Here is a 1,045,019-nt window from a genome sequence, read left to right as displayed (position 1 = left end):
ACGTTATCGAGCCTTCCTTTTGGAGTTGGCTCACGAGATACCATTGGCAGGACACCTGGGGCAAGACAAGACCTTCGCCCGTCTTGTCCCACACTTTTATTGGCCTCAGATGAAAGTGTCGTCCGATACCTACTGCCGGACATGTGTGTCTTGCCAAGCCAGTGGGAAAACAGGGGTGAAGCTGAAAGCTCCCCTGGAACCACTTCCTGTCGTTAGCACCCCCTTTGAAAGGGTGGGCATCGACATTGTGGGTCCATTAGATCCACCAACTACAGCTGGTCACAGGTTTATCCTGGTTCTGGTGGATCATGCCACACGGTACCCAGAGGCAATACCTCTGAGGACCATAACAGCACCTGTTGTGGCTAGGGCCCTGATGGGAATCTTTACCCGAGTGGGTTTTCCCAAGGAGGTTGTGTCCGACAGGGGGACCAACTTCATGTCAGCGTATATGCGGGCAATGTGGAAGGAGTGTGGAGTGACCTACCGGTTCACCACTCCTTACCACCCCCAGACCAATGGTCTGGTGGAGAGGTTTAACAAAACCTTGAAGGGCATGATCAGAAGTCTGCCTGAAAGCCTGCGGAGGAAATGGGACGTCCTCCTACCCTGTTTACTTTTTTCTTACAGGGAAGTGCCACAGAAGGGAGTGGGCTTCAGCCCCTTCGAGCTTCTGTATGGGCACCCTGTACGTGGACCTCTCAACCTGGTGAGAGACGGATGGGAAAGAACTCCCAGAAAGCTCCCCCAGGATGTGGTGAGCTACATGCTGGCCTTCCGGAGCCAAATGGCTAAGTTGTGGAAGCAAGCTTCTGACAACTTGGAAGCCAGCCAAGCAGTGATGAAGGCGTGGTATGACCACAACGCTCACCCGGTGGAGTTGGAGCCTGGCCAGAAGGTGTGGGTGATCGAACCAGGAGAGCTTAGTGCCCTCCAGGATCGCTGGTCAGGACCCTTTGAGGTGTTGGAGAAGAAGGGTAAGGCTACCTACTTGGTGGACCTGAAGACCCCTCGTCAGCCCCTGCGGGTGCTGCATGCCAACCGCCTCAAACCCCACCACGAGAGGCCCGAAGTCATCTTGATGATGGTGACTGACGGAGGAGAGGACGTGGAAAGCGAGCCTCTCCCTGATCTGTTTGCGTCTCAAGAGAAGGATGGGTCGGTGGAGGGAGTGATTCTCTCCCCATCTCTAACTCCTGAACAGCAGGAGGACTGTCGCCAGGTCCTGGGGCAGTACTCTGCGTTGTTCTCCCTTGTCCCGGGTAGGACTCACCTGTGCGTCCATGACGTGGACACAGGAGACAGCCCACCTGTGAAGTCCAAGATCTACCGGATGTCAGACAAGGTGAAGGCCAGCATTCATAGTGAAGTCACTAAGATGCTGGAGCTAGGAGTGATTGAACCTTCCAGCAGCCCCTGGTCCAGTCCGGTGGTGTTAGTACCGAAAGCTGCACCACCGGGTGCCCAACCAGAACTGAGGTTCTGTGTGGACTACCGGGGACTGAATTCAGTGACAAAGACTGATGCACATCCGATCCCTAGGGCGGATGAATTAATTGACCGGCTGGGAGCTGCCCAATATCTAAGTACCTTTGACCTTACTTCGGGGTACTGGCAGATCTCTTTGACTGATGGAGCAAGGGAAAGGTCAGCCTTCTCCACGCCCAATGGCCACTACCAGTTCTGTGTGATGCCCTTTGGGCTCAAGAACGCACCTGCCACGTTTCAGCGCCTGGTAAACCAGATCCTCACCGGAATGGAGAGTTTCTCTGCTGCTTATCTGGATGACATAGCCGTCTTCAGTAACAGCTGGGAGGATCACTTGCGTCACCTGCAAGCTGTTCTCCAGGCCCTGAGACAAGCTGGATTGACGATCAAGGCCAGCAAGTGCCAGATCGGGCAGGGGTCGGTAGTGTACCTTGGACACTTGGTGGGTAGGGGAACGGTGCAACCCCTCCAGGCGAAGATCGAGGCCATCATGGCCTGGGAACCCCCCAAGACACAGACTGAGGTCCGAGCATTTTTGGGCCTCACGGGATACTATCGCCGCTTCGTGAAGGGGTACGGCACCATCGTAGCCCCTCTCACGGAGCTCACGTCCAAGAAACAACCTCGACGGGTAGTCTGGACGGAGGCTTGTCAGCAAGCCTTTGAGAAATTGAAGAAAGCCATGTGCGAGGCCCCGGTCTTAAGGGCCCCAGACTTTTCCAAGAAGTTCATTGTCCAGACAGATGCATCAGAACATGGCATTGGGGCAGTGTTATCGCAACTCAACGAAGAGGGTCTGGATCAACCCGTGGTCTTCCTATCCCGGAGACTACTTCCCAGGGAACAGAAGTGGAGTGCAATAGAGCGTGAAGCCTTTGCAGTGGTATGGTAGCTCTCCCCACTTTCAGCTGGGGGGACGCGTGTTAGACCTGTCAGCCCTTTGGGTGGTCCCTCCTCATCATTATTTATTTTGTCCCACTTTTGCCTCAACCCCTGTTTGAATTTTTCCTTTTTGGGAACCACCAGACTTTTTAGTGTTGCTGCAGATTCAGGGAGCCATTTTAGCTACCCCTGAAACTTCTGTCTGAGGGCCTGGAGCACAAGATGGTGGCCACCTGTGACATCACCAGCATCCACTGGAACCTACCAGCACCTTCCAGAACATTCCAGGAGATTCCAGAACTCTGTGACAGTTGGAGGCGGTTTAGAATGTTGGGAGGTTAAGACAGAGTGTTGGCAGTTGGAGCTGGCAGTTGGCACCTGACTGGTGAAGAGAGAGGAGCACAACAGTGAAGGAGGAAGGAGTGAAGCAGCAGGGGTGGAAACTTGTGCCTGGAGTGGGGTCCATAAACCCACCCTTGATACTTGTCCCTACTGATGGATCCCAGCCTATAGCCCTGTGTGGGAAGAAGACAGAAGAAACTTATCCTAAGGACCTGGACAGCAGGAACAGGCCTTAGAACCAAGAAAACAGCAAGATTCTGACCTGAGAACTGGTTTCCCTGGAGTCCGGCGTCGAGTAGCCTGAAGACCTGGAGCCCGAGGTGGAGAAGCGGCGCTGACTGAAGTAGCAGACGTCGTACCCGGAGCCGCCTGAGGTCGTGAGAGGGCGCCGACGGAGGTCGTGAGGAATACCAGAGGTCGAGGAGGGAGTGAACCGAGGTCGAGCGAGCGGCGTCATCGGAGGAGTGAAGTCCGCCCTCCGGAGTCGTCGGAGACCGAGGTAGAGGTGAACCGGAGGTCGGGAGTGAGGATCGCACTCCGGAGTCGCCCGGAACCTGTGTGGAGGAGCACCGGAGGTCGGGGGTGAGGATCGCACCCCGGAGTCGCCGGAAGTCGACATCGAGGCCAGGCCGGCCGACGTCATCGGAGCCGAGAGCGCCATCGGACCGGAGCCGCCCGAAGTCGACATCGTGAAGAGACTGCCCGACGCCGTCGAATCGGAGGTCGAGATCGAACCGAGGCCACCGACATCGGACCGGAACCGCCTACCGGCGTCGTCAAAGAACTGACATTGTGCCGAGGCCGCCGAGACCGAACCGGAGCCGCCTCACGGCGTCGACACGACTCCAGCGGCGTCGGAACATCAGAAAAAGGGCAGTAAGTGGAGTAGAGGGCGCCTAAGGCCCTGTGGAGACCTGAGAGACTACTCTAAGGGGCTAGGGAGGTGCTGAAACCAACCTGACTGTGCCTGGGGTGAACTGGGACTAACCTAGAGAGGTTGTGTGGAGAGAGAAAGCCAGGGCACTGGTATTCCCCCCTTTGATCTACCTCAGCTTAGGCCTCAGCCTTGTCCCAGCCAGGGAGTAGCCCCCCCCTCAAGCCTTCCACAACCCTACAAGCTGTGCCTGGGCCAAATCAGCCCTTAAGAATTGAAGTGTCATCTGATTACATGAGTGTTGCTGTATACTTTTAATTATTTATTGGGGGTACTGTATTTATTGAATTTTTACCTATTTATTGCTGCACTATATTTATAGGTCCACAGGACTTGTTGGTGTACAATATTTATTGGTACAGTATTTATTGCCTCAAAGTATTTAATTGTCTGTATATATTGCACTTGTATTTATGCCCTGTTATTTATGATCACCCCTATTTATTTCATCAAACAGCCAATATTTATTTGACCTGCACTAATTGAAACTTGTATATTGTGATTGACCTATTTATTTTTCCAATCAGCAACTAAGAGAAAAAGATAAAGAAAGAATATTTTCATAATTTTTACGGTGTAGAGTCGTTTTTGGAACGGATGCACGCATGGTTCTTGTATGGGTATATTGTATGCTTAGCACTGCGCCTGTTTCCTGACCACTCGAGCCAAGCTACCACAGTGTGTTCGGGGAGTCCACCACCACCCTGCGGAGTGGGAGTGGGCTGTTTCCAACACAACCCCCTTTTATACCAATGAAAGGACACCACACAGATATATATTCAAAATATATATGTATTTATTTCTCAAAGTAACCCCTAGTCTCTTTATGAGCACAGGAGCACAAATCGTCAAACAAGATTACAGTAGAATACACAGAAGTTGCACTTTATATGGATAGGCCCTGGTGGCCGCTCGAACCATATACTAAAATAGTGGTATAAGTACCACGAACAGAAAAGGGAAAAGGCCTAGGGCCTCTAGAATCGCTGGGCCTACAAGGAGCTAACTTCAGTTAGTGACCAGGAGGTCCACGGGTGGCGTGTGCAGAGCAAATAGTCACACGCGTGCTCCCATAGGTTTCAATGGGTGCGTAAAAAGTACAAAGTTACTGCAAAGAGGATCTTCCGGATGGACTAGGAACTCAAGATTTGGAACACAGGCACTAGAGATGTAATTCTACACTTGGGCACAGGTGTGCCAGCTTTACCTCACCCACAGGAAGCGGGTGCATAGGCCTCGAAGTGCGTCGGGTTTCTTCTATCTGTTCCGTGGAGCTTGAAGACAAAGATGCTGCAGGCGGTCGGTCCGGGAGAGATGCAGTGGATCCAAGAGCGGATCGGAGATGTTGAAGACCTGTAAGCAGAGGGGACAGTGTTCACAGTCACTAGCCAGTGACCAGCGTGGCACCAGGTGGGTACCAGGCAATGTCGGGTGCAAACAGGAAGAAAGGTGTAGCTTGTCTCTGCAGCCACGTGGTCCCTGGAGGTCAACGACGTCCAGGAGTCGGTTCACGAGCTGTCCCACGCAGGCTCTCGCTGTCGGCGGTGTCGGCGACTTGATCGAAGCAAACAAGCCTTGGCAAAAGCAATTGTTGTAGGAGATGAAATAAGCTGATGGTTCTGACCAGCAAGGTCAGAGGGACTGCTCCTTTGGAGGGAAGCAAGGGCCAGTCTGGAGCAACCAGACCAGCGGTGTATTTCGTAAAGTTCGTCGCCAAGATGGCTACTAGCCAGCGGGCCAGCAACCGGTTAGGCGCGTCGAGTGGCAAAATGCAGAAGGGCCCCACGCAGATCGTGGAGATGCTGGAGGGCTCACCTTTGGTGCAGATGCTGCTCGGGTGTTGGGCTTCTCAGATCCCAAAGCACAACTTGGAGGGAGCCTCGGTTGTTGCACTTGTCAGCTTGTCGTGGTCGTTTCAAGATGGCTGGCTCCACGTGTCTCGGTGCCTCCACGGGTCTCCTCTTTTCAGGGACTGTGGATCGGGCGGTGAGAGGTCTGGAGGTCCAGGTCTTGTCAGTCTCTGGGCTCGGGCTCCGGCGGGAGGCGGCGGCAAAGCAGACGTTGATTCGCTGGATGGTGCTTGCGTTAGCAAGGTGGTCACTCCCTGACCACAGGGGAGATTTCCTTCAGTCTTCTGTGCAGCAGAATGTCGAAGTTCCCGTCTTCTTCTTAGTTTCAAGTTGATTCCAGGATGTCTGAAGTCTTAGGACACAGCTCCTACCTTTAAGCGGATTCTAGGGGCCGGACTACCTGCTAGGTCCCTCCCTATGGGTGGGACCAGGAAGGGGGGTGGTTACACCCCCAATCCTTTGTCCAGCTCGCCCCAGGCCCGGGACTGGTGTGCCCCAGGACCGGTTTGAACTGGCATATGCACCGAGGCTCCTTGTGAGCCACAGGCATGTCTGGTTTCTTTCAAGCCCTACCTGACCAATACACAAAATCCTGTCTGGGGTGGTGCATGCACCTCCCCTGGCAGGAAACCCTTTGTCCACACCTCCCAAGCTGGAAGGACTCCCAGCAGCAGGAGGGCAGACTTGTGTCTGTGGTGGCAGCATCCATTTTGTGGAGCTGAGGCTATGTCTGATTTTACCCGGGTTTCAGGTACTGTACATGTCGTGTCCCTCTAGAAGGGTGGAATGCTAACCCCGTCGCCAGAATTGGCGAGGGGTTAGTATTCTAATTCGTATGACACCTTACTCGACATGTTTTGATAAAGCCAAACCAAAGATAGCATTTAACCGCGAGGTTCATAATGCACTTAAGAGTATATGGTATGACGATATCTGGAAACAGTAGAAGGAAGTTGTTCCGACCACTGCAGACAGGCTCAGCTCATGCCAGAGCACCATCTCACATGGAACCAAGCACTCTGCCTTCAGGATTGTTAAGGCCTGCCATAGGAGTGACTTATAGGTTACCAGGTGTCCCATTTAAGGTTAGGTATAGGTATACTACACCTTAGTAAGAGGTGATTACACCAACTTACCCCAGCTGAGTGATCAGCCAGTTGTGTCAAATTGTTAGGCCAAGCCTGGGGTGGCATAATACATGCTTCAGCCCCTGGCAGGCCTTGGGTACACCAATGCCCTGGGTACCTAGTGTACACTGGTACAGGGGCTGACAGGGTGATCCAACCAATTGGGTATGTACCTAGGGTACATGGAGTCCATTTTAAAGAGAGAACAGCCAGGCTGAGATCCTGAATAGCAGGATCTCAGGCCAACTAAGTCGAAAAACCAGCTAGACACTAGGCAAAAATTTGGGGGTAACCATAGTCAGATATCCACCTTCCTACATGTGTAAACTCTGTTTCCTCATCACCTCTCACTAACCTGCCAGTGCCAGACTCAGGTCAAGGATTAGGTCCATCACTGAACCAAGAAGAGGCAGCAAGTTTACTTCCAAATGTCAAAAAAACAAATTCGGTTGAAGAGATGCTGGTAATAATACTTCGTGAGTTAAGGGATTTTAAAATCTCCCAAGCTGATGAGATATCACAACTTCATGAAAGGCTTACAAAAATAGAGGAGCATTTTGGAAACCTTCCTTTAAGGGTCTTGGAAGCTGAAGCTCGTATCTCGACTTTAGAGGATTCTTTAACTATATTCCAGAAAGACTTATGTGTGGCAAATAAGGAGAAATCCCAACTAGCGGAAAATCTGCAAGAACTAGAAAACTATAATAGACATTCTAATCTACTCCTAGTGGGTATTCCAGAAGGCATGGAAGATACGGACGTGGTGAAATGGTCAGAATCCCTTTTAAATAAAGCTATCCCCGAGTTACAAGGAGACTTAACAATTACCAGAGCACACAGAGTCCCTGCATACAAACCTAATAACCTAAAATACTCTCGTACAATATTACTTAATTTCTCAGATTATAGGGTGAAAGAGAGAATCAAAATCAATATCAAAAGGGGGAATAGAGAGGTAACTGGATAGAACCTACCTCCTGTATGATTATTAATAAACAAAGTGATTCTACCCTATCTAGATGTAAGAATATAATTTTTATTTATTTTTCAAGTGATGATAAGTAAGGTGCATTTGGTGATCCATGAAGTGTCACGGAAGTCACTATGTGTTTTTAAAATACCCCTCACACACTATGAGTCCCATAGTGTCATGCTTCATCATGGGGGTCTTCCCGTCCCTCTACGGGGCAGGGCGTGCTACTACCTGCGAATACGTGGGAGCACTGTTGTTATGAATGAATAGGCTATGTGTAGTGAAAGGGTGTGAGTGATAGGGTTAAGTGCAAAATTCAAAAATTACTTGAAAATTCCCTGGCTAGTAGAAAAAACAATTTTATTCAGTTCTCTAGCTGGGAGCATTAAAAATGGGGAAATGTATAGGAGGTATGTCACAAATTTGTGACTGCCTACTGGGTCAACATGTTTCGTAAGCAGTCCCCACTGCTTTACTCATCAGAACCAAAAAAATAATAATCCATAATACACTCAATAAAGAATTATTGGTTTGTTTGTATGCCTATTATTCTAAATTTTCAGACCCTTCAAAATATGTAGATCTGGAAACAAATAATATACGAGGGTACATTGACCCCTGAGGTTCAAAACCAAATTGGTATCTGTAAGGATAAAGAGAAAAGAAAAAAGAAAAAAACAATGCAAACAAGTTTTTAACTGTTACATTGACACATCACCATACTCTGGAACATCCAAATTAAATTCATTGTAGTAATAATTCAGATTTTTCGTGATATATTTTACTCGATATATTCTTCTTCTATGGCAGCGAAGGTTTAATTTCTGTAACTCACTGCCTACTTGTGATAGCAAAAATAGAAAGAATACTATAGTTAGACCAGAGACAAACTATACACACACTTACAACAAAATTAGATATCAAAAACAACACAAAACACTGATTTTGTTAATATAATGAATCAATCATCCATCCATCACCTTTAACTCAGTTGTGAAGATTTGTAAGTTTAGCCCGTTATTTTTGGTGCCCAACATCGTTATAGCGTAAATTCACTGTGTACATACACTAATTAGGCGTAATGTTCAGGCTTCATTAGCGCGCACTGGAGGGGAGGGTGCCTGGATTAAGCACTGTGGGGAAATAAATATCACATTAGCTTTAAGACGATTGCGCCGTAATCTGGCGATATAGCAGTCGCGCTTGCCTGGTTTAGAGACTTGGCATAGTCTATCTTACAATTTGCAGGATCTTCCCTCACTTCTATGTACCTCCGTGTTGCTCCATAGATGGCAACACGGAAGTGTGTGTGGAGGCTTTTAACAGGTTCAATAGAACAGAATACGGCGGGAAAACGCTTTCGTTTGAAGAACTAGAGCATGAAATCCTTACAAAATGGCTTCCCGGAATGGGCCTGTGAAGTACTGAATGATTTACTTCCTGGTTTCTTGATATTCATGGAAATGAAAAGTTAGAACAGTTTGTTTCAAAAAGAAAAATGGTTATCTCAAAATTAAGTTATAATACTATTGTAGTATCATGATGATTTGTATGTCCCTTTACTTAACAAAAATTATAATAATTAAAAAATGAAAAAATGGGCTTAGCAACATCCGTGTTATTGGATTGAGAACCAGATCGGTAAAACGGAATACAGCGGGAGGCTTTTAACAGGTTCAATAGAACAGAATGCGGCGGGAAAACGCTTTCGTTACAAGAACTGGAGCGTGAAAACCTTTCAAAATGGCTGCCTGGGATGGGCCTGTGAGGTACTGAATGATTCACTTCCTGGTTTCTCAATATTCATGGAAATGAAAGGTTTGAACTGTTCGTTTCAAAAAGAAAAATGGTTATCCCAAAAATAAGTTATAATACTATTGTAGTATCATGCTGATTTGTGTGTCCCTTTACTTAACAAAAAGTTATAATAATTAAAAAATGAAAAAATGGGCTTAGCAACATCCATGTTATTTGGATTGAGAACCAGATCGGTAAAATGGAATGCAGCGGGAAACGCTTTCGTTAGGAGAACTAGAGCGTAAAACCTTTCAGAATGGCTGCCCGGAATGGGCCCATGAGGTACTGAATGATTTACTTCCTGATTTTTCGAAATCCATGAGAAGTTGGAACAGTTCGCTAGAAAAAAAGGTTGTCTCAAAGTGATTTTGCAGTATCATACTGATTTGTATTTCTATCGATCTTCCAATATTTATTCAAAAAATTGAATAGGAAAGAAAAACAGGACGTAGCAATGACCATAATATTTAGATTAAGAAGGCCATGTGAGAGCGGTATCATCTTCAAAAATGAAGGAAAAAAAAAAAAAACATGGTAAAAGGGAAACCATGAGAAGAACTGTAGTTGTTTCGATTGGGTGTCATTATTAAATGAAAAAGTGGATACCCAGGTATATTTTTGTGTCTCCAAAAGTGCTTGTTCATACTCTGTAGGTATATCTGAATATCTTGACACTTAGTATGTGGTTATTTTAATTATATGATGAAAAAAGGGGGAAAAATGCCACAAGGTAGACAAATTGATGTCTCATATCTTAAAAAACATATGGTTCTCAGTATGATCATAACTGGCCCCATGGGATATCATCGTTCAGGCCTGTGATATTGGTCTTCAGGCGAAACACCCATCTTTGTTCTTTTTCAAAAAGATGCCTTTCATTTGAAACTTGTTCAATTACTGTCCATGATATATCTTCCGGTGTATGGGCAGAGTCAATAAAATGTGCTGCCATTTTTGTTGTGCCTCTTTTACACCTGATGTTACTTTTGTGTTCACCAATTCTTGTCTTTACGGGTCGTGTTGTCATCCCTATGTATTCTAATTGGCAAGGACATGTGATCAGATATACCACATTATTACTGTTGCAGGTGGTTAATTTTCTCTGTTCCCATTTAGTACCGTCAAGAAAGGTGATGCTTTTACTCTTTCTGGTAAGTGGACAGACCTTGCACTTACCACACGGATGGTGTCCATGAATTTTGGCCATAGCTATTGATTGGCCTGTGGATTCATTCTTGCTTGGTCTGGTGTGGACAAGCATATCGCGAATACTTTTCCCTCTTCTATGTGAGAAGATTGGTTTGGGGAGGTTCAATCCTCCACTATTCAGGATACGCCAATGTTTGTTCACAATTTTTGTAACTTGGTTGGAATTGGTGTTATATGTGGTGATACAGAATGGTCGTTTTTCATTAAGTTTAGGGGTAGCAGGTTCAAGAAGACTCTCTCTGCAGTTGTTACGCACCCTTTTGTACGCTTTATCTATGATCCGTTTTGGATATTGTCTTTTCACAAGTTTGGCTTTGAGATCTTCCGATTGGATTTTAAAATCGTTGACTTCTGTGCAGTTTCGTCTCAAGCGCAAAAATTGTCCATAGGGGAGATTGTCTCGCAGGTGTTTAGGGTGAAAACTTTGGTATAGTAAAAGGCAATTTTTTGCTGTGGTTTTGAAGTGTGTCGTGGTCATCAGTCTCCCATCTTTAGGTGATATATTCAAGTCGAGAAAGATCAACTCCTTGTTGGAAATAGTGCTGGTGAAATTCAGAAATTTATCTTGGTAGTTGAGCCAAGTAATGAACCGATTAGCAGTATCTTCATCGCCGTCCCAGATGATAAGTATATCGTCTATGTATCTTTTCCAGATGTTAATGTGATTATGGAAAGGATTATTGGGATGTAGAATCTTCATTGTCTCCAAATGATGTACATAGAGACCAGCTATGCTGGGAGCAAAGGCGCTCCCCATGCTGGTCCCGTGCTTCTGGAGATAGATGGTTTCATTGTATTTGAAGAAATTCTCTCTCAGTGCTAAATTGCAACATTCCATGATGATATTTCTAGGTGTTTGATACTCCCATTCGGTGTCAAAGAGGGCCTCCTCAATGATGTTTAAAGTCTCTGTATGCGGTAGACTAGTATACAGACTTTCAACATCACAACTTATTAATAGTTGGTGTTCAGGGTCAAACGGGAGATTTTCTAGTAATACAAGACCGTCTTTGGTGTCCTTCAGATAGGTAGATGTTTTTTGGACCGTGGGTCTCAAATATGCGTCTGCAAATTTTGAAACCGGTTCTAGGATGGATCCTCTTCCGGATACGATGGGGCGACCTGGAGGTTCTTTTAATTTTTTGTGTATTTTAGGAATGGTATATAGATAAGGTATTTTGGGCGAATCTTGAATCAGAAAGTCTCCTTCTTTTTTTGTTATCCATCCATGAGCAAGTGCTTCTTCTACCATGCTCATTATTTTTACTTTTATCCTTTCTGTTGGGTCTTGATCTAGAATCTCATAATTTCTTGGATCTTGAAGGAGACGTTTACATTCATTGTCATACTGATCTTAAGATTGTATGACTATAGCCCCTCCTTTATCAGCAGGTTTTATCATTAGATTGGGATTCTCATTAAGTTCTCGTATTGCTTGTCTTTCGTTGTTAGTTATATTCTGGAAAACTTGATTGGTAGTTGGGTGCAGGTTCTCTAAATCTTTCATTACTGCTTTCTCGAAGGTGAGCAGTTCTATGGGAAGAGTTGAATCCAGTGGTGTGAAGTTGGATTTAGGTATTAAACCAGTGTCACCCTCTTGTGTTTCCGTTGGTTCTTTATCTTTGAAGAAGACTTGTAATTTCAGTCTCCTCATGAATTCTTGTATTTCCTTGCATAGTAGAAATCTGTCCATATTCACTGTTGGCACAACACCTAGTCCTTTTTCTAGGACTGAGATCTGTGCTGCTGTTAGTGGATCATTGGTTAAATTTACTACCAAGTTCATTTCTTGCTCGTTGACGCTTTTGTCATGCTCCTGGTTGATACTTTCACTTGTTCTTCTTCTCTGGGTGTCCAATGGACGCTGTTGCCTCTCCGGTTCCTTCCTCTGTTTCTTCCTTGGCTTGTTCCTAAAAAAGGAGCTTGATCAAAGTAGGAGTACTCTTGGGACGGATAGTGCCATGGTGGATATGTCCCTTGGGGATGTGGGAAAGGGGGTAGAGAACTGAATAAAATTGTTTTTTCTACTAGCCAGGGAATTTTTAAGTAATTTTTGAATTTTGCACTTAACCCTATCACTCACACCCTTTCACTACACATAGCCTATTCATTCATAACAACAGTGCTCCCACGTATTCGCAGGTAGTAGCACGCCCCGCCCCGTAGAGGGACGGGAAGACCCCCATGATGAAGCATGACACTATGGGACTCATAGTGTGTGAGGGGTATTTTAAAAAAAAAAAGTGACTTCCGTAACACTTCATGGATCACCAAATGCACCTTACTTATCATCACTTGAAAGAGAGAATCCTCAATACAGCCTTCTCAAGAAGAACATTTAATGCTGATGACGTAAAAAAATTCCGGATTTTCTCTGATATATCAGCAGCATCTGCCCATAGACGCAGAGACTTTGTTAAGATGATTGACTCCATTAAGGCTAAGGGTACCCAAGCTATGATTATCCAGCAGTCTAAATTGAAGGTGTTAGCAAAAGGGAGATTTTTTATCTTTACAGATTTACAAGAAGCTCAGGCATTTTTGGATGATCTGTGATTTAATTCGGGTGATGGATAATTAATTGTTTTTTTTTTTTTGAGTAAGCAAGGGGCGGCTGGATGACGGTACAGGAAGCGCATAAGGATGCAAAAAAATGGCATCCACACAGAAGAGAAGTGAACAGAGAGGGACGTAAATGGGTCACGGGGGGTTACCGTCCACTCTAGGGGGGGTGGGGGGGATGGGTTGGTGAAGGGGGTGTTGTAGAGAAAAAAAAAGAGAGTCCATATGACAAGAAGTTATTTGATCAGTTAGGAGTACAACTACAACAAGAATTATAAGAATTATAAGAACTATACGATTTGAGTTTAATGCTATTTGCACTTTTATTGCTGATTTTGCACGAGTTTGCACGATTTTGCACAGCTGCTTGAAAAGGAGGTTTTAGACATATGTTGCACATTACTTGCATTTTTAATCCAGTTTTCTATAACTAGTGGCTGTTTTTGGAATGACGGTCTGTGTATTTTCCACAAAGATTGTTTATTTGTATGCATTTGCACTTTCGCACTAGAGATTGGTTATTTTCTAAAGTACCTGAATCTATTTTCTTTTTTTTTTAGTATTAATGAGAAATAGGATGAAGTTTGTGTCCTTTAACACAAATGGTCTGAATAACGTTCGTAAGAAAAATGCTATCGAATGTTGGTTAAGAACTCTCAGCCCCTATATTATTTTCCTCCAAGAGACCCACCACAGAACTTCTATACAATCTGATAATATCTTAAAGGGTTGGGCGGATCACAGGATTTCATAAGTAGCTGGATTAGCACAGAGGGGGGTGTGCATCTTAATAGGAAAACACATAGGCTTTCTTTTGGAAGGGTCACTCATTAACCCGGGCGGAAGATGGGCATTTGCCTATGGTAAATTAAATCATGTAAATATAATATTAGCTACAATATATGCCCCAGTGATAGATGACCCACTTCCAATTTTGCAGTTGAAACAAGCTTTGACGGGCATTCCCGGGCAAATAATATGGGGGGGGATTTTAACTTTTTACAGAATCCTTTAATTGATTCATCTAAAAAAGATTGGCGCCAGAATAAACCCCAAGTCACCATCACCCTACAGAGTTGTAAATCGGATCAGGATGTTATCGATCACTGGCGTTCTTCTAATACCCTCAAGCGTCAATATTCCTGTTATTCTGCAAAATATGATTCTGCATCTAGGATAGATTTTTTTCTTTCTTCATATGGGTTAGAAGTTTACAAATGCGATCATCTACCGAATGCTTTTTCTGATCACGCTGCACTTTATATGGAATTAATAATAGGAAAGCAAGAATTGGCGTCAGCTAGAAGATGGTATTTTAATAAATTAAATCTTTCAGATTTACAATGGTGTTCAGATATTCAGGTAGAGATCGATGAGTTTTTTATGCGGAATAGAGGGTCTGCTTCAATTAACATGATTTGGGATACATTTAAGGCTACTTTAAGGGGAATAATCACTTCCAAAGAAATACCGAAGCAGAGGGCAAAAAGAGAGGAGAAAATTATGAAACAAACAAATCTGGTACATGCGAATCAGGAGCATTACAGGGCAAGATCTTCAGCCTCGGCACAAAAAGTAGCATAAGCAAAGAAAATGAGGAAGGAATTTTATTATGATCTGGCTGACACAAATAGCAACCTCTATGCACAGAAACTCTACGAAGAAAGCGAATACACTGGAAAACTGTTGGCATGGCAAGCCAAAGAAAATCAAACCCGCAATAGGATAGATCAACTTTTTGATCCAGTTACCAAAGTCAAAGTGAAAAACTCAGTATCCATAGGGGAGTTGTTTTTAAAACACTATGAGGGCCTCTTTCAAACAAATATAAGTATAGGTACTGCAACAGAAACTATTGGTGAATTTTTAGAGGCGCTTCAAATACCGAAATTACATCATGATGAGAAAAAGTTGCTGGTCGAGGAGTTTACAAAGGCTGAATTAGATGAGGTTATTCATTCTCTCCCCTGTGGTAAGGCTACTGGGGATGATGGGCTCCCTGCAGAATTTTAAAAAAAATTTGAGGGTACCCTTCGCAATGAGTTTTTAATTTTAGCAAATTATATATTGCAAGGAGGGCAACCTCCGGACTCTTTTCACACTGCGGTAGTGGTTAGCATCTAAAAAAAAAGAAAGGACAAGGAGAATACGAATTCTTACAGGCCTATTAGTCTGTTAAATACAGATTATAAAATGTTCACGAAACTTCTAGCGAACCGATTGAATAAAATAGTAGGGTCTCTTATAGACCCTGACCAATACGGGTTTATAGCAGGAAGGCACCTTTACACGAATACAACATTTTTATTGGAGGCATTGGATTATTTTAAGATCAATAGGTGAAAGCACAAATCTGGTTTTTAGATGCCGAAAAGGCATTTGACCTGGTGTCATGGGACTGTCTTTTTGCGATTTTGCACAGTTTCGATTTCCCGATTAATTTTATTTCCCTCCTGAAACAACTTTACGAGAACTCTAGGGCACAGATTATTATTAATAGCACAAATGTTGGAACTTGTCTAGTTAATAGGGGTACACGGCAAGGTTGCCCTCTATCGCCAATTTTATTTGCTTTATTTATTGAGCCTTTGGCGATTGCTATTGGGGAGATATCGATCGATACAGTACCTATAGTTGGAATGACAAATATAAAATTATATGCGGATGATATCGCTCTTTTTTTAAATCCAAAGTTTACAACTCAAGTAGCAATTTTTAAAATAAATTCCGACTTTCAATTATTAGGAGGGTATAGGATAAATGTTAAAAAAACGGAAATCATTCTAGTCAATTGCACTGTAGACACTTTATTGCCAGAATTTAGGCAGATCCATAATACTGATCCAAAGAGATACTTTGGAATTTTTATCTCAGAAAATTTGGAAGATTTATATTCGTTAAATTATATACCTCTGTTAAAAAGGGTTGGTCTACAATTAGAGCGCTGGAATCAACTGCCACTATCAATAATGGGGCGCGTCGCTTTAATTCGGATGTCTATTATACCTCTGTTTAATTTTCTTTTTAGTGCAGCCCCTTGTGCAATTCAGATTCTATTCTTTGAAAAAATCGATGCTATGTTCTCTTCTTTTCTCTGGGCAAAAAAAACTCAGAGATTAGCACTTAGCACTTTACACCTTCCGTTCACACAAGGAGGGTTGTCCCTCCAAAATATTAAAGAATATTATTACGCTACTTTCGCACACCACAGATTTAGTTTTTTTTTACAGAAGATCACGAGGCAGACAATTTCTTCATGAGGAAAATGCTGTTGGAATCTAAAATTATTGATCCCGTAAGAAGTACGAAAGATCCAAAGAAGGTCCGTTATAAGTCTCTCCTTAAGCTACTTAAGCAGAAAACCCAATTTATGAAATACCATAATATCTCTAGTATAAGTAAGTCAACGAGTTTAGATAATTTCAATATAGGGGTTGTGGGTTCTCTGGATAAAAATATTCTGAGTCTCTGGAAAGAGAATGGTTTTGAGAAAATTGAGGACTTTCTACTAGGTAATAGAAGTATAATGGGTTCAGATGATCCAGGTTTTAATATACACCTAGTTTTGCTAAAATGTTAAACAATGTTGCGACCTTTTTTTGCAACATATATTTTAGTGTTAATCACCCTACCTTTAAAATTCACATTGTCTTAAAAAAAAACTACCATATCTATTTCGAAATCTCCAAACGCTTAGGATTAACATCAGTATCTTTTAACTGAACATCATTCCAATTTTATCAAAAACTCAAAAACAATATCAGATATGATAGTAATGGGTGAACCAGAATCAGCTAATGCTTATAGCTCAACATTTCCAATATGCAAGCTACCTAATGGTGCTACAATTTTGCTATCAGGTACTTCAACAGTTAAAACAATATTTGAGCAAATCTCTTAATCAAATTCTTCAATACTGTTAATTTTTACTTTATTGTTTACATTTCCTTTGCTATTTATGCATGATGTTGCAAAATGCCCCATTTTTCTACATTTTATGCATCGTTTACCAATTGCTGGACAGCCTTGATAATCAGCTAAATGATTCTTAGATCCACACCTGTAGCACGCACATGTTTTACCTTTATAAACTCTTGTTTTATTTTTCTCACATCCCTTATGCTAGACTTTCTTCTTTTCCTTCAAAGCATAAACATTAGTGCTATTTACTGCTTCATTAGATAAAACTTTTGATGATAACATAGATCACTCAATTCCTTTTGCTATGTCAATAACCTCCTGTAAACATGGATTTCTGCATCCCAAAAGTCTTTCTTGAATTTTCATGGAATAACAATGGAAGACGAAGTGATCTCTGATGTACTTATCTACCATTTCATTGTGCTCGCAATGTTTAGGATAATACGCCAGCTGACGTATTATCGGATGCTGCTCCCCGCATTGACGGACTCTCGCGATTACTCCTAAACATTGCGTACCATTGCTTACTACTAATCAGCCCCCATGACGATCCTGTCACGCGATTGAAATTAGGCATTTCCCGCCTTCCATATCCGTTACCGAATATCCTCCACTCCGTGTAACGAGTACACCCCGGATCCACCGCCTTGCGGCTATTCAGGTTATATTGTACAGGCATAATTATTGTTGTCCTGATGATGATCCTAATATTCCTTTTATAGGATCGAAACGCCGTCGACACCTGTAAACACCCTATATGTTCTTAGTAATACTAAGTGTGATACATAAGGGTGCTCTATGAATTGTTTGTTGGTCCATTTTCCATTCTTGTCATTTGCAACAAACAGCTTTCTTGCCTGAACCTTGTTTCTTTGTTCCATGTCTTGCTACATGTAAGGGACACAGGCTTGTGTCCCACTTTGTGAATACCTTTGATATTTTTGCTCCATTATCATATCAGTAAAATCCATGACCACTGTCCGGCTGGACAAGTCTTTAAAAATAAGTACCGATTGGGTCCTTATTCATTGCTGTTTCCATTTATTCCTTCCAAGGGACTATTGTTGTTTATAATTACGTAATTCCCAGGGTCCCTGGCCGACTTTTTTTGGGTGCTTTTGTTGTTATTTACAATATGCTCATAGGTGAGTAACATGTTTTGGTAACCCAGTCTCCGGGGATTAAGGTAAGCACATGAGGGGGGCACAAGGCAGCACCAAACTTACACCCTAAGCCATAAGGGCCGGCAGGCTGCAGGACGCCAACAAAGCGTCTGGCGCCCAATGCAAATCGATGGGGGAGATCGGTTTTGAGGAAAGGCTGCAGGTTCAGGCCAGGAAGACGGACGAAGGAAACCCACAGCTGCCCAGGTTAGATAGAAATGTTAGGTGACATAGGGATGCCATTGGTCGTGCTCCCCAAGTCCCAGGGGCTTCGGGTGCAGGGTTGTCCTTAGGCGTTGGGAAAGTCTTACACGGCAGGTCGCAGTCAGGTGGAGCCTCTGAGTTGAGGCAACAGTCAGCCTGTGGTGGACTCTTGCTCAGAAGTACTGGGGAACCTTCATAGGACCGGTGGGCCACTTGGACTTGGGCATCGGGTGCAGCGGTGGATTTACGGTTCCTCAGGGCAGAATTCTTTGTTCTTTAAAGTTGGTTTCTTCTGGATAGGCCCGCTGTCTAAGGGAGATTTTGATCTTTGTCGAAGGCAGGTAGTCCTCTCAAGGCTTTGGAGGTTTCTGGGCTGCAGGTTGGGTAATCTTCTGGAGCATGATCGCCGAGTGCTGAAGACAGGCCGGTAGGGCTGGGGCCAAGTCAGTTGGTGTCTGTAGTCTTCACTGCTGGTGGGACGCTGTAGTGTTCGGCTCTTGGTAGGTCTTCAGGAATCTGATTTCAGGGTCTGGGGTGCCACCTAAATAATAGATTTAGGGGTGTAACAGGAGAGTGACAGGTAGGGATCAATGGGTCTCTCACCTGGGGTGTCTACACCCACTATTATGCCTCCCTCCTGTTGGAGGTGGGCATTGCCCTAGCCCTGATTGGATAATTCCCGCCATCTTCAAGATGGGGGGGGGGGCACTGAAAAAAGTTCTTCACTTTGTCTCAGGCACCTCAGGAGTGGAGTTGGCTAAGGGGGGCACACCTCCTCTTCTCACTTAGGTTTTCCCGCCAAAAGTGGAGGTTTTAACCGGGAGCTGCCATCTGCTGTTAGCAGCAGAGGCTGGGGTTGCAGTTTCCCTTTTGAGCACTGTCCTCATCCTGGAGGATGTTTCTGGCCTCAGAGAGCAGGGGCTCTTGACCCAGGGATCCAGAAACATGTCTGGTGGTGGCAGGCTGCTTAAAGCCAGTCAGAGACCACACCAGGGTTGGTAGGTTTTCAGGGGGCACCTCTGAGGTTCCCTCTGGATACGTTTCAATAAATCCCACACTGGCATCAGTGTGGATTTATTAATAGGAGTTGTTTGGTACCATATGTAGGAAGGTGGAATCTGACTGCATGGTTGCCCCCACTTTTTTCCTGGTGTTTTGCTGGTTTTTGACTTAGTTTGGCTGGGAACCTGCTTTTCACGACCCCAGCCTATCTGCTTTACCCTTTAAATGGATTACCAGTACTTTAGGTACACTCCAGATTGGATTCTGGGTACACTTATAAGTCCCTAGTATATGGTATACTATGTACCCTGGGCATAGGTGCCCCAGAGGCCTACCAGGTGCTGCAGCATGTATTATGCCACCCCTGGGAAGCCTTACAAAATGACACCACAGGTCTGCTACTGCGGCCAGGGGCGTAACACAGGCCCCCGCATTGCGGGGGGGGGGGGAGTGGCCGTGCTCCAGGGGCCCCCTCCGCAGCCAGAAAGCACAACACATGAGTCTTGCTTGGATGTGATAGGTTACGTAACTTACGTCATTATGCTCGCCGTCGTTGCACCTCACCGCGGTCTCTTTTTACATTAAATGGTGCGCGGCGCGCAGTTGTCTCCACGTCTGTGCCAGCTCTTCATCCTTAAGGTTGGGCTGGTGTCATGCTCATCGTGCAGTGGTACTGGGGGTCTGGCCAATGCTAATTAATAAAACCAGGGAGAGCTGCAGGGTAAGTGGGGCAGTCTATCGGATTGAATTTCATAACTTAATTGAGGTCATAGTCCCAGGCGGGGAGAAAAAAAGTCCTGCGCGGGGACGAAGGCGGATCAATTGCAATATCTGGCAGGGATACAAGTGTTTTTATTGTGACAGATTGTCTTACGGCTGTGGCATAGGGCTCAGGACAGGGTGCGCCAGCATTCGGGGCTTGTTAGGGGCTTCTAGGAGAGCTCCACTTTTTTTTGGCAGTCTGTCTGGGCGACTGTCTTGACAGAGAGCGTCGGTGGATAGGCGGGGTCACAGGCTGGCATTGTGCGGCATGCCCCTGGCTGCTCTTTAGAATGGGGAGAATAGGGTGGTTGGGGGTTACTTCAACAGGGGGAAGTAGGCCTCGGCATTGTGTGCTGGATGTCAGGGCACCGGAGAAAGGTGCTGCAAGTGGTCGGTGGGAGGGCATGATTGTTTTACTGGAGTAAATCTCAGAGCCGTCCACCCATTGACCTTTTCTGTCAGGAAGTTAAGAAGTTCTCCGATTTATTTGCAGATGCTGTGTTTAGTGTGGGCGGTGTCCGACGTGTTGATTGCCACACATGAGGAAAATCTGTGCCCTCCCCAGACCTGGGTTTAGGATTCTGTGGCTCTCTCTTTGTGCACTCCTTTCTCCACCAGCATTACCGCTACGTGTCTGGTTTAGCCTCACCTTCTGTATTCCGGATGTACCCCTGTGCAATTTTAATTCTTCATGGGCATGAAGAAAAATAAAGTAACAAAAAAGCCTCATGTTTTAAACATTCCTTTGCCAGGGACTCGCCCCCCATGAAGTTAAAGGCAAGACTCCTTAATGAAAATTAAAAGTTACATTTATGTAAAGACAATTCAAAGGCAACATATTTATTTTGTAGAATATTGTTTAATCAAACAGACGGTTCAGGTATATTCCGTACATCACTAGTACAGTCCACATTCTATACGACTACTGTTCCTAAAACGCCCATGCTTGGGAATGGAATCCAGGCCTCTGCGTGTTTGTGGAGGAGTCTGCCCAAGCAGGCGGGTTATTATGTAGTGGTGTTCAGCGCCAGTTATGTGTCGCCAAAATGTAATTCCAGTTATGATGATAGGAAAAAAGTCTACTCTTTGGTAATTTCAATAGAAACGTTCACTTTATGTCAATAACCATGGCCAGGCCTCCCTCTCCAGATTGTATTACTACCTCGGATGTAAATGCAGCGTTGTGTGCTTTTCAGATGCCTGCGTTTCATACATTGTAACTTTGATGGTGCAGGGATTTTAATGTAATGTTGTTTTTTTGTGTGTGGTAGAATCACGAAAAGATGGAATCTTTACAACGACCCTGACAAACGTGTATGTTGGGGAGACAGAGCTTTCTAAGTGAAAGCAGAGCTGAGGCGATCTTGATTGATATGGAATGTATTTCTATATCCGAGGTGCATGGATCGATCAACACGGGCTGTTTTTTCCCATCCACTTCTTTACCTTCAGTATGATGGTGCCCTAGCTGCGGATGTGCCGAGAGTTACCAGAGACGGAGCGCTTGTTATCGAGATATGCATGGGTGCTGGTTATGATGCAGCTGGTTTTGAAGATAGTGCTGACCTAAAAGTGGAGCCAGGGGGTTTCCATCAGAATGTAGGTCACGCTTTGTTACCCATTGGCCAGTGTCATCCAGGATCTTAAATGTGACCACAAGTATAAAGGAATGCCCAACAGTAATCCAAGAGAGCCAAATGTTCATTATAAAATCACCCCTGACTGATCCAGCCAGGTGTTGTTGATGGTCAAACCACACAAGATGATGGACGGAATGTTGCACATTGGCAAAACATTCACCCCCAGTCACAGATCTGGGTTTAATCCATCGTTATTTTACTCACCACGCCACCCTAGTTCAGACATGGCCATATGCAGACCCTGTGCCTCATGGGAACAGTCCAGCCCGAACTGCCAAGCCATGTCTTCCCTGGACCGGAATGAAGCATCCTAGGACCGGTTGTTGATGGTCCACAGCATTCGTGCCCACTATAAAGGTAATATACATGGGAGAAAGTTGGCTAGCCCGCAGTCCAAAACTGGTTATTGCCCCACATTTGCGCATTACTACAGCTGTCAGAGAAAAATTGCATAATACTCTCTACCATCTATCCACTGACCACCCAACCCACCAGTCATCACCCAGCAGTGTCAGAGTTCAAGGAAGAGCACACTTTCAAAATACTAGCACAGACACAAAATTACAAGGCCCCTGTAGACGGACAATTGTCAAGGAATTCAATAACTATGATAAAGCATGTAGAAACTCACATAACTGTGTAGCGTAATCTTGCCGAATTATCTAAAAATTCAGCGAGATTACGCAGAATCATGTGAGTGTAATTTAGCATTTAGCACCATTTTCTTTGGGCACAAATACCCACTCGCCTTCAAAATGCACGCGAGGATGCATGTTTCTCTAAGAAATAGCACTAACTGCAACAGAACATGAATAACAATGCGAGCTACCATTTGGTAAATGTGAAAGTGGAGAAAGATTTTCCCCCCAACGGACTCAAGGTATTTAGCGCTAGTTTCTTAGCACAAAATGCACCATCACTTTCAAAATGGATGCAAGAGGGTATTTTGCGCAAAGAAAATAGCAATAAATGCAACAAAACATAAACTGCAGTGCAAGCAACTGCTCTCATTCTCTAAATGTGCTGTCGCCATAGGATCCCCCCCCCTAAATTATTTTTAATTACGTAAGCGGCATAATATAGTTATTATTGGTAATTTCTCCTTAAAAAGTGCTGCGGAATTAAACAAAATGAGTCTGATTACTCCAGCATGGTAGATATTATTCCCAGGCATAGTAGAAATAGCCATTGTAAGTAATTCCCTATTTGATGCTATTGAACTGTGTTTGGGTTGAGCTCCTTAGTGCCAAGAACTAATTTCCACAGTAAGAACTCCACAATATGTGGCATTCACTTAAACACCATAGAAGCACTTAAAACATTGTCTTAACAAAGTACACCACTTTGAAATGTGCTTGCATTGTGCTGATAGGTGGGCAGCTACACAGCAGGTGGACAAAATCTCAGGGTGAACATGCAGCAGATCTTTGGCCATTAGTAGCCATTGCAGTTGTCAATGGAAATAATTGTATGTGTAGAAAAGAAAGAATTGAGAAATGACAAACCACCATCTTTCAACCCTGATGCCCCTCTTTCTTGATGCCCTTGGAGAAAAAAGGGACCTACCACCATAAGACCTGGGTGGATAGTTGGGACCTACTGTACGGGTAGTAATGTGACACCATATGGAGAGGTTAAAGAAGAAAAATGAGACCCTGGGCCAGGCTTTTTCAGATTGCATCGAAGTTGAAGTCTCTAAAATGTTGAACTTGGGAGTCATTGACCTCTCTTCAAACTAGTTGATAAACTCTGTTGTACTAGTGCTGAGTAGGGCTCAACACACCTCCACTTTTGAATGAACTAGAGAGCGCTAAATGATGCCATATAACCTTCTACCTTTGATTGATAAGCTCATCAGTAAATTGGGGGCTGCTCATTTTTTGACTGCCTTTGTATTGATTAGTTGCTTTTGACAGATGGCCTGGAACTCTGGTTCCAAGGAGAAGACTTTAACCTCCACCTCAGAGAACCTGGGCTATGTAAGGACGTTGCCTTGTGGATTAAAAATTATATTTTTTTCCAGTGGTTGGCAAATCATGTCTTGAATGACCCGGATAAAATTTGTGTTGCCTATCTAGAACATATTTGCTGAATGACCACTGGGCCAATTATCAGATTCACTTCAAGCTGATGTTGTCGGTGCTGGAGTGAGCTAACCTCACAATGAAAACAACCAAGTGCCTGACGTAAGCTTTGCCCATATTGTGCAACCTTGGTCACCATGTGGGTGGTGGAAGGATGGAGACTTAATTCCAAGATTCGGACCAATTTAAATTGGGAGAGCCCAACCATCCAGACATGTTTCCTCATTCTTGGAATCAGTAGGTATTGCCAGTACTTCATGGAGAACTATGGTTCTATTGTTTCTCTGTTAGTAGCTCTGACATCCTGGGAGGAGCTTTTGGTCACCTGAGAAGCTTTGTGTGAGGCACCGGACTTCTGGCAACCTTTGATTGCCCAAGCTGACTCCTTTGATCTTCGTTTTTATTGGGTTTCCTCCCAACTCCATGGAAGGAGTCAAAAACACATAGTGGTGTTCGCTACCCGGAGTTTGTCATCTAGGAAGCAATTGAGGTGGCATGCTGAACATCCCGTGGGAATGTGGATGGACTCAGGGAAGTTCAGCTGATTAGATAAACAAGCCTCTCCTGGTGGCAAGTAGTTTCCCGGTGCATTCTAACCCGAGAAGGGAAGTATGTAAGGACAAAAGTGCCCGACCACTGATGCAGCTTTATTATTTCTGCATGTCATCATTTGCCCCTGCAGTACCCATCTTTTGGCTGTTGACAAGAGTGTGTGGGGCTCTGATCCAAGGGGACCTTTAAAGCTCCAACTATGATGCTCTTTCGTTATATTCTTTAGTGTGGTTTAAGATAAACAGACCGTTCATGTACCTCCCCATCCTATAGTTGTGGAAGCCCAGTCTGTCTCCTCTGTACAAGGCCTGTTGCTGGCAGTGATTTGTATTAGTTTTGGAAAGTAGTAGCTTTTCCTTGGGGTGTAACCTGCTAGTTTTCCTTTGTAAATTAAGTCCAGTAACTTGAAGCAAATGAAGGTCCCTTCATGTTTACTTTTGTTTGAATGTTTGTGTATAATTGCTGCCGTAATGATCACTAATATCAGAACACGAGTCCAGAGTTAATTTAATTGATAATGGTCTGATTGTACATAATAAATATATTAATATATTTATGGAAGTGTACATCTCGAGTAGGCATGGGGTTCAATTTGTAAAGAGCAATACAACAGCAGTGCAACATTAATACAGTGATAAACCAGGGCATCTGCCATTACAAACTACACACTCTTTCTCATGTTCAGAAGTGCTTCAGTTTTACAGCTATTATATGATCACAAACGGCATACAGTGCCCATTTGCAGGAGTGTGGTTTTAGCACAGTGTAGCCCTGAAACACAGTTACATTGTGTATTATGTTTTGGGTAGTCAGTTACATGCTTGACTGCAACACAAAGGGCAGGGTAGATGAAGAACAAAACAATAAAATTAATTGCAGATAGGGAGTGTGCTCGGCTAGTAAAATGACAGCTCCGCTTACTTGCTCTTTTAAGAACCACTTTCTTCAATCAGCCACCTTCCATTCTGGTGAGAGTGGAAGGGGGCTGAACAGTATTGTAACTATAACTGTGTTACATAGTGCCCTGGCTCAAGCATACACCATATCCTTTGAGCTAGGATGCTACCAATCAGGGGTGTAACACAGGCCCCCGCAGAGCGGGGGCGCCCTCAGCACCGCACTTTGTCTGGGGAGCTCCAGATTGAGTCCGGAGGGGGCCCCTCCACGTTCCCTGCAGGGGGGCCCCCTCAAGTTTCGTTACACCACTGACTGCGGCCTGGGTAAGGTGGTGCATGCACCCCTTACTGAGAAATAGGTTCACTATATCTCTCCATATCACTGCACATGTAAACCTATCAGTCACCCCTATGGCAGGCCTTAACAATCCTGAAGGCAGGGTGCTGGGTTTTATGTGAGAGGGTGCCCATGCATGAGCAAAGCCCCTCTGCAACTTTCGGAACCTTTATTCCGGGGTTGTTTGTGATGCAGCCAAACCATATACTCTTAAGTGCATTATAACCCCGCGGTAAATGCTAACTTTGAGATGGCTGCATGGAAATATGTCGTGGTTGGTGTCAAAAACCTTGGAATCATACCCCCACACCAGTAACTGGTGTGGGAGTATGATCCCACCCTTCTAGAGGGAGAGACATGACATCACCGGTATACCCGGTACCAGCTTAACAGACCCTAGCATCACAAAATGGATGCTGCCAGCCACAGATACGAGTCTGTCCTCCTGCTGCTGGACGAAATTCCGGCAGGGGAGGCCTGACCAATAGGTTTCCTGTCCCAGACAGGCTTTAGTGTATTGGGGCTAGGTGGGTGCACTCCAAGAGTGCTTTGAAGTCAGCACTGGGAGCACATTTGGTGTCCCTGTGCAAAGTCCAGCTCAAACCGGTTGCAGGGGCTACCAGCCCCTGCTCTGGCGTTAAACTGGACAAAGGAAATGAGTGTAGCCACCCCTCTTTCCTGACCCTCCCATAGGTGGGTCCCTAGAGTTTGTTCCACCCCTTCCTTGGGTATAAGATAGGAACCCCTGGCTACAGGACTTTAGATTACACCTGGACAAAACTCTGATACATAATCCTGGAACTTCGATGATCTACAAGGCGCTAGATGACTGGAGAATCTCCCTTGGAGTAAAGGAGTTACTCCCCTGCAAGGCAGGCACCTAAGATGCATCTGACCGGTTTGCATCTCCTCAGCTCCCGCCGGACTCCGAAGAATTTGCAACACAGGAGGTGGATTCCCAGACTTCCCAGAGGCCGACCGAGCTCCTAGCAAAGTTGAGACCCGTAGCCCTCGTGGGGACCGTGGAACCGGAACCTCTAGACACCGTGCACATTTGCAAGTACATATGCTTCTCATCGATCCTTGAGGCTGTGCTTTGGGCTACTTGTAGCCCACACCCCGAGCAGTGTCTCCACCGAAGATTACTGGCCTACACTCACCAAGTGTCCCGTGGGCTGGTATTGTGTGATTCCTCTCGAGGTACCTTCGCGCTCCCTGGTCCGTCGACTGGTGGGTCCCTGTGAAGGCAACTCTAACTTTGATTGGGCTTACCTGGTTGCTCCAGACGTGCCCTGACTCTCCATCGCTTGGGGAGTCCCCAGGACCTTGCTGGTCCGCACCGAAGCATCTTTTCTCTTCCTGCGTGGGTTGCTGTTGCCAAGGCTTGTTGGGTTCAATCCGAGCACCAACACCGCAGCACTCGACATCCTTCGTGGAGCAGCTCGAATCCAGCTCCTGGTTGTTGTCGACGACTCCTGGTCCTCATGGCTGCAGAGCCAAGCTTCACCTCTTCGCACCTGAAACACCCGACATCGGTGGGCATTCGTCTATCGTGCCCTCTGCTTTCAGGTTCTGCTGATCTTCGATCCAGGCTTGGATCACACAGACACTTTTCTTCTTCCCGGCAGCAGCACTTTGCAGCAGATCGCCATTGAAATCAACGACGATTCCCGACACCATTTGACACCTATGCACCCGGCTTCCCTGGGTGAGGTAACTCGAGTACTCCGGTGCTCCCGTGGGTGCTGGCCCTAGAACCCCCTAAGTCTAAAGGGGTTTGTTCAAAGTCCTCTCCTAAGTGTCCTTAACTTCTAAAATTCCAACCGCGACTTTCCCATAGAATAGTACGGGGCTCGCGCCTGTGTTCTCACACTGCACGCGTCCCCAGTGGGTCTCCTGTGTCACTACCTTGGGTGGTTCCTTGGGGTCCCAGCGATTCTACATGCTCTAGGCACGGTGTCTAGTCAAGTTGTGGATCTTATACCACTTTCATAATATATGGTTTGGTACCCCCCTGGGGCCCATTGTATATTGTGCTATTCACTGTCGTTTTAGAACTGTATTATTGTGTACCTTGGACTCTAATCTCATAAAGAGATTAGTAGTGAGTGTTTAGAAATAAATACATATATTTTATATATACCTTGTGTGGTTCTCCTTTCATTTAGTGATTCAGGAGGTTATAATCTGGTAAACCAAGCTGCTTTACACTCCTTTACACTCCTTCAAGACTTAGCCTAAAGGCTGCTCTCCATAGCTACCACTAGGATAGCTTTCAATAAAGGTTGTCTTTAAACCTATCATCAATAAAGGTTGTTTGGACTTCCCACTATAACTAGTGGACAGCATATACCAGGCCAACTTCTCACACCAAACACACCTTGGTTCAGAAAAGCCATTTTGGGATTAATACCTAGATCAAGACAAGGATGTAGAATCAGGAACAGATTTGCTCACTTGGGGTTATTGTTAGATAGAGAATGGATAGACATACACTGGCTCTCGCCAATCCCACACAAATTTGACTCTTGGATTATGGATATGTATGTTCTTATAGCTACCCCGTCATAGGAAATGCAATAATGTTTTTTCTATGCTGATTTAATCATGTGTACCCACTGGTGCAGCGCAAAATCTTTCTACTCTTACACATCACAGAAACACGACCTGAATGATTTTGACACATGAGATTGGACAGTCACTTGCACATGATTCTTATATGACTACGCTTTATACACACGTTGCATTTGACAACTTGATTGCAGAGTCTTAACTGTAGAATTTACAGTTTCTCACATAGAAGGTTTACTATTGTTAAAAAGAGAAATTCCTTTGAACGTTTGACCCAGGAACTGTTTACACTAAACCAAAATATATTGAATAACAAATGATTTAGAAATACTAAATTGTTGTTGATTAATCTAGTGATCAATATAGTAATAATAAAAATGTATATGCCTCCTTGTAACTGAAAGGTTGAATTATAGTGTGCACTACATACAAATGTGAAACTTAATAATGTGAAGCCAAGTCATTTCATACCCATCCTCTTCACTTTATTTGCTGAACCGGTATTCATGATCCTAAATGTGTGCTGCCCTGTCTATGTAATTCGTAGGCCTCCTCCCGCCCTATATTAGAGGCTTTCAGTCTTCAAATGATGGTACTAGAACCTCCATGCTTGATCTATCCCGGCCCTGTAGAACTATGAAGACTGGCTGGTTCGATAAAAGATGAAGGGAGGCCAGCAAGCGCCTCAGGGAAGCTCTCATTGCCAGGCCAAGAATTCAGCAGACCATCATGATTGCAAGAGCGGCTGACAAGAGAGCTATTAGGAAGAGAAAACTGACCCTTAAAGAGGAAATGTGGGAGCAGTTAGTTACTACTTGTAACTCTGGGGATGCCAGGGGCGTCTGGCAGTTAGTCAATGGGAAACAGACTTACTCTGCCAGGCCCAATGACACGAACATCACTCCTTCGCACTGGATGGCACACTTTAAAAAGATTTATGCTTGAGGTGTTGATGGGCCACCGTTGCCACTGAAGGGTCTCCACATTTTCCATTGGGTATTTATTACCTTTGTGCTTGAGGAAGTACATTCTGCCATTCTAGCTAGTCCATTGAAAAAGGCACCTGGCCCAGATGGGGTCCCCATGGACCATTACAAGGCAAACATCAGTTTCTGGGCTCCCTTATTGACCAATTCTTCAATTGCTGCTACTTCAATCGAAAGTCCCAAATTTTGGAAATCTGCAGTTGTTGTCACTGTTTTCAAGAAGGGCAGTTGGCAGGACCGGGGTCACTAAAGACCGATCTCTTTATTAGATTCTGCAATCAAAACAGTGGTTCGCATTATTTAACAACACATTGAGGGCTGGGTCCAATCAAACAATATAATCTGTTCATCCCAATATGGTTTTAGAGAAGGCAAGGTAACCATGGAGCAGAGTTTGAATCTAAATCTTTTAATGAGGAAATATCTGGTTGCTAAGAAGGGTGCTATCTATCTAGCATTCATGAATCTGACTTGTGCCTTTGACCGGGTCAATTGATCGAAGCTATGGAAAATGCTAGTCTGCCCTTAAAAAATGAAACTGAAAAGTTTCATTTCTCTTTTTTAACTGAATCCCGTTTTCCTTTACGAAATCGTGCTGCATTTAATTGACAAAGCAGTTCCAGACAGGGTGGTCTGCTGACCCCAGCAGGCCACCATCCCTGTGAGTGCTAGCCATTCCCAATGGGGTCGCAAATGGTGACAGCCTCATTAATATTCATGAGGCATGCAATTTGCGACCCCATTGGGAATCGCAAACAGTGTCTGAGACACTGCTGTACATTGAATTTTGCATCACGTCTTCATCCCCTGACCACCTTTCCCAATATATTCCTTTGCTCCCTAACCAGAGCTGCGACCTCACCGAGCTGTTCTTGTCCAACTTGTAAGAACCTCTAAAACATCTACTGTAATGCTGACTGCCACCACAGACACATAACCCAGATCTAAATGTAAACAGCAAACAAGAAAACAGCATAAGCAAACCTACAGACCTAAAGAGATACCAATAAAATCATTAAAAAACTATCAAGACCATTACAAAAATATGTAGGTAAAACTACCACAACAATCTTCAGAAAGCAGCAACAAACAGAGGGAGGGTGGGAGCACTGCCAAATATTCTTTAGAACACCCACTGGGTGTGATGATGGTCAAAGAGGCCATTCCACTCTGAACCTACTCTAATATTTACCTTTCGCCTCCCCCACCAAGGACCCTCGGAGTACAGTCGGGAATCACCATTGCCCGAAATGCCTGAGGGGAGATCAGCTTTATCCAACTTCCCTGGGGCCGGCATTGAAAGCCCTCACCAACATAGAAAACACACAACAAGGCAATAAAGGGAAATCATACTTGCCAGTTCTGCTGATTTATAAAGTAGGCTACCACTTTTCTGGGAGCCCGACTGCCTAATGATTTATCAGGGACATCCCACGATTTTTTTAAAGTTGGATAGACAAGCACAAACTGTAAGTTAGTGTTCAAACATATACAGATCTATGGTTTCACAATCAAAAAGAGGCCATCTGATGATGACTGGCTGCTAAGTAGCCTATTAGATGGGTGCTACAGGGTATTTCTCTGCCAAAAGGAAGGAACATGAATGAAGAACGTGCCCCCCACGTCCCCATTAGGGCAGAGGAGCATTGCCCCCTGGTTCCAGTGCAGCAAAAGTGAAAAATAAAATGGTAATAAAATGAATTACCATTTTATTTTTCACTGCTCCCTGCCAGAACAGCGTTTGGGGGTAGAGTTGCTGCTGACTGCAGCAGGGGAGTGATGATCCCGCCACCAGTTTACACTGCACATGTCTCTTAGGCCGTAAGATCAGCCTGACATGCGCATTGTAAACCTCGCCACCTAGCTGTCTTGGAAAGCTGGGTGGGGAGCAAGTACAGGATAAAAGATTCACTAGCTAGCGTGTCAAGAATTTTCAATTTTATTAAGGACACAGAATTATGCTTCTCTTTATAGACATTACAGCAGACAATGAAACTTTAAACTACATAACCCAACAGCCTTTATGACACCTTCTCTCCACCAATCACATGTCATCTGCCTGAGTATAAATAACCACAGAACCAAAGTCCTTCCTCTTTCTTTGCAAACAAACAATGGAAGTCCATGAAACTTCAAACCAACAGTAACAGAACTCCACCGGTTACTGGATCCCGTCCACTGATCAGCTCTAACGTACGAAGAGGAACTCCTTCATCACCAACAGGGTCAGTATCAGCTGCACATTAAGATCCTTCAGGTCGCTCTGGCATCAGATACTGCAAAGAGAACAAGAGACATATTATCCCACTTCCTGGAAGTGCAGCACAAACACTGGGGGGTGGGGAATTTCATCAAATCAGAATACTCAAACAGTTATTATATCGTAACATGTATCAAAATACAATAATAAGCAGTAGTCAATGGTCTGACCAAAATCATATCTTAGGGTGGGATAATCCTCGCCTTCCTTGTCCTTAATAGAATTGAAAATTCTTGACGCGCTAGCTAGAATTAATTTTATTCTATGTCAGAAACATAGGCTTCGGATTATGCTAGTTTAAAGTTGAGCCTCCACATTAGATGCAACATCCACAATGGGCTTGTGATAAAATACCTTAAACGTCAAATCAGAAGACCAATCCACCGTAGCCCTAATGTCCAAGAACCAGTGACAAAGGCTTTTGAGGCCTTAGCACCCCTCACTGGATGAGCTCCAAAGATGGAGACATCAATAACAGCTTCAGACAATAATCATTTAACCCAGTGGGCCAAGGTAGCTGGAGAGACCGGATGGAAAGGTTTCTGCAATTAAATCAACAACTGACCTGCCACATAATTGCGCAATTTTTTAGTACAATCCTCGTAACATTTCAGGCATTTAACTACACACAGTTTCTAATGATGTGGAAAAGCATGATAACTCACACATCTGGAATTTGTCTTGGTACATTTAGAAATTGTAAAAGAGACCCCCGAACGAGTAAATACTCGACCTGCCAAATCCAAAACGCTTACATTGGGGACTTGTCTGCAGGAAATAAGGCACAACAATAACGTGAGGTTTGCTGACAATTGCTGGTGCGAAAGGCCTTCGTTCGCGGGCCAATCACTGAGAAAACGGTGCACTAAATCCACATCCCATACTATGGAATATCTAGGTTGTGATGGACATACCAACCGAATGCACCTCAGACGTTTACAAACAAGACGATGCTCTCCCACAGGTTTACCATGCAGATGGGGTGGCCAGCTGATATAGCTGAACAGAAATTATTCACTGTTCTATAAGCCAGACCCTGACTTGCAATATCAGACAGGAAATTAACAATAATATGGATACCTGATCCCAAGGGATCCACACCTTGTTCACCACACCAACAAACCCATGTACGCTAAGCTGATTCTTAACGTTTGTGTGTAGAGAGAGCCCAAGACTGGGCCAGGAAAAACAATGCGTCATGTGAAACTCCCAGCACCTGCCAATGTCCCCGGATATTCTCCAGGCCATGAGGAACAACAGCCCCTGCATCACCATTGGATGTAGTAGTCCCATCGGATCTGCAAGAAGATCCAGGAATGAGAGAAGACGCACCGTAGGTGCACAAGACAGGATTAACATCACTGGAAACCCGGACTGTGTTCGGGAGTTATAAAAAAAATCTCCGCTCGTTGTCGATGCACCTGCGCCAGCACTCGCTGAATCATGGCAAAATGGGGGAAAAGCATAAAGCAGAACCATTAACCAAGACTGAAGAAATGCATCCGAGCTGATCTCCCGAGGAGCCGGCCTCCAGCTGTAAAAGCAGGGTAAATGTTCATTCAGATGGGACGCAAATAGGTTGATCATGCAAGGGCCCCATTTCAAATTCAGTTGTTGAAAGACCATGGGGTGAAGCCTTCAGTCGCTGGAATCTCGAAGGAAATGAGAATTCCAGTCCGCCCCCACATTAAAACTGCCCTGAATGTATTCCGCCGTTACCAAAACGTGAAGTTGAAGACAATAATGCCAAAAGTCCTTGGCTATCTGCACCAGGAAGTGAGATCTCATCGTCCCAATTGATTGATGTATTGAACTGCTAATAAATTGTCCATCCTCAACAGACGGCAACAACTTGTTTTGCGCGGAGACAGAGTCCGAATAGCCAAAGAACCTGCCAGGAGTTCCATGTTATTGAGGTTATTGACATGGAGGTGAAGTCCATCTGCGGACCACCTGCCCCCATCTGCAAAGAGCCACAACGGGCTCCCCTGCTCCAGTGACTGGCGTCGGACTCTATTATCACCGACAGGACTTAAGCAAAAATGGCCTTGCCGTTTCAGGCATATATGTGGTCTAACCACCAGGACATTTCTGTCCTGGCTTCCATTGACAACACAATCTGCTCCGAATACGCTATGCTCTGCGAAGATGCATTATCTTCAACCAATGCAGGGCTTGATAATGAAGTGGACCCGGAAATATGACCTGGATAGAGGAAGCCCAGAGACCCTCCAGGCGAGCCAAAATCCTTAAGGATATAGTCGGAGAGTTAAGGGCTCTCCTCAACTCCTTCTTAATAGAGATCCATTTTTTCAACGGTAGCAACAGTTGAGTCAAGATCAAATCCACTTGACACCCCAAAGACTCCATCATCCGAGAGGGAATCATGATAGGCTTGTCCGAGTTGATGATGAACCCCCAGATCCTAAAGGAACTGAGCCGTCCAAGACAGGTGGAGCAGGACCAAATCTTTGCACTGCGCCATGACCAGAATATCGTCTAAATATATAATCAGATGAACTCCCTGTTCCTAGAGATAATGTACCACTGGTTGGAGCAACTTTGAAAAGCACCAAGGAGCAGATGAAACGCCGAACGGCATGGCAGTAAACTCGAACCACCAATGGCGCCACTGAATTTACAGAAGCCTCCGATGGGGAGGAACGATAGGGACTGCCAAATAAGCATCTTTGAGGTTGAGCCGAACCATCCAGTCTCCCTCTTGTAAAAGGTCTCTCAACAAATGTATGACTTCCATCTTGAAGTGGTGATACACAATCCATGAACTGAAGTCTTTTAGATTGAGAACCAAACAGAACCCTTGATCCTTTTTTGGAATGAAAAATATTGTAGTGACAAACGTGTGAGAGTGCAAACTCGATTCCGTTATTGCCCCTTTCTGCAACAGAGACAAAGTCTCATTGTCTATGAAATTGCTCTCTGTTTGGGAACAATTGAGACGTCCTGGTCTGTGCCGTTGGGACGGGGAGGAGTAGAACTCCAGGTGTAAACCCTGAACAGTCTGAAGCACCCATGGACCCTGAGTAAGAATTACCCAATTGTGCAGAAACAACCTTGCCCAGGGATGAACAAGTACCTTAACTATCGTAGGATGTAAGCCTCAAGTCAGCAAAGACTGTATTAATCGCAAATGTTTTTAAATATATAGACTTTGTAAATAATTTTTTTTTTTTTTTTTTTTTTGAAAACCTTTATTTCGAAATTCAGGACACAGCTATTCAGCCGACAGCCCAAAGGTTCGGCAGCATTGCAAGTTAGATACAGTAATGCGTCCCGGATACAGTACGAAGAGTAATGCAAAGGTCCAATTTTAAATAAACACAGAAAAAACACACAACAAACCCCAGCAAGGCAGAACATTGAAATCCCATGGAAAAAGCCCCCAGGGGAGGCAGGACCCCACTCATCTACTAAGTATAAGACTGTGTGCGGAGGAAGAAGGGGAACAGCAGAGGCCCAGAACGAGTACCTAAACCAAACTGTGCTGGAAGATAGGTCAGGGGGAAAGCTGTTCCTCGGGAGGTTCCAGATCCGGGGCAAGACATATTCCCCCCCTATATTGGTTCCACCGCCCCCAGATGGCATGCCACTTCCGGGGGCGACCTCTAGAGCAGTAGACCGTCTTCTCCCTAAACATGCTCCAATCCATGTTCTCCTTCCACGCGGTCAGTGTAGGGGGACCCGAGGAGCCCCATAATCGCGCGATATCCCTCTTAGCCACCATGTTACCCAGAGTCACCCATTGGGTCTGTGCCTCATCGAGATCAGTGGGCCCCCAAACGTTCAGGAGGCAACACCGCGCCTCCGGCTGTACCACAATGCCCGTCACCTCCCCCATAACTGCATGGACTCTCCTCCAGAACTCCACAATGACCCCACATTCCCAAATGATGTGCAGGAAAGTACCCACCATACCACATCCCCTTCTGCACAGGCCATCCTCCGAGAATCCCATGTGGACCAGTCTTGGCCCCGTAACATACACCCGGTGCAGTATTTTGAGCTGCACCAGCCTCAGACGCGACGGGATCGCAACCTCCTTAGGCGAAGAAACCGCTGACTGCCAGTCCTCATTATCCAACTCGAGGCCATCCCTGGTCCACTGTTCTCTCAGCCCCAATAGCAAGTCTGCCCGGACGTTTATCAACTTCTTATATATGAGCGAAATCGTGCTCTCGGGCATATGACCATCAAGGACTCGGTCCTCAAGGGGAGAGGACTCCGGCACCTTCTCACCCTCCACTAGGACTGATCGGAGGGCGTGACGCAGCTGGATATACCTAAAATACTCTGAAGGCCCTAGCTCAAACTCAGTCTGCAACTCCTCGAAAGACTTCACCCTCCCCTTATGCAGCACCTCCCCCACCTTGGATATCCCTATCAGATCCCACTTATCAAAGCCCTTCGTATGCCAGAGTCTTCCCAACCTTTCCGATTCAAACAATGGGGTAGCGAGGGTTAGCCTGTCCTTCCAGCCCAGCGAGTCGGTCGCCATCTTCCATACGCGCACCGCCACACCTGTGGGCCCCGTGAGGGACGAGTCTAGGGACCGCGAATACAACGCCCTGTAGTAGTTGCCGCCGCGCAGCAGCCACCGATCCATGGCATACCCAGGGCTGAGGGCAGGGCCGTAAAACCCATGGTTGATCGCGCTCAACTGCGTGGCCCAGTAGTACCGTCGGATGTCTGGGAGCGCAATGCCCCCATCGTACCATGGAAGCGTCAACTTTGAAATAGCTATTCGCGGCCGCCCATCCCACAGCAACGTCCTTTGGAGGCCTTCGACCTCCCGAAAGTATTTAGCCGGTACCCAGTCCAAGGTGTTCTGGAGGGCGTAGAGGAAGCGGGGAAGAGACATCATTTTGAACAGGGCCGCACGCCCAACAAGGGAGAGCGGCAGCCTCCGCCAACCTTCAACATCTCGCCTCAAGCGTGCCAAGGGGGGGAGCAGGTTCCTCTCATAACGCACAGCAGGATCCATGGATATAAAAATCCCCAAATACACAAAACCTTGCTGGGCAACCTGTATCGAACATGTTCTAGGGATCGGTGGGACCTCGCCACTAAGAACGTACAAGTACGATTTGCCCCAATTAATCACAAGCCCCGAGTTCCTACAGAACGATGCGAGTACGTCACAGACCACTATAAGTGACTTCTTAGGTGAGGCAAGATACAGCAGGATATCATCGGCATAAAGTGAAATACGGTCCTCGTGATCAGGCGACCACCGAAGGCCCCGTATATCCGGGTGCCAACGTATCCACGCAGCCAGCGGTTCAAGGGCGAGGGCGAACAACAGAGGCGACAGGGGGCAGCCCTGCCGAGTACCCCTTCCAAGCTGAAACGGAGCAGATGCCCGACCATTCACCACAACATTCGCTAGTGGCCCCTCGTACAGCAACCGGACCCAACTCACAAACCCGCGACCGAAACCAAACTTGGCCAGCACGGCCCATAAATATGCCCACTCCACCGTGTCAAAGGCCATCGTGGCACCGAGAGATGCCACAACAGCCGGTTCACGCAGCGTGCCCGCCCTGGCGATGACGCCATGAAGACGCCTAAGGTTCAATGCTGTGTTTCGGTGCGGGATAAAGCCAGATTGATCCGGGTGGACCAGATCGCCAAGTACTCTAATCAGACGGGTTGCCAGGAGTTTGGCCAGAATTTTCGGCTCAGCGTTGAGGAGTGAAATGGGCCGATAGGAGGCGCATCTATCTCGGGGTTTACCCTCTTTGTGTATGACCACGATCGACGCCAGCCGCTGATCCAACGGAAGGATCCCATCTCCCCGCGCCTCCAAAAACATGGCGCGCAGGTGAGGGGCGACCCTATCCGGGAACAGTTTGTACAGATCGATCGGCAGTCCGTTCGGTCCAGAGGCCTTACCCGAATTCAACGCGCGAATCGCCCCCGCCACCTCGTCAACCGTGATGTCGCCATCCAAATCGTCCCTATCTATGTCAGAGAGGCAGGGCAACTCGATATCACGAAGGAGATCAGACGAGTCCTCGGGCGGCCTGTCCGACACAGAGGAATAAACCCTATGAAAATACTCCGCGAAACACTCCACAATCCCTTCAGGTTCCACAATCACCTCTCCCCCCTCTCCAATCAACTCTGGCACCACTCTATTGACCCGTTCCTTCCTGTCCAGCCACGCCAGGAGTTTCCCTGCCTTATCTCCAACATCATACAGACGGCCCTGTTGTTCCCTGCTGAGGGTCTTGGCGGCGTCCGTCACCAGGTCCCTATACTCCGCCTGCTTCAAGCAAAGCTCATGCAATGAGGACTCTGTGACCTCCTCCTCCATATCCCCTTCAAGGGCCGCAATCTCCTCCTCTACTTGCCGCACTTCGCAATCCCTCCGATTCTTGGCAGTCACCACCAGGGAGAGGGCCTCCCCCCGAAGCACGGTCTTAAAAGCTTCCCACAGCGAGATCGCCGAGTCCACGGATCCCAGATTGTCCTTAAAGTAATTATCTACCTTCTTTACCAGGGCGCTGCGCATCTTGGGGTCTCGGAAATACCAAGGGTTAATGGGGGCCACCCTCCCTCCTCCCTCCCGACCGAGATCCAGCCGGATCCACACTGGCGAGTGATCAGAGATACCACGTGCCATGTGCCTCGCCTCGGATATCAACGAGGCATGTGCGGCCAGAGTGAGCAGGTAGTCAATCCTGGAGAGGCTACCATGCGCCCCGGAGTGAAACGTGTATTGACTCTGTGTGGGGTGCCGGAGCCTCCAGCAGTCTATCAGGCCAAACGTGTCTAGGAGGTCTGGAAGCCATTTCTGAGCCCCCCCTGTGTCCCTGGGCGGGTATCTATCCAGCAGTCCGGAACCCACAGCGTTGAAATCCCCTCCCACTACCAGCATGCCCCCCGGGAGAGTCAGCAAAGCCCTGCCCAATTCAGAAAATGTGGCGGCCTGCAGGGCCGGCGGGACATAAACCGAAACCAAAACCAAAGTCCTTCCTTCCCACCGCCCCGCCACCGCCACAAACCTCCCCCTATCGTCAACAATGGTGGAGTCCACCTCAAAAGGCAGCGATGCTCTAACGAGGATGCCCACCCCCCTGGACCCAGAAGAGAATCCCGAGTGTGCAATGAATTTATACCCCTTCCTATTCAGGGCATAGCACGTATTGCCTATGAGGTGCGTCTCCTGCAGCAGTACAACGTCTGGCATTGAGCGTTTCAGAAATTGCAAAACAATCCCCCTCTTAATGCGATCCCCCAAACCATTAACATTCCAGCTTATAACACTTAGGCCTCTACCCCCCATCCTCAAACGGAAAGAGGCCCACCCCACACCCGAGGCGCCACCATGGAACAGCCCTGAGGATAATCATCATGCCTTGCAGAAATAAACCCCCCAACAACAAACTCAAACTCCCCATAACTCCCCCCACCCTGCACCCCTGCTGCAGCTTAAAAAGCCCCCCCAACTTGCAGTGTGCCTGTCGCCCTACAAAAACAAAAATCTACAAAAAGTACCCCAAGGGAGGAAAAGAGCACCCCTCGTCCTCCCGCAACCCTCCACAGTTACTGCACTCTACTCAAATCTCCAAATATGGTCAAATCAAGTCAGGCCGGCTTTGAGTTATCAGCCCTGTCCATCCCGGCCACTGTCTCCATGCTCAGCTGTGTCGTCCCCGGTCCGTCGCCGGGGCAAAGCGTCCAGCCATTCATCGGCCATAACAGGAGAGTCAAAAAAGAATGTCCGATCTTCATGCACCACCCGTAGTCTGGCGGGGAAAAGCATGGCATACTTTAGGTCCCGCTCCCGAAGCCTTCGCTTCACCCCCAGGAAGCTCTGTCGCTGTCTCTGCACCTGCTGGGTAAAGTCCGGGTAAAAATTCACCGACGCATTCTGGAAGGGGACTGGGCCCGTCACCCTCGAAGCTTGCAGGATAGCGTCCCGATCTCGGAAATGAAAGAGCCGGGCGACAATCGGCCGCGGCGGGGCACCCGCCTTGGGCCGTCCGCCCGGCACCCTATGGGCCCTTTCCACCGCAAAAAACTTCCCAAGGCCCTTAGGCTTCAGATGATTGAGGACCAAATCTTCCACAAGCAGGTCCGCCGAAGTCTCATCCGAGGACTCCGGGACCCCGATTACGCGCACGTTGTTGCGCCTGGACCGGCTCTCGAAGTCCTCCAGCCGGCGGGCGGCGAGGTCACTCTCGGCCCTCAGCTTCCGGTCCTCGTTCTGCAGGTCCGCGACCTCATCAGTGAGGCCCGTGGTCTTGTGGTCCAGGTCCTTAACGCGTTCGTTTGTCTTGCCCAGGTCCGAGCGGATCAAGTTGACATCCACCAGGATGGCGTCCACCTTATGCGCCAGGGCCTCGAATTGCCTCCCCATCGAGGTCTGCATCCCATCAAGCGCGCCCATGACATCCTGCAGGGAGAGCTCCGGGGTCCCAGGCGAGTCCTCCTTCTGGGCATCCGGCGCCTGGCTCGATCCACTCGGCGATGTCTTCAGGAGGGCGTAGCGGTCCATACTATTGACTTGGGAGTACGTTCCCCGCCTGGTGGACTTAGTCTTCAGCCTATCTCCTTCTGCCTTGACCGACATAATGGACTCCAGGCAGTCCAATGCAGTGAGGACCGTCCCCTCTCAGAGTGAGGTATAAAGAGTGAGCAGGTCCGCCTTGTTCTGCCAAAATAGCCTACCGAGCGTCCCTGGGGTTATAGAACCACCCAGAGCACTACAGTGTCCGGGCAGACAAAGGGAACGAAACCGAAAGTGAAAGAGCGAGGGCCTCCGTCCGGTAGTTCACACCTCACCAGGCCGTTGTTGATCAACTAGGAGTCGGGCATCCTGCCAACTCTAGCCCCTGGCATCTCCGGGAGTTAGGCCGCAATCTTTCGCCAGTCATAAGTCCGGTTCCCGGTGGGCGATCCGATCGCGGGTAGCATCAATCGCCTCCCTGACAACTCAGCAACACGGTGCCATGCATACCATCAGGATTAGAGTCAGGATAGTCGACGGAGGGCGCGAGGGTCTCGGGAGCTCTAAGCTCACGCGGCCATCTTGGTCAAGCGCTAGGCTCCTCCCCGACTTTGTAAATTATTGAATGTAGAGGGAGCCACCCCAAACTCTCCTAGGGCAAAGCCCTTAACCGATTAAGCACCCCATCGGGCGCTCCAGGGACAGGGAAGAGCTGGATCATATAACCACAATGCAAGGAGCTGATTGAACTGAAATTATCTCCGATTGGCTGCTCGTGCATGCACAAGTCTGATAGAAAAGGGAATTCCCTTTTCCACGGGCAATGCTCGTCAGTCCCGCTCCCACTTCACTCATTAATCGCAGGCACAATAAAAACTTTTATTACATGCATACGCCCGTTGCCCACACTGAAATTTAACAAATAAACACACAGCAAGTTATAACCAATGCGCATATACAATTAAACAGCACTACATATAGCACATGAAGAATAAGAGCATTACACTTTTTAAAAAAAACTTATTGTGGTTTCGATGATAAAATATCGTTACATATTTTGCTACATAAAATTGCGTGTGATAAATAGGAGATACAATAGTGAATCTTAAGCATATCATTACAGACAATAGTTACACAGCAAGCATCAGGAAGCAATCGATGGAGCCCATAGGAACTGGGAGCCACCCCTGAGGGAGGTGTTGCCTCCTGGCATGGTACACAAGAGAGGAACTTAAACCGTTAACTTGAGGAGTAAATACAGGTCCTTGCTCATTTCCCCCCACATCTGGAAGAAGTAGGTGTGAGTCAAGGCTGTAGTGTGTGAGGAAGAATGCTTAGGAAACTAAATGTTAAATAAATGTATACAAGAGAAGCATTGGTGAATGTTTTCTCTTTGTGGGTGCGGTCATACTGGTGGGGGTGCAGGATATGAACTGCGCATTTGCAGAAATGTTCACTTTGTCGGGCACTTGTTAATATGAAAGTGTGTAACGTATACAACACTGTAACCAGAGGTGTTTTCCGATGGCATGTTGTTCGTATGTGAAATTCATTGGCTTTGGTTAGTGTTTTAGAAGGTCACAATAAGAAGATATGTCTCTTGTCACAGTTGTCAAAAAAGCAAATGCCCAAAGCATGCTGAACATCTGATGTGTTAACAATTTCCAGTGCCTTAGCACACATTTCCAAAAACTGAAAGACTAGAAGTATCACTTTTGTAAAGGCTGAATATACATGTGTGACACCACCCTTCAATCAATGTGACCTTGGTAAAGTAGCTGGCAGCTCACTCATCAACTCCTATCTAACAAGCCTAAATTCAGTGCTACATATCCTTGTATCCCTGATCACAGCTAGGGCCATGACTTTTTCTAGTAATAAAACCTTTTTGTTTCCTGTCTTTTGGACTCATTTGATACTAATATCTTGTGAATTAGTTATTTTATTGTTGTTTATTTGTTTATTGGTATTCTGGAATGGAGTACTTCCACTGTGCAAAGGTCCTCACAAGGTATTAAGGCAGAATTGCCTAATGTTTGGAGGAAAATGCTAAATCTGAAGGCGAATCCACAGATGGGTTTTTCTCCACCATAGGCATAATGCCAATGATATATCCCCTCAGTGTCAAGCTGGAAATCTATTCACTGACTATCCTTGGTACAAGAAACCAAGCTGTCAAGCCTAGCTGCTCTTAGCTGGCTCTGTGTTGTTTGTCTTTGTCTGATTTATAACAGAGTATGATGCAGCAAGAAAGGTTGCCGGTTTCAGCTTACGCATACTTTATGGCTCACAGAATCGGCCAATGTATTCATAGACTGTGTCTAACTGTTTTGGGCTATAGTCTCTCTTCAAAGGCCCATTTTAGACTATCACATTTTATAAAGGTTTACAGTATCTGAATAGAATATCTTTACATGAACACAATAGCCTTATTTCGCTCACAAACAAATTGTCACTCCAAGTGTCACACATATTGAAATGTCACATATTCAGCTTCCAGTAGCATGTGACCATAAATGGGTCTTTCAGGAAGGCCAAGAGGCAGAGAGGCAGGAAGTATGTATCTTCAGCTACGAAATCTTGGAAGGTAAAGAGGGAGGACGATTTTATGTATAGTTGACCCACATACAAATGGTAGTTGATTACACTGAACCTGTAAATATGCAAGTTTTCTTTTTAATTTTTGAGTTTTGTATTTTCTTCTTTTTTTTTCTTGCTAAAAGGAAGACTTTAAAATGAAATTGTAAAGGTTTTAATTAACTATATACAATAAACACTTACTTACTTACTGGGTCTTTCAGTTGTTCATGTAGTAAATCTGAAACTTTATATATGCAGTCTATTTTTTTATGGGCTTCCTTGTTACTTTTAGTAATATTGTGCTGCAAGTTATCACTAAGTTAAAAAACTTTATAACTTAAAAAATACTTATTCTACTACCCCACAGAATCATCTGTGCCCTCTAATATTTAATACTGCAAACTTTCATAAAAATCAAGCTGACAGTTTTTGTGCTACGCGAAATACAAAGGTCTATGGAAAATGCATTGGATTTCAACCCTGTTTTTTACTACTCTTTGCACCTCCTTGACCAAACAGCTCAAAACTTTCAGCCCTCCCTATATGAAACAGGGACAGCAGGTCTGCAAAGTTTCATGCACAGTCATCAAACGGGTGCAAAGTTATCAACGGACATATAACTGAAAAATCCCTGTCTCTGGTCACCCTAGTTATGACTACCGTATATATATTTTTGCAGTTTTAAATAGCGCAAACTCGCCCAAAGGTATTGGAATGATTTACATGAGCACCAGTTACATTACACAAAGACACATTCATTTTTTGTAGGCATGTGGAGATTAAGTGATTTGCTCAGAATCACAGGGTTGAGCTAAGACTCCAACCTGGTTTCTCATCTCCAAAGTAGGCAGCAATGTTGGCGGGTTATGTCTTAATTAGAGATATTGCTGTGTATAGTGAGGCAATATAGACCACAAAGTTCACATAGCCCCCAGGCCTCTTAAAGTGGCGACTTGTGGTGAAATCTTTCAACAAAGACGTCCTTCTGCTGGGTCAGAAAGTAAAAACATGAGCACTATAAGGTGAAGGGCGGTGTTTATTGGCGGCAGCAAAGTACCTGACATGTTTCGGAGAGCAATCCCTTTGATCATGGGACCCCTATGCTGTATTTGTTGTACCCAATCTCTGATAGTTAGGGGATCTTGCATTGCTTATATCCATCCATACTGCACCTTAGTTCCTAAATGGTCACATGTTATATCTGACACTTTCGGCTTTTTAATCAACAGCTCTTTGCTTGCTATGATTGTTGAGCCCATAGTTCTAATGAAACTGCTTGTAATGCAGCTTACTGCAGGCAAAAGGAAGAACTGACAGAATGTGGAGCACATTATATACATCTACTTGGAGGTAAAAATACCTAATATATGTATTTAAGGAAAGCACTTCTGCTGCTGCCCTGCTGTACCTATACAGTATCTGTTGATGAAGAGCTGTAAATGTAATTACAGGACAGTCAAGATATTTTCTTTCTCTGGTTCCCTCTATTTCAATCTCTCATTACCCCTACGTCACTTCTCCTTGCCCAACCATTACTTGTGAGATGAATCCCGCTTCCATAGACAAGAAACACCAAGAATGCTGAAAATGTCAGCCTAGGTCACTCTCCACTGGACGCCACAATAAGCCTGGCTTCCTAAAAACCTCCTATTTTGTTTCCTGTCTCGACTGAGACAAGGACAATGGGTAGTAACGTCCCTAAGGGTCTTCTGCCACATCATTATTGCTGGACGCTCCTTGCCTGGTGTGCTTGGGAGGAGACAGCCATCCAACGGGGAAGCAGCACCATTGGGAGCAGCCAGGATGGATATCTGGCATAGTGAACACAGTCATTAAGGTAAAAAGGTCTATCTGGCATAGTGAATTCTGTTAAGGTAAAAAAGGTCTTACGGCATAGCCCTACAGCAGGGCTCCTTCCTCTGATTATGGAAGGATTATGGAAGAAGCCTAGAAGTCTGTAGTGAGGCTCCAGGTCTCCGAGAAGTTTATTTAAAAAAAGGTAATCTGGATCTAACAGAAGCAATGCTTATAATGAACATGTCCCACTACCCACTGCGGATGTATGATGTTACGACGCGAGTGAGTACAACGCGTACCGTTACATCGCGGTCGTTACAACGACTGCGATGTTACCACGCCATGCCTTTACAACGCAAGTCTTTACATCGACTTGCACTAGATGGCGTGCTAACATTAGTAAAGTGTAATTTACTATTCCAACTCCAGTCCACTTAACAGTAGGGAAGGTGTTGGGATAGTAAAATACACTATTTGTAATGTTAGCACGCCATCTAGCGCAAGTCGATGTAAAGACTTGCGTTGTAATGGCATGGCGTGGTAACATGCAGTCGTTGTAACGATTGCGATGTAACTGCATCGCGGTGTACTAACTGCGATGTTAAGGATGTTCCCCCCCACTGCACCCATGCAAAGAATAGTTCAGCTGGTTAGCAGTAGACCTGAGGATAAGGCAATGGGATAAGAGAGAAACTGAGACACTGGATATTTTCAGTCTTCCTGTTCTTGCTGCTGGCTCAACCAGCACTACAGAGGTACTGATTTCTAGAACACAAAATAACTATTTTGCTATTTCACCATGTGCAGTCCAGTTCACTATTCCTAATATGTCGTATAATATTCCCTGTGACAATCTCTTTATTACTGACTCTCTTCGGTTGGTTGAAAAGTAGTGGCATCCTACAACTGAAATATAAATAAAGATTTTATGACCGATTTAATAAATAACCTGAACTGTAATACGCATTTCTATGGAAATAACTACTTGCAGTGTTTTATAAATCAAGTCAGTCTTGAGAATAATTCTCAATGCTACAAGGTCATCAGCTGTAACATAATGGAAACACATGAGTGTATACATTCACTTCCCTGTCACTGGCAATACTTTTCTTTTGATGAGACCGAACAACCTTTATCTTCGCCCTCAGGAAAACAAATTGAGCTTTATATCAGGAAGGCGAGAACATCAGCGGCCATGGGTCCAGATATGATACCAATAACAGTACCACAAAGCAACCCGGCGAAGTGGAGCACGTTCCTGGCGCCCCTTTTTCTATATTGCGACTCTACTGCCCAAATTCCTTACCCATGGACTTGGAGTATCATCATTCCAATACTAAAAAAGGGCACTTGATTTAACCATGGGAATTATAGGCAAATTGCACTCCTGGCGCCTCAGGTAAAATATTCACAGCAAGCATTCTTGAGCATCTAAGGGACTGGGCTTTCTCCAAGGGTATAATCCCAAAGTTTCAAGTGGGCTTTCGGCCCAATCACTCTGTGATCAATAATATAGGTATACTAAACTCTACTATCGATAAGTATGCACTATCTAAATCAGAAACAATATATAGTCTTTTTGTCGATTTTCGACAGCCTTTGATAGGTCGAAAGACCATCTCTCTGGAGGAAACTAAAGAAAATAGGGATACCGGATTCAATTTTCAGACTGATAGTAGACCTTCACACCTCAACATGGTATAAAGTCCAGATGGAAGATGACAAAGGCCTGACTCACAAGATACCCACTCATAACAGCCTAAAGCAGAGCTGCCTCTTAGCTCCCCTCCTGTTTTCACTTTACATAAGCGATCTTCCTGAGATTTATCTAAATGTAAATACTTTCCCTCCGAAAGTAGCTTTTGAAAATGTACACGTGTTAATGTACACGGATGACATGGTAATTCTCGACCTTACCCCGTTGAGCTTACAGAGAAATATAGATGCACTCACAAAATATACAGAAGCGAATTACCTAAAGGTGAATATCTCTAAAGGTAGTTCCATTTATGTTATGTTATATAGGGAATTTATCAAGTGCACGTACACCAAAGGTCTCATGGCGCTAAGTTAAGCTCCACCACAGAAGTTATATCTAACAATAGGCCTGAGTGAAAAGCCAGGTTTTCAATTTTTTCCTAAAACACATTTAATCAGTTGTCTGTCTGATCTCGATCGGCAAGGAGTTCCAGAGTTGGGAGCCCAGCTTTGAAAATCGTGAGCTGCCGATTCTTTTGCGCTTAAATCTTGGGACCGTCAACAGGTTCATACGTGCCAATCTGAGAATCCGTTTAGGGAGGTAAGGATGAATGTTTGTAGATATAAATTTGGGGCCCCGATCAATGATTGCTTTGAAGATAATACAGCCTGTCTTAACCCCTTCAGCGCGTCGCGGATTACCGCGCTGTGCTGAAGGGTTTGTGCGCGGGCAGGGCCTTGACGGAGCGGTTCCGTCATCAGCACAGCGCAACCGATGCGCATGACGGAACCGCTCCGTCATGCGCATCGAAGGGGTTAAACATGGACTGTTGTGCTACGGGCAGCCAGTGGAGCTCCTTCATCAGTGGCTTCGTATGGCAGTGGCTAGGTTGTTGGTAGATGATTCTGACAGCTTGATTTTGCATCAGCTGTAGCTTGTAGATTTGGTTGATAGTGAGATCTAGGTAAATGGCATTGGCATAGTCAATACTAGACAGAATCATGGCCATTATGATTACCATGCTTGCATCCCTAGTGAAAAATCTCCTGATCTTTTTGAAGTTCCTCATTTGATAAAAGCAGGATGACATATCCATGTTTATCTGGGTTTGCATAGAAAGGTTATCATCAGTTTGGATGCTGAGACTCTTTACTGCTTTTTTAGGGATTGGTGGGGCTCCTAATGTGTCCGGCCAGTGAGTTGGAGTACAATGGTTTAGTCTATTGTTGGAAATGACAATCTCTGTTTTGTCAGAGTTCAATTTAAATTGGTTGTGATTCATCCAGTCTTTGATGAATAACATAGTGTTTTGGAAGAATGCCTTGGAATCCTCAGTCACGTCAATTGAAAAAATCAATTGCATGTTATCAGCATAATTGTAGATCTTAACCTTCCTTTGTTGGAGAGAATAGATCAAGGGGCGAATTTAGAGGTTAAACAGGTGGGGGGACAAGGAGGAGCCCTGTGGCACCACGCAGGTAGGGTTACAATGGTAGAGCTGTAAGGTGCAAGCCTAACTGACTGTGTGCAATCCTTCAGAAAGGATTTCATCCATTCTAAGGCAGTACCTCTGAGACCTGCTGCCGCCATACTATCCGTTAATATCGTATGATCCACGGTATCGAATGCCGCCAAGTCGAGTAGGACCAATGCTTGCGTGCACCCCCTGTCTGCCTCTTCCTTCAGGTCTGTGTATACAGTAAGCCTCTGATAATTCCAGATCAAAATGCAATGAGTTCCAATCACCTAGTAAAAAGGGTCTGTTTGCAGAAACTAAGGATTTCAATTGCGGAGCAAGGAAAGCTCTGAAGCACAAAGAAATTATATGCTATGAATCCAAGATTACCACCACCATTGCAGGTCCCATGAGTGCCCCTAGGTACTGTGGGACATGTAGTCTATTTTGACTCTTATTCTACGTAGTGCAAACGTTGAAGACGCGAAGTTGCACACACTGTGCGTACCACTGACCCCTTCTGCAATGCAAGCATCTAAGTTCAGAGGAAATATCTCCATGCCTGCCTGGTATATATGGGTGAATACGGGACACAGATCAGAGGCTGACGTCTTTGTAGAATTCTCATAGGCAGCCAGAAGCATGCACATTAGAAGTCATCTTCCATGATCACTCATCAGGGCTGTACCCCTTCCAAGCCACTACATATTCAATTTGTCTTGTAACAATTTATGCATCTAAGATCTTAAGCATTTCTTATTAATTTTCAGCATTGACCTGAATGGAATAAGAACTTGGAACAAGATGTGTCTTTGCAGAGCAGGGGTTTACTTGGGACACATTAAATACAGGATACATTTCCATAGACTGTGGAAACTTTAATTACACCATTACAGGATTCACAATTTGGTCAGTGGTAAATGGATCTAAAAACTTGCATAACTCTAAAATAAAGTCCAGGGATAGTGTGTGCCACAATCTAGGAGGAACCGGTACTGATCTTAGAAGACCCATGTTTTTATGTGTGAACCCTTTATTTGAACATATACAGCACATCTGCCCATATTTCTTAATATCTGTCAATAATGTTGGCCCCCATAATATTCTTTACCTGCTGCTATTGTTTTAGTTATTCCAGTATGCCCTGCAGTCACAGTCATGAAGCCAACTCATGCTTGTTATCTTAGCTGCACTTACTGTAATACATAACTTTTCATATTTATAACAACCAATATTTCTCACTTCTGCCTTATTCTTCCCTGGTCATAATTTCTTTATCAATAGACTGCAATTCTGAACATACTTTGAATAGAAAGGTTTCAAGAGTTATTAAAGTCATACAATGGTTGTTCTGGATTTCAGGTGTCAAAATAAATAGAGGTTCACTAACAATGTTATTCTCGTTTTCAGGTTGATTTTGTCTGGATAAAGCATCCTCCTTACCATTGTGGGGACCCACTTTATCAATAATACATATTTTTAACCCCATTCTCTGGGAAAAAAGAGCTTGGGGACTCTGATGGTCTGATTAACTTGTCAACTAAATTCTCATCTAGATACTATCTAAAAAAATCTGTTTCTGGTTCTATAAATGCATATACATGACTACATGGTAAACTTATCCCAGGTTCCAGTTCAATCTTGTGATCATAGCTTCATTGTGGTGGTAATACACTTTCTTTTCTCGTGTGAAACACATCATGAAATTTTCCATAAAATGAAGGCAAGGAGACAGAGCAATAAAACGAAAAGTCTTTATTACAGCTAATGCCTCTGAAGGACGGCTGTGGGCTTGATCTTCAGGTAACAAACAATAATGCACAAACTAATCAGAAGTCATTTGTATTTTTCTTGCTGCCCAAGCAATAGTGGGATTATATAGGGTTAACCATGGCATACCTAAAACCACTTTAACAGGGAAGCATCACTGATGATGCTGATAGATGTTTGTTAAACACGTATAGTTAAGAAAAAAGGGGTGTCCCAGGACCTACGGACCTACAGGCTATTTCTGAACTCAGGTGGGTAGGCTAAGAATTCCAAACCTTTGGGGCAAGGTGAGGAATAATTCTCCCTGCTCATCCAGCTTGATGTCTACAGGGGACTGTTGACAGAGAAGCTTTGGTGGAAAGTAGCTTCCGCTTAGAGATGCAGTTATGGATTCTAGATTGAATAAATACAGAGCACTGTTTGTGGAATCATCTATGGCAAATATATAAAGCCTTGAAGAACAATTGCTGCTGGACTGGCAATCAGTGTAGGTCAATGAGATGAGATGAGATCAGATGGAGCTGTGTGGAGGCAGGCTTAGCAACAACCTCAACACAAGTTTTTGGATTAGTTGTATGTGTTGCATTTATGTTTTAGGCAGCCTGAATATAAAGAATTACAATAGCCTACAGGGAGAAGATGATAGCTCAAACTACTGTACAGTGAGACTCTAGAGGAAGCAGACATAACATACACAGGAGGTAGAAACAGTGATGCAACGATAATTGAGGCCCCCCTTGCAAAGTCCATTGAGGACGCCCCCCCCCACAGTAGCTCTTAGGCCAGGGTACTGGGCTGAGGGGGCCCACTGAAGCTCGGCTCTCCCCCTACCCACACTGTGGTGGTCTTTGTTAAGCCACTAGGTATAAACAGGAAGAAGTGAGAGCATTGATTTGTTTTGTAAAAAAAAGTATAGTAACATGCATGATTGCTCCAGGATTTTTTGCTCACGCCGTAGGTGGTGAGGCATTGCCCAATTCTAAAAACCATCTAAAGGGGGAACGAATTATAGAAGCCTCTCTGAAAAGTAGCAGCTCAGTCTTATCTACGTTAAAATGTAGATTGCAGATTCTTTAGACCTATTGTTAATTGTTCAGTAGGCAAACCAATGTCCATTCTAGATGGGCAGGCTTTCAAGGGGAAGCATCCAACTCCAAACTCAGAAGCTTTCAGCACTCTGTCACCGAAGAAATCCAGACATGGTAGAGGGAATGTGAATGATTACAAGATTAAGAGGTTAAACATATAAACACTTGCATCCTTAGAAGAGAAAAAGGAACTTTCTCCAGTGATAAGTGTTCCAAATGATGATTTAGCATACTCTATGTCTGGATCCAAAGATAGTTATGATGTTCCCCACCAGGAAAGCAAAACTTGAGTTATTTCTGTAAAGATATGTTACTAGACATCTAATTCTATGTTAAGCAAAATATGGGATTTTGAGGAACTGAGGCTTTAGGTCGGACATCGTCAAAAGACTATGCTGTGTCAATGCCTAAGGACTCCTATGCTGGGAGTTCCTATTCATGCTCATGTGTTGGATGTTGTAAGAAAATGGCAGGATGCAAACAGAACACTTATGACGAGAATCATGTCAATAATATGGGCCTGATTTAGATCTTGGTGGGTGGGTTACTCTGTCACAACGGTGACGGATATCTGTCTGCCGAAATATAAATCCCATTATATCCTATGGGATTTATATTTCGGCGGATGAGATATCTGCCACAATTGTGACAGAGTAACCCATCTGCCAAGATCTAAATCAGGCGCTATTGTCATGTAGTTCCTACAAATCAATATAGGATATGCACGTTTAGACAACATAAACTAAGGGAATGGTGCCCAGAATGATTCCAGACACCCCAAAGGATATGTTAGCCTTTAGACCAGCTAGCTCACAGTGCCACTATAAGCCCCCTAACCTTACCAAGGAGCGGATCGTTTCTGGCAACTATCGAAAATGACAACCCTTGATCCGATAGGGATCGTGGAAACAGAACAGCACTTTTCGCTCAGTCAAACGTGCTCACTTAGTCTCAGAGAGATACACAGAATAAACGATGGGGACATTTTCAATAAGCATTTATTGAACCAGCGTCATTGTAGTATAAAACATGTTTGCTGTGACAATAATTAGACAGAAACAGATGTATAAGATTACAAGCACCAACAGAGTAAATAAAAGGTAGAATTCTACCATAGTGCTAAAACAGTGCATACATGGCAGTTATCATGCGTAGTCCTACTATGCGACCCCTATCTAAGTGTACCTAGCATGTATGTGGGTGTAAAGCCAAGAATCCCCTAGGAAAGACCCAACCCGATTACCTGATGGGAGAGAACAAAGGAGCCTGTCTTGGTCTCGAGTGGAACACCCTGCAAGGGATGTCAGACTACTGCGTGCTATACGTTCTGCGTGCAGGAATCTCAGAGGCGTCTTGTGTCAGCATGAAAGCTTCTCCTCTTGTTGCCCAGTGAAGATGTGGTTCTTTTATACCCGAAAGGTACCCTCAGGGGTTCTACCTAGATGTGTAATGATACTGTGGGCCAGTCGTCCAACGATGACGATAGCGGTGACTTGTGTACAGAGTTAATATACAGAATATGGTAATCCTGCAGGGAGGGGATTAAGATTGATACTAAGAATCCTCATGCATAATAAATTAGGCTAGTTTTCGAAGAAAACCACACAGCATTTATTCTGCATATAACTGTTGGAAAGTGTATTATTAGTAATGGCACATATGCATTTCCCACTGGCAATAATGGCACTAACACGCTATAAGGCTCAGAACAGGTGTCAGAAAATTATTCCCATGCTCAACCCTTGGTAACTTGACTGCGAGCAGGCAGGCTTAACTTCAAAAACATGTATGTAAAGCAGTTAAAAACATAAATTCAGTAAATAATTAAGACACAACACAAAATAAAAATCCAACACCAATTTATAGAAATAGGATATATTTTTATCTTTAAAATGACACCAAAACGAAAAAAATCCACTAGCGGGAACCTGAGATATGAATTTGTAAAGATTAGTCGCTTTCTAGTACTTAGAAACCAACAGTGCCACTTTGGGACATCATTTGGTTGCCTCTGACAGGGGCAAATTCACACTTAGCAATTTTTCTGGAGGATTTCTCACCAGACTTGTGCAGCCTCCTCAGTAGGCTTAATTTCGTTAGAACTTCTTCCTGAAGTTCTTCTTGCGGGCCCAAAGTGTCCAACACACAATCCAAGGGTCTGGAATCTCCAAGAGGGTCCTTGAAAGTTTGGGACTTCAGTTCCCACAATCCACTTGGACAAAATCCTTACACATCCACTGATAGTACTCCTGGCTGAGGATTCTTTGTGGTGATGGTCCAGGTGAGCTCTGTTAACCGGTAACAGGGCTGTAGTTTCAGATGGTGCAAAAGGCTCAATCTTCAGAGTGCAGGGCTTGGTGAATGCACAGCAAACTCTTCAGTGTGGGCCCTTCTGATTCTCTTAAGTTTCAAAAACCAGACTTGAGAGGCACTGCCCCTCTCAGATACTTATTCAGTATTCTATGGGGTCAAGAAGGAGGGCACTCCTGTCAAATGGACTGCAGGGCAACACCCCAGAGCATGACCACTTCCTCCAAAGTGTGGCTCAATGCTAACCCAGAAAGCACTATTATTCCAAAATTCAACATGTCAGAACTTTCAACGGGGGGGAAAAGAGCTGACTAAACACACCCCTAGGATGGCTAATCTCTATAGTCTCTCCCACTTGCATATGCTCATTGCTTTCTTTTTAAAAAAAATATTGTTATTGTTCTTTTCTAGTAACTGAAAGTGAGTCAAATAATTAACACAATATAAATACACACAGAAGGTACACCTGTGCCAATACATCAATAATATTTCCATCAGTACATTTTGCCTGTAAGTCCTCATTTTCTTATACACTTGGAATACACCGTTCTCGTGGGGTTTGCCAAAGGTGAGAATATCCACAATGCACTTAGGTCTGAGTCCGTTTCCTCGATGGGAGGAGTGCAAATATTCCCCCTGTATGTATTCTACTTGCCCCATATCCGAGTCGATTTTTTTGGGCATTTTCTGTGGACAAAAACAGCTTTCTCTGCCACCATTGCTCTATCCATGTCCCCGCACCATTGTCTAAGCGTTGGGATTGCTTGCGAGCCCGATTTCTGCGCTATGTTACGTTTAGCCAACATCATACCCAAGGTTGCCCAGTCCTGTGCTGCATGGTTAAGGTCTGTTGGTTCCCAAATATTGAGGAGGCAACGCCTCGGGTCCGGATGGACAGTGGGGCCACAAACCGGCGTGATGGTGTTCATAACCGCCTCCCAGTATTGCGTGATTTTGGGGCACTCCCACAAGGTGTGATAGAAGGTGCCCTGCGACCCGCAATCCCTCAAGCACATTGGGTCGTTGGCCCTGCCCATTGTGTGTAGTGACACTCGTGTGTAGTAAGTCCTGTGGAGTATTTTGAGTTTTACTCGTTGCAATTTGGCGGGTATGGCTACTTCTCGTGGGGACGCAAGGGCTCCCGGCCAGTCTGTTTCGTCAAGTTCCGCTAGTTCAGCCTGCCACTTCTCGCGGAGGGCCACCGTAGGGTCTCCCCAGTTATTGATTATTTTGCGATAGGGCAGGGAAATGGCCTTTTTTGTCCAGTGGTCGGTCAGCAGTCTGTCCTCGAGCAGTGAGGACTCGGGGAGGTCGGTGCCTGGCGGAATGGGTTTTGTGAGCACGTGTTTGATCTGTAGGTAGAGGTAATGTTCCGTGGAAGCCATCGCATAGGTCTTTTGCAATTGTGAGAATGGAATGACCCTTGATATGCCTATAAGGTCCCACTTGGCGAAGCCTTTACTGTTACAGAGGCATCCCAGGCGCCAGGTGCCCCAGAGTGGCGTGTGTTGCATTAATACCCCTCCCAACCGAGTGCCCGGAGTGCTGTGAACCAAACTTGAATGGTATGTTCAGTGGGTTCAAGTAGTGAGTGTCGGCGAGGTTTGTTGTAGAGTGCACCGTGAACCCCCCCGGTCCCGAGCGTGTGTCCATACGGAACGCTGGTTCGTCCTGGGGAATGTGTATCCATTGGTTTATCACAGTGAGCTGTGAGGCCCAATAATATGTTTTAATGTTGGGTAGAGCTATGCCTCCATCGTACTAGCCCCGCACTAGTTTGAGTTGGGCTCTGCGAGTGGGTTTCCCCTCCCGGAGGAGATGGCTAACTTCAGCGTCGATCGCCATGAAGTATGAGGGAGGGACAGGGAATGGAGTATTTTGCAGCGCATACAGAAATCTGGGAAGTGCCATCATTTTAAACAGGGCGGCGCGGCCCAGGAGAGTCAATGGCAGGGAGTGCCAATATTGAAACCTCGCGTCGGAGTCTCTTCAGGGGTGCCATGAGGTTCTGATTGATAAAATGTGCAGGTGTAGGAGTAATGTATATTCCTAGATATTTTAACCCTCCGGTCGCGACTAGCAGCGGGCAGTTGGGCGGCAGCCGTGGAGGCTGGCCATCAAGGACCAAAAATAACAGACTTGGCCCAATTTATAGTATAGCCAGATACTCTGCCGTAGGAGGCACAGATGTCTAACAATCCAATAATCGATCGACTGGGGAATGCCATGTATAGGAGGATGTCATCCGCATAGAGGGAAATGCGGTCTTCCCATTCCTCTGTCCACGCTAGTCCGCGTATATGACAGGATCCCTCCTGACCCAGGCCGCCAAAGGCTCCAGCACCAGAGCAAACAGGAGGGGAGACAGCGGACAGCCCTACCTAGTTCCGCGACCCAGGTGAAACTCAGCTGAGACTCGCCCATTCACCACCACATGTGCCATCGGTTGCGTGTAGAGAAGGTGAACCCAGGCACAAACTTTGTGCCCGAAGCCCATATGCCGTAGGAGCGCGAAAAGAAAGGGCCACTCTACTAGGTCGAAGGCCATACGTGCATTCAGAGAGAGTATTATGGCCTCCTCCTGGATAGTGGGAATGTGGGCCATCACGTCATGGAGCCGTCTCAAGTTGAGAGCCGTATTGCGGCCTGGCATAAAACCGGACTGATCGGAGTGCACTAGGGTTGTAAGGTATGGTTGGAGTCTGGTGGCCAGTGCTTTTGCCAATATTTTGGCTTCTGCGTTAAGCAGTGAAATTGGTCGATAGGATGAGCACTCCTGGGGGTATTTGCCAGGTTTCGGAATTGTTACGATCGTCGCTATGCGTTGATCTCGAGGCAGAACGCCCTCCTCCAGGCTAGCTTAATACATTCTAAGTAGGTGGGGTGTGAGTATATTTGCTGCTTTTTTGTATACTTCCACGGGAATGCCGTTCGGTCCCAGAGCCTTTCCCGATTGGAGCCCATTAATGACCAGTGTTAACTCGTCTGGTGTCAGATCTGACTCCAGGGCCTGTGCCTCGTGCGGTCCAAGTTTGGGCATCTGGATATCGTGGGGGAATGCCAAATTCTCCTCCAGGGTGGATGTGGCCTCCGGGGTGTATATTCGTTTATAGTGAGTGGCGAATGATTGTACTATTTCTTGTGGATCCGTGATTGTCCCCCCTGTGTCAGTTTGTAATTGTGGCACCCAGCGACTTGCGTACTCCCTCCTGTCTAGCCGCGCTAAGAGCTTGCCGGCTTTGTCGCCCACTTCGTATATAACTCAAGAAATGCTGCAGGTACTTATCACATTTGGAAAATGACACAAGCTAATATCATGACTCTACAAGACGCTCTTTTCAATGCTGCAGGATAAACTGCCCTCACTATGATCCAGATAGCAGGAGGTATCAGACAGGCAACTTAGGGGCAATGAATGGGAAACAATACTGGAACACCCATATAGGGTATCAAGAAATACCAGAATCAAAAAAACCCAGTTCAATTATATACACAATAAATATCCATAACTACTCAAGTTATGTGGCAGGGGAGCACAAAATTATGTGGCATGGTTGACTATTTATTTTATGCAGCATGAAAATCCCAATTATGTGGCATAATGCAGCACATTTCCTGATAGTATTACTTTTTTATTTTGTAATTTTTATACATGGTAATACTGTCTGGCCAAAGATTTCATGTCATTAGTACCAGTTTAACAATCAACTACAGAATTAAGCAACTGAAAGATTACCAGTTAACCTTAGCAAAGGGCCTTCCACTGAACGCAAAAACATGTGACCCCTTTTTAGTAAATTTTGATCTGATTTAGAAACAAATTTGTTTTTGCTAAAATCTTTAGATTATGCAGCAGATTTAAATTATGTTATAATTGTGGCAAATCCCTTTTCATGCTAAAAAAGTCGCAGAATCAATTAATTCCAGTGGCCCTGCTTACAGCCCATATAATCAATAGAATAGCTAGAACTGCAGATAAGAAATGCCCTATGTACTTGCTAACTGATGCAGACTTTATGCATATGATGTGGTCTTGCCAGATAGTTGCTAACTTTTGGGAACAAGTTGCAACAGATCTGGAAGATGTGATTGATAGAAATAAACTTTGTAACATAAAAACATGTTTGTGGGCCTGTATGGACACCAAACGTCCAAGAGGGTGGACAATACATTTCTTGATCTTACACTGGTTTGGCGGTTCCCAAAAGGTCCCCATCATAACCAGTGGAAAAGAGAAGTGGGACAGTGGTAAAATGCTGACAGCATTACCTTACTCACAGAAGAGCATCAATATATACTTAAGATCCACATAGATGGCCCATGGATTGAATTATTGACTACTTTTCCAACAAGTGAAGTGCAATTACATGATGCATAAATGACAGGAGGGTGGGGGTGCACTCGACACAATATTACTCTATGAAGAGGAGTTTTAACTGCTATGCTCTCAACCATTATACTGACACAATTGAATCAATGTAATTACTTATCAGGGCATTTTCTCAAGGTTTTAAAAATGTTGTTGACCGTTGGCCTCGCATCCGGACATTTCTGCGGCAATGGAGAAGCCTGCACTGCCGGAGTTAGCGGCTATTGGTATCTCCCGGATAGGAGACCTGTATAAGCAGGGTCGGTTCAGGTCATTGCAAGATGTACAGGGGGTAAAAATCGTGGATTCATGTTGAGTGTTACTTATGTCAGAGTCCGGCAAGCTGTTAGAACCATTAACCCGAATTATCGAGATGAACCTACGACTCTGCTGGCACTGCAGGTGATGCTGGCAGGGGAGAGGCGAAAGGGCCTAATTACCAAACTATATAACGCCTCCCTGCGAGAGCAGGAATTGGGGGAACACCCCTTGTATCTTAGATGGCAAGCTGCGCTGGGGTCCGTCCTCACGCCGGATCTTTGGCATGCGTGCTGCGAGCTAACAGGTCGCCTCATGGCGAATTGCAATCTTCGCATTATCCACTTTAAATACCTACACCAGCTAGATAATACCCCTGTACAACTCTGTAGGTATGGTTTGTGCGAGTCTGCTAGCTGTGTGAGGTGTGGGCAGGCTGACGCTGACTTCCTGCATGTGGCATGGATGTGTGCAGGTATATTTGCATTCTGGTCCATGGTGGTGAGCGTGCTCATTGATATTGTGCTGGAACCGGTGCATTGTACTCCGGAAATTTGCCTCCTTGGATATGTGAAAAGCCTTAAGCCAAGTAATGGAAGCATTGTTGCAGTTTCCACTCTGTTTGCCAAAAGGGCTGTCGCACAGTGTTGGGGAGCGAAAACCAGTCCAACTGTGGAAAAATTGATCCGTGATTTACTTTACTGTAGGGATCAGCTAGGGGTCTATGTGGAAGAATTACCCGAAGCTTCACGCCCCAAGGATTTCTGGGCCCCTCTTACTGTATACTTGCTGACCCACCCAGATTCGATATAACTTGTATTATATATGCCTCTTAATGTCTGTGTGATAGTTGCTTTACTACGAGAGTCCTACCATTGACTATGTTTATACTACTCCACTCATGTTTGTTCGTGATGTACAAGATTTCTCAAAATGCACAATGTATTGTTGTCTGCTCTGCCGAGGGGTGGGGGTGGGGGGTTCATTACTGGATATTGCTATTTGACTCACATTTATCTGTTTGGCACCATGCTTGTTGAAACCGACAAACATATTAAAATAACAAAATGTTGCTGGCAAAAACTGTTTTCCCAACCAATGCTAACAGAAACTAAAATGATGAGTACACTGTTCTAGTGAACCTGGTGAAAAGTATAATAAAATGTGTAAACTTGTCTGCTGATTTGGATAGATGTTTGAATATACTATAGAAAATCAATAAAAACAGCGTGAAGAAAGGAAGTCCATCAGGGCTCTCTCCTGGCGTTGAGAGCAGGCAACCACAGAGTCTATATATTCCAATCATTGATATCAGATTTCAAGACTTTATTTAAAGCAATTCAAGATTGTTCCAAATGTTCTGAGTTACTGGAGGGAATGGACTGCCTGTTAGAACCACTCTCTGATATTTCATTTGATGTAGTGAGAACATCACCCTTGGCTTTTGGAGCTAAGTTGTCACACCTTGGAAGCAAGCAAATGAGTTCCGAACTCACCTCCATCCATTCTCAATGCATCCATCACTACGGCCACCTTCCCTGATCAGTGGAAACACACAGAGGTCAGACCCCTCCTCAAGAAAACCTCCACCGACCTCAGAGGTCTCAAGAATTACCGCCCAATCTCGCTGCTCCTCTTCCATCCCAAAGTCCTAGAGAAGGCCATCAACTGACAACTCACTGAACACCTGGAGAACAACAATCTGCTGGACTTCTCCCAGACTGGCTTTCACACCAACCACAGTACTGAGACTGCCCTGATCACTTCCACTGATGACATCAGAACCCTCCCTGACTGGGGAGACACTGCGGCCCTGATCCTCCTCTTTCTCTCAGCAGCGTTCAACACCGTCTTCCACCACACTCTCATCAAGACACTCCGCCACATTGGGATCCAGGGAGAAGCCCTCAAATGGATCGCATCCTTCCTCGCAGGACAAACCCAGAGAGGCTGCCTACCACCCTCACGTCGGAGCCCAGGAGCATAAATCTGCGGCATTCCGTAAGGTTGATCCCTCAGCCCCACCCTGTTCAACACCTACCCCTGGCCAACATCATCAGAACCCATGGCTTCAACATTGTTTCCTACCCAGACGACACCCAGCTCATTCTCTGGCTCTCAGAAGACCCCTACACCGCCAGGTCCAACTTCCTCAACTACATGACAAGCATCGCTGAATGGATGAAGGCCAATTGCCTGAACCTCAACATGGACAAGACGAAAGTGCTGATGTTTGAAAACAACCGACAGACCATACCCGCAACTTTGGCAGCACGCTGGACAGCAAAATCACGATGAAACGCAAGATCAATACAGTCGCCTCTGCGTGCTTTCACACCCTTCGCATGCTCCAAAAGATCTTCAGATGACTTACCATCAATACCAGGAAAACCATTACCCAAGCCTGACTACAGTAACAAATGCAGGAATCACCACCCAACTCCTAAAGAGACTCCAGACGATACAGAACTCAGCTGCCAGACTCATCATCAACCTCCCCAAACTGACCCGCATCATCCCCCAACTCAGGTACCTCCACTGGCTCCCCATCCAGAAAAGATGGCAATTCAATATACTGATACATGCCTATAATGCCCTCCATAATCAAGGGCCAGCATTCATCAACCAATACCTGAAATACCACAAACCCTCCAGACACCTGCGCTACACCTCCCTCCCCCTCGCTCACATTCCTCCTTATCCATCGAAGCCACAGCGGAGGACACTCCTTCTCCTACCTCGTTGCCAAATCCTGGAAGGCCTTCCCCTCCACCTCTGTACAGCATCCTCTCTCATGGAATTCAAGAAAGGATTTCAAGACTTGACTGTTAGACTGATCGTAGCAGGATCCTAGCACCTGGATACCCTCACGGGTGATTAGCTGCGCTCTACAAATCCTAATTGATTGATTGAGCTAAGCATAACTTTGCACTGAAGGGCCTGAATCCAGATGCAGCTCAATGATTATGAGTGAAGTTTGATAGCAATTGCTTTTTTGGTTCTGAGCTGGAATACAAATGGCATCAGCTCTTCATAAAGAGGAAACGTTCCTACTCATTTGGCAGTCGAGATCCGGCTCTTATAAACAAACATCTTCATTCAGACAACTTTGCAGGAGACATTAGTCACTGGACAAGGCAATAAATCTCATAGGAATGTTAATCCAACTAGCAGAAAAATTATGTCACCAAGAAGAATCCATGTTTCTAACTATGCCAAGTCCCATATAGACGATTGCTTAGGATTGCCTGAAGGAGGTCTTATTCTTCACTTCTGGATGAATTAAGATCAATGTCAGGTGCCTGGGTGTTGGGGGTGGTTCAGGAAGACTATAGGATACATTGTTGTACACTTCCATCAGAATTTGAAACCATACCTAAGCCTTGGTTGGGGTGTCCAAACAAGAGGAAAGCGATGAAGAAAGGGATTGCTTTTCTGAGAGAGAAACAAGCATTAATTCCTGCTCCCAGTCAACAGAAAGAGAGGGAGTCTATTCAATAATCTTCTTGGTTCCCAAAGAGACAGACCAATCAATCAATCAATCAGTGACACTTATAGAGCGCGCTACATACCCGTAGGGTCTCAAGGCGCTGGGGGGGGGGGTGCCGCTACTGCTCGAACAGCCAGGTCTTCAGCTTCTTCCTGAAGGAGAGGTGGTCTTGGGTCAGGCGCAGGTCGGTCGGGAGGGAGTTCCAGGTCTTGGCGGCCAGGTAGGAGAAGGACCTTCCTCCTGTAGTCGCTCTTCGGATGCGGGGGACGGCGGCGAGGGCGTGGTTGGCTGATCGGAGGTGGCGTTTGGGAGCGTAGAAGTTGATCCGGCTGTTGAGGTAGCTCGGGCCTTGGTCGTGTAGGGCTTTGTGTGCGTGGGTGAGGAGGCGGAAGGTGATTCTTTTGTTGACGGGGAGCCAGTGAAGGTCTCTCAGGTGTCCGGTGATGTGGCTGGTTCGTGGGATGTCGAGGATGAGTCTGGCCGAGGCGTTCTGGATCCGCTGGAGTCTCTTCTGGAGCTTGGCGGTGGTACCGGCGTAGAGGGCGTTGCCGTAGTCCAGTCGGCTGGTGACGAGGGCCTGGGTGACGGTCTTCCTGGTCTCGGTGGGGATCCACCGGAAGATCTTCCGTAGCATGCGTAGGATGTTGAAGCACGCCGAGGAGACGTTGTTGACTTGCCTGGTCATGGAGAGGGAGGAGTCCAGGATGAAGCCCAGGTTGCGTGCATGGTCTGTTGGTTTGGGTGCGGTGCCCAGGGCTGGAGGCCACCAGGAGTCGTCCCAGGCGGAGGGGGAAGAGCCCAGGATGAGGACCTCCGTCTTGTCAGAGTTCAGTTTCAGGCGGCTGGTCGTCATCCACTCGGCTACCTCTTTCATCCCTTCGTGCAGGTTGGCTCTGGCGGAGGCGGGGTCGTTGGTCAGGGAGAGGATCAGCTGGGTGTCGTCGGCGTAGGAGATAATGCTGAGGTTGTGTTTGCGTACGATGGCCGCGAGGGGGCTCATGTAGACGTTGAAGAGGGTGGGGCTCAGAGATGATCCTTGAGGGACGCCGCAGATGACTTCGGAGGCTTCTGATTTGTATGGTGGTAGGCGGACTCTCTGTGTCCTTCCGTCGAGGAAGGAGATGATCCATTCCAGCGCCTTGTCCTGGATTCCGATGTTACTGAGGCGCTGTACTAGGGTGCGGTGGCAGACCGTGTCGAATGCCGCGGAGAGGTCTAGGAGGATGAGGGCCGCTGTTTCTCCATTGTCCATCAGGGCTCGGATGTCATCGGTGGCGGCGATGAGGGCGGTCTCGGTGCTGTGATTGGCTCGGAAGCCGGACTGTGAGGGGTCGAGGGATCCGTTCGTCTCGAGGAAGGCGGCCATCTGCTTGTTGACGGTCTTCTCGATGACTTTGGCTGGAAACGGGAGGAGCGAGATGGGGCGGTAGTTCTTGAGTTCGGTGGGGTCCGCTGTTGGTTTCTTGAGTAAGGCGCTGAGTTCGGCGTGTTTCCAGCTCTCAGGGAAGGTGGCGGTGTTGAATGATGTGTTGATGATGTCTCGCAGGTGGGGTGCGATGACAGCGTCGGCCTTGTTGAAAACGTGGTGAGGGCAGGGGTCGGTCGGTGATCCGGAGTGGATGGAGTTCATCGTGCGGATGGTGTCTTCGGTGCTGATCGGGGTCCAGGCGTGGAGGGTGGTGGTGGGGGGTGATTGTTCGGTCATGGTGTGCGTTGGTTGGTTGTTGAAGCTGTTGTGTATGTCCGTGATCTTGTTGTGGAAGTATGAAGCGAGGGAGTTGCAGAGGTCTTGTGATGGGGTGATGTTTTGGATGGTGATAGACCTGAAAAGAGTCATCAAATGGGTGAATTAAGGAACATCACATTCAAGATGAAAAACTACAGAGAATCATTCTTCTAAACCACAAGACAATTTCCTAGCATTGCCTGATTGGATGGATGCATACTTTCTCATTTCAATTGCAGCTTGCCCATAGAGATTGCTGAGGTTCTGCATCTGAGAACAACACTGGCAGTTCAGGGTTCTTCCATTAGGGTTCAGACCAGCGCTGAGAGTCTTCACAAAAGTATTGTCTCCATTATTGGCGCTTGTTCATCTCCAAGGAGTGCTGATCTTTCCATACCTTAACAACTGATTGAGCCAAACCGTGTCAGCACTCTTCAATTCCTAGAAATGACAAAGGGATGCCTGCTCCATCATGGATTTACAATCTAGTTTAATGCCAAAATTATTCATCTAAAGATTTGAAGTTCTTATGGACCAGGTTCAGAATGGATATGAACAGGGTTTTTCTTCCAGAGCACAGAGTAATTCAACTTTGTGTCAAGTTATCTTCCCTGTTGGATCTTCGTGGGGACCCTGCAAGAAGGTGGGTGGAAGTCCAAAACCACATAGTGGCATGCATGTTAATGATTTCGTGGGCCACACTAGATGCTTGGACTCTGCTCTGGCATCTGCAGAAGCATTGGCACTTGGCTTATCAATGGAGGCATTAGCACCAGTTACACTAGAGATAACAAGAGTACTGTAGAGGTGGTTGGATCCGGGAAATCTGTCCAAAGGTCTAATGACAAACCCAGAAATTCTATAGGTGCTTTTAGTGCCTGCCAGCTCCCTGACACTGGAAGCAATGTTAGATTGACAGTTCAAGCTAGGTGGTTCCAAATAGAGAGTCTTTAATCCTCATATTGGAAAGAATTAACATTCTGTATGTGCTGCATCATTTCCAGCCTCAAGTGCATGTGGCTGCTGTGTAGATAAATCACCAAGGACTGACTCATTCAAAATCATTGAATGCAGTTGTAATTTAACTGGAGGACTTGGCAGGAGGACATCTATCATCCCTTTCAGCAGTACATATATGGTGCCGGGATAACATTCAAATAGATCAATTAAGCAGACTGTTTCATTCATCCCATGACTTCTCTGTCTCCAGGGATATTCCTCTGTTGCTGTTAATTCCCAAGCTCCTGCGCAGAGTTCAGGAAGAGGGAATGTAAATTATTGTGGTAGTTCGCTGCAGGCCTGGGAGCTTATTGTTTTCTCTGCTTTAGTGTCTGACTATCCTTCCTCCTTGGATTCTTCCATTGACGCCATCTCCTTATTGGTCTTCGATTCTGGATCTTCTGATCAGGCTTTCTCTATTGGTCTGGAAGTTGAAAGGTGGAGTTTGGAAAACAAAGGTATTCTTCTCCATATATCACAAACTATTTAAAATTATCTTAGACCTGCTAAACCAGGCATTGGAATTCATTTCAGAAATTGTGCATTAATCACTCTTTGTCTCCTACCACTAGTGCTAGTTCTTCTGTTTTGCAGTTTTGGTGGGATGGTTTTCAGTTGATCTATCCTTATTCACTTTAAAATCTCAATGGGCAGACATTAAAGCTTTACATACATTTGTGGGAAGTCTGAAAGGTGATGATCTGGTTACAAGACTGCTAAAAAAACGTTGCTTTATACAGGCCTTCTGATTGTTCTATGTTCCCACATTTGGGCCTTCCTTCAGCACTCAAGTTCTTCAAGGTAAACTCTTGGAACCTCTGATTTCTGTGGGTTTGAACTTTCCAATCTACAAAGAAGCCATTTGGTGCACATTACATTAGCTGAGAGAATTGGGAATTGTCAGCTCTTTTTTGTCATGACTCATCTCCCTTTTGTGAGATTTTTCTAGGATGCCGTTGTGCTTAAACCTCATCCTTCTTTTGTTCCTAATATACATTCTTCTTTCCATATCTCTCACGGGGTAGTACTAGCCTTCTATTCTTCGCCTTTCCTCAGAGGAAGAAGCCTTGTATTTACGTGATATAACTAGAGCATTATTTATTCATATTGACCTAGTTCTTTCACAAAGTCAGATCACTTGTTTGTTAGATTTTCTAGTAAGGCGAGAAGGCTGAAGAGTGCCTTCATGCTCTAGAGAGCAACGGGGCCAGCGCCCGACGTTGGCGAACTGAAGCGGCTGAGGAATCCCTTCCACACCCGGTTTGACCCTGAGACAGAGGTGGGTTGGCTGAACGCACTGTTGTCTGCGGGTGTGGCCACCATCGAGCCAAGCACTGAACACTGGCTGCGATCTGTGGGCGTGGACGATTGCAGGCCGGTGTGGCACCACCACAAGGAGGTGACCTGGTGAGAGAGCAGCTGGAACCGGCGAGGTGCAAAGGCCATAGAGGGCCTATTGAAGTGAGTGTGGCTGTGCTGCCCGCTATAGGCCAGTTGTGGCAAGGCCAGTTGAAGCATCTGTCCACAGTGGGAAAAAAAAAATCCAAAGACAGGGACAAAAAGACTCAGGAAGCCCAGTACCACAAGTAAGAAAAGGACACACAAATAAAAAGACACACAGGGGATACCAACACTGCTACGTTATTACCAACTGATCTGTGACCATAATAGAGGTGCGGTGAAGAGTGGGTCTACAGGACACGAGCAGGTGAACGCGTGAGGGTCATACTGTCAAAAGCTGAAGGAGTGTGGGAGTCTGTGGTGTGGCTGCCTGTCAGGCGGTGAAAGTAGCAGTGCGCAGCTATTTCCACAGCAGAGTAAGTCACGATGTCAGTGCAAGGGCAGGATGAGGCGGAGGGAGCACCAGAACACTGTTCTCAGGGCTACCCCGAATTCAGTTAATTAGCCATGGTGGCGCCAAGCTAGCGGAAATGGATTGGGCGGCTGGAAAACGACTTTCTCGCCGCATGAGAGACTGACAGCACTGTCAAACGGTCCACAATGTTACACATGGGGAGATGATTTGTATGAACCATTCCAGGATTTGCATAACACAGGAGATGTGCATGACTACGATGTGGCAGTAAGAGCCCTCAACAGGCATTTCAACCCCCAAGAAAATCCTGCTAACGAACATTTAAAGTTAAGACAAGAATGTCAGCAAGAAGGGGAGACTGTTGACCTGTTCTTTGCGAGATTAAGCAAGCTGGCAAGTTTCTGTACGGAGATTGACAAACAATTTGAAATCAGGGCAAGTTGATTCAGGGTTGTAGTTCTTCTGAACTGCTGAAGCTTATTTTTCAGACAGCCTAGCATATCTCTTAATGACATATTGATACCAGGCAGGTCCCACAAACTAGCGGACACACAAGCCGGAGAAATGGAATCCGCATTAGCTCGTCAGGCCTCTTCGTTGCCCCTGGGATGTGAGGTCAAAATCAAGGAGGAAAGGGTGGGAGGTATCCTGGAGATAAAGCGTGTGGTAACTGCAGAATGGACAGGTACCCACCAAAGGGCTTCCCGGCCTTTGGAAAACCCTGCCTGAGGTGTGGAAAACTAGGACATTTCGCAAAAGCATGTCTGGGTGCCGTTCGTTCAGTCAACATAGGAGGTAAAGCCAAGAAGTTTGGTCGTACCAAGCAAGTATCGGTGGAAGAAGAGACACCAGATCAACGACAAGTAGTGTGCCAACAAATGCACATATTGGGAGAGGGCGAAGAGGAAGAAGAAGAAGTATTCAGCATATCTCTAACAGGACAAACAAATAAGAGGAAAAGACCTCCACCCATTAAACATCGGTAGGAATCATGTAAATGCTCTCATAGTCGCGGGAGCCTCTTTAAACATCCTTGATGCAGAACACTATCGCCTATTAGAGCCCTATCCGAAACTGATGGAACTAAAGCAAAAATATTCACATACAGGGGCAACACACCAATTCCCTTGCAAGGGGTCATAGAAGTGAAGGGCACACATGGCAAATTGACCTCCCAGACCAGATTTCATGTCACCCAGGACAGTTCAGGCACGCTGTTGGGCTGTCACATGGCTAAGGACCTGGGGTTGGTGCCATTCGCATGACAAGTGCACCAATCACATGCTGAAGAAACCATGCTGAAGAAACCATGTTGGAATTCCCTGAGCTGTTCAAGGGGCTTGGATGTTTGAAAGATATTCAGGTGAAACTGCACATTGACTGGTCGGTCAAACCTATGGCGCTATGACATAGACGGGTACCTTTTCATCTGCGGGCCCTTGTAGAAGCTGAGTTGGAGAAGCTGGAAAAGGTGTTGGTAATTGAAAAAGTATCGGGGACCACTCTGTGGGTGTCACTGTTGGTGACTGCTCCCAAACCAAAGCAGCCTGGAGCAATCAGGCTGTGCGTGGACATGTGGGTACCGAGTAAAGCAATACGCCGGGAAAGGCACATTACTCCCACGATTGATAACATTGTCACTGACATTAATAGGGTGAAATGTTTTTCAAAAGTAGACCTCAACTCCGGCTACCACCAGCTCATGTTGGGCGAGTCAAGTCATTATATAACAACCTTTTCGACACGTGGGGTTGTGACGGTTCAAGCGGCTTAGCTTTGGAGTGTCATCGGCAGTAGAGGTATTCCAAGATGCCATAAGAGAAACTCTGTCAGGACTGGTAGGAGTCTTAAATGTCAGTGATGACATCTTGATATTCTCACAGACTCTGGAGGATCACCATGTGCGATTAAGAGTGACCATGCAGAGACTTGCCGAGCAAGGTTTGACCCTACATAAAGACAAGTGCTCTTTCTACACCAATGAGGTGGAATTTTTCGGCTTCAAATTCTCCCAGGAAGGACTGCAGGTAGATCCGGCGAAAGATGAGGCCATCCGGGCAGCTGCTATTCCCCAAAACTCCACGGAGATGCACATTTTTTTGGGGGATGGGGAACAATTGTGGGAGGTTCATTTAACATCTGGCAACTATATCCGAACTTCTGAGGGCTCTCACGAAAAAGAACACACCATGGATATGGTCAAGTGCAGCTTCCCACGCATTTCAGGAAGTGAAAAGTGCGCAGTTGAAAGGAGCCACAGTGGGTTATTTCAGTCCCTGGAGTCCCACAGAACTTATAGTAGATGTCAGCCCAGTGGGGCTAGGGGCTGTGCTACTGCAGCAAGACCCTCAAAGAGAATGGGTACTGATAGCCTAAGCAGTGGAGACTAGATGTGCGCAAATCGAACAAGCGGTGCTGGGAATCAGGCCTGCCAACACTTCAACATATACTTGTGTGGGTACCAGTTCAGAGTGATTACGGATCATAAGCCGTTGGTGCCACTGTTCGGCTGGACAGCAAGAAATGGACTGCCACGAATTGAAAGCAGCAGTATGACTTCGAGGTGATGTACCACCCAAGAGTCAATAACCAAGCGGATTATCTGTCACGTCACTCATTGGCGGCAGACCCATGGACACAGCAAGAGATTGACAGAGGAGTTGAGGGTTTCGTACAGCTGATCACTGAACTGTCATGTCCACATGCACTGTCGCTTGAGGCGCTAGTCGAAGCCTCCAAGGAGGATGAGTGTTTATGTAAAGTGAAAGAATCTCTCCGGGAACGTTGCTGGAAAGAATTTCTGGAAGGAGTAGGTCGCATGACGGATGAAGAAAGAGAGGGCAGGACAAGCATATGGAGGTATAGGAATGAGCTCAACAAAAGCATTGAAGGGTTGGTACTACGAGGTCAACAAATTGTGAAACCACAGAGTCCGTGGAGGAGGACTGTTGAGCTTGCCCATCAGGGCTGGCCAAAACGAAAGCAAGGCTTAGAGCCAAGGTGTGGTTCCCAGGCATGGATTGGATAATTGAAGAGTTGGTGCATGGGTGCCACTCCTGTCTAATTACCAGGGGAGAGCCCCCATCCATGCCGGTAATCACAGAAAGTCCCAGCATCGAACCATGGTCGTCCATCAGTATGGATTTCGGGAGCTTCCCAGATGGTCGCCTTACATTAGTCACAATTGACAGCCACTCCAAGTTCCCGGCTGTGGAACTAGTCCGCTCCACCGCTTTGAATATATCAAGCCAGCACTGGACAAGATTTTAGCCAAGTAGGGTTGCTGGATGAGATCAAGATGGACAATGGTCCGCCCTTTCATGACCAGGAATTTAGACACTACCTTCATCACCTAAACATCAAACATCCGGAGAGTGACCCTCCTAGTGGCCTCAAGCCAACGGGGAGGTCGAAAGATCGAAAGATTCATGAGAACCCTTAACAAAGCACTCTGATTGGAGTTAATCAAGGTGTGGAGATGGACGCGTGCCTTCATCAATTTTTGAGGACATACAGACAAACGCGGCTTTGTACCACTGGGTGCTCGCCGTGTGAGTTGATTATGAGGAGGCCAGTACGGGATCTAGTACCGGTGAGTGCCAAGTGGGTACCAGGAGATTTGGATATTGCGGCTGCACAAACCAAGAGGATAAGGAAAAGATGATGTGGTTAGCAGGAAAAGGAATGCTCGTGATTCAGGAATCCACCCAGGAGACCAGGTGGTAATCAAGGACAAGCATCCGGGGAAGTTAAGGACACTGTTTGAGAGCGCTAACCATGGGAAGTAAAAGGAACTATGATTACTGTCAAAAGAGGAGAACGTATGCTATTGAGGAATCCTTCCTGGTTCAAAATGGTTACATAAACTCAGGATCCTGGGAATGGCACGGGTGAGCTGACACTACCGATGGAGCCATGTCTTGAGGAGGAAGAGCTGGCGATGCCCCGCCAAGGAGGAGACGGCGTGAATGAAAATTTTCCAGAGGAAGCTAAAGCAAGTCCTCCTAGTCCCTCAGTCAACGTGCCCAGGACTGAGGGAGCATCTGCCACCCAGGAAGGATATCCTTATCGGTTAAGAGAGAATCCCAGGCCTATAGCCAAAGGCTGAAAGACTGTGTGGGCTGAGAACCATGGTCGTCACTGGAACTGTGTTTGGTACACCTCATATTCTGCATTGGGTGTGGATATTATACTATTTTTGTTATCAGCGTTATTAAAGGTTACGAGGGACTTCTATAAGATGTTACACATTGCACTCTCGGGGCCGGACTCGGCCCCAGAGTATAAATAAATATGTCGTGACCGCTCTGTCATCGCAAGTAAAAACCAGCAGTGTGTCGAGTACATTATTACACACCTTCGTAATATTAGGTCCTACGTCTATAATCTTACCTGAGGGGTCCTTGCCTTTAATCCCTTGAGACCTTTTTTGCTACATCTCATTCTCTTCAACAGGTGTTTATTTCTCTCCATTTGCTCTGGTGGCATTTATTTACTTCCTTTCTCACGCTTTGCCTCAAGGTCACTATTGCGTTTTCTCTTTCTTGTTACATTCCATTATTTAAATCACTCCAAGACTGTTTCTTGTTGTGCAACAATGAGACGCGGCAGAAGCAGCAAGTCTCAGTTGACTACTTCCCTGCCAACAAAAGATGTGGTTGGAGCAGAGAAACACCAAAAACATAAGTTCAACGCATCACAATTATTAAAGAGCTTTTTTTAAATTAAACAATTCGGGGAAAAACATAAAGGGAAATACGTATGTGCGATCCTGCTCCGTCAGCTGTAGCCAATGGATGCAAGCGTACCCTGAGCCAATCATATCCCCCGCTGTAGACACAACTAAGGGCAATAAAAGTATCACGCAGCGCGTGGGCACCGCCTCCGCGGTGACGTGTTACGTGACGCCTGAAGAAGGCCTCGTCGTATGTTTGGCGATTGCAGCGCTGTATTATAACGTGCTTAATTAGAAAGAAGAAATAGTTGTATATAACCGAAGCGGATATCCGTTAATGCAGGTCTGTATGCGGAACCTTTCTTGACGTTTTAAGGGTTTTGGGGCGTTTTTGCAACTTTTTATCATAATCTTTGTGGTAATGTGGAGATTTCCATATTGCTCAGCAGGATATCTTTCGCTCTCATCTGTATTTGTTTTAAATTGAATTAAAGTAATATAGTTAAAAATAAGCTTGGTTGCAATGTTTCCAGGGCCAAGTGCGTTCAGAAGGGAGACGTTGAAAGTAATATGTTACGTAATTGTCACTTCGAAGAACCTGTCAGCTTTTAAATGAGAACCCCCAAGTACTTCTTCCTGTGGGAATGCTGGCCGCCAGGAGATAAAGGAAGTTGAGGTAAATGAGAACCTACATTTCCTTTGTTGTACAACTTTCTTAGGGTCGTGGACTTTTCGACGTTTTAACTTTTTAGAATGCCGTATGCCTGCGTGACAAATAAAAATGTGCTAATGTCGTGTGCAGCACCAGACAAATACGTACACCTTGTAATCAACTACCAAACGCAGAACTCTCATAATGCCCAATACTTCTTGAGATCTGCCTCATCACTCTGTAAAACGCAGTGCCTGTCCTGATAATATGGTAATTACGGGTAGCAAGATGCGAGTGGCGACGTAAAAATGGTAATTCCAGTGCCACGTTCGTGTAACACCCGTTCCAAATTTGGCACTTCATTAAAATGCCAATCTGCTTGTTTAAGCTTAGATGTTCATACATACATTTCAAACAAGTAATGTAAGCATTTGGTATAACCACGATTTTCTATAATTTGTGGATGGAGGAAAGAAAAGCGAAGTTAAATTCCTGGTTTAAAACGGTCATCCTAGTCATCCTTTAACAAATGTAAGTATTGCAAAGGCCATACAACTGTAAAAAGGAACACCACTTTAAATTAAGGATAATAATTTCCTGAAAATGCAGGGAAAAACGTAATTTGAAAATTGTTCGTCCCGAATTCTAAGCTTGGTGTGCTTTATCAAAGCTATACCCTTATTGGATGCAAGTACTTGCTCCGCGTCAGTTGTCCTGTGTTTCCATTACAAGATCAGCTGTAGAGAGCTAAGCTGTCCTCGACTCGTTACGTAAGCGGTTTAAATCTCACTCACTCTGGTGATTCTAGGCAGAGACAGGAAAAGCCATGTGTGATGTTTCATTGCCTCTTGATACTTTTAATTCAGTTCTTTTGCATTACAATTGATTTTTTCTGCAGGGCCACCCCCAAACTCTTGTTCTTCACCCCTCCTATTTTATGAATTCGTTTTTTTGGCTTTAGGACTCTGGCATTTTACCATTGGCAACCAATGCTAAAGAGCTTGTGCCCACACCTTAAAACCTGGGAGGATTAGCTTACACCCCAGTGGCATATTTAATTTACTTATAAGTCCCTAGGTAAGTGGTACACCATGTACTTGGGCCCGTAAATTAAATGCTGCTTGTGGACCTGCACCACTTATTGAGTCACCCACCTAAATAGCCCTTTAAAACATGTCTCAATCCTGCCTTAGTACCCTGTGTACAGTTTTTTAAACTGCCAATTCGAATTGGCAAAATACAACTTTTGCCAAGCCCAAAACTCCCTTTGTAATGCATGGAAGCCACTCCTAGAGTAGGCCCTCAACAGCCCATTGTGCAGGGTGCATTGTATTAAAAAAGTTAGTCATGTACTTTTAAGTTTTTTATGTCCTGGTAGTGAAACCCCCAAATTCATTTTTCACTACTGAGACCTACCTCTCCCCTAGGAAAACATTGGGATTACCTTATTATAACAAGTGATAACTTTTGTTTGGTAAGCGGTAGAAATATATCATGCTTGGTACCAATAAAATGTAATTCAGAATCCTCTTTAGTGAAAAAGTTGAAATTTAAATGACAGTTCTGAAAATGGCACTCTGAGAAATCTGGCATTTTCTTGACCTAACCATTTGGTGCCTGTATCCTGGGTCACATGACGTTGTGTAGGTGGCAGCTGGCCTTTATGTATTTCCTCTAGACAGTGAGACAAAGAAGGACTAGGTGTTGGTAGGAATCCTGACAGGATGGGAGTGATGGAGCTGTGCACAGCCCACTAACATTTTAACAGAGCTGCCTCAGCACACACATCAAGGACTTTACACTAGCTATTTATGACATTAGCCCCTGTGGTCCCAGGCAAGGAGGCCGGAAATTCCAGACCCATCTGTTGGGGGGGTGGGGGGGAACTCTAAGAAGTTTTTCCACTTCAAAGCTGGAACCAGGTATAAAAATAGGACCTTCAGACACACTCTTCAGTTCACTTCTGGACCTGCGAAGAACTGCTCTACTGCCTCTCACCTGCTGTGAACTTCAAAGACCTGCCCTGCTGCACAAAGCCTGTCTTGTGCACTCAGAGGACTGTCCTGCTGCTTGAGACTTTTTGTTGTTGTTGCTTGAATCCACGACTAACAGAGTTACTCCAAGGGCTAGTTTGTTGGTCTCTTTTTCAGAGCAACTGGTACACAAAAAGCTCCAACAATGTGCAAATGGCATCTGGTGCTAAAGGTGTCCAACCATCCAAAATCCAAATTTTTATGCCTAAAAGTGCTCCGAGAACCAAGAGATAACTGGAACCTAATCCAGTTCGTCTCTCTTCGTCAGAGGGGCATCTGGCCTCTTGGAGCCATCATTGGCTACAGCCTGCATCTTCTTCCGCTGGAGACTTTCAACTTCCAATCTTCACAGCAACTTTACCAGCGGCTCTCTGATGACGAAGCCTCCTCCTGGGACACCTCCGGCTGCCTTGCCCCGTTCAACATTACTTCCTCAGAGATTTTTCTTAGAAATATTTTCTAAATCCGAAGGTAAGTCGAGACCGGGCCCAATCTACTTCATGTATCCAAACTGCGCTCCATCGATGTCAGCCATCACTTTTAACTTTGTCCCACGGACCACTGCCTACTCTTAAAAAATTAAACAAACGCTTCATTTTTATTTTTAAATGCAGCCCGTTTTCCTCAATGGAAAACGGGCTGCATTTAAAACGAGCATTTGCAATGCAATAGGTCTCGCATTTGTGAAAGTTTAACCTATTGGCATTGTAAATGACAATGCCTTTTATTTACATTTTAAAAACCAACACATAAATAAAAGGCATTGCCATTTACAATGCCAATGACTCTAACAACTGTGAGACCTATTGCATTGCAAATGCTTGTTGTTTTTGCAGTACATCCGGTTGTTGTGCAGTGCACCATGAGTTAGGCTTTGGTTTAATAGCCAGTACTCACAAACTATCACCATCGCTAGAGGCATCCGTCAGGGCTGTCCCCTATCCCCACTTATTTAGTATCACAGATAAACCGAAGACAGAAAACGAGCCCCTTATAACGCTCGTTGTGTCAAATATTGGAACTGTGTTGAGCTACTGCAGTGCACCTTGCTAGAATTGTATGTTTTGTGGCCTGTATATTCCTAGTTATCTGAGCAATATTTTTAAATGTTCTGTGTCTAAAGAAACAAGCAAATAAATGTGACAGTTTGGAGGTTATGGCTACAAATAGAATGTAGTACATATCAGACTGAACCTCCAACCCCCCTTTTATGTGTGAATTTCTGGAAAGGGAACATCTGGCCTTTACCTATATCGATTCCAAGAAAAGGATCATACAGTGCATAGCACAATGGTCACAGCAGCCAGAAAGACCCATCTCTCAAATATGCTGTTCAGTTAATCATGTACTGTGTATCACAAAACTGTTGCACCTTGAGTACACTTCTGGGTGCTATGAAACACAAATGTGGTGGTTTATGCATCATAGTACGTGATTTGTGGAGGAGAAGGTATCTGGCTGTCTCCAGCAGTCTGCCATGGCTCAGTTGGACATTAGAAAACTGAACCCTTAAGAGGAATTCCTCCTTGATAGAAAGGATGAGGGTGAAATGTGCAACGAGGTCACACAGAAACGGTGCACAGCTGGGCGCCGACCATTAGTGAGGTGATAAACCAATATAGCGTTCAGGTTTAGGGTGGTGAACGGTTCCTCGCCAATAAATGTCATTTGAGTTATTAACTCAACGGTGCTCTCGCCTGGGAGAGAGACTTCCAGGGCCCAGCACCCTGGAACCGAAGGCCCTAAAGTAACTTTCATTGGCAGGCAGTCGCTGCCCCCCCCCCCCCCCCTTTGTCGGAATGTAGTCTGTGGCCAGATTCTACAGGCACCACATGCGCGCGCACTGTGCTCATCAGTCGCAGCCCCCTGTGCTCTGGAAGTACAACGCTTGACAAAATGAAACGCACACTTATCTTTGACTGTTCAATCATTCTTACAGTAAAAAACAGAGCTTTCTCAGATTTCATTTTGTTCCTCATGGTTTTTCTTTTTTGCATTAAAAGCCGTATTCTTTGGGCTTCCTCGAAACGTCACTGTTTTAAACAAATATGCATTGTGCTAATTACAGATTCTGGCTAATCATTCAGCGCGTTTAATTTATAGCGCCCGTAATGAGAAAAACAGGTGCTATTTTCACTCTTTTTCAGCAAAGCGGTGAAGAGGTAAGGAAAAAAGTCAGGTAACCAGAAGTGAAGCCGTGCACTGCACGCATACAGTGATCGTGTAATACCGTAACTTTGAACCATCCTTTTAAGTTGCGACTGAGCTCATGGACTGTAGGAGAGTAGGGTCTGCTATCCTATGGTCACCCCAAATTTTTGCTTTTTGCTTCACTGGTTTTTGACATATTGAGGCTGTGGGCCTGCCAATCAGACCCCCAGCCTGCTGTTCTCTCTACTAAAGTTACACTATGCACCCTAGGTGCATAACCAATTGGAAGTGGATCACCCTGTGAGCCCCTGTACCAGTGTACACTAGGTACCCAGGGCATTGGTGTATCTAAGGCCTGCCAGGGGCTGAAGCAGGTATTGTGCCACCCCTGGCCTGGCCTAACAAATTTGACACAACTGGCTGATCCCTCAGCTGGGGTAAGTTGGTGTAACCACCTCTTACTTAGGTGTAGTATACTTATACCTAACCTTAAATGGGACACATGTTAACCTATAAGTCACTCCTATGGCAGGCCTTAACAATCCTGAAGGCAGAGTGCTTGGTTCCATGTGAGATGGTGCTCTGGCATGAGCTGAGCCTGTCTGCAGTGGTCGGAACAACTTCCTTCTACTGTTTCCAGATATCGTCATACCATATACTCTTAAGTGCATTATGAACCTCGCGGTTAAATGCTATCTTTGGTTTGGCTTTATCAAAACATGTCGAGTAAGGTGTCATACGAATTGGAATACTAACCCCTCGCCAAATCTGGCGACGGGGTTAGCATTCCACCCTTCTAGAGGGACACGACATGTACAGTACCTGAAACCCGGGTAAAATCAGACATAGCCTCAGCTCCACAAAATGGATGCTGCCACCACAGACACAAGTCTGCCCTCCTGCTGCTGGGAGTCCTTCCAGCTTGGGAGGTGTGGACAAAGGGTTTCCTGCCAGGGGAGGTGCGTGCACCACCCCAGACAGGATTTTGTGTATTGGTCAGGTAGGGCTTGAAAGAAACCAGACATGCCTGAGGCTCACAAGGAGCCTCGGTGCATATGCCAGTTCAATCCGGTCCTGGGGCACACCAGTCCCGGGCCTGGGGCGAGCTGGACAAAGGATTGGGGGTGTAACCACCCCCCTTCCTGGTCCCACCCTTAGGGAGGGACCTAGCAGGTAGTCCGGCCCCTAGAATCCGAATAAAGGTAGGAGCTGTGTCCTAAGACTTTAGACATCCTGGAATCAACTTAACTACAAGAAGAAGACGGGAACTTCGACGCTCTGCTGCACAGAAGACTGAAGGAAATCTCCCCTGTGGTCAGGGAGTGATCACCTTGCTAATGCAAGCACCATCCAGCGAATCAACGTCTGCTTTGCCGCCGCCTCCCGCCGGAGCCCGAGCCCAGAGACTGACAAGACCTGGACCTCCAGACCTCTCACCGCCCGATCCACAGTCCCTGAAAAAGAGAGACCCGTGGAGGCACCGAGACACGTGGAGCCAGCCATCTTGAAAAGACCACGACAAGCTGCAAGCGCAACAACCGAGGCTCCCTCCAAGTTGTGCTTTGGGATCTGAGAAGCCCAACACCCGAGCAGCGTCTGCACCAAAGGTGAGCCCTCCAGCATCTCCACGATCTGCGTGGGGCCCTACACCCGAGCAGCATCTGCACCAAAGGTGAGCCCTCCAGCATCTCCACGATCTGCGTGGGGCCCTTCTGCATTTTGCCACTCGACGCGCCTAACCGGTTGCTGGCCCGCTGGCTAGTGGCCATCTTGGCGACGAACTTCAAGAACTACACCGCTGGTCTGGTTGCTCCAGACTGGCCCTTACTCCCCTCCAAAGGAGCAATCCCTCTGACCTTGCTGGTCAGAACCATCAGCTTATTTCGTTTTCCACAACAATTGCTTTTGCCAAGGCTTGTTTGCTTCGATCAAGTCGCCGACACCGCCGACAGCGAGAGCCTGCATGGGACAGCTCGTGAACCGACTCCTGGACGTCGTCGACCTTCAGGGACCACGTGGCTGCAGAGACAAGCTACACCTTTCTTCCTGTTTGCACCCGACATCGCCTGGTACCCACCTGGTGCCACGCTGGTCACTGGCTAGTGACTGTGAACACTGTCCCCTCTGCTTACAGGTCTTCTACAACTCCGATCCACTCTTGGATCCACCGCATCTCTTCTGGATCGACCGCCTGCAGCATCTTTGTCTTCAGGCTCCACTGAACAGTTAGAAGAAACCCGACGCACTTCGAGACCTATGCACCCGCTTCCTGTGGGTGAGGTAAAGCTGGCACTCCGGTGCCCAAGTGTAGAGTAACATCTCTAGTGTCTGTGTTTCCAATCTTGAGTTCATAGTCCATCCGGAAGATCCTCTTTGTAGTAACTTTGTAACTTTTACGCACCCATTGAAAACCTATGGGAACTCGCGTGTGACTATTTGCTCTGCACACGCAACCCGTGGACCTCCTGGTCACTAACTAAAGTTAGCTCCTTGTAGGCCCAGCGATTCTAGAGGCCCTAGGCCTTTTTCCTTTTCTGTTCGTGGTACTTATACCACTATTTTAGTATATGGTTTGAGCGGCCACCAGGGCCTATCCATATAAAGTGCAACTTCTGTGTATTCTAACGTATTCTTGTTTAACGATTTGTGCTCCTGTGCTCATAAAGAGTCTAGGGGATACTTTGAGAAATAAATACATATATATTTTCAATATATATCTGTGTGGTGTCCTTTCATTGGTATAAAAGGGGGTTACATTTGGTAAAACAGCCTGCTTAACACGCTTCACGAGTTTAGCCTCAAAGACTGCTTAGCCTACGCTACCACTAGGGCAGCTAGTCCGAAAAGGTTGACTTACAACCACACCATAAGGGTTGCTTGGTATGGTACAAGGTGGTCACTTTAACTAGTGAACATCATATACCAGGCCAACTTCTCACATGGACCCATCGTCCAGTAGAACCTATCTTTCTGGAACTATAATGTACACAGACGCCACTAACATTTCGGATTCTGCATTTTCAAACCAGTAAACACCAATAGTTGCTATCCCGAAAAACGACAAATGATGGGTGTGTTCAAGACCCCAGGTTCCTTTAAGCACATAGGATTATGCTGTTTTAAAAGGGTAAATATCCGAATATTCACATTAACAGGGGACACGCTTGTTACCTACTTCTTCAAATTAACAGCTTGCGTGATACTTAACCCTCAAACATCCACTGGCAGTTGGTAACTTGAAACGAAGCCCGCAAGTGGTGCGCGCGCGCCACCCACAGCAAGACGTGGTTTCAATTATCGCGCCCGTGTCTGGGCACGATAATTGAAACCACATGGCGGTGGTGCGGGTAACCGAAACCAATAGGCCATGGGCTGAGCAATGTGCCGGCCTTTGGCCAATTGCGTGTTGTCTTTGTTAAAAAGATGCATGCAAAGGCCATGTTAAAAAGATGCATGCAAAGGCCAATAGCGTGGGGCAAAATGAAAAGCACAAGCGTGTGCGATTCCTAAGTTAGTTTAGAAGCCCCCTACAAGAAGTCTCTCGCTGCGCGAGCAGGGCTACGCACTGCAACGCTAGGCGCGAGACCTAAAAAAATCCCTTGCAACTGCAGGTTAAATTAAGCCCACCAGCTGAGTTAGCATTTTTTTTGTTTCATAACCTGTGTTTGTGTGACCAAAGTTGCAATACAATGTTACCCTAACTATATGGTATTGATGAAGGTGATAGACCTACTTCTTGCAGTTGAAACCAGTGAAATATAAGATACATACATGGAAAAAGCCAGTGGAGGCAGCCAGTATAAGTTACATACACAGAGAAAGTGAGTGGAATATATGTCACACATATGAAGAAAGTCTGTGAAATAAGTCACATACATGGATAAAGCCAGCAGAATCCAAATAACATATGAAGCCATTGGAGGAAGCCAGTGGAATACAAGCCAAATGCATGGAGAAACCAATGGAAAACAAGTCGCGTACTTTGAGGAAGCTAATGGAATACAAATCGCACATAAAGCCAGTGGGATACAAGTCACATGCATAGCATAAGCCAACGGAATTTAAGTCACATACATGGAGGAAGCTAGGGGAAGACAAGTCACATACATCAAAAACCAGTAGAGGCAGCCAGTGGGTTAAAAGTTACATACATGGAGGAAGACAACTGAATGTAAGTCACATACCTGATGTCACTCTAACTGAAGACACATACATGGACGAGACCAATGGATTATAAGTCACACACATGGCGGAAGCCAATGGAGTACAAATCACATACATGAAGCCAGTAGAGGCAGCTAGTGCAGCCAGTAGAGGCAGCTAGTGCAATGTAGGTCACATACATCACAAAAGATGGTGAAATACAAGTCACAAAGAAAAAGTACAACAGAGGAATGCAGGAAACACATTGGCAAGGCAATGGAATCCAAGGTGCATACATGGGGAAAGCAGGGGAATAAGGAATCCTACATGGGAGCCAGTATGTAAATCACATCCAAGGGTAAGGCAGTGGAACATACATGCATGAGAACAAAGCCACATTTTATGTGGTCTGTCATACCCAATGAAAGGAAGGACACTCCTAAGACAACTATGACAGCGTCACTCCGAAGGGGCTCTGGTCATTTTACTGCTAAAAGTAATAAACATAGAAAAAATGCTCAGCAGTGTCGTTCTCCCCATAAGACAAAATATGTAGGAATCACAGAACTGGGCCATCAAGCCTAAACGTTGATGCAATTACTTTCTACCGCCCGTGAGAGTATGTCCTACTTGGACAACAGTACAGTACCTAAGAAGTGACAAACATAATCCATTTTGTTTAACGGAAAACTGAAAGAAAGAACAACCAGGAGATTTCATTCTACTGCTGAATGTGCTACAAAAAGGCCAAAAAGTTACATTAGGCATGACATATATTAGTATATATTACAGATTTGGTGATATCGAGTTTAGTTATGACCCTCTTGCACTCTATATAAGACATGCACTTTTTGTTTTCACTAATAACCGTTTTAGGTCATTTGATGAATCTGCAGGAAAATTAGCAAATTCTAGGTTTTGTCCTCTTTGCTAAAAAGTTAAGGCCATGGTAGAGGGGCAGTTATTGGGTTTTAACCAAACATAGCAGGGTGATGGGATTTTTTTTCTCTTCGCTAAAGCAAAAAAAAAAAAAGAGCTCAATGAAGTTGCACAAAACAGGCCAGGAAGATGAACTTTGCTCAGTTTAGATGTTTTTTGGGGGGGTTTGGTGTAGATCCTTTTGTAGTTTGAGCCAGCAGTGTTACGAAGAGGTACTCGGTGGGCCTTATAGTGTTATAGCCCCTATACACTGGTGTAATAGGGGTGCCATAACCTCTATTCCAAGCTAGGCAAATGCCCCTCGTCTGGCAGTGCGATCAATGACAGCCATTACTGGGGTGAAGTAGACCCTCATCATCTGGGTCTCACAGCCAGTGCACATGTTGTTTCTACGTATACGTGGAATACAAAACGCAGCAAGAAACAGGTTTTAAATGTAAAAATTTGTATTGGCCGAGACAAGATTTTCACAGTTCAAGAGTCCTTTGAGAACCCCTGCAATCTTATCTGCAGCAACTTGAACGTTTTGGGCCAACAGCCATTGTAAATGCAGGATCGTCTGCCAACCATCTTTCAAAAACACACATTAGGAGGAGAATGTGGGGGCATGATCAGCAAATCAATGCATCAAGGGAAGAAGGTCCTTTCAAGTAAACACATAACATAACGTATGTATTTGTAAAGCGCACATTCACCCAGAAGGGTCTCTTGCCGCTGAATAATAGATGTTTATTGTTACCCAACTCAATGGTACTCATTTTATCGACCTCAGATGGATGAAAGGCAGAGTGAACCCTCAAAACTCAATAGGACGTGGAGAATAGGGGATAAAAGCTGTATATAGCTGGCTCTAGGGACAAGGGACAGAAGACTGGGCACAGTGCCCACTGCATAACACCAACATGTTGACCCATTTGCGACTCTTAAGGACGATTAGATCTAGTGAGTCTATTATTATTTTTTATCCTTACCATGGAACTTTCTTGCTGAATAAGAGTGTACCTTGGGTTTCCATAGGCAAGTTTAATTCCAAATTGGCCCAATCCACATTCGTAAGGTCCTCCACTGAAGAGGTCATCTCGCAGAGGGGGTTCTCTAGAACCCTCTAGGTGGTGAACCAAGGATAAAAAGATATCCCCAAATAACTAGGTTAAGGATGCCTGTCGGTATTGCACCCGCACTCCCCACCCAACAAGGAGCAGGACCCAATGATGAAGCATGGCATTTAAGTAGACGAGGGTCTCTGTATCCTGAAAAGGGATAATCCTTAGTTGGAGACTAACCCAGCGTACTATCACTGTGCAGACCTACAGAAGCAGTCAAACAAGCACAACCTGTTCTGGAACATCACACTTTTGATTTGGTGTTTCATGTGTGGAGAGGGCATGTGATGGACTGACCAACCTTTCTTTCACCTTCTTTGCATTATTATTGGTGCTGACAAATCTGTTTTTTCAGCTTTTTTAGAAAGCCCATTAAGAAGTGCCTTACTTAATGTTCGATCGGACAGGATTCCACACCTTGAATGCAGATTCAGAGAAGGACCGATATAGAGTTCTCGTCTTTCTAAAGCCTGGTATTTCGAGTAGAAGCTGGCCCTGCTCCAAAGGAGGTAATGTCTACTCAAGACGGTCAGTGTCTGGGAAAGGTCACTTGAGTTTGCACATAAATCGCTAGATGTGCAATGCAGCCCATTTTAAGGATGCTCTTCATCTCTTTGGGGAGCCCCTCTGGGGAATACAGAATGTATAAGTGGCAAAACGTTTTTCGCCTGTGGCCAACTTGACAGCTGCATAAGGGGCTACTCTACAGAACGCTAGATGTGACTTGGAAATTACTGTGAGTAGGGCATTTTTGTACTTCAATCTCAACAGGATGAAAGTCTTATACCATGATAAAAGGTTTGACTCCACTGAGAGTCTCCCTTGGAGTCGAGACCACATTTGCTGCTACCTAGGTGTCTGCCTGTAGGGCAAGGTTTTTGTCCAAGAAAAATGCAAGAGGCGTGGCACACTCCACGATTAAGGGGGTACAGTTCAACACTGTTAGGGAATTTAGCCGTGCTTGGGGTGAGGCTGCTGGGTGGTAGAAGGGTAACAAAAACCTCTGTTTGAATAGAGTAAATTTATGGTTGTTGAGTGACTTCCAAACTTAGATGTCCTCAAGCACTTGGGCCATCTTTACATTTCAAAGTAGAGCATAATAGTCATTTGTCCAAAATCACCCCATTTTATTAGAGTCGAAACTAGGATTGGAAGACATGTTGCAAGATGAGTAGGGTTCCCCGTCCAGGCCTAGTTTGTAGGAGATGTAAAACATACCTCGGTATGTTCAGTAAACAGCTGGAGCCAACCACGAAGGAAAGGAAAATCAAAGGCCTGCCTTACATCAATTGTCTATATAAAAAAATGTGACCAACTTTTGTGAAACAATAATTCAATCCCCTAAAAAGACGTTATTGGCCTTTGTGCCCGACAGGAGGATACAAACGGAAAAGAAAAAAATTACGCCGAGAAAGGTCAAGTTTAAAGGTTAGAGTTCAAAGGGGAAATGCTATGAGGTCAGTAGGCAGCAATTGAGGGTTGTGATTAAAATTAGTCAGGCTGTCCATGATCACATCTAGGAAAAGAAGGGCCAGTCCTTAGATTTGGAGGCATAGCAGCTGCAGAAGAACGAAAATGTTTTTAGCAAAAGAGAAGTCGAGCTTCGAGGCACTGATAAACACATTTTCTGAACGTGTAAATATCATTCTTGCAGCACTTCCTGCGAATCATCCTTCCATGTAAACCTTTACGTTATAGTTGTGAAACTGAGGAATGTGAAAATATAATAATTCAGTCTAATCACTGCAAAAGTCAGTGGGCAAGTGGTGACTGCAAGTGATGACTCCCTCCGCCCTGATCGTAGAATTAACCTGGAGGCAAACATTACTTAAGAGGGGTTGGAGTAAAAGCAGTATTCAACTTAAACTAGGTCTGAAAATTCAACTAGGCCTTCGGGTGGTATATTCTGAAGAACCACAAGAGAAAGATAGCTTAGAGAATTAAAAGGCTTGCAGCTGACTTCTACAGTTCATGGGTTCGAACCCAGTAAGGCCAACGGTAATTTTTCAGGGGTCGATAAACTGAGAGGCAATCAATATGGTGGCGAGACAGACCAATAGAAGGCCCCCAGAACGTGCAGGGGTACGACCTTTTGTAAGAGGGCGCCTAATTAATGAGACAATGTCCTAGTATTAAGCAGTGGCTTCAAAAACTAACCGCCTTAAACTCAGACACTGTCGCAGGAGAAATCTGGCCAGAAATCTGAATCTATGTTGGAAGGGGGCGGGGGAGGCTGGGATGGGCGGTAAATCGAGACAACTGGAGACTGGTTATTTTTATTTATTATTAAAGTACAAAATGCATTAAAATATCACATGCAAGTTTACTAAAGCGATTTACAATTCAAACATCAAAACCTTGCAGATTAGTTGCCTCAAAAATAAAACACATTAATATGGACGATGTTTCTCGTTTTCAATTTTAAGTTTTAAACCTACTTTTAGCATGTCCCACGATAACAAATACCGACAGCAAACAATGCAGCGGTTATAGACCATCTTCTATGAAAAAACTTAAATGACAAACAGGATGCATCCAAAATTTAAATTCACTAGAATCGAATTTTGTAAACAATTGGGGTCTGTTCTAAATGACACAAGATAACGCAATCGCTCCGTATCTGGAAAACAATAAAAGAAAGCCCTGTGGCAAATGAAACAAGCTGCCGCGATCAAACATCAAAGCGGCCGCAAAAGTGAAAGTAATCATGGTCAAGTGCGGCGCGCGCGCCCGCGCACATGCACTGTAGCTCTAGGCTGGCCTGGTAGCACTTTTTGGAGCCCTCTCAATAAGTCTCGCCAGACCAGCGCATAAAATAAACTGCTTTATTTAAAATGCAGTCTCAGACTTTGTGGTCTGCTGACCCCAGCAGGCCACCATCCCTGGCAGTGCGAGCCATTTCTAATGGGGTTGCAAATTGCACCTGCCTCATGAATATTAATGAGGCAGGCCATTTGTGACTCCATTAGCAATCGCAAACAGTGTCTGAGACACTGTTGTAAATTACAAGTTGCGAGTCGCAAAGTGACGCAGTTTGCGACTTGCAAATTATAAGGGTCATACATCTGTTCCCAAAATCTTGTTATAGTGTCTATTTATTAATGTCTGAATGCTTCATAAGTACTTTACACATTGCCCCTAAGTTAAGCCTGACTGATGTTGTGCCAAGCTACCAGAGGGTTAAGCATAAGTTAATTTAGTAACTTTTTATGGTTCACCCTGAGGAGGATTGTGGCTGTTGCTTGAGAAGGGCTCACACTCCCCTTGACCAACAACCCAATTGCTCACACTTTGTAATGACCTAATCCAGAAATATTTGCAGATTTGGTACAAATATTAACCTGGACTGAACTGAAAGTTCAAATCATGGGAGAATTCCCCTTGCACATGGCCCTCTATATAGCTCTTGTTTTTGGGATAATTTGAAAACTGCCTTAAACGAGAACCAGAAGATGACAAAAAAAAAGCAGAATTGGCAGAGTGGAAAGGTTAGGGCATTGAAAGAGTGAGAAGTAGAAAGGGTCATTGACAACACAGATAGAGGAGTCGAGAGGGAGAGCGGAATTATGAATGAAAATGGAAAGAGAGCAAAAGCATCGGAGTTAGACCATACCAAGAGGAGAGCAGTGTAATGCCCAATATAAAGATTTGACTTTATCTGTTTGAGACAACACAAGTTTAAGGGAGTTTGTATGGTACGAGTGCTTGGGGAGGGGAGACAACATAAACAAGGCCCTTAAACAACATGGCCGAAGAGTACAATGCAATGGGAGGCTTTTCAGTAGCCTACTTTTAAGCCACTTATGTCTGTGGGGTAACGACTTTTGACCTTGAAAATTATTTTTTCTGGTGGCGGTAACCTCTGTTCGCTGGTTGGGTGAGCTAAGCTCGTTTTCTCATCTTTCTCATTTCCTTTGTGTGTTTGATGACAGGATTGTTCTTTGGTGGTTCCTGGCTTTGTGCCCATAGTGAATTCTCTGTTTTATCCTTAGTAGGAGCTGATTCTTTGGGTATTTTTCCCTGATCCTCCATCTCCTGAGGAAGTGTAGCACTTTACTTGCTGGATGTATGTACGGCAGTTCTGATTTACCTGAAACGTGTAAAGGAGTTTCCTCCTCTTTATTTGTTATTTTTGCTCCTGCCTGGAAGGGAGATAAACCTTCCACTCCTAGCAGGTGGATTCGTTCAGAGATTTTGCTTGCTTATAAGCAGTTTGGCGTGTCCTCTGGGGATCCAGGGGACGTCTACTAGGGGCATGTCAGCTTCTGTTGCGGAACTCCAGGGTGCTTCTTTACAAGAGATCTATCTGGCGGCCACTTAAGCAGTGCTTCTACCTTTGTGTCCCATTATCATATGCTTCAGGGTCCGGAGGTGCTGGACTTGTTGGGTTCCAAAGTGCTTGCTTCTGAATTGTAAGCTGTTTTCTTTTTCTGTGGATTAAACTTATGTTTGCATTTTCTGTGCAGTTGTCCTGGTCCTTTTTGTGGCTTTGGTGCATCTCAACATGCGATTCATCAGAGTGAAAGGGATGAGGAGGTAATACTGTGATTACTTACCGGTAATAGCATTACTCAGTCCTTCTCACGCTGTAATGAATCAGTCCCTCCCTCCTTCCCGCCCTATCTTCCAGTCCAACTGTGTGTTGTTTGGGCTTGGTACGTAACAGATAGTGAGGAGGTGGGAAAGGTGTTTTATATACGTTGGGAAGGGTTGTGAATGGAGGCACATGGGCCTCAATGTGTGATTCATCACAGCGAGAGAAGGACTCAAGTGATGCTATTACCAGTAAGTAATCGCAGCATTACATTTTATCAATCGACAGATAAATGTCTAATTTCAACTGCCTCTGATAAAGGACTGCAAACAGAAAAGCATATAAAATCATCTTCAAAACAATAGTTTTTCAATCAAGTGACCAGAAAGTGTTTGTCTTTGTATGCTAAGATAATAGAAAGGGTGTGAAACTCTCTAAGCCTTCTGTCTGTGCCTATGCACCATTTAAAAACTGTTTTCTGTAAGGAACCATACCTTATTAGGGTCCCCCTCCCCTAACCATTTTAAAAATCTTTTTTACGAGGTTTAGCTTGAACCATCTTTACTGGTTTTAAGCTTTTCTGAAGGGTCTGAATGTGGTAATTAATTCTAGACCTTGTGGCTACGACCTAGTGTCTCCACAAAACACACTCTATTTTGCTATGTTTTGTGGATTTTATGTCAGTCCCCGAAGCAGCGGTGGCTGCTCCATTTGGACAGAAGAGCGCCCCTGCCCCGCTGTTGGCACGGCAAAAGTAAAAACTTAAAACTAAAATGGTAATAAAGTCACTTTATTACCATTTAAATTTTTGCTTTGCCAGCTGCCGGAGCAGAGTGTCAGGGCATACGGGGCAAGGCCATTGCTGTAGTGCAGACTGGGAGCAGGGAGGATTGCTGCTTGGCTACACCAGTTTAAACTGTGCATGTCACTTTGGCCGACAGTCTTGCGACTACCAACCTAACATGCACAGTTTAAACTTCTTTAGCCTGGCCTGTTATACAGCCGGATGGATAGACAACTTAGGCCCCCAGTTGCCAGTATGAGAGGTGAGCCAGCCCGCTCCATCCATCCATCCAATCCTGGCACAGCTTTTATGCTCGGTAACCGCATGAGAGCAGTGTTGGGATTAGTGAGGGGAGTTGACTCTGGTGACTTCACCAGGCCATGCTTGGAGCTGGAGGACAACCCTGGTGAATTAATGAGTGAGCACTCCCGCCACGGGCAGCTTGGCACATGTTCACATGTGAAGGTTCAGTATCTGCCTTCTTCCTTGTGTCTGAGCCACGCAGGGCCCATGACCAACAGGGATCCAGTTTACCTCCCGGTGTAAATCCTGCAGTGTGCTGCTTGTCCCTGTAGCACATCCCTGTCGCAGCCATGTGTGTCCATTCATCAGTGAGGGCCTTTACCTCCTCGTACAAGCCATCCACTACTCTACACCCTTTTCTCTTGGGCCCACTGTCATCAGCGGGCCCAGTGCAGCTTCTCAACCGCAGCCAGCTTCTTAACCGCAGCCAGATCAGTGGTGCACTCCGTGTTGAGGTGCCAATGGCAGCAGGACCTCTGTGGCTGAAGTAACTGCGCTCTCAGGTGAGGAATTTCATATTTTATTTCAAAATCTCTGTAGAGCCTGCTTGCTTACCACTTTGAAATGTCGTCAGCCGCCACTTTCCCGAAGAGCCTTTATTTGACCACTTTTTAAAACCGTTGTTTCAGTCAAGTGCATCTGGCTTTAATGTTTTTACAATTATTGGAAGATGATCATGTATTCTAATCTGTTGCCAGTTTTTTAGCAGCAGAGTTAAAATTACGTGGTCACTTGTTGATTGAAACATTGTTTTGTTGGAAGATATTATGTGCTGTTCTGTTTCCAGTCTCTTTCCAGCAGAGACAGTTAAAATTGGGCGGTTATATGCCGATTGATAAACTGTACTGTGGGGGGAGAGGGTGTTGGGCTGGGAGACAAGAATCATAGTGAAAACAGGAGCAAAACACAAGCGCTAAGAAGAAAGGGAAGGAGGAACAATAAGAGGCAACCAGGAGAAGAAACAAGAAATTAAAAAGGAGAAATTTGAAATGGAAGGGAAAGAAAGGGAGACCAGGTAACAAAAAAGAGGGAAGAGGCAAGCTAGCTGGGAGCAGGGACAACAGACCGAAATAACGAACAAGAGATAACAAGAATAATAAAAAGAGGAAGCGGTCAGAATAAGAGCTCAAACAGGAGGAAGAGAAACAGAGTGCACCAAGCAAGGCAGTTAAAGTTCCATAATTTACCTTTTTATTGTAGAGTGGTTAAATCAGTGGTTTAGGGTTATAGGACCATTGTATCCTCTATACCCGACACATTTATTTTAACTTTTAACATCCCCAACAACTCCATCGATAAAGGGATACCTTGGAGTAGGTTGGAGGATGTTTAATCTTCATGCCCCCTGGTTGTCTTCTTTTAAGTGCTCCCTGAAATACGGTTGAGCCCACCCTAACCTTTAGGAGTCAGGGTGAACCTGATGATGAAGGATGACAATATTAGAGTGTGAGGGTTTTATATAGAAAAGGAATCCTTTCCTTCCCCGTCTTTAGTAAGGCAGAGCAACATCTGAAAAGACTAGGGCAGCGCGTGTTAGACATATACAAGGTGGGATACTCTGTTTATATGAAAGAGTTGTTAAAATAGACAGGTGACATAACAGTTGAGGTAGTATGCAAACTGTAAAGATCCGCTTCTAGCATGCAGGCTACAGGTTGGAAGCCTTGCTTCTTGATTGAATTCCTCCACCACCTGAACTCAAAAATGTAAATTATTTTGGATCATATAATAAGCAGCATTTAAGAACTTTTGACTATTTGTACCACTTATCACCACATAGTTTCAATCTAATTACAATTCAGTTGCAGGATACTATACATTTTCTGATCAACGCTAATGTGAAAGATGCCACAAAATAACTAAAAATACAACCCCAGTTCAGTCAAAAGTCCTCCTGAATAATTACCAACTGGTTCTCTGGCCCTCACTCAGTGCCAGTTGATGCCCCTGTGTGCACCCTCTTGTCAAAGAAGCAGACACATAGGATGCTCATTTTCTAGTTTCTATGATCTGATTGCCAGTCAGTTTTTAACCACCCGATGTGTGAGCGGTAAAGCTGCATAGATTGCATATAAGGAAGCATACCTGAAGGTCAGAGAGGCAAGATATTGCCAGAATCGAGATAATTTATGATTTTATCAAATAAAGAATTTCTTAAGAACACCTGACCTTGTATTCTGGTGGCATAGTAACCATCCAGAGACTAGTGGGACATCTCCTTCTTTTCCAGTGATCTAAGGTACAGGCACTTCTAAAAACAAACAGTGGCAATGCCAGTCGGGCTTGGCTTCAACATGCCAAGCTATTGCGTTTGCCAGTGTGTTTTTTTCCAACTGTGTGTGTCGATTCACTTGCACACAACTTCCATTCTTGGAATAGGTTTTCTATAAAAGAAGTACACCTACGTGTGTAGTGATGTGCACACGTGAATTATGATGCGCTTAATCACACTTCCCATTAGCACTGTCTGGAAGGTGTAGTAAGCTTTAACAAATGGAAATAAAATTAATGGATGAAAAGGAGACAAGGAAAACTAAAGTACTGGCCCACCAGCCTTGATACTGAAGCGCACTCATTTCTAGAATGAGGTGCCATCACTCACAGGGCAAGAGTGCTAAAGGCTCAAGAGGGTTGTATCCTTGCCTTGAGGTGTCCTGGAAGGAAGAAGAATGTAAATGAAATTAATGGGAGAATGGGACTGATCCAAGATGTATATAATCTCTGTCCTTCTCAAGCACTATCCACAATCTCTGTCTGGGTGAACCTCAAAAAGTCACTAAATTAAGCTATGCTTAAACTTCTGGTAGCTTGGCACAAATCAGTCATGCTTAACTTGGAGGCAATGTGTAAATCACTTACGCACCACAAAAACAGTAATAAAGTAAAGTTGGTACACAGGAAAAATCCTACAACAATATAGAAAAGGGTACATTTTAATAAATGTATACCAGAATGACACAATACCAGTCGGTGTAACTGGAGATATGCAATTTGAATTGTTTTGGTAAGTATAGTGCCTAAAGCGCAAAGCCCCCCTCATGGTCATCTGATTGGGCTTTTTGATTTTTCCCCGCTTAACACAAGGTGACCTCGATGGAACATGGGACGGATACAGGGACCAGGTCAGTCCTTCTAAAAAAGTTACCTTCGCAAAGTCTGAAGCAAAGAGTCTGGTTCGTGGTATAGGAGGCCATGAGGAGCAGCGTGAGCATTGTGAATGGTTGTCGCTGGAGCCTGAAGAGCAGGCTAGGTGTAATGGACAGTCGTTGCTGGAGCTTTGCGTTGGCAGTAACTGCGGGCTGTCGTTGCTGGAGCTCAAAGTGCAGATCTCTAGTTGCTGGTGACAAGGATTGCCACTTTGCCTAACTGCTGCTCTGAAGGGACTGCTTTCTGCTTTGCTTAGTTGCCCTGCTGAAATTTGCCCTGGTGATAACCAGGCCTGAACCCATCTCACTTTTACCCAGTGTGACTCCAAGGGCTTGCTGGTTTGCCCCTTGTTCCGAAGTCTCGGGTCCATCAAAGACTTCCTTCAACTCTGCAACAGCAACTGGACTCCGCCATCTGTGAGCCCTGCTCAGTGGTGCCAGTCCAGTCCTGCGCCCTTGAAAGGTGATTTCTGTTGTTCAGAAGCATCAAAATCGACATAGTGACAACTATGCACTGATTGTAACTGACTCATTACTCTTCACAGAAGCAGGAGCCAATTGACATCGCCTCAACGGGCTGCATGGCTCGCCAATGACTCCGTGCCTGCATTGTAAATGGGTTCTTCAACACCTGCGTGGATCGGCACGACACATTTTTGACTTTGCCACTTTGTTCTATCCCTGATACTTTCTCAGCGGGACCTGCGTGAGTCCTAGAGTCGGGTTCACTAGAGCCTCATGTTTGCTCAGTCATTGCGGGCAACAGAGTCTCCTCATGAATAGGCCCATTCGTAAAAAAACCAAAATGCCAATATGATACTTTTCTTGGCACAGGAGTGCACTCTGATGCCAGTCAAGGGTCCACGACCTCGGGGACAACTCTTGGGGATCAGAGTCTCACTGTAGCAGAGGCCAGCAGGGTTCAGACAGGTCCATTTGCAGCTGGGCAGTTGCAGAGAGGCCTCTGGAGCTTGTTGTGTCCCTGTAGCTTAGAACAGAAGACCAGTTAGCTAGCCCTTGGAGTTGCTTTGTGGGCCCTGGGTTCAAGGACAAGGCCAGCCTTCTTTCCTCTGGGTCCAGGGCAGTGCTTCTTCTGAGTCTTCCACAGGTCCAGAAGAGATCTGATGAGTTGTTCAAGAGGTACAATATTTGTACCTTGTGCCAGCCTTTGAAGTGGGGATAACTCCTAGACCACTCCTACTTCTGGATCTGGAAAGTTACTTCCTGCCCAGGCTCCAAGTGGTCTTGGGTGACAATAGGCTCTTCCTTTTGTGTTGACATGGAAGTGGCCCCCATGAAATATAAATTGGGCAGGGAACAGCTTCACCCCAACCATCATGGCAGTATATGCTATCCTGCCAACACCCAGTCCCTCTTTGTGTCACTATCTGGGAGGAATATACTAAGGCCAACTATTTCTAATCATGTGAATCTGCAAGAGCCAAATGGTTAGGAGAAGAAATCTGGCAAATTTCTAAAAGTGGCATTTTCAGAATTGTGACTTAAAATCCAACTTTACAAAAGACGGTTTTAAATTGCAATTAATTTTGAGTGTAAACCTGACATTCCACCCAGCTGTAAATCAAAAGTTATCACTTATAAAAATGTAATTAGGTAACCCAATGGGGGAGACGGGCCTTACAGTAGTGAAAAACAAATTCAGGAAGTGTTCACTATCCGGATATGTAAACACGTTCTGCTTTTTAAATACAATATACCCGACCCTATGAGCTGTTTAGGGCCTCCCTTAGAGGTGACATTTGCGTATTGAAAAGAAAGGTTTAGGCCTGGCAAAAGGCTTATTTTGCCAACTCTATACAGACTGCAATGGCAGGCCTGAGATGCGTTCTAAAATGCTACCATAGTGGGTAGCACAATGTGTGCTTCAGACCCACTAGTAGCATTTCATTTCAGGCCTGGGTACATGTGGTAACACTTTACTAGGGACTTACAAGTACATTAATTGTGCAAATCGGGTATAAGCCAATTTTACCATGTTTAAGGGACACCGCAGAACCACTGTAGCAGGCAAAGTGCACAGTCCTAAAGCCAACAAAAACTAACCAGTAAAACAGGAGGAGTGGAGGCAAAATGCTTGGGAGACTACCACCCAAGGGCATCAGGTCTAATGTGTGTGTGTGTGTGTGTGTGTGTGTGTGTGTGTGTGTGTGTGTGTATGTGTATAATATATATATATATATATATATATATTCATTCACAAGAAAAAAACTGGACAAGGTTGCATTATATTCGAGAGTGATTAAAAAAATATCTGTTTTTGTTTAAAAATAATTTAAAAAAACTTTATTTGCTGAAAAAGTCAAAGGTTAAAGTGAGGTTATAGTTGGGTCAATATGTCGGTGACAACAATTATCGTTTTGAACAAAAAAAAAGCATCGAAATTCACCAGTTCTAGATAGTAGAGCTAACTATATAACTCATGCCCCGTCATTTACTGCTTATGACCAACATGACATGTTTAATTACATCACTGATGACCTCTCTAATTACATAATTGATTACATCACCCAAGCTTCCTTTGTATATGTTACTCCATGAACTAGTATGACATTAGAGGGCTGAAATTGGGAGAGGAGTTGGCCTAACGGCTAGGGCGCTCGACCTTGGACCTGGGGAATGTAAATGTAAATGTGTATGTACTTGTATAGCGCACTGCCACCCCCAACGGGGGTATCCTGGCGCTTTTACTCATACCGCTGTGGAACCCTTCCTGGTCTTTCCCTGTGAAATGTCCACTCCTGGGCACCCCCCCAGGGGAAGCCAGGCATCCCAGCGCTGCTGGGGCCGTTGTGGAGATTAAGCAAGCTATTGCCCAGAGTTGCAGCGTGGGACCCATGATTAGAATAGGCACCGAGGCGAGAATTATCAGGTCCGAGGAAATTGAATCCAAGACCCGCCGAGGCGGGGAATTGAACTCTGGTCCCGGGCCAGAACTCTGCATCAGGGTCTGCCGCTCTAACCATTGAGCCACACTTCTCCACTGTGTTCGAGTCTCGGTAATGACGCTAAACATCCTGTGATTCTGGGCAAATCACTTAATCTCCCTGTGCCTAACAAAAAATGAATGTTTGTCCTCATGTAACGTAACTGCTGCTATGTAAAGCGCTCCGATACCTGATTGGATTCGGGTCAAGTTCGCACTATATAAAACTCTGCAAAATATGTAGCATCATACACTTCACGGATAGCCTAGGTCACGTTAACATTCAACCATAGATATATGGGAAACCCTAATTACACATGGTGTTCAAGAAGTATACAATTCTTCAAAGAAAGCCAAGACATTCAACATCTGTTCTAAAATGAATGCCCTACTATGGACAGCTTTTATTTGGATCAAACCTCTCAGTCACCAAACCTACATTTAAAAATTGAAGTTGATAGTAAAAAAGTGGGTACTGTAAACAGTGTTTACTCTATCGAGAGAGTTACTCTGAACCATATTGTTTGCAGACAGTGAAACTCTCATGAGAAATGCACACAGGGTAATAGAAAGAATCTGTAAAAACAGTGTACACTGTGTGTAGCACCTGTAAAACAAAACACTATTGGCTTACAATATTCAAGTTCAGGAGGTGCTGAAGATCAGACTACCTGTAGCCTTCCTACTTTGGTGAAAACTTTACAGATGGCCAGTCTAATGAAGCAAAAGTAGCACATGTTGTACACAAGTTAGTCGATTATGTAGAAATTGTCATGCCTAGACGATTCTGTCTAGTAACTCAAGGCTGCTTACAATACTTTGCATCTACTATATAGAATCTTTGCCCTGTTGGAAACTTTTTCTGCAGACCCAAAAACGTGTGTGAAACATGCTCAACACAAGTCAACTGTCACCAGCACACAGAATTATTCTTCAATACAAAGATTTATAACATTTTCTATACCTCTACACACCTATGATGCATTAGGAGCACATTTGTTTTGCAAGCACACCCGTTAGCTGGACACAGGCTGTGCAAAATTAGGGAGAGAAGTAATATGGTAGTTACCCACTACTAATTAAACTAAACTTTAAAATAAACTAGCTCACTCGGATGATGACATCAGTGATGTCATAAATGATATCAGAACATGTCATGAGTGATGTAATATGTGAGGTTTAAGCAGTGCGTGACTGGGACACAGATTATAGTTACCTCTGCTAACTAACTGGTGAATATCTGTGGGGTTTTTTTCCCTTTCAAAACGCAGTGCTTAATTTGAGCCAGGGGTTTCTGGTGCTCAGCACCTGCACTTAATTGTCCGCCCTGGTGCTTATGACAGTCTGCCGCAAGGTGGCGCTGTCTAGCTAATTTACAGATTAACACGACAGTCAATTATTTATTTAATATACATTAAAAATTACCTTTTACCTGCTGTTCAAGGCATTTCTATAGCTTTGGGGGCCTAGAATAGCCTGAATTGTCACACTGATAGGAGTGTGATGGGTATTCGTTGTGTTGTTGCCATCACTAGCTGCATGGCAGGGGCTGTGTGTGATGTAAGCTGCAGTGGCCTCCTGACGAGAGCCCTAGAACTTACTTGTTTACAAATTAAGTGCTGTCAAAACGTTAATGTTGTCACTGACATATTCACCTAACTATGATTTCATTATAACCTTTGTTTTTTTCAGTGCATTTCTGAGGCTTTTTTTTTTTTAGACAAAAAAACAATGTTTTTATCACACCGAAGTATACTGTTACTTAACATTTTGTTGTCTTACACTGAATTTCTATTTTGTTGTTGTTTACCTAAAGTAATATTTTACTATCATACGTAAAGCCAACCCCCTTCTGCAGTGCACAGCCGAAGGCCAGGCTCTGCGGCAACCCTCGACAGGCACCCAACCACAGACTTTGCACGGCCAAGGGCCATGCACAGCAGAGGGTTAAGCATGTGTGTAACTTTGGTGTGGTTTCCCTTGATTTTTTTTGCCTCTACCTCCTGTATTTTTGATGCTGTGCTGGGTTTCGTTTTTGCTGGCTTGGATGCTTTGGGCAAGTAGCCACTGCAGATCAGTGTCCAAGTGCAAGGGCTCCTTGTGTAAACTGTTGTTATTATTGGATCTCCCTGATTGGCATATTTGATTTACTGGTAAGTCCATAGTAAAGTGCACTGAGTGTGCTAGGCTCTGTAAATCAAATGCTACTAGTGGGCCTGCAACACTGATTGTGCCACCCACATGAGTAGTCCTGAAAAGGTATCTCAGACCTGCCACTGCAGTGTCTGTGCGCAGTTTTAAACTGCAATGTCAACCTGGCAAGTGCTCCTACTTGCCAGGCCCTAACTTTCCCTTTTCGTACATGTAAGGCATCCCCATAGTTGGCACAAGGTACTCCCATGTGCAGGGTGCGGTTTATATAAAAGGCAAGACATGTACTGGTATGTGTGACATGTTCTGTATGGGAAATATTTTGTAACATCTTACAAGTATAACTTCCCATTTGGACAAGATGGAGGAATACATTTTTGGCTCTCTGAACTCAGAATTTAATAAACCATTTTTTTTTTTGTAAAGGTTGTTTTTAAATTGTGTTTGAAAATGCCACTAGACATTTTCTTGTTTAATCGTTCTGTGTGCCTCTGCCTGTTTGTGGATTGACGGTCTGTTTTTGGAGTGACAGGGTCTGGGGCATGTGCATTCACTGTAGACAGCCACTGGGGGGGAGGGGGATTTGAGGTGTGCTTGGCCCTTCGTGGATGACTCTGAGCTGAATAGACCATGGCCACATTTAAAGTTGTGGGAGGAGTTTTCCTTGCACCCGAATAGGGCCTGTCTCCCTTGCACGATGCGGTCTCCACCCCCTGTGGTCATACTGCACCAGTGAGGACAGAACTGGTTTGGCCTGGGCTCAGAGACCTTTGCACAAAGAGAACAAAATTAAAATTGGGTATAAGCAGTAGACCTTAAACCCCAGAACTTAAGATCACTTCTGAACTTGAGAGGAACCTTTGCCAAGGAGAAGAGCTGAAGAGCTGTGAGGAGTACTGTGTGAGGTTTGCCTGCAGTTGCTGTTCTGCCAAAAACAAAAGGACAAAGACTGGAGCTATGCTGTGTACCTGCTTAAATATGGATCTCCAAAGGCCTGTGTGTGCTGGCCTCCTGTTCTGAAGTCTCTGGGACACAAAGACTTCACCCCCAGCTCCTCTGAGCTCTGCTGCTGAGAGGCCTCACCTGCCAGGAGGTGCCTATTCCAGTTTGGGTCCTCTGGAGGTTGTTCCTACTATTGGGAGCTGGAAGAAACCGGAAGAGCTGAGTAATTTGATGCATCGCCATTCTTGCGGCTGTTTTTCCCGATGCAGCACCGCTGTGCAAGAAGAATCTCCACCCACCGCTGTGTTGATACAGCATCTGTTGCTGCTGCAAGAACTGATGCATCGTAGGATCGCGGCTGAAGAAACCGATGCAGCGCCGCTTGGCGCTGCCGCATTGATTGTCAGCGCATCCCAGATTTCCACGCATCGCACCTGTGTGGCAAGTTTTCCCGGTGCATCACCCGCGGGTCAGAACCGTCTTGGAGTCGATGCATCACTTGTCCTGCATGCAGCAGAACGATTGCATCACCTCCTCAAGGACTCAGGAACTGATGCCTCTCTTTGTTTTCAAGGCTTCCCTTCTCCACAGCTGTTTGGCAATTTTGTGAATTTTTACGCATCTACAGGTACTTTGTGTAGAATCATGCATCCATAGTTTTCTATGGACCAAGATGCTTGAAACCTTTGAAAAGTCAAATCCTTATTACATGTATATTGGATTTTTGTCTTGTTGAGTTTAGATAAAAATACTTTATTTTACTTAAACTAATGTGGTGTTCATTTGTGGTTTTGCCACTGAATTACTGTGTGTTTGGAGTACAAATTCTTTACACATTGGCTTTGGAATAAGCCTGCCTTGGAATCCCCCTTACCCTGCCTAGAAGCGAGGGTCCCTACTTGGACAAAGGATCTACCTCTGCCAACTAGAGACCCCCATTTCTAACAGCAGGGCTTGGCCTGCCGCCAGCCCCTGAGGCAAATCCACACCGTGCACGGCCATTGCTGTACACAGCATAGGGTTGGCCTTTGGGCCCAGGGGACCCCATCCCATGGGGCCAAAACTTCTATTAAGGGGAGGAGGGCATACAGCCCCAGCATCCACCTGAGCCTTTATGGGCCCTGGGTACCAGATCCCCCAGTGCCCAATACAATACAAAATTTGAGGGGTGGGTGTGTGATTTTTCCTGTGAAACCGCTGATCTAACTAGAACTACCAAGTGGCGACCACCTGGGTTATGTATATGAGTTTTATTTATTATTTTTTTTTTACTACAATATTATTATTGGCAGCCAACATCTGTCTGGCCTTAAAGTATTTTTAGCAAGAATTATTACACTACAGATGATCTACCTCTGTGCTTTGTCAAAGTGGATAATTGACACCAAAATCTTTGTCTTTAATGGTAATTTGGATCTTTCATGTGACAAAGTGCTTTTTTTCTGAAAGCAGTGCAATAACAATTCACTCTTAAAGGCCTCCTGTCTTGTACATATCAATTTCCTAATAAATAATTAAATCCTACTGCCTTTGTCAGAACCTTTTGTAATAAACAGATTGGCCCTATGGCATCTGAATCACCTTTTACCAAAGACCCAGTTAGGCCTGTGGCATTTATCACTTAACTTGTAACCATTGCCAACTCAGGCCTACTGCATTCAGCATAAGTGTTCCCATGATTCAACCATCGGGTATACTGTAATAAAATTACAGTTGCCAAAACAATATAAAATATTTTCTAAAATCAATTATTAATGGTTATGTTAGTGGTAATCTCCTATACCCATGGTTTGAGCGAGTCACCCCCATCAAAACCCTTGCTTTCTATGGTAATCTGTGAGATTCCATGTATCGCAAATACCTGCTTCGAGGCTATAACAAAGTGTAATAACAAACAACATATAAGAGTCCTGCACCCTTAACACATTTTTCACGATACATAAATCTGGTATACTGACTTTTTTGTATTTTGTGATAATAAACAGAAGTCTGTCAAATCTGCTGTAATCTTTTCCAATTAACAAATAAGTTCCATAGCCTTTACCATTCACTTAATACCATAACCAGCAATGCCCTTTCGAAGTGCGCATAAACTGGCAACCATCATGCATACAGTTTTAATTTAGAAATGTTTACAAAATTACTTTTGCAAAACAGTATACCACTCCTCTCAAAAGGACCTAGTAAGCATTCTCACAGTCAAACTTTTCTGCCCCAGGGATTGTCGGAGGGCAGTGACCTGCACAAGCCCTTTCCTGAAATAGTAATCTGTGATATTTCAAGTAACAAAATATAAATCTGCATCCTTTAACAGTGTGATAATCCACTGTTTAAGGCTTTTCGGTTTTGAGATCTATTTCACAATAAATAAATTGGGCTTACTACCGTTGTTGTACCTTTTCATAGCAAACTGTTCAGACCCATGGCTTAGAACATCACTTTTCCCATTGAACCAATGACGCCTATAGTCTTTGTCATTAGCTTGTCATCATAACCAATTCAGGCAACCATAATGCATACAGTCATAAATTCACCATTGTATAAAAAAATTAGAGTTGGTAAAGAAAACCCCTCTCCTGGAAAGGCCTAGCAAGGATTTTCTTAGTACAAATGCCGTATTCCCATGGTTGTACCTTACACCAAAACTCTTGCTGAAAATGGTAATCTGTGAGATCCCTTGTACTATAATGCCTCTCTGCAGGCTTTATTACAGAGTAATATCAATCCCCAAAACCCCAAATGCATATTGACTTATTCATATGGTTTTCACAGTAAATATGGGTAAGTGTTGTGAAACAAACATGGAACTCTATCCAGAATATGCTGTCATCCCGTATGAAATTGGAAGTATTTCCAAGGTAGTGTAGCTGAGTTTGAGGACAGATTAACACAGATATATTCACTTGGTTTATGGACACAGCAATTGAATTATTATCATAAGGCATTGTCTCTTCAGAACTGAGGTTGATCCTAAGGCTGATTCCCTACTTGATTATTAATTGTATCTCAGTTTACAGCAATGGGCCAAACATGAAAATGGAACACCCATAACTGGATGTGCTTTCGTATAATCTACCGATAGTTGAGTTTACTCAGAGAACTCTAGACTGGATGATAACGTTTTTTTTACATGGCTTTTTGGGCCACATTTACAGTTGAAGAGACCCTCCATTTTAATTGGAGTCTTCAGAATCTAATCCTGTAGACTCTTGGGTCAATGTTTGGGTACTTCTTTTTCCCTTGCCAGGGTTTTCAGTCAGCCATTTAGTTTCCCGTTATAATCTCTCTTTAGCAAGGATTTTCTTGATCTGACTTTCAAATACTCACAGTTTAGGCCCACCACTCCAGAACTTCAACTTGGGAGTTTATCAGCAACATTAACAACCGCTAAAGCCACATTTTGTTTAGCCCATCTGTTAGTGACAGAAATAATATTCTGTGCTAGGGAATTAGCTATGAAGTTTTTTATAAGTAGGAAAATGCATTGCCTGAAAAAAGACTGCTCTCCAAGTCACTTAATCGACCAGAAATCAATCCAATGATGATGTTGACATTTTTATTAAGGTAGATAGCCTTAAAGTAGCAGAAATGGCTAATAGTCCTTCACCTTCCAACCAACAAGATTTGTTTGAGAAAGTTGGGACCATTTGAAGTTTCATTCAATTCCAGTAGGGAAGGGAGAGATCCACCCAAGTACTGATAATGAACATAAATGATTCTGATAAAAGACATTGTAGATTGTTTCCTGATTAGCGAAAGTTTACCCTTTTGCCTACTTTTGTACTGATTGATTACCACAGATGATGTATACCTGTGTAGGACATTAACACACTAACTTCCCGGTAGACCTCATTCCAATCTTCCTTTAAGTAGAATGCAGCTCGGATAGCAGCATCTACTGCTGTAATTATCAAGTGCTCTTTCTTTTAGAATATATCAACGAGTTACTAAAGGAATCTTTGGTTTTATCTCTGTTTCACGACCCATCTAGACATTGGCAGATTGCGGGCCTCCTTTTTTAGGTCTCGCCTTGCGACGAGGCGCTTGCGCCGCTCGCTATGCGAGATCTATTGTTGTCGACTTGGGTGTGGAAGGGGGACAGGAGATGTGCACTTGCCCAGATACAGGCGATGTGCACGCTCACGGCGTCTGTTTAAGCTTCAGCCCAGACAGCCGATGTGCACGTGTATGGCTCGCGGCGTTATTACAATTCCTGCTCGCACCATACGCGTGCACATCTCTTGTCCAGGCGCGGCGCTTATGTCAGCACGCGTATGGCTCGTCTCCCTCAACGCGCGCATGGTGTGCTTTCGCTTTACCTCCCTCCGGGGTTTCAGCACACCACCCGTGATCAGACACACAGCGCCTCTGTGAGACCGCAAAACACTATGTAAGAGCACACGCAGTGACCGTCACCGGACACACTGGTAGTGTAACAGTAAGTGTCTGCGTGTGAGAGGAGACACTGGCTGCGTGTGAGGAACTTGTTGTAGCAGGGATGTCTCAGATGTATGGTGTGACTTCTGTACGGGGATATTATTGAGTGTCGGTTCCGGTTAAGAAGAGATGGGTGGACAGAGAATGTGATGAGGAAGCCAGTGGTACCATTTGTTCGGTTCAGCACCCTTGGTACTCTTTGCATATTTACCACGCACGTGTTTACACCGCATCGTTCATATTAGCACATTACGTAGATAGTCCGCTGCCAGGGAAATGTTGCTCCAAATTAATTTGAGATAGAAAATTGTGCGCATCATAAATGTTTCTAATTGCTAAACTGTATTATTGATCAGTTGTCTATAAAATATGACAAACAGGGTCACAATCTCCACTTTAATCGCCTGAGCGATGCATTTGTCATCTGACAAGTTGTGTGCGAGGAAAAACATCCAGCGCGCATGACCCAGGCTCGACACGAGTAAGTTTCACAAGTCAGTGCAAAAGTGAGACAATTGTATACATCGCCCTTAAAACTCGGAAGGCGTTAAAACAATGTAACATGTGGGCTTCCAAATCGGAAAGATTTCTACTGTTGTGGCTGAGGGCGCATCGCCGGAACTCTCCGCCTTTCAAAGTTTCACGCCGGTTTTCCGACATTAAAATTCCGTTGCACCGTAAAATTTAAATTGAAATGCACCCCAGTCGCTAATAATTTGGAGGGCCGTGGGATGAGTATAACTAGCAGGAGCAACATGCTTAGTGACTCCTGAACAGTGACCGGAGAGCTGCAGTTACTTTCCAAAAGAGGAGCACGCATACAGTTGCAAATAGCGAGTTTCTTTTTTTATTATCGCGGCTCAGATCTCTGTGGGGCAGTTTTCCAGTTTAGTAGTTGATTCCGAGTTCTACCGGTTGTTGATCATGAATCACATATGTAATATTTGTCGGTGCAAATTTATGATTTAACATCTGCTCGCAAACTATGTTGTAAACTAAATAATTGTATGCGTTATTCAAACAAGCATTAAAAATGCAATAGGTCTCGCCTTTTATTAAGTTAAAGCTATTTGCTTTGCTATACAATACCATTAGTAAAGCAAATGGCTTTAACTTAATCAAAGGCGAGACCTAATGCATTTTCAATGCTTGTCCTTTATAGAGAAGTTGAAATTCCTCCGTTGTATACTTGCCCTGAAACACTTGCATTGTTCACAGCTAGATACAAAGATTTAGACCTTATCATTTGCCTGAGCTCTCCCTACAAAATCAACTGTTGTAAACAGTTGGTAATGTATCTATGACCTCTTTGTTGTTGCTTGACCTGTTGGCTGCCTCGAACCGAATCAAACATGGAATACTGTTACACCTTTTGTCCATTGCGGCAAGACTCAAAGCCCTCCATCGGATTGTTTGAGGAGTTTCTAATGGGTCCACACTGGTCAAACACATGGACAACTAGGCTCAACCATGTTTGTGACATATGCCACAGGTCTCTCTGTACTCTCCTACTTTCACAAGTTATATTCAACCTCAGCACTGCTCCTTGGAATTTTGATCTACAAATATTCTTTCTTTTGACTATTAATTATGGTAAAGATCCAGAAGAACTTGGTATTCGATTTGACATTATTCAGCATTGGAAGTGTCAGGTTTGCATTCAATGCAGCTTTTGATTGTGGACTGCAGCCATCTGTTAAAGAAAATGGGACCATAGACTATTGCGTATTTTGTGTGAAGGGTGTTGGGTTCCCACTGTTTAAAAGAGTGAAAGCCCTGTTTTCCGTTTTTAAGCACACCTAACATTAGAAGAGAAGATAAATGTGGTTACCAAAACCTACGCTTATTTCATCATCCTGAGTGGCAAGATGAGCCATTGTTTGACACTGAGGTAAGTCAACTCAACAATTGCTAAAACAATTATTGGCTCACAAATTAATTACGGTGATCCATACTTTTTGGGTGATCTAACAAAAATCCTGAACTGATTGCAAAAACTACAGAACCGTGCTACTGCCATTGTCTCAGGTATTTCTAAATTTGACTGTCGCCCCAATTCTACACTGGATCCAATAAAGGCCACAGTTTAGTTTCCATGCCCTGTATATATGCATCATTTTATTTCATGAAAATGACCTGATAAAAGAACAGATTTTATCTTCTAGCATGCCTCAACTAGAGATCTAAGATCTGGAGTAGCAAATCTAGCTGTTAGTATGCATTTTTATGGACTAGGTGATAGTTGCTAGGCTATCCCAAGATTTAGGAACACACTGTTTTTGGAATTACATTTAATTACTAGCCGGACCCAGTTTAAAAACTCATGAACACTTGCTTGTTCCCAGAAGTTAAATTATACTGCTGAAGTGGTCGTGCACTTTGATGCTCCAGGGTTGATTAGTGATTGATAAATCTTTTATGATTTCGCAAAATGTACCTATGGACTGCTCACTATTGAAGTTGAGCAGTGTCGTAGCATTCCAAATATTGCACTATGCTGTTACCCAACTCAGTGGTACGTTATTGCTGAGTTAGTAAGTGTTTATGTGAACAAAAGTGATGCTCCATTCGTTTCTATGTAGAACTTAAGTAAATTAATTGGTATACCCATGCAACATATGCATGTACCTGTGTTCCACTGGAGAAACAACTTTTAGAATCCTGTTCAACGGTTTCCGAGCCCCAAGTGGAGCAGGAACATTTGACTGTCTCTGTTGGGAAAGTGCCTGCTTTGTTCTCTAGCTGGATGTGGTTGGGGACTGGTTTGACCTTGCTTCCTTTCTGGCTCCCTCCCACTTACTTTTTGTGCGTGCTTATTTTGCAGTTTTAGATAGCAGATGTTGTCATTTACACTGTCCCTTTTGCCCTGTAAAAAACTGTAGTTCAGTTGACCTGGGACTTCTGAGGAGAGTAGAGACTGGCTAGGACAGAAAAGAAAAGAATTAAACAAAAGTTTCAACCCTTTTTATTTATTTATTTATTTACATTTTTTTTAAAGCTCAGAAGGAATTATGCAGATGAAGGGGAAATGGAGTTCTAAACTTTAGGTGCACAACCAGAGAATAATTGCATTTTGGATAAATGTTGTTCTCTCTCTGCACTCCAATTTCCTTACCTGCCATATGTAGGAGCACTAAAACTGCCAAATGCTGGCCCACTGGTACAATAAATTAATGACTGGATAAGGCAGTAAAATACCGCCTTGTTAGAAATTTACTTCTATATACAATATTGAATATTACAATTTGATTGACTATTGCTCATGTTATTGTGTAGTGCTGCATGGTGATACTGTTACAGAGTGCAGGGGAGAATTCTTACATTCTTTGAAGACTGTTGTAGTTGGAAATATACTCCAATTGAAGGATTAAGCCTATTAGAGTACAGTTTTCACTCTGTTTTTTGGTTCATGTCCTAAAGTCCTTACTTGAATATCAATGTGTCATACATGCATTCTAGGAAAGCTACTGGTTACCTGTGTTATATTCTTCAGTGTGTTATGTACACTCAAGTGTTTACATACCACACTTCATTTATGGTTGTGGAATATAAGCACATTTAAGGTGGCTGCTCGTGACCTCTCTTTGCCAGTATGCATGCCTTTGGAGCACTCTATTTGGTTTATTTGCTTGCAATATATCTGCTGTGTAAATTTAGTCTTACTCTTGGGAAAAGCTTTTGGTTTGCAAATATCCCGGCACAGTTGCCACTGTTTAGAGCAGTCAGCAGCTTGATTCTTATCTTCAGTTATGTCCGAGCTGTGCCTACTTGGAAACTGAGAGAATAGACTGTAAGCCGAGGCAGTTGTTTAGATGATTGGTAGAGGGTATAGTTGCAACCAGAGCCATATTGCATTAGGAATCGCTCTGTAACTCCCTCTCCCTTCTATAAGTCCGTTTCAGGTTGTGTGTCCCAAAGACCAACTGGATTGAGACCCAATGAATGTCCAGATACCAGGAATCGCACCCCAACAGTCAAGCTGTAGCTTTTTATCTTGAGGAAAAATTGTAAGAATACTTAGCGCTAATTTAGTAGTTAAAGCTCTTCTGAAATTCATAGAATCTTTGCTTAGGGTTGACCTTTATATGACACTGGCCTTTATTGTTCTAGTGTTTAATGCAGTAAAGTTTTCATCATGGATCCAACCTTCTTGAGTCGGGTCCTCGGACAATGCATTAAAATCACCCTAAAGTGTGGCTCGTTCCAAGGGGTTTTACAACATGTGGACCCAAGCAGAGCTATACTCTTAAGTAAAGGTAAGCTATTTTTATGATCTAAGTTTTTTACTTCTAACGTCTGATGGATATATATATATATTTTTAACCAGCTCATCTTTTCCTACGTGTAAAACTGCTATGTTCATAAATGTCACAGTCAATTAATTCCTCCTAATACTATCATTGTGAAATATTGCTGTCCGGTATTCTTCACTAGATCAGAAAGTGCAGAAGTTAGCCATGGTGTTTGGTGTATAAGGTCCATTGATAACAGGAGGCCTAACAACAAATTATCATAGAACTACTTTAACTGAGCCTTCCACTGATCAAAAGAAACGAGTATCAATCTTTTGGTCATCTGTAGTCTGTTGGGGATTTATACTCCATATTACACAAATGGCCAATTGAGTTTGTTCCAGTTACTGTTTAAAGGCTAGAAATATTGATCTATGAGTTAATTAACTAGTTTCCTTGGCCACACAAGCGGGTATTTTTCTTTACAGTAGCACCACATAATTTACAATAGCAGCTAATGTTCCTAAACCCCACACTTAATGTCCATACCTTCAGTCCAGTGCTGATACAATCACTAGAGTCCAATACTGGTGCAATTATTAGGATATCACCTACTATAGATCTCCACTCTATCTGCCAGATATTCAAAATAATTCAACAATAATGTGTGCTGAGTAACTCAAGTAAATCACAATTTGGGTTAATTTTTCCGTAATGATTTTATGGTTTAAATCTTTTATTGATTTTCAAACGGGAAACAAAAAGACCCTCAGCTCCCTGAGGACAGTGCATTGATGACAACGAAGATCGCCATAGATAACATTACCAAAGTAAGATGAGCGAAGTGGGTCTATGGGAAGAAATAATAAGTGGGCGTGGGAAAAAAACAAAGCAAACATTTTAGAACCCAACTCTACCTCCCTCTACCCCCCCCCCCCCCTCGTCCACTGAAAAGGGGGGAACAAATGGGGGGGAGGGGAAAAAAAGGAGGGGGGAATGAGTGCTCAGGAAATCAGTGTGGCTGCTTGGGATTGTGCGAGGAGCTAGTTTGCGGGATTTGTGTATCAGCGAGGCGAAGAAGTCTGAGATATCGGGGGCATGTCAATTCTCGGAATTCAGCTGTGAGTAAGGTCAAAAAGGGTTGCCGTAGCTCTGGGAATTCAGACCCCTTGCCCGCTAGAGTGAGAGAGCTTTTCCATCCCCAGCACCTGCCAAAGCCTCTGTAGCCATCCGGAGTGTGTTGGTGACAGGGTGGAGCGCCAGTGCGCAAGGATATTCTGAGTGGCTGCGCCCAGTGCGAAAGAAATCAACCGGCCCCTCCTAGATTTTAGAGTATATGTTCTAGGATTGGGTAAGCCCAAGAGGATGTATGCGGGGAATCGCGGGAGTTGTGTGTCGAAGTGGCTGTCGACCTCATCTATTATGTGAGACGAATGTATGTCATTACATCGAGTAGTAAAACCACGCATGCCATTACAACGCGGGTATTACTATGCGATGTCAATGACATCGCATGCCATTACATCGCAAACTATTACCACGAATATGCCTTTACCACCCATGCCATTACAACGCAAAGGCATGCATGGTAAAGCTATATTCGTGGTTAGTTTGCAAGGTAAGTGACTACCCTACCCCTACACAACCCTTCCCGGCCCCAGTCCTCTCCCTACAATTACATTACACGACCCCCCAACACTACACAAACACTACCCTAAACCGTAAAATACTACACAAACACTACTACTCTACCCTAAACCCTAAAAAACTACACTATCCTTTACCCTTAAAATACTACACAAACACTACTACACTACCCTAAACCACTACACTACCCTAAACCTTACAACACCACACTACACAAACACTACACTACCCTAAACCCTAAAACACTACACTACGCAAACACTACTACACTACCCTAAAACACTAAATCACTACACAAGCTCTACAACACTACCCTAAATCACTACAACACTACCCTAAACCCTATTCTCCAGTATTGGGGTGTCTTTCATAGATTCACATGCTTGAATATTCCCCGTCGTCGGAGTGGGAGTCCCACGGTAAATAATATAGCAATATATACAGCCATAATATATATATATATACATAAGTAATCATATAAAACAGAGATATAAGTAAGTAATAACATCAAGAATGTCCCTATAAGAAATTTCCATAGAGATACATGGAAAGAGAAAAAAAGACATTCGTAGTCTATCTCTGTCATTATGTTAGTCCGAACTCCGGCCAATCAGGCGCCAGCTTCTCTCTAGAACCTTCTCCTCAGAGCTCCTCACCTCAGATTTTCTACCGCACGTCGTGTGAAAGGGAGTCTCCCTGAGCTCTGCTCAGTTTTTTCTCTTCAGGATGACTTCAAGTAAGAAGTCTTTGTTTAGACTTTGTTCTTTTGTGGAAAGCTACGTTATTCTCAGAAGATCCACACAGTAAGTGTATTTACTGTCTTTACCCTACCATGAAGTGGGTGAATATAAATTCTGTAGAATTTTTTCTACAAAAACTCTGAAAGACAGGGAAGGCCGTCTCTTGTTGTGGCTCCAGAGACTTAAGGATAAATATGAAGTAATTTTCTGAGGTAGAAAACTTTACTTCTGGCCGTTCCCACACAGCCTCAAAACGCAGTAGTGTACAGGAGTTACCTACTCCTTCCTTAAAAGAAGAAAATGTCTCTGACTATGACATCTGCCACTTCTTCTTCTTTGAATACTGCTGTGTCGCCCACGAGACATAGTTCTCAGGCTAGTGAGGTTTTCAACTTTCCAGTTTTTTCAAAGATGGCTTCATCGTCTACGATGGCTCCGTCTACGATGGCTCCGTCTACGAGGGCTCCGTCTACGAGGGCTCCGTCTACGAGGGCTCCGTCTACGAGGGCTCCGTCTACGAGGGCTCCGTCGACGGGGGCTCCGTCGACGATGGCTCCGTCTACGAGGGCTCCGTCGACGGGGGCTCCGTCGACGATGGCTCCGTCGACGGGGGCTCCGTCGACGATGGCTCCGTCGACGATGGCTCCGTCGACGGTGGTTCCGTCGACGGTGGTTCCGTCTACGGTGATTCCGTCGACGATGGCTCCGTCGACGATGGCTCCGTCGACGATGGCTCCGTCGACGATGATTCCGTCGACGGTGGCTCCGTCTACGATGATTCCGTCTACGGTGATTCCGTCTACGGTGATTCCGTCTACGGTGATTCCGTCTACGGTGATTCCGTCTACGGTGATTCCGTCTACGGTGGTTCCGTCTACGGTGATTCCGTCTACGGTGATTCCGTCTACGGTGGTTCCGTCTACGGTGGTTCCGTCTACGGTGGTTTCGTCTACGGTGATTCCGTCGACGATGGTTCCGTCGACTATGGTTCCATCGGCAATGAATCTTTCGATGGTGGTTTCCGTCGACGATGGTTCCGTAGACGATTCCGTCTACAAAGATCTCTTCAATAGCCTTCTATGCCTCAGAGCCCGTTGACTGCAGTCTCATCGGTAAAAATAAGGGTTTAAAAAAGACGACTTCTGCACAGAGGTCATTAAAAATCCAAATCTCTTCGACATATACAGCGACTACTTCGTCCTTTGCTGCTGTTCCTTTATTACCATTACCACCGAGTACTTGACAAGAAAGGTCGGGTGAAGTTATATCGGTGGAGGATTCCCGCCTTCCTTAACCATTGTTTTACCACTGACTCAGATCAAGATTCAGAAGAAGGTTTAGCTGAATCGGTTGTGACATCTATAATCGGCGGTTTTTCCTTTATCACCACAAGTGTCTGTGGTTCCGCTTACTCCAGTGGTGCCAACAACTATATCGGAACCGGTACCGGCTCCAATACTTTCTGTGGTAATACCTACAGTACCGCTGAGACATTCTTCAACTCGGACAGTACCTCCTCATGATACTGAAGAAGAAGAAGAAATTCCTCAGGACAGGGAGGATGGTGAGATTCTCGATGATGGTGGCGATGCTGATGATGATGATGATGGTATGGCGGAGTGGGATAACTATCATGCCCAAACACCATCTCCCTCTCCGGTGCTACCTGGTGACTCACCACCTGTTGATATGCAAGTTCCACCAGTTAAGGGATAGGACAGCACTAACGTTCAAATTAACGAAGGATTATTTCCTGTACGATTTCAAAGATCAGCCTGTTAAACAAACACATACAATCCCTATAATCGAATTTATTGGGGAGGAAGGCAAAAAGATTATGGAGGCCTCATAGTCTTCCAGCACGGGTGCCTTGATTGGAGAAAAAGGTACAAATCACCATTAGGAGCACCAGCGTGCCTCACTGGTCAAGCGAAGCCAGATTCTGTAGTCACACAGGCAGAGCAACGCCGGGCTAGAAACCCTGCATCTACGATCACTGCACCACCTGATCGTGGTCGACGTCGTTTGGATGCCATAGGGTGAAAATTCTCTTCGATGGCTTCCACCATGGTGAGAGCGGCTAATGCTTTGGCCATCCTGGGTCGTTAGGACCGTCAAGTATGGGCGGATATGTCAACACTAGTTGAGCAACTGCCGGAACCGTCAAAGACCATGGCATATGACGAAGAAGAGGTTTTATTCGGAGATCAGGTGGATGAAGCTCTCCAATCGATAAAGAAAGATACAGATACTGCTCGCTCTCTGGGCACATTGCAATTTTGATAACAACCCTTTCGGGGTGCACGCGGACGCGGCACCTCTATTTTCGAAGAGGAATCAATCAATATCGACCTTATAACCAGGGTTCAAACCGATATTCCTCTAACCAACAGCAAACTTCTCGACAGCAGTCTTCCAAGACTTACAGAGGAAAATCCTCTTACAAGGGTTACACTCCTAAGAGACATGACTTCCATCAGTCCCAGAAAATTGGAGATCGAATCTATCGGTACTATTTTCAATGGTCCTCCATACAAGGAACCGTTGGGTTTTGGAAATTATAGCAAGAGGTCACACTTTGGAGTTCATCGAATTCCCTCCACCCACACCACCTACCGGACTGCCACCGGCTCATATCAAAGAACTGTTACAAGTTCAATTTCTATAACACAAGGGAGCCATAGGAGTAGTACCAAGATTTCAAAAGAGGGAAAGGATTTATTCCCGATTCTTCCTTATCACCAAAAGGAAGGGGGAATGGAAGCCCATTCTAGATCTGAGGGCTCTCAGCAGGTATCTAAAGAAACATTCTTTTCGTAGGCGAACGCATGTAGAGATCTTGCGATTATTTTCACAAGGAGATTTCATGGAAACAATCAACCTCCAAGATGCATATTTACATATCTCCATACTACGACAACATCGGAAATTTCTTCGTTTTCGAGTGGGTCGAGGGGATTTTCCAGTTCAAAGTTTACCATTCGGACTGCGCTCGGCCCCTCGAGGGTTTACAAGGGTGCTAGCCCCTGTGGTAGCGTCCTACGTTCCAGGGTGTTCAGATCTTTCCATTTCTGGACGACTATCTCCTAAAATCACAATCGAAAGTTCAACTTCTACAACACACACATCTTTGACAGGAGGTGGTTTCGCGCCTTAGGGCTCTCCATAAATACCACAAAGTCCCATCTACTGCCTTCTCATCGCACAGATTTTCTGGGAGCAACTTTAGACACAGTGTCAGCAAGGGCACTTCTCTCCCAAGACCGTCTTCAAAAAATTCTCCGACTGGTAACCCTTGTCAGATCAAAAAGACCCGTTTCTGTAAGAATATTGAAGTCCTTTCTGAAAATGGCGTCATCATGCATTGCATTGATCCCTCATTGCAGATTACAGACACGCCCCATCCAAGGAGTACTGGATGTCCAAGAACGCCAGGTTACAGGTTCTTTGAACGATGTTGTAAACGTCACAGATCGGATGAAGTTGGCGCAAAGGTGGTGGACGCAACTGTTAAATCTAACGGAAGGCATTTCTCTTCTGACAATGGTACCAGACATGACAATAACAGACGCCTCTCTGGAAGGATGGGGTGCTCATTTGGAGGTTTTTATCAATAAAAGGAAAATGGTCAATATGTCAAAAAAAAAAAAAAACAAAAAAAAAAACCTGGCACTTCTACAGGTTGGATCTCATGGCTATATATTGCTGGCTCTCAAAGCTTTTCATCCTTTAATCCAAGGAGAATCAGTCCTGATACAGACAGACTATACAACCTGCATGCACTATATAAACAAGCAGGGCAGGATAAAATCTCCGAAACTGTCTCGACTAGCTCAGTCGATTTGGGATTGGTCTATCAACCATCGCATCACGATATGCAGCAGTTAATCGACCGGGGGTATCCAATATCCTGGCGGATTCCCTGAGCGGGTCCTCCTCATCGACCCATGAATGGGAGTTGCATCAACCAACTCTAGAGAGGATATTTCAACGATGGGGTCGCCCACAGCTGGATCTCTTTGCCACACTAGAGAACCGGAAATGCCGTGATTACGCAAGCTGGCTTCCCCACAAAAGATCTCTGGGCAATGCCTTTTGATGGACTGGTACGATCTGTTTGACTACGTTTTTTCTTTCCCCAATCCCACTCGTACCTCGAGTTTCTGTGGTAGATGCGGAGGCAACCTTGCCATCTACTTCTATAGCCCCCCGTTGGCCTCGGCAGGCATGGTTCTCAGAACTACTCCTATTGTCTCAATCCGAACCAATCATTCTACAGCCTCGTGCAGATCTACTCACGATGGACAAGGGGAAAATTGGTCATCCGAATCCCTCCTCACTGAGCTTATCAGCTTGGAACCTGAGCACTGTGAATTTGCCCATTTGGATACTCCACAGGACTGTAGAGACATTTTAGCTCAGGCGAGGGCTCCTTCTACGGTGAAAACGTACAAATTAAAGTGGAAAAGTGTTCCCCACTGGTGTGCATCTAATGGGGTGCACCCGTTTTCACTCCACACCAGAACAATTTTTACCGTTCTTCTTGCATTTAGCTAACTCCGGGTTTCTCTCATGCAACCTTTAGGGGTTTTTTCTGGCGGCAATTTTCCGTTTCCGTCAGGATGGTTCAACTTCCCTTTTGTTTCTTCAAGGATTATCCATCAATTCGTCTAGGGGTTATTTTGTAAATCTCCTCCATTGTGGCATCTGAACATCGTATTGGCTCAACTAATGAGACCACCGTACGAACCGATTCACAAGGTCGAGTTGTAGTATCTAACATGGAAGGTGGCTTTTCTTCAGGCGCTAACGTCTTCACGTCGCGTCCGTGACATTCATGCATTTACAATAAATCCACCTTTTTCCTACAGTTCAAACCAGATTCTGTAGTAGTGCGTACAGATCCAAATTTCTTGCTGAAGGTGCCTTCAGACGTTCATATTAACGAACCAGTGATTTTAAGAACTTTCTTTGCTATCCGCAAACTCCTACGGAGCAGAGATTACATTCCCTGGATGTGAAACTAGGTTTAACATTCTACATCAGCAGAACGGCTGCTTTACGAAGGATTGATCAACTATTCATAGTTTATGGACGCTTTCACAAAGGTCGTCCAGTGACGAAACCAACTATTGCACGTTAAGTTTCAGCTGCCATCGTCTTCTGCCATCAAAAGGCAAACAAGCCATTGCAGTCACCAGTGAGGGCTCACTCCACCAGAGCAATGTCTTCCTCAACTGCTTTATTTGCTGGAGTGCCTTTGCATCAGAGCTGCAGAGCAGCTACGTGGTCGAGCAGACACACGTTTACAAGACACTATTGCTTGACAACTTTAAACGAGGAGGATGCTGCAGTTGGGCAGGCAGTGCTTCGCAATCTTTTTTAAATAAGATGAGCCTCTTCCTTCCCTCCTCCATATTGTTTCCATTTATAATTGACATAATGATGCATTTATACTGTTACAGTTATTCAGTACTGTCATATGCATAAGAAGATTGATTGTCATTACAATTTCGAAGCTGTGTGATCATGGAAACAATGATATTGTTACTGCTAGCTATTCTATATTCAAGCATGTGAATCTATGAAAGACACCCCAATACTGGAGAAGAACAATTGTTACTTACCTGTAAACAGGTGGTTCTCCAGTATTGGTGTCTTTCATAGATTCACATGCGACCCTCCCTCCTCCCTTCAGAGGCTCTCTTCTCCTCATACACTCTGAGTCACTATGGTGCTACGAAAATCTGAGGTGAGGAGCTCTGAGGAGAAGGTTCTAGAGAGAAGCTGGCGCCTGATTGGCCGGAGTTCGGACTAACATAATGACAGAGATAGACTACGAATGTCTTTTTTTCTCTTTCCATGTATCTCTATGGAAATTTCTTATAGGGACATTCTTGATGTTATTACTTACTTATATCTCTGTTTTATATGATTACTTATGTATATATATATATATTATGGCTGTATATATTGCTATATTATTTACCGTGGGACTCCCACTCCGACGACGGGGAATATTCAAGCATGTGAATCTATGAAAGACACCAATACTGGAGAACCACCTGTTTACAGGTAAGTAACAATTGTTCATACACTACATTACACTACAAAAACACACTAAAACTTTAAAAAATCCCACACAGAACACTACTTTTACACTACCCTAAACCCAAACAATTAACTCCCACCCCAAGCGCAAACCCCCTTACCTCTCTCCTCTCCAGCATCGCCGTGGGATCCTGCTTCCTCCTTCCTGCTTGCTGCACGTCGTTGTGAGGAAACCTCCTGAGTTTCCCAACAACGACTTGGATAGCCGCCACATTACATCGCATGCATTGTAAAAGCGCATGCGATGTAATGGTATGCGTGGTTTTACCACACGTTGTAACATCGCATGCGTTGTAACGCATGCGATGTAATAGCACCGCGTGGTAAAACCCGCGTTGTAATGGCTGTTCCCCATGTGAGAGCAATAAGGTTGAATGCGAGCGCAGTCCCAAAGAAGATGTGTAAGGGTGTCCACTTCTCCACAGCCTCTCCAGCATAAGGCATTTTGTCGAGCGTCAAAGCGGTGGAGATGTTTCCGTGTGTAATACCAGTAGGTGGCTACCTTAGTCAGTGTCTCTGTGAGTCCTGTGTGGTATGCTGAGTGCCTCGCCCTATGGTAGATGCCATCCCACTCCTTATGGCTAAGTGTTCTTCCCAGTTCCCGCTCACATCGCGCTCGGCCAGCATTGTAGGTGTGTGTGGAAGTCAGTAGCAGCTGTTTATATAGGTCGGAGATTATCTTTTTATCGGAGGTGCGGGTGATGAGCCATTTTTCATAGGGGGTTAAGAGGCGCTGGGCGCCTGGTTTGGTGTGCGGTTGAAGCGCCCAGTACCTGAGTTGAAGGTAGGATAGGCGTTCCGATTATGGGATGCCATAGTGTGTCTTGAGTTGCGGGAATGGAATAATCCCTTCCAGGTCGAAGAGATGGCCAAGAGATCGACACTCTGTAGGACGCCATGCTGCGAAGGCCTTGGGGTCTGTGCCAGGATGAAATTCTGGATTGTTAAATAGGGGCATCAGAGGAGAGGGAAAGGAAGTCAAATCGTGGGTGGTGTTAGTGCGTTCCCAAACCTCCATGATCGTGCCCGTGATATGTGACGCGTAGAGATTGGTTGGCCTGTATTTCTTCTGAAGGAAGGGAATGCCCTGAAGGGGCATAGCAGCCACCGCCAGGTCTTGAACCAACCAGTGTTTCTCCGACTCGAGGCAATGCCATTCTACCAGATACCGAAGCTGTGAGGCATTAAAGTAGAGACCGCATGCTTACGGCCTTGCCAAATGAAGTTCGCTAAATCAGCTTGTGTCTGCTGAATCCAGCCTGGGGGAGGGCGAAGGGGTAGGGTCTGAAAGAGATACAGGATCTGGGGGAGTATGGTCATCTTAGTGGCTGCTATTCTGCCTAACAAGGATAGAGTGTGGTGCTTCCATTGCTCCAGTTCCTTGCAGATGTGTGCACGGAGTTTGGAGTAGTTAATGTCAATAGTGGCTGGTATGGTGGGCCCTAGTTGAATTCCCAGGTAGGGGATAGAGGAAGTTGACCACTGAAGAGTATGTTCCTCCTGCAGGTGAGCCAATGTGGTAGTGGAGAGAGAGAGAGGTCTAGAGCAATGGACTTGTCGATGTTAACCTTAAAGCCGGAGGCTCGTGCGAAACCGTGCAGTTCTATAAAGAGAGCGCGCATCGCGGAGATCGGGCTAGAGAGGGAGAGCAGTATATCATCAGTGTAAAGGCTGATGGTGTGTATGTCTCCACCAAATTTAATTCCTGTGATGAGGGAGTGGCGTCTGACCCGTAGAGCGAGCGGTTTCATATAGAAGGCGAATAGGAGGGGGGAGAGAGAGGACACCCCTGCCTAGTGCCTCTACCTATAGAGAAGCGTGAGGACGTCTGGCCGTTCACCCGCGCAGTCGCTTTGGGTGAGCGGTAATAGTTGAGGATCCGAGTGCGTAATTTTTCACCGAAACCGAACTGTAGCAGAACTTGCTCCAGATAGGGCTAGTGTACCCTATCGAAGGCTTTTTCGGCATCGATGGCCAGCAACATGTACTCTCCTATCGTGTGGGACGCCTTCTCTATCAGATGGAGAATTCTCTTAGTGTTATTGCTCGTTTGCCATTGTAGGATAAAGCCGGCCTGGTCAGGCTCTACCAATTGGGTCATGTATGGTGCGAGACGAGTAGCGAGGATACTGGTTTGATGTCTATATTCAAGAGGGAGATCGGCCTATATGTGCTACAGTGCGTTCTATCCTTCCCGGGTTTCGGGATGACCACGAGTGAAGCTTCTAGCATCTCCTCTGGGATGGCCCCAGCCTGTGCGAAGGAGTTAAATAAATCGCGCAATATGGGAGCTACTTGGGTGCAAAAGGTTTTTTAAAAGATTGCTGTATAGCCATCTGGCCCAGGTGATTTGCCAAGCTTAAGGCGAGAAATCGCTGTTATCACCTCTTCCGTGCCGATATCCCTGTCTAGGTTGTCGGCTTGTGCTTTTTTAAGGGCGGGTATTTGTGCTGCAGCTAAGTAGTCATTGCTGTATTGTGTGTCTAAAGTGTCACTGGAGTAAAGTGTCGCATAGAAGTCTCAGAAGGCTTCCGCAATTGTCGCGTCCTCCGTAGTGCGCTCACCCCCAGGAGTACGAATAGTCTGCACGCCCTGTCGATGCCTGGTTACTCGCAATTTGTGGGCTACAAGGCGACCACATTTATCGCCCCCGGTATAATAGGAGTGGTGGAGGCGAAGAGCCACGTACTCGGCCCGGTCCTTGTCGAGTGCCGCGAGCTGTTTCCGCTCCACGCATAGTTGACGCCAGGCCCTGGCAGCTCCAGTGCGCTGATGCATCTGTTCTAGCTCGGCGACCCGTTGAGTTAGCTCAGTTCGTTTGTGACTACGCTTTAAGTTCTCGGCTGTGGATAAGGCTATACATTTCCCCCGTAACACCGCCTTGAGGGCAGTCCATTGTGTCGCCAAAGAGGTGGCTGGAGTTGCGTTGAGGGCGAGGTCATTCGTGATGGCGGCCTTAATTTGGTCTACTGTTGAGGCCCGGTGCAGCAGTGCGTCTCGCAGACGCCAGTGTCTCAATGGGTGTTGTGTGGGAGGGAACTGAAAAGAGGCAATAACTGGGGAGTGATCTGAAAGGGATGCCGTCAGGATCTCAGTCAGTCGCAAGCGCTTGTAGTGGTGCAGAGCTAAGGAGATAGTCTAGCATATGTTTTATGAGCTCCCGAGTAGAAGGTGTAGGCACGGCTGTGAGGGTGGAAGTGACGCCATAGATCGGCAATGCTTAGTTCCTGGAGACGAGCCAGCCCTGTTGGGGAGAGAGCACCAGCCTGGCTCGTTCATTGACATGAGCGGTCGTGGATGTTCTCAAATACTAAATTTATGTCCCTACCCAGCAATAGGCGCCGCTCCGAGTTGGCCGTCGCCTCAGTCGTTAAAAAAACTTTTCTTGTCATTCATTGGGGGCATATATGGATCCCGCTATGAAGGAAACTCCAGCTGCGAGAAACTGATACGTGAGCAGGCGGCCCCTCATTTCTGCTTCTTTCTGGAGCACCTTACCTTGGAAGGATCGGGGAAACAAGAATGGTGATGGTCTTTGGAGATGAGATGTGTCTCCAGCAGAAGGCATATGTCAGCTTTGGATTGTTCCAAGAAGTGGAGAACTGCCCTGTGTTTAATTGGGTTGTTTACGCCGTGCACGTTAAGTGTTAGGATTCTAATAGGTTTGTGTGGCATGAAGGTCAACAAGGAGTGCAAGCTGTGTCACGTCATAAGTGATGGTAGGGACTAAGGGATGGATGGCTACAAGAAGGCAACCCATAACCACTAGTGGCTGGTCCACATAGCGCAAAGGGGATAGGTGGATGAGGGGACCCAACCCATAAAAACAAAACCCCAGTATAACATCCAACTGGGAACAGTTCGAACAGTCAAATTCGTGAAACATTGTCCATCATCTCGGGATGACCGGTCAGAAAATAGAGGGGGGTTCGTTTTGTAACCAAGAGGAGGAGTGCCACTCCACCCGCTGCCCGCCTAGGCCCAGTAAGGGAGCATACAAAAGGTCCATAGACTGCAGTCTTTATTTGGTGCTGGGACCCTCTCCTGTGAGAGCCACCGACACAGCAGTTAGGGCTGCTTGCTGGCTTCTAGCAATTTCAGACTCATGTTGTTTTCGGGAACGTCTCCTCCTGCCCTGCCGCTGCCATCCCGATGGGGATATCTCGGGTTCCGACTCGGTGCTGCGTTCCTCGTCATCTTCGCTTGGTAGGGCAAGGCCCAACAGCCGGCAACAGTCTATAAGTGAACGAAGTTGATGGAGTTCACCATTGTGACGGAAGATTAATCGGAAGGGGTGCCCCCATGAGTATGGAATCCCCTGCTGTCGAAGGTGTTTGCTCACTGGGCGGAACTGTTGACGACGCTGAAGTGTGATTAAAGCTAAGTCCTGATACAATACCGGAGAGTGGCCCTGGAAAGAGATGGGGTGCAGAGATCTCGCCCTAGTGAGAATTGCCTCCTTGACCTTGAAGTCCTGCACGCACACCAGGGTATCCGCAGGAGGGGCATTGGGTGCTCGGGGTGGCCCAACTCTATGCGCTCTGTCTAGGTTGATGTCGGAATCATGGGAGTCACCAAGTATATGATGGAAGAGGGCTTTGGTAAATGTGAACAGGTCTTTGGTGTCGTCTGCAGCTTTCACCCCACGGATCCTAATATTGTGCCTGCGAGACCTGTTTTCCAAGTCCTCTAGGTGTGATTGGATGTCCACATGTTGACAATGCTCCAACAGGAAGTCATCAGGTTACAAGATCATCTCGGTTGCAGCAGTGTCGCTCTTCTCCTCCAACGTGGCCACCCGTTCCCCCCCCAACATCCTCCACGTCCGACGTATCTCCTTGATCTCCGCTACGAATTCTGTTTTGACCAACTGTATATCCTCCCAGAGGGTGAGGAACAGTGACTCCAGGAAGGCTTTTGTTATCGGTTCGTCGCCAGAGGACGCGGAGGATTTAGAGGCCTCGGGGCCATGGCCGCCATGTTGGGGTTGGACTGCGAACGACCAATAATGTCTTTCAGAGGCTTCACCTTTTTTGCCGTGGACGTGGACATGCTCTTTCTTCGCCCCAAGACCATCCACAGGGAGGAGTGGGCGCTGGGAGAACCGCTGCGTGTCCATCAAGGCGTCTGGCGAGCGGTATGATAGGAGCACTGTGCAGTCCACCTCTGTCCCGCGTGATCACACCTGGACCGTCTGCGTCCGTTGAGGAGTATATGTCGTCAAGTGGAGCAAAAGGGGGCACCACCCCCTATGCCGTGTCCTCAGAGCCCCAGGGTCCTGTGGGGTTGTCGCTTGGAGGAGCAGTCAAGCAATGGCGGAAGAAGGAGAGAACCAAGGCCTCGGACAGCGGGCCCACCCCAGAAGGAGAGTCAGAGGTCAGAGTGATAGAGATCAGGGTGTGTACAATATTCCCACTACCACGGATAGAGTAATCTCACAGTTACACGCACATGCATACATCATACGCTAGGGCCCATTTCACTAACATACGCTCAAATACTCTACCAGCAATAAACCTGTGGAAGGAAACACTCCTAAACACCCTGCATCTATATCGAGCTCGATAAGACCTGGTTTTTGTGACTGTCCCTAAGCATAATCTATACAATATATACAACAATAATCAATAATGCAAACCCAATAATTGACAAGAAAGAATATCCAACACCATGTTTAAAATTATATTGCTTTATCTATAATTAGTCAAAGGAAATCAATCAGAGTAAATCATTTCTCATAGTTACCTATTCTAGCTAAATGTCAGAACGGGTCAGGACAAGTCTCTCGGTAAATGTCTCTCAAGACGAAGTCCCGTCAGCATCAATCCTCAGCAACGCAGATTCGGTACACGGCAAAGGCAAAATGGCAAGTGGCAAAAAACCCCTCTCTAGGCTAACATCTTATAGTTTCTAAAACAATAGAAAGATACATTTGGAACATAGAAAAAGCTGTAATGTCCGCCGGACTTGCTGAGCAGAGCGAGAAGGAAAGGATGTAACATTGCTACATTTGTGAATCTCCGCTCAGGAAAAATACACATAACGAAAACTACGGAACAGGAACCAAGAAAATAAAACATGTAACACAATTATCCTGCTTCTCCTCGGCCATCGAGCCACAGTTCAGAGCTTCTCTCTAAGGCTCCTTTGTTTCCCAAGGCTGCCAAGGACACTTTCACTTCTCTTGGAGACTTCCCAAAACTGCTGCTGTCCTCATGGAAAGTTTTTCAACAAGGACCATGGTCAGTTAGCTTCAGAACCATTTCCAGCAGGGGTCTCCCTCGTCACAGTTTTCATATTACAATCACAGCCAGGCCCATAATTCAGCCATCTTTTCTTAGGCCAACATAGGCCTTAATAGACCATCTTAATTAAAAGAGACAAAAACAACGTTACTACAGCATAGTGATTAAACAGTGTTAACCCCACTAATACCCTTATGTGTATGCATTTATCTAGCACTTGCAACATGGAAAAGCATTAAATTCAGAAAGCGTTTTGTGCTCAAAAATAAACAGCACATAGCAACGTTTAAACATAAAAACACATTTAACACGCGCGTTATTATCAGTCAGCACATTTAAGCACACTCGCGTGTAACCCTCTCTTGTTAGGACAAACGGATTGATTAATATAAACGCATTTGCACAAGACAAATAATTAATTATTAATTATTAATAAATTAATACAACGAATAGACATGCCAGAGCTTCAAAAGCCCCAGAATTTTCAAACTGAAAACTCTGCTCCAGCAATCCCCCCTTTGGTGATTTTATCACCAAATAAACCCAAAAAAAAATTAGTGGAATTTTAGTCCCATTTTAGGAGAAATTGGAAATGTCTTTTCCCCTTTACACAACATTAAACACCAGTCACTCTTTCATCATCCCTTTTTGTCTCTAAATAAACACTCTCCCTCAATTCTTCTAGTTCAATTTCTTGAGGTTCTCTCTTCAACCTCTTGTTTTTCTTTTCTTTATTCAATTTCTTCCTCCCTCCCCTGTTTTTACAACACACACACACCAATCTTATTATTAATAAAGCCACAATTATACAAGACAAGGGAAACAATATTCTACCTATAATAGTACTACCTATTTTTGCAATAAAATCCTTAACAGCTATCATTTTATTAGCTATTTTAGTCCATAAACTCTCAGCTTCAAGTGGTACTAATTCTTCATGCAAATCAGTAATATTTTTGATATAGACCTTTAGGTCTCTGCTTTCGTCTGGAATGTAAGTGCAACAATGTTGAACTTTCAGCATTCCACAGACTCCACCCTCCTTGGCCAATAGAATATCAAGTCGATTTTGCATAGACATGGCACGTACGGCACTTAATTCCGTATTCACCAAAAGAAACCCTCCAGCGGTATTTGTCGATAAGCGATCAACCACTGTGGACAGTTTCCGAATTCCATAAGCATTCAAAGAAATTCCCACTGCTGGAATCAAAACCCCAAAAATATCACCCACTATTTCAGACCAAGTTTCTCTCTTAAAACGCATTAGTAAATTAATATCTCCCACATCTGTTATTTTATCTATATGAAAAATCTTTGGAAAAACTAGGCCTACATAACATGTGCCATACCAATGGTCAGGCAACTTGTAATAAGCCTTATTCCCACAAACATAATATACTCCTGGAAAAATTGTATCTTCTCCACCTCTGAAACCCCAACCTGTTGCAATGAAGTATGTATCATGGCACACACTAGTCCCGACAAAATATGTATCATATTGGGATTTCCTTCTTGTAATACAAAGTTTACCCTTCTGTGGTGCATCTAGAGCTAAAGTTGGACTAGCCCCATTCTTCAACTCTTTTCCCATCTCAATGTCCCAAATTGTCTCACTCACTTTATATTTTCCTGCTTTCTCATGCATGTTCAATCTCCTTTCTTCTACCATATTCAGGAAAGCTTTCTCCTTTCCTTTCAAACTGCAATTTAAATTATTCTTAAAAATGTAATCTAATGTTAATCCTTTTTCTTCAATAAAAATCTCACCAAAAGTGTTAGCTTCTTTAGCTGGATTCAGCTCTTGTTCATTGGCAAGTGCCCAAAAATACTATCTCTGTTAGACATCTTATAATCTACTTTCCCTATTAAATAAAAAACACTACTTAAAATACTACAGGAAATACCATATGTAGCTGGTAAATGATGATAAGTAACACCCTCTGAAACGGATGCAGGTAATTGCATACAGACGTAGCAATCCCTTACTTCCATTGTCTTCACATATTCATATAACAGCTTCGAAAAAACATTACTAGAAAAGTTATTAATTGACCTATCTTTGTGTATGTAAGTATTACTAACTCTATTTGGAAGTACTTTTTGTGAATTCTTCTCTACATTTGTCACATTCTCTGTATTCATTTCAAACTCTACTTTAAAAGTAACTAATAAAACTAAAACACCCCATAGAAGCATTAATAATCCAGTACAGCAGCAGCACATCCTACACCACCTTTTAAAGAAGGCACATCTATTTCTATTATCCTCTATGTTAGCCATTTTAGTTTAGCCTCTACTACTCCACTACTGTTTGAACTTTTCAATTTCAATTCTTCAGCAATTCTTCAGCTTTCAGTTTATCCAAATGATGTCTTTGTTCACTCAATCCAAGTGAATCTTTTTTTTACTCAGTTTGGATACTTGTCATTCTTCACTTCAATTTCTTCAACATCAAATTGTATTAGATCTCCAACATCAAAATCTTCAGTACTCGACTCTTCTCCAATGTCAGTCAAGAGTACTTTCAGAATTTCACCAGTATCTTCCTCAACCACTTCTCTCAAGATCTCTTCCGGATTATCTCGAGTCACTGCTTCTTCTTTTCCTCCTTCAGACAGTGCCACATAAGACCATTCCGGTGATCTGTACTTTTGGTTGGGTCTTCTTACTCTTTTTATTTCTACTGGTTCATTTGACTCTTTTGATTCTTCTCCTTCAGCTTTTGAACTTTGACTCGAAACTTCATTCACTTGTTCAGCTTTCGGTGTATTTGCTCTTATTATTTTGTATCTCAGCCTCTTAACTCTGTTGTTAGGCCAACGGTCTCCTCTTATCACCCTTTTCGGTTTTATTTCTTTATTACTTCTTTCTCCAATCCAAGTTCTCTTTCTCAGAACTCGACCCTCTGTTTGTTCATCTTCATCATCTGTTTCAAGTGCCTCTTGTTTCCGTTTTCCAGCAGCTTTCTTCTTTTCCACAGATTTTTTCACCACTGTTTGAGACTTCCCTACTCCTGTCCCTCCTCGGATCTCCGACACGCAATCTTCTTGCTGTCTACTTGTCCCTTCACCTGGCTCATCAAGAATGTTCCCTACACCTCCTCGGGGGTCTTCCGCAATCTGTCCCTCTCTACCTTCTTCTGACCCTACTTCTTCAAGTATAATCTCAAGTGGTTCTTCAATCTCCTCCTCTTCTGATTCAGGAGTAGTCTCTGTGTGATTTCTTTTTTCTTTTCTTTTCCCTTCACTGCTGTTTGAAACTTCAGGCTCTTTTACAGAATTTGATCTCTTCTCTGATACTCGCAGTGGTTCATTCGAAGCTCTTCCTACTTCTTTCCCCACTGATTCTGTATCTTCATCATCGCTGGAATCTGACTCTTCAAAATACTCTTTATCAGTCCCTTCTTTCGGGTTTGGAACTCTCAGAGTATGACTTGCATGTACCCAGTGCTTCACTCCAGCACATTTTACTGCAGTCGTCGTAGTCCGAATAACTTGTCTCGGTCTTCCCCACCTTGGAATCAAGCAATTTCTTCTTCTGTGAACTTTTATCCTCACCCAGTCTCCTGGACTCAGATCATGGGCTTGCTTCTTCTCAAGTGTGGTAGCTTCTTCTCCAACCTGGTGAAACACAGAATGAACTGCGTCAGCCAGGCCTTTACAGTAATCCAAAATCATGTCATCAGTTATTGTCACCAATTTATTGACAGGCACGAATGCATGGCGCATAGCACGTCCCATGATTATCTCGTGCGGACTCAAACCAGTAGTTCTATCTGGAGTAGATCTCATAGTCATCAGAACTAGAGGCAAAACATCTGGCCATTTCATGCCAGTGGCTAAGCACATTTTTCCAATTCTATTCTTGATTGTGCCATTAATCTGCTCAACCACACCAGAAGCCTCTGGTCTGTATGCACAATGTAGCTTCTGCTGTATTTTCAATGCTTCACAAATCAAACCCATGAGCTCATTTTGAAAATGTCCACCTCTATCAGACTCAACTGTTACTGGAAACCCGTACCTAGGAATCAACTCCCTTAACAGTAACTTTGCCACTGTTAATCCATCATTTCTTCTAGTCGGGTAAGCTTCCACCCACCTTGAAAACAAACAGACTACCACTAGAACATACCTCAGTCTGTTTACTTGGGGCATTTCAATGAAATCAATCTGCATTCTTGTAAAAGGACCTCCTCTGCCTATTGTTCCTAGACTCACCACTGTTTTTTTTCCAGTGTTAAATTGCTGACAAACCAAACACCTCTGACAGATGCTTTCTGCAATTGTCCTGAACTTTGCATTGTACCAGGTCTGCTTGAATGACCTAACCATCGCGTCCCTCCCCAAATGTCCCTGGCCATAATACATCCTTGCCATTGACGACAAGATGGAGTTGGGCATCACTGGTCTGCCATCTCTGTAGACCCAAACATGGTCTGTTTCTCTTGGAGCACATCCTGCCTTAATCCAATCTTTTTTCTCTTCCTCTCCTGCCTCATCTTGCAACTGTTTCACTTCATCCCAGGTCTCTAGGACATTAGTAAACATCACAGAGAGTAAAGACATTTCCCCTTCTCTGTCCCTGTTGATGGACTGATTTGTTTTTGCACAATACTGTGCAACATCGTTAGCATATCTGTTTCCAACCGTTATAAAATCCTCCCCTAGTCCATGGACAGCACATTTTACAACTGCTAACTCCTTAGGCAGCTGTATCGCCTCAAGCAATTTACCAATCATTTCAGCATTCTTTATTGGAGTTCCACTCGATGTCAAGAAACCTCTTTGTAGCCAAAGTTGGCCAAAATCATGCACCACTCCAAATCCATACTGACTATCAGTCAACACAGTCGTCCTCAAATCTTTCCCAATTTCGCAAGCTTTTGTCAATGCTATCAATTCAGCAACTTGCGCAGATTTCACTCCTTTCAATGGTGATGCTTCCATGACTTCTGAAACTTTGCATACCGCATATGCTGCACATAGCACACCATCATCATTTCTCAGGCATGATCCATCCACAAACAACACATGATCACTCTCATTCAAGGGTAGATCCCTTATGTCTGGTCTTGGTTTTGTACAGTACTCAAGCACATCCAAACAATCATGATCATCTTCCATCTTCACACCCACATTTTCAATGTCTGGCAAAAGCGTCGCTGGATTCACATTCACACATCTCTCAAGAGTCACATTTGATGCTCCCAGTATCACTTTTTCATATTTGGTCAATCGACTATGTGACATGTACTGAGTTCTGCTTCTTGTCAAAAGAATTGCCACATTGTGAGGTACGAATACCCTTACAGGATATCCCATTATGATCCCCTCACTTTGTTCCAGACTCCTGCATGTTGCAGCCACAGATTTCAGACAACCTGGTAAACCCACAGCTACAGGGTCAAGTGTCGATGAGAAGTACGCAATAGGCCTTCTCAGTAATCCATGTTTCTGAATTAACACTGAAAGTGCACATCCATTTCTTTCACTGCAGTACAACTCAAATTCTTTCTCATAGTCAGGCATACCCAAAGCTGGAGCCTCACACATCTTACTTTTGAGCTCTTCAAATGCTGCCATTTGTTCTGCATCTAGATCCAATGGATCCGTCATTTCACTTTTTGTCAGTTTAATCAGTGGCTTTGCTATCAAGGAAAAATTAATTATCCACTGACGACAATAACCCACCATACCCAGGAACATTCTCACTTCTCTCTGGGTTTTTGGAGCTTTCATTTCTCTGATTATTCTGATCCTGTCAACAGTCACTTTTCTCAGACCCTTTTCAATATTGTGTCCAAGATAATGCACCTCTTTCTTGCAAAACTGTAATTTGGCTGGAGATACCTTTAACCCTCCATCTGCCAGATGATTCAGTAAAGCTATAGTATCTACTTCACAAGCTTCACGTGTCTTTGATGCCACCAGTAGGTCATCAATGTACTGCACTAACACTGAACTCTCGGGCATGATCAAACTCTCCAACGATCTTTTCAATAACTGATTGAATATCGAAGGACTCTCCGTATACCCCTGTGGGATTCGACACCATGCTAAGATACGCTGGCCAAACCTAAATGCAAAAATCGGCTGGCTATCATGATGCAATGGAATTGAAAAGAACGCATGACACAAATCAATCACTGTATACCACTCAGCATCATGTGGAATTTGATACAGGATCACTGATGGATTTGGCACAATGGGACAACATGCCACCACAATTTGATTAACTTTTCTCAAATCCTGTACGATCCTAAATTTCCCATTGGGCTTTTTTAGTCCCATTATCGGTGAATTACACGGACTACTCAGTAGTTCTCTCAGGACTCCTTGCTGAATCATTTTCTCAATTATAGGAGTTATCCCTTCAATTATTTCTGGTGTCATTTTGTATTGAGGAATGTTAGGATATGTGATTCCCTCTTTTACTGCAATTTTCACTGGATCTACATTATTCATCAATCCCACATCCTCTCCAGTAAAATCCCAAACTGTCCTTTTCACTGTGTCTCTCAGCTCTTGAGGCAAATCCTCCCGATTAAACACAGCAAATGCACCAATTAACTCACTTTCTCTATTTTCTAGAGTCACTCGGTACAAAGCATCTTCATCTGGTGTCTCAAAGGCTATTCCATCCGGTGTACAAAAAATTGTACAATTCATCTTGCACAACAAGTCCCTACCCAATAGGTTCACTGGACTCGTGTCACAGACAATGAATCTATGCATGTCTGAAAATTTCCCTATCTGTACTCTTACAGGTTCAGTAAGACGTGTTTTGATTTGTGTATTGGCTACACCAACTACTTGGATTGCTTCATCCGAGAGAGGAAGATTTCTAACATCTGTTGACCTGACAGTTGATCTTGTCGCACCTGTGTCTACCAAAAAAGTAACACTCTCCTCATTTATTTTCCCATCCACAAATGGTCCTGCCTGGTCTATTTCTAGAGTTGCACCAAGTATGCACTCTTCTTCCTCTCCTCGGCACCGTCAATAATCACCCTCAGATTCACTCCCTTCACTCTTTAACAAGTACTGCTGTACTTTGTTAGAACGTCTTGGTTTGTTTACCTGCTCATCATTGTAGAATCCTGAATCCTGATTATACTTTTGTAACCCTCTATTCTGCGGCAAGGGCGGTTTTGGCTCTTGACTCTGCTGTCTCACAACTTTCTGTTGTTGCTGCTGTTGATTATTTCCTTCGTTCTGGTTCTGCACCTGTTGATTTAAAGGTTTACTCTCATTACTCACTAATGGTGGATTAGGACACTCCGATCTCCAATGCCCCAATTGGCCACAGTTGTGACAAGGGAACTTTTTCTTCGCTTCCTCAAGACTTCCTTTTCCTTTCCCTGCATATCTAGGTCTATTCCCTGCATTATTTCCTGGATTATTCGCCTGTTCCACTAACTGTGCTTCTTGTCTCTCCGCAACTTTCACTTGTGCCCACATTGCTTTCTCTTTCAGCTTTCTTTGTTTTGCTTCAATTTCATCACTGAAGTATTTTGCATGTCTCAGGATCTCATCTACTTTCTTACTCTGCCAATCCACTGTGTGCTCACGAATTCTTTCACCAATTTCAGGTCTAAGGCCATATACAAATCTGTATACAAAGTGACTCAAATCTTTGTCACCCAGGTGTTCATCTCCACTGAATTGTTTAAATGCCAGTATCAGCCTCTCGTAAAAAGCATGAACTGATTCTTTCGCTTCCTGTTGTGTTCGATCTATCTTTACCCAGTCTGTCTCTTTTGCAGGTACTTTACTCTTCAGGTATACCATCACCTGATCATACTTTCTCATTACCTCTGGATCTGGTGCACCTGTTCTTGGGTCTCTTGGATATTCCTCAGTAGGCCAACTCACAACTATTTTACACTCAGTCCACAAGTCTGCTGGAACAATTATATCAAACAGACTATTCAGGTCTACCCACAGCACTTTTGACAATTTCACAAACCTATCTACCTGCCTATACCACTCGACGGGCTTTTCTCTCAATCGAGGGAAATCATTCGTGAATGATAAAATATCCTGTCTAGTCCATGGAACATGTACATATCCTCCTCCAGGTATTTCTCTCATGGGATAATTATCCACTGGTTTCTCCTTTTCTCTCACTGGAAATGCTGAATAAGTTGTTCTATCTTCAGTCTCATCTCTTTTCTTGTACCACCTATCCTTCCACTTTTCTACATCACCCCATCTTCGCAATAATGCTACCATTTCCTTAATCTGTCCTGTTCTACCAGTAGCATTCAAATTTTCAATATCCTTCTCTGTAAAATCCATCCTGTAAGTTCTTTGTAAAGCTTTCACTTTATCAATGTCAACTCCCTGTTCATGTGCTATTGCTCTTAGCCTGTCATGTGTATTCCTTGCTCTCCAGGTAACACTCTTACACATAAACATTAGTTCACCATCATGATGACTCTTCAGAATCTCTGTTGGAACTGTTCCTGTGACAAGCTCTTCTAGTTCTACACGTAACTTAGCTACATCAATTACTTGTGAATCTTTATCCTTTTTCTGTAGAACCTTCATCCAATCATTCAAATCATCAACTGTTATTTCAGCAGTTTTTCTCACTGGAACCACTCTCTTTTGCGGTTCTAGAATTGGCATCCCTGAACAACTAGCTTCACTAGCATCCAATATTTCACTACATGTGTCATGTCTTGATTGTCTCAGGTCATTTCTTTCTGCTCTTTTGCCTGAATCTCCTGAAGGACCAACTGAATTTATCAGATTATTCCCAACATATGGAATCACCAGTCCATTCTCACCTGTCCTCTGTTTGTCAAACACAGGCATAACTGGACCTATTGTTACAGGCAGCGTAACAGCTTCTAGATTCTTCGTTAACTCCCTAATCTTCTCAGTCAACTCTGTTGTAGTTCTGGCTAATTGTCTGGCATTCTTATCAAGGTAATGATCACTTCTCACCTCAGGTGTCTCATTTTCTGTCTCACTAACACAAACTGTATCTCTTATCGGAGAAACAACTGGTGTACTTTTGTCCGGTTCTGGTCTATATGGAGGTGGTCTTTTGTAAATCATGTCATTTAAGACCTCATCCTCATATTCATTAACTCCATATTTTCTTATTTCTGACTCAGGAACCCTTTCTGCTCCTCCTTCAACTGTTCTCATCGGATATAATCCCTCTGACATACTAACATCTCGCCACCTTTTCATTCGATCATGATGAGTCTCACGATCATGTCTCCTCCCAAACATATACCTATAGTACCCTCCTGATCTTTGTTTGTCTCTCTCATGTACTTCCTCTTCCCATTCCACTAAAGCCTCGAACTGTGTAGGTCTCGGTTTCGGGTCAAGACATAGCATCTTTTCCCGTAAATTTCTCAACACGGCCAGATTAAATGAACCATGTTCTGGAAAAGCTAGAACACCATCTTCTTTAGTATACCTAACCCAATTCTCCAACCATATACAGGTATGAAACCCATGTCTTGCAGCCATGAAGGATGCAGGTGTTTTCGGTGGAGGTAACAATTCGCCCTCTCTTGTTTTAACATCTTTATCCTTGCTAAACCACTTTTTAACTTTACCAAAAAATGTTTTCTTCTTTTTCTCTTCTTGGTAATACATTTTAGCGTTTACAAAGAACTCTCTACTCTTTCCGTATTATAAATATACAATACGAATTTTCAACCAATTGCAGCGCGACTCACACTAACGCACCAATCCTGGAACGTTTACGTCACTAATTAGCTCTTCCAATCCTTGCGCGGCTCACACTAACGCACCAATCCTAGCGCGAGCACTATTCTGATCTACCATCCAATCAGAGCGCAGTCTTTCTGACGTCAACAGTCGCTGCAGTTTGTCTCTTGTCTTCTGTCACTCGTCTACCCCTCCTTTACAAAATCTTTTCAGTAGACTTCGTGTCAAAATTTCTACAAAATCTATTAGTTACAACATAAAAACATCTCCATTGTCTGCTTCGCTAACCACAGAATAGTAAAAGAGAGTCTATTTCATAAGAAACCTTTCATTGACACAGTAGCACTTCTTCTACTCTGCCCTACTAACATACATTCATTAACTGTTTCCTCTAGGACTTGTCCAAAGAGTCTTACAATCAACTAAATGTACAAACATTCACGCACATTCATACAAAGGAAATATAGTACATACACACAGAATCCTGCTTCCCGAGAACAGAAAATCTGCTCCACTACAGAATTATAACACACATTAACTAAGCAAGCTTTCTTTGCCCAGTTCTTCAAATAAGCTCAGAGAATACCTATTACTCCTCCCGCGATAAGCTTTAACGGAAATCCTTACGGATCCCTGGGACTTAAGACCCGAGTTTCACAGATAACCTTCACTATCATACACACTCCTTATATACCAGAAATATCTAATAGTAACATACGACGATGTCACTAATTCCGAACCCAGACAATGTGACGCGCAACTTCAATTGTCACACGTTATTCCTTACAATTCCGTCTTTCCCGAGAGCAGCATTTACTTCCCTCTGCCCTACTACGGAACTGCTACCAGCTTCCAAGTTCCAGAAGCACTACATATAACTCAACATTACGACTCCAACGTATAGTATTAGTACATATACCAACATTAACCAATAATCAATAATCAATAAAAACAATCTTATCTAATCAAGACAATCCTCAAAAACCATCAATCTCTGCTACCAGGAAATTGATAGAGATCAGGGTGTGTACAATATTCCCACTACCACGGATAGAGTAATCTCACAGTTACACGCACATGCATACATCATACGCTAGGGCCCATTTCACTAACATACGCTCAAATACTCTACCAGCAATAAACCTGTGGAAGGAAACACTCCTAAACACCCTGCATCTATATCTAGGTCGATAAGACCTGGTTTTTGTGACTGTCCCTAAGCATAATCTATACAATATATACAACAATAATCAATAATGCAAACCCAATAATTGACAAGAAAGAATATCCAACACCATGTTTAAAATTATATTGCTTTATCTATAATTAGTCAAAGGAAATCAATCAGAGTAAATCATTTCTCATAGTTACCTATTCTAGCTAAATGTCAGAACGGGTCAGGACAAGTCTCTCGGTAAATGTCTCTCAAGACGAAGTCCCGTCAGCATCAATCCTCAGCAACGCAGATTCGGTACGCGGCAAAGGCAAAATGGCAAGTGGCAAAAACCCCTCTCTAGGCTAACATCTTATAGTTTCTAAAACAATAGAAAGATACATTTGGAACATAGAAAAAGCTGTAATGTCCGCCGGACTTGCTGAGCAGAGCGAGAAGGAAAGGATGTAACATTGCTACATTTGTGAATCTCCGCTCAGGAAAAATACACATAACGAAAACTACGGAACAGGAACCAAGAAAATAAAACATGTAACACAATTATCCTGCTTCTCCTCGGCCATCGAGCCACAGTTCAGAGCTTCTCTCTAAGGCCCCTTTGTTTCCCAAGGCTGCCAAGGACACTTTCACTTCTCTTGGAGACTTCCCAAAACTACTGCTGTCCTCATGGAAAGTTTTTCAACAAGGACCATGGTCAGTTAGCTTCAGAACCATTTCCAGCAGGGGTCTCCCTCGTCACAGTTTTCATATTACAATCACAGCCAGGCCCATAATTCAGCCATCTTTTCTTAGGCCAACATAGGCCTTAATAGACCATCTTAATTAAAAGAGACAAAAACAACGTTACTACAGCATAGTGATTAAACAGTGTTAACCCCACTAATACCCTTATGTGTATGCATTTATCTAGCACTTGCAACATGGAAAAGCATTAAATTCAGAAAGCGTTTTGTGCTCAAAAATAAACAGCACATAGCAACGTTTAAACATAAAAACACATTTAACACGCGCGTTATTATCAGTCAGCACATTTAAGCACACTCACGTGTAACCCTCTTTTGTTAGGACAAACGGATTGATTAATATAAACGCATTTGCACAAGACAAATAATTAATTATTAATTATTAATAAATTAATACAACGAATAGACATGCCAGAGCTTCAAAAGCCCCAGAATTTTCAAACTGAAAACTCTGCTCCAGCAAGAGCAAGCTGGTCGGGCAGGGCCCCCCCCCTCCCGGGTCCTGCAGAGACCGCGAAGTCTTCGTACTGTGTGTTCAAGAGGCTGCGTCATGCAAGGGCCACCTCCGCTCAGTATTGAGGGCAGTCATCCACTGGACAGTCTTGTCATGGGACCACCTGGAGGAGCGCTCCCGTAGGCCACAGCAGTAGGCTATTTTAAGAGTTGCAAGGAGAGATCCACTAAGTAGGCACAAAGTTCAACTCTGCGCCGCCAGGGGAAGGCCTGCCAGGGAGACCGCCAAGTGCCCAGGTGTCCCACTCCTCCCCGCGGGCGCCTCCGAAATCGAGGCCGTGGATTATCCGGGCCTAGTGCGGTGATGAAACCAGGTTATGTGCAGGCAGCACACGAGACCAGTCCCGATGGCCGCCAGGGGCCGAACTTAGGGAGCCGCGTGCGGCATCCAATGACGACCAGAGCGTCCCAGGAGGGCCAGGCCCCCCCGCCGGCGGTCCAGGAAGCAAAGCGGGGTCCTAGGTCCACTCGTGGGTTCCGCAGCACAGGGACTTCCCCCTGGGCCGATGTTGGGATCACCCCCCTCACAGCGGGGCAGTGCAGTGCTGCCAGCTCCCTCCTCGCCTGAGCCCCACCGCAGCCTCCTCACTCACCAGGTGTGCGGGGGTGTGGGTCACCGCCGATGGAAGAGCCGTCCCTCTAGCACTTCTGTAGGCCTCTGTGCTGGCGATGTCTTCAGCTGCCGGGAGAGCTCCGTAGGTCACCGCTGCTCCTCCGGAGGCTCAGGCAGGGGCGCCCGCAGTCCCCCAGTCCGCTTGAGGCCCCAGTGCTCTCTCCGCGGGCGGCCCCGAAATGGAGGCCGGGGATCTCGTGGCCTGGTACGCCGCTCGCTGCTGTCCGCCCGAGCCCTCAGGCCAGGCGAGGTCTTCTCCGCCGAACACCGGCGGCGCTCTCCACTGCTCTGAAGCGCTCCAAGAGAGCCAAGCACAGCCCTGCACCTCACGGCCAACTCCGCAGTCCCAACAGCAGTCGGGACGGGACTCCTGGAATGGATCAAGGCCTCAGGGTCCGTAATGATTTTATGCATGCAAAAGTATCCAGTCAAGATGTCACTCGCATTTTAAAGTATTTTGTTCTCCCTGATTAAAATTAAAATTCTCAGTATTCCAAGGTATCACAGACCATTTGTTAATTTCATTGACAGCCGTCATGCTTCGTCCTTATTGGGACATCCTCAAGGTTTAATTTAATAATAGTGAATACGGTCCTTTTTTCACATTTTCAGTGTCATTAATATCAGCTAATTATTTCCTAAGTTGTAGAAGGTTTTTGAACAGGGCTATATTGAACATAATATTTTAGGTAACTTACACTTCTGAGTAATTTACAATTTTGAGAAACTTTACTCCTGTTTTGGCTATTCACAAAATCCGAGTGTAAATTTACTTCAAAAGTGTAACTTACACTGGAGTAAATGTACACTCTGATTTTGTGAATATCCAAAAAGTAGTAAATGTACTCCAAAGTGTAAATTATCAAAACTTTGTGAATCAAGCCCATAGTCTCTGGTCAAATACCAAGAAGGAAGTCTGGTTTTCCGAATTTCCAAGAGCAAAGTAGGGGGAACCATCAAGCTCTCGGCAAATAAAATGGCACCCAGAGGCAAAAGGGTTAGTCGCATCCTGATGACATCATTGCTGTGTGCCTAAGCCATTAAACAAACACAAAAACAAGAACACTGACAGTGGCACAAGGAAAGACGGAGACAAGATGGAAAGTTTTATAGTACACAGATGAATTTAGTGTGTGAGGCGATAGAGTAGGATGTTAGCAGAGATGTGGTCTCTTGTGAATCATCACCATTTGTGATAAATTATCTGTGAGTCGTTCTCCATTATGGTAACATGAAATGCATAAGCACTGATTAATTCTGAACTTATCGGAATGCACAATTCTTCACCTACATTACCTCCTGATAATAAAAGTAAACATCTGGACTCTATGGCTAGAAAGATGCGTGGAACATCTTCTGAGGGAGCGAAAGCTTCCACCAAATAGCCGTACAAAGCAGATATGACTGGTCTCTGTGTGAAGTTTTCCAAATCTTTGCAGAAAACCTCAGTAAATAATAGAGGCCTTTTAAGCACTTGTAAGGGATGAGATGTTGGATTTCAACCAAAATATTGTGGATGTTGAAACATCGACCTCGCTCCTTGCTGCTCTACCCATGTTTTGCAGTGCAACATCCATGTTTGCTCTAAGGCTGTACACCTGAAGTTCACTTGATCCTAATTCCCTGGCATCATTATGTCTGTGTTTGGGTCACAAGCTGATTAGGAGACGCAGGGCATGAGATTAGAAATGGCTATTTGAAGTGTAGGTTTGGAAAAGAAGAAAGGGTGTAAAAAGCCTTTCATGTCTTAAAACTAGGAGTGAAAAGGGGTCACAGGCCAGCTGGGTGATGAATACTGTGCGAAATGGCTATTTTCTAAGGTTCAACTCCTATCCAGAGACCATGCCTTTGACGAAGTATTGCAAATACCATGTTTCAGCATACTCTTCTACAAAAACAGGCAGTGGAACAGGTTCCTGCATCCCAAAAACGGAGAGTAAAATTCTGAAAGAATTCATTAAATCAACTCCCTGCTCTAGCCAGATGATGGAATCTTTTTGTTTGTAAAATCTTTATTTCAGCTCCTAGCAATAAAAGAATAAATATAAACCTAATATATTACAATAAATAAAAACAAGACAATTTGCACAACGTGCCAGTTCATGAATTCAACCATCCAATATTAACCAAAGCGCTGTACGTTCACTATCTAAAATGCATAAAGTATAAAATACATGTTAAAAGCAGTAGAATCTAAAAATCCATAAAAACATCGGGCTCATAGAATCTAAGAAAACAACAAAAAAAGGATACCCAATAGCTGGGCAGATTTTTATGCTTGTACTTCCACTTATGCATCAAAAATTGGGAGACAGGAAACATAATGCATTGACTGATGTTACTACTTAGCATCCTATCATTTCATGTCCCCAGGTTGTGACAAACCAGTAAAATCCTCTTGTTCCTGATTACTTTGTAAAATGGGCAAATAAATATGACCTGCTCAGTCAACTCCTCAACCTGTGATCAAAATGGACAAATACTGTCGCCCCTCGCTAAAGTGCTTCCATTCAGCTGTGAAGGCATGTAATAGAAACATCCCTAGGCAAAATTTAAGATATAAGGTTTTTGCCAGAGGTTCGATCTCATCCAAATAAAAATCCATACAGTAATCGATTTGTGAAGCCTAAAAAAGAATCGGTGAGCGATCATACCCTTACAGAACATAGCGCTTGATTGTCAGTATATTACCAATAAGCACTTTTTAACTCTGATTTGGAGACTAGTCCAGCATCACCTGGTGATGATCACAATTTGGAATACCTAACCCATACTAAACATGCCTTCATAGACTGGAACCAGGGAATTTTACGAACCCCAGGTTGCCTCATAACCTTCAACAGCCATGCAAAAAGAGGAGAGTTCAGTGGTGATCCACAACATGTGCCAATATAACGGTGGCCTCACTACATCGTTAATCCGTTTGAGACCATAGTCGAGACTTGGAGGAACAAGCTGGGTGCTCACTGGCAGGCCACAGATTTCTCACAAATCTATTTTCAATTTTTTCTAGCGATCGAGAGTCCTGAAAACCCCGAAATTCTTCTCCACACAGTGTAGCCCCCAAAGCCTGACTTTTATCAATCTCAGAAGTGGGAGTCACTGGACGCAAGGAGGAAGCTCGATGCATCCTCAGAATACCCCGCAGATCTGCTCTAGCTTGAGGCCACGCATCTGCATATGGGAGATCCGATCAAATCTCCCTTTGAGCATAACCCCTGGTGTTCACACACCTAGGCTCTTTCCCAGATCGCTCCATTAAGGGTTGGGTTAGGGCGAATGGTTGCACAGGGGCTAAAAACCATAAACTTGGTCTTGCTGAGGTTGATCTCGAGCAGTTGCTGCCTGCAGAAAGACCCAAAGCAATCCAAAAGGTTCTGCATCCCCATGGGGGATTTTGATAGCAAAAGGGTATCGTCTGCAAACAGGAGGGCCGGGATCTTAACCCCCGCAAACTGTGGAGCATCTCCCTCACATTGCTCCAATTGCAATACCAAATCATTGATAGATAAAAGAAAAAGGGTTGGGGCTAACGGACATCCCTGCCTAACTCCATGGCAAACCGGGATGGGGTCTGTCAGATTACCTTGCGGTCCACATCTAACCTGAGCACAGATATTATCTAGTCTGCTTCCATCAGGAGCACATATTTCAAATATAAAAGTTGCAGACGAATCACTTGATCCATGGTTCCTACACTATCCCTAAAACCAGCCTGCAAGGGGGCTAAGATGTTGCAGTCTTGTATCCACCCACTCAGCTGATTCAGAATGACCCAGCTGAACAGCTTCTGGGTCCTGTCAATGAGGCTGTTCGCCCTATAATTTGAAGGCAGGGACCTAGTACCCTTTTTTAAAACTGGGATAATCTCAGCCTCTGCCCAAGTGGGGGGCATGGGTGCACCATTCATAATGGCACTAAAATACACTGAGAAATAAGGACGTCAAACATCCCTGTAAGACTTCAAAAGGTCACCAGGGACCTTGTCTATCCCAGGGGCCTTATTGAGTATGATCCGAATCATAGCTCTTGAGATTTCAGTGTCCGAAACACCGAGAACTACTTACAGAGTGGAGTCAATGCTAGGCTCTGTAACACCACTGAGAGTTGGAATGAGTCAGTTCCCCAGGTGCCAGGGCACGGGGACTGCCTGGTTCAATCCTTGTACTCTGCTCCTGAGTATAACTGGGAAAAGTGAGCTACCCACTTAGATGCAGAGATATTTCTATCCAAAGGAGCAAGGGTACTGGAGTCCCTGTTGGCAGCAATGCCCCAAAATGTCCATCAGTCTTTGCTATTGATGGCAGTCAACGTGGACTCCTAGATGGACCTCTCCCACGTTCATTGTGTATTGGAGATCAAGCCCTTATACAAAATCCTAGCCATCCTGATGTGGGCTCTAGACTCAGACTTAATTGCATGAGATAGGGCACTCCTAGCTAGCCGACGAGATTTGGAATACTATTGGGCTTCTTTCTTCCACTTAGGGGCAGATTTGGACTCCACCAAGAACATATCCCTAAGTGATACAAACATACGATTGTGAATTTCACCAAGGCTAAAAAACTGATCTAATTCAGCTGGACTCTCCATTACGGAGACTACAGCATCCAATTCTGCAGTCATAATCTTAAACACCTTGCCCAAGGCCACCTCCGAACCTGCCAATGCCTGTTGTCAGCAGGGGCAAGCCGTCTATCAAGCGGCCCATACAGCGAGCATGAAAGAGTTGCCTATGGCACCCAGCGTTGATCCCAAAGAATTATGATCACTGTCCTGCCTGGGAACAACCGCCATATCTATCGGAGATTGCCATAGCCTTACATCTAGTAGGATATAATCGATAAGACTAGTACACTGGGGGTGGTGGTACGTATGGTTACCTGTTGGATCCGAAGCAGATTTCCCATTGCACGCCCTGAGGCTATTACCATATGTGAAGGCATTCATCTGGAGAACGGCAGCATTCCACCTCTTCACCGGGGCAAGGGAAAGTTGCGGGATTCCCCAAATTTGATCCTCGTCAACCAGAGGGTCCTCTTGGGAAACAGACAATGGCTCAAACTTGCGTTTAAATTCTCCTGGCAAAATCTCTTTAACTCTAATCCATTTCCCTTCTGCCTACAGTATTACATTATACAAAAAATACACTCTGCCTGTCGGGAAAGATAGGGAAACGCAGTGAGCATCAGCACTGCCCAAATCAATCATTTTGGATATACAACAGAGTGAGGTTTTAATCAAACGGCAATCGCATCCGAAGATCTGCCCTCCCTGAGGAAGACGCAGCTATAGGAAAATTAACAAACCCAGCTCGATACTGCGGAACAACTAACCAGCTTTCCTTGAATGTACATATATCGAACGAGTTAATAAAAGAACCCCAATTGGGATACTCCCAGTTTGTACACCAAGCCAGCGACGTTCCAAGAAATAATCTTAGTATTGGGGGTCAAACATGGAACTGGGTCGTCCTGGACGGTATACACCATCATCGCTTCTTGAGACCCTACAAAACACCTTAATGGAGAACAGATTTCTGTGGGATTAAATGCAGAGCAAGATGGAGCAGGGTATGGAATTGTAGGTTGCTCAGCTTGGGAGGAAGAGGGGATAGGAGCCACAAGCCCAGCTACAAATGAATTATCATGGCTGACAGACATAACCAGACATCAGTCTAGGCCATCCAAGTCAGATGGTGGGGAGAATCTATTTAAAGCGAGGATAAGAAACTTTCGCCATCCCCTGGCCGTTGGCACCAGATGCTTATTAAAAAATAAAAAAAGCCCAAAGGAACAAGGCTTATGTCCTCTCGCTAAAGGCGGGCTCTAGCATCGCACCTAGCCAACCTCTCAGCCAGTTCAGAGCTCCTATTTATCACTCAATCCCCTTCAGTATTTTTGTGGACTGGCCCACCCAACCTACCCTCCATACCAACAGGATGCCATCATATTCTTTTTTTTTATTGAATGTTTTTTATCAACACGAATAACGCAAATACCTTGGATACACGAGTTGTGCGAGAAGATGCATGACATTACAAAATTACATAGACAACAGAATGGGAAGGCAAAGTTACTAACAGAGGTCACAGTTGTGTTGATCGTTGAGCTACAATCAGTGAGGGTTACATTTATACAGTGTGGGCCCATCTGGAAGAACGAGGGGAAAGGATAGCTTCTCTCTTTCCCTGGACCAGGATTTATTGCTTCTTCCTCATCTACCATTTCTAACCTGTAGTAATTTAACCAAGAGGTCCAGAGCTTCTTACATTTTCGGGGGCACCCTCTAGCCTTAAAAGTCACTCTTAATGCTACCATGTATTGATCATGCAGGCCTTCCATTCGGTCAGTGTAGGGGAGTTTGGAGCTCCACAATATCAAGCAATGTCTCTTTTGGCCACCACCAACCCTAAGTTGCATAGTAAATGTTTGCTATGTGGCAGGTCTATTTCAGTGGGGATACCCAACAAGACCTATTTAGCCCCTAGTTTGAGCTGCGCTCCAAGTATTTTGTTCACTTCCCCCAATATCTGGGCCCAGTATGATTTTATACGGCTACACTCCCAAAGCGTGTGAATATATCTTACAGCATAGGCAGTCTGGTGTGTCTGCTCTTCCCATGGTATGTAGACGTGCTCTGTCAAAATAGACTCTGTGAAGGATCTTACATTTTATGAGACGCAGCCTCTGTTTTATGGCTACCTCTCTTGGGTGCATCAGGGCTGCCTCCCAGTTGACATCTTCTAGTAGTCCTGTGGTGTTCTCCCACTTGGCCCTGAGTAGTCCTAACTTGTCGGGATGTTATTAGGTAATATTTTGTATGTCCATGAGATGTCTTTTAGGGATTTCCTCCTGCAAGAGCCTACCTTTGAGGGGGCAAATTCAGGAATATCAGTTGAGTCCAACCCCTCAGCCCTCCATGCATGCTTCAGCCTGATATAAGCATAGCTTTGAGTGTCCTTTAGTTGATATGCAGTCTGAAGTGTGGCAAAGGAGGCAAAGGTGTCTCCCTCTAGGATATCTCCCAGCTAGGAGATTCCGCTCATGTCCCACTGTCTAAAGCCCTGGAGTTTACCAATCTCTGGCATTCATGCTTCCGCCTACAGGGGAGTTTCTCTCGAGAGTTTTGTGTCCCACTTCATTTGTCTCTCTGCTCCCTTCTAGGCTTCTATCACTCGCTGGGTAGCTGGCAATAGTTGGCTAGCACCTGTAGGTGAGTACGATGCCTAAATTGAAGCCGCTCCAGTGCGTATGTAGGGTGGTCTCCTGTGGTGTGTCCCCATTCATTAATGACCACTACGTGGACTTGTAATAAGCTTTTATGTCGTGTAGCGCAAGGCCCCCATTATACTGGTTACGTTGAAGTGTTTGTAGCACCACTCTTGGGTGCGCCCCGTCCCACAGAAGTGTATGTAATTTTTTGTTTATTGTTGTAGAAATGGCCTCAGGTATCTTACAGTATGTGTTTTGTAATATGTACAACAGCTTGGGGAGCGTAATCATCTTATACATGGCGGCCTGACCCATTCTTGTCAGTGGCAGTCGCCTCCATCTTTCTACATATTCCTGAAATTCTGTTAGGACCCGTTTAATATTCTGTGTCACGTTTGCAACCTCAGTGGTGGTAATATAAAGGCCTAGGTAGCGGAACCCTTCTTGAACGACCTGTAGGCACCCCGGGATCTCTCGACTAACAATGGGTCTCCCTACTGAGTATAAACTAGATTTGTCCCAGTTAATATTATACCCTGCATGACTACCATATTCCTTGAAAATTTGTAGGACCGTTGGAAGCGTCCTGGTTGGGTCAGTGACATACAAGAGGATGTCATCAGCGTAGAGCGAAATTCGCTCCTCGTCCAATAGCCCCCACCCCCCTCGTCCTTAACACCACTCATTTCTGGGTGGGATCTAATTACGCAGGCCAGCAGCTCCAACACCAAAGCAAACAGCAGTGGGGATAGGGGACACCCCTGCCTAGTACCTCTTCTCACAGGCAAGCTCATTGAGGTCGCCCCATTAACTCGGGCCCTGGCCTCGGGTTTACTGTAGAGTAGCGCTACCCAGGCTATAAAAACCGGCCCAAATACCAACCTTGACAGTGTTAACTTCATAAATGTCCAGTAAACTGTGTCAAATGACTTCTCGGCGTCAAGGGAGAGGAACACATGTAGACTGGCCCTGTGTTTTAGCATATCCCTCCAGTTGGCAAGCCGGCTAAGGTTGAGGCGTGTGGCTGGTTTTGGCATTAAGTCGGATTGATCCCAGCGTATGAGGGATGTGGTAACCATCAGAATGCGCGTAGCCAGGCTAATCGCCAGAGTGTTCGTCTTTACATTAAGTAGTGATATAGGCTGGTAAGACCCGCAGTCAGCTGGGGGCTTTCCTGGTTTATAGATCACCACCACCGTGGCGGTACGCAGATAGGGTGGGAGTGTCCCCTCTTCTTTTGCCGCTAAGAAATATTTTAAAAGGTGGGGGCTCTACACGTTGGCAATTTGTTTAAAGAATTCTGTGGGCAATCCGTTCGGGCCCCGATTTCTGTCTACCAATGGCATCCATCACTTCCTCAAGGGTCACGTCTTTCTCTAGCATGTCTCGGGCCTCCAGTGAGAATGTGGGAACATCTATTCCCTCCAACTAACCACTAATTTGTGTGTTGCCCGCTACTGGCCTGTCTCTGTATAATTTTGTATAGTAGCTGGCAAAAGCACCCGCTATGTCTTGGGGTGTAGTGTGGGTCTCGCTCTGGTCCTGTATGACTGCCACCCATCTCGCCTCTCTCGATCTACTCAGCCAAGCCAGGCGCTTCCCTGCTCTATTGCACGTCTCTTACACCCGATGCTGAGTGGCCTGAATTTGGGCTTTCACTTCTTGGTTCACCATTGTCCTATATTCACCCTGTGTTATCTCCGTCTGGCGACGTGTGTGTTGATCTGCCGTGGGACCCATATTCCTTTCTAATTCCAACAGCCTACGCTCCAGAGTCTCAATCTCTCGGGTTTCCTTTATCTTGTTGTGAGCTATAATGTTTTGCGCCCTATCCCGCACCAACGTCTTGAACGCCTCCCATAGAGTGACCGCTGATGACGCTGAGCCTTCGTTCTCGTTAAAGTACTTTTCTGAGTCAATTTGGGTGTCACTGGCAATCTCTCTATCCTGTAAGGCCCAGGCATTTAGTCTCCACTCCTTTCAGCATCCACTTGTTATCCCTCTCACTGTCAACCAGAGAGTTGAGTGGTTGGATATACCCCTCGCCAGATACTCCACTCTTTCCACTATCTCCACCTCTCCTGCAGGGGCAAAGAGGTAGTCCAGTCTGGAGACTACCCTAAGGACGCCTGAGAAGTAGGAGTAATAGTGCTCAGCTGGATGATGTCGACACCAGAGGTCAGTCAGACCTGGAATTGGGCCAAATGAGTGGGGCCATGCGTCCCGGGATTTATATGCGTACGATCCATATGTGCATTTGTGACATTATTCAAATCACCACCTATAATGTGTGTAGAGGTTCTTGACTCAAAGTATTCCGGCTACTTTGTTTGCTGTTGTAGTTGGTGAGGTGCATAAACACTCGCCAACATCCGCTCTCTTTGGCCGCATGTCCCCTGTACCGCCACAAATGTACCATTTGGATTTGTCCGTGTATTGGTAGCATGAAGGGGGGAGGGGTGATTTAAAAAAAAATTAATATTGCCACCTCTCTCGATCCCGTTGAGAATCCCGCATGCACAAGTGTAGTGTATTGTCCCCTACCCAGAAAATAACAATGTGGGCCCTTCAAGTGCATCTCTTGTATGAGGACAATATCCGGTTTAAGTCTTTTGAGGTATCTAGTTACCAGCCCTCCTTTTAATTCTATTTCCTAACCCATTGACGTTCTTCTTCAGTATTGTGTAGTTTCCCTCACCCAGTATTGATTTGTATGTTTCTGATGTGTTCTTTCACAGCTACAGCCACTCCCTTTCCTGCTCCTGCCCTCTGTGTCCATTTGACTATTTTCCCAGTATAACCTCTCCTTTCCCCAACTCGTATCTTGACATCTCTCAGCATAAAACCCTACACTCTTCCACTAGCCACGCCGCCCCCCAACTCATCAACATGACAACTGCAGCACAGGTATAGCTTTAAGAGGTCTGTCTCCCTCCCCCAAAATAATCAACTGTAGATCACGTACTATGTAACTATGCCGCTACTCAATCCAGGCCCATCCCTCCTCTGGGGTCTGGAAAAATTGCGAGGTGCCCTGAAAGATTACTTTGAGTTCTGCCAGGAATGAGCAGCATATATTGGATCTCAAGAGTTCTCAATGTTGCCTTGACTGCATCAAAGCTTTGCCGTTGCTTTTGCGCTTCACTGGAATAATCAGGAACACCATTATTCGTGTATTGGCGTGTTTGATTTCCGCCCTTTTCCTCAGGTCCCGGGGTATCAAATCGTGGTCTTGAAAGTTCAGAAAGCAGGCAATTAAAGGCGGCGGCCGGAAACCTGGCATTCTGTGGGCTTGCTCCATTATAAGACAGGGTGAGAAGTGCACCTTTGGGAGGGAATCCTTAAGCCACGTCGTTAAAAAATTTCCCGGATCTGCCCCCTCCGTTCCCCCTGGAAATCCAATGAAACGGAGGTTGTTATTACGGGCCCTTTTTTCTGCGTCATCCACTCTCCAGGCCACCTCTTTTCAGTGCGTCCACCAGCCCCAAAATGACTTTATACATAGTCTGGGACACATCCTCCACCTCGGAAATACGATTTTCGGCTTCAGTCACCCTCTCATAAACTTTGCACAAATCCTGGCGCCGCAGCATCACCTCCAAGTGCACCATGGCCATCTTCCCCTCCAGGGCTTATCTGGAAGTGTATAGCCTGTATTATGGCAGTGTTGTCTGGCAGGAGTGTGTCCTCCCTGTTGGTTTGGGGTCTTTATCTTTCTCCATCTCGTTTGTCGTGGTTCGAGTCCCCAGTTATTTGTTCTACGTCATTCTACCGGGTCTGCTTGTGTCACCCGTGCTTGAGGCAGTTAATGCCCTTGTTCTCCACACATTTGTCTTCCCCTCTGTTCGCTGTCCAGGGGAGCCCCACTCTGGAGGAGTAACTCAGACTCGTCCTGCACTGTGTTAGCACCTCAGCCCTCTTCATTCAATATGCTATTGCTTCTTTAGCAATACAGCCCATGGGTTGTTGGTTTCCGTGTCTCTGTGGTCGCCTCTCAGTTTACCGAGGGTGCATGCTACCCTCTTAGTCCTGGGCAGAACTGCCAAGGAGATGAGAAGTGGGGAGAGGGTGTGCTGGGGGGCTCCCAGCCTCTCCCCGGTCACGGTGCATTCCATTGCCAACTCCCACTATGGCTCGCTCCCAGCAGGGGGATTTAGTGCACACTTCCTTTTGTGCACTTAATCTTGCCTGGCGGCTCCGCAGCCATCTAATCTCCCTCACATTCTCATCTCCTTGGGGACGGCGTTGCTCTTCTCTGTGCATCGGTGTTCCACGGCCCGCCTGCGTGATCTCACCGGATACGTGTCTTGCGGCAGCCAGAGGCCCTACACTGCTACGCCGTCCCTCTCCAGTGTCGACTATGTTTCTCCCTCTCAGGTACTCGCTCAGTCTGTTTCTATATGGGCCCCACGTCCTCCGTCCCACCAAGGTCCCGGGGATGGCCGCGGTCGGGCTTGCCTCTACCTCACAGTTTCCAGTGGCTGATTCGGCAGTCCGGTTCGCCGTGTCTCAGTTAGTGTCTGACTGCGGGGGAGCTTAGGGCTCACACGCCTTTGATTAATTTTTCCCTGTCGGGTCGGGCGCCTCTGCACTCGGCGGTACTCCGTTCTCGTAGGCTGCTGCCATTTTGAGCGACCGCGCTCTGTTTTTGCCCGACATCTTTGGGAGGTTCTCCTCTGCCCGGGATCTCCTCTCAGTCCCTCTTGCGGTCGCTTGATGGCTTGAGAAGGACAGGATAACAGTCCAGATTAGATTGGGGCTGACGGAGCTGTTGCCACGCCTCTTCCCCCAACCCCCTGTTCCCAAGTCGCCATCCTATTATTCTTGCAACACATGTGCTTAGACAGCCAATGACCAACCTTGTTAAGTTGCACCTGAGATTCTGTGCCAGGACCCTGAAAGTGGTGAACTCCTGTTTAAAATAGCCGCATATGGACAGCAGAGTTGCCCACATATTCTTTGGGATCAGCCTTATGTTCACTATTGGATTGTGATTTGGTACTACACCCATGCTTGACGCTTCCTTTTAGCACTTGGTTCATTATCATTGTCATGAGGTAGCGTGGTGTCTACGTTTTCATTGCTCACTAAAACAAGTGCACTGGGCGACTGTGTGGCCAAATCTGCTGACAGCCCCTGTAGCCCAATTGTAGCAATTGGCACCGGACTAGCAAGTTGGCCCGCTGGGGAAATCAAAGAGCAGCCAGAGGCAATACCAAAGTCCCTGGACAAATGCCTCGCAGCCAGTACAATTTCCTTGGAAACACCGCTCTGATGGCACTGGTAAAAAAGGAATACAAAGTACTCCACTCCCACCCCCCAAAGTACTGCCTTGGTTAACTGGTTTTCCTCCTTGGATTTTCTGCTTGCCCATCGTTCTTCCCTTAAGGACTGCAGGAAAAGGAATAGTATGAAGGAGAATGGCCACAAGTAAAAAGGTTGAGACCAACACTTAACACTTTAGGAGTCAGCAGCAGCAACATGCAGGCAATCATTGCCACTTACCTCCTCCCCATATCTTCTGCCGCGGCCTCCACCCACACGAGAACTATGGAAGCTAGAAATAGGTAGAGGGGGTGACTAATAACCTCCCGCTGGCACTACTCAAGCCGGCACACTCGCTGTGGATGGGGGGTGTAAGAAAATAGGATCTGTTTTCATGGTTTCCCCCACTATTTGCCTGGTGTCAGTGTGTTTTGACTGTAGATTGCTGCGATCCTGCTAATCAGGACGCCAGCATGCGTGTTCTCTCTCCCAAAATGGCTTTGGTAAGTACTTTTGTACCTCCACAGCTGGCTACTGGTGTACCTTTGTAAGTGCCTAGTATATAGTACTGAGGTACCCTGGGCATGGGTACACCAGGGGCCTCCCATGGGCTGCAGCATGTATTGTGCCACCCATGGGAGTCCACTACAACTCTGACTACAGGCCTGCCATTGCAGCATGTGTGAGTTGGTGATTGCATCTCTGACGACAGATGAGTTTCCTTATATCTGAGGTCACTACACTTAAAACCTATGTCACCCCTATGGAAGGCCCTTTAATCCAGAGGGCAGGGCGCTTCGTTATAAGTGTGAGGGTGTTCCTGCATCAGCAGGACAACCCTACAAGCCACGGAGTCGATTCTCACAGCTTTGTAAGTGCAGTCAGTCATTTTAAGATATATAGTGGACATCAGTCATTACGAGATGTCTAACTGTATAATGGCTGCTTCGAACCTGGTCATGTTTGATACCAAACATGTTGGAATCCTACTGATTCAGGTGTTGGAGGTTTGATCCCATGTACTGGGAGCGGGCCTTAGAGGAGCCCCCTGTACTCCCAGTGACAAGGTCCTCATTAACTCCTGAGCTCCCTTACCAGGGTGGGCATTGTGCTTCCATGCCTCCAGGTACCCTCCAAGTGGCATAGACTCTGTCCCCTCTGCTTGCAGGTTCTCCTCTTCAAAAATCCACCCTTGGATTCCACCGGGGGGGGGGGGGGGGGGGGTGTGCGTGTGTGTACAGCATCAGTGTAGGAGTGCAAACCCCACAAGATAGAATTGGATGTGGGCAAAAGGTCTTCAGAATGTGTATTTACATTGTTTTGCTGCAGAGAAACCTCAGAGGTTCCTGAGGATTTTCATGGGCAAAGGTCATTACAAGTGCAGTCTCTCCCATTTCTTCTTCACGTTTGGTCCAGGGACTTTTTTTTGTAAGGGATTGGTAATCATTACTGCACATCTAAGAAGGAAAAGCATATTAATGAGCCCAGGAATTCAGTAGTAAACTGAGGCGAATTGTTGCATCACAAAGCCACATTAAAATGAGGGTAACTGGACTGGTCACTAAAAAACCAACATGCCCCTGAAGCAGTTATTCTGCCAGTCAGCAATGCTAGACACTGCATCAGACATTACCATAGTCTGCTAGAGTCTAGCGGAATGCCTGGACAGGAGTCGGATCCCTGAAAATATTTAGGTCGAGACTCCAGATGGTCACGTAAATGCACCTTCTAAGATTGTTTTTTTTTTTTTCTGATTCAAATGTAGACATCAAGAAACAAACTAAAGACCCCATAATATTTTCATCTTTGTTATACTCTTTTGATCTAATATTGGCTGAAGAGCTCACACAGCCACAATTCATTGTAAATACACTTCGAGGAATGGACGTCATGAGTAGTGTGATCTTCCCTCTAGAGCCCATGGTATTCAACAATGCATGCTGAAAGGATTGGTCACCAAATCAAGCGCCCACTCATAAGAACGAGAAACTGTCCTGCCTAATCATTCGTAAGAAACTGCAGGTTTAGTCACAGTATTCACTGAAGCCAGGTGCTAAGAAGCACATAAAAAAAATCGCACCGACCGCTTCAGTAACAAATCATGATGGAACTTTCATTCTCTAGTGGCTAGTGAAGTGTAGAATCAGGTAATAAAACTTGATAATACACACAGATTATTACTGAATTGCAGAAACCCCAACAACCATACTAGACCTCATACCTTGCACGATACTGGACTTGTGACAGATATTGTGCTAGAATGTTTGTTTTTTTAAACCCTCGACATACGTATTTTTCTTTTTTTTTTTTTTTTAGCCAAAGTATATATAGCACCAGCCACAATATTTGACCACATTCTCAATTTGAGATTTAGAATTTGTATTTCATCATCTCCCACAGGGTTATAACGACAGTACTTGCTTCAAGTAATCTGCAACTCATACTAAAGGATACAGAATTAGTCTTGTATGTTGATGCTCTATACTTCTCCAAGGTGATCGACAAGAGCCCCTTTGTTAGGTAGAGAATGCGGTTACTATTCTTGACCTAGGAGGTTACAAAATAAATGTTTTTGGTACCCTAAACCCAGCTGCCTCGTCAAACATTTGTTGACAATCTTTCCCTTTGTCCCTGTACAGCGCTCTTGTGCCTTTTGTCTAGGTTCGCACTTTACAGATGCCACATTCATACATACCAAACAGCCATTAGCATGAGGTGAGTGGAACAATAGCCCTCTGGCCTGAGCCAAACCCCACTTTAAGCGTACTTTAAAGAATCAGTATCATATCTAATATGGTTGTTACCAAGTCCTAAAATGGCTCAATATAGTACCCCAAGTACCTGCATTAGAAGCTGCCACATAAAGCTTTCCAAATTCTAATGCATTATGCTCTTTTGGAGTACAAAGGAGTACATCTGATATATAATTTCAGTATGATCCAACATGTAGGAATCGGGAGTTTTTGCATTGCCAATAGGTAGTGCAAAAATATTCTCACCTTTTTAGAAGCTTATTGTACTCTCTTGACAGGTCAGCTCAACTTAATACATTCACAAATATTCTTTCTTCTACAGTAGTTAAATGATCGTCTCAAGGGTCTCATTTCAAACCATTCTAAACATATGCAAAGGTTTGTGGGGAAACACTCTTCAGAGAGGGCAAACACAGGCATTATGTGCCTTACTGAAAACAACCTACTGTACTGTATCCACTGAGAATGCCTAGGGCATTGCACACCTGTATAACAAACCATCAGAGCTAGCCAAATGGAACCAATCAACCGGAGGAAACTAGCAAGGAAAACTAATTTATTCTGTGTATTTTTGGGAAGCCAGTGTTAAGTGCAAAGAAAATACACCCAGCCCACCACAAGGCCCTAAGTGCTGTGTGCCCCACCCTTTCCCAGCTTACTAGCATGCTGGTGGTCAAGGTGGAACAATTATAGAAAAGCACTGTGTCAAGGAAAATGAAGTGGATCTGAGGTATTTTGTGTAGTTGGTACTACTAGCAGTTGGTGTTCCTGCGATGCATTAGAGGTGAAAATAAAGTTCTGGCCCAGAAAAGATGAGAAGGAGCGAGAGAGACGTCCCCTTCACCATACTGCAGTGCTACTGACTGTGTTAGAGTTCAGAGGGCTTCATTCACATAGTTAACTTAAACTTCGGAGTACGTTTCTTGCTTTTTGGGATTCACAAACTGCACTTTTGTATTAAGTCCAGAATTACACATGACCATCCACTGGTACTGCAACACCCTTCTATAGGAAATAATGGAGATTCTAGTAACATGCAATAGCAATAGTTGGCCATTCTAGTACTGGACTTACCTCAAGTGTAAGTCTAAGTTACTACAAAAGTCCAGGTTGTGAACACTGAAAAGTAGACAACTTGGTCAAAAGCGTAAATTTACTGTAAAGTGCAGTTTGTGAAGTAGGCCCATAATGTCATCATGCTTGATAACTAGTATTGCCCGAAAAGAGGGGTTATGATGCGAAAATTATTTGCCCCCTATAAATGACAATATCTTTACAGTCGTTGGTTAAAGGTTTAGCAAGGGAAAACAACAAAACAATATTCATGGAGAATATGGTCATGTGGACGAGAACCATAAATTACCATTTTAGAATTTAATGCAGTTTTAAGTTGCCTAAAATTTAATCCCGAATTCAATTACAAGGCAAGTTAGATTCAACCTTCCTTCATAGATTTGTACAAAGAAATGGGCTGAATTATTTAGACACCATACAACACTGAAATGGAGCATTGCCTGTTAAAAAAAAAAAAGTAAAGGCCAGGAGAAACTGAAGAACGAAGAAAAGTTATTGAGGGAGTGGTTTGAGACAAATGCCTTTCCAATTAAAATGAATCGCGAATCATAGAGCTCCGAACAGTCAGAGCCTCAAATGATATGAACAAATTGAAAAAGCATTAGGGGAGATGGTGAGGTCTGCCATGTGCAGACATGGCCGCATTGTATGGAGATCTGGTGCAATCCTGGCCTTAAGTTGGCTGTGGTACACTGTAGCTGAATGAATGGACCTCTTGCTGACAGCTTGACGTCCTTGTATGTTGTGGCATCCTGGTTTGGAGTATGAAGGAGCTACTGAAGCTGCTGGCTGCCTCTGGTGCTTGGAGTTTGTGTGACCTAAAGGCACAAAATATGGTTGCACCTGCTCTGTTCAGGTAGAAAATGGCATGTGTGCACTTCAAATCAGAGAAAAGATCTGAATGATCACAGGGTGAGGGTGAGACCCCCCTCCTCTCAATCTAGAGTTAGGGAGACAAATGTGAGTGGTGCCACGGAGTTGAGGGGAGAAATACTGCTCTAGAGAGGGCAGTGGGCAGCGGGCAGCCACAGAGGGAGTCGGGTGTTTGACCTTCACCCTTATGAGGCACATATTTTATGGTCCTTTTACACAGTTCAGAACATGGGTTGCATTACAAACTCGCAATATCTTGGAAGCATACCAGGCAATTACTGAATATAAACTACGTACCTTGTTAAACAGGGATCCAAAACGAGGAGAGCCCTCTTATGAAGCCATAAAAAGATACAAGGCATTGTTGGATATCTATATTCCTCATTTGAAGTCTGATTCTTATAAGCCAAAGTATTGCTTTAAACATGGATATAGTATGACTACAGACTGCCTGGTAGCCATGCTTGATTGTTTTTATTGTTCCACTATATTTGAGTTGGCTCCTGAAGTTTCAGGGAGCTATCAGAATTTATGTAGATTTCCCCTTTGGCTTAGAACCATGCCGCTCTAGCACTTTGTGAACCATGTTACCTACCCGCTTGTCAGCCAACAGTGTAAGCTTCTCTGGATCCCTCTCTGTCAAACCAGAGAGGTGTTGCCTAAGTGGGGTTAAGCACTCCTTGAATCTGTCACCATCAAATGGTTAAGAGACAGAAAATTCTGGGCCTCCATCCCTCTGAGCCATTCATACCAACTTCGCAATACACCATAAATTCAAGTTTCAAACAGAAAACCATCCGCTCTCTTGAAGTCCTAGAATCTCTGAAGGTACCGAGCTGACTTCTGCCCAAATCGCGTAATCATAGCTTCTTTCATCCGCTCATAGACTATCTGGTCTGCCACAGGCATTCTCCCATTGACTGCTATCTCTTGCAGAGGCATGCACTCCATTAAAGTAGCTGCCTTAGACACCTCATTTAAGGCCTGTGCCTTATAAGCAACTACAAAGCTCACAAACCATTTCAAAATACATTTCACATACAGGTGCTCAAGATAATTTGGAAGCTTGGTCACAACCTGGCATGAACTGGGTTTAGAGTCACTTATCCTATATGGAGCGGTCATTGCTGTCATACTAAGTTTCTCTCTCACAAGAGATATTTTCCCTTACCAACTCATTCCTTTTCCTTCTGTTTCTCCTCCCACTCTCTCCGTTTCTTCTCCCGCTGTCGAAATTTCTCTTCCCAGGCCCAGTCCTCTGGTCTGTTCCGCCCCCTCTCCTCTTGGTCCCGGTGAGCTAGTCTTCTCTTCTTCCTCTCAAACTCTCTGGCTTTATCTTACTCGGCCTTGGATTTCCCAATTGCCAACTGCAAGCTTAGGGTTTCTACTAGAATCAACCAGGAACTGGTGACCGAGGTACCATAGAAATTTGAGATGGTGACACACCTGAGATATTCTAGAAACTAAAGTTGGTTAGTGTCTTGATGCAACTAGGGGGTAGGGGAGAAATGCATTGGGGGACACACTTGGTGTGTCTAGGATAGATCTGTGCTAAGGGGATCCTAAAGCCTGAATCCACAGAGCTCTCTTCCAGGGTTTTTACCGTGGTTCCCTCTCCAGACTCCAAAGTCAACCACAGCCTCAACAATTTCACCCAGTATCTCAAACAGATCCCAAATTAAATTAGCAAGGACCCCTCTGTCCCTACTCCTAGGAATCCTCCATCCCCACATAAATCCTTTATCTGATCTATGGACATGGTGCTAAGGTCAATTCTCAACCTTCTGTTTTCCATTGTCCATGTGTGTCACCTTTGTGCATAGAACAAAGTGTGCTTATTGTAGTATTGCCACAAATTAGAAATGCCCAATGCCACACCTGCATCCAGGCTCCTAAATGTTAGGCACCCGCTGCTAGCCACCATTTGTCAGAATCCCTTTGAGATGGCCATGTGGCACGCAAGGACTACTGGTCCAACCATTTTATTCCTAATGTCCCTGACCCTGACCTACTATGGATTCCATGCAACTGAGCCAAATCTTTCTTCTGCACTTGAATTTTAGGATACCGTGGTCCGAGCGGTCCATGGCTCCCTCGCAGATGGGAGGAAGTGGATACAGTATATTGTACACAGGCTCACAATTCAACATGCATCCAGCAACAGCTGCTGCAAAAACTAACATTATCCAGCCTAATGGTCACCTTTATGAAAAAAATAGTAGTATTTTATTTTCAACCACTATCAAAAAATATAATATATACAAACAATTACACAATCCTCCCCTGAGGCCGGTGCTCTATGGTTTCTTTGGCGGTTCCCTGTCCTGCTCACTCAGTTGGCGTTCGTGGTTCATCCCCATTCAGTATTGGTAACATCCATTGTATGCCCCACTAGTAGTCAGTCTCTGACAAGTCCACTATAGCTTTGATTTTAAATCCATCGTGTTGCAGCACTACCGTTCTAATTTTACATCAAGTTCCCCCCGGGGGGCTGACAGTCCCTCATCCCAACAGTAAGTGTGAAGCGGTATGAGTTCCTGAGTGTGCCCCATGCTTGGTGCTCGCAGCGGCAGCAGCTGAGTTCAGGTGAGTTGTTCATATGTGGCCCCCATGGCGACACTCAGCGGGTGAAGGGTCCCTCACTCGCGGTTGCGCTCCGAAGTGACCAACGGCTCTCTCTGGTTCCTCCAGTGGCGCAGTCCTTTGTGCTCTTGCTGACCCTCTCTGACATACAGTGTCACCGCGACTCTCAGTCCACGGGCCCCTGCTCAAACAACACAGTGATATTCTCCACGGCAATCCCTCCTGTCCTTGCTACAGCATATGGCTACAGCCCTTACCACAAGGCAGTCTTTCCCACAGTTGCCCCTCCTGGCTTACAGAATCGCTGCCATGCCACAAGGCTATGGCCCCTACCGATCGGCAGTCTCTTCCTAGGCGGCCCCTCCTGGCATATTGGGTTGCTGCCTAACTACAGCCTGTCCCAACAGTTAAATAAGCCACCCCTCGGTAGGTCTTGTAGCCCTTAAGGTAGGGTGCCTAGTATTTAAAATTGGTGCATGCAATAGTATAATGTTGCCGTGTACCAAAAGTTTAGGTATTTAGGAAAAGTAACTTTAAAAAAACATAAACTTTTATCTGCCTTAACCTCTTCTAGGCTAATTAGCATTCACAATCAGTTGGACCCCGTCAGTGCCTCCCCTTAATGAGGTTTGAAAACTGCTCCCAGAGCAGGATCAAAGGCAAAAGCCTTTTGGCCGGGAGACCCACGGTTGAGGGTTGTGATTCATCTCTGCCTAGGAGGGACAGCTGGGAAGGGTCCAGGAATTTCATTAATTTGAAAGGGACCAGGATAAGGCCTGCCCCTTCATGCATGTGTGTAAAGGGAAGCCTTTTGTTTCTTAGGTCATCTGTCACCAGGCTAGTGGTAGGAGGAGCCAGTCCCAAAATCAGTTTGGTGTAGAAGAGGATTCTGCTCATTTTCCTAGTTATATCGTTGGCTGGCACAAGCTCCATTCAGGGGCAGAAAGATTCTGCCATGTTGGATTTGCTTCAAAATAGTGCAATGTGAGATAGTTTGCAGTAAGACAAGCAGGATGTGCTGCACAAGCGTGAAGGGTTACCCTTGGGAACTTATTTTTCATTGGTTAGGGGGTGCTCAGGAGTCACCGTACCCACTTGGTAATTAAACCTACAAAGCTGCACTTCACTTACAGCTCATCACGACACTTGACACCTGTAGAAGAGCTGAAGAGGAGCGACCTGCTGTGTGATACTTGTGTGAAGTCCTGATGGACTGGACCTGCTCCCACTACCCAGGACCAAGAAGTTGACTCCAAGAGTCAGATGGCTGACCTCCTGTGTGGTTACACACCGGACACGACTCTCTAGTTGTAGTAAATGCTGGAAAAAGAACAAAGTCCCAAACCACTGAGGATACACCTCCACCAGACAAGGAGTCCAAATTCATTGAATCCTCTGGCAAAAGGGTTTCAGCACAATCAGCAAACCAGTGGAGGATAGCTAATAGCCAGGCTCTTTTAGCTCACTACGATAGGGCACACTGGGATAAAATGGAGGGGCTCCTCTAACATCTTCGACAACAGTTCAGAAAAAGGGTACAGGAATTAGTTACAGCTGACGAGTAGCAAGTGCACCTGAACTGGATCCTGCTGGTAGTCTCTGCTAGAGTGAGTCCTGGCTCCTAAGTGCTGCCTCTGTTGTCCTGGGAGATTCAGAAGTAACCAAGAGGAGCTGCTCTTTGTGGCTTTGAAAATTTGTAGACTTCCAATACCTTGGGAGTTTCAGTGGAACCTCGGAGCGACAGTGGCCGATTTTGAGACGACTTCATCAGATATAGCACCACACCTGCCACGCTGGAGGATTTTGAGCTCCATAAAAAAGACAAAGTTCGAAGGTAAACATTTTTTTCCTGCCATAACCAATGGCTTCAGCTTGACCTCCTCCAGTGTCTGACTGGCTTCGAGAAGACTTTGGCAGATAAAAACCTTGCCCCACTGGAGGATTTTGACTTCTGTTTCAGAGACAAAGTCAGAAGATAAAATTGTTGACCAGGACAAACCCTCTTAATGAATCTGTCATGTTCCATTTGCTGGAAACCGCGCCTAAGTTCCACTCCACTGTGAACAGTGACTACTAATTGGTGCTTTACGTTTTCTTGGTGAATTTTGCCATAAGTCTTTAAAAAAATCCTCTCTGTTGTACCCTTTATTGGATTTTTTTATGGTGTCACTTTACTCATTAAAGCTTTCTTTATGTTTCTAAATTGTTTGAGGGATTTTTTATTGTGTTTCCATGTTTCATTTTAACTGTTTTGTTACTGTTTAATGCTCTATACGATTTCACATTTAAGCCTGTCTGCACTGTGCGATAGTTGCCCAGGAGTTCAACTTCAGTTTAAATTATTGAAACTGTGTTTTTACCCTGCAAGCTTCTGGTCCTAATCCTTGTGGTAGACTTCACCACAATGAATACACTTTCTTACCATGAGTACTGTTGCTTTTACCCGATTTGCAGAGATGCCTGGCTCATTAGGCACCCATTTTGCAGTCATTCTAGTCTTGACTGATATCAAACTACCTACTTTGAAAATTGCCGCAATGAGTATGTGTTGGACTTGGCCCTTTTTGGCTAAAGTTCTCTAAACTTTTTGCTTTCCCCTTAGACCTTTTTTCTGATATGGTGTTGCCAACTTAATGCTTTGGGTACTTTCCCATTGCTGATCCGTGTCAAAGTGCAAGTGCTCCCTGTATAAAGTGTAATGGTAATTGGTTGTCCATGATTGGTATGTTTGCCTTACTAGTAAAGTCCCTAGTAAAGTGCACTATGTGTGCCAGGGTTGGTAATGCAAATTCTACTAGTGGGCCTGCAGCACTGATTGTGCGACCCACACAAGTAGCCTTAAAGAGGGAACTCAGACCTGTCATTGCATGTTGTTCTGACAAGTGCACCCACTTGCCAGACCTTACTCTTCCCTCTCTATGCACACCAGACAGCCCTATGGTAGGTCCAAGGTACCCCCTGTGCAGGGTGCAGTGCATGTGAACGGTAGGACATGTACTAAGGTGTGTACCATGTCCTGACTGTGAAATAATCTCCATTTTGTTTTTCACTGTGGAAAGGCCATCTTGCCCATAGGATAGAATTGGTAGGCTGTGTAATATGTTTTCTAGCCTATCTTCCCAAAATCCTAAAATGGAGAGGTGAAGTTTAGTGTGCCTGTACTCTCAATGTAATAACACATCTTTTTATGAAGGTGGTTTTTCCATTGTGTGTTTAGAAGCCACTCTTTTAGAAGTGGCTTGGTTTTTGTGCTCTTAACATTTCTGTGTGTGTCTGCCTGGTTGTGGATTGACTGTCTGGATTTGAAAGTGATAGGATCTGGGGAATGTCTTGACCCAGGGGAGGAGGTGAGACAGCAACAGACTGACCTGCATCTGGAGTGTAGGGGGAGGAGTAGCCCCTAGAGGTGAAGAGGCCTGGGTTGCTGCCATAAAACAATGGCCCCATCTCCTGCTGAGTGATTGAGAATCCAGACCCCCACTAATCAAGGAAGTAGGTGTCACTGGCAGTAAGGCATTTAGAACTGGTTTGAACAGGGGTCAGTGCCCTCCTGAACACAAAGACGTCAAATACATTTAGGGGTACAACTATGAGAGCTGAAGCCCCTGAACTTTGAGGAGATGGATTGATCAAGACTGAAGCTATATTGTGGTCAAGAGGAACCTTTGCCAAGGAAGAAACAGCTGAATAGACTGAAGGAAAGGACTGACCCTTGCTGTGTGTTCTGGGGCTGGCCTGTAGTTTGCTGCGTGTTCTGGGGCTGGCCTGTAGTTTGCTGCTTTAACCAAGTAGAGGCTAAAGGGACTTTGTGTGCTGTGTCCCCATGCTTGAAAGGACTTTGCTGTGTCCGGAAGTAACTTATCCCCAAGGGCCTGAGGTGAGCTGGCTCCCTGTTGCGGAAACTCGGGAACACAAAAGTTTCCAGGAGAGTCTCAGCGACACTGTGTGTGTGTGTGTGTGTGTGTGTTTTACAGCCTGAGACCCTCGTAAGAATTGCCCTGTGATCGTGGGCACCTGGAGTCCAAGCGAGTCTCAGCGACGCTGTCTGCGTGTGCTTTGTGCAGCCTGAAACCTTCGTGAGTATTGCCTTGTTATCGTGTACCTGAAGCTCAAGTGAGTCTCCGCGATGCTGTGTGCGTGTGCCCTGTTGCAACCTGAGATCTTCGTAGCATCAGCGGCCCGGACCGGCAGCCCCGGAGGAGCTGAGCATCCGGCTCGAGCCCGCTGTTGCCAGAGCGGGACCTCAAGCCAACCACGTCGAGGGAGGGCCCGGGTCCCACTGCCCGGAATTCACAAAGATTGTCTCGGAGGCCCAAGTCGCTGAAGAGGAGAGGAGAGCGAGGTCGCACCCCCCAGGTAGTGTGTGTCGACGCCTGGGGCGGGGTGCAGGCTCGGCGGTAGATGCTCTCGGCCTCTCATCCCTGCAGCGCGAGCCTCTGCTTCGGCTCGTGTAGCGGCCCGTACATGCCAAAGGAGTGGCAGTACCGGGGCCGGAGTGCAGAGCTGTACTTTTTGATTACACCATATTCGTGTGGGGGCAACTGTTGACAGAGGCCGACTGCGAGTCGGCACAAGTGGAGGAGAGACCGCCTAAGGCACCGTGATTGGTGCTGGAGTGTATTACACATTGCATTTCTGCATAACTAACTACCTGATTAGTGTATTACGCATGGCATCGTTTCTGCATAACGAACTACCTGATTGTTGTACTATGCATTGCATTATTTCTGCGTAACGAAGTACCTGGTTGTTGTGTTACGCATTGCATTATTTTTACATTGCAAAGTGCCTTATTCTAGCGTTTCGCATTGCATTATTTTTACATTGCAAAGTGCCTGATTCTAGCATTACGAACTGCCTAGCATTGCATTAGGACTGCAGTGGAACGTTTAGAAGTGCACATTAATATCACCAGAACTTACAAGGGCTGGCTTGCCTAACAACCGGCCTGAAGGAATATTACAAATACGCATATGTTGGATCTATATTGTGTGGTCTTATTGTATATCTTTTTATATAAATGTATACTCGTTTTTATGAAACTCGTGTGGAGTCCATTTGTGGTGTCCTCATTGGGTTGCTGTGAGCGTGGTTGCAAATACTTTACACATTTGCCTTGAAGATAAGCCTGGCTGCTCATGCCAAGCTACCAAGGGGGTGCGCTGGGGCTATGTGAGAAGGTGTCCTTCCTTTCCTTGATGTGGAAATAATGGTGCCTATTTTGCCTAAGGGACCTACCTCAGCAACTAGGGATCCCGGGTCTAACATTTGGTGGTCAGCGGTTGGAATTTGAACGTGTATTTGCAAATTCACTCGCAGTGATTGGTGTACATCACAAGTTTTGCGCAGACCACGACGCAACCACATATTGTGTTCTTGATTTGGTGGTTCTATTTTTGAGCGACCTTTAAGCCACACATCATGTCTCAGAGGAGTCCAGTAGCCAGTGAGGCTGCAGAGAGTTCGACATAGAGGCATTGCTTACCTACAAAGTTTATCATTTGAGGCAATTCTGCAGAGCTTTGGGATGTCCCATGAAAAGTAGCGCCAAGAAGGAGCTGCAAATGGCCTTGAGGGCCTGGTGGAAAGCCAAAGGGGCTCAGGAGACTAGTGATGTTGATGAGGATGACCCAGGGAAAGGATTTGGTTCACAGGATTTGCCAGTGGATGGACCAGCCTCAGGGGCTGGTAGTAGCCATTCAGGGAGGTGTTTTTCACCAGAGGAGCTGGAGGAAAACCAAAGGGTCAGAGAGCATGAGTTGGATGTTTTAAAACTTAAAACTCAAGCAGAAGAGAAGAAGCTGCTCATTGAAAGTGAAAAGCGAGCAGAGAAGAGCTGGAACGCTCTTGCCTTGGAAGAGAAAAAGATTCTCTTAGCTCATGAGTTAAGCATGAGGGAGCTTGAAATGAAGTTTAAACAGGCAGAGTCCAGTTCAAATGGTGGCAGAGTACAGCCAGTGCCCAGTGTGGATGAGTACAAGCGTGCACTAGATGATTGGGTGTTGGTGAGCATGGCAAATGATTTGAAGGGGTTGCTCAACTTTGCCCCTAGGGAGCCTAGGCTCAGTAATTGTTTTCCAGGATTGCGCCAATCTGTGTTAGGGTGCGAGCTCTTTGATTCCCTGGAGCTGGCACAAGAGCCGGACCCCCGGTCATGGGTCCAAGGGTCTGAACATCTGAACAGGCCTTAGAGAGGGAAGAGAGGCAAAGTAGAACCGTTAGGTCCCAGAGTAGGGGGGGGGGGACGCATGCGGGCCAGCACCCGGTCTCAAGGGAGAGGGAGGGAGTGTGAGCAGCGTCCCCAGGGGTTCACCACCCCACCCTAGAGACTGGAGGGTTCCTTAGCGTCCTTAGAGGAGCACCAGGTTGGAGGCCTAGCACCAACTTGTCAGCTGTGTGAGGAAGAACACCTAGCGTCAGGAGGGCATGGGGACTCTGTCACTAGAGCTCCAGCGGTCCGGTCCTTAAGTTTGTGGGTGCCATTCCTAAATGGCAGGCACAGAAATCTAAATGGAAGGTTAAGGGAGAAAGGACCCCCACCCCCCTGTGGGAAAACCCGTGGGACCGTGTCCAGCCAGTAGGGCTAGGTCCCCTAGGAATGACCAGGGTAAACCCACTTCTAACCTAGAGGACAGGATAACTGGGAACAGTATCCTGACTGTTGGGTCTTCCAGGGATACCGCTCTAGGTGGGGGTTGGCAAGGGACCAGCACCCCTAGAGAGGCCCCAACTGCCTGGAAGTACCCATGGAGCAGCATAGTTGGCCCAGGGACCAAGAGAATCCCCTGGGGTCAGGAAGGCATAGAACAGGAGGGTGTCCCTGCGGTAGCGGGCCTGCGTCTGTGTTCTATCGCCCCAAGCAGGGAAGTCCATCAAGGTAGTTGATTGGTCTATCCTGGCCTTTGGCTGGGAGGGGGTTGTGTTGGACTTGGCCTTTTTGGCTAAAGTTCCCTAAACTTATTGCTTTCCCCCCAGACCTTTTTTCTGACATGGTGTTGCCAACTTGGATGGTTTGGGCAATTTGCCCCTGCTGATCAGTGTCCAAGTGCAAGTGCTTCCTGTATAAAGTGTAATGGTAATTGGTTGTCCATGATTGATATGTTTGCCTTACTAGTAAAGTCCCTAGTAAAGTGCACTATGTGTGCCAGGGCTGGTAATGCAAATACTACTAGTGGGCCTGCAGCACTAATTGTGCCACCCACACAAGTAGCCTTAAAGAGGGAACTCAGGCCAGCCATTGCAGTGCCTGCGCTCAGTTTGTTAAACTGCCATGTTGTTCTGACAAGTGCACCCACTTGCCGGACCTTACCCTCCCCTCTCTATGCACATCAGACACCCCTATGGTAAGTCCAAGGTACCCCCTGGGCCGGGTGCAGTGCATGTGAAAGGTAGGACATGTATTAAGGTGTGTACCATGTCCTGACAGTGAAATAATCTCCATTTCCTTTTTCACTGTGGAAAGGCCATCTTGCCCATAGGATAAAATGGGGAGGCTTGTAATATCTTTTCCAGCCTATCTTGCCAAAGGCTTAAGATTGAGAGGTGAAGTTTAGTGTGCCTGAACTCACAATGTAATAACACATCTTTTTATGAAGATGGTTTCTGCATTGTGTGTTTATAAGCCACTCTTTTAGAAGTGGCTGGGTTTTTGTGCTCTAACATTTCTGTGGGTCTCTGCCTGGTTGTGGATTGATTGTCCGGATTTGCAAGTGATAGGATCTGGGGAATGTCTTGACCCAGGGGAGGAGGTGAGACAGCAACAGGCTGACCTGCTTCTGGAGTATAGGGGGAGGAGTAGCCCCTAGAGGTGAAATGGCCTGAGTTGCTGCCATAAAACAATGGTTTCATCTCCTGCTGAGTGACTGAGAATCCAGACCCCCACTAATCAAAGGAAGAAGGTGTCACTGGCAGGGAGGCACCCGGAACTTGTTTGATCAGGGGTCTGTGGCACCCTGAACACAAAGACTTCAAAGACATTTAGGGGTATAACTATGAGAGCTGAAGCCCCTGAACTTTGGAGAGATAGATTGATCAAGATTGAACAAGACTGAAGCTAGTTCTTGGTCAAGAGGAACCTTTGCCAAGGAAGAAACGGCTAAATAGACTGAAGGAAAGGACTGACACTTACGCTGTGTTCTGGAGCTGGCCTGCAGTTTGCTGCTTTAACCAAGGAGAGGTTAAAGGGACTTTTCTGTGTGCTGTGTCCCCATGCTTGAAAGGACTTTGCTGTGTGCTGTGTCTGGAAGTAACTTATCCCCAAGGGCCTGAGGTGAGCTGGCTCCCTGTTGCGGAAACTCAGGTACACTAAAGTTTTCAGGAGAGTCACAGCGACGCTGTGTGCGTCTGCTTTTTGCAGCATGAGACCCTCGTAAGAATTGCCCTGTGATCGTGGGCACCTGGAGTCCAAGCGAGTCTCCACGACGCTGTGTGCGTGTGCTTTTTTGCAGCCTGAACCCTTCGTGAGGATTGCCTTGTTGTAGTGCACACCCAAAATCCAAGTGAGTCTCCGCGACGCTGCGTGTGTGTGCTTTGTGCAGCCTGAGACCTTCGGGAGGATTACCTTGTTATCGTGCACCCGAAGATTAATTGAGTCTCAGCGACGCTGTGCGCGTTTGCTCTGTTGCAGCCTGAGCTCTTTGTAGCATTAGCGGCCTGGACCGGCAGCCCCAGAGGAGCTGAGCTGCCGGCCCGAGCCCGCCGTTGCCAGAGCGGGACCTCGATCCAACCTAGTCGAGGGAGGGCTCAAGTCCCACTGCCCGGAATTCGCAAAGATTGCATCGGAGGCCCAAGTCGCTAGGAGAGGAGAGCGAGGTCGCACCCCCCAGGACTCTCTCGGCCTCTCTTATTCCTGCAGCGCGAGCCTCTGCTTCGGCTCGTATCGCGGCCCGTACTTGCCAAAGGAGTGGCAGTACCGGGGTTGGAGTGTGGAGCTGCACTTTTTGTTTACACCATACCTGTGTGGGGGCAACTGTTGACAGAGGCTGACTGCAAGTAAGCACGAGTGGCGGAGAGACTGCCTAAGGCACCGTGATTGGTGCTGGAGTGTATTACGCATTGCATTATTTCTGCATATCGAACTACCTGATTGTCGTAATACACATTGCATTATTTCTGCACAATGAACTACCTGATTAGTGTATTCGCATAGCATTGTTTCTGCATAACAAACTACCTGATTGTCATACTACGCATTACATTGTTTCTGCATAACGAACTACCTGATTAGTGTATTACGCATTGCATTATTTCTGCATAACTAAGTACCTGGTTGTTGCGTTACGCATTGCATTATTTTTGCAAAGTGCCTGATTATAGCATTACGAACTGCCTAGGGCTGGCTGGCCTAACAACCGGCCAGGAGGAATATTACAAATACGCATATGTTGGATTTATATCGTGTGGTTTTATCATATCTTTTTATATAAATCTACACTCGTTCTTATGAATCTTGTGTGAAGTTCATTTGTGGTGTCATCATTGGGTTGCTGTGAGCGTGGTTGCAAATACTTTACACATTTGCCTTGAAGATAAGCCTGGCTGCTCGTACCAAGCTACCGAGGGGGTGAGCGGGGGCTATCTGAGAAGGTGTCCTTCCTTTCCCTGACGTGGAAACGAGGGTCCCTATTTGGCCTATGGTACCTACCTCAGCCAACCAGGGATCCCGGGTCTAACAGTATGTACCTAAGTAAGGCTGCAAGAGCTGCCTTCCCTTTAGTAGAATGAGCTTTAGATTTTCCATCCCGGGGTTTGCTAGGTGTTTGGTAGTAATGCATTATACACTACATCATGTGTCATGGTGCAGGTGGTTTAGAGACAGTCTGTCTAGTACTGATCATGCCATAGTTAATTTAAAGTTAACTAGGTTATCAAATCGCTTTAGTTTTGCCTCGTCACATTTACAAAGAGCATACTTGTAGTAAAATGGTTTGATTTCATTCAGAAGACTGAGACAAACTCTTGGAAGAAAAAACTATTTCCTTAAGGCCATCTTACTCCTATGCAACAGTGTATGTTTTGAGGGTGCACTGTTTGACACGTTGTACTGTCTGACATAGAAAGTAGCTCTTTTTGAAGATTTGATTAAGGGAAAGAACGTACTCTGGATCTCTTAAAGGTACTTATGCTCAAGGTGTCCGCCTGCTGATTTTTATTTTTTTTATTTTTTTTCTTTTCTTCCTCCTAGCAATTGTTAACATCAAATTTCTTTCTATGAACCAGGGCCATATAACGGACCCACTTTTGGTGTGTCTGAATTAGCATACCTTTGCTTGGCAAGGCTGTTAGTAGAGGCTATAAACATTTTACTGTTTTACCCTTAGAATTCTGTAGTAGAGACAATGTCACCTGGAATGTTTAATAAATAGTTCAGTCAGCAACACAGTTTTATACCCAGCATTACGTAAGTGTGAGCTACTTCATTTTCATTATGATGGTCTGGTCCTTTTTTCTAATTTTGTGGCTGAATTAATTTGTCATCCCATATTGCCAAGATGGGCTAATTCTTCCCACATTGCTTTGCTATCATGTATGTTGCTAACATTGTCGTATAGATGTAAACGTTATCTGTGTTAATAATATTCTCAAATCAGCACATCTGCAAATACACCACTGGCATGTATTTTTTTTTTTTTTTAATAAAAAAAATCAATGCATCAAATAGCAGTAAAAAAAATATTTGCAAATTAAAAACAGTGGTGTAATAACATTTGTGTTTATTCTTCTTTAAATTCTTCATTAATGAGCAAGCGCTGAACAATTCTCTTATAATCTTTTTCCAGATAGGCTTCCAAATGTAATTTGATATATTTTTTTTTTTTAACTTACGTTTCCAAATTAACTTTAAAATGCCAGTAGTAAAACAATGGTTGGCAGTGGTTAGAAAATGAGAAAGACTGAGTCAGATAAGCAGTGTTTGTGAAACTCCAAATGAAACTGTGTCCCTCTATTGGGATTCTGAACCACTTGTGTCCCACAATTCCCTCCCTTGATAGTTAAACTTTTTTCTGTTTTTTATGAGGCATGATTCCAGACCACGCCCTTCCCTCAAAATTGTTTCTTATGAGAAAAACTTCCTTTTAATGCTCTGTCATATACCCTTCCTGCAGTTGGTAAGTATCAGTTGCGTTTTCTCATGGCTTGTCTGTGGTATTTGGGCTGACGTCCACTTGACACCGTGCCCATTTTGCAAACTGGTTTGATGTGCATTCTCCGAGGGAAAGAAAAAGGCAGCTATTAAAGTAACTCTGTGAGCATTGTTCATCATGCTATTCACCGTCCATATTAAAGTGCTTGACATAATAGCATGCTTCTTCCACTACTGTGTAGTCCTCGAACCGGATTGAGGAAAAGGATATTCAAAGCATGTGTGGCTGTATTTACACATGCTTTGCATAAGTCCGCCATCTGGTGTTGGGCTCGGATGATTACAGGAGGTTTTTCTGTGAAGAATTATTTTTGAGTCACAAGGCTATGTGACTCCTCCTTTCGGTAGCAGTGTGCATGGGCATCGACTCAGTTCCATTATATAGTCCTCTACATCGGACGGTATTGTTTCCATCGAGTAGTTTATACTCTATATCGAGAAATTTAAACAGGTCAGAGTCATCTGTTCGCCTCCTCGGCTTACGGCTTTCCAAGAAAATGAGCTGCTAATGGACCGCACTCTGTTACATTTTTGTCAGAGGCAGTGCCACTCCAAATATTTTTATACAGATCTTCACTCGGTCTATAATTTATGCCACTCGCCCGATCATCAAGAAAGTACGTGTGAGGCTTGCAAACTCTTCAGGTCAAAGAAAACTCTTTGTGACCGACATGCTCGTTGTCTCAAGATGCAGCACAAACACAGTTGACACTCAAGACCTCTTTAGTCTGCGAGATGAACAAGATGAAGTAGCATCCGCAGCCCAAGAAAAAAATCTGTCTCCATACACAATTCCGGTTCCGACCAAGAAAAAGATTCGGAGATGGTGGAATCCTTCCAAGATAATCGGATCGTGAGTACTTCGGCCCCTGATCCGAAACCTAAAAAATTCACTTCCCACTGATAAGCCTACTCTAGGGCCACCACTGCACAAAAGCCATGGTGTATACCAAAAAATACCTTCGGAACCTCCGTCCTCTGGCTCGGCACCGAGAGATCAGCTTTCAGTAGGAGCCTCTACCTCCAGCAAAATAGGAGTCTTGAGACCGAAACACAACGCACTTGTTGATTGGGAACAGAGCGGCCAGGCACCGAAATCAAATAACATTCCCTGACCGGAATGTTTTACTTTCAGGCCCAAAACGATTGCTGTCGGATCGAATTCACCTCCTCAAACTTGATCCAAAACAGAAAACTTTGCAAATACAGCATGGAACAAAGAAGATTATTGTTCAGCCAGCAAAGCTTCAAGAGGGTCTGGACACTTCACCACACCCCTCTTAAAAAACAAAAGGAGAAAGACACTAGCCATACACAACCACACTTGCATATGTCTCCATCACAGCCTACCACTCCACCTCCTAATTTTTCACCGCAGTCACATGAGGAAGGCATTTCACATCATCAATCCCCTTTTCATATAGAGGATACTGATGACAACCTATTGGAGCATACACAACCTCAAGTTTCTTGGGATAAATGATATAGAGTCACAGGATAATATTGATCCTGACCTCTGTCCTTCACGGCCTTCACCACCAAATGATGCCTCAGCTTTTCAAGATTTAATTGCCGTGGCAGCAGCCTTCCATCAGGTCCCTTTACATAAAGATCCCATCGATGATGACTTCTCTTTGAGACTCTCACTAATGTTCAAAGAAGAACGCAATATTTACCAATGTTAAAAGGAGTTCTTTGTCATGCTGATAACTTTTTTAAAGACCCAGTTAGAGCTTGCATTATCACACTGAGAATAGGCAAGACTCTTTAGTTGTAGCAAATTCTAGAAACAGGGCAAATTCCCAAACCACTAGAAATTCCACTCCACCAGACCAGGAGTCACAATTAATTGAATCCCCTGGCAAAAGGGTTGCAACCCAATCAGCAAACCAGTGGAGGATAGCTAATAGCCAGGTCCTATTAGCTCACAACGATGGGGCACACTGGGATGAGCCCTCTTTCCACAAGAGTTCAGAAATTGTTGTGCTAAAGACAGAATGTTTTGAATCCTGACTGAATTTGGAAGTGCGAACGCTAGGCGAGTATTGAGAGTGGCTCCCCTGAGTATGGCTGTATTTGTGCTGGTTGCAAACAAGATTTTTGCAGGTGGACTGTGAACCCTAACTTGTGTAACAGAGTTAGAGTTCTGAGAATATTGACTGCAAAGGCTTGAGCTGTTTGTTAGACAGTAAGGGAAGAAATGAATGTTTTACTTTCGTAGATGGGCTGCTACTACAGATATACATATTGTGAAGACCCTTGAAGCTGTGGTGACTATGAAGGGAAGCACCATGAACTGTTGAGGTTTTCCTTGGAGTAGAAAGTGTAGGTACTTTCGCTGAGTGAGTGGGTATATGAAGGTAGGCGTACTTGAGGTCCAGTGTGTCATGAAATCCCCCTGCTAAAGTAATGATATGACTTCCTGAAGGACCATGTGGAAGTTTTCTGATAAAATGTATTGATTTAATGCGCTGAGATCCAGAATGGGTCTGAGTGGCTGTCCATTTTGGGGATAAGAAAGTATAGGTAATATTCCCCTGTTCCCTGTTGTTGAATTGACTCTATTGCTCCTTTTAATAAAGGAGCTGCTATCTCTTGCTTGAGTAGTGCCTGGTGCTGAACAAAGAGGTTGTGTTTGTGTGGTTGGATGTTTGGAAGGGTGGCAATGAGTTCAAGACAGTAACCATGTTGGATAATATCAAATACCCATTGATTGGTAGTAATGTTTTTCCATTGTGGTAGAAAAATTTAAGACGTCCCCCCTACAGGTGTTAAATGTTTGAGGAGAACGCGAATGAAGTCATTGTTTTTGGTTATTTGGAGTGCGGGTGGAGTTTCCACGCCCCTCAAAATTGTTCCCTGTATATGATACTCTGTAGAAACCTCTCGAAGGTGAGGATGGTGACGATTTTTATATAAGGTTGCTGATGTGTCAGTAATGGAAGACCTTGCACCTTGTCAAAATGATGTGCGGCGAAAGGAACTACAAAATGTGCTGGTTTTAAGCGGCCCCATAGATTTTGGCTCATCTGAGTCCTTTTTTTATTTTTTCCACGGCTATGTCAATTTGAGGCCCGAAGAGGTGTTGCTTATCAAAAGGTAAACTAAGGACAGCTTGTTGTACTTCTGGTTTAAAACCAGATACCCTGAGCCAAGCATGTCTACGAAGTAAAATGCTGGTATTTATATTTCTAGCCGCAGTTTCAGTTGCATCAAGCGCACATTTGATGGAAGTTTCTGAAATCAGTTTCTTTTGTAACTAATTGCTGTCCCCTCTTTCAGACTGGAGTACAAATCCCAGCAAATTGGTACTAAGACTACTAAGCATGATGACCTCCTGCATAGTCATAGTTCCACACGCCCGACTACCTATGAGGTCACTGCAGGAATGCCTCCCACTTCAATGGACTCAGTCACAGGGTCAGCTACAATATCGAGTGTTGATAGACAACTGCACTCATCACTCTCTGCTTTGGTGAAACCTACAAAGGGTGGCAGTTTCTGGACCCAGTTCCCTAAGTCATTCTCTCAGTAGATGCCTATCTTACAGGTTGGGGAGCCCACCTTTTCCATCTAACCATCCAAGGGCTATGGGATGTGCAGTACAACACCTCAGTCTCCATACCAACTACCTAGAGCTTCAAGCTGTTCACCTAGCATTAAATGCATTCCTAACTCACCTACAGAACAAAATTGTCTAAATCTGGACGGGCAACACATCATCAATGCATTATTTATAAAAACAGAGGGGGACACACACTTCAGGCAATATGGCATTTAGCTTTAGATCACAGCATTCATCTCCTAGCAGAATATGTCCCAGAAATGAGCAGTCAAGTTAAAAAAGAAAAAAAAAACATTTTTATTGTGTTTTCCATAAACAGCTTACATTGACATTGTATTGTCCATTTAGCATGATTGTTGTAAATGTACATTGTAATTTAACCAGTCTATCAGGGGTTGGAGAGGGTACATTCATAGTGAGGTTGGCTATTGGGTTCCTTGTCATGGTCGTGCCTTGCCTTTTGTGTCTCGTTATAGCTATAATAAAAGTTGTGCGTCTTGTTCGGTGCCCGGTTCCCGGAACTACCGGCTTAGTTAATAAACTGGGGTGGAAAACTGGGGTAGTTGGGGCAAGGTGAATGGGGCATCTTCCTCCGTGGGCGTCCGGAGTTATGAGAATTGTGTGGCTGTGTGCGCTCTTATGTGGGGGGGGGGGGGTAGGGGGATGAACAGTCCAGTTGAAGACTTCCTCATCAGGACACCGCACCAAGTCCACAAATGGGAACTTCATTCCCAAGTTCTATTCACATACTTTCAGAAATGGACGTTTCCAGAAAACGCGAAATGCCAAAACGTCGCAGCCAGATTCCCACACCCATTAACCAAGGGCAATGCTGTATGAAGAACTGGCCAGGGATGTTTGCATACGCTTTCCCCCGCCCCCACTATTTTTGTTTGTGGTCAGGAAACTTCAACAAAACCTCACTTACACTAATACTAGTGGCACCCACATGGGCTCATCAACCATGGTTCACCACTCTACTGGAACTTTCTCAGGTGAGTCACAAGACACTTCCTCTCCACCTGTACCTTCTCACACAGAACCATGGAGAAATTAGACCTTCCAATCCCAAGGACATTAACCTTGCAATATGGCTCCTGAAATCGTACAATTTGGGTACCTAAACCTTCCACAATCCTAAATAGATATTCTTAAAGAGGCACGTAATCCTACAACAAGAAAATGTTACGCAACCAAATGGGAAAGGTTTGTTATTTATTATCAAAGCCAAAAATGTAATCCTTTGATGTACAAGTACAAACAATAGTTTATCTTTTGTGTCTGCAAATTTCAGGTCTTGTGTACACTTCTATAATACTATGTTTAGCTGCAATAGCAGCCTATCTACAAAATAAACAACCAACATCTTTATTTTAGATACCGGTCATTAACGTGTTCATGGAGGGATTTAAAAGAATCATTCCCCCTAAGATGCCACCAGCACCAGCTTGAAATCTAAATGTTATATCAACACAGCTCATGGAACCACCATTCATATCAGGTCCAGTATTTATCTTGGAACGTGGCTTTCTTAATTGCAAATACTTCACTTTGTGTTGGTGAGCTCCAAGCATTAACCTTAGAAGAACCATTCTTCCGACTGAATAAAAACACGGTGGTCTTAAGAACAAATCCAAAGTTACTTCCTAAAGTTGTCTCCAATCCATTGGACTACCAGTGTTCTTTCCAAATCCAGATTCTGTAGCAGAAAGATCACTTTACACTTTAGATTTCAAAAGCACTTTCATGTATTATATCAACAGAACTAAAACATTCAGAAAGACAAAGCAACTATTTATTGCATTGTCGCCTCCACACACTTGGAGACCGATTTCCCCAAAATGGTATTGCCAGGTGGATAGTTAAATGTATCACAACATGTTATGCAAAAGCACTAAAGGAAACTAAAAGTTAATCCTAAAGCCCAGTACACTAGAAAGATTGTGGCTTCTATGGCACTTCCAGGGAACATGGTCCACACCACACACTTTCACAAAACCATTGTTTGGATGTGACAACACGCCAACAATCTAATGTTGGACAGTTAGTACTACGTACTCTATTTCAAACCACTCTAGCCCCCACAGGATAGCCACCGCTTTGGGAGAGGGACTGCTCTACAGTCTATGCAAAGCATGTGTATCTGCAACCACACATGCCTTGAACGGATCATGTTACTTACCCAGTAAGCATCTGTTCTTGACCTGTAGTGTTGTAGATCCCCAGATACCTGTGTGATTGGTAGTTTCCATTTTTCTGCATTACTTGCATGGAGATCACATAACTTACACTGATTAGAACTCCATTCTCACCCTCCTGCGAGAAAACAATCTTAAGATTGAGTTGATGCCCATGCGCACTGTTACCGAAAGGAGTCACATAGCCTCATGATTCGAAAAGAATTCTTTGAAGAAAAACAACTTGTAATCATTCTAGCCCAACAATAGATGGCGGACATATACAACGCATACAAATTTACAGCACTACATGCTAAGAACAGATGCTTACTGGGTAAGTGTGAGAAGTTGGCCTGGTATATGCTGTCCACTAGTTATAGTGGACACCTCGCACCAGTCCAAACGACCCTTATTGATGATTAGGTTAAAGACAACCTTTATTGAAAGCTATCCTAGTGGTAGCTATAGAAAGCAGCCTTCTGGCCAAGTCTTGAAGGAATGTAAAGCAGCTTGGTTTACCAGATTATAACCTCCTGAATGATCAAATGAAAGGAGAACCACACAGGATATATGTAAAATATATGTATTCATTACTAAACACTCTCTACTAACCGCTTTATGAGATTAGAGCACAAGATGCACAATATTAAAGAACTAGAACGACAATAAATAGCACAATACACAGTGGGCCCCAGGGGGAGACCAAACCATATATTACGAAAGTGGTATAACAACCACAAATTGACTAGACACAGTGCCTAGGGCACGTAGAATCGCTAGGACCCCAAGGAACCACCCAAGTTAGTGACGCAGGGGACCCACGGGGGACGCGTGCTGTGTGAGAACACAGCTGCGAGCTCCGTACAATCCTATGGGAAAGTCGCAGTTGGAATTTTAAAGATTAAGGACACTTAGGAGAGGACTTGGAGCAAACTCTTTCAAACTTAGAAGGTTCTAAGGCCAGCACCCATGTGAGCACCGGAGTACTCGTGTTAACCAACCCAGGGAAGCCGGGTGCATAGGTGTCAAATGGTGCCGGAAATCTTCGTAGTTTTCAATGGCGTGATGCTGCAAAGTGCTGCTGCTGGGAAGAGAAGTGTCCGGTGTGATCCAAGCCTGGATCGGAGCTGGGAAGAACCTGCAAGCAGAGGGGACAAGAGTCTGGGTCACTTCAGGGTGACCAGGGGCTTAGTAGACGGATGCCTACCGATGTCGGGTGTTTCAGGTGCGAAGAGGTGAAGCTTGACTCTGCAGCCACGGGGACCTTGAGACGCCGACTACCAAAGTCCGCAGGCGAGCTGTCCCACGAAGGATGCCGAGTGCTGGGGGGGGTCAGTGTCCGGATTGGAGACCAACAAGCCTTGGCAACTGCAACTGAAACCCACGCCGTTACAGAAAAGATGCTTCGGTGTGGGCCAGCAAGGTCCTGGGGACTCCCCAAGCGGTGAAGAGTCAGGGCACGTCTGGAGCAACCAGAAAAGCCCACTTAAAGTTACAGTTCCCTTCTCAGGGACCCACAAGTCGACGGACCAGGGCTCGCGAAGGGACCTCGAGAGGAATCACAAAATACCAGCCCACGGAACACTTGTGGAGTGTAGGCCGGTAATCTTCAATGGAATCACTGCTCAGGATCTGGACTACAAGTAGCCCAAAGCTCAGCCTCAGGGATCGCCAAAAAGCATATGCTGCTGCAAATGTGCACGGTGTCCAGGGGTTCGGGTTGCATGGTCCCCAAGAGGGCTGCGGGTCTCAGGTTTGCTGGGAGCACTAGTCGACCTCTGGGAAGCTTGGGAACCCACCTCCTGTGTTGCAAGATCTTCGGAGTCCTTCAGGAGCTGCGGAGATGCAAACCAGTCAGATGCGTTTCATGTGCCTGCCTTGCATGGGAGTAACTCCTTTACTCCAAGGGAGATTCTTCGGTCATCCAACGTATTGTAGATAGTACTTGGTTTCTGTAGCAGAGTTTCGTCCAGGTAAATCTAAAGTCCTGTAGCCAGGGGTACCTACTTTATACCCAAGGAAGGGGTGGGACAAACTCTGGAGGACCCACCTATGGGAGGATCAGGACAGAGGGGTGGCTACAACCATGTCCTTTGTCCAGTTTCACGCCAGAGCAGGGGCTGATAGCCCCTGCAACCGGTTTGAGCTGGACTATGCACAGGGACACCAAATGTGCCCCCAGTGCAGACATCAAAGCACGAGTGCACCCACCCAGGCCCAATACACTAAAGCCTGTCTGAGAGGTGGTCATACCTCCCTGTGACAGGAAACCTATTGTCCAGCCGTCCCCTGCCGAAGTTTCATCCAGCAGCAGGAGGGCGGACTTGTGTCTGTGGCTGGCAGCATCCATTTTGTGATGCCAGGGTTTATTGAGCTGGTATGGGTGTACCTGTGTTGTAATATTTCTCCCTCTAGTAGGGTGGAATCATACCTCCACACCAGTTACTGGTGTGGAGGTATGATTCTAAGGTGTTTGACACCAAACACAACATGTTTCCATGCAGCCGTTTTAAAGTTGGCATTTACCCCGAGGTTATAATGCTCTTACGAGTATATGGTTGGCTGCATCACAAACCACCCCGGAATAAAGGTTCCGAAAGCTGCAGAGGGGCTCTGCTCATGCATGGGTACCCTCTCACATAAAACCCAGCACCATGCCTTCAGGATTGATAAAGCCTGCCATAGGGGTGACTGATAGGTTTATATGTGCAGTGATATGGATAGATATAGTGAACCTATATCTAAGTAAGGGGTGCATGCACCACCTTACACAGGCTGCTGTAGCAGACCTGTTGTATCATTTTGATTGGTCTCCCAGGGGTGGCATAATACATGCTGCAGCCCCTGAGAGGCCTCTGGGGTACCTATGCCCTAGGTACATAGTATACCATATACTAGAGACTTATAAGGGTACCCCAGAATCCAATCTGTGGTGTACCTAAAGTACATACAATCAATTTAGAGAGAAGGCAGCTAGGCTGGGGTCCTGGATAGCAGGATCCCAGCCAGACTAAGTCGAAAACAGTGAAACCTCAGCAAGAAGTGGGGGTAACTATAAGAAGCAGATCCTGCTCTCCTACAGTAAGTAACATAATCCTTTTTTTCCCCAGTGGAACTCAATGATGTCTGCTACACCTTTTAAAGTTGAAGCCTATTTTAATGTTAACATTCCCATGAAAACTAACAAATTATGATAGGCAGGTTGAAAATTCAGCTTCCTTTGGAATGCTCTTAGATGCCCTGCATTACACCATAACTTCAATTCAAAAGAAGCATAAATTGCACTACTCCACACGAGGAATACAGCTTCCCACTTCCAATTTGCAGGTCATTCAGTGAATACAAGCACATGAACGGAGGCAAGTTAATATAATTATTCAAAGACTAAAAAAGATAACTTTGTGCTAGCTTGCAATGTCGTAGTTTGTCTTTCAAGTCACCTAGAAAATCTTTACTGCCTGTAGAGAGCGACCTTGTTTTCAGATAAGGAATCAATATCTGATGTTTATCTGTGAAATCTTTCCAACTTCTTTGACACCATCTCAATCAAGTCACCTATTGACAGTGCCAGTACTTTCCAAGTTATGGTGTTGGGAGGAGCCGTATTGAACATTTCCCTTTAGAGACCACAGACCAAATCTTTGAACGTTTTTGAGACCGCAAAGCATCTTCTGCTTACTCTAGTTCCAGGGCTTCTAGACTAACCCCTGTGTGCCATTTATATTGCCCATTACCTTCCTAACTGCTGTACATATTTTTCAGTTTTTACAGTTTGGTTCTACTCCGATGACACTCCGATCATGGTGAACCTGGTGACAAGTTTCCCAATGCCCTAGATGTTGCTGCTTCTGATATCTCATCAGTAAATAAGGCACTGGCTGTCATTTGTCTTAACACAAGCAAAGCTGATGTTACTCTCCGGTACCAGTCAGACTTCTTAAGGCTTTGTGCGGCTGACTAAGCTTGGTCGTCTCCCTTCGCAATTGGAGTCAGTAAGGAATCCCATAGTTATACTCTATTCGTATTTCTCTGTTGGTTCTCAAGTAGAAGCTGTCATTTAAAGCCTCTTATTATTATTTAACATCCTAGGGTCTGTAACTTTGGTTATACCCAACCTTATTTTGTTAACTCAAACTGTACTTTTTTCCAGACTACTCTTCTGTTCAGCTGTATATTTAAATGTATCTCAATTCAATTTAGATAAACTGTAAGCAGTTCCCAATTGAGTGATCCATATTGTATTCAGACTAAAGATATCGCACAAGGCCCTAGATTGCCCCCCAAACCCCCAAACTGTACAAATGTGTAGACTAGATTACTTCAAAATCTGTTTAGAATTTCAGAATCATTCTGGCTCTCTAGGGTCCTCTAAGGATGCTAAGTTGCTTAGCTCCTAGTGGGCATGACACTACATTTCACGGAATGGTGCTCAGTATAGCTGTAGTTTAGGTCTGGAGTGTTTTTCCATTTTGCTGACTTTTGTTGCTTTAAGCAGAAGGTAAAAGGATACCTACTAAACCCAACTATTGTAGATATTTAGTTGCACTGAATGTAGTTTTATAATGTTCAAAGCCTGTTTTTTCTTTTGTATGTTTTGATCTGAGATGTACTGTTTTTGTTGTATTTACGTCTTGAAGCTGGATATGTATTTGGAATTGGTGCATCAAGATGCATTCCTATTAAAGTGATTCTAAATATGGGTTTAAAATAGGAATCGATTGCTATGTTTGGAATCGTACAAATGTATCACAAAACAGAAATTCAGCATGTTGACCCTTCGTCAAACCTTCCTCCAGCTCTGAGGGATTGAATTTACGCTTTACAGTGCATACTTCCACATCTAAATTGTAAGGAAACTGTTGGTATGTATGTGGTTTTCATTTTCATTCACATTACTTGTTGCAGCCATTTTCTGCTATTTTTGGGTAGCTGTCCCCTAGTGTACAGAACAGTTTTCATCACTACTTTAAGTCCCTGATAATTTACACTTTTTCTGAAACCTTGCCTGTTCAGACATTTCATGGTGAGTAGGGTTAGCTACCATTGCAATGCCCTGCCTCAAAAGGACCCTGTAAATATTTTTTGAAGTCCTTAGCAGTGGTGACGGCAAATCTCCAGAATCTGCAGATTTACATCATTCTCTCTTTGTCGTGAAAGATGCCCGCATAATGTTTAAAAAGCGGTGTGGGATAGATTTTTACACGTCTGCATCTTTCCCGGTGTATTTCATTCATTACCTGGTGTCTACTCTGAAAATGATAGAAGCTACTGTGTATATTGTGACACATAACCTATTATTTGTAAAAGAGAAGTGTGAGGTTGTTAAATTCTCTGACTTCCTGTGGGATTTTGCGAGCTCTTACCAGCTCACTCAGTGGTATTGTGCATCTTGATTGTTCATAATGCAAGACCACACATTAATTCTTTGATGAGGCTTGGAACATCAGTTGTCTCTGAGGTTTCATTAAACCCTACCATTGAATGCGCAAACCGCTGATGGCGCTGCGCATCAAGTGGGAGGCAGATCTGGTGGAACCCATTGCAGAGAATGCTTGGGAGGCGATTGTGGAGCGGCCGTGGAAATGTTCCCGAAATGCAAGTTTTCAACTCATTCAATTTTATATCTTCCATAGTGCCTACCTCACCCCCAATAACATTGCTGGGTACTTTGGGGGGTCGGGCACTTGCCCCCGCTGTGACCAGGGTGGGGCAAATTTCCTTCACATGCTCTGGGACTGTCCACGGGTGGGAGACTTTTGGTGGGAGGTGATGACTGCCCTGCTGACTGTGACAGAGAGGGAGCTAGTGATGTCGCCCGGACTCTGCTTGTTGCAGTGGTTCCCGCACACTACCAAGACTTAAGGTTACCAGCCGGTTTATAGACCTGGGGTTGATCTTGGCTAAACGAGAGCTTACTTCCCACTGGAAGGCGAGGCATTGCCCTAGTTTAGTGCACTGGAATAGGGAGATGGTGAAGTGGGCAGAGAGCGAAGGGAACTATAGGTTGCAGTTGGCCCGGCGTAGTGGCAGCGAGAAATCTCAGGAAATGGCAGGAGCATGGGTGGAACTCCTGGAGCTGTTCAAGCATCCTCCAGTAGACGATGAGGAGGTCCTTGAGGAGGGGGACGTGGCAGGGATTCCTTGAGCGACCCTTCACCGCAGGTAGGAGTATGGGACCGGGGGAGGCCCATGGGAACATGTTAGGCGATTTCCCCCTGATGTTCTTGACCAACTCACTGCTGTACCCCGTGTGCTGGGGAGCGTGGTAGGTGGTATGAGAGGCATATCTGCACTATTGTACAGCTTAGTGGCTGGCGACATGCTTGGGAGGGTGGCTGGGGAGGGGCTTTGTTGTGGAAGTTTTTGAGCGGGAGGAGGGGGAGGGTGGGGGTCATTTGCTCCTCGTTGTTGCACTGGATAGTTCATGCAAGACGGGCTGAAGGGTATTGTGGACACTTTATGGGACATTGGATTTGGGTCTAGACTGAGATTGGGGGGCTGTTGGTGGTAATTCCTTCTGGTTTTCGCTGTCACCCAGTCAATGGGCAGAGGGCTTGCGTGTGTATTTACATGAAACTTAATAAAAGTCTGTTAAAAAAACAAATAATAATTAAACCCTACCATTGCAGTCATTGGTGATAGATGTGTTTCTGGGAAGCATGTATGAGTCACAACCAAATACACAGAACATGGTCTTTAAAGGAATGAATATACCACATCATTTTTCTGCTCTTCGGAAATCTTGTTTGCTGGTTTCAGTGGACAGCACAGCAATGTATTATGCTTTAAGTCCAAATGATTCGGTACTGGTTATTATCCAGAAACCTGACTAATTCAGCAACAGATTTTCCTGGCGTAGGGACCGTCAATGCAATTATTATGGGCAGAATGTTTCAGGAAAAGGAACAACTTTGTGCACAGCATTTTTTTAAAGATTGATGTTTTCCACAAGTAGACTTGGCTTCCAATGCAGGCCGCAAAACAACCCTCATTTTTCATCCAAGTATGATTAACAGTGATTTTTTTTCTTAATGTACCAACCATGATCCAGTTCATAAGGAAAACATAATGGATTGAAAATGGGTGTATAGTATAGCTATGCATTTTTTAAATGTACCCACGAGTCTGAGGTTAGGGATATTGGTTCGTTGGATCACAATAAATTCTAAAAATACCCATAATGGCAGCTTATTCTGAATCCATGTTCTCAGTGTATTTTTGTGCACGCTTCTTTGCATTTGGACATCAAAAATGCAGAGAAAATCAATACACATACCTTTCTGCGTTCTCACACTTCTTCCGGCAAAAATGGGACCCCCAAATAAGTGAATGGGACAATTGCACCACAGAAAAGGCCAAAACCTAACCATGAAAGGAGAGGAAATTAGCTACGCGCAAATGGGCGGCGGCGGAGGAGGAGACACTACGGGAGGAGGAGGTGAAAGGGACCCGCAAGCATCCTATCTCAATGGAATGGGCCATGTTATTGTACCAGTTTGGGCAACTCTCCCCAGGGGCGAACCCACGAGACGACGCATCTACACAACTAATCCAGGGCACACAGTTACAGGCCCTACCCCCCTGATTCCGTAGCCACCCAACCACGCGAGCTCCTGACAAGCCTTAGCTTCAGGCACACTATTGCACTTCTCGGTCGCACCGACTAGGATAGGCAAACATAAGTATCAGCGATGCCTCACCATCACGACGCTACATTCCCTCGCCAGTGTAATTGGACATATTCCTCCATATCCATTCCCTAGTTTATGCCTATGTTAAACCCCAGTTCCTTTGCCATATATGGAACCCGAGATCGCAGGATCTAAACGTCAGGATAACTGTATGCATTATTTATGCTTCCTGGTGACGAATCATCAATCAGTACAGTTGTTAAACACCATTACAGGATGTATGATCGGATACGCTCACCTGAAGAATATGAATGATGTACAATGTATGAAATATGAAAATGGCAATAAAAATAAGTTTAAAAAAAAAAAAATGAAAAGAGAGGAAATTAATGTGTGAGAAACATAGAGGTTCATGTCTGTACTTGCCTGCCCTGTTTGAGTTTGTCAGGCTGCATCCACCTAAACCTACCAATCCCAGGCCCCTCTCAGAACTACATACCCAGGGAGCACAGGGTGGTGCGGCTTGCATGGCGCTCACTACATTTTCTTGCCTAGAATACCCTGCAAACTTTGGTTTGCATATTTCACTGATGGAAAGGTCCGGACTCTGCAGCTGATGGTAAATGGCGTGCTATCCAGCATTGAAATACTGTCCTTATGAAAATGCTACCTCAGTTGTGTGAGTGAGTCTGTCAGCTGGGACTTGGAACGGTCAAAAACATGATTAGGAAAAGGCCGTGAAACGACATTTGCAAATGCCATATATTAGGATCTGAGCTGATGCAGTATTTGGGTTTGGAGTTCTGAAGGCATCCAAGGAAACCCACCAACTGGCACATGCATCAAGCAAAAATCCAGTCGCTAAAATATCGAATCGGTAAAATCAGCCGTTAGCGAGTGTCAAAAACCGAATCCCAATGCATCAACACTAATCCGGAAAAAATAAAGAATCGCTAAATAAATTAGCGGAAAAATAACTAATCGCAAATAACCAACCCGCTAAAATAAATAATCGCAAAATACCGAACTCGCAAACACCGAAATCACTATTAGCTCCCGGCAAGTGCCAATGGCTAATAACGAATCGCTACTCAATGCAACAAAAATCGCAAATACCGAAAATCCCAAAAATCGCTATTTAGCATGAGCAGATTAAGGGGAATCAGAACCTGCAGGTAAAGTTACCAAAAAATTAAAAAAAACATGAAAAAAATATACATGTGCCACAGATGGTACCAATCAGTAAACCCTTAAATTTGGCCCAGGAGACCCTGTTGGCTTGCACAAAATGGCAGCCCTCTACGTGCTTGCAAGGAGGATGCGAATCAATGCAGCAGGACAGCGCAGGAGAAGGGTCCAGGAGAGAGTATTCAGAGTGCGCATCACCTTGCTAGGACAGAATGAGGATGAGGTGTACGACAAGTATCGACTGAATCGTGCCATGATCATGCGCCTAATTGCAGACCTGGAACCACTACTGCAGCACCAGACACATCGGACCAATGCAATTCCTGCGCACGTCCAGGTCCTATGCAGCCTGCACCTACTGGCCTCTGGAAGTGTTCAGGTGGTCATGGCCGTAGCCGGAGGCGTGTCGCAAAGCGCACTCTCACGCCTCCTCCACAAATTCATTGATGCCATGCTGACAATGATACACACCCACATCAGCTTCCCCACAATCCCACAGCAGTTGGACCGCAACAAACAGGCATTCTACCAGGTGGCCCATTTCCCCCATGTCATTGGATGCATCGACTGTACGCATGTCCCCATCTGTCCACCCTCTGCCAAAGAGTACATATTTCGTAACTGCAAGTCCTACCACTCAATCAACGTGCAGGTTATGTGCGATGCCAAGCACATCATCACGGACCTAGTGGCACAATTTCCGGGGAGCACACACGACTCCTACATATTCAGACACAGTGGCATCCACAGGCGCCTACTCAACGGAGAATTCGGAGAGGGACTCCTGCTTGGTACGTACACATATCTCTTCCACACATGAGCACCACACATGTATATACATCACCCTTGCTAAGCTTTTGCTTCTATCTTGTAGATGACAGTGCATACGCCCTGCGTGAATATATACTCACCCCCTACATCAATCCAGCAACACCACAGGAGCAACGATACAACGCGGCCCACATAAGCACAAGGAATGTCATAGAGAGGACCTTTGGGATTCTGAAGAGTCGCTTTAGAATCCTACATAAGACTGGCGGTGCCTTGCAATACAAACCTGATACTTGCTGCAGGATTGTAGCTTTATGTGCCATGCTGCACAACATTGCAACCAGAAGGGGGATACCCATAGAGGTTGACAGGAATGACGACTACCGGGATGACCAACCACCCGCGCAACACCGACAGGCACACGTCCCTAACACAGCTGAGGGCCATAGGAGGCGGACATACATCACGCAACATCATTTCTGATCCAGGTAAGAATGAAACATGACTATTTCATTAGTGGTGCTACTGTTTAATGCACAGGAGCACTGAGGTATGTGCGGCCAAACATGAAATAAAATAATATCTCCCCAATACAAGTGTAACAACAAATGGCCGCTGTAGTCACGGCTGTGCAGCGTCAAATAGGGGAGGACCCTGGTTGCCCCACCGTGGTCATGTATGGCTGTCAGTTTGTCTTGTGGTGCTTGCCACGAACGCCCAGCCTCCTTTCAGGTGTATCCTCAACCTCACCACGGCCTATCCCTGTGGCCTGTGGCTGTGGAGCACCGTGAACTGCGCCTCCTGGTGCTGGCCTCCGCCACCGAAACACTGCTCACACTTGAGGCAGCATGACTGCCGTCCTCCCCTCCCAATGCGCTAGCACTGAAAGTACCGCTCTGCAGGTGTTCAACTGCAGCGGTCACCTGGCCTAGGGCCTTGGCAACATCACCGCAATAATGACCCAGGTCCACCTGCAGTGACACCGTGCGGCGTGACAAAACAGCGGTGCTGTTGCTCAGCCTAGTGATGGCCTTCGTAGAGGCTGCGGACCGGAGCAGGTTCTGCCGGTGCCTCCTTCTCTCGCTGTCATGCCCTGCTCTCATGGCACGGGTGAGTTCCTGTATGTCCTCCCTCAGGTACCCATTACCCTCTGCCACCACAGTCATGTCCCTCACTGCGGCAGTCAGGGAACGCATTGTTTTTGCAAGGCGCGCTATGTTACTGCTGATTGTAGCCATGTGTCTCCCCTGCAGGCGCTGGACACGCAGCATCCGTTCATCAATGCCACCATTTGGGGCGCTTGCATCGTCGCCTACAGTTGGTGTACTGCGCAGAGACCTGCGGCGCAGTGGGAGTTGGACACGTGCTGGTGGTGCTGCAGGCGGTTGGACGATTCTTTGACTTTGGCCCGATGGTGTTGCAGGTGTCTGACATGCATCCATCACCTGCATGGGTGGTACTTGTGACCTGCGTCTCCGCTCTTTTGTAGCAGTTGGTGCGCCAGCAGGTGGTGGTGGTGGTGGTGGTGGTGGTGTGGTTGCTGGTGGAGGTGGTGATGGCGGCTCTTGCGGAGTATCGACGTCCGAATCGGCTGGTGTCTCCGATATGATTAGCCGGCCGCTGTCGTCGGAATCGCCAGGAGATGCATCTGTGTGTGAAACAGTGCATGGTTAGTGGGATAGTTACAACTAAGTAGTACTTTAAAACATACATGTCCCCTATGATTCACTAAATGAACTGTCTATTTCTAGCTTCTACTGATGTAGTGAAATGTAATGTTCTTTCTTCCTGTGCATGCACACCGGGCTGACCTGACTACAACTCCCATGATGCACTACTGTTAGGAGTGAAGTTGTGTGGGGCAAATCTGCATGCACACTGTGATCGTGCTGGGGGGTTGGGAATGGTTTTACGCAATGCTGGGTGTGGGCACAGGCATGCATCTTACCTTGGGCACTTGTGGCTGCGCCGGAGGTGTCCATCTGTGTGACTCCCACGACGGCCTCAGGCTCGATGGTCCCTTCCACCAGCTCCTCCAGGGCAGTGTTTGCTTGCACTGTTGATGGTCCGCCTCCTGTTCTGGATGCCTCCCGGAGCCTCTCAGCGATCCTCTCCTTGGCCCGCTTCCTGAGGTCGTACCACCTCTTTTTTTTTTTTTAAATCGTCAATGCTGCGGGGCGTCACTCCCACCGCATTGACCCTCTCTCGGATGCGCAGCCATATGCTTCATTTGTTTCCAAGAAATTCAATTTATGAGCCCTGAAGAAGTCTAATGTAGAGATGAAACGCGTTGGTGAATTTTTGTGGCTATTATTGGAGCACTGGTTTTACTAAAAGAAGAGAAAGAAGATATGAATAAAAAAGAATATTTTAAGAAAATTGAAATGGAGTCTGTGCATTAAATTTCAAATTGGAGCTTAATGCGAAATCTGGCTACATAGCCGAAGATAACTGGTGAAATACACTACTCGGGGCGTGATGATAATTTTTTTTTAGGTCATTCTGTTATTGGAGGTTACGGGTTTGAGCATCCAAATTGTTGCACTGCCCTTATTTTGGACTATTGTGAAATCACTAGGAGTGATAGGTGCGGTTCTTATATCTCAGCCCCGTTTTTTTTGAAAATCATTAGCTCTGTTAGAAAACCTTCGAAACCTTGATCTCACCCAATGGGTAATAGATTCCACACACACTGTCGGTCACCTGCTGTACCAGATCTTCACCTCAGTTGACAACATCTCAGTGGACAAGCTAACTTCGATCACCTGGACAGACCACGCCCTCATCAGATTCAGTATCTCTGTCTAGGACCGCCTCAGACCATCCACTGCCAGTCCTTCCCGCTGGAACTGGAACAACATCTCAGAGGAGGGCTGGGCCACTGCTGTCTCTGCAGACAGCCCTGAAAACACCAGCAGCCTACTGGTAGCCATCAACAACTTCAACTGCAAGATTGCTGCCTGCACCAACACAAAAGCCAGCCCGCAAGCCAGATGTACATGAAGGATCTCAGGATGATGAAACGCCTCTGCAAACATCTGGAGCGGAGAGGAGAATGAGCCAAGAAACAGCGGACATAAACACCTTCAAATCCTTCCTGAGGTGCTCCCACCAACCGATCCAGAACACCAAGTGCACTGCACTTGCAGAATGTATAGGCACCATCACCAGAAAATGCAAAGAGATCTTTGCCAATGTAAAAAATGTGTCACCTCACCAGAGGCTCCCTTGACCAACATTACCTCCTTTGCATCAAACTCTGAGATAACCTCCATATACAGCAACTTTGACCCTCAACCATGCCCTACAGACCTCTAAGCTAGTCCCTCAACCAGGCCCCACAGACCTCTGTACTAGTCTTCCTGTCTCGCCCAAATAAGCTACCTTGACCTCCTGACTCACCATCGATGAGCCCGCCACTATAAAGTCTATTAATTCTGGAGCACCTTTGGATCCTTGCTCCCCTGACAACTTCATAAAAGGACTTCAACCCTTTCACAAAGGATTCACACCAATCTTTAATGCCTCCATACCTTCAGCTACCTCCAAGCACTTTGAAACACGTCGCAGTTCTGCCTCCACCGCACTTTGGGGACCCATTTACATTTGCTGGCTACAGACTGATCTCCCTCCTACTGAACTCAGTCAAAATCCTCAAAAGACTCATCTACAGACAAGTCACTGACCATCTGAGCAACCACCAGCCCCTCAACATCAAACAATCTGGCTTCAGACCCAACCACCGCACAGAGACTGCCCTGATAGCAGCCACAAATGACGCCTGTATGATCCTGGGCAAAAGAGACCAGGTAGCCCTCTTCTTTCTAGACTTCTCTGCAGGTTTTGACACAGTCTCCTATCCTACCCTCATCTGGCACTTTCACAAGATTGGAATCTAAGGACCCACTCTCCTCTGGATCTGCTCCTTCCTTAAGAACAAGGCTCAAGGAGTCCGCTGTCAGCCTTTCCCCTTACTTTTCGGATGCCCGCTTCCCCTCATCTGTGCAGTACTGTAAGGCTCATCTTAGTTTGATCCTCTTCAACGCTTATATGATGCCTCTGGCCAGCATCCTCGGCACTCATGTCATCATCGTCGTGTCTTAGGCTGATGAGACTCAACTCATACATTCCTTTTAGAACAAGATTCCCAACACCTGGATCAAGTTCACTGCCTGCATTACTAAAGTCATGGACTGGATGAAGACCAAATTTATCAAAATCAACACCATCCAGACCGAAATCGTGAACTTTCGTAAGATCACTTCACTATGGAACTCCACCTGGAGGCTGGCTGAACTAGGACCCAAACCCACCCTTAGAACCTACGTCAAGAACCTCCGGATCATCATCAAAAGCAAACTGGACATTGCCTTGAAGGCGGCGATGTCACAGCTTCCTGCTGCTTTGAAGATGCTGCAAAAATCTTTAAATTGCTCCTGAGTAGCACCCGCAAAACTGTTTCACACGTCCTCGTCACTATCAAATTGGATTGCAGGAATAACATCGATACCTGAAACAGCAAGCAACTCACCAGAAGACTACAGACCATGCAGAAAGTGGCAGTCTGAAAGATCCTCAACCTCCCACACAGCACTCTCATCACGCCACAACTCAAGGAACTCCACTGTCTCCCTATATACAAGCGTGGACAGTTAAAACTCCTCACTCGTGCAATATTAGCTCCACCTGCCTTAACAGTTGCATCTCCATTCACAAACCTTCCAGACACCTCTGCTTGGCCTGACTCCTACTTGCACACACACCACATATATGGAGAACCAGACTTTGAGGTCGGCCTGCTCCCACCTTGCTCCCGGAACAACCTTCCACTACACATCAGTGCCTCCACCTCCATTCTTGAGTTCCACAAGAAGTTGAAGATCATAGCTCTTCAAATTGCACCAGGATTCCCCTCCTGGGTGTTAGTGCGCTCTACAAATCAATATAGCCTAACAAAACATTCTAATAATAAACCCATATGCACGCACACAAGCAAGCTACAGACATAAACAGCATTTAACAAAAAGGCACATTCAAATATTTTTTTTAATTTTTTTTCCAACCTAAAAAAAAATGTCAACAGAAAAGTATCAGATATGTTTACATGCATAACTGGTGTAACTAAATTATGTTAAACAATTGGCAAGTGAATGTCAAAAATACTATTGTATATCTGACAATGCAGAAACCAATCTCCACTTGCCTGCTCTGGGTAAGGGTGCTCCCAGGATTTTAGATGTGTACAGTAGCGTTTGAAACTTTGGAACACATAGTGCAGGATTAGATGGGCACTCTTGCAGTAAAGACTACTCTTCATTTATATTCCTGTTCATAGATATATGAAGGTCATCTTGTTTCGTGGAACTCATTCTTTGAAAACACAATAAGGATTAAATGACACCAAAGATCGCTCACACCCTCCACTCCCACACTCTCCCACCTACAGACAAATAGACCGCTTTAAAGTATGGGCCGCACACTGGTCCCTCGTGGACGCATGGAGGCTGCACCATCCCCAGACCCGCATTTACTCTTTCCACTCCATTCCTCATAATTTACGAGTCCGGCTTGACCGATTCTTATGCACTGCAGCGCTTCTCCCGCAAATCTGTCACTCGGACTACTTGGGTAGAGTCGTGTCTGACCATGATGCGCACCTCCTTGGCCTCCAATGGCGACCCCCGCATCCCCCGGTCCCCACGTGGCGACTGCCGCGGGACTGTCTCGCAGACCAGGCCTTTACACATGACCACCAACGTAGCATCCAAGACTACTTTACGCATAACGCAGGGACCGCGTCGTCAACCCTGGTCGAGTGGGATGGCTTCAAGGTAGTGGCCAGGGGAGAATGCATTCGGTACAGAACCGGGGTGCGACACACCCTGGAGCAAGCCCTAGAGAAGGCGGAGCAGCAACTAGCGGCAGCTACTAAGGCCGCAGATCAATCAGTGGCGAGGGTGGCTCAGGTCGCCCACGCCAAATCAGAGTACCAGGTGGCGTGTGTGGACCTCCGTCATCACCATTTTTGGGCCTACGCAAACAGAATGCATCGGGACCGTGACAAGTTGGGCACAATCCTGGCATGGCTTGCTAAGCAAGATACCGAAGTCCGGCCTATTACCGCAATCATAAATCCCCAGGGCACTCTGGTGCAATCTCAGGATGAGATCCTCCAGGCGTTCTATCACCATTACTCTGCAATATACACTGCTCCCTCGTCTCTCGATCCCGGAGACATCGACCACTTCCTCGTCCCTCTTCCCCTTCCCCGAGTCTCCGCTGCGGATCGGAAAGGGTTGGAGGCAAAGATAAAAACAACTGAGATTACAGGCGCGGTGCGAGCACTGTCCCGCGGCAAGGCCCCTGGCCTGGACGGGCTCCCACTTGAATACTACGCCACTTTTGCCCCGCTGCTGACCCCTCGTCTGTCCGCAGTATTGGATTTGGCGCTCAGACTCGGCGAGCTGCCCGGCTCTGAGAGTGTCGGTGCTTGTGACGTTTCCGAAACCCGACCGGGACCCTCAACTCCTCGCCTCCTACCGTCCCATCACACTGCTCACAGCCGACTGTAAAATCCTAGGAAAAATTTTGGTGGATAGATACTCTCAAATCATATGCCCGTTAGTGCACCCGGACCAATGCGGTTTCGTTCCAGGAAGGAATACCTCTCATAATATCCGCCGCCTTTTTCACGTTCAGGATCAGATCGGTGATCGATTTCCTCACGCGGCGTGTCTGATCTTGGACATTGAAAAGGCGTTCGACACTCTAACATGGCAATTCCTCTTTGCAGTACTGGGGTGGGCGGGCCTCGGCCCCACGCTTATAGCTTATACTCGCCTACTCTACACCAATCTTACGTCCCGGGTCCGACTAGGTCGCTATATCTCCCCGGAATTCGCGATACACAGGGGCACGCGACAGGGGTGCCCCCTCTCGCCCCTATTGTTCGCACTCGCGGTAGAACCCTTGGCCATCCGGCTCCGTAGGGACGGGCAGGCCTGGGGTATCCCACTAGCGGACGGCACGCACTGTGTATCCATGTATGCGGACGATCTTCTCATATATATACGGGATGTGACGACGGATCTCACCCTACTTGAGACCGCCCTGGCGGAGTTCGCGGAGGCCTCTGGGCTGAGGGTGAACTGGGACAAGTCGATGATCTATCCCCTCCACCCGGACGCCCCCCCTCGGGAGGTCTGGATTGGTGACCGGAAACTGCATTGGGCGACGGAGGGTCCCCGATACCTCGGGATCCGATTATATCATTCCCCAATAGACATTTTTGAGGGGAACCATCGGAGAGCACTAGCAGGGATACGATCCTCCATTGGGTTCTGGCGGAGTTTACCGTTGGCCCCGATTGGCCGGGTAGGCCTGGCAAAAATAATACTGGTCCCGCGGCTCTTGTACTACCTTACCAATCTCCCAGTGATTCCCCCCCCGCTCCTTCTTCAAAGATTTAGATACACTCCTCAGCTCTCTAATATGGGGGAAGGGACGGCACAGAATTGCGCTGGCCAAGCTACGACTGCCCACGACGCAGGGGGGGCTCGGGCGCCCAATTTTGAAGCCTACTTCCTGGCGTCGCAGATCCAATGGCTCTCATATTGGACGGCAGAGCGATACCTACTTGAGACGTGCACGGACACGGGATATGTGCCCGTTCCCGAGTTACGTCGCCTGCTTATACCGGGTTCCCGTCCCATGCGAACCTACCCCCTGCAGGTGGACATCGCCCGGAAATGTGTTCAACATATCCACCGCATGGCGCCGCGCTGCCCTCCATACACTCCATCACTGTCGCTAGTCGGCTGGCCCAGAAATGACGGATTTTTCACACCCGCCATGTTTCGGGAATAAACGGCGAGGGATATTGTCGAAGCAGAAATGCTATTTGACGAGGGACAGCTCCGGCCATACCGACAGCTCATGAAGGATTACGATTTGCCCCCAGGCCAGTTCCTGCTCCACCATCAACTGCTCAGCCACTTTCGACCATATTCTGATCTCATGCAGGGGGAGCCTCCCACACACCCAGTCCTCCACACAATCTTGCGAATGGGACGGGGTCGACACCTTATTACATGGTTGTATAAATCAATCGGGGACCTGACACCCCCACTGCTGATGCCTCTCCGGGCTTTATGGGAGGAGGAGGCAGGACGACCATTTCACGACAGCGAATGGGACAGGGCGATAGAATTCCCTAAAAAAGTATCCAGGAATGCCCGCTTTAAGAATATACAGTTTCACATTCTCCATAGGGCCTACTTGACGCCAGCGCGCCTTCAACGCTTTTATCCCGACACTACATTCCTATGCCCTCGCTGTCAAGCGCGAGATGCTGCCTTCTTTCACATGTTCTGGACCTGTCCGGGCATTCAGAACTATTGGACATCTGTCCACTCGACACTCCGAGATCTCACTGGGCTGACCCACTTGACTACCTGGGAGGGATGCGCGCTGGGTATCCTGGGGCGGAGAAAGCGACACAAGGTGCAGATGCGCTTCGTCTTCCTGGCCCACTTACTGGCCAAGCGCTGTATAGCCATGCACTGGCGGTCCCCTACTGGTCCCCCACAGGCAGCTTGGGTAGGGGCGGTTCTAAAATGGGCTGCAGCTGAGGAGGACGCAATACGAGAGGAGGAGGCCAAAGGTACCCGTAAAACCCCAATCTCTCTAGAATGGGCGCTCCTACTACACCAATTCCGACAATCTCAGACCCCAGTTGCCCCGGTAGCCGACATGCATACCCCTGACTCCGCACCGCCTCACGCGTTCTTGGTCCCCACGGCGGGGGATCCCCCCAGCGTTCCCCCGCACCACCTTCGGGCCAGATGGGTTCCCCCTCCTGCTCACCTGCTGCACCCCACGGTTCCTCATCCCGGATTGCGCACACACTCGTCCCCCCCTAGATGGGAGGCAACTACACGGCCGAATGGGCAATGGCAGACTCAGGACATAGCCAAGGCCTCGTCGCCTAGAACTTCATGGCACTCCCCAGTTCGGTTCTCCTCCCCAGTTTTTTCTTTTTATACAGGCAATGATCTGCTACACTACAGACCAATATAGAAAGCACGTATATGTCTTGTTCCGTGTAGAATTGATGTTGGTCTATTTTTCTACTCATGTAACATACTCCTTTCCACGGAACGTGATGTATGTATGCTTATATTTTTAAATGCCAATAAAAAGGATTAAATGACACCAACTGAAACAGCCAACTTCCTTTCTAGATGTATGCCTTTCTAGGAGCATTAGAAGGATCCAGTTCTTGATCAGAAGTATCTACATCTTCCATGTGTGATGTATTTCGCAATGCATGCTGGGGTAGGCACCTCTGCTACCTGACCTCAAACGGTCCTGGGTAAAGTAGTTTCATAGTGAATGGTTATGTTCACATATCTTCTGACTGAAATTTTCAAATCAAGCAGTTCATTGCTACATAAGTCAATGCTGTGTATCTTTTGAAGCTTCTTATGCACTAGCAGTTTTGGGTAATTTCTATGGTTAAAGCAGTGTGTCTCGCATCCTACCTTTTGAACACTTCCTTGAACAGTTTCACTCCTCTGTAGAAATGATCACAATACAAGTGGTGACCTATGTGAAAAGTGTTCTGGGAAGTTCGTACACAATTCTTTTACCAACTGGTTTCCCAAAGTGGCAGGGCAATGAGTGGTCAGTTGAAGAATCCTTGCCAGTGTAGGCTTAAACTGTATGCATATTCAGAGGCACTTTAACTATAGCATATATAAATGAAGGATGTAACTTGCTGTTTTGCTGGGTGTGTACTGTTTGAAAACTAGACAGTCCTTGAACATGATCAGAGTTCCGGCGAAAGCTACACTTTAGACCTGGAATATAGATGTCTTTGAAACCTTCTACTAAATGATCACGGACAGGCGGAATCTTGAAGAGACTTTCACATTTAGGATGACCATGTGGCAAAGCTGCACCATTTTCCATGAAATGCAGCATCTATAGCGGCAACCAAGAATTCTCTGCTCATTTCTGCTGGAAAAATAGCAGTTACCTTCAAGGGAATAGTATACCAATAAAAAACATTTGTTGGCTTCTTTGTTAATCCCACCAAACATGTTAGACACAACATGTTAGACCCCAAAACTGTTTAATCTATTGATGAATTGTGGGACCCCATTGGGTAGCTCTAGCAGGGTGATTGAGTGTGGCACTATGGTTCCTGTAAAACTATTCACCATACAAGTCAAAAATATCTTCCAAAAATACATCCTCACTAAAGAGTTGGAAGAAAAGGATTGGCAAAAAGTTCTCAGTTTCTAGTGTGCATCTGGCAACTCAACTGAAAGGAGCCAAAAAAGGTTGCATCCTGTTATGGGCAACGCAGGCTTCTGCACTTATAATGGCAAGCATGGGGTCAAGCTCATGCCCTTTGACCGTTGCTTGCACTCCAGGCTGTTGGTATACCATCCTTGCACTTACCTTCCCAGTTCACTCATGTTGCACAGCAGACCTTCGTACCGGCTTCTGTAAATGATCCACAAGGTTCACAATGGTAGTGACTTCATGTGAAAATTCCTCTCGTACTAAACAAAATGCTGCCAGAATCTTCTTCTTGGTCCTCTGCTTCAGATTCAAAGTCCGTTTCAGAGGCCGATTAGAAAGCCTTCCAGCAGTATGCTGACCCTCCACTCAGCAGGAAACCATACCAATGACAAACAAGCATTTACAATTTAATAGGTCTTGCATTTTCGAAACTTTTACCTATTGGTATTGTAAATGGCAATGCCTTTTATTATCGCAGGTTTTTTTAAACACATTTACAATGCCAATAGCTCAAAATCTCATAATTACGATACCGATTTCATTTTTTTTGATTGAGGAGGGCCCTGCAGCTTCCCCATGAACACAAAATCAAAAGGCTGTTGGCCAACGTCAGTCCTATTAGCTTTTCCAGTGCTTGTTTCAAAACATTCTATGTCCTTACTCTCTTTTGTAAAACATAACCAATTTTAAAGCTTTTAAAAAGCATGTCAGACCATACCCATTTTCTCAAACATCGCTTTACAAGTCCCACTATTTAAATCTGTGAACATCTCACGTTGAGACCATGACTTTGAAAGGGTGGGCGGAAGTATGCATCCATGTGGACTGAACTGATTTACTCAGTGTATTGTACTGTTTTTGTCCACTGCACCGCGGGCTGTTTGTACTCTCGGCTCAAAGTACATACTGGCAAATGTTCATGCATATGGGGGTTCTCTAGGAACTATGGTATCCATGAAGCTTTCCTGTATGGGTAGAGGTAGGGTGGTGGAAAAGGGAATATAGGCACCTGTTCTCCCCTCACGTAGGAGAAGGTGTGGCAGCCCCATCCAATAGTGAAGTCAAGGTACGGCTGCCCTCCTCGACCACCTGTGATAGCCGGTGTGATCCTGGACAAGTATCTCTGTCCCTGCGCTTCAGTTTACTGAGATGTGATGGGTAACAATAAGGCAGATTAGGATGAGCCGCACCTGTACAGTAAGCCAGAGTGCGGTGTCCCTGAAGCGGGCGCCGCACTTGATATTATAGTTTAAAAAAAAAAGAAAAAAATGAAACTGAGCGTGGTGTCCCTAAAGTGGGCCCTGCGCTCAGCATGCAAATTGTTTTAAAAAAATAAATAAAAGGCGAAAGACTGCGCGGTGTCCCTGAAGCGGGTGCCGCAGTCTTCTTAAAAGTAATAATACATTTTTAAAAAAAAGCTCTGCCATAGTGCTGTGTGGGTGGCTGTGTTAAAGTTAGAGCGGCATAGCCCTCTATACGAAAAGCAGTAGACGCGCTGTATTCACAAAAAAGCAGCCGCCATTGTTTGTCCCTATAGTCAATAAACAAAATCGTGCTCACCCACATATAACCATGGAAGTAAAAGGTCCAGTCCTTATGGAGGGTAACAAATTGAGACAAGGCGGTACCAAGGGGGGACTTAGAAATCAGAAGCCAGCATTTAACAAGCATTGGCATAGCCAATAGGTCTCGCTTTTGGGATCTCAGAAGTATTTAGTTATGCAGCACAATATCCTTGGTGCAACAACCAACTGTTACATGGCTAAACACTTATAAGGTCCCAAAGGCGAGACCTATTGGCTATGCCAATGCTTGTTTTATTTGTGCATTTGAGAATTAAATAGAATGTGTCATCATTTGTGTAATTTGTGTGAATGTTTTTTTCTGTACTGTTTGTGTATTGTCTTGCGTTCAAAGCATCGTTTATACTTAGGCTGTGGCCATCGACTAGCAGCAATTTCTCGGGGCGGGCGAGGGTCCTCGGATTCCAATAATGATTGGGAGGGTGGGAGTCTCCGGGTTCCAGTAATGATTAATTGGGGTCCCCGGAAGTCTAAAGGTTGAGAACCACTGCAGTAGACAAACTGCTGTAGTGAGTGATAGATGCCTCTGTGCCTCACCTGGAGTTAATCTCCGACGAGGAGTCAGGCTCCATGTTTGGGCTCTTCAACAGTGCTTCAGAAAAGCAGTTTCCCAATCTGCTTTCACGGTAATCTGCAAATGGGTCTGCGCGTCTCCGAGAATCTGTTTTATGGCCAAATTTCAAGGAAGTGATGAATATGCGTTTCTGCTGCAGGTTGCGGAGCTGAAACTTGTCATTAACTAGATCAGGACGCCGAAGGATTGTTGGTAAAAGCAGATTTAATTTCAAATGTCTTGTCTTTTGTTGATTTGATCTCCATTATTTCTGGCCATCAAAGCTTCTGTGCACACTGTGCGTACCTGGGATGAGCCAGGAACTTTGAATGCAAGAAGCCTCGAGGTGAAATCTTGGCTCAATCGTTTGACGCGCTGTGTGACCTTTGGCAGCTATATCTCTTCCTCTCCTTTGGGGATTTGCTAATAGTCTCTAGATTGCAACTGGCATGCAGCGGGTTGCCACAGGGAAAATGTTTTAATTTGACGATCCAGCACTGGTGTAGGTATTGGGGGTGGAGGAGGTCTGGCTCGGAGCTGCTTTTGGTAGATTTTGTTCTCCTGCAGAATGCCAAAACACAGCATCGTATCTCTCCAGGAGTTAAGTCAATGGCGAGAGGATAATGCTGTGTAAATATGTATTTTATATATGTCCAACCCTAACCTTCTTTAACTTTCATTAAAATGTAACCTTGAGTGAATTTTAAATTTGTATATATGTAACTCTAACCACTAGTATCTGTAGTAGACTTTTGTACTTACTACCATTCTTATGTGAATTTTGAGTTTTTCTGTTTGTATCTTTTATGTAATTTATGGACTCTGAAGTCCTTATGTAATGTAACTAGTCCTTTTGTTAAGCGCTCTGACACCTTTGGGTAGAGTTTGCGTTATATAAAATCACATTAAATAAATAAGGGCATCTAATATTTAAAAGCTCTCAAGTTTCTCAGGTCCATGGGAGTCGCTAATCGAGTTAAACTTTTCCAAAGTGACTTCCACCACGCACAGACTTTGACGCCCATCTTGGAATGGTCTAAGAAACATTTCAAGATGGCCAAGATGACCACTTTTGGAACAGGTGGTGCTTGAAGTGTGAGGGGTCTGTGAAGACAAGAGGGCACTGGGTGGCCTCATATTTTAAAAAAAGATTGTGGATGAAAAGGACGCGGGGGTACAGGAACATACATAGGGATTCGGCCACGTACCGGGATACGGGGTCTGACGCAAGCAGTGGTATGATTCAACTCATCCAATCAAAACATGCCGAGACTGTAATGCTGTCCTGGACCAGGCCCTCCAGGCTTTCACGATTTAGCGATATGTAAAAACAAAACATTTAAAAGCTAAAATTGCAGTTTCGCAAAACGCATGCGGTGTTTACATAAAATGTCCTCAAATCATAGATGGCGACGCCCTCCTTTTATTTGCCCAGCACTGACTGCATGGCTGAATAAAATTAGGAACAGCAGACAGGAGCGGCATTTATTTACTTCCCGTCTTCCTGCCTGGACCAGTCGCGGATGCTGAGGTACATTGTAGAGAGGAGGCTGCCCCTAGGAAGCAGGGGAATTACCCCGGCTCCGCCTCCCGTGCCTAAAGCACCAGCCTATGCCCACTGGCCCAGCTTACCACCATGCCTGGGCATTTGCAAAATATGCAATTTGGGTGGGCGAAGGGAAAAGTAGTAATCGGGGTCCCCACGCAGTGTCCGGCTCGGCTGCTGTAATGAGTGATGGATCTGGCTGCCTCTGTGCCTCACCTGTAGTTAATCTCCTCTGAGGCGTCAGGCTCCCGGTTTGGGTTCTGAAATAGTGCTTCGGGAAAGCATTACCAATCTGCTTTCACGGTAAGCAGCAAATGGGTCTGCGCGCCTCTGAGAGCCCATTTTATGGCCACAGTACAAGGAGTGTTGTGGGCATGCAGCAGGCTGGGGGACAAAAATAATAATCATCATTAAAAAAAGAAATGTGCAGAGGAGCGTGTGGGCGGCCTTGGGAACCATGTCTTCTGAAAAGTAAATTGAGCCCGCGGAGGCATTTACAAAGTTACCACAGTAACAGAATTCAAATGCTTTGTAACATAAACATTGATTGTTCAGGAGTCGATGCCAAACTGTATGAACCAATCTGTTGGAACACGGAAAAGCCTCTTTTTGCCATGAAAGGAACCCGGCATTTTCTGAAGGTTATTTAAGTACCTTTTTCAAACACGAAACATGAAATAAGGCCATGGCATTATGCAGATGCTCAAAATGCGATGTGTTACTTTATTTAACTTTGTCGCGGCAAGGGCATCATGACGTACTCTAAGAATCACCTCTAAAGCATGACTTATTCCCACGCTCAACAAGCATTGGCCTGTCGCGCGAGAGCAAGCATCGCGGCACCGGCGCTTTACTTTGAACATTAAAAGTAAAGCGCAGGTGCCGCGATTATAGCAAAAGTAAAGAAATAGTTTTTTTCTATTTCTTTACTTTTGCGAATGTGAAAGTCATCACGGTTCTAATGACCCGTGAAAGACTGTTGGCGGCCGGCCACGCGTGAACGTAAGCGCTAGGACAGTCAGCAGCACTTTGAAAACTCATCTACAAAATGTCTCTCCGAGCAGCGCATGCGCTCTAACTCAGCGAGACCTAAAAAGGACAATGACACAAGCCCATTACCAACATAGGCGGAGAGTGGGCGGGGCTTCTAGTGCATACCCTAATACAGCATGTCTCGCAGAGCGAGCTGCGCATGCGTGCTGCAGGTAAGCTCGACCGCAAAATGTAGACAGTAAAGTGTATGCAACAGAATCCACTGCTTCAAATTGCAACTCTTGTAACTGCATGTACCCAAATATGAATGTGACTTGAAATATGAAGATCAGAAAATAAACCTATTTAAGAAAATATAATGGGAAAACATGCACCAAGAAAAGAGCAACAAAAAAGAAATTGAAAAAATCCAAAAACTGAAATAGAATTGTAAAAGTGGGAAAAAAAGCACAATGTTCATGTAAAACACCCAAAAAACAACCTGCAAAATAAACTTTCTACTACAGAAAAGTTACCTCTTGGCAGGGACCGATACACTTGGGGACAATATCACACACTTGGGGACAATATCACTAATGCTACACGCACATAGCTAACACCAAAGTAGGCTCACTAGAAATTTCATTAAAAAAGATTATCAACAAAGAAGTATATTACAGTTCCTTCAATGAGGCGCCCCTGAATTGTGAAACACAATAATATATATGATATACTGAACGTATTAGAATATTTAAAAACAATTTTTAGAAGTACAGTCAAACAGATGTGAAACAAACTGCACCTAAAAAAATTATTCATTACCAAAAGCAAGCAACTACACGCATTATGACTACTGTTGCCGAATCCACAAGAAAAATTCATCAATGGTGAAATCAAAGCGCTGTGCATACGGAACCTTATCACAAGGACTGGTGTAGGCTGGAAATATAAATAAAAAGAAACTGGCACGAAATGAGCTTTAATGGTGGCGGACTGCCATCATGTGGTGAAGTAGCTGCAGGCCACTGAAATCAATTAAACTTAGAGTGCTGGAAATGCGTCTCATAAACAAGGCTGGGAGTGCTGCTCGTGGTGCAGCTCATTAAAAAAGCTCCCGGGGGCATATAATTGTTGTGAGCCAGCGAGCAATAGTGTGGGACCGCTACAGTAGTGTTTTGGACATTGAGTCAATCGTAGTTCTAGTATTTGTAGGAACTACAATGGAACTAGAAGATACACTACCCTGCCCAGGACGGAGGATCCAAACATGAATCCTAATTATGTGTATAATGACAGTAATGATTATAAAAATATGGGCAAAGCTGGCAAGTCTGCTGCCCTTTAGGTTGGTGAAAAACTAGATCGCACACCATTTGCCCCAAACATTTTGCAAGTGAAGCTCCCATGAGGCAGTGGCCCTCACACATTGTACATCACAATCCCCAGTGGCCTACTGGCATTATCCCCACCCCCACACCTACAGGTAGTTGGACCACAAAAATGGCCGAACTGCTACCCGAGGGAGCAGAAACCGCAAACATACACAATTTGGCCAAAATGTACAGAGGAAGTGACAATTTGCCAGGTGCCCGCTTTCCAAGCAGTACTACTCATTCCAAGGTGATTGCCACCATCCCATCGCTTTCTGGGCAGATAGGCGACAAAAGCAGGCATTCTGCTCCAAGTGCAGAAACTGTCATGGCATAATACTGTGAAAATAAAATATAGGTGTAGGAAAGTGCCCTTTTTGACATGGACTGAAAGTGCACTGGGTTCCTGCTAATCGTGTCTCCAGTGCCAGAGCTCTTTCCCTAAAATTGTACATTTTTTCCACAATTGGCACAACTTCAGCACCTCTGTAAGTCCTTAGTAAATGGTACCCCTAGACTCTAAGGCATTGGGAATGGAAAGGATCCACTAGAGCTGCAGCACAAATTGTGCCACCCTAGCGACCCCTCAGCAAGATCATGCACACTGCCATTGCAGGCTGTGTGTCTTAGTGCAGACTAAAATGACATGTCACACATCCCTGTGTGTAATGCCTTTAGAAACTGCATGAGGTATAGTTAAAACACACCTTACAGGAGGCCTTAAAGCCCTAAGGCAGGGTGCAGTATATCCCATGTGTGGCCACATCTGTCCGAGTAGATATACCCCTGCAATAACCATGTATATTCATAGGAATTGTAAGTGCACAGGGAAGCCATATTGAGGACATGGGTTGGATACTCATTGTTGCGTATTCTTCAGCTCCATGATGGCTTCACTGTTCCCCCTGATGTTTAGTACCATAGATCTCATCTTAATAAACCCGCACTGGTGCCAGTGTAAGATTTCTTAATAAAAGCACCTAGAGGCCACCTTATAGGTGGCCCCTAAAAACCTATTAACTACTAGTGTGGTTACTGACTGGTGTCAGCCAGCCTACCACTCTAGACATGTTTCTGACCTCGGGGGGAGAGCCCTTGCTCGCGGACACCGAGTACAAAGCTTGCTCTGGGCGGAGGTGTTCACTCCTCCTCCAAGCAGAAATTGCCGTCCAGGACGAGAAGCTTCAAATGCATTGTGCCTTTGAAATGCAACCCATGCCTCTCCTGTTAGAGGGAGATGGCAACCCCCCTGTTCTGACCCCACTTTTGGCAGGAGGACAGGTGGAAAAACTAGTACATTTAGGAGGTATGCCCAGATCCAGCCAGCACCATCCCTAAGGTGGAGCGGCTGATGTGGATCCCACTTTTCATATTCCTCCATCTTTTGTTTGAAGGAATTAGCCTATTAGAGTCCGGGTTATACCCACGTCCTACAGGAAGTGGTCATATAGAGGGTGTAGACACCCTAAAGGTAGGTAGCCCGTTGGCTACTACCTGTCAGTTTCCTTAATGCCTTTAAGTTGCGTATTTAGGTGCCACCTCCCAACCCAAGACTTCAGATTTGACAGACCTAAAGCCGAAGAGAACAAAGAAGAACTACTGAATCAGAGAACTGAAGGCCTGTCGCAAAGTTTCGGCGCAAAACCCTGCCTGCACCAATTCTCGATAATCGTGGTAAACTGTCTTGTCCTGCTGCTGTGTGGCCTATAGAACCCCCAGCGAATTGCCAGCCCTCCGCAAATCACCTAGAAACTCCCGTGGAGTAGAGGAGCTACTCCCCTGCAGTCCAGAGGCACCATCCCGCAGAGTCCCGTCCACCAACTTGCAGCTCCACAGCCCAACCGATGCTGCAGCTAACCAAGTGCAGGTACCCGTGCTCTGGGAGGTCAGATCTATCTCTCCACTGAGTGTGAAGACACCAGAGTCTACCGGAGGCATGTAACACCAATACCTGGGGTACTGGAAGGCCTACAACAAATCGCAACGGTGAAGATTCCAGTCTGGACACCAACTACATAGGAAGCAAGCAGCCTTCTAGGAGCATCAGCACCTCTGAGACCCCCACTTCAAGAGTGACCCAACAGTCCTGATTTAACCCCTGCCAGCTGTTTGCCCCTGACCGCAAGGAGCACCTCAACTCACAGAGCCCAGCTGACCTACCTGCTCTCCACCTAACCCGCCTGACCTGGGTACCAATGAACCGACTGTGCTCTTGCATCTGGGAGGCCCTTGTGACCCCAGGTCTCATTTGAGAGCCCTAGACTTGTTTCCAAATCCCCCTGGGTAGCCTGTTTCCAGGTACCCCTCCTCCTTCTTTGTAGTGCCTCAGTTACCAACTCCACCCTCTACACCGTGAACTTTATTTTTGTGCACTATATAGAGAGCCAGTCTCCTACAACTGGGTAAACAAATCTCTACTAAGGGACTGAACGCTCATTGCACGCAACAATCTTTGCTGATCTAGTGGTGGTTTCCATCCTCACTGTGGGCAGATACGCTTCAAAAATTGCCTCTGTGCCCTAAGGTTGGGATTTCACTATGGCCAAATACAACCAAATGTAAATGAACTACAAGCAGAGAGACCGTCCAAAGTACCACTCCCATGCTGCACACAAACTACACTGATGGTCTGGTGGCTGAACCCCCAGACTTTCCTGCAGAAGGAGGATCAGCCCAAAAACATTTTATATAACCCCCTACTCCGTAAACAGGGAAGCAGAATCCATGGCGCAGTCACAAACAGTTAAGTATAGTGGCAGTTACCATTTTCCAAATTACAACTCCCATGCTGCCCACAAACTAACTTGGTGGGCTGGTGATTGTTTCAATTGACCCCCCACGCCCGAGGTAGATCAGGCATACAAACCTAATTTTCATTTTTGCTGCCACTTAATCCTCTTGTTTTCTTATTCTTTTACTCTGCTCCTTTTCTTACCCCAGTCTCTTATTCCTACTTATCCTACTTGACTACTTATGCAGACTCGTACACTAATTTACCCTTCCCTACGTTTTATTCTATTTACTTCTCATTGTTTTCTCCTTTTACTCCTGCACTTTTACCCATTCTTTTAGATCTTTCCTCTGCATTTGACAAGGTTTTGCATTCCTTTCTTATCACATACTGCACTTGAAATTGTAGTCAGCAAGCAAGCCTTAAAATGGTTTTATTTTAAAAACCATCTACTTGGGCCCAATTTCACTTCCATTAGGTATGGTGTTTACCAAAGCCTCTTGTTGAGCCTCACCCATTTTAACATTTATGTTTCTCCCCTTACATCTTTGGTCCATGCTTATGGTTACCGTATCCTCTTTTATGCCTAGGATGCACAAGTTCTCTTCTCTGTATCTTCAAGTGTTTCCCTCACTAAATTTAATTGTACCAGTTGCATGGACGAGTTTGCCAAGTGTATGAGCTCTACTTGTCTCAAGTTGAATGGGGGCAAGACTGAGGTTCTTATGTTTGGTAGACATAATTCGGTATGTCTTTGGCTTGGTGGGCTTCTGCGCTTGGAGACTGTCCCATACATTTTACATTGGCATAAAACCTGAGAGACAAAATCATCTTGCAAAACTGTATTACAAGGCTTGATTACTGGAATGCCCTGTATCGCAGAGCTCTTTATTATTTACTTCAGTGCATTCAAAGTGTCATAAATTCATCTGCATGGCTCCTTAGGAGACTTCCTTCCCATGCATCCATAACCTTTCATCTGACAAACCTACATTGGCTGCCTATTTACAAGCACATCATTTTCAAAGCTGTGTTCTTTACATATTGCACAGTCAGTAACTTAGGATCCATACATCAGGAAAAACCGAACTCTTTACAGTCCCACTTGTGTTCTATGCTTGGCTTCAAGCAATGAACAACTTGTCCTACAGATCCAGCGCCTCAGGCAAGTTGTTGGTTCTTTCGCCTACTTGGCGGTCAGATACTGAAGCTACCTTCTATTTGATTACAGTAGCTCTCCTCCCAGCCTCTTTCAACAAGTTACAATTGTTATTTGAGCAACCTCAATTCCTTTATTCCATCTAGCTGTGTCTACTAGTAATAGGAAGACTTCCAGGTATTTGTTGCGCTCTACAAGGCATTGTATAATCCTCATCAAATCTGTTCCTACCTACCCCTACTCGTGTTGACTCTTGCTCCTGCTATTATACTTGCACGTTCTCCTACTCTTACTTGTTCACATTCCTACTTTTATTGGTATGTCTGTTTACTCCCACACCGCTTGCTTCTGCTTACTATGCTCTTATTGCTGGATGCCCTACTCTTCTAGTTAGTCATGCCTTCTCCTTTTCTTCTTGCTATCTCTTCCTCTTACTTAAACCTATTGACTCACACTTACCTCTTTTTCCTACTTGTACTTTCTTCTATTTACTCCTATTTGTACTCCTGTGCTTGCTTACTCCTTTGTAGAACTGTTCTCTTACTGTCACTTACTCGTACTTCTGCATACATTTACCTCCTTACTCCTATTGGTTCTTCTACCTGCTCTTACTCTTCTACTTACTCCTCACTCGTATTCTTTTTACTACTTACTCCTGCCAACTCTACACTACTAATACACACTACACATTCTCTTACTTATCCCTGTTCTTAGTTCTTTTTATTCCTATTTATTGCTACTGTTACATTCAGTACTTTTACTCCCTGTATATACTTTTAATGATTTGTACTTATAAGTAACACTTTGCTTGCTCCAGCTTAGTCCTACTCTTCTGCCTGCTCCTTCTCGTGGTTACTTTTACTCTTACTTACATTTTGTCATACTCCTACTTAAATCTTGCCACCCATCTCCATTACCCACTCTGGACAAGCACATATTGATGCTCCCACACCCAAGCATTCATCCATAAAACCTCTATCATCCACACACTCACATTTGAATGTATCTAGAAATGCAACCACACCCATCCACATACCCACCTGCCAATTATATGCATCCACAGTGCTTATTTTATAATAGAATGAGTGCCGGAGCCCAAATCTCTGCTCAGAAATAAGCTGTTTGTGCTGTTAAATGTCCGTGCACCTAGTTTGTGTAGTCTTGATATCCACTGTCGGACACTATGTGCTCCTTTATCTCACTCATGCAGGTTCATGCTTTCTGCCTTTACAACTTTTTCTTTCTGTCTTTTTCTTCCTACGTCTCAGAAGCCCTTTCAGAGGGCTTCAGGGCAGGCAGGAGCTACTTGGCCCAACCGTGGGGGTGGAGGCCTTTTACTCCTGTGTCCTAGGGCATGACGTTTTTATATAGGTCCTGAGTAACTAGGCCAAGTACCCCTTCAGCACTTGACTCTTCGTAGGAGTGTGGATAGAGTCGTTCAAGGCTTCGGTGGGGGTGGGGGGGGGTTAGATACATGGGTGTGAACACAGGCTCACAACTCAAAATACATTCTATGGCAACAATAAATAATTGTTCAGTCATATACCTGCTTTTATGAAAAAGGACTATTTATGTACGTACACAAAGTAAAATACGGATACACCAGCAATACACACAGTTGTCCCCTGAGGTTGAGGCTGTAGTGTTCAATAGGCAGGTCCCTGAGGTCCCACTTCTTTCTCACTAATGGTAGCAGTAGGCTTTCATTGTAGGTGACGTTCGGGTTAACCCCCTCTTGTAGTCTGTGTCTCAGGATTCCCATTCTGACTTTTTCAAAAGTGTCCCCCCCCCCAAGTCACGGGCAGAAGTCTTGGTGAACGTCTCCTCCTCACACAGCCGGTCTGGCTGCTTGACAGTTGACAATATGGGGTGTCCTGAACTCCCCTTCCTACAGTCCATTTCTAGACCGCCAAATTCTATTTAGGGTCTGAGTTTTTTAAATACCCACTTCTCTGTCTTGCCCTTCCCCCAGAAAATAATCTGATAGCTTCACAACACAGACCTTGGAGGTGATTAGAGGTTTGAACCTGGACGTCAGCCATAGTAAAAGGTGCATAAAAAGGCTACCCCAGTTCCCAGCCCTACTCTTTCTGATTCTCTTATCAGCCCTGTCTCCTTAATGAGATGTGTCCAGGCCACTTTCCAGTGAGATCACCCTGCTTCAAAGAGCACCCTTTGAAGTGTACTGAAAATCCTTTCTCTCTTTCCTCTAGTGTGTGTCCCACTCGGCTCACAAGAATGAAGTTCATGTGCAAATCTGGCTGGGGGTATTTCTCTACCTCCTCATGCTCCTCCAGTCAGCCCTAGGCCATGTTTTGTACCATACACTTGCACCCAACAATTGCATACGTACAACATGTGCTGTGCAGTGCTACATACTAACTTTATGTATACTAAGGGTGAGGTAATCGCAAAGCAGAAGAACTTTACAGAGTGACTCTGTGAACACATATAAAAAAGCCTGTTCACTTCTACGGGCACTTCATGGTATGCTGCCACTACCACGCTCGTGCTACTTGAGTCCTGGCAAAGGCAGTTGCTTTTCACTACAATTATGGTAGCGATTTGGGTGCACTGCCTGGTCCAACAAGACCGCAGTCCATGAGACAGGCCTACTTCATGGCACACATGCATGATCTGTTTGCGCCCATGACAACAAAAATCATCACCAGGGATCCAGACTTCGTCGCAGCTCGGGCACTGAGTGCAGGGGTGCACATCAGTCACCATATGAGGGACTTCTCCATCCCAGCCCTACCTCTTTCCTGTTTGTGTTTTTTTTTCTCTCATTTGCTCGCTGTCAATGTCTGATGAGGAAAAGTAAGTGCTGGTCCCCAGAAATGAGTGCTGGTGGGCCCTACCAGCTCAAATTAAGCATTGTGCACCCATAGCCATTCCACAAAACATTAATTGTTGTAAGCAACACACTACCATGAATATGTACATGGTCAGACCAACATCTCTCATTTTCTGTATTTGCATGTTGTGCAGCTGAATATGTGTGTGGTTGTTTTCTCCTCTGTGTATTGTCTGATGCATATAGGTGCCACCATTGTGTGATTTCAGTTAATGCGTGCGAACATACCACACGTTACATGGCTAGTAGAACAAAAAATCAAATGCGGTTAAAGCAAATCATACCTGTTGTGTTTTGCCAATGTTAGTTGTGACATACTGCATAAGTCAAAGCTATGTTGCATCATGAAGTACCTTCTTAAACGTGCCTTAATTTTACATTTTTCAGTTAAAGATTTGGACTGTGGCTTAAATCTTCCAGGTGTGAAGCTATTTTTTGGGTCTGAAATTGAGAATGGTAAGTAATGTTACACTTTGATGTTAAAAAAAAAAACCCTTTCAGGCCATCAGTAGGTGATAGTGATTGGCTAAGTGACATGAGACTGCCTGAAAGTGTGAATGCTAAGTAATGTTAAGCTTTGGTGTTGAAATAAAACCCTTTCAAACCATTGGTAGTGATTGGCGTAGTGACATGAAATTGTCCTCTTTTGCTAGTCTGCATTGCGACTGCAGTTTAGAAAGCTGTTTGTATAATTTGTGGTAGACTTCTCCAGCATGGACAATATTTGTGCATGTGGTGTAGTTTTCACTGTGCCTGTCAGGATTTTGTAGCATCTGTAAAGTAATATTTAATGCCATGTCACCAGGGCTAGAACAGTAAAAATGAGTAAAATGTCTGAGATAAAACAGCAGGCCCCGTTCTCCAAACAGACCTCTTTCATTATTCCAAAGAAGTAGGAAAGTCATGGCAGGTTTGAAAGGTGGTCACTTTCCTACTGACTGATGTGCCACCCCATCTGTCTGAACTCATCCCATCCAAACTTCAGCTACTGAGATGGCAGTTCTCTGAACTCTATTCCCCCTAGAATCTACCATAGCTCAGATTTTCTACCTCATGTTGTGTGCGCAGGCAGTATGTTCAGAGCTTTGCTCTTCTGTTCTCTGGTATTATTTGGCTCCCTGGTCTAAGTCATCTCTTTTGACTGCTTAATCTGTTTCTGGTTAGTGGACCTGGCGCTAATTTCAGCGAAGACCGGCATGCCTGAAAGTCCTAAGAAGGCTCTCTGAAGGACTTGTGGTGCAAATCTCCTTCAATGCGGGTGATCCATGTGACACGTGTATCTATATCCTCAGCACAAGCCTTAAAAAGGCCGGCAATGTAATCAATTTTCCACCAACATCCTCCTGCATAGAGAAAGCAGGGTGCTTTATAGTCTGTAGACCTGTTCTCGTCTGAAGATCTTGTCACAGAAACCTTCCATCATCTTTCAAAAGATGCAAAATTGATAGGCTCTGACAAATGTGAAAAGTGTTTAAGACTTCATAACACCTTGATGGTAAGAGCTCTCTCACATGCTTTCCCTTCTAAAATTCCATCAATGAAATGATCATCGTTGAAGCCCTCACTGGGGTTAATACCGTCTCAGAATTCATTTTCCAAGGAAAAAGTCTAGACATCATCCATTGTCTTGGAACTTCCATCTACTTTTTCGTTGGAGCCTCTGTTGATGGGAGACATGACAACTCTGTGTAAGAAAACCTCATCAATGACTGTTCTGTCTGTAGATCCTCATGGTCAAGTCCTCTATCTAAATCATCCTTATCAGTGACTGTTCCGTTTAGTACCACTTTATTCATGACGTCACTGTCTGTGACCGTTGCATGGACATAGCCTTCATCGTTGACCTTGAGGAAATCTTAAATATCTTCATTGACACCCCCACTCATACAAGCTTTGCCTGCTCCTTAGGCTATTGCAGAGACATTGCTACCTAGCTTTTGCCAGCTCATATGTCTAGCAAAATGTCTCCTGTCATTCCAGTATATATCGTCAAGACTGATTCTGAAGGTGGTGATGAGGACTCTGAAAGCGATTGCCCTTTTGGACCAGCCTATAGCCTGTCCTGTAGGAAACTGGATTTTTGATGCAGAACCCCTCCCCCACTTTTTGCCTGGTATTTGACGCAACTTTGACTGAAAGTGATCAGGGCCCCTGCTAACCAGGCCCCCAGCACCAGTGTTCTTTCCCTAAACTGTACCATTGTTCCACATTTGGCACAACTTCAGCCCCCCTATAAGTCCCTAACCAATGGTACTCCTGGTACCTAGGGCCTTGGGACTGAAGAGGGTCCACTAGGGCTGCAGCACGAATTGTGCCACCCTAGAGACCACTCACTAAGATCATGTAAACTGCTATTGCAGGCTGTGGGTCTTGGTGCAGACTAAATCGAAGAGTCGACATGGCACACATCCCAGTGTGCCATTCCTATAAACACTGCAGGAGTTATAGGTAAGACACCCTTACAGCAGGCCCTACAGCCATAAGGCAGAGTGCACTATAACCCATGTGTGGAAATGTCTGCCTGAGTAGATGTGACCCTACAATATCTAAGTTCATTCAAGACATTTTAAGTGAACGGGGAAGCCATAAAAAGTACATGGCTGGACACTCGTCATTACGAGTTCCCTATCTACAAGATTGCTTTACTGTACTCCAAGATGTTTGGTACCAAAGATCTCATCTTCATAAACCCGCATTGATGCCAGTGTCCAATTTAATAATACATGCACCAAGAGTACACGTTAGAGGTACCACCTGAAAACCTACCGAATACTTGCTTGCTTATCGACTGGTCTCAACCAGCCCCCCTAGCATCCTGAGGTGAGAGCCTCACTCCTTGAGGCCCAGAACAAAGCCTGCTCTGGGCAGAGGTGTTTTGCATCTCTTACAAGCAGGAATTGCCTTCCAGGGGAGGAAGCCTCTAAGGCCATGCTGCCTTTGAAATGTGACCATGGCCTCTCCAGTTACTGGGAGATGCCAAACCCCCTGCTCTAACCCCAGTTTTGTCGGGAGGACAGGCAGGAAAATTAGTAAGATTAGGAGATGTGCCCACATCCAGCCAGCACCACCCCTAAGGTGGAGCAGCTGATGTGCACCGCACTTCTCAGATTCCTCCATCTTGATTTGAACGGAATTAGCCTTCTAGTGTCAGGGTTATGCCCACTTCTCACAGTAAGTAGTCATGTACAGGGTGTAGACACCCTAAAGATAGGCAGCCAATTGGCTACTACCTAATCACTCCCCTTAACACCCTTAAATTGAGTATTTAGGTGGCACCCTTGAACCCAAGAACTCAGATTCGACTGACCTAAAGCTGAAGAGGACAATGAAGAGCTGCTGACCCAAGAACTGACAACCTGCTGTGGAGTTTTGGCGCGAAACCCTACCTGCCTGCAACATGTCTTGACAGTCGTGGTGAACTGTCTAGTCCTGTTGCTGCGTGGCCTCTAAAACCCCCAGAGAGCTACCAGTCCTTTGCAAATCGCCTAAGAACTCTCTTGGAGTACTACTCCCCTGCAGGCACAAACGCAGAGTTCGGCCCACTGTCTTGCAGCTGCCCGGCCGGCTGACTGCGGGAGTCTCCCAGGAAGAGGTACCCATGCTCAAGGAGGCCAGGTGTATCTCCCCACTAAGTGTGGAGGCACCAGGACCCACTGGAGCTGAGCAATGTCAATAGCCAGGATATCTGATGCCCTGCAGCAAACCCCAACAATGAAAGAGTCAGTCGGGACTCTAACTGCCCAGGAAGCGAGCAGCCGTCAAGGGACGTCGACACCCCTGAGACCCACTTCAAGAGTGGCCCCGCAGTTCTGATTTTTCCCCTGCCAGCTGTTTGTTCCTGACCGCGAGGAGCATCTTTGCGCACAGAGCCCAGCCTACCTACCTGCTCTGCACCCAGTCTGCATGGCCTGGGTACCAACAAACTGACTGCTTCCGCATCATAAAGGCCCTGTGACCCCCAGCTCTCGTTTGGGAGCCCCTGGACTTGTCCACAAGTCCCCCTGTGCAGCTTCTTTCTAGGTGTTGCCCCTTTTTCATAGTGCACCAGCTATCAACTCCACCAGCACCCTGCTCCTGGCCGAATTCAGGACTCACCGGACAAACTACTGGTAGAACTTTGGACCTTGGCTTACTACAACTCCAAATCCACAAGGTGAACCCCTGAAACAGTCTGTACTGTTAGTTTTCATACATGCTTTTTCCTCTCATAGGGTTGCATTGTGCGTAAAAGCGTAAGAATTTGAACATGTTACTTACCTCTGAGAATTAACAGGAAAAACAGTACCTACCTTTGAGCGAAGTTCTCAGTTTTACAAAATAGAAATAGAAAGAGCGTTATTTTTCTAAAGTGGTCTCTGATTTATTCTTTGAGTCTGTGTCTCATTTATTGCCTCTATGAGTAGAACACATGCTTAGCATTACCCTCTGATAAGCCTAACTGCTCGCCCACACTACCCCAAAATAGAGCATTAGTGTTATCTATTTTGCCTCTGTCGGCAAATAAGGATATCACTGGACTCTTTACACAGTGTACTTAATTTTAGTATGTAGAGAGCCAGCCTTCTACACGTCCGACCTGAATCTAAAGTGCTACAAGATGGCGATGAGGAGGAAGATGGCCAGAAGCAGAAACTACCTTATTAACCAGAAGGGCAAGTTCTGTCATATAGAGAAGTGGAGGACCGAGACATGCAACATTGTCACTCTGAGAAGTTCTATGAAGGTGATAAATATGATATGAGTTGTCATGATCTACCTATGATGCAAGTTCTTCTGTATCTCTTTTGTGCTTAAGGTTTACAATAATGGATTGTTGTGCAAAGTTTCATTCTGTTCTGCAAACCCAGGCTCCATGACCGCTGAGGCTTGTTCCGTAGTTACTGATTGTATCATTGTCCCCTCCACTGTCTCCACACTGCCATTCAAACCACCCTTCCATCTACGTTTGGAAATCAATGCTACCTTGTCCCATTCTGGTCTAGACTGGGACGGCTACTTAACAGATCCAGCAGAGCAATTGGAACCCCACAAGACTGTCAGCTGGATGATGTATAATCTTGTTCTCATCAAAATAGCCTTTAAGTTTTATTTGTTCTTTTTTTGGTGGTTCAAGAAGATTGCTTTCTCTACAACTTCAAAGATCAGCCTAGAGCAGTATGTAAGGCCATACCCATAGCTGATGACATTTGTCAGAAGGAATGAAATTGAAGAAAATACCAGCATCTGTCCTTAATATAGTACCTCACCTGGTGGGAAATTTAAGGAGATCAGGTAGTACACTGCCTACTAAACTGGACATCGCCAGACAGATTCTGTGATACTTAAGTGTCTTGTGGTGACTAGACTACACTGTGCATATCATCAAATGGAGAAAGTAGACGCATGGATGCGTTCAGCAAGCATGTGCCTTCTTTAGCAGCCACCTCTCACTGTACAGTAAGTTCATGTGGGGGACTTGAGACTGACTGATAGGCAGTAATGTAGCTCTTTACATAGAGATTTTTCTTGAAGGATAAAAGAAGCTCGAGCGATTCTGTTTGAGGCTGAGCATGCATTGTTGCTATCATTGAAGCTTCAATTGATTTGTCTAATGTTACCTTTCTCCTACTTATTCATGCAGCAGTCCTTCGGTGTATTTATTTCCAACCGGAGGATCAGGGCCATAGTCACAATGTGCAAGTCAAGGGGACGTCTCTTTGGCCACTGCATTGATGAAGCCCGCCAGCACATGTAAACCAGTCACCCAAACTGCAAGTTCATTAATTATCCTCCAAGCCCTGTGCCAGCACCCTTTTGAAGGACTCTTGGATGTACTCCACAGCTATTTTGTCAAACGCACTAACCGTATTACCAGCTGCAAGTTCAGCAGACCCACTGCAGGAGACCATGTTCTTCAGTGTTGGATCTTTCATAGATTCGCATGCTTTAATCATCCCCGTCGTCGTACTGGGTGTCCCACGGTATTAGTATAAAAGCAGCAGATGATACTATCGTAGGCTAAAATGCAATGATCATTCACTGCGATAGCTCATATACTTTCTTTTGTAAAAAAAAGAAACAAACTTGAACAACCAATAAGACGACAGCACCCTGTAGAACACTCCCAAGAGAGGCGGAGTTCCTCAGATTTTCAAGCACAAGTGTGAAACTATATACTTGAGGAAATAAGGGAAGCCTCTCAGGGGAGGAGGGTGTGTCGCATGTGAATCTATGAAGGCTACCAGTTTTGGAGAACCCTAGTTACAGGTAAGTAACTCCTTTTCTTCTCCAGTATTGGATCTTTCATAGATTCACATGCTGGAATCGGAGTAGATAGCAGTTGTATAGGCACACAAACATAGCAGATGGTGGGTAATAATATATATGCATATACCTTAACATATTGCGAAAGCAAAACAGTATCTTATAACTTTATAATGGTAAAAACACATAAATGAAGAAGGAAAAATACCTCTAAGAATATAGGCTTACCTTATTGAAACAGATGTCATAAGACCGTCTGCCCTAGAGCTACGTCACTGTAAGAAGCCAGATCCAGACAATAAGGCTGCGTGAAAGTATGTTTATGTGTACTCTTCCATGTTGCAGCAAGGCAAATCTTGTCCAACGGGATGCCAGCAAACAGCAGCAGAAGAGGATATTGCCTTTGTGGAATGTGCTTTGGCCTTGACTGTGAGCAGTTTACCCGCTGCAGTATGGCAGAGCTGAATAGTCACAGCAATCCATTTTGCAATACTTTTCTTTGTGACTGAAACACCCAGTCTTTGAGGTCCATATGAGACCAGCAATTTATCATTTTCACCTAGTTGTTTACTTCTTTGCAAATAAAACTAGTTCCACTTTTGTGACTTTCTTTAATAATTGGGCCCCTAATTTGGTCTGGTGTGGACTGTGACATTTTGCATTTATTAAAATTCTGTGTCTCTCTGTATCGGCCGGCTTCACTGTTAGTGACAGCATTTTGCTCTTTCACAAGAAGCATATCGGCACACACAGTGGTTTTGTTCAGTGCCAGGAACTACCGTGGCAGTGTGTGCTTTTTAGACCAAAAACTATTTTTGCTATTGATTGTTATAAGGGTGAGGGCCCGGCAGCTCCCACACCAGTAAGGCTTTACAAGTCACACATTGACAAAACTAAAAAGCTGACCACCAATTCTAGACCTACTGCTTGTTTTTTTTGTTTCCCATAATCTTATTGAAACTGGTTACATTGATTTTCCATTATGAATATTTTTGGGAAATATTAGCATGCATAGTTACTAAAGGAAGCTACTAAAGGAAGCTGCAAAGAAATTGTTTCCTGAAATTTTACAGTAGTTTAGCTAAATGTTTTTTTTTTTCCTGCATTCATGTTTTTTAGGCAATGAATCATCAATTTTGCTTTCAAGCTTTTGCAAATATTTGCATTCAATCAGAGATCATTCTGGGAGCATTATACATAGCCTCATATAGCTAAATTTTGAAACGTGTGTACACATTTTTATACTGGAACCACTGTCAATAGTGCAATCAGAGCTTACAACATTTACTTAGAGCACTCCTCCTCATAGTAAAGGCTTTCAATTAATGAACCAGAAATACAAGTTTAAACAGCATTAACAAATGGACAAAAATATTACTTTAACTGCAGACAGTGCCCTTCCCTGATCCATAATGTGGTGCTGCAAACTTGCAGCCAAAGGGTTTGTGCTGCAGGGGGTTGGGCCTATTTGTCCCAAGGACAAAATACATATGAAAACGTGTTGCCCTTGACCCCAAACAATATGTCCTGGGCGTCGGGCTATAGGAATTCCACATCCCTGCAGCCTGATACAACTACAATTATCGGCTATTGTTCTGTGGCCACAAGTTTTCCTCATATGTCATCAAGAAATGTATGACTCAGGTGGTGGCCTAATTCCAATGTAATGCATTTCATATTTTCCCTTATCTAGATGACTGGCTCATAAAAGGAACAAGACCGTCTGAGGTAGCAACTTCTGCCCAAGCTTGCTTACAACTTGTTCCACAATCTTCGATTTATTTTGAATGCAGTATAGTCTTCTCTGGTTCCATCCACCAGAATTCTGTTTTTTGGGGCTATGATAGATATGGGCTTTCCCTCAGAAGTTCCTGTTCGATGCTTTCTCGATACCAAATTCAGAGCATTAAAATAATGACAGTCCATATCCACAATGTCTTTTGGGGATGATGTCCACCTGCTCCCCATTGAATCCCAACTGCCTGTTAAGCATTAGACTTTTGCAAGAATATGTAGATGTACAATGGGTAGAATCTCAAACAGGATACATGTTTCAAAAAGTGTGATATCATCTCTTCAGTTGTGCACCGGCAAGAACAATATTGCAGGTGGTCTCAGTTCACCTTAGCCATGCCATTTCGTAATGACCACAGACTCCCCCCTAGAAGGCCGAGGAGTGCATGCCTAGGAGTTATTGACAAAATTACTATGGACATTAGCAGACACTCCGACTCCCAAAACTGTGTTAGAGCTTCCAAAATTCAGATGTCATGAATCTTACTTCTCATAGGCAATACTTGACCTATTTTATTTTTTAAATATGTACACAAGCAGTGAGGAACACCCTTCCAAACACTGTCAACCGAAGTACAAATGGACATGGTAGAAGAAAGGTAGAAGAATGCCATGAGTGGGAACCGAGCCAGCTAGTCCTAAGCAGAGCAATCCGAATATGAAAGAAACACCAATTCGATCTATGAGCACCAACAAGAAATTCTGCCACATTGCCAGTAGGGACTGGAAATTAGGACCTAGAATAGATACATTTATAATAAGCTGGAGAGGCATGTTCGACTACACCTTTTCACGGCTTCTGCTTATTTCGCGGACAGTTGGAAAGATCAACAAGTAAAGTTGCCACATCATACTGGTGTCTCCGTCATGGCTTAGTCAATTCTGATACACACAGATCTTTTACCATTGATCCCATCCCTGGAGCTAGCCAACCACTAATACTGTTTCACTGTGCAGTTCAGATTCTACTCCTGGATCGACCTTTGCTAAACTTGGCAGCCTGGCTCCTGAGTGCAGTGAATATCTCAGTTTAGACATTCAGAAGACTGTAGAACATTTCATCTGAGGCTGGAGCTCAATCAACCAACAAAATTTATAAAGCTAAGTGGAACTGTTTCGGTGCTTGGTGTGCATTTAAGAGGTTAGATCAGTTCCCACTTCATGTGCAGGCAAATCAATTACTTCCCTAACTACTACAACTGGCATTACCAGATCCATACCAGCCTCTCAATTTAAACTGCTACCTCTAGATTTTAGATCGCCCCTTAAAGTACAGCATAATACACACAACACATCAAACATGCAATTTCTCCATGATCTTTATGTACCACACAACACCTTTTTAGGAAACGAATATTAAAGGAGGATGCGTGTGTTTTGCATTTGAAAAATGTAACCATTGCTACATATATTGGTGATTGTGTACGGTTCAGCTTATATGACGTGGACAGTGCATTTATATGCGGGGATGGGAGTTTAAAAGCTGAAATTCTGACTAAGTAATTCTGACTGTGTAATAATAATCCACCACTGGGGTAGGTGGTGGGAGAACAAAAGTTAGACGTGTTAAATGAAAGTTTGCATATTTCATTCAGAGTTTCATTTTGGAAATGCATGAAGAAGTGAAAACCTACACAGTACCTGATCTCTCTGATACATATATATGTGTGTTAAAGTGTACAATTTACAACCGAAAAAATACTGAAATTCACAAATTGGAATAAAAACTGCAATCTATTATTAGCACACCAGCAATGCAAACCATGAGTCACCGCCCCCCCCCCCCAATGTAATCTGCTTATCATCTCACTCTTGATGTGACCGATGCAATTAGAATTGTCGTAAATAATCGTACTGCTGAGGTTACATATCTTATTGTCCTTACCACAACGAAAGAGAGGACTATGACTGTAGTATATTTTGGTTTGAGTAAGTCTTAAAATTTAAGTACCTTGAACTTTTAGGTGTTGGTACTTATTGGATGTTGGTCTAACCATACACAACTTGCCAATTTCTATGTTTTTAGGGTTGCATTTTTTAATCCTAACTGCACTCTGACAGTGGTTTCATAGGTTTCCTAAAAAAAAAATACATTAAGGTATTACAAACCGAGTTAACCATAACGTCACTTTAACCTATGTTTTTTCACTGATTTTTATTTTCTCATATACCACATGGAACCATCTGCTGCACTCCACATGCCTTGGATGGTCCGCCTCACCCTCCTGCGCCCAGCCTTTTGCCATGCTCAGCAGGGATTTGCGACATAACTTAGCTTATTGCTCAGCACGGTGTGCCTTTACAGCTATGGGCAGCCAGGCAATGCCTTGGAGTTAATGGATACCAGCTCTTGGATTGATTTATTTATATTTTTCTCAAAAGAACCATTTTGTGAAATGGGTTCTTTTGTAGATTGTTTTTTTTCCGACTAATGTGGCAAAAGGCACTATTAACCTTCTTTTTTTTATTTTAAATTGATGAACCTTCCAGAAATGTTGTTTCATCTTCTCTTCCCCAATCCGTTTTGTTCTGTTTGTGTAAATGTAAATTGATACTTGTATAGCGCACTACTCACCCGCAAGGGTCTCAAGGCGCTTGTACGAATACCGCTGTGGAACCCATCCTGGCTTTCCCTGTGAGGCGTCCACTCCTGGGCACCACCAAAGGGGAGGCCAGGCATCCTTAGCGTTGTGAGGGCCGTTGTGGAGATTAAGCAAGCTATTGCCCAGAGTTGCAGAGTGGGACTCCATGATTGGAATGGCACCGAGGCGAGAATTATCAGGTCCGTGGAATTTTTGAGCCCAAGACCTGCCGAGGCGGGGAATTGAACCCTGGTCCCGGGCTAGACCTCTGCATCAGGGTCTGCCGCTCTAATCATTGAGCCACACTTCTCCACAAACATATGTGCACATTGAACTCCATACAGAAGAGAGAGAACACTTTGAGGTGTGAATTTCTTTCCTCAGTTTCAGCAGACTTTACCCTTCCTGTATTTTTGCATGTGATCTCTCTTCGCAACCTTGGGTACTCCTTCATGTTTGTATTTGAGGTGTTTTATTGTCAATGCGCCTTAAGACTCATGCCCTGCTGTCCCGCTCCTTAGTGTTTGGTAACATAGTTTGTATGTGACTCAGTGCACATTGTTTGATTTCAGATGTCCTAATCTTCGGTTGCTTACTTTACCTCGATTTTCCTATTGTGGAGCTGCGCAGGATGGTCCAGGAATTGCTCCTTGGTCTGTCTTGGCCATGGCTTTCTAAAAGGGAGCAATGACAAATAGCAGCTCCTGTTTAACCCCTTCAGTGCCCATGACGAGCTGGACTCGTCATGGGCCGCGGTGGCGCTGTGCCCATGACGAGTCCAGCTCGTCATAGACCCCGCCCGCTAATGCAACGGCCGGCACTGGGCGGGGAAAGGGGCGGGCACTGAAGGGGTTAAGCCTCTCTCAAAGTGGCGGGAGTGGCCCTTGTTGCAATGGATAAGACATTTTTTGATTTGGTGGAAGATTACCTTGGGTATTATCCAATCAAATTCTCAGAATGGCCTTCAAAATGTAAAATAGCCTGCGGACAATGTCCTTCCCTTATTTCTAGGTGTAGTGTGTCATGGTCTCACAAGAGAACCATAGACTCAGCACACAATTTTTTTATTTTTTTTGCTAAAGCCAAGCCGTCGGCGTCAACCTCTTTGGACCGACAACATGCTTCGGTACTGGGCCAATCTTCGATACCGAATCGGCAGCTGACCTCTTCCTTTGCGCCAACCAAGCATCCCACTACGAAACCAAAACCTTCAAGGTCGAAAGACTCAAAAGCATCATCGGATTCCATATCTCCCGTCAAACCCATTCAGTAAAAAATTGACATTCGTCAGAGGAAGATTCAAATGCAAGAGGGAACTGGTTGATTCCTTGCTTCTCAGACTCCCAAATGGAGATTAACATTTGAGGAGACACTTAATATTCCTCCCAGGAAGGAAACCAAGGACAAGGCCACCAGCCCTGCCTACCGTCCTCCTCCTGCACTGTGTCCTCCTCCATCACCACCCCCTCCACCACCACTGTCTCCATCACATGATCCACTTGATGTTTCACCTCAGGGGTCACCACGTGTCTTGCTTCGCCTTTCAGATAATACAGAAGCTCCCAGACGGTGGTTCAAACCCACATGGCGAAGCAGGAGACCTAACACAAAACAAACACCTTTAGAAAATGGTTTTATTTTACAAAATGCAAAGACTCTCTTTTTAGAATAAGGCTTGGGGTTTTATTTTACACAATGCTCGCTAACAGGCTTTCCCAGATACCAAATGCACAAAATTCAAATACACAGGGATGTATATGTTTATATGCAAGCAATAATAATACACTTGGTAAATGCAACAGTTAAATGCATGAATTATACCATGAATAAACAATCAGCAAATAATATAAGATAACACTCAAGCAAATATAATATGCTGGACGTCCTGCAAGAGATCAGAAAGATGTATACTCTAAATACATCAAATCATTACTTTGGATGTGCACCTCACTCAGTCACACATCACAAAGAAAACACCTCAAATTATCAAAGCCACTGGCCACACATCACCATGGCAATAATCAAAACTCAACACTTCACCTGGTGCAAACACTGCATCTTGGCCCTCTCTTGACCGGGGGGGTTAGAACAGCTGAGGATAAGAGCCTCAGCAACCAGGGTTCCGCTGTACCGAAGTAGACGCGTCCGTCCCCATTCGGATTCCAAAATCCCGGTTTCTAAGTCAACAACCCTCCGCTTTATCATCTCAAAACTTGCACTAGAAGGTTCGAGAAACCTTCCCCCTGCGCCAAAGGAATCTTAGAAGGACTGGCCAGCTTCCAAGCAAGCATTCCATGGCAGGGAGGCGTTCACACGTTCCCGCTACAGTCTTGCATGTTCTAGCCTTTATCTTAATGAAGCTCACGAAAGCCTTCCAGGGTACATTAAACAATCTCTCACAAAAACAATCCTTTAATGTGATTAACCCAAACAACTTGCAAGCGTGGCTGTGCACGCAGATAAAGTTCAAGCCAGGCAGAGTCAGAATTCCGGATGCCATGAGGCCCTGTCAAAGCCAATAGTAAGAACTTCATAATACTTATCAATGTACAACACAATGCACATTTGTGCACCACTGCTTATAGCATCACATGCTTCATCTCTCGTTTCATTTCGATTAACTTTATTTCGGCTTTATAGCCTTAAAAGCAGAATACAGGAAATAAATAACAATCACATTTTTATATACATAGCCATAATCCAGCAGTTAGATATGTTCCGTATTGCGGGGCGAATAAATCATTAAAATATAGTCATATACAGAGTTTTATCGCATTTAAGATCATAAATACAATTATTAAATTAACTAAAATCCAGACACTAAAAATATTTTTAAAATTATGAGGATCAATGGCACTAACATTCTATACAGGATAAGACTGGGCAGCAGTATGCGATATAACATTCACAATTTATAACCAGCCCGTTTTCTAATAAGGTACACATTAAAAAGAAATCTACTTGTACCAAATACCACAGGTTGCGAGGTATTAGACTTGATTATGCGCTCTGCCTCTTTATAGGATCTAACCCCCATATTTTTACATAGAGGTTTGATCCAACAGTCTCTCGGTTTTTTATATGCCGGGCAAAAGAAGAGTAGATGGGCTTCATCTTCTTTAGCCCCCAGAGCGCAGAGAGTGCATAAGTCAGTACCATTTTTCTCCCCCCACCTACATGTGGTTGCAGAAATCTGTAAGGTCCCGTATCTAAATTGCAAGTACAGTGTTTTTGCCAAAGGTGGACCTATCTCATCCATAAATTGCTCAAAGGAAGGGGTATCTTTTATGTTCAGAAATTTCTGGGTCATTGGGCCAATCGAAGAACTACTTAATACATCAAGATTGACATAAGACCAAAATAAGTCCTTTACAAGTTTTTTAGAGGAACAAGTCATGTTATGAGGGGCATCCCATAAATGTGAGAGCCCTAACCTCTCATACCACTTAAAGATATGTTTTAACCACGGTATTTTTATATGTCCATCAAGCTGGAGTATTTCAATCAAACCACTCTTATAGTCACCCAACTCCGAGGTTGTCCATATCCTGACCCAATACAACAAGGGTCTTAGTGTGGCATGATAATCTGTCCTCTTTAAGTTAATATCAATAAACACAGGCACTAATGGGGTTCTGTTCGGAATTTTAAGCAGCCTACGTATAAAATGGTTTTCAACCTTATCAAAGTTGTTTTTACAGCTGCATCCCCAGAGCTCGGCTCCATAGAGGGCCGCCGATTGGGCCTTGGCTTTAAACACCTCAATTGCCGGCGTAATTGCTTTAGAGTGGCTTGCACCGTGCACTTTTAATATGGGCAGCGAGTTCTGCTTAAAGGTCAGATTACTCTTTTCTAACTCGCCTTTCCATGTAAGATTATTATCCAACATAAGTCCCAAATAGTTAAAACCATCCACATGCTCCAATTTTTGCTTTTCTAAGGACAGATTTTTCCTAAAAGACTTATGGGGTTTGATGGACATATATTTAGTTTTAGTTGGATTTATTTCAAGGCCCTTCTCCACACAATAGCTTTGGAAAGAATCCACCAGTTTTTGTAACCCCCTCGGAGTCTGTGAAATAAGAATGGTGTCATCCGCGAACAATAAAGAAGTAATCGCCTCACCACCTAGCTTTGGGGAGTCATGGTCACAGTTACTTAAATAGCTGGGAATATCATTTACATACAGCGAAAATAATGTGGGTGCTAGCACACACCCTTGCCGCACACCACGTTCCACAGATATGGGCCTTGAGATTTCTCCACCCTTTCCCCATCTAATTTTTGCAAAGTTCCCTGTGTGAAGTTTAATAAGTTCCTTGAGAAGCTCGCCAGGAACCGCCATATTCTTAAGTGTGTTCCACAGCAAATTGCGGGGAACAAGGTCGAAGGCGGCTCTCAAGTCAACAAATGCTACATACAGGCTACCCCTCCTTATGTTTATGCATTTCCAACAGATACACATAAACCTAAACACCTGATCAACCGTACTCATTTTAGGTCTAAATTCTGCTTGGAATTTAGTTAAGACCTTCGTGTCCTCAATCCAATCTAAAAGTCTGTTTAAAATATGTCTGGAAATTTTTTTTTGTAAAATATCAATTAAACTTATTGGGCGATAGTTACTCGGATCGTAACGATCACCTTTTTTAAAAATTGTTATAATTTCCGCCCCTTTCCAAGATTCGGGGATTGGAGTTCCTACCACTATTGAATGGCATAAAAAATTAATGTACGGCCCCCACACTTCTTCATCGTGCTTTAGAAGATCACCAGGAATTTTATCAAGGCCGGTAGCCTTACCCATTTTAACGGCCTGTAGTGCCTAAATAGTTTCATTTAGACTGAATCGCAAGGGAACAATACTCAGTTCTGGGGTAATCTCAGGATACCCTGGGATTGATCCCTTATCATTAGAATAGAGCTTAGAAAAGTGATCACACCAAGTTTTCTCGTCTAAGTAAATATCCTTTTGTGATCTGCCTTTTTTATTTCCCTTTGCAATTAGATTCCAGAATGTACTCTGGTCTCTTGACTTGGCCGCACTTAGGAGATCATCCCAGAGTCTACCATCCCAATCTTTTTTTGCTTTAGTCATGGTTTTATTATATACCTGTCTACCATTTTTTATGTCCTGTTGATTTTCAGATTTTACTGCCTGTATCAACCTGGACTTTGCTAACCGACACTCTTTATTGTACCATGGGTTTGTTTGTTCATAATGGTTCCCTTTTGAGTTTACATCCTTATTGTACAATTTACTTAAAAAGGGAGATAGTGCATCTACCAAATTGGTGTGGAGATCTAGGACTTCCTTAGAGCCCATTATGGGCTTCTGCGAAGCTTCAACAATGTCAGAGAATGTGGTATAAATATCTTGTAATGATTTTTCTTTCCCCAGAATAGATGGCCATTTTAGAGCACGCCTATTGTTCGCTATCTGCGGCTCCTCCTCAATAGTGCTTAATAGTACTTCTCCAGTTAGTCTAGATGAGAAGGGGTGGGGATGTAGCCATAATTGAAGTGGGAGATGATCACTCTCTGGCCTAAGATCTATCTTAAAATCATTGATTAAATACCATAAGCTCATTGAGACCAAAACAAAATCTATGTGTGATCTACAATTGCCTTTCGAAAAGGTTGGGGCCGGAGGTCTTTCAGATCTAAAACGGCCATTACATGCCCTCAGATCATGGGCCACAGTCAACTGAAGAATCTGGATGGCAGCTACAGTATTTTTGACTGACCCCAAAGAGTCTAAAGGCATAAGTCCATTGGCAACATCTTGTTCGTCAAATATAGTTTCCAGTCCCAAAACAGGTTCGAACTTACAATTAAAATCCCCGCCAATTACTACATGGGCAGACGTGCCCAGTGAATCTAAAAAGGAATCCAGGAGTTCTACCACCTTGGATTCCTTATTTGCTGGGTACGGTCTATTATATATATTTATTAAGTACATAATTACATTCCCCCCTCGTAACAATTTTTAAACCTAATATATCTGGAGAGGGAATAAGCAATCGGGTAACTATATCCAAATTTATTTTCACCCATGTAACCAGTCCCCCTGATGCTCTACCTCTTACTGATGGAGTTGCATTCAGGCTAAATGATTTATACCCTAACAAATGGGGAGTTTCTATAGCCCAAGTTTCCTGTAGAAGAATAAAATCATAATCTTCTATATAGGAGCACCATACCACGTCTTTTAAATTCCTAGCTAACCCTGCAATGTTCCAGGATATTAATCAATCTTGTGCTTAGGTTATTTTCTACATTAGGTAGGGGTATAACAGGTAATGTGTCACTCATGGATGTAGATGTAGATGGAGAATTTAATACTTCAATTTGAATATTGTTTACACTAGTTCTCTCATCCCTTTCCTCTGTATGCGTAATAAGACCTTGGTTAATTATAATTTCCCTATATACTTCCCCCTCCCTGTCACCCTCTCCCAAGTTGATCTTGTATGATCCACCATTAAATGGCAAGTCGCCTGGAACCATAACTTTAGAGGTTGAATTCATTAGAATGTTAAGAATAGCTTCTTCATTATTCATTGATTGTCCTTGTACCTGGGTATCAAAAGATATTTCTGCAATTAAACCCCCATCCTGTACAAGTCAATCATTTTGGTCCAGAGTACTCAGTGCCTGATAACGATTTTTAGTGGAGATTTGGAAAACTGGGTGTCTAATGGTATTTTGGTTCCCTTTAGTAATAGTCCTAAGTTGGCATGTTTTATCTAAATGGCTATAGAAATAACCCAGCGGGTGTACAGTCACATCATTTACCCCTGGATCAAGGGAGGCTGCTCTAAGTAGAACAGTCATAACATACTGAGGGTGTCTGAAATTTATAATCACACAGTCTCCCTTACATTTTTTCCTAGAATTACCAATCCAGGGGACCCGTCTGGTAGATAATATTTGATCAGAAAAATTAGAAGGGAAACCACAATTTTTATTCAACCACGCTATTGTTTTCCTTTTTAGCGAGTCGTGTGATTCCTCCTGGAATTTACATACCATATGGTCTACTGGAGGCACGTTTGAAAGGACAATAACATAAGGTTCGCAATCAGGGGGAAGGTCAGTGTATCGTATACTTCCCTCCTCAATACTATGCCTCCCATCTCTAGGTGTATTTTCTTTTGTCTGGGTAGTACCATTAACCATACAAGGTAACACCTTTAGCTCAGGGTTATGATTAGGGAATTTCTCTCCCCCTGTCGCATTAGCCGTTACAGTAGGACCCGAATGGACCAATAGCTCTGGTAGTTTATTGCTCTGTTCCTTATCCTTTTTAGTTAAGAGGTCACTTAACCTTAATACTTCAGTTGTAAGAAAATCAATTTTTTCCACTAAAGGTTTTACAGTAATGTTTAATTTTTCTTCAAACATCTTAGCTATATGGCTCAGTGAAACTAAGTCCATGTCATCACTCTTCGACTGAATCTCCTTAGTTTTTTTTGTTCTTTTCTGTACTGCTTCCAGCGTTGACTTAAGATGTACATTCCCATCCTTAATCTGAGTTTTCCTGCATTTCCTTACTACTCTCTTTGCAGGAGAGTGTGGTATTGTTATTCCTCCAGGGGCAGTTAGTGGGTCCTGGTCAGAATTGTCTTGTCACATCTACAATTACTACATTCCCCTCCATTGAGGGATCAATACTAAAGGGTTCGGCCATAGAAACATTACTACTATCATCTGGAAATGGGGGCATGGATTCTGAGGGGGTTTCTCTACCCAGCGATTTCCTTCTGTCGTTATTAATCTTGCTTACCATTTTGACCAAATAGTTATCCATGGTCGACTTGGTTTTGGCCATATAAACTAGGAAAAATATGCTGAGAGTAGCATACAAATATAAGCAGAAATGCCTATATATTTAGGTGACAATAATAACGAAATCTCACTTGGTGACAGTATGAAATATGACTTATACTATGACGACCTTATGACAAATTACAACAAAGAGCTTTTGCAAGAAAATTAACAAATACGAACATGCAGACAATGAATTACGACAGCAATATGATAGCCTTACGAATGTGCTTAATGGGGTGGCCCGACCCGACCTCTTCCGGCCCCCTAACGGCCACACAACGGCCCGCCCTTTGCCCGGGCTTAGCCCGGCGCCACCCGCGCACGTCCCGCGATGCGGAGGAAGCCGTTTGATTTTAGCGCCTCCGGGCGCGGAAGTGCTGCCGGGTGGGGGCGGAGTCACTGAGATTCCTGGGAGCAATAGTCCTATGCTCCCAACGTATGGCGGCAAATCTGCAGCAGCGGCGAGGTAAGTTGACAGCATCCGCTCAAGCACACAAAAGAGAGCGTCTGCCCCCTCACGCTCCCCAGCGGTATCCAGATACAAAGCCTGCCACTCGTCTAATGTTCGCCAAGGTCTCCCGCTCCACCGAGGGAGCCGTTTGATTTTAGCGCCTCCGGGCGCGGAAGTGCTGCCGGGTGGGGGCGGAGTCACTGAGATTCCTGGGAGCCGTAGTCCTATGCTCCCAACGTATGGCGGCAAATCTGCAGCAGCAGCAGCGGCGAGGTAAGTTGACAGCACCCGCCCAAGCACACAAAAGAGAGCGTCTGCCCCCTCACGCTCCCCAGCGGTATCCAGATACAAAGCCTGCCACTCGTTTAATGTTCGCCAAGGTCTCCCGCTCCACCGAGGGAGCCGTTTGATTTTAGCGCCTCCGGGCGCGGAAGTGCTGCCGGGTGGGGGCGGAGTCACTGAGATTCCTGGGAGCCGTAGTCCTATGCTCCCAACGTATGGCGGCAAATCTGCAGCAGCAGCGGCGAGGTAAGTTGACAGCACCCGCCCAAGCACACAAAAGAGAGCGTCTGCCCCCTCACGCTCCCCAGCGGTATCCAGATACAAAGCCTGCCACTCGTCTAATGTTCGCCAAGGTCTCCCCCTTCATCTCTCAATGTACAGCACAGAGCACATGTGTGCACTACTGCTCATAACACTGCACTTCGAGACCACAAAGTACATTCCACACCTCACTCTCTCATGCTTTGAAATGCAGATCCCACATGTTCTGTTCATGGCAAGGCTGTCCTACTCCATGACCGCTCCCACTGAAAGATAGCAAGATTAAAAGAAATAAACCTTTTTAGGAGAAGCAAGGCATATACAGGACGCCGTACATTCAGGCTAGGGTAAAATAACACACCAAAGTCAATTAAAATAATGGTAGTCAAAGGTCATTACAGGGTGTCAGACCACAAGAGTGCCTCTAGCACTACATTCCACCCCATGACCTTTGAGTGTCATAACATACATATATCACAAAATTGAACTTTGAAAGCACAAATATGATTGAAACACACTTTAAAACAGTGAAATCATAAAAGCATATAATAATCATTTAAAAGCATGTAAAATAGCTCATGCATGTCTGAATATTCAGCAAGAATAAATGTTTTATGGATACACAAAATGAATGCACCAATAGAATCAAGCATATGAACTCAGTAATGCTCCTAATGTCACAAATGGCTAATCGTGGAACTTCTACAAGTGAAGCAGCCAAACTTATAAATTTTGTGCTTGAAAAATAAAGGCAACATCATCATCTTTAAACTGAAAAACATCTTCTTCAATTTCAATTGCACAATATAATTTTTGTTCTTTTTTCTTCCAATTGACCAGCATTTGCAGAACAAATAATGTCCTTCTGTTTGAAAGACACGCAGCCTTCTTGCATTTAAAATTATAACTGTGTACATTTTACTTCAGGTGTACAATATCAGTTCATGATCGGGTACTTGGTTAGTTCGTCTAGTTTGTTCAGCCAAAGGATGTCAGCTTTCACCGTCTGGTGATCACTCCAGGGAATGGGAGGGGGGAGGCGAGGCACACTCAGACACGGGCACCCACTCGCAGGACAGGGACATCCAGTACACCAACACGTCGCAGTATGATCTGAAAAAGAAACCAGCATCAATCGTCTTGCAAAAAATATTTTTCAAAAAGTGCACGTTTTCCTTTCTCGGTTTTGAGTCTGAAGGCACAATATTATCATTCTTGTCTGCACGGTACTCTGCTGGCTCTGGGAAATTATCTGAGAACTCTACCCACACTATGGCCTCTGAATTCTTGGTATTGGAGTAAACTTCTCCTTTTCCCTGCACAGTTTGAAGGGCAGGGGCAGTCTCCTTCCTCACTATTTTTCCACTCACTGCTGAATAGGTGCTCCCTTTATCATTTCTTGACATGAGCCCAAGGCAGTCCATCTGCTCTGATAATTTTCCTTTCTTCAACTCGCCCCTCATCTTCTGTGGGACTGGTCTGTGCTGTGCATACTGACACATAGGAATCACAGTTCTAGGTAAATCTAGGGGGATATGCGTCCCTTCATTCTCTGCCCACCTGTTGTATGGCCTTTCTCTCCTAGGTGCTCGCATTTAGTCAATTCACACCAAATCAGAATCGTGTGTCACCACCTCTTTCTCCAAGATTTTAGCCTTTTCATCTGTAAGGGAATTAAAGGTTCTGTCTAGTGAATGTATAGGACCATAAGCATACACAATAGCTGGGCTTTGCAGTACAATTTGCCACTTCACTGGGGAATCCTGTGTCTCAGGCACCTCCAACACCACCCCTGGACTTTCTATTGGGACCTGCACCAACTGTTGATGCAAAACTGCAGTTTCTGTCTGTATGTGCCACTTAATCACATTTGCTTCTTACCATTGCATTTGAGAAAACTCAAAAGTCAAAATCACATTGTCTCATTGTCATCTGCACAGTGTCAGTCACAGTGCAAGCAAAATATTCTCCATAAAATGTTTGTCCACAAGTCTAAAGGCATACTCTTCTTTACTTGTTTTTCACAATTACTAAAAGTAGCACACTGCTCCTGAACTGGCACACATAACTCACTGTCACCTTTCTGTATTGGCCACACTTTTAAAACACACTGCACAGTCTGTTGTGCAGATTCAAAAGCACATTGCTGCATTTCTTTTTTCCAAATAGCGTCTTTCTGTGTAGAGCAAGATTTATCATTCGCTGACCTTTCTGATTTATAACTGCAACCAACGATCACTAATTGTAACAGGCTGGTTTGTTTATCTTCCTGCAGGTTTGCATTTTCTCTGTTCAAATTCATTTCTGAGTGAGGAACGTCCTCAAAAGAATTAATTAAAACCTCCTGTGAAACCTGCAGATTAACTGGCACATTTTTCACGAATGAATCACCCTGGCTATCTGAACAGCCTGGCAATACAAACTTCTTTGGAGCATGGTATATGTTTAACTCTTTTTTTCAAAGAGTTGTTTTCAAACTGAACGTCGGCTAACACTCTCTTCAGTTCACTACATTCTTTTTCCAATTGTTCATATTTTTGATACATGCTAAGCAATGCATTCAAAATTACACCACTATTTTATGTCTGAAATACCAAGTTGTTTTCCCTCTTTCAAAGAGGCAATCTCCCTCTAAAATAACTCAGTTGGCATCTGGGGCTCTGCAGCTGAAAACATAGGCATTTTAGAGAGCATTTTCCCCTTTTAAAATTGCACTTTTTCAAATCCTGCCACGTGATGCCAAGTGTCTTGCTTCGCCTTTCAGATAATACAGAATCTCCCACATGGTGCTCAAACCCACATGGCAAAGCAGGAGACATAACTCACAACAAACTCCTTTAGAAAAGGGTTTTATTTCACAAAATGCAAAGACTGTCTTTTTAGAATACGGCTTGGGGTTTTATTTTACACAAAGCTCTTTAACAGAAAGGCTTTTCCAGATGCCAAATGCACAAAATTAAAATACACATAGAGATATATATGTTTATATGCAAGCAATAATAATACACTTGGTAAATGCAACAGTTAAATGCCACGAATAAACAAGCAGCAAATAATATAAGATAACACTCAAGCAAATATAATATTCTGGACATCCTGCAAGAGATCACAAAAATATATACACTGAATACATCAAATGATTACTTTGGATGTGCACCTGACTCAGTCACACATCACAAAGACAACACGTCAAATGATCAAAGCCACTGGCCACACATCACAATGGCAATAATCAAAACTCAACACTTCACCTGGTGCAAACACTGCATCTTAGCCCACTCCTGACCGGGGGATTAAAATAGTTGGGGATATGAACCTCCGCAACCAGGGTTCCGCTGTACCGAAGTAGACTTGTCCGTCCCCATTCGGATTCCAAAATCCCGGTTTCTAAGTCAACAACCCTAGGCTTTATAATCTCAAAACTCGCTCTAGAAGGTTTGAGAAACCTTCTCCCTGCGCCAAAGAATCTTACTAGGACTGGCCAGCTTCCAAGCAAGCATAACATGGCGGGAAGGAGTTCCAACGTTCCCTCTACAGTCTCGCATGTTCCAACCTTTATCTTCAGGAAGCTCACGAAAGCCTTCCAGGTTACATTAAACAAGCTCTCACAAAACCAATCCTTGAACGTGATTAACCCAAACAACTTGCAAGCGTGGCTGTGCATGCAGATAAAGTTCAAGCCAGGCAGAGTCAGAATTCAGGATGACATGAGGCCATGTCAAAGCCAATAGTAAGAACTTCATAATACTTATCAATGTACAACACAATGCACATTTTTGCACCACTGCTTATAGCATCACATGCTTCATCTCTCAATGTACAACACAGAGCACATTTGTGCACCACTGCTCATAACCCTGCACTTCGAGACCAGAAAATACATTCCACACTTCACTCTCTCTCTCTCTCTCTCTCTCTCTCTCTCTCTCTCTCTCTCTCTCTCTCTCTCTCTCATGCTTTCAAATGCACATCCCACATGTTCTGTTCTTGGCAAGGCTGTCCTACTCCGTGACAGCTCCTACTGAAAGACTGCAAGATTAAACTAAATAAACCTTTAAGAGAAGCAAAGCATATACAGGACGTCATACATTCAGGCTAGGGTAAAATAACACACCAAAGTCAGTTAAAATAATGGTGGTCAAAGGTCATCACTGGGTGTCAGACCACAAGAGTGCCTCTAGCACTACACCACGTTCGGACACTAGGTGTGCCTGGCCCTTGGGAAATATACGACACGGAACCCACTACCCCACATGATGCAGACATATATTCAGATCATCTCTCCCCTCCTGAGGATACCACTTCCTTCCAACAGGTTATCTCTATAGCAGCAGCTTTTCATAACTTTGAGCTGCACGAGGAATCCCTAGACTAGGACTTTCTATTTCACACCCTCTCTTCCACACAAAAGGACACCCAATTTTTGCCCATGCTTCCTGGCATGTTGAGACATCCCAAGAACATTTTTAAGAGGGCCAGTCCGTGCCTGGGTCACCACTCCTAGAGTATACAAAAAATAGTGCCGCCTTCCGACCCCTTGTTTATCCAGAGTCATGTACCACCTGACTCTGTTGTTGCAACCACTAAACTCAAAAGGGCAAATAGTCGGGCCACTGGGGATACCCCCACCTGAAAAGAAAGCAGAGGCATAGATGTGGCTGGGAAGATGGTGGCTGCACAAGCAGCCAACCATTGGAGTATCGCTAATTCACAGGCCCTACTAGCCTGCTACGGTAAGAGCCCATTGGGACAAGATAGAGGAACTCTTACAGTACCTCACTGAAGGGGTCAGCAAATTGTCACTGAAGGGCAGCCCATTACAAACAACTTAATCTGCTGTGCCCTCGATGCAGCAGATACAGCAAATTTTATTCGGGGTGACTACTGCAGCTTGAGTTTTCACAAAAGGCCTGGCAGTAGTTGCAGCACAAACCAAAGGAAATGATGGACGGAGTGTTGAACATTGCAAGCACTCACCCCCAGTCAACTGATCTGGGTTTAATCCATCACCGTTCTTTAGCCCACTCTGCCACCCCAGTTCAGACATGGCCATATGCAAATCAGTCTGACCCTGTGCCTCATGGGAACAGTCCAGCCCGACCTGCCAAGCCATGTCTTCCCTGGACCGGAAACAAGCTTCCTACGACCGGTTTCTGGCATTTCAGCCGTCTTCAGCCAGGCTTGCTTGAATCCAGTGGCAAAGTGAGCAAGGGACTCACGTCTGAGCATACCCTGCCAACTTATGGCGAAATAGTAGTTGCAGCACATCTGTAAAGACAAAATGTTCAGGTATTTCCCTATCTGGACGATTGGCTCATCAAAGCCAGCACTTCCGGCAGTGCCACCAACACACTCAGTTGACAGTGGATCTACTTCACAGACTAGGATTTACTATCAATATCCCAAAATCTCGCCTTCAACCTCTACAAGTTCAACCTTACTTGGGAGCAGTTTGGAACACACAGTTAGGATTAGCACAACCCAATCCTGCTCGAATTTATAACTTACAGGCAACTCTTCCCCATTTTCAGCCAAACCACGGACTATGATGCATCTGCTAGGGATGATGGCTCCTTGCATTGACACTCAAAAAAGGATCCCATCTTGGTATTTAATATTTTGGGCACTGTTCTCTTTTGGTGATATACCATCCGCTCATAGGTGGGGAAGGAAGCAATTGCTTTTTGTTAAATAATCCTCAGACACTAGTAGTGTCATGCTTCATCGTCGGGTTCACCCTGACTCCTAAAGGTCAGGGTGGGCCTGACCGTATTTCAGGGAGCACTTAGGAGAATAGGCCAGGTATCCCTTTATTCGCTGAGTTTCAGGGTATATTAAAAGAAAGAAAGATAACATGGCCGTGAGGATTTAATGGTCCTAGGACCCTAATGTAGCTGCCAACATGTTTCAGCATATTGAGATTGGCCCTTCTGGGTCCAAGGCTTTCTCATGGCAAAAATAGAGATTCCCTCCCTGGCTTGCAATAATGTGATGTAAAGTGCAGATAGCTGCACCTAAAAACCGGTCTGAAATATACTTATCCTGGATCCGGTGTATCAGCTTTGTGTCCAACCTGAAAAGAGAATAGTAACTCACTGTTAGTTCAAAACATCCAACTCACGCTGCACCATATTATCAATATAACCTGTCTTATATGAAAGACTCTGCGCTCTTTTATGCAAAGTGCTACATGCACCCTCAAGCTAATTCTGGTGCTCCCAGTGGAAAAACCGGATCTCCCATGGACCACCGTGTGAGCAGTACTGCAAATTTCACAATTACCACCCAAAACGTGAAGCTTATGTTATTCAAATTATTTCTACCTCATTGCCGCGCTACCATGCACCGTTAAAAGAAAGCACTATAAAACTAAGTAAAAACACCCCAAGTGTAGGAACCTGTTTTGGCTAACACTGGTAGTTGATCTGTATCATGCGTTCTGACCCCGCTGTGGTTGATTAGTCGTATCTCATAGGAACACGGAGTAGGGGTACTCCTGTAGTCAAACACTATCGCGTGTGACCAGGTGAAAATAGTGAGAGTAAAAAACATGTTTTTATCTTTCCTAGTCGAGAGACCGTCCGAGAACCACTCGACCCTGTCGGGCGGACTCTCACAATCTTCCGTGTATCCCGGCTCTCGGAGACCTCTTAGTGAGAGCGACGTGTTTATATGAGCAAGAGAATCGGAGCGTTTCACGCTCGGCCATTGGTGAGGCCATGCCCCGGCGCTGCGTGTGATGTCACTGCGAAGTATGGAGCACCGAACTACAGAACTCCCAAGAATCATGGGAATTGTAGTTCAGGAGCTTTTTTTGTCATTCGTGTGTGAACATGAACAGTTATATGAGGCAGTTAGTACATGTAAGCTCCATGTGAGACAACAAAACCTTTACTGGATTATATACCATCTAAGGGAACCCTGACCGTACAATACTTAGTATGCAGAGATTTAAATATCGTGCAAATCGTTACAACCTGTGTATCTCAGAGAGAACTCTAGAGATACTACTGAATTTGACGTGACACATGGGCTAGCATACATGTTTAGAAGTGGAAAAAGTCTTTAAATAATGCCTAGATAGAGTCTAGTGTTGCCGTGTGTGACTCATTTATATGTTTGTTGGCCCCATGGGATGGAGTCATTAAGTACTTGTTCATGAGTCCTAAGGCGGTACACCCATCTTTGTTCTTTCTCCAATAGCCGTTTGGACATCTCCTGATATTTTTCAGTTACCGTCCATTGGAGGTCATTGTCTGAATGTTGCATTTCCAGGTAATGAGATATAGGTCTGGTAGCTATTACACCCCCCTACCTATAGTGCTGCTATGCTCACTGGTACATATTTTAACTATACTGGTAGTCATTCCGATATACCAGCTTTTGCTATACGTGGTGTTGCAATAGTTACCCCCGCAAGATTAAACAAACGTCCTCTGCAGCAATGTCTATGTCGCCAGTGGTCTCAGTCACAGGGTTATCTGGATGATCTAGTGTTGATTGACCACCTCAATCACCATTCTCTGTAATGGTGGAACACCAACAACCTCTTAGAGGGGCGGCCTTTTCTGGACCCTGTTCCTCACATCACTCTCACCACGGATGTATCACAGACTGGTTGGGGTGCTCACCTACAAGACTTGACAGTACAAGGCCTTTGGTATGCCAAACATCAATCTCTACACATCAACTACTTGAAGCTTCAGGTGGTTTACTTGGCACTAAAAGCTTTCCTTCACACTTGTCTCACAAAGTTGTCCTAGTCCAGACAGACAATATCAAAGCAATTTATTATCTACAAAAATTGGGGAGGGGGGGGATACAGTCTTCACCCCTGTCTGACTATATGGAAGGGGGCTCTTCACCACAACATTCACCTGTTAGCAGAATATCTTCTGGGAACAGACCTGCACACCTGCGCAGCAGGATGCAGCAACAAGTCCATGAATGGGAACTCCACCCACAAATCCTTCTTCCCATCTTTCAAAAGTGGGGGATACCTCAGATTGACCTTTGCGCCACACCAGAAAATGCAAAATGTCCAAACTTCGCCTCCAGGTAGCCACACCCACTATCAAGGGTAAAGCACTATAGATGAGTTGGTCAGGTATATTGGCTTTCCCTTTTCCACTTCTCCCTCTCATTACATTTCTGATTTGGAGGCTCAGCCAAACATCTCTCACCATGATCCTTGTAGCTTCCTGCTTCACAACACTACTAGATCTCTCAGTAACACATGAAAAGCTCCCCAACAGGCCGAACCTTCTTACTCCGAATCAAGGACAAATCCTACACCATTAACCTAGCAGTTTGGCTCCTGTAGTCATAGAGTTTGGCTGCCTTGACTTACCACCAGAATGTATGACCATTCTCAAGGAAGCATGCAAACGCACAATTAGAGCATGTTATTCAGCAAAATTGAATTTTTTTGTTTGCTACTGCCAATCCAGACAATTCGAACCTATGAAAGCCACGGTACGAGACATTGTATGCTACTTGAGTCATTTGCAGAAAGCAAATTTAGCTTTCATTTACATATGCTTAAACATTGCTGCGATGGCTGGCTATCTCCAAAATGGAGCGCATCTCTTACTATTCAAAATTCCAGTTATTAAAGCGTTCATGGAAGGACTCAAACAATTTATTCCACCTCTGTTTCTCCAGCACTCTCCTGAAACCTTCAAATTGTTCTCACTAGACTTTTGGGTCCCCCTTTTGAGCCTCTGCACTCCTGACCTCTTTAATTTTTATCAAGGAAAGTGGCATCCTTAGTTGCCATTACCTCACACAGGCATGTTAGTGAGCTCCAGACTTTAACCTTAGAAGAACTTTTCTTCCAAATTCATAGAGACAAACTAGTTCTTCGTACCAATCCTAAATTCCTACCTATGGTAGTCTCACAATTTCACCTCAATCAGTCCATTGAGCTCCCAGTCTCCCCCCCCCCCCCTCACCCCCCCCAAACAGATTTAGTTGCGGAAAGAGCTCTTCATACCTTAGATGTCAAAAGTGCAATCATGTTCTACAGAGATAGAACTAAAACTTTCAGGAAAACTAAACCACGTTTTGCTGCCTTTTCTCCACTTCATAATGGCAACCCAATATCCAAATCCGGCATAGCCAGATGGATAGTCAAATGTATTCATACGTGCTACATTAAGGCCAAAGGACCTTTACCTATTTCTCCCAGAGATCACTCCACTATTAAAAAGAGAGGCACTATGGCCTTTCTCTGAAACATTCCCAAAGCTGACATTTGTAAGGCAGCTACATGGTGTACATTACACACCTACACTAAACACTAATGCGTGGATGTTTTAGCACGCCAAGAAGCCAGTGTAAGTCAGGCAGTGTTACGTACCCTTTTTCAAAGTACTGAAACTCCCACAGGCAAGCCACCGCTTCTGAGGAGGGACTGCTTTACAGTCTATGTAGAGCATGTGAATCTACAGCCATGCATCCTATCCAACGGATTATGTTGCTTAACCTGTAAGCGTCTGTTTGTGGCATGTAGTGCTGTAGATTGCCATACTCCCTCTCCCTCCCTGGACACCTGTGGCCATTGTAGTTAGATTATATATTTACATATAGCCTGGACATCACTTTCTTACGCATATCTTGCACTCCTTTCTCAACCGCCTGTGGGAAAACAATCTAATAATGGATTGATGCCCATGCGCGATATCACAGAGAGGAGGAGCCACTTCACCTCGTGACTCGAAAGACTTCTTTGAAGAAACACAACTTGCAGAACTCCGAACCCAAAATTAGATGCCAGGAGTATGGAGAGCATGTGAATCTACTGCCCTACATTCCAGGAACAGATGCTTACAGGGTAAGTGACGTAACCCTTCTAATGCTAATGTTGAACGGATTTGCTCTAAACTAAGCACAGGCACTTCCTTGAGTAACTTTCTTCTTTTATCCCGAGTGTGGTATAATTCTGCTCAGCATTTTTTTCCCTTTAAAGACCACCTGGCACCTTTTTTAATTTTATTATCACACACACTGAGTGATTTACACAGGCATGCGTTCAGAGTATAAAGTTATACATTCGTGCTAAGTTTGGTGTTTTTCGTTGTAGCTGTGTGTGGTTTCCTATTGAAGCTAAAATGAGAAAACATAAGCATTTTTTGACCCAACTTTTAAGTTTTCGTTCCTGCACAGAATTGCATAAAACTCTGCATACAAGACCATAGCTGCATACTGGCAGAAACTGCCAGATTTGGTGCAGATGTGGCAGTGGAGACCGGAGGTTATACTTATATAAAAAATCCTTTTTCTGTGGAAAGTATAACTTAACCATAACTACACATCCATCTATCAATCAGTAAATAGATCTAGGAACTTCAGGCAAGGTTTTTGTCGCTGGTTGTTTCTGGGAGAAGAGAACCTTCCACATGTTTTTTCTGTACAAACTTTGGAGGAAAGAGTAGATGTTTATTTGCTGCTCACAGGGCGCTTGTGATACAAAGTATAGTAAAATTATGTGTTATTACTAAGTGTACCACCAAATAAAGCTTATTCAGTGAGGGTCCCGATAGGTAAAAAGGCAAATATGGCATCTTACAGGGATCCAATGTAGTCTCCTTAATAATGTGTGCAAAGACTGCATGTGCTGCCAGGGTTTGTAATACCTGCAACTTACCGATTATTATTATATCCCCCCCCCCTTCCCCCGAGGTCCCAGCTAAGAGTGATTGTTTTTCATAGTCTAATTTAGCCCCTGTATTTGTCCTCTCAGTAGTGGCATGATCTTGTCATTCTGATAAGTGTCATATTTCAGTAAAAATATCCGGTGATAGTTTGAATGCTTCATAATGGAATTCACCTGCCAGTTTATATATTTGGTCTTATCAGTCAACACTCCCTGCACCATGACCCTATCTTTAACTTCAATGATGATTTTTCCTACACGAAAAATGTGATAATATGCACTTTGTTTTGTCTGGCATAATTGTTAGTCGCAATGAGAAATTCTGTGTTGAAAGTATTTAAGCTCAAGTGGTTTGTGCTCTCTGATGCCCTCCAAATGCACTTTCTAAACGATGATGGCGCCCCAGCCTTTCCTGGGGCACCATAGAACAAACTGGCAGTTTTAAGCCTACAAGAGAGCTTATGGGGCTATTTCAGCACCAGGCTTGAATAACTGATGAGTGGTTTACCACTGTTCAAAGGTGGTAACCTGCAACACATTTTTTTTTTTTTAACAGTGCAGCATCGCACCACTCTTTACTTCTCTCACAAATACCCCAGTCCCACCCGTGCACCCAGATACCTTTTTTTGTTGGAGGCCATGGGGTAGCTGCCAGCTCTTTGTGTTAGTACACAGCTTCTAGGAAGCGGTCATGGGAGCTGGCTTCGTTCTTACTCACCCTCCCGTGTGGAGCACACACAGGGAACAGCAGACAGCTACCCCTGCACCTTCCAAAGACACAGGCATGGGGGGCAGGGGAAACACTTGTGCTCACCTCTGAGCCTCCTTGTTCTGGTATTCAGTCACAGGGAGCTGGAGTCCCCTTGGATCAGTCTAATTGCATTGAGCCTTAGGAGATGGGATTCTCCAGAGCCATTGATTTTTCTCGAGGATCTTCATGCTTCCCCATTAAATTTAGATAGAAATGAAGATGCACTAACCACCAGGCCCTTGCCCATCCCGGCTTACTTTTAGAATCCGCAGTGGAGTTCTATGTGCTCCTTTTCCTGCTCCTGTCCCACCAGGAGACCAAGCTTTGGAGGCCATTTTTTCTGGTCCCATAGAGCTTATTTTCTTACAAAAAGTGTTTGGTTTGTGTTGTAAGTTTGTCCTGGGGACCGGCTCTAGGCACCAGGAGCATTTGCGTTGGGCCTCTTGGCCCCTGAAAGGTACTTTCTGTTGGAGAGCTTGATTTTACTGCTCTCTAGCCATACCTGTCCTCTGCCAGGTCTCCTGATGCTCTCTTCTGCTGGGAGAAGGAGCATCTTCCACAGCCAATAAGCAGAACACCCTGCCACTCCTCTCAGGTCCCACAGCCTCCTGGCTACTTGTAGAGTACCTGTGTGCAAGGGCCAGTCCACAGAAGTCCCAGGGTAGCCCTCCAGGTTCCTTCAGTGGACCCATTTCCCCAGCTGTTTCTCAGGGGGCATAAGGAAGCCACTGGCACTGCCCATGGAGACAACCATCCTAATCCTGGGTGCATGCTGAGGTTAGAGCCCTTCAGTTTGTCTTCTCAGTGGGGTCTAGTGCCTCTATTTCCTTCCGGATATTATTCCAGCGTCCCAGGCCCAGTGTTCTCACATTAGACTCTCCCTTGTTCAGAGTATTTACGTGGGGTTGACGAGTTCTGGAAAGTAGGCGCCACTGCCCAATCATAGGGTGCCAAATCACTCCACCCATTCTCCAACCTTCTTTCACAGCATTCTGGGACATTATATATGGAAACATCAAGAGGGTCTTTGAATAGAAATTCCCTGTGAGCCTCAGCTCTGCTCCCAACTGAAACAGCTACCTGATCCTACCCCCACCATAACGCCAAAGGGGAGCCCATCCTGTGGTTGGCTCCAGAGGTCTGGCATTCCTCTTGTGTTCTGTGGTTTTGCCCAGGCCAGGTGCAGTGTGAGGGGTCAATTAACGCATACAGATGTCCTTCTCATCCCTACCTTTCCCAGGAACTGCCTCAAGCACTTTTAATGGCTCTAATGTGTGAGGAGGCCTATAATCCTCCAGCTGGCCAGCAGAGTAACTTGACCCAATAGGATGGGCAAGGCTTGGACAAAGGCCTGGAATCTAATTATGGCTAATCCAAGGAAATATGACAACTCTTAAAGTTTTGTAAGGTATGCAGTTATCACAAAAGTGACTGTGGATTTGCACTCAATGAACATATTTAGTTAAAATTGATACCTGACCAGTATCTCTAGGTCTAAGTGTTGTGAAACTGCAGTGGCACATATTTCGTCCATAAGGTGTAATGCAGAGAGCACACAACCTTTAAGTCAACTCTGCAGAGCTATAGTATGAAAACCCCATACCTTAATGGCATACACCAGGTCAGCACCAATCCCGGAAGTACCCCTTACAAGCTACCTTTGCAGATACCAGGCTGAAAAACAGCAGTAGTCTCATTACGTCAACAGCACAGTTGCGCACACATGTTGGTGTGTAACCAGCCCAGAGTCTCCTATGCTAACTGTGCAGCAGCTACCTTTTCTTAGAATGGCGGACACTGGCGTTTTTATTTTTTTAATAAAATCTTTTTATTCAAAGATAAAATATAAAACAAACAACAAAACCAGAAAACAATACTTTACATTAATCGAGACTTCGAAAAAGCACATTACACAATACAATTACATATCTAGGCGTTAGGCAGTGTTACAAAAGAGATTCCTCATCGATCCATATTTAAAGCAGTTAAATATCTTTGTCGTCCACCACTAGATAGGGAGGGAAGAGAGCAGGAGTACACAACAGACCTCTACTTTTGTTCCAAGGGCCCCATATTTTGGTCCATTTTTGTGGGCAACCTTTACTTTCATAAACCACCCTCTCAGCTTGCATGCACCAGTCCATGTCTGACTCCCAATCCTTATAGCTCCACTGTATGTCACCCCGCCATGTTCTAGCTATATTGCGTTTCGCCACCATACAGCCCAGGGTAACCCAGATCTTCTCGGTCCGTGACAAGTCAGTGGCATCCCAGATATTAAGGAGACCCAGCCGGGGGGAGTCGGCTACAGCTGAAGTACAGACACGAGACATACCAACGACAACTTTTTCCCAATACCTCCGAAGGACAGGCCAGTGCCACCATTGATGTATATAGGTACCATCCTGGTCACATCCACGGGGGCAGGCAGGAGAACCCTTCACAACCATCTTGACCAGTACAGAGCTGGTATAATACGTCCTGTGCAGCAATTTGAGCTGTATGAGTCTGAATCGTGATCGAATCACTACTTCAAGTGGGGATGCTAATGCTTCTCTCCAATCCTCATCGTCCAGATCTCTCACATCGTCAGCCCACTTAATACGCAATTTCTCCTGGGCGTCTGGAGTAGGATGGAGGATTTTCCGGTAAGTCAACGAGATGGCTTTCTCCGGGAGATAATCATCCAACAATCTATTCTCCAGAGGAGAGGAGACAGGCACCTCCGAGTCCTTGGGGATGACTGTATACAAAGCGTTTGCGGCCTGGAGGTAGCGGAAGGTTTCTCTTTCATGCAAATAGCAGTCCCTTTGTAGATCAGAAAAAGAATTCGCCCATCCCCTCGCCCACATGTCCCCGACTGTCGAGAGAACGATCAAGTCCCATTTATCAAATCCTGGCTGCGTGGAAAGCAGAGCCAGGCGGCCTGTCTCCAGTAGAGGAGTGACTTGTGTTATTTTATCTTTCCACCCCAGAGCCCACGTTGCTTTATGCCATAAATATACTGTGGATGACGTAGGAGTGATCTTAGGTGCGTATTTTGAACCTCCGTAGAGTGCCCTGAGATGAGTGCCTGGGAGCATATTGCGCCGGTCCATTCTGTAAGCAGGGTCCAAAATGGGTTGATGGACCCATCGGTTTAAAACAACTAGCTGCGAGGTCCAATAGTAAGACCTGATGTCAGGTAAAGCAATATCACCATCGTACCATCTTTGTCAAATTTGGGCGGGCAATATGGGGGGTACCCTGGTCCCAGAGCAGAGCCCTGACTTCCAGGTCAATTAATTGGAAATATCGCGGCGGAACTGGATATGGCGCATTCTGTAGGGCATACAAAAAACGCGGGAGGACCATCATTTTGTAGAGGGCCGCTCTACCTAGCAATGTAAGGGGTAGTGTTTTCCAATGATGTATGTCTGCCCTGAGGCGAAGCAGGGGGGGCAGTAAGTTACGCTCATAAAAGACAGAGGAATCCAGTGTAATATACATTCCTAAACATTGAAAGCCGCCTGTCACTATGCGTACCTAACTATCCGCCGGTAGAGCCGCAAGTACACCACTCAACACATATATCAAGGATTTGTCCCAGTTAATGGTGTATCAGGAATATTTTTAGAATAACGCAAAGATATGAAGGATATGACGAAGTGAAAAAGGGGGCCTGGCCAGGTACAGCAGAATATCGTCGGCGTAAAGAGATCTTGTCAGACCACTTAGGTGACTAATTAAGGCCCCTTATAAGCGTGTATCCCTTTTTCCAAATCGCCAGAGGTTCCAGGACTAGGGCAAAAAGCAGAGGCGAGAGCAGGCAGCCCTGTCTCGTACCCCTCCCCAAAGCAAAGGACGCAAAGTGGGCTCCATTTACCGAAATCCTAGCCAGGGGGTCATAGTAAAGCAGACGCACCCAAGACCAGAATCGTCTTCCAAATCCATATCGCTCAAGTGCCGCGAAAAGAAAGGACCACTCAATCATGTCGAAGGCCATTTTAGCATCTAGGGACATTATGATGGCATCTTCTTGGATAGTGGTGGCTCTACCCAATACCCCATATAACCTTTGGAGATGTAATGTTGTATTCCTAGTGGGCATAAAGCCAGATTGGTCCGGATGGATTAATTTGAGGAGGCATGGGGAGAGACGTTGTGCAAGCAGTTTGGCCAGGATTTTCACTTCCGAGTCCAATAAATAAATATGATGATGGGAACCACATTCCTCGGTGGGGGTTTCCCCTTTTTGTGGATCGCTACAATATTGGCCAGCCTTTGCGTTTCAGGCAAGGTACCTTGAATCGGACTCTCCTCATACACTCTTATTAAGTATGGGGCTATAGTTTTGGCATTAGATTTATACAATTCAATTGGAAGACCACTCTGGCCCATAGCCTTACCAGATTGCAGAGAACCAATAGCCTTTGTGACCTCTTCAGCTGTGAACTCTGCATCAAGGCTTTCAAATGCTGGGCATTCTAAAACCAGTAGCGACAAGGTAGCCAACAGCTCGGCCGATTCGGTCTGAGTAGTCGTTTGGCTGGATGTGTATACTTGTTTAAAATATCTGGCGAGGGAATCTGCAATCTCAACTTTGTCCCGTTTCACTTCTCCCCCCTGCCCCACGATCTGGGCCACCTACCTATTAGCCAACTCTCTTTTATCCAACCACGCCAGCAACTTACTGGCCTTATCCCCTATGTCGTAAATAAGGTGCTGGGTTGCGCGATACTGAGCCCTAACGGCCTCCGTGGCAACGTCCCTATATTCTTTTTGCTTTATGGATAATTTATGTGCAGTAGCAGAAGTATGGGAGGTTACCAATTCAGCCTCTAATGCGGTTACCTCTGTTTCTAAATCCTCCAGTTGGTTAAGCTTCTCTTTCTTATGACCTGCGAAGGCTGCCACCCCACTACCCCTTATCACCACTTTATATGCCTCCTAGAGCGTGACATCCGATGTCACCGACCCATCATTTTCTGCAAAATAATTTTATGTGGCTTTCACCAGTTGCTCTCTGATCGTCTGCACCTTGAGATACCAAGGATTAAGCACCATTTCATGCCTGGTAGGGGTGTAAACACCGCCATAGTACGTCCCAATCGAGGAGTGGTCAGAAATTCCTCTGGGAAGGAAGGATATCTCCTCAAACATGGGATGCTGGGGGGCTTTACAGAAAATATAATCTATACGGGACAGACTGCCATGTGCCCCTGAATGAAAGGTGTATTGTATAGAGGAGGGATTACAGGACCTCCATACATCGATGAGGCCGAACGCCTCTAAAAATTCCCCAAATAATGTCCCGGCAGGCTCCCTACCTCTGGATGGCAGTCGGTCTAGTTTACCACAAAGTGGGGTCCCAAGTCAGCGAGTGTGGTGGAATGCAGCCTGGGCGGCACATAGGGAGAAGTTACAATAAGGGGCCTCCCCTCCCATTGCCCCGAAACCATGACGAACCTGCCCAATGGGTCACTGGTAACTGATTGTATTTGAAACGGGAGGGACTTTTGTACCAGAATACCCACTCCTCTGGACCCATAGCAAAACCCGCATGCGCCACCAATTTATATCCCCATTTGTTAAGGGCACAGTAGGAGGTACCTTTGATATGGGTTTCCTGTAGCAAAACCAGATCTGGACCTGTCGTTTCAGATATTGCAACACAATTCCCCTCTTGATTCGGTCCCCCAGCCCATTTACGTTCGAGGAGAGCAGTTTAAGGTGCCCCAATTGCGGGTTTGTGCTTTGAGGCAATACTGACAAATCTCCCCACCCAACCCCAATGAACTATTCTACGGAGGGAAGGTCACACAACCAAACAACCCAAAAAGGTACTCCGCTTATTTCCCCCCCCCCCCCCCCCCCCCCCCCCCCCAAACAAATGGAAAAGCCCTTGAATAATGTGGTCCGGGCCTGGGGCCCAATCAAACAGGACAGATCTATAGCTTCCAACCCACGCCCCATCAATCAATCAATCAAAGCATTTGCAAGCGCACCACTTACCCGTTAGGGTCTCAAGGCGCTAAGGGGTGGGGGAATGCTGCTACTGTTCGAATAGCCAGGTCTTGAGGAGTCTTCTGAAGGTCAGAAGGTCTTGGGTCTGCCATAGGCGGGTGGGGAGGGTGTTCCATGTCTTTGCGGCGAGGTGGGAAAATAATCTGCCACCAGCGGTTACTCTTCGGATACGGGGGACAGTGGCGAGGGCGTGGTTGCCGGAGCGGAGCTGGCGGGAGGGGGTGTAGAAGCGGAGTCGGCTGTTGAGGTACGCTGGTCCGGTGTTGTGGAGTGCTTTGTGTGCGTGGGTGAGGAGCTTGAAGTTTATCCTCTTGTTGATTGGGTAGTCAGTGCAGGTCTCTCAGGTGGGGTCTGATGTGGCTGCGCCGAGGGATGTCGAGGATCAGGCGTGCGGAGGCGTTCTGGATGCGTTGGAGCAGTTTCAAGAGTTTGGCCGAGGCTCCTGCGTAGAGGGCGTTTCCGTAGTCCAGTCTGCGGCTGACGAGGGCCTGGGTGACCGTCCTTCTCGTCTCGGTGGGTATCCACTTTTAGATCCTGCGGAGCATGCGGAGGGTGTTTAAGCAGGAGGAAGAGACGGCGTTGACCTTCTTCGTCATGGAGAGGGTTGAGTCGAGGATGACCCCTAGGTTGCGTGCATGGTCGGCCGCCAGGAGTCATCCCAGGCCAAGGGTGTGGTTCTGAGGATGAGGACTTCCATCTTGTCAGAGTTCAGCTTCAGTCGGCTGTTTCTCATCCAGTCGGCGACGGCCTCCATTCCTTCGCGGAGGTTGGTTTTGGAGGTGAGGGGGTCTTTGGTGAGGGAGAGGATCAGCTGGGTGTCATCAGCGTAAGAGATGATGTTGAGGTCGTGCAGTCGGGCGACGTGGGCGAACGGTGCCATGTAGATGTTGAACAACATTGGGCTGAGGGATGAGCCGTGGGGTACGCCGCAGATGATCTTGGTGGCTTTGGAGCAGAAGGAGGGGGAGGCGGACGCTCTGTGTTCTGCCGGAGAGAAAGGAGGTGGTCCAGTCCAAGGCCTTCTCTTGGATCCTGGCGTCGTGGAGGCGTGTTCGTAGTGTGCGGTGGCAGACCGTGTCGAAGGCGGCTGACCGGTCCAGGAGGTTGAGAGCTGCGGTTTCTCCGTTGTCTAGCAGGGTCCTGATGTCGGTGGCGGCGATGAGGGCAGATCTACAGGTCTATATAGTGTGCTTGAGATGAGCATCAACTGGTTTCAAGTCCGTTAAACATTCAAATCAGAGGGAAATGGCCAGTAGCATTCCCCTCCACCAACCCACTTTCCTGAATGCACCCCCTCATCCGGAGTGACGAGCAATACTCATCGTAACTGGAATAAGGCATGGGTCCTACACCGGTTCGTCGGGCAAACCAGGTCTCCACTGCAGGAGAGAAGTCTAGTGTCACTCACTCCCATTACGGCCAGGTCGCTCTTGCTGCCAGTCTAGTCTCTGGCCGTGAATCGGAGAATATCGCAGACTGGCAGTGGAACAGCACCATCTCTCAAGCCAGTCCCAGGTCTCGTCAGGGGTCTGTAAAAACAACTATTTACCATCTGCAAGGACCCTCAACTTTGCCGGAAAAAGCATAGCACACTTGAGGTAGTGATCACGGAGAGCACGTTTGACCTCCTGGAAGGATCTCCGTCTCTGGTGCACCTTGTAGGTAAAATCCGGAAAAAATGTGATAGTTTTATTCTCCAATTTAAGTTGCGGAGCTGTTCTAACAATTTGTAGGATTAAATCCCTATCTTGATAATTAAATTTCCTCGCCAACAAAGGTTGTGGAGGTTCACGAGGCTTTGGGGGGCCCCCAGGTAGGGGTGCCCCCAGGTTCTCGGTGCGCTCGTTCCACCGAAAAATACTTTGAGAGGGACCGGGATTGTAAGTGTTTCAAACAAATCCATGGCCTGCCCCTCTGATTTTTCTGGGACCCCCAAAATACGTACGTTGTTTCTCCGTGCGCGCACCTCATAGTCCTCCAACTTCGCCTCAAAGTCCGATGCTTGGGCCTGCAGACGCTTGACTGTTACCTCAAGAGATTTTGAGGAAGTCTGGAGAGCTTTCACGGACTCTTCGGTTTCTTTGACCTTGTCCCCCATTTTTTGAAGGTCTGCGCGGATGAGGGTAATCTCCATTGTTACGGTGTTTATCTTTTGCTTCAACGCAGTTCGAACTCCTTGCATGACCTCCATTGCGTCAACAAGGGAAGGGCCCTCGGTGGCTGCCGGTTGTGTCACTTCGTTCTCGGCTTGTTTATCCTCCGCTGCGTCAACTTTGGTGTGGACAAACTTAGACAGCTTCATCCCACTAGATTGTCTGGGACCCTTTTTGGCGGCCATGATGCCCAAGTCATAGTTGATTATGATTGCCAGGAGCAGGGGTTAATGTCCATAGAGACTGGGGGTGTGGACACCGACCCCAAACCCAGTTCCAAAATTCACCCCCACTACGTCGAGCCTCACGAGGCCAGCTGTACAATATGCAGTGGAGAGTCTGAATCTACTCCTCCAACATCTCTGCACAATGTATTGGCGCTGTGGGCACCACAGAGAACCAACAGAAAGGGATCAGGCCGATCTCACCCTCCAGAAGCCAGGCTGTGCAGCAGGTTAATGAATCTATAAAACACAGTGCTCTCCAGCTCCTAAAATCCCTCTTAGTCTGCTCCAACAAGGAATGTCAATGAGCTGAGTAATGCCAGTGGGGGAGGGGCACCTCACCGCACCTCAATGACAGCTCCAGGCGATTAGAACCGCTCCCAATTATAAGGGCTGGCCCGCGGTGTTGATGTTCACGTCGGGGGGGGGGCGCTGTGGGGGAATTGCCTACCACGTCGATGCGGCACTCGATGCTGTAAACCGGACCGTGCAGTGGCGTCTCAAACAGGCCGGTCTTCTTGTGCGTACCAGAGCCCACCCGGTACAGCGCCATGCCCCACAACCAGCGCCGCCAAGCAGCACCAGCTGCGCGAAGGCCAAGCGCCGGCCTGCACCGGCAGCAGTCCTTGCTTAAATCAGCGCCAAGCTCTTTTCCAGCCAGCGCGTCCTTGCGACCTCGATGCGGAGCCACAGCATGAGGACTCTGGGCAGGAAGGTCGGATCTTCGGAGGCGGCAGACCGGATAATTCCGTGAGTCAGTGGCCACCCAGGCCGAGCATTTGGGCAGGCTAATCGGATCGTTTAACAGAGTTTTGGTTGTAATTAGGTGTTAGGGGATTGGAGTGATGGCAGGATGTAGCGGTCTAGTTTATTTCCAATGCACCCCTTTCCCCGGAAGCACCACCAGACTTTGTATCACTCTCTGGCCAGGCGTGGCCAGAGAGCATAAATAAAGGGGCCGAGTTCGCTCGTGACCTTCCGGCTGATGCCCTGAGCTATGTGTGTGTCTCCCTCCTTTAGCGGCGCTTCAGCGTCATCATTCTCACTGTAATGTCAGCTGGTGCCTACCTGCGCCTCGTGACAGCAGACCACGCCCCCGGCGGTTAGTACTCTTAGTCCATTTTCCGTAGAATTTACTGTGAGTGATATTCAAAAATGGGTGGAACCCATTTCGTACAGTAACACAGATCAGATACATAAGAGCAGTGGGGATAAGCAGGGCCCTTGCAATGCCCCAAAGTTAACTACCATAGCTTCTGCTTGATCCTGGCCAATAGGTAACTGGAAGTTTTAATTTTGTAAAGGACTGAAACCACCTAAGCGACTGCTCTGAGATGCCTGCCGCTTCTTCAGCCTTTCTGACTGAATGTGCTTGTATATTGTATTGAATGCTGATGATAAATCTAACAGCGTCAGAAAGTACGTTGATCAGAACAGTCTCTCTGCCACTATTGGGGTAAAACCATGATTGAAATTCACCAAGGAGGACATTTGCTTCAACATGCTCTTGAAGTTGTGAAATGGCAGTCTTTTCTACCAGTTGAGAAGCTAAAGGATGTTGTAGATGAGTCATTAGTTTTTAAGATGAATCTATTCCACGCTATGTTTTTTAAAGCGTGGTGTCATCCAAGTTAGCTCTAGTGTGTGGGGAATAACCCCTTCTGTGAGAGACTTGGTAATTACTCTAATATACATAGCCAGCCTTTGATACTGATCCTGGATGATTTTTAATTTTTAATTTATTTTATTTTTTGCAGAGTTTTATATAGTGCGAACTTGACCCGAATCCAATCAGGTATCAGAGCGCTTTACATAGCACCAGTTACATTACATGGGGACACACACACATTCATTTTTTTGTTAGGCACAGGGAGATTGTGATTTGTCCAGAATCACAGGATGTTCAGCGTCATTAACGAGACTCGAACCCAGTTCCCCAGGTCCGAGGTCGAGCGCCCTAGCCGTTTGGCCAACTCCTCTCTTTTTAGTGGACATTTGTCTCTCTGACAGAAAGTAGGTTTAACTGTTTCATTATAAACATTGTCTCCTCAAGCGAGATCACGTGGAAGTTAAATGGGGGAAGGCCAAAGTTTACCCTTGTGCGCCTGAATATCGACAGACCCTTTTTAACCACAGTTTCCAGAAGGAGTCAGTTGTCTTTACAGAGGCCCTGACATTTAGCATTGGGCTCAGAACATTACAAGTTATTTTTGTTAAAAAAATAAAACCAAAATATAATGCACCAGGACACAGACTCTAACAGATTGTAATTATTCTCTACAGCTCAGAGTAAGAGTGGAAATCCGGAGCATTATAATATTGGTGAAATGGAGTAATGAAAAATAAGAAACAGTATGGCAAGTGTCACATGTGTGATATACGCTAACATCCAGCTCATTTAAACTTGAGAGCCCGGTGTAACCGTTACCTGCCTCCTAGCTCAACCATAGACTCCCGACTTAAGATGCTAGAACACTCTCAAAGTTGAGAGCTGAGTCTCAAGTAAGAGTCTAACTACCTTCAGTGCCAAAACAGGCTTGTAAGTCAAGCACACCCTCTTCTTCGAAACACCACCTCCTCTCCTGGAATTGAGTGAACAACCTGACAGTTGACAGGGCATTTTTTATCGGCACCAAGGTTACATTCTTGTGAGGCCTCCTCCCTCCCTTTGTGCTTAACATAAAAAAAGGAAGCTGACATTTTAGGACGCTATTCCTGAGGCACTAAGGACTTACCAAATCTCTAAAAAGAATGCAACCAACATAGTTTTTCCTCCACCCCAAGCTTGTGTCCCCAGAGAATTCACATTCAGTTTCCAACCAGAAACCTTTATCCAGTGTATGGCTACTGATTAACCGTAGTATACTTGGCATGCTTGTAGGACGAATTCTCAGAACAACACATCCTGTGAGTCATACATATTGAGCTGTGTCACCAGATGACACCTTTACATATCACTCTGTTATAGCTAGAGCAGTGGGCATCATAAGGTACCTTTGCATGTGGAAGTGGATGAGGATGGTTTCTTACTTACAACTCCAACTGAACATTCAGTTTTCTCCTATGCTTAAAACAATGCTAAATTGTTGTGAAAGCAATTTGAGGGACTGTATTGAGGTCAAGGTGGCAGCACTTTTAAGCTGTCCTATGGAATCAATTATTTCAATACTGTATTTGTATGGACATATAGACTTTGAAATTCACAAGTTGTTTCTTGTTACATCTGCAAAGGTCAGTGCTGGCTAACTCTTCTCTCAGTGTATATCTGAAAAATAGAGCATTCCAGTCAATTTTAGCATGTATGTCATTAAATCACCCATTGAAGAACTTATAAGTGTCCTTCCCCTTTATATTACCACTTAGTCCTTCATAACATTTTACCATTGTCCCTACCAGAGTTATGGGCCCTTCCTTTGCACCACTCACTCCATTCATGTCCACACCAGGTTTTTTCCTGGAAAGGGGTTTTCCTTATTGACACCACTTCCCTTCTCAGGGTAAGTGAACTACCAGCTTTGTCCATGGAAGTTATGTTTATTAATAAGGACAAGGATGCCCTTTCTTGCTAAACATTTTCTCTCCAGTTCATGTGAAGCAGTATATGGATTTGCCTTCTTTTTCCACTCACCCTGAAGGTGCATTATACCCACTGGGTATTTGCGTTCTTATGCACTTTGATGATTGTACCAAGTCCATTAGAAAGACCAAACAACTGATTGTGGTTTTTGCCCAGCCACACCTGTGCAACCCTACCTTAAAGTCTGGCATAGTCAAGTCCACTGTAACATGCATTCCAATTTGTTGTGTTAAATCTAGGTATATAGTACTTGCGGTGCCTTGTGCACTTTCTACTCCTAAACCAGTGTACACCGTGGACTTTCTAGGCAATATCCCTCTAGCAGACATTTGCAAATCTTCAAACCCATAAATTCATTAGGCATTATTGTACGGACATTCATACATGTCAAGAAGCAAAGCACTGGTATTCCAGTGGTGAGTTCCAATGTGTTTTGAGTATTGGAACTCTGTGAAACCAAGCCAACATGTTATCCAGTATTGGGGTATCTTTCATAGATTCACATGCCTGAATCATTCCCCGTCGCCGAGGCGGGAGTCTCGGTAGATAAAAAAGTAGTGCCAAAAAATAATTATTAGTAGTAGTAGTAGGCCCAAAGAAAAAAGGCCCTAAGGCCTATATCTTAGAAGCCTATCTACTTCGTTATGTAAAATAACCCAAGAATTGGTAGCAACCAATCAGACATCAGCACCCTTCTAGAACCCTCTCAGCAGAGCCAGCTCTCCTCAGATTTTCACCGCACGTCGTGTGGAAGGGAGTCTCCCTGAGTGCCTACTCAGTTTCTTCTTTTCTTCAGTCATGTCTGACAAAAAAGCTTTGTTTAGACCCTGCAGGACCTGTGATACAAAGAGGGTCCATGTAGACGACCAGCATGAGGAGTGTATTTATTGTCTACATCCTAAGCATGTTGCTAAGGATTGTAGAATTTGCCGGACTTTCCCTCCTAAGACCTTAAGGGACAGAGAGGCAAGAGTATTGTTATGGTTGAAATCTTCCTCGGCTGAGGAGGATGACAGGGCCTCGACATCTAGCAAGAGAGCTAGATCAATTGATAGTTCTTCCAGTGAAGGGAGAAAACATCATAAGGCCTCTCATGTAACTTCTGACCATTCACAGAAGTCACAAGACTCTGACAGATCCAAGAAGTCTTCAACTACAAAGACCGTGAGTAAATCTCAGGTTAAGACTTTGTCAGTGGGATCATCTTATACTATCTCTGTGACTTCTGCTGCTCCTCTGTCGACGGCTACAGTCTCCACTACTTCGATATCGTCACCTATCATGTCTCCTAGGACGTCTAAGACTCCGTCGACAGTTGCGTCGACGTCGAGCTTGAAGGAAGTTCTGTCAACATCGTCGATGACAACATCGACGACGAAAACCCCGCCGACGACGAAGACCACGTCGACGACGACGAAAACCCCGTCGACGACGAAGACCGCGTCGACGACGAAGACCCCGTCGACAACGAAGACCCCGTCGACGTCGAAGACCCCGTCGACGTCGAAGACCCCGTCGACGTCGAAGACCCCGTCGACGACGAGGGCCCCGTCGACGACGAAGACCCCGTCGACGACGACTATTCCGTCGACGGCGAAGACCTCGTCGATGATGACGATCCCGTCGACGGAGAAGACCCCGTCGACGACGACTATTCCGTCGACGGTGAAGACCTCGTCGACGATGACGATCCCGTCGACGGCGAAGACCTCGTCGACGATGCTCTCGTCGAAGACTATGACAATCCCGTCGACGCCTCAAAAGACAGCAAGTCCGTCGATGAGGGGAAGCCCGTCGACGAGAGGTTTCCTTAAAGCGATTCCACCAACTACCCATGTTACGCCTATTGCGTACACGCATATTCAGCTAAAAACTTTTCATAAACAGGATTACAGCAATATTTCTCCTTTGCTGCCTTCGCATATCCTGGACTCATATACGGAAGGTGATGATTTTGAAGAGGAGGATGATGAGGGTCCTTTCGGGATAGCTAGGCACCCTTCGGAGTTGCATATTAAGTGTCAAGAGGTGGATGAGGAGGATGACTATCATGAGCATGCGTACCAGGAAGGCCTTGCTGCACCAGTTTACAGGCATCCCTCAAGGGATTGGGATCGTAGAGAATCGAGTCACCTCCCACCTATACTGATTCAGGACCTTCAGGCCATGCTGGCGGATTACCGCCAACGCTTTCCTCCACAACAACCTCTTCCTAATTTACAACCGACGGAAGAGTCACACACGGACATTCCAAATTCGCCGCTTCACCCTGCTGGTTCGGGGACACAATCGCACCATGATACCATTTCCTCTGATGAGGAAGATATCGAAGAAGGTGAAGTACCGGATAAAGACACCACTCTGGATCCTTGGGATGATTACATTATTCCCATGCCTTCTCCACCTATTCCGCAGCCATCGGATTCTCCTCCAGAGGATATAGGTGGTTTTCACAATTTAATGCAACGTGCAGCAGTCAGGTTTCAACTACTAGTCACTGTGGAGCATACGGATTGTTTCCTCCATGACTTTAAAGAGGAGCAAAGGAAAATTACCAGAGCAATTCCCATCATCGATTTTATTTGGAATGAGGGGTTAAAAATTATGAAGACACCTGCTTCTGTACCTGTGGTCCTCCCTCGTATTGATAAGAAATATCGTGCTCCTCCAGAGACGCCCTCCTGTCTAATCGGTCATCCCCGACCAGATTCCGTTATATCACAAGCTGCTCAACAAAAGTCCAAAAATCCGGCTATGCCGATATCAACGCCGCCGGATAGGGAAGGGCGAAGATTGGATCTGATCAGCAAGAAGTTCTCTACGATGGCGGCAACTTCTATCAAAGCTGCAAACTCCTTGGCCATTCTTGGTCGCTATGACCGCCAGATGTGGTCAGAATTCTCTGAATTTATAGACCTCATTCCTGAAGATCGTCAACAAGAGGCAAGGAAGATACTTCAAGAGGGAGAACGAGCCGCATCAGAGATCATAGACTGTGCTCTGGATATTGCAAATACCAACTTTAGGCAACTTGCAGGGGCTGCAGTTCTTAGGCGTCAAGGATGGCTTAAAGCAACATCTTTTAGGCCAGAGGTTCAAGCCAAAATCATTGATATGGCCTATGATGGAGAATCCTTGTTTGAGAAACATATAGACGAGGCCCTCCTAGCGATCAAGACCGATACGGATACAGCTAAGTCACTAGCTGCTCTCCAATACAAACGGGGATCTTTCCGTGGTGCAAGAGGTCGAGGCTTTGTATCAAGAGGAAATTATCAAAATCAGCAAAACAGACAATATCAGTCTCAATATAGACAGCCTTATGGACGATCATCATACAGGCAATCTTCCTCGAATAGTTTCTCTCGTCAGGGAGGTAGAAGGCGATCGAACAATCAGGGTCGCGACGCCAACAAGAAACAATGATTTACGCTGGACGCCAGTCATCCCTCCTTCCCTCCCAGTGGGAGCAAAGATAACAACTTTTGCACACAATTGGGAGATCACCTCGGATCGTTGGGTCATCGACCTAGTCAGAAACGGTCACACCCTGGAGTTCTCAAAACAACCTCCTACTGCCCCGCCCAGGGGTCCCCCTCCCCCTCGTCTTCACTTATTGTTCAAAGATGCTTTAATAATGCTCCGCAAGAACGCAATAGAGAAAGTTCCTTCGCCCCAGAAAGGAACCGGGTTCTATTCTCGATTTTTCCTCATAAAGAAAAAGTCAGGGGAGTGGCGCCCGATTCTGGATCTCCGCAAGCTCAACAAATTTCTAAAGAAGCAGAGTTTTCGGATGGTTACACTGGCCGAAGTTTTGAGCTGCCTAAACAAAGGGGATTTTATGGCTTCTCTGGACATGGAGGACGCGTACTTCCACATTCCTATCCTTCCCAAGCATCGCAAGTACCTGCGATTTGTAGTGGCTGGCGTCCACTATCAGTTCAAAGTCCTTCCGTTTGGGCTGAAATCTGCTCCAAGAATTTTTACAAAGTGTCTTGCACCAGTAGCAGCGACTCTAAGATCACAGGGAATACAGGTATTTCCGTACCTGGACGACTGGCTGCTCAAAGGCCCTTCGAAGCAGACTACCGTAGAGGCAGTTTCAGCATGCCTAAGTCTATTCTCAAACTTAGGCCTCACTCTCAACAAAAGCAAATCTCAACTGCTCCTTCTTCAAAGGATTCAGTTTCTGGGAGCAATGCTGGACACCAAACAATGCAAGGCATTCTTGTCAGAGGAACGTCAGCTTCGTTTACAAAAGCTAGCACTTTCAATCGCAAGAAGAAAGTCAGTTTCTGTCCGGAGGTTTGCGTCTCTTCTGGGGATGTGTTCATCAACTATAAATCTTGTACCTTTAGCACGGCTCCGAATGAGACCTCTGCAGGAACAGTTACATCTACAATGGAAACAGGCCGTGGGGTCGTTCAACGACTCCATCAGGATAACACCTCACATGATGGTCTCTCTGCATTGGTGGTCACAGATGGAAAACCTGGCTCTGGGCCTTTCTTTTCTAACATCTCGTGGTAACAACAGACGCCTCCATGGAGGGGTGGGGAGGACATCTCCAAGATCTACAGATTCAGGGACGATGGTCCCAGGAATACCGCCAACAGCATATCAACAGACTGGAGCTTCGTGCCATTTTTCTCACTCTGCAGGCGTTCCTCCCAAGGATTGCAGGGGCCTCAGTGCTGGTCCGGACGGACAACACGACCAGCATGTATTATGTCAACAAACAGGGAGGAACGAGGTCACTGTCCCTTTCGCAGGAAGCTCAGGAACTATGGGAATGGCTTACAACACACAAGATAACCTTACGAGCGGAGCACGTCAGGGGCCTTCACAACACGTTGGCCGACAACCTAAGCAGATCTCTGGCAGGCTGTCACGAATGGGAGATAGAGCAGAAGCAACTAGACGACATTTTTCAATCATGGGGCAAACCGGCACTGGATTTGTTTGCTACAAAGGAAAACAAGAAATGCCGCTATTACGCAAGCAGATTCCCTCAACAGGGATCAAGAGGAAATGCCCTGTCCATGAGATGGTCAGGGCTTTGTGCGTACGCTTTTCCCCCGATACCACTAATTGCGAAAGTGATCAGCAAAGTGAAGATGGAACATTGCCGCCTCATCCTGATAGCACCCCGTTGGCCAAGGCAATATTGGTTCTAGGAGCTGCTTCTTCTAGCTCTCAGCTCCATTCGTCTAATACCAACGATGACGATGTTGACAAGGGAAAGGGGTCAAATACTCCATCCAGATCCACAGTCGCTGCACTTGCACGCTTGGCTCCTGATTTCCTAGAATACAAAGATCTAACCATTTCACAGGAATGCCGTGAGATTCTATCTAAGTCACGCGCACAAAGTACTTTAAAGACTTATCGTTTGAAGTGGAAACGATTTTGTCATTGGTGCGAGGGGAAGGATGTCCATCCTTTACAAGCTCCAGTAGAGCAAATCCTTCCTTATTTGTTATCCCTAGCCAAATCTGGGCTTGCATTCACATCAATTAAAGTTCATCTTGCGGCTCTATCAAGATTCAGGAAGAGTACTTCTAAGCCTTCGCTCTGTTCCTCTTCATTAGTAAAACAATTTATGAAGGGGCTATTCCGTGTTTTTCCACCAATCCGTGCACCTCCTCCAGAGTGGGATTTGAACACAGTTCTAGCTCAATTGATGAAAAGGCCTTTTGAACCTATCCACAAGGCTGAGCTAAAATTATTAACATGGAAGGTGGCTATTCTTTTGGCTCTTACATCGGCTCGAAGAGTCAGTGAGATTCAAGCGTTCACCATCTCAGAACCCTTTTTGCAGTTCTCTAAAGACTTTGTTACTCTCAGGAAAAATCCACGATTCATCCCTAAAGTTCCGACTCAGTTCCACTTAAAGGAGCCAGTGAATGTGAGAAGTTGGCCTGATGTATGATGTCACTAGTTCTAGTGTACACCTTGTATCAGTCCAAATACCCTTATGGTGATTGGTTGTAAAGTCAACCTTATAGACCAGCTATCCTAGTGGTAGCATGGACAAGAGCAGTCTTAGGCTAAACTCTGAATGGCATGTGAAGCCAGCTGTGATACCATATATAATCCCTTGAATACCAAATGAAAGGACACCACAACAGATATATATATAAAATAAAGTGTATTTATTCTAGTCAAACCCTCAGCACTCTTTATGAGATTAGAGGTAAGTACAACACAGTCTTATTTAAGCATACATTAAGTCACACAGGTAAGTAATACAGTTAGGCCCTAGGGGCCACGCAAACCATATACTAAGTAAGTGGTATAAGGACCACTGTCACGGAAATAGAATAGGCCTAGGCCTAGGGAATCGCTGGGGCTACACTACACTAGCGTTAGTTAGGAAGTGGGAGGCCCACGGGATTCGTGTGCAGAGTGGAAACACTCACGCGTAATGCGTAAAAGTCACTAGCAATAGTACAGTTTAGAAAACGATAGATTTAGGACACTTCCGGAGTAGCTAGGAAGTCGAGACTGGAAAACTAGACACTAGGATAGTCACTATCCTGATGAGCACCGGAGTACCCAAGTTACCTAGCCCACAGGCTGCGGGTGCATAGGGGTGAAGTTGCGTCGGTTTTCGTCGTCGACTCCTATGGATGCCTGAAGAAAGATGCTGACAGGCAGTCAGTGAAGAGTGTCCGGTGGATCCCAAGGCTGGGATCAAGAAGAGAGGAGACCTGCAAGCAGAAGGGACAGAGTCAAGGTCACTAGCCAGTGACCACGTGGAACCAGGAAGGAACCAGGCGATGTCGTGAAGATTGCAGGTGAAGGTGAAGCTTGTCGCTGCAGCCAGGAGGACCAGGAAGCGTCGAGGACGACCAGGACCAGGAGGCGAGCTGTCCCACGAAGGCTCTTGCTGTCGGCGGCGTCGAAGTTGGACTAGGACTCACCAAGCCTTGGCAAGCGGAACCCACGAAGAACGGAGGACTTGCTTCTGGTGCAGACCAGGAAGGTCTGGGGTGCTTCTTTGCAGAGAAGCGGGAGCCAGTCTGGAGGAGCCAAACCAGCGCAGAAGATTTCAGGGTGCGTCGTCACAAAGGCCACTAGCCAGCGGGCAAGCAACCGGAAAGACGCGGCGAGCAGGAAAATGCAGAAGGGCCCCACGCAGGACTCGTGGAGTGTGGGGGGCTGATCTTCGGTGCAGATGATGCTTGGGGTTGGGGCTTCTCAATCCCCGGTGCACAACTTCGAGGGTGCCTCAGAAGCTGCGCTTGAAGTTACTAGCCACTTTTCCCAGGTAGCCGGTCCCACGTCGCTCGTCGCCTCCACGGATCTCAGCTCTGCTGTGGATGTGGATCAGGGTCGGAGAAGTCTGGTAGTCAAGGCTCTGGTCGGGCTCTGCAGTCGGTTCCTCGTAGAACGTGGGCAAAGCAAAGGGTAGTCTCTTGATGGTGCCTGTTTGCACAGGGTAGCCACTCCTTGGCCACAAGGGAGATTCTTCAGTCTTCTTCTTTCGTCGAATGTCGAAGGTCCAGAGTTTCTGTTCAAGTTTGCAGGTTCAGGATAATCTAAAGTCTTGAGGCCCAACTCCCACTCTTATACTAATCTGGGGGGCTGGGATACCTGCTAGGTCACGCCTTATGGGTGGGACCTGGGAGGGGGGTGGTTACACCCCCTTCCCTTTGTCCAGTTTCGCGCCAGGACTGGGGCTGGAGTGCCCCAGCACCGGTTTGAACTGGACTATGCATGGGACACCTTGTGTGCCCCAGGCATGTCTCATTCCTTTCAGCCCTCCCTGCCCCAATACACTAAAGTCTGTCTGGGGGGGTGCTAGCACCTCCCCAAGCAGGAAACCTATTGTCCAAGCCTCCCTTGCCAGGATCACTCCCAGCAGCAGGGGGTCAGACTCGTGTCTGTGGCAGCAGCATCCATTTTGTGATGCTGAGGCTTTGGTTAGAGTTACACAGCAAAGTAGGATTTTAACATGTCTATCCCTCTAGAAGGGAGGAATAATATCCTCATCACCAGAAATGGTATGGGGGTATTATTCCAAAGTGTTAGACACCTTACACGACATGTTTTGATAAAGCCAAACCAGAGTTACCATAACCGTTTAAGATTATAAGGCACTTTAAGAGTATATGGTAGGCTATATCATAGAACAGCTATAAGGACATGGTTCCGAAAGCTGCAGACAGGCTCAGCTCATGCTAGAGCACCATCTCACATGTTACCAAGCACTCTGCCTCCAGGATTGTTAAGGCCTGCCATAGGAGTGACTGATAGGTACCCATGTGTCTATATATAAGGGTAGATATAGGCATACTATATCTAAGCAAGGGGTGATTACACAACCTTGCCCCAGCTGAGTGATCAGCCGGTTGTGTCTGATTGGAAGGCCAGACCAGGGGTGGCATAATACATGCTGCAGCCCCTGGGAGGCCTAGGGTACACCTATGCCCTGGGTACCTAGGGTACACTGTACAGGGTCCAATAAGGTGATCCTTACCAATTGGTTATGTACCTAGGGTACATGGAGTCCATTTTAAAGAGAGAGCAGACAGCCTGAGACCCTGAATGGCAGGATCTCAGGCCAACTAAGTCGAAAAACCAGCTAGACACTAGGCAAAAAGTTGGGGATAACCATAGTCAGATATCCACCTTCCTACAGTGAAACTTAAAGTTTTCTTCCCAGATCCAGCCACTCCATCTGAGAGAGCGTTGCATTCACTGGATATAAAACGCTGTCTGAAATTTTACTTGCAAAGGACTAAGGACATCAGGCGGTCCAATCAATTGCTTGTAGCTTATGGTCAAGCTACACTTGGGTCTGCTGTGACTAAAGCGACTATAGCCAGATGGTTGGCTTCTACAATTCATTTTTGTCATGATAAAGCCAATAAACCATTACAAAGAAAGGTCAAGGCGCATTCTACTAGAACCATGGCAGCATCTACTGCATTGTTCGCAGGAGTATCCTTGGAAAATATTTGTCGTGCTGCAACGTGGAGGAATGTGCACACATTCACAAAGCACTACTGTCTGCAATCTACTCTGCAGGAAGATACAGCGGTAGGACAAGCCGTCCTTCAGCATCTTTTAAACTAAGGTCAGATATATATGTTTCTTCAATTTACTGTTTATAATTGCTATATTTTAAGCTTCATTGTCTTTTCTTTATGTAAGATACATGCTTGGATTTTAACAGAAAACATCTTATGCCTTCTACTTATCAAATTGCGGGCGTAATTGGGAGTGTATCAGCAATAGTCTCCCACCATCCGCAGACGACTGTATGCTTGGCATACTGCTTGCTACTCTGATTCAGGCATGTGAATCTATGAAAGATACCCCAATACTGGATAAGAAAACAAGTTACTTACCTGTAACTACAGTTATCCAGTATTGGTATCTTTCATAGATTCACATGCACCCACCCTCCTCCCCGCAGAGTCAGTTCTCTATGTTTGGGATATAAGCTTCCCACTCGTGCTAGGAAAATCTGAGGAGAGCTGGCTCTGCTGAGAGGGTTCTAGAAGGGTGCTGATGTCTGATTGGTTGCTACCAATTCTTGGGTTATTTTACATAACGAAGTAGATAGGCTTCTAAGATATAGGCCTTAGGGCCTTTTTTCTTTGGGCCTACTACTACTACTACTACTAATTATTTTTTGGCACTACTTTTTTATCTACCGAGACTCCCGCCTCGGCGACGGGGAATGATTCAGGCATGTGAATCTATGAAAGATACCAATACTGGATAACTGTAGTTACAGGTAAGTAACTTGTTTTCTTTCTCCTCATGTTAAACCTTGATCGTCACAAAATCTCCATCTTGTTTTCACTTATTATATAAGCCTTACAATTTACATGCACAACAAATCTTACTCCTTGCGCTTCAGTATGCACCCCAAAGCCACAAAGTAGTGGAAGGCCAAACTCTTCATAGCCAGGGTAAAGGCAGCTGAAGCGCTCCATAGACTGTTTCCACTCTCCATTTTCCTCTTCGGCCAAGAAAAGAAAACAAAAGAAGCGTTCCCGAGGTAAGTCTCTTCGTAGCTCTACGTCTCCCACTGACACCAGTGGATCCTCCGCACAGCTGGACAGACCAACACCATTCCTTTAGCATTCGGTGCCAGCACAGCTGCCACTCGGGATTACGGCTCTGGCTTTCCCTGAGCTCCTGACTCTTCGGTTGGATCAGACGACTTTCTTGAACGAGATGTATTCCATTTTCTCAAAAGCCATGACTCCGTCTGGCATACCTTTGGGCCCAGTTGCCCTGCCACTCCTGCCAATGCTCAGCCTTTTCAACCAACAACCTTCTGCTCCACACTATTGGAACTGGTGCCTTTGCCACATTGCTTCGATCCAGCGCTTCACTTCTCGATGCATCAGCTATGGAAAACACCACCCGGCCTCCACCTCTACTACCTCCACCACCACCGCTACCTCCACCACCACCGCTTCCACAGCCACCGCCTCCGACTCTGGATATGATGCTGCCGTAGCCCGACATTGAGCCTCAGGTACATTTCCACACAAGGGCCCAGAGGCTGTTGTAAGAGGCGGCGCATAGAGCACGGCTCCACAAGAGTTTTGGGGCCAATTCTGATCCTATGGAGTACAATCCTGGTAGTGACTCAGACCAGGACCCTCTAGAATTTCAGGGCCTGTCTTCAACCAGTGGTTTGGATACCTCGCCTGTGCTGGCTATGGCTTATTGGCCCCCATTATTGCTCTTCTGTTGGTGAGCCATCCTTCCCATCCATGAACCTTTCACTGGAGAGCTTAGTCATTCAAGTTTCCTGTTCAGGGACTTAATCTGAACAGTGAGTCCAAACACCAAGAAGCCTGGGTCAAGAAGTCCTTTTCAGGGCGGAGTATGGCCTTAAAATCTCTGAATGCCAACGAACAGCGCTTAACTGATGCCGCAATTAGAGACACACGCAACACAGACACACTCCCTGCAAGATGGATTGGCTGGGATGTCATACAATCAGATCATAGTACCGAGGGACTGAACAACCCTGTCTAGTCACATGCCATATGCACCCATACTGAACGTCGCACTTACTCAGTCGTTGCCATAGTTGGGCACCCCGGTTTGGACGAGCATCCAATTGGAACTCGCCCTTGATAGTTATGCACGGTTTTGTTCACACTCGTGCCTTGTTCTTAACGTTGCTTGGAGCACACCCATGAACACCATGAGCAACCATGCCTTGCCCTTCCTGAACCGCTCTGGCCAATGCAACGACTGGACATGGCACAAGTCAATGTAGTTACATGGAATGTGCGCAGTATGCACACACCGTCACGCTGATACTCCATATACGCCTACTTACAGCGCAGGTCTACCGGTATCGCGCTACTCCAAGAGACACAAATGTCCCAAACGGAGCTAGAACGCCTGCGTAGAAGATGAAGAGGCCAAGTGTACAGCATGACCTACGCGGCCCATGCACGAGGTGTCCTCATCTGGGTGAGAGCTGGTATCCTATGAGGTATTGATTGATCCCGAAGGCAGATACTCCTTAGTTAGTGGATGACTCAATGGCCAACTGATACTGACCGGCTCCATCTATGCCCGAACGTAAATCGGCCTCCTTTTTAGATAGCCTAACTGGGGTATTAGCTGAATGGAACAGAACTCCATGGTTTCTTGGAGGGGACTTCAATGCTGTGCTTAGCATGGACTTAGACAGGTTGTTCCCACCCCTGACCAAAACCACAGTAGCATCCAGTGCACAGTCCCTCGCAGACTGGCCCTCAACCCTGACACCCGTGTCTACTCCTATTACTTCACGGTGCATGGGCTATACGTGTGCCTGTACTGAATAGTGGGATCCCCGCTCTACTTCCTCTAGTTCGACAGATAGAATATCTAGGCCGGACACACTCTGACCATAACCCCCAAGCACTGCAACTCACTTGGGAGTCTGAGCGCACCCCAGCCCCCTCGTGGAGACTCCAAACTGCAGTGCTAGAACACCCAGCGTTCAGCTCATCTCTAGGAATGGCACTCCTCGAATATTTTGAGATTAACGAAGGCACAGTAGGAGACACACTAGTGGAATGGGAAGCATTCAAGGTAGCAATGAGGGGATACTGCTTGGGATCCACCTGGAACATACGTAGACAGCTATCTGCTGCTTTTAGTAAAATAGAAGTACAGCTCCTGCTGTACGAAACAGACTGGGAGGGCTGTCACAACTACACAGCACATACGGCCCGTACTCATGCCACCACCGATCGTGCAGGCCGACTCCTGGCCTGGCTAATTCGTCAGGAACACGCCCGCCAATCAATAGGCACACTGAGCACCCGGCGGAGTACTATAAGGTATACCAGGTATCGCTAACACAGCGGTTACACACCCTCTATGAAGCCGCGGTAGAAGTGGGACAGCACCCTCCTTCCCTGCGTGAAGCACACTTGATATCCTTACTCAAGCCTGACAGGGACCCTGCGGACATTAGCATCTGTAGGCTCCTCGCCCTACTCAACACAGTCTATAAATTAGTAGCAAACGTCCTGGCGGACAGGCTGCACAAGTGGTCCCCACCCTGGTCCACACAGACCAAAATGGCTTTGTTCCATTCCCTAACACCTCACTCAACCTACGCCGCTTCTTTTGGGTTGCAGCCTATTCCATATGCACATAGGCAAGGGCGGGCTGCCTCACACTCGATCTTGAGAATGCATTTGACTCCCTAGAGTGGGAGTACATGTTCGCAACCCTCAGAAAATACAAACTAGGCCCACTTTCCTAAAGCTGACCCACCTGCTCTAAACGGTTGTAAGAGTAAAGCTGGGTTCGTACGTATCGGATATATTCCCAGTGCGACGAGGGACGCGGCAGGGCTCCCCAATATCCACCCTCCTCTTCGTGCTGGTGATAGAGCCACTTGCGGAGTCGATAAGAATGCAGTTAAATGATGGCATCCCATTATGCGACGGCACACACAGTGTCATTGTACGCTGATGACCTTCTTGTCTATCTAAGGGACATAAATGACGTGGCGGGACAACTGGCCCAGATCCTACGGGACTTTTTGTTCATATCTGGGCTGAAGCTGAACGTAGGCAAATCTAAACTATACGGCTTCGGCAAATTAAACTGCGACCCGGACCTTGTACTTAACAGGGAAAGGGTGCAGTAGAGTGCAGACACATTCCGATACCTAGGCATCCGAATATATTGCCAAAGCCGGACCTATTCGATGGCAACCTAGGCAGGGCGCTCCCACTTGCCGTAACAGGCAGAGTAGCACTCATAAAAATGGTGCCCCAGCCGAGATTTCTCTACTACTTTGCTAACTTGCAGCTATATGTGCCCCACCCCCCCTTCTTTGCCACTCTAGAGTGGATAGCCAGAGACTTCATATGGGGTGGGTTCCAGTTGACATAGTGGCGGTGAAGAAGTTATACTTACCTATGGACCAGGGAGGCCTAGCATTCCCATGCTTCAAACACTACTACCTGGCAGCCCAACGTTAGTGGATAGCCAGATGGATGGCAGACCACCAACATGACGACACGGCGACCACCTGCCAACCATACACACTACCCCAGCTCCTCTGTCTTTTCCATCCCGGCGCAAAGACACGACCCCCAGAATCCCTGATGCTAAATGTGACATACAGATGCTACAGCAGGAGCCTCTACATAACCTGACGCATAACACCCTATGCCCCCGCGCTCCCTATAGAAGGCACCCTTAGAGGTCAGTCTACACTTACCGCCACCGAGTTACAACACTGGCACAAAGCAGGCATACAGTCCCTTGGAGACCTAGATCGCGACGGCTCACTTGTCCCCTACATGACTCTGAGAGAAGATGAGGGGCTCCCCCAAGTCAATTCCTACTGCATCGTTCACTAGTGGCTACACTCATGGTGAAATGGGGCGATCTTACTACCAAACCACAAACACATCTCATTATACAATACCTACATGTCATGGGACAGGGTAGACACCTCATGCGGTGGTACGCAGTCTCACTGAGACAACTTGCGGCAATCAGCCTAGACCCCCCTCCGACACAAGTGGAAACACGATCTGGGCCGTCAACTCTCAGACAAGAAATGGGCGCACATGCTGGCCAGTCCAATGAACATTCCCAGAAATATAAGATGCATGCAAATACAGTACTACATCACTCAAAGGGCGTTTTTCCCGTCTGGCAAAATCAACAGATATTTTAACCGCGCCGACTATGCCTGTCCCTGATGCCCCACAGTTGATGCCGATCTAATACATATGCTCTGGAGCTGCACCAACCTCAGCACATATTGGAGGGAAGTAGCGGATATACTCCATACCTGACCAAGCATGATATGCCCTTTGACTGACCGACATATCAGTTACACAAATTCCGTAGAATACGTAACACTAAGGTAACCTCCAGATTCCTAGGCAGAGTGGCAGCCAAGAAATTAATCACCAGAAAATAGAAAACGCATGACCCCCCGCACATACAAGCATGGAGGCACTCCACACTTGCATGGGCAAAGAGCAAAAAGCATAGCGATCCGGCGCGAAGAAACTATGGGCCTAAGAAAAGTCTGGATATCCTCAAATTGAGATGCAATTCTGACAGCGCTGCAACAGGGCGCAAATGCACCGGATCCAACCCCACAAGCGACCAACCCGGCTGAGTGAAGCCACGCGCGAGCGCAACCCGTACTGCCATACTAACCTAAGGCACTCAGCCTTTGACCAAATAATACACAGCCACGTTCCAACATGCGATCTCATCAAAGGCCACATGGCAGGGCAACAGGCGTGGGTAGAACAGGCGAGACACACACAGAAAGGAGGATGGGATTCTCCAACTCCGCTCCTAGTTTTATGTTCTCCTCCCCAGTTATCAGCTGCACTACTCATCGTTGTCACCTGAACAGTACCAGCTGCTACATGTTACTCATCACACAATAACAAATCCGGGTAGTCCAGTGGTTTCTGATGTATGATATATGCTCAACACCTGGGCGCCACTGCTCAGTAACACCCACTTTATAAGTAACTGTGACACTGTAATAACTAAAATGTGCATATGATGTAACATGGTTGATGCTACTGAACCACTAATGTACAATGTGGCAATTGCTGTTGTTAAAAATGGAAAAACAATAAAAAAAATAAAAAAAAATATATATATATATATATATATATATATATATATATAAATATTTAAATCAAATGGAGACTCTCATTTACAAACCCCATTTGCACAATACGACTGCCTTGGATACCTAATCACATAGGCATAGAAACACGCTTAAAACTAGACATAGGATAGGTTTAAGAACACCACAATGCACTCAAACTTAATGGCATAGTGGTAAAGTTAGAGGCACACTCTGTTTGGCATAATGTTTGAGACTCAGTCAGAGGGTAACATTGGTTTGGAGACAAGTTGTGAAGAATACACGGACACTCACATTTGTAGACCACTATTCACTCAGATGCAAACAAAAGAAAAACCAGCATCCACACAAACAGACGCTCTAAAAATCATATTTAAATACAGACCGTCATGTAATTTAGACTGATAGCCACACAGGGACACACCCACTCAACAAATAACTAACATAGATACCCTCATATTTCCAAACCCACACACACACAAATTTCCAAGCACACCATTACACACAGTTAAATAGTAATTAAATATCAAAGGCATTCAGTCAAATAACCTGCATAGGGTTACTAGCTAAGATGTACAGAGAACATGAGTGCTAAAAAATGAGACAATAGGTATGCCTCTTCTCAAATCTAAGCACCTGAATTAGTTTGCTGCCTTATTTCAGGTGCATTATATCCTATGGCCCTTGTAATTAGGCTGTGATGAAATTTAAATTACTTTGGCATAATTTGCATAAGTGTCGGAATTGCCTCTCCCGCTTCTTGTTAGAAATTCCTAAAACACCACCATTACGGCACTTTGAGATATTTTACCACAAGTGGTGCAATTCGCTTCAAAATTGACCAAGACAGCATAGGAAAAACAAAATGTGAGTGGCTGTTGTTCGCAATACTTTTATTTAATGCATCCTTGCGCACAAAGAAAAATTAATGCAAAGACGCATTTTGTGTTAAAATATAGCACAAAATGACGGATTTACATTTAGCGTAATTACCCATAATTGGGACATAATTTCACATGACAATTTAAAAGTAGATTACACACACCCTTACTCGTAATATGCTGGACTAGATAACGGTCACATTTAGGACTGTTCTACAAAACTCCTAACCAGGCCCATAGTCCAGAAAAGGTAAGAATCTGAGGCACTATTAGAGTGGCATCATACAAATATTTGTCTTTTTATTCCTGACTATATCTCTACACCTAATAGTGTCTTGTTGTGTCACTAGACTAATATTAGAATCCACACGTCTATGCATCCCTTTAACAGTGAGAAGATACCTATAAGTTTTAGATTCCTATGTGTTTGTGCCGCAATAAAGAATGAACCAGAAATAAAGATGAAAAAGCAAGGGTGAATCACACCCCATATCGCAGTAGTATAGCCCTAAAAGCTAATACCATATATTCTTCAAAACATCCCTCCTACTATAAACAAAATCCTTATTCTATCTATTGAAAAAAAGAATGGTCACCTTCATTAGCAATCGGGAAAAAACAGTTGGCACAGTTATATAAATGTTATTGCCTCACCCTTAAAAGCTGAACAGACCATGCGTCTAATGTAAAACTTAAAGAATTATAGCAAAACCCAATTTAGGAAGCAGTGATATCACTAGTTAAGTCATGAGTAATGTCATCAGTGATGTCAGATACATCATCAATGATGTCATGTGTGACGTCATAGGCACTATGAGTGTTAAATCATAGAACAAAGTCTAACCAACATAAGTCAGCAATCTTTATTCCAGTGTATGCACCTCTATCAAGTCCATTTGGGCACAAGAATGAATATTATACATATTTTATTAGGCACCCAGTATAGCCCAGGTGGGTAAAATTTGCTGGGGAAAAAAACCTTCCCGACTCTGAATGTGTGTTCTTGTTACCCTCTAGAATAATTTTTCTCACTGGAAAGATAGTACAAGCATACTATTTCTTACATGGGCATATCAACATATACATAGTTAAACAGGTATTGCAGTTAAGGTTTCATGATTCAAAATGAAACATCTGAAGTAACCATTCTTTTTCTCTACCCATGTTCCAGAGTTCTCTTTATGCAAATCTACTACTAATAAAATGATTTCTATCTCCCCTAAATTATGGAAGCGCTAGGCCCTATCTTATCTTTCAGGTATTGTTCTGTTTGTAAGAGCTGCAATTTTCTAAAAAATGTATCTAAGCATCTTGAATTCCAATCTATACGTACTAATACACCTTTCACACATTGCAACTGTGTTCTTACTTTGGGTGTTAACAAATCCTCTTTCTCCATCAAGTTAACTTTCCCTGGAGCTTTGCTCAAATCATTATTTCCTATATCCTCTGTCCTGGGACCTTTTTATCATACCTGTTTTTTCTTTCTCATGTGCTTAATAACTATTGCAGTTCCTGTGGGGTGGGATGACATGAGGCCTCAACTTCAGGTACGCTGAATGACAACTACTCGTGTTAAACAGATATTTTCCTGCAGTTTCTTTCCTATCCAACTGAGTATACCTGCTTCCATTTGAACAGCTAAGAAGTTAACTAACTTATTGTTCATCTTGTGTGTGAAACTCAAATGTAAACAATTGTCTCCCATCTTGTTAACAAATTATTTTCCCCTCCTCTCAACTACCTTTTCTAGTACCTTTCTGAATGATAAACACCTTGTTAGTGTAGCTCAGCCACAGCAGGTATGGTCAGTGTATCTATTTCTTGTGTCCAGATAACTTGGTCCTCCCTTCAGCCTATTAGCTAATTAGCATAGCAGTGGGTGAGTCAGGGACCGCTAGCTGTATTCTCAGCAGTTGGAAAATCCTGCCTCAAATAGGAAAATATTACGTTCTTCACAGAACTGGCTCCATGCATTTTCTGTGCACCTAAGTAGACTCATACTCTTGCCCTCTTTACATACACACTTTTGTCCAATGACTTGATTACTGTTTGCTTGCCATCTCATATGGAATTAATGTGTCTGTTGTGTTATTGGTCCTTTGGTATAGAAATGTTTTCTTCTCCATTTCCTTAACTCCTATGTTACTGCTTGCAAAAAGCTTCAAAGGTTTCTATAGCACATGAGGCAAATTAGGCATGAATGTTGATTTTCTATGAATGTTTATCTATGAAAACCGCCCTCCCTGCTTAAATCATTATTGATGTTCGAATCTTTTAGAACATTATTCTCAGCAAATTCTCTAATTGATCCTTCTTGTTCTAGTTCATACTGTTTGTATAGCAATCCTTTATCAATAATTTGCAAAGATGTCTCCAGTGGTCTACTTTTTCTGGCCGAGCTACATTTTACTAGCCTAGTATTCCGCTACTTTCAATTTTCTACATAATTTATGTCTGTGATTTGGTATAATTGTTTTGATTCTTGTGACAGTGGGACAAGGCAATCATTATTGATGACCTTCCTGAGGAGTGGCATAAAGATTGCCAAGACTTACTGCATGAGGGGCTTCTAGTGTCTAACCAGTCCTCATCCAGGGGATACTCATCAATAGTCATAATCTATGAATAATCCCCGCCCACGTGCGGGATCCCGGAGCATATAGAAAATACATATATATGCATATGTGAAAACATATACATGCAGCCTAAAAATGTTTCAAACATGGCAATGCTGTAAATTACATAGGTTTGCATTGTAGTGCCCCCTAACCCATAAGGAAAAAAGGAAGCACCAAGCCAATTGTCACACAACAATGCTTTATTGCCATAAAGCAAACCTGTAATTGCAGGCACTTGCCTGTAGGCTGCAGTAGAGTATCAAGAAACCAAGAAAACTGACACCTTGCCTTTAAGGCATTAGAGTAAGGGGGACCGTGCCTTTAAGACCTGCAGGAGACCCCTTGCTCCCATGATGCACCACAGGTGACAGTTAGGTCAGTTCTTTTTTCCGGCTCCTTTTATGAGGATCCTGGAGCTTGAGCTCTTCAGTTTTTTGACTGAAATTTTGATAATACAGAATTTTTCTGAAAATTCGACATTTTTTGGCTCCTGAAAGCGGGTTCTGCTGGTTTCCTGAAGAATTTAAAACATTTTCCAGTCAGAATGCCTGCTTTATTTAGGAAATGCCCTTCCTGTGGCAATAAGATGGCACTGGCGGATCCACACTCTGTGTGTATTGTGTGTTTACCAACTTCACACAATCCTGATCGGTGCCCCCACTGCCAGAAGTTTTCTAGGCGCACTCTGCGTGATAGAGAGCGCATTAAGCTGCATGCCCAGCTGGAGAAGGAAAGAAGCCGTCGTGAAGGTGACCATTCATCTTTAAAACCACCTTCTTCAGCTAGACAACCGAGGAACGGCGACATACCACCTCTCCTGACCCCAGGAAGACGTCGAAGGTACTGTCGAAAAAACAGAAGACGACTTCTGCTTCAAGAGATTCATCTCGATGTCGAGATTCTCCGCCGCAGAAAAGTAAGTCGGCGTCGAGGCGCAGTCCTTCGGGCTCGAAGGCTGTTAGTCCGGTGAGATCTGGACTGTCTCCGTCGAGGCTTCCGTCGACGTCGAGACACTCTCCGCCACCCTCGAGGGGATCGGCGTCGAGAGAGGCGACGACTTATGTCTCGCCGCGAGTGGGCCGTTCGACGTCAAGGCATTCGACGTCGATGAGGTCAACCCCCATTCGACGTCATGGAAGGTCGACGTCTAAGTCACCAAGCCGACGTAATGGAAGGTCGACGTCGAAGTCATGCGGACGTCGAAGTCGCCAGTTCGACGACAAACACCTGTTCGGCGACGAAGATCAACGTCGAGGTCTCCGCAGCGACGTAGGCGGTCGGCGTCGAGACCACCGTCGAGGGCGGAGCGCCTTTCACAACAATCGGCGCCGATGGTGACACAAACATCATCGACGTCGAGGCGTTCGACGTCTAAGAAAAGAGCAGCAGTGACCGCGGAGAGAAGAGCCAGATCTAGATCTTCAGGAGATCGATCATCATCTCCAGGCCTGCATATCGTGCAGATCTCTCCGGAAAAATCACCTAAGGCACCGGAGAAGTTTGGACTTTCACCTCGCTGGTTCGAGAATGTGGGTACAGGTGACTGCAGAAGTCCGGGCTCTGACTTTTCCCGCACGTACTCTCCCTCCAGGTTTTCTCCGCGTAGGAGCAGGTCCCCTCCTGGTAGTCCAAAGCCACCTTCTCCACGCAGGTCATGATCCAGGGATCGTCCCTCTTCTCACAGAAGGCCAAGATCTCCTTCCAAACACGGATCACGGTCCAGGGGTCATCACAGCGACCGTCCCCATAAGAGGCGACGCACTAGATCACCCACCTGGTCTTCCTCCACAAGGTCCTCGGTCCGGGACTATTCTCCGACCTTGTCTTCTACACCCCCGTCGCGAGTGTCCCCTGTGGATGACATCGCTACTTTCTCTGACGTCCTGGGTAGAGGTGCGCAGAAATTGAATATCACGCTACATACCCCTCTGGTCTCCACGTCAATTATATTTGATACGTTGCATCATCGGTCAGCACCAAGACCTTTGCTACCACTGGTGCCAGGATTGTTGGAGCCAGCGATGGCCACATTTCTCACTCCTGCTACGGTGGGCTCTGTGCCTTCAAGAATAGCGAAAAAATATAAGGCTCCTGCTGAGGATCCCTTGTTTCTAAGGGCGGACCCACCAGCGGACTCTGTTACCGTGGCGGCTGCCATGAAGTCCCATTCTGCATCTGTGTCGTCTTCTGTCCCCCCGGAGAAAGACAGCAAGCAAATGGATTCGTATGGCAGAAAGATGTGCAACACTTCTGCCTCACACATGAAAGTGGCTAGTGCTTCAGCCCTGCTAGGACGGTATGATTGCTCTCTGTGGGATTCCCTCTCCAGATTTGCTGAGAAACTGCCAAGGGAAGACAGGCAGGATTTTAATGAAATTCTCCTGGAAGGTGGGCTCGTAGCCAATCAAATTATCAGTGCGGCTGCGGATACTTCGGACCTCACCGCACATGGCTACTCTCATGGCGTATGCTCTCGGCGCTCAGCCTGGCTGCGGCTGACGGGCCTCAAGCCTGATGCGGAGAAAAAAATTCTTAATCTGCCTTTTAACGGGTCATCTTTGTTTGGGGCTCACGCTGACGACCAAATGAACAAAATGAAGGCCGAGTTGGACACTGTAAAAGCTGTTGGGCTGGAGAAGCGCACGGAATATCGGAAGCGCTTTCGCCAGGGCGACAAGCGTGCCTTTCATCAGCGCGTTCAAACACCCCAATGGTCCTCCCAAAATCAGCAGAGGTCACAGTTTCAACAAAGGGGTCGTGGCAGAGGGAGAGGAAATGCAAAGCAGCAACAGTCCTCCACCAAACAGCCCTCAAAACAGTGAGATCTTACTTCCTCCGCGCTCGTTCGCCACTCCGGTAGGAGGCAGCATCAGTGTTCACCTGGCAGAGTGGGAAGCAATTACAAAAGACAGATGGGTGCTGAATATTGTACAGCATGGCTACTTGCTGAGGTTCAAGTCTCCCCCTCCGCATGTACCCCCACGGAGGCAACACCTCCCTCAAATCCAAAATCGGCTTTTACTGGGCAAAGTAGCTACTCTCCCTTCCAAGAATGCCATAGAGGAAGTTCCGCCCCTGCAAAGAAACCAAGGAGTATACTCCCGGTACTTTCTTGTTCAAAAACGAGGAGTACTCAAAGAGTACAGACCCATTCTCGACCTCCGTCTGCTCAACGGATTTGTCAGGAAGGAAAAGTTCAGAATGCTGGCTCTGCATCAGATCTTCCCGCATCTTCACCAGGGAGACTGGATGTGTGCCATCGACCTACAGGATGCCTACTTCCATGTTCCTATCTCAGTGAAACACCGGAAATTTCTCAGGTTTCAGATCTCTCGTCAGCACTATCAGTACAGAGTTCTGCCGTTTGGCCTCAAATGCGCCCCACGGACATTCTCAAAGTGCATGGCGGTGGTAGCTGCCTTCCTCCGCAAACGGAAGATATTCGTCTATCCCTATCTAGACGACTGGCTCCTGAAGAGTTCCACTCCTGTTCGACTCCAGAGCCATCTCTCGTTCTGCCTCAACCTCCTACAGTCGCTGGGATTATAGGTCGATTACAAAAAGTCGGTCCTCAATCCCACTCAGCGGATTCACTACCTGGGCGCCTCTCTGGACTCCGCAAAGGCAAGCGTGTGTACTTCGGAGGAGAGGTTATCATCCATGCTTCAGAAATGCCACACACTTCTCAATGCGGCATTTCCCACAGCCAGGCAAGTGTCGTCACTTCTGGGGTCGATGGCTTCGTGCATTTACATTGTGCCAAATGCACGTCTTCACATGCGCCCTCTGCAACAAGAGCTAGAGGATCAGTGGTCGCAGAGGTCGGGCCGCTGGGAAGATCTCATCTCTCTTCACCAAGCTGCCAAAGACTCCATCAGATGGTGGATGAAATGCTCCCATCTACTTCACGGCGTCCCCTTCCATCAGGCGCCTCAGACACAGACAGTGGTCACAGATGCCTCCATGCAGGGCTGGGGTGCTCATATGGACCAGCTTCAAGTACAAGGTCTCTGGTCCAATACCGAACAGAGTTATCACATAAACTTCTTGGAGCTTCGAGCAGTCCATCTAGCTCTCAAATCCCTGTATCCGTCCCTCCAAACCAACTACGTGCAGGTTCAGACAGACAACACAACAACTATGTTCTATCTGAACAAGCAAGGAGGCACCAGATCACGAGTCCTATCTCTGGAAGTTCAGTCCATTTGGCGATGGCTACTAGCGAGAGGCCTTTCGATCATCGTTGTTCACCTGCCAGGGACCCTGAACGTCCAGGCAGACGGCCTCAGCAGAGACTTCATCGAGCGCACGACTGGGTGCTCAACGAAGACGTCGCTCAAGAGATCTTCCGGCAGTGGGGAGTACCAGAAATAGGTCTTTTTGCAGACGAGGCAAACAAAAAATGCCCCGTCTTCGCCTCCAGGTTCCCCCAACAGGGATCTCAGAGGAACGCACTTTTGATCAGCTGGTCACGGACATTGCTATACGCTTTTCCTCCTCTCCCTCTCATCCCAGCTGTGATACAGAAATTCTACAGGACCAGAACGCGGATGATCCTGATAGCTCCGGAGTGGCCCCGTCAGTGGTGGTACCCGGATCTACTACAGCTGTCAGAGGTGCCACACCGGAGATTGCCTTGCCTGCCGAACTTACTGACCAAGGACCAGGGGAGAGTGTTCCATCCCAACCTCCCCTCTCTTCGCTTGACGGCATAGCTCCTGAACTCGTCCAGAACGGACATTTAGATCTTCCTGTGGACTGCATGAACATTCTGCGGGAAGCAAAGAGGCCCTCCACTAGGAAGTCTTATGCCTTCAAGTGGAAGAGGTTCTACATTTGGTGTAGAGAGAACGCCCTTGATCCGATCCGGGGTCAAGAACAGGTTATTCTCCCCTATTTATTACACTTGGCAAAGTCTGGTTTAAAGTATACTTCCATCAGAGTCCACTTAGCTGCTATCACAGATTAAATAAAATCTCCTACCCAGGCCTCATTCTTCCAGATGCCTGTAGTCAAAGATTTCCTAGAAGGGCTTAAGAAAGTATTTCCACCAGTGAGGTCTCCTTCTCCCCCCTGGGAACTCAACATTGTTCTCTCTAAGTTGATGGGCGCTCCTTTCGAGCCTATTCATAAGGCATCCTTACAGCATCTGACTTGGAAGGCTGTTTTCTTAGTAGCCATCACTTCTGACCGCAGGGTGAGTGAAATTCAGGCCCTCTGCTGCAAGGAACCTTACACTGTTTTCCATGCTAATAGAGTGGTACTACGTACTCATCCGAGCTTCTTGCCCAAGGTGGTCTCGGACTTCCACATTAATCAGGTTATTACGTTACCCACTTTTTTTCCTCAGCCAACCACTCCCCCGGAGAGAGCTTTACATTCTCTTGACCTCCGGAGGGTATTGAAATTTTATCTTGTTAAGACCCTTTCACTTAGAAAGTCTGACAGGCTCTTTGTTAATTACGGTCCAACGAATACCGGGCTGGCTGCCTCCAAGAGGTCCATTTCTAGATGGATTGTCTCATGTATAGCCTTGTCCTATCGGCTGTCTCACAAGGTGCTACAGGGTAGACCAAGAGCACACTCTACTAGAGGGAAAGCTTCTACTGTAGCTCTCCTTCGCAACGTTCCCATGTCTGAAATTTGCAAAGCGGCTACATGGCGCTCCATACATACTTTTACACGCCATTATTGCCTAGATTCAGACGCACAGGCCGACGCCCAGGTGGGGCAGGCCTCTTTGAGGAATTTGTTTGCATGATTGCTATGCTTATGTGATGTTAATGCATGTTCTAAATGCTATAATGCTCGTCCGCGAGACTTTGGGTATGGGCTTGCTACTCTATTCATAGATTATGACTATTGATGAGTATCCCCTGGATGAGAAGGATTAGTTACTTACCTGTAATCCTAGTTCTCATCCAGGGGTATACTCATCAAAGTCATAAGCGACCCTCCCACCTCCCCGGACGAGCTTTTTCTCCTCAAGGCATTGTTTATTAATTGCAGATCTACTCAGGTGCGAGTGCACCGTCAAAAAGAACTGACCTAACTGTCACCTGTGGTGCATCATGGGAGCAAGGGGTCTCCTGCAGGTCTTAAAGGCACGGTCCCCTTACTCTAATGCCTTAAAGGCAAGGTGTCAGTTTTCTTTGTTTCTTGATACTCTACTGCAGTCTACAGGCAAGTGCCTTCAATTACAGGTTTGCTTTATGGCAATAAAGCATTGTTGTGTGACTATTGGCTTGGTGCTTCCTTTTTTCCTTATGGGTTAGGGGGCACTACAATGCAAACCTATGTAATTTACAGCATTGCCATGTTTGAAACATTTTTAGGCTGCATGTATATGTTTTCACATATGCATATATATGTATTTTCTATATGCTCCGGTATCCCGCACGTGGGCGAGGATTATTCATAGATTATGACTTTGATGAGTATACCCCTGGATGAGAACTCGGATTACAGGTAAGTAACTAATCCTTATCAGAACTTCTGATTCCTCTCACTTGGAAGTACATCAAATTGTTACGTTTTGGCATTCGCAAATATAATAGCTTCACCTTACTGGACATAAACTCGATACGCCAAAAAAGATGGTGCATCTGTTGATTGAACAGGAAATACCTTGAAAAAAACAAGAGACAACAGGCGTTTGATAAAACAGGAACAGTTTGTTCAATCAAACAGTGTGGCCAGCAGAACAGATACAGGCATAGGGTCTGAGGACTGTCTCAACTTACAATCAATCTGAAATGGGTTTATAACAATTATTTGAATGCCATAAACTGCTCTGGCGATCCTTTTTTGGTCAGGAGTCATAAATTAATGCATTTGATGGGGAATCCAGATGGGCCTAGAACTTGCATGGACAAAATGCGGCCAGTGGTTAATGTGTCCAAATGTCTTTCATGGAGAGCGCGTGCTCTGTGTACTGTGTCCTGATTGGCTATATGTTCCTTTACTTGATCTGGCATCTGACTTTATGGTGTCTTATGAGCGCGCATACATCTATCGGCCTTTTGTGCTTTATTCGGACCAATCTCCCTGAACCATTGTGATGTAGCTGCATCTGCCTGTGGGATTGATATGGGATTTCCTGTTCGTTCATTTGTCTGCCGGGTATGTGCCACCTAACCTGTAACCTGTGAATCAGTTACCTCAGGCCGGGGTCGCAGAGCCTGCCTAACTACGTATTTCTGAGTCTGGTTGATGTGGAGTTCATGACTGGTGAATTTGTTAATAAAGATATTCTTTTGTTTTTATACATGAATGTAGTGTTATTCATATTTACTTTAACTTCCTCAATATTAACATTCTCCCCACTGGTTGAACCTTCAACTACACTGTCCTATCCATACTTCATGACAGTTACATTATTGGGGGCCTGTTCTTTAGGCTCTCGTTTGACAATTACTACTTTCCTAGTAACTTGTATTCTACCCAGTTTGAGGACTGTGTTTTTACAGCTGCACGGAACCACACAATGAAAACTGGCAATGATAATGCGCACACACCGACTATACCAGAGGGAGCCAAGAGAACCAGTTTGAGAACCACTCATGCTCAGAGGCACCTCCCTCCTGATGCATGTCGTTTTGTAAATGGTGCAGTGCTTGAATGGGAAGAGTCAACATTTCATTTTCCCAGTCATTCCCCGGAATTAATGTGCAGCAGGACGCGCCAATCTTGGCCCACACCCCTCCCTCCATTGTGGTCATCAAGTCTAACATACTTAAGCTGCATTACCACGAGGCGGATTGCTCAGTTTTTCCTTAATTGAATTAAGGCAGAGGTCAGTGCTGTTCATCATTTCAAGCATTTCCCACCTGGATATTTGGTATCAACGGGAATTAGCTTTTGTCTGCAAGCTTAAGAAGGGTATGGACCCTCCTGCTGATACTTGTGTGTCCATGAACAGTCTGAACTCTTCTGGAATGTCCTTGTACTGAACCCAGCCAAAATAATCTGCAATTCTTTTTTCACAAGCCTGAAACAAGGTAGTCTTCTTCCTTGGGTGCTGTTAGAAATCCGACAGTTCTCCGGGAATGACCAAGGAGGGGTGTATATGGTGACCAGGGAACAAAGTCTACACCATCCGGGGCAAGCTCAGTGTAGACAAACTCTCAGTAGATCTCCCTCAGTGTGGAGGTGCCCCATTGCATACCCGGGATGTGCACGATTGTGCCACAGTTCTCATTCGTGCCCAGTGGAAGAGTTACTTTACCTCTGAAACACAAGGAATACAATGTAAGTTTCTATACAATTGGGGGTTGTCCCTTCCCTTCTTGCCAGGTGTATCCACCCAGCATGGTATCCAAGATTTGCTGACATGGGGGGGGTCATATTGTTGTTCAGCCCTCCCGTGTGTGACTCAATGACTAAATTCCCTTTGTAACATCGAGCTGGATGGCCCTACACAAACTCCATGTCGGGGGTCCACTTATTGTTAAAGAAGACTGCCCCAGATACGCTAAGGGCGTCCCTTGGACCACAAATAGATCCAGGAGCAGATGTGTTTGTCCATTCAGTTGGGGGGTTTCACTACCTCCAAGAATCTCTTCTTTGGAAAGTCTCAGTGCCAAAGAGTATCTTCCCCTTTTGTGCACTTTCTGGGCATCCTGTCCAGCTCAGTCTAGATATCGCTAGGCTTGGTAAAAAGATCAAGAGCTGTTGAGTTGGTCTCGTATCGAGCCAGATTCACTACTACTTTGTGGGGTTCTACCTTGTTTGGTTAGATTTTATCCCTAATTCTGCATAGATATAAGCAGGGAAGTAATTTTGCTTTTTTAGGGGCTATCCCTGGGGACAAGTAAAGTTTGTCTGCGCCTACAGCATGCGGTACCAGTGAACAGACCTAATATGCCCTGGCTGATGTCTGAGAGCCCACAGCAGTCATGTGCTGATACAATGGGTTGTGCAAGAGGGTGCTGTGTAGTGCATGTGGGATGCTACTGTTTGGGTTGGTGTAATTGTAAGTGACATGGAGTGATCCCTGCACAAGCTCTGTTGTAGTTCTTGAATAGACTCTATTTGGCCAGTGAATAGGTGAGGCAGCACCAAAATAGACAGAGGGTACATTGAAGTGCAATAATACATAACTTGTGATTGAACATTACAGGTCTTGGTATAGATCCTGGGGAGGTGTCTCAGGTCCTGTTGATTGGGGTTGCTCGTTTAATAGTTCAAGCAAAAGTTCACAGTGCAGTTTGTTATCTTGATTCACATGTTTCGAGATTCGTGTTGGGTTGTTGATGTGGCAGCTGAAAGGTGGTGCACTTGGAGGTTCAATTTTAGACCTATTGGATGAGAATTTGGTTCATTTTGTTAATTCAGAAAACATTGCATATGCGCTGTCAGTAATGATTTTCCTTCGAGGTTCCTGAATTTTCTGCAATTTTAGTGAGGCACCAGAATGTGGCCCGGTGTGGTATCTTTTTGGTAATTAAAACTTAAAGCTGACTTATTGTGAATTAGACAAATTATTCTTTATTTGAGCCGTTTAGCTACCCTCTCTTACTCTTCCCCCCCCCCCCCCCCCTGCCAACGCAAATTTTCTTTGTACCCAACTGGGTGCTTGAAGAGTGTTTTCCACTCAGTTCCCGGCATATGGTGTGCGATGTGACTCTCCCTTGTGGCGCCCGAATATTGATTCTACCCTTTCTCCACCGACTTCTTTTGGGCTAACTTTGGGCTTCTTTTGTTGGTTTTTGGGTTGTTTCCCCTAAGTTTCATGCAATCTGCTACCTTATTTATCCAGAGGCGAAGGGAGTTGGATAAGTGTTCCGTGGCCTGAATGTACCCCTGATTCGGTAGTCTTGTGGTGTCCGTGGTTGGGCCTGCTGCTTGTTCTTGAATGGTGGCTTGGTGTGTTGGTTGGTTGCTAGGTCTGAAACTGGGATGAACAAATTCAGCGTTCTCTCGTTTGGAGCTGTGGTGGATACTGGGGATTCCACTCTCCCAGGCACCCCCTCTCCTTCGTATATCCTCCTGCTTCTTTTCAGTACATTTGGACCTGCTGTTCCTGGCTTTTGGATAGGTACATCCAGGGGGTGGAATTGTTATAAAATATCTACTAGTCCATGGGGCAGGTTGCTTCATAAATCTACTTGTCCTGTAACAAAATCCACGTATCCCTTTTGTGCCATGTAATGCGGCCACAAATAACGGCAGCAATCTCATTATATAAGAGTTCTGATATAACCTCTCGGATTATCCCTGGGCTCGTAGTAGGGTTTGAATACTAGCAATTCCCTTATGTTGCTACGTTTCTGCAGGTGTACATACTGGAGCTGAAGGTAGTGGGAAGTAATAATTCCAGGGTTTTGATATGCCCTATTGAATCTGTGTAAACCTACTAACTTGCATGTTTTAAAGAGTTTTCACCAACTGTTCTCTTTTTTTAAGTTTGAGTTTATTGAAACCAGAAAAAATGGAACAATGGTACAATCAAAAAACAGTTGAAGCATAATTAAAATTCAAGTTCATATTAAAGGATAAGAAATATAAAGGTTAGAATAAACATTGTGTCCTAGAATAAAGAAAAAAGGAAAAAGAAAAGGGGGAGAGAAGGGGTGGGAAACAATACATCTATCATCAAAAGAGATACGAAGAAGGATGAAAACTATGAGGTTAAACATTGTATGTAATGCAGAAAATCTAAGAAGAAGATATAATTATATATTCATGTAAATGTGAAATATGGTAACCGTACTAGTTTGATAGACAAAAAAGACAACAAAACCACATCAAGGCGGTTTACGGACATTGTCCGACGTATCCACAATAGCAGTAGTGTAAGTGTTTGAAAAGGCAGAATCAGATCAATATGTAGTGAGAGGAAGCCATAATAAATCTCTTAACTGCTAGAGAAATAGGAGTGACCTAGTTAGTATCGAGTCTATGATGAAAACACAGGGCGTTCCACCAGGCTTTGTAAGTGACTTTATCTGAATGCTTCCAATTGGAGTTGATTAAATGTAGGGCTATAGCTATTAACAAATCTATCAGCTGAAAATTTGATGGGCATTGAGGCCAAGAAGGGGACAGGGAACCTAGAAAATTATTTGGTAAGGAAAAGGGGACCTTAGTTTTAAAAAATTTATTAATTTGAGACCAAACTAAATGCCAAAATTTGTCAATGCTGGGACAGTCGAATAGCATGTGTTTTAGGTCAGCATTTGAGAAGGGACAAGACCAGCATGTTGACGGAGTAGTAGAGGAGAAGCAAGCTGAAGTCGCAGGGGAGTATAATAAACGTTGGTACGCAAAATAAAGAGTTTGGGTAGTATTGGCGGCTCGTGAGGTCTTATGGAGCTTTAACCACAATTTATCCCAAACGGCGACAGTCCAACATTGCGATAGATCTCTTTCCCATGCCAATTCAGTCTTTGATTTAAGCCTTCCCGAAGGTGATAAGACATTTGTAAAGAGAAGACGCAGAAGGGGAAGTGGACAATAAAGGGAATAACGTAGAGCATGTTATAGGGAGCGATGGAAGAGATGGAAGTAATGAAAGATATTGATGGAGAGAAGGGAGTAAAAGGTCATATTGCTTCTTAAAAGAATTAGGAAGGGCAAATTTATATTGAAGATCCGAAAAAGATAGAGTTATTATCAGACAAAAGTTGAGAAATCCATATCAGGCCTTTAGATTTCCATGATTTCCAATAAAAGGAACGATTTTTAATGCGTAACAGTTTATTGTGCCAAATACGTTGTTGAGATAGTGAATTAATGGAAGGAAAGAAGGAGGGAAGGAGGGAAGGAGAGGAGCCAAAAGTTTGTGTGTATGAGAAATAACAGAGGAACGCAAAGAGGAGGTGTTAGCGAAGAAAGCAAGGGATTCCAAAAAATCGAAGGGGGAAGTGAAGAATTTTTCTATGGACAACCATACCGGAGGATATGTAGAGGAATCAGAAGAAAGCCAGCGACAGGCTTGTTTTAATGAAAACGCATAGTGATAGGACTTGAAGTCAGGAAACTTAAGTCCTCCATTTGGTTTATCCTTCTTAAGAATGGATAGAGCTATGCGAGAGGGTTTGTTTTTCCAAAGAAATCTTAATAAAATGCGATCTATTCTTTTGAAATAGTATCCCGGTATATGTACTGGAATCATTGAAAGAGAATATAAAATAAGGGGAGAAAGCATCATCTTAATAGAGTCTATCCTACCCCACCAAGAAAGAAAAAGGGGATGCCATTTAGTAATTGAGTCATTGAGTTTCTTAGTTATATGGTCAAAATTCAATTTTAAAGTTTCTGAGATGGTTGGGGAAAACCACAATCCTAAGAATTTCAATTTAGAGGACTGCCAGAAAATCCTGTTTGACTGAAATAGTGTTTAAGATACAAGACATTAAGGGGTAAAACTTCACATTTATCTCGATTGAGGCGATAACCCGAAAGTTTTGAGAAAGCATCGACCTGAGAAAGGAAGGAAGGTATAGAAGTGGGTTGGAACAATATTAAAGAATATCATCTGCATAAACAGACATTTTAACTTGAGGGGAACCTAGTTGAAAGCCTGTGATTTGAGTATCTTGTCTAATTTTGGTTAAAAAAGGTTCTAATGCAACTACAAACAATAAAGGAGATAGGGGGCAACCCTGACGAACTCCTCTAAAAGAGAAAAGGAATCTGGGACTTTACCGTTAGCAAAAATAGACGCTTTGGGACCAGAGTACAATAAAGTAATCAAAGAGATTAGTTTAGGAGGGAACCCTATCCATTTTAGAGAATGGAACATAAAGTCCCAACTGATCCTATCGAAGGCTTTTTCAGCGTCTAACGCAATGGCAGCAAGTGGGTAGTCGATTGAAGGAGCCTTGCTAAGTATATTAAAGACTCTAGAATTATCAGAGGATAGTCGACCTTTTACAAAGCCCGACTGTTCAGGCCCAATAAGTTCAGGCAAAACAGGATCAATACGTAAGGCAAGGATTTTTGCTAAGATTTTGTAGTCCGTATTAACTAAAGATATGGGGCGATAATTTTTGCAAAAGGAAGGGTCTTTATTCTTCTTTGGAATTAAACGGATCATAGCATCTTGAAAAGTACCTTGAGAGGATCCGCTTGCAATAAAGGAGTTGAATAAAAGGAAAAGTTTTGGGAGAAGAGGCTTAGAAAAATGTTCATAAAATTCAATGGTAAATCTGTCAGGGCCAGGGGTTTTACCTCGTTTCAGTACTGAAACAGCATGGGAAATTTCTGCCAATGTATTACTTGCTTGTAACGAATCAAAGTCAATATGTTGCGAAGGGGGGGAGCTAATTGATTGAAAATATGAAGACCGATCAGACTGAAGTGGTTGGGATTCTGGAGTGTAAAGATTCTTATAGAAGGAGACAAATTCATTTAAAATATCTTCGTCTTTAAGAAGAATATCGCCATTGGAACGAGTAAGGGAATCTATTCTAGTTCTGTCTCGACGCCCTTTTAGATAATTAGCTAATAATTTCCCCATTTTATTCTGGCCTCCGTAATAACGGGCACTGCTTTTTAGAAGCTAGGAAGAGGCCGCCTCTGTAGATAATTTATTGAAAGTAATCTTGGCGGTAATAAGTTCTTTTAAAGAAGTTTCAGTAGAGGAATGATAGTAAGCATACTCTAGTTTTTTGATTTTGGCAAGTAATTGAGTTGAGTGCCTTTCAAAACTCTTTTTCTTCTGAGAGACAAAATTAATGATGAAGCCTCTTGCAGCTGCCTTGAAAGAATCCCAAATTATAGTAGGAGAGGAATCAGGAGTTGTATCTATATTGAAAAACTCTACGGCAAAAGATCTGAATTGGCTAGAGAAATTAGGATCCACAAGCAAAGATTTATTAAATCGCCATCGTCCAGCGGACGGGTTATGGGGAATCAAGTCAAATTCAACAAAAACCAGGGCATGATCTGAGACTAAAATGGACCCTATTTCAGAATGGAGTACATGTTGAGTTAATGACTTGCTTAGAAAAAGATGGTCAATACGAGATTGTGATTTATGTGGAGGGGAAAAATAACTATACTCTCGGAGATCTGGATGGCAGAGTCTCCAGATGTCAACTAAAGATTTTCTAAGTATGGTAGAAGTAAATTGTGAGTGCATTTTATTAGGTATGAATTTGACTGAGGAATTCCTATCCAAAAAGGGATCAAAAATGTTATTACAGTCTCCGCCAAAAATAATATAGTCATCATCAATTGAAAGTAACTTGTCAGAAATATGCAACCAAAAGGTATTGTCAACAGAAACTGGAGCATAAACATTAAAGAAAACCAACGGTATATTATCTATAAGTAACTTAACAATAACCCAGCGTCCATCAGAGTCAATTTCTTGGAAAGTAACAAACATTGAACTTTTTATGAGATAGAATAAGAACACCATTTTTCTTACCCAAGGATGTGGAAGAAAACACATTGCCTACCCAATATTTCTTCAATTTAGATGCTTCAGTGTCAAAAAGATGGGTTTCTTGAAGTAAAGCAATGTCCGTTTTTAATCTAGCCAAGTGGGATAATACTCGTTGTCTTTTAATAGGATTATTCAACCCTTTAATATTCCATGTGGTAACCCTGAATTTAACTGGAAATAGCTGACATCGTTAAACCATGAACATACAATGCAAAAATCAGTTGTAAGGTAAAATTTAGTAAATGAGCGAAAGCCCACAAAAGTACCAACGAGAAGGTAAAAAAGAATGAAACTAAAAACATTACCACTGATAAACATAAAAGAAGAGGAGAATGGTAAGTGAAAGGAATATAATTGCGGGTCGACAAAAATAGAGGAGAAAGAAAAAAGAGAAGGGGATAAGGAAAGAGTGAGTAAGAAGAAAAGAAGGAGAAAAGGGGAAAAGAAAAGAGGGGGAAGAAGGGACAAGAAAAAAGAGGAAGGAAAGAACAATACAGAAAGACAACAAAAAAGGAACAAAAAGAACATATGAATATGAAACGTACTCAAGGAAACAAGAGGGGAGGGGTGAGGCCACATGACACAGACGGCACGTCCAGGATGGACCAGACGGAGGACGAGGGGCAACACGCCATAAGGGTAAGATACATGTGGGAGTGAAAGATAATGAAAACAGTGAAACATTTAGCGTAACAAATAAATACTAAAGCAGACAATAAAATGAAACAAAGCGACTTAATACATTGAAGAAGTGGGTCAAAATTGCAAGCATATCAAAAATCTAGGGAAAAAGCATATATAAGATAATGCTAGATATAGGAAGTTGGAAGTGAAAAATCTGAAAGAAGAAAAAACAAAGTCAGGTTATGTTGGAAGATGAAGATCCTGAAGAATCCATAACCTCTGTTTTGCTGAAGTTTATGAAACTCTGTAGTTGTAACGGATCTTCATATGTTGTGGTATTATTATTGTACGTGACCTTAAAAAGGCAAGGATGAAAGAGTCCATAGCGTGCACCCATGGAGCGAAGATCAGATCTCATATTAAGAAAGGCCTTACGCCTGTTGGCAGTAGACTTGACGTAATCTTGTGCAAAAAACAAGGTTGAACCGGACCAGGTGATGCGCTGAGAAGATTTGACCGCTGATAGAACCTTTAACAAATCTGTATATTCCAAGAAGTATAAAATAACACCTCTTGGCCTCTGCGAAGATGAAGCAGTCGAGGAAAGGCGGCCTAATCTATGGGCTCGTTGGATGTTGAGTGTAGTGCCTTCTGGCATGCGAAGGAGCTTAGGAAGAAAAGATTTAAAGAAGGCAGGAGGGTCTGATCCTTCCGTTCCTTCCCCCAATCCATAAATACGCAGGTTATTCCGCCTATTGCGATTTTCAAGGTCCTCGACTTGTCGCTGGAGTACAGATACATGAGATTGAAGCTGAGAGATGTTAGAGGCGGTATCTTTAAAAGAGGACATGGTAGATTCAAATGCGGTAATTCTTGTGTCAAGTTGAGCCCAAGTGTTGGTGAGAGTTTGTAATTTGTTATTCGTTTCCTCCATAAAGGGTTGAAGGGCCCTTATTTCCTCCAATAGCGTCTCCATGGAAACAGGTGAAGTTGTTTTAGGTGAAGAAGGAGGGTTTTGTTTTAAACGCTTGGTAATGGATTTTCCAGAGGGTGCAGGTGAGGGAGAGGGTTCCATGTTTGTCGCAAAGACTTGAGGCGGAGATAACGAAGAATCCTCTAGTTTGGAAAAAGCAGTGAATTTTTGAGTTCTTGACGAAGATATGTTTAGGTGTGGGGTGTTTGGAGAGAGTTCCTTTTGTTCTACCCATAAAATTCAAACCAAGCGCAAGGTCTAGAGCAAACGGGCACAAGCGCAATCAGAGACAAAATACAGGTCCCTGACAGATAAAGGAGATCGCAGAAAAAATTCAAAAATATAACAGTCCTGACAAAACGTCCAGCAACAACTTGTATATCATGCGGAATGGCCACTTACATAAAAAATAACTGATGAGGTAACTCACTGTGAGTGGTAGTCCTTTTGCAAAGGAGAAGAAACAAACATTGCATCTCAATGAGTGCCTGTGTAGGTCGTAGAGATGAGGGGTAGACTGCCATAGTTGCTTTCCTCAGGAGATTTGAATAAGGCTTGATATGAAGGCAGCAGCATCTGGTAAGATAGTCTGAAGTAAAATGTTGTAAAGAACTTTGGGCAAGAAGCTTTAAAGCGGCTCCATATGATCAGGAGGAGCCTCCACAGATGAGAAAGCTCCGTAATACGAGCACACAGGAGAAACAAAATGGCGGCCGCGATATCACGGGCCGCCAAACATAAACTCACGGCAACAAAAACATCATTTCCCGCTATGAAACGGGGACAGCAGAGGTCGCGCACTGATCAGCAGGTGTTCCGACGTCCTGTAGAGCTGTTCACTCCGCGGGAGGAATGTAGGAAGCGCGTTGCCGCCAGGTAGCACCGGAGAGCTTCACCCGGGCGCCGCCATGCGTCTCGGGCGTCAAGCCACGCCCCACCAACTGTTTTCTAATATTTTCCCATACTGAGAAAGGTTGGAAATTTACTCCTGACTGTGGCAGACGTAAAACTTCTTCCAGGGTTGGGGAAAAAAGTGGTTGGAGGAAAAGTGAACTTGGAAACAGTCGGATTTTTACATAAACAAATCTACACATGCATAATTGCTCATGCTAAAATGCTGTTCACAAATATTTTACGGAACCTGTATATATGCACTTAATGCAAGGATATATACCATGGATGCACTTTTGAGACATACTTTAATGATTGGGCCTCCAATTAGGCCTGACGTTAAACATGACCTTTTGTGTTTATTGAAATGTTGTCCCTCTCTCTGTCTATCGGCTGGCTTCACTGTGAGTGACCGTATTCTGCTCTTTTACAAGAAGCATTTTGGAACACACAGCAGTTTTGTTCAGTGCCCAAAACTGCTGTGGCAATGTGTGCTTTTTGAGACCCAAACTTTTTTTTGGCGTTTGCCAATGCTTGTTAGGATGGTGAGGGTCCAGCAGTACCTCACACCGATAAGGTTTTACAAAAATCATGCCTAAACAAGTCATGCATTGACCAAACCAAAAGGTTGAGCACCAATTTCAGACCTATTGACTTTGTCAATGCTTGAATATTTTTGTTTCCCATAATCCTATTTACACTGATTTTCCATTGGGAATATTTTTGGGAAATACTAGCATACATCAACATGTTACTAAATTATGCTGCAAAGATATGGTACCTAAAATCTTACAGTAGTTTAGCAAAATGGTTTTTTTCCTATTTGCATTTTTTGTGAACATTTTATTTTGAAAGCAAAGAATCCTCACTCTTGCTTTCAAGCTTCTGCAAATATTTGCATATAATCAGAGAGCATTCTGGGAGCATTATACATATCCTCATATTACTAAACTTTTAAAACTTATTTACACCACCGGCAGCAGTGCAGGCTGAGCTTACAACATTTACTTTTAGTGCTCACCTTAATAATAAAGGTTTTGCATTAATGAACCATTAATACAAATTTGAACAGCATTAACACATAGACACACATATTACCTTAATTGTGTACAATGCCCTTCCCTGATCCATAATGTGGTACTGTAAACTGGCAGCCAAAGGGTTTGTGCTGCAGTGGGGTTGGGCCTACTTGTCCCAAGAACAAAATACACATGAAAACATGTTGCCCTTAACCCCAAACAATGTGTCCTTTTGTCGGGCTATAGGAATTCCACATCCCTGTACATCGAACGAGCGGGCATGCTTCTGTCGCTATTTTGGAGGGGTATGGTATGGTGGACAGACTTTGGACATTTGGAAGACTTGAGAGGAAAAAGAAAGCTGGGATCATAAGAACATGTTCAGTACTGTCTAAGGCCAAGAACATTTGCCGAAATCTGCCTAGCAATGCTGATGATGAACCTGGACTGCACTGGTAGCTCTGGGACGCCTGGTTACTCTGGGGAACCTCCAAACTGACAACGCCATAACTTATTGGTTCTTGTGCGTGTGCTGTGTATGTTGTGGTGTCTTCACTATCCCAGGCCTATGGAATCCTGGCTCCTGCCACTGGAGGGCAGCTTCTTTTTAGAATTGAAGGGGGGGCGGGGGGGCTCCATTAAGCGGAGACCTTCTGATTTTGGAGGCGCTGTTGGGGATACATGCCGTGATGGAAACATTGGTCCCGGGCTGGATGCCTGAGAATTTCCATTTGGTAATTGGAACCCGCCCCCATTGACTTTGAACACAGAGACCTGGGTGCCTGATTTTTAAGTACTTTGTCTGAGAGCAGCCGCACCCGCTCATCAGACTGTCCTGCCCCTGGGGTGTGGCCAGCCAAACCCTCCCTGGGGAATCAGCAGCAGAGTGGGGCCTTTGTTTCAGCGGGCACCCTTGATGGTGAACTTTAGTGAGGATACCCGGTCGACAGTACACACACAGCCGCCCTAAATCCCTTGAGGCAAGTAAAAGTTTGTATTCCCAATGTTGTCTCATTGGTCCTTCTTTTGGTTTGGTACAATTTGTTTGGGTATGTGAGTGAATGGGTGGTATTATCTTGCTGCATATTTGGACTCTGTGTTTGTGTTAAGGCAATACCTCTCCACATAGTTAGCCATGCCTGCCGAGGTTGTAGCTCCAGTCCCTGCTGGTTTGAGTTCCCCGTTTGTGGTTGCTTTTGCCACTTGTTTGTCCAACTACATGACCCCTGTTGCGGGGGCGCAGCAGCTGACTGACCTCCCTGTGGCTGAATGTAAGGTGTAAGGGTTTCCCTGTGCTTGGCTTTGTGGGTGAAAGTTCGTGGAGTTTTGTAGTAGGTGGCCAAAGCCCATTTATCTCTGTTCGTGGTATGCTTTTAACCTGCCCAACCTGTGGCAATGGTAACATTCCCTTTGGTATGGTGACTACAGGAGTTTGCACTAATGAGTGTGACCGGGTGACTAGAACCACACTCTCCTCATGTCAGGAAAAGGCGGCGGCCATCTTCGGTTTCTCGGCATGGTGCTTGGCGCCCCTTCCACAGCATCCCCCAGCCAACGATGGCCAATCGGTCCATGCGAAGCATACGGAATGTAAAGGGTAATCCACATTGGTCTGAAGGTAGCCAGCTCGGTGACCAGACTGGAAATAAAACAGTTGTAATGCCAAAAATCATCTAAGGATCCGAGATTAGTGTACGAGTCAGCCAGACCAAAGGAGCATGATCAGTGTGAAGGAAAAAGGAACAACCCTACAAATAGTATTGCAGGGATTCAATTGCACATTTAAATGCCAAGCATACCTTCTCAATAGTGGTGTAGTTAAGTTCCCTGGGCAACAGTTTCCAGTTTATATAAATAATAGGGCGGAGGTGGCTCTCCCGGTTAGTATGGAAGAGAACAGCCCCAATGCCAACACCTGAAGCATACGTCTAATCCACAAATGTTTTCCTAAAGTTTGTGCACAATAACACCGGATCACGACAGTCTCCTACAGGTTATCAAAGATTTAGAGGGTGCGCTGTTTCTGAAAACTGTGGTATAAATCTCTTGTAAAAGCCTACTAGGCCCACAAACGACCTAACCTCTCACTTTGTGATGGTTCTAGGCAAGTCTTTTTGATAGCCCTCTCTTTGTCCACCTGAGGCCTAATCATGCCGGCCTGGATCTAGTATCCCAAATAACAGTCAGTGGCCAACGTAGACTGCTCTGCATTGACTACCAAACCTGCCTCTTTCAGGGCCAAGAATACGGCTTCCAGGTGTGGACTTTCCCAGTCTGGACTAAAGATTACAGTGTCATCCAGGTAGGCAGCTGCGTAACTTCGATGTGCCCGGAGGATATTATTCTTCAGTCTCTGGAAGGTTGCGTGTACTCCATGGAGACCGAAAGGTAGAACTTTGAACTGATGTATGATGGATAGATCTGCTAGTACCCCTTAGTGAGGTCTTGGGTGGAGAGGTATTTAGCCTCACCCAGTTGTTATACAGGTTCATCTACTCTTAGCATGGGACAGGTGTCAAATTTGGGGATATTCATCAACCCATGAAAGTCAATACAGAAACTAATGGACCCATTAGGTTTGTGTACTTACACTATCGCACTATCAGGTTTCCCGAGGCTGTTTGTCAATCAGTGAGGCTGCACTGTGTACCATCACAGGGTGGGGTGGGAGCAAACCTCTGTGGCCCTCACCTCATACTGGGAGGAGTTAATAAATGGGTGAGTTGCACATAAAGCTGTGGATAAAGGAGATGGAACCTGCAGCTGCTGTAAATTGGTGATTAAGGCAAGTGTGAGAAAACAATACAAAAGAAAAAACAGGCCCTGAAATGGGTCCTTAACAGGTCTTGATTTATTTACCTTCATCTCACTCGCCATCAAAAAACAAAATGCAAAAAGACTCCAGTGGAAGACTTGCGAAGTTGGGAGCGTTGTCGTGTTGCGTGATTTCTGCTCCTCTTTGATGAATTATTGCCTCAAATTTACTCACCCCAAAGCTAAACAACTTAAAAAATGTTACATAGAAATTAACACACGGGATAAATGTACTGCTGCTTCAACACACCTTTGTACAGTCTGATAAGTGCTCATGTCTGTATACTATTTTTTATACTATTTAACTTTATGGTGAGTCAACATTAGGGCTGACTTTACCCCCACCTGGTGTTGAGCTCTAGTGCTGTCCTTGGCAATAACTGGTTTAAACGCACCCACTGCAGAGTTGATGGTATGTCCAGCCATTGTCGGGCAACAACACAAAATGTCATGATAGCGCTGGTAATTAATTTTCCTGCTGGAAGGAGATGGAGTTTCTTTTAGCTGCAGTTTTTACTCATCAGTGGAGGGTGAGTGTGCCTGCTGCAAAGAACCTGTATCACGATGAGAGAACGTTAATGTATGTGGATAACGCAGTAGGTTACTACTTTGGTCACAGTGATCCTTTTATCACTTGCATTTCATAGGTAACTTACAGTCCTAATATAGGACAGTGACCTGTAAACTGTCATCAAAGAACTGCATACAAACTACAAGTTAGAGGTTAGAACATAATGCTTTCCCCCAGTCTTTCATTAGGCCAATATTGCAAAAAACAGAGGGTTAGTTTGGGTAGAAATAAATTAACAAAGCAAAACACTGTTACATTTCTAAAACTGAATTTGTGCTTCTCTATACCTAACACTCTTAAAATATACTGCCTACTTCTCGATGTCTAATGTAGCTTTTCCTATAGACTGATTTACAGCTGTATGGTTCATTGTCTCTATACAAAATATGTAATGTAAAGTGATCTGAGACCTTAAACTGGTATGAGTAGCACTATAACACAAATTATTGCATGTGAGAGAGGGCCTATGATGAGAGGAGGGGCACTGTTGGAGGGTGGTAGTGAGGGGAACCCATGTAGCAGGAGGTCGCAGGAGAGAGCCACCACAAAAGTGTCACATCGGGCACCACCAGTGCTAAAGCAGACACTGGATGAGCACGGCCTGAGCAGATGTTCCTTTCCGCAAATGCCCTCGTAGTCTGCAGTTTGTTGCAGCTGGAATAGGTAATAGAGGTTGATGTTCCCTTCCACCTTTTCATTCCTGATGCAGTTTGGGGTATGTGCTGGGACTCCCCGTTGCTGGTGCAGCCATGCCCATGCCCTATACTATAATGCAACATTGTATTGTATTGTATAAGCTCTTCTATAGCGCTGTCTGCCACCCTGCGGGTATCCTGGCGCTGAGAGACTGTGCTAACCTGGGACAGTAAGAACGAAAGCCGATGGGACTAAATTATTGCGCTCTATTCTCTGCCAAAGAGCCACGTTTTAAGATCTTTCCTAAAACTCAGCAAAGTTTTGGCTTGACGTACTTCTTGGGGGATCTGATTCCAGAGGCCCTACCTCCCATCTTGGTGCGTTTTACTCTGGCGACAACTGCCAAACTTTGGCTGGTGGATCGAAGGAGTCTCTTTGGTTCGTATCACGAGAATCTGTCACACAGAGGTAGCCGACCAATATTATGAAGGGCTTTATAAACCATAACCAAAGATTTAAACTCGATCCTTTTATTGACCGGGAGCAAGTGAAGGTCCCTCAGTGCCTGTGTTACTGAGGAATCACGTTGTCTCCCCAGGGCCAGTTTGGCTGCAGCAGACTGTATTCTTTGCAATCCCTGTATGATATACAGGGGGGCCCCCAGGTACAGTGAATTACAATAATCCAGCCTACTCAGGATCACGTTCTGGACCACCAGAGATCTGGCCTCATTGGGGAGAAAGGAAGGATTTGACGCAGAGCTCTTAGTAAGGCAATACAGGTTCTAATGGTCTTATTCACCTGGGATTGCAACTGGAGGTCTTCATCCATCATGACCCCCAGGTTACGGACTGTTTTTACTGCCGCTATCGGGGCGTCTTCCGGTAGAAGCCGGAACTCACCCAAGAGATATTTAGGCAGTCTAGCTGCACAGCAATGCAGTAACTCCGTTTTCCCGGCATTCAACTGCAGTGAATTGGCTCTCAGCCAGTCTGAGACTTTCCTCATACATGCCTGGAAAGAGTTCAGGGGAACTGCATGCTCTCCTTCCAAGGAGAACATTAGCTGAATGTCATCCGCATAATTAACCACCTCGATCCCATAAGATTTTATTAAAGGGATCAGGGGCCCCAGATAGGCATTAAAGAGTATAGGGCTGATAGCTGAGCCCTGAGGTACTCCATGGCGGACCGGGGCCCAGGGGGACACAAATGGCGTCAGGGTCACTGCCTGTTGACGATCCGTCAAATATGACCGTAGCCATTCCAAGGCACGACCTGTCACCCCCAGATCCTCTAGCCTTGCCAGCAGCACTGAATGATTGACCGTGTCGAAGGCTGCCGACATATCCAGCAGCACCAACATAGAGGAGCAGCCACTGTCGGCACGCATTCGAAGTTTGTCCAAAACGGTTATCAGTGCTGTCTCCGTCCCGTGCCCAGGCCGAAAGCCAAACTGCTCCCTGTCTAAAATCAAATGTTCTTCCAAAAAGTTAGACAGGGATTTGCTGACCAATTTTTCCAAGATTTTAATTGGAAATGGTAAAAGGGAGATTGGGCGGAAATTAGCTGGCAGTGATGGGTCAAGGGAAGGTTTTTTCAATAGTGGAGTGACTATCGCTTGCTTCCACCTACTTGGTACAATACCTTCACTCAGGGATTGACAGCAGATCTGCCTCAGGTCCGAAAATAGGTCGGGTCCAAGCTCCTTCCAGATCTTATGAGGAAGGGGGTCAAGAGGTGACCCTGATGATATCTCCCGCGCTATCTCGTTAAAGGAATCCTCCGTGGGAGGATTAAAGTGGCTCAGAGCAAAATCTCTCCTGATATCTACACTGATCGAGGAGGACTCTGTAGCATTCTGATCAAACCCACCCACGATATTGTTGACCTTATCAACAAAAAATTTAGCAATTTCATTGCACAAATTTTGAGATGGCTGGACGGTGCTGGCCAGGCAACCCGGATTACTAAGGTCTCTGACGATGTTAAAGAGCGCCCTGGTTCCGTTGGATGCCTGCAGAATGGAGTTAGCATAGAATTTCGCCTTGGCCTCCCTAATAGCTGCCTTATATTGAAGTTGTATAATTTTCAATGCTTTCCTATCTGCTTCCAAGTACTGTCTGCGCCAGCTTCTTTCGGTCTGTCTGCGTGCTAGGCGTAGCGCTTTTAGCTCCTCACTGAACCAGGGGGCTGATGGAGTACTACGCACTCTCAGTTTTTTTTTTAGGTATGTATCCTTCCAATACTAGATTGATGGAGTTGCTATATCTGGTATAGTTTTCTTTCGGCGCAACTTTTGGATCAAACAGATTAGGAAAGAGGGAGGTTGCTCCTCTTTTGGAAAGTTTAGCCCAATCTCTTCCCCACCTAAAGTTGGCTTGTTTGTTCCCAACCAATTTATCCTCTTGTATGCTTATCCTGAACTGTATTAGATAGTGATCAGTCCAATTTAGTGGGGCGATACTGAATAATTCAGTTTCAGAGGGGTTGGCGAATACTAAATAGTGTGTGGCCTCCTACATGTGTAGGTTGTTGGATAAGCTGGTGGAGGCCACAGTTCTCACAGGTGTAGTTCAGGGCTTGTAAATGATTTCCAAAACTCCCTGTTTCCCAGAGATTAAAATCTCCTAGAAGTAGCATTCTGGAGTGTGTGGAAGCCAAAGCAACAATAGTGTCCAATAGCGCCTGATGGTTAGCGTCCATACCCGGGGGCCTATAGCAAACCATACCTGACAACACTCTCCCCTTAGCCTCCTGTAGGGAGAAGCCCATAATCTCATATCCTGCTATGACTTCAACCGGCAGCATGGCACAATCCCACTGTTTCTTAAAGATTAGCCCTACTCCTCCTCCTCTCCCCGTCAAGCGAGGTTTCTGGAGGATCTTATATCCAGCGGGGCATGCTAGTCCGAGTTCTACTGAGGAGTTCACATGTGTTCGAGGCATGTGGGCTGCTGAATTCATATCTGTGCATAGATCGCCGCCTAGTGTTGGGTCCGGATGTTTGCACGTTGTTGTCCTGGAAGAGTCTTCGAAGTATCCTTGGATAGGTGACTCCTCCCCTGGACTACAGTGCGCATGGGCATCCTCTCCATCCTCAGATTGTTTTTTTCCGCCATTGGGTTCGGATGTGCTATCTTAGCTCAAGTTAGGAAAAAATTTTGTCGAGGCCACAAGGCCTTTAGTTCGCGTCGGTACTGTTTATCGATCGGTTTTCGATACTCTCTGTTAGTTTACTAACTTTCAGCACCGACTTTGTTCGCATTTACCTGGCCATCAACTACTTCGACGATGGAATCGAGGACGCCATTCAAAAGGTGTCCGGTATGTAATGCGAAGTACCCACACATCGACGTCCATCCGGTATGCAACAAATGCCTTTCGCCGGACCACGACGAGTCGACATGTATGGCCTGTGCCCGGTTCCGTTCAAAGAAGACTCTGCGGAATCGTCGAGCGGCGAGGCTCGAAGCGCAGCACGCGGCACCGGCCCCAGCTGACATCTTCGACGACGCGGACGACGTCGAAGAAGTAGAAGTCTTACCCTCCAGTCCCGTTTCCGACCAAGAACCCGGATCGGACGAGGCCGACGAGTCACTCTTCCACAGAGGTGAAGACGACACCGAGGTAGGAGACGACGAGGAGGCCTTAGGGGCCGAAGAGAGTAGCTCCGATGATGAACAAGGCCTACCTGTTCAAACCGAGAATTCACCAGTGCCACAGACTATGGCTCCGGTCGAGGGATCGCCTTCGGGCCTTACCCGAGACCTATCACGCAGTCCTTCGGCCCCGCCCTCGGGCCCGGCCTCGGACGTTCAGCGGCAGCCATTACCGCTTAAGCCAGCTGGTTTCCCTTCCACGAAACCGAAACCGAAAGCTGCTCAGGTTCCTACGAAACCGAAACTGAAAGTGGCGCTAGTCGGATCGAGGCCTTCAACACCTTCGACGCCGGCGCACCGTGTCGGCACCGACCGCACCAAGGGGGACTTCGGTGCCGAACTCGAGACGGGCGACATGGGAGTCGACAAACGGAAGAAGGCCATCGGCGCCGAAAAACCTGCTCGGTTACCGGCGTCGACGCCACCGACACCGAGGGCCGTCCCGCCTGCTACGCCTCGCAGCACTCCCTCGGCGACACCGAAACCTCACGTGTCGAAGACGTCGACGGTGATCTCCGCACCTCGGCTCGATGCACCACGGGCGCAGAAGATATCTGCAGCCGCCTCGACGACCCTGGCGGGGGCCACGACCTCTAAGGCGCCCCGAGTACGGGCTGGCGCAATGCCAGGCTGCAAAACCAAGGCTGCCCTCCAGGACCAGTCGGGTTCGATCGATCCAGCGGTTTCGTCGGTGCCGACCAGCATTACCTTCGGCTTGCCTCCATCCACAATCCCGAAGGCGTTTCAACTCAGAACACAGGCCACCAAAACTGCGGTTACGCCTGTCGAGCCGTCTCCGTCACGCGTCATCGACGCCGACACTGGCAGGATGATTCTCCACGACCGAAGGATAACTTCGGAACCGCCATTGGAACCTTTCAGGATCCCGCTAAAGAGGAAGCTGCCTGTGGACACAGACCCTCTCCTGTATGAACCCTTTCATTCACCCTACCAGGATCCACACCGGGCCTCCCCCACACGCTCCGACACGGATGCATTGGAGGACTACATGGGTGAACAAGTCCCCTACCATGTGGACACGGACCCTGATGACCAGCAGGACCCTGACCAAACTTGGGGCGACCCTGCAGACCCCAGTGCACCTCTTGATGCACAGGACCCACAACTATATGGGGCAAAAACGTCACCCACAGAGGATACTGCGGCGTTCAACGCTCTGATTGAACGGGCGGCGAACAACCATGATGTACAGCTTCACTCTGATATCATCGAAGATGACTTTCTAATGGACACCTTTGCATCCTCAGAAAGACATGTAAAGACTCTGCCAATGTTGAAGGGGGTCCTTAAGCCAGCCACTGACATTTTCAGGGAACCCACCAGGGCACGAGTGATAAACCCCAGGATCGATAAGAAATACAGATCAGCACCTGGGGATCCTACTTACATCAGAGGACAATTACCACTCGACTCCATCGTTGTGGCGAATGCCCGCAAGAGGGCACACTCGCAGACAACGGGTGACGCTCCTCCCCCGGACAAGGAGTCCAAGGTGCTGGAGACCTCCGGCAAGCGAGTTGCCGCACAAGCTGCAAGCATATGGCGCATAGCTAACACTCAAGCGCTCCTCGCTCGCTACGATAGGGCGCACTATGACACAATGGAGCAACTCCTTCAATACCTCCCTGACCCCTACAAAGAAGGTGCAGAAATCCTTATCAGAGAGGGACAGCTACTCACAAATGCTGCCATCAAATGTGCACTAGACGCTGCTGACACGGCTGCCAGGGCCATCAACACTAGCGTCATCCTACGACGTCACGCCTGGCTACGTATCTCAGGATTCAAGCCTGAGGTACAAAACAATATACTTAATCAGCCCGTCAACCCCGACTTTTTGTTCGGGCCTGAGGTTGACGCCACCCTCGAGAAGATAAAAAAGGACACGGACACTGCAAAGTCCATGGGCGCCCTACAAACTCAGTCCTTTCGGAGCGGCTCCTTTCGTCGCCCCGGAAACAAGGGAGCAGGCAGAGGACAGGGGTCACAACAAACATATAACAAGGGTAATACGCAGACCACCTACGATAAGAACACCCGAGGTGGCTATCGTGGCTCCAGTACCAAGGGCAGAGGACGTGGCTACGGCAACACCAGGTCCTCCCCCAAGAACAAGCAGTGACGCCCTCTCCCTTCCTCCCGACCACATAACACCTGTCGGGGGAAGGCTACAACGGTTCCTGTCCACGTGGAACTCCATCACCACGGACAGGTGGGTCAAAGATATTATAAAATACGGTTACTGTCTGGAGTTAACTTCCACTCCACCCACAATACCACCAAGAAACCGTCCTATGTCCTCAGAGCACTTGACGCTCTTACAGCAAGAGGTAGAAAGTATGCTTCTAAAAGGCGCTATCGAGGTCGTACCCGTCCACGAGCGGGGCACGGGGGTTTACTCCCTCTACTTCTTAATTCCAAAAAAGGACGGGTCGCTCAGGCCTATATTAGACCTGAGACCCCTGAACCAGTACATTCTTTCGGAGCACTTTCACATGCTCACTCTACAGCAAGTCCTTCCGCTTCTCCAGCAGGGAGACTTCCTAGCATCACTGGACCTCAAGGATGCGTATTTTCACATACCCATCCACCCCTCACACAAAAAATACCTCAGGTTCACTGTTCAGGGGCAGCACTATCAGTTCAAAGTCCTTCCCTTCGGCGTGACAACAGCGCCCAGGGTTTTCACAAAGTGCCTAGCTACGGTGGCGGCACATTTACGGAGACAGCACATACACGTCTACCCCTACCTAGACGACTGGCTCGTTCAAGCGAGATCAGCCCAGCAATGTGCAAGCCACGTGTCCCGTACCATTCACCTTCTTCACAGTCTGGGATTCTCACTAAATTACCCAAAGTCTCATCTCCAGCCCGCACACGTACAACAGTACCTAGGTGCGACTATAGACACTCTGGCGGCCACAGCTCAGCCAAATTTAGTGAGGATCAACGGCATACAAGCGCTGATCTCCAAGTTCAGACCCAACCACTCACTTCCAGCGCGAGTGTTTATGCAGTTGATAGGCATGATGGCCTCCTGCATCTTCATAGTCCCGCACGCGAGATTACATATGCGCCCACTTCAGGAGTGCCTAGCACGTCAGTGGAATCAGGCTCAAGGACAGTTGAAAGACCTAGTGTTGGTGAGCGGTCGGGCATACAACTCTCTGCATTGGTAGAATCCACAAAACCTTTGCAAGGGCCGACCGTTCCAAGAGCCTGTTCCACAAATAGTACTGACAGCGGACGCGTCTCTCCAGGGATGGGGAGCTCATGTACTCCACTACACAGTGCAGGGACTATGGACGACACAACAGAAGAAGATGCACATCAACCTTCTGGAACTGATGGCAATCTTCCTGGCCATGAAGGCTTTCAAAGTACATCTGTGCAACAAGGTCGTGTTGATCCGGACGGACAACATGACCGCAATGTACTACATACAGAAGCAGGGAGGGACACACTCTCCACAGTTGTCTCATCTGGCTCAGAGCATGTGGAAGTGGGCCATTCAGAGGAACATGTTCCTCATGGCGGAACACCTCCCCGGCAAGGACAACCAGATGGCGGATCTGCTCAGCAGACACAGCCACCAGATGCACGAGTGGGAGTTACACCCATCGGTACTCCAACCGTACTTCCAGCAGTGGGGTCACCCAGAAATAGACCTATTCGCGACAAGCGAAAACGCAAAATGCCAAAGCTTCGCCGCCAGATTCCCACACCCGCAGTCGCAGGGCAATGCGATATGGATGAACTGGTCCGGCAAATTTGCGTACGCTTTTCCCCCAGCACCGTTGATACCGCTGGTGGCTCGCAAACTCCGACAACACTCCCTCACACTCGTCCTAGTTGCTCCCACGTGGGCACGCCAGCCGTGGTACACCACCTTCCTCGAACTTTCCGTGGTACCGCATCAAAGGCTGCGGATCAAACCCGCGCATTTGACGCAGAACCATGGAGAGGTTCAGCACCCAGATCCGCAACAGCTGAACCTGGCGATCTGGCTCCTGAAGTCCTAGAGTTTGGCTATCTCAATCTGCCACCTGACTGTATGGACATCATCAAGGAGGCCAGGAGACCCACTACAAGAGCTTGCTATGCAGCCAAATGGAAACGGTTCGTCATTTATTGCGGTAATAATGACATTAACCCGCTGGACGCATCCATCCACAACATCATATGTTACCTCTTACACCTATACCGATGCAATCTGGCGTACACCTCTATACGTGTCCATTTGACCGCAATATCAGCCTACCTGCAAACCAGGCAGCACCTCTCTCTCTTCAGAGTGCCTGCCATCAAAGCATTCTTGGAAGGACTCAAACGAGTCATTCCACCTAGTCACCCACCGGCTCCAATGTGGAACCTCAACTTGGTCCTCACACGCCTGATGGGTCCACCCTTTGAACCTCTACACTCATGCGAGATTCAATTCCTTACCTGGAAAGTAGCCTTCCTGGTAGCGATCACTTCCCTAAGAAGAGTTAGTGAACTCCAGGCACTAACCGTTCAAGAGCCATTTATTCAGGTTCACGCCAACAGGGTTGTACTACGTACCAACCCCAAATTCATGCCCAAGGTAATATCGCAGTTCCACATGAACCAGACTATTGAACTGCCCGTTTTCTTCCAAAACCCACAAACTGTTGCAGAGAGGGCATTACATACACTAGATGTACGGAGGGCCCTCATGTACTACATCGACAGGACTAAACCCTTCAGGAAGACAAAACAACTGTTCGTTGCCTTTGCCCCACACCACAAAGGTAACGCCATCTCCAAAGCAGGGATAGCCAGATGGATAGTTAAGTGTATTCAAATCTGTTATCAAAAGGCAAAACGCACATTAACTATTCCACCACGAGCCCACTCAACACGCAAGTTGGGGGCTTCCATGGCCTTCCTAGGAAATATTCCCCTGCATGATATATGCAGAGCAGCCACATGGTCCACTACACACACATTTACAAAACACTATTGCGTAGATGTGCAGTCAAAACAGCAGGCAGCTGTAGGACAGGCTGTTCTCAAAACACTTTTTCAGACCGCTGCAGCTGGCACGGGTAGCCGCCGCCAATAGAGGGCACTGCTATGTATTCTATGCACAGATATGAATTCAGCAGCCCACATGCCTCGAACTGAATATGCTACTTACCAGTATGCATCTGTTCTTGGCATGTAGGGCTGCTGACATTCATATCGCCCTCCCTCCTCCCCGGCGCCTGTCGCAGCTGCAGCTCTCAGAATTATTGCAAGCATGGTCATCACTTTCTGTATCTACTCCATCACTGCCACAATGGCGAAAAACAATCTGAGGATGGAGAGGATGCCCATGCGCACTGTAGTCCAGGGGAGGAGTCACCTATCCAAGGATACTTCGAAGACTCTTCCAGGACAACAACGTGCAAACATCCGGACCCAACACTAGGCGGCGATCTATGCACAGATATGAATGTCAGCAGCCCTACATGCCAAGAACAGATGCATACTGGTAAGTAGCATATTCAATCCAAGTCTCAGTTAAAAACAGCAGGTCGAGGTCTAAATCATTCAGCAGGTTGTAAATATCTTGATGGTGTTTGATAAGCGACCTGCTGTTGATTAAACCACAAGTCAGTACCTGTCGCTGCTCCTCCTCTGGCGCGCCCACTGGCGCGCCCACTGCGCGCGCGCGCTGCGCGCTTGCGTCTCCTGCATTTAAATAGTGTTGGCTGCTGGTGCGCTAACAACAATGGCGTCCGAATAATGTCCCTATGGTGAAGGAATCTCGCAAGTAGCGAGTGATTGAACTTTTATAATGCGGGTAAGTGGACACAAAAAATATCACCGTTTTCTGTTAAATTGCCCCCAAATTAGTCGCTCACAACAAGAACAACACAAACACCCTCAAAATAACAACAAGGCAACGTACTTAAGCCTCTCGGCAAAGCGTTCTACAATCGCGGTTTTGATTTAAAATATCGTCTCTATGGACATAACGTATGCACATGACTTTGTACCACACTGCAGTGTTAATGGGAGCTGCATGACTGCGGTTCTAAAGGTGCAATCGAACTTGATAAGACTACCGGCTATACCATAAAATGGCCGATGGTGGACCCTTTGGCAATAACAAAACGTTTAGTGACTAACTGTAAATCTGCCATTGATACTTGCCTAAGTGAACTGGCTTCTCATGATAGGATTGTGGCATCTTATATTGAAATATCCAATTAGCGCAGGAAATTGTCAGCCCAACACCATAACAAAGCTAAAGATACGGGCTGGTTCAATACAAGGTGCACACAAGCCTATTCCAACTTGAAGCTTGAATTACACAGGAAGCCTAGAATTTTGATTAATGTCAGGATGGCAAGATTAGAATATAAGAAGGCTATCAAGGAAAGAAAGAGCGTCATGAGCGATGAAGCATGGGAATCCCGCTACACAGCAGCAATGTTGAGAGACAGTGCAGCATTCTGGAGGGCAGTGAGGGCACCGTTTCTAACTTCTCGAGACGGCCCATCGATAGAAATTGCTATCTCGGAAGAGGATTGGACCAGGTAATTCTCACAGGTATTCAATGGCCTAGATAATTCCTCTACTTCAACCAGTGTCAGCACAGTGAGTATTCATTTTAATGTTGTTCTGAAATTCACTTTAGAGGAAGTAAATAGAGCACTAGCACTGAGCCAGGTTGGCAAAGCCCCTGATCCAGATGGCGTTCCTGTGGACCTGTTTAAATCTAATACCACTGTTTGGGGGCGATTATAACATAGGTTATTAATGCCAGTTGCCAAACTAGACTTCCTCAGACCTGGGGGGGGGGGGGTCAATAATTGTCCCCATTTTTAAAAAAGGGGCTCGCCAAAACCTGGGTTGTTACAGATAAATCTCCTTGCTTGACTCTATGGTTAAACTAGTGGGGCATGTGATTCTGGAGCGTCTGCAAGCCTGGGCAGTAGAAACTCAGGTTATATCAGATTTACAATATGGTTTGTGAGGGGCTGGGCACAACGAAGCAGTTTCTAAATTTGGCCATGCTAATTGTGAAATATACAAGGGCAAAAAAGGGTAGATTGTTCCTGTCTTCGTGGACCTAACCGCAGCTTTTGATTCAGTTAGGCTCTGTAGACTATGGGAGATCCTTGAGGGTTGACCCACACATTATTGTTTTTCTAAGAAACCTTTATAATGGTGCATCAGCCAGCGTGCGTTTTGGCGTAGGGGGTGAGCGCACGGCTGCCTTTGCCGTTAGGAGAGGGATCAGGCAGGGCTGCGTGCTTGCTCCATTCTTTTTTAACTTCTATATCAATGGACTGGGCGATGCATTAGTAGTGCATAAGATTTCACTCAAGTTGCTGGTCGACCCATTCCGGGTTCTTCTTTATGCGGACGACGCAGTTTTAATGGCAAGATCCCAAATTGGTTTCCAAAGGGTCCTTGACTATTTTTCAGTTTTCATGAAGGATCTTCGGCTTAGTACCAACATATCTAAGACGTTTGTAATGAGGTGCGATCAAGGGACCATGAGACCAAAAGATATATTTGAGGATGGTCAGAAGCTAGTCTCAACTAAGTTTCTCATACCCCGGAGTACAATTTAATCACAATGACTCATGGGCTCACCAGAACTATGAAAAAATTGTCGTTCATTCGGTCATCCACCGCCCTCACAACTTTTTCAAAGAAATTTGGTAGGAAACCCCCGGGGGAGCTCCTACAAATATACAAAGCAAAATGCATTTCTTCTGTTCTGTATGGAGCAGGGGTGTGGGGCCTAGCTAACTCTATGTTGCTGCAACAAGTTGAAAACTCATTTTTAAGATTTACTCTATCAGTTCCACCAAGTACCTCCTCTCATGTTTGCCACGAGGAGCTGGGTCTCCCTTTTATCTCTGACCTTATTAAAATAGAACCGATACTGTTGAGGCACAGTATCTAGTCAAAGAAACAGACACAGCTAAATAGGGAGATTCTGCAGGACTGTCTCAAATTAGATGGGGCTTTAAAGATTCCTTGGGTCAGCTTTGTGTGTGACTTTATGCCTGATTTAGGTCACCCAGAATACTTTACCGACCCCATGACCCTGCAGGCAATCCGTAGAAAAGTCCTTAAAAAGGAGGGTTTATGCTTGCTCGAAACTGTTAGATTGTCAGGAGAACTCTTAAAGCCTAGTGTTAGTCAACACCAATTATTATTAACTACACTAAGAATGGAGCCATATTTGTCACTTGTGCTAGGTACCTATGATAGAATGTTATTGACTAGATTTAGGTTCAATACTGTCCACAGACTAGTGACCCTGCCTAAAATGGATGACTGGTCATGACAGTTACCACTGTGTCCTTGTGACAACCAATCCTCTCGGTCTACTATACATTTAGTCCTTTTTTGTAAATTTTACTCCGAGTTAAGGAAAGTGTGGTTAATTCCACTTTTAAAATCTCAGGGGCTGAGGCAGTGTCGCCCTGCTTTGATAAATAAAACTTCAGTTCCTGGAGAATGAAGATGTTGCATGGAAGTTAGCCATGTTTTTAAAGAGTGCTTTGATTAAGAAAAAGTTTTAACAACGATGAATTCCAAACATTAACGAACCACCTCTCTATATTTGTATGGTCTTTTAATTAATGAAATGTGTATGTATTTTAAAATGACCAAATTGTACTGTTTATTGTGATTTTTATTTTTGCTTTTTAATTCATGGATTTATTGGAAAATTGATTATTTTAATGCTTTTATGATTGTTAAAAAATAACAGTCGAATAAAGCTTTCCTTGACTTCCTTGATTTGACTGTGGTTCTATTGCCTCTCTGAGGTGCAGTGATGTGACACTGAAGTGAGGGTTGGAGAGGGGAGCGTAACAATTTACTTAAGAGAAAAGGTACTGCAGTCCCAGCCAAGAGCAAGACCTTATGTCTTTATGGTGCTGCATGTGCTACACACTCCCCCAATTACAACTTCAGGCAGCCACAAGGACGCAACCAAATGCAAAACTCTCAAGTTTCCAAGGACCATGCCTGAGCAGCTCATCTTGTTCAGGTTTTTCACTTGCATTCTTGAACTTGTCTGATAAGTTAATCCATTATAAAATTGTGACAACAAGTTTCAGAATGCTAAGTAAATATCTGGTTCCGATTACCGGCTCATGCACATGCAGCTGGGCTCCCTTGTGGAGGCAAACTTAGTATTTGGTTTTACGCCACACTCTCTTTGAAGTTCACCAGCCGCCACTGCTGAGAAGACTCCTGCATACCTCCGAAGGGCACTTCGTAACTCGCCCTGTTGTTTCTTAGTTATATTGGGTCCCTTCCTCATCTCTTCTGTTTCTGAGGATGAAGCCTTGAAGGAAAAACGTATGTTTAAGGATTGGGAGTCTGTAACTAACAGGGCTCTGGCTTCCAATGTTGTTGGTTCTTCCTCTTCCCATTTCTACAGAAGATTAATGTGAAATATCTGTTCACCCTGTTTCCGATTTAGTATGACCACTCTATAGGTTACTGGGGTTATTTGACCTAACACTGTGTAGGGACCCTGTCATATGGCTTAGAGCTCATCTTCAGAAGAGGCCAATAGAATTTGTGCCTTCTTCCCTGGCTTGATCACCTGGATTTTTGCTGTTCTGTCATAGCCCAGCTACTGTCTTTTCTGGGTCAGTTTTACATTTTTCCAGGCTTTTCCCCATAGCTCAGCTCTGTGATTCTTTAACTGGGCTGTATACTCCAAGAGGGATTTTCCCTTGTCTTCCTCATACTCCCTCTTTTCTGTGGCCACATCAAGTAAAGTGCGGGCTGTCTTCCAAAAACAAGTTCAAATGGGGAAAACCCTGTAGAAGATTGTTCATGGCATCTGATGGCGAATAGGACCAAAGGTAGCTTCTCATCCGAATCTCAGTCTGTTTTGCACACTAGTTTCTTTAACATAGTCTTGATGGTGCGATTATACCAATCCACAAGGTCTTCTGTCTGAGGGTGGTAGACTAAGGTTCAGATTTGCTTTATACCCAGGACTTTGCATACTTGAGCCATCAGATGTAACACGAATGGTGTACCCTGATCAGTCAATATTTCAGGCAGGAGCCCCACCCATGAAAAGAGCTCAACCGTAGCTCATGTGACCACAGGAGTGGTCATGCTGGTGAGCTGTGTAGCTTCCGGGTAAATTGTGGCGTAATCTACCCATACCAGTATGCACTGACATCGTTTGGATGACGTGATTAATGGACCCACCAGGCCCATCCCAACCCCTTTGAGAGATCAATGATGGGAAACGGTTGTAGGAGAATCCTCTGTTCTTTGGGTGAATACACCAATTGACAACGTGGACAAGATGTACAGAACCTCCGAATGTTTGAATAGACCCCAGGCCAATAATATCTCCTCAGGAGATTTTCTTTTGTTTTCTCTCTCCCTAAATGTCCACCCCCTACATGGCTGTGAGCAAGTGTTAAGACGTGTTCCCTAAATGGTAAGTGTACTAGAAACGGTATTTGCCCCTATTCCCCCTTTTTCACCCCAGATGAAACAACCCTTAATACACTAAAAAATAAGGGCCTAACGGTTCCCGGTCGTCTGGGGTTGCCTGTCCCCAAGCCAGTGCTAAATTAGTGTCCTCCAGTTGAGTGGTTCTGAAGCTACGCTAGGTGTCACTGTAGTTCAGTGTGGGAGAAAAGAAAGACTGTTTGATACTCAAATGAACTTTCGCCTATGAGGGGAGATGAGCCCTGGGCGTTCGGTCGTTGAAGGCCTGATGTTGACGAGCTCGGTGTACGCAGTTCCAGAACTCAACATTTGAGACACATCATGCCCTGTACACCTTTGTGGAAGGGCTGGGGGCAGAGCACCCCATTCGTGCCCTCCTCCCACTCACAAGAGCTTGGTCTAGCCGGTACCAGATCGCTGAACTCCTAGTTTAGCCCATCGTGACCACCATGGTGCTCGGGCCGTGGCGGTGCGCCCCCTCTGAAAAAAGATATTGAATCACCTCCATCTTGGACAAGTCTTATTTCCCTCAGGCCCTCAAGAAGCTAAATCCGTGTATGGAGATTTGCACTGACTATTTTGGGGTGCTTTAAATGCGCTTAATAGGGCGAGTGATTAGGAGTGGGCGGGCGACGCATCTGCACAGATCACCATCTTGGCTCAAGGCATTCTTATACACAATTATTGCCTAATCAAATTATTAAAACTGCAGAATCATCATGTGATCAACATTATCAACTCTTTAGCAAATCAGAACACATATATCCCATTCGAGACATCCAGCAAAGAAATGGGACAAGGGATCACAGCGTAACCAAAATAGAAGAAGGTTGAATTTTGATACAAGTCATAGGAACCGGAAGCATTCATTGAAAGCTATGCAATCCGAACAGTGGAAATAAACCATTACATGTCAGTTTGATTTTGATTTGCGAAGCCTGTGGGGAGAGAATATGCACAGAGGGGAAAGTAGGAGTGAGTTACAGAGACCGCATCCTTCTTGTCTAAAATGGTGTTTTGCACAGAACTATGGCCTAACTAAAATACATTAATAAACACTTTTCTACACTTAATAAGAAACGTGTTTCAATTAGAATTGTTAATTGACCATATACTATAGAATCTTGGTTAAAAAGCATTCCCGCAGGTTAATATTGATGCATGAAATACACACCCGGAAAACACTGACAGTCCTTCTCTCAATATAATAAAGGGAATAGAATCAGCATTTTTCGTAATACATTGATCTTGTTTTAGTATATTATTATCAGGTTAACTTATGACCTCTGTTACTAACTTTACAGGACCTGGGGACCTAGAGATATTAAAGTGTTTGCAGATGCATGTGTTTCCTGCAGCAACCCATCCATACTACATCCTTATTCGGAGTGGACGGAGTTAACGGCCGCACCTCCTTGATCAGAAATACTGCAGGCCTTAATATGGGGATGGTGGTCACTTGGTGTCCTGGATATTGCAGAAAGTGACCCGGTTAGGGTCACTCACGACCACCTCTCAGCCTTCCATACAAATGAAGTCGGTCAGACAGTAGGGAATACAAACTAAAGGTATTTATTGGAGATACACTTGATTGGAGTCCAGTCTGACCAGCCTCCTTGGATTGCTGCAGAGGGACTGACTGACTTCTGCCTACATAGTAACACATAATGTACATCTTCAGAATCACTCAAGACACGCCCAACCTGGAATTTTCCAGTTGGTAGCTAATGAACAAAGGAGATACAGAAGGATGAGCTGCAATCCTGGGACCGGGTACATGTTATCTCAGCGTCAAGGTTACTCTGCCTCTGCCCGCCACTCTAAGAGTGGGAGCAGGCTTATCTAGTGAGAAAGGTATGCGATGACAAAACAGTCTATTCATTAGTACAGCAAAGCTCAACCTTGGAGAAATACAAAAAAAATATCGAAGCTGCTTTCTGCTGAGGCAGACCGAATGATACAGAAGTCGGTTTCGATCATGGCTGAATATAAAATGGTGCAGCGAATGCTAACTTAAATTGCACAATGAATTTGACTGAAAGCATTTCTATTCCAACAATATACGAAATACTTAAAATGTATAAGCCCCGGCAGGGGACTATAGGGGGGATGGAAAAGCAACCCAGTTGGCCTGGTGACACGAATTTGGGTGCAACTATACAGAGATAAATGTAAATCAAACTTGTGCGTTAGTGAATGTGGTCTCTGCCAATGCAAGATTTAAGCTGATCCATTTCAGCTACCTCCTCCATACGGATTTTAAGCCCTTCAAACTGCATCTTATAGATATTGGTGTCTCCTCTGCGTGCCAACACTGCGGGCAGGAGGGGGCTGTGTTTGTTCATTGCTATGGAATTTTGACTGGATGTTTTCGTATTATCAGGTTTTGTAATATATCAGGTTATCTCGTAGAGACAAAAGAGTAGTTGAGGACCTGAAGGTGTTTAAGGGACATTTTGCACACTTTTGAGGAGTCGGTGAATGGAGGAGTGGTTGACTGGGACTTGGGGAGTGAGGTGGTTGAGTTAGAGCACCTCAAGTAGTGAGGAGCAGGTATATCCACGGTCACTGGAAAATATCTGCCTCCGCATGGATGGAATAGAGTGATATGACTTACATGATGTTAATCAAAGAGGACCTGGGAGTGCTAGGTGATGAGCAAGAATGATATAACTGCATTGAATTGCTGTCTTGAACTCGAGGGTTGTCACTGTTATACCGTTCTTTTTATTTTTTATTATAGAAGGATGTAATGTACAGTTGTTTGTACACTGATGACTTGCATAAATAAAGCTTAAAATAATCCTTAAGCGGAAAAGAAACCTCATTTTAGAACCCCTAGCTTGTGTGATTTTAAAATTTGTACCAATAAAGTGTAGAATTGGAGATTCCGGGTGAACTAGTACTGTTGTGCTATTTAAAAGACCACTTTTGTCAGCCAATTAACAGTAGTTAAAAGGGTGAAATGAACTAATATATTTGTTTCATATTCAACATAATAGGAGTTGTCTCTTGAATTTAAATAGAATGAACACTGAACTTAGTTGTCATGGTTTACGATGAGTCTGTATTTTGCAGATTGGCATTTTACATATTACAGATATTTAGTTTTTAATGAGAGATTTTTAAACGAGTCGAGCTGTAAACCACTTTGTTTCTTTTGCAGTGGAAATTGTAACAGAGGGAGAAGAAGGTTCTCTTGGCGAGACCAGTGATGTGCAGTCAACAAATGGGTAAATAGTGACCATATTTAACAAATTTTGAATAAACATTTTTTCTTAAATTTTCAGCTAGCGTCTCTAGTTTTCTGCAAGGTAGTTATTTCAGCTTCTTCACTTTCTAAAACTCTTAAACATGATCAACAGGAAGCTTTTGGGTTAATCCATCGCATATCTGTGAGCTCTTGAGCCAAAATAGATGGGAAAGACTGCTGGTGAATCTGTTCCTTTTTGATCATGTGCACCCATCTCAACAAGCCTAATTGAAGCTTGTCTGAGTCATTTTGGCAAGATATCTGGCATACCTCTATGCCTGAAACCTTTCAAATGAGGGCTTTTCCATATCACATACAAGTAAGCCGCTCTTAAGGGTTGAACAATTTTGGAAATCTTCATCTGTGTCTGGAGTCATCTGATGTAGGACGGTCAACATTAGGTCTGTAAATTGAAAGATTTTAAATTTGACAGTTTTTGTAAGGTGGTCATCTGACCAAATGTATTAGCAGAGTGCAATGCTGCTTTTTCCTTCTGGTCAGTGTCCCTGCCTACACACCAACAGTCTACACTCTTTTTTCAGTGCTTCAGTCCAGCTCCTTCTACCCCTTTCTCCTACTACCGTGTTTACCTTTTTGCTTCACATTTGCATTAGCTTTTCTCAGTATATTTTGCTTTCTTTCTATCACTTTACAGTGTGTTCATGGTCCAGCCCCTTCATCATGATCTTCCCTTTTTACTTTTTAGACTCCATCTTATATTGATAGATTTACCTCTGAATGTATCCTTTTTTCTACTGGTCTTATTTCCTTCCTATGTATACTTTTTTACTTTGCAAAAATATCCTCTAGAGTGCTGAAGTTATTTACAGTTCTATCGTGAAAATAAATAAGGTATAGCAATATTATTCCAAAAAACACAGAAATAGAAAATGATACCTTGATACTAAGGAAAAGAGATCGAGGGTGGAATGAGTGTCACATGTTGCTAAGGAAGAAGAGGATGTAGATACAATAATTGAGTTTTTCTTCTGAAAAAGGGAGCCCCCACTAAAATTTAATTTGGTCTGGGAGAAAAAGGGGAAACAACACAGTAGCCAAACTAATGAGAACTTCCCACTTGACCTCTACTGCTTTGTCACAAGGGCAAAATATGCTCCAATAGGTCTATGAAAAAGAAACGTATTTTAAGACATTGTATTTCTTATCAACCTTCTTTTATTTCAGGTATTGCTATTATCTCGTAATAGTTATGCTTATTTCTTTTATTTCATCAGCATATAAAAAACAGGAAATTTCCTAAAAACATACATACTATTGCGACACATATTTTTTTTGTATATATTATTTTTCTTTTTAAACACGTCCTAATATATCCAAAACACTGAGTTACTGTATATAAACATATAACAACCAACAGTTAACCCCTATTTACTCAATGACCATACAAGAAATTGTTCAGTATAACTTACATACACTCACAACCACACCATTCAAACTAACAGTCCACCCTCAAGCACATTCACAATCCTGTCAGAAGGAAAGATGTTTCCGGTCTCCATGACCCGTCGTGGGCTGAGCTCATAAAGCGTGGTCAACGCACGTTTTGGTGGAAAAACCTTGTACAGACCATGTTCTTCAGGACCTTCTTGTATTAAACAGAATTCTTCTAATCGTAGGGGTACCTATGGTATTTAAATACGAATTTTGAATAGCCCATATCTTACATAGTTCCTTAAAATAGATTGAGCCATTATTAAAAAGACTGCACATGGTTTCAGATTTGAACCGAAAAAATTTGAAAACAAAAAAAAACAGAGGATAAGAATAGGTAGAGGTCAATAGTCCAACCTCTTCTATTGAATAGTACGTGGTGCAAATTAATGCACAAGTGCACTGGATCGCTGAAGTGGGAAAACAGACAAAGAGTCAGTAGCAATGTTTCTAGTGACTCAACTGATAGTGCCATATGTCATACTCAAAATCCAAAACATGCAAAAAAGTGCGAGCAGTCTAGTGCATAGTCCTCAATTATTTTACAGTACTTTAACACAGAGTCTGTTAGTGTTGATGATCACTATATCACAGTAGATATATCTCCTACTTGCAGAAATAAACCTTGTGGGGGAGGTAGCTGGCTTTACAATTTTTCGCATATGTTCACCAGCTGCAATGCATGTCGCTATATTATCACTCAGACTCAATAATACCCGTGTGAGGCTCTAAATAATGAGGAAAATACACTTAAAAATACTATCCTCCTTTCCATAAAGTATATTGCTACTGCTGGTATCAGTGTTCAGATCTGTCATGGATAGTTCTCTTCTAGGGGATCCTCATCAATAGTCATAAGCACTAGAATATTCGCCAGTAGATAGTTATAGTTAGGACCTATTTTCCATAGGAAATCCGCAACATTCTATTCCCAATAAGTCTGGCGCCGGTTGACGAATCTTCGCAAAATTTTCCTAACTTTTGGCCAGCTCCGCTCCTACCCTGAAAGTTTTGCGGTGATTCGTCAAGCGGGGCCAAGAAAAAAGGGGGGTCCCAAAACGCGTTTTCCCCATGCAATTTCCCTAGGATCTGTTGTCGCAGCTACAGCCCGAACCGCTGAACGGAATTACACCAAATTTGGCAAAGAGGTAGTCCTCAAATCAGACTCGTGCCTTTTGCTTAAATGGTGTAAATCCGTTCAGTAGTTCCTGAGAAAATTACAGTTAAAAGTACATATATGTTCGAGGCATGTGGGCTGCTGAATTCATATCTGTGCATAGATCGCCGCCTAGTGTTGGGTCCGGATGTTTGCACGTTGTTGTCCTGGAAGAGTCTTCGAAGTATCCTGGGATAGGTGACTCCTCCCCTGGACTACAGTGCGCATGGGCATCCTCTCCATCCTCAGATTGTTTTTTTCCGCCATTGGGTTCGGATGTGCTTATCTTGACTCAAGTTAGGAAAAACTTTTTACAGGCCAAAAGGCCTTTAGTTCGCGTCGGTACTGTTCCCGATCGGTATCGATAGTTATTTGTTAGTTTACTAACTTCCAGAAACCAACTTTTTCGCATCATACCCGACCATCGACCCGACATCGACGATGGAATCGAGGACGCCCTTCAAGCGGTGCCCTGTATGCAATGCGAAATATCCCCATGTCGACGTCCACCCGGTGTGCAACAAATGCCTTTCACCGGATCACGACGAGTCCACATGTATGGCCTGTGCCCGATTCCAATCCAAGAAGACTCTCCGGAATCGTCGAGCAGCGAGACTCGAAGCGCAGCAAGCGGCACCGGCCCCGACTGACATCTTCAACGCCGAGGACGAAGATGTGCAAGACGTGGAGAACCTACCCTCCAGCCCCCCTTCTGAACACGACTCCGGATCGGAAGACGTCGAAGAACAACTCTTTCACAGAGACGAAGCCGACACCGAGGTAGGAGACTACAATGAGGCCTTAGGGGCCGAAGAGAGTAGCTCCAGTGACGAGCAAGGCCTACCCGAACAGACTTTGGATATCCCAGTGCGTCAGTCTGTGGCTCCGGTCGAGGGATCGCCTTCGGGCCTTACCCAAGACCTATCCCGCATCCATTCGGCCCCGCCCTCTGGCCCGGCCTCGGACATTCAGCGGCAGCCTATACTACCCAAAACGGCTGGTTTCCCTTCATCGAAACCGAAACCGAAAGCCGTCTCGGTTCAGCAGAAACCGAAACTGAAAGTCACACTGGTCGGATCGAAGCCCACCACGCCTTCGACGCCAGCCAAACCCGTCGGCACCGACCGCACCAAACGGGACTTCGGTGCCGAGCTTGCAGCAGCCGACGTCAGCGCCGACGCACGGAAAAAGACCATCGGTACCGCCAAGCCGCCTCGGCTCCCGGCACCGAAACAATCGGCTCCGACCACAAAGGTCAAAATGGCTGCTGGATCTCACACCACTTCGAAAACCGCACCAAAGGCACAATCATCGACGCCGTCGACAGCTACTACCTCTCCTCGACTCGATGACCCCGTGGCACCGAAGAAGTCCACGCCTGCCTCAACGGAACCGGTCGGCGCCAAAGAACCGTCGGCGTTCCAGGTGCGGCAAGTTTCAGCATCCTTGCAACGCATCAAAGATAAGGCGGCCCTCCAGGACACATCAAGCTCCGAGCCGAAAAAGGCTCAAAAAGCTTCTCCGGCACCGGCCAACATCACTTTTGGCCTGCCACCATCCACGGCGCCAAAACTGTTCGAAATCAGAACACGTGTCACCCACACCAGGATCACACCTGCAGAACACTCTCCTACGGAGACGTCGCCTTCACACATCATCGATGCCGCAACAGGCAGAATGATGCTTCACAAGAGGAAGATAACTTCTGAGCCAGCTTTGGACTCCTACCGGATCCCACTAAAGAAAAAGCTGCCAGTGGATTCGGAACCACTTCTTTACGAGCCTCTCCATGCCTCTTACCAAGATCCACAGTCCTTCTCTCCGACACACTCCGACACAGACGTTTTGGAGGACTACATGGGTGACCACGTCCCCTACCCCGGAGAGATGGACCCTCAAGGCCAACAGGACCCTGACCAAGCTTGGGATGACCCTGTAGACTCGGGTGCACCTATGGATACACAGGACCCGCAACTCTATGGAGCAAAAACGTCTCCCACAGAGGACACTGCCGCATTCAACGCCCTCATTGAACGTGCTGCGGCCAATCATGGTGTTCAACTCCACTCTGACACCATCGAGGACGATTTTCTCATGGACACTTTCGCATCCTCAGAAAAACATATTAAAACTCTACCCATGTTGAAAGGTGTCCTCAAACCAGCAAAGGACATTTTCAAAGAACCCACCAGGGCCAGAGTAATAAACCCCAGAATCGACAAAAAATATAGGTCAGCGCCTGGGGATCCTACCTATATTAGAGGACAGTTGCCTCTGGATTCCATAGTAGTCACGAATGCTCGTAAACGGGCGCACTAGCAGACGACTGGGGATGCCCCTCCCCCGGACAAAGAGTCCAAAGTGTTAGAGACCTCCGGCAAACGGGTTGCGGCCCAAGCAGCTAACATATGGCGTATTGCCAATACTCAAGCGCTCCTGGCTCGCTACGACCGAGCGCATTATGACACACTAGAAACATTACTACAACATCTCCCTGACCAATACAAAGAGGGAGCAGAGATCCTCATCAGAGAGGGACAACTCCTCACAAACGCATCCATCAAGTGTGCACTGGATGCCGCAGATACAGCTGCCAGAGCCATAAACACTAGCGTCATGTTACGACGACACGCCTGGTTACGAATCTCCGGATTCAAACCTGAGGTGCAAAATAACATCCTCAACCAGCCGGTCAACCCAGACTACTTATTCGGGCCAGAGGTTGACACCACACTAGAAAAAATAAAAAAGGACACAGACACTGCAAAGTCCATGGGGGCTCTCCAAACGCAGACCTTTCGGAGTGGCTCCTTTCGTCGCCCCGGTAATAGAGGAGCAGGTAGAGGACAGGGGTCACAGCAAACCTACAACAAGGGCAACACCCAAAGTACCTACGATAAAAACACCAGGGGTGGATATCGTGGTTCAAGCACAAAGGGCAGAGGACGCGGATACGGCAATACCAGATCCTCTCCCAAGAACAAACAGTGACGCCCTCTCCCTTCCTCCCGACCACACAACACCTGTCGGGGGAAGGTTGCAAAAGTTCCTGGACACGTGGAACTCCATCACCACGGACAGGTGGGTCAAAGATATTATCAAACACGGTTACTGCCTAGAATTAACCTCTACTCCACCCACAATACCCCCAAAACACCGTCCTATGTCCTCAGAGCACTTAGCGCTATTACAGCAGGAAGTGCTAAGCATGATGCAAAAAGGCGCAATAGAGGTCGTACCCGTCCACGAGCAAGGTACAGGGGTGTACTCCTTGTACTTTTTAATACCAAAAAAGGACGGGTCACTCAGACCTATACTAGACCTGAGACCCCTCAACCGCTATATTCTTTCGGAGCATTTCCACATGCTCACCCTGCAACAAGTCCTCCCACTGCTCAAACAGGGAGACTTCCTGGCCACACTAGACCTCAAAGATGCGTATTTCCACATACCCATTCACCCATCACACAGGAAATATCTCAGGTTCACTATTCAAGGGCAGCACTACCAATTCAAGGTTCTTCCCTTCGGCGTCACAACAGCACCCAGAGTTTTCACAAAGTGCCTAGCTACTGTGGCGGCACATCTAAGGAGGCAGCACATACACGTCTACCCTTACCTGGACGACTGGCTTGTTCAAGCAAAGTCAGCCCAGCAATGTGCCAGCCACATGTCCCGCACCATTCACCTCCTTCACAGTCTGGGGTTCTCACTAAATTACCCAAAATCACATCTCCAACCCGCACACGTACAACAGTACCTAGGTGCGACCATAGACACTCTGGCGGCCACAGCTCAGCCAAATTTAGTGAGAATCAACAGCATGCAAATGCTGATTTCCAAGTTCAAACCACAACACTCCCTTCCCGCGCGAGTGTTCATGCAGTTGATAGGCATGATGGCCTCCTGTATTTTCATAGTCCCACACGCGAGACTACATATGCGCCCGCTTCAAGAGTGCTTAGCACGTCAATGGAACCAGGCTCACGGACAACTAAAAGACCTAGTGTTGGTGAGCGGTCGGGCATACAACTCTCTGCACACAGTGCAGGGACTATGGACAACACAACAAAAGAAGATGCACATCAACCTTCTAGAACTGATGGCAATCTTCCTGTACTTTGAATGCTTTCATAGCCACTTGTGCAACAAAGTCGTGTTGATCCGGACGGACAACATGACCGCCATGTACTACATACAGAAGCAGGGAGGAACACACTCTCCACAGTTGTCTCATCTGGCTCAGAGCATGTGGAAGTGGGCCATTCAGAGGAACATGTTCCTCATGGCGGAACACCTCCCCGGCAAGGACAACTAGATGGCGGATCTGCTCAGCAGACACAGCCACCAGATGCACGAGTGGGAGTTACACCCATCAGTACTCCAACCGTACTTCCAGCAATGGGGTCATCCAGAGATAGACCTATTCGCCACAAGCGAAAACGCAAAATGCCAAAGCTTTGCCGCCAGGTTCCCACATCCACAGTCGCAGGGCAATGCGATATGGATGAACTGGTCCGGCAGATTTGCGTACGCTTTTCCCCCAGCACCGTTGATACCGCTGGTGGCTCGCAAACTCAGACAACACTCACTGACACTCGTCCTGGTTGCTCCAACGTGGGCACGCCAGCCATGGTACACCACTTTTCTCGAACTTTCCGTGGTGCCGCATCAAAGGCTGCGGATCAAACCCGCGCATTTGACGCAGAACCATGGAGAGATTCAGCACCCAGATCCGCAACAGCTGAACCTGGCAATCTGGCTCCTGAAGTCCTAGAGTTTGGCTACCTAAACCTGCCACCTGACTGTATGGACATCATTAAGGAAGCTAGAAGACCCACTACCAGAGCTTGCTATGCAGCCAAATGGAAAAGATTTGTCATCTATTGCAATAATAATGACATTAACCCACTAGACGCATCCATCCAAAACATAATTTGTTACCTCTTACACCTATACCGATGCAATCTGGCGTACACCTCGATACGTGTCCATTTGACCGCAATATCAGCCTATCTCCAGAACAGGCAGCACCTCTCTTTATTCAGAGTGCCTGCCATCAAAGCATTCTTGGAAGGACTCAAACGAGTAATTCCTCCAAGCCACCCACCGGCTCCGATGTGGAACCTCAACTTGGTCCTCACACGCCTGATGGGTCCACCCTTTGAACCTCTACACTCATGCGAGATTCAATTCCTTACCTGGAAAGTAGCTTTCCTAGTAGCGATCACTTCTTTAAGAAGAGTTAGTGAACTCCAGGCACTAACCGTTCAAGAGCCATTTATACAGGTTCACGCCAACAGGGTCGTACTACGTACCAACCCCAAATTCATGCCCAAGGTGATATCGCAGTTCCACATGAATCAAACTATTGAACTGCCTGTTTTCTTTCAAAACCCACAAACTGTCGCAGAAAGAGCACTCCATACACTAGATATGAAGCGAGCCCTCATGTACTATATCGACAGGACTAAGATCTTTAGGAAGACTAAACAACTTTTCGTGGCCTTTGCCCCACACCACAAAGGTAACGCTATCTCCAAAGCAGGTATAGCCAGATGGATCGTTAAATGTATTCAAATTTGCTATCAAAAGGCTAAACGCACATTAACGATTCCCCCACGAGCCCACTCAACACGCAAGTTAGGGGCCTCCATGGCTTTCCTGGGAAACATCCCTTTGCATGATATATGTAGAGCAGCCACCTGGTCCACTACACACACATTTACCAAACACTATTGTGTAGATGTGCAATCAAAACAGCAGGCAGCTGTAGGACAGGCTGTTCTCAAAACTCTTTTTCAGACCGCTGGCACTGGTAGCCGCCGCTAATAGGAGGTACTGCTATGTATTCTATGCACAGATATGAATTCAGCAGCCCACATGCCTCGAACTGAATATGCTACTTACCAGTATGCATCTGTTCTTGGCATGTAGGGCTGCTGACATTCATATCGCCCTCCCTCCTCCCCGGCGCCTGTAGCAGCTGCAGCTCTCAGAATTACTGTAAGCATGGTCATCACTTTCTGTATCTACACCATCACTGCCACAATGGCGAAAAACAATCTGAGGATGGAGAGGATGCCCATGCGCACTGTAGTCCAGGGGAGGAGTCACCTATCCCAGGATACTTCGAAGACTCTTCCAGAACAACAACGTGCAAACATCCGGACCCAACACTAGGCGGCGATCTATGCACAGATATGAATGTCAGCAGCCCTACATGCCAAGAACAGATGCATACTGGTAAGTAGCATATTCAATCTATGGCCGGGGAGGATCCGCGGACCCTCCCCGCACCCAGCGCGCACCCTGCCGTGCACGAGCTGAATGCTAATTGGCTGTCAACACTCCAGATCAGGAAGTGTTGGCAGCCATCTTGTGCCTCGGTAGAAAAAAATTAGCCCCCGGGGGGCCAAGTCACTGGATGACGTCATTTGAGATGTCATCAGTGATGTCATGAGTGATGTCACTGACCATGTCATGAGTGATGTAATATGTGACGTCATCAGCAGTGCATTGCGGGGGCGCGAGTTATAGTTAGCTGAACTAACTATAACAGGGGAATTTCTAGGGTTTTGTACGAGGGAAATGTCCAGCTAACTATAACACCCCTGAAACCTATGGTTTTTTCAGTGAAAAAAAAAAAATATATATATATATATATATATATAATTGCTCCACTGCACCATCCAAAAACGGATCACTCGCTGGCGGGTACTGCTCGCACGGTGGTGCCCCATTTCCAATATTAAGCTCACAAAGTCCCTTACTCCCGTCCAGGAAAAAGGCAGCGGCACTCGCGGGTTTAGTTCAACTAAACCTGCGAGTGCCGGTGCCTTTTTCCCGGACGGGAGTAAGGGACTTTGTGAGCTTAAAATATATATATATATATGCAGCTCGCCGCTGACACTGCCTTACTCAGACAAAGTGACGAAGAGCGGACTCAAGGAAATAGTGCCAATCAAAGTGCTTTATTTAATCGCCCAGCCAGACCGCCATTACGCGTTTCTTCCCCCACTCGGGTCTTGATCACATGACGCGTTGCTAACGGAAGAAGCGGCATTTAAGCTACTAATCAGGAAATGGCATCATACTATTGCGACATTGGCCATGAACAGAAAAGAATTACTACAAATAATTATCGCAAGTGCTGTGCATTGCCTCATGTGTTGATACATCATAAAAACATATAAATATATAAATACATACATAAATATAAATAAATTTAAATATCCATACCAGTTTAAAAAAATGATGTTTGTCCTTAAAAACACATGCACGATAGTGAATTTAGGCTGCTACAACATAAATGAATTTCTACATATAGGATTTCTAAATAGAATTTCCTGGATTCATCGCATTCTTTTTTGCAAATGCTGAGTCGAACTTTTACCAACAATATTAAAATTGATATAATAATGCTGTTTCATCAATAATTCTCATGTTCAAGTCCACAGTAGTGCCCAAGTGGGCCTTTATTTTAGCCAATATCCTCAAAGTTAGACCTTAAAATGTAACCACTTCAAAAAATTATGTGCAAATAGTGCAAAGTTATGTTAAAATGTAGGGAAAACTTATCCCAATGTTTAAATAAAACGAGGGTATGCCAGATATCATCTCTATTGGTCATTACTAAAACCTACAATGGTATGTGGGATTTTTATTTTTTTCCTCTTCTATTTGCACTTCTCCCATCCATAACCATTTTATATACAAAGCTGTTCTGTATCTTATATCAGTCATAAAGTGAGCCCACATTAGGCACGGTCTGGAGGACTAGAGACAGGTATAGAAATCTTCGCTAGCATTCATTCCAGCCGGACTTTTAGTATTAAGCTCTAAAATGTAGCGAGTCTCCAAGAGGTGCAATTTCCCCACACGATTGCCACCGCGTTTCATTGGTGGGACCGTGTCTATCACAAAATAGTGGAGAAAATTTGGATTGCTGTCGTGTCTGCTCAAAATGCCTAGCGACAGGATAAGCCTGATCCTTACCTATAATAGCTCTAATGTGCTGGAGTATCCTCTTGTGGGCCGGTAACCTGGTACTGCCAACATACCTCAGCCCACATGGACACTCCAGCACATACACAGCAAATTCAGTCTTGCACGTCAATCTTTTCTTAATCCGGACAGGTTTAGATTTAAAGGGACTAATGTAATGGGTTTTACTACAACCAAATTTGCATGCCTTACAAATAAAACACTTCTTAAATCCCTTAATTTGTGCCATCCAAGTTGTTGGAATGGCCCCCTCCGGGCTATTACTGACCAAGCTGGTGCTCATAGATGGGGTTTTTCTAAAAGTTAATGCTGGTTTATTAGCGACTAAGTCGCCAATAACTGAATCTCCCTGCACTAAGTTCCAGTTACGATTGAACATTTTCCTGAGCTCCTGATGTTGCCTGCTATAGGTTAGAATAATCCTAGATTGGATATTTGAAGTAGTATTGCTAGATAAACATCGCTTAGCTTTGGGAAGCAACCATTCACCCCTGGGTAAATTCCTTGTTTTCCTAATAGCGCTGTCTATCACATTCAGTGAGTAGCCCCTTGCCAAAAAACGAAGTTTACTAGCTTCCTGTGCAATTTCACAATCTGCATCTGAACTACATATACGCCTGATACGCAGCATCTCACCATATGGGATGCTGCGTATTAAGTGATGCAGATGGTGAATGGTGGCTGGAGGCGTGAAGAATTGTGTTGCCTGCAGTGGGTTTTCTATATAATCTTGTTGCCAGCGAATTGTTATCCACATAAACCTCCACATCTAAGAAATATACCGATCTTTGGTTGATCATAGATGTAAAGTGCAAATTCAAACAATTAATGTTAAGCATCTCCACAAATACATGCGCTCTTTGCTCTGTGCCGTTCCAGATAAAGAACAAATCGTCTATGTACCTTAGGTAGACAATAACATTTTGCAACATCATTTCCTTGACTTCACCCATCAGGACCTGCTCCTCCGACAGTCCCATATGCAAACATGAGTAACTAGGGGAGAAGCAGGCCCTCATAGCAATGCCCCTAATTTGATGGTAAATCTGATTGTTAAAGAGGAAGAAATTTTGTTCAAGACCTGCAGATACCATTGACATCAGCATTCTATTATGGGACGCACAGTTCATTGGTCGCAGATTTAAAAAGTGTTCCACTGCCTTTAAACTATCACAATGTCTTATTGAAGTGTAGAGCGATGTCACATCAAGAGTCATTAATAACATGTCTGCATTCCACGCTACATGTTCAATTTTACGCAAGAAGTCCGACGTGTCTTGTACAAAAGATGTTAATCCCCTAACCCAATCCTGGAGGAAAAAATCAACATATTTAGAAGTGTTCTCCATAGCGCTATTAATGGCAGAAATAATCGGTCTGCCAGGTGGTTTAACAGTATTTTTGTGCACCTTGGGTATTAAATAGAACGTGGGGATAACTGGATGTTCTTTCTTAAAGAACCGGTACTCAAGAAGTTTACGATGATGTTCATCCCATGCTGTTTTTACAATGTGGATATTACTTTTTCTGTAACACGCAGCGTCGGCTAGTTGTAGTCCAGCTTATTCCATGTACAGCTGACGTGGCCATAGGACCTCGTTGCCACCCTTGTCCGCCTGTCTTATAATGATATTAGTATCTGATTCTAATTTCTTCTTAAGTTGCTGTTAACACCATAGCGGGTTTTATTAGTGGCAATGTACAACTTTTTCAAATCCTGAGTGACAAGCTCATGATAGATATCCAAATTATCGCGCAGCATGATTGGTTGAAAGGTTGATTTAGGTTTAAAAGGTCTTGCATATGCTCCTTTACCCCTTTGCTATGTAGTGTCTATATCTAGTATTGCTCCTCCTTGTTCATTTTGTAGAGCCCATGCTGTTTCGAATAAGCCGACATCACCAGCTGTTAAAAGGGAAGGGCTACCTAGAGTATCATCTATTGGTGAAGCATTTTTCTTTTTGGGTTGCAGCATGTGGAATTTATTTAATTTAAGCTTCCGTACAAACCTAAAAGTATCCATTCTCGTATCTGCATAGTTAATGGTGGGCAATACGATAGACCTAATCCCAGGACCGTTTTTTCTGCCGTTGTTAAAGGCACATTAGTTAAATTGATTACTGCATTGGAGTTTGCACTTGTATCTGATTCCTGTTCTGGAATCGATTCCATCTTCCCCTTGTTGTTTTTTTGCCCACATTTTTTATTTCTTTTACGGCATTTACGTCTCTGGTTTCGCCTATAGTTGATTTTTTGTTTTTGGCTCCAGGGGGCCCACGTGGCCTCAAAGTATCTCGTCTGTCTTGGTACAGGCAATCGACCTCCTGTGCTAGGGATAATTTGGTAAACCCCAGTTGTTGCGCCCTGGTAACATCACCTTCCGGGTCACTTTCAGCGGCCGAACTCAACTCGGAAGCTGAGGTCGACATTGCCGTTGCCTCTCCCGATTTTCTCTGTATTGGTCTGTTTGCTCGTGCTTTAACCGCATCATATCTGCGGGCATATGTAAATACTTGGCCATTTTGATAATCTGCCCGATCTCTTTCAAACTTGAACGCCTTCCTTCTCTTGATTACTTCCTCATCCTTGCTAAGACGTGCCATCATATCATCTCTTAGTTTCTTTGTCTGGTCGGTGCTTTCCATTTTTCCTAATTTGGCGCGATCACTTTCCGCATATTTCATCCGTATGGTCATTAGTTTGCTGGATGAATCAAGATTGGATACTGCCCACTCTGCAAGCATGGCCGGGTCGGGATTCTCGTAACTTGGTGCCAAGGTAATCCGTAATCCCCTCGGCACCCTTCCGACCTCCAAGTAGTGGGATAATGACCTATGCTCCCAACACTGTTCAGAGCGCATTAGCTTTTCCTATCTTTTATACATCTCCCTGGTATTTGGGCTTCCTGATATATTGATACAGTTCTCAACAGCCGTCGACTCCCCAGCCGGGGAGTCCTGAAACCTAGAGCTGGCCGCCTCTTCTCGATAACGCAACGCGTCGGCGGACATAATGGCTGTGGTTGTGGCTTAATATTTAAGAGCCTGATTGGAATTATGGTGGTCAACTATTTGAAAGTGTCCAAGTCGCACACCGTGCACGCTCCCCACTAGGAATTCTGCCCAGTCCTACCTTTGCAGATTGCCTGGCGCTTACATATATATTATAATAATAAAGCAAATGCAGCCTTTCATAACCAGAGCTGAATAATACTGTAAGGACTCCCCTGTATATCATGAACAATACCTTAAAAACCAGGGAAAAACAGCAAAGCATGTTTGAAAACTGCTTTAATGCTTAGCACTTATCACAATCTCTCAGCAATGACTGAAAGCATTGACAGCTCACAGGCTGCATTGCAGAAAACATAGCCCAGAAAAGCTGAAAAGCTAACTCATAGCAACATAGAAATAAACTGGCACCGTACCTTTAAGGCAGCCATGACCCCCAACTTCCCATCATGCCTCAGGGGTGGCAGTTAGGTCAGTTGTTCTTTCCGGCTCCTTCAGGCAGGACCCTGGTTACATAGTTCCACTTCTTTCTGATTTTAGTCAGAAATAATCTTCAGTTTTCTGGAAAAATGTATCTTACTTCGACGTTTTTAAACTTAAGTAAGGTGCTATTTTTTTCTGGCTGATTTTGGCATTTTTTCCACTCAAAATGCCATCTTTTTTTGACCCTTGCCCTTCTTGGGGAAAAAAAGAAGGCCAGGTCAGACTCTCATGCAGTCTGTATTCTCTGTCTACCTAAGGACCATGTCCCCAAGACTTGCCCTCATTGCCAGTCTTTATCTAACAGAACTCTAAAAGACAGAGAGCGTATCCGTCTTTACGGGCTTGCAAAATCATCTTCCAAACGCAGGTCGCTGGTAAGAAAGGGCTCTAAGAGGGCCAGATCTTCTTCTAGAAGCAAGATTCCATCATCGTCGAGCTCGGCGCTGAGAAAACTACCACCAGTGGGACATACGTCCAAGAAAAGACCTTCAACGGCGGGCTTGCCGTCGAGAGAACGCCGACATACAGGTACGTCACTTCATTCATACAGGTACGTCGAAGAGTCGTGAACCTCCGCCGTCGATAACCCGGCGACGACCGGCGTCGAGGAGCAGAAGTCCACCGCCGACGTCATCTCGGCGACAATCGGTGTCGAATAGCAGAAGTCCTCCGCCGTCGTCAACCCGGCGACGATCGGTGTCGAGGATCAGAAGGCCACCGCCGTCGTCGACACGGCGATGATCGGCGTCGAGGATCGGAAGCCCTCCGCCGTCGTCAACACGGCGACGATCGGCGTCGAGGCGCAGAAGTACTCGACATCGAGAAGGAGGTCAAGGTCGGCGTCAAGAAGGGCTCCGTCACAGCAGGTCATATGCTCGACGTCGAGACCCACATCAGTGAGGTCTGGAGAAGGTTCAGTAGTTTTGGTGACAGAATCAGCGTCACAGCACTCATCCTCTCATTCCTCGAGACGCCCTTCAACGCATTCACCATCTGCGTCCCCAGAGCGACATTCGGGGAGGTCACTTAAAAGATCTTTCACATCACGGGAGGGCTTCTCCTTCTGTTCACTTATCTCCAAGGTGGCTTCTTCCTATCCATCATTGGAGTAAGAATCCGACAGGAGAATCACGACGAGAGGAGGAATACGCCAGTCCGATCCACAGATCTCCTCTGCAAAGGTTGGTGCAAGAGGTGGATAGATCACCTTCAGCTACACGTCGGGTCCGTACTGGCAGATCGCGGGAGCGCAGACCTTCTACTTCCCATCACAAAAGGAGAAGGTCTCCTACATGGTCCTTCTCCACCTGCTCCTCTAAAAGGGAATATTCACCCACCCTATCGGATAGCCCTCAATCGAGAGTGTCTCCGATAGATTATATAAATACGTATCATGAGGTGCTTCAGAGAGGGGCTCAGAAGCAGAACATCGAGATGTCGACTCCTCAAGTTGCAACAACGGTGATTTTTGAGACACTACATCAGAGATCTGCGTCTCGTCCGTTGCTGCCTCTGGTTTCTGGTCTTCTGGAACCAGTGATGGACATTTTCCTAGCTCCCTCTACAATTAATGCCGCACCGGCTAGAATTCAGAAGAAACACAAGCCTGCTGAAGCAGACCCGGTATTCTTGAAATCAGATCCGACTGCGGATTCTGTTATCGTCGCGGCGGCAAGAAAAACACACGCAGTGAAGGCAACTTCGTTGGTCCCCCCTGACAAAGAAAGTAGGACCCAGGATTCTTGGGGGCGGAAAGATTGCGGGTCTGCAGCATCATCGCTAAAAGTATCTAGCGCACCAGCCTTATTAGGCTGCTACGACAGAGCCTTATGGGACTCCTTGGACCGTTTCAAGGAAAAGCTGCCAAAGGAAGATCAAAGGGACTTTGAAGAGGTTATCAAGGACGGATCCCTTGTAGCCAACCAAGTGATTATCACGGCAGCGGATGGTGCCACGCTGTCGGCGCATTCTTATGTGCATGGGATTTGCGCTAGGAGGTCTGCCTGGTTAAGACTAACAGCCCTCAAGCCAGTTGCACAACAGAGGATCCTTAACCTGCCCTTTTCTGGCTCCTCACTGTTTGGCATCCATACCGATGAGGAGATGGCTAGGATGAAAGCCGAGTTAGACACTCTGAAGGCGGTGGGATTAGAAAAGAAATAAAGAGTTCAAGCGGAGATACAGACCCAACCAGCACAAGAGCTAACCCCTCAGTGGTCCCAAAACAAAAATCAAGGAAAGTCGCAGTTCCAAAGCCTTAAGTCAAACAGAGGTAGAGGAGGTAATCCGCAGCAGTCCTCTACCACAGCTAGATCAGCAGGGAAACCATGAGCAAGAGCTTCCTCTGGCGCCGTTGCCCACTCCAGTGGGAGGAAGTGTTTCACATCATCTGAGAGAGTGGTGCAACATAACAAAAGATCGTTGAGTGCTCCGTATACTACGCAATGGATACGCACTACGTTTTTGTGTGTCTCCAAAGGACATCCCTCCGAAAAGATCTCGTCCTCACCAGCTAAAGTTATTACGACAGGAAGTGGTAACCCTTCTGCGAAAAAAGGCCATAGAAGAGGTTCCTCCTTCTCAGCGGGGGAAGGGAGTTTATTCCAGGTACTTTCTTGTGCCAAAAAGAGATCAAGAGCACAAATTCCGACCTATCCTGGACCTTCGATCACTGAACAAAGTCATCTTGAAGGAGAAGTTTCGCATGTTGGCGCTTCATCAAATATGTCCACATCTGCAAACAGGAGATTGGATATGTTCGATGGACCTCCAAGATGCCTACTTCCACATACCTATCATTCCACGTCATCGCAAATACCTACGATTCGTGGTCGGCAGCAAACACTACCAGTTCAAGGTGTTGCCCTATGGGCTGAAATCTGCCCCATGGGTCTTTACCAAGTGCATGCCGGTGGTGGCGGCAGCTCTACACAGAAGGGGTCTGTTCGTTTACCCGTACTTGGACGATTGGCTCCTGAAAGGACCATCCCCTCAGCAAGAAAGGAGCGATTTTCAAGTCTGTCTAGATCTACTCCGCAGGCTAGCTCTGCATGTGAACATGGAAAAATCGGTTCACCGGCCTACCCATGCGATCCATTATTTGGGCTCCACTCTGGATTCAAACTTAGGAAGAGCGTTTCCTTCGGAGGAGAGACTTTCTTCAGTGCAACAGAAATGCAAAACTCTTCTCCGGGCAGCTCGTCCAACGGTCCGGCAAGTGGCATCTCTGCTAGGATCGATGGCTTCTTGCATATTTCTCATTCCCAACGCCAGGCTGAGAATGAGACCATTGCACCAGGACCTAGAGGACAAGTGGGATCAAGCATTGGGTCACTAGGAAGACCAAATTGTGCTTTCGCAAGCAGCAAAATCGTCTATTCTATGGTGGACTCGACCAAAGAACCTCTTAGTGGGAGTCCCCTCCCATCAACCAGTTCAGACACAGTCCTTGGTAACGGATGCATCTCTACAAGGGTGGGGAGCACACATGGATTGCCTGCAGATGCAGGGACGGTGGTCCATCAAGGAGCAATCCTACCATATAAACATGTTGGAGCTGCGAGCAGTCCATCTAGCTCTGAAAGCTTTTCAGCCCTCAATCACGTCCAACTCGATCCTGATCCAAACAGACAACACGACCACCATGTATTACCTCAACAAACAGGGTGGTACGCGCTCTCGCCCGCTCTCCCTGGAAGCTCAAACGATATGGCACTGGATTTTAGCCCGAGGCCTCTCCATCACAGCGGTGCACCTTCTAGGGGAGCGAAACGTGCGAGCGGACGCACTCAGTCGGCACTTTGAAGATAAGCCAGACTGGGTGCTAAATGACGAGGTAGTGGCAGATATTTTCCATCAGTGGGGGCAACCTTCCATAGATTTGTTTGCAGACCAAAACAAAAAATGCCACGCCTTCGCATCCATGTTCCACCGTCCAGGGACGAGGGGGATTCTCTTGATGGATTGGTCCGGAATATTTGCATACGTCTTTCCTCCCCTGTCTCTAATCCCGAAGGTGGTATCCAAACTCATCTGATCCAACATGACTATGATCTTGATAGCTCCGGACTGGCCTCATCAGTGGTGGTACCCAGACCTGTTACAGTTGTCGGTGCTCCTCCACAAGAGACTACCTTACAGATCGGACCTGATGACCAAGATGGACGGGAAGATTCTACATCCCAACCTTCCCTCACTGAACTTGGCAGCATGGCTCCTGAGGTCCTGCAATATGGACACTTGAATTTACCGCAGGACTGTATGCACAACCTAAAAGAGGCAAAGAGACTTTCCACAAGGGCGTCATACTCTTTTGTGAAAAAGATTCTACTTGTGGTGCACTTGTAATAATTTTAACCTACTACAGGGCAGGAGGAGGTAATTCTTCCTTACCTCCTGTACTTCGCCAAATCAGGTTTAAAGTATTCCTCGATCAGGGTACACTTAGCGGCCATTACGGCCTACAGAAAGTCTCCAAACCAGCCTTCCTTTTTTCAGCTACCGGTGGTCAAGGATTTCCTACAGGGGTTGAAGTAAGTGTATCCCCATGTTCGGCCTCCTTCTCCTCCTTGGGAGTTGAATGTAGTCCTCTCTAGATTGATGGGTCCTCCTTTTGAGCCCATCCATAAGGCCACGTTGCAGTATTTGACATGGAAGACCGCCTTCTTAGTTGCGATAACATCAGCGCGCAGCGTAAGTGAAATCCAAGCGCTGTCTGCCAAAGAGCCGTATACTATTTTTCACCACAACAGGGTAGTGTTAAGGACTCACCCTGCTTTTTTTGCCAAAAGTTGTATCTGATTTTCATGTTAACCAGTCAATCTCCCTACCATCCTTTTTTCCCAATCCCGGAAATCCTGTGTAGAAGTCACTCCACTTAGACCTTAAGAGAGTACTCAAGTTCTATTTGGAAGGAACAAAAGGCATAAGGAAATCAGATCAATTGTTTTTAAATTATGGTTCCATGAGGACAGGCTTTCCAGCTTCCAAAAGGTCCATTTCGAGATGGATGGTGTCCTGTATAAAATTGGCTTACCAGTTGGCAAATAAACCCCTACTGTTGTCGCCTAAAGCACACTCCACTAGGGGGCTACAATAGTTTTCTTGCATGATGTTCCAATGGCAGAAATTTGCAAGGCAGCAACCTGGAGATCGGTACATACTTTCACAAGGCATTATTGTCTTGAATCCGATTCCAGGGCGGATACTCAAGTAGGCCAAGCCTCCTTGTGGAATCTATTCAGATAAGATATCTGGGCTTTCAAGTTTAGTTGTGTGAGCTTGATTATTAATTATTTTTTTCCTTTGCCCGCAGGTGTATGAGATGAGGCTCGCTATTCTATTCTAGGGCTTATGACTATTGATGAGGATCCCCTGGAAGAGAAGGATTAGTTACTTACCTGTAATCCTAGTTCTCTTCCAGGGGTATCCTCGTCAAAGTCCTAAGCGACCCTCCCGCCTCCCCGGGCAAAGGAACATTGTTTTTAAGGAATTGTCAACTCTTTTTGTCATGGCTTTTGAGTCACCGCAAAGAACAACTGAACGAACTGTCACCCCTGAGGCATGATGGGAAGCTGGGGGTCATGGCTGCCTTAAAGGCACGGTGCCAGTTTATTTCTAGGTTGCTATGAGTTAGCTTTTCAGCTTTTCTGGGCTGTGTTTTCTGCAATGCAGCCTGTGAGCTGCCAATGCTTTCAGTCCTTGCTGAGAGATTGTGCTAAGTGCTAAGCATTAAAACAGTTATCAAACCTGCTTTGCTGTTGTTTTTCCCTGGATTTTAAGGTATTGTTCATGATATACAGGGGAGTCCTTACAGCATTATTCAGCTCTGGCTATGAAATGCTGCATTTGCTTTTTTATTTCATATATATATATATATATAAGTTTGTCACATATATGATCGTGTTTCCGGGGTCCCCTGCATGGGCGGAAATATTCTAGTGCTTATGACTTTGATGAGGATACCCCTGGAAGAGAACTAGGATTACAGGTAAGTAACTAATCCTTTTACATTGTCAGAAAAAGATCTATCCCCGTGCCATACTGGCCTTCTACATTAGTGGGACCAATCGTCCGATGCTCCACCTCATTCGGCACTTGAGTTTCTGGGTATGTCTAGTCACCTGCAGGAAATTGACATGAGGTGTTTACATTGCTAAAAGGATTATTGGCCTCATTTTTATCACGTTTTATTACTATGATCGGCAAAGTTAAATATTATTAGGTCTATGGCCCCACCTTTTTCGCCTTGGTGTCTGTTAAAATCTAAACGTCATCTCATAGAGGTTAGTTGTGCACTCTGTCTGACCATTTTTAATGAAACCCTCTGCGGTACTTGTAACGAAGGACCAAGCTTCACTTCTTGTCGTACTGATACTATGAGATATAAGGATAAAAAAGGTATAACCATAGCGCACGTAAAGTATACACATAGCACCTGTGAATGCTATTTGAAATAGGTTACATGTAGAAAGAGTTTAATGCTCCTATCATACATCGTACAACAAGCTCTCAGCTTACTGGGGAACAGGTTATCATTATTATCTAGGACCCTACTTGGTGCCACTAAAGTCATGCTTACAATGCCGTCATGATAAACTGGGTACCCTAAAGTTCTTCTACATTGGCTAAAGTTCTACAGATCCCAGTCCTCCTTATTGGTGACACACAGGCACAACATAACTCACCAAAAAACTTCTCTTCGACCGCAGACCTCCGGGACAGCCACGTGTCACAATGAAGTAGGACGGGCTGAACCGGGTGTCTTATAACTTCCACGATGTTGGCATTAGCGTGGATGCGTCCCAGAATGACGTATTCGACGTACCGTCGACTGGGGGCGGGGCAACACGATTCTAAGCATCCTGATTACTCTTGTTAGTGCGAGCGCCAGATTGGAGTGTCGATCGTCTAGAGGCACACTTTAAAAATCTTAACCAGTATATAATAATAATGTGAGGCACATGGGTGGAGCAACGCCCACAGTGCTGATTACATTCGTAGATGTTTTGTTGACACTGAGCAGTACAAAGGGATTGAATTGAGACAAAATAAACAACATGAATGTATTGTTGCTGTTTAGGTCTTGAGCAGGTTAAATATACTTGGTGATATCATCAAATAACACCACTATACTTTAAAGCCGGGCTGTTTGTGATAAGTGCAAATAAGTTTAACACTTGACATAAGATTAATATGCTATGAAGTGATACAAGGTACTATCAGTTTGAGATGGCCCATTGTGGGAATGGACCCAATGATGGCAGCAATCATATATTGCTAATCGATCAACCCTTATATTATTTCTGGGTAACATTCCAAACAATTCCCTCATTTAATCCCGCTTTCACCGTATCAAAAGTGAAGATCCAGAACGTTTCCCTTTGTTTGTGCATGTGTTCCATAGATTATCCTATTTTCGATTTTACTTTCTCTAAAATTAACCATCTCATGTCTTTTGTGCTTTTTGTCCCGGCAATGTTGTACAATGGGGCTGCCATCTTACCCGTACGAATAGCAGAATTATGTTCGTTGAAATTCTCTGCTGGTTTCCCCAATGTACGTCAATGGACAAGGGCACAATAGCATGTAGACAATGTTTTGGCTTTTAAAATTGGTTTGATCTATTAATCTTCCTTCTTTGCCATTTTGCTGCCAACAATCAGTGACTATGGCAGACTCACCCGCGAAAACAATTGATGGACAGAATGAAGAACAATGCCATACATTCACCCCAGTACAGAGATCTGGGCCTAAATCCATCTTTTTTTTTTATTTTTTTTTTAATGTTTTTTTTTTGCTCACCATGCCATTTCAGTTTGAACCCAGCCATATGCAAATCAGTCTTGACCCTGTGCCCTAAGGGAACAGTCAAGCCCGAACTGCAAGGCCAGGTCCTCCCTGGACTAGAAACAAGCATCCTAGGACCGGTTTCGATGTTTCACCCCTCTTCAGCCAGGATAGCTTGACTCCAGTGGCATGGAGAGCATGGGACCCACGTCTGGGCATACCAGTCCCACTCGGGGTGACAAATGCAAAAACAACAATTGATGGACAGAATGCAGAACAATGTCATACATTCACCCCAGTACAGAGATCTGGGCCTAAATCCATTGTTTTTTTGCTCACCATGCCATTCCAGTTTGAACCCAGCCAAATGCAAATCAGTCTTGACCCTGTGCCCAATGGGAACAGTCCAGCCCGAACTTCCAGGCCAGGTCCTCCCTGGACTGGAAACAAGCATCCTAGCACTGGTTTCGGGATTTCCCCCCTCTTCAGCCAGGATAGCTTGATTGTATGAATGTACGATTTATTCAGTATGCCGTCCATCATTTGTTTGCGTAGCACTTTTCACCCTAAGTGGGATGGGTATGCCCAGACATGGGTCCCATACTCACTGTGCCACTGGATTCAAGCTAGCCTGGCTGATGAAGGGTGATACCCAGAAACCGGTCCCAGGATGCTTGTTTCTGGTCCAGGGAGGACCTGGCTTGGCAGTTCGGTCGGGGCTGTTCCCATGAGGCACAGGGTCAAGACTGATTTGCATATGGCTAGGTCTAAACTGGGGTGGCATGGTGATCAAAAGAGCAATGGATTTATCCCAGATCTTTTGACTAGGGGTGAATGTATGATTTAGTCAGCATTCCGTCCATCATTTGTTTGCGTGGCACTCTGGCAGGCTCACAAGCATAGCAAGAGTCACATTTGTGGTTGCCCAAAACGGGGGGTAGTCCTGTGAGGGTGCTTTGATAATTTTTATTCTCAGTCTTGTTCCTGGTGTACACAAGCACGTCTCTAAGATTGTAGTTTCTTCTATATGCCACCAATGGGAGTCTCATCTGTTCTTCATCATCCTGTACGTTCGGAATCTTCCAATGTTTATTCAGTGTTTTTGATTCTGTAATTCAATTGTGAATGATTGATTACGCAGACGATTTGGTCCTTTGATTCTCTGGTGGTAGTCTGAAGTAATGCATCACGATTGTAATACTTGGCCCGTTTAAAAGCAGACTTGACCAAACTGTGTGGATAGCCTCTGTCAAGGAGACACTTTTTAAAAAGTTATCAATGTTTATTGAAATCTTTCATGTTGGTGCAAATTCTGCGGACACGCATGATATGTTAGCCGTCCAGGAATACTACAAGAAAAGCCACCCGAGAAAACTGGCCAAAATAAATAGTAATATCCAACGTATAATGAAGAGTGCTTTGGAGACGGGACTTATTTGTCAGCAAGAATATACTTTCTTGAATAAACCATGCCCGGTAGTGCTAGCCCTCTATGGGGTCCCGAAAACACATAAAAATACCATGGATCCCCCTATACGTCCCATTGTCTCCACAATAGGAGCTAGTACTGAGCCACGTTTGTGTCCACTCACTAAGACCTATGCATCCTATATTAGAGACACGGGTGATATCATTGACAAGATTGAGGGCATGCCCTTTGACCTGGATCATGAGATACTAGTAACCCTTGACATTGAGGCTTTGTATACCAACATTCCTCAATGTCAAGCGTTTCAAACAGTCACTGCCCTTCTGGCTTGAGCCCCGGGTTTAAGACCCGATGACTTCATTCTGGAGTGCTTACAATTAGTCCTCCAGGTCACTTTTTTTTACTTCAATGGCCTCATATACCAGCAGAAAAGGTAGGAGCATAGGGGCTTCTTGTGCGCCCAGTATAGCGAACATCTATATGGGCGAGTGGGAGCTGAAGCACATATTTAATGAGGCAGCACCATTTTTGAAAATGTCAAAACGTGGAAACGTTGTATAGATGACAAATTTTTTCATCAGTAGTGGTGACACCATCATGCTCCAAGAGTATATTGCTTGGCTCAACTCTAGTGACATCAATCTTAAATTTACTACAAAATTTAGCATACCAGAGGTTGAATTTCTAGATATTCTCATGTTCGAGGCATGTGGGCTGCTGAATTCATATCTGTGCATAGATCGCCGCCTAGTGTTGGGTCCGGATGTTTGCACGTTGTTGTCCTGGAAGAGTCTTCGAAGTATCCTGAGATAGGTGACTCCTCCCCTGGACCACAGTGCGCATGGGCATCCTCTCCATCCTCAGATTGTTTCTTTCCGCCATTGGGTTCGGATGTGCTTATCTCGACTCAAGTTAGGGAAAACTTTTTTCAGGCCAAAAGGCCTTTAGTTCGCGTCGGTACTGTTCCCGATCGGTATCGACAGTTACTTGTTAGTTTACTGACTTCAAAAACAAATTTTTCGCATCATATCCGACCATCGACCCACATCGACGATGGAATCGAGGACACCATTCAAGTGGTGTCCTGTTTGCAATGCGAAATATCCCCATGTCGACGTCCACCCGGTGTGCAACAAATGCCTTTCACCGGATCACGACGAATCCACATGTATGGCCTGTGCCCGATTCCGATCCAAAAAGACTCTCCGGAATCGACGAGCAGCGAGACTTGAAGCGCAGCAAGCGGCACCGGCCCCGACCAACATCTTCAGCGCCGAGGACGAAGATGTGGAAGGCGTGGAGAACCTACCCTCCAGCCCCGCTTCCGAACACGATTCCGGATCGGAAGACATCGAAGAACAACTCTTTCACAGGGATGAAGCCGACACCGAGGTAGGAGACTACAATGAGGCCTTAGGGGCCGAAGAAAGTAGCTCCGGTGACGAGCAAGGCCTACCCGTACAGACGGAGGATATCCCAGTGCGTCAGTCTATGGCTCCGGTCGAGGGATCGCCTTCGGGCCTTACCCAAGACCTATCCCGCAGTTCTTCGGCCCCGCCCTCGGGCCCGGCCTCGGACATTCAGCGACAGCCATTAGTACCCAAAACGACTGGTTTCCCTTCCTCGAAACCGAAAGTCGTATCGGTTCCACAGAAACCGAAACTGAAAGTGACACTGGTCGGATCGAAGCCCACTACACCTTCGACGCCAGCCAAACCCGTCCGCACCGACCGCACCAAACGGGACTTCGGTGCCGAACTCGCAGCAGCCGACGTCAGCGCCGACACACGGAAAAAGGCCATCGGTACCGACAAACCGCCTCGGCCCCCGGCACCGAAACAATCTGCTCCGGCCACAAAGGTCAAAATGGCCGCTGCGTCACACACCACTTCGAAAGCAGCACCGAAGGCCCAATCATCGACGCCTTCGACAGCTACTACCTCTCCTCGACTCGATGACCTCGTGGCCCCAAAGAAGTCCACGCCTGCCTCTACAGAACCGCTCGGCGCCAAAGAACCGTCGGCGTTCCAGGTGCGACAAGTTGCAGCGTCCTTGCAACGCATCAAAGAAAAGGCAGCCCTCCAGGACCGTCAGGCTCCGAGCCGAAAAAAGCTCAAAAAGCTTCTCCAGCACCACCCCACATCACTTTTGGCCTGCCGCCATCCACGGCGCCCAAACTGTTTGAAATAAGAACACGTGTCACCCAAACTAGGATCACACCTGCCGAACGCTCTCCTACGGAGACGTCACCGTCCCACATCATCGATGCCGACACCGGCAGAATTATGCTCCACAAGCGGAGAATATCTTCCGAACAAGCTTTGGACTCCTACCGGATCCCGCTAAAGAAAAAGCTGCCAGCGGATTCGGAACCAGTTCTTTACGAACGTCTCCATACCTCTTACCCACATCCACAGTCCTTCTCTCCGACACCCTCCGAAACCGACGTTTTGGAGGACTACATGGGTGACGACGTCCCCTACCCCAGAGAGATGGACCCTGAATGCCAACAGGACCCTGACCAGGCTTGGGATGACCCTGTAGACCCGGGTGTACCTATGGATACACAGGACACGCAGCTATATGGCGCGAAAACGTCCCCCACAGAGGACACTGCCACATTCAACGCCCTCATTGAACGTGCTGCGGCCAATCATAGTGTGCAACTCCACTCTGACACAATCGAGGACGATTTTCTAATGGATACTTTCGCATCCTCAGAAAGGAATATCAAAACTCTACCCATGTTGAAAGGTGTCCTCAAACCAGCAAAGGACATTTTCAAAGAACCCACCAGGGCAAGAGTAATAAACCCCAGGATCGACAAGAAATATAGGTCGGCGCCTGGGGACCCTACGTACATTAAAGGCCAGTTGCCTCTGGACTCCATCGTAGTCGCTAATGCTCGCAAACTGGCGCACTCGCAGACAACTGGGGATGCTCCTCCCCCGGACAAAGAGTCCAAGGTGCTAGAGACCTCCGGCAAACGGGTTGCAGCCCAGGCAGCTAACATATGGCGTATTGCCAATACCCAGGCGCTCCTAGCTCGCTACGATCGCGCACACTATGACACATTAGAAACCCTACTCCAACATCTCCCTGACCAATACAAAGAGGGAGCAGAGATCCTCATCAGGGAGGGACAACTCCTCACAAACGCATCCATTAAGTGTGCAATGGATGCCGCAGATACAGCTGCCAGAGCAATAAACACCAGCGTCATGTTACGACGACACGCCTGGTTACGAATCTCCGGATTCAAACCTGAGGTTCAAAATAACATTCTCAATCAACCGGTCAACCCCGACTACTTATTCGGACCAGAGGTTGACACCACCCTAGAAAAAATAAAAAAGGACACAGACACTGCAAAGTCCATGGGGGCTCTCCAAACGCAGACCTTTCGGAGTGGCTCCTTTCGTCGCCCCGGAAATAGAGGAGCAGGTAGAGGACAGGGGTCACAGCAAACCTACAACAAGGGCAACACACAAAGTACCTACGATAAAAACACCCGGGGTGGATATCGTGGCTCCAGCACAAAAGGCAGAGGACGCGGATACGGCAATACCAGGTCCTCCCCCAAGAACAAACAGTGACGCCCTCTCCCTTCCTCCCGACCACATAACACCTGTCGGGGGAAGGCTACAAAGGTTCCTGTCCACGTGGAACTCCATCACCACGGACAGGTGGGTCAAAGATATTATCAAACACGGTTACTGCCTAGAATTAACCTCCACTCCACCCACAATACCGCCAAAACACCGTCCTATGTCCTCAGAGCACTTAGCGCTATTACAGCAGGAAGTGCTAAGTATGCTGACAAAAGGCGCAATAGAGGTCGTACCCTTCCACGAGCAAGGTACGGGGGGTGTACTCCCTGTACTTCTTAATACCAAAAAAAGGACGGGTCGCTCAGACCAATACTAGACCTGAGACCCCTCAACCGCTACATTCTCTCAGAGCATTTCCACATGCTCACCCTACAACAAGTCCTCCCGCTTCTCAAACAGGGAGACTTCCTGGCCACGCTAGACCTCAAAGATGCGTATTTCCACATACCCATTCACCCCTCGCACAGAAAATATCTCAGGTTCACTATTCAGGGGCAGCACTACCAATTCAAGGTTCTTCCCTTCGGCGTGACAACAGCACCCAGGGTTTTCACAAAGTGCCTAGCTACTGTGGCTGCACATCTACGGAGGCAACACATTCACGTCTACCCTTACCTGGACGATTGGCTTGTTTAGGCAAAGTCAGCCCAGCAATGTGCCAGCCACATGTCCCGCACCATTCACCTTCTTCACAGTCTAGGGTTCTCACTAAATTACCCGAAATCACATCTCCAACCCGCACACGTACAACAGTACCTAGGTGCGACCATAGACACTCTGGCAGCCACAGCTCAGCCAAATTTAGTGAGGATGAACAGCATGCAAATGCTGATTTCCAAGTTCAAACCCCAACACTCCCTTCCCGCGCAAGTGTTCATGCAGTTGATAGGCATGATGGCCTCCTGCATTTTCATAGTCCCACACGCGAGACTACATATGCGCCCGCTTCAGGAGTGCTTAGCACGTCAATGGAATCAGGCTCACGGGCAACTAAAAGACCTAGTGTTGGTGAGCGGTCGGGCATACAACTCTCTGCATTGGTGGAATCCACAAAACCTTTGCAAGGGCCGACCGTTCCAAGAGCCTGTTCCACAAATAATACTGACAGCGGACGCGTCTCTCCAGGGATGGGGAGCTCATGTACTCAATTACACAGTGCAGGGACTATGGACAATACAACAAAAGAAGATGCACGGGGGAGGAGCCAAGATGGCGACCGGAGCAGTCGCTTGAGCGCCCGGCTCCGTCGGCCTTTGGCCTCGGACTATCATCCTGATTCCTATCCTTGCCGATTTTTGAGGTGCAACGCGTGCGACGACGCGCTGACTGCGCCGCCGCTTTCCCGAAGTCTTAGCCCGCCCGGATGCCGGAGTTCTTGGTGCCTTTGTTCCCCGCACTGGACCCCTGCTCTACTGTGGCCTCGGCCGGCCCCCTGGAAGCGTCGCAGTCACCGGACCCGCTGGTGCAAATCTGAGCCCCGAGGTCCCGATCCCGCCTCACGCCACGGACGGTCGCCGGGGGAGCCGGGGGGGAGACGCCCGGACACCTCCTGCACCCTGCACCTGACGGGCTGGAGCTAGAGGGTAAGCCCCGGCGTGACGGGTCTCCTGCCCCGCTCTGTGGACCACGCTGTGGAAGGCTGCAGACCCCCTTCTACTATGGTCTAGTCGGCTGCAAGAGAGCCCGAGGGAGGGGAGGCGACTGTTGGCTTTCACCTGTTGCGGCGCAGACCTGTTGGGAATTGCCTCCTTGTCACGATCTCCCCCCCTGGCCACGGTGCCGTTCAGCGGTAAAACATGGCGCTGATTGCCTGCTCGCTGCTGGGGGGTGATGCTCCGGTCTCGCCCGCTGCCCGCTTCGCCCTCCCTCTACCAGACTCCAGCTCCCCAGTGCCGTCCCGGATTGCTGCCGCTGTGGGGGCGCAGCTTCCGCTGACATACGGCTCCGTTCTGGCTGCCCTGCGGGACTTTCGTCTGCAATTGTGTGTCGGCTTGCAAACGCTGAGTGAGCGGTTCGACTCTACACTGTCTGCTGCGGATCGTGAGCGCCCCGTTTGTGATCAACAAGACGTGAGTCTGCCAGTGCTGTGGTCCTCCTGCGGGGAAGTAACGACTGGGTGTAGCGGTGCTCCACTGGTGTCGGCGTTTGGCTTTCCCGGCGCTCAGGATCAATCGCTCTCCTGCTCAATGGCGGATACTTTGTTTCCCCGGTCATTGCTGCCTGCTTTGTTGTTGCCTGCCTCACCGTGCCCGCAGGACCTTCCAGCTGAACTACACCTGACGACCTCGAGGAACCGTTCACGGTGGCCTACGGCTCCTTTTATGTGGAACTCATGTACTTTACAAGCCAGGTCTGGATTTTATATGGTGTGCAAGGGGACCTCAATAGATGATCGGCGGCCATTTTGTGACTCTACTTCTCCATCTTCTTCCAAGCGGCCATATTGTCTTTGTCTGTTCGGGATGCGGGGCATTCACGAGGGGGCGGGTTTAATCGTAAGCCCGCGATCGGGCCAGGGCTAGATTACTTTCTATCATCATAGTTTCACGGACGGGCTGGACTGGGACTGGAATTGTTTGCATATGTTGTGCGCACTCGTCGCGATCTGTCTGCCTTCATTTCCTTGTTGTTACATGCTATCTTCACACGACCGCCTTTGGGTGTAGTGGGGTTTCAGTGTGTGGAGGCTTGGTTGGCCGGTGGTGTCGGGCGCTCCGAGGATACGTGGGCTCCTCCCCGCCTCCTTTCTTCTTTCTTCTCTTAGTTTCTTTACTCTATTCCTACTTTCTCTCTCGTCTATATTTCGGGTTCATTGGGCGACAGGCACTATGCTGGGGGGGGGGGCAGGCCATAGCCTCCGCATTGGTGTAGGGTGGGGGGGTAATTTACTGTTTCTTTTTAGTTCTATGGGCCTCTTTCTTTCATGTCTCTGCGCTATACTTGTTTCGATTCGGGGTCCGGGTGTGGGGTGGATTGAGTGGGGGCGGCTTGTAGGGGGTGCGTATTTACTACTGTGATGATCCTGGTATCTAACTGCATCGCCTTACTGTATGAGATTTTCTATGGCTGTTTTCATGATGCTGCTGCTCTCCAGTGTATGAAGCCGACTCGCGGACTCGAATCTCCTTGTTTCTATCCTTTATTGAATTCTTTCTCGATAAAATTTTTTTTGAAAACCTTAAAATTAACCTTCACTTCTCCTTCCCCTGGTGTCAAGGATCCCTCCAGTGTATGAATCCTGAATCCTTGCTAATCTTGACCTTGACGCACAGGGGATGTACTGTTTGTCTCTGTGCTCAACCGTATTGTGGCCGGCCTGATGGTTGTAGGCCCGTATTTGTTCTTTTACTATGCACAAATAAAGGTTTTTTTAAAAAAAAAAAAAAAAAAAAAAAAAAAAAGAAGATGCACATCAACCTTCTAGAACTGATGGCAATCTTCCTGGCAATGAAAGCATTCAAAGTACACTTGTGCAACAAAGTCGTGTTGATCCGGACGGACAACATAACTGCCATGTACTACATACAGAAGCAGGGAGGAACACACTCTCCACAGTTGTCTCATCTGGCTCAGAGCATGTGGAAGTGGGCCATTCAGAGGAACATGTTCCAAATGGCGGAACACCTCCCCGGCAAGGACAACCAGATGGCGGATCTGCTCAGCAGACACAGCCACCAGATGCACGAGTGGGAGTTACACCCATCAGTACTCCAACCGTACTTCCAGCAGTGGGGTCATCCAGACATAGACCTATTCGCCACAAGCGAAAACGCAAAATGCCAAAGCTTTGCCGCCAGGTTCCCACATCCGCAGTCGCAGGGCAATGCGATATGGATGAACTGGTCCGGCAGATTTGCGTACGCTTTTCCCCCAGCACCATTGATACCGCTGGTGGCACGCAAACTCAGACAACACTCACTAACACTCGTCCTGGTTGCTCCAACATGGGCACGCCAACCATGGTACACCACCTTTCTCGAACTTTCCGTGGTGCCGCATCAAAGGCTGCGGATCAAACCCGCGCATTTGACGCAGAACCATGGAGAGATTCAGCACCCAGATCCGCAACAGCTGAACCTGGCAATCTGGCTCCTGAAGTCCTAGAGTTTGGCTACCTAAACCTGCCACCTGACTGTATGGACATCATTAAGGAAGCTAGAAGACCCACTACCAGAGCTTGCTATGCAGCCAAATGGAAAAGGTTCGTCATTTATTGCAATAACAATGACATTAACCCGCTAGACGCATCCATCCAAAACATAATTTGTTACCTCTTACACCTATACCGATGCAATCTGGCATACACCTCAATACGTGTCCATTTGACCGCAATATCAGCCTATCTCCAGAACAGGCAGCACCTCTCTTTATTCAGAGTGCCTGCCATCAAAGCATTCTTGGAAGGACTCAAACGTGTAATTCCTCCAAGCCACCCACCAGCTCCAATGTGGAACCTCAACTTGGTCCTCACACGCCTGATGGGTCCACCCTTCGAACCGCTACACTCATGCGAGATTCAATTCCTCACCTGGAAAGTAGCTTTCCTAGTAGCGATCACTTCTTTGAGGAGAGTTAGTGAACTCCAGGCACTAACCGTTCAAGAGCCATTCATACAGGTTCACGCCAACAGGGTCGTACTACGTACCAACCCCAAATTCATGCCCAAGGTGATATCGCAGTTCCACATGAATCAAACTATTGAACTGCCTGTTTTCTTTCAAAACCCACAAACTGTCGCAGAAAGAGCACTCCATACACTGGAGGTAAAGAGAGCCCTCATGTACTATATAGACAGGACTAAAGTCTTTAGGAAAACAAAACAACTTTTCGTTGCCTTTGCCCCACACCACAAAGGTAACGCCATCTCCAAAGCAGGTATAGCCAGATGGATCGTTAAATGTATTCAAATTTGCTATCAAAAAGCTAAACGCACATTAACGATTCCCCCACGAGACCACTCAACACTTAATTTAGGGGCCTCCATGGCTTTCCTGGGAAACATTCCTTTGCATGATATATGTAGAGCAGCCACCTGGTCCACTACACATACATTTACCAAACACTATTGTGTAGATGTGCAATCAAAACAGCAGGCAGCTGTAGGACAGGCTGTTCTCAAAACTCTTTTTCAGACCGCTGCAGCTGGCACTGGTAGCCGCCGCTAATAGAGGGTACTGCTATGTATTCTATGCACAGATATGAATTCAGCAGCCCACATGCCTCGAACTGAATATGCTACTTACCAGTATGCATCTGTTCTTGGCATGTAGGGCTGCTGACATTCATATCGCCCACCCTCCTCCCCGGCGTCTGTAGCAGCTGCAGCTCTCAGAATTACTGTAAGCATGGTCATCACTTTCTGTATCTACTCCATCACTGCCACAATGGCGAAAAACAATCTGAGGATGGAGAGGATGCCCATGCGCACTGTGGTCCAGGGGAGGAGTCACCTATCTCAGGATACTTCGAAGACTCTTCCAGGACAACAACGTGCAAACATCCGGACCCAACACTAGGCGGCGATCTATGCACAGATATGAATGTCAGCAGCCCTACATGCCAAGAACAGATGCATACTGGTAAGTAGCATATTCAATCTGGATGCTCGAGCTTGTTAGGTCAGCTTCTTTAGAAAACCTACGGCCAAAAACACCATCATTCAACATTAGAGCTTTCATCCGTCGAGCCAGAAAGATTCTGTTCCCTTTGGTGAGTTTCTGCGTGTCCGCAGAAATTGCACCAACATGAAAGATTTTAATAAACATGGAGAACTTTTTTAAAAGCGTTTCCTCGACAGAGGCTATCCACACAGATGGTCAAGACTGCCTTTTAACGGGCCAAGTATTACAATCGTGATGCGTTACTTCATAGTACCACCAGGGAACCAAAGGACAAAATCGTCTGCGTAATCAATCATTCACAATTGAATTATAAAATCAAAAACATTGTGAATAAACATTGGAAGATTCTTAACGTACAGGATGACTAAGAACAGATGATACTCCCATTGGTTCCATATAGAAGAAACCGCAATCTTAGAGATGTGCTTGTGCACACCAGGAACAAGACTGAGAATAATAAATCTCTTGCCATGGTTGTGGGTCTGCCATAGTCACTGATGGTTGGCAGTAAAATGGCAAAGAAGGAAGATTGAAAGATCAAACCAATTGTAGAAGCCAAAACATTGTCTACATGCAATTGTGCCCTGGGGAAACCAGTAGAGAATTTCACGTACGTTATAGCGAACATAAATCTGCTATTCGTACGGGTAAGATGGCAGCCCCCATTGTACAACATTGCCGGGACAAAAAGCACTCAGACCAAGACCTGCGATGGGTAACTTTAGAGAACGTAAAATCGAAAATAGGATCATCTATGGAACACATACGCAAACAAAGGGAAACCTTCTGGATCTTCACTCATGATACAGTGAAAGCGGGCTTAAATGAGGAAATTGTTTGGAATGTTACCCAGAAATATTATAAGGGTTGATCGATAAGCAATATATGGTTGATTGCCATAATTGGGTCCATTCCTACAATGGGCCGTCTCAAATTGATAGTACCTTGTATCACTCCATAGCATATTAATCTTATATCAAGTGTTAAACTTATTTGCACTTATCACTAACAGCCCAGCTTTAAAGTATAGTGTTGTTATTTGATGATATCAACAAGTATATTTTACCTGCTCAAGACCTAAACCGCATCAATACATAGCCTTTTATGTTCATGTTGTTTTTTTTGTCTCAATTCAATCCCTTAGTACTGCTCAGGGTCCGCAATACTTCTATGCATGTAATCGGCACTGTGGGCATTGCTCCACCCATGTGCCTCACAATATTAATACATACTGGTTAGGATTTTTAAAGTGTGCCTCTAGATGATCGACACTCCAATATGGAGCTCGCACTAACAAGAGTAATCAGGATGCATAAAATCGCATTGCCCCGCCCCCAGTCGACAGTACGTCGAATATGTAATTCTGGGACGCCATCCACACTAACGCCAACATCGTGGAAGTTATAAGACGCCCAGTTCAGCCAGTCCTACTTCATTTTGGCAATGTGGCTGTCCCGGAGGTCTGCGGTCAAAGAGAAGTTTTTGGGAGAGTTATGTTGTGCCTGTATGTCGCCAGTAAGGGGGCCAGGGATCCGTAGAACTTTAGCAACTGTAGCAGAACTTGGGGGTACCTAGTTTCTCATGACCGCATTGTAAGCATGATTTTAGTGGTACCAAGTAGGGTCCTAGATGATCATGATACCCTGCTCCCTAGTAAGCTGAGAGCTTGTTGTACGATGTATGATAGGAGCATTAAACTCTTACTACATGTAAGCTATTTCAAATAGCATTCACATATGCTATATGTATACTTTACGTACGCTATGGTTATACCGTTTTCTATCCTTGTTTCTCATAGTATCAGTACGACAAGAAGTGAAGCTTTGTCCTTCGTTACAAGTACCGCAGAAGCTTTAATTATAAATGGTAATATGGATTGAACAACTAACCTCCATGAGATGATGTTTGGATTTTTACAGACACTAAGGCGAAAAAGTGGGGCCATAGACCTAATAATATTTAACTTTGCCAATCGTAGTAATAAGACGTGATACAAATGAGGCCAATAATCCTTTTAGCAATTTAAACACCTCATTTCAATTTCCTGCAGGTGACTAGATGGAACCTGAAATTCTGGTGCCTAATGAGGTGTAGCTTCAGTTGATTGGTCCCACTAATGTAGAAGGCCAGTATGGCACGAGGATAGATCTTTTTCAGACAAGGTAAAACTATCCATGACAGAGCAGAACACTGATACTAGCAGTTACAATATACTTTATGGGAAGGAGGATATTATTTTTAAGTGTATTTTCCTCATTATTTAGAGCCTCATGCGGGTTTTATTGAGTCTGAGCGATAATATAGCGACATGCATTGGAGCTGGTGAACATATGTGAAAAATTGTAAAGCCAGCTACGTCCCCCACAGGGCTTTTTTTGTAAGTAGGAGATATATCTGCTGTGATATAGTTATCATCAGCACTAACAGAATCTGTGTTAAAGTACAACATAAAAAAATAATTGAGGACTATGCACTAGCATGCTTGCACTTTTTTGCATGTTTTGGATTTTGAGCATGACATATGGCACTATCAGTTGAGTCACTAGAAACACTGCTACCGACTGTCTGTTTTCCCACTTCTGCGATCCAGTGCACTTGTGTATTAATATGCACCATGTACTATTCAATAGAAGAGGTTTGAATATTCATCTCTACCTATTCTTATCCTGTGTTTTCTTTGTCAAGTTTTTACGTTTCAGATCTGAAACAGTGTGTAGTCTTTTTAATAATGGTGGCGGGTTCAATCTATTTTAAGCAACTAGGTAAGATATGGGCTATTCAAAATTGTTATTGATATACCATAGGTACCCCTATGATTAGAAGAATTCTGTTTGATATGAGAAGGTCCTGAAGAAGGTGGTCTGGTCAAGGTTTTTCCACCGAAACACGTGTCGACCACGTTGTATGCGCTCAGCCCACGACAGGGTCATGGAGACTGGAAACATCTTCCCTTCTGACCGGATTGTGAATGTGCTTGAGGGTTGACTGTTAGTTTGAATGGTCTGGTTGTGAGTGTATGTAAGTTATACTGAACAATTCTTGTATTTTCATTGTGTAAATAGGGGTTAACTGTTTTATTATATGTTTATATACAGTAACTCAGTTTTTTGGATATATTATGACGTGTTAAAGGAAAAATTGTATATAAAAAAATGTCGCAATAGTGTGTATGTTTTTAGATATTTCCTGATTTTTATGATGATGAAATAGAAGAAATAATCATAACTATTATGAGATAATACCTGAAATAAAAGAATGTTGATAAGAAATCAAATATGTCTTGAAATACATTTCTTTTTCATAGCCGTATTGGAGCAGATTTTGCCCTTGTGACAAAACAATAGAAGTCAAGTGGGAGGTTTTCTCATTAGCATAGAAAAATTGAGAAAACAATTTTTTGTGAGTACACAAGAAATGTGCAATTCAAAGTTGCTAATAATTAAGCTGTGTGATACAAGGGTAATCTATATGTATAACTAGTATGTTAACATACTAATTTCTAATGAGGCTTATCGATGGATTAAAAACTCCAAATCAATTCTATTAATGTACAATATGTATATACATTCTTTATATGTTTGTGTGCAGTATTTAAAACCACTGTACCAATTACACAAATGTTACCATCTCCTGGGTAGCTGAATTCATACTTTTAATAAAAAGAGCCTGATCCATAAAATTTTCGTCTGATTCCTAAAATGGTCTTGGCCAGAAAAATATTTTCACTATATATTAGAACACTTAAAAGGTTACGTTGAGCAGCATATTATCTTAAGAGTTCTAACAGGTTTTCAAAAATGTATTAATCTACCGACAACTATTTGGCACTTTAGTTACTCATAAGGGTGAACATACAAAGACTTTCAGTTGTGTATATAGATTTTTCAAAGGTGTTTTACTGTGTATAAATACTAATCTTATGCACAAGTTAGAATGGCATCCTAGGCGAACTTTATATATGTTGATGCAGCTACATATAAAAATTATTGGGTTCATATTCATCTAGGGTTCACTGATGAATTGTTTTTTTTTGTTTTTTTGAAAACAGATTTTATTTGTCAAATTACACATTTATAGCAGGGCTCTGTACCCCAAAGGCATCTGCACAATCAAAGCATATTATACTGACTTTGACATTTTCATCTTAAGACACAGGAAAATGAAGAGCAATATAAATAAAATCTTACCCCCTCAACCCCACTGATTTGTTTTTGTCTATGAGATAGGCAAGGGGGTAAAACCGGTTCCTAAAATGGTCTGTTATGTTCCAGCTACTTTTCATGCTTGTGCAGATATTTATAAAAGATGTTTTTTTAGCCATAACGGAGGATGGGGTGGGCATAAATGTCTATTAATATTTGCAGATAACATTAAAATACTTTGAAATGGGCTGTAAAGGATGGTTAATGCCTTACATTTGTCTACTGATTCAAACCAGCTGAAGATCCTTATAATTGCCTTAATGAATGTTCAAATGCTGGTAAAGTCCTGCATAAACAACGTTTGAGTATTGCGCACTAGTATAATATCTTGTGATGCCTTTTACATGTAATCTAACTTGGCACGATCATGTGAGAAAAAAAAAACGCTTGGGCAAGTTCAATTGGGAATAGTTTGTTTATCTTTTTCACCTTAAGTGTGAAAAAGAAAAATTGAAATTTTGGAGTCCATATATGTAAAACGAAATCCACATAGACCTACGTGTCTTCAGCGATAAATATCTTTGTTGTTTTGTCATAGAGGGAGGTAATGCATAAGTTCCATTTAGCAGTCGACAAAGGTATGTCTGTAAAATGCATCCACTTGGATCTTGGCATGCCTAGTGTCATCATGAAATATAAAGTTAGAGAGGGGTGATAAATCAATGTTGGGTTTCAGTATGTTACTTATAGCAGTAATACCTTTGTTTGCTTGAAAATATATTACATGAGCAAATACTGATACAGAGTTATGAAAAGAGCTTCAGACAATGTAAAAAAAATAAGATTGTTCATTTATGGCTACTACTTTAGGAGACACCCAATTTTATATGTTGGCCTCCTGAAAAACAGAGATAGTTTTTTTTTTTTTAACATTCTAAAATGGGCGAGTGTCCTGTAGCTGGAGACAGAGAAAATTGGTCTGGCACTGATATTTGGATGAGAGATTGTAAATTATTTCAAGAAGGATGGGAGCCTCTACATCCATGTTTTAGTTTGTCTTGCGTTACTTGTACAGATGCAATGTTACATTAGATCTGTTTTAACATGGTAGGATTAGAACTGCCCAAAAGATGCAACATATTTTATCTACTGTTTAAAAAAAAAAAAAAACAATTTGTGAAATTGTTTTAATATTTGTTGTACAATATGTTATTAAACACCTTTAGAGGCTTGAAATTAATAACATTGAAATTCTGGAGGGCCCTTTAGACATATAAATGTCTCTTTAGATTAGGATTAGTTGACAAGGAAAGTTACTTAGAATTAGCAATCAGAAGAAGAAGAATTACAACTGCGGATTGCTCATTTTTTTAATATCTCCAAAGCACTAGAAAGGCTGTGCGGATTTTATCAGCAGTTTACCCATGTGCCACTACATGGTGCCATACAACTTCGCACTGGCTCACTTCCGCCCTGGAAGTGACTGAGCACAGCTGCATAGAAGTGTTAGCCCTGCTTTCTCTTCATGCCTCTTCAGGACCCTATGCTAGGATACGGTGTCTTGCGCCCTCTCCCTGAAAATTACAGAGTTTAAGCTTTGACGAGCAGATGTCAGTCATAGATAGTCCCATGAAGTGTGTTTTCAGTGCCTGGGTTCTGGTCACGACTCCAAGTTTTGTGACCAGTGTGCTCTAATGCACCCAGAGGTTGTCAGAGGCTGGGAGGGGAAGCTGTACTTTGGCAAGCAGAAGTAGTAGTCGTTGTCCTCAAACATGCCTCACTTCCGTTGCGAATTGCAGGCCTGGTCCTGGTCCCAATACTGTTCTTACAGCAGCTCCATTCCTGCTTAAAATCTTCATCTAAGTGGAAGTCAAAGTCCAAATGTGAACACAAGAAAGTAAAGCGAAACTCATCACTATCCTGTCAATTTGGTTCCAAAGAGATGGAGTCCAGGTCTCAGTCCTTTGAGGTCACTGCCATGGAGCTGATACTGCCACTGGCCCTGATGCACCCTGAGTTCTGCAGGCTACAAACCTTTAGTGTATTTCTGGTCGGTGTCTCCTCCGCCCCCCCCCCATACCCACTTCCACCCCCCCCCCATACCCACTCCCAAAGCCATCTGCCCTCTTTAAGCCTGCTACTGGGCCCTTACCAACACCAGTACAAGCTTTCACTCTAGCCCCATGGTCCATCACGGTTTCCACTGCACCAATGCAGTTTCCACAGCTTCCTTTGCTGATCAATGACTTGATGGCAACACCCATTTCGGATCCCAAACCAACACTGGACTGAGTTCGCCCAGTGTCAAGCTACAAAATAACTAAAGCCCAACCAGTTTTTGTTCTACTTTACCCCAATCCAATGCTGTACCACAACACCACTATTAACAGAGCCTCTGCTCCCTTTTTGGCTTTGACACTCATTCTATCCTAGAAAAAGGACCACCCTGCTGATGACATTTGAAAGTGGGCAAATGGTGCATTTTCAAGCAAATTTGGGAATTTGTTAATAAAGCAATTGTGAAATTGTAGTAATGACATCAATAAAGAGATTTCATATAATAATAATGTAGGTAGTTGCTTATTCAATATAACATGATAACTTCTAACCGGCTACGAGATAATAATGCTGTGAGCACCTCACAGATTTCTTTATTTATTGATATAACTTAATAAATGAAATGTAATGAAGGAATAAAAGTTATTGCGATTTATCTGGACACAATGAGACAGCAAGCAATAAACATTAAAATGCAGTAGGGCCTCTACAAGGCACTTTACATCTCATTCAGGGGATGAAGAAATATACTGCTGGAACTCCCTTAGTTCCCCTTGCCGGTCCATTACATCATCAAAACCAGCTGCAACATTTACAAACATTGCAATTGATACAGCTGTTTTTCATGATGTAGTGGTGGCTCAGCAAAGCCATCATGACCTGCTGCACCTCTCATCTCTTCTTCAATGGAACTCCCAACATTCTAAACTTTTAATATCGATTGCACAGTTCAGTGCCTCAAATTGATGCTGATGTGACCCCACCCTACCCCATATGTAGGCCACTGCCCATAAATAGCCCCCAACTACCATGTACAAATAATAAAGCATCCATTTCCTTATCTTAAACACTGGGGTTATGTTGTGTTGGTGCATGAGCAGCAAAGGAGGTTGGGTTCTGTACCCACTTGCTCTTTGTCCAAAAATGATGTAAAGGCCTTCAGGCTTTCCCAGATGCTAAAAAGTTAATTCATTCTTCCCTTTGGGGAATCTAGTCCTCCAAGCGGAGGGGTTTCGGGTCTCTGCAATGATTCTCCCGGAGGAAAAGGGGTATAATCCATGTATTTTGGGGCATGGCTTAAACAGCTAAACTACATTGATGTCATTCCTATAGTGTGCCACCAGACAATTTTTTTAATTTCTGTGTGAAATTTCAGTTGTTGCATCCATATATATAGCCCAGCAACTGACATACTGTTATGAGCCCCAATGTATTCCCAATATAGGCCTAGGTAACTGCACAACCTTTTACCTACATTTATCCTACCTTGCTCTACATAAAGGCTCTGGTGCTGACTTTTTACCTAGTTATGTGCCGAATAGATGTCGTGTGGTTTTCTTCGAAAACTAGCCTCATTTATAACGCATGAGGATTCTTAGTATCACACAGCAGAATTACTATCTTCTGTATAATAACTCCGTAGAAATGCCACTGCTATCATCATCCTTGGACAACAGGCCCACAGTACCATGACATATATAGGTAGCAACCCTGAGGGTGCCTTTCATAAGCCCAACATCTTTGCTGAGCAAACCAGAGAAGCCAACATGCTGACACGAGACGCTGAAGGCCCTGTACGCAGAAAATCCAGGACACAGTGGTCCGATATCCCTTGCGGTATTCGAGACCAAGACAGTGTCCTTCGTTCTCTTCCATCTGGTAATGGGGTGGGCTTTTTCCTAGGAGATTCTTTTACACCTACATACATGCTAGGTACACTTAGCTAGGATTTGAAGCTTAGGCGTATGCATTACTGCCATGTATCTATATAACTGCATATATTCACTGTTTTAGCACCATGGTAGAATTCTACCTTTTATGTACTCTGTTGGTGCTTGTAATCATATATGTCTGTGTCTGTCTAATGGTTGTCGCAGCGCTGGTATTTTATATTAGAATGATGCTGGTTCAAAAAAATGCTCATTGAAAAAAAATAACCCCATCATTTACTCTCTATATCTATCTGAGAAGAAGTAAGCCCTAGTGATTGAGTGAAAAGTATTGTATAGTTTCCATGATCCCGGAGGTGTCAGGGTTGTCATGTTTGATAGTTACGAGAAACTGTTCGCTTCTTGGTAAGGTTGGTAGGCTTATAGTGGCACTGAGAGCTAGCCGGCCTATGAGCTAACATATCCTTTGGGGGTGTCTGGAATCAGTCTGGGCACCAGTCCCTTAGTTTATGTTGTCTAATCGCACAGATCCTATATAGATATATAGGAACTACCTGACATGGCGCCGCCAACTTTGGTTTGGTTCTTATTTAACGGTCAAATCGAAGTAGTTCAGTCGTGCTTTCTCAGAGACCCCTACTCGCATATACCCAGAAATGTCTGGAGTGAGAAGGGAAAATCCGTCAAAGCTGAGTAGGTATACCCTATGTACTGGCTGTGGATTTATTCAAGCTTGAACAGTATTATTATTATGCAGCTTACGAGCGCCTGGTTACTCTAACGGAGTGTCCCCGCGCTAGCACACCAATAGTACCTTGACAGCTGGCCAGAGCCACCCACCTGCCCTACAGCCTAGGTCCCCCAAGGAACAGCTACAGAGACAGCTGAGCTTTATTCAATTGGCAAACTCCCCCAGGCATACCTTGAAATCAGATGCCGTTCCTGCCTGCTTTTGCTCCAGGGTAACAATCAACTGTGTCATCGGCATATGACACCGTGTCACAGCACTGTATCTGCCAGGGGGCGCATGTAGATATTAGTAGGGTAGGGCTGAGAGCTGAACCCTGCGGCACCCCTTGAGACAGAGGACAGACTCTGGATTTAAAAGGATGTTGTAGAACCTGGAAGGATCTATAATCCAGAAAATGTTTAATCCACTCCCATATCCCTCCACCGACCCCGGCCTCCCCCAACCATTCCATCAGAAGTCCGTGGGAGACCGTGTCAAAAGCAGTACTCCGGTCCAGAAGGATCAGTGCAGTAGGTCTTCCCTCATTGACTGCGGTTTTCAGGACTTCTGAGGCAAGAAGAAGAGCCGACTCGGTACTGTTTTGTGGCCTAAACCCCGACTGGGTTTCATGAAGAACCTGTCTCTCTTCCAGAAACGTGGACAGTTGACTGTTTAAATGTTTCTCTCCGATTTTAGCAGCATTGGGTAGCAGAGATGTAGATCTCAGGAATTCTGGGAGAGCAGGGTCTAAGTAAGGTTTCTTTAGCAGTGGTACCACCATGGCATGCTTCCAATTGCTAGGAACCTGACCCAAATTAAAAGATAAGTTCCAAAGCTTGGGGAGAACCGAAGCAATTACTTCTTTCCCTAGCAGTATGAATTTTGGGGGGATCGGATCCAAAGGCGACCCAGATTTGACTGCTTCCATGAGTTCAAGAACATAGCTTACTCCAGGCGGATGAAAAATAAAGCTGTCCTCACTTCTCAAATCAGCTGTGACAGGAGCCGAGATATAATTCCTGCTGCTTTCAGGGAAGGTGGCGTATATTTTATCAATCTTACCCATGAAAATATCGGCAACCTTATTACAATGATCAGTAGAGGCAGGCATAGTGGCTGTCACACGATCTAAAGAAGACAGTTGTTTCACCACGCTAAAAATATTCTTAGTGGTATTTTTTGCTGCTTCATTCATTCTTTTCATTCAGAAATCTTTATTCGGCTGTATTTAAAGCCATAAAAGAATACATTATAAAAGACAAACAATTTCTGATTTAGAAGAATAAACAATATGAACAATATTTCTTAAAAGGAAGAGAAAAACAATTTACAAATGTCCAAGCAGAAAAAAAACCTCATGGAATTCATATCACCGCCCTAGACACAACAATAACTACTAAGACGGAGAAAAAAAAAAAATCTACTTTTCTAGTGCCATATGGCAACATTTTTAAAACATCGATAAATATATAGTGCAATGATAAGATGTAATACGAACTAATTTCCCAACAATATTTCTAAGTCGAACTGAAGAGGAGGTATATCTATAAACCATCAGACAGATACATTCATTCTTTAAAAGCTGGAGATAGTGCAAAGCTGCCTGGCATCTTCTTATTTTCAAATGTTTTAAAAGTGGTATTAAAAAGGTGCGCCTTGGATTACTGTAGAGATTGCAAAAGAACATAAAGTGCAATGTGCTCTGCTTCGATTGGTAATCACATGGGCAGACATCCAATCCAGCATCTGTATATACATTTCGTGGATATGAAACCAATAGATGTGAGGGTCCAAACCTAAACCTTATAAGGTAATATAATTTGACATGGCTAAAGTAAAAAGAAAGATAAGGCTCGGTCCCCATTGAGCAAACCAAAAGTGAGTGTTCAAAAACCCTTCTTTTTCCCATCTCTTGCGTGTCTCTTTCTTTAACTTGGCCCTTGGTATTTTAGCAATATTTACTGGGTTGTCGATGAAATCTGACACCCAGGTTCCACAATTGGGCTTTAACATAGGAGAGCCAAGGGATTTTGCTTGCCCACTCTAGTTTTAAACAATCTGTAATAATAGCACGATTCAAAACTGTTTCTTCTTTTGCCCAGATATTGTACCACCGTAAAAGAGGTGCTAGTTGTATTCGAAAGGATAGGGGAATCACACCAAGTTCGCTATGGCACATGGTGGCTGGGGGGCTTCGTGGAAGGGTCAGCAAGCGTTTCGGAAACATATTTTCCGTTCGCTGAAGACCTAAAATATTGCATGAGCCCCAGACGCCTGCGCCATATAAAGTGGCAGCGCACGTGCGAGCCTTGTAAATCTCAATTATTGCATTGAAAGGGCGTGAGCCTAGCTTTTTACTAAATCTAAAAATAGCTTCCAGGCTTTGATTAAAACCCCTAATCCTTATCTCCGTTAACTGCGGCCATGTGCTTTTTGAGTCAAAAATAACTCCTGAGTAAGAAAAGGTGGGCACATGAAGCAATTTATCACTGCCTATAAAAAATGTCTTTACAGTGGTAGGATGTTTGCCCAGCACCATGAGTCACTCATAAAATTATTAAAACCAGTTAAAAGCCGTTGCAGCCCCACCCCGATTCGAGACATTAAAACACAATCCTCTGCATATAATAAAGCCGGTAATAACCTACGGCCTATCTGGGGTGCATCCATATGCCCATTTATAATAGAAGTTTCCAGATCATTTATATACATACAATATAAAAATGGGGCAAGCAGACCGCCCTGGCGGACTCCACGGCTCATTTTAATTGGGGCAGTGAGCTCCCCGCCTGATCCGTATCGAACCCTCCCAGTGACCTCCCAATGCATAGCAGCTATAAAATGCACAATTGATGGTTCTATGCCCATCCCCAACATCTTCTCCCAGAGCATTCCTCTCTGCACCCAGTCAAAGGCAGATGTCAGGTCCATAAACCCTAAATAAAGGGAACCCGGCTTGCCTAAAGTATATTTGCCTATGACCAGTTGCAGATTAAGGCACGGTTCAACCGTCCCCAGGCCTCTCCTAAATCCATATTGTATGTCAGAGAGCTTACCATTCTCTGTTACCCAGGCCTCCAGTCTTTCTAAGATTACTCTGCCCATGATCTTGCAGGTGCAGTCAAACAAAGATATTGGCCAGTAGCATTTTGGGTCAGCCATGTTACCCTTTTTAAAAATGGCGGTTATGGTCACAGTTCTCCAGGAGTCAGGAGGTCCTTGAGCTGTATAACAACCTAAAATATTTGTTAGTAAAGGAAGCCACAGGGATGTATTGGCCAGGAACAAATCTGCGGGTATGCTGTCAGGGCCCGAGGCCTTATTCCCCACTGTCTTACTTAAGGCCCTTTCTACCTCGTCTAGTGTCGGAGGTGCCATACTTAAAGCCCCAAAATTAATATTAATGCTAGAAGCAGGATCACTAGTAGTTTTGTATAAATTTGAGAAATACTCAACCCAAGTCTCAGGCATAATTGCCGCATCAATTTTTCCCCTGTTATTCGCATTGAAATAATCCTGGTTAACAGTTTGCCAGAAGACTTTAGAGTCTTTGGTCTGGCAGGCTATGTGCAGTTGTTCCCAAGCTTCCTGTCTAATTTCTAGCTTGCGTTTCTGTAAGGCCTGCTTATAATCAAGGCGTAACTGTTTTACCTTTGTTGGATTTCGGGGTTTTATTTTCAGTGTCTTAATTTGTTATGACAACGAGTACAGTCGGTATTAAACCATCTTTTGTTGATCCAGGCGCTAGGCTTAGAGTTCTTAGTTAGAGTGGCATTTACAGTCTGAATTATTGCCATGAAAGATGTTACCATAACTGATGGATTTATAGTATCTTCCAAGCAAGCTAGAACATAAGTCAAGTTTGTTGTTCTGATGTGATGTAAAACCCGTTCAGGATTAATAGTGGACCACTTCCTGAGTAGCCCTTTATTGTTATCATAAATTAATGGGTCTGATCTGATGGGTGCGGATTGCACATCAGTTTCAGTCACCATCTCAAAAGAGATGGGATAGTGATAGTTCTAATAAATGTTGTGAATAGTAAAAACCAGGCAGGGGGATTTTTGCTGCTTCAATATGCTCAGTATAAAACTCCCTCCGTACTCTCCTAATTTGTTGGTGATACAACTTGAGAGCAGCTAAGTATACCACCCTATTTTCATTTCGATAGTTCCCCCTCCATCGGCGTTCAAGGAGCTTACAATCAGTTTTTAGAAGAGCCAATTCCTCAGAGAACCATTTCGGGGAAGGAGTGATGCGAGCTTTTATACCAGGTTTCAGGGGTATTATGGAGTCTACTGCCACCTTAATCCAAAGAGAGACTTGCCCCTCTGCAGTCTGGACTTCGTCCCTAAAGCTTATGCCCAAAGGCATCAGTGCTTAACGCATCCCATTTCCGAACCATTAGGGTCGCAGAACGCTTTCCAGGATTACAGGGAGCCTTTCTGGTGTTTGCGAACCTGAAAGGGAGGATACAATGGTCAGACCACACTATAGGCACAGGCAGCAAGGCTTCTCCTTGAGCACTGTTGGTAAAAATATTATCCAGCGTGTGACCTTTATTGTGTGTAGGGGTGTTGACCAAGTGTTTTAGACCCATCGCCTGTAGCCCTTTAATCAGCTCCTTGGTTTCTCTATTTTCTCTATTCTCTCTATTTTCCTGGTCTTCCAAATAAAGATTCAGATCCCCCAACAAAATAAAGGTGGGGTAGCGGATAGTATAGTGGGGCACTGTCCCCGCTTGGTCATCAAGGAAGGCTCTTGCCGGGCCAGGGGGTCTATACAAAAGAAGCCCTACAATAGAGCTTACACTATTAATAGACAAATTGAAAAAGGCTGCTTTGCAGCTAGGCAAAGTCAGTTTAGACATCCTCACCTAAAATTCTTTCCTTAATATCATGGCGAGACCACCCCCCCCCTCTGCCCAGGTCTATCAACCCTAAGAATAGCATAGCCTTCAGGCCACTGCCAAAACATCTGTACCCGATTGCTTGTTGAGCCAGGTTTCCACCAGAAACAGCCCCACTGGTTTCTGGTCCCTAAGGAGGTCGTGTATTTCTTGGCTGTTTGCTAAGAGATCTGCAATTAAGGGATAGACATAGAAAGGGGTCTAATACTGTGCTCGATACCTTCCCTCTTTCTCTTCCTCCCCCGGCAAATGGTATCCGGAAGTCACAATACAAACAGCCCCTTACACTGCTATCTCCTGCTATTGAGTGAAGGCAATTCATGTCCGCTACCCTACTAAGGGCCAACAATTAATCAGAGGCATAAATACCTGTGTGCCCAAAGGAAGATCCAGGAGTCCTGGCCTCTGGCGCCATCCAGGCGCGGATGGGCGCAGACTGGCTTGCCTTTGGCGCGCCAGCAGCGCGCCCCCTGCGCGCCCATTTAATCATCTGGCTAAATAATGTGTGTGTGCTGGGAGTAGTAGACCGCTCCCACAGCACCACACACTCAGAGGCGGAAATGGAAAGGCCGGAAGTGAGGCCGGAACACCGAGGGTTACTCGCAGAACCCCCAGCACAATCGGCACCAGTCGTGGTGGACCAGGGCGAGAGCACCCTCGGTGAGAACAAGAGGCAAAGCACCCACTCACAGTAAATAGCCCCCCACACTAAAACTGTTAAAAGCTATAAAATAGATGCATAAAATAGAGGGGTTTCAGAGCAATCAGCAAGCAGCGCAACACATAACACAAGCGGAGCAGGAAGGTGCTCTAAACATTTCAGAAAATTGCAGAAATGCACTTGCTATAAAATTAGAACTTTATAGTCTCAGCGTTAGGTGGGACCGTTAGCTTTGTGATTGAGGCACACAAGGCATATAGGACAGAGGTGTACTATTTTTGGGTTAAATTTCTGCCTGCAGAAGCAAGCACACATGTATTTCACAGTTACATTCCAGATGAATACTCTCCATACGAGGACGTAGAGGTCCCGTTAACTTACCAAGAGCATATAAATTGGTTTAAAGGTGCCCTCCCCCCATACCACAGAAAAAGTGAAAATCGATGTGCTCAGCAGTTACAGAGCGACTTGGTCGGTTCTAGCTCCATACACACCGCATTCAGAGATGGATACATTGCCAACAGCAGACTAGCGTCCACTTTACAAGGAAATAATAAAGTTGTACAGAAATATTACACAGTTTGTAATGCAAACACTTACAATTCAACCTACAAGGGTCACTTAAGCTGGTCAGTTACAAGGGACCGCAACAAAAATCTCCCCACAAACGCTGAATGCGATTATGGGAAGAATGCTCACTAAACGTGAGCAAATGCCGTTCTGGATAGCACAGAAAATAGCATAGCTTGAGGCAGGTTTTCCATACACAGGCCTGCAAGAAAAACACGCAATACTAACTATTTGCTTGCCAATGGGAATAGCTCCCCCGATTGTACCACTTGGGGTACAGTTTTTGCTACAGTTACACCAGGACTCATGGTACCCCCTCGATAGCAGTCATACCAGAAGTATTGAAACACCTACAGAAAAAGTATGCAGCAGAACCTGCCCTGGACTTGGGAATGAAATTGATAGGCAATTTTGCCCAAGTATCAGCAATTATGTTAGAGACATAAAAGGGGAGGCAGCAGTGGTGGCTATACACCAACGCCTTAGGGAACACGAGCAAGAATTACCTAAAATTATCAAGGATACCTATGATTCGCGGGGTAGAGATCATTTGGGAGCTAGAATAGTCAAACCACAATTAATGGGTACTTCTGAAAAGGATAACTCAAAGCAAGCTCCCGATTCTTCTCAAAAGAAATGGGATAACAAACAATCCAAACACAAGCAGAACGCATCACACTCACGGGGTATGTCTCCTTAACGGGAGCCCTCTGACAGAAAATATAACCTAAGAAACCGTGACAATATTAAAAAACCAGACAGGTATCAGGTTACTGATAGACGTTCCTCTCGTTCCTTTCAGGGTTCATCAAAAACCTCCGAGACGAAAGGACGGTCAGAAAGCAGATCAGAAGAGTGAGTCAAGCCAAGAGACTCACATCGCACTTCAGAATACATTATCAAACAAGAAGATAAACCATAATCTAAACCTCAATTTAAAAAGAAGGTAGCTGGCCTTAATATAAGAAATGCCCAGTTCAACTATTGAACGGGGAATGGGCTCTGACGATGAAAGACGACGTAGCAAAAGTAACAATAGCTCGCCAGAACCTGATGGAATTCCTGGCGACAGCAGCGTTGAATGAGTATATCACGGTGGAAATACCTGATACAAGGCCTAAGTGTCCTACATCAGTTATACCAAATAACACTCCAAATGGAGGGGGACAGGCCCAGGAAAGTTAAATGTCTCTTTTGGGAGAATCTTGCATATGGATATATCATCCTTTTGGCTGAAAAGATTGGGCACCTGAGTTAGTTGTGGACGGCCCAAAACGAGAAGCCGTAATATTGCCATCCTTCTCCGACCTCGTTCCAGAATCACTTAAACATTGATACGCGCAGGGATGGGCAGTAGCACTAGCTCCTGCATTATACCGCAATCCTGTACGGTGAGATGCTGAGTCACCTCACTATGAAATCCCAGTAAAAACTACTCCAACTCCACAGAGGCAATACCCAATGTAACAAGACGCAAAAAGCCAGTCAGAGAGAGCTTCGATCAACTTGAATACCAAGGTGTTGAAAATTGCACCTTTTCCATGAATAATCCTTTGTTTCCCGTAAAGACAGTTAATTCAGTCTAGTTTTAGACTACAGGCATTTCAACACTTGCACGAAAACATTCGCAGTACAAAATGCACACCGTGCCTCGTTAATGAAGGACTTTGTGTGGAAGAAATACAAAACAACACTAGACATCTCAAATGGACACTTTTGCGAAAATATAGCACCTGAAAGCAGATATTCAACAGCATTTTCATTCCTAGGCTCTCAACGCCAATTCTGTAGACTGCCCCAGGGGTATAAGAATAGCCCTGGGTTGTTCTCAGCAAGAGTATCCGAGTTTGGCTCAAATTTTTGATGCGGGGGCATTGTCCTAAGTAGATGATATCTATCTGACGGATGATGAATTATTGGATCATTTGAACAGGGTGAACATCATCATTCTGGGGTTTACCGCTGAGGGCTACAAATTTTAACTTTTAAAAATCAAAAATTGCCCACCTCAAAGTCCTTTTTTTGGGATATGAGCACTCGGGTGAAGGGAAAAGCCTGGCAGCTAATTTTTTAGAAAAATTTGCGCTGCTCCAACCTCCAAATACTCTGCAAAACTTAAAGTCCCTTTTAGGATTCCTACATTTTGGCAGAACATACATTTTGGATGATGCAGATAAGGTAAAACCTTTCTACCATTTAATTAGACCTGATTTTTCAGTTCAACATTGGACGCAGGAACACACTGAAATTCTCAGTTCCTTACAAGCTGACATGATCGCTTCCAAACACTTACATACACTTGTAAATGCTACACATGTGGTGATCCGTGTAGTTGCGGGTCAATCTGGGTACACTTACCTAACCTTCAATGAAGGCGAAACGGTACTCATAGCATATAAATCTCATTTGTACACAAACGCAGAGATGCGTTTCACATCCACAGAAAAGATACTGAAAGCAGTACAGACTGCTGTAATGAGAGAAAGAGCACTAGCTCAGGGAAGCGGATAATTGTTGTGACTCCGGTACCAACCGTGAAAGCACTGCATCCATGATGGATACACCGGGCTAATTCTCTCACTGCAACAGATGTAGACTACAAATATTATTCTACATTAAAAACACCAGCATTCCTGCAGTACGAACAAGAACATCCTCTCTCGAATGAAAAAATGTCTCTAGATTAGTATGAATACATGATTTACACTGACGGATCTGCCCAGCTGGGCGTAGGCAGTAAACAGCAATACAGCGCAGCATGTGCGATTGTGAAGGGACGTATGCAGGACGGCAAGTTCCGTCCTAGCAATATCCAGACGCAGTCCCTAGGAGATTGCGCGTCGCAGCTGGCAGAACTAAAAGCCCTGATACTGGCACTAAAAAATATGGATCTGGAATTCCCCACAATTATTGTGTGCGATTCGTTTTACTGTGTCAAGTCTTACAAGGAATAGGTTCACTGTTGGGGCCCGAATGGGTTTAGAGATTCCAAAGGTTGCACAATAAAGCACAAGTTGCTTTGGGAACAAGTGGCAGAGCTGAAAAAAGGCTCATGCAATTCACACATTGATTCATCAGCGTGTTTGCGTGCAAGTTGAAGGGAATTCACTGGCTGATGAAGCGCCAAGGCGACAGTGAGAACTGTTGCCGTTACTGCATTCACTCGTTCTTGTACGAGAATAGACGGACAGATAATGATACCTGTGAATGCGACACGTAACAGCTCAGACTTGCCAAAAGGTTTTCCACTCAAGTACTCCTACAAAGTTAAATGCGCAAAACATTCCATATGCTCAGATTTCAGGAGTGGGGGCTAGAGTAATACCAAACATGGATTGCAGATTAGGTTTAATTCTAGCTGCACACTAGGGTCTGGGTTCAGCACATGCAGGTATTACGGCAACAGTTTGACTACTGAAACAACGTTATTGGTGGTGAGGGTCTAACGAAGCAGACCAAGGGCTTTGTCCTTAAGTGCGACATCTGTCAGCAGATGAAGGGTTCCACTGTAGCACGTCCGCCACAAACACCACTACTGATATCAGACAGACCTCTCACATGTGCCTATTTGGACCACTGCGACTCCTTACAATCTGATGGGGCTTACAAGTACATCTTGGTGGCAGTGGATTGATGCTCTATATTCCTGTGGTTTGGCCCCAGCGCTCGACTGAAGCTCGATTTGCGAGTCTTTATATGGACATATGCAATTGTCATATTACATTCTGACCGTGGACCTGCGTTTAGCTCTCGGGCTTACAAATAAGCCATTGGAAGTTTGGGTGTGGTCTTCTGGTACTCCTCTCCATATCATCCTGAGGGAAGTTTGATTGTGGAGAGGAAAAACCATGACTTTAAATAATCCTTAACAGCAAGGGTTTTAGGCTGGGGTGGTAGTTGTGTTAATCACCTACATGGGGTACAGAGGGCACTTAACACCATGCCAAGAAGTTCCCTTGGGGGCCGTACTCCATATGAAGTCCTGTTTGGGACTAGAATGTGGGCACCCGACCTAGAATGTGGCAGCACAGTGGCGGATGAAAACCATTTGACATTAATGAACGTTTGGCTGTTTTACAGGAACTCAATGAATTCCGGGCATTACAATTCAACATCCAAGTAAAACTCACCGCCTTTGGGGAAGCGAAAGCTGTTTCTGCACAACCTGCCTGGGTCCTGAAGATTGGGGAGCTGGTCAGAGAAAATATTGTGGACCCCAAAAAATTTGGGCCATCTTATAGAGCATCTGTACTTGTCCTGGCTGTCAAAGGAACAAGAACAGTACTTCTTCCGCCTATTGTTGGAAAGAAAGATAAGACATTAGTCTTCATTGATCTGATCAAACTACACTATGTGGCTGATACTGAACCGTACGCCGCGTGGGCTCCTGGGTAGCCACCGATCTCCTCTCACTACCATTCAGGAAGTTCAGACAGAAAGATTAATAACCTTTGAAGATTCTACTCTACGAAGTGATGGAGTTACCAACAATGGAATGGAACTTGTGCCTGTTAAAATTGAACAGCAACGAAACTCAGAGCTCAGTTTAGCCTAATACCGACATGTATGTGAATATGTCTCAAAACAAATCATCTGTCAGTACTACAAAACACCTGCTGAGCTGCTAAACATAGATCGAACTGCATCTGGCTACTTCATCGATTTCATTACCTTGTCTCTGGATCCAAGAGAATCCAAGTAACCTCCAGCTCCTGTTTCTCACAAACAACAACTTCAGGATTTCTACCTTTGGCTGAAAAAGACTTGCTTTGTCTCTCCCTGGCTACAACTCTGGACTGCAATTGTTCTACTGTTCCTGGTCCTTTGGATAAGGGGTAGTGAGTGTCTTTTTCCTGCTCCTGAATTGACACCATCTCCCAGAACGGTCTGCATACAGCATGTGAACTTAGTCCTGAACCCCCATGCATCATCACACCGCGAACAAAGAGACCTGTCCTTTCTGATCATTACAGCAGTTCTGGTTCCAGAAGGAATAGTATGGGACAGGGGTTCATATGATGTAATGTTCCAACTGAACCTTTAAAAACACCACACCTGTTTAAAATTTCTTTGAATGATATCATCACCTCCAGTTTTTCTCTGATGATTAGGACTTTGAAACTGTAACTACTATGCTGTCTGATGTAGAACAATCTGCTGCATTTTCCAGTAATGAATTGTATGATGATACATCTGATTTTGACACCATGTATTTTTACCAACATTATGGTCATCACTTCTTGCACAAAGCTAGTATACCTCGTAATGATTTCACTTACCATCAATGGGAACATTGCTCAACACCACCGAGAGGTAGTTCACAAACATTTGCAGAGAAGTTTGCTTATTTTTCTGGGTTTAACACATCGGACCGACATCTTCTTATTAAAAGCTTGCACCTACACCTGCAAAGAAAAATATGCTCACCAACACGAAACAGATAAACCCTGCTTCCTTTATTTCCCAGCTGTCTTTACAGGGTTTCGACTTTTGGAGAAACACCATAGACTCAAACTCTGTCTGGGCACTAAAGATTGGCACTTTCAGGGAACTGTGGCCTTATTTAGAGCATAGCAATAACCAAAGGAAATGATAGACGGAGTGTTGAACATTGCAAGCACTCACCCCCAGTCAACTGATCTGGGTTTAATCCATCACAGTTCTTTAGCCCACTCTGCCACCCCAGTTCAGACATGGCCATATGCAGATCAGTCTGACCCTGTGCCTCAAGGGAACAGTCCAGCCCGAACTGCCAAGCCATGTCTTCCCTGGACCGGAAACAAGCTTTCTAGGGCCGGTTTCTGGCATTTCAGCTGTCTTCAGCCAGGCTTGCTTGAATCCAGTGGCCAAAGTGAGCAAGGGACTCACGTCTGAGCATACCCTGCCAACTTATGGCGAACAAAGCAAAAACCAAAGGAAATGATGGACGGAGTGTTGAACATTGCAAGCACTCACCCCCAGTCAACTGATCTGGGTTTAATCCATCACCGTTCTTTAGCCCACTCTGCCACCCCAGTTCAGACATGGCCATATGCAGATCAGTCTGACCCTGTGCCTCATGGGAACAGTCCAGCCTGAACTGCCAAGCCATGTCTTCCCTGGACCGGAAACAAGCTTCCTAGGACGAGTTTCTGGCATTTCAGCTGTCTTCAGCCAGGCTTGCTTGAATCCAGTGGCAAAGTGAGCATGGGACTCACGTCTGAGCATACCCTGCCAACTTGTTGTTTTTGCATTTGTCACCCCGAGTGGGACGGGTATGCTCAGACGTGAGTCCCGTGCTCTCCATGCCACTGGAATCAAGCCATCCTGGCTGAAGAGGGGTGATACCCCGAAACCGGTCCTAGGATGCTTGTTTCCAGTCCAGGGAGGACCTGGCTTGGCAGTTCGGGCTGGACTGTTCCCATGAGGCACAGGGTCAAGACTGATTTGCATATGGCTGGGTTCAAACTGGAACGGCATGGTGAGCAAAAAAACGATGGATTTAGGCCCAGATCTCTGTACTGGGTGAATGTATGACATTGTTCTGCATTCTGTCCATCAATTGTTGTTTTTGCACTTATTTAGAGCATGCCTCATACCAAAGCAAAGTGAGGATACTTCAGATGACATTCTGCATGATGGCTCATACAATTCATCTGACCCCAATTAGAAGGGATGTTTGGTCTATCGCAAATAGGTGTCAGTCAAGAGTCAGGGGTACCACCGAAGGGTTCAGTATCCATAGGCCTGACCAGCGCCATGTACAACGTGAACACTAAGGGGTGGTGACATCTTAGTGTTGAAAAGTTATGCCTAGAGAAGCTAAAGACCTCAACACTGTCCCAAGTAAAACAACACTTGTCCTTACTCTCAGATTACATGGATTTTAGGGATTTTTTATTAGGTCCCCAGAAACCAAGTCAGAAGCAATTCATATGCGCTATTTACAACGAAGTATGCAAAATCGCTCAACAGGAGGCTGCAGATAGATTGCGTGAGATTGACAGGGTTAACCTAGAAAAGGGTTTGGCAGTGGTCGACAATGGCATTGCCGCACTGACATCCAGGATTTACTCACTGGGCAGCATGGTGTCTTCTGCAATAGATATAATAGAACAAGATTTGTCTATTCTTCAAAATAGGCAATCGCGATCCATTCTATTATTGAGCCTGACGCTACAATCACTGCGCTCTGGTCACGTTCCCTGGTGATATATAAACAGTACATCTCTGTTTTCTGCATACAATCTAACAGAAAGACAGACAACTATGGCACGAAGAGATGCAAAATATACAATGCTGCACTATGAAAAATTGGACCAATTACCTTTTACCGTGGCTGAGTCATCTTCCAGAGAATGGTTAATCCATAGCCATTTTACACTGCCAGTTACGACATTACAATTTCAATACTGTCTACAGTATCACCAGGTAGGCAGGTATGAAGTGTTGGGTAAGGGATACATTGGGTATTAAAGTACATATTTAGATGCAGGAATGGAGACACTGAAGTTTTTCTCAGCGGTTCAGACCGTGAGAATTCTTTAAGTGGGTCCGTAATTTGTCAGGATATTATGCTTCACTGAGCATGTAATGCTTTGGTTGCAAACGTATCTTTTCACTTAAAAGGATCCCCAGCTGCCTTGATTCATCCAGTGTTCAAACTGTTCTCGAATGGGAGTTATTTGATTTTGAATGATCAAGGTTGTTGTGGGATGCTGCCAAGAATTGCATATCTGGTCACAGTAAGTTCCAGGTTTACTTGTTGTATGCAAGTATTGTTTCCACCGACCCACATAGTCTAGGAGGCGCCACCGTGGCCTTCATAGAATGTTTCCCTTATATGATTTGATTCTCTGAGCAGACTGAAAGTCATGCTATTACAGAAGGATGTGGCCTTAACCTCAGCCCGAGAAACTTTTGATCTCCAGGTTGCAAGGTCTTTGGCTGAGATACCAGCACTAGTCCGAACAAGCCTCCCGCTCCATTTACCATGATTGATATGAGTGGGATAGTATACCTATTTAAGGGCATAGGTTCTGGACTTTTGAACACTTTTTAAACCATCTTTGGAGTTATCCCATTATTTTTACGCTTCGTATTGGGAAGCGTTTTGGAGGGCTTCTGCTGGTCCTACTCCTTGTAGTGGGTATCCTGGTTTTAATGTTGCTGCTACGCAATGGACGTCCCAGGCTCCAAAGAGATGGAAAAAGCAGTCCTGGTGCGACATTGCCGTGAGCGCATGCGACTCCAATTGGGCTTACCTCACCTTGGGAAGCTAAGCGAGAGTTGGTTCCTATCATTCAGATCAGTCTGGGTTGACTGCGTCTTCTGCGGATACAAATGTGTGTTGGACATATGTCTAACCCTTCCATTGGTTGCGCCACCGGATGTAGATATACTACTGGATCCCTTAAATGCTGACATATTACAGTATCCTCAGCGTATTCCAATATTGATGTTTGCATTGTTAGAGCCACCATGGGATGCTTCAGCTCCTGTCGGAATGGACACCGGCTCTGCAACCGGCTCACAGGTGTCGAGTGCTTCCTCAGCAGCTGCTGTGGGAACCATAGAAGACCACCTATGCTCCATTGACCTGATGCAAGAGGTGTTACAGGGACCGTCGTCTGCGAAGGCAAGCAAGAGTGATGTTGCGTCTCCCACACAGGACACATAAACATTTGGCTCTCTGTGTGATGGGAACAATTCAGCCTTCTTTCCAAAACACGCCAAATTGGAATTCTAAAACACAATTTTTGTTTTATTTTTCTCTCCTGCACTCACTGAGCATCATGGCTTTCGATCTTAACAGTATATGGACTTTCTAGAGGGCCTATAAGGCTTTTTACTTTTTTACATTGGTTTTACGTTTACCATGTCTTTCATTGTTTTTTTAACACTGTTTTCTGCTTCAAAGACAGCCATATTTTATCATTCGATTATCTTATCGTCCTTCGGATGAGGAGTGGGTGTTATGAGCCCCAATGTAACCCCAATATAGGCCTAGGTAACTGCACGGCCTATTAACCGCATTTGTCCTACTTTGGTCTACATAACGGCTCTGGCACTGACCTTTTACCTAGTTATGTGCCGGATAAATGTTGTGTGGTTTTCGTCGAAAACTAGCCTCATTTATTATGCATGAGGATTCTTAGTGTCCCACATCAGGATTACCATCTTCTGTATAATAACTGTACAAAAGTCACCGTTATCATCCTCTTTGGATGCCAGGCCCACAGTACCATGACACATCTAGGTAGCACCCTCGAGGGTACCTTTTGGGTATATAAGCACCACATCTTTGCTAGGCAAGCCAGAGGAGAAACTTTCATGCTGACACGAGACGCTGAAGTCCCTGCACGCAGAAACTTCAGCACGCAGTGGTCTGACATCCCTTGCAGGGTGTCCGATTCGAGACCAAGACAATGTCCTTCATTCTCTCTCATCAGGTACTGGGGTGGGCTCTTTCCTAGGGGCTTCTAGGCTTTACACCTACACACATGCTAGGTACACTTATGTACACTTAGCTAGGGCTTGCATCTTCGGAGTGTGCTTGATTACTGCCATTTATCTGTATGCCTGCGTATATTCACTGTTTAGCACCATGGTAGAATTTTACCTTTTATTTACTGTGTTGGTGCTCGTAATCGTATATATCTGTTTCTGTCTAATGGTTTTCGCAGCACACGTATTTTATACTAGAATAACTCTGGTTCAATAAATGTTTATTGAAAACGTCCCCATCGTTTATTCTGTGTATCTCTCTGAAAACAAGTAAGCAACGAGTGACTGAGCGAAAAGTACTATACTGTTTCCACGATCCCTGAGGGGTCAGGGTTGTCATGTTTGATAGTTTCCTGAAACTATTCGCTCCTTGGTAAGGTTGGAGGGCTTAGTGCACTGTGAGTTAGCTGGTCTACGGGCTAACATATCCTTTGGAGGTGTCTCGAATCAACCTGGACACCAATCACTTAGTTTATGTTGTCTAAACGTGCAGATCCTATATAGATTGACAGGAACTACACAACAATACATTTTAAACCAGACAGAACTTTTGGCTTTGTCAATGGTGGTTGTTAGTTGTTTAACATCAATGAGTAATAATGTTAATGATTTTTTTGTAAATAAATAATATTGAAAATGTTCCAATACAGAAATTGTGAGACAGTGAGTGTCTCAATCATGGCCATTAAGCTCATTCTACGTTAAGCATGTGCGCCCTTTTCTCTCCACATACATATCTTATCTTTAGCAACCCCTTTCATTCACAACATTCAAACACTCAATGCACTGACTCGCCTATAAGCACTTTATTCTCATTTGATTTTGCCTTTTCAATATGTTGGCAACTGTGTACCTCCTTCACACTCAGTTGCACGGAATCACAATTGCAACTGGAATAATTGACCATTGCTCTGTTTATTCAGCAGAGAGGCCAATGATTGGACGACCAAGTATTCTGAAAACCTTTTTGACCCACTGACGGGCACTGTGAGTAATCTGCACTGCCTTTAGCCTTTGCTACAGAGCTCTCAATGGTGGCACTTCCAGTGATCTACGCGTCTTATAAAAACATACATATCGCCATTGTTCTAAATCAAACGCTTTTTTTCCAATCAGAAAGTAATACAAAATTAAGCAGTAAATTCTGATGTGCCCAGGCCTAGTGTAACATTTGGCATAAAAGGTTTGTGCTCTACACGACAGCTCCCATGTGTAAACTGCAAATTCTTGCCTCACAACACATCAGGCCTGATTTCTCCTTTTACTCTGATTAATATGCTTATCACTGCAGAAGAGTGTCTGAATGAATCATTCATTTGCGTTCAAGTGGTTGCGGTGCGCATTGCCCTGATTATGTTGCGTGAGGTCTGTAGTGTTTGGCTAACAAAGAGCGCTTTATTATATCACAGCAGAGATGTATCAGAGACGAGTGTCTCGGTCTCAGAATTATAACAGCAACAATGCAGGTTTCGACTGTGGTACCTCAGAAGAATTGGCTATGATCATAAAATACTTATGTTGAACCCAATGGGTACCGGGATATTGCTCACATAGTTTTTGTGTTGCACCATAAAAGGGTAAGTGTGCACAGTGTGGCGCATTATTGGATCGTGTTTTTCTGATCACCCAGCTGGGTTTTCTGAGCTGTGCGAGCTCTGGAGTGCTTAGCATTGATTGCTTACTGCCCATGTAGGCAAGTGCTTCAGTGCCCTACATAGTGGTAATAAGCACTAGTACTAGACACAGGATGATTGGAGGCAGAGGATGGATAGTGAAGACCGTGTGAGTAAAGGGGTAGATCAGACCTGGAGTAGTAGGTGTGCAAATCGATACTGAAGTGGCAAGGTAGAGGGTGACCAGAGGGGCAAAGGATGAGTCAATTGCTCGGCTTTGAGTAGGTTCATAGCCAGAAATATGTGAATGGGGGTGCAGCAGGATGTGAGTAAAGGAGCAGTGCAGAGGATGACTGAAGGTAAATGGCATAGGTTTCGTGGTAGGGATGTCGGAGAAAGAGGAGTGGCAGGTTACAAGATACTCGGGTACTTGTGTGACTGTAAAGACGCAGAGATTAAGTGATTTGCTCAGAATCACAGGATGTTCAGCGTCATTGCAGAGACTCGGACCCAGTTCCCCAGATTCGAGGTCGACCGCCCTAGCCGTTAGGCCACCTCCTCTCCCCACGTGTCTGCACTTTGTCATCTTACTGGCTGGCATCAGTCTGAATGGTGACATACTTAGTACTCAAAGCCTGGTATTTTAGTAGCCTGGGAGTAGACCAGGTATTATTGTGCACGGCTGTCACATTGCCCGTGGTCACCTGGGATGACTTTGTGTCTAATGATAGCAAAGCCTGGAAGAAATCTGTGGTATGTTTGTGTGCTTACTAATGCCTGTGTGCCTGCCATTATAATTGCTTCAACTTATACTCTGGATGCTTTTGCTCCACACGGCTGCGACCATCATCCTAGATGTGTCTGCCTGCCATTTATCTTGTTGGTCCCTGTGGACTCTGCCTGTGGTAGAGCTCAGGTCCCTCCTGCCTCTGCTGACAGGGCCCAGCACGGCACTTTCTCTGTGATGTGATGTTCCAAATACACCTATCACCATCATTACGTGCTCAAGAAGGCCTCAGCCGATCCCGCGGACCTCAAAAACTACCGTCCCATCTCCTTCCTCTCCTTTGCAGCAAACCCAGCCGAAAAAACAGTCAACGCACAGCTAGCAAGGTTAATCGAGGACAATTCCATCCTGGACCCTTTCCAATCCGGATTCTGCAGCAGCCACAGCACCGAGACCGCCCTACTCACCGCCACAGAAGACATCTGCACCCTCCTCGACCAAGGACACACCGCTGCCCTGATCCTACTCGACCTCTAAGCAGCATTTGACACCGTCTCCCACCGCACACTTGCCGCCAGACTCAATGATGCCGGGATACAAGGAACCGCCCTCGACTAGATCCGCTCATTCCTCACCGGCAGAATCCAAAGAATCAGACTGCCACCCTTCCTCTCCGAACCCACGGAAATCAACTGCGAGTACCCCGGGGATCTTCACTCAGTCCAACCCTCCTCAACATCTTCATGGCCCCCGCGCCGCCATTGTCTGGCAGCACGGCCTCAGCATAGTGTCCTAGGCCGACGACACCCAGCTCATCCTCTCCCTCACCACCACCACACTTCTAGGAAGGAATGCAGGATGTTGCATCCTGGATGAGCAACAGCTGCCTGAAGCTCAACTCGGAGAAGACAGAAGTCCTCATTCTCAAACCTCTGTCCGCATGGGACATCACCTGGTGGCCCACCGCCCTCGGCAGCCACGCAACCCCCACGGACCACGCCCGGAACCTAGGCATCGTACTCGACTCCTCCCTCTCAAATGAACAGACAGGTCAACGCTGTCGCCTCCAGCGGCTTCAACACCCTCCGCATCCTCCGAAAGACCTTCAAATTGATCCCCCTGAGTCAAGGAAGACTGTCACCCATGCACTCATAACCTGCAGACTAGACTACAGAAACGCCCTCTATGCCGGGATCAACAAGATCCAAGCAATACAGAACACCGCAGCCCGACTCTTCCTCGGCACCCCCCTGACACGAACACATCACCCAACAGTTAAGGAACCTGCACTTGCTCCTCGTCGAGAAGAGTCCCCTTCAGGATAATCTCATAATCCTTTCACGCATCTGAAGGAAACCTCAGATCCGCTAACCTCGCCCTCGCCGAAACACTGCGCATCTCAGAGCCACAACAGGAGGATGAGCCTTCTCCTAAATCACGGCCAAGACCTGGAACGAGCTCCCGATCGACATCAGACGCGCCCCCTCCTTGAACAGCTTCAGGAATTCCCTCAAGTCCTGGCTGTTCGACTGAACAGAGCTGCTTACCCACCCCCAGCGCCTTGAGACCCCCACGGGTGAGTAGTGCGCTTACAATTCCCTGATTGATTGATTGATTGATTGATTGATTGATTGATTGATTGATTACGTGTCGTGCACCATACTCCAGAAAGTTTTAGATGTGCAAAAAGAAAAGAAATTGACCTGGATGCGAGCAGATGGAAGAACAAATCACCTGATTGGGCCAGCTGAAAACCACAGTAAGCAAAAGAGACACAATTGATGGACGGAATGCAGAACAAATCAAAACATTCACCCCCAGTCAAGAGATCTGGGTTAAATCCATCATTCTTTTGCTCACCATACCACCCCAGTTTACACCTGATCATTGGCAAATCAGTCTTGACCCTGTGCCTCATGGAAACATTCTAGCCCGAACTGCCAAACCAGGTCCTCCCTGGACCGGAAACAAGCATCCTAGGACCGATTTCGGGGTTTCACCCCTCATCAGCCTGGCTGGACTGTTCCCATTGGGCGCAGGGTCAAGACTGATTTGCATATGGCTGGGTTCAAACTGGAATGGCAAGGTGAGCAAAAAAAAAAAAATGATGGATTTAGGCCCAGATCTCTGTACTGGGGTGAATGTATGACCTTGTGCTCCATACTGTCCATCAGTTGTTCTTTTTGCATTTGTCACCCGAGTGGGACGAATAGGCCCAGATGTGTGTCCCGTGCTCTCCATGCCACTGGAGTCAAGCTATCCTGGCTGATGAGGGCTGAAAGCCCGAAACCGGTCCTAGATGCTTGTTTCCAGTCCAGGGAGGACCTGGCCTTGCAGTCCGGGCTGGACTGTTACTATTGGGCACAGGGTCAAGACTGATTTGCAAATGGCTGGGTCCAAACTAGAATGGAATGGTGAGCAAAAAAACGATGGATTTAGGCCCAGATCTCTGTACTGGGGTGAATGTATGACATTGTGCTGCATTCTGTCCATCAATTTGTTCTTTTTGCACGAGAACCACAGTAAAGTACAATTACTGTACTCGCCAAAAACGTCAGGCACCTGGTTCAATGGAAGGCATAGGTGCACATGAGGATCTTTCACATGAAAATAAATACAGGCCCCTTCCCAGGGCAAAGGAGGAGAGAAGAAGCATAGATTCCGGTAGCTGACAGTTAATGTGGAATTTCAGAAGCAAAAAAAAAAGCTTGTGTGCGAGAATAAGGAAAAATGGATGAACACAATGGGAATACGAGCCCGGTTTTATAGATTGGTGGAAATAATGTGGACTAACACGTGCAAATACTTTTAGCACAAGTGCAAATTCTTCTTATCCATAATCCGAATAAATATAAAAAAATGAATTACTGTTTGAGCTCATTTTTGCACTACCAGTCATGCAATGGAGCAGAATGATTCACTCTACGCCAACCAGGCATATTGTATTATTATTTTCTTCAAGTGTTAAGCTTCCTAACCCAAGTGAGAGACTGCGCGCTGCACTATAAAATCAAAATTATAACCAGACAATATATCCCTTTCCTGACCTTGTTGTGTATAGCCCTGGCACCTCAGCTGTTTAGGATGCACAGCCATCAGCTGCTATGCTTGGGGCTTGGGTGACGCTGCTGCCTGTTGTGGAGCCCGGGCCTCTCCTGCCTCTGTCAGCTGAATCCAGCCCAACAACCTCTCTTTGATCCGAGCTCTCCAGCTAATCCAAGCATTACTCTTATGTTGCATATAATATTAGGCAGCATAAGAGCAGTGCTAGGATTGACTGGGGCATGGAATCACAAAGCTCCATTGAAGTGCCTTCAGCGTGAAAGTCTGAACTGCGCATATCAGGCTAGGCCAATCTGATATTCACAGCTCCGCTTCAGCCACAGCTACTCATCCGATACACTGATAGCTCCATAGCCCCGCACACAATGAAATAAAATTAATAGAGGTACATACAGGTCTATTTTAAATAGACAAAACAAGCCTGGGAGGTAGTGGCTAGTAGCAACGAGGGCAACCCCACTGCGCCAATATGAGCGAACCCCTGCTGCTTAGGATACTGATGATGCTAGGGAGGGGTAAGCCTAGCTTCCCCCTCATTATACTGCTGATGCCTTATATTCTGACTCACAAAATGCCAGCGAGATTGACGCTTCCATGAAACTGAGCTGGGTTTACGCATGGAGCACCAATAGAGAAAGGTGTCTGGTTTACGAGGTGGAGGGAGAGCAGCTGAGGTACTACAATTGCAGTTGCCCACCATTGAGACAAAGGCAAATGTTTTAATGGAGAGTCTCCAACCTGGGTTAGTGACATCGAGAAATGCCCATTACAACGCATCCTTTACAGTGCAGGTGTCAGTACAACGCATGCCATTACAACGCACGCCATTACAACGCATGTGCGATTACAACGCATGTGCGATTACAACACATGCCATTACAACGCATTGCAAGGTGAGTAATGGAGGTAAGTGTTTATTTTATCGTTATTTTTTGAGGCAAGTTGTTTTATTTTTTTCGGTGGTTGGCTGTATTTTTTTAATATTTCGGTATTATACAAATTAAAATATTATATTAATTTCAAAATATTAACTAATTTGTTTAGCTTAAAAAATGATTAAAAGGGCTTGGTATCCATCCTCTGGGATGGAATGCAGGTTTTGGGTGGGGGAGTGTATTAATACTCGGGTATTAATTTTATTAATTGAGTATTAATTACTATTTTGTTTAGTTGTTAGTATTTTTACAAATTAATATGTATCAAAAAAATGAATTTAATGGGCTTGGTACCCATCCTCTGGGATGGGATGCTTGGGATACTAGGGTTTTGGGTGGGAGAGTGTATTAATACGCAGTTATTAATTTTAATACTGGAGTATTATTTATTATTTAGTTTAGTAGTTCGTATTAAAAAAATATATATATCAAACAAACGAATTAAAAGTGCTTTGCACTCTTCACCTGGGACGGGATAATTGGGAAACAGGGGTTTTGGGTGGGGGAGTGTATTAATACTCTGGTATTGTAATACTGGAGTATTAATAATTATTTATTGTATCATTTATTTATTTGTAAAATTAATCAATATTATTAAAATAAATAAAAGGGATTGGCACTCGTACACTGTGATGGGATGCTAGGGAAACTGACGGTAGTGGTGGGGGAGTGAATAAATACCCAGTTTTCAATATTGGTACTCTTGTATAAATTAATAATGACTACTGTTTGAAGAATACAATTAGAAAATAAAAGAAATGGAGAATAAAAAAATTTGGCACCCATAAGGTGGGGTGGGATGGGGCAAGAAATAGTTTATTTAACAATCCTAAAAAAGTATATTAATATAGTTTAAAAGAAATAAATATACATATATGTGCAACATAAGTTTGCAAAAATAGATTAAAAAATGTTAGTTAAAATTACTAATAAATATTGTAATATTTTAGAAACCGAAAAATTGACCCATTAAAAGTATTGTAGCAAACTTTATTACATAAAAAAAATTAGACCGTTTTGAAAAATTACAAAAAGTTTAAAAAAACTTTATTAAAGGTAATGTTTTTAAAAAAGAAACATTGTTTTTTTACTTGTAACATATACTTTTTTTTTCCCCACGGTTTCCCTTTAGAATGAATGAGAGAAATTGTCCTTTTTTCCTTTTTACAAAAAGAGATGACGTTGCCGCTTGTACGTAAGTTTCGTTAGTGTGAGGAACGTCGTGGTCATGATCAAAAGCATGGAAGAGCTGCTTACAGGTAAGGCAAATTAAAAAATGTACCCTAGATTAAGGGTGGCATAGTTTATTGTAATGAGAGAGGAGGGAGGTAGTAAGAACTAGGTCAGTTATATTTTGATAGTTTTGTATGTTTTAACCAAAACATTTCTTCCAATGCAGGAAGCAGTGGGAGGCTCATATCGGGTAGATTGCTTTCGTAACACTTTTGGTTTAATAGAATTATTACAAAAGAATGATTACCTTAAACTATAGTGTTATGAAAGCAATATTTTTTTGAATATTTTTGATGTGACGGGTTTTAAAATAAAGATAATGTGTCGTCTTGGATTTTCAGATAGATGGAAGGAACATGGACACAGATTTCATGGATCGCAGAAATACTATTTGGGGCAATTTTTGAATTTGGATATATGGTTTTTGAGCTTATGCTGGATTTCGGTCGAGAGAGGATTTAGACGATGGATTTTTATGTAGCAAATTTTTCAAAACAAGTTTTCTTTTTCAGATTTTTTTTTTTTGGGATACGTTTTTTGTAGGTGAGCACAGTACAGTTTTCAGCACAATTTTCTTTGTAAAAAATGGCTTTCACAAACTCTGCCCATTTTGGTTAGCTTGACTCTGGATTTGGTTTGCATCATGGATTATGGAATAAATACTATGGATTAGTGGACTGCAGAAGACTGTTGGTGAAATGTGGGATTGTACGCAAGTCCAAGAGTTATAAAAAGCAGACAACTGAAGGTAAGAAACCCGACATTTTAATTTATAATTTTAAAAAAATTAGAAAAATGTTAATTGAATTAGGGAAATTAATTTTCAAAATAGGCAAGTAAGGTGGTTTAGGAGTTAGTGTAGATTAGAAAGGTAGGATGTGTGCAATAATGTCTAGGTAGTCTGAATCTACCATCAACGAAAATTGTTGAATTGCACCCAATAGTCGCTCAGACATTTCTTTTGGAAATTCGTGGCTTCAGACTACCAGTCAATGATTGCGCAATTCTCATTTCTTGGAAACTTTGCTCCTTCTTCAAAATTTCCCAAAAATGCTAGTTACAGTTGGGATGTGGTTTACCTATTGATTTGTTGAAGGAGTTGTGCCATCCCTCTATGGCATTATTTGTTTTTTCTCCTCCCTCTAAACAGGTCGAGTACTTCACATGGAAACATGGCTTCCTCCTGTGACCTGACCTGCTTAGATGGCCAATCCATGTGTCTTCAAAGTAATTTAGAAGGGGTGCCAATTTGTCCTCGTTTGCAGTAAAATTGTCAGATTCAGTAATAGAAGTGTAGTATTCATTTACACTGTCAGGAGTAACAAAGCAAAGTGTTAGTTTCTTCAATTCAAATTCAAACATCCTTGAACTTGGGTATCTATGTACATTTTGGTAATTGTGTTAATTATAGGTAATTCAAAGTCTATTAACACTTTTCTAGGACTTTTGATCATGGTTTTTATCTTTAATCAGTGACGAAAATTCAGTGTATGTTGAGGTTTGTTTATCAGGGAGTAAACTGTACACTGAGGGCACTACTGTATGATTAATGGAGGCGTGAATAGTGTATATTTGGGTGAATGGGTGGGGTGTGGATTTAAACGTCCCATCCAGCATCCAAATATCACTAGTCTCTAATTTAACAAGATTATGGGGTCTGTTAAAGATTATAATTCTTTTAAGAGGGTTTTTGTTGTCATGCAAAAGAAAGGTTCATTAGTAACGGTGACAGTAAGCTCAGGAGGAATGTTGATATCAGAGAAGGTTTGGGGTGTTACACGTAGGGGGTTATTTGCCTGTATTTTTACGCTGTATAATTCTGCATAGTTTGGGGATTGTGGGAATACAACTTGCTACATGAATAGGAATGTTTAGTGATAGCTCCCTCAGAACTGAGCCACAGGGTTCATTTTAGGTGGATGCCAGGTCTTTAATTTCATTTATATTTTCTCTTACGTCTATCTCCATAGAATGGGATGAGTAATAATGCACACACCTCCAAAATCACCTTGGCTCAGTTAATCTCTCCTTACAATAAATGTAGCCACCGTAACTTAACTCGATTTCCCCTGCTTGATTTCAAATATTAGGCTTGGTTTCTTGCTGCTATTCTTTGTAGAAAGAAGAAAAAGAGAAAACCTTGTTTTAGTGATTTTGTTTGATTGCTTTAAAAAATATTTTGCCTGCAAGAAGAAAATTAGTGTACATTAATTATTTTACAGCTTTGTATTACAAAATCACCCAGGATTTAATTGCATTGGCTTGGCAATGTTGGTTTGGAATTGTTTGCTGCCTTGATACCTTTTAATGAAAAAAGGTTATTCTTGGAGAGACTTGACAGAATGAAACGGGTTACCTTTATTAGGTTTTTCTGTTGAGTGGCCGGAAGGTCCTGGAGTTGATGCTGGGTTTCTTTGAATTTTTCTTTCAGTTGTTCCTTCTATGGTGTTTTGTGCTTTAGCTTCTTTGGTTCTGAAAAAAGTGCATAAATGTTCTTAGTTTTTTGCTATGAAAATTCTTCTTTCGCAGATAGCATGCAAAGAAAAAGTTTAGGGCCAGATGTACGACCATGTCATTTTGCGAGTCGCAAATTGCGCTCAATTGCGAGGCGCAATTTGCGACTCGCACAATGACATGTACAACAGTGTCAGTGACACTGTTTGTGATTCTCAACAGAGTCTCAAATTGCACACCTATCAGTATTCATGAGGCACTCGCAATTTGCGACCCCATTGAGAATGGCTGGCCGTCCCAGGTATGGTGGCCTGCTGAGCTCAGCAGACTTCCTATGTCTGGGACTGCTTTTAAATAAAGCAGTTTTTTTTTTAAATGCATCCTGTTTTCCTTGAAGGAAAACGGGATGCATTTAAAAAAAGAAAAATGAAACGTTTTTGTTTCATTTTTTAAGGGCAGGTAGGGGTCCCTGGGACCACTGCCGGCCCCTAAAAAAATATTTTCTCCTGGACACCCATTCCCTTTTTCGATTGCATTACCACCCTCTTGAAGAGGGCGGTAAATTACAAGTGCTTTGCGACCACAATTGCAGTTGCAAACCATTCTTGCATGGCTTGAGGGGTCGCTATTAGGATGGGAATGCCCCTTCCTAATAACGAGTCCCAAAACACTATTTTGCGAGTCGCAAATTATTTGCAACTCGCAAATTTGTGTTAGCACATGTCCCAGAGGATTTTTGCATGTGCAAACGGGTTGCAAACCAGTTGTGCATTCAATTTTCCGTCATGCATCTGGCCCTTAGTCATTATGTACTAGAATAAAAGTCATTTTCTTTTTGTTTGTGAAGCTCTAATTTTTAATGCAATGTTAGTTTTTCAAAAGAAATGTTTCTTAACATACAGTTTGCCTTCTTCTGTGTTGATGGGCTGGATTTGTTTTTTGTGGCTATGGATGTGTTCCTCCACACTGGTGGGATAATATGATTTTATCTATAGAGAATTGAAAAAAACACTGTTTTACTGAATGCTTGACAAAGAGCAGAAATTAAAATGTGAAATTTTACTGTTTAAATATTCATTTTTAATTTAAGTGTATTAAATGTGCCCCCATCACGATCCAGCACTTTACCTGAGGCTAGCATCTGTCGGAGTGAGAGTAATAAATTTGCACCCACCACCATCCACCATTTTACCTGAGGCAAGCACTGGTCGGAATAGTAAATGTGCCCCCACCACCATCCGGCACCTTCCCTTAGCATCTTCCTTGAGGCAAACACACAGAGGTGTTGAAATAGTAAATTTGATACCCTATCACGGATCAGTGCCTGCTAATATATTATTTTGTGAAATTAATATTTTTTTTTTGTTCAGATCATATTTTACAATTTACTTGCAGTTGTTTTTGTAAAGATTTGTTTGTCCAAGGTTGGTAATTGGTGTTGCTGTATGTTCAATCTCTTAATAAGGAACATTTTAATACTTTTTCCTTTTGGGCTTTTTACTTTGAATACATTTTGTTTATTTATTCACTTACTTCTCAGTGGAAAGATAATTTTAGGAATGCCTGCAGTAGACTAGGGTCTGTTTTTCAAACGCGTTGAATGGTGTAAAGTTATAAATATATCATAAGTACTTGTGAATTGGGTGTAATCATTTGGAAGGTGTTACTTATAAACGTACACTTACTTCGATCTGTAGATGGCTGTGTTCAACTGGAAAGTCGGAACAATTATCCTGCTACTCCTGCTGCGTGTGGTCACCATGGAAGTCAGTGTACCACTTAGCACAAAATGGTAATCGGTTTCTTTTAGAAGCTTTTTTGGGGTTAAACGACAATTTATTGTTTATATCTCTTTATTGGTTTTCAAAAAGAAAAACAAATTCACCACCTACAACCAATTGGCCAGTAGGAAAACGTCAGATATTAAAGGAGAGAAAGTATAGAGGCTAGAGGTGTAGAAGAGGAGAAACAGTAGAGGGATGCGGGGAGATCAGCGCTTGTTATTATTGATCATGCCTAGTGGGCATCATCATCCGTCCTGCGTTTCTGCTGCAGGGATGTCGTCGGGTCTCGGGAGGGGGGGGGGATCTCTAGTAAGTCCAAGCACATGTAGGTACATAGGGCATGTAAGTTCGTTAAATTCAGTAGATAAAAACTCCAGTGAGGATTTCCAGGTTTTATTGAAGCGGGGAAGACTGAGATATGCTGGCTGTAATCTTTTTCATTTGTACTACCGCCCATAATTTATGTAACCAATCCAACCTGGTGGGAACCCCCTCCTTACCCACCTAATCAGTATCGCCTGTTTGGCCGCCCCTAATGCTAATGAAATGGCTCTTCCCCTACATGAGTTCAAGGGCGTTAGGGAGGCCTAGTAATATGTAATTTGGAAATCGTGGTAGATCGGTATCGTAGGTGTTATATGTCAGGAAGTATTGATTCCCAGAAGGGCTGTATCTTGAGGCACTCACACAATAGATGGGTCAAGGTAGCTATCTGGCCATAGTGGCGTCAGCAGTAAGCGGCTGTCCCCCCGTTTCCAGCGCGCCACTCTTTCTGGGGTGTAGTACCAGTAATGCGCTATTTTGAGGAACATCTCCTTGCCTGCCGTACTACAAGAAGATGCTCTGGCCCTGTGTACAATGTCTTGGCAATCTTTAGGGGAAAATTATTGCGCGCACTCTGTCTCCCATCTGCGCTGGACTGATGTTTTACTTTGCTTTGTGGGCGTAATTAAAAAAGCATATATGTCTGACAAAAGCCTTTTGTCGGAGTATCTAGTTATGAACCATTTCACAAATTTCATTAGGGGCTGCCCTGCGTGTATACAAACTGTAGGTTGTGTCACCCAGTGTCTTAGGGCAAGGTACTGCCAGTACGTGGATTTAGGTAACCCATATCCCTCCACTAGTTGGTGGAAGTTCGTTATCCCATTCTCGTCAAAGAGATCCCCCCCAACCCTCTTGCAATTAGCTTCCTGCCACATAAGATAGCTCTGTCCCTGACGTGCCGGTTGGAACTCCGGGTGATCTATGAAAGGAGTCAATGGGGACATAGGGGTTGATAGGCCCTGTGCGAGTTGGACTCTGTCCCAAGCCGCTCGCGTGGATCTCAACACCGGGGAGATGTATACCCCTACTGGGCGGTAATGTTTAGGAAGCCATGGGGCCTTCCACATATGCATACCCCCAATTGCCAGATCTATGAAACTCCAATGCTTTTCGGACATTAGCCTATACCATGCGACGATATAGCGTAATTGGGCCGCTTGATAGTAGCTCACCAAGTTGGGATGTCCTAGGCCCCCATCAGCTTGCTTCAAATAGGTTTGTTGGCGTGCCATGCGAGCTTTCTTCCCGACCCAGATGAAATTCACTAGGAGGTCTTGCAGTTTGGCGAGTATCTGAGGAGGGGGCTGTAGTAGGAGAGTTTGAATGACATTCAATATAAGGGGAAGTAAAGTCATCTTGACTGCAGCTAATCTGCACAGTGTAAGATGTCTCCATCGTTGAAGAATATGGAGGCCCAGATTGGGAACACACGAGTCCACCCATCCAAAGGGGTAGTCCGCCTTTAATCGCTCCAGGTCAGCACTAGGAATAGTGAGGCTAAGGGCTTGGGTCTTGTCTATATTCATCTTAAAGCCTGAGACCAGACCAAAGACTTCGAATTCTCGCACGAGTGGTGGTATGGAGGTATCTGGTTGAGTAAGGAAGAGCACCACATCGTCCACGTAAAGGGAGATCTTGTATTCCCTAGCTCCCATATAATTCCCAGTTATTGCGGTATGCTGACGAATACTTTCCGCAAAGGGCTCCATATACAGAGCAAATAGAAGGGGTGATAAAGGACACCCCTGTCGGGTGCCTGTCCTGATTTTAAAGGGTTGAGACCTAATCCCATTGACGATAATTAGTGCCTCAGGGGCCTTATATGTGCTATTGACCCATTGCAAAAAACACGGTCCCAGGCCAAATCTGATCAATACTAGATGCAGATCAGGCCATTGGACCCGGTCGAAAGCCTTCTTGGCGTCGACCGACAAGAGCAGGGCTGGTTTCTGTAAACGTTGGATCTTGTCGATAAGGTGGCATAGTCTGCGGGGACCAACGCTACAATTCGTTTCGGGGATAAAGCTGGACTGGTCCGGGTCCACTAGCCCCTGCATGTGTGGTGCTAAGTGGGCCGCCAGTATGCTGTTGAAGATTTTGAGATCAACATTCAGCAGCGAAATAGGGCGGTATGATGTGCACTTCCTCGGGTACTTTCCTGGCTTTGGCAAGACCGCCACCGTGGCCATACGCATGGAGGTGGGGATTGTTCTTTCAGTACTGAAGGAATATAAAAGGCGCGTGAGTATCGGAAGTAAGCTCGGGTCCAGGGTTTTATAAAAATCTAAAGAAAATCCATCTTCCCGTGGGGCCTTGCCCGACGCCAAACCTTGAATCGCCTTCAGTACCGTGTCTGGTGTGATGTCCGCCTCTAATTTATCTGCGTTTGTGGCAGGAAGAGAGAGGGCACCTGTGCTTGACTGACATACGCCTCTGCTGCTGCTTCGTCCGAGGGATCTGCCGTACGCAAAGCTGTGTAAAACATTTTAAATTCGAGGGCTATCAGGTCATCGCTTTGTATTGTGTCACCCTGTCCCGTTTCGATCTCTCATATTTGGCGCTGCAGTGTTTGTGATCGTACCTGGCACGCCAGCAACTTCCCGCCTTATTTCAACCGCATAGAAGCTCTCTTTGGTGCGGAGCAGGGAGTACTCCTCTCTGTCGAGATCAAACGCTTTCAGCGGCTTGCGAGCATTGGTAAGCTGGCAGCACACCCGCATTGTCCCGGTTTCCCTATGTACCATTTCCAGTTGTCTAACCTGTCTCTAGTCGGTCCCTCTTTTCTTTCTTGTCCCTGTTCAATCTGGCCGCTATCGCCAGAAACTGTCCCCTGGATGACCGCCTTCAGTTTATCCCATAGTAGGTGTATGTGCGTTTGACAGTCATCGTTATGGTCCATAAAGGTTTGTATGGCCTCCTGAATCTCTTTAATATTTGCGTCGTACGTAAGCAATTTGTGGGTAAGATGCCATACTCTGTGCCTCTGGTTATCCCCTTCAAGGCGCCAGGAGAAGCTAATGAGTGCGTGGTCTGAGAGTGACGCGATGCCTATGGATGTGTCCAGAATCCCTACGTCATCCGTGGTGTAGTTAAAAAGAAGTCAAGTCGGTCATAGGACTGATGACCCGCCGAAAAGAAGGTGTAATCCCGGGCCTCTGGGTACGTTGTCTCCAGGCGTCCACGAGTCCCACTTCCCCCAGCCACTTCTGCATGGATGTAGCTAACGCCCCCGCATGACCCGTCCGGTGTGTGGTTCTGTCAAGGGCAGGGTCTTGTACTATGTTAAGGTCTCCCCCTATTATAAGGTTTTCACCCGAGGATTCTAGTATCGAGGTTATGGCGTCCTTAAGAAACACCTCTTGTCCCTCATTGGGCCCACATATCGATGCCAGTGTATAGGAATGACCACCCATTACCCCCCGCAATGACAACAGCCTACCCGGTATTTTCATTTGCACCACTAGTATCTTCCCAGGGAAGTGTGTTGCAAAAAACATTGCCACTCCTGCCTTCTTCCCGGACAGGGATGAAAAAAATTGGCGGTCAAACCATGGGACCGGAGACGCGTCCAATCCACGCGTTTCAAATGTGTTTCCTGCACAAGGCAAATATCGCATTTGATTTCTTTGAGGTAGGATAAGAGTGCCCTTTGCTTCGCCGGAGAATTAAGGCCCCGCACATTGAGGCTTACTATTGAAGTGCTAAGGGGCGCCATGGAGGCAGTGTGGATGTATGTGCATCGAACCCGGGGTCCCTTCCCTCTCAGTTGTCCGTGGCCCCCACTCTTGTCACCCGCTGTAGGTTTTGTGTAGCCTAGGACCTCCAGCCCGGCAAAAACCCATTTGTGTAGCAAGTGGGCAGTTGTCCCTCTGCACCCAAGTCTGCACCCTGTCAGATGTATAGGGCATCCCTGTGTGCGATGTAACCCGATGTCCTTACTAAGGACTCATTCTCCCCGAGCCCTTGTGGCAGATATCGCTCGTGAAGTACCCACTAGATGTAAGTCCTGACCGGGAGAAGGGTGCGCCATAGAGACGCGAAAGGAAAAAAGGAGATAAGAAATATATAGAAGAGAAGAATGTGTAACAGGGCATCAACAAGAGAACTGCCCTCTTTTGTGCACGAAGGATGCCTTGGCGCGTGGGTCCATCTGGCCAGCGCCCATGCATCACCATCTGGGCCTCCAGTGGGTGGAAAATGGGCTCCGCCCACAAAAGACGCTTTCAAAACTTGTCCTGGTTCGGGCAGTAACCGAACTGCTTCCAAGATCTGGTAACAATTCTCAATACCTCCTCATTCGGTCGCGTGGGCTCCGCCTCCGGCTTGCAACTACTGAATAAGTACCTCTCGCTCCTTTTGACTTTCTTTTTGGGTGGGTCTTGCGCGTAAGGCTTTCCCAATGTGGCGTCCATGTCTCTTCTTTGTGGCACGTTCAGATTTTTCCTCATCCGGGTGCGGGCCTTTCAAGTCCCCGTCCGCATAGTCCTCTGCAAGGGCCTTCTGTGCGCCTTGAAGGGTTCTCACAGCATGCGTTTCCTTGTCCCACACAGAGTAGCTTATATAGATGCCCCCACCTGTAATGTATCTCGTGGACCCTTACGAAGGTGGTGACGAGATCCAGGGTCCGGCGGCGCTGAAGCTGGGAGAGGTCTTGATAAATGCCCACCTGCAAGGCCTCAAACGGGATGGTTGCCTTGTCCCGGGTAACCGCCATTATGAATTCCTTCTGGTGATAGGAGTGCAGGCATGTGAGGATCTCGTGGGTTTGTCCTGGAGTCTTTGACAGGCGGCCCTCCCTATGCGTGCAGTCCAAAACGATCTCCTGACCTAACGACGGAGCCACATGTCTGAAAAGCCTGATCACAAACTCCTTCAGCTGTCCCGCATCTGTGCGGAGAGGAACTACTTTAATAAGTACATTTGAATGTCGCTACCTATTTTCCAAGTCTTTGAGTCGTATGTACAGTTCTTTATTGCAGCCTCACAGATCCGCCGTGGTGGTCTCACTTTAGGTCCTGACGAATGCTTCGTGCACTGACGCAAGAAGCAGAAACATGTTGACCACTTTTCTCACTATGCACTTTATTTAGGACGTAGCTGGTCTAATTATCACCAGTTCCTATCGTCCGCCACACCATTTTAACTGTGTCCGGTTTACCACTATTAAAATCCATTATTGGTTGAAACTGTGACATATTTTAAACTTACACTATCACCCTTTGCACTGCATCCACACACAAAAAACCAGCTCCGCTGTAATTCAGGCGTCGTAGCACACCGGGGAGACATTCGGTCTCTCCGGTGGGAACCCAATGATGAAGCATGTCACCAACTAGGTTGGTGAGTGAGGGTTCTTTTAAAAACATAGTGATTCACTTTTCTAAATTGCTCTGCACTTGTTCACATCTGATGGACACACTCTTTTGTTGTTGATCTATACTAGCCCTGGGGGACTAAGAGTGGCTCCAAAAAAACTCCCTCTCTCTCCTGTTGTTAATTTATATTTCGGCAGCGCACAGCTGCGAGAGTTTTTCTTTGAAATATTGCTCTCTTGGACAAAAACTACATTGACCCATAGTTTGGTGTTCAAAATTGAAATTTCTTTGTCCTTTTGCTTGGTTTCAATATGGAGAATCCTGGTTTAACCTACACTGATGAGGAGGTCGATGCCCTGCTGGCTGACCCCTCCCTCTTCTCAGACCCGTCCATTGCCCAGACTATCTCACAAACAACAGAATGGGATAAACTATCTGAGCAAAAACGTGACCGCATCCGCACCATCTTACACGGCACTATTCTTACTGAATACTTACGTAACAACATAGCTCCTAGAGGTTTATTGGTGACCAATGCCCCACGCATCTTTCTAGAAGACTCTGTCTTCAGGAAAGAATGGGCACAAATAGCCTGGCACTGTACCCGTGACTGGCTGGTCTTGATCATTAAGACGGCCCTGAGGCTGTCCGAAGCATTAATGGTCGAGATCCAACTCACTGAAACCAACTTCAGAACAACCCTGACAGGGTATAAGAAGAAGCTTGATGAACTAAATAAAGAAATAAACGAGTATAAAGATAACCTGACACAATCCAAGGCACAAAAATTCCAAAAAGACCTTAAACGTTTTGCATTCACCAAGGTATACCCCTATGCTGAACCAAACTATACACCACCGCAACGTAATTCCAACTACTCAGACAACACATCTGATGATGATACATCCACCACCAGTGGTTCAAGCAGTGGTAGTTTCAAGAGCAGACAGAGGGGTCGGGGTAAGGGTAGGTACCAGAATTACCAACAACAGTGGCCTGTTTTTCCTCATCAAGGCACCAACCTCCCCAACCAATACCATCAACCTCCACAATTCCCCATGATGGGTTGGAATCCAGCTTTCATGCCGATTCCCCCATATCCACCCAATATGTACCGCCCCCCTTTTTAAGAGAGAGGCCGAAGAGGCAGGGGAAGGAGAAGAAATCAGGTACACTGGGGACCAGACGAGGAGACAGGGATCAACACGAGGAGCAAGTCGGGGGCTCAGCAAGCAGGACCGAGCAACCAGAGACCTTAGTGACTAACCTGTCTTCCCTCGTACTCACAGATACTGAAAAACGAGTCTTAGAGAAGGGGTTAGGTTTCGTTCCAACCGCCCGCCTTGACCGTTTTCGCTTACACTGTGAACTGTCTGATTTCTTCAGAAAGTTAAAACTCAAACATTTCTTTGAAAAACATCAAGCCAGTAGTCCTTCCTTGCCAGAGAGCGACACAGGATTACGACTAAAATCCACCTTCACTCCACCGCCTCATACTGTCCCAGCAGAACTCATTGCCTTTGAGCAGGCAGTATTCAATGACATTGAGGCTTATGAAGACACTGGCACCTTCAAGAACTTGAGTGCCGATGAGTTCCAGGCACTGAAAACCCTCCAGTCTAATCCTTCCATTGTCATCAAACCAGCTGACAAGGGTGGGGGTCTTGTAATCCAGGATTCATCAGCTTATGATACTGAATGCAGACGCCTCCTTGCGGATAGGGTCAGTTACACCCCCTTAACCATTGACCCCTCCCCCGACCTGAAGACAACGATTATTAACCTGGTGGAGGAGGCAGAGTCCAACGGTCATATAAGCAGACATGAGGCTGACTTCTTAACTAAAAGTGAAGGGATTATTCCCTACTTTTATACGTTACCTAAAACCCATAAGAATAAGTCCCCTCCGCCTGGCCGTCCCATTGTTTCTGGAATTGGTTCCCTTCTGGAGCCTCTTTCTATATACTGTGACTTTTTCTTAAAACCCTTGATCCAGAGCACATCCACCTACTTGAAAGACACTAAGAGTCTGCTGGTGCTTTTACAAGATGTAACCTTGACAGACGATCCAACCTTCCTGGTATCTTTAGACATAGAAAGTCTATACACCAGCATTCCCCAGGAAGATACCATAAGGGTCATCAGTGAAACTTTGGAGACGAGTCCCTGGGACTTTCAGACCTCGAAACAGTTCATTGTTGACTGTGCAACCCTAGCCTTAGAAAAGAACTTCTTTGAATATAAGGGGACCCTCTTCCTCCAAGCTACCGGTACTTCCATGGGGAGTACCTTTGCTCCTAGTGTGGCAGGCCTTTACGTGTATGATTTCGAACAGAAGTACATACTGACTCCCAACAACCCTTTCTCAATCTATATATCTTTTTGGAAAAGATATATAGATGACATCCTGGTGATCTGGAAAGGACCTGAAATCCAACTCATCAAGTTTTTTGAATGGATCAACACCTGCGATCCAAGTCTGAAGTTCACCAATACATATGACCAGAATGAAATAATCTTTTTGGATCTCACTATTACCAAGTGTGAAGGCAAGCTCCTCACAAAAACATACTACAAACCGACCTCAAAAAACAATCTCTTAGCCTTCTCAAGTTTCCATCCACGACCGCTTAGAGAAAACCTCCCTTTTGGGCAGTTTTTGCGTATCAGACGCAACTGCAGTCGCATGGAAGACTTTCGCATTCAATCTGATAACCTTTCAACAAAACTGAAAAGAAGGGGTTACCCAGATAAAATTCTAAAACGCAGCTGCAAGAGGGCTAGAAATCAACACAGAGAGGCTTTACTTGAGGATTCAGTAAAAACAACAGAAGATATCCCTCTGACATGTGTAACGACTTACAGCACGGCTTCTAATGCTGTCACCAAATCCATTCGCAAAAATTGGGGCATCCTATTGAGTAACAACTTGAAATGGGAAAAACCCCTATTTTCTTTCAGGAAGGCAAGAAGCATAAAAGATGCCCTAGTACACACGAGACCACGAATATCACCACCTGACAACATCCCGTCTGTCCTACAATCCTGGGGACTTCCCAAAGTAACAGGGCATTTTCCTTGTGGGCAATGCAGTGTGTGCCACCTCACAAAAGCAAGCAAGACTCTGAATCTGGAACAAGATAAAGTGTGGAGTCAACGTACCCACACGAACTGCAATTCATCCAATGTCATCTACCTACTTACATGTCCGTGTGGGATCAGATACGTTGGAATGACCACACGTAAAATCAAACAACGCATTGTCGAACACAGAAGTACAATCCGCTGTGGGAAGAGTATCACCAAAATGACAGAACACTACTCAGTCCTCAAACACACCCCTGACGACCTAACCTGGACTATAATTGAACAAATTAATCCAGGGATCAGAGCGACCAACATCCTGTTCGAAAAGGAACAACGTTGGATCTATCGCCTGTCCAGTCACACCACAGGTTTCAACGATAACATCCCTTGGGGCACAGTACTAAAAAGATAATAAGCCATAAAGATAATATGCCAATGAAACTCCTAACCAGTCACCTTGTGGTTTTGCTCCCTCTTCATGACACCTCGTAACTATGTTCCTCGTGGTAGATGCCCTTCAAATGAACTAATCTGGGCATCATTGAACACTCAATAGGCAATATTCCACACAATCTCGCAATTGCCTTCATTAAAATGTGTTTCATTCTCATGGGTTTAGAGCACATGCATTAAATTTAATTTTCATTTCCACGGGCGTAGAACACTAGAAACTGAGCTAGGGGACATATCTTAGACTTAGACTAAGCCCCTGCTCTACTGAACACGCACCAGGCAATGATTTTAACACTCATCCTTTGGCTCTATGCCGAGAGTATTACCATATTTAAATACGGCAATACGCGAAACCATGTTTTTTTCCCCAAAAGTCTTTTCCATGGACAAGAGTTGATATGTAAACCTGTTTTGCAGGCTGTACGCATAACCAGGTTCACGCAAATAGCCTCGTTTTAATCCTTTTGTCACCATACCTCTACACAACGAGCTATCTTTTCCCGGAAGTTTACCAAGTATCACGTTGCCCCCTGACAAGCAGCAGTCTAGTTTGTTTCCACCGCGTCTACGTCTCACGTGATTCACGTGATGACGTGACGCCTTCCGATTGGCAAACGCTCACTATTTCTTCCTCTCGGTTGCTCCGGATATCAACATCCGAGTCCGCAGGAGGGCCAAATAGGTGTTGCAGAGGGCTGGTGACTTTGGAGTAGTAAGTAGAGGTGCTGCAGGACGGATCTCTATACCCTTACTCCAACCGTGTAAGTTTTTAACTCTTGTTATTTCTTTCGCTCCCCGTCCAGAGTGTGACTATAAGTCCCGCCTCCCACCCGGACTCATGTAGTGAAACTGAACTGAACATCACGTAAGCACTGTGATCGGCTCTCTTGATGTTCACAATTCCATATGATACATTAACCCTTGAATCTCCATCACAAACCAAGCATTTTATTTTCCCTAACGCCTCCTAGAAGTTGGCCATAATGCAGTGCTGACCATCAGTGTGAAGGCGATACATTTATGCCGCTTTGCCGTTTCACCCCCAAAAAACAGGGTGGATCACTGTTCCGGCACAATTAGTGATAGCGCTAAAGAGCACCACATACCTTTACAATTTGAACACGGGCTAATACTAGTGAATTTTGCTCCCCGTAGGTTCAGAACAATGGGAAATTCCCATCATGTGTGTGCATGAAATATCTTCACTACACTTGTGTGATTAGCCCAAGTCTGTTTTTATGTGAAATTATATATGTATGATGTGAATCACTGTTTGTTTGTTCTGTGTTGTCTTTCTCTATTTTTACTCCAACAGAACTGAACCTCTCAGAAATTGCTGAAGGGTAAACTCGACCGTAAGTCTTAAGCGGTTTCTGACCCCACAGGTTAGGGTACGCCTTAGCGTGCGTATACCGCCGTGGTGGTCTCACTTTAGGTCCTGACGAATGCTTCGTGCACTGACGCAAGAAGCAGAAACATGTTGACCACTTTTCTCACTATGCACTTTATTTAGGACGTAGCTGGTCTAATTATCACCAGTTCCTATCGTCCGCCACACCATTTTAACTGTGTCCGGTTTACCACTATTAAAATCCATTATTGGTTGAAACTGTGACATATTTTAAACTTACACTATCACCCTTTGCACTGCATCCACACACAAAAAACCAGCTCCGCTGTAATTCAGGCGTCGTAGCACACCGGGGAGACATTCGGTCTCTCCGGTGGGAACCCAATGATGAAGCATGTCACCAACTAGGTTGGTGAGTGAGGGTTCTTTTAAAAACATAGTGATTCACTTTTCTAAATTGCTCTGCACTTGTTCACATCTGATGGACACACTCTTTTGTTGTTGATCTATACTAGCCCTGGGGGACTAAGAGTGGCTCCAAAAAAACTCCCTCTCTCTCCTGTTGTTAATTTATATTTTATAGCCTCACAGATCCATCAACTCCCAAGCATATGAAAAGCTCTTCCTCCCTACCATTGACTGCTTTTTCTAAGGTGTCCACCCGGTCCCCCAGTTTGCCAATGCCCTTCTTGATCAGTTTCAGATCCGTGGAGACATCCTGTCTCAACGCTGCAATGTCGCCCCTCAGCTTAGTGAATAGTTGTTGTAAAGGTGGCACATCCGACCGTCTGTTCATTTGACCCCGGGTTTCTGCCGGAGGTCTTTGATGTTAGTCTCCTTTTTTCGGGCGACTGGACAACATGTTGCTAGCACCAACTGGTGTATGTTAGGCAGAGCCGAAACCGGTCCCAGCACTCCAGGCAGTCTCAGTTCTCGGGTGTGCACACACAGACAACCACCAAGGGGCCTCATGACCCGCGGGTCCTACTACAGTCCCGTTTCCGCCAACCCGGCTTTCGGTCAGAGCCCCACACAAGGTAGGCCCCAGCCGGGTGAGGCCTCAGAGTCCAGGCCCACCTCTCCCCGGCCGTCGATAGAATCTAAAATGGCAGCTCGTTCCGTGCCCGCGATATCTATCTGGCCCGCTGCGCTCTCCAGTGTCCGCACGATCAGTCGCCCTCCCTTCCTGGAGCCTCTAGATTAGATGCTTGGGGGAGAACTTATCCTTCTCCCCCCCAGGTGCTGTGTAGAGCCTATGTGGTTGGTCCAAGTGTGCCTCACGGGAGGGGGTCCACCACAAGCTGCCGCCAATCACCCCGCGTATAGCTCCGCCCTCGGGCAACTCCCTGAAGTGCTGGGCTCAATTCCCCTGCACCCAGAACTTGGGGCCTGTATTCTACCTCCTACCGCTTGCCAACATCTTACTTGACTGCTTGTGTTTCAGGTCGGGCCCCTCCTTCGGTGCTTCCCAGCCTGATGTTGCTTGTGTGGGCTCCGGCTTGGCCCTTCATTCCCTCCCGATGCTCGGGCCTCCAAGAGCCCCGCAGATCACAGCTGGCAGCAGAGGTGGCCTATTCCCCTCTCAATCAACGGCGTCCAGGTATCAAGGGCCCACGTGAGTGGGGCCTGCAGGACGGATGCAGGTCTAACCTGTCCGCCTACGGTGCACATTCCGCGGCAGTCATCTGGGGCCCGCTGCACTCCGCTCTGGCTGCTAGATGGCCCAGATCTGAGGGCACCGGGGCTGAAGTCGATAGAGGGCCGCGGCGGGGGTCGAGCGGGCACAGCTCCCACGCTTCTTGATGCCCCGGCAGGCCCAGCTCCACCAAATCCTCTCCTGCCGCTGCGCACCTCCTGGTGGGCACCAACGAGGCCATTGCAGCTGCAACGTGTCAGCCTCCCGCTCCTTCTCTCCAACCATCGGGCGAGCGCGTCACTCCTCCTAACCTTTTCGTTTTCTGTAGAGCGGTTTGGGGGTCCCGGGATTCCTAATTATAAGCTCTATGCGGCCATGGCGAGCAGAGCTCCTAGGAGTCAATGATTCACCGCCCCCGTCTTGGCCACGCCCCTTTAAACGACAATGTAAATGAAAATATGCTTTGGAAGCGATTTGTTCGCACGATTCACAACCTGACAATGTATATTTATTTTGAAATGTTCGTTTATATGTTACTGCACAGAATGTCCGCCATTTTGAGTAGATGGTGGGTCAGGGGTTGTAATAAAAATAGTTGAAGGACTGCCGCTTTGTGTTTCAAGTTGATTGTATGTATATTCTCTTTTTGTTTCTGACACAAGTGTGTATTTTATTCAAAATGCTGTAAATGTGTTAATTTCACCTTTTTAAAAAATATATATTTTATGATTTTATTATGATTTTATTATTACCGAGGTATTTTAATGGTTAGGTAGTATAAAAATACATGAGAATTAAAATTAATGCCTGGGTATTAATACCCCTCACCCAAAACCCCTATTTCCCTTGCATCCCGTCCCAGTGGATGTATCCTAAAAATTAAGACTTTTTTATTTATTTATTATCTCTGAATCCACCCATAAGGCCGGCCATGCCTTGGATGGCATTTTTACCAATAATCCTAACATCACTTTGGATAATATTCTTCCCCTACCATGGATAGATCTTAAAGCAATATATTTTAAGGTACTAAACCCAGAAAGAAACAGGTCCCACTTGAATAGACCACCTCTTGTTAAAACTCGTCCCTGGCACCGAATACAAAAAAGAGAATTAGAAGAAGTCCTTGATAGAACCCCCCTATGGAAGTCTCTGACATAATTTTGGCAGTTAACAAATTTGATGACTGGATCAGGTCATCAGTAGACCAGCTGGCTCAGGAAAAAACGAAAACTGCGAAGAAGCCAGGCATCTGCACCTTGGTATAACTCAGATCTCAAACACATCAAGTCCAAATGTAGACGACTTGAACGATTATGGAGGGTCGACTACAGTAAGGAACGTAAAACGGCCTATAATCTAGTCCTTGAGAAATACAAGGAAGCAACCCAAAAAGCCAAAATGGATTATTTTACAACAAGAATAGACTTGACTAAAAACTCCTCTAAGGAGCTTTTTTAAAACGGTTACTGTCCTATCTAGACGGCAGCCGGATAACTAGTTCACACCAGACCAAAATTACTGTAATAAGGTTGTAAACTTTTTTCAAACCAAAGTACCGTCCGTCTATAATGAACTCCATAGACCAGCACCCAATTCTGCTAAAAATAATAACACTACTGAGGAGAATCTGCCTCTCAGTAGCTTGTCCATTTTCTCGACTCTAACAATAGAGAAAGTTAATACTGAGGCGAGAATTAGGCTGTTCTTTCTCCACTTTATTCATTCTAGCAGCCATTACCAAAAAACATAAACAAACTACATGTTCGAGGCATATGAGCTGCAGATTGTACACTTAGCATAGATCGCCATCTGGTGTTGGGCCCGGATGTTTGCAGTTTGTTTTTCTTCTTGGACAGTCTTTGGAAGTCACGAGTTTGGTGACTCCTCCTTCGGTCCGTACTGCGCATGGGCTTCGGCTCCATCCTCAGATTGTTTTTTTCCGCCATCGGGCTCGGATGTGATACTTCGTGCTCCGGCTTCGAACTTCTACGGTTCCAGCCTCGACGGAAAATCCTCGATTCTTCGAGTTCCTTCATCATCTTCATCTCTCGAAGCGGCACTTTCTCCATCCCGTACATCGACACCGGCCTTCGGGCCCTCCGCGACTCCGGTCCCGGCCGATGGAAAGGACTCCGTTCAAAAAGTGCCCAAAATGTGGGTCTAAATTTCCCCACACCGACCTCCATCAGGTGTGTAACCTTTGCCTCTCTCCGGAACACGAGGCCAGAGACTGCCCCGCCTGCAAGTCTTTTCGATCGAAGAAGACCATCCGAGATCGAAGAGCTCGACGCACCATGGCGCACTCATCCTCTGCAGCTCCACCGGACATCTTCGGAGACGACGCCGAAGCTTCGGGGCAAACACACACCGAGCAGGAGGAAGACGTCGTCAGCGCTTCCGAGGCCGACGACTCCGACGTGGAGGACATTACACCAGCGCAGCGGGCCGTGAGTAATATGCCCCCTCCTACCCCCACGCCGAAAACCAAAGAGACTCAGGTTACTCCCTCGCCTGCCGGCCTGGGCAAAACCAAAACCAAAACTTCGATCACCCCACCTTCGGGCCCGGTGTCGAAGCTCCCAAAGTCTCATGGCAGCTCGGGATCGAGCCAGCCGACACCCGGTGCCGAAAAACAGCATCCGGCACCGAAGACTGCAAAATCCAGCTCGACTCCGAAACCACCGGTGCCGAAGCCTGGACACTCGGTGCCGACCAAACACAAACACAAATCTGTCGGCACCGATGCTCCGGCGCCGAAACATCATTCGACGCCGAAACACCCGGAGACCTCAAAAAAGCATGGCGCACACAGACCATCGAAACCCCCGGTTCCGAAATCACCGGTGCCGACAGACGACTCGACACCATTGGCTCTGTTTACACCAGACCCTTTACAAAAGACTTTGTCCAAAGATCCAAAGACTGGGCTTTTGACTTTAACTACCAAGAAAAGACCCCTTGATGCTCCGGCTCCTCCTCCTCCACCCAAAAGGAAGGACTCTGCTACTTCTCCCCTCAGAGTGCCCTCCCCACTACCGCCTCCCCTACCCCCTCCACCTCCTCCACCACCTCCACCTCACAGGTCTCCGCCACCTGTACCTCACTACGATCCGACCCCATCCCCAGATCCGGATGATGGGGATCCGGACAATTACCCGGCGGACGCCCCAATGGATCCCACTCCACCAGGGACCCCAGATCCATGGGAGGATTACAATAACCCTGATATACCCAATGTACCTCAGGACGACTTATACCCATCAAGACCGTCTCCTCCAGAGGACTCCTTAGGGTTTCACCATTTAGTGCAGAGAGCAGCACACTACCATGGGGTGGACATGCACAGTGAACCAGTAGAAGAAGACTTCCTACTGGATACATTTGATATACAAGACAAATCCACTTCCATTTTACCCATGCTTAAGGGTGTCACCAAGCACGCTACAGAGGTGTTCAAAGACCCTGTCAGAGCCAGAGTACTGAACCCTAGAATAGAGAAGAAGTATAAGGCGGCACCCACAGACCCTGCTTACATCAAGGGCCCTGCTCCCCTAGATTCCCTAGTTGTCTCCACAGCTAGAAAGCGGGCTAACTCCCAATCCTCAGGAGATGCCCCACCGCCAGACAAAGAATCTAAACTTCTGGACGCGTCTGGTAAACGCACCGCCTTCCAAGCTGCAAACATGTGGCGCATTGCAAACACACAAGCACTGCTTGCGCGATATGATAGAGCACACTATGACGAACTAGAGGCTCTTATGCAGCACCTTCCAGAAAAATACAAGCACAAGGCTCATGACCTGATACAGGAGGGTAAACTAATTACAAACACCTCCATTAAGTGTGCCCTCGATGCAGCCGACACTGCTTCTAGGGCCATAAATACCAGTGTCCTGCTTCGTCGCCACGCCTGGCTCAGGATCTCAGGTTTCAAGCCTGAAGTCCAGGCATCCATACTCAATCACCCCTTTGACCAGGAAACACTCTTTGGGCCAAAGGTAGACGAAGCGCTCGAAAAGATGAAGAAAGACACAGACACAGCAAAGTCTATGGGGGCACTCCAAACACAAGCCTCCAAACGTTCCTTTCGACGCTCGTCCTTTCGTGGCACAGGCAGAGGCTCCTCCACCGATAACGCCTCTACCTCCTACAAGTCCCCTCCTCAAAATACCTTTTCAAAGGGCAATCAGAGAGGTGGTTACAGGGGTAACAACAATAAGGGCAGGGGCAAAACCAACAACACCCGTTCTGCCACCCCCCCCGCACAATGACTCCCCTCCGCTCCCCCCAGACCATTCCACTCCGGTCGGGGGCAGACTACAAAACTTTATCCACGTATGGGAGTCCATAACATCGGACAAATGGGTAACCCAAATCATTCGGTCAGGGTACTGTCTCGAACTAACATCTACCCCACCCAATATCCCACCAAGGCACCGTCCAATGTCTCAAGAACATTCCACACTGCTCAAACAAGAGGTACTCTCACTCCTCCAAAAACACGCTATAGAGCAGGTTCCCGTCAATCAACAAAATCTAGGGGTCTACTCCCTATATTTCTTAATACCAAAGAAAGACGGGACCCTCAGACCCATTCTCGACCTCCGGCCTCTAAATGCCTACATACACTCAGACCATTTTCACATGGTCACCCTACAGCAAGTCCTCCCACTCCTCTGCCAGGGAGACTTTCTCACAACCTTGGATCTGAAAGACGCATACTTTCACATTCCAATACACCCCTCTCACAGGAAATACCTCAGGTTCGTGGTGGACGGGCAACATTACCAATTCACGGTTCTCCCCTTCGGGGTCACCACCGCACCGCGGGTGTTTACCAAATGCCTAGCAGTAGTAGCAGCACACCTCAGACGTCAACACATTCACGTCTTCCCTTACCTGGACGACTGGCTGATAAAAGCCGCGTCCTACGACCAATGTGTGCAGCATACAAACCGCACCATCCAACTGCTCCACCAGCTAGGCTTCACGGTGAACTACCAAAAGTCCCACCTCATACCATCTCACACAAAGCAATATCTCGGGGCCACTATAGACACCTCCAAGGGTATTGCCTATCCAAACTCAGCCAGAATCACAAGCATTCAAGCCTTACGCAAAACATTCCTTCCTCAACACTCTCTTCCAGCAAGAGTGTTTATGAAGCTCATAGGAATGATGGCGTCTTGCATCTTCATAGTGCCCCATGCAAGACTCCACATGCGTCCACTTCAAGAGTGCCTAGCACAACAGTGGAACCAGGCCCAGGGTCAGCTGACGGATCTGGTGTTGGTGGACGGCCGCACACATCACTCTCTGCAGTGGTGGAACACCACAAACCTTTCCAAAGGGCGGCCGTTCCTGGACCCGGTTCCTCAGGTGATTCTAACAGCGGACGCATCGCTCTCCGGCTGGGGAGCGCACCTCCTACACCTCACCATGCAAGGTCTATGGACGCCACAGCAAAAATCGCTCCACATCAACCACCTGGAGCTCTTGGCGATCTTTCTAGCCCTAAAATCTTTCCAAAAACAGATTTCGGGCAAAGCAGTCCTCATTCGCACAGACAATATGACTGCGATGTATTATATACAAAAACAGGGGGGGACACACTCTCCCCAGCTCTCCCGCTTAGCCCAGAGCATATGGAGATGGGCAATTCCCCAAAACATCTTTCTCCTGGCACAGCACGTTCCAGGCGTACAAAACACCATGGCAGATCTGCTCAGCAGACAAACACAACAACTACACGAATGGGACCTGCATCCACAAGTTCTTCACCCATTCTTCCAACAGTGGGGGCATCCTCAGATAGACCTCTTCGCCACCCACGAAAACAAAAAATGCCCAAGCTTCGCCGCCAGATACCCACACCCATTGTCCAAGGGCAATGCGATATGGATGAACTGGTCAGGCAGATTTGCATACGCCTTTCCACCTCTCCCACTAATTCCATTAGTGGTTAGGAAGCTACAACAGCACTCCCTCACACTCATTCTGGTAGCTCCGACGTGGGCCAGGCAGCCGTGGTACACCACGCTACTACAACTGTCAGTGGTACCACATCAAAAATTGCATCTATCCCCATGCCTCCTAACCCAGAACCATGGAGAAATCAGGCACCCGGACCCAGCTCAGCTCAACCTGGCGATCTGGCTCCTGAAATCCTAGAATTCGGATACCTTAACCTTCCCCCTGATTGCATGAACATCATCATGGAAGCCAGACGTCCTACCACTAGAGCATGCTATGCCGCAAAGTGGAAAAGATTCGTAATTTACTGCCGTAACAATACAATCAACCCTCTAGATGCATCCATACAGCACATAATATGCTATCTGCTCCATCTTCACAGGTGTAACCTGGCATATTCATCCATACGCCTACACCTAGCAGCGATCGCTGCCTATCTACAAAACAGGCAGCATTTATCACTCTTCAGAGTGCCCGCTATTAAAGCCTTCATGGAAGGCCTTAAACGAGTAATTCCTCCCAGGGCACCACCTTCCCCTGTATGGAATCTAAATTTGGTTCTTACACGTCTAATGGGTCCGCCCTTCGAACCAATGCACAAATGTGAGCTACAGTTTCTCACCTGGAAAACAGCTTTCCTTGTAGCTATCACTTCCCTTAGAAGGGTTGGTGAAATACAAGCGTTCACCATACAGGAACCCTACATACAAATGCATCACAGCAAGGTCATACTTCGCACAAATCCGAAGTTTCTGCCCAAAGTCATTTCCCCCTTCCACCTCAATCAATCAGTGGAATTACCTGTCTTCTTTTCGCAACCCCAATCTGTTGCAGAAAGGGCCTTACACACGCTTGATGTAAAAAGGGCGTTACTATACTACATACAAAGAACGCAACCCTTCAGGAAGACTAAACAATTGTTCGTTTCCTTCTCTCCACCACATAAAGGCAACCCCATTTCAAAATCAGGGATAGCTAGGTGGATTGTAAAATGCATACAAATTTGCTATCAAAAGGCAAAGAGAACATTATCTGTTCCCCCTAAAGCCCACTCTACAAGAAAGTTAGGGGCTTCTATGGCTTTTCTAGGGAATATACCCTTAGATGACATCTGCAAGGCAGCCACATGGTCTACACCGCACACCTTCACAAAACACTACTGTGTAGATGTGCATTCCAAGCAGCAAGCTAGGGTGGGCCAGGCTGTACTAAAGACACTTTTTCAAACAGCTGCAACGGATACCGGTGGTCGCCGCTAGGGTTGGGTACTGCTATATAATCTATGCTAAGTGTACAATCTGCAGCTCATATGCCTCGAACGGAATATGCTACTTACCAGTATGCATCTGTTCTTGGCATGTAGAGCTGCAGAGTTGTACACGCCCACCCGCCTCCCCGGCTACCTGTATCCGTTCCAGTACATCTTATTTAGATACAACACATGGGTTTCTCACTGTTATTACTACGCTCCATCATCTCCCTGTTGGCGAAAAACAATCTGAGGATGGAGCCGAAGCCCATGCGCAGTACGGACCGAAGGAGGAGTCACCAAACTCGTGACTTCCAAAGACTGTCCAAGAAGAAAAACAAACTGCAAACATCCGGGCCCAACACCAGATGGCGATCTATGCTAAGTGTACAACTCTGCAGCTCTACATGCCAAGAACAGATGCATACTGGTAAGTAGCATATTCCTTCCCATGATGCCCCGGGAAAATAGAGAGAAAAACTCTTGCAATAACATTGTCCAATCCTGAGCCAGGATCACCGATGACCTTCCCCTGAGGACGCTCTACCCTCCTCTTTCTTCGTGCGACTGTAGCCTGCAAGTCTTCGAGTTATTCTTGTTTATTGGTGTCTGAACCTAGGTTAAATAAGGAATAGGCTTGAGCTTCCGAAACATGGAACAACTTGAACATCCTCAACGATAATGATTCCAATGATGTTCTACCAACATTAGAGGAGATTGAAACGAGTTACTCACCACGCTTACGAAGATGTTCTGGGAGGGATCCTCAACCATGTGGGCTAATCCTTGCCACCTCGTCCTAAATAGAATGAAAACTTTCCTTTATGATAGCTAGGAAATTTTCCATTCTATATTGGGACCGGAGGCTTCAGATTAGGCTAGTTTAAAGCTTATCTACCACCAGAGACGCCAGTGATGACACTGGTTTGAAATAAAATCTCTTGAAGGTAGAGTCTGAGGACCAGTCTGCAGCCTTTTAAAGATATCTTCCAACCGCACCCCCAAAGAAAAAGCTTTCAATGCCATTGTACCCCGGATAGAATAAGCCCTGAAATGAGAAATGCCTATCCCTGCTTCCTGCATAACCCAGCGAACCCATCTCGCAATCGTAGGGGAGGAAACCACCCTGTGTGGTTTAGTAAAAGCTATAAACAATTGTTTGACACCCTGAGGACCTATATCGACTGTCTCCACTTAGTAGGCTTTTAGTGTTCTGACCAAACATAATTTTGGGACATCCGGTAAAGCGGAATAAGACACAGACTTTGAATTACATTTTGTCCTTCTGGAGATATGAAAAGTAACTCCCTCCAGAGTGAATACTCGACCCATGAGGTCTAAAGCTCGTACATCAGAAACCCTGCGACGGGATATTAGACATAGAAGACTTGCCAATTTCTTTGTTTGTTTCCTGGAGAGATATTTATTCGATGGCCATGATCGGAACAGATTTAAGACCTTGTTGACATTCCAAAGGGTAGAATACTGAGGTGGGTCTGGTGGCTTGGATAGCCTGATACCCCTCAAAAGGTTGCACACTAGCGGGTGTTACCCAATTGGGTGACCGTCCACTGGCATATGACCCGCCGATATAGCAGATCGAAAAGTGTTGATTGACCTCTAGCCCACGCCTCTTTTAGAGAGAGAGGCTAAGAAATTAAGGACATAGACAACGTCTGCCCCCATCAGATCAACCTGTTGTCGAAGACGCCAACTCCCCTATCTAGACCAAGCGGAACAGTATCTCTTGTTAGTGCTCTCTGCCCAAGATTTAGTGAGTAACGAGGCAGCGTCCCCCTCAAGGCCTGGCACCTTCCAACGTTGCCTGTAACCCGTTAGGCCATCAGTTGAAGGCCTCACGAGAGGAGGAGGTGATCGGGATTTCCTTGTGCATCTTTGAGGCGATCCCGAAATTGGGGTAGACGGAACGGAAAATCCCAAGAAAGTTCCATCAGAACTGGAAATCCAAGCTTGTGACCTCTATATATTAGGGTGATCATCACAAGATCCTTCAGTTGTCTTCTCATATCTGAGGACACCCTCAATATCATCGCAAAGGGGGGAGAATGCGTAGCCTTGTTCCGTACTCCAGTTGTGCAGGAATGCATCCGCCGCGAAGGCTTCGGGATCCGGACACCAGCTGTAATACCTCTGCAACTGGGCGTCCAGCCCAGAGGCAAAGAGGTCTATCGAGAAGGGGCCCCAAAGGGATTGAAGTTTGCGGAATACTCCAGGATGCATTTTCCATAGGCTGGTGTACTTCCAATGGCGGGAGTACCAATCCGCAACCTGATTGTATGTCCCCGGAAGGTGCTCTGCCGAAAGTGAAATCTGGTTGCGTAGGCGGTACATCCAGAGGTCCCGTGCCAGATCTCATAAGGCTCTGGATTTTGTCCCCCCTTGGTGGTTGATGTAACATATCGCTGCCACGTTGTCCATCTTGAGAAGGACACCACTAGGCCTGGTCCTTGGTCCCGCATTTTACCGCAAAGGAGCCCGCCACCAGCTCCGGGCAATTGATATGAAGACCTTGCTCCGCAGAGGACCATTTTCCTCCGGTAGAAATAGCCCTGCACGTGGCACCCCAGCCTGAACCGCTTGCGCTAGACTTTGTCAGTAGGTCGGTGTGTGATCCGAAAATCGCCCGACCGTTCCATACCTCCATGTGTGAAATCCACCATTGCAGTTCTGTTCTGTCCTCCGAGAGGGGAATGAACTGGGAGTAAGTAAGGCCTTTGCGGAGGTGAGAGCTTTTGAGACGTTGAAGGGCCCTGTAATGTAGGGGGCCCGGAAATATGGCCTGAATGGACGACGACAACAGGCCCACTACCCTGGCGAATTGGCGAAGACATATCGTGGGTTTGGCTAGGGTATGTCTCAGCTCGTGCCTGATTTTGGCTAGTTTGCGAGAGGGGAGGCTTAAAGTAGCCTCGACCGAGTCCACCAAAAAACCTATGAATTGCATCTTCTGAGAGGGTTTGAGATCCGACTTGGATTCGTTGATCACAAAACCTAGGGACTATAAGAGGCTTACTGTCTGTTGTAGTTGGGTAGCAAGCTTTGGGGACACTGATTCATTATAAGGATATCGACCAGATAAACAATCGGGCGGATTCCCTCCGATTTGAGGCGCTCCACCATCAGCTTCATCAGCTTGGTGAAACACCACTGAGCGGAGGACAGACCGAAAAGGAGGGACGTCAATTTGAATGTCTGTGAGTTCCATTGGAACTGAAGAAACCCCCTGTGAGGGGGAAAGATTGGGATTGTGAGGTACTCATCCTTGAGGTCCAGGCATACCATTAAATCCCCGCTTTGGAGAAGGTCCCTGAGTAGGTGGATACCCTCCATCTTGAAGTGGCGATAGATTAGCCACTGGTTGAGGTCCTTTAGGTTTATTACAGGCCCATAGCCCCATCCAGTTTCTCCACTAAGAAGATATTGCTGAGGAAACCCCGAGGGCGAAGGGTCGAGGTGACACCTGCCCTTTTTTTTTTTTTTTTTAAAGGTCGGAGACTATCTGGAAGCCTTGCACTGTCTATAACACCCAGGCGTCTGAGGTTAAAGAATCCCAATTGTGGTAGAAACATTGCAGTCTGCCCCCTATCACCATATCTTCCGATCACTGAACGCTCACCTTGTTGGTTATTGTTGCCACAGTTTCTTCTTCCACCTCTGCGGCATGGATGTGGCCTGGTAGGGTAGAAGTTCCCAAACGTTTTGGGGTCCTGCCACTGTCCTCGGCAGGGTTCTGTAGACTTGACGGAGGCTTGGTTGTAGGGACAGCTGGTCGATCGCCCCCTGCCACGACCGGCTGCACCAAAAACACACGGGTTGAAGATACGTTTAATAGAGGATTGGGCTTTGTCAAGGGAGTTGAATGTATTAACAAATTTTCCCAACTCCCTGACAAAAGGATCTCCAAAGAGATTGCCTTCCGCCACCGGCCCAGCCTCTAAGGTGGCCAATTCCCCTAATTTAGTGTCGATTTTAATTAACTGGGATCTGCGGCATTCCGTTGATATTGTTTCATTCAAATTTCCTACGAAAATGACTGTCCTCTGGGCCCAACTGGAGAGAATCTCAGGAGAGATAAGCGTACCGGAGGATTTGGCGTCTTCTGCCATATCTAACATTTTTGCTAAAGGGCCTGCCGTGTCCAGGAGTTTACCCTGGCACGCCCTCCAGGAACGATCTATGCCCTACTTAGGGTCCCTAATAAACTTGGCCAGGAAGGTGGCCATTTTAGGATCCACCTCAGGAGTGAGGGCGACCTTCCCATCTAGGGTCGGTCTTGGACAATCTTCCCTAAGGCAGCTTCTTACTTCTTTATCCAGGGGCTTGCGAAGTCTTGATGTCATGTACGCAGCTACTTTAGGGGCCGGAACCCATTCAGCTGACCGAGGGTGAAGTAGGTCATCCGGGTTTAGCATAACACTTCTCACGTCTGGCTCTGAAGTTGGCCTAACTTCGCCGGGTGCCATGGCCTGCCCTAGTCACCATCGTCATCTGGGCCTGAGGTTGCAAAATGTTCTTCTCTAAGGGCGCCACCACCATTGAAACCGCCTTGAGGTCCATAACCTGACAAAAATTATCATCGATAGGCAGGTATGTAACCTCGTCCTCTTCTTCCTCATCGTAGTATTGGTCATCAAAGTCCTCCATAATGTTCAAGGATGAGGACCACATTTAATTCAATGGGGTTAATAATAGGGACTTTCCCTGCAAGCTAAAAGACCCTTAGGGTGAATCTTCTGTATACACTGGGACCGTAACTCCCTACTGTTAACAAGGGTAATGATTTCTGCCTGGGTTGGTCCCTTGAGGTTGGAAATTAGTCTTACCCGAGATCGGGGTGTTAAACTCCAGGCAGGGGCTCTTTAACCGGCTGAGAAAAGGATAATTATCTTCCCCCGCGTGCTTACATCAAAAGGAAAAATGCTTTGAAAAGATTCCGGCCAAGCGAGTCTCTCCGTGTCAGTCACGTTCTTTGAACTGAGCGGAAATGAGGGTCGCCTGCTGCGGGGAGTAACGAAGCGCGCTCCGTGATACAGATGCCGTCCCCTAGCGGCGGGAGGACCACACCGCGACAAGAGCCTACTGGATTGGAATGTGGTCGCGTAAGAGACACTCCCGCGGCTAAAATACTATGAAAGAATGCAACGTGAAGCCAGGAACCACAACAAATGTCACCGCGCTTTAAATCACTTGCGCTAGGCACAGCATGTAATTAACACACATTGCGCATTTACAGAAAAACAAAATTCTAGTCAGAGAAAAATAATGACTTAAGTTGCTGCTGGAGCAGCGAAGAAAGAGGAGGGTAGATCGTCTCAGGGGAAGGTCATCGATGATCCTGACTCAGGATTGGACAATGTTATTGTTGGACTTATTCTCTCTCCATTTTCCCTGGGCATCATGGGAAATGTAGTTCATTTATGTTCTTTAATGGCTGCTGGAATTAAGTAGAGAAAGAACAGCCTAATCCGAAGCCTCTGGTCCAGACATAGAATCTGTTTTTACTGACCAAGTCAGGTTCTCCCACTGACCCATGTCATCTTGCCACTTTACACCTGGTCTCTGAATAGATCAGTACACATTTAACCCCTCTTCTAAATGAGGTGATTAGTTCTGGGACTTTTCCCTGGTCCTGGAAAGAGACGAGCATTAGGCCTATTTTGAAGAAACCCTCCTTGAATCCCTCTGAGGTGAAACAATATCGTCCAATATCTTGTCTACCAATACCGGCTAAAATCTTGGAAAAACAATTAACATGGAACTAACCCACTACTTAGATTGCAATAACCTCCTAGATTCCACCCAACATCGCTTCAGATTTCGCCCCTCCACAGCCTGCCCTGATTATGGCCACAGAGGAGATTCGCAGACAGTTGGGTGGGATGGGGAAGAGCAGTCCTTATCCTACTTGACCTATCAGCGGCATTCGACACTGTTAACCATGCGGTGCTAATGCGGCAGCTGAAGGCAATGGGTGTCAGAGATGGCTCTAAGTCTTCTCGCCTACTTCATGGCATCCAGGGAGCAGAGGGTCTGTTGGGACAATTTTAAATCTGAAAACTTCTGCCTCCCTTGTGGAGTACCACAAGGCTCAGCTCTCTCACCAACCTTGTTCAATATCTATGTTACCCTCTGGCCAAACTAATCAGAGAACACGGTTTCACGTTGATCTCATATGTGGATGACACCCAGATAGTTATATCTATCTCACGGAGGGTTGAAGTTACAGCTGTTAGCTTCCACAATTGTCTGAATGATATTATGGGCTGGATGAATTTAAATTTCCTCAAGCTTAACACAGATAAAACAGAGGTCATGGAGTTTGGGCAGGTTACATCGATATGGAATCAAACGTGGTGGCCAACTGAGGCAGGTAACTGCCCCCTTCCATCTACTGAGGCAAGAAACCTGGGAGTAATGTTTGACAACCAGTTAAACTTTGCAGGACAGATCAATCACCTGACTGCCTCATGCTTCTTTCTATTGAATATCCTGCATAAGATCTTTCCTTTTATTCCTTAGGACCTCCGGAAAACGGTAATAGGAGCTTTAATCCTCACAAAAATTTACTACGGCTACGCATTATTTTTGGGAATATACAAGTATCAGACTGCCAAACTGCAGTCATTGCAGAATGCCGCAGCATGAGTACTACTTAATATCCCTAAATATCACTCCATTTCCGCTAGCATTAGGCAGCTCCATGGACTCCCGATCCAACAGCGTGTGGAATTTAAAGCTTTGTCTGGTACATAAGGGGTTGTATGGTGGGGGAGCCATGGGCATGCAGAAACTATTTCTTTGGTATTCCCCGCGACGGAGTCTTAGATCAGCCAATACAGAGATAGTTCAGGGTCCCAACATTCAAAAAGCCAGATGGGAAGGGAAAAGCCAAACCATGGAACAAGCTGCCGATTACTATTAGGCTACAGCCTAACAGGCTTCACTTTAGGAAAATGGTCATGACCTGGCTATTCTCCCCCCTAAATAAAGTCCAGTACTAAACCTGGTTAATTGCGACACGTTACCCCTAGCGTCAATGTGCGCTTTATAAATACAATACTTACTAACTAGGCAAAATGATGTAAAATGAAAACAGCACCAATACGTTAAAACCCTAAGGATAAAAAAGTAAATCTTAGCATATAAAAGGGCCATACTCAAAGTTCAATTGCAATTTTCAGGTAGTGTTAAAATGATAGGGTTAGTATTAAAACTTTTTAGCTCATCCATTTCCTGATTTTTAAAGCGCTGCAAATAAAATTAATGACATGAAGGCAGCACAATTCTGACTCAAAGCATAATAGGCGAGAAGTTCTATGAGATCAGACGTCAAAAGTCTGCAATATAGGTCCTAGAAAAGCGCTTCTGGGTTGAATATAGAAACCACAAAATAACAGGAAGTGAGCAAGCTTTTGTTCGGCAAAGCCATCACAGGGACATGGTGTTAAACTATAAAACCGTGGACCCTGTTGAGGGTGCGCTTCCAAAAAATGGACTGTGCCTAATCGGAAAAATATGTTCTATATTGGTTACCCAAAGAAGATAGCATTCTACTCCCACCTTTTGTTTAAGGTCGAAGTAGTACGATACTTTAACTGAAAAGTGGAAATTACGGAGTCTCATCTGGGTTCTATGTTGGTAGAGTGCAGGTTTCACCTCCCTTATTACACAGCCAGTGAGTTTGTTTGGGGAGAGATAAAAGTTAGGTAGATCGAATTCAGAGAAAGATGTTCTTTTACATAGGACAACCAAGGGATAGTGTCTGCTTGTGCTAGTTTTATGAAGTCTGCCAAAATCTCTTTGGAAAATGAGCAAAATGGGAAAGTCCTTGTTTTCAGCCACATAAGCATAGGGGCAACTAAAACTATGTCTTCAAGAAAATAGATTCCAAGCGGGTGGTTAAACTGGCTGTACTCTGTGGTGTGGGTAAAGGCCTACAGAGAAACTTGTTCTCTATTATTTGCAATGTACCTGGTAAGGTATAACCCTACACTCCTACCCCATATGATCCCTAAGGGATGCATTTCAATTTCTACTGGGCAGTGAACTCCTGAATTGGTTTGTGGCCTAACTTCTTTGAAAATCGGAATATAGCCTCAGTTGCCCCCTCTATCTTACCTACTCTCAAATTCAGGAGTTTTTCCCCATTTTAAATCGGAGGAAACCAGTATCCCGAGGCCGTTAAAATTCTGACCACTAGTGATAGGAGTCCCTCTGACGTTGTGGGAGCGGGAAGGGTTTTTTTGGGCCCGCAAATCATGGTGGAGGACTTTACATGATTATTTTTCAAGTTAAGCTCCCTCGTGAAATTATTCAAAATAACAGCTGAATCCTGTTTGCAGTACGAGCTAGTAGAACTGCGACGTCTGCGTAAAGAAGCATGGTACGATGCAGTCCCCTATCCATGGGAGATCTTTACCTCTTGGTGTCAATTCCTTTTCTTGAGAATATATATAAAAAAGAAAAGGAGCCAAAATGCAGCCCTGTCTGACACCCTTATTTGGGAAAAGAAGAACGGGGTTCAATATCCACTGGCATTAAAACTGACCGGTGTCTTCGGCTCTTCATGTATTCTTACCAAAAGATCTATTAATGCTGGACTTACTCCAGTTTTCCCCACCATTGCCCAGAGCTTGACCCTGTCAACCAGGTCAGGCGCTGGATAAATCCATCAATGCCATATGGATTGCCCCACCCTTGGCTTAAACATATTTACCTGCAGGCATGAGGAGGTTCAAAGATTGTTCCATAATTCCAATTCCAGGACGAAAGCCAAATTTAACCAAATTGAACCTCCGAAAATAACAGTGTTGCTGTCCTGTTCCTCAAGGAGAGGTGGAGAACTACCCTCACCAGGATTCTAACTCGAGGAATTCAGGAGGGATATGAGTCTATAATAGGTGGGTAAATTTCTGTTGCCCTTTTTAAAAATTTGAACTATGGCAGAATCCTCCATGAAGAAGGAATCTGTCCTAAAACTATGCTATGGAAAACGTTTGAGTGGTGCCCAAAAGACAGCGTTTTGTTAAGTCAATGGGTACTCCATCAGACCCTGGGGCTTTAACTGGGGAGGACTTAGAAATGGCTGTCATTTTCATGGCTACGGTGATGGTATTGCTCAAGGCTAGGACTTTGTTCGGAGTTGGGGAAACCAGTTGCTTATCTTGGGTTGAACAAATGTTACCAAAGATTTCTGAAAAATGGTGAAGATATTGTGCAGCTGGAATGTGGCATTCGAGCTTAATGGAATTGTTATCGCTAAAACAAGGCCTGTTGTTAACTTCACAAAATGCCTTAGAATCACGTCATGATGATGCTATAAGCAGATTGTTCCACGCCTGGTCCCTTGCTTCCTATTTCCTAGCAGAAACAATTGCTTTATACAAAGTCCTAAGCAGTTTGATTTTAACAGTATTATGTGGAGACTCCTGAAGAGCCTGCTTGAGATGTGTGTAAGGCTGCTGCACAATTTGAGGAAAATCATTTAAAGGGACCGGGCTCTTTGGGTTTAACCTGAATTACAAAGTGGCTGGTGGCTTGGTTACATATAGCCTCAAAGCTCTGGACCATATCAACAGGAGTGACACCCTCTGCCAGGCAGACTATAATATCCTGAGGCTTTGGGAAATCAAGTTGCTCCTAAATGTTTTGTGGTTGATTTTGGCCCATTTAAGAATAATATTCTTATTTACTGAATATTAATTCTGTGGGACAAATAGTACCTGCTGGTTTAATAGTAGTACCTGAAAGAAATACAACAATGTGGTTGTGGTCGCTCAAAAGTTAGACATCGTAGAAGAATCAAGTACGCATGGGGTAATTGGAAATAAAAAACATGAAATCAATTATGGAGCCTCTTCCTTTGTTTGTAAATGTGTGTGGAGGGTCATTTTCCTTGGAAAAATCAGCACTACAGTGAAGACTATGATGCTTTAGTTTAGGGTAGCCCCATATTGGGTGTGTAAAAAAATAGATCAAATTATCATTAGAAACCCTGCGCACCCACTTGTTCCCAATGGGGCCAGGGAATAGAGAATCGCCTCCCCTTCTGGGTGACTCAAAAGGTAATCCGATACAAATGCATCTAGATCCTTAACCAGATTAATAGGACGATTTCCAAAATAATTAAAACCGAAATGAATTGAGAGCATATCCAATAAACCTTGGACTACAAGGCGTAAAATTAGAGAGCAAGAGGAACCCCATAGCCTTTCAGCTTTCAAGAGCCCATGCTTCAAGGTGCCAAGGTCCCCCATGTCCCTCTTAGCCTGACCTGCGGTAGATGGTAAAGCCAGTAAACAGAATGATTGGAAACCATGGATAAAAAAATCCTCCTGGGGTCAAGTCAATTGACAACAAACCACATCAGTGTCCTTAATATTTTCTAGCTAGTTAGGGTTACTCAATTTATTTTTTGGGCCAGCAGTGTTCCATGATATAAAGCAATGTGAGTTTGAGGTAATTTGGCCCTGTGAAGACAGTGCAACTCCAGAGGAATCTTCGAAATGGGAAGGTGGTTTGGGTGCTGGTATATTGTTCAGTCATTCAACCCCAACAACCCTTCTAGAGCAGCAACACGATTTGGGTAGAGTAAAGTTGGAACAGATGTAGGGCTTCCAATTTTCAAGGGCCTCCCCCAAAAATTAGGGGACCGTGTTGGGGGCCGGTTTATAAAAGCCCAGTGAACAACTCGAACTTGAAGTAAGGCACCTACAGCCTTTAGGAGAATTATTAAACGTGTAGGAGGTGCCCTGCCAATTTGGGGTTTTGAAAATGTATGACCACACATTCCCCCCTCGATAGAAGTTTTGGAGGGTCCTACCCATCCAACCCTCCTAACCATAATAATGTTTGAAAGATTCATTTGCCAACCCAAATTTCTGTTGCACCTGTGGACAACATTATTCTTTAAAATATACCAATTTTCTTGACCACCTGTCTGCTGGGTCTCCCGCAAGAATGATGACCTGTGGGGTACAATCTGGAGGAAGTGGCAAACAGGCCCTGCACCCCTCCTCATGGATCAGGTTACCGCAATCTTGTTCTACCATGAGATCGCTAGTGGGCGAGGCCATTAAAGGATGAATTAGTGAAGATGGTGTCGGAACACCCGAAATAAAACTTTGGGGCTGTGCAGACACTGTTAGTTGAATACAATCTGGCTCAGGCCATTGTTCCCCTGTCAAATTTGGGTGAATATTTAGTATTTTGAGGCAAGAACTGCAGTTGGTCTCGGTTGCCCAGGTCCAGACGTGAAGAGGCATGTTGCATCTTTAAGTGCTTGAATTTATCCCCTAGAAGGTTCAGCTGAGTGGAAATCCCTTTCCGGAGATCAAAAGAAATTTATACCAGATTCGAACAAGCAAATGCAATGCAACAGGTCTCGCATTATTAAAGTTTGAGCTATTGGTGTTGCATTATTTAGCAATGCCAATAGTTCAAGCTTTAATATTGCGAGACCTATTGCATTGCAAATGCTTGTTTTTTTGTGTGGGGGCGGGGTGTTGTATAGCGCGAGGTATAAGAGGGCTTTACATAAGCACCAGTCGCGTCACAGACGGACACATTCATTTTTATTAGGCACTGGCACATTAAGTGATTTGCCCAGGATCACAGAATGTTGAACACCCCTACCGAGATGCTGTTAGGCCACATCTTCTCCCCCAACTGTCAATGGGCATCAACATAGGAGGAAACCGGAGCCATGCCAGTTTCCAAAGTGAGTAGCCTCGTGGCACTGATGGACCACAAAGACTCCTCGAGCCACCGATCTTGGCCAGCAATGACAGTATGTACCTTTCACCCGATGCGTTTTGCCGTCATTACAGAGTAACGCTTGCTCGTGCCATCATTCTTTCGCATGGTTCTCTCATCTACTCGCCAACTCCATGTCCTTACGAAAAGCAACTGATTCCCGAGTGGCAGCGGGAAAAACGTGTCACTGAAACGCAAAATCCACCTGCGAAAAATGTTCGCTTGTGGAATTAATTCTCCCAAGTTTTCACGAATTTGTTCTGCTCGCCCGAACTGTGCGAATATTCCATAAAATGTTAACCCTTTCCACGCAGACCAACAAAAAACCTAGCTCAAGGAAACCACAACAGGAAAGAGATGCTTCAGAGTGGAGGGACTTCTTTTGTGGATGCGAATACCAGCATTCTAGGTGGATGAAGTGACAGGCCTGCAGTGCCACCCCAGAAAATAGTGAAAAATATGTGGTGGCTAAAATCTTGAAATAAGGTCTAAATGCTCGTCCTCGACACATAACACTGGTACAGCAAGAGTAAAAGAAGCTGCACCTGGTCTGAAAAGAGGGAACTGTCGCCAGTAAATATCTCCCGTCAGCCTCCTACTCTGTGCAGCTGGTGCATAAGAATGTAACATTTATCAGCCGCGGCCAGAAGGCCACCAGTAAAACGACCCTGAGTAAAATGCCTCAGCCTATTTGGCACCATATGAAAATGACATTCACTTCAGCTCTTTGCACAGACATCAAAAGAAGCCCTTGTAGACGGCATATTGCCTGGCAATTCAACTGTGAAATTAACATGTGGCACCCGCTTTTTATGATACCGTTTGTTCGCAAAAAAAGAAGCAGAAACACAACGCTATTAATTATTCATGCGACATAAATAATCCCACAGTGATAATTCCTTCTATAAACTCTTTATCTGCCGGGCAAGTGCTGCCCTTCGTTTAATTCTGATCTTAAATTCCCAAGCAAGTGTGCTCGGAATTGAGCAAAAAGCTAGCGCGCTGCTCTGATTTCAGGGCCGTAACTGACATAATAATCCGGTATTCTATTAATGTCCCCATGAACGACGGTGTGTGCGCCTTTTGCGTGCACTCTGTGGCCTCTTCAGCAGTTGCTTCAGGAATTAAACAGTTGGTTAAAGCAAGCACTAGGCAGCCAAGACGCATACATTTAAGCTCCGTAAAACGCCAATAAAAGCAGCAATGAACATTTGACCTTTTTTTTTAGCAAAAGCTCCAAGCAGGTTGGATCATTTACTTTTGCTTTTCCGTGTAAAAACACGCGAGTGGTGCGCGCGCCACAGCGAGCCATTTGTTTTCAATTATCGCGCCCGTGTCTGGGCACGTTAATTGAAACCACATGGCCTTTGGTGCGCGTAATAGACACCAATAGGCATGGGGTGGAGCAATGTGCCCGCCTTTGGCCTATTGTGTGCTATCTTGGGAAAAAACACGCATGCAAAGGCCAATAGCGGGGTACAATAGGAAAAGCACACGCACGAGTGTGTGCGATTCCTGGCTCCGTTTTGAAACCCCGGACAAAAGGACTCTTGCTGCGCGAGCAGTGCTACACACTGCATCGCTAGGCGCGAGACCTAAAAAGGGCTTGCAGACCTCTAGTAGGGCAACTTTGATGTTGAGGCAAATGTGTGAGTTTGACCAGGGGTTTGCCTGATTTAGTCTTCATTTGTAGGCTCCTATGGCAGTTGTTATAGTGTCATTACGCCTTTTCCTTTTATCTTTGGGCAAATTAATGACTTGAGGATTATCTCCATTGGAAAGCGAATTGTTAGGAGGAGCATCTGGGGGAATATGTGGGTTTTGAGTGATAACTGGTTCCAAGGGTAAACCGGGTGGGGGAGCGGAGTGCCCCCCTGGCTCGGGGAGTAAACATCCACGCTGTAGGAGAACCTAACTGGTCCTTTGAAACAATCCGCTTTTGTACAGCATCAGTGGGGCTTTCTACTATCTCCAATTAAGAAAGAAGTTCACCCATTGCCAAAGTTATATAGGTTGGAATTGGGGCTGTGTGGAAAACCCCTTTTCCCCCCTCTGTCCTTCCTGGTTGCGGTAGTCTATCTCCCAATGATCAAGGGGATACAAACGGGCTAAAACAAATGAGACTTGTCTGATCTTGAAGGATCTCAGGAGCGGGGGTTATAGGGGCTGGAGCGCACCAAAGACACCAGGGTCCGGCGCCAAGGGATGGGGCCAGGCCTTGTCCGGCCCCGCTCTTGGCCTTGGAAAATAATGATGCGATCCCCAAAGGAGCTGGTTGCATCTTTTCTGTTTGGTTGCATCTGTTCCCTAAAAGGAATCCGAGAAATAAACTATTTGTAAAAGAATCTTGAGAATGGCTTGATCACTAAATCCTTATCTCCTGCAAGGGTGTCTTTATTTTTTGCACCCTAAGATGTCACAAGATCGTAGAACATATGTTGATGAGCAAGGCTTAAAATGATTAGATTTCAAGGTAATTACCCTCTGTAGTTGAGTCTGTAGGAGGTGCATCGATATTCACATAGCTAGCATCTTCAAATGTGATCAGTCGAACAACATGTACCACTCCTTTGGGTACTTTGACTTTCATGTTCTGTTCTTTGGGGTTTGCAGCACTCATACAATTTTTCAGACGTTAATATGTTTTCTCTGCAGATATTCTCAACCAGTTTGTGGTTGTATATATGGGTGATATCCTGATTTACACCCACAGAACACCAAGCTCATGTTTTTGTGTGTATTATCCAGACTGTCAAAGCCAATTATTCTGGAAGCTAGATAGGTATGAATTCGAGAAATAAGAGATTGATATTTGGGTTACCGGTGAAGCTTTCAAGGTTGGTCTAGATCTAGAAGATCGCTACCATTTTTGATTGATCTTCATCCACTTCTGTTTTAGAAATTCAGTTTTCTTGGTTTCTCAAATATTTATTAGCAAATGAATCCCATACTTTGCAATCTGAATAGTCAAATTAAACAAATGGTACAGAATATTAAACAGGATTATAGTGAGATATCCAGGCTGAACAATCTTTCTGTAAACTCAGACCTTCACACAGGCTCCTGTTTTACGTTATCTAAACCCCGCCTAGGTGTTCATTGTGGAGACTGATTTGATAGACACGTGGTGGCAGTATAGCTGAAATCTGACAATTTTCTATAGTTTCAGTATTCTAACTAACTCGTAGCTTAGCTTTTTTGGCCTGAAAAGGAAACTCATGGCAATGGAACTTGCTTGCATAGAATGGTGACATCATCTAATAGGAACATGGGAACATTTTGAGATTTCAAACAATCCAGCATTTCCAGTGCCTCCGTAATTTACAGTGCAAGATGGGAATATTTCTTACACAGTTTGACTGTTTCAATACTTATATTTCTGAAACTAAGAACACACATGATGAAGCCTTTTCATGAAGATATCCATTGACTCCAGTCATTCAACTTCTTTGAATAATTTGGGATAAGGCCTTTTTTTTTTTTTTTTTAGAAAAAGCATGTTTTTGGCCATTCTCAGTTAGATTCCAAGGTTTTTGAAGATCTAGTCATACTGTTGTAACGACATGAGGCTATGGATTTTCAAAAACGTGCTCTATTCATTCCCTCTAAAGAACTTCAGAGAGAAATTGTGCAGATGTCACAATACTGCCATTGCTGGAAATACAGGAATTAAGGCAAATTTAGATTCAGTATGGTCTTCTTTCTGGTGGCCATCTGTATATAAAAATGTTTAGCACTTTGTTCTAGTATGTTCGACCTCAGCTCAAGGGAAGTTTATTCATTTCAAACCATTTGTGTACCTACTGCCTATACCAGTTCCTCTTTCACCATGATGCACAATATAAACTGAGTTTATCGATTAACACTTGTAGGAAAGTGGAATTTTATTTGAGGCGGACAAGTGTCCACCTCAAAGTTAAAGGCCACTGCCAGCTGGATGTCACACAATTTAAATGAAATAGACTTGTGCTCACCTCAGTTAACTTGACACAAATCAGTCAGGCTTAAATCAAAGGCTATTTGTGAAGTGCATAAATAGTATATAAAGTTGCACAACATAAAGGTAAAAATCATTGATTAAAATAAGACAAACAAATCCAGTAAGGGGTATGAATTTTAAAAGAATTAAAAAAAATATATACATATATATAATTAAATGAAAAAGCGCCAAAGAAAATAAAGAGCTCGTTGATGGTCAGTGGCCTCAGTAAACCAGGATCAAGGTGCAAAGTACATTCATCCTGGTCAGTATTTTTTTTTAAGAGAAACATTGACATTTCTTCCAAATCTGCATGGGATGTCACTGATACTGTAGGCGGCGCTAATAAACCGAAGGCTAGATACCTGAAACAGGTTGGTCACAGTAGGGCTCGTAATCTTTTGAGGTTTCTTGATCAATTTGGGACTTAATTATTTTTCGGAGGTGCAGAGCTCTCCGCCTGGGATGAAGCTTAAATCAAATCAGACACTGTGAAACTGCCAATCCAGTGGGTGCCTCTGTGCCCTGGAGAAAATGTTTTCTAAAGTTGGCACATTTTCTTCTGGTTCATGAGTAACCACAGGAGTACACTTCTAAGGCCCCCTGGACCTCAGGGTATGGCACTTAAAGACTGTGTGTCAGGCAGACCCGTACAACAAAGCCCAGTACCAATCCAGTTACCACTAGCCCAATGGGCTTCGTCACAGGAATGTTCCCTTCAGCTAGCCACACAGTCGATCAGACTTATGATCCTTGCAGAAATTTCTATCTTTGAATTTTAACTGGAAGGCAGTCCAACCTTCTCGGGTCCTTCTCACTGGTCACAGATGCAAAGTGCAGCAGTTTAGGCCTGCCTGGTATCCTTTCACAAGTCCAGCAGTGTTCTGAGGAAGACTGGATGAGGGTTCAGCTTTGTAGGATTCACCAGCCTCTCGATGGGGAACAGCCTGAGGCACTCTGACCAATGGAGTAAATGTTCCCAAGCCCTGGATTTCCTGCTTTTCAGTGGTTCCTGTTTGCTTTACTGCAGTCGGACCCAAAAATGGAATCCAAGATTGCCAAAGTTTTCAGCCAAACTAAACTTCTGCTGTGAGGGCAAGGGGAGTGTAGTGTAAAGCATGCTCCTACCAACAACATAAAATAAGACCAAAGTCTAGTAAGATAAGGCAGTGTCCTTCAGTAACCAGATGGGGGATCCACAAGAATTGTCATCTGGGCCCTGTTGATACCTTTCAAATGCGCAAAAGCTTTACATGTGCCTTATACAGGTCCGTCATGCAGGATTTTACACTTTTATGGGAACAGTAGGGTAGTAGTCCCCATCCTGAATATTCTGCTGAGCTCATATGGGTTATCCCTACCCATTCAGGTCAACCTATCAATCATATCTTGTCTATTGTATTGCTGTTTGAAAGAATTTCACAAATCATTCCATGGAAGGGGTGCAGCTGCAGACTAAGGCTAATTAGCCTACAGTGGCTCATTCAAGTAAATGTAGCTTTTCGAAAAGTTATATGTTCTAACTAGTAAGAAAGAATCTGACGTTACTGATAATTAAAGTTTTAAAAATAGGAAAAGTTGTTGCAGTTTTTCTGCAGCTTTTTCGTTCAGAATAATGCAGAAATAGTGATTTAATCTTCTTTATCGCCATTTCCTATGGAAACCGCTAAACCTTCTGAGAATGTAGGTCCATGCTAACATTCATTTAGACATGTACCACTTCCAGGCACTAGGCACCCACGCCGTAAGGGCAATAACGTAATTTTAGAGGTGTCTTATTTAGTACTTTGAAGCAGATTTTAGGCCTCTAAAAGAGTCAATTTTTGTGCAACCATGAGCACTTGCGGCTGCATGGGACCAGACTACAGTGGGACCCTGAGTTTTGTTTTCAATGGCACAATATAGAGCATGAGAACATGTTACATGTAATTTTTAATGCCATAAGTGTAGTTTTCACTCTATATACAATGACTTTATTGTAAAATTAAATATGCCTAATGGGGGTTTATGCCAATTTCAACTTCGTCTAGGGGTCAGAGCTCATAGGGTGCACAGCACATACACTAGGTGTTAGATAGCAGTGTCCCAGTGGTGAAGTTCAAAATTGCCAGTATGCGAGTCCCAAAACAATACTCCTGAGGCGGAAGCCGGGAGCAGACTCGTATATTTTAAACATTTGAGTGTCACTTGTTATTTGATTGTGCTTTTAAAAACCTACCTCATCTTGGGCAGTTCCTAGGACTGGAACCCTTACTTTGGCAACCCGCACAGCGGATCTTATCGCTGATCGCAGACTCTGTCAAAAACAAACATTGACCGACGCCATTGACGGCGTGCACGGAGGCCACGCCCCTTCGAGGCCACGCCCCCCCACCCACGTATAAAAGGCGCTGAGAACTAGCGCACTTTAGACCAATACTCCTGAGGCGGAAGCCAGGAGCAGACTCGTATATTTTAAACATTTGAGTGTCACTTGTTATTTGATTGTGCTTTTAAAAACCTACCTCATCTTGGGCAGTTCCTAGGACTGGAACCCTTACTTTGGCAACCCGCACAGCGGATCTTATCGCTGATCGCGGACTCTGTCAAAAACAAACATTGACCGACGCCATTGACGGAGTGCACGGAGGCCACGCCCCTTCGAGGCCACACCCCCCCCATCAGCGCCCTTCCCCTACTAATAAATATGTGCCTTTGGTGAAAGCGCAGCGGACGAGCGCAGCGGGCGCGCCGTCAGCGCGCCGAAGGCGAGCCCGTCTGCGCCCGTCCGCGCCAGGACAAGCCTAGGGCCAGGGACTCTGGACCTCTCTACTCAAGTAAGGCTGTCATACTCCAGAGACTCCCTGCTCCAACTGAACCAGTCCCTACAGCCTTCCTGTACTAATATCCTTAAAGGTGAGAGCTCGTGTGCCCACTGCCCTCATTGCCCATTCAAACTTACTCCTGCTTTGAAGAACCAAGCACCCCTGACAATCACTAAAATGGCTTTGTTAAATTGCAGATCTCTGCCCAAACATGCGCAGGAAATCCATATGCTACTAGAAGAGGAGCAACTTGAGATTGTTTCTCACTGAAACATGGCTCACCCCAGACTCAGACTACGATATTGTACAGGCGCTACCTCAGGGGTACCTCCTGCAACATTTGGACCGAGCGAAGGGAAGGGGAGGAGGGATTGCTATTATCCACAAGGACCAATTTCCATGTAGATTTCACGATAGTCCCCTATTGGATTGTGAAAATGTACACTACGGCCATGTCTAGCACTTTATCCAACATGATAATTTTAGGGGATCTTAATATCCATTTCGACAACAGCGATGACAATACCGCATCAGAACTACTTACAGACCTGGCTGCTCTTCATCTCCATCTTCAGAGCGACCAACCTACGCATACGCTTGGACATTTACTCGACCCCATCATATGCAATATTGACGATCTTAAAACTAATGCCCCGATCCCCCTGCCATGGTCGGATCACCTGCTCATCCCCTTTAGGTGGGAGATCCCTAATATCTCTCCTCCCAATAATCCCCCCGGCAAACCAGGTTTTGGAACTCCTTAAACCAAACCACGAAATAGACCCTGTTACAGCAGATATGGAGTTTTCCTCGTGGATTGAAAACTCTCAACACGATCCTTCCTAAAAAACCATATTTGACCTCCCGTAAAGAAACTTCCTCCCCATGGTTCACCCAGGAGACTCGCCATCTGAAGAAGCTCTGTAAAAGGTCCGAAAGAGTGTGGCGGAAAGACTTCGACCCTAATAGCAAGAAGGACTATAGATTGTCCATTCTTAACTATAAAAAAGCCCTGAAAATTGCCCAAACCTTTTTTTTCCAAGAGAAAATCAGTGCGGCGTCTTGCTCATCTAGGGAGACTTTCCAAATCGTAAAACAACTTCTAAAAACACCAGAACCCACAGGTTCGATTGATCCTTCGGACAACCACTGTGATAAGTTGGCTACGTTCTTTGATCAAAAGATACAAAATATTCTACAGCAACTTCCGCCCCTCTCCCCTATGGACCTCTCATCGCTGTCCGTAATGCAGGTCAACAACCTCAACACGGGACTTGACATACTCGCCCCCATAAGCCCGGACATTCTGTCCCCATCCTCCATTCACTCAAAAGTGGCTCACCGTCTGACCCCGCCCCAGTAAAAATTTTAAAGCAGGTAGCACCTACCATTCTCGCACCAATGGTAAACGTGATCAATGCCTCTCTGACAAACGGATTGGTACCCCCTAGCTGGAAGAAGGCGAAGGTTAGGGCCCTACTTAAAAAACCTAATTTAGATCCCCTCAACCTATCGAACTTCAGGCCGATCTCTCTTCTCCCGTGTATCAGCAAGATAACAGAAAAATTCTTCAATTCCCAGCTGTCTAACTACCTCGAAATTAACGAATTACTCAAATCTTCACAGACAGGCTTTTGCCCGGGCCAGGGCACTGAAACTGCGATGGTGACGGTGCTCGTGGAGGCCAGGAAGATCATGGATGCAGGAGGATCAGTGGCAGTGATCCTCCTGGACCTGAGCGCGGCCTTCGACACGGTCAACCACCAGATCCTGGCCCAGCGACTTAAAGATCTTGGGATCACAGGCACTGCCCTGTCTTGGCTGAAATCGTTCCTTCAGGACCGTTCATTCCAGGTGATAGAGGGCAATTACACATCTAAAGAGACCCCTATATGTTGCGGAGTGCCACAGGGCTCTTCTTTGAGCCCCACGCTCTTCAACGTATATATGTCCCCCCTGGAAAAGATAGTCACCCCATATGGGATCAAACTCCTGACGTATGCAGATGACACGCAGCTGGTTGTCTCTCTTACTCAGCAGGAAAATCCCACCATCGACCTCTACTCCTGCTTGAGAGACATAGTCAGCTGGATGGACAGATCTCACTTGAAGCTTAATGGCGACAAGACGTAGATTCTGGTGATGAGGAATCAGGCCCACTTTCATCCAGACTCTCTCTGGCCCCCATGCATGGGCAAGCCCCCAACTCCCAAAACCGAGATTAAAAGCCTCGGTCTATGGCTAGACCAAAATCTCACCATGCATACCCAAGCTAGAAAAACGGCTGGAGTCTGCTTTGGTCTCCTGCGCTCCACCCGGAAAATCCTACCACTGCTCCCTTTCCAATCAAGGAAACTTCTGATCCAGGGCCTCATTTTGTCAAGGCTGGATTACGGAAACGCACTGTACCTGGGCGCACCGTGGAAAGTTACAACTAAATTACAGGTAGTGCAGAATGCGGCCGCTAGGATTCTGACCAACACTAAGAGTCGCTGTTCGGCCAAACCAGCCATCAGAGCGCTGCACTGGCTACCCGTCGTGGAAGGAGTGCAGTTTAAGGCACTCTGTCTAACGCACAAAATTCTCAATGGAAAAGCACCCCCTATCCTCAAAGACCTGGTGACTCCCTACACCACCTCCAGACCCCTCCGATCCTCTAATGCCCACCTTACTCTGCCGCCTAAGATCAAGAGAGCACGTTCAGGAGGTCGTCGTTTTTCATACAACGCTTCCAAACTGTGGAACTCCCTCCCCTTTGACCTCCGCGCACAACCCAACCTTCTGACATTCCGCAAATCTCTGAAGACCTGGCTGTTCCCGTAAGCTTCCCCTCTTGATTCCACCTGTACTTGTTCAGCGCAGGGACGCTCACGGGCAGCCATGCGCTTTAGAAATCCGGTAACATTTAACATTTAACAAAACAAATCAAGGACTGAGGGTGACCACCAAAGCGGTCACTTTGCAACAACCACCTTCAGAAGGATAGTTATCATGATGCTGTTGATCCTTTTCCCAAAATGGCTGATTTCACCCTTTTAAAAATCATAAAATCTACTTGCAGCATGGCCAACCAGTTCTTAACTGACACATTTCGGATGCATGGATTTCCTTATATAGCCATTTCTGATTGAGGCTACAAATTTAATTTCCAATTTGTGGGAGGAGTTTTGTTAAAGGTTACACATTAATCTGGTATATTTCCTGATTCCCATCCTCAAAGTAATGGTCAGACTTAGGAGGTTAACCAGAGCAATTCATACAATGCTTCTGTCGTGCAACCCAAATCTATTGGATTTACTTCCATTTTCCTGCAATAATTCAGTTCAGTGCTACTAAGGGGTCTCAGTTTTTTTGTATGCATGGAGTTTTTCCTAGAGTTTTCCCTTTTATTACCCACGATTCTCCTTTGGAACCTGTAACTGCTTTTATTAACCATCTATAGAGACCAACGATTAAAGAAAATTTGCTTCAATACAATTTGAAGATGAATTACTCTGTCATTCATAAATTCTCCGCACATTCTTTTACCATTTACACCATGTCTGTCTGTCTTTACGCTTCTTTTGACATCTCAATTTTCATCTGATGAATTCAAACCTAATATTTAGGATCTATTCTTATTATCCACCACATCAGCTTTCTAGACTACAAGTGGGTCCTACTTAAAGGATGCATCAGGTCTTTCATACTTCTCTATTAAAATTTTACAAGAGGGATTCCTTTCCACACTCCTTTCAGAAACCTGTTCCTGTTTTAGTTCAAGGCCAACACAAGGAGATGATGGACGGAGTGCTGAAACTTTTCAAACACTCACCCCCAGTCACAGATCTGGGTTGAATCCATCATCATTCTTTAGCTCACTTTGCCACCCCAGTTCAGACACAGCTATACGCAAATCAGCCTTGACCCTGTGCCTCAAGGGGGAACAGTCCAGCCCGAACTGCCAAGCCATGTCTTCCCTGGACCAGAAACAAGCATCTTTGGACCGGTTTCGGGCCAGCAGCCCTCTTCAGCCAGGTTAGCTTGAATCCAGTGGCAAAGTGAGCAAGGGACCCACGTCTGGGCATACCCTGCCAACTTGGGGCGAACAAAGCAAGCACAAGGAGATGATGGACGGAGTGCTGAAACCTTTCTAACACTCAACCCCAGTCACAGATCTGGGTTGAATCCATCATCATTATTTAGCTCACTTTGCCACCCCAGTTCAGACACAGCTATACGCAAATCAATCTTGACCCTGTACCTCAAGGGAACAGTCCAGCCTGAACTGTCATGCCATGTTTACCCTGGACCGGAAACCAGCATCCTGGGACTGGTTTCGGGCCAACAGCCCTCTTCTGACGGGTATGCCCAGACGTGGGTCCCGTGCTCTCCATGCTAATGGAATCAAGCTATCCTGGCTGAAGTGGGGTGAAACCCCGAAACCTGTCATAGGATGCTTGTTTCCAGTCCAGGGAGGACCTGGCTTGGCAGTTCGGGCTGGACTGTTCCCATGAGGCACAGGGTCAAGACTGATTTGCATATGGCTGGGTTCGAACTGGAATTGTATGGTGAGCAAAAAAACGATGGATTTAGGCCCAGATCTCTGTACTGGGGTGAATGTATGACATCGTTCTGCATTCTGTCCATCAGTAGTTCTTTTTGCAAAGTTCTGCAAAGCCATCAACCTCCAACACACCGAAGACTTGAAAAGAAATAACTTGCTGGAACCTTCCCTATCAGGTTTCAGAGCCAATCACAGCACCAACACAGCTTTTATTGCCGCAACGGATGACATTTGCATCCTACTCCACAAAGGAGAAACAGCCGCCCTGATCCTGCTCGACCTCACCTGCAGCATTTGACACAGTTTCCACCACACAGTTATTAATCGACTCTGCCAGATCGGAATCACAGACAACGCGCTCAGATGGATGGGCCCCACCCAGAGAACCTGTCTGCCTCCCTTCACCTCACAACCTGCGACGTCCCTCATGGCTCATCACTTGTTCCAGCCCTCTTCAACAGCTACATGACAACACTTGCAGACATCGTCAGATCCCACGACATCAGCATCTCCTACGCCAATGATACCCAACTCATCCTCCCAGAGGACCCCAAGTGGACGAAGACCAACTTCCACAACTGTATGAAGAACGTTGCATCCTGGATGAAGAACTGCCTGAAGCTCAACACGGCAGACACACCTCTCTCCGCGCCTGGAACCTAGGCATCATCATGGACAGTGAACTCTCCATGAAATGTCAGGTTAACGCCATCTCCTCAGCGTGCTTTCACACTCTCCGCAAAATTTTGAAGTGGCTCCCCATCAGCACCAGAAAAACAGTGTTGCAGTCCGTCATCACCATTCGGCTGGACTATGGCAACACACTCTATACTGGCACCACCAGCGAACTCATGAAAAGAATCCAGATGATCCAGAACCCAGCAGCCAGACTGATCCTCAACATACCCAGAGGACCCAGATCGCCTAGCACCTTAAGGAACTCCACTTGCTCTGTATCCAGAAGACATACCAATACAAGCTTCTGACCCACGCCTACAAAGCCTTCCACAACCATGGACCTGCTTTAATGAACCACCGCCTGAATTTCCACTGACCACGCAGGAACCTCTGCTCTGCTTACCTCGCCCTCTCACAGATACCACGCATTTTCCGCTGAGTAGAGAAATTATGTTGAGTGCCCGCTTCGACCCTTCCCTCGTAAGTCATAAGGAGTTGTCAGGGTACGTGGAGAGGCTAGCCCTAGCTGCCGATTGCAGCCTGAGATAGCAGTAGGATGCCAATGGAGCTGCAGAAACAACTATGAGATAAACGCATTGTTCTCGAAGAGGTCCCCAATGGTGCATATATCTGCCTGCAGCAGTAGCTACTTAACAGCCTTCTTGGCTGTAGGAGGCAAATGGGGATTATCCGCCACAGGCAGCATCGAAGAGTAGGAAATATCATGATGTACCCGCCATATTAGCTCCCAACGTGCATGACTCTTCAAGGCAAGTATGTCTACATTATCTTTTTTGTTTATGAAAATGCACTGATTTGTTACTTTGCATGAGTCAGGCGCTAATTCATCTATCTGTTCATTCATCCATAAAACCATGCATAGACCTATTTTCATATTCACCCAAATTCCAATTCATATTCGCCCATCCATATAACTTGACATCTCGCCAATAACTGAAGAAGGATATAGAAAGCAATCATTTTACTATGTGGGCTGCAAATAACCAGGGCATTGATACTATTACATTAGGATGCAGTTTGTGTGGAATTTGGCCCAACATATCCGAGTTTGAGCAACAACACTAATCTATTGCCATCAGATGAGATCAAGCAGTAGCGTTGGCTAACTGTAAGAGATCTGCTATTCAGAGTAGCCGATGATTGCATATACCACTTGTACTTGTACTTGAATTGTTTTTTTAAAATGTCCGTGGTCAATTCACTAGCCTGTCCAAGCAGATGCTTGCACAATAACTGCACACATTCAGGCTGCTTAATAATGTTTGCCCCTCAATTACTGTATCCTCATGCATAACTGAAGAACTGTGTATGTTGATGGCCTGAGGGCATGTCCCACTGATGCATTCCTTTTCCCCACCACATCTTAAAGTAGAAGCATGCCAGATTTGAAATTTGCATCAAAGCATTAGCGATATTTGCCCAATATTCAACTCTTAATAAAAATGGTGTCTTTACCAAAGATGCAGACCCATCTAGTTTTGGGCCAGCACAACTCAAGGAAGCATGGCCCATTGATCCACACAGCTAGCTTGCTGCAGGTAAAAAAAGCAATTCCCACAGAGAACTTGTTGCTCCTCCGTTTCTCTGGTCTCCTCCCCCCACTGTTTTAATGCACATACACTACAGAAAACCTGTCCCTTCTCTGTTCTCCGGTAACTTTATCAGGCTGCAGTCTATCTGGGGACCCTAGGACTAAAACATCAAGGGTTAGTAAAACGCTTTAGATCCGGAACGATGCAGGGAGCACCAAAAAATAAAATCATACTTGAATACATCGCCTATCTGATGTGATTCCATTGAAAGCAGGTCATATTTGTTAAAGAAGAGTTGTGATTTATTACAAAGAAGGCGAATTACATTTAAAAAATAGAATTTCCAATCACATTTCTAGCTGAAAAACATTATGGTAATAAAAACTGAAAAACACTTGAATTCATCCTTTATATGCTGAGTAACACAACTATAGCAACCCCTCCTCCCCATGCACAACTTTCTGAATGAGCAGTTACGATTGACTGCTTTTCTTGTTACAGTATTCAACGTTTGTTTGCATAGCTCATAGCTCATGCATAGCTCATATTTTTCCTTAGAGGCATCTTTTTTCATTGTGGGCCTTTTTCCATCCTCTGATTTTTACATTTAATCCTGGCTAGGGAGAAGATCCTGAATATACTTTCCATTAGTAGAATGTGTCTTCAATTATCAGAGTTCCCAGAGTGCCATGTAGAAACAGTGACATGGTGCTGATTTAGAAGTAGACTCATCCAGTGAAGCGAGGTTAACTTCTACCAAGATGTACTCCCCCTTAAATTAAGTGTTAACAGTTATTTTTTTACAGTGCTTCGAATGAATACATTCATTTGTGAGAAGATACTGTAGAGAGTTAAGAAGAGGGAAGTCTATTTAACAGATCTCGTATATTAAGCTATTTAGATGTAATTCCCACAATAAAGAGGAGAACCAGAGACTTCAATCCTATTAAGATCATATGCTATTTGATTAAATAACATGGCTGTGCTTGATCCACTCTTACTCTTTTAAAAATATTTTTTTTTACATTTTTTTATTGATTTTCAAAGAACATAACAAAAGGATAGAGGAACAGTCTCATGGAAAATGTAGAGAAGCAGTTAGGAAGACAAAATACATTGCAAATACAGTCATCAGTATTCCTAAAGTCCTCACAGATTCAGCCGCAACCTTGTCCCTATCAAAAGGCCCCTGTGAGTGGTCAACTGGCCCCCCTCCCTCCCGGTAGCCAGTACAGCACACAGGTCATCAATTCTCCGCATCCAATACAGCCCAACAGCGAGATTCAAATAAGAACTCCTAAATCCACCCTCTCCCCAGTCCTCAAACACCCCAACGCAACCCCCCCCCAGGCATGGCATTGATTCAATGAGAGATTGATCCACTCTTTACTCTTGCCCATTCCTCTTAATGAAAAGTGGCAAGAGATTTTTTTTTTATTGCCTTTAATAATGACCTTTCTGCCACTTTTATTGGCAATTAGATAAAAAATGGATTGGTTTACGAATATATTTTCTTTGGCAGTGTGTGATCCCCACCAGCCATAGAGAAGGTCCGGCTTCCCTTGTAGACCATAAAGATAGTGGCATATTTCATTACTGCTGCTTCCGAACTCCATGTATTTAAAAAAATCCAAATATGTAAATGTTGTGCTGTAAAATGCCCAATTTGTCATTTTTTAACGTTGTGCAACGCTAGAATGTTCATGAATCTTCTATTATTTTCTTTGGCCACATGTAACACCGAATTATCATATTGTTTCTACATCATCTCCTCTTTATTGCTCAACTATTAAGTTTGGAAAAATCTCCAATTTCACTTCTGAATAAAATAATTTAGTGGGCTTTCCACCAAGTTTGACATAAATACAACAAGGTCATGGGCATACAAGCCAATTCTAATGAACCAATTTAAGAACAGAATTGGGTGTTACCATTGTTTTCAATCAGTGCCTGGCCCATAAGTTCCAGAAATATGTTAAACTGTTGGGGAAGAGAGACAAAACCTTTATTGTACCTCTCTCAGCTCCAAAGGCTCCCCAAAGATAAAGCATTGGCAGACAGTAGCCACACAAATGAACCAATCTTGTCCTTGTGACCCATTAAAAAAGTGTATTTTTTATCCAGATTGTGTATGTTTTTCTGTGTACAAGTCTGACTTGTCCATTATACCCTGTGCTTCAGTTCACAGTACAAAATAATAAGAAGTGATTGGTACCAATGATGAGAGGTTTGTTAAAAATAGACATTTCATTTTCTTTTTTTTAAGGTAAGAAATCTGCGGTATATTTTCACTTATGATTTCTGCTTTGAATTTTTACACAGTTCAGCATTAGAATAAAATGTGTGAAAACAGCCTATCCGTTCTCAGAAGATGAATCCACCCAGTAAAAGAGATCTTTGTTTTCAAAACTTAACTACAAATACGACAAACTAGGACTGCAAGCCAGTTTTAGTTTTTCCGATTTGACACACATCTGTAGTTGAAAAAGAGCTTATGCTCGTAGTCAGTCTTAAATTCCTAACGTCTAAGCCCTGACAAGTGTTTAAACGAGACAAACTCCAATCCCTCCTGAAGAACTCATTACATAAAGATCTATAAATTATTTTGTGCTCACCCTGGTTTATTTTTCCTTACTTTGCACTCAATTGCATTCTCTTACAGTTGCATGGACTTAAATTTGTTAGTCTTGTTGTATTCCTGTGAACTTTATTTTTATATTGGAAAGAGATGTACATTGAGATAAGACTGGAACAAAGGGATACACATTGATACGGCAGAAACGCCTACAAATCAGTCAGAGGTTAGAACAGAGGTCTTTTGTGGGTCTTAGCAAGCCATTAGTCTTACAATATGATGTTTCATGCAAACTGAACAAAGTACTGTTTTGATGGGTTTATCTTGCAGCGTTGACCTGAATTTGCATAGAAGTTTATGACATCAGGAGCTGCTCTGGTAGAACGGGGAATACTCTGACATGAGATCGTTTATGTAATTTGAAATAATCGCTATCTGTATTCCTGTTGTGGCAGTTGATTCTTGGCCTCTGCTGTGGTGGCTGTGTCACCCTTGGTTTTTGGTACCAGGGTATCCACTATACTTAATACTATATTTGGTTTAGGCTTTACCCTTTCTCTGACAAAACATGACCAAGATATTGAATCTCTCTTTTCTGAAAAACGCATTTGTCTTTCCGGATAGTTATTCCTTTGTTTTCTAATATACTCAAAACTTCCTGCACAACATTGTCATGTTCTTGATCATTGCTGGCAAAAATAAAAAAATTATCTTGGAATGCTACAACGTGAATTTTCCTGAAACATCAGTCGTTGAACTACAGCTGCTGCCAATGCTAGACCAAATGGCATTTTACGAAATTGAACACCACCATTTGGAGTAACAAATGGCGAGACTGAGCATCTAATATCACCTGGTGATAGGCTGCTTTTAAATCTAATTTCGTGAACCAACGTGATTGCCTAATTTTGGTTATTAAATCTTCAATTCAGAGGAAAGGTGTCAACCCAGATAGCTTCTTTCATGCTCCTGAAATCGACACACATTCGAAGTTCCCCTGATGTTTTTTTATTTGTGTGCTAAAACAATCTGGAATAATCATAACATTGTTTCAACTTTTTCAATTATACCTTGTGAGCATAGCTCTTCCAACATGTCTGATAAATCCTTTCTAACTCTAAAAGGAAGGTTGCATAATCTAGGGTTCACTAGAAAACACCTTGTTTAAGTTTTATTGTATGAGTAAAATCTGTACTTTTTCCTAATGTTTTTGAAAACTTGAAATTTACTAGCAAGAAAAGTTTATTACAGACATTATCTTTAAGTAGGCTGAGTTTATTTTTCTCAATAATCATGGGATTATCTAGCCCTGGCTTAATAGTCATGTTAAATTCTGCTTGGTGCAGTAAACCCATACCATTGATGCTCTTCTTAGCTACATATACTTTCTCTTTTGTAGTTTCATCCAAGGGTTCCATGGTGGACGAAAAATAACCTAATACATCTATTTTGCTTCTTTCAATAGTAACAATGAAAACCTCTGTTGGTAATAAAGCTTTATGAGATCAGTATAAATTAACTTTTTACTGGTAAACCATTGTGATATGTGCTTCAATGTCCACTAGAAGCGTTATATCGTTTTTGTTGTTTTTCCTATCCATAATTAACATCAGGATCCACATTAAAGTATTTCATTCTAATGGGGAGAAATGTGATGATGGTTTCTCCTTCCTGTGTTGGTTTGGATTAGCAAGGAATATTATGACATCTGCAGCTGGTCTGGCAGAACATGGAATGCTGTGACATCATATGGTTCATGTGGGTTCCGATGTCATCACCATCTGTAATCCTGTTGTGGCACCAGACTCTTGGCCCTTGCAGTAGTGACTGTCATGTCATTATATATCTTCAACTACTCGACATGTCGTGTGGACTTCATCACTTCAGTTTTCTAATGAATATATGTGTTCGAGGCATATGAGCTGCAGAGTCACACACTGAGGATAAGATCGCCATCTGGTGTTGGGCTCGGATGATTGCAGGTTGTTGTTGTCTTCGGAGAAGTCTTTGGTCACGAGGTTGGTGACTCCTCCCCTGGACAACAGTGCGCATGGGCATCCACTCCATCGGCAGATTGTTTTTTTCCGCCATTGGGTTCGGATGAACTTTTTTCCGCTCCAGCAGAAAACTTCCAGCAATCAATTTAACTCTTTAATCTTCATTTCATCGACGTCGACATCAACTCGGACCGGTTCCGGAAGCGGCTGATGGACAGGACACCCTTCAAAAAATGCCCCCAGTGTGGAGCGAAGTTCCCCCACAGTGACCACCACGAGGTTTGCAACCTCTGCCTGTCGCCGGAACACAACGAGTCCACCTGTCCAGCTTGTTCCGCTTTCCGTTCGAAGAAGACCCTCCGGGACCGAAGAGCTCGACGCCATATTATGGCCAAACCAGCTCCAGAACCGGAGGACATCTTTGCTCAAGATGTTCCCGAAGACGACACCGAAGATCTCGAGATCGTGTCCGAAGCCGACGATTCCGATGACCTCATCACTCCAGGGCAGCGTGTGAGTACCACCCCCCCTGCCCCTGCCCCATCCAAAAAAGCATTGGTCAAGACTCCGCCAGTTGGGCCCAGTCGCGACCGGAAATCCTCTTCAGAAGCCCCGCCCTCGGGCCCGGCTCCGAAGACAACTAAGCCTGTGGTGGCTCGGGCTCGAGCAAACCTCACCTAATTGTGCCTTTAACACCCTCGGCACCCAAACACCCATTGTCGGCACCGAAACAGGCTCCAAGACCGAAATCTCCTTCGGCACAGAAACGTTCCTCGGCACCGAAGTCTCCACCGGCACCGAAACGTTCTTCAACATCGATGCCTGAAAGTCCATCGGCACCGAAACCTCAGTCGGCACCGAAACCTCAGTCGGCACCGAAACCTCAGTCGGCACCGAAACCTCAGTCGGCACCGAAACCTCAGTCGGCACCGAAACATCAGTCGGCACCGAAAAATCAGTCGACACCGAAAAATCAGTCGACACCGAAAAATCAGTCGACACCGAAAAAATCATCGGAGCCGAAAACTGCGTCCCCGCCGAAACAAGCTCATAAAGACCCGAAGCGGACGTCACAGACACCACCTTCGGAGCCAGATGATCTTTTTCGACCAGATCCTACTCAGAAGCGGATCTATATCAATCCTAAAACGGGACATGTGACTGCCATCCCATATAAAAAGCGGAAGCTGGACACTACACCTCCCCCAGCTCCCATACGGAAAAAGGACTGTGCTACTTCACCACTTCGTCCTTCCTCTCCTGTTTTACCTCCTAACCCGTCCCCCCCTCCTCCTCCTGATTCTCCTTTACCTTTACCTTTACCTTTACCATCTCCCTATCATTCACCTCCTCCACAGGATGATAATGATGACTTAGGGGGAGGGGCGGACCCTGATTTATTTGATGATCCTGTTGACCCAAACGACCCTTTTACGTTCCCAGACCCAGCACCCATGGATGACTGGTCTTATCCTATACCTGACATGCCTGACCCCACTACCTACCCTTCCAAGCCCTCCCCTCCTGATGACCACCTAGGGTACGGCCAACTTATAAATAGGGCAGCAACATTCCACGGCGTTACTATGCACACAGACGCCATTGAAGAGGACTTCCTCCTTGATACCTTTGAGCAGTCACAAAAGACTGTTCACATACTGCCCATGATCAAAGGGGTCATAAAGCATGCTACTGAAGTCTTTAAGGACCCTGTTCGAGCTAGGGTTCTCAACCCACGCATCGAAAAAAAGTACCGACCAGCCCCGCAAGACCCTGCATACATTAAGGCCCAGCTCCCTTTAGACTCCCTAGTCGTATCAAATGCCAGGAAGCGCGCTAACTCACAGACAACTGGAGAAACGCCTCCCCCAGACAAGGAGTCTAAGCTTTTAGAAGCCTCGGGCAAACGGGTCGCCGCGCAGGCGGCTAACCATTGGCGTATTGCGAATACCCAGGCCCTGTTAGCCAGGTATGATAGAGCGCATTATGACCAACTTGAGGACCTTATGCAACATCTGCCTGAACCTTTTAAGTCCCAGGCCTCTGACCTCATCCAAGAAGGCAAATTAATATCTAATGCCTCCATTAAATGCGCCTTAGATGCAGCAGACACTGCTTCTAGAGCGGTCAATACTGGCGTCTTACTCAGACGACATGCCTGGCTCCGTATTTCCGGTTTTAAACCGGAGGTTCAAACCGCAATTCTAGCTCAACCTTTCAACCAAGAGCAGCTATTTGGCCCTGCAGTGGATACTGCATTAGAAAAAATGAAAAAGGATAATGAAACTGCCAAGTCTATGGGAGCACTGCAGTCTCATCAAAACCGGGGTTCCTTTCGTCGCTCCTTTTATAGAGGAGGCTCCAAAAACACATCAACTGAGACCACGTCCACCTTTAAAAATTCTGGACAAACATCCCCTAACAGAGGTTACTTCCGGGGATGTTATAGGGGAAACAATAACAAAGGTCGAGGACGGGGCAACAACAACAACACCCGCACCTCACCAGCCACCAAACAGTGACTTGCCACCACTCCCCCCAGACCATTCCACTCCGGTCGGGGGGCGACTCCAACAATTCCTGCCTGTCTGGACTTCCATCACCACAGACAGGTGGGTAAGACAAATTATCCAGTCTGGCTACTGCCTCGAACTCATACAATCCCCCCCAAACATACCGCCCAAACAACGTCCAATGTCCTCGCATCATCTCTCTCTCCTCAAACAAGAAGTTCAATCCCTGTTACAAAAACATGCGATAGAACCAGTCCCCCTTCAACATCAGGGAAAAGGGGTATATTCTCTATACTTCCTCATTCCCAAAAAGGACAAAACACCAAGGCCCATACTGGATCTCAGACTACTAAACCAGTATATACATTCGGATCATTTTCACATGACCACTCTCCAACAAGTCCTCCCACTTTTACAACAGGGAGACTTCCTCGCCACATTGGACCTCAAGGACGCATACTTTCACATCCCTATGCATCCCGCTCACAGAAAATATCTACGATTTGTGGTAGATGGGCAACACTATCAATTTACAGTTCTCCCATTCGGAGTAACAACAGCACCCAGAGTGTTCACCAAGTGCCTAGCAGTCGTGGCAGCGCATCTCAGAAGACAACAGATCCATGTCTTCCCCTATCTGGACGATTGGCTCATAAAAGCCAATACATACCAAAAATGCGTTCTCCACACTCATCGCACGATTCAAACTCTCCACGATTTGGGATTCACTATCAACTACCCCAAATCCCACCTACAACCTTCCCACTTACATCAGTATCTAGGAGCAACCATAGATACATCCAAAGCCATTGCCTATCCCAGCACAGCCAGGATAGCCAGTATACAAAATCTCATCTCTCAATTTCAAACTCATCCATCTCTTCCAGCAAGAGTGTTCATGCAGCTCCTAGGCATGATGGCGTCGTGCATCTCCATAGTCCCACACGCACGACTTCAAATGCGTCCCTTACAAGAATGCTTAGCACAACAGTGGAACCAAGCTCACGGACAACTTACCGATCTGGTGTTGGTGGACAGTCGCTCACTTCGATCACTGAAATGGTGGAACACCATCAACCTGTCCAAAGGGAGACCGTTCTTAGAGCCTCTTCCACAAGTTGTGCTAACTACAGATGCATCTCTCACGGGGTGGGGAGCCCACCTCCTTCACCATACCACTCAGGGCAGATGGACCAGTCAACAAAAACTGCTCCACATCAACCACCTGGAACTCTTAGCAGTGTTCCTAGCACTAAAATCCTTTCAAATTCACCTAAAGAACAAAACTGTCCTCATACGCACAGACAACATGACGACAATGTATTATATACAGAAACAGGGAGGGACACACTCTCTCCAACTGTCCCAACTGGCACAGCAAATCTGGAGATGGGCAATTCCCCAAAACATCTACCTGTTAGCAGAACATCTCCCAGGGATCCACAACCAAGTGGCCGACCTCCTAAGTCGCCACACACAACAGATCCACGAATGGGAACTACACCCCAAGGTTCTACTCCCCTTCTTCCAAAAGTGGGGACAACCAGACATAGACCTGTTCGCCACTCCCGAAAACACAAAATGCCCAACCTTCGCCGCCAGGTTTCCAAACCCACAGTCGAAGGGCAATGCCCTATGGATGAACTGGTCAGGCAGATTTGCGTACGCCTTTCCGCCTCTCCCACTAGTTCCATTTGTGGTACGCAAACTGAAACAACAGTCACTAACACTAATACTAGTGGCTCCCACTTGGGCACGTCAACCGTGGTTCACCACACTTCTGGAACTATCTTTAGTTCCACATCAAAAGCTACGCCTCTCCCCGGATCTGTTAACCCAGAACCATGGAGAAATCAGACACCCAGATCCTCAAACACTGAACCTAGCGATCTGGCTCCTGAGGTCTTAGAGTTCGGTTACCTCAATCTCCCTCCAGACTGTATGAATATCATAAAAGAAGCCAGACGCCCTACTACTAGAGCGTGTTATGCCGCTAAATGGAAACGATTTGCCATCTACTGCGCTAATAATGACATACATCCATTGGATGCTTCCATCCAAAACATCATTTGCTATCTACTACACTTGCAAAGATGCAATCTAGCGTATTCCTCTATACGATTACACCTAGCAGCCTTGGCAGCCTACTTGCAAAATAGGCAACACCTGTCCCTTTTTAAGGTACCAGCCATCAAAGCGTTTATGGAAGGTCTCAAAAGGATTCTTCCCCCAAGATTGCCACCTGCCCCAGTGTGGAATCTCAATGTGGTTCTAACAAGACTCATGGGCCCCCCATTTGAACCTATGCACAAATGTGAATTGCAATTCCTAACATGGAAGGTAGCCTTCCTTATCGCAATCACTTCCCTGCGCAGAGTAAGTGAAATACAAGCCCTTACACTTGAAGAACCTTTCTTACAACTACACCGTAACAAAGTGGTTCTTAGGACAAACCCTAAATTTCTTCCAAAAGTGATTTCCCCTTTCCACCTTAACCAATCAGTAGAACTACCGGTCTTTTTCCCAAATCCAGACTCGGTAGCTGAAAGGGCCCTACATACCTTAGATGTTAAAAGAGCATTGCTTTATTACATCGACAGAACAAAACCTTTTCGAAAGACAAAACAACTCTTTGTTGCTTTCGCGCCACCACACAAAGGCAACCCGATCTCCAAATCAGGAATAGCCAGGTGGATAGTTAAATGCATCCAAATATGCTACCTCAAGGCTAAACGTACACTCACAGTTCCCCCTAGGGCGCACTCCACGCGTAAAATAGGGGCTTCTATGGCCTTCTTAGGCAATATTCCCTTAGAAGACATTTGCAAGGCAGCCACATGGTCTACCACGCATACCCTCACTAAACACTATTGTGTTGACGTGCAGGCCAAACAACAGGCCTCCGTGGGCCAGGCTGTCCTAAAAACTTTATTTCAAACTGCTGCAACGGATACAGGCGACCACCGCTAAGGGGAGCACTGCTGTATAATCTATCCTCAGTGTGTGATCTGCAGCTCATATGCCTCGAACGGAATATGCTACTTACCAGTATGCATCTGTTCTTGGCATGTAGAGCTGCAGAGTCACACACGCCCGCCCGCCTCCCCGGGACCTGTATCTGTTCCAGCATCCGTCTTACTTAGACATTACACATGGACATCCTTTCTTTCTTTTCTATATACTCCATCTTTTCCCATCATGGCGAAAAACAATCTGCCGATGGAGTGGATGCCCATGCGCACTGTTGTCCAGGGGAGGAGTCACCAACCTCGTGACCAAAGACTTCTCCGAAGACAACAACAACCTGCAATCATCCGAGCCCAACACCAGATGGCGATCTTATCCTCAGTGTGTGACTCTGCAGCTCTACATGCCAAGAACAGATGCATACTGGTAAGTAGCATATTCCTTTAGCCAAACTATAACAAGTTATATTCTGAAATGAAAAATGACCTACCAATCGTAACAGAATGTTTCAATTTGATTAAGGACACGGAGGCAAGGATTATGCTCAACTTTCTTTCTTTATTCATTCCAGCAGTGTTAAACTTAAAAAAAAAAAAAAAGTCCAGCCAATCAAGGTCATATCCATACCATCAACTGTATCCTGGTCAACCTCCATTTTCTTGAGTGCGACCGAAAAGTCTCCAGTACCATTCTTAACTCCCCTTTGGTTGACTCGGAACCTGGGAAAAAATAAGAACCATTACTCATATATCTGGGCTAAATGAAAGCCTCTATGCAGACAACAAATTATGAGCAAGCAATTTTAGGATAGCATGTAAAAGACTCAGATACTTTTAGGTAAAGAAGAGCAATCATACTTGAACCTTACCACCATGTGGACCACAATTCCAGTATGTCCGACCATATTTCAATGGCAAACCATTGCGGGTGGGAAGTTTATAGAATCCTGGGTGGAAATAATACTAACCTCTGTGTCCTTAATAGAATTTAAATTTTCCATTACGATTGCTAGGAAATGTTTCATTCCATGTCAAGACCGGAGGCATGATTATGCTCATTCAAAGCTTGCCAAATCAATCACCGGTTTAAAATAAAACCATTTGAACATAGAGCCAGAAGACCAATCTGCCGCATTAAGAATATCCTCTAGTCGAGCCCCTAGAGTATAGGTACTCACAAACATTTGCCCCGGGGCCCCAATGTATGGTTTGTGGTGTGACCAAGGCATTGGTGCCAGCAGGGTAGCAGTAGGGGGTCTGGGTGGGCCAGAGATTGTGTGAGGAGGTCTTAAAGCATGCTAAATAAACAGACATGCATTTATTTGCTTGTTAATAAATGCTTGTCTGTTTGTTTAACATTTTTTTCTGAATATTAGTGCTCAGCTGCTGCTGTTCTCCGGGGGGCCGCATGTAAAGGTCAAGAGGGCCGCAAGCGGCCCCTGGGCTGTACTTGGAGTATCACTGCCTTAAAGTAGAGGTGTCAGAGGCCATTGCCCTTCTCAAGAAGTGAGCTCCAAATAGCAACACGTCACTGCCTGCCTCTTTCATGACCCAATGGATCTGTCAGGCAATGGTGGGGTAAAAGACCGCTTTCAAAGGTATCTTTAGTGCTATCAATAACTGCCGCTCCCCGGGTGGTCGAATTTCCTCCGTCCTATATTCATATGCCTTCATACATCATACGACACACAGTTCGAGGGACTTACTGAAAGCTGGATAAGGTATCACTCTGGAGTTAGATTTTGTTCTCCGCAAAATGTTAAAGGTAACTCCCTGAGGGGTAAAAACCTGCCCAGTAAGGTTGAGCGCCCTGATGTCAGAAACCCTGCAAGAGGAGATTAAGCATAATATCATTGCTAATTTTGTGGACAATTCCTTTCATGACAGAAAATCATTACTCTGCCAAGACTTAAAGAGGTCTAGCACCTTCTTAACATCCCACAACGATGAGCAGCGAGGCTCCGACAGAAGAGCCAGCCAAATCACCTTCATCAGCTTGCACACCAGAGGGTGTTCTCTAACGCTCACTCCCTGGATCACCATATGGCCCGCTGAGATCGCTTAACGATACAAGTTGATTGTTCGGTAAGCCAGCACCCAAGAGCTTAAAGAAGTCAAAAATCCAGTATGGAGACAACCTCGCACCCCAAAGGATTTTCCCTGAATTGAGAATACCAATGCACCCACTTTGAACCACTCAGATTTACATCTTCTCGTGGTTCCCGCTGCCTAGGTGCTGGCCAACATGGTTTCAGCTTCTTGTGAAAGGCCAGGGATTTTCCAGGGTTTCCTGTAATCTGCCACGCCATGAGCGGCGTTCTCTGCTGCAGAATGAGTGGGTGACAGTTGCCCAGAGGATCCCAAAGGAGATGTGGGGCGTGGGGTAGAAGGTTTGGACAATCCCAAGAAAGTGTCAGAAGAACTGGAAACCACACTTGTGATCTCCAAAGTGTAGTGATCCGCACCATGGTCGCTTGTTGGCGTCGTAACTGAGTCGAGAGGCGCTTGATCATCGCGAAGGCAGAAAACGCGTACCCCCTTTTCCGCCAACCAATCTTGGGGGAAGGCATCAGTCGCACTCGCTAACGGGAATGGCTTCCAAGTGAAGTACCTTGCGACTGGTGATCCAACCTGGACGCAAAAAGATTGACTGTAAATGTGCCCCAGCGTTCCTCCAACCTCTTGAAGTTCGGATCTTGTTGTCACAGACTTGTTTGACCATTCTCTCTAGCATCAATCCGCTTCTCTATTGTATTCACCTGGGAGATACTCTGCCGTCACCAACACATTGTTGTATAGGCAGAAGGCCCAGAAATCCTTGGCTAGATCCGCCAGGAGTTTTGATCTGAAGCTCCCCAGAAGATTGATGTAGCAAACCGCTGAATGCTTGTCCATCTTGAGCAGGACACAACAAGTCACTTTGTCTTTGGTCCGGGATTGGACCGGAAATGAGCCCGCCATGGGCTCCAGACAATTGATATGCAAAGCCTGCTCCTCTGCGGACCATTTTCTGCCTGTAAACAAGTCCCCGCAGTGAGCCATCCATCCAGACTTTCTCACTTCAGACTCTATTACCAAATCCAAGCTGAAAATGGCCCAGTCGTTCTAGGCCTCTATGGTGCGCCAACCATCACCACATTTTGTCTTTGACCTTTTCAGTCAGAGGTACTGGATGCCCCCGCAGAGATTGGAGGCTTTGAGCTGCTGAAGGGCCCTGTGATGTAATGGGCCTGAAAAGATTGCTTGAATTGAGGGCGACAAAAAACCTCCCACCCTCACGATCTGTCTCAACGAAGGTGCGTGCTTGGACAATGTCATATGAAGCTCCTGCCGGATTTTTTAGATTTTCCGAGACAGACAGACTTGGCGTTTTTTCTTCGGAATTGACCACAAACCCCAGAAAAATGGGCTGCCTGGAGGGGGTCAAAAGTGACTTACTCTTACTCATCTCTGGCTGGAAGCAGGAAGGTAAGAGGAGGTTGACCGGGATATAGTCTGTTATGGATGTGACGTTTGCTGTGATTGGCTGAACTTTTGTTTTGTAGTTCTTTCCCGGTGTTTGATGGGAAAGTTTTTTTTTTTTTAAGTTGAACACTGCTGGAATAAATAAAGAAAGAAAGTTGAGCATAATCCTCACCTTTCGGTCCTGACAGAATCCAAAGCTTCAGCATTGAACTTGATATTGTCTTCATCATTGTGCATCATGCAAAGGGGTGAAACAATAGCATTGGGGCAAAGCTGAACCATATTTATAGCAGCTTGCCCTGACAATGAGATGTGGAGTGGGAGGTAGAGATGTAAAATCTGGTATAAAACATTGACAAACAGCATGAAGTATTGTGTGCAAAGAATGCTTAGTGCACTCGGTATATCAACAAATATAACTTTGAAGGGTGGTTATGGGTGACAGTCTTCTTTTGTTGATGGTACTGCCACTTCCCATTGCGAATGCAGAAATGATGCACAATAATGCAAGCACTCGCGATGCGAGGGGCCCTGGCCGAAGTGGACTGACCTGTTGGCCACTGTTATATGTTGTGGGTGGTGGAATGAAAATGACAATTTAACACACCATTGACAATAGATCACTGACCAAGAGTCCCTTTGTAGATGTGTAGATATATATTTTTCATATAATATTTTAGAAAACATGAGTCTGGAGTGACAACTAAAATTGCCCCAAGGCCAGGTGCAAATAAAAAAAAAATTAAGGCTCAGGCTGCAGTTCCAAAGAGCGTCCAAATACCAGTTGGAATATCTTAAAGCAGGGGTCTGCAACATTTTCTGTGTTGAGAGCTACTTCTGCTCAAGGAAAGTCCTGCTGAGCTACTAGCATATGTTATCACTGTAAAGTAGTGGCAACATGTGTTAACATTACACTATAACCACTCTACTACTGACAGTCCTGCTTAATCACCCAAGCATTCAAGATAAGGTTACCAGCAGAAATAGCAGGAAAGCATTTCTCACTATTAAATGCCACCCCTCACTAAAAAAGTTACATTCAAATTATCAAATGCTCGGGCAAGATGGCGGCTGAGTGAGGAGTGAGCTGCTTCAGCCGATTGTGCTCTCCCGAAAAATATGTTAATATCCTTAGCTTGAGGATGTGATACCCCTCTGAGTGCAAAGATAAGAAGACAAAGACAAGAACTCAAATGTTTAAAGAAGTTAGCGGCGACATAAACAACTTACGCAGCTGGGCTTCAGCGTTGGCCCGATACACGGAGCGGCTGCTTCTTCGGGTGGAGCACATTGAGAGGCTCTGTGTTTTCCATTTGCCAGCCGCTGCTTCGATTTCTGTTCCTGTCATGGGGCCAAAATCTGTCACGAAGGGTGGAGCTGCGGCGGATCTCCGGGGCCCTCCAGCGTTGCCCTCTGAGGCTGACATCCCAGCGCGTGGACGCAGGCAGAAGCTCAACGCTCTCCCGGAGACCTCTGGGGACCGGAAGGGGAAGGGTGGGAGCACTCAGCCCCAGTCACAGCGGTCCTCAGTGTCCGTAGTCGATTTGCTCAGAGGGTGCTCCTACCAACAGGAAAGGCAACGGACTGGTCGGCGGAGAAGGCGTCTCCGAGAAGTCGCGCAAGGAGCCGGGTAAGGAGCTGAGTGGGGGGGATAGAGGAGCCCATGCTTAATTTGCAGCCGCATACGGAATCAAGTGCGGACTGCCCGGTTAAGGAATTATCTAACCCCCCTGCTGAGGCGCACTCCCGGGAAGAAGAAATGTCACCTATAGACCCTCGGACCTGTGCTGTAATCGATAAACAGAACCTTGGTTTGGATCAGGCGCAGGAAGCCACCCAGGGGTATTCGGTGGAGTCACTGAAGGGGGAAAGCTTACGCCTCATTCCTTCTGACCAGAAAGCAGGGACCCGGCCGGGGCAGCTTCAAGCCTCGATGGAGAAAGATCTGAGTACTCCCCCTCAGATGGCAGATCATGGCTCAAAACATAAAGGGAGCTTTAGGGGTCACCGGACCCCACGGCGGGACTGGGATAAAGATCTAGATTCGGAGGCAAATGATTTTTTTTCCCTTTCTGATGCAACTTGGTCAGACGCTGCCTCTGATTCAGGCGGGGAAACTTTGTCTAGCGATGAGCCGCAATCTCAATACAAGGCTAAGCTACCCTCTGCCTCGGGATCTGGAGCAACGGTAAGTTCTGTGAGTCTATGCCCTAAGAGTTCTGAAGGCCAAAATCAGGCGACTTTGAATTGGGATTACGCACTTGGGGATAAATTGATGGTTACTATCAAACCTAATTTAAATACTGGATCGGAAGCAGGGCTTATGCCGGCTCCTCCAACACTAGAGTCAATTATGCAGTGTGTGGTTGCACACCGAGAGAAATCCTGGATGGAAAGCAAGAGGTCGCAGAATGCCTATCGCAAACTTCAAGGGGCAATCAGGAAAGTCGCAAAGACCTGCAAGGATATAAGCGATCGTATGACTGATATTGAGACTCGGACAGAAGTTCTGGAATTAGAAGTAGCCGGCTCTAAAGGTCAAGTAGATGCTCATGAGGCTCGACTTATGGATATTCACTGGAAGCTTGAGGAGGGGGAAAATTACCAGCGTAGGAATAACCTGAGATTTTTGGGTATTCCGGAGGGAAAGGAAGGGTCAGACCCTCGTATGTATATTGCTCAACTATTGCAGACCTCTCTGCCAGATCTGGTTGGTTGGGACTGGCTCAGGGAGGTGCAAAGGGCACATCGGGTTCCTTTCTCTATTCGTCAACCGGCTCGACCTAATGCTAAACCCAGGGCATTACTGGTTTACTTTGGGAATTTTTTACTAAGGCAGAGCGTTTTTGAAAGAGCTAGGCCAGATGCCCAATTAAAAGCTGAGGGGTTTTCTTTTTTCGTCAGACCCGACTTCTGTCACGTTACCGTGGAGCGCCGGTGGCGCTTACGCCAGATGATCAAGCCCTTTCAAGAGAAGGGAGCTCAGGCCTTTCTCTTAAACCCTGCCCGTTTGAAAATAATCTGGAGGGATACTACAAGCTTCTTTACGTCTGAAATAAAGGCAAAGGAGTTTTTGGATTCTGGTGGGAAGGCTAAATCTTAGGGGTAATTAACCTAATAGTGTATTCTGTTTTTACCTCCTACTTTCTGTTCCCTCTTTCGGTTGGACGGTTGGGACACAGATATATAGGACTATCTGGTCATGGGAGGTGCTATTGGGATAACTAGGGGGTATTAGTTGGCTAAGTTATGTTACTTTCGGGAGAGCACAATGTTCATCCACCACAGACCTGGTTGGTCTATTGCCTTCATTTACAGGGTGGGTGGGATGGGTTGGGTGGGTGGGGAGCCGCGGGTTAGGGTGGGGGGTGGGAAGGGAAGGGGCTGGAGCTAAAAGGCCAGGGAAATCAGGGAAATCAGGAAAAAGGTATAGCTTGACTGATATTGAGTTATCAAAATGTTTAAAATCACTGCATTGGAATAAAAATTATTATGATGGGTAAGTTGAGAATCTGTTCCTTGAATATAGGGGGGTTGAATGATGCTGGCAAGCGGCATAGATCCGCATAAGCTATTCGCTCATGGGGGGTGGACGTTATCTGTCAACAGGAAACCCATATTCCTTTTCAGAAGAAAAGCTTAAATAATAGCCCCGGATATAAGCAGACGATCTGCTCCTCACAGACTACCACTACAAGAGGAGTGGCTATCCACACCTCCACTCGGATGCCTGAAGTGGAGCGAACCTTATCAGATAAATGGGGGCGATGGGCTATAGCCTATTTACCTTGTAAAGTTACCATATGTACCATCTATGGCTCTAATTTTGATGATTCTGACTTATGGGCCAAGTTGGAGCTCGAGTTAACAGCCTGGCCCTCTCCACTTATAATCTGCGGGGATTTCAATATTCATCTAGGCTTATCGGATATATCTTTGATAAACTATGATGGGAGGAAGCCACGGGTATTTAAGGCCCTCAAAGCCTTAGCAGTGAGCCATGGATTAGCTGATGTGTGGACTCGTAAAGTAGTAGGGGATGCTGGTTATACCTACTTTTCCTGTCCCCATCAGAAATATGTAAGGCTAGACTACTTTTTTTATATCTACCTCCCTTATAGATCACGCTAATATACGGAAGCTCCCAAAGATCCTATCAGACCATAATCCTTTGATACTTGAGCTAGACCTTCCCGAACATCTGAGCCGCCCTAGCAAATGGTCCTTTAATAGGAAACTCTTGGTAACAGAAGGGTTTCTTGACCATCTTAGGAGATGGACCAAGCAATTTTTTGATGTAAATCGGTATAACGCATCGAGGGAAATAGTTTGGGATACTTTTAAAGCATGCCTGAGGGGGGAAATCATTAGCTTCGCTGGGCATCTTAGGTCAGAGCATAGGGTGGCTGTGCAAAAACTCATGATTGATCTCTCTATGAATGAGGAATTACATCTTCAAACTATTGAAAGCAAACAGAAGGATGCAGCGAAGCTAATTGAATTAGAAGTAATAAGGGTTAAAGCCAAACTAAATGGAATGTATAACAATAGGAACGCTAAAATATATCAAACCCGTGTTAGGGATAATTATGAATATGGGGAAATGACCGGAAGACACCTGGCATTAAAGCTGAAATAGAGGTCGGCTGCTAATAACATCCCGGAGATTAAACAGCGGAATGGGAATATAGCAACTGATCCTCAGGATATTCTCCAAGTTTTTGCTGAATTCTATGGTGATGTCTATAAATCTCAGATTGATCCTCAATTAGTAGCAGTAGCAGGGCAGCGCTTAACTACCCCCCCCCCCCCCTATAGTTATACAGGAACTAGAAATAGATTTCACACAAGCTGAAGTTAATGAGGCATTACAGTCCATGGCATCGGGCAAGGCTGCAGGTCCAGATGCAATTCCGGTAGAAATCTATAAAGCTTTACAGCCGGAACTAGCACATATGTTACTGGACTTGTTTTTAGCAGTACAATATCATGGCACTACACCTCAGTCTTGGAAGGATACTAATTTAATTGTCTTTTTGAAAAAAGGGAAACCACCTTGGGATCCGGCTTCGTACAGACCAATCTCTTTGATAAACACTTACGAGAAAATATATTCTAAAATCATAGCCAATAGACTGTCAAAAATAATAGCTTCCCTGGTTAGTCCATGGCAGCATGGATTTATTCCTGCCCGAGGAACAACCGATCATGTGCGTCGGGTGATCTCTTTATTTGATATCACCGAACAGATGGGGGGGTCAAATGTCTCTGATTTTGTTAGATGCTCAGAAAGCCTTTGATCAGGTCGAGTGGGCTTTCTTATGGCAGACATCTCACGGGGCACCAGACAGGGCTGCCCATGCTCCCCGATTCTTTTTGCTTTATACATAGATCCGTTAATTAGAGCTTTGCTTAATGATAAGGCTATCCAACCTATAGTGGTTAGGGGATTTAGTACTAAAGTTTTAGCCTATGCGGATGACATTGCCGTAGTTACCTCTGACCCTCAGGCTGCATTGGTCCGTATTGAGGCTCTGGCATTCGAATTTGGTCGTCAGTCTGGCTACAGGCTGAATACAGCTAAAACTAAGATCGTCTGTTCTAGTAGTACCCCGTTTAAGGATGCTCGGAGGTCTCTGGAGGCTATTTATCTAGGGATAAATATAAGTGCGTGGGTGGCAACTATCTGGGATATTAATTTGGCACAGTTATTAACTAAGATTAGCACTGATTTAAAGCGTATAGATAAATTAAACATCTCTATCATTGGACGTGCTAATACTATTAAAATGACGATGTTCCCTAAAATCTTTTCTCTTTTCAGATGCATTCCAATTGAACCCCCTAAAGAGTTTTTTACAAAAATTGAAGGGATATTTTCTCAGTTTATATGGGGATATAAAAAGATCAGGAGATCAATAAAGTTCATGACTCTGCCCCAAAATCGTGGCGGATTGGCTATCCCTCATATGCTATATTATTTTTGGGCTGTAACGCTGCAGCACATGATTAGTTTGTTCCGCCCAAAAAATGGTGTAGGAATTACTTTGACGATTGATAGCAGTGATTCCCCTCCTTCTATCTATGAGTTGGCCTTAGGGGATCATGCACCTGGTGTTTTATTAAGACAATTAGATGGTAGCTACTATAAAAGAACCCGGTTCAAAATTGTTGGAACCGCCTGGAATGTCTGGAATAAAATAAGTAAATTGTTGAGGATCCCCAAGCTGCATAGATATCATGCTATTTGGGTTCGTCTTTGTTCCCACCCTTATTTTATGATAATCTTGGGAAAACTTGGGAACAGGCTGGCATTAACGTAATTGGAGATCTATTTGAGCAATCGGAGTTAAAATCCTTTGAAGAGCTTCAAACTCAATTTGGGCTGGATACTAAGACATTCTTCAAATACTTACAATTTAGGGAGATTATCAAAATAGCAATGGCTCAAATAACTGGACTCGATAATATTCCGATACTTGACTGGCTTGGGCATAGGCAGCCACGGGTAAAGGATTTATACCTAATTTTGTTGAATGCCAATCAGGATGATATCGCCAGCTCAGAATCCGTTTGGGCAGGTTTGCTCGGGGATCCTGAAGTGGATATCTGTAGGTCTTTGTATTTGTCAAAAAAAATATTTCTCGCAGCTAACCTTAAAGCTCAACACTTTAAAACTTTGTTTAGGCTTTATTATACTCCTGCCAAACTCTTTAGCTGGGGGAAAAGGGAAACCGATTGGTGTCCTAGATGTAAGCACGGCCCGGCAGATATGATTCACATGTTCAGTGGGTGTAATCAGCTGGATAATTTGAAATTAAAGATAGAGGAATTTCTTAATCAAATCACTGGTGGTTTAGCACGATTAACTCCTACTCTGATTTTGACTGGGATTGATGCTAGCCTATGTTTGGATCCCTCCCAAGTCTATTTTTGCTTTATGGTCTCTGCTATTTTTCGTTTAATCATTGCGACTCATTGGAAGGATGCTGAATCACCCACATTTCATGAATGGTTTGCAAGACTTCACCATGTTTTTAATTTAGAGAAGGCACTTTATAAATGTAAAGGGAAAAGCGCCAAAAGAAGAGGTCTCCGGGTATGGGGCCCGATCTGGGAAACTGATGAGATGTAACGAAGAAGATATAACTCTCTGTGTTTTATACTCTGTATTTTGGGATTTAAGTTGTTTTTGTAATATGGAATTTGCAGTGATTATTTGGTTTCTTTCCTGTGTTTCTATGATTATTTTTTTTTTCTCTAGTGTAATAAAGTTTCTCTTGATTTCCCTGTAAAATATCTAAAAATAAACAAATTATCAAATGCTCTGCGGCACAGAGGACAGAACTAGAGCAGTAAGTCGTCCCCCCCCCGTCGCCCCCCCCAACTCAGCTTGAATTAGCATTTGGCTATCAACTTTAAATGTGTTTAAGAAATAAAATATTTTGCCTTCATCAGCATATTAGTTATTGAAAATACGCATATTATTTTCTATCAAATACCACTTTCCATTTTGGGCAAACAAACTCAGTTTCCAGAATAAAAATCTTTTCTGAAAAACGTATTTGCCATTAAAATATCAGTTTTCAATTTTAGAAAACACACAATCCACCAATATCAGTACTATCATGTAAAAATGCCTCACATAGACTTCTTCTGCTTAAAGTGCCCAGGTATTACAATCCTAGGTAATGGATTTTCACCATAGCACCAAGTATGCTTTTGTTATGCAAATAATGCCCACAAGGGCCAAAGTACCATGGCTGGGCGCCATAACATCCAGGATGCCCAACGTATATCAGTTAGGGCCATTTTTATGCAAGAAACAGTCATCATTTTGTCAGGGGTGGCTAAAAGTAGGCCAGTCAATATTTCAATGATGGCAGCCGGTATTGGAAAACTACACTAAAAAATACCCCTAATAGTCAAGGATGACCATTATTACAGCATGGGCACTATAATGCCATGAACGGAAACAATTGCACCAAAGATAAAACCCTTATGATGCAGGCCAGCATACAAATTTGACGGTCCTTGACACTAGACGTATCTTCCAGGAAACAACGCTGTTTATTACGGAGCGACACCATGTCAGACAGACGACACATAAATAAATGCAAATGAGGCTATTATTTTTTATTTGCTTTGGATCTATACACTGCTCCTCTCAGCTCTTGGGTTGATCATGCTCCTATCAAATTTTCTCTCCGGCTCCTACAGTCCCACCACAGTCCCACACTGTGGTGGGTCAGCACTGATTACTACTGTCATTCTTTGATAGTGCATTGTTCACATATGTGCCGGAACTGAAAGAGCAGGGCATATAACATGGCCAATCTCCTTGTGATTTAGAGTTAGAGTGGATACAGACAGTCATGTGGCAGATCCGTAACCCAACTCAGTTTGTGTTTGAGTGTTATCAAAAGGATCTGCTATTGGTTTGTTTGGCTTTCACTCTAAGTGTTTTGAGATGAGTAGTGCTGCCTTCTTTAATATGTATAGACTCTCTGAGATTGTCTTGGCTTGTCTTCAACTCTGAAAGCTACTTTCAGGGTGCTGGCGAGCTACCAGTAGCTCCGAGCTACTCGTTGGAGACCCCTGTCTTAAAGCATGACATAGCAGGTGAGTCATCTGCACAAAGTTTCCGATTATTTACATTTCATTTGAACATTCGGTTTTATTTGAAGCTTAAAAAAGAAAGTCAAGCGAGATATCCCCACACTCACGGAGGATGATTGGGCGGAAGCTATTGCGGGTCCGCGATATGCGGCGGTGGCCACCAAATACCGATTTATACAATTTAAATATTTGCATAGGGCATATTACACTCTGCACCGCCTTTGGCGCATGCACTTGATTGAGTCCCCCACGTGTCTCCGATGCGGCGACGGCACATTTATACACACGGTGTGGGATTGTGGGCGGCTGTGCCCGTTCTGGGAGGCGGTTCTGTCATGCTTGCGGGGGGTGCTGGGTTGGGAGCTACCCCCCGATCCCCGCTTAACACTGTTGCACTGAGGAGATAGGGGGCAATATCTATAAGCGACACCTCCTGTTCCTGGGTTTGACGCTGGCCAAACGAGATATTGCCCAGCATTGGAAGTCCTCTACTCCGCCCCCGGTTCAGGCCTGGAAGAAGGCGTTGGATCGTTGCATGTCCGCGGAAGAGGCGGTATTCTTGGCAAGGGGTTGTCCGAGCAAGCATGGTAAAGTCTGGAAGAGATGGGCACGATATCGGGGCATCGTATTGTCCGTACAGGAGGGTGCAGTGACATTGGACCCCATAGAGAAGTCAGCTGTGTAAGGAAATATTAGTTCACAGGAGTTACCGATGAGTGGCTCAGCATTTGACTTCTTCTGGTGCAGTAGTATAAATACCAAACCCTTTTGATGAGTTGAGTAGATGGAAGAATGCGCTTCTCCTTGTTACTTTCTGTCTTGTATTTGGTGATTGATGTAGGATTGATTATATAGACTACATCACTCTTTAAACAAATGTCATGCCATTTAAGAATAAATGAATTGATGCGTTTTTTAATGCCAACATGTGCTTACTATTTTGAAAAGGGGTGCACCATCCTTGGAGACTTCTGAAAAGAACAGTAATAATCTGACAACACAAAATGAAGGCTTGGGCTGCAGTTCCAGAGAGCATCCAAATACCAGTTGGAATATCTTAAAGCATGATATAGCAGGTGAGTCATCTGCACAACGTTTGTGATTATTTACATTTCATTTGAACATTTGGTTTGCCTGTTTTATTTGAAGCTTAAAAATGCTTGCGGATTAATTAATAGCAGCCATCATATTTCTCATATGGTTTTTAAAATCCACATTTTTCCACCCACTGACACTGTAAAAGTTCTAGGCACACGAGTAACTAATGGAAGTTTACACATGTTATGAAGATCCCAGTAGTCTAGTTTTTATCGGTAGTGACCAAACATTTTGTACATAAGCTCCAGCTGAATTTTGACCTGTCTCTTGTATGTGACATTCACCAAACCAATATTTTGACTCAAACTGAAACATATGGGATTTCCTGATGACTTGAACTTCTAAGTCCCCAAAGATACCTCCTTAATATACTGAGAAACACTTTTAATTACATTAAACCTGCCTGCGTTTTCTGAAAAAACTATTTATATTACTTCGTTTCACAGTTACTAACTGTGTCTGCACAGACTGGGGCCGTTTTTACCTTTACTTCCTTAATATGACTCTGACCTTAAGCTCTCATATTGCAGAAGTGACCGCACACCCGAAGGAAATTTCACTCTCACCACTTGAGGAATTTGTAATGCCAATTGAAATGACCATCATTAAATCATTAAATCCTACAGTTGGACTTTTTTTCTATTTTTAATAGACGATGCTCTCATTGTAAATGTGACTAAGAAGTTAGGGTTGGATGCAGTGCATTGGATGTGTCCACTGTGTAAAATCACTCCACAGGATATGGTTTATACCTGTGTTCGAAAGGAAGAACAAAGTAAACCAATTTTGTTATATGGTGCAGTAAATATTAGTCACTCACAAAATGCTTTTATTAATAATGTCAGAAGCTTACATTTAATTAAAACATGTTAAATCAAAAATATGTAGTTGCAACTTCGAATTTATTGTTAATATTAGTGTGTGTTCCTCGAATAGTTAGCCAGAGCCAAATACTAGATTCCGTCTCCCTTCCCAGATTCTCTGACTGGAGTCTTATGCCTTTTCTTCATGAGAGGCTGTCTTACATAGATTTTACTTAACTGCCTGCTGATATCTTTGAACTGAGAATACTTTCCAGCTTGTAATGCAAGGGCTTGATGTTTGCATATTGATTCTCTCATCAGAACTCTTTATTGGGAATATGAACTGACACCTTTTCCCAAATTAATTTAGATTAGGGAAATTCAGTCATGGAACACGCTTTTTATATTCAAACCATTTTCAATGGGATTCTAACTAACTTTGTATTCTATTTTATAATCAAATGTTGATTGATGGATTATATCATCTTTTAATGGTAAAATCTAAAGATTAATGCCTAATTAATAAATAAATAGATGTGACTATAAGATCTGAAAATAAAACCATCTAACTCGCATTAGCTCTCTTTATTGACTGAATTCAAAATCTTTGATTTATTGTTATGTAGATGTTTGCTCCTCATTTCTCTTTGTCGATGGACAAAGGTCCATACGACCAGTACCAGGGGTTATCTAATGATTACACCAAAAAATTATATATATAAATCCCTGCTCCCTCTGTATCATTCAGTGGAAACAGCAATATAAACTTTGTAAACTCCACATATGTGAACTTTTGTTATCAACTTTTTAACTTTTTAAAATAAATTCTGTACGTATGAAATATTTTATTTTTGCATTTCTGTGGAAGTGGGAAAGTAAACTTGAAAAAATAATAAAAAGTAATTATTTGACTTCAAAGTACTACTCAGTAGTGCTACACACAGGCAGACCCTGTTACCTGACTGAATTGCTAAAATTTCCTGGTCGCTCAAGAAAATCCTGCAGCAGACTCCCTCATGGTAGGGCCCCCGAAATTCTTAATACAAATTCAGAAAGACACCTGCCTCCTCACTTTTTTCCCACATTCCTCCCCGTGATTCTAATACTGAACTATTTTCCTTTTGCCAAACCCTCTGCTGTAGCAAACTCCCTTCACTCATATGTTAGTCAATCCATCTATCAGCTATTTTCCTCTACCCTCCGCCTTCCCATATTGTCAATGTCTTATTCTCCAATCATTTGGTTCTCTTCAGTTTGATTTTCCCTGAAGTTCCCTGTACGCATATTCTCCCATATGCAGTTAGATTGCTCTAATACCACTTGGTGAAGGAGCACTGTATGTAAATAATATAAATGCCTTCATCTGTCACTGAGTAGGTTCAAGGGGATCAGATGGAGATCTACCTGCACTGCATAATTTCCTCTTTCTGCTTGTGGTCATGTGGTGAGCCAATAAAAACCCTTCAGTCAATTCCCTTCGTCTTGAGCCCCTCCTACCCCTCATAAGCCCTATTCCAAACACTACTGTCAGATCCTCCAAATGTCTTTCAATAGAGCATTCAGTATAGTACTGCTGGTGTCCAACTCTCAAATGAAAGTGTTCTTTTAATTTTTTCCATATTGTTTTCCTACTTTTTTTTTTAACTTTCATTTTCTTTTCAATTTCTTATTTTCATTTCTTTTGTTCTGCCTTTATCCTTTTAATCCTCCCCAACCCATTTTTGCACCGCTTTTAGTCATTTGGGTATAGCTGAGCACGACTGACAGCTGACCATTTATTCTCTGGTGATACCATATGCCTGCCTTGCCCATTGCAGATGTCCACAGCCTTCTGCTGTGTACAGCAGATTCCATGCTGTGGCTGCAAGGCCTAGTCTCCAGCAAGGGACTACACCCTGAACCCATAGGTCTTGCACATGATTCTTAAACGAGTACAGCAGGTTTGGTGGGCACGGGCTGTGCACACTGTATGGCCTCCGGCCCATCCCACCCAGCTGCTATCGGCTAACAGTTGGGAACGCAGTGCATTCTAGGCACATGGCCTTTGCTCAGCCCCCATAAAAACCCATTGCACTCTAACTTTGCAGCCCTTAATCTCGAGCTTCAGATGTGAGGCATCTGGTTTTTTTTTTAAAATTCCAAAAAGGGGTTTTAACTGAACTCTTAGGTCTGCTGTTACTCCCCTACTCATCATGGAGCTGCAGATGTGTCTCTCCCCAGAGCAACATCATTTTTGTTTATGGTTTTAGGAATTTTGATTATCAAACTATGATAGGGCACTGTATTTCTTGTGGAAAATGGCTATTTCTGTGGAAAGGTGGTAGCTGGCTGAGACTCCTGTTGGTGGTGACCTGCTACATCTGCCTACCACACCAGCTTCTTGACTGTTTTTTGGTGGCTATTCTCCTCAGCGATTGAACGAATGTACTAAAGACTCATGGCACTAACTACACAACTCGCAGCTATTATAAAAAAATTGTCTTCCGCATGCCTTACTGCATAAAGGGTCACAACAACTATGGCCCCTTAAAGATTCAATGGCGGCCGCAGCGGAAAGAGAAAGAGCTCCCCCCAACTGCTACGCCAACACTCCATCGAGCAGAGCTGTGCAGCGAGTAAGGGAATCTGAGCCCATGGAGCTGGGACAAGCGGAGACCAGGCGGCGCATTTCTCTGCTGCATTGTTAGGCGGAAACGGAAGCGTCACAGGTCAGGCAAGCCCCCGCAGGCCCCCACCATGATGCACACTGAGATTTCACCGCATTTCAAGCATCCCCGCTGCCTTGCCTCTACACTACTCTGTTGCTGGGCCATGTTAGCAGGCGTGTTAGCCAGAAGAAACCTGGATGACTGGAGGCACAACATATTGGGGACATATTAGGAGCCAGCACAAACCACGACGTACCAGAACCAGCAGGCACCGTGATTGTTAAGGTTTGCACGAGGGGAGCAGAGAGTCAGACGAACCGAGCGGGCACCCAAGGGCCAGCAGTCCTTATCGGGGGAACTAGATACACTAAAAAACACCAAATTTGGGCAGGGCAGGCTGCCCTGTCTCTCCTGCGCTCCTCTGCGCTGGTGCCGGTCACGCTACTGCTCAAGTTTGTTCAAAACTCTGCTCTAACATACTCTGCCCTAGTCCCACTGCTTCACTGCTTACCTGGCTTCCCTACTCCCCAGCCAGAAGGAAGCCTTGACAGTGGGAGTCTTACCAACTGGCAGGCTGAGTCATCGCTTCCAAGGTGAGGCAAGCCAAGGTTGAGAGAACACTGGTTAAAGAGGTCAACCTGCGTAGCAGGTGCACCTGGTAGAGGGCCCTGTCGGGGAGTGAATGCTGTGACGCTAGAGGAGGCCAAGCTAGGACTTGGTGCGGTCTGCTGCCTCGCACCCTCCTGGTTTGACCACCAATGTGCTATAATCTCTTTCTGACTGCTAAGACGTTTGTGCTTTTGCCCTCCTAGGTCTCTGGCCAATCGTCACACGAGAGGTGAGTCAGCAGGAACATGGAACCCCCTGGGTAACATGCGGCACAGCAGTCTCCGCTTGGCTGATCAAACCAGCCAGATCACAATCGTAACACGGCCACAACACCGCAATAGCGACCGCCAAGGAGGGGATGAGAAAGCGCAGAATTCCGAACCTGCGGCTATTTCTTATAGCTTCTATCAACCTCATTTATATAGAGGGAAAAGAGGAGGAGGGCTAAAATACAGCCTTGCCTTATACCTCTGGTCACTTTACAACTTGGGGCGCATTCTCTGTCTATCCCAAATCTCACACGGTTGGTTAGTGAGGCATAAATCTGTGAGAGGAATGAGATTATATCCACTGGGGTGCCCATTTCAATTAGTCTTCCACAATTTTGTGTGATTAACACAATCAAGCACTGCTTAGGTCAGCAAAACAGATGTAGATGTTTTTGCTTTGCTGAGGTATATTTGGAGATTAGGAGACGAAGGTTAATATATTTCTCTTATGTACCAATATCTTTCCTGAAACCATACAGGGAGGCTGTTAACACATTATTTTCACCCACCCACAAAACTAGTCTCCAAGATACCAAGATAATTCTCATTAGTTTTGCAGATGAGTCTAAAAGCAATATCGGGAGTTAGCACTTAGCGTCTCGCCTTTCCCTTTTTTAGGTCGAGCGTGAGCCAGCACGCAAGCACTGCTCTGCGAAGAGCTGTGGTATTTCAGTACGGAGAGATGCCACGCCCACTCCCCCGCCCATATTTGTCATAGGCTTGTGTTTTTGTCCATCCTAAATGCTGTCATCTGATTCATTATGAGGCTTGTTAGTCCTTCCTTATGACGGACATGAAATCATTTGTCACCTCCCATGGCTACTGGCCCCTTTACTTCGAATGTTTCACAGTATGTGGACTGTGAGCACTACTTTCTTGTGCCTTCTTGCCCCCTTCTCCCACTTCCCCGCCTGCACTCCCATTGTCCATGCGTCCTCCCTCCTCTCCCTGCCCGCACTCCAGTTGTTCACGCCTTCCACCCTTCCTCCCGTTGTCCGTGATGCAATATGTAATAGGTCTCACGTAAATGCGAGCCCTATTACATCGCAATTGCTTGTCTTTCCCAGCAGAGGCTCAGAGTCGAGAAGGAAGTTGGCAGGAGTCGACAAGCGGGCTAGCCTTAGATGGTTTCGCTTTTGTACGTGATGTAGGGACAGGCGCGGAACTTCCAGCAGTATCAGCGTACAGTGGGTGCAGAACAGGAAAGAGCGGAGGCAACATTAATTCTCGCGCATACGGATTGTAGGGTGTTGGCAGGAGGAGGGCGCGGCGAGCTGAGTCCGTGGAAGTAGAGGACTGCTGTGGGCAGCATACATCCAAGTTTCAGCAAGTAAGTACAGAATACGTTGTCCGTGCCGCCCTCTCTTGTTGTCCGTGACGCAATATGCAATATGTCTTGCTTAAATGCAAGTCCTATTGCATTGCAAATGCTTGTTGCATTAGGAGTTACTCTGCTCTTGTAGCCCCAGGATGCTAAAATGTGCGGATCCTCGCTCATCGTTGTTATTATTATTTAGTGGCATACCACACTCTTCCATTTGACCAGGTCCGCTTTTCTTTTACTTCGCAATAAAGGTCAGCGCACTAACGTGTGTCCTGCAAACGAGCTCCCAAGCTTAGCATTACACGTTTAACTTTATCAGAAAGTTTATCACAGTGTCCCGCTAGTTGAGAATGTGGGCAGTTCTTGATTGCATGCACTTTTGTTTCTAAAGTAGATGAAGTTGTGGGTTTGAGTCCTTAAAATTACTGACCCCTTCGGCTCTCGACTTTGGCTTTGTTGACTGTATTAATGACTCGCGTCTGCCTTTTGTTTAGTCTTGATCAGTGCGGGATGGCAAGATTATTCGGTGTAGGGTGACCTAAAGTTCATCGATATATGCACGATCACTGAATGGAAATGCACAGTTTTACAAAGTTTGACCTGAGATTACGAACGGAGTTGTGTAACAAACAATATATTTATTTTAAAGACCCGGTTTTATGTTTATAACCTGCTGTTTGGTTTTATTTCGCATCGCATATGCAGTAAGTAATGTGAAGAGGTTGGCCTGTGTGATGCTAATTGTTGAATTTGCCCTCTGTTGAGTGGTCTTTGGAAATCTGGGTTATCAGGTGTTTTTATTGGTTGTCGTTTTTTGTTCTGTAAACCTTGGTTTTATTTGCATAGTAGGCAGGTTGGTTCTTTTATAGTATTGTAGATGGAAACATTATTTCCGCGGGGCAGCACTTTTATTGATTGAAATAGACATGGGTTTTTCCTAGTTAGGCGCTCCTTCCTGGGCGGTTTTTGATTTTTTTTTGTCCTGCCTTATTTATCCAAAGCAGACAACTGCAGGAATGTCTATTTAAATAGCTGACTCTTGTGCTTTCTAAATGTTGAGCTAAGACTCCATAGAGAAACTCAAAAAATTAAACTTTTTTACGTTTTTCAGCTTTGGGCACAGTTCAGTTTGTAGATAACGATGAGCCTTTCCAGAAGAGTTTGATTTGGCTCAGCCAGAAAAACATTCCAGTTTTAGTTGGATTGGTTGACGGGTTCAACTAGTTGAACCACTTCAAACTCCCTGTTCCTCAGTTGTGTAACTGTAGTAGATTATTCCCTGGGGATTCATTTGGCTCACTGTCACCAGTGTATCTTCATTTTACTCACTGCTGTCCATTTGTTTCTTTGCACTTGCTTAAATGTTAGTGAGCACATCCACGTTATGAAAGCTAATTGCTGCAAAGGAATATTTTTTTTATAGACTTCAATCTGTTTACTGAGATGAAATGCATTGAGTTGCTGATCCATGTCATTGTTCAGCCTAATTTGATGATCACAAGTTGTTAAAGCCTCTATTGGTCACGCTCACTAAATTTACCCATAATCAACCTCGCAGTGTAATGGGATAATACATTTTTTATGACTTTTAGAGCTGGGCATTCAGTTTTGTGAGATCTTCTTTAACTTTTCCGCCGCTCCAACTCAAACGAAAAACTGAGGTTGTGAGACATATTGGCAGTACTTTCTTAATTTATTTAATTTTATTTAAATCACTTTTAAGGCGCACTATCACCTTTATAGGTATCCTGGCACTAAGGGCCTATATGTAAACTAAATGCATACTGTAATTGAGGGCGGGTAGCTGTGATCCCAGTGTTACACAGGAAAGACACATTTTTAGGGCTTTCTCAGACGTGTAGTAGATTCGTTGGAGATCTTAGAGCAACAAACAGGGAGCGTATTCCAAAGCTGAACTGCTGTGACCATAAAGGCTCAGCCGCCCCATCGTTTTTTTAACATAATTTTGCAACGCAGTTGAGGTATGCAGTTGCCAAAGAAAGGCATCTTCCAGGTATATACCTTTTTATCCTTCTTTGTAGAGGCAGTGGGCCTTTTCCCTGAAGTGCTTTGAAACCTATGCACAAAGATTTAAAGGCTATCCTCTGATTTATTAGACGTCAATGCTGTTCTTTCATGGCACTAGAGGCAGATGATTTTTTTGGGCCTATTCAAAGCCAATTTAGCGGCTATGGTCATGGCTCGATGCAGTATTTTTAGTAGGTATTCCGATACTCGAAGTAGCAGTGCGTTACAATAATCAAGCTTACTAAGGATCAAGCTTTGCACAATCAAAGTTTTTGCTTGCGGGGGCCACATTCGTAAAAGTGTCCTTAAACCTCGGAGAAGAGCAAAGCTGGTGCCTGCCACTTATTTTACATGACTCTCCAAGTATAACTTGTTATCAAATGTAACTCCTAAATTGCGCACCATGTCTGATGATTTTATTTTTTAGTTAATACTTTTAATTTACTTTACTTTTACTTAATATTGTTACTACTACTTAATGAGTTGTAGTCAGCATTTTAAAAAGTGTGTTCTGTGAGTATGTAGTGCCACCAAACCAACCAAGACTGCTCATCTTTGCTGTCGCTTAATGCTTATGCAGGATGAAAAGGCACTTACTCACAAACTTTCAGCTTCTCATTTCATCTAATAAGCTTGCAAGATACCTTAACTCGTTGTCCTTCGGTGATGGCTTGACATACAAAGTTGTTATGTATTTTATTTTGCCTTCAAAGTGTCATGTGTGCCCTTGTTCAGGCGGTCATACCTGTACATTTACTTAGCGCCAAGAAACACCTACATAAACCTCTGCAGAAGAAAGAAAATCAGACACTTTCCACTCAATACTTTGGGCTTTTCTCATATGGGTGTGGGAGGAGGGTTTGAAATCAGGACTGTCTTACAGGAGAACGTCTTGCAGTGTGTAAATTAGGAACCATATGTAATAAATCTGCTTTTCACAAAAAGGACTCACCCAAACCCAACACTCCCAAAAGGTAAGGCAAGACTCAGCACTTCCTTAAGGCGAGGTAAGAAAACAAACCCAAATGTAGGTAAAGTAACACACACACAAGTTTATTAATGCAACATTTTAAAAAGACAGGCCGAATATATCAATCATGGCAGACTCAAAAGAAAACTGTTGATTAATGCAATGTTCAAAAAGGTAAACTAAATAGATCAGTAAATGCAGATTCTCAAATGTCAAATGAATGATTAAATCAATCAATCAGTTATTTGTAAGGCGCACTACATACCCACGAGGGTCTCAAGGAGCTGGGGGGGCGCTACTGATCGAACAGCCAGGTCTTGAGTATTCTCCTGAAGGTCAGCAGGTCTTGGGTCGGTTGTAGGCTCAGTGGGAGGGTGTTCCATGTTTTGGCGGCGAGGTGGGAGAAGGATCTCCCGCCGGTGATAGTTCTTTGGCTGTGCGGGACGGTGGCTAGTGAGAGGTCGGCGGAGCGTAGCTGGCGGTTGGGGATGTAGAAGGAGAGACGTCTGTTGAGGTAGGCAGGGCCGGACTTTTGGAGTGCCTTGTGTGCATGGATGAGGAGCTGGAAGGATATCTTCTTGTTGACGGGGAGGCAGTGCAGGTTTCTCAGGTGGGGGGTGATGTGGCTGTGGCGTGGTACATCGAGGATCAGTCGTGCCGAGGCGTTTTGGATGCGTTGTAGTAGTTTGAGCTTGGTCGGGGCTCCCGCCTAGAGGGCGTTTCCGTAGTCAAGTCTGCTGCTGACGAGGGCCTGGGTGACTATCTTTCTTGTATCTGTTGGGATCCATTTGTAGATCTTGCGGAGCATGCGGAAGCAGGAGGAGGAGACGGCGTTGACTTGCTTGGTCATTAAGAGCATTGAGTCGATGATTCCCAGGTTGCGTGTGTGGTCTGTGGGTGTCGGGCTGTCCCCAGTGCCGTCGGCCACCAGGAGTCGTCCCAGGCTGAGGGATTGGAGCCGAGGATGAGGACCTCCGTCTTGTCCGAGTTCAGCTTCAGGCGGCTGATCTTCATCCAGTCGGCGACTGCCTTCATTCCTTCGTGGAGGTTGGCTTTGGTGGTGATGGGGTCCTTGGTGAGGGAGAGGATCAGTTGAGTGTCGTCGGCGTAGGAGATTATGTTGAGGTCGTGCTGTCTGGCGACGTGTGCAAGCGAGGTTATGTAGATGTTGAACAGTGTCGGGCTGAGGGAGGATCCCTGGGGTATGCCGCAGATGATCTCGGAGGCTTCGGATCGGAAAGGGGAGAGGCGGACGCTCTGAGTTCTGCCTGAGAGGAAGGATGTGGACCATTCCAGAGCCTTGTCTCGGATCCCTGCGGCGTGGAGACGTGCGCGTAGTGTGCGGTGGCAGACTGTGTCGAAGGCGGTGGAGAGGTATAGGAGGATGAGTGCTGCGGTCTCACCGTTGTCCAGCAGAGACCCGATGTCGTCGGTGGCGGCGATGAGGGCGGTCTCGTTGGTGTGGTTGCTGCGGAACCCTGACTGGGAAGGGTCCAGGTTTCTGTTTTCTTCGAGGTATCGGGTTAGCGGTCTGTTGATGATCTTCTCTGTGACCTTGGCCTGGAACGGGAGCAGAGAGATGGTCTGGAAGTTCTTGAGGTCTCTTGGGTCTGCCTTGGGTTTTTTGAGTAGGGCGTTGATCTCGGCGTGTTTCCAGCTCTCTGGGAAGGTCGCGGTCTTGAGGGAGAGGTTGATGACGTTGCGCAGGTGGGGTGCGATGGAGCTGCTTGCTTTGTTGAAGACGTGGTTCGGGAATGGGTCTGACGGAGAGCCGGAGTGGATTGTGCTCATGGTCTTGATGTTGTCATCTATGCTCACACTGGCCCAGGCTAGCAGGGGGTCGTGTTCGATGATGTGTGGAGAGTCTGTTGTGTTGCTGTCTGTTGGGGCTGTCTGGGTGTTGAAGCTGTCGTGGATGTCAGCTATCTTCCGGTGGAAGAAAGTAGCGAGGGAGTCGCACAGGGCTTGCGACGGCGGGATGTCGTTGGTTTTGGACCTGGGGTTGGAGAGTTCCTTCATGATGTTGAAGAGCTCCTTGCTGTCGTGTGCTTTGTTGTCGAGGCGGTCTTTGAAGGAGGTCCTCTTGGCAGCCTTGATGAGGTGTTGTGGTTGCGGATGGCGTCCTTGTGTGCTGCGTGGCTGTCCGGGGTCTGTTCACCGTGCCGTTTCTTCTCTTGCTTCCGGCAAGCTTGCTTGGAGGCTTGGAGTTCTGGGCTGAATAAATGAACAATTGAAATAGAAGGCAATATATACACAGATGGCAAAGAGTAGAAAAAATATATACAAGAGAGAGAGAGAGAGTGAATGGTTAGGAACACCTCACCGACTGATTCTGCAACATCCTTGCCAACTCTTTAGCTGGGGAAGCCCTTTCAACAGCCCAGGAAGGAGTGTCAGTCAGGACTCAAGTTCTGTCACCATTCCACAGCAATACGTCTATTCTGTGGTGAACTTCCATCTGACCTACGAAAGCTTCCAGCTTAAATATCATTATTCAACGTGAGGCGAAGCTTCTAGGGAACCCTGCCCCTTTCTCATTGGAAAGAAACGAGCTGGCTGGTACCAGTTTGCGTCAAGGCCAAGACAGTGGTTTGCCAAGCCCCTGTATCTTGACTCTGAGACAGAGTTGTACATTCCACAGATAATATCCAGTTCACTCTAGTCAGTGAGGTGCGAAAAACATGTGAGGAGCAGAAAGACCTTGAATATCCTGGTCCCATCGAATCGGCACACGCAAACCTGAATATGTTTGGTGTTTTATTGTGAGCTGATGTGAAATATATTGTTTGCGTTTGTATTAGCACCACAATATTGGACAGCTCAAACATATAATAAATCAAATTTAAAACCACAATTTGTGTGTCATACATCACTAATCAGTTATTTTTAGAACTCTACATGCCTTACGGCATTTTGTTATCTTGCTACCTTGTTGCTGAATCATGTAATTCCCCTTCTTACCTGCTGTAGACCTGACAGTCTTAGGTTTAGAATCCTGGTAAGCATCATGCCCCGACAGCAGTTGATCTTTCTTCCCCTTATTCAAGGGGAGCTAAGCTAACCTTTTTAGGTCCAGCCTAGACAGCGCTTGCGCTGTCTGGAAGATCTGTGTATGTACTTTGTGGGCTCCGGAGATCATCCCCAGGACTTGTCTGCTTCTGCTTAGGGACTTTTTTTCTGTTCAACTGCCTTTATTTAACTGTCTTGATACAAATTGGGACTTTCTTTTTTAATTTATCTGGTAACTGCCTCTATTTAACTTTGTTGATAGAAAACGAGCAGCAGTAAAATACCAGAATCGCTTTAGCATTCCCTCGATTCCTGGCCATAGAAACTTGTCTTCCACGAACACCCGTAGACAATATTTTTTTCAAATCTTGTATTTTCAGTGATATTACCACTGAAGGCCCTGATTTTATGTTCTAAACAGTGCTTTGGACAATACCATTTCCTGCTGCTGCATAGTTAAATAAATTTAAGGTACCAAAGGCAAGACCGATTTCATTGCAAATGCTTGTTTAGATCGAGCCTTGGCAGCACATGTGCTTCTCTGCGAGGCTCCTGTATTAGGGTATTGACTTGAAGCTCCGCTCACACTCTTCCCATATATTTTTCATTGGCTTGTATTATTGTCCTTTTGTAAACTCTGGCTTTTCAGTCAATAGGCTTAGTAGTCCCTCCTTAGTACCGCCTTGTCTCATTTTGTAATCTCCCATGAGGACATCTGTTACGTGTTACTCGGTAGGCTTTAATTACAGCCTCCGAGCACTATTTTGTTAAATGGTTTTCACATGGCTGCTGTTGCAGGCAGAACACTCTCTCCTGCAACGCTTTTTTTATTTCTTCACTTTTTTTCTGTTTACAAGCACCCCATACCACGCTTTCACTTTAATGGCAGCCAAGTCCTTTCTTTAGACGAGCCATGTCTAAAGGAAGGTGCGTGGCTGCTATTAATGTAAAACCGGTACGTTCCACGCTTATACAAAAAAAAGCATTATTTTGTTCAACTTGACAAACGGATGCTTTTTTTGTAAAAGCGCCCCATACCGCACGTCCATTTGAATGGTGGTCAAGCCCCTTTCTTTAGACGAGCGGCTCACCCTTTTCTTTAGACGAGCCGTGTCTAAAGAAAGGGGAGTGGCCGCCATTCAAGTCAAAGCGCGGCATGGGGCACTTAAAAAAACAGAAAACATTTGCAATGCAATAAGTCTTCCATTTGCGAGAGTTTAAGCTATTGGCATTGTAAATGACAATGCTTTTTATTTTTCCGTTTTAAAAACACTTATATAAAATGCATTTTCAGTTACAATGCCAATAGCTCAAACACTCGTAAATGCGAGACCTATTCTATTTCAAATGTTTATTAAAAGTAAGGACTATTATAGAGTTGGTCCAGGTATAGTAAGGGAGAGTGGACCAATCTACACCGCAACCAGCAAAAGGAAAGGAAGTCGACATAGTACCAACGCTGCCAATGCCAAGAGATCACATAAGGGTGAAGACCCCCTAGTTGCAACCACACAGGAGCCAGAGGCACAAAAACTGCAGGCTCAACTAGTACAGAAGGGAGCACGTTTAAGGCAGTGTCATAGAACTATCAACCAAAAATATACCCACATGTGTTTTTTTTTTTTTTTAAATGAACCCTGGCTCAGCGCTCAGCCCTCCCCTTTGAAACTACCCTTCCCTCCATTGATCCTACGATCAAGCTGCCCCTTCAGGAGATCTTTTGTTGCAGCAGCAGGGGAGGGTCCTGCGTCCTTGCGTTTAGATTGATTGGGCGGCAATAGTTGATAGCATTTGACCTTCCTCCCAAAGTATGCAAAGTTATTCTGGTTGCCAGGTGTCCCTCTGCTAAGTTGATATATGCCTGCCGATGCAAAATGTTTGTAAATATTATACAGAACAGTCTATTGACCCTCTGTCTGTATTCCTTTCTGACATCCTACTTTTCATCCTAACTCTTGCCCAGTGGGGCACTCTAAAGGGTTGCCTTTTGGCCCTTTCTACCTTTCTATGGTTGCCAGACAAACTGTCACTATTTAAGTCTCGTACTGTAAATGGACTTACACATTTGTTTCCACATCACCTTTTGTCATGGCCCAATGGGACCTTAACTTGGTCCTCATTCCTCGAATATGTGCACCTTTTGAGCCACTGCATGCTTGCCCCTTCCGGTGGCTCACCATCAAGACAGCCTTTTTAGTGGCAATAACTTCTGCCAGGAGGGCGAGCGAGCTGCAGGCACGGTCTTTTCATCCTCCTTACATGACTATCTTCCCAGATAAGGTAGTGCTCCGCACTAGGGCTTCTTTCTTGCCTAAAGTGGTGACACCTTTCCACCTAGGGCAGTCTTGCCTTTCCAACCTTCTATGCTCCTCCACATCCTTAGAAGGGAGAAGAACGTCTTTACTGTCTGGACTCAAAACAAGCGTTATATCCTTCTACCTTAACCTTTCAGGATGGACGACAAACACTTTGTGGGGTATGTTGGAGCAAAGAAGGGATGTGCTGTGCAGAAGAGGAGCATCTCACAATGCGTTATCCTCTGCATTCAAATCTGTTACGCTCTGGCAAAGAAACAGCCTCCTGAAGGCCTCAGAGCTCATTCTACCAGATTTAGGGCAGCCACCATGGCTTTCCAGCGTGGTGTCCTGGACCTCAACATCTGCCAGGTGGTTATGTGGGCATCCCTGTACACGTTTGCCAAGCATTATTCCCCTGTCAATCCGGTTCGTAGGGCAAGCCTCTTTGGCTGCTCGGTCCTACAGGACTTTATGGTTTAAACTTTTCCGCAGTCCCTCCTCTGGGAATGGTATTGCTTGGGTATCTGTTCACAGGTAAGGAATCTGTGGCTAGATGTCTCTATAAGATGGACAAGTTACTTACCTTCGGTAGCACCTTATCTGGTAGAGCCATGATCTAGCCACTGATTCCTTGCTGACCCATACATTCTCCCCACACTGCGGATCAGTTCTTCATGCCAGGGTTTTCCCCTTTAGGGCCCTAGTTGTTTAAACACACCATTGTCTGTCAACTTGATGGCTCCGCGCTTCTGGTGTGGAAAGTTGAAAAATGTACTGACGTCAACACGCTGAGGAGGCGCCTATATAGACGACGCCGACATAACGATGACTGAGGACGCTGACATCACGCTGAGTCGACCAATTCCACCTATCGGTGCACAGGGGTACTGCTCAAGAAAAATCTTCCAGATCCCGTGTGACGCCTGGGAAGTCCACAGGTAAGGAATCTGCGCCTAGATCATGTCTCTACCAGATAAGGCATTATAGAAGGTAAGTAACTTGTCTTTTTGGGCACTAAATGAATGTTTCCCAGAGGATAACCCGCCGACAGCAACTTTCAACTCCTTGGCGGCCTCCTCAGCACGGGACTATACTTTTTCCACTGTTCTGTAAAGTCTCCCCATACCAACAGGCCAAGGAATAATCCAGTAGTCCTCTTCCACAGGTCGTCACTCTCAAAGCGATCCCTGCTTGTGCCTGTCGTCCAACTGAAATACCATGCTCTGTACATACCATGAACAGCAAAAGGTTCAAATGTAATATCACCTCCTTAGGCCGACTCTTGGGGTCTGCCAATGACATACCACAAGGACAGCAAGACAGATCCAGTTACCCTTTAGTCACTTGGAAAGTCTTTACAAAAGCGCTAGGAGACGCATTCACCACCTCAAATACAAGAAGAAATGCATCACAGCAAGGAATCTGTCAGGGTCACCTTATTCTTTTGCAACAAGAGCAAGTAAAGTCAACCAAGAGAATCATAAATTTAATACTTAGAAAATTCAGCTGGATCCCGTACAACGAGAACTAAGACCGATCAAAGCAGTCATAAAAATGCTAACTTGGATAATAAAAAGGGAAGGAGAAAAATTTCTCCAGGCAAGTTCCTTTTCAACATACAAAGGAATGACCACGCATGGTTTTGGCACAAAGTAAATGTGTTACTACGTCCCATCTACCAAGCGATCAGTTCCATTTGACCGAAGAAGCCTCAGCAAAGTTTCTACATGCACACTTCAACCACCATGAGGAGGGGCAAAAACAAACAAGTGCTCTGCAGGAATTTTTTCCGACACTTTCACTACATAAAAAAAGGTAACTGAAAGGGCAGCCTAAATCCAACGCCTGCCCCAAGATTTTATCACGGATTCCTTCATACTAACTAGTGAGCAAATAAATAGACTGGTATCCAAAGGGAGACGGGAGTGGGCCTGGGGCCCCAATGGGATTCCACCTGCACTATTCATACAGGATGTCAGCTACTGGTCATTGAAATTGGAGCCGATATTCCAGCAAATATCAGCGCATGCCATAATCCCGGCCTCATGGAAAGGGTCCATAATTTCACCAATCCATAAACATGGCAATAAGAGTAGCGCAAAAAACTATTGGCATGTGCAGTTTATCTATAATAAATTTAGCCTGTGCCATTTTAGAGGAGTAGACAACTTGGGCCTCGGCTAATCTCGTCACCCCGCTAAACCAGACCAGTTTCTGTAAACGCATGGGTACCACAACAAACATCCTGGCCTTTTCCCTACTAATAGTCTGTTCTAAAGGTGCTAAGTTACCCTTGTACCTCTGCTTCCTCGACTTCCACTCCTCTTTTGACAATATCAATGAAGGTAAACTATAGATGAAAGTGGCTAATCGGAATGCTACACCTGCCCTACCGGAATTACTCATTCTGTTACACAGTGACACGTGGGTACAGGTTAAGTTAGGGACGTATCTTTGAAGTCTCATTCCAACCACCGAAGGCCTGAAGCAGGGCTGCATCCTCACCCCTACGCTGTCGAACTTCGTTTTAGCTGACCTAATAAAATTAAAGTGCTGCAGTTCTCACGCCCCAAAGCTGGGTAGAGTAGTCCTCCCTAATCATTTCTATGCAGACAAGCTGATGCTAATAAGTCACACACCGGTTGGGCTGCAGCACCTCCTCCACTCATGCATATTCAATAGAAAATTAAATTTCCCAAAAACAAAAAACCATGGTATTAAACAGGACAAAAAGAAAAGCATCAAGCTGGTATATTGCTACCCAACATCTGGAGTCCGTGTAGGAGTATAAATATTTAGGCATCATTCAAACTGCTCTGAAACAGAAGGGAATGCCCTAGCTCTGTCATTAAGAAACCTAAAGAAGAAAGTGGTCGCCCCAAACTGCAACACACGCCAGCTTCAGAAAGCTGGTAAACAAAACCAACAAAAAGGTCCCATTCATTGAGGACGAGGCAGCAGTGGCAGGCAGAGCTCATGACTGGCTTGTGCTGCACAATTTAGATAAAGCCATACCCTAACGCAATTTTCAAATGGGGTACTCCAGTTCAGTAAAAGAAAAACTTCTGATATACCGCTTGGGCATACTACCTTTGCTTCTACATCAACCACCCTGGAAATGCAATTCCATTTCGACTGATTGTTGGCTGTGCGGAAAGGGGAAAGAGGATATGGTGCACTCTGTATGTACCTGCAAGGAATTAATGGCAGAGTGAAGAGCAATGCTATGCCCACTCCTGAACCAAAGAAGAATCTGAACATGCAGGCAGGCGGTACTTACTTGCTTCATGCCAGCAGATATATGGAGCTGAACTGCTGCTTTGTGAGATTCCTTTTAAGGTAGAAAAGAAACTAACAGCAACCAATGGCGGCAACACATGAGGAAAAGGTAGAAATCCTTCTGAATTGACCGGACGCACTCAGCTTGACCGATCTTTCTATGAAACTGATCGGGAAATATGTTCCTCTTGCAAGCTGCAGATGCCCCGCAAACCGGCCGGCAGACAACAAATTGAAAATCAAGCAACCTAGATAGGCAGCTGCGTCAGGGAAAAGACTCCTTCCTTTCTAACATTCTGCTAAATTGTATATAGGTCACTCCAATAGTTTTACAGTACTTCCTTCTGAAAAACTCTCCTCATGAACACTGGCCACATACCTAATTAATTTTAAATGTAAATTTTAATGTAAATGATTTTGATTGGCTGCTGGGCAAGGCAAAGCTCTTTTCGGGTTTAACAAATCTTTGCACATAGGACACCTCAAATGTGTCTGCGTTCTTTTTCGTAAAATGTTTGAGAAAAATCTGCTACTTTGAACACATGACATTTTAATCTATATTGTACTACACTGTGCTCATTTCCCTTTAGAATATGTAATTCTAACAGCAGAGGGTATTATGGGTTAACAAGATTGTTTGTCAGGTAGGGCAAAGCTCACTTGGTTAACAGCTTGCTGGCTTGCACATAGGACACCTTAAATGTCTGCATTCTTCTTTTAAAAATGTTTTAGAAAGTACTACTATTTTGCACATAGAATATTTTTATCCATATTGTAATGATGCTGAGCATATCTCCCCTTTGTGTACGTTATCCTGACAGCAGAGCGTAATTGCTCTGTCAACTCTGCTCACTTTGTTCTTCACACTGTGGAAATGTTGTTAGTCATTGGTGCATCATTATGGTTTAACAATGCAAAGGTTTTAATTAACCATGCAAATGAAATATATGATGGGAGGGCGATAGTGATTCCTTAGATTCTATATAGCATATCTCTACTAGTCAAAAGACTTTGCGCTTGATCGCAAAACATTCCTGTAGAAACTTTAAGATTGTGTGCTCACTAGATGAAATATACAACAGAAGATAATGGGTGGTCAGAAAGCCTATACAGATTAGGCTGTACTGGCTATCTAAATCAGATCGTCTCAAGGGTCTTAAAAGGTAGATATACATATCAATCTAGAGAAAATCTAAGCTCAAACTAAAGATACTGCATTGGGGAAATGGGCAATAAAACTGCTAAAAAAAAATGACCTGCCAAACTTAACAGTTGTGATGAAAGCAGTACTCCCAGTGGTTCATGCAAATTATCAGTCCTGTATGGGTGGCTCTATAATGCATAAGAGATCGAACGTCCCAGATCCTCAGAGCCAAAACAAAGCTTAGCCCAGATACTACTGAGAACACAGATGGGCACACACCACTCCAAAACTCTGAAACCGATAAATACAATACCACTCAATAATAAAAAGCTCCTCTGAAATTATATTGGACAACAGGCGGATTATGGCATGAGCATGGCTGGGACTTGTTACAAGGAACTCTCTTTGACCACTATTTTTCAGCTAATTCAGACACATAGAAAAGCAACATCTTGTCGTTATGCGGAGGCTATAGCAGATCGTTTCCGAAAAAAACACTGTGAGGTTGCTGGCTAATATATGTACTCTAACTGTACAGACAGAACTTGAGAAGTGAACCAGTTTCACCAAAACGGTCTTGACTCGTAGGACGGAAATGGCATGGTGGCACTGTCCACAGATCTTGCAGATGCATCAAAAGGCAGAAAACTTGGAAAAGAATCCTGTAACGTACGAATGGTGTGGGTTCTAGAGGGAGCAGAATGCAGAGAATTCCAACAATATTTTGCACTATTCCAACAAGGTTTTCCAGATTTATATGACTGGGATACAACTTGTCAAAGTCAGTGCGCCCATCGCATTACATTACGCATGGGGCGGCAGTTCAGTCTATTCACTGGAAACAGATAATGCTCCATCATGATCTATTTCAAGAACTTTCTTCTTGTCCTTTTGCACCTGTCATTGTTGGTACGCAATCCTTTTTTCTTTGCTTAGATTTTTGACAAATGACAGCTGCGCTTTAATGGCGACTGCGAAAAATTATGTATCCCTCAAAGACTGCTGGGTCACAGACCTGCCTTCAGGAGCCGGACAGATAAAGGTTTTATGAGATGCCAAACCTTTCTTTTGCTTCTCTGAAGGGGATGCTGATGGCATTATGAAACAATGGGAGAAATGGAAAAAACACTCTGTGAAAATACCAGTGTGTGGGGCTACCATTGATATTGACTAATGAGTATGAGAGGATATTACACTGTAAATTTGGAATTTTAATATTTAGGGTATCCAATATCTGATTATTTGTATGGTGGTGGGGGTGATCGACTGGCAACACATTGCTGTCTCCGACAACTGACAGCTAAAATTTAGTGGAGTCTCGGTGCTAGAAATTGTCGGGTGCTTGATAAATGGAGAAAACAAGTGATCCACACCCTATAGATTTGAGGTATGTTAAAAAGGAGGGTGAATAGGAAATAAAAATGGTACCTAGGAATACATGTATGACACATTTATGGGTTCTTTGAGAATAAAGAACCGGAATGCCTGCACTTTAAATTGTCTTTTAAAATGGGAAGAGGTTATGACGTATAAACTGCAAACTTTGTCTGGTTGAAACTTGTATAGCCTGTAAGGATTGGACTGTTTTGCGGCAGCTGGGCTGTAATCTGATTGTATGTACAACCCAGAAGGTGGCCGTCCGGGGGACAAGGGTAGCCATATTATGTGGAAAATCAGCACATATTAATGTAATAAAGACAGCCCCTGATCAACGAGCTCAGTGGGCTGTTGCCCAATTCAAATTGAATGAGCAGCTTTATAGCATATGGTGTGAACACGGATGATTCCCAACTTTTTTATGGGTTAAATCTTGGTTTGGCAGGATGGACTGTGGAAATGGTTGAACTGGGGGATTTTAGTTTTATAATGATGGAATAATGAGCTATAAAACGGATTCCACCAATTATCAGGCAACTCCTCGAAAGTTTAAGAGTAGATGAGTAGATGTTCTATACTCGATATAAGCAAGCTACATGGTCTTCAGGATACCTGGGGAATAATAAAAAGGGATAGCATGCACTATACTTATAAGTCCGCTCCTCCTAGACGCTATTCTATGGTAGAAGCATGATCTTGATATCAAGTGATTTATTAACGATGCTAATATTGACATAAACCCTAAAATAAATTTGGGCAATAATCCCCTGTGTATTACTGTTATGATCCTGTTAGCCAATAAACGTAGACCTAGATGGACTTTTTGGAGCTCCTTATCTTATTTGCTACATATTTAGTGTCATATCTATCTTTGCCATATAATAAGCAATCTGGGAATAAACCTGATTGTGCACAGTGGAGTTACTATCAAGCTAACCGCTTTTGATGATAAAGTTGCCATATGTTCTGAAAATGTAATATGTGCTTTAGTCTGCATTGAAGTGAAGACCCCTCAGTTTTGTGAAATTCTAGATATTAATGGAAATACAACACACATCATTCTCAATCATGCATCCAGGAAGAACGATTATTATTTTACTGATATTGCTGTATATCCTGGTATCCAGATTACTAGATGGGTAAATAATAATTTGCCCTTATTATGACTAGCTGCTGGCACAATCCATATCAAAGATCCATCTTTGGCTATGAATCCCTGTTAGCATTAGTGGGCGATGCAATGTAAGCATTAGTGGGCGATGCAATAGTGTCAAAATGTATATTTTGCCTAAATTTCTTATCTGTTTTGGGTAATTCCAATATGTGTACAGAGTTCCTTTTTCAAACGTTTAGACTCCACAATATGAAGCTTCATATGGCGGTATCAGTGAGCTCAGAGATCTATTGGATTCATTAAGCTACCTCCACATAAGAGTGGCTGGTCTTGTCAGATTTTACAAGTTCTTTCGGGCAGTTTACAGAGAGTGGAGTAGTCTTCTATGAGACAGCCGGAACACACAAAATCATCTCCTATATCAAGATAGCCATCGGCAGGGATGTGAACTATTTTGATTGTGATTGTACAGATCCCAACTATTTCAAGCATGTGCACTTAAGCCTTATAACTGATGTCAGAAAAATGTGGAGTGAATGGTGTAAAGAATAGTAGATTCCTTCAGTCCACTGACCTGCATCTCTACAGGAACCCTTCTTTACTGCTGATTTTTTAAGGACACTGTTGATGGCAGATGAAAAAACCAGAGACTTAAGAGCGCCAGGCAGTTGTTTGACGGGATTTTTTGCACTTTTACTGATGTACTGTAAGAGTATGGCTAGTTTATTTATTTATTTTTGTACGTTTAACTTTTAACTATAGTATATGGTGCAATTTAGTATGATTGACCAGATAGTTTCTTTCATTGTCTACCAGCGTGCACATTATACCTTTCCAATATGGAGGCTCATTGTAAGTAGTCTTATGTTTTCAACACCTTTGCAGGCATGCTATTTCAGCGTCTGCAATTCACCTTCACTCGCTCACTTTGGGCTAGACGAAGAGGATCCTTGACAGGGCTAAGTGCAGTAGGTTCGTGTTTACTTTTACAGCAGTCCTTAATAAGTTATGTACTTTTGTTGATGGAATTCTATTACTTTCACATCGGTTTAGGTTTATCATGGCCCCCCTGGATGGACACATTCTGAGCCACAATTGATATTAGCACGCCGCAGTCCTTTGCACACTACATTGGCAGGTATATTGCTTCTTATGGTACTGTTTATAATGCACAGCACTTCATAGTATAACATGACAATAGTCCTTTACGTTCCTAGAGATTATTTTGTGATGATGACTAAGAGTCACCCTTTCCACTTTAGTTGTCGACTTAACATTGCCATGCTCAACGGATATATTTGGGGACAGCGCTGGATACTAATGTGCTGTAGACCTGCCTCCTTTTTCTAGATAGGGAAGCCACTTTACATGTGGTAAGTTCTGTTTCAGGCTTACCTGAACATAGCTTGAAGTATGGCAACATACTTGGTTTGACTGAATTTTATCCTCTTACCTTGTTTAGGTTTGTTACGGCACCCCAGGGTGGATATATTCGGGGCCATGTTTGATATTAGGATTCCGGAAACTGTTCCGGCATAACGGACTCTGCATGAGCATGTATATGACTTATTTGGGTATACCTGTTCTCTCATTTTCCATATTACCTATCAGAGCAATGTATCAATAATTTTATACTTTCCTGATGATAGCTTTACAATGGAGAACCTCTTCATATTGCTGTTTACGATCTGGGTGACTAAGTGTGATTACCTTCACCTTGGTTTTAGGTTTAACACAGCTGTATATATTTGGAGGCTACGCCTAACGCCAGTGAGCCACAAACTTTCACAGAACAGTATACCCTGCCTTGGTAGGTATGAGGTACCATTTGTTGTTCTCTAGGTCTTATCACGTGCAGCATCTTTGAGTCTTCATAATGACAGTTCTCCCTCAGGGGAATATCCATTGAAATCATAAGCACTGAATAGTCCCGCCCATGTGTTGGGATCCTGGAGCACTTTTCCATAGTATATCTTCGTAAGAGTAGATGTTAGCCTTTCTTCATGAAGGCCTGTAGAAACACTTAGGAGAAGACCATTGTGCAGCTTATAAGGAAGGCTACAATGGCCAAATTCTTCAGATTGTACTAAAAAGGGTCAAGAAACCCATAAATGTATATTTTAAAGCCAATACTTTGTAAAACCGCTTAAAGTTTTCACAACCCCTTTTTAGGTCTCGCTCTCGAGACCTGTTGTCGCCGAGATGCCTCTCAAGGGAGACAGACCGGGGCACGCGCAGCGTTTGGGGCCGGGGTCTGCGGACGCGCTTCTGAGACGCGCTTGCGCAGACGCACACGCACACACACACGCGCGCACACACCCCGCCGCTGCTGACCCCCCTCACCGCATCCGCGGCTGCCTAACGCACGCCCACACACCTCGCCACCGCCGCCGCCCCCCCTGTTAGAGCCAGTGTTTCTGTTGTAGCTCCCTGCAGCCTGTGGAGCGGAGCCACCGAGCGCAGCCGTCCAGCCCAGCCACATCAGAGAGGCCCTCCGGCGCTACAGCCACAGAACTGGCCCGCTTTCCCCATTCACGGTGCGTAATAACAGAGAGATGGAGAAAAGTTATACAACCAAAAACATTCTCGGGGTCGTCTTGGGACACTTTACATCGACGGACTGAAAAACAACATTTCACAAAAGTGAAACTATCAACCTTCCCCTTCACTCCTCCGGTTCGCTGCCCTACAAGACGCTGAGTCCCATAACCCAGATGACCTTACACTTAGACCCAAGTATCTGTCCCCACCACATGGGGGCTTTCCCCTGTCCCACGGGTAAAGCTTAGGTCCGTCACGGGCGTCCACACCTTCCCGTTCCCTGGGAACCGGTAGACTCACCGCCCTGGTCCGTAAGAGTGCTCGTCTACCAGATAAGGCATTATAGAAGGTAAGTAACTTGTCTTTTTGGGCACTAAATGAATGTTTCCCAGAGGATAACCCGCCGACAGCAACTTTCAACTCCTCGGCGGCCTCCTCAGCACGGGACTATACTTTTTCCACTGTTCTTTAAAGTCTCCCCATACCAACAGGCCAACGAAGAATCCAGTAGTCCTCTTCCACAGGTCGTCACTCTCAAAGCGATCCCTGCTTGTGCCTGTCGTCCAACTGAAATACCATGCTCTGTGCATACCATGAACAGCAAAAGGATCAAATGTAATATCACCTCCTTAGGCCGACTCTTGGGGTCTGTCAATGACATACCACAAGGACAGCAAGACAGATCCAGTTACCCTTTAGTCACTTGGAAGGTCTTTACAAAAGCGCTAGGAGACGCATTCACCACCTCAAATACAAGAAGAAATGCATCACAGCAAGGAATCTGTCAGGGTCACCTTATTCTTTTGCAACAAGAGCAAGTAAAGTCAACCAAGAGAATCATAAATTTAATACTTAGAAAATTCAGCTGGATCCCGTACAACGAGAACTAAGACCGATCAAAGCAGTCATAAAAAAGCTAACTTGGATAATAAAAAGGGAAGGAGAAAGATTTCTCCAGGCAAGTTCCTTTTCAACATACAAAGGAATGACCACGCATGGTTTTGGCACAAAGTAAATGTGTTACTACGTCCCATCTACCAAGCGATCAGTTCCATTTGACCGAAGAAGCCTCAGCAAAGTTTCTACATGCACACTTCAACCACCATGAGGAGGGGCAAAAACAAACAAGTGCTCTGCAGGAATTTTTTCCGACACTTTCACTACATAAAAAAAGGTAACTGAAAGGGCAGCCTAAATCCAACGCCTGCCCCAAGATTTTATCACAGATTCCTTCATACTAACTAGTGAGCAAATAAATAGACTGGTATCCAAAGGGAGACGGGAGTGGGCCTGGGGCCCCAATGGGATTCCACCTGCACTATTCATACAGGATGTCAGCTACTGGTCATTGAAATTGGAGCCGATATTCCAGCAAATATCAGCGCATGCCATAATCCCGGCCTCATGGAAAGGGTCCATAATTTCACCAATCCATAAACATGGTAATAAGAGTAGCGCAAAAAACTATTGGCATGTGCAGTTTATCTATAATAAATTTAGCCTGTGCCATTTTAGAGGAGTAGACAACTTGGGCCTCGGCTAATCTCGTCACCCCGCTAAACCAGACCAGTTTCTGTAAACACATGGGTACCACAACAAACATCCTGGCCTTTTCCCTACTAATAGTCTGTTCTAAAGGTGCTAAGTTACCCTTGTACCTCTTCTTCCTCGACTTCCACTCCTCTTTTGAGAATATCAATGAAGGTAAACTATAGATGAAAGTGGCTAATCTAAATGCTACACCTGCCCTACCGGAATTACTCCTTCTGTTACACAGTGACACGTGCGTACAGGTTAAGTTAGGGACGTATCTTTGAAGTCTCATTCCAACCACCGAAGGCCTGAAGCAGGGCTGCATCCTCACCCCTACGCTGTCGAACTTCGTTTTAGCTGACCTAATAAAATTAAAGTGCTGCAGTTCTCACGCCCCAAAGCTGGGTAGAGTAGTCCTCCCTAATCATTTCTATGCAGACAAGCTGATGCTAATAAGTCACACACCGGTTGGGCTGCAGCACCTCCTCCACTCATGCATATTCAATAGAAAATTAAATTTCCCAAAAACAAAAAACCATGGTATTAAACAGGACAAAAAGAAAAGCATCAAGCTGGTATATTGCTACCCAACATCTGGAGTCCGTGTAGGAGTATAAATATTTAGGCATCATTCAAACTGCTCTGAAACAGAAGGGAATGCCCTAGCTCTGTCATTAAGAAACCTAAAGAAGAAAGTGGTCGCCCCAAACTGCAACACACGCCAGCTTCAGAAAGCTGGTAAACAAAACCAACAAAAAGGTCCCATTCATTGAGGACGAGGCAGCAGTGGCAGGCAGAGCTCATGACTGGCTTGTGCTGCACAATTTAGATAAAGCCATACCCTAACCCAATTTTCAAATGGGGTACTCCAGTTCAGTAAAAGAAAAACTTCTGATATACCGCTTGGGCATACTACCTTTGCTTCTACATCAACCACCCTGGAAATGCAATTCCATTTCGACTGATTGTTGGCTGTGCGGAAAGGGGAAAGAGGATATGGTGCACTCTGTATGTACCTGCAAGGAATTAATGGCAGAGTGAAGAGCAATGCTATGCCCACTCCTGAACCAAAGAAGAATCTGAACATGCAGGCAGGCGGTACTTACTTGCTTCATGCCAGCAGAGATATGGAGCTGAACTGCTGCTTTGTGAGATTCCTTTTAAGGTAGAAAAGAAACTAACAGCAACCAATGGCGGCAACACATGGGGAAAAGGTAGAAATCCTTCTGAATTGACCGGACGCACTCAGCTTGACCGATCTTTCTATGAAACTGATCGGGAAATATGTTCCTCTTGCAAGCTGCAGATGCTCCGCAAACCGGCCGGCAGACAACAAATTGAAAATCAAGCAACCTAGATAGGCAGCTGCGTCAGGGAAAAGACTCCTTCCTTTCTAACATTCTGCTAAATTGTATATAGGTCACTCCAATAGTTTTACAGTACTTCCTTCTGAAAAACTCTCCTCATGAACACTGGCCACATACCTAATTAATTTTGAATGTAAATTTTAATGTAAATGATTTTGATTGGCTGCTGGGCAAGGCAAAGCTCTTTTCGGGTTTAACAAATCTTTGCACATAGGACACCTCAAATGTGTCTGCGTTCTTTTTCGTAAAATGTTTGAGAAAAATCTGCTACTTTGAACACATGACATTTTAATCTATATTGTACTACACTGTGCTCATTTCCCTTTAGAATATGTAATTCTAACAGCAGAGGGTATTATGGGTTAACAAGATTGGTTGTCAGGTATGGCAAAGCTCACTTGGTTAACAGCTTGCTGGCTTGCACATAGGACACCTTAAATGTCTGCATTCTTCTTTTAAAAATGTTTTAGAAAGTACTACTATTTTGCACATAGAATATTTTTATCCATATTGTAATGATGCTGAGCATATCTCCCCTTTGTGTACGTTATCCTGACAGCAGAGCGTAATTGCTCTGTCAACTCTGCTCACTTTGTTCTTCACACTGTGGAAATGTTGTTAGTCATTGGTGCATCATTATGGTTTAACAATGCAAAGGTTTTAATTAACCATGCAAATGAAATATATGATGGGAGGGCGATAGTGATTCCTTAGATTCTATATAGCATATCTCTACTAGTCAAAAGACTTTGCGCTTGATCGCAAAACATTCCTGTAGAAACTTTAAGATTGTGTGCTCACTAGATGAAATATACAACAGAAGATAATGGGTGGTCAGAAAGCCTATACAGATTAGGCTGTACTGGCTATCTAAATCAGATCGTCTCAAGGGTCTTAAAAGGTAGATATACATATCAATCTAGAGAAAATCTAAGCTCAAACTAAAGATACTGCATTGGGGAAATGGGCAATAAAACTGCTAAAAAAAAATGACCTGCCAAACTTAACAGTTGTGATGAAAGCAGTACTCCCAGTGGTTCATGCAAATTATCAGTCCTGTATGGGTGGCTCTATAATGCATAAGAGATCGAACGTCCCAGATCCTCAGAGCCAAAACAAAGCTTAGCCCAGATACTACTGAGAACACAGATGGGCACACACCACTCCAAAACTCTGAAACCGATAAATACAATACCACTCAATAATAAAAAGCTCCTCTGAAATTATATTGGACAACAGGCGGATTATGGCATGAGCATGGCTGGGACTTGTTACAAGGAACTCTCTTTGACCACTATTTTTCAGCTAATTCAGACACATAGAAAAGCAACATCTTGTCGTTATGCGGAGGCTATAGCAGATCGTTTCCAAAAAAAACACTGTGAGGTTGCTGGCTAATATATGTACTCTAACTGTACAGACAGAACTTGAGAAGTGAACCAGTTTCACCAAAACGGTCTTGACTCGTAGGACGGAAATGGCATGGTGGCACTGTCCGCAGATCTTGCAGATGCATCAAAAGGCAGAAAACTTGGAAAAGAATCCTGTAACCTACGAGTGGTGTGGGTTCTAGAGGGAGCAGAATGCAGAGAATTCCAACAATATTTTGCACTATTCCAACAAGGTTTTCCAGATTTATATGACTGGGATACAACTTGTCAAAGTCAGTGCGCCCATCGCATTACATTACGCATGGGGCGGCAGTTCAGTCTATTCACTGGAAACAGATAATGCTCCATCATGATCTATTTCAAGAACTTTCTTCTTGTCCTTTTGCACCTGTCATTGTTGGTACGCAATCCTTTTTTCTATGCATAGATTTTTGACAAATGACAGCTGCGCTTTAATGGTGACTGCGAAAAATTATGTATCCCTCAAAGACTGCTGGGTCACAGACCTGCCTTCAGGAGCCGGACCGATAAAGGTTTTATGAGATGCCAAACCTTTCTTTTGCTTCTCTGAAGGGGATGCTGATGGCATTATGAAACAATGGGAGAAATGGAAGGACCACTCTGTGAAAATACCAGTGTGTGGGGCTACCATTGATATTGACTAACGAGTATGAGAGGATATTACACTGTAAATTTGGAATTTTAATATTTAGGGTATCTAATATCTGATTATTTGTATGGTGGTGGTGGTGATCGACTGGCAACACATTGCTGTCTCTGATAACTGACAGCTAAAATTTAGTGGAGTCTCGGTGCTAGAAATTGTCGGGTGCTTGATAAATGGAGAAAACAAGTGATCCACACCCTATAGATTTGAGGTATGTTAAAAAGGAGGGTGAATAGGAAATAAAAATGGTACCTAGGAATACATGTATGACACATTTATGGGTTCTTTGAGAATAAAGAACCGGAATGCCTGCACTTTAAATTGTCTTTTAAAATGGGAAGAGGTTATGACGTATAAACTGCAAACTTTGTCTGGTTGAAACTTGTATAGCCTGTAAGGATTGGACTGTTTTGCGGCAGCTGGGCTGTAATCTGATTGTATGTACAACCCAGAAGGTGGCCGTCCGGGGGACAAGGGTAGCCATATTATGTGGAAAATCAGCACATATTAATGTAATAAAGACAGCCCCTGATCAACGAGCTCAGTGGGCTGTTGCCCAATTCAAATTGAATGAGCAGCTTTATAGCATATGGTGTGAACACGGATGATTCCCAACTTTTTTATGGGTTAAATCTTGGTTTGGCAGGATGGACTGTGGAAATGGTTGAACTGGGGGATTTTAGTTTTATAATGATGGAATAATGAGCTATAAAACGGATTCCACCAATTATCAGGCAACTCCTCGAAAGTTTAAGAGTAGATGTTCTATACTCGATATAAGCAAGCTACATGGTCTTCAGGATACCTGGGGAATAATAAAAAGGGATAGCATGCACTATACTTATAAGTCCGCTCCTCCTAGACGCTATTCTATGGTAGAAGCATGATCTTGGTATCAAGTGATTTATTAACGATGCTAATATTGACATAAACCCTAAAATAAATTTGGACAATAATCCCCTGTGTATTACTGTTCTGATCCTGTTAGCCAATAAACGTAGACCTAGATGGACTTTTTGGAGCTCCTTATCTTGAAATCCCGCACATGAAAATGTGATGGCTATCTCCCTACAGGAGTTTGTTAAAGTCAATATGGGATCTGCCTCCTCCCTTCTAGTTTGGGTGACGCTAAAGGCGTATATCCTTAGGGTTACCATTAAGTTTTGTGCAGCATTAAACAAGGTAGAATATTACAAATCTGAGATATATCATATAAAGCTGACTAAGCTAGAAAGGGAACATGCTAAATTATTTACATTTGGGATCCATTAGAGAAGGATTCTTTAAAGCTCAGCTAGTTGCATACTTAGGTCACATACTTTGGGGGAAAAGCTGTTGCGTTCTGCAGAATCAATGGGGAGGGATTAGAGAGTATGGGGAATATATTGGTAATCTTTTGGCATATAAAATCAAAGAAAAACAACCTAGGAGATACAATTACATGTATTATGGATAGTGAGGGAAATCACCATTATAAACCCAAAGTCATACTTCAACAAATTCTGGATTTTTATCAAGGCCTATATTTATTTATTTATAAAGTTCTTTATATCGCGAACAAGTCCCAGGAGGGTATCGGAGTGCTTTACAGAGGGGAGGGGGGGGGGGGGGGGGGGAGTGGATACATCAACAAAAGACAGTAATAAAGTGCATTTACGACATAATATAAACATAGAGTATCAAATCTAGGAGTGCGATCTTTTAGATCAGACGGAGGTGGTCGTGATCAACAAAGTAAGAGTTCAATAAGTAAGTTTGATAGGGCATTGAATCAGAATGTTTAGGTAGAGATATAGATGCATCTTTACAGTCAGGATATCTCGGCTAACCATGACACATTTTATAATGCTACATGATGACATCAATTTAGTGTAAGTTAGACTCAATACTGAATCCGGGTCCTCCGGGAAAGCTTCTGGAGAGGACTCTAGACCATTTGAAGTCTATAAAACATTTGCAGGTATACTTGTCTCTGATATAGACTTTGGTCATGATAAACTGGCAACATGGAAGTCCGCAAATTTCTTTAAAAAGGGAATCCACCTGAAGAAAGAGGATCATACCAAACATTCTCACTAATTAACACTGAAGCCAAAATTTTGGCTAAAATATTAACTACTTACCTTGCTTCCATAAATTATATAATAATCGGTGCTCAGCAACATGGGTTCATACTGGGAAGAGATTCCATTGACCATACAAGTATGGCAGTTTCTGGCTTTGATGTTTCCAACATATTGTGCCATCAAGCTGATATGACCCTTTTAGATGCTAAAAAAAGCATTTGTTAGAGTTTCCTGAAGTTACCAATGGGCTGCAATAAGAACTCCTGGATTGGGTGAGAATTTTCTAATGTGAATCTAGACTCTCAAGTAGGCTCCCAAAGCTAGATTGGTTTTAGCTGGTCAAACATCTGGGACCTTCATGATTCACTTCAGCACCTGTGGGGAGTCCCCCCCGCCCCCCTCCCTCTTATTTGCTACATATTTAGTGTCATATCTATCTTTGCCATATAATAAGCAATCTGGGAATAAACCTGATTGTGCACAGTGGAGTTACTATCAAGCTAACCGCTTTTGATGATAAAGTTGCCATATGTTCTGAAAATGTAATATGTGCTTTAGTCTGCATTGAAGTGAAGACCCCTCAGTTTTGTGAAATTCTAGATATTAATGGAAATACAACACAAATCATTCTCAATCATGCATCCAGGAAGAACGATTATTATTTTACTGATATTGCTGTATATCCTGGTATCCAGATTACTAGATGGGTAAATAATAATTTGTCCTTATTATGACTAGCTGCTGGCACAATCCATATCAAAGATCCATCTTTGGCTATGAATCCCTGTTAGCATTAGTGGGCGATGCAATGTAAGCATTAGTGGGCGATGCAATAGTGTCAAAATGTATATTTTGCCTAAATTTCTTATCTGTTTTGGGTAATTCCAATATGTGTACAGAGTTCCTTTTTCAAACGTTTAGACTCCACAATATGAAGCTTCATATGGCGGTATCAGTGAGCTCAGAGATCTATTGGATTCATTAAGCTACCTCCACATAAGAGTGGCTGGTCTTGTCAGATTTTACAAGTTCTTTCGGGCAGTTTACAGAGAGTGGAGTAGTCTTCTATGAGACAGCCGGAACACACAAAATCATCTCCTATATCAAGATAGCCATCGGCAGGGATGTGAACTATTTTGATTGTGGTTGTACAGATCCCAACTATTTCAAGCATGTGCACTTAAGCCTTATAACTGATGTCAGAAAAATGTGGAGTGAATGGTGTAAAGAATAGTAGATTCCTTCAGTCCACTGACCTGCATCTCTACAGGAACCCTTCTTTACTGCTGATTTTTTAAGGACACTGTTGATGGCAGATGAAAAAACCAGAGACTCAAGAGCGCCAGGCAGTTGTTTGACGGGATTTTTTGCACTTTTACTGATGTACTGTAAGAGTATGGCTGATTTATTTATTTATTTTTGTACGTTTAACTTTTAACTATAGTATATGGTGCAATTTAGTATGATTGATCAGATAGTTTCTTTCATTGTCTACCAGCGTGCACATTATACCTTTCCAATATGGCGGCTCATTGTAAGTAGTCTTATGTTTTCAACACCTTTGCAGGCATGCTATTTCAGCGTCTGCAATTCACCTTCACTCGCTCACTTTGGGCTAGACGAAGAGGATCCTTGACAGGGCTAAGTGCAGTAGGTTCGTGTTTACTTTTACAGTAGTCCTTAAGTTATGTACTTTTGTTGATGGAATTCTATTACTTTCACATCGGTTTAGGTTTATCATGGCCCCCCTGGATGGACACATTCTGAGCCACAATTGATATTAGCACGCCGCAGTCCTTTGCACACTACATTGGCAGGTATATTGCTTCTTATGGTACTGTTTATAATGCACAGCACTTCATAGTATAACATGACAATAGTCCTTTACGTTCCTAGAGATTATTTTGTGATGATGACTAAGAGTCACCCTTTCCACTTTAGTTGTCGACTTAACATTGCCATGCTCAACGGATATATTTGGGGACAGCGCTGGATACTAATGTGCTGTAGACCTGCCTCCTTTTTCTAGATAGGGAAGCCACTTTACATGTGGTAAGTTCTGTTTCAGGCTTACCTGAACATAGCTTGAAGTATGGCAACATACTTGGTTTGACTGAATTTTATCCTCTTACCTTGTTTAGGTTTGTTACGGCACCCCAGGGTGGATATATTCGGGGCCATGTTTGATATTAGGATTCCGGAAACTGTTCCGGCATAACGGACTCTGCATGAGCAGGTATATGACTTATTTGGGTATACCTGTTCTCTCATTTTCCATATTACCTATCAGAGCAATGTATCAATAATTTTATACTTTCCTGACGATAGCTTTACAATGGAGAACCTCTTCAAATTGCTGTTTACGATCTGGGTGACTAAGTGTGATTACCTTCACCTTGGTTTTAGGTTTAACACAGCTGTATATATTTGGAGGCTACGCCTAACACCAGTGAGCCACAAACTTTCACAGAACAGTATACCCTGCCTTGGTAGGTATGAGGTACCATTTGTTGTTCTCTAGGTCTTATCACGTGCAGCATCTTTGAGTCTTCATAATGATAGTTCTCCCTCAGGGGAATATCCATTGAAATCATAAGCACTGAATAGTCCCGCCCATGTGTTGGGATCCCGGAGCACTTTTCCATAGTATATCTTCGTAAGAGTAGATGTTAGCCTTTCTTCATGAAGGCCTGTAGAAACACTTAGGAGAAGACCATTGTGCAGCTTATAAGGAAGGCTACAATGGCCAAATTCTTCAGATTGTACTAAAAAGGGTCAAGAAACCCATAAATGTATATTTTAAAGCCAATACTTTGTAAAACCGCTTAAAGTTTTCACAACCCCTTTTTAGGTCTCGGTCTCGCTCTCGAGACCTATTGTCGCCGAGATGCCTCTCAAGGGAGGCAGACCGGGGCACGCGCAGCGTTTAGGGTCGGGGTCTGTGGACGCGCTTCTGAGACGCGCTTGCGCAGACGCACACACACACACACACACACGCGCGCACACACCCCGCCGCTGCTGACCTCCCTCACCGCATCCGCGGCTGCCTAACGCACGCCCACACACCTCACCACCGCCGCCGCCCCCCCTGTTAGAGCCAGTGTTTCTGTTGTAGCTCCCTGCAGCCTGTGGAGCGGAGCCACCGAGCGCAGCCGTCCAGCCCAGCCACATCAGAGAGGCCCTCCGGCGCTACAGCCACAGGACTGGCCCGCTTTCCCCATTCACGGTGCGTAATAACCGAGAGATGGAGAAAAGTTATACAACCAAAAACATTCTCGGGGTCGTCTTGGGACACTTTACATCGACGGACTGAAAAACAACATTTCACAAAAGTGAAACTATCAACCTTCCCCTTCACTCCTCCGGTTCCCTGCCCTACAAGACGCTGAGTCCCATAACCCAGATGACCTTACACTTAGACCCAAGTATCTGTCCCCGCCACATGGGGGCTTTCCCCTGTCCCACGGGTAAAGCTTAGGTCCGTCACGGGCGTCCACACCTTCCCGTTCCCTGGGAACCTGTAGACTCACCGCCCTGGTCCGTAAGAGTGCTCGTCCCGCTGCACCGCCGGCTCTACACACGGCCGCCGCCATTTTCTCCCTGACAGAAGAGAGGACGAGGAGACGCGCAGGTGCAGTGTGGAGTGTCCGTGCTCTGAGCCTGGAGCGCGCATAGGGTAGGCGTGGTCGCGCCAGGAACACGTAGAGAGAAGGTGGCCATCTTTAACGCTTGTATTCTCATTTTATGTCAACAAGGTATGTGCTCGTAAACCTTGCAAAACATCAATAAACTGTACGTTTTCAAATTTAAACTACTAAATCTTTGTTCTATTAAAAAAGATACCAAAATAATGTGTTTTGGAAATGTATTCTTATAATGTGAGTGAACAAATGTTATAAGGATTAATAGCGGGCAATAAAGCTGTATGAATTTTTTATGAAAAAAATTAAATTACGTTAAACGGTGGCAGGGGTTTTTCTTTTGGGGGCGATTGAGTGACAGGAACGTCAGTCTTCTATGTGTATTGTTGAGTTTGATGCGAAGGTGCTGCCAGCAAACGGAGAGCGACCATATAATATGATGGAACATGAAGGTAGACTAGATGTGATGTAGCCGCCATCGCCTATTGGCTGAGTTGTTTCGTTGTATCAGGAAAGGGTCGAGGAAAGAAAGTCATGTCTTCACAGAAGCTTATTTAAATATCCCGGGATACCTATAGTTTTAATGGGGAAAAGCGCAAAAATAAATAACAAACATTGGCATAGCCAATAGGTCTCGCCTTTGGGACCTTATAAGTGTTTAGTTATCCAGCACAAAATTCTTGGTGCAACAACATTAACCGTTGCATGGCTAAACACTTATAAGGTCCCAAAGGCGAGACCTATTGGCTATGCCAATGCTTTTTTTTTATTTTAGATAAGCATTGTCAAAAAGGTCTGCATTAGCAAACAAAATGTAAGAACAGTTGCCTTTGTCAGTGCCTTTTAACTAAAGGTCGTGAGAGGGATGCAAAACAGCTTGGAATTTTTGTAAAATATTTCATTAAAATTAATATGTTGTTTATAGTGATTGTTGGTTAAACCACGTTGTTTTTTTAACTGATTACATGTTTGGAAAACACCTTGACATGATGACTTGTCTGCGTTGCTAATCCATCCAATCTTACCAATAAAGCCGACTTCATTGATATTTATTTTTGGATGGTGACAGATTGACATTGTTGGTCAGATTTCCTGTGGATCAACTATTATCCCTACTTTCTTTATGTGACAGTTTAAGTATCTTTTATACTGTAAAACTGCTTTTTGGATTGCAAACGTTCATTGAACACAAAAACGTAAGAAAAATATAGTTTTGCCAAGATATTTTTAGCATTTCACCAGTACAGATTTTCATCGGGTGGTAGAAACGCAGGTAAACAATAATCACACGTGCTTGAGCACAAAGGCAACATGGTAGGTAACTTATAATGTCTGAGCAATTGATCTCTGTACCTTAAGTATTGTTAACCATACTTTTTCCTTATTCCAAACAAGATGGTCAACACACTGTATATCTTGAAGTTAAGTTTACCAGGAACGAAACCAAAACCAATGTAAGCCCTTTTGATTACGTAGGTCTTTACTTTCTTTTTTCTTTAGACTAACACTTTTGAGAGTCATAATCCACACTGAGGATGATTTTTACAATCAACCTATATGCCTTTTTAACTATTTCAGTGGGTGACTCAGGAAGGCCCTCTATGCACTTCTGCACTTCCCTTCATGGGGCCCATTGTATATTCTGAGTGGGGTAATACTACTAACGAATGTCAGTGTGACATTACGTCACTTCAATGACATTAAGTGGGTTGTTTAACTATGCATTTCCCTATACCTCATATGTTTGCAGTGATGATTTGCCATAATTGTTTTTGTTTGCCTTTCGAGCACATCATCTCTGGTACAAAATAACCCACATGGAGCATTTTGGCCTTCTGTGTACCTGAATTAAATATTTATGTGTGTCTATTATTTTGTCATACGTTTTTCTACAGATCCCTAAAACAGAGAAGGCTCAGCCTTTGACTCAGGCATAATTCCGATGCGCTTAATTGTGTGTGCGTGTGTTTCAATAGGACACCACCAACTTTGTTTGTTATAAATATAAGGCCTTATTGGGCTATTCTGAGTACAGGGATCCAGGTCCTGAATAAAGCTGTAGCTCCCCATTTGGGACAACTAAAATAGCTGAAACATGTTGCCCAGTGGGCTGTGGGTTTGATAGGTGTCCCTAACATCTCCATACTCATTTGGTTTCAATATCCCCATAGAATCCAACAATAAATATCACTTTGGACTATCTGTAGAGATCTTTAACCACTTGTGTTGTATCCCAATATTGGCATAAGGAGACAGCTCCACCCCAAATACTCCCTAAACATTTGGGAGCCCATCCTCTCCCCTACCCCCCCCCCCCCACCTAAGAATGTCGGACAGATGTGAGTCAAACATTATCATAATGCATACCACCTAGATTGGTGAATGAGGGTTTGGCTCCAGTTTTTTTAATTACACCCACAATTTAGGTTATATTGAAAACGTTCACAATCTCTGGGGTTACTCTACCATCTTGATTGTCAATTCTGATTTTGTAAATCTAGAATTTGATGCAACATGCCTGCCTTTCATTACTTTTTTTGATCATTTTTGATTAATTTACTGATGTAGTTTTCTAAGTGTAGGGCGTAAACCTTAGAAAAGATAATACATTTAGCTTTTATCATTGATATAGGGGTGTAACTAGAAATAAAGGTCGATTATCTGTGATGCTTTAGAAATGTATTTATCATGTTTCCAAAAAAGTAAACATTTATTTTAGTGTTTTATATAGCGCGACCTAGACCCGAGAAATCGGGTATCAGAGCGCTTTACATGAGCACCAGTTTTGTTACAGATGGACACATTCATTCTTAGGTCTTGCCTACGCAGCGTGCATGCGCTGCTTGGAGGAGACCTTTAGCCATCGGTCCCCTTTTTCACTCCCAACCATGCACGCGTTCCATTGCCTTCAATGGCAACGCGTGCACGTGTGGAGATTAACTTGCGGGAGCGAGCGCCACCATATGGTAGCAATTATCGCTCCCGCAAATGAATCGCGCAGGCCCCCCTCCTCCCCCTGCTACCACGCGCCTTCCCTGCTGCCACGCGGGCTTGTTTGTATTTATTATTGTACCGCCTAACTTGCGATCGGTCTTTGTAAACTTAGATAGTGCTTATGCTGTTTTATTTTGCTTAAATAATAAGCAAAATAAAACCGCATAATCGGCTTTTGTAACCTTTGATCATGTGTAAGCTGTTTTATTTTGCTTAGTATTTCGCATCGTGTGTATGCTGTTTTATTTTGATTATTATTTTGCAATATACTTTATTGTTGTGTTATCTCGCCGCGTTATTTCTTATTTATTATTCTGCCGCCTAACTTGCGATCGGCCTTTGTAAGATCGTGTTTATGGTATGAAGATTACAAAAGCCAATCGTAAGTTAGGCGGCACAATAATAAGTAAAATAAAACTAGTTTTTGTATTGCTGTGTTATCTCGCTATGTTATTTTTTATTTAATATTGTGCAGCCTAACTTGCTATCGGCTTTTGTAACCTTCATAGCATAAACAAGCTCACTTTCTCTTGCTGCAGGTAAGACGTGCTCTGGTGCCTATTTTACCCCCCTCCCTCCCATTGTTGTGCCTTCTCCCTTCCCGTACCCCCCGTCCCCGCAGCCGCTGTCTGTGCCTTCTCCCTCCATGTCGATACTTGAATATATCATGCCTTTACAGGTCTGTTTCGCCTGCATGGGCTTTATGCCTCCTTTAAGGCGAAAGTGTGCTATTTATTTGTTATGTCGTATGGTTTGGACGGTTGCAGCCATCAGGAAACTTTTTGCCTGATTTTAAGATGGCACCTTGAGAAGCAACGTATGCACATGCAGCTGTGTGTAAACCATAGACACAAGCATTTGCAATGCAATAGGTCTCGCATTTATGCAAGTTTAAGTTATTGGCATTGTAAAGGATAATGCATTTTATTTAGGTTTTAAAAATCCAAACATAAATAAGAAGCATTGTCATTTACAATGCCAATAGCTCAAACTTGCGTAGATGCGTGACCTATTGCACTGCAAATGCTTGTTGTAAATGTAGAGAGATGGATAGCAGGTCAGTGTAGCCCTGTAGGCTGCCGTTATCTGAGAATAAAAATGGCATCTGTGCCTTTAAGGACTCAGAGACCACCAGTATCCCATTATGCCCAACAGGTGGCAGTTGCTTCAGTACTTTTTGACGAGCTGTGGCAGTGATAGATAGGTCCAATAATCGCCTCTGTCACCTCCACCACGGAGGTAGGAGGGTTGCTTATGACTTTAATGGAGATTCCCCTGAGAGAACTGGGCTTACAGATGAATCATTCATTCTCTCTCAAGAGAGACTCCATTGATCATCATAAGCACTGAATAGAGTAGCAATCCCATCCCCTCACAGAGCAGTGAGAAAGACAGAGGAACATCAGTAGATCAGTAGCTCATCAGTCTCTTTTGTTATTGGACTTTTTATATATTTAATCACTTTGAAATTCATTTTCTTATATGTGGCTTCTTTGGCTACGGGCTATCGTCTGATCGTTCTTTTTTTGACTGATTTCCACAGTTTTTTTTTTTTTTCTCACTAAATGGTAGCACCTGTGTACAGACAATGGTCTATCCTTTTTACCTGTTTCAAATTTCTCATCACGCAATTCAATTCTTTCTTTATTCGACCATCCGAAGAAAGGTCATAAAAGATGCACATAATAACAAACAACATTAAAATCGACTCGTTAAGGAAATTACAATCACATTACCTATTTGAAATAAGTAAAACCGCAGGCAAAGACAATGATTTGATCGTAGCTAAAGTGGCAGTGCAACTAAACTGGATCCATAAATAGCAGCAAATATTAGCCAATAGCATTAGATAATATAATCAATATTATAAGAGTAATAAGTTAGCAGTAACAATAAGCATTTTAGCAGCAATACAAGTACAATAAAAACAGGAGCTACTAAAGTGCATAGGTGTTATAACATGCTCCTTCTCTTTGCTAAAGTGCACTTCAAAAAGTTTGCAACAGCAAAGCAAACATCAGTCATTAAGTTGCAGGAGGAAATACAAGCCTCTTTGCACTTAAAGAATTTATATCTACGCAAAAGCAGCAATAAGAATTTCCTAGTAAATGGGAGATAAAATTGGCAAAAGAAAACAAAATGTAAAATGGTTTGGCTCGAATGTTCATCACAGAGGCAAATAGTAATAGTTTCTGATGAATACTGACCCGAAGAGAAACATATCAACCAGCGAAATGACCCCAACCTAAATCTAGCCAACAAATTACTTTCATAGACTTTAGTTACATATAAAAAGATACAGAGCAATTGCGGGAGGTACTTGAATAAGGCAGTAATATCTGACAGTGGGTTTGGATACTTTTGACAGTTCCCTCGAGGATTCTTTATGCTTTCGGAAGCTATCCACAACCCTCTGTCGATCCCCCTTTGCCGATTTATTCTGGGTGCTCAAACCGTGAAGCACAGCCAAGTTCCTTGGGGCAGGTTTTAATGTATTGAAGCCAGGGAATAGAAAGTCCTCAGGAACAACTTAAACAGTCTCTAATAATATCCCGATCAGCCTGCATAGCAAGTAAATCCCTGCAGCCCCAAATACCCATGCCATAAGTTAAAATCGGTATACATTTACGGTTATACATCTCTAAAATTGTGGCAATGGGCTTTTTGCCTATGAACACTGCAAGGGAGAAAGTGATCCCAACAACTTGTGTGTATCGTGTTATTCTGTTTTGTATGCAAGTGTTCCACGTGCAACCTCCATCACAATCCATGGCCAAATAAGGAAAGGAACTAACCCTCTCCAATTTTTTGCCCTCTACGTTGAAACTGCAGGATTGAGTATTTTTGGGGCCACATATCATTGTAAAAGTTTTCTTATAATTTGGCTGTAATCTCAGGTCCTTCATAAAACGAAAGTAGCTGTTAATAAGTTTTTGTTGGCCATTCGCAGTCCTTGCCAAAATATTAGCATTAATCCAGGCTAATACATGCTCCAGCACAACTCTCCCAATGACTTTAACAGAGTAATCGAAAAGGGAGATCGTGCACGTTTCCTTTTTTTAAAACAGGCACTGTAACAGATGACCGCCACGACTTTTGCACTCCCTCACTACAAACTGAATTAAAAACTGCAGTGAGGGGCGTGGCAAAGATGGCGGAGAGCTGAGACATGCTTTGTCTTCGCTCCTCCACCCGCCGACTTTTAGCACCGGCCTTTGGCCTTAATTAGCACAGGAAACAGCTGTTGTGCCTCCTGTTGCACCCAGGAGCAACCGACGACCTACCGGGTGATTCCCGGTTTCCCGCGATCGTGTTTGTGGCTGCCGGCCTGGGCCTGTCCTAGATCCCGGGAGAGGTGTCTACGGCGGCCAGCGTGTCTCAGGTGACGAGACCGCAGCCCTGGGCTTCAGCTGGAGGAGCGCTCTACTCTGCCCAGGCCGTCCGCAGGAAGCAGCTGCACTCCCGCCACGCCAGTTCGAGACGCGGGGGAGCGGGCGCTGGCCGGCGGAACTTCAGGTGCCGCCCAGAGACATGCGGGGGCCCTTCAGCGAGCCTCTGAGACATCGGCGACCCCCACGGGAGTTGTGGTGCTGCTGGCGTGCGGGGCGGCGCACTGGGAGGGGCTCGGAGCTTGGGCCCCGTGGGAAGGCCCTCCGGAGCCTGGGCAATGAGTTTCGGCGATAGCCCCGCATCCCGCCGCACCCTACCCCCACAGGGCCTGAAGCACTAAACAGCACAGAGAGCCTCCCTGAACACTGGGCTTTCGGTCCTCGCCCTCATCTGGCGTCCATAATCGGGCCCAGTCCCTGTTATCAGCTGGCCCTCAATGTAACGCGGCAAGAGAAAGAAGATTTGATTGCGCGCTGGGCGCCATCTTAGACGACACCTCGTCCCACTTGTACGACTGCGACAGAAGGCATACCCCGTGAAGAGGTAGAGACGGTGCAGCGTGGGGCAGCCGATCGGGAGGCACTTCGGCCTCCGACCTTGTATTCCACGTCAGCGGCCTACCTTGGCTAGCTGTGCTGCCTCCTTGCAGTTCTCGGGATGGACTTGTCCACAAGGCTGACAACCATGCGACTCTGTGACTCCGGCTGGGACTTGGCTCAGCACCTCCGAGGGACGCAGCTGAGGCCGGTCCCCGGGGCCACCAAAGGTGGTACTTCTTCATGGTGGGCTCCTTCTGAGGTACAGGTTTGCCCGGCGCAGCGGAGCAACTTCAAAGCTCTTTGGTGCAAGATCGCTAACTGCCTGATGCGGATCGGACACTGTCTACCTCCTCATACGATCTAGGCCTGGCTCCCACAACAAGACAGTGGCTTTGCCTTCTTTCCACTTCTGTCCCTGCGTGATGAATCTCCTTCCGGCCATAACAGCACACGCACTTGGGCGGCCCTCAAGAGCTCTTTCTGGTTGCCCGTGGAAATCCCCAGCACTATCTGGCGTGGACCCCTGCCAGTCCTCGAGGTCCGCGAATTTGGGGGACTGGTCTGATCTACCGGCCCGCTTGACACGACGTCGAATGGGCCTTGTTCCACCCCACTTGCGGCCGTCACAGCTAGAGCAGCAGAGATTGACTATGACATCAGCCAAGGGTAGGAATGATAAGTGTGCTACTAGAGAAAAAAATACGCTAAAAGACCTGTTTGCCAAAGCACAAAGTCGCGGGCCCGGCGATTCGGATCGACCTAGCCCAACATCGCAGATGGCGGCCTCGGCGAAGGAACCAGTGATGCGGGCCTTTCTGGAAACTCTTTTCGCCACAGTGCGCGAAGACCTTCAAACTGTGAAGCGCGATCTCACAGCGGAACTCAAAGATGTTCGCATTCACGAACAACAGGTGCATGTGCAGTCTCACCTAGAGGATCTAGAGAACTCGCTCTCGTCACCATAACATCAGGATCCGAGGAGTGGGCACTAACTAGGAAGCGGGGGACATAATTTGCCTACCTGTGAGAACTCTTCAACCACATCCTGGGAAACCCCTTGGACGCCCTGTTGAAGTTAGACCGCGCCGCGACAGCACCTCCCGCGGACATATTGGTTTGTGTCCAGGACTTACACACTAAGGAAGGGATCTTGCGCAAAGCACGTTCCCTACAACACATCACTTTTCGCAACCAGACGCCCACCCTTTATCAAGATCTTGCAGCTATCACTCTCCAGAAACGCAGCACCTTCCGGCCCATCACAGAAGTCCTCCGCCAACGCAACATCCCCTACTCCTGGGGACACTCGTTCTGCCTAGTGTTCCGACACGATGGCAAACTGTTCCAACTCTGCTCTTTGTCTGAGGCCAGCAGGCTCCTGGGGATCACTCTCCCGGAGGATACGGACGATGGGGGTCGCTCAGATCAAGGGTCCCATGATGGCAGACCGCAGTGGAGACAGCAGAGAAGAATGCGTCGCGCCCGTCGACCAGCCCTTACAGTGATCAAGATGGAGCAACAAGCTGCTCTGGAGACCTTGCCAGGGGCATTGGCCAAGGCGTCTACCGAATGACCAGTCCTGGTTATTTTGATGTATCCTTTCTTTAACACAATTGGGGTGGGGGGGGGTGGGGGGAGAAGTGCTGATGGCCACGCGATCACCCAACAGACTTCTCCTCTGTTCATCCCTGGATGACGGACGATATTTGAACACTGAACTGTTACTGGCGCCCATTGCGCCTTATGGGATTTCTTTTTTCTTTTTTGTTTTTATAGTTGGGGTTTCCTTCTTTTCTTTGCACTCTTAACCCTCTCTCCTTTCTTTCCAGCATGGAGTTACCTCTGGCTCACAGGACGCTGCAGCCTCTTAGTCGCAAGGCCGCTACTGTGTATAACTATTTCTCAGCTCGCCCGGGGTCCTGGCAATGCAGAGACTCCTGAGTGGTGCTCTTACCATTCTCAGGTCTGAATGCCGCCTCCCTATTTTAAAATCCTCACTCTTAATGTGAGGGGCCTTAATAACCCTGTCAAGCGGAGGGCACTCCTCTCTTATTTAAAGAGCACAGGGGTGGATATTTGCCTCCTCCATGAAACACATCTACTCTCTAAGGACTGTCACAGACTCCGGTCTTGCTCCTTCCCAACCCAATTCTACTCCTCCGGACCCACGAAGAAAGCCAGGGTGGCCATATTCGTTTCGAAGAGTTTCCAAGGGAGGGTGGCGCAAAAAGGGGCTGAAAATACGGGGTAGGCTCCTTACATACCAATTCACCGCAGAGGGACACACTTTCACGGTAGGGTCTATTTATGCACCCAATGAAGGCCAGGAATGTTTTTTTAGATGAGGCACTGGTAGAGGCAATGGCCACTCAGGACCGCCATATTTTGATTGGTGGTGACCTTAACTTGGTGTTCGATAACGACATGGACCGCTCTGCGCAGTGCACTAGTCAGGTTGGTGCCCTTTCCCCAACAGGACACGCCAAATTACATGACCTAGGCCTCACGGACCTGTGGCGACACTACCACCCTGGCACAAGAGATTTTTCATTTTACTCCAACGCACATAAAACTTGCGCTAGATTCGATTACCTCCTGGGTACCAAACCTATCCTAGACACCACGCTCTCAGCTGACATACTGGTGGCGACCCTGTCCGATCACTCCCCGGTGGTGATCACCTTAGCCATCCCGCAGGCGCAACCCCCTACCAGACACTGGCGATTCAGAGATGTCCTTCTACACCGGCCGGACACAGTCACACGGCTACAGCGAGCGCTAGATGATTACTACACAATGATAACTCGGATACAGTCCGCTCTACCAGGTGGGAGGCCCTCAAGGCGGTACTTAAGGGTTAAGTAATAGCCATATCTACTGCTAACAATTTAGAGCGTAAATGGAAGAGGGAGGAGCTGACCCTTAAAGTGCGAGAACTGGAGCAGATGCACCGGTGCCCCACTGGCTTGGAGACAATTAACCGCAGCCAGGGAGCAGTTGGTCGCCCTGTATCGTGACAGGGTATAATACGCTGCGATGCGCTTGCCACATTCCTTCTATGTGGGTGGGCAGAAGTGTGGGCGGCTACTTGCGCACAAGCTGAGAGAAGTTCGCCAGCGAGAAGGGGTCCAGGAGATCAGAGATCACTCAGGAATACAATGTACGACGACACATCCATTGTCGAGACATTCCGCGAGTTCTACAAGCAGCTATATGAAGAACAGCCCTTAGAGACGGCAGACATTGATATGTACCTAGCTCAAGCTCGCCTTCCCAGCTTAGTGCCAGACCAGGGTGGAAGAAGTCATAGCTGCCATAGCCCGCTTGAAACTGGGTAAATCGCCTGACCCCAACGGTTACACAGCGGCCTTTTATAAGCAATTCTGCGCAACGCTGGCCCCCCTACTCACCCGACTTTTTAACTCCTTTGCCGAGACTGGGGCGATCCCTGCACCCATGCTGGAGGCAGCAGTGGCCGTTATCCCAAAGCCTGGGAAAGGTAAAAAATCCTGTGGATCCTACCGGTCTATTTTGCTTCTAAATATTGACCTGAAGTATACCGGGATCCTGGCTGCCCAACTAGGCCCTTACATGCAGGGGCTGATAGACCCTGATCAGGCAGGATTCATACCGCAGCGGAAAACGAGCGATAACACTAAACGAGTCACGCATCTGATAGACAAGGCTTCCTGTATTTCTGGAGAATTCATGCTTTTAACAGTAGATGCGGAGAAGGCCTTCGACCGCGTCCATTGGCCATATCTCGAACAGGCACTGATATGCGCTGGTTTCTGGGACAAAATGCGGACGCACATTTTTAATTGTTACCGCTCTCCCACCGCCACTGTCCGCGTTAACCCATAGTGCAGATGTGTGGCCGTTATCTGTGGGGGCACTAGACAAGGGTGCCCTCTGTCGCCCCTGCTCTTTGCACTCTACATGGAGCCCTTGGCTCAGAGGGTCCGGGACCACCCCCTGATTACTGGCATCCGCTTCGGAGGGGACACGCATACAATAAGCCTCTATGCGGATGACGTGCTGGCCACCCTCACGAACCCCACGACCGCCTTGGGGAGCTTTTTGGAAAAGCCTCTGGTTTCAAAGTCAACCTGGCGAAATCCATGGCACTAAACTGGTCTCTGCCGCCGGCGGTTGTGACGGACCTTCAGGCCCGCCACCCTTTGCACTAGTCCGATGAGACTGTCCCCTATCTGCGTATACAGTTGGCCCCGACTGCAGGCTATGAGAAAAGTTAATTACTCCCTCTTGCAGGCACACATTCGCTCTGCGTTGCAGAAATGGAAACACTACCCAATATCGTGGTTAGGGTGAGTTGCAGCTATTAAAATGACAATCCTCCCCAAGATTCTGTACCTCTTCCAGACCCTACCCCATCCACCCCCTACCGGATGGCTACAAAAGGTCCAGTCTGACCTCTCTTCCTTCATCTGGCAGGAACGTAAACCGAGAATAAAGCAGTTGGTGAGTTTCCTTCCACCTCACGAAGGAGGCCTCGAAGCCCCAAACCTCACGCTCTATTATAACGCCACACTGCTCCGATACCTGGTTGAATGGAGCAGAGCAAAATCTGAGAAGCACTGGCTCTTTCAAGATCGGGCAGTAGCTGGTACATCTCTGATGAAAATTCCCTTTCTGCCGAAATCCCATTGCCCACCCAACTTGTATGCCTCTCAGGTCACGCACTCTATCCTTAAGGTCTGGGACCGGACTAACATACGGCATGCCCTCACCACTTTCCCCTCCCCGCTCACCTCCCTTTTTGATAACCAAGATTTTAAACCCGGTGTGGACTCACTAGCTATCATCCTAGGGCACTTAGGGAAAATCTTCCGGTGGGCCAGTTCCTGCGAATTCGCAGGAACTGTTCCACTAGAGAGCTTTTTGATAAGCATGCTAGAGAACTAGCCACACAGCTACAGTCACGACGGTACCCCAAGCGCCTGGTGCGACAAGCATGGAAACGAGCATCGAACAACAATCGAGATGCTCTACTAGACGTCAATACATCAAGGACCCCCAGTGATAGACTCACCTTTGTCACTACCTTCTGTACCCTGTCCAACCGTATACAGAAAACGGTGCGAAACACTGGCATATATTAAATGTAGCATCTGAGAACATTTTGCCCCCTCTGTTCGCATTTAAGAAGGGTCCGAGCTTACGCGACAGTTTAATACATACACGTCCGTTGTCGCAGCGTACACGTGGGGCTAACACCTTGTGGTCACTACCTCCGGTACGAGGCCACTTTCCATGCGGCTCTTGTAGCGTTTGTCCTCAGACCACCAAGACCACATCAGTGGACATAGGGACAGACCGCCCCTGGATACTACTTAACCACACAAATTGCAACTCGGAATGTGTGATCTACAGAATTACGTGCCCCTGCACTTTGCACTATATAGGGTACACAACACGCAAAGTCAAGCTCCGTATCAGCGAGCATAAAAGTACGATTCGCTGCATGAAACAGTCCACTTGTCTGACTGACCACTTCCTGGCTAAAAAACATAAGGCAGATGACTTAAGATGGCTCGTGTTGGAACGCCCTTCTATTCCCCAACACATAACAGATATTTCCAAGTTCCTATTTTCAAGGGAACAAAGGTGGATTTTCAAATTGAAGACGGATACACAAGGTTTAAATGATAGCATACCGTGGGCCTCTCTCTGAAGCTTGAGGATCATTTTTGCTGAGACTTAAACTTAAACACTATTGACTCTTGGTATTCACAATGAGCAACAAGATATTTTACCTGGTATGGTCTTTGCTCCCTAAAAAGCCTTTTGAATTACTCCAAAGAGACACCTTTCCTGGGGTACTTGATGTCCTGAGGCTTGCTATTAGGTCTGTTGCAATGAATGTCTTGTGATAATACTGCTTACTGCTCAACACTCTCTCCTACAATCTGAGTCGGCTGTTGCATATGTTGCCATATCTAGTGACATGAAAGCAGAACCTGCAGGCTGTTTTTAACAATCAGCTATGCGGGATGGTATTTTGAGTGTATGAGCGCATCACTATTGTTTATAGCCCCCTTACAGGCTTGCGTGTTCAGGTATGGAGTCCCTGACTACTGTGGGGTTCATTACACGCATTTTTTTGGGGACCAACTGATGCTTTTGATACGGGGTGTGTCTTTGTGTGTATGCTGGTATTATTTGCCATCGCTTTTGTGAGGCATATTCTTGCGATACACTAGTATATCCCCTTTTTTATATAAATCTGCCTCTCTACCTTTGGGATTCATAAACCATGGAAAGGGACTTGAATATTTATAATCTGCATAAGGTTGCGAGGTTGCATACATCTCAGCCAGTATGTTGTGGCTCATGGAATGTTCGATAATTCGATTCCTTACACAACGCACTTATGCTTATGCATTAGAAATTATTCCAGTGCTCGCGCATTCCATTTCACGTAGTACAGCGGTGAATACGAGGCGTGCGTTTCTTTGACACGCACGCGCTCGCCAAGGACACTGATTGTTTACATCTGAGCACTGGCTCTTCACAGTACGCACGCTCTTAGGAGTGTGTTCTAACTACGCGCATGTCTATTTCGTCCAGCGGCTGTCGGGCGATTTTAGATGCTTTCGCACCTGATGTCAATCTGTAACAATTATCCAAACTGCAGCAAATATAAAAAGGACCCCTCCCCTTCCTGCCGTTACCTCACAGACAGCTCGTTGGCTAGTCTGAAGTACCGACGGACAGGTAAGGTTGGAAGGGGTCCTGTTTGGGGATGTTGTTTGATGTCGGGTAGAGGCTTTTTCACTGTGATGAGTAGGAGGGTCCCTGTGATAATTCAGAGTTGGGGAGTCTTACTTCCTGTACCGGAATTTCATTTCTCTAGGTGGCTAGGCTGCCTTTATATGTTTGGGAATAATACAACAATATGTGATCTTTTTGAAAATTCCAGACAAAACACATAATTGTAGTTTTGTCTTTAATCATGTTAGATCAGACTAAGGCAGCTCTTTGACAAAAACACCATTTTATTTACCTGCAATAACGCACTCATGGGTTCTCTTGAGGTCTTTGACTTTTTAGTTTTTTAGGTGTGTTAAATCGTTTAAAGGTATGTGTGTAGAGGTTGTATCAGATAAGTATCAGTGTGCAACTTTTCTGTTCTCCTCCACATTTAAACAGAGCGGTGCCTCCATCTCCGAGCAGTCAGCCGGGTGAGGTGAGGCGTTCCCCCACGAAAGGCTGGGTGAGTTTCCATCATAGTCCATGTGCTATTTTGTTGATAACATCATTTGAGTTTTTTGCAATAATGGTAGTGCAGAAATTGGCACTGCTGAATAGTGGCCAGTAATGTTGTTTTCTTGTGTAGGATGTCCTGTCCTGATGGTTGACGTTTTGGACTCTTTTTTTTTAGGGAAGAAGATATTTATCTTGCATCCAAGTACGAGATTGCTCGTCTGGTAGGGTGGCTTTTGCCACTAACCTTATATGACTTTTATTGTATGTCTTTTGCTTCTCACACTTCACTAGCAATATATTTTTCCTGCAGTAGCATCTTAAATTATATCTATCTTGTTTTTGGTCCTGAAGAAAGCCGGTTCATGTGACCATTCCGGCTGAAACATGTCCACCATACCATAATTGAGCCAGGAATTAGTCTATTTTGTTAAAGACTATAGGCTTTTTAAGATATGAAACTTGGTTAATCTTCAATAAACATATTTTTTGCCCAAGTATTCATTTTTAATTTCACATTTACACCGGAGCACTGCACATCACGTGAGTCCCTAGGTCTTGGGTACTAACCCTGGCAGGAGTACTTCCTTCTGGGAATCAGTGGCCTGTGCACTTAGCAGAGCCTTTTGTGGCCCGCGATTGTGGGTGCAGACAGTGATTCCCCAGAGTTCCAGATGACGATGCTCCGCCAGTAAGGGTGGGCTGATGGACTCTTAACTCCTGTTGGGTGTTGTCCCGACCACCCGAGGGATCCCTTGCACTTTTTCACAGCAGTCATTGGTTCACTATTCCTTTTCCTATGGACTTGGCACTTTCTGATAGTTTTTTGTTGACTCACAGGCTTTCCCACTGTGGAGAGAAGCGGGATGCCGTGCTGTAGGTCAACTATTCCAAAAAGGCGAGATCGTTCCCTTCTCGCAACTCCAAGCCGACCATGGCCTCCTTGAATCGGAGCGCATGCACTACCTTCAGGTCCGACACTGGGCCATGCACCCCGACAACCGGGCGCAGGCATCTCGGCTTCTCACCTATTACGAGCGATGGCTCATCACGCGGCCCTCGGATAAGAAACTCACCTCTGACTTATACAAATTGCTCCTGTCTAGACACACCCACACTTATGACACCGGGCGGGCACAACGGGAGAGAGGGGATTCATCAGAAAAGGTAACAGTTCCTGACTAGAGGCCGAGGTGATGAATGTCACTAACTGCCTGTAATTTTATAGTCTCGGGGGGGGGGGGGGGAGGTGGGGGGGGGGAGATCTGTATTTCAGATCTTAATGCCCTCACACACCTGTTAGGGAGTCATGCTTCATCATAGGGCGCGCCTCGTCGGACCGGCGCTGCAATGTCCAACGGGCCTGGTGGCATCTTTAGCGGAGATCTTCTGATCTGAGAACGCCGTATGTTAAGGGTGTGTGTAAGTAGGGGAATTCACTGACTCCTAGTATATGTAGGCAGGTGAATAAATAGACCCTGGCCCTTGTGGTTTTTTAATTTGGGTATCGGGGCTGGGACTAAATAAAAGCAGTGGGGCTAATGTAATGAGTAAGGATATTAGAGTAGCCTATAGTTGACTGGGGTCAACATGTTTCGTGTCTTAGATGCTCCGAGGTAGAGCGACACTTCTTCAGGAGCGGAGGTAGATATATATGTGTGCTGACCTCTGTCGGTCAGTTAAGGAGATAGGATCTACCCCAAATAAATCAAGTCCCTAATTAGGGTTCAACTAGATTGATTCCGCCTCAGGAGAGTAGGACAGAAGGCCTCATAGGTGGAGGAAAAAAGTGAGGATGAGACTCTCAGGTTGCAATGCGAACCCTGCACCCTGGGCCCGTTCAAGTGATCGGTTCGTCTTTTTCCTCCACCTATGAGGCCTTCTGTCCTACTCTCCTGAGCAGGTGTTATCAAACCATGAGTGTGCTTATTGGCATGACTGAGTTGTGGGTCTAGAGAGTAGAATTTTGATCTTATCAAATACAGTTGAAAAACTGGATAAGATACATGCCGGAACGTGTGGTATGCAGGTGCAGCAATGCACCAGGGCAGATCTAATGGTATGCCCTGTACATCATATCACCCTACACCCTGCGTCCTTACTGGCTAGTACCTGGGTAGGTGGAGGCTTGGGCTTTTGTCCCATATATGGTAGCACTATCTTTGCAGAGATAGGATTATGATTGCTGTAGGGCAGAATGAGGACCTCACAGTCCTTAATAAGGGGAACCATGCTCCAGGTGACAAATAGTCAATGGTGCTTCCCTCACCTTGTCCTATAAAGGTAGGAATATGTTGGTCAGTGAATTGGGAACCTTATTAATCATACCCCTTTCTAGCAAATTAGAAAATAAGACACGCCCCCTAGCATCCATCACATTATCGTCCGGCTCATGGGAGATTGTATCAAAGGTAGTTGGGGAAAGGGGACGGTGGATGCCCCAATTCTGCATTGAAGTCCCCGCCACTAACAACTTAAGGGGGCAATCCACACAAGCCTCTCTCTCCACAAGCATGTCAATTAGTACAAATAGGCCTTGGAAGTCACCTTTGGATGAAAAGTTATTATAAAAATTTAACAAATACAACTTAATAGTGTCTTTCTAAGTAAGACAGAAGGTCTGCGCCACCTCTTGTTCCTGGAATAACTGTACAATCAAACCAGCAATTTCCACTTTGAACCAAGCCGACAAACCCCCTTTAGCTCTGCCTGCTATAGATGGAGTAGCGGGCAGGCTAAAACACGTAAACCCATTAAATACTATGTCTTTGCACTCCCAAGTTTCTTGCATAAGAAGTGTATCAAAAGGCATAATGAAGGATCGCCATCCCCTCAATAAAATCTTGTTCCAGCTTACATTTTCAGACATATGTTGTCAATTTGACCTTCATTGTTACCTAAAATCACACTGGTCCCTATAGAAACAGAGTTCTGTAGAGGACTAAGGGGAAGTTGGAGAACAGAGGTTAAACTAACAAAAGCCTCCTCAATATTCACAGTGCTGGGTCCTACACCCACATAATCTTATGAGAAAGTATTATTTGTTTGTACAGCGTGACTAGAAATACAAGGAGCCCCTACCATCTCCATTGATCCGGATACCATGAAGCAAATCTATTGGACATATGGAGTGGTATTGGAGGCGGGGGTCTAGACAGCACCGAGTCACCGGGAACAATTCTACCAGCAGTATGGGGTTGATTTGCAAAATGCTTATAGAAAAAGCCAAGTGGGGACTATCTTGATGGAACTAGTTTTTACCTTACCCATACTTGCTTTTTGCAGCATTTCCTGGACTACCCTCAGGGTACGGAAATTAACCCCAATGACATCTCCACTGTTGCCGTAACCCCCGCCCCAAATGCCTCCCACCCGTCTTGCCATCAAGATCTTTGTGTGTGTCCCAGTTACCAGTGACGGTATTGCGCACACAATGGATGGATTTGTTCATTAGGCCTCTGGTGGTTTCCAAATTGCCCTCTGTAAGCCTGGGCACATTTGTCAGAGTGACGACATACGAGGCAGATGCAGGGGGAAGGTCTATCACAGGTAAAGGGGCCTGGTTTGGGGCACTGGCTGCCCGTTGTGTGACAGGTTGGTTTACTGGTAAATTGTCGTGTGAATGTAATACGGCCGTGTCTGGACAGGGATAGTAGAAGTGAAATCAGAAACCAGATACTGAGTACATGTGGAAGTCCTGGGATACAGTGGCTTTGCCAAGTTGGACTCAATTTTTGCTGAACGTTCAAGAATGGGATGTAACTTGGAATCCAAAAGATCGCCTAGGCACTTACTCAGGCCACACCAGATATTCTCATTAACCTCAACCGATCCCCCAGGCAGAACTCCATCTGCAGCCTTACTACGCGAATAAAATTTGCTGGTTATGGCAAAATTGCTCAGCTTAGTGGATTTAACAGTTTTCCTCCTCCCCTTAGCTCTATGGCCGCTCTCCCCTTCAGATTCACAAAACAGGTCTCCGCCGTCTATGCTGTTGGATCAGACACAGGCTCCCCACCTGGTACCACCACCACGCAGACTGGATCGTCACCCGCATTATGGATCTGCGTTACAGAGCAGACTTTGCTCCTTAGTGCCACAGGGGGGCTTGTTTCCACTGGTACACTCTGTGATAGTAGCAGATCACAACAGCTTTGCTCAATGAGTGGATGAGTGATCTCTTCGGTTGTGAGGGCAAGGCGACGCTCTACCAACCAAATTTCGTTTGAGACTATGTCCACGGCTCAGGTTAGGTAATTGTCAATTGTCGATCGGGTGCGAGGGGGTGGTATCACACTGTGTGAGAAAGTGCCATCTTTCTTGCCTGGTATGCCCCCACTTTTTGCTGAATTGCTGAATGTACTTTGACTGAGTGTGCCCTGGACTCCTGCAAATCAGGTGCCCAGGACCTATGTTCCTTCCCTAAAACAAACCAAACCCAAATTGGCAAACCTTGGCCACATGTCAGCCCCTGGTAAATGGTACCCTAAGTACCCAGGGCTTTGTGACCCAGGAAGGCCTCTAAGAGCTGCAGCACTCCTTGTGCCACTCTTAGAGGCCCTGTACCCTCTCACACACACACTGCCTTTGCAGGCTGAGTGTTTGGGTGCAAGACAAAAACAAAGTCGACATGGCACACATCCCTGTGTGCCAAGCCCATCACATACACTGCCATGGCATACATCAGTCACCCCTCTAGCTGGGTGCCTTATGCCAATGGTGTGGGCACAGGAACAAGAGCCCTGTGCCCCTACAGTGCCCAGGTCCATCCCTGAGCCCTGTAAGTGCAGTGCTGCCATTTAAAGAGTACACAGTGCTGGGAGCTCGTCAAACACGAGCTCCACAGCACCATAATGGCAACACTAAAGACTGTGAAGTATGGTATCAAACTTCTCAGCACATTAAACCCACACTGATGCCAGTGTGGGATTTAATGTACCCAGCACCCCAGAGGGCATCTTAGAGGTGCCCCCTCAAACCTAACCTACAAATCCACGTCTGCTCTGAGGCTGCCTAGGCTGCCACCCAGCAGATATGTTGCTGGACCCCTGGGTAGGAGAGCCCCTGCTCTCCTGGTCCTGCAACAATGCACATCCTGGGCGAGGTGCTAAATCTCCTCCCCCAGGATGGGCAGGGGGAAGCTTCAAAGGCATGCCGCCTCTGTGAGTTTCCCCAGGCCCCTGCAACCCCCCACTCTGGCGGGAAGCTTTGGCCGGAAACCCCAAATAAGGACAGGGGATGTGCCAGCCTGCCAACCCCACCCCTCAGGTGGGGGAGGGGAGGTGAAGCACATCTCCGGGCTCTCGCCATCTTGAAGATGGGAAGCCCTACCCTATCAGGACTAGGCTACTGCCCCCCTCCCACAGGAGGGAGGCAGGATAGGGGGGTGTACCCACCCCAGGACAGGGACCCATTGGTCCCTGCCATTCACCTACCTGTAGCGCCCCTAAATCTAGTATTTAGGGGCACCCTGAACCTTCCTTCCCCAGATTCTAGATTCGAAACTACAAGAAGAGCAAGAAGAACAAAGACCTGCCCTGCAGCTGCTAAAAAGAGGAAGACACCAACTGCTTTGGCCCCAGCCCTACCGGCCTGTCGACCCTCGAACCTGCTCCTGCTCCAGCACGGCATCTCTCGTGGCCAGCAACCTCACCAACCCCGGAGGACCTTGCTACCTTTTGGCTCTAAGCCCCTGGGACTCCCATGAGTAGAGGCTCTACTCGAAACCTATCTCTAACCCCTGGCAGCAGCCCGGAACCGCGAACCCAGCACACTCTGCACCAGCCGAGCCTGGCCAGTGCCGGAGTGAACAAAGACCCTGAGGACGACCCCACGGCGACTGTGACCCCGAGTCCGGCACCCAAGGACCTCCCTCGACATTCCTGAAGAAGCCTGCAGCCTCAGAACCAGGTGCCCCCCCCCCAACCGTGATCAACTGAGGGTAAGATTTCCCGACACCTAAAGGCACCCCTGCACGTGGCGCCCCATGGCCCCCTGTGCCCAACCCCGGGGTACCTACCTATCCTCCAACTACCCAACTTACCTCTCGAAGTGGTGGTGGCACCTGAAGAGTCCTCGTCCCCGAGCTTGCAGTCTTTTTCCTAACCAGAGATTTCCCATTGACATCCATTGAGCGCCCGAAGGCTCAAAAGCACTCTGCACCCAGCCGCCCGAGTGGCCCAGGCAGTGAAAACTCTACTCCTTCCTACTTCCCCACTTGCCCTGAGTAAGTGACCAGGAGCCCAGCTCCCACAGCCGCGTGGCTTGCCAGTCAGCAGCCACCAAACCAGGCCCCCCTATCCCTCATAGGATAACATTGGGCCTAACTCTCTCTGCACCCGGCTGCCCTAGAGCCGCTGAGGGTGAACCAACTGTACCTACCTGACCCTGGGAGACCCCTGAGTCTGTGCCCAGAACCTCAACTCTGCCAGTCGAGTACTTACCCTTGAACCGCAAACTCTATTTTCCTCATAGGGTAACATTGACTGGCTTTTCACTGAAATTTCTTCTAAGTGTGGACTTTTCAAATCTTCAAATATTCACCAAAAATCAGCCGAGTGACAAAAACGAATTTACTCACCTGTTCCTAGGTGAACTCCCAGTGCTGGATCTTGGTGCCCAGCACTGACTCTGAAAAATCTCTACAACTACCCTTAACTCAATTGTCTTCCATAGGAAACCATTGACTGTTTTTCTGTGAAATTTCTTCTAATTGTCGATTTCTGCAATCTTTAAATATTCTTCAAAAATCGTATAATATCTGAAAACGTAATTGCTTACCTGTTTTGGATAAAGGTCCCAGTACTGAGTCTAGGCACCCAGTACTGGATTACAAAATTAACGAGAACATACTGTACCTGTAACCTGCATTTTCTTCCATAGGGAATCATTGATTGTTTTCTCTGAAATATTTTCTAAGTGTCAACTTTTAAAATAGCTAAATATTAGTTAAAAATCATTACAGTACTTAAGTCGACTTTCATCACTTGATTCTGAGAACTGACCCAGGACTGAATCTAGGATCCAGTCCTGGAATTCCAAAAGTAATCTAAAAAGTAATCTGTTGCAAATAACTTGAAATTACCATTGAGCTCAATGTATTGTTGTGTTTAAAAATAGAGTTGCCTACTGCAACCTCTTGTAACTGTTTACTAAAATCTATTGCATATTGCAAAAGTATTTATATGAAACATCTACTGTTGAGAAAGTATATTTTAACTCCAAGTGTTGGTTCTAAAATAAAACAAGCATATATTTTTTATATATAAACCATTGGCCTAGAGTTCAGTTATTGAGTGTGTGAAACCATTTGCTGACTGAGTGTGTACAACAAATGCTTTACACTGTCCTCTGGTTCTGCCTTACTGCTCGACCAAGCTACCACTTCAGAGAGTAAGGTTATACCTAACTTTAACCTCTGTCAAACCCTGGGGGACTGTGGACTCTGTACACCCTGTACCTATTAAGGAACAGTATATACAGAGCCACTTTCTCACACACTGGAAACACTTAAAGCACCCTTACTCTTACCCATTATGAGGACCTAACCAAAAAAAAGGATGTATACCAGACACAATCAAGAGGTATGCAAAGTAGGCAGGCGTTCTTTAAACCAGGCAATCACTACCAGTCATTGCTCTTGTAGCGTCTGTAAATAACAAAGGGAACACTTTACCTTGGACTGTGATCTGTCATAACAACCGAGGAAATCTACAGGCCTTAGGGAGGTGGCCCAACCCAGCCTGATCTGGGCTTTGAGGCGCATGGATGTGCTGCAGGAGCCCCTAGCTAATTTTAAAGCGCCTCTGGGTGCTGAGAGATGGCGTTGGCAGCCCTGGGCCATAAAGGAGGCTGGGACTCGTGGTCCTTGTCCTCGGTCCCCACAGCAGAAGGCAGCAAAGCAGCATGAGGTAAAGGTGCCTCGTGCGCTGCGGGAGCCCCCAAATGATTATAAAGCGCCTCTGGGCGCTGAGCAATGGCGTTGGCGGCAACGGGCCGCAAAGGTGGCTGGGACTCGTGGTCCTTTCCCCGGTCCCCACAGGTGAAGGCAGCAAAGCAGCAGGAGGTAGACGGGCGTCACTCATCACTTATTTAGGACCTCACTGCTATTGATGTTTGCTTCGTTTGGATTCTAACAAACTACATCCCTATAGTAAACAGAAAATGTTTTGCTACTCATTTATGTATGTAGGGAATTTATAGAGCGCAGATATCCCCTCCGAAGGGGTATCTCCGCGCTAATATAGAAAACGGGTCAGACAGGCACAGACTCCCATAGCTCAAGCCTTGAATAATTGCATCTTCAGGAGTTTTCTGAAGCGAGCAAGACTAGAACATTTACGTAAATCCTCTGGCAAAGAATTCCAATATTTTTGCCTCCAGATCGTATTTTCTTAAAGCGAGGGACCACCAGCAACCCTTTGCCTTCCGATCAAAGACACCGGTTTGGGCGGTACACTTTGAACTTATCCACCATATAGCTCGTGCTTGTGCCATAAACAGCTCTATGAGCGGAGCAACAGAGCTTAAACTTTATTCTCTGGCGGATAGGAAGCCAATGGAGAAATGTCAGTAATGGCCCAGGAGAGGTGCGGGGTGGTCTATTAAGAGCTAGGCAAGCGGCCACATTCTGGACGATCTGCAATCTGCAAAGTGAAGACTTGTTCGCGGATGCCAATAAAGCATTACAATACTCCAGGCGACCTATAATCAAAGCCTGAATTAGAGTTCTACGTATATAGAGGGGCAGCCACATTAACACTCTGCGCAAAAGGCTCAAGGTATGATGGCAGGTCCCAACAGTGGTCATGATATGATCCTTCATCGATAAATGTACATCCATCCGGACCCCTAGATTTTTTGCCACCAAGGTTAGAGAGAGGGCGGGCCCTAACACTGTCAGCCACCATTCAGGGGACCAGGAGGTTAGTGCAGCACCAAACAGCAGGATTTGTGTTTTGGCCGCATTTAGCTGCAAAAAGTGTTCCGTCATCCAATCTGCTTTGGCTGACATGTCCTTAGCAAAAGGCTGAACGATAACTCCATGTCTTTATCAAAGGATAGGAGTAATTGTGTATCGTCAACGTAGGAGAATGGCGTAAAGCCGTACTCTTGGATGACTTTAGCAAGGGGGGGCCACATAGATGTTAAACAAGGTCAGGCTCAGACAAGAGCCCTGGGGCACCCCCTTACTAAGCTTAACAATATGAGATCGAAAAGGGCCCAGATTGATGGTTTGCGTGCGCTGATCTAAAAAGCTGAGAAGCCAATCGAGAGCCAGCCCCTGCAGACCGGCCTCTCTCAGTTGAAATATCAGTTTATGATGAGAGACCGTATCAAAGGCTGCTGTTAGATCCAACAAGACCAACATCACTCCTTTGTTATCATCCAAGGACATTTTAATATAATCTGTTACCCCGATGAGAATTGTCTCAGTGGAATAGTTGGATCTAAACCGTGACTGAAGGATCAAGGATGCCGTTGGCCTCAAAATAGTCCATTAATTGCGTGTTAACATGGTTCTCCTACATTTTGCCTATAAGCGGAAGGAGCTAAATGGCACGGTAGTTGGAGAGCACTTCGGCAGGCACCTGATCTTTCTTCTTGATAGGTAGCACTTGGGCACACTGCCGTCACTTAGCGACGTGTTCAAGATCTCAGCAATAGGGGCGGCCAAGAGAGGTGCGAGGAGAGCAAATTTGAGGGCGGGCATAATATCCAAAAGGAGATCCGGATTTCTCCTTTTTTAGCATGGCTTCGACTTGCAAGACCTCAATATCCTTAAACTGTTTCAGACCTTCACCTGAGCCTACTAGCGGTACTAATTCTAATTTAGTCGGTAGCACCTGGCAAGCGTTTTGAGGGAATTGTTTATAAATGAGGTTGATTTTATCGTCGCAGTATACGGCTATATTATCACACAGTCCCTGACTCCCTGTGCGCATACTGTGGGATTGGTAAAGGAGTTAAAACTTTGTAAAGATCCTTTGAAGAATTACCTGCCTCATTAAGTTTAGTTATATTGTGGTCTTTATGTGCCTTTTTTAGATTCTTATGGTAAGTAGTGAGGGCCAGTTTGAATTAAAATTTTTCTGTTTCCAACTGGGATTTATGCCAGGATTTTTCTAGCTGTTTGCATCTAGATTTTTCACTGCGTAGGTCATCAGTGTACCATTCATCACTTTTTTTCCTAGAGCTGCTGAGTTGATGTGTCATGGGAGCCAACCTGTCTATCACATCACTCATGGTATCATTGAACACTCTAAGTTTCATGGTACCGTCCATATGCTCATTAAAAACGGGGGGTACGTATATTTTATTAAAAGATTTGGATGTAATCTGTGCCAGCGCCTTTGAAGACCATTCGAAGGACGTCCAGCCATTAGGGGTCTAGTGCTGCTGTTGATCCTAAAAGGAATCATAAAATGATCTGACAACATCAATGGGCAAGCAGGATCAGCAACACTCTGTTACACTCTGCTTCTGCTATTGAGCCATTGCTGCCTTTCAATGAGGCTTTGACAGAGCCAATTATAGAGGTGTGGCAGAAGCCCCTGATGTTTCGAGGACAGTGGCTAGACCGTATAAGCCAACTCCGGGCCATCCGGCTTTCCTTCGCCGGAGAGCTTGGTGGTACAGGCTTCTTGCTCTTCAAAACAGTCAGCTGGATCCCTTCCCACCACTCCGGGGGATAGAGACTTAAAGAAACTGGAGCAGTCAGCCAAGAAAGTTTTCTCCACGGCCTGCATGGCCCTAAAATCGGCCAATGTCATGTGTTTGTTGGGAAGGTATATCTATGCCTTGATGGACTCAGCTAAAGAGTTGGCTCCTAAGCTGCCTGAGGATGACCGTGGACACTTCTTAGAGGTGTTGACAGATACATAGGCGGCTGCTTGTCAAGTTATCCAGTCAGGATTGGATACGGCAGACTCTGTGGCCCGAGTCATTGGTCCTTCTGTGGCCACCAGAAGGCATACTTGGCTGAGGTCCTCTGGATTCTCTCCGTATGTACAGGCTACTCTGCTTGATCTGCATTTCGATGGGTCCAGGCTTTTTGGTGCAAAGGCGGATTCAGCTCTGCAATGCATCAAGGACAGTATGGCTACTGCAAGATCCTTGGGCCTGCAGTCTCAGCCTAGGGGCTATGGATTCAGGAGGTATTGAGGTCTTGGTAAAGCGGCTTTCTTTTGAGGTAGTCAGCAGCCGCAGTAGCAAAACCCTCTGTACAGGTCATACAGAGTGAAAGGTAGAGGCCATCTGCGGTTGGCCTCCCGGCAACAGTCCTCCTCTTCCTCCTCTGTCCCTAACACAGGGAAGCAGCACTAGATCCCCCATCTTGGAGCATGTTGGTCCCGTAGAAGGCCGGGTTTCCCATTTTCTACATAATTGGAAATCAATTACATCTGATCTTTGGGTTTTAAATCTTGTAGAAAATGGGTACACCCTTCTTTTCCACGGGTTTACCCCTCCTTTCCCTCCTCGCCAGGGCTGGTGTTTGGAGGACCATTTGTTGCTCTTGCAGCAAGAGGTTCTTGTCTTATAACAGGAAAGGTGCGATAGAGGTGGCTACAGAGCAGGACCGGGCTCAGGGTGCTACCTCTGGTATTTCCTGATCCCCCAAGAAGGACGGTCGGTTGAGGCGATTCTAGACCTCAGGATCTTGAATCTTTACCTCAAGCTGGAGAAGTTCATGAGGTTTACCCTGGCTCAGGTTTTTCAGGCGCTGCAACAGGAAGACTGGATGGTGTTGATCGACTTGCAGGATGCGTATTTTCATCTTGCTATCCTGAAGTTGCATTGGGAGTATCTCCATTTTACGGTGGGGTCTCAGCACTACCAGTTTGCTCCTCTTCTGTTCGGTCTTACTTCCTCACCTCAGGCCTTCACGAAGGTGATGGTGGTGGCAGCTCATCTCAGAAGGTCGGGAATTTCTGCATTCCCTTATCTGGATGACTATCTGCTCAAAGCCAAGTCGTCCGTTATGGTGCTGCATCATTTGCAAGTAACAACACAGCTGTTGTTCAACTTGGGTTTCTTGATTAATGTACCCAAAACTTACCTGGTGCCCTTTCAGCACAACCTGTTCATAGGGGCAGTACTGGAAACTACTGTGTTGATTTTTTCCTCCTTCAGAGAGGATCCTCAACATCCAGGATATTGATTCCTTTGTTTCACTATGGAGCGGTTGTTCCAGTCCTGAAAGTCTTACGCCTGCTCGGTCTGTTTGCTTCCTGCATTCTGTTGGTCAACCATGCACGCTGGCACATGAGGGCTCTCCAGTGGTGCCTCCACAGGCAGTGGTATCTGCACAATGGAGATCTCTGGGAGATGATCAGACTCTCCAGAGACACTGTGGCGGAGCTGTCTTGGTGGGGTGTTTGTGAACATGTCTCAGGGGGAGCCTTTTCAACCGCCTCCACCTGTGGCCACCATGATCACAGATGCATCCAATCTAGGGTGGGGTGCACATCGGGGGGATCTGGAGGTCAAGGGTCTTTGGTTTCCAGAGGAAAGTTTGCGCCACATCAACCTTCTGGAATTGCGGGTAATAAGTCTGGCTCTCAAGGCCTTCCTTCCCTTCAATGTTGTTTGGTTCAAGTCCTGACGGACAACACTACTGTGATGTGGTATATCAACAAACAGGGAGGAGTAGGGTCGTATTTTCTCCGCAGAGAGGCTCTGTGGCTCTGGTCCTGCGTACAGGACCACCAGATTTGTGTAATGGCAAATCATCTGGCCGGAGGGCTGAATGTGCCTACGGACAGTCTCAGTCGCCAGTACTCAGCTGACCACGAGTGGAGGCTTCACTTCAGGTTGTGGGGGTCTCCTCGGGTGAACCCGTTTGCCACTCGTGAGAACGCACACTGCCCGTCGTTCTGCTGTCTCGAGTATCCGATGCAGGGAGCATTTGGGAGACGCGTTTCAACTGGATTGGAGCTGTCAACTTCTCTACGCGTTTCCCCCTATACCCTTGATTCCTCGGGTTCTGAGTAAGATTCGCCAAGACCTTTGCCCATGTTATATTGATCGCCCCGGATTGGCCAAGAAGGATGTGGTACACAGATCTTCTTCACCTCTCATCAAACCCTCCACTCTGTCTCCCTCTCAGGGCAGACCTCCTCTCGCAGTTGCAGGTTCTCCACCCCCACCTCCAGAGCCTGCACATTCATGCCTGGAGATTGAACGGGCAACCTGAGCTCTTTCTTTCTCTCACTGGATGTGGTGGATGTTATTTTATTGTCCAGAAGACACTCCACCAAATCGGTTTATTCCGCTAGATGGGTTAGGTTTGTGAAGTGGTGTGGAGAGATCCATTGATCCTTTGAGGGCCCGTTTATCAGATGTACTTAGTTTTTCACTTTCCATGTCCCAGCAAGGTTGTGCTGTGGTAACGGTTAAGAGCTATTATTGGCTTTGTCGGCCTTCCTTTGTTTTCCAGACCAGCCGTCTTTATTTAAGTCTCCCATTGTCATGAGGTGCATTAAGGGCCTCACCAATAGGTTACTTCCCACCCCCTTCATAATGCCTCAGTGGGATTTGAATTTGGTTCTTACATTTCTGATGGGATCTCCTTTTGGGCCTCTTCATAGTTGCCCCTTGAGGCTGCTTTCGTATTTTTCGGGTGGCTATCACCTCGGCCAGGAGGGTGAGTGAGCTGCAGGCTCTTAGCTCCAAGCCTCCATTTACCTAATTTCATGCGGATAAGATGGTTCTTAGGGCCAGAGTTGCTTTCCTGCCTAAGGTGGTTACTCCCTTCAATTTAGGGCAGTCTATCACTTACCTTCTTTCCATCCTCACCCTTCCAAGGAGGAGGAGAGACTTCACCACCTGGACCCTAAGAGGGCGGTCAGTTTCTGCTTGGATAGGACCAGGGACTAGAGTTTGGACGACCATCTCTTCGTTGGCTATGTGGGAAAGATGAAAGGCAAAGTCGTCCATAAGAGAACGCTGTCCAGGTGGATCATCTTGTGTATCAAGATATGCTACGCCCTGAAGGTATCCGAGCTCATTCTACTGGAGCAAAGTCTTCTACATCTGCTTTGGCTAGGGTTGTCCCTGTAGTGGACATTTGTAATGCAGCGACATAGGCCTCCCGCCACACTTTTGCAAAGCATTATTGCTTGGATTCTGAGGTGAGGAGGGATGGCCATTTTGCACGGTCTATGCTGCAGGACTTTAGGGTATGAGTGGGTGGACACCCACCTCCGGGAGTGGGACTGCTGTGGGATTCAATTCAAAAGGTGAGGAATCCACAGGCAGATGTATCCATCAGAAGAACAAGTTACTTACCTTCAGTAACGCTTTTCTGGTGGATACAGTATCTGCGTGTGGATTCCTCACTGACCCACCCTCCTCCCTCTTGTCCATCTACATATACTGAAAAGATTTTTATTGTATGACATTGTGTTTTCCTATTTCAATAGATTGCTTTAATGTTGTTGATTAGGAAATGCTTTGGTTTTAGTTTTTCCGCTTTACCTATATACTGTGTGTATTTGTGTATATATATTATATACTGTGTATACTTGTATTATGTTGTCTGTCTGCCCCTTCGCCACGAGGGCATGAAAAAAATTGGGTGGAACTGACGTCAGCACGCAGACAAGTTCATCTTATGGCTCCAGAAACATCAGACGGAGTTGCAAGCGGAGCAGAGTCATTGTGATGTCCTCGTCGACATGGGAGAGCTAGGAAAACGTTTCCGTGGAATGCTGGCACAAGGGGTAATTCAAAAGGTGAGGATTCCACAGGCAGATACTGTATTCACCAGAAAAAGCATTACCGAAGGTATGTAACTTGTTCTTATAGTCCTTGCTTACGAGAAGTAAGTCTGGCAGTAACTATGCCTCTTTTGCTGCCAGCCTTGCTTCTCGTAAGCAAGGACTATAAATACAAAGTGGCTGTTTATGCACCGCTTGCAGGTTTTCAAAACAAATAAATAAAAGGCATTGTCATTTTCAATGGCAATAGTTCAAACTCTCGCAAATGCGAGAACTATTGCATCGCAAATACTTTTTTTTTTGTTATAAGGGATTTCGCAAGCATTGTGTAGGCGTAACCTAAAAACAGGCCAACATCATGAAAAAGCCATAACGATGGCAAAGGTGCAGTAAAAAAAAATTGACACTAGATGGGGGGGGGGGGGGGGGGATATACCAAGAGAACCAGATTGAGGCTCAGCCCTGAAGGGAGTACATCTGGCTCCAAGGTTGTTGGTTGCATCTTTGTGTTGATGATGGCCTCCATTTTAAAGACATAATAAATCTGCTGTTCAAATACTTTTACTACAAGAAGAGACAGTCCTAATCTGCTCAGCCAAGTGTGCACATGTCAATTGCTTCTGGAGCTACTTGCTATTTTACCCCCATGACCCTCCCCTTCCCCAGACTAGTTCATCCTGTGACTGTCAAGAAGTGGGAGCAGAAATAGGCAGGGAGCGTTTTCGGTTTAATTTAGTAACTCTCGCCTGAAACTTTTCCTTTTCAGAGACATTTGAAGAGCGCCTATTATCACAGTCTGCTATCCCACATGTTGTACTCTTTTTGTAAAAGGACTTTCAGTTTTATTTATAAGTGATTAGCTTTGCTTTAAAATATATAAATGAAACCTCTCCTGGTTTAAGTCAAATAACTGAATCCACTCACTGGGTTCTTGGAGGATAACGTTGCACAAAGGTACCTTTATGTGAATGTGCCAAGGAGCCCTGACAATGTGCACCTGTGGATGGAACCAGTACTCTATTCAGATGAAAAGATTATGCTCTATATTAAAGAAAAAAGAAAACACAAGTCATGTAAATACAAAGGAAAACATTTAATTAAACTGGAAGCAGCAACTGTGCTCATAGCAGAATTGTTGCAATCACGTGAATTTCTGCGTAATGAATACAGGGAGTGCTGGCGATTTTTGGTATTTTAAAGAGAAAACCTGTTTTATTGTAATATCTGTGAATTTGCGAATTTTGATATTTCTTTTTTTCGCAGACGTGTGTGTATTTTTATGATTTTTGTGAATGTCTGGCTGTAAATGTATCTGAATGTGGCCGGGTAATCTCCCCAAGGTAGTGAATGAAGCCTCTGGTGGGAATATTCCAAGGCAGTGACTAGACCCCCTCACCTCCTCTGCCATTGGTAAGGACATTCCTCAGCTCTCACCAGAACAGAGAGAGTAGTCCCGGGTGACAACATTCCAAAACTCACACCAGGGCAGTAATCGCCCCATATATGATCAATTCTGCAGCTCTCACCAGAGCAGTACCTGAAGACTGGTTAAAAAAAAGCATTTCCAATGCAGTAGTTCGGAGTGAAGAAACTCCAGCTAAGGTAGCACAAATGCAATCACCCCTGTGCACGCACTGCCACAACCAGTCTTATAACATTAACTGCTATACTGGGCAGAGCAAAGGAGGGCCAAAGTAATTGACAAGCTTGTCACCCTTGCACGGATGGCTATTACGGCCTCAAAGCCCTATGCCTTCACCCCTTGCCTCTCTCTATTCTACAGCGTGCGCTGCGGTCTCTCTGGAGCTTTCTCCTGTGTCTTTCCGTTACACGTGGACTGCCTTGTGAAAGTGTGTGATTTTCCAAATCTCTCTCCTCCGCGGGTGACATTGGTGACGGTGCCCACTAGTGTTGCAGTAAAAGAGGGAGGCGGGCACCATTGGTGACTGTACGCGCTCGTGATGAGATAAAAGCGGGCGGTGGGCGCCATTGGTGACGGTGCGCGCTAGTGTTGCAGCAAAAGCTGGCGGTGTGGGCATCATTGTTGATGGTGCAGGCCCGTGTTGAGATAAAAGCGGGCGCCACTGGTGATGGTGTGCACTAGTGTTGCAGTAAAAGCGGGTGCCATTGGTGATGGTGCAGTAAAATCTGGTGATTTTACAAAGGTCTGCAAGGAATTTAAATATATAAAAAAATGTTTGGTTGCCAAATGAACAACAAGAGAAAGGAGTGAGGGCGCCATGTTAAATATAAAAAAGTTTTACTTACACAGTGACCTCTTGCATCGCATTTAAAAATAAAAAACGGTTGTAGGAGATCATTTCAGAGAGATTTGTTTAGGAAAATAGTGCTCTGAGGCTGTAATTCTACCTTACTGAGTAACAACATATTTAACAGGGGTGCCCTCATGGGACGATAAAAAATGAGACAAGGCGGTACTAAGGAGTGACTACTAAGCCTATTGACCAATTAAAAGCCACCATTTACAAAGGACAGTGATAGGCGCCGATTAAAAAGATGGCTGGAACTTTAAGTCCATACCTCAATAAAGCATGTCTCAAAGAGACAGTGCAAGTGCTGCCTAGGCGAGACCTAAAAATGATTGCAAAATTCATAGCCCTAGGACTTTGGCAGGGTGTATCTACCATGTGAGCACTTTTGAATACTGAATGTATCTTATCCATTTACTATACCCCTTCATGTTGATGTGATGTTGTTACAGATGTGGGAACACGTGATAACTGCCATTCTTTGTTTACAGTTGGAGCTTCATCTACCACCCTTTTTTTTCAGTACTTACAAATGTGAAATCATGCATGTCTATATAACCCAAAATATCAGTTATATAGGATTATGGATTGTTTAGCAGCAGTATATTCTTATAAGGATAGGGTATTGATTAAAGAATTGTATATGATCTTGAGTAGCTATAGGGAAAGTGATGTGTTAGCCATGCGGTTAATTCAGCATGAATATATTGAAGATGCTCTTGTCTAACTTAGCTCTTTGGTTGTTTCTATTAACCTGAAGCTCCAGCAGTTCAAAACAGTATCTGTATTCTGTTATACACCTGAAAGAATATCCAAATGGAGGGCTAGTAACAAAGATGCTAATACAGGATGCCAACCATGTACATCTGTTTGCCAGTTGTCCACAACTGGGCAGAATCTATGTTGAATATTCTATTTTTCGCAGAACACCTTCACGCCAATATTGAGTTATCTGTAAAAACATTATGATGGGTATAATTATATAAACAGGCACTGATCATTGCTATTGACATTGTTGTGGCTTCGATATGTATCACTATGCAGTGGATCAGCAAGTCATTGTCCAAGTGATGGATACAGATGTTCTAGATCGATGAAAGAAGTATGCCATTTTAACGACCAAATAGAAAAAGAGTAGCCAGCGGTTAAGTGACATTTGCTCATTATTATTCTAAAAGGGACTTTCACACCATGTCATGATAATAACTTTATTTTCTAATATAATTCAACCAGATGATGGTACATGGGATTTATAGCATGGCTTACTCAACGTTAGAATATTATGCCAATCGAGCCTGTGTAATTACTTATCATTGACCACTCGAAATGCCTTACTTAGTTACTTACCTTCATTAATAATATTTCTGGTGGATACTGTGTGTGCAGATTCCTAATCAGTCCTACCTCCCTCCCTGTTCTGAAGGATGGGCATGGACCATTAATGATCAAATAGAAAAGGTTAAAATGTATTTGTTACACTGCCGCAAAATTGATCTGGGGCTTTCTCATCTCTGCCTCAAAGGGCATGGAAAAATGTATGTGCAATTAATGTTGGTGCATCGGATGGGTACTGTATGATTCCGAATACGCCTCTCCAGCGTTGTTTCTGGGTCCGAGATGGAGCTAGTCGTCCTTACTGGAGTAGAAGATGTATGAACGTTTTCTGTATCCAGTTCTTTCCTTAGGGTTATTTAACAAGTGAGTAATCTGCAGGTACATGGCGTATGATGTGTTTAAGTCAAACCTGGAAAGATGTGTACACTTTTGTCAGAAGATTAGGAAAATGTACGCAGCTTACAGAGTAATTATGGTTATGAAATATTTTAATATCTTTGTCATTGTTTGAAAAGCTTCCAAAAACTGGTGGAAGATTGGTCATGTGGGTAAAATGTTGTAGGTTATGTCCCAAAAATGAATTTTCCAGTTCAGATTCTGTTAGAGAACATTTAGCCAAAGCTGTATGCCAGGATGCCTGAGTGATCAGTCCCAGCCTTAAACTAAAGTCAGAGGCTAAGGACTGCTGCATCCTTCTACGACTTTGGTAAAAATCAATGTCCGTTTGCTTTTCTGACCCAAAATTTTACTTTGAACTCAATCTCATTGGCTGCTAAGAGCGTATAATTCATGCTCTGGTGGCCGTTGTTGACCTCCAGACTACCTCCTGGAAATATAAATAGTGTCTCCTGCCATGAGCAGAATGAATGCACCACACAAGGGGTAGGCAAATGTGGTTTTGTTTCCTCCGGCCCTTACCTGTTAAGTATAAAATTTGTGCACCACACTTTTTTTTAGTTCAAAAAGGAAGTTTATTTAGGAAAACAAGTGATACAGTACAATATATTATAAAGGATGTAAAGAAAAGGAAAAGAAGAACATATAATGTGAAAATATCATGCAAACATTTCTAGGTTGGAACAATAAAGCAGTAAAACATCAATATGTTAATAAAGCATTGCATAGCATTTAACAATCGTATAACAATATAGAATTAGCCGAAATAAAACAGTATAATATAAGATATTATTAACTGAGATCTGGAATATAATGGAGGTCTAACAACTTCTTGTTGAGCAGGAGGTAAGGAAAAAGAGCGTTTAGCACTGCAGTCAATAAAGAATGTTACAGGTGACCATAAATGTAAACGCTTTATGGCTAGGTGAGCAGGATGAACAAATGCTGTATCCAATCTTTGATAACAAACTGCATACCACCAATCCTAGAAAGATAAATTCTTAAAATCCTTCCAGTTTTTAGTGATCTGTCGAAAGGCAAATGCTAACAGTAAGTCCACAATCTTTGTATTGGGAATATGATCTTCCCAAATAGGAGACAAACTACCCAAAAATAAATGTGTGATAGAGAAGGGGAAATTGGAGTTGAAGATAGTTGATTTGAGCCGAGACAGAAGTCCAGAAATTGTGTACGTGTGGGCAAGTAAAAAGTAGGTAGTTTAAGTCCACGAATGGGTTGGAGCAAGACCAGTAGGTATCCGGTACAGTGACATGCCGTTTATGTAATACAGCTGGGTGTATTAGAAGCCTGTTGTAAATGAAAAATAACGTTTGCATGACATTCGTTTCTATAGAAGTTTTTCTAATTTTGGATCATATTTTGTTCCACAGAGAAGATGGCCAACCTACCCCAAAATCCTCTTCCCAAGAAAGTTCAACTTTGGTTTTTATTCTAACGGAATGTGAGGGACGTAAATGAGTATACATTTTGGAAGCTTTAGGACCAAAGAGTAAAAAAGCACATAGGTTATTAACATGGGGGAGGTGTCGGATGAGAGAGAATTTAAGTGTATGTATTTGGAAGAGCTTGTGAGATTAAGTTGTATTTGGAGTGAAAGGAAGGGGGCAAGTGAAAAAGTTGACTAGCTTCAGAGAAAGACAAGACCTTATTCTGTGAAAATAATTGATGTGTCCAAATTAAGCATTTGTTTCTCTAAGATTTCTAACAAAAGGGTTTTCCACCAATTAAAATGAAAGTGTTGTGCCATGAAGAGGAATTAAGGAAGGAGTCGAAGTCGGTAGGGGATGAGGTTGGAAAAAAGCCCATAAGTTTGCAGGTGTATTTAAGAACAGGAGTATAAAGAGAAGGAGGTCTATGTGTAAAGGACAGAAATTCTTTAAAAGAGAATGGGGAAAGAAAGGAACGTTCAAGAATCACCCTCATAGGGCAATCCAATGAGGAATCGGAAAGCCATCCTGAGGCTTGGCGAAGGAGGAAAGACTTATGATAAATAGGAAAGTCAGGATATTTAACACGTCTTCTATTTTTAGCTTTATTAATTGCAACAGGAACATGCAGGGTGTTTTTTTGTTCCACAAAAAAAGATAATAATCTAGAATTGATTCTCGTAAAACATTTTAAGGGAATGGGGACAGGGATATTAGAAATTGTATATAAAACTAACAGGGCCAGCATCATTTTGATGGAATCAAGACGACCCCACCAAGAGAGATACAAAGGGTGCCACTTAGAGGTCAGCAAGGAGATTTTATGTAAACATTTCTCCAAGCAAAGAGATTAAAGGGGTAAAATAAAGACCTAAGTATTTAATATGATGTGAGTTCCAAGCAAAATTAGAAGAACTGAAATCTCACATTTATCCTGATTAAGCTTGTGACCAGAGACAGAAGCAAAAAGTTCCACTTCTTGTATGAATGCAGGGACAGAAGATTGTGGTTCAGAGAGAAATAATAATTTATCATGAGCATATGCTGCTAATTTAATATGTACGTCTTTAGATTCAAATCCCTTTATGTCAACATTTTGGCGGATTCTGGACAGAAAAGGTTCCAGGGCTAGATTGAAGAGGAACGGAAATAATGATCAGGCTTGACGTACCCCCCCCCCTTTTTTAAGTAAAAATAGCAAGATGAAGTACCATTGACAAAAACGGTTGCTCGTGGCTAGGGATATAGAATAGAAATCAGAGGTAATTTTTGAACCAAAATCAAACCACTTCAGTGTGTGGAAAAGGTACGACCACTTAACTCGATCAAAAGCTTTCTCTGCATCTAGTGCTATTGCAGCATATGAATTAGGTAAATGGGAAGCTTTTTTATAAAATATAGAAAAACAGTCGAGTATTATCAGAGATGAGACGGCCTTTAACAAAATCAGATTGTTCTGCACCTAATAGTTGAGGGAGGAAGGATTCAAGACGGATAGCAAGCGCTTTAGAATTTTTTTCACAGTCAATATTAACAAGCTAAATGGGTTTGTAATTCTTGCAATATTTCAAATCTTTCCCTTCCTTGGGAATTAGGCATATTCGAGTGTAGTACGTGTACATGTTCATTGCCACCATGTTTATTTCAAAAAAGCTCATAAGAATTCGAAGTTTGAAGTGTAGGATTATATAGTATGCCTAGAATGTTGTATCTATATGAAATAACTAATTTGTTCTGAGTGAGTGCGATTTTGTTTTTCACCATTATCTCTCTTGTTTGACTGGCATTGGTTCTCTTGTTAGCCCTTTTCTATATGTTGGGTGGATGTTTAGCCCCTTACAGGAGGGCTGTATATTTTTTTAGGATGTGTTGGTTTGTTTTTTTGCAAACTATGTATCCCTTCCTTGAGGGATGGGGAAGGGTTTTAGTCCCACTTCCGTGTTGATTGTATAGTGTGTTTTAGTCCTCTGTGTAGTCTGTGTTCCCTCTCGTGGTGTGGTTTTTACCATTTACCCTTGGGTTTTAGACTGTTGATTTCAATTGCATATTTTGTGTATAGTTGTCTTTCATTTTAGTATGGTTTATTTAATTTTCAATTTTAAAGAGAGAAGATAATGTAGTATCTTCATGTTATGTTTATAGTGTTCCCCTTTACCTTGTTCCTAGCTGCTCAGCCAGTGTGAGTGTGCTGTGTGCAATGTTGGTGTGATTGACATGAGTGGAATGCTTGGGTGCCTGGTGTGAGTGTTGTCAGTTGGAAGATGGGCTGAGCAGCTAGCTCTTGTGGGGCTGTTACTATGGATGTTAAGAATCTAATAAATATCATAAACGCATCTCTCGGCTATGTCTGCTGTGTCACCTCACGCAAAGAACCTGCTTATTACATAGAGCCTCTAAAAAGGACCCTGAAGATGCTCCTGATTGTGTAAAAAGATTTAAAAGATTGAGTAGCTTGGGAAGAAGGAGGGAAGTGAAGTGGGTGAAAAATTAAACTGTGAGCCCATCAGGTCCCGGTGCTTTGTCTTTCTTAAGTGATTGTAAGGCGTTAAGGAGCGTTTCTTGTTGTGATACCGGAGAGAAATTGTGTAATATCAAAATCAGAAGGTGAGGTCTCGCGAGAGTAAAGTGATTTATAGAAAAGAAGAAATTGATTAAGTATCTCTGGATCCTTAGTTTGTTGTGTGTTGTGTTCATCGAAAATGGCATCAATATCAAACTTATTATGTTTAACTTTTAAGTAGTGTGCCAAAAATTTGCCAACTTTGTTCTGACCACCATAGAACTTTGCGCTATATTTCAACAAATATAATGAAGCATTATCCGTTGACTCTTTGTTGAATTGAAATTTTGCCTTCATAAGTTGAGAGACAAGTTTTGGATTTGGAGGAATAATAGGAGTGTTCTAGTCTCTTTATCTCAGCCAAAAGATCACTGGTTAATTTGTGAGCATTTTTACTTTTTCTAGAGACAAAACCAATGATGAAGGCTCTAGCGGCTGCTTTGAAAGCATCCCAAATGATGGAAAAGGGAAGAGTATCAGTTTCATTTAAAGAAAAATATTCATTAAAAAAGGAAATGAAAGAAGAGCTAAAATTTGGATCTAAAAGAAGTGAATTATTAAATCGCCATCTTCTAGGTAATTTAGATTTTGAAATAATATCCAATTGAATGGAAATGGGAGCGTGATCTGAGATCAAAATAAAGCCAATATCAGCGCTCTGTAAAGTATGGGATATGTTGTGAGAAATAAAGAAATAATCCAATCTGGATTGAGTGTGATGAGCTGGGGAGAAAAACGTAAATCATCTAGTAGTAGGGTTGCAAATTCGCCAAGCATCTAAGTTTATATTGTTGAATGGTTTGAATAAATAATTTAGGGGCTTTATGAGGTTTAAAAGAGACCAGCGAATTTCGATCAATAAAGGGATCCATCACTTGGTTGCAATCACCAGCGAGGATACAATTGTCATCCACACATAAGGAAATTTGCAGAGATAAAGAGGTCCAAAACAAGGGATCTCCATTAGTGGAAGCATAAACATTGAACAAAGATACAGTAACACCCCCGATTTGCAATTTAGCCCCTTCGCTGCAAGGCCTTTCCCCCGTGTGCTAAGCCTTTTTTTTTTTTTTTGGCTATTTGGGGTAGTTCGCGCTTAGGCCCCTGTAACTTTTTGACCACATAAGGTATCCACACCAAATGTATGTTCTTTTTTTCCAACATCATGGGGATTCTAAAGGTACCCAGGGTTTGTGGACTACCCTAGAGGGGACCTAGAAATTAGCCTAAATACAGCTACATTTTTTTGGGAGGCGGAAAAAGGACTTCTTCTAATTATGACAGCCGTTTAAAAACAATATACAGTTACATACAATGGACCTTTCTGGTTGTGGGGATATATAGGACTTGTAGGTTCACCAAGAACCCGACGAACCCAGAGCCAATAACTCTGGGTTGCAATGGTTTTTTTATTATGTACCGGGTATATAGTAATTATTTTGGGAAAATATATACATGAAAAATCGGTATGAAAGACTATGTATTTCCGAAATGGGAACACAATATAGAGTTTAGAAACAGTAGATATTTGCACATTTACGATATTGGGAGTACCCATACTACTAGCAAGAGAATTATAGGTAATTTTTCATAATGACTTCTTTTTTACACATTGTCTTTCATTTGGAAGGCAGAAATGCATCGAAAGTCAGTAGGTAACAACAGTTGCTTTACGATTCTGTGTTACCCTAAGTCTCCCGATAGAAATGGTACCTCACTTGTGTGGGTATGCTTTGTGCCCATGACAGGAAACAGCTCAAAACGCAACCTGGACACACCACATTTTCACAATGAAAAATTTCCCTTTTTTTGCAAAGTGCCTAGCTGTGGTTTTTTAACCCTAGCTCTGCCTGCACCTAGGGAAACCTAGCAAACCTATACATTTTTTAAAACTAGACACCCAGGGAAATCCAGGAGGGGGTGACCTGACTGGCTCTCATCAGGTTCTGTTACCCAGAATCCCTTGCAAACCTAAAAATGTGTAAAAAAAAAAACAAACACATTTTCCTCACATTTCTGTGGTGGAAAGTTCTGGAATCTGCATGGATCCACAAAATTTCACGCACCCCACGTTCCCTAACGTCTTCCGAGAAAAATGGTACCCCACTTGTATGGGTAGGCCTAGTGCCCGCGACAGGAAACGGCCCAAAACGCAGGGTGGACACACCGCATTTTCACAGTGAAAAATTACCCTTTTTTGCAAAGTTCATAGCTGTAGTTTTTGAACCCTGGCTCTGCCGGCACCTTAGCAAACCTAGCAAACCTATACATTTTGTCAAACTAGACACCCGGGGGATGCCAGAGAGGTATGGCTTGTGTGGATCCCCCAACGTTTTCTTACCCAGAATCCCCTGCAAACCTCAGATTTAGCTGAAAAAATCACTTTTTTCACACGTTTTTGTGTGGGAAAGTTGTGGCATCACTGGGCTAACACAAATTTCTTACCACCCAGTGTTCCCCCAGGTCTCCCGATAAAAATGGTGCCTCACTTGTGTGGGAGGCCCAAGTACCCGCAACAGGCAAGGGCCCATAATGTATTGAGGCGACATCAAAATTGCCCATCACAAAACGACCTGGTTTTGCAAGGGGGGTCACCTGGGTTTTTGGCCCTGTGCTCGGCGGCCGGCTAGGGAAACCTACTAAACCCACACATTTCTGAAAACTAGACACCCAGGAGATTCCAGGGAGGTATGGCTTGCACAGATCCCCCAACGTTTTCTTACCCAGAATCCCCTGCAAACCTCTAACTTACCTGAAAAAATCACTTTTTCCATACATTTTTGTGTGGGAAAGTTGTGGCATCACCGGGCTGACACAAATTTCCTACCACCCAGCATTCCCCCAGGTCTCCCGATAAAAATGGTGCCTCACTCGTGTGGGAGGCCCAAGTATCCGCGACAGGCTTTGGTGTGCCCATAATGGGGAGCCCCCACCCCATATTTACATACCAAAATACATCCCTAGTTTCAAGTGGGCAGAAAACCTCTAAATGTGCAGGGGGGTGGGGGCATTGGTGTGCCCATATTGGGCAGCTCCCACCCCTAATTTACTTGGTGAAAAAAAAAAAAAAAAAAGCTTCTAGTGGGCTTTCTTAGCCCCCAAAATATGGGGGGGAGCAAAGGCCTATGCCCAAGGGGGCCGCTCCCCCCTCCCTGGTGCCAAGTGGGTGGATCTCTGCTTGGGGATCGCCCCCCCTGGGGCGATCCCCAAGCAGGGATCCACTAGGGAGGGGTACCATTATAGGGGAGATTCTCCTCCTTTCCAACAATACCTATCCCAAGTTTTTCAGTGATCGGGGGGCTGAGATAGCCCCACGAGCACTGAAACACTAAAACTGAAACCAAGTTTGTTTAGTTTTCAATCTAATGACGACAGAGCACCATGCGCACGATTGTCATTGGCTTGAAAACAAGTGAGGGGCCTCTGGAGGTTGGGGAAGCTCGTCCTCCCCTCCTGAGGCCCCCAAAAAAAGGAAATCCCTCTGCTGCAATTTTGTGCCCCTGTCCTCATGACGGAATGGTTCTGTCATGCGCACAGGAGCACCGGTGCTCATGACGGAACCATTCCGTCATGAGGACCGAAGGGGTTAGTATATAACCATCTACCCTCCTCATCAGATTGTTGAGAGAGCAAATTAATATTTAACGATTTATGACAGAGGGTAAAAACTCCATTACGTTTACCATCACCTGGAGAGAAGACACTCCCAACCCATCTTTTTTTCAACTTCAAGGATTCCAAAGCATTTAGATGAGATACCTGCAAGAAAACAACATCTGCACCCAATTTGGATAAATGCGTTAAAGTACGTTGGCGTTGATGGGAGAATTTAGAACTCTGACACTCCATGATATGAACTTCAAGGACATAAGAACAACAATAAAGTGACAAAATATGGGCCTACAATGACCTTAGAAGAGCAAAGTGTGAGATATGTAACATTCCAACCATAGAAGCAGAAAATGTCATAGAGAAATTAAGAACGATAGACATAAAAGTGAGCATGAGATGAGAAAGCAAAAAGAGTAATAAATGAAAGACAAATAGAAAAGTCGAATAAAGCATGAAGAAAAAAGGAAAACAAGAAAAAGAATGGGAAGAGAATCGTGAGAGTAGGAAAGACAATAGGAAGAGAAAAAAGAAGAAAAAGAAATAATATAGGGATAGAAAACGAGAGAAAAAGAATAAGGGAAAAAAAGAGAACAACAAAGATAAAGATACAACGTACCTGATTTAAAAGACATCACAATGGAGTGCGGGGAGGTGAAGCCACGAGTGACGAATGGCGCATCCAGACCCAATGAAACAGGGGATGAGAAACCACAGGAATTCGTATAGGGTGAGGGAACAAAGCAAATGCGGATCTCAAGGAACCTGTAAAGAAAGGGGGAAGAGAAAAAAGACAATATGTATCATAACAAGGAAACCGAAAAAACTAAATATGACGACAGAACAGCAAACAAATATTATAGATTGAAGCATCAGACATTAAAACCTAGGAACAATAAAACCAGGAAGAAAACCCATTGCACTATACGAAAGAACCAATTTAAGCGATGTGGGAGGATGAAACTCCAGACATGTCCATAGTCAGTTTTACTATAATTGATGAAACTTTGCAATTGGACAGGGACCTCATAGGTCGTCATTATAAGTAACCTTGAAAAGGCAGTGGTGAAAAGGCCGTATCTAGCACCCATATCGTGTAGAGCAGGTCTCATGTTCGAGAATTCCTTGCGCTTATCTGCTGTGGACTTAGCATAATCTTGAGCAAAGAATAATGTAGAACCGGACCAAGAAATACGTTGGATAGCTTTAGCTGCTGACAACACCTTGAGAAGATCCGTGTACTCGAGAAAATACATGATGACCCCTCTTGGTGTCCGAGAGGAGGAGGTATCCGTACGTTGATGAGTAAGTCTATGGGGACGCTGGATATTGAGTGTAGTTCCTTCAGGTAGATGCAACAACTTAGGAAGAAAAGATTTGAAAAAAGATAAGGGGTCTGACCCTTCTGAACCTTCCGGTAGACAATAAATGCGGAGATTATTTCTTCTGTTTCTATTTTCCAAATCCTCGACCTGCCGTTGTAGCGATGTAATTTGAGACTGAAGAATATTAACCTTCTCCTGTGTGTGAGTGAAGGAAGAGACACTCTGCTCCCCCGTAGTAAGTCGCTCATTCATCTGAGACCAATTTTCTGTTAAGAATTGCAACTTGGTAGAAGTGTTTTCCATAAAGGGGCGAAGTGCCCTTATCTCTTCCAATAATACTTCCAAAGATACAGGTGAGGAAGCTTTTGAAGGAGAAGGCGGGTCTTTTTTCAGCCTTCTGGTCATGACTTTGCCAGCTGTAGAAGTACCTGCATTGAAAGAAGTAGTAGTCTTGGAAACAGATGCCAACACGTCTTCCATCTTGGAGAATTCAGACAAGATTCTAGAGTTTTTTATAAACGTATGCATGGTACGTGGCACAGAGGAACTCAGTTTTTCAATCTTCCCATAAGAGAGATGCAGAGATGAAGTGTTGAGGCTCAGTATTACAATGCTCCAGTGAAACCAAAATCACACTTTTTAAAGAGGTATGATTGAGTAGTATTAGAAGTCAGCTCCAGCAACATAAACAGTGGAAGAATGACAGGAAATGAAGAGAGATCCGTGGATAAGCTGTCACAATTGCTTCCAACACGCAAAAGACTAAGGCAGGAACTCTTCTATTGATGAGCGTCAGTATTTAAAGCATCTGTTTATAGTAAGTAACTTCTTGCTGGTAGAATGCCTAATACGGTTTGACCTCTGCACATCAAAGTAGAGAGATCCTGCAAGGGATCTGGAAACACAGCAGCTGTGCATACTACGCCTCAGGCATTCACCAGAACCATTATTTCTCTCAGGCACAGCAACAAGAGTGTGAATCAAAAACATTGTCCAACTAAAATGTGCCACTTGAAAAATTATCTCCAAGCCCATAGGGTTTAGGCAATCTGGTTTCTGTTGCAGGTTACCAGCTAGAACACATTCTGACAGAAATAGAGTGGGAAATAACGATATGTGGCAATATGGACAAAGTCTTCGGCAGATAGTAGTCACCTGAAGTTTCTACAAGTTCTGAGGCCTCATTGTAAAAGGTGCTTCAGGTGCCAATAACGGGGATATGCCATGAGCAGAAGCGCGCCATAAAACTTTCACCGGCGCGCCTCCTCACAAGCAAAGCGGTGTAACCAAAATGGCTGTCGCGGTCAGCATTTCCCGAGCGCGACATTCTGAATTCACCTCGAATTAGGCAGCAGGGAGTCACGGGAAACAGACAACTCAGGTCCGCATATCCTCCGACGGTAAATACCGCTCACCAGCTTCAGTCCGCAAGGCACAAAATGTGGAAGCCTCCGGGGAGCGCTACGTGAATGCCGCCATTCATAACGGGCGCCATGCCACACCCCCTGTGCACCACACTTAGTGTGCCTAAAATACTCCTGTTGGTTTGGGCACCCATGTTGTCTTCACTTTGTCCCACCCCTCTCCTAACACTACCTCCCAGGCAACAAAAGGGTTGTTGTCTGGGTAAAGGGATGGCTGTAGGTCATTCAGTTTATTCAGATACCCTTAGTGCATGGCTAGAGGTGGTTCATGTGTACCCTTAAGGGCTGGACACAAAAGAGGGAGGAGCCTTGACCTTGAACCAAAAGTATTGGGACTAGTCTATCACATTCACCATACAACCTTACCTAGATCACATTTTTAGGTGTGGTTTAAAGTCAGCTTTAGCTGTCTTGCTAGCCTCATGTTTTCCAAAAAATATCATTCTTAAAATACATACATATACAAGAGTTCCCAATCAACACTCTTTCATAATTGGTCTGTTGACATGCAGCTCGAAGTATACTCCCTGCAACCCCAGCAAAAGGTATAGATTCACAGACCAGCCCACTCCAGCCAATGGATGATTTTACTTTCAGTGGCTGTATTTTGTATTTGCATATATACACATAAATCTAAAAAATAATTCCCAAAAAATAGAAATTGTTTGACACTTGGACTTCCCAACTGATAGCCTCCATGTATAGTAGGTTTACATCAATTATTTTCTTAACTCTCAAGACATTTATTGCAAATTACAATGTTCGTTCCTCAATATAAACAGGTTTTGTTATACTTATCTATCCTACTGAATATAGCACAATTGTTTTGTTTTTGTGGGTCTGGTTGTATGTATCATCTGTAGCAATTGTCCGGTGCTATTTGTGCAGAGCATAGCAAATCCTTAACCAAACCAGTAAAACCTGCCCTTCAGGTTTATGAAGCAAAGGCTCTAGGCTCCGCCCTTTATGGTGCTGAGCTCTGGGGCTTTGAGAAAGTGGTTGTGCTTCGATCCTCTGAAAATACATTTTTCAGGGCTATAACGGGTGTCCCTAAAAGCACCCCCCTGTTGCCCCTCAAATATGATTTGGGCAGAAGAGCAGTTTCAGACTTGGTTAGGCTCCGTCCGATCTTATATTGGCGCAGGTTATGGACGACTCCTGTGCTCTCTCACTATGCCGAGGGCTTTTTAGACATTATAAGATCTGATGTATTCCACAAAATTGGGTGGTTAAAATCATTTAAGACAACTTTGACTGAGCTTGGTTTGTGTTCACTTTGGGAAGACCCGGAGAGAGCAATTTTTCCATCAAAAAGCACTCTAAAAGACATTTACTGGGAGATGGTTGCCTCCCAGCATTGGAGTAGCTCCAGAGCTGGATCTATGACTGGAGAATTCCTAGAGGCCAAGATGTATCCCTGTTTAGAACCCTACTGGGACATTATAACCAAGCCAGGAGAAAGAAAGCTCCTTTTCCAACTTAGAGCAGGCGCTCTTCCCCTAAGATATCTGTCAGTGAAGTGGGAAGGTGGATCCTGTGGCAGCTGCCCTGTTTGTGGTATTACTAAAGAATCAATCGGCCACTTTTTATTTTCGTGCAAAGCTTACGCTGCTCCAAGGCGCATCTGGTTGTCCCCGATGTGTAAAAATCTGGGGACCACCAGTAGTATTGTCGCTTTGTGTATTATATGCACCAGCACTTTGACTTGGATCTCAGTAGCCACTGCAAAGTACCTAGGGTGGGCATGGTCGATAAGACAGACTGCTAGTCACTTGACTATTCTCTTGCTTAGAAAGAGACTGCTAGTTATTTGACTATTCTCTTGTTTAGATAGAGATTGCTAGTCATCTGACTATTCTCTGCCATGTCATTTCGTCTGCATCTTAACTTATATACCTTTTTAAAACTACCCCTGTATTAATCCTTTCTTACCATTTTCTTCTAAATTTTCTTTTGTTTAATAGAACAGTATGTTACATAAATACGATCAGTAATCAAGTTTGAAATCTTCAAGAAGTATGTCTCGTGTTCTGATATCATTGATTGGAATTTAATTCTATTTTTTAAAATGTTGTATGAATTGTTTTTATTGTATATTTGTATTTGCTTTTATGAATGAATTTCGAATAAAGCATACTTTGATTGATATAGCACAAGTCATTAGAGTAACTAGAGTGTATATTCAGATCTTTAAGTTGAAGCCACACACCCTCAGCACTCTGACATTTCAACCACTTGTAATCTGACTGTAGAGAGCCCTCTAATAACTGCTTGTGGAGCAGCATCTCCCCTATTGGATAGTTGTACAAGCACTACCAGTATTCAGAAAACACTCCTCTAAAATAAAATAATTTTGTAGATCATTGGCATCCCGCCTGGTACCGAGCTCCCTCCATCTAGAATAAGGCGCACAAATGTTCTATTCACCTAGAGGGAGCCTCACACAGCTGCATTCATGCTGCTCTACCGTTGAGAGAGCTTTACAAGGCTGCAGTAAGGAAATGTTCCTCTAGAGGTAGCTCCAAAAGCTGAATAACAAAACTTTACAAGACTGCTGTAAGGGAGCTTTACAGGGCTGCAGTAAAACCTCTCTCCTGTAGAGGGAGTGTCAGCTTCACAAGGCTGCTCGAACAGTACTTGCCCCTGGGATGAAGAGTACAAATATATTTGCAAGCTCCACGCGCACAAGACTATTCGGTCACCAAAACATAAACAACCAAAACAAACTATATAATTGTGTTGTACTTACCAGTCAGTAAAAGTTAATAGTAGTAGGGTGTGATCACACTTTAAAATAAGAAAACGAAATATGTAATTTGGTCTCATTATAATGAACCAACTTTTTTCAAATAATTAATCCTATGGAAAACTAGAGCAACTGGTTTTGAATAGAAAAAGTGTGTATGCCAATGTATATACTAAAGTCACACACCTCAGCTTGGTGAAGGTCATTCCTCACAAGGCTGCAGTAACACCATTCGCCCCTAGAGAGTGTGTTATGTCAATAAGGATGCTCTAACACCAGTCACCCCTAGACAAAGCTTCACAAGGAAGCACTATCACCGCTTGTTCTTGGAGTGAGAGTACAAAAATAAATACAAACTCCCATGGTGGAGTAGGCAAGAACTTTCCTGTCAACAAAACATAAACAGCCTTTTACACTATTTAATTGTGTTGTACCAGTGAATAAAAGTTCCTATAAATAGTAGGATTTGAACACGAGCATAGGGGAGGTGGGGGGGAGAGAAAGTTATTTTAATTTCTTATTTGTACTCTATATTATTAACTAGTTTTGGCAAATGATTTATCTTTTTGAAACAACTGGTTAAAATGGCAAAAGTGAGTATGCAGTTTATATACTAAAGCCATACTCCCTCAGCTTGATGCAAGTCAGTCAGTCAGTCAGTCAATTATCTTTATTCGATTATTAAAAATCATAAAAGAACGAGCAAAAGTACATGTCACCATTTCAACAGATCACAAATTTTTACAAACAATCATTATAAAGAACACTAAATTTTACAATAATATATGCATAAATATTTAAAAAAGATAAAAAGAAGGGTTTATTAAATTACAAGCTCATTTAAATGAATGAGTAAAGAGAGAATTCATTTTTCAGAGATAAAGTGCCTGTGCCTTGTACGATGCTTGTTTAAACGTGCTCCTGCAACTAGAAAACTAGCAACTGAAAAAGCTACTTTTGTGTTAGGGAGAAGTTGCAAAAACAGCAGGGCTGGTTTTACCTGAATAAAGCCCTGATTACGTAAAATAGGGAACAAATATCTTTTTCTAATCTCAATATAATGACCGCAAAACATAATAAAGTGCATTGTGTCCTGTGCGCAGTCACATGGTTCAGCATCATCAGGTCTAGCCCAGGTTCTGAAATCGCCCAGAATAAAATGAATTAAATCAAAACGAAATCTTGTTAGGAGAAAACGGTGGTAAGGGTTTGTAACCGACAAAAGGTATGGTTCCATTCCTGGGGCAGAGGAAAGCATACAGTGTTTCCTTACCATGATTTTTTTCAGCTCTGATTCTTCCCTCTCCAGAGCATATAAGTTTAACAGAGTGTTTTTGACTGATTTTAAGTCTTCATGGGTTATTCCATCTGGAGATGAGAAAAGCTCCGGACGACCTGCTAAAGTAAGCTGGATTTTCACATGTCTTACCCATGGAATGTTAAGGGCTCTATCCAGGGCTAAACAATCTTTTAAAATGATATGATTTAGAGTAAGCTCCTGGTTGAGCCAAGTTTTTAACCAGCCAATCACTGGAGCTAATAGGGTGTCAGATATGTAGCCCAAACCTAACTCTGTATGCAGTGAAAAGATCGGAGTTGATTGGGGAACAGAAAGCAGAGATCTCAAAAATTTATTTTCTACGTTCTGTATTTTGGCAGAGCTAGTATATCCCCAAATAGCAGAGCCATAGTGGGCGACTGACAAACATTTTGCTTTATAAACTTTGATGATACTTTCCATGGGGCGGGCGCCCAGTTTTTTAGCAAAACCTAGCAGCCCTGCGGCCGCTCTAGCGACAGCGCTGCTTTTAACCAAAAGCTGGGGGCCCCAGGTGCCCTTTTCATCGAAGGTCACGCCTAGGTATGGAAAAGAGGGGACTCTCTTAACCTCCTTCCCTGCGCAATAAAATGTTAGCGACTTTCTTTTCCTACCTGCGGATCCAGCAATCATTACATGTGATTTTTCTGTGTTAATTTTCATGTCCAAAGATGACATGAAAACTCCAAAGGAAGTAAGAAGTTTGTTCAACGCAACTCCGGAGCGTGCTAAAAGAACAGCATCGTCCGCGTACAGGAGGACGGGTATCTTTGTCTCACCTGCACGCGGGATGTCACTATGGGATTTTGACATTACTGCCTCAAGGTCATTTATGTATAAAGTGAAGAGGAGGGGGGCGAGTATACACCCTTGCCTAACCCCCCTCTCTGACCTAAAATGACAAGTGCATCTTCCTTCCCTAGTGACTCTAACTGAGGTCATAAGATCCTTGTGTAGCTCAGCTAGGTATTCAACCAAAGGGGGGTCAAGTCCCACAGCCAAAAGGATCCCCCACAGCTTCGACCTATTGACCAGGTCAAAAGCTGAGGAGAGGTCCATAAAGGCCATGTACAATGAACCCCCCTTGGCGATTACATATTTATTTAGAATTAATTCTAGGTTTAGGCACTGGTCTAAAGTTCCTCTATTGGCTCTAAAGCCGTATTGTGCATTAGATAAAATACCCTTACTTTCTAAAATCAAGGTCAATCTACCTAAGAGGACTCTCCCTAAGATTTTAACGCTCGAGTCAATAAGAGAGATTGGCCTATAGCAGGCCGGGTCTGACCTTTGTCCTTTCTTGAAGATTGGCACAATGGTCGAATTTGCCCAGCTAGAGGGTAAAATAAATTCCCTTGTAGCATTAAAAATATTAGTTAAAATGTTTGAGCTAAGTTCAGGAGCGCTCTTAAAAAAGTCTGCAGGGACCCCATCTGGCCCCGGTGCCTTTTTACAGAGTGTGTCTTTAATTGCTTGTTTCACCTCTTCCTGAGTAAAAGGTGAGATGCGAGTTAACGATTTTAGGAGAGGAGTTTCACGTTCTATAGTGGTGTGAGTATAACTATAGATGTTACTAAAATGTGTCACCCACTGTTCATCTGGAATAAAGCAATCAGCTCTCTGATTATCTAATCCCACAAAATATGGGTGATTTATAACTGCCCAAAATTTAGCGCTATCTTTCTGTGTCTCGGGCAGTAATAAATCATTCCAGGCCTCGTCTTTTATCTCAGATTTCCTCTTCCTAATAGCTAGATTGTACTGTTTCCTCAGTAGCGCTATCAGCGCTCTGTCTCTAGGTTTAAGTTTTAGGGCCTTAAGAAGGGTTGAATGGGCCCTAGAACAGTTTGTGTCAAACCATTTAGGGTCTTTTATTTTATTAAGTTTTGCCTTTACAGTCAGGTCTAAGTTGACTTGGTGGCAAATAACACTAAAGGCCTCGACCATAGTGATACTGGGGTTTGTATTATCTAGACAGATAGCAATTTCACCGACGACTTTGGCCAGAGTTTCCTGTAGGAAAGTTATTGGGGTAACTTGTTCCCATTTGAGCCTCCGATTTTGGTCTCTTAGCACAAGGTCTGTCGCACACAATGTGTCCATCTTCCTAGTTCCCAAGGCGCCTTGAGCTAAAACCTCTAAAATCACAGGGTTGTGATCACTAAAAACAGAAGTTTCTACCTTATAAGCATCTATTTCAGGTAGAAATCTTAAAGAAACAAAAATATAATCAATGATTGAGCCTGAATCGTTACCCACATATGTCGGTAACCTCAGATCATTTGAACAGGTACATGATTCATAAAGATTGAGGGTAGCCAAGAGCAATTCCAAAGCCTCTCCGCTAGGTGTGTGTTCAAAATGAGGCGAGGAGGAATACAAAGAAAATTTCTCAGCATCCCTCTGACAACCCGCCAAGCAGGGATGAATATTAAAATCTCCCATGAGGATCACCTCATACCCGTGACAACTATTTTCGATATAAGTGGATAAGAGGTCCTCAAGAGATAACAAGTGCTCGTTTAAAAATTGACTGGTCGGGGAATTATAAAAGTTGACAAGTAAAATAGGGTTACAATTTGGTGAAGTCAATTCAACCACTAAACAGTTTTTAGATTTAGACTTAATATGCCTAGGTTTACCTTTGATGTCAAGTGAAATATATATAGCCAACCCGCCCCTTGCTCTTCCTGCTTTACTTGGATCTGCAGGTACAAAGAAATGAGCATAGCCATCTAAGGCCAAACAATCTAGCGTTACCCAAGTTTCCTGAAAAGCAAGAATATCATAGTTCCTGATTTTGTCCAACCAGATCTTATCTTTGAATTTGGTTCTAAGCCCAGCGATGTTCCAACTCATAATTTTGCAGATCCTGGCGCTTGCAAAGGACTGTGCTGACGAACCAAAAGCAAGATGTGGTCCCTCTATGTCACTTTTGTGACTTGGCAAAAGTCAGTCATTTTGATCCATAGAAGATAGTGGCATAAAGCGGTTAAACAGTTCCAGAGGCTGGGTATCAGGGTTAAGCATAAAAGGATGATGGCGATGAACTGGTGCGTTATTCCTTGAAACTTGTCCCCATCTGGAGTGCGAATCCCAATTAGTGTTCCACCCTGGGGCAGGAGTCCTTGGGATAGATACATTCTGCTGTTCCCCATAAAAGAATTTCAAAGTAAGAGGGACCACAGTACCTTGTCTTCGTTGGGGAGGAAGGATATTTGCAAGGATGTTAGGAAGAACGTGTTGATTTGAAAAGCTCACAGCCACACAATCACCTTTAAGTTTTTTTGGCCGATTTCCCAGCCAGGGAACCCTAGTTGCTGATCTGATTGCATTTGCGAGATGATGCTGACCCCCGGGAGCTAACCGCATATTACTAGTTAGCCTATGTAGGGCTTTGCTACACAGTGAATTAGAGCTTTCCGCCAAGCCTCTTTCCAGCGGGGGGACATTTGCGAGCACTAAAACCACGGGTGTGGCTTCAACTATGAATTGCAGGGGATCCGTAGTAAAAGTTTGGGCTTGTGCTTGTATTTGCGCTGGGGTAATTTTAGCCGGAGGGGTTGGGTTCGTTGGGGGACATGGTAGTATAGGGTCATTACTGATAGCGGACAAGGTTGATGGCAATAAGTTCTCCCTAAGTAATTCACTTCCTTCTCCAACCCCCAAAGCACTTCCGGTGACAACTCCCCCAGAATTATTGCCCAAACTAGTAACTAACGTAGTTATATTTTCAATGCCACTTGCAACTGTATTTTGAGAAGCACCCAGCTTCTTAACCTCAGCTTGCAGTTTGTCAATCTTAGATAAGAGAGGTTTAACAATAATACTGATTTTAGTCTCGATAAGATCTGCAATTTTATCAAGAAAAGCTTCTTCAAGAAGACAAGTAGGATGATCCTCAGCATGAGTCACTTGTATGCGTTTTGGGGTGATAGCCTTCTTCCGCTTTGTCCCTGAGCGTAAACCACCCCGCTTAGGGGGAACCTTTGTACAATGTTGCTTATGTCTGGCTACATGACCTAGAGGAAATTGGTCGAGAGCAGAGGCCTGAGTCTGTGTATCTTGATCAAAATCATTTTCACTGTGGATATCTGCATTGCCCTCAACGGGCAAACCCTCATAGGCCGGGGTTACCTTATCCGGAGAACCAGGTATAATTTGGGACGAGATATCAACAAACGTGGTTGCACTATAAGCATTTTGCGTAATGGTTTCATCTGTCAGAGTAATATCAAATGTGGGTGGGGACAGACAAAGCAGATCAGGAGATTGGCTCAACCCCAAGGACTCCCTCCTTTGCATATTAATTTTCTGTACAGTCTGAACAAGATAATTATTAATCTTGTTTTGTTGGGCTCCACCAAGTTTTTAGGCATAGCTTATAATAATGTAACGTATATTTCAGAAAAACGTAAATACAACTATAAATTAAGTCTTGCATAGGCTCGCCTTACTTCAGTAGTGATGATGGAGATGGCTCGTATAGCGTTTCTGGCCCAGCCCCTGCCTCCTCCTGCCGATGAGGGCCATAGAGGGCCCGCCCTTTGCCCGGGCTTAGCCCGGCGCCGCCCGCGCGCGTCCCGCGACGCGGAATGGATCGCTGGCTTTTGTGCGCCTCCGGGCGCGTTGGTGACGTCAGGGCGCGCTGGGGAGTCTGGGGTCTGTAGTCTCCCCCCACTCTCGGCCGTGGATGTAGAAGCGGCGGGGGGGAGAAATCAAGAGGACACCCAGAAGCGATGGCAGCAACATAAAGGACCCCCGGCAGCACAGGGCGACAAGGGAGATCCCGCAACAGGTAGGCGGCGTCTAGATCACGGTTTCCCGCTCCCCCGGATGGGTCGCTGGCTTTTGTGCGCCTCCGGGCGCGTTGGTGACGTCAGGGCGCGCTGGGGAGTCTGGGGTCTGTAGTCTCCCCCCACTCTCGGCCGTGGATGTAGAAGCGGCGGGGGGGGGGAGAAAGCAAGAGGACACCCAGAAGCGATGGCAGCAACAAAAAGGACCCCCGGCAGCACAGGGCGACAAGGGAGATCCCGCAACAGGTAGGCGGCGTCTAGATCACTGTTTCATTTGAAGCACTTGCTTCTGATTTGATTTGCTCCTCTATTAACAAGTGAAACTGCGAGTTTATGAAAATATTTCATTACTTGGCATTTGACTACGAAGGGACACCTAGTAACGAGTTGTGGAACTGCAGCTTAATGAAATATTTTAATGCATTTCCGTTCCACTTTTGAGGGACACCTAGTGACAACTAGTGGAACTGCAGGGTTGATGTTAGAATTGCAATACTTTTGCATTTGACTTGTGAGGGACACGTAGTAACGACTTGTGGAACTGCACCTTCACAAAAATTATCAATAGATTTGCATTTGGCTTGAGGGAGACCTAGTAACTACCAGTCGAACTCTAGTGTGAAGTAATAATTTCAAAGCTTTTGCATTTGTCTAGAGAGGGCACCTAGTAATGTCTTGTGGAATTGCACCTTCACGAAAGACTATCAATGCTTTTGCATTTGACTTTTGAGGGACACCTAGTATTTACTAGTGGAACTGCAGCTTTGTGTAAGAATTTCAATGCTTTTGCATTTAATTTGTGAGGGACACTTAGTGACCACTACTGTAATTGGAGCTTCATTTAAGCATTTCAATGCTTTTGCATTTGACCCAATATGGACACCTAGTAACGATTTGTGGAATTGCAGCTTCATGTAAGAAGTTCAGAAATTGTGCATTTGAATTGTGAGGGACACTCTGTAATGACTTGCTGAACTGTACCAGTACCTCACGCAGACTCAGAAAAAACTTTATTACACTATAATTCTATAGCATATAAAGTGCAATCAAATTTCATTAACATTAAATGTAATATTATACAAGTTTTTAAAATTACAACAGGGACAAATATACACAAAAATGTTATACAGTTTTTAGACAGACATTCAAATGCCTTGAAGATACAGGTAAAATTCATTTCGGTATCATATAGACAGAAAAGTAAGCAGAGGAAGAACGATACATTGAGCGACCCAAGCCCACATAATTTATTATGGCAAAATTCCTTTCCTTCTCTTTACTAAGGACTATAAGAATGAAGCCACAGAGTAACATACAAAAAGATCTCCTAACTGTTGGATAAAATGCAAAGCTACCCGACATTGTCTAAAACCTAATTTTCATAAAACAGGGAGAATCTATATTTTCCTCTGAGTAGTGCAAATGTAAAAAAACAAAATGTCAATTTGATTGAGAAGAAGCCCTATCACAAAGACAGGGCTGCAAATCATCTAGCGAATATACTTTGCTCAGGAATCCCAACATCAGCGGAATGTAGTTTAATCTAAACCTCACTAATATACAGTGATACTGGGGGTTGGATACTGTCGCTAAATTGGAATGCAGGTCTTGTGTTATAGGAGACGTTGCAATGGATGTTAACACCGAGTGCTTTGTGATGTTCGCTGCCCTTCTTTCGCTCCTGACCTTTTCTTGAAACAGTTCCTTAATTCTAGATTATGAAATAATGGAGCAGTTATAAGGATTCTCATATAGATCCATTAGATCTATTGAGCTCAGCATATTTTTGACATATTGTAACCACCTTCTATTATACGCACAATCCAATCTGACAGTCCCTGATGATGCTCTGGTTCAAGTTTACTGCCTCACTTCTCTAAATTGAATGCCACAATAGAATGGGTGCTAAGCGAACTTTGTCAACTATGATTGGAGCACCAAGTTCTATATAACAATTGTTGTTTGAGCAACTACTCGGAAGACCCTAGAACCTTTTAAAAAAAATATATATCTATGTGCTGTAAGGTTCCAATGGCTTCCGGGCCCCAAACTCCGGCCCAATAGGTAGCCGCAGTGATTACTTAAGCGTAATATATTTTCTTGATTTCAGGTATGGGCCTGGGCACCAACTTCTTTATAAATGTAAAAATCGTCATTATATTGTGTTCCATTAGTAGGACCCTATTCTGTATCATGTTGCTCCAGGATTGTTCAGAATCAGAAAGTATCCCCAAGTATGACCAAAGTATCCACCACCTCTAATCTTCGATTATTTATAAGGAAGGGTTTTAGTTTTGTGGTGTGGCTTCCTGAAAAAAGTTCATAAGTTTTAGCCTCATTTAGTCTGAAGTTCAGATTTTCCATAAAGGTCTTATAGACCCCAATTAAAATCTGTATCGCTAGCCCTGTTTTTGCAATTAGCACGACATCATCCGCATATCTCAGTATAGGAAGGGGGGTTAAATTAATGTACGGGACGTCCTGGGTGGAACCAATCAAGGTGGACTCTACCCCATTGGTATAGATAGAAAACAAAAATGGGGTGAGGACGCACCCCTGTCTGACTCCCCTCATGATCTCAAATGCCCTTGTGCATTCCCCATTCCTTCCATACCGAACACATGCAGATGCCTGGGTATACATTAGAGGAATGAAGGATATAATGGGCTCATCTATCCCCGTTGATTCCATGATGAATCTTAAAGCTCCTATATATTTGCCCCCTCTTAGCAGCTGTGTATTTTTCAATGACCAGGTTCAAATTTAAAAATACAAAAAGAACAATTGATGGACAGAATGCAGAACAATGTCATACATTCACCCCAGTACAGAGATTTGGGTTTAAATCCATAGTTTTTTTGCTCCCCATGCGATTCCAGTTTGAACCCAGCCATATTCAAATCAGTCTTGACCCTCCGCCCAATATGGCTGGGTTCAAACTGGAATGGCTTGGGGAGCAACAAATAAAAAGGATTGATTAGGCCCAGATTTCTGTACTGGGGTGGATGTATTACATTGTTCTGTATTCTGTCCATCAATTGTTCTTTTTGCATTTGAGTGGGACGTGTATGCCCAGATGTGGGTCCCATGCTCTCCAAGCCACTGGAGTCAAACTATCCTGGCTGATGAGATGTGAAACCCCGAAACTGGTCATAGGATGCTTATTTCCAGTCCAGGGAGGACCTGGCATGCAGTTCGGGCTGGACTGTTCCCATCGAGTGTAGGGTCAAGACTGATTTGCATATGGCTGTGTTAAAACTGGAATGCCATGGGGCGCCAAAAAAAAAGATGGAATTAGGTTCAGATCTCTGTACTGGGGTAAATGTATGACATTGTTCTGCATTCTGTCCTTCAATTGTTCTTTTTGCACTTTCAAATATAGGCATTGGTCTATGGTCCATTTCCCTTTCCTGAAGCCATATCGTGAAGCTATTAAAATACCCCGATCTTTCAACCACTCCTCCAGCCTATTTAATGGTACCCTTCTCATTAATGTGGCTCTGCCGTCTATTGGGGATATGGGTCTATAGTTAATGGGCAGAGCCCTGTCCCCCTTTTTGTAACTAGGGATAATGATGGTTTTTCCCCACAAATCTGGGGGGCCCACCTTTGGAGTGACATTCATTATGTTTGTTAAAAACAGCGCCTATAGGTCCTGATGTACTAAGAAGAAGTCTATAGCTACCCTGTCTGGTCCCGCTGCCTTGTCCGAACTACACTGTGCCAAGTCACACCTTATCTCTGATAAATCAAATGCCAGGTTGTCCTTAAAGTCAGCTTTCAGCATGAATTTCAGGACACTCTCCTCAATTGCAGTTATCCCAAAATGTTTCTTAAAGTGTGCCCCCCAAGCTACTTCTGATGCATATGAATCTAAGGACAGGTCGTTCTCACTTTTAAAAAAGAGAGGCGTTTATCACTTTCCAGAACTCCCTAGGAATTTTCCTGACTGCTGCTGATCTCAAACTCTCCCATGCTTCCGCCTTTATGCTCATCATTTTAGCGTTCCGGGCCTTCTTGTATTGTGTTCGCAGGTCCTTCACTAAGGATTTATTTCTCGGACAAGGACTTAGAACTGCGTGGAGACGTTTTAGGGCCTTCGAACATTCATAGTCGAACCAGTGCACACTTGGCTGCTGGATCTTTAGTCGCTGTCTTACTAAATTAATTTTAATGTGTCTAAACAGTTCTTCAAAGGCTCTCACTACTACTGCTGGAATTCAATCCTAGGCATGTTTAAATCTCTGGGAGGATTTTGGCCACTATCAGAGGAAATAATTAATCCTTATTCTACGTCTCACATTTCAGAATGAACCCATTTCTCCTGGTAATCAGAGGCTTAGGGACACAGTGTCTGATTGCTTTGATGTGACATACCAGGTCATCAAACAACAAGTGGCAGCCTGGATGCAAAAACTAAGCGATCTGACTTGTACTTGGTGGATTTGTTGAGTAGACCTTCGGATGCTACTATATATTCAATTGTAGAACCAATTTCTGGGGACCCAAATGTCAAAGCACCAGTATATGGATATATTCTATTAATTATGTTTAGATTGCTACTAATAAATAGTCTGTTAAGCGCATTTCTATATTCATTGTGGGCGAAATGAAAGATTGACTCCCCCTCGCCATAAGTTAGCCCACACACTGGGCTGGCTGAAATTTTGAAGTTGTTAGCATTAAAGTCCCCTGCTTATAAAATTTATATTTAGGGTGTGAAGCACAAAGATGATCTAACTTTTTGATCTAGATGATCAACCTCCTCTGTCATTTTACCATCAAATTGATATTTATAGTAGTCATTAGGATCCATTCCCAATCCATGCCAGTACCTTACGCCTCTGTTTGTAACAGGCTCATGAGGCAGGCTGCTCCAGACCCTGCAACTCATCAGTTCCTTGTATGAGTCAGAGGGTCAGACACTATCTTCTCTGTGCCAATCTCCTTTCCTTTGGTCCACACTGAGAAGACAACTGCTCTTCTCTGCTTCCTGAGCTGTCTTCACAGCCCCATCTCTGCTGATTCAATTGGCCAAGGTCACAGTGCGACAGCCCATTGTGTCACTCTTATTTTATGTCCATCAGCAGCAGACATCATTAGGTTGTATGGGAGAGCTTCTTCATGTGCATCGAGTTGTAGGTCAGGTTGAAAGGTATGCTGAGGTTTTACATGGAAAAATTGTTGAGTTTGGTCTTGGCTCGTATCAGATGTTTTAAAAGATTGATATAGAGGAAATGGGAAGCTTCTTAGAGCAACATCCTGTTGGCCTAGTGGAACTCTGTTGTTACTACTTCGTATTGTGATCTGTACTTTTGATCATCGTTTCAACATGACTTCTCAGTCAATTTCAGCACCTCCACCATTTTTACAAAATCCTGGGCAACCAATCACACCATGGGAAGACTGGAAAGAGGCTTTTGAAACTTACTTAGAAGCTATTGGTGGGGATGTTTACGTATCTAAAAGAAAACTAGCCATACTTAAACATTCCTTTGGTCAAGAAGGAAGGAATGTATTAAAAACTCTGCCAGAAGTTGATGAAATTAATATTCCACAAAATACCGATGAAAGTGGGGATAGTAGTGACATTGATGTTTATGAAATAGTGTTAAAAGAACTTGAAGAGAATTTTGGGGAAAAAAACAGTGTGGTTGTGGAAAGACACAAAATGTTTTCTCGAGCACAACTTCAGAGTGAATCCATTGAACAATATGTAGCTAAGTTACGGAAACTTGCATTTAATTGTAAGTTTAAAGATTTAAGAGATGAACTCATCAGAGACCAAATGATTAATAGAATGTATAATCTCAAGATTCAAGAAAAACTTCTTGGCATGAAGGATCCATCTTTAGAAAAGACTATTGCTATTGCCAAAAGAATGGAAAACACCTCCAGATATGTAAAAGAATTAAGTGGTAACTCCAACAAAGAAGTTCATGATGAATCTGTTCACAGCATCAATAATCCTAACAAGCAAAATAGTAAATCTTTTCATCCTAAATCTGATGAAAAAAAATCAGATCAATCACAACCTAAAACCAAACATTGTTTTAGATGTGGAAGTCCCCAACACACTGCTGATGCAAGTCATTGTGTTGCAGTCAGAAGCAGATGTTATAGGTGCAAGAAAATTGGACATTATTCTAGACTATGCAAGGGCACTCCTGATTTTCAAGTTGACAAGAAAACCATTAATTTGGTAAAAGAAGACTATTTCTCATGTGAAAGTGAAAACGATGATATAGAATTATTAATGATTGATTCTTCACAAATTTGCAATTGTGATGGACCCAAAGATAGTTATCGTCCTCCCAAATGTCTTGTAAAGATCAATGGTTCAGATGTTCATATGTGGACAGATTAATGTTCTCCATTTTCTATAATTGATAAATCCTCTTGGGAAAACGTAGGTACGTCTACAAAAGAACTTCAACCTACTGATGTCATACCAGAAGGTTATTGTGGCAAGAAATTTTCTGTTCTAGGTTATGTCCTAACCGAGATTTGTTTCTAAGACAGGAAAATGTTGGCCAAGCTTTACATAGTGGAAAAGGGAAAGTCACTTCTTGGATGGAAGGAACAACGTGCTTTAGACATCATATTAAATCCCAATCATCCTGATCAAGTTTTGAACATAGCTTCTTCTAACAACAAATGGGTCACCAAATTTCCTGATCTTTTCAAAAATACCCAAGGATGTTCCAAAAAATTCAAACACTGCATTGTTTTAAAGGACAATGTTGTGCCCAAAGTACACAAAGTAAGAAATGTACCACTGATTTTAGGACAGAAGTTAAAAGATGAGCTACAGAGACTATGCAATGATTGAGTGATTGAACCCATTGAGGCATCAGAATGGTTAAGTCCAGTGGTTTTAGCTAAAAAAAAACAACGGCAAGATCAGGATGTGCATTGATTTGAGAGACTTAAATGAATGTATATGGACCGATTGCCATCCTCTCCCCAGAATCAATGAAATGCTAGCCAGTGTGGAAGGTGGTGCATATTTTACCACACTAGACTTATCCTGTGCATACCATCAGGTTCTGCTACATGAGGGAAGCAGACATCTCACTTCTTTCATTACACCTGAGGGAGCATACCAATTTATCCGTATGCCATTTGCCTTGCTTCGGCATCTGCCGTTTTTCAAAGAGTGATGCAAAAAGTTTTGTCTGGTGTAGAGAATACTTTGGTATTTCAAGACAATGTATTAATTTGGGGGCATGATATTGCACAACATGACATCATTTTAGAATCTGTTTTGAGCAAATTAACTGATGTGGGGCTCACTATTGGTCTCGATAAATGAAAATCTGAAGTAGAATACTTAGGTCATACTTTAACCAAGGAGGGAGTCAAACCTAAGCTCAGTTTAATCGATGCCATAGAAAAAGCACCTTCTCTAACAGATAAAGACAAGCTAAGGACATTCCTCAGTCTTGTGGAGCATTACTCCAAATTTGTTAGTCATTTTCCTGATAAAATTCATGAAAAAAGGGACAACATTTGTATGGTCTGATGAGTGTCAAATAAAATGTTAAGGTATAAAAAAAGCTATAGCAAAAGCTATCTGTTTAAAACCATTCAATCCTGATGACACAACTATAATTTCGACTGATGCTAGCAACCATGGTCTAGGTGGTGTTTTGATTCAGGTACACGATGGTAAAGAGAGAGTTGTAGCATTTGCTTCTCGCACATTAAAGTGTGCAGAACATACTTATTCTGCAGTTGAAAAAGAGGCCCTCGCTTGCTGGTGAGGGGTTCAACACTTTCGCATATTTGTGTGGGGCATTAGATTTATATTACGAACAGACCATAAACCATTAATAGATTTATTTTCCACGAGTGGAGCATCTAAAGCCACTCCCAGAATAGCTAAATGGCTTTACCGTCTGCAAGAATATTCTTTTGATATCAAGTATGTGCCTGGTGTAAAAAATGTAAATGCTGACTGTTTGTCCAGATTACCTATTGAAAGCTCACGTCAATGATGATGATGAATGGATGATTGCGGATATCAATGATATGTGTAGTGCAATTTCTGAAAAGGAGTGCTTGTCTGCTGCTAATGACGACATCACCATAAAAAATCTCATTGAAGCTCTAACAAATAGTCAAGAGTGGAAATTACATCCAGAATCTTTGGGACCTTTCAAGCTTATATGGTCTGAAATTCCTATAGTGAACAATTTTGTAAGGAGGGGTTGTCGTCTTGTGGTTCCCCAAAGTTTAAGAGAAAGGTTATTAAAACTGATGCATGAGGGTCACTGTGGCATGTCAGCCATAAAGAGGCGCGTTAGGGAAGATTTCTGGTGGCCAGGTATGGACACTCAAATTGAAAGATTCGTACGTGATTGTATTGCTTGTGCAATTAGTGATAAATCACATACCACCCTAGAGACCACTATTGATCCAGTACCCTTACCCAAATCACCTTGGGAAAAACTGGCCATTGATATTTGTGGTCCTTTTGAAAATCTTGGCACAAATGATAGATTTGCCATTGTTTTGATTGATTTTTTTTCAAAATGGCCCGAGGTAACATTTGTAAAGGAGGTAAAATCTAGTGTTGTAAATGCTTTTTGTGAGGACATTTTTAGAAGGGAGGGTTGTCCTGCTGAAATTGTCTCGGACAACCGTTCTCAATTTATTTCTGTGGTATTTGATAATTTTTTAGCAGCATGGGGCATCAAACATACCAAAACTCCAGTATACCATCCAAGAGGAAATGGTTTAGTTGAGAGGTTCAACAGAGTGCTAGTGGACAACATACAACTTGCAGGTAAGAGTGGTTTGAATCATAAACAGGTGAAAGAGATGTTATGGTGTTATATAACCACTCCACATTCGATCACTAAAGAAACTCCTTTTAGTCTTCTTAAGACTGTGGCTGTGCCTGCCTGCCTGGATGGATAGAGTACGTAAAAGTGAGGCTAATCCTGATAAAATAAAAGCCCGTGTTAGAGTATCAGAACTCTTATGGTCAAAGACACAACACACGTATTCATAAACCTCGTAGATTCTTTGAAACGGGCATGTTAGTAAAAGTTTACATAGGTGACAGAACCAAAAAAGGTGCTTCTAAATGGTCATGTCCCAAGAAAATTGTGGGTGTTAAAGGTAACTGTGTAAAACTTGCAGATGGAAATTGGTGGAACACTAGAAAAGTATCCATATGCAATGCCACTGAACATAATGAATGGTTGAAAAGTCAATCTCCTACATTTAAATGCATTAGGAGTTCTAATCCCACCTCTAGTGTGAGAATGTCAGAAAGAAATCTTGTGGTTGATCCTGTCACTACTAGTCACTGTTCCCGCACCATTGTCAGACCAACATTTCTGGATGATTATAAATGTGATTGATATTGCTATTAATCTTTTGTACTGAAGGTATTCTTTTTGGTCGATCACGGAGAACAGTTACTATTTGTTTTTGTTAGATTGGATACATGTTTAGAGAAATAATATTTACGGTAAATTTTTATATATATCGAAGGGAGATATGTTACATCTTTCCTTATACTCTTGTCTTTTGGAATGCTTCTCACTCCTCGGCAACTGCATCTGCACCAGTTAGAGATTCTGGAATGTAAGCAGAGTAGTTACACCGGGAGCAGAGTGCAGACCATCAAGGGCCGTTCTCCTCAATAAATCATCTCTTCTTAATGACTCTGTAAGCCTAGTCATTGCAAAAGTTATATACAGGATTCTTGGAGAATGTGATTCTGAACACGGACATACATTGCAAATAATTCTGCATCTGCATTTCAATGATCTGGTCAAATTTTCTTGGTGTATAAGCCAATTGTGTGGTTTTTTTCAAATACTCTGTCAACAGTTTTAAAATCTGTACAGTCTTATGACAAGACATATCGTCTAAAATCCTTTGCCTCTTTTGGGTCTGCTTTTTTTGTTGTGTAGATTTGTTATGCTTTGATTTCTGTTATGTAGGGCACGAGGAAGAGGTGGAATACACGGTCATTGATCAGTTCCAGCAGAAGTTTGGTCATGCTGTGAGTACTGCTGTTTTACTTTGTGTAATTTGAATCATGGCTCTGGGTCTTACTGAGATGGTCTTATTTAGGAATGGTTTTGTTTCCTTCTGGTATTAGATTAGGCCTATTTCTCATGCTATGGCATATTGTACTGGAGTGTACTAAGAAGATTTTTTTGCATGGTTTCTTTTCTGTCTGGAGACAATTCACCCTGTGTCTTTTAGTTTCTTTTTTTATCACTTTACTGTTTGTATTAAATCCCCATTGGATGTCCGCTCCTGTAGACACAAAAAGTAGACTCCAGTCTCTGTATAAACCTGTGCCATGTTTCTTTCTAAACCTGTGCCATGTTCAGTCAAATCCCTAAGATATCGAAACTTTTCTGTGGTAAAAAAAGTTGTTGCTTTAGCTCTACTGGAAGGGGGTGTTTAAGTGATGTGCATGAAAGGAGAGAAAAAAGGCTTAGCACTTTGTGTAAGCCTTCTTTGCTCAAGACAGCTATGTGCCTTCTAAAATCCAGCCTACTTGTATTTTGGACTCCTTGTTACTGAGATTTCCTTCTCTATTTATTATCCTCATTTTGTTGTTTTTTCAGTTCAGGAGCGGTCTTATCTTAGGCCTTGTGAAATTCCACCAAATAATCAGAGGTCTGTCAACAGAACGCCTCGTCTTCTCTAGTACTTGTCCTCATGTCTCAACAAATCTTGCTGTGCTGCCTGGTAGCATGTTCTCATCAACAACTCTCTCTCCTTTATATGTTGCATTGACTATGGGTATATTTCTGTAGCCAGTGAAGAGAGCAGCTGTGAAATTTAAGAGTTTCTTGTGAAATTGGCCTCGACCCCTCCATTATGATTTTTTTCTCAAGGCAGTGGGAAGTTCTTTTCATTATGCAAAAGCATTTATGGTTGCACTCATCAAATTACTATTTTGCTCTCTTGATCATTTACCCCACTCTTGAGGCACATGAAGTTATGTTTCATTGCACATTTTCATAAAAGTCTACTCTTTGTCTCAAGTTGACTGTTGAGAAGTGAGATTGTGGCACTAATAACATTCATTAATCCACCACTCCCTTGGCTGAAGGGAACGCGTGCATGCAGGCTGGTAATTGCCATATTGGCTCTCGCTTCTGGGAAGGCGAGAGAAGAAACACTGGAGTTGGTTCAAAAGGTCTGGGCTTTTGTCACTGTATAATCAGTCTCCCTCTCTAAGGGCTTCATTGTAGCCTTAGAGCCCGATGTAGCAGGCTCTACTGGACATCAAGGGCCCGCTCAAGCATTAAAGGGCAGAGCCGTAGCGGCCCTAGAGAGTAGAATGTTCCAATTTGTAAAAACAAATGCCTCTCGGAGCCTGAGGGAATTTAAATTCCTTCGGGCTCCGAGAGGCTTTTGTTAACAGCAACAGCTGTGAAATGAAAACAAAAACATTGGAATGTTGCTCTCCGGGGCTTCTACCAGCCTTTACAAGCTCTGAGCACTCCATTGTCTTCAATGGAGCGCTAAACATTCCAACGTTCTAATATGTCTTCTATCAAATGTGATTTTGAAATAAAGCACGGAAAACATATATTAAGATATTGTACAAATATTCAAGCTTGTTGGTAATTACTCTGTAACAATGCACACATACCTGATGCTCCAATAACAGGGTAGTTGATAATTCTGGAGAGTTTCAGTGCAGAATACCAACAGACCTGGAGGTATAAACAGGTCAACTGTAATCAAGAGGAGCTCGTATAACCTAGCAGAAACGGGAAAAGAATCGGGAAGTGGACAGGGAAACACCACACACAGGAAAAGGGATGCTTACCGTAAACAAATCTTTTGACAGTGGAGAACCCCATAACGAAAAAGATTTGAGGCATTTTCTTCCATACAGCTGACTCTGCATATCCCAACCCAGAAGTGCTGACCATATTCTGCTGGTCTGCTACCCCTCTCCGACCCCCTCCTCCTCTGCATCCCCAGCCTCCTCCGGTCCAGTTTTCACCTTATCTTTACGCTCCATTATGGAATTTGTTTCCCTATTGTTTCCTGTTTTAGTCTAATCTTTTCTACCATCCTTAGTCTCAAGTTCCATTGCCTTTAGTAACGTAAGAGACAGAAGCTGTGAATGATGTAAGATAGTGTGTACTGATAGTGTGGTTTTTGCTCAATTGGTAATTTTCATTCTTGTTAGTTAGGGTTTTGAGTGTAACACATGCACAATTATTTGTTGTTTGCTATACTACCTCACTGAGCTGAATCCATGTACCAGTTCATAGAGTGGTATTTCACTGGTATAGTGACCCACAGAAGACTCAATGCTCATGATCTCACCCTTAATCAAAAAAATACAATTACAAATGTTATAAATCATATTACAGATGAGGTTACAAATCATATTACCCTTACCACTTTTGTGTTACTGAATTGAATTTCAGTTTTAGGTGGTGTCATTTATAGATACAAATATAGTGAAGCAATACGCTTTGCATTTGATGTGTGAGTTATTGTGTGCTTGGCTGGTTTACCAGTTATTGATTCTGATCCTGAACATTGAAATTCTGTGTTTTTTCAGTTTTAATTTGTAATCATACCTGCACTTTTAACTGTATTATTAGGTGTTATGACAAAGAGAGAAATACCTTAACTTTTTACCCGTTGCGTTTTTTATAAATTTTTGGTTATTTGGTAATATTCTAAATCCAAGAGTTCCCTGCACCCCTCCTGGCACAGACATGAATCCCCAGCTGAGCACGGCCATAGCTCCATGTCAGAGGGTATTAGCCGTAGGGCCTGGCCTCTGGGGTGGCCTTGCTACCAGCTCTCATTTTCGCCCAACTTCCACTGTGCAGGTCATCGGTCTTGGGCAGATGAGTTGGGCACAGGTCCTGGCCACTTTCATCCCTCCCACAATCTCTGCTGGGCTTTCCATTTGGCCATGGGCAGCAGGGTTGGGCATAGGGCCTGGCTAGACTCTCCCTTTATTTAAAAATGTGTTTCAGATCTGCAGATCATCTAATCGGGGGAGGAACTGCAAATCTACATTGGAGGGCTGCACTGGGATTGAATAATCCACTAGGTAAAACAATATCTATAAAATTTTAAACGGGGACAGGGGATCACTTGGGGACCCCCTCCAACATGGGCCTGGGGATCAGGGTGCTAACACTGCCCCCTTGTTTGCCCTTTCAAAGTTTTAAAGAACTCGCGGACCTGTCCTGTAGTGGCAGCCGCAACATTTTCTCTCACGTTGCAGCTAATAAAATGCTTTCAGATCTGCATATCCAAGTTTGGATCCATGGATCCAACATTGCATCTGGGAGAAAACGCTCCCTTGCCCAATTGGATTTGAGTATGTTTTTAAACTTTGGATTTGAGGATATCCGTGGATCCTTAACAGTCTGGATATCCATAAACATTTCTGAAGATGTAACCACTTCATGACCTTCTTGAGCCACTCTAACTAGTAGGCAGAGTTATACTACATCTAAAAAGGTACAACCTTTAGTAAAGTTCTAACTTTGTCAAATTTGATGTAATTTCATGAAGTTTTTTCTGTATCAAAGAGCAAAATCTCCTATCAGAAGAAAATTTGCTAATGACACTTTTGGTAACCCTCCTCTCTTTTTCTTGGTCTCCTTTCAAAACATTTCCTGTAGACACTAAGACAACTATAATTACAGAGGTTTAATCACTGTGTCTGTAACATATATATTATTCACTGGAGAAAAATCACAAAGGTTGCAGTGAAGTTATGGCTAGGTTTGCTTACAGCTTTATAATGTAGGTTTGAAAAATAATTCTGAAATTCACTAAAGAAACATTTCAAAAGTAGTTATGGTTACAAAACCTAGAAAGTACTGAAATTAGCCAGTTGCACTTTAAATGAAAAATAAAATATATCTGCAGTAAGCTCCTAGGTGCCGAATTCTTTCTTGAGAAAGGACTAAAAGCCCTGTGGCGACAGAGCAATGTTTTGTGGGCCGCTGGCTTTCTGGTGCCACACGGCTACTGCTGTGAATTTTGTGTGCATATAAGAGTATAAATATATATATAATTTGGTGCTGAGAATCAAAGTATTTTTACCATTTTGGTCTAATTGGCCCACGTGCAAACATAGGAGATATACATTTAAACTGGCACTCCAAGCAGTTGATAAAGGTTGCACAGACAGCTAAAATGTGTCCTGATATCAAGCTGTTTAATGCCTTGCCAATAAAATTCAAAGAAGTACCTGTGTCTCGAGTGCAGATTTCTTTGTGTAGTGTGGAGGAATATTGGATGGATATATATATATATATATTTTTTTTTTTTGTGGAATTTTAAATGACATTATGCAGATGCTGTGGTTTGTAGTCAAGGACATCTATAAATCCAGTCCGGGTTTTATGGAAAACGCAATGTAGCATGATGGGAACCTTTCTAAAATGAAATGAACTAGAGGGCATTAACACAAACAGCACAGGATGTGAATTGCTTTAAAAGTGGTTTAAAACTGAAGGATTTACACTGTTGCAGGTTGTGAAGAAATTGTGATTTTGCCGATTTTAGGAAGGGTCGTCAGCCCACCTGCTTGGTTTGACCCAATCATGATGAAATGTAGTGCATCTTCAATGTCGATGAATGTTCCTTTTAAAAGCGAGCACCAATATGGCGCACTTCAGGTTGATAAAGGCAGCTTGACTGCCGAAACGCATCCCTGCTATGTCCATGGGTCCGATGTAACTTGCACAATAAACGAGAGAACCCCCACGATGAAGAGTGCTGGTTCCTTAATTTAAAACGATTGGGGATTATTTTTTCATATATGTATATACATGTATATATATATATATATATATATATTCACTGAAAAAACCATAGGTTTCACACACGTTATAGTTAGGAATTAGCATTTAAAAAACCTTGCAAATTCACTTAAAAAACCATAGGTTTCACACATGTTATAGTTAGCTGGACATTTCACTCGTGAAAAACCATTAAAATTCCCCCGTTATAGTTATTGCAGGCAACTATAACTCACGCGACCGCAATCCTCTGCTGATGACGTCAGATATTACATCACTGTATTTAGACACTTATTTACCCATGTCTTCTTCCATTAATTTTTAGCTATACATATATTACAAATATATTTTTTTCAGAAAGACACATATGTCATCAGTGATGTAATATCTGACGTCATCAGCAGAGGATTGCGGTCGCGTGAGTTATAGTTGCCTGCACTAACTATAACGGGGGAATTTCAATGGTTTTTCACGAGTGAAATGTCCAGCTAACTATAACATGTGTGAAACCTATGGTTTTTTAAGTGAATTTGCAAGGTTTTTTAAATGCTAATTCCTAACTATAACGTGTGTGAAACCTATGGTTTTTTCAGTGAATTTGTACGGTTTTTTAAATGCTAAGTTATGTATTTATTTATTTATTTTTTTATTAAGGTTTTTCACCGTGCGCGTACCGTACGCGCACGGTGAGCTTCGCGCACCGCGCGCCCACGTTACGCAGTTCGCGGAATTTTTCCGTTTCTATCGTACGCGCACGCTACGCATACTGTGCGATTTTTCACAAAAAAATTTAAGGAAATTTTGGCCCTTGGGGGTCCTTCTGGGACCCCCTGACAAAGGCTAGGGGGTCAGGAACTGTCCACCCTGCCCCCTTTTCACGTTCTCCACCTCTGTTTTTCACCCCCTCAGACTGCGAGAGACAAAATGGCAGCCGACACTTCCTGGTTTCGACCGATTCGAATGTTTACTAAGATCTAACAACCAATCAGAATCGCGCACGGCAGCGTGCGCGTACGGTAAGTTTTACCGTACGCGCACGGAGCGCGCCTATAGATGTATATATGCTTTTAAATGCTATTTTCTCAGGAAATACTGAACAGATTTACACCAGACCTGCAAAAGGCACATCCCTGACCTGAGGACTACCTCTCTGCCAAATTTCAAGTAATTATGTTCAGCCGTTCGGGCTGTAGCTTGGACTAAAGGTCCTATGGAAAAATGCATGGGGAAAACGCGTTTTAGGACCCCCCCTTTTTCTCAGCCCCCGCTTGACGAATCCCCCCCGAGACTTTCAGGGAAGGAGCGGAGCGGAGCGCCCCACCTATTTTGAAAATTTCGCGAGGATTCGTCAATAGGCGCCAAAGTTATTCCAAATAAAATGTTGCGGATTTCCTATGGAAACACGATCCGAACTATAACTATCTACTGGCGACCGCCAGTATACATATATATATATATTTATTATCCATTTGAAAACAAACCACACTTGAGGCGCCGCAATCACCTTTTTATTGGCAGGGAAACAGCAACACCCTGCCAGTTTCAATGCATGACCAAACGTGTTTCGGACTCACATAGCCCTTGTTCACTGGAATCTTCATGGGGAAATAGCGGCAAAGTTCTTCCGCCGTACTAGCGGCGATTAATTGCAAGTTCCGCCCCAATGGGCGTGTCAACCGACAGCATTATGGTCCTTGGAGTTCTCGTGTCCATAGTGGCATGCCCTTGTGACCCTCACTTTGCTTAAGTCCTATACATGTCCTGATATCAAGTTGTGTAACGCCTTGCTAATAAAATTGAAAGAAGTACGTGCGTCTTGAGTGCAGATTTCTTCGTGTAGTGTGGAGGAATATTGTGTGTGTATATATATGTATGTATATATATATATATATATATTCACTGAAAAAACCATAGGTTTCACACATGTTATAGTTAGCGGAAATTTTACTGATAAAAAACCAGTGAAATTCCCCCGTTATAGTTAGTGTAGGCAACTATAACTCACGCGACCGCAATCCTCTGCTGATGCTAATACTGTATTTAGACACTTATTTGCCCATGTCTTCTTCCATACATTTTTAGCTATACATATATTTCAAATATTTTTTTTTCATAAAGACACATATGTCATCAGCAGAAGATTGCGGTCGCGTGAGTTATAGTTGCCTACACTAACTATAACGGGGGAATTTCACTGGTTTTTTATCAGTAAAATTTCCGCTAACTATAACATGTGTGAAACCTATGGTTTTTTCAGTGAATTTGCAAGGTTTTTTAAATGCTAATTCCTAACTATAACGTGTGTGAAACCTATGGTTTTTTCAGTGAATTTGTACGTTTTTTTAAATGCTAAGTTACTTTACGCCATTCGTGGCGTGCGCGCCCACTTAACGCAGTTCGTTCCGTGCGCGCACGGTGCGCTTCGCGCACCGTGCGCGCACAGTAAGCATGCGGTGCGCTTCGCGCACCACGCGCCCACTTTACGCAGTTAGTGCCGTGCACGCACGGTGGGCACGCGGTGCACTACGCGCACCGCGTGCCCACGTTACGCTAGATGGACCATGTACGCACGATGCGCTTCGCGCACCGTGCGCACATGGAGGACATATGATGCACTTCGTTTTGAAAGGTAATATTTTAATTTTTCGTAATTTTTATAAGTGGGGTGGAGAGAGTGTTGTTAATTTTTTCTTTTATTATTTTTGTTTAAAATATTGTGGTTTTTCATACCTCTAATAAGCCCTACACATTTGGTGGCCTGCCGCCACCAAAAGCACAGGGGGTGGGGTGAGTGTGGATAGTGTTTTTTTTTTACATTTTTTACCGTACGCGTACGGTAAGCGTAATCGGCGAAATTAGCGAAAAAATAAAAATTGCATTTTTGGCCTTGGGGGGTCTTTGGGGACTCCCTCAACATGGCTATGTGTGTGGGAGCTGTCTAAACAGCCCCTTTACATGTTTATTGGTTTTATTTAACAACCTAGCTCTCAGTGCGAGAGAGAAAATGGCGGCCGCCGCTTCCTGGTTTCGGCTGTTTGGAATGTTTACTAAGATCTAAGAGCCAATCAGAATCGCGCTCGCGCACGCCACCGTACGCGTACGGTAAGCTTACGGTAAGCGTACCGTAAGCTGGCTCAGATATATATATTGATTTAAAGGCTATTTTCTCAGAATCTACTGAACAGATTTACACCAAACCTACAAAAGGCACTTCCTTGACCTGAGGACTACCTCTCTGCCAAATTTCTAGTAATTCTGTTCAGCCGTTCGGGCTGTAGCCCTGTCTAAAGGTCCTATGGAAAAATGCATGGGAAAAACGCGTTTTGGGACCCCCCTTTTATCTCAGCCCCCGCTTGACGAATCCCCCCGAGACTTTCAGGGTAGGAGCGGAGCGTAACGCCCCACCTATTTTGAGAAATTCGCGAGGATTCGTCGACCGGTGCCAAAGTTATTCAAAATAGAATGTTGCGGATTTCCTATGGAAAAGGGGTCCTAACTATAACTACCTACTGGCGACCGCCAGTAGGTAATATATATATATATATATATATATATATATATATATATATATATATATATATATATATATATATATATACAATTTATCAGATAAGATAGATAGAACCTGTTGAGTCTGTCAAAGGCAGAACTTAAATCCATGGATGCAAAGTTTAGAGATCCTTTTTTTTTTTTGTAATGACTGCATGTTTGTTAAATTAAAATATGCTGATTATGACATTGTTCTGAGGTGCCAAGATCAGTATTGTGGGCAAGATAAAATATAGATTTTTGCCCACTGAGACAGCCTTGGCAATAATACTCTCCCGGTAAACGATCTAATCTATTATTGAGAAAGGGTGATCGCAGGGTCCCGTCTTCCTTCTTAAGAAAGCAAGGCAGACCTCCTGAAACTTTCACAGGCCCATGAGCTTTATGAAGCTGTCATATTGTGTGTGTAGTGGGGGGGAGGGGGGGGGGAGGGCAGGAATCACCCAGCCCTTCTCCCTAACTAGTCCTGCTCAATTTGTTCCCTTCCCTGGGTTTGGCACCTGCTTGTCTAGGGTGACATAGGCAAGGGTAAGCCCAGTGTTTTGTTGTTTTTGTGTGTGCTACAATCATGGTTTGGAGTGTAATCAGGTCAGGAGACAAGTCCTCCTCAACCATCCTGTCAGGAAAACCCACTCCCTTTACAACTAGTCCCTTTTCGGTGCCATGTCTGGAAGATATACACATGCACAACAGGAGAGCTGTTCAATGTCATTTGACCCTGGACACTAGCAGAAATGGCAACTTTATAAAAGTGAAATTTTCAGGGTAATAACTTAAAATTCAACTTTACCATTAAAGTGGGTTTAAAATTGTAATGCAGATGAATGGAAGAACTATTTCTCTATCTGTTTCCAAACTTACATAATCACCTATTAAATGTAATAGGGTATCCCAGGGTAAGTCTATAGAAGAGATGGCCTTAATAACTTTAACTTTAAGAGTTTTTCACAGTCAGGACATGTAAAACCTAAACACACTTTTCCTACTTTTTAAATGCCATGCACCCTGCCCTATGAGCTGGCTTGGCAGTATGCACTGGACTGTTCCCATGAGGTACAGGGTCAAAACTGATTTGCATATGGCTGGGTCCAAACTTGGCATAGAGAGAAAAAGAAAGGTTGATTTAACCCAGATCTCTTGAACTGGGGGTGAATGTTTGATTCATTCAGCATTCCATCCATTATTTGTTGCCTCAGCACTATGAGCCTTTGATGGCCCTTAGGGGTGGCTTATAAGAATTAAAAAAGGAGGGTTTATTCCTGGCAATGGTTTAAATTTCAGTTTAACCTGTATTACAGGCTGCAGTGGCAGGCTTGAAACATGTTTTGCAGTGCTACTTTAGCGGGTGTTGCAATGAGTGCTACAGCCCAGCAGCAATATTTAATTTACAGGCCCTAGGTGCATGTTTTAACATTTACCGGGGACATATAAGTAAAGTAAATATGAAAGTTAGTTTTAGGCCACTTTTATCATGTTTAAAGGAGAGAGCACAACACTTTACTACTGGTTAGCAGGAGTAAAGTGCACAGAGTCCTAAAGCCAATCAGTTCAGTAAAAATAGGGGAATGAAGGTAAAACATCTGGGGGAATACCACACCAAGGATGTCGGGTCTGTCTAGTAAGTCTTGCAAATCATACACCTCTGAAAAGAGATTAAGGCTAAGATCAACAATAGAATAACATTTTGCTGAAATGTGTCTACCTTTTAACAGCATGAATAACTGAAACCAGCGAAGGGACATTATGGTCATTTAAAATGGGAGAATTAACCTTCCAAAAATGCACCGTGATCGTTCGATGCGCTAGCTGCTTCCTGCATGCCCCAACCCTCAGAACGCAGAGCCAGTTTTCTTGACTTGAGAGGTGTCTTGTACACATTTCTGTAAATGAAGATTTTTGTCCTATCGTAAAGGAGTTTATCTGAGTGTGAGATGGTATTTATGAAAAGCTTTGGTACATGAAACATAAAACCATTTATTGGATATGGATGAGACATGCTGCAGTTTGTACGATGCTTTTAAGGGATGCCAGTGTGGAGTCTGAAAGGCCAGTAGGGCATTATCCCCATCTAGATGCACGAGTACAAGGGCTTTTGACCACAATTCTGAAGTCACTTTCTGGAATAAACTGTTTTACTTTCTTTAAAAGAGAGAGATGGTTCAGGGCCGTCTTTGTTTTTCTGCTAATGTGTTCCTTGAGGGTGAGGTAGGTGTCCAGGGTGAATCCAAGTCGTCTGGCATTTGGTAGGAGCTAGGCTTCGATGCCATCAAGGTTCATATCATTGAGCCAGGTTTGTACTATGTCTTGTTTTTCTTGGAAAATAATTGGAATTCTGTTTTGATTGGGTTGACTTTTAGGTAGGCTCTGGACATCCAGTCCTGGATTATGTACATGTAGTGTTTGAGGCGTTGGATGTCTGAAGCAGAGGAACCTTTCAAGTAGAGTTGTGTATTATCTGCATATCTGCATCTGAATCGTGATGCTGTTATCTGTGATTAGAGCACCAAGCAGCTCCATGTAAAGGGTTGAAGATGACAGGGGAACCCTAGAGAACCCTGGGGGACTCCGCATGTGATGGATCTTTTATGACCCGTAGCAAACCATGTAATCAAACTCGTTTCAGTTGGAGAGGTAGAGAATCAGTAAATGCATTGCCGGCAAATCCCATTTGCAACATGAGGGTGGGATGGTAGACTGTCTCCACGGCAGCTGAGAAGTCAATCAATATCGGGAGGCAGAGTTCATCTTCATTTGTGGTCAAGAAGACATAGTCTGCGATGTGTAGGGTGGCAGTCTTCATGCTGTGATCTGAAGCCAGAGTGGTAGTCATGCAGGAAATGGTTAATAAACTAAAGGAGTGGCTTCCGGGGGTAACTGAAGCAAGGTGGTTAGAAAGCATATTAGCATCTAAGCTTACCTTACACTTACTATGTTGAAGGGTGTAATGTGCACTGAACTTGGGATCAAGTACATGGGGTAATTAGGATGGTTAAGATCTTACAGTGTTTATATATGTCTGGGGTTAAATTGGTATGACTAGGAGCAGTTGAGGAAAGATTGGATGTAAAATCTGGAATGTGATTACACAGTCTTGTCTCTCTATCTGAGGGGTGTGTCTGTTCTGAAGTGAGTGCCTCACAGCAAGTTTTATATTGTGAGGATGCCTTTAGGGAAGATGCTAAGTGGGTTACAGAGTTCTGAATTGCTGTGAGTCTAGTATGGATATGAATAGACCTTTAATCAGAGCTTCTAGGTTCACCAGGAATTTGTCAACCGTAGGTGGAATGTGGTTGGCTGTGCACGCCTGCACTAGATTTAAGACCGGATGTAAATTGGTGGTCTGACGCTTCCTATAGTGTAGAAACCTCTGGCTTTTTTGCCATGACCTTCTTGTCTCTATTGGAGGATTTATTATCAGAAGCCTCAACTGTAAGGAAATTGGAAAAGATACAAGGATTTGAGAAATTCACTAGAATATGGCTCAACAAAGTCATCACATCATTCAGTCACTATGACAAAAACGGTTTTATGCCCCGGAGGTCTATCCAGCGGAACTTGAAGCAGCTGTATAACTGTCTTGATAGTGTTGTGCAGGAGGTGGAAACCATCCTGGCTATAGTCTCCACTGATGCTGAGAAAGCATTTGATTCTATTAACTTGCCTTATCTGATCCTGGTCTAAAAATGTTTCAGATTTGGGTCCTGCTTTCATAGCTGGATGGCATCGCTATACACGGAACCCAGGTCTACAGTGTGAGTAAATAGGAAGGTATCCGAGACCTTCCCAAAGGAACGAGAAACTAAAGAGGGATTCCCCCGCTCCTCCCTCCTTTGCCTTGTGAATAGAGCCCCTGACACCCTGGAACAGATCCACACATGACACTAGTGCTAGTGAAGCCCTGGTGCAATAGGTGTAATAAAGAATCTCTCTATATGCTGACGATTGCCTTCTCTGCCTTTCAGTACTCAAAACCAGGCTGGGCCCCCTCCTTGACACTCTTGGTGCCTTCAGAGAATACTCCGAATACATATTCAACTGACATCAATCAGTGCTACACAGACTGGGGAGTTCTGACCTGGGAGGTACTGTTGGGCTCCCTTATGGGTGGTCGATGACTGTTTCAGATATTTCGTAATCTTTGTTTTTTTGAACCCAGAATAATTCATGAAGGCTAACCTGGAAAGGCTGTTAATAGAGATGCAAAGCGACATAGCTAGATGGCGTATGCTACCTCTGACATTTCTTGGTTGAACAGCCATCTTCAAAATAATCACTCTGCCAAAACTACTGTATGTTATGCAGAACACACCTTAACTTCTCTTCGTAACCTACTTCCTAAGGTTGGACAGAGAGATGAGACTACTTCTGTGGGACGGGGCGGCCCCTGGCATAGCTCTGAAAACCTGCTATAGAGCTATGTATAAGGGGGGCGTTGCCCTTCTGCACCTACGGCCATGCTACTGAGCCTCAGAGCTCTAGACTAGTAAGAATGAGTCCGCACCCCGGCTGGAGACCCAGAAGTCAGGCTGGGCAGATGCGCCATTGTTGAACCCACCTGGTAGCACTACTTCTATGATGGTAAAGGCATAAGAGCCCTCCTTGCTCCTGTCTAGTTTGCACTGGACGCCTGGAACAAGGTATGCGTCCTTATGGGATTACGACATTTTGCACACCCAAGTGTACAAATATACACCACTACGACAAGCCCTCCACGCCAAGGAGGTAGACTGGAAAGACCTGGCTCGGTTGGTCTCTCTGGAAAATGTCCTACTTTGGAAACCATTGTGCAGGGGGGGCAGTCTCCTCACTCTACAAGGTCATTATAAATAATACTCTGGACAACCTAAGGGGCCTACCACAACGGTGGGAATGGGGCCTGGGAGAGATGGAGGATGTTGACTGTGAGGCTGCCCTTCTGCAACTCCAGGAGGTAGTCATACAATTGCGCTATTGCCTGATTTAATTGAAGATCCTACACACAGTCTACTTAGATACAGTTAAGCTCCACAAAATGGGGAAGATCCCCTCGCCAATTTGTCGTAAATGCCTGGAGACTGAAGGCTCTCAGGGGGTGCCAAGAGATTCGGAGGCATTGTTACATGATACTACGGGAACTCAGCGCTGTGCTTGAAGAGTAGATACCACATAATTCAGAATTCATACTTCTGGTGGGTCCAGGGGACATTGCTTTCCAGAGGGAAAAAATGATCTTTTGCACACTTTGGTTGATAGTGGAAAAAAGAGGGATATCAAACAGAACTGGGATTCACCCACTGTATCTACCAAGACCCAGTAACATGCCAGGAAGGACATATGTATGGGGTGGAGAAAGTTATATATGCAGCCAGGGATTGTTCTAAGAAATTTGACTGAGTGTGGGCAATGTGGAGAGAACATTAGGAACTGGCATTCACTGACAAGCAAGAACCCAGGCAACGAGACACTGATACGGAGCCCTAATGTCAAACATATTCTCCTCTGCAGGACCTGCGGGTCGGACCTGGGGGAACTCGGAACTGACTTTCATTTCCAGAGTTACTGTGGACATAAATGTACGATCTTAAGATGCTCCTAAATGCATCCTTTAGCATTGTAAGCTCACGTTGCATTGAAAAATGTTGATGCAAATATTTAAAAAGATAATCAGTTCACTAGGTTGCAGGCCAGGTAGACGAAGAAACTTTGGTGAGTACTGCTAAATTGAAGACTTATTAATCATGACCAGCTCCTGTTCCAAAATGGCCATCTTGTCATTGAGAGTGACATCAGCACTAGTTAGTACAATAGAAGAGGCGCTAGGATGGTGCTTACCCTCAGAGATTATACCTAGAGTCTTTGTTTACCCCATGACTTTAAGACCTTTTGAATCCAATAGCAGAACCATGAAGGGTGACCTGACCTGTATCATGCCTCTGGCTGGAGTAGAAGGATCCCTGGTGCTTCCCACACTGAAGGAAGTAGAGTAGTGCTTTATAGTGCTGGAAGAGCTGCTCCTGCGCCTAACCTCCTTGACGAATGGGAGGTGTAATCTGAACCCTCCCAGGCACACACAGCAGCACAAGCAAGTTTGTAGGTCCTGCAGAAGCTAATGTTCCCCGTCATGCATTGCTTATGACCATTAACTGATCTCACTGATGACATCGCCCTGAATCCTACCCTCTGCAGGCAGGCAGGAGAAACCAGAGGCGCAGTGGGGTTAAGCTAAAAGCCCCAGCCTGCAAGTAGGTCCTGCAGGCGCCCCAATACAGGTAACCATGGTTCTCTTGTAGAGGATTTCCATGTATAGTCATAAGCACTAAATAGTCCCGCCCATGCGTGGAGACCCTGTAGCACTTCTTCTGGATACATCTTCTTAAGTGGACATATTTCGCCTTTCTTCAGGAAAAGCCTGTAAAGACACTTTAGAGATGGAGGCAAATAATGCAGCATAAGTACATAGGCTACACTGGCCTTCATCATTTGTTGAAACATTTTTTATTGTTTTCCAACACAACAGGACAACAATCAACTCACAATCCCCACCCGTCCAGGAAATACCACACATGTAACAGCATCCCCGGCTCTCCTGAAGACGGCTCAACCTTCCCACCCGGTCCCCTACCCCCCCCTCTCCCACCCACTGTCAGTGTGCCCCCATCTCCTACCCCGGTCCCACTTTCGATGTGTCCCCCCTCCCTGGTCAATAAAATACAGGAGCCCAGCCTCTCCCTAAACCAACAGAACCTTCCAGCTTGCCCAGCCAAAAGTGTAGGCGGTCAGGGCCCACCGTCTCGCCTCTTCTACTCCCCGCTCCCCACTACCTCCTGCCCGTCAGACCCGCTATCCTCAGCCCCCGCCTCGGACATCAACCCCTGAAGTTCTACCACCAACGCTTCCCATGCCCGGGCCGTCGCCAGCGCCTTTTCGTCATCTCGCCGGAGGGCCAGTTGCACCCGGAGCGTGCCCTCAGCCCCTGCCCAACGCACCAACGCCTATCTCCAGCGCAGGAAGTTAGGTCCCCCCCGGGATTTCCAGTGCAGAGTCAGTTCCCTCTTGGCCATTATCAACCCCAGATCATAAAATTTGCTAGTAACCTTCGTGCGGTGAGTGTGGGGGAACCAAAGCAGCAAACAGGTCCCCATATCCGGGGCAATGGAGCGATCCGTTACCTGGTTCAAGCAATCCACCACTGCTTCCCAGTAGTCACCCAACTGCGTACAGGACCAAAACATGTGTCGAAAGTCCGCACCGTCCACCCCGCACCGCGGACACTGAGAGTGCGCTCCCCCGAAATATCGCAGTATCTTGGCCGGTGTCAGGTATGCCCTGTGTAACGTAAAAAACTGGACTAACTGGAACCTGGCATTCCTCGTTCCCTTCCAGGCCCTCCGCACCAGCGTGGACCACGTGGACTCTGGGATCTCTTTCCCATGGTCCGCTTCCCACTTTTCCCTCAGAGCGCCCAGGGGGAGGTACACTGGCCTTCATCATGAAGTGAAAAAGGATCCAGTACACTATTTTTCAGAGGAATTTGAACTGTTTTACACACAGAATGAATCTCCTTCACAAACCCCTTTTTCATGATAGAGATGAATGAGAGCCGGACAGTTTCACCATAGGCTGCTATTATAAAGCTCAAAAAGAGAGGCTGTGCCTTTAAGAATCCAAAAACCACCAGCATCCCATCATGCCCAGATGGTGGCAGTTGCTTTAGTTATTTTTTGCGGCTCCGGCTGACAGGACCCTGGAGCATTGACCTCTGCCAATTTTTGGGGTTTTTTCTTCAAAATTCATTTGTGAATTTTACTTATAACTGTTTCACTTGGCGTCTTTAGTCTTTCTCTGCCTTTTTCTGACAGGAATGTTTGGATTTTCACCTCTAAAACTCCATCTCTTTTTACGAAGTGTCCAGACTGTGGTAGAAAAAAAGGCCAAGACTGATCCTTATAGAGTTTGTATAATCTGTCTACCTGAAAGTCATGTTCCTGACTCTTGTCAGATTTGTATAACATCCTCAAGGTGCCCTCTTCGTGACAGAGAGAGGATTCACCTTCAGAGAGGAGAGGTGCGATGAAAACGGAAGGAAGGTGGGACCTCAGGGCAAGGAGAGGGTCAGTCCTCTTCCAGGGCTCTGTCATCAGCCTCTGGTGGACTTTCCAGAAAGAAGAGGGCTGGAAAATGCTGCCAGTCCCAGTTGATGTCAAGGACAATTGACGTCGAGAGGAGGTACGGGGCTGACATCTTCGCTGTCAGCCCAAGGATTGACGTCAGCGATACGATATACGTTGAGGTATTAACCCAGGTCAACTTCGAGAAGCCTGGTACAATCCACGTCGCCATGCAAAACAAAGTCCACGGCACACGTAATTGGTATCAATATGCGGTTCTGCAAGGTTTCGTATCTAAAACAGAATCCGTGGTCCACACCAGATGAATAGTTTCTATTGTGTTTTAATGAATGAAATAGTGGGAAAGCAACCAGCCTAAGTTGTCTGCTTTTTCTGTCCTTAATCTCGTTCTGGTGTTTAGTCAGAACCTCGTTTAGAATGACATTGTTTTTCTCAGTAGCTGCTTTGAGATCTAAATCAGCATTCTCTTTCTCTAGAATGGATATTTCAATTTAGAGTTTCGCTACTTTACGTTCCGCGTTCTCTACCAATATATTGATGAGTGTGTTGGAGTTAGACGTTAGAGTTTCTTCCCATTTGCTTAATAGGTCGTCATCTAGGTCGTCAAATGTGGGGGAAATATGAGAGCGTAGACCTCTTGGGACTCTGTTGAGTCTCAAATATTGTTTCAAGGTGGCACTATCCCACCACCTCGAGTTCTCAGTTTTCTTCAGTCTTCAAGTCTTAGGAATTTTTCTTTAAGACCTTCTTTACGTGACGGGTTCCCACTAGTGGAGGCTGAGCGAATTGGAATCCCTTTCAATAGGTTATCATATAATTCTGATGCGTCCTTGTCTCTATCCATAGCAGAATCTGAGGCTTGTGTATAGGAAGTATAGGGAGCGCCGCGGCTGCCCTTCCTGAGACCCTTTGGCACTGTGTCGATATAAGATTTTTGATAGCCTCCACTAGTGGGAACCCTTCAGGAAGAGAACAATATGTCAGCAGATTCAGAGTACTCCCGTACTTAATCTCCTTCAGGGGACGCACCATCTCCAAGACCAGCGCTTCTTCCAAGGTCTTCTTCTCCTGCACCAGCTTTCGAACCAAGACTTCCAATGCCTTCTCCTCCACCCCCTCTGCCTCCACTAGTGCCACTTTATCCACCACCAAGGCCTAGATCACAGACTCGATCTCGTCATCGCTTTCACAGGCACAGTCCAAGACACTTCTCTACGTCTTCCAGGCGCCCCGTCATCGCCACCATGCAGGAAGGTACACCAGAGACACCTCCTCTTCAAGCACGGGGAGTTATACTCCATCTCTCCCTGAGAAACCCCCCCCCCCCCCCCCCCCAACCATTTCATCTGTGAACACAACATCTCTACCTTTCAGGAGGTTCTGATGATAGGTGCTTCAAAATTGAGCATCCCAATGTGAACACCGACACCTATAACATTGGCTATTTTTGAGACCCTCCAGCATCTAGCAGCTTCACACCCTGCTTCCTCTGGTTCCAGGTCTCTTACAACCGGCTATGGACCTCTTCCGTACGCCATTTTCTGTCAAGTCAGCCCCATCTAGGCTGCAGAAAGAAATACCGTCCTCCGGAACAGGACTCTGTCTTCTTTCGCACAGACCCAACACTGGACTCTGTCATTGTAGTGACTGCGAAAAAACAACATGCCTCAGCTCCTTCCTCAACAGTCTCACCTGACGAGGAAAGCCGTAAACTCGGTGGGGAAGAAAGTCTGCAACACAGCAGCAACTTCAATGAAAGCAGCCAGTGACACAGCCTTCCTTGGCAGATATGATAGGGCACTGCGGAAATCACTCCAATAGTTAGTTTAATGCTTCCCTACAGATAAGCAAGAAGATTTTAATGAAATTCTCATGGAAGGTCTCATGGTTTCTAATCAAATCATTAGTGCAGCAGCGGAGTCATCTCTCGTGGCAGCACATGAATACTGTCAAGGGCTAGCCCTCCAATGAAACTCTTGGCTTCGTCTTACATCTCTGAAGCCAGACTCACAACAACAGATTCCCAATCTTCCATTCTCTGGAACAACTCTTTGGCACTCACACCGACGAGTAGATGGTCAGGATGAAGGCAGAGATGGAGATGCTAAAGACTGTTTGCTTGTAGAAACCTAAGGAACAACTAAAATCGTTCAGGCCATTCCAATGCCGTTATTCATTACAGAAGGTTGAAACCCCTCGTTGGTATCGGGGTCGCCAGACATATACACAATAACAGTACCAATGATCCTCAACCTTATCAAAAGAGTCAGGCTAGAGGACGGTCAGGCCTGTAGCTTGCACAAGGAGGCAAGCAACCCACAGGATTGAATCCCTTAATCTTTTCTTTCCCCTCTTCCGTTTCCCACTCTGGTAGGGGGGAGCATCCATCATTACCTGGCAGAGTGGCAAAACATCACACAAGACGCCTGGGTGCTGAATATTGTTCACAATGGAATTCAGTAGCCTGCCACTGTCCATACCTCTGAAATCATCCCGGTACCAGCTGCAACAATTGCAATTGGAAGCCAGCATTCTGTTAGAGAAGCAGGTGATGGAACCTATACCTCCTCTCCAACGAGGCACGGTGTTATATTCAAGGTTCTTTCTCGTCAAAAAGAAAGACAAGAATGAGTTCAGACCCATTCCCGACCTCAAAACAGCCAACAGATGGATTCTGCAAGAGAAGTTCTGGAGGCTGGCATTACACCAAATTTACCCTCATTTGCACTTAGGGGATTGTCTCTGCGCCATTGACCTTCAGGTCGCATACTTTCACATACCAATTGCCAGAAAGCATTGCAAGTTCTTGAGGTCCATAGTGGGGCAAAACCACTATCCATATCAAGTGCTTCCATTTGGCCTGAAGTCAGCGCCCAAGAACTTTCTCCAAATGCATGGCAGTGGTTGCTGCCCATCTCCGGAAACACAAAGTGTTTGTCTACCCCTATGTAGACGATTGGCTTATTAAAGCACCCACATCTGAGGAGGCTCAGCTTGACTTCAGTTGGGCTTGCAATCTCCTATACTGGCTGGGCCTTCATGTGAACAATGCAAAGTCAACCTTTGCCACAGTGCAATTTCTACACAACCTGGGGGCCTCCATCGATACCCTACGGGCAAGCGTGTGTCCTTCGGAAGAGGGACGCTTTTCAATCCTTTGGAAGGCTCAAAACCTCATGACCATCTTCCATCCCACTGTGAGGAAAGTCTCCTCTCTCCACAGCTCAGTAGCTTCCTCCATTTTTCTCACGTCTCCATTTGAGACTCCTACAGGAGTGCCTCAAAGACCAGTGGAACAAACTGACGGCAATTGGGACAATAGGATACAATTATCTCAGCATGCCCAGGGGTCCATCAAATGGTGGTACTATCCAACCAACCTCCTACAAGAGATTGCTTTTCCCAGAGAAATTCCTCATCAGACCATAGTCATGGATGCCTCACTCCTAGGATGGGCAGTCCACCTGGGCTACCTTTAAATCCAGGGCAAGTGGTCACAGAGGGAATCCACATACCACATCAATCTCCTGGAGCAACGGGTAGTTCATCTGGCGCTGAATGCCTTTCAGCCATCATTCAGCACCAACTCTCTGCTTGTTCAGATGGACAATACAACAACAATGTACTACCTCAACAAGCAGGGAGGGATGCGGTCCAGGCCTTTGTCTCAAGAACCCAAGACAATCTGGAAGTGGCTTCTGGTCAGGAACTAGACAATCACTGCAGTTAACCTCCCAGGTGTTCAAAATGCTCAGGCTGACTCCCTCAGCGGACACCTCCAAGAAATTCAAAGAGTGGGTCTTAAACAACGTTGCCCACAATATGTTCGGAAGGTGGGGCACTCCGGATATCAACTTGCTCGCCACTGCACAAAACAGCAAATGCCACAACTTTGCATCAAGGTACTTCTAACTGGGAATGCTAGGGATTGCCCTATGGATCAACTGGTCTGGCAAATTTCTCTTCGCCTTTCCACTAGTTCCCCTGATCCCTGCAGTCCTCCTCAAGCTGTATCACTCAAGGACCAAGATAATACTCAAAGCTCCGGAGTGGCCGTGTGAATAGTGGTTTACGGACCTCCTTCACCGGTCCACACGTCCACATCTCAGATTATCATGCAGGACAGACCTACTGATGAAATTCGGAGGCCAGATGGTGCATTCCAACGTCTCCTCTTTGCATTTGGCTCCTTAGCTAGTGCAGTACAGACACTTGAACCTGCCGCAAGACTGCATGTAGAGCCTCAGAGAAGCAAGGTGGCCTTCCACATGTTCCGGTTATGCCCTCAAATGGCAGATATTCTGCATATAGTGTCCAACAAACGAGGACCCCACCTCTTGATAGGAAGATGTCATCCTTCCATACATGCTCCATTTGACGCAATCTGGCTTACAATTTTCTTTCATTAAGGTTTGGCTGGCTGCTTTTACTGCCTACAGAAAATGTCCTTAACAAACTTCCTTTAGTAGTAAAGTTAGGAGTCCTAACTTTAGGACTCCTAAACTGAAAAAAATCCTAATTTTAAGACTTTCGGTATTCACAGAAGGCATTTAGGAGTCCTAAAGTTAGGACTCCTAACTTCTGTGAATACCGAAGTGAGTAAGTGCATTCTGTGAATACCAAAATGGTAGTAAGTTTAGGATTTGGTCTTAAGTTAGTTCTGTGAATCTGGCCTATCCAGCCCAAACTGCTCATTTTAGTCATGAAGATCAGCTAAAGACACTAGGTCTCCACCTGAGTCTGTCATGTGAAAATCCCTGCTGGAGAGAAAAAGCTGTTGGCAAAGTATTTTGCATGTACACAATTTGACAAGAAACTCAGACAGGCAAATTGGGGGAAATATTCCTTTGGAACATAATCAGTGCACAAGCATTAATGCTTGGCATCAGAGACAATTTAATGCAGCCAAAAGAAAGAGGGACGCTAAAAAGGGGGCGGCAACATCTGATGCCTCGTTATAGCATGCTATCCCTCCTTGTGGCATTGACTTCAGATGTCCTGCAACAGGAGAGTGACGAGTGAGGTATACTTCAGCATTGTTTGCTCTCACTACCTTGTCTGCAGGTTGTACAGTGGAGTGTCGTCAACTGGAGTGCCTTGAAGTGGGGTGTGGTGGAGTGGAGTGTCATCGAGTAGAGTGGCATCGGGTGTAGTAGAGTTTTGCAGAGTGCAGTGCTATAAAGTGGAGTTCAGTGGAGTAGAGTGCCGTACAGTTCAGTTTTGTCGATTGCAGTGTCTTACAGTGGAGTGTAATTTGTGAGAATACAGTGCATGGTAAAGTGGCGAGTTATACTTGGTGTTGTCTGGTTAGCGAGCTGAAAAGAGTCAGTAACGAGGTGCGCTACTCATAATATAATTTGAAGGTGGTGGATAAATTGTAAATGAAGGCCACAACTATTTGTTACGTTTCTGTACTTTGTTTTATTTATATGGGGGAAACAAATCTTAACTATGACTAAGCTTTTATATTTTTCTTTTTAATTGAATATTTTTTTTTTTTTATATTAATAAAAATGTGTTTGCGAATCATTGAGTTCAGTGTTGTGGAGGGTTATGTGGAGTGTTGTACAGTACAGTGGAGCAAATTGTTGTAAAGTCTATTATCGTAGAGTGGAATATTGTAGGGTGGAATAGAGTGGAGTAGAGTGTAGTTGAGTGGGTATCGTACAGTGTAGTGTAAAAAAAAAATTCAAAAATATCCTTTATTCGATTTAAAAAGCTTAAATCATAAAAGCACAATACATTAAAAACAGAGATACATCAATTCATATAAATGAATTTAACAATACATTAAAAACAACATCCGTTACACTTGACGTACACAACCAAGTCATATAAAAATTCATGATCGTTTAAGAGAAGGAGGGGCCTTGCATGGTTTATCTGTATCTAACCACCCTTTTCAAATAATTGGCCATAAGATCCATAGAAATTTCATAATCTAAAAATTGTAACTTGATGAAAGCAGGACAACATTGCCTGAGTCCTAGCACTCTTAAAATAGGCTGAATCCATCTTTTCCTAATTAAAATATAAAACTTACAGAAAAAAATAATATGAATTGGAGACTGTGCAGATATATAGTCCCAAGGGCATAGGGAGCGTGAGCAGTCATTTACCTTGGGGAATGTGACCATGTTGTGAAAATTGCCTAACCGAAGGCGAGTCAATAGCAGCCTGTCATAAGTTCCTGATGTTTTTGTTAGGTAGGGTTGTATCCCCGGTTGCGTCAAGAGCAATTGGTTTGCTCTGACGGATGGTTTCATAATAGAGAAAAAACTAATCATCTCCAGATGGTTAATGCATAATAGCTTTAGTTCCTTCCTTGTACAGTGTAGTGAAGTTTTATACAGTGTAGTGGCATGATGTCTCAAAGTGGAGAAAAGTCTCGTAAACTGGAACGGCGAGTTATTCAGTGGACTGGCGTGTCATACAGTAGAGTATGGTGTTTTAAACTGTCATAGAGTGGAGTTGAGTGTTTTAGAATGGAGTATGGTGAAGTAGAGTGTCGTAGAATGGAGTATCGTCGAGTGGAGTTTTGGAGGGTACAGTGGATGAGAGTGTCGTAGAGTGGAGTTCTGTGTCAGATAGTGGAGTGGCGTAACATAGATAGGAGTGGAGTGGTGTGTCGTCTAGTGTCATACGGTCCATAAAGTGACATAGAGTTTAGTATAGTGTTGTAGAGTAGCATATAGTGGAGTAGAATGTCGGACAGTGGAGAGGAGTATGGTACAGTGGCGTAGAGTGGGATAAAGTGTAGTGAAGTGGAGTACAAGGCAGTCTACTTTGGTGCACTACATACCATATGAATTGCCTTTACAATCATCACAGGGTGTGGACTTCACTCCTACAAGGCCCCTGTTAATAGCTAGGCATGAAACATATAGGTAAAACGTTCTGAGGTCTCGCTAGTATAGTAAATCACTTTAGTATTCGTTGAAATGTATTTCTTTCCATATAATATCTCTTATTAAATTTCTCCAAGTTCAATAGGCATCCAAGTAATTATGTACAGAGAACGAGCAGGTTCATGAAAGTACTTCAGTGCAAAAATATTATTATTGGTAACTGCCTCAAGTTTAGGACAAAGGAGTATATGCCCAAGTTAACATCCGCCAATATGTCTGCGCCTTTAGTGTCATCAGCAGAACGATAACAAACAGCAGCGTAAACGCACTATGCAACACAAGGGTTCCTTCACCCCTATGAATATCCAGTAAAAGATATAAACCAAGAGGCACCCTTAGCAGACCCTTCTGAGAGACCCGTTAACCCAGCGTCTTTCTCCTCGACCGCTAATAATCTGCAATCAGCTGGCGCGCCGGCTGTTTCTTTGAACCCATCTACACAGGAAGCACTTCACGTGGGTCCTCGAAGTGCTGTGGCATGCTGGGATTAGTAATCGCAATCGACGCTTCAAGCGCCTGACAGCATGCCGTAATCGGAATCGTGACAGTGTGACACATTTTCATCATAAAGACATAATTATGGCACACTGAATGTTCATAACAACACTAATGAAGCTACGCTAGAACACTGGGGAATCAGCTGACAGGCTGCTGGTGCTATTGGCAGTACTTTTTAGTCAGAAAATCTGACTTAACCGTATATGGCTGAGGAAGATAATGTGAACGTCGAGAAAATGTGCTTTCATTGTAACCTCTGGAGCACCTTCCATAACATCTATGAGAAAATTGAGAGCAACTGTTTCCAGTCAAATCCTAGCAGAGGGTCACCTCTTGTCAGATGGTAAAATCACCTGAGTACACACCAGAATTCCTAAAATGAGTATAAAACCTCAAACAAATTATTTATGTTGTGACTAAAATCTGTTATCACCCTTTATCTGGGCTCCTTTTTGTGGCCCACAAAATCTGCCAACTCTCTCTGGTGTGTTAAGAGACCTCATGTTAGGGTGCTGCTGAAGTGATGTGCCCTCAGCGCTGCCTCCCAAACCCTGTTTGGATTCAGCTCTGACACCGGAGCAGACTCCACATCCAGTACCTCGATCTATGTTCTTTCCTGCCACGTGGGTGCTTCCAACGCTGGAGGACACCACCAGGCCTTTGGTTCTTTTGACCTGTCAAATTCCGAACCAAATCATTCTCCCTTCAGTCAAGTTCTCACCCTAGAACATTTCTGATGCATCCAGCCCATTCTGACTCTGACAAAAGTCAACCAGCTTTTGGTGATGATGGGGATGAATTTCTCCGCAATATGATGATATCGTTTATTTGAACCTACCAGAAGTCAGTGGATTGGACACTTTCCCTGATGCAGGACTGGGTTCTCCCATTTGTCCCTTCAGTGGAAGAAGCAGCCTCATTCGCTGTAGTTCTGAGGCGAACAGCTGAAGTCCCAAAATTATAATCACTATCTGTTGAGGTGAAAAACATTATCCTCATTGAAGTCTTAACATATTGGGCAGATCTCACCCAAGCCCTTTCTTCCATTCAATAAAACCCTGACTGATACTCTCATGGATACTTGGGCTAACCCTTGTTTCTGCCCACCTGTGAACAGACAGGTGGCACAACACCATAGACCTGATCCGGTGACCCTGCCTTCCTGACACAACACTCCGCTCCAGTCAGCCTGGTAGTTCAGGCACCTACCAGCAGGGTTAATCCAAGTTCTTTCCCTGTGGACCTAACAGTATCGAAAAGAAATCAGGTTAATGATAACCGGATGTTCTCATTAACTAGCCTTGCCCTTCAGTCCGTCATCATCGGCGGCTTCTGGGTATTTACTCACGCATTATGTGGCATGGTTGCAGAGATCTTGCCTGCAGTCCCTGAGATCCAGATGTTCAGGCGTCCTTTAATGATATGCCTTTTGACGTGGCCTGCCATGGCGAGAAGGCTGATTCCACGTTAGAGCGCTCATCACGTTTGTGGCATCACCAGGTACTTTGCTTACAGCCTACCCCAAGTACCATCATCCCAGCAACAGGCACCCCTGTACTTTTGGGGTTGGGGATCCACCAGACAAAGTCCAGGCCCACAGGGACAGTGAACCACATTGTCGCCCACCCCTCTGGAAGCAGCCTCCAAGCTATTTTAGTTTGCCCTTAGCGGCACACGACCACCCAGAGGGAGGCAGAATCAGTGATTTTCTCCAGAGGTGGCAAGTGATTTACTAAGAGGTTGAGGCAATAGATATTGCACTCATCAGCAAAGTAGGCTATTAACAAAGTTAAAGAAAGGTGCACTAGTCTGGAAGATCAGTCATCTTAACCTTCCCCACAGGACAAAGTCCATAATAACATTTAGCACATGTATGACCCAGCACTCAAAATTATCTTGGAGTTATATTACCAACATGTAAATAAATTGTACAATAACTTCCAAATTAATCCAAACAGAACCACATAATGTAAAGACTTATAAAGTTTTTTTTCTTTAAAAGTTAATTCCTTTATTCATAATCTTCTTTTAAAAATGTATTTTGTCTACAGCCATAGCCTACGCATTACATCCCATCCGGGACTTCAGGGCTACAAGACCCATACAATATAAAAACATTTAAAACCACTATATAATTCAGACACCACAACACAGTAACACACATGTTCTTACATACAATCCATTATTTAGAAAGAATACTGCAGGAAACAAATCAATTTCAAATAAACTTAATTCACTACGCATTATGTGGCATTTGATAATACATACATTTTCATATTGTCTATGGTCCTGACATCACAATCGCAGTACCACAGCTAGTCATATATTCACTATTCAATAAACATAACATGGACTCAGTTACATAAAAATGTTTTTCGTTACCATATGCAATGCTAGGACTTGACCCTTTTCTACTTCTTCAACTAGGCAGGTATCAAAAAACCTTAGATTTATTTTTGAATAAGATATTCAAATATACCTGTTTCTTTGATCTTTGTATGCGTGTTATCACATAAAGTTGTCTTTCTCGCTTGAAGAACCTGAAAGATGTGATACAGTTGGATTCCTTCTGTATAAGTCTTTACGAAATCTAGGTCTAGAGTCCATTCATCCTATGTAGGGTATGAACAAGAACCAAAAATTATAATACCTAACCCAAATTCATGTGCTCAAAAATCGTATTCAGGCAATGTGTATTCCTGCCCAAATTGTGTTGTTTTCATCAATGTTCTCATAGGATGGCAACTGCTTTATAAATCTTATTGTCCCACTCACAATCAGTGTTACAATGTGATCTAAAGGAAACCTCTATATTTCTAACCATATAGTGGTCATATGAATAAATATATATGACATTATGGTATGGAACAACAGTCACTCGTATCCCAAAAAAGAAGTAAATCATGTGTAAAGAAAGTATATAGCATATTATATTTCAAACTGCAAATCCAGCAATCACCTGCATTTCAAAATATAAGGTGAATAGTACAATATTATGAGAGCGACAATCACCGGTATTTCAGAACGTGAAGTAAAACATGATCATTTTTCGCCAAGATTCTTTAAATAATATATATTTCAAAGTTGTTGTCATTGTCAAATGGCAATCCTCATGTTTCAAAATATGAGATAGAGATCACAATGTTACCAGAGTAACAATCACGTGAGCATAATGCAAAAATCAAGTGAGCGTAATGCACAAACACAACAATTCTTAACAACGAGACTAATCATTTCCGGCCTGTGAGCTTAAACCCCTCACATATGGCATGCCATACAGCAAGTGCTAGACTTCAAAATACTGTGCTATTATCTTAACACATAACACCTAATCCAATGGGAAAAATACACAACTAAAGTGGCTTGGAGGGTACTACCGGAGGGGCGGGCGACTATGTGGTTCACAGTCCCTGAGGGCCTGGACTTTGTCTGGTGGATCCCCAACCCCAAAACCACAGGGGTGTTTGTTTCTGGAGTGGTGGTACTTGACATTGCCCGTAAACAAACCCCCTGGCAATGCCACAAAAGGTGCAAAACTGTTGGAGATACTGCCTGGCAGGTGAGCGCTCTAATGCACAATCCCTCTTCGCACCATGGTAGGCCACACCAAAAGGCAGATCCATAAGAGATGCCAGGCCGTATCATCTGTCGGGTGTGTCCTCGATATAGTTCAACGGGGGTGTGCCCTGTCATTTCTTTCCGACTAGCTGCATATTCCACCCACATCAGAGCAGCTTTCAGAGGACACCAGTTGTAAATCTTACTGTAGAAAGTTGAGGCTCTTATGGTGAAAGGAGCCATATAGAGTTCCTTCCTCAGAAATCTGAATTGGACGTTACTCCCACTGTTTTCAAGCACCAAAAAAAGGGGCGGAGGCCTTGTTCTTATTTGTTTTCCAAACCATCTTTATTGTATTATTTAGCATAAACTGAATCCCAACGAAGTGAGATAGTACATCCCAAAATATCAGCTTATCTGCTTTACCCCTTCCCTCCTTCCACTTTGACCTTCCTTAGGAGTCCCGATTTTATTTCTCACCAGAATGATTGATTGTTCTTTCAAAGTCTTAAATTGACTATTCAGGTTTACGCTAGACAGGTGTGGTGCAAAGCACACATGTTATGTCCTTAACTTATCTGGGACCATTTAAGGCGTAAGCTCTTTAGAGTATTGGAGCATTACAGCACAGGGCTTCTCCTATGGAGATAATCCTAGAGAGGCTGCATATCACCTCAGATTTGCACCTTTCAGCGTTTAGGTTGTGTTGCCATCTCTATAGTCAGTTTCAACCACAGCTATCTCACCCATGATGTTATGACTTTGATGGGGGGGGTGAGGGATAGTGGGGAGTTTCTTTCTTACTATGAGCCACAATCTCTTGTTTAGCTGCCACCAGGTCATATTTCTTTCCATTTGCCCCTTCTCAGACCATCCCATCCATGCGGGTGCCCTCGAAAGACCACCACCAGTGGATCACGTGTCATCGGTAGTCCTATCAACTCTTTGATGTAACTATTTCTTTCCAGAATGTTTTAAGGTTCTTCCATCTCTACCAGATGTATGTTTCAGTTCCCTTCTCTCTTCATCCCCTCAGCATTTACCATCAGTATTGGGGAACATTTGCTTTAATTTGTGCGAGGTTCTGTACAAATCCTGTACAATTTTGTATCGGGTTTTCACCCCCTGAATATTCCTCACTGTTTTTGGTATGGCCCTCCACAGTCTAGGCCACTCTCTCGACAAGACCTTCTTCCCATCTGTGCATATGGTGCCATTTGTGTTTCTTAAGCGTAAATAACTGATATACTGTCTTTAGTGGCTCCTATGTGGGGAATAATTTTTCAAAGCTTGCTAGGTGCCTCACCTCTGCCTCCTTATTCATTGGGGATAGACATCAGTGAAGTAACTGGCAGTATCCAAGTCTCTTATTCCCTGTGACTTTGAACTCTGTTTTACACTGGTTGAATTACTTAAACACCTGTCCTTGGAATAGGTCTCTAAGCATAGAGCAGTCACCTTTGCACCATGTCTCAAACTGGGTCATGCTCATGAGTGGCACAAGGTCGCGGTTGTTTAATAGGGATGTGAGTAGGGAAGGGAATGCCATTATCAAGAAGGATTTGGTAAGGTTGTACCATACCGTCATTAAGGGATTTGTGACATCTGATACATATGCTACTTTTGGTATTGCGGTCTTATGTAGCCATAACCCATCCCAAAAGGGGCAGCCCAGCAGGTGCATCTCCATGATGGCCCAATGTTAGCTTTTACTTAGCGACCATTCGATCGATACACAAAGCCGGGATGCAGGGTAGTAAGAGTCTCTATCACCGATATCTAGGCTCCCCCCTCTGTAATGTGCTATGAAAGGTCTTTTTGGCTACCCTTGGTTTGCCTTTCTACCATATGAATCTATTGTAGGCTGTTTGAATTTGTTTTAGGTCTTGCTTAGGAATAATTGCCAGTTTGGCCTGGAAAAGATACAGCAAGAGTGAGAGGATGTTAGTTTATAAAGTAGACATTCTATACATCTAAGAAATGAAGATTGGCTGCTATCTGGTTAACGCATTTTTTATTTCAGTGAAAATGTGTGTAGTTTCTTTTCTATTCCCAAGTATTTAATCTCCCTGGTAGTCCGCTTAAGTGGGAGTATCTCTTCTTACCTTCCTAGTCTGTCCAGTCGTATCCCCATTATTTCCGATTTAGATACATTGGGGCATATGCATCAACATTAGCATTTCGAATTCCTTATTAGCGAAAAATAAGGATTCGCTAATAAGGAATAGCAAAAGGCTATGCATGTAGGAATCGCTATTCAAATAGCGATTCCTTAACTTTCCTTAATTGCTACTAGCAAATAGCGAGTAGCAATTAAGGAATGCCGTCCCAATCATTCCTATGGGCCTCCAGGCCCATAGGAATGATTCGGAGATTGCATGAGCAAATAGCGAGTACCAGTAGGTTCTCGCTAATTGCTCATGCAATTTCAAGGGTGCAAGGGTGTCAAAATGACACCCTATAGCACCCCTGAAAATGATATGTGCACATATGTTGCACACACACATGCTCTAAGGGCATGTGTGTGCGCAACATGAAACTTTGAAAAATGCACAAAAGTGCATTTTCCAAAGTTTTTGCAAATTACCATGCAGTTCATCTTCATGGTAATTTGCTCCCCCTATTAGCGAAATCGCTAATTTTTTAACTTTGATGCATTGCATTTAAGGAATCTCACTTTGGGATTCCTTAAATGCAATCGCTATTTAAGGAATCGGTATTTAAGGAATCCCTATTTAAGGAATCGGTATTTAAGGAATCCCTATTTAAAGAATCGCTATTTAAGGATTCCTTAAATAGCGATTTCTGCTTTTGGGTTGATGCATTGGGATTGGGTATTTTTAACTTAATACCGGGAGCTATTAGCGAATCGGTATTTTACCGACTGGATTTTGGGTTGATGCATGAGGCTGATTATTTGGAATTCTGAAGCCTTCCCTTATTGTGGATCTCCACCAAACAAAAATACTTTGTACAGTTGGCATTCGTGTGATCAATCGTGTTAGCGGTTTGATTTAGAATGTGAAAAGAAGCAGGGGCATGGGCCTTCCTTGTCCCCTTTGTAAGCATGAGCCTGTCGGAGGTGTTTCCATTCACTAGTATTCTTGTTTTTGGGGCCTTGATATGCGGCCCGGATCCTTTGTTGCATAAGAGGTCCCAGTCCCACTTTAGATAATAAGGTCTGAAAACATGGCCACTCAAAGTGGTCAAAGGACTTTTCTGCGTCAGTCTCGATTATCACCATAGGAATTTCTTGTCTATTAACCTTCTCAATCAAATAGAGTACCCTTTGTATGTTACCGAAGGTTTGGAGGTTTTTTAATCATGCTGGTTTGATCCGGCTCTATTAAAAAGGACATGCAGTTCTTTATTAGCCAGGACTTTCATATTCATTTTTTTTAATCTAAATTGAGATGCGATATGGGCCTGTAAACCACAGACTTTTCATTATTTTTCACTATTTTGTGTACGAGTGTGATGTCTGCATCATTTATTGTATCGGTTACCCTCCTGGACTCTTGGAGTGCATTAAATAGTCCAATCAATAGTAGAGGCTGGAGGGAGGCGAATTGCTTGTAAAAGATGTTCAAGCCGTCCGGGCTTGGTTACTTGTGGGGCGGTCTATTTAAATACTCTAGTTACTTCCTCAATTTTCATCTCACTAATTCCTGTTATGTAGCTAGTGGGAAGACCAGTTAGTGTATGGGTTGCAAGACTTTGGTAATCGTACTCTGAGATGGCACCTGGCTCCCATATGAGGAGTGGTAATATTTTATAAACGGCTCACTGTTTCTCCCTTTCTGTTCATGTGACTATGCCCTCCGCAGTCCTAATGTTAGGTATGCGGGTGTTGTCTTTTGTCTTTCTCACTTGTGATGCCACAATTTTATCGGCTTTATTATCCTTCTCATGGAACATTGTTTCAGACGGAACAATGCTTTCTTCGATCCCTCTATAATAGGCAGATCTAATGGGCTTAGAAGTTGTTTTTTTATCCCTGTATTGTTTATTTTTAACTTCAGTTTGCCTTCTAGTTTTGCTCCTGTTATCTGTCTCATCTCACTTGTGATTGCATTACACCTCATGACCATCATGAAGTTGTCCCATGTGAGTACTGATGTAGTGTCCCTGATCTTGTTGGGTTCAAACTATTCTTTCATCTGTTCTCTCATTTGATTTTCGTGGAGTCTACCCCCAAAGATTGTTTAGTCAAATCTCCAGTGATTCTCATGGTGGCTCACTGCAGGGGAAGTTCCATATACATGGGGCATGATCCAATGTGGCTAGCAAGCCAATTTCTATTTTGATAGTTTGCACAACCATTGATTGGGTGTCCAATATTTGGTCAATGTGGGAGAATGTTCTGTGGCTATGTGAGAAAAAGGTGTATTCATTCTCGTTTGGATGAGTCTTCCTCCATATGTCTAAGAGACCTACGTCCACCTGAGCACTCCTAGCACGTGGCATCCCTTCTCCCGTGTCTGTCCAAAGGATGCTTGTACATCACTGGGTTAGGAGCCAAAAAGAAATCTCATCCCCATTTAATCTTAGTCATGTGTGTGTGTCCTGGCCCATATTAGAGGAATACGTAGCTACCAGTTGTATTCCTTTACTACTTCTTTTCCCGAGCAGTAAAATGTATCTACCCAAGTCCCTGTGTGTCAGAATATCCTCGACCTCCAAATGTAGATGCTTAGGAATGGCGAGCAAGACCCCCTTTGTTTGTTTCTTTGGCGGTTGCAAAGAATTGTGTGCGCACAATTTATGTCTCAATAGTCTTGTGCTTTTTCAAGCAGAAGGGTTTTTTGTTGGTACACCAGCTTTGGGTTTTCACAACAGATGGTCATCCAGGACTTATGTTTTCACCAGGGAGTTCAACCCCTGTGTATACTAGGTGAGTATTCTAACCACTGGGTACCTTCAAGATATGTACTTTCTGTTGTGTCTGCACCTATGTCGAATAAGAGTCTGCCTTCTCTCTCTTCAATATCTTTAATCTGGACTCTGACCTCTTCCTCCCTCTTTCCCCCAAAACGCAAATCTTTGAAATATCAACCCAACTAAAATTAACAATACAGGAGTCCTATTCCACGCATGTGAGAGAAGGTAATAATCTCGACCATCCAACTCTTTCTATACCTGCTGCCTGCTACTTCTCCTGCCCGAGTACTTAAGCAGATCAGAAATGACCGGACCCAAGTTTTCCTGTTGGCTCCAGATTAGACCAGGAGTGTGTGGTATCCGGAACATCTGGACATGAGCACTTGTCCTCTGATCAGCTTTGGGAGGATCTTCTATCTCTGTAGCAGAGTATGTTCTTAAACCTGTGCCTGTGCAGTTTACATATCTATGCATGGAGAGTGAGCAGCAGCAGTTCCTTGCCTTAGATACACTCTCTCCCGAAGTAGGGGAGGTCATCCTTACAGCCCAGTGTCCTTCAACAAAATCTATTTATAACAGATGCTGAGAAATGTTTGTAGCTTGGTGTGGCACCCGTAATACTAGACCTGTTGCAGGCCAAATTGTTGGATGTATTGTTTGTTTTGTTTTTGTCTCAGCAAAGACTTGTAGTGGTCACTCTTTAAGTTTGTCATTCTGTTGCGTAAAGTACGACTCTGAAGTAGTTCTACAAGGTTTACTTTCCCACCCACGGGTGAACTTGGTTCAATGCTCCAATGCGGAATGTGAAATATAGTTTATTGTAGCCGCTCAGAACCCCACCCGATACACTGTTGAAGGGAATCATTACTTTTGGGTTACTAACAATACCTAAACCGGGATCACAGAAACCTGTTTCACTGTTCACAATATTACACATACAATTGGCACTAAGAAGAATAGAAACTTAACTAAAAAACATTTATTGCAACAGGGTGAACATGTTTCTCAGCATATCTAAAATAACCATACAAAACAGCATAAAAACAAAAATAAGGCATGTTTCGAACAACAAGAATATAATGGACATTTCTAACATAATTAAAATGTCATCTAAAAGCTCCCTAAAACCTACTTCTATGCACTGCACTAGGACAGCATGGAAAATAGAACTTGAAATCTAGACTTTCTTAGGGAGAACCAACACACTTCATACCTTGTCGAAGGTCGAAGCTGTGTTTATCAGAGAGGTGTGAAGGCTGTGTTCCCTGCAAAAGGAAAACATGCGATGCAGCAGCTTCCTTTCTCCTGGCCTCAGCTCGTTATCTTCATAAAGTGCGATGTAGCATCTTCTTGATACCCTGGTAGCAGTAAAGACAGTTTCTTGCAGTATCTTGTGCGATGATCGGGGCAAAGAACGTCTCCTAACAAGTGGTCAAGTGGCAGCCCTTTCATACTATAACTTATCAAGGATTGCGATTTCTGATGTTAGTTCGGGTATTTCTGACTTTGATTTTGTGCTTTAGGGCATATGTCCCAGAAAAATCCTTATGATCATATAATGTAAATGGATGTGAATTCAGACTACACTGTTTTGACTATAAGCCCAAGATGTCCTGCAAGTGGAATGTCATGTGCCAGGGAGAGAAGAAAACCTCTGAATTTCTGGGGTATAACAAACCTCCTGGTGGCACCAGGCTTGGGATCTCTACACTCTGAAAACAGAGCCCATCTTCCCAATAGACTCTATGGGACCCACTAACATTTGCTGCCTCCTCTGGAGCATCCTGCTGTCTGAGCTGTTCAAGAGAGGGGCAGGATTTCTGCTCCAGACTCAAGTCTGCGCTGGAAGGGCCCCCTGCCCACAAGAACTCTGCTGGGTCAGGCTTAAGTTCCTCTGGGACAGTTCCTTCACAGGGGCTGAGGCCATCTCCCTTAGGAGACCAATCCTCACTGCTTATTCTTTTAGGAGCTAGCTGCTGCATTTCTCCAGGATCCAGAGCTCCCTCAGTACCCAGCTGTTTTGCCTGAGCCCTAGTAACAGCAAATGCTCTGACAGAGATTCACATCATCTTAGCATATGCCCTGAACTCCACTTCAGAACAGACTGAAGTTTCTAAGTCATTGCCCAACAGACAGTCCAAAGCTAGGTGGAAACCGCAATCCTGTAGGGCCACTTACCCCTCCCCAGCTGAGATTGACAACCTCCAAGGAATGATCAGTCCTGACATCACTTACATTGGTCACTTGGTAAAGTTGACCAAGTATGATTTGGTCAGGGGAGACACGTTTATCTGTCACCATAGAGCTACTGGCTCCTGTGTCCCTGTATGCCAAAGCTTCTTGACGACCAATATTCAGAGAGCTGTTGCCTGTACTTGCCCAAGTTAGTGGGACTTACAAGTAAAGTGGCAAGATCCATGCCACTGTCACAGACAAGGACAGACTGAGTATATGTTCTGAGTAGGCCAGAACCCACTTCAAAACCCAAAGTTAAACCTACTAATCCCTTGCAGGCACTATTATTACTTGTACTGGTGCTACTGGCGTTAGTTGCCTGAGTGGCAGTAGTAGTAGTTTCTTTCATGTAGGCTTTAGAGCAACTGACTTCCCTTGCTCTGTGGCCTTTCACCTTACATAGGTAACACCAAGGTTTCTTGTCCGGGGAACAGGAGTTTTGGGATCCATCCCCAGAGGAAGAGTTTTAGGGACCTAGTGAAGACTCCTTTTTGTCTTTACCTTTCTCCCTGCCCTTCTCTTGGGCTTTTGAAGAATCTTGCTTCTTCTGGTCACCTCCACCACCATAGTTTTTCTGCTTGACCGTGGTGTGGACGATTATTAAAGATGTGCTTCCTCATCAATTAAATTGTACAGTCCTTCATAGTCATGTACATTACTTTCATGAATCCAGCATTCCAGAGCCTTAATAGCACTGTCTACAAAGTCAACCAAGTCTTGGGTGTGTGCCTTCTGTCTCCCTTATCTTGACCCTGTACTGTTCAGTGGTTAAACAAAACCCATCTATGAGGGCACTCTTCAAGACTGAGTAGTTGTCAGCATCTTCCTCCTTGACAGTGAGGAGTTTGTTTCTATCTTTGCTAGCAAAGGAGATGAACAGGATAGCTGCCCACTGCCCTTGAGGGACCTTTTGTACTTTACAGGCCCTCTCCAAGGCAATGATTTATTTATGCATAGCATCCCCCTCCTGGTAAGGAGGGACATTCCTGCTCAGGTTCGTAGTATCAAAAGATTGCTCTCTGACCCTAGGCTCACTAGTGCTGCCACCATGGGACCCTAGTCCTACATTCTTCCTAACCTTTTGTACATCCAGGGTCTCCTTATCAAGGGCCAACTGCTCCTTATTGAGCCTGAGATTAGCTCTTTCAAGTTTGAGCAGGTGGTATTCCCTTTCTAAGTAGCCCTCCCTCTTGCTACAGATAGAGTTCGCTACAGAAGTGTTAGAGGCATTTGAATTGACAGAGGGGGACCCAGACTTCCCCTGAACTCTTTTCACCCTCCCAGGAGGAACAAAGGGGGACCTACTTCTGGGGGCCTCCTCTGGGTCATCTCACCCATTCCCTGGGAGATCATAGTTTCAGTGTGGGGTCTTCAGACTCCTGGTCATTCTCCGATTTGTAGTCACTGGGTTGAGCAATCCCTGACCCCTCTTCTGGAGCTTCCCCCAACCCAGAGTTATCCTGCTCTTCTGGCCTTCCAGGATTCTGGAGGTCATACTGCAGGAGCATCTCTGAGAGTTGCTCTGTGTTAGGGTTGCTACCTGTCTTTATCTTTCAGAATGCAGCCAGAGTCCTAAAGTCCTGGAAAATAAGTGGGTTGGGACCCACTGTCTTCCCCAACTAAAGACATGGTAAACTATGTGTAGTATGGTATTGCACCTACCTACCCTAGTAAAAACGAAACTTCCAAGGATTGGAGAAAGGGTTGTGCTAGACCCTTGACTGTCAGTCTAAAAAGTTCAGTAGAACTTACTTTTTACAAAAAGTATTCTATATGTGCCTAATCTAATGCTAAGGTTTTTCATCTAACCGCATCTAGATAAGCTGGTAAAACAGTGCAGGCTTAAAAACCAACCACTGCACACCAATCTAGGAGGCTGGCTTAGTATATGGTGCACACTTGTTTAAGTGAGTCACCTTGCACTAATCCAGACAAACTTTATGGTGATTTTAGTCGTCTCAGTCAACCATAGAAAGCTCTCGAAGTGGTTGCTCTAGAGAGCAGCCTTCAGGCTTATCTTGAAAGAGTGTTAAGCAGCTTGTTTTACCAGATCTAGTCATGTAGTGTAGGTTAAACAAAAACTAACCACACAGTGTATATACAAAAATAGTTGAATGTATTACACAACACTCACTAACACATTGGTATATCTCCTACCCAGCGATATAAACACCGTTACACAAGAATGTCAATTGCAATAAGTAAGTACAAAATACAGTGGTCTCCAAGGGGAGACCTAACCGTATAATAAGAAAGTGAATGCGAACTGCAACCAACGTCTGGACTTGGACCAGGAGACTCAGAGGAGCTGGGATCACCAGGAACCACCCAAGGTAAGTACCTAGGAACCCCATGGAGGTTGTGTGCAGAGTGTGAACACAGTCGCGTGTCAATAGAAGTCAACGAGGAAGTCACTGTTGCAGTTTTGATGAAGGGACCTTCCCAGTGGACCCCGAAGAATCCCAATGGAACACAGAAGGTTGGAGAATCACCCCACCCGTGGATACATCAGGAACCAGGATACCTACACTAGGGAAGCCGGGTGCATAGGTGCGAAGTGACGTCGGATCCCCAATAGACCACAATTGAGGACTTCAGGAAAGCTGCTGCTGTAGAAGACTTTGCAAGAGTCAGGTATAATTCAAGGATGGATTCTTGAAGAGGAGAACCCGTAAGCAGAGGGAACAGTGTCTTTGCCACTCAGAGGCGACCAGGAGGCACGGAAGAGCAATGCCAACCGATGAAGGATGGTTCAAATGAATTGACGGTGACCTTGTCGCTGCAGCTGTGAGGACTAGGCGAAGCTGAGGAGCCGTGCATGAGCTTTCCCACTCCGGAAGTCAAGAACCAGGGGGTCGGTATCCTGCGGGTGCACAAACAAGCCTTGGCAGCTGCAACAGGCATGGAAAGCAAAGAAAGAGTAAAGTTGAGACCAGCAAAGTCCAATGGACTCACCACAAGCAGGAGAGTCAGAGCAGGCACCAAACAAACAGCGAAGCCCACTGAAGCAGGAGAAGACCCTCAAGAGGACTACAGGTTGAAGGCACGAGTCGGAAGAGGACCTATTGTAGCTCACCAAGAAGGAATGCCCATGGTGCAGAGGATGTAGTGAAGACACTGTACTTGGCAGGAAGAGAGGCTGGAGTTTTTTGTAGCTGGAAGATCTCTGGAGTGCATAGCCAACAAGCCTTGGCAATGGTAAGTCAACATGGTGCACAAAGTTTTGGTCCCAGTGGTTCCGACGTGGAATACTGACCTCAAAATTGCAGAAAGCACACACAGGTCGGGCTTCGAGGGAGTTGCGGAACCACCACCTGCGTTGCTGAGCCTTTTGAAGTCTGTGGGAAGTCAGGTTCAGCAGATCGGTCAGCTTTGTTGCAGCGTCTGCAAATGCAGGGGAGTGACTCCTGCACTCCAAGGAGATTACTTTGGGTGACCTTGATGCCAACATCCTGGACGAAGCATAGACATAGAAGATGAAGTTTACTTGCAGAACAGCGAGACCAGGTGCAGCTGGAGTCTTTCCTGATGCAGTCTTGGTTCCAGACGAAGTCCAAGTGTCCAGATGGTTTAAAAGTGATGTGGTTTCAGGCTCTAGTCTTGTCCCATGATGAATCTAAAGAGCCACCCACAGGTAAGCCCTTAAGTACCCTAGCGAAAAGGGTTGAAACGACTCGGCGGTCTCTCCCAGAGGAGGGGCTGGACAGAGGGAAGGTTACGCTCATGTCCTTTGTGCATTTTCGTGCCAGAGTGGGGGACAAGTGATCCCAGAAGTGGTTCCAACTGGAGTATGCAAGGAGGGCACCAAATGTGCCCTTCAAAGCAGTTTGGTGACGCTGGCAAGTGCCCCCACTCCAGCCCAATACACTAAGTGCTGTCTAGGAGGTGGTCACACCTCCCTGCGAGAGGAAACCTATTGTTCTACCTTCCCCTGCTTGAGCTTGGCTCAGCAGCAGGAGGCCAGAATAGTGTCTGTGGCCGGCAGCAGCACCAGCTGAAAGGCTGTAACCGGGAGTACAGGGCGGGTAACCTAAGGGAGCCCCCCCAGTACATGGGATTATACTTCCAACAATGAAATCGTCTTAGAGTAAGATTCCAACATGTTTGATACCAAACATGACCGGGTTTGGTGAAGCCACTATAAAGTTAGACATCTCATAATGACTGATGTCCACTATATGTATAAAAATGGCTGACCGCACTTACAAAGCCTGGAGAATCGACTCTGGGGGCTCCAGGGGTGTCCTGCTCATGCAGGAACACACTCACTTATAACTATGCACCCTGCCTTTAGGTCTGAAAGGCCTACCAGAGGGGTGACTTATAGGTTTTAAGTGCAGTGAGCTCAGATATATGAAAGTGTATAGGTGTGGTAAGGGGTGCTAGCACCTACTCACACAGGCTGCAATGGCAGGCCTGTAGGCACAGTTTGAGTGGTCTCTCATGGGTGGCACAATACATGCTGCAGCCCAAGGGAGATCCTTGGTGTACCTATGCCCTGGGTACCTTAGTACCATATACTAGGGACTTAAAAGGGTACACCAGTAGCTAATTATGGAGGTATACACCAGTAACTAATTATGGAGGTACAGAAGTACTTACCATGGTCAATTTAGGGAGGAAGCACAGTGACTGGGGTCCTGATTATCAGGATCCCAGTAAGACTAGTCCAAAAAACAGACACCAGCAAAAAGTGGGGGAAACTATGTAAGCAGATCCTACTTACCTACATTCCCCCAGAGTATAAAGATTTTGTGGACGTATTTAACCAAGTGAAAGCTGAAAGACTGCTGCCACATCAGTCTCATGACTGTAAAATAGAACTGGAACCAGGTTCAAACCTACCATGTAGCAGGATCTAAGCATTGACTGAAAAGGAAAACCAACACTTAAAAGATTAGATCCAGAAGTATCTAGCCAACAGATTCATTGCACCTATTGTTCAATCACGTGTCTCTTCGCCACCCTTCTCTCTACAAAAGAAAGAAGGAGATTTAAAAACATGCATAGATTATGGAGCAGTCAACCAATTTCCTTTACCTCCCACCTCTGTACTATTGCACCAGGTAAAGGGAGCACAGATTTACACCAAACTTGATTTGAAGGGTGTGCACCATCTGATAAGGTTAAGAGAAAGAGACAGATGGAAAACTGTCTTCAGAACAAAGTACTGTGTTTTTGAATATCCAGTCATGCCATATGGGTTTTGTAATGCTCCTGCTACCACACCAATTCTGCTTTACGCTGACCCTTCTGAGCTATTTTTGGTAGAGACTGATGCATCAGATTTGGCAATTGGAGGAGTATTGTCTCGGAGATATAAGGTGACTGGGCAGTTACATTCTGTAGCTAACCAATCCTGGAAATGAATCCAGCTGAGGTGAATTATACCATGATGGACAAGGAATTGCTTGCAATAAAAGATGCCTTCAAGGAATGGAGACACTATCGTATGGGAGCAAAACATTCAGTCACGGTGTTCAGACAATCGAAACTTGAAATCTTTTAAATAAGCAAGAACTTTCACTCCACAGCAACTTTCATTGTTCTTATACTTTGCTGACTATGATCTCGTTATCCCCTACCGACCAGGAATTAAAAGTGGCAAGGCCTTATTACAACTTGACACTGAATCTGAGAAGAATTGTATTGAGGTTCAGAAGATAATTCCAGAGTAGAAGATCATTGGAGCGACCCTTGATGGAAGTTTTGAAGAACAAGTAAACAAGTCGAACCTAAAAAGGATGCAAGAGTGTGCTAATCATGAACCCAAAAATTTTTTTTATGATCAGTTGCCATACCAGGATGGAGCATTATAGCTGCCCACTAAAGAATTAAAAGAAAAGACTTGTGATAGCTCCTTAGTAGGACGCAAAATTATCCTTAAAACCAAAGACCTAGTGAAAAGAATATTTGGGTTTTCAAAAATTAGTAAGGACATTAATTAGTATGTGAACACCTGTTAGACTTGTTCTTTTGGAAAATCGGAGAGAAAAGCCCCCAAAGGACTGTCGCAACCTCTACCCACTACGTCTCATGCCTGGCATATATTAACGTTATATCTTACAGTGGATTTACCTTCTGACCAATGGTACAATACAGTTCTAGTGTGTGTAGATGCCTTTACTAAGATGGCCCACTTCATTGCATTATAGAGAGTCGCTACCGCTATAGTGCTAGCACAACACTGTAGCCAACATATAGTACAAATCCATGGTATTCCTAAAGTCATTATATCTGAATGAGGGTCTCAGTTTTTGTCCCTTTTCTAGAACGCTTTCACTAGTGAGTTAAATATTGAAACTAGGTACTCTACTAGTTATCATCCAGAAACAGACTGGCAGGCAGAGAGAACAAACCAAGATCTAAAACAAAATCTAAGATTATTCTTACTAGATCAGGAAGGAGATTGGCTTGAATATCTGTGGACTGCAGAGATCGCACATAATAAAGCGAAAAATGTGTCCACAGTTCATTCATCTTTCTTTATGGACTATTGTAGACATCCAAATTCTCTAGTGGACTTCAAAGATATAGCTGTCCCTGCAGTGAAACATTTAGTCCAACACTTACACTCGTGGACAAATCAGCAGTAAAGAATTTAACACTGGTGCAGGAGCATTTTAAATCCTATGCAGACAAAAAAAAGAAAAAAAGAACTACATTTTCAGATTGGAGACAAGATGTAGCTCAGCTCCAGAAAATGTGTACTCAAGGGCAATCAAAAGTATTAACCTTGTTTTGTTGGGCCATATCCCATCAAAAACAACTTAAATCCAGGGACGTTTTCGTTTGAAACCTTCTCAACATGGTAAGATACATCCAGTATTCCATATCTTATTGCTAAAAAAGGTACCACTGGATTTAAAAACTACACTTTCGCCTAAGCCACTGCAACAAGGTTTGGAATTTGAAGTAAAAAGAATCCTGGATTCAAAGAAGGTAAAATATCTGGTATATTATCTGATAGTCTGGAAAGGCTATGGACCAGAGGAAAGATCCTGGGAATTGCATACCGATATACATGATCCTTGGTTAATCGAAGCCTGTTCTATGCCACTGGTTTCAAGCAATATCCCGGTGTTGTACAACTTAAAATTTTAAAAAAAAGGGTCCCTCCTAATCTTTGGTAGGAGAAAAGCTTCACAAGCAACAGATAATAAGTTATTGGAGTTGAAGCAGAGAATTGGTAACTTATTTGGCACAGTTTAATAAGCTGGTAGTAGGGGCGGAATCACCTGAAAGCAAAAGAGCAGTGGTGTTCTGTCTGGGCTTGAAAGATGAACTGAAGGATGCTCTGGTTCAGGTACTTAGATCAACAGAGATCTCAGCTGTTGTTTACTTAGTCCTGGAAATAGACTTTCATCAAAATGAAAGGAGGAGAAAAAAAAATAATTCCAGTGTGTCTAGGTTCAATGGAGTCAAAACAGAGAATCCAAAGGTTAACAAGGTGTTGAATCTATGCAGATAGGCACCATCAGGAGTCCTTTAACTAAGGAAGAGAAGTCAAAATAACCTGTGTTTATACTGTCGAGAAAGTGGACAGTTTGTAACGATCTGCCTGAAAAAACCCAAGTTGTCGCAGAAGGAAACCTTGTGACACCTTCAGTAGGAGGAGTTGGACTGATGAGTGCTGATAAGGGCATGACTCCAAAGATCCACCAGTTGGCTAACGCCTTCCAGCCTTCCAATCTTCTTCTTATCTTGTCCAATTGATGACACTTACATTTAGACATATTTGTCTGTCAGAAATATGTTTAATGACCGATTCCGGAGCCACCAGAAATTTTCCAAAATTCGCAGAACAAATTGAAAGCCATAAGAGAACTCAAGACTGAAGCAGTTAGGCCAGTAGATGGAATGAATCTTTCTTCTGGACCTATAGTGACCCACACTGAGGAAAGGGAGTTAATCTCCAGAGAAAGGCACCAAGATATCATCCAATTCAACTTGTTTGACGCTCCCCAATTGCAGATCATATTGGGGCTACTATGGCTGAGCAAACACAATCCAACCATAGATTGGAGCACCAGCACCATAGTCATGAACTCTGCAAGGAAAACTGTTTTGTTAAAGGTGAACAGTTTCATGAGTCTCTGCAATAGCGAAATACTGCACATCCCAATAGAACAGAAGTACTGACTCAAAACAGAGCTAGAGCATAAACTCGAAGACCTAAAAAGGCAGTCTCTCTTTATCTCCCTTTCGTCTTTGCCCCGATATAGCTTTCCTGTCTTCCAGGTCATTTTGGGAAACAGGTGAGGTTCTGAAAGGAGCATTTGGGAGTAAGCAGCTTTCTGCTCCTCTGCAAGTAATAGGTAAGACCTTGAGATCTTGGCTATCATTGTTTTTTTTTTTTTTTTTTTTAATAAGAAACCTTTATTACACATTAAAAAGATACAAACAAGGGCCTACAACCACAAGGGCCGGCCGCTAGAAAGCTCGGGAGCCAGCAAGGCAACGCCATACATTCAAATGAGCCAGAAGCAAAAGCTCCCGAAAGTTCGTAAGCACATATAACAGGCCGCGGCCATAGTCCAAGGGCGATCAAAAAGGACGGTTTCATATTTTCTATTAAAAAACAAACAATAACACACAAACAAGGCAATGAGAGTCCGAAATAGCAGCGTGCGCTCCCCAGGACGGGGGAAGATCCACATTATCTGGAATAACTCTTGACAGGAGGCGGTAGTGGGGGGCGGCGGAGAAGAGGACAAAGCACACACAATCACGTAGAATGCGCGGCTAGGGGGACAAAGCAACGTCGACCTCTCGCGGCAGAGGCGGAGCGCAGAGATTTCCACAATAGGAATTCCATGGACCCCACACCTTAGTCCACCTCCCCGGCTTGCCTCTCGCCACATACACCGTCTTCTCCCTGAACATACACCAATCCATATTCTCCTTCCATACCGAAATCGTAGGCGGCCTCGGGGAACCCCACAACTGTGCGATATTGCGCTTAGCCACCATGTACCCCAAAGTCACCCACTGCGTCTGCGCCGCATTATAGTCATTTGGTTCCCAGACATTCAACAAACGCCTCCTGGCCTCTGGTAACAAAGCGACATGCGTGACCTCCTCCATTACAGTATGTACCCCGTTCCAAAAGCGTACGACCTCCGAACATTCCCATAGGATATGAAGAAAGGTACCCAACAAGCCACAGCCACGCTTACACATTCCATCCCTCGAATAACCCATACGTATCAAACCAGGCCCTGTGACATACACTCTATGGAGTATCTTCAGCTGCACAAATCTAAGCGCCCGGGATCGCCACCTCTTTCGGGGAGGCCACCGCCGATACCCAATCCTCATCGTCCAGTTCCAATCCGTCGGCCGTCCACGCCTCCCGCAGATGGGTCAGCAAGTCCGTACGATCATTAATACGTTTTTTATAGATCCGAGAAATAGTGCTGTCGGGCACATAGCCATCTAACACTCTATCTTCCAACGGGGAATATTCTGGGATAGCAGCAACATCCGGAAAAACCGAACACAGCGCATGGTAGACCTGTGCATATCGGAAGTACTCCCTATCATTTAATTTGTATTCAGTTTTGAGCATTTCAAACGTTTTAAAGGACCCTTTCGCCCAGAGGTCACCCACCTTACTTATACCAATCATATCCCATTTCTCAAAGCCTTTCGTTTTCCACAGACAACCCAAGCGCTGGGAGGCATACAACGGCGTCGCTCGAGTCAAGCGATCCCTCCACCCCATCGCAGCATTCGCCGCATGCCACACGCGTACCACAACTTGCGTTGGTCCTGTCAACCGTGCATCCGGAGTCGCCGAATACAGTGCCCTATTGTAATCCCCGCCCGAAAGTAATAACTTATCCAGCTCGAAGGCCGGATTCAACGCAGGACCGTATATCCCGTGGTTCACCGCCGCCAACTGAGACGCCCAATAGTATCTTTTAATATCGGGGAGGGCAACACCCCCATCATACCAAGGGAGTGTCAACTTAGCGAGAGCGATCCTCGGTCGCCCGTCCCAAAACAGTTGGCGCTGAAGACCCTCGACCTCACGGAAGTAACGGGCCGGTACGACATCTAGCGTATTTTGTAAAGCGTACAAGAAGCGAGGCAGCGACATAATTTTAAACAATGCCACCCGTCCGAGCGGCGAGAGCGGAAGCCGTCGCCACCTCGCGACGTCGGCCGTCAATCGCTGGAGTGGAGGGAGAAGGTTTCGCTCATAGCGGACCGCGGGGTCCAGTGATCTGAAGATTCCCAAATATTTGAACCCCAATGTAGCAATCTGAATAGGGCACCCCTGCGGCAGGAGGGGGGCCTCGCCCGAGAGGACGTAAACACATGACTTGGCCCAGTTGATAACCAGGCCAGAATTACGACCGAAGGAATTCAATACGTCCACCAATACAATTAGCGACTGTCGAGGGGAGGTGAGATACAGAAGGATGTCATCCGCATAAAGGGAGACACGGTCCTCAAATTCCGGCGTCCATCTAATGCCCCGCAACGACGGCTCCCAACGCAACCAGGCCGCGAAAGGCTCTAAAGAAAGTGCAAAGAGGAGGGGCGACAACGGACAGCGTACCTCTCCCCAGCGCGAAGGGAGCCGACACCCTACCATTCACCACCACCTGCGCCAATGGGTCAGCGTATAGTAATTTTACCCACCCAATGAATTCAGGGCCAAACCCGAATTTCGCTAACGCAGCCCAAATATACGGCCACTCTAAAGTATCGAATGCCATGGTAGCGTCCAAAGACGCCAAGATGGCCGGCTCATGCATAAACTCCGCTCTAGCAAGCACGCCATGCAACCGCCTCAGGTTCACGGCGGTATTACGATGAGGTATAAAACCGGACTGGTCCTGATGAATCAAGTCGCCCACGACCCGAACCAGACGATTGGCCAATACCTTAGCCAGAATTTTGGGTTCCGCGTTCAACAACGAGATAGGCCTGTAGGAGGCACAGCGGTCTCGCGGCTTCCCCTCTTTATGTATCACAACTATGGTGGCAAGACGTTGGTCAAGGGGGAGGGAGCCCGCCGCCCGTGCAGCGAGGAACATGTCACGGAGATACGGTGCTATCTTATCTGGACGCAACTTATATAGTTCAATGGGGAGACCATTGGGACCCATGGCCTTACCAGAAGCGATCGAGCGAATGGCCAGAGCAATCTCATCCGGCGACAACTTCGCCTCCATCAATATGCTATCAGCCTCCGAGAGGGACGGCAATGCAATGTCTCTAAGCAACAGATGAGAGTCCTCCTCCGAGCGCCCAGAGACCGGAGAGTATACCCCACGGAAGTAATCCGCGAAGCAGTCAACAATTTCCACCGGGTCAGTCACACACACGCCATCCACTCTCTCCACAACCGGCACCACTCTACTCGCTCTCTCCTTCTTGTCCAACCAAGCAATCAACTTTCCGGCCTTATCTCCCACATCATACAGTCGTCCTTGTTGCTCTCTACTCATCCTTTTAGCAGCATCCGTGACCAGCGTTCTATAATCTGACTGTTTAAGGCAGAGAACGTGCAATTTCTCATCCGTAACACCCCGCTCCAAATCCCCCTCCATTTCAGCTATGTCAGTTTCCAGGCGAACCACCTCTTCCCTCCCGCACCTCCTAGCATGGGAAATAAGAGACAAGGCATGCCCCCGGATCACCGTTTTATAACCTTCCCATAGGGAGACAGCAGACGACACTGACCCTACATTATCGTTGAAGTAGTGATCAATGGACTTAACCAGTTCCGCGCGAATATTAGGGTTACGTAAATACCAGGGGTTAATTGGCGCTACTCTGCCCTCTGCCCTAGGAACAACCTCCATCTGCAACAATAGAGGGGAATGGTCAGAAATACCTCGGGCCAAATGACGCACCTCCCCGATCATTCCAGCCTGGGACGCCGGCATAAGTATATAATCAAGTCTCGAGAGACTCCCGTGGGCCCCCGAGTGGAAGGTGTATTGTGCCTGCCCCGGGTGCATCAGTCTCCAGCAATCTATAAGTCCTAAAGTATCTAGAAAGCCACCCAGCCAGGCCTGGGCTCTAGGGAGATCCCTGGGGGGGTGACGGTCCTCTATACCGGATACAACAGCGTTAAAATCACCCCCTAACACCAGAACCCCCCCAGGGAGTCCCAGGACCAAACGCCCCAAATCAGCAAATGTAGCAGTCTGCAATCCCGGTGGCACATAGACAGCAACGAGCAAAACAGTTCTACCCTCCCATCTCCCCACCAATGCTGCATATCGCCCTCTTTCATCGTGGAGCACCTCGTCCACCTCCAACGGGAGAGAGGCCCTGACCAAGATACCCACTCCCCTTGAGCCAGAAGTGAAACCAGAGTGAACAGCAAGGCGATAGCCCCGCCTATTCAGGGCATGAAAGGAGTTCCCAATCAAATGTGTCTCCTGCAGGAAAACAATGTCGGGCGAGATCCGTTTCAAAAACTGCAACACCACCCCGCGCTTGATCCTATCTCCCAGTCCGTTCACATTCCACGAAAGTATTCTCAATCCCCTACCCCCCACCCCGCTCCCGTACATGATGCCCACATTCCGGAGAAGACAACCAGGACAAATCAGCAGCTAACCTCACATTGCCTTGTGAAACAAACACAGTCCCCAACACCCCCCCTCCCCCACAATATCCCAACCACAACTCCCACCTCCCTGCACCCCTGCTTGAGCCCAAACAGCCCCCCCAACTTGCAGTGTGCCTGTCGCCCTAACATATACTGAACCACCAAAAGAACCCCTGAAGGAGGAAAGGGCCCCAATATGCTCCCCACAACCTCCGAGCATTTGAAGGGCATATTGCACCAAACTTGAGTCCCATAGAGCTAAGGTACAAAACGTCCCCAGCCTAGTCCATCACCGGGAACCAAAGTTCTAGTCCTGTTCCGCCGAACCCTCGCCACTCTCCGCCGTCTGACCATCCCGACCTCTACTCCGAGGCAGGGTATCCAACCAGTCGCCAACCGCCTCCGGCCGGTCGAAGAAGTGCGAGCGATCCTCGAACTCAACCCGCAACCTGGCCGGAAATAGCATCGCGTACTTCAGCTCCATGTCCCTCAAGCGCCGTTTGACGCCCAAGAATCCCAGTCGTTGTTTTTGGACCGCTTGCGTAAAGTCTGGATAAAAGCTGACGTTAGAGTTGTCAAACTTCAGCGGCCCATTCACCCTCGACGCCTGAAGGATAGCATCTCTGTCCCGAAAGTTAAAAAGTCGGGCAATTATAGGCCGCGGGGGAGCACCCACTTTCGGAGCACCACCCGGAATTCTGTGAGCCCGCTCCACCGCAAAGAATTTACTCAGCCCCTTGGGTGCGAGATGGTTGACCACCAGATCCTCCACAAAAAGGTCAGCAGCAGGGTTCTCCGATCGTTCCGGTACCCCAATTATACGAACATTGTTCCGCCTGGCCCTGCTTTCGGAATCCTCAAGGCGACGGTCAGTTAGGTCACTGGCCAGCCGTAACCTACGAACCTCCGTTTGCAGGGCGGCCACGTCCACAGTTAGGCTCGACGCAGTTTGGTTCAAAGCAGTGACCCGCTCATTCGTTTTAGACAGATCCGCCCTGACCAGATTTACATCGATCAGGACCGCATCCAATTTACGAGCCAGGGTATCAAACTGCTGACCCACTGCAGCCTTCATCTCCTCAATGGCGCCCATGACGTCTATCAAAGTAAAGTCAGCAGATATGCCCGAGACAGCCTTGGACCTTTCCTGCGATTTATGCGACCCACCAGGGGATCCCTTTGTCTGCGCATAGCTGTCCATGTTATTAGCCTGGGTGTAAACTCCCCGCCGGGTATTCTTGGGTTTCTGCTTGTCTCCGTCCAGTCTCGCCGCCATCGTCCGGTGACCACTGAGATCGGCATCTGCCAGCACAGGAGTAGGGACCAGCCAGCTAATTCAAGGGACCACAGCCGTCACGGACTGTAGCCTGTGTATAGTCCGAGATCCAGGCCAAACACTCCGCCATCCACGCTCCTCTGGAACATCAATGTCCCTCAGCCGATGTCAGCAAACAGGTTCGAAAACGAAAGTGAAAGTGCGGGGTACATGACAGTGTAGTAAGGAATCCCTTAATACGTACATACATTGTTAAGTTAGCATAACCACGTCAGAAGTTAGAAAGCCATCTTGCTGCTTTTGCACACGACACTGCGTTCACATGTTATTGCTTAAAACGAACTGCTGACTCGAGTTTTGCCTCACACGAGAGCAATCTGTTGTTACCATCCCGAGCTCTGCGAAGCGACCTTGGTCTGCACACGATGTGACAAACAGTCTGAGTTGTTAGACAATGCATGTTTTCCACTCTAGGTTGATCGACCCACTATTTAGTCATAACACACGAGCAGCTGCACATACCTGAAAGTTGGTGCTTTTAATATCACGGACATCATGTTTATTATTCAGACCGAAGACGAGCCTTCCTGCGAGAAGACTCCTGATGCTCCTGTGATGTGATTTCACTAAGCTGATCTTTGAGGTATGGGGTCCCCTATTCAAGCCTAAGAGACCTTCTGTTAGTCTAATAATAATATTAGCTTCTTAGTAAAGGGAAGGTGGTAGTATCCACTGTCATTATAACATGATCACCCCTTTTATATTCTATGGAATTGTAACTATGTTGATGGTTTTGATTTTAATCATTTGTCTGCTTGTATTAGCCAAAGTACTGCATATTAGGACACGTGGTCTATAAAAATAAACTCTTTTTATTTTCACCGTGTCTCTGTTGATTCTTGTTGTGGACTGATGTGAGAATAATATACGAACAGGTATTTCTGATTCCCACCATTCCTGAGTATGTACTGAGTCGCTTGTTCTGGGTTGTCTTTTCATTGGGACCGCCGAGCTAAATCTCGGATAACGAATGGGACACTTATGCTAGCCGGATACTGGGTTCTGGGTTCTGAGGTGAGTTTCTGGTACACCACAACTCACTGAGGTCCTGGGGTTCTACGCATAGTTCTGTGTATAAGCAGAATCCCTGCAACATGGCGCACCTAACGTTTGGTCTATGAGTTGAAACGCCTTAGTAGTGCTCGCGTTTGTCCACATCACCCTCATTCTTGTTTCCGGATAACAAGTCTGACGGATTTAAACCTACCTAGGTCTATTGATATAGGTTCTTTCAAGCTTGATAATTAAAAAGGTTATTGAACCCTTGTGCTACTGATAGTTTCAAGTGTGTGTTGTCCTAATGTCGGTGGAAATTGCGGCGCATAGCCGTGCAGCTGTGAAACGTCATTTGACGCAGTATGGGGTGCCGGACACTGGTATGAACGTCATCTTTGTAGTGGGAGCCGATGCGGCTCATCCCTATGAGTTGTTCTACTCTTGGGTGACGATTCCAGCGGTGGGGGATGATGACACCTTTCATTCTTACACTGCCGCTGCAGTGCCAGCGAACTATACGCCGTATAGGACACAGGAAATACCAATATCTGCTTGGCAGCATCATATTTGGTTTAATGGCGCCCTTCCCCATGTGGTTATACCGCCGAGAATGGGCCCTTTATCAATTGCAGGGGCCACTTGGCCGGTACTAGCCGGATTTACGCCTCATCCCCGTTACCTCACGGTGACGGTAGCTGAGTTGCGTGTACTACACACTGCCCTAATTACGGTATATAGGGCGTTAGTGCAGTATGTGTCGCGCAATATGCAGGCGGGGGCACCTGCTGTTGCGGGACAGCCTACTGATCATCACGCGGTGGTCATTAGTCCGGTTATGGTTAATTCTGTTATGGGCAAGCGCCCCCAAAATAGGGATGATTTCCCCTTTTGGCTTGCTGAAAAATTTGACCAAATAGAAGCGGTTTACCCGAATACTACTCCTGTGGAGAAACACAGGATCCTCACCATTAGTTTGCCTAAAGACTTGGTCCCCCACATAGATGATTGTGTAAATTGGGGCAAGGTCTTTGCAGCGACGTACGCGCAGTGCTTTGGCACTCCGTCTATGTTGCAGCTGCCCTCCGTTATCAAAAGAGTTCAAGAGAACCATGGTGCGGAGTCTGCGATAGAGTTAGGAATGCGGCTCCTCGGTCAATTTGACCTGGTGGCTACCATGATAATTGGTAAACTAAAGGGTGATGCTTTGCATTTCCAGGTTCGTAATGAACTGAAGCGAGTTGCTGAGGAGGACAAACCGCAGGAATTTGCGAAAATAATCGCAGAGGCATATCGGGATTTGGGTCGTAGCTCTTTGGGAGTTAAGCCTGTAATAAAGAATCCCGATCTAAAACAGCAGGGTAAGGCAGAAACGTCTGGTAAGGACGAACGGCCCTTTTTTCCAAAACAAAAATGGCAGGTTAAACAACAGGGAAAGCAGCAGCAACAGAAACAGGGCTCTCGGCCTGCCTCTCCCGTACAGTCTAGTAGTGAACGCACTTATGATCTGCGCGATCGTGCTGCTATAAAGTCTCCTGATAGATTTCAGGTTTCTGAACAGCGCTCTCCTCGTTCTTCACAGGAAACATCGGCTACACAGTCCGGTGGCGGAGGCGGTGGCAAAGGTCGGGGTGCTCCACAACAGCGTGACCAGCCCCGACAGACTGAGGGTAAAGGCAAGCAGGACGAATTTGCACGACAAAGACCCCCGTTTCAGAAGAAGAAAGTGGCGGCTCTGACGGCAAGGTATGCCTCAGATAGTGCGGACACAGCTTCGGAACCGGACATGGGCGCTGACGCTCCTGGACAGCGCAGCGGAAATTACCATAGTCCGTCAAGCTCTGCGTCCATTTCTGGCGGTGACAGCAACTGATATCTCGGTTACTGTTGAAACAGCTGACACCAGAGTGGCTCCCCCTGACAGACTTTATGAAATAGTCTTATTAATCGAGGGTGACATACAACGTACAATAAAAGGGATTTTTTGGGATAATCTGACCACCACCTATGATATCCTCCTAGCGGAGGCAGATTGGCCCCCAGCTTTCATTTTAGAGGCTCCTAGAGGGGAGGAAGTAATCCTCCCGTCCTTTGCGCACACAGTGCCTAAGGACCAAGCTGAAGTGTATGCTGGGGAGTGGGCGCTTGCGCCGGCGGTGTATCGTACTCAGGTGGGATGGGACAGATTGTCCCCCTGCCATGAGATTCCATTGCGGTCTATGCCCCAGCCTCAACCTCAATATCCTATGCGTCGTGAAGCGAGACCCCACGTCGCGGCAATCCTTGAACAATTGGAATATCAGGGTGTTATTGAAACATGTGTGTCTCCTATGAATAACCCTTTATTCACTGTAACGAAGCCTGACGGCTCGTACCGTTTAGTTTTGGATTACCGGCACCTAAACTCCCATTGCCGGACCTGCGCGGTACAAAATACACATAGCTCGGTTTTGGTCGACAGTCTCGTGCGTAAAAGATTTAAAACGACACTTGACATTTCCAATGGCTTTTTTAGCCACAACCTGTCCACACTGAGTAGCCAGTGGACAGCGTTTACTTCAGGCGGAAAACAAAAACAGTTTACAAGATTAGCCATGGGTTACAAAAATAGCCCTGGCGTCTTTTCTGCTCGCGTGGTTTCTCTCTTAGAAAGAATAGACCCCGACGCATACTCCTATGTTGACGATATCTATCTTACGGATGATGAGCTGATGCCACATCTGTCTCGAGTCGACAATATTATCGTGAGTTTTGCTGACTATGGCTACAAATTCAATTTTGCGAAGTCACACATCGCAGAATATACGGTGTTGTTTTTGGGCTACGAGCTCAACAATGAGGGTAAGGGGTTAGCCCCCCACTTTCTGGAAAAGTGTGCACGCTTAAGTGCTCCTACGACACTGAAGAAATTACAATCTCTGCTGGGTTTTCTGAATTTCGTCCGTACGTACATTCCTGATTATGCCCAGCGTATCAAGCCGCTTTACGCCTTGGTACAACCTTCGTTTTCGAAGTCTAGCTGGCAGCAAGAACACTCTGCAATTTTACAGTCTTTACAGGCTGACCTTCTTGCTTCACAATACTTGCTGACACGTGATAACCGCACTAACCTGGTAATAAGAATAGTACCAGGCGCCGTGGGGTTCACGTATTTGACGTTTAATGAGGGCGACACAGTCCCCATTGCGTACAAATCCCACTTGTACACCTCTGCTGAATTACGTTTTTCCACGGTCGAAAAAGTTCTGACTGCTGTGCAGATGGCGATCCTCAAGGAACGCGGACTGTCGCATGGGAAACAGATTCTGGTTGTAACACCATATCCTGCTTTAGAGGCAGTGACTAAAGCAAGTGTACCAAATTCTAAAGCTTTGCATCCACGGTGGATACAATGGGCCACAACACTGACGTCGCCAGATGTCACTTACATCTTTGATGCCTCATTACAGACTCAAGAGTACTTGCAGTATGAATTCGTTCATCCGGCACCTCTGTCTTTGCGCCCGCTCGAAGAATACCATTGTGTCATATACACTGACGGGTCTGCGCAACCCGCTATTGGATCGAAGCACGCTTATTCAGCGGCTTGCGCAATTGTCGTAGGTACATTCGTGAATGGTGAATTCCAATCTGATGCAGTGCATACGCAGTCATTGGGTGATTGTACCGCGCAATTGGCGGAGCTTCGGGCTCTGGTGCTTGCACTGGAGTTTGCTGATCCCCGAGTCACTACTCTTATAGTGAGTGACTCCTTCTACTGTGTCCAGTCCTACAATGACAATTTACACTTCTGGTCTCAGAATGATTACCGCGACACTAAAGGTAGCACAATTAAGCATAAAACGCTTTGGGTTCGAGTGGCAGACTTTAAAGAACGTCTCCCTCTCGTAAGTGTTATTCACACTCTTGGTCACCAGCGGCTTGGTGTCCATGCTGTCGGCAACAGCTTAGCTGACGAGGCAGCGAAAACAGCAGTGGCTACATACTTAGTGGCAGCAGTTACAAGATCCAAAAGTAAGATTGATGATGACATCTTGGCAGCTATTGCTGCTACAGAGAAGGGAGGAGATTACCCGAAGGGTTTTCCCTCTCGGTATATTTATCATTTAAGTCCTGATAACGTCCCATTAGTGAGGATTAACGACGTTGGTGATAGAATTATTCCCAACGCGGACTGCAGACCAGCACTGATCTTGGCTGCGCACGAGGGGTTGGCGTCAGCCCACGCCGGTGTGTCAGCTACAATATCTCTGCTACAACAACGTTACTGGTGGTTTGGTTTATATAAACAAGCGCGCGCTTATGTTCTGAAGTGTGACATTTGCCAACAGATTAAACCTTCTACTGTTGCGCGCCCACCACAGACACAGCTGTACATCTCTAATAAGCCATTTGGTTGTGTTTATTTAGATCACTGCGGTCCTTTTTCTTCTGATACTGCGTACAAGTACATCTTGGTTGCAGTGGATTCGTGCACACGTTTTCTATGGGTATGGCCACAAAGGAGTGCTGACTCGCGGACTGTCATCAGGGATTTGCGTGTCTTTGTGGGAACTTTTGCGTGTGGTACCTTCCATTCTGATCAGGGCCCTGCGTTCGCCTCTAAGGCTTACAAGGAGGCTATGAAAAATTTGGGGGTCCTTGTCAAATTTTCGTCTCCCTACCGACCTGAGGGTAATAGTGTGGTGGAGCGAATGAACCGTGACTTAAAGCAATCTTTGACAGCACGTGTTTTAGGCACAGGCCGGAACTGGCTAGCCCATTTGTATAACGTCCAACGTGCACTTAATAATCTCCCTAGAAGGTCTCTGGGTGGGCGGACCCCGTACATGATGCTCTTCGGAATCAGAATGTTAGTTCCAGACCTTGATGGTCTAGACATTGCGGCGTCGACCGCACCCTTTGACGTAGATGATCACTGTGCTGTTTTGCAGACTCTACAAGAAGCCAGAGACTCTCTTTCGAAAGAACATTTGCCCTCCACATCTGAAGCTGAGGTTCAGATTCCGGTAGTCGGCTGGCTACCCCGAGTTGGAGATCTGGTCCGTGAGAAGGTGGAGAACAAGAAGGAGTTCGGCCCCTCTTATCGTGCACCAGTCATTTTACCTCCACTTCCTGGTCGCAAAGAAAACAGGTACATCTCTATTGACAATGTCAAACTTCAGCGAGTGGCCGATACTTCTTAGTATGACTCCGGCAGTTTCATGCCAGACGATGCAAAGACATTCAATGTTGGTTCCTGCTTCTACCACCTTGTCTGATGTTGCCATCGAGATGCATTCAGTTACTGATCCCTTGCTGATACCACCGGCTGGTGGTTTGCCCGAAGAGACTGAGTATGCTTATCCTACACGTGGACCTTCGCCTGTTTTACAATCTACAGCACTTGGCCAGTCCCGTTTTTCCTTTGACACTAACTCTTTGCCCTCAACTCCCCCATCAAACATTGCTGTTTTTGTGAGCTGGTTTAAGAAACATTTTTTGATAGCCCCTTGGACATACATCTGGTTGATGCTTTTTGGTATTTTTTTGTTCATGTCCATTGGATTTGTTGTAGTTTTCTTCCGTTTGGTGGATGGCCATTATCTCAAAGAGAGATCGACAATTAGACTTATCAATGGAACTTTGGCCCCCCACTCCTCATCCCACATCATGAAAAGGGACCAGACTTTTGTGAATATTACTGCCTGGCCCGTCATGGATGGAATCGCATGGGATGCAGTTAAATTTCAAATTCATGGGCCTACAGAGGTCATTAATGTGCCTAATGTATTTCGTGTTTCTATGGGTGATGTAGTTAAACAGAACATACGTTCTGATGATTGGGATGTACACGCCATTGAAGCACTGTTTTCGGATTTGAAATATTATGCCGCCTTTGATGCTGAGGATTTGTATGACAATGCGGCTAATTATGCAGAACAGTATTGTTTTCAACATTATGGCAATCACTTCCTGCATAAAGCAAATACGTTTAGAAATTTTGTAAATTTTACACAGTGGGAACACTGTCCCACCCCCTCGTTTGGCAGTTCACATACATTAGTTGATAAGTTTACTTATTTTACTGATTTCGGTGTTTCAGCCCCGGCATCCTTTTATTTTAAAGTTAAGCCTGAGTCTGCCTCCAAGGTTAGACTGACACACACCAAATTGCTATATTCTAAGTCCTTTATGGATGAGTTGTCAATCAAAGGTTATGATCTATGGAAGGCTACTATTGATCTTAAGTCGGTTTGGGGTTCCAAACCGTGGCAGGTTCAGGGAACTGAAGCTTTACACCGTGCCTGTCTAGTACCAAATCATATGTTGTTTTTAAATGCAACCATCTCCCAAACCACCTGTTTCGGATTGGCCACTTCTAAAAAACTAAATTTGCCCTCTGTGCCGGATCTGGGTGCTTACCCAAATTGGAATAATCACACAGATCTGTCCCTTCCTGCTTTGCAGTTATTAGTTTCTAATTCATCTTTCAATATTTCGAAATTTAATAGTGAGGGATGGTTAATTTGGCAAAGCAGTTCTGATACCTGTCAACGTCGTTTTCTAGGACTGAAACCGGGGTATACTCAAGATCGCGTGGACCCCCGGTTTGAGTCGTCACATACAGTAACTACATACTCTGTAGGGAAATTATGTCAGTCCTGGCTGCGACATTCCACCTTGGCATCTGTCAAAGTTCATTTATCAAAGTTACATGACAAAATAGATTTGAATGATTTTGTTAAAGGTCCTGTGGGTGGCAGATCCAAGAGATGGGCGTATGCTATTTACAACGAAGTATGGAAACTGTAGCAAATTGAGGCAGCTTCAAGATTGAGAGCTATTGATCAGGCTAATATGGAAAAAGTATTGGCAGTTATTGATAACAGCATTAGCACTCTTTCTTCTCGCATTTATACATTAGATAATATTGTGTTCGAGGCATATGAGCTGCAGATTGTACACTTAGCATAGATCGCCATCTGGTGTTGGGCCCGGATGTTTGCAGTTTGTTTTTCTTCTTGGACAGTCTTTGGAAGTCACGAGTTTGGTGACTCCTCCTTCGGTCCGTACTGCGCATGGGCTTCGGCTCCATCCTCAGATTGTTTTTTTCCGCCATCGGGCAGCAAAGTCTATGGGGGCACTCCAAACACAAGCCTCTAAACGTTCCTTTCGACGCTCCTCCTTTCGTGGCACAGGCAGAGGCTTCTCCACCGATAGCACCTCTACCTCCTACAAATCCCCTCCTCAAAATACCTTTTCAAAGGGCAACCAAAGAGGTGGTTACAGAGGCAACAACAATAAGGGCAGGGGCAAAACTAACAACACCCGTTCTGCCACCCCGCCCACACAATGACTTCCCTCCGCTCCCCCCAGACCATTCCACTCCGGTCGGGGGCAGACTACAAAACTTTACCCACGCATGGGAGTCCATAACATCGGACAAATGGGTGACCCAAATCATTCGGTCAGGGTACTGTCTCGAGCTAACATCTACCCCGCCCAATATCCCACCAAGGCACCGTCCAATGTCTCAAGAACATTCCACACTACTCAAACAGGAGGTACTCTCCCTCCTCCAAAAACACGCTATAGAGCAGGTCCCCATCAATCAGCAAAATCTAGGGGTTTACTCCCTATATTTCCTAATACCAAAGAAAGACGGTACCCTCAGGCCCATTCTGGACCTCCAGCCTCTAAATGCCTACATACATTCAGACCATTTCCATATGGTCACCCTACAACAAGTCCTCCCGCTCCTCTGTCAGGGAGACTTTCTCACAACCTTGGATCTGAAAGACGCATACTTTCACATTCCAATACACCCCTCTCACAGGAAATACCTCAGGTTCGTGGTGGACGGGCAACATTACCAAGTCACGGTTCTCCCCTTCGGGGTCACCACCGCACCACGGGTGTTTACCAAATGCCTAGCGGTAGTAGCAGCACACCTCAGACGTCAACACATTCACGTCTTCCCTTACTTAGACGACTGGCTGATAAAAGCCGCGTCTTACCACCAATACGTGCAGCATACAAACAGCACCATCCAACTGCTCCACCAGCTAGGCTTCACGGTGAACTACCAAAAGTCCCACCTCATACCATCTCACACAAAGCAATATCTCGGGGCCACTATAGACACCTCCAAAGGTATTGCCTATCCAAACACAGCCAGAATCACAAGCATTCAAGCCTTACGCAAAACATTCCTTCCCCAACACTCTCTTCCAGCAAGAGTGTTCATGAAGCTCATAGGAATGATAGCGTATTGCATCTTCATAGTGCCCCATGCAAGACTACACATGCGTCCACTTCAAGAGTGCCTAGCACAACAGTGGAACCAGGCCCAGGGTCAGCTGACGGATCTGGTGTTGGTGGACGGCCGCACACATCACTCTCTGCAGTGGTGGAACACCACAAACCTTTCCAAAGGGCGGCCGTTCCTGGACCCGGTTCCTCAGGTGATTCTAACAGCGGACGCATCGCTCTCCGGCTGGGGAGCGCACCTCCTACACCTCCCAATGCAAGGTCTATGGACGCCACAGCAAAAATTGCTCCACATCAACCATCTGGAGCTCTTGGCGATCTTTCTAGCCCTAAAATCTTTCCAAAAACAGATTTCGGGCAAAGCAGTCCTCATTCGCACAGACAACATGACTGCAATGTATTATATCCAAAAACAGGGGGGGACACACTCTCCCCAGCTCTCCCGCTTAGCCCAGAGCATATGGAGATGGGCAATTCCCCAAAACATCTTTCTCCTGGCACAACACGTTCCAGGCGTACAAAACACCATGGCAGATTTGCTCAGCAGACAAACGCAACAACTACACGAATGGGAACTGCTTCCGCAAGTTCTTCAGCCATTCTTCCAACAGTGGGGGCATCCTCAGATAGACCTCTTCGCCACCCACGAAAACAAAAAATGCCCAAGCTTCGCCGCCAGATACCCACACCCATTGTCCAAGGGCAATGCGATATGGATGAACTGGTCAGGCAGATTTGCATACGCCTTTCCACCTCTCCCACTAATTCCATTAGTGGTCAGGAAGCTACAACAGCACTCCCTCACACTCATTCTGGTAGCTCCGACGTGGGCCAGGCAGCCGTGGTACACCACGCTACTACAACTATCAGTGGTACCACATCAAAAACTGCACCTATCCCCATGCCTCCTAACCCAGAACCATGGAGAAATCAGGCACCCGGACCCAGCTCAGCTCAACCTGGCGATCTGGCTCCTGAAATCCTAGAATTCGGATACCTTAACCTTCCCCCTGATTGCATGAACATCATCATGGAAGCCAGACGTCCTACCACTAGAGCATGTTATGCCGCAAAGTGGAAAAGATTTGTTATTTACTGCCGTAACAATACAATCAACCCTTTAGATGCATCCATACAGCACATCATATGCTATCTGCTCCATCTTCACAGGTGTAACCTGGCATATTCATCCATACGCCTACACCTAGCAGCGATCGCTGCTTATCTACAAAACAGACAGCATTTATCTCTCTTCAGAGTGCCCGCTATTAAAGCCTTCATGGAAGGCCTTAAACGAGTAATTCCTCCCAGGGCACCACCTTCCCCTGTATGGAATCTAAATTTAGTTCTTACACGACTAATGGGTCCGCCCTTCGAACCAATGCATAAATGCGAGCTACAGTTCCTCACCTGGAAAACAGCTTTTCTCGTAGCTATCACTTCCCTTAGAAGGGTTGGTGAAATACAAGCGTTCACTATACAGGAACCCTTCATACAAATACATCACAGCAAGGTCATACTTCGCACAAATCCGAAGTTCCTGCCCAAGGTCATTTCCCCCTTCCATCTCAATCAATCGGTGGAATTACCTGTCTTCTTCTCGCAACCTCAATCTGTTGCAGAAAGAGCCTTACACACACTCGATGTAAAAAGGGCCTTGCTATACTACATACAAAGAACGCAACCCTTCAGGAAGACTAAACAATTGTTCGTCTCCTTCTCTCCACCACATAAAGGCAACCCCATTTCTAAATCAGGGATAGCTAGGTGGATTGTAAAATGCATACAGATTTGCTACCAAAAGGCTAAAAGAACATTATCTGTTCCGCCTAAAGCCCATTCTACAAGAAAGTTAGGGGCTTCTATGGCCTTTCTAGGGAATATACCCTTAGATGACATCTGCAAAGCAGCCACATGGTCTACACCGCACACCTTCACAAAACATTACTGTGTAGATGTGCATTCCAAGCAGCAAGCTAGAGTGGGCCAGGCTGTACTAAAGACACTATTTCAAACCACTGCAACGGATACCGGTGGTCGCCGCTAGGGTTGGGTACTGCTATATAATCTATGCTAAGTGTACAATCTGCAGCTCATATGCCTCGAACGGAATATGCTACTTACCAGTATGCATCTGTTCTTGGCATGTAGAGCTGCAGAGTTGTACACGCCCACCCGCCTCCCCGGCTACCTGTATCCGTTCCAGTACATCTTATTTAGATACTACACACATGGGTTTCTCACTGTGATTACCAAGCTCCATCATTTCCCTGTTGGCGAAAAACAATCAGAGGATGGAGCCGAAGCCCATGCGCAGTACGGACCGAAGGAGGAGTCACCAAACTCGTGACTTCCAAAGACTGTCCAAGAAGAAAAACAAACTGCAAACATCCGGGCCCAACACCAGATGGCGATCTATGCTAAGTGTACAACTCTGCAGCTCTACATGCCAAGAACAGATGCATACTGGTAAGTAGCATATTCCTTCTTCAATTGTGGATATTGTGCAGGATGATATGTCTGTGTTGTATCATGGTCAAAACCAGTTGCGTTCTGTTATGCAGTTTGCATGGACATTACAAACATTGAAGGCAGGGAAGGTCCCTTGGGACTATCTGAATACAACATCGTTATTTCTTCCCTTTAACCTTACTGACAAACAGCAGTTCATGTCCATGAAGGATGCTACGTATTCCTTGCTCCATATTGAGAAATTGGAGCCGTTACCTTTCTCTGTAGCGGAAGTCGACTCCGCTGTGTGGCTCTTACACGGATTGATAACTCTCCCGTTTGCACTTTTTAAGTTTACCTCTTGTATGAAACACTATGCTCTGGGTAGATATGAACAGCTGGGTACCGCTTTCATACATGAAGTTTGGTCCCTCCCCTTTACGTATAGATGTACAAGGGACGGTACTGAGGTTTATCTGAAGGGTGAAGAATGTACAACGTCACCTGATCATTCTGTTGTATGTAGGCACATTCAGTTGCACGGAGCTTGCAATGTACACGCCCCGAATTTGGCCTGCGTCCTCAAAGGTATCCCGGTACCAGTGATTACGCCATCTTTCACGCTGCTTGCAAACGGTAGTTATTTAATTTTAAACAATGAAGCTTGCTGCGGGATGTTAGTAGGGATCCCGTATATAGTGACTGTATCACAGAGGGTTGTCTGCTGCAATAACGTCCTGTTTCCACCCCCGCATGGGAGGCTGGATGCTTCCATCTGGCCTTCGATTCCAACCTTGAAAGCAGAGTTCAACAAGATGAGCAGAATAAGAGCGCTATTGTCCCAAAAGGAGGTGCCATTGACTTCCTCCCGGGAAACATTTGTCCTTCACGTAGCAAATAAGCGCACCGAGGTACAGGCGTTTTTGAATACTGACCTCCCCCTGCATTTTGGAGCTTTGATCCAAACAATTTTCAATGCCTCGTCCACGACTGGCCTGGCTCATTTTTTTAAACTTGTGGGCTCGGGCCTCGTGACCTCTTTCCAAACTATTTTTGGTGTGATTCCGGCATTTTTTCATTCTATTTTCTCCAGCGTCTTTGGAGGTGTCCCGTTAATTCTGGCTCTAGTGGCAGGTGTGCTACTTTTACTTTTCATCTTGCGGAATGGCTGCTCTTTCTGTGCCACACGACAGCCTGTCCCGTCTGCAGCTTCTTCGTGACAGGATGCTTGATTACTATGGTGTCCTGCCGTTGGCGACTTTGAGCCTGGCATATGGATTATCCTTCCGGTATTCCTACTTCACCTGCGTGCAACCTGTCTTCCACTGCCTAGATTGTCCCTTTGAATGGCCTATGGATTTGTGCTTAACCAACATGGTGTCTCTGGACCCGGATTTTGATCGACTGATGAGGCCCTTAGTGTCTCACGAGTCTGCCTGTTCTGGTGTTCGGATTGTGGCCTGCGGTGCGGCGCATGGTATCCTGGGTAATTGGGACATCGTGAGAGCGGCATATGACTTCTTGGATATGATTTATTTGGAAGTACACGCTGGTTGCCCTCTGATGGTGCTAGAGGCTCCGCTAATAGAAGAACACGTATGTTCCTTTTCTTTACTTAACTGGATGGCTGAAACCTTCAGTGGCCGTGCCAATGATTTTCTGCTGGAAGCAGTGGCCACATATGCTGCATATACTTTCATGGATTGAGTGACTATCGTCCACTGTGTTTTCCTCACGTGTCTTGAACTGTCCCTGTACGTCTGCACTTCTGCCCGGTGAGGCGTTTTTTCATTTTTTCACCCCCCACGGCACGTTTGAGGTTTTTTGTTTTTTCTTTCCATTTTTGTTTTTTTCCTGTTCGGACTTTGCCTGAACTGATCAATGTTTTTTAAATTGGATACGCCTTGTTCTGCTCTGTCGCGCTTGAACTCTGCGTTCTCTCTTTTCTTGCATACTAAGTAGTGCTTCGATCAAGGGGGCATGTAGTAAGGAATCCCTTAATACGTACATACATTGTTAAGTTAGCATAACCACGTCAGAAGTTAGAAAGCCATCTTGCTGCTTTTGCACACGACACTGCGTTCACATGTTATTGCTTAAAACGAACTGCTGACTCGAGTTTTGCCTCACACGAGAGCAATCTGTTGTTACCATCCCGAGCTCTGCGAAGCGACCTTGGTCTGCACACGATGTGACAAACAGTCTGAGTTGTTAGACAATGCATGTTTTCCACTCTAGGTTGATCGACCCACTATTTAGTCATAACACACGAGCAGCTGCACATACCTGAAAGTTGGTGCTTTTAATATCACGGACATCAGGTTTATTATTCAGACCGAAGACGAGCCTTCCTGCGAGAAGACTCCTGATGCTCCTGTGATGTGATTTCACTAAGCTGATCTTTGAGGTATGGGGTCCCCTATTCAAGCCTAAGAGACCTTCTGTTAGTCTAATAATAATATTAGCTTCTTAGTAAAGGGAAGGTGGTAGTATCCACTGTCATTATAACATGATCACCCCTTTTATATTCTATGGAATTGTAACTATGTTGATGGTTTTGATTTTAATCATTTGTCTGCTTGTATTAGCCAAAGTACTGCATATTAGGACACGTGGTCTATAAAAATAAACTCTTTTTATTTTCACCGTGTCTCTGTTGATTCTTGTTGTGGACTGATGTGAGAATAATATATGAACAGGTATTTCCGATTCCCACCATTCCTGAGTATGTACTGAGTCGCTTGTTCTGGGTTGTCTTTTCATTGGGACCGCCGAGCTAAATCTCTGATAACGAATGGGACACTTATGCTAGCCGGATACTGGGTTCTGGGTTCTGAGGTGAGTTTCTGGTACACCACAACTCACTGAGGTCCTGGGGTTCTACGCATAGTTCTGTGTATAAGCAGAATCCCTGCAACAACAGGCCAGGCTCTGCATGCCGCTGTTGTTCACTTCGTACCCGGGCACCTCACCAACTCGAGTTCAGGACCAAGGCAGGAGCAGGCCGTAAACTTCAGATCGCAACCATTCCGGTTCCCCGAGCCCGATTTGAATTTGGAGAACGGATGGCACCTCAGCTCAAGCTCATCAACAAAAGCCCGTCAACAAAACCAGGATTAATTCAGGATAGACGTGGGAGGTTGCGGAGGCCCTCGGGAGCCTTGAGCCTACGCGGCCATCTTGGTTACGCGCTAGGCTCCTCCTTGGCTATCATTGTTGATAGCCGCATGATGAGGACAAGTTAAGTTCTCAAAACGATACAAGCATAGGACTAAGGGGGAATCCTGTGTCTGCCACACAACTAATGATAGCCGCAAAACAATCTCCTGGGAAAGTGACTGTAAAGTGTGTTTAAAAGTCCTCTGTACACAATACCTGAAGTCATTGTTGTAAGTAGTTGACTGTTGAAAAGACATCATCTGAAATGACGCTGATGTCGAATGCTGAAACTCCTACACTGAACACTGAGATGCGCAGTCATGTTTTTGGATATTTATTCTAAAGCCTGATGCTAAGCTGAAAGCCTCCATCTCAGCTAATAGAGCGGGCAGTGTAGTGGAAGGCTCCTCCAAAGACGTTATGACATAATCTGCATATAGGCCAATGGTATGCGGTTCTCCGCCAACTTGTACTCGTTTTATCTGTGTTGGAGCGCACTTTCTGGGCCATGGGCTCTATACACAGAGTGAACAGAAGGGCGATAGCGGATACCCCTGTCTGGCCCCCCTGGCAACATGGAAAGCAGCAGAGGTGCGCCCGTTGACGCGAACGGTAGCAGTTGGTTTAGAATAGCTACTGAGAATCCATCTTTGAAAGCGATCCCCTATGCCGAAGTGGGGCAGAGTGGCCGCCAGATAGGGCCAGTGTACCCTGTTGAATGCTTTCTCGGTATCAACTGCCAAGAGCATTCTTTCTTGGGCATATCTCTGAGCTTTGTCGATTATATGTAAGATTCGTCTTGTATTGTCATAACACTGTCGTTGGGGCACAAATCTGGCTTGGTCTGGATCTATGAAACCCGGAAAGAGGAGAAGAGGAGGTTGAGCCGAGCGGCGAGAATTCCTGTAAAGAGTTTAAGGTCTGTGTTCAGGAGGGAAATGGGACGGTAAGAAGAGCAATGGGTCCTGTCCTTCCCAGGTTTGGGAATTACTATTATCTGCTCAGAGCATCGACGGAGGGAGTGGCACTGTGTCCCCAATCGCGTTGAAGAGCCTAGTAAGAATTGGGGCAAGAATTTGACTGAAAGTTTTATAAAAAGAGGCCTGGAAACCGTCCGGTCCCAAAGACTTGGATAACTTTAGGCAGCAAATGCTAGAAATGACTTCTTTTATCCGGATGAGATGCTCTGTCATCACACGCTGCTGTGCTGTCGCTAGTCCACTTGAGGAGGGTGTGATTCTTGGCGCCCAGGCTCCAGACTCTACACCCCCTGGATGTGCCAGATCCGCTGTCTGCATGGGGGTCAGACTGGTAGTAGTGGCACCCCTAAGGTATGCAGGGATCGCGTCCTGTGAGAGGTCTTGTGCCATGTAGAGGGTCGGGTTGTATTCCTGGAAGGAATCTACGATTTGTGCATTGTCTGTCCACACGTTTCCCTCCTTATCCAGGATCTTTTGAACTCCTGACTGCCGGCGTTGGCCCCCGGAGCCGGCTTGCCAGGAGGTGGCTGGATCGATCGCCCCCATGTAGAACCTATGCCGAAGCCTAAGTGCAGCGTATTCAGCCCTGTCGCTGTCCAGCCCCGCTAACTGAGTTTGAGCCTCCTCGAGCGGTCTCCAGATCCTTGGGGCCCCTGTTCTCTTGTGTATATGCTCTAGTTCTGCCACTTGGTCGGACAGGCTCTCCCTTTTGTCGTGTCGGATCTTATAGTCTGCTGATGCTATTGCTATAAATTCTCCTCTGACTAGCGCTTTTAGGGCGTCCCAGAGCATGGAAACCGAGATTTCAGGGGTGTCGTTAGTCGCCAGGTAGTCCTGGTTTGTCTGTTATCTGAGATATGACCTCTGAGTCGTGAAGTAGGGTGTCTCTAAGTTTCCATGTTCTAGGGGAAGGACCGGACCGTGGCACCGCAAGAGTCACAGCGGCGTGGTCAGAGGCTTGATCTCTGACGCTTGAACCACTGACGCCACTTCCGGGGTGCCTAAAAGATAATAGTCTAGCGTAGGTTTTGTGGGCATGGAAATAAAATGTGTAATCACAAGTGGGGTGAGAGGTTCTCCAAAGGTCTACTAGGCCCATGTTCCCCAGCCAGGTTGTCCCGCTGTGAAGAGGGTCCCTGTCTGTCCATGGCATTGTACCGATCTGTCCAGGTCAGTGTTGAATACCAGGTTCAGGTCCCCCCACTCCCCCTAGTTGCACCAGCCTATCCCTTGTGTGCCCATGATGTCAGTCACTGCTTTTCGGAGAAAGGGCTCCTGTCCTTCATTGGGGAGTATATGGTGCCCATTGTGATGCTGCCATTCCCTACGTGAAATGAGTTTGTGAGGAGCCTGCCTTTAATCCCTGGGAAATTCTTGGATATCAGGATTGCTACCCCTGCTGTCTTGGATGGGAGAGATGATAAGAACTGATATGGGAATGCCTATGTGCGTAGTCTGTGTTGATCTTTGGAAAGTAGATGCGTTTCCTGTAACAGGCAAATGTGCGCCCCGGAGTTTTCTAGATAGGGAAGAATGGAGTTCTGCTTCAGCGCGTGGTTGAGGCCCTTAACGTTGAGTGTGAGAATCACTTATCAGTGATGAGGGCTGCGGGTAAAGAGTAGCTTTGGTGAAACCCTGGGTTGCGCTATGTCATCTTCCGCTGTCCTGATGGCGAAGGAGTACAGGTCGTGGGCAAGAGAAGGATAATGAGATGTGCGTCATGTCACCAGGTCCAGTAGGTCCCCATAACAAAAGGTCCTAATGGCCAACACAAACCACTTTTTGTCCAAGGAAAGAACGTTGTCCAGGATGGGTGTTTCCATGGAATACTGAAGTTGAAGGGGGTCCTTGTGGCCTTCCCCCACTGGGCCCCAAAGAAAAAGAATATTCCTAGTGAGCTGATGCGGGCAGTGAGAGTGGTGCGCTTCAAGCAGTCATTGGTCCTGCTAGGTCTCCCGCCAAAGGACCAGGACCTCCTTTCTCTCCTTGGTGATGGTATCGAGTCTGGTCGGAGGCCAGATGAAGGGGATAGCGGGCCTCCCAGGGAACAAAGCTACTTCCTCCTGCAGACCCGTCTGCTGGGGCTGGGGAGCTCCGAGGAAGTGTCCTGGCTGCTTTTAAACCATAAAGGGTAAGGCTCAATTAATGGCACATTTTTCAATATGGAATGCCTATGGGCGCTGGGCTTCCTCAGCTCCACTTCTCTGTCCAGCATCCGCTTTTCAAAAAAGTTCTCCTTCACCCAACACAAGTCCCTCCTGCAAATTTTCCCTGAGTTAGTAAATGTGTCAGCCCTTCCCAAGCTCATAAAACATTCCCTGACAAACTTAAATCAGGGGATACGATAAAAATGGTCACGAGAAAGACAATCACTTAAAATTTCCTTCCTTAATGCGATTCCCTTCCCAAGTCAAATTTTCATCCACAGGGATAGAGGACGGTAGACCAGCAGGTCTGAAGGGAAAGCCATCCCCAATTGTTGATGGGCTATAAAGGTGGAAATGCCCTGTCTCAGGAAGATGTTTTCACTAATTTGCAGCTCCTCATGCTCAATGTGGCCCCAGATTTTGCTGCCATAAGTCACCTTGGTGATACACTTGGCCTTCTATATATCTGCAAAAGGGCCCGATGGGTCTATGGTCCAGCCTGGAGGCAAAGTTAACAGTAAAGAGGAATTCTCTTGGAACAAAGGTAATTCCCAAATATCATAAAATTCCACTTGTATCCTTAAAACATCCACTTACTCAAGGATCTCACATACCCCCCCCCCAGTATGGGCCCATAGAACAATTATAAACACATTGGTAAAAGACTATAACGAATGTAAAAACAATTTTATTACAAGATTTTTTCTTTAAAAATATGATGGAATAAAACAACAATAATGTGATAGTGTATCACAAATAGCAAATTACAGTACACAGGAGACAGTAAACATGTGAAACATTCAATTCATCATAATACGGTTATTTCAAGTGAATCAATCAATTAAAAAAAGATCCATCAATGAATTACAAGATTGGATATAGAAAGTTCGTAGACGTGTTTCGGTGGCAATAAATTATTCAGAAACCACCTTCATCAGGACTAGAATAATAACTCTCTCCTAGTGATACAATTGCTGGTGCAAATTCATGTCACCTGCTCGATAAGTGTGAAGTAGACTGGTGATCTCCAGCATGGTATGGAGAAACGATGATAATAAAAAGGGATATTGAAAATTCTTAGGCCCTTAGAAGTCCACTTCTGGGGCCTTTTGATAAAAAGACTGAGCTGTCCTCAAATCTTAAATAACGTTTAATACGTGGTCCACTTCAAATCCGGGTACAATTTGATCCCCTGTGATGTCTGTGGCATCCTATAATCTACACGGTTCTCGTTTAAGTATATTCCGTATTGGTCCTGGGGCGTCGGAGTACGATATATCTTATGTATAATGTAGTGGCTTCCCTCAGTACTGTTAACAATCTCAAACGAGTATTTCAGGCAGCACGTCTTCCTCGGAGCAGTTTCCCTCTGTGCTCGGACTAAAAATCAAGTTAAAAAGTTAAAGTTAAAACAAAGTCCCCGTCGGGTCTATAATGCTCTGGCCTTGGTGCCTGAGTTGGGACGCCCGACGGCTTTACTCCTGGCTGATATTGATAAGGCCTTCGATACCCTCAGCTGAGACTATCTTTTCCGATTCTTAGAAGCGATTAACTTCGGTCCACATTTTATAGCCTATGTGCGACTACTATATACTGCCCCTATGGCATCTGTGCGAATAGCTGGATATCGGTCCCCCTACTTTCTGATCGGTCGAGGCACACGTCAGGGCTGCCCTTTGTCCCCTCTTCTCTTCGCCTTGGCGGTGGAGCCCCTGGCGGCGTGGGTCCGAAAGAACTCTGTGCTCAGGGGCTTTGACAGGCCACGATCCCAGCTGGACCGCATAGCTCTTTATGCGGGCGACTTCCTGTTTTATATGACTGACCCCTGGATCTCGGGTCCGTGCATCCTGCGGATCCTACATGTCTTCGGCCAGAACGCTGGGCTCCGCACTAACCCTGCTAAATCGGTGCTGTTTCTGGTCTGCGGCCATCAGGGCAGGGGTTCATGGGCATCCCAGTTATAGCACGCTTCGGACGGATTTCAATACCGGGGGTATATATATTTATGGGCGCGCAATATAATTACGCTTCTTGCCAGCCTCCGCAACGACACCGCATAGTCTTCTTGGACCCTTTCATTATATGGACGGTCAGCTATTTTCAAAATGGTATCTCTCTCCAGGGTGCTGTATTGTCTAAGAATTACCCGTACTATATACCACGGGCGTGGTTTGCACAGATTAATACCCTACTCAATAATTTCTTATGGGAGGGAGGAGCGATACGCGTCACACTCCAGACATGCACCCAATCCACGTACTGCAGGGGCATTGCAGCCGCAGATGTCTTCTCCCATTACGTGGCAGCACATTTATTAATCATTATTGACTGGTTGTATAATTCTTTGTTCGCTCTAGAACATCTGGCCATGGAAAAGATCCCCCTTTCTGCATTTACTATAAAGCGTGCAGAGTCTTGACTTCTTACCACAGGCCAGTCGGACAACGATCAGGCTGTGGCGGTATGTGGTTCGGCGAATGGGATGGCAAGGACGGTTGACCCCGGCAACGCCCCTATGGCATGGCACTTATTTGCGCCAGGCTCAAAACCCAGTGCCTGCTACGGCCAGTCCGGCCCTGGCTGTCGCCCTGAGGGGGTTCCGCCAGTGGGACCTGATTGGCATTTCCACCTTGGAGGATGTCATGTGGGGTACTTTCCTCAAATCGTTTCAGCGACTCCAGGAAGAGTTCCAGTTACACAAAACTCAGTTTTTCAGATACCTCCTACTGTGGCATGCCTGGACTCCCTCACTGGTGAACATACCGGATCTCCCCGAATTTAATTCATTAGAAGGTTGACTCCTCATGGGGGATCTGGGCGCTCATAAAATCAGACAAATATACCAGACACTGATAACGCACACTCATACGACTCAAGATTAGGAGGGCATGGCAGGATGACATTCCAGACCTGATGGATGATAACTGGGCAGTGGTAGCATCCAGATTCCATCTTATACAGTTTAAGTACATACACAGCGTGTACTACACCCAGTCGCGCCTCTGGAGGATGGGAGTTGTGGCGTCCCCCTTGTGCTTGCACTGCGACAGGGAGGTGGGGACTTTCTTTCACACGGTATCGAGTTGTACGGCTCGACAGCCTTTCTGGCGTAAGGTTTTGACCTGTCTCAGAGGTGCTATCCTGGGACCTCCTCAAGGCTCCCGTTTGGCTCTCCTTCACAGTACCGAGGACATAGGTGGCAATCAGTACAAGCAACATCTAATCTTCCTAGCCATTGTCAAACGGGATATTGCTCAACTATGGAAGGGCACCTCTCCCCCCAACAATGGGAAAGTGGCGAGGAGAACTGGATAAGTGTATGGGAGCTGAAATGTCGGTATTCCAGGCACGGGGCTGTCCCCAAAAGCATAGAAAAATTTGTTCTCGTTCGGCTGCATATAGGGGTATTGACCTTTTGCCTCTTCCATCACAATCCCCGTAATGGTGATTCACTGGGCCTTCAGCAGATTGTTATATATAAAGTGTACTCTTGTCCTTCTGGGTGTTAAACGGTGTTGATATATGTTTGCCAAGGCGGGTGGAGTGGGATAGTCTGCGTACAGTTTTTAGTGTGTTCCTTTGTTTTGCATATAAAGTGTACTCGCGGATAACTCCATATTTGGTACTCCTTTAATACTATGTCGCTTATGTGGATTTTGTCTGGCCTTCGCCCATGAGGTATTCTCAATAAAAAATTTAAAAAGAAAGACCCCTTTTTTTTTCCACTTAGGAGAGGACGCCAATTCAGGGCGGCATCTAACCCTATCCCCAGGAATGTGAAGACGTAAGTCTTAGGGACCGGCGTGGACCCCAACACAAATGTGTAAGGTTTACTTGGATGGGAACCCACTTGCATTACAAAGGATTTGTTGCTGTTAACCAACAAATCCAAGCCCTCCATAAAGTGGACAAAGGGTTCAACAGAGATTGCCGTCCCCTAGCTGTCCTACCCATGAGTACGGCGTGATCTGCGTACAGTACTACAGGCAGACTTCACCGACCCACCTGAGGACAGTTAGTTTTTAGCTACAAAAGGACCTGCTCCAAGTTGTTGACATAAAGGTTAAAAAGAAATGAGCCAAAATGCACCCCTGTCAGACCCCTCTCTGAATTCACAACTGGTGGCTGACTGGCGTCTTTAGTGTAGCGAACCACTGCTTTATTTCTATGGAGATCCCTTAAGAAAAGGAGGATGTCTCTATTGACTCCTATGGACAGCATGATCTGCCAGAGCTTGAATCTGTTAATGTGGTTGAACGCTAAAGACAGATCCATAAAAGCACGCACGCGTGACCTAATTCTCCGTCCCTCCCCACCACCCCCACCAAAACGATCCTCCCAAAGGTACTCGCCTTGTACCACGGCCCATGTCCAGGACCGTGGCGTAGGGACCCGGGGCATCCTCTCTCCTCGGTGAGCCGCCGGGCTTGATCGCGGTGTATAGTGCTCTCTCCTGGGTCTACACCCTCTTCTCGTCGCCGCCCGCGTCTTCCTCCTCTGCTTCTTCCTGCTTGCTCCTCCGGTCTACTCCTGCCGTCTCCGATCCACCTCTCCCTTCTTCTGGCTCCGTCTCACCGCGCTTTTGGTCATCTCCGGATGACGTCAGGGGGCCTCCCTCGTCTTCCTCAGCCGAAGCTAGACCACTCGCCCTTTCCGGTCCGCAGAGGGGATCGCCATACTTCCGGTGCACTTCGTGCCGCCCCTCCTTACATTATTGATGACCATATAGAGATTCAGACTCTTTTTTTATTTACCGTTGACCGTCCTATATTGGACCTCTGACATGATGTTATCGTCTTCCCATCTGGAAAGCCTATCTAGTACCACACGTCCCACCACCTTTACCACAGAATCGAGTCGGGAGATGGGCCTAAAACAATGGGTCCTGTCTCGGTCTCCCTTTTCGAAAACCGGGACAATGGTGGATAATGCCCAGATACCAGGGCGGCCTGTCACAACTGCAGAATTAATGATCGAGGTAAGGGCAGGTACCCAGATGCCCATATCCTAGATGTAGAGGTCTGGGGGAATCCCATCAGGGCTAGAGGCCTTATTTTTTGACAGCCATTCTATACCCTCTCTTACTTCTGCCGTTGTAAACACCACTTAGGGTTTGCCCTCACCTGAGCACTTATCTTCGCTCAAAATAGGGGAGGACTGAAACGTCCTCGAGGGCCTTACTCAGTCATCTTCAGATATATGGGCATCCAGTGGGTTGGCACTATCTACTGCCAGAAAGGGATTACTTATGATGCTCCAAAACTTTGAGCTGTTCTTCAGAGTACTAGCCTCTGTGAGATCTATCCAAGCCTCGTCCTTCAATACACTTTTACGTTCTGCCAGAGCAGCCTTGTATTGTCCACGATATCCCTTTACAATACAGGGATCCCTTGGGTCAGTACCAAGTGCTTACTTCAAGTTTGTGGAGGCATGTGAACATTCAGACTCAAACCATCTCAGGGCTGAGTGAGGGCGCCACATCACCGGGGCATTTATTAGATTTGCTATAGCACCCGATAGGGCACTTAAGGCCTCTATAATATCTGTTGGCCTAGCCTGGCCATCTAAGCACGTAGCAATCTTGTTATGACACTAAGATTTCAGGAACGCGAAGAACTGATCTGGGGAAATCTGTCCCTGTCTCCTACAGCCGTCCACAGTTATCAAGGACCTCCTAATTCCAACCTCGTTAAGTTGTACTGCCCGGGGCCAGCAGGTTGAGACGCACACCGGGTTTCGGTCGTTGTCCTAGCTCACCTGGATAGTAAAATCCATGATATATAGAAAAAAGGTGTACAAACAAAAATACAATCAATGAACGACTTGCACCGTTTCCCAGTACAGGTGGGATTAATATGTTTCTTGTCTTGGGGCAGCTTGTTCATGGCTGAGGTTAAATCAAACTTGTTTACAATGACGTTAAGTATGCTACCCTGGTGGATGTGTTCCACGTGCATGCCTGTAGCGTGTGGACATCCCATATCTTTAACCCCTTCAAGGCTCAGGTTCCCACACAAGTGAACTTTAAAATCTGCTGCGATCAAAAGTTTGGTACAGCTCTGTTTGCGTAGGCTCCTATTTCTCAGGAAAGAGCCCAACCGGGAGAGGTTACAAACTTCAGGGAGAGAGGATAATGCGTTATAAAAATTCAAGAGCAACAGCTTATTCGACCCACTGGAAAGCAACAAAGTCTGCAAAGTAGAGATTTCTATGGACAACACAGCTAGACTGCCTTGAACAGCTAGGGAGACGAAACAGACCAGGTCCCCGTTAGCTCTACCCACGCTGCAGAAGGTAGCTGGTACAAAGAACGTTTTATAGCCTTCCAAGTAAAAACTGTTTTCAGTAGCCCACGTTTCCTGTAGACATATCACATCGAACCGTCTTATGAAAAGCATCCAACCTGGATCATAGAACTTGCTCGCCAACTCTGCAACATTCCGAGAAATAAAATTTGTCATTACAACCTGGGAGATCCAGTCTTGGGGGCCCAGTGGGATGTTGTGTAAGGGGATCCTTGGTTCTAATGAAGCTCCAGTAGGCAGTCAATCACCGCATTCTAATGATCCTAATGGTGCAAACTAGTTGTATATATCTATGCATGGGGCAGCCTCCTGCCGTCTCTCCAGGCCAAAATAGGGGGACCTCCACAGATTCCTTGCATCGGAAAGAAGCAGGTGGATCAGGGGCCTGCAAAAATAGCCCATAGGGGGAGCCACAATGACAGAGCTAGTGCCATTAGGAGTAGGCTTAGAGGCGGTTACCAATATTCTGTCCACCACATGGGGGCTGTTAGAATTGATGACAACACAATCGCCGCCCCAGTTCTTCCTTACCCTGCCCACCCAGCTTATTCTGCGCAGCATAATATGTCTTTCCACCCTCAAGCCTGTGGCGGTGTTAGAGTTCAGGCAGTGCACAACTTTATTCTTGAATTGGCCAAAGTCTTCCTTCAGTCCCGGTAGAATTGTGGATACGTTCAAAACTACTACAAAAGAGTTGGTAAGTGTAGGGTAATTGGTCTTTGGGTGGGGTTGCTGGAAACCCCGAGGTGGGAGCTGTTTTCCACTCCCATGGGTATCGTGTTTGACTGGTCTAGAGGACTGGGATGTGGACCATAACTCTTCTGACGCTTGGCTTTGCTCTTGATCAGGGGACACTTCCTTTTGGCTCTTGTTTCCTTCCCCACTCGAGGGTCCTCTACAGGGACTGCTGGTGCTGTCCAAATGTCCTATGTCTGAGGGGTACCTTTGCCAGGAGAGTGAAAATAATTAAGGAGAGCTCAACAAACTACCCTATCCTTGTTCTGTTCAATGGGCAAGGGGACAAGATCTGAAACTAATTCAGGATGATCTGGGCATGAAAATGAGGGGGCACTCCGAGGACCAGGGGGTAAGTGATTTACAGGAGGACGATAGAGGCGGTGCGTGGCTATCTCCTTGTCCAGAAAGCCTACTGCTCGTTGTAAAAAAACATCCATGGTTGTCACTGTATTCACAGGGGCCTTGGAGGTGGCCACGACTATCCTGTGTTTCCCCATAATATCACGCCAAAGGGTCCAAGACCACTAAAATTAATAGATCACCAAAATGACTCTTTATCCAGGGCGAACAAGTCAAGCTAGAGGATCATTGGTTAAAAACCAAGGTGCTTTAACCTCTACTAGCACTGCTCCTTGTAAGCAACAGAAGGGAGACACCTGTGCTGCTAGAGGTAGGTATCTGGGAAATATAAAATGGGAAAACGGAGATTAAAGCTCCCCTGAAGTGCCTTCTTGATGGATCCGAGGGTTACTCCCACTCCAGCTCCTGGCTTGGCCAGCTAAACGAAACCTGCACCTAGACTCAGAGAACCAAGGGCGAGGAGGGGGGGGAGGGGGGGAGGGGGGGGGGGGGGGTCAGGAGCAGCCCAGCTTCCTCCGGTTTCTTGCGGGCACGGACAGGCCTGCCTTGGCCTGTGCGTCCTGCACTGCGGGAGATGAGAACCACCCCTATAAGTGCACAGCGCAGGAATGCTTGTTTGCAGCCACTTCTTCACAACAGCAGCAGCAAGGGATTCTGGGACAGCGATTCCCCTGGCAGTCCTCACGCCACAGCAAAGCAATAAATCAAAGTGTCAATTACTGTTATGAAAACAGCTAGTGGGCTCATGAGGTCGACTTGAAGATCCAGTTTATAGCGATAATGTAGGGCAGAAACAGTAGATAGGAGTGTTTGCAGAAGTTGTGGCCAGATTGTGCTTCAGCGAACTATGGTCTTGTCTGGAAAGGCTTTACCTTGTGGGCCGGGCCTACAGATGGGCTCTGTGAGGAAAAATAGCATTTCCATAACGGATTGATCATTTAATTCCATGCTGCCGGGTCTTTGATCTAAGTTTCCTAAGGCCATCCGGATAGGGTGGTTTCGTAGGGTGGTTTCGTAGGTGAGAGTAATACGTTCCTGGCTGGGGCCCGGTCTCATTTGGACCACTACAAGGCTGAAGAAGCAGTCCGCACTTATTTGCAGTGTTGGTTCAGGCTGGGGGCGGACTACCAGGAGAGGGTGGACTTTAGTTTGCGGCCCTTGCACATCCCAATGAGAAGTTGTAGTTATTTCATGTGACAACTATTTGAGGGAGAGGACAGGTTTGGGGGATTCAGGTGAAAGATCTCTTAATGCAAAAACTGATGTGAGATTATGAGGGGACATCGCCACTCGAGGGGGGGGAATGGTGACCAAGCAGCTGGTTTGGTGCAGATGGAGCCGGTGGGCTGACAGGTTTCAAGGGCTCTGCCAGTTCGACTTCAGCCCCCTCCGCAACATTGCTGCAGGTGACTCCATTAAAATCTGGAATAGGCCATGTTTACGAAGATGGATGCACTGTGGCTTGAAATGAAAGTTACGGCGGCCTCTCCCTGTCTGCACTGGGCTTATGTGGGTAGAGTGCTCACCCCAGCACTATCTATGGTGAAGGACTTTATCATCCAAGATGATATACCCACAAGGGCCTGAGAGGACAGCCCTTCTGCTGGTGTCCTTTGAAGTACCTAAAGTGTGATCAGAGGCAGTGGTTGATTCATGGCACTTGAGGTTAATTGAAACGGAGTCTGATGCAGAGACCAGGGGAGGTATAGGTGGTAGAGAGCACTGTTGGTTGTGCTCCTGGACTGGAGGGGTAAGCTCCCCATTCGCTGGGGCATCGCCACACAGCCCAACTTGTGCTTCCTGTGCCTTGGATGGTTAAGGATTGCTTTCGAAACCCTCTCGACCTCAAGGTCCTCCTAGCAACCTGTGTCCTACCTGGACACAGGGTGCTAGGAGGACCTTTACTAGCGCCGCCTCACCTCCTCATAGTGATAAACTTCAACAGGGTGTGGGGGGGAGGTGTACAAGCATGTTGTCTTGGACAGTTGGGGTATCTTGTTGGATGCACGTAGATGGAGGTGGAGGCAAATGGCTTGTGGCAGTACTTTAAAAAAAACAAAAAAAGCTTGAAAAGGGAGGCGTGGGCTGCTCCCAACTGCCGCTTACTAAGGGCTGCCTGGTGTTGCATTTTCAGGATGAAAGGGCTATCTGTGTTCTGATTGCTGGTTACTGGGTTCGTTAAGGATGTTGTAGTATGGCCGCTGCGGAATACTAAGATGGCAGCCTGTATAGGAGTGGGTTGGCGCTGGCCACCTGACCTCTTGCAAGCCGCGCCTGCCTAACGCTGGTCGCTTCCACACTGTGGGGGTTGTGCCTGTGGTCTAGCGCATCAAGCCCCAACCTCAGCTTAGGAGGCTGCTGTCGACTACTGCAAACTGGGAGGAGGAGGAGTAAGTGTCACTCATCTAAATACCAAGTCCTTGGCTGATGGGTGAGGCCAAGTGGGTGGTAAGGTGGATGATAAAGTGACCCCAGGGCTACGCCCCCCGTGGGGGCCTGCTGAATTTAAGGAGGCAGGATGGCAGCATCTGCAGTGGAAGCGGGAAGCTTGATCCCAAGCCACATGTCAAGCGGCGGGACCACTGGACCACCCACAGCAGGCAATGCTCGGACCTCCTCATCATGCTGACACGGCACGCTGTTCTGCTAAGTCACCTACTGCGTCTGCTTCACCCCCAAAGCCCACCCACCCTTAGCTCCACTGATCCAGTCAAACTGCCGAAGGAGACCTTGGTCCATCCAGGGGCTGCGGAGTTGGGAGCCTGAGGGCCAAGAGCAGCGCTGCCCTTGAAGGAACTAGTGGCAGCGCAGCAGCGTGATGACAACTCATGTCATTCAGATTGAACAAGTCAATTCTAGCATTTACCGCCTAAAAATATCTAAGTCTCCGGGACCGGATAGTTTCCCGGCCTTTTTAAAAAAAAATAAAACTTTGTCAAATTCTTGCCCCAATTCTTACTAGGCTCTTCAACGCGATTGGGGACACAGTGCCACTCCCTCTGTCGATGCTCCGAGCAGATATAGTAGTAATTTCAAAACCCAGGAAGGACAGGACTCATTGCTCGTCTAACCGTCCTAGTTCCCTCTTAACCACAGACCTTAAACTCTTTACAGGAATTCTCGCCACTCCTCCTTCCAGGTCTCATAGATCCAGACCAAACCGGATTTGTGCCCCAATGACAGTGTAATGACAATATAAGACGGATCTTACATATAATCGACGAAGCACAGAGATATGCCCAAGAAAGAATGCTCTTGGCAGTCGATGCTGAGAAAGCATTCGACAGGGTACACTGTCCCTATCTGGTGGCCCTTCTGACCCACTTCGGCATAGGGGATGGCTTCCAAAGATAAATTCTAAGTGGCTATTCCCAACCAACAGCTACTGTTTGCGTTAACCGGCGCCCCTACGCTCCTTCCCCTGTTGCTAGGGGGACCAGACAGGGGCGTCCACTATTGCCCCTGCTGTTCACTCTGTATATAGAGACCATGGCCCAGAAAGTGCGTTCCAACCCACAGATAAAAGGAGTCCTATTTAACGGAGAACCGCATACCATCGGCCTATATGCAGATGATCTCATAGCCTCTTTGGAGGAGCCTTCCACTTCACTGCCCGCTCTATTAGCTGAGCTGGAGGCTTTCGGCTTGTTGTCGCAAACCCTCAATATCACTCTCCGGCCACAGACACTCAACGCTTAGCGTCAGGCCATGCCCTTACAATGGGTTCTGGTATCTTTCCCATATCTGGACCTCCTGATCACATCTACATCGCAGACACTGTCGCTTTAAACTATCAGAAATTAATCCACCAGATCAAAATTGATATGTGCAAGTGGCGGTCCTACTCCCTGTCCTGGTTCAGACGTATATCGTCAATTAAAATGACGATCCTCCCCTTTTCCAGGTGTTCCCAGTCTCACCTCTGCCCGAGACACTGCATTCCATTCAACAAGAAATTAACACATTTGTGTGGGCAGACAAGTACCCTCGTATCTCTGCAGAAACCTCAGCTACCGGTACCCGGACGAGGGCAGCCTAGGAATCCCTGATCTTCTCCACTACTACCAGGCCACCCAATTGTGTGTCTTTGTGGAATGGTCAGGGGCTGAATCCGAGAAGAACTGGTTGTTCATGGACCGGGCACTGGCGGGTGTCCCATTCCTCCCTAAGCAAGCACGGCCCAAATCGCTATACCTCTCACCTCTCACCAAGGCATCACTGACAGTGTGGGACTGCCTTGTGGCACAAAAGGGCCTTACAACCTTCCCTTCACCCCTCCCTCCCTTAGTCAATAACTCAGACTTTCGCCCAGGCTCACTGGACCCTTTATTCCAAGTCTGGGCACAGGCAGGCTGCATTTTGGTGGGCAACTCATTCGATCTGGAGGGCCCATTCCCATTTGAAGCACTCCGTGCAGACTATCCACTTCCCAAAAGGGAGCGCTGGCATTCTACCCAGATCCGACACTGTGCGCTGCAACCCGCTATGTTCCCGGGCGGAGAGCAACAACTCACCCCCTTCGAATGCTGGCTCTTGTCAAGGACTTCCGATATGTGCCTAGTCTTGGATCTATACCGCCTGATCCCCTTCCCTCTGGAGATTCCTATATCCAAGAGCCAACTCCGATGGAAAGAAGAAATCGGCAGGGAACTCGCGACTAAAGAGTGGGGCGACATCTACTACAGGGAGCGGCGCACAGCGCACAATGTGGCAGTATCGAGACGCCCACAAAGATTGATACCTATTGGTATTACACACCCCACCAGATTTATAAATATAGCCAGACCAAATGCCCCGAGTTCTGGCGAAAGTGCAGTTCCTCCGGTACACTGTTGCACATTTTATGGGAATGCCCAAATGTAGGTGTTATTGGGCGTTGACACTTACCTGGACACAGAGCTCCACAGATTTCCCACTAATGTAATTTTAGGTCTTCTGACCCCTATCACCCTCCCCCTCAAGTCCCGACTGGGTAAAATTAGCGTGGCTTTGTGTGCGGCCCTGCAAAACATTCTCTTCCACTGGGGTACAGAACACATACCGACACATCTGGGCTGGCTACATCGTATGTGGTATACACTGGGGATGGAACGCGTTACCTCTCTTTATCTAACCAGGGATCAGCATTTCCTAAACTACGGGCACCATTCCTGACATTATTAACATCAGAATTTCTGGAACTCACTTGCCCTAAATATCTTTGCCTGCTGTGCCTGTCTGAGGACTCACAGCCCTCAAATAATGACCATCACTAAGGCTGCCTCACGCAAACTATTACCTTTCCTTCTTACTTTTTCAGTCACCAGGTCCAGGGGGCGAGGGAGCGGGGGGGAGGAGGTGCTTTAGAGGACATTAAACACATTGCATGGTGCCCTGTTTAAACGGGTCATGAATAGCTACCATGAATATGCCTAGTTTCTTTTTTCTTGTATGTTTGGAAATTTAATAAAGAAATTTAAACCATAAACGCAGCCATTATAGTTTTTCATTGACCAGGTTTTGCTTGGATCTTTTTCATTACCCCCTGCGTGACCTGCATGGGGTCCACAAAGGTCAGAGTCTCCTACCCTGTGGCTGCGATGGTAAGTCTCCATACAATACGATGCATTTTTCTATGTTTTGTAGCTTTTATGAGGTACCAAGAAAGTCCCAACATCATCCATATTTCAAAAAAGTGACATTTTAGACAGGTTGGACCCGCTTTTATTTTTCTTCAAATGCTGTCAAGCAACTTCGTATTATATGTCCTCAGTTTTTTAAGGTCTGCGGTCTGGCTCAGATCTAGTTGTGATTAACCTATGAGTGTCCATTTTGGCCACTGTGGTTTGATGAGACTTTTTTATATATGAACTTACCTATTTGTGTTATAGACCTTGTTATTAATTCTGCAATCTATGGGACTGTGTTAGATGTACTGTACCTTTATTCATCTTTTATATGATATGATTTTTAATTTAACTTGACTTTATAGTTTTTTGCAAAAATCAAATAGTTTGCTTGAATTGAATAGACAGGAAGTTTGACAACTTAAACTGATTCTCAGAGCACAATCCACTGCTAACCTTCTACAGCTTGTCTGCTGCTGCTCCCCCATCATAGGCAGCCTGTCCTCCCTTCCGACTTTTCTCAATGTTGTCTTTTCTGAAATCAAGGCACTTCCTGGTGGTTCTGGACAATGCCAAGAAACCTACAAGCCTCTGCAACCTACAAAATCCGAACCCCAGACGTGCACATTGTGTCCATCAGCTCCATTCCAGACCTGAAGGCTCTCGGCCGGCAATCAGTCCCGCGGTGACCACTAATTTTGCCAGCACCTGGGCCGGTGAGGACCCTGATCGCCTTGCAGTGAACGTACACTCCCAGCCAAAAAGCTCAAGCATTGAGCAGGCAGGTGTACTGCCCTTGCCACGACCTCCACTTCAGTGATTTGAAATACAGCTTCAAATGTTCTCCAACTGTTACGTCCCCTCAGCAAGAAGGAAAGGAAAAAACTTCAGAAATGGCAAAATAACACAAGCAGCAACATCACCTCTTCCACTCGCAATCTATTCCCGTTGTTCTTAAGTAAAAGAACAAGGCCTGACCTGCTCAATGCGAAGAAAGCGGCCCCTCATCAGACGCTGCATGACTTATTCCTGACCCACACAGAAGGCCTAGCACCCGCTGACTCAAATGTACTACCGGGATCCCCGTATAATGGGCATAGTCAATCACCTAGATAATCTGGCACACGTTTAGAAGTTGCAGTGCCAAAGACCTCCCATGGGGGCCAGAATGTACACAGGCTGTCGACAAACCAAGGCCGCCATGTTAACCAACCCAGGCTTTCCATCTCGATCAACAGTGATCCCACCCAGGTCAGAAAGGACACTCTCCAAGTGATGATCACAAGGACACTGTGACCCTTGAGTCATCAGTCAGAACCAACACACACTATTTAGCCCTGCTCTTCCGGCCTGCAGGAGGGGAACCTCCAAGGAACCTTATTGATGCCATCTCAGACGGCCCAGTATCCTCCCAGGACACACGGCCTTCAACAGGCAGTGTCTTGGGAACTCTCAAATACGAAACAGCTTTTTTTTCCTGAATACCATTTGCAAGGCCCCCGTGACAGTCTAAATAGGGGAACATTCTAAGGTTACTGAAGGCTGTCCCCAAGCTGAGTGGCCTGGAGTCTCGCAATATTGCGTCAATCAAAATCCTCCCACCCAAGGGTTTCCAAACCTCAGAAGCCACACTGGCAACCTTTGACTCGCCTACTGTTTCACAGTTAATCCAATCTAGATCTGTGGCTTTTATTGCTTGGGGCATAAACATCAGTCCCTTTAAAGTAACAGGCTATCCAGTTGTTCTGGAAAAACCCCAGGCCCCTCCAGAGATGCCCAGGAACGAACATTATTCAATTAAAAAAAACTCTATGGGTCGCACTATCCTAACCATCAGTGAACAAAAAGTGGCAACTACCGATGCCTCAAACGATTGAAATTGGCTACCTTCAGCCCTGCTCAAAAACAACGGGAGAGGAAGGGAACACAACACGACTACTCCCCTCGAGGAATTAATCTCAAAAACAACAAAGTCCGTGTGAATTCAACAGAACCTCTTTGGGTCAAAGGAGCACGTGTCAGCTGACTCAAAGCAACCCTATATATTGTATAGGGAGAAAGGAAAAGCAACCTAAATCGGTTTTATAGGTTTGATATAAAGCCCTCACTCACCAACCTGGTTGGTGACATGCTTCATCATCGGGCTCCACTGGGTATGGCCGAATGCTATCCCAGTGTGCTACAACGCCAGGTTACTGCGGAGCGGGGTTCGTGTGAGGTGACAGTGAATTTAAAAACATCCAATTGAGTCAAAAAGAGAAATTTTATTAGTTTTGCTAATTGGAAATATTAAAAGGAAGAGTGAGGGTCAAAAATTAGAAGACCGAATTCACTCTGTGGCGGTCAACATGTTTCTGCCTAGATGTATGGTAACAGGCTTTCATCAGGACCAGAGTGGAAGTGCAGAGTCCCGGCGGTATGAGCGCGCTCAGGCCCACCCTACCGAGGACTATAAATGTGAAAAATATATACAGTGACAAATCCGCCAACGAATTATAGTGGTGGAGAGGAACGAGTTTATTCTGGTAGTTGACAAACACAAATAAAAGACAAAACATGAAAGAATTATAAGTATTGATGTAAAACTCGTAATCAATCGCTGTCAGGTCAGCCAGACAGCCAACAGGGTGCTCAATCGATGATGTGCCATTAAGTAATACCACAGGTGCACTAATTGTGAGATCGGTGCACCTAAAAATATCAGGGCACAAGTGTCAGGCAAGTAAGTTAATACTTGACCTGAATAGCATGTCTAGTTCGGTATATCGAGACACACGTGAATGCTGTACAATGTGTGAACACTATTATAGCATATGGGCAGGGGGGAGACGAAGAAACGTACCCCGGTGTAAGTCGTAAGTAGCAACTTAACATAAAGGTGACGTTAAAAACAACCCAATCTTACTCGGAGGCATATCCTTATGAAGCTTCAGGGATCCCGGGAGAAGGGTGGGAGCATATGGCACACCCTGGAATTGGGGAGAGAGAGGAAAAGAGGGATGAGAAACAAAGAGCAAGGTATCTCTTAGAACGCTTACCGTCATAATGGAGAGCGGGGGAAGGGACGGGGGGACAGAATTCTACTCACGCCCTCGTTGCTCGGCACCCGTTTGGCACCTACAGAACGCCTCTCACACCCGGGTCCAGGATAACACAACCCGCGGTGAGGGGCTCCTATATGTGGCAGCCAAGATAACGAGCGTCGCGGTAGCGACGGAGAAAAGAGAGCGACACGACGATTGGTGTTGCATGAGCAACACCAATCGTCGTCACGCTCGTTATCTCGGCTGCCACATATAGGAGCCCCTCACCGCGGGTTGTGTTATCCTGGACCCGGGTGTGAGAGGCGTTCTGTAGGTGCCAAACGGGTGCCGAGCAACGAGGGCGTGAGTAGAATTCTGACCCCCCGTCCCTTCCCCCGCTCTCCATTATGACGGTAAGCGTTCTAAGAGATACCTTGCTCTTTGTTTCTCATCCCTCTTTTCCTCTCTCTCCCTAATTCCAGGGTGTGCCATATGCTCCCACCCTTCTCCCGGGATCCCTGAGGCTTCATAAGGATATGCCTCCGAGTAAGATTGGGTTGTTTTTAACGTCACCTTTATGCTAAGTTGCTACCTACGACTTACACCGGGGTACGTTTCTTCGTTCCCCCCCCCTGCCCATATGCTATAATAGTGTTCACACATTGTACAGCATTCACGTGTGTCTCGATATACCGAACTAGACACGCTATTCAGGACAAGTATTAACTTACTTGCCTGACACTTGTGCCCTGATATTTTTAGGTGCACCGATCTCACAATTAGTGCACCTGTGGTATTACTTAATGGCACATCATTGATTGAGCACCCTGTTGGCTGTCTGGCTGACCTGACAGCGATTGATTACGAGTTTTACATCAATACTTATAATTCTTTCATGTTTTGTCTTTTATTGTGTGTTTGTCAACTACCAGAATAAACTCGTTCCTCTCCACCACTATAATTCGTTGGCGGATTTTTCACTGTGTATATTTTTCACATTTATAGTCCTTGGTAGGGTGGGCCTGAGCGCGCTCATACCGCCGGGACTCTGCACTTCCACTCTGGTCCTGATGAAAGCCTGTTACCATACATCTAGGCAGAAACATGTTGACCGCCACAGAGTGAATCCGGTCTTCTAATTTTTGACCCTCACTCTTCCTTTTAATATTTCCAATTAGCAAAACTAATAAAATTTCTCTTTTTGACTCAATTGGATGTTTTTAAATATACTGTCACCTCACACGAACCCCGCTCCGCAGTAACCTGGCGTTGTAGCACACTGGGATGGCATTCGGCCATACCCAGTGGAGCCCGATGATGAAGCAGGTCACCAACCAGGTTGGCGAGTGAGGGCTTTATATCAAACCTATAAAACCGATGTAGGTTGCTTTTCCTTTCTCCCTATACAATATATAGGGTTGCTTTGAGTCAGCTACCTTCAGCCCTGTCCCACATACATTCTGACTACCTTGATCCAATGGCGCCTTAGCGCTCCAAGTCACTTGTACTACTCTTGTGCTCCTGGAACATCAATAGCCGCTCTCCGAAATTACAGTCCCTCGATTTAACAGCCTCCTTAAATCATTTAGATATCCTTGCCCTGCAGGAACCATGAGCTGAGCTCAATTGTCCGATAATGGGCTTCATTGAGCACAGAAAGCCGGCCCTCGGGGAGAGCACAAGGAGGGCAGATCAAAGGGTGGTCTGTCCATATACACCTCAGTAAAACTGTAAGGGAATATTGATCGAATAACATTTCAAGAGAACTGGCTGCAAGGAGTTTAAATCAGCAATTGGAGATGGCAGCGTTCGCTCCTGTTGATTAATATCTATGTCAACCCGAGTGCAATGGAGAAGAAGTCAAAATTCAACCATTTTATATCTACCCTGTGCGACTTAGCCAGGTATAACCCCCTAGTAGACCGTATGATAACTGGGGACATCAATACAAACCTCTTCCAAGATAATCATGAGGACTCCGAGATTCCCCTAGGGAGCTCCCAGGACATCACTGAACAATCCAGGCCAAGGGGCTGTCTATGAAGTCCTTTAGGAGAACTCCTGATCCAGCAACTCAACAGTGTGGGCTTTAAAGCTTAAGAACCAATAGAAAAACCTGCTCCTATCTTGACTACAGTATATATGCAACACGGAAATGGTGTCCTCATTAGAAAGCTGCTGCATTGTTCCGCACACCGAGAGTGACCATCGCCTTCAGACCATCAGAATATACTTAAACTTGTCCTATCTCTTTCCTGCCAGTATTGCGTGCAGAGGAGTATACACCAAGAACCCCAACCGCCTCCAATAGAGCAACACATCAGCACCAGCATCAAGGCTAAATGCACAAAACCTACTGCAGAAGCGGGCTTAGTCATGTGTCGCCTATACCTCAATAGACGAGCCTCCTCACCGGACTCCTCGCTATATTTTCACCATCAACCCAACTGCACAGTCTCATCAAGCCAGTTACTGTATCGACAACAATTCAGTGTTTAAAGAAAGCCCGTAACAAGACCTTGAGGTGTGTTCAAAAGAACCCCGGAATGAAGGAGTTTATTAACGTATTTAAGCTGATGCCAAAAAACTACAGGCAGGCAATTTACATAGAGAAGCTAAGACGGGTACCCTGCTTCTATGCAGTCCTCTTATAGAAGAGTAAGTAAACTAACTCCAGGAACTTTTGGGTCCTGGTGAACAGGAAAATGAACGGAGCCATCAGATGCGAACATCACTGAACATGAATGGGCATCCTTTCTTTCCAGACATTTCTTGGGAAGTTGGGAATGTAGACCGTACCGCAGACTATGCCCCCCTCCCCCAAGTCCAAAAGCAACTGCCACCCTAGCTTCGTCCCAGGGTCAATATTGCTCACCCTTCCCCGCCGTGGACCTGCCTCTCCTGACGAGCCAGCTGGATCATGTAATACCAAAGGCAAGGACGGATGAAGCCCCTGGGCCCAACTGCCTTCCCCAGGCCCTCTCCAAACAGTGCATTATGTTCTGGGCAGGAAGGCTTTCTCTGCTCTTTGACTATTGCCTGAGGAGCTCAACAATACCCAAATCTTGACGTGGGGCCACAATCCACCCAATCCCCGAAGGGGACTCTAGATCAGACCCAAGGAGCTATAGAATAATTTCGCTTCTCAACAATGAAGTCAAATTCTATACTACTTTGCTCCTAGAGGACCTAAGGCTGTGTATGGAGTCAAAAGGGCTCATGGCAAAATTGGCACATTTTCCAAAATGTTAGCAGTATCAATCCTGGTGGACAAAGCAACCTCTTCACGCTCCCTGCTGCACTCCTGTTTTGTTGACTTCAAAGGGGTGTTCAATCATGTACCAAGGGGGGCACTCTGGTCTAAACTAATGAAATGGGGAATCCCCCCAAAGCTTCTGGAGCCTATAATTCAGCTGCACTCCAACACCTAGATCCCCAGCAAACTAGGTGACGGCGCCTGCGTGTCCCGAAAACTCCCCACCACACTGGGTGAAAATCAGGGATGTATGCTAGCCCCCGTTCTTTTTAATCTGTTTATTGCAAATTTGTTGCAATCCCTTGATTCCATCAAGTCGTCCCCCAAGATAGTGGCTGAAAGGACCAGTAACCTATTATACGCTGATGACCTCGCGTTATACAGTTTCACAAGAGTACGGCTACAATCAGCTACAGGAAGGAAAAAAAAAACAGGGGGGTGGCTGGCTCTATAACGGCAACATGATTACAGTGGACCAATGATATAAGCACTTGAGAGTACAAATTGGCACAAGAGGCTCCTTTGCCAGGCAACGGAAGGAAGTCAAAGCAAAGGCCCTGGCTCTTCAGGTGTCTTAATCGAGATTATCAAAATCGCTACTAAGGGCCAAGCCTTTTCCTCCTCCCTGAAGTTCTGAGGGCCAAAATCTCACCTCCATTGTTCTACGGCAGCAAAAGACTACTGGGCAAAGACAGCAGTTGACTGAACAAACTCATCATAAGGATGTACCAAAGTATTGGGACTATGCAACAGTAAGTTAGCAGAAAAGAAATTAATAGTGATTGCTAAATGTCGACCGTCTTAATGGAAGCTTGGGAGGAGGGTGGGTTAGGGAGGGAGAGTTTATTATATGTTATATTTGTTGTTAGATTGATTTTATTTCTGTGTAGATTTTCGATTGCCATGACCAAATATATTTTAGTCGTAATACTTCCTTGCCGGACATCCCTGTCACTTGGACGGCTGTGGTCTACCACTGTACCATATGTATCCCCGGAATACTAATTTATATCACCCACTGTGTGGATGTGACCGCCATTTGTTTGACGATGTTAGACTGTTATACTGTACACTATAATTCACTGTCATTTGAAATCTCAATAAAGAAATATATTTTTTTTGAATGAATTACCAAAGTGTCCTGCCAAGGTCTTACTCTGCAGCCCAGATCACGCCGGAACTGGGCTTCCCTGACCAGCGGGCAGTCAGTGCTGGTGCCTATCTCAACCTTTGCCTTAAATGTGGGTGGTTAGGGGTGGCAGCTTAGAGGCACTATTATTGGGCAGTGGCTCAAGTCAAGAGCATCATCAGGACCTTGAGGACTGTCAGTACTTCCTGGAAGTGAATGAACTTTGGGCCACCAACTTGAGCCAACCTGCCTTTAAACTGGGTTTCAAAAAATGTGTACACCTCTGCTCATACCACATCAACAGGGCTACTCTTGCCACGTGTAAGCACACCTGAGCGGTCATTAATACGTACCAGCCAGCATCCCCCTATCTCACCTGCACATACTCCAACCATCTGAAGGCAAGGTTTGTGGCTCTTAGTCTTGGGGAGTGGCAGTTCTTGAAACATCTCTTGCCAGTTGGCGTCAACCCATGGAAGAAAACATCTGCAGAGGCTGTGGCCAGTGCGAGGAATCTCTTGACCACATTCTGTGCCTCTGCCCTGCCTTTTTGGATGAGTGTAAAATCAGACTAAGGCGAGAGGTGAACAATCTGGGAGCCCTTTCCTCTCGGCAGGCCATCATTGCTTCCCTCAAACCAGATAATACTTCTTTAAACATCCTGCTGACCAAACTGGTCTCCCTTGCAACAGGCTCAGTTGCCCAAGGGCCTTCCCTGGGAGGGAGGGAGGGGCACGGGGGGTGTTTTGCTTCCATCTCTGGCATTCCCTCAAGCAGGTGAATCCTCTTGCATGTAGAGCGACTGCATGTACTCCTTTGCCTGGAGCTCCAGTGCGTCCACAAACATGATCCTGGACCCCTTCCCATTTAACGCCACAAGACTATCTCTCGCCTGATGAACAGTACCAATTTTAACTTTTGGACTCTATTGCATGCATTAGCACGAGTGTATGCCCCTTTGCCTCGAACACGGTGAGATTGAATTTTTCTTACTTCACTATCATTGTTTGACCCCTGCCACCAACACAAGGTATTAACTCTTTTGTTACCGTATGCTGAAATATAGTTTCTCTCATTTGAAGTACTGTTGCACCTGGTCTTTGTGAGATAGTTTACCCCATCTGAAGATCAGTTTTTATTTAACGACTTCTGTGTATTTCCTAAAATGTGTTAAATGGTCCTTGTGTTAGGTGAACCTGCTGGACTGCACCTTCTATCCAATGAACTGATGCCCTTATTCGATATTGCTCCAGCCCTTTGCCACAGGCATAGCTGTCTTCCTGTCATTTATATTTTTCAAGCTGTCCTAATCACCTAATAACCTCATCTGAATAGTTCTGCCTGATTGTGACATTGCTGCTTCTCTGGTTTTTGCACTAGCACTTTGATCCATTACGTTAGTTGGACATAGCACCAAAATTATTGACTTATTGTGTGTGTGTTTTTCTCTGAGACGCGAGATTCTTTTTATTTTGTATGTGTTTTTTAAACAATTGTAAAGGTTTTAATTAGCTGCGTAAAATAAACAGTATTATTGGCATCATCTCAAATGATGTTGAGTCAGGTGGTACTTCATAGTAAATCATTGAGATGCATTGAATAGTAGCAACTACAATAACTGCAGCATCAGATTCCTCTGTGGAACCTAATGCTCTGCATAGAATTGGAGACATATTGTGCTCTAATATCCCCATCTGGGAACTCAACTAGTAATCTTACTGTTTTGTTCAAGGGGTAAATCATTCAGTGTTGGGAGAGGTTGAGAGTATCTTCTTCTCTAAATTTTTATCGGTCTCTGCTGTAAAGGATAAGCCACATAGTACTTGCTATTTCACGCGATTGATGGGCACTTGTCCTTTTTCTTGAACCGGAAAAAGGCGGCAGGAGAACAGTTCTTTTGCCTTTTACCCCAAGAACTGGAACGGGTGGTCTTTATGATAGTTCACAGCTTGTTTGTCACAGATCGTCTCAAGAACTAGCTCCTCAACGTTGAGAAGCCATCTGTCAGTGCAGTGATAACTTTGTCTTCACAGGTTATGGCGTCGGAGTTATTGAGATTAGACAGCTTATCTCTGACCTCTTGGATACTCTGCAAAACATTCAAACGTTTCTCCAAGTAAAACTTTTCTCTACCCACCACATTCCCAGGATTATTTAAACTAGGCTCACACATAGAAACTCCAAAGAGAACTTCATATGGAGTACAGCCTCCCAATACTTGTCTAGGCAAGTTATTTATTGCTCTCTGGACTCCATACAGATTATGGTACCTGAACTTAGTACCCTATCAGTCAAGGCTAGTTTAATCATGCCGTTAGCACGTTCAAGTAAACCTTTAGACACTGTCCTAAACGGTTTGATGGACTGCAGACAAACTCTCAGGGCAGACATTGTATCCCTGCAAGCCTTAGACGCAACCACAGGACTCTTATCTGAGTGAAATTATTCTACTGCCCCATCACTACCAGACATTGCAAATCCTTTATGACTAGTGCGGAACTTATATTTGTCTGTGGCCACACCCATAGAAATCAAGATCATAAATCAGTTGCTACCAATATGTATTTGTATCAGTTAACGGAATTTATTGGACCGATATGGTCCAAATAAAACACTGTGAGAGGGATGTTGAAGATTGTGAGAGAAGTTGACTAGGTTCTCTTGACAGTGGAAGGCTTAATCTGTTGACAAATGTCACATCATCTGATATTATCTCTAGACTGTTTATGTGAACCAGGCCACCAATAATGTTGCTGTAGGGCTGTTGCATTGACCCCTGCATGGGCAGATGCCAATCACTCATGAGGCTCTTGAGTAGATCTAATCTGGACAGTTTATTTGGTGTTATTCTATCTCCTACTACTGGTAGTGTGACTACAGACTTAATATCTGAATTAAGGAAGTAAGAGAACTTGGGAGGAAACCCTTCAGGAGGCTTTCTACCTTGCTTGGTTGTGTGCACGGCTGTTAAGATATCTAAGCCAATCTTCATTTGAGATCTAGTTAGGACTGCTACTCTTACAGTATGAATTGCAGCCTTTGGTATGAATGCCATCATGTTGATTGCCCGAGGTGCTCCTCAGATGGACCAGTGGACGCTTATCTTGTAAGACCACTCCCTTTGCCCAAAGCTATTTATTCATTATAGATTTTCTCTTTGAATTCTAGAATCCATTTAAACGCCAATGTTCCAAGTCAGCATTGTCGGACACACTAAAATGCAGGATCTGCTGAGTCAGTCTTTTGTAATGCAAATAACAAACAGGGCATGAAGTTCTGCATGTTGCGGAGTGCTGTCACCTAGAATTTTAATGTGGGTGGGCCTTGAACTGAATTCACCATCTTTGATTTCACCTTGCACCGCCTCACAGGCTGCAGAATACTTCTATTGTGTTCCTACTGCTGGTTGTGCAGAACCATCCATATAGAATATGCTCTGTGTCAATGAGCAAAGCAGTTGGAGACAGAGCAAAATGCTGTTCATATTGGAGAAAACCTGTGTATGAAGAGTAGCATCATACTGAAACTTTACATCCACTGCGCGTAAAGTTAGGTCAGGTAAATCTGCACTGTACTTGTTTTTTCTACTGGAAACTGGCAGCACACAATACCAAAGCAGAGTTGCCAGTGCGTATGTGGCGAAGATGAGTTATTCAAATCTTTTTTTGATAAACACATTTTTATTCAGTTTACAGGAGGAATGCACCAGCCAGTCAGCACTGTATTTCAATAATCGAGACTCACATACACAAGTTCTCGTTACCCAATGTACAAACATTAATAAAGCAAAATGAGATGGAAACAGTCAAACCCTTCACGATTAGATCCAGCCACTTCCCCCAAATTCTGAGATATTTCTTAGGGCATCTACGTGCCACATACATAACTTTCTCCTGTGTGGCGCACCAATCCACCCCAGTCCGCCAACGCCCCACACTTGGGGGTTCAGGGCATTTCCAGAAGGCCACAATGTCTCTTTTAGCTACCACCATAGCTGTAGTGAAGAACAGTTTTTCGTTGCATGACCTGTCCAGCCCATCAATGATGCCCAGGATCGTGTGCTTAGGGTCGTGGGTAACCCCCCACCCTAGAACCGCAGGGTTCTTTTTCGATGCCCTTCCAAAATCCCACCTGGTGAGGGCAGTCCCAAACCATGTGAAGGAAGTCAGCGGGGTCATGGCCACACCTGGTACATGCTGAGGACGGACTAAACCCCGCACGATGAAGGCGTACCAGGGTGAGATATGCGGCATGTAGGTAATAGAGCACAATGGGAGGACTGGGTGGGCCCCTCGGAAGAAGAAGACTGGTGTGACGCCCTTATGGCCCCCAGAACGGTCACCGCCTCCACTAGGTTGCGCTTGGTTCTTCTTCCAAGGGGCCCACCCAGTCCTCCCATTGTGCTCGCAGTCGGTCCAGGGAAGTCGGAGTGTTGTTAATCAGTGCACGGGAAATGCCACCTTTCCCCAGGTCCCCAAACATAATCTGGGCTTCAGGCGGGCTGTGAGCCGGCAACCGCGTACCTGTGGTGAGGTGTGAGCGTAGGGCATGCCGTAGCTGGAGGTAGCGAAAGAATTGCGAGTGGTGCAGCGAGTATCTGGATTGGAGATCTTCAAAGGAGCGCATGTGATCCCCCACCCAAACGTCGCCTATCTGCGTGATACCTATGAGGTCCCAAACTTCAAAGCCCTGAAGCCCGGTCACTTCTTTGAGCCAGGGCCCGTGCCACAGGGGTGTACAGTGGGTCAGTGTGTGTGTGTCCATTTGGTGTGCCGCAGTGCTGCCCGCCAGGCCAGTAACACCAAGCGTGTCCCCTCCGGAAGATGGGAAGGAATCGGGGTCCCATATAGAAAGGATTGGATTCTGGCGAGGCCCAGCTCCCCTAGTTCGAGCCTATAGGCCGGATCGGACCACCCCTGTTGAACCAGTCTTGTATGGAGAGAAGTCACGTGGCTAAATAGTATAGATAAAGGTGAGTCATCCCCAAACCCCCGTCGAACGAGGGGATCCTGCAAGTATTGAGCGCCAGTGTGGACCTACCTTTCCCCCACAAGAGCTTGCTGGCTAAACCGTCGAGTTCACGGAACCAGGCCCTGGGAAAGCACATGGCGATGTTCTGAAGCATGTAAAGGAAGCTGGGAAGCACCATCATCTTAAAAAGGGCCACTCTCCCATGGGGTTGAGTGGCAGCGACTGTGAGAAGTTGGCCTGATATATGAAGTCACTAGTTCTAGTGTACACCTTGTATCAGTCCAAACAACCCTTATGGTGATTGGTTGTAAAGTCAACCTTATAGACCAGCTATCCTAGTGGTAGCATGGACAAGAGCAGTCTTAGGCTAAACTCTGTATGGCATTTGAAGCCAGCTGTTATACCATTTGCAACCCCTTGAATACCAAATGAAAGGACACCACAACAGATATATTATAAAAATAGAATGTATTTATTCTAGTCAAAATATCCTCAGCCCTCTTTATGAGATTCGAGGTAAGTACAACACAGTCTTATTTAAGCATACATAAGTCACACAGGTAAGTAATACAGTTAGGCCCTAGGGGCCACGCAAACCATATACTAAGTAAGTGGTATAAGAACCACTGTCACGAACACAGGATAGGCCTAGGCCTAGGGAATCGCTGGGGCTACACTATCCTATCAGTTGCTAGGCAGTGGGAGGCCCACGGGATTCAGGTGCAGAGTGGAAACACTCACGCTTAATGCGCTAAAGTCGATAGAAATAGTAGTATTGAGTAATTAAGAGTTTTAGGACACTTTGGAAGGGACTAGGAGTTAGAGACTTGGAAACTAGACACTTGGATAGTCAATACCCTTGTGAGCACCGGAGTACTCAAGTTACCTAGCCCACGGGCTGCGGGTGCATAGGTGTGAACTTGCGTCGGGTTTCGTCGTCGACTCCTATGGATGCCTGAAGAAAGTTGCTGACAGGCAGTCAGTGAAGAGGGTCCGGTGGATTCCAAGGATGGAATCAGGAAGGAGGGTACCTGCAAGCAGAGGGGACAGAGTCTAGGTCACCAGCCAGGAGCCGGGAAGGAACCAGGCGATGTCGTGAAGATGCAGGTGAAGAGGTGAAGCTTGTCGCAGCATCCACGGGTACCAGGAGGCATCGAGGACGACCAGAACCAGGAGGCGAGCTGTCCCACGAAGGCTCTTGCTGTCGGCGGCGTCGATGTCGAGTTAGGACCCAACAAGCCATGGCAAGCGTAACCCACGCAGGATGGAGGACTTGCTTCTGTCGCAGACCAGGAAGGTCTGGGGTGCTTCCCTTTCACAGGGGAGCGGGTGCCAGTCTGGAGGAGCCGGACCATCAAGGCAAAATTGAAGGTTCGTCGTCACAGAGGTCACTAGCCAACGGGCCAGCAACCGGAAAACACGTCGAGCAACTCAGGTGCAGAAGGGCCCCACGCAGAACACGTGAAGTGTGGGGAGCTGATCTTCTTTGCAGATGGTGCTCGGGATTGTGGCTTCTCAATTCCCCAAGCACAGCCTCGAGGAAGCCTCCGAAGTCGCGCTAGTCAGTTACTAGCCACTTTTCCCAAGTCGCCGGTCCTAAGTCCCTCGTCGCCTCCACGGGTCTCAGCTTTGCTGTAGATGTGGATCTGGTTCATAGGTGTCTGGAAGTCACGGCGCTGGTCAGTCTCTGCAGTCGTCCCTCGTAGGATCAGTCGCAAAGCAAGCAGCGGTCGCTGGATGGTGCCTGGTTGCCCAGGGTGGTCACTCCTTGTCCACAAGGGAGATTCTTCAGTCTTCTTCCGTAGTAGAATGTCGAAGGTCCAGAGTTTCTGTTCAAGATGCAGGTTCAGGATAATCTAATTCTGCAGGGCTCAGCTACCTTCTAATATACTGGGCTAGTGGGCTGGGCTACCTGCAAGGTCCCTCCTATGGGTGGGACCAGGAAGGGGAGTGGCTACACCCCCTTTCCTTTGTCCAGTTTCGCGCCAGAGATGGGGCTGGAGTGCCCCAGCGCCGGTTTGAACTGGACTACGCATGGAGCACCTTGTGTGCCCCAGGCATGTCTCATTCCTTTTCAGCCCTCCCTGCCCCAATACACTAAAGTCTGTCTGGGGAGGTGCTAGCACCTCCCCAAGCAGGAAACCTATTGTCCAGGCCTCCCTGGCTGGGAGGGCTCCCAGCTGCAGGAGGTCAGACTCGTGTCTGTGGCAGCAGCATCCATTTTGTGATGCTGAGGCTTTGGTTAGAATTAAACAGCAAAGTAGGATTTTAACATGTCTCTCCCTCTAGAAGGGAGGAATAATATCCTCATCACCAGAAATGGTATGGGGGTATTATTCCAAAGTGTTAGACACCTTACACGACATGTTTTGATAAAGCCAAACCATAGTTACCATAACCGTTGAAGATTATAAGGCACTTTAAGAGTATATGGTAGGCGATATCATAGAACAGCTATAAGGACATGGTTCGGAAAGCTGCAGACAGGCTCAGCTCATGCTAGAGCACCATCTCACATGTTACCAAGCACTCTGCCTCCAGGATTGTTAAGGCCTGCCATAGGAGTGGCTGATAGGTACACATGTGTCTATTTTAAGGGTAGATATAGGTATACTATATCTAAGCAAGGGGTGATTACACAACCTTGCCCCAGCTGAGTGATCCGCCAGTTGTGTCTGATTGGAAGGCCAGGCCACGGGTGGCATAATACATGCTGCAGCCCCTGGGAGGCCTAGGGTACACCTATGCCCTGGGTACCTAGGGTACACTGTACAGGGTCCAATAAGGTGATCCTTACCAATTGGGTATGTACCTAGGGTACATGGAGTCCATTTTAAAGAGAGAGCAGACAGCCTGAGACCCTGAATGGCAGGATCTCAGGCCAACTAAGTCGAAAAACCATCTAGACACTAGGCAAAAAGTTGGGGGTAACCATAGTCAGATATTCACCTACCTACAGCGACTGCCACCGCTGAAGGTCTGCCTTGGCTCGCTTCACCAGTGGAGTGACATTGAGGGCCCAGCTGAGCTCGGGCAGCAAGGTCACCCAGATCCCCAGGTACTTGAATGATTGACAACGTAGAGGTATCTCGGATTTCCAGTCAAAGCAGTCCCGGGAGAGGTGAAGGGGAACCAGGGCCGATTTGTTGAGATTCAAACGGAGGCCCAAGACCTGTTCGAAGGATTGCAAGATGCGGAGACAATGGGGGCCAGACCGGGCAGGATCTGCCAAATAGATGAGGACGTCGTCCGCGTAGAGGGCGATTTTATCTGGTTCAGTGCTGGGTTATTCCCATCCCCGCATCCGATCGCAAGACCGCATCAAAGACGCCAAGGGTTCCATCACTAACGCAAAAAGCAGGGGGGAAAGGGGACAACCATGCCTCGTCCCTCTACAGACCGAGAAGGGCTCCGACAGGACTCCGTTTACCAGAACACAAGCCCTCGGGACGGCGTACAGAACCTTGACCATGGCCTGAAAGCGGGGACCAAGTCCCATCATGTCAATGACATCTTGAAGGAAGCCCCAGTCCACCGAGTCGAAGGCCTTCTCAAAGTCTACCAGGAGAAGCGCAAGGTATGGGGTGAGGAGGTGGCGATGGGCCAAGGCGGAGTGTAGTCTGCGAAGACAGTGTCTGGTGCCGCGAGACGGCATAAACCCACATTGATCGGGATGGACCAACGTAGACAGGAGGGATTTGTGTCGCTGGGCAACAAGGGTGGCGAACAGTTTGACCTCCGTGTTGATGAGGGAGATGGGGCGATAATCTGCACATGTGGGGTGGGGGGCTGGGTCTTCAGAAGGACCACAATGGTGGCTGTGTCCGGCTCCTGGGGAAAGGAGCCCTTCTCCACAGCTTCGCGAAACAGTGCATCAAGGTGAGGGATGAGGACATCCCGGTAGTGAGCATAGTATTCTTGAGGAAGACCATCTGGGCCCGGTGTCTTGCAGGACGAAACAAGAGCGATTGCTTCTCCAATTTCTTCACGGGAAATGGGACGGTCCAGATCGGCTTGAGCGGCGGCATCTACACACGGAAGACATCCACCCTCCATGGCCATCAGGTCCATAAGGGACAGGGTTGGGGCACGAGCCTCGTATAGCCGGTGGTAGTAAGTGGCAAAGGCCTGGCCCATCTCCATTGGGGCACGGCACAGTGACCCATCTGATGCCGCTATTTCAGGAATTATATGGTTCGCCCTCGGGTACGTAGCCAGGCGGTGAAGGAGCGAGCCATTCTTGTCGCCCCATCCATACACCCTGGCCATGGAGGAGCGCCAAAGGACTTTGGCCGCGTCTAGCGACAGCTGCTTGATCTCCAACCTGAGCCGGGACAGAAGTCTTGTGTCAGAAGCGTCTGGGGATCGGGCCGAGGCACGTTCAAGGCGCAGGGCCTGCGCCTCCCGCGAGGTAATCTGTTCCAGTTGGGTTTGTCACTGGAGCTTGAGTTGGCCCTTGGCGACCCCCCCTAATCATGGCCTTGCTCGCCTCCCATAGGGTGCCTGGGGAGGACAGGGAGCCCTCGTTGTAGAGAAAGTACTGTTTTAGTTCCCGCTTCACCACCTTCCTGAAATCTTTGACTTGAAGAAACCAGGTATTTAACCTCCATGTTTGCCAGACAGAGGCGGGGAGGGGGGACCTGTACGGAACATCACCGGCGAGTGGTCCGAGATACCTCTCGGAAGATGCGAGATGTCCTGAATCAAAAGACTGTCCATCGAAGGAACGAAGATGGCGTCAATGCGTGCCTGTGTGTGGTGTGCCGCTGAGGTGTGCGTGAATTGTTTAGAGTGAGGGTGCCATATTCGCCAGGCGTCGTATAAACCCAGTGATGCGGACCAAGACCTCAGCTGCTTGGCTTGTGCAAATCTACCAGGGGACGGAGGACCTGTCGTGTCGAGGTCGGGTGATGAGACCGCGTTAAAGTCGCCCCCAAGGACCTGTTGTGTCGAGGTCGGGTGATGAGACCGCGTTAAAGTCGCCCCCAAGGAATGTAGGACCAGGGCGCAGAGACGCCAGGAGGTCAACAGACTTAACTAGGTTTGTCGTCCGCATTGAGGTGGGAGTATAAAGGGACACCAGATTAAGTGGGTTGCCGTTTAGAGTGCCACTGAGGGCCACGAAAGTGCCCTGGGCATCAAGAGTCATCTGGACAGTCACCAGAGGAAAGGAGCGTTTCACCAGGATCGTCACCCCTCGGGAACCCCTTGTGAACCCCGAGTGCCACACCCTATCATAGCCGTACCGCGCTAAGAAGGGGCAGGGATTACCCAGTAGGTGGGTTTCTTGTAAGAGTAAGATGTCCGCCCCTAGGCGCTGCGTATATCTGAGGACAGCCATGCATTTAAAGTGGTCCAGGAGACCATTAACGTTCCAGGACATGATTGCAGGGGGGTGTTTATTAATGGTGCGTCGGACATGGCGTTTGGGTTGGCGGTGGGCCTACAAGTCTGAAAGGGGAGGTCCGGTCTGTCTGTCTTATCGGGTGTACGTCAGGGTGCTTCATGAGAGCTGGTGTGATAGAACTAAAAACAAAAAAACACAAAATTGAAGAATAAACTCTGGACAACGGTCCCGCCCCCACACCCCTGCCCCCACCCCCCACCCTACACCCTACACTTCAGGAACGGAAGCATCTGTCGCCCTAACAACAAACCAAAGAGTGAACAACCAAACTAAAACGCTTTTGGAATGGGCATAAACGAGACCATCGGGAAGGAAAGGAATGTGATAAGACCAGGCACACCCTCTGGCTGCGAAGCCCGGCAGGCAGAGGTGAGTTCAAGTAGGGTCTTTCAAGAGCATTGGGCTGCATGAGAGGCTGGAAGAGCCTGCAAGGAGGGTCGGGGCGAAGCGCCCCCATGGGCCAAATGGTCAGATGATCCTGAGCGACTCCCAGTTGAAGATACATCAGAGAGCAGTATCGACTGAAGGGGGCTGCACGGCGGGGAGTCAGAGCGGGTCCGTCTCCGTCCACGGCGCCTGCGGGAGCAGTTACGTTGGAGCTGGGGAGTGGGAGGCGCGGGGCGAGCAGGTCCGACCTTGGTGCAGAGCTTGGTCATGCACAATGGGCGTTCATCTGTCGCCCAGGTCCAGGCCTCTGTTGGGTTGTCAAAGAACAAGGTCTTGTTGGCGAATACCACTCGCAGGCGCGCCGGGAAGAGGAGCCGCTATTGGATATTGAGCACCCTCAGTTTTTGTTTAACGTCGTCGGAGGAGCGGCGCTGGCTCTGGACTTCGCGGGTGTAGTCCGGGAAAATCATGATGGCGTGTTTTTCGTGTAGGAGCCGCTGCTGTTTGCGGGCCTCTGACAGGATGGCGTCCCGGTCTTTGAAATTGCCGCATCATGATTGGTCGGGGGCCGCACCCGGAAGAGGCTTAGGAGCCAGGGACCAATGGGCTCGCTCAATCGCGAACCAAGGAGAGAGAGAGAGCCTTCAGGGACCCATGATCTGAACCATTTCTCCAGAAAGTCCGCCGTGTGGCCCTGCTCTGCCCCCTCCTGGAAGCCCACCAGGCGGAGATTATTGCGTCGGGACCTGTTCTCTGCGTCCTCGGCCCGGCAGTGCAGCTCCTGAGTGTGAGATTGAAGGCGGGTCACCTGCCCCTTGAGCTGCTGTATATAGTCTTCCACGGTGGAGATACGGGTTTCAGTTTCCTTGATCCGGGCATTGGTGTTTCGGAGATCTTGCCGGATAAGAGTCATGTCCACGCGCACTTCTGCGATCTTGCCCTCCACCGAGGTTTGCGAGGCGTGGATGGCTTGCAGGATAGTAGACAAATCCGTTGAGGGCGGTGGCTCCTGTTCTGCGGTTCCCCCAATTGCGTCTGCCTCCAAGGTGGTGAAACGGTCCATTTTGGTTTGGGTGGCAGGAGCCTTTGCCGACCTTTCTGTCCTGCCCATGGTGGCACCCCGAGAAGCTGCAGTGCTCGAGTACCCTGTAGGTGGGACCTGCAGTGGGGGGAACCAGCGAGCCCCTGTGTGCGGCCCAAAGTCAAGCGGGTGGGACAACCAATGCCGAGGCGCAGTTAGGACCAGATCGCTGCCGCCCGGTGTGTGCAGTCGACTCCGCTGTCCCGGACAAAGTGGGTCTTAAGGCGGGGGGGGGGGGGGCGGTGAAACGGATAGAGTCCAGCCCCCAGGGACGCAGGTAGGGCCCCGCTGGTCGAGGCCGCAGCCCCCCACAACTCAGGCGGTAATAGGAGAGACAACAAGCCACCCCACTTTCGGAGCCAAGATTCCTGGGTGCGGTGGCGCGAGGGAGGGGGCCGCCGCCCAAGGCCACTGCCCAGCGCCACAAAAGCGGACCAGCGGCCTTTCACAGACTACCAAACAGGTGCCGCTCGGTGTGCGGCTGAAAGCCCCAACAGCAGGTCCCCAGTTGTTGATGCGGCCTGGGGGGGGGGGGGGGAAATCAGGATGTGGCAGTAAGATAGGGAGGACCCTCCGCAATGCCCGCTCCAACACAGTCACCCAGGCAAGGACAGCCAACCCGTGGCCACCAAGGCGGGTGAGGATCAGCAGTATGCTCTCCGCCGCTCGCTTCTGCGGCCGATATGGAGTACCGGGCCAACCTCCGCCCAGGGGCCACCACGGTATCAGGTCCCCGCCAGCCCAGAAGGGTAGGCGGCTCCAACAGCTTATAGTCCGGGGGGGGGGGAGAACCAGCCGGGCCGGGTAACAAGGGGGCCGCTTAGGGCAGGCCCCCCCTGATGCTTAATTTACGTAAATGGGTCGCGACACTGCTCGTCATGCTGCAAATAACCCCAAAGGATTCTGGATAGTGTAGTGGCTACGGTGAGTACGCCTACGCCACGAGTATATAGAAATATAATGCCATCCCTGGACACGTGTTTCGAGGTAATTGCCTCTCGTCAGCAGGGAGCAGGTAGGTATGCGGGGTGCCGATGACTGCCATATATATAGGTAAAATACCTTCCAAGGCGCGCAGGTGCAGACACCGGGCTCGTCAGCCAAAGTCGCTCGAATGAGCTATTAGTAATTTACGTAAATGGGTCGCGACACTGCTCGTCATGCTGCAAATAACCCCAAAGGATTCTGGATAGTGTAGTGGCTACGGTGAGTACGCCTACGCCACGAGTATATAGAAATATAATGCCATCCCTGGACACGTGTTTCGAGGTAATTGCCTCTCGTCAGCAGGGAGCAGGTAGGTATGCGGGGTGCCGATGACTGCCATATATATAGGTAAAATACCTTCCAAGGCGCGCAGGTGCAGACACCGGGCTCGTCAGCCAAAGTCGCTCGAATGAGCTATTAGTAATTTACGTAAATGGGTCGCGACACTGCTCGTCATGCTGCAAATAACCCCAAAGGATTCTGGATAGTGTAGTGGCTACGGTGAGTACGCCTACGCCACGAGTATATAGAAATATAATGCCATCCCTGGACACGTGTTTCGAGGTAATTGCCTCTCGTCAGCAGGGAGCAGGTAGGTATGCGGGGTGCCGATGACTGCCATATATATAGGTAAAATACCTTCCAAGGCGCGCAGGTGCAGACACCGGGCTCGTCAGCCAAAGTCGCTCGAATGAGCTATTAGTAATTTACGTAAATGGGTCGCGACACTGCTCGTCATGCTGCAAATAACCCCAAAGGATTCTGGATAGTGTAGTGGCTACGGTGAGTACGCCTACGCCACGAGTATATAGAAATATAATGCCATCCCTGGACACGTGTTTCGAGGTAATTGCCTCTCGTCAGCAGGGAGCAGGTAGGTATGCGGGGTGCCGATGACTGCCATATATATAGGTAAAATACCTTCCAAGGCGCGCAGGTGCAGACACCGGGCTCGTCAGCCAAAGTCGCTCGAATGAGCTATTAGTAATTTACGTAAATGGGTCGCGACACTGCTCGTCATGCTGCAAATAACCCCAAAGGATTCTGGATAGTGTAGTGGCTACGGTGAGTACGCCTACGCCACGAGTATATAGAAATATAATGCCATCCCTGGACACGTGTTTCGAGGTAATTGCCTCTCGTCAGCAGGGAGCAGGTAGGTATGCGGGGTGCCGATGACTGCCATATATATAGGTAAAATACCTTCCAAGGCGCGCAGGTGCAGACACCGGGCTCGTCAGCCAAAGTCGCTCGAATGAGCTATTAGTAATTTACGTAAATGGGTCGCGACACTGCTCGTCATGCTGCAAATAACCCCAAAGGATTCTGGATAGTGTAGTGGCTACGGTGAGTACGCCTACGCCACGAGTATATAGAAATATAATGCCATCCCTGGACACGTGTTTCGAGGTAATTGCCTCTCGTCAGCAGGGAGCAGGTAGGTATGCGGGGTGCCGATGACTGCCATATATATAGGTAAAATACCTTCCAAGGCGCGCAGGTGCAGACACCGGGCTCGTCAGCCAAAGTCGCTCGAATGAGCTATTAGTAATTTACGTAAATGGGTCGCGACACTGCTCGTCATGCTGCAAATAACCCCAAAGGATTCTGGATAGTGTAGTGGCTACGGTGAGTACGCCTACGCCACGAGTATATAGAAATATAATGCCATCCCTGGACACGTGTTTCGAGGTAATTGCCTCTCGTCAGCAGGGAGCAGGTAGGTATGCGGGGTGCCGATGACTGCCATATATATAGGTAAAATACCTTCCAAGGCGCGCAGGTGCAGACACCGGGCTCGTCAGCCAAAGTCGCTCGAATGAGCTATTAGTAATTTACGTAAATGGGTCGCGACACTGCTCGTCATGCTGCAAATAACCCCAAAGGATTCTGGATAGTGTAGTGGCTACGGTGAGTACGCCTACGCCACGAGTATATAGAAATATAATGCCATCCCTGGACACGTGTTTCGAGGTAATTGCCTCTCGTCAGCAGGGAGCAGGTAGGTATGCGGGGTGCCGATGACTGCCATATATATAGGTAAAATACCTTCCAAGGCGCGCAGGTGCAGACACCGGGCTCGTCAGCCAAAGTCGCTCGAATGAGCTATTAGTAATTTACGTAAATGGGTCGCGACACTGCTCGTCATGCTGCAAATAACCCCAAAGGATTCTGGATAGTGTAGTGGCTACGGTGAGTACGCCTACGCCACGAGTATATAGAAATATAATGCCATCCCTGGACACGTGTTTCGAGGTAATTGCCTCTCGTCAGCAGGGAGCAGGTAGGTATGCGGGGTGCCGATGACTGCCATATATATAGGTAAAATACCTTCCAAGGCGCGCAGGTGCAGACACCGGGCTCGTCAGCCAAAGTCGCTCGAATGAGCTATTAGTAATTTACGTAAATGGGTCGCGACACTGCTCGTCATGCTGCAAATAACCCCAAAGGATTCTGGATAGTGTAGTGGCTACGGTGAGTACGCCTACGCCACGAGTATATAGAAATATAATGCCATCCCTGGACACGTGTTTCGAGGTAATTGCCTCTCGTCAGCAGGGAGCAGGTAGGTATGCGGGGTGCCGATGACTGCCATATATATAGGTAAAATACCTTCCAAGGCGCGCAGGTGCAGACACCGGGCTCGTCAGCCAAAGTCGCTCGAATGAGCTATTAGTAATTTACGTAAATGGGTCGCGACACTGCTCGTCATGCTGCAAATAACCCCAAAGGATTCTGGATAGTGTAGTGGCTACGGTGAGTACGCCTACGCCACGAGTATATAGAAATATAATGCCATCCCTGGACACGTGTTTCGAGGTAATTGCCTCTCGTCAGCAGGGAGCAGGTAGGTATGCGGGGTGCCGATGACTGCCATATATATAGGTAAAATACCTTCCAAGGCGCGCAGGTGCAGACACCGGGCTCGTCAGCCAAAGTCGCTCGAATGAGCTATTAGTAATTTACGTAAATGGGTCGCGACACTGCTCGTCATGCTGCAAATAACCCCAAAGGATTCTGGATAGTGTAGTGGCTACGGTGAGTACGCCTACGCCACGAGTATATAGAAATATAATGCCATCCCTGGACACGTGTTTCGAGGTAATTGCCTCTCGTCAGCAGGGAGCAGGTAGGTATGCGGGGTGCCGATGACTGCCATATATATAGGTAAAATACCTTCCAAGGCGCGCAGGTGCAGACACCGGGCTCGTCAGCCAAAGTCGCTCGAATGAGCTATTAGTAATTTACGTAAATGGGTCGCGACACTGCTCGTCATGCTGCAAATAACTTGCTTCCTGCGCGTGTGGGGGCCCCCCAAATCAACTGTCCCTGGACCCCACCGCCGCCAGGACTCACCCGCTCCGGTGCGCATCACTCCCCAGGCCAGCGGACATCAGCGGCTCCTCTCCTCGCCTCGGGGCCCACCGCCACACTCCGCGGCTCCCGCCGCCCGATAAGGCGGCCGATCTCCCGGCCACTCCGCCGGAGGGCCTAGGCTCGGGCGGGCTTGCTGTCTTCAGGAGTCACCCGCAGCACCGCTTGTCACAGCACGGTTTTGGGGCTCCGTGGGTCACACTGGTGTGCGGGGGGTGACAGCGTCCGTCTCCTCTCCCCCCGCCGCCCAACACAGCAAGCGGTGATGCGGCCGCGCCTCCGTAGGGCCGGGCCCGAGCAGCCGCACACAAGAGTCAACAGGGGGGGCAGGAAGAAAAGCCCAGCTTCAATCCGGGCCGTCGGCCACAGCAGACCCGGAGGTCAATTTCGAAGAGCTCCTCAGCTCCCGGGGCCAGGTACCGCTTCCCGTGGAGGGCTCCAAGGATCGGCTAGCGCTGCAGTCAGTGAAAGGGAGCCGCCATTTTGTCCGCGGCGCATGGCGGGCCGGTCCGCTGCCCCAGGAGGTCCTGGTGCAACGGTCCACACCCCTGGACACCCCGCCAGGAGCGAGATGCAACTCCTGATGGCTCGTTTTAGGCGAGGATTATGGGTGGATGGTGGAGGGGTCCCAGAGCACACTTAGAGTGCGTCCACCATCTTGGCTGGGCAAGCCACGCCGCGAGTTATTCAAATCTTATTGTCAATCTAGTTTCTCTTGTTGGGAAGAGGAAAGTATTTTGAGACCAACAAAAGAGTGCATGCATTCTGAGTCTCGAAGCCAAAAAGACAAGTACGTTCCTGAAGCTTTCTGTTTTTAACTCTGTAGCTCCTGGTTTGTAAGGAGCTGTAAGGAAATAGAAGCACAGTAAGGAATCATTGTTACGCAGCACATCAAACTCATCCGTTGTGTGATGGAACCACTCATGCATTTACCAGGCATGCCAGTTCCACGCAGTCCCACCATCGCAAGTCTTAACCACAAATATGCCTTTACCAATTTGGATATCCCCATCACACCTATTTTGAAATCAGGACCCTTTGACAAGTAGGCTCATTCAGACGCCAAGTTCCTTGGGGATGATGTTCGTTTTCGAAAGGACTACGACATAGCCAGGAGAATGATTTATAACAGTTTCCCCGTACACATTCAGATCCTTATAAGAACACGCTTCTAGGATCACTTTTCAGAAGGTTGTGCTACTTTCAAGGTCTCGCTAATAACAAGCTCTGCTTTCATAAATTAGAAGATCTCGGGTCACATTGTCACGGATCCGAATATCCAAGTATAGAAAATCTTGTGATGACCAACTGCATTCAAAATCTTAATTTCGTACTTAAAAAGCCTTGAAAAAGTCACTGTCGTGACGAAACATGTGTTGGCTGTAGCGCGCTTGAGACCAAGATCACGGAACCAAGGACACCAACTACAAATGAATTTTAACATATCGATGTATTAGATATGTAAAGGTGTCTCACTGGGTTTCTGTCCTTTGAATACTGTGCTATCAAAACGTCTTGTTCAGGATTATACATATTTTTTGATAAAATTAAAAACATTTATATTTTCTTGTATAAAACCTTCTCTGTGTTGAATCAGTGTGAGATGATAACGAAGTCCTTTGCCTAATAGGGCATATCTTACTATATAAGAATATTACACAAGAGTGCCGGGGTACGTGCATTGTTTATGCCTTTACCACGCTTGCCTTTACAAATTATGCGTTAAGGCATGTATGGTGAAGACATATTTGTGGTTAAGACTTGACAGGAAAATCTTAACCGACCCCTGCTCCAACCCTGAGAACTTAAACTACCCCCTCCCTCCTGAAAACCAACCCCCTCCCCCGAGGCTTAGAAACATCCCCGCTCTCCCCATATCCTTAAAAACGAACCCTGAGCCCCCCCCTGAGCTGCCAAAACTGCCCTGCCCTCCTATCATCCCTAAAAACGTACCCAGTGCCCTACAAACTACCCTGACCCCCTAAGCCTTAAAAGGTTTTACGATCCCCGTCCTGAGCCCTAAAACCGCCCCCTAAGCCCCTGACCTAAAACTACCCCCTTCCTCCTAAAAACTACCCCCTACCCCCAGCCCTGAAAACGACCTCCCTATCCCTGGAAACTACCCCCCTCAGCCCTGAAAACTACCCTTGCCCCCCAGCCCTGAAAACTTCCCCTGAAACTACCCTAAACCTCCCCCTCCACCCCTGAAAACGACACCAAACCCTACAGCCCTGAAAACTACCCCCCTCCCCCACCAAGCCATACAAACTATCCCCGAAAAACAAACCTGGCCCTAGCCCCACTTACCTCACCACATTACATCCTCTCCCGATCCTTCCTGCTGCTTGGCTGCTTTCAGCAGCTAGCAGCTAGACTGTGCACTGCCTTAACCATGCATCATGTATGGTTAAGGTATATGCGTGTTTAAAGCAAGTGTGGTAGCGCTTGCGAAGTTAGAACATGCATGGCTGTGCCTGCGTTGTTCTGTTTGCCAACTCATCTACATGCACACACTAAGAATACATTTTCACACCACATACACTATGGCACAAGACTTGAGTGTTTTATTGGAAGGTCTATGAATATCATTCAGTTTTGAGCCGCTCAGGAGTCACAGAATTTTGACATGTGCATAGAACCTTAGGAAAGGTAAGAAACCTCTTCATTTGCAGCCACCAAGATCGAGAGATTTGTGACTTTTAGCGACAGGTCTCTTTGGTTGGAGGATGATGCAGGAGGTTCTCTTTTACATGGGAGTGGTATTCCTCTGAAGTGTCCATGGATCCTCATAACATGGCTATCTTCAAGGTGTGTTCATGACCAGAAAAACCTGCTGCAAGGCAGCAGAAGTATAAAGAAGCTTGATCTGAGGTGGGCCAGAACTTTCTCGAAGGTGTACAATTAGCAAATAGCGAATCATGCTCCAAAGTCTGTCACTCAAATACTGTTGTCTCCTCTGTACATATGAAAGTATTGGATTAACAATGCAAGACCCATGTTCTGAAGTATAGAATCTCTCTACAGGAAAATATTTTGTTACATGTGGGTCCCTGGATAGGTGGTTGGGATGGAAGAGAAAGTATGGATAGTTACTAGGCCGGGAGTGGTACAAGTAAGCAGAAACAATAGAAGGGGGAAGAAAGGAGAGAGGAGAGTTCAAAGAAAGTGGTGGTGGAGGCTATGAAGTGATGAGTTGTGTGAGGAGATGACTTTTCAACTCATTCCAGGATTGGGGAAGTGAATTAGCAGGCTTGAGCTAAGGAAATACTGTTTCAGATTCAGAGAAAGTATCAGGACATGACACTGATTATTGTCTTTTTTTTTTTTTTTTGGGTTCCCTATTTTAAATCTGAAGATTTTGCTTCTGCATGTTCTTGTTCCACCCAAGGTCTTGATTTTGGTTGAAAATTCCACGCGGTCTTTGTGTTGATAACTATTTAGATGCTGCAGGCTATCGAGTGTTTCAGGTCCCAGGAGAGGTCTAGGACCTGAACCACTTTCCTAAAGTCACTTTATGGAATGGAGGGCTTCCCCTGCTAAGATCTGTTTGTTTGTTTTCTATGTCATGTGCGCTTTGAAACTGAGGTTCGAATCCGTGTGGAAACCCGGTACTTACCCAGTTGACAACCCGGGTCAAATTGGAACAGAAAATAGGCCCGGGCATTGAAATATAAGAGGCCCCAATTAATAAATTGACTGAAAAAAAGTGGTACACATTTGTAAATTGGGGCAGTTTTGAACTAGTAGAAACACACTCCATGTGTTATGCATGGTATGGAAGCCTGCATGGATTTGCTGCAGGCAATGTTTGTTTTAATACCAGGGATATCCACCATAAACACCAGCCCAGCAGACCATAAATAAGCCCACAAACAGCCAAAATATATTCCCACATATTGATCTGTCAGACCAGCCTTATGGGCACTGCTCAATTGTCCTATAGATCAGTGCGACTGACAACTTTTTCAGAAAAACTATACAGATTCATCTTTAACAGCCACTCTTGTACTAGTTCTTGAATGCTGTTGTTTGTGATAAGTTGAAATTCATTCATATTGGGTTTCAGTTTCTGGAAGGATTATGGCATCGATTTTGCAGTTGGTGCACATGCCTTACATCCTCTGACATATATTAAGGGGAAATGCATCACATCCTGTACACTCTCTCTATTGACTAAGGACTGGAAAACTATGGCTTTGGCTCAGTAATTCTCACTGCTTCACCTGAAAATTGCTGCATTTTTTGTCTTGCCTTCAAGGAACTTCAAGATTTGAATAATACTGGTGAATTCCTGAAGATATCTTCCTTCACACATGGGGTTTGCTACTGAGCTGGTTGACGTGAAGTATTTCTTTTCATGGTTAACTGTCTCTTAATCTTAATGACCTGCTCAACAGAGTGACAACATTGGGGATGTCATATTTAGTCCGGCACGACTCCTAATTGACATTTCACTGACCAGATTGTAATATTCCGAAAGCCAGAGACTGAAGCATTGGAGATCTGCATAGAGATTTATTAACTTTTCCCTTGTTACTGAGTAAATGCAACACTGATTCATCCTTATTAGATGATTGCGTTTCCCTTTAGTATCAGGAGATTCCCCTTCTCTTCGCAGAGTGTAGGCAAAGCATCCATAGGTTCTCTTAGTGATCAAACTGGAGCCTCCCCTTTTTGTGCAAAACGAGTTTCCACTGACTTGATAGCAAATGCTGTTGATCTTGTGGCCTTGGAAGTGGGTCCACAGACTTTTCAATTAGAATTCTTCCATTCATTTTTATGGCATAGGTAAAACATCTGTTTTGGGAAATAAAGTGGCTGGCTGAAGAGCAGCAGTGTTCATTGCTCTGAGAATTCTCCCCTCCACCTCCTTTGGCCCCTGTTTTAATACTTCTGGCTCAAGGGTGTTGGTGCTTCCAGCGCTGAACGAGTTGTCAGCTCTTTGCCTCTATTAGCATGCTTTACTATGTGACATCTTCAGCCACTGCAGCTATTTTGAGATGTAGGATTGAGTGCCCTGCCTTTTAGACAATCACTTTGAGCACCATGAGCACTCGTAGCCTGGAGCAATTGTACAAACGAGCTCAAGGAAGACCCATGCCTCAGAGCGTGTGGAGCTAAGGCTGGGCAGATTTCTCTGGGCCCTGCCATTGGAGAATCATCACAGGCAATATGGAGTGCTCCCAGTGCGTGCTGGTGGAGTAAAAGCCTCTGCTGGTTGTTGGATTAGGAGAGTCTTTGGAAACAGTGGATGTTTCTCCTTGTTGCAGTAAATGGACAGTCTCCAAACTCTTTATCCTCCAAAGAGGGCTGCCAATCTGTGCCTTTCCCAAAGGAAACCTCACAGGATGATCCAGGCGTTTGTTAGTGTTGTTGGAAAGACCATACTTTCGTCTGTACAAATCCACATCCAGTGACAAATAATGATTTTGGATTTTGCTAACTTTCTACAGCGCACAGACTCTATACCAACTGATCTCCCTTCTTCTTTCAATTCATCTTTGGATATGCTTTAGAAGGAACTGCTTCAGGGATCATTGAATTAAGGTGCTTCTGCTTACATGGTCCTAACATTGGCTCAATTACTTGCACATGATGCTGTGACTAATGTTCTTGCTCATAGTGGGGTTCCATTACACAAGCACTGGTTTGCCTAGTTGTGATAATACACTTTACATTCCAAACTGCAGTAAAACACTAAACATATTCCTTTAATAGATAATGGTAACATATAAGCCCTGTGGCACAAGCTCCATTGCTAAATCAACAGCAGTTGATTTTTCCTTCTTTGTTATACTTTTGTCTTGCTACCTTAAGGCACTGATGGCACTTGTGACAGATAACTTCACCTCAGGAAGTGGGACAATGGTGTTCTTGCATGAATCAGAACACTGAAAATATCAACGGTTATTGTACCTTTTTTGCTGCTCCAGGGTTGAATCTTAAGAGCTTCTGGAATTTTGGAAAAAAGGAGGGACATCTGATATTGATTAAACGTGGGTAAAGTGATATTTGGTATCTTTATGTGGCCAATGAAGGGCAGTTAGTTTGTTTTACCCTTCATACTACCGTTGTTGAGCTTTCATAAACTCTGCTGATTGATTATCAGCAGTTTCCTGAGGACCTCTTAGCTGCATATTTGCACATTTATCTATGGTGTTTGAAGAAAATAACTCTGGTATTTAGGGTATATAACCTCTGTAGCAAACTATACAGCTAAAGGTTTTATAGGGATGGCAAAAGATGTTCTTACCAATGTTGCTACCAATTAGGAAGGTTAATCATCAGTGAATGTTGTATAGCCATTATGATTTTAGCTAATATGTTTGGGTTGTTTGAGCCCAACTTTGTTTAATATCTATGTGGCCCCCCTTGCCAAGGTTATTAGGGAGTACGGCTTCACTCCTTTTTCTTATGCTGACGATATCCAGTTGCTCCTGTCCTTTGATAAGGACTCTGAGTCTATCGATCAGCGTTTTACTAAGGGTATGCTAGCTATATCAGAGTGGATGACGAACCACTATCTTCAATTAAATGCATCCAAGACAGAATTCTTGTTGTTTGGGTCAACCCAGAGTGTCTGTTCCCCTAGGTGGTGGCCTGCAACATTGGGTTCTGCCCCACTCCTACTTTGGTGGCAAAAAACCTGGGAGTACGCTTAGATGTATTGTTATCCATGAAGGACCAAGTGATGACTACAAGTACAGCAGGGACTTGCTACCACACCCTAAGCCTCTTGGCAGAGTGTTCCGATGGCTGCTTCTCTCTGTACGAAGAACCCTGATTCAGGCCTTGATTATTGACCGCTTAGATTATTGTAATGCTGTGCTGGCATCTGCAAATGAGTCCCTACTAAACAGACTGCAGATTGTGCTAAATGTGGCTGTTCGCCTGACCCTAAAAAAAACGCCTTGCACCTCTTCAGGACCATTGCTACAACAACTTCACTGGCTCCCCACCCGCCAGAGAATTAATTTTAAGCTTTGCTGTCTCACCCATAAAGCTTTATATGGTGCGTGCCCCAGCTACCTGTCAGACAAATTCAAAATCTACTGTACGAATCGCCATCTTAGATCGGAAGGTAAAGAGTTTGCTGGAGGTCCCCCTGTTTAAGAAGTTGAGAACAGGAGGCAAAACCGTTGTCCATCTAGCCTCATAGTTTTGGCACACCTTGCCCGAGGACCTGCGCAAATGCTCCAATCTACTCCGCTTAAGGAATCTCCTGAAAACAGCATTATTCAGAGATTAAACCTGTCTGCCTATGCTCATCTGACTTACCTGCTACGATAGCGCGGAGATACCTCTACGGGGGTGATTCCTGCGCTTTACAAATCCCAATACAATACGATACACTGGGTGGGGGTCATTGGCAAATAGAAATCCAATCCGAGTCTAAGATTTCTGGCTAGGTCTTCTAGATCAGAGAAGGATTCTAACTCTGTTGGACAAATTCCATGGTTGCCTGGATCTGGAGGGCCTTGTTGTCTGATAGTTACCAGTCTGCCTACAAAGCGATGAAGCCATTTGTATGGGTAGGGTACAAAAGGTTCGCTTGGTGAAGTTAGGCAATTGCTTTGATGAGATAATAAATACTTGTAGACTTTCTCTGTCGAAGATAAGTTGAGAACTGATTTCACTTTTGTCCAGCACGTTGTGTCTGACTGCCAAAATATAGTGGGGGAGGAAAGTGTACAGTGTAGATCCATGTTTAGAGTAAGTCAGTTAAGCGAGGACAGTGATTGTGTTTGTTTCAGGCAGGAAACAAATCAGGTTGGATATGGCACATGGTGCTGTGAAGTTGAAATTATAATAATTTCTTTTTAGAGTATTTCTGCATAAGAAATCAAAAACCTTCCAGTTATAAGTTATAGTTGGAAAAATCTATTTTGATTAAATGTGAGGGAAGAAATGTGGCAAGGAAGGAGTGTGTGGTCTACATTGGACCAACAGAAACTGTGGGAGGATATTATGTCACCTGTGAAAGTTGTGTATAAAGCCTTCATTGACTTGGAAGAACACATGAATCGGTGAAGAGAGGGGCTGGAAATGCTTTGAGGGTAGAGTTTTGTGTGTATTGTAGAGTATATGACCATGTTAAATGGCACAAAAGACGCATGGATTGTGGCCAGGTGATTGTGATTTGCAGCAGTCGTGAACGTATACACCTGATAGGGTGCACTTTCCATGGATTGAAGAGGTACGAGGTGGAGCTGAAGATGGTAATAATTTGTGGTCAGATAGGGAGTGAAGAGTAGATTGATCATGAGGCATAACCGCTGTTTCGAGAGGAGTAATGGGGGGCATTTTTTCCTAAAAGATATATAAGAATAGAGTATTGGTTCACCTTGAGGATTATGGGACTGTGATTAGTGTTTGGGGAGGGCTTGCTACACAAGAAGACAGTTTCCTGAATCAGTGCTGGGGAAGCAAGTCTTGTTTTTTCACAAGAATGGGACATAGTACGTTTCAGCCAAATGGGACATATTACATTTCAGTCTCCAGGGAAATGTTAACAGATAAACAGGAAAGAGCGAGCAAAATAAGTATTCTCTGTAGAGAACCTTTGATAAACCTTTGATAAACCAGCAGAGTGGCTTGGGAGATTGGCTGTAGAGTGTGTCCACAATCTGTAGCCCCTTTTTAGAATGAAGTGGCTAGTGGATAGAGGGAGAGATAAGCCACGGTAATCGGGCTGCCCTCCTGATAGCGTTATCTGCTTTTTAAAAAAACGAAAACTTTATTTCACTTACTGTTTGTTTCTGCACTGACTTAATTGCATTGTGGGGAACGGGGGTGATTGTGCTGCGATGTGCTGATGTTATTCTCATGTGATCTTTGAATTTCCTGTCACAAGCGTCATCTTCTCTCCTGTAAACACACTTGCTAAAAACTGTTGTTCATTTGCTGGGGGTCAGCGCGGGTAATTTGCGTAAGGCTCCGTGTATCCACTTCCGCTGTATTCACGCGGTCTAGTGGTTGGGGGGAGCCACAGCTGCTGCACAGTAGAGCTGATTGGCTGTTCAGGGGATGCGGCCAGCCTTAACTTGGATGCGGGAGCGAACGCGCCGAAGGCGTGCCTAAGGCAAGCCCGTCTGCGCCCGTCCGGGGCTTGGGGCCCTAACCCCTGGTCCTAGGTTAAGATACTCTGCCTCGGAGCTGCTTCAGTTGGCGGCGGGTCATCAGGTGCTCAATAATGTCACCATTGCCAAACTGGATAAGGAAAACATTCGGAGGCCACAGGCTACTAGCAGCCATACTTTTCCGAGGAAAGCACCCCTGAACCAACTCGGATCATGCTCCGGGTCTAAATATAGTGGTCTTAAATACAAGATCACTACAAAAACATCACCTGGAGATTTTCACGCTTCTCTAGGCATTAACAGAGACCTGGCTGGGTGATACCTCGCCCCAGATATTATCGCTGCCCTTCCTGGGGAATTTGATGCCGTTTGGCATAACAGGCAGGATAATAAGAGAGGGGGGGGTGTGGCGATTTTCTTCAAAACCAAGCTTATGGCCACCAAGATCATCGCAGAGAGCATTGATAACACCGATTTATTAGGAATCAAATTTTCCCTTAAATCTTCTTTCCTCCTGCTCCTGGTGGTCTATCGTCCGCCGGTGGCAACTCCGAGGTTCTATGACTATTTCACTGAGACTGTATCTGATCTCAGCACCCGGTACCAACGTCTCATGGTGGTTGGAGACTTCAATCACCACTGGGAAATGATCCCGAGAGAGCCTCATGCCAGACAGCTAGAAATGGCAATGTCCTCCTTTAGGGCTCGTCCAAATAGTCGATCGCCCATCCCACATAAAGGGACATACTTTAGATTTAATCTGGTCCTCGGATGGGCGGGACAGGCTCATGGACATCAAACCCTGCGCATGGTCAGATCACTTCCTGATCTCGTGCTGCGCGCCCGTGAATGGCCCTCCTCCACTAGCTCCTCTCAAATGGAGGAAGGTACGGAGTTGGAACAAAATCCAGGCAGAGACTTTAGGGGCGATATTACAGAGGCTATCTCCTGCCATCCTCGACACAGGCAACATTGATCTAGAAAGCATTACCCTGATTAACACCCTACAGGCGGCTATTGATCAAGTGGCCCCAGAGCGTGCGGAAGTATTCGACACAAACAGAAGGGGGCCCCCTGGTTCAATGAATCCTTGAGGGAAAGGAAACAAAGCCTCCGTCAAGCTGAAAGACGTTGGCGGAAAGTCTACGACCCAGCCGAGTTAACTGCCTATAAATCCCTCCTTACGTTGTACAAAAAGGCCATTACATCCAGGAAAGCCGAATACTATGCGGAGCGTATTGCCAGCGCACCCAACATCCAAAAAGAGACCTTTAAGATTCTGAAAGAACTTAGCAAAAAGCCCGACATCCATCCTGCAGCTACACCCTTTGACTGCAACGCTCTTCAGGTCTTCTTTCTGCAGAAAGTAGCCGACATCCTTCTAGAGATTAAAGACATTCAGATCACTACAGGCACCTCGGAACCGCCCTCTTCCTCTCCTCTTAAAGGCAATTCCATCTCCAGCTTTCCGCTCTTGGAAGCAAGTACTCTTTCGCTTCTAGCCTACGGGACCAAGTCCGGCTCCCCTATAGACCCTTGTCCTCCCAGTGTCTTCAGAATGGCACTTCCTGCGTTAGAGAATCAGATTCTTATGCTCCTGAACAAATCCCTGACAATCTGGCAGGTCCCTGCTAATATGAAGGAGGCCAGAGTTATTCCACTTCTAAAAAAAAACCTGGTGCTGACAGAACCATACTTAAGAACTACAGGCCTATCTCTCAGCTTCCCTTTCTGGCGAAGGTTTTAGAGAAACATGTTCTGATTACTCTATCAGCATTTCTGGAAAAGCATGAGGTTCTCCAGGTCCACCAGGCAGGCTTCAGAGCCCACCATAGTACTGAGTTGGTTATGCTGTCGGTCGTGGATGAACTCAGACGAAAGGCCGATATTAAAGAATCGAACGCCCTGATTTTATTAGATCTGTCAGCGGCGTTCGATACTGTCTGCCACCAAAAACTACTCTCTCGATTGGCAGACCTGGGCATCCAAGGACAGGTCCATAAATGGCTAGAATCCTTTCTTTCAGGACGAATGCAGAGGGTCCAATTGGCCGAGCAGGTATCAGACAAGGGCAACATGTCTTGCGGGTTCCCTCAAGGATCCGCACTATCCCCCCCTTCTCTTTAATATATACCTGCAGCCCCTGGTGACTGCGCTAGCCAAAATGGACTGCAGTGTTCAACTATGCAGATGACACCCAGCTTATCCTAAGGATGGAGAACTCGACCCAAGCTCAACAGTCTGCTCAGAGCATACTCAGGTTCACGGTTGTCTGGATGGCGGCTAACTCTTTAAAAATCAATCCCGATAAAATGGAGGTCCTTGCCATTTCAACTAAAGGTAACCCCTGGAATTACCTTTTTTGGCCTCAGGAGTTAGGACCCCCCCCCATGCCAGCACCTGTGGTGAAAAGTCTGGTTATAAAGATCGACTCTGAGCTTTCCATGACTAACCAGGTTAACGCGGTGGTCGGTACTTGTGTCGGTCTGCTGCGACAGCTGAGGAAACTTGCTCCCCTCCTCTCAGTCTCGACCATGAAGACAATTGTAGCTGCTACGATAGTCTCCAGACTGGACTATGGAAATGCTCTATATGTTGGGTTACCTCAGAAGTTGACAAATAAACTGCAGATAGTTTTGAACGATGCAGCCAGGCTCATTTTTAGATTACCAAGAAGAACTCATGCTACCCCTCTGCTGAGTGAACTGCACTGGCTACCCATTAGGCAAAGAGCCAAGTTCAAGGGTCTGTGTATCACACACAAAGCCCTCTATGGACATGCCCCTGAGTACATAAAAGAACGTGTTCTCAAATACGTGCCAGGACGGGAGTTACGCTCAGCAGAAGCCAGTAGACTAATATGTCCTCGTTTTAACCTCGCATCTAAAGGAGGCAGAGCCTTTTCGATCCTCCTGCCTCAACTTTGGAATCAGTTGCCCGGAGAGCTACGGAAGGAATCTAGACTTCTTCCCTTCCGTTGAAATCTTAAAACCCTCTTTTTCAGAGAAGCGTTTGATCTGGTGTGAAATCTTTAACATCTAAGGACCCAGCCTGTTCTCGTTGTCTTGTTTTTTCCTCTGTCTGAGCGCTATGATACCTGTCGGTATATATGCGCTATACAAGATTGAATTAACAATAACAATAACCTCATCTATCAACTTTCCCATTGATGCAACCAAAATAGGATCCCTCAGAAGAGAAATGTTCTATATCTCATCAGTCACAGCCAGTACTTCCTTCTAGCATCTCTTCAGTTTGGGGCACTTCCATAAAATGTGAAGGAGTGTACCCTTCTGTCCACAACCTCCCCAGTCTCTATAGGAAGCATCTTTCTGCCATTTCTGAAGTTTATTTCGGGTGTAGTAAAATTGATATAGCATCTTAGAATGTGCAACTCTGCCTGAGAGACTAAATGTTGCTTTCATGGAGGTCACCAGAATGTCTTCTATGGATCATCAATCTATTCCCTGCCTAGTTATTTTTCCCGTCCCTTCTGAAACAGGATTTCAGCGTGACGTGTCGATGCAATAAATCCTAGAGATCTGTCACCTGAGAACAGCTTTTTGAGTATGAAACTGTACAGTTAAAGTCAGCAATTGGAAAATTTCAAATGATTTAATTGCCTCTTCAAATACTATGATCATTTAAGAAAAAATAATTGAGTATATAAGATATTTTATTTACATAGGTTCATTTTGATAAAACTGACTTGGCAAAGATGGAATGTGTGAATGGCAGATATATTAGCAGTGGAGTTACAAGAGATGTGTGTAAATATGATTAGTTGGTGAGTCTAAACTGTGCCTTTTATTCTCGCTCTTATGGATAAATAAATTGACCAATATTTGTACAGTAAATTTTAGAATGCTCTTTTTCTATAACAGTGAATGACAATTTCTTAATTATCCAATATTTTTAAGCTGACCAAGTGAAAGACCTAGAAGCAGTCTTCTGATTTTAAATAGTTTACATATCAATTTTAATCCAATCAAATCTGAGGCCTTACAAAAGTTTCCTATTTCTCCTCAAAGACAAAGAATACAGGCCCAAGGATAGGAAAAACAGAGAAGGGTGAAGCCCATGCAGATATCAAGAGCAGACAGAATATTCAACAGTGACACTGAAACAAATCCCCTACAAGACATATCAAGACATGATCTAAATCTAGATTAAGTGACACATCATACAATACAAACAGTGACCACAAAATGAAAGCTATAGTCCGCCTTCAAGTATTTTTCTTAACACTGCACAAGAAGAATCTGCCCAGTATCAGAAAAGGCTTTTGTTATTTTGAATCATTGTTAATCTGACAGTGCTCCACGTGGATTCCAATATACCGAGGTTCTTTCCTGACCACCATCAGCTGATGCCTCCTTTCAAGTGACACTGTTTGCATCAGGAAAAAGCATCCTCTGGTATTGATATTAGAGCCTTTTCCTTAAACAGGTTCACTCCACTTCAGATTACATAATAAATCATAGCTATGCTGCTATCTGAAGAAGTTCTCTCCCCGTTTGTTTTGGATTAACCAGGATTCCCTCCATTGTCTCGGGGTCAGGATGATTCGTGAGTGTCAAATGCCACACAGAGAAACACTTCATAATTTCAGAAACTTCCAACTCTTTAGCAGTATCTGGAACCCTGAAAATGAGCATATGCTACCGCTCTAGCGTCAGCAGAGGTGCCTCAGCGTCTTGTTTTAACATCATCACAATTTTAAACTGAGTTGACCACCACAAGACTTGCCTTCACTGCTTGTACTTTTACCCCATGGAGATTGTCATATCTCTCTAGTCTTGATTACCCTAATCGGATTGCACTGTGACTTTTCAAGCCTCTCCAGTTTCTTGATCATTGTATATAGGACTCCTGCCTACTCCTTTTTTCCCATCAGTATATCACTAATTGCCATGTCTTTGTTCACCTCCTCACCCACCCACTTCTAGTCCTTGTTTGAGTTCCGCTGGTACCTCTTTGAATGCCTCTCCACCACCATGGATAAAGAACTGCTGTGACACCGAAGTCAAATCCCCTCAGGATCTATGTAGTCCCAACTGAAGATACTTTCTCCCTCCGCTCATCCTTCCCACTTTTTCCTACTGGCCATCTGCGCTTCTTCATGAGCTAGTTCTGGTTAAACAGCCTGCACAAGAGGTCTCTGTTGCCACAGCATCCTGGCATAAATTGTCACCTGGCAGTCTAGAGCACGCTTTTCTCATGAGTCATGTCTTTAAGCCGAGAGTCATTTTTGCATTGCACCCACAACCTTCTTTCTCTTTTCTCCATCTCTGTGGAAGGAAGCTACTTCCTTATCTGCAATGTCAATGTTTGTGGGGCCTCCACTCAAGAACGTGGTTCCTGTTGCCGCCCCACTAGTTTATCTATATGTGCTGACTACCTAATGGACCTTCAACCTCAGAAGACTGTTCTAGCTGGGGGAAAACAAAAGCAGGGTCACAAGAAAGCAAAGCCATACTGTGTGCATCTGTACTCCACACCCAACACCCATTTTTTTTGGTGCAGAAGATCCACGAACCTGAACCATCGTTTGGAGCCATACAGGAGGAAGTTTTTAAACAGAGGTAATGAGTGCATCTTCTTTGACCAATGCCATAAGATTATAATTGTTTACCAAATATGGCTGAACCAAAGCAGTTGAGACCACTCTCTAAATTTGTGTCTTAATAGTGAGATAATGGACTAAGGAATGGAAGTACAGTTCAGGAAGTAAGGCCTGACTGCAGGAAAGCATATATTTACATTTTGCAAAGCCACCTAATGACCCTGTAGGATGCGTTTTGCAAATAGCCTTGTTTTCTTTTTTTTTTGTTTTTTTTTTCACAAACAGTGAGTTGTATTCTGCCACTCAGTTTTACTTTTAACATTGGAAATTAGATTTAAACATACGACCTGGCACCTGTGATTTTAAACCCATTAAATGATGAGCAAGGTTTTTTTCTCATAGGATACTTCTATTTCTGGAGTCTTGAGGAAGAGGGAACAAAACCAGATGTTGCAGAGTGAATTATTATTATTTTTTCTAACTTCTATTGTTTTTCCTGTTAAGCAGTTTTTCAGCTAATTAGAACCAGCATTTGCAATCTAATAGGTCTCGCATTTGAGAGAGTTTGAGCTATTGGCATTGTAAATGACAATGCCTTTTATTTATGTTTTGAAAACCTGCAAGTGGTGCGTAAACATGCACTTTATCTTATAGAATTTGCTTACGAGAAGCAAGTGTGCTTGTTTTACTAGCAGCCTTACTTCTCGCAAGCAAAGCCTATAAGTACAAAGTGTGTGTTTATGCACCCCTTGCAGGTTTTCAAAACACATGAAAGAAGAATTTAACTGTGGAAAACAATTGAGATGCCACACGTCACTGATGGATCAATGCTTTGTCAGCATTAGACTTCCTGCTCCACCAAGAAAAGGGAAGGACTCGAAAGAATAATAGAAACAAAAGAAGTCTTTTATTATAATGCTCTTTTAATGGCAATATGTGGTGGCTATTTTGAACATGCTATAGAAAAGCAAATAATTTTAAAAACACTCTTTCTAACCTATATTCTAAATCTACAATTTTTAACTGGAGCATATAGTTCTGATGGCCAAAACACCACTGCAGGTTTGCTCAATGTTAAGATTTCTTACTCTGAATGCAAGTAAACAGTGTTGGAAGAGGGTTGGCCCTGCGAATGTTTAAATAAACCTAGAAGAAAACCAGGAGCAGCAAAGGGAGGAAGGGGATTTAAGCACGACGCTGTGAGGGAAAGGGTTAAAGTTCGCCAAAGGTACAATGGACTATAGAGAAGTGAAGAGGGAGAAACCAGGGAGGAGGGTGGGACGTTTTAGGGGAGAAATACTGAGCGAGGTGTTTTTAGGAGGAAAGAAGAGGAATGTGAATGGAGAGACCAGCATTCTGATGTAGCCTAACTGCGGGAGGTTCAAGCATCCAGTGATTTGGGGCAAATCCCTTAATCTCCTGTACCTGAAATGTGACTGAACAGGGAGCACCGGATAGCATTTCTTTTTTTTCATGCAGTGTCCCTCCAACAAGCTACAACGGGGTCTCACCTGGAAGCTGCTTGGCCAGCTCTGCGATATCCTTCTAGTCTTTGTGCAGAGCTGTGTTCGCAGCACGTGAATGACCACCGTCAGGGCTGCCAGCACCAGCGCTGCCCGCAGTGGCAGTGAGCGAAGCACAGCCATGCTGCAGCCGGGGAGGACTTGAGGTTTTCAGTGCACCAGCTGCAGCGTGTGCCGCTGACTCCCAGCTCCTGGCGCTCGCTGCACACTCCCTGGCACGAGACACGAAGAGTAGCACAGAACGGAGGCTCCACGCGCATGCGCTCTCCTTGACACAGGCATCCTGGAGGCGGGACGTAAGTTTAAAATGCTGAAGTTACCAGCCACCTCTTCTCGCCTATGGTAGACGACTTCCAGTTAGTGTCCTTAAATGCCTCCCTTGGCCCCGTATTTGTTGTAGCCTAATGGCGGGAGGATCAAGTGTGTTTGCAGTATATAAAATTGCCCCCCAAAAAAGCAGTGTACCTGCGGTTCAAGTTTGCAGTCTATACAATTGCAAAAAAAAAAAAGCAGTGTTAGGCGAGCGCTGCCTACCTGGGCACTTACAGTACAAGAAACCAGACATGTGATGCTCATACACCGGTTGGGCTGCAATCATGATTGCAGCTCTGTGTATGCATATTAAAACAAACCCAATGACCTTTAAAAGAAAGCTCAAAATAAATCCTACCAAAAAGAAGACCAATTGCCATGGTCATCGAAAAGTTTTAAAAAGCGAAATAAATACAATAAAGAGAGCGGGAGGCACAGTGAGTGAGGCTGCACCAACACAACTCAGGCAGCAAAAGGAGATGGGAGGGTGGAATGCAATATTTACATGTAAGCAGATATGGTGCCAAAGCTGAACACAGGCACACAGTAAAAGACCAGAAAAGCATGCAAAAAAGAGACCCTCTATGAACATATAAACACCCATAGCGGAATGAGACAGTTGTTAGTCCCTGCTGCCTGAGAGGAACTGAAGAGAAAAAGGAGGGACAAAGAGGCAGGACGACCACTAGCAAGGAAGGATTTTTTTTTTTTTTTTTTTTTTTGAAACCGTTTATTGCAGTTCGTAAAAGTTACAGGTATGGGCCTACAACCATCCGGCCGGCCGCTAGAATGACAAAAACATATTGCACACATACAGTAAAAGTCTCTAGGCAGTGTAGAGCAGTGAAACAGGAGTAATCAATGGTGCAGGCCACACAGCTCCAAGCCCACAGTACGGTTCCCTTTTCTTGAAACAAAACAACACCAAAAAACCACACCCGCAAGGCAACCCGCGATCCAAAATAACAGCACGTGCTCCATAAGTGGGGGATCCAAACCAGCAGCAGAACTCTGGAGAGGGGAATGGGAATAGATCAGGGACTGGGGGACCGCGCGCCCGCGGCTGAGGGAGGGGGGCCGTCTAGGGAGACGGAGCAGGCGAGGCAGCCGGTAGCAGTGGTGGCTCACAAATACCCCCGCGGTAGGCGTTCCAGGGGCCCCAGATTTTCACCCACGCCCCAGGCTTACCTCTCGCCACATACACCACCTTTTCACGAAACATACACCAATCCATATGCTCTTTCCAGGCCGACACCGCAGGGGGCCTCTGGGATCCCCACAATTGAGCAATGTCGCGCTTGGCTATCATGTATCCCAGAGTCACCCACCGCGTCTGCGGGACCGAATAGTCATTCGGTTCCCATACATTCAGCAAGCATCTCCTCGCTTCAGGCAGCAGCGCAACACGCGTCACCACACGCAGGACCTCATGCACACCACGCCAGAATCGCTCCACCTTCGGGCACTCCCACAGTATATGCATGAAAGTCGCCAACGCACCACAGCCACGCTTACACATTCCGTCACCAGCAAAACCCATACGCAGAAGCCTTGGCCCCGTCACGTAAACCCGGTGAAGGATCTTGAGCTGGACGAAACGAAGGCGAGCCGGGATGGCCACCTCTTTCGGAGAGGCCACCGCGGAAATCCAATCCTCATCGTCCAGCTCCAGCCCGTCGGCAACCCAAGCCTCGCGGAGACTAGTCAGCAGGCACGATCTATCGTTGATCAGTTTTTTGTATATGAGGGAGATCGTGCTGTCCGGGACATGGCCATCTAGGACTCTGTCCTCCAGGGGGGAAGACTCCGGAATGGATGCGACATCCGGGAAGACGGAGCCCAGCGCATGGCGGACCTGTAGGTACCGAAAGTACTCACTGCCCTGCAGCTGGAACTCCGCCTGCAGCGTCTCAAAAGTTTTGAATCCCCCCCTCGTCCAGAGATCTCCCACCGTGCTGATTCCGATCGTGTCCCACTTCTCGAAGCCCTTCGACGTCCACAGGGAGCCCAACCTCTCAGACGCATACAGCGGTGACGCCCGGGTCAAACGGTCCTTCCACCCCATAGCTGCATTAGCCGCGTGCCAGACACGCACCATGACACGCGTCGGTCCCGTCAAACGGGAGTCGGGCGCGCTAGCGTAGAGCGCTCGATTGTAATCGCCACCGGGCAGGAGCATCTTATCCATCTCGAATGCCGGGTTCAAGGCGGGCCCGTAAAGGCCATGATTAATTGCAGCTAGTTGGGAGGCCAAGGAAGGATTTTTAAAGGACACTGAAACAAACTAATCGGAAGCAGGATGGCTTTAAGCACACGAGAAGTTACAACAGGTCTCAAACGCTTGACCTAAAAAAGGAGTTGAAAGCTAAATTTCAATTGTACCGTACATTTTAATTGTGATGTCCTATTTCCATTTGTCCCTGCTAATACAGACATCTTATCCTGTCTTTTGAAGCTGAAGATGATTTGAGAGTGAGGCCTAGCAGTTGAGTTAGCGATTTGTTGATTTTGAAGGGTAACAGTACTGCTTTTTTTAAGTACATGGATCATTTTTATCAGTCCAATACCTTCCCTTAATAGCCTAGAGATGTTTGTTGAAAGACTATCTTAATTTGCCATGTAGAGAATACTGTACTTTTCTGTGGGTTATTGTTTTTAATTTGAATGTGTTAAAGCATATTAAGAATATTATTGGTATTGAAAAGATTGGACTTATTTTACTGCTTTCTTTCTCGTTAGATCCGCCATCTCAAGAGTCAAAATGTTATAGGTGTAGATGCTGAGGGTGTGAATCTTTGTCGTCATGGAAAGCTTTGCTGGCTTCAGGTAACTCTTCAGTTTAGATGTGTGAAGTTGTTTGAAATGCAATTTTTCCCAATAGATTGTTCCTGTGAGCTAGAAAAGTTTAAATTGAGTTTTTGTTTTTCCCCGGGTCTTTAATTTTGCTAAAAAGATCGATTTTTGTGGGCAGATGAAGGGGGCTCAACTTCCACTTATTTCACCCACACACCTTAAGCTTTTAATTATTCAGGCCTTTCATATATCAAAATCTCGTATGTCCTCCTAATCTGTAGTATCACAGTATCGGACATTAAGCGTGAGGTTGGCAATGGATTTTTTTGTTTTGGACCTTGCATGGTAACTTACTTCTAGGCACTTGAAAACAGCAGTTTTTAAGACCAGTTTGCATGCCTGCAGGATTAAACCATTCACTGACATGCTTGACTTATTTCCATAAGTCGGGTTGGGAATCCTTATTTAACATGGCAGTAAACAGTATGGAAGACATTGTTTATTTAGAAGTGATTTCGCTTATTTGTAAATTGTCCAAAGTCATGGCAATTAGATGGATATACTGATCGCTCAACATGCCCTAAATGCCACAATACCTCTGATTTCTATATGTTGCGGATTAGAAACTGTACTATATGTATGCTCATGCTCACTAGGCACATACCCTCCGCCGTTTCAACCAGGTCCCATCTGAAAGGAACATAGCCAATCCAGACCCCCTCAACAGTGTATCTTATAAGCCTGCTACACGCCCTAGACGTGAGATGAACTCGGTCCAGTACACTACCTGGGCTTAGAACAGAGACTGCCGCAGTGTTTGCCTCAACGAGCTGTATGCAGTGGGAATCTCACTAGCTTAGAATCCCTGATTATCCCTCACATGTAAATTAAGGTGATTAATCAACTTGTGTACTAGGAGCTCTGTACCATTTGGGAATTTTTTCCCTATGGATAACTTTGTCAATCACATCCACATAAAACATTTGCAGTTTCCCTCTGCTCAACATGGTTCCGCTATAATAGACTCAAAGAATCGTGTAAGGAAATTTACCCCCAACATTTTCACCACTGGAAACCTGTAATAGAGACTCCATTCTCCAGACTTTTAGTATCATGACTATACCCAGCTATTCATCATGAAGCTCCTGTGTATGTTCCCATCATGAATGAGGAATTGTCTGCAAACCTAGAACCATCATTTACTGATGAGCAGTGGAGTTTCTGCTGCTGCATGAGTGGTTCCCTTTCACCCAATTACAAACTAAGGCTGATAACATGTACATTTTCTGCATAGAATATACCATACTGCACCGTCTCTGCATCCACTCAGCCACCAAGACTCCTCAAGGTGTATTGGATGGGTTGGCCACAAAACTGATTTCCTCACCTGGCATAGCTATGCCCAGCTGTTACGGGTTACTGGTCTGAGATAAAGGAGACTCTGATAGACATGATTGAAATGACTGTGCCATAAACTCCCATAGCTTTGCTGGGCTGTGTCTAAGACATTCTATTCCAGGTCAGGAAGTATACAGTTGTGCTATTACTTTTGGCTAGAAGGAGGGTGGCTATACTTTGGAGTTGAAGCCTTTCTTCCAGATGCAGAGTGTGGCTAAAGGATGTCATGTACTTCAGGGAGCTGGACGTCCAATAGGAATTGATGCCTTCTGTGCTACACCTAATGGCATATGGGGACCCTTCAGGTTAAACCTCTTCGGCATTCTGAGATCTGATTCAAAATTGTTGGTACTGCATTTGTACAGACTCTAAGCTACATTAATGTTGATTATACCCCCCAAGAATATCTTTACTGCCCTTATCTTTCCCAAATAACTGTGAAGTATGTAAAGTTTTGTAAAGCCTTCTTGTCTAAAACATTTTAATATAGAGGGAAGATGCCTGATATTTGTACTAAATGGTGCCCCATAAGGAGCTACCCATCAGTAGGGTTCTGTGCAAAGTGTACCACTTCAGCAAAGTAGGCGCTAAACATTCCGGATGTGTCTTTTTTGGATATTACTTAATAAGTGTCCTTAAAACCAGATACATTGTTTAGAGAAATAAACTCTTGTGTACTCAAACTTTTATTGAGAATAGACATTCTAAAAACTTGGAGCTGCAAAAATCAAAACTGGTAAAAAAAAAAATCAAGCTCATTGAGCTCAGCACAATCCTAGTGTGTTTAGTATTTTGACTCACTGGCCACTGTGTGGGTATCTGGTTCCATCAAGCTACTCCGTTCAATCCAAATGCCCGTGTGCATTTTGGTTGGGTCCTCCCCATCAATGGGCTTTCAAAGCAGATAATGTTTATATTTTCATTGCATACTGTTCTTGGATTTCTTCTCAGTTATTTCAATTCCTTTTAGCAGATTTATGATGTCATAGATTCACTATTTGTGCCTCACAGCGAGGCTGAAGAGACTGATTTGCCAAGAGGCATGCACAGGAAGAATTAGTCCATCTACTTGAAAAAATTAAGCTTGTCAGAGAATTTGCCTTGCTTTCTACTGATAAATTGTTGACCAGGGCCGCTCACCCACTGCCGCACAGGACAAAACACATCATCCATACCATCATAGATTTTTTGAAGTGTGCAATCTACTACTGTCCTTCGATAGTCATCTATTCAGTCTTCCCCATCTGAAGCTCTCTCATGGATCATTTAACTGGTCCTACCTCAGCCACTTCCTCATTGACCCTATGGAGGGCGACCATCTATCTGGTCTTTTTATCGGCCATAACCTCCCTGTCACCAACTGCCATCTTGTCAACCCTAGCAGCTGCTGCATTTATGGTATCAGCATTTGTGAGACTTGCTACCAGCCTTTGTGGATTTATCTATTAATATGCTGCCCCACAAGACTTGACTTTAGATATTATTAAAAGAAAAAGACTATAAGGGAGACTCAAATGTGGCCTAGAGTCCGGATTAGCTACAAGCACACTGAGCATAATTATGAACAGAGCGAGGATGAGGAAGATGTCTGCTATGAAGGGGAGCAGTTGGCTCTGTACTATGAAGAATGAGATCTGGTTACTGTACCATAATGGAATGCCTCATACTACTCTGTTTACTAGAAGAGTACCCTTTATTCTAATATCCCATGAGATGGCACAGATTGTGTTCACTGGTGATGAATGAATTTTGCACAAGGTTACCAAATATACTTCAGCAGCCACTTCAGCCTTCACCACCTCCAGCAGTATTTCATGAATTCTCATGAGGAAGAAGAAGAGAAAGAAGAGTAAGAAGCCTGCACTAATTAATAATGTTATGACCATATTACACCTCAGGAAGGACATTTGCGTAGGGGGTTTGGACAAAATATAGTGTAGACAAAATATTGTGCTGAGAATATGTTGGACGAGAACCTCGTAAAGGTAATTTTCCTTGAGTATGTAAAATATTACTATTCTTAACTCCTTGTACCTTTATGATGTATATATATCTTCAAGGTATGTAGATGTGGAGTTAAGAACAGTAGATCTATATTTACCGATTTACACTCACCTTCTCGATATTTGATCCTCGAGATTTTTGCCATTTTTCTTTATTCATTGGTTTTATATAGTGCCGGAATCACCCCCGGAGGGGTATCTCTGCGCTTTGGAGGGAGCTGCTATGCGGGCTGACGAGAAATATCAAAACAAGGTGGTCTTAAGCAGTTTCCTGAAGCGTGAATAGTCAGAGCATTGTCTCAGGTGAATGGGAAGCTGGTTCCAGTGCAGGGGAGCGAGGTAGGAAAAGGATTTCCCACCTAAACTCGTTTTCCTAACCCTGGGAACTAAAAGAAGTGATTTGCTTCCTTATCTGAGAGTCCTGGAGGGAGCTTAATGCTTAAGTTTCCTAGAGATGTAGAGAGGGCCTTTGTTATGCAAGACTTTACGGACAATACAACAGATTTTGAATTTCACACGCTTGCGGATTGGGAGCCAGTGGAGCTGATGGGGAAGGGAGGGGGTTTTGAACGGAGCATTCGTAACGAGTTGCGCAGCGGTGTTCTGGACCACCTGCAACCTGCTGAGAGATGACTCATTCGCAGAGACAAGGAGAGCACTACAGTAGTCGAGATGGCTCATAGCCATGGTCTGAATAGGAGTTTTACGGTTATGATCTGGCAAAAAGGGGAAGTCTTGTTGAAGCAAGCCCAACACATAAAAGCAGGTGCCGGCTGTGTGGGCAACATGCTCCTTTAATGTCAAAGCACGATCAAGGTGAATGGCCAAGTTTTTAACTAGGTATTTAGGGCCAGGAGGGGTGCCATGGGCTGCCTGCCACCAATTGAGGACCACAGAAGAGGGGCGTCCCCAAAAAGCATAATCTCCGTCCTTCCTGCGTTGGGTTGGAAAAAATTGCTTTTCATCTTAAGGGCGATGGCAGTCATTCCCTCTGAAAAGGTGGACAAAGCCGACAAGGAGGATTTGTTAAAGGAGAAGAGGAGCTGGGTGTCATCAGCATAAGAAATGGGCAGGAAGCAGCAGGACTTGGAGGTTGGCCAAGGGGGCAATATAGATGTTAAACAATGTAGGGCTCAAACATGAGCCCTGAGGCACACCTTTGGTCAGTTCCATCGTCTTTGAACGAAAAAGTCCTAGATTAACAGTCTGAGTACGGGAGGACAGGAAGCTAGTCATCCACTGAAAGGCAGGTCCTCTTAGTCCAATCTCCTGAGCAAGATCTGGTATGAAACCTTGTCGAACGCGGCAGAAAGGTCCAACAGCACGAGGATTGTAGAGTGGACACTATCTAAGATCATTCTGATGTTATCCATAATCTCCAATAGGGCCGACTCCGTACTGTATTTGGGCCTAAAACCGGATTAAGAAGGGTGCAGGCTGCCATTATTTTCGACATGAGCAGATAGATGTTGTTTAATGTATTTTTCCAGGATTTTGCGTAGGTGTGGTAGCAGAGAAATGGGCGCAGATTGGAGAGTTCTTCCATAGGGAGCTTAGGATGTTTTTGAGTAGAGATGATCTGTGCCGCCTTCCAATCCCGTGGAAGATGACCCTCTTTCATAGAGAGGTTGAGGATTGTGCCTATGGATGAAGAGTTGTTTGGAAAGGGAGGAGGCTACTTTTCCTGGGAGAGCCAGATTTAACCGAATGAAGTAAGGCTGCCACCACCTCAGTTGACATAGGTGGAAAGTTTTCAAGCAGTTGTGGATTTGCAAGTACTGGTGGGTCAGGAGAAGGTGCAAACATACGAACTAGAGACAATCCCAGCTACAGAGTCATGGTGATCAATAGACCCGACTTGCCTGACTATAAGATGGCAGCCAAGCTACACACCCTTGCCTATCCTGCCACTCTTGCCACCTTCACTCCGTCACTGGACTTAAAACCTTCGGTCTCTTCCTGATCCTCACTGCTATCCGGGGGGACTCCAAACCGCATGACCGACTCCCGGTGGAGGTGCTCCAACAGCTATACGGGAGAATGGCGCTGGCACACTGCTACGGCCGTCACCTACCCAGCCGGACTTCAGACATACGTCTCGTCTCTTTCCTCGCTGCTGTCTCCTTCCCATGGACTCCCAGTCCTCCCTAGCCTTTTGGATCATGTTTTTCATGTTTGCTAATAACTCCTGTAATAAATGTGTAATCACTCTGTAATTAATGTGAATGTTTTTGCAACTTTTAACTTGCTGTTCCATTATGTAAAGCGCTCTGATACCTCCGGTTCTAGCCAGCGCTATATAAAACCCAAGTAAATAAAGTAAATAAGGTGCAATCAATTGTTGGCTCCCAGAGGGAGCGATCTTATTGTAGATAAGTTCTATTTTTTGTGAGAAGTACTGGGCGATGTCGTCACAGAGGGCTGGAGAGGAGGTCTAAAGATTATCTAAGGCCTTTGGACTGGTAAAGGATTTCAGTATTTGAAATAGAGTTTTAGGAGCGTTCTCTGCCTTGAATAACTGTTGGGCGATAAACGTTTTTTGCGCTCCTTTTATATTTTTGTGGTAGGAGGTGAAGGCATTCTTGAAATTGTCTTTGTCCCTCGATTCCTGGGACCTGCGCCAACGTTTCTCCAGATTTTTGCACTGCCTTTTTTCGGCGCGAAACTCTGGGGAATACCAAGCTGATTGAGGGCGCCTAGCTGTATTCGAGAATGATTTGAGGGGCGCAAGCAGGTCTATGGTCCTTGTAACCACCAAATTGAATCTGGCTAATTCGTCCTCACTCTGGGAAGGTTCAGCTTCAGCTTCCCAGAATGGTGAGAAAGCTGCCTAGAAGCTATCTGGGGAAATCTTATGCCATTTTCTGCGGACGCTGAGGGCGGTAGCAAGGGGAGCAGCAGTGGCGCTTGGGCCCTGAATAGTGAATTCAGTGGATGCATGGTCCGACCAAGTCAGAGGTTGAGGGGGTTCACACCGGATGCAAGAGTTGTTGGAAAAAATAATATCTAGTGTGTGACCTGGCGAGTGGGTCGGCCATCGATCAGCTTTGTTAGGCCTAGGAGAGCCAGGTCTGCAAGGAACAGCGATGTGTCGGGAGTGTTTCCCATTCACTGTGCACATTGAAATCACCCAGCAGTAGGAATTTGTTAGTTGAAATTACGTGGGGGACAATTATTTCCGTAGGCTGGAGTGAAAAGTCTGCCAACGGACCGGGAGGCCAGTACACTAGGGCACCTTTCCAGCAAAGTTGCGGATGGAAATCAATGCGAAAAACCAAGGTATCTATATTGGCATTACAGCGTTGCTCAAGCATTGAGACTGAAATGCAGTCTTTATAAGTGATGGCTTTCTCCCCCCCCCCCCCTTTGAGTGTCTGTCCATCCTTAAAAGCCTATAAACAGCTGGTAGCGCTAAGGCAATGGCAGGGGTAGAGTGCGGCTTGAGCCATGTCTCGGTCAAAAACCCTAGTTCAGGATTTACCGAGGTGAGTAAATCCCATACCTCTGTGGCATGTTTAGGGAGGGATCTCACATTACATAAAACACCCTTCCATCCTGTGATGGGCCTGTTCGGCATCTTTCCATGTTCCGGGGAAGGAGAAGAAGCATCTTTAAGGGGAGATAGAGTAGAGCTGCAAACCGATGTTACATTGCTGCTAGCTAGTAGAACTGCATTGGAACGGACAATGAATGCAGGAGAAAGGGCCTTCAGGCGTTGGCCAGGACCGCGCAATGTCCTTACTGGGGCTCCCACAAGGGGGTAATGGCACTGTCCTTAGTTCGTGTAGTGCCTTGCAAGAACAAGAAATACCTTTAATCACTGCGGAATCTGTGGCAGAACCGTTAGGGTTCCTTGCTCCTGGCGACGTCCTGGCGCAGACGTGCACAGACGGGCTTGCCGCCGGCGCATCCGCTGCGCGTTGAGCAGGGCAACCGGTTTTATGAATGGGTATTGTGGCCACTAGACCGCTAAACTCCCTCAAACCGGAAATCGCCTTTTCCTCCCTCCACTCAAGCGGGACGTGACCCGTCGTGGACAGGGGAGGGGTGACCGAGCCAAGGAACAACAAAGGATAAGTCAGGGGTAGGTAAGAACAATTAGAACTGTGCAAATATGTGCTGTGCAAATTTTAAACTGAGCAATAAAGAGCGATATGAGACACGATTCAGCAAGTTAAAACAAAGTTAAAAACAGGAGCTGCTGGCTTTTTTAAACTAAGAGCATGCTAGAGTATCAGCGAGGCACAAAAGATCAAAGCTTCAGCCTTGCAGGCGCACGTCCGACATGATATGCTGTTCTAACGATAATTTTGTCCTCGATATTCTGTCAGTGATCCCTTCCTAGATAACTTTACAAGAGTTATACATCCTTCTAGATATGATGCTGAAACGTTTTGCTCCTGCCATGTGTTTTGAGGAAAAGTAATGTTCTAGGCATGTGTGCTGTAGATACACATGCTTTGCATACTCCTGCCATCTAGTGTTGAGACCGGATGTTTGCAAGTGGTTTTTCTTTGAAGAAGTCTTTTCTAGTCTCGAGGTAAGGCGACTCCTTTCTGTGACATTGCACATGGACATCGACTCCATTGTTAGATTGATTTCTTTCCGCCATCGGGTTCGAATGTGTATTGCTGCACTCCGATTCGAAACCGTCAATAGGGAGTCCCTTCAGTGCGCAATTCACTCTACCCTGGACGGTATTGTTTTTGATCGCATCTTCCACTTTTTCGTGTCAAAATTTATGAAAAATGTATCTAGACCATCGAAAAAACTCTAACTGTGCCATTCGGGCCCACCTTTTTCCTCGGTGTACTTCTACTGCAAGAACCAGCGTCCTGGCTTCTATCAATGGAATGGACACCGTTTCAATTCGGTCCCTCGATGCCATTCCAAATATCCGCGCACCGAACAGCATAAGGTCTGCAAACTTTCTCTCCCCAGAACGTATGGAGGAAGACTGCGATGCATGTCGGTCATTCCGATCCAAGAAGACTCTATGGGACTGTAGGGCTCGACGGAGAGACATGCATAGACAAGATATCGAGGAAATGCCTGATATCTTCGTGAAAATATCAAGCAGGAAGAAATGGCAGCAGAAGAAGAATCCTTTTCTCCCCAGGACTTCGATTCCGAGTTGATCGAACTAGTGTCCCAAGACGTTCCTGCTGGACAGGGTGCCGTGAGTACCAAAGCCCCTTTGCCCACCAAGCCTGCTCCAACAAAGGAAAAGGCTATTGGGACACCACTGCCAACAGGCCATGGCTGGCATCAAGACTGATTCAAATGCCCCGTCTTTCGACTCTGCACCGAAAGAGCACATCAATCCTTCTGGCTTGGGCCCGAGCCGAGATGACACCACTTTGAATCTGAAACATCTCGGAACGAAAGAGAAAAATCTGAAACCAGCTCGGCACCGAAACTTTCCGCACCCAAACAAAAAGACGCTTCTTTACGACCACCGGAGCCGATCTTCTAAAAAATCAAGGAACCGGTGGATCGCAAACGAAAATTCACATAACTACTGATACTGGTCATATAACAGCACAACCAGTAATACCTTCAAAAAGGAAATCAGACACTGAATATAAAATTCATCTCGAGAAGAAAAGGACATAGCTACTAGCCCTATTCTTATTCCCCAAACCCCTCCACCTTCTTCACCAATAACCACTTTACCACATACAGATCCTCTAAACATTACACCATCAGGTTCTCCTAATACAAATCCCGATATAGAAGAGGATGACAATTTTAATCAGCCGCAACCAGATCCCTGGGATGACTATAACGTAGATCCACCTCAAGATACAGACTCAGATCTATACCCAGCAAAACCTTCTCCTCCTGTTGATAATACTGCATACCAGGAATTAATTGCTAGAGCAGCTAATTACCATGGAGTACCTTTACACAAAGAAGCACTGAAGGAAGATTTTCTATTTGAAGCATTAGGGAACACGCAGAACACCCCAAATGTTGCCTATGCTTAAAGGTATGTTGAGACATACTAATGATCTTTTTAAAGACCGAGTTAGGGCACGTATATGAACACCTAGAGTGGACAAAAAATATAAACCCCCTCCATCTGACTCAGTTTTCATTAGGGGTCAGTTGCCTTTGGATTCATTAGTGGTCTCTAATGCCTGTAAAATGGCAAATTCGCAAACATCAGGGGAAGCACCACCTCAGGAAAAAGAGAGGCTGCTCAATCAGCCAGCCATTTACCGTTTAGCTGATACACAGGGTATCTTGTCCAGGTACAATATAGCTCACTGGGATGAGATGGAAGAATTATTATAATATCTCCCAGAAGAACTCAAAAAGAGGGGGCAGGAAATAGTTCAAGAGGAGAAACTTTTTTCTAATTTATCTATCAGGTGTGCATTAGATGCAGGAGGTACTGCAGCTAGAGGAATCAACACTAACATTATGCTTGGGAGACCTGCGTGGCTCAGAATTTCTGGTTTCTAACCAGAAGTGCAACAAACCATTCCAAATGCACCCTTTGATAAAGAGCACCTCAAATAGATCAGTCCCATGAAAAAAGTGGCAAAGTCTATGAGCGCACTTCAATCTCCTTCTACCAGAGGTTCTTTTCATCGTTCCTTTTACAGAGGAGGCTCGAAGAATAACACTAACACCTTCGATGCGGCAGCATCTTAATATAAAACACAAACACTATCATTCCCCTCTAGAGGATTCTATAGGGGTAACTATAGAGGAAACAATGTTAAGGAAAGAGGGAAAGGAACAACAACACGCATCTCCCAGTCCTCTAACCATCAGTGAATTGATACCACTTCCCCCAGACCATTCATCACCTGTCAGGGGAAGATTACAACAGTTTCTACCCTTTTGGCAATCCACCACAACAGACAAATGGGTTTAGAGTATTATCCAACATGGTTATTGCTTGGAGCTTACCAGCAATCCTTCCAAATATTTCACCGCGCATTCACAAACCCTTGCTACGACACAAACAGCTCCTCAAACTAGAAGTACAAGCTCTTCTAACAAAAGGAGCTAAAGAACCAGTTCCATTTTAAAACATCAAGGGTCAGGAGTTTACTCACTTTACTTCCTGATGCCCAAAAAAGATGGGTTCCTACGACCACACTTAGATCTCCCACAGTTAAACCTATGCATGCTGTCAGAACACTTCCATATGGTTACCCTTCAACAAGTGCTTCCACTTCTACAACAAGGTGACTTTATGTCCACACAAGACTTAAAGGACGTATATTTCCATATTCCTATCCATCCAGCACATCGCAAATATCTCTGATTTGTGATGGCAGGAAATCCCTATTAATTCAAAATACTTCCATTCGGAGTGACTACTGCACCCAGAGTATTCACTAAATGTCTACCAGGTGTAGCAGCCCATCTAAGAAGACGACAGATTAATGTCTTCCCATATCTGGATGATTGGCTTATCAAAGCCAACACAAAGAAAAAGTGTTTACAACACACTCCAGCTACAAAAAACCTTCTCCATCAACTGGGATTTAAAGTCGATGCTCAAAAGTCCCATCTTCAACCCTCACAACTGCAAACCTATCTAGGAGCAAAGTTAAACACTCCCACAGCCCCAGCCTCTCCCAATGCATCCGGAATTCAAAACTTTCAAACTATATTACTACAGTTTCAAAACCACCAATACCTAACAGTGAAGACTTTCATGCAACTTTTAGGAATGATGGCATCATTCATTGCAGTAGTGCCCCATGCAAGACTGCATATGCGGCCTCTACAAGAATGCTTAGCACGTCGGTGGAATCAATCACAGGGTCAATTAATAGATATGGTGTTGGTTGCAGTGGTGGGAAAACTCCGAAGGGCGGCCGTTCATCGACCGTATTCCACAAGTCGTTCTAACAGCAGATGCATCTCACAGTTTGGGATACCCATCTCCACTATATGACAATTCAAGGTTCATGGGTCACCAAACACAAACGTCTAAACATCAATTACTTGGAGCTTCTAACAGTTCAGCTGGCACTAAATTTCCATCCTCAGAAAGGCAAAGTTGTCTTAGTCTGGACGGACAATATGACAACAATGTACTTTGTACAAAAACAGGGGGGGGGACACACACTCTACAATTGTCACGCCTCTCTCGGACCATTTGGCGTTGGGCGATACATCACAAAATTCATCTTGCAGAACGCCTTCCAGGAATAAACAACCAATTTGCCGACCTCCTTGACAGGATGCGGCAACAAATACACAAATGGGAAATTCATCCCTAGCTTCTCCTCCCATACTTCCAGAAATGGGGATTCTCACAAATAGACATCTTTGCACAGCAGAGAACTCAAAATGCCCAAACTTTGCCTCCAGATTCCCACGCCATCTAATCAAAGGCAGTGCCCAGAGGATGAACTTGTCAAGGATATTTGCTTACGCTTTTGTGCCTCTCCCTCTCCTTCCATTTCTGGTTTGGAAACTCAGGCAGACATCACTCATACTGAATTTAGTAGCTCCCATGTGGGCTTGTCAACCGTGATTCACCACACTTCTAGAGCTGTCAGTAGTTGCACACCAAATACTACACCTCACTTCCAACCTTCTCCAACCTAACCATGGAGAAATCAGACATCCAAACCCCAAGGAGTCCAACCTAGCAATCTGGCTCCTGAAGTCATAGAGTTTGGATACCTAAATCTACCACCAGATTGTATGACAATTCTTAATGAAGCAAGGAAACCTACCACTAGAGCATGCTATGCAGCAAAGTGGAAAAGGTGTGTTATATACTGTAATATCAACAAAATTGATCCGCTAGATGTATCTGTGCAAAATATTCTTGGTTATTGTTTGCATCGACAGCGAGTAGGCTTAGCCTACGCATCCATTAGACTACACCTTGCGGCAGTAGCTGCAATCTGCAAAACAGACATTTGTCCTTATTCAAAGTACCAGTTAATAAAGCTTTAATGGAAGGGCTTAAAAATATATCACCACCCAGGGTACCACTTGCACCTGTCTGTAACCTTAATATTGTTCTCACAAGGCTTATGGGTTCACTTTTTGAGCTTTTACACAGTTGTGCTTTACGATTTCTTTCATGGAATGTTGCCTTTCTAATTGCTATCACTTCATTAAGACGAGTTGGTGAGCTACAGGCATTATCCTTCGAAGAGCCTTTCTTTCAGCTTCACAAAAATAGTGGTTCTTCAGACAAACCCAAAATTCCTTCCAAAAGTAGTTTCTGCTTTTCATATCCACCAATCAGTTGAGTTACCTGTGTTCTTCCCTCAACCAGATTGAGTAGCAACAAGGGCTCTACACACAGTTGATGTCAAAAGAGCACTATTGTACTATATTGATAGGACAAAAGATTTCTGTAAAACAAAACAACTTTTTGTTGCATTTGTTCCACCTCGTAAAGGAAATCCTATTTCTAAATCCGGTAGTTTTAGGTGGATTGTTAACTGTATTCAAACTTCTTATGTGAAAGATAAAATAACTTTAATTATACCTCTTAGAACACATTCCACACTCAAAATAGGAACATCTATGACCCTTTTAGGTAACATTCCCTTAGTTGACATATGTAAAGCAGCTATACGGTCTACACCACACATTTACAAAACATTATTTTGTGTATATATCACCACATCCAGAAGCTAATGTCGGACAAGCAGTGCTAAAAACACTTTTTCAAACACCCACTGGTTAGCGACCTCTTTCAGAGGGTGCTGCTACACAGTCTATGCAAATCATGTGTATCAACAGCACACATGCCTCGAACGGATTGTTACCCTGTAAGCATCTGTTCTTGGCATGTAGAGCTGTAGATTTACATGCTCCCTCCCTCCTCCAAGGACAATTGTGGTTGTTGACGTTCTTATTATTCACACTACATACACATGGACAGCTCTGTACTACATTTACTTACTCCATTCTCACCCTCCTGCGGGAAAACAATCTTAACAATGGAGTTGATGCCCATGCGCAGTATCACCGAAAGGAGGAGTCACCTTACCTCGTGACCAGAAAAGACTTCTTTGAAGAAAAACAACTTGCAAACACCGGGACCCAACCCTTGATGACAGGAGTATGCAAAGAATGTGAATCTACAGTTATTCATGCCCAGAACAGAGGCTTACAGGATAAGTAACATAATCCATTTAATTTCAGGTCAGCTCCCAGTAATGTCTCAGTATATACACAGGTCCCCCTAAGCCAGATTTTATCATTTCAACCGCAGCGCAACAACATTCTTGCAAACACATTTGTTCTTGCTCAGCTCTACGAGACTGAAAATGAAGGATGTACACATTTGGGAAGTAGGTATACTGTATAATTGCTACTTCCTTAAAGACTGCTAATATCCTACAGATATTGGGAAGCTACAACATGCTGATTTAGATTAAATTACACCATTCCTGGGTCTGATACTTGAAGACAGGAGAGCCCAGTGATTGCTAATCTCCACAAGAATAAAAACACACCTGCAACAGTTATTGCTGCCTCCCTGGATCTTCACTTTATATGTTACTGCCACTTGGTAGGCACAATGGTCACGAGGTTCCAAGGCTAGCTAAGAGGTACTTGCATTGGTAGCTGCTCTTAGTTTTTTTAACTGAATAGACCTTCTCTGGATACAGCCCCCTTTTATGCTGTGGTACAGGGGATTAAGAGCTAATATTTTCAGAATCTATGTGCAATATTGTTTTAGTACATTATTTTATTGATGCTACTGTCTAAATAGTAGTGTTCTGTAGTAGATTAAACGGGTTGTGTGTATGACATCATGACCGTAGCAGATATTCTGCTCTTAGGTTCCACATTATTGCCACAAGCCACAACTTCTATTACATGAAAACATAATTTTTCCTTTGCTAATAAATATTTATGATTAAACGTTGGTCAGCTGCTGTGCTATTCCAAGTCAAGGGATCATGAGTTGGTGTCCTTTTCAGCGTAATACTTTGCTGATGCTCCCATCTCCTAATTATGTTTTTGGACTACATTCGAGGAGTCTGCCCGTTCTGTAACCGCCAAAGATGGAAGTCTGTGCAGTGCTTGCTAGAGTCTTAAATCTTGACATACAGAATTTGACATTAAGAATGATTCGGAATAGTATGTGTGTATAATCACGATACAGTTACCTAAATATTTCCATTTGGTTTATCTTTACTTGTTTTACGATTGTTTTGTATTTTTAAAGTAATTTTTCATGGTTGTTATCCACCAAGTAAAACCAATTAATGAAAAATAAATCCTGCCACGGTCATGAGTAGAATTTAGAATATGCCCTTTCTTGAGAAACACTGTTCGGAAATCCACCCCCAGATATTTCACAAAGTATTAAGTTCTTGTCACAGATCTTTTGAGGCAAATCGTGAAACCCTGTTCTTCTACCTTTGGAGGCAGAATCTGCTGTGCAAACTATAATGCCCATGTCTGTCTCGTGCTTTCCCATCGACAGGGTCAAAATGAAATCAAACCTAGCAGAAAAATACTGTTACTGTTTTTTATGACTCTCAGCAAAGCATTTTCATTTCCATAGCGTGTACCAAAACTGATACCCATGTCCAAGGACTTTTGCGGCCTCTGTACACAACTACAAGTATGTCCTGAGACTCCTGTCGTCTTGAATCCTGTTAATCCCCTTCTGAAGGTATCTTGGTGATAAACCTAATAAGTACTGGAACTGACCATCAGTACTATACATCATTAATTAATTACTCACTGAACAATCCATTGAAAGCAACAAAGTTTAAAAGCTTTACCTAAACCTCATTAAGGACATTTCTCTGCGTGGAAGTAAAGGGGCTTTGTTCCATAGCTTTGTGACAGCAACTGAAAAAGTCTTCCCTCATAATGTGCAATGCCGGAATTTAGGAGTAGCCATGAAACAGGTTTGTTCGAGGCATGTGAGCTGTAGATCACATGCTGTGCATAGCCCGCCATCTAGTGTTGGGTCAGGATGTTTGCACTTTGTTTTTCTTCTAAGAAGTCTTTTCCAGTCACAAGGTAAGTGACTCCTCCTTTCGGTGATAGTGCGCATGGGCATCAACTCCATTGTTGGATTGTTTTTTTCCGCCATCAGGTTTGGATGTGAATTGCTGCGCGCCGGTTCGGCACCGTTTCTCGGGTTCCCTTTGTCGCGCAATCCACTACCCTCAACGGTATTGTTTCTCAATCGCGTTTCCTATTCTCCGCATATAGTTTCGAACCAAGAATATTCGATAGGAAAACTCGTGGAGGGCCGTTGGGCCTACCTGCGCTGGGCTCGCTAGCAGTCGATGGAACGGACTCCCTTCAGGTTCTGTCCCGGGTGTTGCGCCAAGTTTCCGCGCACTGACTTCCGCAAAGTGTGGAATCTTTGTTTGTCCCTGGAACACGACGAGAAAGACTGCGACGCGTGCCGATTGTTTCAATCGAAGAAGACGCTCCGTGACAATCAGGCTCAACGTCACAAAATGCAACAACAAGGTGGCTCCGTACCGGACATCTTCGGAGAAAATTCCGACCAAGGACACGCTCAAGGAGCCTGTGGTAAATAATTTAATTACCGGGACTTAATTTGATACAGAACATAATAAAAATAGCTCAGTAAATAAGAGGCAAAATCCGTGGTATTAGAGGTTCAGAATGGGCTTTATTCTAATGGACGATTTCGAAATCGTGGCCTCCAAGTTCCATCACCACGGAGGTTCAGGAAGTGAAGTACATACATTATTGATAATTAATCACTTTTATACAATAGGCATTACAGTGAAGTAAATGTGAGAGGCGTGACAATTGATAGCAAAGATAACATTTTACATGCGTAGCTGAAAATGGGCGTGATTGGGCGTAACAAAGGAACGTCATCAGGCATGATGTCATAATGGGGTGGTTTCATGAAAGAATTTCGCAATGTCAGCAGAAATACTTGGCAGAAATGCGCACGCAGCAGCATGACGTGTGATTGACGTGCAGCTAGGGGGTGTAGGGGACTTGACATTTTAGCTCTACATGTGGCGACAGATGTCTGGAGGGTCAAGTCAACCTAATCCCAAATCATATCTAACATCCTATGTTTAAAGAACTAAGTTATCCAAAAGAGAGGCCTTCTTGGAGTAGAATCTTATTCTATACTGACTATACTGACTGTTAGTGCGTGTACAAGCGTCTAAGTGTCTACACTAGATGCGAGGGCAGGAATCTTCCATAGTAACAGGGCTATGAATTACTTGCATAAAGACAGAGAAACCGGGCCTTTGCTCGGTAGCTGGCAGAATGTTTACTTAAACTACTAGACAGGAATGCATTGGGCAGGGATCGGAGCAGATAATTTCGAAGGTGAAATACAGTTCTTGGCAGGCAGCAAGCTGATGTCAGGCATCGTGAGCTGCGCAGGGAATGAGACAAAGTTCATGGTCACAGATGCAGGCTCGGACTGGAGCTTCAGAGACAGAAAGCAAGGAAAGCTTGATGACAGAATCAGGGCCTACTTGCCTGGACTGTAAAAATGGCATAAGTGAACCATATAAAGGCGGTGGCCTTTTGTACTTAGGAATGGAATATCCGGCCCATTCATGGCGGATCTGAAAGAGGACATGTTAACGGTGGACGCACATGTATTTGCGTCTTCATAACTGGAACTGGAGGGAACATACATGTACTTGTAACATGCACATAGAACCGTTGGGGTCCAAGATAGGGGACATAACTGACCAGAAAAATCCATATTTCCACATTCCCTCCTTGTCCCCTACTTGCCCGTCAAGAAATATCAATCTTCATCAATCCATTGATCTGTTCATATAGCATCATTTGTTCTTCTTTCTTCTTCCGGGATTTTGAACGAAAATCTTGATGTGGAATGCACGATGTGGCACACAGACCACAAATCGCTGGTCCACATTGCAGGCATAAGCAGCAACTGAATAGTATGAGAAGGCCAATACCTAGGAAGGATAGAACTCTCCATCCCCAGGCTGATAACACGCTCCAAAACCAACCGGACCAAGTCCAGGTGCCTGGATTCTGGTGTATCTGGCTTACAATCTTATGAAGGCGTGTTATGGCTTTATATACAGATGGCGAATTTTCTGGTATGAATACGCAGCAGCTTGATCCGATGACCCTACAAGCTCCGCCCCTATCGGCCAGGATGACGTCAAGGACAAGACGATTCTGAAGCACAACAATCCGCATAGCAGACTGTTCTTCTGTTAAATTGCCTAAGGCGGAAATAGTTTCGTTCACTACTGCTTCAAGGGTTCTAGTTAATCTACGTATCAGCTTACTATTAGTAACGGTACCTATATAGGGAAAGAGACCTTTATTGAAATCTGTGTATTTTTCCCATGCTGTTTCAGTGTAATCGACTATTGGGAGATCTCTCCTTTCTCTATTGTGTACTAAATGAGTATTTCTGTGATAATCAGGAGGAGCTAGAAAAACAGGTGGCAAAAGGAATCCAATGTAGCAGGTACCATCCCAATCTAGAGGCAAACGTACATATGCCGTCTGACCACATATAAAATAGGAATGGCGGGAAGCTCTAAATGTCGACTTGCCTTGATCACTAAATTCTATTACAGTGGTGCATCTACTATGGCCCATATGTATGGAACCATTCTTTCTTACACATAATTCACCTTTTACTGGAAATACTGACATGGCGGGCAAACTTGGAGTGACTTCGGATTCGACATTCAAGATCAAGAGATTAAGCGTAAAATTACCTAATCCATATACTTCATTTTCTAGATCAGTTCCTGTTTTTTTTTTAAAGTCCCTCCTTGTTGGGGTGGCAGACTTTAAGTAAAACTAAGTTCAGATTTCCCCATACCCAGTTGTCTTGATAAACTGCAGAATTTGAATCTAAGGAATTAATTAAGCTAAACCATGCTCCACAGGAGCCGTTGTGTGTGAACGGGTATGGAAAAAGAGGTAGAATTCCTTTATAGTTCTGATAGGGAGGGAGTCGGCCACATATCCAACAATTTGTAGCATTGCTAACCTGATGGGAATGATGTAACATACTAATAAAAGTGTTATTGCGCAGCGCAAATCTGTATGACAATTCATGCGGAGGTAATTCACTAAAAGAATGTTCAGCAGTAATATTATAAGCATGTCTAGAAATAGGATAATATATGTGCAACAATATACTTGCAATAATTATAAAAAGACTTAAGAAAAACAAAATAATAACGTCACTGTGCAATGACTACGCAGTGATTTACAGTATGCATGTCGTTTCAACATTTTTCGGGTTTTTCCTCTATTCAGATCTAAGGGATACATGTCGGAGACAAATTCAACCGCTTCACCTTGGAGAGGACTTAAACAATCAAATTTCCCGACTGATTAGATCTGAGTTTTAGTTTATAATGTTCGTGACTACTTGAGTCAACCAAAGGAAGTTTTGAGTCAATGGGTGAGGACACACGAGGTGTAGTTTTTATATCCGATGGTAGTCCATAAAATTTCTTGATATGACTTGAATGTACCCAGCCTTTTCTGCCTTCGATCTTCACGGCTGTCCTTGTGGTGAGCAAGACCAATTGTGGCGACCTCCACCTAGGATCCAGCTGGGTCTTTCGATCAAAGTTCCTCACTAAAACGAGATCCCCTGGAATTACGTCATGGGGTTTCACTTCAGTGTTGTCAGGAAAAGCTGCAGCTACCTGTGAACGACAAGATTGTAGTGCAGACATCAAGGAAGCCAAATAATCTGTCAGCATATTACAGTCAATATCAGTGATTTTGCGAGGTATAGGCGTCCCCCACATATTTGGTGGTCTGCCAAAGATCACCTCATACGGAGATAGCCCTGTTCGAGAGTGTGCTACCATTCTCATGTAAAAGAGTGCAACTGGTAATGCTACTACCCAGTCGACACCTTTCTCCCTGCATATTTTGGACAATCTAATTTTCAGGGTCTGATTATGTCTTTCCACGAGACCTGCTGCCTCGGGGTGTCGGACACAGTGGAATTTCCACTGATAGCCTAACAAAAGTGAAACGTGTTTCATTAGTTCGGATGAGAACGGCTGGCCGTTATCTGAGTAGACCGCACGTGGTAAACCGTATCGTGGGAAGAATTCTCGAACTAACTGTTTGGCAGTAGTCGGGGCAGTGTAATCTGAAACCGGGTATCCCTCTGTCCAACGGGAAAGAGCACAGACAACTACGAGAACATATTTGAATCCTCGACATCGTTCCATCTGGATATAATCCATCTGGAGGATTTCAAAAGGGTGATCAGGAGGCTGAAATCCACCCTGCTCTACGGGGATGCTTTTTCCTGGGTTGAACTGACAACAGATCATACAGGTACGAACTTTTTGTTTCGCTGCTGCTCGTAAATGTTTGTTGAACCAAATGTGTTGAATGCTGTCTAGCATAGCTTTCTCTCCTAGATGCGCTGGACTATGGACAGTGTTAATAATGACTTGGACCATTGAATCAGGAAGGAACCATACAGATTTTTCCTTCGTCATCCATCCTTGATCCGTTTGGATCCCTCCTAATTCAGTCCATTTCCTTATTTCGTCTGGAGTAGCATGTGTCTGTATATCAATTACATCAAGAGCGGGATCCTTAACCATCATGCAATGTGTTGGTGTCTGGACTATTGTCTTTGTCATGTCGGATGTTTGAGTTTGAGCAGTCTGTTTAGCTGTTCTGTCAGCTAGATCATTGCCTTGAGAAATGATATCAGTAATTTTCGTATGAGCTTTGCATTTCATAATCGATATTGCAATGGGTAGATGTATTGCATCTAATAAGGCATGAATGAGGGGTCCATGCTGAATGTGGGCACCGTGAGAAGTCAAATAACCTCTCTCTCGCCACAGCACGCCGAAGTCATGTACAACTCCGAATGCATAACGTGAATCAGTGTATATGTTGACTTTTTTATTTGTGGCTTGAATACAGGCTTGTGTCAGAGCGACGAGCTCTGCTGCTTGAGCGGACAAGGTATTTATACACTTGGTTTCAATAATTTCAGTGTCTGTTGTGACTGCGTAAGCGGCCACTAACTCTCCTGTACCTGTTCTCATACATGAACCATCTACATACAACGTCAGGTCTGGATCTGACAATGGGACATCTGTCAAGTCTTGTCTGGGTTTCGTCGTGATTGTAATAACGTCAATGCAGTCATGAGCTAGTGGGTCTGTTCCAATTACGGGTAAAAGTGTGGCAGGATTCAATGTGTTACAACGTCTGATTTCTATATGTGGCTGAAACAATGTTAATTCGTAACCTGTAAGTCTTGCTATGGTCAAATGTTGTGTTTGCGTTCGATTCAAAAGAACCTCTACTGCATGTGGTACTTGTACTGTCAATGGATGTCCTAACACTATGGCATCGCTTTGTCTGATTGCTAAGGCTGTCGCTGCCACTGATTTCAGGCACGCAGGCAAAGCCTGAGCTACGGGATCTAATGTACTAGAAAAATAAGCACACGGTTTGTGTGATCCTGCTTGTTCCTGTGTGAGTACTGACAAGGCAGTACCTTCTCGTTCTGTAACAAAGAGTGTAAAATGTTTTCTGTAACATGGTGTTGCTAAAACAGGTGCTTGGCATAGAGCTTTCTTTAAGCTTTCAAAAGCTAGTGTGTGTTCCTGAGTCCAAGGGAGGACAGTCGATGTGGCTGCCTCCTGTGTTGTTAATTGAATGAGTGGTTTTGCTAGAAATGCATACTGAGGGATCCACTGTCTACAATATGAAGTGAGGCCTATGAAAGCCCGTACCTCCTTTTGCGTCTTGGGTATTGGCATGTTAGCTATTAACTGAATGCGATCTGGTGTAAGCTGCCTTCCCTCCTTGGACAGCGAGTGACCAAGGTAAATAACTCGCTGGACACAGAATTGCAGCTTAGAAGGGGACACCTTGTGCCCCTTTTCGGCTAGAAATTGTAAAACCGTCAGTGATGCTTTTTCACATTCATGTTCGCTTCGGGCGGTGATCAGCAGATCATCGACATATTGAAGCAGAGCAGTGTTGACTGGCATGTGGATACTGTCAAGTTCTCGTTTCAGTGCTTGGCTATAGATGCTGGGGCTTTCTGTAAATCCTTGAGGTGCGCGTGTGAATTTAAAGCTACGTCCATTTAAACTAAATCCGAACAAGTATTGGCTTTCCGGATCTATTGGGACGCTGAAAAAGGCATTCTTGAGATCAATTACAGTAAAGAATATTGCTTCGGAATCAATAGCGGTCAGTAATGAAGAGATGTCTGGAACTACGGGGTATTGTGGTACAATACATTTATTTAATTCGCGCAGATCAATAACCAATCGATATACTGGGGGAGCCTTTGGATCAGTTCGTTTAAGAATCGGAATTATCGGTGAATTACATACATTGGAGTCGGTCTCTACAACCACTCCCTGGCCAATAAGCTCGTCAATGATTTGCAGTAAAGCCATTACAGCATCTGGGGGTAACTTGTATTGTCGCATTCGTGGTAGTACCACTCCTGCCTTTAGTGTGACTCGATAGGGTGTAATGTTCATGCAACCAACATCTGTAGGGCCTTGTGCCCATAAATGAGTCGGTAAAGTCTGCAGTCGGGAATCCATATCTCGAGACACATAGTGACCTTTGAAATCACGTAAAAACAATCTTACTCCTTCCGGAGAACAACATATTATAGCTCCTAGAGCTTTCAGTGTTTTTATACCTAACAAGTTTTCTGGACATGATTTAGTAAGCAATAAATCTGTAGTTCTGGTCAAAGGTCCTATCGTGAGTGGAAGAGGCTGTGATACTTCATTAACAATAGGTTTTCCTGAAAAACCAAGGGAAATATTCTGTGAGCCTGAGAGGGGTGCCCCTGGAACTTCACTACGTTTTATAGTTGTTCGACTTGCCCCTGTATCTAGTAAAAATTTTCCATCTTGGCCTAATAATTCACTATGTACATAAGGTCCTTCTTGATCTACAGGGACCTCGATAAGGGGTAAGTCAACTTCCCTCTCTAGGCTGGTTCATGCATATCGTTGGTAATCAGGATAGTCATACTGTGCGGTCTGGTACAGCTGTCGTGTCGTGGTTTGTGTGGCAGCAGCAGGCAACGCTGGTGCGGCTGGCACAAACTGTATAGACTGTTGTGGAGCTGGCATGGCCTGTGCATGCTGCGGTGCTCCTTGTTCATTCTGATCCTGTCTAGGTGGCCGTGGTCTTTCTTTTGTAATACCTGTGGCGATATTACGCTTCAGGACTGGGCAATCGTGTATATAATGACCTGGTTGCTTACAGTAGTTGCATGTCCCTTTTACAGGTCCTGCTGAATCACCGGAATGTGTCGTACCCTTTTTATGTCCTTCAGCTGGAACTGTCTGGGAGACTAGCATTTTCATTTTTGTGTCTTTCATGCGTCTTTGTTCATGTTCTTGTTCTTCTCTAATTCTATTGTAATGGTACTGTAACATTTGTAACATTTGTGATGGGGTATTACCTTGCCAGGTACTCTCGAATTTTAATACTCTATTCTTCACTTGGGGCAAGGAATTTTCCACTAATTTTGTCACAAACAGATGTGGGTATGACTCGCTACTTGCTTTTATACCACTATTTATACCAAAACATTTTTCGAATCGGGCATAGAAATCACTAGTGTCTTCATCTTGCTTTTGTTTACAGGCTGAGATTGCACCCCAGTCTTCCTTTTTCGTGGTTAATAAACGTGGCAGTACCTGTACTAGTAAACCTGGCAGTGCTTTAGTTTTGTCCCCAAGCCCCGAACCTGGGCCTCGGGCCTTTTCTTCATTTTCTAATGCTGTCCAATCTATCTTTTGGTCTCCTACCTCCCACTCTTTTTCCTTGAGTTTTTCATAAATGCCAGCAGGCATTAATACCTTTAATATTGTCATAATGTCGGGATAGGTATACTCTCCCATGAGTAACATGTCTTTAATTTCTCGGTGGAAACCCGCTGGGTCTTTGTCATGACTGGGTACCACTTTCTTCATTTCTAACAATTCTATTTTCGATATGGGCGTATATACATATACACGTTTAAACTGATTGTCCTCGCCCTTTATTGGGTGTACTTCTCGTAAGGGATTCTGTCTGTCCACGTAATACATCGGTCTTTCCTTGATGGGCAATGAAACATGTTCTGGACATACAAAAATAATGTACTGCCTTCTGGATTCTAGTATTTCCTTAATTAACTTAGTACCTGAACCTTTCCATCTATTCGTGAGTAATTCAGTCAATACATCAGGTAAGGGACCAGGATCTGAATGTTGGCTTTTATATAGTATAAGAAGTTGTTGAATCATATAAATCCCAGCTAAACGCTGTTCATCTGGGGTGAGATTCAAAAATGTGTGTGCTACTGTATCATCATCATACTTTCCGGGACTGTCAATCCAATGAACGGCTGACCTGGCTAATTCTTGTTCATCCATAGAATCAAGAAAATGATAACCCCTTCGTTCTCGCAGTAATTTGTCAGCGGCTTGGAACGAATGCTCGGGGGACCTCATATTTATTATAGGTGTTTGGAAATTCCTGTTATTATCTGGACGTATCGGACGTATCGGGTCAGTAAAGTATCTAGCATTATTACAAAATCTTCCTCTACCTACATAGGCTATGGTTTCTGACTGTCCTATGGACAGTCCTGATCCTTCCTCCTCCTCGTTTTGTTCAAACTGGTCTACCGCTAATCTCTCTTCGTGTAGGCGTTCTATTTCTTTACGGATCTTTCGGCACATGGCTATTATACAGTTTTGCTTATCATGTCTCCCTTCTGATATATTCTGGCTCCATCTGGTAAGAATTTGCATTGCTTCCGGGTCTACCCCAGGTCGGTCTTGATTTCTGATCACACAATTTATGAGAAAACGTAACAGTTCCCCCTGTATCTCCACTTTCTGGTATTCCATAGCTCTGTTAATACTTTCAGAATCTCGCCCTGTTTGGACAAAATGATATATATTATCTAGATGCATAGTCATTCCTGGTAACTTCCCTAAATACACCGCGGCTCGTCTGATACGCAATGACGCCAGGATCATTTCGTCCTCTTTGCCGGGCACAGGGTCATATCTACAATCTACAAGAAGTTCCTTAAGCGTGCGGGAATTTATGAGTTTGGGGGTACGTGGATGTGCTGACTCTTGAAAGGTAAGTTTATTTATTCTGGGTGGCGTAGAAAAAATATTGGTAGCACCTCCAGTAGCCCCGTCTGGAGTATCGGGCGTGAAAGGATTCGTTGAACGCGATACAGCAACTATAGGTGTGGACACAGCTATAGAAGTAGCTGTAGGAACAGATGTAGAAACGGACGTGCTTGCCGGAACTTGTGTCAGGTTTTGTTGTTGTAAAGGTACAGATACAGGATCTTGGCGTTGAACCTCCCCGGCCGACGGTCTGTGTGGGGCGGGGTTAGCATACTCGGGAGCTGCGTCATCTAAATATGAGGAAAGAAAAACATCTTCTGCGGTTCTAGGATGCCCTTTAGGATGTACCTTTATTGGAAATAATGGGGGTGGCAAGTCTTTTGGTATCCCTGCAGTAGCCTTAGGTAATCCTTCGGCCAGAAGGGGATACATACCCTTCATAAGGGCATTTCTTTGTCTGTTTATTTGTTCTGATTTTACTCGTGTACCTTCTTCAATTAATAGATTTTCTCGAACTTCATTTGAATTCTCTTTACTCTTCTCTTCCTGTCTACGTGCTTTTTCTGTACGTCTATATGATTCTTTACGCCATAATTCAATGGCGTCTTTCTGTGATTGTCTAGCTTTCTTTTTCCATAATTCTTCCTCTACTTTCACGATGCACTCTGCATCCCAGGTCCCAGCTGCGGGCCACCTCTGACTTTCTGGTAATTCCTTAGTGTAGTCTACCCATAGATCAAGAAATAATATAGCGTCTAGGCCGTGTTTATGATACATGAAGTACCCTGGAGTGTCCCTAGGAGGAATGGGAACAGCTTCTTCGAGTACCCCTTTTCTAGTTGTGATCTGTCTTAGTTTCGAAAAGAGCGGCATATTGAGAACTGATCTGATACTTGATTTTGAACAAACAATACAATAAACACGATAATGAACAGTCATTCATACCACAACATGCAGAACGTATTAACACATTTAACATTTAAATAAGCAAACAATGATGTTAACGATCTAAGGAAACTTAATCACTAAACATAATACTCGGCATTTAACTGAATTATTCTGAATTTATATACTTGATACACTAGATATACTGCTAAACAGTACAGATACACTGCTAAAACAGTGCAGACCGGATTTGTGTACCCAAACCCGTCTGGACCGGCACAACTTATGTGCACGCCAGAACGCCTCCCCAGTAATGGTACTCACCGGGTAGCTCGGAACGGAAGGCCTCGGAACGGAACTGAACTGAACTGGACCGGACTGGACTGGACTCGACTCGAAAACTTCGGACACGTCAGGACATCGGAAACCTGGTGGGCCTCTGTATACCTCGGATCTTGCTCTCTCAGCTAGGCTCTGGTCGGGATACTTCGCACTTCTCACCGCCTCGTCTGGGTGTTGATCGCAGCCTCAGTCGCCCCCGCTTGACCGGAGGGACATACAGGAAATCCTGCTGGTACGCGTTGTTGTCCGTCCAGCTGTGGCAGGAGACCGGGCCTGCAACGCACCGCCGGCGCGTGAGATGAGAAAGTGTCCCTGTTCGGGCGCCATTTATGTGGTAAATAATTTAATTACCGGGACTTAATTTGATACAGAACATAATAAAAATAGCTCAGTAAATAAGAGGCAAAATCCGTGGTATTAGAGGTTCAGAATGGGCTTTATTCTAATGGACGATTTCGAAATCGTGGCCTCCAAGTTCCATCACCACGGAGGTTCAGGAAGTGAAGTACATACATTATTGATAATTAATCACTTTTATACAATAGGCATTACAGTGAAGTAAATGTGAGAGGCGTGACAATTGATAGCAAAGATAACATTTTACATGCGTAGCTGAAAATGGGCGTGATTGGGCGTAACAAAGGAACGTCATCAGGCATGATGTCATAATGGGGTGGTTTCATGAAAGAATTTCGCAATGTCAGCAGAAATACTTGGCAGAAATGCGCACGCAGCAGCATGACGTGTGATTGACGTGCAGCTAGGGGGTGTAGGGGACTTGACATTTTAGCTCTACATGTGGCGACAGATGTCTGGAGGGTCAAGTCAACCTAATCCCAAATCATATCTAACATCCTATGTTTAAAGAACTAAGTTATCCAAAAGAGAGGCCTTCTTGGAGTAGAATCTTATTCTATACTGACTATACTGACTGTTAGTGCGTGTACAAGCGTCTAAGTGTCTACACTAGATGCGAGGGCAGGAATCTTCCATAGTAACAGGGCTATGAATTACTTGCATAAAGACAGAGAAACCGGGCCTTTGCTCGGTAGCTGGCAGAATGTTTACTTAAACTACTAGACAGGAATGCATTGGGCAGGGATCGGAGCAGATAATTTCGAAGGTGAAATACAGTTCTTGGCAGGCAGCAAGCTGATGTCAGGCATCGTGAGCTGCGCAGGGAATGAGACAAAGTTCATGGTCACAGATGCAGGCTCGGACTGGAGCTTCAGAGACAGAAAGCAAGGAAAGCTTGATGACAGAATCAGGGCCTACTTGCCTGGACTGTAAAAATGGCATAAGTGAACCATATAAAGGCGGTGGCCTTTTGTACTTAGGAATGGAATATCCGGCCCATTCATGGCGGATCTGAAAGAGGACATGTTAACGGTGGACGCACATGTATTTGCGTCTTCATAACTGGAACTGGAGGGAACATACATGTACTTGTAACATGCACATAGAACCGTTGGGGTCCAAGATAGGGGACATAACTGACCAGAAAAATCCATATTTCCACAAGCCGAGGAAGAAGAACATGTCTGTGTCTGAAGCAGACTCCAACATGGAACAAGAAGAGCAAGTTACACTTGGTCAGCACGGCATCCAGGCTGGAGATTATCATCTCTGCCTCTCAGAATGTATCCACCACTTACCTTAGGCCTCTATTTTGTTTTGTATAATTTGATGAGCATCTTGGATTGCCTATAGAATAGTATCTGTCGATGAGGGCAGTCCTTCACTTGCTACTACTTACTTGGAATTCAGTGAGTCATTACCCGCCATTCTCCCACCTTGTTCGTTCTCCATCTTGCTGTCTCATGTGGGCATATTTGTCAGTATGTACCCGTTTCATGGGAGTAGCTCATTTGCTTTGCATCATCTTTTTATGGCTTCATTCCTCTCCTATGTATCCCTCTGCTTTGGCCTGGTCCTGTCCAAAGGAGTTGTCCTCTGCTGGTCCCCTGCTCCACCTAGCAGCCGAGAATCTGTCCTGGGACAGACAGGGTTGGGGGTACCTCCCTAGCCAACCCACCACCACTCATCTGGTCCCTGTGGTTTTGTCCCTATCCGCCTTCAGTTCATGTCCTCTCTCTCTAAATGGGCTGCTCTCCTGAGACCTAAACTGCTTCCCCCTTGCTCATCACTTTATTCAAGGGACCACCCATCACCGAGGCTCTCACGTCAAGGGCCCTGGTCACCCATGGCTTGCGAAACTCTCCATTCTGCCACCACTCTATTTACAAAGCCCCCCCTCTGACGTCTCTCTGATCACAGGCCACTAGGGCCACCACATTCAAGACCGTAACTAGACACTTCTCAGTTTCCTAAGGTGCCTCTTTCTGTTTTTGTGCTGTCTGTGCTCCGTGCCTCTCAAGGTGATACACTTCCTCTGATTACAACAAAGGTGAGGAGAAGACAAGAGCACCAGTAAATTAGCCCAATTAACAGAGGGGCCACCTGCGGGAGGTGGACAGTGCTTCTGTGCATCTGTTATGCCCACTCTACACAAGGGTCCCCTGACACCATTTTTAGCCCACTGTCCAGCTTCTTGGGCCCTCTCACCTCTAGACCCGTGCTGGCCACATCATACTTCTGAGCACGGTGCTCACTTTTAGGCATTACACTACACCTGAGAGGGTAATGGGCAGTGGGCCACAGACTCCACCATCCCAGAATATTCTCACCAGAAGCAGACCACACTTCTGGGACCCCACTCCAGGCCCCGATCTCCAAGGTTGGATTGGTATCATAATTTGGCCCGGGCACTCCCCAAAAAGTGGCCCACTTTTCATACTGTTTATGGTTTTATATAGTGTCAACCCGGCCCAAAGGCATTGAAACAATTACCATGAGCACCAGCTACATTGCACAAGATCAAATTCATTTTTATTTTAGGTCGGAAATTAAGTGATTTGCCCAGAATCACTGGATGTTGAGCTGATGCCAGAACTCGAAGGTACTTCCCCAATTGCAATGTCAGCAGCTCTGAGACCATAATGTTACATTATGTTTCCTTCACCCCTCCACAAAGGCCTTAAAGACACTGGAACCGAGGTGAAAACACCTGACCCCTAACAGGGCCACTTCTCTTAATTACCACTTTCCCAGCCCACTATAGCCGCATGGGATGACCTGGTAGGGGAGACGGTCAAGAAAAGCACACGGCTGCTGCTGCTACTGCTACTCCAGGGGTGCTTAGGTGAGAATGGTGAGAATGGCTGCACTGCGAGGCCCTGCACACTCTCACCCTCCCCCCGCCCAACGTGATCTGAAAGTGATGGCCAGCAGAGGAATTACATTGCTTCTGGGCTGGGCTTGGCTGGCTACAGGAGGCAGGGGGCTGACATGAGAATGCCCTAAGGGCCAGAACAACACCTGGGCCCCAGCCCATGCATGGCAGGGACTGCCCATGATAGTGGCAACACATTACAGTGGTCTGGCGCGGACCTGGGAAGACCCAAAGTCTCTTGGGCTGGTTTACAGAGACCCTAAAAACCGTCTCACAAGTGAACCTGTGGCACTGGCCCATTGCCCAGTACCCGAGTCCCTGCCTTCCCAATCCGACCCCGAGTGCAGACATGTCAGCCCAACCTGGATCAGACCATAACTTGTGCCGAGGAGTGAGCATGGCCTCTTGGTCTGTGCGGTAAGATTGGCCTTCCTACTGCGGGGGAACAGAGGAGCATCAGCCATGAACCCTCCCACCCACAAAATCGGGGCATTTGCAGGTTTACCCCTGAGACCAGATATGGAATTTTGTAGGATTTCAAATACATGTCTAATTTGTTTCATTTTTTTTTTTTTGTTTAAATCTGTTTTTATTGTTTTCAATAAATGTTTCATCATATAAAGCCAACCATACATTGAACCATTTAGCAATAGCTCATCATCCTTTTGGTTGCATAGAAGTAGTACAAACGTACATGTCGATGCCATTGTTGGCCTAGTTACCAGTGGGACCTCGACAGGGTAAATGCTATCATGCATTAATGACATGGTTCTATTAGTGTAGTATACAGAGTCTTCTCAAATTCTTCAGCATAAGTAAATGCACAGATGTTAGAAATTAATCACAAAACCAAAAAAAAACCTCAACCAGTAACAGCAGCATAGTCCGACTTTTTAATATACGCTCCTCACCATGCCCCCCTCCCGTCTTCCCCCGCAACCGTGTCGCCTCGTGTCTCCCCACAGGCTGCCACCAACACCCAGCGACCATGCCAATGTCTTCCCTAAGCGTCAGACGGCGCACATGTATTTACATGGTGTCGCAATTGTCTACTGACAGGCTATTCAGCACTCTCCGTAAGGGCACCACTCCCTTGTCCGGATCGCCCCTCCGAGCTGTCCTCCCTAGTTTGTGTCAAGGCCTGGAGCAGTCCCTCCCATTGTGTCGCAATAGGTGTCTTCCGGAGTCCCAGCGTTTCCTCTCGGAAAATTGCTATTCCTTCTGCTTTAGTCCACGCTAGGAGCGAATACCTCCATGCCTGTATGTGCGGCGGGTCGTGCGCCTTCCACCTCTTCGTTAGCAATCGCTTAGCCACCACCAGCCCCAAATCAAGAAAGCGAGAGGAAACTTTAGTAGCTGGGGTTCTGCGAAAGTGAGGCAATAGATAAACAGGCCATTAAAAGGGTATGGTGCGGCCCGTGCATGTGCGCAGGGCGTCCCCAACAGCCCACCAATAGGAGTGTAGTTTGTGACCGCTCCACAGCATGTGCACCAATCCAGCTCCCAACTCCGCGCAGCGAGGACATACCATGTCTGTGCGGTGAAAATACGGATTGATTTTCTCGGGTGTAAGGTATGCTCTGTAGACTATAAACAGTTGTATTTGACGGAAGCGCATGTTTCTGGGTATGCGTGTTGGGCTCTGTAGTATTCTACCCTAGTCCCTATCCTCTAGTGGTTGCCCCAGGTCTATTTCCCATTTGCGGCGTAGTGGTTCCAGACTTATCGCTGCGTGCATGCGTAGAGATGCCGCAAACCATCGAACCAAGTGCCTGCAGCGTCCCATAATGTAAAGGTACTGTATGGTGAGGTGGTGGCTCGGCTCCTCTTTCATGTCCCCCCATCCAGAGGTCAGTGTCACAATTAATGAGCGGTGCCTTAGGAATTGCCCCGGCGGCAACCCCATCTCTTCAACCAGGGATTCATATGGTATGAGGTTGCCATCCCGATACAAGTCCCGTATGGTCTGTATGTCAGCTTTGCGCCACTCCGCAAGCTCAGAAGGCGTGAGTACCCCAGGCCCGCTGGGGGAACCCTCTAGTGGAATGGCCGGTGAATAAGGGACCAGCGCTCTGGTAAGGTAGAGACTGCGGCGGTAGCATTTATACGCTACCACCATGAGGAGCGGTGTCTGCATTGGGGCCTTGGAGGCTGGATGAAAGAGTTTGGTAATATCATCTAGAGCAGAGGTATTCAAACTGTGGGGCGCGCCCCCCTGGGGGGGGGGCGTGGATGGGTTCCCAGAGGGGCGCTAATGCCTCTGAAAGTACATGTAAATGAAGAAGGCCTGAAAGTGCAGCGATCTTTATTTGCTGCATTTGCAGGCCGTCTTCATTTACATCCAGGCCTTGAAGTGAAAGTGACAACTGTTATCAGAGTGCGGTGGGGTCGGGGATCAGTGAGTGTGCTGGCAGGATCAAAGAAGTTTAAAATAAAGGGCAAGTGTTTTGTGTTATCACAGTCTTTTAAGTGTGTATAAAATAATACAGTAACAGAAGAATTGAAAAATAAATGCAAGTTAAACTAACTGGTGATAAATGCACTCTTTTAGGTTATGAAACCTCAGTTTGCAACTACCAGCACTGTAAATGTGTGTGTATGTGTGTTAGCATTTTGAGCATAGTTATGGCTTTCCTGCATTTGCCACATAATCCATCATCTGCTGCATGATTTGCAGATTAACCAAAAAAACACGTTTCGAGCTAAAAACGGCAGCCGCAACACGTTACCTTGCAGCAGAAAGCCCTTTCTAAAGGTTGACTGGTCACCTTTCTGTTGCTTATTGCTATATGTGGGTGTTAAAGTGCCTCTGCTTGTTGCATAATTTGGCCGTCTCTTGCCACATAATTCCAGTGGCCCTGTTTATAGTGCTATGAGGTCCCAGCCTGTAGCAGAAAGCATTCTGAATATGTAAGTCATTATTTTAAAATAGTATTTAAATAGTCTAAACTAGGCTGCTGTTGCAGCAAAATGATGCAGTGATTAAGGTAAAACAAGTTCTTACATATTATACTTTTTAGTAATAAGTAATACAACTGTAGTTAATGCAGACATTTTTTAAAGTGCCTCCACTATTCCAAATCTCAGCTAACACCCCTGCATTACATCTCAAAAAGAATAAATCTTTGCCGCCATGAAGCTTTAAGCAGAGCCGCTGGAGTAATTCAGTAGGATAGGACCACATTATGCTGCAGGGTTGACTAAATAATGCAACAAAAAAAGGTTAATTATGCGGCACATTTTGTGGTTCGCATTACTTCATTATTTTGCGATTTTAACTCATGGTAACGCTGTCAAGGGAAATATTTCATCTCACCCAAATACAGACGTAAGCAACTACAAGATTGCAAGTCAAACTTTGCAAAGGGCCTCCCACTGCTCCGGAACACTTTGCCTCGTTTTAAGTAACTTTTGTTCCGTTTAAGCTAAAATCAAGTTTTTTTTTATGGAATCTGCAAATTATGGATTATGTAGCAAATGCGGTAAACTCCTAATTATTTGCAAAAATAATACTGCTGCAGAAACTCATAATTCCAGTGGCCCTGACTTTAAGTGACTCAATCAATTAATGGCTGGTTTCTTTTTCAACTTTCTGCACTTCCACCACACCCTTCGCTTTCAGGCAGAGGCACCTCAAAGTCAATATTAACCATTCTGGAGAAGTTTTTTGTGTGAAAGCTGAGCCCATGGGGTGGCGGGTAGAAGGCCAGCAGGTTTGCATTCAGATGCAGAGCCCTAATCCTCTCGACTACTGGAGCCTCACAGTAATGGTCCAGGAGACAGAGGAAAGGAGTGAGATTCATTGATATTGTCAGAGAAGGCCCAGAATAGGGAGCACTGTATGGGGACTCATTTTTATGTTTACAAATGGCCAGAGACCGCTCCTTGAGAGAAATACCCCAAAGAAGGGGACCATATAAGTGGTCTCTTTTTTAATTTCTTTTTAAAAAAACCATTCATTAGTGAAGCTGGTACTGCTGCCAGGTGTGTAAGTGGCCACTGCTGGTTATCATTAGTGAAGCATATGAAGCAGGACTGGGGCTCAGGATTTTGAGGGGCCCACTGCATCACAATTATGACAGTTTACCTTTAAAAAAGGGGCATGGCAGAATATTTTTCTTTCTAGCATTATGGCCGAGGTGATGATCCGCCAAGGTGGGGAAGAGGTAAAAGATGCAAAGGAGATAGCCTGCTACTTTAGGACTGCAGTTATGAGAAATGCAGCAGGTGTAGTTGCATTGGGGTCCAAGAGTGGGAGGGGCTCACAACACCCCAATTATGGGGGTAAGTATGTTTGGGATAATACATGTTTTTGTTTGATGCTTGTGCTGTTTTAGAAGTCTCATATTTAGTGAGGTTTATAAGCTATAGAAAATCATCTCATAAGCACCACTCCCTATACACACCCATTTCCCTCCTACTCCCCCAATCCTTGCCATAATGTTTTGGAGGGGGGCCCGACTGCGAAATATTTTGCTTAGGGGGGGCTCTGAGCAATAAAGTTTGAAGACCTCTGATCTAGAGAGAAGGGAGGTGTTGTGGACGCGGTGTCTTCACGGCCTCTATCAGCTAACCAGGGAGCTATCCACTGTAATTGTGCTGCCAAATAGTAGTGCTCAAAACAAGGAGCCGCAAGGCCTCCTTGGTCGGTGGGTAAGTACAACTTAGCCAATGCCACTCTGTGACGCCCGTTGCCCCAGAGGACGTCCCGAAGTAGTTTAGTGAGTGTGGTAAAGAAGGCCGCCGGGATATATATTGGCAGGATAGCGAAATGGTACAGAAGACAGGGCAGGATCACCATCTTAGATAATGCTACCCTGTCAGTGACCGTTAGTGGGTGAAAGCGGGCACCCCTGCCTGGTGTCCCTGCATATTGGTATGGCGTCAGAGACGTATGGTCCCGTTCGCACCCTAACTGTGGGGTTTTTGTATGATAGGTTAACCATTTGGAGAAATCCCAAGCCCAGCCCATAGCGCGACAGCACTGCTGCGAGGTAGCTCCACTCCAGACAATTGAAGGCCTTTTCAAGGTCCAGCACAAGACATCCCGCCCTGGGCCACTCCTGTACGCTATCCACTGCCACTCTAAAAAACCTTCGCAAGTTCAGTGATGTGCTACGCTTGGGCACAAAGCCATTCTGGTCGCTGTGGACTAGCTCAGGTACCACTGGCGCCAGGCGTTCCGCCAGCAACTTGGCAAATAGTTTATAATCCACATTGAGGAGTGTTAGGGGTCTGTATGATCCCAGGTCTTCAGGATCCCTGTTCGGTTTGAGCAAGAACACCAGATAGGCCTCGCGCATCGAGGGGGGCAGTGTGTGCGCTTCCAGGTCTGTGGAGTAAAGGACATGCAGCCGCTGTGTCAGAGATTCCCGGTAGGCCTTATAGTATTCAGCAGGTAGGCCATCTGACCCAGCGTTTTCCCAGTTGCCATGGACCCAATCGCCTCCCTGGTTTCCTCCAAGGTGAGGGGACCATCCAGCGCCTCTTGGTGTTCCTCTGCGACCGTGGGTAGATGGATAGGCTCTAAGAAACTCTCCAAATCGGGGCCCGAGCAGCGCCCCTTAGATCGATACAGTTGCGCATAATGATCGGACATCACCCTGTGTATCTCTTGCTGTGTATACACCAGGGCCCCCTCAGGCGTGCGTATGGCTCCAATTGGGTCTTGGCTGCTCTCCTGCTTGAGCAGTCAAGCTAGCAAGCGGCCCGCTCTGTCTGCCTTAGCGTGGGTGCGAGCCGTGTGAGCTGTATAATTGTGGCATCTCAGGCGTTCCATGAGTTCCGCATGTTGCGCTTTTAGATTTACCAGACAGTCGGTGTGATGGTCTCCGCGTTCGCCCTCTCGCTCGTATTGGAGCAATTGTGATTCAAGGCGACAATGTTAGTTGTCTGCGTATATTCCATGTGGCACCAAGGCAATGACCCCTGATAGCTATTTTGTGGGCATCCCATTCCACCAATGCGGCATTCGCCGTTCCCTCATTAAGCTCAAAGTACTCCAGGACAGCTGTCCCTAGGGATGCGCGGTATTCCGGGTCTTCCAGCGCAGCTGGCTGCAGTCGCCAAGTGGGTACAGGGGGACGATCAGGCTCCCAGTTCAGCCCTAGCCTCATAGGTTTATGGTCGGAGTGTGTCCTCCCTAGGTTTTCCGCCACCTCAACCAGCGGGGTTAGAACCCACCACCCTGTCTAACCGCACATGCAGGTCATGCACGGCAGAGTAGTAAGAGTAGATACGATCATTAGGATGTAGGACACGCCATAGGTCTAGTAGTGCCCAATGCAATAGCCAATCTGTAAGCGCCTGCGCATTTGAGACAGTTGCTGTTTTTCGAAGGGGTGGAAAGGATCTGTCCACGAGCACGTCCAGTACCGAGTTGAAATCCCCACCGAACATCCAGGGGAGCCCAGCGAAGGGGGCCAGCTTTGTGGACAGCTGTGCTAGAAATGAGGGTTGGTCAGTTTTCGGAGCGTATATGGAGCCTAGTAGGATTTGCTGGCCATTAAGTGTTCCCCGCACCAGAGTGTATCTACCTTCAGGGTCTGTCACTGTATCCGCGCAGATGAACGGAGTGCCTGCCCTAACCCAGATTAATGTGCCCCTTGCATGCGTCGAGTATGTTGTGCCGTACACTTGTCCCCTCCAGCGTATGTGCAATCTGTCTAATTCCAGCTGTGTCTTATGTGTTTCCTGCAGAAGGGCAATTGTCGCCGAGTGCCTCTGGAGGTATGCGAATATGGCATAGCGGCGCGCGGAAGTGTACATGCCACATATGTTCCATGTGATTAGGTCCGCGCGGGTCATTTGATAAGTCGATTCGGCATGGACGTCCGGGACGAAGCGCGCCCCGGGGTACGGGGGTCTGGGACAGGCATGTGTGTGTCAGTATGCTGTAACAAAAACGATATATAAACTAAGAACATCGTAACATCTGGGGCGAACATCTGGCGATGCCTGTCCAAACCTCTGTAACTTTTAAGTAACGTGAACTAGGTCAGTGTGTTGCCTGTTGGGTTGCGCGCACTAGCAGTGTTATGCTATGGCTATCCCCTAGTTCCTGCTTGTGTAAAGTGCCATCCATATAAACATCTGTATCGCTACGTGGGATCAGCGATGTGTGTGCCTTATTGGCTAGCCAGGTGAGAATTCCCCCCCCTCCTCCCCCACCCTGGTAATGTTTATATCGTGGCCAGCGGCGGGCATATTGTCACTGTAGTATCCCTGCGTGAGTTGGGCGTTTCATTTATCTCAGTAGATCCACCCCCTCCTCTAGCAACAAAACAGGACAAGAACGTAAATGCTGACAAACAGTATTCTACTTGCGTGAGCTGTATGTGAGATAGTCCGTTGCGATAGTACTAATTCATATAATGTCATCCGCAGTTTGTGGGGTTACCACTGGTAGGCCAAGGTCCTCAGATGCTTCTGTTGCATGCGATGAGGAGCCGCTGGGTATCAACGTGCTGCGCGCGTAGGAGTCCGGCCTCTCTGTAGGATGTGGTGCGCCGAGAGATGACTGCTTTTAGGACGTCCTGCCTTTCCCTCCGTATGTCCTCCAGACTCTGGGCTGATGTCCCAGGCTGCATCTTTCTGACTGTCCCCCGTCGCTGCCGCCTCCGGTGCCGCCTGCTCGTTTGATTGTCGCCATCTGGGCCCGAGGGCCTCACTCCCGACCACAGGCCCGACTCCTCCAGCCAGTCCCACACCTCCTCGGGTGAGTCGAAGAGGCGGGCCCCTTCCTTCGTGACCACTCGTAGTCGGACTGGGAATAACAGCGAGTAAGGTAGTTCTAGGGCTCTGAGCTGACATTTCACCGCTGTGTAATTGCTCCTACGTCTCTGTACCAGTGCAGTATAGTCTGGGAATAGCATGACTTGGCTGCCGCTCACCTGGAGGGTATTCATCTTACGTGTCTCACGGAGTACAGCATCTCTGTCCCTATAATTGAGCAATTTAAAAATGAACGGTCGAGGTCTGGCTCCTTTCTGTGCCGGGATGCGGTGAGCTCTTTCGACCGCAAACTGCATTGACAGTGTTCCTTGGGGCAGGAGATCGCGCAGCCCCTGTTCCGTGAATTGCTTCGGACTTCTACCTTCTTCGCCTTCCGGCAGGCCCACCACGCGGATGTTATTGCGGCGGGAACGGCCCTCCGCCTCTTCTGCTCTGTCTTCCAGCTCATGAACGCGGTCTATCAGGTCTTGCAGTGCAGCTGTATGACTTTGCGTGACAGGCTGCAGCTCCATCAATGTTTGGCCTTGCGTGATGACTTTTTCTGCCAGCTTACGGTGGTCTGCGTGAAGAAGGGTGAAGTCTGAGGTGACCTTATCTATTCTGGTTTCCAAGGAGGTCCTGGTGTGCTCCAATGCAGCACCTATCTTTTCCACTGCTGCAAGCACTGAGTCCATTTTGGCTGCCAGGGCTGTGGTCGTCTGTTCTGTCACCTCTCCAGTAGCCATGTTTATGGAGTCCAGAGCGCCCGCACGTGATGGTCCCTGCTGGAGTTTGGCTCTCATCTGGCCCATTACGATCTGCTGCGCCGTGGGCATTCGCGGTTTGGCACCAGGAAGACAGCGAATCTGTGGTGGTATTGCGTTCAGAGAGTGTCGTTCCCGTTCAGGCTGCACATGGGATATGACAGGGCGGGGTAGTTTGTGGTAGCCTTGCTGTTCTCCGCTGTCTGTATGCCGGGTACATGGACCGGCCCGTGGGGTCTACGCACCAGCTCCCCCCCAGTTGCCTGCTGGGAGGATAATTTCACCCCCTACTTTCCTGCAATGGTGAAGCCCCAGCAATTCAGCGTGTCCGAGTGCGGGCTGCCAGTCTACGCGGTTACAAGGCGGCGCCGATGCTGAGCTCCCCAAAGGCGGTGGCCCACGTGAATTCTGGCGTATTTAGCAGCAGGGTCTTAGGTGCTTGGAAGTGGGGGCCTGCAGCTTTTACACCTATTCAGTACATCCACCGCGTTCTTTGACTGCGCCCTGCAGAGGTTACCACATTGCCGACATCGACCGCTGCACAAAGTCCTTCTGGACACGGTGAACTCTCACTGGCATCCGCCTGTGCCACCTCGCTTTGTTGTCTGCGTCAGTGGCACGGTGATGGCCGCCTCGCAAGCCCCAGTTTAGGGTTTTGTGGTCCCTGTGACGGATGCGGCTTCTCGCCTGCACTAGATTAGTCCTGTTAGGGCCCGTCACTTCTCAATACACTGATCGACGTTCCCACGGGCGCTTTTTTGCACCCGCTACTTGTGCACAGCAGTCCGCCACAGCACTTGGCCGCCCCAACCTCTTCCTCGGGTCCCCAACTCCCCAGGAGCTGCCCCCACCAAGACTTAATGGAGTGTCAGGTATTTGTCGGTCCCGGGTACTGCGCTGTATCACCAAGCCCCACACTCACTTCATTCACTGTCTCAGTCGGCCATTTCACAGACGGTGTTGCCTCCAGATGGCCTCTGGGCCCTGGTTGGTGTCTCCGCCGTATGCGTTGTCTCGACATGCAGGGGGAGTAGGCTGGACGTCTGCAGACGTCGCATTACCGCTACCAGGTTTCACACAGCGCTGGTGCGAGGATTTGTCCCGCTTTCCACCGCTTGCTCAGCCGTCTCTCCGCACCTCTACGATTGTGCCTCCGGGAAGGGGGGCAGCCGGGGTCGACGTTCTCTGCTTCCGGCGGCGTTCCCGCTGCCCAGCTTCACTTGTGTCAGGCCCGGGTAGCAGACTTCTATTGCTGCTGGAGCCCTCACCTAAACGCTGGCGGCCTTCTTATGACTTGAAATGCCCGCGCGCGGGCCTACAGCGAACCATGCTGTGCTTACAACACCTTCTCCGTCGTGTTCTCAGGGGGCTCACCGGGTGCGGGAAATCTTCCGCTGTCAGGTCCTAGCCAGTGGAAACGCGGATGGCGGTTTCACAGGATAAATAGTCGGATTTCAGGGGAATTGCCGCTAGAGCGTTAAGGGCTCGCGTCCGCCATGTTGGCTAGTTAGCCACGCCCCCCCATGTCTAATATGTTTCATTGGCTGGAATGGTCTTTCAAAGTATAACCGTAATCTATTTGTTTAGTTGATGGTAATTTTAAAACGCTTGAAAGTCTTTACACTGCATTCCATCTTTCCATATCTGAATTCAGGCACTACAGTAAACTGACAATTTTTTTTTAGGACACACTGGGAAATAAATGCACATTTTTCCCCGAATGCCACTCCTGTAGTCATGCACATCTAAACTTGTGGCAGACACATGTCCATCAGATCTTGTGGAAGAAACAAGGACATAATACCAGGCATGTACAATATGTTAATACTATTTTTCTCCAAACATGTAGAAACCACTTACACATGTAAATTCAAAAATAGCTGTTCCATGAGTATAAAGAAGAAGAATGGTTCTGTTTGCTTACCACCTATGGTAGATATTTAGCAGAGACTAGATTTAAGTTCATCTACTTCAGAATTTTATGTATCCGTGTTGGACCACAGTATGCCCGAGAACAGCTAGCATGGTTCCAAATCCATTTGCTGGAGATTGTAAGGTAGATAATAGCACCCTAGTTAATATCTTCTGGTTATGTTTTGTTTTTCCTCAATAATGTCTGATGTTTAACAAACTGTATCTGAATTATATTGTTTTTCAACCGTCTACCAGTTAGAGAATATTACATGATACTGGAGAAGTTGAGGTTACCTCTCCATTTTTGCGGATGGCTGTCCAAATCACTGTGAGTTGGAAAAGTCTGTGTCCTTAGACACTGAAGGCCAGGAAGCGTCTATACTTGTGGTGATTAGATGCTGGAGCTTATTCCATGTGCGGTGTATATTACAATTAATTTATTGATCAACTACCCATATTTGATAAGAGCCTGGGCTCACATTTGCCATTTAAAGGCATGCCCTGATATGCTCATGTTTGAGTATGTTCTTTATTCATGTTGGTTTAGCAAAACATATTTATTATTGAAGTACATTGTTAATCTTTCCAACTGATAACTTGTTCAGTGTATGCTTTGACTTTATCGGGTTCCCCTGTATGCCACTATTCTTTCCTCAAGTTGCATCTAAATATTACTTACATGTCCCTCTCTCACTTCCTTTTCCCTCAACTTTTCTTTTCATGCTAGATAATAGTTTTAACCCATACTCAACTCTTTTTTAAAAATACCCACTATTTTCCTATGAAGCTGTATATTTGAAGGTTTAAAAACTTGCCAAAATTGCTGCGGCTTCTTTTATTTTCTTGCTCAGTATTGATGTACTGTATAGATTTCAATTTGAAAACCTAATTAAAATGTATTTAAATATGTATGTATTGTATATGTGTTGTGAACGAATAGTTGCTTTGATATATTGTAGTTTGCAACAAGAAGTACAGTCTACCTGTTCGATATCTTTGTCTTGGGTGCCCGTGCTTTTACAAATGGACTGCAGATGGTATTTGAGGATAAAGGAATATTGAAGGTAAAAAACGATCTTAAAGCTTTGTACTTCTTTTTTTGTATTGTTGAAAAGTTCACACATCCACCTCATGGCATTGTTTTTGGTCTTCAGGTCTTTCATGACTGTCGTTGGCTTTCTGACTGCCTTTCACATCAGTATGGAACTGTCCTCACCAACGTCTTTGATACCCAGGTACGATGCCGAATATAGTTGAAGTTCCCATTATGGTCACCACAAGCTAGTTCACCTGTTTAATTTATTGTTTGAGGCTCTGCAACAGTACTGACAATTCCCCCTGGTTCCCAAGACAGTAGAAATATGGTCTGCCATTTTCCAAAGAACATATTGTACTCCTGGTTCTTGATTTTAACATTTGAGAATTGCTGCATCGTTACTATAACTAGAAAATGCCATGTTCAAATTGTCACCCTACATTAAATCACTGCCTCTCTGGGTAGTCTATGTAGTGCACACCTTAATTCAGTTTTCCAACTGTGCAAAGCTGAAGTGTGCCGCAGTTCATTTTTTTTCTATGACCATGAAAAAAATCAACTTCCATGAATACAAGATATACCAAAGAGAATTCAGAATTCAATTATTTGTTATCAGGGAAGTACAAAAGAGTCAAAAAGGGGTCACTCCATTTGGCTTTCATAGATTTAACCAGTGCTTTTGACCTTGTTAACCGTTCCAAACTCTGGGCACTGATGGAGTCAATGGGGGAAGTTGAACCCAGTCTCTTACTACTGATTAAACAACTACATCACGATCTGATGGTGAAGGTCCAGTATGTACCACCGGGTGTAACAAGCTCTAAAATTAAATCCCCTATAGGGGGTAGGACAGGGGTGTATTCTTGCCCCCTTCCTCTTCATGCTCTATAATAATGGAATTTCTAAACATCTGCTCAAAGAAGGGAAGAACATTGCACGAATAGTCACTCAATTAATTTACATTTTACTCTATGCGGATGATGTATTGATGACCTGCACGGCAAATGGGTTGCAAACTCTTTCAGACGCCTTTGCGTCATATATAGGACACCTAAATCTCAGAATAAATCACTCCAAGTCTTTAACTATGACCATCGGCCCATGTAGTACTGAATCAAAACTTTTTGGGCTGGGAAACTCAATTTTAGAGAAAGTAAATGATTTTAACTATTTAGATATTCTTTTTAGTTCCTCCTTTTATTGGAAAACACTTTTAACTGCCAGAGTACAACTTTTAAAAAGGAATATTGAGGCAATTTTTAGATTTTCTTACAGGCTGGGACAGAAACCTATTAAATAATTAATCCACCTCTTTAAAGTCAAATGTATTGCTGCTGGAGCGGGTTTATGGGGATGTGCAAACATGACCCCTCTCCAACGAGTGAAAAATTGTGTTTTTGCTGAGATTATTAATGGCGTCCCCAGGGACTGCAACATTGATAGGCCATGAAAAATTAGTCCGTACTTGTTTAGAAGACCCACTGGGCCTGGCACCTTTATGATTGTGGAATAAGACTTAGAGAAATCCGGAGGCAGAGTAGGTCTGATCCTGCATTTACGATAGTCTTTCTTTGAATGGGGTGGCCCGAATTCCCTGGTTCACCTACCTGAAGGAAGCTTTTGAATCTATAGGTATGAAAGACCTGTTCTCAAATCCTGCCCGGATAACTCTAAAAACCAAAGAGGAAGTTAAAGCAAGTTTTCTGAACCATCCCTCTAACTCGAGGCTTCAGAAGGCCCAATCCATGTTAGCTATTAATAGATATTTTATGATTTCCACAACTGCTAGCATAGAACCATACCTTCTCAGGATAACCTAGTTTACCCCTGCTATTTAATTATTTTGAGGTTCTCCATGTTACATTTTAAGGTGGCTTTTCCTGTTCAATGCGTTGGCTCACACGACTTACCCCCCTGTCGGTGTGATTATACAACTAAACAAAGCACTTGTCACTTCAACTTGTTCTGCCCATTATATGCTGCTCCCAAAGTTACGTTATTATGGCCTGTTTTAAGGAAATCCAAGCTTAAAACTGGATAGCCATGTGAGTCATTTTTACAAAATCTCTCCACGATAAAAGTATGTTTTGCTGTACTTAATTTTATAAGTAAATCAATAGCAATCTGTCATATTATTTTAATTTGCCTTTTTAATATTTTTAGAGAATGAAATAATGGTTTATGATGTCAAGTTATTGCAATGATTGAGGAGTTGTGTTTCTGGTAACTTTTACACATAGTATATTCACCTTTGTGGTAAACTATGGTCTTACCCAGGTGAATAGTTTTAATAATTTAAAAACAAACATTTGTACTGTATAATGTTATTGTTGACTTTTATGGCCTTACCCGAATAAAGTTTTAACCCTTTCGCTGCCAGGCCTTTTCCCCCTCCTGTGCCAAGCCTTTTTTTGGCTATTTGGGGTAGTGCGCGCTTAGGCCCCTATAACTTTTTGACCACATAAGGTATCCATGCCAAATTTGCGTCCTTTTCTTCCAACATCATGGGGATTCTAAAGGTACTCTGGGTTTGTGGATTCTCCTAGAGGGGTCACAGAAATGAGCCAAAATACAGCAAAATTTTGGGGTTTTTTGGAAAAATTGGAAAAATGGGCTGCAAATGAAAGCATCTGGGATTTTCCCTGTAAATGTTATCAAAAAAGGGTTTGTGGGGTTGAAATCATCATTTTCCCAGCTTTTCGGGGATACCAGACTTTTGTCTGAAACCCAACATTTTTTACACAGTTTTGGCATTTTTATGGGACATAGCCGATTTTTGCTATTTTTTGTGCTTTTGACCTCTTTCCAGTTAATGGCAGAAATGGGTACAAAAACAATAATGGATCCTGGAAAACTATACATTTTCGGGAAGAAGACACAATTCTGAATTCAGCAAGGGGTCATTTGTGTAGATCCATCAAGGTTTTTTTATAGAAACTAACAGTTAAATATAGGATAAATTGAAAATTAGTTGAAAAAACAGCCTTTTGTGTCAACGTTTTCACCTGTAACTTCTTCTAATTATGACAGCTCTTTGAAAGCAATATACCGTTGCATCCGCTGGACATTACTGGTTGTGGGGATATATAGGACTTGTAGGTTCACCAAGAACCCGACGAACCCAGAGCCAAAAACTGAGCAGCAACTTGCAATGGTTTTTTATTTTGTACCGGGTATATAGTAATAATTCTGTAAAAAAGTGTACATGGAAAAATTGGTATGAAAGACACCTATGTATTTCTGAAATGGGAACAAAATATAGAGTTTAGAAACAGTAGATATTTGCACATTTCCGAAATTGGGAATACTCATACTAGCATGAGAATTATCAGTCATTTTTTAGAATGACTTCTTTTTTACACAATCTTTCATTTGGAAGGCAGAAATGCATCGAACGTCAATAGATAATAACAGTTCCTTTACAAAACTGAATTACCCTAAGTCTCCCGATAAAAATGGTACCTCACTTGTGTGGGTAGGCATAGTGCCCACGACAGGAAACGGCGCAAAACGCAAGGTGCTCACAACTCAATATCGCAGTGAAAATTTACCCTTTTACAAAGTGCCTAGCTCTAGTTTTTGAACCCTAGCACTGCGGGCACCTTGGGAAACCTAGCAAACCTATACATTTTTTAAAACTAGACACCCAGGGGAATCCAGGATGGGGTGACTTGACTGCCTCCCACCAGGGTCTGTTACCCAGAATCCCTTGCAAACCTAAAAAATTGACAAAAAAAACACATTTTCCCCACATTTCTGTCGTGGAAAGATCCGGAATCTGCCTGGATCCACAAATTTCCACCCACCCCGCGTTCCCCAAAGTCTTACGAGAAAAACGGTACCTCACTTGTGTGGGTCGGCCTAGTGCCCGCGACAGGAAACGGCGCAAAAGGCGACGTGGTCACACCTCAATTACGCATTGAAAAATGACCCTTTTTTGGCAAAATGACTAGCTGTAGTTTTTGAACCCTAGCTCTGCGGGCACCTTGGGAAACCTAGCAAACCTATACATTTTTGACAACTAGACACCCAGGGGAATCCAGGATGGGGTGACTTGACTGCCTCCCACCAAGGTCTGTTACCCAGAATCCCTTGCAAATCTAAAAAATTGTCAAAAAAAACACATTTTCCCCACATTTCTGTCGTGGAAAGTTCCGGAATCTGCGTGGATCCACAAATTTCCACCCACCCCGCGTTCCCCAAAGTCTTTAGAGAAAAATGGTACCTCACTTGTGTGTGTTGGCCTAGTGCCCGTGAGAGGAAACGGCGCAAAACGTAGTGAGGTAACATCAAAATTGCCTATCTCAAAACCATCTGGTTTTGCAAAGGGGGTCACTTGGGTTTTTGGCCCGGTGCACGGCGGCCATCTATGGAAACCTACCAAACCCATACATTTCTGTAAACTAGACACCCGGCGGCTTCCAAGGAGGTATGGCTTGTGTGGATCCCCCAACGTTTCCTTACCCAGAATCCCCTGCAAACCTCAATTTTAGCTGAAAAAATCACTTTTTTCACACATTTTTGTGTGGGAAAGTTGTGGCATCTACGGGCTCACTAAAATTTCCCACCTCCCAGCGTTCCCCTGGGTCTCCCGGTAAAAATGGTGCCTCACTTGTGTGGGAGGCCCAAGTACCCGCGGCAGGCAAGGGCCCAAAACGTAGTGTGGTGACATCAACATTGCCTATTCCAAATGTCGCATCACTACGTTTTGGGCCCTTGCCTGTCGCGGGTACTTGGGCCTCCCACACAAATGAGGCACCATTTTTACTGGGAGACCCAGGGCAACGCTGGGAGGTGGGAAATTTGAGTGAGCCCGGTGATGCCACAAATTGCCCACACAAAAATGTGTGAAAAAAGTGATTTTTTTCAGCTAAAATTGAGGTTTGCAGGGGATTCTGGGTAAGGAAACGTTGGGGGATCCACGCAAGCCATACCTCCCTGGAAGCCCCCGGGTGTCTAGTTTTCAGAAATGTATCAGTTTGGTAGGTTTCCCTAGATGGCAGCCGAGCACCGTGCCAAAATACCCAGGTGACCCCCCTTGCAAAACCAGGTGGTTTTGAGATAGGCAATTTTGATGTCACCACACTACGTTTTGGGCCCTTGCCTGTCGCGGGTACTTGGGCCTCCCACACAAGTGAGGCACCATTTTTACCGGGAGACCCAGGGGAAAGCTGGGAGGTGGGAAATTTGAGTGAGCCCGGTGATGCCACAACTTTCCCACACAAAAATGTGTGAAAAAAGTGATTTTTTCAGCTAAAATTGAGGTTTGCAGGGGATTCTGGGTAAGGAAACGTTGGGGGATCCACGCAAGCCATACCTCCCTGGAAGCCCCCGGGTGTCTAGTTTTCAGAAATGTATGGGTTTGGTAGGTTTCCCTAGATGGCCGCCGAGCACCGGGCCAAAAACCCAGGTGACCCCCTTGCAAAACCAGATCGTTTTGACATTGTTTGTTTCTACAGCGTGAGAATTTCGGAACAATATTGCATGGAAAATGTGACACATTTTGAGGTTTGCAGGACATTGTGGATAAAATAACTTTTTGGGAATTCACAAGAGAGACATCACCATGAACTCCCGTGGGTTTACAACAATATCGACAGTTGGTGGGTTATTCTTGCATGGAACATACACCTTGGCAGAGAAACTAAAAAGACAAGAGATTTCACAAAAATGAAATGCACTGTCAATAATTAAATGGAGAAAAAACTGAACCAATGACTCGCAGCTCGTGAGCTGTAAAGCCACGGCAAGGCACCAACCGCTTTACAGGCCATTCACACACCTTTCATACGTGATACACACAAGACCATTCACACAACCAGGCACAAAAACAACACATTACAAAATTCACAAAAGGGACAAGGTACACCCTGATTCAGAAAGGCAAATATTACTGCACAGCCATCTAATCCTCAAGCACACACACATACTGGTTGGATTTGGCACGAGGGTGAGTCATTGTTCAGTATATACAATTGTATTAGCAAGTGATTTCACAAAAATTAAATGCACTGATAATAATTGAAAGGGAGAGAAACTGAACCATTGACTCACAGCTCGTGAGCTGTAAAGCCACGACAAGGCACCAACCTCTTTACAGGCCATTCATACACCTTTCATACATGTGAGACATACAAAACCATTCACACCGCCAGCCGCGGGCCCATCACATAACAAAACTCACACCAGCACACAGCGCCATTCAAGGGCCCATCACTTTCACACGCCCACATTCCTGACACAGCAACTACACAAGCTGATGGATTGCGTGGAGTGGCACTCAGCTAGCAGTGTGTGTAGTGACCAGCAGCAAGTCACTACTCACACACAGCCAGCCTAGCGCCAGTCCACGCACACCGCTAGCCTAGCGCCAGTCCACGCACACCGCCAGCCAAGTACCAGTCCACGCACACCGCCAACCAAGTGCCAGTCCACACACACCGCCAACACATTTAGGATTTTTTTTAGACAAAAATAAAAACACAAACAAATCGCAAATAGATACAAATCTACAAACACAAAATCAGAAACTAAACACATTGCACTAACGCCAACCTTGAAACAGAATCACATTTTTTAAATAATACAGACCAGGCAGTTCACTTTACCACTCATGAATGCTCCCAATAATTCTTTTGCGTGTGGTACGCTCTAAAACAAGCAGGGACACACAGCCCAGGTTTAGATGGACAGTCAGGGCAGTACATACGAATCTCCTTCTGCGTACCTCTTCGCCAACAGACTCTGCATCTCCTAGTGGGAAAATCTTTTGCCGGTGTGGGAGGGATGACATCAGGAAAGTGGCGATCTTTCAATCGAACCACATCCTCCACCACTCCAAATCTAGGAACACTTGCCTGTTCCACAACAACAAGGCTAGCTATCACAGAGTGCTGAAACTGAAGAAATGTCAACTTTGACGCAGGAGAACACTACTTGAACACAATAAAAGCATTGAACATTGCTAATTCGAAGAAATGGATGGCCAACTTCTTATACAAAACATAAGCCTTCTGAATAGCAGAGTAAGGTTCCAACCTCTGATCTACTCTGTCAACACCACCCATGTGCTTATTGTAGTCTAGAATGCATACAGGTTTGCGCACTTCAGCAACCTGACCCCAAACAGCCACAGGTGAGGTACTCTCATCATGGATGGTAGTCAGCATGTACACATCCCTCCTGTCCACAAATTTTACAGCTAGTAGTTCATCACTACGCAAGGAACTGCACTGCCCCCTCTGAAGTTTTTTGCAAACAAGCTCTTCCGGATGACCTTTACGGTTAGAGCGGATTGTGCCACATGCAAAAGTGTCCACTTTATGCAATTCCTTAAACAATTGCACAGCAGTATAGAAGTGTTCGAGGCATGTGGGCTGCTGAATTCACATCTGTGCATAGATCGCCGCCTAGTGTTGGGTCCGGATGTTTGCACGTTGTTGTCCTGGAAGAGTCTTCGAAGTATCCTTGGATAGGTGACTCCTCCCCTGGACTACAGTGCGCATGGGCATCCTCTCCATCCTCAGATTGTTTTTTTCCGCCATTGGGTTCGGATGTGCTATCTTAGCTTAAGTTAGGAAAATATTTTGTCGAGGCCAAAAGGCCTTTAGTTCGCGTCGGTACTGTTTATCGATCGGTTTTCGATACAACCTTGTTAGTTTACTAACTTTCAGCACCGACTTTTTTCGCATTTACCTGTTCATCGACTACTTCGACGATGGAATCGAGGACGCCATTCAAGAGGTGTCCGGTATGCAATGCGAAGTACCCACACATCGACGTCCATCCGGTGTGCAACAAATGCCTTTCGCCGGACCACGACGAATCGACATGCATGGCCTGTGCCCGGTTCCGTTCCAAAAAGACTCTACGGAATCGACGAGCGGCGAGACTCGAGGCGCAGCACGCGGCACCGGCCCCAGCAGACATCTTCAACGAGGCCGAAGACGTAGAAGAATTGGAAGTCTTACCCTCCAGTCCCGTTTCCGAACACGAATCCGGATCGGACGAAGTCGACGAATCACTCTTCCACAGAGGTGAAGACGACACCGAGGTAGGAGACGACGAGGAGGCCTTAGGGGCCGAAGAGAGTCGCTCCAATGATGAACAAGGCCTACCTGTTCAGACCGAAGAAGGCCCAGTTCCACGGCCTATGGCTCCGGTCGAGGGATCGCCTTCGGGCCTTACCCGAGACCCATCCCGCAGTTCTTCGGCCCCGCCCTCGGGCCCGGCCTCGGACATTCAGCGGCAGCCATTACCGCTTAAACCAGCTGGTTTCCCTTCCATAAAACCGAAACCGAAAGCTGCTCCGGTTCCAACTAAACCGAAACCGAAAGTGGCGCTGGTCGGATCGAGGCCTTCCACGCCTTCGACGCCAGCGCGACGCGTCGGCACCGACCGCACCAAGAGAGACTTCGGTGCCGAACTTGAAGCGGGCGACGTCGGAGTCGACAAACGGAAAAAGGCCTTCGGCGCCGACAAACCTGCTCGGCTCCCGGCACCGACGCCACTGACACCGAGGGCTGCACCGCCTGCTGCGTCTCGCATCGCTCCCTCGACGACACCAAAGCCTCACGCATCGAAGACGTCGACGGTCATCTCCGCACCTCGACTCGATGAACCACCGGCGCCGAAAAAGTCCACAGCCGCCTCTACAAACCTGGTCGGTGCCAAAGCCTCAAAGGCGCTCCAAGTACGACCTGGTGCGACACAAAGCAGCAAAACCAAGGCTGCCCTCAAGGACCCGTCGGGTTCCGGTCCGATCGAAGCTCCAGCAGCCTCTTCGGTGCCAGCCAACATTACCTTTGGCTTGCCTCCGTCAACAATCCCGAAAATGTTCCAACTCAGGACACGGGTCACCCAGACTACGATTACACCTGCTGAGACGTCTCCGTCACGTGTCATCGACGCCAACACTGGCAGGATGATTCTCCACGAGCGAAGAATAACTTCGGAACCACCGTTGGACCCTTTCAGGATCCCACTAAAAAGGAAGCTGCCTGTAGAATCAGAACCTCTCCTTTATGAACCTTTCCACTCATCCTACCAGGAGCCACAACTATTCTCCCCCACACGTTCCGACACGGATGCGTTGGAGGACTACATGGATGACCAAGTCCCCTACCATGGAGACACAGACCCTGATGACCAGCAAGACCCTGATCACACTTGGGGCGACCCTGCAGACCCAGGTGCACCTCTCGATGCACAGGACCCACAGCTCTATGGGGCAAAAACATCCCCCACAGAGGATACTGCAGCCTTCAACGCTCTTATTGAACGTGCTGCCAATAACCATGGGGTGCAGCTTCACTCTGACACCGTCGAAGATGACTTTCTTATGGACACTTTCGCATCCTCAGAACGGCATGTAAAGACTCTGCCCATGTTGAAAGGAGTCCTCAAACCAGCCAAGGACATTTTCAAGGAACCCACCAGGGCACGAGTGATAAACCCCAGGATTGATAAGAAATACCGATCAGCACCTGGGGACCCTACTTACATCAGAGGCCAATTACCACTAGACTCCATTGTCGTAGCGAATGCTCGCAAGAGGGCACACTCGCAAACGACAGGTGACGCTCCTCCCCCGGACAAAGAGTCCAAGGTTTTGGAGACCTCTGGCAAGCGAGTTGCCGCCCAAGCTGCCAACATATGGCGCATAGCCAACACTCAAGCGCTCCTTGCTCGCTATGATAGAGCGCACTATGACACACTGGAGCAACTATTCCAGCATCTCCCTGACCAGTTCAAGGAAGGCGCAGAAATTCTCATCAGAGAAGGACAGCTACTCACGAATGCTTCCATCAAGTGTGCACTAGATGCTGCAGACACGGCCGCCAGGGCCATAAACACAAGCGTCATGCTGCGACGACATGCCTGGTTACGAATCTCAGGATTCAAGCCTGAGGTACAAAACAATATACTCAACCAGCCTGTCAACCCCGACTATTTATTCGGGCCAGAGGTTGACACCACCCTTGAGAAGATAAAAAAGGACACGGACACTGCAAAGTCCATGGGCGCTCTCCAAACTCAGTCCTTTCGGAGCGGCTCCTTTCGTTGCCCCGGAAACAAGGGAGCAGGTAGAGGACAGGGGTCACAACAAACATATAACAAAGGCAATACACAGACCACCTACGATAAAAACACCCGGGGTGGATATCGTGGCTCCAGTACAAAGGGCAGAGGACGCGGCTACGGCAACACCAGGTCCTCCCCCAAGAACAAGCAGTGACGCCCTCTCCCTTCCTCCCGACCACATAACACCTGTCGGGGGAAGGCTACAAAGGTTCCTGTCCACGTGGAACTCCATCACCACGGACAGGTGGGTCAAAGATATTGTAAAATACGGTTACTGTCTGGAGTTAACCTCCACTCCACCCACAATACCACCAAGAAACCGTCCTATGTCCTCAGAGCACTTAACGCTCTTACAGAAAGAGGTGCAAAGTATGCTTCTAAAAGGCGCTATAGAGGTCGTACCCATCCACGAGCAGGGTACGGGGGTGTACTCCCTCTACTTCCTAATTCCAAAAAAGGACGGGTCACTCAGACCTATATTAGACCTGAGACCCCTGAACCAGTACATTCTTTCAGAGCACTTTCACATGCTCACTCTACAGCAAGTCCTTCCGCTTCTCAAGCAGGGAGACTTCCTAGCCACACTGGACCTCAAGGATGCGTATTTCCACATACCCATCCACCCCTCACACAAAAAATACCTCAGGTTCACTGTTCAGGGGCAGCACTATCAATTCAAAGTCCTTCCCTTCGGCGTGACAACAGCGCCCAGGGTTTTCACGAAGTGCCTAGCTACGGTGGCAGCACATCTACGGAGGCAGCATATACACGTCTACCCCTACCTAGACGACTGGCTCGTTCAAGCGAAGTCAGCCCAGCAATGTGCCAGCCACATGTCCCGCACCATTCACCTTCTTCACAGTCTGGGATTCTCACTCAATTACCCAAAGTCCCATCTCCAGCCGCACACGTACAACAGTACCTAGGTGCGACTATAGACACTCTGGCGGCCACAGCTCAGCCAAATTTAGTGAGGATCAACAGCATACAACTGCTGATCTCCAAGTTCAAACCCAATCACTCACTTCCAGCGCGAGTGTTTATGCAGTTAATAGGCATGATGGCCTCCTGCATCTTCATAGTCCCGCACGCGAGATTACATATGCGCCCGCTTCAGGAGTGCCTAGCACGTCAGTGGAATCAGGCTCAAGGACAGTTGAAAGACCTAGTGTTGGTGAGTGGTCGGGCATACAACTCTCTGCATTGGTGGAATCCACAAAACCTTTGCAAGGGCCGACCATTCCAAGAGCCTGTCCCACAGATAGTACTGACAGCGGACGCGTCTCTCCAGGGATGGGGAGCTCATGTACTCCACTACACAGTGCAGGGACTATGGACGACACAACAAAAGAAGATGCACATCAACCTTCTGGAACTGATGGCAATCTTCCTGGCCATGAAGGCATTCAAAGTACATCTATGCAACAAGGTCGTGTTGATCCGGACGGACAACATGACCGCAATGTACTACATACAGAAGCAGGGAGGAACACACTCTCCACAGTTGTCTCATCTGGCTCAGAGCATGTGGAAGTGGGCCATTCAGAGGAACATGTTCCTCATGGCGGAACACCTCCCTGGCAAGGACAACCAGATGGCGGATCTGCTCAGCAGACACAGCCACCAGATGCACGAGTGGGAGTTACACCCATCAGTACTCCAACCGTACTTCCAGCAGTGGGGTCATCCGGAGCTAGACCTATTCGCGACAAGCGAAAACGCAAAATGCCAAAGCTTCGCCGCCAGATTCCCACATCCGCAGTCGCAGGGCAATGCGATATGGATGAACTGGTCCGGCAGATTTGCGTACGCTTTTCCCCCAGCGCCGTTAATACCGCTGGTGGCCCGCAAACTCAGACAACACTCCCTGACACTCGTCCTAGTTGCTCCCACGTGGGCACGCCAGCCATGGTACACCACCTTCCTCGAACTTTCCGTGGTGCCGCATCAAAGGCTGCGGATCAAACCCGCGCATTTGACGCAGAACCATGGAGAGATTCAGCACCCAGATCCGCAACAGCTGAACCTGGCGATCTGGCTCCTGAAGTCCTAGAGTTTGGCTATCTCAACCTGCCACCTGACTGTATGGACATCATCAAGGAGGCCAGGAGACCCACTACAAGAGCTTGCTATGCAGCCAAATGGAAAAGGTTAGTCATTTATTGTGGTAATAATGACATTAACCCGCTGGACGCATCCATCCAAAACATCATCTGTTACCTTTTACACCTATACCGATGCAATCTGGCGTACACCTCTATACGTGTCCATTTGACCGCAATATCAGCCTATCTGCAAACCAGGCAGCACCTCTCACTATTCAGAGTGCCTGCCATCAAAGCATTCTTGGAGGGACTCGAACGAGTCATTCCACCAAGCCACCCGCCGGCTCCAATGTGGAACCTCAACTTGGTCCTCACACGCCTCATGGGTCCACCCTTTGAACCTCTACACTCATGCGAGATTCAATTCCTTACCTGGAAAGTAGCCTTCCTGGTAGCGATCACTTCCTTAAGAAGAGTTAGTGAACTCCAGGCACTAACCGTTCAAGAGCCATTTATACAGGTTCACGCCAACAGGGTCGTACTACGTACCAACCCCAAATTCATGCCCAAAGTAATATCGCAGTTCCACATGAATCAAACTATTGAACTGCCCGTTTTCTTCCAAAACCCACAAACTGTCGCAGAAAGGGCACTACATACACTAGATGTACGGAGGGCCCTCATGTACTACATCGACAGGACTAAACCCTTCAGGAAGACAAAACAACTGTTCGTTGCCTTTGCCCCACACCACAAAGGTAACGCCATCTCCAAAGCAGGGATAGCCAGATGGATAGTTAAGTGTATTCAAATCTGTTATCAAAAGGCAAAACGCACATTAACTATTCCACCACGAGCCCACTCAACACGCAAGTTGGGGGCTTCCATGGCTTTTCTAGGAAATATTCCCCTGCATGATATATGCAGAGCAGCCACATGGTCCACTACACACACATTTACAAAACACTATTGTGTAGACGTGCAGTCAAAACAGCAGGCAGCTGTAGGACAGGCTGTTCTCAAAACACTTTTTCAGACCGCTGCAGCTGGCACTGGTAGCCGCCGCTAATAGAGGGCACTGCTATATATTCTATGCACAGATGTGAATTCAGCAGCCCACATGCCTCGGACTGAATATGCTACTTACCAGTATGCATCTGTTCTTGGCATGTAGGGCTGCTGACATTCATATCGCCCTCCCTCCTCCCCGGCGCCTGTAGCAGCTGCAGCTCTCAGAATTACTGTATAGCATGGTCATCACTTTCTGTATCTACTCCATCACTGCCACAATGGCGAAAAACAATCTAAGGATGGAGAGGATGCCCATGCGCACTGTAGTCCAGGGGAGGAGTCACCTATCCAAGGATACTTCGAAGACTCTTCCAGGACAACAACGTGCAAACATCCGGACCCAACACTAGGCGGCGATCTATGCACAGATATGAATGTCAGCAGCCCTACATGCCAAGAACAGATGCATACTGGTAAGTAGCATATTCATATCAAGGTACAAATGGTGGCCTCTGTTAAACAGTCTTCTAGCAAGATCCCACACAATTTTCTCTGAAACTCCAAAAGTGGACGGACAACCTGGGGGGTCAATAGTAGAATCTCTACCAGTGTACACACGAAAATTAAAAACATATCCTGTCCTACTCTCAGACAACATATACAGCTTAATTCCATAGCGTGCCCTCTTGCTAGGGATGTACTGCCTAAAAACCAAACGGCCCATGAACAAGACCAAAGACTCATCAATAGGTATTTCTTTCCCTGGAGTATAGATCTCAGAAAATCGATCTACAAAGTGATCAAGAACGGGCCGAATCTTAAAAAGACGGTCACAGTCAGGGTGATCTCGTGGCAACGCCGTAGAATTATCAACAAAATGCAGCATACGTAGCAAAAGTAAATACCGATTACGAGTCATAACTGCAGGAAATATGGCAGTTGCCAACAAGGAGCTAGTAGACCAATATGAAGCCAAGGTTGGCTTCCTTACCACACCCATCAATAAAGTCAAACCCAAAAACTTCTTAATCTCTTCCAGATATGTGGGAGTCCACCGGGTAGCTCTAGACTGGGGCCTAAGTTTGTCGCTGTTGTCCCTCAAAAACTGTTCAGCATACAAATTCGTCTGCTCAACAATCTCACCCAAAAATACATCATCCATAAACAACTGAAAAAACTGTATAGGCAAAAAGTTTTCACAAAGCACTGTACACCCTGCATCACCGCTAAAGGCAGGCAACACCGGCTGCACCATGTTTGGATCAACCCAAAGTCCAGCACTTCCAGTAGGAAGCCTAGCAGCCTCAGACTGCAATCCAGATGCCTCTTGCACCATCGGCACAGCAGCTTCCTCCTCTAAGACAGGCACTTCATCCACACTGAGAGTTGCTTCATCCACACCAAGAGTACCTTCATCTGCACTGAGAGTACCTTCATCATCCGATGATTCCATGTTGAGAGAAAACTCACTGCCAGAATCTTCCCCTCCCTCCTCTCCCTCAGACGCACTGTCAGTCTCATAATCATGCTCAGAGGAAGATTCAAGAAGCATACCAACCACCTGTTGAGCAGTCATTCTACGGCTAGCCATATTGCTTACTAATAAAGGAAACTTGTCAAACAAGTCGACAATAACAAACACTTTATAAAATAAGTAATAAACAAAAAGCACCTTTATCAAAAACTCATATATACTCCAAAACAATACCACTCACTTGCCAGAGGCAGCTAAACTACTCATCACCACCTACTCTGTACAGACACAGTATGGATCAACAATATCCCACTAAAAAAGAAAGAGAAAAGCAATTACACATAAGACTATGCAAAACACATCGCAAAGAATTTCATGCTCAAGCCACTAACTAAATATGCCGCCATTATGACATCACTTACAAAAAAAATCATTCAGACATTATAATATTACTCATTTGGAGTAAATACAACAACAACAAAAAAAAATCTTACCAAAACAATGCAACTACACAGAACTGCAGAACAACCACTGTCAAAGCTGTAGACTAGAATAAAAAGGAGAAAAAAACGTTATTGTCACATATGCATATAATGCTCTAGACCATCACGTACTGCGCAAAATGTATTACTAGAACCTCCCACTTTCAAGAAGGAAAGATCGATGGCCCAATCCTTTACAAGCAACGCGGCGAGAATCTGGAACTGAGCCTCAGCTCCTGACCACCCCCTCCCTCTTCCCAGTCCTTCAAAACTGACCTCGAAGTTCTCCTCCTGCAAAGAAACTTCCAAACTTAATTCACACCCTCTCTATTGTCTGAAGGAAGTCTTTACATTATAGGAAATTCTGTTCTCCATGCCCGTAAAAGTGCCTTCCCAGTGTGTTCCTGTGGTTTGCGTGTCTGCCATTTATTGCACTTTTATACCTCTACTTGTACTTTGTACTCTTTTGTAAGTTGCACACATGTCACTTTTCCTCTTGTAACGTATTGTTTGCTACCTCTTGTATTTTGTTTGCTTTTGATACATGCACAATTACCACCATTGCCTCATGTAACATAACGTTTGCTCTTGTTTTCAGAGTGTCTGCCATTTATTGCAGTATTTTACCTCATGTGACATCCATCAGAGAGCTGCGTGAATAATTACCTGTTAATCCCCTCAGCACAATGAAAACACCCACCCAAAATAGGTACCCAGTGAGGTCACACCGTTCGCATCGCCCTAACCTGCTCAAGGTTCATGTGACCTCAGTGACAGTCACAGCGACTGGATCACTGTTGCTCTAGGGTGTGCTGCTTCGTAGGCCTGTCAGCAACACTGGAGATGAACTTCAGTATGGATTGTGGTGGTCAGGCCTTCAAGGATAACCCACAATTGACACCACTACAGTACACCCGCTTGTGCTAAGACATCAAGCCTTCTAAGGTCTAGTGGGGCCTTCTACGGTCTAGCATGGGAATGTGCTCCCTCAGTACAGTGGTGTGGTGGACTGGTCATGAATGCTGAACCCGGTTCCCCAGTTCCAAATTCGACAGCTCTGGCCATAGTGCCACATCCCCACTGAACGCCATACTTGCCCACTGAGAGAAACTCGCACTGCCTTCAGCTATAACCTAATTGTACCCGCTATAAACACTTGGATGTGGCTCAATTCAAATTATGCACTTGATAAGAGTAATACGCTGCCTAAATTTTTTTTTTAAAAAGCAGCCACTCATAGGGAATGCAAAGCATGTGAAATGTAAGCAGAAACAACATGGTTACCTAAACGATCTCTCACTAACTATTCAGAAATCAGCGAGTGGTTTCACCTGAAAAGTTATGGACATGAGGGAACCGTTTCACTTGCTATTGCTTACATCCTTACAAAACATAAGCAGTATGGTAGACCACATCCATAAACACAGAGCCATGGTGCACATTGTGTTTTCCAATTCACCCATCAACCAGGTATTGCAGTACCTCCAGGAATGGTACACTCTCCCACCCTGGAAACAACAACCTGGCCACTTTGCAACCCCTTTGTCTTATTTTATTTCAACCCCCCTGGGAACAACAATGCTGTTCAAAGAAAGAAGAGAAAACGAAAGTAGCGCTTCACTGGCAAACTCTGTGATGCTGGTGTATTTGGATGAAAATGCAATCAATCTGGCCACTTTGCAACCCCTCTGTCTAACTTCATTTTGCCCCCCCGGGAACAACAATGCTGCGCAAAGGAAGACGAGAAAACGAAAGTAGCACTTCACTGGCAAACTCTGTGATGCTGGTGTATTTGGATGAAACAAAAAACAATCTGGCCACTTTGCAACCCCTCTGTCTTACTTTATTTCAACCCCCCTGGGAACAACAATGCTGTTCAAAGAAAGAAGAGAAAACGAAAGTAACACTTCACTGGCAAACTATGTGATGGTGGTGTATTTGGATGCAAATACAATCAATCTGGCCACTTTGCAACCCCTATGGCTTACTTTATTTCGCCCCCCATCCCACGCTAGAAGCACCCCTCCCAGACAAAACGAGAGGAAAAGGGCATCTCTCGAGAGCGTGCGTTTATTTTTTGGATCCATTTCACCTTCAAAGTTACTGCAATTGAAGGATCCATGCGCACTAACAAAGCGGAGCCCAAAATAAAACATTTCTACCTCCAACATTGTGCCCCCACCCTACCTAACCCACCAATCGCAATAATCCCCCCTCCCCAGCCCCAAAACTCACCTTTACTCTCCGACGCGCAGGAAGCAAATGGCTTCCTGCGCCTCGGAGAGCAAAGGGGAAACCTCCGATGACGTCAGCGCGCCTCGCGCGCTGACGTCATTGATGACGCGGGCGAGGGGGGCGGGGGGAGGCAGGGGAAGGTCTTCCCCTGCCTTCCCAGTAAAAAAAAAAAAAGATCGACCACTCACGGGGGGAGCGCCAGCGCTTCCCCCATGGGTGGGTGTCATGACGAGATGGTCTCGTCATGGGCACAGCGCGACTGTGCTCCATGACGAGACCATCTCGTCATGGGCCCAGAAGGGGTTAAAAGAAAGAAATAATTGTTAACAATACATTTTCTTAGAAAAACAAACATCCAGTTTCATTAATTCCTCTAACTTCTTGCTGATCCAGCAATGCCCACATTTTAAAACTTCATCAGGCTAACCCTTTTCTCATACAAAGGAGCCTTAAGCTAATACCATTCCACTTATTTGGTCCAACATTGTTTACTACGGGAGGATGACCATTGACCCATTTGATGTAGATGTATAATTTGGGGTCTACTGTAGCGAGCCTGGTTAGAGAACTGGACTACAGTATGACAGAGCCTATTTAGTTTTGCAAACACTTTTCCCCAGAGTTCTGCCAGGGCAGGACAAGTAGCAAACCTATGTCTTTGATCTGATTGCTCTCTTCGCCTCAACACCCCCATTTATATAATCGAACTGGCCTATAATAAAATCAAACGTCTGTGTTATAATTTTATGCCTTCAGGTTTGCTGATGTTAATGTTTGTCTCACACAGCAAAGCGTTGCTGAATCATTCTCCATCACGCTTGTTAAATATTTCTGAAACAAGTGTGTGTTGCCAAATCTTCATGCGGATGCTTACTGAACATATTATATCCGATCTTAATCCTTCTATCATTTTGTTATCTTGTAATCATCTGCAGTGAAGTAATGCTATGATTACTTACCGGTAATCCCCATTCTCTTAGTCCTACTCGTCCTCGACCCAGTCATCACTAATGAGGTATTCCACATGACAGGAAACAAAACAGGAAACGCTTTTAGGCTCCACCCACCCTCCCGTCAAGGGCTATAAGTACCTAGCCATCCAAAAGCACATCCTGACATACCAAGCAACAAAGGCCTGCACAGGGAGGGCGGGCGGGAAGCATGACTAGTAGGACTAAGAGTAATGGGGATTACCGGTAAGTAATCATAGCATTACCTCTACGTCCCTTGTCCTCGACCCAGTCATCACTAATTAGGCATACCAAAGCAACCCCACAAGCAGGCCGGTGGCAAACACACAGAGAACAGAGACTGAACACAAAAGTGGAGTGCAGCAAGAGAAAAACTTTAATAAACACACAGAATCGGGGGGGGGGGGGGGAGGACAACCCCCACAGCACGCAACACACCACAACCAAAATTGGTCCGGTCAGACAGAGCACAATTCAAACGATAGTGCCGAACAAAAGTAGAATCAGACGCCCACGTCCCAGCCCGACAGATCTCATCAAGGGAAACCCCATGAAAGGCAGCCCAGGAAGCAGAAACGCCCCTAGTGGAACGGGCCTGAACCCTAGAAGGGCAAGGCAAACCAGAGCCCTGATAAGCCAGAGAAATGACAGCCTTGATCCAGCGACCCAGATTAAGACGAGAGGCAGCCTTACCCCGACCAGCCAAACCAAAGGTCACAAAAAGGGAGTCCGAAGAGCGAAACCCTGCAGAGCGGTCAACATAAACGGACAAAGCACGCCTCACATCCAGGGAGTGAAGCAACAGCTCAGCAGGCGAGGAAGGAGAAGGACAGAAAGAAGGAAGAATCAACTCCTGAGAGCAATGAAAACGAGAACGAATCTTCGGAACAAACCCAGGATCCAAAGAGAGGACCACCGCGTCATCCAAGAAACGCAAAAAGGGAGGAGAACAACGCAAGGCAGTGAGCTCACCCAACCGCCGAGCAGAAGTCACAGCAACCAAAAAAAGCACCTTAAAAGAGAGGAACTTAAGGTCCAAGGGCTCAAAAGGAGCGGACTGCAGAGCACCCAGGACCAAAGAAAGATCCCAAGGAGGAACCGGAGAGTGAGAAGAAGGAGAAGACCGAGAGAAACTCCGGAACAACCGGGAAACCAACAAACCATCCGAAGAAGGAAGAGTAGCCGGATCCCGAAAAGCCCGAAGAGCAGCCCACTGCCCCCTCAGAGTAGACAAGGCATACTTCTTCTGAAACCCATCCAGGAAAAACTGCAGGATAGAAGCGATAGGACAAGAGACAGGAGAGAGACCCAGCCCGACCACCAAGAGGAGAAAGAAGCCCAATGCTTAGAGTAGGAGGACAAAGTGGAACCCCTACAGGACCCCTGCTTCACAGTGATGAGGTGATCAGGCAAACCCCGGACTCCAAGAGACAACTGTTCAACCTCCAGACCGCCTCGGGGGAGAGGGATAGCGGGGAAGAATCCAAGGAGGGCCCACCGCCAGGCTCAACAACAATGGGAACCAGGACCTCCGTGGCCAGTGAGGCAAGACCGCCACCACCCGGGCACCCACCTGCTGGACCTTCAGCAAGAAGGCAGGAATCAGGGGAAAGGGGGGGGGGGAGGCGGGGAAGGCGTACAGCAACCAAGGGGGCCACTGAAGAGACAACGCCTCCACCCCCCCCCAAGCACCCAACTCCGGGATCCGAGAACAAAACAGGGGGAGTTGGGCATCTGCCCGGGAGGCAAACAAGTCCAGCAGGGGAGTCCCGAACCTCCGACAGATCAACAGGAACATCCTGGGGGAGAGACACAGGGAGAGAGAAGACGGAAACCGGCGACTCAAGGCCACCACATTGTCCACACCCCGGATATGCTGAACAGAGAAGGCCAGCAGATGACACTCCGCCCAACCCGCAGTTGCACAGGCCACCGAATTTAATGAAGGACTGCGAGCACTGCCCTGGTGGTTGATGTAAGCCACAGTCACGGAGTTGTCTGACCTCACCAGGACATTGCACCCCAGCAGACGGGCCTGGAAGAAACGAAGAGCCTGGGCCACAGCAGACAGTTCCAACGAGCCTGAACGGACCACTGACCCAGTGTAGTCCCCCAACCGGAAGCACTGACATTCATCGTCAACACCAAAGGAGGCGGCAGGTGAATCCACATCCCCTGGAGAGGTTAGAGGAATCCAGCCACCACTGAAGAGCGGACACCACCTCCAGAGACACCGGCACAGAGAGAGCATAATCCAGAACAGGAAACTGAACCCAACGCCGAAGATGCCACAGCAGAGGCCGAAGATGAACCCTGAACCTCGAGCCACCGAAAGAGGGGAGCTGCAGCCTGGGACAACAACCTCCGTAACAGGCACTGAATCCGCGAATCCGGCAGGAACACCTTGCCCAGTACTGAATCGAAGACGGCCCCTATGAAAGTCCGCCGAGTAGCAGGAAGGAGCTGGAATTTCGGAAAGTTCACCAGAAACCCATGCTGTTCGAGCGCAAGGATGGTCAAGGACAGGTGCTGAGACATGACCGCCGGGGAAGGAGCCTGGAGCAGCCAATCGTCTAGGTAGGGGGAACACCGACACCCCCCGGAGGTGAAGAAGGGCCACCAAGGGAGCAACCACCTTGGTGAACACTCGGGGAGCGGACCGGAGACCAAACGGAAGGACACAGAACTGCCAATGACGACCCTCCAGGCAGAATCGCAGGAACATCTGAACCTCCCGAGCCACAGGCACATGAAGATAGGCGTCCTGGAGATCCAGAGTAGCAAACACCCAGCCGGTCTGAATCAGAAGAACCACTCGCTGCAAGGTCTCCATCTTGAAAGGGATCTTCTGCACAAACAAGTTCAGACTCCGGAGATTGACAATCCGAAACCCTCCTGTGACCTTCGGAACCAGAAAAACAATCGAATAGTTCCCCAGACCCCACTCCAACCGGGGAACCGGGACAATCGCCCTCTTCAAGAACAGAGCCTGAACACCGTCCACCAAGGACTGACGACTGGACCGGCACAAGGTAGTCGGAGTCCGCACCAAGCCCGAGGGAGGAGGACGGGACTGAAACTCGATCCGATACCCCCTGTCCAGGACATCCAGCACCCACTGATCGGAGGTCGACAGACGCCAAGCGGGAAGGAACAACCTCAATCTCCCACCAACCTCGGGCGCCACTCCAGCGGTACTCATGACCGGAGAGGCATAGTCAGGAACGCTGCGGCCCCGGACCAGCATCACAGGGAGGCTTCTTCTGGAACTTCCAAGGGAACCCGCGACCAGCACCTCTAGAGCCTTTAAAGGAGGACTGCTGAAACCGGGAAGGCTGGCGAAAAGTCTTGGCCTGAGAAAAGGAAAAATCCTTACGAGAAGGCTGCCTACGAAAGGAAAAGGAATGTTTGCGCTCCTTGAACACCTTATGCAGCCTATCTTCAAGAGCGTCCCCAAAGAGACGAGGGCCAGTAAAGGGTAAACGCAAAGCCATGGATCTCTGGGCGGCATCCGTATTCCAACCTTTCAACAACCGATTCCTACGAGCAGCGATGGAAGAACCACAGGACAATGCAGAAGCACGCACAGAATCGAAGGCAATATCCGAAAGGAATCCAGCCTGACGCGCCATAGATTCCAGAAAATCCGGGCAACAGCCACCCTTCTGCATCGTAGAAAACAAAGTCTTAAAGTCAGTCAAGAGAGAGTGAGCGACATAAGCACCATAAACACCAGAATGGATGGCAAGGTGAGAACCAGCATAAGATTTGCGCAAAGCAGTGTCAATCTTCTTATCCACCCCATCACGAAGAATGTTATCATCAGCCATGGAAGGACGACCAACCAAACTTGCGACAATGGAATCCACATGGACAGACTCAGGAAAGGACTCCTCCATGTCCTGCAAGGGATAAAGCTTTGACATGAAACGCGGCAACATAATGTGATCCGGGTCCTTCCACTCATTCAAGAGGACATCCATCACAAAGGGATGAATAGGAAGCGAAGTAGCAACAGGCTTCCTAAATTGCGGCAGAACAGCATCCGAGGAAGTACTGGCCACAGCATCATCTACCGGAAACCCCATGTTCTCACAAACATGAGAAAGCAAGTCCAGCAACAATTCCCTGGAAATATATTTTCCCTTTAGATCCACCGCGCCCAAGGAAGCGTCCCCAGAAGAATCAGAAGAAGAAATGTCAGAATAGAGGGCAACACCCCCACCAGAACGACTCCCTGCAGACTTTTTGGAGGACTTCAGGTCAGATAAAGTCTCCAAAATCAGACGCTTCAACCTGTCCTCATCCAACTTAGGGCGCTTCCCCGCAGGGGCAGCATCCCCACTGTCCGCAAGAGAAGATGAAGAGGACACAGGAGACGCAGGTCTCCGCTTTCTGTGATGCTTCCCCCATCAAGAAATCCAGCAGAGAATAAAGGAACACCAAGACACCAGCAAGTCCAAACACAGTGCAGAACAGTAGTGAAATGACAATCCCCCTCCTTTAAAAAAAAAAAAAAAGAAGAACCGGGGAAAACCCTGCCCCCAATCACACGAAAGCGAGGCGGGGGAAAAAAATAAAGGGGGCGGGGCAGAGCAGCAACAGAAAACAACGCAGCGCGCGGCCGCCGAAGGCACCACTCCATGAATGTAAAGCGCAACCGGAGCCCACCTGGGCGCATCTACGCCGTCGTGAAGGAAAGTGGAGCACTCTGCACCCAACCCGAGTGCTCCAGGGCAGTGCAGGAACCAAGCGCCCGGACCGCAAACCGGGCGCTCAACTAAAAAGACCCCGCCTGGAGCAGCAGAGGCCGAGAGCCTCAAGGAATGAGCACACGGAGCGTCCGGACCCCAAAGCGGGCGCTCCGCAACGAGAAAACGCCGCCACATCACAAGCGGAGCACTCGGTGCAACCCTAGTGCTCCCAAGACACAGCAGGGAGCGCCCGGACCCCAACCCGGGCGCTCCAACCCCGCAGGCAGCCAACAAAAGGAGCGCCCGGAGCTCCCAACAGTGAACGCAGACAACCAGGGAATAAACAAAAGACCAAGAACGTAATCCAACAGGTCAGAGCGACTCGCACCGCTCCCCCCCCCCCCCAAAGCCCGAGCCCAAAACTAGGACCGGAGGACACTGGGAAGGACTCACGCACTACGACAGGAGCAGCAGCAGCAGGAACCCTGGAAGCTAGTACAGCCCAGCAGGACCAGCAACCAGGAGCCTGAAGAGTCCAGGAAGCCCAGCAGCCCGACTCAAGGAAGTCCCATGAAGGTCCAGCAGCGCCCCCAAAGCCCAGCAGAGGAGGACAACAGCAACTCGGAGCAGGTAAGTGCCCAGCACCTACCCCAGCGTCCCTGTCAGGTCCACTGACAGGAAACAAAACAGGATGTGCTTTTGGTTGGCTAGGTACTTATAGCCCCTGACGGGAGGGTGGGTGGAGCCTAAAGGCGTTTCCTGTTTTGTTTCCTGTCATGTGGAATACCTCATTAGTGATGACTGGGTCGAGGACGAGTTACGTAGAGGTAATCTCTTTCAAGGTAATATTTGACCACTCAGTCTTCTAAAGTAATCCCACAACTGCAACCACTCAAAAACAGATTTAGTTTAATCAAAGTTATCCCTCAGCTGTGAAAGGACAGCATTGAGTTATCTTGAAAAAGATAGTCCAAGCTGGAAAAAGCTGACTCTTTCCCATGTGTGACAATTAGCATTCCGAAAAACATTAAGTAGTGTTGAAATCACCAGAAAAGAGTTTGTTCGTTTAGCTTTGTGATTTTTCAAAATTGGTTTTGCTTGCCAAATACCACGTGCTTTCATGAAACCAGCTTTATCTTTTTTTCAATAAATAGTTGTAGTGAATCTCAAAAGGCACCATGTAGCTTCTGCACGAAGACTGAATTTATACACAGATTGTATTAGTGCGGTCTTTAAGGCCAGTCTGTGAATATTACCTAACAGCAATTACATATATTGCATTATTGCTGCTCAATAGTATGAAGTCTGTAAAAGATCAGTACCTTCTTGAAACTGACTGGGGTAAATAGACTCCTTGCTCTCCTAGATCTCTTATAACTCCAAATGAAACTACTGATTGCTGAATCTATTTTGGCTATTACTTTGGATGATACAAATAAAAGAATTGTTAGAAAAATGTGTAAAACAATTATGCTATATGTTTGATATTGCATCTTCCTTAGAAGGGCTACTGGTATACGATGCCACTTTTACACTTTTGCCTTAGATATAAAGCACCAGTTCATAGTTTTGCTGAGCTAGGTTATCCAGATCTGCTGTTATGACTATCGCTAAACAATTCACTGATGGTACTATTCCATCAACTTTTGTAATATAATGCCAATTACACATATGCATTTTATCTATCCAGTAATGTATCCTAAAATGGTTCCAAGGGGTTCCAAGGTTTCTCTTATTTACCCATTTGCTTCCCTCCTATGTATGGATCACATAAGAACTTATCCAAAATTGTTTGATTTCTTTCTTTTTCTTTTTTTTTTTTGTCTCAAAAATTGGAGTAAAATGAACTTCACTGTTTTTGCCTAGGAACATTTTTGGCTCCAGCATTGATCAGCTAAACCAATTCAGTCTAGTATGCAAGTGGCAGTTTTTCCATCTCTATAATGAATATATTTACCTTTTTAAAAAAAATAAAAAATTATTTGTAGTTTTAACATAAAGCACGACAATGTATACCAATGCAATGTACAGTGAATCGCAATATCACCACAATAATCTCTTCAGCCAGGTACCATAAAAATGAATATATTTACTTAACATTTTGCTCCACAATTTGTATCCACTAAGAAGAATTAGTTAGTGGATTAAAAGCAAAGTCTGCCATGTTTCACTAAGGAGTTTTATTGTAAACTCTGTTATCTTCCAAAGGATCATTGATAGTAAGAACTGAAATGCATGCTGCTGTAATGCATCTTGATAATATTAGTTCCTAATTTCAGTTGCTCAGTTTCATACTTGCAGATCAATAATTTGTTGACCGTTTTCTTGTATAGCTAGTGGAATTTACTGTTGAAGGTCACTCCTCCTCCTGGCTACATCGTACGTAGCGTGAACACACGCAAGTAGTTGACTGTGACCGGGCACCAGTGCTCTGTTTACTCTTCTCTTCATGTTTGCCCAGCTGTCTTGCCCCCTTTGTCCATTTATTGCTGTGCCGACCTACTGGTCCATATAACTAAAGGTGCTCACTACTGCACGGAATGCTGTGGAGCCGCAGGGACCGCAGTATTCCACCTTCTACCTGCATCCTACTCTGGTATCCTGTCAGGCTTCTGGTCTACATGCTCCAGGTCTTTTTAATGGTGGCCTTAAAGGACCAGGTGCAAGAGCTGCGGCAGAGTTGATTGAAGCAGAGGCAACTCGGGCACTTGAAGGTGTCTGTGGAGTGGAGTTTGGCAGAGATTGGGATCTGCCACAGAGGAACCCATGGAGATACTGGGAAAACTGGGCAAGTTGCTAGGTGGCAGAAGGGATTGTGCATGGTTGGGCCAGCACAGGGGTGGCTGTAGATGTGGCTTGACTCAGGAGTCAAGTTGACCTGTGCTGTGGTCGATCTGTGGCTGCCTTCATTATCCTCTTGCTTTCTTCTGTCATTGCCTTTTGTTAATGTTTAATCTTTCTATTCCATCTATTGAGTACCGATTACTGATTAATTCATTATGAATCTACTGATGTATACTTAACGATTATTGTAAAATTGCCTATTGCCTGCAACCCTTTGCCCATTGCTTTTTTTCTACTATGTATTGAGAGGGATTTTCTATGAACCCCAGAGGATATGGCAGCTGACACCAAGGACCAAGTTGGTGCTACCGAGCTCACTAATTAGTTTACTAGTTTGCCACCTTGCTGCTCATTAGCCTGTCTGCCGGATTCTCCTTTTTTCTGATTTACATCTAGTTAAAATATGACCACTCATAAGTAACGGCCCCGGGTCCTAGTGCCAATGAGATATCTGAGTATATAGCAGATTGATGGCTCTTATCCTGAAGCTGCAGCATATGTGAGGAAGATAGAGCCACCTCCACAGGTCTCACAAACAAAACTGGGGAACTTAGACTTATGTATTACTTAGATGTCAATAGTCTCTATTCCAAGTCCAAAATTGGCAACACCATTTGAACTCAAGCCTGAGTTTATCTGTGGCTACTTTCTGAAAAACACGAGTGCCAAAGGCCAGACAACATCTCCAAATTCGATATTCGGCCTAGCCATTACTGGTGCCAATGGTAACGTTGTGTACTTTAAAGAAAATGCGAATGCAGCAATAATCTTAGAGGCTTCTTGTGTAAACGAATATATCAACAAATCTCTACTTCATAATCCCCCCCTTTGGATCAGGCCAATAACAAGGATGCACGGAGCTACCATCGCAGGACCACACACACAATGAGGACTTAGAGGCACTGTACTATCGAATTGTTACACATGGTTATTTTTTATGTTATAACTAAAGCTTGAAAAAAAGTAAACTTTACTATCTGATAGAGACATCTACACGCAGATTCCTTAACTTGTGAATTCTCCCTAGAAGTCAGACTGGATCTGGAAATTTTTCAGCAGTACCTCTGTGCTCCAGGGGACAGGGCCGTATGGCTCCCTGATGACGTTGACTCCGGTTGTGATGTCAATGGAGCCTTATAAGTCCCCTCTGGCGCACGGATGTCTGTTTCTTCTTTTCTTTGATGTAACATGGATCCGGAGAAGTGTATCTCTACCCTTTTTTCAGTCCGCTGTGATGATTTTTTCATCTGAAACAGTGTGCCAGCTTTCTATGCCTTTGTTTAAATCTTGCGGGTCTTGTGCTCGACAGATGTCTGGTACAGATTCTCATTCCATATGCTTGTGGTGCTTGGGTGAGCACCACAACGCTGAAGATTGCGATGCCTGCCAACGGTTGAAGCCAAAGGCATTGCGGGAGCGACTGATGAAGCTCCTGATGGCGCGGTTGTCGAAGACTTCTAGTTCTCCTAAATTTCACTCGACTTCAGTTCGGCAACAGCCACTCCAGAGGCTGGTCTCATGGGCGTTGCTCTCCATCCAGTGAACTGGGTAAACTGGCCAAGTCCCCGTCCACATCCCACAGTAAGCTTTGTTAGCGATCGAAGTCGCGGTCTTCCAGGGCTTCTCAAGACGTGGGTTTATGACCTCGTGCTGAGGACTCTGCGCAAGAGTCGCTCCCATGCTTCCCCACTATACCTGGAGGCAGAGTGACTTTGGCCTGAATTAAAGAGTATTAGGATGCTCTTCATGTCATATTTGTGTCCTCACTTTCCTTTGGAGCGTCTTCGGGCCCCAAGGAGGTGATGGGTGCAATGACTGGGTCCTCGGCGACTGGTCTATCCTCAGAAGCAGTTAGGCTCTTGGACATAGTGACGCTGGTGCACAGCCCATCCGAGTTCACACCTGTGGCTCCGACTGGCTGCTGAGCAACTTCAGTTGTTCCTTCGGGATAGGTTTAAATGGCGCCCGAAAGCTCCAAACTGGAGTCGGTGTATGAACCCGTTGAGTCTTGAGGCCTTGACATCTCCTCAACAAGTTTTGTGCATCCAGATCCTACTATGATGGATAGCTGGATTTATGAGTTAGGCAAAGTAAGCAGGTTAAAATCATCCCTAGCTTATTGCCTTCTATCCCCTCCTGGCCTTGCCTCAGACACCAGCTCTTCCCTGGCAGATATGTTAAATAGGTTGCCTAATTTTCTACATTGGACTCTGGCTTTTGTGGAGAAGTCTACAGACCCCCTCATTGAGGTTCTTCATCTGGGTCAGTCGGGAACAGAGCCAATGTTGCCCTTTTGTGAGTCATTATATGATATTTTTCGTGGGCATAGGCTAGACTTGATACTAGTGTGCCTGTGGATTGTACTATTGCCCACAAGCACCGCCCTGCCCTTGATGATCTGCTTGCCTTCTCCGTCAACTAACACACCACAGTTTTGAGGTCCAGGTCGCTACATCTTCCCAAGATGTGGATAGTATTCCGCATGCTCCGATTGACAAAGATTCCCGAAAGCAAGACTTCTGTGGAAAATGTATGTTTTCTTCCACCAGTTCAGCGTTACATTCCGTTAACAAAAGTAGCGTCCTTGGACGTTTTTCTTATGCTTTATGGGATCTGTTGAGGCAATTATTGCCATTTTGACCGGAGGCTAATAGGAACAAACTGAGTCAGTTGATTTCGGTTGGGCAACAGACGGCTAGGTTAAACATTAGGTGTGGAATGGACACGACTGATTCGATTGGTCGAGCCATGGCGTCTTCTGTGACATTACGCCAACGAGCTTGGCTTTGTTCTACTGGATTTTCAGAGGCAGTCTAGTCAGCTTTGATTGACACGCCAGTTGATGGCATTCATTTGTTTGGAGCCCATGCAGATGCCGCTTTGCGTTGGTTTAGGGTCAGTCAGGGTGGCTCGAACCCTTAGCCCTGTTTCCTTCTTTCAACTGTTGCTGTATTTTGAGGGAAATGTTTCTGTGTAGGCGGCTTCTCTTGGTTTGTAATTTGGCTCAAAACTGCATTATGGTATTATGGTATTCTTTTTGCAGTGTAATGTCACCAGATATTGTGTTCCTGCCTTTGCAGGTCTTATTTTTTAAGAGTAATCATGCTGTTGATGACAGGTTTTCTTTCTTTCAGACCCTATGTAGGTTTTTCCTTACCCTTAGGTAGGAGTTTGGGTTATCTCTGCTGAGGAGCTCCTCATTCAAGAGATTTGATTCTATGGTTTCTTTCTCATGTGAGATTAATTACCTGTTACCTGCTTGTAGAAGCATTTGCAGTAGGCTTATTGCCTTTTCCTTTCAGTGTGGGTCCCTGTTGATGCAGGACCTGACCTGTTATTCCATTGGAACTTTCTTTCTTGGATCAATGTCTAAATTTTTTGAGTAGCGACTTTGTGTGCGAGGGATGTCTGGTAGGAAGTCAGGTTTTAGACCATGTGGGACTTTTTACCGCATGATGTCGGTTACCGATCCCCACCACGTATGCCTGTGGTGTCTTGAACGCGACCATGATTCGAAGTTGTGTTCAGAGTGTCCGGCGATGGCTCCGAAGACCTCGAGGGAGTGGGCAATGAAGTTGCTCACGGCCCGGCAGTCGACACTGTTAAGCGAGACTGCGAGGAGGTCACGGTCCCGTTCGAAGAAGAGAGGGTTGCGGGACCGCTCACTGAGCCCTAAGTCCTCCTCCTCCCATTCAAGGTTGTATGGACACTCGGGAAGAGGCACAAGAAGAGGAAGTCGTCCAAGCGGACTTTGACTTCTCCTCAACTGGCGTCCAACGTCGAAAGAGGTAAGGAGCACCGGCGCTCTATGCACGGTTCTGCGAAGCCTGAGTCTACTTCATGCCTCCCTCCCTTACCGGGAGCCGGAGCGACTCCTGCTTAAATTAAAGATTTTTACGAGGCCTTGCGACGCGTATTCGAGCGGAACGACCCCGTTGGTAAGCCCTTGGATGCCTTCGGCTACGGTGCTGGTAGGACCTCAGGGATCCGATCTCGGACCCGGGTCAAAACGGTTGTGCCATTGCAACCTCCCGCGGCTTCGAACTTTAAGACTGTGCCTGCGACGTCGCCGATGCTGGTCGGTAGCGCAAGCCTCATCCTCATCCCCGACAACACGGAGGCGGAACGCGATTCCAACGTCGACAGAACCCGGCGGTTCTATGTTGTCGTCTGAGCACTTTGTGGACGTGCTGGGTTTAGGAGAGGAATGGGAGGAGTCTGGAGACCCATTAGAGAACCAGGATGTCTCTGAGGAGACTATGGACTGGTATGGGGAACTTGGGAAATCCAGTGGTCTGGATCCTTCCCCAAACACTGGCATGCTCTCTCCTCCTACAGTGGCTACAGAGGAGGGGGTGTCCTATAACATGGTAGTTAAGAGGGCAGCTGAGGTCCTTGGACTGAAGTTGCCCTCAGTGCAGGTCAGGACGAATCTCCTGACCGAAGTACTTCAACCTTGAGCTTTCACCTCTGAACCCCTATTGCCCATTAATGAGGCACATATGGACGTTCCTCTAGGAACATGGTACAAACCTAGCACAGGGGATCCTATGGATAGGATGATTGCATGTTGCCATCGCCCAGCTCTGAGCGACCAAAGTTCCTCAGCCTCACCCCAGAAACTTTGGTGGTGCAGGCCTCCACTTCCCAGAGCGCATTCCAAGAGACTGGACTCATTTAGGAAGAAGATGTTTTCTTCCTCCAGTCTGGCATTGCGGTCGGTGAATACTGCATGCATATTGGGCCGTTTCTCCCACTCTCTTTGAGAGACGGTTGCGCAGGTGCTGCCACACGTCACGGAGGAGGCCCGGGCTGTGCTCTCCCTAGCTGTCAAGGACGGGAGAGATGCAGCAAAATTCGCCATACGGTGTGGTTTGGATATGACCCATTCGTTGGCGAGATCAATTTCAACGATGATGGCCTTGAGGCGCCATGCATGGCTTCGTACAACTGGCTTCTCATGGGATGTCCAGGCCAATTTGATGGACATGCCCTTTGATGAAAACTGCCTTTTTGGGGAAAAGGCAGGTTCGGCCCTGGTCAGGTTCAAGGACTCTCGAGCTACAGCCAGATCCTTGGGCCTCTCCTTCACTCCTCGTGGCCAGTCTTCCTTTCACGGCAACGGAAGGGAATTCCAGCCACGTCAGCCCTATCCCAGCCATCGTCCTGCACAGACTGCCCAAGCTGTGCGTGGACGTGGTACATTTCGTCCTCGGAATGGAGGCCAGAAGTCATCTACCACACTGCCCCTAGCAGCCTCCAAGCACTCCTAGGCTGATTCTGCGGGATCACACTAGTCCAGTGGGTGGGAGAATTTGTTGTCATCTCCCCCGCTGGAGATCTAGAACAACGGACAAGTGGGACTTGCAGATCATCCAGGAAGGCTATTCTCTTTCTTTCCTTTCTTTTCCTCCTCCTATTCCGCCAACTCAGGAATGGCTGGCGGAGGATCATTTGAAGCTGTTCCAAGAGAAAGTTACACCTCTTTTGGCCAAAGGAGCTATAGAAAGGGTCCCAGCTTCAAAAGTAGGCAGTGGCCCGCTACTTTCTGATTCTGAAGAAGAACAAGGGGCTTCGGCCTCTTTTAGATCTTCGAACCGTCAATCTCTTCCTCAAAAAGGAGAAATTCAAAATGCTCACATTGGCTCAAGTCTTGTCTGCCCTAGACCAAGGAGACTGGATGGTGGCATTATACCTGCAGGATGCATATTTTCACATTCCCATCTTGCCGGTCCACAGGCTTTACCTGCGGTTCAAGGTAGGCCATGAGCACTTTCAGTTTACCATGCTCCCCTTCGGACTTTCCAGTGCCCCTTGGGTGTTCACCTAGATGATGGTGGTGGTTGCAGCTCATCTGCGCAGGTTAGGGGGTTTCAATCTTCCCATACTTAGATGACTGGTTGTTGCAGGCGTCCTCGCACAGGCATCTCCCACCTTCAGACTACAGCTGACCTCCTGTATTACATGAGTTCTCTATAAACGTGCTGAAGCCACTCCTGACTCCTTCTCAGATGCTCCCTTTCATCGGAGCTGTTCTGGACACAGTGCAGTTTTGGGCTTATCCTCTTGAGCAGCACGTCCAGCATATTCAGGTTATGGTTCCGATGTTTCAGCCTCTATCCTGGATTTCATTGAGGTTGACTCTGAGGCTGTTGGATCTCATGGCCTCCTGCATCCTGTTGGTAAGACACCCCAGGTGGCGTATGCGGGCTCTGCATTGGGACTTGACGTTCCAATGGGCACAGCATCGTGGAAATCTCACCGACGTGGTTCAGATCTCGGAAGGAACTGCGAAGGATCTGCAGTGGTGGTTAACGAACTGCGATTGGGTCAACAGCGGACCTCTCTCCCTTCCCCAACCATATTTCACAGATGTGACGGATGAGTCTCTTCTGGGATGGGTCGGCTACATTGGAGAGACTGAGATCAGGGGTCACCTGTCTCCGGCGGAGACGGGGCACCATGTAAACTTGTTGGAGCTCCGAGCGATTCGGTTGGCATTGAATTCTTTTCTTCCCTCTGTCAAGGTGATGTTGGTGCAGGTGTTCATGGACAACACCACCGCCATGTTGTACTTCAACAAGCAAGGTGGGTTGGGGGTCATTGACCCTTTGTCGAGATGCCCTGCGTCTCTGGGCATAGCTGGAACAGCAGGGCACAACTCTGGTGGTTCAACACCTGGCAGGTTCTCTGAACGCCATGGCGGACAATCTCAGCCGTCGATGCCTTCAGGATCATGAATGGCGTCTCCAGTCGGAGGTGGCGCAAGGTCTCTTTCAACAGTGGGGAGAACCTTGGTTAGGTTTGTTCTCCGAAGAGAACTTGCAATATCAGCAGTACTGCGCGCTGGAGTTTCCAAGGCGGCTATTGCTTGGCAACGCGTTTCGTCTGGAGTGGAGCTCAGGCCGGTTGTATGCCTTTCCGCCCATACCATTCCTGCCAGGGTTCTGAAGAAGATCAGGAGGGACCAAGCCCAAGTCATCCTTGTGGCGCCAGACTGGGCAGGGAGAGTCTGGTATCCAGAGTTTCTGAGCATGAGTGTCGATCCTCCGATCAGGCTGCCCCTTCGGGAGGATCTTCTGTCGCAGCAGCAGGGGAGGGTTCTCCACCCAAACCTGTCAACTCTGCACCTCCATGCGTAGAGATTGAGCGGTGGCAGTTAATGGCTTTTGACCTTCCTCCCAAAGTCTGTAATGTTATTCTAGCAGCCAGGCGGCCCTCCACTAAGTCGGTATACACCTGCCGTTGGCAGAAATTTGTATTATACTGTGCAGAAAGGTCTTTTGACCTTCTTACTGCTTCTCTTTCTACTGTCCTTTTGTTCATTCTCACCCTTGCCCAGCAGGGCTCTGCTTTGGGAACTCTCAAGTGTTCCCATTCTGCTCTGTCTGCTTTTTTGCGGCTGCCAGACCAGCCTTCTCTCTTTAAATCTCCTATTGTAAATAGATTTCTGAAAGGGTTGGTTCATTTATTTCCCCCTACACCCTTTATTATGCAACAATGGGAAGTTAATTTGGTCCTCACTTATCTGATGTGCTCTCCTTTCGAGCCTTTGCACAATTGTCACCTCCGGCTGTTGACCATCTAAACAGCCTTCTTAGTGGCGATTACATCAGCCTGGAGGGTGAGTGAATTGCAGGCGTTATCCAGCTTGCCTCCCATCTTATGTCCTTTCCGGACAAGGTGGTGCTTCGCACCAGGGCATCATTCTTAACAAACGTTGTGACCCCATTCCATCTGGGTCAGTAGTGGACCCACCTTCTTTGCTCCCCCACATCCCTCTAAGGAAGAGGAGCGTCTCTACCAACTGGACCCAAAAAGTGCGTTGTCGTTCTACCTTACCGCACAAAAGAGATCCGGGTGGATGATAACTCTTTGTGGGGTATGTGGGAGCAAAGAAGGGAAAGGCAGTGCAGAAAAGAATCACTTGCTGGGTTGTTCTCTGCATTAAAATCGGTTATGCCTTTGCGAAGAAGCAGCCCCTTGAGGGATTAAGGGCCCATTCCACCAGGGGAAAAGCTACAACTACGGCCTTGGCACGGGGTGTCCCATTCCAAGACCTCTGTCTGGCAGTGACGTGGGCATCATTGCACATGTTCGCAAAACATTATTGCCTTGATGGTCAAGTGTGCAGAGAGGGGCACTTTGCCCGCTCAGTCCTGGAAACTTTTTAGTCTAGCTCATCAATCAATCAATCAAAGTTTATAAAGCGCAGCTACTCACCCGTTAGTGTCTCAAGACTCGGGGGGGACGGGGGAGAGGGGGAGAGTAGCGTGTGCCAGTGAGGTGGTTTAAAAAAAGCCAAGTCTTCAGTTCCTTCTTGAAGCTGGGGAGGGAGGATGTTTGTCTGATGTGAATGGGTAGGGTGTTCCAGTGGGGGGCTGCGAAGTAGGAGAAGGAGCGTCCCCCTGTTCTGGTTTTCCTGATGCAGGGTACTTCTGCGAGAGAGAGCTGGGCTGAGCGTAGGGCCCTCTGAGGTACGGGAAGGTTTAGTCGTTAGTTCAGGTAGGCTGGTCCGGTGTTGTGGAGGGTTTTGTGTGCGTGGGTGAGGGTCTTAAAAGTGATTCTTTTCTCTATGGGGAGCCAGTGCAGTGTAAGTAGGTGTTGCAAGATGTGGCCGTGTCGGGGGAGGTCAAGGATCCGTCTAGCGGCGGCGTTCTGGATGTTTTGCAATTTCCGGGTGAGTTTTTTGTTGATTCCGGCGTAGTGCGTTGCCGTAGTCCAGTCTGCTGGTGATGAGGGCTTGTGTGACTGTCTTTCTATGTTCGAGGGGGATCCATTTAAGGTCTTGCGTAGAAGGCGAAGGGTACAGAAGCAGGTGAAGGTGACTAGGTTGATCTGATGGTTGATGCTGAGTTCGTGGTCAAGGTGGATTCCGAGGTTGCGGGCTTGGTTGGCGGGGGTGGGCTCATGAGTCTGAAACCCACTGCTGGGATGGTATGGCTCGGATATCTGATTAAGGTAAGGAATCTGCAGCTAGAAGTCTCTATCAGATGAACAAGTTACTTACCTTTGGTAACGCATTATCTGGTAGAGACTCGTTCTAGCTGCAGAATCCTTACAGCCCCACCTATGCCTCCCTGCTTTGCGGACTGATGTAGGTCTAAGGTTACTACCCTTTCAGGGCCCTACTTTTGCACACGTTTACATCAGTCACTTTGTGGCTCTGCCCTTCTGGCGTGGAAAAACGAAACGTACTGAGGTCTGCGCGCCTGTGTAGGCACCGCAACATCCTTACCGACGCCAACGACATCACGCATGTTGTCTCCTACTGTGGCTATGGAGGATGGAGCGTCGTACGCTGTGGTGTTGCATAGGTCGGCTGAGGCTCTTAACCTCGAGCTTCCTACGGTGGCGGTCAGGACTAACCTCCTGACAGAGGTTCTTCAACCGGCTGCGAGCTCTTGGGAGCACCTGCTGCCGTTTAATGAGGCCCTCCCCGACATCCTTTTGGGCACGTGGTCCGGGCCCAACACGGGGGCTCCCGTGGACAGGATGATTGCCTGATGCCCCCCCCCCGGTGAACTTGGTAGTCCAAGCCTCCACTTCCAAAAGCGCCTTCCCTACCGCTCCACCTGAAAGGGAATCCAAGAAGATGGACCACCTTTGTAATAAAATGCACTGCATGTCTCTTGGGCCACTATTCCCACTCGATGTGGGATACGGTGGTGCAGGTGCTACTCCGTGTCCATAGGAGGCCCGGGCAGTGCTCTCCCAGGCTGTTGCCGCCAGGAGGGACGCAGCAAAGTTTACAATACGTTGTGGGCTGGACACTGCCGACTCTCTGGGCAGAACTATTTCCACGTCAGTAGCGCTTCGTCGTTATGCCTGGATGAGGCCCACTGGCTTTTCAGGGGATGTCCAGAACACCTTGATGGACATGCCCTTTGATGGACCTCGCCTTTTTGGTGACAAAGCAGACAATGCTCTAGAGCGTTTCAAGGACTCACGGGCTACAGCCAAGTCCTTGGGCCTCTCCACCCGCCTTGCGCAGTCTGCTTTTCACCCCTTTCGTGGCTACGGAAGGGGTGTCGCAGGCCACAGCAAGTTACCCAACCTTCGCGCAGCCGGGGACGTGGGAACAACTGTCATGGTTCCGGGGGCCAGCAGGTGGACCAGTCCACAAACCATCCCCTCTGCAGCAGTCTCCAAACCCTCCTAGTTTTACCTTTCAGGCCCATCAAACGCTTGTGGGCGGCAGGATCCGCCATCACCTCCCTTACTGGCGCACCATCACGTTGGACAGGTGGGTTTTGCAAATAGTCTGAAGGAGCTACTCCCTCCCCTTCGAGACTACCCCTCCAGCCATGCCACTGAGATACCACCGCAAATCGGAGAATCATCTGGCCCTTCTCCAGCAGAAAGTTACGGCTCTCTTGGCCAAGGGAGCCATTTAGCGCTTTCCTGTCCCAGAAGTACGTCCTGGTTGTTACTCTCACTACTTTCTGGTTCCCTAGAAGGACAAGAGCCTGCGTCCTATCTTGGACCTCAGGGACTTCAATCGCTTCCTCCAGAAGGAGAAGTTCAAGATGTTGACGCTTGCTCAGGTCTTGTCTGCCCTCGACCAGGAAGACATCCCCATCCTGCCGGCCCACCGGCTTTACCTACGGTTCACGGTAGGCCACGAGCATTTTCAATTTACCGTGCTCCCTTTTGGCCTTACCAGCGCCCCTTGGGTGTTCACAAAGTGATGGCGATGGTCGCAGCTCTTCTGCGCAGATCAGGGGTTTCAGTCTTCCCCTATCTTGACAACTGGCTGTTGAAGGCGGGCTTGCCCCAGGCAGTAGTCGCCCACCTCCAGACTACGGCCGACCTCCTGCATTCGCTGGGGTTCTCCATCAATGTGCTGAAGTCGCACCTGATTCCCTCTCAGAAGCTCCTCTTCATCGGAGCGGTTCTGGACACAACGCGGATTCGGGTCTATCCTCCCGAACAGCGAGTCCGAGATATTCGGGCTATGATCTTTCAGCCTCTATCCTGGGTTTCAGTCAGAATGACTCTGAGGCTGCTGGGCCTCATGGCCTCCTGCATCCTGCTGGTCGATCATGCCGGGTGGCATATGCAGGCTCTGCAGTGGGACCTGAAGTTCCAGTGGGCACAGCATCAGGGGAATCCGTCAGATTGCGTCCAGATCTCGGAGGGCACTGCACAACAACTGCAGTGGTGGCTCATGAACCAGGATTGGCGTCTTTCACTCTGGTCATCCTGGTCCTGGTGATCTCCGTCTAGATCCTCAGTCCGTTGTGAGTCCCTAGTTCTCACGGTTATGCTGCCAAAAGCCTTACTTTGGATTGGCGTTCGTTTCGCCTTCAGACTTCTTAATTCATGGTTTCACTTCATCCTTTGGGTCATGTACTTGTTGGTATGGCTGACGGTTGTGTATGGATGAAGCTTGTTCTTCTTCTCTTTGGTCACCTTTTGCTGTACCTTCAGGAGGTTTCACTTTACTTACCAGTGCTGGTCTCTTTTTATGTTAGACTGACTGGTCCTTCTAGTCCAAGGGTTCTTTTAACCGTTAAGGATTGAATACTATTGCCTAACTGTTGTCAGATGTCTTCTGACAGAGTTGTTCCTGTTTCCCTTGAGTATTTGGCTTTTCTGTGCCTGTGAGGTTGGTCTCTATTTGCATTGCATGTGGTTTTTACACCTTTTATTTTAATAAGAGCTGTGCTCTTTTTCTCCTAATGCGTATGTATTTCTGGACTTAGTTATCTTCGACCAGTTCGTTCTCTTGAGTACATTTGTAGGATTAGTTTGCAGACCCTTCTCTGGGTGAGTATAGCTATGGAATTTAATTCACCAGTTAAGGAACCTGTGGCTTGATGTCTCTTATCAGATGGAAAAGTTATTACCATATATTTCCATATGGAAGTGACAGGTGGAATGAGAGATTTTTTTCTTTTTGGAGGCTGGTTTATACACCAGTGCACAGTCTTTCACGAAGCTGGGGCTTTAGTGATACCATTAATTGTTATTTTCTAATTAATGTTTCAAAGATTTTTTAGCTTTTTTGGCATGCTGTTTCCACACTTAGTCTCTATAGCGGCTCTGCGTTCTGGCGCAGAAAGTTTCACAGAAGAAACTGATGCCTGCGCACCGAAGGGGACTTGTATGGCTCATCTGATGTTACAACTGGAGTAGACGTCATCTTGGAGCCGTACGACGCCGTCCCCTGGGGTGCAGAGGTACTGCTGAAAAATATCCGGATCCCGTCTGTTGCCTGAGTATAATTCACAAGTTAAGGAATCTGCGGCTAGACTATCTCTACTAGATCCATCTTTACTGAAGGTAAGTAACTTTTCCACTACTGCACATGCTGTTAAAAATCATGAAATCCATAACTAAGTTTGGCATTTGGAAGGCTCCCAGCAATATTGACACCACTCTAGCAGTGCTACGAATGATAAATCTCTTTTGCTGCTTTGACTATTGTACAGTATACAATTGGGTTGACCAGGATAGACTATGCTCCAAGAAGGATGCATAGTGGATGCAAATTGAAAGAGTATACTGTCTTTTCTTAATCAGTCTACATTCAGATACTTGTACTCATGTAGGCTAAGGCGGTTTTCGATACACGTGAAAAGTATTGATGGCAAATATCCGAAAGCAGATTTGTGTTTTAGCTCCCTTCTCTTAAATCAGTGTATATTGGTCCTGCTGCACGATTTTGCCCTGCCGTTTTGATGTCTTGTCCATTACTGCCGTTAAGTCCACGACATTGTTCTACGTGATAGGACATGTATAGGATTTTAGTTCGTGCAGCTTGAAGTGGTTACATCAAATTTGGTTAATAGCATACAAATATATGCTGGTAGGACCACGGTTCTGGTTTTTGGGAGGAGAACAATCTGTTCTAAGAATGTGTGTCTTGCTTGCATTGCACATAACTCAGACATGAAAGTCACTGTCTTTGTGTCAACAGTAGGTGTAGAGCCTTAGCGCCACCAATAAAAAAGATGTGGGCTTTTTTTGCCTTGTTTCCCTGCCAAGTTTTTTTACTCGTTTGGACCCAATACAAGTTTGCAAGTCACACGTTTAGGCCTGAAAACTCATGTTTTTATCCAAAACAGGACAACAGTTTGGACTGTAATTCGGGATACAGATCTATGTGCGAAACACTGCTTCACCCATGTCATGTTTCAGATGTTGAAACTCATAATCGCCTTGTAAAGGCACAGTAATACTGCCTGCTCTCAGTAATAGGACGTGCAGCATTACTGTGCCTCATTATGAGACCACTTGTGATGGTGCCCATGATGATAATGTGTCGGGGTCCGCACCAGAGAGAAGACAGTGCAGCGACAGAACACAAAGACTTACTGTTCTCAATGGTTTTTAGGTCTCACTGAGACAGCGCAAGCTGTCTCTTTGAGACATTTTGTAAGTGGGTTTTCAAAAGTGCTACCCACATGGTTTTGCTGGCCTAGAGCTTGCATGCACGATGGCGTGCACGTGCACAGCGGCTCCTCTGCTCCTTGCATTCCCCCCTCCCTTCTCACCCAGCCCTTTGATGCTCTGCTCGCATCTCCCTCCCTTCTCCTCCTCTATTTTCGTCACTTGTATTCAGGCTCCTCGCATTCCCCCCTCCCTTCTCGCCCAGCCCTTCTTGTTTTTACTGCCCTTCGATCTCTGGGTAAACATCACAAATCATTTAACGTGGTGTGTCAAAACAAACAGCTCCTTGCTCAATCCAATGAAAAACAAGCACTTACAATGCAATAGGTCTCGCATTTACGCGAGTGTAAGGTATTGGCATTGTAAAAGACAATGCGTTTTATTTATATTTCAAAAACCAGAACATAAATAAAAGGCATTGTCATTTACAATGCCAATACCTTAAACCGTACCCAGACAGTGAAGTTGGGTAACTTCTATTCTCCTGTCTCTGCACTCCCCTGTGGAGTCCCACAGGGCTCCTCGCTAAGTCCAACGCTATTTAATCTATGTAGCAGACTTAGCGAGGGTAATAAAGGCCCATGGGCTGCGACTTACATCCTACGCAGATGACACCCAACTGGTTCTGGCAATACACAAGGGCGGCCCAGCGGTGGCAGCTAATTTCCAAAGCGCCATGCTTGCTGTCAGTACCTGGATGTCCTCCAACTGTCTGAGGCTTAACTCGGACCAAACCGAGGTCATGACCTTTGGTAATCTCACCCCGGTTTGGTCTTCTGCCTGGTGGCCTGACCAGCTGGGCTCTCCTCCTGTCCCAGTTGATAAGGCCAGAAACCTGGGAGTCATTTTTGACAGCAAGCTGTCATTCAACCTTCATGTCAACAAGGTTGTGTCATCTGCGTTCTTTATTTTAAAGAAAATCAGGAAAATACTGCCTTACCTTCCCACCTCAGCTGGGAAGACCCTGGTCTCTACCCTAGTGTTTTCTAAAATCGATTATGGGAACGCCCGCTTCCTTAATACTCAGAAACTCGTTCTATCTAAGTTGCAGTCCATACAAAATGCTGCTGCAAGAATTCTTCTTGACATCCCCCGCCGCCAGCCAACTACTCCAGCCATTCGTCACCTGCATTGGCTAAGAGTAGAGGGCCGCATTAAATTCAAGGCCCTCTGCATTGCCTATAAGGCAGTGCATGGCGTCGGTCCAAAGTTTCTGATTGAAGCATTCCAGTTGTATAGCCCCAAAAGACAGCTGAGATCCGCCAACTCCTGCCTGCTTCCGTTACCTCGCACCAGAACGGCAACCTGGGGAGACAGGCGCTTCCTGGTTGCCACACCTAAACTCTGGAACCTTTTGCCACTCACCATAAAAACTGCCCCCAATTTGATAAGCTTTCGTAGGCTCTTAAAGACATGGCTGTTCAATCAGTAATCCTGCGACTTGGTCTCTCGTTTTTTGTCACATGCGCCGATACACCTTCGGGTATTTGTTTGCGCAATAAAAATCGCGAAATAATAATAATTAAACTCTGGTAAATAGGAGACCTATTGCATTGCAAATGCTTGTTATCTTTTCCCATTCTACTGGCCTAGCATACCCTATGCTCCCAGGAGTATTACTTTTTTCAGTGAGATAATTACAAACCGCCAAGTGACTGCATTTCTGTAGTGGCCTTAGATTGCATGATCCTCTGTAGGTTCTGTTAACCAGCACCCATGGAAGATACCCCAGATTCCCCTGGATCTCTATTTTTTAGCAATATCTTGGGTATGAAGGTTTATGTGGGTCCCAGCCAACCCGGGGCTAAAATGTGGCAGCTAGCCACATAACAAGATAAAGCCTTCTCAGAAGGCACTTTCAGTGCCTTTCCTTGATTACATTTTTAGGCAATTCTCGTCTCTGGTGATGGGTCCACCTACACATGTGGAGTACTGTTTTCATCAGAAGTGTGGAATCGCCTGGTGGCAGTGTTAAAGATTGCAGGAATCTGTTAGCATGAGCTGAAAGCCATTCTGTACTTGGCAGCCCTTTTATTTGGCTATGTGCTAGCCATTTGCTTTCTCCCTCTTCCAGAACATTGCAAATGCTCAGAGGAACCTGTAGCTGCCAGAATGCACCTGCTCCTTGTATAGAACTGTCAGGCTGTTCTAACTGATGTCAGCAATTCATTACTCCTCCTACTTGTTGACTGTGCATTTTCTGTATGACCATCTATGTGCGTAACTCTTCTCATGTGTACTTGTACCGCCTTCTTTTGAGCCCCTGTGTGGGTATATAAGGCCCCTGTTCTCTGTACTCCTTAGAATGCCTTCTACAGTGACTTGAGGGTACTGTGTGACGCAATCTCCCTCATGTCAGGTTTAATAAATGCATTGTTTTTATATTACAGCTTCTGTGCCAATCTCTTCTTTGTTGGTTTAAAAGGACCAGGTGTATCAGTGAAACCCCTGAGAAGGTTTTGATTTCTTCAATTGGCTCTCAACGTGGACCTCATCAGAGAAGTGGCTATTCAAGGGAGTGGTCTTGATGGGAGACAGGAATCTACTGAGGAGGACAGGACAGGACTCTATTAAGGAGGTACCCCACACTGAGATTCTCTGTCTCTGCAGCCCAGTATATTTCTGGTCTTCCTGATTTGACTCCTCCAAATGTTTACCGCTCCTGACTGAGAACCTTTTTGGCGTGAGTATTCTGAAAACGACCGTTAGGTCACTCAGAACTTGGCACTGAGAGGTTGGAGATTTTTGTGCTTGGTAAGGTTGTTTGTTGCGACACTTTTTGGAATTGTATGGAAATTGGCCAATATTTGGAATTTGGAAATGCGTCCATTGCAATTTATGTGGGCAGGTAATGAGAAACTTTTGAAAACTTGAACGGCACACTTTGAGTTAAGTACTACTTTGTGTATAATATTGTATATCTTACAATATTCTTGGCATGCCTATTCTTAGCACACATCGTAGAATGTGTTGCTTTCTTGGAGGTACCATTATGGAACTTGTTTGGAATTAGCCGGCTTCCCTAGAGGGGATACCTAAATAGGTTTCGGTATGAAAACGTATTTCTTCCCTGGTGACTAGTACCACAAGGAACTAAATATGTACATAAAAAAGGATCCTGGTCTGTGCACTTTGTAACATTCATAAGTGGTGATATGCAGAGCGATTTTTGGTGTTCTGCGAGCCAAAACTAGCAAATGTGGTGTATTTTTGCTTCTTGAAAATGGAACAGTCTTTTGGGCTGTTTTTGAACTACTTTTGAGAGCTTTTCTTGTAAATATGACTTACAATTAATATTTACAAATGGGTTGGTTTCAGTACAGTCTGTGGGCTGTCTTTTGTTTCTGTCCTAAATGTTGATTTGTGGGTTAAATGTGTGTTTAAATGTCTATGTGGTTTATTATTGGTGGTACTTGTGTGAGTAAGTAGCGATTGCGCTCTTTGTGTAAGAATGGCTACCCTTAAGCGCGCTCTATTGTGTGTTCTGAGTGTATGATCCCCTTCTGAAAATGTCTGGAATGAGCTCAATGTGGTTTTTTTTGTCATCATTCTGTTATGCAAAATATCATTAAAATAAAATATATTTTAAAATAATCCAGCAATAAATTATGTAATATATGCTAAATAGCTGCACAATATCATTAAAATTGACAGAGTAAGACACTATACATGTGTGCACATTGCCACAATGCTAAAGATAAAATTAGAATTCACAATCAATAGGAATAAAATAGGCCTCATAGAAAGGAAGAAAAAACGAAGTTGTGGGCTTTACAATAATTTGGACGAAGATACAAAATGTCACAGCATTTATCCTTATGTATTGGGTATTAAAAGGCATTCACATTATCTGAGTGAGTTGGGTTGTTGTTGAACTAAACACACATTACAGAACAATAGATTTGTGCTGGCTTGAAAGGCGTGAGAATTCGATGCCTGCGGATCACAAGTAACAGCTGTGATTTCTTCAGCAGGACATTTGACATTTCTTGCACATTCCAGAACGATCACCCTCACAGAAATGTGAGGAAATTAACTATTTTCAATCAAATGTTAATGTTTCCTAGGCATTCTGGGTAAGAAACGGGTGGCATCTGTGCAAGCTTCACTATCCTGCACTCCCACGGATTTCTAGTTCCCAGAAATGTCTGGGTGATAGGTTTCCCTGTGTGTCAGTCAAAACTGGACCTAGGTTACCTTCATAGCAACTTTTAGTTATCACATGTTTTAAAAGTAAATCATATGCATACGCAAATGAAAAGTTGTAAGCCACGGCTCTGTTGAATCTGGGTGTTGCAGGTTTTTAGACAACAAACACTATTTTAGTTGCTGAAAGGGTTTGGCCTACATAACAGTATATGATTTTTATTCACCGACCTTTAGTATAAAAAGGTACACATGACAACGTTGTCCATTTCTATTCTTCCCCACTTACATTCACAATGATGAGTTTCTTTGTAATAACCTTGAGTGAGCTACAACAATGCTCCATTGCACAATAGAGCTTTATTTAATTTTCAGAACTGAATAGCTTTAAGCGTTCATCAGTGGGTTTCACATTGGCTTACTGCGTATAATGCACCACTTACAAGTTTGAAATATAAGTGGTGAAAACGTTTTTATTTTTCTTCTATTTGAAAGCAATAAGGGGGCATTCTTAACACAACAAACATTTGAAGACTTTTTTTAGAAAATAAAGCTCACTTCACTGCTCAGCACTTTATCCCCATTTTGCAGAAAGAAGTTGTTACCATAAGGTGCTGCTTTTTTGGTAGTGGTGGGTTGTAGCAGTTGAAAGTGGTGGGGTGTAAAAGTTCGGGATGAAAGCCCAACTGTCATAAGGGGGGTTTCGGGCTACCACCCAACCAACCCCCCCCCACCCCGTGTCACACCCTCCCCCCAGGAAAAATTTGAAAAAGGAGTGGACAAAGGGTGCATTTGCAAGCGCCTATGCAAAGCTCTCCAAAACGTTTGGGTTAGGTTTGCACCATATAAACCTGTAAAAATAAAAAAAATAGGCTAGAGACCATTGAGTACACTAGGCATCGGGGAAACTCGCAGGACTAATGGACCTGCCAGTCGATACCTATTGTGCTAACTGTGCTTTTCCCCACTTGTGTGCTATTGTGCCATTTGTTCTCACATTCTGCCCATTCTACTGTTTATTTCATCCTCTGTTACTGTGCCCATTCGTTTTGTTTTGGTTGTGTCTTTTCCCGCCGTTACCGCCCCCGCTCCCAGCTGCACGTTCCCTCCCTCCTCCCCTACTAAATGGCGGCCGCTGCGGGGAAGCGCGAACAAGACCTCTGACCTGGTCTGAGGCCTGCTCTCTCCCCAGCAGGTCCGCTGTGCTCTTTTCCGCCACAGATCCTCTTGGCCCAACCCAGGAAAGGTTCAAGACCGTTCTGTGCCACTCTGTGATTGCACTTGTCCCCTTGTGTACTGATCATTATTGTAGTTTTTCCCCATTCTCTGCTAACTGTGCTTTTCCCCACTTGTGTGCTATTGTGCCATTTGTTCTCACATTCTGCCCATTCTACTGTTTATTTCATCCTCTGTTACTGTGCTCATCCTTTTTGTTTTGGTTGCGTCTTTTCCCGCCGTTACCGCCCCCGCTTGCCGAAGGCACGCCTAAGGCAAGCCCATCTGCACGCGTCCACGGCCAGGGCCAGGAATCCTGGATCTACAACCTTCCATCGCTACGACTCCACCGCCCTCCTCGACTCAACTCCGGAACTCACAGAGACTGCCAACAGGCCTCACCAAACACAACCCACGGCCAGTTCTCCTGCCTCCACTGCCTCCGGACCTTCACCACCACTCCGGCCTCCAACACCACCGATGCCAGCACCGACGACACCCTCCGATTCCGATGCATCCTCCTCAACGTGCGCTCCATACACAAACACGCCATAGAAATCTGGAACCTACTCGACTTTCTCTCGCCCGACATCCCCTTCTTAACAGAGTCCTGGACCAACGCCGCCTCCGCCATCAACACCTCCAATCCGGGACGGATACAAGATCTAGAGGAAGGACTGCCCCAACCACCCGGGAGGGGGCCTCGCCATCACCCACAAGAGCACACTCTGCATCACCACCTCCAGTGAAACCTTCCCCTCCACCAAACACCTGCACTTCCAGATCCAGACCAGCCCTAACACCACACTCCGAGGAACTCTCATCTACAGACCCCTCTGCCCCCCCAGACACCCTTCGCCACCACCATCACCGACTTCATCACACCCCATGCCATCGCATCTATGAACTAGATACTCATTGGAGACCTTAACTTCCACCTCGACAACCCCAGTGACCCCAACTCCAGCGTCCTTCGTGACAATCTTGCTAACATTGGACTTAATCAACTCGTCACCTAACCGACACATAGAGCAGGACACACCCTTGACCCCATCTTTGCTGCAGGTAACAGCGTTCACTCTAGCCACACAACGCAACCACCATGGACCAACCTCCACTGCGTCCACTTCACCGTCAACAAACCCTAGGCACCAAAAACAGCCCCCCGCCCACCATGAAGGAACTGGAGCAAGGTTACCGACTAGCAACTGCACTCCACCCTCACCCGAGACCACCTCACCTGGACACCCAAAGCAAACATCGCAGCCAGAGGACTCCACACTTGGATCCCCAACTGCGCAGATGAGCTCGCCCACTATGCAACTCCGGCAAACAGCACCTCAGGAAAGCCACCTGGTTCAGCACCGATCTGCAAGAAGCCAGGCGCACCTGCAGACGCCTGGAGAAGAACAGGAGGAACACCAAGACAACCAATAACTACTCCACCTACAAGAACGCCATGACGGACTACCACAGCCAAATCAGAACCACCAAAAGGAACTTCATCCACCACAAAATCCTCGCCAACTCCACCAACTCAGAGGAACTCTTAAGTGTCGTTCAGGAATTCACCAACCCACGCAGCAAAGCCACAGACATGACCCCGTTCCAAGACCTCTGCAACAAGCTTGGAATCTACTTCCACCTCAAGATTAAAACACTCTACTGTGGTAAATAATTTAATTACCGGGACTTAATTTGATACAGAAACATAATAAAAATAGCTCAGTAAATAAGAGGCAGAATCCGTGGTATTAGAGGTTCGGAATGGGCTTTATTCCAATGGGCGATTCGAATCGGTTGCTCCAAGTTCCATCACCACGAAGGTTCAGGAAGTGAAGTACATACATTATTGATAATTAATCACTTTTATACAATAGGCATTACAGTGAAGCAAATGCAAGAGGCGTAACAATTGATAGCAAAGATAACATTTCACATGCGTAGCTGAAAGAGGCGTAATTGGGAGTAACAAGGAAACGTCATTGGTTGTGATGTCACATATGGGTGGACCTATGAAATAATTTCGCAATGTCAGCAGAAATACTTGGCAGAGATGCGCGCACAGCAGTATGACGTGTGATTGACGTGCAACTAGGGGGTGAAGGGGACTTGACATTTAGCTCTACGTGTGGCGACAGAAGTCTGGAGGGTCAAGTCAACCTAATCCCAAATCATATCTAACATCCTATGTTTAAAGAACTATGTTATCCAGAAGAGAGGTCTCTTAGAGTAGAATCTTATTCTATACTGACTATACTGACTGTTAGTGCGTGTACAAGCGCCTAAGTGTCTACACTAGATGCGAGGGTAGGAATCTTCCATAGTAACAGTGCTATGAATTACTTGCATAAAGACAGAGAAGCCGGGCCTTTGCTCGGTAGCTGGAAGAATGTTTACTGAAACTACTAGACAGGAATGCATTGGGCAGGGAGCGGAGCAGATAATTTCGAAGGTGAAATACAGTTTCTTGGCAGGCAACAGGCTGATGTCAGGCTTCATGAGCCGCGCAGGGAATGAGACAAAGTTCATGGTCGCAGATGCAGGCTCGGACTGAAGCTTCAGAGACAGAAAGCAAGAAAAGCTTGATGACAGAATCAGGGCCTACTTGCCTGGACTGTAAAATGGCATAAGTGAACCATATAAAGCCGGTGGCCTTTCATACTTAGGAATGGAATATCCGGCCTATTCATGGCGGATCTGAAAGAGGACATGTTGACGGTGGACGCACATGTGTTTGCGTCTTCATAACTGGAACTGGAGGGAGCATACATGTACTTGTGATTCATACATGAAACCGTTGGGGTCCAAGATAGGGGACATAACTGATCAGAAAAATCCATATTTCCACATTCCCTCCTTGTCCCCTACTTGCCCGTCAAGAGATATCAATCTTCATCAATCCATTGATCTGTTCATATAGCATCATTTGTTCTTCTTTTTTCTTCTGGGACGAACGAAATCTTGGTGGTGGAATACATGATGTGGCACACAGACCACAGATCGCTGGTCCACATTGTAGGCATAGACAGCAACTGAATAGTATGAGAAAGCCAATACCTAGGAAGGATAGGACCTTCCATCCAAAGGTAGATAATACACTCCAAAACCAACCGGACCAAGTCCAGGTGCCTGGATTCTGGTGTATCTGGCTTGCAATCTTATGAAGGCGAGTTATGGCTTTATATACAGATGGCGAATTTTCTGGTATGAAAATGCAACAACTTGATCCGATGACCCTACAAGCTCCGCCCCTATCGGCCAGGATGACGTCAAGGACAAGACGATTCTGAAGCACAACAATCCGCATAGCAGACTGTTCTTCTGTTAAATTGCCTAAGGCGGAAATAGTTTCGTTCACTACTGCTTCAAGGGTTCTAGTTAATCTACGTATCAGCTTACTATTAGTAACGGTACCTATATAGGGAAAGAGACCTTTATTGAAATCTGTGTATTTTTCCCATGCTGTTTCAGTGTAATCGACAATTGGGAGATCTCTCCTTTCTCTATTGTGTACTAAATGAGTATTTCTGTAATAATCGGGAGGAGCTAGGAAAACAGGTGGCAAAAGGAATCCAATGTAGCAGGTACCATCCCAATCTAGAGGCAAACGTACATATGCCGTCTGACCACATATAAAATAGGAATGGCGGGAAGCTTTAAATGTCGACTTGCCTTGATCACTGAATTCTATTACAGTGGTGCATCTACTATGGCCCATATGTATGGAACCATTCTTTCTTACACATAATTCACCTTTTACTGGAAATACTGACATGGCGGGCAAGATTGGAGTAGCTTCGGATTCGACATTTAGGATCATAAGATTAAGCGTAAAATTACCTAATCCATATACTTCATTTTCTAAATCAGTTCCTGTTCTCTTGGGAAGTCCCTCCTTGTTAGGGTAGCAGACTTTAAGTAAAACTAAGTTCAAATTTCCCCATACCCAGTTGTCTTGATAAACTGCAGAATTTGAATCTAGGGGATTAATTAAACTAAACCATGCTCCACAGGAGCCGTTGTGTGTGAATGGGTATGGAAAGAGAGGTAGAATTCCTTTATAATTCTGATAGGGAGGAAGTCGGCCACATATCCAACAATTTGTAGCATTGTTAACCTGATGGGAATGATGTAACATACTAATAAACGTATTATTGCGCAGCGCAAATCTATAAGACAACTCATGCAGAGGTAATTCACTAAAAGAATGTTCAGCAGTAACATTATAAACATGTCTAGAAATAGGATAATATATGTGCAACAATATACTTGCAGTAATTATTAAAAGACTTAAGAAAAACAAGATTAATAACGTCACTGTGCAATGACTACGCAGTGATTTACAGTATGCATGTCGTTTCAACATTTTTCGGGTGTTTTCTCTATTCAGATCTAAGGGATACATGTCAGGGACAAATTCAACCGCTTCACCTTGGAGAGGACTTAAACAATCAAATTTCCCGACCGGTTAGATCTGAGTTTTAGTTTATATTGTTCGTGACTACTGGTTTCAACAAAAGGAAGTTTTGAGTCAATGGGTGAAGACACACGAGGTGTGGTGTTTACATCCGATGGTAGTCCATGAAATTTCTTGATATGACTTGAATGTATCCAGCCTTTTCTGCCCTCGATCTTCACGGCTGTCCTTGTGGTGAGCAGGACCAATTGCGGCGACTTCCACCTAGGATCCAGCTGAGTCTTTCGATCAAAGTTCCTCACTAAAACGAGATCCCCTGGAATTACGTCATGGGGTTTCACCTCAGTGTTGTCAGGAAAGGCTGCAGCTACCTGTGAACGACAAGATTGTAGTGCAGACATCAAGGAAGCCAAATAATCTGACAGCATATTACAGTCAATATCAGTTATTTTACGTGGTATAGGCGTCCCCCACAGATTTGGTGGTCTGCCAAAGATCACCTCATACGGGGATAGCCCTGTTCGAGAGTGTGCTACCATTCTCATGTAAAAGAGTGCAACTGGTAAGGCTACTACCCAGTCGACACCTTTCTCTCTGCATATTTTGGACAATCTGATTTTCAGGATCTGATTATGTCTTTCTACGAGACCTGCTGCCTCGGGGTGTCGGACACAGTGGAATTTCCACTGATAACCTAACAAAAGTGAAACGTGTTTCATTAGTTCGGATGAGAACGGCTGGCCGTTATCTGAGTAGACAGCACGTGGTAATCCGTATCGTGGGAAGAATTCTCGAACTAACTGTTTGGCAGTAGTCGGGGCAGTGTAATCTGAAACCGGGTATGCCTCTGTCCAACGGGAAAGAGCACAGACAACTACGAGAACATATTTGAATCCTCGACATCGTTCCATCTGGATATAATCCATCTGGAGGACTTCAAAAGGGTGATCAGGAGACTGAAATCCACCCTGTTCTACGGGAACGCTTTTTCCTGGGTTAAACTGACAACAGATCATACAGGTACGAACTTTTTGCTTGGCTGCTGCTCGTAAATGTTTATTGAACCAAATGTGTTGGATGCTGTCTAGCATAGCTTTTTCTCCTAGATGCGCTGGACTATGTATAGTGTTAATAATAACTTGGACCATTGAATCAGGAAGGAACCACACAGATTTTTCCTTCGTCATCCATCCTTGGTCCGTTTGAATCCCTCCTAATTCAGTCCATTTCTTTATTTCGTCTGGTGTAGCATGCGTCTGTATGTCAATTACATCAAGAGCGGGATCTTTACTCGTCATACAATGTGTTGGCGTCGGGACTATTGTCTTTGTCATGTCGGATGTTTGAGTTTGGGCAGTCTGTTTAGCTGTTCTGTCAGCTAGATCATTGCCTTGAGAAATGATATCAGTAACTTTCGTATGAGCTTTACATTTCATAATTGATATTGCAGTGGGTAGATGTATTGCATCTAATAAGGCATGAATGAGGGGTCCGTGCTGAATGTGGGCACCGTGAGAAGTTAAATAACCTCTCTCTCGCCACAGCACGCCGAAGTCATGTACAACTCCGAATGCATAACGTGAATCAGTGTATATGTTGACTTTTTTATTTGTGGCTTGAATACAGGCTTGCGTCAGAGTGACGAGCTCTGCGGCTTGAGCTGACAAGGTATTTATGCAATTTGTTTCAATGATTTCAGTGTCTGTTGTGACTGCGTAAGCGGCCACTAACTCTCCTGTACTTGTTCTCATACATGAACCATCTACATACAACGTCAGGTCTGGGTCTGACAATGGGACATCTGTCAAGTCTTGTCTGGGTTTCGTCGTGATTGTAATAACGTCAATACAGTCATGAGCTAGTGGATCTGTTCCAATTACGGGTAAAAGTGTGGCAGGATTCAATGTGTTACAACGTCTGATTTCTATATGTGGCTGGAACAATGTTAATTCATACCCTGTAAGTCGCGCTATAGTCAAGTGTTGTGTTTGCGTTCGATTCACGAGAACCTCTACTGCATGTGGTACTTGAACTGTCAATGGATGTCCTAACACTATGGCATCGCTTTGTCTTATTGCTAAAGCTGTTGCTGCCACTGATTTCAGGCATGCAGGCAAAGCCTGAGCTACGGGATCTAATGTACTAGAAAAATACGCACATGGTTTGTGGGATCCTGCCTGTTCCTGTGTGAGTACTGACAAGGCAGTACCTTCGCGTTCTGTAACAAAGAGTGTAAACTGTTTATTGTAACATGGTGTTGCTAAAACCGGTGCTTGACATAAGGCTTTCTTTAAGCTTTCAAAAGCTTGTGTATGTTCCTGAGTCCAAGGGAGAACAGTCGATGTGGCTGCCTCCTGTGTTGTCAATTGAATGAGTGGTTTTGCTAGAAATGCATACTGAGGGATCCACTGCCTACAATATGAAGTGAGGCCTATAAAAGCCCGCACCTCCTTTTGTGTCTTGGGTATTGGCATGTTAGCTATTAACTGAATGCGGTCGGGTGTAAGCTGCCTTCCCTCCTTGGACAGCGAGTGTCCAAGATAAACAACTCGCTGGACACAGAATTGCAGCTTAGAAGGGGACACCTTGTGCCCCTTTTCGGCTAGAAATTGTAAAACTGTCAGTGATGCTTTCTCACATTCAGGTTCGCTTCTAGCGGTGATCAGCAGATCATCGACATATTGGAGCAGGGCAGTGTTTACTGGCATGTGGATACTGTCGAGTTCTCGTTTCAGTGCTTGGCTATAGATGCTGGGGCTTTCTGTAAATCCTTGAGGTGCGCGTGAGAATTTAAAGCTACGTCCATTTAAACTAAATCCGAACAAGTATTGGCTTTCCGGATCTATAGGGACACTGAAAAAGGCATTCTTGAGATCAATTACAGTAAAGAATGTTGCTTCAGAATCAATAGCTGTCAGTAATGACGAGATATCTGGGACCACTAGGAATTGTGGCACAATGCACTTGTTTAATTCGCGCAGATCATTAACCAATCGATATACTGGCGTGGCCTTCGGATCTGTTCGTTTGAGAATCGGAATTATCGGTGAATTACATACATTGGAGTCTGTTTCTACAACCACTCCTTGGGCAATGAGCTCGTCAATGATTTGTAGTAAAGCCACTACAGCATCTGGTGGTAACTTGTATTGTCGCATTCGTGGTAGTACCACTCCTGCCTTTAGTGTAACTTCAATGGGTGAAGACACACGAGGTGTGGTGTTTACATCCGATGGTAGTCCATGAAATTTCTTGATATGACTTGAATGTATCCAGCCTTTTCTGCCCTCGATCTTCACGGCTGTCCTTGTGGTGAGCAGGACCAATTGCGGCGACTTCCACCTAGGATCCAGCTGAGTCTTTCGATCAAAGTTCCTCACTAAAACGAGATCCCCTGGAATTACGTCATGGGGTTTCACCTCAGTGTTGTCAGGAAAGGCTGCAGCTACCTGTGAACGACAAGATTGTAGTGCAGACATCAAGGAAGCCAAATAATCTGTCAGCATATTACAGTCAATATCAGTTATTTCACGTGGTATAGGCGTCCCCCACATATTTGGTGGTCTGCCAAAGATCACCTCATACGGGGATAGCCCTGTTCGAGAGTGTGCTACCATTCTCATGTAAAAGAGTGCAACTGGTAAGGCTACTACCCAGTCGACACCTTTCTCTCTGCATATTTTGGACAATCTGATTTTCTGGATCTGATTATGTCTTTCTACGAGACCTGCTGCCTCGGGGTGTCGGACACAGTGGAATTTCCACTGATAACCTAACAAAAGTGAAACGTGTTTCATTAGTTCGGATGAGAACGGCTGGCCGTTATCTGAGTAGACAGCACGTGGTAATCCGTATCGTGGGAAGAATTCTCGAACTAACTGTTTGGCAGTAGTCGGGGCAGTGTAATCTGAAACCGGGTATGCCTCTGTCCAACGGGAAAGAGCACAGACAACTACGAGAACATATTTGAATCCTCGACATCGTTCCATCTGGATATAATCCATCTGGAGGACTTCAAAAGGGTGATCAGGAGACTGAAATCCACCCTGTTCTACGGGAACGCTTTTTCCTGGGTTAAACTGACAACAGATCATACAGGTACGAACTTTTTGCTTGGCTGCTGCTCGTAAATGTTTATTGAACCAAATGTGTTGGATGCTGTCTAGCATAGCTTTTTCTCCTAGATGCGCTGGACTATGTATAGTGTTAATAATAACTTGGACCATTGAATCAGGAAGGAACCACACAGATTTTTCCTTCGTCATCCATCCTTGGTCCGTTTGAATCCCTCCTAATTCAGTCCATTTCTTTATTTCGTCTGGTGTAGCATGCGTCTGTATGTCAATTACATCAAGAGCGGGATCTTTACTCGTCATACAATGTGTTGGCGTCGGGACTATTGTCTTTGTCATGTCGGATGTTTGAGTTTGGGCAGTCTGTTTAGCTGTTCTGTCAGCTAGATCATTGCCTTGAGAAATGATATCAGTAACTTTCGTATGAGCTTTACATTTCATAATTGATATTGCAGTGGGTAGATGTATTGCATCTAATAAGGCATGAATGAGGGGTCCGTGCTGAATGTGGGCACCGTGAGAAGTTAAATAACCTCTCTCTCGCCACAGCACGCCGAAGTCATGTACAACTCCGAATGCATAACGTGAATCAGTGTATATGTTGACTTTTTTATTTGTGGCTTGAATACAGGCTTGCGTCAGAGTGACGAGCTCTGCGGCTTGAGCTGACAAGGTATTTATGCAATTTGTTTCAATGATTTCAGTGTCTGTTGTGACTGCGTAAGCGGCCACTAACTCTCCTGTACTTGTTCTCATACATGAACCATCTACATACAACGTCAGGTCTGGGTCTGACAATGGGACATCTGTCAAGTCTTGTCTGGGTTTCGTCGTGATTGTAATAACGTCAATACAGTCATGAGCTAGTGGATCTGTTCCAATTACGGGTAAAAGTGTGGCAGGATTTAATGTGTTACAACGTCTGATTTCTATATGTGGCTGGAACAATGTTAATTCATACCCTGTAAGTCGCGCTATAGTCAAGTGTTGTGTTTGCGTTCGATTCACGAGAACCTCTACTGCATGTGGTACTTGAACTGTCAATGGATGTCCTAACACTATGGCATCGCTTTGTCTTATTGCTAAAGCTGTTGCTGCCACTGATTTCAGGCATGCAGGCAAAGCCTGAGCTACGGGATCTAATGTACTAGAAAAATACGCACATGGTTTGTGGGATCCTGCCTGTTCCTGTGTGAGTACTGACAAGGCAGTACCTTCGCGTTCTGTAACAAAGAGTGTAAACTGTTTATTGTAACATGGTGTTGCTAAAACCGGTGCTTGACATAAGGCTTTCTTTAAGCTTTCAAAAGCTTGTGTATGTTCCTGAGTCCAAGGGAGAACAGTCGATGTGGCTGCCTCCTGTGTTGTCAATTGAATGAGTGGTTTTGCTAGAAATGCATACTGAGGGATCCACTGCCTACAATATGAAGTGAGGCCTATAAAAGCCCGCACCTCCTTTTGTGTCTTGGGTATTGGCATGTTAGCTATTAACTGAATGCGGTCGGGTGTAAGCTGCCTTCCCTCCTTGGACAGCGAGTGTCCAAGATAAACAACTCGCTGGACACAGAATTGCAGCTTAGAAGGGGACACCTTGTGCCCCTTTTCGGCTAGAAATTGTAAAACTGTCAGTGATGCTTTCTCACATTCAGGTTCGCTTCTAGCGGTGATCAGCAGATCATCGACATATTGGAGCAGGGCAGTGTTTACTGGCATGTGGATACTGTCGAGTTCTCGTTTCAGTGCTTGGCTATAGATGCTGGGGCTTTCTGTAAATCCTTGAGGTGCGCGTGAGAATTTAAAGCTACGTCCATTTAAACTAAATCCGAACAAGTATTGGCTTTCCGGATCTATAGGGACGCTGAAAAAGGCATTCTTGAGATCAATTACAGTAAAGAATTTTGCTTCAGAATCAATAGCTGTCAGTAATGACGAGATATCTGGGACCACAGGGAATTGTGGCACAATGCACTTGTTTAATTCGCGCAGATCAATAACCAATCGATATACTGGCGGGGCCTTCGGATCTGTTCGTTTGAGAATCGGAATTATCGGTGAATTACATACATTGGAGTCTGTTTCTACAACCACTCCTTGGGCAATGAGCTCGTCAATGATTTGTAGTAAAGCCACTACAGCATCTGGTGGTAACTTGTATTGTCGCATTCGTGGTAGTACCACTCCTGCCTTTAGTGTAACTCGATATGGTTTAATATTCATGCAACCAACATCAGTAGGGCCTTGTGCCCATAGATGTGTAGGTAAAGTCTGCAGTCGGGGATCCATGTCTCGAGACACATAGTGACCTTTGAAATCACGTAAAAACAATCTTACTCCTTCCGGAGAACAACATATTATAGCTCCTAGAGCTTTCAGTGTTTTTATACCTAACAAGTTTTCTGGACATGATTTAGTAAGCAATAAATCTGTAGTTCTGGTCAAGGGTCCTATCGTAAGTGGAAGAGGCTGTGATACTTCATTAACAATAGGTTTTCCTGAAAAACCAAGGGAAATATTCTGTGAGCCTGAGAGGGGTGCCCTTGGAACTTCACTACGTTTTATGGTTGTTCGACTTGCCCCTGTATCGAGTAAAATTTTTCGATCTTGGCCTAATAATTCACTATGTACATAAGGTCCTTCTTGGTCTACAGGGACCTCGATAAGGGGTAAGTCAACTTCCCTCTCTAGGCTGGTTCATGCATATCGTTGATAATCAGGATAGTCGTACTGTGCGGTCTGGTACAGCTGTCGTGTCGTGGTTTGTGTGGCAGCAACCGGCAGCGCTGGTGCAGCTGGCACAAACTGTATAGACTGTTGTGGAACTGGCATGGACTGTGCATGCTGCGGGGCTCCTTGTTCATTCTGATCCTGTCTAAGTGGCCGTGGTCTTTCTTTTGTAATACCTGTGGCGATATTACGCTTCAGGACTGGGCAATCGTGTATATAATGACCTGGTTGTTTACAATAGTTGCATGTCCCTTTTACAGGTCCTGCTGAATCACCGGAATGTGTCGTACCCTTTTTATGTCCTTCAGCTGGAACTGTCTGGGAGACTAGCATTTTCATTTTCGTGTCTTTCATGCGTCTTTGTTCATGATCTTGTTCCTCTCTAATTCTATTGTGATGATACTGTAACATTTGTAACATTTGTGATGGGGTGTTACCTTGCCAGGTAATACTCTATTCTTCACTTGGGGCAAGGAATTTTCAACTAATTTTGTCACAAACAGATGTGGGTATGATTCGCTACTTGCTTTTATGCCACTATTTATACCAAAACATTTTTCAAATCGTGCATAGAAATCACTAGTGTCTTCATCTTGCTTTTGTTTACAGGCTGAAATTGCACCCCAGTCTTCCTTTTTCGTAGTTAATAAACGTGGCAGTACCTGTACTAGTAAACCTGGTAGTGCTTTAGTTTTGTCCCCCAGCCCCGAACCTGGACCTCGGGCCTTTTCTTCATTTTCTAATGCTGTCCAGTCTATCTTTTGGTCTCCCACCTCCCACTCTTTTTCCTTGAGTTTTTCATAAATGCCAGCAGGCATCAATACCTTTAATATTGTCATAATGTCGGGATAGGTATACTCTCCCATGAGTAACATGTCTTTAATTTCTCGGTGGAAACCCGCTGGATCTTTGTCATGACTGGGTACCACTTTCTTCATTTCTAACAATTCTATTTTCGATATGGGCGTATATACAAATACACGTTTAAACTGATTGTCCTCGCCCTTTATTGGGTGTACTTCTCGTAAGGGATTCTGTCTGTCCATGTAATACATCGGTCTTTCCTTGATGGGCAGTGAGACATGTTCTGGGCATACAAAAAGAATGTACTGCTTTCTTGATTCTAGTATTTCTTTAATTAGCTTAGTACCTGAACCTCTCCATCTATTTGTGAGTAATTCAGTCAATATATCAGGTAAGGGACCAGGATCTGAATGTTGGCTTTTTATATAGTATAAGAAGTTGTTGAATCATATAAATCCCAGCTAAACGCTGTTCATCTGGGGTGAGATTCAAAAATGTGTGGGCTACGGTATCATCATCATACTTTCCGGGACTGTCAACCCAATGAACGGCTGACCTGGCTAATTCTTGTTCATCCATAGAATCGAGAAAATGATAACCCCTTCGTTCTCGCAGTAATTTGTCAGCGGCTTGGAACGAATGCTCGGGGGACCTTATATTTATTATAGGTGTTTGGAAATTCCTGTTATTATCTGGACATATCGGACGTATCGGGTCAGTAAAACATCTAGTACTATTACAAGATCTTCCTCTTCCTACATAGGCTATGGTGTCTGACTGTCCTGTGGGCAGTCCTGATCCTTCCTCCTCCTCGTTTTGTTCGAACTGGTCTACCGCTAATCTCTCTTCGTGTAGGCGTTCTATTTCTTTACGGATCTTTCGGCACATGGCTATTATACAGTTTTGCTTATCATGTCTCCCTTCCGATATATTCTGGCTCCATCTGGTAAGAGTTTGCATTGCTTCCGGGTCTACCCCCGGTCGGTCTTGATTTCTGATCACACAATTTATAAGGAAACGTAACAGTTCCCCCTGTATCTCCACTTTCTGGTATTCCATAGCTCTGTTAATACATTCAGAGTCTCGCCCTGTTTGGACAAAATGGTATATATTATCTAGATGCACAGTCATTCCTGGTAACTTCCCTAAATACACCGCGGCTCGTCGGATACGTAATGATGCCATGATTATTTCGTCCTCTTTGCCGGGCACAGGGTCATATCTACAATCTATAAGAAGTTCCTTAAGCGTACGGGCATTTAGGAGTTTGGGGGTACGTGGGTGTGCTGATTCTTGAAAGGTAAGTTTATTTATTCTGGGTGGCGTAGAAAAAATATTGGTAGCACCTCCGGTAGCCCCGTCTGGGGTATGGGCGTGAAAGGATTTGTTGAACGCGATACAGCAACTATAGGTGTGGGCACAGCTATAGAAGTAGCTGTAGGAACAGATGTGGAAACAGATGTGCTTGCCGGAACTTGTGTCAGGATTTTGGTGCTGTAGAGATACAGATACAGGATCTTGGCGTTGAACCTCCCCGGCCAACGGTCTATGTGGGGCGGGGTTAGCATACTCGGTAGCTGTGTCATCTAAATATGAGGAAAGAAAAACATCTTCTGCGGTTCTAGGATGCCCCTTAGGATGTACTTTTATTGGAAACAATGGGGGTGGCAAGTCTTTTGGTATCCCCGCAGTAGCCTTAGGTAATCCCTCGGCCAGAAGGGGATACATACCCTTCATAAGGGCATTTCTTGTCGTGTACCTTCTTCAATTAATAGATTTTCTCGGACTTCATTTGAATTCTCTTTACTTTTCTCTTCCTGTCGGAGTGCTTTTTCTGTACGTCTATGAGATTCTTTACGCCATAACTCAACGGCGTCTTTCTGTGACTGTCTGACTTTCCTTTTCCATAACTCTTCCTCTACTTTCATGATGCACTCTGCATCCCAGGTCCCAGCTGCGGGCCACCTCTGACTTTCTGGTAATTCCTTGGTGTAGTCTGCCCATAAATCAAGAAATAATATAGCGTCTAAGCCGTGTTTATGATACATGAAGTACCCTGGAGTGTCCCTAGGAGGAATAGGAACAGCTTCTTCGAGTACCCCTTTTCTAGTTGTGATCTGTCTTAATTTCGAAAAGAGCGGCATATTGAGAACTGATCTGATACTTGATCTTGAACAAACTTAATACAATAAACACGATAATGAACAGTCATTCATACCACAATATGCAGAACGTATTAACACATTTAACATTTAACATTTAAATGAGCAAACAATGATGATGACGATCTAAGGAAAACTTAATCACTAAACATAATACTCGGCATTATCTGGATTATTCTGAATTTATATACTTGATATACTAGATATACTGCTAAACAGTACAGATACACTGCTGAAACAGTGCAGACCGGATTTGTGTACCCAAACCCGTCTGGACCGGCACAACTTATGTGCACGCCAGAACGCCTCCCCAGTAATGGTACTCACCGGGTAGCTCGGAACGGAAGGCCTCGGAACGGAACTGAACTCTGAACTGGACCGGACTGGACTCGACTCGAAAACTTCGGACACTTCTGAGCTTCGGAAACCTGGTGGGCCTCTGTATACCTCGGATCTTGCTCTCTCAGCTAGGCTCTGGTCGGGATACTTCGCACTTCTCACCGCCTCGTCTGGGTGTTGATCGCAGCCTCAGTCGCCCCCGCTTGACCGGAGGGAGATACAGGAAATCCTGCTGGTACGCGTTGTTGTCCGTCCAGCTGTGGCAGGAGACCGGGCCTGCAACGCACCGCCGGCGCGTGAGATGAGAAAGTGTCCCTATTCGGGCGCCATTCATGTGGTAAATAATTTAATTACCGGGACTTAATTTGATACAGAAACATAATAAAAATAGCTCAGTAAATAAGAGGCAGAATCCGTGGTATTAGAGGTTCGGAATGGGCTTTATTCCAATGGGCGATTCGAATCGGTTGCTCCAAGTTCCATCACCACGAAGGTTCAGGAAGTGAAGTACATACATTATTGATAATTGATCACTTTTATACAATAGGCATTACAGTGAAGCAAATGCAAGAGGCGTAACAATTGATAGCAAAGATAACATTTCACATGCGTAGCTGAAAGAGGCGTAATTGGGAGTAACAAGGAAACGTCATTGGTTGTGATGTCACATATGGGTGGACCTATGAAATAATTTCGCAATGTCAGCAGAAATACTTGGCAGAGATGCGCGCACAGCAGTATGACGTGTGATTGACGTGCAACTAGGGGGTGAAGGGGACTTGACATTTAGCTCTACGTGTGGCGACAGAAGTCTGGAGGGTCAAGTCAACCTAATCCCAAATCATATCTAACATCCTATGTTTAAAGAACTATGTTATACAGAAGAGAGGTCTCTTAGAGTAGAATCTTATTCTATACTGACTATACTGACTGTTCGTGCGTGTACAAGCGCCTAAGTGTCTACACTAGATGCGAGGGTAGGAATCTTCCATAGTAACAGTGCTATGAATTACTTGCATAAAGACAGAGAAGCCGGGCCTTTGCTCGGTAGCTGGAAGAATGTTTACTGAAACTACTAGACAGGAATGCATTGGGCAGGGAGCGGAGCAGATAATTTCGAAGGTGAAATACAGTTTCTTGGCAGGCAACAGGCTGATGTCAGGCTTCATGAGCCGCGCAGGGAATGAGACAAAGTTCATGGTCGCAGATGCAGGCTCGGACTGAAGCTTCAGAGACAGAAAGCAAGAAAAGCTTGATGACAGAATCAGGGCCTACTTGCCTGGACTGTAAAATGGCATAAGTGAACCATATAAAGCCGGTGGCCTTTCATACTTAGGAATGGAATATCCGGCCTATTCATGGCGGATCTGAAAGAGGACATGTTGACGGTGGACGCACATGTGTTTGCGTCTTCATAACTGGAACTGGAGGGAGCATACATGTACTTGTGATTCATACATGAAACCGTTGGGGTCCAAGATATGAGACATAACTGATCAGAAAAATCCATATTTCCACACTACGACAACGTCATCGACCACCCACAAGACGCCACAGCCAGCTCCTGCCCCACAGAGGCACCAGCCAGCCCACCATCTCCAACTGGACACCGGTCACGACCAAGGACACCGCCACAACCATGAAAGGCATCCACTCGGGGGCCCCACCGACCCTTGCCCCCCGCACATCTACCACAGAGCCGCCGACACCATTGCACCTGAACTGCAACGCACCATCAACACCACCTTCAAAACAGGCACCTTCCCAGACGACTGGAAGCGCCCAGAAGTCACACCCCTGCTCAAGAAACCCACTGCCGACCCCACTGACTACAAGAACTACCGGCCCATCTCGCTCCTCCCCTTTGCAGCCAAAGTGGCAGAGAAAACAGTCAACAGGGAACTGACACGATTCATCAAAGAGATCGCCGTCCTCAACCCTTCCCAATCCGGATTCCGAAGACACCACAGCACCGAGACTGCCCTACTCGCCACCACAGACGACATCCACACCCTCCTAGACCAAGGCCACTCCTCAGCCCTCATCCTCCTCGACCTGTCTGCAGCCTTCGACACCGTCTCTCACTGCACACTAGTCGCCAGACTACACGACGCCGGCATACAAGGAACTGCCCTGCCCTGGATCCGATCGTTCCTCGTTGGAGGAAGCGAAAGGATCAGACTACCACCCTTCGTCTCCACCCCCACCGAAATCACCTGCGGAGTCCCACAGGGGTCATCACTGAGCCCGACCCTCTTCAACATCTACATGCCCCCCCTCGCAGCCATCGTCCGACAACACGGCCTCAACATCATATCCTATGGCGACGACACCCAGCTCATCCTCTCCCTCACCGGAGACCCTACCACCGCAAAACTCAACTTCCAGAGAGGAATACAAGACGTTGCAGTCTGGATGACCAACAGCTGCCTAAAACTCAACGCTGAGAAGACAGAAGTCCTCATACTTGGAACCACCCCTTCAGCTTGGGGCAACACCTGGTGGCCCACCACCCTCGGAAGCCCACCTACCTCCTCAGACCACACCATAAACCTCGGCATTGTATCCGACTCATCACTCGCCATGAACCGACAGGTCAACGCCGTCACCTCCAGCTTCAAATGGATCCTGTCTGAGTCAAGGAAGACAGTCACCCACGCACTCATCACCAGCAGACAGGACTATGGAAACACACTCCACGCCGGCATCAACAAGTCCCTACTCCACAAACTCCAGACAATTCAGAACACCACGGCCAGACTCGTCCCCGGCATCCCCCGGCACAAACACATCAGCCAACACCTGCGGAGACTCCACTGGCTCACCGTGGAGAAAGAAGTCACCTTCAAACTCCTCACTCACGCCTACAAATGCCTACACAACAATGGACTCCAATACCTCAACGACAGAAGAAACTTCCACGTACCTAAAAGAAACCTCCGATCTTCCAACCTCGCACTGGCCGAAATCCTACGCATCCACAGAGCCAGGCGGAAGATCGTTCTCTCACATTGCAGCCAGGACCTGGAACCAGCTACTGGCAGACATCAGACACGCCCCCTCCCTGAACACCTTCAGAAAGACTCTCAGGACCAGGCTCATCGGCTGAGCGGATATGCGTACCCTCCCCCTCGCCCCCCCCCCCCTCCCACCAGCTCCTTGAGACCTTCACGGGTGAGTAGCGCACTTACAATTCCCTGATTGATTGATTGATTTATTGTCGTATCCCCTCCGTGGTCATCACCACTCATCCTTAACATCTTTTCAACATAACCCTCATCTGAGCCATCACATGTGTAACATGAAGACCTAAAACCAGGATTCCTCAAAGAAATGGGACAAGGAGTTGTAATAAGTGAACAATACCTCTTATTCGACTAAGGGGATTAGGGAAGCTGCACATGGAGCTGCGCAAATAGAAGGTGCCCCTTAATTATAATGCAGTAGAGGGGTGATAAAATCCCAGCTGCCACATAAAAATCTGCGTCATTTCCATGACTCAGTGGCTATCTTTTTATTCACCATCGAGGTAGAAAGTTTGAGCTGGATCAATTAATGAGGGAGTGTTGAATAAAGAATGCAGCATGGAAAAGCAAATTTTGTGGTTGTATTCACTATTATGCCATTTTTACACGTCTTATTTCTCTGGGTGCATTTGACCTTTTTAGTACCAGTTTAACACCCAACAATAGTATTAAGCAACAGAAAGGTCATCAGTCAATCCGTGCGAAGTGCACAGCGTGGAAGCATGTTTTAGTGATTTGATTTATTTGAGCTCGATTTTTTTTTTGCTTATATCTGCAGATTATGCAGCAAATAATAGCAAATTTGGCACATGTGGCAAATCAAATTATATAGACAAACTGCCAGCCGCAAAATTGCATAATTCTAGGCACCCTTACTGTAGGCCTATCCAACCATGAACAAACAGCAGTTCAAGGGATTCGTATTCCTTTGTATACGTTTCTTCATCTTTTTGTGCCAATAATTTGCTATTGCTTTTGAGTTACACCTCGGTTAGATTCCCCTGGGTACCCAGAGACGGGTGCTGCCGCTTCCTCATCACTGCAGAAGTGGGAGCCTTGAACAGCCTGAGCCTGGAGGCTGCAGCTGCCAAAGACACCCACCTGTTGATAACTGGTACATAGGTTATGACTGTCATCCTAGCCCGTCTGCATCACTTCTGCCAAAGTAGGGCCATGCTTGAGAAAAAACAGGGCAACCGAGAACCTGTCTGATAAAACAAAAAGAAACTCGCAGCTGCCCCCACCTCTGCCCCCCATCTCTCAAACCTTTAGACCACAATGCTAAGAACAGGGGGATACACTGTGTGTACTATTTCAGTCAAGAGAACTCCCTCGGAGCCGTGTGTCTGTCTGTGTCTGTCTGTCTGTGTCTGTCTGTGTCTGTCTGTGTGTGTCTGTCTGTCTGTGTCTGTCTGTGTCTGTCTGTGTCTGTCTGTGTCTGTCTGTCTGTCATGGAGCTCCTGGAATAGCGCCACACTAATGACTTCGCAGCTGAGCCTGACCCTGTGTAATCTCCTGTCTGTGTATCATGGGGGCGCAGGTGTTGCAAACAATATAGGAGCTGTTTATCAACAGAAAGATGCCATCTCTGCAACCACCAATTACACCCTGCGGACACGTGTATGGCTGCCCTCAGACTGATGCAATGATACATGCAAGTCCAGCCTCCCAGGCACAGGAGAGGGTGCACAGCTGATATTCATAACTGCTCAGGGTGTGTGAGGCTGGTCTCGGGACTGCTGTTATCGTTATAGGAAGAGGTTCTTTCACACTCCACCCAAAACTCTGATAGTAACTTGTATTTTTATCCAATAGTGTGTGTTGCTGCGGAAATTGCCTAGCGCTTTACATACAGCTCAATTGTATTCATTTTCAAATTTTCGTTAGTTTAGCAAAGTCACAGTGATGTAGATAAAAGCAGTTGTACTCAATGAGTAATTATCCAAAGCATAAAATTACAGATAAGAAATGTAAAAAACTGTTGAAGGGTTGAAATCCTGTGTACACCACTTGCTTTGCAGGGATTGAAGACACACCGGAGAGCTTGGTGAGCAGCTTGTACTTTTGAAGACACAAACATTCTTTGTAGACAGCGAGACCCCAGGGGCCTCCATGCCGGAGAGGCAAGCAGCACTTAGTTTATTTAAATCTCAAGACCCCTGTGGGTAAAGTGGGCCCGAGCACTGTCCTATACCGGGACAGCTCCACATATTACTGTAGTGCTGCTTGCTCTGTGTGAGTGAGTGAGTGAGTGAGTGAGTGAGTGAATGAACGCGCTTAGCAGCTTTGAAATGATTTGCACCAAGGCTCTACAAACTCTGAGGAGTGGGCACATTAGGAATAGGTGGGGGTGGAGGCGGTGTTTTTTTTAACCCTACGTACCCCATAAAGAAGGCAGACTGGGACTCAGTGGCCAACTTTTCAACTTCCTTAAAGTCGGAGCATGGTCTGGGAATCGAGTTTCTGTTCTGACTTACCAGCTGTGGTGCTTTGGAAACTGTGCGCATTTCCTGTTGGATTTCTGGCACGACACCCCTGTAATCTTCTGGGCTTCCCCCTTGGTGCTCTGGTCTGGGTAGTGTGAAGAATACTTCCTGGTGTTTCTAGGCACATTGCCTCTTTGGGTCACTTGGCAAGCTGCCTTTTGTCCTTGAAATGCTACCCCTTCACAATCACACTGCCGTCTCGGGTCTCTGGTCTGGTGCCTCCCACCAGTCCCTCCCTGCATCACCTGACGCTGAGACAATCTAGAAGCTGTGCCTAGCTTTTTGTTTCAGTAACCAGCATGGGAGCAGTCTGAGCATTGGCTCGGTCAGATGAACCTAGCGAGCCTTAGTAGACTCCGGAGACTGTTGCAACAATCCCCCAGGCTCCTAATACTGCGCATATAGGAGACAGTTCAAGTGCACATGCCGGGCTGGGCACTCCAAGGCACCAGTCCAACCCGACGTGCACTTTCCTCCAAGGTCTACTGTCACTGTGACCCTGAATCAGTTAAGCCTCACCCCTACTCACGTCTGCCCTCACTCATGCTGAAAGGAAACTTGCTATGATGTAATAAAACAAGCCGTGCACTGCAGCGGCTAGCCCCCAAAAATGTATTGAATCAAAACATTTATGGGACCTAGGGGCAACAAAATAAACAGGGCCCCATGCCCAAATAAAGAAACCGCTCCTGCATCGGGACTTAGTACCCTGTCCTGAAGTTGTAAAAAAATTATATATGGGGACAGGGTAGGGATACTCTGTCCTGCTAGTTTCCAAATGGGGGGAAGGGCAGCACACTACCCAAATCCCCCCCTACACCCCGGGCCGAAATTGGGGTAAAACCCAGCAATTTTTGCTGTAATCGCACGGACTCCTGTGGGGTCAAAAACTAAATGTCAGGCCGGGGCCCTCCATATTGTCATTACTACACCCCCTCCCCTTAATTAAACAATTATTACATAACTAACCTATGTACATGTGCTTGTTTCACTTCATAAGATGGGCTATCTGTAGTGTTTCCACCACAGTATGAAGGCTGCAGATGGTATAATCTTTAGCACCTTCGAATCTTTATTATTTTAAGCAAATAATATATATATTTTTTTAAATAAGTGTACACTGTTTTTCGTAGATACTTTTTATTACTCTGTGGTGTATTTGTCATGAGTTTCACTGTCTGCAAGCAGTGTAGTACAGAGTAAAATCCCTCCATGGTGTAAACACTGTTTACAGCACCCACTTTTTTTTTTACTCATATCAAATTCATTTTTCAATTTAGAATTGCTGACTGAGGGGTTTGATACAGATAAAAGCTGTCCGTAGTAGTGCATTAATTTTGGAACAGACATTGAGTATCTTAAGGAACTTGGGTTCCTCTGAACTGTCGTATAAAGATTGAATACCATGTGCAATGAGGGTTTCCCATATATCTGTGGTTCATTGTTAGGTTACCCGTAAAGTGTATGGTATTGGGTCAGTGTTGCACATAACAGATGTTTGCTACCCCCAAGGGAGTTGTATCTGTGATGGTATTAATGATGCTTCATATTATTCTGGGCTATTTTGTACTTACTTTCAGGCCTCTAATGCCATACTAGTTTATAGTGTAAATTGTACGTAAGAAACATGAATGATATCATCAGTGATATCATTAATGATGTCATTTTGGATGTCATCAGGGAGTCATACATGGTGTCATAGAGCATGTTATGAGTGATGTAATATGTGAGGTCATAAGCAGTGCATGGCAGGGACGCAAGTCTGCCTTTGTTTTTAGTTCAAAACGTTAATGTTGTCACTGACATATTCACTCGGCTATAACGTAACTTTAATCTTTGTTTTTTTCAATGAATTTGTAAGGTGGTTTTAGCAAAAAAATGTTTAAAGATCTTTTTATCACACCTACAATAACTTTACTTAAACCTTTGAAAACATACTTGTGAAAATATATAATACAAGTGAATATATATATAATACCAGTGAAAATATATATATTCACAGAAAAACCAAATGTTACAAGGGCGTTCTAGTTAGGTTCAGATTTTACAAACACAAAACCATAGAAATTCAGCAGTTAAAGTGATCGCTATCTCAAGCTCCTGCCATGCACAGTTTCACATCAATAATTTCTCTGTAAATGTTGCAGTGATTTTAGCAAATATTTAATAGACATCATGAGTGATGTAAAACTTGAGATAATTAGCAATGCATGGCGAGGGGGCAGGTTATAGTTACCTTAGGGCACAAGTTATAGTTACCTTAGGGCACGAATTATAGTTACTTGAGATAACTAGAACTGTTGAATTTCTATGGTTTTGTGTGTGTAAAATCTGATCCTAATTATAATGTCCCTGTAACCTTTGTTTTTTTTCAATTAATTTCTATGGTTTTGTAATGCTATTTCCTAACTATTACATTCCTGTAACATTTGGTTTTGGGTGAGTGTGTGAATGGATGTGTGAGTGGGTATGTAAGTAGCTGTGTGGGTGTGCAAGTGGGTGTGTGAATGGGTGTGTTAGTGGGGGTGTGTGGCTGTGTGGGTCTGTGAGTGGATGTGGAAGGGGTTTTGTGGGTGTGTGTGTGTGGTTGTGTGGGTGTGTGAATGACTGGGGGTCTGTGAGTCGGTGTGGTAGTGGTTTTTTGGGTCTGTGAGTGGGCGTGTGAGTGGCTGTGTGGCTGTGTGAAAGCGTGTGTGAGTGGGTATATGTGTTTTTTTTAATTAGGGTCTGGATCTGCGGATCTACCGCGGACCACATGGGGGGGCTGCACTAAGCACCTCTGTGGATCTGCGTTTTTGAAACAAATACGTCTTTACACAATTTCTTCCCCATGAGGGGAACCCTCACAGACCCCTCCAACAGTCCCATGGGGTCAGAGTACATCTACGCTGACCCCTTCTATCACTTGTAAGTTTTATGTACAAATTTTTTTTTATTGTGCTGTTAATAGTGGTATAGTGTGGGTAAGTAATAGCAAAAGTTCGAAAAATTAAAGAGGGAAATAATCGAATTAATTGATGCAATAGCAATATTATGTATTTAGAGTTCTGACAACTTTTGAGCCCAGTGTCACTGCACCTGCTGCAGCATTCAAATCATGACCCTTCTGCCTGAAAGATAACTGCAATTGTGACTTCCTGTTTAGTAGTAAACATAGCAATATTAGGTGTTTAGTGGGGTGCCTGGAGCTTTTGGTCATGGTGCCACTGCACCTGCTGCCCTATTGAAATCATGGCCATAGCGCTTACTAGATAACTGCACTTGTGATTGTTTAGTAGTCAAATATAGCAATTTTAGGTGTTTCGTTGGGTATGTTGGATGCCTAGAGCTTTTGGTCCTGGTGTAACTGCACCTGTTGCATCATTGAAATCATGACCCTTTTGTCTGCAAGGTAACTGCACCTGTGACTGCCTGTTTATTTTAAAATTTTAGCAATAATCTGGGTTTAGTGGGGTCTCTAGAGCTTTTGGCCCCGCTGTCACTTCACCTGCTGCACCATTCAAATCAAGTGCCTTTTAACTGCGAGGTAACTGCAATTGTGACTGCCTTTGTAGTAGTCAAATATAGCAATATTATGTGCTTAAAGGAGTTCTTACAACTTTTAGGCCTGGTGCAACTGCACCTGCTGCACCATTCAAATCATGACCCTGTTGTCTGCAAGGTAACTGCACTTGTGGCTGACTGGTTAGTAGAAAATATAGCATAACTCTTGTATATTCACTTTAATTTTAACATGCAATGTTTATTGCAACATTTAGAATTTGATCATAATGACCAAATAGATTACATTAAAAAAACAAAAACACTCCAATATTGCCTACAAAGTGCCAAGAAAGGTACTGAGACATGAATAGGAAATGCCACAAACGTTCTAAGCATCTGCTTTACACAAGTAATACAAATCAAGTATTCCAGCACACTGTTAGAAGCTGTCTGCCTTTTCCATGGGAAGAGATGTTATCTTGACAGTGAAAGGTGCTAAAACAGTGTTAACAGCTGTAGTAGAAGTATCGTAAATGAGTGCAGCCAGGGGAAGTTGAAAAGAAAAAATTCCACACACAAGTGAATGAACACAGTAATTCGGTTATGGGAACTGATAAGAGCCACCTTTTAAGATATATTAAATACAAGAGATTTCACAAGCACAGCTGTGCAGGCGAAACCTAAAAAGCAGTCTTTCTGGACCAAGATCTTGCTTTCTGCCAAATTTGGTGTAAATCCATTTAGCGCAGGAATCATTAACCTCTTCTGTATTGAGAGCTACTTGTGATCAATTAAAATTATCGTGAGCTACTGAAGGCTAAGCAACTCGCACATTACCAGATACCCCAAGGCCTACTTGATTGACTTTAAGGCTAATGTCCATAGAGTCCGATACTATGGTTTGAAAAAAATATTTTGGCCAGGGGCATTATGACAAGGCTGCCATGTGTGTCAGTGAGAGTGTGGTCTTAGGGGCATGTATGAACATGTGTGTGTATAAATGGGATATATGTATACACATTTGAATAAGAGCACGTGTCATATGTACTTGTGATACAGAACATACTTTTCACCATATGCGGCACAGTTACATGAATAACACAAACAGGACCATATTTTTAAATGGGAGAAAGGTAAAGTGCAGAAAAATGTTCTGCAAAATGTTTCTAAATATGGGAAAAATTTTCTGCACTTGCCATTTTTCACTTTAAAAAAAAAAAAAGAAAATTTTTCAGACTACATATGGCACAGTGTCTGCTGGCCATTAGAAGCAAGAGGCCTGTTGGCGTGGCGGGGCTTGAAAGCCGAAGATGGCGGTCCCATGAGCCAGCTGCTCCGCACTAGCCCGACAAAAAACCTGAAAAATCTGCTTCTCATCCAGGGGTAACTCATCAATAGTCATAATCTATAATCTATGAATAATCCCGGCAAGAAAAACTGACACCTTGCCTTTAAGGCATTAGAGTAGGGGGACCGTGCCTTTAAGGCCTGCAGGAGACCCCCTGCTCCCATGATGCACTACAGGTGGCAGTTGGGCCAGTTCTTTTTTTCCGGCTCCTTCTGTGAGGATCCTGGAGCTTGAGCTCTTCAGTCTTTGACTGAAAGTTTTGAAGATTTGATTTTTTCTCTAAAATTTCGACAGCTTCTGGTTCCTGAAGGCATTTTCTACTGGTGTACTGTAAAATTTCGAAATTTTTCCAGTCAGTATGCCTCCTTTATTTAGGAAATGCCCTTCTTGTGGAAATAAGAAGGCGCTGGCAGACCCACACTCGGTGTGTATCGTGTGTTTGCCATCTAAACACACTCCTGACCGGTGCCCCCACTGCCAGAAGTTCTCCAAGCGCACTCTGAGGGACAGAGAGCGCATCAAGTTACATGCCCAGCTGGAGAAGGAAAGAAGCCGTCGGGAGGACGATCATTCTTCTTCTAGATCACCTTCTTCAGCTACCAAGACTCAAAAACGGCGACATACCACCTCTCCTGACTCCAGGAAGACCAAGGTTCTACGTCATTCGTCGTCGACGTCGAAGGTACCGTCAACACACGAGAGGACGACTTCGGCATCAAGAGGGTCATCTCACCGTCGAGATTCTCTGCCGCGTAAAAGTAAGTTGGCGTCGAGGCGCAGTCCTTCGGGCTCGAAGGCTTCTAGTCTGGTGAGATCTGGACTGTCTCCGTCGACGTCGAGGCTTCCGTCGACGTCGAGACACTCTCCGCCGCCCTCGAGCGGTTCGGCGTCGAGAGAGGCGGCGACGTACGTTTCGCCGCGAGTGGGTCGCTCTACATCCAGACAAACCCCCACTCGGCGCCATGGCAGGTCGACGTCGAGGTCACCAGGTCGACGTCGTAGAAGGTCGCCGTCGAAGTCCCCAGGTCGGCGTCATGGAAGGTCGACGTCGAAGTCACCAGGCCGACGTCAGGGACGGTCGACGTCTAGGTCCTCCGGTCGACGTCAGGTACCGGGGCGAAGGCGGTCAGCGTCTATGTCTCCGCAACGCCGTCGGCGTTCAGCGTCGAGACCGCCGTTGAGGTCTGAACACCAGACTCAACACTTGGCACCTATGGTGACGCAAACGTCGTCGACGTCGAGGGGGTCGACGTCGAAAGATAAAGGCGCAGTGCCCGCGGAGAGACGAGTCACTTCAGAAGAGCGGTCATCGTCTCCAGGCCTGCACATCGTGCAGATCTCTCCGGAGAACTCGCCTAAGGCTCAAGAGAGGTTCGGACTGTCACCTCGCTGGCTGGAGGATGTGGGCGCTGGCACATGTTGGAGTCCGGGATCGGAATACTCCCACACGTATTCTCCATCCCGCTTCTCCCCGCGTCGGAGTAAGTCTCCTCGAGGGAGTCCGAGGCCTCCTCCCCCACGTCGGTCTCGTTCCAGTGACCATCGATCCACGCACAAACGGACAAGATCTCCGTCAAAGCAAAGGTCACGGTCCAGGGCTCACCACAGCGACCGCCCCCACAAGAGGCGACGCAGCAAATCGTATACTGGCTCTTCATCTACAAGGTCTTCGGTCCGGGACTACTCTCCGACCTTCTCTTCTACACCTCCTTCTAGAGTTTCCCCGGTGGATGACATCACCACTTTCTCTGACGTTCTGGGTAGAGGTGCGCAAAAACTGAACATCACATTGCACACCCCTCTGGCACCCACTTCAGTCATCTTTGATACATTGCACCACCGGTCAGCACCCAGACCTCTGCTACCTTTGGTGCCAGGATTGTCGGAACCTGCCATGGCCACGTTCCTTACTCCGGCTACGGTGGGCGCGGTGCCGTCCCGAATAGCGAAGAAGTACAAGGCCCCTGCGGAGGATCCCTTGTTCTTGAGGGCGGACCCGCCTGCGGACTCGGTGATCGTGGCGGCGGCCATGAAAGCTCACTCGGCCTCAGTGTCATCTTCTGTCCCCCCTGAAAAAGACAGCAAGCTGATGGACTCTTACGGCAGAAGAATGTGCAGCACCTCTGCCTCGCACATGAAGGTGGCTAGCGCTTCAGCCCTGCTAGGGCAATATGATCGTTCTTTGTGGGATTCCCTTACAAGGTTCGCTGAAAAATTGCCGAGAGAGGACCGGCAGGATTTCACAGAAATTCTCCAGGAAGGCGGGCTGGTAGCCAACCAAATCATCAGCGCGGCTGCCGATGCCTCGGATCTCGCCGCGCATGGCTACTCGCAGGGCGTCTGTTCACAGCGATCGGCCTGGCTGAGGCTAACGGGCCTCAAGCCGGATGCGCAGAAGAGGATTCTCAATCTCCCCTTTAACGGGTCGTCTTTGTTTGGGGCGCACGCAGACGACCAGATGAGCAAGATGAAGGTGGAGTTGGATACGGTTAAGGCTGTGGGGCTGGAAAAGCGGAAGGAGTTCCGTAAGCGCTTTCGTCAGGGCGACAAACGTGCATTCCATCAGCGCGTTCAAACACCCCAATGGTCCTCCCAAACTCAACAGAGGTCCCAGTTCCAGCAAAGGGGCCGCGGCAGAGGAAGGGGACATGCAAAACAGCAGCAGTCCTCCACCAAGCAGCCTGCGAAGCAGTGAGGTCTTACTTCCTCCGCGCTCGTTCGCCACTCCGGTAGGAGGAAGTATCAGTGTTCACCTGGCAGAGTGGGAAGCAATTACAAAAGACAGATGGGTGCTGAATATTGTGTAGCATGGCTACTTGCTGCGGTTCAGGTCTCCCCCTCCGCAGATACCACCACGGAGGCAGGTACTCCCTCAAATCCAAAAACGACTTTTACAGGACGAAGTGGCCACACTCCTTTCCAAGCACGCCATAGAGGAAGTTCCACCCGGGCAGAGAAATCAAGGAGTGTACTCCCGGTATTTTCTAGTTCCAAAACGAGGAGCGGTCACGGAGTACAGACCCATTCTCGATCTCTGGCTCCTGAACGGATTTGTCAGAAAAGAGAAATTCCGAATGCTGGCCCTGCACCAGATCTTCCCGCATCTCCACCAGGGGGACTGGATGTGCGCCATCGACCTTCAGGATGCTTACTTTCATATCCCTGTATCAGCGAAGCATCGAAAATTTCTCAGATTTCAGGTCTCTCGTCGGCACTATCAGTACAGAGTCCTGCCATTCGGCCTCAAATCCGCTCCACGAACATTCTCAAAGTGTATGGCGGTGGTGGCTGCCTTCCTCCGCAAGCGGAAGATATTCGTCTACCCTTATCTGGACGACTGGCTCCTGAAAAGTTCAACGCCGGCTCGTCTCCGGAGTCATCTATCATTTTGCCTCCGGCTGCTACGATCACTGGGTCTACAGGTCAATTACAAGAAGTCGGTCCTCAATCCCACTCAGCGGATTCACTACCTGGGCGCCTCTCTGGAATCCGCAAAGGTAAGCGTGTGTCCTTCGGAGGAGAGGTTATCATCCATGCTTCACAAATGCCGCAAGCTTCTCAACACCGCATTTCCCACAGCCAGGCAAGTGTCTTCTCTTCTGGGGTCGATGGCTTCGTGCATTTACATTGTACCCAATGCACGTCTTCACATGCGACCTCTGCAACAAGACCTAGAGGATCAGTGGTCACAGAGGTCTGGCCGATGGGACGATCTTCTTTCTCTTCACCAAGCAGCCAAAGACTCCATCAGGTGGTGGATGAAACGCTCCCATCTACTTCACGGCGTTCCTTTCCATCAAGCGCCACCGACACAGACAGTGGTAACGGATGCCTCCATGCAGGGCTGGGGTGCTCATATGGGCCAGCTTCAAGTACAAGGTCTCTGGTCCGATATCGAGCAGAGTTATCACATCAACTTCTTGGAGCTCCGAGCGGTTCATCTCGCGCTCAAATCCCTGTACCCATCCCTCCACACCAACCATGTGCAGGTTCAGACAGACAACACCACGACTATGTTCTATCTGAACAAGCAAGGAGGCACCAGATCTCGAGTGCTGTCGCTGGAGGCTCAGTCCATCTGGAGATGGCTTCTGGCGAGAGGCCTGTCGATCGTCACCGTCCACCTGCCAGGGACCCTGAACGTGCAGGCAGACGGCCTCAGCAGAGACTTCGTCGAAGCGCACTACTGGGTGCTCAACGAAGGCGTCGCTCAAGAGATCTTCCGGCTGTGGGGAGTACCGGACATCGATCTCTTTGCAGACGCGACAAACACAAAATGCCCCGTCTTCGCCTCCAGGTTCCCCCAACGGTGGTCTCAGGGGAACGCTCTTTTGATCAGCTGGTCCAGGACATTGCTATACGCTTTTCCTCCTCTCCCCCTCATCCCAGCTGTGATACAGAAGTTCTACAGGGCCAGGACTCGGATGATCCTAATAGCCCCGGAGTGGCCCCGCCAATGGTGGTACCCGGACCTACTCCAGCTGTCGGAGGTGCCACACCGGAGGTTGCCTTGCCTTCCGGACTTGTTGACCAAGGACAAGGGGAGAGTGTTCCATCCCAACCTTCCCTCCCTCCGGTTGACAGCATTGTGAGAAGTTGGCCTGATGTATGATGTCACTAGTTCTAGTGTACACCTTATATCAGTCCAAACAACCCTTATGGTGATTGGTTGTAAAGTCAACCTTATAGACCAGCTATCCTAGTGGTAGCATGGACAAGAGCAGTCTTAGGCTAAACTCTAAATGGCATGTGAAGCCAGCTGTGATACCATATATAATCCCTTGAATACCAAATGAAAGGACACCACAACAGATATATGTATATAAAATAAAGTGTATTTATTCTAGTCAAACCCTCAGCACTCTTTATGAGATTAGAGGTAAGTACAACACAGTCTTATTTAAGCATACATTAAGTCACACAGGTAAGTAATACAGTTAGGCCCTAGGGGCCACGCAAACCATATACTAAAGAAGTGGTATAAGGACCACTGTCACGGAAATAGGATAGGCCTAGGGAATCGCTGGGGCTACACTACGCTAGCAACAGTTAGGAAGTGGGAGGCCCACGGGATTCAGGTGCAGAGTGGAAACACTCATGCGTAATGCGTAAAAGTCTATAGAATTACTAGCAGTTAGAAATTAACAGTTTAAGGACACTTCTGAAGCAGCTAGAGAGTCGAGACTCGGGAACTAGACCCTAGGATAGTCACTACCCTTGTGAGCACCGAAGTACCCAAGTTACCTAGCCCACAGGCTGCGGGTGCATAGGTGTGAACTTGCGTCGGGTTTCGTCGTGGACTTCTATGGATGCCTGAAGGAAAGTTGCTGACAGGCAGTCAGTGAAGAGTGTCCGGTGGATCCCAAGGCCGGGATCAAGAAGGAAGGATACCTGCAAGCAGAAGGGACAGAGTTAGGGTCACTAGCCAGTGACCACGTGGAACCAGGAAGGAACCAGGCGATGTCGTGAAGATTGCAGGTGAAGGGTGAAGCTTGTCGCTGCAGCCACGGGTACCAGGAGATGTCGAGGACGACCAGGACCAGGAGGCAAGCTGTCCCACGAAGGCTCTTGCTGTCGGCGGCGTCTAAGTCGAACTAGGACTCACCAAGCCTTGGCAAGCGGAACCCACGAAGAACGGAGGACTTGCTTCTGGTGCAGACCAGGAAGGTCTGGGGTGCTTCTCTTTTGCAAAGAAGCGGGAGCCAGTCTGGAGGAGCCAAACCAGCGGTGAAGATTTCAAGGTGTGTCGTCACAAAGGCCGCTAGCCACCGGGCAAGCAACCGGACAGACGCGGCAAGCAGGAAAATGCAGAAGGGTCCCACGCAGGACTCGTGGAGTGTGGGGGGGGCTGATCTTCGGTGCAGATGGTGCTTGGGGTTGGGGCTTCTCAATCCCCGGTGCACAACTTCGAGGGTGCCTCAGAAGCTGCGCTGGAAGATACTCGCCACTTTTCCCAGGTAGCCTGTCCCACTTCTCTCGTCGCCTCCACGGATCTCAGCTCGGATGTGGATCAGGGTCGGAGAAGTCTGGAAGTCAAGTCTCTGGTCGGGCTCTGCAGTCGGTCCCTCGTAGAACTTCAGCAAAGCAAAGGGTAGTCTCTTGATGGTGCCTGTTTGCACAGGGTAGCCACTCCTTGGCCACAAGGAAGATTCTTCAGTCTTCTTCTTTCGTCGAATGTCGAAGGTCCAGAGTTTCTGTTCAAGTTGCAGGTTCAGGATAATCTAATCTCCTGGGGCCCAGCTACCACTCCTATACTAATCTGGGGGGCTGGGTTGCCTGCTAGGTCACGCCTTATGGGTGGGACCTGGGAGGGGGGTGGTTACACCCCCTTCCCTTTGTCCAGTTTCGCGCCAGGACTGGGGCTGGAGTGCCCCAGCACCGGTTTGAACTGGACTATGCATGGAGCACCTTGTGTGCCCCAGGCAGTGTCTCATTTCATTCATCCCTCCCTGCCCCAATACACTAAGGCCTGTCTGGGGTGGTGCTCGCACCTTCCAAGGCAGGAAACCTATTGTCCAAGCCTCCCTTGCCGGGATCACTCCCAGCAGCAGGAGGTCAGACTTGTGTCGTGGCAGCAGCATCCATTTTGTGATGCTGGGGCTCTGGTTAACTTTAACCGGGTAAGTAGGTTACAACATGTCTTCTCCCTCTAGAAGGTAGGGATAATATCCTCATCCCCAGAAATGGGATGGAGGTATTATTCCAAAGTGTTAGACACCTTACACGACATGTTTTGATAAAGCCAAACCATAGTTACCATAACCGTTTAAGATTATAAGGCACTTTAAGAGTATATGGTAGGCTATATCATAGAACAGCTATAAGGACATGGTTCCGAAAGCTGCAGACAGGCTCAGCTCATGTTAGAGCACCATCTCACATGTTACCAAGCACTCTGCCTCCAGGATTGTTAAGGCCTGCCATAGGAGTGGCTGATAGGTACACATGTGTCTATATGTAAGTTAGGTATAGGAATACTACACCGAAGCAAGGAGTGATTACACGACCTTGCCCCAGCTGAGTGATCAGCCAGTTGTGTCACAATGGAACGCCAGGCCAGGGGTGGCATAATACATGCTGCAGCCCCTGGTAGGCCTAGGGTACACCTATGCCCTGGGTACCTAAGGTACACTGTACAGGGGCCAATAAGGTGATCCTATCCAAATGGGTTATGCACCTAAAGTACATAGTATCAATTTAGAGAGAGAACAGCAGGGCTGTGGGTCTGATTAGCAGGCCCACAGCCACATCTAAGTCGAAAACCAGTAAAGCAAAAGCAAAAAGTGGGGGTGAACATAGAAAGCAGACCCTACTCTCCTACAAGCATGGCTCCTGAATTCGTCCAGTATGGACATTTAGATCTGTCACCGGACTGTATGAACATCCTCCGTGAAGCGAAAAGACCCTCTACCAGGAAGTCTTATGGCTTCAAGTGGAAGAAATTCTGTATTTGGTGTAGGGATAACGCCCTTGATCCGATCCGGGGTCAAGAACAGGTTATCCTCCCCTACTTACTGTACTTGGCGAAGTCTGGGTTAAAATATTCTTCCATCAGTCCATTTAGCTGCGATCACAGCTTATAGGAAATCTCCTACCCAGACCTCATTCTTCCAGATGCCAGTGGTTAAGGATTTCTTAGAGGGGCTTAAGAAAGTATTTCCACAAGTTAGGGCTCCTTCCCCCTCCTGGGAACTCAACATTGTACTCTCTAAGCTGATGGGGTCCCCTTTCAAACCTATCCATAAGGCATCCTTGCAACACCTGACCTGGAAGGCTGCCTTCTTGGTGGCCATCACTTCTGCCCGCAGGGTGAGTGAGATTCAGGCCCTCTGCTGCAAGGAACCTTACACGGTTTTCCATGCTAATAGAGTGGTGCTCCGTACTCATCCGAGTTTTCTGCCCAAGGTGGTCTCGGACTTCCACATTAACCAGGTGATCACGTTGCCCACTTTTTTCCCGCAGCCAACCACTCCCCCGGAGAGAGCCTTACATTCTCTTGATCTCCGGAGGGTGTTGAAATTTTATCTGGCTAAGACTCTCTCACTTAGAAAGTCCGACAGGCTTTTTGTTAATTACGGGCCCACTAACACAGGGCTGGCTGCTTCCAAGAGGTCCATTTCTCGATGGATTGTCTCCTGTATAGCTTTGTCTTACCAACTGTCCCATAAGGTTTTGCAGGGTAGACCTAGAGCACACTATACTCGAGGGAAGGCTTCGACTGTAGCTCTCCTTCGCAACGTTCCCATGTCTGAGATTTGCAAAGCGGCTACATGGCGCTCAGTACATACTTTCACGCACCATTATTGCCTAGATTCAGACGCACAGGCCGACGCGCAGGTGGGGCAGGCTTCTTTGAGGAACTTGTTTGCATGACGGTTATGTTATGTGATGTGACTGCAAGTCTTAAATGCTATGATGCTCGTCCGCGAGACTTTGGGTATGGGCTTGCTACTCTATTCATAGATTATGACTATTGATGAGTATCCCCTGGATGAGAAGGATTAGTTACTTACCTGTAATCCTAGTTCTCATCCAGGGGTATACTCATCAAAGTCATAAGCGACCCACCCACCTCCCCGGACGAGCATTGTTCTCCTTAAGGTATTGTTTTCTGGAATCCAGATATGTTCAGGTGCGAATGCACCGCCAAAAAGAACTGGCCCAACTGCCACCTGTAGTGCATCATGGGAGCAGGGGGTCTCCTGCAGGCCTTAAAGGCACGGTCCCCCTACTCTAATGCCTTAAAGGCAAGGTGTCAGTTTTTCTTGCGGGGATTATTCATAGATTATAGATTATGACTTTGATGATTATACCCCTGAATGAGAACTAGGATTACAGGTAAGTAACTAATCCATACCGGCTACATGTAGACCACCTCCCAGAGTTGCAGTAGACCCGGTGCCCCCCCTAAAAATACTTTTGGGGCAGAGGACCCCTGTTGTTGATTGGTGGAGGCCTCCCAGGCCCAGACTTCTAACCGGTCCTCGTTCACCATAATGGCAGATGGAGCCTGCGAGGAGTGATCGCAGCTGGGTGGTGCACTGCCCCTCGGTGCGAATATGCGGCTCCTGTGGGGCGGCACCTCCCGGTGAGTACCCTGTACCCCCCCTGGTAGCCCCTTGAGCAGGGGGGGGGGGGGGAGTCATAGGAGCTCCTGTGGCCGCGAAGGTGAGGTGCCGACCTGCTACTATATGGGCACACTGCTGCAGCGGACTTTGGAGCCCGTGTTTTTCTACTGCAGGCAATGGGGAGAGAGTAGCTCCTGTATAGTGCAGCTCCTCAGGCCTCCGAAAGCGACAGATGCTTGTGCCCCTAACTAGAGGCCTGCAGCATTCAGGCCTTTGACAATCTGATGCTCCTCACGGTGCTCGACAGGAGATCAGAGGCCCTTGTGACTCCAACCCCCTCCCCATACAGGATCTGACGCCACACTTGGATCCTAGTGGATCTAGTCACAGTGGTGTGGTGTGGTGTGGTGTGGGGTGCTGTGGTGGAGGAGGGTGCAAATTCTGCTGCAACGACTTGGCCCTGGAGAGGTACTGGCCCACCCTGACGAGGCGAGCAGCCCAATACATAGCACAAGATCTTACCTGCTCTGGATCAACAGTAGAACCGGGTTGTCTGAGGTCAGAACCAGAGTGCTACCATATGCTGAACACTGACTACTGACACAATACTGAAGACCCTATCTCCCTTGCAACGTGCTGGAGGCGTCTTGGGGAGGAGCACTTGTCGAGCCCTACTTCATTGGTGAGCCTGCCTAGGAGCTTACTGTCTGAGAGTTGTCGGATTAAAGACCTTTTATTTCAACCCCTATTCCCTAGCCCGGACCGCTCCTCTCGACTCCTGGCCCACACTCCCTGCACCTACCACTAGCAAGACCACACGCCCTAGTGGAAAAGACACTCACAACATACATGGGGAAGCTCAAACAGACAGGGGCACCGCCTAGCGCAGGAGAGCCCTACCCACCTCGACTGGGGAGATTGAGGGCCCTGAACCTCCTGATGTCTCCCTATGCGTGCACCTAGGCAAAGTTCTTGCTGTGATAACAGACGCCAAGGTCACCCTCCAGCAGGACATTAGTGCAGTATCAGTGGGCATAGGCCTTTTGAGAGCTAACCACAGTATACTGGCTGACCGAGCTAAAGGAGTGAAGGCCTCGGTAGGGGAATTACAGCCAGAACACAAATCTCTGACTCACAAAGTGGAGGGCCTAACCGAGAGAGTGCGCACCCTGAAGTGACGAGCTGAGGATGCGGAGGAGCGAAGCCATCGCAACATTAGAGTAGTGGGTCTCCCTGAGATGGTAGGTGTGAGTGATATGGTGTCTTACTTGGAACATTGGCTTAGGATGGAAGTTGCACCGAACTACCTTACCTCTGTCTTTGCTTTGTAACAAACAGTCAGGATGCCGACCCACCCACTGGTGGCTAGACTGTTTCTCTATAAAGATAGACTCTATTCTCCAAAGCAAAAGACAGAAAATGATGTACGGAATGCGGAAAAAATCAAACCTTTACCCCCAGTCAAGAGATCTGGGTTAAATCCAGTGTTCTTTCCGCCATGCCACCCCAGTTTACACCCAGCCATGCACAAATCAGTCTTGACCCTGGTCCTCATGGGAGCAGTCCAGCTCAAACTGCCAATCCAGGTCCTCCCTGGAGCAGAAACAAGCATCCTTTTACCAGTTTCAGTGTATCACCCCCTCATCAGCCAGGCTAGCTTGAAGCCAGTGGTCCCAGGATGCATGTTTCCGGTCCAGGAAGGACCTTGCCTGGCAGTTCGGGCTGGACTGTGCTCATGGTGGGCAGGGTCAAGACTGATTTCCATATGGCTGGGTTTAAACTGGAATGGCATGGGAAGCAAAAAATGTATTTAGGCCCACATCCCTGTACTGGGGTGAATGTTTGACATTGTTTAGCATTCTGTCCAACAATTGTTCTTTTTGCACTATTCTCCAAAGATCACAAACAGAAGGCTCCTTTATGGTGGACAGTGGTAAAGTGTCCGTGTTCCTGAATTTCACAGCAGCCTTTCAAGTACAGCAGGCCTATTTTCTGGATGTCAAAAAAGCCCTTCGAGATGAGGGACTGCAATACTCCCTGATGTTTCCTGCAAAGCGTAGGCTCCCATTAGAGGGTATTACCCACTTTTGTTGACACCAGAGCATAGCATGGGAATGGCTGGAAGCCTACAGGATTGGGCTGACACTCCCTAGAACCTGACCTAGGACAGGTCCCATCAGACAAAGACACAAGAAATTAACATGTGGTGCTTTCCGGAGTAGACTCCTGAAGAAACCATCCCCTTCCCAGACAGAACAGGATCAGGCAGCAGCACGGATAGCAGTGGCCCAGCTATCACTGACTCAAAAGACTGATGCCGAGACCGGCACCGACTTGGAAAGTAGGTCCATGGCATCGGAATCTGTCACCTCTTTGCTTAATGAGGAACATCTGCCTAAAGTGTCGCCACAATCGTCAGATACTTTGACCTGAAGGGCTGGCACTGGTGGCTCACTGCACTGTGGTCCTGCACATGGGACTGACTAACTGAGGCTTGCAATTTTATGTCTTTGTTGTTCAGGTGGGGGGCCTGGGCTGGTGGGTTCTCTGAATACTGGACACCAACTGGTCCATGTGCCTGGACACACACTGAGATATGGGCTGACAGAGCACTGATGAAGCACATACTACCCAGCCTGCCCCACCCACATTAGCCCCAGCCAGGTGTCTGGAGGTGGCTTTCTACTAATGTTTTTACTTTACAGGTTTGGATGGATGGCTGTTGCTGGTCTCCTCTTAGGTTAGGGAGCTTGTAGTTAGGGTTCAATTTGTCTCTATCATTGGTTACACTTCAAGATATCCCCAAGGGGTTGGGTCGGGTGAGGGGGGGTGGTATGGAGCTCGGGGTAGTGTGTGTATTGCTTGACTGTATGACAGATCCAAAGTTTACCTTAACCTTCATGTCTTGAAATAGCAGAGAGATGGCATAGGTCACTACAACATCCGCAGATATCTGAAGAGGTGCAGGGTATAAAGTGGCTATGTTCTAAGAGACGCATCTTATGGGGAAAGAGGCTAACCGCTTTAGGCGTAGATTGAGAGGGCAGGTATATGCCACCTTGTACTCCACCTACGCCAGGGGGGCCCTTATATCGATGTGGGCAAGAATCCCTTTCATGCTCACCCATTCCACCATTGACGAGGAGGGACAATACGTGTAGATTAGAGGTAAACTGCTAGGTTAGGATGTTACTTTGGGAAGTGTGTATGTCCCAAACCCAGGTCAGGGTGACTTTCTTCCATGTTCTGTCAACCCCAGTGCTAACTTTAATAGTGGATTATCGCTTATTGGGAGAGGATTTTAATTGTGTGGCTTTGTCACAATCGATCACTCTACTCCCCACCCCCGCCCTTTTCCCCGGAGCGGTGGCACATAAGAATTCTGAAAGCCTTCGGGACTATTCGGGATGCTGGGGGGTTGGCAGACATCTGAAGAGTTCAGCATGGACAGACTCTAGATTACTCGTATTACTGCCACCTGCATACGAGGCTGGATATGTTTCTCTGCTCCAACAGACTTGGCCATTACATGACCCACATAGAATATCTGGGGCGTGCACTGTCTGACCCTAGCCCACTACTGTGAGGGTTCTGACTGGTCTAGAAGCTCTCTGAGTTTGCCACGTGGCGTCTTACCACCTTGTCCCTGGAGAATGTGTGCGTCAGAGACTCACTGGGTACTTTTATAACTGAATATTTCATTCACAACCATGGTTCTGTGCTGTCCGGCCTCCAAGGTTGGGAGGCGTTTAAAATGGTGGTGCAAGGCCACTGTTTGGTACAGTCAGTGAGAGTGTGGAGGGAGGTAAATGGAGCACTCTGATTATTGGACGGGAAGCTCCACGACCAAGACCATTCTCTGGGAATGGATGCAGAAGTCCGGGACTTCAGCGCTTATGCTGCATTGATTTCAAAGAGTATATTGCCAAAGCGCACAATGAGGAGTGAAGACCAGGCAGGTTTTTGGCCTAGTTGGTCAGGCCCTAATCCCGTGGGGCATCTATCACACAGATTCTGACTAGTGATGACACACCACTCTATACCCCCATGGCGATTAATACATAGTTTCAGGAATGTTATGAATCATTACACCAGCGTCCTGAGCCTTTCACGTTGGGGACCCTGGCCTCCTTCTTGGACCACCTTCCCTTGCGTGAACTGGACAGTAGTGCCCCAGAGGGCCTGGGCGGTCCAATATCAACTCAGAAAATCAGAGTTGCCGTTAAAGAAATGGCCTCTGTAAAAACTCCAGGACTGGTCAACCTGCCCTCAGAGTTTTAGGTTGCCTTTGCATTTTATGCTGGCCTTGGCTGGAGGCACTATATGCTGAGTCTTTACGACTGGGATCTCTACGGGGTCCACTAGGGATTCAGACATAATTCCACTCCCCAAATCCCAAGCATTGGGGGTTCGCACCTTCAAATTCTGCCTCTTATCCATGTTGAACATGAATTTGAAAATCCTTAGTAAATTTCTGGCACTCTGATTGCTCCCACATATGCCTGCATTGATATATAGTGACCAAAATGGCTTTATTCCTTATCGGAGCACTTCTCTGATCCTCCAAAGACTTTATCATGTTCTCTATCGCCCCGGTGTTCTGCTCCATCCACATGTTACCATCATGTCAGTGGACCTTGAAAAGGCTTTTGACTTGCTAAATTGAGGCTTTATTTTTTTGAGGTCATACATGAGATGGGATTGGGTGAATGTTGGGCCAGGTGGGTTAAAGTGCTATATTCGGCCCCCGCTGCAGGGGCCAAAAGATGACAAGTTATCTCTGCGCAATACAATGTTTACAGGGGCACTAGGTTGGGTTGGCCACTATCCCTGCTACTGTTTCCCCTGGCCATTGAGCTGCTGGCGTAACCTTTTAGACAGGAGGGGTTGGGCTTTGGATGGCAAGATAGAAGGCAGGGAAACATATAATATCGCTGTATGAGGATGACCTACGGCTCTACTTTGGCGATGGACCGATATTAGCCGTGAACGCAATTATCCTATTGGACGGATTTGCAACGCTTTCTGGCCTCCTCGTCAATAAATCTAAGACATATCTGTTTCCCATGACATCGGGAGTGCAGAGGTCTGGAAATATCAAAAGGCCTGACTTGGTCACCTACGACCTTCCGGTATTTGGGGATCTGAGTGTTCCACTCCTTGGAAAATCTACGGAAGGGTAATCTGGGAAATGCTCTTGTATCTCTTAAATCTTGTGTCCCCTTCTGGTGATCTCTGAAGTTGCCCATCTTTGCTCGGATCTCTGTATCCAAAATGGGAATGTTGCCTAGATAACTATTTTTTACTAACCTTCCAGTGAAAGTGCTGGGTTCCTAGTTTAAACAACTAGACACTCTTCTAAGGGAACTGATATGGGATAGCTGAGGCCACAGGGTTTCTCTGGAGGTCCTCGGGCACCCTCCCCCTCCCAAGACAATTTTGAGCTGTATAACCTAGCAGCACAGATCTAGTGGATCACGCAGTGGCTTGATGGAGCACATCAAGAAAAGCTGGGCCCAGCAGGACTGTCCAGTCTTCAAGGTGCACTGATGGCAAAATAGCTCAGTCAAGCAGTGGAGATCCCATAGCTCGGAGTACTCTTGACAGTGGCCCTGAAATGTTGGAGGCGGTGCTTACAGAGGACTGTGTGGACTCCCCTTCATGCCCCGGTGCTATCGTTAGTAGGACTCCCACAAGGAGACCTGCTCTTCTTTTTCACAGATGTGCAGTTGGCTGCCTGGACAGATGCAGGATTTGTAACAAGGGGAGGTTGCTATCAGTTGGGCATACTTGTTCCGCTCGATGACCTAGTGATGCATTACAACCTACCCCCGGACAATTCTTAGCATATGAAGCACTATTGGTAAATTTCGGGCCCTCTGGTCAGGCGGCAGAGATGAGCCGGAGACACATGCATAATTGCATCTGCTTGTGACCATGGGCACTACACGACATCTGGTGAAATGGTTCTAAAGGGCATTATCTGGAATGGTTTAAAAACCACTGGTGACCATTAGAGGCTGATGAAAAATACTTCTAGGGTGAGAACTCACAGACTCAGAGTAGGGGAAAACTCTGGCATACCCTTAGAGAGTTTCTAGAACCATGAGGCTAAAGCACACCCAATTTAACTATGTCCATATGACTCATTTGACTCATCACAGACTCCAGGTGATTTATTGAGGAGAGCTTCGGACATTCCCCAGTTGTGCCTTCCTAGATGCAGATTTTGGCCACATGACCTGGAGCTGTCCCCACTTGCAGCCATTCTGGGGGACAGTAATACAGACACTCCATTCTGCTCTGGGCCGCACCCTTGATTGCAACTCCCCCCTACACACTATGGACCATTAAGCAAACTATTGCACCGGTTCTGGTGACAGACCCCTGAGACAGTTTGTTTTATTTTTTGTTCGTTTTTGTTTATAAGTTGCATTGTAATGGTCACTGCAGACTCCCTTACTGATATTACTGATCCTCTAATACTAACTTGAATGTGATGCCAGTTATGTTTCATGAGATGCATGGGACTGGGCTAGTTGTGTCAATTGCATAAGTAACAAATGTTTGTATTATCCTTTGAGAGCCGACATAACACTATATGTATTCTACTTTTCCAGTAAACTGATAACCTTCTCTATGCATGACTTGCAAATCCTAAATGGCAATAAAAATATGGTTTGAAAAAAAAATAGAAGCAAGAGGCCTGCTGTTTGTCAGAGTCAGAAACAGCTTTATTCGATTTTAAAACAAAACCATAAAAGCATACACATAAGTAAATACATTTTTAAAAGAGAAAACAAACATTAAGTATCTTAAAAGTACAGATTTAAAACAAGAAGATCTAATTCATGGAGATCCTAAATCTTAAAACTGCTTTTAGAAATTGGGACACAGAAAAAATAAGAAATTCATCGTCTAGCATTTGCAGTTTGACTAGTGCAACTCTACATTGCCTCAGCCCTAGTTTTATTAAAACGGGTCGGAGCAAATTTTTCCTTGGAGTAGAGTAATATTTGCAAAAAAAGATACAGTGAAGGGATGATTGGGGAGATACCTGATCGCAGGGGCAAGGGATGAGGTCCTTTGACCAACAATTAATATCAGGAAAAGTGACTAATCTAAAGAAGACATTTAGCCTAAAACGGGTCAGGAGCATACGAGAGTAGCAGCTGGGGACTATATTCAAATACAGCTGTAATCCTCGATTTTGGATAAGTAATTGATTAGCCATAACAGTGCTCTTCGATTTCTCTGCTTGCCAACGTTTTTCTATTAAGAAATGCAGGCAAGATTTTTTAAGGTTCTTTCTTGACAGGTCCGCTAGATTTTCTGGGGAATCGAAGAATTCTGGGTGGCCCAGTTCAGTAAAAAAGGATTTGAGGTAGTTAAACCATGGAATCTTTGAGGCCCCATCGAGACTCAAACAGTCCTTGATTATATCCCTATTCAAACCTGTCGCTGTACCAGACCACACCTTGTGCCACAACAGAACAGGCTCCAGCTTGATAAGATCCGAGATATATAATATACCCAGTTCTTGGTGACAAACATAAGAGGAGGTAGTCCTAGGCACAGCCAGTAAGAAGCGGAGAAAGGCATTCTGGCAAGTCTGGATCTTTGAAGTATTTACAATCCCCCAAACTCCTGCCCCATACAGTGCTGTCGATACGCATTTGGATCTAAATATATCTAACAACACTGGTACAGGACGGCCTCCTACCTTGTGTGAGAAATGCTTGACGGCCCCTATGGCTCGTGAAAAAGCTAGTTTTCGCGATTCCCCTGCTGCTGTCCAAGTGCCCTTGTTATCAAAATTAATGCCCAAATAGGAGAAAGTATTGACAGTCAAAATTGTTGTGTTGGACAAAAAGGAGTTGCAATAGAGATTATTCTTTTTAGTGCAACACATAGTAAATGTTTTGCTTATGTTGATCTTTAGACCTCTATTGCCCATATAATCTGAGAAATTAGTAATCGATCTTTGAAGGCCAATTTGGGTCCGAGCCATAATAACAGCATCATCTGCGTATAAGAGGATGGGGATATAGGAATTACCTATTTTTGGATAATCCTGTTTGTCTTCCAAAAGGTGGGATGCGGCTGAGTTAATATATAAATTAAACAAAAAAGGGGCTAAGATACAGCCTTGTCTCACTCCCTTACCTATAGGAAATTTGGAAGTGCAGTCGCCCCGATCCCCAAAACGAACCCTAGCGCCTGCATCTCGATATAATTCTCTAATGAATGTTAAAAGATTTGGGTCTACTCCCATGTCCTGCATAATTTGCCATAATTTATTATGATTAATGCAGTCAAAAGCCGAGCTTAAGTCTACAAATGTGAGAAATAAATTCTCATTTTTGGCCTCGACATATTTGGCTGCCAATAATGCTAAATTCAAACCTTGCTCCGTCGTCCCCAAACCTTCCCTAAAACCATATTGGAATTGGGAGAGAATGCCACTTTCATCTGCCCAAGTTTGCAATTTACTAAGGATAGCTCTCCCAGCGATCTTCATGAAAGAGTCGAGTAAGGAGATCGGTCTGTAGCACTTAGGTGCATTACGATCTCCTTTCTTAAAAATGGGCACCACAATGGCTTCTTGCCATGTCTTTGGAAAGCCCAAGTTTGTGAAGCTGTTAAGGACATTGGTTAAAAGAGGGGCCCATAGCTTAATATTGGCTTTAAAAATGTCCACCGGTATTCCATCCGGTCCCGGTGCCTTACCTGCTGGGCTCTTAATAATAGCTGTCGTGATTTCATCCAAGGAGAAATCAACTTTAATAGGATAGGGCAAAGCATCCTGTGATCTTGAATGGTTTCCCCCATCTAGAACTACCTTGTGGTCTTCTTGATAAAGCTCCCGAAAGTAGGTCACCCATGTCTCTTCCGAGATGGCAATTTCAATGCATGCTGATTCCTTTTCAGTGAAAAAGGGGGCATTCACTGCTTTCCAAAAAGCAGTGTTGTTTTTTGTATAACATGCTTCTAGTAGGGAGTGCCAAGCATCTTGTTTAATTTGTTTTTTCCTTTTTTTGACTGCCTGTTGGTAGGCTAGTCTAGCGGATCTAAGCTCGGCCTTATCCCTAGGGACTTGCTTGAGTTGGGACATTAAGAGTGCGTGAGTCTTACTGCATTCTCTGTCGAACCATCTCCTATTTCTATTAGTCCTAGGATGTGAGGATTTTGTAAGTAGCTTTCCGATTTCCTCAGTAATATTAAGGAAAGCATCGATCACTTTTGAAAATTCTGCATTCTCGGTAAGGCAGGTATTAAATTCCACTTCCTTGGATCAAATTAAGGTTCCTAAGAAGGTTGCTGGTTCCACTTTGTCCCATTTTAGGGTATAACCATTTTTAGAGGCAAGTTCTAATCTATAGTTATATAGGTTCTGTACTATAGAATCAGTGGTACTTTTACCCGTCGGGATAGTAAAGGACATACTGAGTGGTAGGTGGTCGCTCATTGCTATCTCGCATCGTTCATATGCACAGATGCGGTGTGAGTATCGTTTAGATACTAAAAGAAAGTCAATGACTGAGTTACAGCCTCTTCCTATGAAGGTAGAATTAAACGGCACTGGTGGTGAGCAAAGTTCATTTGCAAAGCCTAAATCAAGGGAAGACAATATATCATTGAGTTGGTTTCCCCGGGAGGTGTGAGGGAAGTGCGATAAAAAGGAATCTTCCCTCTCCCCCATGTCACATATATTATGATCGCTAAATGGGCACAAAGAAAAATTAAAATCACCAAGCCAGATCACGCAGGTGTCTAAGGATGCGTTTTCGTCTATAACATTTAGGGACTCGTATAATTCATTTAAGGTTGGGGCCCATAGGTCTTTTGGAATATTGTTATAGAAATTAATCAAGTTAATATGTATTTTGCGGCCGATCGTTATGGATAAGACTTGATAAAAAGCTGAGACTGTTGAAAAGGATATCTTTAGTTCCTTTAAGCTATTAGACACGTAGGTGCATAGACCCCCTTTGTTTCTTCCTCTATGGGTATGTATTGCTGGCGTATGGTAAGTGCGGTAACCGTTCATATGTATGGGTTCTACAGACCAGCATTCCTGGAGACAAATGATCGAGTACTTTTTTAAGAAAGACATACAATGTGTATCTCTTAACCTGAGCGACAAGCCGGCGATGTTCCAAGACAAGAAAGTAAGAGCAAGACCGGAAACACCCTCTGTCGGTAAGGAGGCAGGAATAATTTCGCAGGGAAGGGCCATTGGTAAATTGTCTGTGTTTGGTGGAAGAAAATTAGTTTGTGTCTTGTCACCCATAGTGCTTATTAAGATGGTTTCAAGATTGTCCCCAGGGGGGTCTGGCAGTTGTACAAGCCTTTGGTCGGGCATGGATGATAAAACATCCTCATGAACGGCCTCCCTTGGGGACTCAGGATCATGGGGTTTTGAGAACAGTCAATCGACCATGTCCAAGCAACTATACCTGTTAGTTCTTGGGAAAGAGTCCAACCAGCCCTGTTCTATCGGTGCAAAGCTACCTCTTTCATAATTAGTGCTAGGGTTGCCTCTCCCTACCCTAATCCACGTATCACTGTTTACTTGATAGGGATAGAAATGTGCAAGGGGTAGTGGGATGATATTAGTGTGATGCAAAAAAGGGCGTGCCTGTAAGATGTGCCTTACGGCCTGCGTGTTGTTAAAATTAACAACTATACAATCCCCTGATGAATCTTTATTTGTTTTGCCCACCCAACTAACTCTCCGAGCAAACAAGATCTTAGCGTGAGTACAGGGGGGGAGTGGACAATTGGTATTGAGCCAATGCATTGTTTTGTTTTTTAGCTCATGGTAGGACTCGGTGTTTTTTCCTTCCAGGCTAGGTACCCCCGACAATACAGCTACATATGGTGCAGATTCTGGTGGGAGATCTATAATAGGTAGTTTATGGGTGTTACAGTGGGAAGGCTCAGGTCTGTTCACTTTTGCATTTATGTTCTGTGACGGGACATGATCGGCTAGAGCATTGGTAGTGGAAGATTTCCGCGGGGATGTAACTCCTGTAATAAAATTTTGTGTACCACTCATATTTATAGTGTTGCTATTGCAAGCGATGCCCTCACCATTTCCCTGAGATATTCCTGACAGAGGGGAAATAGTTTTCCCTTTCGGGTTACTTGCAGTGTTAACAGGTGGGGGCTGTTTACTATGCTCTCTGAGAATATCTGTTTTCATCAATTGATTGAGTTCAAGATTAGTCAGAGCGGTTTGTTCTATTTTCTTAAGACGCTCCTCTATCTTGGTCAATCTTTCGAGAAACGGGCGGGTTGAATGTTCAAAAGCCTCCCTTATTTTTGAATAGAAACCATCATCTAGTTGTCTAGGGGGGGCTGCACTCGCTTCAGTCAATGAGGGATCAGTTATTCCCGATGTATGATTAAGTGGGAATTTGGCATTTTTTAATTTAATCGATCGTGACTGCTTCCCCTTTTTCCCACGGGGGGCAGCCTTCTGTTTAGGCTTAGCCCCTAGAGTTGGGGCAGGGGAAGATGGAATAACCTCAGATGTTACATATGTTTGGGCTCTTGTAAGTACTCCATCTGGATGGTTAGGAACAACATCAACAGCGGTAGAGACAGTCCTGTTGTAACTTCTAGTGCCTATAACCCTTTTCTTTTCCATAATTATATCCGTAGAGGAGTCGATACTTTCTCCTTCACTAAACGTACAGTTTGTTGAGGTAGAGTTTGCGTATTCAACCACGGGTGTGGAGACATGAGCAATTTTCCCCAAAGAAGAACGTTTGTCAGTTAGGGGGTCCAGTGAGAGATAGGATAGGATAGGATCATCACTTATAAAGCGCGAACGAATGCCGAGGCGTCTTGGCGCTAGTCCATAGAGAGAGATCGCTCCAACTAACCCCTAGTCGTATCAAACAGCCGTGTTTTTATCAGTTTTCTGAAAGCTTGGTGATTCTCCGTAAGTTTAATAAAGCCAGGGAGCTCATTCCACAGGCAAGCCGCCTGAAAGGAAAAAGCTCTACCACCCCATCTGGCTTTTCTGACACGATTCAGTTTCAGCAAGCTTTGCGTAGATGACCTCAGTGTCCGCCCCGGGAGATATGGGCTGAAGAGCTTCTGAACTTCCAGAGCTCCCCCCCCAAAGACCGCCTTATGGACTAGGCATAACGCCTTGAACTCTATACGCTGCTGAACTGGGAGCCAGTGCAGCGCTTCAATTCCCTTGGCAACAGACTGGTCCCTGGGTACATCCAACAGGAGTCTAGCTGCCGCATTCTGCAGGATCTGCAGTCTTTTGAGCAAGGTCTTATTCAATCCTAGCAGTACTGCGTTACAATAGTCCATTTTGGACAGCACTAAAGCTACCACCACATTCCTGCGAAGATCTGGATTAATAAAAGGGAAAATCTTCCGCAATATCCTGATTAAGAAAAAACAGGAGGAGGCAAGGTTGTTGACATGTGCAGAGAAATTAAGTTGGTTGTCGAATACCACTCCCAGATTTCTGACCTTGAGCACAGGACAGGGACATTCACCTGCCTCCGCCGGCCACCAGGAGCTATTCCATACCGGACTTCCCGGACCAAATTCCATTATTTCCGTTTTCTCTGTATTGATCTTAAAGAAGTTTTCTCGCATCCATCTCATGATTACGGACATACAGCTATGAAACTTGTTAGCCGTGTCATTTGATTCTTCACCAGCCGAGACTATAAGCTGTGAATCATCAGCGTAGGAGATTACAGTAAAGCCCTGAGCCTTAATAAGCTTGGCCAAGGGGGCTACATAAATGTTGAAGAGCGTGGGGGACAAAGAGGAGCCTTGTGGCACACCACATGGTAGAAGGAACGGGTCTGACTGTAGGCCGTCCCATGACAGGCTGTTATCTCTGCCATCCAAAAAGGAGGCTAGCAGTGCCAATGCCCTTCCCTGGACCCCAAACTCCTGAAGCCTTCGAAGCAACACCTTGTGATTAACGGTATCGAAGGCAGCCGAGAGGTCCAACATCACCAATACTGCTCGACCTCCGCGGTCTACTATAGCCCGTACATTTTCTGCTGCGATCAACAATGCTGACTCCGTGGAGTGCTGGGCACGGAAACCGTGCTGAGATGAGTCAAGCAGATCGTGGGCTACCAAGTGTGCCGTAAGGGCACGATTTAGTTCTTTCTCCAGGATCTTCGCCCCCATGGGCAGGGCAGAGATTGGACGATAGATTTTCAAGACGAGAGGGTCTAATGTCGCTTTTTTTAATAAAGGTTTAATTATTGCCCTCTTCCAGCAAGACGGATAACGCCCAGATTGCATTGCTATGTTAATTACCTGGGACAGTTCCTCCGCTATCAAGTCAGCAGCCAAATGGACCACTGATGGGGGACAAGGATCCAGAGGTGATCCTGAGTTTGTTGAGAGGATCAGCCTCTGAGTTTCCTCCACCGTAATTGAGGCAAACTCGCTGAGTCCTGTGTCGTTCCTCGTGCCCAAATCCGGCCCTACCTTTCCCTTACCTAGGCTGTAACACAAGCTGCTGAACTCATTATATATGACCTGGACCTTCTCTTGGAAATATACTGCCAACTTTTGGCACATTTCTTGGTCCGGTCGATAGTTGCTGTCCTGGGGAGGTTTAGCCAGCACTGTTATAGTTCTAAACAGCTCCTTGGCCGAGTTGCCGGCATCCCTGATTTTGGCAGAAAAATAAGCACTCTTGGCTGCCACTATCGCATGCTTGTAGGCTGCAAGGGTGCTATTATAATGTGCTTTGCCCTCCACGCTATAATCCTTTCTCCACGACCGCTCCGCCCTTCTACATGTGGCCTTCAAGGTCTTGAGCTCAGCGTTGTACCAAGATGCACTTGGTTTAGTTGTCCTAGTACCCAGTAACTTCAGAGGGGCTACCCTTTCCACCGCCGACTCCAGCCACTCCCTGAAGTGCAGTGCCGCCTAGGAACTATCATTAGTATGGACAGGACGTGACCCGGCCAATATAGGGAGTAGTTTTTCAGCAGTCACCTGAGACCATAGTCTGATCATACGATTCTCTACTCTGTGACCTGGGGAAATAGCTGATATCCCGGTCATGATAGTGAAATTTACTACCTTATGATCAGACCAGGGAAGCGCCATGATATTGACCACTTTCAAGGCCATATTATTAATAAATATGCCATCTAGGGTATGTCCACCACTGTGCGTGGGACTAGTAACTATTTGGTTAAAATCCAGCGCAGCTAAACTTTCAATTAACGTGGCAACCTCGGATTGATTCGGGAGTTCTAAATGATAATTGAAATCGCCCAAAATCATAAACGGATGATAATCCACTCGAGACTCTAAGCAATGCATAAGCAGACCTGGGAAGGTGGACTTAGGACCTGGTGGACGATAAACTAAAATCCCGCGGAAGTTATACATATTGGCCACGTAAATATTGAAAAACATCGCTTCCGCGGCAAGGTCCAGGTGTGTTTCCAGCCGAATTTTCAGCTGTGATAGATGAACAACAGCTATTCCCCCCCTTTCTTCTCACCTCTATCTTGGGAAGAGACAACATACCCACTCGGTAAGGCAGTGTTCCAGTCAGGACCGGACGCCTCATCCGACCATGTTTCAGTTAAAAAAACTAAGTCATACGCACCACTTTCTATCAGATCATGAATTTGGTAAGTATGCTTATGCAGCGACCGGACATTCACCAGAGCACAGCTAAGCGATTGGAGTGGGTGGCCTTTCATCAAGGGGGGGAGCATTGCTTTACTCTCAGTCCTGAACTCTCCGGCTTTCTGGCCGGTCTGTGGGGACCTCCCGTCGTCCTTCCTGATGTTATTCCAAACCTGGCCCTCACACTTGGGGCAGGATTTTAACCATGAATCCCTCTGATTAGGATCCCAATTGTGGGGTCTACATACAGAGTTATCCATATCAAACAGCTCCTCTCTGCTATACAAATGCAAATCGCGAGGGGCAGGGGTCCTGGCGCTGGGCGTGGATCGGGCGCGGACGGGCGCAGACGGGCTTGCCTTTGGCGCGCCCGCTGCGCGCGCCCGCTGCGCGACCGTCCCAGCGCCGTTTTTATCGTGCCAAGAATCACGCCCCTAACTGACACGTCAATCCCAGGTGCAATGCGGGCCCGCCTACAGCCGGGTCCGCTTGGGTCGAGTGTCGGTAATTAGCAGGGAGAAGCATACAAGAAGAGCATTCCCGGTAAGAGTACTCGCGTGCAAATAGGCAATGTGCAAAAATGCTAAGCTAATTCCCACAATGTTAGAACATATGTAGACGTTTTTAAAAAACACACATCAACAAATATTCATTTAAAATCGGCGCAGGAATATCGTTTCAGTAAAAGCAGTCTTAATAAAACACCAGAGTAGACTAAAGGCCAAGCAGAGGTACTCTCTACGAACCGCTGCGCGACCGTCCCAGCGCCGTTTTTATCGTGCCAAGAATCACGCCCCTAACTGACACGTCAATCCCAGGTGCAATGCGGGCCCGCCTACAGCCGGGTCCGCTTGGGTCGAGTGTCGGTAATTAGCAGGGAGAAGCATACAAAAAGAGCATTCCCGGTAAGAGTACTCGCGTGCAAATAGGCAATGTGCAAAAATGCCAAGCTAATTCCCACAATGTTAGAACATATGTAGACGTTTTTAAAAAACACACATCAACAAATATTCATTTAAAATCAGCGCAGGAATATCGTTTCAGTAAAAGCAGTCTTAATAAAACACCAGAGTAGACTAAAGGCCAAGCAGAGGTACTCTCTACGAACGAGACGTCGCTCTGTGAGATCAATTTCACGAGCTAGCAAGTTAGTAGCTCTTACAATAAAATTGTCTAGAGTTCCAGCTATGGAGGTGCCAGCGGTGATGTTCTTAGACCTGGGCATTCCTCCCGTAGATTTCAGCATAGATGACTCTTGCTGGTAATTTAAACGGATGCACAGGGGGCGGCCCAGCCCAGCCTCTCCAGACTCGAACGGCCCGCTCTTTGCCCGGTCTTAGCCCCGTGCTAAGGCCCGCGCGCGTCCCGCTGGCGCGTGTAGTCAATGAGGTGTTCATATAGTGAAGGGCAACGATGTTGGGGGAGGAGTCAGGAAGAGGACCAGGTGCGGCTGTTCAGCTTCACGCGCAGCACCCTGGTCCTCGCAGTCCCGAATACGCCGGTCTTTCGCAGCGACGCGAACCAAACCAGCAGCGTCCCCTCAGCAACCAGTGGCACAATGCAAGGGAAATGACACCAACAGTGCTCCGGACAGCGAGAATCAGAATCCCAATCCCTCGAGCGGCGCCCGCGAAGCGGGGGCCGCGAGGCGTGGTGGTAAGTGCAAAGAGCTGAAATAAGATTCCAATCAGTCCCAGCAGCGGCTAGCAACACAGGCCAGTTTCTCAGGACGGAGCCCGTGGTGCAAGGGCTACACCGCCTGTTTAAGCAGTTGGGGGAGGAGTCAGGAAGAGGACCAGGTGCGGCTGTTCAGCTTCACGCGCAGCACCCTGGTCCTCGCAGTCCCGAATACGCCGGTCTTTCGCAGCGACGCGAACCAAACCAGCAGCGTCCCCTCAGCAACCAGTGGCACGATGCAAGGGAAATGACACCAACAGTGCTCCGGACAGCGAGAATCAGAATCCCAATCCCTCGAGCGGCGCCCGCGAAGCGGGGGCCGCGAGGCGTGGTGGTAAGTGCAAAGAGCTGAAATAAGATTCCAATCAGTCCCAGCAGCGGCTAGCAACACAGGCCAGTTTCTCAGGACGGAGCCCCTCCAGAAGGCATGTAGAACAGAGTCTCTCTTTTCTAACGTACACAGACCTCCATGTAGGCTAGCGCAATCAGAGATGGTCTATGTGCAGAAAGTAGGGTTGCAATGAGCCCGTGCTTCAAGACTCCTTGACAGAAATGGAAGTAGGTGCATAAGTACTGAGTGAGCACCAAAGTCACACACGCATCATCATGCACGAACTCACTTACTTTGTCTCGTGCTGGTGGTCAAAGGAAACAAGAGCGTTTTCTTCGTTCAGCAGAATGCTCCCAATAAGGTCAACAATGAAGACTGAGGGTAATATCCAATTGCCTCCACAACCACAGTTCAGGAAGCTAGCGCGTAGCCGCTCTTGACGGCTGTTTGTAAATGCGACACTTTGAAATGGTAGAAAATTAAAATTAAGAGTTTACTTAATCATTATAGTAACTTCATTTTAATTTTCTCCCATTTAATAGCATTTAGCAACATCGTTTTGTTCTTGCACTCCAATATTGAGTTAGCAAGGACTTTTATTTAAAAGTTAAATACCTCAGTGCTTCAGCTCTATACCTCTGTGCCTCATGATAAATCTGACTCATCACTGCTCATTATTAAGCCCCGTTATCTGTAGCCAGATGACAATGTAAAATAAATACAGCCTTCCATTAACTTTAAAAGGAAAATGTGACCCTATGCATATTTAAAAATTAACATCAGGCCGTAAGCTATATTGACGGTATCTGGGCGCTACTGGTAGCTAGCTCCCAATCGACTGTTTGGAGACACCTGGTTTAGCGGTTTGGGCTGTAGTAGTGCCTAAAATAACAATGGGAAATCGCATTGGGAAAATGCTTTTTGGGTCCCCCCTTTTTATCAGCCCCTACTTGAAGAATTTCTCCGAAGCTTGCCAGACAAGAGCTAAAGTGACTGGCAAACTAGTTTTGAAAATGTAGTGAAAATTCGTCAAACGACTCCAAAGTTATTTGCAAAACAAAAAATGTTTTTCCCATGGAAACTAGGTCCTAACTATATCTACCTACTGACGAACACCAGTAGGTAAAATGAATATATATATCTATACCAAAAAAACCAAAGGTTACAGGGACGTTATAGTTAGGAGATGGAATTAAGAAAACCTTAGAAAAAAATAAAGGTTATAGGGTCATTATAGATAGGCTCAGAAATTCAGCTTTTATAGTTACCTCTGCTAACTATAACTTACGCTCCCGCAATGCACTGTTTATGAGATGTCATGAGTGATGTAATATGTGATGTCATAAGCAGTGCATTGTGGGGGGCGTAAGTTATAGTTAGGTCAGGTAACTATAACTACTGAATTTCTATGGTTTTGTACTAGTGATATGAGCCTAATTATAACGTCCCTGTAACCTTTGTTTTTTCCTGTGAATTTCTAAGGTTTTTTCAATCCTATTTCCTAACTATAATGTCCCTGTAATCTTTAATTTCTACGATTTTTTTTATTTTTTATTTTTTAGCTAGAACGTTCCTGTAACCTGTGGTTTTTTCCAATGAATTTATTTCCCAACTGTAGCCTGTAACCTTTGAGAGTGGGTGTGAGTGGCTGTATAGGTAAGTGAGTGGCTGTATGGGTCTCTAAGTGGGTGTGAGTGGGTTTGTGAATGGCTGTATGGGTTTGTGAGTGGCTGTGTGGGTGTGGCAGTGGCTGTATGGGTCTGTGGGTATGTGAGTGGCTGTATGGGTCTGCACAGTGGGTGGAGAAAGAGGACATGGCCTCCGATGAGCACTCAGCAATCCTGCTGTGTAGGACTTACTGGTGGTAAAGGGAGGGGTTCTTGATCCCCAATTTAAAGATTTGGAATTTTCCTAATGGACCTGGAGAAATAGCGCAATTAGACCTTTGAAGGATATTAACTGGAGTATCTGAAAGAAACACGTTAGTTAGATTCCTCACCTTAGAATATCCCCAGGCGTCAGACTGGATCCGGAAAGATTTTTGTAGCAATACCCCTTGCGCGTCGCTAGGCGTCGTCTGCGGCTCCGCGTCCGACGTTGGCGTCATGCGCCGGAATGACGTCGTCGGAGTACTTAGACGCCGCCCTCGCGCGCTGACGTCAGTTCTTCTTTTTTCCGCGCCAGACCATGCCGATCCGGGAAGAGCTTACCCCTTAGTCACTTTTTGACTAAACTTTTTTGACTCTTTTTGGTCTTCTGTCGACTCGACTCTGGTGCCGGTAGGATGCCTGGGTTTAAAGCCTGTGACTCCTGTCATCGACTGATGTCGGTGACGGACCACCATCGCCGGTACCTTTACTGCCTGGGGGTCGACCACGATGCGGAGTCGTGCCTCGATTGTCAGGCCTTGACCTCGAAAGCTAGGCGGGAGCGGTCCCGTAAGCTTCTCGAGCTTCGGCACTCGGCTCTGCGCCGTTCACGGTCCCGATCGAAGAGGAGGTCCAAGGACCGGTCGCGGAGCCGCAGCCACCATCATCGCTCATCTGGCTCGAAGTCTTCGGGTAAGTCGAAGCGATCAAAGAAGTGCCAGAGGCGACACTGCTCTTCGGACTCCCCTCGCCGGTCGTGAGACTCGGCCGAGTGTCAGGGTGGTCCCACACCCGCGGCTCCGTCGGAGCCGCAGGAGCCGCATCCGTCTCCATTCACTCCGGTCCCTGGGACTGACGCGACTCCGGCGGAGGTCAGTGCTTTTCTCTCGGCCATGAGGGGCCTGGCTCCGCCGTCGACGCCTGCTGGCGCGCCTTGGGGCCCCGCGGGCTCGACTGGGCGTCTCGCGTGCCAGCGGCTTCGGCCCTGGCGCCGTCGACGACTTCGGTCCCGACACCGCAGGTCCCTGAGAGATCCAGGCCTGGATCTCTGCCGGCACCGGTCGACCTCAAGACGCCTCCTCCGCCGGCGCCGACATCGGTTCCGCCTTCGGCGCCGTACCCGGATGACGCCGTACCCCGGTTTAGCCCCGGTCAAGGTCCGACGCTGGCACGACGCCACACCCGGCGCCGATGAATGTGCCTTTCATCTACTGCCCGGCTCCGATCATTCCTTTTATCAGGAATCAGATGATGGGGGCGACTGGGAGGGGTCTGAGGACCCTATGGCCAGACAGGCCCAACTTTCACAGGACAGGGCAGACGAACTGGGGGATGCCAGTGGTCTGGACACCTCCCCGGACGCTGGTTTCATCTCTCCTCCGACTGTGGGCTTGGAGGAAGGTGCAGCTTTCTCAGTGGTGCTGTGCAAGGCGACCAAAGCCCTGGGGCTCGAGTTGCTTGCTGAGGCCGTGAGGACTAACATCCTCACAGAGGTGCTTCAACCGTCCGCAAGCTCCACAGAGCCTCTGCTGCAGTTCAATGAGGCCCTCATAGACGTTCTGCAGGGCACTTGGTCCAAGCCCTCCACAGTTCCTCCTGTGGATCGGAACGTGGCCCGGCGCAAACGCCCTGCTCCGGGCGACCCAGTTTCCTGTCCCAACACCCCACCCCCAAGAGTCTGGTTATCCAGACCTCAACTTCCCAACCCTCCTTCCTGTCCGCTCCTCCGGATCGGGAATCCCAGAGTTTGGAACAGTTCGGAAAGAAGCTGTTCTCTTCCCTGAGTTTGGCCTGCAGACTTTGAACACCGCTTGCCTCTTGGACCGTTCCTCCCACTCTCTGTGGGAGGCGGTGGAGGACGTGCTGCCCCTGTGCCCGGAGGAGGCCCGGACACAACTCGCCCAGGCGCTTGCTAACGGGCGAGATGCGGCACGACATGCTATACGGTGTGGACTAGACACCACGGACTCGCTGGGTAGGGCGATTTCCACCACGGTGGCGCTCCGGCGCCACACCTGACTGCGGTCCACGTCTTTCTCGGGGGATGTCCAGAGTACCCTCATGGATATTCCCTTTGATGGCACTCCCCTTTTTGGTGAGAAGGCGGATAGTGCGCTGGCTCGTTTCAAGGTCTCCCGGGCTACGGCCAAGTCCTTGGGCCTCTCGACCCCGCGGCTGCCAACTTCCGCCTTTCGTGGCCAAGGAAGGGGCACCTCCTCACGTCCGCCTAGCCACCGGCCGCAGACCCAACCTGCACGCCGTCGTGGACGTGGATTCCGCCGAGGCGGTACTGGAGGACAACGTGCCGGTCAGTCCACATCCACCCCGGCAGCATCTGCCTCAAAGCCCTCCTAGTCCGAGCTTTCTGGCCCATTCCACGCCAGTGGGCGGCAGAGTTCGCCATCACCTGCTCCACTGGCGATCCATCACATCGGACAGGTGGGTGCTGCATATCGTCCGAAGGGGCTACACCCTCCCCTTCGAGACGACCCCTCCAGCCATGCCACCGCAGTGCCACCGAATGTCAGGGGATCACTTGAATCTTCTGCGGGAGGAAGTTACGGCCCTCTTGCCCAAAGAGGCCGTCGAGCGCGTTCCTGGTCCAGAAGTAGGTCGTGGTTGCTATTCCCACTACTTTCTGGTTCCCAAGAAGGGTAAAGGGGGCCTACACCCTATCTTGGACCTCAGGAGCGTCAACGCCTTCCTCCGGATGGAACGGTTCAAGATGCTCACTTTAGCTCAGGTTCTGGCTGCCCTAGACCCTGGAAACTGGATGGTAGCGTTGGACTTACAGGACGCCTATTTTCACATCCCCGTCCGGCCGGCCCACCGGCGTTACCTGCGGTTCACGGTGGGTCAGGAGCACTTTCAGTTCACCGTGCTCCCCTTCGGCCTCACCAGTGCCCCTCGGGTGTTCACGAAAGTGATGGCGGTGGTCGCAGCTCATCTGCGCAGATCGGGGGTTCCAGTCTTCCCCCTATCTCGACGACTGGCTGTTGAAGGCGGGCTCGCCCCAGGCAGTCGTCTCCCACCTCCAGACTACGGCCGACCTCCTGCATTTGCTGGGGTTCTCCATCAATGTGTCGAAGTCACACCTGGGACCCTCCCATAAGCTCCTCTTCATCAGAGCGGTTCTAGATTCGGCGCAGTTCCGGGCCTATCCTCCGGAACAGCGGGTCCGGGATATTCAGGCTCTGATTCCCATCTTTCGGCCTCTATCCTGGGTTTCGGTCAGGTTGGTGCTGCGGCTTCTGGGGCTGATGGCCTCTTGCATCCTGTTGGTGCACTGCGCCAGGTGGTGAATGCGGTCTCTGCAGTGGGACCGGAAGTTTCAGTGGGCCCAGCATCACGGCATCCTGTCCGACCATGTCTTAATCTCGGAGGGCACTGCGAAACAGTTGCAGTGGTGGCTCATGGACCGCGATTGGGTCAGGGGCAGATGCCTCTCCCTACCCCAACAGGAGCACGTAGTAGTGACGGATGCGTCCCTCCTGGGATGGGTGGACCATATGGGAGAGGCGGAGATCAGAGGCCTCTGGTCTCTGGCGGAGTCTCAACTCCATATCAACTTGTTGGAGCTGAGAGCGATCCGGCTGCACTGAAAGCCTTCCTTTCCTCTGTCCGGGGAAGTGTCGTGCAGGTGTTCACGGACAACACCACCGCCATGTGGTATTGCCACAAACAAGGCGGGGTGAGGTCGTGGACCCTTTGTCAGGAGGCTCTGAGCCTCTGGACAACATGGCTGGAACACCAGGGCATTATCCTGGTGGTTCAACATCTGGCGGGCTCTCTGAACGCCAGAGCAGACGAACTCAGCGGCCGGTGCATGATGGATCACGAATGGCGTCTGAACTCGGACGTGGCGCAAGGTCTCTTTCTGCAGTGGGGAGACCCTTGGTTAGATCTATTCGCCACCGAAGAGAACGCGCAATGTCAGCAGTTCTGCGCGTTGGAATTTCCAAGGCGGCACTCGCTCGGCGACGCTTTTCGTCGCAAGTGGAGTTGTGGTCTGTTGTACGCCTTTGCGCCTATACCACTTCTGCCCAGAGTGCTGAAGAAGATCAGGCGAGACCGGGCCCAAGTCATCTTAGTGGCTCCGGATTAGGCACAAAGGTACTGGTATCCCGAGCTACTCAGTATGTCAATCGATCCTCCGGTACGACTGCCTCTTCAGGAGGACCTTCTGTTGCAGCAGCAGGGGACGGTCCTCCACCTGAACCTGTCCAGTCTCCACCTCCATGCGTGGAGATTGAGCGGCGACAGTTGATGCCATTTGACTTGCCTCCTGAAGTCTGCGATGTGATTCTGGCAGCCAGGCGTCCCTCCACAAAATCGGTATACGCCTGCAGGTGGAACAAATTTGTGTCATGGTGCACAGCAAAGGCTGTGGATCCCCTTTCCGCCCCTCTCTCTGAGGTTCTTCTCTTTCTTCTTTCTTTGGCCCAGCAGGGCTCTTCTCTGGGCACCTTGAAAGGTTATCTTTCTGCAATCTCTGCTTTCTTACGGCTTCCTGATCAGCCTTCGCTTTTCAAGTCCCATGTTACGCGTTTTCTTAACGGCATTACTCACATGTTCCCTCCTGTCCCCTTCGTAATGCCTCAGTGGGATTTGAATCTTGTCTTGACCTTTCTGATGTGCGCTCCCTTTGAGCCTCTTCACAATTGTCCCCTTCGTCTTCTGACTCTTAAGACTGCTTTCCTGGTAGCTATCACCTTGGCTAGACGGGTGAGTGAGCTCCAGGCTCTGTCATCTAAGCCTCCTTTTCTTTCTGTTCATCCGGACAAGGTTGTCCTCTGGACTCGTCCTTCTTTTCTTCCAAAAGTGGTGACCCCCTTTCACATCGGGCAATCTGTCACATTGCCCACCTTCTTTCCGCCTCCGCATCCTTCGAAAGAGGAAGAGAGGCTCCACTGTCTGGACCCCAAATGTGCGCTGTCCTTTTTTTTGGACCGCACCAGACAGTTTGGGGTGGACGACCAACTTTTTGTTGGGTACGTAGGTGCTAAGAAGGGTCGTATTGTGTAAAGAGGTTTGTTATTCCTTGGTGAAAAAGGACCCTCCTGTTGGGCTGAGAGCCCATTCCACCCGGGGCAACAGCGGTGACTACTGCCCTGGGACGGGGAGTTCCCTTGCAGGACATCTGTCAGGCGGCGACGTGCGCCTCACTGCACACGTTCCCCAAGCACTATTGCCTGGACAGCCAAGTCCGGAGAGATGGCTTCTTTGGCCGTTCTGTTCTCCAGGACTTTCTGGTGTGATCTTGGTTCGCAGACCCACCACCGGGGTTGGTATTGCTGGGGTATCTATTCTAGGGTGAAGAATCTAACTAACGTGTTTCTTTCAGATGAACAAGTTATTTACCTTCGGTAACGATGTAAGAAACATTAGTTAGTTAGATTCCTCACCGACCCACCCATCCTCCCCGTTCTGCGAACTGACATCTAGGGTTAAGGTTATCCTATTCAGGCCCCTAGACATTTTTGGCACCAGTGTCGGTCTCTTGCATGGCTCTGCGTTCCTGGCGCGGAAAGCTATGTACAAGAACTGACGTCAGCGCGCGAGGGCGGCGTCTAAGTACTCCGATGTCATTCCGGCGCACAACGCCAACGACGGACGCGGAGCCGCAGACTACGCCTAGCGACGCGCAAGGGGTATTGCTACAAAAATCTTTCCGGATCCAGCCTGACGCCTGGGGATATTCTAAGGTGAGGAATCTAACTAACTAATGTTTCTTACAGATACATCGTTACCGAAGGTAAGTAGATCGTTCAATAGATTTCATAAACTTTCAGCCCTGAAGAAGCGGGTTCTTTGCGAAACACATGTTGGTTTGACTGTGAATTTCATGTCTGTTATTCAAGAAATTGGACAAACTACTGTGAAGAAATTTGACAGACTTTATTTGAATCTTATTTTTGGACATCAGGTCTTTCTCAGTTCATGAACTAAAATACCATATGGACACTTCTCTGTAAGGGAATCCGAGACCGAGGTTTTTGCACCGGGCGAGTTTTCTATTATCCCTTTGTTAAATTTTGATATATGTATATACCATATATATATATATCTCCAACGTGAAAATGCACCTTCGAGAGCCAGAGACCTGTGAGAGGTGGCGCGCTGAGCAGCCGGTAAATTAATCCAAATCATGGGTAAAAATAAAGCGCTCTCTCAGGAAAAACACAGAGATGACAAATCAGCAAGATTTATTACTTCTTAAATCTCAACGTGATGTGTTTTGACCGTCAAGCCATCTTGATCACACAAAGAGAAAAAGAACTGAGCACCAATACGTGCATAAAGTAAGACCCAAAAGTAGGACTCTGCGTGAGTACAGGATGTCAACAGAGGACTGTAAATCAAAAGGCGGTTGCCATCTTGTAATGTTTAACTCAGTCGAGGTAACATATGTAAAATACAAATGTCAAATACAATGTCTTGTAATCACTGTCTAAATAAACTGAGACTGAAAATGAACCAATATTGTATCTCCCATGTGGGTCACTGCTTAAACTGTTGGACAAGTGCTAAGAGTAAAGACTAGCAGGAAAACAGTAAACTGCATAAAACCGTGAGGTGGAATGTACATGAGTGAAGACAATGTGTCTGAGCACCACCCCATAAATGGGTTAAGATGACATGTGTCGTATCCTCCCAACACCTAGTCTGGTTGTCTGCTGTGATCGCAAAACTATCCTGCTTATTTGAAAATTCTAAAATGTGGCACTCCTATGTTATCCAACAAAATGAAATTGTTACAAATTACAGTACTGAATTAAAAATAAAAATATATACTCAAACCTGCAAATATTAAAGGTCTCTCCTAAGTCAAATGCTAAATCTTCAAAATTCTTTGCCAGAGCTGCAGTTCCTCAGTGATACATCAGTTCACTCGAGTCAGATGAAATCCTTTATTAAAGGGACAGTTCCACAAGTGATTATTAGTTGTTCCTCTCATGTCACATGCAAAAGTATTGATATTCTAACATGAAGCTGTAGTTCCACAAGTTGTTACTGAGCTGAAAAAAAGTGTGTTTTGAAGCAAGAAAAATGTCACAGGCTAACACAGAATTATGAAACTGTTTTAGGAAACTGAAGCAAAACAACAATTTACTGAATACCCATTCTAAAATTTGGCTACTTTATATTCCTATTCCACGTTCTATATTTGGATCTAGTACAATCCCATGTTATGGCCACGAGGCAGCGAAGGGTTTAACGCGGCATTGGGAAAACATCAGAATGGATCATCTTCTACAGGTGCATTCTTAGGTGTGATCTAAAAACTGCTTTAGCTGTCTTTCCAGCCTCAGGTTTTCCAATAAATACATACTTTTTTTATAGAGGCTTCCTGTCAACACACTTTCACCACTGGTCTGTTGATGTGTCACTCAAATTACACTCGCTATCACCCCAAAGGTATAGATCAACAGACTAGCCCATTACAGCCTCTGCATGTCTTCACTTTGAATGACTAAAGTTAGCCCTTGCACATGTACACACACACACCTAAAAATCGTTCAGGTGCAAAAGCATTGACATTCTTTCATGAAGCTGCTATTCCACAAGTTGTTACTAGGCGTCCCTTTTTAGTCAAATTCAAAAGCCTTGAAATTCTTACATGAGGCCACAGTTCCACTAATTATTACTGTGTGTCCCTTTTGAGTCAGATGCAAAAGCCTTGAAATTCTTATATGAAGCTGCAGTTCCTCTAGTCTTTACTAGGTATCACTCACAAGTAAGAATCAGCTTTATTCGATTTTAGTCTTATAAAATCACAAAAGCAAGCATAACAGATAAAAGAGGACGACAGTTTGAACATTAATTAAATCTGGATATAAACACACAGTGTATCCCAAAAATTCATTTTGTCCATGATTTAAAAAATAATGTTAATGCACATAGCTCTAAAAGTTAAAAGGGGAGGTTATTATACCAGAAACGTATCACAAACAGTTTAATGTTACAGCTCCAATGCTGCATTCACTGTCTAAAAACTGCAAATATAAAAAAGCTGTTTGACATTGCCTCCAACCCCCTGACCTTAGTAGAGGCAAAATCCATCTCGATCTCACCTTTGTATAAAATTTACAGAAAAGAACCACATGTATTGTTGATTGTGGCGATAAGTCATCACAAGGACAGCAGCACAATTCTCTAGCCCAGTTATTTCATTCTGGGTAACTAATTGATAGATGAAAGTTCCCAAATCTAAAACGATTTAAAACATATCTGTCGTATCCACTTTATCTACATAATAGATAAGGTTGAATGTCGTGTATTGTTTAAATTAATTGATGCTGTACCACTGTTGTTTTTTTTTACCCCCGGAGCAAAGCTGTTTGCCTCCAGATGACTCATACAAGTTTCTTTAAACTCCTTCCTTGAAATAGAATTCATTGACTCAGGGCGGTTGTCATACATAACATTTTTTTATATATTTCTGCCAGGAAATCTTGGCAGCATGATCCAGCATCATTGAATCTTTAATTATTTCTTGATTCAGACCTCTGCTACTAGAAGTCCAGATCCTGTGCCAAAGTAATACTGGCTGTGCATTAATAACATCCGCAATAAATGCCCAACTCACTGTGACAGTTGTAAACAGAGGTACTGCGGGGTACTGCTAAAATAAACTTTTAAAAAGCATTCTCTGACTGGGATATGAATCGTAAAATCCCCACACATCCGCACCAAAGGTAGCAATGCTCACACATTTTGCCTGGTAGATCTTAAGGAGTATATCAGGGGGTCTTCTTCTCAGCTTTTTTACAAAATTGGCCACTGCAGCAGTCGACATCATAAAAAGAAGACTCCTACTTTTGACGGCCTGGCGCCATGAACCAGTGCGATCAAATAAAATGCCTAAATACGTAAACATTTTAGTTGATTCTACCCTACTGCTCCCAAGGGGTATACTTCTACATTTCTGTCTCCCTTTGCCACAGATCATGAAGTATGTATTTTTAGCTTTCAGTTTTAGGCCCAGATTATCCTTAAAAGTGGTATAAGAAGCGAGGGCTTTTTGTAGGCCCAGTACTGCATCATCTGCGTAGAGAAGGGAGGCTATCGGGTGTTTGTTAATATACGGTGGGTCCCTCGCCTTTTCCACCAATTCTTGTTCCAAGGTGTTTGTATATAGGGTAAACAAGAATGGGGCCAGGATGCAGCCCTGTGTGACCCCCCTCTCTAATTTAAACAATGCAGTACATTCCCCTTTTGTTCCATATCGAACCTTAGCGAACGCCCCACCATACAGTTGTCCCAAAAACTAAACCAATAGTGGATCCACCTTCAATTCTGCCAGAATGTCCCATAATTTGCTGTGTATAACACAGTCAAAAGCGGCTGTGAGGACTACAAACGTCAGATAAAATCTACTTACCTTAGCCTGGGTATATTTTCCTATTAAAATGCTGAGATTTAGAACCTGCTCCGTAGTTCCAATCCCCTGCCTAAAAGCATATTGCACATCTGTTTAAATATTAGTTTCCTCTGCCCAAGTTTGAAGTCGGTTTAAAACAATCCATCCTGCTACCTTCATCAGGGAATCTAGTACAGATATTCGGCGGTAGCAGGCCGGATTTTCGCGATCCCGCTTCTTAAAGATGGGTACAATTATTGACTCCGACCATGTTTAAATAAAACCCTTCACACAGCAGGCTTGTAGGACCCGTGTTATTAGCGGAGTCCACAGTGGAAGATTAGATTTAAACAAATCAATTGGCACCCCGTCTGGACAGAGGGCCTTTCCGCTCTTGCTTGCATTTACCGTCCAATAGCGTCCTGGTGTGTGAGTTGGAGATCAATAGATGAAAAAATATGGAAACATCCCCCCAGTTGACTCAGAGGAGCTGTTTCCCTTTCAGTGTCTTCCTGTGAATTATAGACACCAGACAAAAAATCAACCCATTTCTTCTCATCTATTGCAGCCTCAACTAAAAAACTGTGCATTCACTATCCGCCAGAAAGAGGCACTATCTTTAGTCAGAGAGGCTTCATAAAGGCTAGCGCATGCGTTCTCTTTTAACTCCTTCCTTCGTGTTCTCAGTGCATGATTATATGCCTTCCTGCTCTCTCTAATTTCCTCCTTGTCCCTCATGGCTTTGTGAAGGGCAACCTTTAGCTTTGTGTAAGTTCTGGTACAGTTGGTATCAAACCAGCCCTGACTACGGGTATGTGTACCTTTACTTTCCGCCCTGAGCAGATTTTGAATAACTGATGTTATTTGAGAAAATGCTACTAATGTTTCTTCATGTGGGGCACTTTCCTCTAAGCATGTTAAGTTTGTATTATAGGCCATGGTAACACATTTTTTAGGTCTCGCCTACGCAGCGCATACGCGCTGCATAGGAAAGAGACCTTTAGTAATCGGCACAGCTTTCCCTGCAAAAACGTGCACGCGTTGCATTGCTTCCATTGTCAACGTGTGCACGTCTGGCGATTCACTTGCGGGAGCGAGCAGCTGGCGCCATATGTTATCAATTATCGCGCCTTGCTGCTCGCTCACGCAAGGGAATCGCGCAGGCCCCATCCTCTCTTCCCTCCCCCTGCTGCCGCGCGAGGCGTGCGCGCTTGCTTGTTTTTTAACCTGTAGTGCTTGGTTTTTGTGCTGGCCCAGCACTGCTGGGACTTTTAGCTGACTTCTCATTGCGAAAAGGGCAAAGCAACAAACCCCAGAGAAATGAACTGCTGCTGGTGGAAACCCCAGGTCTGGCTGAATACACGTGGCATGAAGCCATGGAGGTCAATCTAATTACGTGTGGGAGCTCATCCACTCCAGGTTTTTTTTTGCATTCCGGGATTCGTAGTCTTTACTTTATAATTGGATGCATAGAGTATAAGATCCCAAAATGCACAGGAAAACCCCTAGACAGGATAAACTAGTCACATTGGAGGGGTAAAACTTGATAGATGTGCGGGAAACTGGACGGGATTATAGGCACATCTAGTCTGCAAACAAAAATACAATTGGAGGGGGTGAATATAAGAGACCAATTGCTGCCTTTCACAGTATCTGCCTTTTGCCATTTTGTCGGGCTCGGGTTTTTCGAGTCCAGCAGCAGTGTGTGCAGGCCTCACACCTTCGTTTTTGTCCCACGTTCGGCTCTGTGGCAGGATTGCTTCATTTCAAGCTTTATTTTGTTGTTACAGCTCGTTATTTTGAAAAAGAAGCTCCTAGTTTCCCCCCATGGCTTGCAGTGCTTTCCTTCTAGCAGTCAGAGGCAGGAGTGACATGGCTTCAGCATCATGGCACGGGAGGAAGTGACGTCACTTAGGAACGGGACACCACTGATGGGCAGGGGGATCAGGAAGTGAATGGACACACAAGGGGGTATACTGATTTATTTACGGATGCCAACCACACCCATTTCCAAGGACCAAGAAAGGAGGGGGAGGGGGCGCTCAGGGACCCAAATCTGGCCTCAAGGATAGCTAGCCAGACGCCTCACAACGAGCCTGCATGTTTTATCCAAATCAGCATTCGATAAGTGATTAATGGTCATGGTTTGTGTAAGTATTGGAACCCAGTCATTATATAGTATAAACAATGAACCCAGTAGACTGTTCATACCTGCCACGTGGCCCCATGTCATGTGTCATAAGGTCAACTACTTCTAGGTTTTTAAAGTAAGGTTACCATGTGACTGTGAGAAAGCATGGTATGTTATGCTCACTTGTAATGCGCACTTATCACCAGAAAAGGTGTCCAGGCGCATGTCAGACCTTTTTTTTAATTAACTGTGTTCATGGAGGTGATTGCAGTTCCTGCAACTGAACTAACACACCCGAAAAAATGTGTTTTAGGCAACAGCTCTTTTGTTCTGGTTTGCTTGCATTGCTAAAAGCCAAGCAACAGATCCCAGCATAAAACACTGAGTAAACTGCCAGCACTCACTGTAGAAGACACCAGAGCTTTAAATGGGCCGGGTCCGTCCGGATCTTAGCCTCTGCAGAATTTTAGAAAGGGCATTGAAACGGGTCTTTATCAAGCACTATATTCACGTTCTTAACTTTATTGGGAAAACCTTGACAGTTTCTGAAGGATGAATGTAATAACTATCCAGATGATCCATGTCAGAGCTTAGTTACCCCTTAAATGTCACGTTTTACTGAATCTTGCCCATCCATTAGAGTGTTAGCTATTCCCACCATGATGTGCCTTTTATTTGTTCAGCATATTACTCGTGTATAGTGCGTACTGGAAACAAATGTAGCTGAGAGCTCCGGTGTTCAGGCTCACGGCAGTCAGAGTTTCTTGCAGTGCCTGTCAGCGGGTCGAAAAGGTGTTCAGAATACATGCTCATCCAATCCTTGGCCTCTCTGCAGAGCGCACAGAGAAACTATTGACAAAGCCAATAGTCCAGGATGGTTGAATATGCATGTCAGTTGCTATGTTTATTATATGTGGATGCAATAACAGAAAGCTCCGAGAGATATCAAAATACTGGTTGGGCGGCTTCAGTTTACGTGTTTAAGCCACATCTATAACTAAGTAAGCCACGCCCCTATTAGACACTTTTCATCACACAGAAAGCCCTGGGTGCCACAAATGGCCGGAGGCTGCTTGGCAGTCAAGTGCTTGGTATTAAATGTCAATATTGACAAATAATACTGATTTCCTCAGACTGATCTTCAGAGGAACCAGGAGGGCAGCTCTCCTTGAACTGGCACCTGTGTCCTGATGGTTGCACGCAAGCAATGCAGCAGGCAATCAAGACACGGAGAGCTTTCTTCCCTCAGGCCTAGGTAACCGCTAAGTCAGGAGTACAACAGTCCTACTTAGTTTTCTGGATTGAGCCCTTCTTCCCAAAGGTTATGGTGCAGCTCATATACAGTCCAATAAATATCCTGCTCAGCACTGTCTCTCCTTGGCGGTGGCATCAGGTTTAATGCAGGCGCCAAGGGTACCGTGTATGCCAAAGTGGTGGGCAGTAAAGAGACACACACACAATGCAGGGTCAAGCCGGGGACTACGGACTCTCTCCAGACTCCACTAACCTGGCGTGCTCTGTATTGTAAATCTGGGGTGCACCTGAGCACACCTTGTGGCCCCCTGGATCTCCCACCACTGCCTCTGCCCCTTCATGCGCACTCCGCCATACATGGAACAACCCACCATTCACCCCGCGCCCCCGACTTAGGTGGGAGACCTTGGAGGTTTTAAAACTAAAAATTAATGGTACTTTAGATTACCAGCTTAATACTTCCTGCACCAAAAACAAAGTAAATGAGGCAAACATCTGCCTGTTCCTGTCCATCTCCCCCTTGGGTGTCTCAGAGATAGGCACGTATGCTGTGGGTGCTGCGCGTCTGTGTTTGGCAACTCTGTTATGTGTCCCCTTCATTTAGCATCTAAGAAATTATACAGACATGCAAAGCTTTGTAACAAGGGACTCAGCAGGGGGCCTGTGAGTCTTGATGCAAGAAATGAAATGCATTCCCCACCCTTGGTTTGAGAGTATAAACCGTCACTCACTGTTGTGATGTGGCCTTGTCTTACATTGGCACCACTGACCCTGCTGCACTATCGATAGCTGTGTTTTTGTGACCCCTATGACTACATAACATTACACACCCATGAGAAGCTTGTTCTCACTTGTGCACCACAAATACCTAGAACACACAAGATGAGACACCACACAGACATCCCAGGTATCTGGCAATAAGAGGCTTAAAACATACTCATCTTCTTGGCAACGGGCACGTCTGCCGAGCAACAGATGCATAAGCAATTTACAAAGCTCTGCAGTAGCAACTGTCCTGCACCAAACCACCCACCCACAGCTCATTGAACAACAAGCATTGGCATAGCCAATAGGTCTCACCGTTGGGACCTTATCAGTGTTTAGCCATGCAACAGTTGATGTTGATGTGATGTGTACAGGCCCCAGCTAGGCCCGCAAGGCACAAGGGTTCGCTCTCCTGTAACGGAATCTATAAGGAAGTTGGCACGGAAACTGCAAAGTACAAAATCAAGGTTTATTAACCCTTAAGGGTGGTCCTACAATCCATACAATACCCTTCAGCATTGCATAGAGTAGCACAAAGAACTTGCGTACACAGTCCCCTTTTATACACACCAGAGGGGCTCATAAGTGGGTGGATACAACATGAGGCCGAAGAACATTACCATTTATGGTCATTCTCGATACTGAATCAATACATAGGCGGAGCCAACACACTTCTTAAGCCCGCGAAACACATGGTCAAGCAAGGCTAATTATAACAGATGTGGTCAAGTCTGGGCATGCGCCAAATGGACAAGAGAGAGCTATTTATAAACTGTTACTAGGCAGATTACAAGAGCAACTAACACAAAGGTCGGACTCTCCTCGTGGCGAACACGTGGCAGCATGACAATACAAAATGGAGTCCAAACTTCGGTCAACATAACGGAGAAAACATGATCTAAAGGGAAAGCATTAATGTCGTCAGTAAATGCTTAATCACATTGCTGTTCTAATTACAACAGACGACCCTTTCAGCATTTACTGAAGACATCCGGCTTCCAAAAATCATCATATATGTCAATTATCATCATTCCTTTAACCTCTTTAGCTAGACGCTTCTGATGAGCAACATCGGCAATAGCTTTCTTATCCGGAATGCAGAATGAAATGCATACAGAACAGAACAATGGTCCACATTGAACACACATACAGAAAAAGAACAGAATTGCTATAATAATACAGAGACCAGTTAAGACCTTCCATCCCCAGGCAGTAACCAATGCCCAAAACCATCCAGAAAAGGACCAAGTGCCGTTTTCTGTGTGGATTTCAGCTGCTATTTTATGCAACTTGTTGATGGCGTTATAAACGGATGGCGTATGATCAGGGATGAACACACAGCAACTGCTTCCAATAATTTTACAGGCTCCACCTCGATCAGCTAGCATTACATCTAATACCATACGATTCTGCAATGCAACAATCCTAGTTATTTGTAACTCTTCTGTAAGATTCCCAAGAGCAGCAGCAGTCTGATTTGTCACAGCTTCTACCACTCTTGTTAATCTTCGGATCTTCCTACTATTCAAAGCGGCTCCAACAAAGAAAAACAGTCCTAAGTTAAAATCAATATACTGCTGCAAGCTGGTATCAGTTTGATCCACATCATCAATCGATAAAGTACGTTTATACCTATTTACAGTCACATTATTCAACAATTTCAAGTCCTTATGGTAAGATGCTGGTGCTAGGAATACAGGAGGTAATAGGAAGGATACATAACATACCCCAGACCACCCAACCGGCAAACGGTAATAACCTTTATTTCCGCATACAAAATAGGTATTATGGGACGCTAGGAAGGTACTGTTGTTCAACCCATCAATGTTCAAGACAGTTAGGCAATCACTGACACCAACAGGGATAAAACCCACACTCTGGACACACAGGTCCGCTTGAGCCTGTGCCACTTGGATCACGAATTTGCCCTTCCCCACAGTATCTCTGGTGTTCGTGAAGATGTAGGGAATGGATTCATTGTCTGGTCGGTACTCTTCCCACTCCCAAATTGTCCCATTCGCTTGTGGATACCCATTCTTGTCTTGATGGCATTCTTTATTAAGTCTAAAAAGCAATCGTCCCACTGTCGGTTTCCGAGTGGCAAACAGTAAGGTGTACCATGCTCTACAAGAGCCATTATGAGAGAAAGGAAGTGGTATGAATGGCGTACCTCCTTTCTTCTGATGGGCCGGCATCATCCCACATATCCAACAGTTCGTAGCGTTTGTAGCAACGTGGGTATGATGCAGCATCTGAATGAAAGTGTTATTCAAATAAGACTGTCGATGCTTCAACTCTTGATACGGCAATGTATAGAAGTAGTGCTCCGCAGGCACCGGAGTCGTCAACACAAGTGTTTTCCGAGCAGGAGTTACCTCCTCTACAAACCATGTTGTTATCCCAACAATAGCTACTGTTAGCATGAACCCCAACGCACAAAGGATTTTCTTCCTCTCCATGTCAAAGGAAACAATACCCTGATATCTTCCTGAAACTAAAAAGTCTGTCAGAACTCTTCCCCTTGGGCAGCGGTTGATTTCTTCACCAGCGGGCCAAGACGGGTGTCGCTACACTAATGCAGGGCTGATCCCCCCCCCTTGCCTCATCGGCTCTCCGTTTCACTAACCCAAGGGCCGTTCTGACAGTATGTCCCGGTACTGGAAAACTCACTTCCGTGGTCGAAGATGATATCGCCTTCCTCCAGAAGTCGCGTGGTCCGGAAAGAGCTCCTCAGTGTCACTTGGCTTTGCAGCACGGCCTGTCTCTGCTGCCAGAATTTCTCGTTGATCGGTCAGCACGGCAGACTCCACCAATCCGGGCGGTACCTTTCGACGGAATGGATCCAATTCTTCCTGTTCGAGACTCGCACAGCCGTCCTCGTTGCAAGGAGGACTTGCTCAGGGCCCACCCATCTCGGTTCCAAGCTGTTCGTTCTGTCGAAGACTTTCACCATCACATGGTCACCAGGCCGGAGACCATGTCCTTCACCGGTAGACCGATCAGGGAGCGCCTCTCGGACCTGTTGATGAATAGAAACCAAGTTATCCGTTAACTGTGCCAGATAATCACTCATCATTACACAAGGTACATCATACACAGCCTTAGGCCTTGGTGGACCCCAAATATTCATTGGGCGTCCGAATACCACTTCATACGGCGTAAGGCCAGTTCGAGAGTGCGGTACTGATCTAATTGACAATAACGCCAGTGGCAGGGCGTCTGGCCAAGTCAAAGACGTCGAAGCTTGAATTTTGGCGATCTTAAGCTTCAGTGTACCATTATACTTCTCGACTAGGCCTGCAGACTGAGGGTGAAACACGGCGTGGAACTTCTGAGTGATGCCTAGACCCTTCAAGACATACTTTATAACACCCGCTACAAAGTGAGGGCCGTTATCACTCCACAGAAGTCTACAAACGCCATATCGGGGGAAAAACTCCTTCAGCAGCAGCTTCGCAGTAGTCATTGCAGTATTGTCTTTTGTAGGGTACGCTTCAACCCATTTGCTGAAAGCGCAGACCACTACTAGAACATACTTCAAATTATTACAGCGCTCGAGCTGGATGTAATCCATCTGCAGAACCTCAAAGGGTGCAGTAGGTGTCGCAAATCCTCCTGCTGGAGTTCGAGTACCCTTTCCTGGGTTATACTTCAGACAGATCATACAAGTCTGCACCACCCTCTTTGCCGTGCTAGCAATCTCTGGATGCTCCCAAACTTGAGTAAGCAATTTCACTATTGCGGAAGCTCCAACATGTGCTAGCCCATGTGCCATCTGAACCATAGGTTGTACAAAGGCCGTGGGTAATTTCCATCTATCCATTTGCTTATTTCTCCAGCAACCCTCGTCATCCAACTCTCCCTCGCTAGCCCATTGCTCCCGCTCTTTATCAGAAGCGGTCCTTTGCATTTCTCGCACTTCCTCCTTCGCATCACGCCATCTTTCCACCTGTGACTTTACTACATACATGGCAGTAGCACCGGGCTGCATCGCAGTCTCCCGTGCTACTCGATCTGCTAACGCATTCCCTTCTCCAACTTTATCAACTATTTTCCTATGGGCGCTACACTTAACGATGGCAATTTTCTTTGGGTATGTCAATGCGGTTAAAAGATTGTGAACTAACTCTCCATGCATTATCTGTGCCCCATGTGACGTTAAAAACCCTCTCTCCTTCCAGAGTAGGCCGAAGTCATGCGCTACTCCGAAGGCATAGCGGCTATCTGTATAAACATTCACACATAATCCTGTACTGAGCTCACATGCTCGTGTTAATGCTATCAGTTCCGCTGCTTGAGCTGATTTCTGTGGTATGCGTGCTGTCTCCACTATCGTTTGTAATGTGGTAATTGCATATGCTGCTGAAGTCGTTCCATCTGGTAGCTTCAGACAGGATCCATCCACCCACAGTTCTCCATCTACATCTGGAAAGGGCGTATCCTGGAGATCAATACGACCCTTTGTTTGTTCCTCAGTCACAAGAATACAATCATGCGCTTTCCGCGCCTCAGGCTGAGTTTCGGGGTATGGCAACAATGTTGCCGGGTTTAGTGTTACGCACCTTTTCAACGTAATATGAGGAGCCAAAAGCGTCAACTCATATCCCGTCAAACGGGCACTGGTCAAATGCTGCGTCTTTGTTTGATTAAGCAGGGCATCAACAGCATGGGGAACTAATACCAACAGCTTGTTGGATAACACAATTCCCTCGCTTTGGCGTATTGACACAGCTGTCGCCGCAACCGAGCGAAAACAACCAGGCAATGCTCGGGCGACAGGATCAAGTACAGCCGAGAAATATGCACAAGGGCGCTGCTTGTCGCCGTGCATCTGTACTAAAACTGACAATGCACATCCATCTTTCTCATGCACATACAACGAAAAGGGTTTTGCATAATCAGGGGTCCCTAACACTGGTGCCGAACAAAGGGCCTGTCGCAGTTGCTGAAAAGCAGCATCACACTCATCTGACCAAGGGATTGGGATAGGTGTATCCTTTGTCAAAAGGGCTAACAATGGCTTAGCTATGTGTGAAAACCCCAATATCCACTGTCTACAAAAAGAAACGAGGCCCAAAAATGCACGGACATCCTTCTGTGTGGATGGTCTCGGTGTATCCAAAATTACTTGGATACGATCCGGTGTGAGTGCCCGTCCCTCCTTAGACAAAAGGTGACCCAGATAAGTCACCTTTGGTCTACAGAATTGCAATTTCTTCCGAGATACCTTATGATTGTGGGAGGCTAAAAAGGAAAGTAAGGATAGCGTGCTTTTCTCACACAGCTCCAGGGTGTCAGCCGCCAACAAGATGTCATCGACATATTGAATGAGGGCGACCCCCTCGAGTAAAACAAAGGAATCCAACTGTCGTTTCAAAGCCTGACTGTAAATGCTAGGGCTTTCTGTATAGCCCTGGGGAATCCTACAGAAACGATAAGATCTATTATTTAATGTAAACCCAAAAAGATATCGGCTATCAGGGTGAATGGGAATGGAAAAGAAGGCATTTTTCAAATCAATCACTGAGAACATGGTCGCCGTAGGCGGGACCAAGGTAAGCAACGTCGTGATATCGGAAACCACCGGGTACTGAGGTATCACGATCTTGTTTACCTCCCTCAAATCAATTATGAACCGATAGACCTTTGCATCCGTGTCCTTTTTCAGAATAGGGAGAATCGGACTGTTACAGATATTATAGGGAACTTCTTCCACTACTCCCACTGCGATCAAATCTTGCACAATCTGTATGAGAGCCTCCTCGCCCTCCTGGGAAATACGATACTGCGGGAGGCGCGGCAACACCGCCCCCTCCTGGACACTAATGTGGACCGGAGGAATCACCATTTGTCCCACATCTGTGTCCGAAGTCGCCCATAAAGCTCGAGGGAGGGTGGCCAACAACGCATCCTCTGATATCGTACACATCCGCTCTGACCGGGGGTAGTTGTCATTTAAGATCACCCTCACACCCTCAGGGGAGCAGCGGATCGTAGCCCTAAAGTGCTTTAACATATCAAGGCCCATAATGTTATCCGGTGTATACGGAGCAAGCAGAAACGGACAGGGCGCAGAAAAAGAATCAACCTTAAATATAAGGGGCTGTGAAAGAGGGCTTCGGGAGAGTGTACCGTCAAACCCTACCGATGTAACCACTGAGCCGGATGGGGGAGCCCCCGGAACCAAGTACCTGGACAATGCACTACGTGTCGCTCCTGTATCTACTAGGAACTGATCAGTAGAACCTAAAACCTCAGCCGACACATAAGGACCCGTCTGATCGACCGGCACCTCAACTGATTCAGACCCCCATCCAACGCATTCCTATGCATGCTGCGAATCATGATATCCCGACCGATCGATCTCCGATACGTGATACTGGTGCTGGCGATCGAAAACATTTGAGCTATCTCGGTGCTGCCCAGCAGTATCGAAACGAACATGATCGGTAGAATTTCCTTTAAAGCTCGAGGAACCCCCTCTACCTCTCGGGCCACCCGGAGTATGCCCCTGTCGCGAGGCACGCAACACTGGGCAATCCCTGGCCCAATGGCCCAATTGCTTACAATACGCACACTGGTTCCTATTCAAATCAGATCGGCCCGAAGGGGGACCATAAGATCCTCCCCTTCCTCTATTATTACCCCGTCGGGGCGGGCCATAAACTTGTGCCAACATTACCTTAGTCTTAAGATCTTTCGATTTCTTTTCCTCCTGGCCCTTCGCCTCGTGCTCCTGACGCTCATAATACTGAGCGATAGTCAGAAGGGCCGTCGCCGTCGGCGTCGCGGAGGACCAGGAACTCTCGCTCGCTTTTAAACAGGCCGCAACTGCCGGTAACAGATTAGCCACATATTTGTCCGCGAAAAGGTGGCGGCCAGTGTCGTCAGTAAGCGACTGGCCACTAAAATCATGGAACGTTTCCTCAAAACGCGTGAAGAAATCTGCAACTGACTCGTCAACTTTCTGTTTACATGCGGCTAACATATTCCAGTCAATCTTTTTAGGGGGGATAATCGTCTTCAGCTTAGTCACAATAGCAGCAGGGAGATCTAAAATACTCTGCGGCGGTTTCTGCGCGGGCTTCCTCTCCCTGTCTTCATCCTCGAGCTCAGACCACCGGGCCTTAAAGGCAACTATATCATCTACCTTTCGTACAGATCGCCACATATCCGGTGGTAGAATAAGGCCAAAGAACAGGTCTATGTCTGCTAAAGTCATAACGCAAGAATTCAAGGCCCCCTCAACTTCTTCATAGAAGGCCGCTGGATTCTTGCGAGGGTCGGGCAGCGCATTCTTCAATGCCATAACATCAGCCCTATGCCACGGAGTGTAAACCCAATTATACACGAAATATCCCCTAGCATCGGCGGAGGTAATGTCCGAGCTAGTCCCTGCTCCTTTAGGAGGAACATACAAAGGCGCTGCTTCTCGCATTGGTTTAGCATGCACTACGTCATCCTTATCTGACTGGGAGGTGGATGAGTGGCCCCCTGCTGCAAACGAATCCGACTGCTTCTCCTCCTCCGTTTGTTGGCGTGCTTTCTCTCTAAGGGCCAGCACCTCGTCCCGCAAAGCAAACAACCGCCGAGCCGCCTCAGGAGCCTTAGGGGGAGAAAAAACACCATTACGTAATGCTCCGGCATCCGAAGACACTTCGTCAGGCTCAAGAACACTAGAATATTTTCGGAAAGCAGTAATTACTTCATCCGCGAAATGAGACAGAAAATACACCCTCTCTCTATCTTGCCACGACCCCCAAGTATGGAACAACTCCTCCTTAGACATCTTGCCCTTAAGTGCACGGAGGGAAAGTTTCCGAAGCTCAGCCATATGCTCGGCCGATAACATGGACCGTGTGTCTACCTTACCCGAGGCCGGGCCAGAATCTTGCGGCCGCGGAGCAGATGCGCCAACATAAGGGGGCGGAGAGCGATCTAGCAAATAAAAATCATCATCAGGATTATTAAGGACAGGATAAAGTGGCTGGCGAACAACATATTGACCCGAAACTTGGAGCCTACGCTCTTTCTCTTGTCTGTCCGCCTGCTCTTTGTCCTCCCGACGCTTCGCTGCCTGTGCTCGCACATGATCATTCTTTCGTTGGTCTTTATCATACAGCGCTTTCTCACGCTTCTCTCGCTCACGCACTTCCTTCACCCATAATCACACACACTCAAACATATCCTGACGAGCACGTCGCTTACACATACACTGTTCCACATACTCAATCTTACGTATATCAAACGATCCATACAAAGGCCATCGCAACTCAGGATCCTTCTTTGTGTATTTCCTCCATACTGTGCTGTACATTATGGAAGAAAGACCATGCTTCACATACATATCCCTATTAGGCGTCCCTTCTGGGGGAGCCGGAGCAGATTCCTCGAGGTTCAACCGGTTTCCGAAACAGCAGCACCACTTACGGAGTGCGCTGAAAGCAGGCATGCTCAGAAATAATGCAAAATATGCAATATTGTAAAAAATGGCACTTAATCGTTGCGCCGTTCAAAGTTACACAACTCTGGAGAAATCTCTCCACATCACCTGCCTATATGTGTTGCAACGCATATATATTCACAAAGACAAATCCAAAATATGACTAGTCATCATCAATCAAACTCAAATAGCCAACCCAGGCTTCAAAAACTCGGAGCAAGTACCGTACAACGGTTCTTACCAATCAAGAGTCCAGATTCCAACTGCCAAGCTCCACAATCGCCCAAACGGCTCTCACGGCAGGACCGACAGAAGAGGTCTCAGTCGATGACCGGCGCCACCCAGACGGTCAGCTCGGAAGGGAAGGAGGAAAAAACCTCGGGATGCCAGGGCTAAAACGCCGCTAGCAGTGATCACGTCCCCGGCCAAACTCCTCACCTTCGTCGCGACCAGTCCTTCGAGCATCCGAGTCGCCGATGAGCCCCACGTGACGGGCGCCAATTGATGTGTACAGGCCCCAGCTAGGCCCGCAAGGCACAAGGGTTCGCTCTCCTGTAACGGAATCTATAAGGAAGTTGGCACGGAAACTGCAAAGTACAAAAACAAGGTTTATTAACCCTTAAGGGTGGTCCTACAATCCATACAATACCCTTCAGCATTGCATAGAGTAGCACAAAGAACTTGCGTACACAGTCCCCTTTTATACACACCAGAGGGGCTCATAAGTGGGTGGATACAACATGAGGCCGAAGAACATTACCATTTATGGTCATTCTCGATACTGAATCAATACATAGGCGGAGCCAACACACTTCTTAAGCCCGCGAAACACATGGTCAAGCAAGGCTAATTATAACAGATGTGGTCAAGTCTGGGCATGCGCCAAATGGACAAGAGAGAGCTATTTATAAACTGTTACTATGCAGATTACAAGAGCAACTAACACAAAGGTCGGACTCTCCTCGTGGCGAACACGTGGCAGCATGACAATACAAAATGGAGTCCAAACTTCGGTCAACATAACGGAGAAAACATGATCTAAAGGGAAAGCATTAATGTCGTCAGTAAATGCTTAATCACATTGCTGTTCTAATTACAACAGATGCACCAAGGATATTGTGCTGCATAACTAAATACTTCTAAGGTCCCAAAAGCGAGACCTAATGGCTATGCTAATGCGTGTTATTTAACTCCTCTGGGTTACAGCTAGACCATCGTAAGGTGTATCCATTTAACTTTCCCATTGATATGTTCTGGGTCCAAGCTATTGGTGATTATATTGTCGCTCTAGCATTGTAGGAAATGTGATACTGATGCTTAACGGTACATAATCGCTTATTACGTTTTTGAGACTTTTATAGTTTGAGATATAGGTAGCGTAACAATTAGGGCCGATTATAAAATCTATTGTTGATTCCAGTCCCCTACCAATAAATGTATTCTCAAAGTCCACTCTAGGGAAACATAGACAATTGGCAAAACCAAGGTCATGTGAGAATAAAATCTCATTTAATAGGTCCCCTCGATCAGAATGCAAAAAATGAGTCAGGGGGTCCTTATCTTCTAGTGTTAGACCACATTTGCCCGCCCCACCTAGGGGACATAGACCTATATTAAAATCACCTCCCTAGATTTATTTATTTATTATTTATTTATTTTGAGTTTTTATAGAGCGCAAACTTGACCCGTTAGGGTATCATAGCGCTTTACAGGAATCAGCAGTATCAAACATCAGACTTGGTGGGGGGGCCGGATACATAAGGGATAAAAGGACAAGCAGTTACATGTACATTTACATTTTACGGGAAACAAAGGACCCTGGGTCCATGAAGGGAATCCCGGAAGTTCCTGGTGGATAGTGTCAGGGTATTCCGGGGGGGTGCCTTAGACGGAAGTAGAGCAAGGTCTCTGGAAGAATAGAAGGCAAAAATTAAACGAGGAATTTGCCCATTAGGAAGGATTTGGCATTCTTTTTGAAGCGAGCAAGAGAAGGGATTCCTCTAATGGCGAGCGCGAGTGAGTTCCATATTCTCGGTGCGGCTCCAGAGAAGGCCCGATTGTAAGTTTTCTTTTTCCGAAAGCGTGCAAGTTGGTGCAAGAGGTCTCTGGTGGATCTGGAGTTTCTGGTTCCTCCGGATATCACTAGTTTCTGGGCAAGATATGCAGGAGAGTTTGAGTATAATGCCTTGTGCGTGATACATGTCAATTTGAGTTGGATTCTGGCATGTAGAGGAAGCCAGTTCAGAGCTTTCAGAAGTAGTGAAATATGGTTGAATTTCCTTGAGCCTGTTAGTCTGGCGGTCGCGTTGAGGCAAGCTTTTAAAGGTGCCAGGGAGATCTTGGGTAAACCCGAGAGGGTAGAGCAGCCATATTCGAGTCTAGATATGACTAGTGACTGGACTGCCATTTTCAGGTCAGGAGTGTCAAGGAAGGGTTTCAGTTTCCTTAGGTAGCTCAGGTGGAGTCTGGCTGATTTGGCCATTGAATTGATGTGATGGGGTCCCGCATGCTCAGGTTACAGTCTAGAGTTATTCCAAGCGATTTGCCCGAGGACAGTTTAAGGCTGTGATGGCCTTAATCCATACCTGAAGCTCGGGGTTGGTTTTGGGTAAGGACATTAGTAGAAATTCTGTCTTCTTTGTGTTGATTTTGAGTTGGTGGGAGGAGAGCCATTGGACAGTCAGTTTCAAGGCTTCATTCCGGGAAAGAATCTCCTTGAGGGAGTAGATTTTGATGTAGATCTGGGTGTCGTCAGCGTACATATGGTAGGAGATATTTGCGGTGTGCAGTACTTCGGCAAGCGGTTCGAGGTAAAGGTTGACGAGGGTGGGGGACAGGGTTGAACCTTGGGAGACTCCAACCGTGACGGGAGAGGGAGCAGACATGTTACCATTAATTAGGAATCTCCGAGACCTGTTATGGAGGAAGGACCTAAACCAATCGAGAACATAGCCATCCATTCCCATCCTGAGATTGAGGCGTTCGAGTAATTTTTCATTGTTGACCGTGTCGAAGGCCGAGGATAGATCTAGAAGGATTAGGAGACAGGTTTTACCTTGGTCAAGGGCTTGGAAGGCATCATCCACGTTGTGGAGAATGGTGGTTTCCTTGCTGTGCCCAGGCCTGAAACCGGATTGGAAGTCATCTAGTAGGTGGAAGTTGGTGATGTGTTGGCTCAGCTGTTGTTGCACATACTTCTCCAGAACTTTAGCTAAGAGTGGGATGTTAGAAATAGGCCTTAAGTTGTCAGGGGAGGCAGGGTCAAGCGCCGTTTTTTTTAGGATGGGTAGGACTTGGCCGGCTTTCAGAGTCTGGCATCGATCCCTGAAGTAGGGAGGCGTTAATTATTGGAGTCCAGTTAGGGATGATGGATTGGGTGGCGGCAGCTAGGCAGTTAGAAGGGAGTGGGTCATTAAAGTGGTTGTTCGGTTTTAAGGTGGATAGGATTTTTTAGATGGAGTGTTCATCGTAGATTTCGTAGTTGGTCCAGTGCGCTTGGTTTTTGGGAGATGCCTGTGGAGGCAGCTCGGAGGGAAGAGGCAGATCTGGAAAGGGTTGAGAGTAGGTAGCAAATCTCAGCTCATTACCTAAGGCTGTGATTTTGTCAGAGAAAAACGAGGAGAATTCCTTCATCTTAACCATGTCTTGATTAAGCATCTTCAAAATTACCCCAAATTGCTCTTTTGGTGCATTATTGCAAAAGTTAATCAAAACCAAAGTACACTTGCAATCAATGTGAATCAGGACAATTTGATAATAAACTTCAGATTTTAACATTTCAATCATAAGTACCCTAACCAGGTTTGAAACATAAATACAAATTCCTCCCTTGTATCTCCCATGCATAGAATGGACTGCTGGAGTATGGTACATCTTAAATCCATTTATATGAATTTCCTCTATCGCCCAAGTTTCTTGTACACACAAGATGTTAAACTTCTCAATTAAATCCGCCCAGACAGAATTATTCAGTTTATTGCGCAAACCTGCCACATTCCAAAAACAAAAAAGTACTCTCAGAGAGACACTCTTAGGTAATACTGGACCCGGGACAGATTCGGTCTGGCACATGGGTTCTAACAGAGCCGGTGAAGCTCTACTAAGTTTACATTCCTGACTCTGTACCTGTATATCGCTAGTTGTACATCTTGACCCAAAACCCTGAAGACCACTACAGTGGGGTATCCTCTGTTCGATAATTGGTACGATAACCTGCTCAATCAAGTTGGGGTCACAAGTAATCTGTGCATTTAGTCCTCTTTTTGGCGCACTCTGCTTTGATTGTTTAGGTAGTCAATCAATATCGTCCAATGTTTGAAGTGGCGCACATCTGTTCGAGACCTCTAAATTATAGGTTGGGTAATCAAAGCCCTGTGTAAATGGATGACTTTCATTTTGTGTAGTACTCTGCTTGGGCTGATAAAAGAAACCCAGCATTAATACTGGAATGGGAGATATTTTTATCCCGAGCTCTACTTTGGATTTCTCCTACTAGAGAAGGGGTTCCAAAAGTAGGAACAACAGTCTCCTTGGAAAGTTTTGCTGTTTTTACCAACCCACCCAATTCTTCTAACCATCTTAAATTCTTTAAACATAACATTGGCCAATCCTATCCTGTTTCCCAGCCAATCTATGGCTTTATTCCGCAATGACGCCCAGGACTCATTTTCCCCTGGGCAAGGAGGAGGAACGTTAGCCAAAATTACAACGAATGGTGTGTCAGCGGGAGGTAAATTTAAATTGTGTGTACTCATTGTGCTTTCCATGTAAGAGAAAGGAGTCAGGGGAACTCTTGTTGATGACTCACACACTTGTCTCTCACCCATGTGTCTTCCATTCCCTCCTACCCCCGTGTTAATAGGCAACTTCCCCTACCTAAAAAACGACTCTGCGAGCTTACTAAAGTTTATGCTTGTGACCTAGACACCTTACCCCCATCATCGGGCTTTTTCATAGGGATTGACAATACATCCTTCAAGCTCATGATATGACGTTTGGATGGAACAGTTGTTAATTCATAATTCTGAGTATTGCCCTTTGGATCACCTAGGTTCTGATTACCAAGCACTTTATCCAGACTGGCCTCAATCTTGTCTAGCCTGTCTGTCAGTATAGTGATGGACTGTTTTACAAACTTGGTTAAATCAGTTAATAAATTAGTCACATTCCCAATCTCACTGGGGGATACATGGCAGCTATTCTTTGCTCGGGGAGTAAGATCCATACTCACTCGAGTTTGAGTTTTCCCTTTTTTGCCCTGCTGTTTTTTTTGGAGTATATTTTGGATATTCTTGGCTCTGAAGGGATAATATGCGTGGTACTCATAGTAATCTCAGAACTATCTATTGTCTGGGGATTACAAGATCTTTTGGGGGAGGTAAAGTTTCCGACTCCAGATCACTAATTGAGATGTCGTCGGATATAATCTGGATACAACCAGTTTTTGATGTCTCATCAACCTTGTTACCCAAAATGCTATTTTCACCCACCCCTTTATCGACCACGCTTTGTACTTTGTCATTAATTTTTTACCCTAAAGGATCCATACACAATGTCTCTTCCAACGAGGAAATTTGCTTTTCAATAGCGCCGACAGCCCCAGTAAGATAGTTGAGCAACGTCAGACTCACATTTTTGGGCTTACTAAGGGGTTTCGGCTAGTGGCTAGCTGTGGTGTTTCTTTTCCCCATCCTAGTAACCCAACTCGGTCAAATATATTCATAATTCAAATCACCTTCGTTTTCCAGGTTGGACCACCAGTACTAAAACGACAATACAGATGAATCGCAGTGTCTTCTGAGTATTCATGTGCAATGTCTGCCTGATATAGACTTTGTGCCACACGATCCCCCAGTTCGTAAATAATAACTTTAATTGTCTTACTGTTCGTCTTTCAGGCAGCCGGGGCAACCTTTATCCAGGGGATGAGTCCAAATCAATGTTTAAATATTTGAGACACCCGTACACACAACCAAGAGGGGGGGTCCAGCCCAGCCTCCTCCGGGCTCAGACGGGCCCATCTTGGCCCGGTATTTGCCCGGGCCAAGCCAGGGCACGCCCCGCGCTGCGGGACCGGCGTTGGCCTTTTCAGGCGTCCTCAGCCCCTCCTCTCCTGCAGGCAGGGGTTGGAGTAAAGTGCTGGTGCTTTGGGCGAAAAGTGTTACAGCAAACTAATGATAGACGGAAGGCTGACAATGCAAACAGTCAATAGATCTGTGTTAAATCCATTGTTCTTTTGCCCACTACGCCACCCCAGTTTAGACCCAGCCATATGCAAATCAGTCTTGACCCTGTACCCCATGGGAGCAGTCCAGACCGAACTACCAGACCAGGTCCTCCCTGGACCCAAACAAGCATCCTGGGACCGGTTTCAGGTTATGTCACCTTTCTTCAGCCAGGCTAGCTTGAATCCAGTGGCACAGTGAGCAAGGGACCCTCGTCTGGGCATACCCATCCCACTTAGGGCAAAAAGTGTTACAGCAAACAAATGTACGGAATGCTGACAACGCAAACATTCTCCCCCAGTCAAAAGATCCGGGTTAAATCCATCGTTGTTTTACCCACTACGCCCCCCAGTTTGGACCCAGCCATATGCAAATTGACCCTGTGCCCCATGGGAACAGTCCAGACCGCACTGCCAGGCCAGGTCCTCCCTGGACCGGAAACAAGCATCCTGGGACCGGTTTCAGGGTATGTCACCCTTCTTCAGCCAGGCTAGTTTGCCAGGGACCGGCAAAAATGACGAGTGCACTTACAAGTCAAATGTAAAAGCATTGAAATATTTTCATGAAGCTGCAGTTCCACCTGTTAATAGAGGTCCAGCTTCGTAATGAGTCAAAATTACAGCAGATTTCAATTTATTTCTTGATTAATTTATTTATTTATTTTTTAAGTTTGTGATCACACCCTACTACTTATAAGAACTTTAATTCATTGTTCACTTACTTGTAAGTACAATTACATAGCTTATTTTGGATGTCCATGTTTTGGTGGATGTAAGCTTTGTCTTTGATTTGAGAGGAGTGCTTTCTGCATACTGAAAGCGCTTGTACAACACTCCAATAGGGGAGATGCAGTTCCACAAGTAGTTACAAATGGGATCCCTCACATCCGATACAAGTGGTTGAAATGTCACTATCAATCCTCGGTGGGGGAGGGAGGGCTTCAACCTAAAAAAAAATACAGATACAGTCTAGCTACACTAATGACTTGTGCTGAGGAAGGAACATTGTAATTTACAATAAATGTCTTGATCATTATAAAATTGCTGATGTAACCCCAGGGCTCTAACCTAAGGGCTCTCAGTCATTGGGAAGTGCAATTGTCTAACAATTTCTGTTTTAGGGAACTATTTTTGTGTGTGTACATGTGCAAGGGCTAACTTTAGTTATTCAAAGTGAAGACATCCAGAGGCTGGAATGGGCTAGTCTGTTGATCTATACCTTCGGGGTAATGGGGAGTGTAATTTGAGTGACGTGTCAACAGACCAGTGGTGAAAGTGTGTTGACTGGAAGCCCCTATAAATATATACATGTTTTTTGGGGAAAACATGAGGCTGGCAAGACAGCTGAGGCAGTGTTTAGTTCAGACCTAAGAATGCACCTGTAGAAGATGATCCATTCTGATCTTTTCCCAATGCGGCATTAAACCCATTGCTACCTTGTGGCCATAACCTGGGATTGTACTAAATCTATCTATCTATCTACACACACACACACACACACACATATGTGTGTATATATATATATATATATATATATATATATATATATATATATATGCAACACCATACACTTCTCTTCAAGGAAGTATACACGGACACCAAGGATATTTGCAGTTATCAAATTGGTTTAATGGACTGCACAAACAACGCGTTTGTGCAGTCCATTAAACCAATTTGATAACTGCAAATATCCTTGGTGTCCGTGTATACTTCCTTGAGGAGAAGTGTATGGTGTTGCATAATTGGGGTTGCCGATTACCCCCACACGGACCGCCCAGCAGACAGCCTTCGCCTTTATCGGGACTGGTTTTTTGATATATATATATATATATATATATATATATATATATATATATATATATATATATATATACATACACACACACACTCACTCACTCTGTATACCTGCAGAAAAATGTTAAGAAAAGATTCATGATACAGGATCCTGCTTCAAATTTGCAAATATATTGTTATTTAATCGTGCGCACAGCACCATCCTTGTGGGGACCTAGTCCTTAACACTATTTGTGATTGAATACAGTCGAAGGCACATGGCTAAATGTTTATTTTATCAACAATATACACAAACAACATAATCTATTCATATATGAATTGCTGCATATATACTAGGGGTATACATTAAAGACAGATTGTTAATGTGCCAGAAAATATCAGATCATATGCTTAAAGAAAGACACTTAAAGCTGCATTTAACCTATTTATTAGTGCTTCAATTCTTAGGAGATAAGGGAACTAACACATAAAGAAATTAACATATGGAACTAAGGAATATGGTCAAGTGGAACCCAGAGCTTGATTAGCTGCTTACATTTTTACCAAAATAGATGTTCAAGTCCCCACAGAGATAGTGGGTGAAGATCATTGTGTTTAAGTCTCTATAGAAATAGTGTGTACATTCAAAGCTTGAATACCATTATAAAGAGTGTGAAGCTAATGATGTTCAAGTCCACACAGAGGTTGTGTGTAATTATAGAAATGCTCAAGTCCCCACAGAGATAGTGTGTTATCATAGAGATGTTCAAGTCCCCACAGAGATGGTGTGTTATTATAGTGATGTTCAACTCCCCACGAAGATAGTGTTTTATTACAGTGTTGTTCAAGTCCCCACAAAGATAGTGTGTTATTATAGTGATGTTTAAGTCCCCACAGAGATAGTGCATGAGGGTGATTGTGTTTAAGTCCTCATTAAAATAGGGCCCGATTCACAAAGGTAAACTTAGACAAAAAGTCTAACTTTACTACTTTTCAATATTAACAACACCCCATACAGAGATTGTGAAGCTGATGATGTTCAAGTCGAAGCAAACACAAGTAGATGATGGACGGAGTGGTGAAACCTTTCAGTCACTCACCTCCAGTCACAGATCTGGGTTGAATCCATAATCATTCTTTAGCTCACTTCGCCACGCCAGTTAAGACCCAGCTATATGCAAATCAGTCTTGACCGTGTGCCTCATGGCACCCCCTGGGGCTTCAAGTCAAAACAGAGCTTGCGTTTAATTACAGGAATGCTCAAATCCCCACAGAGATAGTGTGATTTTAAAGTGATGTTCAAGTCCCCACAAAGCTAGTGTTTAATTATAGTTTTTTACATGCCCACACAAAGATAGTGTGTTATTATTGCGATCTTGCATGAAGATAATTGTGTTTAAGCCCTCATTAAAATAGGGTCCAATTCGCAATGGTAAACTTAGACAAAAAGTCTAACTTTACTATTTTCAGTATTCACAAAACCCCATACAGAGAATGCACAGCTGATGATGCTCTAGCCAAAACAGAGCTTGCATGTAATTACAGGAATGCTCAAGTCCCCACAGAGACGGTGTGTAATTATAGGCATGCCCAGGATCCCACAGAGATAGTGTGTGGTTACAGACATGCCCAGGTCCCCACAGAGATAGTGTGTGATTATAGACATGCCCAGGTCCCCAGAGAGAGATGTGTGATTAATGGGTTGCACAGGGATAGCACACAAAGATAGTGCATGATTATAGTCATGTAAAAGTCCTCACAAAGATATTTTGCGATTACAGTGATCAATCTGATAGATTTCACAGTGCCACTTCTACAAGGCTTTTTGCGGGGGAACACCCACCCTACATACATTATACCTCATGCAGGTATAATGTGGTGCGGGGATTTATGAAGTGACGCATCTGCTTGGATGCGTCACTTTGTAAATATGGTGCAACATGACACCTTTATGCCTTTGCAGCCTCACAAAAAGTGATGCAACAGCGGGGCAAAAGTGTAACAAGGAGCTCATAAATAAGATCCTCATTTTGCAATTAGGTTTGTGATCCCTTTGTGCCGGAGAAGAGAAAATGACTAATAGTTCTGTAACTATTCTTTTCATGAGAAAAGGTACATTTTAAAAATGGGTACATGTTAAATATGGTGAATGAAACAAATATGGATTCCAAAATATCATGTGACATAAATATGTTGTCAAAAATATCACCACTGCAAAAATATAGTGGAACAGAATATCAAATTTCAGAATGCAGGTTTTATTGTATAGAATATGGCAATGAAGACAATTGTTGTAATTACTATTGTGTACTTTAGTATACTTGTAATAAACATTGCTTTTATTAAATATATATATATTATTTTAATAATAGTAAAATTGTCTTTTTTTTTAAATATAGTTTCAATTTTAAATGTGTAATTGAATTTTGTTAAAGTCAATTAGATGGGTCTGGTGGCTCAGTGGACTAATGTGTCCACTGCAGGGCCCTGTGTTCAATCTCATGGTCATAGGTTCAAATCCCAGCGGGTCCACTTAGTCTTTCAACCATCTGAGGTCGATAAAATGAGTACTGTTTGATAACAATAAACATCTGTTATTGCCAGGATGCCTAAGAGTTAATGTGCGATCTACAAATACCTATGTTAAGTAGCTTATATTTTAGTAGCGGGATATTGGGATTTTGGGGTACTATGGTGGGAGGTTAATTACATTTTAACTAATTGTTTTTTAATGTTAAGTAATGTAAGGTAAAATCAATATATAAAGGGTTAGTATGTAATGTTTTAATTGTTCTTTCATTTCTTTGGGTTTAATTTCAGATTTTTAATTTATATTTTGTTCAGTATAATTAGTTATGGCTAATTTAGCAGCATGTTCAGTTTTTAGGGGAATAGGGTGTGACATTATTGAAATGAAAATAGTTTTCTTTAATTATTTTTTGTTATTTAAATTATAAATCCTAATTTTTTCACTGAATATTTAAATTAAAAAATTGTTTTATTTAGACTATGCAAGAAATAACTAGTAATATAAATCAGCAAGTGTATATTATATTTATTATTTTTATAGGTTTCATTTATTTTAATTTTATTATTGTTTTATTCATATTTTAATTATCTTCATGGTGTTTGTGTTTTTTTCAGTAGTAGCGAGAAGTGAATTCTTCGTATGTTTATTTAAATATTTCATTCAATTATACGTTTATTTTGTATATTTATGATAAATTGTGCATTTTATTTAAATTTATACAATATATATTTTCTAGTTTAACTATGGATAATCATTTTATGTTTTTATGTATTTAAATATCTTTTTTTAAATGACTGTATTGGAATGGTATACGTAACCTTTCTGAAGTCCAACACTTTCCCTACTGTTGCCTAAATTGGAGTGGGAACAGTAAATCTAGTCCATCCAATTCCTATGCTTTCCTTGTTATTGCTTAATTGCTTACAAAGTGCCACCCTTTCCCTACTGTTGCTTAGGATGGAGTTAGAATAGTAAATATAACTCCTTTGAAGTCCAATACTTTTCCTTCTGTTTTGTATATATTGGGGTGGGAATAGCAAATCTAATCCCTCTGAAGTCCAACACTTTCCCAGCTGTTGCTTACATTACAGTGGGAATTGTAAATCTAACCTCTCCGAAATTCAGCACTTTCCTTGCTTTTGCTTAGGGTGGAATGAGAATAGTAAATTTGACCCCCTCAGAGGTTCAACACCTTCCCAACTGTTTAGACTGGAGTGGAAATGGCCATTTGAACCCCTCCGAAGTCCAATACTTTCCCTACTATTACTTAGATTGGAGTGGAAGTAGCAAACACTGACCTTTTAGTGGACTTGCTCCCTTCACAGCGAAGCTCAGACTGGTAGCTGCTGCTGCCCCTGTTGATGACCCTTGGTCAAGGCCCACCTCCACCCGCAGGCCCCTGCCTGCACCTCATATCTGGTGGTCTAGTGGTAGAGTGTCACTGATCTGCTGCTGGGCTGTCCCTCTGCCTCTGATTTCTGCCTTTATTCAGCTTTTTCCTTTTTTACCTTTTTCTTTCCTTTGTTTACCGCCCTCGTGCCTGTTGCTGTGTTCTCCGTGGCCCGCCCCCTCCAGTGACCCTTCCCACTCCTGCATTTCCTGCCTCCCAGCTGTCCAGCCCCCCCAGCACAACTTAATGGCAGCCCCTGCACGGCTGCACTGCTGGCGTGCCAAAGGCAGGCCTGTCTGCCTGGACCGTCCGTGCCTTGACCATGCCCAGCGCCACGGACCCTGGTTCTTGGACCTTCCACCGCTAAGACGCCAGCCCCCTCCTCGCCCACAACTCAGGACGCCATACCGCCTGCCACCTTGCGTCACCGAAGAAGACCCTTCTCCTGCCAGAACTGCAGCCACATCCTGACCCACGCCAGCACGCCAGATCCTCTCGCCTCCCAACCTACCAACGGCACACTCGACTGACTCAAATGCATCCTCTTCAACGTGCGATTTCGGCACAAACACGCCCAAGAAATCTAGGACCTCCTCGACGTCGCCTCTCCCGACATCACCTTCTTCATGGACACCTTGATCAACCCCTGATCTGGACCGGAAATCGCCGTCACTATCCCCAACGCCTACAAAATCACCCGCAAGGACTGCACCGACCAAACGGAAGGTGCACAGACATATCGAGTTTTTTATTTCAACCTACATAAATATAGAGTTTTAAATATCGTAGGGACAGAATATCGACAGCAAAAATATTTGTGACCAGAGTATCGACCTGAAGGTAGGAAACATTATCATTTTTGTTAATATCGAAGTTAGTAATATCGCTGGCATAAATATCGATGTTAATAATATTGATGTTTGTTAGTATTATGCATTTTTGTATGTATATGTTTCACATGTTTTGTTTTGTATTTTTCACTATATGTATTAAATGTTTAGAAGTTAGTAATTTTTTTTAAAGTAAATTTTGCGTTTTAGTACTGTAGCGGGTTGTGGGTTTATAGGGGAGTAGGGAGAGAAGTAATTTAATTATTGTAAATTAAATCATAATTTGTAGAAGTTTTAATTATTTTTAATTAAATTTTGCATTTTAGTTACGTAGCAGGTTGTGGGTTTATAGGGAAATAGAGTGGGAATTAATTTATTTTAATTATGTAATGGTTAATTTTTATTTATTGGGATTGATAATTATTTATAGCTAATTAATTATTAATTGGTCATTAATTATTATTAATTGGTCATTATATTAATTGTGTTCATTTTTTATTGGAGCGGGTTGGGGGTTTATTGGGGAATAGGGTGGGAAGTAATTTAATGTTAAAGTAAATATTTATTTTATTTTATTGGTATTTATAAATAATGTATTGCTAATTTATTATTAGTTCATTATTTATTTAAAAAAATTAATTGATTGATAACTATGTTAATTGTTACTCCTACGCTATCCAACACTTTCCCTACTGTTGCAATAATTGGAGTTAGAATAGTAATTTTAACCTCTTCGCTATCCAACACTTTCCTTACTGTTGCAGTCTCTGGAGTTGGAATAGCAATTATAACCCCTCCACTATCCAACACTTTCCCTACTGTTGCACTCACTGGAGTGGGAATAGTAATTTCTACTCCTACGCTATCCAACACTTTCCCTACTGTTGCAATAATTGGAGTTAGAATAGTAATTTTAACCTCTTCGCTATCCAACACTTTCCCTACTGTTGCACTCACTAGAGTGGGAATAGTAATTTTATACCCCTGCGCTATCCAACACTTTCCCTACTGTTGCACTCTCTGGAGTGGGAATTGTAATTTTATACCCCTGCGCTATCCAACACTTTCCCTACTGTTGCACTCTCTGGAGTGGGAATTGTAATTTTATACCCCTGCGCTATCCAACACTTTCCCTACTGTTGCACTCACCAGAGTGGGAATAATAATTTTTACCCCTACGCTACCCAAAACGTTCCTTACTGTTGCACTCACTGGAGTGGGAATAGTCATTTTAACTCTTTCGCTATCCAACACTTTACCTACTGTTGCATTCTCTGGAGTCGGAATATTAATTTTTACCCCTACGCTATCAAACACTCCCTACGGTTGCACTCTCTGGAGTTGGAATAGTAATTTTTACCCTTACGCTATCCAACACTTTCTCTACTATTGCACTCTCTGGAGGGGGAATAGTAATTTTTCCCTCTACGCTATCAAACTCTTTCCCTATTGTTGCACTCACTGGAGTGGGAATAGTAATTTTTTACCCCTACGCTATCCAACACTTTACCTACTGTTGCACTCTCTGGAGTTGGAATAGGTATTTTTACCCCTATGCTATACAAAACTTTCCCTACTGTTGCACTCTCTGGAGTTGGAATAGGAATTTTATTCGCTCTGCTATCCAATATTTTTCTGTATTCTTTTAGTTAATGTTATGTACAATTTATTTTAAAAAGTTTAAAAATATTGTAGTTTTTTTATTTGTTATATCTATTTTTTATATTTTCATTTATATTATTTTTGTATGTGTATATATGTATTTATAATTTATCAAATGTTTTTAACAATTTATAAGTTATTAAATAAGTATTTATGAATATTAAGTATACATATTATTTTTTATATGTATAATTTATTTTAACGTGTATTAGTTATGATTTTTAAACATTTTTAAATATTTTTAACTGTTTCTTTTAATTATATGAATTATTTATTTTATTTTACATTATTTTTTTACCATTTTAAAAAAAACGATATTTTTAACAATATTTTAGACATCGATATTCTTTTTTCGATATTTTTGTACTTACCATGATGTAGATAGGATGTCGATATTCTTGACTTTGATATTTTTGTCACAATATTTTTGTACCTCAATATTGTGGTACTCGATATTTTGTCAGTGATTCGACCAGAAGGAGGCATCACCATCAACTACAAGAACTCCTTCCGACTGACCATGCATTCAAACGACCCAAGAGAACCATCTTGAACCTGAACCTGGGCCCAGCCTGAGTGAGTCGTGACCCTCAGAGTGGTTCTCCTCCAGTCCTGGATCCTTAGAAGTGGTACTGAAGTTGAGCAGATGCCTCAAATCTACAACTTGGGACTTAAAAAAATTCTCTGCCCAAAAGTGCCCTGAGGACTCAGAAGACCAACATGCATTTCTCACTGATCTGCCCAAGGTGCATTTCCGTCGGCCTGACTTTGAGGTAGCTCCCTTACATTCTTCTCCACTGCTGCAAATCCTGTTCAGTGGTCACTCTGGAAGGGTATCCAACCTCCTGGAGCCCTCATCTGACCCAGCTGCAGCCTCGTCTGCTGCAGATTTTCGACTTCCATAGAAAAGAGACAAAGGCCCAGATTTGTCAAAGAATTGCTTGCCCTTCCGTCATGCCCCTCCACTCTCCCCCCACTCTTCCCCCCCCCCCCCCCCTCCCCCTCCCAGTGCCTGGAGACCCTCACGGGTGAGTAGCGCGCTCTATAAACCACTGATTGATTGATTGTCATGCAAGGTGACTCAAAGGCAATGAAAGGGCAATGCAATCCTGGATTCAGATTTAACAAGCCGCGCAAGGCCACCTAGCGTGACCCTGTGTGGCTTGGTAAATCTGGAGTAATGCAAAGCTGTGTAAGTCACTGCCTTGCGTTAGTCAGTGCCAGAAAGGTGTTTCATGGGTGGAGTTTGGGTGTTTCCATGCGTCCACCCATATATTCTGTCGCATTCCCAGAGAAATATCTTTATTTCTCCTGGTTTGTTAAGAATACAGCACACTTAGAAAGAGGAAAATGCATCTAAGGTTTGCCTCTGTGCAGGAATATGTCCCTTCCTCAATAAAAATAATCTTTCCTGCAACACAGGCACCCTTTCACTACGGCACAAAGGTGCCTGCGTTGGCGCTAGGTAGCACATAAAATAATCCCGGTTTTATGGTATTTATTTTTTTACATTTCCGTCTGTATTTATCCATATTTTTTTTTTTCAAATTTTATCTGTGGGTTTTGTGGAAATATGAAGCTGAAATTAGTATATGTCCACATTTATTTAACCGGTAAATATGCTCTCATGCTTGAATGACTACTAGGTTTCAGTGCTGTAAACACCCACAGAAGATAAATTAATGCACTTTTAAGAAAATCTGCACATTTCAGTGTCAACCCTGTGCATATCTACTGCTGTTAAAGCCTCTTTACTAAAATTCCTTATTTTGTAGCCCCCTTACGTATCAATCCACACAACTATGCACATGGCAGTCATGGCAGACAGTATTTAGAATTACTCAAAAAGTAACACAATTTCAGTTTTTATCCGCATTTTAAAATAAATACAGACAAGAAAATAAATGTTTTCAGTCTGTATTTATCTGTAAAAATCTGTAAAAACAGAAAACAGGTAGCCTTACACATAATGCTCTAGCACAGTGAGAAAGCAGCAACGCGCAAAGTATTTATAAATATGGCACATTCCTGCCCTCTCCGTTTGATGCAGTGGAGCATGTTGTCTTGCTGCTTTGTGCTACGTCAAATCTTGATAAATTTGACCCTAAGTCTGAAAGTAGGAATCTTCACCGTGACTTCATCCAATGGGTCCATAAAAATGACGCTTCCTCTTTGGACACCCTTGGCTGCCTTGTCCACCTGAGCTTTAACTTCTCAGACATTTTTCTTCGAAAATTCTTCTAAATCCGAAGGTAAGTCGAGACGGAGCCCAATCCACTTCTTGTATTCCAACTGTGGTCCATTGCGGTCAGCCTTAAATTTTTACTCTGAGCTTGTCTTGCACGACTAGATGCCCACAGTTGGTGCTTTGAACATTTAGGCACTATTACTTTAAAATTTACAAATTCATAACTCTCATTCTACTGATAAAACATAAATATAAACATAAGACAATATTCGTCCTATTTCAGAAATGTCTCCATTACCATTACCTGGTGGACCATTTTTTATGTATTTTTAACATGATTCTTGAACAGCCAACCTGTCAATGATTTTTCTCCTCATGCATCAAACCATTTGGAGTTACTTTGACAGACTGCATACAATGTCTTCGCCAGTGTCTTATCTCAAAAGCCTTAATGCCTCTGCTTGTTGCGTTACCCCCATGGAATGGCAAATCCATATTATCCCCTTCCTCCTGGGATTTTTATACGCTGCACAAAAGAATAGAAGATGAGCCATTATTTAATCTGGCAAATTACATGCCGGCAACGCGGTGGACAACCGGTATACGTTCTACCGTTTGGAACAAAAACCACTGAATTAAAGAAATCCAAGTCTGAATTTTTCATATAACTTATTAGCCACTAGGAGAGTATTAAAGTCAAAATAGCGTTACTAAGAACCAGTTCATTAAAAATCCAGAAAGGCTACAGTTAAGAATTAGTCATTTGTTTCTTTGACACAGTATTCCAATGTATTTTTGGATAGTGTTCTTTAGATGGTGGTTGGAAGTTTCTCCTGTCTTTGTATTGCACTTATAGAGTCAATTAATGTTAGCATTGACCACACACTTCTAAACCACAGGATTTTACATTGCCTATCATAATAAGAAATACCAAGGGGCCGATTCCGATCCGGGTAGGAAAGCACTCCTACCGAGCCGGATCCGGAGTATTTTCCGACCGAGCCGGAGTCCTGCAGTCCGACCGAGCGAATACGATGCAGCCGTATGCTGTTGGATTCGGTTCTGTCGGACTCCCATAGAAGTCAATGGGAGCCGGTCGTACGACGCGTACATGGGCTCCCATTGACTGAATGGGTACGTCAAGTGTGCCCCTACAGTGAGTACGCGTTGGCGCCATCTGCACCGTACATGCCTGTGTTGGGGAGACCCATGGGTCTCCCCCCTGTGTCCGAGTCGTAGGGCTGCGGGTGACAGGGACTCCGACGCGGACCCCCAAAGGCAACCACCCGGACGATTTGCTAGCCGGACACTCCGGCTCTCACGGGCTGTCCGACGCGTGCATTGTACTGGGTCGGGTGTGAATCGCATCCATTGCACGCCACGGTTAGCTTACGACCGAGACGTGCGGAGCGGTTCGGACCCAGAAACGAGTCGCTCAGTGAATTCCATGTAGCTCGCATCGTACTTGCTCGCTCGTACAGCTGTACGAGTCAGGTGGAAAACACGCGTACGGCCTGTAGTTTTTCCGGCCGGATCGCGTTCGGTGCCCTTCCGACCCGGATCGGAATCGGCCCCCAAGTGTTTCACCACGTTACCTCAAAAGAGCCTATTTATCTTATTACCACCTTTTGATTTCAAATCTAGTCAGTAAGAGAACATGATCACCTGTTTAAAAAAAGACCTACAGAAATTCCCCGTGGCCCTATTCCATTATCTCTGCAACTTAGGTTGTCCATAGCCTTTTATTTTGTGTTAACACTCCCACCATTGACAATAAAACCCAACATAGATCCAAAAGTCCCCGGTAATTATTGGCTCATACCATGTTATCCCACATTGAGCTAGATCATTGAGAACCCAGTAGGATCACCATTACAAGTGTACTGAAAACAATACCTCTGTGTGGATTCCACCCACCGCTTGGACAATATTACTGAGTATTAGTGAAATTTTCAGAAAGATAACAGACAGAGGGGCATATGTACAAGCCCCCATCGCCACCACAATATCACTTTTTCTGACATTGTGGTGGCGATAGGGGCTTAGCCCTATATACAAGGCAGCATTAAGCCACTTAACGTGGCTTAATGCTGCCTTGTAAATGAGGCCCCCTTTTATGCTATTGTTAGTGTGAAAGGGTGGACAGTGGGTGTTGGGGGGCGTTCCACAGCAACACCCATTGATTTTGATGCTGCCCCCATGTACAAGGGCAGCGTACATAGGAGGTAGCACCAAAATTAATACTAGGGAAAACCTTGCTTTTTCCATGTGTGCTGCCTTGTGCAGCACACATGGAAAAAGCAAAGAGCCATGGATTGTTTATGCACAGGAAGGTCCCCCTTCCTGTACATAAACAATCTGTAAACAAAAACATGCCATTTTGTGAGTTTCATATGTGCTGCTGTTGCAGGGATTCTGCTCATGCACAGAACTATGCGCAGGAAACCAGGACCTCAGTGAATTGTGGTGTACCAAAAACTCACCTCAGAACCCAGAACCCCTATCCGACCAGCATCAGTGTCCCATTCGTTATCTGTATTTATCTCGGTGGTCCCAATGTATAGACAACCCAGAACAAGCGACTTAGTGTATTCTCAGGAATGGTGGGAATCAGAAATACCTATTCGTTATTATTCTCATATCAGTCCACAACAAGAGTAAACAGAGACACAGTAAAGTTTAAAGAGTTTATTTTATAAACCTCGTGTCCTAAGATGCAGTCCTTTGGCTAACATAAGCAGACAAATGATTAAAATCAAAACCATCAGCATTGTTACAATACCATAAAAAATCAAAGGAGAAATCATATTACAAATGACAGTGGAATACAGCCACCTTCCTTTCGCTAGTAAACTAATATTATTATATCAATAAAAGGTCTCTAGGCTTGAATGGGGAACCCCATACCATAAAGATCAGCTTAGTTGAATCACATCACAGGATCAGGTGTGTGCTGCTCCTGTGAAAGCTCTTCTTCAGAATGTGTGTTATGCATGCAGCCTGCAATATTAAAAGCGCTCGACTCTCAGGTATTTGCAGCTGTGTGCGTGTTATGGCTAAATAGTGGGCCGATCAACCTGAACTCAAAAACATGCATTGTCTAGCGACCCAGACTGTTTCTTTACACAATGTTCAGACCAAGGTCGCAGCTAACGGCTAGGGATGTGAACAACAGACAGTTCTCATGTCAAGAAAAGGCGAGCATGCATTTTCAAATAATAACATGTAACTGCAGTGTCATGTGCAAAAGCAGCAAAAGTGGCAAGATCGCTTTCTAACTTCTAACGCGGTTATGCTAACTTAGCAATGTATGTATATAAATTGCAGCCCTCACTACACCCCCTTTGATCGGACCACTAACTAATAGGGGTACAATTAAGGAACGCAGAGTTCAAGTTCGATAGAACGGAACTAAGAGCACAAATTGGAAATCCATATAAAGGCAGTGAAGGTTCGAAGAGGAAAAAAACCCATAAAACTGGGGAAAAAAATTATGGATGGATATCGAATAAAAAGTAAATTTTTTTGCAAAGGAATGTTGGATGACATCCAAGTTAATCCATCAACGTACAAGCACAGTAAGTAGCAACAGCTTCCAAGAGGAAATCATTGGAACGTCCTGCAAAAGTGTCTGCCATCCAGTTCAGTAAGGAGAATGAACACACATGTTCTTCGACAACTGGAGCCTCTAGTACCATCAGAGGACAACTGGCGTGTTCTTCAAGATAACTTCTTTCCAGGAAGTCATCCGCAGCCGTACCGATGTCCCAATTCCCTAGGACTTCATGTGCCGCTCCACAGGCCATAATCCCGTCACTAGAACAGTCCCAACTCATGAGCCACTAAGGGACTCATTAGTCGATCATAATCTGGGCGGGAGAAACCCAGTTTGACAAGCACAAATCCAGAGCCCATTGGAACGGACATTCTAGGCAGTGAAAGACAGGTTGTACGCATGTAAAGTAGGAAAACCGGAAGGACAATCCATAGGCTAAGCTCAAGGTTGCCAGTGGTAGTGTTCCATAGTATTCAAGCATCCGGTTACGAAGATAGAGCAGCCGGGACAGGCTCTCGTGTGACACAAACTGTGCAGCCATTGCGTAGTAAGCAGACCAACAACAACACCCCAGCCACGAGGGCGAGAATCAACGGGAGACCTCCAAAGACGCTGGAAAAAATCGAATGAAAAAATGCCGGGATCACACCAAAGATAGTTTGGAAGGAGGTCACGAGGCCGGAGCCCACAATTTTGAAAAAATGTGCCAGGCCACTTGTTGACGAGGCATTAAAGATTGTCTGAATCAGGGCACCAAAATGAAGTGGGAGATCAGTATTCAAAAGCGCTTGCACCTCTGTGCGCATGTTTGCTACATGAAGGACAAATATTTCCCGGGAAGAAGTCAACGCGACTTCCTTTTGAGACAATAGAGCCCTTATTCTGTTGGAATGGAAGGACAGATGGATACATCCAGCCGCCCAGGCGGGGGTGGGAAAAGGACATTGTTACAGCAGACTACTCTCTGTGATACAGTCACTATGTAGAGAATTCCCACTAACATCCCCCAGCAAGCTTCATTATTTAAGAGCAAATAACTACCGTTAGCCAGCAGCGTGAATGATGGTGTAATAGCTGGCACTGGAATCCCTTTCAGGATGCAAGCTAAAATAGGAGCGTGCACATTGCATGCACCATGCAATTGAATGTGCCGACGTACTACAGTGATCCGGAGTGGAAGTGCACTCTTCACCTTTTAAGTAGACCTCTTTACCGTCTCTCACACATCTGTATGTGAATGGGAGTGACCAAACTTCATGCAGGAAGGCAGTACCTAGTTGTTCATATCTGCCTAGCGCATAATGTTTCATGCAAGAACTGAACTTAAACAGGGGAAATGGTAACGTTATTAACCCGTGGATAAGCCACACAGCGGAGTTCAATTCGGCTACAGAGAAAGGCAAAGTTTCTAACTTTTCAATGTGCAGCAATGAGTATGTTGCGTCTTTCATGGACATGAACTGTTGTTTTGCAGTTAGATTAAAAGGAAGGAACAAAGATGAAGTATTCATGTAGTCCCAAGGGATTTTCCCAGCCTTTAACGTTTGCAATGTCCATGCAAATTGCATTCTAGAATGCAATTGGTTTTGACCATGATATAGAACAGACATATCATCCTGCACAATGTCAACAACAGATGAAACGATATTATCTAACGTGTAAATTCTGGAAGAAAGTGTGTTAATGCTATTATCTATAACAGCCAATACTTTTTCCATATTGGCTTGATCAATAGCCCGTAATCTGGATGCAGCTTCAATTTGTGATAACTTCCAAACTTCGTTATAAACAGCATATACCCATCTTTTGGACCTGCCACCTGCAGGACCCTTAACAAAATCATTCAAATCTATTTTGTCACGTAATTTGGATAAATGAAGTTTAACAGATGCCAAGGTGGAATGTTGCAGCCAAGATTGGCATAACTTCCCTACAGAGTAGGTAGTTACAGTATGGGGATGATTCAAAACAGGGGTCCACACGAACCTGCGTATACCCCAGATTTAAATCCAGAAAACGAGGTTGACAGGAATCTGAGCTCGTTTGCCATATTAACCATCCTTCCTGACTTAATTTGGAAATATTGAAGGATGTGTTAGAAACATACGATTGCAACGCATCAAGGGAGAGATCTGTATGATTATCCCAATTAGGATAAGCACCCAGATCCGGAGTAGAAGGAGAATTACATTTTTTTAGAAGTAGCCAATCCAAAGCAGGTGGTCTGAAAAATCATTGAATTCAAAAACATGTGGTTCGGGATGAGGCAGGCACGATGCAAAGCTTCTGTTCCTTGTACCTGCCACGGTTTAGAACCCCAAACCGATTTAAGATCAATAGCAGCTTTCCACAGATCATAACCTCTGATTGCCAAAACATCCATAAAGGATTTGGAATATAACAATTTCGTTTGTGTCAGCCTAACTTTCGAGGTAGACTCAGCTGCCACTTTAAAATAAAAGGAGGCAGGATTTGAAACACTGAAATCAGAAAAATATGTGAATTTGTTCACTAATGTGGTGGAGCTGCCCAGCCTTGGCACTGGACAGTGTTCCCATTGTGTGTAATTTACAACATTTCTAAACGTATTGGCTTTAGTATTTAGATACTGCTCATCATAATTAGCAATATCTAAAAACAAATCCTCAGCATCAAACGCAGCATAATATTTCAAATCAGAAAACAGTGTTTCTATGGCTTGAACATCCCAATCATCTGAGCGGATGCTTTGCTTAACTACATCACCCATAGAAACACGAAATACATTTGGTACATTGATAACTTCAGTGGGACTATGAATTTGAAATTTAACAGCATCCCACACAATCCCATCTAACACAGGCCAGGCAGTAATATTCACAAAAGTCTGGTCCCTTTTCATGATGTGTGATGAGGAGTGGGGGGCCAAAGTTCCATCAATTAGTCTAATTGTAGATCTTTCTTTTAGGTAGTGTCCATTCACAAGACGAAAAAATACCACCACAATCCAATGGACATGAACAAAAAAATACAGCCAAATGTAAGTCCAAGGGGGAATTAAAAAATGTCTTTTAAACTAGACAGCAAAAATAGAAACTTTTGATGGGCCATTGGAAGTCATTGAGTTAGTGTCAAAGGAGAAGCGTGACTGGTTAACTGCGGTGGATTGTAAAACAGGCAATGGTACATCTGCGGGATAAGCATACTCAGTATCTTCAGGTAGACCACCAGCCGGTGGTAGCAACAAAGGACCAGTAACTGTAATCATCTTGATGGCAACATCAGACAAGGTGGTAGGAGCTGGAGCCAAAACAGAGTTTCTCAGCATCGCAGGGCAAGAAATCGAGTCATACTAAGAAGAATCGGCCACTCGCTGTAGCTTGACATTGTCAATAGAGATGTACCTGTTATCCTTGCGACCAGGAAGTGGAGGTAAAATGACTGTTCGTGTACCCTGCACGCCAAGCACTGGAACTGGTGCACGATAAGATGGGCTGAACTCCTTCTTGTTCTCCACCTTCTCACGGACCAGATCACCAACTCGAGGTAGCCAGCCGACTACCGGAATCTGAAGCGCAGCATCAGATGTGGAGGGCACGTGTTCCTTCGCTAGACTGTCTCTGGCTTCTTGTAGAGTCTGCAATACAGCACAGTGATCATCTACATCAAAGGGTGCGGCTGACGCCGCCATGTCTAGACCATCAAGGTCCGGGATAAACATTCGTATGCCAAAGAGCATCATGTATGGGGTCCGCCCACCCAGAGACCTTCTAGGGAGATTATTAAGTGCACGTTGGACGTTATACAGATGGGCTAGCCAGTGCCTAAAACCCTAGCTGTCAAAGATTGCTTTAAGTCACGGTTCATTCGCTCCACCAGACGAAAATTTGACTTGGACCCCCAAATTTCTCATGGCTTCTTTTTACGCCTTAGAGGCGAACGCAGGGCCCTGATCAGAATGAAAGGTACCACACGCAAAACATCCCACAAAGACACGCAAATCCCTGATGACAGTACGGGCATCAGCACTCCTTTGTGGCGAAAACGTGTGCATGAATCCACTGCAACCAAGATGTACTTGTACGCAGTATCAGAGGTGAAAGGACCGCAGTGATCTAGATAAACACACCCTAGTGGTTTATTAGATATGTACAACTGAGTTTGTGGTGGGCGTGCAGCAGTTGAAGGTTTAATCCGCTGGCAAATGTCACAATCAAGAACATAAGCGCAAGCTTGTTTATATAAACCGCACCACCAGTAACGTTGTTGTAACAGAGAAACAGTAGCTGCAACGCCGGCGTGGGCAGAGGCTAGACCCTCTTGTGCTGCTGTTATCAACGATGGTCTGCAGTTCGCGTTGGGAATCAATCTGTCACCAACGTCGTTAATTCTCACTAATGGGACGTTATCAGGACTTAAGTGATAATGGTAACGAGAAGGGAAACCTCTCAGGTAATTTCTTCCCTTTTCTGTAGCAGCAATAGCTGCCAAAATGTCATCATCAATCTTACTTTTAGATCTTGTAACTGCTGCTACTAGATATGTTGCCACTGCTGTTTTTGCTGCCTCGTCAGCTAAGCTGTTGCCGACAGCGTGGACACCAACTCGTTGGTGACCGAGAGTGTGAATAACATTCACGAGAGGCAGATATTCTTTAAGTTCTGCCACTCGAACCCAAAGCATTTTATGCTTAATTGTGCTACCTTTGTAATCACGATATTCATTTTGAGACCAAAAATGTAGATTGTCGTTGTAAGATTGAACACAATAAAACGAGTCACTTACTATAAGAGTAGTGACCAGAGGATCAGCAAACTCTAGTGCAAGCACCAGAGCACGAAGCTCCGCCAACTGTGCGGTACAATCACCCAATGACATCAGATTGGAATTCACCATTTACGAAAGTACCCACCACAATTGCGCAGACCGTTGAATAGGCATGCTTCGATCCAGTTGCCGGTTGCGCAGAACCGTCAGTGTAAATGACACAATGGTAATCTTCGAGCGGGCGCAAAGACAGAGGAGCCAGATGAACTAATTCATACTGCAAGTACTCCTGAGTCTGTAATGAGGCATCAAAGATATAGGTGACATCGGGCGATGTCAAGGAAGTGGCCCATTGTATCCACCGAGGATGCTAAGCTTTAGAATTTGGTACACTCGCTTTGGTCACTGCCTCAAGGGCAGGATATGGTGTGACAACCAACATGCGTTTTCCTTGCGACAGCGCTCGTTCTTTGAGAATCGCCATCTGCACTGCCGTAAGAACTTTCTCGACAGAGGAAAAGCGCAGTTCAGCCGAAGTGTACAGGTGTGATTTGTAGGCAATGGGGATGGTGTCGCCCTCATTGAACGTTAAGTACGTGAAACCCACTGTGCCTGGCACAATTCTTATTAACAGGTTAGTGCGGTTATCACGTGTCAGTAAGTATTTTGAAGCAAGAAGAGCAGCTTGCAGTAATTGCAAAATAGCCGAATGCTCCGGCAGCCAGCACAATTTGGAAAAAGTAGGTTGTACCAAGGCATAAAGCGGCTTGATACGCTGGGTATAATCAACAAAGTCTGAGTAACTTTCATGACTGGATGAATAAACAAGATGAATGTTTAAGATTTACCTACACAGCTAACAACACACAGCTAGACTTCCTCGATCTTACTATCTACATTGAAGAGGACACTGTCAAGACACAAACCTTCTTCAAAACCACTGCCAGAAATAGTCTACTTTCATTCAACAGTTTTCACCCACGCCTGTTAAGAGAAAACTTACCATATAGCCAGTTCTTACGGCTAAAACGCAACTGTAGTGATCTAACAGAATATAAAAAACAAGCAAATGAATTAAGCACTAAGCTTCTGAGAAGAGACTACCCAACAAAAATAATATCTAAATGTAAGAAAAGGGCCAGACATCAACCAAGGGATTGTCTACTAGAAACAACACAGAGGAACCCTACCGATGATACACCTACTTGTGTCACGACCTGCAGTGCAGCGAGCAATGCAGTCAAGAAAATAATTAACAAGAACTGGCGTATCCTAACCTCTGGTACCTTAAAATGGCAAAAACCCAGATTTGCCAATAAAAGGACAAGGAATATAAAAGACATATTGGTACACACACGACCTCTAGCCCCCCGGAAACCAACTAACACCTTGTGGGACTTACAACCAGTTACAGGACACTACCTGTGTGGACAATGCTCAGTATGTCACCTGACGACATCAACCAAGACTGTGCAACTAACACCGACCCTCTTGTGGACCATAAGACAACATACAAACTGTAATACATCTCATGTTGTCTACATGATTACATGCCCCTGCAACCTAAGATATATCGGCATGTCGTACAGGAAAGTCAAATTGAGAATCTGCGAGCACAGAAGTAATGTGAAGTGCAAACGAGAGACCACAAAAAGAGCCGACATTACATTGAACAAAAACACTCTGTGGATGACCTCAAATGGATCATAATTGAAACATTAGTAGGAACAAAGAACAATGCAGAGAAAATCCTATTTGAAAGAGAACAGAGATGGGTACATCGTCTGAGCACAGACACCAAGGGCCTGAATGATGGCATACCCTGGTTGAACTTTAAGTAATATGACTGACATATTGCTACAAACCAGCTATGTCCCTGAAAACTGATTAAAAGGATTTTGGTTGAAACGCTATGAGTTAGCATTGCACTCGACTTGCTCCGCCTTTTTCATGTGGCCATACATCTGTATTAGCCCTTCAGAACTTTACAAAAGTCAAATACCAGATTCACTTAGTTCTGTTGATAAAAACGACAAATCAATGTATAGTTCATTTCAATCATACGTTCTCGAATTGGGCTTCCTTTAATTCATATTGAGGATTTCATCTTGCGGGATTTAACGGCGAGCCCGACCCTTTTTTTCACATCACACTCCTGAGAAACACTATTCCTCTTAGTCCTCCCTCAATCTTCACTTACGGTGTATAAATCAGCCAACACGGGATCTCGTTCTGTACGAGCCCTGCAAGCCAGCGTCAGCACAAGTCGTGCTTAGCCCGCAGAGGAGGTAGGATCCACAAGGAAGAACCCTCTCCACGGCAACCTACTTCGTTGGAAACAATTATCTAACGGTATTTTCCACCCTGCCAACCCCTCTTTCCCTTTTCCCACCCAAGCCCCCCCCCCCCCCCCCGCCCCCCTTCTCCTTTCCCCCGCTTCTTTACCAAACAGGCTACGCGCTTACGGTGGCAACGCGGCAGCCGTAATACGGACCTGCGTTAAGGTAACCTCGCAACCGTTTCTCTTTCTTTTAAAGACACCAATCACTAAGGGGTTTAGCCGGATAAGAACGCACACTACCGCTCTTAAGATTAGCGATACCTCACAAGAGAACTATGATTTGATGCTTTGTTTTAATCATTACTCCCATGGCTAAGATAATATTGCCGCAACAACGATGGTTTAGATAAAGGAACCCTCCTATATATACTAATTAATCACTAAAACAGAAATATTATCCAAACACCCCCCACTCCCTATGGCCAAATTTTCATGGTACAATAAAGACTTTCCATTTTTATAGATTGCTTTACAGTATTATAAAGAATTGCCATTTTTACAAATTATCTGCTTTACCAGTACTTAGTAGAGTACCCGTATCATTGTTTGTCTCTTTTCAATTCCACTTGTCTTTTTGTTTGTAGGTAACACTAACCTTGAGGTACTGTTAGACCTCGTGTTTATGAAGACAATCATAAACCCCCTTTTTTAGAACTGGGCATTACCGGTTCTCACAATCACTAGGTCCTGAAGAACGCCCAAAGACCCCCTTCTGGGGCACTTGAAGGGCAGAAACATGTCGACCTTTTTTTGATCTGGACACTAAAAAGTGCTTTGGTTACATTATTTGACCTATTGCACTGGTACTTTTATTTTTTTTAAAGTCTCCTCACACACCGGCCAGAATAAATATCTTTTTTTGAGGGCAGTGTGAGTAAGACACTTTTAACGTCACCATATCACTTTTTTGCACAAATATCTCTGGTCACTACTGAAAAATTAGTGGTTCCCTCCAGGTGGAGGAAGCATTGTACACAAGAGACCGAATGATAATGCTGACACGTATAAATAAAGCGGAGAATCAAGATAAACCGCTATACCACCTAAGATACGTGATTGAGGGTTCTCATAATACCTATTTAGGTATTGACGGTTAAATTAACGGTCAAAGAACCCATTCTTCAGTTACAAGTGATCCATTCCCTTTTGATTCGAGATACATACAGGAAGAAGAATGGATGACTGCTTCTTCTAGCTCCCCTCCCCCTTGTTGATTATATATAATCAGGAATGTACATAAGACCGAAATTCAGAAAGCCCAGCAAAGATTGTAATTTCTTAAGTGTTATAGGAGCACGCAGGCATGCGCACTTCTCCAGAAAGTGCGGAGCAAATCCTCGACCTTCATTGTTAAGCTCATAGCCCAAGAACAACACTGTATACTCTGCAATGTGAGACTTCGCAAAGTTGAATTTGTAACCAAAGTCTGCGAACATAACAATAATGCGATCAACGCGACACAGATGCGGCCACAACTCGTCGTCTGTGAGATAGATATCATCGACATACGAGTACGCATCTGGATCTATGCTCTCTAAAAGAGAGACTACACGCGCGGCAAAGACGCCAGGGCTGTTTTTATCGCCCATGGCTAGTCTTTTAAACTGTTTTTGTTTGCCGCCTGAAGTAAACGCTGTCCACTGACTACTAATAGAGGACAGGTTATGGCTGTAAAAGCCATTGGAAATGTCAAGTGTGGTTTTAAACCTTTTTCGTACAAGACTGTCAACGAGAGCCGAACTGTGAGTATTTTGTACCGCGCATGTCCGGCAATAAGAGTTTAAATGTCGGTAATCCAAAACTAGGCAGTACGACCCATCAGGCTTCGTCACAGTGAATAAAGGATTATTCATTGGTGACACGCATGTTTCAATAACACCTTGATATTCCAATTGTTCAAGGATTGCCGCGACGCGAGGTCTAGCTTCGCGACGCATGGGATATTGGGGTTGTGGCTGGGGCATAGACCGCAATGGAATCTCATGGCTGGGGGACAATTTATCCCAGCCCACCTGAGTACGATACAAAGCCGGTGCTAGCACCAGAGCCCACTCCTCAGCGAACTTTTTAGCGTGGTCCTTTGGCACTGTATGCGCAAAGGACGGGAGGATTACCTCCTCCCCTCTAGGAGCATCTAAAATGAAAGCCGGGGGCCAGTCTGCCTCCGCTAGGAGAATGTCATAAGAAGAGGTCAGATTATTCCAAAAAATCCCTTGAATTGTACGTTGTATGTCACCCTCAATTAGAAGGACTATGTCATATAGTCTGTCAGGGGGAGCCACTCTAGTGTCAGCAGTTTCTACAGTAATGAACGTGTCAGTTGCTGTCGCCTCCAGATATGGACGCAGTGCTTGCCGCACTACTGTAACCTCCGCTGCGCTGTCTAGCAGCGTTAGGGCCCATGTCAGGTTCCGAAGCTGCGTTCTCACTATCTGTGGCATACCTCGCTGTCAGTGCAGCAACTTTCTTCTTTTGAAACGGGGGACGTTGACGTGCAAAATCGTCTTGCTTGCCTTTACCGTCAGCGTGACGGGGTTGCTCATGACCTTGTTGTGCACCCCGACCTTTGCCACGGTCTCCGCCACCGGACTGTGAGGCCGATGTGTCCTGTGAAGAACGAGGAGAGCGTTGGTCAGTAACCTGAAATCTATCAGGCGACTTAATACTAGTACGATCGCGCAGATCATAAGTGCGTTCGCTAGTCTGCTGTACGGGAGACGCAGGACGAGACCCCTGTTTCTGTTGCTGCTTTCCCTGTTTCTTTGCTCTCCAATCCTGTTTTGGAAAAGCTGGACGATCGTCTTTTCTAGACTAACTCACCTTAGTTTGTTGTATAAAGTCAGGAATGATTACAGTTGGTTTAACTCCCAAACTACTGCGGCCAATAGTTTTATAGGCTTCCGCAATACGTTTAGGTAATTCTTCGGGCTTATCGAGTTCAGCGACGCGGGCTAAGCCATTTGCCACTTGGAATTGTACCGCATCTCCCTTGAGATCACCAAGGACGAGGGGGGTAACAACGTCGAACACTCCGACAAGCCTCATTCCCAACTCTACAGCCGCCTCCAGTCCGTGCTGATCTTGAACACGTTTAATGACAGAGGGCACTTCGAGTAGACTGCGGCAAAGATCTTTCCCCAGTTATCACAATCTGACACATCAGGGATGATGTCTTTCGGCAAACTAATGATGAGTATTCTGTGTTTCTCCACCTCTGTAGAGTGTGGAAACACTGCTTCCAGCTGGTCAAATTTCTTGGCAAGCCAATAAGGAAAATCATCCTTATTTTGGGCATGCTTGCCCATCACCGAATTAACTATGACGGGACTAATAACAACCGCTGGGTGACCAGCTGGTAGTCCCGCAACAGCAGGACTACCAGCTGCACGTTGCGTGAAACGTATTGTACCAAAGCCCTATATACTGAAATAAGGGTTGTATGGAGCGCACGCAGCTCATCCACCGCAATAGTCAAATAGCGGGGGTGAGGCGTAAATCCGGCTAGCACCGGCCATGTGACCCCTGGAATTGACAAAGGGCCCATTCTAGCCGGTGCAACCGCATGGGGAAGGGCGCCATTAAACCAAATGCTATGCTGCCAGGCTGAAAGGGGGATCTCTAGCGTCCGATATGGCGTATAATTGGCTGGGACCCGCATGTGAGTATACGAGTGAAACGTTTTATCATCCGCATTCACTGCTGGCAGTGTCACCCAAGAGTAGAACAACTCATAAGGATGGGTAACATCAGCACTCACCACAAAAATAAAGGCCATCCCATCGTCCGGCACCCCATACGTCGTCAAATGACGTCGCAGAGGTGTACGGCTATGTGCAGCAATTTCGACCGCCATAAGGACACACAGAAGATCAACAACGAATTTAATCAGTATCACAAGGGTTCAGAAATTGAAGAAACCTTTTTAATGATCAAGCTTGAAAGCACCTATCAGGTGAGTAACAGGTAGGTTAAAATCCGTCACTCCCGTTATCCGGAAACAAGAGTGAGGGAGTCGTGGACTAATATAAGCACTACTAAGGCGTTTCAAATCAATAGACCAAACGTTAGGTGCGCCATGTTGCAGGGATTCTGCTCATGCACAGAACTATGCGCTAGAAACCAGGACCTCAGTGAATTGTGGTGTACCAAAAACTCACCTCAGAACCCCTATCCGACCAGCATCAGTGTCCCATTCGTTATCCGTATTTATCTCGGCGGTCCCAATGTATAGACAACCCAGAACAAGCGACTTAGGGTATTCTCAGGAATGGTGGGAATCAGAAATACCTATTCGTTATTATTCTCATATCAGTCCACAACAAGAGTAAACAGAGACACTGTAAAGTTTAAAGAGTTTATTTTATAAACCTCGTGTCCTAAGATGCAGTCCTTTGGCTATCATAAGCAAACAAATGATTAAAATCAAAGCCATCAGCATTGTTACAATACCATAAAAAATGAAAGGAGAAATCATATTACAAATGACAGTGGAATACAGCCACCTTCCTTTCGCTAGTAAACTAATATTATTATATTAATAAAAGGTCTCTAGGCTTGAATGGGGAACCCCATACCGTAAAGATTAGTTTAGTTGAATCACATCACAGGATCAGGTGTGCGCTGCTCCTGTGAAAGCTCTTCTTCAGAATGTGTGTGTTATGCATGCAGCCTGCAATATTAAAAGCACTCGACTCTCAGGTATTTGCAGCTGTGTGCGTGTTATGGCTAAATAGTGGGCCGATCAACCTGAACTCAAAAACATGCATTGTCTAGCGACCCAGACTGTTTCTTTACACAATGTTCAGACCAAGGTCGCAGCTCACGGCTAGGGATGTGAACAACAGACAGTTCTCATGTGAAGAAATGGCGAGCAAGCATTTTCAAATAATAACATGTAACTGCAGTGTCGTGTGCAAAAGCAGCAAAATTGGCAAGATGGCCTTCTAACATCTAACGCGGTTATGCTAACTTAGCAATGTATGTATATAAATTGCAGCCCTCACTAAACTGCATGAAGCAGCACACATAAAACTGACAAAATGGCATTTTAGGATTGTTTATGTGCAGGAAGGGACACCTTCCTACACACAAACAATCCTCCCCTGCATGCAGACACCCTTGCACTATGGTGTAAGGGTGCCTGCTTTGGTGCTACAATGCTAAGTTTAGTGCAAGCGCAGGGGAAAACGCAAGGCTGCACCATATCCTTGTAATTATGGTGCTGCCTTGCGTTTAAGAAGTGGCAGAGTGAGGCATTATGCCATGACAGGTAACACCCCCACCCTGCCACTTCCACATACATATAACCCCCAGAGAAGATGATCTCTGCCTATGTGTCTATCTGCAGTGGTTGAATAGAAAACATCAGCAAAAGGAAGCTTTCCTGCGTTGCATTATTTTTGTCTTCAATGAAGCACAGACCTATAATTTTCAGGAAAATCCAGACAATATACAGGAAACTCTTTTATTTTGGCAGGAGCATCTCAAATACGGGGTGCTGCACACAATAAAATGTGTGCAGCACCAGTAGTGACTATTACAGAAACAAGGATGTGATAGGAACTTGCAGAACATAAGGATAGTCACCAAAGGAGATAAAGAGACTTCCTCAGATCTGCAAAATGCTTTGCCTGGCACAGAAGGCACTGTTAAAACCAAATGGGGCACATTTATGAGAGGCTTGCATTGCGTTTGCACCACACAATATGGTACATGCACGACACAAACCTCTAAGTCAGATGTTTGAAGCCATGCAAAGCCATTTTGCATGGCTGAGTGGTTCAAAAAATCTGGAGTAAAGCAACGCAAATTGCGAATTGCATTACTCTGCCCTGGGAAGGCGATGCATGGATATTCCCTTGCAACGCCCGTGGGTTTTAATGCATCAAAACTGGTAAACCTGGGAATGCACCAAAACATTATGCCTTTCCAGGGGAGACATGACAAGGGGAAATATCTCTACTAAATAGGGGAGGGGGGGAGGGAAGCGCAGCTGGGAGGCGGGAGCTGGAAAACTGGCAGTGGGGAGGGGCCAGAGGGGCAGCAGCGGCAGACGGGAAAACTGGGCACGCAACCGGTATTGGAGCAAGCAGGGAGAGAGTCACAAAAAGTTGAAGGCACAATAATGGCAGCAATAACAAAATCTAAAATGAAGGCACAGTACCAGGACAATTACAAAAATGGAATGTACAAATAGACAATTACAAAAATGAAAAGCACAAATACCAGTACAATAACGGCACAATATCAGGACACGGACCGGTCTTGCACACAAAACAGGCACTAGCAGTGAGGAAGGCAGTGGCCTCGAATACCCACCAGCAGAGGAGACTTGGGTCGGCGGCGGTGGCTCAACATCAGAGCTGCTGAGGGAGAGAGCGGGTCCCTGGCTGGGAAGTCAGGTGTCCCGCTCCATAGTGCAAGGGTGCCTGCGTTGGTGTTAGACTGCCAAAAGGGCGTCAATACACGGGAAAGGACAAGAATGCACCATATTGGATTAAATATGGCCATTCCGATCCTTTCACTGTCACTCAGTGCAGTGTAGCAAGGTGAATTGCTGCCACGCGTCACTTTCTCATAAATGAGCCCCAAAGTGTTGTGGTTCAAAACGATTAACTTAACTTTTCCTAACAAAATTAATATATCACCCATCACCATCTATATTTCCAGCTTTGAATGCTTAGTTTTATTGGACTTTTTAAAGACATATAGAATTGCAAATGAATTCACTTATTTTTGCTTAATCATTAAGTATAGTACCCTTGCAACTGGTCTGATATGAGTTTATTAAATTCAAATTGCTGCTGTCATCGCCCATCATCAGATCTATAACATTTTACAACTTTAAAATATTTATTGTAAAATGTACATTTTGATAGCAGCGGCTTGCAAAATCAAAGCATTTTACATGTGCAGAAAGAGTGCTAAAGTTTGTCACAAGACAGAAAAACATCATATAGTATTGTATACGTGTGAACACCTCCCTTCCTTTCCTTGAACATTTCCCTCTGAAGTACGCATATTATTTTCTAATAATAAAAGTTTAAAGATTTGACGAGATGCAGTTCTGAAAAAGTTCGTTTTTCACTAAAGAGCATGCTGTAAACTTGTATGCCCTACTTAATTCAAGCAAAAGACACACAATTGATGGACGGAATGCAGAACAAATCAAAACATTCAGAGATCCGGGTTAAATCCATAATTCTTTTGCTCACCATGCCACTCCATTTAGATCTGGCCATATACAAATCAGTCTTGACCCTGTGCCTCATGGGAACAGTCCAGCCCGAACTTCCAAGCCAGGTCCTCCCTGGACCGGAAAGAAGAATCCTAGGACCGGTTTCGGGGTTTCACCCCTCTTCAGCCAGGATAGCTTTATTCCAGTGGCATCACAACCCAGCTGTGTCTCCTATGAGTGGTTGACTTTGCTCCTAACTTAGATCTTGGCGGAGGGGAATACTCTGTCACAAACATGACGGATATCCCATCCGCCGTATTGCGATCCTATTATATGCTATTGAGATCATTATATAGAGATCTAAATCAGGCCCTCTATGCTTGTCGTCGACCCTGTAAATTACCATATACATTCATACATATAAATACATACATAGCCAACAAAAAATGATGAATGCTGGAAACCTTAGAGGGAAGGCAATGAATTTTAAATTACCACTTTCCTAGGTCATCCTACCCCTTCCCAAATCCAGCCTGAGTTTTATCATTCTCAAGATTTATTTTTACCTAATCCACAGCTCTATCCGTTTCATAGGGGACGACTCCATATATTTAAACTGATGATATTTGATACCTTTATGGGCATTCTCACTCTGGGATGTTTTCTCTCTCGCTCACTAAAAAAGTCACTATTGGGTCGATTACAATTCAAGTGGTGTGTTATCCGCAGGGAGATACCACCCCAACTGATTCTAAGTTTTACCAGGTGCACAAATGCACTCAGTAAAACCACATTTCCATGCATGTTTCATTCCTGCTCAAAGCAGAGCAAAATGGGCATGGAAACTGGCCCAGAATCATGACTCATCTGCAAGTAAAAAATTGATTGATAATTACGGTCCATGCATTTAGTTGCTATTCGGGCCTAAGAACAGGGGAGAAAAAAACGAGCCAGAAATGATCATTCTGGTCCAGTATTTCTGAACTCCCTGGACCACTCGTAATCAGGCCTTCTATATGCAGTTCTGTTTGATAATACATATCCTTCCTAAATCTCCAATCTCCCTCTTGGGTGTTTGCAAATGTTAGATGTAAGGTGCCTCTTCTCTTTAAAAAAATCACTCAAAGCTCCCAATCTGAATCCCCTTACATATTTCCCAATCCATTCTTGTAATTCTCTCCCAGATTCAGCCCTTTCACTCCCTGCTTGTGTAGTGGAGGCAGAACTACAGGGCCACACATTGCTATGTTAGCATAAGCGTCTTAGAAATTAATACGCCATCTTGCTGCTTTTGCACACGACACTGTAGATAGATGTTCACATAACGGTCTGTTGTTCACATTCCTAGACGTGCACCGCAACCTTGGTCTGAACATTGTGTGCAGCAACAGTCAGGGCCAACAAACAATGTATGCTTTTGAATTCATGTTGATCGGCCCGCGCTCTAGCCATAACATGCACACAGCTGCAAATATCTGAAACTCGAGCGCCTTTAATATTGCAGTTTGCATGCATGAGATAGACACTTTGGAGAAGACCTTTTCCAGACACAGTGCAAATCTGATCCTGTGATGTGATTCACCTAAGCTAATATTTACGGTATGGGGTCCCCCATTCAAACCTAGAGACCTTCTATTCGTTTTATAATACTTACTTACTAGCGAAGGGAGGGTAGTTGTATTCCACTATCATTTGTAACATGATTTCGCCCTTCATTTTCTATGATATTGTAACAATGCTGATGGTTTTATTCTTAATCATTTGTGTGCTTATGTTAGCCAAAGTACTGCATCTTAGGACACGTAGTTTATAAAATAAACATTTGAAACTTTACTGTGTCTCTGATTACTCTTATTGTGGACTGATATGAGAATAATAACAAACAGGTATTTTTGATTCCCACCATTCCTGAAAGTACTCTAAGTCGCTTGTTCTGGGTTGTCTAATCATTGGTAGCTTCGAGATGATACGGAGAACGAATGAGACACTGATGCTAGTCGGATAGGGGTTCAGGGTACTGAGGTGAGTTTTTGGTACACCGCAATTCACTGAGGTCCTGGTTTCCTGCGCATAGTTCTGTGCATGAGCAGAATCCCTGCAACACTTGCTCTAATCTTTATACTTCCTATGTGCACTCATCCAGTTCCATACACTTCCCAGGTTTTCACCTTGTCCTATCGCACTCCCCAACATCCCATGTATTCTTCTGTCATGTCGCTCCATGATCTCAATTTTTATTGCGAATTGTGGAAGATATCAGCAGCTTATAAAAACGCAATGCAGTAAATATTAGTGTTCACCTTGTTGAGGGCTCTATGAGACATTAAACCTTTCGCTTTGCACAAGTCACAAAAAATCTGCAGTTCAGTAACTAAAATTATAAGAAAGTGCATAGTAAAATAAGCCATTTCATTTGAATCGAACACTATGCTTAATTGTTGCTATTATAAAACTGCAGGGGGATCAAATTTGTGTTCAGATACCGCCTTTGTTTGAACGCCTCAGCCCTTTCCTCGTTGCCATCAGGGTCTAAAGTCAATGTCATCTTATGCGGCCTCCCAGAAACCCAGGAAGGTTTGTTGTTGGGCACAAGCCCCATTCCCGAGTCTGGGAAGGTGGCAGACTTCTAGGATTAAGAGCACACAGGTCTCTTGCGATGCTAATGATCCTTTTGTTATGTGCAAGGATGCATTTGCTTCTCGTGCCTGTCCCGCTGAAGTCCTGCCTTGAGGTTCCTATGAAGGCAGGACTGATCGTGTGCCAACACTAGGGAGAGAGTAGGACAGTAACATATCTTAGTAGATTTGGTGCTTTCCTACTCTATCCTTCTTATGCCATGCAATGCAGCGCAGTAACTTTGGGTGTTGTACTGCGTTGTGTGACAGTTTTGTAAATCTGGACCTGTTTGAATCTATGTGCATAATGATCCTTTTTATGCCATGTAGTATAGTGAAATCTGAATCAGAATTTGTGCTTTCTGCAGCAATTCTCCGGAAGCTCTGACACAAATTTTATGTCAATTAAAGTGTGCAGCGCCAATGTGCAGAAGATAACTGAGAGATGGTTGTATGCCATTACAACGCATGCCATTACCCCGCATGCTGTTGTAACGCAAATCTTTGCCCCGACTTGCTGTCGGGGGTGCGCTGGAAGTTGGAATAGTTTAATTTACTATTCCAACTCCAGTGTGTGCAACAGTAGGGAAGGTGTTGGAGTTAAATCCAATACCTTCTACCCCCTGCTACACACCTTTTGCGATGCAACGGCATGTGGGGTAATGGCATATGTTGTAACGCTTGCGGTGTAACAGCTGTTTCCCCTGCACGATACATTGTAGCTACTCAGTGTCTGCACATGCCATATAAATGTCAAGCTGAGTTTCAGTGGGAATAATTACCATTTAATAGGCACATTTATGTTGAAGGGGGTGGGCCAAGTAGCGAATACTGCCATGACGTAACTTGCAAGTGGTGAACCATCTCACACCGGGAAGGGAGGCTAGAATGAAGAATAGGGAAGGCTTGTGATGATGTCTGATAGGAAAGCAGCAATTAAACCTTGTTTAATTAAACCTTGTTTAATTAAGGTTTAAGGAAATATGGCACATTTATTTTTTTGTTTGTTTTTTTCTCAAATATATTTATTGAAAGAAAGGAAAGATACATACTCCAATAATATGGGAGCAAACCTAACAGGAAAAATAGCCCCACATATACATTAAGGTGAGCATCTATTTATATTCCCTCATCCCACCAGAAGTGTAATAGATGAAACCATAACTAAACCACAAGTAGCTTACCACTCTCAGCTGCACCTAACAAATGGTCCTAGACTGAGGGAGAAGGCCCTGAACCTTGTCTGCAAACCTACCCCCAACTGCATAATCAAAAACAAACTCAGGCATCCACTAAAATATATCCCTTTAGTACCTGTAGCGGTTCAATCATCTAGTAAAATTCACTTCTCATTGGCATTAAGTCATGCCTCCTCATCTCTGATGCTGCGCTAATATCAGGTAATATAACAACTCTTGAATCTCTACAGATAAAACTTCATAGAAATGATGCAAACCTAGCGTAAAATGTTGTGTTGCCTGTGAGTTACTTTGTGCTGCTTTGCGGCAAGAGAGGATTCAATGGCTGTTGGATGGGTGTTCCCATGCAGCCACTCATGGATTGTTATGAAAATTCCTAGCTACTGACATTGGTACACAGGGATTTGCACCAAAAATGTTCGCCTCATCGAAGCAGGTGTAAGGTTTTAGAAAAACACTCCAAACCTAGTGTGTGTGCTACACTATACAGCACACATCCAAAATGGGGAAAGTATTAAAGCACAGTTTTTGTATTGGGAGGGTGCTTTTCCAGTACAATACCTATTCTTGACAGAACATACAGACGCTCACACTATGGTGCAAGGATGTGTACATTGGCGCATAGCAGACAAAAGTGCGCCAGAGAGTAAAAAACAGTACCAAATCTTTGTAGATATGGCACTGTTTTGTCTTTCCTATTGACACAATGCAGTGCAGCAACTATGGTTGCTTCCCTGCATTGCACTAACGTTAATAAATCTGCCCATATGTTCCCAAAAGTCTGAATGAGACATTAACCTTAATTTAAAAATATGGAGTGCTTTATCTCTCTCTCCTTCCTTTGTATCAAATGTGCCTCTGCCTACTCTCCTTCCTCTGCTTTCCTCCACTTTGAGTATAGCCTACTCTACATTGCACATCTGTCTGCTTTATTCTCAATTTTATTTCTGCAAAGTTGCTCACACCTTATTTCATAGAGCACATCTTGTCCTTTTTTGAAAGTACACCCTGCAGTCTAACAGTATTTAATCTTCTCTATCTATTTACTCCACCAACCAATGACATGAGCTCACATACTTCCTACTATAGTCACACCTAACTGTTAATTTAATCTACAACACAAACTGTATTAAAAGCATATAATGGATCACTAGACTAAGTACTCATTTTCTGTTCCGGAGTAGTGTATCATCCGCTGTAGGGTTCTTTTACACCTCGCCAGGGGTAGTAAACTCTATATAAATATAATACAACCCTAGCATCTGATGAGGCAGGAGGACTGACTGATCAGTTCACTGTAACTAATTAGAACTACAAATGTGTACTGAGTGGGTACACATATGGCACCAAGCATTCACACATGTATGTATGCAATACATAAGAATGAGTGTTACTGGGCCAATTGTTTATGCTAGTACTATCAAAATGGATAATCAGTTTAATGGGCAGTCTATGGGCCTTATTATGAGTTTGGCGTTGCGGGACCGCCCACTTCTGCAACGCTAAGCCTGTGGTTGAACCACCAGTTTAGGAATTTTCTCGTGTCTGGCAGGTGATTCTTTGGTGTTTCCATGGTGTGCCTATTAAATAAGCACTGTAATGGGGACCTCAAAATCGGTGCCTGCATTGCATGGAATGCTGCAATCCACGCCGTGCAGGTACTGGGCGTATGAACACAGGGGGGCGCAAGACGTGCCCCCCTGCACGGACCCCATGGCCCTGATGTAACATAGGGCCTCCTTTCTTTCCTCTCCACCATGCTTTTCATGGTGGGCTCACCACCATGAAAACCGTGGCGGAGAGGAAACTTGTAATATGCTTGGCAGGATTGTGGCGGTCCCGCCATGCATATTGCAGCCTCAAGACCGCTGCACCACCTCCAAGGATCGCTGATCTCTAGCGCTTGTGGTGGTCCCAGGGTGGCCCTACCTCACTGGTTGTGATAGGGAGGTCAGAAGACTGCCATCACCAAGCCCCCACGAGTCTTGTGCTCAGTGGATTCGTAATGAGGCCCTAAGACTCTTCTGACTCTAAGAGCTTAACAAGTCCAGAGGACATACCATCCTGAAGGGAAAGGTGCATCACTTCTGAATTAATTTGGCACGGTGTCAAGCTGCTGGGGACAAGCTGGGTAAAATGCTTCTAGCCAGGTTATATGACATTACAATGCATGCCTTTACCACACATGCCTTTACAATGCAGCCTTTATTATGCATGCCTTTACCACGCAGAGGCCTTTACTTCGAATGGTAAGTATATTCAAGGTAAGTAAATCTGTGTGTGTGTGTGTGTGTGTGTGTGTGTGTGTTTGCGTGTGTGTGTGTGTATATATATACACACACACAACATTTTAGAATTAACTTTTAACCTTCCTTTACTACTACCACCCACCCCTAAAATAACCTCAAACACCCTTTACCACTTCCTCCATCAAAACCCTAAAATTACCCTTCCCACCCTTTACCACTATGTACCCTTTAAACCTAAAATTTCCCTTACCATCTTTTACCGCTACCCGCCCCATAACACTATAATTACTCTTACCACCCTTTGCCAATACCCACCACTAAACCCTATAATTACCTTTACCACCCTTTACTACTACCCACCCAAACCCTAAAATTACCCCTAACTCCCTTTGCCACTATCCACCCTTAAACCCTAAAAATACCCTTACCACCCCTAAACCCTAACATTACCCTGCCCAACCTTTACCACTACCTACACCCAAAAAAATCTTTAAATTACAATGGCAAAGTAACATAAAGACTCTTAAATCCTGATAGAAGAATTCAAATGTAACAATAAGTATTGATTACCTATTTATTTGCCAAAAATGATAAAACCAATCTATATTGTATTGCAGCGTAGTGCACCATAATTCTTTAATTGCAGTTAAGAATCAAATGGCAATAGAATAGTGAAGTATTCTGTGATTCAAAACTGACCAAAATTGCTTAAGTCATATTGAAAACTCAATAACAATATTTCAGACGTAAAAGTTCTAAATTAAATACGTAATGTAAATGAAGTTGTATTTTAATAAATAGAGAAAAGGTTAATTGCATGAAAAATATTTGGATGAAGATGGTGTTATGCAGCCTTTCCATTGAAATGTCTATCCTTTCTGCTGCTACTGTGTGTTCTGACGAGTTCAGTGTGTTTAAATGCAAAGTGTGTTTAAGACTGCAGTACCACCTCCTGTCCACGGGGGCAGAGCTGAGCAGAAATATAAACACACTTGATGAAACACAGGTCCCCACAAGGCAATTTTTAAAAAAAAAGTTTTAAAAATTGACACAGATGTTCCTGAAGCCATTTTTTTTATAATTTAAAAGACATTGCCTTGTGGGAACCTGTGATCAAGTCCCCACAGTGCAGCCTGAGTGTGTTATAACACACACACACACTTTTTTAGTTCAGATCTATTTAAAGAAGATTTGGGATTAACAGTTTTCAATGCTAACAAAAATAAGAAACATTCCCAACTAGAGTGAAGATTGTGCAAAGCTGCCTAATTCTGTACCATTTTGGATAGTGATGCAACAGTAGTTCCTTCTTATATTCCTAGTTCCTTCTTATGTTCCTGGTAGGCTTTAAAAACATATGAACTATATCAATGTCCAAACTAATTCAGCTGTAGAATAAACTGTGAATGTGTTTCAAGTAGAGTATATAACATTTAGGGCAGTAGCACAATATGGCGTCCTCAGTTTAATGTTGCTACAATTAATGTTATGTTACACCTATATGTAATCATGGACTAGGAGTCCGTTTTTATTCCTGGATGAGTTGCACAATCTAAATTTAGAATACATCTATTTGCATGTCCAAGTAAAATGGATATGATGTATATGCAATTTTCTTTAGAAATCTTGAATCATTAGCTGTGGTTTTAACATTGTACAAGTGCAGCTGTTGGTGTTCTTGTCCTAACTTTGCGGTACAAAAGGGGGTGGTGATGAGCAAAAAAACGATGGATTTAGGCCCAGATCTCTGTACTGGGGTGAATGTATGACATTGTTCTGCATTCTGTCCATCAATTGTTGTTTTTGCATTTGTCACCCCTAGTGGGAAGGGTATGCCCAGACGTGGGTCCCTTGCTCTCCATGCCACTGGAATCAAGCTATCCTGGCTGAAGAGGGAGGAAACCCCGAAACCGGTCCTAGGATGGATTATTTTTATGTTGTTTGATCCACCTTCAGAAAAGCTTTAGTTGTGGGACAGAGGGTTTCACATTTACCTCTAGAATGCACTGATAGAGAAAGGAATTGAAGGATAACTTAATCATTGTGAGGAGTCTAGGTTCTGTGGCTGTAAATTAGTTTTCACCAAACATTTTGTTGTGCATTACTGCAATTGACTCCACTTTGGCACATCAGTCCAGAGGAAATTGTTCCAGAAGTTTAGTGGTTCATTTAAGTGTGGTTTTCCAAACCTAAGTTGATCAGCAATGTTTTTTTTTGGACAGAATGTGTTTTCTCCAGGCTACCCTTCCACAAATGGCGTACTTGTTCAGTCTTTTCTTGATGGTAGAATTATGTAGTGTTTGCCACGTTAAAAGGACCACAGACACAGGTAGCTTTGAGGTTCGTTTCAATGTCATGGGGCATTATACAGTCTGATGTTGGGTTGAATTTGCTGAGAAATCCCCCGCTGGGGAGACTGGCAACTGTCATGAATTTTCCCCATTTATAAATGATCTTTTTCAATGTAAAATGATGGATTTCATATTTTAGGCCCAGATCTCTGTACTGGGGGGAATGTATGACATTGTTCTGCATTCTGTCCATCAATTGTTCTTTTTGCATTTGTCACCCCGAGTGGGACGGGTATGCCCAGACGTGGGTCCTGTGTTCTCCATGTCTCTGGAGTCAAGCTATCCTGGCTGATGAGGGAGGAAACCCCGAAACCGGTCCTAGGATGCTTGTTTCCAGTCCAGGGAGGACCTGGCTTGGCAGTTCGGGCTGGCCTGTTCCCATGAGGCACAGGGTCAAGACTGATTTGCATATGGCTGGGTTCAAACTGGAACGGCATGGTGAGCAAAAAACACGATGGATTTAGGGCCAGATCTCTGTACTGGGGTGAATGTATGACATTGTTGTGCATTTTGTCCATCAATTGTTGTTTTTGCACTTGTCCTAACTTTGTCAGGTTATTAGCATTACAAGAACCAAATTACCTTTTTTGAGCGGAGCTACTTTTTCTTTTTCTACTTTTCAGGTGGCTGATGTCTTTATGTTTTCAGTACAAACAGGTGGTTTCCTTCCAGACTGTGTCAGTACCCTAAAGGACAGCTTGGTTCGCCACCTTGGACTGTCACCTTCTCAGACTAACTTCTTTGAGTGTAATAGGCAACAGGGTATCCAAGTAAGTTTTGTCCAGGTTCACACTGGCCTAGTATTCAAAGACTACAACAACGATCTCATTATTTACTTACTAAATGTTTTACTTTGGTTGGCGCAGTGTATGATAGCTAGCTCCAGTAGTCCTTTATGTGCTTATTTGTACCCTATGTAATCGCTAAGAAATGGAATGTCTCCTTGTATGCCTTTTCTTTTCTAGATATCAGTATGAAGATAAGTAACTAAGAACAGGTTTTCATACCAGGAATAAAATGGAAAGCAATGGATCAGGTGTTCAACTCTACTTTACCTACATACATGGACCAAGGGGTTAATCACATCATTCAATTTTCATAGACTACAATTGACCTTATTATTTTTTTATTTATTTATTTATGTATTAAGGTGTTTTATTTAGCGCTAGCCTGACCCGAGGGTATTTTTTTTGGTTTAAATTTCTTTTATTGGGCGTGGCTTGGCCGTGCAGCGAGATGGCCGCTTTCTTAGTGAGCTCCGCCGGCTGGGATCTCTATCCTGCACCATCCTGCCGTGAATAAAATTTCTACCACCCTGAAAGTCTGCTGGCTACTTGCCTGACACCTGCGGCACCTCTTCCTCCCATTTTGCACCGTCGGAACTGCCTGGGACGTGTGCGGTGTCCGATAATCTCCCTCTGCCATCATGGCTTCTGGCGGCCCCTGAACTGTGTGCGGCACCCGCGACATTGCCTGACGCCATCTCGAGCGGGCCCCCAGACTCAGATTCCCTTCCTTGCCTGATTACACCGCTGCGCCCCCTGGGCTTTCGGTGGCTGCCGCGGCGCAAGCTAAGGCCGTACTCGCTCTCCCGGTGCATCGGCTCTGGGCGCACTCAGGCCTTGTGCCACGTTGACGGCGCTACTCCGACCCGCGGCTGCGGCCTAGCTGCTGACATACTGTTGGACTGCCTGCCGCCAACTTTGTACACCTACGGCAGCCCCAGAGACGCCACATCAGCCCGCGCTGGGACCTGGGTTCTGCTTCAGCTGCGAGGAAGGGCGGCCGATCACGGAGCCTCCCGCGGCTTCTTTTCACGCCAGCCTGGGCCTTCTTCGTGCCTGCTGCCTGCGGAGGCCCCTGACTGCCCCTTACACTTTCAGCTGCGTGGCGCGACTGCAAACATTGCAGTTGCAGATGCCGGGACTTGACCTTTAAAGATCCACTCAATTTGGGCCTAAGACCGGAGTCTTCTGGTAACTATCACCGAGTGCGCCTGAGTTTGGCCTTGGAAGGTGACGCATCTGCATACTACCATATAGGCCATCTTGCGCTTTGCCTATCTGCCCTCTTCCTACAATTACATGAGTTCTCGCGAAGGGGCTGAAGACTTTAGACTGCAAGTAGAATTCCAGGTACTAACGCACAGCCTGCTGCTATCCGGGCCATCCGGGATCTCAACTATACCCACAGTAAGTGCGCACCTGGGCTTGATGCTCTTGGCGCCTTGCGCTAGTCCACGCTTGCCCGTTGGCCTTTCGCGCTTGTCAGTTATACTGGGTGCGGGAGTGCTGGGCGTAGTGCGTGTTGCGTGGGGTGACTGGGCCGGTGTACCGGGAGCACTTGGGGGCGTGGGGGTGGTGAGGCGGTGGGCACTGGCCGGGGGCGCAGAGTGCATGGTCCGACTCTTTCCCACAATCCTCCATCCCATACGTGTGGGGGGGTTGGTGCCTGTTCGTGCCTCCTGGCGCCCCGGCCCGGTGCGCGCGTCCGCCCTTCTGGGTGACCCACTGGATTCCCGCTGTTTCCTGCCCCATAGCTGTACATCCGGCACAGGCTCTGCATTCCGGTCTACATCATGGGCAACAACGACCCGAAGCAGCCCAAAATCAACTTTGATAACAAACGCCATACTCGTAACATGGACCCTGCCTCCGAGCTAGACTCGGAGTCTCAATCCCATAACGACCCACCGGAAGAAGATCTCCGTTCTATAATGCTGGACATGCGCTCCAACCTTCGGTCTATGGACACTAAGCTGGATGCACTTACCTCCAGGCTTGACTCTGTGAAACAACAGTTTGACATTCATGAAACCAGGCTGGATGTTCTTGATAATCATGTCCTTGAGGCTCCTGAATTTCAAACTGAATCGAAGAGGCACCTCACTGGTGTGGAGATAATTCTTTCAATCATCCAAGCCAAGAATGATGACTTGGAAGCGTGCTCCAGGCCCAATAATCTTTGCATCGCTGCTGTGCCGGAGACCACTGCAATCTCCAAAATTGAATCCTATGTCGAGACAATGATGCGTGAATTATTTCCCTTGGCCCTATCTTCTGTTTTTGTAGTAGAAAGAGCCCACAGATCCTTGGGTCTCCGGCCGCCTGTTGGAGGAACTCCCAGATTCATCATTGCGCGCATCCTAAGTTACCAAGACCGTGACTCTATCCTTAAAGCAGCTAGGGCTTTTGGTTCTATCCAATATCAAGGAAATAACATTTATATTTTCCCTGACTTCACCCCCCTAGTTCAGGCTGCCCGTAAGGAATTCCCACCTACCAAGCGCCTTCTACAGAAAGCAGAAATTCCATACGCCATGCTCTACCCGGCTAAACTTAAAATCTCTCACGATGGCCAAACATTCACAGATGCGAAGTCCGCCCCCAAATTTGCTAAACACATTTGTTCCGGGCGACGCTCGCCACGCTCCTCGCAGCCCGCTGATAATGGTGCCAACCTCAGTGATAACGACTGATCGTATTTCTTTCTAAATATTACAAATCCTAATTCCATTGCAGTTTCAGCTGCCATTTGCTCTGTAATATATCTTGAATGTCTGTTGTGCTGATTACAACTATGGACAAGCAGCTCTTTCCTTTACATCTTTGATAACTGGTCCGGAAATGATGGTTCAGCCCAGCCACCCTGTCATGGGACTGGGGTGTTTGCCGGTGACCCATGCCCCCACTGGCAGATCTCCCATGGTCTACCTTCTTTGCTTTGGTTATGGGGTTATTGGGGTGGTTGGGAGGGGGGGTTTCAAAACCTGTTTGGGGGGTTGGTGTGGGAGGTGGGGGGGGTTTAGGAGGTGGGGTTTCTGTTTTCTTGTTACTGAGGTATGCATGCAATGTTTGCTGACACAACACCGAAGTTCTCGTTTTTCTATCTCTTTGACGGTACTGCGGCTACTTGTTGATGACACCCCTGAGATGCCTGTGTTGGTTTTCCTTCCAGCCTCTATAGAGGAAATTGCGTTTATACGTCCCTTCCAATTTCCATGTGTGAGAAGGTTGCCTGATCTATGCTGTCCACTAGTTCTAGTGGGCACCCTGTATCAGTCCAAACAACCCCTTAAGGTGAATGGTTAAAGACAACCTTATGAAAGCTATCCTAGTGGTAGCTATGGAGAGCAGCCTTCAGGCTAAGTCTTGAGGGAATGTAAAGCAGCTTGTTTTATCAGTCTATAATCTTTTGAATGATTAAATGAAAGGACAACCACACCAGGTATATATTTAAAATATATGTATTTAGGTTAACACACACCCCTCTAGTCTCTTGGAGACTGGAGTTCGAAGTACTTAAGTTACAAGTGATTAAGCATGAGTAAAAGCACAAATACACGTTTGGGCCCTAGGGCCGTACCAAACCATATACCAAAAAAGTGGTATAAGAACCACGACTGGAATAGGCACTAGGTAGTGACACAGGGGACCCACGGTAGCTGTATGCAGTGTGAAAACACAACCGCGGGTTCCTATTATCTTCTATGGGCAATGTCGCGGTTGGAAATTTAAAGATTAGCACCCACGAGAGCACCGGAGTACTCGAGTTACCTCACCCAGGGAAGCCGGGTGCATAGGTGTCTTTTGGTGCCGGGTCGCATCGTCTACTTCTATGGAAAACCTGTAAAGAACGGCTGCTGCCGGGTAGAGGAGAAGTGTCCGAAGAGATCCAAGCCTGGATCTAAGATGTAAAGAACCTGAAAGCAGAGGGGACAGAGTCTGGGTCACTTGCCAGTGACCTAGGGCAGGATGGACCAATGCCCACAGATGTCGGGTACTTCAGGTGAGTTGATGGGTGTCTTGACTCTTCAGCCACGAGGTCCAGGAGGCGTCGACGAAGTCCACGAGACGGATTCGAGCTGTCCCACGGAGTCTGTCGAGTGCTGCGGTGTCGGCGACCAGAAAGGACCCAACAAGCCTTGGCAACGGCAAGTCACTGGAAATCAGAGAAAGGACTGCAAATCAGAGAAAGGACTGCGGTGCAGACCAGCAAGGTCTCAGGGACTCACCCTGCGAGGGTAAGTCAGTGCACGTCTGGAGCAACCAGGGAAGCCCAATCAGAAAAGTAGTCGCCTTCGTGGGGACCTGCTAGCCAACGGGCTAGTGATCGCGAAGGAGCCTCGAGCGATCGCACTTGAAGCTGGCCCACGGGTCACTCGTGGAGTGGAGGCCAACAATCTTCCGTGCAGGAGGTGCTCAAGGCTGGGGCTACTCGGAGCCCAAAGCCCAACTTCGAGGAGGACCAGGAGGATAGTGTTGCTGCAAAAGTTCACCGTGTCCAGGGGTCACGGTTCCACGTCACCCACGATAGCCACGGGCCTCAGCTTTGCTGTGGACTCAGGGTAGCCTCGGGGAAGTCTGGAAGTCCACCTCTGGGGATGCAGAGACTTCGGCGTCCGGCGGGAGCTTCAGAATTGCAGACCGGTAAGTTGCTTCTTTGGTGCCTGCCAAGAAGGGGAGTCACTCCTTGAGCCCAAGGGAGATCTCTTCAGTCTTCTAGTCAGGATAGAACATCGAAGGTCCAGGATGTACGTTGCAGAGTTTCGTCCAGGGTAATCTAAAGTCCTAGGGAATGGATTCCTATACTTATACTAAGTTTAGGTGATGGACTAATTCTAAGGCCCCACCTATGGGTGGGCCAGGAAAGAGGGGTGGTTACACCCATTTCCTTTGTCCAGTTTCATGCCAGAGCAGGGGCAGGTAGCCCCTGCAACCGGTTTGAACTGGAGTATGCACAGGGACACCAAGTGTGCCCCCTGTGCAGGACTTCAAAGCACCAGAGAGTGCTCCCACCCAGCCCCAATACACATCAGCCTGTCTGGGGAGGTGGGGACACCTCCCCTCGACAGGAAACCTATTGCCCAGGCCTCCCCTGCCGGAGTTTCGGTCAGCAGCAGGAGACCAGACCCGTGTCTGTGGCAGAGGCATCCATTTTGTGATGCCAGGGCTCAGGAAAGTCCTACCGGGTTTAGCTAGTGTGAACATGTCTCTCCCTCTAAAAGGGTGGAATGCTACCCCTGCCGCCAGGTCTGGCGGGGAGGGGGGGGGGGTAGTATTCCAAAGCGTTTGACACCAAACACAACATGTTTTGATGCAGCCATCCCAAAGTTAGCATTTACCGCGAGGTTATAATGCACTTAAGAGTATATGGTATGGCTGTATCACAGAATAGCCATAAGGAAGTATTTCCGAAAGCTGCAGAGGGGCTCAGCTCATGCTTGGGCACACTCTCACATAAAACCAAGCACTCTGCCTCCAGGATTGTGAAGGCCTGCCATAGAAGTGGCTTATAGGTTTATATGTGTCTGTATAAGGTAGTGATATAGGTAGCCTATACCACAGTAAGGGGTGCAAGCACACCCTTACCCAGGCTGCAGTAGCAGACCTGTGGTGTCATTTTGGAGTGCTTCCCAGGGGTGGCATAATATATGCTGCAGCCCCTGGCAGGCCTCTGCGGTACCTATGCCCTAGGTACATAGTATACCATAGACTGGGGCCCTGAATAGCAGGATCCCAGTCCATCTTAGTCATAAACCAGCAAAACACCAGGAAAAAAGTGGGGGCAACCAAATAGTCAGATGCCACCTTCCTACACCATGTCTGTACACTCCCCGCTTGCAACTTATCATTTTCTGACCTGGAACATCAGTGACCTAAATAATCACAAAAAGGCACGTTTAGTGCATGCTTATCTAATCAGGCAACGAGTGGGTATCTGCTTTTTGCAAAAGACCCATCTCCTGCTGTCTGATACTAACCGCCTCTCACACAAACACTGGGAAGCGTGCTACTCCTCTACTTATTCCAGCTATTCTAGAGGGGTGGCCATCTCCTTATCAGACGAGGCATAGACTGGGAACTCACAAACTCACCCACAGACGCTGAAGGGCGATATGTCATTCTGGAAGGCTCCCTGGGGGGGAACACACTTGGTCCTGGTTGCTATTTACGGCCCCAATGTGAATAGCCCTGATATTTTTTGTGAGATATGTGCCCACATAACCTCCACGGGCTGCGATACTGTTACATGGAGGGGGGGGGGGGGGGGGAGACTTCAACGCCGTTCTCTGCGATGAACTGGATCGGTTAGGTTCCGCTAGGGCATTGCATCCCAAGTCCTGCCAAGCACTCAATTCAGTCATTTCAGATTGTCATCTGGTCGACATCTGGAGACATTTCAACCCTCTGAAACGCGAAGGCACCTATATTTCCACACAACACAGCTCCTGGTACAGACTGGATTACTGTCTTGTCTCTGGAGATGTGGCCGCTTGGACAACAGCCACACAAATTCTTCCGAGAACACTTTCTGATCACCCCCCCTGCACCTGCATGGTCGCTTTCCCTACTTCCATCCGACGTGACTTCACTTGGAGTCTGCCCCCACGCGCTCTTCTAGATTCTGCATTCCAGGCTGAAATTAAAGCTGACATCGAATATTTTGCATTAAATACAGGCTCCGTCTCTTCCCCATCAACACTTTGGGAGGCCTTTAAAGTGGTGATTAGGGGAAAGTGCATTGCACGGCAAGCCGGCGTCTTGAAAGCGCTTAGAGGCACACTGATTCGGCTAGAAACAGAGCTCAAGACACTAGAATCACAATATTTCCTGCACCCAGATCCCTCTGTTCTGGCTAACATCCGTGAGAAACTCTCAGAATTCACCGAAAAATCGGACCGGGAACTTAAGTTTCTTGGGAAACATGCTACTGCTAGGCGCTACAGAGAGGGTGATCGCCCGGGGGACAACACTTGCCAATCTCCTCAAACCTCCTTGCGGCTCCCCCTATATCTCGGAGCTTCTAGACACCATTGGTGTATCTATCAGTGTCCCCAGAGAGATTCATGACCACCTTACTGACTTTTATGTTTCTCATTATTCTTCCTCCAGTCCTCAGATTGACTCCGATCTGACTACGTACTTGGACTCCCTTGAGTTGCTTTGGCTGGGCAATGTTCATAGGAAATATTTAGATGTGCCCTTTTCTGAGGAGTATATCATACAGGTCATTAACAGCTTCCCCCTAGACAAAGCTCCGGGCCTCGACAGCCTAACGACTGCCTTCTATAAAACCTACCCTTCTTTTCTTGCACCTCATCTAGCGGAAATGTACTCTGACTCTTTTGAAAGAGGTACACTCCCCTGACGACGAGAGGCGGTCATCTCCCTCCTCCTCGAACCCAGCAAACCCCCAACAAATGCAACTCATACCATCCTCTCTCCCTTATCAATATAGACAATAAAATATATGCCAAGCTCCTTGCAAACCGACTCCAACCTTTGTCCCTGATAGCCCCACCAGACCAATCTGGGTTTATACTGGGGTGCTCCACCTCCCACAACTTACGGACTTTCTTTTCTCTCCTACATCAGCTCGACCCCCCCACACCCCCGCGCTGGCTGGCTTCCTAGATGCCACTAAGGCCTTCGACTCGCTCGAATGGCCTTACCTTTTTACTATTCTGGCTCGCCTTGGCTTCAGTCCAAAATACATTCAACAAATCAAACTGTTGTACACACAACCGATGGCTAGACTTCGTGCTAATGGATTGATATCAGCCTCTTTTTCAATCACATGTGGCCCTAGACAAGGGTGTCCCTTTTCGCCCTTTCTATTTGCCATCGCCATGGAACCCTTGGCAGTCAGAATCAGGCAGCACCATAAAATGCGAGGCCTTGACTTTCCCATGAGAGACATTATCTCCCAATACGCTGATGATATCGCCATATATATTCGAGATCCAATTGAAAACCTTAACCCCATTTTGCGCGAGTTGACCAGGTTTGGGGGACTCTATGGGGTGAATATCAATTGGTCTAAATCCACTCTATTTCCTTTAACACCTAACTTTCCCATATTTGAACCAGACTATCCTATCCAATGGGCTGAAGGCCCAGTTCGCTACCTGGGAATCTGGCTTAGTACTGATACTCAGGTGCTTTGGGAGATGAATTGTGGTCGCCTGATGTCCTGGCTGGAAGAGAGGATCCCAATCTGGTCCAGGCTCCCCATCTCCCTGGCCGGCCGTATTGCTATAGGAAAAATGATTGTACTCTCCAAATTTTTATATTTATTCATTAATCTCCCCCTGCAGCTTACACAATTGTTCTTGAACTCTCCTAGATCCTCTATGATCTCCTTAGTCTGGGCCGGAAAACAACCCTGCATCGCCTGGGAGGTTATCACTCAGCGGTTAACGCAGGGCGGCCTAGGTGCTCCTGATTTGGCACTTTATGCCTTCTGCACTCAAGCCTAATTCCTCCACCACTGGTTATTTCCAACTCCCTTCTAGCCACATGTTGCGGTAGAAGCCCAAATTGTGGATCCGCTGCCACTGATGGTGGCCCTATATCATCCCTTCAAGCGCTATCAAACTATTATACATACACCCGATACCTTAAGATGGGCTTGGGACAAGTTACGTAATCATGCTCACCTCTCAGTTCTTTACGCCCTCTCTATCCCACTCACACACCCCCCACAAATCCCGGTGATGGACAACAGGGGTAGCATTTCACGCGCCCATGCTCTTGAATGGGAGACATTTAACGATTTATATCCTGGTGACTCATTCCTTGCCCCTCCTGCGCCCTCTCCAGGCGGTCACACTAACTTTTCTGATCTATTGCTGTTTTATTCGATCAAAGGAGCCTGTCGCACCTTACACGATACTTTTCTGGCGCCCCCTCCTCCTCTCCCAGCCCTGGAGTTGATGCTGACTAGCTCATCGCCAAACAAACTGGTTACTAAACTTTACAACAGCATGCAACGCTCCTCCTAGACAATAAACACTCATGCCCTCGCTGGGTGGAACAAGGAGCAGCTCGACCCCTTGACATAAACACAATGGCAGTTCTGCTGTGGGCAATTGGAAATGCTCTCCCCTAACTACAGACTCCGCCTCATACACTTTAAATATTTACATCGTATATATAGGACACCACCGCAGCTCTGTCGGATGGGTTTACTGCCCGAGGCGAACTGCTGGAGATGTGCAGCGCCAGATGCCTCCTTTTTGCACATGGCTTGGTGCTGTCCGGGAATAGCGAAATACTGGTCGGACATACTTTGTTTTATTAACGAAATTCTTGCCACTGAACTTTCTCCAACCCCACAATTGTGTCTCTTGGGCTATGTTAAAGCTGTCCCACCCGGGCAGCGTAAGTTGCTGGCTTTGCTACTGCTCCTGGCCAAGCGGTGCGTGGCGATGCACTGGGGCAAACACTCACCCACCACCACCTCTTGGATATTAGATGTTACATTTTGCCAAGAACATCTCAATACCTATTGGGAGCTCCTGCCTCTGACCTCCCGACACAAATATATTTGGAGTCCGTTTCTTGCATTGCTGTCCTCTCGCAGCACAGACACTACTCATACTCCAGAAACCAATACTGTAGCCAACTGAATTGTCTTTCATGTGTGTCCTTTCAACTTTCTGTTTGTGATCTTTTGTTGGCACGATGTTTCGCATTTGATTTTCTCCTTTTATTTGCTCAGCTCTCAGATAGTTGTTTCATGCCGCAGGTTCACGTACAGATTATACTGGCGTTGTACCTCTGTTATTATATTTTCATGATGCTACCTCGTTTTTTCTTTGTATTTTGTTTTGATTCATTCAAATGTCACTCCTTATGTTACGTTATTTGAGCCCACAGCCTATGCAGCCATCCTAGTCGTGTAGGGACTGTCCTGATGCCCCAGTGTGTCAGAACATTTTGGATTGCTGCTCCTAGAGCGAGTGCCATTTGTTTACCCCTCCTGGACGTAAGGGGGAAGGTGATGGCGTTGGGAAGGCATAGATGAACGTAGACTGGGAATCTGGTTGTCAAAGTGGGAATACACATCGTCGAGGACTTGTTGCCAATACGGCCCCAAAGAGGGGCATTCCCACAGCAAATGGGTGAGGGTGCCTGGCGAACCACAGGCTCGCCAGCATCGGGGGCTACGGGAAGGATTACCCCTATGGTGCCTCACCGGGGTTAAATACCATTAGGTGGCCACTTTAGTGGCAGTCTCAAAAGAGGCGACGTTGCGTGCCGTGCTTTGGGCCCTGTGATAGGTATCCTTCCATTCCTTCTGTGTGAGTGCCCTGCCCAGCTCCCCCTCCCAGCGCTGTTGTCCAGGGGACTTCCCGGTGTCAGAAGTATCTCGAGCAAATTTGTATAAGTCCGATGTCAATCGTGCATCGTTGTCGTGTTAATAACCACTTCTCGAACGGGGTGAGAAGTCTCTCCTCGCCCTCTCTCACATCCCTCTACAGAACCCAGTATCGAATCTGCAAGTATCGATACCATTCTGTTTCGGGGATGCCATGGTTAGTACGGAAGGCAGAGAAAGGGCGCAGTCCGAGGTCAAAGAAGTGGCCTATAGAATGGGAGGACTTTGTCGTCCAATATTGAAATTCCACAGGGTCAAGGCCTGGGGTAAAGTCATGATTCTGTGCTATAGTCGTGATCAGGGACGGAAACGTCGTGAGCCCCCTAGAAACCGCAGTCCTATCCCATGCTAACTAAATAGGGTGAGTCACCTCCGAAAGGTATAGATTGCAGGGGCGTCCTGTGCGTGTGAGAAAGGGGACCCCCCATAAAGGCTGGCCAGCGAGGTACCTGTCCATAAACAACCAGTGCTTATCGGATTCGGGGCGAGACCACTCCACCAGTGCCCTCGTTTGGGCCGCCCGCCAAAAAGCTAGGAGGTCAGGGATGCCCAACCCCCCTTCCACCGGATCGCTAAAGGTAAGCTCCTGGCGGAGCCGGGCCCTCTGATCTCGCCAAACAAAGTGCTCAGTGTCGCGTTGCAGTGCGCGTATGGCCCCATTTAGTGGTGTCAGTGGAAGTGTGTGAAACAGGTAAAGAATCTGGGGCAGTGTTACCATTTTCACCGCTGCTATACGGCCATGAAAGAGAGTGTGGCCTCCATCTCCTAAGGGAGTTTCTTACCTGCTTCAGAATCGCCGTGTAGTTTGACATTCTGGTGGCCATAATGGTGGCGGATACCTGCAACCCAAGGTAGGAAATGGAATTGCGGGCCCACTGGATCAGAGTCACCGGTCCCAAAGATAGATTTAGGGCTTGTGACTTATTCACATTGATCTTGAAGAGCGAGGCGAGTGTGAACCGGTCCAGTTCATCTAAGAGAGCTGGGAGATATTCCTTAGGGTGCCCCAACGTCGCCACCACATAGTCTGCATATAAGCAGAGCTTGTGCTCCGAGCCCCCGAAGCGTGTCCCTTTAATGTCGGGATCATCCCGAACACTTGGGCCATGGGCTCCATATAGAGAGCAAACAGGAGCGGCGATAGTGAGCACCCCTGTCTGGTCCCTCTACGGATAGGGAAGGCGGAAGAAACCACCCCATTCACCCGCACTGTGGCTGTAGGATTCGTGTAGCTCCTGAACATCCAATCGATAAAGCGATCTGGGAAGCTGAAGTGGGTTAGGGTCGCCTAGAGATACGGCCAATGGACCCTATTGAATGCCTTTTTAGCGTCGACAGAGAGGATCATGCGCTTCGCTGGGAAGCGTTTCGAGCGATCCACTAGGTGGGGGAGCCGTTTGGTTTTGTCCAAGCACTGTCTTTAGGGACAAATCCAGACTGATCTGGATCAATCAGCCCGGGGAGGTGACGAGAGAGTCTGGCCGCCAGGATCCCGGTAAAAATCTTTAAGTCCACATTGAGAAGGGATATCGGGCGGTAGGAACTGCAGAGACGATAATCCCTACCAGGCTTGGGGAGCACGGTTATTAAAGCTTCTAGTATAGAGGGTGGGAAGGAGGAAGTCTGAGTCGACCCAATCGAATTAAAAACTCGCACTAGGAGTGGGGCTAACGTTGGGTGAAACTTTTTATAAAAAACAGAGGTGAACCTGTCCGGGCCGGGTGACTTGTTGAGTTTCAAACGGGAGATTGCCGATATAACCTCCTCCGGCCGGATAGAGGCCTCTAGCTCTGCTGCCTGATTTGGTAATAGTTTAGTCGTAGCCACATCTCGAAGATAATGGGTTGGTTCAGTCTTTGGCAAGGATTGGGCCACGTATAAGGTCTCGTTAATGTGCTGAAATGCCTTAGCGATCTCTGGGTCGTCTCTGCAGGCCTTCCCCTGCGGGTCCTGTATTTCGGTAACCTTATGTGCCTGACGTTGCCCCCGAAGCCGATTGGCAAGAAGGCGCCTGTTTCGGTCTCCACCCACATAAAATGCATGCTTCAGGCAGAGAGCTGCGTACTCGCCCGATCAACATCTAACCCTGCTAGCTGTGCTCTGGCCGTTTTAAGAAGTTTCTAGACTCTGGGTGCCCCAGTCCTCTGGTGTATGCGCTCCTGTTCGGCCACCTCCCCCGCCAAACGCTCCCTTTTCTCTCATCTATCTTTGTTGCCGGCGCCGCTATGCTAAGGAATTCCCCCCGGACCACTGCTTTCATCGCCTCCCATAGGGTCGCCATAGGGGTGTCGGGAGTGTCGTTAAGATCTAAATAATCCACTATACACTTAAGAATTTGCTGTACCACCGAGGGACGTTGGAGCATGGTCTCACGTAGGCACCAGAAGCGGCGGGTAGGATGTCGGTGAGGCAGCGATATGGATATGTTCGAGGCATATGAGCTGCAGATCCCACACTATACATAGATCGCCATCTGGTGTTGGGCCCGGATGTTTGCACTTGTTTTTGTCTTGGAAAAGTCTTTGGGAGTCACGAGATAGGTGACTCCTCCTTTGGATGATAGTGCGCATGGGCATCGGCTCCATCTTCAGATAGTTTTTTCCACCATCGGGCTCGGATGTGTTTCTCGCGCTCCAGTTCGGTACCATTACCGATCCTACTTTGGACGCGCAATCCTTCACCCTTCTCCGGTATTGTTTTCGATCGCGATCCCTAGTCGTCGCGCATCTCTTTAACATCGAAGCCCTCGATTCCGGTCGACGACGAAGACCTTCGGGCCTACCTGGGCCTTGACGTTTGGCTCATGGAAAGGACTCCATTCAAGAAGCGTCCTCAATGTGGGTCGAAGTTCTCCCACACAGACCTGCAAGAGGTGTGTAACCTCTGCCTCTCCCCGGAGCACAAGGCCAGAGACTGTCCAGCTTTTGCCTCTTTCCGCTCCAAAAAGAATATTCAAGATCGTTGAGCTCGACGAACAATTGCTCGCTTGTAGACCTCCATCCCCGACGACATCTTCCACAAGGGTGTCGATGTTCAAGAGCAAGATGCAGGATGAAGAAGGACTCGTCAGTCCTCCGAAGCCGATGACTCCGACAGCGAAGACATCACTCCTGGGTAGCGTCCCCGACCTCCTCCCCCCACCACAGAAAAAGGCTTCGGTCACACCTTCACCTTCTGGTTCAGGTGCACAACGAGAAAGCGCTTCTAACGCCCCACCTTCGGGCCCGGCAAAGAAGCCAACAACTAAGCCTTCCGGCCACTCGAGCTCGAGTCAGCCTACCGTCGGTGCAGAAACCCCAACAACACCGAAAAAGAAACCGTCGTCCACCGCCTCGGTGCCGACTACTGCCTCCACATCCACGCAAACCGAAAGAGCCGCCGGAACCGAAAAATCTACCGGTGCCGCACGCTCCTACAGAGACTTTAAAACCTCACGGTTCCAAGCCTAAAGAGCACAAACCCGCCCCGGAGTCAGTGCCGCGCAAGTCTTCGGAACCGGAAAAATCGGCACCGAAAGATCAGCCTCCAACAGGAGAGCTTTTTACACCGGACCCCACCCAAAAAACTATTCTAAGAGATCCAAAGACTGGTCAACTCACTCTTAGCTCCAAGAAACAACCACTGGACACGCCTACACCGGCTCCACCACCTAATAAGAGAGATCGCAACATCTCCTCTCAGGATCCCTCCTCCACCTCACCTCCCCCACCACACCACTCCTACACCATCTCCTCCTCCAGTGGACGATGAGGATACCTCTGATCACACTGGGGAAGATGCAGACGATGATCCACTAGGGGATCCTAGCCCACCTTCTACCCCAGACCCTTGGGATGATTATAACACGCCAGATTTCCCTAACGTGCCACAGGACGACATCTATCCCTCTAGACCTTCCCCTCCAGAGGATACCATGGGTTTCAACCAGCTAGTCCACAGAGCTGCACAATACCACGGGGTCGACTTACACACAGACCCCGTGGAAGAAGATTTCTTAATGGATACTTTTGATATCTCACAAAAGTCCACCTCCATCTTACCCATGTTGAAAGGGGTAATTAAACACGCAGCAGAGGTGTTTAACGATCCTGTTAGGGCTAGAGTTATTAACCCCAGGATTGAAAAGAAATATAAAGCTGCCCCAGCAGACCCAACATACATCAAGGGCCACATACCGTTAGACTCCTTGGTAGTATCCAATGCCAGAAAGAGGGCTAATTCTCACACCTCAGGCGGTGCTCCACCTCCCAACAAAGAGTCTAAACTCTTAGATGCCTCTGGTAAGTGCACAGCATCACAAGCAGCTAACGTTTGGTGTATCACCAACACTCAAGCTTTGTTAGTGAGGTATGGTAGGGCTTATGACAAGCTAGAGACCCTACTACAGCATCTTCCAGAAAAATATAAAACTAAGGCTAACGGCCTAATACAGGAGGGTAAGCTTATTACCAACACCTCCATCCGCTGCGCTTTAGACGTAGCAGACACCGCCTCACGAGTTATCAACACAAGTGTCCTGCTGCATAGACATGCTTGGCTATGCATTTCAGGTTTCAAACCTGAAGTCCAGACTGCCATTCTTAATCAGCCATTTGACCAGCAACACTTGTTCGGACCTACCGTGGATTCATCTCTAGAAAAGATGAAAAAGGACACTGACACGGCTAAATCAATGGGAGCCTTGCAATCGCAAGCTCCCAGACGTTCCTTTCGTCGCTCCTCTTACAGGGGCACCTCCAGAGGCTACGCCTCATACAACCCATCTACATCTTACAAAACTCCCACCCAAACTACATTCACCAGAGGTTACCAAAGAGGAGGCTACAGAGGCAATAATAATAAGTGCAGAGGCAAGACCAACAATACCCGCTCTGCCTCCACCCCTACCCAATGACTTCCCTCTGCTCCCCCCAGACCATTCCACTCCGGTCGGGGTAAGATTGCTACAGTTCCTTCCTGTCTGGAACAACATCACCACAGACAGGTGGGTGAGAAAATAGTTCAGTCAGGTTACTTTCTAGAACTCACATCTATCCCCCCAAACATACCACCCAGACAGCGCCCAATGTCACCAGAACACTTAGCGCTGATAAAGCAGGACGTAATCTCCCTCCTACAAAAACATGCAATAGAACCAGTTCCCCTGCATCGGCAAAACACAGGTGTTTACTCCCCGTACTTTCTCATTCCAAAAAAGGAAGGTTCGCTGAGACCTATACTAGACCTCAGACCCCTAAACCTGTACATACACTCAGACCATTTTCACATGGTCACACTTCAATAGGTCCTTCCTCTTCTCTCACAAGGCGACTTCCTTGCCACTTTAGATCTCAACAACGCCTACTTTCATATTCCCATTCACACCTCTCACAGGAAATATCTCAGGTTTGTTGTGGACGGTCAACACTACCAATTCAAGGTACTCCGTTTCGGAGTCACCACAGCACCCAGAGTATTCACCAAGTGTCTGGCAGTAGTCGCAGCTCATCTAAGAAGAGAGCACGTCTTCCCGTACTTGGACGATTGGCTCATAAAAGCCAACTCATACAATCAGTGTGTACATCACACCACAATCCAGCTACTCCACGACTTGCGGTTCACAGTAAACCACACAAAGTCTCACCTACAACCGTCCCACATACAACAGTACCTAGGTGCCACAATAGACACCTCAAAAGCAAGCACTTGCATATCCCAGTTCAGCCAGGATAGCAAGCATACAAACCCTCATAATCAAATTTCAGCCGCAACACTCTCTTCCAGCTCGAGTGTTCATGCTCATAGGGATGATGGCCTCTTGCATATTTATAGTACCTCACGCAAGACTCCAGATACGCCCTTTGCAGGAATGCTTAGCACGTCAGTGGAACCAGGCTCAGGGTCAGCTGACGGATCTGGTGTTGGTGGACGGTTGCACTCTTAGCTCTCTGCAATGGTGGAACACCAAGAACCTTTCCAAAAGGCAACCGTTCATCGAGCCAGTTCCACAGATTGTGCTAACAGCGAACGCATCGCTCTCCGGCTGGGGAGCTCATCTGTTACATCACACCAGGCAGGGCAGGTGGACTCCTCGCCAAAAGATACTCCACTTCAATCACCTGGAATTACTAGCCATATTCCTGGCCTTAAAGTCATTCCAAAAACACATATCCGGCAAAGCGGTCCTAGTCCGCACCGACAACATAACACCCATGTACTACGTACAGAAGCAAGGCGGGGCACACTCCCTACAGCTTTCGCAACTAGCGCAAAGCATATGGAGATGGGCTATTCCTCAGAACATTTTTCACCTAGCCCAACATGTCCTGGGAGTCCAGAACAATTTTGCTGATCTGTTAAGTCGTCAAACGCAACAGATTCACAAGTGGGAACTTCATCCGCAAGTTCTTCAACCGTTTTTCCACATGAAGGGGCAACTAGAGATAGATCTCTTCACCATAGACGAAAACACCAAATGCCCAAGCTTCACCGCCAGATATCCACACCCATTGTCCAAAGGCAATGTGATGTGTATGAATTGGTCAGGCAGATTTGCATATGCTTTTTCACCTCTCCCACTCATTCCACTGCTTGTGCGCAAACTGCAGCAACATTCACTGACTCTCATCCTAGTTGCTCCAACATGGGCCAGACAACCGTGGTACACCACATTACTGGAACTATCTGTAGTCCCGCACTAAAAACTACACCTCTCCCCACGTCTCCTAACCCAGAACCGTGGAGAGATCAGACACCCGGACCCAGCACAGCTCAACCTAGCGATCTGGCTCCTGAGGTCCTAGAATTTGGTTACCTTAACCTTCCCCCTGACTGTATGATTGTTATCAGCGAGGGTAGAGGCCCGACCACTAGAGCCTGTTATGCAGCCAAGTGGAAGAGATTTGTGATATAGTGTCACAACAACAACATCAATCCTTTAGATGTGTCTATTCAACACATCATAGGTTATCTACTGCATCTCCACAGGTGTAACTTAGCATACACATCTATTAGATTACACCTCGCTGCCATAGCAGCCTATTTACAAAATAGACAGCACCTGTTGCTATTCAGTGTACCTGCCATCAAAGCGTTTATGGAAGGCCTCAAAAGAATAATTCCTCCCAGGGTTCCACCATCACCTGTGTGGAATTTGAACATTGTTCTCACAAGACTAATGGGCCCTCCATTCGAACCTCTGCACAAATGCGAGCTACGATTTTTAACATGGAAAGTAGTTTTCCTAGTGGCCATTACTTCCCTTAGAATAGTCAGTGAGCTACAGGCACTCACTATCCAAGAACCATATTTACAACTACATCATAACAAAGTGGTTCTCAGAACTAATCCAAAATTCCTTCCTAAAGTTATTTCTCCCTTCCATCTCAACCAGTCTGTAGAACTGCCAGTGTTTTTCTCGCATCCACAGACAGTCGCAGAAAGAGCTCTTCACACTCTCGATGTTAAAAGAGCACTGCTTTATTATATTGAAAGAACAAAACATTTTCTCAAGACCAAACAACTTTTCGTGTCATTCTCACCATCCCATATCAAAGTCTGGGATAGCAAGGAGGATTGTCAAATGTATAAAAATTTGCTATCACAAAGCAAAACGTACATTTTCTGTTCCTCCTAAAGCCCACTCTACACGAAAGATAGGGGCTTCAATGGCATTTTTAGGGAACATTCCCCTAGATGACATCTGCAAAGCAGCTACACGGTCTAGACCGCACACATTCACAAAGCACTATTGTGTAGATGTGCAATCTAAAAAGCAAGCTAGTGTGGGCCAGGCTGTACTCAAAACACTATTTCAAACTACTGCAACAGATACTGGTGGTCGCCGCTAGGGATGGGTACTGCTATACAATCTATGCATAGTGTGTGATCTGCAGCTCATATGCCTTGAACGGAAAATGCTACTTACCAGTATGCATCTGTTCTTGGCATGTAGAGCTGCAGATCCACGCACGCCCACCCACCTCCCTGGCTACCTTTATCTGTTCCAGTACTATCTTATTTAGATACAGCATACATGGGCATCTTATCTGTTTCTCACAAAACTCCATAATTTCCCTGCTGGCGAAAAACAATCTAAAGATGGAGCCGATCCCCATTCGCACTATCATCCAAAAGAGGAGTCACCTATCTCGTGACTTCCAAAGACTTTTCCAAGACAAAAACAAGTGCAAACATCCAGGCCCAACACCAGATGGCGATCTATGCATAGTGTGTGAATCTGCAGCTCTACATGCCAAGAACAGATGCATACTGGTAAGTAGCATTTTCCTTTTGTCGCCGAGTGGTCAGACAGGGGGCAAGGAAGGATCTCTACGTCTTGCGTCTGTTGTGTCAAGGGGTCAGAGGTGAGGACATAGTCGATTCTAGCATAGGATTTGTGCGAGTGTGAATAAAAGGTGTATGCCCTAGCACCCGGGTGCCTAAGTCTCCAAATGTCTGAGTCCGGCCTCCACTAGTTGTCGCTTCCCCTCTCTGGTAAGGGCCACCGACTGCCCCCATCTCCATCCCGAGCGGTCCAAATCCCCATCAAATGCCAGGTTAAAGTCCCCTCCCAGCAGCAATGTTTTGTCCGGGAGGCCTGTGAGTTCATGTATGACTTCCTTAATAAAGCCCTCTTGCCCACTGTTGGGGACGTACACCGTGGCAATCGTGAATGTATGTGCATCAAGGGTAAATGTGTGTCCTAGGAGCCTCCCTCTAATCTCGGCCTGCTTACTGACAATGTGGCCAGGGAATCTAGTGGAGACTAGGATTGCTACCCCCGCTGTCTTGGAAGTAGCAGAGGAGAACATCTGATGAGGGAACACTCTGGATCTCAATCTGTGCGTATCGGCGGACGGCAAATGTGTCTCCTAGAGCGGACAGATGTGAGCATCTGACCGCTCAAGATAGAACAGGCTAGCTCGCCGTTTGGTGGGGTTATTCAGCCCCTTGACATTAAGGGACACAATGTTAATATTAGCAGGCATGAGAGGTGGTCTCCAAATGGGTTGCAGAGAGATTACTAGTGGCCTGCCGATGTAGGAAGGGGATGGGGTCAAATAGCATCCTACATTCAAAATAAAACTGAGGAGGAGGAGAAAACCGTAAAACCCACAACTGAAAGCAACTAGCAAGAAACATTTACATGTGTAGTTCACAAGTGTCCCGGGCAACTAGCCCTGTGGTGAGGTGTGAGATGGATAGCAGGAACTCCTGCTGCCCTCCCCTGCACCAAGCCCAGCCAGCGAAAGCATGGTAAGGCCCATTTAAATTGCAAACAACCACACCTCTGTGAATGCGTATCAGTCTGCTGTATTCGAGTCTTCTGACAAGGATTGAAGGATTGTGGAGCGTTCTTGGTCTGGGCGGAGGCTCAGTGGTGAATGTCCCACTCGCTGCCATTGTGCGGCGTCGGCTCGGCGTCCATTGGGGGCAGGTTTCTCCTGTCAGGCGGGGCCATCCTTTGGGAGGCGAAGAAGCGACGCTGCCTCTTCAAAAGAGCGGACCTGACGCAATCTGTCCTCCCATTTATAGATCAGTCGAAGCTGGTGACCCCAGGAGTATGCGACATCCTTGGAGCACAGGAATGTTGCGACAGGGCGGAACTCTCGTCTTTTCTGTAATGTGGAAGCTGCCAGGTCCTGAAAGACAAGGGGCCTGCAGGAGCGGAATTCAATGGGATGTTTGGCGCGTGCCTCTCGTATGATGCGTTCTTGGAGTTTAAAGTCTTGGACACAGGTCAGGATATCAGGAGGGGGAGCTGTCGGCGATCTCTTAAGACCCACTCCAGTCGAGCCTGATCCCTTGGTCCGAGGCCCCTCCCAGGACATGGCAGAACAAATCTGTGACAAAGGCCTCAATGTCCTGCTCCTCTGTTCCCTGAGGCACTGCCCGGATCCTTGTGTTCCAGCAGGAACGATTCTCAAGGTCTGCGTGGGCCTGGAGGTCTAATTGCTGGTCTCTGAGTCACAGGACCTCTTGTTGAAGCTGGGATACCTCCTAGTCTCTGGCCATTGTCTGATTCTCCAGGTTGTCCACCCGCTCGCCTACCGAGTCGATGTCCTTACGCATCTCTTGCAGCTCTGCAGTGAGATCTTTCTTCATGTTGTGGAACTCTCTTGTGAGATCCGCGAAGAGGGACTCCAGAACACTGCGTGTGACCGGCCCCTCCATGTCGTCCGGCCCTCGTCGAGCTGTCACGTCGCTCTGTTGTTGCATTGTCTCAGTGCCCCCGGTCCCGGCCTTGAGCAGTAGGTCTTTGACGGACCTGTCCTTTCGGGATTTAGCAGCAGCCATCGGGGGAGTTGCCGTCCTTCGTTAACAAGCAGTAAGCGGCCCGGCGTGTGAGGGGGCAGTTCACCAAGCTAGTTGGGGGCTCTCGGCGTGGCAGTATTCAACCCCCAGTCCACAGAAGGTCTCCGCTGTCTCTGGGGCTGGGCTGGTGAGGACAGGTAAAAGGTGGATCTTCAGGCTGCCCACTCTGTGGCTTCTCCTGGCTGAGTATACCGCCAGTCTCTCAGTGTCGTGCCTGATGGGCCGTTGCAAGGGCTGCAGCCTTAGGTACAGCGCGGGTGTTGCGGATATCAGCACTCACCTCTCGGGTTTGCCGCTGGGCCACAATGCTCGGACTTGGCTCGCCCTTCTGCACGCCGTTCCTCGCCTTTACGGTCCTATACTCACTGTGCTCTGGATAGGGGAGGGCAGGGGGCCTCACGATGAGAGTGCATAGGCTGAAAGGCAGGCGTAGGGTCAAGGTCCGCGTGCTGCAAGCCCTCTCCGTTCGGCTCGCCGGGCTCAGCGTGGAAGCGGCGGTTCTCGGTACACGTGTCTGCTCCGGAGAGGGAGGGCACCGCAGGTCGGGCCCCCTGGCAGCCATATTACTCAGCAGCCAGGCTCACCTCATTGTTGTTGGGATTAGACCCCCGTTGCTGTGGTGTACGTGCGCTGACTCTCGTGCGTCGCCGATCGGCCCTCTCTCGCGCTCACTCCAGGCCGCAGAGCGTGCTCCGTCGTTCGGGCACAGTCCTGATGTCGGGCCCCCGGAGGTCGTGCCGGGTCTGAGCACGGCGGTGGTAGGCCTCGGTGCCCACAGATGAGCTGGGCTGGGATGACCCTTCAGGCCGGTTGCTCCTGCAGCCAGGTTGCACCGCAGGCAGGCTCGCTTCAGATGTGTGCAAAGGCGCTGATCCGGCAGATTCAGATCGGCGCCGCCTGTTTGCCCCCTAGCCGGTCGTGGTCGGGTGCACTGGGCCGCTCGTCACTGGTCTCGCTCTGCAGTCTCGTCCTCCACCTCCAGGTTTGGCTCCCGGCGGGACATCCATCCCGAGGTTCCGGCCCCATCGCGCTTGCTCCGGCCCTCGCTCGCACCGGCCCGCAGGGTGGGTCGTGGGTGCGCGCAGCCAAGACGCCCCGGTCCCAGATGTCTGGCTTATGAAGTCCTGACTGCACCGTCCAGTCTGCGGCCAGAACCACTCTAGGTGAAGCTGTGTAGGCAGGGCCCGAGCCACGGGACGGAGTGACGAGTAGGAACATCCTACACGGCCACCATCTTGGCCACGCCTCCCTTCACAACAGTTTTTGAGCATGATTCATACAATAACACAGTATTCTACATATAGGTTTGGAAGTACAAGTGTGCTGAGCAGCATTGAGATAGTCCGTCAGTCCTGAGATAACCTCATACAGTGCACGTTGTCTTGGGGTTGAACCACTTAGGGGGGGTGGAGCTGTTAGGTGTCAAATAGCAGGGAGGAGGTAAGACTTAGAGCTACAATGTCTGGTAGAGACGATGAGCAGGGATTTGCATTTAGATGGCGGCTATCCAAACGGGAGGGAGCGGTTGAGGAAAAGGACTTGTAGGTGTTTTTTAAATTTTGTGAAGGACGAGATAGTCCTAATACCAACTGAGATGGTGTTCCAGATTTTTGGCACATTTCCGGCAAAGGACTGTGCTGCAGTTTTTCGTTTGCGTGTTTTCATAGGGATGAGTAGTAGGGTGCTGGAGCTCCTGAGGTTCCTTGTTTGACCAGCCCTCTTGAGTTTAGCAGCCAAATACTCAGGTTTTCCTGTGTGCAGGGCTTTGTGTGTGAGGCAGGCAGTTCTGAAACTGGCACGCAATTCGACTGGGAGCCATTTTAGTTCTCCGAGTGCTGGTGAAATGTGGTTGTATTTCCTGATTCCAGTGACCATTCTAGCTGCTGCGTTGAGAGTAGTTTTGAGGGAGCTAGGCGAGATTTTGTTGTACCAGTGAGGGTGGCATTCCCATAGTCGAGTTTGGATGGCACCAGTGATTGGGTGGTTTATATGGTTGGTAATTTAAAATAGAAGTTACAATACGATCATGATGCGAGAGGACTAGTTTCCCCCATGTTCTTTCACAAATGCAATTTAATTCAGGAATGTCTTACCATGTAGGCTTCTTGTCCAGAATTATTTAATATTGTTTTAGCACCCTGTGTGGTATGGCAAACCATAAACCAGTATCCCAGCCCAGTTATTAGGAAGATTTTTATCACTAAATCTATCTAGGGGGTAGCATATTGCTGTGCCTGTTTTTGACTGTGCTTAGTCCACAGGTTTACCTATGTTGAACAGGCATTTGAAAAGCCAACAGGTCTGGCCCTTAAAAAACTGAGTTCTTGACTTTGCTAATGCTTGTATGCATTGCCGTTAGCTAATGCCAAAAAGTGGCGGTCTGTGATTCACGACACGTGTGCATGCATCGGTTGACGTTTTTAATTTTCCATTCCATCATGGCCGATAGCTATTTTGGATTGGTGTATTAAAGGTTAAATAGTACAAAGAAGCACGAAACCAAAAAGCAAGCAGTCTGGTACCATGTTGCAGCTCCTGAGGCATTGTAAAAAATAAAACCAATTTGAAAAACAGTGGCGTGGAAGGCAGGACTGGGGAACCACAGACCGATGAGAAGAGGAAAGGTAGCAAATAAACATACCGCAGGTTTGCTCAACAACGGATAATAAAATGCACCTTGTCACAAACACGCGTTGGGAAGGCTAACGGGACTGGCCTTTTGCATAGCTGCAGTACCACAAATCATTACTAGTCGTCCTTCTCGAGTCAAACTACAGCTTGGAGCCTTTAACAAAGCTGTCGCCCTTTAAAACATTGCTAAATGTCTCTCTTAAGTCACAAGCAACTGCATATATAAATGTTATTGCTGATTTATCACGAGGCTAGCAAGTTATTCACAGCCTGTAGTACCTTAACCCCTTCAGTGCCCGCCCCTTTCCCCGCCCAGTGCCGGCCGTTGCATTAGCGGGCGGGGTCTATGACGAGCTGGACTCGTCATGGGCACAGCGCCACCGCGGCCCATGACGAGTCCAGCTCGTCATGGGCACTGAAGGGGTTAAGTTGTTAGTAGATGTCCCTGTGTGTAGCCAACAAATTGTACTAATTGCTGAATGTATGAGAAGATCAGATTAAGAAAATTAAAGAAAACTTTGGAAGAAATAGGACTTAGTGATTCTATACTTTGGTGCTCAGGAGAATTACCTATGACTGTTTGAGCATTGCCTCCTTGCTTTGTAGTGTGGTGGCACTTGGAGCACCGTACACAAGAATTGTCTGGACTTATAAATTAGGAACACACATGCTTGCAGATATACGGCATAGCCACTATTGTTTATTAAGTAGCATTCCGATGTAGTATCCTGCCCAGTGTGAATACCTGCATATTGATAGCCACAACTTACAAGAGGTCCACAGATTTCTGAACACGATAAGAGAACAATAAATCATAGAAAATAGAATATAAATAGAAATAAGGACAGAGGAAAAACAAAAAAAGACAGAAAATGAGACGAAAGACTACATAGGAAACAATTCTGATCTATTTTAAAGATTTGCTTGTGAAATAATGGTGCGTTCTGGATTTTTAAAAACTATTTGATCTCATTAGGCCAATTCAGAAATCCGTAAACATGTAGCAACCTTTGCATTCTACCCTTAGGGCTCAATCTAGTTCTAGACGAACGGTGGTGGCACGTTCATTGTGCGTTGTGTATAAACGTCCGAACGCCAAACAGCGAGATTGTGAGGAATGTCGGTTCAAGCAGGGTAGACCCGACGCTCGGACCCTTGCGAGCAGCTTGTCCTATTGTTTCAGTTTGTGCACATTATCAGTCGATAGAAGATTTAGGTCTTACTCCAGGACCAGGGGGCCCTCGAACACACCTGCCTTTGGTGTTCCCTTCACTCGAATATATCACTGTAGGAAAGGCCTGTGGGTAGTCTAAGCGGGTGAATAGAGACCAGGCAGTGTCAAGGACGTTTCAGGTAGATACTGTTTATTACGCGTCACAGTGTCAACAAACTCAATAACTGAATAAGGAATAGCCTTCACTTCAGAAAGCCAGTTCGTCTCTTAGAGCGTGGATGGGATTGATTCCCCTAATGCCTCTCGTCCTTGGGTTTGTCCTGGTCTTCCTGTCACTCCTCCCCGCTTCCGTTCTCTCTCCAGGGGCTCCAGGGGGTCCAAGAACCGGGGAAGCCAGAAAGAAAGGAAAAAAGATAGATACGCCCTGGTTAGGCTCAATACTCTGTTAGGGGTTCTTTGTGCCACCTTCACCAATCGGTCGTGAGGGAAAGGAAACTATCGGGAGCAGGGAGGAAGTGGTAGAGGTGCAAGGGTCGTGAGGGTTGTCAGACTTAGTGCTATGCTCTCCTTGTGATTACACCCTGGCGCCCCAACAGCCCCACCAAAACGACCCTCTTAATGGCACTTGCCTGAGGCCACGACCCGGGAACCGGGCCGCGGCAGCTGGACCCGGGGCGTCTTCTCCCTCCTGCAGACCGCCGGGCTTGGACGCGGTGTACTCTGTTTCCGCTTGGATCACGTCCTCCGCAGGTCTTTCTCCGGATTCTCCTGACGTCTTGGGTTCCGCTCTCCTCCGGGTCTCGCCGACTGTCCCTCCGTCTCTCCCACACGCGTTGGTCTCGTCTCCTCTCCTCTTGTCGATCGTGGTTCCGCCGTTCTCTCTCTTCCTCCGGGCTCCTTCTCCGCGCTGCTCCTGCCCAACTTCCTGGTTCCGCCTTGCTGCTTTTCAATACGCTGATGCCTGCTGTCATCACGCCTCCCTGCGCGACTAGACCGCAGGCTGTTTCCGGTGTTTTCTCTTCGTCGTCGCCCGTGGTGCTGGACTTCCGCTGTGCCGCGTCCTCTGCTTCCTTACAATCACTTTTATACACAGTACATTAGAAAGTGATGTTTTCAGCAGCATCAAGACAACTTGTTCATAATAGGGATAAACTCGTTGAAACTCAGAATTGCATATACTTTGGTGCAATGAAAGCTTACGTACTTACAAGTTTCAAAAAGCAAATTTGATCCACCCTTCTGCGAGCAAAATCGTAGTATCGTACGTAAAGCCTCCAGACACAGCCACTTATCGACCCATCACAGGGCTTTCTTTTATGGTCAATATTATCGAAACAATCTGTTAAAAAACAATTGACCTATTGCACTCAAAATAATGAACAAAAATGTTCCAATCTGGCTTTACTCATCAAATGCAAGCTGTGCACACGTTTGTTGAGTGTAAAATGCGTATTAGCATAATAAAATGACAAACATTCAATGAACAGAATAGTTGCAAGAACAATGGACCACAGGAAACGGGCACCCCAGAGATTTTGGCAGAATTTTTCACATACCTGAACTCAAACAACTTATATATGCAGTTTACGCAGGTCTCAAGTGACACATGTATCACCTTTCTGGACATTGAGATTTTTATCAAAGATAATAATCTACATACCAAACTGTATAGGAAAGACACCGCGTGTAATGCAATTCTACACGCTAGCAGTGCACATCCACCACATCAGATTAATGCCATCCCATTTGGGGAATTTACCAGGGCCAGACGCAATTGTAGCATTGACACAGATTTCGCTTCCTGCCTACACGATATGGGTGCCAGATTTACTCAAAGAGGGTATCATAAATCAACCATACAAAGAGCAGAAAGTAGAATTAGGAACAAAGACCGAATTAATACTATCTTAGACAAAGAGGTGAAAAGCACGGACACAGTGGTCAGATTGATTACTAATTATGATATCTACAGCAGGGCTCTTTCTAAGAGCATGAAGAAACATTGGTACATTCTTACTAGCGATTCCTCTCTTACAAAATCCATCTGTAATAAACCACAGATCACTTACCGCAAGGGCAAAACACTTCGAACCCGTCTTAGTCCCAGCTATACATGCAATGCAACCCAAAACACTTGGTTGACTTCAAGATCGATTGTTTTTTTTAAATGCGGATTTTGTGGTACATGCAGATGGGCAGAAGACAAGAAGAAAAGTTTTGCAGGCCCCAATAGGACATATGACATAAGAGTGAACATAAACTACAATAGTAAATTTGTGGTTTATGTACTGGAATGCACATGTGGGGGCAAATATGTGGGCAGTACCATTAGGAGCCTAAAAGAAAGAATTGGGGAACATATTAGGGCTCTGAGACACAAGGATTCGAGATACCCCATGGCAATGCATATATGGGAATGTCCCACACAAGATTCAAGTAAGAAGTTCAAGTTCTACGGAATAGATATTTGTAAACAAAACCCCCGAGGGGGCAATAGAGAACTGAATTTGAGGAGGCTTGAAGCATTTTGGATTATGCGTTTACGTACTTATGACCTAGGTTTTAACAGTGATAGGGAGATGCATTATTTCCTAGGGAGCTGACACACTAAATGAGTACATACGTAATTTTACCCAGCACACCTTCCAAGGGGTTTTGATTGCCTTAGAAACAACAATAGAACGCTATATATTAAATCTAGGTGTGCTCTAAATTACATGCATACAGGATATATTTCCCGGGTATTTTACTATTTTCTCATAGGGAATTAGAATGACCAGAACAGAAATTGCGGACATTCTCATCTTGTACTGTATGTAAGATCATTACTTATGTGTATATATACCTTTACATATTATTCGTGATCTTGTTTTCGTTTCCATAATATCATATGTGTCTCTCTTACACTACAAAGCAAACGACCCTAAGTTTTGAATATGTCTCTTTAGAAACATGGAAAATTTCAGCTGTTATTAGTTTTCACCTTTTTGTCATAGTCAATATTCATGACATGAGATCTCGTTGCCTTTATCTGTTCCGCTTCTTAAGACTTATAATGATTCTGGAATGTTGGCGTTTTGTCAATTGTATATATTTTTATATAACACCTAGTTTTGGCTTTTCCTGTATGTGTTATAGCTTCTTGACTTTCATGCATAAACTAAAACAATTCCATCCCTTGCAACTTTAAAATAATATTTGAAGAAGTTGCTACTTGACAAAAACCGGGATGCGCTGCACGCAACGTCATGCATGCGCACTCTCACCACACACGTTCTAGTGTTTTACTGACGCCCACGTTATAAGGCACTTCCGGGTATGCGCACGGTGCAAACACCGAAGAAACTTCACGCGAGTTGATTGAGACTGAGAGTCCGGGATGTACTCGTCCTAGGTAAGGGGGAGCCTTTACTGATTTGCACATTATTTTGGATGGATACAATTTGGATAACGTAGTTTACAATAGAAGGGTTTATATATGTTATATGCCCCTTACAGATTTGTAACGGTTTATTTGGCAACACTTGGATGGACGTAGACGGTCCACATATTTCTGTTAAGACCTACCGGGTCGGAATTATCACCGGTTTTAAGGTAAGCCTTATTTGGAGATATAGATATGCGTCTCACACCTAACATTTTGGGGACATTTAAATTTTGATGTTCCCTCATGGTTATTTATTTTCTTTCGGGCCATTAGGTCTGACACACCTGCCATACATATAGAAGGTAGGGGTTTTAACAAACCGTTCGCATGTTTTCTTATATATGTGGGGCATTATAAACACCCCCAAATCACGTGACGATAATAGACACATTTTACTTTAAAACACACAATAGACTCACTATAAATGGACGGACTTATCGTGATATGTGTTGCAGTTTGTTACACCGTCACTTAATAACCTTTTGGAACTATGCAACTTTATGCATGTCGATTGTTACACCTTCTCTCGGCTTTTTGTCAAGGTCTTCAGACGTTAAATCTTAATTCTGTTGTTCACTGATTGGGTTTCTTGATATCTCGTTATGAAATTCTTTTCTCTTTCTAAGACATTTGTGCATATTCACTGGTTTTTATTTCAACCTATCACTTTGGATTCCCTAACAGGATGCAATCACTTTTTAACTGGTACCTTTTCCCACCATCCACAAATTGGATATTTAAGATTGGGCATGTCTGAAATGTCATATAAAGAATATGTTTGTGATATGTACTTCATGTATGTTTTTTCACCAGCCCTGAAGAAGTCTGGGGTTTTGTGCCCTTTGACGAAACACGTGTTGGCTGGTTGGATCTCCTAACTCCACATAAACTGAGAGACTGAATTCAATCCTGTTTCCTGTGGTCCATTGTTCTTGCAACTATTCTGTTCATTGAATGTTTGTCATTTTATTATGCTAATACGCATTTTACACTCGACAAACGTGTGCACAGCTTGCATTTGGTTCGTACGAGTGGGCTTTTGGCCCACCATTAGAGGGTTTTAGGGGTAAATTTTCCCTCTTCTGTGGCACCGTTTCAGATTTGTTCAGGCTCATACATTAACGTGATCTACAGTGCGCTCAGTAGTAGCCTGACATAAAAATAACACCCCCCTGTTTTGTTTCATTGTCTTTACTCATTCCACGAAAGGGAAAGATATAGATGCAAACTTGTTTACTAAAATTCTGGCCCCTAACCATGCAAGCATGTGCGATTTCTCCACCTGGATCAGCGTGGCTTTATAAAGGGTGTTTAAGGGTTTAACTACGCCAAATGTAGATTCTGCGATGTGTGGATACCTGGATCTAATCAAAAAGTAAGGGCACGGTAATTACTGAAGAGGCCTTGCATTCCACTGGCTGCCTTTAATCCCCGAGAATAATGATTTCCCATGCTATTGTTTTTTTTTGTAGTTTTTTTAGCTCTTGGTTTCTAAAGAGGGAAGCCTATTTCCAAGAAGAGCGAGCTTGCTACAGGGCAAATATTAATTCTCATTTCCCAGTCCAAAAGGGTCTCTGAGGATGGAGACAGGCAAACATAAACAGTCCGTTGGCACGTGCTTCAAAAGGAGACTATGGACGCACTCTGGGCGACGTTCAAGAACAAACATTTGCTACAGACCACAGGCTGCATATGTCTTGAAGAAATAATTCTTTCTTTTGGAAGGTGCATCAGCCATAGTTCCAAGCAGAAAGAGGTCACCAGCACAAAATCCCAGCAGAAGGCCCCACACAGTATTGCAGCGCTGCAGCTGAGAGTTGAAACTACTGTTAGGCGGAACTAATGAAAACAAATTTGAGACATCTATTCCTAAACAGAGTAAACAACAAAATATATGAACAGACACAAGCTCTGTCGGGATTTCTTCACACACATATGAGGCCTTAGTGGGGGTGACAAAGGTAGAACGGTTTCCTTTTTAGGTCTCGCCTGCAGACAGATTTACAAGTATCCAAGTAGAGAAAGGGACTTTTGGACAGACCCTTTCAATGATTAGCTACTGTAGTTCATGTGGCTTTAGTCATTGCCTTTAGGGGCTGTCCATCAACTTCAACAGCAGACCACATCATTTTTTGAATGTGAAATACGTAAACAAGCATTAGCAATGTTAATAGTTCTCGCCTTTGGGGGCCACTGGCTTTGCCAATGGTTTTTAGCCATGCAGCACAGCATCCGATGGGCCCACGGTAAAGTGATTTGGACAGTAAGAAGGCTCTCATTCCTCTTTCACTTTCCTTTTCTCAACCCATCTACCACTCTTTACCTATCCTACCTTACCACTATTTACTTTTCTATGGACCTCTTTCTCTACATCAATTGTCTCATGGTCTTTAATCTTTCTCTCCATACCTATCCCTTATTACATCTCTCTCGACTTCTACATCCCTTTAACTTAATCTTACTTTCCTCGGTCTACCTTGACTCTTTTGGTTTTTTTTTAGGTCGAGCCTGGGCAGCACATGCGCTGCTCTGCGAGACATGCTGTTTTGAGGTTAGGCATTGAAGCTCCGCCCATTTCTGGACCCTGTTACTGTCCTTGTGAAATGATTGCTTTTCATTTGTAAATAGCCTTAATAGTCCCTCCTTGGTACCACTTTGTCTGCATTTGTAACCTCCCATAACAACTGGACTTTTTACTTGTGTTGTTACACAGTCTGTTTTATATGTCGGTTAGCACTATTTTCTTTAATGAGGTTCCCCTATTCCACCAACGACATTGCAGCACGCCGCACGCTTTTAGTAATATATTTACTTACAGCGTGGTCCCTTTTAGCTATAGTGGCCTTAATTATTTAATTTATGGCGTGGTCCGCTTTCACTTTAGTGGCCGCGCTTATTTATTTATTCTACAGCGTGGTCCACTTTCACATTAGTGCCGACGCTTATTTATTTAATTAACAGCGCGGGCTGCTTTAACTTTAGTGGCCATGCTACAGAACCGTTCTAAAATAATTAATTTTTATAAACCTTTGGGTGAAAGCACCCAATGCACGCTTTCACTTTAATATTGGCCACAGCCCTTTCTTTAGTCGTTGCTCACTGTAACCTGAATACAGGAGCAGCGTCTAAAGAAAGGGGCACGGCCGCCATTAAAGTGGTCACACATTTGCGAGAGTTTGAGCTATTGGCATTGAAAATAACAATGCCTTTTATATATATGTTACTTTTTAAAACACATAAATAAAAGGCATTGCCATTTACAATACCAATAGGTTAAACACTCGCAAATGTGAAACCTATTGCACTGAAAATGCTTATTTTACTTTTCCTTGAGACAATCCGAGACTGATTTCTCCCCTCTGCCCCATGCACTGACTCACTTCACGGTAAAGAGGAGACCTCGCTGAGCTCCGGCACCTCTGTGCTGATTCACAGTACTTCCTATTTGGTGCTAGATAATGGAGAGAGCGATAGGAATGAGGCAGTGAGTAAGAACATAGATACTCTAACAGTACTTGGGAGACATGCCTGAAGCTGCATTTTTCAGAGATGTACAGTAAACACATGCTTTATCACTCATCCGTGTGCCTCTGTTTCTTTTGTTTGTGATCATTAAGGCTGAAAAATAATGATAAACGTAAAGCTGTTCTAAACGGGGGCTCCCAATATACTTCTTGCCTCTGGCCCTGGTGCAGCTTAAAACAGGATAATGGCAAGGAGTTTGCTGCTGTTTGGAGCCAGTGTGCGCGATTCAAAGAAAACTTTGACCTGCAGATTGCCTCACCATCACAGCCTCTGACTGTTACTCAGTTTTCTCTCAGTACGGGAACGCCTGCAGATGATGTGCACTGCAGAAATTGCTATTATCCCAAACACCCGAAAGAATAGCAAGTCCACATTCGCAGCTTGGGCGTGATCAAACAAACAAGATAACATTAGCAACTTTATTGTAGTGTATGTCCTAAAACACTGGGTTCCTGTGCCATCCCACTGAACCCTCTCTCACGGACACGCACGCATCTTGGTGATTCTAGAGGGGTTGTGTAAGATGTACATGCAAGACAAGTTCCCTTCCAATCACATGACCACAGTATGGCATTTAATAGTAAGGCAGAGGGCAGTTTATCTGTCTGTTAGTCCCCGACTTACTTTTCTAATGAATAAACATCGCAATATTCGGCTTGCACTATCTGTGGCTGGTATACGGGAAAAGTAACAATTTAGGTTGGGCATTAGCCAACAACTTTTGTTTTTCTCCAAAAAACTTACAAAAGCATAAATGTAGAGGGGCTTTCAGTTAGTCATCTTAATCCATTGGTCTGTTCAGCTGTCATTTACCGTTTGATTTCTACCATCGCAGTTTACAGCACTGGGCAATTAGGCAACCCACTTCATCCATGGGTCTCTTCACTGTGAGTGATGTTATTTTGCCTGTGCACATGTGCTTGAAAAGTAAGCCCCTTCAGTGCCACAAACTTGTGGGCCGAAGTGTACTTTAAAAAAGGTTTTAGTTCTTTAGCGACAGCCTAACAGTTCCCTAAACATTGCTATTGGTCTATCCGGTAGGAAGACCAGATGCCAAAAGACACCCCTGCACCCACTGCCCGAGTTTGAGTGGCCCAAAACCACGAGGAGCTCTCCCCAGCAATCCTGACCTAGGATCTGGTGATCCTCCCTCAAGCTTCAAGACGAAGCCTGCAGCCTCAACCTAAAGGGTCCTGGTCGGTCCCCCGATCACGACCAGAGTTGGTAAGAAGACCCAATGCCACAAAACACCCCTGCACACCCGACTCCCCACGTCCAACCGACGGTGTCCAGGCATCCCCTCAAGAACTCAACGTACCTCGCCAGCTGGTGGTCGCCTTCAGGAAATCTCCCAGCCTGAGCTTGCAGCCTCTTTGCCGAACCGTAGGTCTCCATTGGAATCCACAAGGTCCCCAGCGTCTCCTTTGCACACTGGACCCGGCCACCCCAATGCCATTGGTGGTGCAGCTCCTGTGCTCATTGTTGGTCCCTGCAGTGCTGACCATAACCCCTGGAGCTTTGTTCCCACACCCAAGTGGCCTGCTCGTAAGCAGTCCCTGACCGAAGGCCCATTTAAGCCCATTGGCTAACGTTGGGCCCCTGCACTCTGCACCCGGCAGCCCCAGTGCCGCTGGTGGTACAATTCGGGTGCCTACCTAGACCTCCGGGAACTAACTACCAAAACTCCCACTCGTAAGTAGTTTACTTACTTGAGAAACCGCCAACACATTTTTCCCATAGGAACTCATGTTATGAGTTTTGTTCAGGAAAATGTTTTTGAACTGAACTTTGTATGAAAGAAAAAGTAACTACACTGCAAATCATTAAAGGTCTTACTTTCCGTGTATTGTGAGATCCCCGGCGTGGAGACTAAGCATACCACAGAGTAGTCGATGTAATCCAAAAGTAATTACTGTGTAATTTAAACTGTTTTTTTAACCAATACCAACCTATAACAATTGCAAATTCAACCACAACTGAATTTCCTTGTAAATTCTTGTATTTGAGAGTATATTTTACTTACCTGTGTCAAGTCCTGCTTAGTTCTAAAAAAACCAACATAATTATACCTTTTTAGGTCTCGCCTGATCCAGCGCTTGCGCTGATCTGGCCGAGACATTTTGTATACAGGCTTTTCAAAGTGCTGCCGTGGCCTAAAGCTACAGTGCACGTGAACGTGCACGCGCGCAGCGCCATGTGTCTTTCCACTGTAGCACGCGATCGTAATCGCGAACACTTTCACTTTCGCGGCCGCGTTGCCAAAGCTTGTTTCATCTTGGACATCTATTAGAATCTCCGTTTTCAGTATTTTCATTTCAATTTGTTTACTGTATTATTTGCTTCATCTATTTCGAATTCTTTGTACGGACTGTGTGCCTTGTTTAAACCGATATCATCTATCTATCGGCTTCATTAGTGCTTTATTTGGGTCCCTGTTCATTTTATTTTTGGCTGCCATCACGTGCTCCCAGATTCCTTTTCCGGATACCTTTGAAGTAGCCTGTCCCTCCGGTTCTATTTAAACCTCTGGTTTTCCCGCGTATGTTTTGCATCGGTTACCAGCAGGCATTGTTGGACGGCTTTATCGAGGGGTCATCTCACGGATTTTCAAGTGTTTGGTTATCTGGTAAAAATTCTGAGCTAGAGCACCTTTACGTGTTCTTAATCTAGCACTTGTCAATTTTCAATCTTTTTATAGCTCCCGTTTACTTTTCAGGAGCTTTGAAATGGAACCTTAAGATTATCCTCACCCGGCAGGCTCCAGTTCACGGAACTCGTTAACCTACATAATCAACACGAGACTGCCTTGTATATGAAATGTAGTAGTTACGGGGGGTTGCGATTAAGTTTAACTTTGTATCATGTATATGTATTTACTTCAAATATCTTCGTATCGATCAACGTGCACTGTTATTTTCTTTTAAAACTGTGAGATTAATCCTGAAGTGGGTTACACGTAAACCACCATCTTAAACTTTCACCCTTTAAAGAACGACCAGTTTATATCAGCCATAGGCTGTCGCTGTTCCAACGCAATTATTTTATAAACTTCTATCTTTCCCATGTACAAATCACTTTACTAGCAGACACTTTCACGGACCATTTTGCAGTCAATTAACAATTTATTCGGCGGGAATGCCCTTGGAGATGTGCTGCGCCATTCCTTTCTCTCGGTATGAGCCTATTTCGACTTTAATATTTTAATATTTGCACAGCAGACTGTATGAAATAAAACGAGGTACGTTCATGTTAACTTGGGACGCAATTTGATACTCTCTCACCTCCTAAATGAAAAAAGAGAAGGTCGAAATAAGGCAGGGCAGCAGAAGCTCAGCAAACAAAGGAAAATAGTACGAATAAAGCACCCTGCCAGCCTCCAAGAGAACGCAGTGGTGAATGGAACTGGGTGGCTCGCAACTTCCATGGCAACACAGAGTAGGGTGTTGTTGGCAGAACTACACAGGCAAATGCACTTAGGCAGAAGCTATCAAGCAATTTGCGAGAAAGCGCTTGATGAGATTATGTGGCCACAAAATCACATCGCGCCCTATTTTTGTTTTCAAAGCTTTTTTTCTGTCTCCTCTCTGCCGTTCTTGGCAAGAGGCAGGGGTTCATTAGAGAAAGGGCCATCGTTGGAGTAATTGTTTATTAGGGACAATGATATGCGAGCAAAAAGCACGCACAAAAAAACACATCAAATAGGGCCAGGCAAGGGCCAGCACAGCCTGACACACAGCTGACCTCAATGTGTTTCTCAACTCGTTTTATGGCTTCAGTGGGAACAGACACCAGGAAGCACTTCTAATTGATGATTTAGCTTATCTGCAAGAGAATGTAGACAGCAGTGTGAGATGTGGGGCCTGATGTTATCTAAATTATGATACGAATAGTAAACAAGCATTTGCAATGAAATAGTTCTCGCATTTATAAGAGTTTGAGCTATTGGCATTGTAAATGACAATGCTTTTTATTTAAGTTTGTTTTTTTAAAAACAGAAATAAAAGGCACTGTCATTTACAATGCTAATAGCTCAAACTCTCGCAAATGCGAGACCTATTGCATTGCAAATGCTTGTTTATACTTACTTAATTGGTCTGGATTCAGTTTGAGTGTGTGCGATCAGTCTTGATTGAGTGAATACAATAAATGCTTAGCACACCCTCTGGATAGCTCGCCCACACTACCACATGAAGATCTATTAGTACTTACCTAATTTAGCCTCTGCTATACCTCTGGGAACTCCCTGGACTCTTTGCTCACTATACCTTACTATGGTTTAGTATATACAGAGCCAGCTTCCTACAGCGCCACCTTTGAAACCATTTGCACAAATTCATGAAAAGCTCTCAGTAGTTGATGGTGTTTTTATGGAAAATGATTTGTGTTCCTCCCACGTTCATAAGAGAAAGCATTATTGCAGTAGGACATTTTGGTCATTATGGGGTGGGTGGTACATGTAAAAATGTCAAACAGTTCTTTTGTTAACCTTCTTTGGACACACAAGTTGCGAATTGGGTTTCAAAATGTACTACTTGTCTAATCTGAGAAACATTGGACAACTCACCTTGCACCTCTTCACACAGCACCGCTCCCAGATGATGTTGGGTCCAAAGTTGCTGTGGACTTTGCTGGCCCTTTTGACATCCTATGATCTTCTCAAATATCTTATTGTTCTTGTGGGTTCATTTGGATTTTGTTCCAGCACCCTCTACAGCTAATGTTATTAGCTTTTTACAAAACGTTTTTGGTTTAGAAGGACCCCCTAGAGAATTAGTGGCATACAATGCAAACCATTTCACTTCTACACAAATGAAAGGTTTCCTGGCCAAACATCATGTTAAGCACATGCAAGTTGCACTGTATTCTCCTCCGTCCAATGGTTTGGTTGAGAGAGTGAAATGGTTTCTCAAGGAAAGAGTACAGACAGCTGTAGCAAACAATCTACATGTGGAAGAATTTTTTAGAGAAAATTTGGGAATACTCCATCACACCACATAGTACTACTGGCATGGCTGCCTTCTGCATGTTAAGAAAAAGGTCACCCAAGAACAATGCATGTCCTGATTGGATTAGAGACATGCTTTCCAAAGACAAAACCTGATGGTGTGAGCTCAATAATCTTGTCAATTCAAGAGTGTCCCAGGCACAAGACATTAAAATAATGCACTACGATAAGCATGGTGTTAGGTGTGTAGATTTTTGTGTTGGTGATTTGGTAATGATTAAAACCCCACACAGAGTGAAAAAGGGAAGAAACTAAATTTTCTGTTATCTCAAAGTAATGAGTTGCCAAAGGGGCATTTCAAATTGTTAGAAGAGGATGGTGGATGAAAAGAACAGTAGTGAAATTCACTCCTGAACAATCCAACGTTATAAGCAAACGTAGAGAGAAATGTGGCGCTGATCAAGGTAGTGATAACGTTTGGATTTCGTCTCATTCTGAGTACTTGCCCTATTGTCATTCTGGTCAAGAGGATTTGACACAGCAGAACGGTTTTGAGCAGTTGTTGGCTGGTATTATGTCAACATCTGCTCGAGCTGTGTCCTCCAGAAGAGATGACTGAGGTAAGGGACTTACTGAGGCTCCACATGATTTAGGTATCCCTATTTCTAACAGATATGGTGTTTCAACTCCTGGTTCTAGAGCATCACACAATGTATCTTTACCTACTAGATTCAAGGATTATTATACGACTTGATTCAAACTCTTTGTTATACTAAACCTATGTATTCACTTTTCTTACTAGTTTTAACTTAATATTTGTTTGTTGCTTTTATTTTTTTTTGTAAGGAGGGAGATGATGTTGTGATTGTCTGTTGTGTGTCTCCTTTATTCAGTATGCCTGCTAATAGTTATGCAGCAACGCAAGCACTGTTAACCGTTGTGTGGAGCTCCATGTTCTCCGTTCTTTTTCCCTGGTTGTCAGCTCTCGTTTACTCAGTTGATGTTGGGAACTGGTGGAGAAAGGATCCACAGGACGTGTACTCCTTTAACTTGAATAAAAAAGATTTAATTTTGTGTACATCAACAGCCTCTCATCGTATTCTTTGGGTACACTTACCTCTTACCTGGGGTTGAAGAAATTCCACATTTCACTTTCCCAATCGCAATAAAGTGCCTCCCAAAATTGACTTTGGTGCTAGGAGCATCGTGGAGTGAGGATCTACACTTAATTTGTATATTCAGGACCAATAAAGTCTTCCCTAGGAGTACCAGGGGTATGGGGGTGAGGGTCCTGTAACTATAAGCAGAGGCCTGATGAAAGATGTTTGATATGCCCTGATGATGGAGAAATTGCACATTTCATTGTCCCCATTGTAGATGCCTAGCCCCATAAGATCACATGGCAATAGTTTATGAATCCATAAATATTGCTAGGAACCAAAGGAAATATAATTAAGAGACTTAGGAGAATAGTATTGATATATCCAACATTATGCTAATGTTGAATTTATCTTAAAATAGACCTAAAATTATTCATAAGACGTTCTGGTCTGTAAGCCAAAATTCAGCCTTCCTGTGGACTTTCCTGACTGGTAAGAGTTAACAAGATTAGCCAGGCTGCTTTAAATAGATAAGTGGCTCACCCAGAAAGAGGCTATCTGTTGGAGAGAGCTCTGCTATACAGGACAGCCAGAGCAATGGAAAGCCGGAGCAGGGAAAAGGGGTTGTAAAGCATGAGCTTCAATGGAGGAATAGGACAGGCAGAGAATACCAGGTCCCGCTACCCTGCCCCCCCTCATCCCTTTTGACCCAGTCAGATATGAGGCTTAGGGAAGGAATCCGCAGATGGTAGGGGGACGAGAGCTATGAAAATGGTCTAACTAGTTTTTGCTCCTCTGCTGAGATATCAGCCCTACTGAATCTTGGAGGAATAGCGCTTTCTGGGAGAAGATTATGCCACACTTAGGAGGAAGTGGACATGCTCTGGGGAGTTGCCCTTCACCTCATTGGGCAGGAGTGCTCTCCTGCCTGAAGCCAGAGAACAGTGAATAAATGGGAGAGGAGCAGAGCCTCCTTGATCTGCTGCTTGAAACTAAGAGAAGGATTGCCCTGCTGGATCCTTGATTTGCAGCACCAGGCCGTGCATTCTGACTCATTGTGCCTGCTGTACAATCTGAAACTACAGCCCTGTGGAGGTGCCTTGCTTCAAAAGGATGAAGAAGTGGACTCCTTGCAAGCTACAGGTCAACAGAGCTCATCTGCATAAACTCCACCATGAGTCCCCTACCTGGAGTGAATCCAGTGGACGTTTAAGGGTTTTGGCCAGGTGCATTGTGAGAATTGTGGCTCCAAACTTTCCAGGACCCTTTTACAACTTCCAGACCCTTGGATTGTGTTTTGGACCCTCAAATGAAACTTCAGGAAGCAGTTCCAGAAGTTTGGATCAACTTTGGGGAAAAAACTCCATAAGGTGACGAAGTGCTAGAGCATGTTTATTCTTTAAAAATTCACATCTCTGGTTCCCTACATTGGATGTTTGTTGTTTTGGTGTCATTTTAAAAATACAAATATGTCCTATTTTTATAAATTGGTGTGGGATTTGTATTTTGTGTTGTTTCTTAATTATTTACTGAGTGGGTGTTTTTTAATGCTTTACTTACCTGTCTTCTAAGTTAAGCCTGCCTGCTGGCCGCCTAGCTACCCAGGGGTGAGAATGGTAATAATTTATTGAGACCAATACTGGGCCCTAGACCGTGTTAGCGGACTTATTGCCAGTGGTAGATGCATATTTAACACTACTAATAACACACTTTCCAACTGTCACAAACTTTTTTTTAACCACACATCCATCAGATTACATTACGCCTGTAAGGAGTCTGCCCAGGATCACCTGAGTCCTCATGGACAGAACATCTCCCCCTATAAAGTACGAACAAATATATACACATTACAACTCCTCGATGAGTTGTCTAGGTGCTCGCACCAGTCTTCCAGATCTAGTTGTACGAGATAGAAGAGGGACACCTTCTTCTGGGATCTCTGGAGAAGAGTTGTATGCTTGACTTGGGCACTCATATGAACTTGTCTCATTTGCGAGGTCAGGAGCTGACAGACGTAGAGGCAAAGGCTTAAAGTGTGACAAGTCACTGGTTATGGATTTTCCAAGTCGTTGGACAGTTACCATATGTCCTTTCCTTGCCACAACTCTTAGCGGGACAGCATCAAACAGAGTGTCTCTGTCTTGCGTGTCTGCTTTTGCTTAGCAAGAACCCAGTCTCTTTTCTCAAAAATGTCACTTTGCATTTGCAAGAGGTGTCAGTGAGTCAAAACCCGTCCGATTCTATTGAGCAGCTAGTGGTGAATTGTGGTATCCTTGTTCTAAGAGCTCTCCCAAATTGCAAAGTGGCAGGACTTTCTCCTGTTGTGGAAAGAGGAGTGGAACAGTAGGCACAAAGGACTGGGCGTAAAGCAGTGTTGAGGTCGATGCCTTTCAGTGCAGAATGTTGAACCGCCCTTTTCAAAGTACTCCTAAATCGTTCAACGCCATTTCCCTGTGGCGAGGGAGGTGTACCTTTAAGAAAGTCTGCAAACTGTCTGTTATTGAAGGGTGGACCATTGTCACATTTGAGAATGGAGGGAACACCCATGTTGTGAAAATGTCTTGCAGCCTCTTGATGACTCAGTCATGTATGTTTGATGATAAGTCTTCCATTAGAAGAAAACGTGAGTACTCGTTGACAACTACCATGAAATGATGTGCATTATTGAGGGGTCCGAAGAAGTCAACCTTAGTCCTCTCCCAAGCTTGCTTAGGTAGATCAGACATGTTCAACTGTTGCTGAGTCATTTTAGGAGAAAGGCAGTTGCACAGATGACAAGCTTTGAGCTCCCTTTCAACTCGTTGTCAAGACGCCGGACCCACACTCAATCCCTGAGGGCTCGTTTAGTTGCAGCAGTGCCGTGATGTCCTTAGTGTGCCAGTTAAATAACTTTGTTGCCTCAGGCTTTCAGAGATGACAATTCTGCCCCTCTTAGTATGACACCGTCTTGTGTAACAAAGTTCTTCACATCATCTGAAGGAGGTCAAGTATGTTTCCTCCATGTTCGTGTTGTAATGATTTCCTTGAGCTTAAGCATATCTTTGTCAGAATCTGTTCAATAGAAAGAGATGCAGGCGTACTTGACGTTACTATGAAATTCACGAAGGCTTTAGCTGCTTTGGCCGTTGTACTATAAAACTGTAGCAAAAAGTCATGTAAAGTAGTCTGCGGGGTTTTGATCTTTCCCCAGTTTGTGCACGATAGTGTAATCATACTCCTGCAGACACAACCCCCACATCTCGATGCGAGGGGCCATCTTGGCTTTTGGATTTCCGAAGATTGTGAGAAACGCCTGATGATCCATACCATGGGTGAAATGCTTTCCATACAGAAACACATGGAAGTGTTCACACGCCAACCCTACAGCTAAGCTTTCTTTCTCCGGTTGAGAATAAGCACAATCAGTTTGAGATAGACTCCGGCTAGCATACCCACAGTGCGCCTGAGTATTGGGCTGTCCATTGTTTTGGGCAAGGATTGCGCCCATCCTTACTGGGCTTGCATCCACCACAATCTCTGTATGTAATTTCTGATCAAAGTGAGCCATTTCAGTCTCATTTTCAATTGCATATTTTCTTTTCTTGAAACTTCGTTCACATTCAGTTGGCCATTCAAACAGAACATCTCACTTTGTTAGTTCTTTTGGAGGGGCACTCACAGTGGCAATATCACAAATATACCTGGAGCAGTAGCTGACCATGCCTAAGAAAAAGTGCAGCATGGTCATATCTTCAGGAAGTCAAGTAGATGACAACTCTTGTACCTTTTCAGGGTCAGGAGTCATCCCGTTTTCAGAGAAAATCTGCCAAAAGACTTGGTCTGTTTTTATGCAATTCACACTTCTCAGCATTTAATATGAGACCTGTATCAACAAGCAGACGACATACTTGTGTGAGTGCTTTGTCATGTTCCTTTCTTTTAGCCCCAACACTAGTAAATCATCACTGTAGTTAAAAGCATGTGTGACCGGCTGAATTACTCATCTAATGACATCTTGAAAGATTTCTGCAGCTGATGACACACCAAAACTGAGGGTCTGAATTAGATCTTGGTGGATCGGGTCCCGCCATCACTTTTTCGATTGTCTTCCTGCCCTCCAACTTGGTGTTTTGCCCACTCTATTTAGATGCTGGTGGTTCGACATACTAAAGACCGCCAGGATGCCGCCGACTCTGCCACGTATGTTTACCTGCATCGACGTCCCAATAGGCAAAAGCGGCTGTCAGAGGGCGGACCGCCAGTTCGTCCGCCTGACCAATCACGATGTGTCTTTACTTTTTGACACCTTGAGATACTGAATAAATGTATTTTTCTTTAGGTAGTCAATTTTATCTCACTAGTTATATACACTGCACAACATTTATCCTTAGTCACACTACACCTTAGGTAGCTTCTTCAGAATTATAGGAGACCTTATCCTTGTAGATCTATTTCAAAACATCCGTGAAGCTCCTCCTTCTTTCGACACTAGCAAAGGAGTTGTAGCTCCTTAACTGCACCAGGTGCAGTTAAGAGGAGGTCCCACATGATGAAACATGCCACTTCGGTGGGTGATGGGACTTATTCCTCTTTATGAGGACTGTTTCTTTACTTTCGTTAGGTTGTTCTCATTGGCTCTCGGTTGTGTTTTGTAGACCCACGGATCCGTTTGTTGATATAGGTAAAATCTTCACACCTGAGTTGTGGTTTGGAAGGGATTTAAGGCAGAAACTCACCTTTTCTCACTTTCACACAAAAAAAATTTCCCCCATGGACCCGATCTACCAAGTCTTGCTACTGATGACAAAATTCACACTATTGTGGAAGGAATCGACGGTAAGCTCCACTTTTACCTGTTATATTTTGACTTGTCTTTTAACATATGCACTGGACTTGTGCTTTTTTAACTCTTAGCATACCAATCAGACCCTCTGGATATTGTGGCATAGATTTGCAAATTTTGTGACACAAAAATGAAATGAAACTTTTGCGGCATTATGGTACTTTATTGTACTCGTAATCATTCCTTTTTATCCTTAAATCAATGGAACCTGTTTTAGCTGAGTATTCCACTTTGAAAGAGACGTGTTTAAAGTTTCTGCAGCTCTTCAGAAGCAAAGCTCCTATCCTAAACTCGTGGGAGGGGGCCGTATTTCTCCCTGGGTTGTTGTAGCGCCCATGAATGCACCCCTGCTGGAGCACCGCTGCCTCCCTGGTCCGTAAGGCATGACACCTCTTCCTCATGCACCCTAGGGCGCATGATCGTACTGGGTGGAGAAATTTGTGGTAGTGTCATGTAGACCTAAGGTAAATCTTATACAAATATTACTTGGCAATGGTCTGAATATGGTACCTAAAGTGATTCACTCCGCCCACCAACTGCAGTGTTATGCATGTCCCAGTCACAATAGGAGAAACCATACTCCGCTAACTTGAAAACCATTTCTGAGATGACTTCTAGCCTCTTTTCATGCCCACACACCACATTCACACTTCTCACACTTGCCATGGCATACCCACCCGTGCTGTAGACTCCACTTAGAGGTGCAGCTGCAGAATAGAAGCCAGCAAGTTGCATCCCCAAATTCTTTTTTTGTTTCATTTACATTTTTTAAATGTCATTCATTTTCTTTTTTCCCCTTAAATTTTGGCACCCGAGTAATTTGACTGTGTTCTAGGCGACATGACTACACTCCAGGCACACCCACACATCACACACTTGCTAACCTCATGCATCACACATCATAAACCAGTGACCCCTAGTACATCCACACTGTACACCACACTCCTGGAAGCTGGGGCACCCACTATACACAGCATTGTTTGCTTTTCACTCACTTCTAGGCACCAGGCAAAATGAAAACTTACAACTACACAAATATAATGCAAAACCGTCCACCTGACCCATAACCCTCACCCCCAGACAATTCACAGCTCTCGCTCAAATCTCACGATGTGTATGAGATACCGCCATATAATAATAATAATAAAAATAATACTCAAGTTTATAAAGCGCCTGGTTACACTAGGCTAGTGTGTCCCCATGCTGCAGTACAAGCCTAAAAGCCACATCCCACAAGACCCTGAGCTAGATGAAAGAAGACCGAAACTTAGACTGAGGGAAAGAGATGAGTTTTCAGTTCCTTGCGAAAGTCTCCGAAGCCTCCATCCGCAGCCTCCAAGGGAGTTTGTTCCACTGCTGTGCCGCCAAAAAGCGAAAGGAGCGACCGCCCATCCTTGCCCTCCTGATGGTAGGAATGCTAACCTGCCCCGTCCCACTCGATCTTAATTGATGGGTGGGGGAGTGAGGGGTTAAGAGGTTATGTAGGTAGGTGGGTCCCTCCCTTTGTAAAATTCGATGGCTAACACAGAGAGCCTTAAACAGAATTTGCTTCTTGATCGGAAGCCAATGCAGGGCAGCCAAGGCCCTCTTAGAGGAGGCTCTCTTGGGTAGCATCAGAACCAAGCGAGCTGCCGCGTTCTGAATACGTTGGAGCCTCTGTATGCATTTAACCTTTGCTCCCAGGTAGAGTACATTTCCATGGTCCAGCCTCGATGTCACCAAGGCATGGACCATGGTTTTTCTGGCTGTGGTAGGCACCAAGTCCAGGGTCTTCCGGAGTCCACACAGAACTCCAAAACATGTGCCTACCACTCGTCTGGTGTGGTGCTCAAACAAGAGCTTGTTATCAAGCCACAACCCTAAGTTTCTAACCTGATCACTGGGCATGGGGGTAGGGCCCAGAGTCTGTGGCCACCAAGCCGATGACCACACTGATGGTGCTTTACCTACCACCAACACCTCCGTTTTGTTCCCGTTCAATTTAAGGCAGTTGTTAGCCATCCAGGACGCCAGTTCTTGCAGGCATGTAGAAAAGTTAGTGGCTGCTTTCTCATCTGCTTGTGTTAGTGACACCACCAATTGAGTGTTGTCGGCATAGGACACAACTTTGACCCCAAATTTTTCCGAGAGCTCTGCCACCGGAGTGACATAGAGATTGAATAGGGTCGGGCTAAGGAGGGACCCCTGTGGCAACCCCTGTTTCAGCTACCTGGAAACTGCGACCTTGCAGAAAAGATTCTATCCAATTCAGAGCCTTACCAACCACACCTCCCTTTCTAAGACACTGTAGCAACGTGTGATGGGCCACAGTGTCAAAAGCGGCCCTTAAATCTAATAGATTTAAGGACGCCGTCTGTCCCTCATCAACATGTTTCCGAATGGTCTCCATAGAAAGGAGCAAAGCCGATTTGGTCAAGTAAGATGCTCGATAGCCAGACTGGGTGGGGTGGAGTAGACTATTTTTACTAATGTGGGCTGACAGTTGGTTGTTGACTACCTTCTCGCAAAGTAAGGGAATACCGAAATAGGACGCAAATTGTTCAATTGGTCCAAGCTGACATTGGGTTTCTTTTTTAAAGGGAGGACAACGGCCTCCTGTTTTTTTGGAACAGTACGTGAGCTGAAGGAGAGCTCTAAAAGATGTCTGATGCTGGGCTCGAGGGTCTGAATAGTCCCTCTCAGCACCTTGGGAGATGTAGGGTCTCTAGGGGAGCCAGACCTAATGCTGGTGGCTATCTTATTTAGGGTGTCATGTGATGGAGCAATGAATGCATCAAGACATCCTATCCCCATTATGTTGGCAGAAACGTCAACATCCATGCACCCCTCGCGTGCAGAGACCGGGAAGGTGGAGTAAATCTTCTCTACCTTCTCTGCAAAGAAGTCTGCCATCCGATTGCAGGACTCCACTGAGCCTACAATGGGCGCTGCGATGTTAGCCAGGGAGGATATCTCTTTAAAAACAGTGAACCACTCTTTAACCGAATTCTATGCTATCTCAATCCTCTCCTTATAGTAGGAAGCCTGAGTCTTTCTAATGAGGGCATGATAGCACTTGAGACTGGTTTTGTGTTCACTCTTAACAAGAGCCGAGAAATCTTTTCTCCATCGTCTTTCAAGATGTTTACAGCCTGCCTTTGCCATTCTAAGTTCGTCCCCGAACCAGGGGGCATATTTTGCTTGTCTCCCTGACGCCTTTGCAGCCCATGGTGCGGTGCTATCGAGAGCCTCCGTGATACGTCTCTCCAAAGCATCACATGCGGAGTCCATCTCCAGACCACCCGGTTGCCCACCCTGTAAGAGGGCCTTGTTAAAATTCTCTAGCGAGAAACCTGCCCACCTCCTGAATTTTTCTAGATTTCCAATTTCTCCTTTGCACTTGGTACAGGCATCCTAGCCTTAAAAGAGATCATAAAATGATCCGACCAAAGGACCGGGAGCGGTGGCTCTATTTCTAAGGCACCCCAATTAGCAAAAATTGGGTCAAGTAAGTGGCCCAATTGATGAGTGGGGAGCTCTGATTTTAATGTCAGCTGTAAAGCTGCCAGTTCCTGGCAAATCTCTTGAGCCCCCGAATTGGACACATCATCAAAATGAAGGTTCCTATCCCCCAGCAACAGTAGTTTCTCATACCGTAGTGCCGGTTGAGTTAGACACTCAATCAAACAAGGGGCGAACCGTGTAAAGGATCCTGGAGGTCTATATACCAGAAACCCTTTTATGATGTAATTAGTGGATGCTGTAATAGAAAAAAAAGCAGCTTCACTGTCCATGATATCCATTGGTTCGAGGGTGCACTGAATAGAGTGTTTATGAATTATTGCAATCCCCCCTCCCCTCCCGGTGGGTCTGTCAACTCTGATAATACCATAGCCACTAGTGAGGGCCTCGAGGATTTCAGGGGCAGAGTCTTCACTTAACCACGTTTCTGTGAGGAATAGCACGTCTACCTGGACATCTAACAGGTGGTCATAAATATCCACTCAGATATCTACAATTGATCAGAGAAAGGCTCAATGTCTGGCCAGACTCCTTGATTTTCAACTGGGGGCTGACTGTGAAATGGCAGTGACTACACCTCCCACTGTTGCTTCCTACCTTTATACTATGCTTACATTCCTCCCCAATCGTGGGGCATAGCGCATATAGGTGTTGGAAACTATAATACCCTCCTTGGTCAAATCCGACAGGGGTTCTGGCCCCGGGCCCTGGTCGGCCACGGATGGGCTCAGACGGGCTTGCCTTTGGCGCGCCTGCTGCACGCCACCGCTGTACGCCACCGCTGTGCAGCCGCTGGGGCATGTGACCTAAGTAGCCGGACTCGCCCTCCAACTAGAGCGCTAACCGCTGCGAAGCGGAAGTGCCTGGCTCTACCTTCCCCGCCCTCCGCGCAACGGTACTAGCTACCGCGCCGGGGCGGCAAGGACAAAGCACTGAGCCCAGGCCTCCGTGCTAAAAGTGAGCTGGCAAGCCCCCCTTACGTTCCCCTAAGTTGAAAGCAAGTAAAACAGATTAAAATTGTCAGGGCAGAAGGTAAGAGAAGCCTTAAACGGCCGTACCGCTGAACGGGTCAGGGGGACACTGCCACTGTCGTCCTTCACCTCCATACACCACCATAGCACACACGTCTGTTGGAATAATTTTACATACATCTGGACAGAAAAATATTCCTATGTTTCCTAAACTGCGCACTTCTATTTATTTCTGTATTATTAAAATACTTCTTCCGCTATTAAATCAAAGCTATACTGCTAAAATAACTGTTAAATTATCTGTAGATGCAGAAACACAGTTTGCAGTTCCTAAAATAGCGATCTGATAGTAACGGTTTCAAATGTGGTAGTCGTTGTTTTCTCTGGGATATTACAGTGCATTGTAGTTCATGATGAAACATTAGCTCTCAAACTAAAACTTCTAATATCATTTACATCGTAAGTTTGCCAAAAGATGTCCTAGTTTCCAAAAAGTTGGGAATTGAGAGGTGAAAATATCTGTTAGTTATGTTTTCATGACCCTTTGTCAGTCTTGTCAACAACACTGACGTTTTTGTAAAAAGCGCGTTCTTCAACTCAATTTTGAGATTTTTTTGCTAATCGTGAAATTGCAAAATCCTGGAGGGTCTGACCAATATGCGATGCATATGTCTGTAATGTTGACATTTAAGAAATGTAAAGAAACACACATGCATGATTTAAATTGCATGATACCTTTTTGTACAAGCTGTCTTCTAAAAAATGAACAGTTGCACAAAAAAGTATATCAATCAAAAAATTAAAAGGTCATCATAAAGGTGTGTTTAAATACTTTTTGAAAATTGTCAAATTAAATATATGCATTACACACCATTGAGATTAGTGCAATGTAACATGATGTAGGATTGCACTAGACAGGGTGTCCTTTACCTTATTAATTACCTGTTAAATCAATGTTATTACATGGATGAATATGTTGAATGATTCAAATTTGGGAATATTTCCCTTTCTATGGTGCAAGTCCTCGACTGTATCCATTATATTTTAATGTGTAATGCATATGTGTTTAGCCTAATCAGTAATCAAGGTGAAATAAACACACCTGTAGTAATACTTCCAAAAAATATTTCAAACATCTATTTGTTGCTGCAGGTGTCTATTATCATAATGCATGTCTGCACCTAAATACAAATGACCATCACATGCTATTTTAACCAGTGTATGCACTTAATAAGGTTGAAATAAAAAAGTATGTGGTATTTCCTGTCATAATGGTAAATAAAAATATGTACATCAAATTTTAGTCAGTAGGATTGCTAGGAATCAAACAATTGCCAAGGAAAATTAATGTCTGGATAAACTTGGTGTTAGAAAGGGTGATCTCCCGTTGACAGATGTATGCATCTAAACCAAGCAGGGCCGCTTCTTTCTAGTCAAGATACATGGGGGGGGGGGGGGGGGGGAGAGGAGGATACACTTCTAAAATAACCGCAGCTCACCCCCTTGGAAGCTCAGCACGAGCAGTCAGGCTCATCTCAGAGGCAATGTATTAAAGCATTTGCACATAACACACAGTAAAAACAGTACAAAAGGACTTAACGCCAGTTCTAGAAAGATAGACAATCATTATGCAAAACAAGACCAAAATGATATGAATCCAACTAGCAGTTATTCAAGAATATCACTAAGCAAAAATGGAATTTAGAAACAGTTCCTTGAAATTGGGCGCTCCGTCCAGGGCTACCCCGGCAGCATAAACAAACCAATCCAACGGGCCTGCTGCGGTGTCAGAACACCCTCATTCAAAGTACATTTTGTCCCGGCTGGCTACAGCGCTGCGGGCCGGCTGCAGCAGGTGTCGAGGCTGTGGTGTGAAGCAGAGCGCTGCGGTGCCCTCAGGCAGTGGCTTGGTTGCCGTTGTCCAGCGGCGTCGGTGAGACCAGGGCTGCGGTGAGAGGTGGGGTGGTGCAAGCAAAACGTCTGTCAATCTGGGGTCGAAGGGGCTGGCGTCGGTGGGCCAAGACTGCGGTGTGGAACGAAGCGATGCAGTGTTGACTGGCAGCGTCTGAGACCAGGGCAGCGGAGTGAAGCGAAGTGGTGCAGAGTGCGGTGCTGTCATGATGATACAGCGGAAGCTAGGTGTAAAGGAGTTAATTACACCAACATCTAGGACCTTCTTCCCCTTTCTTTATAATTGAGTGACTGGAGAGAGAATGATGTCTGACAGCCCGATTATCGGTAGTCTACCAAGGGGCTACTATTCCCAGAAGTCCTTGGTATACTGGGCAAAAAGGAAAGCCTGGAAAGGTCTTGGCGTTCAGTACTCTATATAAGCCCCTCCCTTTCCTGAGGTCGGGCCTTGACAATTTCACATCAGTTTTCTGTTGCTTTGGTTCACGCTCAGCCGACAATCGTGTACCTGGATTCCCCGTGCACGAACAGTTGCGGCGTCCGAAGACCACCGTCGGAGAGTGTTGCAGCCAAGCCAGCTGATTCCCGGAAGCAAGCAGTGGGTAAACTGACAGCGCGACGAAAGCGAGGTATTTGCCTGGAGATAGGAGGGGAGAGAAGGATCTCCCTACCCGCATTTGTCATTGCCGTAATCCGATACTTGCCTATGCTGTGCCTCTACAGCACACAAGACTTCCTTCGTTCCACTGAGCTTTGCAACAGTGCATGAGGATTCTGGGGGTTGGGCTGTGCCTCCCAACAGCGCGCCCGGATTTAAATGTTACACGGGGTGCCTCTCCGCTCATGAGGTTGTACCGTGTGCTGAGAGTGACAGTCACACTGCTTGCCTCATTTGGGGGTGCTTAGGAGACAGCAGAAAGTTGTTCAGACTCTATACTTGGATGGTTCGGTCTCTCAAGACTTTATAGGTAAGTGGGTTCTCTGTTCTTTACATAGGGACCCAGACTTGGCTTAGCACATACTTTGGTTTCTTCTATTGACTAGAGTAACAGAAGTGCACATTTTGGATTGTGTACTCCTTGGATATCGGAGGTGCCGCTTCTGTACAGAAGTATTCCATTGCTGTGTCATTGTAAGTTCTTTGGGTAGCCTCACACTCTGCTATTATGCTGTTTATTTGTGTTCTTTCAATGCATCACATTCTCACTTCTTTTTCACTGCAGTGACTCCGAGTTAGGTGGTGTGGCTTCTGACAAGACTCGTACACGCTGGAATACGGCTCAAGTGAGGACAATAGACCTGGCAGCATTGTTTATTGTTTTATCCATTCCCCTTTTCCCCGGAGTGTTCCCTCTCAGAGCGGTGTTGTACGCTGTGGGGGCTTACACTAAAGGGAATAGGGGACCTTACATCGATCCATCGTCCCCGCTGGTTGGCATCTCAAACGTTAGTGACATTATCCAGTATTGGGGTATCTTTCATAGATTCACATGCCTGAATCATTCCCCGTCGCCGAGGCGGGAGTCTCGGTAGATAAAAAAGTAGTGCCAAAAAATAATTAGTAGTAGTAGTAGGCCCAAAGAAAAAAGGCCCTAAGGCCTATATCTTAGAAGCCTATCTACCTTGTTATGTAAAATAACCCAAGAATTGGTAGCAACCAATCAGACATCAGCACCCTTCTAGAACCCTCTCAGCAGAGCCAGCTCTCCTCAGATTTTCACCGCACGTCGTGTGGAAGGGAGTCTCCCTGAGTGCCTACTCAGTTCTTCTTTTCTTCAGTCATGTCTGACAAAAAAGCTTTGTTTAGACCCTGCAGGACCTGTGATAAGAAGAGGGTCCATGTAGACGACCAGCATGAGGAGTGTATTTATTGTCTACATCCTAAGCATGTTGCTAAGGACTGTAGAATTTGCCGGACTTTCCCTCCTAAGACCTTAAGGGACAGAAAGGCAAGAGTTTTGTTATGGTTGAAATCTTCCTCGGCTGAGGAGGATGACAGGGCCTCGACATCTAGCAAGAGAGCTAGATCAATTGATAGTTCTTCCAGTGAAGGGAGAAAACATCATAAGGCCTCTCATGTAACTTCTGACCATTCACAGAAGTCACAAGACTCTGACAGATCCAAGAAGTCTTCTACTACAAAAACCGTGAGTAAATCTCAGGTTAAGACTTTGTCAGTGGGATCATCTTATACCATCTCTGTGACTTCTGCGGCTCCTCTGTCGACGGCTACAGTCTCCACTACTTCGATATTGTCACCTATCATGTCTCCTAGGGCGTCTAAAACTCCTTCGACAATTGCGTCGACCTTAAAGGAAGTTCTGTCAGCATCGTCGATGACCACATCGACGACGAAAACCCCGTCGACGACAACCCCGTCGACGACGACGAAGACCCTGTCGACGAAGACCCCGTCGACGACGAAGACCCCGTCGACGACGAAGACCCCGTCGACGGCGAAGACCCCGTCGACGGCGAAGACCTCGTCGACGGCGAAGACCACGTCGACGGCGACTATTTCGTCGACGATGACGATCCCGTCGACGGCGAAGACCCCGTCGACGACGACGACAATTCCGTCGACGGCGAAGACCTCGTCGACGATGACGATCCCAACGACGGCGAAGACCTCGTCGACGATGACGCTCTCGTCGACGACGATTACAATCCCGTCGACGCCTCAAAAGACAGCAAGTCCGTCTATGAGGGGAAGCCCGTCGACGAGAGGTTTCCTTAAAGCGATTCCAACTACACGCATATTCAGCTAAAAACTTTTCATAAACAGGATTACAGCAATATTTCTCCTTTGCTGCCTTCGCATATCCTGGACTCATATACGGAAGGGGATGATTATGAAGAGGAGGATGATGAGGGTCCTTTCGGGATAGCTAAGCACCCCTCGGAGTTGCATATTAAGTGTCAGGAGATGGATGAGGAGGATGAATACCATGAGCATGCTTACCAGGAAGGCCTTACGGCACCAGTTTACAGGCATTCCTCAAGAGATTGGGACCGTAGAGAATCAAGTCATCTCCCGCCTACACTGATTCAGGACCTTCAGGCCATGCTGGCGGATTACCGCCAACGCTTTCCTCCACAACAACCTCTTCCTAATATAGAACCGACGGAAGAGTCGCACACGGACATGCCAAATTCGCCGATTCACCCTGCTGGTTCGGGTACACAATCGTACCATGATACCATTTCCACTGATGAGGAAGATATCGAGGAGGGTGAAGTACCGGATAAAGACACCAATCTGGATCCTTGGGATGATTACATTATTCCCATGCCTTCTCCACCTATTCCACAACCATCGGATTCTCCTCCAGAGGATATAGGTGGCTTTCACAATTTAATGCAGCGTGCAGCAGTCAGGTTTCAATTACCAGTCACTGTGGAGCATACGGATTGTTTCCTCCATGACTTTAAAGAGGAGCAAAGGAAAATTACCAGAGCAATTCCCATCATCGATTTTATTTGGAATGAGGGGTTAAAAATTATGAAAACACCTGCTTCTGTACCTGCGGTCCTCCCTCGAATTGATAAGAAATATCGTGCCCCTCCAGAGACGCCCTCCTGTCTCATCGGTCATCCCCGACCAGATTCCGTTATATCACAGGCTGCTCAACAAAAGTCCAAAAATCCGGCTATGCCGATATCGACGGCGCCGGATAGAGAAGGGCGAAGATTGGATCTGATCGGCAAGAAGTTCTCTACGATGGCGGCAACTTCTATCAAAGCTGCAAACTCCTTGGCCATTCTTGGTCGCTATGACCGCCAGATGTGGTCAGAATTCTCTGAATTCATAGACCTCATTCCTGAGGATCGTCAACAAGAGGCAAGGAAAATACTTCAAGAGGGAGAACGAGCCGCATCAGAGATCATAGACTGTGCTCTTGATATTGCAAATACCAACTTTAGGCAGCTTGCAGGGGCTGCAGTTCTTAGGCGTCAAGGATGGCTTAAAGCAACATCTTTTAGGCCAGAGGTTCAAGCCAAGATCATTGATATGGCCTATGATGGAGAATCCTTGTTTGGGAAACATATAGACGAGGCCCTCCTAGCAATCAAGACTGATACGGATACAGCTAAGTCACTAGCTGCTCTCCAATACAAACGGGGATCTTTCCGTGGTGCAAGAGGTCGAGGCTTTGTTTCAAGAGGAAATTATCAAAGTCAGCAAAATAGACAATATCAGTCTCAATATAGACAGCCTTATGGACGATCATCTTACAGGCAATCTTCCTCGAATAGTTTCTCTCGTCAGGGAGGAAGAAGGCGATCGAACAATCAGGGTCGCGACGCCAACAAGAAGCAATGAGTTACGCTGGACGCCAGTCATCCCTCCTTCCCTCCCAGTAGGAGCAAAGATAACAGCTTTTGCACACAATTGGGAGGAGATCACCTCGGATCGTTGGGTCATCGACTTAGTCAGAAACGGTCACACCCTGGAGTTCTCAAAACAACCCCCTACTGCCCCGCCCAGGGGTCCCCCTCCCCCTCGTCTTCACTTATTGTTCAAAGAAGCTTTAATAATGCTCCGCAAGAACGCAATAGAGAAAGTTCCTTCGCCCCAGAAGGGAACCGGGTTCTATTCTCGATTTTTCCTCATAAAGAAAAAGTCAGGGGAGTGGCGCCCGATTCTGGATCTCCGCAAGCTCAACAAATTTCTAAAGAAGCAGAGTTTTCGGATGGTTACACTGGCCGAAGTGTTGAGCTGCCTAAACAAGGGGATTTTATGGCTTCTCTGGACATGGAGGACGCGTACTTCCACATTCCAATCCTTCCCAAGCATCGCAAGTACCTGCGATTTGTAGTGGCTGGCGTCCACTATCAGTTCAAAGTCCTTCCGTTCGGGCTGAAATCTGCTCCAAGAATTTTTACAAAGTGTCTTGCACCAGTAGCAGCGACTCTAAGGTCACAGGGAATACAGGTATTTCCGTACCTGGACGACTGGCTGCTCAAAGGCCCTTCGAAGCAGACTACCGTAGAGGCGGTTTCAGCATGCCTAAGTCTATTCTCAAACTTAGGCCTCACTCTCAACAACAGCAAATCTCAACTGCTCCCTCTACAGAGAATTCAGTTTCTGGGAGCAATGCTGGACACCAAACAATGCAAGGCATTCTTGTCAGAGGAACGTCAACTTCGTTTACAAAAGCTAGCACTTTCAATCGCAAGAAGAAAGTCAGTTTCTGTCCGGAGGTTTGCGTCTCTGCTGGGGATGTGTTCTTCAACTATAAATCTTGTACCTTTAGCAAGGCTCCGAATGAGACCTCTGCAGGAACAGTTACATCTACAATGGAAACAGGCCTTGGGGTCGTTCAACGACTCCATCAGGATAACACCTCTCATGAGAGTCTCTCTGCATTGGTGGTCACGGATGGAAAACCTGAATTTGGGCCTTTCTTTTCTAACATCTCCTCCAGAATTCGTGGTAACAACAGACGCCTCCATGGAGGGGTGGGGAGGACATCTCCAAGATCTACAGATTCAGGGACGATGGTCCCAGGAATACCGCCAACTACATATCAACAGACTGGAGCTTCGCGCCATTTTTCTCACTCTGCAGGCGTTCCTCCCGAGGATTGTAGGGGCCTCAGTGCTGGTCCGAACGGACAACACTACCAGCATGTATTACGTCAACAAACAGGGAGGAACGAGGTCACTGTCCCTTTCGCAGGAAGCTCAGGAACTATGGGAGTGGCTTACAACACACAAGATATCCTTACGAGCGGAGCACGTCAGGGGCCTTCACAACACGTTGGCCGACAACCTAAGCAGATCCCTGGCAGGCTGTCACGAATGGGAAATAGAGCAGAAGCAACTAGACGAAATTTTTCAGTCATGGGGCAAACCGGCACTGGATTTGTTTGCTACAAGGGAAAACAAGAAATGCCGCTATTACGCAAGCAGATTCCCTCAACAGGGATCAAGAGGAAATGCCCTGTCCATGAGATGGTCAGGGCTTTGTGCGTACGCTTTTCCCCCGATACCACTAATTGCGAAAGTGATCCGCAAAGTGAAGATGGAACATTGCCGCCTCATCCTGATTGCACCCCGTTGGCCAAGGCAATATTGGTTCCAGGAGCTGCTTCTTCTAGCTCACAGCTCCATCCGTCTAATACCAACAATGACGATGTTGACAAGGGAAAGGGGTCAAATACTCCATCCAGATCCACAGTCGCTGCACTTGCACGCTTGGCTCCTGATTTCCTAGAATACAAAGATCTAACCATTTCACAGGAATGCCGTGAGATTCTATCTAAGTCACGCGCACAAAGTACTTTAAAGACTTATCGTTTGAAGTGGAAACGATTTTGTCATTGGTGCGAGGGGAAGGAGGTCCATCCTTTACAAGCTCCAGTAGAGCAAATCCTTCCTTATTTGTTATCCCTAGCTAAATCGGGACTTGCATTCTCATCAATTAAAGTTCATCTTGCGGCTCTATCAAGATTCAGGAAGAGTACCTCTAAGCCTTCGCTCTGTTCCTCTTCATTAATAAAACAATTTATGAAGGGGCTATTCCGCGTTTTTCCACCAATTCGTGCACCTCCTCCAGAGTGGGAGTTGAACACAGTTCTAGCTCAATTGATGAAAAGGCCTTTTGAACCTATCCACAAGGCTGAGCTAAAATTTTTAACATGGAAGGTAGCTATTCTTTTGGCTCTTACATCGGCTCGAAGAGTCAGTGAGATTCAAGCGTTCACCATCTCAGAACCCTTTTTGCAGTTCTCCAAGGACTTTGTTACTCTCAGGACAAATCCACGATTCATCCCTAAAGTTCCGACTCAGTTCCACTTAAATGAGCCAGTGAAACTAAGGGTTTTCTTCCCAGATACAGCCACTCCAGCTGAGCGAGCGTTGCATTCACTGGATATAAAACGCTGTCTGAAATTTTACTTGCAAAAGACGAAGGACATCAGGCGGTCCAATCAATTGCTTGTAGCTTATGGTCAAGCTACACTTGGGTCTGCTGTGACTAAAGCGACTATAGCCAGATGGTTGGCTTCTACAATTCATTTTTGTCATGATAAAGCCAATAGACCATTACAAAGAAAGGTCAAGCCGCATTCTACTAGAACTATGGCAGCATCTACTGCATTGTTCGCAGGAGTATCCTTGGAGAATATTTGTCGTGCTGCAACGTGGAGGAATGTTCACACATTCACGAAGCACTACTGTCTGCAATCTACTCTGCAGGAGGATACAGCGGTAGGACAAGCCGTCCTTCAGCATCTGTTAAACTAAGGTCAGATATTTATATATGTTTCTTCAATTTACTGTTTATAATTGCTATATTTTAAGCTACATTGTCTTTTCTTTATGTAAGATAGATGTTTGAATTTTAACAGAAAACATCTTATGCCTTCTACTTATCAAGTTGCGGGCGTAATTGGGAGTGTATCAGCAATAGTCTCCCACCATCCGCAAACGACTGTATGCTTGGCATACTGCTTGCTATTCTGATTCAGGCATGTGAATCTATGAAAGATACCCCAATACTGGATAAGAAAACAAGTTACTTACCTGTAACTACAGTTATCCAGTATTGGTATCTTTCATTGATTCACATGCACCCACCCTCCTCCCCGCAGAGTCAGTTCTCTATGTTTGGGATATAAGCTTCCCACTCGTGCTAGGAAAATCTGAGGAGAGCTGGCTCTGCTGAGAGGGTTCTAGAAGGGTGCTGATGTCTGATTGGTTGCTACCAATTCTTGGGTTATTTTACATAACAAGGTAGATAGGCTTCTAAGAAATAGGCCTTAGGGCCTTTTTTCTTTGGGCCTACTACTACTACTACTACTAATTATTTTTTGGCACTACTTTTTTATCTACCGAGACTCCCGCCTCGGCGACGGGGAATGATTCCGGCATGTGAATCTATGAAAGATACTAATACTGGATAACTGTAGTTACAGGTAAGTAACTTGTTTTCTTCTTCCTGTCTAGCCATCCCTGACAGGTGCCCACAGATCGCAGTGCAAGCAGCGACTCGGTAGCTGCGGCGACGGACGGCAGCATCATTGAGACCAGGGTTGCAGTGCAAATTGCAATGGTGCCCTCTGTAGTGCCTTCAGGTCACAGAGCTGGAAGCTGTCTCAGTGATGGCGTCAGGTTGCGGTTTCCCTCTGTGGCATCTGAGACCCACAGTCCCCGATGTGGTTCTTAAGGAAAGGCGAAATCTGTGCTGTTACTGAGACTTCTTGAACTTGGGGGCAAGCTCTACTTCAAGCCCTTTGGAGATACTCAGAAGTTGTAGAAAGTCCAGTCCTTTCCCTGCCCAAGACATAAGCAGCCCCTGTTGGCCAACACAGCAAGGCACGTGGCAAAGTGGTAGTCCCTCCTTACAGCTTCCCGGCTTCTCTTCTTGCCAGGTTTCTTGATCTCAAAGTGTTCCAAAGTCCTGGGGTCAGGTGTCCCATATTTATACCACATTTGTTTTTGAAAGTAGTACAAACAAAGTTCCTCTGGCACACAAAAAGCGCTTCTGCCTAGCTCAAGCCAGGTTCACTCCATTAGGTGGAGACAGCTTTTTGGAAGGCAGCCACAGTCCATTCAGGTGCAAGTGACAACTCCTCCCACTAATCTAAATGCAGCCAGGTTTATTCAGCCTAGCTACGAGTCACCCAGGAAAGGCAGGGCAACCCCCACCCCCCTTGTGCCTGTCTAGTGTGAATGCACATCCCCTGCTCCTGTCACTCTGAACCCAGACGGGGATTACATAAATGGCAGAGGCACACCGGATGGTTAAGCAAGAAAATGACCACTTTCTAAAAGTGGCATTTTCAAACATACAATATAAAAGTCATCTTTACTAAAAGAAGCCTAAACTCCATCTCTCTATCTTGGCCCAATAGAAAGTTATGCTTGTAAGATTTTACAAAGCAACTCCCATGGTAGCCTATGGGACAGATAGCCTTACAATAGTGAAAATGAAATTGGCAGTATTTCACTATCAGGACATGTAAGACACACCTGTACATGTCTTACCGTCCCCCTACACTGCACCCTGCCCATGGGGGGTACCTTGGGCCTACCTGAGGGGTACCTTACATGCAAGGGAAGGGAAGGTTAGCGCCTAGCAATTGGGTGCACTTGCCATGTTGACATGGCAGTAAAAACTGTGTGCAGACACTGCAGTGGCACGTTTGAGAACACTTTGAAAGGCTACTTGTGTGGGTGGCACAATCAGTGCTGCAGGACCACAAGCAGCATTTGATTTACAGGCCCTGGGCACACGCAGTGCACTAGACTAGGAACTTAGGAGTAAATCAAATAAGCCAATTATGCAAACACCAATCCATAAAACACAATTTACAGCAGGGACACTTGCACTTTAACACTGAACAACAGTGAGAAAATGCACAGAGACATAATCGAAGTCCAGCATACCATCAAAAAGGTCAGAAGGCAAAAATACAGGGGAAACACGCCAAAAGATGCCAGTTCTGACACTTGGTGAAATCAAAATAGTGGTTTGTTAAACCAATGAGATATATCTCTCAAATAAAACGTATAACTAAATGGCAGTCAAAAAGAATGCCCAATGCACTGTCATGCTGTAGCACTAAGCTTGCCTCCTAATTAACCGCCATAGGGAACCTCCTCAGGAAGGGGTATCTAGTAGGCACATAGTAGGCACCTCAATGATCTTCCTTGGGAGTCAGGGGTTGTGTTTGGGAGGGGTGGTTTCTGGGTTTGGAGCGGACGTTTTGGCTTTAGGAGCGGTGGGTTTGGTTTTGGGATAGGTGGTCTTTGTTATGGGAGGGGTGGGCTGGTTTTTGGAAGGGGTGTCTTTGCATTTGGTTGGGTTGGGGTCTGGAAGGGGTCAAGGCAATGGAAAAATGACATCTTCTCAGAGAAAATAGGTAGGATGGTCGGAAGTGAGTTGGGTTTAGGAGGTAGAGGAAGTGGTAGTGGGTGATGTGGGTGTCTGACATTGCAGGTGCCTTTAGGTCTGGTGTATGTGGTGCATGTTTGGGTGTGTGTTTTTTCCTAGGTGTATGTTCAGGTGAGTGTAGGCATTTGAGTTTTGAGGGTGTGGTTTCAAATCTGTGTGTGTGTGTATGTGTAGATGTGTGTGATGTTGAGTTGCTGGGTGTGGTTGTGGTGCATGGGTATGTGGTGGTGCATGTGGGTGTGGTGTCGGAGTGGGCTGGTGGTAGTGTCTGTGGGTGTGCTGGTGATGGTGCATGTAGGTGTGGTGGTGGGGGTGTCTGGGTGTGCTGGTAGTAGTGTTTCATGTGGGTGTGGTGGTGGGTGTGATGTGTGGGTGTGGGCATGCTGGTGGTGATACATGTGGGTGTGGTGGGTGTGTGGTGTCACAATGTTTGTGTGTGCCTGAGTTTTTTGGTGTGTTTGTGTTGGTGTGCTGTGTGTGTGTTGGAAACGTCCATAGGCTTGTATGTTGCATTCACACATGCTAGGCGGTCAACTTCTGCCGTGGCCGACTAAGTCCAAATGTCTTGACGGCGAGGTCAGATGGTCAAATAGTGTGTTTGTTGATGTTTACGGGGTCACCACCGCTCAAAATGGTGGCTACTTTGTTTAAACATACAAAACGGTAATGTTACTCCTTAATTTAAAAAAAAAAAGAATCTTATATGAGGTGCCTTACTGTGGTTTAATGCGATAGTTGCGTAATGTTTTTTAGTCTTCCATTGCCAGTTTTAAAAAAATTAAAATGTGTAAAAAAAAAAAAATTGTATCAGTAGACCGGTAGAAAATAGTAATTGTGATAAATATATACCAATTTTACATTTTGTCGTATGTTAAGAAACCATATATTTTTTTGCAAAACATGACAATTGTGTAATTTATCTAAAAAGAAAACACTTGTAAACGTTTTAAAATGTCATTTTGTTATGCAGACATATGAACCCAGGGAGAGTGAGTAGATGACAGCCTCAAGTGTTCTGACCATTTCTCTTCCAAGGGGATCCTCATCAGTAGTCATAAGCACTGAATATTCCCGCCCATGCACAGGGACCCTGGAAAACTATTAAAAAAATGATATATGAAAACATATATATATATACTGCTCTATGTGAGAAGTTGGCCTGATGTATGATGTCACTAGTTCTAGTGTACACCTTATATCAGTCCAAACAACCCTTATGGCGATTGGTTGTAAAGTCAACCTTATAGACCAGCTATCCTAGTGGGTAGCATGGACAAGAGCAGTCTTAGGCTAAACTCTGAATGGCATGTGAAGCCAGCTGTTATACCATTTGTAACCCCTTGAATACCAAATGAAAGGACACCACAACAGATATATATATAAAATAAAGTGTATTTATTCTGGTCAAACCCTCAGCACTCTTTATGAGATTCGAGGTAAGTACAACACAGTCTTATTCAAGCATACATTAAGTCACACAGGTAAGTAATACAGTTAGGCCCTAGGGGCCACGCAAACCATATACTAAAGAAGTGGTATAAGGACCACTGTCACGGAAATAGGATAGGCCTAGGCCTAGGGAATCGCTGGGGCTACACTACACTACCAAAGTTTAGGAAGTGGGAGGCCCACGGGTTTCAGGTGCAGAGTGGAAACACTCACGCGTAAGGCGTATAATCGATAGAAATAGTACAGTTTAGAATTATTAAGATTTAGGACACTTCTGGAGTAGCTAGGAAGTCGAGTCTGGAAAACTAGACACTAGGATAGTCAATACCCTGATGAGCACCGGAGTACTCAAGTTACCTAGCCCACGGGCTGCGGGTGCATAGGTGTGAAGTTGCGTCGGGTTTCGTCGTCGACTCCTACGGATGCCTGAAGGAAAGATGCTGACAGGCAGTCAGTGAAGAGTGTCCGGTGGATCCCAAGCCTGGGATCAAGAAGGAAGGATACCTGCAAGCAGAAGGGACAGAGTCTGGGTCACTAGCCAGTGACCACGTGGAACCAGGAAGGAACCAGGCGATGTCGAGAGTTTGCAGGTGAAGAGGTGAAGCTTGTCGCAGCAGCCACGGGTACCAGGAGACGTCGAGGACGACCAGGACCAGGAGGCGAGCTGTCCCACGAAGGCTCTTGCTGTCGGCGGCGTCGAAGTCGAACTAGGACTCACCAAGCCTTGGCAAGCGGAACCCACGCAGAATGGAGGACTTGCTTCTGGTGCAGACCAGGAAGGTCTGGGGTGCTTCTCTTTTTCAGAAGAGCAGGAGCCAGTCTGGAGGAGCCAAACCAGCAGTGAAGATTTCAAGGTGTGTCGTCACAAAGGCCGCTAGCCAACGGGCAAGCAACCGGACAGACGCGGCAAGCAGGAAAATGCAGAAGGGCCCCACGCAGGACTCTTGGAGTGTGGGGGGCTGATCTTCGGTGCAGATGGTGCTTGGGGCTTGGGCTTCTCAATCCCCGGTGCACAACTTCGAGGGTACCTCAGAAGCTGCGCTGGAAGATACTCGCCACTTTTCCCAGGTAGCCGGTCCCACGTCTCTCGTCGCCTCCACGGATCTCAGCTCGGCTGTGGATGTGGATCAGGGTCGGAGAAGTATGGAAGTCAAGGCTCTGGTCGGGCTCTGCAGTCGGTCCCTCGTAGAACTTCAGCAAAGCAAAGGGTAGTCTCTTGATGGTGCCTGTTTGCACAGGGTAGCCACTCCTTGGCCACAAGGGAGATTCTTCAGTCTTCTTCTTTCGTCGAATGTCGAAGGTCCAGAGTTTCTGTTCAAGTTGCAGGTTCAGGATAATCTAATCTCCTGGGGCCCAGCTACCACTCTTATACTAATCTGGGGGGCTGGGTTGCCTGCTAGGTCACGCCTTATGGGTGGGACCTGGGAGGGGGGTGGTTACACCCCCTTGCCTTTGTCCAGTTTCGCGCCAGGACTGGGGCTGGTGTGCCCCAGCACCGGTTTGAACTGGACTATGCATGGAGCACCTTGTGTGCCCCAGGCAGTGTCTCGTTTCTTTCATCCCTCCCTGCCCCAATACACTAAGGCCTGTCTGGGGTGGTGCTCGCACCTCCCAAGGCAGGAAACCTATTGTCCAAGCCTCCCTTGCCGGGATCACTCCCAGCAGCAGGAGGTCAGACTTGTGTTGTGGCAGCAGCATCCATTTTGTGATGCTGGGGCTCTGGTTAACTTTAACCGGGTAAGTAGGTTACAACATGTCTTCTCCCTCTAGAAGGGAGGGATAATATCCTCATCCCCAGAAATAGGATGGGGGTATTATTCCAAAGTGTTAGACACCTTACACGACATGTTTTGATAAAGCCAAACCATAGTTACCATAACCGTTTAAGATTATAAGGCACTTTAAGAGTATATGGTAGGCTATGTCATAGAACAGCTATAAGGACATGGTTCCGAAAGCTGCAGACAGGCTCAGCTCATGCTAGAGCACCATCTCACATGTTACCAAGCACTCTGCCTCCAGGATTGTTAAGGCCTGCCATAGGAGTGGCTGATAGGTACACATGTGTCTATATATAAGATGGGTATAGGAATACTACACCTAAGCAAGGGGTGATTACACGACCTTGCCCCAGCTGAGTGATCAGCCAGTTGTGTCATAATGGAAGGCCAGGCCAGGGGTGGCATAATACATGCTGCAGCCCCTGGTAGGCCTAGGGTACACCTATGCCCTGGGTACCTAAGGTACACTGTACAGGGGCCAATAAGGTGATCCTATCCAAATGGGTTATGCACCTAAAGTACATAGTATCAATTTAGAGAGAGAACAGCAGGGCTGTGGGTCTGGTTAGCAGGCCCACAGCCACATCTAAGTCGAAAACCAGTAAAGCAAAAGCAAAAAGTGGGGGTGAACATAGAAAGCAGACCCTACTCTCATACACAAACCCCCCCCCCCCCCCAAACTTAGGGACATTAAACTAACCTTGACCATTTGAGTCTTCATGTTCTAAGTGGAAATATCTGGAGAGTCCATCTGCATTGGCATGGTCAGTCCCAGGTCTATGTTCCACTGTGAAGTCCATCCCCTGTAGGGAAATGGACCACCTAAGAAGTTTGGGATTTTCACCCTTCATCTGATTTAGCCACAAGAGGGGCTTATGGTCTGTCTGAATCTTGAAGTGAGTGCCAAACAAGTATGGCCTCAGCTTCTTCAGGGCCCAAACCACAGCAAAGGCCTCCCTCTCAATAGCTGACCAACGTTTCTCTCTAGGGGTCAGCCTTCTACTTATAAAAGCAATGGGCTGGTCTTGACCATCTATATTAAGTTGTGAAAGAACAGCTCCCACACCCAACTCAGAAGCATCTGTCTGGACAATGAACTCTTTGGAGTAGTCTGGACTTTTCAGAATAGGTGCACTGCACATGGCCTGCTTCAGGTCATCAAATGCTTTTTGACAGCTTACTGTCCACTGAACTTTCTTTGGCATTTTCTTGGAGGTCAAGTCATTAAGTGGTGTCACAATGGACCCATAGTTCTTAACAAAGTTTCTGTAGTACCCAGTCAGGCCCAAGAAAGCTCTGACCTGAGTCTGGGTAGTTGGAGGAGTCCAGTCCTTTATGGTCTGGATCTTGCTCTCCAGTGGTTGAACCTGACCCCCACCAACTAGGTGGCCCAGGTATACAACCTTGCTCTGCCCTATCTGGCACTTAGTGGCCGTGATAGTGAGGCCTGCCTTTTGCAGGGCCTCTAAAACATTCCTCAGGTGGACCAGGTGATCCTCCCAGGTGGAGCTAAAGACAGCAATATCATCAAGATAAGCTGCACAATAATCATCCAACCCAGTAAGGACTTGATTCACCAACCTTTGGAAAGTGGCAGGTGCATTCTTCAAACCAAAGGGCATTACCACAAATTGATAATGTCCTCCTGGGGTCGAGAAAGCAGTTTTGGCCTTTGCATTCTCACCTAGTCTGATTTGCCAGTAGCCTGCTGTCAGGTCAAATGTGCTCAAAACCTTAGCAGCTGCCAGTCTGTCAATGAGCTCATCTGCCCTAGGTATTGGGTGGGCATCTGTCCTAGTGACAGCATTGAGACCTCTGTAATCCACGCAAAACCTCATCTCTCTCTTACCATCTTGGGTGTGAGGTTTTGGCACAAGAACTACAGGACTAGCCCAAGGGCTCTCTGAAGGTTCAATGACTCCCAGCTCCAACATCTTTTGTACCTCAACTTTTATGCAGTCCCTGACATGGTCAGGTTGCCTGTAGATTTTACTCTTCACAGGCAGACTGTCATCAGTGTCCACCTCATGGGTGCACCAGTGTGTCTGACTTGGGGTCAGAGAGAACATATGTCTGTAGGATTGCAGAACGTGTCTGCAGTCCTGTTGCTGATGGACAGTGAGGCTGTCAGAAAAGACCACACCATCAACTGAGCCATCATCAGGGTTCTGAGTCAACAGGTCTGGGAGAGGGTCACTCTCTTCCTCCTGCCCCTCATCTGTAGCCATGAGTAAGCCCATGTCTGCCCTGTCAACATATGCCTGTAATCTGTTGACATGAAGCACCCTGTGGGGGCTTCTGGGAGTCCCAAGGTCCACCAAGTAGGTGACTTCTCCCTTTTTCTCAACAATAGTGTGGGGCCCAGACCATTTGTCTTTGAGGGCTGCTGGGGCCACTGGCTCCAACACCCACACTTTCTGTCCTGGCTGGTAAACAGTCAGCACAGCCTTTTGGTCATGCCAAGCTTTTTGGAGTTCTTGGCTTGCCGCAAGGTTTTTAGAAGCCTTCTCCATATACTCTGCCATCCTGGAGCAGAGACCAAGTACATAATCCACTATATCAAGTTTGGGTTGTCTGAGAGGTCTCTCCCATCCATCCCTTACTAAACATAGGGGTCCTCTTACAGGATGCCCAAACAAAAGCTCAAAAGGGCTGTAGCCAACCCCCTTTTGTGGGACCTCTCTGTAAGCAAACAGAAGGCAGGGTAAAAGGATGTCCCATCTTCGCCTAAGCTTGTCTGGTAACCCTTTTATCATTCCCTTTAGGGTCTTGTTGAATCTCTCAACAAGCCCATTGCACTGTGGGTGATAGGGTGCGGTGAACTTGTAGTTCACACCACACTCCTTCCACATTGCAGTCAAGTATCCTGACATGAAGTTGGCACCTCTGTCAGAAATGACCTCCTTTGGAAAGCCCACTCTGGAGAATACTCCAAGCAGGGCCCTTGGCACAACAGGTGCTGTTGTGGTCCTCAGGGGAATAGCTTCTGGATACCTGGTGGCATGGTACACTATCACCAGTATAAATCTGTGCCCAGATGCTGTTTGTGGGTCCATTGGTCCTACAATATCTATGCCCACTCTTTCAAAGGGAACCCCCACCACAGGTAGTGGTATGAGGGGGGCCTTTGTGGTTCCACCTGATTTGCCACTGGCTTGGCAGGTGACACAGGAGCGACAAAACTCCTTGGTATCTTCTGACATATGGGGCCAGTGAAAGTGAGGGACAAGCCTGTCCCAAGTCTTGTTCTGGCCTAAGTGTCCTGCAAGGGGAATATCATGGGCCAAGGTAAGAAGGAAGCCTCTGAACTTCAGTGGTATGACCAACCTCCTGGATGCACCAGGCTTGGAGTCTCTAGCCTCTGAATACAGTAGCCCTTCATCCCAATACACTCTATGGGTACCTTGAGCATTCCCTGCAGCCTCAGCAGCAGCCTGCTGTCTGAGGGGTTCAAGAGAGGGGCAGTCTAATTGAGCCTGCCTCAGACCTGCCCTTGAAGGTCCCCCTGTCCCAAGAAACTCAACCTGATCAGGTTTAAGTTCTTCTAGGACAGTTCCTTCAGAGCTCTCAGAATCATCCTCCTGTGAGGGCTGATCCAGTGTCTGAGGCAGGGGGGAAGGCACAGCCTTTACCCTACTGCTCTTTCTCTTGGTTTGTGACTGGTCCATAGTTTCAGGATCCAGCACTTGTTCAGTGGTGCACTTTTTGGCCTGTGACCTGGTCACAGCAAGGACATGTGCATCTATCCCCAGCATTTCTGCATGGGTCCTATACTGCACTTCAGACCAAACTGAAGTTTCAAGATCATTGCCCAGTAAACACTCTACAGGAAGGTCTGAACTAACAACAACTTTTTTGAGGCCAGTTACCCCTCCCCAGGAGAAGTTAACAATAGCCACACTATGGGAGGTAGTGGCATTGCTAGCGTTGGTCACTAGGTAATTCTCACCTAGTATGATCTGTCCAGGGTCCACAAAGGCAGGTGTCACCATTGTGACACTAGCCCCAGTGTCCCTGTATGCCTGAGCCATTCTTTGGTTGATAAAAGGAGTCTGTCTGTACTTGCCTAGGTTACTGGGGCCTACAGTAGAGGACAAAGCTAAGTCCCCATCACAGATCAGAACAGCCTGAGAAGGTATTCTGACTAGGCCAAAATCCTCCTCAGTTCCCAGGGTTAACCCTACTACACCCTTTTGCTGGGAACCACCACTTACAGCTGGACTAGGGGGTACAGTTGCCTTAGGGGCAATGGTGGCTGGGGGCTTATCCTTTTTGGTGCACTCACTAAACCAATGTGAGTTGGACTTACAATAGTTGCACCATGGTTTCTTTTGGCCATCTTTCTTTTTATCCTTTTTGGGACCACCCTCCCCCTGAGCCTTTTGGGGGCCTGGTCTTTTTGTTTCTGATCATTACCCTTCTGGTCTGCCTTTTTCTGATCACCGCCCTGGTTCTGGTTTTCTGCTTAACTCTAGTCCTGACCCATCTATCTGCCTTCTTTCCCAATTCTTGGGGAGAAGTCAGATCAGAATCAATCAGGTGTTGATGCAGTAGCTGGTTTTGACAGTTGTTAAGGATTTGTTCTCTCATGATCAAATTATACAATCCTGTATAGTCCTTAACCTTACTTCCCACTAGCCAGCCTTCCAGAGCCTTAGTGGCACAATCTACAAAGTCAGTCCAGTCCTGAGTCTGTGTCTTCTGGGTATCCCTGAACAACAACCTGTATTGTTCAGTGGTTAGGCCAAACCCATCAATTAGAGCACTCTTCAGGACAGTGTAATTGTCTGCATCCTCATCACTAACTGTGAGGAGCTTGTCTCTACCTTTCTCAGAGAAGGAGAGCCTCAAGATAGCTGCCCACTGACTTTGGGGTACCTGCTGTACTTTGCAAGCCTTCTCCAAAGCAGTTATCCATTTGTGGATGTCATCCCCACACTTGTAGGGAGGGACAATCTTGCTCAGGTTTCTATTATCATAGTGCCTGTCTCTATCCTTAGGGATATTGCTGCCACCAGTGGGTTCTAACCCACTTAACTTTTGCTCTCTAGCCAGAGAAAGCTTCTCCTTGGCAAGGGCAAGTTCTTCCCTCTCAATCCTCAGATTAGCTTCCCTCATTCTGGCTTCATGCTCCTTTCTCTGGGGGAAGTCATTCCCCTGTGAGAAGAGGCATTAGAGATGCTAGAGACATGGGAGTGGATGGATTCCCTTGAAGGGGATCTGTCTCTCCTGCTTCTCTGGATAAGCCCACTTGGGGGTATGTATGGGGGGACCCCATGCAAACTCCCGTGTAAGCTTAGGTTAGCTTGGCTAAGTTTTCCTACATGGCCCTGGCTGTCTACCTCTTCATCTGAAGTCCCATCTGAGTCATCTGTAGTGGGTAGACCCTCCTTTGTACCTAGGGTACTATCCTGTGAGGCCCTAAGAGCATCATATTCCTCTAGGATCTGCACTAGCTGAAGGAGGGTAGGGTTTGCACCCTGTTTTAACTTTCTGGAGGTACACAATTGTCTCATCTCCTGAAAAGTTAGGGTATCATATCTAGAGGGGGTCTTTTTCAGACCTGCCCCTCCTGAGAGAGCATCTCCTTGATCTCCTCCCAGAGACATGATCTAGTGAGGGTGTGGTGTGTGCACCTACCTACACTAGTTGTTTCTACTAAACCTCTCTGGTAGTTGTAGTCAGGGTGTGTTACTCCCTTCAACCTACAACCACTAAGTCCAGTAGGACTTAAGTATTATAATCTATGTTATATGTACCTAAACAATATCTGTGTGATCTTTCAATTTAGTATCTCAAGATTACAATGGTATTACAACAGCAAGCTCAGATCCCAACCGCTGCTCACCAATGTGAGAAGTTGGCCTGATGTATGATGTCACTAGTTCTAGTGTACACCTTATATCAGTCCAAACAACCCTTATGGTGATTGGTTGTAAAGTCAACCTTATAGACCAGCTATCCTAGTGGTAGCATGGACACGAGCAGTCTTAGGCTAAACTCTGAATGGCATGTGAAGCCAGCTGTGATACCATATATAATCCATTGAATACCAAATGAAAGGACACCACAACAGATATATATATAAAAGAAAGTGTATTTATTCTAGTCAAACCCTCAGCACTCTTTATGAGTTTCGAGGTAAGTACAACACAGTCTTATTTAAGCATACATTAAGTCACACAGGTAAGTAATACAGTTAGGCGGGGGGGCGCTAGGTGGCGCCAAACCAAGATGGCCATACTGCAGTGAGGCTCCCGCCGGACCGGGCACTCTCAACATCCTTCATGACATCCTGACCGTGTTGATCTGCCCCTAACCCTCACCGCTGGACCCACGAGAGTCTGCTGAACGCAGCGGTGCCAAGAACGCTACAATCACCCGCTGGAGGGCCGAGATATCTGCGGAGACTCCCCCAGGCGGGGGGCGGGGCCTACCTGAGACCTGCGGGCCAGCGGCGCGCGCCCGCTGGGAAAGTCCGAGGCTTTGCGGCCTGCACGGAGCGACGGGAGCGTCATCCTGCGGGAAGCATCGGATCGCCGGAGGGAGCTTGGCCACCATCGCGGCGACGGTGTCACCTGCACAACAGTCGTGGTGAGCAGCCCCGTGGAAGGTATTTATACGGGGGTGCCCGATCGGACGCCATCCGGCAACGTGTGCTGGTGTCCCGGACTTGCGCTGGGGGGCCGCCGGCTGGGCCGGGGAGGCGGGCCGACTCTGCCTGCTGCAATATCGACCTTGTGGAGGTCCTGCCCTGCCGCGCTACTTACCTCCACCACCGGCCTTTCTGCCTTCCTGGGGCGGTGTGCCCGGGCCTCCCGCGGCCTGCAGTGTGCGGGGGGGGCGCTATTGGATCCGCGCCGAGGCTGGGCGGTCTATCGGGCCGGGGGCGGTGGATCGCGCTCTGTGCAGCCGGCGTGGAGGCGCTGCACCTAGACCGGGCCGACTTCCTGGCGCTTGTTGTGACGGAGCGCGGCTGGGCCCCTTCCGGGCCTGTTGGGGTCGTCCTACCCCCGGCTGTCCCCAATAACGGCGTCAAGTGCTCCCTGCCTCTCTCTCGCTGCCTGCCGGGATGTCGGGGTGTGGGGGGGCCCCTGCATCTCCCGGCCGCGGGGACCGCCTCCGGTGCGGCCAGGACCGGCCACACGGACATCCCGCGACCTGCCGAGTGACGGGGGCACCCTCGACCTTGCCGGCGAGCAGGTACGGACTACACTTATGTCCCTCGGCTCCGCACTACTCGAAGTAATTCCTGGTGCCACATCAGCTCTACCACACCTACATTGCTGTGTCTGGACTCGGCCGGGCCCTTCCTGGGCCTGAGTGATACGGCCCCTCTCATCGCTCAGCCTGTCTGCATTGCGGTCTGTGCAGGGATTGTCTTCCTGGCCGCGTCATGGGTCGCAATGACGCTAGGCAGTCCAAGTTGCCGTTCGACACCAAGAAAAACCCCACGACGACACCGGAGCCGGAGAGCTGTCCTTCCACCGCCGGGCCCCCGGACGAGGACTGGAAATCCCTCTTGTTGAACATGAAACAAAGCCTGTCAACCATAGACTCCAAGATTGACACCATCAATACCCGAATGGAAAGTGTGGTTGCTAAACTGGAGCAACACGATGCTCACATAAAGGAGACTGAGGACAGGATCTCTACACTTGAAGATGGCGCCACTTCTACAGGCCGACAAGTAACGCAAATGGACAGGCTTCTCAAAATAATTGCGGACAAAAATGAGGACCTAGAAGCGAGGTCCCATCGCAATAACGTCGGCATCCTTGGCCTTGCGGAGTCCACCAACACTGGGAAAATGGAGGTCTTCATTGAGAACCTAGTGATTGAGCTGTTTGGGAAAGACTCCTTCTCTCCACACCTCATCGTGGAAAGAGCTCACAGATCCCTAGCTGCCCGTCCTCGTCCTCGTCCTGGCGCCCAGCCGCGGCCCATCATTGCGCGATTCCTTAATTACCGGGACCGGGATACAGTGCTCAGACGCGCGCGGGAGATGGGTACAGTGGGATACTGCAATACAACGTTGTCCTTCTTCCCCGATTTCACTGCATCAGTGCAGGAGGCCCGACGGAAATTTGCAGGGGTTAAAAAGAAATTACAAGCCCAGGAGATTCCATACGCCATGCTCTACCCAGCGAAATTGAAAATCTCGCACCAAGGCAAACAACTTTTTTTCCAACATCCGCAACATGTGGAGGACTTCCTCAAGCAGCACAGGAAGGACCTAGCTAGAGAGAGCGCGGAGCCGCGGCACTCTCGATCACCTTCACCGATGGAGCAACAAGACTGAACATGTCGTGGTGGCACCCCGGACTCACTCTGCTGCCGCTGCTGAATTTGCCCGAACAGGCCACTGTTTATCCTGGTGAGGTACCCCTCTTTTAATGATGACACTCGAATTGGTCACTGTTATATTTTGTGCTCGGTCACCCACCTCCATCCCACACTGAGAACCTGGTGTATATCTGGGTTCTTGTGGGTGTAAGTAGGGAGGTGGTAGGCAGGTTGGGCGCCCCTAGACATAGACCCCCCGATGGGCGAGCCCCAATACATCCCTCCCCTCATTAGGGCAGGGGTGGCTGCTATATTCTTTCTGTTTGTGGGGTTGGTTTTGATGGGGGTGGGAGGGGATGTGAGGGATCTGTGTACCCGGCCAGTTGGGGTTGCCGGTGTGGGTGGATGTATACTCCGACTTTATTCTGGAACCATTGACTCGCCAGTAACGTGTGCAAGGAGTTGGGTGGGCGGGGTAGTTCTTTAAGAGTTTTGTTCTAATTGTGATACTGAGTGCTACGTGAAATTACATGCCGTGAGTACATGCCAAATATATCTTTATCCGGGTGACTGGGGGACATAGCGGACACACGCCCTGCTTTGCAATTTCAGCTGGTCTCCTGGAACGTACGTGGGTTAAATAACCCGAGAAAGAAGAGACAGGTCCTGGGTTACCTGGCCAGACAGGGAGTGTCTGTTGCCATGCTTCAGGAGACGCACTTAAAGCCGGGAGGGACCCCCTCATTTGCATCACGATGGGCTGCCTGCAAGGTGTTTTCATCTTACTCGAATTATGCTAGAAGAGTGACCATTTTGGTGAGACGCGGGATGGGGTTTACACCTGCGGGAACCAAAGTGGATTCTGGTGGCAGATACTGCATGATCTGGAGGACACTGCACTCACACACAATACTGTTTGCTTGCTACTATGGCCCTAATACGGATGACCCATCCACGCTCCTCACAATGTGGGGCAAAATACAGACCCTGGGTATATCCCATGTCATACTAGGGGGTGATTTCAATACCGCGCTCAAACCTGTGATGGACAGATCACATCCACAGTCGTCGCATTACACACACACTCAACGCACGTTGTTAAACATAGTGGACGAGCACCATCTAGTCGATGCATGGAGGCACTCCCACCCCTCACTCCGGCAGGGCACTCACTACTCTGCTGTACATTCCACTTGGGCACGTATTGACTACGTGTTCCTGTCGGCGGGCCTCTCCCGATTGCTGGTCAAGGCGCTTCATCTTGCTCGCACATTCTCTGACCACTCCCCAGTTCTACTTTCACTAAGTATTCCCCTCGATATCTCCCCGTACCTGAGTTGGCGCCTCAATCCTCCGCACCTCACGGATTCAGTCTTTCGGACGGAACTAGAGCAAGACATAAAAGACTTTTTTGAGCGTAATATAGACTCAGTATCCAGCCTCACTACGGTCTGGGAGGCATTTAAAGTCACCGTGAGAGGGTGGTGCATAGCTAAAGGGGGAGGTGTCCTCAAGTTTTTGCGCGGAGATTTGCGCAAGCTGGAAGTCGAACTACGGCACTTAGAACGCGAAATGGCATAGAACGCGCGGGGGCCTGTCGTTGCGGCACAGCTTAGAGAGAAACTGAATGAATACACTGAAGCGGCAGCTAAATAATGCAAGTTCCTAGGGAAGCCTTTTGTCGCGCGAGGGTATGGCGAGGGTGACAGACCTGGCAGGGCATTGGCCTCCGCAGTCCAGTCCCCTAGGTACCGAAACTATGTAGCTTCGCTGCTAGACGAGCACGGCGTCCCGCAGCGAGATCTCGCGGACCAACTCCGAGTCCTTACTGACCACTACACTAAGCTTTACACCTCCCACAGGACAACACCGATTGCATTGCATGAGTACCTCGATGACACTGCGATTGCATCGTTAGGCCCATCCCAGCAGAAGTTCCTCCATCATGAACTGGAACTTGATGAAATAACAGACGCAATAATGTCCATGAAGTCGGGCAAGGCGCCGGGGTCGGACGGGTTACCGATTGACTTTTACAAAGCCTTCATCCATGTACTGGCCCCAATTCTGAAACAAGTGTACTACTCCGCACTAGAAGAGGGTACCTTGCCGGCTACGATGCGAGAAGCCCTCATAACCTCTCTGTTGAAACCCGGTAAACCGCCAGAGCACTGCGACTCGTACAGGCCCCTTTCATTGCTGAATACGGATGTTAAAATACTGGCGAAGGTATTGGCTACGCGCCTTAACCTCCTGATGGAACGTCTCGCCCTCCCGGATCAGGCCGGGTTTGTTCCTAATCGAGCGACTTCTCACAACCTGCGCACGCTGCAGGCGGTGATAAAGGATATTGACCCTATGTGCGAGGCTGCCGCGGTTTTTCTCGACGCCACTAAGGCGTTTGATTCCCTTGAGTGGGACTACCTTCTGGCCTTGCTGGAACGGATGGGCATGCCCTTTAACTTCCTGGATTGGATCCGGCTGTTGTACCGCCAGCCTCAAGCTGCGGTCTTGCTCAATGGTGCCCGCTCTCCCCCCTTTGCTATCCACAGAGGTACCCGGCAGGGGTGTCCTCCCTCCCCAGTTCTGTTTGCGATCGCCATAGAGCCCTTGGCAGCCAAACTTCGGCAACATCACAAACACCGATCTCTTATCTATCCAGAGCGCCAGCTTCTTATTGCATTATATGCTGATGATATGACTCTTTATGTCCACAAACCGCAAGAAAACCTGAACCCTCTGCTGCGTGAGGTCACTAAATTCGGAGCCATAGCGGGGATACAAATAAACTGGACAAAGTCAGCCTTGTTCCCCTTGACTGACAAGACCTTGCAGTTCCCTCTAGATTACCCCTTGGTGTGGGAGTCGGAAGAGATAAAATACCTGGGTGTTCGAGTGACCAGAAATCGGGAAGCCCTTATTAGTGCCAATTACGGGACTGTTATAGACAAACTTACGGACAAAGTCACTCAATGGATCCATCTCCCGCTGTCAATGGCGGGTCGTATCTCCCTGATTAAGATGGTGGTCCTTCCCAAATTGTTATACCCTTTTACCAATATACCATATAGCCCCGGTGCATACTTCTTCCGGGCCCTCAACTCCCAGTTGTCACGACTTATCTGGGGTGGGAAACAGGCCAGACTTGGGCTGCGGACACTTATGTTGTCCTATCATCAGGGTGGGTTTGATGTACCTAACTTTCAGCGATACTATGATTGCGCCCAGGGCCACTTCGCTGTCTATTGGTTCCACCCCCCTCCCTTTATGGCACATCTGGCAGTGGAAGATGGGTATATGAGGCCTGAGCTACCTTCCGGATATTTATACACGGCAGCCCGAATAGATCATCAGGACCCCACCACGGTAGACTGCACAGTGCGGGCCTGGAAGCGCCTGGCGGACCATATGGAAGTTAAATTCCTATATTCTCCTCGCATGGCCCTGGCACATGATCCCAGATTGAGTGTTGCCCGCGAGGAAATTGGCCGTAAACTGCTCACAAGGCTCGCGATTCACACGTGGGGGGATCTATACCACCAGGGGAGTTTTCGCACGGCGGCACACTTCTTTGGAGAGAGTGCTCCTTCGGTAATGGATACCTTTCTTTACATTCGGCTTCGGCAAAATATCAAGGCGGTCACGCCTAACTTTCCGGATGAGCCGGATACCGTGGCGCCTCTACATGCTCTGCTTCAGGCGGGCACCCCGACACATGTGGTCTCCATGTTATATAACCATGCACAAGCGGCTCCGTCCCCCCCCCTCTCTCCGAGCGCGGACTGACTGGGACAGTGATCTGGGAGCTCCACTGTCGGACGCCCAGTGGGAGGAAAGTTGTTCTCATACTAATGCGGTGACAGGTAATGCCCGCCTTCGACTGGTTCACTTTAAATTTCTACATCGCCTCTACTTTACCCCTGCCAAATTGCACCGCTTCGGACTCCGGGACAATGACCGCTGTCTGAGATGCAGGAGAGCAGGCGCGGACTTCATGCACCTGGCATGGACATGCCAGGCCGTGGCTACTTATTGGGTGGCGGTGTTCGAGGCCCTTTCTGAAATGATTGGGGTAAGCACCGCACTCTGCCCTAAGCTTGCCCTGCTGGGCCACTCAAACCCTGCGGTAAAGGCACACCGGAAATTATTCGCGTTGGGACTTCTGTTGGCAAAGCGCCATGTGGCATGCAGATGGGGGCGAGGGCGAGCGCCCAAATTCAAGATTTGGCTGGATACGATGTCAACTTGACAGGAACAACTTCACAGTTATGCGGACCTCTTGCCTCACAAGTCACGTCCCAAAGACCTTTGGGGCCCCCTCACTGCATATCTCCTGCGGGCTCAGACCCCGGACGTATCCGAGAGGGACGTGAACAGGGATACAGAGGGGGCTGGCCCGTCCAACACGCTCGATCCTGCACCTACTCCACTGGCAACTGCAACTGATTGATTCCCTCACCTCCCTTAATCTTTTCCTTCCCATACATAACATGCATACGTTCCTAGTACGTCCAGAAGGGTCACACACTTCCCGAAGTGTTTGCACACTGTCCACCGGCTGCATGGGTGGGGTGGTTGGCGGGTCTGCCGTTCCCCTGGATCTTGGGTGGGGTGGCCTCCACTCCACGACGGCACATACTGCACGGCATTACAGGAAGTAGCACCAGGTCACGTTCTCTGCTTGGGTCATAGCCATATCCTCCCAGATCGCTGGATGAGTCATTAAGGTGCAGGGCGTCATCACTCCGGTCTCTGGCTGCACTCTATAGTGTGATGCATTGCACCACAGTTCTGCACCGAACGGTCCTTTACGCCACATACTGTGTATGGTGGACACATTCTGGGAGAGAACAGTTCATATTGCACTTTCCGGTTGGTTACTAAAGATAAAAGAAACCTCAAGCATCTCATGCTCGAATGCTGATATAACTGCTCACTGCTGCATACTTAAACAGCTTTAATTCCATTATTTCGCGGCCGGCCCGTCTGGGTTGTAGGCGTCATGCTGTGTTAATCAGTTGATTCTTTTCAGCCCGTATTTCTTGGTTATTACACTGCATATTGTCGCTGCCGGCCTGTTCACTCAGGATGTAGGCGAAAAGCTGTGTACTATTTGTTAGTGACCAATAAAGGTTTTGGGAAAAAAAAAAAAAGTAATAGTTAGGCCCTAGGGGCCACGCAAACCATATACTAAAGAAGTGGTATAAGGACCACTGTCACGGAAATAGAATAGGCCTAGGCCTAGGGAATCGCTGGGGCTACACTACACTACCAACAGTTAGGAAGTGGGAGGCCCACGGGATTCAGGTGCAGAGTGTAAACACTCACGCGTAATGCGTATATTCGATAGAAATAGTACAGTTTTGAAATAAGCAGTTTAAGGACACTTCTGAAGCAGCTAGAGAGTCGAGACTCGGAAACTAGACCCTAGGATAGTCACTACCCTTGTGAGCACCGAAGTGCCCAAGTTACCTAGCCCACGGGCTGCGGGTGCATAGGTGTAGACTTGCGTCGGGTTTCGTCGTGGACTTCTATGGATGCCTGAAGGAAAGTTGCTGACAGGCAGTCAGTGAAGAGTGTCCGGTGGATCCCAAGGCTGGGATCAAGAAGAGAGGATACCTGCAAGCAGAAGGGACAGAGTCAAGGTCACTAGCCAGTGACCACGTGGAACCAGGAAGGAACCAGGCGATGTCGTGAAGATTGCAGGTGAAGGGTGAAGCTTGTCGCTGCAGCCACGGGTACCAGGAGACGTCGAGGACGACCAGGACCAGGAGGCGAGCTGTCCCACGAAGGCTCTTGCTGTCGGCGGCGTCGAAGTCGAACTAGGACTCACCAGGCCTTGGCAAGCGGAACCCACGAAGAACGGAGGACTTGCTTCTGGTGCAGACCAGGAAGGTCTGGGGTGCTTCTCTTTTGCAAAGAAGCGGAAGCCAGTCTGGAGGAGCCAAACCAGCGGTGAAGATTTCAAGGTGTGTCGTCACAAAGGCCGTTAGCCAACGGGCAAGCAACCGGACAGACGCGGCAAGCAGGAAAATGCAGAAGGGCCCCACGCAGGACTCGTGGAGTGTGGGGGGCTGCTCTTCGGTGCAGATGGTGCTTGGGGTTGGGGCTTCTCAATCCCCGGTGCACAACTTCGAGGGTACCTCAGAAGCTGCGCTGGAAGATACTCGCCACTTTTCCCAGGTAGCCGGTCCCATGTCTCTCGTCGCCTCCACGGATCTCGGCTGTGGATGTGGATCAGGGTCGGAGAAGTCTGCAAGTCAAGGCTCTGGTCGGGCTCTGCAGTCGGTCCCTCGTAGAACTTCAGCAAAGCAAAGGGTAGTCTCTTGATGGTGCCTGTTTGCACAGGGTAGCCACTCCTTGGCCACAAGGGAGATTCTTCAGTCTTCTTCTTTCGTCGAATGTCGAAGTTCCAGAGTTTCTGTTCAAGTTGCAGGTTCAGGATAATCTAATCTCCTGGGGCCCAGCTACCACTCTTATACTAATCTGGGGGACTGGGTTGCCTGCTAGGTCACGCCTTATGGGTGGGACCTGGGAGGGGGATGGTTACACTCCCTTCCCTTTGTCCAGTTTCGCGCCAGGACTGGGGCTAGTGTGCCCCACCACCGGTTTGAACTGGACTATGCATGGAGCACCTTGTGTGCCCCAGGCAGTGTCTCGTTTCGTTCATCCCTCCCTGCCCCAATACACTAAGGCCTGTCTGGGGTGGTGCTCGCACCTCCCAAGGCAGGAAACCTATTTCTTGTGTCGTGGCAGCAGCATCCATTTTGTGATACTGGGGCTCTGGTTAACTTTAACCGGGTAAGTAGGTTACAACATGTCTTCTCCCTCTAGAAGGGAGGGATAATATCCTCAGCTCCAGAAATGGTATGGGGGTATTATTCCAAAGTGTTAGACACCTTACACGACATGTTTTGATAAAGCCAAACCATAGTTACCATAACCGTTTAAGATTATAAGGCACTTTAAGAGTATATGGTAGGCTATATCATAGAACAGCTATAAGGACATGGTTCCGAAAGCTGCAGACAGGCTCAGCTCAGCTCATGCTAGAGCACCATCTCACATGTTAACAAGCACTCTGCTTCCAGGATTGTTAAGGCCTGCCATAGGAGTGGCTGATAGGTACACATGTGTCTATATATAAGATAGGTATAGGAATACTACACCTAAGCAAGGGGTGATTACACGACCTTGCCCCAGCTGAGTGATCAGCCAGTTGTGTCATAATGGAAGGCCAGGCCAGGGGTCGCATAATACATGCTGCAGCCCCTGGTAGGCCTAGGGTACACCTATGCCCTGGGTACCTAAGGTACACTGTACAGGGGCCAATAAGGTGATCCTATCCAAATGGGTTATGCACCTAAAGTACATAGTATCAATTTAGAGAGAACAGCAGGGCTGTGGGTCTGGTTAGCAGGTCCACAGCCACATCTAAGTCGAAAACCAGTAAAGCAAAAGCAAAAAGTGGGGGTGAACATAGAAAGCAGACCCTACTCTCCTACACATGCAAGTGGTAGCGGCGCACCTACGAAGGAACAAGGTGTTTGTCTACCCGTACCTGGACGACTGGTTGATCAAGGCCTCATCGTTTTCGGAAGCGCAGGCGCACTTCCGGAGGACGTGCGTTCTCTTGAACAAGCTGGGGTTACACGTCAACATGTCCAAATCTGTCCCGACTCCGGTCCAGTGCATACAGTACTTGGGGGCCTCCATCGATACACGGTCAGCAAGCGTGTCTCCTTCGGAGGAGAGACGGTTCTCGCTCCTTCGGAAGGCTCAGGACCTCATGGCCGCTCCATCGGCGACCGTGAGGAAGGTGTCTTCGCTCCTGGGGTCGATGGCCTCCTGTATCTTCCTCACGCCGCACGCATGACTGCACATGCGACCGCTGCAGGAGTGCTTGGAGGATCAATGGGATCAGAGAACAGGTTCTTGGGACGACAAGATCCGGCTGTCTCTACATGCTCTTCAGTCCCTGAAATGGTGGTGTTCGGCGGAGAATCTCCTCAGGGGGGTTCCCTTCCACAAGGACATTCCCGAGACGACTATCGTGACGTATGCGTCTCTCCAAGGTTGGGGAGCGCACTCCGGAGACTTACAGATACAAGGAAAGTGGTCCCCGTTGGAGTCGACGTACCACATCAATTTCCTGGAACTCAGAGCCGTGTACCTGGCGTTGAAGGCCTTTCATCCGTCCTTCCAGACCTCCTCGTTGCTGATACAGACGGACAATACAACCACGATGTATTACCTCAACAAGCAAGGGGGGTCGCGATCGCGCACTCTGTCGCAGGAGGCGCAGGCGATCTGGCGCTGGCTTCTGGCCCGCGGATTGATGTTCACGGCCACGCATCTGCCGGGGGTGCAGAATGTTCAGGCGGACGCGCTGAGCAGGCTGCTTCAGGAGAACCACGAATGGGTCATAAATGACGAGGTACTAGGAGAAGTCTTCGCAAGGTGGGGGACTCCAGACGTAGATCTGTTCGTCATCGCCGAAAACAGCAAATGCCGAGACTTCGCATCTAGGTACTACCAGAAGGGGATGCTGGGGAATGCGCTATGGATCGACTGGTCGAACAGCTTTCTGTACGCTTTTCCACCCATTCCCCTGATCCCGGCAGTGCTCATCAAACTGTCCAAGTCCAGGGCACGGATGATCCTGATTGCCCCGGAATGGCCCAGGCAGTGGTGGTTCACGGATCTGCTTCACCGGTCTCTCCTTCCTCACATGCGGCTGCCGTGCAGGCCGGACCTTCTCACGAAGTTCGGGGGGCGGATGGTGCATCCCAACCTCTCGTCATTGAGTTCGGCGGCTTGGCTCCTGAGATAGTGCAATATGGCCATTTGAATCTACCAGAAGATTGTATGGGCATACTGAAGGAGGCTAAACGTCCTTCCACTAGGACTTCCTATGCTTACAAGTGGAAGAGATTCTGCATCTGGTGCAAATCCAAGAACTTTGACCCGACAACATGTAAGGAAGATGTCATCCTTCCATATCTTTTACATTTGGCACAGTCTGGCCTTAATTTCCACTCCATTAAGGTTCATCTCGCTGCTTTGACTGCTTACAGGAAATGCCCTTCACAGACTTCGTTCTTTCAGATCCCTGTGGTCAAGGATTTTTTGGAAGGCTTGAAGAAGGTGTTCCCTCCGGTCAGACTTCCCTCGCCTTCCTGGGAATTGAATGTGGTGCTGTCCAGATTGATGAAGGAGCCTTTTGAACCTATTCACAAGGCTTTGTTGCAGCACCTGTCCTGGAAGGCGGCGTTCCTAGTGGCCATTACATCGGCCCGCAGGGTGAGTGAACTTCAGGCGTTGTGTTGCCGAGAACCTTATACTGTATTTCATGCTGCTAAGGTTGTTATGCGTACTCACCCTAAATTTCTTCCTAAGGTTTTATCTGATTTTCATGTCAACCAGACCATAACTTTACCTACGTTTTTTCAGAATCCTTCTTCTCCAGCGGAAAGATCTCTACATTCCCTGGACGTGAGGAGGGTGTTGAAGTTTTATTTTGATAAGACCAGAGATATTCGTAGGTCAGAACAATTGTTTATCAATTATTGATCAGTCAGGACCGGTCTTGCTACCTCCAAACAGTCCATCTCTCGGTGGATTGTGTCCTGTATACAGTTGTGTTACCAAAAGGCTAGTAAGACCTTAGGGGGTAAACCTAAGGCTCATTCCACCAGGGGCAAAGCTGCCACGACTGCTTTGCTGCGTAATGTTCCGATTGCAGAAATCTGCAAGGCGGCCACTTGGAAGTCGGTCCATACCTTTGCTGCGCATTACTGTCTGGACGCGGATGCCAGGGCAGATGCTCAGGTTGGGCAGGCTTCGCTGCGAAATTTGTTCGCACAGTAGTGGTATTATTTTGTAATCTTCTCCACCGCCGTTTTTTGTGTGGGGATGGGCTTGCCATTCTATTCACTAGATTAGGACTATACACAGAGATCCCCTACTACAGAAGGAGTAGTTTCTTTTCTGTAACTCCAGTTCTGTAGTAGGGGTATCTCTGTTATAGTCATAAGCGCCCGCCCTCCTCCCCGGTGGAGAGATGAATGTTAATGTAAGGAATGCTACAGGTCTGGCGTGCTACGCCTTCAAAAAGAACTGTAAGTAAAAGGGACCTGCTGTGCATTCTGGGATACTGGAAAAGTTCTGGAAAGTTTTCTTAAAGGCACAGTATCCTGTTCTGAGCCACATAATGGCAGCCTATGGGGCTTGTCTGTCCATTCCTTCCTCTCTATCATTCCAGAGGCTTTTGCTGGAAGAGGCAGGTTTCTTTCTCTATGGAAAAAGCTGGACAGGCAATGCTGTTAGTGGTTGCTGGTGGAATTCTTTCTAGTTGAAGTACTGGACAGTGTAGCCTGTGGATATAGGCTGCATTATCTGTCTTTGAAATTCTCTCCTAAGTGTGGATGCAGGTCTGCATGACTTGACAACTTAACCCCTTCAGTGCCGATGACGAGATAGTCTCGTCATGGAGCGCGGTTGCGCTGTGCCCATGACGAGACTATCTCGTCATGAACCCCACCTGCTAATGAAACGCCCAGCACAGGGCGTGGAAAGGGCGGGGCACTGAAGAGGTTAAGAGATTATTTTTATTGCTCCGGGGTCCGCGCACATGGGCGGGACTATTCCCTAGATTATGACTATAACAGAGATACCCCTACTACAGAACTGGAGTTACAGAAAAGAAACTACTCCTTGTCAAACAAGTCAACAACAACAAACACTTTGTAAAATAAGTCTTAAACTAAATGTGGCTTTATCACAAAGACCTATATACCCCAAAATGATACCACTCACTTGCCAGTAGCAGCTAGACTCACCACCACCTACTCTTCACAAACACAGTAAGGATCAACAATATCCCACTAGAAAAGAAAATTACACATAAGATAAAGCGAAAAACACATCGCAAAGAATTTCATGCTCAAATCACTAAATATGCTGCCATTATGACACCACTAACAAAAAATTCATTCATGCATGACAATACTACTCATTTGGAGTAAACACAACAAAAATGTTTTTCTTATCAAATAAATGCAACTACGCAAAACTACAGAACAACCACTGCCGAAACCGCAAACAAGAATCAAAGGCTTTGCACTACAATTAAAAGGAGAAATAAAACCTTACAATCACATATGCAAATAATGCACCAGTCCACACACAATCCACCAGCTAAGCAAAGGGGTAGGTGGGCCTAAGAGTATAAGGCTTATCTGCCCCCAAGGGGGGCAGAAACACCGAAAATATTCACCCCGTGAAAGGGGAGCAACCCTTGCCCAAGAGGCCACTCCCCAATCCCCATTTTAAAAAACCCTGGTGTCTAGTGGCTTCTGCCCCCCTTTGGTACAGATGTGCCTAAAAACATATGGCTGATCTGCCCCCAAAGAGGACAGACATGGCCACAATCATCCCTCCATAAAGGGGCGAAACCCTTGTCCAAGGGGCCGCTCCCCAACATCCAATAACAAAAAAAACTGAAAACTCTGGTCACATAGTGGGCCACACAATTTTTTTTTTTAAATCAGCCAGTCTACTCTCCTGAGGGGTAGAAACGGCCAAATTAATTCCCACCAAAGGGGAGCGACCCTTGCCAAAGGAGCTGCTCCCTGCAAAAATATCCCTGGTGGTCTAGTGGGGCAGTATTTCTTTTTAATATAGACCGATCTGCACTCCAGGGAGGGCTGAAATGGTCACAATATTGCTCCCCAAAGGGAAACGACCCTTGCCCAAGGGGCCACTCCCCACAAAGAAATCCCTGGTGGTCTAGTGGCCCCTAGGGGGGCAGACAGCCAAAAACATTGCCCCCAAAGGGGACGACCCTTGCCTAATGGGCTGCTCCCCGCAAACTGTTAAACACATTTAAAACATTTTTTTTAAATAAATCCCTGGTGTCTAGTGGGCATTCCTGCTGCACGATCGTGCGATTGTGCTGCAGGATTTCTCAAGAGGCATCGGAGGAAAGGAAAACTCTTTCCTTTCCCCTGATTCCTCTTATGTTAAATCCCCCCCCCCCCACCCCTCCCTGAGGAGAAACTCAGCTCCTCTTTGCTGGAAGCTAATGGCTTCCAGCTAGTCCGGTATCATGTAATGACATCAGCGCACGAGGCTCGCTGACGTCATTAGATGTTGTGGGGGGGGGGGGGGGGCGGGCAGGGGAAGGGTGTTCGAGGCATGTGGGCTGCTGAATTCATATCTGTGCATAGATCGCCGCCTAGTGTTGGGTCCGGATGTTTGCACGTTGTTGTCCTGGAAGAGTCTTCGAAGTATCCTTGGATAGGTGACTCCTCCCCTGGACTACAGTGCGCATGGGCATCCTCTCCATCCTCAGATTGTTTTTTTCCGCCATTGGGTTCGGATGTGCTATCTTAGCTCAAGTTAGGAAAATATTTGGTCGAGGCCAAAAGGCCTTTAGTTCGCGTCGGTACTGTTTATCGATCGGGTTTCGATAGCATTTTGTTAGTTTACTAACTTTCAGCACCGAATTCTTTCGCATTTACCTGTCCATCGACTACTTCGACGATGGAATCCAGGACGCCATTCAAAAGGTGTCCGGTATGCAATGCGAAGTACCCACACATCGACGTCCATCCGGTGTGCAACAAATGCCTTTCGCCGGACCACGACGAATCGACATGCATGGCCTGTGCCCGGTTCCGTTCCAAGAAGACTCTAAGGAACCGAAGAGCGGCGAGACTCGAGGCGCGGCACGCGGCACCGGCCCCAACAGACATCTTCGACGAGGCCGACGTCGAAGAATTAGAAGTCATACCCTCCAGTCCCGTTTCCGAACACGACCCCGGATCGGACGAGGGCGACGAGTCACTCTTCCACAGAGGTGAAGACGACACCGAGGTAGGAGACGACGAGGAGGCCTTAGGGGCCGAAGAGAGTAGCTCCAATGATGAACAAGGCCTACCTGTTCAAACCGAAGAAACACCAGCGCCACAGCCTTTGGCTCCGGTCGAGGGATCGCCTTCGGGCCTTACCCGAGACCCATCCCGTAGTTCTTCGGCCCCGCCCTCGGGCCCGGCCTCGGACGTTCAGCGGCAGCCATTGCTGCATAAGCCAGCTGGTTTCCCTACCACAAAACCGAAACCGAAAGCTGCTCCGGTTCATACGAAACCGAAACTGAAAGTGGCGCTGGTCGGATCGAGGCCTTCCACGCCTTCGCCGTCAGCGCAACGCGTCGGCACCGACCGCACCAAGAGGGACTTCGGTGCCGAACTGGAATCGGGCGACATCGGAGTCGACAAACGGAAAAAGGCCATCGGCACCGAGAAACCTACTCGGCTGCCGACGCCAACGACACCGAGGGCAATACCGCCTGCTTCGCCTCGCGTCGCTCCCTCTACGACGCCGATGCCTCACGTATCGAGGACGTCGACGGTGATCTCCACACCTCGACTCGAGGACCCGCCGGCACCGAAAAAATCCACGCCCGGCTCTACGAACCTGCCCGGTGCCAAAGCCTCAAAGACGCCCCAAGTGCGGCCTGCTGCGACGCAAAGCAACAAAACCACGGCGGCCCTCAAAGACCCGTCGGGTTCCGGCCCGATCGGAGCCCCAGCAACCTCTACGGGGCCAGCCAACATTACCTTCGGCTTGCCTCCGTCAACAATCCCGAAGATGTTCCAACTCAGGACACGGGTTACCCAGCCTCCGGTTCCACCGGACGAGACGTCTCCGTCACGTGTCATCGACGCCGACACTGGCAGGCTGATTCTCCACGACCGAAGGATAACTTCGGAACCGCCATTGGACCCTTTCAGGATCCCACTAAAAAGGAAGCTGCCTGTGGAATCAGAACCTCTCCTTTATGAACCGTTCCATTCCTCCTACCAGGATCCACACCGGTTCTCCCCCACACGCTCCGACACGGATGCATTGGAGGACTACATGGATGACCAAGCACCCTACCATGTAGACACAGACCCTGATGACCAGCAGGACCCTGATCAAACTTGGGGCGACCCTGCAGACCCCAGTGCACCTCTCGATACACAGGACCCACAACTCTATGGGGCAAAAACATCTCCCACGGAGGATACTGCGGCGTTCAACGCTCTTATTGAACGTGCTGCAAATAACCATGGGGTACAGCTTCACTCAGATACCATCGAGGATGACTTTCTAATGGACACTTTTGCATCCTCAGAAAGACATGTAAAAACTCTGCCAATGCTGAAGGGGGTCCTCAAACCAGCTAAGGACATTTTCAAGGAACCCACCAGGGCACGAGTGATAAACCCCAGGATTGATAAAAAATACAGATCAGCACCTGGGGATCCTACTTACATCAAAGGACAATTACCACTCGACTCCATCGTCGTAGCGAATGCTCGCAAGAGGGCACACTCGCAAACGACAGGTGACGCTCCTCCCCCGGACAAAGAGTCCAAGGTGCTAGAGACCTCCGGCAAGCGAGTTGCCGCCCAGGCTGCCAACATATGGCGCATAGCCAACACTCAAGCGCTCCTCGCTCGCTACGATAGAGCGCACTATGACACATTGGAGCAACTACTCCAACATCTCCCTGACCAGTTCAAAGAAGGTGCAGAAATTCTTATCAGAGAGGGACAGCTACTCACAAATGCTTCTATCAAATGTGCACTAGATGCTGCAGACACGGCTGCCAGGGCCATAAACACAAGCGTCATGCTGCGACGACATGCCTGGCTACGAATCTCAGGATTCAAGCCTGAGGTACAAAACAACATACTGAACCAGCCCGTCAACCCCGACTATTTATTCGGCCCAGAGGTTGACACCACCCTCGAAAAGATAAAAAAGGACACGGACACTGCAAAGTCCATGGGCGCCCTCCAAACTCAGTCCTTTCGGAGCGGCTCCTTTCGTCGCCCCGGAAACAAGGGGGCAGGTAGAGGACAGGGGTCACAACAAACGTATAACAAAGGCAATACACAGACCACCTACGATAAAAACACCCGAGGTGGATATCGTGGCTCCAGTACAAAGGGCAGAGGACGTGGCTACGGCAACACCAGGTCCTCCCCCAAGAACAAGCAGTGACGCCCTCTCCCTTCCTCCCGACCACATAACACCTGTCGGGGGAAGACTACAAAGGTTCCTGTCCACGTGGAACTCCATCACCACGGACAGGTGGGTCAAAGATATTGTAAAATACGGTTACTGTCTGGAGTTAACCTCCACTCCACCCACAATACCACCAAGAAACCGTCCTATGTCCTCAGAGCACTTAACGCTCTTACAGCAAGAGGTGCAAAGTATGCTTCTAAAAGGCGCTATAGAGGTCGTCCCCATCCACGAGCAGGGTACGGGGGTTTACTCCCTCTACTTTTTAATTCCAAAGAAGGACGGGTCGCTCAGGCCTATATTAGACCTGAGACCCCTGAACCAGTACATTCTTTCAGAGCACTTTCACATGCTCACCCTACAGCAAGTCCTTCCGCTTCTCAAGCAGGGAGACTTCCTAGCCTCACTGGACCTCAAGGATGCGTACTTTCACATACCCATCCACCCCTCACACAAAAAATACCTCAGGTTCACTGTTCAGGGGCAGCACTATCAGTTCAAAGTCCTTCCCTTCGGAGTGACAACAGCGCCCAGGGTTTTCACGAAGTGCCTAGCTACGGTGGCAGCACATCTACGGAGGCAGCACATACACGTCTACCCCTACCTAGACGACTGGCTCGTTCAAGCGAAGTCAGCCCAGCAATGTGCAAGCCACATGTCCCGCACCATTCACCTTCTTCACAGTCTGGGATTCTCACTAAATTACCCAAAGTCACATCTCCAGCCCGCACACGTACAACAGTACCTAGGTGCGACTATAGACACTCTGGCGGCCACAGCTCAGCCAAATTTAGTGAGGATCAACAGCATACAACTGCTGATCTCCAAGTTCAAACCCAATCACTCGCTTCCAGCGCGAGTGTTTATGCAGTTGATAGGCATGATGGCCTCCTGCATCTTCATAGTCCCGCACGCGAGGTTACATATGCGCCCACTTCAGGAGTGCCTAGCACGTCAGTGGAATCAGGCTCAAGGACAGTTGAAAGACCTAGTGTTGGTGAGCGGTCGGGCATACAACTCTCTGCATTGGTGGAATCCACAAAACCTTTGCAAGGGCCGACCGTTCCAAGAGCCTGTTCCGCAAATAGTACTGACAGCGGACGCGTCTCTCCAGGGATGGGGAGCTCATGTACTCCACTACACAGTGCAGGGACTATGGACGACACAACAGAAGAAGATGCACATCAACCTTCTGGAACTGATGGCAATCTTCCTGGCCATGAAGGCATTCAAAGTACATCTGTGCAACAAAGTCGTGTTGATCCGGACGGACAACATGACTGCCATGTACTACATACAGAAGCAGGGAGGGACACACTCTCCACAGTTGTCTCATCTGGCTCAGAGCATGTGGAAGTGGGCCATTCAGAGGAACATGTTCCTCATGGCGGAACACCTCCCTGGCAAGGACAACCAGATGGCGGATCTGCTCAGCAGACAGAGCCACCAGATGCACGAGTGGGAGTTACACCCATCAGTACTCCAACCGTACTTCCAGCAGTGGGGTCATCCAGAAATAGACCTATTCACGACAAGCGAAAACGCAAAATGCCAAAGCTTCGCCGCCAGATTCCCACATCCGCAGTCGCAGGGCAATGCGATATGGATGAACTGGTCCGGCAGATTTGCGTACGCTTTTCCCCCAGCGCCGCTGATACCGCTGGTGGCTCGCAAACTACGACAACACTCCCTGACACTCGTCCTAGTTGCTCCCACGTGGGCACGCCAGCCGTGGTACACCACCTTCCTCGAACTTTCCGTGGTGCCGCATCAAAGGCTGCGGATCAAACCCGCGCATTTGACGCAGAACCATGGAGAGGTTCAGCACCCAGATCCGCAACAGCTGAACCTGGCGATCTGGCTCCTGAAGTCCTAGAGTTTGGCTATCTCAACCTGCCACCTGACTGTATGGACATCATCAAGGAGGCCAGGAGACCCACTACCAGGGCTTGCTATGCAGCCAAATGGAAAAGGTTCGTCATTTATTGCGGTAATAATGACATCAACCCGCTGGACGCATCCATCCACAACATCATCTGTTACCTCTTACACCTATACCGATGCAATCTGGCGTACACCTCTATACGTGTCCATTTGACCGCAATATCAGCCTATCTGCAAACCAGGCAGCACCTCTCTCTATTCAGAGTGCCTGCCATCAAAGCATTCTTGGAAGGGCTCAAACGAGTCATTCCACCTAGTCACCCACCGGCTCCAATGTGGAACCTCAACTTGGTCCTCACACGCCTGATGGGTCCACCCTTTGAACCTCTACACTCCTGCGAGATTCAATTCCTTACCTGGAAAGTGGCCTTCCTAGTAGCGATCACTTCCCTACGAAGAGTTAGTGAACTCCAGGCACTAACCGTTCAAGAGCCATTTATTCAGGTTCACGCCAACAGGGTCGTACTACGTACCAACCCCAAATTCATGCCCAAGGTAATATCGCAGTTCCACATGAATCAGACTATTGAACTGTCCGTTTTCTTCCAAAACCCACAAACTGTTGCAGAAAGGGCACTACATACACTAGATGTACGGAGGGCCCTCATGTACTACATCGACAGGACTAAACCATTCAGGAAGACAAAACAACTGTTCGTTGCCTTTGCCCCACACCACAAAGGTAACGCCATCTCCAAAGCAGGGATAGCCAGATGGATAGTTAAGTGTATTCAAATCTGTTATCAAAAGGCAAAACGCACATTAACTATTCCACCTCGAGCCCACTCAACACGTAAGTTGGGGGCTTCCATGGCCTTCCTAGGAAATATTCCCCTGCATGATATATGCAGAGCAGCCACATGGTCCACTACACACACATTTACAAAACACTATTGTGTAGATGTGCAGTCAAAACAGCAGGCAGCTGTAGGACAGGCTGTTCTCAAGACGCTTTTTCAGACCGCTGCAGCTGGCACGGGTAGCCGCCGCTAATAGAGGGCACTGCTATGTATTCTATGCACAGATATGAATTCAGCAGCCCACATGCCTCGAACTGAATATGCTACTTACCAGTATGCATCTGTTCTTGGCATGTAGGGCTGCTGACATTCATATCGCCCTCCCTCCTCCCCGGCGCCTGTCGCAGCTGCAGGTCTCAGAATTACTGCAAGCATGGTCATCACTTTCTGTATCTACTCCATCACTGCCACAATGGCGAAAAACAATCTGAGGATGGAGAGGATGCCCATGCGCACTGTAGTCCAGGGGAGGAGTCACCTATCCAAGGATACTTCGAAGACTCTTCCAGGACAACAACGTGCAAACATCCGGACCCAACACTAGGCGGCGATCTATGCACAGATATGAATGTCAGCAGCCCTACATGCCAAGAACAGATGCATACTGGTAAGTAGCATATTCATTTCCTGCCTTCCCCGGTAAGGGCAACATAAAGAGTGGCCCACGGGGGAGCGCCAGCGAACCCCCAGGGGTGATTGCTAGGACAGCTGGGAGCTGTCTGACACACGCTCCCACCATGACATCGGACAGCTCCCGGCCATCTGACGCACGGAAAGAGTTAAGTAACAAGCTGCCATATTCCAAATCCATGTCTCCTTTCGGATTGTTCACTAAAATATCAGCCAGGGTAAGTTATAGCCCGGACTGCCTATTCAAGTTTCACATAAGACCGCACCACTTAAGGGAATTCATTTTTAATTTTAGAATTGGTATTAATCCATTATACTCCAGTCCAACATGTGCCAGATGTCTAAAACATAAAGGTTATTGATGTTGCCTTCTTAAATTCAATTGCATTTGTACGCACGTTTTATTGGACTGTTATTTTGAAAATGTTTTGTTGTTATTTAAAACCTACTTTTTTTTTTAATGAAATTCGGTTCTTTAACACACGATGCTGCATAAATGTTATCAGTCCAAATTAAATCCTTGGAGTCAGCAATTACATTGTTATTAGCTTTAAAAAAGGAATGTGTGGCGATACTATTATGAGTTTATGATGTGGGTAATATCTATATTTATGAGAGTTAAGGTTTTTATAATTTTCAAATTGTTGAATACTTGATGTTTTAAAGACTGCGGTGTTAAATTGACGATACTTGACTTGCAAATTTAGTAGTAGTTCCCCTGCATAAAAAACTGAGATGTGAGACTAATATTTGCAGACCTGCAAGGATCAGCTGAAGCACAGTGAGGCACTGTGCATTTGGATGGCTCAACTATGTCCTGCCATTAATAGTACAAAAACAACTCCAGCACAGCAGCAATTATTTCTACTTCTTATCATGCAAAAAAATGTGGAAGTGACTACCCGAGAATGGGACGCTGGCATTTAAAATACGGGTGATATCTTTCTTGAAGCCCAAAGCCCTAGATAAATGCAATATTTTCATCCAGCCCTCTCTACTTAAATTACAGCTCAGATATAAATCATTTCTTTCTAAACTGACCCAATACTACAACCACTGTTTAGAGTGAAGTCAGGACAGAGATGCTACTTTGTCTAAATAAATTTGGCAGCACTGCTGCCCAACTCACCCACTTGGAGGCCTAACCTGGCTGGTGATGCAGGTGCACCCAGTCTTATTCGTGCAGCATGCCACGAGAAACACACCAGGTTCTTGCTTTACAGAAACACAATTGTATTTTCGAGGCATGTGTGCTGTAGATACACATGCTTTGCATACTCCTGCCATCTAGTGTTTGGTCCGGATGTTTGCAAATTGTTTTTCTTGTAAGGAGTCTCTTCCAGTCACGAGGTAAGGTGACTCCTCCTTTCGGTGATAATGCGCATGGGCATCTACTCCATTGTTAGATTGTTTTCTTTCCACCATCAGGTTCGGATGTGGTTTGCAGCGCTCCGGTTCTAAACCGTTCATAGAGTTCCCCTCAGTGCACAATCCACTGTACCCTCGTCGGTATTGTTCTCTTATGCGTTTCACTATTCTCTGTGTATCGAATAGATCGGAAAACTCCATCTTTGGTCAAGATGACTTTGGGGCGGTCTTCGGGCCTAGCTGCGTCGGTTGACTTCTACTCCGTTCCGTACTAGCCAGTCTTCTGCCGATGGAACGGAATCAGTTTCAGTTCTCTCCTCAGTGCCACTTCAAGTACCCACGCATAAAGTCTGCAACATGTGCCTCTCACCGGAGCACAAAGAAGAGGATTGCAACGCTTGTCATATCTTCCGATAGAAAAAGACTTTGCGGGATCGTCAGGCTCGACGAAGAGACATGCAACGACAAAACATTGAACACACTCCGAATGTCTTCTGGGAAAATACCGAACACGAGATGGAATCATCGGCGGCAGAAGAAGAGGAACCCTTCTCTGTCCCAGAATCAGATTTTGAGATGGAAATCGAGTTGGGAGTCCAAAGACTTTACACCGGGACAGGGTGCTATGAGTAACAAAGCCCTTTTGATCCTCAAACTCTCTTCCATTATGCAAAAGGCTTCAGAACCACCACTGCCTTTGGGCAATGGTCACCACTGAGATGATGTTTGCAACACCCCGCCCTCGGGCCCCGCACCAAAACAGTTAGTCAAGTCTTCCGGCTCAGGACAGAGTCGAGGAAAGTCATCTTCGGAACCGAATCCTTCGGCTCCAAAAGGCAAGAAAGACAAGTTCAGTTCGGCACTGAAACATTCGGCAACGGAATCAAAAGATGCCCTTCAAAAGCCTCCAGAACCTATCCTGGACATTATGAAGGAGAAACTGGTCCCTAAGCAAAAGAACATTTATATTAATCCAGATACCGGACATATATTAGCTAAAGGAGCTACACCTTTTAAAAGAAAAGCTGGTGCAGAGGACACTAACCATAAAATTCCTCTTAAAAAAAAAATAACACATGGCTACACGCCCTATCTGTCCTATTCCTCAATCCCCTCCACCATCTTCACCAATGCCACCATTGCCAGGCTCAGATCCTTTACACATAACACCTCAGGTTTCTCCACATACACAGCCTGATGTATGGAATGATGATGATGACAATAGTCCACTACCAACAGACCCATGGGATGACTATATTGATCCACCCTTGGATAATGATCCTGATTTATATCCTGCGAAACCATCACCTCCTGATGACAATGTAGCATATCAAGAGTTGATTTCTAGAGCAGCATCATACCATGGTGTTAAATTATACAAAGAATCTTAAGAAGAATATTTTTTATCCAACACACTAGGTTCTACACATGTAACAAGTCAAAGTGTGCCTATGTTAAAAGGCATGAGGAGTCATGCCGATGACCTCTTTAAGGACCCTGTGCGTGCTCACATATTTACCCCTAGGGTTGACAAGAAATCTAAACCTCTACAGTCTGATCCCATTTTTATTAAATGACAGTTGCCTTTATATTCTTTAGTAGTTTCTAATGCTTGCAAAGAGCAAATTAACAAACTTCTGCTGGTGAACCTCCCCCAGAAAAGTAGTCTAAATTAATAGATGCATTAGGTAAGAGAGTAGCTGCTCAAGCCGCTAACCATTGGCATATTGCCAGCACATTAGGCCTATTAGCCAGATATGATGGGACGAAATGGAAGACCTACTCCAACACCTCCCAGAAGAGCATAAGAAGAAAAGCACAAGAGTTAGTGCAGGAAGGTAAACTTATATCTAATTCCTCCATTAGATGTGCTTTAGATGCTGCTGACACTGCAGCAAGGGGAATTAATACCAGCATTCTCCTTAGACGACATGCATGGCTTAGGATTTAAACCAGAAGTTCAGCAGTCTATCCTAAATAATCCTTTTGACAGAGAACACCTTTTTGGACCTCATGTAGCGGAGGCATTAGAAAAAATTGAGAGACACAGAAGTAGTGAAGTCTATGGGAGCTCTTCAGACCCCATCTAACAGAGGCTCCTTTTGCTGTTCTTTTTATAGAGGAGGGTCCAAATCTAATCCCTCAGACCCCAGTGCCTCCTCATATAAATCTAACACACAACCTTCTCCATCTAGAAGGTTCTATAGAGGAGGGTATAGAGGAAACATCTTCAAGGGTGGGTGTAAAGGTATACCAACATGTAACTCCCCTTCTCCCTGATTGTTTTACACCTTTCAGGGGAAGACTTCAACAATTTCTACCTATTTGGCAATCAATAACATCAGACAAATGGGTTTTGGACTTTATCCACCATGGTTATTGCCTGGCGCTTACCAGCAATTTCCAAATATTCCACATCGCAATCACAAACTCAGGTCACAAAACCTACAGCTCCTCAAACAAGAGGTACAAGCTTTTTTAACAAAGAGAGCTATAGAACCAGTTCCATTACAACACCAAGGGCCAGGGGTTTACTCTCTGTACTTCCTAATACCTTAAAGGGATGGGTCCCTAAGACCAATTTTGGACCTACTGTCAGAACATTTCCATATGGGTACGCTTCAGCAAGTGCTCCCACTTCAATAGGAAGGCGACTTTGTCCACACTAGACTTAAAGGACGCATACTTCCACATTCCAGTTCACCCAGCACATTGCAAATGTCTCAGATTTGTGATAGCAGGAAATCACTTCAAAGTACTCTTGTTCGAAGTTACTACTGCACCCAGAATGTTCACATAATGTCTAGCAGTAGTTGCAGCTCATCTCAGAAGACAACAAATTCATGCCTACCCATATCTAGATGATTGGCACACCAAAAGTGTTTGCAACACACTCAGACTACATTAGACCTTCTCCATCAATTGGTCTTTACAGTCAATATGCAAAAGTCTCAGCTTCAAACTTCTCGAATGCAGTCCTATCTGGGAGCAACTCTAAACACTCACACAGCTCTAGCCACTGCCATTGCAGCCAGAATTTGAAATCTTCACTGTTGCACATCCATTTTCTTCACCATCAATCCACAGCGCAAACACAATTTCTTTTTCTTCTGAGACATCACTCAGTGGGCCTTTTCCTTCTGTTTCTGCTTACCTTTCATGCTCAATGTTGATTCATTATGCTTGTTCCAGCTTCCATATCAGCAGCTTGTTGATCAGCATGTTCCTTCGCTCTTGCAGCCATGAGCATTTTCCCCTAACTGAGTGTTTCTCTCAGCATGCGTCTTAGGAATGAACCCGAGCCGCAAGCAGCTCTAAGATGCATGACTTCATCATTGAATTAATTGGACTTGCAGTGCTCTGTAAGCTTTTCAAGTCTCTCAACAAACTCATCCATTGTCTCAGCAGGTTGCTGTCTTGCTTGGTTGGAAATGTACTTTTCATAGCCAACATTTGGCATTGAATTGAACTTGGTTCCAACGTTTTCTTGATTTGACGGTATGATACTTCATCGGCTTGCGATATTTTCTTTATCACTTCTTTTACTCCATCGCCTGCAAGGTTCTTCAGGTATTTAGATGAACTTTTTGTCATCTGCCTCTTCCATAGCATCTATGAAGTCATCGAAAGTTTGAATCTAGGTAGCCCATCTGGTTCCAATATTCTGCTTTTTGGCGCTATTGAAAGGGGGTGGTGCGTTTAGGAAAGCAGCTGTGCCATATTTGGCGCTCTTCTTGGCAGCCATTAAAACATTTCACTATTTGAAGTCCTTTTGTTGTGTTGGATACTTCTTGCCACTTTGCAGGCATCAGCGCATCAACTGGGCTGGATCGTTTAACCCGATTTGTGGTCATGTGGCACTTCCCTCGCCTTTGGTGGTAGGTACGTTTGTACATTCTAAACCCAGTTGTCACTGCCTGTAGCGCTTTCTTGCACCTGGTTGTTGCTGCTTTTAGCATTCTTTTGCACCTTGGTGTCTCTGCCTCTAGCGCTTTCTTGAACCTGGCTGTCTTTGCCTTTAGTGCTTTTTCATACCTGGTTGTCACTGTCTTTAGCCTTTCTTCTTTGTATCAGTGCTGGCTCTGTGGTATGTTGTAGCGCAGCATCTCCTCTTTTGGTCTTACGAGTAGATTTTTGGCAGGCTCATCGATTATGCTCCTCTGTAGGTCTTGACCTACTTCGGAGAGGCTATTCTTTTTGTTCAATAATATTTATTGATTTTCATTTTAACATACTTAAACAGAGCAGTTAAGAATGTGCTTAAACATAAGTATACCATTCAGTACAGATCTTTAAATTTACACATACAGGGTATATATTCAAATGTTGATATCCTATCATGGGCCTGCTGTTTTATTACTGCATACTGGGAGCATTACAAATTAAGAAAAGGGAAAAAAGAAAAACTACATAACATATTAACAGTATATGCCCATTACATTTATTGTGCGGACTCTTTATGTAAATTACTTGTGCATGTGTGGATCGCGTCTGTGTGCTGTGTGGCATATTTGCCATACGGGTACCCCAGTATTTATGCGAGAGTGAGATTACATTATATCCTGTCTGTGCTGGGTGGGGGTGAGGGGGGAGTGTGGGGACTGTTCGTCTTTTGTGTGTGTAGGTGAACATTGGGGATGTACATGGCCTGGGGCGATGGGACGTCCAGACATAGCTACCCCTATAGGGGCCAGTCGGTGGGGAGGTCAGAAGCGGAATGTAATCATGTTGAACAGTTCTACGTGAGATTGTCGCTTTGTACGTTGGTGAAGTTTCGACTCTACGTACATTAAGTACTTCTGCCAATGTGGGGGACCAGAGCCCATAGCACCTGTGCTCGTAATATCCTGTGACTGTGTATATTGCGATCATCGCCGCCTTAAGGTCTGTGAGCCATGTGTGTGTGCACGGAGGTAGACTTGACTTCCATGTCATAGCCAATCTAAGTTTGCCAGTCCAAGTGCCAAATCGAGGAATTGTTAATATTTTTCCTCCCAGTGGTGCATTTAGTGATTCCCAGTAAGAAGTGCAGTCCTTGTGCTAGCACCGATGTCTCAGTGACTTCTGATAGTGTGGTTTCCACCATGGACCAGTATGTTCTTATATTCGGACAGTCCCACACCATATGTGGGAACGTGGCATCAGTGCCACGGCAGCGGGGACATATGTTTGGGGATCCCTCATACATACTCGCTATCCTATGTGGTTTTAAATATAAGGGCAGGCAGTGGAGTTTAAGCAAAACTCCGACTCCGGAGCGGAGTTGGCCCCACCCTGCTAAAAATAGGCTCCCCCGCCTCCACCACCCCTAATAAAAAATATTTAAAGAAAAATACACTTACCTCCACTGTGGCGTCTCTAGGCTGCCCTCCTCCCCCTCGCCGTGTTCTCTCTCAGTCAGTCAAAAAACTTTATTTCGGCCACAAGGGCCATAAAAGCAGAATACAATACAACAATTTATATGTCGAAAGCAAGAGCAGATCACATTTTAACCACCAAAACAGAATAAAATAATCAAATTAAAATTTTCACATTATTAAAAATTGGTGGAAAGTTTCCTACGCTGAAACCATACAGCATTAAGAAAGCGTGAAACTGCGAACACAATTGGGGGATGGGTGTCGTATTTTAAAACTCGCAGGGCATTAACACAATCTCTAAAACCAAGGTTCCTACAAATCGATTTTACCCAACGTTTCCTATGGGTAAGGTACGCAGGACAAACAAAGAACACATGAATTTCATCCTCCAGTTTGTAGCCACATGCAGGGCATGAAATACTATTCTTAATGTCCCATCTAGAAGTGAAAGACCTGAGTGGTAAGGTACCCATTCTAAATTGAACATATAATTTCCTGGCTAGAGGAGGGAAAATCAGATCCAGAAATAACTCCCTCCCATAGTTCGGTTTAATCTGGAGAAACTGTTCGGTCAGCCTGCCTATGTTAGGATCCATGTGCAGGCGTGTTAGATGAAAGTATCTTAGTTCTTCAGCAAGATTGGTTTTAGAAACAGATAGGCAGGAAGCTTCTGGGGTATCCCAGAGTTCCCTGCGACCAATCCTGAAGCAAGTTTCCCTAACGTGAGTTAACCAAGGGATCTTCATGTGTTTGAGTGTAGGCCAGAGATCCAGAAATTCATCTCTGAAAATTTCGAGGTCTGGATTGGACCATAATCTCTTCCAATATTGGACAGGCCGGGCCACCACCACTTCTTCAATGGGAAGCAGTCCCAGATCTAATCTAATTGGGACCAGCGGAGTACTAGGGGGTAAACTTAATAGTTTCCTGATAAAGGAGTTTTCGACCCTCATTAGACTATCTATTTGGGAGTGGCCCCATAGTTCTGCTCCATAGGTAGCGGCAGATCGGGCTTGAGTTTTAAAAATTTCTACCACTGGGGCCGCTGGTTTAAAAACCGTGCCACTAAACAATCTAGCCATACCTCCTGTAGTTTGGGTCAACTTAAGTGTAGAATTGACCACCTGGCCTCCCCAGCCAAGATCTTCCTGGAGTGTAATCCCCAAGTAAGTGAACGTTTTCACCCTTTCAAGGGGGATACCATTCAATACTGGGCTCGGGCGGGTACTTTTAGGAGGGTTGAGAATCATAAATTTCGTTTTGGCTAGGTTGATCTCAAGGCCCCTGTCACCACAGAAGTCAACGAAGCCATCTAAAACTCGCTGAATTCCCATGGGAGTGCGTGACAACAACAGGGTGTCGTCAGCAAACATTAGAGCAGGAACCTTGCCCGATACAAGCCTAGGGACGTCAATGTCTTTGAGGGCTAGAAGGTGTTTTATGAGTCCATTAATGTATAGGCAAAACAACGTGGGAGCTAGCACACATCCTTGTCGAACTCCTCGACTAACAGGAAAGCGGTCAGAGAGTTCGCCATACTTCCCACATCTAACCTGGGCGAAATTGGCCTTGTGTAAGTTCTTCAAAACATCCAAGAGATAGGGGGGAATGTTGAGCCTTTGCAGAACGGCCCAGAGCTTTTCTCTCGGGACCAGATCAAAAGCTGACCTTAGATCAACAAAAATGAGGTAGAGGCTGCCACCCTCTACTCTCACAGTCTTCCAGAATATAACCTGAAGACGAAATATCTGGTCAAGGGTTGAAGTACCCTTCCTGAAGCCGGCCTGCAAAGTGCTTAAAACGTTATTTTCTTCTTCCCAGGCCTGTAATCTATTCAAAATTATGCGCCCGAATAGTTTTTGGGTCGTATCAATTAGGCTTATCGGGCGATAATTTGAGGGCTGTAAAGGGCAGCCTTTTTTGTGAATAGGCACTATCTCCGCGCCACGCCAGGTTACTGGTGGCTCTGCACCATACAAAATGGAGTTAAAAAGGACACATAAGTAGGGAGCCCACACCGTAGGTTCAGACCTAAAAAGATCGCCAGGGATTTTGTCCAGGCCCGGCGCTTTGTTAGGTATGAGCATAACAAACACCCAATGTCTTGCGAGAGCTGCGCACGCGCAGGTCTCGCAAGACGTACGTCCGACGTAGGGGTTTGCAGGAGAGAGACAGCGAGGAGGAGGAGGGCAGCCCAGCCCGGAGACGCCTCAGTAGAGGTAAGGGTGTTTTTTTTCCTTTTTAATTATTTTTAAAATATTTTTTATTAGGGGGTTGGAGGCGGGGAGTGCAGTGGCGTTCCACGGAGTATTTTCCCAACTCTGTGGAACTCTGCGTAGTGGCACTATGCTAGCTTCGCTCTGGGTTAGTTAAATAGATATGATGTAGTTCGGAGGGTCTTTCAAGAGCTGATGTTGTTTTTGGTCTCCACATATTCCAACCATAGACTGCTTCTTGAGGCGCACATTGTATTTACGAGCAGTTTGCTGTTCCACGGCAAGCTTTCAGGGAGGCAGTGCTTAATTTGTGCCGGTGCTTTCCGGTGCTAAGCACCGGCACTTATTTTTAGGGCCGGTTCTACAGCTGAGCTTTCTCTTCATTCGGTGTCATGGTCCGTCAGGCTATCCCCCCGATATAACGCCCTCAGACCAACGTGCACTGTAATGTATGCCCTGGCAATATATGTACTGAACTTAGGCCTAGTAGGACTACTACATTCTGAGAAACACTAAGTGTGAGAGCTAAAGAACTGGCATGCTTGCACTCAGTGACAGGACGCTAGTCTGCACCACACGTTTGATTAATGTCAGGAATGCTAATCCCAGTAATGCAGCAAGTGCGCAGCTCATCCTGCACAGGTATTATGGTATTGTTAAATAGCCTTGGCAAATGCTCGTATGAACCTTAAACTTTAAGTACCTAGGTTCGTATGAGCTTTAATATACAGGTCGTACCTGACACGAATGCACTCCAATGCAGGGAACCATTAACATCATTGTTTTCAAGTTGCAAGTCACGCCCAGCAACATCTCGTGAGACTTCAGGAGTTACGGCCCCCGTTAAAATACAGGTCATGCCCTGAGACACGTGCTTTTATTTAGCGCAATTCCGTCTCTCAAGCGGTGCAAAGACTCTCGGCTGAACCAAGGTAGGAAGTGTGCTTCGGTTCACAACTTGGTTTCGGTAATCGGTAGCGATGTGTCCTGGCGAAAGCATTTCTCCCAAGCAAGAGTTGACAGTATTCACGAGGAGAGCCTTTGAGCAGCGCTAGCCTAAAGACTCCTTGATTGTTTTAAAGAGCAGTGGTGGTGACAGAACACTTTTGTTTATTGCTTTTGTTTATGCAATAGTATTGGACATTGAGATGTGCACCACTGAGATGTAGATTTGAGGCTATGGTGAGTGCGTAATATACCTCCGACAATTCCCACATCACTAAATCTGAAAGTACCATAGCCGTGCTTCCAACTGTGTATTGGTGCTTGCTAAAAGAGTAGATAGAAATCTGGTAAATGTCTCTTCAAGGCATGTGATAAATAACGGATGTGAGTACAAGAGACACACTTGTTACTAACACCTTACAGGTAAGGTTCATTCTCAGGTGTTATATATATTATGCCTGCTGAATAGAACGTGTACCATCAGATGATAGAACAGTATTTCATGTACAATGGTTGCTGCTTTTGTCAGAGATCCTTTTGTTATTCTCAGTTCATAAGTTACAATCATTATCTAGCACAGTGAGCTACTACTATCAAAGCGCTAGATGCAAACAGCATGGTACAGGTTAGAAAGTTATGTTTTTCCCCAGTCTTTGAATATCCTAATTTTACTAAAAAGGGTTTGTTTGGGTAAAAAATAAATTGTTATTAGCAAAGTCAACCCTAACCACTATGTTACGTTGCAAAAGTTGCATTAGTCTTATAAGCCAATGTATTCCAAAATAGTGCTTTAAATGCTCAATTGCATTCAATTCTTTCAACATTTTCTCAGGGACGGCGGGTGGGGACACCTTCTATTAAAACCTTACTTGAGGGAGGCTTTCAGCAGTGCCAGCTGAGGATGGCGGTAGATACAATACAGTAAGTGAGTGGAGCCAATGGAGGAAGTCGGTGGAGCCAGGGGAAGTAGTTGTGGCCTCCTAAACAAAATTGAGCACCTGGACTTAATATCTTACAAATTAAGCCCTGCAGGGAGGGCGGCCTCGTATCGTTGTAGGGGTGGGGGCACCAGTTGGGGCATTCTCCCCAGCCCGGGAGCATATAGCAGACCATGCCACACACACAGCTCTGGATTGACGTCTTTATCCTTCAGCATGCACCCGTTGAATGAATGCTCTGTGTCACAAACTTTATTAACCACACCCAGCCACATCCATCAGATTACGTAACACTTGTAAGGTGTCTGCCGAGGACCACCAGAGACCTCATGCACATAAACACAGGACACAAGATAGAGAGCTCAGGAAGACAGAATGTGATTCCTGATAATTTTTATTGTTTGTTATACTTGCTGTCGTAATTGTTATGCTCACTTTCTTAACTTCTCTGCAGAGGATTAAAAGATACTAGGATAAATGTTATTCTGGTAAAGTCACAGATTTGATTATTCTATCAATTCTGGTCTTTGATTTCTTTCTATTAATTTGGGCCAAGAGATAATCATTTTAAAATTGAAAATGTACTAGAGTAGGGGCGTTTAAGTGAGATCCACGAAGGGGCAAGACCAAGCCAGATTTTCATGATATTCTCATTCGTTTATTTTATTTGAAAGTAATCTAAATGGAACTCATTTGCATGGTCCTTGGTTATCCTGAAAATCTGGTATACATCTGACTTTCCTGAATTTATCTTAAACACCCATGTTGTGGAGAATATGGAGATGCACTTTCTGATGTTTTTACTGAGGTTCAGAGGGCAAGGGTAGGTTTTTCACCTGCATTTTACCATGGGAAATCTAAAGATGTTCAATGCAGAGCATGTTGCTGGAGAGGTGGAGATCATTAAGTCATGATTGAAAATCTTCCTTTTCAAGTCTCTGTCTGAACAGAGGTTTTTTGATTAAAAATCGTCGCGCAAGAGGGAGCAGTGACATTTTTTTGAGATATATTCGTGAGTGAGATTTGATGGAACATGTAGCTTGACTCTGCTGACCGGTTCGGGTGGGACTACATCCCCCAGTAGGCCCCCTTGCTGCACCAGTCCTTGCTGCCAGCCCCAGGAAGAGAGGGGTCACACTACCAAAGTGCTTTAAAAGCGCCTCTGCTCACCACAGTGCAAGATGTGCACCTTGACTCTGCTGACATGCTGGGGTGGGACTACGTCCCCCAGCTGGCCCCCTTGCTGCACCAGTCCTTGCCACCAACCACAGGAGGAGGGGACACGCTACCAAAGCGCTTTAAAAGCAGCTCTGCACCTTGACTCTGCTGGCATCCTGGGTTGAGACCATGTCCCCCAACAGGCCCCCTTTCTGCACCATTCCTTGACGTCAGCCACAAAAGGGGCCATGCTACCACAGCTCTTTAAAAGCACCTCTGCTCACCGCAGTGCAGGATTTGCCCAGGCTTGTGCCCAGGCGAAAACCGGGCCAAGAGCAGGCCCGTCTTTGCCCATCATAGTTTGAAAGATTTTGGGCTGGGCTCACCCTCTAACATCTATACTTTGACCGCTTCTTCTGGAATGTTGTGAGTTCTACATATCCCTTACTCTTAAAAGTCTTTACGAATTCAGTGTTGCGTGTTTTTGTAAGGTGGCCATTCACAATTGTGATTCTCCCAGCTGACATGGGGACACATATAGCCTCTGAGGAAAAGAAATCCACAGCTAAAAAGCTAAAATAAACAACAACAAAAAAAAGCCAGATGAGGGTGCTCCATGTATTAACAAAAATGCCAATAGCAATGCCAGTTTGAGCACAATGGAGTCCACCAAACATCTAATAGAGGAGGTAGAGACTATATTAAATGCCAAGGTGCCTAAGGGAACTGCAACATCAGGGATAATCTCAGAGATGTTTAAAAGGAATGCGCCTGAGTCTAAAACTGGCTCTGAACCAGTTGAACTCCCAAACCAGGGCGGTGATGGCACTGTCGGACTGCCGTTGTCACCTAAAATTGTGTTTGTCCCGAACATCTCCTGTTCCAACAGGTTTTCCACCCCTGGCAGCTGAGGACATGGTAGCATTTCCAGTAACTGCAGCCAAATCTTTATTCTAAGTTCCAATGGTGCGAAACTTACCCACTGCTGTATCCACCCTAGCTGCGCCGGCTGAAGACATATTAATGGAGACAATCTGCGTCACTCCACGTCTTCTGGCAGAGCTCTGCCCTTGCTTCATCACAAACTGGGCAAACTGTTGGCCATTGTTACTATGCTAGTTGAGAGGAATAAATTAGGCTCAAATGACTGTCAACTTCATGTGTTGCTCCTGCCATAACTGCACTCTTCCACCCAATGATAACCTTGACCTGCTGTGAGAGACAACACCCTTGTGCAGGGCAAATCGCCTTCTTCCACACAAGCTTTGAGCATAAACCCAAGTGCAACGCTTCTAAAGGTAGGAAGGCCAAGAGTGTTTGGTCAGAATCTATGGAGTTGAATCTCAGACATGGGCATAATGATTATCCAAGCTCGGTGTCAAATTGTAACCAATAATCAAGAAGCAGAGCCTAATAATTGACCTAAGGAGAGTCAACATAGCAATACCCCTGCTTCTTTAACCTCAAACCTATATGATCCATTTGGCAATCCTCTTTCCAAACATGAAAGAAATCCCCAGAGAGTATATTTAACTCCAGTTCCAAAACTGGGTCGGAATCCTTTTGAGGACGTTGTTTTCATTCAGGCCCTATCCTTCAATTTAATGCTCGTGACAGAGAAGGAAGATGAGCTCTGGGGCATTCCTGGTTTGCTTGGCCAAACCCAATATGGTTTATCATGCTGCTCTCCAGCATGCGTCTCAGGTGGTAGGATGAGTCTCGGGGCTTGTAATGGCTGGACCTGCCCTGACCCAGCCCAGATAGACAGCCTACTCTTACACAGCAGAAGCGTTATAGACCACATACGGCTAGATGTAAGACATAGGCAACTACTTAGTGATATGGAAATCGGTTTCTGATCTGATAGCGACCATAACCCCTCACTTTTAGATCTGACAGGTGATTCCCTTAAGAGGCTTGTCCGTCTGTCGTACATCAGTTCAGGTGCCTATCTTGACAAATAACTTCATACGAATTTCATGGCCCCGGGCTTTAGTTGATCATGAACCGCGCTCTAGGATCTACCACTTGTTTTTGCACTTTCTCTCGGGGTATGAAAACACCTCAATATTAGCCACCCATAGCATATATTTTTTAAATGCTGCAACAAGTATTTCAATAAGAAGCAGTCAGAGAAGTGGTTTGACCATTTTTCCACACTCTATACCAAAAGTGAAACTATTACTTCCACATCCCAGTCTCTCGCGTAAAGCACTTTTTTCCACGATAAAAACGACATTGAACTAGCTTTTAGCCAGAAGACACCTGTATCACTATTAACCAACTAAAAGCAGCATACGATCTCGCCCCAGATCATATACCTGGAGATTTGTAATAGTTGGAACCCCTAATCTGAGCCTTGTATATTAATCTGTTAAGAAATGCAGTAGCTGCTGGGGGTGTAATCCCTGAGTCCTGGAGGGGCGGAGATAGTTGAAGATGTATAAGAAAAGAGACGCCTCTAGCCCGTTGAATTACATACCAATCAGTTTAATAAACAAGTATTGTATAAACTCCAGGCTTCGATGGATGAAAATTGTATTCGGTCACCTCTTCAAGTGGCTTCCGTGCCAAAAATAACCACTTGTGACCAGGTTTTCACTACTAAACAAAAACGTATGTGCTGCTGAATAATCAGAAATTGTTCGTTGCATTTGTTGATCTAGATGTTGCACAGTTAAAGTTGAAATAAAACCCCTTGAGCAGGTCCATAGCTTTGTTTATGTGGGCATCGGTATGTCTGACAAGCTATGCTGGGAGTCGCACCTCAGCAAAAGTTACTTGTTCATAGTTCAAATATCAAAGCAGACCCATTTGTGTTCACTAAGTCCAGCTGTGATCAGAAGTTCTGGATTGGCTGCACATGAACATGTGCACAGACACATTCGCACATGTGAGTGGACTGAGCAAGTGGGAGTACCGTCTAGCTTAGCCTAATATCTGTAAACTTGGGAACCTGTCGCATAATGCACCCTCCATGTATTGGTGCTGACCTGGTGCAGGCCTTCTAATGTGAGATGACATTCATAATGTAAGTCTGTAGTGTGTCACTGAAAAGGGTGTGTTCTTCACTGTGTAATACATTATTGGTGAAATGTGAGTCAAACTACAGTTTTGCCATAGTTGGGTATATAGACCAGGGTGATGCACCAGTCTTATGGTAAACAGATTTGGTGTCAATTCTGTCATATCTGTTCTCGTTCTGGCACTGGAAGATATTTCATATTTCTCTCTGACTCTTAATTAGATTTCTGGCTTTTACTCAACCTACTGGGCCAAGTTAATTACTCTGCTCGCCAGTCGAAGATCAAAAGCCTCTCTACATGATAGGGCCACTTGCCAGTGTTATGCTCTGTTCCTCAGAGAAGAAAGGGTGAGAACAAAATCCACATGTGTCCATTACTTTTCCACTAAATAAGACCTGGGAAAGCTCACCCCAAGGATAACAAAGGAGAGAAGGCCAGCCCTCTAGAGCCAATCACAGGATGAAGGCTCCATGTAAGAACTTTTAGTTATTAGTTGAGGATAGTATAACCCTTCTCAAGCAATAGCCACAGTTCTTGTCGGGGTGGGGAGAGGATGCAGCTGAACGGCTATGACGGTCAATCTCAAATCTGGGCAACCGGGTTCCAAGTCTCTGCAATGACGCTCAACATCCTGTGATTCTGGGCAAATCACGTAATCACCCATGCCTAACTAAAAATGAAAGTGTCCTTGTGTAAGCAACTGGTGCTCATGTAAATCGCTCTGATACCAGATTCCTTTGGGTCAAGTTCCTGCTATATAAGACTGCGTGGAAAAACAAACCACAAAAGTCAGTAAATTAACCTGTGCCTAACCGTCAGGTAGCTTGGCACAAAAGTAGTCCGGTTTAACTTAGAGGCAATATCTAAAGTATTCATGCAGCACACAAACAATAACGTGAAAACGCCACACAAGAAAAATCCCAAACCAACTTAGAAAATTAGAGTATAATTTAATAAATAAAATGATACCAGAATGAAAAAACTCCAATTAGTTGAACCGGAGATATGCAGTTTTAAAGTTTTAGGTAAGTGTGGCGCCTTAAAGCTCAAAGTGCCACTCAGTCATCTAGTTGTACTAGACCGGGGGAAAGTCACAAGTTGAGGCCAACTGCGCTGGAATGCAGGGTCGATAAAGGGACCAGGTTAGTCCCGCTGAAAAAGTTACCTTATATTCAGACGAGTCCAGTTCACATTTGATGGTCCTTTAAGGAGCAGGTAGAGCATTGCAGACGGTCATTGCTGTAGCGCGAAGAGCTGGCCTGGCATCGTGGATGGTCATCGCTGTAGCGTGATTATCCGGTCGGACTTCGTAGGCGGTCAGTCCTGTAGCTTTGTGTTGGTGGTTACCGCTGGCTGTTGAGCGAAGTGCAGATCTCGTGCTCATAGTCGCTGTAGCACAGAGAGCCGGGTCACTGGAGCTTCATGTTGGCTGTCGCTGCTGGTCTCCTCACGAGCAGGCTCATTCGCGATCACAAAAAGCTCAAAAATGCTGGATTCATTCCTTCCTTTCTTTTTTCAGAGGTGTGCACTCTGTTGCCAACCAGAGGCCCAGGTCCTTGGGAGGTGCCCCGTCGACATCAGGGACTCACTCTAGCAGGGGCCATCAGGACTCGGGCAGGTCTCGGTATTTCCAGTTGCAACAGATCAGCTGGACAGGATGCCTCTGGAGCTTGTTGTGTCCCTTTTGCTCAGAACAGGAGTACAGCTACGTAGTCTTTGGAGTCATTCTGGTGGTCCTGGGTTCAAGGAGTAGGTCCAGTCTTGCTTCCTCAGTCAGCAGGGCAGTCCTTTTGAGTCATCAACAGGACTGGAAGTGATCTCATGAGTGACTCAGGATGTCCAATATTTATACCTGGTGCCAGCCTTTGAAGTGAGGGGGACTCGCTATACTTCCCTCACATCTGGTTGTGGTAAGTACCCTCCTTCCCCTGCCCACGCTCCAGGAGGTCTAAGGTGACTAAAGTCTGGTTTCAAGTCCTTTGTGAGTGAGCTGAAGTCAGCCCTTTGAAATTGTAGTGGGGCAGGGAACAGTTCTGCCCTTCCCATATGGCAGGATGGCCCCTCCTGCCAACACCCAGTATTCCTTTGTCTCACTGTCACATGAGGAATACACGAAGGACAGTTGCCAACTACAGCCAGTCATGTTTCCAGGATTCAGGCTGCAGGCACCAAACGGTTAGGAAAGGAAAATTCCAACTTCCTAAAAGTAGCATTTTCAGAATTGTTACTTTAAATCCAACTTTACCATTAAATCCAACTTAAAAATACAATTCACATACAATATATGTGTAAACATAGCATTCCTACTTGGTCCCAATCATAACTTATAACTTATTGAATGTAATAAGGCAACCCAATGATATCCAGTGGGAGAGATATGCCTTGCCGTAGTGAAAAACTAAAGTAGAAAATATTCACTACCAGGGTCTACTTTTTAAATACAATGCATTCTACTATATAGGGCGTACTCTGGGTATGACATGTATTAGAAAGGAATGTTTGGGCCTGGCAAAAGGTTTCTTTTGCAAGGTGGAAATGTCAATTTAAAACTGCGCTACAGCCTGAGACATGTTTTAAAAGGCTGCTTTAGTGGGTATGGCAATGATTGTTGTAGGCCCACTAGTAACATTTCATTTACAGGCCCTAGGTACTGATAGTACTAGTTATCAGGGACTTGCAAGAAAGTTAATTGTGCCAATTTGGTGTAAGCCAATTGTACCATGTTTAGGGAGAGAGCACAAGCTCTTTAGCATTTGTCATGAGTTCTAATGCCAACAGAAATGCAAACATTCAGCAAAAGAGGTGTGAAGGCAAAATGTTTGGGAACTACTACCCAAGGGTGCCACGTTTAGCATGTGTCCCCCTCAGCTGAGAGTAGGGAGAACTTCCCACTCTTTTGGAAATTCTCAAAACAAAGGTGGAAGAACTTGGAAAGGCTATCCACATTGGAGTGGTCAGTCCCAGGGTGGTGTTCCACCGTAAAGTCCATTCCCTGTAGAGAGATAGACCAACTACGCAGTTTGAGATTCTCGCCCATCATTGGTCCCAATGTCTTCAGTGCCAAAGATTTCCCTTTCATTGGCAAATTATCTCTGTTCCCTAGGAAATAGCCTTCTGCTGGTGAAGGCAACTGGTTGGTCCAGGCCCTCTTCATTTAGCTGAGAGCACAGACCCGATTCCATGCTCTGAAGCATCTGTTTGAACGATGAATTTGTTAGGCAAGTCCGGAGCCTTGAGCACTGGTGTTGTGCACATGGCCTCCTCCAGCGTGTAGATTGCTTTTTGGCAAACCTCTGTCCAGTTCTCCTTCTGTACCTGCTTTATAGATGGCAGCTCAGTCAAAGGGGCAACAACGGTGCATAAACTCTTGTTAAATCTCCAGTAGTAGCCGATGAAGCCCTAACCTCGGTACCAGTCTAATATGGATTCCCAAGCCAGGATGGACTGAGTTTTGGGTTGAAGGAGCTTCATCTTTCCACCAGCAACGAAGTGACCCAGATAGATCACGGAACCTTGCCTTATCTGGCAGTTACTGGCCTTGATAGTCGGGCCTGCCTTCTGCAAAACCTGAAGCACTGCTGAGAGGTGGTTCAGGTGGTGCTCCCAGCTAGAGCTGAAGACCACAATGTCATCCAAGCAGGCAGCACTGAAGACCTTTGACTAGCCACTGGAAGGAGTCCTGGGCATTCTTTAACCCAAAGCTCATCACCCTGAACTGGAGTGGCCCTCTGGGGTAGAGAATGCCGAACTGTCCTTGGCCTCCTTGATTAAGGCAATCTACCAGTACCCTGATGTCAAATCAGATGTATTCAGGAACTTCAAAGCTCCCATCCGATCTATAAGCTCATCAGCTTGGGGAATGGGGGATATGTCAGTCTTGGTGACTACATTTAGCCCTCTATAATCCACACAGAATCTGAGTTCTGGGGTGGCGCCCTGTGAGTGCAGCCCCGGGTACCAGCACCACTGAGCTGGACCAAGGTTGGTTGGATGGCTCAATCAACGCTAGCTTCAGCATCTTGGACACTTGTTTCCTTGATCCTGGTTCTCACTTTGTCAGAAAGCCTGTCGATCTTGGTCTTTACAGGCATACTGCCTCTCTGTGCGAATGTACTGCCAACTTAGCCTTCATGTGGAAGGAAAGGTTTGAGATTCCTTAGTGTTCTCATCTGATGTTTAGCTCTCTGGGTTGCATTGCTTATATGATTCTGCATGTTCAAGTGCATGTGTAGTGTAACTCCAAGGGATTTAGCTGACTCGATAATGTGGGTAGAGCAGTTGAAGGCTGTAAGATGTTGCATCCAGAGGTTGATCTTTGGAGTGTGATGAGGGCGAGCGATGAGGAGGAATTCAGTTTTGGAGGTGTTGAGCATGAGGTGGTTCTCAGTGAGCCAGTTTTGAGTGTTTGTCAGAGTACAGTTGAGTGAAATGAAGTCTTCTGGGGAGGTGATGATCAGATATAGCATTATCTAGTGGTTCCAAGAATAAAAGGAAGCGTATGGATGAAAGGGCAGACCCATGAGGAACCCCCATAGCAACTCTAGAGGGCTGAAATAGTGATTGATTCACTTTGACTCATTTGGATCTGTTGTGGAGGAAAGATGTAAACCATTGCAATTCTGTCCCTGAAAGGCCCATCCTGTGTTCTAGAATGGATAGTAGTTTGACGTGATTAAGTGTGTCAAAGGCCGATGATAGGTCAAGGAGAATCAGGAGGCGTGATTCATTTTGGTCTAGCATTTTTAAAATGTCTTCCATAATGTGAATGAGTGCAGAGTCCATGCTGTGACCTCTCTGAAAGCCTGATTGATGTTGATCCAAAAGTTGGAATTTCTCAATGTGTAAGCAGAGTTGCGATTGCACGCACTTTTCTAGAAGTTTCGCCAGAATGGGGCTATGCTGCACTTTGTGTGTGGCAGGACACAGCCCATTCAGGTGTAAGTGAGGCTGTGCCCAGCTGCTCTCTCCCCTCCTGCCGGAGATGGCCCAATGACACATACCGTAGCTCCTGCTGTATGGCGGTCTAGGAGGAATACACAGCCCAGCTGCCAACTACATACAGTCATGTGATCAGAGACAGGCTACATGCACCAAATGGCTAAAGCAAGAAAAGGCCAACTTTCTAAAAGTGGCATTTTCAGACTTGCAATTTAAAATACGACTTCATCATATGTTTGGATTATAAATTGTGATTGCAGAGACACCAGACTTCAAGGGTTTATTTCTTTTCAATTAGAAATTACACTTCTAAAATGTAATAAATGTAATAAGGTAATCCCACTGTTATCCTATGGAAGGAACTAATTTGAGAGCTTTTTACTACTAGGGCATGTACAAGTCCTGCCTTATAAATACAGTGCACCTTGCCCTCCTGGTTCTCCAGGGCCTACCTTAGGGGTGACTTGTATGTAATGAAAAGGGAAGATTTGACCTTACAAAAATGTATTTTGCAAGGTCTGTATGGCAGCATAAACTGCACACACAGGCTCTACAATGGCAGGCCTGATACAAGGTTTGAAGGCTACTTAAGTGGTTGGCACAATCTGTGCTGCAGGCCCACTAGTAGCATTTAATTTATATGCCCTGGGTACATGTATTACCACTTCACCAGAGACTTGTAAGTAAATTAAATATGCCAATTTGGGATGAACCAGTAGTAGCATGGTTAGGGGAGAGAGCACAAGCACGTTAGCAAACGTGTGCAGAGTCCTAGCACCAGCAAAAGCGAGGTCAGAAAAGTGAAGTAGGAAGGCAAAATATTGGGATGAAAACCACCCTAAGGCTGTCGGGCCTAACACTGGTGTGTGCTGTTGTGTCCTGTGTTGATGTGCATGAAGACTCTATTGGTCCTCAGCATACTCCTTACAAGTATTACTTAGTCTGATGGGTGTGGCTCGGTGTGGTTAATAAAGTTTATGACACAGTACATTCAGTTTAACCTTTGCTCGCTGAAGAATAAAGATGTGCAAAACAGAGCTCAGTGTGTGTTGTGATCTGTTACATGCTACCAGGCTGATAAGGACGCTAGAACTGGTGACGAGATAGGGGATACATGTCCCCCAACGAATACAAGATGTTCTCCCTCAGAGTTTGCCATTGTCCAGCAAACTGCTTGTGAATGGCATGTGCGCCTCAAGAAGCGGTCTACAGTTGGCGTATGTGGAGTCAAAGCTCAACTCCAGCCTTTTAGAGGCCCTCGAAGAAGGTGAAGGCCATACAGAGGAGCACAGTCAGTGAGCCTGCCAAACAAATCTACTTATAAGACCAAAAGAATAGATACTGCGCCGCAGCATAACACAGAGCCAGCATCGATACAAAGCAGTTAAAGACAGTGACAACCAGGTACGAAGAAGTGTTAAAGGCAGCAACAGCCAGGTACAATACCTAAAGTTGAGTGCAGTGAAGGACAAATGCAAGGAGCAAAGTCATTACTCACCATGAAGAAGTAAAATGGCGCCCGCCGACCTCCGCTCAGGCGCGCAGACCCAAGCACCAGTGAGCAGGCTGATGCTGCCAGAGGTACCACCGGTCCAAGTGACACTGAAGATCAAATGCTGCCTGAACAGCACATATTCTCAACGTCTGTAGGAAACACCACAAAATACGATGCTGCTATGTTCCTGAAACCATCACCTCTGTTAGATACTGCCAAAAAGCAGAATATTGGTGCCAGGTGAACGGCTTGGATTGAAACATTTGATGATTTCATAGATGCTATAGGAGAAGCAGATGACAAAAAGATCATCAGATACTTAAAGAACCTTGCAGGTGACGAAGTAAAAAAAGTGATAAAGAAGATATCTCAAGCTGGTGAAGGATCATGCTATCAAATCAAGAAGACGTTGGAGGCCAAATTCAATCCCAACGTCACCTGGCGGTCTGTCCGCGCTTTAAATTGAGCAGAATGGGTGGCCGTTCCTTTAGGGTGCTCGCGGCAGGTTTGTGGAACTCGCTCCCGGTACACATCCGAGCTCTTGAAGACCTGCTCGCCTTTAGGCAGGCGATTAAAACTTTACTGTTTCCCGTGTCTGGTTAATTTCCTTTTCTTTTATTGTGTGTTATGTTGTAGCGTCTGTCATAGCGCCAGAACGCCCCTTTGCTGGGGCAGCTGTGCGCTATAAAAATATAAATAACATAACATAACATAACATTTTGACTATGAAAGGTACACTTTCAACCAAGCTAGACAGCAACCTTGTGAGGCGATGGATGAGTTTTAGAGACTTGATACGCTTATAAAGCACTGCATGTTCAATGAATTCTATGATGAAGCCATGCGCCTTAGAGTTATTGATGGTTGCCTTTCCGACTCATTCCAACGATGCATGCTGAGAGAAGCGTGCAGTTTGGAGAAAGTGCTCATGACTGCGAGAGTGGAGGAATTTGTTGATCGACAAGCTGCTGGTATGAAAACTGGAACAACCCAAAATGAATCGGCAATGAGCATGAAAAATAAGCAGAAACACTAGGCAGAGGCCGACCGAGTGATGTCTCAGAAGACAAAGAAATTGTTTCAGATGTGGATTTTCCTTTCCACATGAAGGTAAATTTCCTGCTTTCGGGTAAATATGCAAAGGCTGTGGGAAGGAATACCATTTTGCAATGGTTTGCAAAGCAAAAGAGAAACTAAGTGTGTCACAAAGAGAGAAGAAAATGGACTCCAGAAGGTTCCAGACGCACTATAGCTACTCCCACAAGGCCAAACGGCCACATAGACTAAGGCAAGTGGCAAGGAAATAAAGTCGATCGCTATCAAATTTATGGTCCAACAGTTCAGTCACGCCATCGAGTGACAATTGGGAGACTGGATGTGCGATAGTGATTTCGGTCACAGATCGATGTGCGCATGTAGGATTAGCTCCTTACAAGAAAAAAACACAACTCTAAAAAGAATCGCCACATGAAGCAACAAAGTTCCTTTGGACATCGTACTAAAATCACGCTTGAGGTTAAAGGGTGTCCTATACCTTTCATTATAGACAAATGGCGCGTTGATAGACATCATGTTGGCAGAAAAGTACAAAGAACTGTCTCTGATACCACTTCTCACACAGTCTGAAACCAACGTGTGTACCAGGACAGTTTCTAGAGCCTTGCAGGGTAAAGACTCCTCTGTGGCGACCATGCTGCACAGGAAAAAGACAGTGCCAGCGCTGATACATGTACTCCACGGTACTTTGTCGAGTGTCTGCTTATTAAGTTTCGACACTGCTGTTGACATGGGACTTATTTCTATTAACTACAACTTCAATGCTCATTCTGAAATAGTCAATTCCCCACATTGTTTCGCGGACTTGGGAAACTTAAGATAATGAAGGTACAGCTTCACATTAATGAAGATATTCGCCCCGTTGCACAGCGACACCATCGAGTAGCTTTTCACTCACAGGAAGCTGTTGAGAAAGAATTAGAAACACTGTTACAACATGTCATAATCGAGCGATCTACTGGAATGATGACGTGGGTTTCACCCATTGTGGTGGTGCCAAAAAAGGACAGTGGAGGTTCAGTGCAAATTTGTGTTGATATCTAGCAGGCTAAAAAAGCAGTCGAAAGAGAAAGACATCCAGGTCTAAACATTGCAAACATAATCACACAGCTGAATGGCACCAAAGTCTTTTCCCAACTTGATCCGAACAAAAATTACCATAATCTTGAACTGGAAGACAACTGTAGGTAGATTACTACTTTTTCAACGCATATTGGTTTGTTCAGATACAAAAGAATCAATTTTGGTGTGTGGTCAGCTGCAGAATTCTTTCACGATGTCATTCATCGAGTAACTCAGCCTGTCACACAAGCTTTTAACCACTTCTGTCAAAAACCAGATCCCTTTGGGCTCCTTTTTTAAAGCATACAGGTACTCTCAGTTGTCGTGCTCGTGTCGTGTTCAAATTATCAGCATTCATACAAAAAGATAATATAACATTTTTAAATTGTATTATGTACGATTCTCCTGGGATTTAAAATATACAAATAAAAACAAATTCATAAAAAACACATCATCAATGTACATCAAATGATCAAAGAGAATTAAAATAGTTTTAAAACAACACAATCTAAAAGACTGTGACAATTGTTGGAGACATAAGACCCAACCACCTGCCACTAGTGGCAGGTGGTATGTTAGCTAGAAAAAGAAGTAAAAATAATAATAAGATTCTAGCATGACGCCCAAACATTGCTGTTACTCTTTTTAGGGAGGACATATATGCCATATTCCCATTGTTTGCATGGTGTGATCTGGAGATGAAAAGCAACCACATCAGAGTAAGAAACAGTTCTCCCATTGTTTGTTGGTTTTTCTCACAACGGATGGGTACTCGTGTGATATATATATGTGTGTGCTTGTGTATGATACCATATTGATGGTGTGTGACTGTATGGATAGCTGTTGAATCATCATGCTTGAAACCAAAATCGTAATATAAATGTATTTATTGTATTTATGAAGGATTTTTCAATATGTTTGTATTAGCAAGAATTTAATAAATGACAAAAAGAAAAAGATGGATTATACTATAAGTTGGTCCTTTTGAGACTGTATTTTAACTGCATTTTTTATATATCGTTGTTTTTAGATTGCTTGGGGAGACACTGATTTGTTATGTTATGCCTGAAGAAGGTGGTGAACCATATTGTGCCACCGAAACGCGTCGCTTTGTATTGATTGAGCACCCAAGCATCCCCAGGGGTCATTAAGAAAGAGGATAATATGAAAAAGTGTTGACCTTGGTTTATTTGGTTGTAAGGCCTGGTGTGCCAATTTGATAAGATTGGGTCTCATGTCTCCAACAATTGTCACAGTCTTTTAGATTGTGTTGTTTTAAAACAATTTTAATTCTCTTTGATCATTTGATGTACATTGATAATGCGTTTTTTATGAATTTGTTTTTATTTCTATTTTTTTAATCCCAAGAGAATCGTACATTATAAAATTTAAAAAAATGATATCATCTTTTTTTGTTTCGTATAAATGCTGATGATTTGAACGGTGTATGCACGACAACTGAGAGTACCTGTATGCTTTAAAAAAGGAGCCCAAAGGGATCTTGTTCTTGACAGAAGTGTCTAATTTCGGTGTCCTGTCCCTTTGGTGAGTGGGACCCCTCGCTCCTAATTTTGAACACATGCTGCTTTTAACTACAATGATGATATACTGGTGATGGGACTACACAAAAGGAACATGACGAAGCACTCACACAAATATGCCATCTGCTTGCTGATGCTCTTCACACACTAAATGCTCAGAGGTGTGAATTACACAAAACAGACTTAAATTCTTAAGCATATTTTGTTTCGAAAGGGGATGACTCTAGACCCTCTAAAGGTACAAGCATTGTCATCCACTTGATCTAAAGAAGATGTGACCATTCATACCATTAGTCTTTATTCGATTTAACAAAATCATGAAAGACACAAACATAAATCAAAACATTACATATAAAAACACATTAAAATTGTTAAGTTCATCAATAAATAAGTTAAAATGAATTCTAAAAAAGCATTAAACTAGTCGGACTAACAGCAAGTTTAACAATGTATAATTAAAAAACCCCCTGGGCTACAGCATTGTAAAAACATTTTACATAATTTGACCCTAGGCGACAGCGATGTTGGTAGCTTGAGAGGGAATTATCTGTGATTTGCTAGAGGCTTTCGCCCTTAGGTTCCACGCCCAACCCAGAAATTTTGCTAATGGGATAGAAATGGTTGGGGAAGTGCTGGTGCATAAAATTCTTAAGGCAATGGCACTGCTCGTGGTACCCAAGTTCCTACACAATGGTGACAACCACACTCGCCTAGGAACAGCAAGTGCTGGACAGACAAAAATGTGACCATTCAGCGATCCTTCTTAGGCATGACCATCTACTGTTCCAGGTACGTTTGTGACTTTGCCACTGTAAGTGCTCCTCTAAGAACTAACAAAGCAATATGTTCCGTTTGAATGGTTATCAGAATGTGATCGAAGTTTCAAGAAAATAAAACACTCAATTAAAAATGCAACTGAAATGGCTTACTTTGAACCAAAATTACTTACACGGATTGTGGTAGATGCAAGCCCGGTGGAGCTGGAAGCGATCCTTGCCCAACATAATGGACATCCCGATGCTCAGAGACGCATTGGGGCCTATGCTAGTCGGGGTCTATCTCAGACTTGAACATGCTTATTCTCAAACGGAGAAAGATAGTTTGGCTGTAGTATGGGCGTGTGAACAATTCCATGTGTTTCTGTACAGAAAGCAAGATCAAGCCTTGCTCACCATTTTCATAAATTTGAAAGCCATGATGCCCCCTCACATCGAGAGGCTGGGGGTGCGTCTGCAGGAGTATGATTGCAGTATTGTGCACAAAGATCAAAACCCTGCACACTGCTTTTCATGAGTGCCCCTACAGCATCCTAGCACAATGTCCAAAGCAGCTGAAGCCTACATCAATTTCATAGTAAAGTCAAGTGTGCCTGAAGCTCTTTATATTGAACAGATTCTGTCAGCTACTAATAATGGCAAAGGCATGCTTAGGCTCAAGGAGGAACACAATCATGGAAGAAGCATACTCGACCTCTTACAAATGATGTTGAATACCAGAAATTCAAAAAAAATTTGAGGAACCTTCTGTTGTTCATGACTTAGTCATATTAAGAGCGGAAGACTTATCAAATCACATGACAGAGTAATTGAGAAGCTGAATGCCATTCCCACAATATGGGATGCTCCCTCCATTCTCAAATCTTCAATAGCAAAGAGTTCAAAGCCTTTCTTAATTATTTGAATATCAAACCTCAAAAAAGTACACATCTGGCCACAGGCAAATGGCGTTGTTGGACTGTTTATTTTGAGAAGGGTGGTTCAACGTGCTGTACTGGCAGGCATCAGCCTTAAGTCTGCTTTATGCCCAGCCCATTGTGCCTACCATTCCACTAAAGGAGAAAGGTCTGCCACCTTGCTGTTCAAGAGAGCTCTTGGACCACAGATACTTCAATGGACCACCAGCCGGTCAATAGACCCTGACCAGATTTGTGCCATTGACACCTCTTGCCAATGGAAAATGAAGGCGTATGCCAAGTGCTAACGTGCTCTAGACACGGTTTTCGAGAAGGAAAACCGAGATCTTGTCAAGCAAAAGTAGACCTGCACAACGTACACTCTGTTTGATGCTGAACTGCTAAGAGTTGTGGCAAGTGAAGGACATATGTTAACTGCCCAACAACCTGTAAAATCCATAACCAGAGACTCGTCTCACTTTAAGCCTTTGTTCATCGGCTCCAGACCTTGCAAATGAGGCAAGTCTACTTGAGTGCCCAAGTCTAGCATCTGGGTCTTCTCCATAGATGCCGGATGAAGGCGCCCCTCCCCTGTCTTATACAACTAGTTCTCGAAGGCTGGTGCGAGCACCTTGATGACGCATCCAGGAGTTGTAATGGTTGTATGTGTATATATTAGATTTGTACTTTTTATTTAACAAAGAGGGCGATGTTGTGGGCTGTGTTTATGGCTTGAATACTCTAGTGGTCCACTGCAGACTCCTTAAGAGTATTATGTATTGTGATGTAACACCAAACGTTCAGTTTAACGGTTGCATGCTAAAGAATAAAGGTGTGCAAATCAGAGCTCTGTGTTTGGCGTAGTCTGTTACATTCTCCCAGGCTGGGAAGGACGCTACATATGCCAGGAGTGTGTTCCTCTCCTTGGGCTTCCTATAAAGGGTGGTGTAGAGATGATCATGTTTAACATAGACAGAAAGGTCCAGGAAAGAGATTTCTTATTGATGGCATTGCATAGTGAATCTAGGGGCATCACAGTTTGTGTCTGAAATAATAGCAGTGTCTGAGAGTCACCCTCACAAATCACGAAGATGTCATGTATACAGCTCTTCCAGAATTCAATATGTGCTGGAGAGAATGACTCTATGTTCCAGTTCATCCATGTACAGTACTGCAAAATGTGGTTGAAATCACTACCCCAATGGAAGTCCTCTTCATATGTAAATATAAATCATTGTCAAATTCAAAGAAATTGCCAATGAGGGCCAGTTCTAGAAATGATAAAAATGAAAGATGTTGGATCCTGGTGTATTTGAATTTGAATTTTAAAATATTTATACAGCGCACGTACACCCAAAGGTTTCATGGCGCTACAGTAGGCAGAGTCTCTGAGGTCATGGAGCGGGGAGAGAAAATGAGGAGAATTTATGAGGGGAAGGCTTTGGAAAAAAGAAAGGTTTTTAAGGCCTTTCGAAAGGGCTGGTATTGATTGGAAGTTCTGAGTTGCATCGGAAGGGAGTTCCAGAACACAGGGGCGAGGGTGGAGAATTTAGACCCTCCCCATTTCTTACGACGGAAGCGAGGAACTGTGAGTAGGTGGTGAGAAGAGGAGCGAAGTTCCCTGGGGGGGACATAAGGTATGATCTCCGAGGAAATAAAAGCAGGGGACCTGCCTAGCTGGGCCTGAAAGGCGAGACAGCCCACCTTAAAAAGGGAGCGTTCGCGCACAGGGAGCCAGTGCAGGGATTTCAAAAGGGGAGTGGCGTGATGGGATTTCGTCAGGTTGTATACCAGGCGGGCCGCTTGGTTTTGGACCAGCTGGAGACGACGTACGCTATAGGCTGGCATGCCATGGTAAAGAGCGTTGGCATAATCCAAGCGGGAGATGACCATGGCCAGTACAATAAGTTTCAGGGCTGTGAAGGAGAAGAAGCGGGAGACTTTACGGATAGTGCGGAGAGATAGAAAAGAGGAGGAAACCACCGAGCTCACCTGGGAGTGCATAGTGAGTTGATCATTGATTTTTATGCCCAGGGTTTTGACGGAGGAGGTAGGGGGTGGGGGAGGACCAAGTGAGGAGGGCCAGAAGAGGGGGGACCAGGGACTGGAGCAACCACCTGTCAGAACAAGCTCTGTCTTATCTGGATTTAGTTTCAGGTGGTTGTGATTCATCCAGTCCCGGATGAAAAGCATGGTGGATTGGAATTTGGATTTGGAGTCAGGGGAGTGAGACAGAGAAAAAATGAGCTGGAGGTCATCCGCATAATTGTATACGGAGACCTCCATCTGTTGAAGAGCAAAGATGAGGGGGGCTATATACAAATTAAACAGTAGGGGGGAAAGGGAGGAGCCCTGGGGGACCCCGCACACTAACTTCCGTGGTTCAGCCCAGAAATCCCCCAGGCGAACTGCCTGGGTGCGTCCGCTTAGAAAGGAGGACAGCCAGACCAAGGCGGTGCCTCCGATCCCCGCCGCTCCGACACGGGAGAGTAAGATGGAGTGATCTACCGTGTCGAAAGCGGCCGAGAGATCGAGTAGCACCAGGGCCTGGGGGATGCCAGTGTCCATTCCCTCTCTAAGGTTGTCCAGTACAGAAAGCACGACCGACTCGGTGGAGTGAGCCGGTCGAAAGCCGGCCTGACGGGGCGCCAGGATTCGGTTTGCTTCTACGTAGGAAGATAGTGCTTTGGTGACATGCCGCTCCAGGACTTTCCCTAGGAAGGGGAGGAGGGAGATGGGGCGGTAGTTAGCAGGGACGGAAAGATCTGATCCAGGTTTTTTTAGAATGGGCAGGATTATGGCAGATTTGAGAGCGGGGGTGACCACGCCTTGGGCCAAGGAACTGTTAAGAAAGGTGAGGGGGGGTAGCGGACAGTTGGTGAAGACATGAGCAAGAATATGAGCAGGACAAGGGTCGTGAGGGGAGCCAGATTTGACCAGAGGGAGGAGGGAAAGGAAAGAATCTTCTGTTAAAGGAGGGAATGAGTGAAGGCGGGCGTCTATCGGGGGACAAGGAGGGACTCGGAAAGAGGGGGAAGGGGGAGGAATATTGGCCCTGATTGTCGCAATTTTGTCCAAAAAGTAGGAGTTCAGGGTATCACAAAGAGGTTGAGAGGGGGAGGGTGTAAGGGTGGTTCGATCAGAGTATGCGAGTTTCTTGATGATGGCAAAAATTTCTCTGGATTTGTTCTCCGCAACTAGGATTTTGGAGGAGAAGTACTCTTTTTTGGTGGACAGTATGGATTTCTTATATTGCTGCAAAAGGGAAGTGTAGTGTGATTTAAGCTGAGGGCAGTACTGTCTTCTCCATGCTCGTTTTGCATGGCGGACCGCTAGTTTTTGTGCCTTCAGATCGTTATTGAACCACAGGTTGGAATCATTAGTCCGTTTGGAGGAAATGCGCCTCAGGGGAGCGATGGAATCACAGGCTAAGAGTAGCCACGAGTTGATGGAATTAGCTTGATCTGCTGAGGGCAGGCCGGACAGATCGGGGCAGGAGGAGGAGAGAGAGGAGGCTAAGGCAGCCAGGTCTACCCGCCCCCAGGAACGGGCCCAGATGTTTTTGGGGTGCGAGGACTTGATAGGCGGTCCGAGTTGAGAGGAGAAAGAGATCAATGAGTGATCAGACCAGGGGCAGGGAGAGATGGACAGAGAAGAAATAGGGCAGTTCAGAGACCAGATTTGGTCGAGCGTGTGTCCATGAATATGGGTCGGGGTATTGATATGCGAGATGAAATTAAGAGAGCGTAAGGTTTCAGAAAATTCCTTGGAAGTGGAGCATTCAGCTGGGTCGGAAGGCCAGAAATTAAAATCACCCAGGAGCAGGACGGATGAATTGTTTACAGCTAGGGAGGCCACCAGTTCTTGAAATCCGTCCAAGAAGGTAGGCGACGGTTGAGGAGGGCGGTACATAAGAAGGCAGGTGAGGGGAGTATGGTAACAAAGAGAGCGAGCGACTAAGAAGTCGGCCGTGCCTATCGAGGGAACACTGATAGGTTGGAATGGTAGATCCTTTCTGGCGATCAGGGCGACACCCCCTCCGGATTTACCCATTGGGCGGTCAGCCCGGAGGGCATAGTAGGTGGCTGGAAGGGAGGCAAGGAGATTAGGGAGGGAGCTGTCGCGGAACCAGGTCTCCGTAAGGAATAGGAGGTCTGGTTTATGGATATCAAGCAAAACTGACAGTTCGTGGCAATGCTTAACCGCGGACCGCGTGTTGAGGTAGAATATGGTAAGTGGGACCTGACTGGGGCCGGCTGGGGGATTAGGACGGGGAGGGGAGGGCAGGGGGGGAGGGAGGGGCGATCGGAGTTGCTGCGGCTGTGATGCCCAGATTCTTGATATGGATGGTCAGGGAGGCTTCAATGGGCCTGCTGGCTTGAAGAGCGAGTAGCTGTGCCGATGAATATTGTAATGGGCCGGGTAGGAGAAGGGGCCTAGGCCCTAGGCGCGTTTGGTCGCGGACGGGCGCAGACGGGCTTGCCTTAAGCGCGCCTTCAGCGCGCAATCGGCGCGCCCGCTGCGCTCGTCCGCTGCGCGTCCGGTAATGGCACATGATTTATGGGAGTTGAGGGAAGGGGAACATGGGCGTGGCCTCCGAGAGGGGGCGTGGCCTCGGCGCTCGCCAAAGTGGCGTGAAGTATTGTCCAAAGGTCGGTGACCTCCCGCCGCAGCGATGAATCGGCTGCGCGGGGAACCGGAAATGAGCAGGTGAAGTAGGTTTTATAAAAAGCAAGTACACGAGTAAAATACACACAATTCTCTCTATTAATCAGGGTAAAATTGCTAAAGGTCTGCTCCCGGCTTCCGCCTCAGGAGGACTCGCAAGACTGGGCAGGGCGCTCGTGAACAGCGTCTATTTAAATGCGCTGAAAGTGGGCGTGGCCTCCGAGAGGGGGCGTGGCCTCGGCGCTCGCCAAAGTGGCGTGAAGTATTGTCCAAAGGTCGGTGACCTCCCGCCGCAGTGATGAATCGGCTGCGCGGGGAACCGGAAATGAGCAGGTGAAGTAGGTTTTATAAAAAGCAAGTACACGAGTAAAATACACACAATTCTCTCTATTAATCAGGGTAAAATTGCTAAAGGTCTGCTCCCGGCTTCCGCCTCAGGAGGACTCGCAAGACTGGGCAGGGCGCTCGTGAACAGCGTCTATTTAAATGCGCTGAAAGTGGGCGTGGCCTCCGAGAGGGGGCGTGGCCTCGGCGCTCGCCAAAGTGGCGTGAAGTATTGTCCAAAGGTCGGTGACCTCCCGCCGCAGTGATGAATCGGCTGCGCGGGGAACCGGAAATGAGCAGGTGAAGTAGGTTTTATAAAAAGCAAGTACACGAGTAAAATACACACAATTCTCTCTATTAATCAGGGTAAAATTGCTAAAGGTCTGCTCCCGGCTTCCGCCTCAGGAGGACTCGCAAGACTGGGCGTAGTCTAGTTCTGCAGCTAACGATGCTATATATGATGTTGATTCCCTTTAATTGGGGTATGTTCGTATAGAGCAGGAGTCTCCAACCTTTTCTGCAATAAGAGCTATTTATTTTCAATGAAAATCCTCCTGAGCTACCATTATTAGAGATGTAGCAGGAACCGCATCAGATACGATTACATTAGTAGCCAACATATGCAAGATACAAGCAGCGATCACCTCCAAGCATCAGCAAGGTTGTCAGCAGTATTGTATAAAATGGTTTGTCAATGTGGAATACCTCTACGTGGGTAATACATAACAGCCATAGATGCATTACCCCTAGCACCAAGTTAATAATAATAATAGTAATAGTCTCTGCAACACCAGTTGTTTTGTATCACTCAAATAACCGCTTTAAATATATTTTGAAAATGTAACCGTTTTTCTTCAAACATCAGCATATGAATTCTGTAAAAACACACAATTTCATTTCAAATACATAATTCTCAATTTTGGTATATATACATATAGTCAACCAAGCAAAAGCTTCTAATTATGTTCACTGAGCTGCACACAGGAGAGCTACTTACAGGTAGCTGGAGAGCTACAAGTAGCTCATGAGCTACTTGTAAAAGAAGCCTGATATAGAGGGATTCTATGTCCAGAGTAACCAATAAGGATCCTGTTGTGGGTAGATGAGTCTTCAATGAGATTCATAAAATCCATGCTGTCACATAAATAGCATTTTGTAAGGGGCACAAAGGGCTTGATAAGGTCAATGTATTGACTTATCTATCCTGAAACATTGTGTCTCCTGGGGAGGGGGGAAGCTATCAAGATTTTATTTAACTTTAGGAAGCTTATAAATAACTGGAGTGCATGGGTTGCACCAATTAAGGTATGAAAACTCGTTTTTGCTGAGAAAACTATCTCTTTAGCTTAATTTGTAAATCTGAGTGTTTCACTTTGTTTCTCACTTGTTGGATCTTTAGTAACTTTTGCATAATGGTCAAGGTTATGAAGTTGGAGTAGGATTTCCAGTTTGTTTGAGTCTGTCGTGTAGGACAGTGCCGTCACCTAACTCTGCAGGTTTGACAATACTGGTACTATCCATTTTGAGTGTGTGAAGGGTTCCACATTTTGTAATGAGATGTTATATGGAATAAAGTTATTTTTTGTTAATTATACCTTGAGGTCTCGGAGTACTCAAAAGTGAGAAACTCCACAGGTAAGGGTCACTTTGGATTGAGGAAAATATGGAGGTAGGTAGTAAGCCAGTTAAATCAGTTAGAATAGGAGTTGCCATCTCAAAACAAATGCTTTCAGAAGAGTTTTTCTAAAAAAAAAAAAATCTCAAAAGTTCACTGTGGAATTCCAAAACATCGCTGCGTTCTGTAGGGACAAACGACAAACCTTTATTCAGTTAGGTGATTTCTGTACTTGAGTGTGTAAGAATATAAGTTAAAGATAGGTATTTTTTCTATACTGTCTACTCTGGAGGAGCCCCCCACTGATAGTATTTCTGACAGGTGCATCTATCCCCTAGGGTTTGGCTAACCCCCTCTGGGATTTGCCTCTGCTCCTGCTTGTAGAGCGGGTCTGGCCCCATTGTAAAAACAAAACAAGGTTTATCTCTAGAGTCTGTGCCTTAACTTGTACCTTCTCTGGGATCCAATCCGTCCCTCGAATTTCCTGAACTGTCTGAAAAGTAACACATTTGTGTTATTTATTGAAACAAGCCCACGGGCGAACAGAGTTGGGGTATGTATGTGCGACTGGTGTACTTATCATCCAATAAGTATGGATAGGTACTTTTGACTTTAAAATGTTGGTTATCTTTTCTTACTTTTTTTTTTTTCTTTTTCTCACCTGTTCAATATGATTAAATTCTGGTCTGGTGTTCTCAGTTTTGTTTAAGATTGACTTTGCGTCTTTAATTACACTGGATGGTGTTCGGAATAGAGACTGCAAGTGAACACAGTAAGAAACTCCTAGATGAAATTGGTGATTTGGAGAAACAGATTGGCGTGCGACTGAGTCCCGAGTACTAAGATGTTTGGCCCCCCTTTCACTTATCACCCCGAAACGTACCATGCACAAACTAGTCAAACAGTAGCACGTTTTTGGAAAGTGTCTTGGAGATTTGTCAAATGGGGCCAAAGTTATTAGCAACACAAAAAAGGCATTTCCTCTAGAAACACGGTCCTAGCTGTAACTTCCCAGTGGCAACTGGGTAGTTAAATTTAGTTACTGTGTGTGTGTGTGTGTGTATATATATATATATAGAGAGAGAGAGAGGATCCATTTAGGTGGAGTTAAGTAAACCTATGAATATATGTATACATGCTTACCTTGATGATATTTTGGCCCTCAGTATTCTGGCAGCATGATATGTTTGAGTCTATATTAAGGTTTAGTACCATAAGAATACAGTGACAATGGGGATTAGAGACATCAGTAGAGGGTTGTAGTTGAGTGTATTGAAAGACCGATCTGACTAAGGGCCAAGCCTTTGCAGCACAAAATTAGCATATGTTCAAATATGAAGTACTATGATCAATTGTCTAATGTGGCATTAATCTAGTAGTTATAATCCCATAACACTAGGATGCATTTTGATGTGATGAACTTTGTCTATTATAGAGGTCAAAAGAGAATGATGTTTGTCTAAGATGGAAGAAGGAGGTTTTAATGTTTTATTAATGTAGTAGTTATGCGAGATTTAGATTTTCTGACCAAAAAGTCCACATCGAGGATTGTGCCAAAGAGAGGATGGATGAGGGAGGCAAAGTTATGCCAGACCTTTAAATAAGACCACTGCAACTGGTAATGACACGACGTCAGGTTAATACATTTAAGCAGTTGTGAACAGGAAGGAAGGAGAGAAGCAGTGCTGTTTTGTGAGTGGGTGGAATGATGGGCATTGTTCTAACAGGGCAGCTTCCTCTCTGCTTCAGGATGGCAGAAGGCTTAAGTAATGGAATGGTACTTACTATGGCTTTGTGGTCAAGGTGCAGGATATAAAGTGCTGCTTAAGTAGTCTGATCAATGTAAGTAGCGTCCAGTGAGGAGCATGTACTGTGCTCCCTGTAGGAAAGCAAACTCATTGCTTTGGCAGGTGTTGGCATTTCAGAATGTTAGCAGACTACAGTACCTGAGGAAAAGGTAGTACAAGATGTGCAAAATTAAGAGGCTATGAGAAGAAAATGTCTAAACTTAGTTTTAAATTACTCGATACAGGCAAATAGCTAGACTTAAAAGCTTTAAAGGAGTATTTTGTAGCCACTGGGAAAAGGGTATGCAACCATTTGGAAACATTCCAGGGAGTGGTGTGTGAGTAGACAGGCTGCCAATTTCCAACTGTCTCCAAGGAATATTTTGAAGTGGATGTTGGGAAGGAGTCCTTTTAAAAGAATCAGGAAAACAGAAAAGTGTTCTCTGGGGCTGCGCAAACAGTCTAAAGAAGGCATTGGGTTACTGATTAAATGGCCCTGATACAACACACCAGGATTTGAGGACCCATACTGGGAGGTTGCTATCTTGTTACTTTGGTCTTTGTTTTTTCCAGGATGAACAAGACATTTGGTTTGTACGCCCAACACCCCCACGTTTGCTGAAGGTGCTAGCATTAAAAGCTGTGTATTTGCTTCCTTTGAGATCGGTTCTAATGGATGAAATGATGTCTGACTATACATCCTTGGTTGATGCCTACCTCAACACGTACCGTGATGGGGAACCAAACCAGCTTCCCACCACAGCGGTAAGACAAATGGGCCGAAAACTGTTCTGTTGTTTATTTCAACCTAATGAATCGCACTTCCCTCACCCCCACCAATATAGAAATGTTGCAATAAATAGAAGTGCTTTCAGGTTTTAAAATTGTAATTGGATTTTTGCAGTTTTTGTTTGTTTAGTGCATGATCTCTGTCAGCGGCAGAGCCCGTTCAGAATACGCACAGCTGTTTGAAGCTTTTGGTCAGTCTCTCAACTTCCCTAAGTCCATGCATGATCAACCACCCCCCTCGCAACTTTCTCCTCCCCTGGAGACTCAGGAGCCTGTTCCACAAGTATATGATGTGTTGATCATTGGTACATCTGGTTTGAAGTGCAAGACATTCTGCATCTGGTACGGATTACATCTGGTATAAATAAACAGTTACACTTAGTGGGCTCAGCCATATCTCACTGCAGAACTCTAGAGGCCCGTCCAAAGTACTCCTTTCAACGTGCTACAGAATTCAGTGTCATGACGTGCACATTTGATACACAGTTAATTTTCCATCTTTGAAGACCCATTTTAGGGAGTCATCCTCTAATGTGTCCCAAGTCCTCGAAGATGGGGTTTGGATGACTGCAAATGTTTTAACAGCAATGTCTGAAAGTCTGAAAATTCTTCCCATTGTTAATATCAGTTCACGGGACAGGGACAGCACCCAATTGCCTCCACTCCCCACCTCAAATGGCAAAGTCCCAGTAGTCAAGAATCTTAGTATTTTCCTAATATTTTCCTAGATTCTGATCCGTGTTAGGAAATGCAAATCACTGTTGTAACTAAATCCTGCTGCTTTTCTTCTGAGGTCCTTGTTAGGGGTTTTCCCATCCTTTTTTACCCCTTTGAATCACAGTTATTAATGCGTATGTTTCATCTTTCATAGTTTATGGATACTTCGTCTGTATATCTTTGCATGCACAAGGTGCAGCACATTCAGGACAACTTTCTCTGATGGTTGAATCCAACCTCCTCTGATTTAGTTGAATGTTGAAAATTAGGTACTATCACCACTGAGGGCCCTATTTATAGTTTGGCAGAAAGATTATCGTACCTGCCTTATTGCAAGGCCATTATATGCTGTGGCACTTGTAATAAATAGTATCTGTCACAGAAACACTCACTGTTCACACAAGGGGTCTGTTCAGAGTGTCATCTCAACCAAGCGGTCTTAGTCTAGGGCAGAGATTATCTCTGCATGTGCAGGACATCCAGAGGGTGTTCAGACAAGTGCAGATGGACAGATATCATGAAGTGGCAAACTACTCAAGTGGAAAATCGTCCCCTACGAGATGTGCCTCTTACAGACACAATGGGCAATGCTCCCATTGAAAGACTTGTGCTGAAGAACTGATATCAATAATGGTGCAACTTTGTCTAGCTCCCTGTTAAGTCCTGGTTGAAACACTATTCAAATAGCATCTGAATCTATAAAAGATCTGAATGTTGAGAAGAATGTTACCAGCAAAGGTCGTTCTCAAGTAGACATCCATGCTTGCCTTTGCAGTGAGCTATTTGATTTGTTGCTTTTTTTTTGTTTTACTGTATGTTTAAGATGCGCGCATAACCATGTATGGCTGGTTCTCATAAGGTGCAATCGCTGCTGGGCAGTGAGGTACGGGTCTTCTCCAATGTAATTGAAATATAGCATATATTTTACAGGGTCTCTTTCCTTTGGTTTCTCTGGCTGTTTCGTACCCCTGAAGACATAACCCTTCACAATTATCCCCGGAATTTGGCCAATATAAATGTGAGAGCAAAGAATACCCACGTACGTTCATAATATGTATTTGGGTAATTACATATTAAATGTCTCATAATTTATATTGACTTTAACATATCGATCCAAAAATCCTGAAACAAGAAGCTAAAAAGATTTGTGAAATATTGCATATGTATTTGACTAGTATTTAATATGTATGTCTATATGTATGCATGTAGATGGTGTTTATATGGAGCAAATCTAGGCAAAGAGGCAGTGAAGCATTGTACAGGGTGAAAGGCAAGCCGAGGATACTGGGTTCTGGGAGCAAAAATATACTATTACTGCATTTTGATGTAGCGTTTTGTAACCCCGTAACCACTGAGAATTTTCCACCTCCTATGCTGAGCCCTTTTTATTTTTTTTTATTATGATATTTGGGGTACTTTACTCTTACGCCTTTATAACTTTTTCCACTTCAGGTATTCTGGCAAAATCTGTGTCCTTTTTGTGTAGATCCCTCAACCTTTCTTTCTTCACAATGCCCTTCAAACCCCCTCCCAGACTTGCATTTTCCTGGTCTGGTCTGTTCCTTTAGCTGGCACTAGTCCCAACCACATAAACGGGGAATCGTTTTTATCGGCACAAGTATGGGAACACTAAGTGGTAGCAATTTTGTGGATCCCTGAAGATTCCGAAAGCTTCAGTGGGATCCACGCAAGGCACACTCCCATGGGTGTCCACGGTTCTAGACCTGGCATCCATGGATTGTTTTTTCCTCTACCCTTTTGCCTTCAACCCTCCTGTTTTGCTGACTTGCTCGCTTTAGGACTCTGCACACTGCTAACCTGTGCTAAAGTGCTTGAGTTCTTACCTTAAAATATGGTAGTATTAGCTTATACCCATTTGGCATATTTAATCTACTTGTAAGTCCCTAGCTTAAACGGCACTGCCTGTGCCCAGGGCCTGTAAATGAAATGCTCTAGTGTTTTGCTGACTTGATCACTTTAGTTCTGTGCACAGACCTGGAATCCATGGATTGTTTTTCCCCCTAGCCTTTTGCCCTCAACCCTCCTGTTTTGCTGACTTGCTTGCTTTAGGACTCTGCACACTGCTAACCTGTGCTAAAGTGTAGTACAGGTACATGCAGAAGAAAAGGTTACTTACTTGTAGTCCTGGTTCTGCGTTGCTGCAATCTTCATTGACTTGAAGTTGTTAACAAACGTCCCATCTCACCGCTTTGACTGTTGGGCATTGAATGCTAATATTTTCTTCTGAAATCATTACATGTACATCCTATAAAAGAACCGACTCTCTGAGGCAAACTGCCAGGAGGGTGCACTGTGGTTAAGGAGCCTCATGGATTCTTAAAAAGGCAGTGCCTTTTTTCTTCTGTTCGCAGTATACACTTTTTCTTCTGTTTGCAGTATAAGGCTATAAGACTGCCCTATGCTGGTTGAATTAAATCTCATGAAGGTGCTTCTTTTATTTCAGATTGTCTTGATCAAATAAAAGACTAGCTTGTTCGATACAGACTCATCCTCAACTCAAACAAGATTTAACTCTTGCATTTCTGTCCTTCAGCGACCGTTCTTAGACTCAAGTCTGGCATACTTTCCTCACTCCCAGGATTCCCACCCACTGTGGTCAAAAAAGCTATATCATTGAGCTTCATGTTTGACACTAGGTTACATTTCAATGAACATATAATAAAGATTGCTAAATGGTCTCATTGTGAATTGAAACTCCTACAAAATAATAAACCGTTCGGCCCCATGGACAACCTAAATCTAGTGGTGTTGGTCATGGTTCTCAACAGGATCAATTGCAGACAAGAACTCCTAAATGGTGTGCCCATATTAAGAAAGAATTGTACCAGTCAAGTGGTCTTTAATGCTGGCATGTTTCTGTACCATATCATGCCTGTGTTAAACGTTCTTCAGTGGATAACCCTGGAAGCAAGATGTCAGTTTAACTTGCCATTATAACCTGTAAAACAATCGATTTAATCACACCTATATCCGTAGCTTCTTTGCTCATTATCCCGGAGGAGAATATAATTCTAGAAATAAGAGGTGGTTGCATTGAAGGCCCAAAAACTCAGAAACTAATGACCTGTAAGTAGACTTTCTCTGTGTCTGCCCTGAATCTCTGAAACTCCCTACTATTTTCTGATAGTAAAGTTGCTAATCTGAACATAGTTAAAGATGAACTCGAACCCTTGCAAAGAGTCTTATGATACAAAAACAATAACATAATTACACTTTATACAGTGAAGATCTGCACCTTGTTTACTGTGCCAAGTATTACAGGCTGAACCTGGTCATCAATTTATATCCTTTGTTCCTCTAACCAATGTGTCTGCAGAAACTTAAAATCACATTTATTCCATTGTTTATTCAATCCCATCCTGTGTGATGGCATGGCTGGTTTCCAAGTTTTCTAGAGCCCTGATTTTGTCAGCTATGATCCTCTTTCTCCTGCTCAATTAAAGTTATTGGTTTTCGCTTTAATGTTTAATTTACATCGAGCATATAGTACAATACTCTTCAGTCCAGGAGGCCTGAGCCACACAATACAAAACTGTAAATACATTAATGTTCTAAGTATGTCCTTCCCAGTTTTAGGTGTGATATTTATTTATAAACATAGTTGTAAGAAATTGGATTACTGATTGAGGGAGGTGAGCCCCAACTCAAGCAGCATCCACAAACTTTGTCATGGTGAAGTCAAAAGCAAACCCCAAATAAATCTGTGCTCAACACTCTGATAGCTTCGAACAGAGCAGCCAGGCTCAACTTTGAGGCAATGTGTAAAGACTTTATTCAGCCCTTCACACAGTAGTAAAATAAAAGCACAACATGTGAAAAATCAGTCACAAATGTAGAAAAATAGAGCACTATTCATTTAATAAGCAATTTAACACCAAACCAACAAAAAATTCATTCAGTAGAACCGAAGATATATGCAATTTTAACGATTCAAGTTAAAATAGCATTGAAAAGTGCAAAGCGCCACTCGCAGCTATCTGATCATGCAAGAGAAAGTCACAAGTTCACGCAAGGAGCAGGGAAATGTCGCAGATGGTAGTCGATGTCACACGAAGAGCAGGCTTGGCTTCACAGACAGTTGTCACTGTAGCGAGAAACTCCTGTTGTTGTTGGGAGTGGTCAGGTTGGGTACTTCATGTTGGCGGGCAGTACGAACGACAAGGTTTTGGCATTAACGGGTCAGTTTGTGGTCTCAAAGAGCCCAAAATATCAATTCAGCTCCACTAAGGCCACACCAAAGGTCAAGGACCTGAGGAGCACCACTTAGGGGTCAGGGGTTGGCTCAAGCTAGGTCTGAGTGTTGGTTCAGGTGGTTGGGGGAGCCTGTTATGTCCCTGTGGCTCTGAACAGGAGGCCTGCAGACTAGACCTTGGAGTCGGTCTGAGTTCAGATGCAGGTTTAATCTCTCTGACCTCAGGCGGGAGGACAGAAGTCCAGCAAGGCAGCTGCCCAGGAGAGAAACAGTCCAGCAGAGTGACAGTTCTTTTAGCAGCAGTCCTTCCTGGCAGAGTCTCCACAGGTCCAGAAGTGTATGGAAGACTTGATGCTTGAGGCCTAATATTTACACCTTTGAAGTTTGAGACGCATCTAGAGGTTTCCCTTTGAAGTGTACAAGTTTCCTGCCTCCCCAGTCCTGGCTCCAGACTAACTACACGGTGTATGTAGCCCTTGTGTGGAGACAGGTGACAGCCTATTCAAGTATAAGTAGGGCTGTGCCAAACCCTGCCCTCCTATCCTGCCATTGATGGCCCACCCAGGCACACCTAAGCTCTCTATTGTGTGTGACCGTCTAGGAGGAATACACAAAGCCCCACTGTCTACTACACCCAGTAATGTGACCCATAATCAGTCTGCAGGCACTAAATGTCCAAGGCATGATACTGCCAGCTTTCTAAAAGTTGCATTTTCAAAATTGTCATTTTAAATCCCACTTTACCGTAAGAGAGAATTTTTTATTGAAGTTCCAAAGACACTAAACATGAACTGGTTACCTGTTCCCATTTGGAAGTTACAGCTTACTAAATTTAATACAGTAACTTCAATGTTATCCTCTGAGTGAGGTAGGCCTTTCAGTAGTGAAAAACAAATTTAAGAGTGTTTTACTACCAAGACACGTAAAACTTAAACTTACATGTCCTACTTTTTAAATATTTTGCACCCTGCCCTGTGGCCTGTTTAGGGCCTAACCTAGGGGTGACTTACATGTATTAAAAAGAAAGGTTTGGGCCTGGCAAACATTTATTTTGCTAGGTGAAAATGATAGTTTAAAAATGCACACACGTGGCATGCCCGTCTTTGGCAAGCAATCACTATGAACAGATGAGCGATATTTTCAGAGACGATTTTTAAAACTTTGAATCTGCGTGGGGGGTTCTTAACTTGGTTATCTCTTGAAGGGTTTACTGCTAATAACATGCCCATCAAGAACATGAGCGCTACGCCGCTTCCAATTTTGAACCGCCACTCATGATACTCCTGGAGCACCCCAAGGGCCCCTCTGGCCTCAGTGCACCCTTACACCCCATCTACTCAAACGTTGATAACACTACTAAGCCCCTGATCGAGGACCTAGATTTATTTTATGCTTATTCTTTAGTTCATTATTTGTTGGACTAAGGGAAAGAGGGGGGAGGGCCATGGAAGGGGTAGGGTTTGTCAAGGGGTAAAATAGAGTTTAACAAGCAAATGGGACCATTGCCACTGATTCTGAAACGGTTTCTGGTAATAGCATTGTACGATGAAACGCTGGTCCTCATTTTTTGAATGTACCCTGCAAATGTTGTTGGGTAAAATGCAATAAAAAGAACTATGACAAAGAAATGGAAACACTGGCTGCATTGGCACTAATAGCATTTACTGTACAGGCCATAGGCACATGTAGTACCACTTTACTAGAGACTTACAAGTAAATTGGATATGCCAATTGGGTGTAATTCAAGTCTACCATGATTTAGGAAGAGAGCCTGAAGGCATTGTAGGCTCTCACACCCTGCAATGGGTTGACTCTTTTATCAAGCAGAAAGTTCTCCCTGAGTATGAAGGAGATCTTACCATTACCAGAGCTCATCGAGTTCCAGTCCATCCTTTCCCCAACTCTACGATGCCGCGAACAATACTGCTAAATTTTGCAGATTTTCGAGTGAAGGAAAAAATACTGACAAAAGCTATTCAGCAGAGACAGTTCCCAGTAAATGAAACTAATAAATGTCGTATTTTTACTGATATGACTGCTGTTGCTGCGCGTAGAAGGAAAGAGTTTGTTAAGATCCTCCATTTGTTTAAAGCAAATGGTGCTCAAGCATCAATCGCCCAGCAATCCAAATTGAAAGTTTTAGTTAAGGGGAAATTTTTTATGTTCTCTGACCTGGAAGAAGCTCAGGCACTATTAAAGGAGATCTCGCAAGGATCTAGGGCTTAAAGGCACAGTTTTTTTTTTTTTTTTTTTTTTAAGATGGGCTAGCTAGACTTTTATTTATCGGACTGAGATAAAGCAACAAGAATTGTATTGCCGGGGGGGTGTTGGGGTCAGTGGGGTCAATAAGGGTGTAATTCCATGACACCCATGAGGATAGAGGGGAGGGGCGGAATGTGGATAGCGCGGTTGGTAGGGGTTTTGTCACATCCCGTGGGTGGGGGGTATTTTTTTAGGGGTGGGATTAGGTTTATTGCAGAAAAAAGTGCAAGAGCAAAAGGTACAAATAATATACAACGTGAAGCTTTAAAGATCTTAAAATAGAGATCAGTAAATGTAAGATCCTTACAGTCTATGTTAATGGAATTTTAAATTCTAAGAAGTATGGTGCTCTTATTAGATGGTTGACATCATTCAATCCCCAGGTGCTGTTTCTACAGGAGACACATTTAAAATGTAATTCCCCTAAGTTATTTATACCGAGGTTTTTCTCTAACGTCTTTTTTGCATCAGCAGGTGTAGCCATGAAAGGAGTGGCTATTTATTTATCCAGTATTAGGGGTGTCTTTCATAGATTCACATGCCTGAATCATTCCCCGTCGTCGAGACGGGAGCCTCCGGTACATAAAAAAGTAATGTCCTATAGAGAAAAATAGGCCTAAGGGCCTCCCCTTAGTAGCCTATCCTAGTCCTTATGTAAAAAGGACCAAACTCTTAGAGCCAGCCAATCAGCTGTCGCCTCCCTCTAGAAAACTTCCTGACAGGAGCCTCAGTCCCTCAGATTTTCTACCGCACGTTGTGCTAGGGAGTCTCCAGCCTGAGTTCTCCTCAGGATTTCTTTAAAACCAGATTGTTCACTTTTTAAGTGACTTACTCCTTCAAGGACTTGAACGCAGATTACTTCAGGCCACTTATTACTGCAGTGAGTGATTATTTCTTCTAAACTCCTGGCATGTCTGAATCCCAGAAGAAAGCCCTTTTCAGGGCCTGCTCTTCATGTGGGAAGAAGAGGCTACATGTGGACGACAAGCATGACCTCTGCCTATATTGCCTTTATCCTGACCACGTGCCTAAGGACTGTAAAATATGTAGGTCTTTCCCTCACAAGACCTTGAGAGACAGAGAGGGTCGTCTGCTTATCTGGCTGGACAGGCTTAAGGACAGGGAGAGTGTGGTATCCTCAGAGGGAAGCTTTTCCAGAACCTCTGAAGTCTCCCTGAAGAGGCCGAGAGTAACGTCTCCTGGCCCCTCAGACGCTCCTCCTATGAAGACACACAAGAAGTCTTCAGAGGCAAGATCTTCAAAATCTTCAGTGTCTGACAAGGACTCTCTGACTTTTAAGAAGCCTACCCTGTCGGCCAGCAAAATTGCGACACCCTCCTCAGCGCAAAAAAGGGTTGGGGCACCAGGTCATATCTCCACAGCGACGACAACTGTGTCAACAACGACAGCGTCGTCAGTCTTCTCGTCGACGACGACCACCCCTTCATCGTCGTCAGCAGGTACACCTATTTCGTATGTTATACTGCTAAAACCGTGGTCAACGTCTAAGACATCGTCGACGACGAAGATTGTCCTGTCGACGACGACATCGTCGATGAGGAGCCCCCCGTCGACGGAAGAGTCGACGTCGACGATGAAGGCGTCGACGACGAGCACATCGTCGACGAAGACATCGTCGACGAGGAAAACATCGTCGACGGGGACACCGTCGACGAAGGCCATGCCGTCGACGACGGTATCGTCGACGGGGACGTCGTCGTCGTCCATGGGTATTTCTGAGCCATGGAGGAAATCCGAACTAGTAGGAATGTCGTCTATGGCCCTACCACCGTTAACAACAGCACGGAAGACTGCAGGGACCCTGTACAGGGTTCTGGATCTGGCAAACTGACCAGAACACAGATTACACCGGAAACAACGTCTCCAAGTAAGGTGCAAACCAATTTGCCTATGGAGATTCTTCAGAGTGAGGAGTCGGAAGAAGAACTCTTTGATCAGGCTACTTCCCCTTCTGAGCTGCACGTCAAATGTCAGAGCACGGACGAAGAACAGGAGGAGATGAGCGGCCAGGAACGCCCCGTCCGGGAACAGGTTCGCACGGAGGTCACCCCGATGGTATGCCTTCCCCTGTCGATTGTTAATGACCTCAAATACCTTATCCGGGACTACAAGCAGCGTTTCCCGGAATCGCCAGCACTGGAAACAGGGGGCCCGGTGCCTACTACAAATCCACCAACGACAGCCCCAAAGCAAACACGACCAGCTACTCAGGTCTGCCACGAGAAACTGCCACCTCAGGTGATAGTCATCGGATGAGGAGGCTGAGGAGATGGAAGAGGGGGAAGTCCAGGAAGACCAGACGGATCAGGATGAGGAGGAGGAGTATGTGGCATCCTCCCCAGCTTCCCCACAACCGCGCCAAGCTGATTCACCGCCAGTGGATATTGGCGGTTTTCATAAGATAGTTGAACGAGCAGCGACGCGGTGTCATATGGTCATGGAATCGACGGAGACTGAGTGCTTCTTGCATGACTTCAAGGAGCAGACGAAGAAGACGACGAAGTCAATCCCAATTATTGACTTTCTCTGGGACCAGGGAAAGAAACTAATGCTGACGCCGGCCTCCGTACCTGCGGTTGTTCCACGCCTGGATAAAAAGTACAAGGCTCCATCCACGGCGCCAGCTTGCCTTAATGGGCACCCGAAACCGGATTCGGTCGTGACCCAGGCGGCCCAGAAGAATTCTCGTAACCCTTCCTCTCCTCTGTCAGCCCCACCAGACAAGGAGGGCAGAAAGTTGGACACAATTGGTAAAAGGTTTTCGACCACTTCGGCAATGACCATCAAGGTGGCCAACTCCATAGCCCTGTTAGGGCGTTATAACCGCCAACTTTGGGAGGATATAGCCCCATATATAGCGGAGCTGCCAAGCGCAGTTCAAGAGGAGGTCAAGGCACTACTTTCGGAGGGCCAAACCTCGGCGGCCGAAATCATTGATTGTGCCATAGATGTGGCCATGACAGGCTTTCGTCAACTGGCTGGGGCTGCAGTCCTGCGCCGTCAGGGATGGCTGAAGGCAACATCGTTCAGGCAGGAAATGCAGACGAAGGTGCTGGACATGCCCTTCGACGGACAACATCTTTTCGGGGATAAAATTGACGAGGCGCTCCAAGCTATCAAGAAGGACACTGATACGGCTAGAGCGCTTGGAACCTTGCAGGCAAGGAATCAGTCCTTTCGGGGCAACAAATCTAGAGGCCAGTCCTCCTACAGGGGATCCTACCAGAATAGGTCTAGACGGGTCCCACCGACGTGGCACCTCAATTTGGTCCTTAACCAACTCATGAAGCACCCTTTTGAGCCCATTCATCGAGCTTCCATCAATTACATCTCATGGAAAACGGCTCTGCTGCTCGCTCTAACATCTGCCAGGAGAGTCAGCGAGCTACAAGCTCTCTCCATTCAGGAACCCTTCATGCAGTTCAAACAGGACAGGGTGGTGCTGAGGACAAATCCCAAGTTCATACCGAAAGTGCCTTCAGACTTTCACCTCAATGAGCCGGTGGTTCTACGTTCCTTCTTTGCAAACCCTACCACGGCAGCAGAAAGGACGCTCCACTCTCTGGACCTCAAAAGGTGTCTTAAGTTTTACATAGACAAAACAAAGAGCTTCAGGAAGTCATCACAGCTCTTTGTGGCCTACAGTAGGCCAAGGTTGGGTATGCCTCTAACAAAACGGAGCATCTCACGGTGGATCTCCTCAGCGATAGCATTCTGCCATGACGGGGCCGGACGGCCTTTAAGAGACAGGGTGGAAGCGCACTCCACCAGAGCGATGTCCACATCAGCAGCGCTGTTCGCTGGAGTGCTGATTTTGGACATCTGTAGAGCGGCGACGTGGAAGTCACCGCACACCTTCTCCAGACACTACTGCCTGGATGCTGAACTTATGAAAGTTGCGGCAGTGGGCCAGGCGGTGCTTCGCCATCTATTCCAGTGAGGTGAGCCTTCCAACATCCCGCCATCCTGGTGTGCACATCTTTTGCTGATATACTGTTTTGACGTATGCCAATGTTTCAAACTGATATGGTAATATGTGTATTATCTAAAATGACTATATGGCATGTTACATCAGAAATGTGCATAATGTATTGCTGACTACTCTGATTCAGGCATGTGAATCTATGAAAGACACCCCTAATACTGGATAAGAAACGCGTTACTTACCTGTAACAGCAGTTATCCAGTATTGGTGTCTTTCATAGATTCACATGCAACCCTCCCGCCTCCCCTGGAAGGACTCACGTCTCTCTCTAACTATATTACGCCTACCTAGCTTGGTGCGTACGAAAATCTGAGGGACTGAGGCTCCTGTCAGGAAGGTTCTAGAGGGAGGCGACAGCTGATTGGCTGGCTCTAAGAGTTTGGTCCTTTTTACATAAGGACTAGGATAGGCTACTAAGGGGAGGCCCTTAGGCCTATTTTTCTCTATGTATGTCTATAGGACATTACTTTTTTATGTACCGGAGGCTCCCGTCTCGACGACGGGGAATGATTCAGGCATGTGAATCTATGAAAGACACCAATACTGGACAACTGCTGTTACAGGTAAGTAACGCGTTTCTTCTCCAGAAAACTCCCTTGGGAATTTTTACAGATACATAGGGATGTTCATGGGAGATGGATATGGGTGGTTACTAAGCTACTAGGGAAGATCTTGAACTTTATAAATTATTATGGTCCAGTGTTGGACGACATTTCAGCCCTGAATCAAATTAATGAGTTACTGATAGGAGCCCCCGGCCAGATTATATATGGAGGGGACTTCAATTTTATTCAGGACCTTAAAAAAGATACTTCTAATAAAAACAAAAAACAATTGAAACCAAATACCAAACAATTAGTGGAAGCCATCAGACAAGAATATCAACTGATAGATCCATGGAGGGAAACTAATCCGGATAAAGAATTTTATACTTGCTATTCATATCGGTTTCGGACCGCGTCACGGATTGATTTTTTTCTTGTATCCAGATCCCTCCAGATCGTAAAGGCCGATATTGGGTGTAATCCTTTTTCGGACCATGCCTATGTTACATTAGAAATGATGCTTGGGGGAGGGAGTAGGGAACGGCCTAGGTGGCAGCTGGACCGGATCCTTTTACAGGATCAGGATTGGGTGAAAGATTTTAGAAAATGGATCTCCGAATATTTTAATATTAATGAGGATACAGCAGAGCCCTTCTCAGTTTGGGGTGGGTTTAAGGCAGCGGCCCGCGGCCAAATAATTGCCTTTACGGCTGCCCAATCAAACATCCGGAGGTCTAAGATAGCCGAATTACAAGTGGAAGTTGAAAAAGAATACGCTTTCCAACTCCAGTCGCTTCCTAATCAGCTTGAAAAGGCAAGAATGGCATTGAGGGATTTTTTTGTTCTAGAGGAGATCTGTAGTTCACAAATATTTCAACAAAAAGTTTACGAGGAAAGTCAACTAATTGGTAAACTTCTGGCCAATTCAACCAGGAAAAAACAAGAAGCAGCCATTATATCGAAAGTGCTCGATCCTCAGACTGGTCGAGTTGTAGCTAATAGTGCCGAGATCCCTCAGGTCTTCCTTACACATTTCCATCAACTTTATTCGACTGAATACCTTGTGGAGGAAGAGCAGATTAAGGAATACTTTATGAATATGAACATCCCTAAACTATCAGATAACCGGATTAGTATAGTGGGATCTGATGTGGAATCAGCCGAGATAGTGGCTGCCATTACAGCAACAGCCGGGGCGAAAGCATGTGGACAGGATGGCTTTCCTATTGAATTTTATAAAGTTTTTTTAGGAGAATTGATTATGCCCCTGAAGAATTTATTTAATTATATAAAAGAGGGAGGCTTGGTTCCCACATGTTTTAAACAATCAATAATTGTATCCTTTGTTAAAAAAGATAAAAATCCAGCTGATGTTAATTCCTACAGGCCCATCAGTCTTTTAAATTCAGATTATAAGATTCTAATGAAAGTGTGGGCTGGGCGCTTTTTGTTTGCCGCTCAAGAGACAATTCATAGTGATCAGACTGCTTTTATTTGGGGTAGATCTACGACGGCAAACACACAGTTTTTGATACATGCCTTGGACTATTTCAATACAAATTTTATCCCGGCAAGTATTGTTTTGGTCGACGCGGAGAAGGCTTTCGACTTAGTGAATTGGAGTACTTTGTTTTTTGCCCTTGGACGGTTTGGCTTCCCAGCCCAGGTCGTTAATATGCTCCACAATATTTATCAGGGGGCCACGGCCCAGGTAATTGTAAACTCGAAACAAGCAGGGACTATAAAAATGACACGCGGGACCAGGCAGGGTTGTCCGCTGTCGCCCTTGCTTTTTACCTTTTTTATAGATCCTCTTGCAATTAAAATACGAAACAATCCTGCCATTCAAACACCTATTTGTGGCATGCCTAAGCTGAAACTTTTCGCTGACGACATAATTTTATATTTGTCTTCGGATAAAGACAACCTTGAAATTGTTTTAGGCGAATTTAAGAACTTTGAGTTAATTGGCGGTTATAAAATAAATGCAGATAAAACCGAAGTCCTCGCTCTTAATACAAATGTAAATTCTTTTCCAACTTGTTTAAGAAGGCAAGCAACTAACCTTGATCCCAACAGATATCTTGGGATATATGTGTCTAACCAGTACCAACAGCTATATAAACTGAATTATTTAAGAATGAGGGAGAAAATTAAGAAACTTTTGGAACAATGGTTGATACTCCCCTTATCGATAGTGGGTAGAGTTTCCTTAATTAAAATGTCTATACTTCCATTATTAATATTTCTCTTTTCTAATGTCCCAATCAAAATAAATATGTCTTTTTTTAGTGAATTAGAAACCTTATTTAGAGAATTTGTCTGGGGAAAGAAAGTACCAAGAGTAAAGTTGACAGTGGTCCAATTACCCATTGCACAAGGGGGGTTAGCTTTGCCTCATTTGAGAACTTACTATGAAGCAGCTTTTCTAGACTTAGTGTCTGGACTGATGGGATCTAAATGTACTAAAGATAGCTTCTTTTTAGATAGTATGATTCAAGAATCGGATTCACAAACTCGAGTGTTTTTAAAAACTTCCAAATTTCCTAAAAAAACTAGGTACAAGACATTGAAGGATCTTGCTTTTAGACTTCAGTCATTTTTTAAAAAGACGGGCTCTTCTGGTCTCCAGTATTTAAAGTTGAGAGAAGCCTCTAGTTTTGGCCTCCAGTTTCGATTAAGACACATTAATAAGTGGGAAAGCTGTGGACTATCTGAACTAAGACATTTCATAATTCAAAACAGGGTGATTTCCTGGTCAGAGGTAATGGGTAGTCCGGAGAGCCATTTGAAACCCTCCTTCTTTGAATATCTGCAAATTGCTCACTTTCTAAAAAAACACGAGTGGCATTTTTGATGCTCCAAACCAACTAGTGGTAGCCCTTTATGGGGCCAGAGTGAGTGGTGTGGGGAACTGGTACCGGTTGCTACATAAACAGGGTCAAGCGTCTGTCCTAGAGAGCCACTTGGCTAAAATAGATCGTGAGACAGGATGTACTTTTTCATTGAATGATTGGGAGGCTCTGTGTCTTTTAGGAAATAAATCATTGCGTGCTGCTAATTTTAAAAGGATGTCCTTCCTATCTCGGTGGCTTTCATACTTCACTCCGGCTGCTTTAAAAAAAAGATTTCCAGGAGTGGAGAATAAGTGCTTCCGTTGCCAGGCTGATGGGGAAGGCGGATGGCACCATATCTTTTTTTCATGTCCACGGTTGAGGCCCTTTTGGGAGGCAATTTTTGCAGACATTAGGTTAATAATCGGGAAGACTGTTATGGTAGAGGCCGAGGCAGCTCTATTCGGATGTTCTGGGGACAAAGTGAGGTTAACAGGGGCCGAGAAAGCTTTTTTATTCATTTCTTGTACGGTAGCCCGTTCCTTAATTTTACAGAATTGGAAATCTAGTGAAGCCCCCTCATTTGAAATGGTTCAACAAAATGAAGAGGTCTCGAAAATTTGAAGAAGCTTATGCTAGATGGGATCGGGGCCATTAGAAAATTTGAAACAAATTGGAAGTTTTTTATGGATTTAGAAAAGTTAAAAGAGGGACTTTAACACTGGTTTTATATTTTGGATATTGTAGCCATTTGGCATTGTATTTTGGATGCATTTGCACTTTTTTCACTATTGCACTTTATTAGATGATTGACTTACGGTTATTTTGGATTAAGGAGGGTAACAGCTGTCTCAGTTATATTGTTTTAAAAAAAAAAGGGTCGATATTGATGTTGGAATGATAATTGTTATTTGTGATAAAAATGCACTTGCACTTTAATGGATATTGCACTTTAGAACCATTTGCAACCATGTGGGTTGCTGCACTTTAGGCTACTTAGTTTGCATATTGCTAATTAGAAGTTTTAGTATCTGATTTACTAAAATGTTTGTTTTTATCGATCTGAAGTAGATTATGTATTTTGATGTACCTAATGCCTTGCTCAATAAAACATTTTAAAAAAAAAGAAACGCTGGTCCTCATTTTTTGAATGTACCCTGCAAATGTTGTTGGGAAAAATGCAATAAAAAGAACTATGACAAAGAAATGGAAACACTGGCTGCATTGGCACTAATAGCATTTACTGTACAGGCCATAGGCACATGTAGTACCACTTTACTAGAGACTTACAAGTAAATTGGATATGCCAATTGGGTGTAATTCAGGTCTACCATGTTTTAGGAAGAGAGCACAAGCACGTTACCACTGATTAGAAGTGGTAAAGTGTACAGAGTCCCAAACGTCAACAAAAACTGGTTCGTAAAATAGGAAGTTGAGGGTGAAACTATTCGAGATGACCCTGCAGAAAGGGCCAAGACCAACATGAGCTCACTCCAGTCAAAAGCTAGGTAGACTAATCAATACCTTGATGGGCTTCCCTGCTTATCAGATCGAACATGGACTAAGGCCCTCTTATGTCGGGACACTTGTCAGTTCTATGCCTTCGTCAGTTTTGTGCCTCCCTGAACTCAGTTGGACCCCTCTGTCAACGCTCTTCTGAGCCACTCGACTGACCCATGGCGAACCCTTCTCCTCACCGGTGGACTCCATCTGTGCAGCTCCTAACCTTAACTTGCTCACAGATGCATCCCAGTAGGCAGACCGTACCATCATGGCCAATAAAGGGATGTGGCCCATCCCACCCCTTGGATCAGGCTTCTGTCCCCAACCCAAGTAAAACTCTGTCCATAAGGACAGCAACCACATTGATCATTAACAGCTGTCCGTGTCGAGAGCTAGGCCTCAGACCATCCACTGCCAAGTGGAATCTCGAAGCGGGGATATTAGGGAGGCTTCTCTTCCATCCTTGGGGCTGGCAAGGAGTTCCCTATGGGCTCCGAAGGGTTCTCTGTCCTATGAGGTTTCCCAGAATGGGGGATGTCAGACACCCTACTTCTACTGTACCTCCATGCCTGGGTCACCTAGTTCCCCACCCCCCCACCCCTCCTTCACCCAGGCACTGGGGTGAACCTAATTCACCCTCCTCAGGATCCCTCCCAGGTACCTTCCCAGATACTCTGGTACTAACCTAGAGGTCTGCCTCCTTTGATAGCTCCCTGGGGTCCGTAATCTTGCAGCCAACTAGGTGTTGTCGCAACTCTCTTTAACAGTTAAGGAGCATGTGATCTCTTAAAATTAGATCATACAGCCCTTCATAACCGCTCACTTGGATGCCCTTCACCCAACCACTCAGTGGCTTCGTGGAGATAGGCCTGTCCGTCTGTGACTGTCCCAAAACCTTGACCTGTATCTCTCTGGTGATAAAAGCTGCTTTCATGGGGGAGTATGACATCTGTTGGTCACCTCTAAAGTCAACATGGTATCCCTCCCTACAGCTGGCATGAGCCTCAACAGGTTGGTTGCCCTAAAACTGCAATGTGACCCCATGTATTATAAGGGCTACCTGGGAGGCTGCAAACCACCTACAGGGGTGTGGAATTTATTAAAATATTCTTGTCCATGGGGCAGGTTGCTTCATAAATCTACTTGTCCTGTAACAAAATCTACTTGTCCTTTGGTGCCATGTAGTACGGTGACAAATTATGGCAGCAATCCCATTATATAGGAGCTCTGATATAGCCTCTCTGATTATGCCAGGGCTCATACCATAGTAGTGTTTGAATACTTGTAATCTCTTTATGTTGCCACATTTCCGCAGATCTGAATACTGGGGCTGAAGGTAGTGGTAAGCAATAGTGTGAGGGTTAGAATGCCCTTTTGAGCCTGTGCAAACCTTCTAACTTGCATGTTTTAAGGGGTTTTAACAACTCTTCTCTAATCTTTTCCCAGACTGAGAAAAGTTGGAAATGTACTCCTGCCAATGGCAGAAGTAAACCTCCTTACAAAGTTGGGAAAAAAGTGGTTGGAGGGAAAGTGAACTTGCAAACACTCAGATTTTCGCATGAATAAATCTACACCTGCATATTTGCTTATGCTAAAATGCAGTTCACAAATATTTTCTAGGGGTACTATTTCTTGTCCTACTTCTGCAAATTCTTGGGAATTCACGAAAGTCATATGGCTGCACATAATGCAAGGACAAATATCATGAGTGCACTTTTGAGACTTTCTTTAATAATACGGCCCCAAATATGGTCTGGCGTTGACCGTGACCTTTTGAGTTCATTAAAATTCTGTCTCTCTCCCTGTATCGACTGGCTTCACTGTGAGTGACAGCATTATGTTCTTTCACAAGGAGCATATCGACACACAAAGTAGTTTTGTTCAGTGCCAGTAACTACTGTAGCAGTGTGTGCTTTTTGAGAGCAACAATATTTTTTGCTTTTGCCAATGTTTGTTATAATGGTGAGGGCCCAGCAGCTCCCACACCAATAAGGTTTTACAAAAACCATGCCAAAACAAGTCATAAATTGACAAAACTAAAAAGCCGACCACCAATTTCAGACCTACTGGCTTTGCCAATGCTTGTTTATTTTTGTTTCCCATAATCTTACTGAAACTGGTTACACTGATTTTCCATTATGAATATTTTTGGGAAATAACTAGCATGCATCAACACATGTTACTAAATGATGCTGCAAAGAAATTATACCTGAAATTGTACAGTAGTTTAGCGAAATGTTTTTTTGTCCTGCTTTAATTTTTTGATGAGCATTTTATTTTGAAAGCAAAGAATCCTCAATCTCGCTTTCAAACTTCTGCAAATATTTGCATCTAAGCAGAGAGTATTCTGGGAGCATTATACATAGCCTCATATTGCTAGACTTTAAAAACGTGTGTACACATTTTTATACTGGAACCACTGCCAGTAGTGCAGTCCGAGCTTACAACATTTACTTAGCGCGTTCACCCTAATAAGAAAGGCTTTCAATTAATGAACCATAGATACAGGTTTGAACAACATTAACATATGGACCAAAATATTACCTTAACTGCAGACAGTCCCCTTCCCTGAGCCGTAATATGGTACTGCAAACTGGCAGCCAAAGACGTTTTGTGCTGCAGGGGGTTGGGCCTACTAAATAGGACAAAATACACATGAAAACTTGTGCCCTTGACCCCAAACAGTATGCCCCGGGCGTCGGGCTATAGGATTTCCACATCCCTGCACCTATCAATATCCTATCCCACTTCAAAGCTGGGCAACAAGTCTTTACGTATGTGGAATCCTTGATCTCCTTTGGACACTGCGAAATCGCGGCCACCATTTCAGCTGGACTCTGACAGCTGTTTAGCCTTCAAGTTCAGCTCCTTTAGACTCAGTTCAATAACATAAGGCTCTCTTCCAAGGCTCTCTTTGTCTCAGCCTTCCTCTCCTCTGTTAAGGCTTTTTCAGCCTCCACTCTTCTCTCCTCTGGAGTAGATCTGGCTAGCTACAGCTTCAGGTCCCTCTCAGCCGGTCTGTCCTTCACCTCTTCAGGAGACAGGGTGTGAGAGGATACACTGCTTCCTGCATTGGATGCAGCAGGGTACTCCATCTATGTGTGCCCTCCTCTATCCTCTGGAGCCCCTGCAAAGTAATTTCCCTCCTCTTGATTATCCTTCTCAGGGCCATCGCCCTCTTGGTCCTCTGGGGACGTCTTCCCCCATTGCTCTCAAAATCATACAGGGCATTCTAAAGGTCCTGTTTAGTGGAACCATTTTTCACAGCTAACCCCCCTCTACTTGCAGAGCTTTCACAGCTCAGGCTTGCTGACGTCAACAGTAGGGGCCGGGTCCAACTCATTGTACTCTGCTAGGCAGTTGGAATCCATTTCATTCTGGCAAGGTGTCACAGGTGCAGCAACAAAAGAATCCCTAGTTCATAAAGAGGAGGTAAGAATTCAATTTAGAAAAAATACCAATTGAGGGAACAGGAGAGTTTAAAATACTTAAAATGGTCTCAAATTATTAGATGGGATGGTAGTGTAACACATAATGACTGTATGGTACTGCGCAAAAACAAGCACAACTCTTCGCTGCTGATCACCAGGAATTCTATGTCAGGACCGGAGGCTCAGATTATGGCATTCATCCTTAGTTTTATTTTTCAGCAGCCATTGTTAAACATATAACAAACTACTACTCCCATGAACAGCAGGCAGGGAGTGGGAAAGAGAAAAGTTCCATCTGGGGTCCTTCCTCTCTGTTCACAGTCAAGCCTTCACTTGGTCCCTCTACTGCGTTTCCTCTTCTTCTTCTTCGCTGCTCACAGCAAGTTAAGTCATTTTTGCTTCATCTCTCTCTTGGGGGTAAGGTATGGCATGGTTTGCGGGCCATTAAGGTGCAGTTTTTTCTTTTTTCCACAGATTCCCTGTTGTCCCGGGACGCGTTTGCGTGCCTTATGTGACTTTATCCCCTGGTGGACTGCAGTGAGGTCCTCCCACCGCTTGCGGAATGTGCCCTCTCTCCTGGCAGTGCAAGTCTAGCACTGATCATAGAGTGCTGACGAGTGCTGCCTGGTTGAGAGCCAAGCCTGGTCCCCAGCCTCCCGAGTGACGCCCGTGTAGGTCTGTACTGCCGCTATGTGTCTTGCGCACCTCTGGGGTCTGTATATTCTGTGGCATGTGACGCCCTGCGGAGTAGTATTGGTTGCAGCGCCGCGGGGACACTTTTCTCAGGTGGCCGGAGCCCTTCTGATACCTCAGGATGTTCGGTATCCCTAGGACTCTGCCCATGAAATTGTGTGCCTCTGGTACACCCATATCTGTCCGGGCTCCCTCCGGTGAGACACCGACGATGACGCAGGGCCCTCGAGGCCTTGGCTTCTCACTACCCTCCTCCCCGCCCAGGCCCCTGAGGGCCTCTCAGACATGCTGGACCTGGACGATATTGTCCATCCTCTGTCTACAGACTGGGTCCCAGGAGACAAGGTGGTCAAGTATGTGCCAAGCCGTCTTCGTAAACCTATGGAGAAGGACACTCGTACCTGCCTCAGAGCGGAATGCCCCCGCCATTGCCTGGAGGATAAAGTCGGCCTTACACGGACATTGACCCCAAAATGGCGACATTCCTGGCCAAGTCCGTCAAGGACCCAAGAAGGGTATTGAAGGGTATTGGCCGGTCCCGGTGTTCTTGCCAGGACAAGCTCCTTGATGCCGTAGGCCCGTCACCAAAATCTTAGAGATGGCCGAGGAGGCTAAGGCATCGGGCTCCCTCATCTCGCCCAAGTTCCTTTCAGGTTGGGCACAGAGCGCCATTGTGTTCCTAGGGAACGCCAACTGTGTGCTCTCTACCCCTGGGGGGGGGGTTGTTCGGAGACCCCTTTATAAAGGAACTGAGTACGTTTGTGGCGACATTTATGTCACTGGACAAGGGGCAGTCCAACATCTGCAGGGTTTTTATCCCCCCGGGTTTTCCATGGGGCCGGTTGTGGCAGGGCCTGCATGACCGGCTGTCCCAACTACTCCAAACCTGACAGGGGGCAAGGCTCCGGGTGTGGCCAATATTAGGACTGCACACGCTTCAACTCGTTCTACCCCACCAGAGGGCAGAAGTTCAGAGGTCGTGGAGGCTTAAAGGGACAATCCACCAATCCTGGAAACGGTCGTTTGGCAGATTTCCTCCCGGCTTGAGCCTCTCACGAGTGATGCTTGGTTACTACAGACGGTGAACTGCTTTCAGGTGGAGTTTCATAGCCACCCCAACCAAGCATCCTTTCCCATTTCTATCTCCCAACAGGACGCGGGGTTGATAAGCAAGGAAGTTTCTGCCCTTCTTCGGAAAGGGGCGATCTGTCATTCTACTGAACATCACCACGGTTTTATCAGCAATATCCTCCTGGTCGACAAGCCGGAGACCTGTAATCAACTTGAAGGAGTGGGTGGTTTATCGCCATTTCAAAATGGAAGGAATCCACCTGTTCAGGGACGTGTTGAGGCCTCTTGACTGGATAGTTCGACTGGACCCGAAGGACACGTACCTCACTGTTCCAGTTTTTCCCCTGCACCATTTCCAGCAGTTCAGGTGGGACAGCTAGGTTTTCAAGTTCACCACTCTGCCTTTCCGGCTCTTCTCAGCACCTTGGTGCTTCACGAAGGTCCTCCGGCCAGCTGTGGAGTTTCTCAGGGCGCAGGGTATGCGGATGATAATGTACCTCGATGACATGCTGTTTATGGCCCAATGCCCCAAGACCCTGACCAGTCAGTTGCAAACAGTAGTCAACTTACTGCAAGGGCTCGGTTTGGTCATCAACGAGAAGAAATCTCTCCTTACCCCGATCTGAAGCGCAACCTACTTGGGGTTCACAATAGATTCCACCTTATCAACTCTGAGCCTGCCAGCGCTCCGCCAAACCTTGGCCAAGTCACACACCTCTCTGCACCAACTGGCTCGTCTAGTGGGCCTTCTCTCCTTCTCAATCCAGGCCATCTTTCCCAGACCTTTGCACTACCACGCCCTGCAGCTGCTCAAGGCACACCATCTCCGGAAGGGGCTGACTTATTCGCAGTCCGTCCCCCTTACGGTAGAAGTGAAGGAGGAGATGGTTTGGTGGTTCTCCCACATGGAATGGAAGGGGTAGTCTTTGGCTCCACCCGAGACATTGTGATTGAGTCAGACGCCAGCCGTTCTGGTTGGGGGGGCCAGATGCGGAGATTTTTCCACCGGTGGAGCCTGTTCTGCATAAGAACAGTTGTTGCACATCAACTGTCTGGAGTTGCTGGCGCGTTCGTTCATGGTGCAGTGTTGGATGAAGGACAGGGTGCAGTCCTGTGTCCTTCTCAAGATGGACAATATCTCCGCCGTCCAATACATCAACCATCTGGGTGTCACCAGGTTCCGTGCGCTGGCTAACCTCGCCAAGGAATTTTTTACTTTTGCCTAGACAGCCAGGTCTCGGTGACGGCGGAATACCTCCCAGTCCGAGTGAACGAGATAGCTGATTGGCACTCCTGTCATCTCCTGGATGCCAGTGTTTGGAAATCGGCCCACCTGGTTTTCTCCCAATTGATGGAAAAGTGGGGACCTTGTTCAGTCTGCCTTTTTGCGTTGTGCCTGGATCATCAGTTATCACGGTTCTTCAGCTGGAGACCAGATCCTCTAGCGGAGGCAACGGATGCGTTCCTCCAGGACCTGCAGCGGGTACAAGGTTGTGCATTCCCCCCCCCTTTCTCTATGATCACTAGACTGTCTGCTCATGTTCGCCGCCAAAAGGCGGAGCTGGTGCTGATCACCCCTCTTTGGAGATCTCAAGTGTGGTTTCCAGTTCTTCTGGAACTTTCCTGGGATTTTCAAATCCGACTCCCCCACTTTCCTCACATTCTGCTGGATCCGGACCACAATCCCCACGGCCTGGTAGTGGAAGGGGCGCTCCAGCTGATGGCGTGGCAGATCTCGGGCGACTCTGGTAGTTCCCAGGCCTTTCGGGACACGCTGAGTTCTTATTATCCAAAGCATAGGCGGATAGCACTACTAAAATATACCGCTCTGCCTGGAACAGATGGCGTTGTTGATGTTTGCGACAGTGTAGATCCCGTGGACCCAGATGTAGTTCCTGTTCTCAATATTCTGGCAAGCCTTGCAGTGGAAGGCTTGGCTTACCCGCTATATCAATACCTTCCTTTCGGTGATCTCAGCGGGTCATTCTCCCATCCAGGGATCCACTGTGGGGGAACACCCGTTTAAGTGTAGGCTCCTTAGGGGCTTTAGTCTTTCCCTCCCACCGGAACCACACTACTCTGCGTTGTGGGATGTAAACGTAGTGTTGAATCTCTTCCTGTCCTGACAGCCGAATACATTTCTGTCACGCCAAGAACTCGCGGCGAATGGTGTTTCTTTCACAGTCAGTAGAAGGACCAAATGCCATACCAGGGTAATCTCCTACCCAGTATTCCGAGAATCCCCAAAATTGTGTGTGGTACAGTGCCTCCGAGCATATGAAGAATTGACTGAGGAGGTCAGTCCTCCGGGTGAAAGACCGCCTCTTATTGCACTAAGGAAACCATACAAAGCGGTTTCTTCACCAACCATAGCCAGATGGGTACGTTGGGTGATGCAGGAGGCGGGGATTGACACCAAGAGGTTTGAGGCCCACTCAGCAAGGGGGGCTATGGCCTCTAAGGCGGTTTCGCTCAGAGCGTGTCTTGAAGATCTTATGCGCACTGCCGACTGGTCCTCGGATTCGACCTATAAGAGGTTTTACTTTAAGCCAGTGTTGGGGATAGCTCAACTGCTGATGGATAAGCTTTGAACTGGCATAATCTAAGCCTCCGGTCCTGACATAGAATGAATATTTGCCTAGCTTTAGTACTGGTAAGTTTAAATTCTATTGAGGACATGGAGGCAAGGATTATCCCGCCCAGACCCTCCCCATTCTGGAGTAAGTACTTGATTTTCAATGTCTGTTGTACTGCTGGTCAATTTTAAATGTTTAATTACATGTTTGGTAACTACCTATTGACCATGTATTGTTTAGCATTGCCTGGTTTTGTGTTTGCTCTGCTGACCTCTTTATTTTGAGTTGGGTCTGACGCTACCTGTTGTTACAGGAAATGATGGGTCCAAACAGGATAAGTGAGGTTTGTGACAAAGCTGTTAGCACGAAGAAAGAGGAAGAGGAAACACAGTAGAGGGACCAAGTGAAGGCTGGACTGTGAACAGCGAGGAAGTACTCCTGATGGAACTTTTCTGTTTCCTACTCCCTGCTGTTCATGGGAGTAGTAGTTTGTTATATGTTTAAAAATGTCTGCTGAAAAATAAAGCAAAGAAAGAATGGCATAATCTGAGCCTCCGTGTCCTTAATAGAATCAAAACTTTCCTGTGCTAAAGCTAGGCAAATTTTCATTCAGTTCTGGTCGAGGGAGGTGAGACCCTACTCAAGCAGCAACTACAATCTTGGTCATTGTAAAGTCAGAAGCACAAGCAAATTAACCTGTGCTCAACCCTTTGGTAGTTTGGCACAGAACAGTCAGGCGTAATTTAGAGGCAATGTGTAAAGGATTTATGCAGCACTTCAAACAGTAGTAAAATGAAAACACAAGACAAATCTTGCACCAATTTGGAAAATTAGTGCAAAATGTAATAAGTAATTTGACACCGAAACAACAAAAACTAAGTCAGTAAGACTGGAGAAATGCAATTTAAAACATTGAAGTAGAAATACCGCCACAAAGCCCAAGGCGGCATTTGCGGCTATCTGGTTTGTGTGAGACCGAGAGGAAGTCACAAGTTCAGGCTGACCGTGATGGAGTGGGGGTCAGATACAGAGACCAGGTTATTCCTGCTGAAAAGTTAGCTTGTCAGTCCAGCTCAAAGAGTCCCGTTCGCAGTGGGCGCAGTCACGAGGAGCGGGCAGTCCTTGATGTAGAGCGATAAACAGTGCTGGCATAGAAAACGGTTGTCACTGTAGCATGTAGATCTTGTTGTCGTGGTGAGCAGCCGGGCCGGAGCTTCGCTGTGGGGCTCCCCACACGTGGTCAGTGCTGTGGAGCAATAGGTCCAGTTGAGGGAATGTCATGTCGGTGGACAGTGTGAGCAACAACATTTTGGTGCAAACTGGCATATTTGCGGTCACGAAGAGCCTAAAAATGGCACTTCAGCACCACTGAGGTCACACCAAGGACTTGGGACGTTAGGGCCAACACTTGAGGGTTAGGGGCTGGCCCCAGATGGATCTGAGTGCTGGTTCAGGTGGTTGGTAGCCTATGTTCTTGTGGATCTGAACTTGAAGCCAGCAGACTAGCCCTTGGAGTCAATTTGTTAGTCCTGGGTTCAGATGCAGGTCCCACCCTCTGACTCAGGAAGGAGGGTAGCAGGGCATCAATTAAGCAAGGCAGCAGTCCAGCAAGGCAGTAGTCCAGAAGAGTGGCATTACTTCAGCACCACTGTAGTCCTCCTTCCAGGCAGAGACTCCACAGGTGGAGAGGTTTACTGAAGAGTTGGTTCTAATTGTTGTATACCTGGTGCCTCCTTTGAAATGGGAGAAGCTTCTAGAGGTTTCCCTTTGAAATGCACACTTATCGTACCTCTCCTACCCTGGCTCCAGATTAACTGCAGGGGGTATGCAGCCGTTTGTGGGGAGGCAGGGCACAGCCTATTGAAGTGTAAGTAGGACTGTTCCCTGCTTCGTCCTCCTATCCTGCCAGTGATGGATACCCAGGCTCTCTATTGTGTGTGGGTGTCACGGAAGAATACACAAAGCCCATCTGTCAGCTACATTCAGTCAGGTGGCCCAGAAACAGGCTGCAGCCACTAAATGACTGAGGCAGAAAAATGCTGCTTTGCATGATCACTATATTCGAGCGTATCTGCTTCCTGTTTAGTGCATGCTCACAAGGAGTTTTCAGCTCCATGTTATCATGTACATAGATGATAAAGTGATTTTAATGTTTTGTGTTGGCCTTTTATGCTTGTTTTTTCCCTCTCTTTTAGGCCACTCCTTTGCGAAAGTGTTAGATTCTTCCACACTTTCATAGGGCAGATTTGACTAGGTACATACACATAAATGTGAGACCCTGTCATACACCCTCACAGTTGTAGATAGTTTGCACCACACTGGTCCTGATGAATTGCCGCTGGATCCTCCTGACCATTAGGCGAGAAACATGTTGACCATCTGAGTTGAGCGATGTGAGTCCTTGACCCAATGTGTCCAGACTACCGCCACTCACACTGTTTTTAAATAGGGTGGTTTACTGACCCAATAAACTCGTTTTTCAGACTAATCAACCCTTTTTATATACACTCACCAACATCTACACCTACCTGGCCCTCACTTGCACTCATCTTTCGGCAAGGAACAAAAGATCTCCGACAAAGAGCCCCTTCTAAGGGTGCCCGTTGGGGATTGCAGCGCCGACCCGACGAGGAGCAAAACCTAGATGATGAAGCATGACACCTAGCTTGCTGGGTGTGTGAGGGTTTTAGTTCCACCCTTGTGGTTTTTTCCCCTCACCACATGTACTTCTCATGCTTTGTTAGATTTCACTTTATCTCCTTCCTGGGGTAGAGTGTGTACCTCACAGAATCACCCCTGACCAGGAGGAACAGCATACTCTGTCTTTTTTAAGTCATTTCAGGGCTTGTATGCTGGACCTCGTTAAATATAGCCCACCCCTTCCTTTCTTTGTTTAGATATTTAGCGCGGCTGATAACCGCAGGAACGTATTGAGGTTACCTACAGTATTAATAGATACTGGTAGGCCCACACTTGCAATACACTAACCAGAATCCCCGGGTTAGTCGTCCACCACTCCTACACTCCACAATATGGATGGAGAACTAGGTATTAGCTATGGCGAAGATGCAGTCACTGGCATTTTAAGAACACCGTCACTCTTAGGAGTAGACGGGAACACAGCAACCGTGTCACAGTCGGAAGACTGGACGAATTTGGTCTCCTTAAAGAAAGAATGGCTTAGAATAACTATGCATGGAGCATTAATGACTGAGTACCTCAGGGCCAACATCGCCCCTAGTGGTCTCATCGTCAACATAGTCCCCAGATTATTTTTGGAGGATCCCCCTTTTAAGAAGGATTGGTCCTCAGTGTCGTGGAAGTGTACCCGAGACCTCTTAGTGTTGATAATCAGTACCGCTAAGAGACTTGCTGATGCTCTGCTAATACGGATCCAAGCTGCTGAGGCAACCATGAAATCCGCAGTACATAGTAACATCTTCAAACCAAAGTTGGCAGAGATTAATGCAGAAATAGCAGAGAATAGAGAGTACCTTCTAAAACAAAAGATTGCTAAATTACACTAAGATATCTCAAGGTTCGACAAGGAAAAGATTTTCCCCTACCTAAAACCCGATTTCACACCTTCTATAAATAGTTACTCAAGTGATGAGGAGTCAAGTAACAATAGTAGGAGAGGATCCAATAATAGCGACTCGAGTTCTGGGAGTTGGGACACCCCAAACCAGAGAAGAAAGAATAACCGGACATTTCAAAATCGAGGGGGAGCAATGTTCCCCGGACCGCCACAACCTCAGTTTTGGCAATATCCAATGTTCCCACCATGCCCCCCTCAATTCTACCCAGGGGTTAATCCCCAACCTTTTTTAGGCAGAGGCTGGGGTAGAGGAAGAGGGCGAAAGTGAGGAGTGCAGCATGTACAGTGGCAGGACCAACCTCAACCCCCGATGGAGACCCGGAGCCAACGCAGGGGCAAAAGGACTTAGTTATTAATCTATCAGACAGACCACTGAATAGTGTCGAGCTACGAGTGATTCGCAAGGGACTGGGCTTCGTACCCACCCCCAGGGTTGACAAATTCAAAGAAGCATGCGAACTTCACAGTTTCTTTAGAAAGATTCGCCTGAAGGCCTTCTTTCAAAACGAATCCCCTATAGACTCAGGTGACACTGGCCATCCACTTTCACCCCCAGTGCGGGCATGGTCCCCCCGGAAGTATTGACTTTCGAAAAAGCCATTCTCAAAGACCTAGCAGTGGGGCGCGGAAAGTCGACCTTTCATAACCTCTCTAAACTGGAAATGGATGCAGCCAGGGCTCTGGCTGACAACCAATCGATCACGATTAAACAGGCAGACAAGGGGGGTGCCACTGTAATTCAGTCTACCTCTGACTATGAAACAGAATGTCGACGTCAACTATGTGATCGCAAGTACTATACGCCGATCACATTAGACCAGACGACAAGATTGAAGAATGCCATCACCAGTCTGACCCTTGAAGCCGAGACTAATGGATGGATCACTAAAAAAGAGGCAGACTACCTCAATGTTTGTGATCCTGTGACACCATACTTTTATACGTTGCCTAAGGTTCATAAAGGAACCTCACCGATCCCGGGCAGACCTATTGTGTCCGGGATAGGTTCTATTCTGGAACCTTTATCCAGATTCGTAGACCATTTCCTACAACCACTGGTCCAAAAAATACCGTCATACATCAAGGACACCAGTGATATCCTCAGGATTATTGAAGGGTTTGAAACCAACGGGGAGATTAGCCTCCTGGTTACTTTAGATGTGGAGGCCTTATACACAAACATCCCACAACAGGCAACCCTCACAGTGATTGAAGCGGCCCTCCGGAAGGAGTTATGGTCATCACCCACTCCTGTATCATTCATCATGGACCTTGCCTCCCTGGCATTGACTGAGAATTTCTTTGAATTCCAGAACGAGCTATTCCACCAATGCCAGGGAACTTCAATGGGGAGTACCTTTGCCCCTAGTGTGGCCTGCTTATACATGGCCGCTTTCGAAGAGGAGGTCATCTGGAGCCCCACCAATCCCTTTGGTAATAACCTGAGTATGTGGAGACGCTTTATAGATGATGTCCTCATCTTTTGGAATGGGTCACACATACAATGTGATGAATTCTGCCAGTGGATCAATTTACAGAACCCCTATTTAAAATTCACGAACCACATTTCTATGACTAACATAGCTTTTCTGGATCTTGACATCAGATTGGCGTCTGGGGGTTTAACTACCAGCCTTAACAAGAAACCTACTGATAGGAATAGCCTCTTACTCTACAGTAGCCACCATCCCAAGGCATTGAGGGACAACTTACCGTTTGGTCAGTTTCTCCGTCTGAGGAGAAACTGTAGCTCAGTAGTGGATTACAAAAAAGAGGCTGATATCCTAGCGACGAATCTAACAGACAGAGGGTATCCGACCAACACAGTTCAGAGAGCAATGAAACGTGCTAGGAACAACCCCAGAGAGGTACTTCTAGAGACCAGGACTAGGGAACAAACTGATATCCTGAACTATGTTACCTCGTTTACTCCAGCATCCAATGAAATGAATAAAGTGATCAAAAAACACTGTGGTATCTTGTCTTCTGGGGAACTATCCTTACCCCAACCCAGATTTGCATTTAAGAGGACCCAGAATCTCAAAGACATTTTGATCCATACAAGGCCTGCCAGAAAAGAAACACAGAACCCCCAGGGCACACTATGGGGGCTTCCACCAGTTGTTGGACATTTCCCTTGCGGCAATTGTACGTCCTGCAAACAGACAATTGCCACTAAGGAGGTTACCTTGTCTGATACTTTCACTTGGACACTTACACGCCACACGAATTGCAACTCGACTAACTGCATTTACCTATTGAAATGTCCCTGTGCACTGATCTACATAGGGATGACAACACGAGCTATTAAGACACGCATCACCGAGCATAAGAGCAATATAAGATGCATGAAGGAGACCACAAAACTGTACACCCACTTTAAGAATTTACACCACACACCAGACTCGCTTAGATGGGTTGTTTTGGAGTCACACCCAAGAATCACATCACAGGCACTGTTCAAACTTGAACAAAGATGGGTACATCGACTCACAGCTGATAAGAGAGGATTGAATGACGATATACCATGGGGTGCACTGATGCACTGATAAGTCTACACTGCATCCACAGTAGTATAACTGAGCCTACATTTCTTGGGTCTCTACGCATGTGTAATGATGTGGTCCAGTTATGTATTGATAGCTATCTCCGAATATTAATAACTGGACTTCCCTGGTGCGTGAATATTGTGCCAGTGATTCCAGAGATACGCTGTTTCCAGCTCTCACGTCGCATTCCTTTATGCGATGCGTACAACCGATATTGCTCGCTCTGTTGTATTTACCTACACACTAGGAACTAACTAACACAGGGCCTTACACATGCTCATGATAATGACTAGACTCCAACTGGGTAGTTCTGAACACTAAAAGTTACCGTTACTACCTTTACCCCACCTGATGCTGATTCAGTACCCCGTTACAAGATGGCGCGTATAGTCACATAGAACAGGTTGTGTTAACCCACACACTAGGAACCAACCAATACAGGGTTGTACACATTCTCCTTTTCAAAAGAGTGACTAGACTCCAACTGGGTCTCTTTAATTAGTTATAAGATACCGATACTATCTTTACTCTAACTGGTACGGATTCAGTACCCCGTTCTAAGATGGCGCCCATAGCCACATAGAACTTGGGCGTTCCTGCACACACGAACCACATGACACTGAACGCCCAATCAATTAACACGCCCTCACCTGTCTCAACCGGTTCATAAATGGAGCGCTGGATAGTGAACATCATTTTCCGGTTTCGGCGGAGCGGGGTAGGTTCTACGACCACCTTGGGCATCAAAAACGTGAGTAAACTGCTCGGACCACGTAGCAACTGTTGGACGGACTGTGGTCCCTTTACGCGGGGGTGGACAGGTGATCGCTGCTTTTGGGTTGAGCTGACTCTGACGCCGTTATGGGTTGCCTACTCTCGTGGGCGGCGCATTGGGCTTTAGGGGTGGGTTTCTCCCCGAACGGTGTTCCCTGTTGCCTGAGGTCTCTAGCACCATAGTCTACATGTCCTTTACCGCACCTAGCGCACAGCAGGTGTACTTTGTCAATATACTCTTCGAGTTGAGTTGTGTTCCAATGTATATTACAGGAGGCTACCACGCCATCCCAAGAGGCTCGCCACGCACCGACTGGAGCGGTACTAGTTTAATTTTTAGGTGAGCGCATTGACATCATCACTGCTATTCAGGTTCCCCTGAATTAAGTTCTTTCACAAAGGTTCTTTTAAGACTACCTTGACACGGTGTCATACACTGCATCCACCAATGCATGATCACTATATTCGAGCGTATCTGCTTCCTGTTTAGTGCATGCACACGAGGAGTTTTCAGCTCCATGTTATCATGTACATAGATGATAAAGTGATTTTAATGTTTTGTGTTGGCCTTTTATGCTTGTTTTTCCCTCTCTTTTAGGCCACTCCTTTGCGAAAGTGTTAGATTCTTCCACACTTTCATAGGGCAGATTTGACTAGGTACATACACATAAATGTGAGACCCTGTCATACACCCTCACAGTTGTAGATAGTTTGCACCACACTGGTCCTGATGAATTGCCGCTGGATCCTCCTGACCATTAGGCGAGAAACATGTTGACCATCTGAGTTGAGCGATGTGAGTCCTTGACCCAATGTGTCCAGACTACCGCCACTCACACTGTTTTTAAATAGGGTGGTTTACTGACCCAATAAACTCGTTTTTCAGACTAATCAACCCTTTTTATATACACTCACCAACATCTACACCTACCTGGCCCTCACTTGCACTCATCTTTCGGCAAGGAACAAAAGATCTCCGACAAAGAGCCCCTTCTAAGGGTGCCCGTTGGGGATTGCAGCGCCGACCCGACGAGGAGCAAAACCCAGATGATGAAGCATGACACCTAGCTTGCTGGGTGTGTGAGGGTTTTAGTTCCACCCTTGTGGTTTTTTCCCCTTACCACATGTACTTCTCATGCTTTGTTAGATTTCACTTCATCTCCTTCCTGGGGTAGAGTGTGTACCTCACAGAATCACCCCTGACCAGGAGGAACAGCATACTCTGTCTTTTTTAAGCTTTCTAAAAGTGACATTTTCAAAATTATAATTTAAAATCCAACTTTACCATAAGAGATGATGTTTCATTACAATTCCAAAGACACCAAACATAAACTGGTCAACTTGTAAGTTGCAGCTTATTAAATGTAATAAGGTAGGGGGTGTGGCTAGGCTGCCAACATGACCTCAAAGGAGCTTTGCTCTCCTCGGTCTGTAATCCGCTGTAGCCGGCGTTGCTGCCCGGGTTGACCTGCTATTCTGCAGCTGACATCAGGCACCCCACCTATACTGACCACTGGTGGAGAATGAGAACACATGTGACGCCATCCTAAGCTAACGGGCAAGGACGCCTACAGTCAGCAGAGTCGTGCGGCAGATGAGGCAACCGACTGTCCACGACTAAGTGAGAACAGGATGTGTGGCCGGGCCAGCGATTTTGAGCTCATTGGGGGGCGGGAGGTCCTCTTTCATGGCCTGCTGACCTGCCACTGACTATTTTGGACAGAGCTGAAAACGAGGCCTGGGAAGGCACTGCTGGCTCATCAATATGGTTAGAGAGTGACTGATGAATGAATGAAAGCAGATTTATAAAGCGCAACTCAGCCCACTGGGCATCAAGGCGCCTAACCAAAAGCTAGATAGATAAAATAGACTTGCTTACTGGTAGGCCTTAATAAAACACCATGTTTTGAGCGCTTTTTTAAACTGGACTAGTGACGGTTGGGCCTTAAATTCTGCGGGAAGAGCATTCCATAAACGGGGGGCCCCATTGGCGAAAGCTCTACTGCCCCATCTGACTTTCTTTACCCGGGGGACTACCAGAAGATTCTTCTCAGAGGAGCGAAGGCTCCTGCCAGGAGTATAGTAGGTTAGCAGAGAACCTAATGCATTAGAAGATCCAGACGATAGGGCTCCAAACACTAAGCACAGGAGTTTAAAAGAAATCCTCTCCTGGATTGGCAGCCAGTGCAGACTTTTTCTGGCTAACGTAGCCGAGGACAAAATGGGTGCAGCGATAACAAATCTTGCTGCAGCATTCTGTACCACCTGGAGGCGAGAGATGAGACCCTTGTTGATATCGGCATACAAAGCATTACAGTAGTCCAATCTTGAACCCACTAGAGCAACTACCGTCTGCTTACGAGCCTGAGGGTAGAGATAGTGAACAATTCTCCTCAGTATCTTGATAACCCCCCAACAGGTGGCCACCGTTCTATTTACCTGGAGAGTCCTATTCAGTGAGGTGTCAAATATAACGCCGAGATTCCTGGCCAAACAAGATGGCATAGGGCAGGTTCCCAAAGAAGGGGGCCACCACTCATTGGACCAGATGTCCTGATTACTACCAAAAATCAGCACCTCTGTTTTATCGCCGTTCAATTTCAGGGAATTTTGAATCATCTATTCTGCGACTGCTTGCATGCAGTTCCTGAAGTTGAGCGCGGAGGTGCAGGCCGAATGAGCTAAGGACACCATAATTTGGGTGTCATCGGCGTATGACACAACCTCCATCCCACGAGATTTCACAAGCCTAGCAAGTGGGGCCACATAGATGTTAAACAGGGTCGGACTGTGGAACCCCACATTGCAGGGATTTGGCAGGGGAGAGGAACTCTCCAAGCTTAACCCTCTGCTCTCTTAGCTCTAAAAAAGAGGACAGAAGGCTCAGGGCCGGGCCCGCTACTCCTAACTCCCTCAAACGAGATGTTAGAGTTGAGGGAGACAGGGTATCGAAAGCTGCCGTAAGATCCAATAGGACCAGAAGTGTGGTCTGACCTTGGTCCACCTTCAATCGAATGTTGTTCACCACCATAGTGAGTGCCGACTCCGTACTATGGAATTTTCTGAAACCATGCTGGGAGTTGTCCAGATAACCAGAGGAGTCCAGAAAAGCCGACAGATGAAAATTCAGGTGGGATTCGAGCATTTTGGCTGGAGCAGGCAGCAAAGATATCGGACGGAAGTTTTTCAGTATTTCTGGGTCCAGGGTAGGCTTCTTAAGCAAGGGCCTCACTATCGCCTTTTTCCAGGCTACTGGAAAGATCCCCTGTGCCATGGCATCATTCATCACCTCCAACAGAGGAGGTAATAGCGTATCCTGACATGATTTCAACACTTTCAGGGGACAAGGGTCCAAAGGAGAGGCTGATTTTGTCTCGTTCAGCAAAAGCTCAAGCTCCTCAAGGGACAGTGGAGGGAAATGAGTAAGGGTCTTAAAAGGATCTCTATTCCACGACTCCATTTTTTCCAAGGCCGAGGGAGGGTGAGGTCCCAAAGTACTCCTCTGTGATTCCAGGGCAAGGTAGATATCCTCGATTTTATTGTGGAAGAACTCCGAGATTTTATTGCACAGCTCTTGCGACCCTACCACAGGATCAGGCACTTGAAGAGAACAGAGGGAGTCCACGATCTTAAAAAGTTCCTTAGATGACGAAAGGGATGAGGTAAGATTAGAGAAAAACTCCTGCTTTTCCTTTATCACCCTGGCCTTATAATCTCGCAGCAGATGTTTATATGTCTCTCTTTCCCTAGGGTCCCAGAATTTCCGCCATTTTCTTTCCTGTCTCCTAACGCCCTGCCTCAGAAGCCTTAATGGCTCAGAGAACCACGGAGCAGAAGGTTTACGTTTTGCTGCATACCGAAGGGAAGTGGGGGCTAACGCATCAACCGCTCTAGAAATGGAGTTAGCGAGCTCTTGTGCAGCCTCACCTGCTTCCTTGGTAGAGGAATGTGAGATAGCCCCTATGAAAGGGATGAGAGATTCGTTGGTAATATTCTTGTAGCACCTTTTAGGTACTCTGTTGATGGAGCTCAATTTAGGCGCACCTACAGAGGGAACTGCTAGTTCTAAGGGCACTGCCAGATGGTCAGACCAGATCAGACGTAAGGGGGGGACCAACTGACAATCTCTGGTCGTTGGAAAACACTCCATCTAAGATATGTCCCGCTCGATGGGTTGGACTGCTTACCAATTGGCTGAAGCCACACGCGTCCAGCGAATCAACCAGGGAGAGTGTATCGTAGGAGCCCAGATCATCTAAATGAAAATTTAGATCCCCAAGAATGGTCAGATGGGGCTTACCAAAGTAGGGTTCCAAAATTCTAAGAAGTTCACAGCTAAAATTAGATCTAGGTCCAGGTGGTCTGTAAATAAGGATACCTGTAAAAGATACCGAGGGGGAACAAGAAATACAAAAGTACAAAGCCTCAAAAGAGTCTGAGGACTCGGACAAGGCTTTAATATTACAGGCAAGGGAAGTTTCATAGAGAATGGCCAGCCCACCTCCCCTACATCTTGTTCTATCAAGTCTCTGCAAAGCATATCCATCAGGGATAGCCAACCGTAAATCGTGACCAGCAGAGTCCGACGCCCAGGTTTCAGTAACAAAAACCCAAGAAGGTTTCCTCGCGGTCACAAACTCATGAAAAACCACATTGTTTTTAATAAGAGACCTAGCATTGACTAGGAAGCCCTTTCTGAGTTGAGTATCATTCCCTTGGCTGATAGAAGCATGAATCACCCCATTAATAAAGCGAGAGGGCAATAAAGTGCCATTACATGTATGACAGACAATGGAGCTTAGGAGGCCCTCAGGCGAAAACCTATGGTGATATACTGATGGGGAAGGCTTTAAAGCAGTCAGCTCCTGAAGGGAATATGAACATAATACCCATCCTCACTGGCCAGCCCGTCCCGCAGCACGTCCTCAGCGCGGACGGGCGCAGACGGGCTGAACTCAGGCGTAACTCCGGCGGAAATCCGGCGACCCCGCTGCGCGAGTCCGCTGCGCGTCAGCATGACCCCCTTATGTCGACGTCTAGCGTCCTTGTGACGACTAGAACGTCCGATGTCCAAGATGGCGCCGCCAGGCGTCCCAAAGTACACCCAATGTGGCCGACAGGCTCCAACTTATCCGGGGAAGGGATCCGCCCAACAGCGGTGAAATAAGCGTTTTTATCGTGCGGGTAAGAGGGCAGATAGAAGGGCTCACAATTAAAAACAGGGGATAATACAAAGCAACTTTTAACCAAAATACAAAACGGGCGTTTTTAAAAGACCAGTAGTACGCGGGATGGCAAGCAACAAATTGCAGAATGCGCTCTAGACGCTCTCACCTAGCAAGGCTGATCGCCTAATTTACCCCCCTTATGAAGATGTCTAGCGTCCTTGTGACGACTAGAACGTCCGATGTCCAAGATTGGGTCCCAAAGTACAGCCAATGTGGCCGACAGGCTCCAACTTATCCGGGGAAGGGATCCACCCAACAGCGGTGAAATAAGCGTTTTTATCGTGCGGGTAAGAGGGCAGATAGAAGGGCTCACAATTAAAAACAGGGGATAATACAAAGCAACTTTTAACCAAAATACAAAACGGGCGTTTTTAAAAGACCAGTAGTACGCGGGATGGCAAGCAACAAATTGCAGAATGCGCTCTAGACGCTCTCACCTAGTGAGTTATCCCGGGCAAACATACAGTCCTCTTGTGGAATGTTAACGGCATGCTCAATAAAATCTAGAGGAGGCGGTACTCAGGGCGGCCTCCAAGACTGAAGCCGTCATCCTGATTCTACAGGATACCCACCTTCTTGGCAATCATTGTCCCTTTCTGGCACGCAGGGATTACGCTTTGGTGTTTCACTCAGTTTTCCCCCGGGTCTCATGAGGGATGGCCATCTTGATTTGTAAATGCACTCCTTTGGTGGTGTCTAAGGTACGGCATGATAATCTGGGCCAGTACGTAGCGGTGATGGGCACCCTACAGGATTTCCCTATCTCTTTGATTTGTGTCTACGCCCCAACCTCGCCCCTTCCACCTACTGCATTTTAATTTTTGGGATGGCTGTGTGGCCTTTTATATGGGCTCCCAGGGGCTCCGTGGCTATTGGGAGGAGATCTCAATGTGGTTTGTGACTCAGACCTTGATCGCTCCTCTGCTCCTTCGATCTCTGGCCGTGGTCTGACGCTCTTATCTGCTTTCTTGCACAACCTGACTTTGATTGACATGTGGAGGGCACACCATCCAAGGAAGAGGTGGGTATATCTTTTACTCTGGTGCCCACAAGTCTCTCTCCTGGCTAGATCATTTTCTCATGCTCCATGGTGAGGGCAACCAAGTTTTAGATATGCAACTATTAGCTCGAGGCCTCTCAGATCACTCACCGGTGGCGGTGGAATTGGCCTGGGGCTCATCCCAGGGTGAGACGGGTTCGCACCTGAATCACTGGAGCATTTAAAATGAGGAGTTTAGAGAGCAATGTCAGCACGTGTGCCAACGTTTCTTCACTGAAAACCAAGGATTGGTGGACTCACAGAGCACGCTGTGGGAGGCCTAGAAGGCCACCCTCTGCAGAGATAGTATTTATTCCAAGAGCCAAAAAGGACCTCATCCAGCAGAAGGGTAAAGTTCTCGAGGAGCAGGTGCTCAAACCAAAGAGCCATTTTGTGGCATCGATGGAGGGGTAAAATAATAATAATGAGGCCATTTCTAAAGCGCCTGGCTGCACTAAAAATAGTGTATCCCCACGCTAGAATACTGCTATATCTCAAGAGACAGAAGTAGGGGAGAACGAAACAAGGGTCAGAGGGAGGAGAGAGAATTAGATGACTGGAAACAGATGAGTTTTAAGTTTGGCCCGGAATCTAGTTTCTGAAGGTTCCATTTGAAGATCGAGTGTTAGTTCATTCAAGTGTTTAGGGGCCAGGTATCTGAAAGAACGGCCACCCATCTTGGCTCTGCGGGTACGGGGGAGTTTAAACAGCATAGCTCCGGCCGACCTCAGGTTTTTGGTGGGGCAGTGAATTGTGAGGAGTTTTTGCAGATATCCTGGGCCTTTGCCCTGGGCGATGCGATGCGTAAAGCATAAGGCTTTAAATTTAATGCGTTCCTTGACCGGAAGCCAGTGAAGCTTCGCTAGAGCATTCTTCCCAGATGCTCTACGAGGCAGGTTGAGTACCAGGCGGGCAGCAGCGTTTTGCACGCACTGCAGTTGGTGTAGGCCTTTTTTACTTAGACCTAGGAGTAGGACATTGCCGTAGTCAAGATGGGGTGTGACTAGGGCATGGACAAGTGTCTTTCTGGCGTTGATGGAGAGAAGGTCAAGGATTTTACGGAGGGTTTTTAGTGTGCTGAAGCACCTGCCCGTGACTTTATTGACCTGAGACCTGAAAGAGAGATCCGAGTCGAGCATTACTCCAAGATTTCTGACAGAGTCCGCGGGAGAAGGAAAATTGCCCAGTTCCGCCGGCCACCACATGTGCGACCAGGCAGAGGGGGATTTACCAACAACCAAAAGTTCAGTTTTTTCGCCATTCAGGCGTAAACAGTTGTTATTCATCCATAATGCCACTGATGACAAGCATTTGGAAAAGTTACTGGCATCTTCCGTATGGTCGAGCGACAGCTTGATCATCAGTTGGGTGTCGTCAGCATAAGTGACAATATCCACCCCGAAAGCTTCAGCTATATGAGCCAGGGGTTCCATATAAAGGTTGAACAGGGTAGGGCTTAAGCTGGAGCCCTGTGGAACCCCATGGCTCAGCTTCCGGGGGGAAGATTTGAAAGGGGGACAGTGCATCTGGAAACTTCTGTTAACCAGGAAAGATTTTAACCAGGCATGGGCAGGTCCCTCCACTCCCATGTCAGAGAGGCGAGACAGCAGCGTTGTGTGCAGCACGGTGTCAAATGCTGCACTGAGGTCTAATAAAACCAACGCTGCTGTCTGTCCTTCGTCCGCCATCTGTCTGAGGCACTCAGTGGAATAGAGGACGGCTGACTCTGTCGAGTAGCCGGCTCTAAACCCCGATTGAGTAGGGTGGAGGAGGGATTCCTTCACCAGGTATTTCATGAGTTGCCCGTTGACCACTTTTTCCACTATTTTTGCACAGAAGGGAAGAAGGGAGATGGGACGAAGATTTTGAAGTTGGGAGATGTGGACGTTAGTTTTTTTTTTCAAAGGGATAACCTGGGCTGTTTTCCATGCATCAAGCACATGGCATTCTTGGAAAGAGAGAGTAACGATATGAGTGATCTGATCGATCATACTCTCCAGGACTCCCTTACAGCCATTGGGGGGGGCACACGTCACAAGGGGAGCCAGACTGTATGCTTTTAGCAATGTTCAGCAGTTCCTGTCTCTCAGGTACTTTAAAGCATGTCAGACGGGGTTTAACAATGGAGTTATCTTTGACTACCATATGTTTACTGGAGGAATCAGCTCCGTCTGTGAAAGTGGCATATATTTTGTCGACCTTTCCGACAAAATGATCGGCTATGGAGTCGCATAGCTCGCTGGAGTAGGTGTCTTGCGCTTCGAGTCTGGTCGGGACCGTTAACTCTTTATAAATGGCAAAGAGTTCTCTGGTGGGGTTATCGGCAGATTCTATTCTGCCCTTAAAATAGTCACCTTTCGCTGCTCTTACAAGTTTGTGATATTTTTTTAGTTCTGTTCTATAGTGTGACTTACTTTCTAAATTGTAGCTTTTCCTCCATTGTCTATCCAAATTTTTGCATTTTGCTTTAGCTCCTTTGAGTTCTTGAGAGAACCAGGGGGCAGTTTTGGTCAATCTTGCTGGAGGTTTGAGTGTCCAGGGTGCTACTGTATCTAGTGCATTGGACACCCAACTTTCATAATTGTCCCACGCCTCCTGCAAGGTGTTGCTAGGGGGCGGGGGATGTCTCAAGTAGGGCAAGCTTGAATGTCTCCTGCTTGAACTTTTTCAAGTCTCTACGTTTCTGGGGTAAGGGATTGTTAGTTCTGGTATCAGAAGGAATACCTTCTATTCCAAATGGAATGATGAAGTGATCGGACCAAATTATTCTGATTGGGGCGGAGACGTTGACACCCTCCCAGTTAGCAAATATGGGGTCCAAAAGATGCCCTAATTGATGCGAGGGGGATCTGGATTGAAGGGTAAGCTCTAGAGATTTCAGTGCTTCTGCCACAACCTGAGCCTCCCCACAATCCGTATTATCAAAGTGAAGGTTGAGGTCACCTAGGATGAGAAATTTTTTGTACCGAAGTGCTGGCTGGGTTATCAGTTCTGTGAGTTGTTCGCTGAACTGTGCAGCCCCTCCAGGCGGGCGGTATATAAGTAGTCCGTTTATGATGCTTTTGGATCCTGCTTTTATTGTGAAAAAGCCGCTCTTGCTATTAGGTAGCGTAGCCTTCAGTAAGGTGCACTCTAACTCAGTTTTATAGATAAGAGCTAACCCCCCACCTCTCTGTTTCTGTCTATCTAATCTGAGTAGGCAATATCCTTGAGGAGTGGCTTTGAGAGCTTCAGGCGATGAAGCAACGTCTAGCCACGTCTCGGTTAAAAAAAGAACATCAGGACTTCTTTCCGTTAGTAGATCATAAATCTCTGTTTTATGCTTCTTCATGGATCTGCAGTTAAGTAGCAACATTTTTAATTTAGCTGTCTCCCTTTTTCCTTTCTTCAAGAATTGAGGAGTGTACTTGCAGGTCTCACAGAAGAAAGGTAAAGAGTCAGCCTGCAAGGTGTGGTAGCAGCTATTTTTAAGTTTCGGGCATAGAGATAGAAGTTTTGTCTAGTATAGTGTGTCCTATGCCTGTGAGTTTCCGTTCCCGTCATGTCCAAGGGTACAGATGAGCGAGGGGGTCCAGCCCCGAGCCCCGTTCGGGCGCGGACGGGCGCAGACGGGCTTGCCTTAGGCGCGCCCGCTGCACTCGTCCGCTGCTCGTCCGGAAAATGCCCACGATTTAAAGGGATGGAAGACGGCGGTAGGGGGCGTGGCCTCCGGAAAGGGGCGTGGCCTGATGTTTCGCTGGTAATGGCGGCAAGGTGATTGTATGGTATGCTCCCGCGGCAGCGCTAAGATCCGCTGCGCGGGCTGGTCAGGAGCGTGCTAAAGCCCTGAAATTATGCCAGGAGAGGATGTCAGGTGAGTTAAAAACACAAAATCGTGACACTCAAATTTTAAAAAAGTTAAGGGGTCGAGCTCTCGGCTTCCGCCTCAAGAGATAAGCGTTTCCTCTTGATGGACTTGCTGCATACGGAAACATTGCTTAGGCTGGGCTCACACAAGTGGCATGAGAGGCCTGGAAGGCCACTCGAAGTTGAATCTATGTATGAGGTGACAAGGCTGGGAAGACCTTGCATTGGTTGTGCACCTCTAAGGAGACCAGTGATCCTGTGGCCTACTTGGGAGCTACATACTTCTCAGGAGTAACCGGCAGGGAACCCATTGCTCGTGCCTTTCCTTCTTATTACCAAGACCTGTACAGCTCCGATCCCTTGAGTCCCAAAGCAGACCTGCATCAATTTGTGGCGGATCTAACATTGCCCCGCATATCACCGGCGGACCGCGAGTCCCTGGCAGCCGAGCTTACCTGTGAAGAACTACGTGCTGCTCTGGCGCAGCTTCAGGCAGGCAAGGTGCCAGGACCTAAGAGTTTTAACGTCTGGTTTGGCCTAAGACAAGTCCATTGCTTCTGGTGGCCTTCAAAGAGGTGATAACATACGGTGAGCTGTCGCCGGATCTCAGAGCCACTGAAATTGTTGTAATCCTCAAACTGGGATTGGACGGTACACTCTGCGAAAACTATTGACCGATTTCATTATTGAACTCAGAGGTGAAAATCTGGGCCAAGATGTTGGGCATTCAGCTAACAAGAGTCATTACCCATATAGTCCATCCAGATCAGGCCAGATATATGCCCTGTTGCGCCACCCGCCACAACATACGCATGGTCCACAATGTCATTGAACTGTACAAGGGTTGTCCTGGAAATTGAGCCTTTATCTTGGTTGACTATAAGAAAGCCTTTGATTAAGTGGACTGGGAGTACTTATTCTGGCTTCTGCCCCGTCTTGGGATCGGCCCAAAGTTTATTGGGTATATGCACTTGCTATACACTAATCTCAGGCCTAGGGTGCATGTCGAAGGGGCGTCCTCTGATTGGATCCCGATAGTAACATCCGCCAAGGTTGCTGCCATTCCCCCTTGCTATTCGCTTTGGTGATCGAGACCCTGGTGGCATGGATGCGAGTGGTCGTGCTGTGGGCCTTCCAATGGTCCCCCGAGCTAAGTGACAGAATTGGGCTGTACGCTGATGACGTCTTGATGTTCCTTGTAGATCTGTAAATGATCTTTGGTTTGTACTCTGGCCTACACAGGAACATTATTAGATCCTCTGTTTACCCCAGTTCTCCCTGTCCACTGAACAGGTCTTGGGTGACAGAGATACGGGTGCTCCCTTAGGGGTTTAAATACCTAGGGGTCCATGTTATCGACAATAGTATGCAGTTCTGTGAGTTCAGTGTTCTGCGACCTCTGAAAGTCTTTGTGAAACACGTGAAAAACTGGTCCACTCTTCCTTTATCCATCCTAGGACATTCTGCCATTCTTAAAATGGTTTCTCTTCTGCACCTCCAGTACCAGCTGCAAAACTACCCTTTCCCAGTAGAGCAGGCCTTTCTTACTAAAGCAAACACATTGATTAGGACACTATTATATAAAGCTCATGGCCTGTCTTTGAGGGAGAGATAGCTACTCCTGACATTTTTTTGTATTACAGGGCGGCACGCTTACTCATAATAAGCTAATGGGGGTTTGAGGGCTTTGATGACCCGGTGTATGCAACAGAGGACTGGGCAATGGTTTGCTGCAACCTGCCACATTTGCATTAAGATTGTGATTCCCCCTCCGATTCTACCATCTGCCATGAGTGTGGCACTGGCGGTCTGGGCTGCGGCTGCTAAATCCATGGGATGGGCATGTAGGCTAATACTAGAAATTCTGTTTAGGCGAGGTAGTAGACTCCCACAGGTCATGGCCCTTTGAGGTTACCATAGGCATCTCTATGATCGGAGATGTGATGCATAATGGGTCACTGAAGTCCTTTCAGAATTTACAAACAAAATATAAGCACAGCACACAATTCTATCAATACCTCCAGCATTATCATACACTCTAACCGATTATACAGTCCGAGGAAGACATCCCTGAATACTCGCCACTTAACACAAAAATTCTCCCTACAAATATTATAGACCATAAAGTATCTGACATATATAAAAAGCTTCTCTAAAACTTGCTGGATGGTGGCAGAGGTGAGGACAGCATGAGAGGGGGACTTGGGACTGATGGATGAAGAGTATTGGCGGGAGAAGGTGGAAGCCCCTAAAGAGACAGTAATAGCCTCTCAATTTCGACTGATACATCTAAAGCTGCTTTACCTCACATTGTACTTGATATGGAATGGTGCACCGGTAATCTTCTTATCCAAATGACAAAACAAGCAATTGTAGTCATAGGTGTTTCTTTTTATTTTATGATCTTTTATCCATATAAAACATCCAGCCAACATGTTTTGTTCAATTTAAATTACTCGAACTTCATCAGGGCTTCCAATTGTAAATAAATTGTTGGAGTATTTCCACTGATTCATATATGTGAATGGTGTGAGATTTGAAGTCCTCCTCTTTGTATCAGAGGATATATCATCAATAAATCCTTGCTTTATAATTAATCCATACGTATGGCCACGGGTTAGAAATCCCCGTCAATGACACCTGCGATATGTAAAATGTCATCTGCACGGCAACTATCACTAACTGGTTTTGAACGTTTGTAAAGTTAAGCATCACTAATTATTGTGTATAAAAAAGGGGAAAAAAATTAATTCAGTTGTAAACATTAGTTTTTATCACCAAACGAACGAATAATTGAAAACGCCCAGAATCCTGGAAACTTACATTTCTTTTTAATGAAAATCAAGCATATTTAAGTGATGTCGTTCCACTCATTATGACACCGTAGAAACTCACTGGCCAGATCAGAACATCCCTAATCCTCCAGACCTCCGAAATGATCAAAGAGTGCAGACATCTTGAAGGTATTAGATGTATCCCAAACAAAAACTAGAATTTAGATCTGTCTTGGCAATAGATTTTAACCATAAGGCCCACATGAAAAATTGGCAAAATACAGAATCATATTGTCATTCTGTGTGAGCAAGATTGATACTCCCCTGTCAGAGGAATCACGAACAAGGAGTCATATAATTTCAAGATGACCATGATATCTTCACTTATAGATAGCCTGAAAAGTAATAAGAAAGTGATGAGCAAACAACAAAGTACAGACTGTCAGGGGGATCTTCTAACCTTATCTTGGGAAATAGTGGAACTCATTATCTGTGTTATGACCCTGTGAGAACGACCGTAGTTTACAGATCCATTTAGCCTCAGTTGGTCTCAAGATTAGTTCTCTATCTCCACCTCATGCATTGGCAGTAATGTGGTCAATACCAAAGAACCAGAAAGATGGATCACCTGCATGTGCAACCCTATAATGATCAGTCATGGGGTATCTAGAGTCCATGTTATACAAAGCTCTGCGATGTTCCTGGATGCGTATCTTAAGGCTGCGCGATGTACTGCCCACATAAATCAAATTACAAGCACAGGCAATGATATATACCACAAACTGTGTGTTACAATTATTAAAATATCACTATCAAAGGAGAGAGAGAGGACTAGGTAGCTAGTTCGTATCCCCGAGGTTGATATGTGAGATCAAAAAGGACTAGCCTATTTGTGAATTTACATAGACTCAAGACTGTAAGGCAGGGTACAAACCATTTTGTTTGTTCATGAAGCCCTCACCCACCAACCTAGTTGGTGGCATGCTTCATCATCGGGCCCACCCAGTGACACAGAGTGTGTCCCGGGTGTGCTTTGACGCCTGGATACAGCGGAGCAGGTATGTATCTGAGTGTGCAGTGTAGTGACGTGAAGGTGATGATTTAAAAGCTATGCAGGGATCCCAGTACCCGAGGGTAAATTATATTTTAATAACTAGGTCACTGCTAGCATTAAAAAAGGCTGTTGGATGTTATAGGAATGTTAATTAGGGTTTCCTACATCCAGGTGTGGTCTACATGTTTCAGCCAGGCCTTTATGATTAAAACTGGCTTTCCTCAGGACTAAAGTGTGTAGGTGCAAATTACTTAGATTTAAGTGATTGTGTAATTTTGAGAAATGTGTAGCACTCGCTAAGGTGCTTTACATGTGAGAGGGGCATTCCCTCTTAGAGCATTAGTTGGCTTGTTGCCAAACATCCAATATAACAGGGGGAACCCCTGGCAAGTAAATGTAGGCAGAGAAGCAGGGGAATACTGAAAATTCACAAAAAAAGAACCTATCTCTACCTATATATTTCAAAATTGTACACCGTATCATTTAATTAGGGACTGACACTTTGACTGAGCCTACAGACATGCCATTAAGCACAAAAGAAATTATTTTTTCTTAAATTTTATTTTTCATTTTTGTATAAGTAAAAAGAGATTAATTCCAATGCAATAACATATTACCAATATATGGGTAATTTTACATTAAAATGCCAAAAGATTTGTATGCAGCAGAATTAATCAGACTCCAAGACAGGTCCCGAACAACATCATTCACAACACACTCTCAGGCTCACATCAATACCATACAGCATCAACAATTCATACATCACACTTAAACCAACCAAAAGATAAATGAGACAGAGGTCCTGCTAATCGCAAAATCAAAATTCAAATTCAGTGTATAAATGTTCAATGCTGTGCATAATTGTACATCTTATGTTGTAAATTCAAATGCATTTTCAATATTGGAGAGATGAAAACAAGTTAGAAAGTTAGAAGGGCCTCATTCAATGCGCCGACGCGCGTTTCAGTGACCGCACCCAAATTCGGGTACCACCTTCCTCAGGGCGTACAGACGAACGGTATAAAGCCGGTTAGGCAATGAACTGGGACCTGTTCTGAATAGGAAGAACTACTCAAACCGTGGCTGACTAAGTTCAGTCGTGAAAAAGCGCAGGTATGATGAATTGAAGAGTGCCCAAGTTCAGTCGGTATAATAAGGAACAAGAGAGATGATTTAAAAAAAGTTTGAAGGTCTCTTCATGTCAAAGATCAATTAGTGAGCAAATGCGGGCTTGAGTCCAGGATATCGTACATAATGGCAGCGTTTTAGATACCCTGAACTACAGAGATGATAATGAATCCCCACCGATCAGGGGAAGCTTCGACTAGGGCGTCCATCCGATGGACAAGCGGGAAAAAAAACGATCCGATAAAACCTATGTACGATATCCTTGACTCAAGCCCGCATTTGCTCACTAATTGATCTTTGACATGAAGAGACCTTCAAAATGTTTTCGAAACAAGAACAGCTTTTGCCCTCGTAATCTCGTTATCCAGTTGAACACAGACCTTGTGCCGCCAATATGTCTATTTGAATTTCTTTAATTCATCTCTTGTTCCTTATTATACCGACTGAACTTGGGCACTCTTCAATTCATCATACCTGCTACAAACAAGCGGATTCGATTCACTAAGAGCGCTGGCGGGCCCCTTTGGAGGTCAGGATTCCTTTTCCTGCGCTTTTTCACGACTGAACTTAGTCAGCCACGGTTTGAGTAGTTCTTCCTATTCAGAACCGGTCCCAGTTCATTGCCTAACCGGCTTTATACCGTTCGTCTGTACGCCCTGAGGAAGGTGGTACCCGAATTTGGGTGCGGTCACCAAAACGCGCGTCGGCGCATTGAATGAGGCCCTTCTAACTTTCTAACTTGTTTTCATCTCTCCAATATTGAAAATGTATTTGAATTTACAACATAAGATGTTCAATTATGCACAGCATTGAACATTTATACACTGAATTTGAATTTTGATTTTGCTGTTAGCAGGACATCTGTCTCATTTATCTTTTGGTTGGTTTAAGTGTGATGTATGAATTGTTGATGCTGTATGGTATTGATGTGAGCCTGAGAGTGTGTTGTGAATGATGTTGTTCGGGACCTGTCTTTGAGTCTGATTAATTCTGCTGCATACAAATCTTTTGGCATTTTAATGTAAAATTTCTAATATGTTATTGCATTGGAATTAATCTCTTTTTACTTATACAAAAATGAAAAATAAAATTTAAGAAAAAATTATTTCTTTTGTGCTTAATGGCATGTCTGTAGGCTCAGTCAAAGTGGCAGTCCCTAATTAAATGATACGGTGTACATTTTTGAAATATATAGGTAGAGATAGGTTCTTTTTTTGTTGCCAAACATGCCCCATGGAGTAGTCCGGCAGAGGAATGGACCGATACTTTCGGTCAGTGTCTGCGTTGAGCCTCCAGTCGTCTCTGCGGCCTCCTTCACGTCACTACACTGCACACTCAGATACATACCTGCTCCGCTGTATGGTTTGTACCCTGCCTTACAATTATTAAAATGCCATATTTTGTGGACCTGATTGGTATTGTAACTGAACTCTTTTGTTCTTGTTCTCACCAAATTGACAGACATTACAATTGTTGCAATTGTAAAAACCCAGGGGCTTCTATGGTAACCACGTGTTTTTCATTGTAGTTGTTGTGGTTACATAGCTGGGACACAGTGATTTCCTGAGTGTACTTCCTCTTCTATGCACACCTGTTGTGTTCAACACTCCGTCCATCATCCCCTTTGGTTTTGCCTTCTTGTTAATGAACGGTCGTAATGCTGGTATGTCCCATAGCAAATGTCAGTGTTTCCCAAGTGTCTTAAAGATTTTTCCACTATGTAAAGTGTATTTAGTGTCAAACGCCAATTTCCTGGTGGAATATCCCTGGCCATTTCCTTTGTTTTTCTTGTTCCGTGTGCTATTCTGAAGTGTGTTTGCCCTTAGCAGACGAACGGCTTTTTCTTCTGCCTCACCCAGTGCTTTCTAGTCATACCCCCAGTGAAAGAAGCGTTGTTTAATGTCAAGTATGTTATCTGTAAAATTAGTGTCCTCACTCCAGATACGCCTAGTACGAACCATTTCTCCATAGGTCATATTTTTAAAGACTGACTTTGCATGCGCACTAGACGCATTCAGGACACTGTTGCACGCAGTTTGCTTACGATATGTGGTACTGTGAACGGACCCCTCCTTGATGTAAAATTGAATGTCTAAAAAATCTGTTATCCCTATGGTGGTGCATGGTAAGTTTAACATTGTAGGGATTGTCATTGAGATGCACCAAGTAGTCAAGTAGTGAGTCATTTGGGCCAGCCCAGAGGCAAATGATGTCATCAATGTACCTCCCCAGAAAATGATGAACTTACTTTAGGGGGAGGCACTTTTGCCCCAGGCGTGTTCCAGCCCATGAAAAGGCTGACATAAGAGGGAATAAAGCGAGAGCCCATAGCAGTTTCCTGCAACTGATGGTACCATCTGTCATCATGCTTAAAGTAGTTCTTGGATAAAATCAAGTGTATCATGTCCAATATCATGGCATTGTAAGTGTAATGATCAGCCCCATCCTTGTCCAGGTAATGTCATACCACGATCAAAGTTTTTGTGGATGTAAGTATACAAGCTGACCACGTCAAATGTAACAAATTGCAATTTGTCTGACCACGGGAAATCATTGAATTTTACAAGAATATCCTTGCTGTCCCTGATATATGATGGTAGATTGGTTGCATGTTTTACCGCACATATCTTACTAGAGCTAAGCTACACCGCATGGGACTGATAGCTACAGGGAACTGTCTGCGGTGTGATGACCCACGTAGGGATTTCATTACAAGACCGGAGGCTACCATTATGCTTACACTTTTAATGCGTCACCAAGGCAGCCGCAAACATCACAAAGAAAGTGTTCCAAATAGAACATTAACAATAATAAAAGGCATGAGCCCACAGCATTCAGCCTCTTTTAAATGCGGCTCCAGGCAGATAAGTTCTCCTTTACTTTCTTTATCTAACTTGCATACGCTATATTCTTATGTATTTTACTAACTTGTTTGGCTTTTACTCATATGTTATATCTGTTAGTACATAGCTTAACCACTGTCACGTTATTATTGTACCTAGCGCTCGATCTGTTTCTCCCGCTATTTTCTTATACTGGACTATTGCTTCCCTAATCCCCATCACTGCGCCCCTTGGACGCTTTTCCTCACCCAATCAATCTTCGGGACTCACCCCCCACCCCCCTCCCTTTGTTTCTGCCTCACCTCCAATTTACGGAGGTGGGATCACGTCTAAACACCTCGATATGTCTTTTTCTTGCCGAGCGCTCTATTCGGACATTTCCCCAAGTCCGCTGCGTTTTGGGCAAATTCTCCGTTTTTCGTCGTTTTAGGATCGGAGGAATGAACCTTGGCAACGCGACTCTAACGTCGTCGCGTTGCCAGGGTGCATTTCTCGAATTCTCCCCCTGCATCTCTCGCGTCATGGCTCCATGACAACCAATGTGCAAATAACCTCCGGTGATCGCGCTCGAGCGCATTACGATCACCGGAGGAGGACGGTTATTCAGCCGATCAGTTTGTCCTTGCTTTTCCTTGCCTTGAAAGTCTCTCTGGACAGAGCAGGAATATTTTAACTTAGCCAGTTCACTTTTGGGAGATATACTTACTTATCTATTAACCCTTTCAAAAAAAAAGAGAGAGAGAAGAGTGAGAGGAAAGCTAGATTTTAATACATAATTAATACCCCAAAAAAAAAAAAAGTGGAGTAAAAAAAATAAATTGATTTTAATATATAATTAATATATAAGAAATATATATATAATCTACTCACCTAATCCACCTATCATGTCTGATTTTGACTCTGACGAAGCAGAGGCTAGCGCTCCTACCCCCAATTTCAACAATGAGACCTTTAAAGACATCATCCACGAGGGAATGAGATCCTGTATGTTGGAAACCTTCTCCAAGGCTATTACCTCTAAAAGATCCTTTCTATCTGACGAAGACACCAACCCCCCAGACCAACATACTAACGAAGATCTCACTGTTATAAAGGGAAAAAGAGCCAAAAAATGTAAAAACATAGTTTTTCCCGAAGAGCACTGGAGGTCCTAGTACCTCTACTTTTACAAGAGGTCACCAAACCCCCTTTTCCCTGGGTGTCCCTAGCGGCACAACATATAAAGGTGTCCCCAGCGGCACAATGCATAAAGGTGTCCTCAGCGGCACAAAATATCAAGGTGTCCCCCGCGGCACAAAATATCCAAGTGCTCAAAACGATAACCTCGTTGATAATAATGATGATGATGATCTTTATTTCGATGATGCCTCTGTCTCACCTGACGAATATGTCCTAGACCTAGACCACGATGATCTCGAGTTGAGCTCTCTAGATGACGACCTCGCTCACTCCTCTAAAGATACCATCCTAGACCCTCTAGGCCAAGAGATGTTCTCTCCTCTCAACATCAAACATCCGAGGAGCTCAGAATGGATCCCCCACGATCATGTGGGTAAATTCACTAATAAATGGCTAAGAAACCCGCTTGACAGGGACGCTCGAAACCTCCTAAGAGCGGAATGTTGCCGACCCTCCATCGGAGATAAAGCCTCTCAAACGCCAAATCTCGACCCAGAACTCATAAAGTATCTTTTCAAACTGGGAAGAGACCCTAGAAAAGGTATGGAGAGATCGCTAAAAGGCTGCCAAGATAGGGTCCTTGACATCCTGGGCCCACTTGCAAGAATCATCGACATTTCTGAAGAAAGCCATATTAATGGCACTCCCCTCGAAACTGAACTCATTAGAGGTCTTAGTCAGAGGGCCCTCGTTCTTTTAGGCAACGCCAATGCCAGCCTAAATTCAGAGAGGAGAAGAGTGGTCCTCACCAAAATTAGCCCCAAGCTCAGCGATCTAGCAGACAAAGAGTCATCTGCCAACCCTAAAGGCTTACTCTTCGGCGAAGACCTGATTAAGATTCTAGGGAAATATGTCTCTACGTTCACAGCCCTAGATAAAGCCCATCAGAATATGAAGAGAGTTTTTAACTCTAATAACCTTTTCGGAAGGGCCGGTAGACGGGGCCAGTCTTCCGGCCGATTCAACAGAAGGCCCTATCCTAGAGGAAGAGGATATGGCAGAAGGGGCTTCTTCAACTCAAACACTCCCCAATTCTTTCCGCAAAGAGGAAGAGGATTTCGCTCAAGAAGCTTCAGATCCCGCGGACCATCTATCGACAACAATAACCAAAGTAAGTACAACTTCTACCTATTCTCCTCAGCCCCTATTCCCCAAAGTGGGTGGGAGACTCAAACTCTTTTTCAACAACTGGAAGTTAATTACACAAGACCCATGGGTTTTAAATACCGTGAGGGGATTCATGATAGACTTTACCCAAACTCCTTACCAGTCTTCTTTCCCAAAAGAAATGCCTCTTTCCCTAGATCAGGAAAAGATTATAGAGAAGATCTCCTCTATGCTTCAGAAGGGTGCTATAGTAGAAGTCCTCTTAGAGATGCTAAAATTCATAAGCACCCTATTCCTTGTCAAGAAGAAAGACAAAGGGTGGAGACCCGTCATAAATCTAAGAGCCCTCAACAAATTCCTCACCTACAGACACTTCAAAATGGAAGGAATTCATCTCCTGAGGGATTTACTTCTAAAAGAAGACTGGCTTGTAAAATTAGACCTAAAAGACGCCTACTTCACGATTCCCATGGCCAAAGCTCACCAACCCTTCCTTCAATTCCTTTGGAAAAACCATCTTTTCCAATTCAAAGCCCTCCCCTTCGGCCTTTCATCAGCCCCCTTTCACCAAGGTAATGAGGTCAATCGCTTCGTCCTTAAGAGAAAAAGGTATTCGTATGATACTTTACCTAGACAATATCCTCATCCTTTCTCAGGACCACTGTCAAATTCTCCAAGATCTAAAAACTGTGATGGACCTTTTGGAAAACCTGGGGTTTATCATAAACAGAGAAAAATCCATCCTTTCACCTTCAAAAAAATTAGAATTCCTTGGTTTTTCCGTGGATACCTCAAGATGTCTACTACTCCTTCCTCCAAAAAAGATATCCAAAATAAAAAAAGAAATAAGACATATCCTAAAACTTCAAAGATTTCCCCTAAGGGAACTAGCCAGATTACTAGGTCTCCTCTCCTCCTCGATACAAGCCATCTTACCAGGCCCTCTAAATTATCGTGCACTTCAGAGAGTGAAGGCAAGGGCCCTTCAATCGGGCCTCTGGTATGGAGACCTTATCTCACTAGACCAGGAAGCCAAAGTAGAACTGACCTGGTGGTTAGACAACCTAGAGGCATGGAATGGGAAAGCAATTTTTGGCTCAACTCCAGAATTCGTTTTAGAATCAGACGCCAGCCTTCATGGTTGGGGAGCATACTTCCAAGGCCAGAACACTGGTGGAATTTGGTCTCTGGAGGAATCCTCACATCATATACATTTTCTAGAATTGACAGCAGGTCTTTACGCCTTGATGAGTTTCAAACAATTCATTCAGGGCAGGTCTATCATCCTACAAATGGACAATATCTCTGTCGTCGCCTACATAAATCGGCTAGGTGGAACCAAATCTGCCGACCTATCCAATCTAGCCAAGAAACTTTGGATGTTCTGTTTGGAACACAAAATTTAGTTAAGAGCCGAATACCTCCCAGGCAAATCCAATGTATCAGCAGATTGGAACTCAAGATTCCTCCTAGACTTCAGCGACTGGAAACTCAATGTTTCCGTCTTCAATTCCCTCAACAACTTCCGGGGTCCGTTGGAATTAGACCTTTTTGCCAGAAGACTAACCTTCCAAATCGAGAATTATTACAGTTGGATGCCAGACCCGGGTGCTCTGGCAGTCATTGCTTTCCTACAACCTTGGCAAGGCAAAAACAGTTACGCCTTTCCCCCCTTCTCCATGATTCAGAGAGTCCTACAGAAAGTCAGACTCCATCGATGCTCAATCGTATTAATCACTCCCTTTTGGACCTCTCAAGCATGGTTCCCAACTGCCCTAGAGATGAGCTACGACCTTCCTTTCCTAATTCCCTCCCTTGTAGATTTTCTTACAGACATAGACGGTCACCTTCACCCCATGGTTCAATCAGGGAAACTGAACCTTCTTGCCTGGAGAGTGTCAGGAGATCCAATGACCTCTCAGGCCTTTCGTCAACAGCTTCAATTCTCCTTGGCGAATCTTGGGCCCCCGGCACACACTACCGATACAACATTTGGAAATCCTGGGTTCGTTGGTGCTTGGAAAGGAACCTGGATTCCGTTCAAGCACCTATTGTTGACATAGTCAATTTTCTGGTAGAACAATTTGAAAGAGGCCTTAGCTATAGATCCATCAATTGTTATAGATCTGCCATCTCCGCTGGTCATTCCCTCGTCAATGGTAAGACAATTGGTAAAAACGCAATTATCTGCAGAGTTCTCAAAAGCATCAGACTCAGAAGACCTCCTAAACCCAGATATCAATCCCTCTGGGATGTCAATGTAATCCTTGACCTTTTTTCAAATTGGCCTATTAATACGTTCCTAAGCAATAAGAACCTTTCCATTAAACTCGCTACCTTACTTTGCGTAATTTCCTGTCGTAGAGTCTCTGATGTCAAAGCTCTTGAAATTTCTAATAGATCTTATAACATGTTCGGAGTAAACTTTGATCTCTTCAAAAGAACCAAGACCATGTCTAATTCCATCTTATACTCTAGTTTCGATGCCCACCCTAAACTCTGTGTGGTTGACTGTATGAAAGAATACGATTCTAGAATGAATTCTCTTCGTCCTCCTACTGCAACACAATTACTTATCTCCTTTGTCAAACCCCACAATCCTATCTCTTCCAGTTCTATTTCCAGATGGGTTAAAATTGTGATGAAACTAGCAGGTATTGACCTTAATATCTTCAAACCCCACTCTATCAGAGGTGCAATGGCCAGTAAGTCATTCTGGTCCGGAGGTAAGTTGGACGATATCCTCAAAGCTGCTGACTGGTCTAATGCAAGAACTTTTGCTCACCATTATTGCAAGCCTATTCCGCATGTGTCCGATGTAGTATTACAAAGCTACCAACAAGCATAATGGTAGCCTCCGGTCTTGTAATGAAATTGCGATTCTCCTATTAACATGACCAGAGAATCTGGATTTCATTAAAGACACGGAGGCTAACATTATCCCTCCCTCCTCTTTCCCATTTGAGGTTGTTATGCTTCTATAGAAATTAATCTTTTGTTTATTATTCAATTTTAAAGATATTGTTGACTTGACATCTTTTTCATGCTTTTTTAGACATTGCTGTTTGACATCAGTCTTTTGCTTGTTATACTTGCACTAATTTATTTCGATTGCTTTGACTTTATCAATCTTTAACTCACGTGACTCTCTCTTTTGCAGATGTTCCCTAACGAATTCCGGACTAGTTTTCTTCTTCTTCATCTTCATCTTCGGTATCCTACCTTCGATGACGTCCTACGTTTTATCAAGATGTTTTTTCTTCATTCCTTAAAGTTCAAAGGATTTTAACGAACTTATCCTGTTTTTTCGCGATTTAAAAGAGGCTGAATGCTGTGGGCTCATGCCTTTTATTATTGTTAATGTTCTATTTGGAACACTTTCTTTGTGATGTTTGCGGCTGCCTTGGTGACGCATTAAAAGTGTAAGCATAATGTTAGCCTCCGTGTCTTTAATGAAATCCAGATTCTCTGGTCATGTTAATAGGAGAATCGCAATTTACCCCACACATTCTGCCACTGCCATGTACTTTCACACTTTTGGAATGGAGTACTGATACTCCTAGAGGGAGTGTTGGACTGGAACATACCCAGTGATCCCAAATGTATCCTCCTGCATATTACAGATGGCTTGGAGGGCAACAGATATCAGGAAGCATTGATTTGATTAGATTTGATCATCGCTAAACGAGATATTGTGCGAGCCTGGAAAGACACTGAGGCTCCCATTGAGCAATGGTCCAAAATCATGGATTTTTGTATGGGATTTGAACGCCCGATCTACCTGCAAGAGGATGCCCCCAGAAACACCACAAGGTGTGGAAGGATTGGACTGAGTACAGAGGTATACAGTTACAGCCTTGTCCAGCTAGACCATGGTCCATTTTTGGAGATATGCCTTCACTTGACTCTGAAGTACATAACGTACTGGGTGGGGTTCGGGGTTCGGTGTTTGCCATGCAGTCATGTGTTTTATTATGTTTTGTGCATTGTTGCCTTGATGTTCAGCTGCTATGCTGTAACAATGACACTGTCTCTTGTGCCTTTCTGTTTTAATGCTGTGTACCATTTTTGGGAGCTGTTTGATAAAAGGTAACTCCATTATTATCATGTGGGAGCGGCAGGCCTTGCAGTAGTTAAAATGTATTTAAGAGTTTTTCACCACTAGCACATATAAAACTTAAACTTACATGTCCTACTTTTTAAATACATTGCACCCTGCCCTGTGAGATTAAGGGCCTACCATAGGTGTGGCTTATATGTATTAAAAGGAAGGTTTGGGCCTGGTACAAGGTTTATTTTGCCATGTCAAATCAAAACTGCACACACAGGCTACATGGGTGGCACAATCAGTGCTGCAAGCCGACTAGTAGCATGTAATTTGCAGGCCTTGGGCACATGTAGAACCACTTTACGAGGTAGGGTCTAACAAGTGAATCACATTTGTCAATTGGGTGGGAGCCAATTCTACAATGCTTTAAGGAACGAGTACAAGCACTTTAGCTGTGGTTAGCAGTGGTAAAGTGCACAGAGTCCTAAAAGCCAACAAAATGGGTTCAGAAAACAAGAGGTTGAAGGCAGAAAGTTTGTCGGTGACCCTGCACAAAGCGGCAAGTCCAACAGTAGTATATGTAAAATCCAAAGCGGCATTTTGATAAGAGTAGTTATCTTTATCCTTCTAAGAATGCTCCATGACACGGACAACCTAATTTAATTAGGAATGCCTAAATTGTGCCGATTGATAAGAAGTAGGACTCTATCAGACCTAGCACGATGGTTCATGTTAAGGCATTGATATCCAGGGACAGCGCATTGTGTGCTATTCTGATATTAGCCCCACGTTTAATTCACCTAGGAACATTCAACAAAATCCCTGCTTCAAGTGTCCCAGTCTGCTTTGTACAGCTCTGTAGAAGGAAATGTTGCATAGTCTTAACATTAGTACTTATGTGGAAGATTCTTCCTCATAAGTATACTTTTGAGGGTGGAGTGGGATCACATGCTTGTATCTGTAAAAGTAAGCTGGAGAAGTGTCATTTGTGTTTTCCATTCTGATATTACTGCTCAAGAATGGTAAACAGTTTGATTGGAACTCTTTTGAAGGGTCTGTTGTACAGCTTGATTGTGTCAGGGATCATCTCGATATACAGGAATTTTTCAAAGGGTTTGAATAAGAAGGATTTGTATTATGCTGGGTCTGGTGGGTTAGTGGACTAATGCTCCCACTGTTGAGGCCTGTGTTTGACCTAACAGGTTCAAATCCCAGCAGGTCCACTCAGCCTTTCATCCTTCCTAGGAGGATAAAATGAGTACCATTATGTTGGATAACAATAAAAATCTGTAATTCAGCGCCAAGATAACCTCAATTGAATGTTCACTTTATAAATACACGTTATGATAAAGGAGCTGGTGCTACAGGTAGCCTCAAACCATATAAAACTGCCATTATCCGTATTCAGTGTTAAACTGTACCTAGCAAATGCAAACTGTGTTTTTATCTGAAATAAATGAAAAATAAACAAAATGGGCAAAATTTAGATTCGGAGAGGAATTAACCTACAACAATAATAGGTTCGACTTAACAAAGTATAATATGTTATTAATAGAATGATCTCCTTTCTTGTAGGAACTCCATTAATACCTAGAACAAGTAAACTCTGTACATTGTTGGTAAACAAATGTACAGTTATGTACTAGTCGGACCACTGTGCGACTTTCAGATCAGATACCTATTGGCCTGTGTGATGCATTTCAGTTAAAGTAGTCTTGAAAATCCAGATGCTGTCATTTGCAAGTTGGGTAAAGTGGGCTTTAAGGAAACAAACCAAAAAGGGTAATCTTACAATTCATGCATTCTTTTGACCACATGTTTTCATGAAGTTTCTTTTTCTTTATTATTCATTTTCTCTCCACAGTTCTCGTGCATGAAGCTTCCAGAACAGCTGCGTCATTTGTCTGTATGGCAGACGCTTCGCAGAGAGAAGGCATCAGAAGAGTTCCAGATAAATGCTGAGGGTCTACTGACCAGGTCAAAAAAGAGCAGAATACAGAAAACATCAGATAATCAGAAGAGTAAAGGTTATGTGCAGGGGTCTTCTGAGAACAGCACACAAAATAGCGACTGTTGTGAAAATACATTTAAAACATCAGAGCCCCTTCTTCTACCCCCATGCCCAATTCTAGAAAAGTGTTCTGTTAACAGTGGATAAAGTAACAAAAACATATGTATATGTACAAAATACATATTATCCAAGCATTCAAAAGTGGTTGAATGTTTTTACTTCACTTTGTAACACTATTGCTAGCTTTTTCCTTTTTGGGAATCATGTTGGATTTAAATCATAGGGTGATTAGTTCACCAGACAAAATCTAGATTAATACATTTAAGCATATGCAAGAATATGCCTTCACCTTTGTGTAAATCTACATTTTTGTTGGATTCACAAAGAATCCAGGAAAACATTTTCACTGCAAATGTTGTTCAGACTTAGGGCACATATCTGACCACAATAAATATTTCCATAAGAATTCATTTAGAGCTTTGTTTGTACTTATATGTTGATTTATTTTAGCAGAACAAAAACCTATCACCTCTTGGCATTCAATGTGATGGTTTATAAATCATACACATAAGCATCTGGGCTACACACCACTCAGAACAGGCTGATTACAGCTGTTTCAATGAACATCACTGTGAATTGTCGACTACCTAGCTGGAAGTCCAGTCTTGCTTACTTTGATTCACTTCCAAATCTATACCCCAAGTATCAGTTATTCTACAATTTATTTTGGAGGCATCTTGGCTGTGGGACACACATTAAGGACCTTTGTAATTGATTCTGTTTTCACTTGACCCCAAATAACAAAAAATCTATTGTGATGTTTTATTGACTTTGGTATACAATATGTTGACAGCAGTTGCAGTGATTAGTTTTTCAACTTAGTTTGAAGGCTTTGATTCATCTTTGCTGTCTTGATTTGGTGGTGTGTATGGAAGAGATCTAGTCTATCATGCTTGACAGGTTGACTTTCTCAAGTAATCATTATATACACACACCCCTAACAACAACAGTACTATTTTATCTTTGCATCTCAGTGTACTGTATATGCCCAGTAAAACATCACATCAGACTACAAACCACTATCATCAAAACTTCGAAAGAATTTGTGCACCAGAAATACCGGATTCATGAATATTAGATTTGGGTAACTTGTTTTTGAGCCCACATCAAGTGTGAGGGGAAGAATGTTAGCTATTTTCAATCATCATGTAAGTGACATTAAAACATGCTTAGACAGTCCATGTACACAGTGACCGAGCATTCATACTTGAAGTGTGTAATTGAGTAAAGAACATTTTCAAATGAATACGATGATAAAGGGTCTAGTTCTTAAGTACAGGTGGATGATTTTTAAAAAGCTTTAACAATCAACATAGTAGGTGCGAACAATAAATGCATTAGCTGTGTTTAAAACAAACAAGCAAGTGAAAGCATTAAATGTTTCTACAGCTCACTGTTACCAGAAGGTGTCCTGTAATCTATCTACTACCAGACTGCATATGATGCAAGAAGGTTGGGTTCTGTTTGTCACAAAACTCTCAGACAATATCATTTCAGGCTCGAAATCTGAGCTTGGTTAATGTCTGAGGGCCTTATTTAGAGTTTGGAGGACAGGATACCTTGTCAAACCGTGGCAGACATCCTGTCTTCCGCATTACAAATGCGACAGACTATAATGCATTTGAAATAGATCAGGCAGGATATTAGCCATATGTTAGACTTGCCAGCCTTAGGTTGGTCTACCCCCAAATATTTTGCCTTCCTCCTCTGTTTTTGTGGATCTAATTTTTGCTGGCCTTGGGACTCTGCACTTTAGTACTGCTAATCAATTATAACTTGCAAACGCTCACACCTTAAAACATGGTAATATTGGCTTATTCTCAATTGGCCTATTTATTTACTTAGACGTCCCTGGTAAAGTGGTACTACGTGTACCCAGGGCCTGTAAATTAAATGCTACTAATGGGCCTGCTGCACATATTGTCACCCACCTAAGTAGCCCTTTAAACATGTCTCAGGCCTTCCATTGCAGCCTGTGTGTGCAGTTTTAAACTGCTATTTCCACCCGGCAAAATTACATTATGCCAGGCCCAACCCTTCCTTTTTAATGCATACAAGCCACCCCAAGGTAGGCCCTGGACATCCCAGATGGCAGGGAGATGTGTATTTACAGGTACAATTCCTTCTAATTATTTGAAATTGCCCATAGGGCAAATTATCTTGCAAATTCTGAGGATGAAAGCTTTTGTAATGAAGGGCATTTTTCTTGTCTATAAATTCTTTGTAATGCTGAATCTAATTAGAAACAGGAGCCCCAACATTGAATTCAGTATTACAAAAAACAAAACCAGTCTGACATTCCTGGATGTTGAAGTAAAGATTGCAGAAATATATTAATAACTACTTGGCACAGGAAACCCACTGACCAGAATAATGCCCTTCATTACAAAAGCTTTCACCCTTGGAAATATGGGCAATTTCTTAGAATTAGAAGGAATTATACCAAGAAAGATTATTTCCTTCATGCTGCTACTGTACTGGACAAACTAAAAGAACAAGGCTATCCGCATAAGCTTCTCAAGCACTCGATGAAAAGGGCCTGGTTCACACCACGTGAGTGTTTACTAGCTAAGAAAACGAAGTAGCAAATGCAAAAATTGGTGTATCTCAACGTTCTCATCCAAAGGCACCTTAAATATGAAACCTGCATAGCCTGCGGACAGACAATAGAAGGTTCAACATCTACAAAAGGTCACACCCAATGAAAACACAATGTGTTTTCAAACTGTTGGACGAAAAAGGTCGTGTATGCAATAATTTGTCCCTGTGAGAGAAAATATACAACGGGTTAACCAATCGGGAGATTTAACAACGAATTGTTCAACATAAATCTCGTATTAAAACAACAACAGCCTCATCCCCCCTTCTTAGTCACTACACCAGTAAAGGACACACAGAAAAAGATTTAAGGTGGATAGTGCCGAAAATCATCCAGCCGAATTTTAGAAGAGGTGATTCCGAGGCAAGACTGATGAATAAAAGAAGCGTACTTAATTTTTA

General features: G+C 45.7%; 1 protein-coding gene across 7 annotated transcripts; it reads left to right on the top strand.

Annotated features, from left to right (window-relative positions):
• Window positions 1-70,256: 70,256 nt before the first annotated feature.
• On the top strand, window positions 70,257-1,043,211 carry EXD1 (exonuclease 3'-5' domain containing 1). Of its 7 annotated transcripts, XM_085627142.1 has the most exons (13): window positions 70,282-70,394; window positions 70,585-70,727; window positions 104,424-104,569; window positions 201,742-201,810; window positions 302,042-302,108; window positions 438,753-438,880; window positions 535,039-535,100; window positions 657,338-657,424; window positions 697,703-697,807; window positions 697,898-697,978; window positions 860,252-860,398; window positions 984,715-984,906; window positions 1,041,813-1,043,211. In XM_085627142.1, the coding sequence occupies exons 3-13, from the start codon at window positions 104,449-104,451 to the stop codon at window positions 1,042,104-1,042,106; spliced, it is 1,353 nt and encodes a 450-aa protein (XP_085483268.1). In that variant the 5' UTR covers window positions 70,282-70,394; window positions 70,585-70,727; window positions 104,424-104,448; the 3' UTR covers window positions 1,042,107-1,043,211. The 7 variants fall into 7 exon arrangements, with proteins under 7 accessions (XP_085483267.1, XP_085483270.1, XP_085483271.1 ...); XM_085627141.1 differs by lacking the exon at window positions 70,585-70,727 and having other exon boundaries at window positions 70,257-70,394; XM_085627143.1 differs by lacking the exons at window positions 70,282-70,394; window positions 70,585-70,727 and adding an exon at window positions 167,883-168,006 and having other exon boundaries at window positions 104,440-104,569.
• Window positions 1,043,212-1,045,019: the final 1,808 nt, after the last annotated feature.

The sequence above is a fragment of the Triturus cristatus genome, chromosome 9 (assembly GCF_964204655.1).
Source record: "Triturus cristatus chromosome 9, aTriCri1.1, whole genome shotgun sequence".
Taxonomy (NCBI): Eukaryota; Metazoa; Chordata; class Amphibia; order Caudata; family Salamandridae; genus Triturus; species Triturus cristatus.
The sequence above is the reverse complement of the archived record's forward strand: the minus strand, read 5'-3'. Positions and strand labels throughout refer to the sequence as shown.

Bases quoted from the DNA above. Each gene is read 5' to 3' on its own strand.
- EXD1 (XM_085627141.1), top strand. From the start codon at position 104,449: ATGGATCCAACCTTCTTGAGTCGGGTCCTCGGACAATGCATTAAAATC. The intron at 104,570-201,741 runs GTAAGCTATTTT...TACATTTTTCAG, and splicing joins AGCTATACTCTTAAGTAAAG to TTAAAGATTTGGACTGTGGC. The intron at 657,425-697,702 runs GTAACTCTTCAG...GATATATTGTAG, and splicing joins GAAAGCTTTGCTGGCTTCAG to TTTGCAACAAGAAGTACAGT.